This window comes from Aedes aegypti, chromosome 3 (assembly GCF_002204515.2).
Source record: "Aedes aegypti strain LVP_AGWG chromosome 3, AaegL5.0 Primary Assembly, whole genome shotgun sequence".
Lineage (NCBI taxonomy): Eukaryota > Metazoa > Arthropoda > Insecta > Diptera > Culicidae > Aedes > Aedes aegypti.
In genome coordinates, this window is record NC_035109.1 from 320441844 (window position 1) to 321361823 (window position 919980).

At 37.7% G+C, this 919980-nt stretch overlaps 5 protein-coding genes and 4 long non-coding RNA genes across 10 annotated transcripts; 4 read left to right on the top strand and 5 right to left on the bottom strand.

The window, feature by feature from the left end:
- Nucleotides 1-749: 749 nt before the first annotated feature.
- On the bottom strand, nucleotides 750-1248 carry LOC110679037. Its single transcript, XR_002502155.1, has 2 exons — nucleotides 964-1248; nucleotides 750-884 (listed from the first exon to the last, which is right to left on the bottom strand). It is a non-coding gene; the product is annotated as an uncharacterized LOC110679037 (long non-coding RNA).
- Nucleotides 1249-1571: 323 nt separating this feature from the next.
- Nucleotides 1572-252673, top strand: LOC5575457 (cAMP-dependent protein kinase catalytic subunit PRKX). Of its 2 annotated transcripts, none has more exons than XM_001661926.2 (9): nucleotides 1572-2062; nucleotides 27464-27565; nucleotides 35921-36580; nucleotides 44857-45242; nucleotides 241532-241700; nucleotides 249206-249561; nucleotides 250475-250656; nucleotides 250728-250805; nucleotides 251205-252673. In XM_001661926.2, exons 3-9 carry the CDS (start codon nucleotides 36324-36326, stop codon nucleotides 251328-251330), a joined length of 1554 nt encoding a protein of 517 aa, XP_001661976.2. In that variant the 5' UTR covers nucleotides 1572-2062; nucleotides 27464-27565; nucleotides 35921-36323; the 3' UTR covers nucleotides 251331-252673. The 2 variants fall into 2 exon arrangements, with proteins under 2 accessions (XP_001661976.2, XP_021704532.1); XM_021848840.1 differs by having other exon boundaries at nucleotides 27464-27553.
- LOC5575459 lies at nucleotides 252155-264551 on the bottom strand. The gene is made up of 3 exons (XM_001661927.2): nucleotides 264325-264551; nucleotides 252988-253135; nucleotides 252155-252927 (listed from the first exon to the last, which is right to left on the bottom strand). The coding sequence occupies exons 1-3, from the start codon at nucleotides 264492-264494 to the stop codon at nucleotides 252688-252690; spliced, it is 558 nt and encodes a 185-aa protein (XP_001661977.2). The 5' UTR covers nucleotides 264495-264551; the 3' UTR covers nucleotides 252155-252687.
- Nucleotides 264552-273479: 8928 nt separating this feature from the next.
- On the top strand, nucleotides 273480-274259 carry LOC110679548. The gene is made up of 3 exons (XR_002502580.1): nucleotides 273480-273702; nucleotides 273762-273858; nucleotides 273926-274259. It is a non-coding gene; the product is annotated as an uncharacterized LOC110679548 (long non-coding RNA).
- Nucleotides 274260-276701: 2442 nt separating this feature from the next.
- LOC110679429 lies at nucleotides 276702-294180 on the bottom strand. The gene is made up of 3 exons (XR_002502482.1): nucleotides 294059-294180; nucleotides 293366-293951; nucleotides 276702-277175 (listed from the first exon to the last, which is right to left on the bottom strand). It is a non-coding gene; the product is annotated as an uncharacterized LOC110679429 (long non-coding RNA).
- A 626-nt stretch (nucleotides 294181-294806) lies between these two features.
- On the top strand, nucleotides 294807-306108 carry LOC5575460 (mitochondrial uncoupling protein Bmcp). The gene is made up of 5 exons (XM_001661928.2): nucleotides 294807-295101; nucleotides 295233-295380; nucleotides 295947-296244; nucleotides 296305-296423; nucleotides 304964-306108. Exons 1-5 carry the CDS (start codon nucleotides 295035-295037, stop codon nucleotides 305316-305318), a joined length of 987 nt encoding a protein of 328 aa, XP_001661978.1. The 5' UTR covers nucleotides 294807-295034; the 3' UTR covers nucleotides 305319-306108.
- Nucleotides 306109-348535: 42427 nt separating this feature from the next.
- LOC5571969 (potassium voltage-gated channel subfamily KQT member 2) lies at nucleotides 348536-843226 on the bottom strand. The gene is made up of 10 exons (XM_021849685.1): nucleotides 842073-843226; nucleotides 571779-572118; nucleotides 558273-559297; nucleotides 498080-498297; nucleotides 438259-438434; nucleotides 437932-438183; nucleotides 437644-437871; nucleotides 402851-403220; nucleotides 358232-358373; nucleotides 348536-349418 (listed from the first exon to the last, which is right to left on the bottom strand). The coding sequence occupies exons 3-10, from the start codon at nucleotides 559256-559258 to the stop codon at nucleotides 348908-348910; spliced, it is 2883 nt and encodes a 960-aa protein (XP_021705377.1). The 5' UTR covers nucleotides 559259-559297; nucleotides 571779-572118; nucleotides 842073-843226; the 3' UTR covers nucleotides 348536-348907.
- Nucleotides 367051-374146, bottom strand: LOC110677888. The gene is made up of 3 exons (XR_002501259.1): nucleotides 374002-374146; nucleotides 373299-373580; nucleotides 367051-367222 (listed from the first exon to the last, which is right to left on the bottom strand). It is a non-coding gene; the product is annotated as an uncharacterized LOC110677888 (long non-coding RNA).
- Nucleotides 829242-832621, top strand: LOC5571971 (actin, muscle-type A2). Its single transcript, XM_001660023.2, has 3 exons — nucleotides 829242-829362; nucleotides 830717-831720; nucleotides 831784-832621. The coding sequence occupies exons 2-3, from the start codon at nucleotides 830796-830798 to the stop codon at nucleotides 831987-831989; spliced, it is 1131 nt and encodes a 376-aa protein (XP_001660073.1). The 5' UTR covers nucleotides 829242-829362; nucleotides 830717-830795; the 3' UTR covers nucleotides 831990-832621.
- Nucleotides 843227-919980: the final 76754 nt, after the last annotated feature.

Consider the following 919980-nt stretch of genomic DNA (forward strand, 5'->3'; position numbering starts at 1 on the left):
TATTTGACGTTTTAGCGGTGCCATGTTTTTTATGTGCCCATGGCAACAGGGGACTGACACGACTGTCATTCTGCATACATTTCGGCTCTTCCTCACATCGTTTTGGTACTTCGCGTTTTGGTACCCACTTTCTGGTCGGTTTGCCCTAACCTTGCTCCTGATTTTCGAGTATACTGCTCATACGCTGCTAGTGCTAGATTCTGGCAATTAAACATATCGCATTAAATCGTCGTATTTTAATACGCTTTTCATTTGTTCATCATTTTGTTTATTGTTTTATGCATCAGCGAGGTATCATTGATGTCTCCTACCCATAAAAACTTTGTTTTGTCCATCCCAAAATAATCAAAACAAGAACACTGGACGCCAAGTTGAATGGACGTTGGGTTGGTAATTATTGGCTCTTGACACCCCCTTGCATGGCAACGAGTGAATTCGGCACCGCTCAAACGTCAGATTAGTGAACCCGTGCATAGGTCCATACACTGAACGAAAACTCCGGTCGCACATTGAATGATTATTGACTCATCCGAGCCCCATACCTATTTTCAGACACAATCAAGATGATTTTCATCTGCGCGAAAATCATCTGTTTACAAATTACTCCGAATGAAAATCATCCAGTCTTGGAATGATTTTTATCTTTCAAATAGATGCCTGAATGATTATCATACACACATGTAAACAATCCTTATTCCATTCTAGTTAATAATTTAAAAGAATTCAAATAAAAAAATCAACTTCAGAACTTTGTTGATGAATGTACATTATTATTTATTTCCACTACGAGGTTATAAAATGTATTATTCGTCAGTCTTCGGGAACAGATGCCAACCTGCCGAACACATTGTATGAGCTCCATGGAATACCAGCATATTAGCGACCTGTGGTTGGTAGATACCATTTAGAAGTGTAAAATAAATTATACCGAAGGGGCTAATGTAAAATTTCAAGTGCAATTACCTGTTAAATTCACCCAGAAACGCTTGGAAAACCACGCTGCCGTTGTTATGTTTACGTATAGATTTGGTAGATTGATTTGACATTTGACCATCCCCTTTTCGTCTGGTACTTCAGACAGTAATTGAATGATTTTTGGTTTGGGACATGGAAGAAATTAAAATCCGTCATAAATTGCATGCTCTTCATTTGTGTTATCATTGTTCGATTAGCTGCCTAATACCATTCTATTGTGATCTAAAATTCATCTCTGAATTGGATGGTTTTTGCTCAACAGACTGTGGATACATCATATTCTCTCATAGTCATTCAAAATGTGGAATGTTAAGTTTTATAATCATGTGAATTACAAATCATTCAATGTGCGACCGGAGTTTTCGTTCAGTGTAGCAGGCGACTGGTGAACACAGATTTGATGGCGATTTTTTTTTCCTGATAATACCGGTCTGGGGAGCACCGTGTGAGATGATTTTTGATCCGCCAGCAGCGAGCGCACTCTGCTATACGAAACGAAGGTGGGTGGGATTGATGGAAAATGATCAGCTGCTTGGCTTTGCCGATGGTTTGGCTCATGGCTGAGCTGAGTTGAGTTGAGTGGCTGGTGATGACTTTCCTCAGTTTCAGTTCGCAGTGAACGTTCGTGCTGTTCGGTTCGGTTATCAAGTCGGTTCGATAAGTCTCGAGGAAGGTATTTTGCGCCAAGATTAAGTGCTAGGAAGTCTTGGAATAATTTTCGAATAATTAATTCTGCCAACATATTAATACGTGTCTGAATTTTTAATTGATAAGAAGGGAAATTTGTGCATTCGATCTGCAGTGTGTTCTGAAGTTGGCTCAAAAAACGTGGAAAAAAGGGAAGAACAGCTCTTAGTGAGTGCTTGCCGCCTTTCATATATTCTGGTTCGAGTTCAAGACGAGCTGAAGCCCAAACAGATTTCGGTGTCGAAAAGTGGCAAACGAAACAGAAAAACGAAAATAGGAAAATCTTTTGGAGCCGGTGTGTGTTTGGCTGTGAAAAGCGAATCAGTGCAATAATAATTAGCCGCAAAAGTGCGCATAGCGATTCAACGGTTTTAAAGTGATTCGAATGCAATTATCAAAGGTGATTATTTTGGGGGGTTTTAGTTGTGTGTGAGTGTATATGTTTTTCGTTTGCGGTGGTGTAACTCGCATTCAATTAAGGGATTTTAAACGACGGTTTGTTTTACAGATAAAGAACGCTTCCTGTTTTATTTTTAAATCGTAGACAAACTACTATGGGCTCCATTAAACAGATTTTTTTTGTTCACATGTATTACTTAGAATTTCTTTTAGCATTAATTTGCGATAGCTCACAAGTGTTCACTAGTAAAATTTTGTTATATTTTTGATTATTCGTTCAAGATGAAAAATTCACAAGGGTTCGTTTTGCCATGCGATTAAAATAAAAACGCTTAATATTTCGAAAATCAAGAGAATAGACCGGTAAAATACAAGCCATTGCATATTATTAGTATTGAGCTGTTACAATAAATAGATGGAATCCACTACAAATAATTATTAAGTTCAGTTATCATTTTATCAAAATTTGTCAGAAATTGGTCGAGTAGCCACAGCTGAACAGAATTTCATTAAATCTTTGTTGTTAAAACGGATGGTATGTTGACTGGAAATTGCAATTTTGTAGCAATTAATCCGAGGTAAGTGGGACCTTCAGGCATGGCTCAGTTATGGTAAAATTTCCATGGGGGTATTCTTCTTAGAAGTTGAAATAAAAATGACAAGGATTGTGTCAGGCACAAAGTAAATACACCAACAGGTTTTTGCTATGAAGCAGACATGTCTCCTAAGAATCCTCACGGTGTCTTTGTGGAGTAACTTTATTACAAAAAAATAGGTAAGTCTGAACTAAACTAACTGAACTAACTAAAAACAATTAGACTTTGCTTTTTCATTTGCGACCAAAATCAAAAAAATGGGTCCCCCGAGCCAGAACATTGTTTTTTAATTTTGTGTAAAGTATTTATTTATTTGTTTTTGTACCGATGCACATTGCGTTGAACGTATGGAGATACGGGACAAACTGCAAGATCAAACCATTTGAACACCTTGGCATACAAGGTAAAGTTGTTCTTGGTCAAAAGAGCTGTAATAAGCATAAATGACATATGATATACGCATAATCGCAAAACTGTCTCAAGCGTCCTTTTTATTATTTTCCATGAAATACCTTGAAAATCGTACTTAAATTGGTCATAATGATGTAAGAAGTTATTAGGAAATATTTCTCGCAAAACTTATGATCTCGTTCTAAGGTGAAGATGCATCGAAGTCAAACCTCGAATTTTCAAGAGCACAAATCTAGAGAACTTGACAACGTTTTGCGTTGAACATTTTATTGAATGCGGTCAACACCAGCGAGTGACCAGTGAGTTACCGGTTGTCTGCTTCTCCAGACTCGTGCTTTTGAAAATTCGAGGTTTGGCTTCTATGTACCTTCACTCTAAAAACAATTGGAAACCGAGTGTGTGGCTCGTTGTTATTAAGCAGATGAACGGAAACGGACCAACATAAAAACTATAAATCCATTCGTTTGCTCAGTAATAACAAGCTACACACTTGGTCACCTATGGCTTTTAGGAAGAGATCACAAATTATGCGAGATTTCTCTTTTTACTCGTAGATACAAAAGTGACTTATCCGCCTTTCAAACAACACAATTTTAGTTATTCGAACTAATTTCTGGACAAAACTTCGGCTTAGGTGCAGGTTCTTAGCCACATCCCGAACGGAGGCGTTAGGGTTTCGGTTCAAGGCCCCAACTACGCGGTTGTGATTTTTGGTGTTGTACGGAATACTTTTTCCTTCACTTCTGGGCTTCCGATTGGTGGTCAGTCGTTCCTCGAACCGCTTAATCACTCGCGACACCGTGGGATTCGTGATTCTCAACGTTTTAGCGATTGGACGATGCGAGAGATCCTTGTTCTCGTGATGAAAGCGCAAGTTTTTTCACGCACGAGCTGTTCTTTCGACTCCATTTCCGAGAGTTTTGATCACAGGACTTTAAAACTTGCAGGATGTAAATAATGCACTATGAACTAAATCCACCCAATTTTCAATCAATTCTACGCAACGGTTAAAAAGTTAGAGCAATTTCATAGTGTGGCAATTTCATCGTGGACACCCTTTATAGCCCACATTTTATTTTTTCGATAAATAGACGTAAAACAAAAAGGCCGCCTATGACATTTTATATGGAAAATGTCGGTCCCCCAAGAAACATTGAAATATCTTTAAAACCAGATCATTAATCATTAATATTGACATGGATTAAACAAGAAGAGTTTTTTGAGAGCTTGTGAAAAAATGGTGCAAAAATACCGAGAAACAAAAAAAGTTATCGCGATTTGAATTTTTGTTCTTGCGGTAAAAAATGAAGCTGCCGGTAGAGGGGTTAATAACTATTGATTTAGACACATTTAACACTTCAGTCGTCGCGCTGTTGTATTTTGTACAACACTGTTTAAAAAACATCGCTTTTTGTTCACAACAGCAGCGTGGTGGTTCTGACGGTGGAAAACCACGCGACGACTGGAAGGTTAAAGAGACCTGTGAGTGTGCCGGACCGCGCTGCCACCATAGTCCTTTCCACGAGATGTTTCACAACATGGGATTCATTCATGGGATGTTGCAATAATTGTTCCAGGAATATCAAAGTATTCTCAAAATAGTTCAGATAGAGATCTCCCAGAAAATAACCCGATTTTCATCTATAAAACTTTTGAGAATTTCTTCAGAAATGGTTCCTGGGATCATCTTCCTATAAAAAATTAATCTGTAGAGAATAAACGGATTCCCGTCTTAAGGATTCCTCCATCAGAAAATTCTCCTGGAGTTCAACCAAGAAATGGTTCAAACATACTTAAGGGGTTCCATCGAGGATTATTAAAAAAAATACCCAGAATATATCTAGGAAATGTTTCAAAGAAATTCTGGATTCAAGGAATCGCTGGCAGTTGTTTCAATTATCAAAGAATTCACACTACGGACTGCCTGTTCCGGTGATAAAAGTCCACCTCACCCCTAATTCATGCGGCTTTAAGCTTACCGTGACTAAGAACGGATGGTTAGGGGGGACTAAATAAAACATAACCGCAAACGGATCCTGTGGAGTACCAGGGCGCCCTCTACAGTGTTGTGCCCTTCCTTTGCTACCCGGAACAATGGTGCAGTTAACCTTGTGTTTCTCCGAGATAATCGGCTGCTTTTCTTCAGTCCCTAGCCATAGGCTGAATAAGGGGGATTATTAATTTAGTTTGAATTTTCGCATTATGCGTCGTTTTACACAGCGTATTTGTATCACCAAGAATTTCTAAAGAGAGGTCTTAAAGGGTTCTTCCAGTGATTTCTCCAAGAAATAGTGGAGTTGGTCCAGAGATTTTCCACTGATTTTTCTCTTACCAAAAAATATTCAGGGATTCCTCCAAAAACTGAGCAATTTCCCCAAATTCCCCAAAGAATTCCCCCAGAACACCGCCAATTTTTTTTCCTGGTGTTCGTTCAGCTTTCTATGGAAAATCCTTCAAAGATATCAAGCATGTGATAGAACTAGGGCGAATGTAACATGATCGATTTCTTTTAATCGAACATCTCATCTGCGAATAAAGGTGTTGAGTTGTTTTTACATTAAATTCCTTATAATGCTATTTTTGGATTTTCAAATTTGCTTTTGCAATTATTGTTCACAGGACTCCTGCAGCAATTTATGCAGACAACCCATCAAAACATTTGTCAAAATTAAGGGAAGACGGGGTAAGAGCGCCCCCTGGGGTAAGACGGACCACCTCCAGTTTGGCATGTAAATGACGGTTTTCTCGAAAGTTCATCAAGCAATTTACTTGAACACCAGGTATTTTGGGTGATATTCACATCAATTTTTTTCATACCAAATATCAAAAACAATGTTTTTGCCCATCGATATTGAAGTTGATCGAATTTTATAAGATGCTCACATAAGGATTTCGCAAGGAAAATTAAAAAAAAAAACGCAACAAATTCTCCATTAATGCATTAACAGAAATCGTGCATTAGTTTTGGTTCACCCCCTAAAAACATGCAAGAGTGTTCAGTCCATATCTCTGTGATTACACGTCCAATCCAAACTCCTCTAAGCCGCATTCGAAAGGCAAAGAGTTATTCCTACCTCGTTTGTATTTTTCCAAAAACATTCTTTGAACTTTGTATACTAAATTTGTACTTAAAGTTGTGACATTTTTCAAAAAACACACTGAAAAAACCCTCAGCATTGGATCGACCAAAATTTTAAAACAGGGTGTCATTAGAATCGTAATCTTATATTCTTTGAAGAGCACTCATGAATTTTTTGCGGAAAAATCTGAAAAGTATTCAAAATCAATTAAACAGTCAGTCAAGTCATCGTGCAAAAGTTTGGGTTCACCCCTCAGTATGGTGTATCGTGCAAAAGTTTGGGTACACCTGAACTTACTTAAATCTGTTAAATCTCAAACCAATCTTGCACGCGCTATTATTTGCGCTCAAAAAAGCTTTAAACTATTAAAATCGGTTGAAAAATGGCAGAGATATGGACAAAAATGATGTGCGTGCGGCTCAGGTGAACCCAAACATTTGTACGATTTGCATCATACTGAGGGGTGAACCCAAACTTTTGCACGATGACTTGACTGACTGTTTCATTGATTTTGAATACTTTCCAGATTCTTCCGCCAAAATTTCGTGGGGTCTCTTCAAAGAATAAAAGATTACGATTCTAATGAAACTTTGATTTAAAATTTTGGTCGATCTAATGCTGAGGAAATTAGATATGATTTTTCAGTGTGTTTTTTGAAAATTATAACAACTTTAAGTAAAAATTTAGTATACAAAATTGAAAAAATGTTTTTGAAAAAAAAACGAAGTAAAAATAACTCTTTGCCTTTCGAATGCGGCTTAACAGAACACTTTTGCATGTTTTTAGGGGGTGAACCCAAACTTATGCACGGGAGTGTACGTTGTACATCGTTATTCAAATGAAATTAAGTCAATTATGGTAAAAAATCAAGCCAAATCCAGACATTTTCCGTGATTCGGGTGTCGCAATGTGATAATAGGTATATGTAGGGGAATCCGGGGCATAATGGACACATCGAGCAAATGCTTTTTTAAGACCATACAATGACATTTTTTTCCAATCACTCCCGGCTAGTTTTTAAGTTATTAGATATTAGTACGACGTGCTACATTCGTTCACGGTAATAATAATCATATCATATGTCTGAAAAGTGAGATTGAAAATTAGGTCCTAACAAGGCTGGTAAAAGGTATAGGGGCAAAATGAACACTGAAATTTAATGATTCCCAAATATTTAATGTCTGTCAGTCGTTCCCATGTGTAAAAGGGCTCTCCCTCTATCATAAGAGTTGAGAAAGAAGAACCTTTCTGGGTTCGTTATTTTGCTCAAAAATTAGATTCTCCCACCGCCTGGCTTATATGCCAATTTGAAGCAGAAAAAACTTAAAGTCAAAATTCTTAGGACAATTGAAGCAAAACATAAACCTTTTTTCCGTTTAACATTTCATGAACATGAACATTTGATGAAGTATACATATTCTCAGAGATTGAGGGAGTGTCCATTTCGCCCCGGGTGTTCATTATGCCCCTAATCCCCCTACATCTAAGATTAAAGGATTAATTTAGCGAAAACATGATTCAACATCTAGGTTAAACAATGTAGAATTCATAGAACATCATACTTCTTAGAATCGCAATGAATTTATGTATTTTTTTCGTAAAATTATGCACAAAAATCATGGTGGTCGCTTCTACCTCGTCGCTGAAAGCAATCGTTATAAGTAATCACTTTTTCAAGTGCCATAAAATAAATAAATTTGCACAAATACAATACCTTTGATCATTTGTGACCATGCCCATGGCTTCAAAAAACAACATGCTACGCCGAAAACATATTTATTTATTCTTGATTTTGTCATATAAATTAAATTGCTTAGGCTGGCGGTCTTATTCCAGCTTCCCCAACCACAATGCATTAAAAATGTTCTCGGATTGGTCAACATTATCTTCTTTTGAAGATTCTTAGAAATCTCAGGTATTTCTTTAAAGTTTCAAAAATTCCTATAAGATTTTTTCCGGAATATTTCAAACCATTTCTCCGGGAGTCACTAGCTTGCTGTGAAATACGTTCTAAATAAATTAAATAAAAAAAGGAAAAAAAGGAAAAAAAATAGTTTATATAATACATAAGAAACATTAATTTTAGATTTATTTCCTTATAAAAAAAACTGTTGTACAAAATGAAAAACAAAAAAAAAATGCTTCGATATAACGTAACGAAAACAGGATTCGAGTTACGTTCTATCGAGGTATTTCTGTATGGAGAACCTGTATGAATATGAACCTCTCGAAGTATTTTGGAGGTGCAGAAACAATGTGTAGCAAATTGTTGTGAGAATGTATTACTAAAAAAATCCTGGAATAAGTCCTTAAAGCCTTCGAGGAATTCTTGGTGGAATTGCAAAAGACATTTTTGGAAGAATCCCTCGAGAAAGGCTTAGTTCGAACTCTGTAGAAATTCTTGCTGAAATCCCTTAATAAATGTATCGGAGTAGCTTTGGAAAAGTTTTTTTTTATACGAACAGTTATCATTTGTATCGAACGTATACATTGTGTGCCCCGCTTTTGTTCTGAATTCGATACCCCTCGCAAGCTTCATCAGCTTTCACTAGGTTAATTGAAAAGTTTTTTAATTAATTCTACTTTGCTCTTTCATTTGTATATTTTTCTTCTGGATGCGTTCGCATATGTGTACGATGTTTTTCCTCTATTGCCTTGAACCGGTAATCTACCTTTGGTTTCGGCCGTTGATTCGTTTATTCATCCGGGGTCGGGATTGTTCCAATTGGGTGATGCAGCAGTGGCTTCAATTAAAAATTTTCGCAAACAGACAGCCGTTCTTTATTATTTATTTGCACAATATCACCTTGTCGATTAACAATGGGGTGATTATTACTAAATGAAATATAGACTCTTCGCTGCTCTACAATGGCACTGGGCTTGTTCTCATAAATATAAAGCTATAAATTTTTAGCAACAAACAGATTTCGCTCAAATTGATTGTTCAAACATGTGCAGCTCATTCATAGCATTTTTCAAATAGCCTTCCATGTGAGTGGGCCCATTTCTTGGGCTATCATTTGCGTCAACGTGTGACGTATTTTGAAATTTTTAGTATCATGATGTGCCAATTGACTCACGTTACATGTGATTCATATTGGACTTTGGTTAAGTCTTATCAACCCTTCGCAAATGTGTTTCATAGGAAATGTGAGTCAAACTATTGTAATTGATGACACATATAGGTATACGATGAAACCACGAAGCCACTTCAACCATTTTCTTTGTAAAGAAATCATGAAACATGCACTGACATAATACGTTTTTCATTTCATGTATGCTGAAATTATCCGAATGTAGCTTAGGAGATTACCTAGTTAGAAAAAATGAAATATGCTTCTTGAATTTCTTGAAATTAAGGTTCTTGAATTTTATGCTATGTTATGCTGAAAAGTGATCTTAGCTATTCTAATCGTAGCCATTACCCAAACCATTAGAGATTGATTTGCAATTTGAGCACAAAAAAGAATAACAGCAACAATCATATCGGTATCAATTAGAAGTCTCCAAAAGGGAAAAGGCACAGAATACACTGTGTAAGACGCATAATTTGTAAACAACTTGTTTGATAATTGATGTAGGTAGATAAAATATTTATAAACCTACTTTCATTTATAATCGAGCTTGAGACTGAAGAATGGCAGTCGATTGTCTTTGTAAACAAATTGAATCTAAGAAACGGTGTAGTCCACTGAAATTGGATTTTGGATCTTCCCATCCAAACTGAATTTACATGTAGTACATCAAGGCCGTACAAGTGAACCTATCTCCCGCTTGGTTTGCTTTCGATACCACCCGCACCATTTGTTTTATGTTGTTTTCAATATCAAGGACAAACCAGGCCCAAATCCAAACAACACCCTGCTCTCACTCAACCCAGAACCCGAAGACAGAGATTCTGCCGTGATAAATACACATTTCCACTCCAATCCCCAATTCAATTCAATCCAGCGGCGCGGCTTGGCCGTACCAATTTCCAATTTGAGTCGAGCTAAAAATAATTCCGAATATCTTTTCGGCTACTCCGAGGGACGTGAATCCACTTGACGGCGGCGATGGGCCAAAGCGTGCACCAAAGGAGACGGGTTGTCTTCGTTCGTCTATCTATATTCCGTGACGTTCACCGTGCAACGGACGCCCAGTGGGAAAAAGTGGACCTAAAACGGCACCAAATTCACGCGGTTGATTGCGGTTCTCCAAATCCTCCACATTTCATGGAACAATCGTCAAGGAGTCGAATAGGACAGTTTCTTCCACCAGAATCGTGCAGAAGTGCCCTTTTGTCCCAATTTACGCTAGAACATACTTTTGTTTTGGAATAAAGATAGTTGTCTTCAATTACGGCTAACTAAATATTGTTTTCTAGTGTAGAATTATCTGGGTAGTAAGATGAAGCAAAAAGTCCGTTTTGTCCCATTTTGCCCTTAACACTATGTTTTTTCATGTTTCAAAGAATTACAACTGATTGCGAGACCTCAAATAATTCTTACCTGACGTAGAATTATCTGAGGAATACAAAGAACAACATTTCAATCGGTCATAGTACCGTAATTTCGGATGAAATTGATCATTTTTCACGGTTTTTTTAGTCTGTTTTCTATAATGTTGACAATGCCAAACAACAAAATGCAGGAAAACAAGTACGAAGGTGAGCCTCATCGACTCATGTACCGAAATTTTTTAACAAATGTCATTTTAGTGTTAACAAATGTCTCTAGAATAAAAAATCAGGGGATCTCATTTCGGGGTGAAATTGATCACTTGTCAATGCCATTATCGTTAGTTTTCAAAACATTTCTACATGATAAATTTGAGCTCCCTGAATCCGAATATGCTTGTCAAATTCTTAACAATGCAATATTTATATAAAAAATGAATAGGGTAGAAGTACCAATTATGGCTATAGTACCAAATATGGCAATAGTGGGAACAAAGAGAGATTTTTCTTATTGTTTTAATAGAATATAACGGCTAATATTCACAGGAAGGATAAACCTATTTATTTTTGATGATAACTAAACCGTGATAAGAATATTCGTGCAATAAGCTTTGAAAAATGAACATTTGAAATATTTGCCACACACATATGTCACCTTCTTAGGGTTCATTCAAATATTACGTAACGCAAAATTTGCCAATTTCAGACCCCCTCCCTCCCCCCTCGTAACAACTTTTGTATGGAAAAATTTAAATTTTTGTATGGACCGTAACACTATTTGAGACCCCTCCCTCCCCCTCTTGCGTTACGTAATATTTGAACGATCCCTTAGCAGTTTGCTAAGGAACACCCGTCACGAAATTTATGTTTTCATCCGGTAAAACTGCTTCAACCGATAAATGTATGTTGCCTAGTGACAACAAATGAACAAATTTAGCTGGTGAGCAACTAAATCTACTATTTTAAGTTGGAAATCGTGATATTTCCACTATGTCGATAACTGGTACAAAGAGTGTATGAGAGCCCAATTATGGCGATACTCTGGAGGCGGTTTGTTTACATTTTTTGATCAGTAATATAAAAGAAATAAAGCTATTTTACTGGTGGCTTCCACGACGGGTCGGTTCGGTAAGGCATTATCTTCATGTTTTGTAATCAATTACCTAGATTTTTCAATCACACTTTCGAAAACGTTCACAAGCGGAAGATGCTAATTTCATGGTAGTGAGGGGTTTTCAGCGATATTCGATTTTTGAATTTTCGCTCTTTTTCCGTTAAAACTAAGCGCTGGAAAGGTAATGTGAGTTCATTAATGCTGTTTTGTTTTATATTTTGCATTTTCTCTACATTTTGACTCCTATTCGGAAATTCGTTTTCTCCCATGAACCCATTGCAATAAATTGATTTAACATCTATTTAACACAAATTTGTTGGAAACATTTATGAGCAATCACTTCATTACTTATAAGCGTTGCATTATCATTCTTTCTGGATGGCGTTTGACTTCATTTCGTGCAAATATTCGATAGTCCATAATTGGTACACTTTTATGTCGAATGATAGGCACGCTATTGCCATAATTGGTACAAAGACAACGCTTTTTAAAACCAATTTTTAGAAGCTTTAAGTTAATTTAGTACTAAAACTGTTTAATTCAACTGTTTCGCAAGGCTTCAAAGTAGTAATTAACATCAACAAGTCATGCTTACGTTTTAGAAACGCGGTTAAAATTTGATTTTTATCCATACTGTTTACATATTGCATCCATAATTGGTACACCTACCCTAGTTAAATTTCAAGAATTACGCGGAAAACGCCTAAATGTATGCAATTTATCAAGGAATTCAATGATATCTAACAGAAATTCAATTATATCAACCATATGAGCTAATTGGTACGAGTTTTGGTGATGAAATCTGGTTTGGGGATATATCTTAAGCATCCTCACAAACCTTCAGGTTTATACCATGTTCAAATCCTTGCTTAGAACTATAAGTTCAAGGATGTTTGTAAACACTGCACCGTACATGATTTTGAAATTTTACATTATTTTCAAAGTAATAAACATTCTTTGAGGCAAAAAACTTCACAACACATAATTCGACAATAGTTACGACAAACAACGTTCATTTTCTGCAGGTTACATTGATATTTGTGCTCCATTAGGAATAAATAAAATCGTGCGATACAATCTCGCATACTCTGAGATAACGCCCTAAAAGCCATTGGTAACAAAGTGCGTAGCTCGTTGTTTCTGAGCAAATGAAAGAAATAGCATTCAAACCAACATCACGGGCAGGTAGATATTGATCCTTTCTTCCCCATAGCGTTGTTAAATAACATGAAAATCCATTCAAATGCTCAGAAACAACGAGCTACACACATGGTTACCAATGGCTTATAGGGCGAGATCAGAAGTTATGCGAGCAATGATCAATTTCATCCTTCTGATCAATTACACCCGATTTTACGGTAACTAGAAAAGCCCATTTAGCTCCATTTCACAAAAAAAAAAATCTGGAACGAAAGTTGTAAAAAGAAAGTTGTAGTCAACTTCAACTAATCAAATAAATTTTATCTTGTGTAGAAAAATCTGGCACACTTCATTTAGTGTCGATGACCATTGCTGCATTTTGCCCTAAAACTTAATATTTTAATATTGAAGGGATTATACAACTGATCGCGGCAGTTCAAGGAATGAAAACTGGACTAATACTGAGTCTTTCAGTCAAATAAATTTAAAGAAGGAACTCTATCGTATATACCAGTTGATTATGCGCCAAAAAATATTTCAATTGCTGTAGTCTGACGCAATTAACAAATGTGGGGAAAAATAGTATGTTGATAAAAATTGAGCAAAACGGGCCCTTTTGTGAGTGAAAGTAATGTACTCCATAGTATTCCCCGGTTGACTTCCCTTAAAAAAATGTTTAGTCAGTGGAAAATACAATTAAATGAGTTTTTTCAGTTACTTAGACTGATTAAAATGTGATTTTTTACATTCTTCAGGTGGTTCATCATTGCTCAAATGGGGCCAACTTCCAGTCATTGCAACTAAATATAAAGTGTGTTCTAACTCACTACCCGGTCTGTTATACATCAAGAAAAATATATTTAGTTAGTCGCAATCACTTCCCAGTTCTTTATTCTAGAAAAATAAAATATTTAGAGCGGATGGGGGGCAAAAGAGCTTTTTCAGTCACCGAGACCAGTTGAAGTGATGTCCATTATATTATCTAGATCAGGCCTGCTCAATCGCGTGTTTTCAATTGCATCCGCATGAAATCTGCCAAAAGCCAGTAAAGGAGCTGGTTCCTTTAGAAGAAATCTGCTGGATGATGGGAAAGTTCTTTTTGAAATCATGCAATTATCATGCCAATGATATTTTGAACAATATACCCATAATTTAGATCCTGTGAGAATAATGTCCATAATGTGTTTTGAGAATCATGACCCGAAATGAAATTTCTAATCAAACATATACGAACATCTTTATTAGAATTAAGTGGTTTTACAACAATTGTGCCTAAGATTCCTTCAAAATCCTTCCTTGGAATGTTTGAGAATGCTGTCGTGGATTTCAAAAGAAACCTGCTCATAATTCTATGATGAATTCACCTTCAATCTTGTTACTTTGCCCTGGATTTTTTTAAAATTACGCATCGAATTCCATGAAAATTCTGGCTAGATATTTATGCAATCCTACTGAGGAGAAAGAATCCTGATCACGTTTAAAGTCGTGTGCATAATTCTTTGAGAATCCTGTGCAAGATTTTGTTATTATTGATCAATTTTTAGAACCTTTTAAAAAATCTAAATTAATCACTCCTTGATGTATGGTGTTTCCGAGAGGTCCGAAAAAATTCCGGTGAACTTCGAGACTGTGAACGGAGGGGAAATAAGTACACGAGACAGTATATGGGTTACACTTTCAACTGACTTCAAGTTATATTCTTAATTCCTTTCATACAATTCATGTGATACGGTAACAATTGATGGGGTCTACAAAGCAACAGCGACCAACTTTTCGCATTTATGATTTGGAAGAGAGAGAAAATTTTAGGCAATTATATAGATTGTGTAAAACAATGGTTAACGAGGTCGGCGACTGGAGCGTCGCTGAATTCCGCTACAACAGTTGGTATGCTCAATTTCTAGGAATCTGAGAATATTAGCATACGTTTTAGTGAAATTATGTTGAAAAATTTACCCTTTTTGAAAATTACTTTTGTTCGAACATTATTTTTTTTACTAGTACTATTATCTTGGTTATCTATTGCAGTAAAAAAATAGAATCATGATTTATCTATCTATTTATATAAATAAAAATGGAATGGTGTTTGTATGTCACGAAATCGGATCAATAGCTATACGTAAGTTTTTCACTGTTGTATTCGACAATGGATGCCTCGTGATCGTGAGAAGGAAAAGTTCGGGAAAGTCTCCGGAATAATCAGGAAAACGGGATAAGACTAAAGCATGGGACGCTTGCAATGCGACGCTGCACAAACGTCAAAGTCAGTTTGACATTTACTCTTGCCATTCGAGTGCATATAAGTTGGAATTGCTTCAACCTGAGACCCAGAGTCTAACCAGCGAACATCCAACCATCGAGCCATTTACATGTAGCGGTGGTCCAACGAGCTGTATTCTTTAGTATAATTGCAGTTGGAACTGGATTGGAGATCGTTAATTAGAATACATTCATTAGCATACCCATTAGAATACATAGTCCATAGAAAAATCACATACAAAAGTGTATTTAGTTAGAACAAACGTGAGAAACATCATTATGAGTCGTTAAGTATTTGTATAATATTCTGTTTCTGGATGGGAATAATTTTGAAGTTATGACATTGATTACAAAACGACTCAATCGTTTTTTCGAAAATAAATAGATATGTTTCTAACAATATTGGTTGAATTGATTTATATATTCAGAGACTTAAAGGTATTTAAACTTTATATGAAAATATTCGGATTTGATCACATAAATTGCTTCTATTTGTTAAAATGATTTTCACTAAGAGATTTAAACCAAAGTATACCATAACCGAGGTCTACTATAACTAGGCGACCATGAATAAGTAAGGAATTCGAATGTAGAGCCTCAATTTTCTGTCAATGTTTTCAATTCTAATGCGTTACAATTAGGTTAAAAGTCTTCGCCTCCAAAGAATCTGGGCGACAGCTAGAGCAGAGCGAAGATTAGTGCATCCACTTTATACTATTTACTCTTGTATTCGTTTTACTTAACAAATAAACAAAAATTGTGTTATTTTATTTGTCAACTTGGGCGGATCGCACATTAAACATTTTAAGCTATACGCATTAAAATCACTAGCCTTATCAGGGATACCTCACTTTACAGTTCTTAAGTATAAATATTTCACAATACAAATATTTGTCATACATTTACATCGAGTTTTTGAAAAACAATCAAATTTGAGTGGATTCTTATAAGATTTCGTTGTTTTTAAATAGCATGGTAAAAGGTAAATTATTATCAGATTTTTCTAACGTACTGCACATCCTGAAACTATTCAAATGTGTAAGTTATTGCGGCATTTGAACGAAAAAAGTATTTAATGTTACATACGAAATCCAGTTTGCTTGAAATCTATACTTATTGGGGCAAATGTGCCTCCTATTTGGTGAACGAAAATTTTTGGAGGCATAAGAACGTTTGGCATAGGTATGTCTGGCATAAAGACATTAGGCATAATGGATGTTAGGCATAAAATACGTTAGGTATAATGGACGTTTGGCATAAAATAAATTGCGTGTGTTCAATTCAAAACTCTTTTCATATTGAAAATTTACAAATTTCATAACTGGGGTGTGTGGGTGTCCTTAAGATGTAACAGCTCATAAAAAATAGTGAAAAAATCACACAAAAAGCGTCACGAGGGGGAGGATTAATTGGTTGGTTATAAATTACTATTTTCAGTGTTATGAAATTTGACAATGAATCCATTATCGCAACATATGGAAGATATATAGATAGATAGTTATCATTCTAAAGTCAAGCTCAATCCATTATTGTAAGAATCCTTTCATGTTAGTGATGTGCAAGTGTTATTTATTTCTAGAGATGTTTATGCTGGTGAGTATATTACTTTTTTGTTATATTTCTCTTACATAATTGCGTTAATTCTAGATAAGGGAATTTTCTATATAATTATTAGTACTTTTGATGCAAATGATTAACTTGAAGACAACAATGACTCTAGCAAGTCAAAAATTCATGTTATGATAGGTGAGATTATCTTAACAATAACATTCTGTAATGTGCCGCCAACAAGATCGTTACATTCCCACTCCGAGTCTGCTCATCAATTTAATGTAGTAAAAACAGTTCCTTTGTCTCTTCTGACAACAATTTTCGATGATTTTCAAACAATTTTGATCAGCCACATATGTAAACATTGTCGAAAGCACTTTGAAAATATTTTAGATTCGATGAGTTTGAAAAGTAATATTTGATTTTTAAGTCAATTTAACAGCATTTAACACGGCGTGCATTTTTTTGCATCTTCAATTCCAATAACTATTAGAACAGCAAGAATCCACAAAGCAGCATATTATTGGAAGAAGCTGATTTTTAAACAGCTAGTTTCTTCCAGTCATAAAATTGACCGTATATAGAATAGCCTATGATTCAAAGAAGGAAGTATTAAGAGCAATAATGACATTGATTACTGAATAAGTATGTCTCGAAAGAACAGTTTAATTATAAAAGATGAAAAGTTCGCTGATTAAAACAATAGCAGCACTAAATCCAATAATTTTGTCGACAGTTTAACTATAAAGAACAGCCTTCAATTTAAAGAAGGGGTAATATCTGATGGAAAATTTACCAATAATATGTGTACATCAAACTCAAAAGATGAGCAGCATAGGAGCACTTCCACAGTTATTAACCAAAAGTATGCCAAAGTAGTCATTTTGCATTCTTATTTGTGCACGATACATACTTTATGGCCAAGGATCCTGGATCGACTTGGAACCGAACTAAAATACCTTCAGCATGGCTTTACTCTATGGTCACAGAAGTTACCAGAAAGTTAATTTACAGCATTTTCATGCTAATCATTTAATCAAGTTTTGTCCGAGAAATTGTCCTCGTTTATTCACAACAATTTTCATTTTGGTAATTATGCCTATCGTCCATTATGCCTAATGTCCATTATCCCAAACATCCATTATGCCTATCGTATTTATGTCAAATGTACTTATGCTTAACGTCCTTATGCCTAACGTATTTATGCCTAACGTAGTGCACCCATTTTTGCCCCCAAAGTGTTTGTTCCTACCGGTACCGTTGGAGACGACCCTAGTTCGGACACTTCGCGGAATTCGTTTATGTTCACAGAACTACATACGCGTGGAACTTTGCTATTCGAAACACTTTATTATCGAATCTAAAAAACTGGACTGTATTTGCTCGAAAGGGTTTTGGTACAATATAAACTTTATTTGATGCTCATGCGCGCACGATCGAGAGCTAACTAACTGCCCTGAGTATATACAACGATACTCTAGGGTCAGTGTGGTGAGTTTACGCGCGAATATAACCGATCGCGGTCGATTCGTTCTCACATATGATAAGATCGGACACCTGGCTTCTTTTAGTTGTTCCTCTTTTCATCCATGAGCCCAGTTGTGAATTTTCCACCCTTGCGTGTTACGTAAAAACAGTGTTGCCATTTGTATGGAAGACGGTACACTATTTCACAAAAAAATATTCCTAATTATTATTTATTTTTTAATTGTATTGATTAGGTGAATTATAGTGTATTCTTCTTCTTGGCATTACGTCTTCACTGGGACAGAGCCTGCTTCTCAGCTTAGTGTTCAATGAGCACTTCCACAGTTATTAACTGAGAGCTTTTATTGCCAAAGTGGCCATTTTCGCATACGTATATCGTGTGGCAGGTGCGATAATACTTTACGCCCAGGGACTTGACTTCCCTGAGCATAGAGTATCATCTTATCTGCCACACGATATACGAATGCGAAAATGGCAACTTTGGCATTGATAGCTCATAACTAATAATCGTGGAAGTGTTCACTGAACACTAAGCTGAGAAGTAGGCTCTGTCCTAGTGAGGACGTAATGCCAAAAAGAAGAAGAAAAAAAGGCATTTCTATCAAAGGCAAAAGTTCTGTCACTTCGCCTTGTGCCGTCTTCTCCTGGAAATGTTACTATTAATTGTAGTTTTGCAACATACAGTTTCAAATTTTTTATTCATTCCGATCTGATTTCGTTTCACTTTTTTGTTAGGTTTACATCAGTCGGCTACGAACTTTTATGCATAACCGCAAAAAAAAACGACCAAATATAGTAGTCTGGCAACACGGGCAAAACCAAAACAAACGCATCCGATGGTAACTTTCCACACGCAGCTACACACTCGCAAACATCAAATTCAACCAATCAGCGACTGGATCACAAACTGGATTCAATTTTATTCCCAGTTGTCCTATCTTTATCTTAGGGTCTCACCGGTATATAAGCTATCTATGCTGATAGGAAATGCGAGATGGTAATGATAATAATGATAAGGATGAGCGAGAGTGATATAGCTCCGATCGTGTGAAATATGTTTGGGTTGCCAGTTTTGCTGTTTGATCTAATTCTGAACATGCCGGCTGCCTTGAAATCATAGGAATTTCAATCAAATCCTGGGCATACTATTTCGACCGACTCTGTACCTCTACCTAACCGACTTCGAATGCTACTGCTACCTACTATTTTGCATGATTTGTTTTGATTTAGATGTTCTTATATACTAGCAGTACACCCGATTCTGTTTTTGCACGGATTTTTTTTTACACGGCCGTGCAAAAAAAGTTTCCATACAAAATTTTTTGCCAAAACCTTATTTTTACATGAAACGTCGAGAAATGGTGTTACTTTTTTTACACGGTTTTTGAAAATTTGAACTGAAAACTTTTTTTGCACGGTACGCATCCCCCGTGCAAAAACAGAATCGGGTGTATTCTGTCCGACGAGTTCAGCCGGAGTGCGATGACCTGCTTGTTGATCGCTGGATAGCTGATATTGCTCGACGCTCGAAGAACTGTTGATGTAGACGATGATTGCTGATAGGGGCTTGAGATGGACTACAATGATGATGACGACGATATTGGATTCTGCTTGGACTGGGATGATGACTTGATGTTGATGGATTGTTTCGACGTTGCCCGTGCCCTTGTTGGGGTCAAATGGAACTTCTCTACTAGTGGGTGGCTTCGCTGATGCTGTCCTACGTCCTCCGGTGTGGTATGCTGACATCAATCGACGCTAGAAATGAACGGGTTCTTTTTACCTTGAATTTATGAACTAAAACAGCCTCCTGGCCTCCGCAGGTGCCCCAGGCACCGATGACGACGGATGGTACGTCGCTCCAAACGAATTGAAAAGGTCTACTACGGTTCTATGGTGCGATGAACGATGCTGCGCCGACGAAGACATTAGCCCTCCGATCGGGTTGATCAGGCCCTGTGGACGACTTGTCGATGGCGTTTGCAGCGATGCTGAGATTTGGTACCAATTTCTCAGCTGGATGGTTGATGACGATAGATGCGGTAATGACCTTTCAGCGAGAGTGGTTAATGCATTGGTGATATAGATTGACGTCACAACGAGATTTCAATAACAGGACGGACGATATGGACATCATGGATAGGGCATGCTCAACGACTACATGGTGAACTAAAGCGTGATTGACGGATGGACCAGATAGCAGCGCGATGTCTTCTGATGACGGGCGTCCCCGAAGGGACCGACGGGTGGCTATGGGGGATGAACATTTCTTGAGCTTTTTGAATTATTCAATGAAATACATACTTAACTGGAAAGCGGAGGCCCTCAATGTGAAGACTCCAGCGGTGCCGAAGCACCATCGATGGAAGAGTCTAGTACTCTTCGTCTGTGGGTGCGTTATCCTTGATTGGAAGAACGCAGATTTTGGAGATGGCTCGTTTGAAAAGCCCGTCCTTGGTGCGGACTTCTACTACTCGGACGTTTCCGTCCGATCCGGTATGAATATCTGCTACTCGCCCCAATTGCCACCTTTGCGGAGGCAGGTTGTCCTCCTTCACTAACATCATTGTGCCAACCTTGATGTTATCACGCTTCCTAGTCCATTTGGTTCTATTGTGCAAATCCGACAGATAGTGGGTTTTCCATTTCCGCCAGAGTTTTTGCACAAAATATTGCGATCGCTGCCAGACTGACAACCGATTTTCGGGTATCTCTTGAAGATCAGGTTCAGGAACCGCAGTCAACGGTCTTCCAACGAGGAAGTGTCCTGGGGTTAAAGCAGCATAATCGTTTGGGTCGTTGCTAAGCGGGATTAGTGGGCGCGAATTCAATATTGCGGCCACCTGCTGAACAATTGTATGTAGCTCATCGTAGCTAAGCTGCTGGTTTCCAACGATCTTGCGAAAATGACCTTTAAACGACTTTACCGCCGCCTCCCAGAGTCCACCGAAGTTTGGAGAACGAGCCGGTATGAACTCGAACTGGTGCGACTCTGGATTTGGCGGTAACGAGCCTGGCAGTTATGTTACCGTCAACCGTAATACAGCGAAGATAAAGGCAGGCACCGTAGGCAACGTTAGAAGCGTCCGAAAATCCGTGTAACTCTACTGTGACTAGATCCTTGGTGAAAGAGACCCAGCGAGGGACAGTGAGAGTGTCTAAGGCCAGGAGATTTCTCCGAAATTCGATCCAAGTGCTCTGTAACTCGTCCGGTAATAAATCGTCCCAGTCGCATTTCTGCTTCCAGAGCGTTTGAAGAAAAATTTTAGCCTGTACAACTAACGGACCAATTAGTCCTAACGGATCGAAAATTTTTGCCGATTCGGATTAAACGGTTCTTTTGGTGATAGGTGCATCCAATTGCAGCTTGGGAACAGTGAAACGAAAGATATCAGCAGATGGTTCCCAAATCAAACCGAGGGTTTTCAGGGCAGATGTTGACGAGTCCAACTCAAAGGAACTACGCTCGTCTCGAAGATCTATCGGAACATTACCAAGTAGTTCGGCGATGTTGGAACTCCATTTCCTCAAGATGAAACCAGCTGAGCTCATCAGGTCGATCAGCTCCGATACTAAAGCCTTTCCTTCTTCCAAATCGTCAGTCCCTGTCAACGCATCATCTACGTAAAAGTCTTTCTTTCTTAGCTGCATCACTTTCGCTGCAGCAGGATGCGTTGCTTCACCGTCACTTCCCAAGCGTTGAAGGCACTTCGTTGCGAGATAGGGCGCAGAACTAGTTCCGTAGGTAACCGTGGTTAACTTGAACGCCTTAATGGAGTCGTCAGGAGATGGTCTCCAAAGGATGCACTGTAGTGGATGGTCAGTTGGGCAAACGTTCACCATTCTATACATTTTTGCTACGTCTGCCACGATAGCGTACTTCCAAAATCGGCATCGTAACGAAATGGAGTGGAGATCGTCTTGGACGACTGGCCCTACCATCAATCTATCGTTCAAGGACACGCCTGTCGACGTGCGGCACGAGGCGTCAAAAACGACCCGAAGTTTCGTCGTGGTGCTATCAGGCTTTAGCACTGCGTGATGTGGCAAAAAGTAGGCAGGCTCCTCTTCTTCTGGCACTTCTTTCATATGGCCCATCGATCTATATTCGTTGATGAATTCGAAATATGCCTCTTTCAAGGCGGTGTTTGCTGCAAACCGACGCTCCAGTCCGTTGAATCGTTTGAAAGCATTGGCCTTGGAATCCCCCAGTTTCTGGATGACAGATTCCTTTTTTGGTAGTGTAACTACGAATCTACCAGTTTCGTCACGCGTGGTAGTTCGCTCGAAGATTTCTTCGCACATTGATTCTTCTACTGACAACGTTCCTCCAGAGTGGCAGGATTCGAGTTCCCAAAACTTGGTAAGGGGCTTTCCATTAATTATGTAAGGGTTTATGGGGGGAGGGGGGGTTTGAAATTTCTTACGCGCCATACAATTTATTTTTAATTTTCATACTAAAAATCTTATCATGGGGGGAGGGGGGGGGGGGGTTGGTTGAAAAACCCCGAAAATTGTCTTACGTAATAAATGAATCGCCCCTAAGCAGGTCGTTCAGATCGGGTGCAACACAAGGATACGAAATGGATCGTTGTACAACCGAAGAAGATCCGGGGACGCGTCCAGAGACAACCCAGCCGAAGACGGTTTCTTGCAGAGTGGGTCCATCGTCTACCAGCTTAACTTCCCCCTCTGCCAGCAAATCGTAATAATATTCGGCGCCGATGATCAGATCTGTCGATCCCGGCTCAAAAAATGTGGGATCCGCTAGTGTAAGATGCTCTGGAATCGCTAGTTGTTGCACATTCACAAATTCGGTCGGCAAATCTGATATCAGCTTTGGCAAAACGTGCAATTGGATATTCTCCGAATAAGGCGATATTTTGAGTGACCGTGGCATAACGGTTGCGTTCACCATTCTTGTCGATTTTGTAGACGATCCTCCAATACCAACGATGGACAAATGGTTGGGAGAACTTCCCAGCTTGAGCTTTTGGCACAAACTTCGAGTAATGAAGCAGTATTCGGAGCACGAGCATTGCAGGAAGTTGGGATACTAGAGATGACGTTAGCAAATTATTCGATTGCCTGGGATCTACTACAGAAGCGCTACGAGAACAAAAAGCTTATTGTCAAGGCACATCTGGATGCTCTCTTCGCTGTAGAACCCATTAAGCGTGAAAGCTATGAAGCACTGAATCATCTCATCAACGAATACGACCGTAACCTAGCAGTGCTCTGGCAAGCTGCACGTTTCCATACTGATCCGTTATACGCACCAAGGCGGTGGACAACAGTACTTGACGAGATGGCGTATGAATGCTGACAGGCAGTGAGTTTGTGTGTTGAGAGGGAGTACGATCTGTGGTGGGTAGTGGGTGTGTCCTTGTGCTTGCGATTGGGAATGATCTTGTGATTGGTCGTGTTTTGACTTGGTGCTGTTTGGTTCTGGGCGTGTGGCTGTGTTTGATGGTTATTCGCTCTTTGTGTTCGAGTCTGTTCTTGTGGGACGGAGGAACCGATCTGCGTTTATGTAGCAGCTGCTCCGCCTTCTGAAGATCCTAGATGCAGCAGAGTGTGATGTTTCCGCTGACAGTGCCGGCAGACACCCTTTGTGCAGAGCCGAACAAGATGCGATGGAGAAAAGCAGTTCAAACACAATCCACATTTTTTAACCTTCTCGTATCGTTCGGGCACCTTCATTTTAAGAAATCGCTGGCACCTGAACGCTGAATGCTGAGCTTCACCACAGAAGTGACATCGATTGTTGGAAAACTGTGTCGACGGATGACTCACAGAAGTCCTCACCTTCCTCACGTCAGTGTCGGTGGATTTTTCTGGAGCGATAGACTGGAGCACTGAGCATTGATTCTGCAGAAATTCCATCAAATCGTCGTACTTGGGTACATCTTTGGAACAATGGTGCGTTTCCCAGTGGCGAAGTGTGGCAGGATCAAGTCTGCAACACACCATATGTACCAATATCGTGCTCCAATTGGCAGTCTCCTCTCCAATCTTTCCCATCATCTGAAGGCTACGGTCGTATTCGTTGATGAGATGATTCAGTGCTTCATAGCTTTCACGCTTAATGGGTTCTACAGCGAAGAGAGCATCCAGATGTGCCTTGACAATAAGCTTTTTGTTCTCGTAGCGCTTCTGTAGTAGATCCCAGGCAATCGAATGATTTGCTAACGTCATCTCTAGTATCCCAACTTCCTGCAATGCTTCACCCACTAAAGATGACCGAAGATAACTGAATTTATCCATATCCGACAACTGATGGTTGCGATGGATCAAGCTCTGAAACTGATCACGAAACGTAACCCATACTCGTAGGCGTCCTCCAAAATTAGGCAATCGAAGTTCTGGCAGCTTCACAGTTGACGTTGGCTTAACAACATGTTGAGCAGCAGCTTCAGGGTTCGCAGATGATGTTGTAAATGTTGGTTCGCCCTTGAGAGATGACAACAAGGATCGCAACTCGCAATAGACGTCCTCAGTTTCCTGAATCACATCTGAAGATTCTTGACAACGCCGCTCCGACAGTATCTCTAACCGAGCGGTTCTTTTCTCGGGGCTTTCCTTGGATTCCGCAACGCTTGATTCATCGATTTCTTCCATCACCTCTTCGATTTTTCTACGGATCGCATAGAATTTCGTCATGGCCGCCTCCAACATCTCCAACCTGGTATCGATATGCGCATAATGTTTCTCCTTCTTGAACCTACCGACGAAACGCCTAACACCGTCAAAGGTAGAGCCGGCTATTCAGCGTAGTGTTTTAGGAGCACTTCCACAGTTACTAACTGAGAGCTTTCTTTGCCAAAGTTTGCCATTTTCGTATTCGTATATCGTGTGGCAGGTACGATGATATTCTATGCCCAGGGAAGTCAAGGAAATTTTCTTTACGGAAAGATCCTGGACCAACCCAGACACCTTCAGCATGGCTTTGCTTTGTAGCAGCGGACTCTAACCACTCTGCAAAGGGAGGCCCTCTTCTTTATCCCCTTACAATCATCTGGACTGGTTGAATTGTTGGGAAAAAATATTCAAACTGCCGTAATCAGTGGCGAACAATGTTTGTTTTTCCTCATGGAATATGAAGGATTTCCGAGTATCGCAATCAGTCGCATGAATTAGATGCCAATTTAAGGCCATTTTTCCCTACTGTGCGACGTCTACACATATGCAATGCATCCTACCTCTCATATCTGCCGGATTCCAATCCGTTCCTACCCAATTGGGCGGTGTATGTCATCGTTGAAAAGGCATCGAACCGAAATGATTAAATTGGACGAAAAGGTCGTTTCACTTGGATACGACTAATGGTCACTAGTCCCCATAATAGCTGTGTACGTGTATGGATTCGCATTAGAGGGGGTAAATAGGATCTTCCCTGTGTAACGGATTTGATTGGGACCAGGCCACTTCACTGATGTCCGAAAATGAGAAGCCTGGCTTCTGAAGCTGACAGCTTCTTGATTTCGACTTGAAGCATTTCATGATGTGCGATTCCGAATCTTGAAGCGGGAAGGTCACTCGCATTGAAAATGACGACCCACCCAATGGTTACGCAGGCGAAAGATTTCCATGCGGTCGTTTGTATGCTTTATGGACACTTGAAACTCTGAAGTATGTGGGCATGTTGTATACACTTTTTTTCTTCCTCCCAGAGAGCGAGGGCGAGGATTTGCTCGAATGGTAACAAACAGACCATCACCCACTTGTTGCGCGCGGCGTTCGGTAGCTTCTGGCGCTTGGGAGACGAATCAAGCGTGATAGGAAGCCGTAGCACGCGTTTGATGTTTACTTTCGAGTTGGGAAAATCGCACTATTATATTGCTTCGCCCCCATCGAGAGAAGAACGTTCTCCCCGCGGTCGGTGATGGTTTTAAACGAGGCGTAAAACGTATGACTGACAAGTGCACGGGTTGGAACGAGCATCAATTAGAGTGGGTATCGGAGTTCGGCGAACCTGGATCGTTCCGGTTATACCATGGAGGTCGAAATTCAATCAGAACGAAAGATTGTCCATTTCTCGCATAGCTTATGATCTCGCTCTAAAAACCAATGGTAACCGAGTGTGTAGCTCTATGTTTTTAAGTGAAAAAAATGGACCATGATAAGAACTATCACCACTGGGAGATAGAGAAGGATATTCTCTTTATTATAGCATTGTTATATAACGTGTAAATCTATTCGTTTATTCAGTTACAACAAGCTACACTGGATTACCAATGGCTTTTAGGGCGAGATCATAAGTTATGCGAGATTTTACTAAGGCTAGAATATTAATTAATTATTAAAACCGAAAACCAAGGAAGGAAATCAGCGCGCCAAACTGTTTTATTGAGTTGGTCTTATTGTTTTGTCCGCAGCTATATATGACGATGATTATTATACAATATACAACAATATCAAATTGCAATACATATTCTTAAATTAGTACTTGTAAATGAACTTTCAGCTTCGAATAGCTCATTCCGAACCATTTCCCATTGAACTGTGAATATCTCGAATGATAAGAGCAATGCCCTGTTGTAAAATTTCAACGAAATAAAAAAAAACTAATTCTCGAAAACTTATTCATACAGACTCAAGTCAAAAAAGTATACAAACTTACTTTATCGATCCTACGTGTTAAGCAGGCGGACTTCTACACGTACCGCTCTGTACCAACTCAACTTTTCACTTTTTGAACGTTTAATTTCCGGATTTACAGAACGACGAAAGTAAGATTTTCAACTTTCGCAACCTAACCACTACTTTCGCCGCCCCGCTGTATGGAGAGACAAAGTGACTTAACCACGAATCAAAACAAAACACTACTTGAGTCGATTTTACACTGGTAGAAAAACGTCGCAAGTAACTGAATAAAACGGCTTATCATTTTGTCATAAAATTCTTGTGTGAAATAATAGGAACTCCATAGTTTTTGAACGCGAGCTCATTGTACGCAAAATTTAAGAAATGTACACGTCGAAAAAATGTTAAAAAGGTAATTCATTTCAAAACAGTATTAGAAGACAGGTTGTGATTATTCTGAATTAATTTTCTCAAAACCGTATGAAAGTTACTTACGTCGATTTGAAAAAGTAATCGAGAATTCCTCTCTAATGCGCGAGTAAAAACGAGCCAAAGAAAGTCTTGCCCCAACAAAAATTATCGCTAGTAATTAGCGTCTCAATTCAAGTGATTTATTGAAATTTTGCGTCTCGCACCTTCACCTACAAAATACGAGAGAAGCGCAGAAAAAAAACCCTCGATTACATGCATACCAAATGGCAATGAATAATAAAAAAAACTGTTTTTATCTCTTTGGCAGCTTCCTCGCACTCGGTGAAGCGCGCGAGTTCACGTCATATCAACGGAGCAACATCGCGCGGATCAGCAATAGCAGTAGGAAGGGCAAAAGGTTTTTGTGACTGTAAGAGAAAAGGAAATGCTCCATAGAAAAACGACAACTGATCCATGATAAATGAAGCTATTCACCATTGCAAATTTATATCATGTTTCGTAAATAAATGAAATTGCTCTATAAATAACATCAGTGACACTGGTAAAAACATAAAATTCTAATTTAAAGTTTAATTTAAAAACATACCATTAACACTGCAATCGCTGCACTGTTATATTTTGTACAACACTGTTCGAAAAAACTCGCTTTTCGTTTACAACAGCTGATTCTGGTGTTGGCAAACTGCGCGACGACTGGAAGGTTAATATAAAAGTATGCTCCATATTTATTTATTGGTTTGTTCTAACTAAAATGCTCTTCATCTTTTCAATACGGCATAATAAATGTTATAAGATGCTTCAGTATGCGCCATAGATAATACTGCTTGTATCCATAGCTACAAAATATTGTTTATAATAAATTAGGTAGTTTTATCCATAAAAATAAATTGCGCCATTAAAATATATCATCATTGTTTATCTTAATCTATTCCATTTGTAATTGTTTATATGACTACAAAACTGATGTACCGTAAATTCGGGTGAAATGGGCGAAGTTGATCACAATGCCTCACGATTTTATTTCTTACTTATAGAGTACAATATAAATGCAACCCATAGTAATTAAACGTTGTTTCTCTTAAATGTTGTCAAATTGAGTGTGGTGAAGTTTTTTGAGCTAAAGAATATTTATTTATATAAAGATAAGGCAAAATTCCATAATCATGCTCGGTAAGGTATTGACAGAAATCTATGAACTTCTATTTAAACAAGGATTTGAACATTAGCCTGGGATACGGTTGTATGAAAAATTTAAATTCTCGCTCCAGTCCACTTTTTGGATTGCATTTGAGTCCCAAAACAACTTTGCAAAATTTCAACTCGATCAGTGAAACTATATTTTAGCGCCAGTCGTTCAAAGTTTGTATGGAACTTACTATGGGAAAACTTACTTTTGCAAAGAAAAATCGCCCATTGTCCTCCATAAAAATTCTGAATACAGATCTCGATAGGTACCGTTTTGATTCATATTACGGACACTTAAGGACTCAGGGAAATATAACCCAACATAGAGCATACAAAATAAATCATTCTATATGATTCCTTAGCGCTATCGAGCGTCCTAAGCCCTTTACTTTCGAACGGTGGGTGAAGAATACGCTTCCGCAACTTCAATAATTTTAAATAAATCAAAATGTGTGGCCTTTTCATGATTCTGATTCCGGACGCTTCCTCACTTTTGCCTCATATTCCGGACATTTTGAATCGAATTCCGGACAGCTCAAGATAATCATTAATGGAACAGTCAAATCATCAATCGAAATCGTTAAACCACCAAAGAGACATCTAAGGTAGTTGGGCATTATAAATTATCAAAGATATTTATGGAAAAAGTTTACTAAAACGAGCCTTGGAATTGAGAACTTTTGAACAGCAAAAATTGAAACATTTCGCGTGAAATGTTTCCCATACAAAGTAGAGTGTCCGGAATTTGAAGCTGTCCGTAATATGAATCAAAACGGTATTTCTAGGATGAACAACATTGCCGAAGACCGCAAAGCAATCCTACGCTTGTGAAAAAATGTATTATACATAGACTATTCGGAAATGTTTCCCGATTTTGTTATTATTGTTATTCCTTTACGTGTTAATCAACGTCGCCGTGCCAAAAGGTTTTTATTTATTTTTTTTTCACGAGTGTCGAATTGTTTTGCGGTCTTGGGCAATATTCTGTTAATAAAAATATATAAATATTCATCGTAAAAATACCTATTGAAGTCTGTATTCAGAATTTTTATAGAGGTCAGTGGACAGGAGCGAGAATCTTAATTTTGTCCCACACTATTGAGCACCATGCTCTGTAGGAATTCGTCAAAATAAAACACCATTAATTTCAAACTCCATTTTTTTCTTATTTTCAAACAAATTACGTACATCCGCACTTCACAGCATTCATCTCAAAACTGTCTTCATTCGGGCTCATGCACCTGTTTCATAACGCCAAAAATGGTCGTTTTTGACACCCACCCACCCCCTCATAACGCACTTTGTATGAATATTTTTCGAATTTTGTATGAACTGTAACAACTTGAGGACACTCACCCACCCCCTTCAGCGTTGTGAAATTTGTGAATGGACCCATTCAGCCGTTCACAGTTACATTAATCTACATTCGTAGATAATACTTTTTCTCTTGTTCGTTTCCCCCTCCTCGTCGTCGTGTTCGTGATTCATCGCTTCGCTTTCACATCACGCCGATGACATAGTAACGCGTGTGCGAGCGCGAACGCGTTGCGATCAAAGGTTTTCCTATTGTTGATATTCTGCTTTGCGGGTTCAGCATCAGATGAGCGCACGTATGAAAGCTCTTCAAGATCTGTTTCGCTCTCTATCGATGCACTGTTGTCGAACGTATTATTCGAGAATTTGAAGAATTTTCGCTAATTGTAAATGACATGTATGTATATAAAATGGTTTAATATTTTTTGTTTAGATAAATAATGTTTTATTATAAATGAACTGAAGAATTAATCTATTCGTCAATGTACTCAATATTATTGCCCAATTTTATATAATATATTTTCTTCACTTATAAATAAGCACGTATATCTCCTATATCCTAAGTAGTTTTAATGGTTATGCATTTTCCGTTTGAGCATATCAGGCTCCAGAAGTATCTATCAGGAATCAAAATCAGAAAATACTCAACAACTCAATAGCAGATTTCATCCATATGTTCTATCAATCAATAAATATCAATCACTGATTTTCTTATGCATTCTTGGATAAAACTTACCAGACTCTATAAGGATCAATCGAGCATTAAAATCAGAAAATTCTCAAAAACTCATTAGAAGATTTGTAATTATATGTTCTACCAATCAATAAACATCAAAAGCTGATATTTTTATGCATTTTTCGTTCGTGCTTAGGCGGCATCCACAAATTACGTAACGCTGTAGGGGGAGGGGGGGAGTAGGCTACAGCGTTTCGGCTCATACAAAAATTTGAAATTTTTCATACAAAAAGCGTTACAGAGGGGGGGGGGAGGTCAAGAATTTCCTATTTTAGCGTTACGTAATAAATGGATGCCGCCTTATCAGGCTCCGTAAGTATCTATCAGGAATCAAAATCAGAAAATACTCGACAAATCAATAGCAGATTTCATTCATATGTTCTATCAATCAATAAACAGGGCTTCGTGGCCGTGCGGTTAGTGTTGTCAGGCAATGAGCGTATCGTGTTATGGGGTGTGGGTTCGATTCCCGCTGCAGCCATTGAAACTTTTCGTGAGGAATTTTTCTCGGCTGTACATGCTGGAGCATGCTTGTAGGTTGTCTAGTGTTAAGTTGCAGTCTGTGCAGCTAAATGGCTGAAGACGGCGTCCGTGTCAATCAATAAACATCAAACCCTGATGACGCAACAATCGTGGCCGTATATTTTTAAAAACTCTGATAAATAATTTACAATTAGTTCAAGCAACAATTTTCATTCTCGTTCGCTATTAAAATATTATTTATTTATTTGGCACAGCATACTGCGGATTGTACCGTATGGAATGTAAATATTAACAATTTTCTGAAAACGAACAAGTTTGTGAGGATGCTTAAAATATATCCCAAACATAAATGTTATCATCGAAATTAGTACCAATTCTCTCATTTTGTTCAAATTATTGATTTTTTGTTAGATATCAGGAGATTTCTTTGTAAATTGGCTACATTTAGGCGTTTTCAGGGAATATTCTTGATTTTTTTTTATGTAGTATTTCCATAAATATTGGATTGTTAAAAATTTGGCAAGCATATTTGGATTTACGGAGCTCAAATCAACTGTTTTTTCTTCAGTTGAAATATGCTTGAAAGTGTTTTGTTCAACTCTTGTTCCGACAAAATTTTTGTTGGGTTGGGCATTCTAAATTTTCATAGAAAGCTGTAGAAAATTCATATTAAAACGGACCTTCAAAGTGTGAACTTTTGACCGGCAAATTTTGAAGCACTTCGTACGAAATGTTTCTCAAATAAAGTAGAGTGTCCGGAATTTGAAACAAAACAGTACATTTTTATAGCATACACGTGTATACACGCTATTTTTTCCGAATCTCGCCGTACAAACTGCCGAGAGCAAAGTTGTCATTTTTTGTCAAAAATCCCAGCAAAAATATTGCTGATTCTCGGCAATTGCATATAGTACAAATACCGAGTATTGCCATATTGAAGATTATTAGGAAAAATAATATATGTTTTTTACTTACCTCGTTAATTTGGCAGGCTCGGGTGCCGTTGGGCATAACAGAGCCGAAATCTTTTCTTTTTTACTTTATTTACATTTTATAATTTAATTAATAAATAATTAATATTTTAAAAACTTTTTTTTGGGAAGCTTTTTTTTGGGAACGATTGGACATAAGGCGACATATGACACGAATGAAATCACGGCTCAGGCCCAACCCCTTAATCCATGGTTTTTTCAACACATGTGGAAATATGGAATGCAGTCATTTACCCATTTCTCCGTCTATCCATTTCTGTTGCCAACTGATCAAGGTCTCCCGAAAAGCCAATGCAAAAACATCATCGAAGACGATTTGACGCTCGTAAACATCGCCTTCCTTAGCGCGTACCTTAGTCAGAGAGTCCGCTTTCTCATTGACCGGAATGGATCAATGGGATGGGACTCAACCTAGGGTAATACTGTAAGAGCGATTTGACAAAGCACTCAATGCTTGGCGTGTTCCATTCAGGATGTACGCTGAGTGATTCACCGGATTCATTGACCGAACAGCCTCCAGAGAACTTTAAGGGGGCAGGATCCGTCATTGATTTCGGAATTTTCAAAAGCAGTTTTTTCGTTCAAAATCAAAAAAATTGACAGGAAAATGTGTTCACTGTATTCTATTCTCCAACCGAAACACAGTGAACACATTTTGATGGAATAATTTGTAGTTTTGAACAGAAAAACTGCTATTGAAGTTTCGATGATGACGATGATTACGATGACGGAGCGTTGATCGTTAATAGACTGTCGGAAAAATGATGATAACCAATGATATCATCCATTTTTGACCCATCAGTGAAGAACTGTCGGTCCTCGCTGACATGCCCGAATTTACTTGCAAACATGGGAGGGAAAATAATATAAAATATATGAAGCGATCTTCAGAAAAGCAGCACATCATTATGTTTGTCATAATTTATATATTCGCATTTAACTTAACATTCAATTTTTGTAACGTATTCCAATTGAAGAATTTGCTGCCGGTGATGTTCACACATAGGAGCTGAAAAAGTACGAATAAAAAATGAAGAAACAAACAAGTTACGATAAACTTCAATAACATTAATATGAATCCGTATTAATTTCCTCTCTTCAATGGCTATATAACTTACCAATTTAGGGAAATTCCGTATCGCGGGATAATAAATTTCCAACTTCTGTAACCAAACATTTGTATTGTTGTTGTCCTGATGGATGGTGGTGAATAAAGTTACAGTTGCATTACCGAGACACAGCAATAGATAAAATAAATGCCGAAATATCGACAATCATGTTTCTCGATTTGAGTGTAAGCTGATTATTCAGCAGAATATTTTTCTGAATTTCGGTAAAATGTTTTGGTCAATGTCAGTAATTATGAGTTTATTGACGAACTATCAGCAAAATTGTGAACTACCGATTAGGATCAGTATTGTTTTCTGTCGAGTTCAAGAATCGGTTTTAAGTGTGTACCGTAAAACGGAGTATCTTTGATAACGCGGGTAACTTGGACAGAACGCGACCTACAACATACTAAACGAAATAAATTAAATTCTGTTGAGTAATCAATTGAGCAAATGGAATAAAAATCTAAAGAGTAGTAGTGTAACACTTCATATCAGAGCTATTTTCTTTCGAATCGAGAGCCACAAATCTTTATATTCGAATGATTTATTAGTTATTGTGGCGAGATTTTAGCTTTTTCTGAAACGCTTACAAGCAACCCTACAGCTGATTTCTCGGCGAAAATTTCGCTAAAAGTTCAATGCGCCGACTACATTGTAAAATGAGAATACCAGTGCAGCTGTCAAAATATTACGAAAAGATCGGCAATCCGTTGCCGAAATGATTACCGAAATTCAGCAGATATCCTTGATAGACTCACCCAATAATTTTCTCTGTAATTCACCACAAAAAAAAAAAAAATTCTATTTAGCTTTCTAAAACCAGACAGTAGCTGTTAATATATAATAAAATCACCCTTCAAAAATCTCAAATATCCGTTAAAAAATTTCGTAGTTTTTGAAAGATCTTTGCTACGAATATGTTCTGAAAAATCTCATTAACATTCCTGCTGATAGATTCCAGAAAATTTCGCCAATGGTTTGAGTGGAAACAGTGAATACTTTCAAATTTCCCCAATCCCATGAATAGTTTGCCAGGAAACTTCTCAGAAACTTTTCGAGAATCTCACCAGGTAGCTGGCATAATATGTCAAGGATCAGCCCTGAAAAATACCTACATACATCGTTAGGAAATATGGACAGAATTGCAAAATCAATATTTTATAAGTAATTGTGTAAATAAAATAGGGTAAGTGTACCAGTTTTGGCCACCCTAAGGAAAAATATTGTTTATTTATAAATCAAAAGACCTTTGGTTACTGTCTGGACATTAAACGAAAGCTTTCAATCCATGCTCAGCAGGGAAAATATAAAAACTAATCAGAAACTTTGTTTTTGTATTAAAAATGGTGGTGGCGAATACTGGACCACTTGCACCAGTATTCGCCACGATTTTAATTTCGGTTCCTGAATTCGCCACTTACGTTGATTTCTTATAGAGGGTGGCGAATTCAGGAACAGGTGGCGAAAAATAGGTGCAAAGGAGCAAAAAGTTTAAGGAAAATGATTTTTTTCTATTATTTTCTGAGAAAATTTTGCGGTTTCCAAGAATGTTTCCGTATCATCTCAAAGCAATTTAGCAAACACTAAACAATTGGCAACCATATATGAAGTAAAACGGTATAAAATCTGGGGTGGCGAATAACTGGTACATGGCGAATACCGGTACACCTTCCCTAGTTGTTTTATTTTTCTAAAACCAATCTATCTATCTATTTGTTTATTTATATAAATAAAAATGGAATAGTGTTTGTATGTCATGAAATGGCTTGAGAACGGGACAACCGATTTGCACAATTCTTTCACTGTTGTCTTCTTAAAGGGCTTCGACGTGTTCGTGTAACGAAATAGTTTAGGAAAGTTTTCGGAAATTCTATAAAACGGGAGAATACTTGTAAGTCATTTTGTATGGGTAGTATCAAAACATTTTTCAACAGCCTACTTGATGGCAAGACGAAGTTTGCCGAGACCACTAGTTGAACATAAAACTCCACTAATAATGAACTGTTGCATAACAAGCGAGGTGAAAAATTACTCTCATTTATTTATCAATACAAAAATAACACTTGTTAACAAACGGCTTCGCGGACCCCCTGAGAAGTCTTCACGGCCCCCTAGGGGTCCGCGGACCACCGGTTGAGAAACCCTGTCATATAAACTCAGAAGCTTTTCATTTTCACATTAAACTTTGAGAAGGACGTGTTTCAGCGTTGTTTTCCATTTTGACAGATGTGCTTTGCCGAAATTCGGAGAAATCAATCTTGTGCTGATTATTATGGCATCTTGATTTTCGTCTTTCCAAATTGTCGTTAGAATTTTTTGAATGTTAAAAATAGCCAAAAAACAAAAAAATGACGAGGCACCTCCTAATCTTCTCCAAATTGAATGAAAATGTGTCTGGTAGTTTGTATGGGTATTGCAATTAAGAATAGGGGGTGACTGGTTGAATCCCATATATTTAGATTTTTGTGAAATGGCCTAATGCATATTCACAGTAACTTTAACAGGAATAGAAAAGATTTGGAAAAAATCGATTATGAAATGGTAACAGCAAAAAGTTCTTCCCAAAAAGGGGCAGAATAAATCGGGTCAGTACTGTACATATAAATGTTTTATATCAATGATGAAATTTCTTGATAATTATGGTGTAATTTGATTTGTTATGGATAAAATTAATACTTTTATAGAACAAATTCACACATATTGGATACATTTTGTATTCCTTAAGTGTATGTTGTATTTTGATTTTTTAAGAAGTATTTACAATTTTTAATTGTAAATCAGAAAGTTCGTTCTACCGGTATGTACTACAGAAAATCTTTTTTAGAGCAATTTAATTTATTCACGGAACATGTCACACATTGTAACAACGAATAACTACTTTTATCATGGACCTTTTTTATTTTCTAATGAGCATTTTCTTTTTATATTGATGCATTAAACAGGTTACCAGCAGAAAGGAAGTGCGCGAAAGACGACGACGACGCGGCGGTTGGTGAGGTGTTGATGTGCCAAAATCAGTTCGACGACGCGCGAGAAGATCATCCACATTAACAGAGAGAAGCAAGAGCGTGTCCGTCGAGGGTGAAGAAAAAAATTTCCCAAAAACGTCGATCGGCAATCCCCGTTGATCAGTGTTTCAACTTCAAGTGTATCTGGCCGCAAGGCGAAGAAGAATAGAAGAAATTAGCGGTTACCGGTTAAAGTGGAAGGAAATTGGTGAACGAAAGTGAATATTGAAACGCGTGGGGCGGAAGTAGGTAGATAGTGGGTGGAAGACTTCGCGATCGTTTAAAGGGCTAAAAGGCGGGCCAGAGTAGCCAGCTGAAGGACACAGAGGGTGGAAAAATGTCCTCGTCGCCGCTGTTGACCAGCTATACCTTGCGTATTCGTAGTGACACCAGTCCGGTGACGGCTACGGCCACCTTTACGCCCGTCAGTGGCACCTGTAGCAGCTCGCTGAAGAAGCTTAGTCTGAACGACGCTTCTTCGGCGAGTACTAATTCGGGCGAATCGACGGATCCACTGGAGTCGGATTTCAGCGCCGAAGAGGAGGAAGAAGAAGAAGAGGAGGAGGAGGAAGAGGAGGACAGTAGACGGTTCAGGTGAGTGAATTATCTGATGGTATCTAATTAGGGCTAATTGTATTAAAAGAGACAAATATTCGCTAGCTTTGTCAGCACCTGTTCACACTTGTCCGTCTATGATTTTTTTTTTTATAGTAGTTCTCACTTCTTCCAAATCAGTCTCCCACGAATAGTGAATCCTAAACTAAAATTTTGCGCGCTTCCAAACCGCATAGCAAGTTTTTGGGCGTTTTCGCAATTGGTTAGTAATAATTTGATTTCATCCTTCAATGCTGAGATTAGCTCCTGAGAGTTTTTTTTTTCAAAATTTTAGACGATTTCCAAAAGGGGTTTCCGTTTCTTTATTGAGTAAAACATTTGGTGGTAAAATGAATCAGAGTGTTCGGGTTGATACGGAGGTCAATTGGAGTGAAAATATCAACTCAAACTAAGATTTTAGACAACCACGTTTGAAAATAAGAGCTGACGTAACTTTTAGCTCGAAGGTTTTGAGGTTTTTCAGTGATGTAAATATCGTTGTAATACAGAGGCGCGTCCACGTTCGAAACCATGAGTAGGACATGCGTTAGCAAATATTTTGTGCACAGTAATCTAAGCAAAATTTTAACTTGGATTGGAAATTAAAAGTTATTAAAGGTTCAAACGCAAGTGAAATTTTGGTCGGTTTTGAGTTGTGTAAATTATACTGTTTCCAAGCGTTCTAACGATATATTCAGGTATTTTTTTCGTTAACAGAAAAAATCACATAATTCTTGGAAGACTCACTTGTTTTTTTGACTCCCATACAATTTGAGAAGAATGAAAAATATGTGAAAAGTCTTCAGAAAAGTTTTTCTTAAAACTAGGTTTTTGTCACTGACACCCCTATGGTTCTAACCCTCTCATGTTAATGCAAGTCGTTTTCCAAGATTAAAAAAGCTTTTTGTCTTTACCTGGCTGGTGACGACTGAATGCTTTTAAAATAGGAAATTGAATACCTCTTGCTAAGAAAAAAAAACTCTATCGAATCAAAAAAGGCCGAAAAGAGACCAAACTGCAACGAAGAAACAAAACAAAACGAAACCTAATAGGAGCCGAGAGATAAGAGTATGATTCTTCATAGCATCAGAGCAGACATTTCTTCAAGATCTACAACTTTTTTTTAGAATTCTTCGTGACTTTACAACAAGTATAACTTCATGTGTCTGTTCATGATTTTCTCTAGGAATTTCATCAGCAATTGTTCAGGTATTTGTCCGCATGTTCAGATAATTACTCCGAAAATTTACAAAGGAGTCCATTAAGTGATTATTTTCCAAGAATTTTGTTTAGGGTACCTTAAGAATTTAATCTGGATTTTCCCAAGGAAATGGAATTACTTCAACGATTGAGAAATCATCTGAATTCCTCCAAAAAATTTTTGAGACGTTTTTCAAGAAATTCCTACAAGATCCAATACATGCATCGATTTCGCTAGTACATCCTCCAAGATTCCCAATCAAATGGTTTTCGAAAACTAGATTAATAACTATATTTTTTTAAGGATTTTCTTGAAAATTATCTTTGTATAAGATTTTAACCAGAGATTTCTATAAAGATACCTTCAGGTTTGAGCATTCCTTAAAGTAAGTCTTGATTTTTTTTCCAAAGGAAAGTCTCCATGGCAAGGCCAAATATTTTTTTCTGAACAATAAATCAGGTATTTCTAAAGAAAATCCTAGAGTAACCTCTGTTAAAACTTGGATAAGTTCTAAAATCATCCTTAATGAACAAGGATTTCTGAAACAACTCCTGGGCTTTTGAGAAATTTAAAAAAAAATCCATGATAGTTTGCTAAGATTATCGAAAAAAAATCAATCGAATCTTGGGATAGCAGAATTTTCTAAAGAGATTTCTCAAAAAATGTTGCTGTAGCATAAACTAGTGTAAAAATTCGAAATTCGTATGTCAAATCCCGGTCAATACGACCCGAACACATTGAACGTTACTTTTTTCGAACACCTTAAGAAGGTTAAATAAACTTTTGGCTTTCTGGGAGGAAACGTGGATGAATTCATGAAGAAATCCACATAAACAGACGGCGGAATTTTAGCAGGGTTTCTCAAAGATTATTTGAAGCTATTTTTTTTTCAAACACTCTGGAATGAACGTTTGTTGATTTCCTCGAAAGAAATTCTGTAGAAATCCTTGGAAGATTTCCTAAAGTAACAACAGTAGAATTATAAAAACCGCCAAAATTGTCTTACGTAATTAATGGATTGCCCCTTAGGAGTGCTCAAAGATTTCGGGGAGCAAATTCTGGTGAAATTCTTGTAAGTGTCCTTTGAACCCCTGTAGACGACCCTGTAAGTATACTGAACAAAATCTCTATAATAATTTCTGAAGCTTTTCCTCGGGGAATCTGGGATGATTTTTTTATGAAGCCTGTAAAATTTTGCACCACAATTCAATGTAAGCAGAATAAGTAAAAAAGACACTTTGAAGACGATTTAAGAGACCTTAAGAGACCTTCCATTGAAAATAATTACTTACATTAAAATAGAGACCAAGTCTCTAATAATACGAAAGGAGAAACTGAAGATGCTTGAAAAATATTTCATCGCACAGAAACTCCATCATTGGAGTTTCTTCATCAATACTCCAAAAAAATATCTATCAAAAAATGATGCCAGTAGGAATTTGACCAGGGTGGTAAATGACTGGACAATGCGTACCATTGGTACTTCGCGTATCTGCAGGTATAAAATAGACCCCATTTGTGGTCCTTAGCCACTTGTCCAGTAACTCCTATCCCTACCTCCCCGTGGTGCCGCCTGGGATACGAGTAACCGTAGGGAAGATCGGGTAACCAACCCTGGTGGAACCTTGGTCGTATGCTGACAGGGAAGGGGGGCTCCTCTCCTCTCTTCTGAGGGTGTAGCTTATCAGAGCGTCTGTTCTCCATGTTAGGGGCGGCTCAAAACAGCGTCTGTTCTCCATGTTAGGAGCGGCTGATCATCGTCCTAGTGCCAGCGTGGGACTCTAAACAGTGCTGTGCACGATGATCCTCCGGCGAGACAGGGGGTTGGTGCAGGCCTTACAAGCCAGCCGTAAAAATCATCAGTACAGGAAGCATACAATGTAAATTCGGACCGGAACAATCGGCATAGACCCAGGCATCGAAAACGGACTAACGATTGGAAACTCGGATCATGGAACTGTAAGTCTCTCAATTTCTTGGGAAGTACCCGCATTCTTTCCGAATTATTGAGGGTCCGCAAGTTCGACATCGTAGCGCTGCAGGAGGTTTGCTGGAAAGGGTCGACGGTACATACGTATAGGGATGGTTATACCATCTACCAGAGCTGCGGCAATAGACATGAGCTGGGCACAGCTTTTATCGTGATGGGCGAAATGCAGAGGCACGTGATTGGGTGGTGGCCAATCGACAACAGAATGTGCAAGTTGAGGATCAAAGGCCGTTTCTTCAATATCAGCATAATCAACGTGCACAGCCCTCACCTAGCAAGTGACGATGACGATAAGGACGCTTTCTACGCGCAGCTGGAACGTGAATACGACGGCTGCCCAAGCCATGATGTCAAAATCGTTATCGGAGATCTCAACGCTCAGGTTGGCCAGGAGGAGGAATTTATTATAGGGAAGTTCAGCGCACACCAGCTTACGAACGAAAACGGCCTTAGACTGATTGATTTCGCCGCCTCCAAAAACATGGCCATACATAGTACCTACTTCCAGCACAGCCTTCCGTATCGGTACACCTGGAGATCACCCCAACAAACTGAATCGCAAATCGACCACGTTTTGATGGATGGAAGACACTTCTCGGACATTATCGACGTCAGAACTTATCGCGGCGCAAACATCGATTCGGACCACTACCTAGTGACGGTTAAAGTGCGCCAACGACTCTCCGTTGTGAACAACATTCGGTACCGACGCCCGCCACGGTACAATCTGGAACGACTCAAGCTACCCGAAGTCGCAACTGATTACGCGCAAAGCCTTGAAGCAGCGTTGCCGAAAGAGGGAGAGCTCACCGAAGCCCCTCTTGAGGACTGCTGGAGTAGTCTCAAAGCAGCCATAAACAACGCAGCGGAAGGTGCCATTGGGTTCGTGGAAGCAAATCGACGGAACGGTTGGTTCGACGAGGAGTGTCAGACGGTTTTGGACGAGAAGAATGCAGCGCGGGCGATGATGCTGCAGCAAGGCACCCGTCAAAACGTGGAACGATACAAACAGAAGCGAAGACAGCAGACCCATCTATTCCGGGATAAAAAGCGCCGCCTGGAAGAGTTGGAGTGCGATGAGATGGAGCAGCTGTATCGTTCTCAAGAAATACGTAAGTTCTACAAGAAACTGAATGCATCCCGCACAGGCTTTGTGCCGCGAGCCGAAATGTGCCGGGATAAGGATGGAGGTATCTTGACGGACGAACGTGAGGTGATTGAAAGGTGGAAGCAGCACTACGATGAACACCTAAACGGCGCAGAGCAGGAAGATCAAGACAGCAGGAGGAATGGCTTCATCAGTACGGCGGATGAGGGAGACGTGCCAACTCCCACAATAGGCGAAGTTAAGGATGCTATCAAACAGCTCAAGAACAACAAAGCAGCTGGAAAGGATGGTATTGGAGCGGAACTTATTAAAATGGGTCCGGACAGGTTGGCCACTTGTCTGCACCGATTGATAGCCAGGATCTGGGATACAGAACAGCTACCGGAGGAGTGGAAGGAGGGAATAATATACCCAATATACAAAAAGGGTGACAAGTTAGAATGTGAGAACTATCGAGCGATCACCATTCTTAATGCAGCCTATAAAGTGCTTTCCCAGATCATCTTCCGCCGTCTATCGCCACTGGCAAGCAGATTTGTGGGAAGTTATCAAGCCGGATTTGTGGACGGGCGATCAACGACAGACCAAATCTTTATGTTGCGGCAGATCCTCCAAAAGTGTCGCGAATATCAAGTACCTACGCACCACCTATTCATCGATTTCAAAGCGGCCTATGATACCATCGACCGCGAAGAGCTATGGAAGATTATGGACGAGAATGGTTTTCCCGGGAAACTGACTAGACTGATCAAAGCAACGATGGATAGTGTACAGTGCTGTGTGAAGATATCGGGTGCATTATCGGACCCGTTTGAAACACGCAAAGTACTTCGACAAGGCGATGGTCTTTCCTGCCTCCTGTTCAATATTGCGCTAGAAGGTGTTATGAAACGGGCGGGCTTCAACATGCGGGGCACGATCTTCAATAAATCCAGCCAGTTCATCTGTTTCGCTGACGACGTGGACATTGTCGGAAGAACGTTCCAGGTGGTTGCTGAACAGTATACCAGGCTGAAACGTGAAGCAGATCGGGTTGGATTGAAGGTAAATACGTCGAAGACGAAATATCTGCTGGCTGGAGGAACCGAGCGCGATAGAGCTCGCATAGGCAGACGCGTGACGATCGACGGGGATGAGTTCGAGGTGGTAGACGAATTCGTCTACCTCGGATCATTGATAACGTCGGATAACAACTGCAGCAGAGAAATTCGAAGACGTATCATCGCCGGAAGTCGTGCTTACTATGGACTCCACAAGACCTTGCGGTCTGGTAAACTTCACTTCCGTACTAAGTGTACCATGTACAAGACGCTTATAAGACCGGTAGTCCTCTACGGGCATGAGACGTGGACAATGCTCGAAGAGGACCTGCAAGCGCTAGGAGTTTTTGAACGACGTGTGCTTAGGACGATCTTCGGCGGAGTATGTGAGAACGGCGTATGGAAGAGAAGAATGAACCACGAGCTTGCGCAACTCTACGGTGAACCCAGTATCACGAAAGTCGCCAAAGCTGGAAGGGTACGATGGGCGGGACACGTTGTGAGAATGCCGGACAACAATCCCGCAAAAATGGTGTTCAACTCAAATCCGGCTGGTACAAGACGAAGGGGAGCGCAACGAGCTAGGTGGTTTGACCAAGTGGAGCAGGATCTTGGAAGTGTGGGGCGATCGAGGAATTGGAGGTTAGCAGCGATGGACCGAGTTAGTTGGCGTAACATTGTGACGCAGGTCATGTCTTGAAGGACGTAGAGCCAGCAAAAGTAAAGTAAAGTAAGGAATTTGACCAAATCATAATGATATTTATGATAAAAAGTTAAATTTATTTTTCAATCTTTCGATCAGTAGAAAGCTTTAAAATATTTTTTTTATGAATCGTGGGTAGGCCAATCCTTTGAATGTTCTACCCAGGTATTTTTGTGCGTAGTACATGTCCTACCTGTCCTACCCACTTGCCGCGCCACTGTTGTAATATGATGTCAAATCTGAAACTTTGAGATTGCTTGTTGAATGGGTTACAAGCATTTATAGATATATTTTCGGGAATGCAATAACATTTTTTTTAAATATTAGTTTTGCTTAGGTTTTTTTGCATGATGTTCATTTTGCCACCAACAGCTGTTCATTTTACCCACATAGTGCAGGTAAAATGAACATTTCCATCGTTTTTTGCTAGCGATGAAAATACGTGAAAATTTAGCTATTTAAGCCTGAATTCGTGTTGCTGCTTTAGATAACATCCCTATATTTGATCTTGTGCGATAGAATAATTACTATTCTTCGTTTTTCTATCAAAAACAAGATGATATCCTTAAGGTGTTCATTTCACCACCCTTCCCCTATAATATTCATAGCAGGATCGCGAGTGCGTTGAATTTGTTTCTCTTTACGTTTATCAGTCTATAATCACGGATTCGATTTTACTTCACATTATGTTATTTCAATGCTACTTGCTTCAACAATGGAATTAGTTAAAGTTTCGAGAGCATTGTCAATATCAAGTTTTGATTGCAAAGAAATGCTAACATCAAGACTACTATCGATGTAGGTTTCATATGAATTCCAGTTGGCTCGTATATAATTGAAAGTGGAGCTGATTGGATTGAGAACCGCTTCATGGGATATTTGAAATGTAACAGGGACATTAGAGTGACGCAAATATTGAAATTTTGGCTCCTCTATGCTTAAACGGCTTATATTATGGTAAATAGCATCCTCCCAAAGTTTGAAATAAATCGGAAGAAATTTGACTGTGCACAGGCCATTTTAAGTTTATATGGAGATTACTATGGGAAACGCCATCCTTTTGTGTTCAGCCCTCTATCTCTTCGTCATAATGTTTTATGTAAAAGTGAACACAATCTTCTCATGTAAAATCCTTTCAGCTAAAACTTTGCTGAAGATCATATTTTGATTGGACGTCAGGATAAACTGCTATTCATAATCATAAACTGGGTATGCTTTGTGCATGCTGAACCAACTGCCCGGCAGGCAACAGTGGTGCCAAAGACAAATTAAAGACCTCCATGTCCCTTAAAGTTGCCCAAAATTTTATGGCTCATATGGTAATCTAGAATGCCGTGAAAAGTGTACTGCGATCTGTCAAACTTGGGTACCTTTTGTACTACCGAGGGACCAAATGCAGTACTAGAAGTGGTACCCAATCTGAGCCCGAGTGTGACGGACCTGGTGGTGCTCCTGGTGGGTAGAATGGACCAATGCACGAGTTCACTGATTTGACGTTTGAGCGGTGTCGAATTCACTAGTTTCCATGGTCACGTAAATAATACGGCACCGCTCAAACGTCAATGAGTGAACGCGTGCATAGGTCCATAGATCAAAGTAATCCAGGCTACTATGTTCAACAGCAAAAAAGCAGTGTTGCTCTGAAAGTAAGTGAATGATCATCTCAGCATGGTTTAGACTTTGTCATCAATAATAACAAATTATCCTCACTTCCCATCAACATGTGGTCCTCGGCAAAGTTGTAGCTGAGAAGATTTCACATGAGAAGAGTTTGTTCACTTTTCCATACAATATTATTTCGAGCAGTTAGAGGACTGAACACAAAAGCTTTGTCTTTTTCATAGTAATTTCCATATAAACTTCAAATGGCGTTTGCACAACAAAATTTCTTCCAAATCACTTCAAATTTTGGGAGAATAATTTTTATCATAATTGACACCGTTTAAACATAGGGAAGCAAAAATTTCAAAATTTGGACATGCTCAGAATCAAAATCAAAGTGAGTAACCAGTTGGATACAAATCGGACTAGAGTCGGTTAGAACCAAATCAATCGTAGAAGAGCTGCACAATCCTTGATGATAGCGTGATCTCAGTGTGTTCTATGATAAAAAGCATCAGGCTGATTTTAAGGCTAATCATTTTTTTTCTAAGTAGATTACCGGAAGAACGTACGTAAGAGTACCGTTTCGCAAACGATCATATAATTAATTTAAACTATTTTCTCAATTACAGGGTCATAAAACAAGACGACGACGAGAAGGTCGACGAGGGGGAAGAAGAGGAAGAAGAAGAACAAGAAGACGAAGAGGAAAATCAATCTAAATCAAGAAAGTTAGACGACGCAGACGACGACGAGGACGACGGTAACGGTGACGAAGACGAAGACGATAACACAGACACCTCCTCCAGCAGCAGCAGTATTGCCCAGACAGCCAAAAGTGACCCCAAACAGAATGCTCGATCCCGAAACTCTTCCACTGATGATGATACTCGCGACAGCAGCGATAGCGACGATGACTCTGACGATATTTCTGATACGAATAATAATATCAGCGGAGTTCGTTGCAAACAACCGCGGCAGTATGATCTGGACGATTTTCAAATACTGAAAACCATAGGTAAGTGAGAACTTAATTGCAGTGAGAAAAAGACATGCAAGGAGCCCCTCTTTATGTGACTGATTGTGATTCTTAAATACCTCCACATTCCTTAAAAATAAAAACATCACGGAATCGAATTGTGCCAGCTTCACCCATTGCAAACGTTTGAAGCCCAACATTTTATCCAAAAAGGCAACTTTTTAGGAATTAAGAAAAGTTGTAACTGTTTGCGACTATCTTAATGTAGTTTTTTTTATTTTATTTTATTTTATTTTATTGATGTACAAGGGGGTCAGGGGCCAAGTCTCCAGCATAAGTTTAAAAACTCACACCTTCCATAATACACCGGGGGTTTTGGAGTTTGGGAAGTAGGCAACGCAACATCTTTGACCAGAAGGTTCTTTAAGTTTTGCTTTTACTCTAGACTTCCCCTACACGTATGAATGATGCAAGGTCGAAAGAACATGAATCAGTCATACATATAACGGTAGTGAAGTGTTTTGCCTAAGGATATGTGAAAGGAGGGATTTTGTGTGGTGTTTTGTAAATCGCTCTGTGGAACAAATTTGTTATTAGTTAAATAATAAGTTCATTTGATTTACCTTTCAATTAGTATTCAATGATTACAGAAACTTTATACTTAACAAAGGCGTGGAGTGCAGCAAGCTAGGTGGGCGGATCAAGTGCGTATCGATTTGGCGAGCGTGGGGCAGAACCGAGGATGAAGAGATGCGACCGCAAACCGACGTTTTCTCGGCCATTACGCTGCCATGATAAGAGATGCCTTTCCTCTTCGATGAATTATTCCTCGAAGCGGGTTAGATATGAAAACAAGGATAAAGAGAGAAGGAATATTAGTGATTATTACATGCTTTATGGCAGTATTGGCGTACATTGAAGTCATACAAAATTCGCTCTTTGGATTCCCACGATAACAATCCCTGAAACTAATGATAAACAACAAAAAATGAATCCAAAAGAGCGAGAACCTTGATGTTTCAATGTATGACAATCCAGCTTTATTGCATGTGAGAAGTTCTTGGTGATATTCTCACAACGGCCATTCAGAATGGTTCGACGGATGTAGATAAAAGATCATTATGATAAAATTAACGCGACGACATGTTAGTAAACTCAAAACGATTATTATATTTGCAACTGTTAATTTAAATAGTTAAGCTAAGGGTCGGTTATTGCATATAACTTTATAGATAAGCAGCAGTAAAGCACGAAAGCGAATTCATCCCATCTTCAAATGCACAACACTTCATTCTGGAATTTTAGAACGTCCATGTTGTAACTTGTTCACACAAGAAATCTGCCTCGACCGAGTTGGCAAAACGCGCCCATACCCCTTTCTGAACCAAAGGACAGGGAACTAATACCATGATACCTTAATTACAAATACAAAAGCTACTTCTATGTTATTTCCACTACTACGCTCACGATAATTATGTTATGATCGATAGAATAAAAACGATAGAAGTTACTAGGGAGGGTGTACCGGTATTCGCCATGTTCCAGTTATTGGCCACCCCGGGTTATATAATGTTTTACGACATATATGGTTGCCAACTGTTTAGTGTGCGCTAAATTGCTTTAAGATGATACGGAAACATTCTTGGAAACCGCAAAATTTTCTCAGAAAATACTAGAAAAAAATCATTTTCCATTAAATTTTGCTCCTTTGCACCTATTTTTCGCCATGGTGTTCCTGATTCGCCACCCTCCATAAGAAATCAACGTAGGTGGCGAATTCAGGAACCGAAATTAAAATCGTGGCAAATACTGGTGCAAGAGGTCCAGTATTCGCCACCCCCATTTTTAATACAAAAACAAAGTTTCTGTTTAGTTTTCATATTTTCCCTGCTGAGCATGAATTGAAAGCTTTCGTTTAATGTATTGACAGTAACCAAAAGTCGTTTGATTTATGTATAAACAATATTTTTCCTTAGGGTGGCCAAAACTGGTACACCTCCCCTACTACATAACAGAAATAATATCCAAAGAACGGTATTGTCGCCAGTGTTGGTGTGATAAATGCAAAGTAGTGCAAAAATGCGTAGAGGATTAAATAAGTTATTAATTACAGCATTTTATTCAACAATATTATATTATATTATGAAAGATATTTCAAAATGAAACATTTCAATAACAGCAGTGCCATCAGTTTTCTAATTATTATACATAAATCAGTAACATTACTAAACTATCTCTATCACAGCTACAACCTACCTTACTAAATAACGCAATACCGTAAAATGCCGTAATTCAGAACATTTTGGAATATTTCTCAAAAATCGTAAATTATTGTTCATGACAATTTTAATTGGAATTATTATGCATTACCAGCATATACAAATAGCGGTATGGACAAATTTCAAAATTTTTCTTAAATTTCGATTAATTTTGGACCAAACATGCGGATTTAGGCGATGCGCTGAATTACGGCACCTTACGGTATTACTAAGGTAATAATTACTACATTGTTAGTAAACCTAACATAAATGTCTATTTTCAATGACCTGTGAGACGCAGAGACCACCCGCACCCACTCTTGCGCCTCGTGGTCTACTGAAAAAGATTTATGTATATTGAACTAATACTACTATTAGAAATAGTGCTACTGATGAAGGTGATCGTTGGTTTCCCAGTCTTGTTAGTGATTTGAGTGTTAGTAGAGACTGGTAGTGAGCCCTGCCGGTCCCTCCAGCATTACGCGTAGTTATCTGGTGTTAGGTCATGCGACAGTAACTAAACTCATGCTGAAGGTGTGATAAATCAAGTGTAAAATATATTTAAGCATTGAAACACATGTCATTATTTAATTTAAAACTATTAGACTAGCTTACATTTTATAAGTTATAATTACGATTATTTTCGCGATAAATATATTAGTATTAGTATATTTCACAATATCAACAATATGCAATCACTTGATAAATCACCGTCAATCCCATCACCTAAGGGCAGGGACTATCTTAATGTAGTTTTCCTGCGTAAAATAATCTGGGTATGTACTAAGATTAATTGCACTTAATTCAGTGGCAATGATTCAAAGATACCGTTTGGCGCAATGTTGCCCCAATATTGTTTAATATATAGAGGCATTTACCTTTGTGGAAATACAAATCATATTTTTGTCGTAGTATCATCTGGAGAATACCGTGAACCATTTTTTAACCTTTCACATTTACTTAAAAAGGTCCATTCCCCCCCATGTAGCCCTGATTGCGGGTTGAAAAATATATTTTTCTTGGTGCAGAATAAACTGGGTACACCCTATATTACTATAGTAAGATGGAGCATACTTTATTCCGTATCGATGACTAGAAGTGACCGGTTGGTCCCATTTTTCTCCAAAAATACTTTTCTATGTGGATCAGTCCATACCAAATGTCCACACAAAAGTACAAACGTATAACCGACGATTAACGATTTGAACTACATTTTGTTCAAATATTCATTCACTTGGTATGTTTAAAAAGCCAAATTTTTATATTGAACTGTTAGGTAATCCAATCCGCATGGTTTTTAAATTAATTAACTCATTACGTCTGGTAAAAATCAAAAAATTATCAATTAAATTTTAGAAAAATCAACGGGCTCAGGTGGGAATCGAACCCACGACTCTTGTATGTTAGGCGAGTGCTTCACCAACTAACCCAAGTAACACAATATGTCTCATATAAATCACAATGACTTCAATATGACTAATGAGAATGTTCTGTTTCATAGCGAAAAAACTGGAATTTATACTTATATATGACTGGAAAAGCGCAGAAGGTGGAGCTTGTGCAACATATTTTTGTTGTCAAAATTATGTATCATATGGGTTCAGGTATACATAATTATGTATTATACTTTGTCCAACACACCATTAACGCAACAAAATACTGAGAACATTCGGTAGTGGAAATGCATTGGATGATCGACAATGAAAAATGTAAAAGTGCAAACATTGACAAGCCTTCATTTTTGATTGCATAACTGTTATTTAACACTAAATTAATATGCGAATCAAAAATTATGGTGAAATATGCACTTTTACTTTGAAAAAATCAATTCGCCCTTATAAATCGTTCAATATACATTTTTCGACATCAAGCCAAGTAAATATTTCCAAAAAGGAATCATCACATTTTGCAAATTAGTTCATTATTTTGTTTTCTAATACTACACTGAACTTTTACTGAACTATTAATAATTTTTTCAAAGCTTCAGAACAAAAATTTCATCGTTATGGCAAATATTCAAAATTAAATTCAAAAACTTAAGATGGTCCCCTTAGACACACTGCTTGACGAGTGTTTTGGGAAAAGACAAAAATTTCATTGCCAATCATTTGCCATTGTTTCATTCAAGGCAGTGAAGTGTTTTCAGGGACAACTAGTGTGATCATAAATTGACAGTGTGATATGAGTTTGATAAATCACTGGACTAAAAACACGTAAACCCTGCATGAACACAACTGTAAGCGAGTTAGGTAATTCCATTGAACCTTTTTCGTACTAAACAGTGGCAAACAACCACCACACTCTATTCATTCATATAAATTGATAAATCGGCATTTAGAGCATACCTTAAAAATAATAATTTACTCAAAACATTTGCTTAAAAGTATTCAGTGGACACCATATGGCGAATTTCTTAGCTGGCAGTGTATCATCCATGCTATCAAAAGTATTAAATGTCACTTTTGTTGCATTTGTTTTATAGACAACTAGAAAAACTTATATTTGACTGAAAATAAACATAATTTGTTTATTCAGAACATGTTTGAAAAGAGTATATATTATGACATACATGTAACATGAATATGACATATTGAGACTGTTTATTTGTCGTACATGTCTAAACCAACCGAAATAAGACATATAACCAAAGACATGTTTTGATAAACATAAGAAGACAAATATAAAACATAATATGATCGAAACATAGTAAACACAATAAGAACATTTTCAGCAATATGGTAGATTTGTATTGCAAAACAAATTATATGCCTTAGTAGAACATCTCCATTCAAGTTCAATATTGAAAGGTTTAACAAAACAAAATAGCGACTTACGTGAGACATGATATGTTTCAAAAACTTTCTAGCAATCATTGTAGGACACACTGTGTATTTTTAAATTTGGATTTATGTTTTCGGTGTTACTTGGGAAGCCACCGAACTACTTTGGTGATCCAATAACTTAGAAGGTTACAAGTTTCGAATTCAAATCCCAACAGTTCACGTTCACGCAAACCCTTCTCATCCATCCATCTCATGTATACACAGAAATTAGAAATTACTCATAAATTATCCATCTTTGTCACGCGTAATGAGTTAATTAACTCAATTTTTTATGCCATTCGGACACCACCACCCATGACACCCCCGTCGTGATTGCAAATTTGACAAAGCCCATGATTTTCTTACATTCTTCAATTAATATCTTTGAAATTGCTTGGCATTTTATATGAAAAAATCGGACTTTTTAACCTAAAAACAAAATTTCTCAATATTGGATCAAAACACCGTGGGGAGTTAAGTATTTTCGACTGTGAAATGTCTAATAAAAACGACGCAATCAAAATTTTTAAAATAAAAAGAAATCATTCGACGAAAAATCGATTTTAACTTTAAAAATTGAAAATAATTATATTTGGCAACACTGTATAATAAAAAAAGACTCCTTAAACGATTTCCTTCAAAAGTGCTGAAAGTAATTTTTCTCTATGTGTAATAGTTTTGAAGATATATAGTGAAGAATGTAAGCAAAGTACATGGGCGGTGTCATGGACCGAGGGGTGGTCCGATCGGCTAAAAAATTGGGTTTTTAAAAGTTTCAAGTTGATGAACATTTGACCAACATTTGGTTGAAATCGGTGATGATCGATAAAACGTGCTGTGGACAGCCATAATCGAGAATACAATTGAAAATGTTGAGGAATACCGCAATATATTACAATGATACAAATATATAAAAAAAGTGTTTTTAGAGCAAAACGTGGCATATTGGTTCCTTTCATGGAGGGAGGCACAGATACTACACACGAAATTTGATACAAAGTTGTTTCCAAACTGCAAGATAACTTCAGTTTGCCAACGACAATCAAGGCAGGCTTGGTGAAAATCGATACTTTTTATTTGTTGTGTACCTCCGATCTTTCTGGACAAACATTGAAAAAGGGCCACAGTTTTCTATGCGTTTAATGTTCATTTTTATTGAAAACAGTAAAAAGATGCGTATTCCAATACATTATATTCAATTAGAGCAAAAAGTGCCCAGCTCACAGTGACAGTTCGTGACAGCAAAATCTCGGTTCACTTTGACGTAGAGAAATTTTGTATCGGTTTCTCCCTCCCAGGTTCCTTCCAGCCAAAGATACTGCATTGAATATAGGGACCATATCATTTGTTTCGGTTTCATTATCAAATCGAATGACTTATTGACCCAAACAATCGCTCACGTAATTTTTTTTGCACTTACTACTTGCTTTTGTTGCACCACATCATTGAAACTATGATGAAACTCTGGTAAACCCGAAAAGGCCCGCACTCTTAAGATTATTCCTCAAAATCGTTTCTAATCTTCTCAGATTGTAGCGTATGAATACATATATCCTTATAGTGCACTTTAGAACATAGATAAGAGCTTATCGTATAGCCTTATTGAGCTCAGCTGGTGGTATAAAATCTTGAGCAACGTCCTGAAATACGGAATGATCAATCGAACACTAACCGATAAATTGGTTATAGACCACATTTTTTTGATAATATTAAAACCACCGTGATGTCTGCCGACTCATAATGTTAACAGAAATAATATTTTTTGCATGACACATGGCACATTTTTTTTTGTCTCATGCACCAAAATCACTTTATTTACTTGATTGAGGATAGCTGAATACATTGCCATTTAAAAATATGTCATAGCACGTCTAGTTTTGGGGATATTTGCTGTTAAAAATGCATTACACAGCGCAACAAAAATGATTTTTGTCCGTGTCTCAAGATTCAAATTACGTGTCTTTAGTAGATTTGTGGTTGCTGAATCTGAAACCATTCTTAAAAATGTTCAAGTACGTCACAATTCTTAGCTACAGGTCGCCAATCACTGGTTTCAATGATGTTTACATAAAATTTAAAGTATTATTCATCAAAATTTCGTGATTTAATCCACCATGCATGGAAAATAGGCCTTTAACTTCCATTTCAGATATAATCGGGTTGAAATTGCACGATTAAATTTCGATTAAATCGACCTTTTCGACATGTTTGCATGTTGTTATACACATGAAGCTTGTATTCTGTGGCAAATTAAGTAAATAAAATTACATACAACCTTGCATGCAAATTGGCTGACATCGTAAAATTTGGTAATTTCAACAGCCAATATCTCAAAAACCATACGTGCTATGATATTTTTGAAAACAGCAATAGATTCAGCAACCCTTAATTAAGTAAATAGCGATATGTTGAAGCTTGAGACAAAAACATGTTATTCAGTGTTATTTAACGATTTCAGTCAACTTGCATGCACGTTTGTCAGCTTGTTAGGCTATTTTTTGCTAAATTTTGAACAGACTTCAAACTTAATGTTTTATCAACTACGTTCATGCTCAATATTATTTGCTTTAGAAATATATATTGTATATTTCCATAAGGTACCGCCTTATGGAAATATACAATACAAAAGCTGTCAAATTTGGATTTCACACGGTAACTAAAACATTAGGCTGAGACAGCTCGCTTTTTACCAAACCGTAAAATTGTCTTACGTAATTGATGGACTAAGAACATTTTTACATGATGTTTTAGAATGAATTCACTATACATTTTTTTTATTTAATTTAAAAATTATTAAAGAGGGCAATTAAAGAAGTATTGAAGGAACATGTTTTCTGCAACATTTTTACATCAAAAATATCAAAATATGATTGCACTTCATCAACTTGTTACGAAGACATGATTGGCAGGTAAACAATATTTTGATATATTTAGCAATAATATGTGAAAAATCTCATAATGTTCTGAATGACCTCGAAGGTTTACGCATGAGCTTGGCACGTAAATTCATATTCATTAAATATACACTTACTAATTGCTCTGCAGTACCTTATAAAAAGAACGAGGAATTTTGTATGGAAACTACATGCATGTTAAACATCTACACGCAGAGAAAGGGATTGTATGTTCCACAAACAGTCGGGTCAAACTCGATCAACATGTTTGTCATCTTCTTCTTTCTGGCATTACGTCCCAACTGGGACAGATTCTGCTTCTCGCATTTCAACAGTTATTAATTGAGAGCTTTTTCTGCCAATTGACCCATTAATTAATGAGTTTGTTGAACTAGACATCATCGGTGTCAGTTTGACAAAATATAATTGTTGATACAACAAACATGATTGTAATTTCAACCAACTGGAATGAATTGAATTTGACAAACCAATTTGTTGATTCAACTACGCTGGATTTCTGTACGTGTGTATTATAAATGTGATGAAAGTTTAGGTCCTAGACTGGGCATTGTATTGCCCAGTTGATTCTGAATGAATGGCATTGGAGGAAGTGCAGAAGTTGCTTGTATGAAAAATCAAACACGAAAAATAAATCTCTGATGGTTGTGAGATACGATACTTTGAAATTACCATTTAGATCTAGCGTGGTCCATGGATCGTGAGTGTTATGTATGTTTATCTGTGGCTGTATTTTCGTTAAATGAATTGAATCGTCCTAGGATTTTCCCGCGAAGCATCTGTTCTCGTAGCCCCGCAGCCATTCGTTTGACGCGCCCGATTGATCCACTCATTTTACGACTCAATTAACTATGGCTGCTCGGGTCGGAAAAATATCTCCTGAGTCATTAGTGCCACACCGGCCAGCGCCAATATCCTATCGAAAGATCGTAAACATAGGCCAGCCCCGCTTCAAAGGTATCTGCCATAAAATGTACATTCCCTGGCTATTAAATTATCATTTTTGCTGTTCGAACAGAAACTCAAAGTGCAATTGCTTCTGTGAAGAGCACATCTGGTGGCGAAGGGAGCCACATATTGACGAGTTGACCGGTTCTCGGTTTGCGTATGTGATGTCTTGGCGACGTCAAACCGAAATTTACGATGGGAACTTTTCTCTTCCCTCCAATCAGAATATTTTTCTCTAATTACATACTTCGGTTCGGTCGTCAGTTCATGAATGGAGAAAGTGGAACGTGAACAGAATGTGCTGGACAGCTGTTGCGAGATGTTTGTGCGGTGAGGAATTATTTCCTGTGGCTGTATCGTCAATTTTGCAACAGGCTGACCGGTTTCATAATTAACGCGAATTTATTAGATTGCAGAGATGTTTGGATGACGAGAATTTTGTTTCCAGTTTGCGGAACCCGATGGAAAATTAACACTTACGATCTTTTCCAATTTTAACGGCAAACTTTCCTAAGGAACCTGTTACAGTATTTCGACGAAATTTATTTATAACTGTTGGTGATTAAGTTTGACGTCTACGTTTTGCAGTTGGAATCATACACTGTGGATCGGAACTCAAGCCGATTTTGTAGTATGTACATTGAGGCGATTCAAAATTTGAAAAATGTTTGATAATCCAATCTCTCATGCATCCTTACCATAAAAGTAGTGTTCTGTGAAATTTTCAGCTTTTTCGGAGGTGATTTAAAGATGGCAATGTAACTTTATATGGAAATTACCATGGAGAAATTTTGAAAAATGTTCCAAACACGTTAGTACTGTAATGTAAGTACACAATTTTCATTCCATAGTCTAAACTCATTCTTCAAACCTTAATGAAGGATGTCGCTGAAGAAATAAATCCCTTTGGAGCTAATATTGTTTGGGATTTTTGTAGATGTTTGCAGGGCTATAATCCCATATAAAGCTAAATAATAGCAAACAAACTCAAGAATATCTCTTCTCCTATCCGTCGGATTAAATTTCTCTCTTCAGCAACTTTATTAATTATAGTTTAAAGAATGAGGTTTCACTACGGGATGATAAGGGTGAACTTACATTCTAGTACTAACGTGTTTGGAACATTTTTCACAATTTTTCCATAGTAAACCTACATCGCCTTTGGACCACCTTCAAATCTCCACCTAGAAAGCCGAGAATTTCACAGAACACTATTTATTAGAGTGGTTCAAAACATCGTTTTTGCTCCACACCGCTCATTCGATTCTAGATCGAATTCTGAGTGTCCTCCCAAAGTTTGAGCTCATTTGGATGAAAACTGAGACTGCACAAGCCCTTTAAAGTTTATATGGGAATTACTATGGGAAACGCAAGCAATTCATTCAATCGGTCATAGTGTTTGCCCATGTGCTCTTGGGGATAAGAACCACGTTGATACTGTGAGATACATTTATCAGCTACCACTTTGCCGAAGACCGTTTTCAAATCGGACGCCTCAGTAATTAGTTATTGATTTATTTCCAGTCACAAATTCTTCAGCAGTGCTCATTTAACTTCTGAACAGGCAACATTGCTGCATCTGGCGTGAAAGATAGCACGCACAAATCATGGCTACTATGTTTTACTGTATATATCCAGTGATGCCTGCAGAACAACCCAATAATTATAGCCAAAGTTTTACAACTCATTCAAAAATCAATAACCTATTACTGGGGCGTCCGATTCAAAAACGGTCTTCGGCAAAGTTGTAGCTGCTTTTTATATCTCACAGTATCAACGTAGTTCTAATCCCCAAGAGCACATGGGCAAACACTATGACCGATTGAATGAATTGCTTGCGTTTCCCATAGTAATTTCCATATAAACTTTAAAGAACTTGTGCAGTCTCAGTTTTCATCCAAATGAGCTCAAACTTTGAGAGGACACCCAGAATTTGATCTAGAATCGAATGAGCGGTGTGGAGCAAAAACGATTTTTTGAACCACTCTACTATTTATATGGTAAACATCATTTAGAATCTAAACACACTTTTTAAGTTTCAATTATTTCTAGATTTGCTGGTTTGCACAAAAGTGTAGCTGAAAATAATCGTTTTGAATACAAAGTAGGGGGAGATCCCCCAGTACCGGACAGCACCCAATACCGGACAAAGTCGAAACATTGAGAAATCATGGTCCAATCAAGATGGTGTATTAGTAGTAAAGGAAGCTATTCTGGAGACTAATGTTTGCGTAGAATAACACACCCTTGAAATATGCATGCCTTTTTAAAAAAGTACAAAAGATTGAAAATTTCAAAAAAATTGACGTAATGCCTTAATTTTGAGCCTATTTAGTAATTATTTTGAATATAAAAAATTCTTTGGATCACGCAAGCATATTCGAACATAATTCTAATTTGATAGTATGAATGTATTTTGTACCATAATTGGACTAAATATGGACATATTACAATTTTGTTTAAGCACCTCCTGTCCCCCAGTTTCGGACAGCCTGATTTGTTATATGATATCTTTGTAATTATTGCACGAGTGTCTCAAAATACATTCATTTTTCATGGATTCCGTCGATCATGGTATCAAACATGCTATAAAATTAGGAAAAATGAACATTAAGAACAACATCGTAAAATGTGCTATTTTTCATCATATAAGAAAGAGGTTTTTGATGGACATCTTGCAAACTATGATATACTCAAATTATTCTTGTAAACGTTGCAAATGCATTGAAATGGCAATTATATTCTATTCCTAAAGTAAACACATTCAATGATGTTCAAATTTCCAAAATTCGAGGCATTTCCAGATTGTGTCCGGTATTGGGTGCCACCTTTCAAGATCGATCAATTTGGTACTAAAATACATCATCCAAATGCAATGTCAAAATTCATACTTATATTTTCAAATTTATTTTTGTACACTATAAAAATGATAATATTTATCATAAATGGGTAACGCGAGCACATTAAACCAATATTTTTCGAGTTATGAATTTAGTGGCTTAAGTGTCCGGTACTGGGGGATCTCCCCCTATTCTTTATTTTGATTTTTTTTTTAAATAATAAAAGACAAGTTTTATTTACGAAAAAACTTAATTTCTATTAAGTGTGAACGGAAGTTGTTGTAAAATTATCAAACTAGTCAAACACAAATATATGCTATAGCAAATACGATTATCCCAGAATATTGGGCATGAATTTTATATAGTTCTGAAAGAAATTTACAAAAAATGCTGGGTACGGTATCTCACGACATTAGAAATTCCTTACAAAATCTTTGACAGAATCTTGGGTAAAACCAAATATCATTAATCTCAATATACCCCACTTCTGTAGTTTCCACAAAACACAAAAAGGACACAAATGTAACGCTATCTCTTGACAGAAAAGTTCGTGAGCGATTACTCTTAGCTGTTTTCAAATTAGCGTGCATTGGAGAACGAAATCTTTGACAGAATCTTGGGTAAAACTCTCACTAAATGTTGAGTAGTATTCGCACAGAATACTATCCAGGATTCCAATTGAGTCTAGAGCGTAATAGTCTAAAACCCCTTGGCAAACTTGATGGGATTCTGATAGAATTCGGAACAAGATTCTTATTAAATCCCGGACTGCAGTCTCACAAATTTAGACGGCGTCAATGGCACAATTCCCACAGATCCTAGCTAAGACTCTCATATAATGCGAGGCAAGATTCTCACAGATACGAGAGAAAAGACTGATCGAAATTTTGTGGATTTCTGACAGAGTTTCGAGTTGGTGAGACTTATTTATTTATTTATTTATTTATTACTGGAGAATGTTTACGAGAAAATAATATGAGTTTTGTTTTTTGAACTGAAAAAGTAAAACCATTATTATGTGCCCATGAGTGAAGATCATCTAAACAATTTTGCATAAAATGACGAATAACTTCTTTGCTATGACCATTAACAAAAATGACATTATCATCCGCAAATTGTATAAAATAACATCCATTTGGAATAATGGAAATGATGTCTCTGGTGAATAAATTGTATAAAAAGGGACTTGAACAAGAACCCTGTGATAAGTCAAAATAACTATAACGGACCATTCTAGAAGAACCATTATGAAAAAAATGCATTACTTTGAAGGAAAACATATTGGAGCTGTTTTTTTTATTTTTAACGGCGGCCTCAATTCAACACGATGAGCGCTGAGATGGTAAAACATCATTCAACTGCTGAAAATCAAGATGATATATCTGCGTTTCGGCATTACGTCCACATTAAAACAAAGCCTGCTTTCCATCTTTCAATTTCGCTATTTTTCACCATTATGTTGGGCGGTAGTAAAAACGATATTTTATGGCTCATAAAATTAATGTTTTGCCAAAAAACTTACGATTTCCATTCTAAGTTTATGTACTTTTGGCAATGTTTTATGTTAAAACTACAGATATTACCACAAGACTTACTAATGTCCCAACGCGCAATCTATAAACTTCATTCAATGAACAACAATGCGTATGGTAGAAAAAATGTTTGTTTATTTCAATCAATGTTTTTGGACGGTTTTTTATTTATTGAATTTATTTATTCATTATTCCTGAATTCAAAGATATTCTGTTATACAAAATCGCATTATAAAAGAAAATTCCTGTATTTATAACTAATTAAGCTGAGTAGTTGGCTCGGTTCCGATAAGGACGCAACGTCAGGAAAATGAAGAATAATAATAAGAAGAATATACGTAACCTTGTTGTTCATGGTAGCCTCTAAATTCAACATGTTGAGTGCTATCAAGGTGAAAATATGGCGGCCTGGTTTCAGCGAGAATTGCTCTTATATGCATTTCTATTGCTCATTTTCAACTACTTTATTTTTAAATTTCTTCATTAGTATCATTCCAAACATTACATTCATTATTTCGTATATCTAGGTGTTCTGTGTTATTAGACAACACTATCATCCTAATTTGGTAACACAAATCTAAGATTTTATTAACATTTTGTTAACAACATATTACATTTCATTTGCCGTAGCAGTTCAGATTTTTTACAGGTGAGTGGATTTCACCTGCTTATAAGAAAAAAAAAAACGTTTTCAATATACTTAACCTAAACATATAACGCATTAATCGTGGCAATAGAAGATTGTAACGATTTTTGCCTGAAATTATTAATTATTTTATTTGACATTTGTTCCAATGTTTCAACATTGGATATTCTATGTAACTCATTGGTACTATACCAGGGAGGAAGCCTCAGAATCATTTTCAAAATTTTATTTTGAATTCTCTGCAGAGCTTTCTTCCTGGTATTACAACAGCTAGTCCATATTGGTACAGCATACAACATGGTTGGCCTGAAAATTTGTTTGAATATCAAAAGCTTGTTATTAAGACAAAGTTTCGATTTTCTATTAATAAGGGGATAGAGACATTTTACATGTTTGTTACATTTGGCTTGAATGCCCTCAAAGTGATTATTGAAAGTTAAATTCTTATCTAGCATGAGCCCTAGATACTTCATCTTCATCTGACCAATTTATTGGAACCCCTCTCATCGTGACAACATGTCTACTTGAAGGTTTCAAATAAAGAGCTTTTGGTTTATGTGGGAATATTATTAGTTGAGTTTTGGAAGCATTAGGATAAATCTTCCATTTTTGCAAGTATGAAGAAAAAATATCCAAACTTTTTTGCAATCGACTACAGATGACACGTAGACTTCGTCCTTTGGCGGAGAGGCCTGTGTCATCAGCAAACAAGGATTTTTGACATCCCTGAGGTAACTCAGATGTGAAAATATTGTATAATATTGGTCCCAAAATGCTGCCTTGAGGAACACCAGCTCTTACAGGAAGTCTTTCAGATCTGGAGTTCTGATAATTAACCTGAAGTGTACGATTTGACAGATAATTTTGAATTATTCTAACAATGTATGTTGGAAAATTAAAGTTTTTTAATTTTACGATCAAACCTTCATGCCAAACACTGTCGAATGCTTTTTCTATGTCTAGAAGAGCAAGACCAGTAGAGTAGCGTTCAGACTTGTTGGAACGGATCAAATTTGTTACACGTAAAAGTTGATGAGTGGTCGAATGTCCATTTAGTGTGGGACAAAATTTAGATTCTCGCTCCAGTCCACTTTTTGGATTGCTTTTAGGTCCCATAACAACTGTGCAAAATTTTAGCTCGATCGAAGAAACTATATTTTAGCGCCAGCCGTTCAAAGTTTGTATGGGATTTACTATGGGAAAACTTACTTTTGCAAAGAAAAATCGCCAGAGGTCGCCCATTGATCTCTATAAAAATTCTGAACACATACCTCGATAGGTATTTTTACGATGAAGAATATTGCCGAAGACCGCGAAACAATCCGACACTTGTGAAAAAAGTTATTCAATGAAAACCTATTGGCAACGCGACGTTGATTAACACGTAAAGGAATAACAATAATAACAAAATCGAGCAAAATTTCTGAATAGTCTATGCTTAATAACTTTTTTCACAAGCATCGGATTGCTTTGCGGTCTTCGGCAATGTTGTTCATCGTAGAGATGCCTTTCGAAATTTGTGTTCAGGATTTTTATAGAGGTCAATGGGCATATAACCGTGTCCCAGGCTAATGTCCATGGCGGAATCCGAACTGTTCATTGGCAAAAATTGAATTTTCGTTGATGTGGGCCATCATTCTGTTCAAAATAACCTTTTCGAAAAGTTTACTGATGGACTAGTAAGTCCTAAATTAAAATTGTGCACACTTTCAAACTGCATAGCAAGTTTTTGAGCTTTTTCACAATTAGTTAGTAATAATTTGTTTTCCTCTTTCAATGCCGGTGTTGGCTTCTGAGGTTTTTTCAAGATTTTAGATAATTTCCTAAAGGGCTTAGAGCTAGGGTTCAATTGAGAAATTTTATTTTCAAAATTTTTATTTCTTAATTGAGAAGAACGTTTTTTGATTTCGTTCTGCAAATCCTGCCATATAATTTTCATAGCAGGATCGCTAGTGCGTTGAAATTGCCTTCTCCTCACGTTTTTAAGACGGATCAAGAGTTTAAGATCATCGTCTATAATCACGGATTCAAATTTTACTTCACATTTTGGAATTGCAATGCTCCTGGCTTCAACAATGGAATTTGTTAAAGTTTCAAGTGCATTGTCAATCAAGTTTAGTTTCTAAAGAAATGTTAACATCAAGATTAGAGTCAACATACGTTTCATATATATTCCAGTCGGCGCGTAAATAATTGAAAGTGGAGCTGATAGGATTGAGAATTGCTTCATGGGATATTTGAAATGTAACAGGGACATGATCAGAATCAAAATCAGCATGAGTAACTAATTGGCTACAAAGATGACTAGAGTCGGTTAAGACCAAATCAATCGTAGATGGATTTCTAGAAGAGGAAAAACATGTAGGGCTATCAGGGTATTGAATTGAGAAATATCCTGAAGAGCACTCATCAAATAAAATGCTGCCGTTGGAATTACTTTGAGAATTATTCCATGACCGATGTTTGGCATTAAAGTCACCAATGACAAAAAATTTTGACCTATTGCGAGTCAATTTTCGCAAGTCAGTTTGGAGCAAATTGACTTGCTGTCCAGAGCATTGAAAATGCAAATAGGCAGCTATGAAAGTATATTTACCAGACTGTGTTTCAACAGAAACACCTAAAGTTTCCAAAACTTTAGTTTCAAATGACGAAAACAGTTGATGTTTTATACGCCTATGAATGATGATTGCAACTCCCCCACATGCCCCATCAAGTCGATCATTACGATAAACAAAAAAGTTAGGATCTCTTTTTAGTTTAGATCCAGGTTTTAAATAAGTTTCGGTAATAACTGCTATATGCACGTTATTAACTGTAAGAACATTAAACAGCTCGTCCTCTTTACCATTCAGAGAACGAGCATTCCAATTTAAAATATTTAAATTATTATTTGGATCCATTAGAAAAACGTAATCCAATAACAATTTGATTTGTAAATTTTACACCAACTTGGACTGCCTCAGTCATAGTGGTGGCTTTGAACATTGCATCACTTGAAGTGGGTACATTTGATGATTTCCCATTAGAATTTTCGGTAGACGAAGAAGCTAAGTAGGAGTTACCTGTGGCGGTAGGGTTTTTTCCATTTGATTTAAAACAAGTAGAATGGGTACTCATGGAACGAATAGGGGAGAAGTTCAAATTACCTGTTACGATATCGGCAAAGGATTTACCGTGGGTAGGTACATTCGAAATTGAAAGATTAGAACGGCTACCCGACGGATTAAAATTAGTTTGTGAATGAGCATGATTATGATCTTCCTGGTGGGTATGATTCCTAATCAAGTGATCGTTAACTGAAAAGTGAGCATTGTTCAATACTCTACCAGGCAAATTGCGGAAACGACCGTTATCGTAACGGATCTTTCATCTGCCTGGCACGAGCCTCGATGACTCTTTTGCGTGAAGGGCAATTCCAAAAATTTGGCTTATGATTAGCCCCAAAATTAGAGCATATGAACTTGGTGGTATCTTTCTTCACTGGACAGACTTCTTTGGCGTGAGAAGAACCTCCACAAATCATGCATTTAGCATCCATGCGACAATTTTTTTGTACCATGACCCCACTTTTGGCACCGACGGCACTGAGTGGGGTTCTGGTAATTTCCTCCAGGTTTCTGGAAATGTTCCCATGTCACACGGACATCGAACATAATTCTTGCTTTTTCTAAAGCTTTAATATTATTTAGTTCTTTTTTGTTAAAGTCAACTAAATAATATTCTTGAGAAAGCCCTTTCCGAACAATGCCAGATTGGGTTCTCTTTTTCATAATGATTACATGGACTGGGGAAAATCCAAGTAAATCATCTATTCCATTTTTGATCTCTTCAGGTGACTTAAAGTCACTTGAGAGACCTTTCAAGACAACTTTGAACAAACGTTCAGTTTTGTCGTCATAAGTAAAAAACTTGTGCTTCTTCTCTTCAAGATGTTTGAGAAGTTCGCGATCTTTAAGAGTTTCCGGCAAAACACGACAGTCTCCTTTCTTTGCAATTTGGAAGGAGACCTTGATTCCCCTAATGGAGTTCAAGATCTCCTGCCTAATCCCCCAAATTCGGAACTGACCACAATAGGCGGCACTCTTTGCTTCCTCACTTGAAGCAAAGAGCCTGGGCTAGAGGCTGCTTCGATTTGGTGTTCGGAAAATTTGTCTAGAGCATCGAACTGATTGCTCATTTCGATATAATTATTCATTTCACCCTTGGAAGAAATTTCGCATTCCGGGGAAGCGTCCTTTCTTCCATTCTTGCCACGTGTAGTGACAGTTTTAAAACCCACTTTTTTGGAAGGAAGTAGTGAATTCAGAGATTCACCCTTCCTTTTGTTAGTTGTTGATACCATGTTTAGTTAATAAACGGAAGAAGACGTGACCTTCGAGAGGTTTTTTCCCAAGACGGTGTCCAAGAAGGATTACCACCGCTAGCTTTCGCCAACGGGTCCAACGAAAAATCGAAGGCACGGGTTCAAACAAGGATCGTATGGCCCCTTTAGTAGAAAAAATAGTACAGAAAAGTACTGTTTTAGTAGCACTGAAAAGTATCGTTTTTAATTTAGCACTGAAAAGTACTGTGACAGCTAACTACTTGTGCTTGATAACTGGGGGAGTATTCTATTCCTATACTTTAATATAAACTATATTACTATAAACTTTGACCTAGCATCTTCCGATATTCCATGGCGAAAGCAAAGTCCTGCGCTAAAAAAATAAACACCTTGTCAACCAACCCAGACAGCCGGGAACCTCATACGTAATACCAGCTACTTAAGAGTAGTTCGACAAGCAGACCGCTCCCACAGACCCGTAATATCATTTTGTGTAATTTAATTTCCTCACTTCCTTGAACCGGACACCTCTCGGAGGTATGTCCCACCTCGTACATGGTACGCGTGTGCAACAAAAGTACCGACGACGACGACCACCGGTGATAACAAGATGCAAAATACTATTAATCGAAAAAAAAATCACTTGAAGCAGCTAGGTACCGACTAGAAGTGTTGGGAGGTATGGTAATTAAGCGACGGCGAAAGGTATGAGATGAGATCGAATAAGACAGAGGGGAAAAACATCGAGCAAATCGATTGGCGATGAAGAGGCCGTATAAAAAGACGATCGCAAAGTAAGTAGGTTTGCAGGTGTGGGCTAATTAACTTGCATCACTCGGCTTCCGATCCATTATGACGAGTTGATGCATTGCATATCAAGCATTTTGACTCATACTGCGGATTGCGTAGTTTGTGTTTTAAGGTAGTCGGAGAAATGTGATACAGGAATGTTGCGGTAGCATCATTGACTTTGCTCATTTCAAATTGCGACCCCAACTGACGTAGATGTTTTGAAATTTCTATTATTTTAATAATATTTTAATATTAAACTTAAAAATAATCTACTATCTGGAAAACCTGGAAAGCCTGGAATCATCAGGGAATTTTAATCAACCTGGTAAAACCTGGAATTTTCAGGGAATTTTGATCACAATCAGGGAAATTATTTTGAGGCAGTAATTCATGATAGAATTTGTTCACGACAAAGGATTTTTGCGTCATAACCCAGAGCTACCATTATTTGCCACAGAAAACTCTCTTCATTCCAAAAAAAAAAAAAAAAAATCGGCTGCGCCGCTCTCAAACACTATATGAGCTGTTCAGTGAGGATCCTTTCGAGTATGAAATTTCATCAGCTTACCAAAACATGATTAATGTTTTAATGTCTCTATATTTATTCAGTAAAGGATAGGTTGGTAGGGTTGGTAGTAGGTTTCTTTTTAGATACCATTTATATGCAAATCTCTAAAAAGTCTCATTTTTTGATAAAGTCTGAAGCCTTTATTTTAATCAAAATAGTCTCTAAAGTCTCTTTTTTGCCTACTTGCTTGCAGATAATTGAGGTGCAAAATATGCTCCTCATATTTCTCGAGAACAGTTTCAAGAATTATCCTTATGGTTTCTCCAGAGATTTTATCAGAAAATCTTCAAGAAATTCCTCTACCAATTCCTTCAGAAATTTTTCATAGGATGCTTACAGGAATTCCTCCAGAATTTTCTTCAGGTAATCCTTGAGCATTTAAACGTTACTACCTCTAGTAGTTTTCTCAGAGAGTACTTTGAACAAAGACTATCCAAGGACATCCCCCAGATATTGTTTCACTAACTTTTCAACCGAATTCCTCTGTCGTTAATCTAAGGAATATCCAAAGTTTCCCACAGACTTTCTTCCAAGAAAACCTGACAAAAATTTCAACGCCAGTTCATCTACGGTTATTTGAAAGAATAGTTACTCGAGGGGTTATTCGTATAAATCTATTGAGAACTTTCCAAATGATTCCTTAAATTCGACCTGTGTTATTATTAAGTTTCTTTAGATTGTTTCTAGGAATTTCTCCAGCATTGCATCCAAGGATTACTGGAGTTCATCCAAACATTTTTCAATGAATATCTAAAAAAATCCCCATGGAATATTGAAATGTTCATTTAAGGTTCCATGCCAGTTAACACTACAACATTTCTTTATGAAATCCTCCGATTGTAGGAATAATTATTCCTACACATTTTTTTAGAATTTCGTCCTGTTTTTCCAGGAGTTCCTTCACAATATCCTGCGAGATATTAGGTTTTTTTTTTCTTTTTTTTCAATTATCTTAGCAATAATCTTGGAAATCTTTTAAAAGTTCTTCAAGAGTGAGTCTTTCTGAAAATCCTCTTTCATTAAGGGTGACCTAAGAAATTATATAAGTAACTGTAACAGAAGACGAATTCCATGTCAAATCGGTCAGTTACAGAACTTGAAAATCGAAGATGGTCCTATTTGCAGTAAATTTTGCACATGTTTTTGGCATGGTACAATACGTGTTTTTCAGAGAAAAAACATCATTCAACATCATTTTGACTCGAGAATAACTTTTGAAAATTGCCTATACATTTTTGCATGCAACTTATTTGAAAAATTTCAGCTCCGAAATTGTTGATTTTAGAGAAAAATATTCTATGAAGAAGTTAAAGTGAACCGTTTTGGCTACAAGGAAAAAATATACACTGAAAATATATTTTATGTTTTTTCATGAAAAATTTAAAAATAAAACTAATAATTTTAAATTATACAAAACCCAATTTTTAATATTTTTTAAATTAGAATCTTGATAGTAAGCAGATGTTTGGGACAAAGTTTTATGATGGAGAAAATTTTAATGAAAAAGTTTTTCTAAGAACATTTTTTGGTGGATTCTCAATTTTTTTTTGTCAAAATAAATACGTTCTGATGAACGTGAAGAATCTTGAAATGATTCTAAACAATGATGATTATCTGGATAACTACTCTTGAAGTAGTCATTTTATAATTATATCAAGTTTGATGCAAAAAATATATTTAAATATTGAAATAGACTTTCCACTTACGTATTTCTCTTGATGGAGAATCGCGAATAACTAATGAAGATGGCCTATTTTATTATTTATTTATCATTTTTTTGCATTAGACTTTAGATAATTCGGAAATGGCTATTTCCAGGGAAGTGATCAAGATAATCATTATGGTTCCGAATAATTTCAAGATTCTTTATGTATCATAATAACATATTTATTTTGACAAAACATCAATATTTTGAAAAGCGGCCAAAATTTGTTCCTAGAAAAACTTTTTAATTAAACATTTCTCCATCAAGAAACATTGTCCCAAACATCTGCTTACTATCAAGATTCTGTAGTGAAAATTTGAAAAATTATAAAAATGGGGCTTTTGTGTAATTTAAAATTTGAGTATTATTTTTGGATTTTTGATAAAAATAAACAAAATATTTTTTTCAATGTATATTGTTTTCTTCTGGTCCAAATGTTTCACTACAACTTCCTCATAGAACATTTTTCTCTAAAATCAACAATTTCGTAGTTAGAATTTTCAAAAAAGTTGCATGCAAAAATTTATAGGATATTTTCAAAAGTTAAACTTGGTCCAAATGATCAATTTTTCTACGGAAAACACTTACTCTACCCTACCAAAAACATGTGCAAAATTTAATCCAAATCGAAGATTATCGAGCACGCTTTTTATTTTATTCGACTCATTCTGGATGGAATTCGTCAGAAGGTACCCTAAAATTTGCTTTAAGAATACGTCACAAAGATTTTTCTCAACAAATTCTATACTTTCTGAAAAATTTCATTCAAATTTCCTTGGAGAAAACTCCTGGAAGAAGGCTTGAGAAAAAAGTTTTGAAAACTTTCTTGAAAATTCTGTTAGAATTGATGAAGGAATTTCCGAAGAAATCTTGGGAGCAATCTCTGGAGTAATTCCTGAAGGTACCCTCAGAGAAATTTGTAGTTATAATTAAAAAAAATCTAAAGAACAATTTTGTAGAAAATCCTGAGAAATCATTGAAGACACAGGGTGGCCACCAAACCGGGAAAAACGGGAAAAGCGGGAAAAAGACGGGAATTTAAAACCACCGGGGAAAAGACGGGAAAAACCGGGAATTTGGGAAGATCACCGGGAAATTTGTTTTGAACGAACATCTTCGAGCTTTAATCTACAAACCAACCTCCATAATAAGTTATAGAAAGTAGTTATGTTTGATGATATAGTTTTATAATGATATTAAATATCTCTCAAACATTAATGATTTAATTTCTATGCTACACCATATTTCTTAAAAACTCTTTTCTTAGCAATGTTTCGAAATATTTTTTTGAATTTTTGTCCTCGCACTGCCAGGGCTAATATGTTTTTTTAACTTTTCTCTAACTTCTTTTACTCGACGTTTTGAATCAAAGTTTAATTACTTATTGCAGATTGGTTCAACACTCTTCTGTAATTGCTGAATACCACAACTAATCCTGAAAAGAAGCCTTCATTTATGTAGTATGTAGTATGTAGTATGCTTTTAGTATGTCACTTGTTATCTAATCAACAAAGTTTTGAATAAGAGTTCATATACTGTTTAAAAAACGATCAAGCTGTTACTGCTCATATAAAATGTGTAGAATATCCATGTAAAAAGCAGTACGAGAGGGTCAAAAATGATAATTTCGGTTAAATTAAAATTGTTAGTGAGCCCTAAGTAAGTTCTTCTACATGTGTGGCCTTGTTTCATCCATACCTTAAACCTATTTGCTTTAAAGAACTCTTTATTTGTATGAAAAAAATTCAAAGGATTAAGATTTGAAATAATTTTAATTACGGTAAAGAACTACTTGGGCATCTTGATGATTTACTTAGGCACTGTGGGCTTTTCTCGACCAAATTATCTGAAATTTAGCATTAAGATGCACTCAAGATGATTATAAATCCAAGTAAAACCTCGAAATTTCAAGAGCACGAGTCTAGAGAACCAAACAGAGCTCTGAGCTAAAATTTTGATCGTTTTGTCATCACTAGAATGCAACCAATCCATCAAATTTTCAACGCAAACGGTTGTCAGGCTCTCGAGATAGTAAAACTTGAAGTTGAAAATTCGAAGTTTGGCTGCATTGTTGGTAAATTTAGTTTCAATAGCATTGAATGCTGTCGTGTAAAGAGTAGGATTTGTTTTATAAGCACAGATTAGATTAGGTTTATATGAATACTATACTATTCCATAGTTTTCAGAATAAGATTAAATATAGATGAAAACAATCCAATAGTCAACTTATTTTTTATAGTGAAACAATTAATAAACAATCAATAATCAAAAAGTCAATTAAAGTCGTTGACAAGAATAGATTAAAAACCGGGAATATTATATAAAATATACCGGGAAAACCGGGAAAAAAGCGGGAATTTCAAAATCGAAATTTGGTGGCCACCCTGAAGACATTTTAGAAGTTTCTTGTTGAATACTACAACAAGTTTTAAACGGGAGTCTTGCAGGATGTTCTAGAAAAACTGATTGCAGAATCACGGATCAAATCCTAGAGGACAAAGGGCTGTTTCGAAAAATATCTGAAATAATGTAATGAAGGAATTTCTGATGGAAGCCTTGAGGTATTTTTTGTGAATTTTTTTTTAAATCCTGATTCTAATTTGAGATATCCAAAACAAAATTTCTGGAGGAATTCGTTAGTGAAAATCTAAAATAAAGATATCCATTCAATCAATGTCGTCGTAATACATCATTGAATGTTTGTCGTTTACTTTCGTATACCAGATTTGCTGGTAAGTCGTCGTAATTTCACGAGAAATTAAGAAAAATATTCTCTGAGGAATGTCTGGTCTGATCAAACTTTTTATCCAGGTTCCTGTTAGTTCTCGTTTTGTTGTTTGAGTACTGTTTTGTCTCTTTTCGGTCTTTTTTTGATTACTTCTCTTTTTTTTTCTGGAAAGAGAATTCTAAATTTCCTATTTTCAAGAAACTCAGTCATCATGAAGAAACTCAGTCATGCTCCATGCAAAATTTTTAATTGTAGGAAAATATTTGATTTCAGAAAAAAAAACGATTTTCGAAAAGTAATCTGGAATTTAAACAACTTTAAATTCAAAATTTCGTAACAATCATGATTATTTTGAATCATGGAAAATGGATCATTGAAGGTAGCTTTTGTCAGTGCTCACCGCATCAAAACAAAGGCGGCATTGTATATGGGATTTAACATTGTGACAGCAATGCTGTACTGTCAAACACATAAGGCTACGGTGCGCTATCTATGCTTTCCATAGCGGCCGTTTTGGTTATTTTAATGATCCATTATTTGAATGAAATGCAAAAATTCATCATTTATTTAAATTACCACCATAACGGTCGAACGCGATTACTCAGGGGCTTCATAATCCGTGTTTCTATTATCCGAAAAAATAGGATCCGGGATCCAAAAGTTTCGAAGATTATTTGTTTTTTTTTTAGATGGTTATATATCTACTTAAATATGTAGCAGATGACCATTAACACAATTGATTAAATTTGAGATAGTTGGCTTCTTTGCAGGTCAGAACTGTATGATTACTCACTACTTACTTACATCGGTAAACATAGAATTTATTGTAAAAAATTGCCATCAAATCAAATGAGGCTTTGCGAAAACCCAAGCTGTCCGATTCATTTTCGCGCGCTCGGAGTGTATTTCAGTGGCTTCGTTTGTTTGCCCAGTGCTTTGCGAAGACCCAAGCTGTCCGATTCATTTTCGCGCATTTTCATCTCGGGGGTGGGATTCGATCCCAGGTCCTCGGCGTGAGAGGCGTGTGTTCTAACCACTACACCAGGTCCGTCCCCTTAAAAAAAACAACAATAGTGCGTGGTCTTTTGATTCGGTTGCATGTTCCGGTGGGACGCGCAACAGAGTCAAGACCAATCGTGTTCGGTTCGTGTTGATCAAGTGCGAAAAGCTTCGTGTTCAGCCGAGGACGAAGCACTGGTGAGATCGTTTCATGCTTATGATAATTCATTTTTATCGTTGCTATAAGTAGCTTTTATTTTATTTTCAAACAAGCTATGAATGGTTCGTCACTACAAGTGTCGACTTTTTCGCGTTTCATTCAAACTTAATATACCATTATGTTTTCGTCATTGATCAAAATAACCTTCGAATAGTTCGACGTTATGAATGTTTCGTTGAATGGTTCGTCATTACATGTGTCGACAATACCCTTATTTCTGTTACATACACTTTTAAAATACGCAATCCTTTCTGTCTTCGACATTACTAAAAATAACCTCTGAATAGTACGATATTAAAATGTCGACTTTTTTATAATTTCTCTCAATATATTTTTACTGCGATACAAAAATGCAACACTAGTTTTAATTTTCGTATTTTCCCTCCTAATCCATGGATCGCATCACCGACCAAAGGTGACTCCCAGATCTTTTTCCTCCCTCACTAATCAACCTGTCCCGTGATGATTGTGGAGATGCAGAGGTATTCTCGGTCTCTAGAAGCAACGATCATTACACAATAACGTTCCTTCCCCTTCCTAACTGACTGTAAGGACTTGGCCGGCGCCGTTATTGATCAATAATATGAGAGCTGCTAAAATTGCACTTCGAGAATATGCGGAAAATCCCATCCCTTATTCATTTGGATCGAAGTGCAATTCTTACCGGTTCGGATCAATCACGGAGTAGCAACCATTGACATGTACAATCAGTCTATGCTATGCTATGCTATGCTAAAAATTGCCATCAAATTAAATGAAGTTTTTTTGCACCCATAAAGCTGCCATAGTTATCCAAACGACCGATGGAAATGAATGGTATATAATCTGTGCTATAAATACTTTCAAGAAGAAGCATACTGATGTGCTTGAAAGTTCCGTTCAGTTCACAGAGTACTTACAAACGAAATAAAAGACATCATCATTGGTTTATACAATTTATTTGAATAAAACTTAAGCTTTGGTATTGTTAGCATCTTCATATTGTAATATTGGATATGTTTAGAAGTGTATAGATAGCTATTACCGTGATGTTACCATATTTTGCGCACGCCCCTGATTCCGCTCACTGCTATTTTATCCATATTTGTTGATACAAATTGGATTATATAATGGCATGTTATGCTAACATAACTTAAGTAAAATTAATCAATATACTAGCCAACAAAAATTTATTTCGTGAAGCATGTTTAAAATGTCAGTGAACGAAATTAGGAGCGCGCGTGAAATATGGGTACTTTACGGTAAATCTGAAACACTTTAAAATCTGTCTTTTGCTGATTTTAGACATATAAAAATAGACTGTTTCTTGAACCTGGAGCTTTTTTGTAAAACCTGGAAAAACCGGGAAATATCAGGGAATTTCTTTTCGGTAAACGAAAAGACACCCTGTATTGCATATTTTATACCATGATCGTCAAAATAATTAAAAACTAATGTACTTTAAAATATTGGCTCAGAAATATCATTGTCCTGCAGAAACTCAAGTTTTCCTGCATGCAAAACTAAAATCATGTTTTGCACACAATTATTTTAAACATATATAGCAGCTCAAGAAGGTCTTCAAGTTTCCCTATAACTTTGCTGAACATCATGACTGCCTGGTGTGATAGCTTGTGATATAGATTATTCATTAGTACGGATGTTGATATAAATTTTAATCTCATAAAAGTGGTTTTGAAACGAACCATCCTAAAAACTGTGGTGAAAAGGGTTTGAAGCGTATTAAGATTGGTTATTGACAAGACTGCTTTAAAACCAGATGACGGGTTCTTCCTATTTAGGCTGTTTAGGTAGTAAAATCTCTAACATGCTCTGTATCGATTGATAAACTATCTTTAAATATTACTTTCGCACCTTTCGCAAACAATTTCTTCACTAACTACCTACACGGAAATAGTTTTGGAGCTCACTTAAGTGCAATCCAGTGAATTACACAGAGTAGAGGCCACGATTTGAGACTGTCAATTCGCCAATCCTTAGCACAAGAGATGAGTGTCAACGGCTTGTTGCTATTGCGAACCTGTATCAACGCGACTTTGTCGTACTCTTACGTGAGTTTATTGCTTTGAACAACCGACGGCGACTGGTTCAGCAGCCAGCACGCAAAAAAAAAAGTTTGGAATTAGCCAGTGTAGACGTCTGGCGGTACACCCCTGCAGTGGATCGGAAACCCTTCTCCTAACTTCCTCCGCCCATATCGCCCTAGAGGTGATCTGTGAAGTAAAACGTGTTTACCCGGCGGCGATCTCAACTTCGTCATCATTACCACGGTAGTGACGATCGTCGTCATGCCGTGTTTGTCCTACACGGTGTGTCTTTTTCATGTAACCACTGGCATTAAGGTGCCAGTTGCTTTGCGGATTATGCCATGATGTTTCGCATTGAAGTCATCAATGACAAAAAATGTGACCTATTGTGAGTCAATTTCCGCAAGTCAGTTTGAAGCAAATTAACTTGCAGCCCAGTGCATTGAAAATGCAAATAGGCAGCTAAGAAAGTAAATTTACCAAGCTGTGTTTAAATAAAACAAAACCTTTAGTTTCAAATGACGAACAAAGTTGTTCTTTTATACGATGATTGCAATTCCACCACATGCTCCATCCAGTCGATCATTACGATAAACAAAAAAGTTTAAACTCTTTTGAGTTTGGATCCAGGTTGCAAATGAGTTTCAGTAAAAACTGCTTGTCCACTTTACCATTCAAAGAACGTGCTCTCAAATTTTATTTTGGAATAAATTGTTCTACTGGACACACCGTGCCAATGCTGGTTCGCAGTCCGCAGCATCCCTCTCCGCAGTGCCCCTCTGGACAGCACCAAAAAAGGCAAGGAAATAAATGAAGAGAAATTACTTAACGCAATAACGCAGCCGCCGCGAACCGACTGTACGACAACAACTTCGTCTCGAACGGTGTGCGAAATTCAATTTCACTTTCGATCGATGGATGGATGGATGCCATTTGGTCATCTTAGCCTTTGGTCGGCCTTATAGCAGCAAGCAGCAGCAGCGAGTGCGGTAGGTTGTGTTGTCGTTGCGTGAAGCAGCATAACGAGTTGCAGCCGTTGAGTGACTGTGTCTGATGCTCGTTTATGGCAGTGATCAGTTTTTTTTCGGTTTGTTTTGTTTTGCGCAATGTCATGATCAAATTGATCGATGGTTTGCAATTGCATCTACGGAACCTGATGACTTCGGGTATGATACGCGCGTACTGAAGCAAGTGGTGGATCGTGATGAATGACCTCTTCGACGAAATTGGTAGTTGTTATTGCACGCGTTTGTTTAGGAGTGGAATTCGAAATTTTGATCTCGGATATGCACTCATCTGTTTTAGTTTACAATCGGAAATGGAATATTTCTACGTCACGTTATAGTAATGGTGTAGGTAGAAGCACCAGCCTAAAATAAAATGATCTGGAATGCGTACTTTCACCCTTGGAAGATAAGGTTGAAAATTTCAACGAATTTGGCAATCAATTCTATGTTTCAAACCAATTTTCCGAGTAGAAAATCGAAGCAGTTTCTGGTCCAGGCTCTTTGATCGAGTAAAGAAGCAAAGGGTTACACCAATCATGACCAGAAGTTTTAAATTTGGTGGTTTTATACAGGCGGTCCTAATCTCCTTTAAGGGAATCAATGTTCTCCAGGGGAAATCAAGTTTCGTGAACTGCTTATCAAACGCCTTGAAGAGAAGATGCACACATTTTTCACTTACGAAGACAAATCTGAATGTTTGTTCAAGGTCGTCTTGAATGTTCTCTCAACTAATGACGATTTTGTTGAAGAAATCCAAATTGAAATAAATAATTTTCTTAAGTTTTCCGCAGTCCAAGCAACCAAAATGAAAAAGGTGCACAATCTGGCAAACGCCATCTTTCTCAAGAATTTTGTATAATTAGCTTTATTAAAAAGTGATCCATCCCCTACTCTGTATTACACCAATTGTTCTCTGTAGAAATGTAAACAAAGTAGGGTAAAAGCACCGGTTTTGGCCAGCCTAAGAGAAAATGTAAATAAAAAATAAATGGGAAGCCGTATTTATGCTACAAATATGTCAAATTTAAGCTTTCAATCCATATTATGTGTGCAAAATATCAAAACTGAGCTAAAACCATTTTTTCGCTTTCAAAATCCCGTTGGTCAATATAGGCCAACGGAACCAGTTTCGGCCAGAGATTTAGCTTCGCTTCCTAATTTGGCCAATTGCATTGATTTCTCATGTGAGTGGCCAAATTAGGAGTGCCCTGGCCAAATTAGGTGTATGGGAGTTAAAATTATAAGGAAAATGAATTGTTTTTCTTATGTTTTGAATCAATTTGGACGAGTAAATGAATGTAGCTCTATCATATGAATATAATCTACTGAACACAAAAGGTTTCATGCTGATTGGCTATGTAAAACGGTGTATAATCCACTATGGCTACAACTGGCGTATGGCCAAAACCGGTGCTTCTACCCTACTGAAAAAAATCGAACACTAAAAGCGTGCTAGCTGCGGTCGTGGAGCGTACCTAAATATTATTTTCAGTCTTTAGGACTCACAAGTCCAGAGGCCATGGGTAGGACAAACGTTGGCAATAATTTTATGCACAGTGAAGCTAAGGAATTCTTCTGTTTCCACGATATTTTCAGATGGTACTTCTGCTCTATTTAAAAAATAACATAATTCTTAGAAGACTGGCTTGCTCTTTGACTCCCATACATTTGTATAGAATGAAAAATACTGAAAAAAATTCAAAGTAGATTCCACGTTTTTGTCACACCTCTTTGCTTTGTTTCTAACTCCCTCATTTTCATGCCAGTCGTTACCACAAGACTAAGAAAGCTTTTCGTCTTAACAGGGATGGTAGCGATTGAGTACCTTAAAAATAGGAAATTAGAGACGTCTTGTCTGAAAAAAAGAGACCAAATAGAGACTGAAAGGAACAAAAAGAGGTCGAAAAGAGATCAAACAGGAACCAAGAAAACAAATCGAAACCTAATAGGAGCCAGGAGATAAGAGTTTGTTCAGATAACACATTTCTCTAAGGTTTAAAACTTTTTTTGAGAATTCCTCGTGGCATCACGACAAGTTTTATCATTGCATCAGAAGTGTATCCATGTGTTTGCCCGAACGTTCATATATTACTTTGGAAATTTCTGAAGGAGTTCATTTAGTGATTATTTCCCAAGGAATTACTCCAAGAATTTTTATTTAGGAAAACAACCTGAATTTTCCTAAACAGAACCACAGAAATGGAATTACCGTAATCCGGGGTGAATTTGATCAGTTTTTCAAATATTTATTGAAATTTTCAGTTTAAAATGCAAATATTACAAGTTTTATATTTTTGAAACAAGTACTGTAGGCAATTTCCCAGGGAATTTGTTAGTTCTTAATGGTAATTTGTCATTTTTGCTGAATTGAAAATACTTATGAAAAATTTGACAACGGAATCGTTTTCGGCGATTCCGTGTTCAGTAAACAACGCATTTTACTTGCTTATATAATTCGTCGAACTAATATGAGACATACACAACCCGTCAAAATACGGACTCACTAAAATAAGTAATGCAACACTCAGCTGAATATTGAATCAGCTGAAAAGTTTAGCATCACCTCAAAACAGGTAAATTCACATTGCTATATCTCGAGATCCTTACGTCTTGCAAAGAAGCGATCTTCAGCAAAGTTGTTCAGGGGACCAAGGACATCCGGAAGGCAAACAGTTTGGTTCGCGATTTTGCCGCTAGGTGGCGGTAGTGAGCATGTAAAATTGAGCGTTTTAAACTAGTTCTAGCTAGTGATCCACAAGAGAAAGAAAGTTCAAGTCTTCCAGTTCAATCCAGATTAGATCGAAATTTTGAGTCTTCAGCAAAGTTGTTCAGAAAGTCAAGGGCATGAAGTGAATCTCACCTGAAACACTTGAATATGAATTGAATTGGGCATGAGTCACTTGGATATGGAGCTAATCAAATCTAAAACACTTGAATATAAAGTGAATGAGATCTGAATGACTTAAATTTACTTCAAAAATCAAACATCAATCACTTGGATATTGAACTAATCAAACTTGATACACGTACATAAAGTGATTCAAGCATGAAAAAGTGGAAAATTCACCTACATTCTAGATGAATCAAACCTGAACAACTTGAATATTAAGTAATTCGTACTTGAAATAGGTGAATATGAAGTGATTCAGACCTGCAGCACTTGAATATGAAGCGAATCCGACATGAATCACTTGGATATGAAGCGAATCAAACATAAATCACTGGAAAAAATCCTAAATCTCTGGAGTATGAAATAAATCAGACCTGAAACTCTTGTACATAATGTGAATCAAACTTGAACCATTTGAAAATAAAGTGAATCATGCATGAATCACTTGAAATCATTTGAACATTAGGTCAATCAAACCTGGAACAGTCGTATATGAGTGAATCAGGTAAGACTCACTTGGATATGGAGCGAACTGAATCACTTGAATATGAAGTGAATCAATTCTGAATCACTTAATTATAAAGGGAATCTGATGTAAAACACTTGCGGGTATGGAGCGAACATAACTTGAATCTTTTGAATATAAAATGAATCTATCCTGAGTCACTTGAACATATGATATGATTTTTGTTGGCTCCATTCAAACCTGAATTATTTGAATATAGAGTGAATCAGCATGATCAGACACCATCAGAATCGACAGACATGGATATAAAGAGAATCAGATCAATGCATCAATCACTTGGTTATGAAGTCATTCATATTGAACCACTTGTATATGAAGAGATTCTGACTTAAATAATTTGCATATGATGAATATGAGTCCTGACTAAATCACTCGCACATGGAATAAGTCATACCAGAATCACTATAATATGAATCAGATCTGATACACTTGAATATAGAATTGATCAGACCTAAATCACTTTAATTTAATATGATTCCGTCCGTAATCACTTCAACTTCCAAATACCAAAGGCTTTCTGAACAGCATTCTGGAGATTCTATCTTATCAAATTCATAAGGTTTAGGTACAGTCATCCCTCCAGAACCAGAGTAAAAGTTGGTTTTCATGACTAATTTGAACCGTAGTATTCATTTAAACATGATCAACAGCGCCACATGATGGAAAAATTATAATTCAAATTATTTCCTGGATGCCCTTGACTTTTTGAACAACTTTGCTGAAGACACAAACTTTCTACAGTTAAACCTCCATGAGTCGATGTTCCATGACTTGATATCGACTCATGGAACCATAGTGGGAACAAAATTTCATGGTTACTATGATGGTCCCTTCAAATAGCTTTCCAAAGGATTGCTGTTCCATGACTCGATACTTCCATGAGTCGATGGTCCCTTCAATATCGACTCATGGAGGTTTCACTGTATCTCATCTGGCTCAAAAGATAGAATTTGTTTCATATTTTGATTAAATATGCGTACTAGTCCAATCTAGTGGCAAAATTATGAACCATACGGTTTGCTATTCGGATGTCCTTTACTCTCTGAACAACTTTGCCGAAGACTCGAACTTTCTATCTCTTGTGGATCACAAGCTAAAACTAGTTTGAAATTCTTAATTTTACATGCTCACTAGCGCCACCTAATGGCAAAATCTCGAACCAAACTGTCTGTTTTCCGGATGTCCTTGACCTTCTGAACAACTTCGCCGAAGACCCGAACTTTCTATCTCAACAACTGACAACTGTCGATAAACTCGAGTGACAGAGCCAAGTCGAGCGAAACTTTTGGTCTACAGTGACTCCAGTCGAGTCGTTTTTGATCGACTCGACTTATAAAACAGGGCCCCTAGTTTAAAATGCTCAATTTTACATGCTCACTTGCGCCACCTAGCGGCAACATCGCGAACCAAACTGTTTGCCTTCCAGATGTCCTTGACCTTCTGAACAACTTTGCTGAAGACCCGAACTTTCTATCTCTTGTGGATCACAAGCTAGAACTAGTTTAAAATGCTCAATTTTATATGCGCGCTAGCGCCACCTTACGGTAAAATCGCGAACCAAACTATTTGCTTTCCGGATGTCCTTGATCCTCTGAACAACTTTGCTGAAGATCACTTCTTTGCAAGTCGTAAGGATCTCGAGATATAGCAATGTGAATTTACATGTTTTGAGGTGATGCTAAACTTTTTGGGGGTGATTCAATATTTAGCTGAGTGTTGCAATACTTATTTTAGTAAGTCCGTATTTATGACGGGTAGTGTAAATGTTTTGTTGTGTCATTCATACTCATGAAAATCATTGATTCTTTGGCGCCTGTACAATTTTGCATCAAGATTCAATGTAAGCAGAATAATGAAAACAGATACTTTAGAGACCATCTTAGTTAAAATAGATATTTTAGAGACCTTCCACTATAAATAGAGACTTTTAGAGACTTGCATTCAAAAATTCCATAAAAATGAACCTGCTTCCAGCCGTGCCGTTAGAATCATTCATTGGATCAACCTTTGTTATCATTCATATTTTAAAATACAGTTATCTCTCCCTTACTCAATATTCCGTATCTCGATATCGAGTTAGAGAACCATAGTAAAAGTTAGTAAACTCGATGGCCTTTTGAATCGCAGTTGCACTGGTTTTGTGTTCTGCAACTCGATACCTCTCTAACTCGATGGTCCCTTCAATATCGAGTTAGGGAGAGTTGACTGTATTATTATTTTTATTTATTTGGCTTTCAATCAATTACACTGCGGAACACGATTTTGTCTCTAGCACCAAAATACCGCTATTCACTTAATTAAGGCTAGCTGAATCCATTGCCGTTTTCAGAAATATCATAGCACGTCTAGTTTTTGAGATATTTACTGTTAAAATGCGAAAATTCACTATTTCAGCCAACTTGCATCCACGCCTCCGGTAGCTGTGTTCTCTGCGCCATTCAGGTGTTCATCGTAGTCTGCTTCCACCTTTTGATCACCTCGCGTCCGTCCGTCAAGATGCTCCCATCCTTATCCCGGCACATTTCAGCTCGCGGCACGAAGCCTTTGCGGGATGTGTTGAGCTTCTGATAGAACTTCCGCGTTTCTTGAGAACGGTACAGTAACTCCATCTCTTTGCATAACACCTCTTCCAGGCGACGCTTTTTGTTCCGGAATAGGCGGGTTTGCTGTTTCCGCTTCAGTCTGTATCGTTCCACGTTTCGTCGCGTACCATGCTGCAGCATTGCAGCCCGCTCTGCAGTCTTCTCTAAAACCTCCTGGCACTCCTCGTCGAACCAATCATTTCTGGAGCACCGTTCCACACATCCGACAATGCTATGACTGCCCTCCAGCAGTCCTCGCCTTCATCCGGCAACGCTGCCTCAAGATGCTTCACGTACGCGTTGGCGACATGCGGTTGTTTCAGTCACACTAGAGGCGGGCGTCGGTATCGTACATCGTTGATGACGGATAGTTTTGGGCGCAGTTTCACCATCACCAGGTAGTGGTCGGAGTCAATGTTAGCTCCACGATAGGTTCTGACGTCGGTTATGTCGAAGAAGTGCCGTCCATCGATTGAAACGTGGTCGATTTGCGATTCTGTCTGCTGAGGTGATCTCCAGGTGTACCGATACGGGAGGCTGTGCTGGAAATAGGTGCTACGAATGGCCATATTCTTGGAGGTGGCAAAATCTATCAGTAGTAGGCCGTTCTCGTTCGTCAACCGGTGGGCGCTGAACTTTCCAATCGTCGGTCAGAACTCCTCCTACTGGCCAACCTGAGCGTTCACATCTCCTATGATGATCTTGATGTCGTGGCTTGGGCAGCGGTCGTAATCGCGTTCGAGCTGCTCGTAAAATGCGTCCTTGTCATCATCAGTGCTTCTGGAGTGTGGGCTATGCACGTTGATTATGCTGAAGTTAAAGAGTCGGCCTTTGATTCTTAACTTGTACATTCGTTCATTGATCGGCCAGCATCACGCGCCTCTGCATATCACCCATCACTATAAAAGCTCATTGGTCCTGTCCAGCACACCTCCTGCAGCGCTACGATGTTGAAACCGCGGATCTTCAGTACATCGGAGAATATGCGAGTGCTTTTGATGAAGTTGAGAGATTTGCAGTTCCACGTACCGAGTTTCCAATCGCTAGTTCATTTCCGGCGCTGTGGTCTTTGCCGATTGTTCCGGTCCGCATCTCGTTGACGTTCCTGTGCTGATGTGTTTTTACGGTTGGCTTACAGGGCCTGACACCAACCTCCTAGATTTCCGGAGGACCGTTCCCCCTAAATGTTCGGAGGACCATAGTGCGCAGTTTAGCTTAGAGTCCTTCTCTGGTACTCGGACGATGATCAGCCGCCCCTGATTTAGGGAACAGACGCTGTTCCTGCAGGTACGCGAGGTACCAATGGTACGCCATGCCCAGCCATATATTTTAAAATATGAATGTCCTATATTCTTTATAAATAAATTTTAATAAACAAATTTTATATAAATAGACCAAACTGCTTGCCATTACAACCAGTAAGGTTGTTCTAATTTTCAATCCATAAAATATTCCACTAGAATTTCTAAAATAAATATCATGCCCCAAATAGTTATATGAATGACAAAACATCAATGGGAATTTGGTCAAATCATCGCGTCACTGCACAAGTCCAATTGAAAATTAAATGGCTCAGGATTTCGAAGGCGTTCTCAATCAATTGCACGTTTTCGACAATTCTTGGGGGAGCGATTCGAAAGTAGTGAGAACTATTTTTGAACAAATCAAAAATATGAAAGGAGTTTTTAACATTCGCATCAATAACTTTCCAGAAAGCTGCTAGTCTTTCTTTGTTGATAGAATTAGCAAATGTTTTGTTGAGTTGGCATATTTGCTAACAAATCAAGGTTTTACGAATTTTAGAACCGGGTAGAAATCTTGCCGAAGTCCAATTAGCTTGCTCTCCTCTATCAGTAAATTTCTTAAAAAAAAATTTTTGTACAGAATGATGGTTCACATCAACGGAAATTCAAACTAATAAAGGATCAAAAGACTAAACAATTGTTCAAGTCGATTTGCATACTGTTTTTGAAGCCCACAGAGAACGCATCGGCAATAGTCCTCTCTGTGGCCCAATGTAAGCATACCACCTGCAGAGCTCTTCCCATTACCAGCGTGATAACAACGATTGTACATTAGTGCAACCGATAGTCGTTACATTCACCGCCGTTTGAATGGACGGTGCCGTGGAAACACTTGTGGCCTTGTGCTGCTAGAGATGCAACTGCCTTGCCGTTCGCGCGTTTTCCCCGATCCATGGATGAGGATGGATAGATGCCAACGTCAACTGGTTGCTGTTGATGATGTTTAATGCCTTTCTTTATTGCGGGTATCAATACTAAAAGGAGGCGATTAGCACTGTTAGCAGTCCTTATGATAGGGAGACGATAGCATTGAGAGACAATTGATTGAAAACCCTTAAATGTGATGTTATAATATCTGTTCTAAAAAATATGCCCCGTTTCGGTAATCAATCAATTGATTTTGTTCAAATGTATTTCCTTTTTTACATAATAAATCACTTCGTTACTTATTAGCGTTGTATTATCAGATGCTCCCGATGATATACTTTCGTGGCGAATGGCACTGTTATTAATTGATTGATTGGCATTCTGGACAAGTTTTACACATTCAGGATAAGATTTTCTTCGGTTGTGATGTAACGTCTTGTGTTGTATTGCATCTCATACAATTAATTGTGAGTGGCTTTAAAAGACATTCATAATTTATGCGAAAGACGTCCTGTCGTTTCTCGTCGTCAAAGCCGCATCACCCCGGGAGAGACGCGAGACGCCGGTGCTGAACCATGACAATGGACGGAATAAAGCGAAATTACATGATCGTTGATCATAAACTTGAAAAATCGTTATTTAAACGCAACCGTCCGTGTAATAAAACACGATCTGCGCTCCCCGCGGGGCCGCCACTTGGGGGTGGACCGCTGGACCGCGTCGAGCCGCATCACAACACCGATAGGTGCAAGCGCAGTCCCATTTGTCGTTTAGTAGCCATTCTCCAGTCCAATTTGTCACTGGCATTGGAAGAAAGGCTTTCTTTCTCTCTCCCTCTCAAGCCCCTCGCGCGCGCATTGCACCTTTGCACAATGGTCCGAAACAACAATTTAGCAATAAAATAAAAAACACTTTTACTTGTTCTCGTTGATTTTAGATGTACACACTTAAAAATTGTTCGCGAGCTCGGCATTTGTAATTGCTGAGTTAACTCGGCTTCCGTACATTTAGCTGAAAACTCAGCTAAAAAATAATTGTAACCGAGAATCGGCATCTTCCGAAACTGAAATATCGGTTAATTCTAATTTATATCCGTATCTCGGCAACACTGTGAGCCGAGCACCAACGTTAACAATGTTTTCACCGAATTCAGTTCTCTTGAATGCTGATATTTCGGTTTGCCTACTAAAGTTACCGAGATTCTCAGCATTTTGTTTGACCATCTGCCATATTGTTTTCATTCACATTCGAAAGTGCATCGGTTTTGTGTTTACGTGAAAAATTAGCGGAACTATCGAGAAAAAGTATTAAAAATAAACATAGTGCTGAAAATGATGAAGCGGGAGGAGTTTAGATTGTTCAAAATCTCCAGTAAGTACCTACACTCAATGTGTTTTCAGTATTTTTTAGTGCTTATTGGTGGGCATTACGTGCTTTTGTGCCGGGAAGTAATTAAGGAATAAATAGGCGAATTTTATAAACCTATCCATGTATGACGTTTATAAACTTATCCATGTATGATTTATTCGCAGCCCATAGTTACCATTACTTAAAAATATTAATGAAAACTAAACAAACCAAAAATATCTTCGGCGCCTTATAGTGGCTCCATAAAGATTGTTTTTCATTTTTGCTGAGATTTCGGATTGTGTGTTGCCGAGATTTTCGGTTAAACGTGGTAGCTAAAACCTTTCCCAGAAACTGAGTTAATCAGTTAAAACTATTAAACCGAGCTGACTGCCGAGCGCTCGGCTGTGCGGATCTCGGTTTCCGAAAGCCGAGACTCGGCAGATTATTCTAAGTGTGTAGGTATGATGTTTTCAAAGAAGTTTTTTTACTTATTGGTTTATTTGGTAGGCTTAAGCGACGTCAGGCATAACGGAGCCGAACTTCAGAGTTCGTTATTGAATTTTGTATCTTATAAGAAAAAGTTGGATATGTTGTTTTTTTTATTGCAGCTTAAATTTGAAGCGAACTTTTTTGTTTGAGGTATTTTGTGGCAATGGTCTTCACTAAACTGACCTTCTTCGCCCGTTTGTCCCATTTTATATGTAAACTTTATGGACCGCGGGTCAAATATGCGTAGAACGGTAGTAAACTTAAAAATATGATAATTTTTATAAACCTTCCATGTTTTTTTTTGTTTTTATTTTATGAAATGAAGGGGGCAGGATCCGTCATTGATTTAGGAATTTTCAAAAGCAGTTTTTCGTTCAAATTCAAGAAAACTTACAGGAAAATGTGTTCACTGCATTGTATTTTCCAACCGAAAAACAGTGAACACATTTTCATCGAATAATTTTTAGTTCTGAACAGAAAAACTGCTTTTAAAGTTTCGATGATGACGATGATTACGATGACAGAGCGTTGAACGTCAAACCAAGATATTTTTGGCCTAAATCTTAATTTGTTCTCAGTATAATGATTCCAAAAGTACAAGGTGAAATATCTCGGAATTGAAAGATGGCCGTCACAATGGGTGACTTGTGTCCCTTCTCACGTTTTGAAAGGCATTTACATTCCTAATGTATTGAGAAAAAATTTCACATTATGCATTAAGGGTCAAAAATGATCCATGACCAGTGAATCAAATTGTCAACAAAACAGGCGAAAAACAAACAACAAAGCAAGCGTGCTCACAACCGTTTATCTCAACTTCAGCGGATTGGGATACAATCAGAAGAAAAATTGTCATGGCAATCACAGGAGGCAACTTTATTGCAACCGGTTCAACTCGTGATGAATTCTGTTATGAATCAATGCACGAGTTTACTAATTTGACGTTTGAGCGGTGCCGAATTCACCCGTTCCAATGGTTACGTAAATCACATGGCACCGCTCAAACATCAACGAGTGAACACATAATCGAATTTGTTTTAGGACGCTGTTCTACAATGTGGCAATGTTTATCAACCCGGAAAAAGTCCTCGAAAATTGCAATGCAAAGCTTAGAAAATTGCTGCGCACGTGGTGAGCGATCATTGTCATATATTGTACAAGTGTTGATCAAGTCTCGAATAACTTGTGATCTCACCCTGAAAGCCATTGGTAACCGAGTGTGTAGCTTGTAGTTACCGAATGGATTTACACGCTATAAGCAGGGTTGCTACATTAATATCTGTACTTTTTCTTTGAATTATATTTGAAATAGAAATAGAAATAAGAATTTCACAACGAACTCCAAGAAATGCAAATCAGTTGTAACTAGAACGCAAAATTATCATATCTCAGTTTAAAGTTTTCGAAAATGTTTATTTTCATTTTTGTTCAAAAATCTGTATAAATCAGTGTAGTTTTGGCGAAATTCTGTATACATAATCTGTATATCTGTATTTTTTCTAAAAATCTGTAATCTGTATATACAGATTCTTGGTCACAAAATATTCAAGAAAATCTGTAAAATTCAGATAAATCTGTATATGTGGCAACCCTGGTTATAATGTAATCTATGAGACAGCTGCGATCAGCTGGTTTTTTGTTTACCAAGCGTTTTTGTCGTTTTGTGATCGGAGTGACCGTTTGATTTCAAAGGAAAATGTTAAGCCCTGAAATCACTCGCATGTTTTGTTTACCCTCTTCTTTCGGGTGCATGCACTCTTCCAGCTGTCAGTCATATCGCGGAAAGTCCTCATGGATAGCCTTATTCAACAATGCTACGGAGAAGAGAAGATCCTTTTCTATCTCCTAGTGGTGATAGTTTTCATCCTGCTCCATTTAGCAACAAGGAGCTACTCATTCGGTTACCAATGGATTTTAGGGCGAAACCACAAGTTATGCGAGAACTGTTGATGCAACAAGAATAGGAGAGGACATTGTCTTTGTTGTTGCGTGTTGTTTGACAATTGATTCGCTACCCATGGTTTAGAAATGCGTTCAAAAACCTATTTCGACCGATTTTCGTTCTTTTCGCTATATAAGAAAGATATGGAATCCTAGAACAAGAACTCATTTTTTTGTGGGCAGAATGGCACAAAAACACCTGGAACCTGTTTTAGAAGGAACTGGTAGATATCACATTCAGTTGTTTATACCTATGCAAGGTACGACGGTTTCATTGTTTTTTCATTCCGATTTACAAGAGCCAACAACTAGATTTGGCCGTATTTGGTCGGAGTATTCTTGAACCGGTTCCGGTAGGGTGTGATGTGGACATTTTCAGACCATTATATACAATTAACTCTCCCTTACTCGATATCCCGTATCTCGATATCGAGTTAGAGAACCACAGTAAAAGTTGGTATTCAAGGCTACCTCGATGGTCCCTTGGATCGCAGTTGCACTGGTGTTGTGTTCTGTTACTCGATACCTCCCTAACTCGATGATCCCTCGATGGTCGAGTAAGGGAGAGTTGACTGTAATTTCATTATGCGACAGTTCAATATTAATGATTTTCATCCAGGCTAGAAATTATGCCGAAAATCAAACATAAAAATCTTCTTGTTTTTGACGTTAAGTCCCAGCCGAGATAGAGCCAGCTTATTAGGTTAGTGTTCCAGGTGTTCCTTTAGCAAAACCTCCAGAGATTCCTTCGAAAAATTTCTCTCGAAATATCTCCAGAGACTTCCAGAAATTCATTCGGAGATTCCTCCAGGGATTTTACCAGAAAATCCTCCCAGATAATCTCTACCGCAATCCCTACAGCGATTTCTCCAGGGATTTCACCAGGGCTTTCTCTGGGAAGAACTTTGATTCGCACTGAGATATTTTAGACAGGTTCTTATAGCACTCCAGGAGTTCATCAAGGAATTCCTCCAAGGTTTATTGCAGGAATTTTCGCAGGGAGACTTCTTTTATTTAGAGATTTCGCAAGGGGGTTCCTGAAGGAATGTTTCCATTGAGTCTTTCATAGATTCATTCAGTAAAATCTTTACTAGGATTCTCACAGGAGTTTCTCCAAGGAATTGTTTCAGGAATTCTGCCAGGAACACTCTGGCATTTTACAGAGATTTCACCAGGGATTTTTCAAGCGATTTCTCCTGGTACTCCTGCAGATATTCCTCAAGAAAATCTTTCAGAGACTTCTCTAAGGATTCCTCCAGGACAATTTTTACAAAGAATCTTGCCGAAATATCTTTAAGGCATTCTCCAGGAATTGTTCCAGGAGTTACACTAGAACAATCTTTTCAAGGATTTATTAATTATCTATTTATTTGTGAATTCAGGTAATATGAGGCTGAAAATCTTATAAATCAATAATCTGATAAAAGAATAATAGGCCGAAAATATTTAATTATTTAATTTTCAATGTTAATTCCAACTGTACTTCATTAAATCAGGAAGCCGTACTAACTCTAAAGTTATTATGAATAGCCCACTGATCCATTAGGATAACTATCTTCGATCAGAAAAATGTGCCTGAGCATCACTACTCTAGATTTCCTCTTGGGATTGCTCCAGAAATCCCTCCAGGAACTTATCCGGGGATTTCTAAAAAAACTTCTTCAGAAAAGTAGTTATTGGAAAAATCTCTAAAAACAACAAGAAAAATCTGGAAGGCTTCTTATTCTATTTGTTGAAATCCCTGGAGGAATTCATGGGTGAATCTCTGTAGGGATTTATAGAGCAATTCTTAGATTAATCGTGCAGGATTTCTGGAGGCCCAGAATGAATCTCTGAAGAATTTCTGAAGGAAACTTTTGAGACATCTCTATAGGAATTTATGAAGTCATTCCTTGAATTTTCCGGGAAAGAATATCAGAAGGAATCGCTTGAAGAATCTTTGGAAAAATCTCTGAAGGAGTAAAAATTCCTGAAAAAGTTTCCTGAGGAATCTTTGGGGAAATTCCTGGAGAAATCTTAGTAAACATTTCACTGGATCTATGGTGGAATTACTGGAGGCACTTCGGCAGAAACTCCTGCAGAAACTCCTGGTGAAATCGCTATAGGAACCCCTGTAGAAATAGCCCTGCAAATCCTGGAATAATCCTAAGAAGAGTCCCAGGAGGAACTCCTGACGAAATTCCCGAATTAATTGCTGTAGGTATTTGAGGAGCCCTATTGGAACTGGTCTAGAAAATCTTCCTCGAGGAATCTCTGACAAAACTGCCAGGGGAAGCCCCAGAGAAATTGCTTTAGGGATTACGATAGAGATTATTTCCGAGGAATAACTGGTAAAATCCCTGGAAGAATTCTTGAAACAGTTCTTGGAAAGTCTGTCGAGAGAAATTTGTTATGGAATCTGCAAATTTTACAAAATTCCAATTCATGTCAAACGTTATAATTCGTTAGCGATAAAATGTCGTTTAACTTTACATGGCTGGTAGCGACTGAGTGCCTTAAAAATAGGAAACTGAAAACCTCTCGCTAGAAAAAAAAAACGAAAAGAGACCTAAAAGGAACCATAAAGAGGCCGAAAAGGAATAAAGAAAACAAAACGAAACCTATTAGGAACGAGAAGATCAGAGTTCGATTTTTCATACTTCGTATTAGAGTAGACATTTCTCTAAGATCTAAGACTTTTTCTGGGAACATCTCGTGACATTACAAGTATTACTTGGTGTTTTTCTATAAGATTTTATACAGGAATTTCACCAAAAATTTATTCAGGTTTTCGTTTATTCAGTGATTATTTCTCAAAGAATTTTTCCACGAATTTTCCTGGGGAATTTCTCCAAGAATTTTGTTTAGAAAACCTCAACAATTTAACCTAGATTTTCCTACAGAACCAGAATTAGAAATCATCTGAATTACTGTAAACATTCTTTGAAATTTTTTTCAAGAAAGTTCTAACTTCCTTCAAGTTTTATAGTGATTCATTCATCGTTTTCCCTGGGACATTCTCCAAGACTCCCGGTCTTAACGTCTTCTGAAATTAAATCAATAACTTCTCCAGATATTTCTAGGAATTTTCTTTCAAATTGTCTATTGTGATTTATACAAGATTTCATCATGGGATTTCTTCAAAGATACCTTCAGCAATTGCTCCAGAGTTTCCTTCTAAGATTTCTACAGAAATTCATCCAGTAATTATTTGAGATTTTTTCAAAGAAGTCTTGACATTTTTTGTGTATTCTTCAGGAAATGGCAAAAAAAAAATTTTTTTCGTTTGATATTTCTAAAGAAAATACTCTGATAAAACTTGGGTAAGTTTTAAAGTCACCCATAATGCACAAGGATTTCTGAAATAACTTCTGGACTCTTGAGTAAGTTTTAGAAGATTTCCTATATACTTTGCTGAGATAATAGAAAAAAAATGAATCGTATCTCGGGATTTTCTGAAGAAATTTCAGAAAAAAATGGATATAATATAGAAATTTGTGTAGGAAAGATACGAGAAATCATTGAAAAATTGCTGTAAACTAAACTGGTGTGAAACCTTAAATAAACTTTGAAGGATTGCATGGAATTTTTTGACAATTTTTTTAAAGATATGTTTGGTAAAACTGCAGGAGTAATTTTGGATGAAATACTGGAAAAAATCCTAGAGAAAAATTGAATTGTTCGAAGAACCCTTCATGACATTTTGGATTTCTGAGAGAAAACGTGGATGAATTCTTAGAGGAATCTACATTAGTTTGTTAAATAAAAACTTTTGGCTATCTATTTCAAACACTCAAACAAATAAATCTTTTTGGAAGAAATTCTGTAAAAAATTTTGGAAATTCTGGAGAATTTTGTTGAAGTATGTATAAGCAAGAATCTGGAGGAAATTGTAGGATAGTTTTGGAAACAAAAAACAAACTAATACCTGAGGAAATTACATAAGGTATTAACTTTGCAATTCTTAAGGATTTCCTGGAGCAAGTTCTGGAGAAATTGTTGAAAGAATCCTTTGAAAAATCGCTAGAATAAATTCTGTAAGAGTTGGTAGGAAATCTCTAGAATAATTTCTAGGGGAATCCCTGTATAAGACCCTGAAAGTAATTCTAAATCACTAATGAATTCCGGAAGGTTTGCCTCTGGGAATATGAGCCGAAATTCTTAAAGAGCTTATTCAACCAGTTCTGGTATCTGAGAGTTTCTTTAGAGCCTGTACAATTTTGCATCAAGATTCAATGCAAGTAGAATAAGGATAGAATAGACTTCACAGACTTTTGTTGAAAAAGTTACTTTAGAGACCTTTCATTACAAATAGAAACTTTTAAGAAACTTTTTTTAAAATAGAGACCATGTCACCAAAAAGAAAGTCGTGTCTTTATGATCTTTCATTGGATCAACTTTTGTTATCATTCATATTTGAAAATATGAATATTATTTATATTTATACTTTTCTCCAAAATTGAAAATTGTTGACCCCTCCCCCCCTCCATAACGCTTTTTGTATGAAAAATTTTAAATTTTTGTGTGAGCCATAACGCTTGAGCCTACTTTCCCCCTAGAGCGTTACGTAATTTGTGGATGCCGTCTTATTACCTGGCATTATATAGCCCACGTTTAATTCTAGTTTTTGATAAATTTACCAAAAACAAAATGGCCGCCAAATACATTTTATATTGAAAATGTCGTTCCCCCAAGGAACATTGGAATAACTTTAAAGCCAGATCACCAATAATTAATATTGACACGGAATCCTAAACTAGAAGAGTTGTTTGAGAACATGAGAAAAAATGGTGCAAACATATTGAAAAACAAAACAGGTTATAACGATTTGAATATTTATTTTGCGGTAAACAAAATGAAACTGCCGGTAGAGGGGTTAATGCATTATTTCATCCAAAGATTCTTCAATTTTTTTTTTGATAATTCTCTATGGACGGTTCAGAAACTTCTCAAGAATTACCGCCAGAAATGCTCACGTAAATTCGTCCCAGAACATGTAGTGAATTGCTTGATTTGTTTTTCTAACGGTTAAAGAAATTTCTTGGGGCAATTTTTACAGTCAGTTTCCCGCCCAGTCAACATTTTGGTATAGCTTTTGTTATACATCATTCTATATGAATCAATTCAATCGTATATAATGCACGAAAAGGCAATATACCTACCAAAGTGGAGGCTATATGCGTACTTAGCACGACATTTTCAGACTTTCTGCGATCAGATATACGATGCCACAAAATCTGGATGAAAATAAAAAAATAGTTCCCACCAAGCCTCGAACGCGGGACCTTTGGATCAGTTTTTGGATACCTTACCACTGTACCACTAAGTGTTACATGATAGATACCCGATTATTTGCCAACTTAATGCATGCTTCATGTTCAGCGACACTTACTTTGTTGTTCTTTGAGGCCCATCGTCAGCAGATACCAAGTTTGGGTGGCAATTTTTGCTAAGTTATTGCGATTTCATACGATGCTTTCTGGATTGATATATGAACTGTCAGATTAAACAACTTAACGTGATTCTATATTGCACTATTCACGACATGCTATGTTGTCAACTCAGATTGTCGTTTATGAATCGTATTGGTGATTTATATACAACTTGTGTTGACATTGATAACGCTTTATTTGGCATTTTGTGCGATTTTGATTTTGGGCGCATGAATATGTGAATTTGGATGCACATTCTTATACGATAATTGGTTCACTGGGAGGTTTTTCACTACAGATATTCACAATCGTTTTTCCCACGTGCTAGAAATTTTGGGGGTCATGCAAAAACCATGTCACGCCTTACTTCTCGAGCATAAGAAAAGTACTGCTGAATTCCAAACTAAGGTATTCCATACCAGATAATTTCCAATACTTACAACCTGGATGAGGTATGAAAGAACCCTGCATAAGAGGTAATATACCTCAATTAAGATCTCACGCATATTCTACTAACACCAAACTGATAATTAGATCAGGTATTGTAACACCTTAATAAAACATTATGGATTCTCATATAAAAATGAAATTTTCCAATAGTAGTTCAATACCTCCAGCAGTGCTCAATAGCTATCGGATACCAAAATGAAGTATTTTTAATTGTTCTCAACATTTTTTTCCTATTCCATTATAATACCAAAATGTGGCATCGAGAACTATATAATACCTAATTTTGGTATGATACCAAAATATGGTATGGATAGTTAATTGCGAGTTATTTCTTCCTAGGTATTAGGTTGTAGGTATTGGAAATTATCTGGTATGGAATACATTAGTTTGGTATTTAGTATCACTTTCCTTCTGCCCGGGTAGGACAATCTTATGACTGTCCTACCCAAGTGTTTTTGTGGGTAGTAGATGTCCTACCTGTCCTACCCACTTCCCGCGCCACTGATCGGCAAGAGAAGCTCCCTTTAAACGAGAACAAACCAAACTTTTTTTTTCCAGCCAAATTGTCAATTCGAACCATTGTGCATTGACGATTGAGGCGAGATGAAGGTGTTTTGTGACTGGCATTCATAATGCCATTCATTTCTCATTGTTCGTAAGGCCGTCGCATGCAGACCGCGAGTTTCTGTGAAGCGATAGATGCCATACAGCACCTGTCTCCAAAGCGCGGTCGGTCGCGGGGATGAGTTTTGCATGCACGAACAGCTTACTCTACGGGTAATTGCTTAAGTCGCTTGAACTGCAGATGAACGAACGGCGCTGCACGAAGCTCATTACTTTCTTCCACGGTAATTTGTTAGAGGTGAAGGGGCGGTAAGGGGAGGCTGACCTCTCCCTCCAAAGACGGTCCCATTAAGGCGAAGATGGATCAATTTTTCAACAGCACAAATCTGGAGAACCAGACATCCATTTCAACTGAAAAATTGATCGATTGGTTCGATCGATCAAATCGATCAAAATCTCAGCTTGGAACATTGTTCGGTTCTCGAGATTTGTACTCTTAAAATTTTGAGATTTGGCTTCAATTTATCTTCACCTTAAGCGGAGCTGACATTTCACTTCGCGGCAATGTCGCCTTTGTGAGTATGAATATGAAGATGGTGCAGTCAGCAAGTACCGACCGAGTTTAGCTGACTGATTGGCGATTGTCACGTAGATACGACTTGGCAGGTGTGCCTCATAAGAGCGAAAGGGTTAATGGCGCTTGGCGCGTCGGATGCTGTCTGACTATTATTGAAGTCAAGTGGCAACTGTCGTCTGAGTGATTGATTGGTTTTGTTTTTGGTTCAAAAAAGGAAACATATATGTTTGAGGGTGGAAGTTTTCCAAGTTTGGTGAGACTGAGTATCTATGGATTTGTGTAATGGATTTAAGGAGAATCTAGTACAAAATGATTTACACTAGGGCGGTCCGAAATTTAAAAAAGTTTGTAAATCCAATCTGTCATATCTTCCTTTCTATCCATAAAAAAGTGTTCCGTAAAATTTTCAAATTTCTAAGTGGCGATTTAAAGATGGCCCAAAGACGATGTAGGTTTATATGCAAATTACTATGAATAAATTTATAGTACAAACTTATCATTTCATAGTGAAAACTCATTCTTCAAACCATAATAGCATTATGAATGTACCATTTTTCGTATATGAAAATAGGCTTCTATGAAAATCTCAGCATAATGTATCACACTCGAACAGCTGCTGAATCGCTGATCCAGTTGTTCGGGAACGTACCATGAAGGAGAGAACTTTTTAATTACCAGCAACCTTTATATCAATACACCGAGCGCATAATACTCGACTGCTTCTTTCAATCTCGAGTGGCATCAAACCTGCTCTCTCTATCTCCGGCCGTAGATGGTATGCTGCATTAGAGGTAAAAATAATTTAATTAATACCCAATTAAAATGGCAAAATATGATGGCACGGCCATCCTGAACCTGATGAATAAGCACCCAGCAGAAGTACGTTGGGTTTGCGAAGGCCACGGTTAAAAAAAGCTGTTCGGTTGTTTGAGAAATACTGAGGCGTCTTTGTTTGGAGGAGATCTCCTTTTTGATATGGTGCAAAGTGGTTAAATTTTGTGCAATAATGATATTAAATTATCAAAAGTTTCAAATTCAATGGAACTACTAACAACATCGGAAGAATTTTGAAAACTTCTCAGCAGTGGTTAGCAGAATTCAAAATATCATTAGTTAAACAAATTAATTTCATACCAAATCATGTTTATGTTTTGATTACCCATCGAGCACTGTGTCACATCCAAGTCGCACTAAACCGGACTGCTGTCGTCATGGTGTGAAGAAGAAGACAGATGTGAACCATTTTTCATGGCAATTTCTCCAATGACGACTACGGTGCGACGGCGTCAAAGTGCAGCACCTCGGGCAGCCAGGAGAAAAAAAAAACGTTGAAAAGCCGATGTCCAAATCGTGAGGGGCACATCTGTGAGTGTATTTCCTTTGGCACAACTCCGAACTGTACAAAAATCATGTTGTGGCCTCACGTCATTTTCATGAAGCCAATATCCGGATCGATTGCGACGGCATGTCGAGATTACCAAATCTGCAACAAAACATACCTTATCCTCTGTATGCGGAATTTCGGGCCGAATGCCAAACAACATACTTTTCATTGGAATTGCCCACAGTTGTGCTATTACCTTTGAGACGTAAAAAGCTACCTTAAATGCAAACGACCAATTTCTTACCGATAACAACCGATCATAATCGAGCAGTTTGACTTCAAGACATGCCCCTTGTGCGTAAGTTCGTACCGTTTTGACTCAAATCACGAACACATACACTTTATTGTAAAATGCTATAAGAGTTCGACATTGGGTTGTTTAGGGGTGTCCAGTTACGTTTAAAATTGAACCAGAACGAAAATTTTTAAAATTTTTGTATTCTCACCAACGAAACGCACTTCAAACCAATATGGACACTATTTACTTTTGAATTACCCATCGATAAATTTTATTATTGAACAAACTGTCATTATGTGAAGTGGAATGTCATATATTGAAAACTTCCTTAATCGTGAAATGTAGGTACGTAGTAATATTGTGTTATATCTGCTAAAAACAATTAGCAGACTCGAATTAGCTTCAAAAACTAGCATCTTTTTAACTGAAAACCCCAACTATAAGTATCAGTAAAGGTCAAAATTCGAAACCGAACGGTACGTAATGCTCTCTTTCGCGCGAGATAGTTTATCCATTCATCCATTCATCGGACGACTGTTTTAAATAAACGACTATGACGCCTCGCGTGCCGTAAGCACAACGCACACGTCACATGCTCCCGATCGCCAATAACCCATTAATCCATCAATCAATCCCGTCAATCACCGGACGGACCGGAGAGCGTTTGAATGCCCCGAAATTTTCGGTTTAGCTTTAGCTACGGTTGCTGCAGTCGCGGTGCGTGAATGGAAGACCGACTAAACAACGACGATGACGACGACCAATAACGCCGACTAGTAATTATTGGATCGATGTAGATTTGGATGGGAAAAAAGGTATACTGGATCTGGATTTGAATATTTGAATGAGCTTCTATGGAGTGCGTCAAAATTATTAGTCCAAATCTTTTTTTTACAATCGATTCTTGCGATTCTTGTATGTTGGTTCCTAAACCAATGTTTGGGAGCTGGAATTGGACTGTATGTTGTAACAGCTGGGATTGCTGGATTTGTATTAGATTCAATTTATTGTTGGGTTAATATTGGAAGATTTGGCACATTAGTTGTAACTTTCTCGGGTTTAGTCTATTGAAATTTCTTAGTTTTACTTTTCAAAGTTTACTTAGTACATTACATTTATACATTTTTATAAACACTAACACAAGCACTTCAGGAACATAACCATGAGAGAATTTTCAAAATCCGATGGCCCTTTCTCAAGCCAAGTGGTGACATACAATCACCATTCCATTTTTGTCCACATAGAAGAATATTTATTGGGTTCCGTAATTCCGTACCCTTTGGCTACGTTAGAGCTATTGGGCAGCGTAATTTAAACTATCTTAGAAATAAATAATTCTTAGTTGAGGTACACGAAGAGACATGTAGCCGTTATTGATGCAGAATGCATTATTTCGGAGAGCAATTTATCGTTCTTTTGAGTAATTTGTTTTGAAACTTACATAGATTTACGATTAATGATTTATATGTCTGGAAGTGGATAGCAACACTGTTCCATTCGATTGAATAAATCTCAATAAGTTTCCACCATATGAATCAAATTTGTTGAAACAATGTTGGCTAAACAGTCTTTGGGGAATAGGAAACGTTAGCTTTTGATTATCCCCGACTTTTCTGTCCGTTTGGGACCCTTTTCAAGGGTTCAATCACTACGGTTTCCTAGTCAATATAGCTTTGCTTAACTCTAAATGTCATGCGGCATAAACGGTATCAATTGGGTCCGATCGATTATAACTCGGCGTGATGCGGACAATATTCAACCTACATTGATAAATTATGGATCGATTCATGAACGTCAATATCGGTTTGTTGTGATTTTCTTGCAAACCTAAATTCTTTTGGTTTGTTTTATGTTCATATACCGACAACATAAATTCCATATTTTTCCGCATGAGTTTCTGAAGCTTTCTTTTTCAGACTCATATGGGTCAACCTATGGCTGCATGATCATCACCCAACACGGTTTCAGTGTGTTTTACTTATGGTTATCTTGTGTTATGTCTCGAAGACGTCTTGAAAATCAGAGCAATTTTTAAACCTTAATATCTCCAAAAGCGCAAAAAATTGCAAGCTCAAATTTTAAGGCAACATACACTCTTAAAAATAATGGAAATCACTGTGGACGCAATTCATAGTATGACTGAATGACATATGATGCAAATGGTAAAACAACACAAAAATGTGTCCTTGAAGATGTATTGAACAAAATATGTAATATTACACGTTAATGGACACGACAACGATGGAACTATGATCGACATTTCCCGATACAGACGCTATGGTATTTAAAATATGACATAAATTCACATCATTCGGCTCGCTTCTTTTATGTGCATCCAAAAGACGTAAAATCACATGATTTTTTCGGAGTGCGTAGAACAATACTTGATGAAACGAATGTCAAAATTTCAAAAAGATATATTTTGGTGTTTTTGAGATTTAGTCATTTTTTATGGTTTTCTTTTCTTTACGCGGTTAACATTTTCTTGGGAAACATTTAAGTGTAATTTAAAATTTAAAGGAAAATTATATTTTATTATTTCATGAAATTATTATTTGCTTACAGTACAAGCTGGCTTTAGATTTCATCTCAAATTCGTCTGTTACAGTTTTCGAAATCTCAAAATTTAAGCAAATAACCGAAATTTAAACATATATTCAAGGTTAAACAACCTAACAGTTCTCAAAGTCAAATAAATCTCCAAATTCTTTCATTTGATCTGTATCCTCTGTTTCGAAACATCACCGCTATTCCCGCTTAAAAGCAAATCCACAAGCTCACCTTGAGCCATGATGACAATTGTTGTCACATGATCAAGTTTTTCATGGCATACTATATCATTTGAATTATTGAAGAAAACCAAACATGTACCCAGTTTGAATCCGCACTGTTTCTACATTATTCGATATCAACTCAAGAAACTACTCTTATACTGAATTTCATGGCTACTAAATAAGCCATTATTTAAACAGTTTTCTGGAAGTTTTTGTTCCATGACTCGTTATTTCTAAAAGTCGATCGTCCCTTTAGATTGACTCATGGAAATTTAACTGTATTGGAGTAATATAATGATTGTAATGAAATGAAATAACTCAAAAACACCAAAATATACCTCTATGAAATTTTGACATCCGTTTCATCAAGTATTGTTCTATGTTGCCTGAAAATTTGAGCTAGCGATTTTTTGCGCTTTTGGAGATAATAAAGTTCAAAAATTGTTCTAATTTCAAGTTTTTTTTATAATTTCTTAATTTTTATGCGTGGTATTATTAAAATTTTACCACCACAGCTTGTGTTTGTTATATATTTATCAGCAAAAAATATTATATGACATGGTTCTTAGGAAAAACTTCAAATTCGGTGAAAAAAAAACGATTTTTCGCTAATTTTCTCTAATTTTGCCAATAACTCGAAAACAGTAGACTGTGGAGTTTTGACGTCTTCGAGAGCGTTGTTTATTTTATCAAAATGAAAAACTTTGCCGAACATGCCAAGTCTCCAGAACGTCACAGTAAAAAGTTAGATTGTGGCGCCACCTATGTGGTCGATTTACGAACTATCCGTTTATGTCAGTAGATGGTCCTCGTTGTTACAAACAACTTTGCAGAAGACACCAAATACCGGAAACGCTTCGTTACCGAGTTATTGATTTTGTCCCGCCAGATTGCGTCCCTGGCCCATAGTGGACTGGTGCTGCAACTATGTAGATTTATTAGATAAATAAAAAAATTAGGTTAAGTAAATTGAAAGCGTTTTTTTTCCTCTCTTATAAGCAGGTGAAATCAACTTACCTGAAAAAAATCTGAACTGCTACGGCAAATGAAATGTAACATGTTGTTAACAAAATGTTAATAAATGCTTAATTTAGTTTTACTAAATTAGGATGATAGTGTTGCCTAGCATAGAACACCTAAATATGACAAATTCCATCTAGAATGAGTCGAAAAAAATAAAAATCATGTTTGATAATCTTCGATTTGGATTAAATTTTGCGTATGTTTTTGATATAGTAAAATAAGTGTTTTCCATAGAAAAATCGATCATTTTGACTCAAAAATAACTTTTGAAAATATTTAACAGATATTTGAGACAAAGTTTCATGATAGAGAAATTTTAATAAAAAAGTTTTTCTAAGAACATTTTTTGGTCGATTTTCAAAATTTGTTTTTTTTTGTCAAAATAAATACGTTCTGATGATACAATGAGACTCTTGGAATTATTTTAAACCGTAATGATTATATTGATCACTTCTCTAGCAATAGTCATTTTCAAATTATAAGGTACAGTGGGGGAAGTGTATCAGTGGGGTAAGTGGATCATTTGTCAATATAAAGCCTAAATACTTGGATATGTTGAATGTTTTCGCATCATTGCTTCGTTTTAGGTTATATTCTTACGCCCACACTGATACTATTGCAAAACTGGTACTACACGTACACTAACACAAACATACTTGTTAGCTGCAAAAAGTAGTTAATTTGAAAATTGTTTTCCATCAATCATAAATCCATTGTATCTCTGTCTAAAATCAAATTCTATTATTTTTTTCGACACATGGTGAGCATTTCAGTTCTAATTGAATGAATCACAATGAAAAATATGTCATTTTTATGAATAAATACAAATATATTGGACATGGTACACTTACCCCTACTTTTTAGTGGGGTGGGGTAAGTGGATCAAGAATAATTATCATTTATTGGCATACTGCTTAGGAGAATTTTAAAAAGCTTTAATACCCGCAAATGTTGTTTTCCTTTATTTTGTTCCATTCCCAGCTTGAATTTGTTAAATTGACCATAGAAAATTTGAATTAATCCACCTAAATGTTTTTTTAACCTTTCTGGTATAAAAAAAATATAAAAAGAATAATAATTTCAAAATTCACACGAAACTTTTTGTGGTTTATCTAAGCTGATTTGTAAAAGAGCAAAATATACTAATTTTCCAATTGAAAGCATAGTCTCGTACATGATTTGACCATATAAATTGTTCTAGACAGATGATACACATATATTCATAAATAAAACAGAAGGGTTTCAGTTTGTTATTCAAAAGTAAATGTAACTAATATTTTTAAACGAAGAGTGCTTTTCGAAAATATCGTTAGGAATAATCCTACAATACTTCTGTATAACTTATGCGTATAAATGGATGAATTTTCTTAAATTTTTCTAGTTACAATGTTTTTTTTTGTTCTAATTAGTATGAACTAATATATACATACTTTTTATTATATTTTGATGAAATAAAGATACTTTTTAATTCTAAAGTAATAAAATGTAACATTACTAGCACTAATAACAAGTGCGAGGGTAATATCATTCTTATTAAACATAATCATACTACATTTATTTCGAGAACAGATTTTTTTTAATGGTGATCCACTTACCCCACCATGGTGCAGCAACTGGATCATTTGGCGCAAATTTTCAAGTCTCTCATTCTCAATACATAACAATCAGAAAAATCGAAATAAATGACGATTTGAAGTATAATAGTCCCTTATTTGTTATCCACAGAAAAAAGTTTGAGTTAAACTGTTCACGTTAGCTATACATAACAATGAAGTTAACTATTGATTTTTCTGTATCCACTTACCCCACGGTACCTTATCAAGTTTAATGCTAAAAATTATGAATTTAATAATAAGATAGGCCATTTTCATTAATTATTCGCGAGTCCCCATCAAGAAAATAAAGTAAATGGAAAGATATATGGCTTATACTCATGCAAACGTATTGTTCTTGACGGAGAATCGTATACAACTAATGGAAATGGCCTATTTTATTATTCAAAATAATATTTTTTGCCTCAAACAAGATATAATTTGAAAATGGCTACTTCTGGAGAAGTTATCAAGATATTCATTATGGTTCAGAATAGTTTCAAGATTCTTAGTGTATCTTTATTTATTTTGACAAAAAAAATGTTTGAAAATCGATCAAAAGTTGTTACAACTTCTTCATAGGATATTTTTCTATAAAATCAACAAGTGTTAGAATTTTTCAAATAAATTCCATGCAAAAATTAAAGGCCATTTTCAAAAGTTATTCTTGAGTCAAAATGATCGATTTTTATATGGAAAACACTTATTCTACTATACCAAAAACATATGCAAAATTTACTGCAAATCGAAGATGGTCGAGTTCTGTTACTGACCGATTTGACTTGGAATTCGTCATAAAAGAAATGAATGTAATGTTTCGAATGATACTAATAAAGAATAAAAAAAGATATATAAAAACTATGTTTCAGTATAAATATGTCAAACAGAGCAGAGGCTCTGTTTGAATACCCTCTCATTAGAAAGTTTCGCGTTTTGGGTTAAATGTATCAAAAAATAATTGAAAATGATTATAAAAAAATGATTGAAAATGGCTGAACAGCTTTTCAGAAGTGATTATGGAACCTTCAACTAAAAAAATTTCGTCTGTTTTTTATTTGTACTCGGTAAATAATTATCTAACGATGTGACGAGTTTTATTCTAGCATATTGCTGAACCAGAGGCAATAGGAGAGAGCTATTCATTTTTCCTCAACTTTCATCTCACTTTTGAATGCTTATCAACAAATGTAACTGGAACTTGTACGAAAAACTGGTGTAAGTACCTTTGATAAAGTGCACAAAATTAGTTATTTCAATTCGATTTCAATGAAATACATACAAAACATTTGAATATACTAGATAAATAGAAGTGTCCGGAATTCGAATCAGCTGTAGAATGCTGTCCGGATTTCGAAGTTGAGTCACCATTGATTATTTTAAAAATTTTAGTGATATTTGCTTTATATATTGTAATTTTTCGTACATTGTAGCAAATAAGAACGTACAAACAATGTGATAATATAGGGGACGGACCTGGTGTAGTGGTTAGAACACACGCCTCTCACGCCGAGGACCTGGGATCGAATCCCATCCCCGAGATAGTCACTAAAAATTTCAGTGACGACTTTCTTCGGAAGGGAAGTAAAGCCGTTGGTCCCGAGATTAACTAGCCCAGGGCTAAAAATCTCGTTAATAAAGATAGAAAAAAACATGTGGTAATACAATTTTACTTGCGTATGTATGAATTCGCCTGTAATATTCAAGTTTGAAAATACACTTCTTTTTAAGTGTCTGAATTTCGAAGCAAAACGCTATCATCGTCGATGACACTCAATGATCTTTTTTTTACTCAATTTACTTATCAGCTTCAATCCCAATCAAGTTCCTTGTTATAATCCGTGCTGCCCTCACCTAGTACCTCTCGTCATCATGACCCTCCTCACTCGAACCAGCTAATTAGTTATTCCAACGATGTAAACTTATTTTGTAAACATTGACCGTTCCTTGATCCCATCAACAATCTTGTTTTCATCAGTCGTCAGGATTGGACCCAAACCGAAGGACGATTGCAAGATTGCCGATGGAAAGGGACCTCAATTAAAAGTTTCCCGGAATTGAATTCCGATCCCGGGTATTAGTTGCCAGGTACACCGCATGCTGCCATCAACCGTCCCGTCGACCACACCACGTTTTTCGAAGCCTGATAAAAAATGTTATGAAAATATAGTAGGTTGTATTGTAACAATACCATATTTCAACAGGTTAATCATAAAACAAGATTTATTTTTTCGCAATCATTTAACATCACGGTCGCAGTTTGTTACAGCGACAAATTTCATACTTTCAAAGCTGGTAAACAAACGGAAACCATATGATTCGAAACGTCTCATAAAATAGCTTATACAGGGGGTTGTACCCATCTGACATTTTGGAATTGTTATTTTTTCTGCAAAACCTAGAATAAACCTTGCTGAACCACTCAACAATAAATAAATTATAGACTCTACTGTACACACTCTTAAATTGATCGTAAATTTTTATTTGGAAGCCCACCCAGATCCCTATCATTCCACACGGTGAGCACAGAGTGCGCTAGCTATCAGAGCTTCTGCCTGTTTGCTCAACTGGCGACTCGCACAGATGATGAACATCATCAGATAACAAGCTGATATATGGCCACATGGACGAATGGCAACCGGGCGCGAGCGCATCTCTCTAAACATAGCGTTTATCAATTATCGATAATTACCCATAAGCGGAGATGTCAGCGTAAACTGTTATCCGTCGCATTAATGGCGCAGAGTGCCGCTCGACTGCAGAATCGTCATGCGTTGTAATGTTGACAGTACAGCCAGCGTTGGTACGTGGTTTCCCTTTCTAATGAGGGGATCGCGAACGATGTCTCCACAAACTATGAACAGTCGCCATGTGGAACAGTGTCGGGATAATTATCAGTTTTGTCACTAGTGGCTCAAGATTGAGATGGAAAACCACATTTGTGGTTGTGGTATATGGCGGTAGCACAGACAAACAGATTTTAACTTAGAACAAATTTCCTCAAAATCCATCGCCCAGATCGTCAGCGTGGTTCAAGACTTGCTGATGGCGGTAGTGTGAAACGTCAAACACGAAGAAAAACGATGCGCGCGCCTCTGGTTGTGAGGTCTCTAACATATCGAATTTGAAATGATCGTTTAATGAATAGTCGATGGAAATTTCTTCAGTGTTACGTCTGTTTGTCAGTGGTGTTGGTAGCATTCCAGCTAAAAAATAGATCATGTCGGGTGATTGTTGCGGTAAGATAAGAAAGTGCTGCTATGCAGCAATTGGATGTGGAATGAATCAATTAGGCTTCGACAACTGTTCAAGATGATGGACTTACCTAATGGTTAACCTAAAAATAACAGACTTGTCGTTGTTATTCGTTAAAATGCTATATTTTGCTGAGTGTACATTGCACAGTGATTCCTCCCCATACAAATGATGGAAAAATCTTAAAATGGGTTCCACTTGTTCAAATCAAAATCCCTTACTCAGATTGACCAGATTGTGGACCGTCTGGAACAATTCATCTTCATCAGATGTTTAATCCTTCTTTGAACAACTTATTTCTTCTTCTTCTTTCTAGCGTTACGTCCCCACTGGGACAGAGCCTGCTTCTCAGCTTAGTGTTCTTATGAGCACTTCCACAGTTATTAACTGAGAGCTTACTATGCCAATGACCATTTTTGCATGTGTATATCGTGTGGCAGGTACGAAGATACTCTATGCCCTGGGAAGTCGAGAAAATTTCCAACCCGAAAAGATCCTCGACCAGTGGGATTCGAACCCACGACCCTCACCAAGCTGAATAGCTGCGCGTTTACCGCTACGGCTATCTGGGCCCCTTATTTATATATCGGAATTGTATGAGAAAACATGTGAAATTTGTAAGCGTTTTTGAAGTACTGTAAAAAAAATTATAACCTGCCTTCATACAATTGGGTCCTGAAGTTTTTAATGAAATCATGTTTTTATTTAATAACACGAAAGAGCATGTTACTGCAACTACTTTAGCAATTTTTCCCGCTCAAGTAATGGTTATATCATGTTTCAACTTTAATTTTAAAATTTGATCCATAAAGGAACCTTGACATTTTTGATCATGTTTGACGTTCGCTTAGTAGACAAAAACATCACAGGGGTTTTAGTTTTAACACTGGGGTTGTTCCTATTTGACATTTCGGAAGGGACACGGAAAACAAAATACACACAAACTTTGAGTTTAAGCCAAAGGGTGTGACAAAATCTAAAAACATGTTTTTTTGTGCTTAAACCAACGGTAAATATTAGAAAATTGTGTAAACATGTGTTTTTGGCCTAAACTTAAGCGTCTGGCACTAAAATTGGGACAGGGCTTTAGGACCTTATTCTAGATTAGTTTATAACAACAATTTAAGTACAAGTCGGATAAGTATAAGAGCATGAGATGATCGATGGAACAGTTATCCTAAATTTTTGCCCAGACCTTTTTTCGATCAATTTTACACTGGTGCAGGTCACCATCCCTGACCTATGAGGTCATGGGAAGGAAAACTGGATAACGCACCCCCAGTAGGTAATGCTCTCAGTGTCGTCTCCATGTATCTTCCGACCATCATCGTTCAATGCAACGCAAAACACCACCGATCGAACGGCTTTGATGGATGATGAAAACGGCAGTTATTGGTTGGTGCACTATTAAATTTTATGGATTTATTGTTTATGCGACCGTGGCTGGTGGTTGTTGCACTCGTCATCTGGAGAAAGCGCCATTTGATGGCACCAAGCGAATGAGAGGAAAACCTTGGTTCTTGGAGGTTGCTTACCCTACTAGCTACTTACATGTGGCTGAGACATTCGTAGATAAAATGCATTCTCCCGGTCCAGTGGTGGTTGCTTGATTTACGATGACAAAGAAGGCCACCGGCGTCACAGGAAACCGTCAATCATCGATTGAGGGAAAGTGTGTACATTAGGGTGGCTCAAACAACAATAAAATTTAAAAAACTTTGTTTATGTGTCGCCCGTCAACCTTTTTTTTCGTCACAAGACCCCTACTACTCCTAAATATAATTTCTAACTACGCCACTGCATCATATAAAAAAAAAACAACGGAAAGAGATAAATGGAAAATGTTACAAACAAAAGAATTTGTTTCTTCAGCAACTTTTTTCGGCCGGGTCAATTGGCTGGTCATCAATTCCGGTTGTCCAAACGCCGTTTGGCTGAAGTATGACAAAGTCGAGAGTTGTAAATTTCACTTTTAAATAAACACAAATAAGTGAAAAGCTTAGTGTAGAGCGAAAACAGTTCATGTCTCAATTTCTACTGTGCAGTATAAAACAAATAATAATATAAACATAATAAAAATAAAACAAAAAAAAACAGGAAATATAAAATTAGAACAGTAATTCATGTAGAGATCAAATATGCTTGAAAACAAGGACAATTATCATGGTTCAATGCTATACTATCAACCAAAATGGCTGAAAATTTGACAGAAATCTATTTTCATCACAAAAAATGCAAGAAAGATAGGGGAAGTGTATTAATCTTTTGTTTTTGTAATTTGAACCACCCTAGTAGCACGCTGAGCTACCGATATTTGTTGCGGTGTCGACGTCGCGGACTGACAGGATTGTTACAGACCTAGAAAAGGCGCCTTCCCCTTGGGTGCGCTGTTTTTCCCGTTTTTCCTCGAAATCCTGCTCACACTGGCAGATAGATTCAATCGACAATATTTACACAATAGCGGAGTGCGAGCGATTTGCATGGTTCCTCTTTTGAGTGAATGACGAGCTTTCTGATCCGCAGCCGTATGGTTGCTTGCAATCGATCTCTCCAACTTTTGCCAAAGCGTAACCTTGCACTCGGATGCCGGTTGTTTTTCAGTTTTTCTGCGACGCTACGGATGCATATGTAAATTGATTATATTTCGTTGGAGCAACTGGCTGCAATTGGCATTATTCATGTTCAGCTCAACCCACGAATGCATCTCAAGGGAAATTAAAGTGAATATATATTGATTGCATTTAGCTTTGTTCATCGATAGATAGCTCACTAGTTCAGTTGGAAAAGCACGAGAGATTCTGTGGGGGCTTTATTAGTTGATTTCATATTGCCGTAATCATAATACTTGTTTTTAATTATGAATCGTGGTTTACGGCTAACCAGCCGAGTGGAAGTTTAACAACTACCAAAAAGCTAAACAACATTACATATAATTTGCAATTGGATTAGATGGACAAATTGATGTGAAGATTTGCGAAAAAGTTACACGTGAGAATCGAACTCACGACTCCCCGATCTTTAGTTGAAGCGCGTTACCACTACCCCATGAGAGGACTCATGAACGCAGAAGTTAACCTGAATTCGATTTCAGCTCAATAATCACGTGGTCTTTTTTCGCAAAGTGCACCTCTTTCGGAAGAATTAGATGCCCATCCAAACACAACGCTTTCTATATATATCCAATGCCTAGCCCGAGAGCGCATTGTTTTTTAGGTATAGGAATAGCACACTACACTAGCCAGGAACTGCGCTGGCTAATGTATCTATTGTGTGGGCTTCCAATGGGTCGCGACGTTCTCAAACGACTCAAAGAACGTCGCGACCCATTGGAAGCCACGCAAATTACTGTTGTTTTCTGTTGTTTATACAAGCTTTGGACTCTACTAGCATACTTTGATTAGATGGTTTCGTTCAATGATTCAATGATTTTTAAGCCTGCGGTAGAACTTTGACAGCTGCGGTAGAACTTGGCGGCTGACATAACACTCAATGCTTGGCGTATTCCATTCAGGAAGTACGCTGAGTGCTTCACCGGTTTCATTGATCCAAGTACTCTAAGGTGTAATGTACAGCTGCTAGCTCAGCAATGTATACAGAATATGGTTTTTGAAGCATGTAGAAGGCACTATGAAAAACGTTGTAAGCACCGAAACCAGTGATTTTTGACCCATCAGTGAAGAACTGTCGGTTCTCGTTGACATGCCCGAATTTACTTGCAAACATGGGAGGGATAAACTTTGAACGTAAGTGATCTGGTATACCATGGATATCTTGCTTCATGGACAAATCTAATGCTACAGAGGAACAGTCGAAGTCTAGAAAGACTAAGCGTCGAATGTCAAAACGTCGAATCCCAAAACGTCGAAAGGAACTAAACGTCGAAAGTGACAAAACGTCGAAAGGACAAAATGTCAAAAGCGGTGAATTATCAACATTTTTGGCTAGACTACTTTTCACATCGGAATTGATCAAATATGCAATGAATAACGTTTGGCCCATAATGAATTATTTATTCTTTCGGAAGAGAATCATTCTTCCATGAAATTTCGTTTCCTTCCATTTCGTTCTTTTCGACGTTTTGTCCCTTCGACGTTTCGTCCTCTCGACTTTTTTTCATTCGACGTTTCGTCACTCAACCATGTTAGAGCTAGTTTCGTTGAAATCGAGTATATTGAGGCTTTTTATTCAAACATCAAAATTGATGGACATTTAGTATTTTTAAAACGCCTATTTATTTTCACTATTTCTCGATTACTTTTTCAAATCGACGTAAGTAACGTCCAGATGGTTTTGAGAAAATTGATTCAGAAGAATCACAACCTGTCTTCTAAAACTGTTTTAAAATGAATCACCTTCTTGACATTTTTTCACCGTGTACCGTGGTGCATCCAATACCCGGACGCTTAAGGTGCCACAAATGTTCTTACTTCAATATGAGCGTGTTGTTTTAGAAAATCCTCGATGTCATATTACTTGATAGATTGTTTTAAGCCAGATCTTCATGAAAGTGATGAAATTTTTGATAAAAATCATGATTTTAACACAAAAATCAATCAAATATTGAAGCATGTTTTGTCTTTAAATCCAGACACCTTAGACAAATGTCTTTAATTCCGGACACTTTTGGATCGAAATCCGGACAAAGGTGTTATAGCATGCAACATTCGTTAAATTTCAATGAAAATAATGTCAACACGCAATTAAATAACAATCTTTAATAAACTTGATGTCCACGATTGTCCCACAATGGCAAAACAAATAACACGTTTGTAATTAAACTGGTTTGATTACCTGAGCTGAAGCACGCGTAGCTTGAACTGCATTCGACGCGGCTTGAACAGCTATTATTGAAGATAAATACAATATATCCAATAATCAATTGCACTCCGAATACTCACTACACTATCCACAGTTGTTTTTCAAATTTTCACTTATTTCTTCTTTCGGGAATCTCACTTACACTAGTAAAACGGTGGTCCATTACACGATGTCCGGATCTGAAAGCACTGGCTCATAATCCCGGACAGTCTTTTTGCACACCGATAAATGTATATTTTCAATTTATTTAATGGTAGTGGAGTCACCGAACTTCCAAAATATCTTCTTTTGAAGAGTTTTGGATAAAAATTCTATAAAGATATATATTACTAACTTTTACTTCAAACAAACGTTGTTCGCGCGTGCATCGATCGTTCAACTCGAGTTGAAATTAAATCGCGACGAAATGACGTCCAACATGAAAAAATAATTTGTTTTTATTTTTATTAATTATTTAGCAATGGTTACTAGATCAGAAATAATTGTAAAATTATCAGCATTGTTTATTTAAAAGGGGATGAATGAAAACCAGACATATAATCACTTAATTTTAACTGTAATTAATTAATATAATTAAAGTGTCCGGATGTTGGTACCGTCCGGATTTTGATTCACCACGGTACATTGCTTAAATTTTGCATACAAACAGCTCGCGTTCAAAAACTATGAAGATCCTATGATTTCCCACAAAAAATTTATGACAAAATGATAAGCCGGTTTGCGACGTTTTTCTACTAGTGTAAAATCGACTCAAGTAGTGTTTTGTTTTGATTCGTGGTTAATTCACTTTGTCTCTCCATACAGCGGGGCGGCGAAAGTAGAGGTTGGGTTGCGAAAGTTGAAAATCTTACTTTCGTCGTTTTGTAAATCCGGAAATTAAACGTTCTACAAGTGAAAAATCGAGCTGGTTCAGAGCAAAACGTGTAGAATTTCGTCTGTGAAACACATAGAATCGATAAAGTAAGTTTGTATACTCTTTTAACTTGAGTCTATATGAATAAGTTTTCGAGATTTGATGAAGTTCTGAAGAGTTTGTCACTTATTCTCGACAGCCTGTTTATAGTACAACTCGAATTTTGTCTTAAATCTCTTAGCGAGAAGCAGTTTTACACGTTGGAACCAATATTGTGATTAAAGTCAGCAATTTCTATATAACGTTAAACGCCTAAAGGCATGCAACACCCTGTAAACACGTAATTCATTAGAAATTGTTCGATGTTCATATTAAAAAAAGATTGATTTATGCTTAAATCCAATGTCAAAACATGAGATTCAATCGATATCGTTCCAGCAATATAATTTTATTCGAATTCTTATGAACGTATAACGATAATTGTCGTGTTTGTTACAATTGAGAACACTTTTGTAGATGATTTTTCCTAGAAATTCTATACTTCAATACATACAATCTAATCCACGTTCTCTATTGACATTGGTTGTAGATTTTCGTGTGCTTTCATACCCATTATCAATGTTGCCCCATCCGACCCAATAACGACTTTTGATCATATGAATGATGGAATGCAAGCATAATTTTTCGAAACGACGTATCTGACACTCGGAAGGGTTCAAGAAAAATGCGATGCTTTATACTTAAAAAAAAAAAAATAAATCGTGTTCAAAATATTTTGTATTTTTCTTATTGCTGTATCTACTATAAGTTGAAAAAAAAACGCAATTTCCAATCACTATTCAGCAATGCCGATTTGTTTTGAATTAGATGGAAAAATTGATAAAATTATCAAATAAACCCTTTTGCTTTGTGCTTGATACTTACACCATGATGATTCGCCGATATCATACCTTTAGTGTTATATTAGAGCGATTCAAAATCAAAAAAAAAGTTTGAAAATTCATCCTCCCATATCTTTTTTACCATTCTTACCATAAAAATAGTGTTCTGTAAAATTTCCAGCTTTTTATGGAGAACTTTTGAAAAAATGTTCCAAACACGTTAGTACTCAAATGTAAGTTCTAACTAATCATCCCATAGTAAAAACTCATTCTTCATCCTAATGAAGGATGTTGCTGGAAAAATCCTTTTTGAGCTTATTTTGTTTATAGCAAAACACTCATAAAACTCAGTTGCTCTTTTCAGAAAATTGCTTTATGAAGAATGAGCTTTCACTTTGGGATGATAAGTTTGTGTTTACATAGTTATTTCCATATAAATCTTCATTGTGTTGGGCCACTTTTAAATCACCACCAGAAAGCTGAAAATTTCACAGAACACTATTTTTATGGTAAGGTTGGTAAAAGAGATATGGGAGGATGGATATTGGAACTTTTTTTTTAATTTTGAATCGCTCTACTGTTATATACATCTTGCTTGATGCGTAGATTTGACAGTTTGTTTTGCACTAGCGTCACATCAGATACACCGATACTTGTCTTGAAGTTGAACATACGTCGGTTTCAATTCGTCAATTGCTATGTTCAAGTACAAAGATTATTAGTTTTCGAATGTTTCCAATTTCAACTCAACTAACTGGAGCGCCGGACGGGAGGGTGAGTATTAAAAGTAGATGGAGTACTAACATTTGCGAGAAATATTGCCTAAAACCGAACACTGTGGGAATCCGTATCACTATTTCCTACATACAGTCGCCTCTCCACATCACGATATCGAAGGGACCATCGAGATAGGGAGAGATCGAGACCTGAGACGAGACTCGCGAAGACGGTCTTCTTTTTCTGTGATTGCTGAGTTTTTTTCTTATTCCACTTTGTGTTTATACTTATTATGCGCATGCTGTTCAAAACCTCACATGAACCTCTCAGCAAAAAATGATTGAGTTTGCAACACATCGAATCATAAATAGCCGTTTGAGTTAAATTTCACGCCAGCAAACGTAGCAGACATTAGAAATAATTAATCTTCTGCTTAGATTTATCTGCAACTTTGGAAAAAACTGCTCCGCCGACTGAAGTTTTTAATAACAGTTTACTTTGAACACAATACTTTTCACTTTTTCAGCCATAAAAACGGTGGGCTGCATTTGACGTTTCGTGAGAGGGGAATCTGGGCTGCATATGACGTTGATATTTTTCCTCTTCGCGAGTCTCTCTCAGATCGAGACATAGAACAAATTTTTGATGAATACTAGATTGAAAAACACTCCGTTGCCAACAAAGTAATACACAAACAAACGTCATTTTGCGCTCCTAATTTGTTTTGAATCTCAAAATGTTGGTCTAGTAACCTTCGATATTGGTCATATCGACATACGGAGAGAAAATAGGGTCCTAAAGCCCTGTCCTAATTTTAATACCAATCGCCTAAGTTTAGGCCAGAAATGCATGTTTACTCAATTTTAAAATGGTTTTCATTGGTTCAATCCAAAAAAACATTTTTAACGGTTTTTGAAATTTTGTCACACCCCTTGGCTTAAACTCAAATTTTTGGGTAGGGTAACCAATATATTTTGGACCCCTATATATTTTGGACCCCCTGGGGCATTTTCCTGCAAATTTACCAGTTTAAATCGAAAGACCAACTCAATTCGCATGCCATTTGGAAAGATACAACTATTCCGCACTAGCATCAACCATTTGTACATAGAAAATGTGTTTATTTTATCTGAAATTAATTTAATTTAATCGGTCCATTCATGCAACCGTTACAACACGTTACACACAGAAATCGAAGCCGTCAGAAATTTTACAAATGTAAACAAAAACTTTTTTCAAATTTCTGAACTAAAGGCGTAGAATTTCTTCGGTTTTCCATTGTCAATCGATTATTTAGACTATGGGCAAGCATATTGTACAACCAGTGTCGTGGACTTTATCGTCCAAAATATATACTCTGAGGGTCCAAAATGTATTGGTGTGTCCAAAATAATGAAAAACAGTGCTTCACAATTTGATTATTTTCGACGTTTTTTGAATCCTACATGACCGTATGGGCATTTTTATCTCGTAGAGGAAGTTTTTCTCTACATTTTGGCATGTTCTTTGACTTGGTTACGCTGTGCAATTAATCAATTGGGACAAAAAACTAAAATCACTTCCTTAGGGGGTCCAAAATACGACCGTTACCCTATATTTTGTTTTTCGTGTCCCTTTAGAAATGTCAGATAGGAACAACCCCAGTGTTAAAACTTAAAGCCCTGTGGCATTTTTGTAGAGAAAGTGAACATCAAACATGATCAAAACTGTCAAGGTTCATATTTGAAACCATTTTTAAAATTAAAGTTTAAATATGTTATAGTCGTTATTTGAGCTGGAAAAATTGCTAAAGTAGTTGCAAGAACATGCTTTTTCGTATTGTAAAGTAAAAACAAGAATTCATTAAACATTTTAGGACCCAATTGAGAACGAAAAATGAACAGAGACACATCGAGATATGGAGATATTGAGATAGGGAGGATATCGAGATATGGAGAGTGAAAAGGCTATATAGGGCGATATAGGGAGAGATATCGAAATGTAGAACATCGAGATGTGGAGAGCCGACTGTATTTAGTGATTCAGAAACAGTATAACGTATCTGCTGATTGAAATTTTATGTTTTGATTCTGCACATAGGTCGTTTGGCTATAGGCGTATGTACGGTATATGTGTGCATAAAAAATGTTGACAGTTGAGCCGCTTTGAAAACGTAGAGAATTCGACTACTCAATAAAAATAAGTTCTTTTCATTTAAATTTGAGTAAACTGCATTTAGTTCTTACCCGCAGTTGGGTTGTTTTGCCTCTTTTGCAACATAAATGTTGCCAAAGAGAGAGAGAGACAGAGAGGTGCACCGACCCAGTGTCGAATGTTCGTGGAGTAATTCAAATTTGGGTTCTTTCGAGTTTATCTAAATATAAGTTGTTTTAACCCTTTACGGAGACTTCGCAAGCTAACGCTGGGTAGAATTTATTTTCACTGAGTAGTTTTTTTTTGCGCGTTGTCATACGACAACTTGAGCCAGTTAAGCCAAATTTGGGTTATCCCACGGATTGATCCAAGTGAAGTTTAAATTGGGTTGATTTGTGGCTCCGTGTAGTTACATTGAAAACACTGAATAAATTGCTCATATGTAGAACATAATTAATCAAAATTATAAAAAATACGTTTTAGGAATACTTTTGAAGATTATTCGTTTGTCGCAAAGCAAATTTCGATTTGTTTAGTGCATATACGTCGGATTGAACAAATATGCTTGAATTAAAAGCAATGACTAATTTTCCAAGCTTTTTTTAAGTTCACAAAGTTATGCCGTAGATGCAGATTAATGAATGAACCATCGATGCAAATCCGTAAAAATAATGCAACATCATCATCGCTTGGATAAATTCGCAATGTCCCACTCATGCAACCGATACCGGGTGGCAAGTGACATGACCGGACAGGACAGTGTTAGACACAAGAGTCAACCAACAAACCCGTCACCCAAATAATAAAAATAGCGAACACGTCGCATTTCGTGTGTCTAATTCCGCAAGATTACTCCGCTCCAACATCAAGAGTTGTTGCGATGACCGCGAGAGATCATCGTCATCTGCTGCATGGCTGTCCGGTGGGGCTAAGATGGTGCGCAAGTAGCGATATTTTTGGAAGGATGAGACACTCCCTTTTCCACCCCACAACGATACCCCACACTCTCCTCTTGGAGGGGTGGGTTTCGCATGGCTTCGTTAGGTAAATGGAAAACTTTTCACAAGGTTGATGATGAAAATGGAAAACATGATAAGTCGGGTGTCGTCCGTTAGCAACTTCTGGGAGGGTGATGACTTTTCTGGAAGATTTTAGCTTGACGACTGAGCGATGATTCATGAGCGAAATTGCAATCTAAACACACCCACTTGTGGGGCTTTAAGTATATAAAATACTGTCGGAATAGCGGTTCAACGGAGTTTTCAGCTGTTGATGATGATGTACCCCACGCGTGCAGCACATTCCTGAAACACATCTGATAAACATAATTTTCCGGTTGGTTCGGCGGTTCTGTGGCGTTTTTCTACACGTTAAAGCCACTACCCTTTCGGTAGTTGCTGTATGAAAGGAGTTGGTCGTGATTTAACATTCATAGCTGAATAATATAATAGTTATTTATCCAACAACAGTATGCGTCGAACGAGGATACGACGGATGTTTTGAAAAATAATTTGTTTTTTTTAGTTACTTTATTAGTATTATTTTAAATAATGTTGAAACATTGGAGCAAATGTAGTATAAAATTATCAATAATTTTAAACAAAAATCGATGCAATCTTCTATTCTCTTGCTAAGTGCTTATTTTATAAATCTAAAAAAAACTCCTTAAATTGCGCGCAGCGGTAAATTTCGAAATTCAGTCATAATTTTAACCTACCATGTCAAACAACCATTATCGGCACTCGCCGAGAGCTTTCTTCGTTTACGTAACGCAGCGCATGATTGTGCCGTGATTAGCTGGACATGTTACGGTGACCCCTGAGGGCCATCCGAAAACCGAAAAACCGGTCCCTTTACAGTTCAAAATATGAAACACACCTTCCGATGGCAGTCTGAAAAGTCTGCCGCCCAGAGCGACAAAAAAAAAATCGCCACGGCACTTTCACAATAAAACTCAGTTTGCCGCGATTGCAAGCAAAAGTACTCACTACGGTAAGTACCTATACAGTGAACGGTCAGCTGCCCTGAGCACCACTCGTGCTGAGATAATGAAGATGCGAACTCGAACGAACAAAGCAAAACCAAAAAAATGAAGATAAAAACAATCATGCACAACACGATAAACATGACCAAGAAATGTTCCGACTCCGAGCCACCCTGCCCATCCCACTTGCTCCGCTATCTGAGCTTCGATTCGCGATGACTGATGGACTAGTGCAGTGATTACCAAACTTCGGCCCTCGAGAAGGTTTAAAGACCGTGAACGAATTTTGAATATTAATGTGATATGAGCCCGTACGTATGTTGCCTTATTTCGATGACAGGGTTTACATTATTTTGTTCTTGAAGCCATGTTTATAAGAAGTCAATGAACCTGGAATCAATGAATGATTAACCAAAAGTTTTAAGGAAATCCACTGTAATCTCTAGAATAGCTTATTCTATACGAAACCTTACAAATTCTCAAATTACGAGGCTCAAAATTGTCTCAGTTTTCGAATTTCCAAAACTTGAGGACTTCCATCTTCACTTTGCTTTGAAATTTTGTTGAAGCATTTTCTATGTCATCTTTTGAAAAGATAATTACTCATGATGAGTTTGATTGAGGACCACTGCTAGTACGCTCTTGAGAGAGACAACGACGGGAATGAAACCGAAAGTTGAAGATAATTGCCCTCGAGCTGCTCGTCGCAGTCACTGAGTGTCTAGCAGTGGTCAAGTGAAATGCAAACCGTGCTCAGTTTATGAAACTGAGTTTGTAAAGGTTTCATCGAAAATTGATCCAATGTTCAAGATGGATTATGGAGGATTCCCACAGTGTGGATTTTCGCCTGTGACCTGTGATCTCAGGCGAGGCAGTGACGTTGAGTTGGGTTATGATGCCCTCATAGGGTTAAAGTTCGGTCTGCGATGACTCTCGGTTGCATTGAAACATAAAAAATAGATCAAATTGGGCAAGAGTTTTTGTTTGTGGATTGCGTGTTGAATGGTAGAATCGTCAAACTATTGAACTGGATAGCAACATTCAAGAAGTTCTCTTCAGAATTCTCCCAACATCCAACAACCAACCAACAATAGTTTGTCCAGGAACTCTTTAGAATATCCTGCAGCATTCATCTAAAGATCCTGCAATTCCACCAACGATTTTTCCAAGGACTCCCTTTCACACGCTTAATAATATTCTCATCTTTATACACTCGGTACGACTCGTGATTCATGCGTGTGCGCCATACATCATTTTCTAGTTTCCCAACAAAAACTGTCCGCAGCACTTTATGCTCAAAAACACCAAAGGCATTCCGGTGTTTCATCGTCCACCCTTCGTGACCGGCGTATTTTGTTTTTGCTGGTATCACGTATTGATGATATAATTAGAATCTTGAAATTATACTAGCGTTTTGAAAGTTCATGTATTGATCATGAAGCACGCCTAGGTCACACATCGTCCATCCATTAATTGTTGCATAAATGTACTGCAATTTCACCATTCGTTGTGCATATATTTACAACCATCTCGACCTATTTTCCACCGCAAACGATCGCACTCAAGTACCTATCAATTCCGTCGACGCGACGTTTGATTCACCTCTCGAGACGCGTCTCCTGCACACCAGTGTAAAATATGTCAATGTTTTTGACACATTTCGAGTAATCCAAGTCGATCTTGACACGTCGTCTTCGAAGTCGCGGTCATCATCGCCGCCGCCGCCGTTGTCTCGCCGATGCCGGTCGTTCAGTTGTATAGCACGGTGTGTCTGAAATCGTTATCAACGAGAGAAATTACCATTAACTCTGCATCTCCATTCGAAGGCTATGGTATCCTCTCCGAAAATTGTTTATGAACATTCAAGGTTTTGCATCGATGCATCTTCACCTTAACTTGGAATAATTTTGTCACTTCTTAACCGATTTTTATGATTCTACTACGGTTTAGACCATACATCTTCTATATTTTGAAAAAAGGTCGATACTTACTTGGTTTCAAAACAGAACGTAAGTTCTGTGGAGTACCTAAGGTTGCCACTCTAAACTTTCGAGTAAATCATAACATGATGGACATTTAGGTATACTATCCTGAGAAGTTTAAAGAATATATGGGACTTGATATAATCCTTCGTTAATTATCTGTTGAAATTTCATTACATTGCTAGATGTGAAATGTTTCAAATTATAACTAATTGCGTTTACAACAATCCAAAGACCTAACTTCTAATTGTTTCTACTTATTGTTTTATCTAGCAATTCTGTGGGGTCTGCAACAGGGATGCGTAATTTCTTTTTAATTACTTCCTGAACGAAATTCCATACATTTATTGAAGTTTTACATGTTTTCAGACGGTGTTCTGCATCATCAACTTTACCACAAACTTTACAAGTGTTATCCTCTGTTCCACGAATATTATTTTTAAATAGCTTGCTGCGAGTTGGAACAATTCCATTTACATAATAATAAAGCACTGTTTTAAGATTAGAATCAATGAACTTCATATTCAGATTAGTCCAAATGTTTTGCCATACTATGTTAGTATTCTTAAGCTCTATGACTGGATGAATTTGCATTGAATCAATTAAATATAAGTAAATTTGTTTTGTACAGTTTAAAAAGGGGAACCTCACAAGATTTTCTGCATCTTTTATGTATGTGTTATAGGTTCTTCCTAGTTTAAGTTCATTTCTATTTTTAAATAGAAAATCTTGTGAGGGAACTGAACCATTTTTAGCTGAACTGTACAATACATTACGAATGAAAAGAGCTTTGATTTTATTTCCAACATCAATCAAGCCTAATCCTCCTTTTTCATGTGCTAGATATAGTTGAGATCTATTGATTTTGAACAAATGGCCCATCCATAAAAAATTCCCTGTTATTTTTGTTACTTCTGCTATAAACTTGTTGGGTGCTGGAATGATCTGTCCGACATACCACAACTTAGATAAAATGAAATTATTCAGAATCCAGACTTTCTGAATCAAATTCAAATTCCTAAATTTCGCTACACACAGGGATTTTTTGATACTTTTCAACTGGTTATCATAAACACTTGAAACCGTTTTTTCCCAAGTATTCTTGAAAAGAATGCCCAAAATTTTTAATTCACTAACCTGTTTGATTCTATCGCTCGCGATTTCTAATCCATTCAAACACATATAAGAAGACTTTTCGTAGTTTAAACTTATTCTTGCGTCTTTTGAAAATATTTTGACGACCTCGAATATTTTCAAAAATTCTTGTTGATTTTTAATTATAATACAAATGTCAGGGGCCCAGATAGCCGTAGCGGTAAACGTGCAGCTATTCAGTAAGACCAAGCTGAGGGTCGTGGGTTCGAATCCCACCAGTCGAGGATCTTTTCGGGTTGGAAATTTTCTCGACTTCCCAGGGCATAGAGTATCTTCGTACCTGCCACACGATATACGCATGCAAAAATGGTCATTGGCATAGTAAGCTCTCAGTTAATAACTGTTGAAGTGCTCATAAGAACACTAAGCTGAGAAGCAGGCTTTGTCCCAGTGGGGACGTAACGCCAGAAAGAAGAACAAATGTCATCTGCATAGACTACTATTTTGATAAAACTGTTATCAACCAAAATACCTGGAATAGCCTCAGCCAGCATTGCAACTAAGGGTTCCAAATATAAAACGAAAAGCGCCATACTTAGTGGGCATCCTTGCCGCACTGATCGATTTATTTTTATACATTCGCTAAGTTTACCTGATACTAGAAGTTTAGAAAAGGCTCTTTCATACAAATTTTTTATCGCGTCAATAAACACAGCTGGAAAACCAAATTTGGCAAGTAATGCCCATAGAAAGGTTCTGTCGACTTGATCGAAAGCCTTTTGAAGATCGAGACTAAGGAAAGCAATTTTAAAAGATTTTTTCTTGTTGGACGAAGCTAATAAATTTCTCAGAATTTTCAAATTATCAACACATGACTTTTCTTTATGACATCCAATTATGGAAGGTAGGACTGATTGAATGCGGTTGGCTAAAATTTTCGAGTACAACTTGTAATCTGTATTCAAAAGAGATATGGGTCTAAATTCTTGAACAGTTGGATTGCTAGTTTTGGGTATGAAAGTAATGACACCTTCCTTAAAGCTTGTGGGTGGTTTGATGCCATGTAGAAGATAATCATTGAATAGCTTCAAAAGATCATCTTTGATTAAATCGTAATTTTTCAAATAAAATTCATACGATAGACCGTCGAGTCCGGGTGACTTTTTTCTTGATGCGTTAGTTAAGACTTCTAACAACTCTTGGTTTTCTATCGCTTTAGTTAAACATTCTTTTTGCTCATTATTCAATTGATTTGATATCTTGTCTAGTGATTGAAAGTTGGAAACATCTGATGGAATATTATCCTGGAACATAGAGGTGTAGTATTTGATGAATTCAGCTTTGATTCTACTGCTATCTGTTGTTATTTCACCGTTGATTTTTAACTTTGACGTTGTAAGTTTTTTTTCGTTATGTTATGCTATTTGAAAAACTCCCATTTTCTCTTCCTCAATCAACGAATTCGGCTGAAAAATATGGGAAAATTCCAACAGTTTTTGCTTCTCTATTTCTACTAATCTTTTTTTGATAAAGTTAATTTCAAAAAATACACCTTCCCGTCCATTGAGCCTAGTTGAAAATTCTTGTAACGCTCGATAAAGCATGCTCTTTTCATTCATAATGGCAATGTTACGGTTAATCGTGAAGCTCTTGAAAAACTGTTTGGTAGTACATTTGAAATCCACATTCCACCACGCGTTAAAATCGGTTTGATATTTAGCTCTTCGCTTGCAATGGTTCAATTCAGATCTGTAATCGATGATCAACTGTTCGTTTTTTAGTATAGCCGAATTAAGCTTCCAATAAGCAGGTTTTGTCTGTCCTGATTTGGGAAGTTCATTGATTTCGATTTTCATTATTACGGAGTGATGATCTGAAAACGCAAGGGGTACTGTTTCAACACTCAACGTGCTATTTAAAATTTCCTTGGAACAATAGAATCTATCTAATCGAGATGCACTTTTTCCTCTGAAAAAAGTAAAACTAGTCTTTTTTAAGAATGATTTAGCCACGTCTTTAAGTTTCAACTGGTAAACTAAATTTTGCAAACCCTGACAGAAGTTGTTAGATCCTCTACTATATTCCTCGTACAGAACACAGTTAAAATCTCCTCCAATCACTAAACCATCGAAATTTGAATTTAAATGCAATGCTAAACTCTCAGTAAAAAACTTATTCCATTCTTTCTTGTACTGTGATCCTGATTGTGCGTATATGTTGATGAACTTGATTCCTTTCAGCATAAACGATATAATCCTTCCAGTTGGGTCTACTAGCAAGTCTGTAAACGCAAAGTTCTTACGTATAGCTACTGCTGTTGATCGATTTATATGGTTGTAACTCAAAACGACTTCATGATTCGGTAAAAACGATGACGATGTTATGTTCATCTCTTGAAAAAATACAATGTCAAGGTCATTGAAATTTACAAAAACCCCGGATCAATGATTGCTTAGCTGAACAAACAACCCCGTTCAAATTAACGGTGGCAATTTTCATCGAATATTTACTCATTCAAGTTTTGACTCAATTTCGAACTTAACTTTCGCTTTTTCGGATCTAGATCAGAGATCTCGCTTCCATCCGCATCGTCCAGCAAACCAGTGAACGCGTTACTCACCGATACATCTGCCGACTTACTTGTTGTTGCTTGAATCTGCTGACCACTGTGAGTGGCCAAATTGGATGAACCAATGTTCACTGCCACTCCATGCTTAGATGCTTTCGATACATTCACCCAGCCGCTATCACCATTGGATGCATCGGTCGTGTGACCATCCTCACTACCTACGCCTGGAACCGCTTTGTCTGTTGAGTCACCATTACGAAAACCCTCCTGCATTTCCTGATCTCTGCCACACGGGTCGATATTGTGGCCGTCTGGTTTGTCGTCCTTACTCCCCTTCATCAGAGTGTTGAGATTCGTAAAATTGAGCTTCAACGACTCTTCCTTCTCACGAACACGCTCCCTGGGGCACAGATTCTTACTGGTTTCAGAACCCATACGGCGAGGACAATCCGGCTTCAGATGATCCGTTGCCCTACAGATAAAACACTTCTCCTGCATTCCGGAGTAATACACGCGGCTCCTGTAGTTACAGATGTACACCTGAGGCGGTATCTCCTTCGTAACATCCATGATTCGCAGTGAAATTCTTCAAACTTTCTGAGTGTGTACCAACTTCAAAATTCGTCACTATGTAACAAATTATTCTTGTTGATTTGAAGTACTATACTGCAGGAAGTTCTTGGATAATCGTGATTGTCCAAAAGGTTTAAAGGGGCTCTATTTAAGTTTGTTGAACCTTACTTCATAGGAATTCAATAATAAGTGTGTACTGCTTCAATTATCGTACACTATACACCTTATTAATTATGTAGATTCTAAGACCTATATATCAAGAAGTTCTTGGATGACTCAGAACATCACTTTAATGCAACACAATAATACAACAACAACTTGTTCTGAACTTATTTGCATATGCAAAGATTTCAAAAGTTCATAGAACACGCTTGTAGATCTGGAGACTATATTCCAAAATGTTCAAAAGTTTATGGCAGGTTCAGCAATAATATGCTATAAAAAATCATAGATTAAACACTCCTAAACGATGCTATAAAGCATAAGTTGAAAACAAATCAAATTATTCCTGCGTCCTTTTCCCCATTTAATTGCCCAAGCAACAATTTTAGTTTTATGAATTACTTCTATAATAGCATTAATGGTAGCTATTTTGAGGCCCCTGCTCTAGATGAATGTCGCTGCATCTTGGAAATGATTTTATCATAACGTCGATCTTACCGGATTTATTCCAACGTAAACAAAACAAAATGAGATTGATAACACGTCTGTGATAATTTGTTTCGTAGTGTTTGTTAAATATTTGAAGTGATTTATTTTGATATTGGTAGTGCTCAAATCTTAAGTGCCGAGTGAGATTTACTGTGAAATGTGATGAAAAAGAAGTAAATTGCGTATGCCCCTTCTGAGAGTGTTATATTTCTAGTTATTTAGCATTTGCTAAAATAAACCGGTAGGTGATGAATAAAATATATTCAATAGTTCTTAGTTTGTTCGGAAAATAACTGTGCTTCAAATTATATTTAGTCAATTTAACCATCATACCGTAGTATTTTATGAGCAAATTAATGAAGATAATTTTATTTGAAAATAGTACAGTGTGAATTGGAGTAAAATTACGGGGGAGGGACGTTTCGCATAAGGGCGAATCGCATAAATTTATAGGTGGATGTTTCGCATAATTGACGTTTGGCATAAATAGAATTATATGCCTTCTTTAAAATGCTACCTGTTCTTATATGAAACTGCTTTATGCGATACGTCCATTATCCCAAACGTCCGTATGCGAAACGTCCTTATGCGAAACGTCTTTATGTGAAACGGGTCACCCCCCATAATTACTATGGCGGATTACGGATTACCATACTTGATTAATTGTCACCGACAAACGCTGTTTTGTCATCAAGTACACAAATAAGAGCACAATGTTATGATTCGGCATTTGCGGATCTAAAATTGCCTTAATAAATGCTGATTGAAAATGGATCAGCTTTTTTGCTATTTATGGTAACCAAGCCGCATTCAACAAAGTTTAACAGTTTGAGTGTGCTGTTATGAAGAATATAAGCAAAACAATAAAAACGGCCAGACTCGTAATGTCGTTTTCCCATCAGGAATAAGTGTTTTTGAGTAAATCTGTAATGTTAATGACGCACAGTGCTTCGAACATATGCCACTTGCGGACAAAAGTCATAACGGGATGTTTTATGCGGTTTTGCCTTACGATGTTGAGGAGGATCTCGTTATACACAAAAAACTCATCATTGGCATAAATGACACATATTACATCAGTAATGGCATGCGTGGCTTATACGTCAAATTATTCATTTGACACCATAGTACAATGCTCGCTTGGAAGAAATGTTCAAAATAAAAATGCATGAAAAAGTACTTGAGTCGTTTGCATGAACGATGTATGTGACATGCGTAACCATATAAGTGTCTCAATAACCAAGTTTTTATAAAAATATAAAAGTACGGGTTATTCCAATGAAGAAAATGAAATCCAATAAAAAAGGTTGAATAAAGTTTCTTTTTATTAGCAACACAATTTATTTACGAGCTATTAATCATCCGAAAACTGAATTTTTGCTACAAAAGAACATTGAAATGTCGTTTGACCAGAGGGTTTTATTTTCTTTTATTTCGATCATTTTCAACGGAACGTCGCAATGGTTCCAGTCAGCAAACTTTCATCCGATTTTCCTGCTTCCGAAAATGTTTGTTTGTACATGCTGTGTCCTGAACTTCCATTGAAGCCCCATTTGCAAACCAGTTTTACAGCAGTAGAAGCTTCCAACGAGATATCCCTCATGATACTGGATGCAGTACAATTCATGAGCTGTTGTAGATCGACTGTAGCAGCTGTTTCTGATGCAGAAATCGGTTTCGGAATTATTTTTTGTTTCTCTTGCTTTATGCGCGCTAGGAAACAAGTTCGGATGTAATTCGTTCAAAGTGGTTCGAAGCAAATTGTTCTTTCGTTCCGACAGATCTAAATCAATGTTCAAAGCTAATGCCTGTGCTGCAGTCATGACCTGTACTTGATCCCCACTCGAAGAATTTGATAAATTGTCAGCGAATGCGAGCTCTTCGTTGATAAGATCTGCAACACGTCCCAACCAGTCGAAAATTTTGTATAATCTTCCACATTTAGCCCACTTTTGGTTGATTTTGCAACAATAAAATTTGCAAAACGTCTTTAGCTCGTTCTCAAATATCTTGGAGAAAGAATCAGTGTCATAAGAACTGTACATGAAATTCAGAACATGATTTTTCCGGTTGGGTGGAGCGGCAGAAAACTAATGTTCGAAAAAATCTTTATTGATGGTTGTGGCAGCATATCCTAAAAATCATTAGATGACATACAATAGGGTCCTAAAGCCGTATCAGAATTTTAGTACAGAACGCTTAAGTTTAGGTCAAAAACACATGTTTACTCAATTTTCTAATGTTTTCCATTGGTTTAAGTTTAAAAAACATTTTTAATGGACCCAATTTTCAAATTAAAGTTTAAACATAATATAGCTGTTATTTGAGCGGGAAAAATTGCTCAATTAGTTGCAGTAACATGCTGTTTCGTGTCATTGAATAAAAACAAGATTTCATTACAAATTTTAGGACCCAATTTGCAAACATATGCAGCTGGAACCACTTCCAGAATTTAAAAAAAATACTTCAAATTTTATTTTTAAGTGGATTTCAGAAAGGTACTCTGATGTACTTTTTTGTATGGGCAAAAAAAAGATAAGTGTTTTAGTTTTCTTCTGTATTAAAAAGCATGTAGCTCAGAAGCATCTTTTTCAACAATTGTTAAAATATATCACAGAAAATTGAATGGAATGACTCCTACTTACTTGTTTCAATACGATCCATAACGATTTTCATTTTGAAACTATAATAAGGATGGGAATGAAGCGAATTGTAGAGGGACTGGATTGACACGAAAACAATGAATAATATAGAACGATGAAACAACTTGTCAACACGTGGAGTTTGGTTTGTTTCGAAAACTGCACGAACTTTCTAATATCTGTACTCGAATATGAAAGTTGATTTTTTTACTTTTGTCCAAGGGACGAAGCACTGTGTGACGTTATGTTGGTGTTGTGTGTAATAAATTCGCAATGCTAATTGTGTTATCGCTTCTTAAGAGTCCAAATACTGTTTTAAGAGGTATACATAAGGTAATTTATCAAGATTCAAGTGAAAGTCAATCAGTTTAAAAGCAGCTTTTATGACAATAGCAACAAAACCAGCTTTATGGCAGCATTTTTAAACAAATATGCTTGCAATAGCTGAACGACACTTATTTGTTACGGCTATGATAAAAGTTGGATATAATATACATATCCAACTTTTATCATAGCCGTAACAGATAAGAGTCATTCAGCTATTGCAAGCAGTTTAAAAATGCTGCCATAAAGCTGGTTTTGTTGCTACAAAATTTTGACTTTATATTTTGTCTCTAAAAGGTTTTGAAAATAACTAAGAGCTGACATATCAATTATCATCATCTGGCAACGTTAAATGTCAGCTATTATAGCATTCACGTAACTGTCATCGCACATCAATAAATCCACACGAATGCCAAATTGCTGTGGAATTGTTACTTAGGTGCTTAAGCTCAAAAGTTTACATAAACAAAGCAACAAAAGTTTACATAGAAAATGATTTCGTAAATTGAGGTTTTAGTGTATTATTACACTATTATTATTTTGTTTTGCGAAAACCGTCCACAGAAAGTAGCATTATTTTTCGACGAATCAGGCAAAAATATGGTTTTGGAGGAAAAAAACAAGGACAATTTTCCGTGCAAAAAGAGATTAGGATATACACTAATATATATAAAAAAAAAAATTTGTTCCAGTTCCACTTTAGGTTCCCTTTCGGTCCCATAATAACTGGGCAGAATTTAAGCTCGATCGGTGAAGCTATAACTTAGCGCTTCCCGTTCAAAGTTTACATTCACACTTGGGAAAAAAGTTATGCAATGAAATGTGATTAGCTTGGTGACGACAACAAACCCATAAAGAAATAATTCTTGTTTTATAAAATTATCATTCAGTCTGCGACTAGATTTGCAAAGAAGTCAATGGGAAAACCCTGGCGAGGCGATTTCCTTTGGAAAGGTGAGTTTTATCATTGTAAATCCCATATAAACTGGAACGGGTGGCGCTAATTTATAGTTTCGCCAAGCCGGAATTTTGCACAGTTGTTATGGGACTCAAATGGTACCTGAAAAGTGGACTGGAGTGTTTGGGTGGGTGAGCGACTTTTCACATGAGACATGTATTGAAATGGGTGAGCTTCGTGGCCGTGCGGTTAGTGTAACCAAGCATTAAGTCAGCGCATCGGGTGTAGGTTCGGAAAACTTTTCGTCAGAAGTGTATTTTGCCTGTGACACTGGACGCAACGTCCAGTCCGTTGGCAAGTCCGTTGTCTAGTGTGGTGTTTCCTTCAAAGGGCAAATCGTCCACTGGAGGCATTCGGTCGGTGTCCTTTTAAAATAATTGGGAATTTATGGGCCTGCTATTGGGGGCCCCTCAAATAAAACCAATAAAATGAGCGATATCAACATTTTTGAATCGCTTCGAAATATTTGCAAGGGATTCAAAACACTCGGCGAAATATACACAAAACAAACTGTAAGAAAGCTGAGACGAATATTCATAAAATTTAATATTCAATTTTCCATGGATGGGAATTGATGGATTTGACGACATTCAAATGCTTCTCTTCGAAGACACCAACACCGACATCGAAGTTTCAAAATTTAATTTGGGGTGAAAGTTCTCTGCAAGTTACCGGAGTACATCACCTAAAAATTTCTGTCCACTGTGGCCCTCCAGGAACCAGTTCCTGGAGTCCCGGAAGGTGGTCAATCTGGCAAATCCAATGAAATTTCACGAATTTATGCTCCAAATTCAAATGAGTGACGTTCAAACCTCTATGTTTTTTTCATGTTTGGATATCGTGTGCCAAAAAGATAAATAGCTGGTTATTGGCCACCGGGAAACCCGTATTAAGGGACCATTAAGTTTCAGCACCAAAACTAGGCATGCGACGGCTCAATCTTCATGATTTCCCGGCATTACGTCCTCACTGGGACAAAGCTTGCTTCTTAGCTTAGTGTTCAATGACCACTTCTACAGTTATTAACTGATAGCTTTCTTTGCCAATGTTAAGGCACCGTGGGGTAAGTGGATACCGAAAAATCAATAGTTACCTTCATTGTTATATACAGCTTACGTGAATAATGTAATTCAAACTTTTTTCTGTGGATAACACATGAGGGACTAATATACTTCAAATCGACATTTGTTTCGATTTTTCTGAATGTTATGTATTGAGTATGAGGGACTTTAAAAATTGCGCCAAATGATCCACTTGCCCCACCAGGGCGTAAGCAGTAAGCAGTCTGCCAATAAATGATAATACTACTTGGTCCCTTTACCCCACCCCATTAAAAAGTAGGGGTAAGTGTACCATGTACAATATATCTGTGTTTATTTATAAAAATCACATATTTTTCATTGTGATTCATTCAATTAGAACTGAAATGCTCACCATGTATCGAAAAAAAATAATAGTATTCGATTTTAAACAGAGATACAATGGATTTTTGGTGGATGGAAAACAATTTTCAAATTAATCAATATTTGCAGCTAACAGGTTTGCTTGTGTAGGTGTACGTGTAGTACCAGTTTTGGAATAGTATCGAAACCTTCAGTTTCGAAATAGTACCAGACACCTTCAGCATGGCTTTGCTTGGTAGCCACGGACTCTAACCACTCGACTAAGGAAGGCCCTGTTTCTGTAACTCAATGAGAATATATACTAAGGTGTGGAAGAAGAATCAATGGTGTGTGGCACGCCCTATAGTAGTTATCACGCTCAATGGTATGGGTGCTTTAGTGCCTATGGGAAAAGTGGCTTAAAGTAGCTATACTCCCACGGGCTTTTCCCTTCTCCTAGAGACAAAAAAGCAGTAAAAACAATAGTTTTTGTACTTAAACTAGGCATTTGACGGCTCAGTTTTACTGTGTTTTGAGCATGTGACCCGTATCATATAATAATATAAACATGTGCAGAAAACCAGGAAGATTGGACGTAAATGTACAACTATACGAATTTTTCCGGTAATCGTTCCTGGGTTATTTCAGTGGCCACAATGAACCTGAGTAATCATATACTTTTTATTTCAATAGATGGGTTACATACTCAGAACTTGGAATTTGAGCACTGAACTTAACGAGTTGTTTAAATTTTTGGGTCAAAATCGACTTTATGTCACGATTTGTAACTGTTTTTTATTGTTTCCCTAAAAATGAAGTTTCGCTCAAAAAATAATTGCCAGAAAATTCTAAATTATAGGGTTACTCCGATCGAAAGTTACATTGCTTTGAATTTTGAAATGGATCGGAAAAGACCCAAAATCCTTACTAAGGTTTACTTAATCACGACTAGACGACAACCTTTGGAAGGCAAGTTAAACAGTTGAATTACTGCCCTTCCGAAGGCTGTCGTTATTATAACCAAAAGAAAATAAGTGACTATATCGGGAATATGGGATTCAACCTCAAGTCCTTGACATGATAGGTTCTAAGAGACGTGTGTTCTAACCACTACATTAGGCCTATCCTCGTTGTCCTAAGTCTTCAAATTCTCGGAGGAAATGCCAGGATGCCATATGTTACGAATGGTGGGTGCGGAATTGATGGCTATTTCTCCGTTAATAACGGTTCCAGACACACCGTCACGTGCATGGACGACGAGCGCTTTGCTCTCGATATCTGCTGCGCGATGATCTGGATACAGGGACGGAACGGAAAAGACGGCGAAGAAACAACTTTATGATCACGCGGTAGTATTTTGAAAGATTTCCTGCGGCTGGGGTCGTTATACACGCGATGATGACCAACCGCCAGTGTGCATGTGAGAACTTTTCGATCAACCACGCGATTCACCGGTTCACAGCTCTCCGTAGCAGCATGTATGCGCGATGCTGCTCATATTAATAATCACAAACTTTCCTCTGATGCCGACAACGTTGACACAATTCAGCCAAATTACCTAACAGGAGCGAAAGACACACGAGCACATAGAGAGCGGGGGCACGTCATTTGCCTGAAATCCACTGTATAGTTACTACACTCGATAATCTCATCTTCATCATCTCTCGTGGATGTGTCCATCAGCAGGTCGTCAGATCTGACGATCGCGAGTTGCTCATTTTCTTAGCATCTAGCTCATCAGCTAGCCATACAGTGTGGGATAACACATTCGCAATTTTTTGGCTTTCCATAAAAAAATAATCAAATTTGTGGGGTTAGATCAGAGTTATTTATTGACCGATTAGAATAAAATGTTCATAGTTCTTTGGATATAACTTGATTTTAAACAAATGTTTTTGAGTATTTTTTTAATCACAATTTTTGATGGGAAATCCAAAAAATGCAAACATATTGTCCAACACTGTAGCTTGCGCTAAGCGTCTCGGGCGGACAGACGCACGCTGATCGTCGAATTGTTTCCCATCAGACGCACGTTCTTCGGTTATTTGTTTTGTTTATCCCGCGAAAGCACAAACATCTGTTACAACAATCTGACCGGCGAGGGTCGAAGACGCGGAGATTCAGGTGTAGAAGCGCCAGAAGAACGGCAGAATACGAACGGACGGACGTCCACGATCGTCTGCGGTCAGCTTGTGGTCATATGAAGAATGTTTTTGTGCAAAATTTGCTTGCCGGTTGGCTTGTGTGGCTTGAACATGAGCTATAATTCATGTTTTGACGATTGGAGAAATTGGGGGGCTTGATCGCGATCTATCAGCGTGCAAACAAACAAACTTTGTACTCGACGGTGTGTGTAAACGAGAGTACCTCTTCAGCTTTTTGTTTTAATTTAGATTGCGTGGCGATATCGTGTCGACGATCCTAAACAGTGTTTGTAGATCGTCATGGTTAGGGGAAGATGGCCCAATACGCACAGATGGGGTAAAATGGCCCGACTCATTGAATCATTCCTAGAACGTTCAATCTGTATAATTTGCCAAACGGCGTTCAAATACGTTTACCCAAGAAGTGCTGCTACAATCCATGGACATAAACTCATATATTTTTACTTAATTTCCCGGAGATATTCAACACTTTTCACTTTTTTGCCTAAATATTAAGGATTTCCGTTGATTTTATTAACAAATAAGCGTTTCCATGCCACAGAGCAAACTCATGGGGAAGCATGGTTGCTAACTCTTTGAACTCCATACTAAATGGCATTTTACCCCACCCATTCGGTCATTTTGAACCACCCCCATTTTTTAGTCAACTTTTCGACACGATTTAAAACCGTAAAAACTCACATTTGGGAAATGTTTTCATTGTGGTAGCTAGCAAATATTGTAAAGTTACTGTTAAGACTTCGAATGGCCTTCAAATGTGGATTTTATTACAAGAAAACGACTCAAATCCTTAAAGTGGCATTTTGGATCATTTTGCCCTACTTCAAATCGTTTTGATGTCGTCTGCGTGATACTTCATGTCAAAGCTATTTTCGTTCGTATCAAGTGCATTTGAGAATTTAAATGCAAATAAAAAAAAATTACAAGATTATAGCATTTTTGGAACGCTTACAAACAATCTGTTCTACGATCACTATTTGATAAAGTGATAATGAGTTTGTCACTTATCCATGACAGCCTAGCTATAGTAGAACATAAATTCGGTCTCAAATCTCTTAGCGAAATCCATTTTTACAAACTGGGACCATTTTTGTAATCTAAGTCAGAAATTTCCATATAGCGTTAAACGCCTAGAGGTATGCAACGCCCTATAAATGTTCCGTAATTCATTCAATATTGTTCGATTTATACTCCATTATCAAAGTTATCCCAAAACAGAAAACCGACTTTCGATTATATGGAAATTTATAGATCCATTCAGAATAAATCTTTTAGCAATCTGTCAAGTGCAATCGATAGCTAGGATGTCAGTACTTGTTTTAAAAATATAAATTGTAATTCTTCGAAACAGCCCGCATTAATAATGAAGTTTTCTTCGAAAAAACTATCAAAGTTACCCCGTTTTACGGTACAAGAAAGTTAGACAACCTGATCAAAAACCATCAATATTTTTTTAATGAAGTTACATGAATCGCATCACTTACCAAGGTGAATCCAGATTGTGCAACTTTTGAATCCTTCCCACTAACTCTTTCCCGTGATAACCATGAAGATGCAGAGGTATACTTGGTCTTTAGTAACAATGGATGTCACACTAACATGCCTTCTTTGATGACCGAAAAGACGTAACTGGCACCGTTATTGACTTTAAAATGTTTGGGATTCAAGAAGATGTACACTGAAGATGATAAACTACTCCCAAGTTCCGTCTCTTGGTTTCTTGTGCAATATTGATTCTTCTGGTCAATCACTGAGTAGTAACTACGAATTGTACGGTCGTCAAGGCTCATGCTTGATTTTTCATTCCATACAATAATAGTATTCCAACAAGTTAATCTTATTGTTAGGGAGATATAGGAGATTGTTTTTTTTGTACATAGCTTCTTTACGTGAAATATTGTAAATTGAGTTGTTTCGCTTGTCAAATTTAAGATGAGACTTTGCGTTCAACATTAAGGATATTACTAGCAATGTTTGGTATAATAACTATTTTGGTAGAATATTACTATATCCTTGAAAAATATAGTATAAGTACATTGTTGAAATATAATTTACGTGTCCTGTGAATTTAAGTTGTTCTTGCTTTTGGCGCTCTGTGAAGTTAACCTTCCTTAGTCCCTAACCAAAGTTACAAATTGTGACTTAAGCCCGATTCGCTGCTGACAAGTAATTTCATGGCCTATCTTGATGCATGGAAGATTCCTGCAAGGAATCGATCAAGGAAGCGCTTTTTTCTGATCGCAGTACGCAGTTGAAAAGAGATGTCAGTTGAAACGGGAGTCGCTGTAGAAAATTTCTGCAAGGAATCGGCGAGAAATTTCTTTAGCGATTCCTGTTCAGCAGCAAATCAGGCTTTAGGGTCGTTTTCGACCCGAAAATTCAAACAGCTCGCAAAACTCAGTGTGTTAACCGAATTTAGTTCTGGGCTCAGATGAAAGGCACACATGTCTAGTTTCAGAATCCCTCCCGGATCTCCGGAATTCGGTCACTGTGGTCACCGGGAACCTGCTACATATGCAAAAAAGTCCCTTTAGAGACCGTCCTCATATATTCATGTGGACTATGAATAGAGATTCTCAAATCACGTAGTTATTCATACCCGGCTCCGGAAACCCGGAACATCCGAAAAGTAAGTTTCCATCGCAGTTTTGTATATGTAATTCACATCGGTACTATTCGGTTGATGGATATTTTGGCATAATTTTTTTCTGTGATAAGGAACCAATTACCGGCCCACATCCCTTGGAAAATTCGGTCCAGTATGGTCCATGCGGAACCGGAAGTTGGCCAACCTGGACAATTCGATGAAATTACACAGATTTATGCCTCAAAACCAAATGATTTGTGCCCAATTCTTTACGATTTCTTATGTTTGCATGAATTTTGCTATAAGGATGAATGGATGGCTATTCTAGCAATTTTGGAGCACCGGAACGGCCACCGGGAAACCCGTAATATGGGACCACAAAGTTTTAGCACCAAAAGTAGGCATGCGACGACTCATTATTCATGATTTTGAATACCTTTGACTATTATAATTCAATTTTAGCTGAATGGGCACTGGCTCTTCGGGATTTTTTTTAATAATTCAGGAATGGTCATTATTATGTAAGATGGGTCACCTGCTCAGAAAACTAGGGAAATTGAGCCATCACATGTCTAGTTTTGGTACAAAACCTGAAATGTCCCACAGTAGAGATATCACCGGTGGTCATTCCGGGTTATTTCTGTGGTAACAATTAGTCAGAGTGGTCATTCACTTATAATTGAACTAGAAGAGTCACATGTATTCAAAATCATGAAGAATGAGCCGTCGCATGCCTAGTTTTGGTACAAAAACTTAAATATCGCACAGTACGGGTATCTCTGGTGATCATTTTTGGGTTATTTTGGTAGAAAAGAAGAACCAAAATGGTTATTTATCTATAATTGAACTAAAAGTGATCCTTGAAAATCATGAAGATTGAGTCATCGCATACCTAGTTTTGGTACAAAAACTGAAATGTCCTACAATACGGGTATCTCCGGGTCGTGGGTTTGAATCCCGCTGGTCGAGGATGTTTTCGTAAAGGAAATTTTCTCGATTCCCAGGGCATAGAGTATCTTTGTACCTGTCACACGATATACGCATGCAAAAAAGGTCAATCGGCAAAGAAAGCTCTCAGTTAATGACTGTGGAAGTGCTCATAAGGCTTTGGCCCAGTTGGGACGTAACGCCAGAAAGAAGAAGAAGAACAGTCACAGGTATTCAAAATCATGATGATTGAGCCGTCGCATGCCTAGTTTTGGTGCAAAGACTGAAATGTCCCACTATACGGGCTTCTCCGGTGGTCATTCCTGGGTTATTTCGGTAGCCCAGAAGAACCAAAGTGGCCATTTATCTATAATTGAACTAGCAGAGTCACAGGGATCCAAAATCATGAATATTGAACCGTCTCACGCCTACTTTTGGTGCTAAAACTTTGTGGTCCCATTTTACGGGTTTCCCGGTGGCCATTCCGGTGCTCCTAAAGGACCAGAATAACCATCCATCCATACTTTTGGCAAAATTCATCCAAACATAAGAAATGACGGTTCAGATTACTTGTTTAGTTACGAAACTACAGGTCGTCAAAGTAAGGGTCTCTAAAGGGACCTTTTTCTGATGTAGCAGGTTCCCGGTGGCCACAGTGACCAAATCCGGATCTCCGGGAGGGCTTCTGAAACTAGACATGTGTAAGCCCAACAGAACTAAATTCGGTCAACACATGATTTTTGCGAGCTGTTTGAATTTTCGGGTCAAAAACGACCCTAAGTCACAATTTGTTACTTTTCTTATGGAAGAAACTTTTGTTTCCGTAAAAACAAAATTTCCCACAAAAAAATAATTGTCAGAAACTTTAAAATTGCTAGGTTATGTCAATAAAAAAAAACATTGATTTGAATTTTGAAATGAGTCGAAAAAAACCTAAGGCCTAGGTTAAATGCTCGCTTTTAGCTTTTTAAGTTATTCTATTGATTTATATTACCAAACCATTTATCTTTGACATTTAGCACAATATTTACATATTTTTCTACTCCAATAACTAGGTCTTGCCAAACTAAATAGTTATCTGCCTTGTTGACCGTAAGTGTGACGTATTTAACGCAAACAAGGTATTTAAGTAGGATAAAATCAGACACAGCATCAAAAAACAAAACCACGCAATTACAGCTCTCATCAGCAAACAAAACACCATATAATCCGCCATGCATATCAAATGCCATCGAAAAAAGCAATCTGATTCCAAACAGCACAGGTCTTGCATAACCTGTAACAAATGGGTTTAGCGCACAGCTCATTGACGAACGAGCACTGTAACCTGATTGAGAGACCACGGCACGTCATCATCCGCAATGTATCGCTTCTTGTAGCATGAACATTTCACCTCTTCGCTGATCGCTTCAACATAATCAGCATCATCCACATCATCGCATGGGGTCGTCACCGATGTAATCTAAAGCGGATCAAAACCCAACTCCAATTGATGTTTAAATTTGGCCACTGGCGTTGATTGTACCTACAAATCGAGTCTCTCTCTCTTTCTCAATCACTCAGTTACAACCATCACAAAACGTATCACATTTTTTGATTGACTTCTTCGACTGTGTTTTGACACCTGCACGCTTCAACTCTGAACGACCCGTAAACACATTTTTCCAATCAAAAAACTCGTCATGTTCGTTTTATCTGCCTCTTCGCAGCGCGTTTCTGAATTATGCTATTGCTCAAAGGCTCTTTTGTCGGTTCATGCAGGGCGGGAACTGTTGTTCAAAAATCAAAATAGGCCTCCGCTACGATGAACTGGATGGTGCGCTTCAAAGCGGAATCTAAATCGAAATCGAAATTAGACAAATGTTTCCGGGACGGGAGGGAAGGCGTAAAAGCAAGAATATTTTCCGGTACGGTCTCCTCCCAATTATGAATCAACTAAGAGTCACTCTTCTAAAGCAAATATGATTTGAATTTTGGATACGTTGTGCAAGACAAAATTATCGCATCGACACTGAAAATATATTTGTTTTTTCGAATAAGGACTGTTAGTGTTCATTTCATAAAGTGGACATCTTATGCATGCTGTATCTTTTAAATTTATTAATGAAATTGCAATCGGCTTTCTGTACATCGTTCGACTAATATTGTACAATGTTGTGATAATGAAAAATCCTCAAAAATAAATAAATTTCACAAGAATGTGGAACGAAGTTTAGAACGGTCGATTTTGGAGGTTATCAAGCCTGTTGATAAATATCAAGTTATTTTTGGAGCATCAATTCTACAGATATATCATAAAATCATTTTTCACTGTTTTTTTTTAGTGAAAATTATTTTAAATTTAAAGGGAACTGATATGAGTAGATGTTTTTGATTTAAAGTACGTCCTGACGGAAGTGCTAATATAGTATTATTAAGAAAAATAACTCACGCCTTCATAGAGTTCCTTATTTAGTCTCTAAGTTACATTTAAAGCACAATAGAAAAACAAATAATTTATTTTTAGAAGACCTCTCAAAGCACAATGACAATCATCAAAATTGGCAATACTGCTGTAATAAAATCGATTTAATTTTCCACATATTATTTTCATAATATGTTATTCTAAGATTACCGATTGAAATATTTGGAGAAAAACGTTTACAATTTGCTGTAGATCGGAAATATGCGTACATGATTTTAAAAGTATGAGACTTTTTAATAAAACGACCATAAAGAGTAATATTTTTTCTTAAGACTGTTGTCAAAACTCACGATTTAGCTCTCTTTTATACAAACACAGTTTATTTAGTAATCTAAACTAGTTTCGACTACGCTTTCTACTTTTCTTTTTTGCTGGGAGTGAAAAGATGGTGTATAAGAAAATTTGACCATAAATGGATAAATCACTAAAGCAGCTAATGTCAGAGAACGGTGGAATATTATTGATTTTTTCAAAGCTATACCTTTAGTAGAATTGTGAAGGATACCAACATAAAGTTTGTTCATAAAAATGAAGATTTTTGTTTTGCAAAAAGTGATGTTTAACTTTGACGAATAGCTTTTCTAAGGAATTTTTGGAAAAGCTATTCAATTCTTTAACTAAAAGCATTCTGTAAGATCTTATATTTTCATCACATTTTAGTATAATAGTTGAACGATGCTCAGGAAACCGCTTACGATTTTATCAAAAAATGAAAAAGATATAGCATAAACAAAATGTCCACTTTATAAAATGAACAGTCCTTAAACCTCAAATTTATTGATAATTCAAGAAAAATAAATTGACTTCTATAAAAGTTTTGAAAGCTATCTATCTCACATCTGATGTGAGCCGGAAAAATGTGTAAACTTCTATTATAGGTAATAGATTGCGAGGCTGAAAAATCAATAACTTTACGTAGGTTTTTTGTATTCGAACCAACAGTAATCCATATTGGTAGGTTATCCATAACTGTGGGGTAACTGTTTATACAAAAATTGATTCTTCAGCTCACGGTTGATTGAGTTTACATTGTCGTTCTGTCTGAAGAATAGTGACGTGTCGATTTTGATATGTTTGGACTGTTTAGAATCTGTTTTTCGTATTGGATATAATTTTTCAGGTTCTATCCCGTTAGGCCGGATACCGTTAACGTTTAACACTCCGTCATCGTAATCATCGTCATTATCGAAACTTCAAAAGCAGTTTTTCTGTTCAAAACTAAAAATTATTCGATGAAATTGTGTTCACTATGTTTCGGTTGGAGAAAAGAATACAGTGAACACATTTTCCCGTATTTTTTCTTGATTTTGAACGAAAAAACTGCTTTTGAAAATTTCGAAATCAATGACGGATCCTGCCCCCTTAAGCCAAAAAGGTTGTTTGACCGAAAGGGTCATTATGCCGAAAATGGTACTTCTAATGTGCCTTAGGCTGAATTGGTTATTACATAATAAATCTTCGAGCTGTTTAGTAGAATATCTATAAGTAGATGAAAAAACCGAATTTAGTACTATACCATTTAATTCCGCTAGAGTTTGTATCCTTTGACAGATACGCGTATTTCGACCTCAACTGTAAGGCCGTCTTCAGTGTCGTGTACTAAGTCGACTCTAGTACACGACACTGAAGACGGCCTTACAGTTGAGGTCGAAATACGCGTATCTGTCAAAGGATACAAACTCTAGTGGAATTAAATGGTATAGTACTAAATTTGGTTATTACATGTTTGGTCAAGCTTATCTGCATTACCGCGAAGCCCACAATATCCGCTATGAACTACAGCTTGGAAGAACAGTCTTTGTTTAAAGAAGGAAAACACTGATGAAAGTGTTAATCATTTAAAATAGTAGTTTGTATTTTTCATATTAGATAGTCAAATGTTATTTCGGCCTAACGACCCTTTCGTTCTGACAACCTTTTCGACCTAACGACCGGCTCTCTGGTTTTTATCTGCCCATTTCTCCTTATAAGAGAGACTTTGGAAGCGTACCTTCAAAATTTATTCAGTAACTTTGCGTTGAATGCTTCCAAACCGTCAACAGCCTGATGAAATTCTTTACAGGCATTTTCTCGTACATTCGCGCTTGTCAAATGACAGAGAATTTTTACATCTGAATCGCTAGAGACATAGACATATATTTGCTCAAACTGTGTATTCTCATGCACCGTGATTTAAAAATTTATAATTTATTATGATTTTTTATATATAGGTTGTATTCATTGGCATAGGAACAGGGGGCCAGGTGGGATATAGACAATAATTATCGGATTTTTTTTGGTAAAAAATGAGGTTTAATTCATAACAGATCTTGTCAGGGAATTTCAGTCTGGCTAAGTTTTCTTCAGATAACTGTGGCGTGGGGAAGTCCAAAAAATCGAACATGGTTTCAATTTCAGTAATAAATTCATTTCTCCCGCTTCGAATTGTTATAATAATTTTGCAAATTGTTTTAAATTCAAGCCTTGTTTTAAAATATTAGGAATATCCATAAGATATTATACTAAAATTTAGAATTTCGTCCAGGGAATCTGTAAAATTATACTTTCAACGTAAATTCCTTCAGAGGGTCAACCATTTTTTATATAACTTTTTTTTTTTTAAATTGATTCCGTGAAATGTTCCCAGATTCTACAGAAACAAAAAATAAATTAAACGATTTAACTCGTAATTTCTCCATAAATTAACTTACGTCGACTATGCAAATATGGGCAGTGTAATAATGACACTGTTAAAATGATTGCCCGTTATAAAAGACGAACTTTGATGCTGATTAAAAAAGACTTGTAAAATTCACTTCATGTTTTCTGTGTTTTTTTTTTCAAGAAGAACAAAAAAATCTACAGTAAGTTTTCTAACAGGTAGTTAAGGTTTTTTTTAACAGAAGTTCAGCTGGAATTCCTCACTGAATTATCCAACAAATTTCCCTAGAAGTTATTTAAAAAAAAAAGAATTGCATATGGTACCGTAAGGACGCCGTTCACCGCTCATGCTCTATTCACCGCTCATTGAATTATTTTGAAAAATCTGAACAAATTTTCACAATAAAAGTCATCAACATGTATTAGTATACCAGAATGGATAGTATCAGAATGAAATTCATATGATTTCATTTTATATACTACTAGTGGTCCCGGCAAACTTCGTCTTGCCATCAAGTAGGCTGTTGAAAAACGCTTTTGATCGTCCCATATAAAATGACAGTTTCATTCGCGCTACTTTTTTCAACTTTCCCGGTGAATATCCGGGGCTTTCTATACACACAAACACGTCGGAACCCTTGACGAACAAAACGGAGAATGAATCATTCAAATCCGTTGACCCGTTCTTAAGTCATTTTGTGACATACAAACACCATTCCATTTTTATTTATATAGATATACTATTTATTAGAAACAATTTTAGGCTGTTTAAGGCGGTAAACATGAGTTGACTGAGTCTATATACATAGAGTTGTGCGAAGAGGCTTCTTTGAATGATTGTTCTCCTTCGTCTTCGAAAAGAGCTCCTATTTGTTTTGCTGGGCTGCTCGATAGGTACACTGTTTGACAGTTCGATAGGTAGATTTGGTTTAACTCTTCACGCAACTCTTCATTTATAGACTCTGAGAAATGACAAAATATAGTTATTGATTACCACTTCACAGGATTACCACTAAAAGGGTCAATGGCTTCAGAACCATTTCCAAATAAAAGAACTATTCAAACTTCCCAAACATTTTACCAGTGTGAGCGAACAAGTTTTGGAAATAGTATCAGGAAAAATCCCATTTTTACTTTAATACGTTGTTATCAAGACATTCCTACCAGTTTTGCCGATTTTCGAGATTAGACATTTTGGTGATATTCAGTTACAAACAAAATAGACCCATTAACTTTTAAAATTCAGTTTTCATGGAACAAGCCAAAAGTATATTGGAATATATTACGGCATAAATCGAATGTTTAGTAACTTGGAAAAAGTAGAAGAGATAATCCCGTAACACCCCACTTATTTTCAAAAAGAGACTTTTTCCATAAGAAATATTAGAAGTCGAAATCTAGATAAAATTTACAAAAGTTTTTGTCTGCATTGTGATCTCAATTATATATACTTATATTCACATGTTTTTCCTAATATTGTTTCAAAGTTTTGTAGTTAAACGTATTTAGCCTATAAAATTGGAACAAAAATGTTTGGAATCGTTTTCAATATCTGGACTCTACAATACTTTATTTCAATAGACATCCGCTATCACATAATGCTGCCCACAATCTTCCGAACAAATCAAGCATTTCATATGACTGATATATCGACTTTTGACGTTTTTGTGACTTGTCAAACTTGATGGAGAAGTTCAATCCCTTAAAACCCCACGAGTCCTTAACCCCCCTATTTTACGGTATGTATAAAACTACCCTAAAATTTTGGTTTGATTCTAAACATTATAAGAAAATTGCCAGGATATTTTCGGTGTCGCAATAATTCCGTGTTCGCCTTAAATTGGCACCACTATAGTTCCCTGAATGTGTTTTTCATTTCACGATGTTCTGTGAATGATTGCGGGACAATTCTCCTACAAACATTAACGTGTCCATACTGCCCCATAGGGGTGTCAACTTTGCCCCGTTTACTTTATGGTGACTACAAAATATAAGCTATTTATTAATCTTGTTTTGGAATCAAAAAAAGTTTTTCATAATTATGCCACAGTAAACATTGTTGCAAATGGCAAATGCTCATATCCCCTTAAAAGCATACTGCACATAGCAACAGTATAATATTTATGTCTTGCTAGTCAAAATGGACATATTCCTTAGGGTGCCCCCCCCCCCGTGGGTCTCCTCGTGTTGTTACGGCTCATACAAAATTTGTAAAATATTCATACAAAAAGCGTTACAAGGGGGTGAGTGGGTTTCAAAAACGGTATTTTTTGGTGTTATGATATTTATGAATAAACCCTTGGCGCTCTCAGACACATTATCATATAAGTGCCTAAGTTTCTAGTCGTCCTAAGCGCTGTTCTCCAGATAGGTTCCCCATAGCGCCACGCCTACCAGGAGCTTACGTTAGCTGGCAATAGGGTAACGACTGTTTATTTCATTCATAACCACTAACAGTTGGCGCCAGCGGCAAAAATTGCAGACAACAACCCTTCGAACATTCAGTTTCTCTTACCGGCCGCCGAGCGGCGACACTGATGTTTGTATTCCTCTCACTGATCGCGCTACGCTGGATTCTCAAATTTCTCAAACTTTCAACACAAGCGCATGGAAGAATGGTAGTCGGAGAGCTGTCAAAACGTATGGAAAATAATGAAAATCGTAAATTGCTCGCAATTAGGAAACTGAATCAAAAAAGTAGTGATTAGAAATCAAGTGTAAAGTGAAAACATAACTTTTTGTGTTTAGTTCATCTTCCGAGGTGCTTTCTTTGCTTCAGGATTTTGTTTTTACTACCATTGAAAAAGAGCCATCTATTGCCTTTTCAGTTTTGAATATCGCCCTATTACAGCAGAACTGTAAAACATCATCTTCGAAAGCGCTGTAGCCGTAGATGCCCTTTTACAGGCAATACGACAAGGACTTTCGTGCCTGTAGCTTAATATCGCGCTAGAATTTGTTCGTTTAGCCTCTGGAGTTTCGTCCCTGATGCTCCACTGACCCGCTCTTTGAGTGTTTGTCATGCTTTTATCCAGCAATTATTCAAGCTGAGCGGTTCCACGCCGTTTCGCAAACCCGATTATATTTGTATTTTTTGAATCGCCTGAAAATTTGCATACAGATTCTTTATGCACTTTCAGACCGCCATTTTGAACCTCGCCTTATTTTTGAGAAAGGCGTATCGGAAAATGCATGTCAAATCTCGAAAACATGCACGAAATATGCACGGTAAAAAAAGTTACAGATTATTTTTTATTTCAAAAACAAAATTTTAAAAGCGATTTTCTTCAGAAACGCAGCTTCGATTTTTTTTTTATTTTTGGATATGTTTTAGGGGAAACAATATTTTTTATGTGATTATTTGAAAGTACAGAAAAATTGCAATCGAAAAGTCCTAGAGAAAATTTTTTCTAGGTTGCATCAATTTCGAGATATACTCATATTTAATTTTCAAATAAAAAAAGAAAAATAGGCCCTTTTCAAGCATATTTCGTGTATCTCCATTCCAGAAAAAAAATATTTTGATTGAGCGAATCGTAGCTAAATCGTTTATCGTTTGATCAAAACATTTATACTTAAGTATTGAAAAAAGAGTGCACGGTAAAAAATATAAACGATATTTTCAAATGAAAATTTGAAGCTAATAGTTCTTAAAAACCGCAACATTGATGTTTTTAACTTTTGGATATATTTTGCGGTTGTTGTAGGTATTGTTTTTTTTTCTTTTTTTATTTGAAAATTTTATATAAATATGAGTATATCTCGAAATTGATGCAACCTAGAAAAATTTTACTTAAGTACTCTTCCAATGCATTTTCTGTACTATCAAATAAACACATAAAAAAATATTGTTTTCCTGTATTTCGATTTTTTTCAAAATTTGTAATATTTTATAAAATTATAACTTTTTTGTCCATAATTCGTCCATTATGAAACATTGTGCAATAAATCACATAAGTTGTCCCCTAAAACATGTCCAAAAATAATAAAAATCACAGATGCATTTTCATAGAAAATCGATTTTATTTTTTTTTATTAAAAAAATCTATCATTATTTTTTACCGTGCATATTTTTTTCCAAATAGTCCTAAACAGTACCTACAACAACTGCAAAATATATCCAAAACTTAAAAACATCAATTTTGCGGTTTTAAGAACAATGAACTTCAAAATTTCATTTGAAAATTTCGTTTATATTATTTTTACCGTGCATACTTTTTTAAATACTTTAGTATATAGGTTTTGATCAAACAATAAACAATTCAGCTACGATTCGCTCAATCAAAATAAAATATTTCTGGAATGGAGAAACACGAGATATGTTTGAAAAGGGCCTATTTTACTTTTTTTATTTGAAAATTTTATATAAATATGAGTATTTCTCGAAATTGATGCAACCTAGAAAAAAATTTACTCTAAGACTTTTCGATTGCAATTTTTCTGTACTTTCAAATAATCACATAAAAAATTATTTTTTTCCTCTATTTCGATTTTTTTTCAAAATCTGTAATTTTTTAAAAAATCATAACTTTTTTGTCCATAATTCTTCCATTTTGAAACATTGTGCAATAAATCACATAAGTTGTCCCCTAAACATATCCAAAAATAAAAAAAATCAAGACTGCGTTTCTGGAGAAAATCGATTTTAAAATTTTGTTTTTCAAATAAAAAATTATCTGTAACTTTTTTTACCGTGCATATTTTTCTCCATATAGTCCTAAGCAATACCTACAACTTTGTAGAAGATCTCAAATCGATCGGACAAACCGTTTTCGAGTTACAGTTTTTTAAAGATTTGCTATGCATTTTCCGATACGCCCTTCTCAAAAATAAGGCGAGGTTCAAAATGGCGGTCTGAAGGTGCAAAATGGCATTTTTGGTCAAAGAATCTGTATGCAAATTTTCAGGCGATTCAAAATATACTAAAAAATTTTATAATAAAATTCGTCATGTTCGGTGGAATTGCTCAGCTGTCTTCGTCGTTATGCTCTTTGTCGTTTGAATAGTTTGATTACCTGTAAACTACCACCAAAACAGGAATACCCATCAATCAACAGACATGTCACTATAAACTAACAATAACAACGACATCCCCTCCTTTGTTCAAAGCTTTTAACTAAACTACTAAGCATCCACAAATATACCGTAAAACCATTTCACTTTCCGTTACAAAAGACGATCCACGTTATCTCTTACTGTTCAACTGTAGTGTATCCACAACGAATTCACCCTTAACGACGCTGATAGTACATCAACTTAATTGAACCAATTAAACTGCCTTAATACGAGGTTGGCTATGGATAAAGAAATGTATGTAACGAATTATATACCGCTCTCGTTTTCGGTTTGGAGTTCGGTTCATCCCAAAAATCTCACCCGAGATTGTACTTTCGCCGGTAAGATCGAGCTGGCTAAAGAGGTGGCGCTAACTTATTGGATTTAACCTACTACACGATCCGGGTACAAGAAAGCCGAAAACGGGGAATTAAGATTATTCTCTTTTCCCACATAAATTTCCATCATTAATTCAACGCAACCGGCCGGCTTCCGACTATGATGCAGTCAGTAGTCGGCACAGAAGAAACCGTGTTACAGTTGGGTGGGATGGATCTCTGCATCCACATTTCGACCGAAGCACAGCCGTTAAGTTTTCAAAAAAACTTACAAAAACTCAATTTCCAGACACAGTCTAAAAAATCAAATAATTATCTTCAACCACAGATAGCTAGGAACAACAAGAATTTTAAAATAAAAATAGTTTGATCATTTTTTGACGCTATATAAATGCGACTGTTTCCTCTTCATCAAACCACGTGAAAATTTGGGCTTCAGCATATGTTTTTCAAATCGATATCTTTCTCTCAGTTACATTAAACGCTAAGTGCAAATGTTGATATGCTAAATAATTGAAAGACGTCCTCTGTAATAATATCAATTTTGTTAGAATTCTGTTTTATGAAAATTAAAAAAGTTACTATGCCCAAAATAGGATCTTCAACACTAAATCATGTTCCAAAAAAACTTGTTATGCAAAAAAAATAGTTAAATATTTAGAGGGTACAATTTTTGTCACGATTTTTCATATCTGGACCACTGTGCGACAATAGATGCGGTATGAGGTGCGGATGGACTATAGTTGTTAACTACTGTTGCACTGAACCTCCTTATTATTTAGATTAGAGACATAAATTTTAATTAGCTTTTAATTCCAGTCTTCTTTTATTCTCTGTGTGTTTGTTTCAGGTAAGCCACTGGTGGTGCCACTTATTTCTCCTGCGTTTGGTGGATAGTTATGCCCGTAGCTCAGAAAACATTGCTCTGTCTGGTAGCAGGTATGTCATAAATGTCAGCGTAAATTTGTTTCTGTATTTCTGTATAACTGGGTAAGTCAAGTCTTGGACAAACAAGTTCCGAGTTCGTTCTACAAGAAATGTTTTGTAAATTATTACACAGTTGAACTCTCTCCAAAAAACCTGCTTTTCTTTTTTAGGTATTATTTCAAACATCACAATTATGATGAAGGAAAGCAAGCTGACTGAACGATAGCTAGAAGCTTCTGCATGATTTTTGTCCGGTTTTACAATTGGTACAACCTTGGCATTTTTACATTTTGCAGGAAAATATTCCAACTGAAAACATTCGTTATATATCAATCAAAAATTATAAGCAAATCTTTGAATATTTCTAGATTAGGATGTAGAAAATTCCATCATCGTCAAGGGCTCTTATATTTTTGATTTTTTAAATAATAGTTTTCACTCCTTCCAAATCAGTCTTCCAGTAATTGTCGAGGACATTCTATTGACTAAGATTGCTTTCGAAATACACAGTAACTTGATTTTCAATTGGACTAGTAAGCCCTAAATCAAAATTGTGCGCGATTTCAAATTGCATAGCAAGTTTTCGAGCTTTTTCGTTATTTGTTGGTGATAATTTGTTTTCCTCTTTCAATGCCGGAATATGCTTTTGAGTTTTTTTTCTTGTAGATTATAGATAATTCCTAAAAGGGCTTCAAGCAATGGTACAATTGAGAAATTTTATTTTCAAAATTATTGTTTCTTAGTTGATAAAAACGATTTTTAATATGTTTTTTCAGGTCCTGCCATTTAATTTTCATAACAGAATCGCGACTGCGTTGAAATTGCCTTCTCTTCACGTTTTAAAGTAGGATTAAGAATTCAAGATCATCGTCTATAATGACAGTTTCGAATTTTTAATTTTGGTCTTCACCAATGGAATTTGTTAATGTATTGAAAGCATTATCAACATCAAGTTCTGTTTTGGAAAGAAATGTTAACTTGGAAAGAAAAGTTAACTTGATCAATTCTTGTTTTATAATTTAGCTTTTAATAAATTGAATCTATAACTGACAGGCTTGAGAATTGTTTCATGAAGGTTTGAAATGTAACAGGAACATTATCTCAATTAAAGTTGGCATGAGTACCTAATCATTTGGTACTTCATGTCATATAAAGTTTGTGAAACGTCTTCGTAAAACATGATCGCAAATCAGCATACTATTTCTGTAGAAAATTTCATTTGACATGAAATTTAAACCATTCAAAAGAAACCGTTCATATGCCAAAATCCATTAATCGATCAAATATTATTAATCCCTCCCGATTGAGGCGCGCGAGTGTGCTAACTTAATCGATCATTTTTATTTATTCAACATTTGCCCGACCGTGGTGGCCGCGCGCGGGTCCCTCTCGTCTCGTGTTCTGTTAACGTTGCCTGGTGCTGCCGTCTCCTGCAGTTGGCGCAATTTTACGTAATTGAAACGGAAAATTAAACAGTCGACTTGCCGTGTAATTTGTAAACAATTTCTCCCGAGAGCATATATTTAATACGCATTTCAATTCAGATAGTAAACTCAACCCTTTCGTTGATTTACGATTTATGACAAATAATTTCATCTGGGAATTGTGCAGCTTTTGGATACTGATGCAATAGTTAATAGTTTATTCAATTTGATATTTCAGAGAATGAATATTAAACAAATTCACGGTTTTGCTGGATGACATTCAAACACAAATTTGGAATTATTCACAACACTCGATAATTATACTGCAGCTACTTCGCGAGTAAAATGGGCTTCATTTTGCATTTTCAAAGAATTAAGAACATGTTATTCTTATATTTGCAGTATTGTAATAATTTCAAATAATCACCTTACTAGGTCGAATAATAGCCACAATTTTAACGTTATCTAACCTTTGACTCTTATATCACTGTTTTGTAATATCGTTAACAATGATTCGCGCTTTATATGGTATGTCAAATATAAACTCCACTCTTATTTATATTGCATAGACTTTGGCTTTACGAACATAGACTAATCCAATTTTTCAATTATGTTTCTTCATAGCTCTTGTGTACATAAAATTGAAAGTAAAGAATCTCAAAAGAACAATTCTCTGGGAATCTGGTTCCAAAATCATTCATGTCCAGTGTTGACCAGACTCATTTCCCCGAAATTCGAATTGTGAAGCCATGAACTGTTATAACTGTGCGTTGTATTCCTGAGATGAAGGGGGAGGTGGTTGAGCTTGAGTGTTGCACATGGGATCCGACAGTTTCGATCTCGGTGGGCCGCAATTCAAGTTTCGGTGAAATGATTCGCACTCACTCACTCACTCATTTCATTTCACCGAAACTTGAATTGTGGCTCACTGGGATCAAAATTGATCGATTTTGTGTGCAGTACTCAAGCTTAACCATCTGCTTTTCTATCTTAGGAGGATAGAGCACGGTTGTAGTAGTTCGTGGCTTCGTAGTTCGGAAAATGTTATTTTCGGGGAAATGAGTCTGAACAACACTGTTCATGTCAACTTTTTTTTTTTCAAAATATTGTAAATGTTGCACCTTATTAAATGCGATGACTTGTAACCATCGCTGGTGGAACCGTGTCCAAAATCGTCACTAGCCAGCCAGCCGCCAGGAATTTGTCTCACTAACACAAATCACCCTTGGCTTGTTTGCTGTCGACGATTTTCTTGTACTGTTTGACTGTAAACGACACATTTCGTTATCATAGGAACAGGCAATACAATGGGCTAATCAATGCGTTAAAAGTAGCCAATTGAGTAGAAATTAATGATAATAAATCTTCGAGCTGTTGAGTAGAATACCTATAAGTAGATGAAAAAACCGAATTTAGTACTATACAATTTAATTCCACTAGAGTTTGACAGATACGCGTATTTTGACCTCAACTGTAAGGCCGTCTTCAGTGTAGAGTACTAGACTCGACTTAGTAATTCGAGTCTAGTACACGACACTGAAGACGGCCTTACAGTTGAGGTCGAAATACGCGTATCTGTCAAAGGATACAAACTTTAGTGGAATTAAATGGTATAGTACTAAATTCGGTTTTTTCATCTACTTAGAAATTAATATTATTAATGAAATAACAATCTTCAGCGAGTCAGTGTATGACAGACCTATTATCAAAAATGCAAAATGAAAAAATTCAGTCATTATAAAAATTAGGACAAATGAAAAATAACAAAAAGAGATAGAATTATATACATTCTCTGCAATGAAATAAAATAAAGGAAGAATACAAAGTTATTTTCTAAGAAAAAAAGCGTTGTCTATAATTCATGAGAAAATTTCCCGGGATCCGTGGAATTCTTGAGGAATGAAAATTTTATTTTCCGTTTGCCGGGAAGTAAATTCCCAGGTAAAAGACAATTGGCGGTATGAATAAAATTTAGTAGTGTTGAGTTTACTACATTCTCGGTAGTAAATGTTACATGTGGAACATGAAAGAGGGCGGGAAAGGTCTCTAATATTAACATGTCAGCATTATCATCAGTTCGAAAAACGATTTATTGCTGTGAACACAACCATTCTCACAAAATCAAGTACACGCCTGTGAGTAAGATTTGGATACTCATTTGGCCCATGAAGAATAGCTGTTCATCAAAAGAATAATAAATCTTTGATAATATGAAGAATATCAATTCAAATGAAAATCAAAATTCTATGAAACAGGTATATGGGATTCATTTGTCAGATCTTCATTTTGAATTTTTCGTGCCAAGAAAATTCGGGGAAATGGTATTCGGGGTAATGGTTTTCGGGGTACTTGACCATTCGGGGTATTGACTTTCGGGGTGACGGTTTTCGGGATAATGGTATTCGGGGAAATATTATAGGATCGTAGTATCAACTGATAGCTCACCGCTACCTGCATTTAGTAAACGCTCATGTTCGAAAATACAACGTACTATATTTTCGAAAGGTTTTTTTATTCATTCCAAAGGTATAGTAAACTCTGTAGATTTTGCTTTTGAGTAGATGCTGTAGTAAAGTTAAGCGACTCATATTCATACCATCAAATGTCTTTAGATACACAAAAATATCTTCGGCTATGGCTTTATTTCCAAAACATTTTTCACTTATTTTTGTCTAAATTATTACTTACAGTGATACAAAAATCATAATTAACATTTCATGAGAATCATAAATTGGCCATGATATCATGAAAGAAGCGTCCAGAATCATGAAAAGTCCACACATTTCTATTTATTTAAAATTATCCATGTTGCGGAATCAAAATCTTTATCCACCATTCGAAATTTAAATGTTTCGAAGGCTCGATAACGATAAGGAATCATACAGAATGATTCATTTTATATACTTTATGATGATTTATACTTCCCTGAGGCTTTAAGTGTCCGTAATATGAATCATAACGGTACCTTAAAAAATCCCTAAAATGTCGATTACAGCTGGTCAAAAAGTACCCCAGGCCTTCGAAATATTAAAATCTTTGCATTGTTTCCTGTATTAATGGAACTTATCTATTTGAGGATACATCTGTATCAAATGAGCATCGAAAACATCAGAATAGATGAAGCCCTTAGCGAATCTTCAGCACGCCAAAATATCATATAGTCCGGTCTGTCGGAACACCGATTAGATAATGCTGACAATTTTCATTGCAATTTCTCTCAAGAGCTCTACTTCTTCTTGTTTCTGGCGTTACGTCCAAACTGGGACAAAGCCTGCTTCTCAGATTAGTGTTCTTATGAGCACTTCCACGGTTATTAACTGAGAGCTCTCTTTGACGATTGACCATTTTTGCATATTTATATCGTGTGGCAGGTACGAAGATACTCTATGTCCAGGGAATCGAGAAAATTTCCTTTATGAAAAGATCTTCGACCAGCGGGATTCGAACCCACGACCCTCAGCATGGTCATACTGAATAGCTGCGCGTTTACCGCTACGGCTATCTGGGCCCCAAGAGCTCTACTACACTCTGCAAATATGAGCATGAGCATGAGCATGATTGACCGCCCGCAGTTGCTACTCCGTTATTGCAAGAACAGCTGTACTTACACAGGGAACCAACAGACACTACTCGGGATCAGTAGCATCCTCAATGTGTAAGTACTGGTGCTCTCATTATTATAATAAACAATACCGGCGCCGGCTGCGTCCGAATGCAGGTCAATTTGGGAATGGGAGGGAAATGTTGACGTGTTACTTGCTTTACAGAAGCCGAGGAGTCCTCTGCACTTCCACAAAAAAACACTGGGAGCTTGGATATGGGAAAGGATTCGTTTTGGTAAACGATAAATATATAATTCGAAATGAATACGTGAGCATATACACGAATGACCAACACTGATAGTGCGGTTACTACGCAAACCGGACACGATACTGAATTCGTTGCTAGCTCGACAGTAGCATACAACAGGGTCAACGTATCAAACTCTACTGACGCGTTTTTTTTTTGTTTTTCACCGGCACACTTTGTTTTTTCTTCCGCGCAACGCGAACCGGACACAATGGATCCGGATTCCGTCGCTCGTCCACAACAGATTCAACGGATCCAACACTACTCTCTACTACACTCTGCAAATATGAGGATAAAACTACTTGTAATCAAGACTAGTTTTATTTTTTTTACGTAGCTGTTTTCGTCGTTAGTCATCACTCCAGCTGGATTCTACATATTTGGTCACTGAATAGACAGTATCTGTATACATCACATATACAACCTTAATCTATTTATGGATCTGATTGCGACGATGACTCTATTCAACTTCTACACACCAGTAAAAGCATAGAGCACGTGGATGTTGTTCGCTGCTGTTGTTATAAGTCCTTCGGGGGAGTGGGAAGAGAATGTCCATATCCATTACAAGTCGTCCGTTGCCAGTTGTCCAGTTTGGTAAGAGCAGAAGCTCTAGAAGGGGGGTCAGTGTCATTCTGCTTCAAAGCGTCTTGATAAAAAGTTGAGTAGGGGGGTTTGGGAATCAAACCCATGACCAACCGCTTATAAAGCAAACGTGCAGCCAACTACGCCACGTTGACCCCTTAGACTAGTTTTGATTTAAGACAAATTTAATATTCTACAAACTTTTAATAAATTGCATTTTGCAGTGAATGATGCTTACAGCTTCAAAATTGGTTGATAAATAACAAAATTATGAAGACTTCACTGAAGGTCATATTTCAAAGCTAGAAAATTCACCTTGCGCCACCTCTATGATTTAATATTGTGGGCCCAAACTTTGAGGTTTTTTTTTTAAGTGATTCAATGCGGGAGAACACACAAACTTTTAGTTTTGAGAATTTTCGAAAAATAAGTCGCTCATGCCCATGCTCAATATAAAAAAACAGGGTGTTGCTATTTTGATTTGACTCAGCATATGTGATGAAATCAATAACGGCATAGGAATCATCCTTCCTTAAGTTCATCATGGAACAGAAGGAATATTAATGTGACATCCATCGGCAGTTTTAAGCGATTACCTCTGCATCTCCCTGGTTGGCGTGGAAAGAGATAGCTTTTAATGAGAGCTTTACTTGTCAAAGGAATTTTGTCTGCTATGAGTACCGTTTCGACTCATATTCCGAACTGTTGTAAACACCCCTCTTGTAGTACCGCACTTTGCCCATTTTTGGTAGTACGCTGTTCATAAGTACTGTGCAAAAGGATAGAACAAGAAACGGTCAAAGAATGCCGGACACTGTGTTCATTCTGTCTTATATTCTGTATTTCAATTCTTTATCCAATTTAAAATAGTATACGAATAAATCATATTCAAATGTATAATTTCGCAAATAAAATAATCTGAGCTAGTTTTACTGACCTCGAACTAGATAATCATCACTACTCTCGAAGTATAAAATAGACTAGCATTTTAAGGTAAATTGATGAAATATTTCAGCGAAACATTCCACCCAAATCGGCGTACAAAAACGGAGTGTTTAGAATTTGAGTCTGTTCGGAATTTGTGACAAAACGGTACATTTTTAAACCCAAAGAAGCAAAGCGCGAGAAAATCCTGATTCGTACCAGGATTAAACTTACACGGTAACGCGGACCTACTCAAAGCAGAGTTGTTTCAAAGTAAACCCGTAGTTGAACCTATATAATACGCTATATTCCCAAAATTGGCATTAGATAGTTTGTCTTTGATTTCATTTAAAAAATATATCAATTTGGTTGTTATGATTCTACGCAAAATTGAGTTCTTCTAACTTTAATATGACAAAAATTCATCTAACCGGATTAATCAACTGTTTGTCTAACGTCGGCTGGGTCTAGGATCGAAGCCCTAAATCCCGACGCCCAGAGAGACAGCCACAGACATCTAGGACCCTACATATCGAAACCATCAACACAAGGGCCGAAACCAACGGCTTTACTCGCCTTCCGAAGGAAGACGTGATCAGGAATTTTATGTCTCAGTAAATCCAGACGACGTCGACGAGAATTGATACCCCACCACTGAAAAACTGAAAAAAACATCTAAATAAATCTCAAGTTCAATGTAAGTTTTGTGGTATAGATTTGAAAGAAAAAAAGAAAATTGAATCGAAAATTCCAGCAAATCACAATTGTTAACTGTTATAAAAACTTGCTAATATTATTGCAATCTGCGAGGAAAATCAGAAAATTTTGCTTGAAAATCGGCGAAATTCGGCATCAATTAGCGGAGAAAATTTTATGGGTAACTTAGGAATCTCGTAAATTCAGTTCCGAAAAAAAACTCAATTCCACCTTACATATCTTCTGACCCAACGCCAAACCGTAGCCAAAATCGCAAATTTCACGCACTATTAAGATTATCTTTATTAGCATCGTAAATGGATCAGATGATGATGATCATCACTATCATCACGATTGCCATCGACCAACTAGCTGACCAATCCACCAGCCAACGTTGCTGCCGTGGTGGATGCCAAAAAGCCAAGAACCGAATCTCCATGCCGAGAGAAAGTTTGGCTGTGGGCGCGGTAATTCATCAGACGTCGTCATGCCAATTAACCCTCCGATAGCGGGACACTTTTTGGAATCTTACTTAGTCGCTTAATCGACGTTGGAGTTGGAAGACAGTAGGTCAACATCAGACCCTTAGTAACCTTCCAAAACAGCAAAACCTATATAAATTCGACACTTTAGTTACAACGATTATATTCTGTCCTCGGTGCAAACCATGCGAAGTCTACCGTTCACGTATGGTGAAAATTTTGCCACACGGATTACCGCCCTTTGCTAATTTTTTGTCACATTTATTAAATCCGCAAGTCCGAACCGCTGCCACCGGGAGACTAATTAAATCACACAAATCTTTTCCGTTGCGGCTACTGACAAAACTATAAACACGTAAATTAACATTAACAGTTCGCTTCATACGTAGATTTTGCGATGCAGTATAGGGTAGCGGACAGTGTTCGCCGTGTAGTGTTGCTTCGTTAACTCTTGATGTCGCACTAAGGGGTATTTAGGAAATTTAGCTGATAAAAAGTCACTTTAAAGTGTTGCTCAGATTTGGAAATATTTGTTGTGGAATAATTCCCTATACTCAGTTTTCACTTATTCAAGTCTATGATTCTACTGGTCTTGCTCTTCTAGACATAGAAAAAGCATTCGCCAGTGTTTGGCACGAAGGCTTGATTTTAAATTAAAAAAAAAAAACTTTAATTTTCCAACATATATTGTTACAATAATCCGAAGTTATATGTCGAATCGTACACTTCAGGTTAGTTATCAAAACTACAAGCCTGAAAAACTTCCTGTAAGAACTGGTGTTCCTCAAGGTAGGATTTTGGGGCCAATATTTTCACATCTGACTTACCTGAGTTACCTCAGGGATGTAAAACATCTTCGTTTGTGTCATCTGTAGTAGGGGAATGTGGGGCAAGATGAGCACCCGGGGCAAGATGGGCACCCCTAGTTTGTGTCGTTCCTACCGATTTTTTTTCAATACATTATTTGGGGTTCTGATGAATATCATTAAATTGATATGATGGCCATAAATTTCAGCTAAAAAATCAACAGCACAACGTAAATATTGTCCAAAATACATAGAAGTCCAAAAATTAACCTTTTCATATAAGATTTGGTCATTTAAAAGTGATATTTTCGTTGCCTAAGCAAATTAATTCATACGTTTTTGGCCGTATAGTTATAAAATAATCTTCTGTAGATAATCAGGAGCAAAACTTTTTATCAAATTTAAAAAATATTTCAATTGTTTTGATTATATTAATAAATTTACACCCTTGGGGCAAGATGAGCACCATGTTCAAAATTAAGTAAAAGTGTGAAATTATAGAGCCACATTTAGCTGTGAGCTTGACTTACGGTATCTTCTTTGCACAAAACAATTTTTCTAAAAAATATACAAACAAACATCAAATTTAATCGTTTTTTAAGTAAAATCTTAGCAATTTATGAAAAGTTATTTATTTTCTGATAAAAGTTTTAAAAACTAAGCTAGTTGAAGATAAATATTATCAGACATTAAAGATAATATCTTGGGATATTGCAAGCATTGAATAATAATAGTTTTCTTTAGTAAATTGCATCTTTTTATGGGGGTGCCCATCTTGCCCCGCAGTTTTTTTGACCGATGATAAACAAGCTATTTTTTAAAGTGTTATTTGGAAAACTATTTATCACTTTTTAAAACTTTTAATGGTTGGAGGTCAAAGTAATAATGTAAAAGATAAGGATGGTTACCAATTTTACCAAAATAATTACGTTTAAGTAGGCTTAAATCGCGCTTATCCTTAGGGTGCTCATCTTGCCCCGCCTGGCCCTAGATTGAAAAAATGTTTGAAGTTCCTTGTACCTTTTAATTCCGCCCGTAGTGGTATGAGTAACTGACACTGAAGAAGGCTACAAGTGGTAGTCGCGTCAAAGATAAGCAATTAGGTCAGAATTAAACGGTACAAGATACTCCAATCTATTTTTTGTTTCTTTATTGAGATTCTGTTCAGAGGATTCGAATACATTAAAAAAAAAGAAAAAAGTTTGGATATTTTGTCATCAAAAATGGAAGATTTCTCCATATGCTTCCATACAAATGCGATGTTTTTCTTCGTTTGCATTAATCGTGCTTCGAAATCGATTGAGAATTAATTCTGCATTGCCTGGTTAAGATCAAAGTATCAAGATCTTAAGGTTTGGAATAGCCAAGGGTTTAATATGTAATATTTATTAGTATGACTTTTCCGTTGTTTTGTTGTAAGCGTATAAATCACCCATAGTACATAAAATTACCGTTCAATATTTGTTTCGCTACTAACTGAGCATAAAGAATGCGAAAAATGTCTCGAAATACTTTTAGCCATTAAGATTGTGCAAATAGCCCTTAGTGGACGGTTTTTCCACTCTTTCGCGGAAAGGGAGGCCAAAATGCGGCGACTATGTCAGCAACGACGTGTGGCATTCGAGGAAGTAGTGCCAGTAGCAGCCAGGGGGAGGGCAAGGGCTCATTTTGGCCCCCGGCCAGACTCGGCTGCAGTGATGCGTGTGCACTTGGATGCACTTGTCAATTGAAGGTAACGCGAACGAATCGCGTCATCCCCATCATCGTGGCTTCGGGGAGGCGGATGGCGGTTTTGCTGGTCGCGGTGGATGAAATCTAAATAAACCGACTTTTGTGTATCAACGGGTTGTACAAATTTGTTCGAGTCGGATTGCGCGATACTATCGCGCGAATCGTCAGAAGAAATATGACCGTCGTCGTCACGGCTGTAGAAAGCTGCCGCAGTTGCAAGATCGTAAACTTCGAGATATTGTTTGGCAAAGAAGACTACAAAGCACTCGCGTCTAGACTACAAGCAATAACCTATGCCTTAATGTGCTTGTAAATGTCAGTTAGATGATTCTGGGTAAGATCATAAAACTGTGACTAAAACTTGGACTTTTGCGAGACCGGAATGGGGAAATGGCTATTCGTTCAATGTTGCTTATGAAACGCCCAGTCTAGTCGATTGTAAATTAGATCTTTTAACAATGCCAACTGTTACATCTGCTGATCTGTCTGATCAAAATGAGCTGAAGTTGGTCGTCTCCAATATCTTGAGTGGCAGTTCAGAATTTCGACGCTCATAATAGTATTTTACGGAACAAGTTGCAGAATGATGATTTTTACAGTACGAGTCGTAAATTTATTCTGCGGGGCGTGCCGAGTAGCATAACTACGACGAGTGCTGTAAAAATCGAGTTCTGCAACAAGTTACGTACAGTCGAAGCGCGTTATAACGACATCGCAAGGGACCGTCGCAATAGAGAAAAGTCGTCATACAGAATAGATATAACATTGAAATATTCTTCATGGGACCGAAAAATGTCGCTATAGAGAGCTTTTGTCGTTATAAAAGTTGTCGTTATAACGAGCTTCGACTGTACAACATTTTTTTTTGCAAGTTCTCTTCGTAATAGGTTGTTTTTCATCACACCAATCTGTCATGAAACGGCCTACTGTACTGATGCTGTGCTTGCAGTGAACTCTGATGAAAAATTTTGCATGCTACGGAGAAACCTTCAGAGACTGTTACGACATTATTCAACTATTTCTTCAAGAATTCCAACTCAGATTTCTCGAGGAAATGCTCTAGGAATTATCCTAGTGGTTTCTCCAAAGATTTTATCTGGAATACCTTCAGGGGCTCCTACATTGATCTCTCCAGAAATTATTCTAGAGACTACTTTACAAATTCTCTCAGATATTCTTACAGTGATTATTCAAAAAATATCTTGATAAATTTCTCCAGACTTCAGTTGCTCCAGGAAATTCTCGAGTATTACAACGTAACTTTCTCCAGTAAATTTCTCAGGGATTAATATGGTTTTTTTCCAAACACCAACCTAGGACTTCCTCCAAATATTTTTCCACTAATCCTTTAACCGGTGATTTTTACAGATTTTTTCTAACATAATCTGCAAATGTTATTTCCAGAGTTGTGTGTCCAGGGATTTTGTTCAAGAAACCCGACAAGATTTTCTACGTCATTTCATCCACGATAACTCCAAAGAATTCCTCAAATCCGACCCTGTGTTTTATAATTAAGTTCATCTAGATTTTCATCCAAGGATTACAACTACAGTTCTTCCAAACATTTTCCAATGAATTTCTCAAGAAAATCCCAAGGAATCTACAAAAATTTGTTTAAAATTCCATACGAGTTAACACCGTAGCATTTTCCCAGAAAATCCTACACATTTTTTCAAGGGATTCCGTCCGATGTTTTTTCTAGGAGTTCATGCAGAAATGCTACAGAATATTATTCACAGCTTCGATCAAGTTGTTTTTTTTTTCAATTGCCATTAACCATCAAGGGTTACTCAAAAACTTACATCAGAGGTTACTTTTTTGAACATTTTCACAAATTTCTGAATAAAAATTCCACACGTGTCCATGGAAAAATACCTGGAAGTAATCCTGGGAGAATACTTGGACAAATCTTTGAATACTTGCTTGATAAATCTAAAAGAATTACTGTAGAAATTCCTAAAGAAATACCTGAGTAATTCCTGGAGATATTCTTAGAACAAAGCTCAGTTGAGATCTTAAAGAAATTCTTAAGGATGATTTAATAAGAAATCCCTTAAAGCCTTAAATCTTTGGAGAGATTTCTGGTTAAATTTTTGAAAAAGATCTAAACGGAAGTCTTGAAGAATGTCATTAGGAATTGAAGGAAGAATCACCGGATAAAATCGTAAAGAACTTAGGGCTTTCTTGAAAATATCTAAAATAAGTTTTAAGGAATTCCTGAAGATCTCTTAGTAAAATTTTTTGGTTATATTAAAAAAAAAAAACAGGTTGTATTCCTGAGATATCCAAAATAAAATAATTCGATGAATTCCTTAAGAAAATTTTCGAAGGAATTCCCTGGAAAATAATAACTAAATGAACTCCAGAAGACATTTTGAAGATGAGTTAGCCTTGGGCTGCAAAACTCTCCAGTAAAGAAATATTTCCATCAATCCTAACCTGAGAAAATCTTCTGATTCTTTGGGTAAATACTTGAAATGATTTCTGATGAAATTCCTTGAGAAAATCATTGATACAGTAATACGAGCAGTATTACTACGACAAATAGTATTTTTATGTCACGAGAAATTAAAAAAAACATATATACTCAGAAAAATCTCTAAATTGATTCATGAGGAATCAATCTTTTATCTTCTGGCTCCTGTAAGGTTCCGTTTTGTTTTTTTATTCCTGTTCGATCTCTTTCTGGTTCGGGTTTGTTCTGTACTAAAATTGAACGTTCCCGAATCAAATGCAAACAATTCATCATATATCAAATTACAAAATTTAAATGTTTTACAGGTCGGACTCGATTATACAAGTGTTCGATTAACCGGGACTCGATTATCCGTGGTTCTATTACCCGGACAAAAATGAATTAATTATTCGGGGATTCAAAAGTTTTATGGATTATTTGTGTTTACATATGGGAAGCATGCACTTTGACAGAAAAGTAAACGCCTATCTCGATGCGTAGAAAATTTCTTGCAAGAAATGCTCAAGGAAAGACTTTTTTCTTTAATCGCAGTACGCAGTTGAAAAGAAATGTCAATTCAAATGGAGCTCACTGTAGAAAATTTCTTGACCATTTCTTCCGCAGAAATTTTTACTTTTTCTGAACAGCATACCTAGCTTAAGATGGGAATACACATTTTCAAATGTGTAGCAAATTACATTTGTAACAATAACACGATTCAATGAAGTGGTTAGACATATTTTAAATAACTCATATTTTTTGCAGGTCTATTATAATTTTATGAAACGTTTAGGTACAGCGCAAACGTAATTTTAATTGTAAAATATATTTTTATTCTTCAGCCTATGGATACGATTTGAAAGCGGTCCAAAAATGAAAAATTATTTCGTTATTATGTTTTATACAACTGAGATTAGAGTATTTTTTAAATCTGGAATTATTTTGTGAAATCTGGAAATATCAAGGAATTTCATTCTTGTAAACGAGTAGACAAACACCCTAAATACTAAAACAATATAAATATATATTTTCCTTTCATTTCATTCTAGATATGGACAAAATTTTTACCATCTCTCTACTTTTATTTTTTTATTGACCAAGATTTCCATTCTTTTCGCTTAAAATGGATAAGTTCCCTATGTTCTTTCTAACATTTTTTTTATCAAGAAATAGGATAGGAATAACATGTATCATACGGTCCATGATACATGTTATTTCTATCAACAGGACCGAATTTTCACGATCTCCCTTCGTTCTTTTCCCAGAAATGAACCAAGATTTTTTCCATCCTCTTCATTTCTTATGGAGAAGTAGACCAAAATCATTCATGATAATCTCTTTACTCTCTACTCACTGAATAAGAGCGGACCGGACGATTTGTGTTATTCCTTCATTTTTCTGAAAACGGGCTGAATTTCCACAATCTCCCTACGTTATTTTAATAGAAACGGACTAAGATTTCTATCCTCTTCGTTTCTTATGGAGAAGTAGACCGGAATCTCTGAAGTGTTCCCTTTACTCTCTACTGTTTGACCAAGAGTGATTAGACCAAATAGACAAATAGTCCGTTGAATTATAAAAATAAAGAGTGGACTGGATGATTTGTGTTCAGCCCTGTCGTCCTGCTTAGTCGCGCTTAGTCGACGACTAAGAAGCTTTTCTCAGATATTTTTCTTAACGCCCTTTGGGAAATCAGTTGAAAATTCAAGCTGTATCATCGACCTGAATTAATTTAACTTTGTTGCATGTAAATCAGGTGCAACTTAACGCCCTGTGTAACATCAATCAAAATTGTCAAGCTGTATCAACGCCCTGGAGTAATTTGACCTTGTCTTAATTGGATCAGTTGCATTTAAAGATATCATTTAATAATTACAAGCTATATTAACGCCCTGGAGTAGTTTTACTTTATTCTATGAAGATCGAGTGCATCTTAATGGTCTGAAGACATCAATTTCTAGTTGTATTAACGCCCTGGAGTATTTTGACATTGCTCTATGTAGATCAGGTGCAACTCAACGCCCTGTATGACATCAATCGATCAAGTTGTATCAACGCCCCGGAATAGTTTGACGTTATTTTACACAGATATTAGCGAGATCGGGTGCATCTTTATGCCCTGTAGAAAATCAATCAAAATTTTTTATCTGTATCAACGCCCTGTAGTTATTTGACCTTATTATGTGTATCAGGCGCATCTTGACGCTCTGTAGGACATCAATCGAAATTTTTCAAATTGTTTAAACGCCCTAGACAAATTTGACTACATTCCACACATATCTTTGCGAGATCTGGAGCATTTTTACGCCTTGTAGAAAATCCATTAAAATTTCCGAGCTTTATAAACGCCCTGGAGTGCTTAGACTTTGCCCAATGTAGATCAGGTCCATCTCAAGGCTCTGTAGGACATCAATTGAAAATTTCAAGTTTTATCAACGCTGTGCAGTAATTTAATATTGCTTCACGTAGATCAGATGCATCTATACTCCCTGTATGACATAAATCGATCCATCTGTGTCCACGTCCTGGAGTAGCTTGACTTTATTCCACATAGATCTTTGCGAGATCTGGAACATCCCAACGCCCTGAAGAAAATCAATCGAAATTTTCATGCTCTATTAACGTTCTGAAGTAATATGACCTTATTTCATGTAGATCAGGTGCATCTTGACGCTCTGTAGGACATCAATTAAAAATTCCTAGCTTTATCAACGCCCTGGAAAAATTTGGCTTTATTCCACACAGATCTTTACGAGATCTAGAGCATCTGAACGCTTTGTAGAAAATCAATCGAAACCTACATGTTCCAGGGCGTTGATACACCTTGGAGTAATTTGAGCTTATTCCATGTATATCAGACACAACTTAACGTCCTGTAGGACATTTATTGTAAACTCTAAGCTGGATCAACGCCTTGGAATAATTTGAACTTTTTCCATGTAGATCAGGTGCATGCGAACGCCCTTAATTTGATAATTCCAAGCTGTATCAACGCTCTGGAGTAAAAGTCCACAAAGATCTTGGCGAGATCTGAAGCATCTTTACGACCTATAGCAAATCAATAAAATTTTTCTTGCTGTATCAAACCCCTACGGTCATTTGACTTTATCCTGTGTAGATCATGCGCACCTCATAGCCCTGTATAACATCAATCGAGATTGTCAAGCTGTAACAACGCTCTGGAGTAATTTGATTTTGCCTCAAATAATAGATGAGCTGTATCTTAACGCCCTGTAGGACATCATTTAAAAAAATCATTGCTGTATCAACGCACTGGAGTAATTTGTTCTTATCCTTTGTCGATAAGGTGCATCTTAACGCCCTGTAGAACGTCAATTGTAAATTACAGGATGTATCAACACCCAGGAGTATTCCAAATAGATCAAGTGTATTTGAACGTTCTGTCCTACATCAATTAAAATTGGTAAGCTATATCAACGCCCTGGAGTAATTTGACTTTATTTCACCTATATCTTTGCAAGATCTGGAGGATCTTAAAACCCCTTTGGGAAATCAATCGAAATTTCCATGCTGCTTCAACACACTGAAATTATTTGACCTTGTGTTATGTGGATCAGCTGCATCTTAATGCCTTGATTAAGATCAATTGCAAATTCTAAGTGGTACCTACGAAAAAAATGAGCTTATCCTATGTAGATAAAGTGCGCCTTAACGCCCTAAATGAATTAAAAATTCCAAGCTGTATCGATGCCCTAGAGTAATTTGTCCTTATTTCAAGAAGATAAGGTGCATCTTAACGCCCTGAAGCATATTAATTGTAAAATACAAGCTTCTAAAACGCTCATGCATTTTTGAGTGATCTGACATTGTCTTATGTAGATCATTTGCACCTTAACACTCTATATCATTTGCAAATTTCAAGCTGTATCAAGGCCCTGGAGTAATGTGACCTTATCGTACATAGATCAGCTGCATATTAACGCCCTTTATGGCATCAATCAAAAAGGTTAAGCTTCATTAACGTCATGAAGTTTGACCATGTCTCATTTAGGTCAGAAGCTGAAAATTCCAAGCAATATCAACATTCTGGATTATTTTGACTTTATTATATGTAGATCGGCTGTATCTCATCGTCCTGTAGGGCATCAATTAAAAATTTCAAACTTTATCAACGCTCTAAAGTATATTGACCTAATTCCACGTAGATCATATGCATATCAACGCCCTGTATAGTATTAATGACAATTGTTAAGCTGTAATTTGATTAATTTGATATTGTCTCAGATAGCTCATCTTAATTCTCTGTAGAAAAATAATTTAAAATTCAAAGCTTTATCAACGCCCTGTAGAAATTTGACCTTAATCCACATAGATCAGTTACATCTCTACGCTCTGTAGGACACCAATTGAAATTGTCAAGCTGTTTAAACACCCTGGAGTAATCAGGAGCAAATTAACGCCCTGTAGAAAATCAATTGAAATTTCCGAGCTGTGCGACCCCTTGTCACCACTGAATTCTGAAATCCTGATATTCCTGTGGTATATAAATCACTTTTTCGTATGAAAAGAAAAACTATGTTGAAATTTCGACATAACTTCAGCATGAAACAATATCGATCGAATCATCTCAAGTTTCTCTTGAAGTTTGATAAGATACATGAAATTTTGAAGCAGAAAAAAATCATTTCATATGTTCTAAAGGCAATCAATTCGTATTCTTGTTCATTTTGGGCCAATAGTTTTCATGTGATAGTGACGAAAATTTATTACCAAGTACGCATCAAAAACGGTATTTGCTGAAATGATTTTGAAAACCTGCTGTAATGAATAATCAACAATTCCAAAATCCACTGATAGATTCAACGCCAAACTATTATAATAAACAATAGCGTAATATTTTGAAATCCAGGGCAATTGTCAATTTTTTTTGCACTTTGATATCACTTGAAAGCGACATGTTGTTTTAAAACTAAGCAATATATTTGGCTGAAGTTCGAACCTCTTGTTTAATCCAAAAATATGGTTCAAACTCTCTAGATGTCCTGCTTTAAGAAACCTTGAGCATTTGTTTGTGAATCTGTTCGGCAATTCCACATAAGCCGCATTTTGAGGCATATTTATTTCAATCAATTACATCTCTGGCGAAATTGTTTGTTCAGAAATCTCGTCTGCTAACTAGCAGTTTGAAGAGAAGCTCATTTTTTGATACAGGTATCCTCAGGTATTTCTTCACGTATCTTCCTTTCCATATATCTTAAAACACAAATCATACTGAGAAAGTATGCAGCATTTATATGCAATAAATTTGGTCATTCGAAATTTGGTCATCTTGAATTTTATCAGAAAACCCTTGAATTTCACCATTAGTGCACCATTCGATTTTAATTTTGTGGTCACCTTCAAAAAGCTAACTAAGGGTCACCCAAAAATGACACCCATCATTTGAGGGAGGGGAGTGGTCTACGAAAGTGTGACAGTGCATGTACTAGGTATTGCAAAGCATGACAGAAGGGGGTGGGAGGTCTAGAAATCCCCAAATATGATGGACGTCATATTTGAAACTTTCCTAAGAAAAAACTGAGTTAGAACAGCTGCAAAAACTAGGCGAGCAATGGTATAAGCCGTTTGAAATGAACAATTTTCTAAATTTATGAAAACAACATATTTTGTACAACAAAGTAATAAGTATTCAATGGCAGGTTCTTTGCTCGAGTAAACTGTACAAGGGGATTTTAAGCAAAAGTATGAGTTATTTAGTATAATGATACTTATCATGTTGAAATAAATAACATAAACATTGAGTTTAAGCAAATACTTTCCATTTTGAGAATCTGTGTGAATTTTGATCGTTTGTCCCTGGTTTTGAAGATATTCCGATGTATATAGAGGGCTCGACATTATCCATATATATTTTTAAATATATAGGTGTTTCTCCTTTTCACATTTTAATTTGCATGAGCATTGAACACAAACTTAATACGTGCAAATGCATATTAGTTCTCATGAGTATGGAATATATATTAATTTGATACAATTTTCTCGTGAGACTCCCTCATTAATGCCTGGGAGTACAGCCGTCTTCTGAGCTATAGCAACGCCCTCCTCAAAAGGGGATGACTAAGAAGCTCAAATTTTACGACGACAGGGCTGTTTGTGTTATTCCTTAATTTCCATTTATAAATAGGCTGAATTTCCACAATCTCCCTACACCAGGTCTATGGCACGGGACCATTTGGTCGGTGTTCAGACAGACTTCCACCCTTTTCGATCACCACGGCCAGCCTCCTGACACCGCCCATACAACCCCATTGAAAAATAACGAGCAAACATCTCTGGTTCCCACTGACAGCTCAATGTTTGTAAACAAATAACCGATGATGGCGAAATCTTTTTCTTCGAAAAATTTATTTTCCCGCATAACAACAGTTATTCTAACAAACAAACGGTTGTAAACTATTGGATCGCAGTACAGCAAGTCAATTTGGGTTGATGTGATTAGCTAAAAACACATTTTAGTATTGAAGGAAAAATTCCCTAATATGATTAGGCCAATGTACGTTGTTGCTCTTGAGTTTGATGCTGACCACGAAAACATGGCTGCCTAGCCCCGGGTTGACCACGGCCCATGCAATCAATTGTCCTGATGTTCATGACAGTTTCCTCCGGCCGGCTCAGTGTTTGCCATTTTCTCTTTGTTCTCGGCTCATCAACTGGTCTTATTTACACACCAAAACCAGCTGGTCTTCCGATGTTTACAGTCATGGTCGTAAGGCAATCCATGGGACAGCTGCGATCAGCTGGTTTTTGTTTACCATGATCTTTTGACATTTCGCGATAGGAGTGACGGTTCGATTACAAAGGAAAATATGAAGCTCAGATAACACTCTTATCCTCATGCTTTGTTTATCCAGTCGTTTCGGTTCCATGTACAATTTTAACCGTCAGTCCTATCGCGGAAAGTCCTCGTTTATAGCCTTATTGTTCTCATGCTCCAGCTGGTCGTGTTATCGTGTCAAAACCAGCTGATAGTATGACTGAAATCGAGGATGTGTTGGAAAATGTACCGTCTGTACATTATTGGCAGCTTCTCAATTTCGTCGTGAAAATCTAATCATTCGTGAAATTTACAATATTTCCATACATATATTTGAGTTGTTTAAAGTTATTATTTTTTCATATTTTGATTCTACGTTGGACCAGAGACGAATAAAGACCTAGTAGTTGGGTTTAAAATGGGTACCACTTCTAGAACTGCATTTAGTCCCTTGGTACTGTAAAAGGTACATACTCAAGTGTGACAGATCGCAGTACACTTTTCACAGCATTCTAGATGTTGCTCTATCAGCATTGTACCATTAAATTTTGGGCATCTGCAAAGAACATGAAGGTCTCGATTTTAAGCTTAAACGTTCAATCGGAATTTTTCATATACCTTACCGGAATTAAATTATGATATTACCTCACATTCCGTATTGGAAAGCTGGCTCTATCTATTTGATTTCGATCAAATTACGAGTAAAGTTCAATTGGGACGTTTTCATTTTTTGTCTCCTCCTTTGCTGTTTTTTCACTCGTGGCCATTGTAGAGTACACTAAAACACGTATCACTTCAGTGGTAACCAGAAAAACAATGACGTTTATTATTTTAGCATCTAGCAACCCTAATTTACCAGCCTACTACATTCCCGACGTTTTGGCCGGTGGATTTTGGCTTTTTCAAGGGGCGTTTCCGATCAGACGACAATCTGTTTATAACGGGAGACGATAGACTTTGCGACCCTTGAAAAAGGCCAAAACCCACCGGCTGAAACGTCGAGAACATCGTTTTTCGGCTGCCAGACTGAGAAAGCCATCCGAAGTAGCATTCAAGATCCAGTCGAAATTGCCATTATCTATTTTCAGTATTTCTCCAGAGTCCTTCCAAGTTTTTCCATTGGAGAGATCGCAGTAGGCAGCGCGCGCGGACGGAAGTGTTGAAAATTTATCTGTCACGTTTTTATCGTCTCCGCAAATTACTAGCTTCGACTGATGAAACCAGTGAAACGGCTGGTGCAGTTTGTGAAAATAGTGTCTATAGTTAAAATGAAACGGGTGTTCTGCACGCATTCTGCTGGGCAGTGTTTCGTTAAAGCCCAAGCAGAAGGTGAAGATGCATCGTGGCCGGACCTCAAATTTTCGGGTGCACGGGTCTGGAGAGCCGGACAGCGGATAGGGCTGAGCGCTTGATCGAATGCTCGCTCGCTGGTAGTGACCAATCGATAAGGGTTTATGCGGCTGCCTCTAGATGCGTGTCTTAGGGGTTTAGTTTTGGCTTCGTTTCCTCTTCACTATAAAAATAGTTTTTTTTTTGCGGTGTCGCGTCGCCGGAGTTTTATTCTCTCGTTTTAGTTTGCACGAGTTCTGAGTGCAATCGTGTTTAGGTTCTCGCATCGCCGGAGTAATATTTTTGTTTTGTGAAACGAGCATGCTAAATAAAGTAGCTACAGCTCCTCAATCAAGGATGGATGATGATCAATTTGGTGAGCTCGTTTCATGCTTTTATTTTGAATATAAAATCAATTATGAAACATCTATCTATTATGACAACGGTGGGAATGTTACTTGAATGAATTGACTTAACAAAATATGAACAGTTCGTCACTGTAAGTGTCGACATAGACTTTTGTACATTAACATCAAAAAGCCCATACCTTTCCGTAGACCTAATTTTCATAATTTTAAAAAAATAATCTTTGAATGGTTCGACGCTATAAGAGTCGACTTATCGTATATTCACGTTGTTTTTTGAGGTGATTTTCTGAACTGAGGTTGCATGCATTCCTTATCTTCCCCCGATGACCGTAGGGGCTTGGCCGGCGCCGTTATTGACTTTTTAATGTCTGAAGTTCTCGAAAGTGTACTTTGAAGATGGAAAGCTACTCCCAAGCTACATCTCTCGGTTCCTTGTGCAACTTCGATTATTCTGGCTAAGCTAACCTTGAGAAAGCTAAGCTTGAGAAAACGAATTTCGAGAAAGCTAAGTTTGAGTTGAGAAATCTAAGCTTAAGGAAATTAATTTTTAGTTGAGAAAGCTAAGCTTGAAAAAGCAAAGCTAGAGTATATAAAGCTATGTTTGGGCTGGCAAAGCTAAAGCTGGAGCTGAGAAAGCTAAGCTTGAGAAAGTTAAGCTGGGGAAAACTAAGCTCGAGAAAGCTAAGCTTAAGAAAACTAGGCTTAAGAAAGCTAAGCTTGAGGAAATTGTCCTTTGAAGCCGGCCTTCTGATAAGCTTGAGGAAGTTGTGCTTAAGAAATCTTAATTTAAGAAAACTACGTTTAAGAAAGCTATGTTTTAGAGATCTAAGCTTGAGAAAGCTTATGAAAGCTAAGTTCAAGAAAGCTAAGCTAAAGGTCGCCAGACTTTCGTTTTCTCTAAAATAACAAGAACAAATAATTTCAATACTTTATTTACTATCTTTGAACATCGCTATCTGTAGCAAATTAATTTTACATAGTTCGAAGTGAATAATTCTTATTACCTTACCCCATTAGACCGCCGTTTATTTTCGCACCGATTCCATTTGCTAGTAGATAAATATTTACTCAATTGTAAATATGACTCACTGCACTCCTCCGATCCGCCTCTATCGAGCGTCCAACTTACGATTCCGTTTGTTTTCTTTTGGCAAATCACACCTTACCTAAGCCGCGGCGGTGTTGTGGCTCTACATGAAAATGAAAATAAATATCATTTTATGAGCGTTTCCCAGTCAAACACTCCACTTAGCAGGTGAAAAATAAGCTTTGCCGAGCGCCGGACACACTCCACCCTTGAACATGGCTAGACTTGCCGCAGAATTGCGATATAACACCACCAATCCACACCGTCGTTGAGTCGAAACCGTGGCAAAAAGATAACAAAAAAACGGTCATTATCTCATTTTACCATAATGGCTTGCGAATATTTCCCATCCCATCTGTTCCAAAAAAGACGGCAACGGATTTACCTACAGTGAAGAACACTGCTCTGCTCTATAGCTTCTGACGCTCTGCAGATAAATACCCAATTTGAGTGATGAAAAATGGGTGTCAAAACTGTTTTCTTAAGAACGGTGCTGCATTTCACAGTGCGAATCACTGTCATAAGTGGTAACAAATTGTGACACCTGGTGCCCTTTATATCTTCTCTCTCTGCCAGTTGAATGCCTATTGTTTTGTTGTGGCGCGAAAAAGAAATTCTCACGGTCAATTGAAGCAGCACGGATCGGATTGGATTGCCCCTATTGGAGCGAAGATTGCTTGAAGGTTGCGATATAATGTCGAGTAAGTTTATTTACTGCAAATTAGTAGCCACGATGATAAACGTTTCGTGATAATTCGAAAGCAAATAATACCAAGAAGCACTTTTGAATTTATCGTCGAGAAGTTCGCGTGTTCAACAAGACATTAAACTTGACGGTGACATCGCTGCTCCTTGAGAATGGCAGCACATGAAAATTATCAAATGGCGCTTTTGTTCTACACAGCAGAACAAAGAACTTCCGGTTGATGTCACCTTGTAATCATTAGCGGGCGCAACCCAAAGTTCCACCACATAGTATTAGCATTAATTTTAGCACTAAGCAAACCCCACAGATCCGTAGATAGCACTAGGCAATAGCAAAGTCACTGTATTCATATTCCTATTCATATTCCTATTCATATTCCTATGCCTATTCCTATTTCTTTTTTCTATTCCTATTCCTATTCCTATTCCTATTCCTATTCCTATTCCTATTCCTATTCCTATTCCTATTCCTATTCCTATTCTTATTCCTATTCCTATTCCTATTCTTATTCCTATTCCTATTCCTATTCTTATTCCTATTCCTATTCCTATTCCTATTCCTATTCCTATTCCTATTCCTATTCCTATTCCTATTCATATTCCTATTCCTATTCCTATTCCTATTCCTATTCCTATTCCTATTCCTATTCCTATTCCTATTCCTATTCCTATTCCTATTCCTATTCCTATTCCTATTCCTATTCCTATTCCTATTCCTATTCCTATTCCTATTCCTATTCCTATTCCTATTCCTATTCCTATTCCTATTCTATTCCTATTCCTATTCCTATTCCTATTCCTATTCCTATTCCTATTCCTATTCCTGTTCCTATTCCTATTTCTATTCCTATTCTTATTCCTATTCCTATTCCTATTCTTATTCCTATTCCTATTCCTATTCCTATTCCTATTCCTATTCCTATTCCTATTCATATTCCTATTCCTATTCCTATTCCTATTCCTATTCCTATTCCTATTCCTATTCATATTCCTATTCCTATTCCTATTCCTATTCCTATTCCTATTCCTATTCCTATTCCTATTCCTATTCCTATTCCTATTCCTATTCCTATTCCTATTCCTATTCCTATTCCTATTCCTATTTCTATTCCTATTCCTATTCCTATTCCTATTCTTATTCCTATTCCTATTCCTATTCTTATTCCTATTCCTATTCCTATTCCTATTCCTATTCCTATTCCTATTCCTATTCATATTCCTATTCCTATTCCTATTCCTATTCCTATTCCTATTCCTATTCCTATTCCTATTCCTATTCCTATTCCTATTCCTATTCCTATTCCTATTCCTGTTCCTATTCCTATTTCTATTCCTATTTTTATTCTTATTCCTATTCCTAATCCCATATCTATTCCTATTCATGTTGCTATTTCTATTCCTATATTCAAAAGTAAAATATTTCCTGAATTTGCTCTAAAATCATCAGTTGGCCCAACTTATATTCAATTGAACCACCCCACAAACATTACCCTGAACAAGTTCCACCATCTCCAGGACGGCCTATTGATTTTCCTCGAACAAAAATACCTTTGACTACCACCACCCACTCTCATCGATCACTCAAGTCGAGTCGTTTAGAAATAGGTGGGCTGGTACCATGTAGCTGCAGTGTTTCGCCATGGTGACAACCACCAAACGGCCCTAACAAATGGCAATACGACGACGAGGACGACGATCGATGCAGTCGACCGCGGTATGCCATCTGCATCCGCAACTGCAAGTGCACAGCACAGGTGACCTGATTAGAGAGAGAGAGCCCGTCATCGTCATTCGGCATGGTCCAGGTCGTTCACCATAGAGTAAGGTGGGGCAAAAGTTTTTCAAGATTTCTAGCTTTTCAAGATTTCTATATGAATTAAAAATAAATGTTATGGCTGTTCAAACGCTATTCAACTAACTCCAAATATTACAAAGATCGATTGAGATTTGGCAAATTTGTTTGCATTTGCTGATTTTAGACAAGAAAATTGTAATTTGCGGTCAAACTTTCTTTGCATGGAAGGGTGTAGTTATGCCTACTGTAAAGACGCTTTGAGCTGTATTAATTTTTGTATAAGTGTTTGAAAATATTTTTGGACCGAAGTGGGACAAAAGTTCGAATCCTATATTATCCCACAGGGAAAAATGTAGACTGCTAAAATCTAACAAAAAAATTTGTAAGAGACAAACAATTTTAAAATTGTTGTAACTAAAAATGAATTAATATTTCTATAAAGGTTGTCCAGCAAAATTGTAGCCAGTGTGATAAAGGCCATTGTGGTATTTATTCCTTTTAAACTGTGGTAGTTAATCCAGAAATATTATAAAGATTTTTCGAGCTGTTTAATGGAATACCTATAAGTAAATGAAAAACCTAATTTATGACTATACCATTAAATCCCACTAGAGTTTGTATCCTTTGACAGTTACGCATATTTCAACCACAACTGTAAGGCCGTCTTCAGTGTCGTGTACTGGACTAGACTCTAGTACATGACACTGAAGACGGCCTTACAGTTGAGGTCGAAATACGCGTATCTGTCAAAGATTTTTTTTTAATTATTCAACTAAGGTCGAACATTTGCCCCACCTAACTCTATACTCGCATGCAAAATGCATATTCGTCGGCCAACCGTTCACTCATGTCAAATGGCTTTATGATTGTGTGGGGCAGCTTCTGTTTTGTGGAACCATTTTTGTCGCTTTCCGAGTGACATGTTTATGGCAGAAGTTCCAATGACCCTTTGCTCGTTTGCATGGGTGCATTTTTAATAAACGTCGGTTTAGAGTATCGTGTAGAATTGGAAAAATGCTTGTTATGAAACGGGAATACAACACAAGAGCGAAAAACGGGTTCACAGCAATGGTTTTGAGCGTTAGAATCGTTTTTTTTTTCAATTACGAGCGCACGCGAGCATCGAAATTTCTTGCTTTTTTACGATTATTAGCCTGTTTTTTTTATCGTAAGTGGTGCTAACAACGTGGTATTTTGAAGGAATGCCAATCATTCTGCAGTGAATTTCGAAGACACAATAGACGACATATAGAGGATAACGATAGATTTCCAAATTTAATTTGGTATTGGTATTTTTCCCTGGTAGATGGTATAAATGTTAATTATGGAATAAAAAGTCGTGGGCTTTGTAGCAATGCGGTTAGTGTCGCCAGGCATTTAGCCTTATCATGCTAAGGAGTGTGGGTTCGATTCCCGCTTCAGGTCAGAAAACTTTTCGTGAGGAATGTTTTCCGACTGTGCCACTGGGTGTTGCATGCTAGTCCGTTGTCTAGTGTGGTGCTTCCTTCAAAGGGCAAAATGCCCACTGGAAGCATTAACGTGTCGGAGTCTTTTTAAAAAAAAAGTACGATAGGCTATGCGTCTTAAAGTAAAAATGTATCGTCTCTTTTGGGTTCCCCTAAGAGTCGCTATCTATCCCTGCTTATAAGGCGTGATAGTGATCTATGCAGGCTTGAAAGCGAGTGATGATTCATAAAACTAAATACCCAGTGGAGTGGAGGATTCTGGACCTACCAGTAACTGATTAATGTTCCCGCCCGCCAAAAACGAGCCAACTTAAGTTGAAAGAAATTCAAAACCCGGCGACCTAATTTCACAAAAGATTGACACATTGATTGTATCAACTTGTATTTGAGGAATCACATTGTGGAATTTGAAGAATTTTTTTCAAATTTCATCCAATTTTATTCTTGAGACATCCGCAAGATATTTCTTTCGACATAAATCCTTGTAAATTTTTGGATATTCGGCCATCAATTTCCGTCAAATGTTGAGCTTGAGCATTGATGACCGTACAATTCGTAGTTGCTACTCCATGATTGACCAAAATAATCGAAACTGCACAAGGCACCAACAGACAAAACTTGGGAGTAGCTTACCATCCTCAGTGTATAGTTTCGAGAATTTCAAATAATGTCAACTCTTTACAACTCGATATTGAAGGGACCATCGAATTGGGGAGGTATCGAGCTATATAATACAAAACCAGAGCAAATGTGATCCAAGGGGACTATCGAGATAGCCATGAAATCCAACTTTTATTATGGTTCTATTCGAGATAGCGAATATCGTGTAAGGGAGAACTGACAGTTGTTATTATATTACGTTATGACTGTTATTATTAATTAACGATTATACTGTTAAAAACGGCGCTGGCCACGTTCTTACGATCATCGGGGATGGGAAAAAATGTTAGTGTGACCTCCAGTGTTACTAAAGACCGAGTATGTCTTCATGGTTGTCACGGGAAGGATTATTTGTTAGTGGGAAGGTTTCAGAAGCTACACAATCTGAATTCACCTTAGTAAGTGATGCGAATCGCGTAACCTCAATTAATAAAGTTCTACTTAGGGTGCAGAACCACTTGGGCACCTCCATGATTCGCTTTGGCATGGGGGGTTTTTCTCGGCCGAATTGTCTGAAACTTTGCAATAAGGAGCACTTCACTACGACGCATATTGTGGCCAAATATGAGCTTTGTAATTTTCAAAAAAAAAACCCACTGCAGAAGTAAATCAAAAGTGCCAAGAATTGGGTCCGGCTCCCTTCATAGATTTTTTCTATTCTATTCTTCTGAACAAAAATATGTCGACAACTCTGGTGACGAACCATTCAAAAACTTTATTGCGATTGGTAAGTGATTTGATTCATTTATTCGAAGTCACTTTTTGTGTCGAACCATTCAAAGTTTTTTTTTTTGCAATTACAATATAAAAGTGAAGATATGTGTCCTTCAATATGTATAATGTAATGTATAAATTATAATAAGTCGACACTTAAAGTGTCGAACCAATCATTTCTTAAAGCAAAAAATATTTCAAACCGTTTGCACGAATAATTAGAAATAAAAGCATGAACCGAGCTCACCAATTGATAATCTATCGTTGACAGGGCAGTTCCAAATTACTTCAATTTCGTCACCAGCACGCCTACCGCATGCAGACTAAATATACAACGAGTCAGCTTGCTAGGGCTTCACAAATCACTGCCCTGCAAGACTCGCCAAAACGCGAAAAAAATATTTCGCGAGAACGAAAAAAAAACCGGAGACACAAAAATGCGTGAAAACAAAACTAAGCTCCCATCAATTCAGTTAACTCTAAATATCCTTTCAGTATTCCATGAGGGAATTCTTCTTTAAATCTAGTTAAGTATATTTGTTTCTATTAATTCCGTCAAAAATTTTGTTAAAACTCAAAATCCTTTTGGTATTCCCTGCAAAAATTCTTCTTTGAATCTAGTTATAATTCTGAAAAATTACTCCAGAATTTCACGATTTCCGTCCCAGATACAGTATCGGACATACATATAAAATGCACCAAAGTCGTTTTCCTATACAAAATGGTCAACTCCATAGAGGTATATCTTCGTTGTTTCTAAACCGATTCTTTTCATTTTTTTCCGCGACGAACTACAAATTACCTCAATTTTCGGAAACTATTGAAAAAGTTGTGCGAACACTATTTATTCAAGTGTTACAGATAGGTTGAATTTTGACATAAAAAATGCACCAAGGCACAAAGTGATGTACCAGGAAAACTATGCGTCGTTTCATTTCGGTGTCTATATCACATTTCTTCATAGATTGATAAGGACCAAATACATACGATGAAGACACCGAAATGATACGACGTGTAGTTTGTCTGGTACATCACTTTGTGTCTTGGTGCATTTATATGTCAAAATTCAATCTTTCTGTAACTTTTGAATCAATAGTTCTCATACAACTTTTTAAATAGTTTTCGAAAATTGAGGTAATTTGTAGTTCGTCACAGAAAAAAAAATAAAAAGAATCGGTTGATAAACGGCGGAGATATAGCTCTCTGAATTTGACCATTTTGTATGGGGAAACGGCTTTGGTGTATTTTATATGTCTGATACTGTATGTCCACATATATTTCCTAAGAAATATTCGAAAATTCATTCAGTTGTTTCTCAAGGAATTCTTCCTAGAAATACTGCAGGAATGTTTTTAGGATTTTTTTTCTAATATCTCTTGCAGACTTAAGGGATCCAAAATACAATATATTATAAAATTTCCATTGAATTATGATTACCTCTAAGAATATAAAACAATCATTTATATTCTTAGAGATATTCATAGATAAATGATAGCTAATTCTGAATTAAGTTTATTAAAAAAGACCTGTAAAAATCTTTAAAATTATTCCTAATGCAGCTGTGGAAGAATTCCTGTTTGAATATCTGGGCGAACCCTGATAAAAATCATTAGGATTAATTCCTAGGAAAATCAGTGCAATACGTTTTAGATGTCATTTCTGTAGATAATCAAATAATACCACTTGTGATACTTGAGGTTAAATCCTTGAATTATGTTTAATGAATTATCTATAAGAATATTTGGGGAACTTTTGGAGATGTCCTCAAGAGAACTCCAGGAACAATTTCTGGGTTGAATGATTGAAAAAATAAAAAACAATACTGAAATCCTTAATGTTTGCTTTTAGAAATCTTGGCAAAAAATCGCCATAGGATCTTTGTTTGTAATACCTACAGTAACTCCTAGAAAAATCCGGGAAGGGATTCAAAAGCTTAAATTTCTGAAAAAATAAGATTATATCCAACTGTTAAAGGCAAAGTAGTTTGAGGAATCCGTGGAGTGATTTCTTGATGAATCCCTGCCTAAGACAATGCTTTGAGATCTTCTTCTGCATGACATTACGTCCCCACTGGGACAAAGCCTGCTTCTCAGCTTAGTGTTGTCTTATGAGCACTTCAACAGTTATTAACATTTACGTACCGACTTCCAACAAGGCATTTTCCAATAGCCGCCATTTCATCAATTTCCATTCGATTTTTTTTTTTTTTGAAACGTTAGATACTGATCGATTGTCATCATTGTCGTTATATAATGATCGATCGAATTTGAATAAGTGGACCGTTCCGGAACACCGCAGCCGGTGGGGCCCTCTGGGGACATTTCCGTTTATTATCCAAAACATACCATGTGACGTCTCGATCTTCGTGAATTCGGAAGAACATGTCAGTAAAAAAAGACAAAACTCGGTACGAACAAATGTGGTCACTCCAGAGCTCCGGCAAGGATTCCACGAAGGCCTTTTTGGGGACATTTCCGTTTGTCGTGCAACGTTTTAAAATTCATTTATTCGAGGAAACTTGTTAATAAATGAAGAACCAATTCATTATCAACTGATTTGGCCACCCAAACAACCAGAAATCGCATGAAAGTGCACGTTACAACTCGTTTATTCATACTAATTACATCAAACCCGCACAGCACCGTGGATAAACTCGTCAGATTGATGAGTTTCCTCGCATAACACATCTCTTTTTTGAGTTCATTTGTACATTTTATTTCGTCTCGTACACTCGTACAAAGTAAGTCGAATCAATCCATAGCAGCTGTCAAATCAACATTTGTTATCATAAGTTAAGTCGCATAAGATCACAGGTTAGTTCGGTAGAATATTTATACACTCGCATTGTATGTTATTATTCATCACATAATAGATGCACGCATATCGCCTCCACTTTTGTACGTAGAAGGCCTTTTCGCGATATCTTATAAGTGAAATTTTGCACATATAAAGCCTCCAGGTGATATTGTTATACGTACATTTTGGTTGTCTGGGCACTCCAAGGCACCTAGCACACGTTCCACGAGGACCTCCTAGGGTTCATTCCGGTTTATGCCCAAAACACGCCGTCCGACGTCTCAATCGTCGGGAAATCGAAAGAACAAGCGGTATTAATGAAAAGTTAAGTCGGTATCAACTGTCATGCTTCTGAACTTATTACTCTGTAATTGGACAACTTCCACCAAGGCTTCTCTGGTGAAATTTCTAATTTATGTCAAGATGCCGTCCAATTTTTGTTAAGATGCCGTGTTAACTAATTTGATCACTCCAGAGTATCTAGCACAGGCTTCGTTAGGCCCTGCATGGAGACTTTTCCATTTAACGATCAAAACATACCAAGCGACGTCTAAGTCTATGAGCATTCGAAAGAACGTGTCAATCAACGAATAATAAACTTGGTATTATTTGCGCTGCAGTCTTGGGTAATCAAAACGACTGTTTTAGATTTTTCCCGACGTTTCGACTCTAATCCGAGTCTTTTTCAGGGGGAGACAGTAATTGGGATTGATTAGTAGTAGGATTACATAGATTTTAAGTGACTTACATTCTGGGCATGTTCTGTAGAATTCACGAAGATTGAGACGTCACACGGCTTGTTTTTGACATAAAACGGAAGTATCCCCAATGAGGCCCTGGCGGAATCTGAGCTTGGAGCTCTGGAGTGGCCACATCAGTTGATATTAAGCTGATTCTTCGTTAATTGACATGTTCTTTCGAATTCATGAAAATTGGCACGTCACACGGTATGTTTTGGACAAAAAAAAAACGGAATGTCTCCAAAGAGGTCCTGGTGGAACCGGCTTCGGTGTTCCGGAACGGCCCACTTATTCAAATTTTGTTTAATGGATAACGATCGATCATTATCTAACGTTCAATATGAAAACTTCGTCGTTTCAACTGCAATAAAAAAATCGCATTTTCAAAATTTGACACCCTTGTGACGCCAGTACAACCCGAAATATCTCCGGCATGGTTCTGAATTAAGCTTTGTCCATTTATGATAAATAACTGGTACCTTTTTAAAGTCAACTGAGAGTGGTTTCAAAAAAATGTTATGAAAATTGACGAAATGGCAGCTATTTGAAAATGTCTTGACGGAGGTCGGTAACGTAAAGGTTAACCTTCGTTGATCGCAACGCATTAAACAACGCGATTTTTTTTCAGCGACAGCGACGCGATTTTCTATTTTTTTTTTTGCTGCATGTACCGTTTTGATTCATATTACGGACACTTAAGGGCTCAGTGCAGTATAACTCATCATAAAGCATATAAAATGAATAATTCTGTATGATTCCTCTGTGTTATCGAAACTTCAAAACACTTAACTTTCGAACAATGATTGAAGATTTTGATTGCGTAACTTGAATAATTTTAAATAAATGAATGTGTGGCTTTTTCATGATTCTTATTCCGGACGCTCCCTTACTTTTGCCTCATATTCCGGACATTTTGATTCCAATTCCGGACAGCCAATGAAAATCATAATCAGAAAAGTCAAATCATCAATTGAAATCGTCGAACCACTGAAGAAACGTCTAAGGCAGTTGGGCATTATAAATTTTCATACGTATCTATGGAAAATGCTTATTAAAACGAGCCTCGAAAATGAGAACTTTTGAGCAGCAAAAATTGAAACATTTCGTGTGAAATGTTTCCCATACAAAGCAGAGTGTCTGAAATTTGAAGCTGTCCGTAATATGAATCAAAACGGTAGAATTTTATGAGTGTGTTTAAACCACAACAACGCGATTTCGCAGCAATTTTCGTCGCGTCATTCTAGATGGTTCCATATAAGAGTGCTTGCAGCGACACAACAACAAAATCGCAGCGATTGTTCGTCGCTATCGCAGAAAAAAATCGCTTAGATTTGGGGGAGCCTTTATTTATCCATAGTTTTGAATTTGATGAAGTCAAAAAAATTGGGACTAGCCCACCATAAGGCTGTGGTAATGGTGGTCAACAACCGCAAGTCTGAGCAAAGGGAGCTTATCTTGCCCTCTGTATCTCGGGGTAATGATCGAGCGCAAGCTAAGCTTCAATAGCAACGTTAGATATATCCACATAGCCTAATATATAGCCGGCGATTTCAACGCGTGGGCCATAGAATGGGGCAGTCGCTTCACCAACTCAAGAGGGAGCAGTCTACTGGAGGCCTTTTTTTTTTTTTTTGTTTTTTACAAGGGGGAAATCTGCAAACAGATCCCCTGAGAAGATAACTCAGGGAATGCGGGGATGACGCACCAACGACGACCCGCTAAAACCAGCCTATGCACTGTGCTTGAGCAATTCATTTAGAATTGCTCAAGTGGTGAACAGTGCATCGACATGACCCTTGGACTCAGACCCTCATCTCCCCGGAACCACCTTACGGTATTTCTTCGGGAAGGGACCAGTGCATATAGCACAACACGTGTAGCAGAAGTAGCCTAGGCAAACTGCTTCTCCTAGCCGACTTAAACAATGTTACAAGGGACCAGCCTCGGCAGGGCTAATCCTCTGCAGCCAACTCTTGGTCGGCGCGCCATAGACGCTGCAATTCTAACATAATGTGAGTGACAGCCGTAGTTACTGCATTCCAGCACTCGGCATCCGCACACATTCTCTCTATAATATTGTCGGGGGACGTGTCCCCTCCGCATGTAGTGAGCATGCGACCTCTCACAACAATGAAACGGGGGCAATCGAACACGACATGCTCCGCTGTTTCCTCTACACCAGCACAATTGGGGCACGCAGGAGATTCTGAGTGCCCGAACCTATGCAAATACTGTCTATAGCAACCATGTCCTGACAGAAACTGCGTCAGGTGGAAGTTCACTTCCCCATGGCTTCTACCATACCAATCTGACACATTTGGTATTAGCCGATGGGTCCATCTACCCTTAGTGGAGTTATCCCATTCCTGCTGCCAGCTTCTGAGCGTTTCCTCTTTACACGTGTCGCGGACTCCTCTGGTACCCCTTTGGTTGAAGCATTGAGCATCTTCCTTGATGATGAGCCCGATGGGCGTCATCCCGGCTATGATGCACACGGCCTCTTTAGATACCGTCCGGTATGCACTTGCTACTCTTAAGCACATTATCCTGTACGTGCTTTCCAACCGCTTTAGGTTTCTTCTCGTTATAAGCGCTTTTGACCAGATTGGTCCTCCATACCTTAGTATGGATAGCGCCACGCTTGCCAGCAGCTTGCGTTTGCTGGCAATTACAGCAGAGCTGTTAGACATCATCCTCGAAAGCGCCGCTATAGCCGTAGATGCCCTTTTACAGGCATATTCAACGTGGCTAGCGAAGCTCAGCTTGTCATCAATCATTACCCCAAGATGCCTAAGGGATCGTTTGGACTCTATGGTGCAATCACCTACCGAGATAAGCGCCCGTTGCTCGGACTTGCGGTTGTTGACCACCACCACCTCAGTCTTGTGACGGGCCAGTCCTAGTTTCCTAGACTTCATCCATTCCTCAACCAGGGAAATAGAGTGCGCTGCTGTCAACTCTACTTCCTCCATCGATTCACCATAGACCACTAGGGTGATATCGTCGGCGAAGCCAACAATCTTAACACCCATCGGAAGGGGCAGCCTCAGTACGTCATCGTACATCGCATTCCATAACAGCGGGCCCAGGATTGAACCTTGAGGTACTCCCGCGGTAATTCGAACGCTTTTCTGCCCCTCCTCTGTATCATACAGTAGAATCCTACCATCAAAATAGCTTTCTAGAAGCTTACACAACTGCACCGGTACCTTGAGGCGGTGAAGCGCGTGTGCTATTGCTTCCCAGCTTGCGCTGTTGAACGCATTCTTCACATCCAGAGTGACAACCGCGCAGTAACGGATGCCGCTCCTTTTATGCTCGATTGCCACCTCAGCTGTTTGAACGACCGACTGGATGGCGTCCAGAGTAGATTTACCTTTTCTGAATCCAAACTGGTTGTTGGACAGGCCGTCCGCACTCTCCGTATACGGTACTAGTCTGTTGAGAATCAACCTCTCCAATAACTTGCCCGTCGTATCTAGTAGACAGATAGGTCTATACGCCGACGGGTCACCTGGTGGTTTCCCCGCCTTTGGTAGTAGCACCAATTTCTGTCGCTTCCATACATCCGGGAAGATTCCTTGATCAATGCAGCGTTGCATCGTGGTTCTGAACATGTCCGGATCCGTGTTCACTGCCGCTTTTAAGGCAACATTCGGGATACCATCGGGTCCCGGTGCCTTGTTTGACGCGAATGATTTCACGACTTCTGCCAGCTCTTCGTTCGTCACTCTCGCCACTTCTTCTTCTTCATCTGCCGCATACGGCGCTGGGGGCCATGGGCTTATGGGATGGTGCGGGAAAAGTACATCGATTATCGATCGCAGCAACTCGGGCGATTTCTCTTGGGGCGCTATGGCTCCTTTGGTCTTAGCCATTACCACTCTGTAGGCGTCACCCCATGGACTAGAATTGGCACTCTCGCATAGGCTTTCAAAGCATGCCCGTTTCCGACTCTTGATTTCCTTTTTGAGAGCTGGCAAGGCTAAGCGTCGATGTTGCCAACGATGGTACCACCAGCACATACCGTCGGGATGGTCGAGAGTCAGTTATTGACGTAACTTTCTGTAGCCCTGGGCTGTCAGGAAGTTTGAACTGGCGAGTGAGTGAGGAGTATACGCACAGTGACCACCAAGCGCTTCGATACAATATTGGTAGCGGACGGCAGTTGGAAGCGCGTGCGATTCCATCAAAGGAGCGAAGGTGGAAAACGTCGCAGTTTAACAAGGAGGTGTTTGTTGAAGCGTTGAGATTAGAGCGCAATGCCCAGCACTTTACTGCGAATGAGTTGACAGCGGCATTAGCACGAGCGTGCGATGCAACCATGCAGAGGGAAGGTAAACCGCCCAGCTTATTGGTGGAACTCGACGATTGCCGATCTGCGTACAAGCTGCTTTCGGGCTAGGAGAATGATGCAGAGAGCCCGCAACGACGCTGAAAGAGCAGATCGAAGACCAGCGTACAAGGCGGCAAAAACCGCTCTCAACAGGGAAATCCGGCTCAGCAAGAAAGCCTGTCTGGAGGAGCTCTGTCGCAACGCCAATTCAAGCCCGTGGGGTGACGCCTACAGAGTTGCAATGGCGAAGTTGAGGGGCCCAGCTGTACCACCCGATAGGTGTCCGGAGAAGATGAAGACCATCATTGAAGTGCTGTTCCCCCGGCACGAACCGACGAGCCGGCCGTCCACACCTTACGCAGTACAAGAGAACGACGAAGAAGAAGCCCAGGTAACGAACGATGAGTTGATCGCGGTGGCAAAAGCCTTAAAAACCAGGAAGGCTCCGGGACCAGACGGTATCCCCAACGTAGCTCTGAAAGCAGCAATCCAAGAAAACCTGGATATGTTCAGGACCGTGCTGCAAAAATGTATCGAGGAGGGTAACTTCCCCGACATTTGGAAGCGACAAAAGCTGGTGTTGCTGCCTAAACCAGGCAAGCCTCCTGGAGATCCTTCAGCATATAGACCGATATGTCTGCTGGACACAGTTGGCAAAGTGCTGGAGCGAGTAATCCTAAACAGGCTTACGAAATACACGGAGGGAGAAAACGGCCTGTGCGACATGCAGTTCGGCTTTCGGAAGGGTAGATCCACCGTTGATGCCATCCGAAGGGTCGTGGAAGCTATGGAGACGGCGCGGAAGCAAAAGAGGAGAGGAAATCGGTACTGCGGTGTGGTCACTCTGGACGTAAAAAATGCCTTCAACAGTGCCAGTTGGGCTGCGATCGCCGAATCGCTGCACAGATTGGAGGTTCCCGAGTACCTTTGTAAGATTTTGAGGAGCTACTTTCAAAATCGTACACTGATCTACGAAACAGATGCTGGGAAAAGGTGCACGACAGTCACGGCGGGCGTCCCACAGGGTTCTATTCTTGGCCCGACCCTCTGGAACGCTATGTATGATGAAGTGTTGAAGCTGAGCTTCCCCCGGGGTGTGAGGATCGTCGGCTTCGCGGATGACGTGGTGCTCGTTGTCATCGGCGAATCACTAGAGGAAGTAGAGATACTTGCTACTGAAGCAGTAGATGCCGTGGAAGAATGGATGCGAGGGAAGAAGCTTGTTTTAGCCCATCACAAAACCGAAATTGTGATGATAAGCAACCGAAAGGCAGTGCAGAAGGCGAGAATCTCGGTTGGACAGTGTACCATCGAATCAAAGCGGGAAGTTAGACACCTGGGAGTGATGATCGATGATCGGCTGAGCTTCAACAGCCATGTCGATTATGCATGTGAGAGGGCCGTGAAGGTGATATCAGCCCTATCCCGGATCATGCCCAACAACTCAGCGATCAGCAGCAGCAAGAAGCGACTACTGGCGAGCGTGTCGACGTCGGTATTCAGATACGCTGGCCCCGTATGGGTGACACCTTGGCGCTTGACAAGTCAGCCTGTTGAAGCGAGCATATCAAGGAGACCAACGGGCGCGACCGGAGTAGGCTAGATCCTCCGCCGGGGACTAGACCGAGTAGAGCGGGCGTAGCGTAATATCGATAATAAGTCGTCGAGGCGCCTGCAAACCGGAAGTCATCCTCCAACCGGAATTGCAGGACCGACCTCGGCACTTACCGACCAACATCGCGTCGGAGTAGGCTATGTCCTTCCGCCGGGGACTAGCCGAGTAGATCGCGAAACAGCTCCGGCAAATGGTCGTCGGGGCACCTGTGAACCGGAAGTAATGAGCAGTGCAGTGGTTAGCACAATAGCCTCCCCCATGAAGTAATGCCAAGAGGCAGTTCCGGGGGGAATGGCTCGTGGGCGAAGGTGGATTTTAGTCGGTATAAAAGAGTCCGACACTCTGGCGCACGATGGACGAATTCGATATGACTAGCCCCCATATCGAACGTGAAACGCTGGGTTAGTTCGTAAATGTAATTTACCACCTTCTAAAACTAAAAAAAAAAATAAAAAAAAACATAGCCTAATATCAAATGTGTATGATAGGTATAGAATAAATCATGGAAAGTATACAGGTTAGGAGGAAGATAGGGTCTGAGACCAAGGGTAATACACATTCTCTGTTTATCTATGTAAGTTTTCGTGTTTAAAGGTCTGTCTGCAGGTCTTCTTTTGTAAAAAAAAAACTTCTGGAGTATTTCGAAGCGACCTCTAAGAAAACTAGCCTGTAAGGGAATCCTTGAGCGGTCTCTATCTGATGATGCACGCTGAATTCAACAGGGTAATCCCGCTGTATTTGACGCATTTCAGTCTGTACCCTTCCTTGTAGATTGAGCTTAAGAGGCCATCCAACAAATCGGTAGGCACACCTTATGATCCCATACTTTCAGACGTATCCGATGGATCCATTGAAAAAGCTGTCAACTTTCGTGTTTCAGAACCTCGTACGAGATCTCGTCCTTCCTAGTAGCTTACAGTTATTCAGCTCACATTAACGAGGCTTGATGCTCTAGTGGCCACTGCTTCTGCTTATAGGTCATGGGTTCAATCCCAGGCTCCGCCTCTTCCCTCGTACTTTGTAGTTGTATCATTTGCCCCTGACAGCCACTATTAATCTATCACACTTAATCTATTTGGTCGTAGCAATCGCTCGAACCAAAGACGGACAAGAAACCGTTTCCTTACGCTACCATTCTCTCCAATTCTCCTACTCCAACTCATACACTCCCGCATTAACTGGTGTAGATGCAGTTGGACTCCACGGTCTACAGTGTGCCGGTTATAAATGCAGCATAATGCAGCCCACAGACGCTCAGACGGTTTGAGCAAAATTGACTCCACCCCTAAGTTAGTCAAACCGACTTATGTTGATACAACCGTTTGACCGACTGTCAAGGTTGGTTGCAACAACACGATATTCCTTCGCATGTTTTTAGACTTGCCGAGAGTCTAGTGAATATACGATTGTTATTTTTTCGAATGCTGTGGCTGTGAAGGAGAATCTATTCGCGATTTTCTGGCAATAATCGCAGTAAGGAAGAGAAGAACTTTCAACATTTAAGTACCGGAAGAAATAATTTTTTAAGAAGAATTTCAGTTATAATTCGTACGAAATATTCCGGCAAAACTCAGAAATTATGACGGCTTTCTTTCGGGAAATATTCTGAGCAGTCATTGATATGTGAATGGCCAAGGGATTTTTTTCAAACATTCTATGCAGAATCTTTAATCGTTTCCTCTGGTTATTCTGCTTTGAAGTTTTTCCAGGAATCCATAAGCTATACTAAGGATTCCACCAAAAGCTCTTCCTGGGATTCTACCACGAATTTTATCAATAATTCCACCGATTCAACCAGAAATTTCTCCGGGGAACATTCTTCAGGCATACCTTCTGGTGGAATTTTTCCAAGGATTCCTCTAGAGGTTCCTCTGCAAATTATTGTGGATTTCAACCACTGATTCCTTCAAAGATCTGTCCAAAAAACTCCCAAGAAATTTCTTCAGGGCTAAGTCCAAGGCTGCCTCCTAGCATTCCTCCAGATCGTTATCACAATTTTTTAAAAGAATTATTCAGAAATTTCTCTAGAAGTTAGTTCCAAGGATTCCATCACGCGTTACCCAGGAATCGCATCATGAATTCTTTCAGATACTTCTCAAGAGATTTCTCAAAAAAAATCATCACCATAAATTCCCCGAAGGATTTCACCAGGACTTTTTTAAGGGCTTGCTCCTAGGACTCCTCCTCAAATTCCTCAAGTAGTTCTATCAGAAAATCCACCAGGAATTTCTTCAGCGATTCTTTCTAGCAATTTTCAACAGATTTCTCCAGGGATCTACACAAATACTTCCCAAGGGATTTCTCCAGTGGTTCATCCAATGCTTCCTTCAAGAATTCCACCAAAAAATTCTCCAAATATTCATTTAAGAAGTCCTCCAGCGAAACTTCAGGCATTTCTATACAGATACTACCCACAATTTATCCAAGGATTCATCAAGTTCCTCCAGGGATTCTACCAACAATTCCTCCAAGAATTCCATCAGAAATCCTTCAAAGATTTCAAGAGAAATACTGCAAAAAAAATCATCAAAACTTGATCAGAAGCATTCGTTTAGAGATTCCCCTTGTAATTTTTTGAGAGGATCCCACAGGTTATCCTTCGGTATTCCTTTAGAGAGAATCGTCAATAAATTCTTTTATAAACTCCACCAGTGTTTCTTCCAAAGATTCTTCCTTGTATCTCTGAAGGGACCCTACGAGGCATTCGTCCTGGGATTTCTGCAGGAATTACTTCAATAATTTAATATAAATCTCTCCGAGGAAAGGAATTTATCCATCAATTCCATCCAGTATTTCTTGAAGGATTTTTTCCAAGGAATCTACCAGGAATTACCTTAGAGAATCTTTCAGAAACTCATTTAGGGATTGCTTCAAAAGTTTTTCCAGAATTATAGTAAGGAATCTCTCCAGGAAACTCTCTAGGAATTAATCTATTGATTTCTTTGGTGATACTTCCAAGAATTTCTAAAGATATATCTCCATGGATTTTTTTTTCAAAAATGAAAAAAAAAACTTTTTGGCCTACTTTATGGATTCATCCAGAGGCATTTAGAGAAATGTGTTGTTTGAAACTCTGAGTAAATATCAGTTAACTCCCTAGAGGAATTTATGATAATCCTGAAGTACAATCCTAGTAACACCTTTGAAGTATTTTATGGTTGAACTTCTGGCAAAACTCTGGTAGATTTTTCTGGTGGTAATTCTAGCGAAACTCTGGTGATATTCCCAGTGTTAACGCTAGAAGAACTCCTTGTGAAATAGGAAATTCGTTATTGGTTAATTCGAGTTCATCTAAGTGGCATCCACGAAGGAACCTTCCAGAGGAATCCCTGAAGGAATTCCTGTTTTGAATCCCAGGAGGAATTCCTGATGGAGTCACTGGATGATATACTGGTAGATTCCCAAATTACAGGTAAAACTATTATAATAAATTTCTGGTAACATTGCTGGAGGGTTCCTGAAAACCCCCAAGAATCCCTGGAGTTATTCCACGAGAAATTCCTTGAAAAATCCAGAGAAATCCCTTGAGGATTTCCGGGATTGATTGCTTAAGGAAATCCGGGAGGAGAAATTTGAGAAATTCCGGAAGGAATCCCTTGAGTAATGCCGGTAATGGAATACTTATAAGAAATTTCTGATAAATCCCTGGAGGAAATCCTGATAATCTTCGATAATCGTTGGAGATTTTGCTGAAGGAATTCCTTGAGGATTGACTCCTTGAGGAATTTCGGGAAGTATCCCTTGACTAATTCCTGGAGAAATCCCTTAGGGAATTCCAGGAGGACTACCTTGAAGAGTTCTTGGATGAATGTCTTGAAGTATTCTCTGGAAGTTCAGGTAGTATCTCCTAAAAAAATTCGAAAAGAATTCATAATAAATTAACCCAGAATAACCCTATAGGTATTCCTGAAGGAACCTTTAGAAGAATTCCTGATAGAATCCCTGACAGAACTTCTGATGGAATCCCAGGAGGATTTATAAAAAAAAGTCTTAGAAGTTTCTCTAATAGAATCTATGAAAGAACTTCCGATGGAATCCCTGCAGAAATTCCCAATAAAATCTATTGAAGAACTCCTTCGGATGGAATCCTTGGAAAAAAATGTGATGTAATTCTTGGAGTAATTCCTGATAGAATCATTAGAGAAACTCTTGATAGAATTCCTGTAGAAATTCCAGATGGAATTTCTGAAGGAACTCCTAATGGAAACCCTAGAGGAACTCCTGACAAAATCCTTAGAAGAACTCCTGATGGAAATCCTTGGGAACTCCTATTGAAAGACTCAGGGAACTCCTGATGGAATCCCTATAGAAACTCTTGATAGAATCCCAGAAGGAATTTCAGGTGGAATGTTTAAAGAAAATGCTTATGGAACCCCTGAAGGAACTCTTCTTGGAATTCCCAGTAGAACTCCTGATGTAATTCCCAGAAGAGATCCTGATGTTATCCCTAGAAGAAACGTCTGATGTAATCCCTCGAGGATCCAGGTGAAATCTCTGAAGAAACTTCTGATACAATCTCTAGAGGAACTCCTGATGGAATCTCTAAGGGAACTCTTGTTAAAATTTCTGAAGAATGTAATGATAATTCCTGAAAGAATTCCTGACGGAATCCGGAGGAATTCCTGATGGAATCCTTGTAAGAATTCCTAAAGATATTCTTACAGGAACTCCAGATGAAATCATTGGACGAACTCCTGATAAAATCCCTTGAAGAATTCCCTATGGAATCACAATAGGAACTCCTGATGAAATCCCAGGAGGAATTCCTGATAAAATTCCTGATGGAACTCCTGATAGAATGCCTAGAGAAATTCCTTATGATATCCATAGAAGATCCTGATGGAATTCTTAGGTGACCTCCTGATATAAACTCTGGAGGAAGTCCTAAAAGAATCTCGGAAGAAATGCTAGCTGGAATCTCTGAAGGAACTCTTGGTGGAATTTCTGGAGAAACTCCTGATGAAATCCTCAGAAGAACTCTAATGGTAGCCCTAAACGTGCTTTTAATAAAATCCCTATTGGAATTCCTGATAGAATCCCTGGAGGAACTCCTGATGGAATTCTTGGAGGAATATAAAGATATTGTTGGAGGATATATAGAGGAACTCCTGATAGAATCTCTTGAGGAATTTCGGGTGCATTCTAGAAGAAACTCTTTATGGCACCCTGGAGAAACTTCGGATGAAATGCTTGGAGGAAATCCTAAATATATTGTTGAAGGAGGTCCTGATGGAATCAATGGAGGAATATCTGATGAAATTCATTAAATAACTAGTGATGGAATCTCTAGAGAAACCCCTGATAGAACCTCTGGAAAGTGGAATCATGAAGCAGATTTGGAAGAATTCCTAAAGATATTACAAGAGGATTACCTGGAGAAATTCCTGGTAAAATTCCTAATGGAATACCTGTAGTACAAATCCAGGTACAATACATGGATGGATTTTTTGAATCACAGGTGAAACTGCTGATAGATTCTCTGAAGATATTTCTGGAGAAATTAGTTGAGGAATAATTAAAGAATCCTTGGTGAATCTACTAAAAAAACGGTTAGAGATAGTTGGAAACGATAGTGAAATATATAGAAACAACTCAAGAGCGTGCATTTGATAGATCACTATGGCACTGACGCTGCGTAAATTTACGCATTTTGACTTTCTACCCATCTGCATCGGCAGTTCATGGGATGTCGTAGCTTCAATTTTACATGATGACGTCGGTGTTCGCACAACATCCCTACAGACGGTATGATCAGTTCGTCAAACATTTGGCTCCGCCCACCGGTGGTTTGAGCAAAATCAAACTCGTTTGATTTTGGCCGACCGTTTCGTCAACCGTCAAATCGGTTTCACAAACTGTCAAATTGGTTTGTCAAGCAGCATCACACACGGTCAAACATAGCACCAACATCAGCACCAACCTGCGGAGTCAATGTTGGTCAAACCGTCTGAGCGTCTGTGGGGTGCATAAAGGAAGAGGAAGGACTTCTCTTTATTGGTTTTCATTTTGACGCCATTGTTGCCTCAAAATAGAAGATCACCAGCACTTTATACACTGACGGTGTCTGTTAGTACCAAGCAGTAATCAGGTCGGTTCCTTGTGTAAGTGCAGCTGATATGGCTATACAAGAGTAGCAATTACGGGGGGGCCAATGAAGCTCAAGCAATGGGACGACAGTTTGCCGCACGTCCTTGACCGTTATATAAAATCTCCACATATCTTTTTGATTCACTTTTTGATTTGTCTTGTGCTTCAGGTATCAAAGTTTATCCATGCTCTATTTTCTTTTTGCGATAGATACGACTTTCTTCAGCTCTCACTTCCTTGTACCTCTGTATGTCGAGTAAAGTCCACTAGCACACGATTTCTGTCGGCATTTTTTACGTCCGGCACTTTTTAGCACCCTTCATCATACCAGTGTTGTTTCATTTTTGTCACGTCAGCTTTGTAGATAAAGCTCCACAAGCGGCTAAACCTAAAAAACAATAAGATTGCCTATTGTTCATCTTGCTGGTGATGTTACTGTGTAGCTGCTGCTACCCCATTCGTCACTATTCCTCAAACACAGTGGTTCCCAACCTTTTTGAAACTGTGGCTTCTTCTAAGTTCTACAATCTCCGAGATGCTGTCCAAGAATCCCGTAAGATTTTGCAAAAATTATGCCATCTGACTCCAAGCGACTTTCATTACTCGTATCATCAAGCAACATGAAAAACTGCTCAAGAAGGTGTGTTTCTGGAGCAGAGCTGTGAAGATTTATTCACAGTGTGCTCCTTATCGGATTAAGTCCATGTAATTACACTAAAAGACCGAATTATTATTTTTACTGTTTGTTGACTTAGAAAGGAGCAAGAATGATGATGATTCTATTCAATCCGTTACATTATCTTACATTTTTCACAAGCTCTTTGTCAGCATCGGAAAGCATACCAGACCATTCAACTTTCTCAAAGTGATTTATACTTTCGCCCATCGACGGACGACGACAATGGCGCCCGTATCCTGTTGGAATTGATTACATTATGGGCTATAACCTCGCCTCGTGCCGGTTCCAGAAGCAAAAGAACCATCTTCGGGTACCGCATACAATATGAGCCAGAGAAAGGATCTCATTAGCTTTGTTAGACCATCAATTTCCGTTCTGTTGGCTTCATGGAAGCGACGTTACCATATTTTTCGGGATGACGTCGTTTGTTAGGATCAACGGAACTGGAGTCACCCGTAAATGGAGACATTTCGGGACGATGATAATGAGAAGCGTCTGAGCGGATGTTTTCAGATGGCTCTATTTGTTTGTCAGAGTGGCTTACGATTGACTGCCTTCGAGACTTCTTCGCTTCTTGTCATCTTAACCTTTGGGAAACTTGGACTCATTCCGACCCACTTCAAAACTCAACTCATCTCCCTCCACATTTTTTTACAGAAATTTTCGACACAACGGCTAACTCTAACTCTCATTCTAACAGTTCTACGGTAAACATGATAACCGCAAAAGACTATAGAAAACATCTGCACCACCGTTCTATAATTTGAACCTGCTGTCACTTCCGAATTGCGATGTTTTTGCACGCTCCGTGTCGCAATGCGACGTTGAAAGATGACGAGGAAAAGTGTAGCGCGGCGGGTGATTCGCGCACTTCCGGCGTCAACTTGCCACAATTTCGTGATGGCTTCGAAACATTTTCGCCAACATCATCATTAATAATCCCGTATCCGTTGTGCGCTTTGGCGGTTCGGGTTGCCGTCATAATTAACGGCTCCGAATATCATCGATACGCAAGAGCAACTGATGGCTATTTTCGGCCGCGCTGATAATGGGTGTGGCAGGTCGTAAGTTTTTATTTAAATTTAAGAGTGTCATAATTTAGCACGTCAAATGGGCTCATATTCAGGAGATCAAGGTCTGGGACACACGTCTGTCTGCTGACGAATGTACTTGACGTTGTACGCCACTAATTTATCGCCCATTTTCCGACTCGTAAGAACCAACCCTGAGAATATTAACACGATTTAGTAATCGCCGCATTTCACCGTCATTTATTCACGAAGCAGTTGTTCCGCTTGATTGTTTGCATTTGCGTCGAATAAACTATCCCGCGGCCGACGGCGCTCAAATTCAGAAAGTATCCAAACGCGTCAACGAACGAGTTGCAGTTTTGGCGCCCAACACGACTCCATAACAATCCACCCGCCATTCAACAAATCCTATGAAGCGGATGAACCCGCTTTACTACTGTTGGGATTATGTGGTTCTATTTAGAGAATTTTGCATCCCTCGCACTTCTAATTGAGCTACAACGAGAACAATCATCTTTAATACGACAACTGGCTTGAAGAGACTGCTACTGGGATTATCATTTGGGATTCGCCGAGCAAGGTGCCGTGAGAGTATACAACGAACAGCTGCTGGAATGTTCGAGTCTCGCGACCCAGATTTTAAAACTGAAAAGACGTAAGCCCACTTAATAGTGTGATTGTTTTGGTTTTCAGTCATAAGCCGAACGTGCTTGGCTTTACACAGTTCTATTACTAATTACGCGTTGGTCGACTGATGAGAATGACCTCTGAGGAAAATCACTAAATTTACCCGTTCAACGTCAGCATCATTTTTGTATTGTAACGTTCTTCTCTGCTCCTCAAGCAACGGCTTTAGCGCCACCTTCGATTTCCGAAGGACCGTTACTCTGTCTAAGCCCGGTATGAGACCACCCTTCTCAGGGCAGGTCGCAAATAGTTCAATGCAGAAGCAAAAACTCCAAAATGGCACACACGAAAGGACAAATGAACGGAAATTTAACTACAAACCAACTGAAAACCGGAAACTAAATCAAAAAAGAAAAGAAAAAGTCAACCAGAACTGAGCGGTAGAAAAAGTCTTAACTTAAGGAACCAACAAATCTAAATAATTACTAAAAATAAACGCAAAAGAAAAGTAGAGTCGTTTTCAATCCGAACTCGAAATAATCATTAGAAACAAAAATAAATATAAACGAATTTATTGGAAATAAAATTGAATTTAGAGAGTTATTTGCATAGGACCTATTCAAAACGTATGCAAGCTCTCAATTTATTGTGAACATTCAAATAAAACCTAGTATCTAGTCTGGTGACGTCACGCATTTAACTTTCTTATTCTATATATACAATTTTTCGGATACTATTAATCAGTGCAAAAGCTAGTGTGGATCTGAAAGCTTCGTCGGATTCTAATAGGAACGTGTGCTATTCGGTAGACTCGCGCGTGGGCACGATCTTCAGGGTAGAGGCGTCCCTGGCGGTTGGTGGAGTGAGAGCAGGTTGCTGTTGCTCTACGCCCCACGCTTTGGCGAAACGAGTCCAATCGTCGATAATTCTACTCGATTACAGATCGGCGACTCGAGCACACACTTGGGCACAAGCTCACGTCTGAGCTTATCGATTCGGGGGAAAGCTTGATTGTTGGACGAGATTTTCCACCCACAATGGCCCACTAGTCGGAACAGTCTTCGGCTAGACACAGGAAGGAACTCCGTCGTCGGAACACCTATTGGAACACGTGGGCGATTCCCGATCACGTGGACTCGAAGTGACTCAGGACAATCCAGGGACAATTTGCACCAGCCTGGACAAGCTGCCCACGTTGGATGGGCTTGACGATGCCTATTCAACGTGACAAATTCTCACTAACATGAATTTCATCATAATTCTTCACTTAAAGCTTACCTGACTAATCACAATAAATTATTCACTTTATTCAATTTACCGGTCAAACTATTTAAACTCTGAAAATTCAAAATACTGAACCACTCGATTAATCAATTTATTCGAATAATTATGGAAAACTCGCGAACTTACTTCGAGTTCGAATTCAAAGCTCACAAATTAACGATAAGTTCACTTTCGAACAAAGACTTTCACTTTTGCAGAAAAGCTTACTACTTCGGAAAAATGATCCGTTCACTTTAACTGACTCCACCAAAATAAAATGGATCGCGCGCAATAGATTTGTTCGAACCTTTTTGCTGCGACGCAATTTCCACCTAATCGTGTACAGTCTTTTTTGTACCGTCTTTTTTATTGGTCAGCTCTGGAGGACTCAAAAAAGTCTAAAAACTTTCCACTGATCCGTTTTTCCCGATTGGTGGGTTTTCTAAATTCAAAGGACCAGGTACAAGTTAATTTGCGGAAAATTCCATAACTTATCGATTGTTTCTTAAGCGTCTAGCTCATTTGCCTTTGGTTATGCACCGTGCGCAACACTTACTTCAGCTTTACTCTTTTGGGCACAAAAGCTACTCTTAAAGCTTGCTAATCTTTTGGTTATGAACAAAAAGGGAATATGCTTAGACTGGCACAAAATATTTGAGTGTTACAGTATCCCGATAAGATATTTAAATAGCGATAATTTTTTTTTTCAAGATTTGTTGCATTATTTTTTTCAAAAATGCATGAACAACCCATCTACTTTTTGGGATCTTCTTCTTTTTCTGGGCATTACGTCCTCACTTGGACATAGCCTGCTTCTCAGCTTAGTGTTCTTATGATCACTTCCACAGTTATTAACTAAGAGCTTTCTTTGCCAATACTGAGGGTCGTGGGTTCGAATCCCACTTGTCGAGGATCTTTTCGTAAAGGAAATTTTCTCGATTCCCAGGGCAGTATCTTCGTACCTGCCACACGATATACACATGCAAAAATGGTCAATCGGCAAAGAAAGCTCTCAGTTAATAACTGTGAAAGTGCTCAGAAGAACACTCATATGAGAAGCAGGCTTTGTTCCAGTTGGGACGTAACACCAGAAAGAAGAAGAAGACATTGTACATGTTGACGTATTTCTTAAAGCTTCTACCAAAAACTTTTCGAGACAAAAATACAAATCTAGCTTTAAATATAAGTCGTATATTTCCCCCTTGTCCATGGATCGCATCACCGACCAGAGGTGACTCCCAGATCTTTTCCTCCCTCATTAATAAACACCCTTCCCGTGGTGATTGTGGAGATGCAGAGGTATTCTCGGTCTCTAGAAGCAACAATCATTACACCCTAACATTCCTTCCCCATCCCAACTGACTGTAAGGACTTGGCGCCGGCGCCGTTATTGATCAATAATATTAGATCTGCTAAAATTGCACTTCGAGAGTAAGCGGAAATTCCCATCCCTTATTCATTTGAATCGTAGTGCAATTCTTACCAGTTCCAATCAATCACGGAGTAGCAACCATTGACATTTACAGTCAGTCTATGCTATGCTATGCGTAAAATGGAATGAAGTTGATCACTTTTGATCGATTCTGTTCTATAATCTTCAGTAGGATGCATGTATTATCATCAAGATATTTTTAAAACCTGTACTGGTCGGGTGTTTATCGAATTATACAAACGATTTTTTTTACGAAATGTTATTATAGTAACAAAAAACATTTTTTAGAAATCAAAAAGTGGAATTTTTGACTCCGGGATGAAATTGATCAATAACTGCGATAGGTTTCTTTAAACAAATAGATGTGCTATTTACTAAATTTGGGGTCACTGATTCTGAATCATGTTCCAAAATTCTTACAATTTGTTGATAAATCGGTCAATTCCAAAATAGAATGTTGTGAACTACAGAACGAACCAAAATAGAATGTTGTGAACAAGCAACGAATAATCAACGAGAGAATACGAACCGGGACAATCGGCGAAGACCACAGCGACGTAAAGGGACTAGCGATTGGAAGCTCGGTACGTGGAACTGTAAATCTCTCAACTTCATCGGGAGCACACGCATACTCGCCGACGTGCTGAAGGACCGTGGATTCGGCATCCTAGCGTTGCAGGAAGTGTGTTGGAAGGGATCAATGGTGCGAACGTTTAGAGGTAACCATACCATCTACCAGAGCTGCGGCAATACACATGAGCTGGGAACAGCTTTTATAGTGATGGGTGATATGCAGAGGCGCGTGATCGGGTGGTGGCCGATCAATGAGAGAATGTGCAAGTTGAGGATCAAAGGCCGGTTCTTCAACTTCAGCATAATAAACGTGCACAGCCCTCACTCCGGAAGCACTAATGATGATAAAGAAGCTTTTTACGCGCAGCTTGAACGCGAGTACGATAGTTGCCCAAGCCACGACGTCAAAATCATCATAGGAGATCTAAACGCTCAGGTTAGCCAGGAGGAGGAATTCAGACCGACGATTGGAAAATTCAGCGCCCACCGGCTGACGAACGAAAACGGCCTACGACTAATTGATTTTGCCGCATCCAAGAATATGGCCATTCGTAGCACTTACTTCCAGCACAGCCTTCCGTATCGATACACCTGGAGATCACCACAGCAGACAGAATCGCAAATCAACCACGTTCTGATTGATGGTCGGCACTTCTCCGACATTATCGACGTCAGGACCTATCGTGGCGCTAACATCGACTCTGACCACTATCTGGTGATGGTCAAACTGCGCCCAAAACTCTCCGTCGTTAACAACGTACGGTACCGACGGCCGCCCCGGTATGACCTAGAGCGGCTCAAGCAACCGGATGTCGCAGCGGCATACGCGCAGCAACTCGAGGCTGCATTACCGGAAGAGGGTGAGCTGGACGAAGCCCCTCTTGAGGACTGCTGGAGAACAGTAAAAGCAGCCATCAACGATGCAGCTGAGAGCAACGTCGGGTACGTGGAACGTAGTCGACGGAACGAATGGTTCGACGAGGAGTGCCAGGAGGTTTTGAAGGAGAAGAATGCAGCGCGGGCGGTCATGCTGCAGCAAGGGACCCGGCAGAACGTGGAACGCTATAAACGGAAACGGCAACAGCAGACCCGCCTCTTTCGGGAGAAAAAACGCCGCCTGGAGGAGACGGAGTGCGAGGAAATGGAACAGCTGTGCCGGTCTCAGGAAACGCGTAGGTTCTATCAGAAGCTCAACGCATCCCGCAACGGCTTCGTGCCGCGAGCCGAGATGTGCAGGGATAAGGATGGGAGCATTCTGACGGACGAGCGTGAGGTGATCGAAAGGTGGAAGCAGCACTTCGACGAGCACCTGAATGGTGCTGAGAGTACAGGCAATGAAGGACGCGACAACGGAGGAAATGCCTTCGTCAGTACTGCGGAAGATGGAAACCAACCAGCCCCCACTTTGAGGGAGGTTAAGGATGCCATTCACCAGCTCAAGAACAACAAAGCTGCTGGTAAGGATGGTATCGGAGCTGAACTCATAAAGATGGGTCCGGAAAGGCTGGCCATTTGTCTGCACCGGCTGATAGGCACAATCTGGGAAACAGAACAGCTACCGGAGGAGTGGAAGGAAGGGGTAATCTGCCCCATCTACAAGAAAGGCGACAAGTTAGATTGTGAGAACTTTCGAGCGATCACCATTCTAAATGCGGCCTACAAAGTATTATCCCAGATCATTTTCCGTCGTCTGTCACCCGTAGTAAACGAGTTCGTGGGAAGTTATCAAGCCGGCTTCGTTGACGGCCGATCGACAACGTACCAGATCTTTACTGTACGGCAAATCCTCCAGAAATGTCGTGAATACCAGGTCCCAACGCATCACCTTTTCATCGATTTCAAGGCGGCATACGACAGTATCGACCGCGTAGAGCTATGGAAAATCATGGACGAGAACAGCTTTCCCGGGAAGCTCACGAGACTGATAAGAGCGACGATGGAAGGTGTGCAAAATTGTGTGAAGGATTCAGGCGAACACTCCAGTTCGTTTGGATCCCACCGGGGACTACGACAAGGTGATGGACTTTCGTGCCTGTTGTTCAATATTGCGCTAGAAGGTGTTATGCGACACCGTCGGCCGAACATTTGAAAAGGTGGCAGACCTGTATACCCGCCTGAAACGCGAGGCAGCAAAAGTTGGACTGGTGGTGAATGCGGCCAAGACTAAGTACATGCTAGCTGGTGGGGCCGAGCGCGACAGGGCTCGCCTAGGTAGCAATGTTACGATAGACGGGGATACGTTCGAGGTGGTCGACGAGTTCGTCTACCTTGGATCCTTGCTGACGGCTGACAATAACGTTAGCCGTGAAATACGGAGGCGCATCATCAGTGGAAGTCGGGCCTACTTTGGCCTCCAGAAGAAGCTGCGGTCAAAAAAGATTCACGCCCGCACCAAATGTACCATGTACAAAACGCTCATAAGGCCGGTAGTCTTCTACGGGCATGAAACGTGGACGATGCTCGAGGAGGACCTGCAAGCACTTGGAGTCTTCGAATGTCGGGTGCTTAGGACGATCTTCGGCGGTGTGCAGGAGAACGGTGTGTGGCGGCGAAGGATGAACCACGAGCTCACCCAACTCTACGGCGAACCCAGTATCCAGAAGGTGGCCAAAGCTGGAAGGATACGATGGGCAGGGCATGTTGCAAGAATGCCGGACAGCAACCCTGCAAAGATGGTATTCGCTTCGGATCCGGTTGGTACAAGAAGGCGTGGAGCGCAGCGAGCTAGGTGGGCGGATCAAGTGCGTATCGATTTGGCGAGCGTGGGGCAGAACCGAGGATGGAGAGATGCGGCCACAAACCGAGTATTGTGGCGTGAAATTGTTGATTCAGTGTTATCTGTGTAGATGTTAACTAAATAAATGAATGAATGAACTACAGAATACACCAGATAAAACGCCTAAAAGTAAGCAATTTTCTTAGAAATTAGCAATGCAATATTTTTTCTCTGAAAATGAATTTTTATGCTCAATGCAATTTCAGAACTGGGTTCATATCTCTAATGTATGGATCAGTTTGATCAAATGGTGTCTTTATAAAACCTTGGCAATAGTCAAATGTTTGGAGAAGAACAATTATTTTTCCATGGGTTAGTTATCTTGAATGGCGAAATGTATTTAGAAATATCAAGGACAGCTATCATGTAATGCGATATAACAGAAATTGCGGCAATTGAGAACAGATCATAGCTCCCTTAGCAGTTTATACATATGGGTACGGGAATGATCAACTTCTCCCCACTGATCAACAACACCCCGAATCACGGTACCGCAAAACTGCCGAAGCTATCGAGCCGAGATGAAGAACAATCATGTTTGTTGTATTTTTATGCACCAATCTATTTGTTTTGTGTCCACCCTACATAGTGTTGAGCGAGGTTTTATCCTAATTATTGAAGATTGTTGTAAAATTTAACTTTTTTCAAACACTATTTTAGCGTGAACAATTATTCATGTGGGGCACGATGCACTGCTTTTTGGGGCAACATTAATGCAAGATGCACCAAAACAGAAGGGCATGATGCACCATTGTGTTTTAAACGTAATTTTATTTATCAAAAAACGCGAGTTTTCGATGATTTTCTTTTACAAGACGATACAATTGTGCATTAAAACGTTGGTAAGGACTTAAAATGACCATAGTAAGCTCTCAGTTAATAACTGTGGAAGTGCTCATGAGGGCACTAAGCTGAGAAGCAGGCTCTGTTCCAGTGGGAACGTAACGCCAGAAAGAAGAAGAAGTTGCCCCAACTGAGAACTCAACAGAAAACGTTATGGACAACAGGAATCATTTGTGTTAATTCGCCAATTCAACTAATCAACAACTAACCCAATGTCTAACCATAAAGTTGTAAGAAACTTCAATTCATCACTTTCAAAATAACAAGCGAAATGATCGGAAATACTATATCAAAACAGTGCTTTTCGAATTTATTGCTCCTTCTCTCTGTTTAGTTTTTCAAAATGTATCAAACTTTCAGGGTGTTGACAGTTTTCTACGGTCCGTCAATATGCATAGTGTTTTTCACTCAAAACTTGTTTATTTAAGAGAAATCGACAAGGTGCGTTTTGCCCCGACAGTGCATATTACCCAGGAACCTCTAGTTTACTTTTGACTTAGGTACCACTTTTCATGTCACCTGTTAAAGACGGGGGTCGTTTATATTTTTACTTCTAACCATCTTCGGTTTCTGGTACAACTTTGGCCGTGAAAAGATCTTGAAAATGCAGATTACCTCAATAGAAGAGTTTTTCGAAAACTCGTGAGAAAACTTATCTCAACCCAAAAAATTTTCGAACTTAAAAAATATGCTTCCAGTAGAGGGGTTAATTTGCCTGTATGGAATGTGAACTGCTCCAGCGAGTGAAATGTAATACAGTGAAGCCTCCATGAGTCGAGGTTCCATTACTCGATATCGACTTATGGAACCATACTAAACTCAAAATTTCATGGTTACTATGCTGCCCATAACTGCATATTTGTAACATTCGACAAAAGTAGGCATTGAGTAAATGGATACCAAGTGTGCATTTTATGGAAGTATGGGAGTAAACTAAAATTTCTAAACATTACTAGGAACTCAAAAGTGCTTATTTGAGGCTGATATTTTGTACAACTCATATCGCATACTAGATGAGTAGTGAGAAAATAATTCTGGTAGAAATTTTAATCTTATTACATTACATTACATTACGAGGCTCATTTATAATCTCAATGTGACTTTTTTGCGATTATTATTACCAATGTGACAAAACAACTTGGTATTTTTTTCGAATTTTCTAGAACAATCTCACAGATTTCAGTAAGTTGATCGAAAGTATTTAGCATTTGATGACTCTCCATGGTATTAACTCCAATTTGTCAAAAATGTCAAATGTGACTGTTATGCAGTTATGGGCAGTATGATGGTTCCCTCAAACAGCTTTCCAAGGCATTCGTTTTCACGACTCGATATTTCCATGAGTCGTTGGTCCCTTCATATATCGACTCATGGAGATTTGACTGTATGTTGGTAACAAAATTTCAATATGCAATATATGTTATATAAATGATTCTTAGTTTTACCAAATTAGGACTGAAGCGAAAATAAATCTAACATATCAAAATATTTTTTCTCAAGTGCCGCGATTCGTTAGTAGTGTTTGATCTATTGATCACGTCGCTTGCTCTTGCGTGGGCGAGTGACGAACACTTGTTCGACGTACAATGCGATTATCGAATTATTTCGCGAATCCGTTTGTGCGTGATTATATCATGGATCGCATCATTAGTGACTCCCAGATCTATACCTTATCCCACTAATCCAATATCCTTCCCACGACAACTGTGGAGATGCAGAGGTATACTCGATCTTCAGTAACAATGGTTGTCTAACTAAAATTCCTTCTCTTCCCCGACCGTAAGGACGTGGCCGGCGCCGTTATTGACTTTAAACATTTGAGCTCTCGATTTGTGCACATTGAAGAATGGTAAGCTAACCCCAAGCCCCATTAATTAATTCCTATGCAGCTTCGATTGTTCTGGTCAATCACGGAGTAGCAACTACGAATTGTACGGTCATCCATGCTCATTAGGCCGTCCCTTATTTTTCGAAAATGCGAAATGTTATAAGTTCGTCATTGTAAAGAGCTCGTTTTGGTAACAAAAAAAAAATCATGTAAAAATTTGAAGTTCGTACGTGAACGCTAAGGGACCACTTAGCGACCCTAAAGGTATTGGATGTAGATGACCCCGTGCGCCAAATCGAGCTCGCTGCTCTAGTGTACGCAACATGAGTACGAAAAGCCACTAGTAACAAATTGATAATCAGCATATAATTTGAGGTTAAATAATATTTTATACTGTGGATATCTTCATAACACTGCACGCTGACATAAAATTCATAACTTCAAAGGAATCGTTCAAATATTACGTAACGCGACAGGGGGAGGGAGGGGGGTCTTCCGTAGTGTTACGGTCCACAGAAAAATTTTAATTTTTCCTTACAAAAGCGTGGGAGAGGGAGAGGGTCTAAAATTGGCAAATTTTGCGTTACGTAATATTTGAATCATCCCGAAGAAAACAAACTTCTATGCTGATTATCAACGCGCGCAGAACAATTTGTTATTGGTGGCATTTCATTCTCATACTGCGTGCACTAGAACAGCGAGCTCGATTTAGCACACGGGGTCATCTACTCCTAATACCGTCAGGTCCGTTGGGGACCACTTAGCGTCCATGTACTGACTTCAAATTTTTACCTGATTTTTTTTTCTTACCAAAACGAGCATTTTACAATGACAAACTTATACTGCCGTTATACGCATAATTGTCCCATGTTACTTTTTGTGCATTTTGACTTTTTGTCATCAAACAGTTTATTTTTACCTATGGTTTTAGAAAAAACTTACCAAAAATTAACTTTGTTCGGAAACATAATGAAAAGCAAGCCAAGTCAATTTGTCCCATTGATGAATTTCCACGCATAAGTGTCCCACTACTGTATTTATACGCATAACTGTCACACTATACAATTCGCTCCGCTAATCTTGAACAAAATATTCAGTTGTCAGTTTTGAATTTTGGGAAAATCGTTTTGAACATCTTTTACGTTGGCTTTACATTCCATGTGGAACACAACCTGTTTTATGTGTTTGTATTATCGGGATGCATTTATCGTTCATGCGAGTCTGACGTCAAATTTAATTTAAATTTTCAATATTAAAATATTACTTTCCATCCGATTTTCAATTAATTTCAGTTGAATTTTCAGGGTCAATCACAAAATTGTTCATTTTTTTTTGTACCACCGTCATCGATTATAAATTCACCGTAATTTTGGATTCATCACGAGGAGTACTGAAATAATCAGCAACCACTTTAATTTCGAGTCCATGGCTTGCGACAAATAAACTTCATTATTTAGCAAACCAAGTCCAAATAAAAATAGTTCGACCGTTTTTGGATGACTTGGCCACATGCTGAGTTGGTCCGAATACTGGTTCACTGGTGGAAGTGGCCATTATACTGGCAAATCTGAAACCTGGCTTGCGACATATCAATTTTCATGAATTTGCAAATCAAGTCTACAGGTGGTTCAAATGTATTTGAATGACTTGACCACATGTCGGATTGTTCTGAATTCCCGGTTCCCTGGGGGAAATGAACTGTCGGTTCCGAAATCTAGCTGGCAACATCAAACTTCAAAAATTCACAAATCAAGGCTAAAGAAGGGTAAATCAAAGGTTCCTGGATGACTTGATAACATGCCAGGTTGTTTTGGATACCCTGCTTCCCGGGAAGTGGCCATTATATTTGTGGTCTTGAGAACTATCTTGCGAAATATCAAACTTGATGAAGTCAAGAAGAAATCAAAGTCAAGTCAAAAGAAGATTAGGATGACCTGGCCACATACTGGGTTATTCTGCATAGTTGGCTCTTCGGTGCAAGTGGCAAATATGTTGGTGGTTCTAAAACTTAATTTGCGATGTATCAAATATCATGATATTGCAAACAAAGTCCAAAGAAATGTCAAATGGTGTGAAAATTTGTGTCGTGAATTTTGATTTGAATATTTACTCCACATAATAACCTTGCATTTGCAGATGAGTTTCTGTCAAACCTGCAGCTGGATGAGTCGATTTAGGAATTTATAACATCTTATAAACTCTCTAACTTACTCATCCACTGTTTCTTTCACTAACTCATACATTTTTTCACTATCACACATACAGAAAACTTTGCTTTCCATCCCAAACTTTAAAATCATATTTCTTCCCTTCCCCACACGTGGCTCCGTTTGGCACATGTCACTTGAGCCTTCATTAGGTGCCTTACCATAGTCTTGAGGATATACGTCCTCTACATTGGATACAATCCATACGTAAGAACGGTCATCTACAGCAATATGCTTAGCACAAAATTGGTCATCACTCTTAGTGGGACTGTTATGCGTAGAAATTCACCAAAAACCCCGTATTTCTAGGCATAACAGTCCCACTTTGAATTTCGTAGCTAAATTTACTTTATTCCCATAGTACAAACTCTTGACTCTAATAAACACGCTATTCTTTATACTATTGTGAAGATTTTAAGTTAATTTACCACACACCTGGTCAATACGAGGCCTAAATGTGTTGAAATCTTTAAACGCGTTTTTCTCGATTGCATATTTTGGAACATGGGACAATTATGCGTATAACGACAGTATAACATTTCGCATTTTCGTAAAATAAGGGAGTGGCGGTCGGGGTAATGACCCATTCGGGGTAATGGCTTTCGGGGTAGTGACGTTCGGGTTAGTGGCGTTCGGGGTAATGGGATGGAGCCCTTATAACTCCAACCTTGACCAGAATAGAAGAATTCTCATTAATTTGTGTATATTTGTACCACGAATGTTCCAAATCAGCGTCAAGTGATTTTTGCATAAAATACTTGTTTTTGGCTTTACATTTCACATGGGACTCTTAGTTCTTACGAGTACTCTTACAGTTACAAAGTGAGATATCATTCTTTGTCACTCGAGCATTTTGGGCATTTATATACAGTCGACTCTCCACATGTCGATGTTCTACATCTCGATATCTCTCCATATGTCGATGATTTTTTCGGTCCCTTCAATCTGCATACATCTACACTCTCGATATCTTGCTATCTCGATGTGATTTTCATTTCCGTTTCTCTCTCCGTATGTTGATATGCCCATCATCACTACTAGACTAGATTTTAGGTATCAAATCACTACAAGATTAGATTTTAGCTATTAAAAGCAATTTGCGAACACGAGATGACGTTTATTTGTTTTTTATTTTCCTGGTAACAGAGTTAGGGGCCCAGATAGCCGTAGCGGTAAACGCGCAGCTATTCAGCAAGACCAAGCTGAGGGTCGTGGGTTCGAATCCCACCAGTCGAGGATCTTTTCGGGTTGACAATTTTCTCGACTTCCCAGGGCATAGAGTATCTTCGTACCTGCCACACGATATACGCATGCAAAAATGGCCATTGGCATAGTAAGCTCTCAGTTAATAACTGTGGAAGTGCTCATAAGAACACTAAGCTGAGAAGCAGGCTCTGTCCCAGTGGGGACGTAACGCCAGAAAGAAGAAGAAGAACAGAGTGATTTTTCCTATCTACTAAATGTAAGTCTCCTGAATCTGAAAATGATGCCAAAATTTTTACAACTCGAGTATTTGATTAGTTTATTGCAAAATTAAGCTTTGATAATCTGCCTAGTACGCCTAAATGTAGGCAATTCCCCTAGAAATTTGCACATTATTCGAGATTAAACGGTTTTATGAGCAAAAAACTATATTTGCTATGCTGTATGGTATCAAAAATAGGTTCAGTAGTTCATACTTAAGCACAATATTTTGTAACTCAAAGTTTACATGTAGGCATAGCACCAGTGGATTGTTTAGCACAGAAATTTCCAACTGTATGGCTTACCCCTTCAAAAACTGTGCATATTTTTATGCAAAACTGATCATAATGAAAATGAAATAGTTCAAAATCATCATTAGCATCTATAAACTAGAAAACATGAAATGTTTGAGGTGCCAATAAAATCTTCAACATCCTTGGAAGAAAATGTTTTTTGGTACCGACCTGATCAAATTCGGTCCCGTGATCAATTTGCCCCCCGATTACGGTACCTATCTTGTTAAACGCACAAATATAAAATTTTCTACTGCTGTTAGGGTCCCTGCATCATCATTGAATCACTTGTTTGAACCAGTAAACTTCATGGAAGATACTGATTGTCTGTCGTACTGCTAATAAAAAACCTTGTATCAATGTTTGTCCATTACAGTTAGATAACCGCATGCTTCTTGGGAACAACATCCGGAACAAAATGTGTGGACGGTGCGTTATCTAGAGCAGCGGAATGTTGAAGCTTGTTTTCTTAATTTTATCTTCATCAGTGATAAAAGGTCGGTTTGCTATTTAGAAAAAAAAATACACACGCACACTTCCGGCCACAAGTTTATAGATATCTTTGGAAGACCTTGTTTTTGCGACTTTTAATGTTTAAGCAAAACCCACGAATACAAAAATGACAAAACGAAGCTGACAGTCAACAACTGTGTAAGATCTTGTCATCTTGGCTTTGTCCTTTTGAGAATATTACGCTAAAAATAGAAAAAAATAGAAGAAATAAAGCCGGAGCTTACCGTCTAAGTTCCATATGTAGAACATTTGACAAGGGAGAAATTGGTTCACAGATGGCTAAATTCAATAAACCAGCTAACTAAGAATGTTCAGTTTCGTTCTATCGATTCTAGTACCGCTTTGTTTCAAATTCCGAACACTCGGTTTTTGTATGACGATGAAGTTGAAATGTTTAGCTGAAATGTGTCATCAAATTACCAGGAAATGGCAACCAATTACAATTAAATTAAATCATCTTCCAATCTATTTTATACCTCGGATATCACGATGAATCTCTAGTTCGAGGTCAGTAATACTAGCTCCGATGAATTAGGGCCGCACGGGACGGTGTTTTAACCACCCTCTCCATTTGAAGAAGCAAATCTCTAGTACCACTCAATATTTCGATGCGAAAAATGTATCACTATGATTATATATGTGTAGTGCACAACCCATTAAATTTTCAGTTTAATCGGTTCATTAAAACTAGAAATTTGCTTCTGCAAAGTTTTGATGATAATTGTTAGAGTGAGACAAAAGATAGGGAAAACAACACGGTCTCCCGTGTCACCTTAATTTGGTAAATTATTTATTTGGATGCGATTTATTAGTGCTGTTTGGAATTTGAGTCATGGTGTTCGGAAGATGAGACAGAATCAACGCAAGGTTCGGCATTTGAATCAAAATGTTACTCCATACTTTTACGTAGAAACAATACTAAACAAATTCAAATAAACATTTTTATCGGCACACTCAACATTTAACAATTAGACTTTACGAAGAAATTGAAATTTTCTCAAATATGAGCTAATTTATGCCCCCTAGCTGTGCTGAAAATGCTACTCACTGGTCACTCGCTTGTGGTGACCAATCGATTAGATTTTCAGCACGAACAGTTGTCAGGTTCTCTAGATTTGTGCTCTTGAAAATTCAAGGTTTGGCTTTGATGCATCTTCACCTTAAGTGTTCATAATTAAGTCAAAACGGTATTTAGTTTCATCATGGATTGCAGAAATCCTATATCAGTCGGTTCAACATGGAAAGCGCCATTTGGTTACATTTGTCAAACCAATATGCCTCCCATCACATCACACACTTCAAAGCACTCAACCCAACAAGACTGGTGGTGGTTGTCTCAATTCCAACGGATTCACCAAACTAATGCCCGGGTGCAATTATCAGATCTTTAAAGTGAAATAGCGACCGCCCAGTAATGTGCCCCCCACATTAGACGAAAGTTACAATTTAAATTTGGCATCGTCCTCCCCCTGCTGAACCGAGTCGGATCATTGTTGGGGTGCCATGTGGTAGGTTAGTCAACCAACGTTGAGAGCAAGACGAATGCTGCACTTGACTGTTACGCCTCACCGGCAAGGGCAATGTCTTTTGCACGTTGCGCGACTCAAATCGCGAGTCAAAACAATGTGTTTATATCTTTGTATCAGCGTGACGTCGAAAATGAAACCGAAACGGAAGGGGGTTTGCCAAACGGATAGTTTATCTAGCTTGAGCGGATTTTTGAGCCGAACGACACTTCAGTATTTCTTATCGGGTTTGATATAACCTACATTTTTAATCTTATCAATTTGATTCCATCAAGATAGGTAACTTCCGGTGAAGGTAAAGTGAAGTTCAATCAGTGTTTTTTTTAATTTCTTTCAAGGTGTCAATTTCAATGTATGCTAGGGATCGTTCATAAGGTACGTCACGCCCATAAGGCGAATTCAGAACAACACTGTAATCTAGGGACGTTCCGATATTGCAAAGTAGGGGGAGATCCCCCAGTGCCGGACAGCACCCAATACCGGACAAAGTCGAAACATTGAGAAATCATGGTCCAATCAAGATGGTGTATTAGTAGAAAAGAAAGCTATTATGTAGACTAATGTTTGCGTAGAATAGCACATCCTTGAAATATGCATGCTTTTTTTAAAAAAGTAGAAAAGTTTGAAAATCTTTGAAAAATGACGTATCCCCTTAATTTTGAGCCTATTTAGTAATTATTTAAGATATGAAAAAATAATTTGAATCACGCAAGCATGTTCGAACCTTATCCTTATTTGATAGTATGAATGTATTTTGTACCAAAATTGAACTAAATATGGACAAATTACAATTTTGGTCGAACGCTTCCTGTCCCCCAGTTTCGGACAGCTTGATTTGTTATATGATATCTTTGTAATTATTGCACCAGTGCCTCAAAATACATTCATTTTTCATGGATTTCGTCGATTCTGGTATCGAACATGCAATAAAATTAAGAATAATGAACATTCAGAACAACATCGTAAAATGTGCTATTTTTCATCATATATGAAAGAGGTTTTTGATAGGCATCTTGCAAACTAAGAAAAACTCAAATTATTCTTGTAAATGTTGCAAATGCATTTAATTGATAATTATAAACTATTCCTATAGTGTACACATTCAATGATGTTCAAATTTACAGAATTCGTAGCATTTCCAGATGATGTCCGGTATTGGGTGCCACCTTTCAAGATCGGCCAATTTGGTAGTAAAATACATCATCAAAATGCAATGTCAAAATTCATATTTATATTTTCAAATTCATTATTGTACACTATAAAAATGATAATATTTATCATAAATGGGTAACACGAGCCAATAAAATCAATATTTTTCGAATTATGAATTTAGTGGCTTATGTGTCCGGTACTGGGGGATCTCCCCCTATCGATATTTGATTCGATACAACTATCGAATCAAAGTATCGATACCACCGATATATTGATTCAAAATATCGATATATCGGAATATCATATGATATATTTGAATGGAGCAAAAATCCTACATCGCTTAGTGACCTGCCGAAAATTTTACGAATAATCTTGGGTATTGATATTTTAACCGATGTGGACGTGAATGTCTTTGTTAGGATACATTAAAGTACGGTTTGAACGGAAACTGCTTTTTAAATAAAGTCAACTATCCCTAACTCGATATTGAAGGGTCCATCGTGTTAGGGAGTTATCGAGATACAGAGCACATATTTTTGAAATTTTAAACTTCTTATTATTTTGACAACATACAATCAAAATAGTAATTTTAACGTAAAAAATAATACAATTTCTCTACATTTCCTATGTGACACTTTTCTTACGGTCTGCCAAAATTGAAAATTGTATCGCCCAGAGATGGGCAATAAACCTTGATTTTACTATGAATTTAATCATAATATTGAAATTCATGAAATTTATTAACATTTGGAACTTTTCATGAAAATATCTAGTTAGGGAGGTAAACTCACATGGGAAACTGAAACAGATAGCGTCGAGTTAGTTAACATCGAGTTAGAGAGGTATCGACTTACAGAGGTATCAACGCATGCTAAATTGAAGGGACCGCGCATTTCATCGAGTTAGGGGAAATATCGAGATATAGAATATCGAGTAAGGGAGAGTTAACTGTACCAAAAATAAATTATATAGGGAAAAAATCCTACAATTATTTCCATTATATTAGTGTACGATATATCGAAAGAAAATATCGATATCACCGATATATTGAATAGAAAATATCGATACCAAAATATCGAAAGCAAAATATCGATATTCCGATATATTGGAAGTACCGGAACGTCACTACTGTAATCACCAGAGGCCAACAATTCAATATAGAAAAAAACCGTATGAAAATAATACAGGAAGTATGTAGCTCCCAAATTTTACGTTATGTTCTTAGTGAATGTTTCTTTATAAAAAAAAAGTTTTATCACAAACTTGCTCAACATGACTTCTGTTATCGTTCATATCTATTATCGCCTGCAAACGAACGATTATTGCTAGGCAATTAAAAAAGCTGGTTGCTCGAGTTTTATTAGCGGTATGGTATCTTGATCTTTTTTTTTCTTCCATGACTTTGCATCTTATCTGGAACAGATCTTACTTATCAGCTTAGTGCTTGATGGGCAATAGAACGAATTTTATTATGGTAAAAAGCATCCTCCCAAAGTTTAAAGTGATTCGGAAGTAATTTGACTGTGCATACGCCATTTGAAGTTTTTATGGAGTTTACGGCTTTAAGATATTTGGTAGAATGGATATTTAGTCGAATGGGTTTAGAATGGTTGATTGAAAAATCATTTGGTTCAACATATATAAAACCGAACTAGATTTTTTGCATCAACAAATATCATCATTCTTTGTAAAAATGCCTGCTAAACACTTAAGCTTGTTTAAACTATTATTCCTTCAACATGTCATGGTTCTCTATATATAACTGCTAATCTTCGTTTAATGACAACGTTTAGTGTGAGTACTCGGAACCTTCATTAAGTACCAAGTTTTTAAGCATACGACCGTATATAAGAATATCAATGTGGGAACCAGGTTTTATACAGTTGGGCATAGAACATTTTCATAGAACAAACAATCAAACAAGAGAAGTGAATTTATCCTGTGTATCGTTTGACGTGAGACGAGTCGACTGAGGTGACCAAAGTTGACTTGCTTCTGTTTGAAATCAGCTCATCACGATTGATCTTACAGTCGCCTCTCCAAATCTTGATATCGAAGGGACCATCGAGATACGGAGAGATCGAGACAAATAACAAATTGTTAATGAACACTAGATTGAAAATCACTCCGTTACCAGGTAAATAATAAACAAGCAGACGTCATCTCGCGTTCTGAAATCGTTTTGAATCACTAAAATCTAGTCTAGCCACCTTTGATTATGATCATATCTACATGCGGAGAGAAAAGTTGGAACAAAAAATCAACAGGAGCACATCGAGATAAGGAGGATATCGAGATATGGAGAGAGAGAAAATGTATGCAGACTGAAGGGAGCGAAGAAATCATCGACATAGGTAGAGCTATCGAGATGTGGAGAGTCGACTGTATTTGCAGAATAAGCCTAAATGAGAAAAATTACATCAAATTTTGCCAATACCGAAAGGAGCCAATTACTGCTTGTATTGTACTATTCATATATCCGTTAAGCCTAGCCGTCTCAAAGATATAATCCAGTTCTTTCGACTTTTCCTTTTTGCTTAAAGGACGGGTTTCCATCATATCTATCATATGATAAAAGGCCGCCGTTGGAAGTATCTGGAATTACTCGCATTTTTTTGGTTCTTCAAAGTTTGTTCAATAATTATTATCAGTACACCAAAGCAGATTTCTTGCACTCTATCTGTTGTCTTATCATATGCAACTTCCAGTAGTAAGTAGCACGTACGTCCAGTAATATGCACTCCCATTTTTTCAATCACCCTATCACTGTATTAATATAAAAATGTCACTCTGTACGATAATCTGAAAATCCCTATTCGACTAAATGCCCTTTCGACCAAACGCCATATGCTTCTTAGAGCAATTAAATACTTTTTGACCAAATGTTCATTTGACGAAATATCCATTCGCCAAACGTACTTTCGACTAAATGTCATTCGACCAAATGTCATAAATGTTGTAATTGGAAGGATTTCGCATGAGAAGAGTTTATTCACTTTTCCATGAAATATTATGACAAAGAGATAGAGGGCTGAACACAAAAGGTTAGCCTTTTCCATAGTAACCTTCGCAACAGAGGAGCTCATGGCGGGAAGAATAGATCAAAGAAATCCACGATACTATGTTCCACATCAAAAAGACAGTGTTGATTTGAATGTATTGGAATGATCATTTCAGCATGATTTAAATTTTGTTATCGATAATAGCAAATTATCATTGGCGTAGCTAGGATTTTTTCTGGGGGGGGGGGGGCCTAATTAATTCATGGTTAACTGAAGAAATGTCGGTCACAATAATCATGATTTTCACACATTTCGTAGTTTCATTAATTTTGTTTTTGTGATTTTGTCTCATATCGCTGCACATCAGTGATATGTTCTTGTAAACGTCAATTTTCACTACGGAAAATATGCATTATTTCTTCCAAAGAACTCACGAAAAACATCCTTTCATAATTCTTCCACGAATGTTTCAGGTATCAGGTATTTCTTCATGAATTATTTTTGTACTTTTCCAGTGCATTCTCCAAGAACTCCTTTACCAGTTTTCACTGAGTTCCTCCTGGGATTCACACGGAAAATCATTCCCAGGATTAGTAGTTATTAAAGTATGTCCCATTTAGAATTAGGACATACACAAATTGGAATAATTTGGATATAATTCAACAAAAATAAATTCTGTTTTAACTCAAATGTTGCATTTATTGTACCCAGACAACCAAAATGTACGTCTAACGAAATCACCTGGAGGCTTTGCACGTGCAACATTTCACTTATAAGATGTCGCGAAAAGGCCTTCTACGTACAAAAGTGGAGGCGATATACGTTCATATATTATGTGATGAATAATAGCATACAATGCGAGTGGATAAATTTTCTACCGAACTAACCTGTGATCTTATGCGACTTAACGTATGATAACAAATGTTGATTTGAGAGCTGCTACGGATTGATTCGACTTACTTTGTACGAGTGTACGAGACGAAACAAAATGTTCAGATGAACTCAGAAAAAAGGCATTTTATGCGAGAAAACTCATCAATCTGACGATTTCATCCATCATATTTTGCGGGTTGGATTCTTATTATTATAGCTTTATTAAGGAGATTTTCAGCCCTGCGGGTTGGATGTAATTTGTGTGAATAAACGAGTTATTACGTGAACTTTGATGTGACTTCTGGTTGTCTGGGTAAGCTTCAAAGGGAAAATATGAAAAGAAAATCATCTCCATTTACAAGAAATTGTCGAGCTTTTCCCGCAATACGGTTAATTAATTTGCGCACACTATTTTCATTCATATTTTTGACAAGTTCATCCCATTTAGTTTATAGTTCGTCGATGTTTTGACTATACTTTCATTCGCTCGTAGCGTCCACTTCATAATAGCCCAAAATCTCTTAATTGGGCGGAGTTGGGGTAAATTAGGTGGGTATCACCTAATCATGAAAAATCCTTAAATGCCGTCAACACTTGATCAAACAACTTCATGGTACGGAAATTCGCCACATTTCTCTAATTTTGTTCCCTATTTGGTTGTCTGCAGACATGGTATGATCGGATGATTCAATATCCGAGGTCAAATCTATTGCACGGCAGCACCGAACTTTTTGGACAAATCGCGATCTAAAATGTTTGGATTTGAATCAATGGTCCTGATTTTAATCCACAACTGACGGAGCACATAACTGCCCGACGCTTCCTTTGTGGCTTGCGATCTGACAAAATAGTTACTTCGTACTTATTCAGTACGAGCCACACAGTTGTTGAAAAACCTAACACTTTTGCAATTTCTATTCCTGATCAAGTCGTTTTTTTAACTTTTATGCGCAATTATTTTCCTTTTCTCTTCTTTCATATTGAATGTTTCAGAAGGGCTTCTGAATTAAGCTGTGAAAAAAATCATGTAATGTTATTATTGTTATAGAGCACACATGGACGGTTCAGCTTCTAAATTGCACCACTAGAGTCGTTGTGTTCCAATTCTAAGTGGGCCACACCTTATTCAACTGTTTTTTTTCTAAGAAACTGATTGTTTATTTAGACTTTTTGATCATACCAGAAAATCTCTTAAAATCTGTATCAAATTGCTTAAAACAATCGCGTGAAGAGTTTTGAATTTTAATTATTTCTCCATGACTTATTACACATAAAATATAATTGTTAGTTCAAAAAATCATCCAGTAGCTCATTAATAATTTGATAATCACCGAAATTGTCTTCAAGATCTCCAAGCAAGGATTCTTTCCACAAATTCTTCAGGGAGTGTACCAACAGTTTTTCCTATGCCTATGAAGTTCTTCCTTAAGTTTATCTTCAGATTCATTCAACAAATCTTTCAGAAAATTTCTCACAAGTTCCTCAAGGATTGCTTGAGAAATTTACAGCAAAAATCATCCATCTCATGCAAAAAATATATATATAAAGTGTTATTTAGTGTTCCATTGAATATATTTCATTGCTTAGATGTGAATTGATGTGCCGCATGATATAGTTTCTAAGTAACATCTAACATGACACCATGGAACCATAATCCGGAACATCCGGAACCGGTTTCATTGTGACCGTTGATAATATAAACTGTTATTTGGCGTTCCAATGAACATATGTTATTGTGTAGATGTGAATTGATGTGTCCAATAGTGTCAAACACGATTAACCGCTTCAACTTTTGAATTTATTTCAAACTAGTGGTCCCGGCAAACTTCGTCTTGCCATCAAGTAGGCTGTTGGAAAATGCTATGGCACATCCTATAGAAAATGGCAGCTCCATTAACTCTCGTTTTTCCGACTTTCCCAGTAAATGTCCTGGGATTTTTATATACACGAACACGTCGGAACCCTTGACGAACAAAACGCAGAAAAAATCATTCAAATTCGTTGACCCGTTCTCGCGCCATTTCGTGATATACAAACACCACTCTATTTTTATTTATGTAGATTGATTGATCTAGCGGTCTTTAAATTGTGGTCATTTGAAAATTCAAGGTACGTCCCGGACTTTTGAGGGTTAATTATGGTAAATATCATCTTCCCAAGGTCTGAAGTGATTTGAAATGAGTTTGGCCTACACTGTTAAAAATAATGAAGATTACACGTCTTGTAAACTTCATTTATGTCATGTAAACATGACGTCATGTAAATTTAAGTCTGATATCATGTAAAAATGTGTTATATGTCATGTAACCACTCAGGATCCTGCTGGATTACATGACATGTAATTGAAGTTTACATGACATATCATGTAAATATCCATGATACTCCACGCTCCAATTATGTGCATTATATGTCTCAGAAATTTACACGTTTCGTTCGAACTGTGTACGACATTCAAAGTTTATATGAAAATTACTATGAAAAAGGCAAGCCATTCGTCTTCAGCCATCTAAATTTGCGTCATAATATCGTTTGGAAGAGTAAACTAACCCTTCTTAAGCGAAATCTTTTCAGCTACAGCTTTGTCGAAATTCACATTTTGGTAGGACGTCTGGATAAATTGCTATTCATAATTATAAGGTGCGTTTGTATGCAACATGCTCCACTAACTGACGGCAACAACGCATCTCCTGGCGGGAGGAATAGATCAAAGTAATCCAGGCTACTAAGTTCTTCTGCAAAAAAGCAGCGTTATTCTGAAAGTATTGCGTTTCTTTTGAAAATTTTCCGTTCTGCGGTAGCCGCCAAGTTCTACCGCAGCTGTCAAAGTTCTACCGCAGACTTGAGAATCATTTTATCATTGAACGAAACCATCTAATCAAAGTATGATAGTAGAGTCCACAGCTTTGGAAAAACAGCGGAAAACAACAATCATCAGCATGGTTTCCAAGGTATCATCTGAGACGAGACTCGCGAAGACGGTCTTCTTTTTCTGTGATTGCTGAGTTTTTTTCTTATTCCACTTTGTGCATACCAATTATGCGCATGCGCATACCAATTATGCGCATGCTGTTCAAATCCTCACATGAACCTCTCAGCAAAAAATGATTAAGTTTGCATCACATCGAATCATAAATAGCCATTTGAGTGAAATTTCATGCCAGCAAACGTAGCAAACATTAGAAATAATTAATCTTCTGCTTAGATTTATCAGCAACTTTGGAAAAAACTGCTCCACCGACTGAGGTTTTTAATAACAGTTTACTTTGAACACAATACTTTTCACTTTTTCAGCCATAAAAACGGTGGGCTGCATTTGACGTTTCGTGAGAGGGGAATCTGGGCTGCATATGACGTTGATATTTTTCCTCTTCGCGAGTCTCTCTCAGGGTATCATAGCAGCCGATCGACGATGCTTTGTGAAAATCAGTAATGTGACAGCTTACTCTTCAACCGCAGAACGGGAAGTTATCTCTGAAATTGCAATAATTGAATGATCACATACCTGGAACAGCGATATTATCAAACTAGAATGAACCTAAAATTTTCTCTCGCAGGATTTTAATTTATGGCCTAACCTTTCAGAAAATCCTTGCCTCAGAATAGTTGAAATAAAAAAATTGAAATATTCGAGTTTTGATATTTTATATGAAAAAGCCCTAGGTGGACGTCTCATCAGACAGAGTATGGGAATACCTTACATAACTCTTAGCCTTTAAATTTCTTTAAAAACCTAAAACAATGCAACCAAGATTTGGAAAAATATAAAATCGAACATTTTATTACTTTAAACTTAGGGCTCATGTAGCATGTGGCATTACGGAGCCGAAAAAATTTCATTTTTTTTTTTTGTTTGGTTGGTAGCATGGTTTAAACTTTGAAATAGATATTTACTAGTTATCCAGAGATTCAATTAAAATGTGATATTCGATAAACTTGAATTTGGTAACATTTCACTTGAGAACAATTGATGAAATTCTCTATAAATGTTATGATGAAGAGTTACTTAACAGAAGACAAATGGTTGGAATTTCCTATACACATTCAGAGTTGCTCGCTGTCACTATCAACGCCTAAAATTTGCTAATTCGTACATGCCGAATGCGATAGAATTCGGATCATTCTATATCACATCAGCATCATGCTGTCTACTCCATCGCACTGGTAATTGATGGCGATATATATTAAGCAAATAAAATGACAATCCATCGATATTTTTTACAGTGCTGCAGATGAATTGAAACTATATGGTGGTCACTGAAAAACATTAATAACTTTGATCATTACCACGTGATCACTCATTCTGCAGTGATTATGACTTTGTCTCAAGAACATCAAAGATCATCAAACTTTTTATTAGGCCAGCCATGTTTTATGCTGTACCAAAATGGACTAGTGTTGTAATACCAGAAAGAAAGCTCTGCATAGGATTCAAAATAAAATTTTGAAAATGATTCTGAAGCTTCATCCCATGTATAGTACTAATGAGTTATACACAATATCCAATGTTGAAACATTGGAACCTATGTCAAATAAAATAATTCATAATTTTAGACAAAAACAGTTGCAATCTTCTATTGCCACGATTAATGTATTATACAGTTAACTCTCCCTTACTCGATATTCTGTATCTCGATATCGAGTCAGGGAACCGTAGTAAAAGTTGGTTTTCATGGCTAACTCGACGGTCTCTTGGATCGCAGTTTACTGGTTTTGTGTTCTGTAAGTCGATACCTCCCTTACTCTATAGTCTCTTCAATATCGAGTCATGGAAAGTTGACTGTTTATTTGAGTTAAGTTAGATTAAGTAAATTGAAAACGTTTTTTTTTTTCTCTCTTACCAGCAGGTGAGATCAACTCACCTGTAAAAATTCTGAACTGCTACGGCAAATGAAATGTAATGTGTTGTTAACAATATTTTATTAAAAGCTTAATTTTGTTTTACCAAATTAGGCTAATAGTGTTGTCTAATACAGAACACCTAGACGTAAGAAATGAATGTTTTGTTAAAAATGATACTAATAATAAAAAAGGAACCATATTTTTTCATTTATGAAAGCACAACACACAATCACGACCACCTGTTCTGAAATTTACCTCTCCCGAGCGAACCAGATTGAACCTGAAATCGATTACACTATTTCCACGATACAACCAACCTTACGCAAATTTACAATTAGCATCTTGGAAATCAAATCCCTCTTCTTCTGTCGAATCAAACCAAAAATATGAGCATCAATTCAAAACGATCCTCGCGGATCACGGAAAGAGAAAGGAAGCAACCGATTAAGAGGGATTTCATTGCTCTAAATCTGAAAATGATCGTTTCCTTTCCATAGGTGTGCATCTATAATGTTGATCACACAGATCAGTGCGGAAATATAAAAAAAAATCGTCCCCAACACTCAGCAGCCAGCTAGATGAACAAGATCAAAATCTCTTCTTAACACAGCTTAAATTCTACAACGAATAAACTATCATGATATACACGATGCCGACGACCACCCCCGCGGGTGGTCCCTGTCGTGCAGCTGTCTTAGGGTAAACGCTCCCTTAGTAGAGTTTGCTCCAATAGTGAAAGAAGTATGTTTTGAAATGTTTCGCACTAATAAATGATTACAAGATATGTTTCTTTTATGTACGTGCAACAATCGAATAATAATCATGAAATTGTTTGTAAAATACTGCATAAAACAATCATTTTGCTTAAAAAAGTTGCTTCTTTTCACCTGTAATGGTGCATCTCTACCCATCAGAACAGTGTTCCTTTCATTGGTGCAAAGATTTTTGCAGGAAAATTTTATATGGACCGTGATTTTTATACATTTGAATGATATTGTGGGATTTGGAATCTATCGACTGGTACGTAAATTCACATATACCATGATCAGAGCTGGTAAAAAATCTGAAATTCATTCTACAGTAGCTAAACAAAGCCAATCGCAGTCAGCGAAGCCAGTGAAACTCACGCCTATCGCTGCTGTAGACAAAGAGCCTTGAAAATTGCAAAACACCCGTTGCTAAGGGCAACCCAAAATTACTGTAGAAAAATGTTCTATTTCCCATTGCATTTCCCGCATTTGGAGCCTCCAATGACACTAACGATTTAGAAAATTCATGCACCCAACATAGACTATTTGATGAGATTCACGATTTTCATCTACTGTCATCATTGTTTAGTTGTTTTTCCGTAGGTGCACCACCAATGGTGCATTTGCCCTATCTGCCTCTACTGCCACGAGATTCGGCGGGTGGCTGCTCTGCGCTACGGAGGTTGATGGCAATCAACTGGCCGCATCAAAATAGCGTTGATTTGTGCGATATTCATCAACCGCGTCCGAAAGGTGGCTTCTTGGCAATCCGTTTCGCTTCGGACAGCTGTGAGGGTCCTGCACCTTTGTTTATATGAGATGTGACTGTTGTGTTGTAGGAAATTGGCATTTGAAGGTATTGTTCGGTGCATTTAGAATGAATCAAAAAATAGAATACGATTTATTTTGTTCGCAAAAAATGTTTCTCATTCTAACCTAACCTAATTAATTGCAGAGAAGCCGAATCTGGAAGGGGTATTTTGATTCAGTTGGATTTCGAGATATCAAATTTAACACTTCTACGAATCATAGCTTTCTTTGCTCAGGTGGGCGAAACTACACGCTTCATGTGTTTTGATAACTACAAGTTAATATAACATATTTCTTCGTGTTTGTTGTCATTTTATGTGGAATTTAATGCAAGAATGGTGAAGCATATATTTAGTACCCAATTTCATAAAAAAATCAACCATTCAATATACTCATCTAAAATTGACACACGTGCCTGTTGCTTGTCAGCTATGCCAAAACTCCATCGCTCATATTTTTTATTCGACGATGTTTTAAATTATCGCAACAGGTGCCGGTTTCATTACCGGTCAGTTGCGTGAACTGTGAAGCTGACGGCGATCAACCACATACACACATACAAGCACGCACTTCCAAAGCTGGTGCTCTCATTTCAAAATCATCGGAATAAAATTAATTCGGCTTAACAACTTGTTTTCGGCGAGTTTGAATGGGGGGTGGAGTTCGGTGTCTTGTTGCTCATTATTTTGCACGTCAGTATCTCTAGATGATCTCTAGATTAATTTCACTTTTTCAGTGTAATTTATAATTATAATTTTCATTCTGTAGAATTGACAATTAAATTAATTTATATATTCTTCTCTGTCTCGTTGCAGGTATGATAAATTATCGGATTATATGCGTAAGTTACGAGTGCCTGCCGTATTTTTCTTTTATCATAGGTAGAGGTTGTTCTGTTCTTTTCCGTCGCACTGGATTGTTTTTGTCGGATTTTCTAGAATTTGGTAGTAGGAAGTGCTTTCATACAAATAATAGTTACGCAAATTTTGAGCCCAATCGATGCAGTCAATTCACGAGCACAAAAATGTTCCACTCAATAGAGTCATAGAGCATTATTCAAATTTTTGTGCTAAACACTTAACTCTATGCGAGGAACACATGTTTAATCGATATTCACATGTTTTGTATGGGTCTTAGCTTCGTTTTACTTTCAAATTGTTGGCGCACCACTAGATTCAAATTTCAATTTCGGGTGCATTGTGTTACCTTTTGTAATGTTCGATTGGAATGTTTTGTGTCTAAAATCAAACCCCAGCAAGTTTTTCGTCGATGAAATGATCGTCAAAGATTATCAAAAGTGTCAAGGCTGAAATTTAGACCTTCTTCTTCTTGGCCCTACGTCCTCACTGGGACAAAGCCTGCTTCTCAGCTTAGTGTTCAATGAGCACTTCCACAGTCATTAACCGAGAAAAAGTGAAATTACCAAAGTTATCGTTTTCGCATTCGTATGTCGTGTGGCAGGTACGATGATACGTTGTGCCCAAATTTCCATTACGAAAAGATCCTGGACCGACCGGGAATCGAACCAAGACACCTTCAGCATGGCATTGCTTTGTAACCGCGGACTCTAACCACTCGGCTAAGTAAGGCGTCACAACAGTTAATCCAATCGGATTCGGGGACCCTAAAATTACGATAAATACTAAATTCCTAATAGAATGAGTTAATTTAGTTAAACTGTTCGAAGTCCACTTTTGAAATCTGCCGCGAGTACTTTTCAGTACATTGCAAGATACCGGTAGTCAAAAATCCACAACGCACCGGACACCAAATTTACGTCGTAAACATCAAAATAAACGCCCGTTGTCCGTGTTTGTGTTTCGCTCTTATTTTGTTTGCTGTAAAGCATCTTTTGTTGCAATGGGACACACGAATGGGGTTGAGATGGGGCAGCGATGAGTACGCAACCCGAACATCAACGAAATTTTATTTATACTTAATTTGCGGTGGCACTCGGCAGAGATGCGCCGCTTTGATTCATGAACGACAGATTTGTTTTTATGGACAGTCGACGGCGACGATGATACCGCCTGATGGTCGTTTCGGTTTTGTCGGCGTTACGCGACCGACTATCCATGCATTCATCATCTTTGAGTCAATTGAATATATTTCAGAGGAATTTGCGCTATCAGACGTAGATTGGCGTAGTAAATCAGGTCTGTATGTAAACAATGTTGAAATTATTGGCTTGTAATCAGCAATAACCCAATTTTGCAATTTCAGTGAGCTATTGTCACCAGCTTAGGAAATCTCTTCCCTTTCTTTTCATAGATCTTCTACATCCTAGCTAACATCGCGTTTATTTTAATGCATTTAAATTTATTTGTGGATCGATTATTATTCTTTTAGCTTAAATCGAAAGATAAGAAACACTAAAATGTAACCCTGAATCTATTGTCAGTTTGGTCATTCTGGACACAGCTGGGCCTAGAAACAATTTCAGAAGGAACTGGTTTACAGCAAATACAGAATTTTATAAGCTTGCATAGTATCACGGCTCAAATTTCATTTTTTTCGTATCCGATTTACAAGAGCGTCAAGGATTTCTCTACATACATACACAGTTCGAACGAAACATGTGAATTTCTGAGACATATAATGCACATAATTGGAGCGTGGAATATCATGGATATTTACATGATATGTCATGTAAACTTCAATTATATGTCATGTAACCCAGCAGGATTCTGTGTGATTACAAGACATATAACACATTTTTACATGATTTCAGACTTAAATTTACATGACGTCATGTTTACATCGCATAAATGAAGTTTACATGACGTGTAATCTTCATTATTTTTAACTGTGTATAACTTCCTTATAGGTTTTATCCAAAGACGTTAACGTGGCATATCAGCATTTCACCTTGAATGGATAAATCACTAGAGTATGATAAAATGGTGAAATGTTATTGATAGTTAAAAAACTCGACTTTCATTGTGATAGTAAAGGATACCAACATATAATTTGTTCATAAAAATAGGGGACTTAACGTAATTTATTCAATTTTGTTCGATTTGTATTTGTATTCCAGAAAAGATTTATTCACGTTGAGTTCAAGCTCAAAACATGAGAATCGATCGATGTATAGTAGGTGACCAATAATAGTGTGACACTGTATAATAAAAGAATGGAAAAAATCTAATTCCTGGTTAAAAATTTCGACCTAACGACGCATTCAACCTAACAAACTTCGGCCTAATAACCCAGCCTAACGAACAACGACTTCGGCCAAACGTTCTTCGGCCTAATAACCTAACGCCATCTACACATGATGAATCATAATGAGGATGATGATAATGAACATGAAAAATTAGATAAAACTGAATATGTTTATGTTCATTTGATTTCGTTTTCACTGTGAGTTTGAGTTATGAACTCTGATCTATTCATAACATGCAATGAATAATTGTGCAACAATAGACTATGTCATGTAACACCTATTTTACTTCGGCGAATATTCGATAATGATACCCAGGTAACCAATAAGCATTAAAATAAGCCGCGCAGTAGACTACTTTTAGCATTTTTACTGCTCCTTGCCCTGATCAAGAAGTTGGATTGCTTAGCTGCCTTTAATGGGCAGAAGCAGTGCTTTTTAAAACCTCTCGGCTATTAACAAGCACTCAAAATGCACGGGATGTTTTCGAAACAGAGCAATCGAAATGCTTCTCTACTGCTGTGTTAATGTCATGAAAGAGGAGTACAGATGATATGTTATTGAAAAGACATCCTTTGTCTCTCCCCCTCTCTTACGGCATTACTTAGCCTTCTTCGTTTGAGTGGGCTGCTTTGACAATTTATTGAACCGATGCTATCGAGTAAAGGAGAAAGATGATCGTCATGACGAAATACGCCAGCACAATTAACCATTCTTTAATTGCAATAGGAAGAGGTATAGGATAACAGATATCACAAAGATAAAAATATGCAATAAGCCGATGTTACAGCTACGGGGAAACAAAATTATTCAACACCCGATAGGATAAATTACTATTTAGTTTCAATTTCGACTCAAGGGTGTATAAGGAAATTGAGACATAGATAGTTTGCGAATAGGTACACAACCAAAATTATTTCATGTAAATAAAACGTACCTTAAGTAGGCCATAATATCATTGCGCAGCATAAAATCTTATACAGCAGCTCCTGCAGCGTCTTATACAGCAGCTCCTCCGGCGTCAGCAACGGTAAGAAGTGTGAGGAGATGAAAAATATTTTTGTTTTGGTTCTTCCTTCTCGGAGGCGTTCCACTTTTTTGACAATCGAGTGCAACGTTCCTGAAGGTGTAGCATTAAAACAGCACGTTATTTCGCCAAACCCTGCATTGACAAAGCACTAATAAGCATTTAATGCGTTGCTGTGAGGACACCTATAGTGCTGAATGGATGCTAGTTTAAGTGCTTGTTGGTTACTTGGGTATCTTCAATATTTTATGGTGGCCTAGGATTCTCTCAGAATCATCTGCAGGATTCGCTTATAATCTGTTGTAGAATTCGCTCAGAATCCTTGGTAGGATTTGCCTGGAAATCGTGAGCAGTATTTGCTCAGAATCTTGGTTACTATTGAACAGGATTTACTAAGAACCTGACAAGATTTTGCTAGAAATCGTGAGCAGTCAGAATCTTGAGTAAGAATTGCTTTGAATCCTTGTTCAGAAGGATTTGTTCAGATTTCTGAGCAAGATTTGTTGAGAATCCTGAGCATGATCTCTTAGAATCATGTGCAGTATTCGATCAGAATATTGAGCAGGATTCGCTGCGAGTTCTGAGCAGTAACCATTCAAAACCTTAAACAAGGTTCTCTCAAAATCCTGAGTAGGATTCTTACAGAACCATAAACAGGAGTTGTAGATAATTCTGAGCAGAATATGTTTAGAATCCTGATCATGATTTACTCAGAAACATTATCACAATTCGCTCTGAATCATGAACAAGATTCGCTCAAAATCCTGATCAGAATACACTTAATATCCTGAGCATAGTTCACTCAGAACCCTTCACAGATTTCCCTAATTTAACATCGAATCGTTTCAATTCTCTAAAACATAATTCAACCAAAATTTAATATTACCATCACCCTATTTTGCTATGTACACTGACCGTAATTGAAACCAAAAATATTTTACAAATAGGTATTCACTCAGAATCTTGAGCAAAATTATTTTAGATTCCCGATCTGAATTTTGTCTTAATATTAAGCAGAATTCGTTGTAATATTAGGCAGAAATCGTATTATTGAGCAGAAATCGTTCTGATTCTTCAGAATGCTGAGCAGGATTTATCCACAACTCTCCAGAATCCTGACCAGGAAGTGAAATTATCGGTCACGGCGATACATAAGCCTATCGCTCAAACCGATTTTTCAGGAAAAAGAGACATGCGATAATATCAAACCCATCCAGCACTGCGAGAATGTGTTCTCACGAGACCTGGTCGTGTGGTTATGGTGCGCGTGCTCGGAGAACGTTTTTGTTAGTGGACATGGGTTCGAATCCCGTCGATGGCACAATTTTTTGTTATTTACGTTGTGATAATTATCGCGACGTGTTTAGATTATCGGCTCTAAACTTATCGCAAAGGCGGCAACAAATTGTAGAGTTGCTTGAAAAATGCCCAATTTTGCCGCATTTTTGCGATAATATCATTCACTGATCTTGAATTGGATTTGCTTAGAATCCTTAACAAGATTTCATTAGAATTATTCGTTCATAATCATGCACAATTCTGTCATAATCATTGGCAGAATTCACTAAGTATCTTCAGCAAGTTTTTTTCATGATACTGACCGCTCAGAATACAAAATTCATCTTGAGTATTGCGATCAAATCCAGCTCAGTATTGTGAACAAACTGTGAGTCAAATAGTTTAACCAGGAATGCCTTCAGGGATTTTTCCAATGTTTCCTTTGCTTATATTTTCCGAAAATCGCCAACGGTTCGCCTAGAGGTTCAATCATTAATTCTTCCAGGAATTTCATTGAAATTCTGATGGGATTTCTCGAAATTTCCCTGTAATATCTACACTGCCATGAGTCTGTAAATCGTATGTATGCTGAAAATAGGCCTAGAAGTTCACAAACTAATTTTCATACTTATAATCAAAAAAATCCAGGAAAATGAGATATTTTTTAATATTAATGAAAATTTCACGATTGATTTTTACTTTTATTTTTCGAAAAAAATGTTAAGATGATAAAAATATGAATAATTTTTGAATTGGACCGTACAAGAATCTGTAGTGGGAATGATTTACGGTAACTTATTATTGTGGAACATTTCGACTAGTGTTTTTCTTTAATTCTACCCAATAATTTCTGCTGTCTTTGTTGAAGGAGTCCCTAGATTGATTCTTAAAAGGTTTCCTGAAGAACATACATGAATATAATCTCGAAGTGCTTGCTTGAAAAAAAACTATTGAATGCCTAAAAAAAATCACAACAATTCTTGGAGAAATTTCCAAGAAATCTCCAGGAATGAATATTTTCTGAGATTGATTATCTCTTGTAAATATCTTGAAAGAATAAACCATTTCAAAATAAGCTCTCGACCAAATTTCCTTCCGACCAAACGTCATTTAAGCAAATGTCATCCGACGAAATATTCTGAAGATTTTCGAGCAAATGTCCATTCCACCAAATGTCCCTTGGACAAAATATCATTCGACCAAACGCCATTCGATCAAGTGTACTAAAGCCCCCTGGACGAACTTTGGTATAGGAAGCTATAAGTTAACAACTGTGAATGTACTCTTAGAACACTAAGCTACACACTTAGATTTTTTTCACGAGCTCGGCTGTGCGAATCTCGGTTTCCCGATTTTAACCGAGACTCAGCTAACAAAATGTCCGGTTGCTTAGCAACGAAGCACGATTTACTGATACTCGGCTTTTATTTGCTGAGATCCCAGTTAATTTATTTGCCGACTAGTCGGCTGTGCGGATCTCGGTTAAAATTAGCCGAGATTCGGCATTCTGAATTAAGTGTGTAAGAAGAAACAAGCTCTGTCCTAAAAAAAGAAGAATTCGTGAGGGAATATGTTAGTGGAGGAAAACCTGTAGGAATTTCTGGATGAATCTCTGGTGGAATTTCCGATGAGTTTTCGGAAGAATCCCTATAGGAATATCGAGAAAAATCCTTAGAGAAAATTTTGAAGGAACTTGGGAGAAATAACTGGAAGCATCTCTGCAAATATATCCTTGGATGAATTTTTGGAAGAAACCTTAAGCGAATGCCTGGATGCGTCTATTGAAAAAAATCTTAAAGCAATGCCTGAAAAAAAAAAATTCTACATTCACCTAGAAAAATTTCAAGAACAATTCTTGACACAATATTTGAACAGAGGATTCCTTCTAGAAGAATAATTAGAGGAATATATGTATGTAAAGAATTTCGGGATCGAGATGACGATAAATCGAAGCCAAACCTCAAATCTTCAAGAGCACGAATTTTGTATGGATCATCACGTTTTTCTTCTCCCCAAGAGCGTGACGTAATTCTTAAATGGACCCTTACCAGAAAAATATAAAAGAGTTTCTTGAAGAATCTCTGAGGAATCCTGATAGCCGAAGCGGTAAACGCGCAGCTATTCACCAAGACCAAGACGAAGCTGAGGGTCGGAGGGTTCGAATTACACCAGTCGAGGATCTTTTTTAGTAGGAAGTTTCTCGACTTCCCAGGGCATAGAATATCTTCGTGCTTGCCACACAATATACACATGCAAAAATGGTCAATCGGCAAATAAAAAGCTCTCAGTTGATAACTGTGGAAGTGCTCATAAGCTGAGAAACAGGCTCTGTCCCAGTTGGGATGTAACGTCAGAAAATAGAAGAAAAATCTCTGGGAGGAATATTACATAAATGTTTGGAAGAATCTCTGGAAGGATCGCCTAGTTCATAAGGGGATCTCGAAAGAAATTACTGAAGGAATACCAGCAGGAATAACAGGAAACAGGACCTTGGAGGAATTGCTGGAGAAATTTATAAAAAAAAACTTCATGAAGATGTATCAGAAGGAATAACTGGAGGATTGTTTTTCGAAATATTTTGGAATGGCCAAATCCATTCGTTTATGACTTGATGATCTTGTAAATCTTGATAAATAATACAAAGTTTGAGCCGTCATACTATAAAAGCTTATGGAATTCTAAAATGGATTCCGCCCAGCTGTGTCCAGAATGACTAATCCTACCTAGCGGAATTTGGGGCAAGTGTGCCACCTTAAGCAAATTGTGCTCTAACTTTGTCTAAAGCTTATAAAATCCACCAATTTAGCCTCATGATAGTAGTTTCACATCTTTTCATAACCACTGTGCTATTTAAAAAGAAAATTATTTAAAAAAGTATTAGTTTTGGAGCTTCTCAAATATCATCCAAGATAACCTATTTTTCGACACTATGGGGCAAGTGTGCCACCCATATGGGGTAAGACGGCCACCGAATAAACATCGCATGTAATTCTACTTGTAATGAAATTTTCTTTATTTTCTATTGTAATATTAATCGATAGTTTAAAAAATAATTTTAAGTTTACCGTAATAAAGGAATGCTTTATAACAAGGTTCAAAAGATGCGTAACTCCCTATTACTCAATTCGAATAACTAAAATGGTTATTTTTGTCTCCATTCAATACAATATATGTATAACCCTTATATTACGGCGAATATGTATAATATTGAACTAGATCAGCACTAAATAACGATAAAATATTGATGAAGATATGTAAAATGGTACAGGTATGTTCCGTTTTTATCAACACGATCGGCGATTTTCAGTTGACAAAAGCGGAACCGTGACAAAAACGGAATAATTTTCTTAGACAAAATATATTACAAATATGAAATGGAAATTGCAGTTTCGTCAGGATAATACACATATTAATCATATAAATGCACAGTATTGATGTTTAGGAGCTTTTGCATTTAGATTATTCATCCTTATACTGACCATAACTGCAAATCAGTCACATTCGACATTTCTAACAAAATGGAGTTAATACCATGGAGAGTTATCAAATGATAAATACTTTCGATCAGCTAACTGAAATCTGTGGGATTGTTCTAGAAAATTCGAAAAAAATACCAAGTTGTTTTGTCACATTGGTATTTAACCGCATAACAGTCACATTGAGGTTATAAATGAGCCTCGTAATGTGATAGCTATGGAATTTCTATCAGAATTATTTTCTGACAATTCACCTAGTATGCGATATGAGTTGTACAAAATATCAACCTCAAATAAGCATTTTTGAGTTCCCGATAATTTTTATAAATTTTAGTTTCCTCCCATACTGCCATAAAATGCACACTTAGTATTCCATTTACTTTTGTCGAATGTTACAAATATGCAGTTATGGGCAGTATAGGTTTATAATGAAAGTTGATTGCAGAGTCCTATCAATCAATATGATTTTGTAATAAATCATTAATAGTTTTAGTTTTCTTGGTTAGAATCAATAAATGTAATATAGAATATTAAAACGATAATCACATAAATTTTCCTTACATCACAAGGTTCGTCATGTTTGTAAAAATAACTACAAGGAAGTGGGGCAAGCTGATCATTTTTTTAAGAAAGATTAAACAAAAACCATATTTTTTTCTACTGTTCATCTTCATCCTTTTGCTTCTTCTTCTGTATGGCATTACATCCCAACTAAGAAAGAGCCTTCTTCTCAGCTTAATGTTCTTATAAACATTTCCGCTGTTATCAACTGAGAGTTTTTTGCCAAGGTACATTTTTTTAATTTTTGGGCAACATCCGACTGATGATTATATGTAAAGTTATGATGCGAAAGTTTTGAAAAGTGAAATGAATATTTACGGTTTCCTGTACTTTGATTTGACAAATTTAACAGTAAAATAAATGTGTTGATCCTTCTTCTAGAGTAATTACTACCAATTTCGACAAGGATGCACTAATCGCCCATCTAGAACAGCCCCACCATCGCCTTTTAGCTTTACGTTAGATCACAAATAGACTGGCAATAAACAAACCTTAAGTTCTAGTTTTTTGTTGAGTAAAATAGTATTAAATACTTGTGGTTCCGTCAAGCTTTGTTTTGCCATCAAGTAGGCTGATGAAAAATGGCATGCAATCTCCCATACAAAACGACAGATTACTCTCCAAGTGTTTGTCCAGTTATTCCAGATGATTTTCCAAATCGTTTCCTTCACTCAAACACGTGCGAACACTTGACCAATGCAACAGTTATATAATCACGTAAGTCTATCAGGCCGTTGTTAAGGCATTTCGTGACGTACAAACACCATTCAATTTTTTTTTATAAAGAAGTTCATCAAAAACACACAAGTGTACAAACTTTAGAACCAGCCTCACCAAATAAGACCTCTTTGTTAAGAAATTCTTTTGTAAAGTTTTCTGAATAAGCGTATGGCTGTTGGTATAAGAATCCTAATTTAACTTTTAGTATCCATGTGGGGAGGGGTTCATGTCTGCTCAAAGCTGAACATTCCAGCAGATTTGGAATGACAACAAAATCTTCTACAGATTGCTTAGTTTTGCTGGACCTCTTCCCCTACCCCTTGGAACAGGATCTAATCAATGGCTGTTTGCTATATTTGTGCAATGCTATCGAGTTTGAGAGATAAAAGATAACGTCCAAAATATGACAAGGTCGGCAATCTTATCAAAAATAAAATAAACTCGATCATGTCTTTTGTTGTTGCCCAAATATTCTTGAGGTTATTCCCAAGTGCATCCCTTATCAAAAATAACTGAATATATATGGGATCGTCCATTAATCATGTAAGCGGTTATGGGGGGAGCCAGGAGGATTTGAGATATCTTATGTGCCATACAAATTATATTTATTTTCATACAAAAAATCATACCATAGGGGAAGGGAGTATATATGTCTTTCAAATTTACATAGAAAATTGTTTTATGCCATGTTATATAACAAAAAAGAAAGGTCTCTGCAACTCTCTTAAATACGTATTCAACTAATCACAAATTCCAGTTGTTGCTAGGACGTGGCCAGAGCAACTTTCGATTATTGATGGATGGGTCAATCAGCCAACAAACCAAGCTAAGTTTGAAAACTCCAATTGATTAGTACATAAAAAGGAGTCAAACCTTATTGAATCGTATATGACTTGACACCTACCATGTATAGTACATGCTCAATATTGACATAATGTCGAAAATTCAACTCTGAGGCTATCAAAAAGCATTTCAATTGCTTCAAAATAAGTATTTAGTTTATATTCTAAACATTTTGAAAATTTAAAAAAATGTTTTTTTTTTGTGTGTTGATAAAAACGGAACACTTTGTTGACGAAATCGGAACGTGACAAAATCGGAGCGTGACAAAATCGGAACGTGATAAAAACGGAACATACCTGTACTTAATAAGCCAAAAAACATGTTATTATTGAATATTTTGAGAAAAAATAACTTTGGGGGTCAAAAATGTCAGTTATTCCCCTACTATACTTCAGAAACTACTACTGGTGCCTCATTTTGGTTTATTATTATGATTTTGTTGATGACGTTTATATTTTTATAAAATTCACTCCAACAATTATTGTTTACCAAATAGGTGGCACACTTGCCCCAATAAGTATACATTTCAACCAAACTGGATTTCGTATGTAAAACTAAATATTTTTTTCGTTCAAATGCCACAATAACTTACACATTTGAATAGTTTCACGATGTACAGTACGCTAGAAAAATCTGGTTATAATTTACCTTCCACCATGTTATTTAGAAACAACGAAATCTTATAAAAATTCACTCATATTTGGTTGTCTTTGCACAAGTCGATGTAAATACGTGAAAAATAGAGCAATTTTCATCATATTTTGATTATTGTATTGTGAACTATAAGGGAACATATTGTTAAGCTCGAAGAGAAAATAAATATTATAGTTTTTATAAAAAGCAGGGGTGACACACTTGCCCCTATGGCACACTTGCCCCAAAGTCCGCTACATGTAATTCCTGTTAAATTTTCAAACATTCTTTTTAGACAACTGGCTGATAGGAAAATTTGACCTGATTAATCTTATTCTTGAACATCGGAGCTTCAAGTGGATCAACACATTTTTTTCCTAAGAACAAAATCAGGTCAGTTCTTCTGAACGTTCATAAACCGTCTCAACATGATTGCCCACCCGCAACAGAAAAAAAAATCATTCCCCATGGATTGCATAACTCAACGAATAATAGGCAAGCGAGCAAGCATGTTCTATTCTCCTCGCACATTTACTTCGGCCCGGTATTTATAAACGATCCAATTAATCTTCCTTAGCTACCGAGTTTCAATCTAATGAAGCACTTCCAAGCGCAAACAATGTCGACTGAAAATAGTATTTCATAGCTCGGCGTGGTCTTTGGATAAGGTGACCAGGTGTTCCGTATTTTGAATATTTGTTCCACGCTTAAAAATGTCCCGCATTTCACTCAAACCATGAAAATGTCCCTCATTACTACGATAATTTTTACTAATGCTAACTTTGCAGCTATCATTTTAAAATGTATTTTTTAAATAGATCTTTATTACAAAACGTTCGTGGTAACTTATGACATTTGTGTACTTGACAACTGTAAAATAGATGTTTTAGTAACAGAACAGAGTTTTCAAGTTTCAATTATGGAAACTATGTATTCGCAACAGAAATAATCTTAACATATCAATGTTTTCGTAAAATTAGCTGATTTCTGGTGTTTTTATAACAATAATTCTAACGAATATTACGTTTACTCATGTTCTCACTTCGCTGTTATTAAATTCTCTGAAAATCCTGCTCAGAATGATGTAGAGAGTCCCTACCAAGATTCTGTTATTATCTTGTTCAGGATTATTTTAGATATGGACGATGATTTTTTCAAGAATATTGTAATTAAAAAATCCTGAAGGACTATGTTTGAATGATATTTACGAAAATTCATGTCACAATCATGTCCAAAACCTGTATGAGCTCATATCTTCTGTAATAATTGTCCCTCTGAATCGTTCCTTATAGGTTCTGTTTTGTATATCCTTTACATAAACTAGTATTTTTAATGTTTTTTTTTCGAAATCCTGAAAAAAATATGTGAGAATAATATCTAATATTAATGGAACTTCCAACTGTGGTCTCGTCCCGCTTCGGAGCAAAACAGATCTGGTCTCTTTGAAGCTTTGGATCAATTTCATGTGTACATCCCGATCCCAATAAACGGACGAGAGGACCAGTACACAAATCGTAAATCAACTGACGTACGTCGCATCTTCGCAATTTTCGTCGTTCACACCATCGGGATGATGATGATTTGCTTGACTGGCTAAACAACAACAGAAGATAAAGCGTGATTTTGGCAGCATTGGCAACAATTAGTCGCGTTCCCTCCCGCGTGTGATGGGAGATAAATTGGGACCGTGATCTTCGTACGCTGGGGAGCAATTTTCGGTTTATTCTGTACGTAATATCTCCACTTGCAATGTAGTGAGCAGATTTGTTGGGTATTTTTTGAGCTCTTACTTTTTGAGCTGACGATTTATGAGAATGTCATACAATGGCAGTTAAATGTGTTAAGTGTAAATTAAATCTCTCTAAAATTTGAAATTTTTAAACTAAGGATAGCAGAGAGTGGTTGAGCAGGAACTCAGGACTATTACAAATGTTAAATCGTCTGATATAGATATAACAGCTTATGACTACCATCATGAACCTTTCAATTATGATTATCCCCTGTTATGTACAAACTCTTACTGACTAAAATAGCTGGTCTCGATTGAAATGTAGACGGTGCAAATCATACAATAGCTCCATCCGCCATCATCCTTTTGATTCTCAGCGAATGCTTTACATTCCGACCTACACCTAACACCGCAATCCCATATGATTGAATACTGATCCGATTGGTTTCTCTGGCTCAAACCAGAATACACTCGCGGTGTATTTTTAGAATCCCAATTACGATCTATTTTTGGCCTATCTCTTTCATATTCCGAAGAGCAACAAGCAGCTGATCAAGCACGACTCGTGCGTGGCGTTTGAGGTTGTAACGGAACACGCTGGAGGTAAACCGCAAAGCGCAGGTTGCTTACGCATTTGCTACCAACGGACGCGCGGTACTTTCTCACACGTCCAGCTAATTCCTTGTGCGGTTTTGACCCGTTCTGGTTCTGGGGCTTTGCTTGGAAGCAGTTCAATATACAACCAGTGCACCATCTGCCCCCCATTATCCGACATCGACAGGTCGTTAATTCCCCCCAATCCGCAGCATGAGTGGAAACGTGATTTTCTCGGAAGCCCCAATCATTCACCGCGGTTCCTATGAATCACGTGTGCGTCGATTGGCCGCTGACTGACTGATGATGGGGTGGGAAATTCACCTCCCGTTTCGCAAATGCGTGTCAAGTAGGTAGCAGGTGTGGGGGCACGTTAGGTTGACTTCCAACATGGACGTAACCAGCGAGAGGGGAGGGGTTGTTGCATCCCCCTTACCCTTGGTCTATATATGGGAGAATATTTGCAACCCATGAACTGCTCATGCTTCTGTAATAGTAGTTTACGGGACAAGTTGCAGAAAAGATCTTACCTGAAATTATTTGATGATTCAATCAACAATCCGCAACTGTTATTCAAGAATCTTGCAAGCAAATTCAATATTTATACATATTAAATTTATCCTGGAATTCTTGGCACATTTCGTCAAGGAATCTCTTTATAAAACGTATTTCCTTAACATTCCTTGTACGTTGGGGTGATTTTTGGTCAATCGACACTCTAAAGAAGCTTAACTTTATAGAGAAAATAGATAGAAATCCGAAAAATTCTGACTTTTCCTAACTTTTGAAAAAGAACATTACCATAAAAGTAGTTTATGGAACAAGTTGCAGAATGATTAGTTTTACAGCACGAGTCGTACATTTGCATTACGTTTCATTACGACGAGTGCTGTAGAAATCGAGTTCTGCAATGAGTTGCTTACAACATTTTTTGCAATTTCGTAAAAGACCACTTGAGCGTATCAGAAATCGTATCGGGATGCATTCACCACTGTTTTGCATTTGCTAAAATTTGTTAGGTAATGATTCATTATGCAACTCAAAACAGATGCGTAATGAAAAAGCTTTGCGTAATAGTGATCTCACAAATGATTTCAGTTGCGTAATGACTATTACGATACTGCATAATTCGGTGCAGAAAAGTAGGCCGACAGCACAAAATCATGATTTTACATCCAAATCTAAAAAGACACCATGCCAAATACCAAACATAAAATTCTTCTTCTCATTTTTGGCGTTACGTTCCAACCGGGACAAAGCCTGTTTCTTAACTTCTGCAAATTATTTACTAACAGCTATCTTTGCCGATTGAACATTTTTACATGTGTGCAATGTTCTGGGAGGTCGATAAAATTCCTAACCCGAAAAGATGTTTGACCGAATTTGAACCCATGTCCCTCAGTTTGCTCTTGCTGAATAGCGTGTTTACCGCTACGGTTATGACATCACAAACATATCATTTTAAAATACCCGAATACCCATAACCGTTTCCGTTAGGCCACATTAGAAAAAAATGATAATATAACAAAACGTCATCATTCGACAAGTCATTATTCATGTTTTGAACTTCTAAGTAGAGTGACGTTCTATCGCTGACGAATAAGAACTTTTGACCGCAAACGCAATTTTGAGACCAGTTTAAATATAGCTCTAGGTATTCCTTCATAAATTCCATCAATAGTTCCTCCCGGAATATCTTCAATGTTCCACAAGAGATTTCTCCAGAAATTCTTTCGAAGATTCCTCCAGGGATTGTATCGGAAATTCCTCCAAGATAATCTATACCGTGAATAGGGAATAGGGATTTAGCCAGAGATTCATTCGAAAATTCCTCTAGGCGTTCCTACAGAGAGAACTTTTGATCGTTACTAGATTTTTGGATCAATTCCGAAAGGGCTCCAAGAATACCTTCAGCAATTCCTCCAGGAAGTATGTCAGGTGTTCCAATAGGGATTCCTCCAAAAATTATTTAACGGATTTCTGTTACTGATTGTGTTACTCCAGTGGTTTCTCCGTAGGTTCCTCCAGTATAATCTTTAAAGGGATTCCTCCAGGGATTTTTCTAAGGATTTCTCCTAAAACTTTCCAAGCAATTATTCTAGGAATAATTCCAGGGATCCCTTCGAAGATTTCTTCAAGGATTCTTCAAACGTTTTCTCCTGATATTTCTACAGAGCTTCCTCCAGAAATCTTTTCTTAGACTCCTCCAGGGAAATCTCTTCAAAAATTATTGACTTTACCCATGAATTCCTCCAGGGATTTTAAAAATAACTCCCAATATTTCTGCAGAAATTCCTCCAAGCATACTTGCAGAAATTTCCCCAGGTAGACCTCTAGAGATTCTGGAGAAATATTAGGAGGAATCCATTAAAGGATTTTCCTACCTAGATGAATCTAGGTATAGATTTTTCTAATGTAATCCCTGAAGATAAATTCTTAGAACATTTTCTGATAAACTTCCTGGAGTATGATTCCATAATTAATCTTTGGAGAAATTTCTAGAGGAATTCTTGATTGAATCCCCGGAGAAATTTTTAGAAAACCAGAATGAATCTCTGAACAATGTTTTGAGGGAATCCATGAAAGATTACCTGTAAAATTCCTTGGAGTAATTCACGTGGCGATTTTCCAGGAGGTATTCCTTACGGAATTACTAGAAGAATCCCTCAAAAAATTCGTAAAATAATTTCTTATAGAATCCCAGAATAGAATTCTCTTATAGAGCTCAGAATAGGACTACCTGAGAATATCCATGCATGTATCCTATAAGGAATCCATGGAGGAATGTTTGATGAAATATCTGGAGTAATCCTTGAAGAGATTGTTCTAGTGTAACCCCTAGAGAAAGACTTGAAGACATCTCTGCAAGCGCAGTGATGCATTTTGAACTGAACGCGAGCCAGAACTGAACGGAGCAAGTTTAAATTTTGCTCGAGAACGCAGTAGACAACGAACTCCCGAGCCAGAGCACACTGCTGAACTCGAACGCCCCGTTCAGATCTCAATGCAGTACAATGATAATAAAAGATTTTCTGAATCAATAGTAAATTCAATTTAGTTATAAATAAAATATATAACGTCTTGCTTTGAGCACATTTTAAACAACTTTAGCACGGTAAGATGCCGTGAATCCTGTTAGAACAATCTGCGTTCAATTTTCTCCTCACTTGGGTTCAAATTTTTGAACTGAACAATGAGCAAGCCTACTGAACGCGTTCATATGCATCACTGCTGCAAGGATCCCAATAAAGTTATTTCAGGGTGAATCTTTGAGAAGTCTCTGGAGGAATATCTTAAATAATATCAGGATAAATCGTCGAAGAATTCTTGGAGGAATATCTGGAAGGAGCAGGAGAAATTCATGGAGGAATCCCAGTAAAAATTTTACTATGAAGCATTCACGGGAGACATTCCAGCGGAAACTCAATAAAATTCAAGTAAAACTCCTGTAGAGATTTTCCTGCAGGAATCTCTAAATAACCTTTGGAGAATAGCCTGCAGGAACTTCTGGTAGAATTCATGGAGGAATTGCTGAAGGTATCCCTGGAGCACATTCGGGACTGATCTCAAAAATCATAGTGATAAAAAGTTCTTCCCGTAGGAATCCCTGGAGGAATCTCTGTAGAGATTAGTGTAGATCAGTGATTCCCAAAGTGGGTGAATTCGCCCCCAGGCGTTTTTCGAGACCTACCGGGCGAAAATTTGTAAAACTGAATTTGGGGGGCGAAACAGCTAGCATGAGAATAATTGAAAAATATCTCAGTTTGAAAGACACACAAATCAACAGAAGCTAATGCTTCTGGAGGATAAACATTTCCAATCCTAACTATTTCCAAAAGATCGTTTATACCTCTGAGCATGGTCCTTTAAAATGTGTTTGATGATTGTCAAAACAAATATTTGTGTCAACTTTGCTTTCTTTTTGAGTTCTGAGAATGGTCATATGATTTTATTCTCATATCATTCTATATGAATTTCGACAATGGTTAATCAATTTGAAATTATGTAGATCAGTATTATTTTGAAGTACGGATAACATTAATAATACAAATTATTTTGGAAGTACAAAACATGCATCTGATGATTTTAAGATTTTTTTCAAAATACTCAATATACTTAAACAAATGAAAATTAATAAAGGTTTGTAGGTCACATGTTGGCAAGAGAACGGGTCAAAGAATTCGAAAAACTTTCACATTTGTTTTCATCCAGGAGTCTGGCGTGCTCGTGCGAAGAAAAAGTGTAAGAAATTCTCCATAATTGCCCATTGCACGGTGACGTCATGAGAAAATCGCTCTCTTTCCCTCCTCCGGAAAATCTGAAAACAATGGTGCCAGTAACTGTCAAAGTTGACCGGCACTGTTTTCAAGTTTTGTTGAAGAGCGAAAGAGAGAGAATTTCGCCATGAAATGCCTAATAGTCGGTATAGGAGATTTCATGGCATTTTCCAACAATCAGACAAACAAATGGCCCGACGAAGTTTTCCAGGAGCACTGGTATGTAATATTATAACATTTTTTTATGGGAGAACTTTAAGATTAGGCAGCTAATATTTCTTTTATTATTGCATTTGGCGCGGCGGAAGAAATAATCAAAGGCGGTTTTGCTCCTTTTTTACTTCATTCTTATGAGAGATAACATTGCGGTGATTCATTAAATGCGGTTGTTTGCCTCTTAAGCCATTCACCGCGTGCAATTTCGGGCAAATGCGCGTTTTTGGAAATTTTACAACAGCCGCGCGGTGTATCATATCCAGCGGACCAGTCAATATTAGCTTCCAGTTATTCACACAAAAAAAATCTTCAGTACCGTAAATTCGGGTGAAATTGATCACTTTTCACTGTTTTCCATGTCTGTTTTCTATGATGTTGCCAATTCCAAACAACTTAATGCAGGAAAACAAGTACGACGGTGAGCTTCATTGGTTTATATTCAAATTTTCATACAGTTGTGATTTTATTGCTGAAAATCGTCTCCAAAATAAAAATCAAGGAATTCCATTTCGGGGTGAAATTGATCACCTGTTAAAACAATTATTGTTAGTTTTGAAAACAACTTTACTTATTTAATTTGAGCCTCCTGAATCCAAATATGCTTGCCAAATTCTTAACAATGCAAAATTTATGTAAATAATTAACAATTAATTTTATGCAATACCGCAGAAAACGCCTAAATGTAGACAATTTCCGAAGGAATTCGATGATATTTATACAAAAATTCAATTGTTACAACAAAATGAACAAATTGGTACGAATTTTGATGATAAAATTCGTTTTGGGGATATATTTCAAGCATCCTTACAAATTTTCAGGTTGACATCATGCCCCAATCCTTGTTTAAAACTATAAGTTTATTGATGTCTGCCAATACTACACAGAACACGATGATGGAATTTCCTATTATTTTAATAGAAATAAACATTCCTTAACACAAAAAGCTTAACAAAATGCAATTTGACAATAGTTAAGACAAACAACGTTCATTTACATAGGTTGCAATGGTTTCTGTACTCTATTAGAGGGAAATAAAATCGTGTGACACAGTGATCAATTTCACCCTACTGATCAATTTCACCCGAATTTACGGTACCCATTTCGATATTTTGGTTGCATGCATTCTTACCATTCTTACTTCTTATGGTACAAATTTGGGTCTGCCGGGTTCCACCGATAAATTATAATTTTAATCTATGGATATGTGAGTTGAGGACATATGTTGGAGTGTATAATTTAGGGGAACTTACGTATTGTCGGCAGCCTAAGCAGCTGAACTTTAGCAGGAGACCTAAACTACACTTGAGCACTCTTCGTTTATTAATTATTACACATAAAACACTATTTTGTTCTCTTAATCTTCTATTTTTCCTCACCAAAGTCACGAGGCACTTGTTTTTTTTATCGGCAATGCAATTACTATTGTCGGCAACAAAACTGTGCAAAAACTAGTTAATGTGTTGGTAACATTTCGTATTTGTTGACAATTTCTGAAATTAAACGTCACTCATTATGTTCAACTCGTTGAAAGGGCCAATGCAGAAAAATGCAGACTACACTGAGAAAAGAATTACAGTTATAAATAGAATAGCGGATAGTCAAATTGAATACACAATGCCACTAAATTTATGCAGACTTAGGCGCCGTCCACATATTACGTAACGCTCTAGGGGGAGGGGGAGTAGGCTCAAACGTTGCGGCTCAAACACAACATTTTTTTTTCATGCAAAGACCGTTGCGGAGGGGGAATGGTCGAAAATTGTACATTTTAACATTATGTCATAAATGGACGCTGCCTAAATTCGTTTTCATTTATTTCATTTATTCATTTATTTCATATCTGAGATATCCGCAAAATAAAAATTTGACGCTCACTAGCGCCGCCTGGTGGCAAAATCTCAAATCTCTTAGCAAGAATAATGATAGTCCTTGAGCTACTGAACAACTTTGCCGAAGACGCCATCTTTCTAAGTGGTCAGGATCCTGAGATATCCGCAAAACAAAAGTTGCATGCACACTTGTACTGCCGGTGACGCAATTCCACTTAAGCAGTGTTGCCAGCTACGACAAAATTTTGAATCCTTCATGAAAAACTGGATTACATTTGAAGAGTAAGCATTCTATTTTTCTGTTCCGCTCAAGTTTTATGGTTTTGATCTTTTCTTTATTCTTCTTGAACAGTGTTGCCAGCCACAGGAACATTTGTGATTCGGCCGACTGTATAGCACGCAACACTTTCTTCAACTTTGGTGAACATTCGATACCGTCATCTTTAAATTTTTTTGGTATTTGCATATCACACCCCCATAAAATTGGCTCTTTTGATAACAATCGAGCAGTGTTGCCATCTATTACCAAAATATGAAAACTTGAACGGCCGTTTTGGAAAGTTCTCAACCCATGCTTCAACTTTGCCGAATATCTCGAATAAGTATTTCCGCATATAGACGTTGCATTTTTCAACAACATAATTATTACCCTGATTTTTTGAACGACCGATTTTTTACGACCCCCCGATAACGGTCGTAAAAAGAGATTGGGGTGTATTAAAAAAAAAATCCGATTGTGATGTCCCAAGATTTTATTTTTTTGGTTTTTGAATAGCACTCTCCGAATATGGTTCGATCAGCTAATTCGAATCAAAATCCAAACCTTCCCAGTAATTTTTAAGGTTTATATTATTCTCAGTGTATTAGAAAATCAGAATAGACCCTTTTCAAATCTACTCACTTTTGATTTGACACAATAGGCCTTTTCATGTGACAGATCCGTCTATGCATTTGTTTACATTGGTGGAGGACCGGTGCTAACACGGGCCTGTCATTTTCATAGAAGAACTGTCAAAGTGCTTCCCGATCAGCTGATTTGAGACGTCATGTGAATAGGCCTATTACATCATCCATTGATTGCCTGTAGAACAACAGGAGTGTTGCCAAAACAGTTTACCTATTAAAAGACGTATATTTTATATGTTTCTCAGTATATTGAAGTTTATGCGCTACAATCTTCAAATAAGGAAGGCATTGAAAGGCTCAATTATTACCCATGCATGCTTTGTTGCCTAATTCCAATTAATTAATTAGTTGTGTTCGATCTTTTCTGTGAATTTAAATCATGAATAATAATTACACCGCAATTGAATATGGTTTTCTGGCAACCTGGTGCAGTAATAAAAAGTGATTGCCGAGGAAAACAAAGTTCGTTAATTTTAACTTGTGATTTTTAGCATAAAAATAAAGTATTTTCGAGTGCTTTATAGACCAATCAAAAGTATAATTGTGCATAAGTGATCGGTGCGTAGATTTTGTGAAAAAAGTTGGCATTGAAGCGGAGAATTGGACCTTTCGAAGTGGTGAGTTTTTCTTAAGCTGTTCTTGTGTTGTTCTATTCGGCAGCTCACGAATGACGATGATTTCGTAAGCATTTATTTCATTTAATAATAAAACCCATGTTATATAATATTTTTGTGAAGGATGAGATTTATATGGAAGATTATAGTTCAACGAACATGTTGAGTACATTGAAAGTAACCCTTGTTCCGTAGATAAATTCTAACAAGGATGATAAGTTAGTGTTGCCGAAAATACCCTCAGGGTGCCGAAGCCACCATTTACCCTACATGTTAAGTGTTCCAAAGCACACATGTTCGATATTTTTTTACCCTTTGAAGTAATAATGAAGTAAACTTGATCAAAGTAATACTTTGAAGTAAACTTGATCATTTGATCGATTTTCGATAGGCTTTGATAAAACATTGATTAAATGTTCAGCACAGTATAGCGCTTACATATATGAACCAGGGGGCGGATATTAGCCTGGGACACGATTATATGAAAAATTTAAATTCTCGCTCCAGCCCACTTTTTGGATTGCATTTAGGTCCCATAACAACTGTGCAAAATCGCGGTCTTCGGCAATATTCTTTATCGTAAAAATACCTATCGAGGTCTGTGGTCAGAATTTTTATAGAGGTCAATGGGTGACCTCTGGCAATTTTTCTTTGCAAAAGTAAGTTTTTCCATAGTAAATCCCATACAAACTTTGAACGGCTGGCGCTAAAATATAGTTTCTCCGATCGAGCTGAAATTTTCCACAGTTGATATGGGACCTAAATGCAATCCAAAAAGTGGACTGGAGAGAGAATCTAAATTTTGTCCCACACTAGCGGATATGTGGCAGAAGATCAAATATGTGTCTCCAGTAAATTTGAGGTTGCTGAATCCGATCTGAAATGAAATCTGAATCTCAGAAATGTTACAGCACACCACAACTTTTTGCTACAGGTCGTCAAAGTTGTATAAAATACTGGTTTTGCTGATGTTCAAATGAAATTTGAACTAAAAATCATTAAACTTTTTGGAAGTCAATCCAATGAGCATATTGAATGAAACTTAAATATTTGTATGAATTACAGTTTGATTGAAATTACACGATTTAACATTGATATCATTGAATTGGAAACATGCTTTCAGTCTCCATACAAAATTCCTTGTTTTTATATGGCCAAATGCAACACTTTTCATCAATAAGCACTACGTTGATTCGAATCCTTTAGCGCCTAAAAACTGATTTCTGTAGTAAATAAAGCCTTCTATCCTCATAAAAACCCTTGCTTCGTCCATGGCATCCAGTATCTAATCAACATCGTGTGATGGATCCAGTATTAGACATCGATACTCAATTAGACCAGTACAGACGAAGTCAAGTAAGGTAAAAAGGTGTAATACGCCCCTCTTAAGGAAATACTGCTCTATCGCAGTAGCAAATGCATCACTTCTGAAGTTTTTTATGTCAAGGTGTTCCTTATTTTGTTGGTCATGCTCTGCACTCAATGTTCTCTTTCCAGGTTGCTTCAAAAAAGTGTACAAGATGTTTTTATGGAAAAGGTCTCAATATTTACGTTTCATAACAACCCGGACAATATGCCCCTTACATGGAAGAAAGGTCCACAGCGTTGTAGAAATGTTTCCAAGGAGAGTTCCACCACCTGCTAAGCTTAAAAGGGTCCATTAGCGTCTTCCGGTAAAAGTTTTTCTAATAAGTACAATAGTATAGAATGGATTTCATTCACCTTGAGGCAAAATTTTAAACCAAAAACCTGATTTTCGATATTTTCAGAATTTCTTTTGATTGTTTATACTTCTCAAAGAACATACATGCGCAACATCATTTTTTCGCGAATACTTAAGAAATGTGATCATACTTACGTGTAAAAGAAGCCTCAATCCCGTGAAAACTAAGAGAGGCATATTTCCCCGTTGGAGCGTATTACACCGAGTTACCCTATCTATCTATCGAGATGAGAGTGATTCAATTGGTGTGGAATGGGAAGAAGTACCTATCTTTCGTACATTGCCTACTTCATTCGAGTATCATCAGCATCGCCACTGATAGGCATCTTGAATCTTGAACCGCATCTTAACTTAGAGACGTTTTAGGCACGACTCAAGACTCAAGTGGGGTGGCCCTTACTCGGCTCCATTGATGGTTCGGCTGCCTGAAGATGTCGGTGATTGAATTATTTAGCCACTTGTGAGTAAGCAATTCAATATGCGATTGATTGGAATCATTTTTGATGAGGGCATGCTTCAGGTTTGATTGTGTCTTTCAATTGAGATGTGTAATTTAATCTGATTTACGTGGAACAGGAAGCCACGGTATATCAATGAGTCTCAACCTTCCAAATAACGATGTGAAATCTGAGATTTCAAAGAGAATTCATGAATTTCTGTGAAAATATAGGGAATACCGTAAGACCCTGCAATTTCCAAATTTCATCACGACAGGTGGATGCTTCACAAATTGATGCCGCTACTTTCAAGACGGATGCCAAAAATTTTCTCGCAGCTCAGAGGCATCATCTACTCACCTAAAGAATTCAATTTGCCACAATGAAAATTGATGAACCGATTACTCGAACTGCACCAACAATTAATTCAACTGGCGAGGAAGTGTGTTGTCAAGTTCAGTGAACAGTAACTCATTTTTCGGTCGGAATCATTTTTCGTGAAACAAAAGCTAGACGCGAAAATTTTTTCGTCTAGTCCATGGTAGCGAATAGAACACAGAATGCAGGAACAAGCTCCGCCCACCACTCCCAGCTCCCAACATAACCGTGAAAAGTGGTTTCTTTTGTTTTTTTCTTCATTGGGTACCAAATTGGACACGCAATGTTCTACTTCATACGACTACTTTCTTATCGGTATCAATTAATCAGAAAAACATCGTTGAATTGTCTTTAGATTGAGATTGATTACTGTCGTGGTTTGACCGGAACGGCAACACAAAGTTTTTCGCTATAGCACTTTTGACAATCATGTTTAGTAACGTAAAAATGATTGTTATCATCACATCGGAAAAAAATTTAGGCTTGAGTTTGATGTTGTGAAAAACTTCATTCATAAGAAATATTTTGGCCTATACTAATGACTACGGAATTCAGACAAGGAATCAATCAACTTGGACAGTCACCTTTTGTCTGATTCCTTGGAAAGAAACTTTATTTTAAATTCTTCTCACCATGAGAAGAAAGACAAGGGAATAAATTGCAAATGGAGAACATTGTTAGACTGACAAATCTTGACCTAGATGTGAGGCTTCGGGAAAACGTTATTCGCGGAAATTACATTCGGGGCAATAAAAGTCAATCCACAAAAAAGGACTGAGAACTGAGAAGCAGATTCTGTTCCAGTTGGGAAGAAACGCCTTAAAGAAATAAGAATAAGTACTTAAGCGATTCGTCCTGAAATAATTCAAATTCCTCTATGAAATCCTCCAGAAATTTGTATGAAATTCTTTTAAAATTCCGTAATGATACTCCTTCAAACATTCATCAAGGTATACGATCGTAAAGCAATATTTCATTTAAAAAGGAATTTTTCTAGATATTTTTCAAGAAATTTGTTCATGCATTTTCTCTAGGTCTCATCCAGGAATAACACAGAGGGAATCATTGTATTTTTCACCTATTCACTTAGATGAACAGCTAGCAGGAAAGGTCTATTCCTTGTTGAGTCGTTTGAAATACAGGAGAAGGCGGACGCAAAACCAATGTAGTGACAATCTCAAGAACACGCGGATGCTTTACCGTTAAGGGTATTTGTTATAGAATGGATCTATATCATACTAAATAGGTAAATGGATGACTTTGAAAAAGGTAGATTGAAAGAACAATAACGATGACGGTGCAATCTTCCGATTGAACTTCCTAGAGAGAAGGTGACGTAGTCTGTTTTGCACTCAATTTGTTCAATCTAGCAGAATTGGATGGTAATCCACCAAGGATGATAAGCATTACCTATTTCCATATTTACAGAAGAATGAATTCAATTTATAGTTATTTTTGCTTCTTCGATGTCATCGCTGTAACACGTGCTTACAGCCAATCGATGGGAATATCCTTCTGAGAAAAGTCTATTAGGATGATGATAGTCTAGCACTGTTGACTTTTCCATAATGGCTAACAAGTATCCGGATTTGTAACGTGAGCCCTAATCAATTTCGACCTTTTTGTCAACATTGTAAATTTATTGCCCTGGAGGAAGCCAGGAAACGGTTCGCCGGAACCCACAGTTATCGGGAAAATCAAACCAATTAGTGCCGACCTCGGTGCATTGAATTATGAGACATGGCTTATCGATCATGCTAGAAACATTTACTGACAGGAGTTTCGTTTTTCTCGCTTTTTTAATTACAGGTACCGGCACGTTTGGCAGGGTATGTCTCTGTCGAGACAAGGAGACAGACAAGTACTGGGCGATGAAGATCCTGGCGATGGCCGACGTGATACGGTTGAAGCAGATCGAGCATGTCAAAAACGAGAAGAACATCCTGCGCGAAATTGACCACCCGTTCGTCGTGAACATGTGAGTACACAGTTAAAAAATGTTACATCGAGTTACATGTAACAAAATGACCTTCATCACATTCACCTCATATTTCCATTAGATTTGAAAATAACAGCTTGGCCTCAGTATGAATCTTGTATACAATATGTTATGCGAGAAATTCTTTCGTGTAAATTAAAATGAATTGTAATAAAAACTTACATGTTCTTACATTTACATTAGATTTAAATTTAAGGATTTTTATCTGAATAGTTGACTACACAATTTCGAAAACAAAATTGGGTATTAATTCAGTACTAGTGATCCCGGCAAACGTCGTCTTGCCATAAAGTAAAAAATGACACGCTATCTCCTATCATAATTACAGATTGATTTTCTCCCGTTTTCCCGACTGTTTCGGCGACTTTCCTAAACTTTTGCTACGCACGACCTCGTCGCACCCCTTGACGAAGGTAATAGTGAAAAAATTGTGTGAATCTCTTGACCAGTTTTTACGCCATTTCGTGACATGCAAACACTATTCCATTTTTATTTATATAGACGATATAGATAGATAAATAGATTACAATGAGCAGCTTGTGTAGCTTTACAAAAGTTGTTTCTTGACAAACAGTTACAAAAAAATGTATTTGAATAAAAATACAAAGAAAGCTTAACCCGCAAAGTGCCGGGACGAACTTAAATTTTTCAAAATGCTCATTTTCAGCAAAGCTCCAACCGATTTTTGAGATTTTGGCTTTCAGTGAAGGGGAATAGTTGTACTAACTTTCAGCGTTGGTACCGCCCCGCCAAAACCCTCCCCGTTTTTTGGAGTTGTAAATATGTCTGTGTTTTTTCCTGTTTCTCACGCTGAGCTGACCAAATAGCTCTGGTTCTTAAATGGATTCAGTTTCCTAAATCTTATCAGAGAGGTGTTACCTAAATCTTATCAGAGAGGTGCCGTTCAGTGAGGGTGTGGTTACACACATCTCGGTAATAACTTGGCTCCGATGGTAAGTAACCTGGTTCTCCGGAAAATCCGTAATATTCGTGAAAATGGTCAATTCGTGAAAGTCGTCCAAGACAGCTGCGGTTTTTTGCCAATTCATCAGAATTCATTATCAAAGAACGTAATACATGATTGGAATTGCTTATCGACATGAGAGGCCACTATAATGGCGTCCGGAAGATCCGGAACATCCGTAAAAATGGTCATCTCGTGAAAATCATTCTAGACCGACGCGTATTTTTCCAATAATATCAGAATTCATTGTTATAGAACTCAAACGAATATTTGAATTGTTCAAGGGGATAAGTGGCCACTATGATAGTTTCCAAAAGATCCGGAACATCCGTGAACATGGTTGTTTTGAGAAACCGCAAACCGCGTTTTATTTTTCCAAAGGTCATAATTGTAAATCACAAGAGATGACTTGAATAGTTCATGGACACAGGTGGCCACTAAAATGCCCTCCGGGAAATCCGTTATGTTCATAATTTAAATCGTGAATATAGATATGTTGTTGCTTTGGTGGCCTCCGGAACATCCGTAAATATGGCCATTTTGTAAAAAATGATTCGATTTTTTAAAGATATTCGAATTATTATCTATAGCACATAATGAATTATTTGATTTGAATACTCTAGAGGTTTCTTCATGGACTACATTAGATATACCTCTATAATTTTTTCTAAAAGTCTCGTCAAGAACTAGTTTGATGAAGGTCTCCAGGAATTCATCTTGAGGTTTCACCATGAATTTTAAAGTTTTGAATTTCCGTACAATTTTTAGTTTTTTTTTTTGAGTTTCTTAGCAAACATTTATTATTTGAGAGATTCATAAAAGACTTCATTCAGAGATTCATCCAGAAATCTTCCAAGGATTTTTAAAAGAAATTTATTCAGGAATCTATCAAAGTAATCCCTGTCAGAATCTAGTAGTGGAATTTCTGAAAGAATCTAGAAGTAATGTCCAGAAATTTTTTTTAAAAAAATATCAGATAAGAGAGAACTGTCTGATGTACTCCTGCAGACAAGAGATGAACTATTGACTTTTGTGTAAGTTATGGAGAATTCCTGAGAGGCTACCTGTTGAGATCACTTAAAAAATTATTGGAAAAGTTTACATAGAGTTTTTTGGAAAAATTCTAGTTAAATTTACAGAAACAAACCTTAATACATTTTTTCTGAAGACCCTGAGATAAATCAAGTAGGTTTTCCTGGAAACTGAGCGCATCTCCGCAAGAGCGGAGTAACAACTGGTGCACTGCCCATAAAAGCATAACTGTCCCATATTGATTTTCGAACCAACACCTTTTTTCATCGCAACATTCATGTTTTAATATGCACTTAACGAGGCATATTATACATTTTGTTTGAAAATGTTGTGGAAAAATATGAACTTGGTGCAGTCCCATATTGAAAAATAAAAGCAAAACAGTCTCTATATGAACTTTGAACCCCAATAGCAACTGTAAAACTGGAATCATGTTCAACTTTATATTTTTTACTGTTCAATATTAACAAATTGCGTATTCTGTGGGGAAGAGCTAAATGAATATTGCATTCGAAAATTTAGTAGAAATTTATAAACATTTGTATGAAAATGCAAACTTCAAACTTTGAGCGCTGTTTTCTCAATGCCTACTAATTCCATATGGGACAGTTATGCCTTTATGGGCAGTGCAATCGTTGGAATATTTACCAGAAAGGTCTAATGAACAAAATCTTTCCTTGTGAAATCATGAAGAATTTTCCAAAACGATGATTTTAATTTAAAAAAAAGTTTACGCAACAAGTTGCTGAAGGATGATTTTAATAGAACGAGTTAAGCATTTATAATTACGACGAGTGCTGTGAAAATCGAGTTCTGCAACGAGTTGTGTACATTTTTTTTTTGCAATTTCGTAGAAGACTAGCATTTATAGATGCATTCACCTTTATTTTGTAATTTCTGAAAATTGTTGTATTATGATTAATTTACGTCATTACGCAACTATGTTCAGTAACGCAATGACTATTACGACACTGCATAATTCAGTGTAGGCCGTTTCATGACAGATTAGCGAAATGGCAAAAATGTCTTAAAAGCACTGAGTAGTTGTGGGAGGAATATCTGGACGAATTCCAAAGAGAATTAATATAGGACTCTTCAGAGTAATTCCAGGAGCGATCCTTAAAGAGGTCCTCAGATTATACCCCAAGGAATCTTTAATTAAAGCTCTGGAAAAATTCCTAAAACGTTTTCTAGAGGAATACGGTCTTATAGCCCTGTCCCAATTTTGGTACCAAACGCGTAAGTTTAAGCTAGAAACATATGTTAACTCCATTTTTAATTTTTTTTTTCGTTGGTTTAAGTTCAAAGAACATTTTTTCCGGTTTTTGAAATTTTGTCACACTCCTTGGTTTAAACTCAAGTTTTGTGTTTATTTTGTTTTCTGCGTCCCTTCCGAAATGTCAGATAGGAACAACCCCAGTGTTAAAAAGTTGTACCCCTGTGGCGTTTTTGTCGACTAACTGAACGTCAAACATGATCAAAAGTGTCAAGGTTCAAATTTGGACCTATTTTTAAAATTAAACTTTAAATATGATCTAGCCGTTATTTAAGCGAGAAAATTTGCCAAAGTAGTAGCAAACACACGCTCTATCGTGTTCTTCAACAAAAACAAGATTCTACCAAACATTTTAGCACCCTATTCTATCTGTTGGGCAGAAAATCACTTTTTTTTTTAACGCAGTACGCAGTTGAGAAGAAATTTCTCTTAAAGAGGGCTCTCTGTAGGAAATTTCCTGACCCATTCAGTCAAGGAATTTCTTCACTTTTCTTGAGTGAAACAGCATACTTAGCTTAAACTCCGATTTTTTTTCCAAAACAATCGATCAGGAGTTATTACAAGAAAACCTATTTTGCACCTCGATAGCTACATCGTAACGTCACGCCATTACCGGGCGTACTTGTTGAAGAGCTCGATTTTCGTCGGTATTGAGCGACATTTCTCCAATTGCCTCGAACGATTAGTGATCCCGGATCCTCTTCTACTCTGTACTTAGGTTTTATTCGCACTTTTTCTCGACATTCGCAATAACTGACCAGCCCACTGAAGTCTGTCGTATTTTATGCGCTTGATAATATTCGCGTCTTCATTCAGTTGATACAACTCGTGATCCACGAGTCTGCGTCAAACACCATTTTCTAGTTTGCTGCCGAGTATTGCTTGGAGCACTCTACTTTCCGTTTGCAAGTTGTGGGACCTAAGCTAGTTACGTAATTTGTAAAAGGCTCTCACAGCCGCAACACATTCACGGGAAACGTCATAGTCACATGTTACAAGTGTTCCGAAATAAACAAATGCTTCAACATCTGTAAACTCATCTCCATGAAATACTACCTCAGCACCAACACGACTTGACCTACCTCTATCTATACCTGCAACTATGTACTTCTTTTTGGTTGAACTAATGGTCAGGCCTATCCCCGCTGTCTCCTTCTTCAGAGGCACAAAGTTCAGGTCGACATCGTCCGCACAGCCAAAGAGCATATGCAACCGTGTGATGATAGTGCAGTTTCTTTGCACGCCAGATTTTCTTATAGCACTCTCGAGTGCAATGCTGAACAGAAAACTTAAAACTATGTCTCCTCGCTTCAATCCGTCTAACACCAAAAACGTCTGCAATCCGTACGCTTGATTTCGAACAATCGAGCGTTGCAAGCAGCAGCCTAATTAGTTTCGCCGGAAATCCATGTTCAGACATTATCTGCCGCAGCCTATTTCTTTTCACTGAATCTTACGCTGCATTGAAATCAATGAACAGGAGAAGAGTCTGCAAGTTTTAAATCCCGAATTTATCTAAGGTCATTTGCAAAGTAAATACCTGGTCCGTTCTCGAGGGGCCCTCGCAAATATCATCCTGGTATTTTCCGACTCCTCGAGCGGTCTCAGTCTGTTAAACAGGATGCGTGACAATATTTTGTACGCCAAATTCAGCATGGTAATTCCGCTGTAATTGACACACTCCAATATATGCCTTTTCTTGTAGATTAGGCGTAGAGGCCATCCAACTATTTCTTCCATTACCTTCAGAAGTACTCGGTGGTTGATTGGAAAAGCTGCTTTCTTCAGTGCTTGAGAAGCTCGGCCAGTATCTAGTGGTTCCCAGTAGTCTTACAGTTCTTCAACTTGCTTATAGGTTTTTTATACTCTCAAACGGTCGGTTAGTCCACGGCTCGACCGTCATCATCTAGGTTAACAGTATTTCTCGCTACATTTCCACTTTTATCGTTCAACAACTGCTCAAAGGGCTCATTCCAATTAACAGCCAGCATCTTATCAGTCAGCAAATTCCCCTGTAGGAATTGTTCCGCGCTCCGTTGACCATTGCATAAAATCTTCGCATATCGTTCAGGTTCATGCTATCTTGTGCTTCAGCTATCATAATTTCTTCGCGCTGCTTTTTCTATCTTATTACAAATTACTTTACAGCTATCGTGCCTATCAACCCAACTAACAATTCAGAGCCACAAACAAGCATGCATGTTTAATTATTGTTCAATAATGGTAAAGACAGCTGAATAAAAATTTTGCTGAGAAGGTGCTTTTTTAACACAAGATTAGGTCAATGTTCAACGTAATGCACTAGAATGAACAAAAGTTGAATCGCCACTTATTAAACGTTTCCAAAGATTCTCATTCGGCTAGTCAATATTGTTTTACTAATGAGCTGAACAAGACATGTTTCCCCCAATTAAAAAGCTAATATTCCAATAAACAAAGGTATATGTATAAAAGGATATTCAGAAGACGAACTAACGTTTTACTTGCATCGCACTTCAGCTATTTCCACATGTTTAACATAAGCATGAATAAGAGCTGAATAAGTATCTTATAAAATCCTAATTCAGCTTTGGTATATTATAAGAACAGTTGATCCAATAGAGGCCAAAATGACGATTAACAAACACATTGTTCAGTAATAAATAAGCCTTGTAAAAGCGATCACACTAAAGCTAAATTTCATAAAATGGACAAAATATCCGAAATGCGTGTTGAGTTCCGAATGCATTTCAAAGCTTATAACTTATGCTTTCTCAAAACTTTTTGAATAGTCGTTCAGAAAATAAACATGGTCAGCCTCCAGAAATGTAGGATTATTTTGAAAAACAAACATTTGAGCTATATATTCCTAGTAGGAGCGAAGTACTGACAAACAAAGCGTGATATTGACTTGATTGACATAAAAGATCCGAAGACAACATCAAAATTTGGTTTGATTTTTGTATGTAGTTAGTTTTAGATATCGTTTCCAGATCTTTTACATATTATATCTCTCAGGTTATTATCACTTTCTGCTATCCATATCATAATTAGCTATTGCTAAGCTTTTTTCGCCTGCTCGGGATGTTGTTCTGTACAAGAAAAGTGGACAGTTCTTTGACAGAATTGATTAAATAAATATCTATAGCGAGCTATATTTAAAATGACATTTCTTCCCAACTGAATAGTGCGATCTAAGAAAAATGATTTACTTGGCCATTTCTGAAAAAAATCCCACGCGTCAAGATATTCAAACATTTTTCTATTCAGGCGCATAGTCTTCAGAACACTTCAAATGATTTAAATATATTCATAATAGGTTTATGAAAAATACAAATTAATAATATAATTAATAAATACAAATATAATTTATAAAATAAACGAAAATTTCAATTTAAGTTAATGAATTATTAAAGTTTTGAACAAACTAAAAATTATTATGAAATTAGATTAACGTGAAGATTTGGCTTCGATGCATACTCACCTTAATCATTTCAGACTGATTTCACTTTGTGTAAATAAACATTATTTTTGACCATCATTGACATAAATTTTATCACTGTGCGCTAAAAATAGCCGACTGAACTCAGCTTGGATCAGCACTAAACAGCAGCTGAATAATATGCTTGTTCAGTTGTTGATTAGCCTACCATGTTTTGATTAGACGATGTCGAATAGAAGCTCAAACAAGATCAATATTCAGCTATGAGAGGTTTATATTTTGCACTGGACGATTCATTCATCAATTTTAGTATGGCGCAGATGGCAAGGCATACCCCTGACGATTGGAAGGTCTCGAGTTCGAATCCAGTATCCTGGCGATTTTTAATATGGCTGTCATATCATGATAATTGTGTACACTACATTTTAATTGTGAAGGCCTGAAAAATATTTTTTTGTTTTTTATTTGTTTTTAATTATTTTTGGACCAGTCGTATAAAAGCTGAACTAAATGCTTGTAAAACGTTTTGAAAGCTGAAAAATAAAGTTGGAATTCGACGACATGCTTTAAAGTTTCTCCAAATTTGTGTGAACAACGCCTGAACAAAGGTTGGCCATAAAAATTATTAAAATGTTATTAAACATGATGCTGAATAAAACTGCCATAATGGTGTTTCTTAAATGAGTGAATGTTAGTTGGGAAATATCTGAGATCATTTTCATCAATAAATTAGAGACAAACTATCCATCCAACTGATTACCTTCGTCCATTTCTTCAACCTCCCTTTCCAGGCGATGGCACGCCAAAGACGACTGCTGCCTCTACATGCTGTTCGAGTACGTCAGCGGCGGTGAACTGTTCTCCTATCTGCGGAACGCCGGCCGGTTCGACAACGCCACCGCCAATTTCTACGCCTGCGAAATTGTGCTCGCCCTGGAGTACCTGCACGCCCTGTCCATCGTGTATCGGGACCTGAAACCGGAGAATCTGCTGCTGGATCGGGACGGACATCTAAAAATCACCGACTTTGGTTTCGCCAAAAAGCTGAAAGACCGAACCTGGACGCTGTGCGGGACGCCCGAGTACCTGGCGCCGGAAATCATCCAATCCAAAGGGCACAATAAAGCCGTCGACTGGTGGGCGTTAGGTTAGTATCTATGTTTGTGGCCACACGAAACGGTCGTTCGGGAAGAAGTAGTTTATTGGCGGCGCACTTGGAAGGCCACCCAGCAATAAATCATCCGGGAACATTGTTCGCTGAGGGGTGGTCGTATTTCTTCGTACCGTGAATCGAGGTGGTTTTGATGATGCGGGTATCTTTGATAGCGCGGGGACATTGAAGCCTATCAATTCGTTGAGATTTTAGCATTTCTGAGACACTCACTAACCTTCTGTTTTGGGATCACAATTTGAAGATTTTTAAATAATTCTCTACTTGTCGTTGACAGTCTAGCAATAGTAGTCTAGCAATTCAGTCTCAAATCTCTTAATCGAAAGCATGTTTTTACATAATATTATTTGTAATTAAAGTCAGAAATATCCATATAAGCCTAGATGTATGCAATCGGAAACGAAAAATTATTGGTACGTTCAAAAATAATCGCTGAACAATTTTGTAACTGTAATGGATCACTAAGATGCCAATACTTATTTAAAAAATATGAAATTAAAGGTTGACAAAATGCAGAAATAATCAGACTTCCTTCCAAAAATAAACATCAAATTCACCTTATTTTACGGTACCATACTCTGTTGGCCGTTCGGATCGTTCGCAATCTAATCCATGTAATTTCCTGGCGGCTTCGGCAACAGGTAGCTCGTGTCACGCCTGGGCCAAGGATGATTTATTTGCGTGAATTTGTCGTGACCACAAATAGGTACAACGGTCCAACTGGCAATGATTCGGAAGCAACAGCGTCGAAATACCAATCTGTATACGAGAGAACAATGTTTGATGGTGGAAATTAACCGCGGTGGCAGTCCTGTTCTGATTAATTAGTGTCGGCGGCTACAAATGATTGAATTTAATTTTCAAATTTCCTTTTCTTTCTTCCACACAGGAGTTCTTATCTATGAAATGGTCGTTGGATATCCACCCTTCTACGACGATAATCCGTTCGGTATTTACGAGAAGATCCTCAGCGGGAAGATAGAGTGGTCACGGCACATCGAACCCATTGCGAAGGATCTGGTCAAGAAGCTGCTGGTACAGGACCGAACCAAGCGATTGGGGAACATGAAGGTAAGAAGAAGATGATGGCGGAAACGTGTTCGTAATGGTCGCACTGATAATTTGATTCTTTACGTTCACAGAATGGAGCCGAGGATATCAAGAGGCATCGATGGTTCAAGCACCTGGATTGGGATGTCGTGATACGGAAACAGTTGAAGGTAATTATTAGGAGAAGGGAAACCAACTTTTGGTATGAAGTGGAAGAAAGTGGAAAATTCTGTGATTGTAGTGTCTTCTGAATAAATAGGCGTCGAACCGAGCAAAAGGTCTGGCTTCTTCAAACTTTTGTATTTTCGACGTGTTTTACATCTTTAGTCATTAATTCAATCAATATGTGATTTGGAAGTAAACAGTGAAAACCGGAAGTAAATCCGTTCAGAAATTATTTAGCCTAAGCCTTAAACTCGCCACCCTCGATTCGGACGAACATCGTGTTAAACCACGAGATTAAGCTGAGAGTCGTGAGTTCGAATCTCGCCGATCGATAATCTTTTTGGAAATTTTAAAAACCATGACCAACACAATCCAACTTGGCTATGCTTTCTCATTCTTTTCAGCCTCCTATCGTGCCAAAGTTTGTATTCGAGGGAGATACCAGCAATTTCGACGACTACCCGGAAACGGACTGGAAATCGGCCCGGTCACTGGACAAGGTTGAAATGCAACTATTCGAGGATTTCTAAGTTTGCTCACCATCTTCCTACTCAAGGATGTTGAACATTACCGACGGACGGAATTCGCAGCACAGCAGAACCAATGGTGTCAAGTATTTGGAACTTTGAAGCGAGCTCTTCAAAACATTAATATTTAAACTGTATTAATTAAGTGAAAGAAAGGGGGACACGTAGAATCCTCTTTCCAGGTAGACTATATAAGCACTTGTGGAACCATGGAAATGTACTAAAATAGCTTTACCAATCAAAATCATTTACATGAAGATCAAGCAGGAAGATTTGTTTCAAATGAACACCTCTTCGTTGTAAATATTCTCTCATTGTTCAAAAAATGAAGATTTTTAACTTGTTAAGACATACATAAATCACTGAAAATGTTCCCCAAAATATTTCTTTGTACTTAGAAGCACAAAGTGTGTGTGATCAGAGAAAGCAGAGAGCGTAAATAGGTATTAAGCATTTTGTTTGATCATTTTAGACATTGTTTGCCCTAGTTGATAGCAAATTTGAAGGTATATGTTCAACTTAAATCGATAAGTTAAATCGAAAAATTAACCACATTCACTGTGATAGAGAGAGAGAAAGGTGAAACCTAGGTTTGTTTAAGACCCCGTACATTAACAACTTTGCTTTCAATACTTGAATTGATCAATCCATCCCAAATGAATGCCCCAAAAATATGCGATAGAGAGAGAATGGAATCGAACAAGCACAAACAACAACAACTGTAGAACAAGTATTTATGACCGTAGTTTAACTGTGCTCCTAATTTTGATATATTATTGAACTATTTTTAGAGAATTTTGCTATCTTTTAATAATTTATAGATGACCATCGCTGTTGTCCGGCGTTGCAATCAAGAAATCTAGCCATATCTTTGTTTTACCACAGACAAACGAAGATTATACTCGGATTATGTTCATTATATACTCATTCAACGGTTGGTTCAAACAGTCAACCAACGCACAGGATTTCTCTAAAGACATCAAAAGTTCAAAATCAACGATAACAGAGAAAAAAAATCTGCTAAATTGGTCGAAACTATTATATATTGGGTACCTAATAATGTTTCTGTGATTTAGAGTCAAATCTGTTTGTCTGGGGTTCTACTACTCATTTCTATGAATTTTCTCTATAATTTTTACTTCTCTTGCGATAAACTAAATTTACGTTTTTTTTTAATAAAAGCTACAAAATTAGTTACATAGACTACAAACTTTAAATAATCAATATTTGCGTTATTCTCTTATGTAGAATCGAAACACTGAAGCATACGGAAGATTAGGAGTCAAATAACTCAGAACTGTATTTATGCGTGTTTTACAAGATTGATCTTATTGAAACTGTAAAAAATCATTTGCCCCATTCAATAATACCGAAAGTTGAAGAATCCGTACCCATCGACGCCTTCGAAAAGTCTGTCCTCGACCCGTTCACAAGATTTTCGGGCCAGTTTGTGCATATTTCGGTCGTCACCTTGAAACACCCATCCAGCATCCCATGAGGCAAAACTCACTGACGGAGCCACTTTTTGCCAAACCTTCTCGCAACTACAGATGCAAATCCGGGGCAAATTCGGGGAATACATCCTTCCGCGAGGCCGTTTCTTCAAAATTAGGTTATAATTAATCTGTAGTTGCACCCACAATGTGATTCAGGTACTTACCAGCAAGTCTTCCTCCCAAAATTGATACAGCTCTCCTTCCAGGTCATCGGAGTTTCGAACAGAAGACATATCGTCGGCACTCCGATTTGCGTTCAGCCGTGAGTCGCGTAAAGCATAGAAGTACTGCCGGAGGTATAGATTGTACGCTCTGCAATAAACCAGGAAATTTTGGAATCAGAGGTCTGGTAGTGTGATCTCATATATGACGAAAGAGACTAAAAAGATGATCAATTATTTAAATAATTAATCTGATGATTTGTTCAGGAGTTCATTTAGTGATTCCTTTACGAACATTTTAATGAAATTCCTCCAAGAAATTCTTTCAAAATTTTATTAATTACCAATTATGTTTTCACCTGACATTTTTCTAAAAGCCACCCCAGAAATTACTCCAGAGCTTCTACCATGAACTCCTACACCAGGGCTGTATTAGTTAAGAGGTGAACTCGCCAAGGACGAAACGCCACTGAAATGAAGATAAATAATAATACTCAGGGCTTTCAGGAGGTCTCTTTGAAGAGATTTGGTCACTGTTTCAATGGAAGTCTATAAAAAGTCTCTATTTTTAAGGTAAAACATGTAAGACTCCAAACATGGCTGTCACAATGACCGGCTTAGGCGGTTTCAAAGGCACTATTCTGCAAAAATAACGAACGTACCTAGTCGATCAACTTATCTCAAACTTTCTGGTAGTGAACAAAAACAGTGAATAAAAAAATACAAAACACTCACTGGTCAGCGAATTATTACCGGATTTTAATATTTGTTTGTCAGCATACTCGTACGCAAAAGAACTGTGCTCAGATTTCTAAAAGGAAAGCTTCATGATTTTTTTTTTTGTGATTTCTTCAAAGATTCCTAGTCTTGGAAATATTCCATTCCATGGACTCCAAAATTCCTTCAAAAAAATCTGCTAGACATTCCTTCACCAATTCTTCCAATAATTAATTCAGAAATTTCCTTAGCAATTTTGTATGGTATTGGTTCAACAAATTTTTAGAACATTCCAATTATATACCTTCAGTAATTTACTGATGGATTATTCTGAAAACAGCCCCAGAGATCGTTCAGGAATTAGATTTTTCCAGGAAACCTTCCAACAACTCCAGAACTTTCTACTCTTTTTTCAATACTTCTTCTAATCATTTTCAAAGGAAATTTGTTCAGAAAACATCCACGGTTTCTAAAAGCGATTGCTTTTAAAATTTCCCAAAGATGATTCCAGAAAAACTATCAAGAACTTTTTCAGGAATTCGGTAATAAATTCTACCAGGGAAACCAGCATTTCATCCCGAGATAACTTCACCAGTGTTTCTCAATACTTTATAAGTGGAATAATGTTGGAAATTTGATTTAAGGCTTATTCCAGTAACTCCTCCGATCGTTTCGATACATATTTGAAACGAATTCTGTCAGATGTTGTCAAGAAATTCCTTCAGAGATTCAAATTCAACAATTTTTGATCTATTAAATTCTCCAAAATTGCTTCAAGAGACCTGGATTTTTATCAGAAATTATTCCAATTATTTTTGAGAAATTTCTTTCATAATTCCTTGAAGACATCACTTGAAGAATTCCTGGAGGTCTATCTTGAGAAATTTCTCATAAAATTTATGGAAGAATCTTAGGAGGACTCTTTGTAGTAATTCCTGAAGCCTAATCGTTGTTGAAATCGTATAGCAATCATGTGCAACAGTTTTGGAGGATGCTTGCACTGATTCCTTATTATTTAATAAGGAATCAGTGCAAGTATCTCTGGAGCAGATTTCTTCTGAAATTCATTAGGTGATTTTTTTTAAATATCCTAAGGAATTCCACCGAAAAATTCGTTCGGGGTACCTTCAATTATCCAACCTATAATTTTTCAAGAAGTAACCCCAGAAATCACGTCAGAGATTCTAACAGGGACTCTTATATCTGGCCTGGTAGAGGCCTGTCTGAGAGTCTTGGACTTCTTCTTAGATTACTCAAGGAAAAGCTTCAGGGATTTTTCTAGTGATTTCTCCAGAGATTTTCTACTGGAATACTTTCAGGGACTCCAGGAGTCCATCAAAAAATCCTCTAGACATTCTCCCCAATAATTCATTCAGGAATTTCACTAGGTATTTTTCATGGAATTGCTCCAACAAATTTTTGAAACATCCCAATGCTACTAGCTTCAGTAATTTCCCGATGGATTATTCTGGAAACTGTCCCATAATTTCTTCCGGAGATAATTCTACTGATTCCGTCTCCAATTTATCCAGTTGTTAATCTAGGAGATGTTCTTAAAAATGCAACAGGAGTTATTTCAACAAGATCTACAAAAGTTAATTCCAGAGTTTTCGAAAAAAAATCTTTATGGATTTTTCCAGGAAACCTTACAACCAATCTTCCAGATGTTTCAACGCTGTTTTTTCAGTAATTCTTCTAATGATTTTCATAGAGACTTTCTTCAAAAAATCATCCAGCGAGTACTTCTCCAACTTTTCTAAATATTTTTTCAAGGGGAATCTTGGTGGATTGGATTCGAATCAATCTTATCCAAACACACAAATGAAACATTCAGATGATTCTTCGTTCTGTCAGCTACCCGCTGACGAGATTTCCGAGACGGATCAAACAGTTTCGCCAGAGATGTCATCAATTCAAATGAACTTGAGGCGTGTTAACCGACTGATTTGGAGCTGCCAAACAGATTAGCCTGCAGCTCTTATGAAAAAGTTGCCGAAGTCAATAGATGTTCGCAGCGTTGTGAAAACGTTTCGAAAATGATTTTAACAAGTCTGTCGGTGTGAATCGATAGAGGATTGAGCAGCGCATAAATATAAACAGACAAACAAGTAATTTGTCTGCTGATGTCTAAGAAAATTACAAAAGAAGCGCGGCATCGGCTTAGACTGCCGAGAATACGTAAGTTCCCCTACATTGAATGAATATTTATCAATAATTATTTTAGCAATTGTTCAATAAAATTCTCCAAGACTTCAAGAGTCCAAGAGGTATTCTCTTTATCTTTATTCTATTCTCTTTATTATAAAGGTATTTATTGTTTAGTTGTTGTTATCAGAAATTATTCCAATAATTATTCAAAAATGTATCTTATATTTCCTTGAAGATATTCCTGGAAAAACTGCTCGATTAATTTTGAGGCCTTTCTTGTGAAATTTCTCGTAGAATTACTATAGAAATTCCTGAAAGCGTCTTAGAAGAAATCTCTGGAGCCATTCCTGAAGAAAATAATCTGTTGAAATCTTTATGAAATCCTGAATAATAATTCTGAAGGGAATCCTAAGAAATCAGCGGATGAATCTCTAGCAATTGCTTGTTGATTTCTCGTAGATGTTCTAAATGGATATCTTGGATGAAATACCATGAAAATTGATGGAAGAGTCATTGGATGAATTCCAGGAGGACTAAGAACTTTCTTGCAAAATACTTAAAAGATTTTTTGAAAAGCTCCTGAACTTTTGATCACTACCAGAACTACTGTACAGACTCATTCACAAAAGAAAGTTTTCAGTCCTCCAGAAACCAGTAATTTCTCCTAAAATGTCGTTTTGGATTTATTTAACATTTTAACTAGGAATTTGTCTAAGGAGACTTTCACAAATTTCTTCAAATTCTCCAAAACTTCCTTCAGGAATACTTAGAGAAATTTTCCACGTAAGTTCTCAAGGAATTAATGCTTTTAAAGATATGTCGAGGATATTCTTTTAGATTTTTTGGACCAATTCTTGGAATAAACCAGGAAGTATTTCTAAGTGAAATCCTAATTGAATTCTCAATTAAGCGTCTGAGAAAATCCTTGTGGATTTTCTAGATAGGTAGATTGTTAAGATTTTTTAGAAACATCTATTCAAATCGCCAGATGACATCCAGCAGGATTAAAAAAAACACATTTGGAAACATCATATAATACTCATTTCTGAATAAATGTGCAGGAATAATCAGAGGAATTTCTAGAATGATTTCTATAGTATTTGCCGGCGTGAAACCTTTTTGAAAAAACCATGAAGATTTTGAGATTTTTACTCGAAAAATGTTTGAAACAATAAAAAAGTCCCTAGATAAAATGCTGTTGAAATTTATAAAGTAATTTCTGAAAGAGTTGGATTAAGAATTCCTGGAAAAGTTCGTAACGATTTTCCTGGAATAATCCCTAGGGCTTTTTTTAGTAATTTCTGGAAGAAACCGTGGATGAATTCCCAATGCGGGTGCCTCTGAAATAGAAATTTTAGAGGCCTTATGCTTGAAAACAAATTAAAAAATTAACCGAACAGGAACCAAAGAGAGATGGAAAGGAAATAGATCATATAGAAACCACGAAAACAAACACACAATCTTAACAAGAATCAGGAGTATAAAGATGTCTCTTTTGTCAGTAGCGATAGGGATAGTACTGGCACTTTTAATCTGCCCTAAGCTCCTTCCCAGCGTCTACTTTTATCTGTTTTTATCAAAGTCTTTCGATGTAGTGAGTTCAAATACATTATATCCAAGATATTCCATAAAAATTTTCGTTTAAAATTTGATTTAACTTTGCTATTTATTAAAATGTTAAAATTCTGAATAATCATAAGATAATTTCACGAAATCATAGCTTTTCTGGCATTTTCAATATTTATAAAAAAAATATTTCATTTTAAATTTAATTATGTCAATTATCTATACTTTTTGATAGGCAACAAAAATTTTAGGTTTCAACATGTTTTGAAGGAATTTCAAGGACTTTGTTTTGACCCTTTTAAAAATCGACCACGGCTGAAATCGGATTTTTTTGTTTCTATCCAAATTTTATATACTTAAGTTTATAATTTCCAATAAAATATGTGATGGTCTGATCATTTATCGTATCGGCAATGATAAATATATTTTTTCAGTTTTTCATTATACGTACTTTTTGGCCTAACATAAATTGCGTACGATAAAGTCACTGAAATATGACACGATTTGTGTAAAACTGTAAAGAGGAGCTTTCAGAAATGTAGGGGGATAAGGGGCATAATGAACAACCGGGGCGAAATGGACACCCTCTCAATCTCTGGGAATATGCACACTTCATCAGAATTGCATACACGGCATAAAATTTGTATTACATTTAAAATGTTTGACGGTAATAAAGTTTATGTTTTGCTTCAATTGTCCTTTGAAACTTGACTTTTGACTTTTTCTCTGCTTCAAATTGGCATATAAGCAAGGCGGTGGGAGAATCTAATTTTTTACCAAAATGACGAACCCAGAAAGGTTATTTTTAGCTTTTTTGATAGAGGGAGAGCTCTTTCACATATCAGAACGACTGACAGACATTAAATATTTTGGAATCATTAAGTTTCATTCAATTGATCTTTTTGCCCCGATAGCTTTTTACCAGCCTTGTTTTGGACCTAATTTTCTATCTCGCTCTTCTGACATATCTCGAAAACTTATTCATACAGACTCAAGTAAAAAAAGTATACAAACTTACTTTATCGATCCTACGTGTTAAGCAGGCGGAATTCTACACGTACCGTTCTGTACCAACTCAACTTTTCACTTTTAGAACGTTTAATTTCCGGATTTACAAAACGACGAAAGTAAGATTTTCAACTTTTGCAACCTAACCACTACTTTCGCCGCCCCGCTGTATGGAGAGACAAAGTGACTTAACCACGAATCAAAACAAAACACTACTTGAGCCGATTTTACACTGGTAGAAAAACGTCGAAAGTAACTGAATGAAACGGCTTATCATTTTCTTATAATTATTTTTGTGGGAAATAATAGAAACTACCTAGTTTTTGAACGTAAGCTGAGTGTATGCAAAATTTGAGCGATGTACACGGCGAAAAAATGTTAAAAAGGTGATTCATTTTAAAACAGTTTTAGAAGACAGGTTGTGATTCTTCGCAATTAGTTTTCTCAAAACCGTATAAAAGTTACTTACGTCGATTTGAAAAAGTAATCGAGATATGATGATTTTTATTACCATGAATGAATGTAGAACGTCGTACTAATATCAAACTTGAAAACTAGCTGGGAGTAAATTGAAAAAAAATATCATTGTATGGTCCTAAACAAAGCATTTGCTTGATGTGTCCGTTATGTCCCTAATTCCCCTAACACCATCGACAAACAGGTAGCGGAAATTCCTTCAAAATTCAAATTCTGTTTTTACTAAGCGTAATAATGAAATGTGTGAAAATCAGATTTCTATCAGCACTAGACTCGAAATGGCAGTGGTAAAGTCGTGCCCATACTTTCTGGGACACCCTACACACTGTGATCGTGGCCTAAGGTGTAATACGATTAGTATTAGTAATACTTGTCTGAATATTACGATAAATTCCCAGAAAAAAACATAGGGATATTCTGTTCGGTATATTTTTGTTTTCTTAGTTCCTGTTCAGTATCTTTTCCAGGCATGAGGTCTGTAAAGATCCTATGTTAGAAGTGTTAGGACGTTTAGTCGCAACCAGCCCTGCTATACAGATTCTTTCAAAAACTTCTCAACAAAGTTCTCAGTCCTGCAACAACATATCGCAACCGATTCTTCCATCGAGTTCGCAAGGAATGCCGTTTTGGACATCTTCCAGAATTCAAACAGTCATTTATATAGAGATGTTCCCAATAATTTTATATGATTTCTTCCACAAATGTCGTTTTTGATTTAATTAGGATTTCGGCTACGATTTTTTTGAAGGAAACCATCAGAAATTCGTAAAGATTCCTTCAGAAAATCCTATAGAAATTCCTAGAGAAATTTTCTACGGAAAATTTTATAGAATGTATCTATATTGTTTCCATTGATTCTTTTAAGGATATATCAGGAATATTTTATAGAAATCATAATAAAAATTGATGAAATAATTCTAGAGGTATTTCTGAATGCAATCCTTACGTTATTTTTGATTGAGTTTCTGTTGAAATTCATATGAACTCCTGAAAGAATCTGTACGATCTCCTAATAAAATCTTGTTAGATTGTCTAGATAGAGTACTAAGTAATTATAGAAAAATAATGATTCGAAACCTCGAATAATATCTAACAAAATTTTCTAAAAGAACATCTTAAAACACATGAGATGATATCCATTGCAGATATTTTTCTATGAATATTTGATTTTTTTTAACTATCTACAAGTACATATTGTTTTTCTTGGTACTGTATGCATTTTTTTTAAATCCAGTAATTTCATCAGAAACTTTTTCAGGTATTCGATAAAAAAATCTATTTATTGATTGTATAACTGTCCTTTACGGAATTCCTCGCTGCAATTTGTTCAAGATATCTTTGAGAATCCAGTCTGGATATTCTAAAAGGATAACCAAAAAAATTGCCCCTGAGGCTCTACCATGAATTTCATAAAGATGTTACTACAAAGATTCTTTACTAATCTGCAAAAAAAAAAATCCTTAAGTTCATCCAGTATTTTTTGTTGTTGTTGTGGTTTCCGTTTAGAACAGTTTCAAGAACTCAAGTAATAATCGTAATAATTGCTCCAGAGGAACCTTCACTGATTTGTTAGAATTTCCTCCAGAATTATCGTTCAGTTTCCCCAAGATTCCAAGAATTTCTCTAAAGATAGCTGTAGAAATTGCTCCAGGGATTCCTTCTATGATTTCTTTAGAAAGTCCAGCAGAAATTTCCTAAGGAAGTTCTCAAAGAATTTATCTAGGAATTTTCCCAGGGATGTCTTAAGGGATTCGAGGATATTGTTTTGAATTATTGGATATATTCCCTGAAAAAAATCGAAAATTATTGCTGAAATTAAATACTGAGAGGATTCTTCTGAGAAAGTCTTGGAGGTTTTTCAAGATGAGTTGCTAATTACTGAACAAAATAATCATTTGCATCCAAATTTGAAGAATCCATGGAGATATTACTTGAAAAATTGTTCGAGAATTGAGTTGTTTAGCGATGGAAAAGCTACAGTTTTTCGTAGTTTGAACAAAAGAGCACATGACAATTTTTAGTGTTTTACAATTTTACAAGCGAGGTTACGATTCGCCCCTGATTCATTATTTCACGGACTTCCAACAGAATCCCTCCAAAAATTTAGTTTAGGTTACTTTTAAGAAATCCTTCTCAATTTTTTCAGAGATTCGTACAGTAATTCCTCTAGATTCTTCTCGAAATTTCTCAAGAGAGCCCGCAGTCCCTGGAATTTATCGTGGGATTTCTTCCAAGAGTTTGGTTTAGCATGGCTGCGAGAACTCAACCATTAATTTCTAGAAAGATCTCTAAATAATCACTATGAGCTTTCTGCCCTTAATATTCCCTGAAGCCTGTTTTGCTGCTAGTAAGAAATCTCTAAAGAAACTTCTCACCGATTCTTTGCAGAATTTCTACAGCTACTTTCGTTTTAACTGACATTTCTTTTTTTCAAAAAAAAGCGCTTCCTTGATCGATTCCTTGCATAAATTTCCCATTTTTCTCAGAATTATCTATAAAATTTCCGTTCCGAACTCATTTAAAAACTACCTTCATAGAATACTACAGAGATTCCTTCAGGAATTCCGCAACATGTTCTTTCATAAATTTCTCACAGACATCCTCAGTGAACTTATCTTGAATTTTTTCAGAAATTTCTCCATCAGGGAATTGTTGATAAAATTCTTCAAAAATTATTGGAAACCGGTTTGGAGGGTTTTTCTGAAGGAAATGCTTAAGTAATTTCAATCAATGGAACTCCTGATTAAATACATAATTAACTCATGGAGTTTTGAAGTTATGATCTTTGAAAAATCTTCGACGCCTTTGAAATTTCTAAATTGTTGGGAAAATTACTAAACAAAACCTTTGATAATATCCTACAGGAATTGTATCGCAGTCGGCCTGTCAAAATCGGCAAATTTTAGACGTTGATAGTGACAGCTGTACAGAATTCTCTGGAAGAATTCTTGAAAATCTTAGGTGGAGGAATTTATTTGTAAAAAATCGGTGGATTTTTATGAAGCCCTCAATAAACTTTTGAAGAATCCAAGGACAATTTACATGAGATATTTCATTTTCATTTTCATTTTCATTTTGCAGCGTTTGGTGGGGCAATGAGAGCGCAAGTCAGTCCAAAGCCGGGGTAAGGGATAGGTAATGGCCGTAATAGTCTATGCGGACCACTTGAACACCATCGGAAAGGATAAGAAGGGTTGGGGTAGGGTATAGGGAATGGAGAAGACTTGACACAGTAATGCGATTAATGCTGCAAAATGTAAATGTGCTGAAAGCAATTTAATTTGAGTTTTGAAGTTTGATTTGACTTATTAAAATTCCAAATAGATCGGCCATTGTACAAGTAAGAAAGAATATGCTGATCGCTTTCTAGAAATTTTATAAACAACAAAATAATAACAATATGAGAGTGATGCTAAGGGCTGCTGATGGCACAATGCGACGCTTTAGGAGATTTTGATACTGAATGAACATTACTATACAGAGCGCAATTTAATCGATGGTGATAACTTTACAAACTTTATCTGTTTTTACACTGATTGACGATGCTGATTTATGTAAAAATATTTAAAAAATATTTGATATTAGTTCATTTGTTTGTGTGATCTAGGTGTTAATAATGGAAAAAAATTTACATACCCTTGATTAAATACTTCCCTGACCAGAAATATTATATTTTGAGCGCCCTTTTCGAAGCTATTCTATCCAGGTATCCATGTACTGCTTTCAATCCTGAAATTATTCTTATTGTGCATGCTCATGCATTATATTAGTGATGCTCATAATCATGCAACAGATAAGAAGGAGAGAAAAAGAGAATATAGGAACAGTGATTAGTAATGAGTTAATTATGTAGTTTTGTTAGAATTATAAACAATTAAACAGCAGTAATGAATAACTTATAAAATTACTTTGCAGCATAGCTGAGCCTTTCGGAACGTAAGACCGATGTATAAAAATAATTTGTTTCGAAATTGTCCGCGTGGTCTTCTAGTGCCCCTATTAGATCAGAATCAGTCATAGACATACATATCGAATGCTCGCCATGACCCTATGACCAACATTTGTATATGTATAGACTTAGCTGATGTGGCTTTTCTAATAGGTAGTTCTTTCACTCATTGATTGTCTTCAAAACCTTGTCAAGTATAGAAAATTGATTTTATTTCATTTATTACTACATTAAAGCTACATTGTACTTATTAAGTATTAGGTATTATTTTATGTTTTTATCACTATTGATATTATCAAGGCCAGAATTCCCAGTGAGTGAAGAATTTTATAGTACTAGAACACCATAGAAGATCGCTTAACATTACCTAATCATGGAACGGCTTTTTGCTCTATTATTTTAGGTAGATGCTATTGATCTCCCTTTGCTCCTATCCGCAACCCGGTGCACGCGCCCTGTTGGTTTTCGAAAACCTCGTAGAAGATTACAAACCGTCAATGGCATTCCCAATCACTACCCCACATTGCACATTCAAGGGTCTGATTGTGCTCCTAACCCACCCTCAGTCTGTAATCTTCTCGCCAGTTTGAAATTATATTTTCCCGAAGTGAAAGTAATTTTGATGAGTGATAGCGTAGTGCAGCCCAACTGCATAGTACAGTAGTTTAACCAGAATCTTTAGGTCAGAAGATAATATCTAAATTTTGTAATAAAAAGGTTGCCATTGCTTTGAAATTTACCCAACATCTAATCAAAACTACTAACAACAGCGATCAATTATCAAAATTCATCGCTCCCTGGAAAATATAATCCCAAGCCCAGGGAAGGACAATTTACATGAGATATTTAGGAAATATCCTAAAGAATTTCTAAAGTAGAATTCCTGTAAGCACTTTTATAGGAATCTAGAGACTTATGGAAGAATGCATTTAAACATCGCTTGTGAAATTACGGGAGGAATTTCAGGATGACTTTCTGGGAGAATGGCTGGAGACATCTTTAGGGGAATTCGGAATGAATCACTAGAGCAGTCTCTGGGTGTACTCTTTGGAGGATCTTTTCCTCGAAAATATGTAAAGGAATTCCTGAAGAAACTCGCTTTTTTATTTTCAAAGGAATCTCTGGAGCATTGATAGATTACACCATTGTTCTCAACAAAGTGACTTTAGAAACCTTTCTGCTTTGAACAAGACTAGAACTTGTCGTTAAAATAGTGACCAAGTCTTTACTGGAGCAAATTTGGCAGAAAAAAACCGTATGAATTCCTGGAAGAATTGGAGAGAAATATGTAAAAATACTTCTGTAGTGAGTCACTGGCAATATACCCAGATCAAATCGCTGTAAAAATGACGAAGCCTCAAGAATACGATTTTTCCTCGTGAGGCACTGAAGGTTTTCTGGCATCAGAACCCAGTACAAGAATATAGAGCCCTGTAATCATTAGTGTTTCGTTTTATCAAATCTAACAAACTTACATGTGATCCCTCAAATCCCTGCCGTTATGTTTCCCGATCTCTTCGTACAAATTTTCCACGCTACTGAATTCAAAATCACTGCTGACGGTGTTTAAGCTGTTACACAAGTTTCGATAACGCGTGGGCGATCTGTTGATCAACCAACTAAACCAACGGCGAACTTTAAACATGGTGGGAAACGAAAAAAAGGACACTCAAATGCGGCGGAAATCGGAACTGATCGTAACAGTTGCTGAAGAATGAAGATCGATTCAAATTTTTTTGCGCGCAAAATTTCAAGGTAACTTTTCTGTCCCCCTCAATTGGGCTGACTTCGCGCATTCCTGGAGCAACATTGCAGAAGGGCACAAGATCAGAACCACAGAACAGATAGCAAAGATGACAACAAAAACAGCTGCCAAAATTAACGCGAACACTAGCGCACCTGGTGGCGGCGGGCAAGCTTTTTACACAGTAAATTTTTCGAAAAATGTACTGCATTAGACAAGAAAACTCGTATAATTTTTTTTTTTAGATTTTTACTCCAAGGTTGTTGGAAAAAAGGTAATCTCCAGAAAGAGTAAACCCATGATGACCATGAAATTTCAATCGCAATTGGGTTGTTTACCCGGATAAAAAATACAATACAAAAACAATATAACGTATTGAAGCAGTAACATTCAATATATTGGAAATACAATACAGTATTTTGTAAAATGACAATACAATTACAGTACAATATATTGTTTTCAACAGTTCACTGTATGGTATATGAGATTTTTGCAATATAATGTATGGGTGGTTAAGTATCGTAACAATACAAATATAGATATTTTCTCATACAAATATTTTGAAAACACGATATGATATATTGTTCATGTATTGTCTTGATAAGCAATTCGTGTATTGTTGTACAATACAAAAACAATTCAACAAACTGTATCATGGTTGCATGTCAGCTAATGTCAAGTGACTTCTAAAAAACTACTAATTTTGACTTTTTAAATATTTTCCACCCAACATTTCTTGCTTTATGAACTTGTTTTGTTTATTTCTTTCAGCAAAGCTACATAGAAAAAAGCAACAGTTGTTTTACGCGAAAATAGGAATTTGACCAAAATTGTAAGGTATAAAACCAATTAAAAACAATACAATGTTCTGTTACAACATATTATATTGTTTTTGAATTGTTTATCCAAACATGAATAATATTGCTTCGACATTCAATTACAATACGCTGTATTGTATCCAATACGTTATATTGTACATTAATGGTTTATTCCATTCACTGAATGATACGTTTTTATCCGGGTAGTGATGAAAAATTCACAGTTCTTTGTGTTGGGCAGAGGTGGACACACCACAACGCAGAACAGGGTCACCGAAGCGGAACGCGGAACCAGGATTTCGGTAGGAAAGAAACAACTACAACTTGACTACTGTACGCAACGAGAAAGCTTTAATAAACACGTCTGAACGGATTGAACATCACTTTACGGATGAATGGCAAACTTTCCATTCTCCCTTTCTTCATCCTATTTGGCGCGCTCGCTGCCGCCGCTGCGACTGCCTTCTTCACTAATACAACAACACACATCCAGTGCTGCTGCTTTGCATACGAGGCACAATCATTGCATACTCCAACACTCCTCCTCAATGTTGTCCTCGTACTCGTCCGTATCCTCTCTGCCTTTCTTGCCGGGTTGATCTCCTCCTGCTTCAAGCATCGAAAACGTAATCTACCAACCAGCCAGGTCGAACTCCACGATTACTCCTCCTGGATCGCCGAACTTCCCTCCAGTTATCAGCATCCGAATCTGGGCTTCCAATGTTGGACTTCGCCACATGCAGCGGCTCCACTTCCTCGCTTGAAGTGTCCGCATCGAAGTATTCTTCTTCATCATCGTCGGCTCTATTCGGCTTCACTTCCGAATACCAGCTCACCACACCGACTGGTGAACTTCTTCCCTTCGTTGTCTTCTTCTCGCCAATTATCGGCCGCTGGCCCTCCACTTTCTTCTCAACTTTCGCCAACTTCAGCCGATACAACGACCCCGACTTTTCTCCTATAACCACTTTCTTACCGGATGCGTCACAAATATCGCAACCATCTTTCTTGAAATTCACCGAAAACTCTTTCGCCGTCAATTTGTCCACTGACACAAGTCCACTCTTTAACGACGGAACATACAAGACGTTGGTAAGCTTCACCTCAACTCTGTTTCCATTTCCGTCCAAACCGTACACAACACCTTCGCCACAACCAGCGGCGATAACCACTTTTCCGTTCGCTAACACTACACTCGGGCCATTCTCTTCTTTCAGTGACTTGAAAAAGTTTCTATCGCTCGTCATGTGCCGACTTGCTCCACTGTCAATGTACCAGCACTTTTGCTGATCCACTCCCGCCATGAAGCACACACTGGCACCACCATTTTCGTCTTTCGCTTGCTTCGCATTTTGCTTCGCACGCACTCTGTCGTTCGGCGTCTTCTGCTCTTCGCACTCTCTTTCTAGCTCCTGCTTCGCTAGCATAAACGAACGACAGTTGCGACGCAAATGACCGGGCTTGTCGCAAAAGAAGCATCTTCTCATCGGTGCTCTATTGCCGAGTCCACCCACGCTTTGCACTTCGTTTTGCATTATCACACTTTTCATCGCTTTCGATTCACTCATTTCGCCGGAACGCTCCCTCCGACGCTCGAACTCATCGATCAGCTTCGACTTCACAAGCTGCATCGTAATGTCCGCATCGGCACGACTCTCTAGCGCCGTCACCAAACCACCATACGAATCAGGCAAGCTACGCAAGATCATCGCAATTCGCAGCGACTCCTCTAGCTGTTGGCCTGCATTCGTCAAACGGTCGAACAAATCGTCCAACACCACCAGATGACTCTCAAGGTCACCTCCCTCCGCGAGATTCAACGAGCACAGTTTCTTTAACAAAGACACACGCGACGTGACCGTGTTTTTCTCGTGATAAGCTTTCAATCCATCCCAGAAAGCTTTCGCACTGTTCGCATTTTTCACCAAACCGAACTGATTGTCTTCGATACACAATCCGATAGTGGCACGAGCTTTCCGATCGTCCTTCGTCCACTTATCGGTCACCACAGCCGGCCTTGCATCACCGACCACATACCATAGCTCCTCCCTGGTCAGGAGCATCTCCATCCGGAACTTCCATATTTGCCAGTTCTGATTGTTCAGTCTAGCAAACGCAAACTTGTTCGCATCCGCCATTTTGTCCACACAAAATCACCACCGCGGAGAAAACAACTCACACACACTCACACACGGCGTGATCACTTTCGCTCTCTCGGAACCTTTTTCCTACGCAATCCGGAACTTTCCCTTCGGCACTGCTGGGCCAATAACCTGTTGGGCAGAGGTGGACACACCACAACGCAGAACAGGGTCACCGAAGCGGAACGCGGAACCAGGATTTCGGTAGGAAAGAAACAACTACAACTTGACTACTGTACGCAACGAGAAAGCTTTAATAAACACGTCTGAACGGATTGAACATCACTTTACGGATGAATGGCAAACTTTCCATTCTCCCTTTCTTCATCCTATTTGGCGCGCTCGCTGCCGCCGCTGCGACTGCCTTCTTCACTAATACAACAACACACATCCAGTGCTGCTGCTTTGCATACGAGGCACAATCATTGCATACTCCAACACTTTGTAGCTTGATCGAAAGAGAACATTTTTCTAAGTGTAACACGATTTTATTGCGCTTCATTATCTTAATTTTGATATAGTAAATGATTGAAAAAGATTTCATTACGTCGACTCAATGACATTTCAATTTACATGATGACAGCTCGTCCCGAAGTAAAATTTGCCGAGGGGTGATTCAAACGCGATTTCCATACTAAATTCAAACGTGTTTTAAAAATAGTTCCAGGGCACGGAAAGTTATGAAACTTTGTATTCTGGCTCAGTTTGTAACGTAGAATCAGAATATGTAAAAAACAGGATACCCCTAAACAAGCCAATTCAGACATAACTTAAATTTTACTTATCTAAAAATTCACAATTTTTACACACATTTTTTTAGTTATCGCAAATATCAAATTTTGCAAAAAAAATCAATTTTTCACTTGAAAAATATTTTGAAAAGAAGCAGTTTTACTGAAAAAAGTTATACTACAACCCAAATTTATGATATTTGTTATATTGCTCTTAATCAGTTCATTTAAGAATGATTGCTTATTCAAAATATTGTAATTTTTGTCTGAAGCCTGATTTGCTTCTGAAAAGGAATCGCTAAAGAAATTTCTCGCCGATTCCTTAAAGAAATTTTCTACAGCAACTCCCATTTGAACTGACAGTTCTTTTCAACTGCGTACTGCGTTCAGAAAAAAAGCGCCTTCTTGATCGATTCCTTGCAGAAATTTCCCATGCATCAAGATAGGCCGATAAATTACTTGTCAGCAGCGAATCAGGCTTAAATCTGAGTTTTGTTATAACTCAAAATTTTGATTATGCAATGTTGGTAATATTCAACTGAGCGAGTTCAAAGTTGCGGTTAAAATTTCAGGTCAAACGAAGCACCAAAATCCTGGATCCAATTGATTATTTTGTAAGTAAAATTGGCCAATGCGTAAATGTTGGTGCAGTACAACAGTACAACAGTACAATGTGTAAGAAAATAATATCATGCAATTTTCTTACAATATTCCAGACTTTTATTTATTTATTTTTAAGCAACGATAACATTCCCTCATGTTTTTTGCTTCTTTTATTTCTACGATAAGCATATAAAGAAGTGGGTAAACCATCTAGGGTAAAGACTGATTTCTTAACACCTTACGTTTTTAGAATTAAAAATAAATTGTAGGTGGCTTAAACGCTTAATATTTTTGTAATTCAAGAGTTTTCTAGATGCTTTGTACTGAGATTCATAGGATTTAGAAAAAAAATACTATATCAGATATATTTATTTCTTATTCACTGTTTTGAACTATTATGCGGCTGTTACAGTGAAAATATTCTTTAAGTGTTCAAATTTCCAGGAAATACTTTTACAATTTGAGATGATTATTTTAATATCGTATTGTCGATTCAAAATGTAGAGCAAGACAAACAAGCCAGAATGCAATGCAACTTTGACTAAAAATAAATAAACAATTTTAGAAACCAAAAGTCAGAAATTTACTGAGTTTGCCATATAAGATTTACTAATTTGAAAAATTCCGTGTAATTTCTTGGAATTTTCTAAATTTCATGTTGAAGGAAAAATTTCGCGTATTTGATGGGTTCCGTGAATTAAAATTGTCCTTATTTTTCTCATGTTGTCTCTTGATCTGGTTTATATTCATCCATGTAATTTCAGTTAATTCACGTGAAGTTTTTTTTCTGAAATATTTATAACATACAAACATTATTTTTCCGTTTATAATGATAAAAAATCAAGAGGAGATGGTTTTATAGTTTGCGACCATTATGATTTTGTCTCATTTATGTCATCTTCAAAACCGAAAATTTCGAAGTTTGCAAACAACCAGAAATAATATAAGAGTTCATGTAAAAACTCGTACCGGATTCCCAAGTAACCAGTAAGCACGATAATAATCAACCTTGCACTCGTCTAAAAATTTGAACATCGGACGGAGGTTTCTGCTTCATTTACATCATAGCAATCCTTTGGTGGAGAGCAATAAACAAAGCTCGATACATTGGGATTGAATATTGAGTCAATTCACTAATTTCACAACGCCGAAAATTGCCATTTCCGAACCCACCCACCCTCTTTTAACGCCTTTTGTATGAGTAATCTAAAAATGTATGAGCAGTAACATCTTAACGACACCCACCCACCCCTCCAGCTTTATGAAGTTTGTGAAAAGGCCCATTGAATAATTTCAACCGTATCCTTCACGAGAGTGTTAGTGCGATCGTGTTGGAAGAGTCGTTGCGTGAAGGCAACAACTGTATGCCGCAACATGTAGAAGAACTTTGTGTTTGACATCTATTTATTGCTCTAAACGGTGGACAAAAAAGGTGCACATGATTGGAATTAGCGTTATTTTTTTCGATATGAGTTTCACAGTGCACCAAGGTGGCGGGAGAGGATAGTAGTTGTTACCACATCATTTAGCTAACACATCCCAAAGAAATCCAAAAGAACGTCAAAAGCCAATAAACAGCGGAAAAATGTTCAAGTTTGCTGTTTAAAGCGTGTCGGTCTTTTGTTGACAAATGTTTTGATTCAGGTGCACTGCAAGGCTTACTGTGCTGGCGAATCAACGGTGTTGACATAACGTCAAACAAATTATACGAGCGAGGCAGATCATTTTAGACGAAATTAACGTCAATATCCTGCACTGTAAATTCCAGTGGGGCAAACAGTGTTTTATTCGCCTACTCTTCTCCACATTTTCTTGTACTCTAGATGAAAAATACGTTTTGTTCTAAGATGGCTATCTGTTCTGTGTCAGAACATTACTAAAAAAAAAAAAAAAATAGTCACAGAATTACTGATGTTAATTAATGACTATTTTCTATATGCCTCTCTTTCATTCTGCTGTGAATGTTTACACTAACTGTCATTTCGACTGGGTTGAAGCTTAGCAATGGACCTATGCACGAGTTCACTATTTGACGTTTGAGCGGTGCCGTGTTATTTACGTGACCATGGCAACGAGTGAATTCGGCACCGCTCAAACGTCAAATTAGTGAACTCGTGCATCGGTCCATGGACCAATGCACGAGTTCATGAATTTGACGTTTAAGCGGTGCCGAATTCATTCGTTGTCATGGCCACATAAATGACACGGCACCGCTTAAACGTCAAATGATGAACTCGTGCATCGATCCATAGGCTAGGGGAAGTGGTTCACCTAGCATGAATGAGGGATGAACTTATCGCTGAGAAAAAGTAGATTTTGTATGAAATTTGACAAGTATTTGAATGACAGATTCATCCTTGTTCATCCACTTCTCCTAGCCTATGCTTCAACCCAGGTGAATTGACAGACAGGATTAAAATTTCTTGCAGAATGAAGGAGAGGCAGATAGAAAATAGCCATAAAGTAGCAAACGTAGCAGACATTAGCTATAATTAATCTTCTTCTTAGATTTAGCAGCAACTTTGAAAAAAACTGCTCGCTGACATGAGGTTTTTAATAACAATTTACTTTGAACACAATACTTTTCACTTTTTCAGCCATAAAAACGGTGGGCTGCATTTGACGTTTCGTGAGAGGGGAATCTGGGCTGCATATGACGTTGATATTTTTCCTCTTCGCGAGTCGCTCTCAGCTGTAGCCCGCTCACTAATCGGGCTGAGTTTCGAACTGTCAGATCAAAAGCAAAACAGAGCTACCAACATTGATAAATTGCGTCTTATGTCAGAAAATGACGTTTGCCTTCGTTTTAGGTGGGCTATAGCCCAACTAACGAGAGCCCAATTTAAACGTAGCCCACTTAAAGATAGTGCAACGAACGAAATTCGACTGTAATTCTGTGACCACCCGCGTTTCTGAGTGATGCAAATTTAGGAAACCGCCATTCAAGCTTGTGCTAGGGATTCATTCACATATTTCATAACGCTGAAAATGGCCATTTTTTACACCCACCCACCCCCTCGTAACGCTTTTTGTATGAATGTTCTACAAATTTTGTATGAGCCGTAACATCATGAGTAAACCCATCCACCCCCTTTAGATGTCGCCTAGAGTGAAGTAAATTTTGAAATTTTAGCTCCCCTATGCTTAAATGATTTGAATTATGGTAAATAGCATCCTCCCAATGTTTGAAGTGATTCGGAAGAAATTTGACTGTGCACACGCCATTTGAAGTTTATATCGAGATTACTATGGAAAACGCCAATCTTTTGTGTTCAGCCCTTTATCTCGTCGTCATAATATTTTATGGAAAAGTGAACACACTCATCTCATGTGAAAACTTCCTAGCTACAACTTTGCCGAAGACCACTTTTTGATTGGACGTCAGGATAAATTGTTATTCATCATCTTAAAGAGAGTTTGCATTTTGCATGCTTAACCAACTACTCGGCAGGCAACAGTGGTGCTCCTGGCGGGAAGAATAGATCAAAGTAATCCAGGCTACTATGTTCTACAGCAAAAAAGCAGTGTTGCTCTTGAAGTAAGTGAATGATCAACTCAGCATGATATAGACTTTGTTATCAATAATAACAAATTATCCTTTCGTCCCATCAAAATGTAGTCTTCAGCAAAGTTGTAGCTAGGAAGTTTTCACATGAAATGAGTGTGTTCACTTTTCCATAAAATATTATGACGAAGAGATAAAGGGCTGAACACAAAAGATTGGCGTTTTCCATAGTAATCTCCATATAAACTTCAAATGGCGTGTGCACAGTCAATTGTTTTCCGAATCACTTCAAATTTTGGGAGGATCATTTTCATCATAATTGACATCGTTTAAGCATAGGGGAGCAAAAACTTCAAAATTTGCATCAGTCTAATGTCGCCTCTCCACATCTCGATATCGAAGGGACCATCGAGATAGGGAGAGATCGAGAAGTAGAACAAATTTTTAACGAATACTAGATTGAAAATCACTCCGTTACCAGGAAAAATAAAAACAAACAGATGTCATTTCGTCTTCGCAAATTGTTTTGAATCTCTAAAATCTAGTCTAGTAACCTTTGATAATGGGCATATCGACATACAGAGAGAAAATTGGGAGCGAAAATCCCATCGAGATAGGGAGATATCGATATAAGGAGGATATCGAGATACGGAGAGTGAAAATGTATGCAGAATGAACCCGCATAGAAAAATACAATTTGCTGCACATTTCAAACAGTAAGTTTCTTTTAACTGTTATGGTAAGTGTATCACAAGCAGTTGCTATTTCATTGAACAATATGAAGCCTTAAGATAGGAACTGTTAAAAATTGTTAAAGTAAACTATCCTAAACAGTGACGTAACACTTTAATGTGTAGATATTGTTGAACTATATGGGCATGTTTTGTTCTTTTATATGAATAACAACTCATGTATGTGCATTTTACTATATAAGACTTCATTGCAACAGTTTGGCGAACGGTCGCCGATACACGCTTTAAAAAATATAGGCGGCAGTAAGTGAAATAACAACAATCTTTCATTTTTCGAAAAGATGCACTTTATACACGTCGACATTTGCATAACTGTATTAATCATAATTTATTAATATAATACGAGAAAACAAAAATATTTTTTTTTTCGATGATTGTGAGTAAGTTTTTGATCACTGAGTATATTATTTTTTAGCGTGCATTTTTCTGTGCCTCTTTCGAGACCGTGAAAAAAACAACAACCAGAACCTCGGTCGCGAAAAGTTTGTTTCGTTTTTTCCTTCAAGGATGCAGAAAAACAGCGATGGGACATTGTGCGGCCTACGGCTTGAGGAAACAGGTACGTTGGTGAACGTAAGTCATGAATACAGCGTTATTGATTACGTTTTTATTTTTCAGTACAACGAACCGTTTAACAAAAGGAGAATTGAAGACCCGGCTACCACAAGAAAAATACGCATCAAAAACGATTTTAAACCACGTCCGTAGAAACATCGTAAGTAAAATTCAGAATTGATATTGTTAATTTGAATGGTAAAACTGGCTATCCTTTTATGTTGCAGTTCCTGTTACACCGACGGACAGCAGCATCACCAGAACACCATCTAAGATATAATCCCGATCCTTGCCTAATCATTCCGGGAGGGCCAGTAGACGATCGACGATTTTTTGTAATTTTCGAGCTTCTGAATGCTCAACGGGAACGAGCAGGACGGATAATGAAAATTCTAATTTAAGCTCAAGTTTTGTGTTTGTAAATAATATAACATAATGAAATACAGAAAAAAAGGTTAAACTTGTTGTTGAAATTATTTCTTATCCAATTTGTTCGAAAATCATTCTTATAATATAAACATTTAAGTACAGTACCGCATACGGTTCAAATACCGTAACAAACCATATTTCAATAATTACACATACATTACCCGTTTTCATTCCAATCATATAGGTCAACTATTCTATAGCTATTTCCAATACAGTGATTTGTGTGGAAGAGTGGACAATATATCCATCATTTGGCAAACTGTAAACGAAAAATTTTGTTCGGAAAAATCGACGTTTTTAAATGGTTACATAACTTAACCGCCTATTCCCCATATTGTGATTTTCCTGGTTACTGTTCACCAAATTGTAAAAACCGTTTTCGGTAGTGTCGGTTTATTGTTATTTTTGATGTTTAACGAAATTATTGATATATTGTTGCAAATTGTTGTGCACAGTACGGGATACAGTATGAATATAGTTCTTGATTATGCGGGAAGGGACCGAAAAAATCAGCGACATAGGGAGAGATATCGAGATGTAGAACATCGAGATGTGGAGAGTCGACTGTAATATATTTTGTATATTTATTTATTAATTAATTAATTAATTAATTAATTTATTTATTTATTTATTTATTTATTTATTTATTTATTTATTTATTTATTTATTATTAATTAATTTATTTATTTATTTATTTATTTATTTATTATTTATTTATTTATTTATTTATTTATTTATTTATTTATTTATTTATTTATTTATTTATTTATTTATTTATTTATTTATTTATTTATTTATTTATTTATTTATTTATTTATTTATTTATTTATTTATTTATTTATTTATTTATTTATTTATTTATTTATTTATTTATTTATTTATTTATTTATTTATTTATTTATTTATTTATTTATTTATTTATTTATTTATTTATTTATTTATTTATTTATTTATTTATTTATTTATTTATTTATTTATTTATTTATTTATTTATTTATTTATTTATTATTTATTTATTTATTTATTTATTTATTTATTTATTTATTTATTTATTTATTTATTTATTTATTTATTTATTTATTTATTTATTTATTTATTTATTTATTTATTTATTTATTTATTTATTTATTTATTTATTTATTTATTGTCGTCAATCATGTTTGAAGACCATTACAGAGAGTTTCTTATGCGCTAGTTACACTACTACATTCAATTACCTAATTTTCCTTCTTAAGATAATGTGCGGAAGTATTGTTTTAGCTTCGCTTTGTACCAAATTAAGTCGATTGAATTGTAATGTTTATTATAAGTAGTCATCATTTGGTTAATTGGCCCAAATTTTGCATAATTAGTACGGTGATAGTTGATTGCAAATAGTTCTTGATGGCGTAAATGCCTGGATGGTACATAAAAGTTTAATTTAGATAATAATTATGGTGAATCAACTTTATGGGATACAATATCGTTTTAAATGGAATCATTGCATATTCACGACGCTCTCTTAGTGTTTGAATATCAATCAACATACATCTAGCTTTGTTAGATGGTAATGGAAATTCTGTCCAACCTAATTTGCGAAGAGCATATAATAAAAAATGTTTTTGCACCGACTCTATCCTTTCATCATGTACTGTTGAAAAAGGTGACCAAATTATGCTGCAATATTCAAGTATTGATCTAACATAGGCAATAAACAATGTTATTATTGTGTATGGATCATTGAAGTTATAAGCGAAGCGTTTAATGAAGCCTAACATATCCCAGCCGAACTTCTAGTTGATTCTTTGTGCATTTTAACTGACTTCGGTCAATCACGGAATAGCAACCATTGATATGTGTAGTCAGTCTAAGCTAAGCTAAGCTAAGCTAAGCTTAACTTTGAAACACAGACAAACAGACGTCACACTCTCACCATTGTCCATCGACCACCTTTTTAACGATCGATTTAAAAATATGGTAGGTGGCCAATCCACCGCCCGCAGCGCTCGCATCGTTTTTGTTCGCGTTTGACGTTTACACACTACCGCCATCTGTTGGCCCGTCGGCCAAATACACTAATTTTAGCATTGGGCGTACATGTCCTCGTGACTATGATTTTGATTGAAATTTGTTCTAAGTGTTACGTCTGTTTGTCTGTGTTTGAAATGCAAGCTGAAAAGACATCATTATTGCCAAAACGAATGACGGGCTATTTAGCCTTAAAATAATGCTACAAAGCATTTATAGTGTCAATCAAATGGATCATTGCTTGACAATTATTGAATAAATGCATGATAACATTATTAATGCAAAAAATGTTGACTTTCGATCAAATTATTGCAATGGTATAATCACAGACAAACAGACGTAACACTTAGAACAAATTCTTTTAAAATCCATCGCCCAGTTTACACCTTCATCATCTGGTGAGCGTGTTGCACGAAAAGGTGTTTCGACCGGCAGATGGCGGTACACAGCAAAAAAAGTTGTTGAATATTACATCGAAACCGCTGCAACCAAGTCAATCCCTCGGTTGTGTAATATTACACAACCCGACGTACTCGAGGGCTTTTGGTGTAATAAATGCGACCGATGTAATTTGTCCGATGTAATATATTCAACGTACAGAATACGATGTAATCGACACGATGTAATATGAGAACTATGTAAACCAAGCGATTTAACGGAAAACTCGATCACAAATTCTTTTCAATGGTTGATTAAATTGCTTTTTTTCCTTTTTCTCGAAGTTTTACTCAAATGTAAGAATTATTGATAAAATATTTTTAATTTTGAAATGAATTAAAGCAATTCAACCAACCATTGAATAGAATTTGATGGTAACAAAATAAAATATGTTTCAAACTAAAAATAATAAATTTTGATTATTCATTACATTTTTATTTCACTAGGCAATCAAATGAATGATCAAACATAATGGCTGGGACGCCTAACGTAGGAGATAACCCCGAGGAATTGCATTGGACTTCTTCAGATAGCCAAAAGACGTTCATGGTACAAGGTGTTCTCAGCAAACGATCGCAGCCCGTTGAAATGCTTCGTGCCAATCTAAAAATAAAGAAAAGAAAAACAGAAATATTATTCAATTTATACACATCTATGACGTTAGTCTTCTCCAATAATCTCTAGATCTATAGTAAATATTCAAAGTGATATTATTATGTTAAATGGAGGTTATATTCAAACACTTAAAAGTAATATCAGTTCTCAAGGACTTACATTCTTTTCTTTGTTTTTGGGGAACTCTTAGGTGCAAAGATTGTATCAAAATTCTTGCATGCATTTCGCAAGAAATTCATCTTCTGTTGATCATCTGTTGATCCCAAAGATTCCAAGTTTATTTTTTCTTAGGAAGCGTTCCTAAAATGTCATTAGGAATACTACTAGAGATTATACTCCAAATTAAGCAAAAATAAACAAATTAAGCAAAAAAAAAAATCAAGCAAAAAAATGCTTTTTGTAGAAATTCATACAATTTAAGGAATCTGTTAACATTGCTTGTAATATAGCACAGAGTATTGTCATAGACAAGCAGACGTAATACTGAAGAAATTCTAATTAACCACTCATTTACCGATCATTTCAAATTTGCTATGTTTCTAATCTCACAGCCACAGGCGCGCGCATTTTTTGTCTTCTTGGCATTTCAAACTAAAGCCATCTGAAAAAAGAGTAAGAATTTATGTGTGATCACTTTTTTAGAAACATGGTTTCAGCTTAAAAATAACCAATAACTGAACAAAGAAATGATACATTATTTATGCGTTTTGAGTACTTCGATGATAATGTAGAGTATCTGAAAAGCATATTTTTCTTGGAGTAACTTTGTAAGCAACTAACCAGATATTTTTCGAGGTTGCTCATCACTGTCAAACATTTTTAGAAATCAGCTTCCCCTAGAAATTTCTAACAGTTTTCAATATTTCAAGTTATTTTTAAATATTAATTAATACTTCATAAAAACAAACAAATTCAAATTCGATTTTTAATAACGATTCAAACATTTTTGGAAATTTTGGCTTTCACTGACACTTTTTCAAATATTCTAGGATCATCTAAAAGTTTTCCAGAAACTTTTAGTCTTGTTTGTTTTTTAATCATACCTAACGAGATTTTTGGTCCTTGACTAGTTCATCTCTGGACCAATCTTCCCTTCCGAAGCAAGTCCTCACTATAAATCTTACGTCATACGGGACTATCTTGGGGATGAGATTTAATCTCAGGTCCTCCGCGTAAGAGGCGTGTGGTAGAACCCCTTGTCCGTCCGTCTTGCTCGTTTGTAATACTCAGGAAATTTACCAACAGTTGTTTTTGAACTTCAACAATAATCCGTTATTGTTTTTATCTACCGCAGAAATTAAAAATATAGATACTGAAATTGTTGTGACCCAAAAATGTATACCCCTACAAATAAACGAAATAATAACCCTCCTCCTTCAATTTATCTTGGGATTACTCAAAGAGTTACTTTTAAAATTAATCATCACATGTTTGTTATGGAGGGGTCAAGAGTTTTCCCAAAAAAAATTAATTATTTATAAAATGCTTTTTTCTCTGGATTGTGGGCAGACTTCCGATTTTTCCAGCAGCACTCTATAAATACTTAACAAATTCTTCGTGACAAAAATTTCAGGATACTTTTTTTGTAATTCCTTCAATATTTTGTAGAATGTCTTAAGTTTTGAAGTTCTTGAGCTTTTGAATTATTTCTACAATTCCATCAGAAAAACCTTTAAAATGTTTAATCAGGAGTTTTCTCAAAAATTCCTCCATGAGGTTATTTATCAATAATTTAAGAGTTATGTATGAAAAAGCTACAGGATGTTCTGGCAAAATTGTTCTATGTGTTCTGTTGTGGATTTCTTTAAGAATTCCATATTGGATTTCTTCCAAAATTTCTATACATTTTTTTCTAGTAGTTTCTATTAAAATTATATCTTAAATTTCTCCATGAATTTTTACTATTAAATTCTCGCAGGAGTTTATTTGTTCCAGGGGTTACAACCAGCTTAAAATTACTGTAGATGTTACTTTTGTGAACCCTTCAGGAATGTTTTCTGCAAATATTCCAAGATTTTCTCTTAGAATCTGTAAATTAGTGCCTCATGATTTTTTGGAAGTTCCTTACGAAGTGCTAAGAAATCTCATGAGTTTCATCAGAAGCTCTTTAGAAAATTGTTCTAATCCTCGATAGAGTTTTAGCTTACATCTTCTCAAAAGTCTTTTTAATCCTTTATTTGGATTTTTTATGGAGCTCGATGTTCAACTGCTTTTGGACTTCATCCAGTTAGAAATTCCTTAGAGTTTCTTGTGCAATTTCTACATGATCTTCACATGATTTTTCCAAAGGTTAATGAGGTACTGCACTGTTTTGATTTTGCATGGGATTTCGACTTTTACTGGCCTTTTTGTTGTTGCATGAGTTAAAGAGAGGAAGATTTTTGAGCAGAACTCTATTCAAAATTCCACTCGGATGATTTTATAAAATTGTTCATAGGCTACTTTGGGTCTTTCTTGAGGAATTCTTTCAGAATTTCTTCAAGGTTTTTATATGAACTCCTCGTTTAGTAACTTATAACATTGCCGTAGAAGTTCCATGAGGATACAAGAATTGAAAGTATCGTTTGAAAGAGAATCTCTGGAGAGAAGATTTCTCTAAAAAGTTCATTTGGAATACTTTCACATAAAAGAAGAATAAAATATAATATTCTCAATATTTTATCCGGTAGAATTAGCTATATTTTTAGGTTGTTTGGAGATAACTATAAATATTGTTGGTTTGACATTACATTATTAAAAAATAACTTGGCATCATAGTTCAATTCAAATTTGAAAATAAAATTCCCTGACCTTCCAGTCGCATTCCGCGTTCCAGAAAAAAATACAGATTATTAAATTGGTTAATTTGAACCGACAAGTACTTATGTCGTTTCATGTTTTACAAGAAAATTAATATCTGACTAGGTATTTGTATAACATATGTATATTTCATGTCATCATTGGAAAACAATATGTGAAATGAAAAACCAAACAACAGCTTTAAATTCAGTAAAAACCATCTGACAGATAATTTCCTTGAACAATTCAAGTTAGATAAAACTTTGTATTTTACTTAATTCACATTTACTTTTCGACCTCTAAATTCGTAAGAGCAATGTGAGCAGATAAGTAATCAGAAATTCATGAAATCAGTAGGTGTAATGACCATGCCAAACTGAAAGCTTCAAGCGCGATAGTTACATGTAAAATTGTTACAAAGAAGGGTGACCTCCCTCAGAAATAATTTCACAAATTTCAGATATAAGCTAAGTATGCTGTTTCGCCCAAGAAAAGTAAAGAAGTTCCTTGACTAAATGGGTCAAGAAATTTTCTACAGAGAGCCCCCTTTGAAGTGACATTTCTTTTCAACTGCGTACTGCGATCAGAAAAACGAGTTTTTCTTGACCATTTCTTGGAAGAAATTTTCTACGCATCGAGATAGGCGATTCCTTTTCTTGTCAGTAGCAAACCAGCCTATAAACGACAATTTTTGACCCCTTACGCTCCCTGATTACCCTCTTTTTTTATATAAGACGCTACATTATATGGTTCATCCATCACTTTGGATTAGTCCCAAGGTTCTGGATTTACTCAGATGGCGCAGATCATTGATGCGTGCCACTACCCAAGTAAACACGAAGCTGTATATGAATACTTTATGTTTGCTCTATAGTGTGCTATCAGATTTTGTTTTAAAGTGACATAACCTTTAAAAGCTTTATAAAGCATAATTGAAGTGGGAAAGTGCCCCACAACAACCAAATTAATGCAATACTTGGTAAAGCAGTTTTAATGCACAAGCCCTACTTAAGCATTTATGTTTGTATATTTAGGGTTCATGATGTATATTAGCTTAAAATAATGTATGTTTAGGGCTTGCGTTAAAAATAAACAAAACAATGAATCCATTGACTACCTTTGGATTTTTTTTACCATATCAATGATTTTTTTTGTTGGAATCAGGATTCGAATCCACAACTAGGATGATGGTGTACTGGATGCCTGGCGCGTTGGTGTCCTGTGCTAAAGCTGCTGATGTGATAAGGTAAGATAAAAGTTTCTTATTAACGAAGCCACTGTGTGTGTTAACATTACTATTCGCCCAGTTATTACGAATAGAAAGAATTCTCTTCGGCGATTGATTTCCTTTCCTCACCAAATGAAACATCAATAGAAAGAATTTGATAACCATTTTTCCTCGTAGAGGAAATAACAGAACATAACCCACAAAACAAAACCCTAGCGCATTAAACAGATTTCAGGGGAGAGAAATTGATCGACATTTCCTCTAGCTCCTTATGAATAAAAGAGTCTCATAGATAAAATACAACAATTTTGAATGAATACAAATATCCTTAGATCATGAAATGGGGGTTCGAGATGAAAGAAAGTCATTTCATTATTCTTCCATATCCCACAAAACGTAATGAGCGAGTGCGAACGTGCTCGTTCGTCTTACTTATTTATTACAGATTCGAGTGCGTTTAATGAGGTTATGTAGTCTTGTATGACAGCATAACTGTATATTCACTCTAAACGCTTAGCATAATGCTATATTAAAATAATGCTACAAAGCATTTACAATGTTAATCAAATGCATCATTGCTTGACAGTTATTGAATAAATGCATTTATTCAATAACATTATTAATGCAAAAAATGTTGACTTTCGACCAAATTAATACAAGAGTATAATGCTTGTGGTTACTTGGGTAGTTCTCTCTTTTACTCTCCCGCTGTTTTTATGCAGCGCAAATAAGTACGTCACTATTGTTAATTCAATATTTGTTCAGTGCTTTTAGAATTCGGACAGTTACATGACACAAGTCGGCCATTGAGATGACCACCTCTAGATTCCGATATTTTTCACTTTGAGCACAATGGAAAATGTAAGTAATCAATTCACCTACGACTACAAATCATCATATGAACACTTGTGTAATAATAATAATAGTAATAATAATGAAAAAGGTAGTCTTTGGAGAAAGAAATTGTAGAGAGAGAGAGGACCAAAGAAATAATATAAAGGCAAAAATATTGAGATGTGGATAGGCGACTGTATTATCGCACAGAAATATATAAAAAGGGTCTCATTTAAAATTTTCTTCTTCACGTTCACTAAAAGTATTATCTCAAATCGTGAAAATACACACAACAGCGAAATATATAGCTTGTTCAAGGTAACAGATGATAGACCGATTGAAAGCCGTTTCGTGACATACGAACACCACTTTAATTTTATTTATATAGCAAGATGGATAGATTTATAAAGATTATGTTCTCTTGTAAATCCAAAAAAGCAAAATACCAAAGCTAAAGAAAACATTCCTTCCTTTATGATTATTATTATTATTATTATTATTTTAAGCTTAAAAAGGATGACTTCCGTTTTAATGCAAAAATATTACTAACATTATTCAATGTGCTTCAGATTACGTTCAGAATAGAGTTGATGTTACGTAATATAGGATCTCTCTTAGGATTCATACATCTAGTTTCCACTGTAAAGCCTGGTTTGCTACTGACAAGAAAAGGAATCGCCTATCTCGATGCGTGGAAAATTTCTTCCAAGAAATGGTTAAGAAAATCAAATTTTTCTGATCTCAGTACGCAGTTGAGAAGAAATGTCACTTCAAATGGGGCTCTCTGTAGGAAATGTCTTGACCCATTCATCTAAGAAATTTCTTTACTTTTCTTGAGCGTAACAGCATACTTAGCTTAAATGAGAAGTATGACGTTTGATATCAAGATATCCTATCTTAAGCAATATCAGCATTAGCCAAACCGAATATATCATTGCCTAGAAGACTTGACAATTGTCACTCAGCTCTGAAAAATGGCGTATTTAAAAAATACACGGTATTAAAAGATGCATAATTTTAATTTTTAAACATTGAACATATTTCAAGTCAAGGAAAGCAGCAGTGCCACGTGTTAGTTACCATGGATTTGATAGCTGTTGAGTTACTCTTTTATATGCAAGCTAAAAATGTTGCCCCAATTTGCCCCTGTAAATGTTAGAGGATGGTGAAATAGTCGATTTATCATATAACTCCGAAAATATGAGAGATACCCCAAGTAACATTAGTAGCTGAACAACAGTTTATTCAGCTGAAATAATGTTTAGAGTGATTTATCTCTTAAAACTTATAGATAGAGCTAAAGTGTATTCAGCAAATTTTCATGTAGTGAAATGATCTACAAATTTGCCGAACAATTCCAATGGAAATGTATGGAGAAATTCCTAATAAACTAAAAAGGATTTCCAATAAGATGAAGTTAGATAACTAGAACTCATGCTATATAAAGAGCATCCAAGCCAAATGTAACACATATATAAAATGGTTTTATCCACTTATCAATAGAAAATCGAAACATTGTCTTAATAACAAGCTCATGATATTCAAACAAATTTTCAGGCCAGCCACTTGTATGCTGTACAAATATGGACTAGCTGATGTAATATTAGAAAAAAAAGCTTTGCAGCGGATTCAAAATAAAATTTTGAAAATGATTCTGAAGCTCTCTCCCTGGTATAGTACTAATGAGTTACATAGAATATCCAATGCTGAAACATTGGAACAAATGTCGAATAAATTTAATAATAATTATAGACAACAATCTTCTATAGCCACGATAAATTCGTTATTTATCTAGGTTAAGTTAAGTTAATGGAAACGGTTTTTTTCTCTGGAATCAACTCACCTGCAAAAATTCTGAACTGCTACGGCAAACAAAATGTTAATAAAAGCTTAATTTTGCTTTACCAAATTAGGATGTTTTCCAACACAGAACACTTAGATATTAGAAATGAATATAATGATGGGAAAGATACTAATAAAGGAATCAAAAAAAAAAAAAAACAAATGAATCCCTAGATAATATTTTCAGGGCTGGCAGGATAACCTAGGAAATAAGTTCACATACATCGCCACGAATTTCTTCAGGAATACTTGCAAAAATTCTTTTACGAACTTCTCAAGAAAATTATGGATTTCATCCAGTTATTCTTCAATCTATTTGTCGAGGGTATTTGCTTAGAACAATTTCAAGAACTCGATGAATAATTTCTCCAGTGATGCCTCCACTGATTTCTTAGAATTTCTTCAAGAATTGTCGTTCAGTTTTTGCAAGATTTCAACAAAAAAAAATTCCAATGAAAAAAAATTCTCTAAATAACAATCATTTAAATAATTTTCAGAATATTTTTCACAAATTTACACGATTCTGTGAAACAACTTTCTTAATAATTCCTGAAATCTATCCTTAAATAATTTTAGAAAAAAAGCGATCAAAAGTTCCATCTAAGAATTACAAAACTTTCGACAATCATATCTGGAACATACAAAAGTGATTAGTTGTTAGAGCTTTTCCCCCTTTGATCAATGAAAACATATGGTTTAATAAGAAAGTTTAGTTTATAGATAAATAAATACATGTTCGAAGGTTGTCTCCACAATTCAAATTAATAAACATATTGCATCATGACCCCTCCCCTTGCCGCGATGGGAGGGCATAATCCATTATGATCCCATATGATGGAAACCAAAGGCGTAACCTGTAGTGGTGGTATCACATTTTGGAATTTTTTGCTTAAAGCCGCGTCATAATTCATATGGCATAGACGCACTAATATCTCGCATGTGATCCAACGGACATTCTGCGTCATTGATAGAATTGATGCCCATTTCAAATAATTAATCTATTTGAAGTGGACATTAATACTATTGGTGACGATCAGTTTGCCTTTTGCTAATCAGAATGATCCGTTACCACTCTTACTATTAGTTAGCTAGACATATTTTTTTTATAATCGACGTAGGGAATATTACTCTGAGAAAAATTACTAGTAAGTAGATTCACTGAGTAGAAATAAGTGGCGACAATCTTATTTTGATATGGTTTTCACATTGCCATAATAAGAAATACCTCTTTTGTAACAACGGTATAAATAATCTGATTCCAGCTTCATTTTCACAAAATTTACAAGTAGAAAGTAGGTGTTGTGAAGCATTGCATTTGCCACCGAAAAGTGAATCTTGTAGGAGACTGTGATAGAAGCCTAAGGCAACTTTACTCTTAAATATTCACTATAAAATGACCATGGACGTAAGACGCTGAGATCGACCATTACGGTACACTTGCTACTTTAGAGAAATTGTTGAACAGACAAGGAAAGTGACTTTTTTCTTTAAGGATATATGAACGTAAAGTCCTGAAATTGACTAGAACTACTACTAAACAGCCTAATTTTGTTTATACTCGACGACTATTGAAGACTACACTTGAAGACTACATTGAAGACTAGACAACTAGACACTAGACAACTACATTGAAGACTCTAATCTTACGTAAAAGGCAGGAGTAATCAGAAAAGCACTTAAATGACAAATTATTCAAAACCATTTCGAACCAGTATCAGTAATGACACTACTACACTACTATTTCAAAAAATTCTGATGGAGCTGCTGATTTTCACAATGCTTCCTTTTCTCAGAAGCAAGGGAATATGGATATTTTTAAAAAAAACTACCATGTCACAATACTAATAAAAAACAGTGTTCATGTGGGCACCATAGCTTAGTCCGTCTGATTATTGGTCCTGGTAGAGGAGAAACTTGGCAAAAGCCAGACCGAGGGTTCAGCCTTGACAAGTTAAGCCGTCAGGCAGTTCCAACTGAATACCATACAAAAAAAATTAAATAGATGAAAAAACCGAATTTAGTACTATACCATTTAATTCCACTAGAATTTGTATCCTTTGACAGATACGCGTATTTCGACCTCAACTGTAAGGCCGTCTTCAGTGTCGTGTACTAGACTCGACTTTAAAAAAAATTGCATCATGATAAAATTCTATTCTAGGATTCTTGAAGTCCAATTTTCGATCAGGCTTATTTCAAAGGTCTTGATAGAAATTTTCAGATTTCGTCAAGAACCCATAATTGGCCTTCAAATAAATCTCTCAAATAATATTATGCAATTGCCCACAATAATACCACTAGATCTCAAAATCAGTTTTTGGGAATTTATACACACTTAGATTAAATTACTGGGGTCAGTAAAATTTTACTGGGTTTTGGAACTACCGAAAAAGTCAGTAAAATGAACTGTCGCCAAGCGTAATTGAAAAGCGAATTTCACCGTGTTTTATTTTTTATCGATATATGATATAAAAAGAAAGCTCTCTGCAAAATTTCAGTAAAAAATCTCTGTTTTTCGATTTCTGACATTTTTTTTAGTTTACTGACTTTTTCGGTAGTTCAAAAACCCAGTTATTTTTACCGAACAGATTGAGTGTGTAAATAGATTATCTTGCAAATTTCTCCTAAATATTATTTTAAGGACACTGAGGAAGTCTGTATGAAAACACATTAGGGCGGTTCAAAATTTAAAAAAGTTTGAAAATTCTCCCTTACCATCCTTACCATAAAAGTAGAGTTTTTTTTTTTATTTTTAGCTTTTTTGGTTATGATTTAAAGGAGGAATTCAATTCGACGAATAGGAGAAGAGATACTCATGAGTTCGTTTGCCATCATTTAACTTCAATCAGCCTTGCAAACATCTACAAAAATCTCAAAACAAAATTAGCTCAAAAGGGATTTGTTTCTTCAGCTGCATCCTTCAATAAGGTATGAAGATTGAGTTTTCACTATTGGATAATAAGATTATACTTACATTACAGTACTAACGTAAGTAGATGAAAAAACCGAATTTAGTACTATACCATTTAATTCCACTAGAGTTTGTATCCTTTGACAGATACGCGTATTTCGACCTCAACTGTAAGGCCGTCTTCAGTGTCGTGTACTAGACTCGACTTGAAGAAAACCATCGTATGCACACATTATATATTAACACTAGGTATAAACCTATTTCCCTACCCATTATTTTTTTTTTAACTTAAAATTTATGAGCTTTAGGTACATTCCATCCCTCTTTTGTTGAAACTTTAAATGCTGAAAGGTACATCACGGGAACGATTAGTAGGTATCAAGTTGAATAGCCATGTATTGCCGTTGCCGTTGTCTCTGTTGAGTAGCGTCGTAGGTACCTGTTTGCAAATTTCCAGACTCTCCGCCACATCCAGTTTCCAAGGAGAAGAAACATTTCTCAAAATTTTGATATCGGCCGTCGTAATTGTATGTCCTTCTGAAAAGATATGTTCTGCCACCTTCAGAAGGACATACAATTACGACGGCCGATATCAAAATTTTGAGAAATGTTTCTTCTCCTTGGAAACTGGATGTGGCGGAGAGTCTGGAAATTTGCAAACAGGTACCTACGACGCTACTCAACAGAGACAACGGCAACGGCAATACATGGCTATTCAACTTGATACCTACTAATCGTTCCCGTGATGTACCTTTCAGCATTTAAAGTTTCAACAAAAGAGGGATGGAATGTACCTAAAGCTCATAAATTTTAAGTTAAAAAAAAAATAATGGGTAGGGAAATAGGTTTATACCTAGTGTTAATATATAATGTGTGCATACGATGGTTTTCTTCAAGTCGAGTCTAGTACACGACACTGAAGACGGCCTTACAGTTGAGGTCGAAATACGCGTATCTGTCAAAGGATACAAACTCTAGTGGAATTAAATGGTATAGTACTAAATTCGGTTTTTTCATCTACTTATAGGTATTCTACTAAACAGCTCGAAGATTTATTATCAGTACTAACGTGTTTGTAACATTTTTAAAAATTTCTTCATGGTAATCTCCATATAAACCTACATTGGCTTTGAACCACCTTTAAATCATCACCGAAAAATTAACTCTTAAATCATCACCGAAAAAGCTGAAATTTTTACAGAACACTATTTATATGGTAAGAATGGTAAAAAAGATTTTCAAACATTTTTGTATTTTGAATCGCCCTACTATACACCTGAAAAGAAAAATAATCGCCTAGGTCGATGCGTGGAAAATTTCTCAAAAGAAATGGTCAATAACACAGCGCAACAAAAATGACATTATTGCGTGTCTCAAGGATCAAATTATGTGTCTCTAATAAATTTGAGATGGCTGAGTCTGATGCCGTTCTCAGGAATTTCCCAGCACGTCACAATTTTTAGCTACAGGTCGCCAAAGTTGTATAAAACATTGGTTTTATTGATGTTTACCTAAAATTTGAAGTATATTTTATCAAACTTTTTTTGTGATCTTATTTACCAAGAATGCAAAAGAGGACTTAAACTTTTGTTTTAAATATATTTTGGTTGAAATTTCACGATTAAATTTAGATTAAACCGATTTTTTCAACATGCTTGCAGTCTCCATACAAAATTCTTCGTTTCTCTTATATGGCAAAATACAATACTTTTCCAAACCACAAAAAAATAACTTTTTTGCATCAAAAGTATTATAAACTTTGATGATAAGTATTGTTATACACATAAAGTTTGAACTCTGTGGCAAATTAAGCAAATAAATTGCCTTACTAGCTGGCAAACTTGCATGCAAGTTGGCTGAAATAGTCAATTTTTGCATTTTCAACAACCAATATCTCAAAAACTAGACGTGCTATGATATTTCTGTAAACGGCAATGGATTTAGCATCCCTTAATTAAGTAAAAAGAGATATTTTGATGCTGGAGACAAAAACGTGTTCCGCAGTGTAATCGCAGTACGCAGTTGGAAAGAAATGTCATTTCAAATGGAGCTTGTTGTAGAAAATTTCTTGCCCATTTCTTCCGCAGAAATACTTAAATATTCTCCCGGAAAAGCTACGCACTCACCAATCATTTAGAAATATTCTGATAATGTCATAGCTTCACAAATCTTGATTTGAGTTGAGTTATAGATAATTCGATTTAGATTTGTCAAATATTCACCCAACTCCTGAGCACTCACTGAGTGTAGAATATTCGTAAAATTCAAATATTTTATTCAGATTGCCGTTGTCTTCATATTTTATTTTTCAAAAGCTTCAAGATTTCATCAGTTACTCAGAAATATTTTCAATTTTATTAAAATAATTGACAAACAATCTAGGTTGACCTAAATATTTTTAATTTGACGGAAATCGCGATTAATTATTCACGGTACCTATGTTTATAAAAATCTAAACAGTTGAAACACGTCGCGAGTGAGTCACGTTGTCTGGTTTAGTGGCAGTGCAACAATACTCATTTGGAATCCTTGGGTCATCTACAGCAACATTACAAATCGTATAGAAAGTTTCATAATTTTTGAAGCTCTCCATTTAATTTGTAACTGTGGTGAAGATGACTTTAAAAAGACACCGACACGTTAATGCTTCCAGTGGACGATTTGCCCTTTGTGGGAAGCACCACACTAGACAACGGACTAGCATGCAACGCCCAGTGGCATAGTCGAAATACATTCTTGACGAAAAGTTTTCCGGACTGAAGTGGGAATCGAACCCACACTCCTTGACTCAATGCGGCTAAATGCTTAGTTACACTAACTGCTCAGCTACGAAGCCCACTTTAGATTTAATAGTTCTCTGGGATGTACTGAAAACAAGCGGAGAGTTTCTAAGTAGCATTCATCTATTATTCATCAATATTTTTTTTGATGATTCTCCATATCTAAAATAACTGACAAACAATTTCAGTTTTTAGCGCTGTTCCACGATGTAAAAGTTTTTTAAACAAAAAAAAAATCATAATAATCACAATAATTTTAAAATGTCCTTTTAAGTCTTCAGATGTCTTAGAAATATATATTCGAAATATTCAAACAAACATTCTCGTTGTTTTCAAATAATCGCCCAGAGGATCCTAAAGTTTTGCATAGTTTTCATGCATTTTCCTAGAAGTTGTAAACACTCAACTATAATATGCAAACATTTTCCGAATTAAAGCCAAAAATTATTTATAATTGAAAAAGAGACTTCCTTACAGATCAATAATTACTCAGCATTTGTCGAAAATATAATATGTTCTTCTTATTGGCATTACGTCCTCACTGGAAAAAAAAACCTGCTTCTCAGCTTAGTGTTCTTATGAGCACTTCCACAGTTATTAACTGAGAGCTTTCTATTCTTAAGTTGCCATTTTCGCGTTCGTATATCGTGTGGCAGATACGACAATACTCTATGCCCAGGGAAGTAAAGAAAATTTTCATTACGAAAAGATTCTCAGGGCTGGTAGCAAGAATTGGTACCGAAAAAAGTTATTTTAGTGATCAAATTTGAGAAATAAGTGACTAAAAAGTGACTTTCTATTCTCGAAAAAGTGACTAAAAGTGACTTGAAAAGCAAGCCGTAATCAATTTTATTTCAATTCTAGTATACTGTTTTACGATCAATATCAATCATGATAGGGAATATTCCATATGATCTTCTGCAGGTAGTACGTCTAGTTGAGTACCATATTTGGACATTTTTATTGTGCTTCCAAATTTACAAGATATCGCCTAGAATTTTTTCAAACAGGGTAGTTTATATTTTGTAAGTAATCCTGTTTTAGTAGATTTTCAATATTTTCAAAATTTTGTGTCTTTTATACTACCAAAGTATTTTATATTGTACATTTTAATAAGAATTTGGAACATTTGTAAAATTAAAATTTTTGTCATTTCACATTTCAATTTAAACTCCAGCTCTTCTACCTAATCAGGTCAATATTTTTACGCATTAATCGATATTTCAAATAAAAATGATGACAGAAGATCGAATTTGATTGGAATACTGCTTAAACCGCGTCCTTTAAACGCCGACTAAGGAAGAAATTTTCCATCAGTAAGTTTAATGGAAGATATTCACATTCTAAGACTTCCTCGTAAAATTACGACAAGTAACTTTTCGTTTTGCCGTAAATTATAAACCTTCATGTATTAAATCTGTTTTTTTAAAGAAAAATCAACGAGGAATTTCTAAAAAAAAATCCTAGTGTAATTTCTGATGAAACTTGTGTGAGTTATAATGATGAATACCTATAAGGATAACTGAAAGATCTCTCGAATTCTTGATGAATATATGTCTTGATAAATTGCTATGATAATAAAAGCATATTAATCCATCAATGGTCGGAGCAATGACTGTAATAATTGCTGTAGTACTAACTAGTGTGGAACCTTGAATGAAATTTTAAAGAATCTATGCAGGTCTTTAAACTGTATTTGAAAAATTATCAGTGAAGTGTTTGAGCCGCAGTAATAATATTTTGAAGAAATGCTGGAGAAATTTCTAGAGGAATCTAATGAGGAATTCCAGATGCAATTCATCGAGCAATTCTTGGAAAAGATTTTATCCAATAATAGCTTAAGTAAATTTTGAGAAATTCCGGAGAGTAATTATGGATGCATTTTTGAGAGAATCCTTATAAAAATGCCTGGATTAAATGAAAAATGCGTAGGAATTATTGTAGGGTTTCGTGTAAAAATGTCGATTTTTTTGAAAACTCTATAATAAACCTTTGGGGAAAAACTTCTGTAGGGCATGCGGGAAGAATCCTAGAAGTTGAAGTTGAAGAAATCTGTGAAAGAATCAGTGATCTGAAAGAAATACTGAGATTTTTTCTTCAGAGTAATCTCTGTGAAAATTGCGTAGGAATGCTCTTAATTTTTTAGTATAAAATTGAGAAGAAATTCCTCTGAGCTTCTATTGAAAAATTGCTGGTGGCATTCCTGGTGGAGTTCTTGAAAGTATTCCAGAAGGAAGCTCTGGATAAATAGTTACGTAATAGTCTCTGAAGGTTTCTCTGGAGCCTCTAGAATGTTGCACCAGAAATCATTGCAAGCAGATTAACCATCTATGTCCGACGACTTTAATCGACAATTTTTTATTATGAAAAAGCGTTTTTTTAAAAAGTAATTCAAAAAACAATATTTCAAAGGGTCTATTTTTTTCAAAATCAGTTCAAAATTTATTGGTTGTTCTACAATAGTAAACTGATTCCTCACCAATAGTTTTACTATTAAAAAAGTTAGTTGACTTTTGGATTAATCTGATAAGTATAGAATCATAATCTACTGTTAACTCTCCCTTACTCGATATTTCGTATCTCGATATCGAGTTAGAGAACCACAGCAAAAGTTGGGTTTCATGGCTACTGCGATGGTCCCTCGGATCGCATTTGCACTGGTTTTGTGTTCCATAATTCGATACCTCCCTTACTCGATGGCCCCTTCAATATCGAGTTACGGAGAATTGACTGTAGAAACTAATGCATAGTATTCCTCTGGTTCGGTTTGCCTCAAGTTCGTCAAAAATAATTGAGCTCTGGAGCTACCATGGGAAAGAGTGGGTTATGGCAAATAAGTGACTTTAGATACCATATTGATTATAATATCTTTAGAGACCTTAACTAAAAATAAACACTTTTTAGAGATATGCATTGAAATAGTATCCAAGCCTATAAAAAAGATCTGCTTACGTGAAAATATACTATTTTTACTTGCTTTAATCTTTTCCTACAAATATTATTTACTTCATATACTCATGAAAGATACCCAACTAAAACGGGTAACAGCGGCGCAGGCGAATTTTTTTTTATTGAATAAATGTTGTGTTACAAAAAGGACATATTAGGGGGGTGCCGTAGCCTTGAGGTTAAAAATTTTCAATTTTACCTAATAAATGGACACTGCCTTAGTGGTTCGAAGTTTTTTTCTTGCGTATAGCCGAAATCCTCTGTTAATTCCAGGTTTTTCCAGGTTGAATAAAATTCCCTGATAATTCCAGGTTTTCCAGGATTTTTCAGGTAGTAGACACCCTGCTAACTTAAAACTTAGCCTAAATTAAGAAGGCCGATTCAAAATTTTCTCCCGAAAAATTAGCTCAAAATAGTTGAAAAAAGTTACTTTTTGACGAAAAAAGTGACTTTAGTTGAAATGGCTTCAAAAAAGAGACTTTAAAGTGACTGGCCTCAAAAAAGTGACCAAGTCACTAAAAAGTGACTCGCTACCAGCCTTGGATTCTGGACTGACCGGCAATCGAACCCGGACACCTTCAGCATGGTTTTGCTTTGTAGTCGCGGACTCGGCACTCGGCTAATGGGGAGCGTTAAACATTCACTATCAAAACAATTAAAAGGGCTGATTTTTTTTTTTTCAAAAATTCAAGGAATTTTCGTGCTGACTACATTACACGATAAAAGAATGCAAAAATATATAAAAAGCAAATAAAACAGAGCTCACAGAATACTAAGCTGAGAAATAGAGAGATCTAAATGGAACGTAACGCTAGTGAGAAGTAGAAGTTTGAGAGAGAATCATATGAATAATTACCCTTTCATATTATTCAGCTAGCAAAGTTTCGGCAGTGTTGTCTCTAAATGCTGGCACATGGATCCTGTCCGTCAAAACCGTTTCCTGCTCCGGGTGTTTATCTAGCGTTTCCAACTAGAATTTAACCGCTTGCCTTGCCTTGCCCGGTTCACTTCCTCGATGGCGGCCATAGCACCATCAGCAGCACGACATCGACCAGTATCCGTGACACCGATTTCAGTCTCCGGCTGTCGGCGTTGGCCGCATATACAATAGTGTCCCACGAGCTGGCAATCGCAAATCCCGCCGTTTCTCCAGCTTCTTGAAATAGACATCCTTCTCGCCAAAAGATTGCGTCGACTGGATGGCCAGCATCTGCAGAAAGCGGGACACTCACAAGCGCGGATCGGAACCGATTCCCCGACGAAGTTTCTTGTTCTCCTTGCCAGGCGTATTGAACAAGCGGAAGATGGGCTGTGAAAGCGGATGCATCGGAATAGCTTTGTCCTTCGATGGTTTGTCCGTCAGGATTGCTGGCACGGATTCCTTCATTGAGTTGCTACCGCTGATGGTCATTGCACCGGATGAATTTAGCTGCTTTCTGGTCCTATTGAATGGAAGAAAACTTTAATATACAAGACAATTTAGGAGGATTCCAATGACCGCTGGGATTGAAATGAATCACCGCTTTTTTGACCTGAAACTGATACTTACCAAACTTCATATATCTTAAGCACTAGACTTTCGAATTTTATTTTAAAAGGTTCGCGATAAACCACTAAAATTTAATAAAGATTCAAATTGAAACGCGAAGATCTTCGAGCAAAAAAAATATGGCGTCGTCGTCCGTCGACCATCAAACAACAACATGCGGACAGTGTTGCGCGATTTATTATCACATCTGGATTGAATGTGAAAAAGCATCGATTTTGTGTAATATCACGAAAACAGTTTGGAACGATGTGGTTGCAGCTGTTTATGTGTAATATTGTTTGTGTTTCATATGTAAATATTACACAAGATCAATGTACTGCAAAATTATCATGTCGTTTCAATGTAATTCAAGAGCGATGTGATATCACATCGCAGTTGATGTTATTATGCATCTGAAATTTGCGATTACATTGATATTTTGTTACATCGGCACTATTACATCGAGTCATATTACATTATTTTTTGCTGTGTATTGTAATATGTCAAACGTGAAAAAAAAACGATGCGCGTGCCACTGGTTGTGAGATTTGTAACAAAGCGTATTTTAAATGATCGTTAAATGACTGGTTGATGGAAATTTCGTCAGTGTAACGTCTGTTTGTCTGTGGTATAATGCTTGTGGAAGATATCCAGTTTTTCAAATATGAACAGGTCTAGTGCAAGAAGAAGTGAACATCGCCGACCGAGAAACGTCAAAATGCGCTGCGTGCGAAGGGCGAGCCCTTTCCGCCGAACCAAAACAAAACCGACGTGCCCTTCGCTGTCAGTGCGGTGGAGTGAAAAAGTCATAAAACCACCGTCTCCGTCGTCGTCGTCCGGATTGCATCCGACCATCGGTCAGCAAAAAAGTGATCTAAAAGAGATTTATCTCGAATATTAACGCCGGGTTTCGAGTTCTTGCCGCTGCTGGAAGTTTCTGGATTCGGTTAACGTTGTTTGGTTGTACAGGAAAGTTTGGAATCGAAGCCGAAACACGATGGGAGAGATTCGCGACTGGCGCCCCTTTATTTATGGTGGAGTGGCTTCAATTACCGCTGAATTTGGTAAGCAATCCGGGTTTGGTCCGGTTTGAACCGATTATTGGTCAAAGAAACACCTCACGGTGCTTACGTAACAAACAAGGTACTCTCCCTTTGCTACTCAGTGTTGTTGACTGTTTGTTTCTTTTCGCCAGGCACTTTTCCCATCGATACAACAAAGACGAGACTGCAAATTCAAGGTCAGAAAATCGACCAATCTCACGCGGAACTCAAATATAGAGGCATGACGGACGCTTTCGTGAAGATTTCCAAACAGGAAGGCATGAAGGCACTTTACTCTGGGTAAGTAGACCTACTGGGGAGTTGACAGCTTATGCTTAAGGCCCCAGGGCTGGTAACAGGTCTCATTTTACATGAAACTCGATCACTTTTTTGCATTTGTAATACCTAATATCAATATATCAATCCAAGTCTCTTTCTAGAGACATTTAGAAAAGGCTTTAAAGTCTAAATTTTTATTAAAATTGGTCTCAACAGTAATTAGTTTCGTTCTTCTTGCTAAAGTTCTGATTTGAAAACGATTACTCTGAATAATTTTCAATGTACTATTCCAGGATTTTCTCCAGGAATGCCTCCACCGATTATTCCAATAGTTACTTTAGCTGATCTCCCAAAAATTCTTCCAAGAAAAAAAATCGAAAGATAATTCCACAGTTTTATAAAAGGAATTACTACAAAAATCTGGACTGGTAGCATGTTTTTTTCTCCCAAATAACATTTTTAGTCTTTTCACACCACTTCCACCATATCGTTAAAACTAATTTTGGAACTAGTCAATCTCAGGTCTTAACAACCTTAAAAAACCTTTGATAAAACTCCGAATTCTAACGCTATTTCTGTCCTTTTAGCATTTGGCCCGCTGTGCTGCGGCAGGCGACGTACGGGACGATCAAATTTGGAACTTACTATACGCTTAAGAAGGTGGCCATCGAGAAGGGATGGCTGGTGGACAAGTCGGGGAATGAGAACGTTTGGTGTAATGCCGGGTGTGCGACGATTGCTGGAGCCGTTTCCAGCGCGATTGCCAACCCGACGGATGTGCTGAAGGTGCGCATGCAGGTGCACGGGAAGGGCACCAACAACGCCGGCCTCGCAAGGTGCTTCAAGGAGATTTACGTGCACGAAGGTGTACGAGGGTTGTGGAGGGTGAGTTACGTTGAAAAACAGTGAGGAACTCTGATTGAAAATTATATCTTTTACTTTCAGGGAGTTGGCCCTACGGCTCAACGAGCGGCTGTGATAGCGGCAGTAGAACTGCCTGTATATGATTTTTGTAAGTTGCATTTGATGGAGACATTCGGCGATCAAGTGGCCAATCACTTTATGTAAGTATCCTGAGTTCACCTTTAAATGGAAAAAAATCAACCTGTAAAAGTCTTAAAGTCATACCCCATCAAATGTGTTCATTTGGACCCTAAGTAGCTACTGTAAAAATTTGAGCGAAATTCATCAAGTCTAAGCCGGGGCTAACCTTTAAGGCAGTGGCAACTCTATTGCCATCAATAATTCATGAATTTTCTTTCTTCTTTCTGGTGTTACGTTTCAACTGGGACCACAGTTATTAAGTGAGAGCTTTCTTTGTCAATTTACCACTTTTGTGCATATGTATATCGTGTGGCAGGCATGAAAATACTCTATGCCCTGGAAATCGAGGCAATTTTCTTTATGAATAGACTCTAGACTGGTGGGATTTGAACCCACGACTTTCAGCATGATCTTGCTGAATAGCTTGAAACGAGTTGACCGCGGGAGAAATACTCAGTTCCAGAAGAGGACTGGCCTAAGCCCCAAGCAGCTAGTCTAGAGCCAACGGCCGCTTCCGGGGTGGGCACCAAAGGCCTTCTTCTGTCTCCCGGGTCCCAGGGCGTGTTCAGTAGGGGAGAGCTTCGGATGTGGGAGTCCTACAGAAATGGAATCGAATTCAACCTACATCAATTTATTGGTCACTTTCGGTGCTGGACGGCGTCTACGGCGGTGAGGATTCACCCCGTTTGCTCGACGCAGAGTATGGCGGGCTCTAGGTGGCGGACTGCACGAAGGGATGCTGACGCGATGGGGGTATCGTCGACACGTTTGGCTAACGCAAAAGGGTGGCTGCATGCGGTAACTCCCGGGATCGTCTCCGCTGGCGGACAGGTTAGCGTGTTCGTTGAAAGCGGGCGAAGCAGTCTCCAGCGACCGATCTACAGGCGAGTGTCGACAGTAGCCGGAGTCGAGGGGCCGGCCGGCGGGCCTGACGACGGCTGAGGATTGTTTGAGGATCGCAGTGGGTTTACCGTTCAACGTGGTGACTCAGAGGCAGTGCTGGATTGATGGGCCTCAAGAACAGGACTTGGCACTCCGCTGTTGGGGTTACAGCACCGTGCTCCCAGGATGTCACTAGGCGATATGCTCGTTTATGGGGGTTATACCAACCCCGATTTTGGTTCGGCTTACTGGTTGGCGACTCAGATATAATGCAGTCGACCAAAGTTTCACCCACTAACTTGACGACCACGAGCTGCTATCACTTGCCACGAGTTAAATCGGTAAAACTTCTTCAAATCGGACGTCTTTACCGTGTGGGAGTCTTCTCTCAACTGCCGCCTCTCAGCTTCATCGCATCTTAGCAGCCCCAACACATACATTTTCCCCGTATTGTTGCTGCGTTTACGCAACCACCCATTTGTTGAACTGCGTTGGGAGCGTTAGCTAGCCAGCCACCCGCACCGTTCAATTTGCACGTTAACTTGCTTTACATCGTCTATGACCCTACAGACCCACATCTATTTTAACAAAAAGATTACCGTACGGTAACAAGCTGGATACACCTTTACGACATTTCTCTAACAGTTGGGTGCATATTAAGTTTGTTCCCACTCCATAATTAAATACATAAAACAATATTGATTTGAATTAATGATTTTATTCCATTTTTTGGGTTATCAAAATCGATTGTTGGCAAATGCAAGTTCCTCATTGATTTTTTTTTATCATAAAGGTACTGAAATTCAAAGGTATATTTTCTAAACTTAAAAAATAATCTATAATCCACCTCATTAATGGCTAAACGAGCTTGAATACGATGTCAAAGATAGCATTTTGGTGTCCTTTGACTGTTTGTCTTATCGCATTTGTATCCCTTTAAATTAAGATATGTAGGTACTTGAACACAAACATCAATTGAATATTTTAACACGTACAAAATCATGTGGTTAAAACGGTACGAATTTATAAAAAAAATGGAAAGACTCATTTAATGGACCACCTTAGTCGAAAAAAGGACACCATAATGTCGAAATAAAAATAATAGATTAATTTTTTTTAATTTTTTGAGTGAAATTTTTCTAATGTCCTTGGGCAAGTCACCCCGCAACACTCAACGTTATTTTAGTTTTTTTTTGCTAGTCGCTCTTGTCATGTATTGTTGTTCATGTATTCAAAGCGTTCGAAACAATACAAAAGTATTTTGATTATTTATTTATGAGATGAATCAGCCTAGGGCTAAAAGTCTCAATAATAAAGAAAAAAAAGCTAATTTATTTATTTTATTAGAGAGGCTTTAAACCCTAGGGTTCATTCACCTTTGTTGTTTTACAATTACAATTAATGGTTATTATACAGTTGAATATACAGTGAACTCTCCCTTACTCGATATTGAAGGGACCATCGAGTTAGGGAGGTATATAATTTTAAACTTTTTATTATTTTGACAAAATACATTCAGAATAGTTATTTTAACGTGAAAAACAATACAATTTTTCCATATTTACCTATGTGATACTTTTTTATCGATCTGCTAAAATTAAAAATTTTAGCACCCAGAAATTGGCAGTAAACCTTAATTTTACTAGCAATTTAATCATAATAATCAAATTCATGAAATTCATTAACGTTTGGAGGACATTTGAAACTTTAATGAAAATATCGAATTAGAGAGGTGAACTTACTTGGGAAACTGAAACAGATAGCATCGAGTTAGGGAACATCGAGTTAGAGAGGTATCGATTTACAGAGGTATCAAAGCATGCTAGATTGAAGGGACCGCGCATTCCATCGAGCTAGGGGAAAAATCGAGATACAGAATATCGAGTAAGGGAGAGATGACTGTAATTAAGAAACGATATTAACTTAATTTCTTCTCTTCTATCATTACTCAATGCTACATCAAATATTTTACTACTTTAAAGTCGATTATAATTAGAGATGTACCGAATAGCACTATTCGGCCTTTGGCCGAATACCGAATAGTTGAAATATTGTTATTCGGCCAAACGAATATTCGGCCGAACATTCGGCCGAATAATGACTTAATATTCGGTCAAATAAAACCTAAATATTCGGCCGAATAACACCCGTATGTGCAGTTTTTTAAGTAGGGAAAGCTGAACAATTAAACGAAGTATAAATGGAAATGAATGATCGTCTTCTTGAGCTTTTGAAACCGTTTGCAGAAATCATAAGTTCTGAGGATTTCTGTATTTCTGAAGCTAGGAAGCTGTATCCTATTGTTGATTTTTGTTTAAGAAATTTGGTTTACTATTCATCCGACTTTTCTGTATTTCTGAAGCTAGGAAGCTGTATCCTATTGTTGATTTGTGTTTAAGAAATTTGGTTTACTATTCATCCGACTTTTGGAAGTGTTTCATAAAAATTGAGGCAAATAGACGGATGCAGACCCCTGACTCTCATAATAATAGAAGAACGTGATCAGTAGGTTTTGCAAAGAATATAGAACGTATAGAAAGCCCTGATAATTGACGGACTTTAAGGTGAAGATGCATCGAAGCCAAACCTGCATCGAAGAGCATAAATCTAGAGAATCTGACAGCCGTTCGCACTGAATATTGGAATGGTTGGTCAACACCAGCGATTGACCACAAAGTTAAATTTTCAGCACAAACGGTTGTCTGGTTCTCTAGATTTGTGCTCTTGAAAATGCCGGGTTTAGCTTCGATGCATCTATACCAAGGATGGAAATCTAGTGATCATGATAAAACAAATGATGCATCGTGGTTGTTCTTAGTCATGCGATCATAGCAACAACGATAAACCCTTAGTCGTCAAGCCATCACAACAAACTTCGCTCCGCGAAAAATGAATCGCTCGGCATGTGTGCTAACGATCAATTGGAAGATTTTCACGCTTTCACTCTGCAATATGACTTCTAGCATACCATTTTTGATCCTAAAGTCAATCGTGCATGGAATGTGAGAAAGTTTATCCGTGAATTTTAAATTGATTCGCATTAATCGCAACTTGTTACAAAATCCGACAAACCCTTTGTCCTACGACAAACAGTTTATCGGATGCTCGATATATCTATGATTAGCGCGCGTGGTGAGGTGTTGAAATCATGTTGCTGCAAGAGCATGGCCCTCTTGGACCGTTCACATACCGTGTTGTTTGTCGTTAGAGCTGATTTTTTTCCATCCTTGATCTATACCTTGAAAACAAATTTTCAAACGCTTCTAACTAGCCAAGCGGTGCGTTACAGCTCCTGCAAGATGAGATACAATTTGATTTGCAGAAAATGGTAACGCCATAGAACAGAGAAATTCTCACTTTTTCAATATTACGCGTTGCACAAAAAATTTGGATTCAAGGAAAATCCGGAGCTATTGATTGCCAAATTTTCCAATAAAATTATCATAGTCACCGGTGACTTTAAAGATTGCTGTTTATTTGTCATCAACTGTCACAATGAATTGCATAATTTCGACAAATTTTGGTGAATCTCACGCCCTCTCGGTTGTCACACGACAACTTGTAGAGTGCCACGATGATCCCGTTAGTTCCGAACTCTAGAACAAATTGCGCCATTCCACCATAAAGCGCTCACTGATATTTAGCTAAATCGAATGTTTAGCTAAATCGTATGTTTAGCTTTCTCTTACGAAAATGATTCAATTGTAAATACAGCTGCATGTGAGACGCCAACAAATATACCGCAGTACATGCTTGGAGGGGGACATCATTGGGAATCATTCTCAAAAATAAATAGTGACACAATTCACGATGTAGGAAACACTTTCTGTGGTTTCCAACTACGTTGGTCTTGAATGTGGTTATACATGGAAGACCGTAGTCTACAAGATTCGAGCAACTACGAACCATCATGGGTTTTAATTTTGCAGAATCTCTCCAACAACATGCCGAACTGCACCAATCGATTTGCTGTAAATTGTCAACCATTTGAATTATGTTTAAAACCGCAATGCTTGCTGTGGTTTATTTCCTCTGTGCGGGGATTGCTAGCTGCGCGTTATTTCCGCGAAGCAATCCAAATTTTTGAATTTCCCCGCAATATTTGACATCGAAGTCTATTCAAGGTGTCCATAACAAGAAAAATTCGGTCATCATTTGAATAAATTATTGATTATTTAAATTTTCCTTACATAAACATAATATCTTTTTTACAGTTTAGTTAGTTTTGTTATTATTCGGTCACTATTCGGCCTATTCGGCCGAATAACGGATTTTATTATTCGGCAGAGCGAATATTCGGCAAAATTAAAAAAATCGAGAATTACAGAAATTTCAGGAGATTGGAACATGTTTCGATCTCAATGAAACTTTCATAAATTTCTTTTCACTCCGTCACCTTTCCAAGAAAAATATAAAGATGACTAAATAACGATTAATTTTTATAGTACACGATGCGAAAATCTGCAGTGGGACTGACATGCGTTTACTATTCATTGTGGGACAATTCTCGTTAATGCAGCTGAAAGATCATTAGAAGGTATAATAAAAACTAATATCAACTCAATTTTGACCAAAATGCATATGGGACTGACTTGCGATTCACGTCAGTTAACTTCAGTCAATAATTTTCAGTAATTAACTCTTCTGCATGATCTACAATACCTTCAATGATCTTTATCTTTGTTCTGAAGTTTGTATGGCTTTTCAAATGTTTGAAGTAAATTGCCTTACATTATGACTTAAGTTTTTATCATACTTCCATTCGTAAGTGTTATAGAGAATTTGAAAAAATCCTTAGCAAACCCGTAATTAGTCATGCTAAGTTTAGATTTTTGATAGGTTACTTCATCAGAATAAAAAAGTCTTATCTGAAATGTGATTTGCTATAAATAATATATTATTTTGAAAAGTTACATTATCTGTTTATTTCATTGAAAACAACTGTATTGTTAAATTTGTACTTCCATTTCAACCAAAATGCTAGTTTTATTGAAAATTTGATAAATCCCGGGATCCCGAAATTTCCCGGGACAAGCAAAATGGCCGGGAAATGGACACTCTACTCATTATCTTCCACGAACGGTAAATGTCATGGGTGTTGTATGAATGTAGGCGAATAAATGGGATGAAATTATGGATCGTTAAATTTTCCAAAGCCTGATTGCAAACAGTTTTGATTTAACAAAAGAAAGAAATATGTAGAACAAAATTTGGTGCACTGATGGTATTTCAACATTAAATTGCTTAGTTCGTAGGTTCTGTAATAATCAATAGAATTGTTTGACCAACCATTTCATTTTATTTTGCAGCATTCCCTGGCCACGATCACAGGGTTTGACGGTGCCAAAGTAGAAGGTGCACCATAAAAATACCCGTCTGTGAAACATATCACCTTCCCAATACTTTGGCACACCTCCAACGGTTCATGATTTATCATGAAACGGCTGCATTCAGGCGGAGGATCTGTTAATATGTTTCGGCATATTATCAGGTCCTCTTCGAACGGAGGGACCGTCAGGGCTCATTAGTTACTTATAAACCAGTGCTGGTTGTTGATGTTTCAGTTCGTTTACACGAGCTGTAGCATCCTTTGTACTAATCAGCAATGGTGGTTAAGTTCCGAAGCTAACGTGTGATCAATCGTTTTATAGTGCAACATAAGAATGGGTGTTTGGTGGAACTGTGCGTCACACTCGTCGTTATTAAATTTAGTTATTGTGAAGGTGCTAATAGTGATTTTATAATAAAATCTATGGTGATGAAAATTTTAAAATGAAAGTGGAAGTGATTCTGATAGTTTTGTTAAAAATATAATAATAATGATGTGAACTCTACTAATTTAATAATGGCCATAATACATTGTGCAATCATTTCTCTGAATATAAACTTCATTGCCTAGTTCTTCAAACGTGCATGATAAAAGTTATAATAATGACAGCGAGTGCAGAAGAATGGATCGAAGTGATTTTTTTACTGTAACTTTCTTTATCATAGTGCTAAATCGTAGTTTGAAAAGTAATGACTCTACAGCAACAAAATTAATGATACATTTAAATTGAATATCTTTTAATTACTTAGTAATGCTAACACATGATAAATGGTGATAACAATGAATTTATATGAAAATGGTGTGATGTGAAAAGTGATAAAATGGAAAGTATATCTGAAGTGTATTACGAAAGTTGAGTGATAATCGGTGATATACGTGATAGTGTCGAAAATAAAAGTGACGATAGTGAGTGATGAAATGAAATGGGGAATGAGGATCTTTTAATAAAACTATTTCGTTCTTCACTCTAACCACTCTAGTAGCATTTCAGGCCTTATCATAGTTTGATAGTAGTCTAAACTACTAGACTGCAAAACTACGGCAAGGGCTGATTGCTGCTAGCGTACACAGTGACCATTTGAGCAACATTGCTTAGGAACGTCTGTGTGATGAACGCAATAGAGGCTTATAAAAGCAAATGCTGGGAAGGAGCTTAGGGCAGATTAAGAGTGCCAGTACTACCCCTATCGCTACCGACAAAAAAAAAAAAAAAAACCAACCATTTCATTTTATTTTGCAGCATTATTAGCATTAAAGTGTGTAGTCCATACTATTTACCTAACACCCTACCATCCTGTTTTCCCTCTCCCATGGCGTTTGATTAGTCAGCATAGACTATTCAGCCATTACCCCTCCTATCATCGGCTTTGGATTGACTTGCGCTCTTATTGCCCTACCAAACGCTACAGAACGAAAATGAACATACCTGTTGTCATGCGAAATCTTCAAGGAAATTTTCAAAATTGTTTTTTGAGAAATGAGGATCGATTTTTCGAAAACAAAAACCTTTAATAATAATTTATATAATAAAACACATTTTTTCATAGAGTATTCCTTGAGACCTGTTGGATTCCTTTTTTTGGCTCCTGCTTGGTCTCCTCTTGGTTCTTGTTAGGACTCTTTTTGGTCTCATTCTGAAAATTTAAACGACATCCTAGCACTTCGATAACCTTATTCTCTGGTGTTTCCTGTTTCACCGCAGGGGAACACGAATTGCGGTTTCTCTATACTGCCGTGAATCGCAAGTCAGTCCCATCTGCATTTTCGTCAAAATTCAGTTGAGTTCAGTTTTCAACATACCTTCCAATGCTCTTTCAGCTGTCCTAATGAGATAATAAGATTTGTTCGGAAAAAGTAATAAAAAATAGCAAGTCAAATTGTCCCATAATGAAAAGTAACCGCATATCAGTCCCACTACGGATATCAGCACCGTGTAACACAAAACTGAAACGTATTTTGATCATCTTTATATTTTTCTCAGAAAGTTATCGTGATGGAAAGCAGATTGTGAAAGTTTCAGTAAGATTTGAACATGTTCTAATCCTCTGGAATTTTTTTGAATATTCGTATGGAAAACGAGTTTGGAAACTTCAAACCCCATTTTCTCAATGCCTACTTTTCACAGATGGGACTGACTTGCAATTCACGGCAGTATACAAGCTTCGAGTATGCTCAACTCCTTCCTCCTCTTTGACTTGATGGATATTGCGCACAGTAGCTTCTTAGGGTCCAAATGAACAAATTCGAGGGATATTACTGAACACTTTGGCGGATCGATAATTATGGGCCACCCGTGTCTTATCATAGGAACAAAACGATAGTATGTTTCACAACTCTTGTTACTTGCAGATCGAGTTTCATCGCGAGTTTGGGAAGCGCTGTTGCATCGACTCCGATCGATGTGATTAGAACGCGGCTGATGAACCAAAGGAGGGTGCAGTTGCAGGTTCACAATCTTGGTCCAGGAGGAGGCGGTGGTGGCGGCGGCCGAGGCGTTGCTGGAGGCGGTGGCTTAGCTGCTGTGGCCAATCCTTCTTCACCATCGGCCAAGATCTACACCGGAAGCTTAGATTGTGCCATCCAAACGGTTCGGAACGAAGGTTTCCGAGCGCTGTACAAGGGCTTCATACCGACGTGGGTAAGAATGGGCCCGTGGAACATTATCTTCTTCATCACCTACGAACAACTGAAGCAGATGTACTAAATGAGGCGCAGGCGGAACGATGCTATTTAGACTAGACAAACAATTCTGCAAGAATCACATAGTTTTTATGTGTGTGGATTGCTTATAGAACTTAAGACTATTAGGACAATGAATCTTTAAGCACGGTAAGGTGAAAGTTCAAGCACATTCACGCCCCTTACCAAAGTTATTTAAAGTTTTTTTAAAGCTTTTTAGGCAAAGCTGCTGATGATTTTTTCCTAACAATTTATATACCAAAGGTCTCATTTCACTGATTTCAAATTTGAACATTTGCATTTGGCGTTTGCATTTCATAACCATGCATTTTCACTAACACAACAATTCCACCTCAAAACCGGGTTGGAATATCTTTCGAATCATTTTTTATCTCGTAAGTATCGCCATACGTATTCTGCTAGGCATTTTCTATACACATACAACACGTATCTTCCAACCGATATGCATCAAAAAAGTGTTATCTACCAAAAAATTGTTACAAGTACAAGTATTGTGTTATCGGAACTAATTCACCCTTATTCGGTTTATCGATTGTTAATTCAGTTGAGTGGAACGAATCGTAATGAAACTTATGATAACTATTGTCGCATATTCCATGCATCTTTGGAACTAAATTAAAGATGTAAGTCAACCTAAAACGACAAACCAGCAGTTAAACAACACACACAGAAACCTATTATCACCAAACTACAAATGGTTATCCTCCGTACGTGGTATTTGTATAAGTAGATGTTATTTCAAATTTATATTTTGAACATGCGAGAGCAGAATAAAAGAGTTTTAGAACAATCTACTTGGAAAAGTTAACTATATTCATGATGACATTCATAACACTTCTCAGAATAACTGGACTTCGTTAACAAACTGAATGTTGCTTGGGATTGGATCACGAACGATTTGGAAGTTTTTAAAGATAAATTATCAGGTAAAATTCAGAAAGTGTTATAAGAGGAACTGAGATTTTGAGTCGTGTTTCGTGTTGATGCAGTTTTTTTGTTTGGCTGAAGTTCGTTAGGTCAAATGGGTAATCAGGCTGAAACTTTCCAAACTTAACAGGAATCAGAAATTCATCTTAATAATAGGCTATTATTTCTTCGATAATAAATCTTCGAGCTGTTTAGAGGAATACTTAACCAAATTTAGTACTATACCATTTAGCTCCGCTAGAATTTGTATTCTTTGACAGATACAGTGGCCGAAATTCCTATAAGCGCACACGCATTTTTCAACATTTGCGACTAGTTATTACATAAAACATTGACGATCTGTTACTAAAATGATATTTACTATATTTCCACTTGGTTGTATGAAAGACAGTCAAAATTAATAATTTTTCGATTTTGTGAAATAAAAATATCATTTTTTGGCCAGGAAATTCCTATAAGCGCACAGTGTCCAAGCTAACGCCATTTGTGTTTGCTTCACTCACACTACAAAAACTTGTCATTTTCTTTTGCTGCCGATGTAAACGGATGCGTGCGGAAAGTTTTGCGATTCGTGAGAGTGTTGTTTGTTGACAGTTTTCAAGATGCCGAAAGGAAAGTTCTTGGACGAAACGGAGCGAAGATTAATCCTTGAATTGAAGGATGTTGGCTAGAGTGGTTCAAAAAATCGTTTTTGCTCCATACCGCTCATTCGATTCTAGATCAAATTCTGGTTGTCCTCCCAAAATTTGAGCTCATTTGGATGAAAATTGAGACTGCACAAGCCCTTCAAAGTTTATATGGGAATTACTATGAGAAAAGCAAGCAATTCATTCAATCGGTCATAGTGTTTTCCCATGTGCTATTGAGGATTAGAGCTACGTTGATACTGTGAGATACATTCATCAGCTACAACTTTGCCGAAGACCGTTTTTAAATCGGACGCCTCAGTAATTAGTTATTGATGTATATCCAGTCACAAATTCTTCGGCAGTGCTCATTTAACTTCTGAACAGGCAACATTGCTGCACTTGGCGCGAAAGATAGCACGCACAAATCATGGCTACTATGTTTTACTGCATATATCCAGTGATGCCTGCAGAACAGCCCAATAATTATAGCCAAAGTTTTACAACTCATTCAAAAATCAATAACTAATTACCGGGACGTCCGATTTCGAAACGGTCTTCGGCAAAGTTGTAGCTGATGAATGTATCTCACAGTATCAACGTAGCTCTAATCCCCAAGAGCACATAGGAAAACACTATGACCGATTGAATGAATTGCTTGTTTTTCCCATAGTAATTCCCATATAAACTTTAAAGGACTTGTGCAGTCTCAGTTTTCATCCAAATGAGCTCAAGTTTTGGGAAGACACTCAGAATTTGATCTAGAATCGAATGAGCGGTGTGGAGCAAAAACGATTTTTTGAACCACTCTAATGTTGGCCAAAGTAACCGTGCAATCGCCAAGAGGATCGGTAGAGGAGAGACGGTCGTGCGAAATTTCCTGAAGAAAGGTGAGAATTACGGCATCCGGAAGAAAAACAAGGGCAACTCCAAGATCACCAACCGTGAGAGGAACCGAATTATCCAGCTTGGTGAAGCCGGGGAGCTGGATTCATCCGGTATTAAGAAGGAATTGGGTCTTTCCATCACAACAAGGCGAGTATCTCAAATACTACGTGGATCTGGACACATGGTGTACACGAAAAAGGCCAAAAAACCCAACCTTACTCCGAGGCATGTTCAGGCAAGACTGGATTTTGCCAGAAACCATATGTCTTGGAAGCGGGAATGGAACAACGTGATTTTTTCCGACGAGAAGAAGTTTAATCTTGATGGTCCTGACTGCTGCGCGTATTATTGGCACGATCTTCGGAAGGATCCGCAAGTGAAGCTGAGCAGAAATTTCGGTGGAGGAAGTTTGATGGTCTGGGCTGCATTTTCACGTAGAGGTAAAACCCCGATTGCAACAATTACTACCAGAATGAAGTCCGAAAACTATGTTGAGCTTCTGGACAGTGTTTTGATCCCATTTACGGAGGATGTGATGGAAAACGAATTTGTTTTTCAACAAGATAACGCTGCGATCCATGTCAGCAAGGCCTCCAAACAATGGTTTTTGGAGCGGGACATCCCAGTTATGGATTGGCCAGCGCGGAGTCCGGACCTAAACCCAATCGAAAATATTTGGGGAATCCTCGCAAGACGGGTTTACAGTGGAGGACGGCAGTTCGGATCAGTTCGAGAGCTGGAAGCAGCTGTTAGAGAGGAGTGGCGTAAAATTCCTTTGACAATGCTGCAGAACCTCGTCGATTCAATGCCGAAACGAATTTATGAAACAATTCTGAAAAATGGTAAACAAACCAAGTACTAAAGTTGTTGTGTTCTTGTGATATGATTTTTTATGATCTGAAAATGAAGTTGCGCTTATAAGAATTTCCATACTCAAATCCCGTTTTTTCCTCTTCATTCCAAACTGTTTGAAAGAAAAGTCTTAGTAGTTGGTAGAAATATCATATTATCCGAATACCTAAAAGCAGAGATGATTTATTGAAGTATTGGACTTTCATACTACATGTGCCGGTGAAAAATGGTCATGCGCTTATAGGAATTTCGGGCACTGTACACGTTTTTCGACCTCAACTGTAAGGCCGTCTTCAGTGTCGTGTACTAGTGTACATGATGAATAAGGCCATAAGTCTCATAAGGTCAGTAGTCCTCTACGGGCATGAAACGTGGACGATGGATGACCTACAAGCTCTTGGGGTTTTCGAACGTCGGGTAATTAGGACGATCTTTGGCGATATTCAGGAAAACGGTGCACGCTATGTCTGAATTAGATGATTATAAAAATCAAATATACATCGTTTTTTTTTTCGCGCTAGTGTTCAGGTTCTGGTTTATATTTTCATAATCAGAAGGTTTTAAAATATTCTATCGGTGAAATTTTGATTTTTTCCTAGCTATTTTTCATACTAAAACCGAAGAATATCCCGTTTTCGACGCATTTCTGCCTGCACAAAATGTTTGGAAAAAACTTCCCCGATAGAATATTTAAAACCTTCCGATTATGAAAATATTGACCAAATACTGATCTCTAGTGGTGGCCGATCAATGAGAGAATGTGCAAGTTGAGGCTCAAAGGCCGGTTCTTCAACTTCAGCATAATAAACGTGCACAGCCCTCACTCCGGAAGCACTGATGATGATAAAGACGCTTTTTACGCGCAGCTCGAACGCGAGTACGACAGCTGCCCAAGCCACAACGTAAAAATCATCATAGGATATCTAAACTCTCAGGTTGGCCAGGAGGAGGAGTTCAGACCGACGATTGGAAAGTTCTGCGCCCACCGACTGACTAACGAAAACGGCCTACGACTAATTGATTTCACCGCCTCCAAGAATATGGCCATTCGTAGCACCTACTTCCAGCACAGCAGACCTGGAGATCACCACAGCAGACAGAATCGCAAATCGACCACGTTCTGATTGATGGACGGCACTTCTCCGACATTATCGACGTGGTGATTTTCGAGGCAATAATAAATAAAATTTTATTCGATATGGTTAAAAACAGAATAACTCATACTCAGCATGGTTTTTTTAAGGGACGCTCAACATGCACAAACTTGCTGGAGTTCATTCATTATTCTTTGACAGCCATGGATAATGGTAATCACGTGGAAGCTCTCTATACAGATTTCAGTAAAGCTTTCGATCGCATTGACATACCAATGTTGCTTTTTAAGTTAGAAAAAATAGGATTTCAACCGGACCTTCTTAAATGGGTAGAGTCTTATCTTACTAATCGCCAACAAATAGTTAGATACAAAGGAGTAAAATCTATTCCAATTAAAGTTACATCGGGAGTTCCTCAAGGGTCTCATTTAGGGCCATTATTCTTTATTTTATACGTTAACGACATTTCCTTCATTCTGAAAAAAGTGAAAGCTCTCATATATGCTGATGACATGAAACTGTTTCTTGAAATAGTAAACGATGAAGATATACATACTTTTCAAAATGAAATTGATATGTTTTACAAATGGTGCAATAAAAGCCTTCTTCAATTGAACGTGAAAAAATGTAATTCAATATCCTTTAGCAGAAAGCGTAGTATACCTAACACAACAGTCTACCTAGGGAATCAACTAGTAGAAAAATGCGTAAGAATAAGAGATTTAGGAGTGATTTTAGATTCCAAAGTTACTTTTATAGATCACTATAATACAATTATCAACAAGGCAAACAAGATGTTAGCATTTATAAAACGATTTAGCTATAATTTTCACGATCCATACACTATAAAAACATTATACATAACCTATGTGCGTTCAATTTTAGAATACTGTAGCATAGTTTGGTCACCATTTTCATCAACCCATGAAAATCGTATAGAATCAGTTCAAAAACAATTTCTGTTGTTCGCACTTCGAAAATTAGGTTGGACAAGGTTACCTCTACCATCTTATGAAGCACGATGCATGCTCATTAATATTCAAACATTGAAGAAACTTTAAAGTAGATGGAGTACCGTGTACCTTTTAATTCCGCTCCTAAATGCTTATCTTTGACAGATACGCGTATTTCGACTACCACTTGCAGTCTTCTTAAGTGTCAGTTACTCGTTACAGTGGATACGAGTAACTGACACTTAAGAAGACTGCAAGTGGTAGTCGAAATACGCGTATCTGTCAAAGATAAGCATTTAGGAGCGGAATTAAAAGGTACACGGTACTCCATCTACGTTAAAGTTTCTCTATTTGAGATTCTGCTCAGAGGATTCGAACATTCATTAAAGAATTGAAGAAACGTCGCGAATTTTCAATGGTCTCGTTCGTAAACGATATAGTTTCGCATCGTATTGACTCGATGACACTTTTATCAAAATTAAATTTTTATGCTCCTTCAAGACAACTGCGAAGTCGTAGTATTTTTTATACAAACCATCACCGCACAAATTATGCCAAATTTGAGCCTTTAAATCAAATAATGTCTGTTTACAATAAACATTGCGAAACCATTGACTTTACCATGACGAAATCGGAACTAAAACAAAAATTTATGTCATATCAAAATTCGAACTAGATTAAGATTAAGAAAATAACGTTTTCAAACTATATAATATTAAGTGTAAAATTGTAACAAAATGGTCTACTTCTGATTGACGACATGAAATAAATAAAGAGCGACGATGGAAGATGTGCATAATTGTGTGAAGGTTTCAGGCGAACATTCCAGTTCGTTTGGATCCCGCCGGGGACTACGACAAGGTGATGAACTTTTGTGCCTGTTGTTCAATATTGCGCTAGAAGGTGTTATGCGGAGAGCCGAGCTCAACAGCCGGGGTACGATTTTTACCAGATCCGGACAATTTGTTTGCTTCGCGGATGATATGGACATTGTCGGCCGAACATTTGAAAAGGTGGCAGATCTGTACACCCGCCTGAAACGCGAGGCAGCGAAAGTTGGACTAGAGGTGAATGCGACCAAGACAAAGTACATGCTAGCTGGTGGGACCGAGCGCGACAGGGCTCGCCTGGGTAGCAGTGTTACGATACGATTACGGGGATACGTTCGAGGTGGTCGACGAGTTCGTCTACCTTGGATCCTTGCTGACGACTGACAATAACGTTAGTCGTGAAATACGGAGGTGCTTCATCAGTGGAAGCCGGGCCTACTATGGCCTCCACAAGAAGCTGCGATCAAAAAAGATTCACACTCGCACCAAATGTACCATGTACAAAACGCTCATAAGGCCGGTAGTCCTCTATGGGCATGAAACGTGGACGATGCTTGAGGAGGACTTGCAAGCACTTGGAGTCTTTGAACGTCGGGTGCTTAGGACGATCTTTGACGGTGTGCAGAAAAGTGGTATGTGGCGGCGAGGGATGAACCACGACCTCGCCCAACTCTACGGCGAACCCAGTTTCTAAAAGGTGGCCAAAGTTGGGAGAATCCGTAGGGAATGTTGCAAGAATGTCTGACAGCAACCCTGCTAAGATGATGTTTGCTTCGGATCCAGTAGGTACAAGAAGGCGTGCAGTGAGCTAGATGGGCGGATCAAGCACACAGCGATTTGGCAAGCGTGGAGCAAAACCGAGGATGGAGAGAAGTGGCCACGGACCGAGTATTGTGGCGTGAAATTGTTGATTCAGTGTTATAAACAGATAAATAAAAAAATGAATGAATGTGTATTATATTATCACTATTTGAAGAAAACACCTGAACTCTTAAGATTCAGAAATGAAATAGTTTATTTTTTTCTGCATCTCCTCCATAAGCGAGATTTCACTTTTTTTGTTTTCCTTTCTTTGGAACGTTTAAAAATTTTCATCAAGGTGAAATTAGATTAAATTTAATCATAGTAAGCTTACTTATTGTTGGATATCCTCTTCTTTCGCCCTTCATCTACGCTAGACTGCTAGGATTTGTAATTAAAGTAATTAGTTATAATTTGTTTGCTTTTCGCAATCTGTTTTACCGCTTTTACGAAGTTATAAATCCTGTTCGATAAATTTTCATCTGGCAATTATATTCTTCTTTGTTTCAGTAGCATCACTAATTTTTTCAGAGCTCGGTGTCTGCCCGAGGTTTGCAGAGTACCAGAGTAGATTTGTGGTGAAATCTATTAAACTTATTCAAACGTAACGCCCAATAGGTAATAAAGCTCTCTTGTTTTACTCTTTTGTATGTTGAAAAGATGTCTGTTTGTTCGATTATAGCTTTAAATTGGTAAAGCGCGCGGTTTGCTGTTATGTAGTGCACTCGTTTATTACTTGTTCAGTTTTGTATTATTAGTTTATATTTCTGCTCTGATTGGAATTTAGTTCCAGAGGACTCCAAAAATCTTTACCTTCTTCTCGCATCGAGTACTACGCTCTACTTTTATCTCTGTTATCTCATCATCGCTAATTATAGTATAGAAACCCGTGTAACTGCGATTTTCTTCTGTACGATTATTTTTATGTTGTGAAGTTCTATTTACAAGTGGCAACTTTGATCGAATCGAGTATGCGGTGATCCTTACGCAGTAACACAGAAATTTCCAGAACGAAAAATCGAACAAAAATTTGAACAATTAAAATTACACATGGAAAACACAGGTGCGAAAGTACGGCGATTCGGCTATGAATGTTTTCGGTTTTTGCGTGAGTGGACAGCAATACTTAGGTTGAACTTTCAACTTTTAACGTACTTAATAATTAGTACAATCAATGTTCGCTCGTTGTACCAAGCGCCTATCTCGATATTGACGTTGAAATCCATCTATTAAAAATTTTAAGCTAGTGAGAGCTGCGAACGAAATTTGACTGTATAGGAACATAGCATTTAAATTGATAAAGATAATTCTTGCAGATTTACAACGTATTGGGGATAGCCTTTTGGTTTTAGATGATGAAAAGCAAAACATTTTTTCCGCAAAAGTTATCTATGACACGAAAAGGATGATTCTCATAACATATTCTTGTGCACACACGAGTAGTTTTTCGAGCGTTTCAGTACCGTCCGATACGACTCTAATTGAGAGAATTCCTTACAGTGGAACAGCGTTATTAAACATTTTGGCTTTTCTTAAAAAAAAAAATTGTTTGAAATTTAAATAAAAATAAATTACAAAGCGTTAATCCAAGCCATAATCCCATTTTCGATTTGCTAGTTTTGTCACTGCTTTAGTAACCAAGCTGCATTAGATGCATATAAACAATGTATATAAAACTAGCAGCTCTACCTGTATAACAACAATTAGGGTATATTTGAAAAAGACCCTTTTCATGGACGTAGCCAGGATTTTCACCAGTGGAGAGTCTAAGCGGTCTGAAAAGTTTATTTGCGAATTTACAGAATCTATGCAGCCTTTTTGTACGTAATGCTAAACTATGAAAAACATCTTACCTCCTTTTGCTTTCACAGTGAGCCAAATGGAGTCCAAAACACGTCTTGGTTCAACTTATTGACCATTGGAAAATTCCAGATTAAAAGAGTTTGATACAGTATGGTCCATAAAAAAATGCTAAAATTGATATATCATGTTCTAAGGTAGTTTTAATAGAGAAAATTGAAACTAAACCAAAATGTTAATATTTTTATCTGTTATTTTCCCCTTACTAGAGAGGAATCGGAAGAACCTTCAAATTTTGCCATGCAGTCATCGATTGAACTCGATCGTTGTGATAAAAACTTTTGAAACGTTTGCAATGTGATGAGATTCTTCACCCTATCTCGAACATTCGCCCATGTTAAACGACAGAATGGATTTATACATGGAGTCCTGGAGACTTGAACATATTTTAGAATAAACGGCTCAACAATTCTTCCATCGATATCTTTCCTGAGGAATCCCTGTCAATGAAATTCATTCCTGAATTTTATCACTAGGTTCTTACTCTGAGATTCACCTCAGAAAAAAAAACTGAAGCATTCTCTGAGATTTTTTTTTCAATGTTTGCTACAGAAATTATTTATCGTGTATCTTCTATGGTTCTTTCAAAATTAACACCAACAGCTACACCAAGAATCTAAGAATTTCTTTCAGATCACCAAAATTCCTACAAAGATTAAAATAAGATTTTTCCACAGTTTTCTCTAGGAACTTGTTCAAAATAGTAACATTAAATTCCACAATTCCTCTAGAATTTCAGCCAGAGATCTCTACATATATTTTCCCATTAATGCATCGAAAATACATCCCAGTGTTTCTTAAGAAATCATTCCTAATGCATGTTTGGAAGAATTCCTGTTTGAATAATTTGAGGAGTCATGAGAAAAAATATTACTTATTTTTTTCCTAGGAAAATCACAAATCAGTACGATACATTTTAGAGGTATAATTCTTGTTTGGAATCAAATTACAGTCGACTTTCAACATCTCGATGTTCTACATCTCGATATCTCTCCCTATGTCGATGATTTCATAAGTCCCTCCAGTCTGCATACATTTTCACTCTCCATATCTCGATATCCTCCTTATCTCGATATCTCCATATCTCGATGTGTTTCTGTTGATTTTTCGTTCTCAATTTTCCCTCCGTATGTCGTTATGACCAATATCGAAGGTTACTAGACCAAAGATTTGGGATTCAAAACAAAATAGGAGCGCAAAATGACGTTTGTTTGTGTATTACTTTCTTGGCAACGGAGTATTTTTCAATCTAGTATACATCAAAAATGTGTTATTTTTCTCGATCTCTCCCTATCTCGATAGTCCCTTCGATATCGAGATGTGGAGAGGCGACTGTATATCATTTAAGATACTTCTGATTGAATTCTAGAAAAATGTTTCCGGAGGAATTTGTGGGAGCTTCCAAATTTTCTATAACAGTTTTCGGGGAACTTTTTGGGAATCGCTCAAAAGAGGGGGAGGAGAGAGTTAGTAGATTAAATTCTTGAACATGAGCATAGATGACCGTACAAATCGTTATTGCTACTCCGTGATTGACCAGAGCAATCGAAGTTGCACAGAGATGTAATGAATGGGGCTTGGGATTATCTTACATTTCCTCAATGTGCACAAATCGAGAGCTCAAATTTCAAAAGTCAATTATGGCGCCGGCCACGTCCTTACGGTCATCGGGGAAGGGAAGGAATGTTAGTTAGACAACCATTGTTACTACAGACCGCTTGCTATGGCAATTTTTGGAGATGTTTATAGTGAAATTCCCAATCGAATGCTTGAACAATTCTAGTAATAATGCATGCAGGGATTTTCAGATAATCTAAGTAGTTTCTGGTGGAAATGGAATCCTTATATGTCCTCAGTAAGTTCTTTGATAGAACTCTTGAAGCAAAGATGCATCCAAAAATAAAAAAAACTTGAGGTGTTCGTTGAAAAAAATCCGAGGAACGATTTCTGGATATAAATTCTGGAGTGAAATTCCTAGAAGAATGGGGAAAAAATAATATAGAGAAATCTCAGGGGATCTTATCAAGATCTTTGATGTATTCGGAGAAGAATTTCTATATGAATTCGTTTTATGTTAACTTTAGAGATCTATGGAAAGATTTATTTTGAGTTCCGTAATAGATTTTTGGCAGACTCTTCTCAATATATATTGCGTACTGTAAAATCATTGAATAATTTCTAATAAGATCTTTAGTGAATTTCAAAAACCAATCAGGACATAATTATTTTATAAAAATAAATGCTAAAGGCCTTGGCAAAAGTTCTCTTATTTATTTTTTTTCCGTCGGATAGGAGTGGCAACATCTGTCACCTCTGGCTACGCCCATGGCACCACTAGAGTAGTTGAAGTTATAAGGTATCCCGGAGCAAGTGGGGCCTCAAAAATCAAAATGTTTGTTTAGCGTAAGCAGCTTTCAATAATATTCAAAACTAGTGCTCCCTGGTGAGAATCAGATTTTCGAAAAATTATTCCATTGCGTGTCAACACACGATACTATCGTCTAATAATATTGACATATGTAATAGAGGAGATTCTCCTACGTTCATGAATGCTATCGGATAGAAAGTGCCTAATCTCACGATCTGCAATGACTGGCATGTTTGTGATGAAGAATCATTGTCAGATCATAAACATATCCTGTTCGACTTTATAGCTGGATCAGAGATAACAGAAAGTTATGGAAATTCAAAGGAAACCAGCTGGGATCTATAACATTTTCATTGAAAGAACAGAAACTCATATATATATGGACGAGAACAGCTTTCCCGGGAAGCTCACAAGATAGATCAGAGCAACGATGGACAGTGTGCAAAACTGCGTGAAGATCTCGGGCGAACACTCCAGTTCGTTCGAGTTTCGGCGGGGACTACGATAGGGCGACGGACTTTCGTGCCTGTTGTTCAATATGGCGCTTGAAGGTGTCATGCGGAGAGCCGGCACGAGTTTCACGAGATCCGGACAATTTGTTTGCTTCGCGGACGACATGGATATTATTGGGAGAAAATTTGAAACGGTGGCAGATTTTTTGTCGAGTGCTCGACACTGAAGAAGTCTGTAATTCGCAGACGAAATAGGCCTATCTGTCAAGATAAGCAACACATATTAGGGTTTAAAGGTGTTTGCTCGCCTTACTAGTGATTTTAGGCGCCCACTTGTTGTTGACTCACTTGTTTGAAAAAAAAATTAAAATGAGCTTGCGACAAGCAGAGGAGCCTTGAATCCATATTTTGGGGAGCAAGTTCTTCTAACAAATTTCTTCTTTCAGTCCCATGACATTAATGTTCTATCACACATGACTATCTAAAGCCACTACATTTTGAATTTAATAAGCAAATCAGTTGGTTTTCATGATTTAATATTTAGACATTCATGTTTGTTTCACATGAAAACCTTATTTTGATACACACCGTGAAGTTAATGACGCAATCCATATGACTACCACACTTAAGACATGTGGTTTCCCTCATTGCGCAAATCTATAAGTAAAACACACGACCTTGACGTGTAGATTTTTCACAGTGCAGGATGAGAGTACGTATCTCGCGATACGTGAGCGGTTGGTGGTAAAAATACCGTCCTTGAGACTAAATTTCATTAAAATAAAAGTTTTCATTTTCTAATTCAACTCCAAATTTTGATTTTTTTTTCAGTGAAGGCTACACATATTTTGACGTTAACTACGTCTTACGGCAATATACTGGGTGTCAATTGAAAATCTAAAATAATGCGACCGTCACGAAATTATGTAAGATTTTGAATACTGGGGATTTTTTTTTATTATCGGACAATTTGGGCCGGAGGTTCTCCGATTTGCATGAAATTTTCACCAGAGGTAGAGCTCGTGGATACATGACCAAAAGTGAAATTCAAAAAAATTATAGTGGCCTATTTTCCCGGAAAACTCTAGATGAATTTTCACGATTTCTCTATATACCTCAAACTTTGAAAATTCATATCTCCTGAACTATGCATCGTAGAACAAAAGTTTTTTAGTGAAATCGAAAGGAAATTTTCTCAGCAATCTATTAAAAATATAAAAAGAAAAACATTTCTCGGAAAATTTTTCACCATGGAGAAAATTGTCGGAAAAAATGCGAAAAAACTATCGTCTGTATCATGAAAAATTTTCAAAAAAATATGTTTTGTTTCATCAATCCATACTCTAACTTTCGTCCATAGACGCCAAAGTGGTATCTTTTACCGTTTAGGCGACAGAACTGAAAAACCGATGACCACCCGCACGCTTCCCATAGAAAAATGTGTTCTATTGTGGGCCTCATAACCGTGCGCTAACGGCGGCAGTAATTTACACGCATTGTAAGTGTAACGCAGTAAACCATCCTTTCCTTTCCAGTCGGAAGAAGCTTTTCGTCAATTGGAGCACTCTCCTTTGGTCTGTTGGGTGTTTTGTATGTCCTATATTCGTAACCATTACTATTGAGACCAACAGTCTTTAATTGAAAACGATCCTAATATTTAATAATATAGGTTATAGGAACTGACCCTCAGCAAGCATGGGAAAATTCACTCACTCACCCGAACGCCACCGATGAAAAATAGCAAAAAATCTGCTTCTATTGAACATTCAGTGATAGCTGAACCGTCCTAGGCGAAGTGTAGCATGAAAGCGTCGAAACCGATTGTGTAAAAGCGACAATCGGAAGGAACGCGAAGAGAAGTGAATACCAATACACTTGTATCTGCGAGGCACGAGTTAATGCACTTAGCATCCATTCGCCGAATGCATTGAACTGACTGAGAGGATTCCTACTCACTGAATCATTCCGTGGTGTGGACTGCCAGTCAGTGAACGCACATTAGCACTCAAACCCGAATGCCATTCGAACGAAATCAGAATGTAAGCAATCATTCCTGGATAAACATTTCAAAAGGGCACATAGACATTGGTAAACATTGGCTTTGCAAGCCGCTGTTGAACCCAATTCAACTCGATCACGCTCACGAATACCACTATCAGGAAAAGCTAACACCAATCTTTCTGATAGTGAGGTTAGTTTGCGTGGGCGGGCTAAAAAAGGCTCAACAGCAACGTTTCTGAAAAAGGCTCAAGACCTCTTGGGCCCTTTTCAAATGTTTGTCCTTTGTCCGAATTTTGGTATTACATTCGTCGACTGATCAGATGCCATTTTTTGTATCGCTTAGTGCTCGCCGAAGAAGCAGAATGGGAACGGGAAATTGAAACGTTCGGCTTGGTTAAAAAAACGGCTTTCTCGCTCCCGATTGTGCGTGGAAGCGAGTGAGGGAAACACAATAACTGAGTGAGTGTTTCCCATGCTTGACCCTCAGTATCATATAGTTGCCAAGCAAAAAGGATATTTATGCATACATAAAGTGCTATTTGTAATGTTCTTGCTTTTTCCAAATTTTGTTCAATTTATCAAATAATTAGATGATTAACTAAAAGCGCACGAATAAATTTTTGTTTTCTATACAAAGTGATATATTTGATATAAATTCTGATTGTTCCTTGGAAGAATATAGTATAGTATTTGCATGTATATAATATCAATCAACTGTATAACAGTCAGGGACGCTATCTATGGTTCCATTGATGGCTGCTGTGGAATATTCCACTGCCAGTCAGCTTGCAGCCTCTACAGTTGGCGCCAACCCAACAGCGCGCCAAACTGTATTGAGAAGCGTACGCGCGTAATGAATAATTATTGTATGTGTTGTCTAGCCGTATCGTGCGCCTATATAAGGCGCACCCATTGAATTTGTAAGAATGTAGTTTCTTTCGTTTCTCCACCGAGTAGGCATGCTGCCTCTCAGTGGTAATAAATCTGTTAAAGTGAAGTCGTTCGCTTGATTTGCCGTCCGTTGTATTGTAAAAGACACAACGTAGGAAAGACGTCCTGGCCGAAACAACATATTAACAATATATTCATAAGATTTCAAAGAAAGTGGATCTTGAGATTTGATCCTTCAAACGTTACCATAATGATTGATTGTAACAAGAACTTCCCGTGTGGCTTTCATAGAGGCTGTTAGCTTTAATACTAAATAACGTTGCTGATGAAGGGTACACAAAACACCCAACTGACCAAAGGAGAGTGGTCCGATTGACGAAAAGCTTCTTCTGACTGGAAAGGAAAGGATGGTTTACTGTGTTACACTTACAATGCGTGTAAATTACTGCCGCCGTTAGCGCAAGGTTATGAGGCCCACAATAGAACACATTTTCCTATGGGAAGCGTGCGGGTGGTCATCGGTTTTTCAGTTCTGTCGCCTAAACGGTAAAAGATACCACTTTGGCGTCTATGGACGAAAGTTAGAGTATGGATTGATGAAACAAAACATATTTTTTTGAAAATTTTTCATGATACAGACGATAGTTTTTTCGCATTTTTTCTAACAATTTTCTCCATGGTGAAAAATTTTCCGAGAAATGTTTTTCTTTTTATATTTTTAATAGATTGCTGAGAAAATTTCCTTTCGATTTCACTAAAAAACTTTTGTTCTACGATGCATAGTTCAGGAGATATAAATTTTCAAAGTTTGAGGTATATAGAGAAATCGTGAAAATTCATCTAGAGTTTTCCGGGAAAATAGGCCACTATAATTTTTTTGAATTTCACTTTTGGTCATGTATCCACGAGCTCTACCTCTGGTGAAAATTTCATGCAAATCGGAGAACCTCCGGCCCAAACCTGTCCGATAATAAAAAAAAATGCCCTACTATTAAGGCTGATACAAATATCAAATTTTGCCGGCTGCTTGCCCAGACAACCAAAATGTACGTATAACGAAAACACCTGGAGGCTTTATATGTGCAAAATTTCACTTATAAGATGTCGCGAAAAGGCCTTCTACGTACAAAAGTGGAGGCGATATGCGTGCATATATTATGTGATGAATAATAACATACAATGCGAGTGTATAAATATTCTACCGAGCTAACCTGTGATCTCATGCGACTTAACTTATGATAACAAATGTTGATTTGACAGCTGCTACGAATTGATTCGACTTACTTTGTACGAGTGTACGAGACGAAACAAAATGTACAAATTAACTCAGAAAAGAAGAGTTTTATGCGAGGAAACTCATCAATCTGACGAGTTTATCCACGGTGTTTTGCGGGTTTGATGTAATTAGTATGAATAAACGAGTTGTAACGTGAACTTTCATGTGGTTTCTGGTTGTCTGGGTGTGTACGTCAGGAGTTAATCATCAATATTAACTTCCTTTTCCCGAGCAGCCTAGATAGCCGCGTAGTATCGGTAGCGGTTGTTTCAACTGGCTAAGAATCAACACTACGGATTGCCTGTTCCGGTGGTAAAAGTCCACCTCACAGGTGACCCCTAATTTATGGTGTGATGCGTACCGTGCCTAGGAATGAATGGTTAGGGGCAGTGAATCAAATTGTCATCAAACAGACGAAAAACAAACAACAAAGCAAGCTCACTTGAAAGGCACAGGATGTGCCCTTCAAAGTGGTTAAACCAAACCGCAATTGCCCACTGCACTGTGACGTCACGCATCAATTTTGACAGGTACTGGTCCTGTTGTTTACAGTTTGGACTTAGTACTTTTTTCGAATCATTCTTCATTTCGTGAAAGTTTGCAGCGAGGAGAGGTCAAATCCACTGCGGATACCCACGGATCGTATTATTCTATCTTCCTACCGTGGAAAATCATCACCATCAGCACGCTAGTGATAGAAATGCGAAGATGAAAAAATCTCGAAAACTTATTCATACAGACTCAAGTAAAAAAAGTATACAAACTTACTTTATCGATCCTACGTGTTAAGCAGGCGGAATTCTACACGTACCGTTCTGTACCAACTCAACTTTTCACTTTTAGAACGTTTAATTTCCGGATTTACAAAACGACGAAAGTAAGATTTTCAACTTTTGCAACCTAACCACTACTTTCGCCGCCCCGCTGTATGGAGAGACAAAGTGACTTAACCACGAATCAAAACAAAACACTACTTGAGCCGATTTTACACTGGTAGAAAAACGTCGAAAGTAACTGGCTCGTCATATGCAGCGCTCTATACGTGGGAATCTGGTGGGCCAAGTTTACGTCCAGGGTCTGTTGTATTTTACACCGATGGGTTCAAGATGGGCGAAAATACCGGGGCTGGAGTTTTTGGTCCCGGTATTAGTAAGTCTATAGCTATGGGATGCAGCCCCACTGTATTTCAGGCTGAAATTCAAGCAATTTTAGAATGCACAAATGTTTGTCTCAAAAGGAATTACAGGTTTGCTAAGATCTGTATTTTCTCGGACAGTCAAGCAGCATTAAATGCGCTAAAGGCATTTACATGTCAATCGATGTTAGTGTGGGAATGTATTCTCTCTTTGAAGCAATTGGCCAGTAGGAACGAAGTAACGTTGTACTGGGTTCCCGGCCATTGTGGTATTGAAGGGAATGAAATCGCCGACAATCTAGCAAGACAGGGTGCAGCTTCGAGCTTCGTCGGCCCTGAACCATTTTGTGGAGTTCCTGAGAGTACTCTTAGGATGAAACTAAGAACTTAGGAAATGTCCATGGTAGAAACTAATTTGAATGCCACGGATACAGCAAAGCAAGCGAAAAGATTTATTAGACCCAGTCTGTCAAAAACCCGGGCCATATTAAATCTTAATAAAAAGAATACCAGGGTAATAACCGGTCTGATGACTGGTCACTGCCCGAGCAGGTATTACCTTTACAAGATTGGAAAAATCCAATTCTCAGAATGTCGATTTTGTTTGAACGAAAACGAAACCGCTGAACACTTGCTTTGCAGTTGTGGAGCATTGTTCAATCAAAGGTTGTCAATATTTGGAAAAGGGTTATTAGAGCCCTCCGAAGTTTGGCAATGCAATCCAAACAGGGTAATAAACTTTATAAAACGAGTTGAGCCTAGTTGGGATAACGTGCTCCATCAACCATTGTCCACCACATCTCAATTTGATGAGCACAAAATTAAATATGGGTCATACCACAATATTCCTAATTATTGGACGCAGTGGGTAAAAGGCTCTACAGACAAGGAAAAAAAAAGCTCACTCACAACCGTTTGTCCCAACTGTTGCGGATAAGGATACAATCAAAAGTAAAATTGTCATGACAATCACAGAGCGCAATATTATTGCAACCTTTTCAACTCGAAATTAATCAGTTATTTTAAATACAAAACCAAATCGTGGGCTTCGTAGCCGTGCGGTTAGTGTCACCGAGGCATTTAGCCGCATCGTGCTAAGGAGTGTGGGTTCGATTCCCGCCTCAGGCCGAAAAACTTTTCGAGAGGAATGTTTTCCGACTGTGCCACTGGGCGTTGCATGCTAGTCCGTTGTCTAGTGTGGTGCTTCCTTCAAAGGGCAAATAGCCCACTGGAAGCATTAACGTGTAGTGTCTTTTTAAAATTTGTTTTATGGATGCTGTTCGATAATGTGGCAAAGCTCACCAACACGGAGAAAGTTCTCGAAAATTGCAATGCGAAGGCCAGAAAATCGCAGCGCACGTGGTGATCTATTATTGTCATATTCTGTTCAAGTGGTGATAAAGTGATGTTGCGGAATGGAATTGTTGCAACAAGAATATGAGATGACAATGTCTTTGTTGCTGCGTCTTGGATGACAATTGATTCACTGGTTAGGGGGGTCTAAATAAAACCTAACCGCAAACGGAGCCTGTGGGGTACCAGGGCGCCCTTCACAGTATTGAGTCCTTCCTGTGCTACCCGGAGCAATGGTGCAGGTGACCTTGTATTTCTCCGAGATAATCGGCTGCCCTTCTTCAGTCTCTATCCTGAGGCTTAATAAGAGTGGGATTATGAATATGTTGACATTTAATTTAAATTATCACCTATATGGATTCGCATTATGCGTTTTACATAGTGCATTCTGTGCTTTCTCGCCTTTGGCGACTTTAAATAGATACCGATCTGGTTTTTTCGTTGCTGGTCTTTTTCATGCTGAGATTTCAAAAAGCTTCATCCTGCCTAGTTTGGGTAGTGGCTACGGTTAGGTTAGCTCAGATCAATCTTCAGCTTAAAAGAACAGCAACGATCAATCTTTGCAGACTCATGCAAAATGGGGTGCAGCCCAAGTGGCGCTAGTTCAAGAACCCTACTTTCGTTAAGGGAAACTCTTATCTAGGTAACCTTGTGGACCCAGTGTTTGCTACTTTCAGCAAACTTGAAATGGCAAACTCGCGCGACATGCCCCGCGCATGCGTGCTCGTTAATAAAGCAATCGTTGCTACACTCATTTCTGAGTTAACTACCAGAGATGTATGTGCTGTCACAATCGATGTTTCTGTTGGTGACCTCAACAGGAAATACGTCTATTGTTCGGTATATTTACCACATGATGAACCATCCCCAACGGATGACTTCAAACGAGTTGTCGTACACTGCGTAACAAAAGGCCTTCCGCTGATTGTGGGCAGTGATGCCATTGCTCATCACATCATCTGGGGCAGCTCAGATATCAATTTGAGAGGCTCCAGTCTGATGGAATACTTAAGTAGTACAGACCTTGGATTACTTAACATATGCAATCGCCCAACCTTCATAGTTTCTAATAGAGAAGAAGTGTTAGACATAACGCTCTGCTCGAATAGAATCAGTCACGAGTTGACGAATTGGCATGTATCAGATGAGGAATCATTATCTGATCATCGCTACATCTTCTTTGAACATTCAAATGTAACTGCGCAGACTTTGCGTTTTAGGAATCCCCGCTCAACAAACTGGGAACTCTATATTGAATTGGTTGAGACCAAATTTCATGGATATTCTCCGTCCATTGAAAATCCAAGTGATCTGGATGATGCCGTTGATACTACAACTTCCTACATTATGGAAGCTTTTGAAGAAGCATGTCCTCTGCGGTCTGTAAAGACTACAAGAAGGACCCCATGGTGGAATTCCGATCTGATTAGACTCAGGAAACAATGTAGAAGGAAATGGAACAGACGCCGTTCAGTTGGATCAGAGTCGTTCAAGTCGGCTCGCAAGGCTTACAAAAAGGCTCTTCGTTCTGCTGAACGATTCGGCTGGAAAAACCTTTGTACAAATGTTTCCAGTTTGAGTAAAGTCAATCGGCTGAACAAAATCCTTGCAAAATCTAAGGATTTCCAAGTGAACGAAATTCGCTTACCTAATGGTGACTTTACTTCTTCCGATGAAGAAGTTTTAGAATGTTTATTCAATACACGCTTCCCCGGATGTGTGGACATAGCATCTACGGATGAACCAAATGTCTTTTCATGTAGTTACGAGTCTCTGGCCTCGGCTGGCAGTATCGTAACTACTGAATCGATTCAATGGGCACTTAATAGTTTTGCTCCTTTCAAATCTCCAGGAGCGGATGGGATTTATCCTGTTCTGCTCCAAAAGGGATTTGAGTTTATCAAACATGTTTTGAAAAAGCTACTTGTAAGCAGTTTTGCTACCGGGTACATTCCCAAATCCTGGCGTGATATTACTGTAAAGTTTATCCCGAAAGGAGGACGTGCGTCGTTTGAGGAAGCGAAGAGTTTTAGACCAATCAGTTTGACCTCTTTTCTTCTGAAATGTCTGGAACGCATTATCGATCATCACATCCGTGATGTTTATTTGGCAAACATGCCTCTTCATGTCAATCAACATGCTTACCAATCTGGAAAGTCCACTGTGACTCTTTTACACAAAGTTGTATACGATATCGAGAAAGCATTCGCTCAGAAGCAATCCTGCTTGGGTGTTTTCTTGGATATTGAGGGTGCCTTTGATAACGTGTCTTTCGATGCCATATTGGAAGCCGCACGAAACCATGGGCTACCTACAATGATTACCAATTGGATTCATCAAATGCTCAGAAACCGACATCTCTTCTCGACATTGCGTCAAGCAGCGATTCGAAAATTGAGTGTTTGCGGATGCCCCCAAGGGGGAGCCTTTTGTGGAATCTCGTAGCAGACACGCTATTGAGGCAACTCAATAGTTGCGGTTTTCCAACTTATAGATTTGCCGACGACTATCTAGCTCTGGTAGTTGGTATGTGCATAAGCACCCTATTCGACCTGATGCAAAGTGCTCTTCAGGTAGTCGAGAGTTGGTGTCGCCAATATGGCCTTTCGGTTAACCCGAAAAAAACATCTATTGTTCTTTTTACGGAAAGACGAAACCGCGATGGAATTCGACCTTTACGTCTTTTTGGCACTGAGATTAATGTGACTGATCAAGTAAAGTATGTCGGAGTCATTCTAGATTCCAAACTTTCATGGACACCTCACATTGATTTCAGAGTCAAAAAAGCTTGCATGGCCTTCGGTCAATGCCAGCAAACCTTTGGTAAAACTTGGGGCCTCAAACCCAAATATATCAAATGGATTTACACAACAGTTGTTCGACCAATATTGGCATATGGATGTCTTGTGTGGTGGCAAAAGAGCGAAGTGAGAATAATCCAATCAAAATTGGGCCATCTCCAAAGGATGTGCTTGATGGCGATGTCTGGTGCGTTCTCTACAACTCCCACAGCAGCGCTTGAGGCCATTTTCGACGTTGCGCCACTACACATATATCTTAAACAAGAAGCACTTTCTTGCTCTTACCGTTTATGGGTACTGGTTCTACTGGAGAAAAATCCAGTGAATCGTAGATCTACACACACTTCGTTGTTTCCACTTTTGGTGAATTGGGACAAAATTGCCCTTGCTCCAAGTGATCTCACAATTGCTTGTCACTTTCCTTACAGGACATTTACCACACAATTCCCTTCACGGGAAGAGTGGACGTCTGGCTATTTGGAAAGAAGTATATCAAACAATATAGTATGTTACACTGATGGCTCCCTTCTTGAAGGTAGAGCTGGTGCAGGAGTATATTCTCGTGAGCTCGTTTTCCAGGCGGAAATATTTGCTCTTATGTGTGGAGTGCAATCAGCACTTCAACAACGCGTAATGGGTAAAGTCATATACTTCTGTTCAGATAGTCAGGCTGCTATAAAAGCTCTCGCTTCGGCCAACTCAAGGTCGAAGCTTGTTATCGCATGTCGAACTCAAATTGAGGAACTGAATTCAGCCAACTCTGTAAACCTTGTATGGGTACCTGGCCATTCTTCCATCGCTGGAAATGAATTGGCTGATGAGCTAGCTCGCGATGGAGCATCGCATGACTTCATTGGCCCTGAGCCGGCTATTCCAATTTCGAAGTTCTGGGTGAAGCTTCAGATAAACTCTTGGGCGGCAACTCAGCACAAGCAATATTGGAATAGTTTGAAGTCATGTTGGCAATCAAAATTGTACATTACTGAGCCATCTCCAAGGGTGGTGAAGTATTTAACAAATCTGTCAAAGCAGAATCGCAGTCTCTTGGTCAGAGTCACTGCCGACTCAACTATCACATGGCAAATATTCAGCGTGCTGACTCATTTGTGTGTGATAGTTCTAACTCCGATTATGGAACTTCGTATCACCTGATATGTAACTGTCCAGTTTTTTCGCAAATGCGATTCCAATTACTTGGTAAACACTTATTAAGTGAAACTGAATTCAGAAGCCTGAATCTTCAGGACATTCTGTTATACTTAACCCGCTGTGGTAATGAGCTATAGGCTCTCTTTGCGCTCATGCGTTTTGCAGTGCCCTTTTTAGGGCGCTGCTCGAACCCATTGTGGTATGGAGCTACATGCTCTCATTTCGCTTATGCGATCTTCCCTCTTCAAGGGACCCCACTCCTATTTCCTCCCATCTTTCCCTTCCCTTTTCTCTCCCATCGGGTAGATGATGAAATAGGCTCAAATATGGCGATGGCACGAATCTCCCAACTGGTGGGGAACGTGCCTTTGGAGCCGGCCTTCTGATACTATTAAGGGTGATACAAATATTAAATTTCTTTTATGTCCGAGACCACTTCGAAGGTACGAGGGGGGGATAAAAATAAATAAGGACAAAAAAATAAAAATAAAAAAAAAGTATTTTTTTCGAATATTTAATTTCAACGATAATTGTTAAACTTTTTTCAAACGTCCTCTGGATCATTATTTCACTTGTTTTTTTACCGTTCTGATTCAAATTCCGGACACTCTTCTTTGTATGGGAAAGGTTTCACATGAAATGTTTCAAAATTTCCCTTTCAAAAGTTCACAACTTTCCGACACGTTTTGATATGAATTTACCATAGCAATCTATGAAATTTTATGATTCGTTTGACGTTGCTCTAATTTAACCATTTTGGTTTTGCTTTTCGTGGTCTGTCCGGAATTCGAAACAAAGTGTCCGCAATACGAAACAAAAGTGAGGTTGCGTCCGGAATAAGAATCATGGAAAGATCACTAATTTCAATTTATTTCATTTATTTTTTTTTTTTTGGTGACATAAAAGAAAATTAATATTTGTATCAGCCTAACTCAGCCATTTATCGGTAGATTTTCAATATTTTCCCACAAATTGGTCGGAAATTTATCCAACATTTTACTCAAATGGAGAAAATTTTCGATTTTTGACGATAGACTGTCGAAAATTGGGAAAATGTCGACCCCTTTCTTACGCAACCAAACCCACGATTCTTTTGGGTTGGCAAATGCACTATAACAGCAGACCGATTCCTGCTTCTTTGCGCATTCTTCTTTTGACGTTAACTACGTCTTACGGCAATATACTGGGTATCAATTCGTGATCAAACGTCAACTTCCCACCGCAAAATCGCTAGTGTTTGGAGGTGATGTTAACCTCCAAATTGCGAAATCATCACCTCCAAGATAGTTCTAATACCCTCCGTTGTATGAATTATGGTGGCGCGTCGATCGTCGCAAGTTTCTCGTTAAACAGTCAATTGAAAATCTAAAATGTTGCGACCGTCATGATATGATGTTAGATTTCGAACTATAGGAAGGCTGCAACTATGACAATCGACTAAAATTCAAATGCAGAAAATCAATTGGCGTAGTTAACGTCATGCGGTCGTGTCTTGTACACAACCCCCTCTGATTTTTTTTTTGTGTACGTTTATTCAATTATTAGATAATTATCTACAAGCCATGCATACAACACTTTTTTTGTAAAAGTTGCCGTTTTTTTATTACATTATTTTGAAAAAATCGGGCAAAAATTTTGACCAATTTCAAATGATATTTTCGAGGATTCCTCCACTCATTTCTTCATAAATTGCTTCTCAGGTATATTATAACTTCTTCAACATATATAAAGATACAACATGAATTTTTTGACAAATATGTCTTAATATGCCTCTAACATTTTTCAGGGATCCGTACAGGCGTTTCTACAGTTTAATGAAGCGATCCAGTAATTACTTCTGGAATTTCTCCAAAAAATCAAAAAATAAAATCCACCAGTGATTATTTTAGAAATTTATCGGAAAAGCCAGCAATTCCTTCGACAATTGATTCATTCAGAAACTTATCGAAGTGTTCCCACAAGAGTTCACCCTTGGGAATGTTCCAACAAATCATCTAGGATAATTTCTCTACATGTTTGTACTCAATCAGTTCGCAACCATTTTTCATAGTTTTGCGCCGAAACCACCTGCTCTAGTACTGCAATTGAGTGCTAAGCGATCAGGGGGGTGGCATGAGCTTATATTTACCAACCCAACATCAATTCAACATGGCGTCCAGTGTTCTTGTTTTGATTGGTTTGAGAAGGACAAAACATATGTTTTTATGAGTAGGAGACATCAATAATACCTCGCTGATGCGTAAAACATTAAACAAAATTATGAACAAATGAAAAGCGTCCCTAAATACGACGATTCAATGCGATATGTTTAATTGCCAGAATCTAGCACTAGCAGCGTATGAGCCGTATACTCGAAAATCAGGAGCAAGGTTAGGGCAAACCGACCAGAAAGTGGGTACCAAAACGCGAAGTACCAAAACGATGTAAGGAAGAGCCGAAATGTATGCAGGATGACAGCCGTGTCAGTCCCCTGTAAGCGATAGTAGTAGTGCTAGAAATGAGTAACATAGAATTTGCTAGGTTTCGTATACCGGGTACCCCCGTTGGTTTGACCACTTTTAATATGAACACTTTTTAATTTGTACCCCGCTAATTTGCACGTCGTTCAGATTAAAAATGGTTCAAACGTCATTTAGCTCATGGAACGGAGTAAAGTGTAATAGAACGCTGTGGAACCGAATGCAGAATCAAAACAAAACAGCCAAAAGGGTAACCAGTAGCACGGCTATAGGGTGACTAGATGTTCAAACTAAAAATGAACCCCGATGGTTTGCATGAAGCACAGTTCAAATTAGCGGGGGTGCACGGTAATTAAGATTTATAAAATAAATTTATTCTAAATCGCGCTCTAAAAGAAGTAAGAAGTCAAGCAGTTGTAATCCCCAAAGTTATTTGCCCATTAAATTAAAGTTCAAAGTGTTGAAAACTTAATAAGTGATGGGAAAGAAGACGCCTAGTGGCTGTTAGCAGCACCTCCGTGCTAGTGCTGTGTGCTAGCAAAGATGGTTAAAAGGAAAAAGATGATCGACTCTTTATTTTGCCATATATTTTGTCGACGACACATTATTCATGTAACACTACTGCCATCTATTGAGTCAAAAGCGCGTAAACATTATAATCAGCTAGATTAAAATCATCGTGCAATCAAAAAACGAAAAGTGGAAGAAATCAAAACAACTACGCTTAAAAATTATTACACAGAAGTGAGTTCGACTCACGTAACATCAGGCTTTTCAGGAACAACACAAAATTTGAGTAAATTTTATATATACTAAAAACTGTTCATGTGCTGTTATTTTCTTCTTTTTCTCACATTTTATGCCATTTAGAGATGTTGTACATCCTCGTGTACCTGTGTATCTTTTTTTAAGCGCGAATGTCATAAACGAACACCTGAACATCTGGTGGTCACTAGGAGAACATTGCATATTAGTTGGCTTTTGACTCACCAGAGCGGCACTATTCATGTCGCCTAGAAAACACGAGAGTCGGTTATCTTTTTCCTTCTAACCATCTTTGGTGCTAGTGCAGTAGCCGGTAGCGCCACTCCCACTCTCAGTAACTAAAGCTACAACAAGTGGCCGTTTTATTCACCGTTCCAATTTCAACGAATATCGCGAACCTGCCCCAACACTAGAGTGTATTTAGTGAAGAACCTGTTGGAAATGATTTCCTCTATTATTTAGTGACTCCCGACTTCTTTATTAGCTTTGGTTTATTTGGAATATGATGACATTAATCAGTCGAACTGTCAAGGTATGATAGCTATAACTTCTATCAGTCTGCTTATTCATAGAGAAAAATTATAAAGTGAATTATGTAATCGACTTCTTTAGGTTAGGAGAAACGTATCTCGGAGTTAAAGCCGTGAAACTTAAATGTAAGTAAAATTAATATATTATATGAAAATTAAGAAAATTGTTAAATAAAATTACAGTCTTGAAGCTGCTGGAAATCTAAGCTGCTATCGAGAGGTTTCCATTGCTCCCGAGAAAAACGTCCCTAACAGAACCACTCTAAGAATCCCTTTAAGGAATACTTCCTTCGTTTCTCAAGGAATATCAAAAAATATATAAAGGGATCATCTTCGGTGCTCTTTGGGCTTGATTGATCGAGAATGGAGATGGGCTACTACCATCTTGAAAATTGTCACCATTGCTGAAGTTCAATCGAAAATAAAATTCAATACCTTCAAATCAATCATTTAAAACTCATTCATGAACATCAGTTGAATAGATAATAGTTTTGTCTCAAATTCCGAACAGACTCATATTCCGAACACTCTGTTTTTGTATGGCGATTTGGTTGAAAAGTCTCACCACTGAAATATGTCACCAAATTGCCAGAAAATTGCAGTTGTTTGGAATTGAATTTTAACGTTTTCTAAAGTATTTTATACCTTGGATTTTGCAACGGGAATTCGGAATTTGAATCAAGGTGTTCGGAATATGAGACAGATTCAACACAGTGTTCGGCATTTGAATCAAATTAATGTTGTTGCATACTTTAACGTAAAAACGATACTAAAACTAATCAAATCAATATTTTTATCGTTACACCAAACAGATAACAATTAGATTTTTCGAGGGCACAAATATCTGCTAATTCATGCCCATCAGATGCATTTGAAGTCACCGTTGGTCTTGAGTGTTCGGAATATGAGTTAAAACGGTAGTTGTTTTCCTCTATTTGATTCGCTGTCCTTCTCTGTTCTACACCACTCAGGTGTTTGTGATAACATTGCATTTACCTTTTAACCACCTCTCCGTTCGCTCTTGTGTCATATTTGCCCCACATACCCATGAGAATCATCCCTTCCATGTCACACTCTGCTCAACATAATCGCATTTCGCAAATTAGTTTGGTTTGAATCAACTGTTTCATCTTCATCTTTCCTCGTTTCCGCTGCACTGTGTTCTGTTACCACCAGTTCTAAAAATAGAGGCCCCTACGGTATAGTTTTAAAAGTTGTTGTCGTTCTACATACAATTTTCGTTTGTTTTGTGTGTTCACTATTGCGTGAAGAAGAGAGAAGTTTAAATTGTGTTGTAACTTGTTCCACATATTGATTGTTTCAGAACAGGTGGAATACCTATTGGAGTATCTTTCGATAGTTAAAATACGCGATTCATTTTTTTTCTCAAGAATATTGCACTATTGTTGTAACGAAACGAGAGGAAACCTGTGGAAGGAAGATAATATTATTTTCTGTCACTAATCTTCGCTCGTAAAAATTCCCGATAACAAGTGGATATGTAAAATTCTGTGGATCTGTCCATTTGTGTTCCTTCGGTTGAAAATAGAGAAGTGTTTATAAATTTCGCAAACATTCTGCTCGATATGGTCCTACGGTTAAAGCCTTGAACTGGTTCCGACTGGTTATTGATGAAGGTATTCTTTGGGCTGATATTGAGTCTTGTGTTGCGAAAATAGCAGCTATTTACAAAACAGATCCGAAGGAGATAATATGTGTATTATTTTTCTGAACGCGATTTGAACAAGGGTCTCATAAAATGTGAACGGTAAATGATTTTTCGTTTCACTGATTTGAATGAATGTTATCCATTTCTTCCACTTCGAACGGTAGAGGCAAACATGATTGGACCCTTTAGCAATATTTTTTTTCTCAATTTTTATTTATTTATTCTTTTATGTTCTTAATGCGACATCTACACAATGTTTCAGTAGGAAATTTCTCTTTATATGCGAGAGGCTATCTGCTTTTCGCTGAATCGATATGGAGGCTCGAATTAAAATTTGTGTATTCAAATGCTTGTTTATAAAAGTTCTATATTTTTCATATTTAACAACGAAATTCTTGGAGTCGAACAGAGAACTAGGAGGATTAGGTTGAATTCGCTAATTAGCCTATATTTACATTCGCTATTGAATATACTTTTCTTGTTTTTAAAGAGAAATTTAAATAAACGTCCACTAGGTGTGTATTATTTAATTTTCTTTTGTTAAGTGATCACAGTGAGTGTTTTTATCTTTTTCGTTTAAATAAATCGATTTTAGAATGTGGAAATTAGCTTAAGTCATATAGTCACACAACGAACGAATCATTTCGGCCAACGCATGTAAAACTTTAAGTTTTTCTCGGAAAATGATTGTGCGTACCGCGCTAATTATTGAAAGTTGTTCCTTTCGCACCGAATTCCACCTCCTTCCAGCATGCTTTGTAGTGTTGCCAGACCACCCGGTTGACCGCAAGAATATGAAAACTTTTTTGCTTCGTTTCGTAACACTTGATGTACAAAAACAGATTCCACATTCTAATGGTCACCCGGGCGAATGTATCCCCATTCGTGGTGTTCCGTTCTTCGCCGCCAGGTGGATTAGTGTTCTCGATGCGACAGTGGCGAAAGAAAAGTAGGAAAACTTGAAGTAGCGATATTGTTTTAGAATTGTCTTTAGCACTAATACATACTAGATTACATACACGCTTCAATGTTTTCTTCGTAAGAGGCATCCCGCTTGCAGTTTTATTGCTTGTTAGAACAGATTTATTTAAGTGATGAGTGGGGAAGGATTGGATTGAAATTAAAGGTTCAAAGTATTTGAATGGAACTCTTGATGAAGACAGAAGCGAAGGATTGTATGGTAAAACTTAAAGACCTTGAAATGCTTTTCAATTTGATGTATTCTAACGCAAATCAATTGATTTTTACAGCACGAGTCGTAAATTTATGCGACGAGGCTTGCCGAGTTTTTTTTTTACTGCTTAATTCAACTTTTGTCAGTATACTAGGTGAAATCAATATATTGAGATTTGAACTTTTAGTAGGAGTATTATCCCCACCGCAGGTTGAAGATCTATTTGAATATTATTGTAAACTTTGAAAATTTCCACAATTGCTTAGGGCCCTATTTTATAAGTCGAGTCGATCAAAAACGACTCGACTGGAGTCACTATCGACCAAAAATTTCGCTCGGCTCGGCTCTGTCACTCGAGTTCATCGACAGATGTCACTCAATGTGACTGGATTACTATGGACCGATGCACGAGTTCACTATCTGACGTTTGAGCGGTGCCGTGTTATTTATGTGACCATGGCAACAAGTGAATTCGGCACCGCTCAAACGTCAAATTAGTGAACTCGTGCATCGGTCCATGGGAGTCGACGAATGACATCTGAAATAAGCATGCTTACTTTGATCGACAATGACTATAGACGACTCACATGAATCCGCTCGATTTATAAAATAGACCCCTTAATTTTGCTAGTATTGATTGTATTGTTTTTGAGTGTCTTATTGGATTCCTGAAGGTGAATAACTCCTTTTTTCACACAGTTTAATTACTATCCAAAGCTCTTTCAGCAGCACTAATGAGATACCTAATATGATTTGTTCGGAAAAAGTAGGAAAAAACCAACCCGGGAGCATCATGACAACTGCAGTACAACGTCAATGTACCGAAAAATTTTGGTCCGTGGTACTGTCAAACTCGATGAAATCATGGAGTGCGCTCAAAATAGGGCGTAGATTAGAATTACACTTGATGAAAACAAAAAAATGTTTTCAATTTTTGTAATACCATTATAAACCAGTGTTCACCAAATTGCGACCATCGGGAAGATTTTGTACGGTATGCGAGCGAGTTTTGAATAGTGATGTGTAGTGGTCCGCATGCTGTTCCTTATAGTAACCGATCCTGTTTTTGAAATTATTTTTGAATACCTAGTCATTCAAACCAAAGCAAATTTGTCCGCGTTTTTCTATGTTAGATATTTATTATTATCAGACATTTATGGGAAATTGACTGTAGTTATCAGCTTGAAATCAGTCTGAGATCATTTCCAGTCTTTTGATATTAAACGGACCCAAGCCAAACGTCAAACCCTACCAGAAAGTGAGCTAACTTTTCGTGGCCATCACCGCTCGTAAAAAGCTGGATAGTTCATTCCGGCTTATTTGATTGAATAAAAGTGCCGCAAGCACAAAATTGCATGCAAAATTTTGAATAGAAAATATCAATGAACGAAAAAAGTGTAAATTTTGAGAAGAAAAATGAAAATGTGCATAATACAAACTATATTAATGATGTTTCTGCTTATCCTACCTAGCGCCGCAATACGGACGATCGTTTATATTGATGTTTATTAAACCAGGAATCGAAATTTCAGCATGCCAAAAGATTTTAACATCAATTAAAATATCCAGATTGCTAGGCAACGCATTTTTTGGCTTTCCTATGTTTAATGGACCTTAAAATTAAAGGAGGTATCCTACTCAGACAACCAGAAGTCGCATAAAAGTTCACGTAATAACTCGTTTATTCATATAAATTACATCAAACCCGCAAAACACGTTGGATAAAATCGTCAGATTGATGAGTTTCCTCGCATAAAACGTTTTTTCTGAGTTCATTTGTACATTTTGTTACATCCCGTACACTCGTACAAGGTAAGTCGAACTAATCCAGCTAGCAGCTGTCAATTCAACATTTGTTACCATAAGTTAAGTCGCATAAGATCACAGGTTAGTTCGGTAGAAAATTTGTTCACTCGCACTGTATGCTATTATTCATCACATAATATATGCACGTATATCGCCTCCACTTTTGTACGTAGAATGCCTTTTCGCGACATCTTATAAGTGAAATTTTGCACATAAAAAGCCTCCAGGTGATTTCGTTATACGTACATTTTGGTTGTCTGGGTAGTCTTGTAAGAGTTCCCGGAACCCTCCGAAATTTAAATTTAAATTAATGGTATTTCAATTTAAATTAATGTTAATCTAAATGATGTTTTAATAGTTGCTCCTAAGAAGAGTTTTAAAGAACTCATCCATCTGTTCATAGAAACAATCGATGTGAGTAGTTTTTATACGGTTTTGAGTAAATTAGTCACAAACTGTTTTAAAATAAATCCCCTTTTTAAAAATTTTTCGCTGTGTACAATGTACATCCCTTCAATTTTGCATGCAATCAAATTGCGTTCAAAAACTAGGTAGTCTTTATTAATTTCCACAAGAAAAAAATGGGAAAAATGATACACCGTTTCATTCAATTAAGTACTCAAGACGTTTTTGTACCAGTGTAGAATCGACTCGTGGTTAAATCACTAATTTGTCTTTCTATATAACGGAACGGTGTCGTTGTGTTATGTTGTGAATCCTGGAATTCAACGATCTAAAAGTGAAAAATCGAATTGACCTAAAGCGAATTTCGACTGAGAAGCACGTAAAATCGTTAGAATAAGTTTGTTCACTTTTCTAACTTGTCTGTTTGAATAAGTTCTCGAGATTTTTATACAATACAAGTCATGCACAAATTACGACACACTCCAAAGGGGGGAGGGGTCAGACATAGCGTGACAAGCCTCACAAGGCGAGGTCTCATGCATAAATTGTGACAAGTGGTCGTTAAAGTCCCAATTTAGGGTGACACAATTTGTGTACCACGTCTTTTTAGCACATCAAGAGTATCCACAAAATTAGTTAGGCTGTATTGTAAGTATAACGCAGAACCGAGAAATAAAAAACGAATCATCTAATTGCGCCCGATAATTTTACTCCGTCAAGCCATGAAACATGTTCATCAAAAACAATTTACTACTTATTATCACTTCATAGAACAATACTCCTCATGAAATTATTTCCCGAAAAACATAATACCAATAAGGCATTCAATCCTTACCGAACGAATTGATGCACTCTTTAGTTCTTTGGTGCTAAAACTTGATGATTTTATTATTTTTTTTTTTTCATTGGAAGAAGAAAATATCGGACTCGCCCTTATTCAATATCATTCCATTCGTTGTTTTGCTTCCGTCAACAACGGAACAAAATCCCGATCTGCCATAGTGAAAAATCGTGCCGGCAGCGGTGGATGGCCCCATTGTTTACGTTGAAAGTAGGTACGTGAAAATTGCGTTATCTGTCACTTCGCGGGGGGGTTGGAAAAAACAGCAAGTAAAAATTGTCCCACAATGAAAAGTAACCGCACATCAGTCCCACTGCAGATTTCGGCGCCGTGTAGCACACAAATGAATTATGTTTTGATCATCTTTATATTTTTCTCAGAAAGATATCATAGTGAAAAGCAAATTGTGAAAGTTTCATTAAGATGTTCCAATCATCTGGAAATTTTTGAATATTCGTATGGCAAACAAGTTTGGAAACTTCATACCCCATTTTTTCAATGCCTACTTTTTACAGATGGGATTGACTTGCGACTCACGGCAGTATAATCCTTGTGATTAAATCAATCTTTTTTGGAAACATTATTTCAAATCGACGCACTGTTTTCGAGTTATAAATTTACAAAATATATAAATCTTTGTTGATAGACATTTGTCTAAGTATAGGAAAATTCGTAGTGAATTGTGTCAAATACACATATGCACAGGTCGTTTTTTTCTCATTAACGAGAGTTTTAGCCTTTGGCTAGTTCATTGTAAGACCAAAGGCTTTACTTCCCTACCGAAGGAAGTCGTCACTGTGACCTTACTATTAGAATTAAATCCCGGGGATAGGATTCGATTCCAAGTCTTCGGCCTGATAGGTATGTGTTCTAATCACTACACTGGTTCATCCCCATGGATGGATCTACATGTAAATAATGCCTAATTAATAGGTTGCGGCTTATTTTTCGAAAGTTTTCAAAACAAGTAATTCGTGTGCTCATTTGAATCAAAATCACATAAAAAGAACAATCCTGAAATTTGAGATAAAAATATTAAGATTTATAGGTGGTGCAAACTACTTGAAGCTGTATTTCCAATTTAAAAAAAATATGACCTTCAGGAAAGACTTAATAATTTATTTATTTTTCTAACCAAATTTTAAACCTCAGCATCATTTCCTTCAAAATTAAATTTATAAACAATTTGAAGAACATCAAATTTGTCTAAATCAAAGCTAATCTTAGTAAAAAGTTGTTTTCTCAAAATTTGTCACCTACTAAAAAAATCATTTTGTTTTACCATTACTTAATGAATATTCAACATATTCCAAATCTTTTTAATAGCTTTAGAACCCGGCTATTAAGTTGTTTTTAACCGTGTATACAACACATTTAATTTAAAAATTGTTTTGACTTGACTTATTCAACAAAGACTACCCAATAACATGATTTTTAAAATGAAAAAAAAAAAAAACAAAATGTTTGGATTGTTTTTTTGCCCAAAATTACATTTTTGCTATTTAACTGATGTTTTAAAGCATTTCGTTAAAACTAGAGTTGAATAGTGCACATATTTTTTTATGAATTGCAAAAATATTTTTGTTATAAGACCCATCAAGAATTGATACTATAAAGAATCAGTTTAAGCTTAAGTATTAACGTTTAATTAGACAAAATTTGGAAAATTAGGTATTTTTCATTATATATTAATGCTTTTGGGAAGTTTTTGTCAAATAACTGAGTAGAAACGATTTTTAATTAAATGTGTTATATACACAGTTTAGAAGAACATATGAATTGGTTTAATAAGGATGTGAATAAATTTGGAAATAATTAAATATTCGTGAAGTATGGTCGAACAAAGATGATTTTTTTAGTAAAAAGAGGAAAAAAAATGAGAAAACTGTTAATTGAAGCTACTTTTGTTTCAAGACAAATTCGATGTTCTACAAACTTATAATATGTTTAATTGTGACTAGTATGAAAAAATATGGTTGGTATATTGCAATTTTAGGGAACACTTTCCGTTTTACGGTGCAACGAAAAGCTACCGCAGCTGTCACATCACTGATTTGCACTGGTGAATCATCAGTAGGTTTCAATGATACCTTGGATACCGTCTTGATGATCCGTTGTTTGTTGCTATTTTTCATAGCGTTTTCTCTTTCAAGCATACTATGATTGAACTGTTTGGTTCAATGATGGAATGATTTAGAAGCCTGCGGTAGAACTTTGACAGCTGCGGCAGAACTCTGCGGCTACCGCAAACCGGAAAATTTTCTTAACAATCGTAATACATGTTTCAGAAAAGTTGTAGCTCTTCAAATTGCAAGCAGCTGTTCCAAAACAAATTTTGGTAGCTTTTAAATTGACCGATTTACAGCTTTTTTTTCCTATGTTGACATAGGGTGGTCCATTTTTTTTAAAATTTTTTCATTAGTAAGGCTTTCAGCCACAGGATAGTTCGTTTCCAATAATAAAATAACTATTTTCCAGCATTTTCAGTTCAAATAGCTCATCAAAGTAACCTAGGAACAACTTTTGGAGTTTTGAAAAATGCGTTGTTCGGTGAGTGAAGGAACTCGTCATATCTTTACTATTGGAAGATACTTTTGTTTTCTTTCAAAAACACGCTTACTTCGATTGTGAATATTTTTGATTGGGGCCAATATAAAAAATATCTTATGATAGCATTCGAAAGACAAAATGAATTTCAATATTCTGTAAAAAAATTGTATTCTACAAAAAAATATGTATATTTTGTATCTCTGATCATTGATCATGCATTGAAAAGCAGTGCAATTTTATCAGAATACTTCAACTAACATAGACATCAAAAATCTTTACAATTCAGAACTTGCATAAGAAAAGGCTACGAAATGATTTGAACTATTATTATAAACTTTCATGCTTAGAAAATATCTCTCAAACTTACATTATGTATGCCAGAAATATCAAAGCGATAAAGGCGCATTATAATTTTAACCTAGTTTCAGCTTACAAATTTTAAAGTAGCTTAGTAACTAAGCATGGTTTACTGATATTTGGTTTTCACTTTCTAATATCTCATAAAATTTGCTAACCGAATACACGGCTGTGGCAATATCGGTTCAAATTAGCCGAGATTTGGAATTCTCAATTGAGTGTGCTATCTTCAATTATTTAACTATGCATGTAGCAATTCTACGAAAAATTTTCAAAGAATTTTCAAAATTCCTCAATCGTGAAATGGTGAAATGAATAGTTTTTCATTTAGAAATATTAGAGCATTGTAATACAATGTCATACCTGTATTTTGGGATTGAGGAAAGGATAGTTTGTTGTAAATTATGTTAGTCTAGTTACTTACATATCAAGTTACTAACTAAGTAACGAAATGTTACGATTCTTTTGTAGTTCACTGCACTGCACTATGGTCCAGGAATCAGTTTTACGCGGAAAGATGCTTTTTGAGCTTTAGAATGAAACATTAGACAAAAACGGTTTTCTACAAAGTTGTTTGTATTAGTTGAGCCCTTTGTTTGGTTTTATTGAAAATTAGGGTGGACCACATTTTCATAGAAATTGTGTAACTAACTTTCTTATTTGTAGAAATTATATTATACATGCTTCAGCAAAGTTGTAGACCATTTAATTTCAAGCAACTTTGCCAAAAAAAGTTTCTTTTCATCTCTTAAATTGACCGATTTAGAGCTTTTTTCCTACGGTTACATAGGGTGGTCCGAACAAAACTGGTTTTCTGGCTCTAGAGTTTTCAATTCCAATTTCTCATCAAAGTAGTCTATGAAACACTTTTAGAGCTTTGAAAAATGCGTAATTTGGTGAGTGAAGAAACTCGCTATCTCCTTCCGTTTAGGAGTTATTGTTGTTTTTCTCTCAAAAACATGCCTACTTTGATTGTGAATTTCTCTGATTGGGGCAAACATAAAAAATATCTTTTGACGGCATTCAAAAGACAAAATAAAATTGTATATTATATCAAAAAATTACAGATGTGTTATTTTTGTAACTCTAATAAAACGTCTTGAAAGTCAAATATTTTTTATCACAAAAGCTTTAATAACTTTTGAACTAAAATAGATATCAACAATATTTTTGCATGAAAATTTGCGTTTTGTTAAGTTCTAAAAGTCGTTCATAGACGACTTTGACGAGAAACTAATATTAAGAAAACTAGAGTTGAAAAAACTTATTTTTGTTGGACCACCCTGCGATGATTAGGAAAAAATGCTCTAGATTGGTCAAATTTTGAGCTACAGAAAAACTTTTTTATGGCAAAGTTGATCAAAATTTCAAGTTCTACCGCTTTGCCAAAGAGCATATACCAGTATTTTTGCAAATAAAAAAGTTGATGACATGATATGTGTGATATTGTGGCCCACCCTAGTTTCAAATGACACAGTATGTAAGCTTACATTTTTAGAAACAATTTTGTAGAAGATCATTTTTGTCTAAAATTTCATTTCTCGTCAAAGCGGTCTATGAACGACTTTAAGAACTTAACAAAACGCAAATTTTCATGCAAAAATATTGATGATATCTATTTTAGTTCAAAAGTTATTAAAGTTTTTCTGCTTAAAATCCTTTGTTTTTCAAGGCATTTTATTAGAGTTACAAAAATAACACATCTGTAATTTTTTGATATAATAAACAGTTTTATTGTGTCTTTTGAATGCCGTCAAAAGATATTTTTTATGTTGCCCCAATCAGAGATATTCACAATCAAAGTAGCCATGTTTTTGAGAGAAAAACAAGAATAACTTCTAAACGGAAGGAGATAGCGAGTTTCTTCACTCACCAAATTACGCATTTTTCAAAGCTCTAAAAGTGTTTCATAGACTACTTTGATGAGAAGTTTGAATTGAAAACTCTAGAGCCAGGAAACCAGTTTTGTTCGGACCACCCTATGTAACCGTAGGAAAAAAGCTCTAAATCGGTCAATTTAAGAGATGAAAAGAAACTTTTTTTGGCAAAGTTGCTTGAAATTGAATGGTCTACAATTTTGCTGAAGCATATATAATATAATTTTTACAAATAAGAAAGTTAGTTACACAATTTTTAAGAAAATGTGGTCCACCCTAATTTTTAATAACACCAAACAAAGGGCTTAACTAATACAAACAACTTTGTAGAAGACCGTTTTTGTCTAATGTAGGTGGTTAATTAGGATGTTTTAAAATAAACATATAAAATACGTTTTAATTCGTTTTTTTCTGCAAGTGTTGAGTTTTGGATTTTATATGTTTATACACACTTAGATTTATTCTCGTTGTTCGGTAAATTTTCTTACCAGAATCGTACTGTAAATAAATATTTAACTGAGGTTTCGGTATTTCAAACAAAATTTAGCGAACCACCCTCAATAGATACAAAAAATCAAAATAATATGCCTCAATTTTTACCAAAATCCAATCCAGCTTTTTACGAGCGCTAATGGCTGCCGCATCTAGGCTCGCTTTCTGGTAGGGATCAAGCGATTTGATGTTTGGCTTGGGTCAGCTCAATATGAAATGACCCAAGCCAAACGTCAAATCGACTCATCCCTACCACAAAGTGAGCCCGTTTACAGCAACCATTAGCGCTCGTAAAAAGCTGGATATAAAAAGATCCAAGCCAAACGTCAAAACGACTTATCCCTACCAGAAAGCGAGCCTATTTGCGGCAGCCATTAGCGCTTTTAAAAACCTGAATACCAACTGCAGCGATTAACAGTAGACTAGATGTCTCGGGGCCGATCTATCTGACAAGCCAATCGAGCTCTCCTTCACCACAGAAGAGGGTGTCTCCATCCATGTCGATAATCTGCCTATAGGCGTTTTCACAAGACGTTTCAAATCAGCAGATTCGGAAGCTGTTTGACAGCTCTTCTTCGGAAATAACAGTCCCTTGTATGCACCGCTCTTCGGCAGATTTAAACAAATGCATACACGGAGCTGTTACATGAAAAAGCCTATATAGGCCTTTTCATTTGACGTTTAAAATCAGCTGATCTCGAAGCACTTTGACAGTACTTCTATGGAAATGACATGCCCGTGTATGCACCGGTCCTCCGCCGATGTAAACAAATGCATACACAGGCCTGTCACATGAAAAGGCCTATTGGACCATTTGAGAAAAGTCAGTTGCTTTCACCCAATTTTTGTTGTTGATGAGATTATTTGGCGAAATAACAAAATTTCAATTTTCCATAACATTTATTGTCGAGCTCGCGGTTGAGGCAACATACATTCCATTAGTCGGGGCAGAACGATATATTCTAAAATAAACTACAATCATGAAAGTTTGGTCATTTGGTCTTTACTAACGTAGGTATTTATGCACAATTGCATAATCTCGTAAGCGATAATCATTAAAAATTCGTGTTTTTTATGAATAAAATTACATTCAAAACACGACGGTGCATCTTGCCCCTCTGTTTAGGTGCGTCTTGCCTCAATGTTGTGGTGCGTTTTGTCCCAAAAACGGTGCATCGTGCCCCGCATCAATGATACCGTTTTGTCTCAAATTCCGAACAGACTCATATTCCGAACATTCGGATTTTGTATGGCGATTTGGTTGAAATGTTTCGCTGAAATATGTCATCAAATAACCAGGATATGGCAGTCGATTGCAATTCCGGCAAACGTCCATCAATCTATTTTGTACCTCGAGAGTAGAGATGATTCTCTAGATCGAGACCAGTGGAACTAGCTCAGATGAATTTATTTGTGAAATTATTCATTTGAATTTGATTTCTTCGTGCCTTTCGGAATTTGAATCAAGGTGTTCGGAATATGAGACATAATCAAAGTAGTGTTCGGCATATGAATCAAAATATTGTTCCATACTTTTTATAAAAACAATACTAAACAAGCTTAAAGAAATATTTTTATCGGCATACCTAACAGCTAACAGTCAGACTTTGTTAAGAAATTGAAATTTTTACAAATACCATCGGAATATGAGTCAAAACGGTAATTCACTCAAAAGTAGTGCCTGAAAAAAGTAAAATTTTCCAACAATCTCGTATAATGGATCATTGAAGGTCACTTATTTGATACATACACTGGATAGCATTAAAACATACCATACATGTAAATATGGAGCCAATATAGTGCTTATTTGATGCCAGTATGCATCAGGCGTACAAGCTTTAATGATGCAACAATAGGGTTTCCATGCGAACGTGTTGTCATTCGACACTTCACCATTTGTAATGCTATTATAATGCCTGTATGCAACTTTGATGTTAATTTAGGGATTTTTAATAGTGATTATGGCCACACCCAAGTATGTGGTGGTACATAAGATTATGATGATAATGGTATAATTCAGGAAAAAAGAGAACATTTCCAAATCAACTTCTTAGTTTACCCCTGATGTTTAATTAACTGCAACTCAAAAGAAACATTCCATGGAACAGCAAACTCAAAGTTTTAATTCGCGTGATTCGAAACAGTTTGGGTACAAAACAAGTGACAGACTTCGCTATTGTTCGAAAACTTTGTCCCAGTCGAATTCCAGGAACCAACCATACAATTTCCTTTTATTATACAATGGCTTCGCCTCTGTCTTTGTGTAGGTAGGAGTTGAAGGAGTAGGTAATCAAACTTTTTCTTGCTATTGTGATCTAGGGCTATCGAAAGCCGGAATCCGTGTTGATGTGTGGCGACGGTGAGGTTAAAAGTCATAAGGCTCCGGTTTTACTGGCTTGGTAGGAAGTTGCAGAGGTTGCAGTAAATTGGTCCAGTGTGAGTTGTTAAGAGCAAACTTTGTTGCTTCGTCGGGGAGTGTTAATAGTTTTTTTTACATTATTTGTGAGTTTGGTGTGGTAAGGAAGGCCAATAGTATTGTTTGGTTGGATAAAGACATAACAAAATAGCATACGTTCCGTTTAAAATTGTAGTTGTTTGAGCTGATATAATTTATGGGAGAATTACAGGAGAATTTTTTTCGAAAAATCCTCAAATATATCTGAAAGAACTTTTGGAGGAATTCTTTCAACTGTATCAACTCCAAAAAATCGGTAGTGAAAAAAAGAAAATGTTGGTCGACGGGTTAGCATCTGTTCATTTGTAGGCAAAAGAACCATGAATATTGAGTCGTCAATGACACTTTTATGTTTTTTCATAAAATTACCCTGATTTGGCTAGATAGGAAATGGTTCTGAATATCCGGACATAACCTTTTTTGTATTCGGTCTATGGCATGACTTCTATTAACCTTTGCGTCCTTGACCTATTTTTACAATAAAGTTTTCGTGATCTTTTGGCTCTAATTTCAATAATTTTCAGCCGATTTCAATAAAATTTTGACACAACACAACAACACTATTTAAATTCCGCGACCTGTACTGGGAACCCCTGTCGGACGGTCTGTTCCTGATTCATTTGGATGTTCCGTGAGGTATGTCCGAAGGTCAGTTTCCATACACGCTAACTTGAAAGTACCCATTAAATGGGTTTCTTGTACCCATTTTTATGATTAGTATGAAGTTGTCAGAAACAGGGTATTTCTCAATGACATAAAGAAGGGTACTTTAACCCCATTATGAAGTGTCATTACCTGTTAAAATAATGGGTAAATATTACACATGATACTTCCGAAGCGCGGATAAACAACAATACCGTCATTTTCAAATATTGTTTGTTCCAGCCGGTTAGTGAGTGAATATCACGGACAAAATAAAATTCACAAGCGAAAATAGATGGTTTTACCGCGAAAATAAGATCAAATCCAAACTATGACCGAAAAATATCGAATACGCTTTTTTAACAGGTAAGTTATTCCAGTAGACACGGAAGTTTCCCGGTAAATAAATCTTCAAAATCTTCTTTCTTGTTTCAGATATTTGAATGACTAGCTCATGGCTTCCGTATACAGACCACTGAAGTGATCTCCAGGATGTCTGGGGTAGTCCTCAAGATGGTACCTTTCGTGGAGGATTCCAGAGCGTTGAGAGCAGCTCGAGAAAAATTGCATTTGGATAAGGAATGAAATCCGGGAGCTCTTGCAATGTAAACCAAAGCATACCTAGATACACGAGTAATTTTAAATTATTTATAGTACGGTGTGAAATACGAGGAATAAATGTATTTGCGTTGATTTAAATCGTTGAAAAATTCTTTTCTGTATATTTTGAGAATTCCTAACCTCAAACCCCAGTAGCATTCACAAAATAATGGGGTTTTATTACCCATGTTTGAACCAAAGATCAAGGGTGAAAAATACCCATTAATTGAAGTTCGAAGAGAATACTCTTTAATGGGTAAGTCAACTTTACTCTTTTAATGAGTTAAGCCACTTTACTTGAAAATGGGTACTTTTTTACCCATTAATGGGTACTTCCCAGTAAGCGTGTAGTCATTTCCATAATTACTTTGAACGGATCAAACAAAACTACAGTATTTGTAACAGAATCATAAACCATTAGTATATTTCAAATCTTTCAACTCATTTGGAACCATTTTGGCCCGTTCTGGGTTCCCTGATACCGATTCCTGGATCACCAAAATTTGATCAGCACAAAGCATACCATGCGACACATCAATCTTCAAGATTTCACGAAGGAAATATAATAAAATGTAGTAATTGTAAGTAACATCTACAAGTACTTTCCTGAAAAAAGTGAGCAATCCTGAAAAAAAAACATCAATCCAATGATTGCAACACATATCATGCGACACACATTCTTTAAGATTTGTCGTCAGGTATATTATGAAGTAAATTGAGTAATTTCTTGCAACACAGGGTCATTTACAATTACCGTAAAACGGGGTAACTTTGATAGTTTTTTCGAAGAAAACTTGAATATTTTTGCATGCTGTTTCAAAGATTTACAATTTATATTTTTAAAACAAGTACTGGCATCCTAGCTATCAATTACAGTCGATAAATTGGCAAAAGATTTATTTTGATTGGATATATAATTTTTCATATAATCGAAAGTTGGTTTTCTGTTTTGGGGTAACTTTGATAATGGAGTATGATTCGAACAAAATTGAATGAATAGCGAACATTTGTAGGGCATTGCATACCTCTAGGCGTTTAACGCTATATGGAAATTTCTGACTTAGATTACAAAAATGGTCCCAGTTTGTGAAAATGCTTTTCGCTACGAGATTTGAGACCGTATTCAAGTTCTATGATAACTAGGCTATCAAAGATAAGTGGCCATCTATTCAAAACTACATCAAATAGTGATCGTAGAACAGATTGTTTGTAAGCGTTTCGAAAATGTTAAAATTGTGTAAATTTTTTAAATTCGTATAAAAAGCCTAAAATGTTCTTGATTCAAATGAAAACCGCTCTAACATGAACTGTCATACTAATATTCTTTAGTTTTGCATTCGTTTTGCTTAACTGATTAACAGAAATTATGATATTTCATTTAGTATGCGGTGGGTTACGCACTATCAAAGTTACCCGCATTATCAAAGTTACCCCGTTTTAAGGTACTTCCGAGATGTTCTGATGCCGATTCAGGGACCCTGAAAAAGGAGATCAATCCTATGATTGCAAACGCTATCATACAATAAATCAATCTTCAAGATTTTTTTTTCTTATATCTTTCGTTTAATTCTAAAAGAATAAAAAAAAAAGAAAAAGAATTTAAAGTTAGGAAAATTAACGAAGTGTCTGATTTCTATGCAAAGTTGTAATTTCTTTACCGTGTTAATTGTTAAAAAATGACTTCAATTGCATAAGGAAGGTTAATGTATTAGGAAGGTTAATAAAGTACTATACCAGAAGAGTAATTTTTCTTCTCCGCTTAGTGCCACTCAAATAACTACAAACGTAATACGTATGCTTTCGTAAAAAGTAATTAAACAATATGAAACCAAATAGCTCTAGAACACGCTACACTCGTTTAGAATAGTTTAAAGTGCGACTTGGTCGCTTTACTCACAATGTGGCTCTTCCTCTAGGTATATAGCTCATTTTTCCCTTATCGCGATCCATTTCGTCGCCGTTTTTTCCTTGTCATCTTACCATAACGCGTCTTTTCCTCAATTTCTATTTTTTTTGGTTTCAATAAAGTCCACTAACGCCTGCTGTTACACTGATAGATTCGTGTTTTGTGTTATTGAGAAGCACGGGATTTTTGTTTCCTTCCGCAATCAAGTGGTGGTGGCTTTGGTTTGTCGTGCTTTTCGCTGGATTCGATAGGCCATCGTGAAATTTTCTGTTTCGTTTTCCGACAATGTACAGTTTTGAGTTTTGGTTGCGTTCGTTTTCTAATTTTTTGCTATTTGTATTTTTTTTGTTTGGTTTTGTGAGAAGTTTGAAGGATCGACAAATACGGTTTAACGATTTATATTTTTGTTTTAAATTTAATTGTTGTGCTTCATTCATTAGTTTACTTAACTTGTAATTTATTAAAGTATTTTTTTGGTATTAAATGCATCTTGCTCTTCTCTGTTCATCTCCCACTCTTAAATTGCTACTATTCTTTTATGTTAATATTAAGAGTTGAATTTGTTAAAAACCACTTTCTTTAATTAACTATTACTACTAGAGACTGAATTTGCTTACTTAACTGCTATCTCTCACACGTTCTCACTGTGTCTTATGTTTCTAGGTCTCTGCTGCTTATCGGTCGCATCTTGTCTCCCTACTTTAGAGATGCTGATATCTGAAACCCCTACGTGAGTTTCTGTTGCTTTGCTACATAGTTTGAAGGAGGATTAGACAGGATGATAGGAGAGGGGAACTTAGAACCAATATTATACATCATCTTCGAGGCATTTGGTCGGCGTTGGCGAGTTCGCTTGCGAGGGTGCCGCAGGGAGCTGCAAAGGTGGCAATTGGCTAAGGGCAACGGCCATTTGTTGCTGATGCTGCTGTTGCTGTTGGAACATTTGCGACTGCATTGGGGGTAATATCATCTTCTGCTGCATCGTCATTGAGTTAATGGCATGGGTTAATTGATCTAATTTCTTATCCATCACAGATAGTTGCTGTTCGACGCGATACAGCCGAGCGCCGACCGTCATTGGTTTGATGTTGCCAACTCGATCGATTCCGGCCAGATAGCTGCCCGGTTTTCCGAGGGTTTGGTCCAGTCGCCGTTGCAGTTCCTTGATGCGGACCATCATGTTCAGGTGACCCTGGGAGTACTGCTCGATCACATCGCGGACATCGTATGGCTTGCGGGCCTGCTGGAATTTGCGCCGAGCGACGAAGTACTTGATTTTTCGGATCGCCCGGATGGCGTTCCGGTGCGCTTCCGTCAGTCTGGGGGTAGATAAAAACACAGAGAAACATGTGGCTAAGTATGGTGCAGGGGGTGATTTGTTATCAGTGGTAAATTTGAAATATATCTCTGGAGAAATGTTATATCAAGACGAAATCACGCAAACGACACAATTACAGACAGAATATAAAAACTTGAAAAAACAATCGATGTAAGTTTCACACTAGGTTTTACCAAACGAAATCGGTGTTGTCCTGTATCAACAAACTGCTGGTTTTGGTATTGAATAAACTGTTGTATTTAGCTGTTAGTATTAGTTGTTATATGCGTGGCGATAGCTAATAAGTTCCTCTTATTAGGTGATATGATGACCAATTTAAATTCTCAATCTTTTTTAAATTGGTCTTTCACCTTTTGCGACCCAGCCCAGTCGAAAAATTGTTTGGCGTTATTAATTTCTGCTGATTTTCGAATACTAGCATCTCGATTGAAATATGGGTTTTCAAAGAAAAGGCTTATATGGTCATTTTCCACAAAATAGGCCCTAACTCAAAAACGAAAAAAAAAGTACATTTCAAAAATTTCAGCGATTAAAGCTTATGAAATTACCTTCTCAAAAACATATTTTTGAAAGTTTTCCACTAATTGGAACATAGTTTTTCCAGCTTTTCTTTACGAATTTTCTCAACGGTGGAAAGTTTTGTGGAAAACTTTTTCCAGTTAATATATTTTTTTTATTCCTGAGAAAATTTGCTTTCATTTTCATAAAAAAAAAACTTTGTTTCTACGATGCTTCGTTCTTGAGTTATGATTTTTCAAAGTAAGTAGTGTCAGAGGAAAACAAAAAAATTCCAACTGAGTTTTCCGGGAAAATAGGCGACCCTGAATTTTTCTCTTTTTTTATTCATATGTATATTGATGAGCCCTGCCTGTGGCAAAAGTTTCATGAAAATCTGAGACCCTTCGGCCCACTTTGTACGGAAATAAAAAAAATCCCCAGTACTGTCTTCGGCGAAGTTTCAGTGCTAAGTACGATCTACCTCTAGGAGTTGAGGATCATACTTTTAGTTGAGAACTTGGCCGGTAGGGCGCTTTTTCTGATTTGCACTATATGGGATAAGAATGCAAAATTTTGTAACATATGATGTCTCTAGATCCTGATGTTTTGAAAGGTTGGTGTCTTCGGAAGTAGCTCAAGGGCTGTTGGAATGTCAGTCATTAGCTGAGAGAGAGGAGACAGCTCACTGACAACTGGCTTGTTTTCTTGGCTTCTTTGATTTCTTCTTCTCATGTTTGGGTTGTGCACAATAGTTCGGAGAGCACAAACTGGGTCAAAACCATTTTCAAATCTTAATTGTTATCAAAAAGATCATAAAATAAAAAAAAAATCAATAGCAATTCGAGTCCAATCGACAATATTTAAATATACAACTTTTTTTTTGGAAAACAACCTGAATTTTGAATCACATTCAGTTTTAATTTGGCCAAATTTGGACTGTTTTTCACGCTTTGCCCTTCGAATGTGCGGTTTTCCAGTGACAGTTGATGACAGGTTCCCTTGACTTTTGGGAGCTCGCAATCTAAGCCAGCTGTCTCCTCTCTCTCAGGTCATTAGTAATAAATTGGGAAATCCATTCGCTAACAATCTTAATGAGATAACTAGGACTGGCCATATCTCTTCAGTCACTCGACACTCTTGTTTGAATATTTTTAAAATATAAACCTTCTTTTTCATAACGATAATTCAATCCTATAAAAAAACTTTTTTTTCCCTATTTCTACGTATATATGAAATCTCGAAACTCTCGGCTCAAATAATGTTAACCCTTGTGATCAGGGTTGGGAAAAATCTTGAAATTCCCTCTACAGTAGCCAAGCAAAGCCAATCACAGTCAGCGAAGCCAGTGAAACTCACGCCCATCGCTGCTGTAGGCAAAAAGCCTTGAAAATAGCAAAACACCCGTTGCTAAGGGCAACCCACAATTACTGTAGAAAAATGTTCTATTTCCCGTTGCATTTCCCGCATTTAGAGCCTTCAATGACACTCATGATTTAGAAAATTCGTGCACCCAACATAGGCTACTTGATGAGATTCACGTTTTTGAACTACTGTACTGGAGAGCCACGTGATTTTCGCAAAAATTCAAGCCTACTACTATTTCCATTCCCAGCACTGCTTGTGATACTGAACAATTTTTCCGAAGACGTCTTTTTTCTAAATGATCACGCTACTCAGCTTTCCACAAAACAAAAATTCAATGCTCACTAGCGCCGTATGGCGGCAAAATCTCGAAACTTTAGGCTCAAATAATGTTAGCCCTTGTGCAACTTTACCGAAGACGCCATGTTTCTAAGTGGTCAGACAACTGAGCTATGCGCAAAACAAAAATTCCATGCCCACTAGCGCTGCCTGGTGGCGTAATTCCGTATGAGAATGATCCCATAAGCCCTGGGTCTCCTATAACGTTCTGGTGTGTCTTATAGGAGTGAGCGTAATAGGAGTGCACGTTATAGGAATTCGTTTAATAGGAGACCCGACTGTATGTTTAAGAAAAAAAAAATCAATAGTAAGGCGAGCAAATAGGGGGGCATGGGACAAGAGCGACACCCGGGGCAATAGTGCCACCTCTAAATTCACGTAGTTCAAATCAAGTTTTTGATGTTAAACTCAGGATAAGAATAAATTGAGTACTAATTGAGGGTTGTGTAAATATTACAGTTAAAAATGTTAAGTACAAAAAATTAGAAAAAAGGCTTTAACTCACCAACGCGAAAAATGCGAAATATTATAAGAATGTAAGACTGGAAACAAGGTTTGACTCTCAATAAACACAAAACATATTGAATTTTTCGCATAGTATTGATGATTTTCAATTGTTTAATATAGCTGTGAGGATTTTTTTTTCGAAAAAGTCTTTTTGACATTAAGTTTTAAAAACAGAATGTCTTATGGGGCAAGAGGGACACCGCAATTTTCTCATATAAAATCAAATGAACTTTTATTTTTCTTGTTTAATATTGCATTAAATCAATGATTCCTACTAAATAAAATCAAAATAAACCATTTTGAACATTCAAAATGGTTTCTGAAAATTTTTACTATTATTGTTACAGTCAAATAAGATGAGAACTAAATTAATTTTGTTAAATTACTTTTTAACTATAAGTCAACTTTTATCCCTCAGTTTACTTACTCTAGAATTTATCGTTAAGGCGGGGATATAATAATATACAAAATTTGTGGCATTTTGCTCTGGTGGTCTTCTTGCCCCATACGAGTGGCACTCTTGCCCCGTGCCTCGTTTAAAAACCTCATAAGAAAGGCCATTTTCAAAAATCTCAAATAATAATGTGTTTCTTATATTTTTGAAATCTATCGATAACATCATTTAGAACAAGAGGTAAGCTTGCCCCTACACTGGAATAATCTTCAAAAATTGTGCTAATAAACCATGATTTGAACCAATATATCTTAAGGTGTCCTTCTTGCCCCCAGCCCCCCTACCTTCAAACTCTAATATGTTGCTTATCTTGACAGATAGGCCTATTTCGTCTGCGACTTACATACTTCTTCAGTGTCGAGTGCTCGACTAATAGCATTTATGAACTCACATTACCTTTCCGGTTCACAATTTTTGGGGAAAGAAACGAATATTCAAAAATTGAACATCATTGAAAACAGCAGCTGTTATTTGCGAACTTTATCAAACGAGTGATTGGAAAATCATGATAATAGGGTCCTAAAGCCCAGTCTCAATTTTAGTACCACACGCTTCATTTTAGTCCACGAACACATGTTTACTCAATGCTTTTCGTTGGTTTACGGTCAAAAAACATATTTTTCTGATTTTTGAGATTTTGTCACTCCCTTTGGTTTAAACTCAAATAATGGGTGTATTTTGTTTTCCGTGTCCCTTCCGAAATGTCAGATAGGAACAACCCCAGTGTTAAAACGTTGAGTCCCTGTGGCATTTTTGTCGACTAAGTGAACGTCAAACATGATCAAAAGTGTCAAGGTTTAAATTTGGACCCATTTTTTGAAATAAAATTTAAATATGATATAGTCATTATTTGAGCGGAGAAATTTACCAATGTAGTAGCAAGAACACGCTCTATCGCGTTTTTTAATAAAAACAAGTTTTTATCAAACATTTTAGGACCCTATTGAGCATAAAACTTGAAGCTAATACCTTACCGAACCGTATCGTCATAGAAGTCACCCATTAAATACCTTTACATTTTTAATTTCACTGACCAAAAAATGTAAACAAATAGCTTCCAGAGTATAATAATATACGCCATAATTGGGTTCTCATACATTCTTTGTACCAATTATCAACATAGTGTAAATAAAACGATTTTCAACTTAAAACGGTAAATTTGATTGCTCACTAGCTAAATTTGTTCATTTGTTCTCACTAGACAACATACATTCATCGGTTGAAGTGGTTTTACTGGATGAAAACGTAAATTTCGTAACGGGTGTCCTTTAGCACCCGTTTAGTTCTCTAGATTTGTGCTCTTGAAAATTCAAGGTATGGCTTCGATGCAAATTCACGTTAAAGACTGCAAGCCGTTACATCCGAACGAGAAAAAAGAAAGTTCCTTCAAGTTTGATAATAATGCGATTTCAAGTATGTGAGTATTGTACAACCCATAATTGCATGCCAATCTCTTGTTTGTTGGATTTCTTTTTCACATGGGACAATTATACGATTATGAGTAGTGTATACCAAAAAATCGTTTTTTGCTACACACTACTCATTCGATTTTGGATCAAATTCTGAGTATTCTTTCGAAATTTGAGCTCATTTGGATTTAAACTGAAACTGCACATGACCTTTGAAGTTTGTACGGGAATTATAATAGGAAAAGCATTCAATTCATTCAGTCGGACATAGTGTTCATCCATGTACATATTACAAAAATCTTTCGACATAAGTTTCGTAGATTCTTCAAGAATCCATACCTTTAAATTGAAGGCTTCAATTCCGAAATCAGTGGCTTTACGATAGCTTGAAATCTAAAGTTTTGTTGGGTCAGACCAGATAATTTCAAATACGCGTGCAACCATAGTGAACCGAGTGAAAAACTTCAGTACCGGCCAAAATATACTACACCAAAAAGGGGGTCTAGGATGGTCCATACAGACACCATATAACTACCTAAAACATCTATCGGACTCTGGAATCGACATAAAAAAATGCAATAATCAATCAGTTCATTGCTTTTTGACACTTGTGCCACTCTGTCTGCACAGAAATTGTTGCAATTTCTGACCAATTATTCAATTTAAGTAAATGGTAAATGGATTTCAAAATCACATGCACCGAATTATGCATTAATTAAACGTTAATTATTAACGAATTTCTATTGATTGATGAAAAGAAGACTTATTTTATGCCTAAAAAACTGAGAAATTAATTGAAATGACATGCATTTTCTCGAATTCCTCAGCGCGTTGATCGTTTTCGTTGTTTTGGTAAAAAGCACTTGGTCCACTCTGACTGCATAGGGTAAGTGATCCATTAAAAATGATGAAATACTACCAAAATTGCTTAAATTTTTCTCCTTTGTATCTATAGTTGCGGTAAAGTGTTCCTATAATGGAGGATCCCATAAGAAAACAACGGATACCGCAACTATAGGAACACAAATTAAAAATTTACCTCAACTAAAGGAGTAGTGTACCAATAGTGGAGGTATTAGTGTTGTCTAATCGAAAACCAATCCGACTATTACCTACTGTATTGTGTATTGGTGAAGAAGATCAGAAAAAAAATCGGTGGCGGTGGTCCAACAATCGTCATTCAGCACAACCACCACCAAATCAAATGTGATTGAAGTGATATGGAGGTAAGGTAAATTTCCATCTAATGATATAATAATCAAATTTTCCCAAGTTTTGTACTTGGTCCACTCTGACTTAACGCCGATCAACTAGGATTAAAATGCCTATTACTGCTTAAACCAGCCGATAGTGTTTTGAAAAACTTGAAGTTCATAGACACAAGTGTTATTTTGGACAAATTGAGATGCAAAAATAAGAAAAATAATGAAATGGTTCTGGTAGGCTTCGATCCCACGACTCCCAGTACACTAGACAGGGCGCGTAACCAAATATGCCACAAAACTGGTAACGCGCCCTGTCTAGCGTACTGGGAGTCGCGGGATCGAAGCCTACTAGAACCATTCCATTATTTTTCATAATTTTGCATTTCAATTTGTCCAAATTGAGTCTTGTGTCTACAAACTTCAGTTTTTTCAATATTGTTATTTTTTTTTGTAAACATTTTTATACAACCTTTCAACCAACAATGTCTTAGTAGATGTATTATCAAAATATATCAATTCCTTCTTTTGGTTATTGACTTCTGTTTCGCTTCTGTTCCAATGCTTTCGATGTAATGCAATTCAATTTAATAAAAGATACAATCATTTCCAAAATCTACCACGCAAAATTCAGGAAGATAAATTAGCCTAAAATAAATATCTATAGAAGCTGAAAAGAACGAGAGTAGAATTATGCAAGACAAATACGTGTTTCTTATTTTATTAGAAATTGGTATCCTTCAGAATTGTATCGTTTCAGGTAAAACCATTTGATGTGGAGTGCTTCCAATCCAATTCCGGGTGTGGCAATTTAGAAATGTAGTGATCAGTGTTGTCTAATCGAAAACCAATCCGACTATTACCTACTGTATTGTGTATTGGTGAAGAAGATCAGAAAAAAATCGGTGGCGGTGGTCCAACAATCGTCATTCAGCACAACCACCACCAAATCAAATGTGATTGAAGTGATATGGAGGTAAGGTAAATTTCCATCTAATGATATAATAATCAAATTTTCCCAAGTTTTGTACTTGGTCCACTCTGACTTAACGCCGATCAACTAGGATTAAAATGCCTATTACTGCTTAAACCAGCCGATAGTGTTTTGAAAAACTTGAAGTTCATAGACACAAGTGTTATTTTGGACAAATTGAGATGCAAAAATAAGAAAAATAATGAAATGGTTCTGGTAGGCTTCGATCCCACGACTCCCAGTACACTAGACAGGGCGCGTAACCAAATATGCCACAAAACTGGTAACGCGCCCTGTCTAGCGTACTGGGAGTCGCGGGATCGAAGCCTACTAGAACCATTCCATTATTTTTCATAATTTTGCATTTCAATTTGTCCAAATTGAGTCTTGTGTCTACAAACTTCAGTTTTTTCAATATTGTTATTTTTTTTTGTAAACATTTTTATACAACCTTTCAACCAACAATGTCTTAGTAGATGTATTATCAAAAAATATCAATTCCTTCTTTTGGTTATTGACTTCTGTTTCGCTTCTGTTCCAATGCTTTCGATGTAATGCAATTCAATTCTGTGCTGTTACTTCAATAGGGCCTAACTGACATGATCGATTTCTTGTCATCGATCCTCTCTTTCGCTAATAACTTCGCTAATTTAGATAAATCTGTAATATTTCTTTTTAATGAAGCAAGACAAAGTAATTCTTCATCCTACAGCATAAAAATATGTTACAAAAAGAGAATCAGTTTTCTGCAATAATGCAAAGAGAGCAATGATGAAGAGAAATCGATGAATGCAGATAAGCCCTTATGAAAAAACAATACAGAATTTAATAAAAGATACAATCATTTCCAAAATCTACCACGCAAAATTCAGGAAGATAAATTAGCCTAAAATAAATATCTATAGAAGCTGAAAAGAACGAGAGTAGAATTATGCAAGACAAATACGTGTTTCTTATTTTATTAGAAATTGGTATCCTTCAGAATTGTATCGTTTCAGGTAAAACCATTTGGTGTGGAGTGCTTCCAATCCAATTCCGGGTGTGGCAATTTAGAAATGTAGTGATCAGTGTTGTCTAATCGAAAACCAATCCGACTATTACCTACTGTATTGTGTATTGGTGAAGAAGATCAGAAAAAAATCGGTGGCGGTGGTCCAACAATCGTCATTCAGCACAACCACCACCGTAAGGCATGCTGCATTCAAGCATATAGCTGGAAGAAGTTCTGCGCGTGAACTTCGAGGGGTCCACGCATGAGCTTGAGCCTGGCAGCATGGCAGAGGCGCAGCCAGGGCAGGGCGGAAGTGAGCGCAATGAGCGTGAGCAATCTGATCGAAAAGGTGCGTGATCGGTAGATGCAGATAAAGGTAAAAAGAGAAGTGGGGGAAATCTTCTTCGGCCAAACCTCGCCACTTCCGGTTCTGTTTCCGCTTCCAGCACGGAGCTTCCGAAACTCCTTACCTGTTCGATCTCAAAGCTCTCGTTAGGGTGCGCGCGGATGAGGAATCACATTCGTGGGTTTTCTGAACCACGTCTGGAGTCGTGCTACAGGGAAGAATTTCGTCATCTATTGTGTCTGGATTGTTATCAGTATTGTAGGTCTTCTCCGCCAGATTGTAATCGGAGAAGCAGCTATACGGCCAGGATCTGAAATACGGTTCAGGGGAATACAAGGGAGGGATTTATCGTAACGGATAGAGAGAAGATTTCAGTTTGAGTGGGTGTGGAAGGTGGATTGTGTCCCTTTTTGAGGGGGCTTGCAATCGAGTCCAAGTGTGGTGAAGAGCGTTTCCAATGTGAAAAGGTGACACGAAAACACGGGCTAGCATTCCAAGTTGCAAGGGGATGTTGATGTTCCAACATCTCGTTTCGAACGACTATAATCAATTCAAAAATCAAATTTTCATTCTTCGTCCAGGGCAAACCATACTTAGAATAATTGATGTAAATTTTGATATACCATGCTTGATCGATTAACTCTAAACCTAGAATGCAAATGCGTAAAAAATACCGTAGCAAAGCCACTCGCCATCCGGGATGGATACTTACTGCGTTACACGGGCCGGTTCCGGTTCATCGTCCGCCTCCGGTTCCGCTTCCACTTCGTCGCTGGGCGCTTCCGTTACTGAGCTGTTTTGGCTAACGAATGCACCCCGGTTCGGATCGTTTCTCCGCGTTCGCGATGGCGTTCCTGGTGATAGGGTGAAGATAAAGGGGAGATTGAGATGAGTATAAGTTTTAACCCGAGAACGGAAGATGAGTAATGGATGCGTTTGAATAATTGATTGCTTCGAAAACTTTGACGGGGTTTGTATTTCTTAGAATGCACAAGATAGACGGAAGATGATTAAACCAGATTTTTTTTTTATTTCGTTGTTTTTACTGGCTGTAGTTCGCCTATCTCGATGCGTGGGAAATTTCTTGCAAGAAATGGTCAAGAAAAGCATTTTTCTTTGATCGCAGTACGCAGTTGAAAAGAAATTTCATTTCAAATAAAGCTCACTGTAGAAATTTTCTTGACTATTTCTTGGGCAGAAATTTTTACTTTTCTTGAGCGGAACAGCATACTTAGCTTTACTAAGAAAACTAGCATAACCCTTTGTTTTTCATGCAATTCAACACCAGAAATAAGGTTAAAAGGTATAACACGCACCCTAAGAAAAAATAAAACTGTTATATAGAAACGAAAAATGCACTATTTTTTTACGTCCATGTGTTTGGACGCATCTTTTGGTACAGGATGTTTTCTGATAACGGTCCAAATCTGAACGTCTCAAGCCAATCCGGGTAATATGCCCCTACCGTGGAAAAAAACTTCCACACCGATGTAAAAATGCTCCCAAAGAAAATTCCACAACCTTTCGATCTTCTGAGCAAGATACGGATCAAATATTAGGATATTATTTTGAAACTCTTTGATCGAATTTTGAACTTCATCTTTGACTCTCTTGTTTCAAGATAAAATCTTATCATCTGAGCAATCCGTACGTCAGAAAGCCATAACAGAAAAATTCGAAACAGACCGGCTGTCACGCCCTGGTATTTTCTGACCTAATAGAAGTAAATATTATCTGAAGATATCAACCAACGGAAGTAGGTAGATAATTTGTTCCTTGAGGAAAACAAATTTCATTTTTTATATTTTTATAGGTTTGGATGGATTTTATTGCGGCCACGCACATAATGTGTTCGTACCGTTTTGATTCATATTACGGACACTTAAGGCCATATAACCCAGCTTGGACCATACAAAATAAATCATTCTGTATGATTTTTTAGCGTTATCGAGCGTCGGAAGCCCTTAACTTTCGGATGGTGGGTAAAGAATACGCGTCCGCAACTTGAATAATTTTAAATAAATCAAAACGTGTGACCTTTTCATGATTCTTATTCCGGACGCTCCCTCACTTTTGCCTCATATTTCGGACGCTTTGATTCGAATTACGGACAGCTCATGATAATCATTAATGGAACGGTCAAATCATCAATTGAAATCGTTCAACCACTTAAGAGACGTGTAAGGTAGTTGGGCATTATAAATTTGCAATGATATTTATGGAAAAAAAACCTAATCAAACGAGCCTCAAAAATGAGAACTTTTGGACGGCGAAAATTGAAACATTTCGTGTGAAATGTTTCCCATACAAACGAGAGTGTCCGGAATTTGAAGCTGTCCGTAATATGAATCAAAACGGTATTTTTTTCAAAGACCACAAACGCAGCTTTCAAGTATTAGGGTCAGGGAATGGAGCGCTTGAGCAGAAATCTTTCTTGAGTAATGAAGGAAATTCGCGACTAGCGGACTTTGGGGCAAGTGTGCCATAGGGGCAAGGATTCTACCCCATTACCCCGAATGCCATTTTCCCGATTGCCATCACCCCGAATTCCATTACCCCGAATTCCATCACCCCGAATGCAATTTCCCCGAATTAACAATTATCATGACATGATGATATTGATGACATTTCCCCGCGATATTGGAATTCGGGGTAATGTCATTCGGGGTGATGGGACGTTCGGGGTTTTGGAATTCGGGGTAATGGCGTTCAGGTTAATGGCATTCGGGGTAATGGGATTCGAGGTAATGGGGTAGAATCAGGGGCAAGTGTGCCATCCCCAGTGTTGGGAAACTCGTGCTCGCGAGTAAAAAAATACTCACTCTCGTACTCGTTTGCGAGTTATACTCACGCTGTGAGTCACTCATTCCTTACTCTAACTCACGCGAGAGTATGACGTCATAACTCACTGCGAGTATTACTCACGTAAAGAGTAATACTCGCAGTGAGTATGACGTCATTACTCTCGGATGAGTGAGGAAGTTGCTCTTTGTGAGTATGGTGAGTAATACTAGGTGGAAGACTGTAAATGTAAATAATTCCTAGTGTTTACAGCTGCTGTTGACTTCAGTGTGTATTGTGATATGCAGTTTCTTTTGTATGGTTGATTCAATTTTACTGAATTAAGAGTTAGTTGTTAAACATGGATAAACAAGTTATAATGGCGAAAGTCCGGTTGTGTTCAAATACATTCCAGACCATTAATTCGTTTAGTCGCATGAAATAATACTGAAACTTATTCTGAATGCGTTTATGTTATTGATATTCAAAGTTGAATTGAAATATTAGTAAAAATGGTATAAGGTATCGCAGGCAGTGATGCATTTAAACTGAACGCGAGCCAAAAATGAACGGAGCAAGTTCAATTTATGCACGAGAACGCAGTAAACTTTGAACTCTCGAGCCAGAGCATGCCGCTGCTCACGAACGGCCCGTTCAGATCGCAAATCATTGTAATTGAAGCATGAATTTAATGTTTTACCTGGGAAATATTTGTTGAATTGATGATACATTAAATTTTATCATAAATCAATGTGTTTTTTCTTACTTTGAGCATCTTAAAATCAACGTTAGCATGATGAGATGGCGTGAAATGTGTCAAAACAATCTGCGTTCACTTTTCTGCTCTAGAGGGTTCAAATTCTTGAACTGAACAATGAGCAAGCCTACTTGATCACCCCGTTCAACAAATTGAACTGGAACGCGAACTGAACGCGTTCAAATGCATCACTGACCGTGGGGCAAGTGGGCAATGGAAATCGTATGGTTGAGATTCTTCAAATTCTAAAGACTTTAAATTGAAATAAAATTTTTTAACTTGACTCCCACCGAATATACAGTATGCTGAAATTGATTTTTATGTAAAACTGAAGAAAAAATACAAAAAAAGTTTTTGCAAAATGTCTCCTTACTTTTCACTTGCCCCACAAGTTTGTCGTTTTGAACAATAAATTGAAAAACTAACAGTTATATTCACGATTTCTATTAACATCAACATTAGTTTAAGCGTCCTGATGAACAAGGTTTTTTGTTTTTAAGAAAGTCGAATATGACATCAGATGAATCTCAGGGAGAAATCATTTTTTGGAACGGAATCTTTCAATAAAATATTCGGATTCTTTGTTTGTGTTAATAGACTTATAGCCGATTGTTTATGTTTTGCACTAGCTTTACATTTACATTGCATTTACATTTACATTTACATTGCAACTTTTCAATCAACGTTTTCCTTTCAATCGTCCGAAGTAGACACATTAATATCCTAATGTTTGGCAACCTCTTCTAGAGAAGTTCCATGATTTGTAATAGCTTTCATCGCTTTGAGTATAGTGTTTCTTGAAGTATCAGCACATTTCATTTTTCTTACATAATTACGAACCTTGTGTACTAATAGCTATCTAAAAAGAAAACATAAATTCAATCTCTAATGAGAAACTTTTCACTTGCCCCACGTGATTAGAAAATTTACGGTGTTTGAATTCAGTAATTTTTACGTCTACGTCGAATTAATTGTAATTTTATGACTTTCTCAGTCTAATAAATTAAAACGGCTTGTTTGGCTAAGCCCGACGTTTCGATCCCGTGTATTGGACCTTTTTCAAGGGATAAGCAGTCAACCGTCTCTCGTCACCTAATGTACAAATTTTTAGGAGAGATGGAGCTTCTTGTAGTGCCATTTAACATTGGGTGTTAAAAATCTATGGGGTGGGACTGACTACACTACGCACTACTCAACGACAACACAATTCGCAAACTGACTATTGTCAAATGTGGGCTCAGCCAAACAAGCCGTTTTAATTTATTAGACTTAGAAAGCCATAAAATTACAATTGTCCTCCCAGTCGCAACACCATCACTAATTATAAACGTCGAATTAATTTCAAAACTTTTTTTTATATCAGTTTAAAACTGAGAGAGCACAACTTAGAAATTATTTTCCGCAACTTTTTTTCTACTGAAAATATTAATATAAGATTGCACGCCGCCAACTTGTTGCGGAGTAATAGTTGACAGGTTATCAATCGTTCGCTATTATGCAATAATGGTTGAAAATCGCAGGAATCTCTTACCAGGTTCGGGTTAGAAATGTGTGGAACCCGACCATCTCTAATGTTTATTCATATGATTGTTACTATTATAAGAGAATCGTGACAACCCTTCGTGGTGTTGATGATGCAATTTTACTTACTTCAGTGATTATTTTACTATTTACATACAAGCGGAAAATTGAAAGTCTTTAAAAGCCAGAAATTGTGGAACGAAATCAAGTACAAGTCTTAGGGAAAGGGGTGGTAAAATGAAAACCTTAAGGATATCATCTTGTTTCTGATAGAAAAACGAGGAATTTGTAAAATTCTATTGCACATCATCAAAATTAGGGATGTTATCTATAGTAGCAACAAGAATTCAGACTAAAATAGCTAAATTTTCACATATTTTTATCGTTTGCAAAAAACGGGGCAAATGTTCATTCTACCTGCAGTGGGTAAAATGAAGGTGTTGGTGGTAAAATGATCATCGTGCAAAAAACCTGAGCAGAACAAATATTTCTGAAAATTTTCATTGCATTACCGAAAATATATCCATTAATGATTGTAACCCTTACAAAAATAATTCTAAAGGTATTAGATTCAAAGGTAACGATATTCACTTCACTGAAAAATCTCAAGACTTTCGAGCTAAAAGTTACGTCAGTTCTAATTTTCAAATGTCGTTTTCTAAAATCTTAGTTTTCGTTGATATTTTCATTTTAATTAACCTCCATATCAACCCGAACACTCCGGTTTATGCTCTTAATCGTCCGTGCGTGGTAAAAAATCATCGAAATTAGTTTTTTCTTGATAAAAGGCACGGTGTTAATATTACCACTCCTTCCCCTAACGAAGTTACACAAAATTGAGTAAAATGTGAACAATACCAAGCTCTTCTGAACCAACACATTATGTGTATAATTTTAATACATTCTGCTCCTGGGGTGATTCGTCTTTTTAAGTAAAGTACATGACAAACAAAGAAGCTTAGTAATCCTAAGCATTTCAGTGGTAGTAAAATATTGCAAAAATGATGTAGAAATAAAAAAATACGATTCTTTAGAATGTGTTTGAATTACATATATGATCCACATAAGTTAAAAAAGTAAACTACTCCTGACTAGTATGTCTTTTAGAACACCAGTTTATGGACATAGACAGACAGTGTGTAATGTACTGGCTATCCAAATGTTTCACCTTTTTTGTTTGTTCAATGCTTAAAATTGAAATTTATCAAATATAGTACTTGGTAATGACCAATCTAGGAATTTATTTCAAATGTGACTAGGCTAAGTTGAATATTGTTCGAAAAATTGTTTCAAACATAAACAACTGTATATTTTTTCTGAAAAAAGTAGGTTCATACTGTGCCAGTTATATTTATGCATATGCTAATAAATTTGATTTCGCCCGTTCAAAATTTTTGGGCAAAATTCAAAATCAAGTTTTTTAGAAACATAATAAAGTTGGAAATTTTCTATACTTCCCAGGGCAAAGAGTACTATTGGTACTCTACCTTACGATATGCAAAAATAGTCAATTGTAAATTAATCTCATAGTTGATAAATGTGAAAATGCTCATAAGTACATTAAGCTAAAAAGCAGAATCTAACCCAGTAGAGGTGCAACGTCAGAAGAAAGACGAAAATGGCATTTACGATGCAACATGCGCAGCAAACATGAATTACAGCTTGTGTTAAGAATTCATATTATAATAACGTTTTGCGTGCAGCAAATATTTTTCAGAATAAATTTTTTTTATCATTTGAATAAGGTCACCCCAAGAATAGCCTTACTTAATATTTCAGCTCAATAATCACGTGGTCCTTTTTCGCAAAGTGCACCTCTTTCGGAAGAATTAGATGCCCATCCAAACACAACGCTATTTATATATATCCAATGCCTAGCCCGAGAGCGCATTGTTTTTAAGGTATAGGAATAGCACACTACACTAGCCAGCAACTGCGCTGGCTGAGGTTTCTATTGTGTGGGCTTCCAATGGGTCGCGACGTTCTCAAACGACCGGTTACGGAACATGAGTCCGTTGCTCGACAAATACTTGTTTTTAATTATGAATCGTGGTTTACGGCTAACCAGCCGAGTGGAAGTTTAACAACTACCGCAAAGCTAAACATTACATATAATTTGTAATTTGCGCAGTTGGTGGCTAGTGTAGTGTGCTATTCCTATACCTAAAAAACAATGCTCTCTTGGGCTAGGCATTGGATATATATAGATAGCGTTGTGTTTGGATGGGCATCTAATTCTTCCGAAAGAGGTGCACTTTGCGAAAGAGGACCACGTGATTATTGAGCTGAAATCGAATTCAGGTTAACTTCTGCGTTCATGAGTCCTCTCATGGCGTAGTGGTAACGCGCCCCAACTAGAGATCGGGGAGTCGTGAGTTCGATTCTCACTGAGAAGACGTGTAACTTTTTCGCAAATCTTCACATCAATTTGTCCATCTAATCCAATTACAAATTATATGTAATGTTTAGCTTTTCGGTAGTTGTTAAACTTCCACTCGGCTGGTTGGCCGTAAACCACGATTCATAATTAAAAACAAGTATAGGTTTATGTTTATTTTTACCCTGTAGTTCCTCTTATTTACAAATATTTTGCAAATAAACACAATGTTTTACCAAAAAATCACGTAAACTGACTGAAAATCGGAACACATGCCAAAAATACGTTGAAAAACTAAGACATAAGATGATCGCAAAGAAGCAATCCTTTAAAAATGTGTTGCTAGTGGAAAATATTTTTAAAAGCATCAAAATTGTAGGTTATACTTAAGTCAACAAATTCATTTCTTATACAGCGACTAGTGGTCTCAGATGGAAGAACCTTGTCTATTCACTTTAACAATGTCCACCTACGACGAAAGAGGAGTCGAAACCGGCAGAAAATCATTCGATCCTGTTGATTTGTTTTCGAATCGTGACATAAAGTAATGAATTAGTTTTTCTCATAGATATGTCCAAAGTCACACAAAATGACAGTACCGTGCAGTGTCATTAGCATAGAGGGAGCATAATTTCAATGCTCGCACATTGTGTGGTATTGAATGTATATTGAATGTAATAAAATCTATGATTTTTGGTATACCGCAATAATAGGACGGCACTACCGCAATAATAGGACACAATACCGCAATAATAGGAAAGAGAAAGAGCTATGACAAAAAATGTAGGTATGATTCCAAAAAATACTTTTTAACTTAACTATACTCCAGATAAATGATAGTGTTAACACTCAACAAAGCAAAATACTATAATATTTAGATTTTGGACACTGCAATACGATTTTAATTTCATCACCGTACTTAAGTCCTCCATAATAAGACGGATACCCTACTTAATTGTACTGAATGGAGACAAAAATAATCATTTTAGTTATTCGAATTGAGTAATAGGGAGTTACGCATGCTTTGAACCTTGTTATAAAGCATCCCCTTATTACGGTAAACTTAAAATTATTTTTTTAAATTATCGATTAGCGTCTGCTTTGTAAGTAATATTAATAGGAAATAAAGAAAAATTAATTACAAGTAGAATTACATGCAATGTTCATTCGGTGGCCGTCTTGCCCCATATGGGTGGCACACTTGCCCCATAGTTTCGAAAAATAGGTTATTTTGGATGATATTTAAGAAGCTCCAAAACTAACACTTTTTAAAATTATTTTCTTTTTAAATGGCACAGTGGTTCTGAAAAGATGTAAAACTAACATAATGAGGCTAAATTGGTGGATTTTATAAGCATTTTATAAGCTAGGCAAAGTTAGAGAACAATTTGCTTAAGGTGGCACACTTGCCCCAAATTCCGCTACGAAGCTGCTGATGTTTTCTTCGGTTTTCTGTGAGAAAAACAAGGAGAGATATTTTTTACTTTTTTTTTCACGCACACGATGACAGTTCCTTACGAGGTTTTCCGTTGGTGTGAGTGTTTTGTGGAATCTCTTTTTGTTTCGTAGTCGCGTGAACTGTGGCAGTACTCATAAGAACACTGAGCTGAGAAGCAGGCTCTGTCCCAGTGGGAACGTAAATGCCAAGAAGAAGAAGAGTCTGGATTATGTAAATTAAAATCTTTCATATAAAATGAAATAAAAGTTTCCTTCGTGATACATTCGTAATAAAATGATTCTCTCATTGCTTTGCCCTTCTTACTTGCATCTTAGCAGATAAAATTTGTCTGTAAATCACGTCACAAGTTATTAAAAACTAAACTAGATAAAAAAGTGATATTTTCCCAAGAAACTGCACGCATTTCTTGTTGGAGAGGATCCTGATGAATCTTCTGGCCCAACCAATATTCATCTAGCAGGTACGGTGGCATAAGTTTCAGAGTTACTAATTGTTCTGTAATACAATTTTCCACCGAGGATTTGTTTCTGTAATACATACTATTTTGTTCCAACCACACCTTGTAGGTGGATAAATCCCGACTTTGCAAAATGTTTCATTTTGCAAATGGCTCATTAGAATTATTTAAACAGTTGGCAGTTTATACTCGTCCAGTGCAGACGTGTTCTCCCATTCGCTCCAGTGCTTTTTCAATCTTGATCTCTGCCTATTGTTTCGGCTGATCCGCATTGTTCTCTTTTTTCCGCGTGTTTAACAGTCGTGCTGCTATAGTGGGGCCCAATCACGTGGCGACAGAAGTGACACAGACCTAAATCCATTTAAGTTGAAAAAGTTATCGTGATCTTTGAGCAGGTGCCAGTATCAAAAGAGTAATCTGAAGTTTTAAAGAAAAACCCAACCCGTCTCGTCAGCATGGCGCTGGCGGACGGATTCTCGCCCCATTTTGGGGATCCAGGTGGACCCGGAGGTGGACAAGGGAACCCGACGAATTTGTTCAACGGTGAGTACACCGGACGGCGCCTACCCGACTACATGGATCGTGATGGATCTTCTGGACCACTACAAATTCTGAGGATGCAGGCTATCAATGGTTCACTTCCGAATGATCCATTTCTCTTACGACTATCCGTCGAGAAGTGTATTGGAGGACCCATTGTTGGAGCCTACAAAGAGAACAAAGGGCTCTCCTATGTTCTCAAGGTAAGAAGCCAAAGTCAGTTCAAGCGTCTCATCAAAATGGATCAGTTAAACGACGGTACGGCCATCCAAATCTTGGAACACCCGCAACTTAACCAATCCAAATGCGTAGTATCAAACTACGATTCGGTTGGACTCTCTGACGACTACCTTCGTGCTCAACTGAAAAACCAAGGTGTAAAGGACATTCGACGCATCATGCGAAAAACCTCTGCTGGCACGTGGGAAAACACTCCCACTATGATCCTTACCATTGCTGGTACAGTGATCCCACCGCATATAGATTTCGGCTGGTCTCGTTGCAGGACAAGAAATTATTATCCATCACCCATGTTATGTTTCCGGTGTTGGGATTACGGGCATACGGGGAAGCGCTGCCCACAGCCGTTCCGAGTTTGCGGTAAATGTAGTAAGGTACATCCCGACGATGAAGTTGCTGCAGCCGTTGACACACGAGAAGGAACAACGAATACAAACAAGGAACGTCCACCTTGCACAAATGCTCAGTTCTGCAAGATTTGCCAAGTAGACGACCATGCGGTTTCTAGCCGTAAATGCCCCGCATACGTGAAAGAAGTGGAAATACAGCATATTCGTGTGGACCTGGGAGTTTCCTACCCCCAAGCCCGGAAAAAATTCGAGACTCGCCATGGTATCAACACTAGTAATCTTTCGTATGCCGGGGTTGTTAACAATAGCAGAGACAAGGAAGTAGATGATTTGGTTGCCACGGTTAAGCGACTACAAGCTGACGCTAAACACAAAGACCAACGTATTGCTGAAATGGAAAAAAGTCTTCAAAACCGTAGTGTCGCAGACAGATTTGATACCGTTCAGAAACACGGAACTATAGAGGAACTCGTCCGTAGAGTATCTGAACTCTCACAAACTGTCTTGAGGCTTGAGGAAACATTAGCAGTAAAGGACGAAGAGATTGCGAAACTTCGATCAGCAAAAACAGGTTCTGAAATTCATTACAGTAATTCCGCAGTATCCATACCAGAGACACCGGTTGCCTTAGACGCTTCATTCTACAATTGCTCCACCGTCACGCCAAACACCGAACAAGAAATAACCTATCCGGAAACGACAAGTCAGTGTGCAGCATGGCTCACTGGAAAAGCTCAAAGCAAAGGGAGCTTCTCTAAAAAGGAAAAGCGACAGAAAGAGGAACATGATGACGGAGCGTCAGACGCAAGCATGAGTACAGCTCATTCAGGAGGGTCCGGAATCACGGAGGCCTCAGTAAATACCCGTTCATCAAACACAGCAAAACGAAATCATCCCAAATCTTATCATAGCAGCGACTCCCAAACCCTTTCTCCCAAGGCCAAGCGTAACACCAACAACCGCAAGACAGGAAAAAAGAGTAAAAAATAGAATTCAATCAATCAGATCACTTTGTTCAGTCCTCCCTACAAAACCTGACAATTAGATCCGTTATCAGACACCATACTATTTTCGATTCCAACATAACAGATGCGTACGATCAGATCAGGGAGATGACTGAACAACCAAGCAAGTTCGTCGAGACTGGTCCCCTTTCGACCAGTGAAAGACTTAAAATTTTACCAAAAATAAATTCAAGCAGAACTCATCACAGAGTAACACGATCAACCATATTACATCCAGCCGCCTACTTTCCTCCTCTCGGATTAGAAGCAACAAATAGTGAATTATACGATTTGCTACACAAAGCTCGTTACGGAAACACTACAATCATAGATCCAGGACCATCCCGTCTGTCAAATAGTACGAAATACCCTTCTTATACTAGCTCGGTACATGCTGCATTGGAATCTACCAATTTGGTCTCGCATACCATGGAGTCTCATTCAGGTTTGACACTACACGATCAAGTAAGTTATATTTCACCTAACTTTGTAACGAATGGCGAACAGCCCCAATCCCTTAACAAGTCTTTTCCGTGTTCTACTAACGAATGTAATCATTCTTCAACTCAATCACCCCTTGCAAACACTAGTCTGAATAGACAAAAAACGTTTGCTCTGCAATGGAATTTGAATGGTTTCTTTAATAATCTCCCAGATCTAGAACTTCTCGTACGGAATAAACAACCTGCCATATTAGCTCTACAAGAAATCCATAAGGTCACCGCCTTAACAATGGACAACACACTAGGTAAAAAATACAAATGGATCGCTAAAGTCAAATCAAACCTGTACCACTCTGTAGCAGTTGGTGTTCTTGCCGAGCTTCCATATTCGGTAATTCCGCTAGATACTGATCTCCCTATCGTTGCCATCCGCTTGTCTTGGCCATTCCCTGTTTCAATCGCTTCCTTCTATATACCAAACGGAAAGATACCAAACTTACACAGTCAGTTGACAGAAATCATAAAAAAACTACCAGACCCTGTTATACTCCTTGGTGACTGTAATGGTCACCATCATTCTTGGGGAAGCCCCAAAAACAATCTCCGTGGTTCGATTCTGGCTGACTTTGCCAATGAGAACGGACTCACCATTCTAAACGATGGATCGGTAACTTTTATCAAAGGACAGGTTGAGTCCTCAATAGATGTATCACTAGTCTCTGCACATATTGTTCCTCGTTTCCTTTGGACAGCTAGCACAGACCCTCTCGGAAGCGACCATGTCCCCATAACCCTAGAGCTAAATGACAGTACTCCAGCAACATCCCGGCGTCCTCGATGGATATTCGATCGAGCAAATTGGTTGGGTTTCCAAACCAGCATCGACGCAGCGCTTGACCAATCACCACCTGATTCGATATCAGACTTCTCCAAAATGATCACGGATTCAGCCCCACCTTTCATACCAAAAACAAGCTCAACACCAGGACGCCGTGCCCTGCATTGGTGGTCGGAGGACACGAAGCAATCTGTCAAATCCCGACGGAAGGCACTGCGAGCCGCCAAACGTTTTCCTCCAGGGCACCCTAAGCGAGAAGAGGCTTACCAGATCTACCGCGAAAAACGTAATGCTTGTCGGCAAATAATCAGGGATGCCAAAGAACAGTCATGGACTAGGTTCCTCGATAGTATAAATGATCAACAATCCTCCTCTGAGCTTTGGGCCAGATTCAACGCCTTACAAGGAAAACGAAGGGTCAATGGAATAGCCCTAAAAATTGGGAATGTTACCACTCGAAACCCATCCACAATAGCCAATGCACTAGCAGACCATTTTGCGGAGTTGTCCTCATTGCGTAGCTATCCAGATTCCTTTTTGAAAAAACACCCCTCACCAGAGAAGGCAATCCAAGGCTTTTCGGTTCCACCTGACAAAGGACAAGAATTTAATCAACCTTTCACTCTAATGGAGCTGAAATTTGCGTTGAACAAATGTAAAGGAAAATCGGCAGGGCCAGATGAGATAGGGTATCCCATGCTGAAAAACCTATCGATTCGTGGAAAACATACTTTACTAGAACTTATTAACAAAGAATGGAATGCTAATACATTACCAAAAGAATGGAATCACAGCTTAGTGATACCTATACCTAAACCGGGGGGAAATTCTACCGATCCAAAAAATTTTCGTCCCATCGCTTTAACAAGCTGCGCTGCTAAAGTGATGGAGAAAATGGCCAACAGAAGATTGGTCCAATACCTGGAAGGAAACAATAAATTAGACCAACGACAGCACGCATTTCGCCCGGGCCAGGGCACTGGGACCTATTTTGCTACCCTAGGACAAGTTCTTGATGACGCCGTTAGCCAAGGAGAACATGTCGAAATTGCTGCTTTAGATTTATCCAAAGCATACAACAGGACATGGACACCTAGAGTCCTAAATCAGTTAGCTAACTGGGGAGTTACCGGACATATGCTGTTTTTTATAAAAAATTACTTGTCCAATAGATCCTTTCAGGTTCAGATCGGAAACCATCGGTCACAAGTTGTCCGAGAAGAAACAGGAGTACCCCAGGGGTCAGTAATTGCTGTCACCTTGTTTTTAGTTGCCATAAACGGAGTATTCGAATGCCTCCCCAAAGGCATATACATTTTCGTATATGCTGATGATATTGTCATCGTGGTGACTGGAAAAAAACCCAAATTCATCCATCGAAAACTCCAGGCCGCAGTTAACGCTGTAACAAGATGGGCAGTGTCTGTAGGTTTTGATATCTCTGCGGAGAAAAGTTTCAGAATGCATTTATGTCGCCACAAACACCGCCCTTCTCCGAAACCCATCACCATTAACAAAATAGACATTCCTAGTAAAAAATCCCTTAGAATACTCGGCATCACTCTAGACCAAAAACTGAACTTTAAGGAACATTTCAGTCATTTGCACACTAGTTGCAAAGCACGGTTGAATCTACTGAAGACTATTTCGCGAAACCGCACCAAAAGTGACCGGTCTTCTCGCCTCCGAGTAGCGAAAGCCATCTTAAATAGCAGAATTTTTTATGGTCTAGAACTGACTTGCATAGCTTCGGAAGAATTGATCCAAAAAATGGGACCAATATACCATGGAGCAATAAGGGCAATCTCGGGTCTCCTTCCGTCAACACCGGCCCTCTCCGCTTGCATCGAAGCTGGTGTACTTCCCCTGGAGTACTGTATAGCCGTGGAAATTGGTTGTAAAGCGGTCAGTTTCGCCGAAAAAACAAGAGACGATGGATCGGTAGCTTTCACAATTCGTGAGGCCAACCGCATCCTTCAAATTGTGGCCAGCGTTACGCTCCCACCGGTGAGCGGGCTTCACTGGTGTGGATCTAGGAGCTGGCAGTCTCCCAATCTTAAAGTCGACCATTACTTCAAGCGTAGATTCACTGCGGGATGCAATCAGGACAAGATTAAATCAGCTTTCGTACAAAGGATTAGCACCAAGTTCAACAACTTCGTAATTAGATATACTGATGGCTCTAAATGTGATAATGGAGTGGGAATTGGTATCTTCAGTGACGAGTTTACAGAATCGTACAAGCTAAGAAACATTTGTTCGGTTTTTTCAGCTGAAGCAGCTGCTATTTTCCAGGCAACAAAACGACCAACCAACAAACCTCTCCTAATAGTATCAGATTCGGCCAGCGTCCTAGAAGCCTTGACGTCACAAAGTCCTAAGCACCCTTGGATCCAGGCCATTCACGTAGCTGCACAATATAGGCATGATGAAACTGTTTTCACATGGGTTCCAGGACATCGCGGGGTCCGTGGAAATGAGAGAGCAGATTGTTTAGCAAACCGGGGTCGAACTAGTGTTTTACTCACCAAGGAATCCCCTGGACAGGATATTAAGGCTTGGGTGAAAAATACAGTTCATCTAGCATGGAGCAATCGATGGAATCGGGAAACATCTCTTTTTAGCCGCAAAATTAAAGGTGAAACTAATAAGTGGATTGATCGAAAGAGCCGAAAAGAACAAGTAATACTTTCGAGGCTTCGGACGGGCCATACGCGATTATCGCATAACATGGGTAGTGCTCCCCGGTTCAAAATTCTCTGTGACACTTGCAACATTCCAAACTCAGTTGAACACTATATATCAGAATGCCCAAAGTATGAAGCCTTCAGACATACACACAATATAGGATGCATTCGCGATGCACTGAGAAATGACAGTGCAGCTGAAAAGTCACTGTTTGGATTTCTCAAAGAGGCTGACCTCTTCAAAAACATCTAAAACACCAGCTCAATGATGAAGTCGGACCTGAAACGAAAGCTGAAATCCAATTATTGATAAATAACAACTCACCTGTTAATCGTTTGCTTTTGAAAGCAAATAATGTTTCAACTAAAACCATTTAGTTTTGAAATAAAAAATTTCCCTGTCTTTTCTATCTGCATCGATGTAAATAATAATATTTTCCTAGTTTTATTTTGACAGTTCTCCCTAGCAACGGACAACCAACATTGCGAGCCACCTGCCATCTCGCGGCCGATGTGAGAACACTATTCGCTATCGCTTTGTCGTGATTACCGCCACCTAGATGTAAACCAATGAACCGATACAATGACACACTGAACGAGACGGAACCTGAGAGAGACTCGCGAAGAGGAAAAATATCAACGTCATATGCAGCCCAGATTCCCCTCTCACGAAACGTCAAATGCAGCCCACCGTTTTTATGGCTGAAAAAGTGAAAAGTATTGTGTTCAAAGTAAACTATTATTAAAAACCTTAGTCGGCGGAGCAGGTTTTTCCAAAGTTGCTGATAAATCTAAGCAGAAGATTAATTATTTCTAATGTCTGCTACGTTTGCTGGCATGAAATTTCACTTAAACTGTTATTTATGATTCGATGTTATGCAAACTCAATCATTTTTTGCTGAGAGGTTCATTTGAGGATTTGAACAGCATGCGCATAATTGGTATAAACACAAAGTGGAATAAGAAAAAAAACTCAGCAATCATAGAAAAAGAAGACCGTCTTCGCGAGTCTCGTCTCAGGACGGAACAACGATGAAACCTTACACGGAATTAAATTACAACACGAATAATCGATTATTGTATACTTACATTAGACTGTGATATATAACTCTGTAAACATTTTTTAAGATGAATCTTATAGATTCATCTTTTTATTCAGAGACGAACCAGCCAAGGGCTGAAAGTCTCTCTAATAAAGACAATAATAATAATAATTATTTAAAATCAGAATTCAATCAAAGTTCAGTCAGTTTCAGCACTATTTTTCATAATTTTTCAAACTCAGCGGTTCATCAACGGATCTAACTTATTCAGCATTTAGCATTGAAAGCAAAAGAAAATGACCTCCATGTAGCATTTAATAATACCAGACATCTCAACTGACTACACTTTTTTTTATTGCTGTGTGCGTTTGAAATGCAAATATCAAATGCGGAAACTCCAAATGCGGTAAAATTTTTAACAAAGAAGGCGAAGTCAAAGATTGATTTTCTTTGCTTGGTTGGCGGTGATATGAATCATGGTTGCTAAGTATCCTTTGGTAACTTTGTGTTACCGCGGTTGAAGCTCAATAAGACTGGATTTACACGTCAAATGCAAACAGCAATTTTAAGTTTAGGGGATCTCAACTGAGTAAAATGTCCGGACAATAGCCATAACAGCATAGTAGTGTAATCAAATTTAAAACAGAAATATACCCATATGTTACAAAACAAGCTTCAAGATCATCATCTGATAGAGAGATGGAATCATATTAAAGCGCTCTTGGATTGCTGATAGGTAATATCTTTCACCATCCGAAGATGATCAAAGTGATCAGATGCGATTGTAATGCCTGCTTTTAAGCCTTAAATGGTCCATTAATCATTAGCGGCCGTCTTCCGGTATTTTTTTTTGTAAGAAATACTTGGCTTGCTTTTTAGATGCAAAATGTTAAGAAAGAAAAAACTGATTTTTGACATTTTTGAAGTGTTGATTGGTTATTTATATTGGGAGTGACCCATTTCGCATAAAGACGTTTCGCATACGGACGTTTGGCATAATGGACATTTCGCATAAAGCAGTTTCATACAAGAACAGGTAGCATTTTAAAGAAGGCGTATAATTCTGATTATGCCAAATGTTCATTATGCCAAACGTCCGTATGTAAAACGTCCTTATGCGAAACGTCTGTATGAAAAATGTACCACCGCCATTTATATTTCTCAAAGAACATATGTGCACAAAATCTTTTTTTTCGCGGATATTAAAGAATTGTAATCATTTGTTTAATTAATTATGATCGTGGTTTACGGCTAACCAGCCGAGTAGAAGTTTAACAACTACCGAAAAACTAAACATTACATATAATTTGCAATTGGATTAAATGGACAAATTGATGTGAAATTTGTGAAAAAGTTACACGTCCATGAGTCTTCCGTGGCGTAGGGGTATCGCGCCCTATTTAGGGAACAGGGAGTCGTGAGTTCGATTCTCACCGAGAAGACGTGTAACTTTTTCGCAAATTTCACGTCAATTTGTCCATTCAATTCAATTGCAAATTATATGTTATGTTTAGTTTTTCGGTAGTTGTTAATTGTAATCATGTTTACGTGTAAAAGAAACCTCAATCCCTTGAAAACAAAGTGGGGCGTATTATCCCGAGTTGACCTACATTGGTCTAAGACAAGAAACCACTGTCGTAGGAAGGATCTAACGAGTATAGAAATGTTACTTGCGCATGCAATCTTTCTTTTCTGAGATATTTAGTTTTTTGTAAAAACAAACTTATAATACTAAATTCATGAAAACAAAACTTATGTATTTTCTGGCGTTTTGCCCAATATAAATTCTCGCAGAATTCCTGGGGCAGTTCACAATAAAATTGGTGAGAGAGTTTGATGTGATCACACTCTTATTGGCAGATTTGTTCTACGTATTCAATTCCGTCAATTCCGAGGCTGTTAAAAAGGACCATTGCAGATTGCAGTGCGGCAATTACTGAGGAACAACGTTACTCTAATCGGTATACAAAATTAATGGTCAACAGATTGAGATCGCTTGTAGAGTTTTTCGCCTGTGAACATCAAGCTGGTTTTCTTGAGGGCCGATCGACGTCAGATCCTGCGACAAGCTCTCGATAATTTCTGGGAGCAGAACTTGCAGACCAATCATCACTTCATTGATTTCAAGGCGGTCTACGATTCGGTGGAAATAAATGAATTATGGCAAACAATGATAGAACATGGTTTTCCGATGAAGCGAATTGGACTTATTCGTGCAACGTTAGGGGGATCGAAATCAAGTACCTACACGGGTTGCGTAAAGTTGGACGGTTTGAAGCAGGGCGATGCATTTTCGAATCTACTATTCATTATAGAGGGCGCAATAAGGAGAGCTTACGTAGATATGATTATTATTTATTTATTTGGTCTTACATCAATTAGCTCGATCAAATATCGCCAATTCACTCGGTTCATGGCCGCTTCTCTACATCCTCGACAACGATCCACGCTCTCCAGGTACTGGTGCACCTGGTCAATCCACCTAGCTCGCTGTGCCCTATGCCTTCTTGTTCCGACCGGATTCATGACGAACGCCATCTTCACAGGGCTGTTTTCCGGCATTCTTGCAACATGCCCTGCCCAGCGTATCCTTCCTGCTTTAGCCACCTTCAGGATACTGGGTTCGCCGTAGAGTTGTGGGCGAGCTGGTGGTTCATTCTTCGCCACCACACACCATTCTCCTGCATGCCGCCGAAGATCGTCCATAGTACTCGGCATTCGAAAACGCCAAGAGCTTGCAAATTCTCCTCGAGTATAGTCCACGTCCATGTGGATAGGAATGGCTTGATGTTTTACGCATAGTTGCCCCGCGTTTTACATAGAACATGGGACACGTAGGCGTAGAAGTTCTTATTTGCTTCTAGGTTTTGCGGACACTATCGACATAATTGGGATTGATCGCCTAGCCGTGAAAAAGACATACGTGCCTTTTAAATGGGAGACCATTATAAATACCACAAAGATGAAGTATATGTTCGCTGGTAGACAACGTGGGCCCATAGGTGATGTTGCTAGTAAGGTGAGGTGATACGTTTTAGCTAGTTGGAGAAGTTGTGTACCTTCGAACACTAGTGACTTGCGATAATAATGTGACCCACGAGGTGAAAAACGAGAGTACACTGCCCATAACTGCATGTTTGTCACATTCGACATTTTTCAAAATTTCGAGTTAATACCGGGGAGAGTCATCAAATGACAAATACTTCCGATCAACTTACTGAAATCTGTGAGATCATTCTAGAAAGTTCGAAAAAAAAATAAATACCAAGTTGTTTTGTCACATTGGCAATTGTAACCGCATAACAGTCACATTGAGATTATACATGAGCCTCATAATGCAGTAGCAACGAAATTTGTATCAGAATTATTTTCTGACTATTTACCAAATATGCGATATGAGCTGTACAAAATTTCAGCCTCAAATAAGCACTTTTGGATTCTTAGTGATTTTTTGAAATTTTAGTTTTCTCCCATACTGCGATAAAATGCAAACTTGGTATCACATTTACTCAGTGCCTACTTTTGTCGAATGTTACAAATATGCAGTTATGGACAGTACAAATGTACATACGTACATTTAATATGCAGCCAAATGGCGCACCAGTTTGCTTTTTGCAGTTGAAGAGGATTTAAGGTTAGTGTTAGTGTTAGTATCAGTGTTCAGTGCGCCTGGAAGCGATTGGCCCAGGACCGGGTCTAAGGGAAAAGGCATTTTTATTCGGCATAGGTTCAACGCAATAGCAAGGAATTGTTGGTCATCAAGTATCTAGTAAGATCATTGTCAATGCTAAGGCATCTAAAATACATTCTGAAGATATTTTTGATAAAAATCTTGCAGGATTGACCAGCGGAGAAATTTCTGACTGAATTACGTGAACAAGTTCTACTTATTCATAATGGAAGAAACTATTTTGGTAAAATTCTTAAGACATTTCTAGAGAAAATCTGGAAGTATTCTTTGTAAAGACATTTGATCTGCAGAAGGAACTGTTTTACATATTTTCGAAACTTCTGAACAGAACCTTCAATTGAGAGAATGAGGAAGTACAAAATACTCAAATTATAGTTTCTTTTACTACTGATTAAAATCTTCGATAAAATAATGGCAAAATTCATGAAGCAGTTTTCAGTATATTTCACTAAAACGACGACTTTAACATTAATTTTCTACAAAAAAAAAAATAACTAACGTTACTTTTACCAATTTAAATCTAGGAAGAACATAGTTCAAATCAATTAATTTCATAGAGTGTTGTAAGAAACTTATAGAAAACCCTTGGATGACAAATAACTCCCGCCATTCGGTTAAACTTCACGAATATATTCATCTGAAAAGATTTCACATGAGAAGAGTTGTTTCACTTTTCCTTAAAATATTATGATGAAGAGATGAAAGGCTGAACGCAAAAGGTTGGCGTTTTCCTTAGTAATCTCCATGTGAACTTCAAATGGCGTGTGCACAGTTATATTTCTTCAGAATCATTTCAAACTTCGGGAGCATGCTATTTACCATATTAAAAATTGTTTAAGCATAGGGGAGTGGAGATTTCAAAACTTGCTTCACTAATGTTCATGTAGTTGAAATGAATGAAAAAGCTTCCTGAAATATGTATTATTAACTTCTCTACCGTTAGCTTCATTTTTTACATTCAAAAATATTCAAATCGCGATAACTTCTTTGTTCCTCGATATTTTGCACCATTTTTTCACAAGCTTTCAAAAAAATCTTCTAGTTTTAGAATCTGTGTCGATATGTATATGTAGAAAGCTTTGAAGAAGTAGTCTTTGTGAAATTATATATTTATTGAAAGTTGTTCAGTAGACTCATGAAGTTTAGCTGGATAACGGCTATTCTTCATCATAAAACAACTTTCTGTTATATTGGTTGGAGTTCTCCTGTAACCTCTGTGGCAATCTCTGAGGAAACTTCTGTGAAGACCACTTTGTGTGGTTACCTCTATGGATACAATTTGGAGACAACTGTAAAATTTTTATGAAAATATTTGGGGAGACATCTTTGTAGGCATCAGTGAGACCTTTGTGGAGAGTTATTTGAATCAAATTTTTGTGAAGACCAAATAGTTAAAAATGTTTCGCCATTTGTGGATGCTCATATAACAGAGGTAGGTAAACGATATGTATCGTATTCAACAGATTTAGTTTGTGATTAGGGGCGGTCCATTTATTATGTAAGGCAATTTTTTGGATTTTTCAACCCCCCTCCCCCATGATAAGATTTTTTTTATGGAAACAATAAACAAATTGTATGGGGCGTATTAAATCTCAAACCTCCCCTCCCTCTATAAACCCTAACTTAACATACTCAGGAGACCAATAAGAACTAAAAAAAGCATTTATCTAGCAGTATATGCGTCATTATTGCAGGTCATTTAATGCTAACAAATCGTATATGTGCCTTGAATGCTACCAAAATGCAGGGTTTGGCCCGATATACGGCTGCTTTAATGCTGACCCTTCAGAAAATATTGTATTTGGCTGCTCAGCAAAAATATAATTAATAACGGTCGACGTATTTTTTTGTTTATCGAGAATTGGACGTAGGGTGCCAGTGCCATTAGTGGACTACCTAAGCTATAAAACATCATAACATAATAACGAAAAGTCTTAACAGAGATCTTTTGGCGGCAACAGAAAGATTTAAACCTCTGCCATATTGGAAAAATATAAATAGAGTGATAACGTTATTTTCTGACCATAAAATCGCTTGAACCTGGGAGAGAGGCACCGATACTACACACGAAATATAAGACAACGTTATTTTGAACTGCAAGATAACTCCAGCTTGCCAACAACAATCAAGGCAGGCTTCGAGAAAATCGATAGTTTCCTTTTGTTGTGCACCTTCGATCTTTCCTGACAAACATGAAAAAAGGGCCACAGTTTTCTATGCACTAAATATTCATTTTCATTGGAAAAAGTAGAACGATGCGTTTTTCAAAGCTTTGTGTTCAATCGGATTAAATGGTGCTCACGTGACATTACTTGCGGTATGTGCATGAATTGATTTTCATTCGATTTTTATCACTTTTGAAGAAATACGAAAATGTGTTTTAATCAGTTACGCGCTTTTGTCATGTTAGTCCAATGTTTGAGATCTGGGCTCACAGTGACAGTTCGTGACAGCGGAATCTCGGCTCACTATGACGTACAGATATTTTGTATTGGTTTCTCCCTCCCAGGCTTGAACCACTATTGGTACATGTTCCAATAGTTGCGCTAGTGCTCCAGTAGTGGACGTTCGGGAATGATACAAGAAATTTTGAACAAAATAGTTGATTTTTACATAGATTTAATGTCCCTCGGAGTAGCAACTTAAATCTTTCGAATGAAGCATAAAGATCGTCTTCGGGACATTTTTTTATATATTTATTTAAAAAAACCGCTTCCATCAAAAACTCAAAAAACGAACTCGAGCGCTTGGTGCTTCGTACCGCAATCCCGGCAAATCGCGCGCAAAATGAGGGGAAAGGTCCAAACCGACTCGTTTGCTCGGGCACTTTCGAGGCACTGCCCGGCAATTCGCGTACAAATCGAAAAAAAAAACACGAAACACCAAACCGACTCGTTTGCTTGGGCCCTTTCGAGGCAATCCCTTATTTTGGATCTCCTTAAGAGCTCCTATACAATTTGTATATAATACAAAATCAATGTAAAATTTCATCCATTTTTACAAAATTAGCTCAAACAATGTTTTCCGATTTGTAAGCTGCTACTTTATATCATAAAAACATCAGAGAGAAATTGATAAACTCATTTGATGGAAACAAACTAGAAACTCAATTGACTGATGATCATACTTAAACTGAAAGATACTATCATATGAAGACTCTTTTTCCCTAACTTCTCAAAATTGCAGTCCAGTTGTTTCAATCTGATTTTTGTTTAATTTATTGCTTAGCAAAACAAAAATTATGCTATTCTTGAAGTTTTATTTTCATTTTCAAAGCATCCAATTGATGATCAATCAAGCTTAGCTCTAATGTATACCCATATATGAGATAGTTTTACCAAATTGATATGTTTGATATTTTCAATTGGATGATTAAGAACGGATCATGCGTTCTCATTCTACTTGCAAAAGGACTCTTAAATGCTGTTACTTTCCTGAGCCCAGAATATTGATGTTCGTTTGTTGATGGACTATATAATCACTTAATTGACATGATAATGAACTACAACTTAATTATTTTAAACTGGTTTTTGAAGATAAACATCTATTTGTCTTGTGAAAACGCTTGTTACATCGCTTTTTATGGAAACAATGTTTGGGTAATAATTAATTTGAGCTTTGTCATGGTAAGATAAAAAAAATAATGGAACATATCTAATTTTGTCGTAGATCACCAAAGAAAGAACAAATTTATGTGTTCTCATTGCCGTAGGGCAAATTAAGTCAGCACGATCAATTCCACGGTTACCGGAAATCACTTTTATCCATACTAAGGCCAGTAAGTAGCGTCGTTCACCGTGCCACTAGGAGAAAATTGACCATACCGGGAAAATAAATGGCGACAAAATTCCTTGCGTGCCTTCCGGAGATTCATTACCGCGCGTGCGGTTCTCTAGTTCCAATGAACCGGGGCTTTATATTGGAACCGGACCTGTATTGTGCGGTGTAAACATGTAGTCAGGATTTTATTTACAACAATCGTGTTCGTATGTCCCCCTCAGTAGCAACGTGGAATGACAAATATTTTCTCTAATTCCTGATCGCAGATGGTTGATAGCAAACATGCACGGGTCTGGTTGGTCTATATTTAACCACTAGTCGGTCATGGAGTTCACTTCACTAACATATTGTGGCACGCGGAGGAAAGCATGTTGGAAACAATCGTAAAGTTATCATTATTGTAATGGAGCGCGGTCGTCCCATGTAGAACAACTCTCTGCAATTTGGCACAAGCGTTATAAACGAGCCAATCCCCTTCAACCACTTAGGCCAGGTGTAGTAAACATTCGTCATTATCTGTTAGTATTCCATGCTGGTAGGGAATCACACAGGCTAACACTGTGTCACAAAGAAAAATTGAAGGTTTCAAATAAAGATCTTTAGATTTATGTGGGAAAACGGTAAGATGCGTTTTGGAAGCGTTAGTAGAATTATTCTACTTTTGCAAGTATGAAGAATAAATATCCAAACTTTTTTGCAATCGACTACAGATGACACACATGCTTCGTTCTTTGGCGGAGAGGCCTGCCTCATCCGCAAACAAAGATTTTTGACATCCCTGAGATAACTCAGGTAAGTTAGATATGAAAATATTGTATAATATTGATCCCCAAATGCTGCCTTGAGGAACACCAGCTCTTACAGGAAGTCTATCAGATCTGGAGTTCTGATAATTTACCTGAAGTGTACGATTTGACAGATAAATTTGAATTATTCTAACAATGTATGTTGCAAAATTAAAGTTTTTGAATTTCACGATCAAACCTTCGTGCCAAACACTGTCGAATGCTTTTTCTATGTCTAGAAGAGCAAGACCAGTAGAATAGCCTTCAGATTTGTTGGAACGGAACAAATTTGTTACACGTAAAAGTTGATGAGTGGTCGAATGTCCATGGCGGAATCCGAACTGTTCATTGGCAAAAATTGAATTTTCGTTGATGTGGGCCATCATTCTGTTCAAAATGACCTTTTCAAAAAGTTTACTGGTGGAGAAAGCAAACTGATTGGACGATAACTAGAAGCTTCTGCAGGATTTTTGTCTGGTTTTAAAATTGGTACAACATTAGCATTTTTCCATTCATCAGGAAAATATGCTAATTGAAAACATTTGTTCAATATATCAACTAAGAATGATAAGCTACTTCCTGGAAGTTTCTTGATGAGGATGTAAAAAATTCCATCATCGCCAGGAGCTTTCATGTTTTTGATTTTTTTAATAATAGTTCTCAAAGTCTCTTCCAAATCAGTCTGCCAGGAATTTTCGAAAACGTTCTCTTGATTGAGAATATTTTCGAAGTCTTGACTAACTTGATTTTCAATTGGACTAGAAAGTCCAAAATTAAAATTGTGTGCGCTTTCAAACTGCGTAGCAAGTTTTTGAGCTTTTTCGCAATTAGTTAGTAATAATTTGTTTTCCTCTTTCAATGCCAGTATTGGCTTCTGAGGTTTTTTTTTTCAAAATTTTAGATAATTTCCTATAGGGCTCAGAGCCAGGGTCCAATTGAGAAATTTTATTTTCAAAAGTTTTGTTTCTTAATTGTGAAAAACATTTCTTGATTTCTTTCTGCAAATCCTGCCATATAATTTTCATAGCAGGATCGCGAGTGTGTTGAAATTGCCGTTTCCTCACGTTTTTAGGACGGATCAAGAGTTTAAGATCATCGTCTATAATCACGGATTCAAATTTTACTTCACATTTTGGAATTGCAATACTCCTGGCATCAACAATGGAATTTGTTAAAATTCCAAGAGCATTGTCAATATCAAGTTTAGTTTCTAAAGAAATGTTAATATCAAGATTAGAGTTAACATACGTTTCATATGGAATATATATAGTTGGCTCGAAAATAATTGAAAGTAATAGGATTGAGAATCGCTTCATGGGATATTTGGAATGTAAAAGGGACATGATCCGAATCAAAATCAGCATGAGTAACTAATTGGCTACAAAGATGACTAGAGTCAATTAAGAGCAAGTCAATTGTAGATAAATTTCTAAAAGAGGAAAAACATGTAGGGCTATCAGGGTATTGAATTGATAAATATCCTGAAGAGCACTCATCAAATAAAATTCTGCCGTTGGAATTACTTTGAGAATTATTCCATGACCGATGTTTGGCATTAAAGTCACCAATATCAAAAAAATTTGACTTATTGCGAGTCAATTTTCGCAAGTCAGTTTGGAGCAAATTAACTTGCTGTCCAGAGCATTGAAAAGGCAAATAGGCAGCTATGAAAGTATATTTACCAAACTGTGTTTCAACAGAAACACCTAAATTTTCAAAAATATAGTTGAGAATGACGAAAACAATTGATGTTTTATACACCTATGAATGATGATTGCAACTCCCCCACATGCCCTATCAAGTCGATCATTACGATAAACAGAAAAGTTAGGATCTCTTTTGAGTTTAGATCTAGGTTTCAAATACGTTTCAGTAATAACTGCTATATGCACGCTATTAGCTGTAAGAAAATTAAACAGCTCGTCCTCTTTACCATTCAGAGAACGAGCATTCCAATTTAAAATATTTAAATTATTTTTAGGATCCATTAGAAAAAACGTAATCCAATAACAATTTGATTTGTAAATTTTACACCAACTTGGACTGCTTCAGTAATAGTGGTGGCTTTGAACATTGCATCAATCATTAGATTCAATTGTTCAGTTAGAAAATTAAAATGAGAGGCAGACATATCACTTGAAGTGGATACATTATCTGATGATTTCCCATTAGAACTTTCGGTAGACGAAGAAGCGGAGTAGGAATTACCTGTGGCGGTAGGGTTTTTTTCATTTGATTTCGAACAAGTAGAATGGGTACTCATAGTACGAATAGGAAAGGAGTTCAAATTACCTGCTACGATATCGGCAAAGGATTTACCGTATGTAGATACATTCGAAATTGAAAGATTCGAACGTCTACCCGACGGATTAAAATTAGTTTGTGAATGAGCATGATAATGATCTTCTTCATGGGTATGATTCATGATCAAGCGATCGTTAACTGAAAAATGAGCATTGTTCGATACTCTACCAGGCAAATTGCGGAAACGACCGTTATTGCCACGGATATTACTGTTCATCTGCCTGGCACGAGCCTCGAAGACTCTCCTTCGCGAAGGTCAAGTCCAAAAAATTGACTTATGATTGCTCCCGCAATTTGCGCATATGAATTTATCGATATCTTCCTTCACAGGACAGACGTCCTTAGCGTGAGAAGAACCTCCGCAAATTATGCATTTAGCATCCATGCGACAATGTTTTGTTCCTGGACCCCTATTTTGGCATCGACGGCATTGAGTGGGGTTCTGGAAATTTCCACCAGGTTTCTGGAAATGTTCCCATGTCACACGTACATCGAACATAAGTCTTGCTTTTTCTTAAGCTTAATTATTATTTAGATTTTTTTGTTAAAGTGAACTAAATAATATTCTTGAGAAAGCCCTTTCCGAACAATGCCAGATTGGGTTCTCTTTTTCGTAATGATTACTTGGACTGGGGAAAATCCAAGTAAATCATTTATTCAATTTTTGATATCTTCAGGTGACTTATAGTCACTTGAGAGACATTTCAAGACGACCTTGAACAAGCGTTCAGTTTTGTCGTCATAAGTAAAAAATGTGCTTCTTCTCATCAAGATGTTTGAGAAGAAGTTCGCGATCTTTAAGAGTTTCCGGCAAAACGCGACAGTCTCCTTTCTTTGCGATTTGGAAGGAAACCTTGATTCCCCTAATGGAGTTCAAGATCTCCTGCCTAAATCCCCCAAATTCGAAACAGCTGACCACGATAGGCGGCACTCTTTGCTCTCTCACATGAATCAAAGAGCCTGGGCTACACGGCTACGTGGATCTACTCTAATCTGAGTTGTTTCAACGCAAATCCGTAGTTGAGCCCAATAATCCAAATTTGGCAAAACTTCCAAGGCCTCCATTAGGTTCTTTGCCTTTGAAGCCGTAAGAATAATGCACTTAAATTTGGTTTGATTCAACACAAAATTGAGTTCGTTCAACCCAAGCTTGAGAATAATACATTTACCCAAATTTGGCTTATTGGGCCAAACTACCCCCATTGGGTAGGTGCAGCTCTCTTTATTCTTGACAATATTGGTGGGAAAGAGAGAGAATCCCGAGAAATTTTGTGTTGAGAGAATAATCGATTTAAGTTAAGTGACTAAACGAAAGAAGACGTAATTGGGAAGCACTCTGTCCAAGCCACACCGTTAAAAGCCTACACGACCAAAACTGGAATCGATTACCATTCCGTGTCGGCGGGCATCATTGTATCACATTTGCGTGTCTTCCTTATACCGCACGATATTACTTTCCCGCTGAGCGTTTGTCTACTGATTGTGGGGCGGAAGTTTTCCCAGTCCCCCTTCACCACCCCCATATGCGGCAGTCAATCCGCGGCTTGTTTTGTCTGTTTTATTATTTTTACTTTTCAATCTGGGGAGCGCTAGCGCTCCACTGACTGCGGATGGGACTGGAGAAGGTGCAACTGGCTTCGTGTGCCAGATGGATTTGTGTTCCACCCGAAAGCCGTTTTCCGTTTCACGGCGCGGCGGCACATTCGGTGGTGGTGGTGTAGGTCCTTGCGATTGTCATTATTGTTACGTTCGGTTGTCTGTTGGTTGGTAGCCTTCATTGATAAATTAACGTCGTTCGCGCCGGCTTTGACTTTCGTGTGAAAGTGCAATAAAAGTGGGAAATTTGGATGAAAAATGTATGCCTCCCTGCTTCGCTTCGATGTGACTGGCTGCCACGGTGCTTCCAAGACAGTTTTTATCAGAAGAAAAGAGGACACGCTGTTCAATTTTCGGAACACTATTACATGTAGTAGTTATTACTAAAACTTTTTTTTTTAACACTGGATCCAAACTCAAAAGAGATCCAGACTGTTTTGTTTATCGTAATGATCGACTGGATGAAGCATGTGATGGAATTGCTGTCATCATCCATAGGCGTATAAAACATCGACTTTTTTCGTAATTTGAAACCAAAGTTTTTGAAATCTTGGTTGTTTCTGTTGAAACACAGCTTGGTATACTTTCATAGCTGCCTATTTTCTTCTTCAATACACTGGTCAGCAAATTAATTTGTTTCAAATTGACCTGTGGAAATTGACTCGAAATTAGTCAAACAAATTTGTCATTGGAGGTTTTAATGCAAAATATTGCTCATAGAATAATGCACAAAGCAATCACAACGGCAGAATTGTATTTGATGAGTGCACTTTAGAATATTTCTCAATTCAATACCCTGATTTACCCTACTTTTTACAAAAAAAAACCGACACGTTTAGCTTACAGTGGACGCTTTGTCCTTTGAAGGAAGCACCGCACTAGACAGCGGACTAGCATGCAATGCCCAATGGCACAGTTGAAAAACCATCCTGACGAAAAGTTTTCCGGACTGAAGCGGTAATTGAACCCACACCCCTTGACTCGTTGCGGCTAAATGCTTGATAACACTAACCGCATGGCGACGAAGCCCATACTTGGTTTTCTTCTACTGGAAACCCTTCTACGATTGATTTAGTCCTAACTGACTCTAGTCACCTTTGTAGCCAACTGACGCTGACTTCGATTTTGATCACGTTCCTGTTGCGTTTCAAATATCCCATGAAGCGATTCTCAGCCTTATTAGCTCCACTTTCAATTATCTGAAAGCCGAGTAGAACGCATATAAAACTTAAATCGATACTAATCTTGATGGTAACATTTCTTTGTAAACAGAACTTGGACAAACTCATGAAACTTTAACAAATTACATTGATGAAGCAAAAGGCATTGGAAAACCGAAGATGATCTTAAGGTGAAACAGCTTGGAATCAAAATTCAATAATGTACCAAAACTTTGAAGGCACAAATCTCGCGAAAGAGGCATCAAACTACAGTGCAATTTCTATTTTAGCTTTGTACACTAGCAGAAAGCTTAAAATAAGAAGATTGACTTTGTACGTGCATTATTTTAGCAGATTCGTGAGTATGGGCACAAGCCGGCCATGGTACCTGCCATGTTTGGATTCCGAGATGTATCACCTTAAACTTTTGATTCATGTTAGAAAAGTGAGGAGAAGGCAATTTCAACGTATTCGAGATCCTGCTATGAAAATTGTATGGATCTGCAAAAAACTACATAAATAAAAAACGTTTTTTGTTTTTCAATTAAGAAACAAAATTATCAAATAAAATTCTTCCGTTGGAATTGTTTTGTGAATTGTTACATGAGCGATGTTTAGCTTTAAATTCACCAATGATAAAAATTTCTTAACGCGAAACAAAGTCCGCAAGTCAGTCTGAAGCAAATTAACTTGCTGCCCAATGCATTGAGAAGGCAAATAGACAGCTATGAAAGTACACCCAAAGTTTCAAATGATTTGGTTTCAAATGAGGAAAAAAGTTGAAGTTTTATACGCCTATGAATGACGATAACAACACTACCACATGCTTCATCCAGGCGATAGACGCAAAACAAATCCAAAATAGTTTCAGTAATGACTGCTATATGTATGTTATTAGTTGTTAGAAAATAAACAACTCGTCGTTTTTACCATTTGAGAAACGAACATTCCAATACAAAATATTCAAAAAAATATTTGGATCATTAGAGAAACGTAATCCAATAACAATTTCATTGATAATTTTTACACCATCTTGCACTGCCTTAGTCATAGTAGTGGTTTAAACATTGCATCAATCATTTTATTCAATTGTTCATTTAAAAAATCAGAAACATGTTATTAGAAGTAAGTACATTTTCTGTTGATTTTCTTATGGGATTTTCCGTTGATGAAGGAACGGAATTGAATTACCTACAGCGACATAAAGCATGGATATTTCCATTTGAATTGAAATAATTCGTACGGTTACTCTTAGAAGAAAATTTGAAGAGGAGGAATTTAAATTACCTGCGATAATATTTGCATAGGTTCGTATGGAAATACGAATTGAAAAAAATCTAACGGTGTTCGCACTTCCCTTTTGGCTCCTTAATTTTTTTTTCCATTATCCGAGTGTATATGGGCTGGGATTCCACGTCTCGAAATAAATCTACTCAGAGCAGCTACGAACCCTTGAGTGGACAAAAAAAATCTTAAAAATCTCTTTAATCTCAAAAATCTGTGATCTGTGATCACAGGTATCTGTAGGCAAGAACAAGAAAAAATCTGTGTAATTACAGATAAATCTGTGTATGTGGTATCACTGCTGGTCGGTACCGTGTGCATCGGAAACAATTTCTGACTACACTTTTAACCAAATTTCTGCCGTTGAGGCAGGGATGCCAAGCATTTTTTTCAAAAATCTGGAAGATTTTTAAAGTTTGTCTGGAAAAGTCTGGATCTCCTGGAGAACCTTACAAATTATTTACAAAACCTTACAAATTCATTACAAAATTTTATCTGTTTTTTTTCAGATTTATGTAAGATGGAGCCCCCAAAATTTGGAATATTTCAGACAAATCTGGAAGGTTGGCAACGGCTGCGTTGAGGGGCCAGTATTCCTCGCGTATCGTAGAGAGCAGCAAATGCCCGCCACCGTGGAGTAATTTGCGATATTAATGTCCACCTGTTAATTTAGAGAATTGGTGATTTTTTGGTAGCAGGGCGGGGTACTTTGATTGGTAGGGAAGTTGGTGAAGGTTGAGCCGACCTCCCACTCGCATAACTTCCTGTGGGTCCAAAAATGGATGCAATCGCCGCGTATTTGAGTGCTTGTAGACTGGGTTTCCTCGCATTAGCTCTTTTATCTCTTCATTGAATGCATCTTGCTTCACTTTGACAAGTTCCTGACGGGGAAGTATTTCTGGATTGATTTGGGTTTCCTGTGGGATAGCAAATGGCTGGGTTCTGGCTTTGGTACGAATTTTTGCAGCGAAACAGAGACTGTCTGAACCGCTACTACGACTTATTTGGTTTCCAAATCTTTCTCATGGATGGCAGGTAGGTAGGTGGATGAGTCTACCAAGATGGACCATGCCTCCACATATAACTTTTCACAAATTCCTCAACTGACATCTCACGAGAAACGAGATCAGCGGGGTTCTCTGTGCCAGCTATGTGATTCCATTTCCCACCTTGCGTGTAGTGTTGTACTTCTGATACTCTATTTGCAACATAAGTCTTCCAAGAACTGGGAGGTGCTCGAAGCCAATACGAACAAACTGCAGAATCTGACCAGAAGTATGGAGCAGATACGTGAATGCTAATAGCTTCTTTGATGCGATGATACAAATGAGCTGCCAGGACACATGCACAAAGTTCTAAGCGGGCTATCGTAAGCCTTTTTAGGGGCGCAATTTTGCTTTTTGATGCTAGAAGTCGGATTCTTACGGTTCCCAGGACGTCTTCACAACGAACGTATGCACACGCTACATATGCGGATATCGAAGCGTCAGCGGAAGTATGAAGCTCTACTCTAGCCTTTAGAAGGAATGAATATCCTATCGATACGATAGGTTGTGATTACTGGTGGCTTGTTGCGGAACTGCTCCCACTTCAGTTTGATTGTGTCTGGAACAACCTCGTCCCAGTCACGGGAAAGAGACCATAACTCAAAAAATTGGCAACACTGTCGTTCTGGTTAACACGATTTTTTTAGCTTGTCCGTGTATAATGCAATTATTAGTATGTTAAAACTACGTTAAATATTCAAATACTTGTTTTTTAAAAGTTATAGCGTTAATTCTTTTAGTTGATCGTGGTATATGGTGGTAGAATATTGGAATAACCCAAGAAACATAAATTTTATTTCTTGCTATTGCATTGGTCTCCAGAAAAGATTCCATTGTGTTGTGCTGAAGCCTGTACGTTGCTTGCTGTTGTTGTGCTGTTGGAGTTGTATTAGAGTGAAGGAGCTTGGTTTTGGTGAAAGTATCTTGAATTGAGTAGAAGTGAACTGTGAGTACGCCTATAGACACATTCTGTGTTTTCACCATTTCTTTCGAGAGCTTTTTCGTGCTATCCCTTGCCGCCCAAACGGTCACTTGACAAACGTGAAGCAATCGCTTGAAAATTGGCTGATACACATTTTGGTCCGCTCCCGTGATAAGCATTTGTGATACCTACTGCCGCCCAAACGGTAACTTGACGAGCAATTTGCTTCGGTTATGGTAGAGTAGTTTAGTCTGGTAGGCTAAAAACAGACTTCAACGTTCGCTATATTGAGTAGCCTCGAGAGCTAGATCTCACATATAAATCCACTTGTTATCGCAGCTGAGCACGTCATAGCCACACAATCACAAAAGGACTGTTTTTGTTGGTGTCCAAGCATCTATTAATATTACACATGCTGTTATTCTAGTACTTCATTTCCATTGATTATTGAAGATTTTGTTGTGGCTTTTTTAAACTAGTAGTAGTGTGTGTTGCTTCAGAGAATACTTGTTTATTTACTTTCCTTTCTCATTCAACAACTTTTACTCCAGTTAGCTTCTCGTGAGCTGCAAAAATGAACAAAGATGAATTTGTCTGTAATGTTTGTCGAAACAGAGAGTCCGATAGCTCAACATTGTTAACGTGCATGTATTGCTTCACGAGTGTCCATTTCAAATGCAAAAATATCGCTCCTAGTGCCGTGCGTCGAATGAGAAATACTGATTACTTCTGCTCCTCTCAATGTTCTGCAATCTACCAACGGATTGTTATGATGCAAAACAATAATAATTCCATGGTGTCTTCTTTAGCTTCAGAAATGAGAGCAAAGATCTCAGCCTCCGTTGCTAAGGAAATGAGAACAGTTACAACTGAGGTCAAACAGATTATTTATGCTATCGAAAAATCCCAGGAATTTTTGTCCACAAAGTTTGATGACATTGTCATTGAATTTAATCGTCTCAAATGTGAGAACGATAGATAAGTGGCCGAAATAGAAAAATTGAAGAAATCGCAATCTGATTTACGAGAAATGGTTTACACACTTGAATGTAATGCTGACAAGGCTGATAAGGTAGCTCTGGATAATAATGCGATATTGTGGGGTGTTCCAACAGCGACAGAAAAAAATGTACCCAGATTAGTTGAAAAGCTACTTGTCTCCGTTGGGCTGCAAGGGAACAGTGATCATATCAAATCTGCTGAGCGACTGTTTAGTAATGGACGTAGTGGTACCATGGTCCCTATCAGGATTGTGTTCAACAACAAGAAATCAAAAGAGATGGTCTTCAATAAAAAGAAGCAATATGGGAAATTGTATTCTACCGTGATTGATGATAAATTGAAGGTTAATGGAAAAGCTACAAGCGTGAATACCTTCAATGTAGTCCAGTGGAATGTTAGAGGGATAAACGATTTTGAAAAGTTTGATGAATTGGTTTATTTTGTAACTGAATGTAGAATGAACATTGATGTTGTTGTTGTTGGCGAGACTTGGATTAAGAAAGAAAACAGTAATATTTATAATCTTCCTGGATATCATGCTGTATTTTCTTGCCGCGAAAGCTCCTCTGGTGGGCTAGCGGTTTTCATAAAGAACTCTCTAGATTATAAATTGATAAATATTAAATCTATTGAAGGATTGCATTACGTTCATCTAGAAGTGAAACCTAATGGCCAATTTTATAATGTTATCGGTATCTACCGTCCACCTTCGTTTGACTACGCTGAGTTCCAGAATCTTATGGAAGGCTGGCTAACACACGCTTCTCCGTCAAAACCGATTCTTATAGTTGGTGACGTGAATGTACCCATTAATTTACAGCACAATAATGTGGTAACTAGGTACAAAAACCTATTAGAATCCTACGGATACGTGTGCACCAATACTTTTGCAACTCGTCCTGCCAGCAATAATATATTAGATCATTTTATTTGTCCCATTGATCTTGCTGCAAAGCTCCAAAATCATACTATATTTAACGATTTAAGTGACCATCTTCCTATTTTTTCGTCCATACCTCTAAGTAATGAAAAGAAACAACAAGAATTGAGTATGAGTATAGTAGATCGTGCTACATTGCAACACCGATTTTCCCTTTTTTTGACTGACTTCCAAGTCACCAAAGATGTTGAAGCTTCGTTGGAATCTCTTATCGAAACCCACAATAGACTTTTAACCGAGTGCACGAGATCTGTCTCAAAAACGGTCCGAGTTAAAAACGATCATTGTCCATGGATGACTTACAGTCTCTGGCGATTGATGCAAATCAAAAACAATTACTTTCTTCTTCTTCTGTCTGGCGTTACGTCCCAACAGGGACAAAGCCTGCTTCTCAGATTAGTGTTCTTATGAGCACTTCCACAGTTATTAACTGAGAGCTTTCATTGCCGATTGACCATTTTTGCATGTGTATATCGTGCGGCAGGTACGAAGATACTCTATGCCCTGGGAATCGAGAAAATTTCCTTTACGAAAAGATCCTCGACCAGCGGGATTCGAACCCACGACCCTCAGCATGGTCATGCTGAATAGCTGCGCGTTTACCTTGCGAAATCCAAAAAGGATCCCAATAACGCTCAGGTCAAGGAAATGTCGGCACACGTTTCAAAAAAAGTTAAAGCTGCAAAAACTCGCTGTAAACGGGAATATTATGAAAACATTCTTAAGAGTTCTAATCACTCCAATGTGTGGAAAAAAATGAATCAAATATTTGGTCGTTCAAAAGTCAGAGAACAAATCAAATTAAAAATTGACGGTGAACCTGTACACTCTGATAGAGATGTTGTTGAAATTTTTAACACCTACTTTGCTAAAATCGGACACAATCTGGCTAATAAACTTCCTAAAAATAATTTCGATGTTTTGAAACATGTTAAAACTGTCAATAACTCTATATTTCTGCGTCCCACTAACGTAAGTGAAGTAAGTATACTAATAAGTCACCTAGATGTTAAAAAAAGTAGAGGACACGATAATATTTCCGCTGATCTGATCAAAGCTAATATGGGCCCTTTCTCAGAGATTATTGCAAAACTTTTTAATAAAATAATAGCAACCGGTGTGTACCCAAATGTTTTAAAAATTGCTAAAGTAACGCCAGTTTTCAAGACTGGTGACGCTTACGACCCTTCAAACTATCGGCCAATCTCAACCCTCACAGTTTTGAACAAAATCTTCGAAAAACTTTTAACTAGTCGGCTTGTAAACTTTTTGACCGCTAACAACGTTTTTTATAAATTCCAGTATGGATTCCGGGAAGGTTGTGGTACATCAACTGCAATCATCGAGCTTTTAGATGATCTGTATTGCGAAATAGACCGCAAAAAGATTGTGGGGGGCTTATTCATTGATTTGAAGAAGGCTTTCGACACTATCGATCACGGCATTTTACTTAAAAAACTTGATCGATATGGAATAAGAGGAGTGGCCAATGACCTAATAAAAAGTTATCTGTCAGATCGTAAGCAGTACGTAGCACTTAATGGTACCCGTAGTAGTTTATGCTCTATTGATATAGGAGTGCCACAGGGGAGCAACATTGGCCCTCTATTATTTTTGATGTTCGTAAATGACTTGGGTAATCTGAAACTACGTGGAACACCAAGGCTCTTTGCAGACGATACGGCATTATTCTATTCTCACTCTAATATATCATCAATAGTTGAAGATATTGAATCAGACCTTGTAAGCCTCTTGCATTATTTTAACGGCAATCATCTCTCTTTGAACCTCACAAAGACTAAATATATGATCTTCCACTCGTCTCGGAAAAAAATACTGCAACACTCTGATCCGTACGTTGAAAATTTACAAATTGAAAAAGTGTTTTCTTTCAAATATTTAGGGTTGTACTTAGATTCGACCCTTTCCTGGGACGCACATATAAAGCATGTTTCAAATAAAGTCTCCTCGTTATGCGGTATTATGAAAAGAGTTCGCTCATTTGTACCCAATGAAGCACTTCTGCGATTTTATTATGCGTGTATCCACTCTATAATTCAATATTTAATTATCGTTTGGGGTCATGCCGCAAAATCGAAACTTAAAAAAGTTCAAACACTGCAGAACAGATGTGTAAAAGTAATCTTTAATTTACCACCATTATATTCGACAGTTTCACTTTATACTAGACTACAGCATACAATTATACCCATTCTTGGTTTGCGGGATACACAAACTATCATGTTTGTACATAATATCTTGTGCAATCGTAGTTATCACCACAAAATTGTTTTTCCGACCAGAGTTACCATACAACATACTAGACAAGCAAATGAACTATTGAGAAGCAATGCATGCACGAACATGGGTCTTGTGCGTATCAAAAATTACGGGCCATTGAAGTATAACAGACTTCCTTCCGACTTAAAGTCAATTTCAAATATAATACTATTTAAAAGCAAGTTAAAACAGTACATATTGAGGAACGTAAATGAATATATTCTTTGATCGTGTTAACCTTTTGTTTATGTAGGTTTTTTTCTGGCTTCTGCTGGTTTTTCCCTGCATGTTTAGTTTTTAGTTTAGTTTATTCGTTAAAGCAACAAAACCTATCACTAGTTAACTTATTTCGGATTTAAATTTAGTTGTTCATTCAGTAAATCCCTTCAAAGGAACAAAGTTCCACTGGGATTTCATTTTGCTATTGTTGTTTTTCCTTATCTCCGCGTTTTGTAATTAATTACTAGTTTTTCTATTTTTGTAAGTGTCCATTACCAGGGAGCTCAGTGTGAGCTTTTTGGTATGGGGGTCAGTGGAGGGTATTAAAAAAAAAAACTCCTGCATTAAGATCTTCGCTTAATCACGCTCATCCGCGTGATCAGGATGAGTGGATCAAACAGTCTAGAGAATTGACTGCTTCGTCGGAGGCTCGTCTCGTGGTTGAATTAGAGAGTCGAATCTGAGTTGATCGAATTCCGGTTCCCAACAAAATCCTAATGCCTTTATTGACTCGTTTGGTTTAGACTATATGCTTGACGACTGATAAGGTCTGCTTCAACCACCGGGCCTATACATAGAGCTTCATTGAGTGAGAAACCAGTGGAAGTACGAGCCGAGCCATCAAATACCACTCTTTCTTTGGTGGTCGTACTCTCCTCTTCAATCAAAGGGTTGTGGGGCATATAGGGCTTATGGTCAGTTCTTAAGCCTTCCAGAACCGCTCCATACTCTCTTCGAGGGTGATCATGGAAACAGCGACGATGTTTTAAGTAGCAGACTGTCATTCATGCTAGCCGATCCCGTGACGACCCATCCAAATACACTATCTACCAAGATCGGAAGACCTTTAGCCAACTGAAGGCGAGCGGTGATTGGGAAGAACGAGTTAAAATGTTTAGCACCAAGAACCATGCCAATTGCTTGATTTTTGTTAAACATGGGATCGGCCAATGTTAAGTTCTGAGAAATCTGCCAGTCTTTGATGGAGACTCTTGTGTCGGAAGATCTGCAGTATTTGTTGTTTGTGGGCTTCGTGGCCGTGCGGTTAGTGTCGTCAGGCAATGAGCGTATCGTGTCATGGGGTGTGGGTTCGATTCCCGCTGCAGCCATTGAAACTTTTCGTCGGGAATGTTTCTCGGCTGTACCATTGGAGCATGCTTGTCCGTTGTCTAGTGTTAAGTTACAGTCTGTGCAGCTAAATGGCTGAAGACGGTGTCCGTGTCTTTTTTTTTATAAGGAGAAATTTTACACCACATTCAAAATTATCGTCTCTGGACTTTATTCGAGTGCAGAAACAGTCACGCACTTTCTTTGACAGATTCCCGGCGCCTTGGATGGTTATGTTGACAGGACTCCTTTTCAAATGGAGCGCCGACCGTTCTGATATTAGGTTCGACTGAGAGGCGCTGTCGAGAAATGCACGAGCTAAATGATCATGGTCATATTCAGTTAACTCTCCCTTACTCGATATTGCGTATCTCGATATCATCGCTAACATGCATAAAGTATGCTGATACTTTCTTAGCCGTGTCAGTGCAAAACCAACTGATTCTCTTTGATTCGAAATTGTGAGAAGAATTAGCAAGAATTATCAACGACTCGTACAAATTTCAATGATGGCCTACTTCACCTTAAAGTAAAAAGACACAACGTAGGAGAGACATCCTGGCCGAAACATTGGTGCCGTGCCAAAGCGTTTCCGGACCCGCCGTCCAACCGTCAGACCCAGCCGTCCATCCGAACCTTGTCGTCTATCTGTAGGACCCAGCGTCCACCCGCCGGATCATTGCCGTCCTTGCCTCGGACCCCTGTCGTCTAACCAGATCCCTGCGTCCACTGTCGGACCCTAGCTTTCATCTGCTGGACCCCGCCGTCCACCCGAGGGGCACATCGTCCACCCGTAGGACCCCAGCATCCATCATGAGGGCCGTAGCGCCCACTCGTAGAAGGAAGGCATCCTCGAATCACCATATTACATCGCATCCAAGTCGAATTGGGGAATTCGTGAACCCAATCAAGTTAGCCACGATCATTCATTCAACCGGACGACAATAAACAGCTACAGCAAGCCAACAATCCACGCACCCCGTGGACTACCTGAATGAGAAAGTACCGATTGGCGATCACCATCAAAGTAGGGAGTCGATGCCGGTTATGAACCCTTCGCGTATTATGGACCCCCACAGAAAAACATAAAAGACAGTTACAGTCAGACAAAACTTAAGACCAAAAACGACAGAATTAGTATCCCCCTGAAGAAGACACCAACCCCGTGTCGAAACGTTGGGCAAGAATAAACTTCGTTTTATTCCTGTAAAGACTGCGTAGCCGTTAAATCCGAACGACACAAAATTAACACTCAAAATTCACAAAACGTATATCCGGCTGAAATACCATTGCGAAAAAGCATCGATATTGAATTTCAGCTACTAAGGGGTCCATTACTAGCATTGAAATCCTAGCATTGTTTCCATCCTGCTGTGCCTACGAAACACAAGCAAGCAAACCGGACTGCCACATCTCGAGCATCCTACCTACAGTGAGTCAGCGTCGTTCGTCGTCATCACCATCATCGTTCTCTCCTGCTCCTCCTGCTCAACCAATAACCAACAGCTCACGAACAAATTTGAAAACATTCGTTTTCGGGCGGGATAATGTTCGCGGTCGCGCTCAATTCAAGCGTGTTAAGAGTGGGACGGCGCTTTAGCGCGCTACCTATTGTGCCATTCATCGAACCAGTGGACAGTCAGCGTTCAGCTTCCTCAGTTGGCGCCCATCCCACAGCGCGCCAAACTGTGAAGAGAAACATGTGCGGGAAGACGCAAGACGCACACATTAGAATGCGAGATTTGTAGCTTCTCTCGTTTCTCCACCGAGTAGGCACGCTGCCTCTCGGTGGCAATAAATCAGTTAAAGTGAAAGTTGTGGGTTTGATTAGTCTTCCGTTAAACCATAAAACACAACTTAGGGAAAGACGTCCTGGCCGAAAAAAAACGGGCCGTCGGAAGAAAATGTGAATGAGCGTAATAAAATAATACCTGATGGGTATGATTATTAAGCAAGCGTTCGTTGACTGAAAACAAAAATGAGAATTAGTGGAGATTCTTTTCTGGGGATTTCCGGGTACGATCATCTGCCTGGTATAAGCCGCTACATTTTTTTTTGTTGATATTAACGATATAATGAGCACCGTGGCTGCGCTATTATTATCGGAGGAAACGAGTCGGGCGTCGGTCGGTTGCCGTTTCCTCAGCTGGAAACAGCTAGTGATTTCCGACGGTTTTGTGATGGCTTTAAGTCACGAAATGGTTTGCTGCAACGGAAACTCCTTTTGTTATTCTTTTCGGTTGAATATTGTGCCATTTTTGTGTATCGTTGGATGCATTGGAGTCGTATTGTATTTAATTTATTTGAAAAATAAATGGAGCAAGTAAAACAATACTAAATAACTGAAGTTAACGAAAGAGATACAGAAATAAATTAATAATCTAGAGAGATTTCATAGTTTGATTTTTGGTTGGAAATAGTACGAACTATCTCGTGTAGCTCGAAGAAATCGCTCTTCATTTGGTTGGTTGGTTTGACTTTATTAACGAGATTTTTAGCCCTGGGCTAGTTCATCTCGGGACCAACGGCTTTACTTCCCTTTTTACGTCATAAGTGACTATGTCGGGGATGGGATTCGATCCCAGGTCCTCGGCGTGAGAGGCGAGTGTTCTATTCTAACCACTACACCAGGTCCGTCCCCACTCTTCATTTAAATTTTCGATGCAACAAGAAGTTTCAATCCGTTTCGTTTGCTGCCTTTAACAAGGTGGAAAAATTACCATATCAGCTAGAGCGCTAGTTTTTTTTGTACATTATGTCCCAATTTGGATGTCGTTTGGTTTGTATTTTCACTCGTTTTGTTCAGCTTCTCCCCGTCGGTCAAGAAATTATTGCAGAAATATGCAAAGTGGCAGCATGTCACCATGCTTCTGCTGCTACTATCGGGTTCAATCTGTCCGAAATGTCTTATTTGAAAGTCAGCATTTTTCCCATTGCTACAAACGGAAATTGCTTTAAGGAGCACTTAGAAGGTGTGTGTAGTAGTGTACTGAAGAATCAGGTGAATAGGAAGCCCGACTATTTATGGAGGGTATATTACTATAGTATTGGCGTTGTATGAGAAATAAAAGATTTTTAAGTCTAATATAAATATTATGATCTTCTGCATTTAGAGACAGAAAAGGAAGGCTTGACCTTCAAATCTATCACGATAAAATACATGGTTGTAGGTGAAGACAGAACAAATTTGAATGATGCATAAATCTGTTTGAAGTTGTAGACTATAACGTATAAGAAGAACTGCTTGAGCTATCATGGTAATGTGTTTCAAGATATGACGATCGTTTCTTAATTGTACACCATTTATTTTCAATAACTCTGCCAGTACGTAGAAGACATTGAACCTAAAAGTAATATACTCCGCAGGAGTACAAAAATGATTCAACCATCTCTCTTTGCTCTACCTTCTAAATGATAAATTGCATTTTTGCCAACTCCCCCCAAGGAAATCGACATCGTTTCTCCATTGGAATAAATTTGCCAAAAGCACATCATCGTGTGCAATGTTCCGTCGACATTCCAGCCCTCGTTCAAATATTTGATAAACAATTTTGCCATGTACACTACACTACCGAGGCAGACTTTGTTTGCCCTTTACCCACTCACTCACTCACTCAATTTTTGCTTTCAATTTCACGTATCTACTTGCAGCAACATGAACCAACGCTCAAGGAGAGGAAACAAGAAGCTGCTCGAAGACATACCAAATGTGACGGAATTTTCTATCTGCCAAGCGATGACATATGAGCTGGCGGTGGTAGAGATGATTCTGACAAGCCGGATCAAATGGCTGGGAAAAAGGGCAATGCTTTGCCTTTAGGCAAATATGCGTGTATGTGTCTATGTCTGGCGGCCGACTTTTGATATGAAATGATATTCGAAGTAGGTAGATCATTGTGTATGAAATGTTTATATTGGTAAGATAGATGCATTCAGTTTTGTGATACGGGTCAGTGAAAATTCAATTGATATATGATCAGCACCATCGCAAACAGAGGATTAAGATATAATTTGAAAAATATTTGGGGAAGCTGGTCCAATTCGGACCCTGTTCTAATACGGACCATCAAGCATTTTATCACAAAACTCTCTGAGAGAAAAATGCACGCGCTGAATCAGGCTTCCAAGAAAACATAAAACTTTCCATGTCGTCCATCGTGCTGAAAAGATATGGCCAAAAAACTGTTACTAGGTCCGAATTGGACCATGTTCCCCTACTTAATATCAGGCAAAAATAAATTACGTTTTCACTGTAGAAGTTTATCGGCAAGATAAATCTTAAAAAATATTACTATTCAATTTCATTTGTTTGTATAAACATTTGAAAACTTTTACTTTCGGATGGAATCTTCGGGCATGTTGTCTGATGTGAATGTGAAGAACAAATTCCGATGACTGCAGTGCCGTATATCACACCAAAGAGTGCATTCAAACACACAAACTTTACGCCAGAAAACTCTAACCATCCAATGAAATGAGCTCCATGATTTTATGCACCAATTGAATTTGTTTCAAACATCATCTTCAGATCAAACGTTCAGATACAATATTCATCACTCACAACGAAGCAAACAAATTGACTGGATCTGTTGAAAACTATTCTTTTTTTTTCATATGTATACTGCCATTTTTATTTATCACGGAGGGTAGTGTGATGTAACTCGACTTAACCCGAGGTTGGAAAACAGCGCGCTTCAACAGCGAAGTATTTACTGAAGCTCTGAGGCGCGAACGGAACACTTTGGACCTAAACGGCGAAAAGCTAGCTGCTGTGATATCACGAGCGTGTGATGCTTCCATGCCGAGAAAAGCCCCTCCTAGAGAGAAAAGGTGTACTGGTGGTCCGAATTAATTGCAAATCATCGAGCGATCTACCTTCGGGCTAGACGAAGAATGCCATCAAAAACCAAAAGCGGTTGGAAAACACGTATAGGATCTTACGATGCGCATACCGGACGGTTTCTAAAGAGGCCATGTGCATCATAACCGGGATGACGCCCATCGGGATCATCATCAAGGAAGATGTTCAATATTGCTTCAACCAAAAAGGCAAATCGAGGAGCCCACGACGCGTGTAAATAGGCAACGCTCAGAAGTTGGCAGCAGGAATGGGATAACTCCACTACAGGTAAATAGACCCTCCGGCTAATACCAAATGTGTTAGATTGGTATAGAAGAAACCATGGAGAAGTGAACTTCCACCTGACGCAGTTTTTGCAGTATCGTAATTTCGGGTGAAATTGATCAGTTTTCACTGCTTTCTTGGTATGCTCTCAAAAATTTTATCAATACCATACAACTTAATGCAGTAAAACAAGTACGACGGTGAACCTCATTGGCTCATGCACCGAAATTTTCTAACATATGTGATGTTAGTGCTAAAAATCAGCTCTAAAATTAAAAATCGGGGAGTGAAATTGATCATTTGTCAATGTGATTATTGTTAGTTTTGAAATTAACTTTACATACTTAATTTGGGCCTCCTGAATCCAAATATGCTTCCCAAATTCTTAACGAGACAATATTTATGGAAAAAATCAATAATTGAATTTCAAGAATATAGCGAAAAACGCATAAATGTAGGCGATGTCCAAACAATTTCCCTACTTTGCAGCAGAAAATCAAATTTTTCAACAAAACGAGCAAATTGGTAAGAATTTTGATAGTAAAATCTGTTTTGGAGAAATATTTTTAGCATCCCCACAAACTTTCAGGCTTAAACCATGTTCAAATCCTTGTTTAGAACTAGAAGTTTATGGATGTCTATCAGTTTCACACCAAACTTGATTCTGGAATTTTAAATTATTTTCATGGAAATAAACGTTCTGTGACATAAGAAAAACTTCACTATTCACAATTAGACATTATTTAAGACAAACATCGTTTATTTACTATAGGTTGCAATGAATTTGGTGCACTATTATTGAGGAATAAAATTGCGTGACATGGTGATCAATTTCACCGTACTGATCAATTACACCCGAATTTACGGTACATTGTTGCTATGGGCAGGTTCGGTCACCCAGAATCTCCTACGGGCCACAATAGTACTGGTTTGGAGCAAACAACGGAGTATGTCGTGTTCAATTGTCCACGTTTCATTGTTGTGAGAGATCGCAAGTTGGCTACATGCGGAGGTGGTCCCAGGACAATATAACCCAGAGAATATGTGCGGATGTTGATTGCTGGAATTCAGTAGCTACGGCTGTCACTCACATTATGCTTGAACTGAAGAACCGATGGCGTACCGACTAAAAGTCGGGTGCTCTGCGGAGGCTGGTCCCCTTCAACATTCTTTAAGTCGGCTATGAGAAGCAGTTTGTAGCCTCATGCTATGTTACATGCGTTAAGTGCTATTTGCACCAGCCCCTCCCCGAAGTAATACAGTAAGGTGGTCTGAGGACTAGGATAATGTCTGTGCATTCTGGGTGGAAACTACTAGACCACCAACCTTGTGGTTTGAAACTAAAATGATATTGCAGTTGTGACATCTGAAATACCCTGAAAACTTTCAAGATTTTACTCCAGATCAACTAGAGGAATCAATGTGCTGCATCTTTCAATTTATCGTAATAAGTTTCGCTGAGCTCCCTGGTGAACTTCTACAGGTTATGCTTCTTGAAAAATATTTCTCAATTGTACCATTCTGTACCTTGTTTTCAAAGCAATCATTTTTAAATAAGTATGTTCATAGTTATAAGCAAAAGTGTTAACTCACCCGCGGCCCGCGGCTCCTCCATGTAGAACACAACGTCTCCGTCCGATTCGCTTTTGGACAGTGCCGAATCGGCCGCCGGCGTTACCGGAGTGTTGAGAGTATTCTCGCTTCCTATCAGTGCTGCGGCTGCCGAACCGACACCGGATCCCGGCCCGGGGGTCCCCACCGTTCCGGACCCACTGGATGCGGCCGCCGTCGTTGCCGATGGTGGACCAACCGTGCCGGATCCAGTGTTACCGGACGATACTGCTGCCACCGCCGAAGATCCCGCTCCTGCCGAGTTCTTCATGCCGGGAGCCTCCATCCGGTTTCGGGACTTGCGCCGCTTCAGGACCGATGCGCCGCGTCTCGCCACCTGTACCATTAGGGTCTGAACCCGAATGTTTCAAGAAAACAACAACAAACAACAAACATTGATACACATCTAGGGCGGGAACAACACGCTGGCAATCGGGATTGCGGGGGAAATGGATGCCGGGTGGGGGACCGTCGGTCGGGGGTGAAACATTTCGCATAAGGACGATTGGCATAATGGAATTATGTGTCTTTAAAATACTACCTGCAATTCTATGCAACTGGTTTATGCGAAACGTCCATTATGCCAAACGTCCGTATGCACAACGTTCTTACGCAAAACATCTTCATGCGAAAGGGGCCATACCCCCCGTCGGTCCCTCCGGCGTTATGTGTAAGGTTAGTGTGAGTGAGTGACTAAAATAAATGAAGTTCGGTGAGAAGAACTGAAACCAGTTATTGAGGATGAGCGGAAGTTCTGTTGAGTGTGAAATTTTAATTCGATTTATGAATAACAGGTGAAATAGAAGTGAAACGTTGCTCATCAATTTCCGGAAAATTAGAATGAGAATCTAAGAAACACTTCACTGCTGTCAACTTTACTAACGATCGAAAATTTGGTTAAACGAATCAACGCATCACTTCATCTGGAAATGAAATAGTGCGGCGCACTGAAGCACATATTAAGTCAGACAAATCCAATCAAGCATAATTTGCACGACATTCATCAAAAGAAGGAAAAAAGGAGCCATCTCTCATTCACGTCACGTGTCAAACATGCATTCACGTCTCCTGTTCTCCGTACCCGAGCAGATGGAAATAACAAACGAAAAGCAGTTTTTGGTATTCAACTCAAATATGTACCAGTGTTTGTACGAAATTTTGTAGATTGACAGAAAAATGAAGCTTGTGAAAAACTATGTTAGCTATATATTCATTTGCCTTGATGTTCTAAGTCACGAGCTCCGTGGGAAATAAGCCTTCAGATCTCAGAAGCGTAACAAGTGATATTTCGGTACAATTCAAACAATGATAATTCCACACATACTTATATAGTTAAGTTTTATCATGTTTTAAGTTCATCGACTTTTTGAGGTCATTCAAAAACCCCTTGGAATATAGGCCTTCAGATCTACAAGCGCAACGCTTTTTGTATGACAATTTTTTAAATTTTCTATGCCCTGTAACGTTTGAGCTACCGCCCTTCCCCCCCTTCCAGCGTTTCGTAGTTTGTATTGAGTCTATTAAGTATTATTCTCATTTATAACCTCCAAGAGATCACTTGTTTTGATGTAGTTTATAAGATTTGTGCCTGAAGAAGTTTTTGATAACCCGTGAGCAATCGTTTAACAGTGGTGAAAATGTTCGCATCACGAGTGTTAACCAATGCAAAACAAACATGACAGACTCGCGAACAGGCTTGATGTGAGCAAGTTCAAACCCTCCGGCTCGGGAGTAAAACAAATAGTAATAAGTTCGCGAACATTTACTCGCGAGTAACCCAACAAGGTGAGATTTATTATTTTATATTATTTTTTATTATCTTTATTATCGAGATTTTCAGCCGTCGGCTGGTTCTTCGCCGAGGAGATTTATTATGGTTTTGAACGATAAAACAACTGTATATTCATCAAATCGACCGAAAACAGAAATTTCGGAGGGGAATGGACTCTGAACAGCTCCAAACACGTTCACGAATCACTTCGTTTATTCGCAAGCACAACAGATGCGAGTAAACCAGTACTCTGATGCTTGCGAGTTTTGTTGAATTGTTTTTGTTCCGGTTCAGTAGACATGCTCGCCATTTTACACCACTGTGGTTTAACTCAAATTTGATAGATTTTTTTTTGTTTTGCTTTAGCATGCTTGAGTATAAACTTTATTCAATAGCCTTAGAGAGATCGTTGGTAACTCCTTCAAGATATGTTTAGAGATCTGACGACCTTTATCAAAGGAGTCCAACGATAACCTAATAGCTTAATTGGTGTCAAAACTTAGTCCAACATTTAATTGTAAGTGTAAACCTTATTTATTTATCTTCAATAGATCACTGGCTACGTTTGTCTCCTCCCAAAGTCCTGTCTTCAATGGAGTTTTTGAATATCCTTAGTCAATCGTAGTACGCAGTACGCAGTTGAAAAGAAATGTCATTTCAAATGGAGTGGAGTGGAAAATTTCTTGACCATTTCTTTCCTCAGAAATTTTTACTTTTCTTGAGTGGAACAGCATACTTAGCTTTAATGAAAAAAAATATATAATTTTCTTGGACAAGAACTCATCTTGGAATTATCCTAATGTGAATCTTATCAAAGATTCCCTCAAATATGCCTTGAAAAATACCTAAAATATTATTTGGGTTTAGTTTCGAAAATACCTTCTTATTAGCTTTGTGCAAGTTTGCACAGTTTCTGAAAAACTGTCTAGAAATTGCTTAAATACATTTTATTGATTTTTTTGGAACTCCTGCAGAAAAAGAGCAATTGTAGAAGAATCCTTGGAAGGAATTTCTGGAAAATCCACTTCCAAGAAAAACTTATATCCCTGAAGACAATTTTTAAAATTCGTCTAGAAGCAAGACATTTTTGGAGCAAATCAAGCAGGAAACACTGAAAGAATCACTGGTAGGTTTTCTATGAGAAACCCCTTTCTAAAACGAATCCCTGGAGCGAAATCTCGAAATAAATTCAAAGTCTCTTGCATTGACGAGAAAAATAATCTCATGTTTAAATTCTCCAAAGAAGGGTCACTTCTTAAACTAAAGGCTGCTAATCATTTTGGTGAACTCTTGGACTCCGCAAAGTACTCAAGTTTTTTTTTTCAAAAATCCTGGCGGAAATTGACAATACGCTATGGATCTTGTAAAGATTCTGCCAATTTTTATTTCATCAAACTCAAACGGTCCCTTCCACGAATCTTGCCTGCAGAACTTCCAGTTGTCTAAAACCAATAAATTCAGGATTTCATCTAGCAGCACAACTGAGAACTTCATCACAGTGATCCATTCGTCTTCGATCAGTGGGGTGACCTGGAACTCGGTGGAAAGAACATCGACGTGCAGAATGACGAAGTGCAGAGCGAAGGCACATGGATCCAATGAGCCACAAGTTCGACCATGGTGGCATAGTGACCAGAGAATGACAGACAAGCTGTTCATGGCGTTCAACATCTCAATGGTAACCAGAACAGACAGAGCCAAGGGCATTGGATGTGGGTCAGTGAATTAGCCTTTCGACATTATCGACATAACCAAAAATAGCCATGTAACGGACGAACAGCCAGCCGGAGATCAGATCTTCATCAGCCTTGCTTGGTGTTTTCTTCATGATATCGAGATCTAGTGCGTTAAAGCCAAGAGCATTAGCTGGCAGACCGTCAGAAACCAAGCTGACCTACAGCAGCTGGACTGGGATCAGAGCTTCTGGCAGACCAAGGGCAGCGGTCAAGAGGATTGACACGACCTCACCGATGTTGGAAGAAATCAGATAACGGATGAACTGCTTCATGTTGTTGTAGATGGCACGACCTTCCTCGACGGCGGCGACAATGGAAGAGAAGTTCTCGAGGAACCGTAACAAAACTGTTCTGTAAGGGTGCCTTGGTTCCAAGCTTGGAGGCCTTAAGTGGAGTACAGTAGCTGGACATGGATTAACGATCGCGAGAGAATTCCAGGGAAGAAATTCTTCCACATGGTTTCGATTTCCTGACGGACGCGGATAGCAGCTGAGTGACGATTCAAACCTTGCTTGGTCACGTTGAATGGATTCATCTTCTCAGCTTCACCGACCTTCTCGAAGACCAACTCAGAGTTTCAACGGATTGCCGCGAGCGGACAATGGCGTTCTTCTTGGTCATACGGCGGGTACCCAGAGTCAAACAGGTGGCGATGACAGCTGGCAGACCTTCAGAGATAACAGCAGCCACCGTGAGCTGGATCGTTGAAGTGACCAATATTGATAGGCAATACAGATCAGAGAGATAACCTTGACAGGTGCTCACTGAGCTCATCGAGCTTCTGCTGCAGAGGGCCTTGGCTTCCTCGGTTTCCGACATCTCGATACGGATCGTACCGATGGCGGTGTTCAGACCGGTTACGATGACACACCACGGGCCTTACCGGTGGTAACAGTGGTACCGGAGAACAGGATGTTCTTCTTCTTGTGGTTGACGGCTCGGGGATCCGGTATAGCATCAGTGTGCTTGATGACGGAGACGGACTCACCGGTCAGAATCAGACGGATATCGGATATCGGCGGGGATCTTGTCACCGACGGACACCTCAACGATGTCACCGAGAACGATCTCCTAGGCGCGCACCTTCTGGACGCCGGACTTGTCGCCACGGACGACCTTGTCCATCTTGGGCTCTTACTCCTTCAGGGCTTCGATGACGGATTCGGCATTACATTCTTGCCGACGCAAGCGTTGGCGATCAGAATGAATAAAATGGCCAGGGGTTCCACGAAGGATTCAACACCTTCATATTCTTAAAAATAGGGGACCTTCCTTAGCCGAGCGGTTAGAGTCCGTGGCTACAAAGCAAAGCCATGCTGAAGGTGTTTGGGTTCGATTCCCGGTCGGTCCAGGATCTTTTCGTAGTGTAAATTTCCTTGACTTCCCTGGGCATAGAGTATCATCGTACCTGCCACACGATATACACATGCAAAAATGGTCATTGGCATAGTAAGCTCTTAGTGAATAACTGTGGAAGTGCTCATAAGAATACTAAGCTGAGAAGCAGGCTTTGTCCCAGTGAGGACGTCATACCAAAAAGAAGAAGATATTCTTGAAAAGGCGATGACAAAGCAGAACCTTGACTAACAGATTATAAAACGGTTTCAGAACTATGTAATTGCCTGATTGTGTTTCCCTTGTGGTGATTTGTATTTTGCGTTCAGCGAGCCAAATTAAAACGGGAACCAGTTCCACTCTAAAGCTAAGTATACTGTTTCGCTCAAGAAAAGTAATGAAATTCCTTGACTAAATGGGTCAGGATATTTACTACAGAGAACCCCATTTGAAATGACATTCCTTAACGACTGCTTACTGCGATCAAAGAAATGTGATTTTCTTGACCATTTCTTGGAAGAAATGTTCCACGCATCGACATAGGCGTTTACTTTTCTTGCCAAAGACAAGACGTGACAGGCCAAAGTTTAAAACAAAACAAATTGCCTGTCAAAAAAGACCACTTCTTATTGGTCGGTTTGGTAAAGGCCTACTTTCACATCGTTTAATTGGATTGCATTAGGGCACTTTGTTGTTTCATAAGTTTGGAAATTTTTCATGAAAACTTTCTGTAGCTAATTTATTTTTATTCGATGTTATGTTTAAAGCATGTTAGAAGCACATGCAGAATGCTAAAATAAATATATAAAACTTAAAGGAGAAAAAAATATAAAAATTGTGTCAATTCTTTCTAAAAATAACACCGGTTTTGAAGTTTTTTTTTCAAATATGGCATCCACTATTGCACTAAATGAAGGGAATGTGAAAGAAACAAACAAATTATGAACCTTGACATTTGAATTTGTTCACAAGATTTGCTGAAAAAGGATACTGGTAACATTGGCTTTCTTGTCGTCAAGGATATCCACTGAAAATCAACGGGGCAGTTTTAGCTGAGCTGTCACGTCCTGTCCTAGGTTACACTATCTCTTGCTCACACTCCGTACTTACTTTCTTATTTGGCTTTACATCAATTATCTTGATAAAGCCTCGCCAACAATATTTCGCCAATTCACTAGGTTCATGGCCGCTTCTCTCCATCCTCGACTGTGACCCACGCTCTCCTGGTCCTGGTGCACCTGGTGAATCCACCTAGCTCGCTGCGCCCCACGCCTTCTTGTTCCGACCGGATTCGTGGCGAACACCATCTTTACAGGGTTGTTGTCCGGCATTCTTGCAACATGCCCTGCCCAGCGTATCCTTCCAGCTTTAGCTACCTTCACGATACTGGGTTCGCCGTAGAGTTGAGCGAGCTCGTGGTTCATCCTTCGCCGCCACACGCCGTTCTCCTGCATGCCGCCGAAGATCGTCCTTAGCACTTGGCGTTCGAAAACCCCAAGAGCTTGCAAGTTCTCCTCGAGCATAGTCCACGCCTCCTGCCCATAGAGGACTACTGGTCTTATGAGCGTTTTGTACATCGTGCATTTGGTGCGGGGGTGAATCTTTCTTGACCGCAGTTTCTTCTGGAGCCCATAGTAGGCACGACTTCCGCTGATGCGCCTTCGTATTTCCCGACTAACATTATAGGCAGCCGTCAACAAGGATCCGAGGTAGACGAACTCGTCCACCACCTCGAAGGTCCCCGTCTATCGTAACACTGCTTCTTAGGCGGGCCCTGTCGCGCTCAGTTCCACCAACCAGCATGTACTTTGTTTTTGACGCATTCACCATTAGCCCGACTCTTGTTGCTTCTCGTTTTAGGCGGGTGTGCCACCGTTTCAAATTTTCTCCCAATAATATCCATGTCGTCCGCGAAGCAAACAAATTGTCCGGATCTCGTGAAAATCGTGCCTCGACTGTTAAGTCCGGCTCTCCGCATGACACCTTCAAGCGCAATATTGAACAACAGGCACGAAAGTCCGTCCCCCTGTCGTAGTCCCCGCCGAGACTCGAACTAACTGGAGTGTTCGCCCGAGATCTTCACACAGTTTTGCACACCGTCCATCGTTGCTCTGATAAATCTCTAGAGCTTCCCGGAAAAGCTGTTCTCGTCCATGATTTTCCATAGCTCTACGTCGATACTATCGTATGCCGCCTTGAAATCGATGAACAAATGGTGCGTAGGGATCTTGTGCTCACGGCATTTCTGGAGGATTTGACACACGGAAAAGATCTGGTCCGTTGTCGAGCGGCCGTCGATGAAACCTGCTTGATAACTTCCCACGAACTCGTTTGCTATAGATGATAGACGCCGTTTAGGATGGTAATTGCACGATAATTCTCACACTCCAGTTTGTCGCCTTTTTTGTAGATAGGGCATATAACGCTTTGCTTCCATTCCTCCGGTAGCTGTTCCGTTTCCCAGATTCTGACTATCAGCCGATGCAGACAAGCGGCCAACCTATCCGGCCCCATCTTGATGAGTTCGGCTCCGATACCATCCTTTTCAGCGGCCTTGTTGTTTTTGAGCTGTTGAATGGGATCCTTAACTTCCCCCATCGTGGGAGCTGGTTGGTTTCTGCTGTCCGCTGTGCTGACGTAGCCATCGCCTTCGCTGTCCTGACCTTCTGTGCCTGTGTTCTCTGCGCCATTCAGGTGTTCATCGTAGTGCTGCTTCCACCTTTCGATCACCTCGCGTCCGTCCGTCAAGATGCTCCCATCCTTATCCCGGCACATCTCAGCTCGCGGCACGAAGCCTTTGCGGGATGTGTTGAGCTTCTGATAGAACTTCCGCCTTTCTTGAGAACGGTACAGCAACTCCATTTCTTGGCATTCCACCTCTTCCAGGTGTCGCTTTTTGTCCCGGAATAGGCGGGTTTGCTGTTTCCGCTTCAGTCTGTATCGTTCCACGCTTTGCCGCGTACCATGCTGCAGCATTGCAGCCCGCGCTGCATTCTTCTCCTATAAAACCTCCTGGCACACCTCGTCAAACCAATCGCTCCTTGAGCTCCGTTCCACATATCCGACAACGCTTTCGGCAGCGTCGTTAATGGCTGCTTTGACTGTCCTCCAGCAGTCCTCAAGAGGGGCCCTATCCGGCAACGCTGCCTCAAGATGCTGCGCGTACGCATTGGCGACATCCGGTTGTTTCAGCCGCTCGAGATTGTACCGGGGCGGGCGTCGCTACCGTACATCATTGATGACGGATAGTTTTGGGCGCAGTTTCACCATCACCAGGTAGTGGTCGGAGTCAATGTTAGCGCCACGATAGGTTCTGACGTCGGTTATGTCGGAGAAGTGCTGTCCATCGATCAAAATGTGGTCGATTTGCGATTCTGTCTGCTGAGGTGATCTCCAGGTGTACCGATACAGGAGGATGTGCTGGAAATAGGTGCTACGAATGGCCATATTCTTTGAGGCGGCAAATCTATCAGTCGTAGGCCGTTCTGTTCGTCAGCCGGTGGGCGCTGAACTCCTCCTCCAGGCCAACCTGAGCGTTCAAGTCTTCTATGATGATCTTGACGTCGTGGCTTGGGCAGCGGTCGTACTCGCGTTCGAGCTGCGCGTAAAATGCGTTCTTGTCATCATCAGTACTTCCGTAGTGTGGGCTATGCACGTTGATTATGCTGAAGTTAAAGAATCGGCCTTTGATTCTTAACTTGCACATTCGTTCATTGATCGGCAACCACCCGATAACGCGCCTTTGCATATCACCCATCACTATGAAAGCTGTTCCCAGCTCGCGTGTGTTGCCGCAGCTCTGGTAGATGGTATGATTACTTCTAAACGTTCGCACCAATGCTCCTGTCCAGCACACCTCCTGCAGCGCAACGATGTCGAAACCGCGGGTCTTCAGTACATCGGAGAGTATGCTCACACTCCTATATTCTGTTTATAGAATTAGTACTAGAATCCTTCCGCGTAATTCTTTAATAACGATCTTATTTTCTTCTGTTTGGAAGATTCTCGGGATCTCGGGAGAAAAAAAAAGACTATTCTTCAATATCTGTTGCAATATAGTTGCACTAGCTTCAAGGCGTAGACAAAAAAAAACAAAAAAAATCGTATGTTTACACATCAAAAGCTTTCAATTTATGTAAAAGAGTACTCAATACTTCAATTATTGTGTTCAATTAAAAATACAGTCGACTGTGGAGAGTCCTACATCTGTTCTACATCTATATCTCGATATCTCTCCCTATGTCAAAGTAGTCTATGAACGGATTTCTAATTTTTTGATAAACTGTACAATGTTTTTTTTTGTCTTTTGAATGCTGTCAAAATATGATAGATCATAGACTACTTTGATGAGATATTTGAATTGAAAACGCTAGAGCCAGAAAACCTGAGAGAGACTCGCGAAGAGGAAAAATATCAACGTCATATGCAGCCCCCCTCTCACGAAACGTCAAATGCAGCCCACCGTTTTTATGGCTGAAAAAGTGAAAAGTATTGTGTTCAAAGTAAATTGTTATTGAAAATCTCAGTCAGCGGAGCAGTTTTTTCCAAAGTTGCTGATAAATCTAAGCAGAAGATTAATTATTTCTAATGTCTGCTACGTTTGCTGGCATGAAATTTTACTCAAACGGCTATTTATGATTCGATGTGATGCAAACTCAAGCTTCTTTTGCTGAGAGGTTCATGTGAGGATTTGAACGGCTTGCGCATAATTGGTATAAACACTAAGTGGAATAAGAAAAAACTCAGCAATCACAGAAAAAGAAGACCGTCTTCGCGAGTCTCGTCTCAGCAGAAAACCAGTTTTGTTTGGACCACCTTATGTCACCGAAGAAAAAAGCTCCAAATCGGTCAATTTAAGAGATACAAGAAATCTTTTTTTGACAAAGTTGCTTGAAATTAAATGGTTTACAACCTTGCTGAAGCATGTATACACACTTAAATTATTTTTCGGATTCCTGTGAAATCTCAACATCTGAACGGTTCGGTATAATAAATTAACTGAGTACGGTAAATTTTCACAGTATTCGGTAAAAACTTACGGTGTTTTATTTCATCGAACTGTTCAGCTGTTGAGATTACGGGATTTCCAAAACCCATCTATGAAATCTTGTAGAAATTTGTTTTGAAAATATTGGGATTCATTTCATTGTAATTTCACTAATGGCACCTCCAGTAGCTTTGAAATTGCCTCTTGCAATTATCCAGGAAAACAGTAGGATTTTTTCTATAGATCTTATTATAATATTTCAGGACTGCTTTTTTATTAAATTCAACATATTTTCTTTTTCTTTCTAAAGATATTTTCAGTAATTCTTGATTACACAAAGCTTCGTTCCCGATGCTCTTCTTAAGAATTCTCAATGAACAATTCTTTAAATTTTTCTTTTCATTATTGGGATTATTTTGGATTTTTTTGAGTACTATGAAACTTGGCACTTATCAACAAACTCGCCTTTACATGTCCTTGAGAATTTTTTTTAGAATTTCGCAGATATTTCTCTGATTTTCTTTCTTGAGTTTTTCCAGAACTTACACAAGCTGGATTGGGAACTTCCTTAGCCCAGTAGTTAGAGTACGCGGCTATAAAGCAAAGCCAAGTTGAACGTGTCTGGGTTCGATTTCCGGTCGGTCCAGGAGCTTTTCGTAAAGGAAATTTCCTTGACTTCCCTGAGCATTCATCGTGCCTGCCAAACGCTATACAAATGCGAAAATGGCATAGAAAGCTTTCAGTTAATAACTGTGGAAGTGCTCATTGAACACTAAGCTGTGAAGCAGGATCTGTTCCACTGAGGACGTAATACCAAGAAGAAGAAGAAGACAAGCTGGATTTTTCCAGAGTTTTTCACGCAACACTTCCAAGAATTTACTAAAAGTCATCCGTGGTCGAAATTTCACGAAAACTAGCATAGTCCATAAATAGGTCGAATTACTCAGTTTGAATTGCGATTGATGATATCAGCTTGTTATTTCCTTCTGTTCGAGTACTCAGCCAATGAAGCAAGAGATGGAAAATCCCTCAACTTCCAAAACTGTGCAAACTCCTACCAAACTACTAATATCTACATACACAGGTATACTCCTAAACTACGAGTGAAACTAACGTCTAACAAGCAAGCAAGCAAGCAGGCAAACATCACACAAAAAATCGTTCTACTATGCCAAAAGCTGGTTGTGATGCACCGGTGGATGATGACGAGTATGATGATGATGTGTTGGGGTGGGAAGTGGCGGACTGAGGAGGTTGTTGATGTAGAGGTTGATAAAACTTTATCGACAGGAGAGGATCATCTCCCTCTTATGACACCGGCTTTTCCCTTGGTGGATGATTTGTTCGGCTTATGAGACACGACGGTGACCACTTTCGATTGATTGGTTTACTGGAGGTGGGTTCGTTGTTGAATGATCATTGAGGCATTATTTTGGGTGGCTTCGAGAGGTATGCTAATATTTGTGATTAAAAGTTGAGCTTTTTCCCGTAACCACTTAAGGTAGAGTCACTCCAGATCCGTGCAGTTTGATTTTGACAAACGGTGTGAAATGCTATGTGAGTTTCATTGGTTCATATTCTTTTGCGTACATGAGATGTTTTCATTTAATTAAATATAAGGATTTCATCTTAGAATTTCAAAAAGAAATGGTGCAATAAAAAAGTGTTTCACAAATTCGCACATAAATTCTGTTTGAAGTTTTTTTTCGACAAAATCCAATTTGATAGCCAAATTTATCCCATTCGAATGCAGTTTCGTCATTTACTCGATAGGAGCTTTAAAACGAGCATAAATTTGATCATTCTAATAAGTACTTCTAGAGGTATTGAAGAAGAGCTTTCTTTTCAAATAGGGTCATACAATTTTCAATAAAATTTTGGGTTTTATTCAACAACACGGAATAGCATATTCTTGCAATTACTTGGGCCATTTTCCCATAACAAATAATCTCTCCAAATTTCAAATAACAGTGAATTCGTAATTGTACTGTAACTAAAAAAAGCGTTTGAATTTGAACCTTATGTTTGACGTTTAAGTCTTCGTCTAAAAACCACTAGGCATTATTTAACTCTGTGATTATTCGTTTCGGATTGTACACGATAAACATAATTCATCCAAATTCCTTAAACTACGCGTCTCGGCTTCTAGGGGGTTTGGGAGCATCTGGTTAGGAAGTTTTCCCAGGCACCCTTTTTGACGTGAGTTCTATCTTGATATGAAGAGTAACTCGAAGCCCCATGCAGGCAGCATCTCAGTCACCTAGCAAAGGTGGCAAAACGTAGCACATCAGCAGCATCCACCTATCCGTAGCTTATGGATTATCGCTCCTCGAGTGTCAACTAATAATAATAAATAACAAGCAGTGTACTGTTGTCTATGGCAGCGTATAAGGCAAGTCAGTGACTTTGGCACATTCGGCGTTGAAACTCTCAACATTCGCTATTGCTGACAAGGGAGACTGACGTGGTCCATGTATGTTGTGTCAACTAATATCCAATAACGAGATGTGTATGACGGTGATTAAACACACTTGATTGGTGCAACCGGGATCATGAGGACCAAGTTAGTGAGAAGGTGTTCGAGCGATAAATTGAATGATGAAGTAGATTGTGTGTCGTCGACAGCATCGATGGAAGATTACAAGCTGGTGATCAGTAACATGTTTTGATAGCCATCGTCTAGTCGACAATATAAAGATTTTTTTTTTCAAAGACCATCTTAAGGTGAAGAATAATCGAAGCCAAACTTAAAATTTTCAAGAGCACAAATCTGGAGAACCGAACACCCGTTTGAGCTTAAAACATAATCGATTGGTCACCACCAGCTAGTGACCAATCGATAAAGTTTTCAGCTTAAACGGATGTTTGGTTCTCCATATTTGTGCTCTTGATAATTTGAGGTATGGCTTCGATTCATCTTCACCTTAAATGTGGCTTCTTTTTTTTTGGGGATTATTGAATTTGAAGTGTCTAAATATCTCACGCTACACGTACAAAATTAAAGAGGAATATAATTTTTAAAAATATACACTATTAAAAATAAATATTTAACGTGACGCAAATTACATTTTCATCCTGAAAACATTTCTGATTTCAATAAAATGAAGTTGAATGTGAAGAAAAATGGTAACACCTCAAATTTTCAATAGCACAAATGTGGAGAGCCAGACATCCGTTCAAGCTGAAAACTTTATTAATTGATCAATCGATCGAATTTTCAGCGTGAAGCTGGTTTGCAGGTTTGAGCTCTTGAAAATTGGAGGTTTGGCATCAATGCATATTCACATTAAGAAATTTCTACATGAACTTTGAAACGCCCTGACGAATTTTTGAAGAGTTCTTTCAAGGAGCTATGGTCAACAAAGGCCCATAACTAATTAAAATAATCTGGGGACACTTTCTGTTTGATGTCGGTTACGGACATCATGAGCTGTGCCACTTCTGACATAAGTTTCTTCTCCTTAATATTCAATTCATATTATCACCTGACATCACGCGCTAGTAGACATCCTAATTCAATTTTGGCAAAAAAAGTTCCGAACCTATTTCATTTTCATCAAATTTAATATCATAACTTTGTGAATCGCGCCGCAAAAAAAAGATTCAGAAAGAAATCTTTTTTCCACGGCATCCAGACAGCCCCAAACCCCGAGACAGCTTTCCCCGAACCTATCGAATCAATCACCTGTTAGAGTATTACTCGTAAGCTCCAAAGAAAAACGCACCGCCCCCACATAGAAGTGCCTTCGGCATCAGAATCATCACAATCATCATCATCATCATCATCGCCGTCAATTACGAGGCCGGGCAGGGGTGAGACTGGTGGCAGGAAAAACTTTTTTATTTAGCAATTTATCATTTCTCAGAACGAACTCAGAGAGCCCTTTTGTAATATTTTGCCCGCCAGAGGCGGCGAACCCTCGCACAGTGGCAGAAAGCTGGGCAAAACCTCGAAATTTGATTTCAAACTTCCATATTTAAAATGATTTGCTTGTGTTTTTAATACTTCAACCGTACACAAATTTCTTCTGCTCCCGGAAGCTTTTAAAACTACCGAAAGTAATAAAACAGTACACCTCAGAGCTAAAAACACTGTACTTTTCAGTGCTACTTTTTCATATATATTGATCCCTATTCGATCCTTGTTTGGACCCATGCTTTAGATTTTTTATTGGACCCGTTAGCGAAAGCTAGCGGTGGTAATCTTTCTTGGACACCGTCTTGGGAAAAAACTTTTCGAAGGTCACGTCTTCTTTCGTTTATTCACTAAACATGGTTGCAACTACGAACAAAAGAATTCACAACTTCCTTCTGAAAAAGCGGGATTTAAAACTGTCACTAAACATGGCAAGAAAAGCAAGAAAGGACGTTTCTTCCAAGAGTGAAATGGATAATGTTGATAATTGCATCGAAATGAGCAATCAGTTCGACGCTCTAGACAAACTTTCCGAACACCAAATCGAAGCAGCCTCTAGCCTAGGCACTTTGACTCCAGGACAGGACGTGACAGCTCAACTAAGACTGCCCTGTTGGTTTTCAGTCGATAACCTTGACGATACAAAAGCCAGTGTTACCAGTATCCTTTTTAAGTAAATCTTGTGAACAAGTTCAAATAAAAAGGCTCATAATATGATTGCTTCTTGTTCGCTTCATTCATTTTGTACAAAAGAGGATGCTATATCTAAAAAAAAATCAGCTTTTAATTCAATACCGACGATACCTTAGAGAGAATTGAAACAATTTCCATTATATTGGTCTAAATTGGGTATTTTCTATTTATTTCAACATTGTAGGAGCACATGCTTTGAACATAACATCGAATATGAATAGATTTGAAACAAAAATATTTTATTTGTTTTTAATTATGAAACGTGGTTTACGGCTAACCAGCCGAGTGGAAGTTTAACAACTACCGAAAAGCTGAACATTACACATAATTTGCAATTGGATTAGATGGACAAATTGATGTGAAGATTTGCGAAAAAGTTACACGTCTTCTCAGTGAGAATCGAACTCACGACTACCCGATCTCTAGTTGGGGCGCGTTAACCACTACGCCATGAGAGGACTCATGAACGCAGAAGTTAACCTGAATTCGATTTCAGCTCAATAACCACGTGGTCCTTTTTCGCAAAGTGCACCTCTTTCGGAAGAATTAGATGCCCATCCAAACACAACGCTTTCTAATATTTTATTGAAAATTTTTTGATGAAACCTCTAACCAATGAACTAGCAACACGGCCGGGCTAGCAACAAAGTGCCCTGTTGCAATCCAACTCAACGATGTGAAAGTAGGCCTTTGCCAAAACGACCAATGAGAAGTGGTCTTTTTTGACAGGCAATTGGTTTCATTTTTGTACTTTGATCTGACCTAGGATAGGACGTGACAGCTCAACTAAGGCTGCCCCGTTGTTTTTCAGTCGATAACCTTGACGATACAAAAGCCAGTGTTACCAGTTTCCTTTTTAAGCAAATCTTGGTAACAAATTCTAAAATGAGGGCTCATAATTTGATTGTTTCGCGTACGATTTATTCATCTAATGCAATAGAGGATGCTATATTTTTCCAAACTCATGTTAAAATTCAAAACCGGCGATATTTTTAGAGATAATTGACACCAATTGTATTATACTGATCTCAATTAGGTGTTTTTATTTATTTTAGCATTGTAGGGGCACATGCTTTGAACATTACATCGAATATAAATTGATTTGAAACAAAAAGATTCAATGAAAAATTTCCAAACTTTTGATAAAAACTGTAATTTACGAACTAGTAACACGGCCGGACTAGCAACAAAGTGCCCTGTTGCAATCCAACGCAACGATGTGAAAGTAGGCCTTTGCCAAAACGACCAATGAGAAGTGGTCTTTTTTAACAGGCAATTGGTTTCATTTTTGTACTTCGACCTGTCACGTCTTGTCTTAGGATCTGACCGGTCTTGTCTTAGCTTTGACTCAAGTGAGGAAACAAAGGGTGCTGACAATCGTGGTCATTTGTTCCAAATTCGGAGGAAGAATTGAACTCCATAAGCAGTGGAGTAGCTAGAGTTTTCGGGGCCCGGTGTGGAGACAATTTTGGGGGCCCCAAGTTAATGAAATTAAATAAACCTATTAGTTGTACTCTTGGAAAAGTCGTAGAATAGTTTTGAAACAATTAAAAGGAAAATTTCTACTCAATTAGCCCGAAACTTCCTGAAATTCTAATTCTAATTGTTGTGTTTTTATGCAATTTTACCTGGAAATAAAGATAAAATGTTTGAAAGAATAGTTGATTTTATTTTATGATGTATCCCCAGCGATACTCATTGAGGTATTATAAATGAAATTGTCCGTCAAATTTTGGAAGAAACTTTGAAATAAAACTCGCTGGGAAGTAAAAATAAAATTTTTGGAACTCTGGTGTAATTTCCTAATTTCTTGGAAGATTTTTTTTGCGAAACTCCTTGTAAAGCTTCTAAAAGAACTCCTGCATGAATATAAGGAGGAATTCTGGGAACAAATCTGATGATATCACTTAGAAGAATCTGAAAAAATACTGTATAAACCGCTTGAAAAACTGCTCCCAGCAAAGCCCGAATTAATTTCAGGACGAATCCAAGAAGGACTGCCTGGAAAAAAATAAAGAAGGAACCCAAAAGGATAGCCAATGGTCTGACGAATCATCGCAAACTACTAAAATTAATAGAAGTGCGAGATTGTAAGTAAACTCTCGAGTTATATTTAAATCAACAAAAAAAATATAGTGGAACCCCTTGAGTTGTTTGTAAAGGAATTGTTGGGAAAACTCCTGAAAGGATTTCATGGCGTACCATTTGGGGAAATATATTTGGAAGCCTCCTTAGAGGGATTCTTGGTTCAACCTTTGAAAAGTTTCTGGAATATTTGCTTTAGAAATTCTTGAAAAATCCTTGAAACAAAATCTAGATTGCGGTATAAAAAAATCAGAATTTCTGAAATTTCTTGAAAATTGTTTACCAGAATAAATTACCAGAATAAATATCTTGATAAGATTCTGAAAGTCACTCGAGAATAAATTTGGATAATGTTGGTAAGAATAATTGAATGATTCAAATACCTACTCGATATATGAGAAATTTCATGGAGGAATCACTGGAGATATTTTAGTGAATTTCGTCAAGGAATCATCAAAATACTTCTTAACACAATTTATCAGGAGAAGGGCCAGAAGTAATCATTATTATCCATTGCAGACACGCAGGATAAATACTTGGAGTTATCTCTAAAGGAATAATTTTTAGATGAATAGTAGATGAAAAAAGCAAAATTCGTGCTCTTGAAACTATATTAATGGTTAAAATTGATGCTTGGTTTAGATTGTATAATATGGTGAGGCCTACAAACCTGGGTAAATTATTCAAAATCAAAATTAATGAAGAAAACATTTATTAATCCAAGACCGTAGTTCATCTTTAACATTTGAACATGAGTCTAAAAAAATAACTAAAATAACTTACAAAACTAATTTTTGTTAAGGCCCCTAAAATGAGGAGGCTCAAAGCCATGGTCTTGATGGGGTCTTAGGCCAACTTTGAATCTAGCCCATTTGAATAACCAATAATAAGGGGCCCCTGTGTATCACCGATTTAGGACTGTTGCAAAATGTATTCTTGCCATGTCCAATTTGATTTTAGGGTTGTAGAATGTTTTCTACAAGCCATTTCAAATTTCCAATTCTATGATAAATTTTTACCGCGATTTTGGGGCCCCTAGCAGCTCGGGGCCCGGTGCGGACCGCACCCACCGCACCCCCCTAGCAGCGCTACTGTCCATTAGGGAAATCAAGGTTTCCTTACGAATCACAAAGAAAGGAGACTAGCATAAACTTTTCCCCAGAGTTTGGTGGCGCTACGTGGATGACATTTTTGCTGTTGTAAAAGAACGTTACCTGCAGCAAACACTCGATATGCTCAATGCCCGATATAGAACAATAAAATTTACGGTAGAGAAAGAAAACGAGGGCCAGCTCCCGTTTTTAGATTTGTTAGTCTCCAAAACAACAGACAATCAACTAAAGTTTGCGATTTACCGAAAACCCACGTCAACAGATTGGTACATCACATCGGATTCAAATCATTACGGGGCTCAAAAACAAGCAGCATTCCATTCCATGGCCCATCGGCTATTCAATATACCGATGGAAAAAGTGGATTTTGTGGCAGAACGAAAAAGAATTCACTCTGCAGCCGAAATGAATGGATACGGTAAAGACTTCGTTGACAAAATCCTCCGTAAACATGAACGAAAAAAGCACAGACAGACTGCCACAACCCTTCACCTTGACAAAGAAGAAATAAAAAGGATAAGTCTTCCGTTTTACCCCCAAATGACAAACCCTATTCAGGCGGCTTTGAAACACCATGGTATTCATGTGGTGTATAAAAGCGGCAACACACTGAAGGATCATTTATGTAATCTGAAGGACAAGGTTCCTGCTGAGGAAAAATCAGGAATATATGAAATTCCGTGTCAAAATTGTCCTGCAGTGTATATCGGCCAAACCCGCCGTAAGTTCAAAGTTCGCCTGCGTGAACATAAAAATGCAGTGGACCATGAACGACCGAACGAATCCAGTGTAGCAGCCCACACTATAGCTCAAAACCATAGCATCGATTGGCAACAGGCTAAGTTGCTAAAAAATGTCCGAAAAGCTTCACACCTCAACGCATGGGAGTCTATGTATATAGCTACCGCTGATCGCCCTCTCATGAATGAGGACGACCCCCCAATAACATCACCCCTCTTCAACTTGACGAAATGGATGACCTAGCAATAAACTCCCCCCCCCCCCCCCACTCGACGTATGCTGCAATCTGCATGAATATGTGTTTGTGAATCTGAATAATCAGTCGGACATCGTCCCGTAGATGGGCAACATCGAGCCCGAAACCGGTCGACATAAAAAAGGTAATTTTTAATATCCTTTTTATTTGTAAGAACAATAATTGTTGTGTTCCGTCTCGCGTCGCGTTTTTATGTGATCGTAAAGGAGACTACCTCGTTTTGCTGGAAATTCTTAAAGATCGCGAACTGCTTCTCAAGCATCTTTCACACAGATGCACATTGTTTACTAATGAATTCAAAACTAAACGCTTATTCAAGGCCGTCTTGAAAAATTTTTCGGGAGCAACTTTTAGGAATGCCCTTAACGTAAACGAATCGTTGAGGCTCATACCAAGCAGATGAACGGAAATGTTTTCGTAACTGGAATTCCCCAGGCATAATCTCCAAAAATTCGCATATTTCAGCTAAAGAACGTTTGCTTAACCCCTCTACTGGCAGCTTCATTTTACCACAAAAAATATTCAAACATCTGGATTCGGAGAAATTCCGAAATTTCTTGGGGACCGACGTTTTGCCAGAACCCACGTAAATATCCCAGGCCACAGAACTTTTATAATGTTCGATCACTCGCTTTTCGAAACAATACTTCAATGAGAGTCTGTTGGGAAAAAGTGAAGCAAATTGGTGCAACCATTTTGGAGCAATAGACATTTTTAATTCTGGTACCAATCGGGGCCTTGAAACATCATTTTGTAATTTTCAGATTTCTTGCAGGTAACTCAACCGATTTCCATGATTTTTTCAGAGAAGCTCCTCAGAACCTGACATTGCACAATGGTCCTAATCGATATTTTAGCGGGAAAAAAAGTTTTTTCTCTGTTCTCGTCGACTTTAGACTTTCGATGTCTTCAGAGAAATTATTCGTAGTTGAGTTTTGCTTCTTCTAGGTGGTAGGTCATTTGGCATAAACTCGTTTGGCATAATAGTCATTTGGCATAAAGTCGTTTAGCATAATGGTCGTTTGGCATAATGAGTCTGCAACCAAGAATTTCTCAATTTTTCGTTTTTAAGTTTCTATCGAATCTTTCTTATGACATCAGGCTTGTTTTGGAGTCAATTGATACAAAATGACACTTTATTCAACAATCATTCGCTCTTGATTAAATTTAAGCATATTAGGAAAATTATTGCCAATAGTATTTTATTATTATTCCAGAAATTACCCTTCTTTCAAATATTAATTCCTCTCTTGAGTTTCGCTATTGGAACAAATTTTTGCACTGAAGATTTTTATATACTTAGCAGAAATTTTCCCTTCTTTCAATTGTTATATTTTTTTTCTAAATATGATGTAACCATAGTTATAGGAATAAAAACTGTTGATTAAAAATGTCAATAAATTTCATCTTCTTTTATGCATAGGCTGTTCTTTGGAGGTATATTTTTTAAGGATTTTTTTGTTTCCAACTGACAAAAGGGCGGCAATCGATAACATTGATCTGCTCAAATTATCAGTGAAAAGAGAAATCGATTACTGTAGTTACTTCGATGGGTTGTGCTAAAAAGTTTTTAGCACTCATAATTGTCGTAACTTTATACATTTCCGGGTGGTGAACGAACTGACCATATAATATGCACCCTTCTTTATTTAATTGGCAGTTCTTTCGAGTTTTACCGTCCTCAGCATTTTTGCCAACATGTGTATAGCCGAGAATGACAGAATACTTTCTTATTTTGACTGTTTATCGTTCTTTCTCGTCACCACTTTTCGAGGAAACCAGTCATTCGGGAAAATGGCATTTGGGGAAAAGCAGTGATGCATTTTGAACTGAACGCGAGCCAAAAGTGAACTGAACGCGTTCTAATTTTGCACGAGAACCTAGTAGACATTGAACTCTTGTGCAAGATTCTGAACCTGCTCATGAACGGCCCGTTCACTTCAAAATGCACATTGAAGCTAATAACCGAAAAAAACTACATCAGTACATATTAAATTCCCATTATTACAAATATATGGAACCTCAAATATTTATTAACATCTTTGCAAAACTTCCGCATTGAATATTTCATGTGCCTGCCGTGCCATGACAATTTTCATTCCGCGTTCAATTTTCAGCTCGCACGGGTTCAATTTTTTGAACTGCTCAATGTTCAAGCCTACTTGATCGCTCGTTCAAAGGTTTGAACTGGAACGCAAACTGAACGCGTTCAAATGCAACACTGGGGAAAAGTACCACAATCACTTCGATGATTCTGAACGCACTTTTTTATGTCTTTTCGTTTTATTATACCGCAATAATTTTTGGTGACCATTTTTCTATTGTTTCAATTATAAATTTTGTCTTCGTTTAAAAATAGGCTGTTCTTTATAATTTTACTGTTTCAAATTTATTGTTTAGTAAAGCTAAATGTTAACCATTTTTATATTTTGCTGTTTTATCAATTCTTGCCAGATGTGTTGTTAGAATGATAATTACTTAGAACCTGCCAGTATTCAACATATACTTTTGTTGGGGCAAACGCGTGATCTCCTTCCGAGATATGCTGGAATAAATATCATTTCAACACCAATTTTCCCTTCTCTCGATAATAGAAGATGTTTTCGATGTACACTTCCAAAATTAGAATTTATGTTGAACCGTTGAAAAGTTTTGCCACTAATATTTTTTTTTAAAGATGTGTTGTTCATTTGAGCTATGCATTGATTTTTTTTTTGCGTTAGAGCCTTAAACATTTTAATGAAAAAATAATCTGCTCTCGTATATAGGCTATTTTTGCATTTAGTCGCATTGATAGATCTTTGGATTAGAGCTTTTGATATTTTGCAAAAAAAATCATTCTTTTATCAAGTTATTTTCATCGAGTGTTACGTCCAAACTGGGACAGAGCTTGATCTGCAGCGAAATATCCTATGAGCGTTCCTTTGATGAATAACTGCGAACTTTCTTTACCAATTTACTTTTTTACATATTTATATGTATCGCAACAAGCTCAAAGATAATCTATGTTTTGAGATGTAGAGACACGTCACGAGTTTTATTTAGTAATGCTCTCTAATGTCACAACAATTTTTGAAATTCTTAGCTTGGAAAATCTCTGACTGAACACTGCGCTTGTTTAGAACCTACCAATTTTTTTTGCTATGGGCTTAATGGCGTTTATCTCGCAGCCTTTGGCTGAAGACGGTGTGAATTGTCTTTTTGAAAAAAAGCTTAAAAATACCGATATTCATTTTAAGTTAATCATTATGCCAAACGACCATTGTGCCAAATGACCATTATGCCAAACGACTTGCCAAACGGCTTTATGCCAAACGACCTTATGCCAAACGATTTTATGCCAAACGGGGTACAATCATAAATTTATTTGTGCTACATGTATCAACAATATGAGAATATAAAAATAAAGCAATCATCTTTGCGCAGACTCGTTTCTTTATCAAACGAAAATATATAAATTTCAGTGAGTTCTCAATTTGCTGTCCATGATAGAAGAAACTATTTTCTATATGATTTTTTTTGATAGCAAAAATAGTTTTCAATTTGATTTCATGGTAACATTTTTCTGCTCTCAGTTTTGATATTTTATCAGTTGAAACGATCGAAATGATTACAAACTGAGTTATCAAAACCTAGAACATCACAACATCAAAATTAATTTTCAGTTTTCTCAAGCTTTGCTCCGGATGATAGGGGGAGATCCCCCAGTACCGGACATTTAAGCCTTTAAATTCATAACTAAAAAAATATTTATTTTATGTGATTCTGTTTCCCATTTATGATGAATATTATCATTTTTGTATCGTTCAAAAATACATTTAAAAATATAAATATGAATTTTGACATTCCATTTTGAGGATGAATTCTAGTACCAAATTGGCCAATAATAAAATGTGGCTCTAAATACCGGACACAATCTGGAAATGGCTCATTTTCTGTGAATTTGTACATCCTCGAATATTTTAACTCCAGGAATAGTATTTCATAGCCAATTCAAGGCATTTGCAATATTTACAAGAACAATTTGAGTTTTTGTTAGTTTGCCAGATGTCCTTTAGAAACCTTTTTCATGAATGATGAAAAATAACACGTTTTACGATGTTGTTCTGAATGTTTATTCTTCTTATTTTTATTGCATATTTGATACCATGTTCGACGGAATCCATGAAAAATGAATGTATTTTGAGACACTGGTGCAATAATTACATAGATATCATATAACAAATCAAGCTGTCCGAAACTGGGGGACAGGAGATGTTTCACCAAATTTGTAATTTGACCACATTTTGTTTAAATATAGTACAAAATACATTCATACTTTCAAATCATGATTATATTCTATCATGCTTGCGTGACCCAAATTATTTTTCAAGGATGTGTTATTCTACGCAAACATTACTCTCCATAATAGCTTTCTTTGCTTCTAATCAGGCATTACATTTCATCTCATCTTTAGATCCTCTGAGCGTGATATGGATCGAATCGTAAGATATCATCTTAGAGCTCTGTGATTTTTCGTCAATATCTTATGCTCAGATGAGTCATCTTGAGCTCAGCAATCCACGCGTTTAATCTACTTGACGGAAACACAACACACTTGACGGAGTTCCGCTTATTTGCATTTGTGAGTGAAAAACTAACCGGAAAAATGCCCTACTAAAACGGAAATCATCGATCACAACTAATTCAGGTGAATAATATTTATTAAAATAAAGCCTGATTTTAATTTTCATTAACTTTTTTAGGGTTTGCAACATTGTTCTTTTACCGCTACTTGGAAGCCGGAAAAATAAATAAAATGAAAATTATATGAAGTGATACAGTTGTGGGGATCAATAAAAATTATTTCAGTTGATAATCCGAAAGATTACATGTTTCTTAGTTTCAATTCATCTACATAATTGTACTTTCATGATATATCATCTTATCATGTATCTACAGCTAGCTTCAAATCGGAATCTGATTGACGCACGTACATTGAATACTTGTAGCATAAATATGAAAATACACACAATTGATTTGAACATGGTTCTTAGCGGCAACAATTACAATACGTTCACTTTAACTCTCATTGAAACGAAAATCATGTTTAATTGTCAGTAAGTTCATCTAATTCCATAATCTACGAATCTAATCTACGATGGTTCACCGCCTTTCAAGACCGTCCCAGAAGGACATTGTGTATACGATTACTTATAGGAGGGGAGATAAGTAAACTGTTAATAAAACAGATGGTCTGGATTTCCCTGATAACTGGACAGCTAAAAATTCAGCTCACTAAGTAGACAAGAGGACAATATATTCACTAAACGAATTCAAAAGGAGCTTCTCGGTCACTTTGAGGCATAACATTATGAGTTTTGCTCTTGGAGATACTGTTATTTTGTAATAATAATAATACAAGCCCGTCATTGTGGTACAAGGAAAGTGCTCGTGTTATTCATAAATTTTAATTTTCATTGCTTAGAACCAATATACCAGAACTGTTTATCGCCATTCTTGATTGCCAAACAGGACGGTATATTCGTAGATTACAGTTGTTCTGAAAACAAAAAGATTCCGAAAAATTGCTCGCAAATCCCCAGTTGTTATCTCTGTAAAGGGAGGTAATATAAAAAAGCATAGATAATAAATTAATAAGGCTAATTGATCCAAACCACCAAACAGCTGTCAAGATTATCTTCTGATGCTCAAGATTGAGATATGATATCATTTCAGAGCGCTCTTGGATTAGAGATAATATCTTTCCATTATCCTAAGATGATCTCGTTCATCAGATGAGATTGCAATGCCTGCTTCTAATAAACCGTCTTCTTTGGACCATTTTTTCTCATTTTTTAAACTTTGTCTGGCACTGAGGGATCTCCCCCTACCATTTTTGCTGAACATCGCAAGTTTGTATATGTGATTTTGAAGTTATAAGCAAATTTAAGTGGATAACTATGAAACGGCATTAAAAAAGGCATACAATAAGCAACTTTTGCTGCAAAAACTGTGGGAACGTAATTTTTGTAAATTGAGAAAAGTCACTTCCAAAATATACTTAAAACTCTTAATTCGCCTGTAACTCACAAGATTTTATAGTTAACGGCGTGAGCTGCAAAGTTGTGGAATTTAACTTAATCTACAACTTTTCCATACACCACTTTTTAAAGTAATGTGAAACATAATATGTAGAAATGATTAAAGAAAAAAAAAATCGAATAAACTCCATAAGTTAAAGGTATTTAAAAAATTCATAGCTTTTCACTTAAATTTTCTTACGGTTCCAAAATTACAAGAATTACAAACTTGCGATGTTCAGCAAAAATGTGTATCATTACTTTCCCTGCAACTCTTCTGAAGAACACATTAACGTAAAACTGAACATAGAAAAGTTAGACCAACATATTTTTTTGGGTCCACTCTAAGTTTAAATCGACTAGAACTGACATTTTTTTTTCCTGTTAAATTGTCGATTCGGACCATTGCGCATTGTATAGCCCACATTTTAGTGTTTTGATAAATTGACTAAAAACAAAATAACTGCCAAATATTTTTATATGGGAAATGTCGGTCCCCCAAGGAACATCTAAATGTCTTCAAAACCATATGACTAATGATCAACATTGATGTAGATTCTTATAATAGAAGAGTGAGGGCTTGTGAAAATCTAAAAAAAAAAAAAAGTTGCCGCTGTTTGAATATTTTTTGTGGTAACAGTGAAGCTGCCGATAGAGGGGCTAATAATCATAGCCATCAGATAAATTATAATCATGCTCATTCACAAGCTATTTTTTCCCGTCGAGTAGCCGTTGTAATCATTTAATTTAGAATGGATTTACCCCAGGAAAATGGCAGGCAATTTATGCTCCACCCCTTTTCTACTTACGAGTAACCGTACTAATTGTTGCAAATCAAATGGAAATACCCCTGCCGCCGTAGACACTTCTATTCCGCCTCTTCGACAGAGTTTCATCAGAAAATGTATCTACCTCTTAAAACATGTCTCCCTCTTATTTTGATTGTTTAGCTGAATAATTGAATCAAATAATTGATGCAATGTCCAAAACCACCATGAGTCCAAATAGGTGTAAAATTTACTAAAAAAAATTATTATTGGTTTACGTTTCTCCAATGGATCCAAAAAGTTTTTATTTATTTTTAATGGGAACACTCGTTCTGCGTTACCATTCGCAGAGGACGAACTGTTTGATTTTCTAACAGATAATAACATACATATGTCAGTTATTACTGAAATTTATTTGCAACCTGCTTCCAAACTCAAAAGAGATCCAAAGTTTTTGTTTATCGTAATGATCGACTTGATGGAGCATGTGGTGGAGTTGCTATCATCATTAATAGGCGTAACAAACACCAACTTTTTTTTCGTTATTTAAGCCAACGTTTTTGAAACTCTGGGTGTTTCTGTTGAAAAACAGATTTACAAATTTACTTTCATATCTGTCAATTTGTCTTTTTAATGCACTGGGCAGTAATTTTGCCTAAAACTGACTTACAAAAATTGACTTGCAGTAAGTCAAAAATTTTTGTTACTGTTGTTTTTAATGCCAAACATTACTCATGAAATAATTCACAAAGCAATCTCAAAAGCAAACTTTTATTTCATGAGTGCTCTTCAGAGTATTTTTCAATTCAATACCCTGATAGCCCTACTTAGTTTTGCTCTTCCAGAAATCCTCTGCATATCCAGTGAAGAGATTCCTAATCCTACCAGCTCCATTTTCAATTATTTACGAGCCGGCTGGGATACATATGAAACACACATCGATCGTAATCTTGAAGTTAACATCTCTTTGTAATCAAAACTTGATATTGACGATGCTTCCGAACCTTTAACAAATTCTATTGTTGAAGCAAGGGGCATATTGCAATGCCGAAATGTGAAGTGAAATTCGAATTCGTGATTATAGACGATGATCTTAAACTCTTAATCCATCTTAAATACGTGAGGAGAAGGCAATTTCAACACACTCGTGATTCTGCTATGAAAATTATATGATAGGACCTCTAAAAACAAATTTTAAAAACGTTATACCTAATCAAGAAACAAATATTTTGAAAACAAAATTTTTCATATGGCTCTAAGCACTTTTGGAAGGTATCTAAAAATTTGAAAAAACCTGAAAAGCCAAATCCGACATTGAAGGAGGAAAATAAATATCTACTAACTAATTGCGAAAAACCTCAAAACATTCCTTTTCATTTTGAAAATGCACACAATTAAGGACTCACTAGCTCAATTAAAAATCAAGTTACTCAGGATTCCGAAAGCTTTCTTAACCAAGAGAATGGTTTCAAACATTCCTGGGAGACTAATTTGGAAGAAGTGCAGTTCTTACTTAAAAAAAATAAAAAAAAGGAATAATGGATTCTTTTTGCACCCTCATCAAGAAACTTCCAGAAAGTAACTATCATTCTTAGTTCATAAATTCAACAAATGTTTTCAGTTGACATATTTTACAGACAAATGGAAACATGGCAAGGTTGTATCAATTTCCAATCAGTTTGCTTTCCTTCATCGGGAAACTTGTTTTAAAAGTAATTGTTAACAGAATGATGGTACAGATCAAAGAAAATCCAGTTTTTGACAATGAACATTTCGTATTCAAACATGAACATTCGACCACTCATCAACTTTTACGAGTAACGAATTTGTTTTGTACCAAAACTGAAGGCTACTCAACTGGTCTTGCTCTTCTAGACGTATAGAATGCATTCGAGAGTGTTTGGCATGACGGCTTGATTGTATAATTTAAAAAACTTTATTTTTCCAACATACATTGTTAGAATAATTCAAAGTTATCTGTCAAATCGTACACTTCAGGTTAATTATCAGAACTCCAGATCTGAAAGTGTAGCAGTTAGGTTGATCAAGTAGGCGTAGGGTTATATTAGATCAAGTTAGCATACAGTGACTCAATCTCATTTTCGTACGGGGCACTGCTTTCATATCAAGTTGGTATAAATCTATTGAATGGTGCATGGACTTCGACATACTTTATCAATAATGAAGGTTATAGGTGTCATCTATTGTTTGGCAATGACAAACTGTATTCATTTGCTAACATCTGTGGAATAATAGAAAAATATTGAGATTGTGTCTATAATTGACCCAATTCCATATTCGTACACCTAACAAAAAAGAAATATACAGCATTCAAAACTAATTTTTAATGGACTAGATGATTACTTAAGCTCTTCGTTGTATTGTTCAGATGCAGTAGAATACATTTGGAAAATTTAAATGCAGACATATTTGAAACTTAAGTAAATTTAAGAAAAATACCAGTTTTCCCATGCTTTTTGCTAAAATATTCGGTAAGTCGAACAATAAATTGCATATTTTTCAACATCACTTCCTTAAGAATGATAACTGCGAATATTGCACAAGTTTCAAAAAATTATAATCAGTTTTAGAGTAGCTAGGAGTGGATATCGACAACTTATACTTTTGAATCTTAGGTAGTATAACATTTATAACAAACCCAAAACCAAAAATTTTAGTCAATTTCTTTATATTTGGCTCCTAAATGTGAATACATAATCCATAGTTAATGATCCTATTAAAACATTGCGTAATTATCATTTTTAATTCACATTTTACTACCAAACATGATTATAGAGATTTAAAGAATAAATATTATTGCCATAACCGCAACACAAACGTTTTTTATAATGATTAAAACAACATATATATTCTATTAAATAGTATATCAATGTTCTCTGCTCATTCAAGTTATTTTGTATTTTTCTTATAAAATCAATACATTGCAAAATAGGATGCTATTTTGAATATAATTTGAATATTATTTTAAAGATAATTGAATATTACGATAACATCAATTATGTGGAGGTATGAACAGCGTAGATTCGGGTACTTTATTGTAAAACGAAGTTCGTAGTTCAAATTATTTTTACAGACAAATTCAAAATTAACATTTACCTGTTGTTTAGAATGAAAATTTGGTTTACATTGATTAAAAATAGCATTTTAGAAGAGTTTTGAACTTATGGCACAACAATTTTCTGAACTCAAAAGGGATAATAACTGTTTATGATTTCTGTAAACTATGTATATTTCAACTAAATTTCTATCAGAGCTTACAAGTATAATCTATAGATTGGATCCAATGACAAAAATAAACGTTATTGTTCGAATTATAGGATTTAATAGCAAAAATCATTGGAAAACTGGCATTTCTCATAACTTTACTTAAATTTCATATATGTCCACTAATAAATTGTCCAAATGTATTTCACTACATCTGAACATCATAATAAAGCATTTCAGTAATCAAATAGAGCTTCTAAATTTAGGTTTGAACGTTGTGCGGATGAATTTTGGCAGGTGTACGAATATGGAATTGGGTGAATTTTAGACATCAATTCAATACTTTTCTATTAATCCAAAGATGAATGTAAATGGAAACATTTTGTGATTGGCAAACAATAGATGACACCTGTTACCTTCAATGTGGATAAAGTATTTGTAGCTCAATACTTCATTTAATAGTTTTTTACTAACTTGATGTGGAAACAGTATCCTGTACGAATATGAAATTGGGCCACTGTAGGTTCAGATTGACACATAATTGTACATTACTGATCGAGCCGTTCAATAAACAAGACGTAATAATGAAGCTTCTTTCAACAACCCTACAAAAGACTTCCTGTAAGAGCTGGTGTTCATCAAGGCAGCATTTTGGGACCAATATTATACAATATTTTCACATCTGACTTACCTGAGTTGGTTCTCCCACATTACCCGGAAAACCATTACCCGGAATGCAATTTACCAGAAAACCATTACCCGGAAAACCATTTACCAGAATGAACCATTTACCGGAAAATTATTTCTCCATTTCTCGACTTTTTTCATTAACGTCCTTTTACGGTCATTCAAGTCAGTATGTTGACTTAAAAATATTTAAAATGACGGGGGGTGTTCTTGCTTAAAAATACATAAGCATCGAAGAGGAGTCTAAGATTTCTTTATACTTGGTCATGTCAATATGCACCATCTTCATATATTTGCATTTCATAGATAATTCACCCTTCTTTTAAAAATAAGCTGTTCTTTCAACTTATCTTTGCAGCTTGTCCTGGCTGAACTGGCTAAATTTGGCTACAAGTATGTAACTTTACTTTTAACACTCGACCGTCGGTTCTCCAAGTGCCCAAATGTTAATAAATGTTAAATTGGATGTGCTACTTTTCGCCGAGTGTCAAATCATCGAATGTCATTTCCGCAAACGTCAATCAACCGAATTCTTATGATTGCTTATTTTTCTTTCTAGTTTATCACCCTGGCATTGAATTCGAGATACAGCCATTCAGAGACGGGGTTGGTGGTCTAACGGCTATCGCTTCTGCTTTGCAAGCAGGAGGTCGTGGGTTCAATCCCAGGCCCGTCCCTTTCACATATTTGTAACACTCTTCCTAACAGCTGTCTCTCCTCTATCTCTGCGTCATTATGGCGCAAACATCATCAGTTCTATCTATTGCTAGAATTGAATTTGTGAACTTAACCGCTTACCACAGTGATATCCATACGGTCGAATACCTCATCCATCACTAACAAAACACTCCTACTTCCAAGGTAGCTGTGGGAAATGCAGGAGATTCTCCGGTTTTCTAGTCACAAACGGCTAACTAATTAACATTCCTTCCTCTCCCCCGATGGACATAAGGACGTGGTCGGCGCCGTTATCAATCTATAAATATCAAGGGTAGTGTGGTTGTACATTGAAGATGGAAAAAAGCTTAAACCCAAGTTTCATCTTGAGTGGTTCTCTGTGCAATATCACTATCCTGATTGATCACGGAGTAGTAACTGCGAAGTGTATGTTCCATCAGTTGATCGTTGATTGTTGATTGATCGATTTGGCATTGAATTCGAGATACAGCCCTTCAGAGTTATGACATTCGGAGAAATTCAAACGAAAAGTAGATCTATCAGACAATGGCAAATAGTGCCCTACTCTCTATCACTAAAGCAAATTTAGGGGCCTATTTTATATATCGAGTCGATCACAATGACTCGACTGGAGTCACTGTCGACCAAAACATTCACTCGACACAACTCTGTCACTCGAGCTTTTCAACGGTAGTCACTCTATGTGACTGAATTACTATGGAAGTCGACGGGTCACATCTGAAATGGGCATGCTTGCTTTGATGAATAGTGATTGCAGTAGAGTCACATGAAATTGCTCGATTCATAAAATAGACCCGTTAGTTTCAACTTGATTTTTTTTAGCTTTTCTCAAAGCACAAAGCTAAAATGAGAATAGGGTCCTAAAGCCCTGTCCCAATTTCAGTACCAAACGCATAAGTTTGGGGCAGAAACACATGTTTACTCAATTTTTAAATGATTTTCATTGGTTTAAGTACAAAAACAAGTTTTTTTTTATGATTTTTAAGATTTTGTCACACCCCTTGGTTTGAACTCAAATTTTGGGTATATTTTGTTTTCCGTGTCCCTTCGGAAATGTCAGATAGGAACAACCCCAGTGTTAAAACTATAAACCCTGTGGCATTTCTGTCGAAAAAGTGAATGTCAAACATGATCACAAGTGTCAAGGTTCATAATTGGAACGATTTTTAAAATTGAAGTTTAAAAATGTTATAGCCGTCATTTGAGCTGGTAAACTTGCTAAAGTAGTTGCAAGAACATGTTCTTTCGTATTATTAAATAAAAATAAGAATTCATTAAACATTTTAGGACCCAATTGCACTGTTGTATGTCGCTTCCCTCGCAAGATTAGTGCTTTTCATTTTTGATTCAGTATTTAAATTGGATTTTAAACTGTTTTAACTTAATGGAATAAGAAAACCATCATTACATCAAACATTTTTTAATGCTGAGATGTTTCATTTATTCAAATGTAAGGCGATTTTTTCGACCTCATTAATATTTGGCATCAAATATGTATAACAAAAATAATTCTTTTCCTTCTTTCAATCCTTGCCTGTAACGTTTAGTTTTATAGCCTAAATTTGAAGACAAAGATATTTTCCGATCTATGTCAGGCGATTCTTTTCTAATCAAATCGCAAATAAATTACATGGTCAATCAAATTTTGGTATCATAATTTTCGTACATAGCTTAAGGCCTACATTGCGGCAAAGTGAAGCTATTCAGAAAGTTCAATCAGAGGTTGGTAGAATGGAATACCGCCGGTTCAAAATTATATCTGGCTAGCAAATATGTTGACGTTTCAGAGCTAGAGTACTTACATACTTGTCAAACTATAAAGGGATGCAGAAATGGTCAGTTTACATAGGCTCTCACCAATTAACTGTGGAAATATTCCTAGAACAGGTGAGAAGCAGGCTTTGTCCCAGTTGAGTCGTAATGCCAGCGAGACGAACAACATATTTGTGCATAGCTGTTTGGAGATGTCTTTTGAAAAAAGTGTTTAATTTTTGCTGAGCATTAATGAAAGAGAATAAAAATTATATACAAATGTACTGATAAAGGTCGTCGAATATGGAAGATTTGGCCTTCCGGGTAATGGTGCATTCCGGTAAATGGTGCATTCCGGAAAATGGTTTTTCCAGGTAATGGTACATTCCGGTAAATTGCATTCCGGGTAATGGTATAGAATCACCTGAGTTACCTCAGGGATGTCAAAAATCTTTGTTTGCGGATGACACAGGCCTCTCCGCCAAAGGACGAAGCCTGCGTGTCAACTGTAGTAGATTGCAAAACAAGTTAGGATATTTTTTCTTTAGCATTAGCATTAAGCAATTCGTATTCTGGACATTTTTTCCGAGTAATTTTGTACGAGTTTTGCATGGAAGCCCGCCACTGTGCCTCGTGGCTGTTGGGTGCCAGCCATCGATTGGTTGAGAAGATAATCAAAATTGTAATTGATTCGTTCAATCAGACGAGCTGCCAGCAGGTTTTTGACGACGGTGAGGAGGTGCGACGAGTGGCTGAAGGTGAGATATGAGGGGGGAAAAGTAAACATTGAGGAAAGGATTTCCGACATCCGTTCCAATGTTGTCGGCTTCTCAGGATATGGAGCTTGTGCGATTTATTTGATATGAGCTGTGAACGGTTCGATCCGATGGTATGGTATAAAATGAAATTGATTGTTTGGAGCTTAAAATTTCGAAATGATGGCATCCTATAAAAATTGAAACCTTTTTTACGGTCTGAAAACGCTCCACTGATTTCATTACATTTTCTGCTTTCTTTTTTATTATCAATGAAAACGAGTTTCTATAAACCGTTCGATACGTCACACTGTAGCAAAAAAAATAAAATAAAACGATTCTAACCTAATCAATGTCTAGAAGAATATTCCAGCAATCTTTAGAGGAATTCTTGGTGAGATTCTGAAGTAATTATCTAAGGTGTTTTTCGAATAATCTCAGTAGTAGTAGGGGAATCTTTAAAGGTGGAAGTAGTACTTCAATGAATATTTGAATAACGTGTCTTAAGAGATCATTTCTTAGTTTGTACAATTACTTAAATTGGGCTGAAAAGCTACAAGAATTTGATTCGTTCGTTATTTAACTGTTCAGATGTAATGCGGTAACTATCATGTCGAAGCATATTATATACTTTCTGATAGTGGAAGTAGAAATCGATCACGTAAGTATACCATAATTATCCTCAGTCGATGATATGATTCAAATGTCTCATCTAGAACTGGAGCAAGCAAGCATCGAAGCTATTAAACCTTCTACCCTCATAAAATAATATGTGTTTCATGAAATAAACTCCATCACAAGCCGTTGGTAATTCAAATATTCCGACAAAGCTTAACTGCACCCATCAAGAGCAACGAGTTGGACAAAAAGTAGAAACGAACTCCACAGGTTTCAAATTGCTTCTCCACTCTTGACGTGCAACAGCATCAACGGCAGCAGCATCATCATGTGCGCACCTATAAATGGGTCGTTTTCATCTGCTCTAATGAAGTGGAATTTCGATACGTAATGCATCGATGCAGGAACGCATGATTGTTGTTCCGGCAAATGGCAAATAGCAAATGGCGATGCAGGTATGTAGCAGATGTGGAGGAGAGATGCAATGCGAGGAACGTGAATCCCGACCGACACACATCAAACAAGCACACACAAGCTCCGAGCACAACACATCCACAACCAGAACAAAACATCCACAGTTGACGAATCCCTGCACAGTGTCCTTCCGGTAATCCGGATTGGTTTGGGGTTGGATTGTGGAAAAATCGTTTGGGATCACTTAGCTATCGATATCCCGTAAATACCCAGGGCGATCTTTCTTTGGTACAAGTACTATAAATAAATACAAATAACAGTAGAACATGTAGATCTTGACGGCAATAAATTCTGAGTAGTTTGAATAGCGTTGATTATCTAAAACCAAATAAATGCATTTTCCAAACTTGTTGCAATATTTTTTTTAATGGACTGTATGAAACGGATGCCTTAGGATAACTCTAAAGTCAAAACTTGAATTATTATAATGGAAATATATATTGCTTATGTTATCAGTAGAAATCATTTACGATGAGTATGTTTGTTAAAAATAGGAATAAGATTGAATAGTTTTGAAAAATATCAAAAATCTGGAAGGGTTCCGAAGGGCGAGACTTCATGCACTTGTTGATGCAACTAATCCCGTTATTTTAACGTATATTTTGAATTAAAATTATTAAAAAATACGAAGCTATAGCATTTGTAGTAAAGTAACATTGTTCTAGGTATTTACGGTTTAATCGTACGCTATTTGCCTAACAGTTTTGAGTATGTGTAGGTTCACTGAGTGTCGGATTACCGGGAGGACACTGTACACACTAGGCTGGTTCAATCGTAGGAGATGCATTTCTAGAACCAGCCTAATTCGTGAGGGCACTTGTCCCTGAAGTAGCAAACCTAGGGGTCGTAGGATAATCGCCTGGCATTTGGAAAGCAAAAGTACAGCTAGAAGTGCCATTATAGGTATAGGTATAAGGTTTATGAGGAGAGAGAATCAGACAAACAGATGGCAGCACAGCTTTGTAAGAGGTTGTTGGTGTTGTCGACCAATCTGTGGGGTTTCGATTTTGACGGGACGTTTTTTGGGACATCGGGATGGGATCTAGGCGCTTCTTTGATACTGCTAAACATACAAACACGTACACAGCTAAACAACGCACTCACTTTGCCCAGCTGCGCGGGGAGAGCTGTGCTGGTGTTGGAGTTGTTGGCGTTCTGGTCGTCCGACTTGACGTAGATCTGCCAGGTGGCGTCCGAATGGAAGCTCTTATCGGCGGCGTAACACCGCCAAAGACACTGGATCAGCATTGCCGCTGCCGGTATCTGGCGGTTAAAGTGCTTCTGGCGCTGCTTCTGTTGGACTTTGAGCGCGAAGCCTGATCCGAGGATGCCCTGTCAAAGCAAAAATTGATGATCTGTTGCGATTGGTCCATTTCCCACATCCAAACTTACCGCCGGAAGTGCGAAGAACGAGATTGCAAACACGCTAAAGCAGGACGCCACAATTTTGCCCATCCACGTCTGCGGCACCGTGTCCCCGTAGCCAATGGTCGTGACGGTGATAACTCCCCACCAAAGGGCGTCAGCATAACTGGCAAAGTCCTGCCGCCCATCCGGCCCGGTAACGTCCTTTTCCGCTAGGTACACAAAATACGAGCTAAATATTAGCCCCAGGAAACCGATGTACAGCGTCGTTATCAATTCCTAGTTTAGAGGGAAGAAAACGAAAATCGTTGTAATTAGCTGGACACATTCTAGAAGGGTTTCGAAGTAACCAACCTGTCGATGAATGAAAACGACGGACCCGAGAAGGCGCCAGGTGCCACCCTGCCGGTCCACGTGCAACATCCGGAGGATCTGCAGAAACCGAATGCCTCGGATGGCACTGGTGGCGAACACTTGTCCATTTGAGCCAACTGACAGCACAACCATCGATGCTACTACTACTATTAAATCTGAAAAAGAAAGCGAAGAGAACGAGAAACTTGCATTGAGTATCATTAAAGTATTGTTTGTGCATAATACGCTAGAACTAAAACGAAGAATTTTCAAGGAAATATATATTTTTCTGACGGTAGCGACCAAAATGCTAAGCGAAGCCGCAAACTTGGTAAACATCTGGCGTAAAAGAATATTGAAAGAAAAGTATTTCTGAATAGCACGTTCATTTTTGTTTTTCAATTATAAGATATAATCCCGATGATTACAATTTTCAATTGCTTGGTACAGTAATGTAAGTACAAACTTATCATCCCAAAGCAAAAACTCATTTGTCAATTCTTAATGGAGGATGTTGCCGAAGAAACAAATCCATTTTGAACTAATTTTGTTAGGAATTTTTTGTAAATGTTTGCTGGACTATAATCGCGTATAATCGCATTCTTCGAAATGTCTTCATAGCAATTTCCAAATAAACCTTCATCGTCTTTGGGCCACCCTTAAAACAATATCTAAAACAATGCAAATTTCACAGAACGCTTTTTTATCATAAGAAAGGTATCTTATGTATCTTATGTGACATTGGATTATCAACCATCCTGTCATTCAGTCACAGTCCACAGTAATTTTCATTATTTTTAAGAGAGTATTTGTATAATGTAGTTTTCAAAAGTTGGTTGTTTTAGCCTTTCCGTAGCTCAATTCATTGCAAATATCAAGTATAAACATGATTAAGAACTGAATAAGTTTTTTAGAAAATCCTCATTCAATAGCGGTATATTACATGGACTGTTGTTCAAATAGAGTTCAAATTTACGATATTTATTCACATCGTTGGGCAATAAATAAGCATCACAAAAAACAAAAATTCACACCATACACCATAGCTAAAATTTCTTAAAATGGTCAGAATATCTGTTTGTGTTTATAAATTATAATGTGTTCCTAATTCATTTTAAACTTCTACTAACAAATATTGAAGAAGTTATCAAGCATAATAGAAAAAAATATTTCCCATGTACAGTCAACTCTCCATGACTCGATATTAAAGGTGCGATCTAGATAGGTAAATATCAAAACGTTTGTGAAGCTGAAAAGTAAAGTTTGGTATTTAACGACAAACTTTAAAGTTTCTCCAAATTTGTGTGAACAACGCCTAAACGAAAGTAGTCCATGAAATTTTTTAAGATGGTTTAAACATGATGGTGAACAAAACTGCCATAATGGTGTTTGTTAAATGAGCCCCTTATGGTAACTCCTGCTAACAATTTAGACACTTTTCATATCCTCTGAGAACTCCTAGGGATGTGCTGGAAACCCTCTTAGAAACTCTTGTGGAAACTTAGTTCACTTGAGAACCTCTGGAAAGCATATCCCGGTGTTCAAGCGATCCCAAAGAGGCTTACAACGAGCATCCGAAGGGATTTCATGGGTTTCCTAGGATAATTTTCATCTGTTTTGTGTGGTATGAGGGGTTTTTTTTTAATTTCCGTACAAAGTGGGCCGAAGGGTCTCAGATTTTCATGAAACTTTTTCCACAGGCAGGGCTTATCAATATATGATTAAAAAAAATTGACAAAAATTCAGGGTCGCTTATTTTCCCGGAAAACTCAGTTGCAATTTTTTTGTTTTCCTCTGACATTACTTACTTTGAAAAATCATAACTCAAGAACGAAGCATCGTAGAAACAAATTTTTTTATGAAAATGAAAGCAAATTTTCTCAGGAATAAAAAAAAATATTTACTGGAAAAAGTTTTCTACAAAATTTTCCACCGTTGAGAAAATTCGTAAAGAAAAGCCGGAAAAACTATGCTCCAACTCGTGGAAAATTTTCAAAAAAATATCTTAGAGAAGCTTTAATCGCTGAATTTTTTGAAATGGTATTATTTTTCGTTTTTGAGTTATGACCAATATCCAACTCGTGGAAAATTTTCAAAAAAATATCTTAGATAAGCTTTAATCGCTGAAGTTTTTGAAATGGTTTTATTTTTCGTTTTGAGTTATGACCAATTTTGTAAAAAATGTGCAAATGTGCCATTTCGAGCCTTTTCGTTGAAAAATCATAACTCAAGAAAGAACCATCGTAGAAACAAGGTTTTTTTTAAATGAAAATTAAAGCAAATTTTCTCAAGAATAAAAAAAATAACTGGAAACAGTTTTCCACAAAATTTTTCACCGTTGAGAAAATTCGTAAAGAAAAGTTGGAAAAACTATGTTCCAATTAGTGTAAAACTTTCAAAAATATATTTTTGAGAAGGTAATTTCATAAGCTTTAATCGCTGAAATTTTTGAAATGTACTTTTTTTTCGTTTTTGGGTTATGGCCAATTTTGTGGAAAATGACCATATAAGCCTTTTCTTTGAAAACCCGTATTTCAATCGAAGCATCGGAAAAACAAAGATTTTTTATCAAAGCAATTGTAAATTTTCTAAAACATCTGAAAAAAAGATATTATACTTGAAAAGAAATTTCCAAGAATTTAACAAGCTCTTGTTTATTTTATATATTATATGTAGAACCTACTGACTCACCCGAGGAAGGAGTTTCCTTTGACGACGCCAACGAAGATAGTGGTGAAACTTGTTCCTCAAACATAATTCCTTCTGCAAGATCCGTTACGGGAGCCTTCTGGTTAATCATAATCATGCACTCCATGCAGATTTTCATCTTTTCCGTAATCCACCGAACTCCATTCGAATGAAACTTGGTCATGAGACCATGGCTAATCGAGCGAAAATTTGTCCTTACTGAATTAATTAACTCATTACGAGTGGTAAAGATTTTTCATAATTTTTCCATCTTTACCACGCGTAATGAGTTAATTAATTTAATAAACATGCGGATTGGATTACCGAACAGCTCAATATAAGCGTCAATTTATGTCCTTACTGATTTAAACCAGAATTAGTAAATACCTAATTGCCATATTGCCTACCCATTGATTCAACTGTCAATTTTGTAGTTACCTAACAGGTAGCTGGAAAAAATGCCTACATTATGATTGAAGAAATCTTTGTTTCTATTCTGTTTTGTTCTTAAATAGTTTTGTTTATGAACTTATAAATTTGAAAATAAGCTTTATAAACTTATAAATGTATACATTTGTAAACAGCTCATCTTGGCAATATTTGATCATGTTTTAGGAACGAAAATGAGCGTATTTAAAAAATGTTTACGATTGGATCTTATTGATCGCTCTTTTCAAATATACTTTGTTTGTAAGCTGGAATAGCTAATCGGGTTATCATTATTTATTTTCCTTAACGGTAAAAAATGTCCTGGGAAACTTTTTCCACTTCAAAAAATCTCAAAGTTTTGAGAAAATTTGATTCCGATTTGACAAAAAAAAATGTTTCTGTGACGCTTTTATCTTCAGTTATGATTTTCTAACGAAAAGACTTGTACGATAAATCTGGGCATTTTTCACAAAACTATGACCAAACGCAGGAATTAAAAAGTAGTACATCTTAAAAATGTCAGTGATTGAAATTTATAAAATTCTGTTCTAAAAAATATTTCTTTGAAAATCTTACACGAGTTGGAACATAGTTTTCCCGGCTTTTCTTTACGAATTTTCTCAACAGTGGAGAATTTTGTGGAAAACTTTTTCCAGTTAACGTTTTTTTTCTATTTCTGCTTTCATTTTCATAAAAACAAATTTGTTTCTACGATGCTTCTTTCTTGAGCTATGATTTTTCAAAGAAAAGGCTCAAAATGGCACATTTGCACATTTTTTACAAAATTGGCCATAACTCAAAAACGAAAAAAAATACCATTTCAAAAATTTCAGCGATTAAGCTTATGAAATAACCTTCTCAAAAATATGTTTTTTAAAATTTCCACGAGTTGGAGCATAGTTTTTCCGGCTTTTCTTCAAGTACCGTAAAACGGGGTAACTTTGATAGTTATTTCGAAGAAAACTTGAATATTTATGCAAGCTGTTTCAAGAATTACAATTTATATTTTTAAAACAAGTACTGGCATCCTAGCTATCAATTGCACTTGATAGATTGTCAAAAGATTCATTTTGAATGGATATATTATTTTTCACATTATCGAAAGTCGGTTTTGTTTTGGGGTAACTTTGATAATGGAGTATAAATCGAACATAATTGAAAGAATTACGGAACATTTATAGGGCGTTGCATACCTCTAGGCGTTTAACGCTATATGGAAATTTCTTACTTAGATTACGAAAATGGTCCCAGTTTGTAAGAATGGTTTCCGTTAAGAGATTTGAGACCGAATTCATGTTCTACTATAACTCGGCTGTCATGGATAAGTGACGAATTCATTATGACTTTATCAAATAGTGATCGTAGAACAGATTGTTTGTAAGCGTTACAAAAATGTAAAAATCTTGTGATTTTGTAACATATGCATATAAATCTTCAAATGCACTGTATTCCAACGAAAATAGCTTTGACATGAAGTGTCATACTACTACTCATTACTTTTGCATTCGTTTTTCTTAACTGATTGACAGAAACTTCGTTATTTCGTTATATATTTTGTGGGTCTCGCACTATCAAAGTTACCCGCATTATCAAAGTTACCCCGTTTTACGATACGAAATTTTTCAACGGTGGAAAACTTTTTCCAATTAGTTTTTTTTATTCCAGAGAAAATTTGCTTTCATTTTCATAAAAAAAACTTTGTTTCAATGATGCTTCGTTCTTGAGTTATGCTTTTTTCAAAGTCAGTAGTGTCAGGGGAAAACAAAAAAATTCCAACTGAGTTTTCTGGGAAAATAGGCGACCCTGAATTTTTCTCAATTTTTTTTTATTCATATATTGATGAGCCCTGTCTGTGGAAAAAGTTTCATGAAAATCTGAGACCTTTCGGCCCAAACCCGTAAAAAGTAAAAAGTTATAAACAAAAATGATTTTAAATGATTTTTTTCATACAAATTTGTGTACTTTATGTTAAAAAATTCGTAATTCTTTTACAAGATTTTTAACATTTTTAATGGCTTCTACAAAGTTGTTAAACATCTTAAAACGCGTGTTTTGCTGAACATTGTTCCTCTCTATCTCTTAAAGTAAGATAATTATCAGTCGAGTTCGTTTTAATAAGGCTAATTTATTGGATAGTAAAAACCCATGCAAAGACGCTTATAGACAAACGTTTTTATTAACTGCCGAAAGGGAAGATATGGTACTTTCATGATTTGTAAGAGTTGTCTGCGCCATTTTGCGCCGAAGTCAGTAATAAAGGCCTAAACTACCCCTTGAAAAAGAGTAATTCATGAATAACTTTGTTACTTCAAAAGATAGTGTGATGATATGTTCAGCAACTTTGTAGAAAACACAAAAAATGTTAAAAATCTTGGAAAAAAGTTATGAAAAAAAATATGATTTTTAGGGGTCATTCACATACAACGGCATATATCTTAAAAAGTATACGAGATAGAAAAATCGTGTCTTCGACAAAGTAGTTTCAAATTGCCAATTCTACAACTTTGCCCAAGACGCCATATGTCTATCTAAATGTTTTGAAAAAATAGTTTTTCTATCTCACTGCTAGGTGGATTGATCACAAAACTTTTTTCGTCAAAAGTTGCGCATCTATATACCAAGAAACTTCTCCGAACAAACTATATCGCTAAAATCAACGGTGTGGGCGCTATTCAAAAAGCGCATGAAATCGAGAAAATAAAAGACAGTGGCACTGGTGGGGTTTGTCAAATCTTGAACTGTAATAAGCCAGGTACAAATTTTCTTTTGAATTTTTATCTCATCGACCTTTTGTCAGTCGAGGGGAGGGGATTATAAAAAAGGGCAATTAAATTGAAACCGTTTAAAACTGATCAGTTTTTTGTTAAAAAATGTTCTTAAACCCTTAAAATATTGATAAATACATCACCCACTTTAGTCCAACAATTGTGGGGCGTGGTAAAAAAGTCTAAGTCGAATTTGTAACGGATAAAGTAAAAATCGTTAAACATTTTGACACATAATTGTAGCCAATATGTAAAAGTTTCACTGTGAAGTATTTATTTCTTTTCATCGGCTATAGTTTTTTTTCTGGAAATTTTGTGAATGTTTAGTTTTCCTCTTGTTTCTTAGAAAAACGTACAAAAATTGAATCTAGTGTTAAACATAGTCGTTCGTTTTCAGTCGTAGAAAAAATGACTACACAATATGTTACACGAATTTTTTATTTGGTGTGTTTACCAGTTACCTAAATTTATATATTTATATTCTGGATTATCCCACAATGTATCTTATGAACGTTGTTCCGCACATCCTGTTTTTGAGAGCTTCCTTTTTATATATTTTTTTTAAATTTTGGGTTTCTTGAATAGTTTTTGTTAAAAATTTTGAACGTTGCTTTTCTAATACTTTCGAACATACAATATTAAGAAGGCTATCAATTTTTCTATCTAATTTGCTATCATGGGGGGTGATTCCATCGAATGTATGGTGATCCAATAGACATACAAATTATGTTTTTACATGTTTCAAGAGAGTGAACATTTGACCAAAATTTGGTTGAAATTGGTGTAGGTCGATTACACGTTGGTACAGTTGTGTGGACACTTAGTATCGAATTACCCATATACCGTTTTGATTCATATTATGGACACTTGAGGCTAAGTAGTCTGTCATTCGTTTTAGCGGCGATGATGACTTTGCTGCTTGCAATTTCAAAGTGTTAAAACTCAGTCTTGATCGTTTATGTCGGCTTGAAAAAGTATCACTGTATGGCTAACATGCATAAAATATGATGATACTTTTTCAGATGAGACAGTGCAAAACCAACGGATTTTCTTTGATTCAAAATCATGAGATGAATTAGCAACAATCATCAACGACAAGTACAAATTTCAATGACGGCCTACTTCGCCTTAAGGCCTCAGTAAAGTAGAACTGATCGAAAAGCATATAAATCAAAGTAGATATTCTGAATGATAACTCTACGTTATCAAGCTTTAGAAACACCTAACTTCCGCATGGTGGATGAAGGTTTGGATTCCTAAAATTGAGTCACCTGAAATACATAAAATAACTATTCTCTCCATGTTCTCATCCCTGACACAACCTCACTTGTGCTTCATATTACGGACAATTGGATTCGAATCACGGAAAGCTCACGAAATACTAAACTAAAATACTAAAATCATTAATTTAACTTATAAAGCCGTAAAAGGAGCGTCAAAACCAGATGGATTACAAATGTTCATAGGTTGCTATGAACAATGCTTATTAAAACGAGCCTAAAAGTTGGAAACTTTTGAACAGGAATTTTTGAAGCATTTCAAGTGAAACCTTACCCTTACAAAGTAGAATGTTCGGAATTTGAGGCTGTCCGGGATTTAAATCCAAAACGGAATAATTGTTGTTGTAAAAAAGCAATAACACTCCTCTTTTGGATTTTTTTTTCTCAAACTCAAATCAACCCAACTGCCTATGGTAGGAAATTCCGAAAATTCACACGCCGCCGGATCATTAGCAAAATCTAAATACCTAATTATCGTGGTAAGGCTCCGGATCACCCGTAACCGCAACCATCAGAAACCCTGAATCAGTGCCACCCTCTTCCAGAGGATGATGCTGGCAAATCGGTTGATGATGGCTGGTAATCCTGTTCGACGATTCGAGAAGACTAAAGCAATGGTGCACAGCCTGTAGCATCCATTCACTAACGAAATGACGCTGTTAATGGGTTCCGTTCAAAGAGAAAGTATGGCCGCACAGTGGTCCGGATTTGAAAAAAAAAACAATAATTTGGAAATAATTCCGCATTCTCAATATTTTACTAATTTTAGCCATAAAAAGGTTTGTGAAACATTCCTCAGGATTTTGGCAAAGTCATCATATTTTGGTTTCTATAGATTAAATTTGCGGGTTTGAATACATCTTATATTTAGTTTTTATATTTTCGCATGTTTTCTCAACTATCTGAGATTTTAGATTATTATTTTCGTTTTGTTTTTCAAAGCATGTTAAGAAAACTGGACCTCTGTGGACCGCTTAGGGATCTCATCTGAATGGGACGATGGGATAAGCAACCGTTTGATGGTCGACTATCGCGGCTCCTGTGCTGCAGAATAATTAGCAGCCCTTGCAGAGAAGGCGTGTTTAATTGACCACTGAACAGGGCTGTACCGTGCGGAGATTATGGTTTTGTTTCTGGCTGGACAGACCAATAGAGGTGGCACCCACACAAGTGGTACTTAACTCCGGCATTCATAGCGTCAATTAAGTTATGGAAATTCGACGAAATTGCCGCGCTTTCGGTCGAACGAGTTAATTGTTTACTTTTCCACGTAATGCTGATGAGTGTTTACCGCACATTGCTTTAGAAGCTGAGCTTTTGTGAAAATCGATGAAAACATCGAAAAAAAAACGAGCTACCAGAAAGTCAATACATGCTTTCTGGTAGCTTGTTTTTTAGCTACCTAATTTCGCGTATAATCCATACATATTACCTACGCTGAACCAAACATTAGAGATCAGATCTTCAGATCTAAAACTTTGTGGGTTACTTATATTTTCATGATTTCATAGATTTTCGAAATTTTGTCACGGTCGCCATGTAGCAATTGTATTGTAGTTCAGTAGAAGAGAAGCATTTAAGATAGAAAATTAAAAATCTTTGTTTTGGTTTAAAATTACCAAAACCAATGATATGTTTTGTTTTTGTTTTGTAAAATTATAAACAAATAGTTTACTTTTACTCAAAACTTCCCAATCATGCTTGTTTTAGATTCAATTGTTATCCAGAGTGTAGTGTTTTTTCTATACCTTGCGTAATGCATATAATTGTAAATTATTCCTCAGCAGTGCCTTCTGTCTTCCAAAAGTTCATAACCACCCACCGAAACTAGAGGCACATAAGTTTGAATTAAGCCAACATCTGCCTTCTGGATTCAGCTTCTCTATCATTAAATTTTTCCTACCGTACATTTTTCCCAGCAAACAGCGATCCATCCCATTTTCCTCCAACGGTATATTTTATTATGCAAACTTCCAGTTTCTTTTCACGTTCTTATCCACCACTCCAGGGGCGGTAGTTCTTATAAACCACTTTCGAGCGGTGTCCCAAATTGCATCCTATTTATAAGCCACGAAAACTTGTCCTTGCTGTAGGAATACTTCTATAGCGGAAAGAGGGGCAAACATTGGAGTGGGGCCAAGGTTTCTTCGTGAGATTTGTCAATTTCTAAGAATTTCACGGTCGATTCTCAATCTTATCAGCTCCACTTTCAATTATTTATTAGATGACTGGAATACTATCAAAAGTAATATTAGGGTTAGTTTTGTTTTAGGACTATAGTTTTTCTAGAGCTGTTGATGTTTTCACTAAGGTCAAACCTTATCCCACCTTACCCTACTAGTTTAGAACCGAGCCGAACGAATTAAAATGGGGGTTGGTCATCACGAAATATGCTGATCACAGTGGGGGCGCAATAAAATACACCAGAAGAAGGCGATCGCATTATCAAGAACGAAAATTCATATATTTTCCGGATGCACCGTCGCTGCTGTGGAAAACCCCGGATAAGACAGCAGTCCGGTTCGGTTGGCGTTTCATCCATCATCATGCTGTGTGTGTGTTTGCAAATTACGTTGCAGCAATGAAATAGAAGCTGCATCATCCATTTCAGCGAGCTATCGGTTATTTCCTTGGCTATGGCGTTAGTTTCTTTTAGCACAAATCGATTTTGTTTCCGGTCGTAGTGCTGCATTTGCATGCACTTAAGCTTGTACAGTCATTTTCTCGTTTGAAAATTCCCCTGTAAACGATGACAGGGAGCGGAAATCATGGGAAATCGATTCACATTATCCGAATTAACGAATTTGGATCTTTCGAGTACATATTTTGTATGAGAATCTTTGTCGGGAGTCTGTGGAGAATCCGTCAAAGATTCTGTGGAGTATCCGTCAAGGATTCTAAGGAGAATCCGTCAAAAATTCTGTGGAGGATCTGTCCAGGATTATGTGGATATTCGGTTAAAGGTTCTGAAGAGGATCCGTCAAGAGTTCTGTGGAACATTCGTGAAGAATTCTATGGAGAATCCATAAATGATTCTGTAGAGAATCCATCAAGAATTCTGTGGAGAATCCGTCAATGATTCTGTGGAGAATCCGTCAAAGATTTTGTGATGAATCCGACAGGGATTCTGTTCAGAATCAGAGAAGGATTCTGTTCAAAATCCGACAAGAATTCCTAAAGGGATTTCTGCAGTGCACAGAGTCCCTGTCGGAAATTGAACAATATCCATGTCGGATTCTGAACAGAAACTTTGTCGGATTACCAACAAAATCCCAGTCAGATTTTGAACAGAATCCCTATCGGATTCTGAACAGAACCCCCGTCGGATTTTGACGGATTCTCCACAGAACTCTATATGGAATAATTGTATACTCCTCATAATCCCTGACAGGTTAGCCAAAGAATTCTTGATGGAGTAGTTATAGACTCCTTGATGGCTTGTCCACATATTCCTTGACAGATTTTCCACAGAACCCTTGACTCTTAGTGTACTGAGCTAAGAACAGGTTATGTCTCAGTTGGAACGTAGCCAGGAAAAAAGAACAAGGTGAAAGAATTGTGAACCACAAAACTATTATAATCGCGTTACCGCCAAATTAGGCACTTCAAGAATCAATTTGAATGTTTAATTGAAAATTCGCGTCGTACAGAACTTACTCTTGGATTATATCGTCCCGAAACATAAAGCTCCCTCTCGACCTAAACTATCCTAAGGATAACGTGTTCGCAAAACCAACCCCTCCATCGACCGGCAGGCACCTGGTTGCATTTCTCACGGCGACGACGTCGTCGAGTGAAGAGGTCACATGAATAATTCATGAAATTCACCGCTTTTGGCTACTTTTGATCCTCGCTGCTGTCTCTACTACTCGAGACCGGATGTTCACCAGCAGGTCCACCTGCGAGGATGACGCGCTGCCATTTGCCATTCCGCACATAGTTTTGACCACTGCGCTACTATTTGAACCGCAAACCGAAAGGAGCTCCGACTTCTGGCTAATGCAACCAGCAGCCAGCAGCCAGAAGCAGAACGGAACCAAACCAAACGTTTCGCCTTGGGTTGATGTGGTTGTTTTTATTTTCGGGACCTTAAAGCGGACCACCATCCACCATCTTCATGTGGAATTAAAAAAATGCTGCTTTAAAACAGCCGCACAACGACTGTGCAGTCGTTTCCTGTGTGGTGTAAGGGTATGCAATATTTCGATTGATTCCGTCAAATATCGTTCCTTTTCGTTAAAATTTGAAAGTTGCGCCAAAAATTTTCGATTAGAATTACGAGAAATAAGACGAAATTTACGTATAAAATATTCAAATTTTCTGAAATTCTCGGAATGAACTTAAAACATTATGCTTATTTTCGACAACAAAAATTACTCCCTTCACGGAAAAACACTTTTAGAATGATAAAAAAAACTCAAGATTTTAAAAATACATCATGACCATGGATTCAATTAACCCAATATCCTTTTCATGAGAATTGTGGAGATGCAGAGGTATACTCGGTCTCTTGTAACAATGGTTGTTTAACTAACATTCCTTTTCTTTCCCCGATGACCATATTGGGCGAGGCCGGCACCGGCATTGAGTTTTTAAACTTTGAATTGAGAATGGTTAGCTAATCCCAAGCACCATCTATTTAATCTCTGTGCAACTTCGATTGTTCTGCACACTAAAAAATTATCATTTTTAAAGCCGACACAATCGTTGAAGTTGACGTAATTAATCGTGCCATAAATCAAAATATGATTCATTTTTGAATCATCGATGATGTAAACATGCACATCAACGAATCATTTCAATATTCCACCATCTGACTTGATTTTAAATTACAAGTAACGGAAAATTACACGAACGATAACCGAAACATACAATCTCGTCTGGGGAATGTGAAACGTCATCGGAATAAAGCTGAAAGTGCTTGTTTTGAACTAATTGTTTCGAGTTGCAATGTTGTTTCACAAGAATATGCTGAAGAATTAATTTGGATAAATGGAGTTACTGTTCATTGATTTCCACATTCTCGTCATCAGAGCCGTGTGTGTGGGCTGTGGGACAACCCGTTCGCCTCAACGCACAGAATCCATAGCGTTGTGAAAACAAAATCCACTGTAGCTAAAGTGACTTGCTATTTGTTCAGTGGAATATGAACTGTGTTGTACATGTGAAGAATAAATTATAATGCCAAATATATTTATGGTGTTCTTATTGCTTATATGTAATTGAAAAAGAATATTGGAAAGAAATGGTAATGGCATGCCTGCTGAGAGTTGAGGTTATGTTTATACTAAATTACGTCACAATTTCAAATTACAAGATGCGAGTTGTTTACAAGTAAAATTACAATTCTGGCATCTAAGATCTGACACAATTCTAAAAGATCACGTAATTTTATGTCATTTCGCTTGCTTTAATATGTCGGTCTTTTATGACACAAAATTACATGATTATTTCCAAGTGTGTGGTCAATCACGGAATAGCAACTACAAAGTGGTCATCCATGCTCATGCTCATTAGCCTGGGACACGGCTATATGAAAAAATTAGATTCGCACTCCAGTCCATTTTTTGGATTGGATTTAGGTCCCATAACAACTGTGCAAAATTTCAGCTCGATCAGGGAAACTATATTTTAGCGCCAGCCGTTTAAAGTTTGTATTGGGATTTACTATGGGAAAACTTACTTTTGCAAAGAAAAATCGCCAGAGGTCGCCCTTTGTCCTCCATAAAAATTCTGAACACAGGTCTCGATAGGTATTTCTAGGATGAACAACATTGCCGAAGACCGCAAAGCAATCCGATGCTTGTGGAAAAAGTTATTAAGCATAGACTATTCGGAAATTTTGCCCGATTTTGTTATTATTGTTATTCCTTTACGTGTTAATCAACGTCGCCTTGCCATTGGGTTTTCATTGAATAACTTTTTTCACAAGTGTCGGATTGTTTTGCGGTCTTGGGCAATATTTTTCATCGTAAAAATACCTATCGAGGTCTGTGTTCAGAATTTTTATAGAGGTCAATGGGCGACCTCTGGAGATTTTTCTTTGCAAAATAAGTTTTCCCATAGTAAATCCCATACAAACTTTGAACGGCTGGCGCTAAAATATAGTTTCTCCGATCGAGCTGAAATTTTGCACAATTGTTATGGGACCTAAATGCAATCCAAAAAGTGGACTGGAGCGAGAATCTAAATTTTGTCCCACACTAATGCTCATTCTCATGTTTCGTTTTGTGAAAAATGCGTATCGCAAACCCTTAGTATGGCTGCCGCCCTCCGTGTCGTCGGCGTCGTTTCAGGGACTCCCCATTCTCATTAGCATTTCAATTAGGGGGGTTAGTGTGTGAAGTTGTTTCGGGATTTTGCCAAGTGGCGCGGCCTTGGACAGTGTGGTAGGCAAATACTGAATGGCCATTTGATCACTGAACAGGGAAAGGTGGTAAACCTCAGAACGAAGCCAGATACAGCTGGGTATCATGTGGTTGAGTGTTTTGTAGGACTGAGTGGTTTGTTTTGAGCTGGATTGGTCTTTTTTTGTGTAAATTGTTTTTTACCCATAAATAATATGTGATTTTCATTGCAGTTATAAGGTTTGTTGTTTCTTGTACATGAAAAAGGTTTGATGATGCGATTTGTTGGAAGCTTTTATGAAAACAAGGCTTTAAATAGCTACAGGGATTCTATAATCAACATGGACATTCCATCAAAAGGTCCTACATTCGAGTGAGTGAATGGGTCATAATGGTTCCAAATGCATGAGACGTCGATGCCCGTTATGAACCCTTTGCCCATAATACTTCCTGAAGGAAAACAAAAAAATAACACTCGAAACAATCTTATTCCCATAAAAATCCACCGTGCATTGTTAGCATGGGCGTAGCAGAGATTTCCTACAGAGGTGGGCACGCTACCTCAAAAGTTCATTCACGAATTTCACTCAAAGACAACACTATACACACCTTCTGCCCTCTTTTTGCATGAAACGTTAAAATATGATGTACATCAACAGTGGGCAAGGTGAAATCCGGATTCTATGAATCAGATTTGAGATAGTCAAAAGATTTAATTGGTAGAGTTCCTATTGATCGGCATTTGCAGCCTAGCCAGTTATTGAAACAGGATATAAGAATTTCATGCAATTCTGCACAGAACTATAAAAAATATTTCCAACAGCATTTCTTCCAGGAACAACTCCCAAATTTCTACAGGTATCTCTAGCAAGCTCTTTCAAAATCTCCACAATGTATTCCTTCGTAAACTGGCGACCATCTTGAAATTCGACGCCATTTTGGTTTAAAGCGGTTGAATGTTTTTTTAACCATCTTAGCGCTCATCATGTGAATTATGAGGCCTTCGTTGAAAAGACAATCAGACTCTTTCATTCTTACACAGTTCGACAAAAAAAGTCGATCTGAATGAACAGAGACGGGACACCCTGGGCTTGAATAATGGCAAAAATAATGGGTCAACTTGTGGTCAACTCATCAAATTTTTATTTTTATTTATATGAACCGTAACTTTTGAACAAACTCCCCCCCCCCTCGATTGAAGACGCTTGGACGGCTTCACAGTATGATCAAGGGGTTGTTCATAAGCCACGATATTTCTGGAGAGATAGCTGGTGGATTGTAGTATCACTAAAATCGCTTATTTCTACCATTTACATCAAGTATTCCATCATTTGCAATACTTCTAAAATGGGGAGGGTACAAAAAAAGGGGGGGGGGTCCATGCAAATCAGTTGTGCTTCATATTGAATTTGAAATTTAAAACATAACATGCCACATGAATTCTGCTGTCCTAAAAATAAAACACTGTGTCGGGTTATTGATGACTTTTTTTGTCGAACTGTGTTATCTTATCTCAGCTGTTCAATTGATTTTTCATTTCAATCGACCGTTTTTGGACCAAATAAGAGAAAGAATTAATGCTTTTCCTGAACTTGAAGAAATGCCAAAAAATCATTCTGGTACCAAATAGCATAGTAAAAGAAAATCCCCATGTAATTACTTATTTTTATGACGAATTAAGCTGAGAAGCAGGATCTGTTCCAGTAAGCACGTAACGCCAGGAATAAGAAAAACAAGAAAAAGAAGAGTAAGCGTTACGGAAGCCTCGAAATTCAATATAATGAGTGTGCTAACAAGGTGAAAAACTCATTCTACTACTTAAAATCATGATGGCAACAAAATCCGAGATGGCCGCCAGATTTTTTTAGTTGATTAAATACACTTATTGTTCTCACGACTCGAAAAAAAAAACCACAACGATTGAAAACTTGTTTCTTTGTTGTACAAAAAATGATGTTTTCATTGATTGCACTAAAAGCCATGTACGTCAAAATCGTAGAACATAATTTAGAAAACCGGTAATTTTAAAGGGTACATAATATTGCTCTCCTAGTTTTTGTAGCACGTCTTACTCAGTTTTTTCTCCTCAGCTTTCTGATGGTGATCTCAGAATGAAAACCTAGCGATACGATGGTGAAAAAACGGCTTTTCTGAAGAAATTCAAGATGATGGTTTAACTAGAAAAGGCTGCCAAAATTTGTTGTTGTGATGCCACTTAGTTTGCTATGTGTTTCAAGGGGAATATGACAAATATCACGCAAAAAAACTCAATTTATATAAAAAAAAAAAAAACAAATGGGCTTTTTTGCAAACTTTTTGGCTTCATGTAAAGAGTTATGGGTGAAAATTATTTGAAACGATTTTTTCCTGTGTACATTATGTTAAAAAATTCTTAACATTTTTACAAGACTTTTTACACTTTTCGTGTCTTCTACAAAGTTGTTAGATATCTTAAAACGCGTGTTTCTCTATCTCTTAAAGTAAAGGAATTATCGATCGAATTCGTTTAAATAAGGCTTATTTGTTTGATAGTCAAACCCACGAAAAGACGCTTATAGACAAAAGTTTATATCAACTGCCGAAGGGAAAATATGGTGCTTTCATGATTTGTTACAGTTGTCTGCGCCATTTTGCTCCGAAGGCATTTATAGGAGCCTTATAAGGTAGTTATAACTACCCCTTGAGAAAAAAGTAATTCATAAATAACTTTGTTACTTCAAAAGATAGCGTAATGACATGTTCAGCAAAAACACGTTTTTTTTCATAACAAACAACTTTGGAGAAAACGCAAAAAAACGTTAAAAGTCATGGAAAAAAGTTATGATAAAAATATATTTTTAGCGGCCATTCACTAAAACCTCAATTTACGAAGCCTTTTTTACGCTACCTCAATTTAAGTCACTTTTTTACGAAGTAAACTCAATTTACGTCACTTTTTTTACGCAGTGCGTAAATTGAGTTTTGACAATTCTGTGGGAAATTATTGATCTCCGGTTGGGGAAAACCGTTGGAAACCCATACAATATGGGTATTTTTGGAACGGGCACGACGAGGAGATAACGAAAAACGATGTCCGACGCCATTTCGGAATCCAAGATGGCGACCTCTGGTTTGGGAAAACCGTTCGAAAATCGTTGGAAACTTATACAATATGGGTATTTTCGGAACGGACACGACGAGGGGATAACGAAAAACGATGTGCGACGCCATTTTGGAATCCAAGATGGCGACCTCTGGTTTGGGAAAACCGTTGGGTAGTAGTTCGTGGCTTCGTAGTTAGGAAAATGTTATTTTCGGGGAAAAGAGTCTGAGCAACACTGCCTCTGGTTTGGGAAAACCCATACAATATGGGTATTTTCGGAATGGGCACGATGAGAGGATGACGAAAATCGATGTCCAACGCCATTTTGGAATCCAAGATGGCGACATATGGGTTGAGAAAATCGTTGGAAAATCGTTGGAAACCCATACAATATGGGAATTTTCGGAACGGGCACGACGAGGGAATAACGAAATTCGATGTCCGATGCCATTTTGGAATCCAAGATGGCGACCTCTGGTTTGGGAAAACCGTTCGAAAATCGTCGAAAACTTATACAATATGGGTATTTTCGGAACAGGCTGTGTAGGGCCGACGAGGGTGTGACAAAAAGCGATGTCCGACGCCATTTTGGAATCCAAGATGGCGACCTACGTTTGGAGAATATTGTTGACGAAAATCGATGTCTGACGCCATTCAAATTCATTCACCAGAACCTCAATCAACGAAGTCTGTTTTTACGCAAATTCAATTGACGTCACTTGTTTAACGAAGTAAATTCATAAACATCAGTACAGATCAGTACATTGATCCATTTGCTTATATTAAGGCAAAGTAGGCCGTCATTGAAAATTGTAGTGGGCATCGATGATTGCGGCCAATCCGTCTCACGATTGCGAATTAAAGAAAATCACTAGGTTTTGCACTGACATTGCTGAAAATGTATCAGCATATTTTCTGTATGTAAGCGCAAGTAGTGATACTTTTATGAATCAATATTACTTAAGATTACTGAGTTTTATCACTTTGAAATTGCGATCTGCAAAATCAACATGGCTACCAAAACGAATGATGGGCTACTCAGCCTTAAGAGTTTAGATTTTATGCTATAAATAAGTATCATCAATGTACAACTACTTAAGTTTGTAGATACTCAGGCTTATATATCGTGGAGTCCTTGGAAGTACAAAAACATCGACACAACTCAATACAACACTTCGTTTGCAAATAGGGATAGTAAAAGGCCTTTGCAATATTGAAGAACTATCTATTGAAGATTGGTTACGCTTGTTACGCTTGGAGCACCAAAAACATCCGTATAAACCAATAAAATATTCCGTTGACTTGAATGAACGGTAAAAAGACTGTGCCATATTAAAAACAACTACCTATAGACCATTGATCACATTTGAAGGCGATTTAAAGGCCTATATTCAATGAAGTCTTTGGAAGACCTAGGATATCGGTACAAATTATAACAATACTCATTTTACTGCTACATATAGATAAGGGCCTGTGCCATATCAAAAAAGCATCTATTAATAATTGGTAACGCTTGTAGATCCTAAGACCTATATTCGATATAAATCTTGGAGGACCTAGGACATTCACACAAATTAATACAATACACTGTTTACTCACAGGAATGGTTGGGGGTCTGTGGAGTATTTGAAAACTAACCTCTAATCTCTTATTACGGTCGTAGATCCCAAGGCCTATATTCAATGGAGTACTTGGAGGACCTAGGACATCCGCACCAATTATTACAATACACCGTTTACTCACATGAATGGTTGGGGGCCTGTAGAGTATTTGAAAACTAACCTCTAATCTCTTATTACGGTCGTACTTCCCAAGGCCTGTATTCAATGGAGTCCTTGAAGGACCTAGGACATCGGCACAAATTATAAAAATACTCATTTTACTACTATGAATAGATAAGGGCCAGTGCCATATCAAAAAAACATCAAAGGATCGCTAAATATGCCAGTACATTGCAGGTATATATTCCAGCAAGTTTTTGGATGAACTAGAACACCTGTTGTACTCACTTAATTACCAAAACTTGGATCTGAAAATACAAACGCTTCTTAAAAATATAACAATCTGCTAGGGTCCAGTATTGTGAGACATTCTTCTACATAGAAATGATAAATTTATCTCCGTTAACTCATGTAGAATCACATGCCCAAACTCAAAGAGATCTTGGAAGACCTTAACTTGCAGACATTCTAGCCTGACTTCGAACCTTATGTATTAATAATATGTCAATAGTGCTAAAAGAACATATTTTTTCTAAATAATATAAATTAATTTCATCCAAGTAGACTCCAAACGGCAAAACCTCGTTTTACGTACTGATTCAATTTACGCACCAACTCAATTTACGCAGTCCCGATCTAGTTCGTAAATTGAGGTTATAGTGTACAACGACATATATCTCAAAAAGTATAAGAGATTCAAAAACCATTTCTTCGACAAATTTGTTTGCCAATTCTACTACTTTGCCGAAGACACCATATATCTAGCTAGATGTTATGAAAAAATAGTTTTTCTATCTCACTGCTAGGTGGATTGATCACACTTTTTTTTTCATCAAAAGATGCACTTTAATATACCAAGAAACTTCTACGAGCAAACTATATCGCTAAAATCAACGGTTTGAGCGCTATTCAAAAAGCGCATGAAATCGACAAAATACAATACAGTGGTAACATTATGGAAAACAGTCAATACTGAAATACTGTAAAAAGTGATCAATGTCATCCGAAATTACAGAATCTTCTGAGCAGTTTTTAGAAGATTGCCAAAACAGGTAAATTTCTTTCTTTCTTTGGTGTAGAAATTTTAAATTGACAACATTGACTTATTTTATAACATTATCCAGAAACTTCCGCTCTGTGTTTGTTTGGCAAATCACATCGACCCGGTGGCACACTCAACCATCAACGAAGAGTTTCCATCAGCAAAGTAGCAAAAGTTCAACATGATCGATCCACTGAAACAACACAAAACCGAACCTTTCACCGCCCTCCTCCAAACAGTGAGGACAGGTCGTTACGCGAAAAGCACACCCACCCGTGAGCTTCCGTGCAAAGCGGTCGTTAAAATTCCGAACAACGCCGAAAACTTTTTCTACCAGGTTAAGCTCGGACGGATTGAATCGTAAATCGGCCAAACCGCGGAACTTGTCCGCCATCAGAGTGAGGGTTCTGCGAAATTGTTCGAATGGGAAAACACATACCCTCTGGGTGATATTACATTGAGTCCCAGTAGTGCCTACGAGCGAGAAAAAGCAAAACAACTTTCGACATTTTTATGGCCACTAATGAAGCGCTCTGGCGATGATGATTCAGTGGGATATTTCATTGGGTGGTGGCATTGGGTTTCTTGCTTTGTTTAGGACAACATGGAATGGTGACCATAGTTTGAAATTTATGCACGATGGAATAGAATTTTCGCAGACGGTGTAGTGTCGCAAGGGTAAATGGGTTAAAATACACCATTTGGGTAAGATGAAAGCTTTTTTGCAAGTACTTAGTTCACCCTGCCATACACATTCAGCAAAATGAAGCTTGTACAAAAATCTAAACGCTTCTTCAAGGGGTTTCAACAATCATTTGAGTAGCAAGTAATCAGTGATTCCAATCAATTTCTTCAAATAGTCATGTAATCAGTAGTTAAATTTTAGGTAAAAAATTAAAAATAATAAAATGAAAAGTAATGTGAAAAGATTCTGAAGCTTCTTCCCTGGTGTACTACTAATGAGGTACCAATAATCGAATATTCGACAAAAATCGTTGCAATCTCTTATTGCCACGATTAATGCGTTATACATTTAAGTTAATAAGAAGCGTTATTTGTTTTCTTTTATAAGCAGTTGGCTTATAAGTAGGGTCAGAATACGTATATTACGAATGTCTTTTATAACTCTTTAATTATTTTGAAAACAACATATTGATGAAATTTATCTTGATGTTGACAGCCACAGAAATAGAAGGCACACACAGTTTTGCATGAAAATCAACCAAAATTTTTAAAATTTTTATCACGGTCACTAACTATATCTCGTTTGACTAGTTCAAATCCACCTTATATATTAGCATCTTTGTTGATTTATGTCTTTGTCTTCTTCTTTTCTTGGCATTACGTCATCACTGGGACAAAGCCTGCTTTTCAGCTTAGAGTTCTGATGAGCACTTCCACAGTTATTAACTGAGAGCTTTCTTTGCCAAAGTTACCATTTTCGCATTCGTATATTATGGGCAGGTACGATGATACTTTATGCCCAGGGAAGTCAAGGAAATTTCTACTAAGAAAAGATCCTGGACCGACCAGGAATCGAACACAGACATCTTAAGAATGACTTTGCTTTGTAGCCGCGGACTCTAACCACTCGACCATACCTCCCTGTCTTTGTATCTTTTTAAACGCGGTTCTTCCAATTGCTGGATCTATTATCCACCGCCAAAGGTTGAACTTTTACATTTGAAAGACTTAACTGTACACCATTTTTGCAACGGAACTAATGATTATTACAGTTTATTTTATTATTTTTGTCATGTTTAGCATTGCGCGACACAAAAGCATACGACTTCCGGCAGCCGACATTCAGGAGCAAGCAATCGTGTAAGTTGGGCACTTTCCAAGTACTTTCCAAGTACTTTCCAAGTACGATTCAGTGATTATTGAATAAGCTCGTCTCTCTCGCTCATTCCATAAGTTGTGCAGTTTACCATTTGGACCGGATGGAATATGTTTATCGCTATGAATGCACAACAAGCGAGCCAACTCTTGGCATTCAACATGCAGACGGCTTCTGAAAGAGTGTGTGTTGTTGGCAAATGTTTACATGGGTAGGAAAACTTTCAGGCCAGGGGTGAAATGCCTTCGAGATGTTATTGATGTTGAGGTGGAGTCGTCCTGTTATTGAAGCGAAACCGAGAAGTGAATTTCTACATTTATGAGTGTTTGTTTGTGTTGGATTTTGTCAATGGTTTCAATAGAACATGCATGTAAATCTAATCATGCTGATGATTACATCATGTACGCAACTAGTGATCAGTAAGAGCTTACTTGAAAAGTATTGCGACACTCAGTTGAAATCGAATCATCGTGAACAGTATTTTTTTTGCATTTTCTCATCGTAATGGGCTGTTTGTCGTCACCCCAATCTGTCATGGAAGGGCCTACTTTCCTGCACTGAAGCATGCAGTGCGGGAATAGTTATTACGCAACTGAATCAAGTGGTGTAATGATTCATTACGCAACGATTTCTCATTAAGAAACTGTTTTGAATTGCGTAATGAATCATTACACAACAGTTTTCCAGAAATTGTAAAATAATGGTGAATGCATTCCAATATGATTTCTGATATCTTCAAGTGGTCTTCCACGAAATTGCAAAAAATGTTGTACACAACTTGTTGCAGAACTTGAAGTATCTTCAATCCAGGAGCATTCAGGATGATATTCAGTAGGCCAAGGACATCCGGAAGAAAAACAGTTTGATTTGGAATTCTGGCTCGTGAGCATGTAAAATTGAGTAATTTTGATGGATTTCATCTTGTGATCCAGATGAGATAAAAAGATCGAGTCTCCGACTAAGTTGTGAAGCACGCCAAGAGAAAAGACGGATAATTATACTCGCAATTGTACCAGTAGGTGGTTATGTTTAATCAAGAATGTATATCGATATCGAGATTTGATACAGTCAGGTCTCCTATTAGACACATGGTTGGGGGGCGTAATAGGAATCTACGTTATAGGAGACCCAGGGCTTATGGGATTTCATCACTTTGGGGGTGTCGTTGAATATCTCGTATGCCAAAAGAGATAGTACAGTACTGTCTTCGGCGAAGTTTCAGTACTAAGTACGATCTACCTTTAGGAGTTGAGGATCATCCTTTTAGTTGAGAACTTGGCCGGTAGGGGCGCTTTTTCTGATATGCACTATATGAACCATGAGGGATAAGAATGCAAAATTTTGTAACATGTTATATCTCTGAATCCTGATGTTTTGGAAGGTTGGTGTCTTCGGAAGAGTTGTTCAGTAGCTTAAGGGCTGACATGTGGTGGTCATTCTGATACGGAATTACGCCACCAGTCGGCGCTAGTGGGCATAGAATTTTTGTTTTGCGCATAGCTCAGTTGCCTGACCACTTAGAAAGATGGCGTCTTCGGCAAAGTTGCTCAGTATCACAAGGGCTAACATTATTTGAGCCGAAAGTTTCGAAATTTTGCCACTTGGCGGCGCTAGTGGGCAAGAAATTTTTATTTCGTGGATAGCTCAGTAGTCTGACCACTTAGAAAGTTGGCGTCTTCGGCAAAGTTTCTCAGTATCACAAGGGCTAACATTATTGGAGCCGAAAGTTTCGAAATTTTGCCACTAGGCGGCGCTAGTGGGCAAGGAATTTTTTTTCGTGGATAGCTCAGTAGTCTGACCACTTAGAAACTTGGCGTCTTCGGCAAAGTTTCTCTGTATCACAAGGGCTAACATTATTTGAGCCGAATGTTTCGAAATTTTGCCACTAGGCGGCGCTAGTGAGCAAAGAATTTTTGTTTTGCGCATAGCTCAGTAGCCCGACCACTTAGAAAGATGGCGTCTTCGGCAAAGTTGTTCAGTATCACAAGGGCTCACATTATTTGAGCCAAAAGTTTCGAAATTTTGCCACTAGGCGGCGCTAGTGGGCAAGGAATTTTTATTTCGTGGATAGCTCAGTAGTCTGACCACTTAGAAAGTTGGCGTCTTCGGCAAAGTTGTTCAGTATCACAAGGGCTAACATTATTTGAGCCGAAAGTTTCGAAATTTTGCCACTAGGCGGCGCTAGTGAACAAGGAACTTTTGTTTTGCACATAGCTCAGTAGTCTGACCACTTAGAAAGATGGCGTCTTCGGCAAAGTTGCTCAGTATCACAAGGGCTAACATTATTTGAGCCGAAAGTTTTGAAATTTTGCCACTAGGCGGCGCTAGTGAACAAGGAATTTTTGTTTTGCACATAGCTCATTAGTCTGACCACTTAGAAAGATGGCGTCTTCGGCTAAGTTGCTCAGTATCACAAGGGCTAACATTATTTGAGCCGAAAGTTTCGAAATTTTGCCACTAGGCGGCGCTAGTGGGCAAGGAATTTTTTTTTCGTGGATAGCTCAGTAGTCTGACCACTTAGAAACTTGGCATCTTCGGCAAAGTTTCTCTGTATCACAAGGGCTAACAATATTTGAGCCGAAAGTTTCGAAATTTTGCCACTTGGCGGCGCTAGTGGGCAATGAATTTTTATTTCGTGGATAGCTCAGTAGTCTGACCACTTAGAAAGTTGGCGTCTTCGGCAAAGTTTCTCAGTATCACAAGGGCTAACATTATTGAAGCCGAAAGTTTCGAAATTTTGCCACTAGGCGGCGCTAGTGGGCAAGGAATTTTTTTTCGTGGATAGCTCAGTAGTCTGACCACTTAGAAACTTGGCGTCTTCGGCAAAGTTTCTCTGTATCACAAGGGCTAACATTATTTGAGCCGAATGTTTCGAAATTTTGCCACTAGGCGGCGCTAGTGAGCAAAGAATTTTTGTTTTGCGCATAGCTCAGTAGCCCGACCACTTAGAAAGATGGCCTCTTCGGCAAAGTTGTTCAGTATCACAAGGGCTCACATTATTTGAGCCAAAAGTTTCGAAATTTTGCCACTAGGCGGCGCTAGTGGGCAAGGAATTTTTATTTCGTGGATAGCTCAGTAGTCTGACCACTTAGAAAGATGGCGTCTTCGGCAAAGTTGTTCAGTATCACAAGGGCTAACATTATTTGAGCCGAAAGTTTCGAAATTTTGCCACTAGGCGGCGCTAGTGAACAAGGAATTTTTGTTTTGCACATAGCTCAGTAGTCTGACCACTTAGAAAGATGGCGTCTTCGGCAAAGTTGCTCAGTATCACAAGGGCTAACATTATTTGAGCCGAAAGTTTCGAAATTTTGCCAATAGGCGGAGCTAGTGGGCAAGGAATTTTTATTTCGTGGATAGCTCAGTAGTCTGACCACTTAGAAAGATGGCGTCTTCGGCAAAGTTTCTCAGTATCACAAGGGCTAACATTATTTGAGCCGAAAGTTTCGAAATTTTGCCACTAGGCGGCGCTAGTGAGCCAAGAATTTTTGTTTTGCGCATAGCTCAGTTGCCCGACCACTTAGAAAGATGGCGTCTTCGGCAAAGTTTCTCAGTATCACAAGGGCTAACATTATTTGAGCCGAAAGTTTCGAAATTTTGCCACTAGGCGGCGCTAGTGAACAAGGAATTTTTGTTTTGCACATAGCTCAGTAGTCTGACCACTTAGAAAGATGGCGTCTTCGGCAAAGTTGCTCAGTATCACAAGGGCTCACATTATTTGAGTCAAAAGTTTCGAAATTTTGCCACTAGATGGCGCTAGTGAGCAAGGAATTTTTATTTCGTGGATAGCTCAGTAGTCTGACCACTTAGAAAGTTGGCGTCTTCGGCAAAGTTGTTCAGTATCACAAGGGCTAACATTATTTGAGCCAAAAGTTTCGAAATTTTGCCACAAGGCGGCGCTAGTGAGTATTAGTAATGACTGACATTCCAACTTAACTTCATTTCTATCCAATCCATACCTTGGAAAATGTTCAAGAAATAAAGTTCATGCAATGACGAAACAAAAATAAACATACATATTCTCTGGTTCATATGAAAAGCTAACGACCACATATTTGAGAAGTAAACGGATCCTCACTCATTCTCATATCAAATTATTGATCAAAAATTCTCCCAATCCGTCGAAAATACTAGGATACTAGCCATACTTTTATCCGAATAAATAATGTATATATTTTTCTCCAGGCACTTTTACTTAAACGTGACAATGCGAGGAAAATCGATAGCCTAGTGTCATACTGAACAACTTTGGTCAGGCTACTAAGCTATGCGCAAAACAAAAATTACTTGCTCACTAGCGCCGCCTAGTGGCAAAATTTTGAAACTTTCGGCTCAAATAATGTTAGCCCTTGTGATACTGATCAACTTTGTCGAAGACGCCATCTTTCTAAGTGGTCAGACTACTGAGCTATCCACGAAACAAAAATTATTTGCTCACTAGCCCTTGTGATACTGAACAACTTTGCCGAAGACGCCATCTTTCTAAGTAGTCAGGCTACTAAGCTATGCGCAAAACAAAAATTCTTGGCTCACTAGCGCCGCCTAGTTGCAAAATTTCGAAACTTTTGGCTCAAATAATGTTAGCCCTTGTGATACTAAGCAACTTTGCCGAAGACGCCAACTTTCTAAGAGGTCAGACTACTGAGCTATCCACGAAATAAATATTCCTTGCTCACTAGCGCCACCTGTTGGCAAAATTTCGAAACTTTCGACTCAAATAATGTTAGCCCTTGTGATACTGAGCAACTTTGCCGAAGACGCCATCTTTCTAAGTGGTCAGACTAATGAGCTATGTGCAAAACAAAAAATCCTTGTTCACTAGCGCCGCCAAGTGGCAAAATTTCGAAACTTTCGGCTCAAATAATGTTAGCCCTTGTGATACTGAGAAACTTTGCCGAAGACGCCATCTTTCTAAGTGGTCGGGCTACTGAGCTATGCGCAAAACAAAAATTATTTGCTCACTAGCGCCACCTAGTGGCAAAATTTCGAAACTTTCGGCTCAAATAATGTTAGCCCTTGTGATACTGAGAAACTTTGCCGAAGACGCCATCTTTCTAAGTGGTCAGGCTACTGAGCTATGCGCAAAACAAAAATTACTTGCACACTAGCGCCGCCTAGTGGCAAAATTTCGAAACTTTTGGCTCAAATAATGTGAGCCCTTGTGAAACTGATCAACTTTGCCGAAGACGCCATCTTTCTAAGTGGTCAGGCTGCTGAGCTATCCACGAAACAAAAATTCTTTGCTCACTAGCGCCGCCTAGTGCCAAAATTTCGAAACTTTTGGCTCAAATAATGTTAGCCCTTGTGATACTGAGCAACTTTGTCGAAGACGCCATCTTTCTAAGTGGTCAGACTACTGAGCTATCCACGAAACAAAAATTATTTGCTCACTAGCCCTTGTGATACTGAACAACTTTGCCGAAGACGCCATCTTTCTAAGTAGTCAGGCTACTAAGCTATGCGCAAAACAAAAATTCTTGGCTCACTAGCGCCGCCTAGTTGCAAAATTTCGAAACTTTTGGCTCAAATAATGTTAGCCCTTGTGATACTAAGCAACTTTGCCGAAGACGCCAACTTTCTAAGAGGTCAGACTACTGAGCTATCCACGAAATAAATATTCCTTGCTCACTAGCGCCACCTGTTGGCAAAATTTCGAAACTTTCGACTCAAATAATGTTAGCCCTTGTGATACTGAGCAACTTTGCCGAAGACGCCATCTTTCTAAGTGGTCAGACTAATGAGCTATGTGCAAAACAAAAAATCCTTGTTCACTAGCGCCGCCAAGTGGCAAAATTTCGAAACTTTCGGCTCAAATAATGTTAGCCCTTGTGATACTGAGAAACTTTGCCGAAGACGCCATCTTTCTAAGTGGTCGGGCTACTGAGCTATGCGCAAAACAAAAATTATTTGCTCACTAGCGCCGCCTAGTGGCAAAATTTCGAAACTTTCGGCTCAAATAATGTTAGCCCTTGTGATACTGAGAAACTTTGCCGAAGACGCCATCTTTCTAAGTGGTCAGGCTACTGAGCTATGCGCAAAACAAAAATTACTTGCACACTAGCGCCGCCTAGTGGCAAAATTTCGAAACTTTTGGCTCAAATAATGTGAGCCCTTGTGAAACTGATCAACTTTGCCGAAGACGCCATCTTTCTAAGTGGTCAGGCTGCTGAGCTATCCACGAAACAAAAATTCTTTGCTCACTAGCGCCGCCTGGTGCCAAAATTTCGAAACTTTTGGCTCAAATAATGTTAGCCCTTGTGATACTGAACAACTTTGCCGAAGACGCCATCTTTCTAAGTGGTCGGGCTACTGAGCTATGCGCAAAACAAAAATTCTTGGCTCACTAGCGCCGCCTAGTGGCAAAATTTTGAAACTTGCGGCTCAAATAATGTTAGCCCTTGTGATACTGAGCAACTTTGCCGAAGACGCCATCTTTCTAAGTGGTCAGGCAACTGAGCTATGCGCAAAACAAAAATTCCATGCCCACTAGCGCCGCCTGGTGGCGTAATTCCGTATCAGAATGACCACCACATGTCAGCCCTTGAGCTACTGAACAACTCTTCCGAAGACACTAACCTTCAAAAACATCAGGATTCAGAGATATCATATGTTACAAAATTTTGCATTCTTATCCCTCATGGTTCATATAGTGCAAATCAGAAAAAGCGCCCCTACCGGTCAAGCTCTCAACTAAAAGGATGATTCTCAACTCCTAAAGGTAGATCGTACTTAGTACTGAAACTTCGCCGAAGACAGTACTGTACTATCTCTTTTGGCATACGAGATATTCAACGACACCCCCAAAGTGATGAAATCCCATAAGCCCTGGGTCTCCTATAACGTCCTGGTGTGTCTTATAGGAGTGAGCGTAATAGGAGTGCACGTTATAGGAATGCGTTTAATAGGAGACCCGACTGTATGTTGAGTCATGAAGAGAGGACGGTAGTTGTATATCGTGAGACGGTAAGAGTACAACCCTAATGATTCATTAAATTAATCTCGTTTTTAAATATACAACCACCGCAAACGGCTTAAGCTACTCGAACCTTTCAACAATGTTCCCATCCCAACTGCTCGAATTGTATACCGAATGTGTAGGCGAGAGAAAGAGGAAAAATAAAAACTGTAATTTTCCACGACGTAACAAGCCGTGATTGGATCACTCAAGAACAATGCAGACAAATCTTTACATTTGAAATATTACGACGCAATTTCATTTGATTGGCTGGTCCAAGGTCACGGGACTTGAAAGGAAAAGCCATTTGTAAAGTCAAATCACTTTTATAGACGTGCATGAAGTGAACAGTTCGGTGTCGGAAAATTCTTAAGTTGAAAAGTTATCTTTGCAGTTAGTCTATGGTGAAAAACCTAGAAAGAAAAATAAGTGCCGTGATATAATTATAAAATTATAAACCTTATTGTTATTTCCATTATTAGAAGATTATTCTTGTGTGCTAAGTTAGTTGAAGGCACTAGTGAATAATTAGGATGAACAAACGTAGACCCAGGTAAGACAAATTGTGCCTCAAATGTCTTCCACTTGTGTAATAAGACCCTAAATCTCGTTGATAGGTTTTCCCATTAACGTGAGAGCCCGGTCGGGGCACCGATTGCCTCTAATTCGAGAGCGGAAAAGGTTAGAAACCGCGAGTAAGTCAAAAGTGGTGCAAATTCGTATCGGCGAGTATACACGTGGCTTCCGTACCGAAGTAGTTCAACCGCTGTACTCCCTGGTGTCGGGCGGACATTTAAGGGGGCAGGATCCGTCATTGATTTTGGAATTTTTAAGAGCAGTTTTCTTGTTCAAAATCAAGAAAATTTATAGGAAAATTCGTTCACTGTATTCTATTCTCCAACCGAAACACAGTGAACACATTTTCATCGAATAATTTTTAGTTTTGAAAAGAAAAACTGCGTTTGAAGTTTCAATGATGACGATGATTACGATGACGGAGCGTTGATCGTTAAGCCGAGACTGCCCGTTGGAAAATTCGCTCGAATCAAGCTGGTCTTGGCCGCCGGCTGAATCTAACCTCTCGTTACTAGCGTGAGAGACGACGGCTGATTCTATCCTCTCGTGCCTCGAGAGATATCGAGTTGTGCACGCGTTACATCAAAGCAAGCTTTCGGATAGTCAGGACAGCAACCTGCGGCAGGTGCCGACTTCGTCACCCGTCTCGTCGTAGAGGAAAGTTGCAAACGGCCGTACCGCAGATGAAAAGTAAAGGGTCTTTAAATTAAGGTCAGTGGTCACTGCTTAGAATAACCAATTGCAATGAGCTTAAGTAGGTCTAGCTAGACAGGAAGTAGGTTTTGGAATAGTCCATAAATTAAATGCAAGGAATCACGTGGCGAATAAATAGGTTTTTCAAATTTTAAAACGAAATAAATATGCGCTTCCATGAGAGTAGGTTGTGTTTGTACAGGTTTTATTCTCTTAATTTTCTTGCAAATCAGGTCATGTTTTATTAGCTTCATATTTAGGAATTCAAAACTTTTTCATATCATAATCAAGTGGTCCAGATCTACTTCATATTCCAGTGATTCCTGCTAGAATCACTTCATATTCGACTAAATTGGCTCCATATTCTATTGATTGAGCTCTGAATTACTTCATACCCAAGTGATTGAGATCCGATTTACTTTAAATTCAATAGAGATTCAGGTCTGGTTTACTTCATATCACAGGGATAAAGGTCTAATTTACTTCATGTTCAAGTATTCAGAACTGATTCACTTCATATTTTAGTATCTCATATCTGAAGTACATCTTATCCAAGTTTTCAGATATGATTCATTTAACACATATTTTTTCAGATTTGATTCACTTGATAGGTATTTAAGTGTTTCAGGCTTGAATATATTTACCGTGGCGAATCAAAATCTGGACGGTACCAATATCCGGACAATTTGATAATATTGATTAATTTATGCATAATTTAAATATTCTTATGTTTGGAATTTTTACAGCCTACACTTTAAACATACTATCTTTTTCAATCTAGTTAACATTGGCAAATTATAAATATTATTGTGGTGATTTAGCATAATCGCAGTAACCCTTGCCATGTAGAAGATTATTATCTGCCAAGTTGTCAAGCAATGAGCAATACAGTTAACAAACTCCACATTGGCGACGAGAGAACCCAAATTCGTCTACGACGGCCATCAAAAATCAAAATATTTTGCGAGGAATATGAATATGTGAAGCGTTCTGGCAGTAGTCTGAAAGGTTTTCCAGGGAATTGAAGCCCATGAACTAGGAAAACTCGAAAAAAGAAGAAAATCACAAGAACCGAGAACTTCGAGGACAAAAAAAGGAACATTATTTATTGGATGTCGATTATGTGCTGAAGACTACCTTTGCGTTAAGTTTAACGGAAGAACAATATGTAGGTACGCATTTAACAAAAACTTTGCCTTAGAAGGGAAGTTGCCTTAGCGGCGGATTCAAATAAAAAATACGCCTATAATGGGAACATGAGGAAATTCAAATGCTCGCCTTAGAAGGGAGCAACCGCAGCGACAGCTTCGAACTGTCGGGTCCGGTGGAAAAATAAATGCTCGCCTTAGAAGGGAGCTGCCGTAGCAACGGATACGATCCGTTGGGTCCGGCGGAAGTATAAAAACTTGTTTCAAAACGAGTTGCCGAAGCGGCAGATTCGATCTGTTGGGTCCGGCGGAAGTTGAAAATATGCTCGCCTTAGAAGAGAGCTGCTAAAGCGAAGGTTTGGTCAAGATGGTCCAACGGAAGTAAAATATGCTGTCCTTAGAAAGGAACAGCTGAAGATTTGATCTGTCAGGTTTGCTAGAGATGCTCATCTTTGTAGGAAGCAGCCGAGTTAGCAGACTATCGAGTGCGGTGGTAGTGAAAATGTAAGGTCTACTGCAGTGGTCCTCAGTATAACTTGTTATATGGACCACTTCAATGGTCTCAGAACATTCTGCGGACGACAGTTCGGTGATCACTGATCTACTGACTTAGTGGCAGTACTAAAGTTTCGCAGTTATATAGAGAACATCAATATAAAGATGTCAATATTGATATTTTTCTTGAAAAAATACAAACAAGAGATATTCAAACTATTGGTTTGGCCAAACATGGAGGGAACTTTGCGAATTAGGTTTGTTTCAGTTCTGCTCAACAGAAGTTTCTTAAGCGTCAATACAATCTAATGCTATTCTGAATCTATCAAAAACGTGGATACCGTGATGAATCAAAATCCGGACGGTATCAATATCCGGACACTCTGACAATGTTTATTAATTAAAGGAAAAATTAAATGTTGTTCTGCCAGTTTTTAATCACATCAACTATTTATGCTACTTCTGATCATTTTACTGTTTATTCTAATCTAGTAACCATTGCCAAATAATTAATAAAATGAAAACAAGTTACGCTGCTCTGGCTGGACGTCATTTCTTCGCAGCGCAATCTCATTCGGTAGTAGTGTTGACAAACGCACGTCGAGTGTTTATCCGTGAAAAATATGTTTTATTTTCGTTAATAGTGAAGTGATTTCAACTCAAATAGCAATAAAACGATAGTTTTTTCTATATAATAACATTACAGACATGGAATATGGTGTAAATGTGTACTGCGGGGTGTGAAAAGAGGGTGTCCGGGATTATAACCAAATGTTTCAAATCCGGACATTACATTATGAAGTGGACAAATATTTCAAATGTGATAGTGAAAGAAAACTAGGTAAACAACTACAGAACGCAACATGAATTAAAATGAAACGAATTATTGGAAAAAAACTGTGTGATTTTTTATTACCACCGTTGAACTGTAAGGAAGTGCAGTGCAGGGAATTCAAATACTAATTTCACTCCTGCATTTGAAGTACTGTCAGTCGCATAAATACTTCAAATTGTAAGATATATGGTATGTAATTGAAATCTAACATAATTTTAGTGATTTTTGCACAAATAATTCTAAATCGAAACAATTGTCCGGGTTTCGATTCAAAAGGGTCCGGATTTAAAGACAACACTTGCTGCAGGTGTCCGGATTTAAGGACAAGACATGCTTCATTATTCTACCGATTTTCATTATAAAATCGTTATTTTTAAAGGAAAATGTATCTTTCCCATAAATATCTGGTATAAAGCTATTCATTAAGTAATAGAACTATAATTGTTTACCCATAATACTTACTGAAAATGGTATTTAAACATTTGTCGCTGCTTAAGTGTCCGGGTATTGATGCATCACGGTATACATCAATACCCGTTGAAAGAAAAAGAGATGTGGTGATTTAGCATAATCGCAGTAACCCTTGCCATGTAGAAGATTATTATCTGCCAAATTGTCAAGCAATACAGTTAAGAAACTCCATAATTATAACAACACGTTAATCGTTTCTGTTGGACGTCATTCCTTTGTGGTACATGTTAATTGAAGATTAACGATCTTTGAACGCACAACCCAAACCAAAAGTTGAAGAAAGAATATGTGAAGTATATTTTTATGGAGTGTTTTGAACACAACTAAATACAGAGACATATTTTCAATGTTTCGTAACATATCTGTTGTTAATTATGAAGCAAATGTGTTTTTAAAGGAGTGTGAAGAGACTGTCCGGGATTACGGGCCATTGTTTTGAAATCCTATGGCCTTACTCTTCCCATTAACACTCCACAATATCTCGTAACACCAATGGGGATTTTTTTTTATTTCCGCACAAAGTGGACCGAAGGGTCTCAGAATTTCATGAAACTTTTTCTACAGGCAGGGCTCATAAATATATGAATAAAAAAAATTGAGAAAAATTCAGGGTCGCTTATTTTCCCGGAAAACTCAGTTGGATTTTTTTTGTTTTCCTCTGACACTACTTACTTTGAAAAATCATAACTCAAGAACGAAGCATCGTAGACACAAAGTTTTTTTTTATGAAAATGAAAACAAATTTTCTCAGGAATAAAAAAAATACTAACTGGAAAAAGTTTTCCACAAAACTTTCCACCATTGAGAAAATTCGTATAGAAAAGCCGGAAAAACTATGTTCCAATTTGTGGAAAACTTTCAAAAATATATTTTTGGAAGGTAATTTCATAAGCTTTAATCGCTGAAATTTTTGAAATGTTCTTTTTTTTCGTTTTTGAGTTATGGACAATTTTGTGGAAGATGGCCGTATAAGCCTTTTCTTTGAAAACCCATATTTCAATCGAAGCATCGGAAAAACAAAGCAATTGAAGAAAAACTGAAAAAAAAAAACTGTTTCTGTCTCAATTTTTCATTACCGTTAAGTCACCAGTCACCGTGCGGCCTCCATTCACCGTGCACATATACAAATTCCTACAGATTTTCACAAATTATTCTTTTGTCAGCAAAATAAGATAAAACTGATGAAACGAGGTAGTTCTTGTCACAAAGCATTTTGAAAAACCCAGTTTATGCAGTCAAAATCACGTTGATTCCGTTTGATGATGAGATTTTTCAACACTCTTAGTAGAAATGCCAAAAATACACATTTTTCATTTTAACGGAAGAGTATGAAATTTTTCAAAATTTCAACAAGTTTTCATTGTGGATACTACTAGTAAGATGTATTTCATCGTATGAGCAATGAGATTTTATGCAAATTAGAATTTTTTATTTTGTTTCAGTCGAAACCCAAATGCACGGTGAATGGATACTTTTCAATATATATGGTTCCTATTACCGTGCATTAGTGTAAAAAGCATGACATTATTCGGTAATATTAGATTTATTGTTATGTGGTCATTAAACTACTTCATATTTAGTTTTTCAGTGCACATGGAATAGTTTGGACAATACAGTCAAACCTCCTATAACGATTTTAATGAAAAAATAATTGTTTAGCCAATTTTTAAGCTTTTTATGGTTTTTATTGTAAACTAAGACTTGAATACTCTTAAAAATGAGTGCGCACACTACTAGCAACATATTTGCTCCATCAACAACGTTTCTTCAAGATACAAAATTTAATCATGACAAAAACTATATGCACGGTGAATGGTGCACTAATGTGCACGGTAAATGGCGACATAGAACGGTACGAGGCGACCTTAACACGACATTTTCAAACATAATTTTTGAGTATTTTTTTGTTATGCATCACTAGTTTTAGATTTTTCCCTGATTTATTATATAATTGCACGTTACGTAGTGGTATTCTAGTACGCTTCAAATTATTTGGAAAAGTTATATAATTTTTTGAAGTGCAAATTCTTTTTAAATGCACGGTGAATGGTAGCTTGACGGTACACTGAAAAGGGATTCTTTTTTTTCTATGGAACAAATAAGATTATTATTATTTTTTTTAATTTTATTTATTCAATTATTCAGTATATATCTTACATTTTCATCTTAATACAGGTCGGACTCGATTATCCGGGGACTCGATTATCCGGGATTCGATTATCCGGAATTTAAGACTCGATTATCCGGAATTTATTTTTTGATGTTCTTGTTTTTCAATTTGTATCATACATCTGAGATAATTTGGTATTACAATATTCAATATGAATGATTTTGCAGTTTTGGACGTATTGAATTTTGAAAAAGTTTTTTTTTGTGTATGCTGGTCCATTTTTTTTTTCTTATAAATACCCCTACTGTTCCTAGAAATAATTCTGGTTATGCCACCACATCATATAAATAAAACAACGAAAATTTAAGTTCTTTTATCGAAGATTTCAGTTTTTTTTCTTAGTGATTCGATTATCCGGAGTATTTGATTATCCGGAGTGAAAAAAAAAAATCAATACTCCGGATTATCGAGTCCGACCTGTACTATCTATTTTTTCAACCGGGAAGATTGTCTTTGCTTGCTAACACCAGAAGATGTTCGTTTCTTTGTATTATTAAGAACAAAGCATGCTGTATTTTCTTGGTTTTCATGTGCATCTGAGAATTCACTAGCAAAAATGCTTCGTTCGTCTTTTGGTATAAATGAATGATATTTTTTGTTCCAGGAATTGGAACAAGGTTAGAAAATTTTTCCTGAAGAAATTTTTCAGCCTCTGAATAGTCATTTTCAGTTGCATAGATCAATTCACAATCTTTTTAAATTGGTCTTTCACCTTTTGCGACACAGCCCAGTCGAAAAATTGTTTGGCGTTATTAATTTCTGCTGACTTTCTAATACTAGCATCGTAGCGTAAAAGGATTTCGATTCCCTCTAAATCAGATCATGGTAAACTATACTTGTGTACTGTTGTACTGTGAAACAAATAAATAATTGTTTACACAACTAGGGTTGTTGTCACTGTTACGGCCTACCAGTCGATTGGTAGTTAGAAAAAAACCTAAAGTGCATATACACAAATTTGGACAAATTGAGATGCAAAATTATGAAAAATGATAGAATCGTTCTGTTGGGCTTTGATCTAACGACTCCCCAGTTCGCAGGATAGGGTGTTAACCATACTGGGGAGTTTTGAGATCAAAGCCCTCCAGTACAATTTCATAATTTTTCATAAATTTGTAGCTCATTTGTGTCATTTGTATCTTTGAATTTCAGTTTTTTTTTACCCACCAATCAAATGTTAAACCATAATATCACGTTGTTGTATTTGTACATCATTCTCCTCGTGATCTTTGCGTGTAATTGCATTCAAATTCTCATAATAATAAGAATGAAACAACGTGATTGGTCGATTTACATCATTTCACGTATTTTTACCTATTTCATCACGAGTTTTTCTTGGCATTAACGTCCCCACTGAGACAGAGCCGGCTACTCAGCTCAGTGTTCTTATGAGCACTTTCACAGTTACTTACTGAGAGCTTTCTTTGCCAAAGTTACCATTTTCGCATTCGTATTTCGTGTGGCAGGTACGATGATATTCTATGCCCAGGGAAGTCAAGGAAATTTCCATTACGAAAAGATCATGGACCGACCGGGAATCGAACCCAGACACCTTTAGCATGGCTTTGCTTTCTAGTTGCGGACTCTAACCACTCGGCTAAGGAAGGCCCCCAGACAGTAATCTCACGTTGAAATAATGACGCGAATACATTTCAGCTATCGGGCTAAATTATGTTTTTAAATATCACTACAAATATATAAAACCATTGAGAACATGTCCATGTCAGAGTCTTGAGATTTATATCTCCAGGTTAGAAGCTTTATGACTCGGTTTGCCGAGAAAGTTATGCAGCCTTGCTCAAACTAACAATCAGGGATCAAAACCATGACTGACACTACAAAGCGAAAATAAAATCCATATGGCCAACAAAAAGCACTCCTTCCAGTCATCCCTCGTTCCAGTGTTCGGTCGTAGATGTTGGACGGAGAGTTTCCCAACCTGCACCATTCCCCCCCTCACCGAGGTCTAATAAAATTATTATTTACACGAGATGACTTTTCCCAGATAAGCCCGTTGTCACATTCCCACACCGATCGTGGGGGCAAGAAAAACTTTGTTTTATTTTCTCGCCGGCAGGTGCGGCACAATGTTGAGAAGCAGAACAATGCGCGCGGTAAACTCTGTCGGGAAACAAAGAAACAAGCATGACCATTAGGGTGACCATTTTGATTTTATATCTTGAAAATTGCCCTTCAAATCACTTTTGCCACTTCTGAATCTAAACGTTTTTGTTTTTCAAGAAATTTTGTTTTTTGAATCTTTTGAAAAAAATTAGCCGCACCCTAAGAACCTAAGCTTTGTGCTTTGTAAGTGAAAGTTCAAGCCTTCGGTGTCCGCGATGATGACAGCGCCTCCTCACCCTCCGAGTGCAGCGACTCATAAAAGCGAGCTTTCCCCTGAATGGGATGAAAGGTTGAGCACATCAAAAATTATCCTTCGAAGCCCCCACGGGCTAATTGATGATGAGTTTTTCCTAAAAATAATATCACACAGTACAATGAGTGCTTTCGGGAAAGAGAGATCCGGCCGCTCATAATGAGAAAGCATTTTCGCACACAAAGTTGATACATTGTAATACCTACGCCAGAAGCGTCACGCAAAGCCAGGCTTCAGGAGCCAATTAATTCGGGGAATTGTTTGCTCCAATTTCAATTTGCGAACTCTTTCTTCCCGCGCAGTTTGGTGAGTTTCGATTCAAGGCCATAAGTGTAGTCAGAAAATGTTTTGCTTAATTAATTTTAGCATATTTTTCAGGTAATATTTCGAATCTTTTCATAAACTCTTGCATGAATTTTTCAAAGTATTTTTGAAAAAAAAAACGCCAACATTTTAGATACAAATTGTTTGATGACTTCTCCAGTTATTTATCTAGTAATTCCTGGACTTTTTTCATGAATGGCATGAAAATTACTCCATGTATTTCTTCAGTTTTTTATGGTAAGATTCCCTTGAAACACATCAAATATTCGTTCAGAATTTTCAATAATGACAGTTCTTTAAGTGTTCACTATAAAATTTCATCATTTTCACTCTCGATCTCATCCAGTAAATTAAACCGCAATTTAACAAAAGATTACAAAAGATTTTTAGTAGTCATTCCGACATCTCTCCTAAAAAACATACAAAGAAGAGGAATCAAATGAAAAACCTTTGAAGTTTTTTTATCGTAGAATATCAAAGAAGTACTTATCAGAAGAGATGTCTGAAGAAATGACCTGAGAGTAATTTTGGAGTAATTCCTGGAGTAAATTATGAGAAAATAGCTTTTGAGACATTTTTGAAGGAGTCTTAAGTGGAAGTCTTGGACAAATAAAATCCTTGGAAAACTCCTGGAGAAATTTTCGATATATTTCATGGTGGCATATTTGCTAGAATTCTTGAAATGCTAAGCATTTCCACATGCTTTTCAAGTTAATTAATGTAACATTCCAAACAAATATGCAGAAACATGAAAATCCTGTCTACGCCCATGATTCAAGCCCCAACCAATGTAATGCATTTTAAATTAGCTCCTTTCTAGACTTAATCCTTCCATTGTATACGCTGCTGGGCTCCTGTGTGAACTTTGGCTGGCACGCCACATTAACAATTGTAGTAGTAGGAAAGCGCACTCGACGGGATTACTTTGCAACAATGCGAACCATTCGCCTGGCAAAAGAATAACAAATTATAACTTTTATCCGATCCCCACTTGAAGCTCCGCGTGTCGGCATTCTGGCCGTTGTCGTTGCCAGCCGCTATTGTTGGCGGAAAATGAGTTCTCATTTCTTTGGAATCCCTTCGTTGCGTCGGCCCTCTTAAGGAAAGTTATGAACTTTAACACACAAGTACACCAGAAAACAAAATACAGTGCTGTTCTGAATAATAGCAGCGCATGTCGATTTTCATACAAAATGCTCAACTTTGACATGCTGTAGTTTTGTTCCCTTTCAAGCAATCGAGTTGAAATTTTCTCCACAGAACTACAAATATGATCAATTTTGAAACTACAAAATTTCAGTTTTTTCTGAGTTCCTGCCGAAAAGTGAGACACTAGGTGAAATTTTTCGAAAAAATAGCAGTTTTTCATTTTAAAATTTTTCTTCTACAAATATTTTAAACATTTTCGGTTTAGGTGTAGGTTTGATAAGTAGGAGGAGATTGTTCCAATGATAAGTGATATACAATTTAAAACTATAATGTCAAGCCAAAATTCAAATTTTTAAAACTGCTATTTTTTCGAACAATTTCACCTAGTATCTCACTTTCCGGCAGGGGCTTAGAAAATTTTGAAATTTTGTGTTTACAAAATTGGGCATATTTGTAGTTCTGTGGAGAAAATTTCAACTCGATTGCTTGAAAGGGAACAAAACTACAGCATGTCAAAGTTGAGCATTTTGTATGAAAATCGACAAGCGCTGCTATTATTCAGAACAGCACTGTATCATCAGAGGATGTTAACTCAAAATTGTTTAAGTGAGCAGTTTACGTTAGAGTTGGATACGGTGCCGAATTTGATTGATAGAAATTGTGTACGAACCATTAATTTTATCTGGCTTGATTTTGCATCTTATAAAATCTCAATTTGATCTGATCAAATATTTAACTTCAAGCTGTGTACCTATTATGATTTGGACTTTACTTGATTTGACTCTATTATAATTTCCAATGTGAGGTTACATTATGAACTCATCTGTACCCGGCAGCAAAACTGCTTACAATTTGCTCTTTCACAACATGTTCGATAAACGCAAATCCCTTCTGGAGCAGAACAGAATAAATCCCATCTGTTCCTGTAGACTTGAAAGGAGCAAAGCTATCGGCCATTCAATAGATACAGTAGTTACAATACTCTGAATCGAAGCCTGATATTTTTAACTACAAGAAAAATCATTTGGCTCATCCGTAAATGCTATGCCACACATCCGGAGAAATGTGTATTGAATAAACATTCTGAAACTGCTTCTTCAGAAGAAGTAAAGTCACCATTTTAGGCGAATTTAGTTCACTTGTCAATCCTTAGATTTTGCATGGATTTTGTACAGTCAACTAACCTCACTCAAACTGGAAACATTTGTACAAAGTTTATTTTCCAGTAGAGTCGTTCAGCAGAACAAATAGATTTCTTGTAAGCTTCACAAGCCGACTTCAACGACTCTGATCCAGTTGAGCGGCGTCTGTTCCAACTCCTTCTACATTGTCTACTGGGCCTAGTCAGATCGGAATTCCGCCATGGTGTTCCTCTTATAGTCTTCACAGACCGCAGAGGACATGCTTCTTCAAAAGCTTCCATAATGTAGGATGTTGTAGTATCAACGGCATCATCCAAACCACTTGGATTTTCAATGGACGGAGAATATCCATGAAATTTGGTTGCAACCAATTTAATATAGAGTTCCATCCAAGTTAGTTGACCCGGGATTCCTAAAACGCAATGTCTGTGAAATTACATGCGAATGTTCAAGAAAGATGTATCGATGATCAGATAATGATTCCTTATAAGGATACATCTGATACATGCAAATTCGTCAACTCATGACTGATTCTGTTCTAGCAGAGCGTTATGTCTAACACTTCTTCTCTAGTGGATACCATGAAGATTGGGTGATAACCTAATGCTTATATTAAGTAATCCAAGATTAGATCGAAGTATTCCATTAGACCGGAGCCTCTCAAATTGATGTCTGAGCTGCTCCAGATGATGTGATGAGAATTGACATCACTGCTCACAATACACATTGGTCCCAAAGCCATATCTAGGAAGACAAAATTGATTGCGCCTAAACCGTCAACTTTAAATATATGGTGTCTTCGGCAAAATGTCTCCATATTTTTCAGATATTATTTTCAGTCATGGGAGATTAGGGTGACCCACATGATTCTTGTACAAGAGCCTGATATAAGTCTGATAAATGTCTGTCTATGGTAACGAATCAGAAGGTGGGCCACTTTAAAACTGCTGCAGCAAAACAAAAAATCCTTCTTTCAACTCCTTAGATTCCGCTTACTATGATCGATCTAATATCAATACACACGACTCTGTTTTTGCTCGGATTGCTTTTACACGTGCAAAAAAGTTTTCATGCATTTTTTTCCGCCGAAACCTTATTACCGATGATTGGTTGATTGTTTTTTTTTTTACCACCTTGAGGTTATGTGTTTGGATTTCGATCAGAATTAGCCGATCGAACCAAATTTAGAGACTGTAACATTTCATGAACCAAAACAGTCCGTGGCACATTGCAGTCAGAGAGCCCTATGAATGTTGATATTCACTCTCTTGGTTGGTACGTGGCGAGGGAGCGTTCAAGAGCAGTAACTCTCACAGACTACAACGCAACGGTATCGAAACATTCGGGTGATTCATGTTTTCCATAAAATTAGTGATAACTTTCATATTTTTCTGGTAATGCAACCTTAAATAACTTAATTATAATCTATGGTTATGACAGCTATAAGTGTCAAAAACTTTTCGGGGAAATGGGCCACATTAGCGAAGCAAGGATTTATTTTCTGGAGGGGGCCCCGGTAGGGGTTAGCAGGGGTAGTAAATTCTTTTTGTCGCATATCGTTGCACAGCAGTGATACTTGTAAATTTCAATTTTCACTACGGATAATATTCGTTTTTTGTCTAAACCAGTTAACATTTTTCTTCATTTTTAATATTTTTAAATTGTCTCAAAGTGTTCCTTGAAGAATTTAAAATTTTAAAAATTTGTCCATGAAGGTCTTCTACGTACCTATTACAAATAAATTCTAATTGTTAATTTAAAATATGATCCAGTTGTTCATTAATAATTTTATAATCACCAAGATCACCGATCAAGAATTTTCACCACAAACTTTTCGATGATTACCCCAACAAATTTTTCATTTTTGACATTCATATTCTTCCTTTAATTTCTCTTTAGATTTCTAGAACAAATCTTTCAGAATAACTCTCAAAAGTTCTTCAAGGATGGCATGAAAAAATCACAGCATTAATCATACGGGACTTCTTGCAAAAAAGTAAATGATTTTTCCAGGTTACTCTAAAGATTTCTCCTAATATTTCACAATTTTTTAATAAACAATCAAATAAAAAAAATCAATTGAGAAAATGTTCTTAGCGATTTCACCGACAAGTTCTCTGTATTTTTTTAAAGAAAACTACCTAAGTTTTTTTTATTTATCTAAAAGAACAATATCTACCTCGCATTTTTTCAAAATTCTTTCTAGAAAATTATATTTTAAATACTAAATATCGAGCTGTTTAGTGAAAAACCTATGAATAAATGAAAAACCGAATTTAGTACTATATCATTTAATTCTACTAGATAGATCTTGTATCTTTTGACAGATACGCGAAATCCATTAACAGATATCTTTTAACCTCCTTTGACAGATACCTCATTTTCTCTAAGATGTCGTCCTAGGATTCTCCAAAAAAAAAGATACCAAAGACCAATCCAAGTTTTTTCCCATTTTGAATTTAAACAGCATTGGCGATCCTTCTGCGGATTTTTAAAAGCAATTTTTCAATAGATTTACTAAAGGATTTTACTATTCATTCTCGATCTTATCGAAAAAAAATCTCCTGAAATTCTATCAAGTATTTTTGCATATTCTAATAAATCTTCCATGTTTTTTACGAATGTTTATACCGTCAAGCTACTGTTCACCGTGCATTTCAGAAAAATCTGGACTTCAAAAATTGTATAACTTTTCCAAATAATTTACAGCGTACTAGAATACAACGAAGCGTACATTTATACTATAATTCAGGAAAAAATCTAAAACTAGTGATGCATTACAAAAAAATACTCAAAAAATATTTTTTCAAATACCATGTTAAAGTCGCCTCGTACTGTTCTATGTCACCATTCACCATGCGTATAGTCTTCGTCAAGATTTAATTTTGTATCTTGAAGAAAAACGTTGTTGATGGAATAACTATGTCGCTAGTAGTGTGCGCATTCATTTTTAAGAGTATTTAAATCGTTATTTACAATAAAAGCCATGGTAAGTTTAATATGGCTAAATCATTACTTTTGCATTTAAATCGTTATAATGGGTTTGACTGTATTGTCCAAACCATTCCATATTCGCTCAAAAACTGAATATGAAGTAGTTAAATCACGACATACCAATAAATCTAATATTACTCAATAATTTCATGCCTTTTTATACTAATGCACGGTAATAGGAACCATACATCTTGAGAAGGGTCCATTCACCGTGCATTTGGGTTTCGACTGAAACACAATAAAAAAAATTGCATAAAATCTTATTGCTCATACGATGAAATACATCTTGCTTGTAGTATCCACAGCGAAAACTTGTTGAAATTAAAAAAATTGATATTTTAACGTTAAAATGAAAAAAGTGAATTATTGGCGTTTCTACTCATTATAATCTCATTATTAAACAGATTTCACATGATTTTGACTACATAAACTATTTTTTTCAAAAAGCATTGTGACAAGAACAACTTCTTTTCATCAGTTTTGTATTATTTTGATAACAAAACAATAATTTGTATAATTTTCATGAATATTCTGTAGGAATCTGTATATGTGCACGGTGAATGAAGACCGCACGGTGACTGCTGACTTAACGGTACAGGAATTCTTCCATAAATAATATCTTGAAATCTATCCACTAAACATACTTGAATCAAAAACTAATCCAGGAATATCTCATTTTTTTGAAAAGTTTTGGAAGAACTTCTAATAATTTGTTTGAATAATTGCAGCTTCAATTTAATTTGGATATTTATTTTTTTTAACTATAGCCGGAAAATTCAAGAATTCACCGTAGAAATTCTGAAACGTTTTGACGAAATTCCTGACGATGAACCTCACAGAAAAGCTAAGGTGGTTTTTGTAAGATTAACTGCGAAAATTCTTGTTATTTTTTTATTTGTCCATTATAAAATATAATCAACTAGAGCAATTATCGTTGAGACTGGGCCACTATTTAAACTTGTTTTTTTTAAGCTTGTCACGCTCTGCTTGTCCTCCATCACCCATTATTTGCGTGTGACCCATATGAAGTATCTAGACTAAGAATAACAAGGTATATGTGTCCGATACCGAATTGAATGGTCATTATAAGGGGAGGTCTCCTATATTGAAACCCTCTCTCTCATTGTATCCCTCCTTTCGGCTTTAGGACATTTCGTCGAATGACATTTGGTCGAATGACGTTTGGTCGAATGACATTTGGTCGAAAGTACATTTGGTTGAAAGGACATTTGGTCGATGGACATTTGGTCGAATTGCTTTGGAACATTTATTTTATTAGAATTTCGTCTAGTTGAATGGAGATTTGGTTGAAAGCTTATTTTCAAATGGTTTATTGAAAGATCATTTGGTAAAATTGCATATTATTTTCTAAGTTTTTTGAAGTTTGTAATTTGAAGTAATGTCAAAATCTAGGATTTTTAAGATTGTTCAAATGAACTTTTAAGAAGTAGTTTTTCATACATTGACTGAAATATTTAGCTCTAGTGAATTTATTATTCAATGAAAATATCATCATTCTTTAAAAACTGCTCAACAAGTTATTTTATTACTCAACGATGTAAACATAATGTTTTTATTATTTATTATTCTTTTGAAATGTCATCGTTCTTCGTAATGAACTGCTGATCTTCATCTGTTGGAAGCATTCGGAGAATGTGGTCGGGATATTTCCATGAATTTCTGGTCTTGCAGCTTACGGACATGGATAAGATTTTTGAATGTGGAAATCAGAATTAAAAAAGTAGGAATAATTTGCTTTAAAGAAAACCTTTATGGCGAAGTGAATGTTAGGTGTCGGTAACTCTACTTTTGGCCAATTGGTTTATTGTGCCTTCAGCTCAATAACATTCCTCAAGCAAATATATGGCTTTGCCGACAGTGTTAATGACCTCTGGTGAATCGCAGTTTGCTGTAGAAGCTTTGACTTATTAAAAATGAAAATAGTGCTGATTCTATGTATCGGGAAAGGGAAAACGAGTTGACTGAGGCTAGAGTTTTCAATTTTCCCGGGATTTGACTTCCCGGGAAACGGGAATGAAAAATTTTCATTTCCCGGGAATTCCCGGGATCCCGGGAAATTCATGAAAACCGTGAACATCATGCTAATTTGATGGAGTGTTTTTGAATTATCCATGCATATGTATATTATAATTTAGACCAGTAAATGTGTACGGTTATTTAATTTTTATAAGTAATTTAAACAAAAAACTTTATAAATTTAAGCAAAAATCCATGTGCAGGTCATTCTAGACAAATCGTATAAAGTTCAAATAATATTGCCCAACATTAATTCAATCTTTTCGAACAATAAATAAAAAATCAACTAGTCTTTCGTTGCAAATTGAGACTGTTACACAGCGTAACAAAGATGACATTTTTGCGTGTCTCAAACATTAAATTACGTGTCTCTAGTAGATTTGGGGCAGCTGAATCTAATGCCGTTCTCATATATGTCCCTGCCCGTCACAAATTTTAGCTACCCTTCGCTACACAGATGTTAAAAACACTGGTTTAATTGATGTTTCCATGAAATTAAAGATATAATTCATCAAACTTTTTTGTGATCTAGTCCAGCAGGCATGCAAAATAGGACTTCAAGTTTCATTTCAGATATAATCATATTGAAGTTGCTCGATACAATTTAGATTAAATCAATTTTTTCAACATGCTTGTAGTCTCTATACAAAACTCTTCGTTTCTCTTATATGGTAAAATACAATACTTTTCTATAACTTTTGAGATAGTATTATGAACTTCGCTAATAAGTATTGTTATACACATAAAGTTTGAATTCTGTGGTAAATTAAGCAAATAAATTGCCTTACAAGCTCACAAACTTGCATGTACGTTGGCTGATAGTGTCAAATTTTCCATTTTCAACAGCCAATATTTCAAAATGCATTTTTGAATATATGCATTTTTCGATAACTATTACGAGAAGATTACGATTACGAAAATCAGCTCAATAAATGAAGAGTAAATTGAACGATGGTTTTTATTTGAATATAGATGATCTTTAGAATTCTTCATGAAAATACACTGAAATGAATTTTATTGTAGAAACTACTGAATCCATGGTAAAATTTAAAACTGCACCAACGATTTTCAACCGACTACATTAATCTGTCAACTCTACGAAAACACAGTCAACATCACTATACAAGAAAATATTTTCGGTTTATTAAACTAGAGCTGCAGTATTAATAACTAGAAAAAATCTTGATTTGACAAGTTTGGCAGTATACTTTTGACCACACTGTGTTGCACGGTGGGTGTCTCGGATTGAAAAACAATGCTTTGTAGAGAATGCTACTATGGACATGGTCACATTTACTTTACTGATCAGTGATTTTTACCAGATTATAGTAAAGTTAACAGATTTTTGTAGTCGGTTGAAAACCGTTGGTGCGGTTCTTAATTCTACCATGGATTCGGTAGATTATACAACAAAATTTGTTTGCGTGTAGATCTTCCCGGGAAATACGGGAATCCCGGGAACCAGAAAATTATTTCCCGGGAAATGGGAATCCCGGGAAATCTCATTTCCCGGGAAATGTTCCCGGGATTGAAAACTCTAACTGAGGCGACAAAAGTTTCTTTCATTAAAGATCAGCTTATCTCGATTCGCAGAACGTCAGAACATGCCTGAACGGAAAAGCAGCATGAAACGTAAAAAACACGAGGTTGATCAATATGTTGAGAGCGTCCATCAAATTGTATAACAAAACATTAGTAGTCACGCATAGATTGTTGGCTGAGTATCGTTCAATTGTTCAATCAATCTTGTATTAGCGACAAAATGCTCCTCTCGACGATAGTCAGACTAAACGTAAAACTTTTGTTTTCATACTACTTAGATTCGACTACTATCTTTTCCACGAAATGTCGGTTCGACCAAATATCATATGATTTCTGTTCCTAATAAACATTTTTGACCAAATGTCCATTCGACGAAATGTCCGTTCGACCAAATGTACTTTCGACCAAACGTCATTCGACTAAATGCCATTCGACCAAATGTCTCTCGACCAAATGTCATAGATTTCTCCTTTCAAGCACCAATGCATATAATATCACATGCTAAGCATTAAAGAGGTAATTTTTCACATTTTAAATACATGAATCTATAACATTTGATCGAATGAAATTTAGTGCTCGAAAGTACATTTGGTCGAACGGACATTTCGTCGAATGGAAATTTGGTCGAAAATGTCTATTTGCAAAAGAAAGCATATGATATTTGGTCGAACCGACATTTCGTGGAAAGGATAGCGGTCGAATCTGAATACAGTGATACCTCCATGAGTCGATGTTCCATGACTCGATATCGACTCATGGAACCATACTAAAAACAGAATTTCATGGTTACTATGATGGTCCCTAGAAGCCACTTTCCAAAGGATTGCTGTTCCATGACTCGATATTTCCATGAGTCGATGGTCCTTGCAATATCGACTCATGGAGGTTTCACTGTAGTATGAAAAAAAAATAACGTTTAGTCTGACTATCGTCGAGAGTAGCATTTTGTCGCTAATACAAGAGTGATTAAACAATTGAAAGATACTCAGCTATTTTACCAGCAATGTATGCACGACTACTAAAGTTTTTTTATTCAATTTGATGCACGCTCTTCCAACATATTGATAAACCGTCTTCCCTTTCACGATGCATAGAATTAGCATAACATTCATTTTTAACAATTCAAAGCTTCTACTGCAAACTCTGTTATTCATCCAAGGTCATCAACGCTATCAGCAAAGCCGTATATTTGCTTAAGAAATGTTATTAAGCTGGAAGTCACAATAAGCCAATTGGCCACTACCAAACTACTTCTTAAAGGTTCATTTGAACAATCATCAAAATCCTAGATTTTGGCATAACTTAAAATTATAAATAAAAAGAAATATGAAATTTAAAAATAAGACTACATAAAATGTCACATTTTTATTCAACTATGTTAATGATTAAGATTATTAAAAAGATTGCGTTATCTTACAAACTTTGAAAAACTTAGAAAATAATGATCAATTTTACCAAATGATCTTTCAATGTTCCAAATGTCTATTCGACCAAATGTCCTTTCGACCAAATGTACTTTCGACCAAATGTTATTCAACCAAACGTTATTCGACCGAACGTCATTCGACCAAATGTCATTCGACGAAATGTTCTAAAGCCCAAATACATCCCAGCAAGCGTAAATCGCTACCGCACCGTTATATGACCGTAAATTGCACCAAAGTGATAAGAAATGGTCTACAAAAACGCACATAACTTTTGATTAAAAACACCTCTGATTTTTTCATATTATGTTCGAAATTACCTCAGCTCTCCAGTGATGAATAAAATTTTAAAATCGGTGGTTGCGAACACCATGAAAATTCAGTTTTTCCGATAAAATCCAATGTGGCAACGAAACTCAATATTGCCGCCAAATATTGTTATTTTGCAAATGAAGCTCTTATGTTTTTTCTTTCTAAAACCATGTTATTGTGAAGGAGCTGTTGAAGAAATTTTCGAGTTATTGCAGTTTGAGTGAGGCATGAATTGTCAAAAATCGAGAGGTCTTCAATAAATGTTTTTAACATAGCTACCGAGGGGTCTATCAATTTGACCAACCGATGCAATTTCTTCAGTTACTCGAGAGGAACTTTCAAATGAGCATAATTTCAAATATTTTGAATGCCCAAGCGTAAATACCCCAGCAACACACATGTTATTATTGTGTATTATCAGCTGATATATGACCAAAACAAGTCATATATAAGTTGATAATATACAATTATAACACGTGTGTTACTCGGGTAGTGGACCGGTATCAGCGAGAATTACTCATGTTTGTTAATAGGGATGAGATTTTTACTGAAGGTATTTATATCTAACACGAGTTCGAAAAGATAATAAATACATCGTTTCTGATGCATAGGGAAGCTTCCAGGTTGTAACTCTGTTCACAAATTTCACAAAACCGGACCAAAACCCAACAAAATCCGACAAAACCCGCCTTTTTTCATGCCCGAACCCAACCCGTACCCGATAATTTTGTAGCCTTCAAACCCCTTCGAACACGAAAAAATATAAATTTTTAGACACGATCCCGACCCGCATCCGTCAGGTTCAGTTACGGGTCGGGTTCCAGGCTTGAAAACCTGAGACTCGACCATCTCTAAAATATATGACGCAATTTGTTGAGTATTTCGAAAACAAAAAATCAATAGAGCTTTTGATCACCTTCATGAAAGAATTTGAAATATTTTTAGAAAACTATATAAAGAATTTAACAGAATCAATGAATTTTGGAGAAAGTTTGAACTTTTGAAAGCGATCACAGAAAAAAATGAATGATGGAATAAAAAACTATGACCGAATTTGTTGGATTTTTCTGAGAAGCCTTGTCCAACCTGAAATTACTATTTGTTTTTTCAACTAATTTCGACGGACAACTTGAGCGACACCCTCCAAAAACATGGGAAATCATAATGCAGTGAATCAGTGCGCATCGTACCTTCGTGCTGTGCGTACACGAATTCTCTCTGCTCTTGGAAGTTTTCTTAAAAACTACCTAAAGCAATAAAACAGTACTTTTCAGTGCTACAAAAACAGTACTTTTCAGTGCTAAAATTAAAAACGGTACTTTTCAGTGCTACTAAAACAGTACTTTTCAGTACTATTTTTTCTATTATTGATCCCTTTACGATCCTTGTTTGGACCCGTGCCTTCGATTTTTCGTTGGACCCGTTGGCGAAAGCTAGCGGTGGTAATCCTTTTTGGACACCGTCTTGGGAAAAAACCTTTCGAAGGTCACGTCTTCTTTCGTTTATTAATTAAACATGGTATCAACAACAAACAAAAGGAAGGGTGAATCTCTGAATTCACTACTTCCTTCCAAAAAAGTGGGTTTTAAAACTGTCACTACACGTGGCAAGAATGGAAGAAAGAACGTTTCCCCGGAATGCGAAGTTTCTTCCAAGGGTGAAATGAATAATTGTATCGAAATGAGCAATCAGTTCGATGCTCTAGACAAATTTTCCGAACACCAAATCGAAGCAGCCTCTAGCCCAGGCTCTTTGATTCAAGTGAGGAAGCAAAGAGTGCCGCCTATCGTGGTCAGTTGTTCCGAATTTGGGGGATTTAGGCAGGAGATCTTAAACTCCATTAGGGGAATCAAGGTTTCCTTCCAAATCGCAAAGAAAGGAGACTGTCGCGTTTTGCCGGAAACTCTTAAAGATCGTGAGCTTCTTCTCAAACATCTTGAAGAGAAGAAGCACAATTTTTTTACTTATGACGACAAAACTGAACGTTTGTTTAAAGTTGTCTTGAAAGGTCTCTCAAGTGACTATAAATCACCTGAAGAGATCAAAAATGGAATAAATGATTTACTTGGATTTTCCCCAGTCCAAGTAATCATTATGAAAAAGAGAACCCATTCTGGCATTGTTCGGAAAGGGCTTTCTCAAGAATATTATTTAGTTCACTTTAACAAAAAAGAACTAAATAATATTCAAGCTTTAGAAAAAGCAAAACTTTTATTTGATGTCCGCGTGACATGGGAACATTTCCAGAAACCTGGAGGAAATTACCAGAACCCCACTCAGTGCCGTCGGTGCCAAAAGTGGGGTCATGGTACAAAAAATTGTCGCATGGATGCTAAATGCATGATTTGCGGAGGTTCTTCTCACGCTAAGGACGTCTGTCCAGTGAAGGAAGATACCACCAAATTCATATGTTGTAATTGCGGGGCTAACCATAAGTCCAATTTTTGGAATTGTCCTTCACGCAAAAAGGTCATTGAGGCTCGTGCCAGGCAGATGAAAGATAATATCCGTTACGATAACGGTCGTTTCCGGAATTTGCCTGGTAGAGTATCGAACAATGCTCATTTTTCAGTTAACGATCGCTTGATCATGAATCATACCCATCAGGAAGATCATAATCATGCACAGTCACAAACTAATTTTAATCCGTCGGGTAGCCGTTCGAATCTTTCTATTTCGAATGTATCTACCCACGGTAAATCCTTTGCCGATATCGTAGCAGGAAATTCGAACTCCTCCCCTGTTCGATCCATGGGTACCCATTCTACTAGTTTCAAATCAAATGGAAAAAACCCTACCGCCACAGGTAACTCCGCTCCTTCGTCTACCGAAAATTCCAATGGGAAATCACATGACATGTCTGCCTCTGATTTTAATTTTCTAACTGAACAATTGAATCTAATGATTGATGCAATGTTCAAAGCCACCACTATGACTGAAGCAGTCCAAGTAGGTGTAAAATTTACAAATCAAATTGTTATTGGATTACGTTTTTCTAATGGATCCAAATAATAATTTAAATATTTTAAATTGGAATGCTCGTTCTCTGAATGGTAAAGAGGACGAGCTGTTTAATTTTCTTACAGTTAATAACGTGCATATAGCAGTTATTACCGAAACGTATTTAAAACCTGGATCTAGACTCAAAAGAGATCCTAACTTTTTTGTTTATCGTAATGATCGACTTGATGGGGCATGTGAGGGAGTTGCAATCATCATTCATAGGCGTATAAAACATCAACTGTTTTCATCATTTGAAACTAAAGTTTTTGAAACTTTAGGTGTTTCTGTTGCAACACAGAGTTCTGTTTGATCTTTCGACCTTGACGCTTGCTCCTACGGTGGCGAGCGACGAAGGCAGGAACAAACATGTCGCGCGTCGGTCTAGTAAGTGAAAAAGTGGCGTGATCGGTTAGCTGTTTTTGATCCTTTGACCTTGACGCTTGCTGCTGGGCAGTGCGTCAAGAAAGCCAAGTTTTTTTTCCTTTTCGGGTCGCGCGCCTTTTTTTTTCTGAGTGCTTTTATATAGCCGAGCAAACGAGTGAGGCTGAGAGTGGATTGTGGCTGCACAGTGAAAGATAAAGGATCAATTGGTGAGCTCGTTTTATGCTACTATTTCTAATCTATAAAGTATGTTTGACTGCACATTTAATCGTTACAATTGTGGGACGTAAATATGAATTTTCAACAAACTATGAATTGTTCGTCACTGTGAGTGTCGACACAAACTCTGATTCATGAATTATTTATGTTTCACATTTTTTTTTTAATTTTCAGAACACCCCTTTTTACCTTTATTTTTGTAATTAAAAAAAAACTTTGAATGGTTCGACATTACAAGTGTAGACTTGCGAAAAGTTCACTTTATTCAACAAACTTTGGATGGTTCGCCACTGTAAGTGTCGGCATAAGAATAAGAGTGTTCTATGATGTTCCAACCAATCAAGTTTTTTGTTTCTTTTCAAATAAGTAAAATATAATAACACATGCTTTCGTCCTGACAGCTGTAGGAATGTTACATTTAGGTATTTGTTCAACAAACTTTGAATGGTTCGTCACCTCAAGTGTCGGCATAATTTTCCACTACATAGAAATTGTTCATATCAAATGAAAATATTATATTTACAAATAAGCATGTATATATCTCACAAATCATTATTTATCATGGTCTAATCGCTTATCAAAGTGAATCCTGTGACCCAACGATCCTTCCCATTAACACACATCCCTCCCAGTAACCTTTGTGGAGATGCAGAGGCAAACAAGGTCTCCAAATAGCAAAGGTTACACACTAACATTCCTTCCCCCAATCCCACCTGACTGCAAGGACGTGGCCGGCGCCGTTATTGACCTTGTATAAATAGAGGCACTGAATTATGCACATTGAAGAAGATTATGGCCAATCCCAGCCAAACTTCTAGTTGATTCTTTGTGCATTTTCACTGACTTCGGTTAATCACGGAATAGCAACCATTGATATGTGTAGTCAGTCTAAGCTAAGCTAAGCTAAGCTAAGCTAAGCTTTAGGTGTTTCTGTTGCAACACAGTTTGGTAAATATACTTTCATAGCTGCCTATTTGCCTTTTCAATGCTCTGGGCAGCAAGTTAATTTGCTCCAAACTGACTTGCGAAAATTGACTCGCAATAAGTCAAAATTTTTTGTCATTGGTGACTTTAATGCCAAACATCGGTCATGGAATAATTCTCAAAGTAATTCCAACGGCAGAATTTTATTTGATGAGTGCTCTTCAGGATATTTCTCAATTCAATACCCTGATAGCCCCACATGTTTTTCCTCTTCTAGAAATCCATCTACGATTGATTTGGTCTTAACCGACTCTAGTCATCTTTGTAGCCAACTGATTACTCATGCTGATTTTGATTCTGATCATGTCCCTGTTACATTTCAAATATCCCATGAAGCGATTCTCAATCCAATCAGCTCCACTTTCAATTATTTACGAGCTGACTGGAATATATATAAAACGTATGTTGACTCCAATCTTGATGTTAACATTTCTTTAGAAACTAAACTTGATATTGACAATGCTCTTGAAACTTTAACAAATTCCATTGTTGAAGCCCGGAGCATTGCAATTCCAAAATGTGAAGTAAAATTTGAATCCGTGATTATAGACGATGATCTTAAACTCTTGATCCGTCTTAAAAACGTGAGGAGAAGGCAATTTCAACGCACTCGCGATCCTGCTATGAAAATTATATGGCAGGATTTGCAGAAAGAAATCAAGAAACGTTTTGCTCAATTAAGAGAACGTTTTCGAAAATGCCTGGGAGACTGATTTGGAAGAAGTGAGAACTACTATTAAAAAATTCAAAAACATGAAAGCTCCTGGCGATGATGGAATTTTCTACATCCTCATCAAGAAACTTCCAGAAAGTAGCTTATTATTTTTAGTTGATATATTTAACAAATGTTTTCAATTAGCATATTTTCCTGACAAATGGAAAAATGCTAAGGTTGTTCCAATTTTAAAACCAGACAAAAATCCTGCAGAAGCTTCTAGCTATCGTCCAATCAGTTTGCTTTCCTCCATCAGTAAACTTTTTGAAAAGGTTATTTTGAACAGAATGATGGCCCACATCAACGAAAATTCAATTTTTGCCAATGAACAGTTCGGATTCCGCCATGGACATTCGACCACTCATCAACTTTTACGTGTAACAAATTTGATCCGTTCCAACAAATCTGAAGGCTATTCTACTGGTCTTGCTCTTCTAGATATAGAAAAAGCATTCGACAGTGTTTGGCATGAAGGTTTGATTGTAAAATTAAAAAACTTTAATTTTCCAACATACATTGTTAGAATAATTCAAAGTTATCTGTCAAATCGTACACTTCAGGTTAATTATCAGAACTCCAGATCTGAAAGACTTCCTGTAAGAGCTGGAGTTCCTCAAGGCAGCATTTTGGGACCAATATTATACAATATTTTCACATCTGACTTACCTGAGCTACCTCAGGGATGTCAAAAATCTTTGTTTGCGGATGACACAGGCCTCTCCGCCAAAGGACGAAGCCTGCGTGTCATCTGTAGTCGATTGCAAAAAAGTTTGGATATTTTTTCTTCATACTTGCAAAAATGGAAGATTTCTCCTAATGCTTCCAAAACTCAACTAATAATATTCCCACATAAACCAAAAGCTCTTTATTTGAAACCTTCAAGTAGACATGTTGTCACGATGAGAGGGGTTCCAATAAATTGGTCAGATGAAGTTAAGTATCTAGGGCTCATGCTAGATAAGAATTTAACTTTCAAAAATCACATTGAGGGCATTCAAGCCAAATGTAATAAATATGTAAAATGTCTCTATCCCCTTATTAATAGAAAATCAAAACTTTGTCTTAAGAACAAGCTGTTGATATTCAAACAAATTTTCAGGCCAGCCATGTTGTATGCTGTACCAATATGGACTAGCTGTTGTAATACCAGGAGGAAAGCTCTGCAGAGAATTCAAAATAAAACTTTGAAAATGATTCAGGGAGGAACCCTGGTATAGTACCAATGAGTTACATAGAATATCCAATGTTGAAACATTGGAACAAATGTCAAATACAATCATTAATAATTTCAGGCAAAAATCATTACAATCTTCTATTGCCACGATTAATGCGTTATTTGTTTAGGTTAAGTTAGGTTAAGTATAATAAAAACATTTTTTTTTCTCTTATAAGCAGGTGAAATCACCTCACCTGTAAAAAAAAACTGAACTGCTACGGCAAATGAAATGTAATATGTTGTTAACAAAATGTTAATTAAATCTTAAATTTGTTTTACCAAATTAGGATGATAGTGTTGTCAAATAACACAGAACACCTAGATATAAGAAATGAATGTAATGTTTGGAATGATACTAATAAAGAAATTAAAAAAAAAAAAAATAATAATAATGCAGTGAATATGCTGCTTCATGCTAAAATATTTGAAAGTATTGTTTGCAGTATTCATAAAATACGAATTTACAGAACCGAATTTCCAGAATACTGATGCGTTTTACTTTCACGGTATCTTCTGCGAAAATTGCGCTTATCCCACACAATAACAAGCTGGTTCTAACGGTAACCAATTGAGCGATAGCCGAACAGTTGATCTCTCGGTTGTCCACGATTCACTGTAGTCAGAACCGCCACACTGATGCTGTATACTACACGCCAGGTTTTCTCACGACCAGAGCCGGATCAACAAATGTGGGGCCCGGGGGCCATTTGCTTGTGGGACACTTTTACCAATGAAACATTTTGATAGGGGAAAAGCACCAATTTTCGACCCATTCATACGATTTTGGCCTACTTTGTATGGAAATCCGAAAATTGGCACAGAATTCTTCAGAAGAGACAAAATGATGAAAAGTTAAATTATTTGATTACATTAAAAAAAAGCTTGAAATCTCTTTTAAACGTAAGTCGATTTTAAATTTAAACTAATAAAATTAATATGAAATTATTATTTACTGGAGTTCTCCAGTAGAGAAGCTACAGGGGATAGGCAAAATGATTGAGATAGGCAAAATTTTGCCCAAATTCAAATGCTTATAACTTTATGAAAAATGGATGAAATTGGATGCATCTGGAAGCAGTCGACGGCAAATTTGGTCCAGTTTTAGGAACTTTCTGGGCCATGCATATTGGCCACTGGACACCGGAGATGTTCCGGATTTTCTGAGGTCATGTCCAAATGTCGTTTTTTCTGTCGCTTGTATTTTTGTGCGATGTAAAGTTAGATAGATGTTTGCAATTTTCCTAGAAACTAGAACTAATAGGAAGTTGAATGCCACTGGACGCATTAAGATTGGTTGGAAATCTTCAGAAATATGACCATTTCCGTAAAACTGGTTCCGGAAAGCATGGTCAGTCATGTTTGTATTTCAAATCATGTAAATATTATCCGGAGCTATATCCAAGCGGACAGCAACCTTAAAAATGATGTTTCCTGCAGCGTATTCAGAACCATTAGATGCACAGACCACTCTATAGAAGGTTCCAGGTACCCCGGGGGAAGTGGTCAATTAGGAACATATCCGGAACCATATCAATATGGACAACAAACTTTAGGATTTTCAAAGGGTATGCTTTCCGAAGCATTTCCAGCATCACCGGCTGCCATGACCACTTTATAGTATGTTCCAGGTGCCCCGGGGGATGTGGCCAATTCAAAACATGCCCGAAAACACATCAATATGGGTATAAACATCAAAATTTTTGAAGGTGATGCTAATAGAAGTATTTACAGCGCAACTTATTTATACGACCACTGTATAGTAGGTTCCATGGGCCCTGGGGGATGAGGTCATGTTTAGAATTGGCCTCATCTCTAGGAGCCCCTGGAATCTACTATAGAGTGGTTATTTCGTGTGATCGTAATATTTTGCTTAGAGATCTCAATAAGTGCTGTAATGTTCAGTTTTAGCATAGTTTTATTAGAGTTGTACGGAATTCTATAGTTATTCATAAAACAAATGCATTAAATCAGCTTTGAAAATGTTACTCAGTAACTTTACGATTTTACTAGCTCAACAACAAAATCATTCGCAGCTTTAACAAAAATATCAAGTGAATCATAAATCTCCGATTACACCAAAAAAGGTGAACTTTAGTGCATACAGACTTGTTTGCTATTTATATTCAGCAGATCTCAAGTACTATGTTTTGTAAAGCTTTGTTGTGTTCAAAACTTCTGAAAGCGCCAGCTCGAACGACTTTTGATGCTAATCTTCCATCAAAAGACGTTCAAGTTGACGCTATAATTGAATTAGAAGAGTCACAGGGATACAAAACCATGAAATTTTAGCCGTCGCATGCCTAGTTTTTATGGTAAAATTTAGTGGTCCCATATTACGGGTTTTCCGGTGGTAATTTCGGTACCCAAAAGGACCAGAATAATAATCAATTCATTCTTTTGGCAAAATACATTCAAACATAATAAATCGTTATCAGTTGGACACAAGTCATTTGTTTTTTTGGCATCATTCCGAGTAATTTCATCGAATTGTCCAGATTGGGTACCTTCCGGGTCTCCAGGAACCGGTTCTGCATGAACCATACTGGACCGAGTTTTTCAAGGGATGTGCACCGGTAATTGGTTCCTTATTACAGAGAAATTTTATGACAAAATATCCATCAACCGAATAGTACCGATGTGACAAAACTGCGATGGCAACTTACTTTTCGGATGTTCCGGGTTTCCGGAACCGGGTATGAATAACTAAATGATTTGAGAATCTCTATTTACAGTCCACGTAAACACCTATTCAACAATATGAGGACGGTTCAGATTACTTGTTTAGTTACGAAACTACAGGTTGTCAAAGTAAAGGTATTTAAAAAGACTATTCTTCAGATGTGGCAGGTTCCCGGTGACGCAATTCCGGATCTCCGGATGGGTTGTCGACAATCGACATGTGTACCTTTCATTTCAGCCTAACAGAACTAAATTCGGTCAACACACTGATTTTTAGAGCTCTTTGAATTGGTGGATGGAAAACGACCCTAAGTCACAATTTGTAACTTTTGTTTATGGAAGCTCCCTAAGGGGCCATTCAAAACTTTTGTCTCCGAAAAAACAAATGTTCCCACAAAAAATACCTAATTGTCTGAAAAAGTCAAATTGCAAGGTTATTTTAATCAAAAGTTACAATGATTTGAATTTTGAAATGGGTCGAAAACGACCCAAGGACCTTACTAAGGTTAAGTTATATCCCAAACTCGGTAAAAAAAAAAAAAAAAAAAAAATATATATATATTGTTCTAGACCCCCCGACCGATTATTTTCGTTTTGGTCGCAAATGAAAGGGGATAATCATGGCTTTCTTGTGTCAAAATTTCAGACATGCCGAATTTTTCGTTTTGAAATTGCTCTACGAAACACACCGTGAGATGAACGGACATGTTCCGAATCGGCCACATTCCCGGGGGCACCTGGAACCTACTATAAAGTGGTCATGGCAGCCGGTGATGCTGGAAATGCTTCGGAAAGCATAAACTTTAAAAATCATGAAGTTTGATGCCCATATTGATATGGTTCCGGATATGTTCCTAATTGACCACTTCCCCCAGGGTACTTGGAACCTTCTATAGTGTAGTCTGTGCATCTAATGGTTCTGAATATGCTGCAGGAATCATCATTTTTAAGGTTAGTGTCCGCTTGGATATAGCTCCGTATAATATTAACATGATTGGAAATACAAACATGACTGACCATGCTTTCAAGAACTAGTTTTACGGAAATGGTCATATTTCTGAAGATTTCCAACCAATCTTAATGCGTCCGGTGGCATTCAACTTCCTATTAGTTCTAGTTTCTAGGAAAATTGCAAACATCTATCGAACTTTACACCGCACAAAATTAGAAGCGACAGAAAAAATGACATTTGGACATGACCTCAGAAAATCCGGAACATCTCCGGTGTCCAGTGGCCAATATGCATGGCCAAGGAAGTTCCTAAAACTGGACCAAATTTGCCGTCGACTGCTTCCAGATGCATCCAATTTCATCCATTTTTCATAAAGTTATAAGAATTTGAATTTGGGCAAAATTTTGCCTATCTCAATCATTTTGCCTATCCCCTGTAGGTAGAATACAGGACGCTTCGATTATTTCTGGTTCCCCTATGGTTTGCTCAATTTTCACCACCTAAAATTTCAATCTTGTCGCTCCCTTGCGACGCTTATCCACTTATTCATTTCATCATTTGTAAAAAATCGACTACAGACTCCCTTAATCGTTTTTGAATCTTTCTTAATATTTTTGTTTTTGGTGAAGTCAACAATTTCTCATTCTGTTTGCTCTAATATTTGGTTTAAGTAATTTTATTTGAGGTTATGTGCATCATGTGCCCGTATTATTCCGAGTTTATTAAAAGAAATTGAATCTTTCAAATCATAAGACAGGGGGTCTGTAGCCTTGAGGTTACGCTTTCGCTTCATAAGCGGAAGGTCATGGGTTCGATTCCCAGCCCCTCCACAAAAAACCCGTTTAGCCACCAGAAGACGCCTCACGGAGGACCGTGCTTTGGGGAGCTTATCCATCCTCCGTCAGTATCAGATGGTGACTGAGACAAACTGACCCTCTTCGCAGGCAGCTAGCCTCACTAATAGCAGAGCTCTCTCCTACCTGCTCGATGTGAGAGTAAAAGAGTAGGAGAGAGTGAAACTAGATATAAATATAGATAAGTTGAAAATAGATCTGTATCGGTAAAGAAGCTACAAGATCAACTGAGTCCGGCACAGTAGTGGCCACGAGCACGAAGTGCCTTGAAAAAAAAAAAAATCATAAGATACCAAAAAGTATGTACTACTGCATTGAATCTAGTTATTCGTAAAAGTTTAACTATAAATATCTCGCATATCTTGTGATCTTGACCCAAAAGCCATTGGCAACCAATTGTGTAGCCCCCTACGCCAATGATGGGCTATTCGGGGAAACGGGGTTTTCGTGGAACTGGCATTCGGAGAAACTACATTCTGGGAAAAGTAGCACAACCTGTAAAACCACAAAGGTGATAATTTTAATTAAATAATTACACATTCATTATCCCATTTAATAATCCTTAGGCTAGAGACTCGCAAAAACACAAAGTCGCCTGTGGAGAGCGCCATCATACTCCACAGTCTCCGTTTGCGGTTAGGTTTTATTTAGACCCTCCTAACTATTCGTTCCTAGGCATGGTCAGTACGGAAGCAGCATCACACCATGAATTAGAGATCACCTGTGAGGTGAACTCCTACCACCCGAACATGCAGTACGTTAATTCTGAGCTAGTTGACATTTCGCGGCTAACTAGGCTGACCAGGAAAATAAAGTCGATGATTGACTCCTGACTTTCCCAAGGAGCCAAATAAAAAATCCGAATTATCCGATCCCACTTGAAGCTCCTCGTATCAGCGTTTTGGTCGTTGTCGTTGCCAGCTACTATATTCATCGCATTAGGGAATATTATGAACTTCAACATACAAGCCTACTCAACTCACCTATAATACAAATCGGCTTGCGGATGAACCGCAGCCGGCCGCAGAAGCCCATGTACTTGGACCGGCAGCCGGCCGACCAGAGCCGCACCAGGTATTCCACGCCGAAGAACACCACCAGGCAGATCTCCATCCAGAATAAGGTCTCGTTCGCAAACTTACTGTACTCCTCGATCGTCGACAGCACGCTAAATATCAGACACACCAGCACGAGCATAAACCTGAAATGGAGCAAACGGTGGGAAATTCTATGATTAGTTTTATCGGTTTGTTAGAAAGATTGTGAATCTTTTTTGGTCGTGTCATGAAATTGGGGAAAGTCGATACTTAAACCATTATAATAAACCGAATAATTATTTTGTTTTTCTTAGTATCACTTCAAAAATATCATTCATATATGGTATATAGTTGTTCTGTGTTATACAACATTCTAACTCAAAAAAATAAAATAATTCATGTTAGTATTAACAACCTCAGCTTAGTATTCTTGTAACGTCATTTAGAACCCTATTCGTAGTTTTCGTTCTCATTGATAAAAATTGTTTGTATTTGTTATGTATACTAGAGTTCGTCGTGAATGTCGCAAACTGACAGCATAACTTCAAGTTTAGTCTGAACACCAACCAAACAAGACGCCACCTATGCACATTAAAAAGAACTAAAGAAATATTTCGTAAATTCAAATCTATTGCGTCTTAGAGAATTGACCAGAATTTCTCTCGTCGCTCCTACTAAATTGCGCCGATGAGCTAATATGAAAATTCCCAAATTAGCCAATTTAAAAGAAAACAATAGTACAACCTTTGTACGCATTCGGGTGGAAATTGCGTTCATCTAAATTAGCTCAACCCTTTTTTAAGTCTGGATCGCGATTGTTCTCTCATTATAGTGGAGTGCGTCAAAGCGAATAGATCGCAAGTTGTCGGAGTGATTTCTAAAGTTTTTTAAAGATAATTCAAGTCAGTTTTTGAGTAGTGAGTTCGGTTTTAAACTAAACTCGAAGTAAGTTTTCGGGAATTTTAGATTTATTTCAGTGTTTTAATTTAATAATTTGTGTTTTTTCTGTTGATCGTTTAGATATTTGAATTTTTCGAGTTAAATTGGATTATTGTGATAAGTGCCTGATATTTTGTGAGTTTCGATTAATATAATTCAGGTAAGCCTAATTTGAATAATAAGTGAGCAAATTAAGTGAAAATCCGCGTTGAATAGGCTCTCCTTGCCCAATCAACGTGGGCGGCTAATCTGGGCTAGTATAAATCGGAAGCCCTCCCTCGGATACGGCTGGGACTACAATCGGCCGCCACCAAGAGGCTGTGAGTTCCCGAGAACGCCACCGATCCGACTTGCTGTGTAACATCGGCTACCAACGTTTCGAAGCTCGTGTGACATTTCGCTCGCCAATAAGACGTCCGGCGTGAGCACCGTTCCAAAGCTCTCCACTCCACTACAAGGGGACGCCTTTACCCCTTATGCGACGCCGACGCGCGAATCACATGGTGGTTTTACCGGTCGATGGAGTAATTTGACCCACAGCTATTGGAAGTTTTGCAATCGGTAAACCGCATGGGACAACCGACGAGGGATTGTCGCCGAGAAGAAAAGGTCAGATCTGACTATAGTAAATAAGAATTTGCTCATACATAAATTCAAAATTAAATCGTGACGTCACAGTAGGGATTAGGCTTGTTTGAATTTCAATAAATAATTTCCCGTTAAATTTAAGGCAATCGATTTGAACTCGATAAATTTGAAGTTTTATAAAATAAATAACTTCGGTTTGAATTGTTGATTTAAATAAACTTACTTCTAGATTAGTTAGATTACTCCACTAGTTTTATTACGTAACGAATTGGTTTTTGGCTAGATTTAAGATTGGTGTTTGGGTTCTTTTAGTGAATAAGCATTTCCCCCATTGGTTAATTTCTGAATTTATTTTTCGGTTTCGGTATAATTTTTATGATTTGGAATTTGGTTCTGGTTAGTTTTTGGAGACGTTTGGGTTGTTTTAGTGCGACATCGGTTCTTATCAACTAGGTTGACCTGCCCTGAGAGGGTAGTTTCATGCCGGGTATTAGAAAGAGCTAACGGTCCTTCTTATTGGAAGGTGGCGCGTAAGCCGTTTGCTTAGCGTAACAGAACGGAACGTTACATTCTTATGAGCACTTTTACAGTTATGAACTGCCATTTTAAATAAACATTTAGAGCATGAGCATGAGCATACACAGAAAAAAATATTTAATTTTCAATGTGATGTAAACTGAAGTCTACTGTAAAAATAAATCAAATTCGTGTGTTGTTACAGCATCATGTAAATTTGAATGAATATACATTTAATTTTCAACTAAAAATGGTTGAATATTACATGATCGTGTAAAATTAAAGTGAATTCGATTGAAAAATAATGGAATGGTCGTTGAAATTTAGGTTTATTTTGATGCTCCAAATATGTGCATGAAAATAAACTTAAATTTACAACATATTTTTAGCTGTGTAGATGATCGTATAATTCGTAGTTGCTACTCCGTGATTGACCAGAACAATCGAAGTTGCACAGGAAATTAATGAATGGGGCTTGGGATTAGCTGTCCATTCTTCAATGTGCACAAATCGAGAGCTCAATTTTTTTTTCCTTACAGTCATCGGGGAAGGGAAGGAATATTAGTTAGACAACCGTTGTTACAACAGACCGAGTATACCTCTGCATCTCTACAGTTGTCATGGAAAGGATATTGGGTTAATGGGATAAGGTAAAGGTCTGGGAGTCACCAATCGGTATCGCGAAATAATTCGATTATCGCATTGTACGCCGAACAAGTGTTCATCACTTGCCCACGCAGCAGCAAGTGAAGCGATAAATAAATCAAACACTACTAACGATCCGCGGCGCATTTTCATTTCACTATTCGACCGACGCGCTACATGTTTGATCCTGTCCTTGTGGCCCGCCCCCGCAGGAGCAAGCGTCTAAGTCGAAGGATCAAACACAACTACCATTTTAAATAAATATTTAGAAGTGACTTTCTAAGAAGTTTTTTATTTCCAAGGGAGTGTCCAAGAAGGATTACCAACGCAAACGAGGTTGAAGGCACGGGTCTCAACAACCAACAAGAAGGTGCCAAAGGATATTTGTTTTATTGTTTTATGTTGTAACAAAACTTCAATCGGCAGATAGAACTTATGTACGCATACCAAATAGGGTGCGATTCAGTAACTACGTAATATACAACACAACATGCATAACAGATGAACATCAAGACTGCAGGTTTTTGATGTGTGAGACAGGTAGTGCAGTGCCCTAGAAATACACATCGATTACCACATTGGCTGACAATATCAGAATAGCGGCATAATTTCCCTGACGCATCAATCCAGTTAATGGTCTTCCGGAATCGATTTGGCCTTCCCGAACGCAAACAACGCCATTCAAACCAAATCAGAGCAAACCATAATCTGTTTGCGAATCAAACCATTATCATCGTGTTCTCAAACAAACCCATCCTTGGCATCCAATTGATTTCCCCGATTGACTCATCCATCCATTTCTTCAATAATCCAAACTCAACTCTCCGTCCCCCTCGGCTGTCAATTATGAACGAACATGAATCTGGTTTTCCTTCCGACGACGACGCGCCATCCATTCGCTAATCTACAACTTAGAACGGTTCGGTCTATAACTTCAACCAGACAGTTTGAGCCCTCGAGCTATATTGGTATAGTGATTTCATCGGAAATCGGAATTAATCCTTCGGTTAACAGTTCTTTTTCTTTTAAAATCTTCTATCAATAACTTTGATGGTGAAGTTAGCTTGGCTGCGCTTCGCTAGGGATCACTTGAAGATCTGTTAACGTTCAACGCTCCGTCATCGTAATCATCGTCATCATTGAAACTTCAAACGCAGTTTTTCTGTTGAAAACTTAAAATTATTCGATGAAAATATTTTCACTGTGTTTTGGTTGGAGAATAGAATACAGTTAACACATTTCCATGTAAATTTTCTTAATTTTGAACGAAAAAAACTGCTTTTGAAAATTACGAAATCAATGACGGATCCTGCCCCTTAAGGAAAATGTGGGAAAATCATTATGCGAAGATTATTCTGTCGTTAGAAGTAAGAAGTTGTTATTTTAAAGACACATTTTTTCACAATTTCCCAAGATAGGAAAAAAATGCCACCTTCCGTTTATTTTGTGTTATTGTCGTTATTGTTTTTAACTTTTGCATGTAAGACTTAAACCCGGTAAAGTTAGGTAAGTATGGGATGTAATTCAATTCTTTGACAAGGTTATTCGACATCCAGCGTGAATTTTTTGTAACGCGAGTATTCGCGCGTTGTACTTTGTATAACACCCTTGGTTTTTCATGTTCAACATAAAATATCTCGCGATCTAGATTAAATAGAGAAAAAATAATCGACAAAGTTGTTTAGGAGATCCAGGGCTGACATGCAGTGATAATTCAGTTCAGGAATTCTGCCACCAGGCGGCGCTAGTGTACATGGAAGTTTTGTTTTGCAAATATCTCTGGAGCCTGACCACTTAGAAAGATACCGTCTTCGGCAAAGTTGTTCAGTAGCTCCAGGGCTATCGTTAGTTGAGCAAAGAAATTCAAGATTTTGCCAAGATTTTTTTGTGGATATCTTGAGATCCTGGCAACGTAGAAGGATGCCGCCCTCGGCAAAGTTGTTCAGTAATTTTGCCACCAGGCGGCGCTAGTACGCATTGTTTTGTGGGTATCTCTGAAACCGAAAATATTAGAAAGATGGAGTCTTCGGCAAAGTTGTCACGTATCTCAAGGACTATCATTATTAGAGTCAGTTGATTCAAAACTTTGCCACCAGGCAGCGCAAGTGAACATAAAATTTTTGTTTTTCAGATATGTCAGGAGTCTGAACACTTAAAAAGATGACGTCTTTGGAAAAGTTGTTTAAGGTGAAGGTCCATTGAGCACGTAAACATAATGTTGCCACCCACTCGAGCCACCTGCTAAACCACCCTCTCGAGCCACCCAACACGGCGGGGTTGACGCCAAGGTGCCAATGTGCGTAGGCAGTATTACTTGCACACGTTTCATACAAATGTATTATTGTCGATATGAATTCTTCAACAACTTCCTTAACGCTTTGGGGCCTGATTTTTTCCAAGAACTATTATACAATTTTTTGAACGCCTTTCAATAGTTTTGGTGCTCAAAATGCTAAACATAACAAGAAATGATGACAAATATTTTTTTGGGAGGTGCTAGGTCTTCCAATCTGCTCTTGAGTTCATAACTTGAAGTCTATGCTTGTAATAACAACCTTGTTCATCATACAAGGTGATGAACTGTAATCTACCGTATATTCTGAACCTTCTGAGTGTTCCGCAAATATTATCAGATCATTTCGAATGTTCTAGATTATCTAACTTGTCGGGATGTTCAGTACATAAGATCTACAACGCGATAAAAGTCAGGATTTAGTGGTAATAAATTAATAACCACGAAACGAAGCACTTCCGAAACATGGTGTATTCGACAAAGTTTCCAGTCATAATTAGCGACATCTATTGGGAAGCATCCATAAATTATGTCACGTAAAAATATACTATTTTCAACCCCCCTGCTTTTCACCTTTTGTTTGAGAACAATTTGTGAAAACGTCAGTAGAGTCTAAATGCGTAAACGAGTAGAAACACGTTTTGAATATATGTGTTTGTCGACGAATCTTCTTCTTTTTTCTTGGCATATCGTTTCCACTGGGAGGAAGCTGGCTTCTCAGCTTAGTGTTAGTTTAGCACTTCCACATTTATTACCTGAGATCTTTCTCAGCTAAGATCTTTTTGCATGGATATATCGTGTGGCAGGCATGCGCCCATACTCTGTGCCCAAGGAAGTCAAGACTCTTTCCTTTACGAAAAGATCCGGTAATCGTCATACAAATCTCGAGCTCTACTTCTTTTTTGCAATCGTGCAACACGACTATCCGTGTAGAGGCGTCACTACTGTACTGTCACAGACAAACAGACGTAACACTCTTGAGAAGCTCACGGTACATGCGTTTAACGATGAATTTGAATTTCATTTGACCGACGCGATCGTTCCACCAGAGGCGCTAGTGTTCGACCGCTTTGACTTTTGATAGTGTACACGTTGCTGAATGATGCGAACAAAACTTACAGGGAATTCGTGTAGTAGTGTGCGTGTTAGGCAAACGTCAACTAAAAATCCATCATGGCAGACAGTGCTTCGCGTGGTTCTTGCAACAGATGGCAGTGTGGACTATAAGACTATCCATGAGGACACTTCGCGATTGGTGAACACTAAACTTACCGAAATTTCGTTAAGCGTCATCAGTGCTTACCAATCTCCTTTGTTCCCCAAACGAATCATTCTATTGATATTTACTCCTCTTTATTGATGTTAATCAAACCGTAGCAGCAAACCATGCGTCCAGAGCCGACCCCCAGGTTCACAGATTTCGATTGGTTATGTAAGCGAAAACAACTGCTGTTACGGACTAGGCTACGACTGTAGATTTCAGGGACTGCTGCAGGGGATTGCGGATGATCCTGAGTATCTCATACCTGGTAGATTCTTCTTCTTCTTCTTCTTCTTGACGTAACGTCCCCACTGGGACAAAGCCTGCTCCTCAGCTTAGTGTTCTTTGAGTACTTCCACAGTGTGGCAGGCACGAGGATAAAGGGTGTCCACGATGAAATTGCCATACACAAAATTGATTCGCAAAATTCGAGTTTTCATCCGATTGCCATCAAATTTTCAGGGATTGAGAAATAATTTTTAAACTTCATTTTACCATTTTACTCGTATTTTATTAACAGTCCATATGGAAATGCCCGCACCTTGGCCTTAACCCCGGCCATGAGATTCTGCACAACCTGTGAATCAACCGTTTTTTGCATGTGAACCCATACTTTCTTCAGTTCCTCGACTGTCTTCACTACCTTAGGTCGTTTATAAGAAGGTGCTGCTTCATAATCTCCCAGTACTTCTCGATGGAGCGAGTATGGGTTTACATGCAAAAAACGGTTGATTCACAGGTTGTGCAGAATCTCATGGCCGGGGTTGACGCCAAGGTGCGGGCATTTACGTATGGACTGTAAATAAAATACGAGTAAAATGGTAAAATGAAGTTTAATAGTTATTTCTCAATCCCTGAAGTTTTGATGGCAATCGGATGAAAACTCGAATTTTGCGAATCAATTTTGTGTGTGGCAATTTCATCGTGGACATCCTTTACTCTATGCCCAAGGCAGTCAAGAATGTTTTCATTACGAAAAGATCCTGGACCGACCGGGAAACGAACCCGGAACCCTCAGCATGGTCATGATGAATACCCGCGTCTTTACAGCTTCGGCTATGGGGTAGATTATATAACTAAACTCTATTTAGCGAAAAAAAACACTGCCACAAGGGCAGATTTGAAGTTCTGAGCTCCAGGATAGTTTGGAAAAGCTTTTGAGATTCTCAGAGGTCAATAGATTCCGTTTGAGTTGAAAATATTATTATTTGCAGCGTTGCCAGATCTACGGAAATTTCCGTAGATCTACGGAATTGAGCACTTTCTACGGATCCGTAAGATAATTCTACGGAAAATGTATATTTTCTACAGAAAGCTACGGAAATTCTCATTATTCTACGGTAATTTACGGATTTTTCCAACGGAAATCTACGAAATTGCAATGCCGAGGATCTCTCCCCCCGCTTATCACTTTTCGACTACGGGATGATTTCCAAAGAAATCTGGCATCGCTGATTATTTCTAGCGCTATAACTGCGCTACTACTGCTGTAAATTTCGAGAATTGAGCTTCGGGATAGTCTGAACGTCGTAGAATATCCCAGGACATGAAAAGGCATGTGAAGCAGCGTTTTTCTTGACATAATAGGTACCGTAATCCGGGGTATCATTGATCAGCGGGGTAACATTGATCGGAATGACTCATCTCATAAAAAGTTAGTATCATCATTTATTGATGGAACATTTCCAAATCATGAATGGTGCTTCTCTTTCTCATATTCATATGCTAATGAAAGTGAAGATTTTTGCGAAAATTGCGTTTACCTAATGCGTAAATTTGTCCACTGTTCGAAACAATGATTTCAATGGGTAAGAATGACACTACCGAAGATTCATGCCTCACATAAGTTCTGTAAACGATATGAGCAAGGAAAATGCAATTCTTACTAAAAATGGCATCGCTGAAAACGATACCGTTGTCAAAACTTTCATAATCATGCTCAATTAGGTAACATAAACGAATTATTGTGAAGAATATAGACTCTATGTATTACCAAGGGTATGTATTACCAAGTACGAACATCAATTGTATTTACAAAAGGCATTTTAAGCTACTTTTATACTAATTATTCTATTTGTCAGACTTCTGCATGTTCAGGATGTTCTAGGTTGCCAAGTAGGACATTAAGGCATACACCTAAAATTTTTCCCTGACAGGGAAGTATATTTGCAAGGACTTTTCCGAAGATAGTAAATTTTATTCATTGGTTCTTTTTATACAGCCATTTTCCGACTGCGGTCATAAAAGACCGTGCCGGCCCCAAAGGGAAAACTTTGATCATTTTAGCGAGAAAAGTTACTGGAACAAGGGTAGACCTGAAGTTCTGAACTCCAGGGTAAATTGGAGGGCCTGGAATATCACCAACGTTCCTTGAAATAGCCAATTGGTCTGTGAGAAGGTTCAGTGAACATGGTAGATTATATAACTTCACTCAGTTTAGAAGGAAATATTACTGGAAAAATAGTAGACCTGAAGTTCTGAAGTCCTGGGGAAATTTTGAAGGATCTGCAATACCTCAATCGTTCCTTGAAACAGCATATTGATCCATGAGAAGGTTCAGTCAACATATTAGATTATATAACTTCACTCAGTTTAGAAAGAAAAATTACTGGAACAAGGGAAGACCTGCAGTTCTGAACTCCAGGGTAATTTGGAGGGCATGGAATATCCCAAACGTTCCTCGAAAGAGCTTATTGATCCATGAGATGGTTTAGTGAGCATGTTAGATTATATAACTTCACTCAGTTTAGTGAGATAAATTACTGAAACAAATGTAAACCTGAAGTTACGAATACTAGGGTTATTTGGAGGGCCTAGAATACCCCAAACGTTCCTTGAATTAGCCTATTGATCCGTGACAAGGTTCAGTAAACTTGGTAAGTTATATATCTTTACTCAGTTTAGCAAGAAAAAATACTGGAATAAGTGTAGACCTGAAGTTCTGAACTCCAGGGTAATTTGGAGCACCTATAATATCCCAAACGTTCCTTGAAACAGCCTATTGATGCATGAGAAGGTTTAGTGAACAGGAAAGATTTTATAAATTCACTCAGTTTAGCGAGATAAATTTCTGGAATAAGTGTAGCCCTGAAGTTCTGAACTCCAGGGTAATTTGGAGGGCCCGGAATACTCCAAACGTTCTTTAAAACATCCTATTGATACGTGCGAAAGTTCAGTGAACATGGTAGATTATATAACTTCATCCAGTTTAGCAAGAAATACTACTGGAATAAATGTAGACATGAAATTCAGGTTTCCAGGGTAATTTGGAGGGCCTGGAATACCTCAAACGTTTCTTAAAGTAGCCTTCTGATCCGTGATAAGGTTCAGTAAACATTGTAGATTATAGAACTTCACTCAGTTTAGCGAGAATAACTACTGGAACAAGTGTAGACCTGAAGTTCTGAACTCCAGGGTAATTTGGAGGGCCTGGAATATCCCAAACGTTCCTTGAAATAGCTCTTGAGATTCTCAGAGGTTAGTAGATTCTATTTGAATTTGTAATGTTATTGTTTTTAACCCAAGCAAATACTGTTACGGTTGTAGATTTCAAAGAGTGTGCTTCAGGACAGTTTGGACGTCCTAGAACATCCCAGGACATAGCAAAGCAAGTGAAATAGTGTTTTCGTTAAAAGAGTAATTCTGTATTATCTAGCCTGAACATCATTTATGTTCACAAACAGCATTTCACGCTTCGTCTGTACTTATAGTTCAATTTCCCATACTTCAGGATGTTCAGGATGTTCTAGGTTGTCAATTAGGTCATGAAGGCATATACTTCATATTTTTCTCTTATAAAAGAGTATATTTGGGACAACTTTGCCGAAGACAGTATATACATTTGTTCATTGGTTCTTTTTTTACAGCCTTTTATGTACATGTAAAATTATAAGCATTTTTCACACCATGCATGTGTTGTTTCCTTTTTTTTTGGCAGTTTTCTCCTCTCTTCTCTCGCTTCTCACGGACGGAAAAAGTTGCCATCAGTATGCATTTGAATTCTACAGTCAATTGTACTGTATAATATCTAATATTCATTTTTGCTGTTAAATTGCGTCGTACATTGTTTTTCTCATGCTTAAAAATGGTTTGCAACACTTGTGACATTGTACACCTTCTGAGTATTATAAAATTGTAAAATACGTGGTTGTAGCAAGTGTATGAATATCCAAACAATTTTACAGTGATACCTCCATGAGTCGATGTTCCATGACTCGATATCGACTCATGGAACCATACTAGGAACAAAATTTCATGGTTACTAAGATGGTCCCTAGAAACAGCTTTCCAAAGGATTGCTGTTCCATGACTCGATATTTCCATGAGTCGATGGTCCTTTCAATATCGACTCATGGAGGTTTCACTGTAATTCCAAACATAAAAACTGACATCACTTCCAATCAGTGAGAGCTGCGCATCCGATTCATAAACAATGTTGGCCCTGCGAATTCGTATTCCGGTGTTATTTTTCGAGCACAAATCGGTGAATTTAAGTGTTTTATTGCTCCCAGCAGTACGGCGCGAGAAAACATAAAGGGTTACAAGTATCGCATCAGATTTTTGAATTGTCACGGTGAGTAGAAATACCATGAAAAGTGAATTTTAGAACGGGCACCGAAATACCTTCAAACAACAACACGGTGCGTGAAGAAGAAGTGATTCGGTAGTGCGTGATATTGAACAACACAAATCACAGCAATAACTACTTGTTTGCATTCAAAAACAGGTAATTTGTGAAAAACACATTATGGAATGCTTTCAGTTAAGAAATCACCGCTCTACTATAAGGTTACTAAGTTCAAATAATCATTTTTTGTGATCGCTCTTTAAAACACTGTGAGAAGCGTGGGAGGAGGAAGTGGAAAGTGAAGGGGGAAGTAAGGTGCCATATTAGAGGCCATTTTGGTACTCTTGGAGATATGTCCTTAATAAGCCTAAGGCTTCATTATTCAAGTCAACAGATTCAAGATTTTCTACCAGGCGGTAGTAGTGGGCATGAGAAATTTGTTTTGCAGATATCTCAGAATCCTGACCACTTATAAAAATGGCATCTTCGGTAAAGTTGTTCAATAAGCCGAGCGCAATCATTGATCGAGCTAGATGATTCTAAATTTTGCCACCAGGTGACGCCAATGATCATGAACCAATTGTTTTGCAAATTTCTCAGCAGCCCGAGCTACTGAACAACTTTCCCGAAGACTCCATTTTTCTAAATGGTCAGGATACTGAAAAACAGTAATTTCTCGATTATTTCACGGATCCAATTTTTTTTGGCGTGATATAATGAAAATGTTTTTTCTGCAATAAAATTTACATCGAAATTTGAGCTTTATTTTGCAGAAAATTATTTTTCAATGTAAAAAGTATGAAATTCATACAATTATTTATAGCGTGATAAAATCGAACAGAAAATCGTGCTTAAATTGAGAGTGATATAATGAAGCGATATTAAAACGAACAGTGATAAAATCGAGAAACTACTGTATCCACAAAATAAAAGTTTCTTGCCAACTAGCACCGCCTGATGGCAAAATCTCGAATCTCTTGCCTAGAATAATGATAGTCCTTGAGATACTGAACAACTTTGCCGAAGACGCCATCCTTCTAAGTGATCAGGCACCTGAGATATCTGTAAAACAAATGTTTCATGCTCACTAGCGCCACCTAGTGGTAAAATTTTGAATCAACTTGCTCGAACATAAATAGCCCTTGAAATACTGAATTGTGAGATAAGTGCAAAACAAAAGTTAAAGTTTCATGCACAGTTTTGCCACTTAGCGGTCGAATTCCGAATTGAATGAGATACCATTAGATAGCGCTCCACCTCCAGATCAACTTTACTGAAGACCCCATGTTTCGAAATTATTTGGATTTTGAGATGTATTGGTTTCAAAATGTAGACTACTCGAACCGTATATAGTGCGTTCATTATTATGCGACTCCCATGTACAATTGCTGTGTTTACCGCATTATAAAGGGTCATACTTTGAAGAAAAACTGTGGAGTATTGTTCTGTGGAGAAGATTCTCGAGGTCGAATATGTTTTTTTTTTCAGTGTAATCCTCACATCTACCTGAACTAAAGTACGATATTTTTTTTTTTTGCAAAAATGTACTAGAGTTGGTGTGTTTTGAAGCATTATCCTATTTTAATATTTTCTTTATAAATTGAAATCAAAACAACTACTACCTTTTCAAAGCAAGAACTTTTTTTCAATCAGTTACAAATTGTCGGTTATTTACTGAAAAGGTTTAGTGTATAATCAAATGGATGAACAATCCTGCATCAATTAACAATAAGCAAAACTTTTCTTTTGCCAAAATGCAACCCCAAGACAACTTTAAGCGAACAAGTTAAGTTCCTTCTCAAGTAGCAACTCAATGATGCAAAGTAGCACACATTCAGAAAATCTGAAGAGCATCCCTTCAACAATTTATGGCCCCAAAACAGATTCATCATCATGGTGCTTGTTGCCAAAGTTTCCTTGCCTGTGATAGGATCCAAAACGTCACAACTAAACGCCTGTGCCCTTTTGCTTTACTTTAAGTGAGGTTGATGGTATCAATTTTTTCTAGGGTTGAAGAAGGTCGTAAAATATAATTCAACGCAAAGCGACGTCAGTTGTTCTTGAAGTGGCTCTTTCGTTCACTTCTTTACTCGTCACAACACGCGGGGTGAGTGAGCAGTTTTCCCTCTCGATGAAGCGACAAGTGTGTACGTTTATGATTTTTCCTTTTGGAGATTGGCGACAGAGTAAAGGGTTGAAGTAGAAATAAGAAAGCGCAAAGGGTCTTGGATGGTACGTGGGAGGAAAGATAACAGCTTCAAAACATGTTGCAATGGAGGCAAAAGGGGAGCACTATTACGACGCTGTTAAAGTAGAATTGGGCTCAAATGAACCGGAATGGGGTCTTTCCCTAGGTGATTGGGTGTTTTCTTCCCATTTATTTTGCTATGGAAATCAGAAATTAGTGTAACGAGGTGGTTATTGAATGCGCGATGTGTACACATCGTTACTGCTAAATGTTGAGCGGTTAAACGTGCTGGAAGCTGCTAAGAGATTCATCTATGAGATAGTGTGTGGTCTTGGGGCCCAGATTGCCGTATCGGTAAACGCGCAGCTATTCAGCAAGACCAAGCTGAGGGTCGTGGGTTCGAATCCCACCGGTCGAGGATCTTTTCGGATTGGAAATTTTCTCGACTTCCCAGGGCATAGAGTATCTTCGTACCTGCCACACGATATACACATGCAAAAATGGTCATTGGCATGTAAGCTCTCAGTTAATAAATGTGGAAGTGCTCATAAGAACACTAAGCTGAGAAGCAGGTTCTGTCCCAGTGGGGACGTAACGCCAGAAAGAAGAAAAAGATAGTGTGTGGTCTTGAATTATACTTCAAGTACACATACCAAGTTTCAAAATTGCGCTTCTTGTGAATAAGCTATCACTCAATGAAGCAGAACCACCTTCTTCTTACTCTTAGCGTAACGCCCCAAATGACAAAGTGTCTGTTTCTCAGCTTAGCGTTCTAAAATAATTTTCAGAAGTTTATTTGATTTTCTAGGACTATCGTTGTCAGTGGACCATTTATGCTTAAGTAGCTTGTGTGGCAAGCACGAGGAAGTTCTATGTTTTGATTTATGTAGGATATTATAAGTTGAGTTTTGGAAGCATTAGAAGAAATCTTCCATTTTTGCAAGAATGAAGAAGATATATCCAAACTTTTATGTAATCTACTACAGATGACACGCAGGCTTCCGTCCTTTGGCGGAGACGCCTGTGTCATCCGCAAACAAAGATTTTTGACATCGCTGAGGTAACTGTGGTAAGTTATATGTAAATATAGTGTATAATATTAGTCCCAAAATGCTACCTTGAGGAATACCAGCCCTTACAAGAAGTCTTCTAGTCTTGGAGTTCTGATTATGAATCGGAATTGTATGATTTGATAAATAACTATGAATTATTCCAATAAGGTATGTTGAAAATATAGTTTTTAATTTTACAATCACTGATAGCAACTCCACCACATGCTCCACAAAGGCGATCTATTCAAAAAAAAAAAAAAAAAAAAACAAAAAACAAAAAAGTTTAGATTTTCTTTGATTTTGAATCCAGGATTAAATTTAATTTCAACATTGTCTATAACATATATGCATGTTTTTAGTTGTTAATCAAATAGCTATTACTATCACTATATTTAACATGTGGCTATCCGAATCAACACGTAGTTTGTACCACCCATCGATTATTATGACAATGACTACTTCACTAGCTCCCAAGTGGCCTTTATTATTCAAATTAAAGCACGTGTACTCTCAAACGCAATTCATGTGTCATCCCAATATCTGGAAGCATCATCTCATAAGCCCAACCCCTTCTCCTTGCACTGCCCCAAGCATAAAAAGTGTGTATCATCCATATCATCCATACAGCGGCGCGTGGTGGTTTCGTAAGCCTCTTCGGTTGAAAGCGTACCGCCCACGGCGTATTTCGCATCAGAATTTAATCAGCTGACATGGATATCTCATATCCTGTTGAACACACCGCAACTCAGCAGCCGCATTTACCCATACACACACAGCATCCAGACTGACTTCGGTGAAGTAGAGCATAGGTTCCATCGTCGTGTCGTTTGTCAGCCGTAGACAAGTACGGAGGTGAGTACACACTCTTCGTCACATTATGCACAAGAGATGAAAGCAGAATAGAAACGGGACAATTTACCTAGGGTTTTGTAGGTGTCTTTCTTGTACACTAAAACCTCGTTTAAGAGGTATTTTTATGTTCATTCAATCAATGTATATTTCTTTAATATTTCACATTCCTCCGAAAAACATTGTGTATGAAGATAGCCGTAACGGTAAATCCATAACTATTCTGCAAGACCATTCTGAGGGTCGTGGGCCTTCCTTAGCCGAGTGGTTAGAGTCCGTGGCTACAAAGCAAAGCCATGCTGAAGGTGTCTGGGTTCGATTCCCGGTCGGTCCAGGATCTTTTCGTAATAGATATTTCCTTGACTTCCCTGGGTATAGAGTATAATCGTACCTGCCACACGATATACGAATGCAAAAATGGTAACTTTGGCAAAGAAAGCTCTCAGTTAATAACTGTGGAATTGCTCATAAGAACACTAAGCTGAGAAGCAGGCTCTGTCCCAGTGAGGACATTAATGCCATGAAGAAGAAGAAGAATGCTGAGGGTCGTGGGTACGAATAGCACCGGTCGATAATACTTTTTTACAAGAAATATTCTCGAATTATATAATACAAAAATGGTCAATTGGAAAAAAGTGCTCAATTAATAACTGTTGAAGTGATTATAAGAACACTAAGCTGAGAGACAGGATTTGTCCAGGTGGGACGTAATACTAATGTTTCTTCCTTTAAGAATAGTTTCTATATCTGGAGGAACGTTTCTTCGCCGCACCGTTCTTCATAATTGCTGTCTCAGTTCAGAATTTTCGTATTGTGTACACTCAAAAATAATATGATTTGAAGAGACATTTGCTGCTCCACAGTTGCACTCAGGTGAGGCTATTATTCCGTTTCTGTAGAGATGGGAAGGCAATGGGGAATGATTCGCAATTAGTTTACATAAAATCACCACTTCACGACGTGAGAAATTCAGCTCCGAGAACCATGGTACTGTGAAGACAACTGACAGTATGTTGTGGCAGAATCTTCCGTTGTCACTGCAGTTCCATCTCTCCTGCCATTTACTCATACCACTTGAGCTCGAGCTCAACCGAATATACATGCTGTAGATATTTGCTGGGTCAGTGTGACCACGTATAGCCGAGGTCTAGTCTAGTTAAACTTTAGAATTTTGTGAGATAGTGGTACATTCCGAGGGATATTTTTGAAGTGAATAATCTTAATTTAAAGAATGACGTTTACGTTTTTGCAGGAAAAGTTGCCTTATGTTTGATCCTTCGAATACAACTGAAAGAAAAAAAGTTATTGAACCTAATCAATAAGTTGCTTTCGATCACATTTGCATGTGTCGTTTAGATAACAACAATTATAATTCAAGTAACACCTCATATTTCTTTTTGTGTAAAATAGAGTAGATTTTCTTAGCCTTAGGCCTTTCCACCCGAGACGTGGCGAAAAAGGTCAATGCGTCGAAGTGGTTCTTCCAGAAAACCATAAAGCGTGCTGGGCTACGTGCTTTTAAGGTCAGAAGGCACCAAACTGGACGGACAATCAAAACATGGTGGCCAAATTGCGTGCGCGAAACCTGTACCGTGAGTGGCTGGTATGTTACAAAACATGGCATTTATATAGTTAATTAATCCCTGAAAATTTGAGATATATCCGATTTAAAATTATTTTTTGGTGATCATTTTTGGCTGTGCCTCATTTTTTCCCAGTCCAGTCTTTATCACTAAACTACACGCTGCTAAGTATTCCAGATAAATTTCAATAGTCTATAGTATACACGAGTTCATGGGAAGTTACACACTTCGAAAACTTCTTGTAATTTTACGTCATACAAGACCGACTTATTTAAGCGAGCAAAAAGACACATTATTGCGTTCGTTTTTAATTTTACAAGAGGTCAAATCGTACAGAGTCGTAAATTTACGTACGTAAATGTCAAATGGTAGTGGTTGTAATTTTACTCGTCCAGTTCTAGCTTGTAAAATTCATGTCTGATCCATTTTCAATCGCTTTATCTTGAATTGAAGTTGATTGAGAAGAAAAAAAGGCAAATGAATCGAAGCCAAACCTCAAATTTGCTAGAGCACATATCTGTAGAAGCAAATGTCCGTTCAGGTTGAAAAATTGTTCGATTGGTCACTGACTGGAGGTCGATTGAGTTTTCAGCTTGACTCGTCTGGTTGTCTAGATTTGTGCTCTTGCAAATTTGTGTTTTTGCTCGATTCATCATCATCTCAAAGTTACTTGCAATGTAAATGATTGATTTATTATTTAGTTAAGTTTTCCTAAAACACGCTTACAAATGTAGAACAAATCAACCATTTAAAAGCAAATTGGCAAAATAAACAGTGTATAGGGTAGGACAGGACAAGATGAGCACCCCTAAGTTCTGCGACTATTTGAATGAACTTTATTAAATCAACGTCATTCATGAATGATAGAAAACATGTTCTATAGACAGTTCCTTATCATTTGAGATAGAAAAAAAAATCAATTTGAAATAAAAAAATTCAAGATTGTGTCGGCCAGTTGCATTCCCCATTGCATTGACCACTACTTCAGCTGCATCTTGGTAGAAAAATAGATTCAACGTCTTTCTACCGAAGAAACCGCTGTTCTTATACTTAAGACAATCTGTATAATCGGTCATGTGATGGGGTACAGACAATTTTTGGCGAAATATTGCGTCATATATCTTTTCGTCATTCAACATAGAAGAAAGAGTTTGCAAAATGGGAACATAATAAGAAAAACAGCTGTTGTGGTCACCATCTCTTTGCAGCAATACTTGCACAGGTGGAACATAAGCAACATTTTCACGAAAAAACTTTTTCCTAGTGTAACTTGATCGAAATTTTCCCTTAGGTCCAAAGAGATTGCTCTGCAAGTTATCTGAGCACATCGAGTTTATCAACTTTCCGGTGACTTCTGCTGACAAACTGTTTTCACTTGCAAAACTTTTGCATTTGAAATTTAGAAATTGTTTTTCTATCGTTAGCACCTCATCCAAAGCATCTACTATTTCTTGAATCACCACGTCGGTGACATGGTTCTTCGATAAAAGTTTGAAGAACAAGGATCCGATCACCATCTCAAAGTTGCTGTTCAGCTCAACCCGTTGTTCTATCTCGGTCTTCTCTTCTTGGTCAGCTTTTCCTACATCTTCAACATATGTGTTGCACACTGTCACTTCCGGATGTGGAGCACACACCTGATCGGTCGACCCATATTTCGGCTGGGACACATTCGGTCTAGAAAGGTTGCGAGGAACTCCAATGCGGTGAAAATACATGTTGTGGATTCTCAACGAGTTGGGTGTCGCGAACGGTTTTCCGGTTCGGCATTTCAGAGGACAGAACACCGGATGTCCTTCCGAAATATGTTGCACATCATGTTTGGTGATCCGTTTGAAGTCCGAAGACATGAATTCACAATCCATGATTGGAAATTCCACTTCAACACTGTTTTTTAGTCCAATATGGCGCTGCCGGATGTGTTGGACAAACACGGTGAAGGATTTGAAAAAAAACAACACAATTTTCGAATGGGCACTCAAACTTCGATTCCTTCTTATGCAACCGCATATGTTTTATCAAAAACTCGACGTTTTCTGCGGATATTCCGCAGAATTTGCACACTATTTTCATTATTACACTCAAGCACTCAAACTCACCCTGCGCAAACGACTGACATTTTACTTACATATGCCCTTTCGCTTTGCGGCTGGCGTTTAGGTGTTGGGACGTGTAATTTTATGTCATTGTACACTGAAAAGTAAGTGGCTAGTTTAAAAAACAAACGATTGCACTGAAAATTACTGCGCTCAAAATTAAAAGTAATTGACAGTGGCTGAATTTTAAAAGAAGACTGTTGGCGAATATTCCAGTTCATTCGAATTGAACATTTTTCCGATGAGCTCATCCCCATTCTCAAAACTCAGTAGTGCAAAACGTTGGATTCTACTTGGGAAAGGATAATGATGACGGCAACGACGACGAGCGGCACGAAGCATGTTGTTGAAGACTCCTTCTATTTGTGTTTAGCCCTTCGGGTGTTGCTCTTGGCTGAATGGCTGGCTGGTATGAGCATCCTCTTAAATGCACTCCTGTTTGTGGGAAAAATCGTACACACACGGATGCTTAGGCCTTTTCATTTCGATAATCTCCCGCAGGCTGTCTGTGAGCTGCAGTCTGGTCGTATCCTATTTGATGCGGGATCATGTGTTTCAGTACACGAGAAGAATAGAATGCAGCTTGCTTGTGGAGTTGATGATTTAAAGGTGGCTTTAAAGAGTCCCTGGAGTGTTTAGCAGAAAATTCTACGAATTTCGAAAAGATCAAAGGTAATAGATTCACGCTGTGCACACCTAGAGAATGCAGAGACGCTTTCCAACCCAATGAACGTGAAATTTCTCGCACTGTGTCAGTTCTGCCACGCTTAAGTCTATTAGCGTTACAGTTTAGATGGCATTCGCAACCATAACTGCTTTATCCGATTCAATTCCGTTAGTAAGTTAGAGAGTCGCCGGTGTAACTACCAACTTCACTCTCCGCAAGCAGTAAATTGGGTATTGATTTTCTTGCGGTATTTCAACCCACTATATCTGCGCGTTGAAGCTTCCAGCGATTTTCACGTTATCGTATTCTCGAGAACACCATCTATCGACCACGTTTGCACAAAGTAAAGCCACCGAACATCGTAGTCGGTTGAACGATGGGATAAACCACGTTCTCAACTTTCAACCATGAGGGCTTACATTAGGGTGCGGCTTATTTTTCAAAAGCACTCAAAAGAAAGAATTCGTGCGATCTTCTGAATTCAAATCATATCAAAAGAGTAAGCGCAGGGAGACGAACCAGCCAACGGCTGAAAGTCTCGATAATAAAGATAAAAAAACCTCAAAATTTGAGCAAAAAAGCGAGTTTTTTGAAGGTGAATATTTCGAATTTTTGACAAAAGGTTGAAGGGACAGAAGCTAAAAAGACATAGGGTCGGAAGTACAGAAAGTTGAAGAGGAAAACATAATTAACAAAAGGTCGAAACAAATTTCAAAAGAAGGAAAAATTTGAGCAAATGAAAATTGAATGTAGTACAATACCGTTCAATTCCAGTAGAGTTTGTATCGTTTGACAGATACGCTTATTTTGATCTCAACTCTAAAATGGTTTTTAGTCGAGTCTAGTACACGACCTGAAGAAATCGACCATGGATACGAAATACAATGCATTTCTTTGAGTCGAGTTTAGTATACGACATAAACTTTGAGGTTTCTCTTTTGATGGGATTCAAATTTAGAATAGCAAACAAACTTCTAATTCTGAGAACTTTCGAAAAACAAGTCGCACCCTAGTATACAAGTTTACTGCAAACAGGAGGTTAATCCCTCATCGCGCGTTGTTGTCGGAAGGTATGCGAGTGTAATTGCTCCTCTACGCGCGCGGTGAAACAGACAAGCGGCATGCAGTCTGGAATTTCAATTCCAACGAGTCCACCGACTTTAGAGCGAGGAAAAAGACCGACGACGACGACTCTTCGCGGAAAAATGGAAACAAGATAACGTGGCGCAACGGAATTGCTGCGAAACCGGATGGAAGTTGATGTTGCAGCAGTTGAGGGTTGCCTGTCGGGGTGCAAGTTCAAGGGTGAGCTCGTAAATCAGAGAAATGTTGCAGATGCCGCACCGGTTGTTAGCTGCGTTTGGTGGTAGACGTTGAGAAATTGAAGGTTTGGAAGCAGTTTGCTGGATGAAATCGGCGTTTTTTTTTCGATTAACCAAGCTTTTCTGCCAAATATCTTCAGCTCTTCTACAATATTTAAGCTTTCCATTGAAACTGATGAATTCATTGGATATTATTAATTTTATTATTCATTTACCTGGAATAGTGACTACAAGAATGTGCGGTTTCAGCGATGAGGAGAACCTTCTTCGCCTTCTGCGAAGCCTGATGGGGTAAATGACTGGACGATGCGTACCATTGGTACATCGCGTACCTGCAGGTATAAAATAGTCCCCATTTGTGGTCCTTAGGCTCTTGTCCAGTAACTCCTATCCCTACCTCCCCGTGGTGCCGCCTGGGATACGAGTAACCGTAGGGAAGATCGGGTAACCAACCCTGGTGGAACCTTGGTCGTATGCTGACAGGGAAGGGGGGGCTCCTCTCTTCTGAGGGTGTAGCTTATCAGAGCGTCTGTTCTCCATGTTAGGGGCGGCTCAAAACAGCGTCTGTTCTCCATGTTAGGAGCGGCTGATCATCGTCCTAGTGCCAGCGGTGGACTCTAAACAGTGCTGTGCACGATGATCCTCCGGCGCGACAGGGGGTTGGTGCAGGCCTTACAAGCCAGCCGTAAAAAATCATCAGTACAGGAAGCATACAATGTAAATTCGGACCGGAACAATCGGCATAGACCCAGGCATCGAAAACGGACTAACGATTGGAAACTCGGATCATGGAACTGTAAGTCTCTCAATTTCTTGGGAAGTACCCGCATTCTTTCCGAATTATTGAGGGTCCGCAAGTTCGACATCGTAGCGCTGCAGGAGGTTTCCTGGAAAGGGTCAACGGTACATACGTATAGGGATGGTTATACCATCTACCAGAGCTGCGGCAATAGACATGAGCTGGGCACAGCTTTTATCGTGATGGGCGAAATGCAGAGGCGCGTGATTGGGTGGTGGCCAATCGACAACAGAATGTGCAAGTTGAGGATCAAAGGCCGTTTCTTCAATATCAGCATAATCAACGTGCACAGCCCTCACCTAGCAAGTGACGATGACGATAAGGACGCTTTCTGCGCGCAGCTGGAACGTGAATACGACTGCTGCCCAAGCCATGATGTCAAAATCGTTATCGGAGATCTCAACGCTCAGGTTGGCCAGGAGGAGGAATTTAGACCGATTATAGGGAAGTTCAGCGCTCACCAGCTTACGAACGAAAACGGCCTTAGACTGATTGATTTCGCCGCCTCCAAAAACATGGCCATACGCAGTACCTACTTCAAGCACAGCTTCCCGTATCGGTACACCTGGAGATCACCCCAATAGACTGAATTGCAAATCGACCACGTTTTGATTGAAGGAAGACACTTCTCGGACATTATCGACGTCATAACCTATGGCGGCGCAAACATCGATTCGGACCACTACCTTGTGACGGTTAAAGTGCGCCAACGACTCTCCGTTGTGAACAAAATTCGGTACCGACGCCCGCCACGGTACAATCTGGAACGACTCAAGCTACCCGAAGTCGCAACTGATTACGCGCAAAGCCTTGAAGCAGCGTTGCCGGAAGAGGGAGAGCTCACCGAAGCCCCTCTTGAGTACTGCTGGAGTAGTCTCAAAGCAGCCATAAACAACGCAGCGGAAGGTGTCATTGGGTTCGTGGAAGGAAATCGACGGAACGGTTGGTTCGACGAGGAGTGTCAGACGGTTTTGGACGAGAAAAATGCAGCGCGGGCAATGATGCTGCAGCAAGGCACCCGTCAAAACGTGGAACGATACAAACAGAAGCGAAGACAGCAAACCCATCTATTCCGGGATAAAAAGCGCCGCCTGGAAGAGTTGGAGTGCGAAGAGATGGAGCAGCTGTATCGTTCTCAAGAAAAACGTAAGTTCTACAAGAAACTCAATGCATCCCGCAAAAGCCTTGTGCCGCGAGCCGAAATGTGCCGGGATAAGGATGGAGGTATCTTGACGGACGAACGTGAGGCGATTGAAAGGTGGAAGCAGCACTACGATGAACACCTATTTAAACGAAATGGCTTCATCAGTACGGCGGATGAGGGAGACGTGCCAAATTCCACAATAGGTGAAGTTAAGGATGCTATCAAACTGCTCAAGAACAACAAATCAGCTGAAAAGGATGGTATTGGAGCGGAACTTATTGAAATGGGCCCGGACAGGTTGGCCACTTGTCTGCACCAATTGATAGCCACGATCTGGGATACAGAACAGCTAGTGGAGGAGTGGAAGGAGGGAATAATATACCCAATATACAAAAAGGGTGACAAGTTAGAATGTGAGAACTATCGAGCGATCACCATTCTTTTTTTTTTTTTTTTTTTGGAATGAGGGAAAGCCTGTAGGAGTGAAAAAAAAAAATCTCTTCTCCTATAGGCATAAAACCCTCAAACCTATCTTTATTTAGGCCCTTACCATTAAGTATTAGGGGCCGATTCAATAATGTTATATACAATGTTTGTATTAATTTTGTTTAGCTTCTACATCTTGTCATACTTTCACGACAAGTTAGAAGTTCTAAACTCGGGGCTTGGGATGCATCGTAGGACGGTACTCTTGTCACTCCATCTTCTCAATGGATTTGTGAAGTTGCTCAGATGAGATGGTGATGATCAGCTCAATGGTATTATTGGAGGCGTCGTGCAGTTCAAAATGGTGGCTTGAGGAAAATTTGAGGAAACGGAATCGGTATGATATGTGGCTTAAGACATCCGTCAATCACTCAAGTCGCAGGTAATAGTAGTTCACTGTTAAAGACAAAAATTAGATAGGAAAGTCAATAGCTTTTAGAAATTTATATATAGGATTTAGGAAATTGGGATTGCGAGAAAACAGAGCATCGCGGACTGTTGCGTTGGGTGGTTTCCATAAAACAGGAAGGGAATCAATCAATTCTTGTCTTTTTGCTTCATATTTAGAACAAACCCAAACGACGTGTTCTATATCTTCAAATCCTTCACCACAGTCACAATGATTAGTATCACTTAAACCAATACGCTTAAGGTGAGCCTTAGATCTATAATGATTCGACATTCTTAACTCAGCCTATAAAGTGCTTTCCCAGATCATCTTCCGCCGTCCATCGCCACTGGCAAGCAGATTTGTGGGAAATTATCAAGCCGGTTTTGTGGACGGGCGATCGACGACAGACCAAATCTTCATGTTGCAAGTCCCTGTGCACCACCACCACGATTTCAAAGCGGCCTATGATACCATCGACCGCGAAAAGCTATGGAAGATTATGGACGAGAATGGTTTTCCCGGGAAACTGACTAGACTGATCAAAGCAACGATGGATAGTGCTATGTGAAGATATCGGGTGCATTATCAGACCCGTTTGAAACACGCAAAGGACTTCGACAAGGCGATGGTCTTTCCTGCCTCCTGTTCAGTGTTGCGCTAGAAGTTGTTATGAAACGAGCGGGCTTCAACATGCGGGACACGATCTTCAATAAATCGAGCCAGTTTATCTGCTTTGCTGACGACGTGGACATTGTCGGAAGCACGTTCCAGGTGGATTCTGAACAGTATACCAGGCTGAAGCGTGGATAAGATCGGGTTGGATTGAAGGTAATTACGTCGAAGACGAAATATCTGCTGGCTGGAGGAACCGAGCGCGATAGAGCTCGCATTGGCAGACGCGTGATGATCGACGGGGATGAGTTTGAGTTGTTGGCGAATTTGTCTACCTCGGATCATTGTTAACGTCGGATAACAACTGCAGCAGAGAAATTCGAAGACGAAGCAATGGCTGGCAGTCGTGCTTACTACGGACTCCACAAGACCTTGCGGTCTGGTAAACTTCACTTCCGTACTAAGTGTACCATGTACAAGACGCTGATAAGACCGGTAGTCCTCTACGGGCATGAGACGTGGACAATGCTCGAAGAGGACCTGCAAGCGCTAGGATTTTTTTTTAACGATGTGTGTTTAGTACGATCTTCAGCGGAGTATGTGAGAACGGCGTATGAAGAGGTATGAACCACGAGCTTGCGCAACTCTACGGTGAACCCAGTATCCAGAAAGTCGCCAAAGCTGGAAGGGTACGATGGGCGGGACACGTTGTGAGAATGCCGGGCAACAATTCCGCGAAAATGGTGTTCACCTCAAATCCGGTACAAGACCAAGGGAAGCGCAACAAGCTAGGTGGTTTGACCAAGTGGAGCAGGATCTTGGAAGTGTGGGGCGATCGAGGAATTGGAGGTTAGCAGCCATGGACTGAGTTAGTTGGCGTAACATTGTGACGCAGGTCATGTCTTAAAGGACGTAGAACCATCAAAAGTAAGTAAGTGCAATGTATACAATAATCTCTTCAAGTGTATGCTGATTACTGAAACATAAATTTAGATTTAGGCTTCATCTCCAATAGTTTCCGCGAATTTATTTCCATTCAAATACAAAGTAATTGAATTATCAATTATTAAAATCAAAATTCAAGAAACTCTGACAGTTCTAGCTTAGCTCAGCTTAGACTGACTACACATATCAATGGTTGCTATTTCGTGATTGACCGAAGTCAGTGAAGATGCACAAAGAATCAACTAGAAGTTCGGCTAGGATTGGCCAAAATCTTTAGTGTGCATAATTCAGTGTCTCTATTTATACAGGTTATACATAGAGGATCGTTTCCAAGTATTGAGCTTTCCGAAGCACTGCTTTCAAGAAGCTCTGACAGTTCTCTTTAAAAAAAATACTTATTGTGCAGGAGTTTTTGAAAATATCTTATCTATAATTCAATGAATACTAATTTCCAAATATTACTTGAGTTTTACTATGACACTGTTTTATAAGTTTGAATTTCAATTCTATCTGAACACGACTTTCAAAGAGAATCTTAGATTATTATTTTTTATTTTGCATCATAACTACAGTTGCCTCTCCACATCTCGATATCGAAGGGACCATCGAGATAGGGAGAGATCGAGACAAAGAACAAATATTTGATGAATACTAGATTGAAAAACACTCCGTTGCCAAGAAAGTAATAAACAAACGGACGTCATTTTTCGCTCTTAATTTGTTTTGAATCCCAAAACTTTGGTCTAGTAACCTTCAATATTTGTCATATCGACAAACGGAGAGAAAATTGAGAACGAAAAATCAACACAAACACATCGAGATATGGAGATATCGAGATAAGGAGAATATCGAGATGTGGAGAGTGAAAATGTATGCAGACTGAAGGGACTTATGAAATCATCGACATAGGGAGAGATATCGAGATGTAGAACATCGAGATGTGGAGAGTCGACTGTATTACAATACAAAAATATTGCGCTTTGATTGGGGGGGGTGCTCAAATGGACATTTGCCAAGGGCGACATGAAACCACGCCACGGCTCTGCATGTACCTTGTGTTTGTACTGAATTCTTTGATTTTCTTTAAAACTTGTTGCATTGTAGATTTTCATAGATATTTATGAAAAATGCTTATAAAAACAAGCTTCGAAAGTGCGAACTTTTGAACGGCAAAAATTGAAACATTTCGTGTGAAATGTTTCCCATACAAAGAAGAGTTTCCTCAATTAAAAGCTGTCCGTAATATGAATCAAAACGGTATATGTGTTAACTATGGAATGATGTACAAGAAGAACCTATCAGAACAAGTCGGTTTTTCAATTATTGACAACCTGATCGCCCATAGTGCAGGAGTCACTTCCAAAATAAAGACACTCAATTCCAGGATTCTCACCGAATTAAGAGAATGCTCACAAACATTCACCTCACAAAGTGCGAAATTGAAATTTAAATATCAGGATATTCATTAAAATTATAGGAATTACAAAAATTTCACTAAAAAGCAGTTATTGGAATCGTTAGATTCTTTCATCCAGATCTCGAAACTTATTATCGAATTCCTAAAGATTTCGTCTTAAACCTAAGGATTACTACCAGAATCCTGAAGAATCGTACCAAAATATAAGCATTATAATTACTGAACTCCTAGAATACCATATTTTTCATCGGAAACCAACAAATTCGGGAGAAACCTATCTGAAAAACTGTACCGTATCTGTTCCAAAATCTTAGTAATTTAATGGGAATTTCAAGAGTCTTAGGCTACAAGTTATATGATGCCCAACTTAGTTGCTATAATCTCAAGATCATAAAATAAAATCTAAATTCAAGCTAAAATCCCAAAATTCATTAAATACGGGCGGTAGCTTAGATGGAAAACAAACATCATGTTTCATCTAGGGGAACGAGCAAAGTGGACTGTAACACTTTTCCGGGAGGACGGCCGAAGCTAGAGGGTAAGGATCTCTCGCTGGACGCTTCGTCTTGTAGCCGATACACTTTACGGCTCTTTCGGGAGGACACTTCTTCGGAACTAGGACTGGGTTACTGGGAACTGATCTAGAACACTGGGTTTTGTACCTAAATACTCTTTAATTAACTAAATTAACACGTGAGTTGGAACTTTCTTCTTAATACGTTGGTTGCTGTCGACACTTTCTCGAAGACTGTACTTTTTCGCACTTTTTCCCTCTGCACACACGCTAAGATCAGATTACCTAAAAATGGGTGGTTGAACGACCCATTTATGGGTTTTAGATCTAGTAATCATAATATGGGTAAAGTATACCAATAAAAATTGGTAAAATTCACCCATATTGTTAGTGAACTGTCATTACCCAAATATGGGTAATTGCCTTTACCCATATTTGGATGAAAAAAAGAAAATATCAGCATTCTGTGTGAGTCGTTTATAAAGTATACTTATAAGCCATGTTGAAGCAGCGTTCTTCAAAAAGTATCTAAGTTCGTGGGACGGAAAATTGTGTTTTTTACTGAAAGTAAGTAAAACAGGATCATATATTTAGTAGAGTAGACAGTTACCATTGATTCAACTTTTTTTTCATTTATTGTTCAAGGCAGCACAAGAAGAACTTTTCATAGCTACCAACTGTAACCTATAGTCGGAAAACTGTCTACCGCAAGGAACTGGAACCAGTGACCAGTGGAGCAACTTACGGATATTGGAATGTGCGTAAAAATATTGAGCAGGTTATGATGTGTGACTCGGAAGTGGATTAGCATTTAAACATATTTTGAGTTCATGTGTCTGTGTAGATTGTTATTTATATTGTTTATATTTTATTCTTATAATAAAGCTAGATCACAATGCTTTCAAATTATTATAACTTATTTATTATTTCAATCAAAAACGGTGCAGTATATATTCAGAGAAGAAGGGAAAACAAGTACTTATATTTGGGTATTTTTTGTTGCGAACAATTACCCATTTATGGGTATCAGTCGTAAACCCATTTATGAGTAAAGTCACTTTACCCATAAAATGAGTGTGTGCACTTTTCGACGATTATGGGTAAACTTTACTCATATTTGGGTAAACTGATCTTAGCGTGCAGAGCCTTGCGTGGCGTGATCGTGCATGAAGGCATGAAGAAAAGTCTCCACACACGCGGGATAGAAACTGTTGAAAAAGCAAAATATGTTCACGCATCACATGACTTCTTCCGTACACAGAACACATCAGTTCTCTGCTACACGTATGTTTAAAAAGATCATGATCGACAGAAGTACGTACTACATGCTCGAATGTTTTGTTTTATTCATACCAAGAATGTAGTAAACTCAGTGCAACTTGTTTATGAGCAACAGCGTATTTTTTTTTTTTTTTTTTCAAAAAACTTAATATTTGAACATTATTTTGCGTTTTCAAATTGACTGTTCACGGAAGACATAGACCACATTGGAATCGATCGCAGATCAATAGATGATTGTTCAGATGATTGATTATTAGGCTTGATTATTAATTCTATCAAAACCATGTAACGATTGTTCATCAAAAAATGAGAATTTTTCCGGTTATATAAAACAAAAGTTATTTTTAACGAATTCAGTATTTTTTTATCAAAAACATAATGTTATTTCTTCAAAAAAAAAAAAAAAAAACAAAACAAAAAAACGTCAATGAATATTGGAGTATGGGCCCTAATCAGCCGTTCGACAGAACTTAGTCGCGATGCTCTGACAAGAGAGCTGGATGGCACTGACGTCTAACTTCCGGATATAATTTCGGATCTTCGTGGTCTACTGCTTCGTATCCTTTGTACACTGGGGCAAGTTGGTCGGGTTTCTTTCTTTCAACACGTACTGCGTTTCGTAAAACCGTACAACACGCTCGCGAAGTGCTTCAAGTTTCGACGCCATCTTCGATTGAACTGACAGCACCAGAGCTAAAAGAAATATGCCACGCATTTTTGGGGAATCCAGATAGCAATTTCCTTGAAGAGAAGAAAAATTACTTCAATTACAAAAAAGGTAGAGAAATCATTCCATTTTTTACTTAACACCTGTTACATGGTTGTGGGTAGATGTGTGATGAAGTGATGCCTGGTCAGGTTGGTGCTGAGTATTTGTTTGATGGCGGTGTGTTTATAGCTGCAGAACATTTTGTTTATCTTGGATTGCTTTGGCATAAGACAACTTTTGCCTAAAATGTGGTGCGTACCATGGTTCTAAGCTATCGAGGTAGGTAAGTTTTAGTATGGCGTGAAAAAGAGAGTGTACATAAGTAAGAATTTCGAAGGTAAAATAGGGAGGACTATTGGAAATTTCATATGGGTTTTCATTAAGCCCCCATGGATCATGGATCTCCCCAGGGATTTACATGAAGGTCGTCACAAGAACCTCCAGGAGCAGAGGTGTTTCCACTGTAGTTTCAGTTATATGTTTCACAGTTCTACATTTTGACCGATATTTCTAGAGTTTTCTCCACAAAGCTTTCCACAGAAGTATTTACTAAGGTCCCAACGGAGGCGTCTCTACATAATATTTTCATTTATTTTTCGCTGATTCGGTGGGATTCGAACCCACGACCCTCAGCATGGTCTTGCTGAATAACTGCGCATTTACCGCTACGGTTATCTGGGCCCCATAAGCATAACAAAGAAAGCGCTCGAGAAAACGTCATTGTTTATGGATTTAAAAGAACAAAGATCCAGTTTCAACAAGATAAATATACCAATTTTAATCTCCTGCTTGAATAATTTATCACCGTAGCCATAATCACCCGAGCGAGTTGGTCGTTCATAATGGATTTGTGCACTCTGGAAAAAAATAACTCTTCAAACCGCAAAACCAACAGCACCAACAGATCACTCTCGTGTCTCTCGTAATAAAATTAATTTTAATTACGTAAACTGAAGCAACGGCAGCAGAAGCAGCAGCATCATCCGACATTCCGAGATGTTCTTGTAACTTTGTTACGCTTGCATAGAGCGACGCGCGGAAGATTAACGCCGCAAAGTTTTCCCTTTCGGGAGGTGTCATCGTCGTTGATGGAAAACTTGAATTTTGCTTGCTCGGTGTCTCTCATTATCGCGCGCAATGCAGCCAAGATTTTTCCGGAATCCTGCCAAGTTCAAATCTTACAAATTACATCCTTGTGTTTTTGCTCACTTTTTCCCGGTTTAAGCGAGGGAAAAACGATTATCAGTGTTGTCAGCTTTTTCAATTCTCTTAGCAACGATTCTCTGCGATGTTGTTTCAAAGAGCTCCAACTGTAATGATCTTTTACCGTATCTGGCAACACTGATGATTATTTAAAAAAACCCTGCCTTAAACGCTTGCCATGCAACACAGCCCTACTTCCACGTGTCACAAAGTTGCCTTGTTTGCCCAAAAAATACTGCTCCAGAGAAATTATAGTATACGGCGGAGAGGGAAGCATAATTATCGCTGCCAGCATTTTACAGATATAATCGTTTTTCCCGGTTCGCGTCTTGATAGTTACGCGAGGATTGAGTTTTGTGGACGATCAAAACTGCTTAATTGCGTGGGAAAACAGACGGGTAAAATTGATAATTGTTCGTTGGGATTGCTTATTTTGTAATTACCTTAATTTTACGAAGGGGGAAGTTATGACGTCTCTTCAGTGTCTTCAGTCTCTTCAGTTTTAACTGTCTATTCAGTCTCCTCAGTATCTTTAGTCCCTTCATTCTCTTCGGTCTCTTCAGTCTCTTCAGTCTCTCCAGTCTCTTTATTTTCTCCAAACCATTCAATCTATTCAGTCTCTTCGGACTCTTAAATCTCTTCAGTCATTTCAGTCTCTTCAGTCTCTTCAGTGTTTTCAGTCGATTCAGTCTCTTTAGTAGATTCAGCAGTCTCTATTCAATCTCTTCAGTCTCTTTGGTTTCTGCAGTCTCATTAGTTTCTTCAGTTTCTTCAGTCTTTTCAGTCTTTTCAGCCTCTTCAGTCTCCTCAGTCTTTTCAGTCTTTTCAGTCTTTCCAGTCTCTAGAGTCTCTTTAGTCTCTTCAGTCTCTTCAGTCTCTTCAGTCCCTTCAATCTCTTCAGTCTCTTCAGTCATTTCAGTTTCATCAGTCTCTTAGTCTCTTCAGTCTCTTCAGTCTCTTCAGTATCTTCAGTCTCTTCAGTTTTCTCTGTTTCTTCAATCTCTTCAGTCTCTTTAGTCTTTTTTGTCTCTTCAGTCTCTTCAGTCTTTTCAGCCTCTTCAATCTCTTTAGCTCCTTCAATCTCTTTAGTCTATTCAATCTCTTTAGTCTTTTCGATCTCTTCAGTCTCTCCAATCTCTTCAGTCTTTTCAGTCTCTGCAGTCTCTTCAATATCTTCAGTCTCTTCAGTCTTTTCAGTCTCTTTAGTTTCTGTAGCCTTTTCAGTCTTTTCAACCAGAGCAGAGCCAGAGCAGAGCACTTCACGATTAATCGTAACTGAATCAGAACTAAGCAGATCATTGAGACTCGAAGTTTTCGGAGGAAGTAGTATGATGTCGTCCATATTTAGATTGAGTATATCGAAAATATACTTCAACTCTACATTATTATTCTTCTCAATGATTCCACTCAGTGTGATTCATGTTTAGAATTCCAGTTTATCCTTCCTAGTAAACAATTTTCCTATACAAAACATTTCCCAACTAGCACAAACTCCTCCTTCGTTGAAGCTCTCCCGTCAACCTGGAAAAGGTCACGCAAGCAGTTCAGCGTCGACGACGACATGTATCTGCAAAGGGGCGGAAAACTGCAGCCAACTAGCGAGATAGAGAGAGAGAGACCAAACAGTACCGCATTCCGGAAAACAAGTGTTTTGGAGCGTGTTCTCCATACTGAGCTGGTGGATTGCTCTGGTGCGGTTGCCGACACATAGCTTATTTCTAAAATCTCATGAATTTCAAACAACACCAACCGGCCCAACTATCATTTGGGTGCAAACTAAGGTGAACTCTGCTGGCCGGGTGAAGGCGTCAGCTGGTGGGAACATATTCATCTGGTAGGGCAGCGCCAGGGTGGTCCGAAATCATCAAAGTGCAAGAATCCTAAATTAAATCTCCTCGAAACATCTGTAGAACACAATTGAAGTTTGTATGGATGAAATCGATCAAATGTGAAAGACTGTTCCAACTACATTTTCGGTCATAGCGCCATAGTCGATGGAAAAGTTTGAAGATAACTTTTTCTTCTAAGGAATTGCCAGATTTACTACGAGTGAACAAGCGATTCAACCTCTCTAGGCATGACTTCGTTCTTAGTATCTACTCAATAGAATGGAGAATGTTCAATTTGTGAAAAAAAAAAATCATCAGCTACAACCCCACCTATGTCTGAAAGTGTCATTTCAACAGCCTTCAGGATGCTTTTTCTCCATACAAAATTCAAGCTTATTGATCCCCCTTTTACATTTGATGGTTTTAGGTTAAATTTCCACTGTAGCTTTTGGGATCTAAATGAGCAAATTTATGAGATGGAATTTGAGATTTTTTTTCGAATATTTTTTTCCATGGGAAAATGGGCCACCTTAGGTATCACTTTCGTAGTACATACTTAGTCGTAGACTTCACAGTTATTTCTCGACTCTCATAAACACAGTTGTCCGGTTTTCGTGAAATAATTTTTCAAATTCATCTGATTAAGGTCGCATAAAGTTTCATAAAATGGCACAGTATGCATGTGGAAATCAATGTTCGACTGTGAAATCATTCGAAGATCAGGGTATTGCATTGAGAAATATTATTAGGGTATTGCATTCAGTCATACAATGAACTCAGTTTAAAATTCAGGCATACTTACTACCGGTGTACTCCGCGTAATATTTTAATTAACACTGCGGATGAAGAAGTCTTTTTCTCGTTGTTTCAGGTAACGGAGGCTGTTGTTAATGAAATGCGCAAAGTACCAACATCAAGTGATCATGGGGCTTGCATTGAAGGACAGATCGCTGGGTTGCCCGTTTCCTTTATGATTTATTCGGGCGCCGAAGTGAACACGCTCAATGGAGACATATTTCGAAAGGTTCCGACAGGGTGTTGAAAGGGTACGCAACTAATGCAAGTATCGATGTGTTAGCCACTTTCGTAACTGAAATCATGATTTCTGACGATAGATCCCTTCTCAGCACTGCTCTCAGATACAGCATCCTACAATTAGGATTAGGTGTACCGATTGAGAATTCTGTAGATTCTAGTCCCACAAATCCCTTTCCCAGAGAAATATTTTCAGTTTCTGGTGCTAAGGAGTTTCCAAAACTCAATGTTACTCCAATTACACTAGAATATGATAAGAACAAACCTCCATCTCGAAACATCTATACCAACATCCCACCAGCATTCAGGCAAGACTAAACATAGATTGGGCAAACTTCTATCGGTAGGGATTATTGAACCGGTTACATCGAATATGGGGAAATCCTTCTGCTCTTCATTACTCGTTGTACCAAAAGGGAAAGACGACATAAGGTTCGTTACTTAGACATATAGTTCTGATTAATTTCTAATTTTACTTATACATAACTTATAGATAACTGGTAGTGGATTTAGGAGGCACCAATAAGAGCATTATAAGAACCCCTTTCAAGATGCCAACTATGAAGGAAATATTGGTCGAATTGCACGGAGCAACCTACTCTTCCACACTTGACTTATTAAGCGCGTTTTTCATGTGATGTTGGACATCTCACCAATTTCTTTGCCGGTGACGCCACATATAGGTTCGGCCTGAGCAATGCGTCGGATATCTTCCAGAAGATATGTCAGATAGTTATTCTCTTTGGGTGTCGAAAAGTTGTCAATTATCTGGACGATTTCTTGATTTTCGGGAACTAAAGAAGACACAGCGAAAATTCAGAGAACGTATTTTTTACGTTATTTTAAACCTAGTTTAAAAGCCATTAAGAACTTCTGAAGACCACAAACGCAGTCCAAAGTTAATCAGCCCCAAGATCAATTTGGTAGAGCGGTTTATCGTGAACCGAACAGACATAACGGCAAAGCTAAGGGAACTGGCCAAAGCGGACAAGTTTTATTGGACTGAGGAAGAGGAGAGCGAATTTCAGTTTCTCAGGGATGACGCGCTTACCTCGTTATTGAAATTGGGATATTTCTCTAGCGATCACGAGATTGAAATTTTCGTTGATGTTTCTCCCATTGGGATCGGTGCAGTCCTTGTCCGGTACGACAAGGAAGGTAACCCAAGGATAATTTCATGCGCCTCGAAGGCACTAACGGAATCCGAAAGGAAATATCCTCACACACACAGAAGGAGGCCTTGGCGATAGTATGGGGAGTTGAAAGGTTTTCCTTCTGCTTGACTGGAAAATCATTCACATTTGATTTTTCCGCGAAACGAAGCTCTGGTAGCTTTAATGTGGCCAAATCTCTTTCGAGGCTTATTAGCAAATCGCAGTGTGTTGCTTCATTTGACGAAACTGATGAGAAGCATATCATCTATGCACTGGATGCTGGAACGATGGATATTTTGTGGAGTGATATTGAAAGCGCTTCGGAGATCGACAGTGAACTGTCATCGGTTCGGGAGGCAATTGGTTCTAACGACTGTCCAAATTCTTTGCGCCGATATGAACTTCATCGGTCTGATCTGCGTTCCGCAGGGTTAATAATATTCAAAGGAGACAAGATAATTCTTCCGGAGAAATTTCGTAGTCGAGTTTTGGAAGCAGCCCACCAGGGTCATCTTGGTATCGAAGCAATGGAAAGTATGATTCGAGAATACTTCTGGTGGCCTGATATTACTACGACGGTGGAGAAGTTCGTCAAGAGCTGTCAGACTTGACTAATAACACAGCCTAACAAAAATTACATTTTTGCGTGTCTCAAGGATCAAATTAGGTGTCTCTAGTAGACATGGGGCTGCTGAATCTGATGTCGTTCTCAGAAATGTTCCAGCACGTCACATGTTCACAGCACGTTGCATAAAACACTAGTTTTATTGATGTTTACATAAAAATTAAACAATGATTTATCAAAAATTTTTGGGATTCAATACACCAAGCATGCAAAATAGGACTTTACCTTTCATTTCAGATATTATTTGGTTAAAATTGCACGGTTAAATTTAGATTAAATCGATTTTATCAACATGCTTACAGTCTCCATACAAAATTCTTCGTTTCTCTTATATGGCAAAATGCAATACTTTTCTAAACCAACAAAAAATTTTCTTGGTGCATCGGAAGTATTATGAACTTTGTTTATAAGTATTGTTATACATATGAAGTTGGCAAACTTGCATGCAAGTTTGCTGAAATAGTCAAATTTAGCATTTTCAACAGCTAATATCTCAAAAACTAGACGTGCTATGATATTTCTGTAAATGGCAATGGATGCAGCAATCCTTAATTAAGTTAATAGCGGTATTTTGGTGCTTGAGACAAAACCGTGTTCCGCAGTGAAATTTCTAGAAAAAAAAAACACCCGATACCTTTGTCAAGTCGTTTCCTACCGGATGGACCACGGGAGATTCTCATAATAGACTTCCTAACAGTGCGGGGATGTGGTACGGGAGAATTTTTGGTTTTGGTAAATATCTACTCAAGATTTATGTTCGTGGTGGAAATAAAATCTATCAACGCCAGAACTACAAATGCCGCCTTGTCAAAAGTTTTTGAAACGTGGGGCCTACCAATGATTTTACAGAGGGATAATGACCCGCCGTTTTTCAGCTTGGAGTTTACTGATCATTGGGAACAAAGAGGTGTATGTAAAAGTTCGGAAATCCATTCCTCTTAATGCCCAATCCAATGGCGCTGTAGAGCGCCAGATTCAAGGAATTGTGAAGGCCTCGGCAGGTACCAAGAAGGATGGAACCAATTGGAGACGCGCACTTGAAAAATATGTCCACGTTCACAATACAATCCAACCACACTCTAGACTGCGAGTTACTCCCTTTCAACTTTTAGTTGATTGGAAGTACAGAGGATCATTCCCTGCCCTTTGGGATTCTAAATCTGATAAGGAACTGGATTGCCACGATGTTCAGAAGCTTGATACCTTGATACCTTGATGGCTACAGCGTAGCATCACGCCATTGTCGGGCGTATTGTAGAGCTCCATCTTCGTCGGTCTTGGGCGAAACTTCTCCAGTTGCCCCGAACGTTTAGGGTCGCCAGGTTTTCTTCCACTGCGTACAGCCAGCGTATTCGTGGTCTTCCCCGAAGCCGCCGACCTCTACCTGGTTCCCTGCTGAATTTTATTTTCGCAATTCTTTCTTCCGACATTCGCACTAAGTGACCAGCCCACTGAAGTCTGCCGTATTTTACACGATTGATAATATTCGCATCTTTGTACACTTGATACAACTCGTGATTCATGCGTCTGCGCCACACACCATTTTCGAGTTTCCCACCGAGTATTGTCCGCAGCACTTTACGCTCGAAAACACCGAGAGCTTTCCGGTCTGACTCTTTCAACGTCCACGCTTCGTGCCCGTAGAGAGCCACCGGAAGAATCAATGTTTTATACAGGGCGAATTTTGTTTCGGTTTGCAAGCTGCGGGACCTAAGCTGGTTACGTAGTCCGTAAAAGGCCCTATTCGCAGCCGCAACACGTCTTTTCACTTCGCGGGAAACGTCGTTGTCACATGTCACAAGTGTTCCAAGGTAAACAAATTCTTCAACAACTTCAAACAAATCCTCATCAAACACTACCTCAGCACTTACACCACCATGCCTGACTCTATCTCTATCTGCAACCATGCACTTCGTCTTGGTAGAATTGATGGTCAGGCCTATCCTCGCTATCTCCCTCTTCAGAGGCACGAAGGCCTCTTCCACTGACCTGCGATCGATTCCAATCAGGTCTATATCGTCCGCAAAGCCAAGGAGCATGTGCGACCTTGTGATAATAGTGCCATTTCTTTGCACGCCAGATCTCCTAATAGCACCCTCAAGTGCAATGTTGAACAGTAAATTCGAAAGTGCGTCTCCCTGCATCAACCCGTCTAACGTCACGAACGAGGTTGACACCTCGTCTGCGATCCGAACACTTGATTTCGAACCATCCAGCGTAGCACGTATCAGCCTAATTAGTTTCGCCGGAAAACCATTTTCAGACATTATCTGCCAAAGCTCATTTCTTTTCACTGAGTCGTACGCCGCCTTGAAATCAATAAACAGATGGTGAGTCTGCAAGTTATACTCCCGGAATTTGTCTAGTATCATTCACAAGCTAAACATCTGGTTCGTTGTCGAACGGCCCTCGCAAAAACCAGCTTGGTATTCGCCGACGAAGGACTCCTCGAGCGGTCTCAGTCTGTTAAACAGGATGCGCGACAGAATTTTGTACGCAGAATTCAGAAGGGTAATTCTTTTGTAGTTGGCACACTCCAGTCTGTGCCCTTTGGGGTGGTCCATTAATTACGTAAGGGTTTATGGGGGGAGGGGGGGTTGAAGATATCTTACGCGCCATACAAATTATTTTTGGTTTTCATACAAAAATTCTTACTATGGGGGGAGGGGGGGTTGAAAATCCGCTAAAATTGTCTTACGTAAATAATGGACAGCCCCTTTCTTGTAGATAGGGCGGATGAGGCCATCCAACTAGCCGGTGGGCAATTCTTCGTCCTCCCATACCTTCAGAAGTATCGGTGGATCGGCTGGTAAAGCTGCTCGCTTCCGTGCTTGAGAAGCTCGACCGGGATCTCGTCCTTCCCAGCAGCCTTACAGTTCTTCAGCTCGCTGATAGCCTTTTTAACCTCTCCTATGGTCGGTGGGTCCACAGCTTGATCGTCATCATCTATGTTCATCCTGTTCCTCGCTACATTTCCATTCTCACCGTTCAACAATTGCTGAAAGATCTCCTTCCACCTGGCAGCCACCGCCGTTTTATCGGTCAGCAAATTCCCTTCTCGGTCATTGCACATGGCGGGCACTGGTACGGTATTGTGCCGTGCACCATTGACCGTTGCATAAAATCTTCGCATATCATTCCGGTTCAGGCTTTCTTGTGCGTCAGCTACCACACTTTCTTCGTGCTGCCTTTTCTTTCTGCGGTGGATTCGCTTTTCTTCTGCTCTCGCTGCCCTGTACCGCTTCTGTTCTGTCGGGTACCGGCCACAACCATACGGCTTCTGGCGACATTCTTCATGTCTGTCACCCTCTGGCACTCTTCATCGAACCAGTCGTTCCATCTTCGTCGTTGACCAGTGCCGATCACTTCCCGCGCCGTTGTTGTCACAGCTTCGTGGATAGGGTCCCACAGGCTGTCGACGTCTCCAGCAACGTTGACTCTTCCCAACTTCTCTTCTAGTTGCTGACGGTACTGCGCAGCTACCTCATCAGTCGACAAGCGTTGTATATTGAAGCGTAGCGTTCTGTGTGTTGCGGAACTCGTGACGCTGGATAACCGCGCCCGAATTTTAGCTACAACGAGATCCGAGTCGATATTAGGGCCTCGGAAGGTCCAATCAATGACATCTGAGAAATGTCGCCCATCAACCAGCACGTGGTCTATTTGGGAGCAGGCATCGCCAGATGTGTTTGCGGATATTCTTTCGCGCGAAGTATGTACTGCTGATTGCCATCCCTCTAGCAGCAGCGAAGGTTACTAGCCGCAGGCCATTATCATTGGTAACGGAATGAAGGCTTTCCGTTCCAATGACGGGTCGAAAGAAATATTGTGGGCTTCGTGGCCGTGCGGTTAGTGTTACCAAGCATTTAGCCGCATCGAGTCAAGGGGTGTGGGTTCAATTCCCGCTTCAGTCCGGAAAACTTTTCGTCAGGAGGGTTTTTCGACTGTGCCACTGGGCGTTGCATGCTAGTCCATTGTCTAGTGTGGTGCTTCCTTCAAAGGGCAAACCGTCCACTGGAAGCATTAACGTGTCGATGTCTATAAATATTCTTTCCCGATCTGCGCATTTGCGTCGCTGATGACTATCTTGACGTCTTGTTTTGGGCACTTTCCGTAGGCCTTATCCAGGCTCTCATAGAACTCATCCTACATGTCATCGGGCTTATCGTTCGTTGGCGCATATATGCTGATCAGGCTGTAGTTGAAGAACTTGCCCTTTATTCTCAACACACAAATTCGCCGAATAATTCGCTTCATCTGCTTCCCAATCACTATGAAGCCAACCCCACGTTCTGCTCTGTCGCCACCGCTGTAGTAGATGTGGTACTGTTGAAGTGTTGGCGATGGGGTCCACCGCTCGGAATTCGCGTTCTCCGGTTCTCGGCCAGCGTATTTCCTGGATAGCTGCCACGTTCACGCCGACATTCCGCAGTTCACGAGCCAGGAGCCCAACACGCGCGGGTCCATTCAAAGTTCTCACGTTCCAAGATCCAACTTTCCAATCGTTGTCCTTTATTCGTTGCCGGGTCTGTTGCCGTAAAATCAATCCGTTTGCTCTACTTTTGCCTTTCTTGGTTGGTGAAGAGTCTTCGATAGGCCACCTAACCAGGGTTCCGCTACCTACATCGTGCTAGAGGGGCTGCCTCCTCGATGCTGACACGATACAGCATTGTCCGCTTGTTCTTTACATGATGACCACGGTCATAGCCATCACAACCATCCTCCTTTGTCAGGGCTTTGGACCTGTAGCTCTGGTTCTCAATAGTTTCAAGTTCATTTGGACATGCTACTATGGTGAACCGTCATGCGCTAGCGGTGAGCTTTGGCTAAACTGGTCAGTAAATCTTACGCAGACAAACATAGAGGTGCAAAACCTTCTGACATGACAGGTGACAAAGTAGTAGTAGCAGTTCCCAAACAAAACAAGATTGATCCAACATTTTCAAGAAGGAGAAACGTCCAGGACGTTAAATGAGTTCCTGAATTCGCAGACGAATGTGCAAAAGACGAGTCTCGTAATGAGCATGGAACCAACACGGACGATCATCCTACAAGCGATCGAGTCACTGATGAGGGCGAACATGTTCGAGGATCAGGTGCAGCTAATGAATAACTGTGGAAGTGCTCATTGAAAAGAAGTATCAAAAACATTAATGGTCTTTATTTCGGAGAGATTTTGAGTATTAGGTACGTAATAATGAAAACTAAGTCTTTATGCTTGAAAGTACTTGGGGACGGACCTGGTGTAGTTGTTAGAACACTCGCCTCTCACGCCGAGGGCATGGGATCGAATCCCATCCCCGCCATAGTCACTAAAAATTTCAGTGACGACTTCCTTCGGGAAGGAAGGGAAGGAGGGGAGTAAAGCCGTTGGTCCCGAGATGAAACTAGCCCAGGGCCAAAAATCTCGTTAATAAAGATAGAAAAAAATCAAAGTATTTGTTCTAAGCTGTACATTTATAGAATTCTGGTACAATTTTCGAAGATGATCAAAAACAACTATTCAAAGACGTCTCTTCCTTCTGCGTTTATCTACTTTGAGGGTTACTAGTATAATAGTGGTGCAGCACAGGATTTGTCGTATAATTTTTTTTTCTCACCCTGCAAGGATGTTCTTTCTTAAGTGCTTATAATAATTGCTGTCCGAGTTGCGTCTACGAGTAGGGGAGAAGATAAATGGAGTAGAGGAATTAGGATCAGCCATCCGGTGGTCATGCAGGACCAGGATCCGGATCACGAGGCCCACAGCACGACACTGCTATATGTGATATATGTATGTTTTTGGCTGTTAGAAAATTAAACTGTGTTATTATGTAAAAATCCAGCAATGCTGCTGAAAACTTGCAATTACATATGCAATCCAGTCATAGTTTCTGCAAATCCTGTTTTCTTAATAACTTCCAGTGCATCCACCGTAATAATTCTTCAATTGAAATCGGTGCTGCTGTGATTAAAGCTGCTGCATTGAATGAAATCACTCCCACACCATGAAACGAAGGATCCCCGCTCGCTCAGGTACTGAATTACAATGATCTCTCTGGAAAGTCTTGCTTGCCACCCACCTGATGGGTGGGGAACCTGAAGATATCCGGTGCGAAGCGTGTGCCTTTCTCGTTCACTGCCTTCATCGAGCCAAGCAAAAGCCCGAATGCATTATTAATGCTGTTTTCATCAGTAGCAGGCATCCGAAGACGAAGAAGGCAGTATACAGTGGGGGACGATACATTTGCAACTTTTTCGATTTCCCATGCAAAATTATCAACTTTGGTACGACAGAGAGTGCGCTTCGTCAAGCCTAAGCAGGCGGGTTTGTTTCTTTGCATCACCGGAGTGAAATTTGTGTTTCGTTTTCGCATTTTTCTGGGATTCAAAAGCCACTGGTGAGCTCGTTCCATGCCTCTGTTACAAATAAGTTAAATATGCTGGTTCACATTATTATCCAGACAGCATAGGGTATACTTATTCTATGTATTTGCTAAAGTTACAAATGTTTTATCCAATACTGTAGCTGCTGTTGGATTGTTGATGGAATTGAGGATTATATGTAGTACTTCGTTTGCCCTAAACCCCCTTCCAAGCACTCTTGGGCCTCAACCACCGATCGTCCCCCACAAACAAGCAAGATTCAAAGCTCCCAGAAGAATCGGAATTATTCCGAGGAACTCGATATACCTTCGGGGAGCACACTGCTTGCATGGAAGTATGTAAGTAAGCAAGTAAGTAAGTAAGTAAGTACGTTGCTGCATCTGGTGCTGCCAACGACGCAATGGTCGTTTGCTTTTCGATTGGATGCTGTGTCAATATCCTGGTCTGAAATGTTACGTCCCGTACAGAAATGTAATTAAAAATACATGTTCAGGTAAGGCTACCTCTCTGCTCTTCGTTGTTTGTGGATGTGCACTGGTTTATGGGTGGCTTTTTCTGGAAGGCGACCAACCGAGGATGATTATGATGATGGCGGTATTTTTTCGTAAGGAAACATTGAAATAATGATTAATAGAATGATCTTTTATAGGGATTAAAAGACGCTTGGATTCGGATGAAACATGTCCGCAAACTTATCAATTATTGAAGGCAGCTAAATCTGAAAATCAAGTTGCTCAGAAGCATTCCAAATCAAGAGAAGACAATTATAATAACACTGAATTCAGATCAATTTCAGTTCAGTTTCAGTTCAGTTTCGGTTCGCCAGTCAATGGGATTAAATTACTGAATAATTTTTATAAACTAAATTGCACTGTGGTTGTTGCTTACCAATTTATCCGAGTCAAACCTTCCACTAGATAACCATCTCTCACAACTCCGAGACCCAACCGGAAACGCTTTGAAACGTAGTTAAATAATTTACAAATTACACTTCCGCTATCCGTTCCCGCAGCTCTATCACCATCGAGGATAAATTCGCTTGTTGGGCCTTTTGTCCCAACCGGAAGCACCAATTTCAATTACGATCCTCCGAAGACTTTGCATGTTTAACTTGAAAGTTGACCCGCGAGATGCTGCCTTTGCACCAAGGCACGGGTTCACAAGCATTTTTTTTTTCATAGAAAAGTATCAAAAGTTTTTCACTTTTCCACCTCGCCAAAAAGCTGGACCGCATCGGACATCACCCACAAGGTTAAATGGTTAAGTAATGCAATGTTTTCTTTGAGCAGCTCAACCAAATCACTCCGGTGCCTGAAATCCACTTGGGTCCAATTAGGGAGGGCAAGCGGCAAAGTAGATTCGTTTCGGTTCGATTCGGAAGGAAGTTCGAGTTGACGAAAGAAAACTTACCCGGCTAGCGGCAGTCGACAATATTTCGGGAAACCTTTCGACGGGGGAGATATCCTTCAGGCGTAACTAATGAGATTTGGAACATTTTCGGTTAATAGCAGAGCGTATGCTTGGCAACTGCAGTTTAATTATAATAAGTACGTCGTCCGTGACACTCTATACACATTCAGAGGAGGCGTCGAACATCAAACAACCAGACTTCATGAACAACATTATGCAATCAGCCTAATTTTGAATCAATTTCTCGTTCTAATGGGCCATTTATAGAGTACAAACCCAATATAGATATCCAAATAGCAAGAACAGCTCTGACAGATTAAGCCATTATGGCCGTCAAAACGAGCTATCCCCCGCAGTCACTTTCGCTTGTTAATTTTAACACGATATGATAGAGTTTCTGACACAGAAGTGAAGCGACCAGGCAGGTGCAAGACCAGCCAGCCACTATAGTGCCATTGACGGTGTACGTACACCACCGTTCTATCCATTACGAAACCAGCTGCCCAACTTTCCTACCTGTGTGGATCGATCAATAGTGACTGCCTAATAGATTTAGACTAGACTGGCTCGAAAAATTAGCCAATTTTGAATACACAATTAAGTTTTATCGCAACACAAGGTAACGAATAAACCCTTAAAAGGCGTGGACGACTTTGTCCTACTCTTTTACTCATATATTTTGACTCAATTGATCGATTCTCAAAATTTTAATCAAAAGAAATACTTTCAGCATTCTCAATTTTGGTCTATGGTGAATGTATCTTAAAGCGTAGATTTTCTATGAATACATTGTATGAAACACTTTCAGAATTTTTAATTTGACACATTTTTGTTGAAGGCACCAAAGAGCTATCTCGATTATTTTTCAAGTTATGGACTATTTTCGTTTAAAAACATATTATTTTAAAAATTTTGTCAATCTATTCAAATAAAAAGCATCCTCACAGTATTCTCACCATAAACAGATCAAAAGATAATATTTTCAATGGCGACAAAATATTGAGAATCCGTTTGCGCCTTTCAGAGATATCGGCATTTGAAAACCATCATTTTTTAGAAGAAAATCTCTGATTACTCTGTAACCATAAAAGATAGAACAGTAGTTTCTTCGGCAATCAAAAGTTCAAAAAGTGCTCGGAACAAAGTTTTTGCGAGATATTATCGTATAAAAAGTTATTAAGATAAAACTGATTTTTCAGTACCACCCTAACTTTTTTTGTTTAAAAAAATCATAACTGGCGAACCATAAGAGCCTCCAATAAATAAAGCTTAGACACCTAGGTTTTCCAAATTGGATAGCTCTATGGTTGCAGTCCTATCTAACGCAGCGTAAGGCGTTCATCAGTATTAACGGCACGCGTTCCCGCGTAATCTCAATCACGTCGGGCGTACCGCAGGGTAGCGTGTTAGGACCGCTGAATTTCGTTCTCTTCATCAACGACCTCTGCTTCCGACTAAAATCTGGAAAATTGTTATACGCGGACGATTTGAAAATTTACAGGGTAATCATGTCTCATTTGGATTGCTGTGCGCTACAGAGCGATATAGATGAGCACAAACTTTTGTCCCGCTATGGACCATGTATAAACTAACGGAAAAATTTGAAAATTGCCTAAAATCCACACATTATCTTCAAATTGAGCTGAATTTGTCTGATCGTGCGAAAAATGTCACCAAAATTTTACATTTCCACTTAGTTTTGCGAAAAACTGCTATTTTTGAGTATATCACAATTAACCCTGTTTTGGGTAATTTTTTTTTTGATGAAATTTAGTGTGTATTTTTCGGCAAACTTAAGTTTACGGCTGGTATAAAGTATGCCTGTAATAAAAGTATCGATATTTTGTGATTTAGCCAGCGAACTTTTGCCCCACACTAGATTCGAACTCTTGCCCCACCAGTGGAGCAAAAAATCGTTTAATACAATCAATTTTGAAACTGTTATATCTAAAAATGGGTAAATATTTTGACACAAGTTTGTTCAGCAAAATTATAGCCAATATGTTGAAGGTTCACTGTATGGTATTTGTTTTGTTTTAACTGCTATTGTTTTCCTGGAAACTTTGTTTATACCACTAAGGTCGAACTTTTGCCCCACCTTACTCTAGTTTTTAGCAGTTGAATGATTTTAACCATCTCAATTAATTGAATTATAAGGCCTCCGTTAAAAAAAACAATCAGATTCTTTATTTCTTATCTTATCTCAGCTGTTCAACTGATTGTCCATTTCAATAATAGGTTTTAGACCAAATAAATGAAAGAATTAATGCTATTTTTCAAATCGAAGATATGCAGAATAATCATTCAGATAGCAAATGAGCGTTAAAAAATCCTTCTTGATAATTTGTTTTTGAAACTAGTTATGCTGAGGGGTTGGCTGTGTTCCAGTAGGGACGTAATGTCAGGAAAAAGAAGAACAAGAAGAAGAGTAAGTGTAACGGTAGCATTAAAATTCAACATGTTGAGTGCTAACTAGGTGAATGCGCATTTATTTATTTATTCATTTACTGGTTCAACGGACTTCTATGGTCTAATTGAACGATTAAACTTAATCTTAATATTACCTACATTGAACAGAACACAATCGGCAAAACAGTGGACGACAAACATTCTAAAAACGTTACTAATTACATCTTCACTAGAGAACACATACATTGCATTTTAGCTTATACAGTCAATCACAGCGGTTCCCAAACATAATCACGAAATTCTCTAAAGCTCAATCCAGTAGGCCAAGTAGACGACAGTAGTGCAAGCGATTTAAGACGAACGTTGACTCCGACTTTGAATGAGATGTACGGCAATGACGTAGTATCCTTCCAAGCAGGAACTAGTTTCTTGATTACGACATCTTTCGTACCTAGCGAATCGGTGACTAGCTTCAGTATTTGTTGCTCGGTGACGCAGTTTTTTACTCTAGTAATGAATAACCAGAATCGATCACTTGGCGATCTCTCTTTCTCTATGCTGCCCAGACAGTCTACGGGTTTTGTGCTTGGCGAAGTTTCAGGTAGAGACAATAGGGATGACTCTGCAAGCGGACGGTTTGCTCTTGATTCCTCGTCACTGGTTGCGACACGGGTTGCAGTCGCAGTACCATTCAAAAGCGATTGATGTAAGGCCACCATTTGTTCCTTCAGCTCAGCAATTTCACCATCGATGCGTTCAATTTCGGTAGGTTTCGGTGTAGTGGCTTGAACGGTTATATTGTTGAGATCAATGCGGTGTTTTCTCATTTTGCGGATCGTTTCGATACACTGATCACACATCCACCAGAAATTTGAGATTTGACGGTACTGTATAAGATCTTCGCGACTCAATTTCACACACGCAGCGTGGAAGACATTGTTGCAGAAACCTTCACAACCAATACAATCAGCACCATGGGCAATAGCTTCTGAGCACTGTTTGCATGTCGATGTAGCTGCTGCATTTGAATACATCTCGAAGAAAGCAATCGCAGTTTTCGAAACCAAACAGTAGTAACTTTAATCCACAAATTAAGTAGATAGCAAGCGTTAACGCAGAATAAGCGTATATCCGTCGCAACGAGGAACGATTGAACTAACGTGTTATGCACTTGATGCGATTATAGGAACAAAAATCACACGATAATGATAAATTAAAAGCAGCGAAAAAAGATCCACTTCGCGATCGCAAGGCACATTCTACTACTTAAATCCAAGATGGTCGCCATATTTTATCACTCAAAATAATACTCTTATTCTTCACTCGACTCGAATGAAACACCAACGATTGAAAACTTGTTTCTTTGTTGTACAAAAAATCATGTTTTCTTTGATTGCACTCGCCATATACGTCACATAGAACATGATTTAGAAAAATGTTCATTTCATAGGGTAAATACCATTGCTCACCTAGTTTCTGTAGCCTATCTTACGCAATTTTTCCTCAGTTTTCTGAAGGTAATCTCAGAATTTAAAACAAGCGGTGCGCTAATGGTGAAAAAACGATTTTTCTAACAAAATTAAAGATGGCGCCCACCTTCAAAATGATGGCCGCCAAATTTTTTTAACGTTAAATGAAAGCTAAATCCTTTCTTCATATGATGCCACTAAGTTTGTTACTTGTTCACCTCGTTAAAATCTACAACTTTGCTGACGATACCATGAAGCTATTCCTTCAATATGTTTAGTTATGTCATTTATAAAAAATCGTCAAAAAATTGACTTTAGTCAAACCGTTACTGCTTTTGAACTTGTGATTGGAAAAATTACTCAAAAATATATGTTAAAATTCAAGTTATGTCTGATGTTCTGTCAAAATTTCATTCAAATCGGTCTATAAATAACTGAGATATAGCTTACCAAAGTTGGTCATTTTGCATGGAAAATCGAAAAAGTTGCAAATGTTTTGTCCAATACTGTACATGTATCAGTTTGTTTCACTGCCCAGTCGAATAGTTCTCGCGGAGTTGCGATTGTGTTTCCATAGTATTTTGCAAGACATGCTCTTTTTGCCATTCGCTTGAGAGTGCCACTAATAGCGTCACTGGGACCTTTGCCGTGGGATGTGGCAAAAAAGTGCCACTCTGCTTCCAATCCATGTATTTTCTTGAAATTACATTAGCTGACAATTTTGTTTTTTTTTTTTTTATAATGAGCTGCAGCTCTATCTGACTTAAAAATAACTTTTAATTTGTTTAACAAAATTCATCAATTTTGAAATAAATAGCTGAACTGCTACTGTGTCATGGGTCTGATATTATAATAAAACTAACATTTTCCAATTTATTATCTTTTTTATGGTAAATCTCGAATGGGTGTATCGTTGCTTGGAAATTACTCCAATGATATCCTTGAGCAGCGTTTTGTATGATAAAACTATAATTTTCAGAAAAGTCGCTAATTACCAGTATTTAACCTTTTTTTAAGGAGTCTTTATTGTTTAGTAGAAAAGCAGACTGTTATTTGCAAATAAAATCATGAGTTATGAGCTTATCAACTTTTTTTTAGGTAGATAACAATACAAACATATTCATTATTTCTTATTGATCTGGCGTTTAACGCAGGTACGTTTAGTAAGTTTTTTTTTTCACAAAACTCTTTTTAGAAAAGAATTTAATGGGGTATGGATAAGGTTGTTACTTTCCAATGTTTGCAATACTGTTGTGATACCCTTCATACCATAAAAATCCATCGGATTGTTAGACGGAGTTGATTTTCTCATAGGCAGAGGCGAAATCCATTGATTGCTTTCATTTAAAAAAACATAATCACTGTATAATTCCGTTTTTTAACTATTCTCAATAAAAAATACAATCTGTTTTCTGATTCAAACTCAAATTTATCTCTTGAAAACACGATCATAATTGATGTTTTAAAACAAAATCTTTGAAAAAAATTTCTGTTTTGGACTTCGAAGTTAGAAAAACTTTTTTTCCTAAAATATGCCCAATTTGCAATGTATGGACGACTTTTAGTAATATTAATTACGAAACTTTTTGCTTAAGGATGATCAAAATCTGTAATGGCCGTTTTTTTAAATCGACTTTAATGTTTTGAATCATTTTATTTTCAGTGTGGAAAATCTGTTTTTATTTTTTCAATATTTTTTTTCTAAAACGTCAGGAAATTTCACGACAATCCCCCATACAACACTTTTTTGTAGGACTTACCGTTTTCGAGTTATACGGGTTTATAAAAAAAGTAAGAATAAAAACTTTGACCCTTTCCATATGTTAGTCTAGATCGATTTTGAAAAAAAAAACAAAGTATGTGAAGTATCTTAGTTTCACATAGTCTTCACACCCAGAAAGTTTCATTGAATTCTGAAGGGGTGCTGCAAATCCCTTTGTCGAGTTGGCGTGAAATCCGTCAAAGGGGTGTTTATTGTGCCCTTAATTTCACTACTTATCTATTCTGCCGGCAAGATCTTTGATATAACTCCGGTGAATTTCTGTGTTTTGAAAGTTTTCTTGCTAAGACCGTTGCGCATTTAATCTTACGTAGAATCACCGGTTTTGGCCAGACACAGTGAAAATATTAATAAAAAAATAAACGACTTGCCCTGTGTGTACTGCAAATACGTCAAATGAAAGCTCTCAATCCATATTATGTAAAACAAATATTGGAACTAAGCTGAAACCTTGTGTTCACATTGAAAAACACGTTGGTCAAAATTGGCCACCAGATCCAGTTTCAGTCACATGTTTATATTTATATATGGTTCTTAAATTGGCCAATAACATTAATTTTTCCAAATCTATATAAATAAAAATGGAATGGTGTTTGTATGTCACGAAATAACTTGAGAACGAGTCAAAGGGTTTACCTGATTCTTCCACAGTTAGGTTCTTGAAGTGTTCCGACGTGTTTGTGTGTTTAAAAAAACTCAAAATATACACCGGGAATGTCGAAAAACGAGAGTGAATATAACTGTCTTTTTGTATGAGACGTCACATGGCGCTTTTCAACAGCCTACTTGATGGCAAAACGAAGTTTGCCGGGACCACTAGTAAATTAATAAATCAGGTGAATGGATATTAAAACGTTTAAATAATGAGGATTTTTTTTCTTTCATTTTTTGTATCGATTTGGTTATTCGTGTATGTATCCCTAACATGTGAATATGCTCTACTTAACACGAAATGATTCATACCAATTTGTTGTGTAAAAAATGGTGTTTAACCCTCCTGCGCCCAAAAGTGAACTGTTATAGATACAAATTTAGTTCCAACCAGGTGAATCGTTATGCTTAATCTTGGTTTTTGATGAACCGGTTCAATTTACCGGTTCACTTTCGAACCGGTAAATCCATTTTTTTTATTTCAGGAGATAACCGCTGAAGTTTGCTGCTATAATTTGGTAGCAGTTTAATCGTAAACTCAAATGTGTAACTTTTTGAACCGTTTCATTCTACCGATTCACTTTTGAACCGGTTGAAAGAATTATCTTTATTTCAGAAAACATTCCGTGAAGTTAACTTTTAACATTTGATAGAAGATTAATCCTACAAATGTAATGTATAATTTATTGCACCGGTTCATTTTACCTATTCATTTTTGAACCGGTAAAATATTTTAAACAAGATAATTAGAGAAAATTCTGTTTTATTTTGATGGAAATAAAGGCGTTCGACTGAAATGTGTCATATTTTGAACCGGTTCATTTTACCGTTTCACTTTTGAGCCAGCATATAAGGAAACTTATGCAGTTAGTGATTCTTCTTCAATTGGACGTATTTTTAAAATAATGAGAATCAACGTGTAATGTTATATTTTTTTTATTTGATGAGCCGGTTCATTATAAATATTAATTTAATCAAAATTTATGTTCGATGTTTTGCGAAATAATAAATCTTGTTTTTTAGATAAACCGCTTCGGTAAAATCAATAATTTTTATTTCAGAAGATTACCGCTAAAGTTTGCTGCTATAATTTGTAACTTTTTGAACCGATTGATTTCGCAGATGCACTTGTGAACCGGTAAAATCATTTATTTTCATATCAGAAAATAACCCGTGAAGTTTACTGCTATCAATTGATAGCAGATTATTCGAACAACTGAAATGTGTTGTTTTTAAACCGGTTCATTGTACCGATTCACTTTTAAGCTGGCATTTAAGAAAACTTGTGCTTACTTTTTGAACCGGTATTTTTTCCCAGAAGATAACACGTAAAATTTACTGTTTTCATTCGATATAAAATTAATCATACAACTGTAATGTTGTACTCTTAGTATTAGTTCATCACTTCTGATCCTGTACATTTTTCATTTTTAGTTTTTAAGATACTCAGTAAAGTTTGCTGTTTCAAGGTGGTAGTTTGTAACTTATATGTAACTGTTTGAACTGGTTCATATTACCGTTTCGCTGTTGAACCGGTGAAACCATTCATTTCTTATTTTAGAAGATTTCTTTCAGAATATAAGCGGTAAAGTTTACTGGCACTATTTGATGGATATTTAGTCGTACAACTGAAACGTGCTACCTTTTTGATCGGTTCATTTTACCGATTCCTTTTCGTTCCAGTAAGATCATTTTTATTTCAGAAGACGAAAGCTAAAGTATGCTGTTATAATTTGAAAGCAGTTTGGTGGCACAACTGTAATGTGTAACTTTTTGAACCGATTCATTTTACCAATTCATTTTTGAACCAGTAAAATAACAATATCGGCATTTAAGGGAAGTTGCGCAGTTTGTGATTCTATTTCGGTTGAACGTATTTTCATAATAGTAAACATCGTAGTGTAATAACATCTTGTTATTTGATGAACTAGTTTATTAGTCATACCAATTTACTCTTGAATTGTTTTTTTTTCTGTTTGCTAATAGAAATTTGTTTGTACGACTGGAATGCATACTGAAATGCGTTTCTGATTTGTTTATGAAACGGTTTGAATAAATATGCAATTATAAAATCAAACATATCATGTTTATGATTCTACAGTCAACTCACAATATTGAACGGACCATCGAGCTAGGGAGATATAGCTACAGTTCAGAGCAACTGCTATTGAAGTGACCAGCGAAGTAGCCATGTAAACTTACTTCTACTTTTGTTCTTTGCTTCGATATCAAGCTACGGAACATAGAGTTAGGCAAAGTAGATTGTATTTCGATTGGAGGTATAATTATAAGATTCAAAAGATTTTATTGAGTAGAAGCGTAACGTTGATATTGTTACATATATGTTTAACAGATTGACGGGCCTAGTACACTTTTGAACCTTCAAACAATATTGAACCATAACGAAACCATTCATAATTTACAACAAATATATGTGAGTGAGTTATTGAACCTGTCCATTTCATCGCTTTCAAAAGCGTTAGATATGAAATATATGTCCCTATATAAGGCATATATGCCATGTAATAAAAAAGAGATTGTATTATTAACTTTTTGTTTTTTTTTTGTATATTGATAATAATAAGAATTTAATAACGTACATTGTTCTATGAGAAAGTTTTAGTGAACTGTTTGGCCTACTAGAAAAAAATACAAACTGAAAAAATATTTGATGTTTTTTATGAAAAATTTGGCCGATTTTTCAAAATGTTGTGTTTTTGCCAAAATAAATACGTTCTGATGGTACAATAATAATCTTGAAATGACTCTAAACCATAATGATTATAACGATAATCTCTGAAAGCAGCCATTTCGAGTTTAATGCTAAAAATAATTATTAATATATTAAAATATGTAATTTTCATTAGTTATTCGCGATTCTCCATCATTAACAATACGTTTTCAAGAGTAAAGACCATATATCTTTCCATTTACATATTTTCCTTGATGGAGAATCGCGAATAACTAATGAAAATGGCCTATTTCAATTTTGCATTTAACTCGATATAATTCGAGAATTGTTAATTCTAGAGAAATTGTCCATAAAATCATTATGATTCAGAATAATTTCAAGATTATTTTTGTATCATCAGAAAGTATTTATTTTGACAAAAAATCAAAAAGAAAAATTCGACCAAAAGTTGTTCTTAGAAAAACTTTTTTATCATAATTTTCTCCATCATGAAACTTTGTCCCAAACATCTGTAGACTATCAAGGTTCTGTGGTGAAAAATAAAAAAAAAATATTAAAAATGGGGTTTTGTGTAATTTAAACTTTAAGTTTTATTTTTGATTTTTTAATGAAAATAAATAATCTATTTTTCCAGTATATATTTTTTTCTTATAATCCAAACGGTTCACTACAATTTCTTAATAGAACATTTTGCCTTAATATCAACTGTTTCGGAGTTTGAATTTGCTTGCAAAAATATATAGGCCATTTTCAAAAGTTATTCTTGAGTCAAAATGATCAATTTTTCTATGGAAAACACTTATTCTACCATAGCAAAAACATGTGCAAATCGAAGGCTATCGAGTACGATTTTTATTTTCATTCTGGATGGAAGTCGTCTTTTGGGACTCTGAGGTGCTTCCAAAAACAGGTTCTCGGTACCATAATAAATACCGCGGTGGCCATTTTTTATTTTTCTCGACATCTTACGACTATTATTTATTGCTTCTTACAGGTACTTTCTGAATATTATTGTAATCCATTGTCATGTTAAATGCATAGACGAAAATTTGTCAGAGATGAAAAAATCGGAATAAAAAGAACATACTGTGTCCAAAAATTTAATACCTCAAATTTATTTGAAGCACAGTTGAAAACAATGCAAACCACGTTTGTTTTGATATTGAATGTCGTTTTGATTTTCTGTTATAATAGAAAACAGAAAATAGACTTTTTCTGCTTGGAGTCGATTCCCGGTGGCCACTCCGGATTGATGCGGACCACTTTAAGCAAAATCAAACTAGATAAGTATAGCTTTCATTTACAACTAATTTCACGGAAATCAAAGAAAAATTAGATTTTTGACAAGCAAAACAAAACAGGTGTCACCTAGAGGTGACACTGGGCGTTGGGGGGTTAATCCACCATGATTTCAATTGGCGCTATGGCAAAAACCAATGCTTCCACCCAACTACCCGAATGGTTTGTGTATGTCACGAGTTGACTTGAGAATCCGTCAACGAATTCATATGATTCTTTCACTGTTGTTCTGGACAAAGTCTCCAACGTAGGAGACGGACCTGGTTAGAGCACACTGTCCTCTCACGCCAAGGACCTGGGATCGAAGTTCATCCCAGACATAGTCACTTATTTAATTTGTTTACTGGCATATCGGTCTATTTTGCTCGAAGTTAGACGGAGCATGGAGAAGAAAGCAATCAATGGGTGGCTAGGTACCGTAAGAGAGCGGCGAGAGATATTAATTAAATGGAAATGGATTAGATGTTACATAAGGCATATCATATGAAACAGTATTACTTGAAACGTCCTTCCTTGTGGCTAACATCCCCTATGGGAACGGCTTGGCGTGTTGTTTGAATAACACTACCAAAATAGCGAGCTAGTATTCATTGCTTTCTTCTGCATGCTCCCTCTTACTTCGATCAAAATAGACCGATATGCCGGTAAACAAATCAATATAATTATCACGGTCGATACCTTTGTATGTAGATAGGATATAAGAGTTATAGTGACGGCTTCCTTCGGAAGGGAAGTACAGCCGTTGGTCTCGAGATGAACTAGCCTAGGACTAAAAATCTCGGTAATAAAGATAGAAAAGAAAAAAAAAGACTACAGTGTGTGCGTGTGAGGGAAAAGGTTCAATAAAAAATCCTCGTAAAACAACAGTTTACCTGCAATTTATTTCCCATTTGCCAGGGGGAAGGGGGAGAGCATGAGCATGAGTATGGATGACCGTTTCGTAGTTTCACTACGTAATTAACCAGAATAAGTTGCACAGAGATTTAATGAATGGGTCTTGGGATTAGCTACCCATTCTCAAAGTACACAAAGTGAGAACTCAAAGTTCAAAAGCCAAAAACAGCGCCGACCACGTCCTTACGATCATTGGGGAAGAGAACCCAAGTAACACCAAAAACATCTTTCTAAGTGGCAGGTAGAGGATGATGTTATATAAGAGGTTTATAAGTGAAATCCAAGACAACTTTTGCAATATTGAAGCTATAAAATAGTTTTCCAAAAACATATTATAATCACACATTAAATCAAATAGTGACCAATTGCCTAGGTAAAATACAGTTCCATGAGCGTTATTATAACTTCATAAGGACTTGTTACCATTGACAAGAAATAAGCTTCAGTGATTTTTGTTTCTGATTGGTTGGTTACCGAATGCAAAAACATAAAAGTGAATTGTCGTCAGATAATTGTTCAATTTGACCTGCATCATATTTTACCCACTCCAATCTGCCAGTGTTTTCTTCCAAAATTTTGATAGTCCTTTCTCAACATGGTAATGGAAGATCAGCTGGTAAAAGCTTCCAAGATGACACGAGAGAAACAACTCACTTTCCGCAATATTTTCACGTGTGTTAGGTAAACAGCCTCGTTAGGTTGGAATTATTTAATGACATACTGCAGCAATTGGAAACAATGATGTACTACACAAGTCAAAATGTTTTGCTCCATCAATGGCTTTTTAATCTGGTGCCGAACAGTTTCGTCTCACTAGAACTTACACTATTCCTTATGCCGTATCATTGTTTCTTTATAGAGCGGTTCCACAGAAAATGAAGATTTTTTTTCCCAAATTTCATTTTTATATTTTTTGATTTGGATGAAATTTTGCACATGCTTTCTTTATGCCCAAAAATGCCTTTTTGCATCATCGGCTCGCCATTTTGGCTCTAGCCTTACTTTTGAGAAGGGCCTAAGAAAAAATCCTTAATAATTTTCAAAAAATTATAACTTAGAAACGGTTTGTCCGATCAGTTTGGTGTCTTCCGCAATGTTTTAGGTTATTGTTGGGACTATCTGGAAAAAAAATATACACTGTAAAAAAAATGTTGTATTTTTTTATATATCAAAAATAAAGCTTAAAAATCAATTTTCTCAAAAATCGTATTTTTGATTTTTTTTTATATGTTAAAGTAGACAAAAATAAAGTCTTTTGCACAGTGGGTCAAAATGGAGAAATCATGGACAAAAAAGTTATGATTTTTTTAAAAAAATGTTGATTTTTCAATATGGTCTAAATAAACTTTTTGAATGCTTTTCGACCAGATTTTATGAAAGTACGCAAAATTTACAACAAAAAAGGTATATAAGAAAATTTTGCTAATTGCTACCGAAACATTTGAAAAGTTTATTATGACCATTTTCAACAAATTCACCTTTAAAAAAAAAAAATCATAACTTTTTTGTCCATGATTTCTCCATCTTGACCCACTGTGCAAAAGACTTCATTTTTTGTCTACTTTAACATATAAAAAAATAAAAAAAAATGAAAAATACGATTTTTGAGAAAATTGATTTTTAAGCTTTATTTTCGATATATAAAAAATTACAACATTTTGTTATACAGTGTATATTTTTTTTTCAGATAGTCCCAACAATAACCTAAAACACTGCGGAAGACTCCAAACCGATCGGACAAACCGTTTCTAAGTTATATAATAATGACCGAAAATTGAAAATTATATCATAATTTTGTATTAAAATCGCTGTATCTTTAAAACGGTAAAAGTTAGCCTGATTTTTCCGTAAACCTTTTTTGTTGTAAATTTTGCGTACTTTCATAAAATCGAGTTTAAAAATATTTAAAAAGTTTATTATGACCATTTTCAAAAATTCACCTTTTTTCAAAAAATCATAGCTTTTTTGTCCATGATTTCTCCATCTTGACCCACTGTGCAAAAGACTTCATTTTTTGTCTACTTTAACATATAAAAAAATAAAAAAAAAATCAAAAACACGATTTTTGAGAAAATTGATTTTTAAGCTTTATTTTCGATATATGAAAAATTACAACATTTTTTTACAGTGTATATTTTTTTCCAGATAGTCCCAACAATAACCTAAAACATTGCGGAAGACACCAAACTGATCGGACAAATAGTTTCTGAGTTTTAATTTTTTCAAAACTGTTAGGGCTTTTTTTTCTTAGGCCCTTCTTAAAAGTAACGCTAGGGTAAAAATGGCGAACCGATGATGCAAATAGGCATTTTTGGGTATAAAGAAAGCATACGCCAAATTTCATCCAAATCAAAAAATACAAAAGTAAACCGACATTCGAATTCAAATGGAACCGCTCTATAGTAGTATCACTGTTTTCCACTTTGTTTCCACTAGCCCGCTACACTCCCGTTCGAATACATTTCTGCCGTTCTTTGAAAGTTCCGAAATTGGTTTAAAATCATAAAATATTTGTTTGATGAAATGGAAGCTGTTGTGTGCTTGCCTCCATCATTATTACTGCATTGTTTACAAGCAAATAATATTTTGACGTTTTATTTGTTTTTGAAAAAGAAGCTATAATTAAGTTATTAGGATGTTATAATGACTATCGCAAAAACAAAATAATTACCTATTCGAGAAGATTTTTTAAGCTTGCTCTCAAGATGTTTTATAAACGTATATTATAAGTGTTTTCACATACCTGATATTAAGCTTTCATCAAGACATATATTGAACGTAATGTCAACATCTTAAATGAAGCAAGATTTATTCAAACAGAAAAATGCTCATCAAATTACCGATTAAAAGTATGCAACTATGGTAGCTAGGAAAATATACCTCAAACTTTAGATAAGTGATCTAAATTCAATTTGGTTATGCGGAACAGATGTGTTTTTTTGTAAATAGGAAACATCATCATATGGAATAAATTTGACCGATTCAACATCCAGTCATTGTAAAGAATTATTGGTTAATATTTATATTCCATACGTATTCCAAACATATTCGAACAGCACTATAAGCTTTGTGCCATATAGTTTTTTTGTGTGAATCAAAACTAATCTGACAAAAAACTGAAATTTTGATGATTTTGTATTCCATTATTCCATTACATCAAAGGCGCATGATTTCTTTGAGAGTCAAATTAAAAACTGCACCGTATATCTCGAACCGCATTGGAAACATGACTCATATTAATGAAAATAATGCATTCTAAAATAATAAAATCAAATAATAAAAAATCATCGACATCATTATTTAGAAATAACTTTTTGGGATAAGATGGCCAAGTATAACCCGAAATATTTTTTTTTTTCATTTATGTGTACAATCTATTTTGATGTCCACGTTATTGAACTTGATGATAAGCAGCTTGTTATATAAACGCTTTCTCCAAGTTCAATCACTAGCAAACGGCTACATTGCAACTGACACACCTTGCTGTAATATAAATGTGATTTGCAAGTTATATTGCTTGAAATCAGCTTGATTACAACAAATGTAATCAGCTTGATTACAACAAATTGACATCTTTTGTTAGCATGTATTGTTCACAGAATACCTTTGTATAACTAACTGCTGTTTGAGATTCAGTCGGTAATTCTATTATGTTGAAAATACGTCTATAAATCGTCAATTGAATGGAATTATAAGTGCTTTGGTTTGATTACGAGACATCTGTAAGATGTAATATAAGCCGCCATTTTTTGCGCTGTTTGAGCTATACAAGTGTACGACATTAAGTCAGTAATACTAAAAAACAACAACCGAACATGTATAAAACGTGCATTTGATACAGTTATATGACAAGTTGTGTTACTTGGGAAGGAATGTTAGTTAATCAACCATTGTTACTAAAGAATCTTCTGCATCCCCACAGTTGTCATGAGAAGGATATTGGGTTAGTGGGATAAATTAAGGAACTGAGAGTCACCATTAATTGTCGATATGATCCATGATACATTTACGCATAACCGGATTCAGGATATTACTAGATAATCGCATTGCATGCCGAACAAACGAAATCTTGATTATATCGTGATCCTTGGAGGATCAAGCAATATAATAAAAGCACCAAACATTACTAACAATATTGATTCTGATACATTATACCCAAACCAAGATATCAAACGGGCCTTCCTTAGCCGAGTGGTTAGAGTCCGCGGCTACAAAGCAAAGCCATGCTGAAGGTGTCTGAGTTCAATTCCCGGTCGGTCCAGGATCTTTTCGTAATGGAAATTTCCTTGACTTCCCTGGGCATAGAGTATAATCGTACCTGCCACACGATATACGAATGCGAAAATGGCAACTTTGGCATAGAAAGCTCTCTGTTAATAACTGTGGAAGTGCTCATAAGAACACTAAGCTGAGAAGCAGGCTCTGTCCCAGTGGGGACGTTAATGCCAAGAAGAAGAAGAAGAAGATATCAAACGATCCTAGAAAATTGAAGAATTCTGCGTCCATTTAGATTAAGTGTTAATCTATGTATGACTTAATCTATCCCTAAACATCAAAATTATTACCATAAATTGTTCATAGAAACTGCATTTCAGCATGCCGCACCAGTCTAACCTTACATCAACCGTGACGTTGATAACGTTCGATGATGATGATGATGACGATGGTGACGGTGATGGGTATTGCTTCGGATTGATTTTGACAAGCGCTCAAATGCAGCAGCGAAGGCAATGGCTGGGGCTCTCTACTCAGATGACGCCGCTGCACGGTTAAGCTGCCATACCAATTTCATTATTCATTGTTTTCGGGAGGTGTACATTTTTGGTCGTGTTGGTGGATTTTTATTTGTCACTGTCGGTGCTCGATGGGAGTAGAACCACTGACAAATGAATGTAATTGTCTGTAGAAATTGTAGAAATATTATGTTTGACTAATTTTCAAGAAAGAATCTAAAAACGTTGAAAGGACAAAATATTTAAAGGAAAAAATATGCAAAAAAGATACTTTTTTCAAAGAAGGGTGAATATACCCGAAGCAAATAATTGTCGACTTTTTTATCATTCGGTCTCTTGTTTTTTACTTTATACCTTTTACGAAGATCAAATGAATTTCTTTGTGTAATCAAAAGTGCCATATAAAGCTAAAGAGTTAACTCCAAACGCCCGTTTGTCTGTGCCGATGCACGTATTTGGTAAAGCACTAGGGATATCGACAGGTTCGGTTCCAAATGGGGGGTGTCAGTTTGATGAGTTTGAAAAAGTGGAACGGGTACCTACAGCATAAAGGGAAATTGATTTTGTTCGTGCCGAATGTTATTAGAGAATGAACGGCTGCGGGTTATTTGTGGCGCCGATCCACAGCAGGGGTAGAACAAACAATGATTATGACTTTCCATGATTTTTTAGTTATTGATTGATGAGAGGCAGCTTCTGTGGTGTGTTCTCCTAGTTGAAATAAGCATAAGCACCCTTTTCGACCTGATGCAAAGTGCTTCTCAGGTAGTCGAGAGTTGGTGTCGCCAATATGGCCTTTCGGTTAACCCGAATAAATCATCTATCGTTCTCTTTATGGAAAGACGAAACCGCGATGGAATTTGACCTTTACGTCTTTGGCACTGAGATTAATGTGACTAATAAGGTTAAGTATGTCGGAGTCGTTCTAAATTCCAAACTTGCCTGGGCATCTCACATTGATTTCAGAGTCAAAAAAGCTTGCATGGCTTATGGTCAATGCCGACGAATTTTTGGTGAAACATGGGGCCTCAAACACAAATATATCAAAAGAATTTAAACAAAAGTTGTGCAACCAACATTGGCATATGGTATGTGGATCAGTTTAGTTACACACACACTTAATAACACACGGGTAGAAATCAGAATCCAAAAACATGATTATGGCTCATGATATCATGATTCCAGCGTGTTTTCGTCTTATGAAAATACACCATGATTTGGACTCATTATATCATGAGTCAGATTGCCGTAACGCGACACACACGTTAGGTTTTTGTAGCTGATTGCTCGGAATCATGATTCAAATGCCAAAAATGCTGAGTCGCGCATCCGTTTATGATTGACAAAATAAAAAAAAAGTTAAAAATAGCATACATTGAGATTCGAGCCAAGAACCTTCCGATTGTAAGCCACATAATCTACCACTCAACCGCTTCGTCATCTTGAATTAAGAGTGATCGATACGAATGAGATGAAGCAAAGTGCGCCGCTTAGTGTTTTCACACTGGATGTTACGCTTATGAGGAATCATGATTTTGACTCCAGGATTTGTGATGATTTATGACCTAACCAATTTATGAATTTCATGATTTGTAAATCATGGTGCGGGGATCAGATTTTTATCCGTGCAATGTCCTAGATGCTACGGCTTAGCATTTCAAAAGTGATATTATCTTTATTATTGTTGGAAAATATATGGTTGTTCTTATATGCAAAGAGTACTTACACAGAAAAATGATATATAAAACACAGCCACCCGACCGGATGCTCGAGGAACACGTAGAACCGCTCCTGCACGGTTTTACCCCTGCGATGATGGAAAACATATTTGGCTTTGAACGCTTGGTCGATCGGCAGTGCTATGGGATAGTACGGATCGGGAACGCCAATCTTCTGCGCGATGGCCCCCGCTTCGTCCCCGACCACGTCGCACGGATCGTCGTCCCCCGGGAGCACATCGCACGGATCATCCCCTGTCGTCACCCCATCGAGGATGTCCGCATTCGAGCGGGATCGTGACCGACTTCGGTTCTTCCGACGCATCGGAGTCGGCACGCGCCGGTGGTGCGGCTCGAAGCGCCCCGTTTTACCGGTCCGGAAGCGCCTCAGAAATTTCAACGCACGCGGCGAGGAAGACGGTTGTTCCGCCGCCGCGTTGGCAGCGTTCAGCTCGGTAGTTTCGATCGCCGATTCGATGTCGTCGACCAGGTCGTCCTCCGAGCCACGTAGCGCCTGATAACCTGCGCAAGGACTCGGCGATTGGGTTGTGGCCGTTCCGGTCCCACCGGTGTTGATTCCCGTGGCCAGTCCATTGCTCCCGGCGCTTGGACTGGCGGAGATCGTTTGGCCACCAATGCTACTGCTACCGAGCAGGTTCGTCGTCTCCTTAACGGGAGATTTGAGCACACTGAGCACCAGGTCGTCACACGCAACGCCTCCAAACTGGTGACCGCCGCTTCCGCGATCATCGCCGAACGATCGCGAGTTTGATGCTTGCATATGAAGATTGCTGATCTGGTGGATGTTACCATAGGAATAGTGACGCGGTTTACTGCTGTATTGCTGATGTTGTTGTTGGTGTTGGTGCAGCACTAGTTGCTGTTGCTGTTTTGCTTCTTGCTGCAGCCGAAGGTTCCGTGACTGCCGAAAGAGATTCTCCTGCTCGTCTCTGTTCATTGTTATCGTGGTTGCACTGAGCACAACCGACAACATTTGACCCCGGATGCCGGCTAATTGGACGAAAACCGCTGCCTAAGGGTATGCGATATATGTATTCGATCATGTCGTCTAAAAAACGAAACGATACACGGAATTCATAGCTTTCTTTATCCAGCCAACATACTTTTCACTTACTGAAAAACATACTAAAATGTGCATTACTTTTTTGATTTTCAATAAACTTTGAAATTTCAGATCATCCCGAAAAATTCTTCTAGTTCATGGTTTGAAGAATTTCGGAATATGGTCCAAGTGGTGTTGGATTTATTCCGGATTGTCTTGAGTTACAAACATTTAGTATATCATTAATTTAACGGATATCAAAAGATCATGATCAGCTAGAATTATGGTGTCTTCGGCAGATCAAGAGCTTTCTGGCAGTGAGGAATCACATTGGGAATTCATTCGTTAAGTGGCGTTAATGACAAATTTTCTTCAATCTTCTATATCTTGAGATCGCTTATCGAGAAGCTACAAGCATTTCTCTCAAACGAACATCGGACACGTTGGGTAGTATGTTCTCATGCTCAAACCAAAACACTCGAACTCGAACCCGAACCTGAACTCAAACTTGTGTACCGTGCACATCGGTGGGAACACCGCTATATGTGGTACAAAATCCAAGTATAATGACCGTTCTCATTTTAAGTTTTAGTAAGTTTTTTTAAGGATGTTAAGATACAGCCATCTAATGGATGAATCTTTTATCACTTCTTCATTGCAGATAACCCTTGAACTGCTGAACAATCTTGCTAAAGGCAACTCTATGACACTACTTCGAACGCAATTACCTCGAACACCATTACCCCGAAAGCTTAGTAATCTGATAATGGTACGGTTTGGAAGATACTATACTAATTGTTTGGTTTCCTGTACGAAATGATTATTGATTTTTTTTTCATGATGCATCTCTTCAATATTTTATTAAAAATTTCAAATGTCGATGATGGGAGAAACATTAAGCATTAGATTCAAGTTTTGCCCAATCAATTACGGCATTCTAGTTTGAACGTGCATATCTGCAATCAGTGAACTCTGAGAACATTGAAAAAATCTCCCACTTATCGATCTCTATGACAAGCATGATCTACTCGTTAACGTTAAGGTGAAGATGAATCGAAGCCAAACTTCAAATTGTCAAGAGCACATATCTGGAGAACCGAACACCTGTTCGAGCTGAAAACTTAATCGATTGGTCACCTTTAGCTAGTGACCTATCGATAAGGTTTTCAGCTCAAACGGGCGTTCGGTTCTCCAGATTTGTGCTCTTGAAAATTTAAATTTTGGCTTCGATTCATCTTCACCTTAATGTTATTTAACCCTTAAAAGCCCGAGATGAACCATGAATTTTTAAATGGCCACAATTTGGAGACTAGTAGATCAATTAATTGGAAATAAATTTTCAAGTAAATGCGGTTAGTTGGTCTTGCAGTCTTTGGATGAGACAGCCCCTTGACCCTCTTCTTTTTCTAGGTAACGGAAAAAGCGTGAACACGAGGGTTTTAAAATGAGCCTCAAACGGATATCTCAACATCCAAATGAGCTAGAAGCTTGGTGTCTTCGGCAAAGTTATTCGGCAGATCAAGATCTGGCGATAAAAACGCTTTCTATTTATATGCAATGCTTAGTCCAAAAGCGTGCTGGTTACGGAACATGAGTCCGTGCTTGATACACCACGAATCATAATTAATGAAAATATTTTTGTTATGGCTCAAAGGTAAAGGGATCGAAATGAAAAGGTGGATAGGCGTCGCAAGAGAGCGACCAGATTGAAATTTTATTAGGTGGTGAAAATTGAGCAAGCCATTTTTAAAGTCAGTACGCATCGAAGCGTACTGCATTCTACCTAGCTTCTCTACTGGAGAAGGGTTGGCTCAAAGCTCTGAGCTTTGCTACCAACACAGGCAATCACCGTCGATACCTTCTCCTATACATAATTAATTAAACAAGATGGATGGAGCCGCCAAAGACACCAACCTTCTAGGTCATAATGATCTTGAGATGAAAAAGTTTAAAAAATAATCCCTCTCACCACCTAGTGGATGAATTCATGTTCATGTTTTTACCACTCTTGATATGCTTGAATTAGTCTGCAGAACACATAAGCTGAAATTTAGCTTCTCATGATCTTGAGATTTAGTAGAATTACGGAAATTCGGTACTAACGCCACCTAGCGGTTGAATTCTCACTCAGATTTGTCACCGCCAGATAGCTTTTAAGGCTAAGTAGCCCGTCATTCGTTTTGGCAACAATGATGACTTTTCAGCTTGCATTTCAAAGTGATAAAACTCAGTCTTGATAGTTTATATTGACTTGAATAAGTATCACCGTACGCGCTAACATACATAAAGTATGCTGATACTTTTTCAGCTGTGTCAGTACAAAACCAACTGATTTTCTTTGATTCGAAATCGTGAGATGAATTAGCAACAATCATCAACGACGCGTACAAATTTCAATTACGGCCTACTTCGCCTTAATCTGTTGAACAAATTTGCCGAAGACGCAAAACTTCTAGCTCACATGGGTCATTAAATTGATAATATGGCCAACTTTTTAGGTGTTTTTTAGAATGTTAAAAGTTTGTTGACTGGATGAAGGTTGATTAATGACGGAACGAAAAAAAAAATTAAAATGTTTCGTTAAACATGATACGATACTAAGAAATGCGCGGAATTTTTTGACACAGAACGAAATTTTGCTTTAGTTTTGGGGATTGTATTTTTCTTCATTGTAGCATTCACTTTTTAGCGTATGGCTAAAGAAAACATGTTGTTTAGATTTGCGATGCCACTAACGCAAATTGCTAGGCAGGTAGTGAGTCGTTTTTTAGTGTCTCAGTCACTATTTTATACCTGGTTACTAATAAATGTGACTTGGTAACTTTTTCCGTGAAATTTGTTAGTAAAATCGTCATTTATGCAATCAAACTTTAAGACAAACTTTAACCCCTCAAGTAGCAGTCACATTTTTCAGAACAAAAAATTATCACATCGCAATAATTTTGTTGTTTTTCAATATTTTTGTTTTTGTTTGTTCTCAAAAAACTCTTTTTATTTCAGAGTCTGTGCCGACTCCAATCAATGGTTGTCGGGATCCAGCGATATTACGAAATTTCTTGAGGGACCTACGCGTAGTCACAACTCGCTCTAATATCTTAGGCTACAGATTTTTTCTCCTGTTTGGTTGTTCACTTTTTGGAAACGATACTTTGATGAACTGTTGTGAAAAAATGAAGCTATTTTTTGCAACTGTTTTTGAGATATACGCATCTATATTTGTGGTACCATTCTGGCCATCTTGAAAACTTCAAATCATATTGTAATTTTGAGATTTCATGGCGAGAACTCAACTGGTTTGCATGATTTTTCAGAGTAGCTCCTTATAACCTTACATTGTAGATCCTATATTTTATTTTATTTTTGATAAATTGACTAAAATTCAAATGGTGGCCAGAGAATTTTATATGGAAAATGTTGGTCCCACCAAAAATTCTTTAAAATCAGATGACCAAAAATCAATATCGACGCAGATTCTGAAAATGAAATAGTTTTTTTTTTAAACCTGAACCTTGTGAAAAAATGGTGCAAAAATATTGAGAAACAATAAAGTTATAGAGATTTGAAGCTGCTGGTAGAAGGGTTAAACTGGATTAGCTCCTTAAACTAGAATAGCAAAAGTGTTGTTTCGATTACTTGTAGATAACTTTACACTATTTTGTTATGAAAATACTCATTTGTGGCCCACACTAAAAAATTAATGAAGTCGAATTAAAAAAGTTTCAATGTTTTATTTTATTTTAATTATGTCTCAAGATAGGTAACCAACCGTCCATACATCGCGAGATGGGCACTTTGAAGAAAAAAACGTTTTCTAACAAAATCTTCTTCTTGTCTCAAAAAAAAAAAAAAATAAAAATAAAAAAAAAAATTTAAGTGGCATTTTCAAACAAAGCTAAACAAGTGAAAGTCACAAATATATCAAAATTCAAATAAGCTCAATAACGAGTAAATGTCGACTCTTCAGTTTGCATTAAATTATCTGGGAATTTATATTAAATTGTCGCATTCGTGACCTACACTGAAAAAATAAGATTTTCAAAATTGAAAGTCGATTTAAAGACAATGTTTATTTTTTATTTGGATGATTTTTTTCCTCAAGATAGATACGTTTGAGGAATAAAAGTTTTTCTAATGAAAACCTTATATTGACTTAAATAAAACTTTTTCGCATATCATTTTCAAACAAAACTAAACAAGTGAAAGTAACAAGCATTTCAGAATTTTGTGAAGCTCTATAAGCGAGTCAATTTTGTCTAATCAGCTAATTTAAGTATATCGAGAATTACATATGAAAAGGGCTCATGACACGTTTCTTGCCACATTATATTCGGAGTTGGCAATACTCTCTAAGAAAACAAAACATGAATATGCAACCTTTTCGAAAATATGATTCCATTGTGGTTCCCACCTGTTAAGTTTTGTTTGAAAATGACACACTATTGAATTTATTGAGGACAAGAAAAAGTTTTTGTTAGACAAATATGTTTTGCTTAAAAGTCTAATCTCGCGATGTATAAGCGGTTTGTAGAGGCTCTACCCCATTTGGCATAAAGGCATTTGGCATAATGCCGTTTGGCATAATGCCGTTTGGCATAAAGGTCATTTGGCATAATAGCCATTTGGCATAATGGCCATTCAACATAATTGAAAACATTTTTCTTTCATACGCCATTTTAATGCTTGAAATTTTTGTCTAAGACGAGTAAAGCTATAGGGAAAATATTGACCATGCTAGTCCAAAGGAGTTAATGTGAAGCACAAGGTATCACTTTAAAATAGACTCGTTGCTCTTTTGAAAAGTGGATTACAGGGATATTCCAAATCAAGCTATTCTCGCATTGAAAAAAGTTTCAAAGTATATATTTGAGGCGTGTCACATGTGAGGTTGATCATATCGCTGAAGAGGTATCGTGTAGATGAAGATCTAACCATATAGGATAACTTGTTTAAATACAGCATCATTAGCAAGCTTTGAAGCATATTAATTACTTTAGATTAGTACATTTCACCTTCTTTCAAACATGAGAAGTTCTTTTGAGTTTGCCGTTTAGCGAATCTTAACTTTTATACCAAAATGCTTGACAATTCGAAAGCCGGGCAGTGGCCTATTTCACGGTGGTTTTTTGAACCTACATCCAACTTTTTTCGTAGCGGTGTCGGTGGTATATTTGTAAGTAATTGCCTTTCACCCCAGTCGGTTGGGTATCTCTGGAAGGGAAATAAAACCGTTGGTCCTGGTCCATGAGTTGATGGGTTCGATATGTAGGGTCCCAGGTGTGTGTGGCTGCATCTCTGGGTGTCGAGATTTTAAGGCTTCTATCCTAGTCCCAGCGGACGTTAAACAATCAACTGACGCCGTACAATTGGGTTTATTCTACGAGTGGAATGAAGTGATCGTTCTCGTATAGCGAGGTGTCAAAACTCGACTCAAGTGAAGTGACTCGCCGTGTAAATCAAATGAAGAGTCACTTCGGTCAAGTCGATAGTTGTCATCTCGCTTTACGAAACCGACGATTCTCACGTCACGCCACTCGTAGAATAAACCCAAATGCTGGAAGGCGAAGAAAAAAAGATGAAGAAGACTTTTTTGTCTAAAGTCCATAATTGCGACGTCTTATACATTCTTCATGCGGCTTTAGGACATTTCGTCGAATGACATTTGGTCGAATGACGTTTGGTCGAATGACATTTGGTCGAAAGTACATTTGGTCGAAAGGATATTTGGTCGAATGGACATTTGGTCGAATTGCTTTGGAACATTTATTTTGGTCGAATAACGGTTAGTTGAACGGAAAAATGGTTGAAAGCTTATTTTGAACTGCTTCGTTGGAAGATAATTTGGTAAAATTGATTATTGTTTTCTAAGTTTTGAGAAGTTGGCAAGATAACGTGTTGTTTGGAATAATCTGAATCATTGATTGTTTACGAATAACATTTTATGTAGTCTTCATTTTAAACTTCATAAATCGTTTTATTTGCAATTTGAAGTTTTGCCAAAATCTAGGCTTTCGATGATTACGATATTATTAAATGAAGTTTTTAGACGTAGTTTTTTTTTACATTGACTGAAATATTTAGCTCTAGTGATTTTATTATTCTTTGAAAATATCATCATTCTTCGGCTGCTCATCTAGTTTTTATTTCATTACTCAATGATGTGAACATAATGTTTTCATTATTTATTATTCTTTTGAAATGTCGTCGTTTTTCGAAATTAACTACTGATCTTCATCTGATTGACGAATTCAGAGAAATGAATTGCAGCTTACGGACGTGGGTAAGATTGTTGAATGCGGTAATCAGAATTAAAACGGCAGGAAAAAATTGCTTTAGAAAATCCTTCAGGACGAAGTGAATGTTAGGTGTCGGTTACTCTACTTATGGTCAATTGGCTTATTAATACTTCCAGCTTAATAACATTCCAAAAACAAACATATGGCTTTGCTGGCAGTGTTTATGACATCGGGTGAAAAACAGAGTTTGTTGTAGAAAATTAAAAATTATGCTAATTCTATGTATCGGGTAAGTAAAGATGAGTTGACTGAGACTTCCATCTATGATCAGCTTATCTCGAATCGCAGAACATATGATCAATATGTTGGGAGAGCATCCATCAAATTGAATAACAAAATGTTGCTAATCGCATAGAGATTATTGGTAAAATGGATAATGCTTTTTCGATTATTCAACCACTCTTGTATTAGCGACAAAATGCTACTCTCGAAATATGCTATGCTTTCTGTTGCAACTAAACCTTTTCGACCAAATGTCCATTCTACGAAATGTCCGTTCGACCAAATGTACTTTCGACCAAACGTCATTCGACCAAATGTCATTTAACCAAATGTCTTTCGACCAAATGTCATAGATTCTCTTCAAACATAAATGTTATTGAAAAAATGTATTTTTGGGTGAATTATGCCCTGTGTCTGGGATTGCAGAGGCTTTAGGACATTTCGTCGAATGACATTTGGTCGAATGACGTTTGGTCAAATGACATTTGGTCGAAAGTACATTTGGTCGAAAGGACATTTGGTCGAATGGACATTTGGTCGAATGGCTTTGGAAAATGTTTTTGGTCGAATGACGTTTAGTTGAACGGAACCATTTGGTAATATTGATTATTGTTTCCTAAGTTTTGCAAAGTTGATAAGATAACGTAATCTTTTGAATAATCTGAATTATTAACTGTTCTTTAATAAATAATGAGACATTTAACGTAGTTTTATTTTTAAATTCAATACACCTTATTATTTGTAATTTGCAGTTATGCGAAAATCTCGGATTTCAATGATTATTCAAATGTAGTTTTTATTTTTAATTTTAAATTATTAATATTTTTTAATAATTTATTATTCTTTTAAAATATCATCATTCTTCGAAAAACTGCGCAACAAGTTATGGTATTACTCAACGATGTGAACATAGTGTTTTCTTCATTTATTATTCTTTTGAAATATCATCGTTCTTCATAATGAAGATCAGCTCATCTGATGGAAGCATTCGGAGAGTGCTTGGGATCTTTCTTTGAATTCCGGGCTTGCAGCTCATGGACGTGGATAAAAAATTTTTGAATGCGGAGATAAGAGCTCTACTTATGGCTTACTGTGACTTCCAGTTTAATAACATTCCTCAAGCAAATACATGGCTTTGCTAACAGTGTTGATGACCTCGGGTGAATAACAGAGTTTGCAGTAGAAGCTTTGGATTATTAAAAATGAAAAATTCTGTGTATCGGGTAAAGGAATACGAGTTGACTGAGGTGAAAAAATTTGGCTTGTTTCCATTTTGGATCAGCTTATCTCGAATCTCAGAACATGCCTGAACGAAAAAGCAGCATGAAACATATAAAACGCAAGAGGTAGATTAATACCTTGGAATAGCGTCCATCAAATTGAATATCAACGTTTTACTAATCGCATATAGATTGTTGGTAAAATGGCTGACACTTTTTCAACTATTCAATCACTCTTGCATTGGCGACACTATGCTACATACTATTTAGACTCGAGTACAATTCATTCCACGAAAAGTCAGTTCGATCAAATATCATTTGCTTTCTGTTTCACCTAAACCTTTTCGACCAAATGTCCATTCGACGAAATGTCCGTTGGACCAAATGTACTTTCGACCAAACGTCATTCGACTAAATGTCATTCGACCAAATGTCTTTCGACCAAATGTCATAGATTCGATTGCAGAAGCCCGGCCAACTCTAATCAACACGATATCAAGGCAACCCGTTGTGAATAAACATCGATCTTGGTATGCATATGATTTGTTACGCTGCAAATCAAAAAGAACAGCTATTTTTTGAAAGAAAGTGGAATTTATAATAGAGTAATTCGTCAATTTGTGAATGCCTTAAATGCTCGCTGATTCTAGAACATGTCATTAGGAATACACGTCCTGTTCAATAGGCGAATTACCCTACTGAATTAATAACAGTGTTTCAACTGGTTTTTATAGCATTTGAGGCAAAGCATACCTCTTGAGACTTTCTTTCATCAGAACTTAGAATGCTCTTCATATTTAATTTCTGAGCCCTCACAAATAAAAATAACTAAATTTCAATATAATTTTATGGCTAGCCTAACCAGTTTCATGTGACTGTGTTTTCAGCCATGAAAAAATCGTGACATCCAAGCCACGGTCAAAAAGAGCATAATTAAATTGATTAAAGCGAGCTCACACTATGGTGCCAAATTTTATACTTCTCATATTACTTTTTCATGAAACAATACGAATAAGTGCTCACAGCTATAAGTGTGAAGGCACCGGTCTGAACTCGTAAGAGATTCAATTATATTAAAAAGAGTCGAAGATGACATACATTGGATTTATCGAGTTCAAAGTTGAGAAAAACAATTTGTGGAAATCTATTCTTCAAATTATGCCAAATGGCCGTTATGCCAAATGGACATTATGCCAAATGACCATTATGCCAAATGGCGTTATGCCAAACGGCATTATGCCAAATGGGGTAGAGCCGTTTGTAGAAAACAATTACGGTGTCCCAGAAAGTATTGGCACGACTTTGATAATGAAATTCATAAATATTTTATCATTTATTTTTTCCTTGGAGCATTTTAAATGTAGCCTTATTCGATAAAATAAGCTTTTACAGTGAAAATTTTGATCTTAGACAATCAAATCTTATCTAGGCAGCACAGACACTCTTTTTGTGTTTTGTTGGAATTTAACTTGTAATGAATATTTTTACCAAAACCCTTCGAAGTGGTGAGCTCATGTACATTGTATAAAAGATATTTCACAAGAATTGAAATTTTGTTTGGCTTTGCTAGAAAACATATAATAAAATAGTCAAATTCTACAAAATTACTAGTTTTTCATTCCACTTAAGATAATTTCACGAAATCATAGCTTTTCATGTATTTTCAGCTCAAATAAAATTGATTCATTCAGACTTATTTATGTCAAAGTTCTATAGTTTTGGATAGACAAAAAAATGAAGATTTTTACACGTCTCAAATTTCATATGCTTAGGCTTATAACTTTTTATTAAAATAATTAGATTTCTATTGTACGTACTTTTTTGTACAAGAAAGTCGGCCAGAAATAACGCGATTTGTGCAATACTGATAAAAGGAGCTTCTAGAAATGTAACACCATCAACCAGGTAGTGAAAAACATCTCTCAAAATTCAAAATCTGCTCTTGGTAGGTGCTAGAATAAAATGTATGGAAATCAGATTTTTATCTGCACTAGTTTCGAATTGACAGTATGGTAAAGTCGTGCCCATACTTTCTAGGACACCCCTTAAATACCAATCTTGTGTCAAAATTTCATTTAATTCAAAAATGCCCATTTTTTGTTAATTGACATTATTTTTCGAAAATCATTTTTTCAGTGTAGGCTTTTGAGACTGTTTTTCAATATTTTTATTGAAAAATTCAACCCATTATCTACAAGTCATCTATACAACACTTTTTGGAAGGAGTTGTCATTTTTAAATAACATTATATTGAAAAAAAAAAATATATATATATATATATATATATGGGTGTGAAAGTTTGTCCCATACCAAGAGATAGTCGAGATAATTTTTGGATAAACTAAGTATGCATAGTAACTGATTTAGTAAAGGACTAAACATCAACAAAATTGAATTCTCGAAATACGATATGGCGCGAAATGGGTCTACATTATAACAAAACTGTCTTTTCGTGTGTTATTTTTGTAACTCAAATAAGCTATATTGAACTATAACAGATATCTATAATCTTGCTAAAACAATTGCGTTTTCTCTATTTCAGAATGTCGTTCATAGAGAATAACGCCAAAAAAAGGGCTTGACTAATACTAACAACTTTGTAAAATACAGTTCTCGTCTAATGTTTTATTCTAAAGCAAATGCATTTTCTGCGTTAATCTTTTGCTGGAGTACATTGAAGATCTCAAAACTAGGAGTGAAAACAATATTACTACCATGAAGATGGTGTTCTAGAACAAAAGTGACTTTGAGAAAAAAGAGCAAACGAACTATATTTTGACATTATATGGCATTAGGCAATGTGCTATGTATTATATCACATTGGGCATTAGGGTGGTCTCATGTCATAGGAATAAATATTTCCAACTTTTTTGCTATTCAAGCTAGCTATTTAAAGTGTTCAAGAAAGGTTTTTGTTTTGGTCAATTTTGGACAACTTTGTCTTTTCCTTGCTTTGAAGTTTTCATTGACCATGTGGTCCATGAAACATTATTTTACGGCAAGCCTCGTAGGATAAATTTACGACTCGTGCTGTAAAAATCACCATTCTGCAACGAGTTACGTACATTTTTTGCAATTTCGTAGAAGACCTCTTGATGGTATCAGAAATTATATCGGAATGCATTCAGCATTATTTTACAATGTTGTGTTATGATTAATTACACAACTCAAAACAGTTGCCTAATGATTCATTACAGCACTGGTTTCAGTTGCGTAATGACTATTCCCGCACTACATACTTCAGTGCAGGGAAGTAGGCCGTTTCATGACAGATTGACGTGATGAAAAACACCCTTTTTGATGAGAAATTGCAAAAAAGTTATTATTTTTATTGCCTCTTAGTTTCGAATTCTACCATCGTTGAGTCTTGTACAAACTTTTAAAACAAATTGATACGTTCCAAGAACACCCGGGGGATGCGTACCGCGCAAAAAAAAAGTTTTCAGTTCAAAATTTTAAAAACCGTGCAAAAAAAGTTACATCATTTCTCGACGTTTCATTTAAAAATAAGGTTTTGGCGGACAAAAAAATGTATGGAAACTTATTTTGCACGGCCGTGTAAAATAAATCCGTGCAAAAACAGAATCGGGTATAGTTGCATCAATCTGTTAACAAGATATAGTATCATGCACTTAAACATAATTTATGAACCTGTGCAGATTATTGCAAAATAATCTGAATGTTGCTAAGGTCTGACTATAAATTTAGGTTGAATATTTATTTCCAAATCATTGGTTCATCGCAACTTATTACAAATCACGGGTCTCGCATTTTGAAACGAAAAAAATCGTTTTCACACGATAAAACAGTTTCAAAAGGAAGTTCATGGGAGTTTTTAATATACTTGACCCAGAGATGTTCTCGAATTACTTTTACCAAAGTACTCTGAATCTTCACTTTCTCATAACTAATGCAAGTACAACTAAAGGTGAACTAGCCTAGTATCCTACGGGTTTTACTGCCGTGAGTTGCAAGTCAGTCTCATCTATAAAAAAAGGCATTGAGGAAAATGATTGAGAAGTTTTCAAACTAATTTTCGATACAAATACTCAAAAAAATCCAGGAGTTTGAAACATATTTCGATTTCAATAAAGCTTTCAAAAATTGTTTTTCACTCCTATATTTTTCCTAGAAAAATATGAAGATAATCTATGCACGAATCATTTTTTGTGTAACACCGTGTGAAAATCTGTAATGGGACTGCAGTTACTTTTCGTTATGGGACGATTAGACAATTTGATGTTTTTTTCCTAATTTGATGTGTTGAAAGTTGAATTCAAGTTTGACCAAAATGCAGCTGGGACTGACTTGCGATTCACGGCAGTATAAGCTTGACAATAATTAACGATATCGAGTCAATTATGTAAGTAAACTTTAGTTTAGAATTAAGTCCATATTCTATCTGGATCACGTGTTTCATGTAGGGCCCTTGATTATCAAGCTTTAAATGCTGCAGAACAGATTCTTCGGGAGAAGAACATTATTGGGAAGAGTGCTATATGTCGAATACCCTTAATTCAGCAAGGGATTTTTTCATTTCATTCTAGAAGGAAAACGATCTTATCATCAATAGATTGTTACCGAAAAAAAATTGGCATTATTTTTTCAATTTTACGAAACAAAACGAATTCATAAATTACGCCTCATTGAGTGCCGTGAAATTCCGCTGTATCGTTTCGATCAATATTTAACTGAATCACTCGCAACATCGCATACCCTTATTGCTTCCTTCCGTTGATTGTTGCGGTCGCAGTTTGTCTCTCCATCGTCTTCTTCTACTTCCGTGACCCAGTTGTGGCATTACACAACTCCGACACTCCCGATCGATCCTTTTTCTTCACCCGATACAAGGTTACGGGTCCACTTCCCCCAGACCACTCCGCCGCGCACAACTCGATTATCCAGTAGTTCCGCGAAAGCACCAATGTCACCATTTTCCACCTTATCAGCAGCGAACGCAATGCGCGAAACGGTTTTTTCCCCTCTATTTTTCTTTCATTAACTTCGAGCAGCACACTTTTATTTCATTCCGATGGCGCCTCGTGGGTGGAGTAACCTGTTTTTACGAGATAATTAAAAAAGTGTTAACCAAATTAAATCTTGTCAGTGCTGAGGGAGAAAGTGTAACTTTCTGCTCAATCCGGTTGGTTGGTTGGATGGTTAGAACTAAACGTGGCCAGACGATGTCGGTTCATATTTTCTGTCGTCGTCTTGTCTCGGTTGGTCACCGGCTTTCTGCCGGAATGGGAAAACTTACCTAGACTACAGGAATCAGAGACTGTGCTCCTCTTCGGATAGTAAAATCAATTTTAATTTTCAGATAGTAGTGGAAGTTATGGTAAATGGAATTCATGGTGATGGGTTTAAGAGGATAAATGTTGCTTGATTAGATTGTATGTAGGTGGGTGACACGTGTAGCAAGGGAATGGGATCCAAAACTATGACACGTGTTAAATACAGCAATGTGTAAAGATGATTGGTACAATAGACTCCAACTTTGTGGGGGGAGCTCCTTTGCTCCTTCAATATTTTTTCGAAAGGTTGAAGTATTATCATCATTTTTTAATTTTTTCATAAGAATAAATGTTTCGTATTACAAATTTGTGCAAATCTCATTTATAAATAAAACCAAAATCTTTCCCCAACAGATAATATATGGTTGTTCTTAATGTGGAGATGCATCGAAGCGAAACTTCAAATTTGAAGAGCTCAAATCTAGAGAACTAAACAGCCGTTCAAACTGAATACTTGATCGATTTGTCACAACCAGAGTGTGACAAATACATTAATTCTCTAAATTTGTGCTCTTGGAAATATGAGTTTTGACTCCGATGCAATTTCGATACTAGTAAACTTTGGAACATGTAATAAAATCTTTTCACATTCTACAGCTCTAGTCAAAACATCAATCGACGAATCTCGCTAAGGCCCGACTTTGTTCATTTATAGAGAAGATTTTTAGAAAAGAGTAATATAAATCGCATCAGTTTTAGCATTTTTATATGTTATGGATGGTTTCTATCGGCAAAATTGATTGAAATTAAGCAGTATGTTATGCAAAGATTAAATATTTGAACGCAAGTTTTGAGCGAAGTTTCAAAAGCGGTGCTAACAATAAGGTTATTTTTTTTTTTCACAAAAAGATTGTTGTGGTGGGAAAATGCACCTTACATACTTCTACGTACCGTGCTGCATCAATATCCCGATGCTTAAGACACACCAAATCTTCCAGAGCTATTTTCACTACCTCATTATATTATTTTATCATATAGTGGTCTGCATATAATTAGTTCAAGGTCACACGATCATGAAAATGAAGAATATTTTACCAAAAATAAATAAATTTTATACGAAAATCGTGAAAATAATTCAGCATGTCATGTTCTTAAATCTGGACACATGAATCAGTCAGCCTGACAGCTTAGGCTAAACCATAAACCTCTCCGGGAAAACCAATTAAACTGGAAATGATCTGAATTACCGTAACCGAATTACATGCACTTTCCACATTATACTATGAAACACATATTTTTTTTATTGCAGATTTTCTTCGTAGAACTATTGTTGTATCACTTATAATGTTTATTTCTTCAGTAACTACCAATTTTCTACAAATATTCTTCACAAATTTTCATTTATTTTATTACCTTATGTTCGGATTTAGAATCACTGGCTCGCAAACCCGGACAGCATTTATCTATGCATAAATTAATCAATTAATAAGATAATTTACACATACACGCACCACTTGCCTCCATTGTAGCTTGTAATTTATCACCACAATCACTATTTCGAACCAAACAATTATTAAATCAAACGTTTAGCAACATTACTTCGAATGAACCAAGCTTGGTGCGCCAGGTCAAATCATCACAACGCGAACTTGTACGGCGCAGGAAAAATGCCAAACTGCGTTTGCAAATTTGTTTTTATTTTTTTTTTGGCAAAGGTTACCGTGCTGCATCAATACCCGGACGCTTAAGTTGAGACATATGTTCAAAATGCGTTTTAAACCATTTTTCATCGCATAAGAATTGAGTTCATTATTGCTACACGTAGTTTTATAACAGAACTTGATGAGAAAATTAAATTTTATAATAAAAGTTATGAAAATACCATGAAAATCATCGATATAATCAAGCTTGTCTTGTCCTTAAATCCGGACACCAGAAGCATTACTTGTTCATAAATCCGGACACTTGTGAATCGAAATCCGGACAGCGCTTTTGAAATATGGATTACTGCATCCAGAGTGTATATTAATTAATTCTATGTCACATTTGATCTATAATGCTTATGTAAATGAAATGGTTGTAAATTTTAGGCTCAATCAACTCAACCGCATCCGAACAAATGGGGTTGGACGCTTGTCGTTAGCACCTCTGAAATATTTGAGTCACACTGCTTTTCTGAGCATAAAGCTTCATTTCAATCACTGATAACACCTGAATGATAATATTTGCAACATTTGTTTAAGATTTATTCTTTAAATATTCACTCACAGAAGTAAAACTCAATGCTTTTATAATGGTGTCAGGATTTTAAACCACCTGTCGGCAATTCCGGACAGTCTCTTTCACACCGCTATTTGCATATTTACACGAACTTCACGATTGTAGTGCTTCCGAATACATGTATTTATGTTTATTTTAAATTTATATCCAAAATACGTTGTAAAGAATGTAACTAAAACACATGACCGCCAGCTGAATGTAAACGCACGTTCTTCACCACTTCTACCGAAAATATTCACAATGCAAAAAAAAAAACACTTCCGACCCGAAAGACGTTTTGTTTTGATTATTATAAATTATTAGGCAATGGTTACTAGATTACGAAGGATTTTAGAGTGATCAGCAAGAATGAAAGTAAATATTATGAATACAATTTACTACTATAATACTTAATTTCATCATAAATGATTGTATTTTACCAGAGTGTCCGGATATTGGAACCGTCTGGATTTTGATTCACCACGGTACTAGATGGTATATAAAAGTGAAATGATTAAAAAGTTTAAATTTTAAATTACGAACAAAATATGATCAGATTATTTGAGATTTCATTGTTAAATTAATATAAAATCGATTGAGTGTCCGGATATTGGTGCTGTCCGGATTTTGATTCATCACGGTATTGTTAATAACAATTCTCGATTACTTTTTCAAATCGACTTAAGTAACTTTCATATGGTTTTGAGAAAATTAATTCAGAAGAATCACAACCTGTCTTTTAAAACTGTTTTAAAATTAATCAACTTTTTAAATTTTTTCGCCGTGTACATCGCTTAAATTTTGCATACATTAAGCTCGCGTTCAAAAACTAGGGAGTTCCTGTTATTTCCCACTAAAAAAAAATATTACAAAATGATAAGCCGATTTATTCAGTTACTTTCGACGTTTTTCTACCAGTGTAAAATCGGCTCAAGTAGTGTTTTGTTTTGATTCGTGGTTAAGTCACTTTGTCTCTCCATACAGCGGGGCGGCGAAAGTAGTGGTTAGGTTGCGAAAGTTGAGAATCTTACTTTCGTCGTTTTGTAAATCCGGAAATTAAACGTTTTAAAAGTGAAAAATCGAGTTGGTTCAGAGCGCAACGTGTAGAATTTCGTCTGCGAAACACGTTGAATCGATAAAGTAAGTTTGTATACTTTTTTGACTTGAGTCTGTTAGAATAAGTTTTCGAGAATTAGTCTCAGTACCGTGGTGAATCAAAATCCAGACGGTATATCGGTGTTCGGATTTATAGACAAGACATTCTCTAATATTTTAAAGATTTTTATGTTGATATCATTGTTTTTACTAAAAAGTTCATCACTTTCGTGAAGATCTTATTTGAAATAATGCTTCAAACAATATTAAATTTGGGCTTTTCAAAAACAACAGACTCATATTCGAATTTGAGGATTTGTGTCCACTTAAGTATCCAGGTATTTATGCATCACGATACCCATTCGTCAGTATAAAAACAAACAATTTATTTTTTTGTTTTGTGTAATAAGCAGGCTTTTCTTCTTCTCCTTTATGGCATTAACGTCCTCACTGGGACAGAGCCTGCTTTTCAGATTAGTGTTCTTCTGAGCACTTCCACAGTTATTAACTGAGAGCTTTCTTTGCCAAACTTGCCATTTTCGCATTCGTATATCGTGTGGCAGGTATGGTTATACCCTTTGCCCAGGGAAGTCCTTTACGAAAAGATCCTGGACCGACCGGGAATCGAACCCTGACATCTTCAGCAGGCTTTGCTTTGTAGCCGCAAACTCTAACCACTCGGCTAAGGAAGGCCTCTTCTTTGTGACTTCTAAACTATATTTTTTATACTTTAAACTGTCAATAAAACTCTACTCCTAAGTTAAAAAATTGGATAAGATACTTGTTATGGGAAAGTTGTCCAAAGTTCTGAATAACAAACCAGTTTTTGTGAATGGTTAGCTTAAAGCTAACACGAATGTCTATTTGCATTTTACAACAAATTACAACAAATTTTTTACACGTTTTGAACTTCTATGTTGGAGAGATATCTAATCTCAACTTTTAAGGCCTTGACGCTATCCGTACTATACTTATAAGACGCTATCCGTACTATACTTATAAGTTTTCTCAAATTGCATGTTTAAAAATAAGGTATTTTTCTTTTACAGTTTACGCTGATTTTGCTTCGTAATTCTGGATATTTCAATTCACTTTTACTTTTAATATATAGGATAAACAATTAATTGTAGTTCAAATAGTATCAAGCCTAATTAAGTTGAATTCACTAGTATTTTAATGATTTTACGGCTCCAATGCTTCTTTACGTTTACCGCTGTGGTGTTCACAGTATTCATCGCCCACAGTTGAACTGTTGCAGGGGGGTGACGTGACAGTACTAATATGATAACTTACAGACATTTCACGATTGTGTCCGTAATTGGTGGACATATTTCAAATTGATAAGTTTGATACTGAATAACATCAAAATGTAATGCCCATATTCATATTATTGGGAACCTAATCTATTATTACTAGAAATGGGTAACAAGATTGCATAAACGTAGTTATTTTGGAGTTTTGAATTTACCGGTTCAAACGTCCAGTATTGGAGGATCCTATGCAAAATTAATCACATTATACCTTATAATTATGCGAAAAGAATTAAATCGACAGAATTTCATTTGCTAAGGGGTCTACATTTCATTTGTTCAGTTTTCAGATCAATGAAGAAGGTTAGTGTTCATGCTGACATGAAAGAGGGGGGTTTTGCTTTTGCTGATCATCGTCCAAGTGCCAGAGAAGGACTCTAAGCTAAACTAAGCTGTATGGCCTTCCGAACATTCAGAGGGAATGGTCCTCCGGAAATCAGCACAGGCAGGACAACGGATGAAATGCCTTCGTCGGTACTGCGAAGGATGGAAACCAACCAGCCCCCACTTTGAGGGAGGTTAAGGATGCCATTCACCAGCTCAAGAACAATAAAACTGCTGGTAAGGATTGTGTCGGAGCTGAACTCATAAAGATGGGCCCAGAGAGGCTGGCCATTTGTCTGCACCGGCTGATAGGCACAATATGGGAAACAGAACAGCTACCGAAGGAGTGGAGGGAAGGGATCATATGCCCCATCTACAATAAAGGCGACAAGTTAGATTGTGAGAATGTTCGAGCGATCACCATTCTAAATGCGGCCTACAAAGTATTATCCCAGATCATCTTCCGTCGCCTGTCACCTATAGCAAGCGAGTTCGTGGGAAGTTATCAAGCCGGTTTCGTTGACGGCCGATCGACAATGGACCAGATCTTTACTGTACGGCAAATCCTCCAAAAATGTCGTGAATACCATGTTTCAACGCATCACATCGATTTCAAGGCGGCATACAATAGTATCGACCGCGTAGAGCTATGGTCGATGTTCGAGGAGGACTTAGAGTCTTCGAACGTCGTGTGCTTAGGACAATCTTTGGCGGTATGCAGAAAAACGTTGAGTGGCGGCGTAGGATGAACCACGAGCTCGCCCAACTCTACGATGAACCCAGTATCCAGAAGGTGGCCAAAGCTGAAAGGATACGATGAGCAGGGCATTATTTGAGCTGAAAGTTTCAAAATTTTTCCACTAGGCGGCGCTAGTGAGCAAAGAATTTTTGTTTTGCGCATAGCTGAGTAGCCTGACCACTTAGAAAGATGGCGTCTTCGCAAAGTTGCCAAATTTCGAAACTTTCGGCTCAAATAATGTTATTCCTTGTTATACTGAGCAACTTTGGCGAAGACGTCATCTTTCTAAGTGGTCAGGCTACTGAGCTATGCGCAAAACAAAAATTCCATGTCCACTAGCGCCGCCTGGTGGCTTAATTCCGTATCAGAACCACCGCATGTCAGCCCTTGAACTACTGAACAACTCTTCCGAAGACACCAACCTTCCAAAACATCAGGATCTAGAGATATCATATGTTACCAAATTTTGCATTCTTATCCCTTATGGCTCATATAGTGCAAATCAGAAAAAGCGCCCCTACCGGCCAAGTTCTCAACTAAAAGGATGATCCTCAACTCCTAAAGGTAGATCGTACTTAGCACTGAAATTTCGCCGAAGACAGTACTGTGATTTCTCTTTTGGCATACGAGATATTCAACAACACCCCCAAAGTGATGAAATCCCATAAGCCCTGGGTCTCCGAAAACTTAGATTCCTATTACGCCCCCCAACCATGTGTCTAATAGGAGACCTGACTGTAGGTATAGTGGATCAACTTTTTATTTGCATTATCAACAATACTCGATGCATAATGAAGAAGCAGTCAAAACACCCTAGTATCTACTGAAAAGTTATAAATAGCTTAAGCCTTATGGTTTTGTCGATTTTCTTTTCAAAGTAATTTTGGAGTTTAAAAAGACATTTTTGTGAAAAAGTTAGACAGAATACTTGTTTTGACAACAGATGATCTGTGCCTATTTTTTTTCAACGTGAACACGACTCTTTTTCTGAGTGATGTGTGATCCTTTGATTTGTTGCGAATGTTGTGGAATAGTGATAGTGTGTATTGTTCACATAGTGCAGTGAAATTATATGTTCTTTAATGTCTAAATAATTAAAATTTTCCTTTCAGTAATGGTTTGGATATATCAGATAAATTCAAAATTGATATTTATGTACTTATTACCATATGTTGTTTATAATGCTCTAAATTGTCGAATTGAGCTCATCCTCCTATACACCCAACCCTACTAACACAATCTCCCTATCCCGTAACGTCTATGAAGATAGTTTAGGTTCCCTGTATCTTCTTAAGTAGATGTTGAACCAAAATTCCTTCCTTTCTCCCAGCGATTGTAAGGAAGTGGTCAGGTGTACAATGACATGCTTGTTTTGTTTATTTATATTATGTAGATAAAGACGTTCGTACCATACGTTTTTTTTTCTTTGCGACACTACACATAAATTTCTCAAAATCAATAGAGCTGTGCATTGCACAGCCATCCACGATTTGTAGAGTCGTTAATGCTCGCTAATGCTAATCGTGGGAACACGAATATTGTTCTCGTTTCTTCTCTCGGTAAATTTGATAGTTTATTGCAATTTCAGGGAAAACTTTCCTTTAAACGTTTCAAAGAAAAGTTACATCACTGATTTGCACTGGCTTCAGTCATACCTTGGATATCGTCTCGATGATTATTGTTTGTTGCTATTTTTCATAGCGTTTTCTCTTACAAGCTTGTTATGATTCAATTCAAGGTATCTAGAAGGGAGGTAATACATTCTGCCAGATTTTTCATCCCGTCATTTTGAAACAGCAAGTAACAGCTGGTGACTTTATTTAGGTTGAAGAGATTACACGTTACATAAAACACCGCCCCATAAGCATTCGCTATCTACGACGTGGTTCATTTTTCAGGCAAAGAGATGACTATTTTCTATTTCATATCACTAATTCGTTTCATATTTCACATATTCTCAGATGCAGGGCATCGTGAAGTTTATATGTTATACCTAGGGACAATGGAAATTCGAGGCAAAAATTTTGAAACTTCGCATGTGACCAAAGCGAATAAATCAAAATTTCGCGACTTTGTCGCGGTCCTTTAATTTTGGCCGTATTTTACCGAAAAATACATTCTTGGTGAAAACATCCTTTATATTCATGGCGTTTCATTAAATATAGTTTTTATTTTATGAATTCATATGATAAGTTTAACATCAGTTTGGTAATTCAACATTTGAAACGTTAGTAGAGCGCCAGTAATGTCCAAGTTAAAACCAAACGGTTATAACATTTTTGATGGAACTTCGAATTTAAGATCAATAAACCATTTTCATAAGCAAAAAACTGGAATTCAGCGTGATTTTCATATAAATTCTCAAAATTCGACTATATTGCGGCATTTAAAAGTACTCCTCGAATTTCACGGCGAAGGCTAAATTTCGCGGAATTCGCGGCTTCCGCGAAATCGCGAATTTCCGTTGTCCCTAGTCATACCCATATTTTCAAATTGAAGTTAAAGCCGCGACAAGAAGGCTCATGGATGCGCGAGAAAATTTTCACTCAACTGCTGTTACAAGCAGTAAACAACCACTAACAATTCAATAGAAACGGTAGATTGAAGAACAGAGTACACAAACCCGCCAGCTAGCCAGCTAGCCAGCTCGCCAGCTGTCACTTCCACTTCCTTTGCAACTGACCTCACTTCGCATCTCTGATCACTGATTGCTTAGATTGCTGAACCTCACTAAGTCTTGATTCAATTTTTTGCTTCATTCGTGCATTCGTGTATAATCTTATTGCCGTAAATTTTTGAGTTACCTGGTTTTTTGAGAACTAGTAGGCCAGGCAGTTTTTAAATTTGTATTACAGGTATGTTCCGATTTTATCACGTTCCGATTTTGTCACGTTCCGATTGCGTCAACAAATTATTCCGTTTTTATCAACACACAAAAAATGATTTTTTTAATATTAAAAATGTTTAGAATATAAACTTAATACTTATTTTCAAGCAGTTTAAATGCTTTTCAATAGCCTCGGAGTTGAATTTTCAACATAATGTTAATGTTGAGTACCTACGATACATGATAGGTGCCAAGTCAAATACAATTCAATAAGGTGTGGCTCCTTCGTATCCATTAATCAATTGGAGTATTCAAACTTAGTCTGTTGGATAAAATTGACCCATCCTTCAACAATCGAGAATTACTCTGGCCATGTCCTAGCTACAACTGGAATTTGTGATTAGTTGAATACGTACATAAGAGAGTTGTAGATACCTCTCCTTGTTTCTCATATAACATGGCATCAAAGCATTTTCTATGTGAATTTGATAGACATAGGGGCTGTCGTAAGACAATTTGGCAGTTTTTCGACCTCCCTCTACCTATGGTATGATTTTTTGTAAGAACATGAAAAATAATTTGTATGGCACGTAAGATATATCAAACCCCCTTACTCCCCCATTACCCCTTATGTGATTAATGGACGATCCCATATATGTTCAGTTCTTTTTTATAAGGGATGCACTTGGGAATGAACTCAAGAATGTTTGGGCAACGGCAATATATATGATCGAGTTTATTTTAACCCTCTAATACCCAACCCCGCCTTCAGACGGGGTACACTTTGGAATTTTGTGTATTTTTTCGTAGCTCGGAAATTAAAATGATTTTATTTTTGGCTTAAACCTTGACTCATAACATGCACATAAGAAAAGTTTTTTATGATTTTTGAAACTTTTGTGTATTATTGAAAATTGTTTGAAAAATTGTATTCTAATATAACCTTCAAATGCCTGGGATTCATTTAACGTGTATTATAAAAAATCGTACCTTTTATATTTTTCTACGATCAACCTATCACAGAAGAAGAGCCTGATGGTATTGAAATGATTTCAAATCTGTTTTTCCGTTAGTTACACGGAAAATAAAAAAATGTTCCAGAAAAAAATTGAAAAAAATCATATTTTCAAAAGTATAGTAAAAACTCTAATTTTTATTATTGTCAAAAATCAGTAACCAGAAGAGGCTTCAAGAAAAAATTGAAAAGGATAGGGATGTTCAAAAATAAAAATAATAAAAATCAAAAACCAAAATTCATAAATTTGCGAAGAAAAATAAATCATTGCCCAAACCGTGTTTAGAATGATTTTAGATAACGAAAAATTATATTTAGATCGAAAACAAAAATTTGGGTATTAGAGGGTTAATTTTGATAGGACTGTCGACCCCGTCATATTTTCGATGGCATTGCACAAATTATAGCAAACAGCCATTGATTACATTCTGTTCCAAAGGGTAGGGGAAGAGGTCCAGCAAAACTAAGCAATCTATAGAAAACTTTAGAATCTCCATGTAATATATTTGCATTGAAGAAGAGGGTTAAGAGCTGAAATAGGGTCCTAAAGCCCTGTCCCAATTTTATTGCCAAACGCTTAAGTTTAGGCCAAAAACACATGTTTACTCAATTTTTTTCAATGTTTTTCGTTGGTTTAAGTCTTAAAAACATTTTTTCATGGTTCTTTAGATTTTGTCACACCCCTTGGTTTAAACTCAAAATTTGGGTATATTTTGTTTTCCGTGTCCCTTCCGAAATGTCAGTTAGGAACAACCCCAGTGTTAAAACTAAAACCTCTGTGGTGTTTTTTTTTGTCGACTAAGCGAACGTAAAACATGATCAAAAGTGTCAAGGTTCATTTATGAACCCAATTTTTAAATTTAAGTTTAAACATGATATAGCCGTTATTTGAACGGTAAAAATTGCTAAGGTAGTTACAGTACCATGCTCTTACGTGTTGTTAAATAAAAACAAGATTTCATTAAACAAATTTAGGACCCAATTGCTGACTATTTGAGAAACTGTTGATGCTAGACGTTCCCACGTCACGCACGTTGTCTTCCCAAATTTGCTGGGATCTTGATCTTTGAGCTGGCATCAATCCCTTCCCCACATGGAGACTAAAAGATTGATTAGGAGTCCTATACCAACGGCCATACGCTTATTCATAAAACTTCACAAGAGAGTTTCTTACCAACAAGTTCTAATATGGTGATGCTTGTTCTAGAGTTTGTACACTTTTGTGGTTATGATGAACTTCTATATGAATAAAAATGGAGTAGTCTTTGTTTGTTACGAAATGCCTTAAGGACTGTCTAATAGATTTACATGATTATTTCACTGTTGCATTGGCCCGAGTATTCCGACGTGTTTGAGTAAAGGAAACGATTTAGAAAATTCTCTGGAATAACTGGAAAAACAACTGAAAACTAATCTGTTGTTTTGTATAGGAGATTGCATGTAATTTTTCAGCAGCCTACTTGATGGCAAAATGAAGTTTTATGGATCCACTAATATTTAATATTATGTTTACTCTAAGACAAGACGTGTCAGGTCAATGTACAAAAACGAAACCAATTTTCTGTAAAAAAAAACACCACTTTTTCCTTAGTCGTTTTGGCAAAAGCCTACTTTACCCCATAGATGAGTTTGATTACAACAGGGTGCTTTGTTGGTAGCCCGGCCGTGTTGCCTGTTCATAAGTTAGGTTTACCGCATGTGCTCTAATAATGTCAAAATAAATAAAAAATACCTAATTGAGAGCAATATAATGGAAATCGTGTCAACTTTTTCTAAATATCGGTGGTTTTGAATTCAAACTTGTTTTTTTTTTTTAAGTTAGGTTCCTTTACTGCACTGAATGATTGAAGCGTGCAAAAAACAACCAATTTATGAGCCTTCATATATGAATCTGTTCACAAGATTCGCTATAAAAGTATACTAGTAGCACTGGTTTTAGTTTCGTCAAGGTTATTGACTGAAAAAAACGGGGCAGTCTTTGTTGAGCTGCCACGTCCTGTCTTAATTTTTACTTAACAAAAAAGTAGAACTTTAGGTTAGTTTATTGCCAGTTTATTCGTGATCCAACGTAAAGCTAAAAGGCGATGGTGGCGCTGTTCTAGATTGGCGATTAGTGCATCCCTGTCGAAGTTGATAGTAATAACTTTAGCAGAAAGATCACCAAAATAATTTTACTGATAAAATTTTGACAATTCAAAGCACAGGGAAACCGTAAACATTCATTTCAGTTTGCAAAACTTTTGCAACATAACTCCACATTTAATCCACAATCGGGTGTGGCCAAAAATGAATAATATGTACCTTGGTTGATAACTGTGGAAGTGTTTATAAGAACACTAAGCTGAAAGGAAGGCTCTTTCTCAGTTGGGATGTAATGCCATAAATAAGGAGAAGAAGAAGCAGAAGGATGCGAATAAACAATAGAAAAAGAAGTTGTTTCGTGTTTAATATTTCTTGAAAAAAAAAACAATGATCAGCTTGATTCACTTCCTTGCAGTTATTTTTTACAAATATGACGCACCTTATGATGCAAAGGACGTTTATGTAATTATCGTTTAATATTTTATATTTCGTTTATAAAAATTCCAACCAAAAAAACTAGAACTATTAATATTAGTGTGTAATGCACAACTTAAAATGAATTTAGCAAGCCAAAAAACTTTTAAGTAAAAACTAAACGATTATAAACTTTTTTTGGAACTTCGACTTCAAGATGAATGAGCCATTTTCATATGTTAAAATTGAAATTTTCTGTTATTTCCATATAAATTTTCCAATCTTAATTTATTTCGCGGAATTTCGTAGGATTTCCTAAATTTCACGGCGGAGGGAAAAATTTCGAGGATTTCGCGACTTCCGCGAAATCGCGTATTTCCATTGTCCCTAAGAATGAACAATCTAAATGCTCCTCACAGCTCCTAAACATCAATACTGTGCCTTTATTTGACGAAAATGTGTATTATCCTGACAAAACTGCAATTTTCTTTTCAAATTTGTAAAATATTTTGTCTAAGAAAATTATTCCGTTGTTGTCACGGTTCCGTTTTTGTCAACTGAAAATTGCCGATCGTGTTGATAAAAACGAAACATACCTGCATATCATAAGTGAGCTGCAAATAGGGGCCCAGATAGCCGCAGTGGTAAACGTGTAGCTATTCTGCAAGATCAAGCTGAGAGTCGTGAATTCAATTCCCATTGAGGATCTCTTTATAACGGTCTCGACCTCCCAAGGCATAAAGTAAAATCGTAGGGGGTGGGTGGGTAAAATGAACAGGTTTGTGTTATACGGTAATTATGCTTTAAATTTATGCATGAAAATGGAACCACTGTGCACAGTTGTAATCTTATTTTTGCATTGGTAAATCGTTGGGAAAATTTTCGTCATGGAGAAAAAACTGATCCATCAGGGAACTGAACTTTATCTGTCACCTGGCCTTAAAATACAAACTATACAAATAGTCAATCAAAAAAGAAAATTTTAAGTTATTAACTGTGAAATTACTGATAGAATATCAAACTGAATAGCAGATTTTCCGACAGATGGAACAAAACGCCAGAAAAAAAGAAGAAAAGATTATTGTTCACTTTCACTCAATTCAAGAGTTCCATGAAAATTTCCTTTGAAACAAATTTTTTTGACCCTAAGCATTGTTTGGAAATTTTGCGAAAGTAGCCCGATGATGCAAAACCAAAAGGTAATCTAATTAGACCAAAACACCATTACAGCTCATAACTAAACCGAAAGCAAGTCAATTTCACTTCCTGGAAGCAGATTGAACCAGCCGGAATGCATAAACTTTGGCGAACAAAAAAAGAGAAAAGAAAATCTCCAACTCATTCGCCTACCGGGCTACCCGACCCGTGGATTTCAACAAAATTGTAATCGAAATTGTAACACACTCAGCACTTTTGTTATTAACAAAATACGTTATTATTTTAGCTGATTAGTAGTCAGATGGGACCTTCCTTAGCCGAGTGGTTAGAGTCCGCGGCCACAAAGCAAAGCCATGCTAAAGGTGTCTGGATTCGATTCCCGGTTTGTCCAGGATCTTTACGTAATGGAAATTTCCTTGACTTCCCTGGGCATAGAGTATCATCGTGCCTGCCTTACGATATATGAATGCGAAAATGGCAACTTTGGCAAAGAAAGCTCTCAGTCAATAACTGTGTAAATGCTCATAAGAACACTAAGCTGAGAAGCACGCTCTGTCCCAGTGGGGACGTAGTGCCAAGAATAATAAGAAAAGGAGCCAAATAATTAAAATGGTTATTATTTTTTCTCTACACTGAACATAGTAAAAATAATCAAACAAACATATAACTTATTTTGTTTCAGTTTAAACATATATGAAACTCATTATGTTATTGATCATAACTTATTACAAATGTGTTTCTCCCAAAATGAAATAATGTATTTAGAGACAATCAGTCTCAGCTTTTGTCTAGTTATTATATTTCATTTTGTTTAAATTATATTATAAATTACTCCACAAGCAAGAAATATTTGTAATCAAAATGAAGCAAAATTTGTTCTTGGAAACAAATTTTGGTACAGTTTTGATACAATAATGTTGTAACCTACTGTTCGGGTAGCGTCTGGCTTTAGGTCTGGGTCTTCGTCGCGATGTCCCATTTAGAAGCGATAGACGCTGCTGCTGCTACTGCTGCTGTTCGACTAGCCGTAGATTCCCACGCGGATCATTATCGACACGGACTCGACGCTGCCAAATGGATTTCGCGGAAATGACTTTCAGAGCAAGAGTGATGTTCCTGTCGCTGTGCGCGGTGTATTAAATGGAGAAATCATCCTACCGAAGATGGATGGCGATGGCATTTGACAAAGACGACGTCGTGACAGAAAAGTTTCCTCGTAAAATCTGTTGCGAGGGGCAGCTCTGTTCAAAGCGCTGAAGCTTTTGTCCGGCTATCGATGTTTTATCAGCTCTGGGGTGGGGGTAGATAAAGAGCTCTTATTTTCAGAAGAAGAGTCTTCAAGAAGGGCTTCATATAGCTGTGCGCTTTACAAGAGGTATTCTTTATGTAGGAGTGTCATGAAATGTTGTCAATCATCGAACTGAACTGAAAATGGATAGCTTGTAGGAATTGGTAATATCGAATCAAGAATGGGTTCTTCAATGCCCTTCGTACTCTCGTACACAAATTCTCTCTGCTCTCAGAAGCTTTTAACTTTGCAAATGATTCTGAAGCTCCCTCCCTGGTGTAGTTTTTATGAGATTCGATGTATCCAATATTGAAACATTGAGGCAAATGTCTAAATCAATTATCAATAATTTTGGACAAAAATCGTGGAATGATTGGGTTCATGAACATGAACATGTCGAAAATCTGCAATTGATTGGTTCAATGATAATATGTTATAAATTTGAAGAGAAACTGCTTGAAACTCTTAAAAATTATTTTGCGCAATTGCATTCAAAACGGATTAAACAAAATTCCAAAGTCGACCAATATTAGTACCCACTACTGCTGGAAGCCCAATCGATTATTCATACCTAAAAATTCACACTTCTCTCATCGGTGAGTAATTCCCCGCTGGCAAAAATAGGCCGCGCGGTAATGAAAATTTTATCCAAATCAGCACTGACCGGAACTGGCTGCACAAAAAAAAACCCTCCAAAGCCCGATCCGAACACCGATGAATAATTCATATCCTCAAAATGGCAAATCCAAATTCACCCCGGAACAAAGCACCTGGCCGTCCTTGTCTGTCAGTGCATATTAGTTCGGCTCTTCGTCCTCGAAGGGGGTCCTTCTGGGCTGCAAAACGTTCCGCTTCACGGTCCCCGGTTACTATCTCGTCCGGAATCATTTCCCAAAGGTAATTTTTTCAACCATATGTGAAACTACACACATGTGCACCACTATGCAAACGAGGAACACGTCGACAAGCGGCCCGTGCTATGGGGATGGATATTAGGGTGGTTCAAATCTGAAAAAAAAACTTTTAAAAACTTCATCTTCCCCATCTTTTTTACAATCCTTATAATATGAAAAGAAATTCATATTATTTTTAGCTATTTTTCTGAAAGTTTGAAGATTTATAATGAAATGTATAAGAAAATGTAAAATAAAACTTCTACAACTGCACATTGGAGAAATCCGAACCCAAAGGTGGAAAAAATATTACTTTCTTAATAGGAAGATAGAAAGAGTCTTAGAGTTTTGCAACGAGTTGCATACAACATTTTTTGCTATTTCGAAAAATGCCATCTCAGCTGGATTAACTCTAAAAGCACAGACAAACACTTCAAGAGAACCCACATGGGCATACATCCATACGTAGTATCAATTCAGTATTTTTCAATCACGTAGGCTGTGATACAGTAGTACCTACACAGCTAAAAAAAATGTTGTAAAATTAAGTTTATTTTGATGCACATATTTGGAGCATCAAAATAAACCTAAATTTCAACGACCAATCCATTATTTTTAAATTTATTTCACTTTAAATTTACGCGATCGTGTAATATTCAACCAGTTTTAATTGAAAATTGAAAGTATATTCATTTAAGTTTACATGATGCTGTAAAAATACACGAATTTAATTTATTTTTACACTAGACTTCAGTTTACATCACATTTAAAATTAAATATTTTTTTTCTGTGTATGAATGTCACAAGTTTTCTCGCTCCCATCGGTATCATGCTGGAAAATCCGATCCCAAATCAGAATCTCCAGCATTTGTCGGAACCAGATAGTTACCGGAATTCGTGCATTCTATTCGCATCCGGATGCGCTCGAATGCGCCCTACTTCCGAAGGAGGGTATCTTGCATGGATTCCGCGAAAAATCCAACTTCGGTGAAATGCATCTTCTAACAATTAGCCGATTTTACAATAAACAGATGCAAATGTGCTTATTTTGCATGGCGTGTGAGGAGGCGAGACGAGTCAAATGAAGTGAAAAGTCGCCTCCCGTCACCCGAGGTGAGAACGACTCTTTTCGACTCACACGCCGCCCAGAATAAGCACGAATGTTATGAAGAGACTGAGTTATTCAATTGACTCCTACCAAAACAGTACTGAAAAGTAGGCCGTTATGTTGGCCAACTTCTCAATGAAAAGTTGATTGATTTGCAACGGAATTGCAGAAGTAAGTTTTATTGCTAAAGTAAATTTTTAGTTAGTTTGGTAAAAATTTCATGTACGTGCGACAGCTCTAGGTTAAGCTATGGTGCCCGTTTTGCCCCGATTCCCTGGAAAAACTATATTTCTATGTTGTTTTATGTAAAAATGTTTTATTGTGGAGAAAATTCTCCATGAATCTCATCATTCCTAATCCATTGAACAATGTTTTATTGAGAACGTTATTAAAAAAATGTCAAATATACAAACTTTTGAAGAAGATTTTTTGTTTTTTTTTTTGTTAACCAGGTTTTAGAGTATAATAGTTGTGAGCATGACATGGAAGAAAAGATTTTCAAATGTTTCTGTAATTTGAACCACCCTAATGGATATCTACACGGACTTGAACCTGATTTCACATATTCTCGTTGTTGTCGTCGTCGTCGTCGTCGATGGCAAAAGCGGTGATGCGCTCGTGATGATAGGGAGTTTTCTATGATTTATTACCGCGCCAACCGTTTGCAGTCTTTCCATTGCCCCGAATGCCAGGAGCATCATATTTTACTTTGTGATGTATGCTCTCAACGTTTACTCCGAGTAACACTTCATTATGCGGTAATTTATCATTTTTAATTCAGTACTTCCTGGCCAGGTGCTTCCCTTGTGTTCTGTTTCCGTTTTTATCCTTGTCAAGTGATTCAATCACCCGCAAGATTACATGTTAAAGAGAACCTGTCTGCTGTAATCCCCCCAAGAAAGCTCGTCTCGGCAAACAAAATGTGCCAATAAAGCTAATGCTTCCACAAAATAACGCCAGGTCTTCCATCAGGTACGTAAAAAAACCCGAGGACAAGCCACCGACACCGCAGAGAATCTATTAAATAAATTTCTTCGCCCGATAAAATCTCCATTGGCAAGCTCCGAACCGGACCGGCGGAATTATCAAACTCTCTCCAGTGGACCGGCCCGACGCCTTGTCCATACCCTCCATCGTGTTTGAATTTAATCTTTTCTCACCCCACCTGGCACCAGGCAGTGCAAGGACTATTGAAAGAGGAGCTTACTTGCCTTCGACGAAGCGTACGAGATCGAAACATGATATCTATAGCTTTCGGTCCTTTCGTCCACAACAATACACATAGTCTGGCATCGACCGGACTTGGGTCACTACTGGAGAGAAGAGTCTTTAAAGTGTCTCGTCGTCGTTGAGTGTTATCGAGACTTGATTGATTCTGAGTTGAATTTTGAATATTTTTTTCTTGGGGATTGAGGTGAACTACAAAACGGTGTAAACACGGATTTGATTACAGATTTAATTGATGTTTTAAGAATTGCTTCTTGTTATACGTGCTGAAACGCTGAAGATATCATTAGCGCCATATTGGAAGACATATGTTCTGAATTCCTACTTTTACTTCCTACGTAATCTCAAATCATCCAGGCTGCCATCGATGGAAGGCACTTTTCTGACATTATCGACGTGGCGCTAATATCGACTATTACCGTGCTGCGTAGAATAGGGTCCTAAAGCCCTATCCCAATTTTAGTGTCAAACGCTTAAGTTTAGACCAAAAACACATGTTTACTTAATTTTATAATGTTTGCCGTTGGTTTAAGTCTGAAAAATATTGTTTTCAGATTTTGTCACACCTTTTGGCTTAAACACAAATTTTGGGTGTATTTTGTTTTCCGTGTCCCTTCCGAAATGTCAGATAGGAACAACCCCAGTGTTAAAACTAAAAGCCCTGTGGTGTTTTTGTCGACTAAGCGAACGTCAAACATGATCAAAAGTGTCAAGGTTCATTTACGGTCCCAATTTTTAAATTAAAGTTTAAACATGATATAGCCATTATTGTTAAATAAAAACAAGACTTCATTAAAAATTTTAGGACCCAATTGCCGGACGTTTTGAACTGGCCTTTTTCACGGCGTTTTTGGACCAAATTCCGTTTTTTTGCCTAGAGTCCTTAATTAGGAAGCCTTCTACATTCTCCATGCATAAAAGTTGCCGAAAACATAATTTGTGGGTGACTTAAGGTCGGTGTCCGAGATTCAAAGCATCCGGACACTTCGAATCAAGACGGTACCACTGTACCCAACGCTTTTCGTTGTTTGTTAACAACGTATGGTACCGACGCCTGCCTCAAATTGAGCGACTGAAGCAGCCGGAAGTTGCAAGAGTCTGCGGAATAAATGATTCAACGAAGAATTTAAAATGATTCTAAAAGTGGCGCGCTCAATAATACTGCAGCATGGTACTTGGTACGACATGGTTTGTTATAGAACGGAAGCAGAATACCCACCTACCAGAAATCCGGCCGACTAGAGAAAACGGACTATGAAGAATTGAAAAAAAAAACAAAATTCTATCGAAAACTCATTCCGCAGAAGCTTCGTGCCATGAGCCTAGATGTACTTTACAGGGATAAGTATAGTGTATTTTGTCGGACGGATGTGAGGAGTTCGAAAAGTGAAAGCAGCATCACGACGAACATTTGAATGGCACGTGTCTAGACGAAATCAGTTGATAAGCCTTCAGATTTGTTAGGACCAATTATGTTATCTATGATATGTATGAGTTTGTTATGTATGTCAAAAACTTTGGTTGCTAAACCTTTTTTGTAAATAACATAAATTGCAAAATTGTCTATTTTGTCTTAATTAAGAAGAAACATACTAAAGCTGACCAATTTAACTCTGAATGACGGTAAACTTTAATGAGTGGCTGAAGATACATTTGATAATCCAAATAGTTCTTTAGTAAAAAATGGTAACTATATTCAAAAAGACTTTTTCAAAAACTGTATTGTTAGAAATGCACGGTAACTAACGCTTTCGCTAAAAATCGTACGTTTTTCCGTTTTCAGGAAATAAACCAATAAAAAAAATTAATAAACATATTCACTTCAAACGATAAGCTAATTTTTTACGCTTTTCGACTATCATATTTTGTTTTCCATTTTCAATAGCGCAAATGGCTCTAATTGCTATCAAATTGTGACATCATAAAGATCGAAGAGAAAATCAAGAGAATTTCAACTCAATGCATTTCTATTGCATTGATTTGGTGAAATTTAACATTGCGTCACTTTCTATTACAAGAAATAGCAAATAATTTTCTTTGTTCTCATGCAAATTTGATCTCCTAAATAGTTGCTGCTCTGATTTAATATGTTCCAATGATATTCACTGCACTGTTGTTATTTATACATTAACTGTTTTCGATCTACACCAACATTTTTGACCGTTTAAGTTTGTTTGAAAGTGAAATTTACTAATCTTGATGTTGTTTTTGTTTTATCCTTATTACATGTATACTATGGCCTGAAACGTCAAATCCAATGCTTAAAATGCCAGAAATCTATTTTCCGTGGAAGTGATCAATCAGTTCCGGGTCGATGTTTTGGATCACTAGTAGAAACTTAGAATCAAAATTCACGAAAAATTTGATGAATTTGAACTTAATCCAAGCGAACGAGCATGAACACGTCGGAATCCTGGACGAATGCAAGTGTGAAAGAATTATGCAAATTCGATGACCTTGTGCTAAGCCATTTTGTGACATAAAAACACAATTCTATTTTATGCATAAGCCAGGTTTGGCTCCACTTTCTCACAAACATAACAAACAGCCTCATTCTCCAACTCTGACATCGTATTACTGTAGATATAAACAACGTAGAGGTAATATTCTCAATCAAGACCACAAGTCAGCTCAGGCAGGACCAATCTAACGACCGTTAGCACCAATCATTTAGAGACTTATAACATCACTACACGAATGATTTGGATGTGGGTTAAAAGATATCGATAGCCATCTTCGATTGTGAACTCATAAAATGCGTACCGTAGTCCGGGGTAACATTGATCAGCGGTGTAAGATTGATCGGTGTGATCCTTCTCGTAAAAAGTTCGAATCATCATTTATTGATGAAATACTTTCAAAGCATGAATGGTGCCTCTTTTTCTTACTTCTCTTTCTTAAGCTAATGAAAGTTGAGGTTTTTGCAAAAATTGCTTTTCGTTCATGCGTGAATTTGTCAACTTTTTGAATTAATGATTTTTATCATTGTGGATGACTCTACCGAAGATTCATGTCTCACACGAGTTCTACAAATGGTATGAGCAACGAAAATGCTATTGTTACTAGAAATGGCATCGCCAAAAACAATTCTGTTGTCAAATTTTTCATAAGTTAAGTCAATTAAACAACATTAACGATCTACTAATAAGAATGCAGAATTTCCTTAGGAAATTGCTTATCTTTAGGCGTATTTCGTGGTCCAACGTGATTTTATTTTTGAAATAACTCAAAAAGTAAATGACTTGTAAAAGTTTGGTCTTTATATTCGGCTTCAGGGGCCATGATTTAAGTAAGCAACGACATTTTCAATATTACCGATCGTTGTTTACACGGGTGATCAATATTACCCCATATCAGCTTAATCAAAAAAACATTTAAACATTTATTTAAACATACTTAAATCTGTTTAAAACCAAAGTATAGTTTATAGTCACGAGCAGTAGGTGCCAGTACTTGTTTTAAAAATATAAAATCTGCGACATTTGCATTTTCAAATGAAAAATTTAAGATATATCCCAAAAACTGATCAATGTTACCCCGGATTACGGTATAAATAATGTTATACTTATGCTTCCGGTGTGATCAAGTCACGGACTCCAGCGAAATTTATTGCCATCCAAAGTATCACTGGTATTAACTTTTTAGATGTAATTTGATAACCAATAAACTGATACAGGCTGATACAGTGTTGCCAGAACATTAGTTTGTATTAACTAAATTGCAGAAAAACAGCCAGACAAATTTTTTGATCGCCACCATCGTAAAAGCACACTTTTCGCTTTCAGCATGCCATCATCATCGGATTTCAGTTTCTCGGAAGGAATCACCCAAAAACCACCTTTGCAGTCAATGAAAGACTGTAGGCTTCGCTCAAATCGATTCTCCCTGCTGTAACCCCGCCAGGCCAATGAAGAAAGCTAATAGCAAATTAATTAAAAATATCGATTAAACATTTCCTCCACCGGCGTAGGGTTGCCATTGCCTGGTTGCTCCCTAACCAAGTCAATTACTGATGGAATAAATATTGCATTAAATATTCCGCCCAAGAGGTGCCTATTCAATTAGGCGGCTATCGTGAAACGACATCGTCCAACGACATCGCCCCCTTAAATCCATCCATCAGCGCCTTTGCTCGGATCCTTCGATAGAGTAAATTGTTTTATGAATTCAATTAAAAACTTGTCTCGAACTGCGCTATTGTACAGTGGTCGGAACAAATAATGGTTGGCCAAATTTAATCTTATTCGAAATTTGTTCTATATAACTTATTAGTACAAAAGAGGAAAGTTGAAAACCATTTTTAAAATTGCATTTTGAGTCCTCTGCAGAGCTTTCTTCCTGGTTGTACAACAGCTAGTCCATATTGGTACAGCATACAATATGGCCATGAAACTTTGTTTAAAAATTAAAATATTGATCTTCTGTAAGTGAATAAAGACATTTCCTATATGTTTAACATTTGGCTTAAATGACCTCAATAAGATTTATGAAAGTTAAATTTTTATCTTGTGCGAGCCATATATACTTAACTTCATTTGACTAATATATTGAAACCCCTCTCATCGTAACAACATGTCTACTGGAAGGTTTCAAATAAAGGGCTTTTGGTTTATGTGGGAATATTATAACTTGAGTTTTGGAAGCATATCCTTCCATTTTTACAAGTTTGAAGAAAAAATATTCAAACATTTTTGCATACTACTACAGATGACACGCAGGTTTCGTCCTTCGGCAGAGAGGCCTGTATCATCCACAAACAAATATTTTTGCATCCCTGAGACAGTTCAGGTAAGTCAGATGTCATAAGGGGGGAGGGACGTTTCGCATAAAGACGTTTCGCATAAGGACGTTTCGCATAATTTTATGAGTGGACGTTTCGCATAATGGACGTTTGGCATAAAGAGAATTATATGCCTTCTTTAAAATGCTACCTGTTCATATATGAAACTGCTTTATGCGAAACGTCCATTATGCCAAACGTCCGTATGCGAAACGGCCTTATGCGAAACGTCTTTATGCGAAATGGGTCACCCCCGTCATAAGGAGCACTATCTTTTACAGGAAGACATTCAGACTTCGAGTTCTAATAACTGACCAGAAGTGTACGATCTGACAGATAACTTTGGATTTTTTATAACAATATATGTTGGAACGTTTTTTTCATTTTACAATCAAGCCTTCATGACAAATAATGTTGAATGCTTTTTCTATATCTAGCAGAGCAAGACAAGTAGAATAGCGTTCAGATTTGTTGAAACTAATCAAATTTGTTACACGCAAAAGTTGGTGACTGGTCGAATGTCAATGTTGGAATCCGAACTGTTAATTGACAAAAAATGAATTTTAGTTGACTTTAATTATGTTCAAAATGACCTTTTCAAAAAGTTTACTGATGAAGGATAACAAGCTGATTGGACGATAGCTAGATGCTTCTGAAGGGTTTTTGTCAGGATTTAAACCTTTGCATTTATCCATATGTTTGGAAAATATGCCAAATTCTTTGAGTTACAAATGCTCAAAGTTGAAGAATGTTACAATATTGTAAAAAAAAGTCCTGTCCGATAATAATAAAAAATATAAATCTTTTTTTTAGTTATGGCCACATCTTTCAATGAATCTCGACCAAAGTGTGTCAGTTTTCGCCGTCCTTACCGAAGTCAAGGGCAAAGATTTATGAACTTGGTGGACAACACCGCTCGTCTGTCACCTAAACCGAGTCGATTTTTCGGTGAAATTTTCTATCACTGGAAACCTCCAAATGGATGAGCTTTCGCGTGACCAGTTGAAATTACAGCCGGCGAGGATTAATTGATTGCGGGTTCCCATCCGTTACGACTGACTACGGAACGGAAGACGCAGCCAACAATCGCATGAGGCCAATTTGTCAAGTCAAGACGCGCTGGTTGCTAACTACTTGGGGTGGGATCCAGAATCGCACCCGAGGGAACAATTAACAAATTGCTTCCTCTTAATTGTTGAAAATTTATTGCGCTACGGTTTGGTGTTTAATGTAAAGTTCGTGACGCTGTGGGACGATTGTCAGGGTGGATTTGGTTATGGCTAGGGAAGTGAGGAAAAGTCTGAAGTCAGAGGATCTACATATTGAAAAATCGTCGGATTGTGTGCTTGAGCTTCATGTTGTGTCAGAAAAGACCTCCTTTTCCGAATAATCTACAAAAAGTCGAACGTTAACTCCAGTATTTACGTTCAATCACGTAGAGTACATAAAACTGGGTCTTTCGTTTTGCGATAGCAAATTGCAGGATGATGACAATGTTCCTAGGACAAATCCTTTCTGAGCAATCCTGGATTATGTCCACCCTTTCTATTCCGATGAAAAGTCAAACACAGGTTGTAATCCTATCCGATTAGCTAGAATTCCAATTTCATATGTATATGTTGCATACATCCTCTTTTTCAAATCTCCTGTATAGTCGCCATAATAAGAATATGAGATAGGTTTTATAGAAGAAGATAGTTTTGCCAGTTCGTAAAACCCCTCTTATTTTTGTAAAGTTTGTTTAGCTTGAATATTTCAACAGTCATCAGTCCATTTGATTGACCGCCCGCAGTTGCTACTCCGTTATTGCAAGAACAGGGAACCAACAGACGCTACTCACGACCAGTAGCATCTTCAATATATAAATACTGGTGCTCTCATTATTATAACAAACAATAACGGCGTTGGCTACTTTCGAATGTAGATCTATTTGGAAATAGGAGGGAAATGTTGGCGTGCCACTTGCTTTATGGAAGGCGAGGAGTCCTCTGCACTTCCACAAGAGAACACTGGGAGTTTGGATATGGGAAAGGGTTGTCTAAGGAATTCATTTTGGTAAACGATAAAAATCTAACTTATAATGAATGTTTGAGACTGTACGCCGAACAAGTGCTTATCGGTTGTCACCGCAGGAGCAAACTACACGATCAATAGATCAAACTCCGCTAACGTGGTTTACGGCACTTATTTTCTTTATAACGTGAACGATGTGCGAAATAGGATTGATCCTGATCGCATCGCCCGCCTTCGCACTTGCTCCTGCGCTACCAAAGATTCAACCATACTTAGTCAACAGTCCATTTAATCTATAGGGAAAAAGTAGGCATTGGGAATATAACGCTAGGAGTTTTAATTTTTCCTTCTCATAGAAATATGCATAGCACCACCGCACAGATATCTCGTTTTGTCACTGTTAATCAACAAAAAATATAAACTCTAACAAAATTATAGTTTTGCAGTTGCTATTCGTGATCAAACGCAACATCCCACCGCAAAATCGCTAGTGTTTGGTGGTGATGTTTTCTCCCAAAATGCGAAATCATAACCTCTACCTTAGTTCTAATACATTCTGTTATATGCAGGACCGGATCTGCAAATGTGGGGGCCCGGGGGCCATTGTCTTGTGGAGGCCCTTTTCCCAGAAAAAAAGATCATTTTATTTTATATTTCCAACACAAAATTCCTTTAATGATTCTATTTCTACTGGTACCATGATACAAATTAATCTTATTCTATTTCTGTTTCAATATTCATGTTGGTGAAAATACAGATTTATTAAACAGATTTCAGTTGAAGAAATTGGTGTAGGGCTGATAGCAAGTCTTTTTCTAGAAACTTGGTCTCTTTTTTCCAAGGAAGGTCTCTAAGATCTCTAGTTCAATCAAAATGTGTCTCTAACGTCTGTTTTTTTTTCTTATTTGGATTGCAGGGAATCCTGATGCAAAATTTTACACATTCCAGAGAAAAACTTAAAGACGCGGCTATTCAACAGGTTCTTCAAGGCTTTCGTCTTACATGTCTTGAGGAAAAAGTTCAAGAAAACTTCTAGTGAATTGTCCAGAGATTCAAGGACTCATATCAGGTATCAGAAGGCCGGCTCCAAAGGCACGTTCCCCACCAGTTGGGAGATTTGTGCCATCGCCATATTTGAGCCTATTTCATCATCTACCCGATGGGAGAGGAAAGGGAAGGGAAAGATGGGAGGAAATAGGAGTGGGTCCCTTGAAGAGGGAAGATCGCATAAGCGAAATGAGAGCATGTAGCTCCATACCACAATGGGTTCGAACAGCGCCCTAAAAAGGGCACTGCAAAACGCGTGAGCGTAAAGAGAGCCTATAGCTCATTACCACAGCGGGTTAAGAATAACAGGATGTCCTGAAGATTCAGGCTTCTGTATTCAGTTTCACTTAATAAGTGTTTACCAAGTAATTGGAATCGCATTTGCGCAAAAACTGGACAGTTACATATCAGGTGATACGAAGTTCCATAATCGGAGTCACAACTATCACACACAAATGAGTCAGCACGCTGAATATTTGCCATGTGATAGTTGAGTCGGCAGTGGCCTGTCAACGCTCTGACCAAGAGACTGCAATTCTGCTTTGACAGATTTGTTAAATACTTCGCCACCTTTGGAGATGGCTCAGTAATATACAATTTTGTTTGACGACACGACTCCAAACTATTCCAATATTGCTTGTGCTGAGTTGCCGCCCAAGAGTTTATCTGAAGCTTCACCCAGCACTTCGAAATTGGAATAGCCGGCTCAGGGCCAATGAAGTCATGCGATGCTCCATCGCGAGCTAGCTCATCAGCCAATTCATTTCCAGCGATGGAAGAATGGCCAGGTACCCATACAAGGTTTACAGAGTTGACTGAATTCAGTTCCTCAATTTGAGTTCGACATGCGATAACAAGCTTCGACCTTGAGTTGGCCGAAGCGAGAGCTTTTATAGCAGCCTGACTATCTGAACAGAAGTATATGACTTTACCCATTACGCGCTGTTGAAGTGCTGATTGCACTCCACACATAAGAGCAAATATTTCCGCCTGAAAAACGGTGCAGTTTCTACCAAGTGAGTAAAACTGATTCAGCCTTAGCTCACGAGAATATACTCCTGCACCAGCTCTACCTTCAAGAAGGGAGCCATCAGTGTAACATACTATATTGTTTGATATACTTCTTTCCAAATAGCCAGACGTCCACTCTTCCCGTGAAGGGAATTGTGTGGTAAATGTCCTGTAAGGAAAGTTACAAGCAATTGTGAGATCACTTGGAGCAAGGACAATTTTGTCCCAATTCACCAAAAGTGGAAACAACGAAGTGTGTGTAGATCTACGATTCACTGGATTTTTCTCCAGTAGATCCAGTACCCATAAACGGTAAGAGCAAGAAAGTGCTTCTTGTTTAAGATATATGTGTAGTGGCGCAACGTCGAAAAGGGCCTCGAGCGCTGCTGTGGGAGTTGTAGAGAACGCACCAGACATCGCCATCAAGCACATCCTTTGGAGATGGCCCAATTTTGATTGGATTGTTCTCACTTCGCCCTTTTGCCACCACACAAGACATCCATATGCCAATATTGGTCGAACAACTGTTGTGTAAATCCATTTGATATATTTGGGTTTGAGGCCCCAAGTTTTACCAAAGGTTCGCCGGCATTGACCGAAGGCCATGCAAGCTTTTTTGACTCTGAAATCAATGTGAGGTGTCCATGAAAGTTTGGAATCTAGAATGACTCCGACATACTTTACTTGATCAGTCACATTAATCTCAGTGCCAAAAAGACGTAAAGGTCGAATTCCATCGCGGTTTCGTCTTTCCGTAAAAAGAACAATAGATGTTTTATTCGGGTTAACCGAAAGGCCATATTGGCGACACCAACTCTCGACTACCTGAAGAGCACTTTGCATCAGGTCGAATAGGGTGCTTATGCACATACCAACTATCAGAGCTAGATAGTCGTCGGCAAATCCATAAGTTGGAAAACCGCAATTATTGAGTTGCCTCAATAGCGTATCTGCTACGAGATTCCACAAAAGTGGTGACAAGACTCCCCCTTGGGGGCATCCGCAAACACTCAATTTTCGAATCGCTGATTGACGCAATGTCGAGAAGAGATGTCGGTTTTTGAGCATTTGATGAATCCAATTGGTAATCATTGTAGGTAGCCCATGGTTTCGTGCGGCTTCCAATATGGCATCGAAAGACACGTTATCAAAGGCACCCTCAATATCCAAGAAAACACCCAAGCACGATTGCTTCTGAGCGAATGCTTTCTCGATATCGTATACAACTTTGTGTAAAAGAGTCACAGTGGACTTTCCAGATTGGTAAGCATGTTGATTCACATGAAGAGGCATGTTTGCCAAATAAACATCACGGATGTGATGATCGATAATCCGTTCCAGACATTTCAGAAGAAAAGAGGTCAGACTGATTGGTCTAAAACTCTTCGCTTCCTCATACGACGCACGTCCTCCTTTTGGGATAAACTTTACAGTAATATCACGCCAGGATTTGGGAATGTACCCGGTAGCAAAACTGCTTACAAGTAGCTTTTTCAAAACATGTTTGATAAACTCAAATCCCTTTTGGAGCAGAACAGGATAAATCCCATCCGCTCCTGGAGATTTGAAAGGAGCAAAACTATTAAGTGCCCATTGAATCGATTCAGTAGTTACGATACTGCGAGCCGAGGCCAGAGACTCGTAACTACATGAAAAGACATTTGATTCATCCGTAGATGCTATGTCCACACATCCGGGGAAGTGTGTATTGAATAAACATTCTAAAACTTCTTCATCGGAAGAAGTAAAGTCACCATTAGGTAAGCGAATTTCGTTCACTTGGAAATCCTTAGATTTTGCAAGAATTTTGTTCAACCGACTGACTTCACTCAAACTGGAAACATTTGTACAAAGGTTTTTCCAGCCGGATCGTTCAGCAGAACGAAGAGCCTTCTTGTAAGCCTTGCGAGCTGACTTGAACGACTCTGATCCAGCTGAACGGCGTCTGTTCCAACTCCTTCTACATTGTTTCCTGAGTCTAGTCAGATCGGAATTCCACCATGGGGTCCCTCTTGTAGTCTTTACAGACCGCAGAGGACATGCTTCTTCAAAAGCTTCCATAATGTAGGATGTTGTAGTATCAACGGCATCATCCAGATCACTTGGATTTTCAATGGACGGAGAATATCCATGAAATTTGGTCGCAACCAATTCAATGTAGAGTTCCCAGTTTGTTGACCGGGGATTCCTAAAACGCAAAGTCTGCGCAGTTACATTTGAATGTTCAAAGAAGATGTAGCGATGATCAGATAATGATTCCTCATCTGATACATGCCAATTCGTCAACTCGTGACTGATTCTATTCGAGCAGAGCGTTATGTCTAACACTTCTTCTCTATTAGAAACCATGAAGGTTGGGCGATTGCCTATGTTAAGTAATCCAAGGTCTGTACTACTTAAGTATTCCATCAGACTGGAGCCTCTCAAATTGATATCCGAGCTGCCCCAGATGATGTGATGAGCATTGGCATCACTGCCCACAATCAGCGGAAGGCCTTTTGTTACGCAGTGTACGACAACTCGTTTGAAGTCATCCGTTGGGGATGGTTCATCATGTGGTAAATATACCGAACAATAGACGTATTTCCTGTTGAGGTCACCAACAGAAACATCGATTGTGATAGCACATACATCTCTGGTAGTTAACTCAGAAATGAGTGTAGCAACGATTGCTTTATTAACGAGCACGCATGCGCGGGGCATGGAGCGCGAGTTTGCCATTTCAAGCTTGCTAAAAGTAGCAAAAACTGGGTCCACAAGGTTACCTAGATAGAAGTTCCCTCTACGAAAGTAGGGTTCTTGAACTAGCGCCACTTGGGCTGCACCATTTTGCATGAGTCTGCAAATATTGATCGTTGCTGTTCTTTTATGCTGAAGATTGATCTGAGCTAACCTAACCGTAGCCACTACCCAAACTAGGCAGGATTAAGCTTTTTGCAATCTCAGCACGAAAAAGACCAGCAACGAAAAAACCAGATCGGTATCTATTTAAAGTCGCCAAAGGCGAAAGAGCACAGAATACACTGTGTAAAACGCATAATGCGAATCCATATAGGTGATAATTTAAATTAAATGTCAACATATTCATAATCCCACCCTTATTAAGCCTCAAGATAGAGACTGAAGAAGGGCAGCCGATTATCTCGGAGAAACACAAGGTCACCTGCACCATTGCTCCGGGTAGCACAGGAAGGACTCAATACTGTGGAGGGCGCCCTGGTACCCCACAGGCTCCGTTTGCGGTTAGGTTTTATTTAGACCCCCCTAACCATTCATTCTTAGGCACGGTACGCATCACACCATAAATTAGGGGTCACCTGTGAGGTGGACTTTTACCACCGGAACAGGCAATCCGTAGTGTTAATTCTTAGCCAGTTGAAACAACCGCTACCGACACTACGCGGCTATCTAGGCTGCTCGGGAAAAGGAGGTTAATATTGATGATTAACTCCTGACGTGCCCAAGCAGCCAAGTTCAACCATACTTAGTCAACAGTCCATTTAATCTATAGGGAAAAAGTAGGCATTGGGAATATAACGCTAGGAGTTTTAATTTTTCCTTCTCATAGAAATATGCATAGCACCACCGCACAGATATCTCGTTTTGTCACTGTTAATCAACAAAAAATATAAACTCTAACAAAATTATAGTTTTGCAGTTGCTATTCGTGATCAAACGCAACATCCCACCGCAAAATCGCTAGTGTTTGGTGGTGATGTTTTCTCCCAAAATGCGAAATCATAACCTCTACCTTAGTTCTAATACATTCTGTTATATGCAGGACCGGATCTGCAAATGTGGGGGCCCGGGGGCCATTGTCTTGTGGAGGCCCTTTTCCCAGAAAAAAAGATCATTTTATTTTATATTTCCAACACAAAATTCCTTTAATGATTCTATTTCTACTGGTACCATGATACAAATTAATCTTATTCTATTTCTGTTTCAATATTCATGTTGGTGAAAATACAGATTTATTAAACAGATTTCAGTTGAAGAAATTGGTGTAGGGCTGATAGCAAGTCTTTTTCTAGAAACTTGGTCTCTTTTTTCCAAGGAAGGTCTCTAAGATCTCTAGTTCAATCAAAATGTGTCTCTAACGTCTGTTTTTTTTTCTTATTTGGATTGCAGGGAATCCTGATGCAAAATTTTACACATTCCAGAGAAAAACTTAAAGACGCGGCTATTCAACAGGTTCTTCAAGGCTTTCGTCTTACATGTCTTGAGGAAAAAGTTCAAGAAAACTTCTAGTGAATTGTCCAGAGATTCAAGGACTCATAAAGTGATCCTTCTAGAGATTTCTCATCCAATTCTCCCAAAAAATCCTCCAGCGGTTTTTTTTTAAATATGATTAAAAAATTTACTCCAGGAAATCCTTTAGCACTCCAACGATTCGACCTTCAGTAATTTTCTCAGGGATTACCCCGATTTTTTTCGAAAAACTATACTAGGAGTTCCTCCATATATGTTTTCACTAATTCTTCAACCGAATTCTCCAGTTGTTATTCAAGGAGATCATACAAATATGTTTTGAAGATGTTCTAAACGTAAATTCTGGAGGATATACTAAGGAAACAAGTGGAAGAATTACCGGAAACTTCTTGGGGAATAAGGTCTTCCTCAAAAATTATCAAAACGAATCTTTGTAGAAATTTTTGATGCAATCTCTACGGTAATTTGTATGGTTATCCTTGGAAAGATACAGGTTATATTCTTGATATACCGAAACAAATACTTTGATGATTTCCTAAGGAAATTTCTCCACGAGAAATAATCATTTAATGAACTTCTGGAGAAATCTTCGGTACTAGCTCTGAATCTTTCGCAATACCTGAATTCTCACGAAATTTCTAGAGAAAATCATGAAAAAATACAAACAGTAATACTGGCGGAAAGACACGAGAAATTACAAAAACGAGTGATAATTGGCTGGCCTGATTCTATGATGAAGAATCAAACTCTTATCTTCTGGTTCCTATTAGGTTACGTTTTGTTTTTCTGTTGCCTGTTTGATTCATTTTTGGTCACTTTTTGTTTGCTGTCTGGTCTCTTCTTGGTCTCTTTCTCCAAGCTAAATATCTCAAAAGATCCTATATTCAAGACACTTAAATACTATCAACCTTGCAGTATAGTCTATAGTCATTGTGAAAATTATTATTAAATAACTTAGTTCTATTACTTATTATACCGATCTATAAATTGAATTCGATCCAAATATTAAACTTTGTTGGTGCAGTTGGAAAAAGTCACATTAAAAATCGTTAGAAATTCTGGTTTGTTTATCCAAATCGTTTCGAATCTTTCTTAATCTTCTTGTTTCTCATGAAGTCAACAAAATCCCATTCTTTGTTCTAATATTTTGTTTTGGAAATTCATTTGAGTTTATTTGCACAAATTTCGCCCATTATTGGGGATATCTTGAAATAAATTGAAGATTTCAAAAAATATGATTAAAATGTCACATTAAGAATTTGTGCCATTTTCTCGTAATAAGATTCTTATTTTAGGACCATTCAAAGTATTAACAGTAGCTTTTCAATTTTTGCTAGCCACAACCATGAAAACATTTCCCAAATTTGAGCTGTTTTACGGTTCTAAATTTTATCGATAAGTTGGATGTAAAAAGAGGGTGGTTCAGCGACCGAATGGATGGGGTAGAATGCCATTTATATGGAGAACGAAGCGTCAGCAACCAAGCTTCTCCATGAGTGTGCTCTGTGGAATGGAAACGCTCATTCTTTAATAAAGTCATCGGAAAAGCTTACGTCTTAGGCAAAAAGGGAAAAATTGTGTAATTTCATCGGGAAATTCAAGGAAAGTCTATGAGTCTATGTCGCGGAGTTGCAGCAGCAACTCTTGAGTAAACATATTTCAATATCGTTTGGCTAATAATACAAATTGAAACGTTCTGGGAATGTCATAATGAGTCGGGCAATTTTACCCCATCCATGGGCCATGTTCCCCTACGTATCTGATATTATTTTGTTCTATTAACTTTTACTGTGTGCCGTGTGTTGATGCTGTCTCACTTTCTCTCACGGGCAACTTGGAAATTTGCTGAAATTTGAATTTAAACGGCTATTTTGGTGTTAAAAACTGGGGTGGGCGTTTTGCCCCACGAGTTGATTATGTCTTTCAATATTGCTATTTGAGGATAAGCTCAACACTTTTTTCACTATGGGAGTGCACTAGACGATTCTTACTGATAGTTTCAAAAGGTTATGTTATTTGTTGACCTGAACAATGATCTAGAAAATCACACAAAATTGCAACAACAACAACAGCAAAAACATCGCGTTTTACCCCGACAGCGCAATTCAATCCAATTGCCTGCGTAGTCGTGCAATGTTGACAAAATTTTCTTTGCTTAGAGCTTAAATGACGTCAAACATACATCGATACTTTTTCATTCTGAGGACATCGACTTTTGTAAGATTGATCGTGCGCTGGTGTTCATGGCAGTTTACTTGTAGACCTGTATAATAGCAGCTTCGAAGACGAGCCCCAAAAAGAGAGCGATAATAAAAACCCATTTATCTCGTTTATTTACTTTTCTTTACTTTTTACTTTACTAGCACGAAAGGCATTACTCGAACATCCTATAGCAATAGCTGCAGCAGTAGACGATAAAGAGACTCTCATGATGGGTTGCGGTTCATGATTGTTAGAAAGAGCGATAAGAGAGAGATACTATCTATTTTCTCAGAATTCAACCCCTGATAGAGACTTAAGCCTTCATTTTTCAATGCGGGACTTCCCTAACTTCATTTTTTTCTACAATAGTTTCAAACTAAATGAGTTTATTTTTAGATGCGTATATATTAAGTACATGAATATTGCGATAAAAAAGTGTTGATTCGAAAATCAATACAGGACAGTGTTGATTTTATGGGCAAATAAGTACTTATCTAAGGATTCCGGATCAAATGGCCGAACGCTATTTGGCCGAATGCCGTAAAGCCGAACACCATTTGGACGAAAATGTCATTTGGCCGAACACCGTTTGGTAGACAAATGACATAAATGGCAAACTAAGAATAGATCAAAAACAAGATGTGAAGTTTTTATCTCGTCTAGATCTACGTCTTTAACTTTTAATTATCTGTTTACGGGTAAAATATCGCTAATCACCTTTCATACTTTATAATATTCTCTGAACACTTAGCTTAAGCACTAAGGTGTTCAGTGGAAATGAAAAAAACGGTTTCTCAGCTAAAGAAAATATTTCAAAATTTTGTATTTTTTCAGATTGTAAAGTCATGCAGATTCTTCATAATAAAAAGAAATCTGTTCTCTAAGTTGCAGCTTTCAAAACGCTTTTCATTTACCTAAAATAACGATAAATAATGAAATTATTGAACAAGAAACACTTTCTGACGTTTAGATGACAATTTTTAGCAGCACAAAGCGTGCTTTGATTTAGCCATCAAGAAAAATATAGTGTAGACAAGAAATGTCAGAAGCAGATTTGGGGAAAGTGAAGCTAGTGAAACTGACGCCTATCGCTGCTGTAGGCAAAAATGCCTTGAAAATAGCAGAACACTCGTTGCTAAGGGCAACCCAAAACTACTGTAGAAAAATTTTCTATTTCCCGTTGCATTTCCTGCATTTACAGTCTTAAATAACACTTCTGTTTTATAAAACTCATGTTCCCAACAAAGGCTACTTGATGAGATTCACGGTTTTAAACAACTGTAGTGAGCGAAGCCACGTGATTTTCGCGTAATTCAAGCCTACTACTATTACCATTCCCAGCCCTGGTCAGAAGGAGGTGATTCAAAATTTATGGCATGCTAGCGTAAAAACTGGATATAAGCCATATGTTAAAAATGTAACTGTGCAGACTGTGTAAGTTAACATTTCTACCGGTCACTTTGACTATTTTTTTTTTCTTCGCCTACGTTTCGGTCTGGTATTGAACCTTCTTCAGGGCCTAAAATTGTTAATTGTTCATTGTTTATCTCTCTCGTTACTTATATTTTGGATAAGATTATTGATGAGCTTATAATAAACTTCAATGTCAAACCTCATTTTTATATGAATAGCCTATGATCAAGAAGAAAATATTTCTTATGAAGATTTAAACAAGTGTAGCACAAGTAATGGTTACAAAGAGCTGCCAATAACTTAAGGAAGGCAAAAAACGTAATTTAAATGTAAGCTATTTTTGTCAATAGTAATGAACTCATTAAAACTCGAAAGCATATGTTTAAGAGAAGAACACATTTATGATGAAACTATTAAACATCAACTTGTTGATAATCAAAAACGAACCAGCTAAGAGTCTCGAAACCATGTACGGAATTCAAAGACTGGTCATTTATTTACGAGTCGTTTTTATCCTTTTCTAAGTGCTCTATACAGTGACATACATGACGTTCGGTAACATCATTAAAATCTTCATACTAAGAAGCTGATCAGTCATTGAGTCGTAGTTATAAATCATGTACATCAGCATTGTAACAATTTGATGAATTTTTAGTTCGTAATTCGGCCAAATGGCGTTCGGCCAAACGGAATTCGGTCAAATGGCCGGGCACCTTTTCTGAGAATGGTTTGAGCACCGAGAGAATGGATGCAATTATAAATATTGCCAATGGAATTGCTCGTTTATCTAATTTTTGATAAAATTGTGAACATTTTAATGAACATATAATAAAATTGCCTTTCAAAATTATTCGCCGAGCTTTTTAAACTTTCAGCTATTTGTTGCTCTAGTGGTGGTAAGCTCCATCGAAGTTAATACGCCAATCGCGTATTATCCTCGATTTTACTTTAGTTACATCGAGGATAATACGCGATTCGCGTATTAACTTCGATGGAGCTTACCACCATAGAAGAATTCCATTCAGAATGTGCCGAAAGGATAAGAAATCGTGCCCGTTAATTTTCGATTTGGATTAAATTTTGCACTTGTTTTCAGTATGGCAAAATAAGTGTTTTCCATACATAAATCGATAATTTTCACTCAAAAATAACTCAAAAAAATGTCCTATGAGCTATTGCAAGATATTTGTTTGAAAAATTCTAGCTCCAAAACTGATGATTTAAAAGGATAACGTTCTATGGAAAAGTTGTAGTGAACCATTTGGGCTACACGAAAAAAAAGCATGAAAAGTTGAAAAATTACACACCATTCTATTTTTTTTTCTATTTTCTTCAAGATTCATCAAGATTCTTTGATGGAAAATAGATGTTCGAGACACCATTTCATGATAGTGGCAATAAAAAACATTTTCCAGGAACAACTTTTGGTCGATTTTAAAAGTTCTGATTATATTGCTGTGTGCGTTTGAAATGCAAGTACCAAATGCGGGAACACCAAACGCGGTAAGATTTTTCACAAGCAATGCGATGTCAAAGATTGATTTTTCTTGCTAGGGCGGCGATGATTTATGTAATCGTTGCTAGGTATCCTTTGATTATTTTGTGTTACCGCATTTGGAGGACGTTTACTCAACATTTGCATCTCAAATGCAAACAGCAATAATAAAAATGTTAAAATAAATCCGTATTGAAAAACAAGAAACAGGAATCTTTAAATTATTCTGAACCATAATAACTATCGTGATCTCTTCCCAAGAAGTAGCCACATTCGAATTATTTCAAGTTTGATGCAAAAATTAATAATTAAATAATGGTTTTCAGTTAATTGGTGCTTTTCGGTGATGGTTTCTAACTTCCGTTGATGAATTTTTAATTCTCTTAAGAGAATTAAGTGTGCCGCCTCAACGAACGAACAGTTGGAGGAATTTTTCTGAAGATGACCGAAAAAATAAAAGTAGGTTGAAACGTAAAAATTCATCAACGGAAGTTATAAACCATCACCGAAAAGCACCAATAAACTGAAAACCATTAAGTAAACGGTGATCAAAGCTAAAGCAAGATTATTAAATAATAAAAAAGCCCATTTTCATAAGATGTTCGTGATTCTCCATAGAGCGTCCATAGAGCGTTTTTCTCTACAATCAACAGTTTCAGCATGCAAATATTTATAGGCCATTTAAAAAAGTTTTCCTTGAGTCAAAATGATGGAGCAATCTATAGAAAACACTTATTCTACCATACTCAAAACAAGTGCAAAATTTCCTGTAAATTCTCTGACTAACCGCTTTGACATGGAATTAGTCCCTAGTTCAGTGTGACGTCGTCAGCACATTTTTGACATTCTAGCTTTCAATTAGGGGTTTTCTCCAAACCACCGAAAACCATTTAAGTATCGTCAAATAAATAAAAGATTACTTCTTATTCGTTGCCATTCATCGCATTCAATATTATTACAATAAAGTTTATTGTGATTGTTCGAAAATCACAGAATTCCAAATATATCGTTCTTGGATTTTTTTAATCCAATAAGTTTTCAGAGTTTTGTCGAAAGATCCTTTTAGTAGCCCAGCAAGATAACTCAAATGGTCATGCTTCATTTTTCAGGATTTTTTTTTGTACAAGCACACTGGAATTATTATGGAAGTTTCATTTCTCCAGCAGCTCCTTTTGGAGTTCTTACATGAGTTTTTCTTCTGATGGTCGTCGACGGGCTTTCATTGTATAAAATACGGTGTGTAATATTTATGCTTAATTTGGAACGTCTTTTGATCCATTCATGTTCAAGATACGTTGAATACATGAGGAGAAGGCCAAACCGCCAAAATCGTCTTTTTTCATATTTTTGCCGATGAAAGATTTTTAATACATATACCGCAAGCTTTGCTCATCTATCAAGGCGAACTTTTAGTGAAAAAAATATCGGAGGTTCATGCAAGTTCGAAAATATGTGTGTTCCAGCACACCGTGTAACATTCGACAGCTTTTGACTTCACCATTCACAACAGGAGCGATCAAACGAACGTCTGAAAGAAAAATGTCTAAGTAGATGAAAAAACCGAATTTAGTACTATACCATTTAATTCCACTAGAGTTTGTATCCTTTGACAGATACGCGTATTTCGACCTCAACTGTAAGGCCGTCTTCAGTGTCGTGTACTAGACTCGACTTGAAGAAAACCATCGTATGCACATTATATATTAACACTAGGTATAAACGTATTTCCCTACCCATTATTATTATTATTATTTTTTAACCTAAAATTTATGAGCTTTTAGGTACATTCCATTCCTCTTTTGTTGAAACTTTAAATGCTGAAAGGTACATCACGGGAACGATTAGGAGTTGCCAGGAGTTCTCCCAGAAACTATTAGAGTCAGGACACATCGAGGAGGACGAGATGATGGTTTCTTTCGACGTAGCGGCTCTTTTCCCAAGCGTAAAGTAAAGGATTCCCTAAATCTTCTCGAAGACTGGTTATTACCCCAAAGGACGGATGCAGCATGGAAAGGAAAGGTCAGGACATACATGAGGTTGGCAAGATTGTGCATGGACGAAAACTACTTTCAATTTCGAGGAAATTTCTACAAACAGAGGAAAGGAGCCCCCATGGGAAACCCTCTCTCTAAAATCTCTGGCTAAAATTTTGGATACAATCAACAGCGTACACAAGGATATCAAGTTCACCCACGAGGAGGAGAAGGATGGAAAACTACCATTTTTGGATCTACTTGTCACCAGGGAAGAAAGTTCAACCTACAACTTCGAAATCTACAGGAAGCCTACAAACACCCAGCGAGTTATCCCTTACACATCGAATCATTCGTTCCAGCATAAAATGGCAGCGTTTCACCACATGATCCACAGGATGCAGACTCTACCCCTCAGCGAAGACGGAAAGACCAAGGAACTGGAATATATCTACGACACTGCAAGGATCAACGGATACAAGGAAAGGACGATAAAAGCCATCATCGACAAAAAGGAAAGACAGCGAATTCGGAATGCTTTGACGACACTCACCCCTATCACCGATCCCATGAAGAGAGTCTCCATCCCATACAACGTACACATCAGCAAACAGCTCCGCCCAAAGCTAAGGAATTTTGGAATCGATTTGGTATTCTCCAGCAGAGACAACCAACTTAGAACTTCGTTAGGCTCTACCAAGGATCCGGTAAACACACTAAACAAGGCTGGTGTTTACAAAATCAGCTGTTCCCACTGCAGTAAGGTCTACGTTGGTCAAACAAAGCGGTCTCTCGAGGTTAGATTCAAGGAACACTTAGCGGAAATAGGAAAAGCTCAGAAGACGATAGACAAGGGGATGACATACGATTTCAAATCTAAGGTGGCAGAACATATCTTTTCAGAAGGACATACAATTACGACGGCCGATATCAAAATTTTGAGAAATGTTTCTTCTCCTTGGAAACTGGATGTGGCGGAGAGTCTGGAAATTTGCAAACAGGTACCTACGACGCTACTCAACAGAGACAACGGCAACGGCAATACATGGCTATTCAACTTGGTACCTACTAATCGTTCCCGTGATGTACCTTTCAGCATTTAAAGTTTCAACAAAAGAGGAATGGAATGTACCTAAAAGCTCATAAATTTTAGGTTAAAAAATAATAATAATAATAATAATGGGTAGGGAAATACGTTTATACCTAGTGTTAATATATAATGTGTGCATACGATGGTTTTCTTCAAGTCGAGTCTAGTACACGACACTGAAGACGGCCTTACAGTTGAGGTCGAAACTCTAGTCAAAGGATACAAACTCTAGTCAAAGGATACAAACTCTAGTGGAATTAAATGGTATAGTACTAAATTCGGTTTTTTTCATCTACTTACTACTAAACAGCTCGAAGATTTATTATCAATAGAAAAATGTCTATTGAATGCAACTGACCACGATGGTGTCACCAGAAAACGGTACGCTTATGTAATAAAAATGGTTGAATTGTATGTGTGTCATTTCTGAAATCTATGCAAAATTCTTGATTTATGTCAGACGACATTGACCATGGAAGCGAAACGAACGTCACTAAAATTGTCGAACAGCACTGGTACCACGAAACGTCCGAAATTTTAAGTTTTTCAGAGGTCTTCTACAGGACCTTCCTTAGCCGAGTGGTTAGAGTAAGCGGCTACCAAACAATGCCATGCTGAAGGAGTCTTGGTTCTATTCCCGGTCGGTCCAACATCTTTTCGTGATGAAATTTTTCTTAACTTCTCTGGGCATAGAGTATCATCGTACCTGCCACACGATATACGAATGCGAAAATGGCAACCTAAACGAAAAATGCTCTCAGTTAATAACTGTGGAAGTGCTCATTAGAACACAAAGCCTGGGGCAAAAGTGATGATGTAATGCCAAGAAAAAGAAGATAGATATTAACCTCAAGTGTTAACTTTAATCAATAACAGATATCAAATCAATGCAATATATTTGGTTTCTATCATGAAAGTCTAGAGATCCTGAAAAAGTTATGAATTACCGAAGTGTGAACTGAAATATTTCTGAAACGCCAATCCATTGTACTAGCTATCGACCGGCATTCCAATTCAAATCGAAGAAACAAAAAAAACCTTTAACGGTACTTCCACGTCACAGTCCCTAGTAGCCACTTACGACAGCGATCGTCTGTCCCCTCAAACCCAAACCTCGTTCGTGGCACGGTTGTACCTAGGTGTTATTTATTATTTCGCAATCACCATTATCGTCGTCGTCCCACACTTGCTGCCACCTTTGCCGCCATCCATTTCGCCAGGAAATCGAACTTTACTGCCGACAGGCGACTCTCCGTTGTTGACTCTGTCCACGTCACCTCACTCTCACACCCGAAGCCAGGTCATGCAAAGAAGCTCTAACTTCTGGGCGAAGTGTGTGACACTTTCCGTTTCAATGGATACCATTGGCACCGGTCTTTGTTAGCACTCCTACTATACCTGTACAACCTTGACAAGTGTATACGTTCGTTCAGGTGTAACGATTTAGTAGGTGGGACCGAGTGGATTCATCGCCTGCCACCGAGCTTACTGCATTCAAATGTGCTGATTATTGCGGTAATGTGTAATATTTTTGCACCGGAAAATGGGACAGCTGAATACTTGATGTGCGATATGGGGTAGTAAATTGTTCTGTTTTACTGGATATATGTGGCAATGGTCGTTTTGAGCAGTAGTTTTAGTATTCTCATAAATACGGTTAAACATTGTTACTGACAGTGTCTTCACTAGACCTGAACACACCGTCTATAGTGGATGCATTTTGTTTTGGTCGCAAAAAAAAATTAAGAAAACTTTGATATTTAACAAAATGCATATCTTTTCGACAACGTTCATACCTATGAATGAATATTTGCAGGACAACTCAAAGGGTTTATCGAGGGATCTATTTCTGTTGGTCAGCGTTAATCAACCAATAGCTCTTGTTTCAGTGCTTGTGATATTATGGAATTTTGTTACTTATTACGATTTTATTCACCACTCAAGCTATCATCAAAAGTGTATACTTTGCCAAATTGAGCATCTATATTTCTATTTTTTGACACGGCGCTGAGGATGGCCTTATAGTTGAAGTTGAAATATGCGTATCTGTCACAGCTCGGAGATTTATTAATCCTAATAATCGATTTAAGGAATCATAGATTTAAAGTATTGATGGTAATGTTAGTTTCGGCAACTTCTTATCCTGAGCTGGAATTTAAACCTTGACCAAAATACTTTTGAAGCCTTGAGCCAACTTCACTCTAGATCCTCAGCAGGATTCTTAGTTGAAGATTTTCAATGCAACAACGTGCACAAAAAACTCATCATGATTTTTTTGCTTGCAAATGTTGTTGCGAAGCAAGGTGAAGCTCAAGCACAAATGGTGCAGAGCGATACAGTCCTTCATCCTTTCCCGGATTCAGTCAAACATACAAACAATGGCAGCTACACAAAAAAGAACAGGAAAACGAATATAAAACGACTGCCAGCAGCTTGGAGCAATACCGACTAAATTTAGAATGGAAACGATTTAAATTAAAATAAACTTACAAAGCGCAAACTGGCAAAAGCACATTGAGCGAAGCGGGAGTTGCTTTTGTGCACCGGTTTTCGAGAAAGCGAAGCTTCTCTCCGCCGGTCCACATTGGAAGTGCATTAAAGCTAAGAAATGGCACACTGTTCCGCACGAGTGGGTGAGCCGAAGGAGAAGAAAAAGTGCATTTCCTGAACCACCGGTAACTACGAACTGGATGACATAAGCGGGTTTTCCCGTATACTGGTTCGCGCGTCATCTTTCCTTTTCCGTCAACCGATGATGGTTGCAGTTTATTAGTTATGACGACCTGCCTGTCGGCAGCACCAATGGTACTCACTGCCCATGAGCATAAACAGGGGGAGGGGTAGGATGTTCCTGTTCCCTTTCTGGTGGATGAAAAAAATAAATCAACATTAACTGGTTTGCTACAAATCTTGCAGGGCCTGACACCGACCCCCTAGATTTCCGTTGGACCATTCCCCCTAAATGTTCGGAGGACCATAGTGAGCAGTTTAGCTTAGAGTCCTTCTCTGGCACTCGGACGATGATCAGCCACCCCTAACATGGGGAACAGACGCTGTTGTGAGCCGCTCCTAACATGGAGTACAGACGCTCCATTAAGTCGACGACACTGGTTGTATAATATGCTTGCCCATAGTCTAATCAATCGATTGACAATGGAAAACCGAAGAAATTCTACGCGTTCAGAAATTTGAAAAAAGTTTTTGTTTACATTTGAAAAATTTCTGACGGCTTCAATTTAAGCTAGGAAGTGCCTTTTGCTTAATAACTTTGGGTAGAAGCATCTATTTCAAAAACCCAAAAATGAACATCAATTATGAATAGTGTTGCTGAAAAAAAAATTGGAAATCGCTTCGACAACTAGAAAGATATGCATGCTCAAAGTTGCACTTCTGTCTTTCTGAGGGGTGTACAGGTGTTAATAACGTCTTAGGAAATTTCTAAGCAAATCCTTGAACATTGTCTTTTAGTATTTATATAAGATTTTAACTAGGGATTTCTCTAAACATACCATCAACAATTGCTCCAGAGATTCATTCTACGAATTATACAGAAATTCCTCCAGTACTTCATTGAGAATTTCTCAAGTTAATCTTGAAAGTTAGTTTTTAGGAATTCTTTCAGGAATGCTTCCAGGGAAATGCCAAGGAATTTTTTTTTTCTAAAAACAAATCCCTGAGATATTTTTAAAGAAAATCATAGAGCAATCTTTGATAAAACTTGGGTAAGTTCCAAAGTCACCCTTAATGAACAAGGATTTCTGAAATAACTCCTGGTCTCTTGAGGAAGTTTTAGAAGATTTTCTAGATAATTTGCTGAGATAATTAAAAGCAAAAATCAATCGAATCTCGGGATAGTATTCCGCAGAATTTTCTCAAGGAAATTCTCGAAAACAGACGAAATCTCTCTCTATTATGTAAGGATCGGAGGAATTATTTAGAAAAATTGCTGAAGTATAAACAAACTTTTGAAGATTGCATGAAAATTGTTGAGACACATTTTAAGCAACGCTTGGTGAAACTGTAGGAGTGGTATTTGGATAAAATGCTGGGAAAATACCCAGAAATTTTTTTTTCGAGGGACCCCTCACCGAGTTTTGAATTTTTGAGAGGAAACGTGGATGCATTCCCGAGCAAAAGAAAATAACTACTGAATACCAAATTGAGGTATTCCATACCAGATAATTTCCAATACTTACAACCTGAATGAGGTACGAATGAGCCCTGCATAAGAGGTAAAAGACCTCAAATAATACCTTCTGCATATTCTACAAATACCAAGCTTGGCAAGGGCTGAAAGTCTCGTTAATAAAGACAATTCATTTAAATACCAAGCTAATAAATAGATCAGGTATTGTAATACTTAAGGAATACTTGGATGGATTTTCATATAAATGTGAAATTTTTCAATACTAGTTCAATACCTCCAGCAGTCCTCAATAGCTGTCGAATACCAAAATGAAGTATTTTTAATAGTTTTAAACATTTTTTTATAATACCAGAATGAGGTATTGATAACTGAACAATACCTAATTGTGGTATGATACCAAAATATGGTATGCATAAGTTATTGCGAATTATTCTTTCCTCCTCGGGTTCTTGAAGGACCCCACATGAGCAGGTGGAAGAATTATTGCAGGGCTTCTTTGGAAAAGAACCCACACGCTATTTTTTAACACTTTGGAATAAAGCTTTGTGGATTTCTAAGGAATGATTTCTGAAAAATCTTTAGGAGATCTAGAGTAACAACTGAAGAATTCGGTTGAAATATTTGTAAAAACATATCTGGAGGAAATTCTATGAATGTTTTGGAAAAAAAACAAAGCAATACTTGAAGAAATAACTGGAGGTGGTAGCGTTGGAGGATTTTCTGGAGCAATTCTAGAGAAAATCTTCTAAGCATCCTTTGAAAAATTGTTCGAGGAATTTCTGGGAGAATTGGTAGAAAAATCTCCAAAAGAATTTTTTGAAAGATCCCTGTAGCAGACCTGGATCTTTTCTCTAGGAATCTGTAACGAAATGTTTTAAGTGGCTGGTGAACCCGAGTTCGGAGACTGTAAAATTTTCAGGATTGCGAGCAGAATAAGTAAGGAAAAAGACTTTAGAGATCATTTTGGTAAACAAAAATTACTTTAGAAGCCTTGCATTCAAAATAGAGAGTTGCATTAAAATAGAGACAAAGTCTCTGAAAAAACCTACTATCAATCCTGTCTTTAAGATCATTCTTTGGATCAACTTTTGTTATCATTCATAGTAAAACAATATGAAACATGACCAAACTAGTGATCCTTTATTAAGAGAGATTCGCGGAAGCTGACATTTCTGTCAAAGTGTAAGCCAATCGAGCAGCGAGAGCTGTCAAAGCGTGAGTCAAACAAACATGCGTTATGTTTGTTTTGAACTTTTCTCGAGGAGTACTGTAATCCGCTTGAAACTATTTCGGTAAAAGTTGATTTGCAAAGAGCAAAAAATATGAAATATTTTCCTTTTTAGAATTTTTGTCAATGCAATAATTAGTTGTTGATTTTCTTTTCTATTTATTAGTTTGGAAATATAGCTCAAAGACCTATAATGAAACAAAATACACTTTTTAGCAAAGAGGAAGTCATGTCGATGTTACAATATTATTCTCGGCGCCGATCAAACTCAGCACTGCTGGTCTGTTGCCAAATCATTCCATTTTACTTCCGCTTATCTCTCATATAAAGGATCACTAGACCAAACTGATTGCTTTTACAACCAGCGAAGTTATTCTCATTTCCTCATTTGTTTTTTTTAGATGACAAATGGATAACATCTGTAAATTTGTATGTTTTTTTTTGTCCTTGCACCTAAGTGACCCAGCTAAACGCATTTTTTCGGCTTTAGGACATTTCGTCGAATGACATTTGGTCGAATGACGTTTGGTCGAATGACATTTGGTCGAAAGTACATTTAGTCGAAAGGGCATTTGGTCGAATGGACATTTGGTCGAATTGCTTTGGAACACTTATTTTGGTCGAATGACGGTTAGTTGAACGGAAATTTGGTTGAAATCTTTTCAAATGGTTTATTGAAAGATCATGTGGAAAAATTGTAATTGTTCTGAGTTTTACAAAGTTGGTAAGACATCGTATTGTTTTGAATAATCTGAATCATAAAAAGTAGTTGAATAAAAAAAATGGGACATTTTATGTACTCTGGGTTTCATATCATACATCTATTTATTTGTAATTTGAAGTTATGCCATAATCTAGGATTTCGGGTTTTTTTTAATTGACTGTAATATTTAGTTCAAGTGAATTTATTATTCTTTGAAAATATTATCATTCTTTGAAAAACGAGTTATTTTATTATTCAACGTTGTGAACATAATGTTTTTATTTTCTATTCTTTTGAAATGTCATCGTTCTTCGTAATGAGCTGCTCTTCATCTAACGGAAGCATTCGGAGAAAGTGCTCGGGATTTTTCTTTGAATTGCAGGTCTTGCAGATTTTTGAATGCGGATATCAGAATTAAGACGGCAGCAAAAATTTTCTTTAAGGAAAACCTTTATGGCGAAGTGAATGTTAGGCGTCGGTAACTCTACTTATTACTAATTGGCTTATTGAGACTTCCAGCATTCCTTAAGCAAATACATGGCTTTGATGACAGTGTTGATGACCTCGGGTGAATAACAGAGTTTGTAGTAGAAGCTCTGAATTATTAAAAATGAAAATTGTGCTAAGCCTATGTATCGGGTAAGGGAAGACAAGTTGACAGAGGCGACAAAAGTTAGCTTGCTTCTATTTGAAATCAGCTTATTTCGAATTGCAGAACATACCTGAACAAAAATGTAGCATGAAACGTCTAAAACGTCTAAAAGAGGTTGATAAATATGTTGGGAATGCGTCCATCAAATTGAATAACAAAATTTTGTTTATCGCATACAGGTTGTTGGTAAAATAGTGAATACTTTTTCAATTATTCAATCTCTCTTGTAATAGCGACAAAATGCAACTCTCGAGGAAAGTCAGACTAAACGTAAAACTTTGTTTCCATAGTATTTTGATTCGACCACTATCCTTTCCATGAAATGTCGGTTCGACCAAATATTATATGTCTGTTGCAACTAAACCTTTTCGACCAAATGTCCATTCGACGAAATGTCCGTTCGACCAAATGTACTTTCGACCAAACGTCATTCGACTAAATGTCATTCGACCAAATGTCTTTCGACCAAATGTCATAGATTCCATTTTTTCTAGGAGACACTGAATATCGTCAAAAGATTCAGCAATGCTTTGATAAATTATACCAAGAGTGTACCATTATAAATCACTAGCACCATCACACTCGTGCTGTGTATAACATGATGCGACTTACATTGAAATTCATTTTTTTTTTCATCTAAAAACTCTTCAATAAAATCAGAAGTTTAAAATCCATAGTTTATCCAGAAATAATTTCCGGAAATGCTAATGGCAATTTGTCGCATAACATATACAGGGTTGACCGTAGATATTTTTAGGAAACCATCCATTGATTTATTCAGAAATGCCATAAAGGATTGCTCCATTTATTTCTCTAAAGATTATACAAGTTTCTTATATTTATTATAACAGGTAATTTCCAGGATTTTCACAATAGACCTTCTCAACCGTTCTTCTCCAAATCCAGAACTTTTAGGGATCATGCATAAACCATGCCACGCATTACTAGGCATTAGAATACCATGAAACACCTTATCGTGTTTTTAATCCTTCGTAAGAATAAGTACGACGTTGATCTAGTTTGTATGTATATTGAACAGAAGATAAATAGTTTAATTGTTTTCCAAGCTTCCTGCTGAACTTGTTGTTTTTTTTTTGTTGAATCGTGGTTAGGACAATCCTTTAACAGTGTGTAGGACATGCCCTACTTGTCCTACCCATTTCCCGTGTCACTGGCTCCATATATAGCCAGAAATTTCTTCTTGGTTTCCTCCCAATTTTTCTCTAGATTCTTTCGATAGTTCAAGGCATTTCTATAATAAACGCTACAGGTTTATAAAAAAAATCTTTTCTGGTAATAGATCGAATTTCTTCAACGAGTCTTAAGCAACATCTCAGGATATATTTATGCCTTTCAATCGATGAATTCCTCCGATAATTTATCTGACATCTCTACAAAGATTCCACATAGAATTTCTTTTGAGATACTTGACCAAACTTCTTAAATTGACGGAAATGTTGCTTGACGACTGGATGTTGCAGCTATGAATCGTGGTGTTTTCGGCCGTTGCCGTCTTTGAGAGCAGCAAGAACAGTATTACTTCAATACCCAACGGTTTTGGTAATTTATTTTACCTTTTTCAAGGATTAAAATAAATTACCAAAACCTCCGGATATTGAGCATGAGCATAGATGACCGTACAATTCGTAGTTGCTACTCCGTGATTGACCAGAACAATCGGAGTTGCACAGGGAATTAATGAATGGGGCTTGGGATTAGCTTACCATTCTTCAATGTGCACAAATCGAGAGCTCAAATTTTAAAAGTCAATTACGGCGCCGGCAACGTCCTTACGGTCATCGGGGAAGTAAAGGAATATTAGTGAGACAACCGTTGTTACAAGAGACCGAGTATACCTCTGCATCTCCACAGTTGTCATGGAAAGGATGTTGGGTTAGTGGGAAAAGGTAAAGATCTGGGAGTCATCAATGGTTAGTGATGCGATTCATGATATAATCACGCTTAATCGGTATCGCGGAATAATTCGATAATTTCAATGTACGCCGAACAAATGTTCATCACTCGCCCAGGAGCAAGCAACGCGATCAACAGATCAAACACTACTAACGATTTGCGGCGCATTTTCATTTCACTACGCGAACAACGCGCGACATGTTTGATCCCGCCTTCATCGCCCGCCCCAAGCAAGCGTCAAGGTCGAAGGATCAAACACAACTCTTAATTACCAAAACCGTCGGATATTGAAGCGAAACTGTTCTTGCTGCTCTCAAATACTGCAACGGCCGGAAACACCACGTTTCATTACAAACTTCTTACAGTAAGTTTGGAAAAGGACATGTTGTGAAGTTTATAGGCATTTCTCCAAGTATTCGTCTAAGATGACAATTTCAGGAATTATTTACAATATATATTTTAAGAACATTCTTCATCATTCCGAATTTGGACGGAAGTTACTTTACAAAGTAATCCTGACCACTCTCCCAAGATTCTGCCATGCAAAATAGCATGCTCATATCTGGACAAACATTTGAAAAGGGCCCAAGAGGTCTTGAGCGTTTTTTCAGAATCGTTGCTTTTGAACCCTTTTTAGGCTGCCCACACAAACTAACACCACTATCAGAAAGATAAGAGTTAGCTCTTTCTGATAGTGGTATTGGTGAGCGTGATCAAGTTGACTCAACGGTGGCTTGCAAAGCCAACGTTTACCAATGCCGACGTGCCCTTTTGAAATGTTTGTCCAGATATTTGCAAGTATGTGTGTATTCACGGCAGCCGATCAATTTACAGAATGATGACAATAAGTAGATGAAAAACCAAATTCAATACTATACCATTTAATTCCACTAGAATATGTATCATTTGACTGCGTATTTACGCATCTGCAAGGCCGTCTTCAGTGTCGTGTACTAGACTCGATTTCTTTGTATCTGTGAAAAGATACAAATTCTTGTTGAATTAACGTTCAACGCTTCGTCATCGTAATCATCGTCATCATCGAAACTTCGAAAGCACTTTTTCTTTTCATATCTAAAAAAATATTCGATGAAAATGTGTTCACTGTGTTTCGGTAGTAGAATAGAATACAGTGAACATGTTTTCCGATAAATTTTGTTGATTTTGAAAGAAAAATTTGCTTTTGAAAATTCCGAAATCAATGACGGATCCTGCTCCCTTAAATGGTATAGTACTAAATTCGGTTTTTCATCTACTTATACACGGAGCCGCAAATCAACCCAACTTTGACTTCTTTTTACGCAATTCGGCTCTTCCGTGGGATAACTCAAATTTGGGTTAACTCACATATAGCTATCATTAGGTTGATTTCGTTTGACGACAGCAAATAAAACAAATCAGTGAAAAAAAAATCTACCCATCGTGAGCTTTCGAAGTCTCCGTGATGGGTTAAAACAACTTTTTTGTCCATGATTTCTCCATCTTGACCCACTGCTAGATTGAACATTGTTTACATTCTCAAGCATACGCGGCAGTTGAGGAAATTTCGTAAAATTTGGTGATTTATTGAAGTTTTACGGCGTGTGATTGCAATGAGATCCTTCAGTGAAGAAGTACGAAGGTTTTCCATAGTGAAAATAAGTGCCCGGCGAAGTAAGTCACCCACGGGGGCAGGAAGAAACTTGTGGAGTGCTTCGTGAAGCCTAAGCGGGACAGTTCGGTTCTGCGTCGTCCGATAGATTTTGCTTCCGGGTTCGCGCGTGTTTTCGTCGCCGGAGATTTTTTTTTTCCTGTTTTGGAGCGTCTAGGTAGGTATTTGGGAAGGCCCATGCAAGACGGTTTGTTTTCGGGGCGCCAAGAAGTTTTGCTGTCAGTGTCAGTTTTCTGTTCAGTCGAGGATGGATTACCAACTGGTGAGTTCGTTTCATGCTTATGATAACACATTTTTCTTGAAAGCGTAACATTTATGTAATATTAAAACAAACTTTGTATGGTTTGTCACTGTACGTGTCGGCATTATGCTTTTTTTCTTATACAATTTCAATATACATATATTTTTCTCATCTTGACATTATTAAAAATTATCTTTTGAATTGTTCGACATTGTGAATGTTGACGTATTTTTTAAAACTTCTACCATATCGAGACAAAATGCACAGTAATACTCATATGTAATTTTCAAACAAACTATGTATGGTTCGTCACTACAAGTGTCGGCATTATTCTTGTTTCATATAATTAAAAATATATACATGTAATTTTCAGTTTTCGTCATTAATAAAAAAGTCTGTTGAATTGTTCGACATTATGGATGTTGACGTATTTTTTAAAGCTTCTACTAAAAACTTCTCGAGACAAAAATACAAAACTAGCTTTAAATATAAGTCGTATATTTCCCCCTTGTCCATGGATCGCATCACCGACCAGAGGTGACTCCCAGATCTTTTCCTCCCTCACTAATAAACACCTTTCCCGTGGTGATTGTGGAGATGCAGAGGTATTCTCGGTCTCTAGAAGCAACAATCATTACACCCTAACATTCCTTCCCCATCCCAACTGACTGTAAGGACTTGGCCGGCGCCGTTATTGATCAATAATATTAGATCTGCTAAAATTGCACTTCGAGAGTAAGCGGAAACTCCCATCACTTATTTATTTGGATCGTAGTGCAATTCTTACCAGTTCCGATCAATCACGGAGTAGCAACCATTGACATGTACAGTCAGTCTATGCTATGCTATGCTATGATTTCTCCATCTTGACCCACTGTGCAAAAGACTTCATTTTTTGTCTACTTTAACATATAAAAAAATAAAAAAAAAATCAAAAATACGATTTTTAAGAAAATTGATTTTTAAGCTTTATTTTCGATATATAAAAAATTTCAACATTTTTTTTACAGTGTATTTTTTTTTCCAGATAGTCCCAACAATAACCTAAAACTTTGCGGAAGACTTCAAACTGATCGGACAAACCGTTTCTAAGTTATATTATAATGACCGAAAATTGAAAATTATATCATAATTTTGAATTAAAATCGCTGTATCTTTAAAACGGTAAAAGTTAGCCTGATTTTTCTCTACCTTATTTGTTGTAAATTTTGCGTACTTTCATAAATTCGAGTTTAAAAATATTTAAAAAGTTTATTATGACCATTTTCAAAAATTCACCTTTTTTCAAAAAATCATAACTTTTTTGTCCATGATTTCTCCATCTTGACCCACTGTGCAAAAGACTTCATTTTTGTCTACTTTAAAATATAAAAAAAAAAATTAAAAAAATCAAGAGAACGATTTTTGTGAAAATGGATTTTTAAACTTCATATTCCAAATAAAACAAAATACAATTTTTTTTTACTGTGTATATTTTTTTCCAGATAGTTCCAACAATAACCTAAAACTTTGCGGAAGACAACAAACCGATCGGACAAATAGTATCTGAGTTTTAATTTTTTGAAAATTGTTAAGGCTTTTTTTCTTAGACCCTTCTCAAAAGTAACGCTAGGGTAAAAATGGCGAACCGATGATGCAAATAGGCATTTTTGGGCATAAAGAAAGCATATGCCAAATTTCAGCCAAATCAAAAAAATACAAATATAAACCGACATTCGAATTCAAATGGAACCGCTCATATGCGTTATTGTTAGCATTGGTATCGATGTTCATTAGTACTATTATCTCAAGTTTTAATCGGCGAAAATGTACCGTGTTAGTTGAAAAAACAAATGGTTTGCTAATATCAGTTCCACCCACTAAAGGTAGTCCTCTTAGTGCTCTTTCAGAATTGTTTCCATCACTCCTGCAGCAAATTTATAGATCTTTACATATTCACATGTATAAGAAAAATATCGCCTATGAAACCGCATGTGAATTTGTTAAAAAATAATCATGGAGCACAAGTTCTAGATATACTTCACGTTAACTCGTCCAAAAAAGTAGAACGTCTTCTACGTCTTTTTCTAAAACTTTATTTTTTATTCATTCAAATTTGTATTAAGTAATTTATTTAAAAATCTTGTGTGTTGTTTTTAAAACAAAACCAGAGATTCGCTAAATTGTTACTCTACGAACCCCTCATACATGTTTTAGGGATTTTCTTGTATTTCTGAAAGGGTTCCTCCAAAGTTTTCCCAAGAAGATCTTCCAAGCCAGTCTTTATCAGCATATATTGCAAATAGACTTTTAAAATATTTCTACGAGACTTTTGAAATGGTTCCGTTCCAGATTTTTTGTTGGAAATTACTTCAACAATACTTTGAAGAGTTCTCCCAAAAGTCTGGCCAAAAATTTCCAAAGATTGACAATTTTTTCGATTAAATTTTTCTGGGATAATTTCTCTAAATATTCCTGCGAGTTCTTTTCTGATTCCTCGAGTGTTTTTCCTGATTCTTCATTATTTATCCCAAGGGGTCGTCCAGGAACTATTTTAAGGTTTTGTCCAGAAATTCAAATTAATGAACATTTGTTTTCAAATATGTTCTTTTAGCATTCCCTTCGTCAGGAATTTGCTACCAAGAATATTTTTGTAAGTTATGTTGCAAGAATTTCACCATAATTTTTCGAGATTTTTGTAGGTTTTCAGGATCTTTTAAAAAAAAAATCCAGATAAGCGAATAGGAGACGACATTTTTTATCGTTGTATTATTTGAACTCTTATGATGTTGCATTAACTGTTTCATCGATTTTATTATAGTTTATATTTATGTGCCCAAATTTCATGAGCGTTAATCGTGAAAATATTCAGAATGATCTTGGGAGTTGGGTGTGAGTTCTAATATGAGAGAGAGGAGACAGCTGGCATGTTTTCTTGCCTTCTTCGACTTCTTTTTTTTTTTTCAATTTTTGGGTAGTGCCCAACGGTCAGATGAGTTTATTTTGGACAAAATCATATTTACTTCATGTTGTTTACTATGAAATAGGATATGGATACAAAAAACAATAACAGTTCGCCAACACACAACTATGTTTTGGTATTCTACTTTTTTTCGTAGTTTTCTTGACATTTCAGAACACAGAGCATCAAGGGGCCTTTCTTAGCCTAATGATAATTTCCGCGGCTACAAAGAAAAGCTATGTTGAAGGTGCCTGGATCCAATTCCCGGTATGTTCAGGATCTTTTCGCAAAAAGGAAATTTCAATGCTTTCCTTGAGCATAAAGTACCATCGTACTATCCACACTAGTCACGAATGCGAAAATGGCAACTTTGGCAAAGAAAACTCTCAGTTAACAGTTAACATTGTAGAAAACTTGTAGCAAACTAAGCTGAAAAGCAGGCTCAACCCTAGTTAGAACGTAACTAGTTCGTTTATATGAGGCTGCTTGACACTTTACGGAGCCGAAATTAGTTTTTCTGTATTATTTGCAATTTATTCACTTTTTCGGTAGGTACCAAAGTTAGTACGGAATGGAGCAAAGATACTCGTGATAACTTGAAGCTAATGGTTATCATTGTTGGAAGGAAGTACATGGTAAGACATTCACGAAACGCGACGCGAGACAAGACATAACACTTATAGTTCTTACTATTGTCAAGAAAACTTAAAAATTACCTTTCTGTCGACCGGTTTCGGGCGCGATGTGGCCCATCTACGGGACAATGTCCGACTGATTGCGTTTTGTACGTTGTTCGTACACGTCCGAAGAGAAAAACCGCTACTGAAGTTTCGTATTCACCAGCTCGAACAGACACGAAACGATCGGAGGATCGTCTTCATTCATCAGCGGCCCTAGGTTATTGCTGATGAACATTGATTCCCATGCGTTTAAGTGTGAGGCTTTTCGTACACTTTTGATGAGCTTCGCACTTTCCCAATCTATTTCGTGGTTGAAATCTAACGCATGAGCTGCCACACTGGATTCGTTATGTTTTTTGGATGCTACAGCATTTCTGTGTTCTTTGAGGCGAACTCTTACTTTTCGGCGGGTTTGGCCGATGTAAACTGCTGGACAGTCTTTACATGGGATCCGGTAAACTCCCGATTGCTCATCGGGTGGAACTTTGTCTTTAAGGTTACATAATAAGTCACGCAAAGTTTTGTCGCTTTTATGAACGACGTGCAGGCCTTGTCGACGAAGTGTACTCTTAATCGAATTAGTAACTTTCGGGAAGGACGGTAAACTAATCCTCCTGATTTTTTCTGTATCTGGTTGAAGTGTTGTGATATTTTGTCGTCGTCTTTTACGTTTGTGTTTACGAAGTATTTTTTCTATAAACGATCTGTCGTATCCGTTCAACTCTGCAGCTACGTGGATTTGGCGTGTTTCTTTGTCAAACTCCTCTTGATCCATTGGTATATTGTAAAGACGGTGTGCCATGGAATGAAATGCAGCTTGTTTTTGAGCGCCAAAGTGGTTGGAATCCGAAGTGATGTAGCGATCGGTTGAGGTAGGTTTGCGGTAAATTCCAAATTTCAATGTGTTGTCTTCTTTTCTACTGATCAACAGATCGAGAAAAGGTAGTCGGCCATCAACTTCTTTCTCTACAGTGAAATTTATTGTGGCATGTTGAGAGTTCAACAAATTCAGCGTTTGGTCTACGTAGCGCTCTTTCACTGGGGCAAATATATCATTCACATAACGCCACCAAATTCTTGGAAATAATTTTTCTTTCTGAGCGTTAACCTCAAAGTCGCTCATAAAGATATCCGCCAACAGAGGGGAAAGTTTGCTACCCATGCTGAGACCAAAAGTTTGCTGATAAACCTTTCCCCTGAAGGTGAAAACATTCTGGTTCATACACACCTGAGCAACAGAAATATACGCCTCGATGTGGTTTGGTGGGACTCTACTCCGTTCCAAATGCCGTCGGAGGCTTTGCAGAGCTTCGGGGACTGGTACGCTTGGAAATAATGCTGAAACATCAAACGAAACCAGAACCTCACCTCTCCTTAGTTGGAACCCTTCTAGTTTGTTCACTAGATCGACGGAATTTTTCACGCTTTTTCCGTGCATCACAGGATACTTCTGCATTTCGTTCACAAGCCAAGCTGCCAATTTTTCCGTGGGCGTTCGGACGTTGGAGGAAATGGGGCGCATACCAATGAGATTTTTATGAATCTTCGGTAGGCAGTATAAAGATGCAACCGTTGGATTTGGCACATGAAGCTTTCGTTCAAGCTTTTATTCGCCCATCAAATGGGCCACTCTCTGCCGCGCATGGTTCACTTCTTCAATCATTTTATTGAGAGGGTCTTTCGGCTTTCCATTTTTGAATTTAACTTCTTCGTACGGGCCGGCACTGATCATTGCGTGCACGCGTGAATCATAATCTTCTCGATCCATTATAACCACTGCGTTACCCTTATCCGCGCGAGAATACACAACATCACGGGTTTTCAACTGCCGAATTGTCAATTAACCACCAAAGAGGAAAAAATTTCATTCGAAGTGTAAATGTCAAATAGAATAAACGTATTTGTACTTAGCTCTAACAAGCTCTAGTTATTTTCCGGAAGCATCTGGAAAAGTACTTCCGTTGATTTAGAAGTACCTGGAAGAACACTTCAGCTGGCGACGAGGATTATTCTGGATTGTCAAGAGCTCCAGAATTGAACCAGAGGAAGGATGGCGACGAACGAAGAGCTCCAAGCGGCGATTGTGCAGATGACCCAGTTACTCCAGCGGTTGGCCGTTCCTAAAGCAACCAACCCAGAGCAAGTATTGGAGTCCCTGTCGACCAACATCAGTGAGTTCTGTTTCGATCCGGAGAACGGCACCACTTTCGACAAATGGTTTGCCCATTACTCGGATCTGTTCGAAAGCAATGCACGAAGCCTGGACGACGCTGCCAAAGTTCGGCTCCTACTCCGGAAGTTGGACACGTCCTCGCATTGTCGCTACGTCAACTATATCCTTCCGACGCTACCGAAGGACGTCACGTTTGCCGATACCATCAAGACGCTCAAGAAAATCTTCGGCAGGCAGACCTCCGTTTTCCACAAGCACTACCAGTGGTGAAATGCGAGTCGGAAGACATCATCAGCTACGGTGGCAAAATCAACAGGGCGTGTGAAGAGTTCGAGTTTCAAGACTTGAAGATCGACCAGTTCAAGTGCTTGATGTTCGTCTGCGGTCTCAAGGCTCCACGCTACGCAGACATTCGAGCAAGGCTTCTTTCCCGCATCGAAGGTGAGACGGCACAAGCGCCGTTAACACTCCAAACGCTGATCGACGAATTCCAGCGAATCGTCAACCTCAAGTCGGACACCACGATGATCGAACATCAATCAAGTTCGAAAAACTCGGTCCGCAGCGTCTCCGAGAAAAAAACCGGCCATCATCAGCAACCATCGAAACTGGAAAGCAAGTCCGTCCCACGAACTCCCTGCTGGCAGTGCGGACAAATGCACTATGTCCGCGACTGTCCATTCGTCGACCATCTCTGCATGGTATGTTACCGCACCGGCCACAAGGAAGGCTACTGTACCTGCATCAAAAAGTCTTCAAGCGACTTTTCAACTCAACCCGGAAAGAAGAAGACCAAGACCGGTTCCAGATCTCTAGCCAATTGAATCTTCGTGAAGCACATCGCAAACAGCACTCCAAAGCGTAAGTACCTACGTGACCATCACCATCAACGACGTCGTTATTTCGCTGCAAGTGGATTCCGCAAGCGATATTACCGTGGTTTCCAAGACAACATGGCAACAACTGGGACGACCGAAGCTGGCTTCATCATCGATCGAAGCATCCAACGCATCCGGTGGACCGCTCGCCCTCATCGGCGAATTCCATTGTGAATAACCCTCAACGGTATGGTCAAGCGTGGCAAATGTTTCGTCACCTCATCACCGGACCTCAACGTGTTGGGGATTTATTGGATCGACGCGTTCAACCTGTGGTCGATTTCATTCGACACGCTCTGCAGTCAAGTTGCAGCCGGAACCCGATGATGACCATGCTTCGACGAAGTAACAGCACAGCTTCAAGCCAACCATCCAGCGGTTTTTGACAACTCGCTGGGACACTGCACCAAAACTAAGGTAAAGCTTTTTCTCAAACCTAACGCCAAACCCGTTTTCTGTCCGAAGCGCCCGGTTCCGTTCAACACCATTTCGCTGGTGGACGCCGAGCTGACACGTCTCCAATCGCTGGGAATCATCACACCGATCGATTTCTCGGAGTGGGCCGCTCCGATCGTTGCAGTTCCAAAGCCGAATGGTAAGGTTCGCATCTGTGCGGATTATTCCACTGGACTCAACGAAGCGCTGGAGGCCAACCACTATCCTCTGCCTACACCGGAGGAGATCTTCGCACAGCTCAACGGGAGTGCCGTGTTCAGCATCATCGATCTCTCCGATGCGTACCTGCAGGTGGAAGTAGATGAAGAATCGAAGAAACTTCTCACCATCGCCACGCACCGGGGTCTTTTCCAATTCAATTGCCTCACCCCAGGGGTGAAGTCGGCGCCAGGAGCATTCCAACGGCTCGTCGACACGATGATTGCTGACATTCCTGGTGTTCAATCGTTCCTCGACGACGCAATCGTTTTTGGAGCAACCTGGGAAGCACACAAGGCGTCTCTGGACAATCTACTTCAGCGTCTAGAGGAATATGGGTTTCACGTCAAGCTGGAAAAGTGCCACTTTTTCCAAATCGAAATCGGCTACTTAGGACACATGGTCGATCAAAATGGTATCCGTCCCGATCCGGCGAAGCTCCAAGCCATCGCCTCCAATCCGGCACCATCCAACGTGTCTGAATTGCGATCATTCCTGGGAGCCGTTAACTTTTACGGCCGATTCGTTCGCAACATCCACGAGTTTTGACATCCCCTCGACAAGCTTCTCAAGAAGGATTCGAAGTGGCAGTGGAACTCCGATTGCCAGCGGTCGTTTGAGCAGTTCAAGCAAGTCCTGCAGTCCGATTTGCGGACGCATCCAGTACGCGTATCGGTGCAGTCATCTTCCACAAATTCCCCAACGGGCCTCTCAAAGCTATCCAGCACGCGTCAAGATTCCTCACTCCGGCGGAGCAGGCCTACGGGCAGCCGGAAAAGGAAGCACTTGCGCTCATCTACGGGGTAACGAAGTTTCACAAGTACCTCCTGGGACGCCGGTTTACTCTCCAGACGGACCACAAGCCGCTCCTATCAATCTTTGGTTCGAAGAAGGGAATTCCATTGCATACCGCAAATCGTCTTCAACGGTGGGCGTTGATGCTGCTCAACTATGATTTTGAAATCCAGCAGGTGTCCACAAACGGCTTTGGTTGCGCCGACATGCTGTCCAGGCTGATCGACCGTTCCAAGCAGCCAGAGGAAGATTACGTCGTCGCAGCGATTTCCTTAGAAGAAGACATGGTGAGCATTATTCGTGACACTATCAAGCAAGTACCAATTTCTTTCGCAGCGATCCAATCTGCCACGAAGGCAGATAAAGCACTACAAGCGGTGCTCAAATTCATCCGTGAGGGTTGGCCAAACGAAGCACGATCAATCACAAACCCAGACGTTCGTCCTTACTTCACCAGGCAGGACTCCCTCACCCATGTCGACGGCTGTATTTTGTTCTACGACAGAGTTGTCGGTCCGAGCAAATTCCGACGGCAAATCCTGAAGCAATTCCATCGCGGACATCCAGGCATAGTTCGCATGAAATCTATTGTACGAAGTTTCGTCTACTGGCCGGGAATCGATAACGACATCGAGGATTTCGTCCGGCACTGCGTCCCCTGCTGTACTGCTGGGAAAACACCGGTCAAGACAACGCTCGAATCATGGCCCATGACGGACAAGCCGTGGTCACGCATCCATATCGACTACACTGGACCTGTGGATGGTGTGTTTTACCTTGTGGTAGTCGACCCGTACACCAAATGGCCTGAAGTGTACGCACCGAAAACCACAACGACCAAAACAACGATGAAGCTGCTCACAAACAGCTTTGCAACTTTCGGTATACCAGAAACTATCGTCTCGGATAATGGAACACAGTTTACCAGTCACGAGTTCCAGTCGTTCTGCGAGCAGCAAGGTATTCACCACATCCGCACTGCACCATACCACCCACAGTCAAACGGGTTAGCAGAACGGTTCGTGGACACCCTGAAGCGCACCCTACGCAAAATTTGGTCGGGAGGAGAAACACTGGAGGAAGCATTGCAAACGTTTCTGCAAGTGTATCGCACTACACCAACGGCTGACCTCGGTGGAAAGTCTCCAGCGGAGGTGATGTTTGGACGGCCGACCCGCACAATTTCGTCCATGATACTTCCACTAAGTTATTCCACTGCAGCAGCTCAGTCGAAGGCAGAGAGTCAACAAAAAGCACGGAGCAGTTTCAAGGCAGTTCGCTCCCGGTGATTTCGTATATGCTCAAGTCCATCAAGGTAACTCTTGGCAGTGGCATGCCACCACGGTTATCGAGCGTATCGGAAGAGTGAACTACAACGTGTTCCTGGAGGATTGTCAGCGGCTAATACTTTTGCACACCAACCAGTTGAAGCAACGTGCGGCCGAGTCTGTTCCAGATCGTGACGCAAACCAAGGTCCAAGCCCACTGTCGGTATTCTTCGACGGTCTTGGCCTAGACGTACCATCTGCAGCCGTTCAAGCAACAGCAACGAATCCTGATCCTTCCATCCCTCAAAACGAGAATGACCTGAGCCTTCAAGCGGAGGAAACTGACGAGTCGCAGTACTACACCGAAGGCAGCGATGAAGAAGATGAAGGCAATCCGCCGCAGTTGGATCCAGAATCAGTAACAAGTACGCCTCTGGCAAGGGAAAGACGACAGATCCGTTTGCCTGCTAGGTTCGAACCCTACTGGATGACTTAAGGGGAGATGTCCCCAATCTACATTGATCGCAGTAACCACTGTCTGCGACCAAAGAGAAACATTTTCATTCGAAGTGTAAATGTCAAATAGAATAAACGTATGGACCTGGGAGGGAGAAACCAATACAAAATTTCAGTACGTCATAGTGAGCCGAGATTCCGCTGTCACGAACTGTCACTGTGAGCCCAGATCTCAAACATTGGACTAACATGAAAAAAGCGCGTAACTGATTAGAACACATTTTCGTATTTCTTCAAAAGTGATAAAAATCGAATGAAAATCAATTCATGCACATAAAGCAAGTAATGTCACGTGAGCACCATTTAATCTGATTGAACATATAGCATTGAAAAACGCATCGTACTACTATTTCCAATGAAAATGAATATTTAGTGCATAGAAAACTGTGGCCCTTTTTTCATGTTTGTCAGGAAAGATCGAAGGTGCACAACATATCGAAACTACCGATTTTCTCGAAGCCTGCCTTGATTGTTGTTGGCAAGCTGGAGTTATCTTGCAGTTCAAAATAACGTTGTCTTATATTTCGTGTGTAGTATCGGTGCCTCCCTCCCAGGTATGGACCTATGCACGAGTTCACTAATTTGACGTTTAAGCGGTGCCGAATTCACGCGTTGTCATGGTCACGTAAATAACACGGCACCGCGAAAACGTCAAAAAGTGAACCCGTACATAGGTCCATTTGTACTTAGCTCTAACAAGCTCTAGTTATTTTCCGGAAGCATCTGGAAAAGTACTTCCGTTGATTTGGAAGTACCTGAAAGAACACTTCAACTGTGGTAGGTTTCAAGCTCCTCAATTGGGGCCCAGATAGCCGTAGCGGTAAACGCGCAGCTATTCAGCAAGACCAAGCTGAGGGTCGTGGGTTCGAATCCCACCGGTCGAGGATCTTTTCGGGTTGGAAATTTTCTCGATTTCCCAGGGCATAGAGTATCTTCGTACCTGCCACACGATATATACACATGTAAAAATGGTCAATCGGCAAAGAAAGCTCTCAGTTAATAACTGTGGAAGTGCTCATTGAACACTAAGCTGAGAAGCAGGCTTTGTCCCAGTTGGGACGTAACGCCAGAAAGAAGAAGAAGAAGGTTTCAAGCTCATTTCACCTAAATTCCCTAATTTATAAGTTTTTAATCAAGTTGTCGCAACTTGTTTGGAACTTCATTGCGCACGAACCTTTATTTTCAGTGTGTTCGAACGGACGCTTTTGTTTACATGTCAAAATTCATTATTTCGATCTCTTATTTGTTTCGTTAAGTTAATACAGAGGATGTTGCGAATCTAACTTGGTGCTAAAAAAAATGCATGTCTTGTGCACCGAGAAGGTTTTCACAGAAAGGGGTGCTGTTAGTAAAAGTATTCAAAAGCTACATAATCAGGATTCACCTTGGTAAGTCATGCGATTCATGCAGCCTTAGATTGAAAAAAAAAAGCTATGGACCGATGCACGTGTTCACTAATTTGACGTTTGAGCGGTGCCGAATTCACTCGTTGCCATGGTCACGTAAATAACACGGCACCGCTCAAACGTCAGATAGTAAACACGTGCACCGGTCCATTAGTACGTCGACGTTTTTGATGTCAAAGTATTCAAGTGTTAATTTAAGTAACTGTGACAAATAAATGAAATAATAGGTACGTTAATCCATTTTTTTGATCAAACGGGTATAATGGGGACTATGCTCATAAAAAAGTAATAGTCTATCCCGATGTGTGGGAGTTTCTGCAAGAAATGGTCACGAAAAGCATTTTTCTTTCGTCGCAGTACGTAGTTGGAAAGAAATTTCAAATGGAGCTCCCTGTAGAACAGGGTTTCTCAACCGGTGGTCCGCGGACCCCTAGGGGGCCGTGACGAGCTCTCAGGGGGTCCGCGAAGCCTTTGAGAATAAGTGTCCTTTCTTTTGAATAATGAATAAATGTGAGGAATCTGTTCCTTATATATTATTAATCAGTTGTAAATTTTGCGTTTTTAAAATATTTATGAGCTGCAACCTTTTTTGATTATTTTAACTGTGATAATACTGGGAATTTTCCTTCAATGTCATTCTATTGGTTTCAAATAGCAAGCTAGAGATAATTACTTAACTTTCTCATTCAAATCAATAAGATCTTGAAAAAAGTTTAATTCTTGGCAGATTTTGCCAGCTTTCTGGCAAAATACTCCAAAAATTTCTCAGAACTTTGGAAGTTATTGGAAAGATTGAATCAAGCAAGATTTTTCACCGCATTTACAAAAACCATTCGCGGAAGCCTTTTGAATCTACTATTAAGTTTTGAAGTAAAATTTTCGATCGATATTTGTTCCAGTAATCTTCGGTAGATTTCTGCAAAGATTCCTAACGGATATCTGATAAAGCTTTCAAAGATTTCCTGACGAAATTTCTGACAATTTTCCCCCACAGCAGAGAATTGGCTTCATAGAAGCCCATAAGCAAGTCTCTTAAAATTTTCAATGCAGGGCATCCAGAGCTGATGATTTCTGATTATATCTTTAATTGACTCCTGGGTATATTTTTGTCGATAAGCAAGTGGGATTTGGAATGTTGAGGAATGTATCATATTCTTTGCCCTTTAGTTTCACGTCGGCAGGATATTTTGAGAGCTATTGAGCTCATATTTGGGCGAAAATGCGATGTTATTGTTATATTTTTCAAATAAGAAATAAAATAATATGTTAGGTAGTCCACAGTCCGGGAAGTCTCTCTTCTGTGCCGTCTACATCCTGTATTTATGGTACAGAAAATACCTTAGGAAGAAGTAGAAGGTATCAAAATCATAGGATAGAATACAGAATACCGCTTGAGATAAGTAGATAGATGTAACAGTTTTGAAAAAAAAAACACTTCAATTGTAAAGTTTTGGTCGAGAAAAAATCACCATTTCAAAGTGAATTATTGTTGTCTCAAGTTGTTCTTTACTATGAAACCGGACATAACTGCGATTTACAGCAGAGTTATCCTACTTGCCCTGCATTATTTTTTTTATGGATTTTGTTAACATTGTTAATGGAGGTTCCTTGTCACACTCTTGAAAAAAATGCTAGTAGCCGGAAATCTACATTCCTGGCTAAATTATTAGTGAGCTCCTCCAAAGGATCAAAGCAGAATTATTGCATTTGGTTGATTTCCAGAACATTCATCTTTAGGGGCCCGCGAGACGTTTGCAAAGCTTCAAAGGGGGTCGCAACACCGAAAAGGTTGAGAACCACTGCTGTAGAACATTACTTGACCATTTCTTCCGCACTTTTCTTGAGCGGAACAGCATATTTAACCTGAGGACATAGATTTTTATCCAATCAAGAATGTTCCAAACTGTGAATAGAACAGAACACATTGAACAAAGACGCGTTTTTAACACAATGGAAGAAAAACATTTCAAGCAAAAAGGTTGCAGAAGTTGTGTATAATGGTCGTTTATTTTTGCGTGAAATTCGTGAACTTCGTGAACTTGCGTACTCTACCCCTGATAAAAATCCTGACTTCACCATTGTGATTTTCTCACTCAGATGAAACGGTTTGATTTTGAGGGGTTCTGACGTGGAATCATCGCCGGCAGGGTAACGAAAGGCTTCTGACTATCTATCAGAGTTGTTCACCTACTGGCTTGCAGTCCTGGTTGCCACGCTTCAACCGAGAGCGCTGCATTTACTCAGACTTTTCAACTGTTTTATACAGTAAGGACTCCCTATATGACACTGTCACCCACGTTTATCCCACGGAAATTTCTCAGCAGATTCTGATAGGATAGAGCTAATTCTCGCATAATCTGGAATAACGCCCGAAAAGCCATTGGTAATCCGGTGCGTAGCTCGTTGTTGAATGATAAAGCATCCAGACCAACACCAGTGGCAGGTACAGAATGACTCTTCCTTCACAATATCGTTGTTAAATAACGTGTAACTCAATTCAAATGTTCAGAAACACGATTACCAATGGCTTTTAGGGCGAGATCATAAGTGATGCGAGAATTATTATGTTTGTGTCTGACACAAACTGTAAGCTTACATGCCGAATTTCATGAACTGGTTAAACGACATCTGAGGAATTGCTTTTTTATTTATTTTTTTCCAAAATTTGTCAAACTTTGTTTTCACGTGGTATCTTGAAATTCCATGAGCACAATAGAATTTTTTTATACTTGTCGCACATCAAAATTTCGCAAAATCAGTAAATATCACAAAGTGAAAGTCAGATAACTTAATTAAAACTCGTTTCTTACCGCAAATACGAGTAGTTTAGGTTTATCGTTCACAGTTTGCTTACAATTGCAAAGGAGGCCATAGTGCGAGAATGAACACTAGGTTGTCTTGACGAACATAGATGAGTTTTTCAATGCTATGTTGTCCTGTTCCAAAACAAAAAATCAAAATTTTCAGATATATTTTTCAAATTCTTCCATGGTTCAAATTTTATTGGTTTTGGAGTCACTTTTGAATGAACCTGAAAATTAAATAATCTCAATAACCCTCAAATACCCTATTGCGGTGGGTGTAAAATGGGCGCCTAATAAGAGACCTGACTGTAGCTTCCACCCGCATTGACGACTATGACGGCGACGATGCAGAGAAGAAAGGACGAACCCCCGCAGGGAGTGGTTCTTTCATGCTTTCATTTCGCATCTTTTGTGTGCAGCTGGATAAAAGAGCATAACTCGTTCAATGTGCTATTGCTTCCGTTTAACACCGGGCTAAAAAGCGCCTATTGAGTGTAAATCTGATGAATTGAGATAGATATATGACGCTTTTTGCGAAATGAAGCAATCAAGTGTGACTTGGAGTTCTTTTTTTTTCAGAGCAATTTAATGTTTTCAACTATGTGCGGGTCCCGAGCGTAGCCCATTTAGTGCGAGAGTGAATCTTCTCAGCTGCTTGTGGAGAATTTCCTCAACTCCAAATTAGTTGAACTCATTCATAACCTCAAAACAATTCCCATCTATTGTAACACTGCTTTCTAGACCAACACTGTCGTACTCAGTTCTGCCTACCAGCAAATACTTTGTATTTACTACCAGTCCGGTTTTAGCTGCCGTACGATTCAAGTGATCCTACAGATCATCCGAAAAGCAGACAAATTGACTGGATCTGTTAAAAATCTTCAAACGAACTTCATAGTTCGTCTGGAATCTTTTCAATCTTCCCTTATCCTGTAATCTGTCACTATAAATGAAAGTTAAGGCTCTTGGCTATATGTTCAAGTATTGCTTGCAAATCAATCATGGTTGTTAAAAAAATTCAGCTGAAAAATTTATTGTAATTTCCATAATCCGGAAATTGGATTCAAATGAACCATGAAGTGCATGTTATTTCACCTTATCAGCATCGTAGCTCGTTAAAGCTCTCTCCGAAGCCCAGTGATCGAGTTTGAATCTGTTTGAATCAAATCATCAAAACCAGCCCCAAGCTTCTTATCGGAAGTTTCACTTACCCATGTTCTAGTTCTCTTCTCGTTACAACGAAGCTCCTAACAAATCAAACGAGAATACATTTTTTGCATGGGGACATGGAAATCCTCCATCCAAAGAACAAAAGAACCGTCCCCAACTCAAATCGATCATTATAATAATGTCAAAAAGCGGCCCTTGTATGTATGATATTTTTTTTGTTCTCTCAACAACCAACAATCGACAAGAGGCAAAAAAATCGATTCTTCACATTTGCTCAAGATTGTCTACTCACTCGAGAAGCCTCAACACAATGCATAGGCACTGGGATATGGCAAAGTACTTGCAGAGCCCACTGTTGAAATACTTGGACCGGAATTTGCAACGGTCCATGAATTTTTAAACTCCAATCAATGCGTTACACCACATGGCCATATTTCACCTCCAAGCCACCTTGGCCTAAGTGCTCTGCTGGTACCGTAGAACGGGGTATATTTGATACCAGATTAATACACATGTTACAATTGAGTAATATCAACTGCTATATTCATGATTGTTGTTCCCGAAGGGAAACCAAATTTTTCCAAAGCAGCTGACTGGTTTTCAGCAACGCTCAAACTAAAATTTTATTATCAATTAATTATTTCACTAATCAACTACTCATTCACTCTAATTATACTTACAATGAAGTGGCTTCCTCTTGCCGTTTACAAATACTTTCCAATTCAATTCACCTTGGAATCAATTTTCGCTCATGTACCCTAGTACTTCTAGTGCGTTTCGTTGTTATTTTGGAATCTAGATGCAATCACAACTAATGAAAACTCTCTTCATTTAACTTATCCTAGTGTCTACTTACAGTCTTAATCACCGGAAAGACACGTCTATAGTCTAGATCACCGGAACGACCTCAGTTTTCCTTGGCGGAAGGAGTTGGGTTTCCACAGAGCCTAGAGGTAAGTATATAATGTTTACACTTGATTTCGCACATATTGCTTATCTATCCTTTCCAGGTCGTACTCACGGGTCCCTTTACAACTGTAAACGACGATTTATCCTGCTCGAACACTTTATCACCCAGAAATTATTTAATATAAGCAAATATAGCTCACTTACTAATCTATCGACTTTTCCTCTAGTTTCCAAATGGCGAAATTCTACTATTTACCAATGGTTTTTATTTACTTCACCCTTCACCATCTACACATCGACAGGTTTATTTTGCATCTCTCTTTTTCACCTACCACTACTACTATGCGAACTGTCATGTTGCGGTTATGCTCGCGGCTAGACCGGTTCACTTATTAAGCCGGTCCAAAGCGCGTCGCAACAATTGTATTAACTTTATACATATCAAGAAGATTACTGAATTGGTTATCTGATATGTACCTTTCATTTTCGATTGATGGTTCTTTTGAGTTTCACTGTCCTAGGCATCTCTGGAAATATGCCCAGATAACCAGACGTCGCATAACAGTTTACGAACAAAGTCGTTTATTTATACAAATAGCATCACACCCGCACTGCATGGTGGATGAACTCGTGTGATTGATGAGTTACCTCGCATAAAACGCTATTTTATGAGTTCATATGTACATTTCGTTTCGTCCCGTTCAATTCGTAGCAGCTGTCAGATCTGTATTGTTATCATAAGATAAGTCGCATAAGAGTACAGATGAGTCCGCAATAAAATCTGCACACTCGCATAGCATGTTATTTTATATCATATAAAAAAATAACGTGTATCGCCTCCACTTCTGTACGCATAAGGCCTTTTCGCCACATCTTATCCGTGAAACATTTCACACATAACCATCGCATAACGCAAAAAGTGATTTCATTATACGTACATTCTGGTTATCGTTCTTTCTAGTTCATCACCCTGTCACTGAACCATTTCTTGTACCTTTTTGAACTGCATAAATTTTTAGGGAAACGTTCAACTCTGGGAAATGGTACTCGGCCAAAAGGGTCATTCGGGAACGGGCACAATCAGGATGCAAGTAAGAAAGTAAAGAATTCAGAAGTAATCGCATTGTCTTTCATAAAACTATCAAAGTAACCCCACATCACGGTTTATGGAAAATAAGCAACAAGCATACGAATCCCCCTGAAAAGAATTGGCTTGATTTGGTTTAGCGGTGTGTTGTTCCGAATCAGAAGGTTATTGTAGTCAGGTTTACAAGAGCCTTTTCACCGCACCAAAGTAGGGAAAATTATAATAAAACAATCCAAACGACCGTGTGGAGCCTTCCGAGAGGGAGAACGAAAAAGCTGGTTTATTATTCTTGGTAATTGAGGTGTGCGAGGTTTTTTTGGGCTATTATTTCGGTATGATTCAGCAAGCTGTGTGCTCCGTTACACTTTCAGCTGGGAAAGCGATTTTAAGTTATTCTGTCGGTGGTTGGAATCGGTGAATTAAAAAGTAGGGGAATAAGTGTTGGGAGGATTGCTAATGAAGAGTAGCGAAACCAGCACGGAATCTAATCGGATCTTAATTAATCTACTAATTAGAAAATTCTGACTACTCGGCACTTTTGCTTTCGGTCGATTGTCTTTTAATGACGAGAATGGCCATGGCAATAAAACGAGGTAGTAAAAGTTCTTTTCGCTCACTTGCTTAATGACTCCCGGTGGCATTTTATAATTGAAACTGCACTCTTAGCAGGAGAAATTGTGAGCCTCAGTGACATAACAGTAACACGGAAAAACAATGCTACTCTGCCTATTTTTTGTCTCATTTCAATAATTATAATCAAACCTTTGTAACAATTTGGGGCTTATAATAGTTTTCCATAATATTATCATACTATTCCTAGGGGTGTTCAAATTTTTCCTAGAGCAATTGGACCAACCCATTTTTTTTCTCTTTAATGAATGTTCGAATCCTCTGAGCAGAATCTCAAATAGAGAAACTTTAAAGTAGATGGAGTACCGTGTACCTTTTAATTCCGCTCCTAAATGCTTATCTTTGACAGATACGCGTATTTCGACTACCACTTGCAGTCTTCTTCAGTGTCAGTTACTCGTATCCACTGGATACGGTACACGGTACTCCATCCATTTTTTTGTTAACTGAAACTGCATGAGAATCTTGTCAAATATTACTTAAAATGTTTATCGGATTCGAATAATCCTGAATAATAAGAAGAATAACACATGCATTTGAAAACAAATATTTCGAGCATCCCTAACGAGGCCAATTTGGGTAGGTCGCGGATTTCGACCACTAAATCTCTAGTTCTTTGAATATGTATACAAGAGGTTTGGTACCCAGCCCTGTCGTCCTGCTTAGTCGCGCTTAGTCGACGACTAAGAAGCTTTTCATAGATTTTTTTCTAAACGCCTTTCAATTGAAAATTCAAGCTGTATCATCGACCAGAAGTATTTTGACTTTGCTTAACGTAGATCAGGTGCAACCTAACGCCCTATAGGACATCAATCGAAATTGTCAACCTGTATCAACGCCCTGACATTTTTGACCTTTTCTCACATAGATAAGCTTCATCTGAACGCCCTATGAGGCATCATTTAATAATTCCATGCTGTATAAACGCCCTGAAGTAGTTTGACCTTGTACCATGTAGATCAGATGCGTCTAAACGCCCTGTAGGAAATAAATTGTAAATTTTAAGCTTAATCAACGCCCTGGAATATCTCGACCTTATTTCATGTAGATTAGGTGCATATTAATGCCCTGTAAAACTTCAATTGCAAATTACAAGCTTTATCAAAACCCTGGAGTATTTTGACCTTATTTTACGTAGATCAGATGCATCTTAACGCCCTGTAAGGCATCAATCTATTAAGATTTTTCAACGCCCTGGAGTAACTTGAGTTTATTCCTCATAGATCTTTACGAAACCTGGAGCATCTTTACGCTCTGAAGAGGATCTATCGAAATTTCCGAGCTGTATCAACGCCTAACGCCATGGCGTTCAAGTGCATCTCAACGCCTTGTGGGACATCAATTGAAAAATCCGAGCGTTATAAACGCCCTGGAGTATTTTGACATTATTCCACGTAGATCAGATGCATCTTAACGCCCTGTATGACTTGAATCGATCCAGCTGTATAAACGCCCTATGTAGGTCAAGTGTATCTTAACGCCCTATAGGGCATCAATTGAAAATAACAAGGTTTTTGAACGCCCTGAAGTAATTTTACATTATTCCACGTAGATCAGTTACATCTTAACGCCTTGTATAACTTACATCGATCAAGCTTTATCAACGCCCTAGATTAAATTGAGTTTATTCCACATAAATCTTTGCGAGATCTGGAGCATCTTCACGCCCTATAGAAAATCAATCAATATTTCCAAGCTGTACCAACGCCATGGAGTATTATGATCTTATCTAGATGAAGTCCATCTCAACGCCTTGGAGGACATCATTGAAAACTCCAAGCTTATCAACGCACTGTAGTATTTTGATTTTATTTCACGTAGATCAGATGCATCTTGAGGCCTTATATGACATGAATCGATCCAGCTGTATCAACACCCTGGAGTAATTTGAGTTTATCTCACATAGATCTTTGCGAGTTCTGAAGTATCCTTACGCCCTGTAGAAAAACTATCGTAATTTCCGAGCTGTACGTGTTTTGACTTTATCGTATGTAGATCAGGTGCATCATAACACCCTGTTGGCATTCAGTTGAAAATATCAGGCTTTATGAACGCCAGGAAGTAATTTGACATTCCACGATTCCACGATTCATCCTGATGCCCTGTAAAACATCAATTGATCCAGCTGTATCAACGCCCTGCAGTAATTTGCTCTTATTCCACATAGATCTTTGGGATCTGGATCATCTCCGAAATGTATAATCGCACTGAAGTAATTTGACTTATCTTAACGCCCTGTAAGACATCAATTGAAGATTCCAAACTTTAACAACGCCCTAGAGTAATTCGACCTTATTTAATGTAGATCAAATGCTTCTTGACGCTCTAGTTGACATCAATCGATCAAGCTGTTTCAACGCCCTGGAGCAATTTCACCTTGCCTCACGTGGATAAGGCGCATTCCACAATTGAAAATTGCGAGCTGTTTCTACGTCCTGGAGAAATTTAACCTTATTCCATGTAGATCATATGAATCTTAATGCCTTATATGTCATCATTCAATCAAGCTATATCAATGCTCTGGAGTAATTTGACTTTATTCTACACAGATATTTTCGAGATGTAAGTGTGTTTAATTTGACTTTATCCTATGTACATCAGGTGCATCTCAACGCTCTGTTCGTCATCAGTTGCTAATTCTAAGCGGTATCTACGCCCTGGAGTTATATCACCGTATCATACGTAGATCGGCTGCATATTATCGCCCTGTTTGATATAAATCGAAATAGTTGAGCTTAATGCCTTGTAGATCGCCCTTATAGATCAGGTGCCCTTATAGATCATCGTCCATATAGATCAGGTGTATCTCAACGTTCTGTTGGACATCAATCTACATCTACATTTGAGTTGTATAAACACCCTGGAGCATCTTAACGCCCTGTAGAAATCAATCGACATTTCCGACCCGTACACCCTTTTGTCACCAACAAATTCTGATATTCTGGTATTAATTACCTTTTCAACGTGGAAAGCGAAATTATGATACGTTAGCTCTTGCATGAGTGGAACATCGATCGAATTATGTATCTCAAGCGACTCTTGAAGTTTGATGAGATATATGAAAGTTTGAAGCTGAAAAAAAAACTTCAAAACATAATATACATAGTAAACAGTTTAGGATTTTATGATTTTAAGTTAAATATTATTTTTGCGCTTGGTGCGGTTTACCCCCACCGTATTTTCTAAAGACAGTTAGTTAAATCCTTATTCATTTTAGGCCAAAAATTTGTAAATAATAGTGACGAAAGTTCATGCGTCCAAACCAGCATTTTTGTTTTTTTATTTGATGAAATGAGTTTGAGAGCCGCCTGTAAAAAGTTGTCAATTCAAATATATATAAATCCAAAGCAATTGTCAATTATTTTGCACTTTGATATCTTTCAAGAGCGACAATTGATTTTATAATTAAACCATAAATTTGGCTGAAATTTGAAAACCTCTCTCAAAAACCGTTCAAACTTTCTAGATGTCTTGTTTTAAGAAACCTCAAACTTTTTTTGTGAACAAATGTTCCCGATTATTTTTTGTTTAATCATATATTTCTCCAAGTCTGCTTTATACATTACTTCACGTTCAAACACAATCAAACATTCTAAAAATCAAATCTCAAAAAACTCTTAAAATATATATTAATATGTTCTACTTTATAACTTATCTTTGTACCCTATCTTGTAGAAAAAAAAGTTGCGTCTGTTATGGTTGAGAACCCCGGGGTCCATCATCACACATCGTTAGAATTTCAATTTTTGTTTTAGTTTACTAGAATAGGACAAAACTAGAGGAGATGCGCTCTGGTTAATTCATATTAGTAGAACCCTCGTAAAACCCTAGTTAAACGTTTTTCAGGGAAGCTAATTTTTCGATAAATTTAAGGTATTTCTTCAAGTATCCTCCGAAACACAAAGCAAACTTAGTAGCATCGTATGTAGGAAGGATGTAGCTTTTATATGAAAATTTAAAATGGCCGCCATCTTGAAATTTATCAGGAAAAATATGTTTTCACCATTAGCGCACCGCTCGTTTTGCATTCTGAGCTCACCATCAAGAAGCTAGCTAAGAAAAACCTGCTATTTTTTTCGCGGATAGATCAGCTCTAGTTTAATTGATATGTTAAATATTTGCTTTCATGGTAAACACGGAACTGGGAAAACGGGAAAAGCGGGAAAAAGGCAGAAATTCGATTCCACCGGAATAAAGACGGAAAAACCGAAAATTGTAGATGGTAACCGGGAAAATCGGTTTGAACGAACATTTTCGAGCTATGAATCTACAAATCTGAAATTATGGAAAGTCGTTATGTTTGAATATATTGTGATTCAAGTAACATGAAATGCTTTGATTTTTTCTTCTTGTGTGTTAAACTATGCATTTTAAAAATGTTTCACTTTTCTCACAACATAGCTGTGTTTCGAAATAATTTTTAAATATTTCCACCACTGTCATGAATAAGTTTTATTTAACTTTTCTTTAACTTTTTTGACTCAATGTTTTGAGTCAAAATTAAATAAATTCATTTAGAAGATTTTGGAACTCAAACGTATTCATAAAGGTATTACAGTAATTCTCTAACAAATCGACGAAGTGTTGAATAAATAAGGTGCTTCTACACGTGTGGCTTTGTTTCATTTTTACCTCAAAGTTATTTGCCTTAGAGGTCCCTTCATTTTCATGAAAAAAAAAGAGATTTAAATTGAGTTGAAAGTATGATTAGCAAAATAAAAAACCGGGACAAAAGTGGGAATTTCAAAATGCATATCTGTTGGCCAACCTGTGCTTTTTATCTGATCAAAAAATTATATAAATAATTAGGTTTTCGCAAAAAATTAGTTCCCTTTCATCAGTATTTGCCGTCGTGTTCCAGTCGATCAACCAATAGAAGTAGTCTTAAAAATAGATATAGGTACAAAAATGAATAAAAGTCCTCGTCCTAGTCCTGGAGATGATCTTTATGCTTCATTTGAGAGATTTTAGTAACTTCTACGAAGGAAAATTACTGAAACACACGTACTAACTGTAGCTCAAGCCATTTCATGTGCAGAATAGTAGTTAACCTAACAAGTTGGAGAATGATGATTTTTAAAGAACGAATCGCATATTTACCCAAAGAGGCTTGCCGAGTTGGTTAATTTCGACGATTGTTGTAATAAAGCGTTGTAATATAACGAGTTGCGTACAACATTTTTTTTGCAATTTGGTAGAAAACCACTTGAGGACATCAGATATTATATTGGGACGTATTTACCATTATTTTGAATTTTTTTAGAATTGTCTTCCGAACTTTGGAGGTGATGCTTGTCCTGCTCTTAGTTCAATTCACAACGCGTTGTAGTTCAATGTTATTCATTGTACTTCTTACCTGGGATATAATCAGCTAATGTATACTGAATTCTAATAATCATGAAACTAACATTTTTTTTCTGAAATTGAGCACCTTCTATACAGTATTGACATGTAAGGAAAGCGAACATCTGTACAAATTCACAGACCCATTTTTTTAAACAGAACAAAGTTTAAGCCCATGTACTTGGTCTCTTCGTTCAACATTTTAGTTGAAATGGAACACACACTACACACGTGCAAACTCATATTGGTTCTTGTGTGTTTGGAATACATATTTAAGTATTTGAGATAATTTTTATTATGAGACACCCTTATTAACGCCTGAGAGTTGAAGCGCCCTCTGGACTATAGCAGCGCAGCGCCCCCTCAAATGAAGACGACTAAGAAGCTCAAATTTTACGACGACAGGGCTGTTGGTACCTTCGACAAAGTATTTTTAAACAAGTTGCACTATATTTTGGTCCATTTGGTTTGGTCTAGATTACTCCCAACTCAAAACTTATATTACTGTAAAAATCTAAGAAACGCCTAGTTTTTTTAACTGTTTGCCTATGAACCGAAATATAAAGCAATAACATGAAGTATTTTCGACATTGATTGATTGCAGTAGCCCAGAGTACATATTTGATTAGTAGTTTGTTTTTATTTTTATTAAAGACCTCGTAAACCGTGTGGATTACTCAGGTCTGGATAATTTATTATTTATTTATTACATCTCAATTGTTTTATTTTCCTATCTACTTTTTGCGTGCGTTTGCTTGAATCCAAATTCATTTCTCGAAATCGTCTGGGGTGGCTCGGGTTCCGAATCCGTAAGATGCACACTGCTAGCCGTATCCATATCGTCACCACCACTGGTGCGGCGGTTGTCGGCTTTCGATCTATTCTCGTGGTAATTTGCTCTTTTTGACTGAGTTTTGTATGAAATCAGTGTCTGTTCACTTTATATTGTGATGACCGATTTGATGTGACGTCATTTTTGCTACGCGAACGCCAGAGGGTATACCTTTACAGGCGAAGGTAGGATCCCACACTTTTTCCATTACCAGGCTCCTTCCTTGCTCTTGATTTAACCTCTTTCTCACCCTTTCAACGATCAACTACAAAAGAGAATCGGTTTTACTCACACACAAACTGAGCATCCGTACTCTGCGGGATGAAGAGTTTACACGTTTGTGTTTGCTTATTTTCATTCCCTCAGTTGTGAAGAGTTTGTTTTGACAACCTCAGTGCACCAAAGAGAAAGAGATTGTTTTCCCCCTTTTCCGGTTCGGGGCAGAGCATTTTTTCCCATTGCTTGGTTCGGGGAAGAGCATTTCCAGACAGCTCTTCGTTGTCTCTTTGCAGCTTTTTGCCCAAAAAGGCAAAGAAGAAAGCGAAATCATGCTCCAGCGTTGACGGAGCAACCAACCTCAGTTCATCCCAAAATGAAGATGTCTCGCATTGAGTATCATACAGGCGTATCTGTATTGATCGATTTCTTTTTATGAAGGATGATGAGTACTTTCAACTGAGTCGATAATAGCAGTCGAAAACAGTCGCCCGGGCAATTAATAAGCGAAAGAGAAAATGGATTAAAAAAGAAATCGATCATTGCAGTTACGCCCTTATGATACTGAACGCGAGATGTTTTTTCAGAGGTTCACAATAAACAAGAGCGGTCAAATGAAAGATGTGCATTTGGCTAGAGCCAACGTTTCTCTCCACTCTTTCAGCCACGGATAATACAATGCACATAGAGAGCTGACGCATAATTACTGTGATCCGATCAAGTTGAGCAAAATAAGGCCTGTCCTTAACGTAGTGTACATCGCCGTACTACTTCAAACAGGCCGCAATGTCGTCATTGGTGACGTTTTCCGAAAGGTCATGGACTTTGACCAATGTACTTTCATCGTCTAAACGGAAGGCGCACTTTGTATTTAACACCATCCACACTGTGATGTGATGTTTCTCATTGTGCTGGTTGACTAAGATTTCGGCAGTTTGGAGATCGATGCACTTCTCATAAGCACAATTATGTACATGGTGCATCTGGAGTATTTTAAGTTGATCAAGGCATAAACCAAGCATCTCTCGCGTAACAATTCGTTGACTCTGAGAAAATTCGATTTGAATATTATTCACCACATTTTCAATTCCTATTTTTCAGTATTCAAATCAATCAATGTGATTCTTTGCTAGTTGAGTGACGATTTACTATTACTACACGCTAAAAATCGATTTTATTCTGAAAACTGGCAAAAATGTGGAAAAAATGATGAGTTTAAATGCTTGGCACATTTTCGATTTTCATCAAGACATGGGCCTTTTTTATTGGCCAAAATAGAATTTTATTAGCGTGCTTGGCCCAAGGCTAGGCCTTTTCGGTTTTCAAAGAATGAGCAAGAGAGAGTCATTGGCCTCTTACATGCTAAGGCCAATGACAGCTTGCGGTTTTTCGATTGTAGGCCCTCTTGATGGAGCGAGAACCAATCATTGGCCTTTTCGAGCGGGGGCCAATGAATGATTTGAAAAAAAAAAGCGGTTGTTGGCCGTTTTGAAAACCGAGTTTATAACGGTAAGTTTTATAATTATGTAGACAATGTTTGCATAGTTTGTGGGTGTTGGGAGATGCTATCGAATGGTATCAAAATCCGATTTGTTTACAATTTGATCATTGGCCCTTGAGAATTGTTACGCGACATCTCATTGATGAAAGAATGGATGTCTGCAAACGAATGTCCAGTTTTGAAGTCGGAGAAATCCACTTTGATAGTGTTACTGCGAACTCCTATCACTGCCATTGAAGGCGAACAAAATCGAATTCAGAACACAGTAAAATGTGAAACACGTCTGATTGTCAGCGAGATTCGAGTAGAATTGTGATTAGTAATATAAATTATAAATGACACTTAAGAATTATTTTACTTACAAAAAACTTCAATAATTCTTAGTTTCTTAACCTAATAAGTTCAGTGAACATGTTTGAGCAGAAATATTGTTTAAGGATTACACTCAAAACTGCTTTTATTGAAAAACATACGAGAAACCCTAAATTTTAATCCAATTTGAATGTAGTTTTTGGGGCATAAATCCTTCTGTAAAAATCTACACTGAGGCAAAAATCTCGTATGATTTTCATAAGATCACACTAATGAACGCGTTTTTTATTATTTTTTTGTTGGTTCATAAGACACTTGCGTATTTCATTCGACGAGATTGAGATTCATAAGACAAGTGTAATTTTTTCATAACAATCAATTGTCAATGTCATAAGAACGCTTATGAACCCCATTGCTCATCATTGTGAAGAACCACGTGAGGCAAATTTTCTCGGTACAGCCATTTCACTATCAGAAATTCAATATGGCTTCCGAAATGGACGTGTTTGCTGATTTGTCGCTAGCTGACTCCGTTTCTAATGCATTAAAGGGTAAATATTTTCTATTTATCATCAATTCCACTGTAACTAACATTTTCTTTCAATCAGATTAAGGAATTGGATGCAAAGAATAAGATTTTTGAATGAAAATTCAAAACAATTTGTATGACGCGTAAGAAATCACAAACCCCCCTCATCCATTAATCCGCCCCTAACGTAAACCTGCACCAATTCAGGCGTTCTTCACAACTTTTCTCAATAATGTTTCGCTGCTATAATATACTTCTTCGCGTTCAAAATAGGTTAGCCAACTAGAGAAAATCGAATTTTCATCCATTTTGTCGTATCGCAAATCGATTCTAATGCTTACAGTAAAGTGCTTTAATCGAATTGCGACATGACAAAATGGATGAAAATTTGATTTTCCCAAGTTGGTTAACCTATTTTTCAACGCGGATTAGTATTATTCATTCATTGAAATTTATAATCTAAAGCTCAAATTACACAAGACAGTCTTATGGAACCAAGAATGGATCAGAACGTAATTCATAAGACTATCTATGGATTTTGTTATCAAGTCAATGCTGGTTCATAAGATCATCTTACGAAATTTCTTCGAGATGTATTATGGAAACAACATCTGCCGAAAACCATACGATGGTCTTATGAATTTCAAAGATTTTTCTTGTGTCGTAATTCCATAAGCAAATCTTATGACAGTCTTACGTTTGCTTTCCTCAGTGTAGTGAATATATTTGGGCAGAAATAGTAAATTTTGGATACACTCAACATTTATTTTGCTAAAAAAACGACGAAAAAAACTTATTTGTTTCAATTGTGTGCCTTTAAAACAAATATCAAAAAGGGTACATGTAATTTTTGAAGCAAACTTTATGGTACAAAAACAGAACATATGTTTGAGCAGAAAGAGGGACTGTAAAAGCCTAAAAACTTGTTTTGCTTTAAAAATCATCGAAATCTTTAGCTTGAAACATATTTGTCTTTAAATCAGAATTAAAATCTACGAAATATAGTTTTTCATCTTTAAATTTTTAGTTAAATTCATGTGAACATGTTTACGATCAAATAGACATTTTTTATTGCACTCAAAATTTCAACAACTAAAGGTAACTAAAAAAAACTAAATCTAAATTAGAAGCGCTTATTCGGTAAAAAAAATCCAGGGAAATCCAAATTCAAACCTTTAAAAGGCATGCCCTTTTAGTGGAGCGATTTTCAAAATTCTTACAGCAATGGAATTTCAAAATGGATGCTCATTTAAACGTTCTTGAAATAGGCAGTCTATCTTATGCTATTGAGCTAAACTGCCGTTCTACACAAATTTGTCCCGCGGTCCATAAGGTTTACAGAGAACATGGGACAAGTAGGCGTGGAAGGGCAGTAAAAACATTGCTTAATTTTATCTGCTATGCTTTTTGGCACAAATTCAACACCATTACAAGCAATGAAATGTAATATTTGTTGATAGTTGAACATGTTTGGAAGAACAAACAAATTATCAGATTAAACTCAACTTTCACTTTACTCCAATCCAATACTTCAAACCGGTATGCCTATGAAACAAACTTTAAACCGATAACATGTTTGAAGTTGTGAAAGCCAAGTGAACATATTTAGGACGAAAAAGAGATGTTTGATAACAATCTGATTTTTTTTTAATTAAACTACTACGAAAACCCATAATTTCAAACCTGTTTGCCCATATTAAGATGATTCGATCGATAAAATGTAGTTTTTTTTACATAACTGTGAACATAAAAGACTTGTGAATATGTTTTAACAGAAACCAAAATTTTTGGTTACATCTAAAACTTATTTTACTTCAAAAGCTACGGAAACCCGAAAAATATGTTCGTACAAACCAAAAATTTTAATTACACTCATTTTTTTTTACTACAAATTACTAAAATTTTACTTGTAACGACTGTCTATTTTCTGTAAATTTAAATTTAATGTGATGGACTAGTGAATGAAAAGAATGTTTCTTACATTTGAAGTTGAAGAAATTTTGAGTGCAATCTAAAATCATTATTATTGCTCTTGAACATTTTAGAGACTGTTTGGAATGTTGATTTTCAAGCATTTTAAATAAAATTTAAAGTGTATTCAAAATCTATTATTGCTTTGGCATGTTGAAATGACCTCTGCAATCAACTAAATTTCGAAAAAAATACTTGTCATGGCAATTAATGTCGATCGACAGGCAAACAAACAGCTTAAAAACAAGGTTAAACAAATTCAGGGTGTTAACAATAATTACTATTTCCATTCAAACATGTCCAATGGTTTTCTACAATGAAATTTATGTTAAAAAATAACTACATATTGTCTCTTCTAGTTTCGCTTGACAGGCAAATATTTGTAGAAAATGAGGATTTGCTTTAGTGTTTCTTCTGTGAAGAAACTTTGAGTGTAATCTAAAATTTCTATTTAATCCCAAACATTTAACTATTTCAACTAAGTTCCTTGCATGTAGTTGCTTTCAAGTTCCGTGGATTTTTAGCAAAAGAAATTTTCCGCATCCGAAAACTACTAGTGATGACCACACATATCCACTGAGTTTCTAATAGCGAATTTATACCACAAGTGGAATGAAAATTCAGAGCTCTTCATAGTTTTTAATTGAAAGAAATTTGGAGTGCAATCCAAAATTTATATTTCTGTTCAAACATGTTGACTTTTGTCCGGAAAACTTTTCGTTGAGAAGGTTTTTCGACTGTGCAACTGGACGTTGCATGCTAGTCCGTTGTCTAGTGTTGTGCAAATCGTCCACTGGAAGCATTAACGTGACGTTGCCTTAAAAATAAATAAAATAAGAAGAACTAAACATTTCATGTAGAGAAAATCAGGTTCAAAAACTAAGTTTTCTTTAAGCTTTAAATGGAAATATATTTTGAGTGTAATCTCGAATTATATTTTCTCTTATAAAAAGGTTTTATAGACTACAGCAATCAAAATAATGTCGAAAAAACTACATGTCAGTGCTTTAAATTGTAGTTTATAAACAGTAAAAAAAGACATATCCTATGTCCTTCTAGTAATTTAAATTTTGAGTGTAATCAAAAATGTATGCTTCAGTTCAAGCATCTGCCATTCAGCAAGCAAATTTGTGTCGAAATATGTCAAAAATGTCTTATTGAACAAAATTTCAGAAAGAAATTTGAAATAAAACGTTACTTCCATGATATAAAACTGATTTAGATGAGATATAAGTTATATAGATCGAATCCAAAGGAATCAACATGTAGTGAAACTCATTCCAAAATACTTTGCCGAAGATTCCAAACCTCTAGCATGCATATCAAGAGCACTAAAGGTTTTGGTATGCGAAATCCGTGATCTACACAAATCGGCCTGGTTAAGGATGGTCAAAATGTGTTTTTGCTTCACATGCATTATTTGTTTAGTTATCTAGGGTCATTCGGATTTCAAACCTCAAATTATAACGTTTGCCAAAACGAACTAAACATGTCGCTTCGGTGTGCGAAAAAAACTTGAACACCCCAAGGAACATTTCTTTTTTCTACCATACTATGCTATGGAATATGGATATGAGATACGTGAAAGAGTCATCTCCTCCCCGTCACATTGGACATTGGATTCACTTCGAATCCTCATAAGGATTCGCTCCAAATCTTGACAACACTCCAAATTCTGAGTAAGGAGTGTTTCGATGCTGAGAAGGATTCACTTTAAATCCTGATAAGAATTCGCTCCAAATCCTGATAAGGGTTCACTTTAAACCCTGAAAATGATTCGCTCCGAATCATGATGAGGATTCACTCCGAGTCCTGGTGGGGATTCGTTCCGAATACTGAGAAGGATACGCTCCGAATCTTGAGAAGTAAACGCACATAACCCAAGTAACCATAAGCACTAATAATAAGCCCTTAATCAGCACCATAGATGCGTACATGCATTATAATAGCACCACGAATGATTACACATCTTATAACAGCACTTCTGCTGCATAGAAACCCTATTACAGCATCATTATTGCTCCTAAGCCTGATGCATACAGGCATTAAATAAGCACTACATTGGCTTTATATTCGAATACAGAGCATGTTTAAATTCCATCCAGTGTTTTGACAGATAAACCACGTGCTTTGTGTATGCATATAGTGGTAAGAGGGAGTCAAACATAAATCTTCTCACTACTACAATTGCAGATTTTATGACGGGGAAAAGTGATGGTTTAAATCAAGGTTCCAAATAATCGTATCGGTGAACACTCATCTCGATTTTTTGGCCGATAAGGATCACAAATCTCAACGCGCCTTGTTTGATCGCTTCGGTCACGAACACAGCTGTCATATTTTTGCAGCTGTGAGCTTTCGTCGTTTTCAGTAGAGTGCCTGTAAACAAGAGTGACGTCATGTTCCAGTTTTGACAGGTCTCCTGCTCGATTGGAACGCGGATTTGTATGGAAATGACAGTTCGCCGCTGTTCCAATTTTGACATTGATGCCACTCTTACCTAGATCCACTCTGGTTTTCAGCATCGTCCGTAGCAAAAAAGCTTTTGGTCATTCATTCTAGTTCATTCAATTGTCAAAACTATCGGTCTCTCAATCGGCAGTAACAAACGTTCATTCTCAGTGAAAATCGGGAACTGATTATCACGGTTTCTTTTTTCACATAATCAGGTGATAATTAGTTAACATGAGTGAAAACGGACAGTTTTTAGAGATAGGTATTGGCAGCGTTTCTGAAATATTTACTAGTCCGCAGGATAGATTGATGCAGGAATGCCTCAGGAATGACTCAACTTGGAGCTGTTATCAACCATACTATTTGTTAGTATATAATTCGTTCAAACGAAACGGAATCAAATAGCCGAGAATCTAAATTTTGAGTTTTGAAGGTTTTTTATGAAGCAGAAGTACTAGTTTTTGAAGATCGTGTCTGATTCACAATACTATATATACTTTTGGTAAATGTCGCTTTCGGGTAGACGGTTTTCAGGTATTTATTAAAGAATCGCTGGATAGCATTGATAGAATCACTGAAAGCCATCGAGCGGCTACGAGCAGAAAACATTTTCCTAGCTAATTTTTCTAATAACAAATCAATTTCAAATTCCGAATCTACTTTTGATGTTTAATTAGTAATTGGCAAAAAATAAGCCTGCAATATGCTCGAAACAACTTCGCCTTGTCGTACTGGTGATATTTTCATTATGAGTGATAATCTGAATGAATGCTGAAAATCATCACGATAGAATCGATTCATCATATTCCTGTCGATGAATATTCTATACCCAATGAATATTATTGCGAGTGAGGAAACTTAAGATTCATCCCAAACAGTAAACTAGTATCTCACTGATTCAGAAGGAGTTCATTCATCTGTATCATACATAAACAAAGAAGCTTTCATTCTTAGCATGAGCATTCACATCATTTGACAATGAACCTAATCTTGCAGCTGTAGTGAAAATTATTACGTATCATCAACCTTGGTTTAAATTGGTCACTTTTCTTTCCAATACTATTCATCTTATGTGGCCGTAGGAGCAAAGGAGCAGGACAACAACTCAACATTACGGGTGTCGCAGGTTCGAGACGCAAAATGAGGAATTTCATCATCATAAAACGAGGATCAAAATGTGGCAATTTCATGTCCTCAAAAGGATGAAAACTACCAAAACGAATATGTCTGATACGGAGAAGTACTATCTGTATAATTTTATTACATTTTCTGCATACTATTAGAGGTTTCCGTTTTCATTCATTCATTTACAGTGACTCAATCTCATTTTCGTACGGGGCACTGTTTTCATATCAAGTTGGTATAAATCTATTAAATGGTGCATGGACTTCGATATACTTTATCAATAATGAAGGTTATAGGTCTAATCTATTGTTTGGCAATGACAAACTGTATTTATTTGCTTAAATCTTTGGAATAATGGAAAAGTATTGAGATTGTGTCTATAATTGAGCCAATTCCATATTCGTACACCTAACAAAAAAGAAATATACAGCAGTCAAAACTAATTTCTAATGGACTAGATGATTACTTAAGCTCTTTGTTGTGTTGTTCAGATGCAGTAGAATACATTTGGAAAATATAAAAGCGGACATATTTGAAACTTAAGTAAATTTTAGAAAAATACCAGTTTTCCCATGTTTTTTGCTAAAATATTCGGTAAGTCGAACAATAAATTGCATTTTTTTCAACATCACTTCCTTAAGAATGATAACTGTGAATATTGCACAAGTTTCAAAAAATTATAATCAGTTTTAGAGTAGCTAGGAGTGGATATCGACAACTTATACTTTTGAATCTTAGGTAGTATAACATTTATAACAAATCTAAAACCAAAAATTTTAGTCAATTTCTTTATGTTTGGCTCCTATATGTATAAACATAATCCATAGTTAATGTTCCTATCAAAACATTGCGTAATTATCATTTTTAATTTACATTTTACTACCAAACATGATTATAGAGATTTAAAGAATAAATATTATTGCCATAACCGCAACACAAACGTTTTTTAAAATGATGAAAACAACAGGATATATTCTATTAAATAGTATATCAATGCTCTCTGCTCATTCAAGTTATTTTGTATTTTTCTTATAAAATCAATAAATTGCAAAAGAGGGTGCTATTTTGAGTATAATTTGAATATTATTTCAAAAATAATTGAATATTACGATGATATCAATTATGTGGAGGTATGTACGGCGTAGTTTAGGTTACTTTATTGTAAAACGAAGTTCGTAGTTCAAATTATTTTTACAGACAAATTCAAAATTAACATTTACTTGTTGTTTAGAATGAAAATTTGGTTTACATTGATTAAAAATATCATTTTAGAAGAGTTTTGAACTTATGGCACAACAATTTTCTGAACTCAAAAGGGATAAAAACTGTTTATGATTTCTGTAAACTATATATATTTCAACTAAATTTCTATCAGAGCTTACGAGTATAATCCATAGATTGGATCCAATGACAAAAAAAAACGTTATTGTACGAATTATAGGATTTAATAGCAAAAATCATTGGAAAACTGGCATTTCTCATAACTTTACCTAAATTTCATATATGTCCACTAATAAATTGTCCAAATGTATTTCACTACATCTGAACATCATAATAAAGCATTTCAGTAATCAAATAGAGCTTCTAAATTTAGTTTTGAACGTTGTGCGTATGAATTTTGGTAGGTGTACGAGTATGGAATTGGGTGAATTTTAGACATCAATTCAATACTTTTCTATTAATCCAAAGATGAATGTAAATGGAAACATTTTGTGATTGGCAAACAATAGATGACACCTGTTACCTTCAATGTGGATAAAGTATTTGTAGCTCAATACTTCATTTAATAGTTTTTTCCTAACTTGATGTGGAAACAGTATCCTGTACGAATATGAAATTGGGCCACTGTATTTACCTCGTGTACCAGTTGCTTGGCCGCATACGCGAAAGCTCTCTGGCTGCGTACGCGAAAGCACAAAATATTTGCCCTAAAACCTGGCGAAACAACTGACGTTTCTCACGTGGTCTTATATCAGCATTAGTGGTGCAGAGAAGCACGGTTATATCTTGGCACTATAATGGCACGCTATTTCGCCTTTTCTGCCATTATAATAGCATTATATGCGTATATAAAACTGACATGCATCAAATGCTTTCCCTATATGCGCATATAATGCTATTACCGTGTCGCATTATCGTGCTTACTGGTTACTTGGGAATCCTGAGAAGGATTCGCTCCAAATCCTGCAGAAGGTTCCCTCCGATTCCTGATGTGAATTTGCTCCAAATCCTGATGAGCAATCGCTCCGAATCCTTAGGATTCACTTAGCATCCTGGTGAGGACTTGCTTCATGAGAAGGATTTTCTCTGATGCACCAAAAGGATTTCGCTCCAAATGCTGAGAAGGAATTGCTCTTAATCTTGAGAAAGATTTGCTCCTTATCCCGAGAAAGATTCACTCCGATTCCTGATAAGGATTCGCTCCGAACTCTGAGAAGGATTCGCTCCAAATCCTGAGAAAGATTCACTCCGAATTTTGATGAGGATTCACTCCGGATCATGATAAGGATTCGCTCCAAATTGTGATAAGGATTCGCTCCAAATTCTGATAAAGATTCTCTCCAAATCCGGATAAGGAATTGCTCCGAATCCTGAGAAGGATTCACTCCGAATCCTGAGAAAAATCTGCTCCGAAACCTGAGAAGGATTCGCTCCGAATCCTGAGAAAAATCCGCTCCGAATCCTGAGAAGGATTCGCTCCGAATCCTGAGAAAGATTCACTCCGAATTTTGATGAAGATTCACTCCGGATCATGATAAGGATTCGCTCCGAATTGTGATAAGGATTCGCTCCAAATTCTGATAAAGATTCTCTCCAAATCCTGATAAGGCATTGCTCCGAATCCTGAGAAGAACTCGCTCCGAATCCTGAGAAAAATCCGCTCCGAATCCTGAGAAAGATTCGCTCAGAATCTTGAGAAGGACTCGCTAAGAATCCTGAGAGTACGCTTCGGATCCTGAGAGGGATTCCCTCCAAATCCTGAGGAAGATATGCTCCGAATCCTGATTCGTTCTGAGAAGGATTTGCTCCGAATCAAGTGAAGGATTCGTTCCGAATGCTGTGAAGCTTTTTTTTTAGAATCCTGTGAAAGATTCGCTCCTTATCCTGATAAGGGTTCGCTCCTAATCCTGAGAAGGATTCGCTCCGAATCAAAAGAAGGATTCGCTCCGAATCCTGATAAAGATTTGTTCTGGACCCTGAGAAGCATTTTCTTCGAACCCTGAGAAAGACTCGCTCTGAATGCTGAGAAGGATTCGCTCCGAATCATAAAAAGGATTCGTTCCAAATCTTAATAAATATTCGCTCCGAAAATACAAATGTTAAAATTATATAAGTTTTTGAATTCACTTATCAATTGGAAATCCAAACACCATCTCGAAAACAAGCTTCCGATCTTCAAAAAAATAAGTTCGGCCACGTTGCATGCTGTATCATTATAGACCAACAGTTGTAATACCAGGAAGAAAACTCTACAGAGCAAACACATTACAAAAAATATGACGGATGATTTCCTCTTGTAATATGATCGCTTATAGAAGAAACCATCGAAACAGTGTCCATTACGATGTCATGCTGACAGCTACGCCTGGAAAGGCGTCAAATATGCCTCTTATTTGCCTTCTGGCACGTTTCAGTTCCGACAAGGATTCCAACCCTCCCGGAATGTTGTCAGCCTGGCTAAACAGATCCACCGACCGATTCAGCTCGTTTTGTCAAGCGTTGACGCGAAACCATTTACAACGGTCGATCTGCTGTCTGTTGAAATGGTATGGAGTCCCGGATAAAAACGTATCATTTATTGAAAAATCAATATTGTAAATAAAAAATACCACTCAAAACAACATGAAAACTGTTTATTTAACTGTTCGTTACCATTGAATAACCATTGTTTTACAATTGTATGCTCCATTTTTTTGACCATAATTGAACAATATATCTTATTGCTTTTTTAAGATTTGTATGAGTAAAACATCAATATGTGTTTGTATTGTTACGATGCCTAATAAGCCATTTGATACATTGTTCAAACCTCAAACCATACAGTTAATTATTCAAAACAATATACTATAATGTTATTCTATTGATATTTGAACAATATACTATATTGTATTAGTTGAATTTTTGTTTTCTTAAATAGTACTGTCACAATATGTTATACCGTTTTTGCGAAACATTTTTAACCGGGGTGTGTGTGATTGGAAAAGGGTGACAGCCGTAGTCAAGCACGACGCAATCAAGCCTTCCTCTGACTGTCAAGAATCGAACAATCTCACACAGACACCCACATTCACACAAACCGTTCGCATTGTGTAAGTATATTGTTTTGCTTGTCAATTATACTTTCATCGACCGAAGACGACGACGACTACGTTGTTGAAGCGCAACGAAGCCAAGAAGCCATGGAACTCATCTTTTCCCAATGGTGAGAAGGGGTGGTCGAGAGACAGGGGGAACTTTCATCTAATCCCCACCCCGGTCCCCGGACCCCAGGCTCAGGCAGTTCCCACGTGATTTGATGGGGTTTTACTTTCTCGCAATGGCTCCGGCACTTTACAATGCGTGTCAACGTCAAAAAGCGAGCGCAGACACGAGAACAAGAACTTATTCAAATTTGACAGGATTTCGGTAACAAATTAGGTGGAAGCATTAGAGGCGAATAATGATGAATGTATGCTTGGTTGGAAAAGGTGGGTGGCGGGGGGTGAAGCCTTTTCCGATGTAATCCTACGGTATTAATGACAAAAGATTGAAGCTTACGGTAGATTTGAATACACGTTCCAGGAAGATGTAGGTGGCTTTGGAAATGATAAATTGAATCCATCATCGTTCTGACGGGGGATATACGAGAATAATTCAGCTTCAAACTTAAAAGGGAAGTTTGAAATGAAAGACAGCTGAAGCTTTACACACCTGAGCAATGTATATTGTTCCAGTATTTGATGTTTTTCTTAACTCTTCGTGATTTGCTCTGCTTCGCACAAGTTATTAAATTTTGAGAAATTTAGTTTCTATTAAAATTCTACTCTATATACCTATATCATAACTTATTAAGAAAACTCACTGACCTGGTATGGCTACTATAATATGGAGTGAATTCTGATATACAAAGGTAAACCATACGGTCAGTTTCCCACCATCGGAGTCATAAAAAGTAACAAATATTTATTTCACAATCCTCTAGCAACCACCTTTTCAGAACGATTGTATTTCTCACCCGACGCAGTCCATCTGCAAAGAATCTAAATCATCTCCGAATCGTACAAAAGCGTGTTTATTTTAAGCTGTCGAGCACAATTTCACTTGCCCGAAAATTTGTTGCTTTGTTCGCTGAACCCCCCAAGTGATTCATTTTCCGAGCAAATTTGTTTCCGAAAGAGTTCACTTGGGGAATCTGCCTTGGGAATCAATTCGCCGTATTGTTACAACTGGAGCAAGCAACTAAGTCTGGTTGGTCGGGGAAAATAAATCGCACCGGTCCATATATATTGTTCGAGTCCCAAATCGACCCCGAAGTGAGACAGAAAAAGTCACATTTCTTTTCGGGGAAAACGTAGCAAATGGCAACAAAGTCTGTTTAACTCCAGAGGCCTTGTGCGAGGAACATTTTCAACGTACGCGCACATCTTGGCCCCAAAGAATACGTCGTCAGAGCGGTGTTGTTTATAAACATTTATTCGCGGTTGAACGGAAAAACTTCCGCACAACGTGCCTTCCCCCGCTTGCCGTATTACACGCTTTTCGGAGCTCGCAAAATTACTGAATGAATTATTTATGACACCTACACGGTGATTCCCAGAACGTAAAAAATCATGAAATCTGTGCGCACAAATCGATTTCTATAGCTTAACTGCATGTCGCAGCTATGTACTTGTAAGTTTTTTTTTCTTTTCAATGGAAGAGCAATAATGTTTTGTTTCACATAATTATTATGGCATTTAGAGCCATTTTAAGCAATTTTTAGGTATTTTAAGGCGTTTAACCCCTCTACTAGCAGCTTAATTTTTTACCGTTAAAAAATTATTCTAATTTCGATAACATTTTCGTTTCTCGATACTTTCGCACCATTTTGCACATGTTTTCAAAAACCTCTTCTAGTTTCAGATTCTGTGTAAATATTGATCTTTGATCTTCTAGATCCGAAAAAAACATCATATCGTAGTTTTCAGATGTCTCCAAAAATACTTAACCGATGTATATGAGTGAAATTATGAAAAATATCCACGTGCTCGGCTGGGATTTGAACCCAGGACTCTTGTATGCTAGACGAGCGCTTTACCAACTAAGCTACCGAGCCACTTGGTGACCCAATAACTGAATTGGTTACAATTTTTAGAATTCAAATCCCTACAGACCACGCGGACCCCTTTCATAACCAACTCAGTTATTGGGTTACCAAGTGGCTCGGTAGCTTAGTTGGTAAAGTGCTCATCTAGCATACAAGAGTCCTGGGTTCAAATCCCAGCCGAGCACGTGGATTTTTTTCATAATTTCATCCATAATTTGTCCATCTTTACCGCGCGAAATGAGTTAATTAATTTAATAACCATGCGGATTGGATTACCAAACAGCTCAATATAAGCGTGAATTTCGATATATATGATTTTATCAGAGTTGCTCTTTATTACCTGGCATTGTATAGTGCACATTTATTTATTTTTTGATGAATTAACCAAAACAAAGTGGCTGCCAAAGATATTTTATATGGAGAATGTCGGTCCCCCAAGACATATCGAAATTTTCTTTGAAACCAGATCACCAATGATTAATATAGACACTGATACTTAAACTAGAAGAGATTTTTGAGGACTTGTGAAAAAATGGTGCAACAATATTGAGTAACAAAAAAGTTATCACGATTGGAATATTTTTTGTCGTAAAAAAATAAAGCTTCTGGCAGAAGGGCTGATGCTATTTTTACCCATTTGAGACTATTTTAATTTTATCAATTCAAAGCCAAATAGCCGTTGTTAGTCATTTAAAGCTATCACGAGCCGTTTTATACCATTTCAAGATGTTTTAGCCGTTTTAAGCCATTTATGACTATTTTAAGCTGTTTTTAGTCGTTTGAATCTGTTTTACCCGTTATAAACCCTTTTCAGCTATTTTAAACCGTTTGCCCCATTTGAAGCCGTTTTAAGAAGCTCTAAGTAGTTTTAAGCGGTTTCAAGCCTTTGAAAGCCGTTTTAGGTCATTTCATGCCATTTTTAGTCCTTTTATGCCGTTTTGAATCATTTTAAGCCATGTAAGCCGTTATAAGCCATTTTAAGCCATTTAAAGTCGTTTTAGGCCGTTTCAAGAGGTTTTACGCCATTCTAAGCCGTTTTAGCCATTTTCATCCACATAAAGCTGTTGAAGCCATTTGAAGCCGTTTTTAGTCATTGTAAAACGTTTTAAGCTGTTTTCAATAATTTTAAACCATTTTAAGCCCTTTAACCTATTACAGGCTTGTAACAAAAATATAATAAAATTTTATCAGAATAAAATGTGCATATCGTATAATCGTATATATTTTTGTAAGGCTCCGTGTTCCACAGAACATATTAGAATAAAAATATAACATAATGTGTTTTCTTTCTTGAGTTATTTAAATAGCGAAATATATTGCATTGTGTGTCCTTGATTAAATTGCTTGATATACATCAAATCAAACATTTTTCTGTCAGTTGCTCCAAATATAATGCTTTGTTTGAATTGTCAATTTTTCAAAAAGCTTGTAACTGAATGTACCAGTATCAATATGATAGATACTTTGTATCAGACAACTTATATTGTTTTAGATACAATTTAAACACATTTTGTTATGTTACTATTCATATACTTTTTGTTATAGTTATTTTAACAACATCCTGCATCTAGTTTGTAACAACCTATGTTCGAAAAAAGCCTTTTTTTTTTTTTTTTTTTTTATTATTAGTATCATTCCAAACATTACATTCATTATTTCTTATATCTAGGTGTTCTGTGTTATTAGACAACACTATCATCCTAATTTGGTAAAACAAATCTAAGATTTTATTAACATTTTGTTAACAACATATTACATTTCATTTGCCGTAGCAGTTCAGATTTTTTACAGGTGAGTTGATTTCACCTGCTTATAAGAGAAAAAAAAAAAGGTTTTAAATATACTTAACCTAACTTAACCTAAACATACAACGCATTAATCGTGGCAATAGAAGATTGTAACGCTTTTTGCCTGAAATTATTGATTATTTTATTTGACATTTGTTCCAATGTTTCAACATTGGATATCCTATGTAACTCATTGGTACTATACCAGGGAGGAAGCCTCAGAATCATTTTCAAAATTTTATTTTGAATTCTCTGCAGAGCTTTCTTCCTGGTATTACAACAGCTAGTCCATATTGGTACAGCATACAACATGGCTGGCCTGAAAATTTGTTTGAATATCAAAAGCTTGTTCTTAAGACAAAGTTTTGATTTTCTATTAATAAGGGGATAGAGACATTTTACATATTTGTTACATTTGGCTTGAATGCCCTCAATGTGATTTTTGAAAGTTAAATTCTTATCTAGCATGAGTCCTAGATACTTAACTTCATCTGACCAATTTATTGGAACCCCTCTCATCGTGACAACATGTCTACTTGAAGGTTTCAAATAAAGAGCTTTTGGTTTATGTGGGAATATTATTAGTTGAGTTTTGGAAGCATTAGGAGAAATCTTCCATTTTTGCAAGTATGAAAAGAAGAAAAAATATCCAAACTTTTTTTGCAATCGACTACAGATGACACGCAGGCTTCGTCCTTTGGCGGAGAGGCCTGTGTCATCCGCAAACAAAGATTTTTGACATCCCTGAGGTAACTCAGGCAAGTCAGATGTGAAAATATTGTATAATATTGGTCCCAAAATGCTGCCTTGGGGAACACCAGCTCTTACAGGAAGTCTTTCAGATCTGGAGTTCTGATAATTAACCTGAAGTGTACGATTTGACAGATAACTTTGAATTATTCTAACAATGTATGTTGGAAAATTAAAATTTTTCAATTTTACAATCAAACCTTCATGCCAAACACTGTCGAATGCTTTTTCTATGTCTAGAAGAGCAAGACCAGTAGAGTAGCCTTCAGATTTGTTGGAACGGATCAAATTTGTTACACGTAAAAGTTGATGAGTGGTCGAATGTCCATGGCGGAATCCGAACTGTTCATTGGCAAAAATTGAATTCTCGTTGATGTGGGCCATCATTCTGTTCAAAATAACCTTTTCAAAAAGTTTACTGATGGAGGAAAGCAAACTGATTGGACGATAGCTAGAAGCTTCTGCAGGATTTTTGTCTGGTTTTAAAATTGGAACAACCTTAGCATTTTTCCATTTGTCAGGAAAATATGTTAATTGAAAACATTTGTTAAATATATCAACTAAAAATGATAAGCTACTTTCTGGAAGTTTCTTGATGAGGATGTAGAAAATTCCATCATCGCCAGGAGCTTTCATATTTTTGAATTTTTTAATAATAGTTCTCACTTCTTCCAAATCAGTCTCCCAGGCATTTTCGAAAACGTTCTCTCGATTGAGAATATTTTCGAACTACTGAGTAACTTGATTTTCAATTGGACTAGTAAGTCATAAATAGAAATTGTGCGCACTTTCAAACTGTATAGCAAGTTTTTGAGCTTTTTCGCAATTAGTTAGTAATAATTTGTTTTCCTCTTTCAATGCCGGTATAGGCTTCTGAGGTTTTTTCAAGATTTTAGATAATTTCCAAAAGGGCTTAGAGCCGGGGTCCAATTGAGAAATTTTATTTTCAAAATTTTTGTTTCTTAAATCTGCAAAACGTTTCTTGATTTCTTTCTGCAAATCCTGCCATATAATTTTCATAGCAGGATCACGAGTGCGTTGAAATTGCCTTCTCTTCACGTTTTTAAGACGGATCAAGAGTTTAAGATCATCGTCTATAATCACGGATTCAAATTTTACTTCACATTTTGGAATTGCAATGTTTCTGGCTTCAACAATGGAATTTGTTAAAGTTTCAAGAGCATTGTCAATATCAATTTTAGTTTCTAAAGAAATGTTAACATCAAGATTAGAGTCAACATACGTTTCATATATATTCCAGTCGGCTCGTAAATAATTGAAAGTGGAGCTGATAGGATTGAGAATCGCTTCATGCGATATTTGAAATGTAACAGGGACATGATCAGAATCAAAATCAGCATGAGTAACTAATTGGCTACAAAGATGACTAGAGTCGGTTAAGACCAAGTCAATCGTAGATGGATTTCTAGAAGAGGAAAAACATGTAGGGCTATTAGGGTATTGAATTGAGAAATATCCTGAAGAGCACTCATCAAATAAAATTCTGCCGTTGGAATTACTTTGAGAATTATTCCATGACCGATGTTTGGCATTAAAGTCACCAATGATTCGAAAAAAGCCTTATTACACAATAACATGTGCTGATATAATTTTGTTATGTACCCTTTGTCGAGTAAGCCGTTGCAAGCCAGTTTGAAACGATTTATCCGTTTCTAGCCGTTTTTAGCCATTTTATGCCAATATTTTATACAATCTTAAGCCTCTTTATGCCGTTTTTAGATATGATAAACCATTTTAAGCCGTTATTAACCTTCCACACAGCCGTTATAAGCTTTTCAAGCTATTTTGAAATGTTTTAAGTCATTTCTAGACATTTTAGGCAATTTTAGCCTTTTTTGCATGTTAACTTCATTTCAATCCAATATAAGCCATATGAAGCTATTTAAAGCCGTTTTCACATTATAAGCAATGTTTTCAGACGTTTATTAGGCCATTTATAGCCATTTTATACTATTTTAAGTCGTTCCAAGCCGGGTTTAGCTATTTTATACCGTTTTCAGCTTTTTCAATCAAATATAAGCCAATTTAAACCATTGATAGCCATTTAAAGTCATTTTAAGCCGTTTAAGGCCGTTCCAAGCCGTATTTTTAGTTGTTACAATCCGTTTAAGGTTATTAATAGCCGATTTAAGCCTTTTGTAAACACACCGACACGTTAATGCTTCCAGTGGACGATTTGTCCTCTGAAGGAAGCACCACACTAGACAACGGACTAGCATGCAACGCCCATTGCCACAGTCGAAATACGTTCCTGACGAAAAGTTTTTCCGCCTGAAGCGGGAATCGAACCCACGCTCCTTGACGCTAAATGCTTGGTAACACTAACCGCATGGCCACGAAGCCAACAAAAGTCAATTAGGCTATTCTAAGCCATTCATATCGTTCCGATAAAGTTTTTAACCGTTTTAGGCCTTTCAAAGCCGTTTATAGTAGTTTTAAGATGTTTGAAGCCGTCTTAAGTCGTTTCAAGCCATTTCTTGCCTGTAAGTCAGTTTAAGCCATTTGAAAACGTCTAAAGCCGTTTCTAGCCATTTGAGGCAATTTTAGGCCATTTTAGGCCCCTTAAAGCAATGTTAAACCGTTCTAGTTATTATTACAGTGATACCTCCATGAGTCGATGTTCCATGACTCGATATCGACTCATGGAACCATACTAAAAACAAAATTTCATGGTTACTATGATGGTCCCTAGAAGCAGCTTTCCAAAGGATTGCTGTTCCATAGCTCGATATTTCCATGAGTCGATGGTCCCTTCAATATCGACTAATGGAGGTTTTACTGTATAAGCTTTTAGCTACACAGTACCAAAAAAATCATGTGATTTTACGTCTTTTGGATGCACATAAAAGAAGCGAGCCGAATGACGTAAATTTGTGCCAAACTTTAAATACATTTATGTCTTATTCGACAAATGTCGATCACAGTGTCATCGTTTTCGTGTCCTATAACATGTAAAATTACATTTTTTGTTCAATATATCTTCAAGAACACGTGTTTGTGTCGTTTCATCATTTACATCATGTGTCATTCAGTCATAACGTGAATTAAGTCCACATTAATTTTCATTATTTTTAAGAGTGTAATATAAGTAATTTCGAGTAATTTGAGCCGTTTTTAGCCTATTTAAGTAATTTAAAGCCGTATTTAACCTTTCAAAACTATTTGAATCCAATATAAGTAATTTCAAGCCACTGAAACCCATCTTAAGCCGTTTTAAGCCATATAATACCATTTTTGTCCCTTTCAATCCGTTTTTAATCGTTTGAAGCTGTTTCAGGCTTTATATAATCGCTTGAAGCCAATATAAGCAATTTTGAGCCATTTTCAGGGCTGTTACAAGAATCTTAAAATCGTATCCGCGAAAATCGCGACTTCAGATATTTGATCCGCGCCTAAGAACTCCAATCCGCGCCTAAAAAAATATGTTTCATTTGCATATTTACAACTCATTATTAAAAATGCGTAAACGTGCTTGATCAAAAACTAGTTTTTAATGGTACTAAGTGATTATTTTCGCCTTATCTTAAAGTATCTACAATTGAGCAAGACAAAAATACGGTAGGTATACGGATTTCTGTCAACACTAAGGGTGGAGTTAACTTATGAAATATATTTAATTTACCCCAGTTGCGCCACTAGGTAAAAAAAGGCAAAAGCGGAAAAATCCAATAATTCGAGTTTTTCTTGGAGAAAATCGTTTTCAACAATATCACTCGAAGTTTATTTGTCATCAATACTTCAAAATATTTTTTATAAAAATCGTGCAATTCAATAAATGGTAGTGCCTAGTTTGCAATTATACTTACATGGATAGGCGAACACCATCATATTGTTTTAAAAAATAATGTTGCTAAAAATATTGTTTTTTTTTTTTATAAGATGAGGATAGTTAAACAATAAGTTTTAAATACATGCCAGTCATTGTATGAAAACTGTTTTTATTTTTATAAAACTTCAAGTCTTAATACTCAATTAATTTGAAGTAAAAATACAAGATTGTTGTGATAATTTAATATTTTCAACAAATATCTGTGTTTGCGAAAATTGTTACATTTTTTTCAGTAATATTCATTAGTGTTTGGCAGTACATTGGACTATACATTTAAAACTCTCTCGACAATTGACACAAAATGCCCAACTCTACAGGGCAGATCTGAGTCACCTATAAAACAATTTCGATGAAATTTTAACAAGACCTTATGAATATTAAAACAAATGAAATTCCAAATTTTAACAAAAAATATATAAGAATTGGTTTGTAAACTTCTCAGTTTAATTACGCGGACCTTACAATTTTACACAAAAGTATTGAAAATGTAATGTAGATACAGTTGTGTTCAGAATAATAGTAGTGAAAGCCGATTTTCATACAAAATTCTCAACTTTGTTTTGCTATGAGCAAAACGCATGAAATTTTGACAGACAACTCTAAATATCTCTTCAAATTGATTATCATAAAATTCGCCATAGTACTGCACACTTATAAAAACTAATATTACGTACGTTGATAAATTTGATGGCATTAAAACTTAAATATACGTCATTCTTGTAAAAATACGTCCAATGTGATTGAAAATGTTTGTGATTCGAATAATATTCAGTCCATTGTGACGGAAAATTACGTAATTTGTGACTTAGATTCACGTCATTTTACTTGCTTCAATATGTCGGGAACATATGACGTAAATTTCAAAGATTTTTGAAGTGTTCGATTGAACAGTTAGGCACCAGGTGAAATCGCTCAAAATAATAGTAGTTTTGATATCAGCTGCATTATGCTTTTTAAATTTTTCTTCAAAATTACAAATTTATAAATGATTCATTTTTATTACAACATTGTTGCTGAACAAAAATTTACCAGGCAAAACTACTTTTATTTTGAGCGATTTCACCAGGTGCTAACTTTTTAACCGGTGTGATGGTGGTGATTCAACCGTTGCACTGAATTTCAAAGCAGATCGTGAAATGGTTTTATGGTGATCAGCTTACACTGCAAGAGGTTTTATTTAATTATATTTACGTCAAATATAGCATTAATTAAACATACAATTTTTAGTGCTGCTTTCCATTAACTTCAAGTAATTTGAATCTTCTAGATTTACAATACTTACTCTTCACTGACAAAACTCCTAATTTGACTGCAGAGCTATCTATTATTTTAAACTTTTCTATCGATCCTAAGATTTCATAGGGTAACCAACTATGGCTGCAGCACCAACACTCAGCCAGAGTGTCTGCATATTATCCGTACAAATTTTTACACGGTTCAATATTTTGACATTTGATATTTCAAATATTTTAAAGCCAAACCAAATGAGTGATCTTACTGGTCTTATTGAGCGTCATTTTCTATGATTTTTAACGGAAGAGAAATGTCCCAGGATTTGAACGGTATAATTTTTTATTTCCAGTTTATCTTAAAGTCATGAACCTATAGATCGCCGCCAATAGAATAGAATTTTAGATTATTGTCATTAGGAATTGAGGGAGGAACTATCTCTTGATTGACTAGCGACCCTCGAGAGAAATGACTCCAAATAAAATGAAAATGATTTACAAATAAAATGTTACTGCTTTTAGTATTTCCTTAAACAGTATTTTTGATATCAGTGACTATACTAACTGAACTTTACTGTTCTCAAGGAGAAGACGACCTGAAATTTCCGTTTTGAATAGAAATTTCCTAATCAGGACTGTATGTATATAACTGCAATTTTTGCCGCATTATTTGGGAAATCCGCGATTTCCACGACAGAATTTTATCCAAACGCGATTTTCGCGCTTGGCTGGCCAAATCCGCTACAAATCCGCGAAAATCGCGAAATCCGCGAGAATCGCGAAATTCGCGCCTGTTGTAACAGCCCTGCATTTTAAGCCGTTCTAAGCCATCAAAAACCGTTTTAAGCCTTATAAAGCCGTTTCAAGCCATTTTAAGTCGTGTTGATTACTTTCAAGTCGTTTCAAGCCATTTTAGCTATGTTTTAGCCATTTTAATCCGTTTTAAACCATTTTAATTCGTTTCAAGCCGTTTTCAGCTGTTTTAGACCGTTTAATGCTGTTTTTAGCCATTTTTAAAACGTTTCAAGCAGGTCCGTTTTAGGCCATTTCAATCCATGTTAAGCCTTGTAGAGCCATTTAAAGCCATTTTAATCAGTTTTAGCTATTTTTAGCAATTTTAATCCGTTAAAAGTAATTTTAAGCCGTTATTTGCCGTTTGAGATCATTTCAAGTCGTTTCGAGCTATTTTAATTCGTTTTTGGGCTTTAAAGCCATTTTAATACAATAGAAGCCATTGAAAGCCATTTTTGGCCGTTTCAAGCCGTTTTAAGACATTTGCAGCCGTTTCATGTTATTTATTATTCGTTTTAGCCTATTTACAGATGTTCAAAGCCAATATAAATAATTTTGAGCCGTTTCAAGCCGTTTTTGGCGGTTTCAAGCTATGTTTGGCCTTTAACAGCCGTGTCAAGCAATTTTAAACCGTTTGAAACCATGTTTAGCTATTTCAAAACGTTTTAAGTCCATATAAGTCATACTGAACCGTTTTAAGCAAATACGTTTAGCCATTTTAATTAAGAAGCTCATTCAAAGGCATTTTAAGCTGTTTATTTTAGCAATTATTAGCCATTTTATGCGATTGTGCTACTTTTCCCCGAATGTCGTTTCCCCGAATGTCGGTTCCCCGAACGCCAGTTCCCCGAATGACCCGTTTCTCCGAATGCCATTTCCCCGAATGACCCATTTCCCCGAAAAGTGTAGCAGTTCAAATAGGTGCTATAATAGTTTTCAGTGGCAGGGGGGTGAATTAGAAAGAACGATAATCAATTAAAAGAAGGAGGTATTTAGTCATTCTCGACTATACACATGTTGCCAAAAAATGCTGAGGACGGTAAAACTTGTAAGAACCGCCAATCAAATAAAGAAGGGTGCATATCAGATGACCAGTACGTTCACCCCCTTAAAATGTATTAAGTTATGACAAATATGAGCGCCAAAAACTTTTCGGGGAAGTGGGCTATTCGGGGAAACGGGATATTCGGGGAACTGGCATTCGGGGAACTGGCGTTCGGGGAAACGACATTCGGGGAACTGACATTCGGGGAAAAGTAGCACAACCATTTTATGCCGCTTAAAATCATTTCAAGCCTTTATTAGCTATTCTGAGCCGTTTGTAACTTGACTTGATTTCAGATTATAATTAATATAAAAATATCAATGTATATGACTCTAACGTGAGAAAATATTTACTCAATTATTGACCAAAAAATCAGTTGTCAATAATGGGAAAACCTCGCTTGTCGTACACAGTACTAGCGTGATGATTTTGATTTCGATGTATCGCGTAACAACCAAAAGAAGGTTCGCAAAAAAAAAGCGTGAATATACCAAAAGGATCACATAAATGCGGGAATAAAAATTGAACCCTGTTAAACATGTCCGTTGATGACGATTTTCCTAATTAGAGTTAACTCACGAAGTTCATACATGGATTAATTACCTATATTGCGGACGACAAAATTAATTAAAAAAATAAGTCAAAATTAATGAAGTGTTTTGATTTTAGCGAAATTTCATACTTGATTCAATACAGATCTTATCAAGGAATTTCAACCTGGCTAAGTTTTCTTCAAATGGATGGCAGAAATTTACCATGGTGTCAAAAAGTTCAACAAAATCGACTAAACATTTTTTTTTTTCAATGCCAGCAATCAATTCTTTCTTTGTCTTGCTTCAATTTTTCAAGTACTTTCGAATAAATAAACTAATTTCTCAAATTTTAAACCAAATTTTTCCAAAAATCTTATGTGGTTTTAAATTCCTGAGAAATTTAAAAAAACATTATACCAAATGCCTCAAGGAATTTCAAAACGTGGCTGCAGAGCTCTATTGGATATTGACTACAAATCTGTCGGAAATGTATCAGATAATTTTGTGAGATTATTTCATAGTTGGAATGTCAACTCCTGCAGGTCTTCAACCATTCCATGTCTTCTTTTTATCTACAAATTGATTTCGGATGTTCCCGAGGAAGAAATTCGTCTATGATTTGCTCAGTAAATTCTGCTTCAAATCCCGGATTACTCGACATTTTTTTTTTTTTTTCAAAAAGTGTGTTTTAAAGGTCTCTTGAATGATTGTATTCTAATCTTCAGTGGAAAGTATGTGTGCAAATTTGTGGAACAACCCAAAGAATACTTATGCTTCCAAAACTATCATAATATTAAAACAATCTGTGAAGAAATATTTAGCAAAACTACTGGGAAAAAAATTCATTCAAAATTGGATATTAAGATATCCATTATTAGGATATTCCTAGAAAAAGCTGTAAACTTCTTCCACAAGACATTTCTGAAGAAATTGTTTTTGAAATTTTCAGTTGAGTACATATTTGCGGATTGCAAGTTGAATTTTAAGAAGCTTCCTGACTGAATTTAGGAGAATCCAGAAGTCAATGGGAGGAATCTGGATAGATTTTTTGACGTAGAAGTACGTCTCTCTTCTCTATACAGGAGTGAAATTGGAATTTCAAAACCAAGAGCGTTACGTTGGCATGAAATATTTTAAACGTTAATAACTTTTCGCTGGCTTAACGAAATTTCTTGATTAGCATCTCAATCGAAAGCCAAGACATCAAAGCTTCATGTCGTTTACTTACTGAATCCCACATACCTGTCCAAATAGTTTAATAACTGTTTTAAAAGAGAACGTTGATTTCAAGCAAATCTATAAATAGGGGTGGCTAGAGAAAATTTGACGTCATTTGCTTTTCACTCTCCGATTGGCTCGCATCTCAGCAGGCGACAGATCGGCTTGTTCTGACCGGGCGTGCTTCTCAGGCACAGACATCGATAGCGAAGGACGCCCCCGTTTGTCTTGCTTCGCTCAAATCAAACTGTCGAGCGAGCGAGAGAAGATGCCGTCCGAAGCTAAAGCCATCACCGCTGCCGCCGCCTAGAAGAAGAAGAGGAAGCAGTCCACAGGAGAAATTGCGGTCGAACTGTGAACACGGTCGGGCGAGTCATTCTCGCTTTGTGGTTCACCGCTTGTTTGCGTTCACCCAGCCATCGTCATCGCCGCCGCAAATTTCATCAGCCGAGGAGCTGTTGACCCGCGCTTCAAAATTTCGACTCGTGATGAAATCATCATTGGTGGTCAAGAAGCAATCCCGTTAGGAGCAAATACCAGAAGCCCCCTGAGTTTTGCTGGTCCGAGCAGTTATTCGTAACAACATCGAAGCTAACAAAACCATCGGTTCTTTTCAGAGCCATCAAATTTGTGGAAAAGAGTTAAAAGAGAAATATTTCCGACTTTATTTATAACTTCTAGTATTCCTAAATCAATTTCACGGCCTCATACAAAATTTCATTTGTCGTGAATAATTTATGACTCAACCATTTGAGATTGTACTGCTGCAGTGCCGTCGGGGTGAGTGCTCAACATTTCACAACGATTGCAAAATAGAGTGGCTTTTCCAACAGCGCCTTTTATGTTCCATATTTTATGGGAACACTTTGATTAGGAAAATTATCCCATGTGACAAAATTGCGACATATTTAGAATGCTTTTGAAAAGACATTCTCATTGAACAATTGTAATAATTTTAGCACCCATGGATCAGAAATTTACCGTCATAATAAAGAACACTATTAATTATCAATAGCTCGTTTTGAATATTTAGGGAATGCCAATCATTCCAACAATTCATGCTCGACCAATTTCTCACGCATTAGTATTCTCCGCAATTTTCAAGTAATTCCAAGCAAAACACATTATTGGCACATACTCATTTCCCAGATTGGTCGATCAGAAAGCGAAGAGCACAAAAGGGAGGAGCATCATCTGCTATTCCAAGGTTATAAAACATGCTGCCTTCGTTGGATTCAGTTTCATTCCATTTCCGCTTTCGAGCTGGTAAGAGCTCCTCCGAACTTGCTTAGCGAGAAGTACCTCGCTGCTAGAAGCCTGCTGAGCTGTTAATCCAGAATCTGGTTTGTGAAATCGCTCAAGATTTCAAGATTGAGCTACGTTTCCAGATTTCAACTAAATCCCTGTGTACGCTACTCTGTTGCTGTTGTGTACCCATGTAATATTAAGCTTGTTTGTCGAATAAACAGAGAACTTATTCACATCTTCTTCTTCTTCTTCTTGGCATCAACGTCCTCACTGGGACAGAGCCTGCTTCTCAGCTTAGTGTTCTTATGACACTTCCACAGTTATTAACTGAGAGCTTTCTTTGCCAAGGTTTCCATTTTTGCATTCGTATATCGTGTGGCAGGTACGATTATACTCTATGCCCAGGGAAGTCAAGAAAATTTCTATTACGAAAAGATCCTGGACCGACCGGGAATCGAACTCAGACACCTTCAGCATGGCTTTGCTTTGTAGCCGCGGACTCTAACCACTCGGCTAAGGAAGGCCCCAACTTATTCGCATGCATTTGCAACTTTTTCGATTTTCCATACAAAATGACCAACTTTGGTAAGTTAGATCTCAGTTATTTATGGAAATATTTTCGAATGAAACATTCACAGAACATCAGATGAAACTTGAATTTTAACATATATTTTTGAAAATTTTTCCAATCACAAGTTTATATGTAATAACGGTTTGACTAAACTGTAATTTTCGACGAAAAATTCAAAACTTTTTATCTTAAAATCTGATAGCCTTACACAAAAACTGTCTTCAGCAAACTTATTCATCTCGTCAAAATCTACAACTTTTCTGAAGATACCATGAAGCTATTCCTTCAATATGTTTAGTTATGTCAATCATAAAAAATCGTCAAAAAATTCTCTTTAGTCAAACCGTTACTGCTTTCCAACGTGTGATTGGAAAAATCACTCAAAAACATATGTTAAAATTTAAGTTATGTCTGATATTCTGTTAAAATTTCATTCAAATCAGTCCATAAATAACTGAGATATAGTTTATCAAAGTTGGTCACTTTGCATGAAAAATCAAAAGAGTTGCAGTTTTTATTTCTCAGTGAAGAATCACACCATCAACAAAAATAGCGCGAAAGCAATAACCAATCGCGTGCGAGTAGCGAACGGAGTGACGAAACAACCAAGCGAGAGCCCCACCACTCGCCATCGGTGAACGAAGCTCGAGCAAATAAAACCTCTGGTTGTTCTGCTCCCAGCTCATTCACAAATCGAACGGCATAACGAACGGATCAAGCAGCGGAGCAGCAAAGAAGAGCGCGTGAAAGCCACAGCAGTGTGCGAGTAGCGAACGGAACCAGAGAGCGAAAGCAACAACTGAAAATCATTCAGTGGACGGATTAGTAGTCAGCGCCAACCGGCGACCTGTTGGAAAGTAACGCCAGCGAAATATACACCATCTGCCTCTCCTTACCATTCATATTCTTGTACTTGATGAATTCAATGAAATGGTTTGGTTTGGCGATGGAGCAAAGAGTTATTAAGGATGATTTTACTTAACAAAGAGTTGTTGATGAATATTCCAATCAATAAGAGTTGTTTTGAAAAAGTTCACTTTTATCAGAAATTTCTGCTTTACCAAAGAGTTGTTAATGAAATTCCTGCAGCAAAGGGTCGAGTTTTTCCCCACGAATATTTCCAGCCAGGACCAGTCATGGAGGACAATCCATCCCGAGCATCACGGCCCCCGCTTCTAAAATTCTCGAGTACGGAAATTGGAAAATTAATACATAATGCTCATCTTGTACATCCCTTGCCAAGACATCAATTTCATATAGCCTATTTCTCAGATTAACGCAATAGACTAACATGTAGAAAAATTTCAGATCAATAGTTGCTTATTACAATTGGTCAGGAAACAGTTTATTGAACAGTATTTAAAATCTGTCGCAATTTTAATACATTTTCCAATTTAATACTCGAGAATTTAGGAAGTGTTCCCCCATTATATGATAAATCAACGATGCTGTTAGAAATACCATACAATGCTGAGTAGCATGATGTTATTACGGTCCGACGGCGCTGCAGTGGTAAATTCTCAAATTCATGTAATTATGTGGGGTAAATTATGTGAACCAAATTGTAGTATACCGCGATATTTAGACCATTATAGATAAATCAGTAAATATCATCCAATAAACCGTTTTATGAACGTATGTTGGCCCTGAAAAGGGACGATTGAGCTTGGATGCTGTGACCACGAGTTTACCACGAGGCGAAATCTAGAAGCGCGGATCGGTCAACCTAGAAATCTTGAGCGATTTCACAGACCAGATGCTGGATTGGCAGCTTGAAGAATGACAGCTCAGCAGATTTCTAGCAGCGAGGTACTTCTCGCTGAGCAAGTTCGGAGGAGCTCTTACCAGCTCGAAAGCGGAATTTGAATAAAACTGAATCCGACGAAGGAAGCATGTTTTATAACCTCAGCACAGCAGACGATGCTCCTCCCTTTTGTGCTCTTCGCTTTCTGATCGACCAATCTGGGAAATGGGTATGTGCCAATAATGTGTTGGGCTTAGAATTACTTGAAAATTGCGGAGAATGCTAATGCGTGAGAAATTGGTCGAACATGAATTGCTGGAAGGGTTGACATTAACTAAATATTCAATAAGAGATATTGATAATCAATAGTTTTCTTTATTATGACGGTAAATTTCTGATCCATGGGTGCCAAAATTATTACAATTGTTCAATGAAAATGTCTTTTCAAAAGCATTCTAAATATGTCACAATTTTGTTGCATGTGATAATTTTGCTAATCAAAGTGTTCCCACAAAATATGGAACATCAAAGACGCTGTTGGAAATGCCACTCTATTTTACAATTGTTGTGGAATGCTGAGCACTCACCCCGATGGCACTGCAGCAGCGTCCGCGATTACAGTCTCAAAATGTTGAGTCATAAATTATTCATGACAAATGAAATTTTGTATGAAGCTGTGAAATTGATTTAGGAATATAAGAAGTCATATATAAAGTCGGAAATATTTCTCTTTTAACTCTTTTCTACTAATTTGATGACCCTGAAAAGGGCCGATGGCTTTGTTAGCTTTGATGCTCTTACAGATAAATAACACTGCGGGATGTTATCAGTTGATTGCCATGGTCAAACGGGGAATCCTCAACTCAAATGTATAAATTTGAGCAAGTTATTTGCTTATACGACGAACCGAAAGTTTCGTGGCATGGATGGCGCACAACAGTAACAGGTAGTGAATCACCGGGCTTAAGTCGAAATCTGATGATGGCGGCGATGACGATGGCTGGGTGAACGCAAACAAGCGGTGAAGCACAAAGGGAGAATGACTTGCCCGACCGTGTTCACAGTTCGACCGCAAATTTTCCTGTGGACTGCTTCATATTCTTCTTCTTCTTGGCGGCGGAAGCGGTGATGACTTTGGCTTCGGACGGCATCTTCTCTCGCTCGCTTGACAGTTTGATTTGAGCGAAGCAAGACAAACGGGGAGGTCCCTCGCTGTCGATGTCTGTGCCTGAGAAGCACGCCCGGTCAGAGCAAGACGATCTGTTGCCTGCTGAGATGCGATCGAAGCGGAGAATTGAAAGCAAATGACGTCAATTTTTCTCTAGCACCCCTATTTATAGATTTGCTTGAAATCAACGTTCTCTTTTAAAACAGTTATTAAACTATTTGGACAGGTATGTGGGATTCAGTAAGTAAACGACATGACCCTTTGATGTCTTGTCTTTCAATTGAGGTGCCATTCAAGGAATTTCGTTAAACCAGCAAACAGTTATAAGAGTTCAAAATATTTCATGCCAATGTAAGGCTCTTGGTTTTGAAATTCCAATTTCACTCCTGTATAGAGAATTTTTATTTTACTTTCAAACTGTGCGGCATAATCAAATGCAAACGCATTCAGTTCCCGATGGTTAGTGCCTGTGCTTTAACTGTTCATAAGTCGCAAGGTGGAACTTTCCCCGAGGTCGTGTACGACTATGACAAAAGCCAGGATCAGCAATTGGTATATGTTGGTTTGTCGCGGGTTACTTCACTGCAAGGACTATTTTTGACAAACTCTACCAATTCTTCCCAGTTCCATCACGCCAAAGGCAGCAATTCCAAGGGTTGACTTGAGGAATGAGCTGCAGCGCTTAGGCAATCATCGATTAGTGACGCTTTGAGACGAACTGCGTGAAATACTGGATCATAACGGCCAAGCCTGCATATTGATGAGTATCAATGTACAGAGCCTAAATGCTCATGCAATGGATATTGCTACAGACCAAAGCACTGGACCGATTCAATCGATTATCACGATCGAAGCACCCGAGCTATCAAACATCTAATCTACTGGAGGAGTTTGGTGAACTACAGCTGGAGCCAGAAACCGATCACCCAACCAAGCAACACAAGGAAGCAACGACCAAACAAACAAATTCAATCATCTGGCATTATTCCTGGAACACCATACACTGGTTCTCGAAACCACAGAACGACAAATGGTTCTTTTCAGGACTACCAAAATGAGTTTAAAAAGAGTTAACTTCTGAAAACTTCATCCGATCAATAACAACACAAAACTAGTACACTTACAAATTCATGCACATGACAAATCAAATTATTAATCATCGTAGTTCTACGTCAACCCCGCGGTAATGTAATAGACATTACCCACCCCAATTTTTTTTTGGAGAATTTCGATTCGCCTGGTACCCCTAGGGCTTCAAGTTAAAAAATCCTTCAAAATTTTAAAACGATAATTGAAACTAGTTCTACCAAATAAAAGTTTGTATGGAATATCCACTGTTTCTGCTTAGGAAGCTGTTGCAGTATCTGTGGAAAATTTTCTAAGATGCTAGAGCTAAATACCATCAGTGGTAACTCCGTCCGTATGAACACCACTGTTTAAATCATCCATTATGAAAAATGAGGGAAAAGGTATCAGTTTTTCTGTGAGATATTTCAAAAAGAATTTAGAGAAGAAGTTTCAGAAATCCTATGGTGAATTATTTGATTTTCCGACATGAATTAAGTATTTTACCTGAATTCAATTCCAGCTGAAATTTCTCGCCGAATCATTCAACAAATTTTCCTAAACGTATTTCTAAAACATTTTTATGTGTGTCTTTGGAAATGCATCATTAGTTGGTTATACCTACTTGGACATATATATGGACGGATAAAAATTTGATTCCCAATCATGATTTGAAGTCTCTTAGGATGAGTATTAGGACAAAAACCTAGGAGAACAATTTTACTTTCTTAAGAAATCTTTGGACAAATTTTTCGGAAAGTTTTTGAGTATTTTCATGAAGTTTTTGAAATAATAGCTGAACGAATTTCACCAGAAATTTTGTAGATATGTTTTAATTTTATAGAATTGTTGGAAAGAAATATTTTTAAATAGTATTAGAGAAATGTGAGCAAAGATTGATGTTTTTAATTTTTTAAAGAATTATAAAAATTTGAGGAAACATTTGAAGAATTCTCTGTGAAAAAATGCGTATAACTCTGAGGTGAACTGCTTAGAGAAACCGATTGTCCTAATTAAGTCATGTGTAATTGATTATGAAAACTCCTGAATAATATTGTCAGTATTTCGATTCCTCCTCGAGAGAATCAATTGGTAACACAGCGTAACAAAAATTACATTTTTGCGTGTCTCAAGGATCAAATTATGTGTTTTTAAGTAAGTTTTTGGCTGCTTCATTTGATTCATTTTCAAAATGATCCAGCACGTCAAAACTTCGAGTCACATGTCGCCGAAGTTGCATAAAACACTGATTATATTGACGTATAACTTGCAAGTGCAAGTTGGCTGGAATCGTTAAGTTCTGCATTTTTAGCAGCCAATATCTCAAAAACTACACGTGCTTTGATATTTCGCTAAACGACAATGAACAAACAAGTGTTAATCAATGTTTTCAATAATATTGTTCAAGAGAATAGTTTCAAATTTAATTTTTAGTTAAATCAATCAATGTTAACACGTTTTTGTGAAAACTTTCTTGTAATGATCGCAACTATTGAAAATAATAATCAAATAAATCATCATTTCTAATATCAAGGGTTTTCAAGGTGGTCATTGAAGCTATTCAGTTGATTCAATATGGAGACAAATAATTTTGTGGAAAGCAAAGTAGAAAAAAATTGTAGGAAAAAATAAATGTTCATGCCCTCATGCGAAATCTGGAATCACCTCTCTGACAAAAAAAAATCTACCCACATTTTTTCCTGACTATTCACCCAATATGCGGTATGAGCTGTACTAAATTTTAAATAAGCATTTTTGAGTTCTTGGTAATTTTTAGAAATTTTAGTTTTTTCCATACTGCCATTAAATGCACATTTGATATTCCATTTACTCGATGCTTACTTTTGTGGAATGTTACAAATATGCAGTTATGGGCAGTGTATCAAAAATCCATGCTAGAGGTCCACAAACAAACTTTAAATCAAGCTTTGTGGATGTTTCTTCTGATAACCCTCTTCTGATATGCCATTATTCTGACCAGTGGATACTAGTTACTGGCACTGGAGAATGCTACAAGTGGTAGTCGAAATACGCGTATCTGTGATAAGCAATAAGGGCAGAATTAAAGGTACAAGGTACTCACATTTACTTTTCTTCTTCTCTTTGTTGAGATTCTGCTCAGTGGATTCGAATACGTTGAAAAGAGGGATCATATGGGCTTTTTATCTGTTAATAACGGTCTAGGAAGCACCGTGGGCCAACTACATAGGTACGTATTTATAGAAGACACCTCTGTCCGAACGATTTATCGACACCACCGTGTGTTCGCCCTCCCTTAGAAACTGAACGGCGATAATTCAAGTCCCATTCCACACCACGCCACGCCACGTCGAAAGAAATGTTCCTCACTATTATAACTCCCACTCCAACCGGTGTTAAGCGGAAAAAATCGATAACTATCTCGAAAACGTTATCCGACACTCCGCCAACCGCTTCCCCATCATCCTCATCGTTATCTTCATCATCATCGTTGTCGAGTGCCAAATATGATTTATTCAGCCGGGATCGAATTACCATCTTTATTTGCCTTTTGAAAGCACCGCACAGAGGGCGGAATGCCTAACAGAATCTCAAAAATTGATATCCAAATTTCGTATTCAGTATACTCTTTTTATATTTGTACTTCAATTAAAAACAAATCAAACTGCATTCTATGAAAATTGTATGTTCAGGATTTTTTCAATGTAGGAAGATGTAGAAGCAGTTCAATGCATCATTACAAAGTTCAGTAGGGATTTGAAGCTCATTATTCAAACCTTCAAGTAGACATGTTGCCACGATATGAGGGGTTCTAATAAATTGGTCAGATGAAGTGAAATTTCACTTCCACATTGATTTGAATGTCATCCAATGTAACAAATATATCAAATGTCTTTACCCACTTATTAACAGAAAATCAAAACTTTGTCTTAAGAACAAGTTTTACAACAGCAAAGAAAGCTCTGCAGAGAATTCAAAATAAAATTTTGAAAATTATTCTGAAGCTTCCTCCCTGGTATAGTACCAATGAGTTACATAGAATATCCAATGTTGAAACATTGGAATAAATGTCAAATGAAATTATCAATAATTTCAGGCAACAATCGTTACAATCTTCTATTGCCACGATTAATGCGTTATATGTTTAGGTTAAGTTAGATTAAGTAAATTGAAAACGTGTTTTTTTTCTCTTATAAGCAGGTGAAGTCAACTCACCTGTAAAAAATCTCAACTGATACGACAAATTTAATATTATTTATTGTTAACAAAATGTTAAGAGAATCTCAATTTAGTTTTACCATATTTGTTTGATAGTTTTTACTCACATAGAAACTAAGAGATAAGACATAAATGTAATGTTTGAAATGATACTAATTAAGGATTGGAAGAAAAATGAAATCAGCACATCAAAATCAAAATCAGCTCATCAAATTGCAAAATTTATTCAATGTTTTGTCCTTCTTTTGTTTGGAGGCCCACCATTGTGCTTAGCGGCCCTCGTAATCTGTGCGGCATACGCCTCATCGCCAAGATTGAATTTGATAGCCATTTATTTTCCTATTTTTCCCCTTTTTTCCCGGTTCTCCTTTCGGCTAGCATCCGGTCTGTGGGATTTGTGGGGTAGTGGTTTCCGATACTTGATCTGCCTTCGTCAACCCCTTCTCGGCGTTCTCTTCTTAGAGCGAATCGAATCGGCTACGTGAAGATGATGACGTTTCCTGATTGTTTCGATTCTCTTCCGGTCTTGGAGGTTAAAGCGGTTTTTCCGAATCCGGAATGATCAACGTGATTGTGGTTGGTTGTGGTTTACGTTTCGTCGGAATGGGGATTCCGGATATCAAATCGAAATTTGGTTATTCCTTCCACTAATAGAGGGGATTAGAAGCAAAGGGGTGTAAGTGAAAAAAATCGGCTTTCGAGAAAAAAGAGTTTGAAATTTTTTCAGAAATTTTTCATTCCATACAAACTGTATGGGAACCAAAAAGATAAACCAGAGCTACGAACTATGTTAATTTTTCTCTTGGACGGATAACACCTTAAAATGCCGTTGGAAAGCTTAGACATATTCAGGCATTGCAGAATTTGCTCTCATTTGAGTATGAAGAACGATCAAAGCAAGCAAAGAAAAACATCCCATCTGTTGCGGTCCACGATCGTCATTGTATCGCATGGTGTAACCTGAGAGAGACTCGCGAAGAGGAAAAATATTAACGTCATATGCAGCCCAGATTCCCCTCTCACGAAACGTCAAATGCAGCCCACCGTTTTTATGGCTGAAAAAGTGAAAAGTATTGTGTTCAAAGTAAACTGTTATTAAAAACCTCAGTCGGCGGAGCAGTTTTTTCCAAAGTTGCTGATAAATCTAAGCAGAAGATTAATTATTTCTAATGTCTGCTACGTTTGCTGGCATGAAATTTCACTCAAACGGCTATTTATGATTCGATGTGATACAAACTCAAACATATTTTGCTGAGAGGTTCATGTGAGGATTTGAACAGCATGCGCATAATTGGTATAAACACAAAGGGGAATAAGAAAAAAACTCAGCAATCACAGAAAAAGAAGACCGACTTCGCGAGTCTCGTCTCAGGGTGTAACAAGCCTGATAAATGGAAGCAGCGAGCGAGAGCCCCAAAGAGAGAGCGATGATAAAATCCATTTTTCTCGCTTGTTTACTGTTGGGGATAGGTGTTTTTCTTTACTGACACGATAAACAATCGCCGAGCTTCCGATAGCAATAGTGTCCCCCAGGCTTGGAGCATGTTTAGAGAGGTTTTATCATGCACTACTATCCCCCCAATCTGATCAAAGTTGTAGCGGTATACGATAAACAGTCTCTCATAATGTGCAGCATGTTATGATAGTTACAGAGAGCGATACGTGAGAGATTCTCTCAATTTTCTCAGGATTCAATCCCTGGACATATTAAAAGAAATAAGTACACTTAACTTAAAACCGACTAAAATGTCACGTACATCCCTTTGTGTTTTGGCCCCGCAGATGATATTCGAGTGTCATATAAAATCGACAAAGCTTTCGGCTCAACTGTACAAAACTGTTTCGGACGACACATTTCAACGATGACGAGAATGGAGACGAGCTACATAGTAACGTTCTTGTAAAAGCTCCATCATATACGTGATTGGGGGGTGGCCAATCGACAAGAAAATGTGCAAGTTGAGGATCAAAGGCCGTTTCTTCAATATCAGCATAATCAACGTGCACAGCCCTCACCTAGCAAATCCTCCAGAAATGCCGTGAGTACCAGGTCCTTACGCACCATTTGTTCATCGATTTCAAGGCGGCATACGATAGTATCGACCGCGTAGAGCTATGGAAAATCATGGACGAGAACAGCTTTCCCGAGAAGCTCACAAGATTGATCAGAGCAACGATGGACGGTGTGCAAAACTGCGTGAAGATCTCGGGCGAACACTCCAGTTCGTTCGAGTCTCGGCGGGGACTACGACAAGGCGATGGACTTTCGTGCCTGTTGTTCAATATTGCGCTTGAAGGTGTTATGCGGAGAGCCGGACTTAACAGTCGAGGCACGATTTTCACGAGATTCGGACAATTTGTTTGCTTCGCGGACGACATGGATATTATTGGGAGAAAATTTGGAACGGTGGCAGATCTGTTCACCCGCCTAAAACGTGAAGCAACACGAGTCGGGCTAATGGTGAATGCGTCTAAAACAAAGTACATGCTGGTTGGCGGAACTGAGCGCGACAGGACACGCCTAGGAAGCAGTGTTACGATAGACGGAGATACCTTCGAGGTGGTGGACGAGTTCGTCTACCTCGGGTCCTTGTTGACGGCTGACAACAATGTTAGTCGGAATATACGAAGGCGCATCATCAGCGGAAGTCGTGCCTACTATGGGCTCCAGAAGAAACTGCGGTCAAGAAAGATTCAGCCCCGCACCAAATTTACGATGTACAAAACGCTCATAAGACCGGTAGTCCTCTACGGGCATGAGGCGTGGACTATGCTCGAGGAGGACTTGCAAGCTCTTGGGGTTTTCGAACGCCGAGTGCTAAGGACGATCTTCGGCGGCGTACAGGAGAACGGCGTGTGGCGACGAAGGATGAACCACGAGCTCGCTCAACTCTACGGCGAACCCAGTATCCTGAAGGTAGCTAAAGCTGGAAGGATACGCTGGGCAGGGCATGTTGCAAGAATGCCGGACAACAACCCTGTAAAGATGGTATTCGCTACGAATCCGGTCGGAACAAGAAGGCGTGGGATGCAGCGAGCTAGGTGGATTGACCAGGTACACCAGGACCTGGAGAGTGTGGGTCACAGTCGAGGATGGAGAGAAGCGGCCATGAACCGAGTGAATTGGCGAATTATTGTTGGCGAGGCTTTTTCAAGATAATTGATGTAAAGCCAAATAAGTAAGTAAGTAAGTAAGCCCTCACCTAGCAAGTGACGATGACGATAAGGACGCTTTCTACGCGCAGCTGGAACGTGAATATGACAGCTGCCCAAGCCATGATGTCAAAATCGTTATCGGAGATCTCAACGTACAGGTTGGCCAGGAGGGGGAATTTAGACCGATTATAGGGAACTTCAGTGCTCACCAGCTTACGAACGAAAACAGCCTTAGGCTGATTGATTTCGCCACCTCCAAGAACATGGCCATACGTAGTACCTACTTCCAACACAGCCTCCCGTATTGGTACACCTGGAGATCACCCCAACAGACTCCATCGCAAATCGACCACGTTTTGATTGATGGAAGACACTTCTCGGACATTATCGACGTCAGAACCAATCGCGGAACAAACATCGACTCGGACCACTATCTTGTGACGGTTAAAGTGCGCCAACGACTCTCCGTTGTGAATAACATTCGGTACCGACGTCCGCCACGGTACAATCTGGAACGCCTCAAGCTACCCGAAGTCGCAACTGATTATGCGCAAAGCCTTGAAGCAGCGTTGCCGGAAGAGGGAGAGCTCACCGAAGCCCTCTTGAGGACTGCTGGAGTAGTCTCAAAGCAGCCATTAACAACGCAGCGGAAGGTGCCATTGGGTTTGTGGAAGGAAATCTATGGAACGGTTGGTTCTACGAAAGACCAAATCTTTATGTTGCGGCAGATCCTACAAAAGTGTCGCGAATATCCAGTCCCTACGCACCACCGATTCATCGATTTCAAAGCGGCCTATGATACCATCGACTGCGAAGAGCAATGGAAGATTATGGACGAGAATGGTTTTCCCGGGAAACTGACTAGACTGATGAAGGCGACGATGGATAGTGTACAGTGCTGTGTGAAGATACCGGGTGCATTATCAGACGTTTTAAACACGCAAAGGACTTCGACAAGACTATGGTCTTTCCTGTCTCCTGTTCAATATTGCGCTGGAAGGTGTTGTGAAACGGGCGGGCTTCAACATGCGGGGCACGATCTTCAATAAATCCAGCCAGTTCATTTGTTTCGCTGATGACGTGGACATTGTCGGCAGAACGTTCCAGGTGGTTGCTGAACAGTATACCAGGCTGAAACGTGAAGCAGATCGGGTTGGATTGAAGGTAAATACGTCGAAGACGAAATATCTGCTGGCTGGAGGAAACGATCGCGATAGAACTCGCATTGGCAGACGCGTGCTGATCGACGGGTATGAGTTCGAGGTGGTGGACGAATTTGTCTACCTCGGATCATTGATAACGTCGGATAACAACTGCAGCATATAAATTGGAAGACGTATCATTGCTGGAAGTCGTGCTTACTACGGACTCCACAAGACCTTGCGGTCTGGTAAACTTCACTTTCGTACTAAGTTTAACATGTACAAGACGCTGATAAGACCGGTAGTCCTCTACGGGCATGAGACGTAGATAATGCTCGAAGAGGTCCTGCAAACGCTAGGAGCTTTTGAACGACGTGTGCTTAGGATGATCTTCGACGGAGTATGTGAGAACAGCGTATGGAGGAGAAGAATGAACTACGAGCTTGCGCAACTCTACGGTGAACCCAGTACCTAGAAAGTCACCAAAGCTGTAAGGGCACGATGGGCGGGACACGTTGTGAGAATGTCGGACAACAATCCCGCAAAAATGGTGTTCACCTTACGTAACAAGACGAAGAGGAGCGCAACGAGCTAGGTGGTTTGACCAAGTGGAGCAGGATCTTGGAAGTGTGGGGCGATTGAGAAATTGGAGGTTAGCAGCCATGGACCGAGTTAGTTGGCGTAACATTGTAGCGCAGGTCATGTCTTGAAGGATATAGAGCCAGCAAAAGGAAGTAAGTAAGTACGTAGAGGACCATCCTAGAGAAATATTCATAATTATTTCTGAAGCTTTCTGTTGTGGAATTCTTCAAGAGACTGTTTAAACAGTTTGATAGAGATTATTCGAAAAATGTTCTGGTACGATCGGAAAACCTAAGGAAAATTAAAAAAAACTGTTGAACAATTCCCGAGAATGTTTTTTTATGGTTTTCATAAGAGGAACCCAGTAAGAGCTAGTTAATTATTTTAAGATTTCTTCATTAAGACCCCGATGTCAGATGGAAATAACAACAATAAAGAAACAGTAAAGAAACAATAAAGAAACAAATGAAATCCTTGCAAATTACGAAATTTGTGAAAATCGTGATTTTCATGCCTGATTTTGTTTCTGTAAAACAATAACTAGCCAGATCGAGTTGTGTTTGATCCTTCGACCTTGACGCTTGCTCCTGCGGGGGCCGGCGATTAGGACAAGATCAAACATGTCGCGCAATGGTCGAGTAAAGTGAAAAAGTGCCGCGTTCGATTAGTTCTTTTTGATCTTACGACGGCGACGCTTGCTCCCTGTGCAGTGCGTCAAGAAAGCCCGAGCAGTCGTCAGTTGTTTTCCCTCTCGTGTTGCGTGCCTATTTTCTCTGAGTGCTTTTATATAGCCGACCAAACGAGTGAAGCTGAAAGTGGATTGTTGCTGCTCAAGGATGACGGATCAATTGGTGAGCTCGTTTCATGCTACTATTTCTAATATATAAAATATGCACCTTTAATCGTTACAACTTTTAATCGCTATAACGGTGAGACGTAAATATGATTTTTCATCAAACTTTGAAAGGTTCGTCAGTTTGAGTGTCGACATAAACTCTGATTAATAAATTATTTATGTCTAAATTTTATTTTCAAAACTCCCTTATTTTTTACTTTTATTTTTGTAATTAAAACAAACTTTGAATGGTTCGCCACTTCAAGTGTAGATTTGCGAAAGGTTCACTCTATTCAACAAACTTTGAAAGGTTCGTTACCTCAAGTGTTGGCATAATTTTTCTCTACATAGATATTGTTCATATCACATGAAAATATTATATTTACATATAAACATGTTTATATCTCACATATAATTATATATCATGGTCAAATCGCTTATCAAAGTGAATCCTGTGACCCAACGATCCTCTCCATTAACAAACATCCTTCCCAGTAACCTTTGTGGAGATGCAGAGGCAAACACGATCTCCAAATAGCAAAGGTTATGCACTAACATTCCTGCCCCCAATCCCACCTGACTGCAAGGACGTGGCCGCCGCCGTTATTGACCATGTATAAATAGAGGCACTGAATTATGCACACTGTAGAAGATTATGGCCAATCCCAGCCGATCTTCTAGTTGATTATTTGTGCATTTTCACTGACTTCGGTCAATCACGCAACCATTGATATGTGTAGTCAGTCTAAGCTAAGCTAAGCTAAAACAATAACTAGCCAGATCCCCCATAGGTTCCCACCATAATAAAATCCTAGCTACGTCCATGTTGCCCAACTAGGTTCTAGATATTACACGATTTGTACGCCGAACATCATCGCTCCCCCATTTGACGAAAAGTATGATTGGGGTAGCGATCGAGCCCACACCTGATTTTTTCTCGTTAACGACCAGTCTTGTTATAAATTTGTATTTTAATGAGGGATTTTTACCTCAAATAATATAATAGTTTTACAAAAAAAGTAAATAAACAAATATTCCATGAAAAACAAGGTTTGACTAATATGAGCTACAATTGCACAACAATCAAACCCAACGTCGAGCTTCCAGAGACATTTCGTAACAACGAACAGTAAACCGAATAAACAGCCACCAAAGCTGTCATGTTAGCTGTCGGCACTTCCAGTTTGACTGCTGCTGCTGCTGCAAACGTCCAATTCCGGATATTGTGCATGTCTTCCTGCAGTAGGTTTAATTTTTCATGTGACGTTCTGATGCTGCTGTTGCTTTTCCGTTTCCAGTCCCACTCCCATTTTTCCACCGTTTTATAACTTCGGGTTCTGTGAGTTGAATTTTTGATGAACGTAATTTATATATTTTTTTTTATGTGAGTCCATGCTCATTTTTAATCATGTCATCCCATTAGCAGCGCTTCGGATCTGCCAAGCCCTGGGCAGCGGCCGATGGTCTTTTGAAGCGTTGAAAATTTATTGTAGATGGGAAAAGAACGGCGAGCTAACAGCAATTAACGAGTCCGTTTTTTAATGCGATGTTGATGCATTTTTGATCAAAAAGAATGGCGTTATGAAAAAGTGTGGATCAAATTGATATGATAAAACGATTTATTAAGCGATTTCTGGGTCGATGCTTCCTGTGGAATACGCATGAGTCATTCCACTCAAATGTAATTGCATTGCCCATGATGACTGTAGTGTAGCAACTAAAGTATTCTTGAAAAGTAGTTTTTTTTATTTAATTCGAATAAATTCATAACATAATGGGTCAGTAAGCATCGATCACTCGAGTCTCTTTCATAAGTAGCATAAGTCCCATATCCAAACAAAACTGACCACTTCGGATTGTAAAAAAAAGTTTCAATCAAAAGACTCCCATCATTATAGAAAACAAACAAACTCGATAACGATGTTAACAGATGTCATCTCGGCTTGTTCCGTGTTCTGCCCACGGAACCGTATCCGTAATAAGGACTTTGGGTTGGGCGGCTGGGTGGCCTCCACGGGGCGGAAAACAAATCCCAACACGACTCCTCCCTCGAATCTCGTTTCGTGCTGATGCTGCTGGAGGTCCGTTTTCTCCCCCGGAGTTGGATTTTTTCTGCCTTTTTGATACCAAACGGACCGCGTCACGTTCTTCCATAGATGAAACGAGCCATAAAACTACGCTGTCGACCGGCCTCGTCTTCGGTCGTCCAGAGATCCACAGTTGGGGGCTGATTTCTTTCCACGCTTCCCGATCGACCGAAAAAATGTGAAGCTAGTGAAGAAAAATCACGCCAAGATTGGTTTCTTATATCATTATAGGGGGAAACGGTGCGTTTTGATTCAGTGAGGAAAAATACACCGGCACGCTGATGCTCCTTGTGGACGATTTGCCATTTGAAGGAAGCACCACACTTAACAATGGAACAGCATGCAACGCCCAGTGGCGCAGTCGGAATACGTTCCTGAAGAAAAGTTTTCCAAAAGTGGAAATCGAACCCCCACACTTTGGATCGGTGCGGCTCATGCTTGGTGACACTAACCATACGACTACGAAACTCAACAAGAAAATTTAGTCGTGTCACATGTGATTTATTTTCAAAGTTTTTAAAGCATTTCTTGCAGTAGTTCATATTTTCCTGTTATAAGAAACTTTCAACGACCTCTAGGAGTGGCACTACATAAAATGGTTCCTGAAACCTATTGCAGAAGGAGCCGGTGCACACCATATTCTGAATTTCATATGCATGTAATCCCATATTATGGATCAAATTTCATGCTTATTTACTTCTAATCTCTAGAGCAGTGGTTTTCAGATCGTTCTCCTTGGAGCACTTGGTGCTCCGTGACAGATTAGAAAATTTTACGGATACTCTCAAATACATCAACTTTTTTGCTCTAAAATTGCATTTGCTAAAAATGTGTACCAAATAAATTTAGGTGAAATGCATGAATGATTCAATTTTATATGGTTCATTTTGGCTTTGTTTAACTTTACAGTGCCGACATCGAAGTTTTAAAACTCTGTAACTTCGCATTTGGTCTATCTTTTTGATGAAATTTTCAGGAAAAATCACAAATGAGTTATATTTTTGATTAATCCATTGAAAATTTCGAGTTCGGTAATTACTTTTGACTTAAATCCAAATTTGTTGAGGTGTCTAGAGTATTTCGATATGAAAATGAAAAAAATAATGTTTCAACCGATTGGAGTTTGTAGAAAATCGCATTTAATTACGACAAATTGTGAATTTGTGAAGATAGCTCAAAAGTCATTGATGTGAAAGAACTCGTAAAACATCAAGTTGAGAAGATGGCTCTAAGTCGTAAGGCCAGACAGAAAAGGATGCATAAAAGAAGATTTATATTCAATTCTGTGCTTAAAATCAGGTTATTCAAGCCGTCACACGACAACTGCCCAAGAGGTCCCAAAAGTGGTCATTTGAAGCCCTGGAACCTGTTACCGAATGGCCGGAAATAATCGGAACCCATGACATGGCATTCATTCACTTCTGGGTACAGAAAATCGTGAATTTTGAGCCGTCAAAAGGTATTAGTACATGATATTTTGGAAATGCCCCAAATCGATATCCGGTGACCATGTTCCCGGAACGACCGCAATAGTCCAAAACCATCACTTTAGGTGAAGATGAATCGAAGCCAAACCTCAAATTTTCAAGAGCACAAATCTCGAGAACCAAACATCCACTAGCTGGTGGTGACCAATCGATTAAGTTTTTAGCTCAAACGGGTGTTTGGTTATCCAGATTTGTTCTCTTTAAAATTTGAATTTTTTCTTAGATTCATCTTTACCTTAATTCGATATTTTCAAAATCTCAATCAAAAATATAACTCATTTATAATCTTCCATAAAAATTTCTTAAAAATTTATTGTTCGATTACGAAATTATAGAATTATGAAACTTCCATGTCGGCAGTCAGTACTGTGAGGGTTAAAGTCGTGCAATAGTGTCAAAAGTTCAAAAAACTATTGGTGTTGAATTCTCTAGATTTGTATTCTTAATAATATAACAAGTGGCTTCGACTAAATTTCACCTTAAAATTTTATTGGCTTTAGGGTTGATTAGTTAAGTTGGTTTTCTTTTCGCTCTTGACGAGTTCAGCACTTAAACGTTATTTCAAGGAAATAAATTGAAAGATTAAAAATAACCAAGCCTAAACTAAAGTAAATGAATCGGCATCTGTTTTGGGATAGTTTTTGAATCAATAAACCAACCGATGTATCTGTATCGGCCTTTCGAAAATAAAATCGTGGAGAAGGCAACAGTACGCGCAGTAATTTCTTAAATAATTTTCTTACTTTTTGTAGAAGATTTAAAATTTTTACGTGTATTAGTTCTAGCACAATTTTTCGCAAGAGCATAAGACAACATTAGGAGCATCGTGCTACACTCGCTCAGTTGTTCCAATTAAAACAGAAGTAAAAAATGTCTGAACGACAGCAACTCTACTGTTTTCAACAAGTGTATTTCGAAATAGTTGGTGGAAAATCGAAAACAATTCTGTTTGCATGTTGAGTCATCACAACTTAATAAGAAATTAAGAAACTTGCTAAATCTACGCATCATATCTTTTCATATTACAATCAATTGTTTTCAAATAAAATCAAAATTATTTAATAGTAACCATAAAAAAATGCTTTGAAATTTTTTTCTGGGATCATATGAACGATTCTTGCGTAAGAAAAAATTCTAATTCCCAACAAAATCATGACGATGGGCAGGTGCTCCGTGGAAAAATATAATTTTAAAAAGTGTTGCGCGAGCCAAAAGGACTGACAAGCTTTGCACGAGAGCATCATGCCAAGGACACAATCACTGGATTTTTCTATTCCGGAATATTTAACAGCGTAACAAGTTTTAGTTCCAATTACCAATATGCCGCAATTAACTTCATTTGAGGTAGTTGAATCTATTGTCATTTCTAAAAATATCGTAGCACATTTGGTTCTTGAGATATTGACTCTAGAAAATGCATTATATTTTGATTTCAATAAACTTGCATAACGGGCTGTGAAATGGTGAGCCGACAACTAGGAAGGAGCGTCCAACATAGCTCTGGTCCTCACAAGTCCCTACCTCACGCTTCCACGGGTTAAATGATGACAAAGACCGCCAGCTAAGGGTTGCGTACTTAGTTGGTAGTGCAGCCTGGGCACTGTTGTCCTTCTGACATCAGCTAGAGTGAGGAGGTGCGTCTCGAGCGTCTGTCCACCAAGGAGGTGCGGCTCAAACAGCGTCTGTTCTGGCATCCAGCGGCTGAGTATGAAATGCTGTATCACGTCAGCTACACCTAAGGTGGCAGCCCCACCATCGTGATGTAGGTATCGCGACCCTGGTAAGGTAGCATATCGAATTTCTTACCTACCACGAAAAATGGAGAAAGGAGAAATAACGAACGATATTTTCGGCAATCGACCTGGCAACGAAATAAGGACTATGATTGGAAACTCGGTACCTGGAATGTCAGGACGTTAAATGAACCCGGACGAGTGAGCCTTTTGGCTCGTGAATTGCAGAAGGTTGGAGTGAGCGTGGCTGCTATTCAGGAAGTAAGATGGCCTAGAACTGGAGAACGTGAATTCAGGGCGGTGGATCCCGTCGCCAACACAGCTTTCAAATGCAACATCTACCATAGTGGTAGCGATAAGGCAGAGCATGGCGTCGGATTCATAGTGATCGGGAAGCAGATGAAGCGTGTTATGCGGTGGAAACCGATTAATGAACGAATCTGCGTATTGAGGATACGGGGCAAATTCTTCAACTACAGTCTGATCAACATCTATGCGCCGACAAACAATAAACCCGACGACACGAAGGATGCGTTTTATGATTGTCTCGACAAGACCTACGGAGAGTGTCCAAAACATGACGTAAAAGTTGTTATCGGGGATGCCAACGCTCAGGTCGGAAGAGAGGATTTTTTCCGCCCTATAATTGGTACGGAGAGCCTTCACTCCGCCACCAATGACAACGGCCTAAGGCTAATAAATTTTGCTGCAGCTAGAGGAATGGCCATCAGCAGCACCTACTTTGCACGCAAAGACATCCGAAAGCACACCTGGATGCACCCAAATGGCGAGCTCTGCAAACAAATAGACCACGTTTTGGTGGACGGTCAGCATTTCTCGGATGTCATCGATGTGAGGACCTTTAGAGGCCCAAACATCGACTCTGATCACTATCTCGTTGTTAGTAAAATTCGTGCACGGTTGTCTGCCGTGGCGAACACAAGAACACAGCGACCGTTGCGTTTCAATATCCAGCGCTTATCAACAGAAGGTGTAGCAGACGAGTACCGCCGGAAGCTTGGTGAGCGGATAAGGGGATACAACGTAGGCGAAAACCTCAACAATCTGTGGGAGTCTATCCACGGTGCGATGAGCACAGCAGCGCGAGAGGTGATAGGTACTGCTCAGAGACGACCCAGAAACGGTTGGTTTGATGAGGAGTGCCAGAATGTGACGGATGAGAAGAATGTTGCCAGAAGTCGGATGTTAGTGTCTGGTAACCGGCAGAAGTGAGAGCGGTACAAGGAAGCTAGAGCAGCCGAGAAACGAATTCACCGCAGAAAGAAAAGGCAGTATGAAGAAGACATCATTACTGAGGCGCAAAACAGCATCGAACAAAACGATATGCCGAGATTTTACGAAACTGTCAATGGCGTACGGAGAAAAACTGCTCCGTCTCCCGTCATGTGCAATGACCGCGAAGGTAACTTGCTGACAGACAAAATCTTGGTGGCTGCCAGGTGGAAAGAACACTTCGAGCAATTGTTGAATGGAGAGAACACGAGCGCGTCTGAGAATAGATTAATCATCAGCAACGATGGACAAGCTGTGGAGCCCCGACGCTAGATGAGGTTAGAAGAGCGATTAAGGAGTTGAAGAACTATAAGGCTGCTGGAAAAGACGAGCTCCCGGCCGAACTTTTCAAGCACGGTAGTGAGCAGCTGTACGAAACACTGCACCGTACTCTGTTAAGGATATGGGAGGAAGAAGAATTGCCTGCTAGCTGGCTGGAGGGCCTCATCTGCCCTCTGTATAAGAAGGGCCACAGATTGGAGCGCGCCAATTACCGAGGAATAACGCTCCTCAATTCGGCGTACAAAATAATGTCGCGTGTTCTGTTCAACAGATTGAGACCGCTGGAGGAGTCTTTCGTCGGCGAATACCAAGCTGGTTTTCGTGAGGGCCGATCAACGACGGATCAAATGTTTACCTTGCGACAAATCCTTGATAAGTTCCGGGAATACAACTTGCAGACTCATCATCTGTTCATTGATTTCAAGGCGGCGTACGATTCAGTAAAGAGAAATGAGTTATGGCAGATAATGGTAGAAACGGTTTTCCGGCGAAACTGATTAGACTGATTCGTGCAACGTTGGATGGATCGAAATCAAGTGTGCGGATTGCGGATGAGACTTCAACCTCCTTCGTAACCTTAGTTGGATTGAAGCAAGGAGATGCGCTTTCGAACCTTTTGTTCAACATTGCTCTCGACGGAGCTATAAGGAGAGCGGGCGTGCAAAGAAGCGGTACCATCGTCACCCGGTCGCATATGCTCCTAGGTTTTGCGGACGATATCGATATAATCGGAATTGATCGTCGAGCCGTAGAAGAGGCATTTCTGCCTTTTCAAAGGGAGACAGCGAGGATTGGACTTACCGTCAACACCAGCAAAACTAAGTACATGATCGCTGATAGACAGCGTGGTTCCAATCGTCACGTTGGTAGTGAAGTGGTGCTAGGTGGTGAAAAATTTGAAGTAGTGGAAGAATTTGTGTATCTTGGTACTTTAGTGACTTGCGATAATGATGTTATCCGCGAGGTGAAAAGGCGTCTTGCAGCCGCGAATAGGGCTTTCTACGGGCTCCGTAACCAGCTTAAGTCCCGTAGCCTGCAGACGAAAACAAAATTCGCGCTATATAAGACTCTCATCCTTCAGGTTGCTCTATACGGCCATGAATCCTGGACGTTAAAAGAGGTCGACCGGAAAACGTTTGGAGTTTTTAAGCGTAAAGTGCTGCGAACAATACTCGGCGGTAAACAAGAAAATGGCATCTGGCGGCGTCGCATGAATCATGAGTTGTACCAAGTATATAAAGAAGTGGATATTATCAAGCGCATAAAACACGGCAGGCTGCGTTGGGCTGGTCACGTGGTACGAATGCCGGAAGAACGACAAGCAAAAATAACATTCAGTAGAGAACCCGGACGAGGCCGTCGGCTTCGTGGTAGGCCGCGCACACGTTGGCTTTTTGCAGTTGAAGAGGACTTAAGGGCACTCAACGTTCAAGGCGACTGGAAGCGATTGGCTCAGGACCGAGCCCAGTGGAGAAGAATTATCCATTCTGCGTAGATTCAACGTAGCGGATTGTAGCCCATCAAGTATCAAGTATCAAGTAAACTTGCATAACTTCATGGATATGGAAGATAAAAAATCTGAAAATGATATTTAAAATTTACTCCTGGAATTCCATTAGCATACCATATTTAGTTTTTATAAGATCTAACCAATATCAGCAAACTATTTACTAGATCTGGATACATCAAATTTTGCTATGGTTCAGAAGTTCCAGGAATAAAAGCTTGAAATTATCTTCAGATCTTTTATTCATTATGTCAATCAAATGAGTATCTCGATTTGATGGTCAGAACTTTGCTTCTGCTCGGGTTTACTAGTGAAACCAATTTTCATATGCAAACGAAGTAAGTAACAATTTCGTTGGTAAAATGAATGGTACCCTCCCTCTCCCATTGTCAAGTTTTTGTATGAAAAGAAAAAAAACTTTTAGAATTGTCACTTATGCATGACCTTGCAGCATCAAAAATAAATTATAAATCATAGTTCATTTTTTCTCAAACATCAATAAAACCAGTATATTGAACAACTTTGACAACAAGTAGCAAAAAATGTGACGTATTGGAACATTTCTGAGAACGGTGACGATTTCAGCATCCTAAAATTTACACATAATTTATTCTTTGAGACACGCGAAAAGATTATTTTTGTTCCCCTGTCTATGATAAAGTAGGGTAAATTATGGCTTCGTCACCACTCAACTGTTCTCGGCAACTTAAATTAAAACGAAATATTCACATTATTATTCTAAGGCTTGGGAGACTAGACAAATGAAATCACCTTCTGTACTGGAAGAATTGCTGGCAGAAGTCTCGAACGATTACCTAAACTTTATATTAAATGAAATTTCTTCAAGAATTTCTCAGATATTAAATTCAGGATTTCTGCCAACAATTCTTTCACGATTAACGGTTATGACTGATGATTTTTTGTAGGAATACTGGTATCACACAAGGAATTTTTGAAGTATCTCTGGAGGAATTAGCAAAGAAACTCCTGAAGTAATTCTTTGTGGAATACTTGGAGTAATTGTGAATTATGCTTGAGATTAATTTCTGAGTAATATCAGTAGCACCTACTTTACATGCATGGATATCCGTAAGCATACCTGGCAACACCCAGATGGCGAACCTTGCAACCAAGTTGACCATGTTCTGGTAGACGGCCGACGTTTTTCCGATGTCATCGATGTTAGAACTTTCAGGGGTCCTAATCAGACCACTACCAATCGTTTGGAGCTCTAGAAATCGATAATCGTTGCGTTTCAATATCCTACGCCTGTTAGCAGATAGCATAGCAGCACACTACCATCAAAAGCTCGACGAGCGGATTAGCGAAATCAACCTCACCGATCTGTGGGAGTCAGTCCACGGAGCGGTGAGCACAGTAGCGCGAGAAGTGGTAGGCACTGCTCAACGAAGATCAAGGAACGGTTGGTTCAAGGAGATGTGCCAGATAATGACGGACTAGAAGAACGTGGGTAGAAGCCGGATGCTGGTGTCTGATACCCGTTAGAGTAGAAAGCGGTACAAAGAAGCAACGATAGCCGAAAAACGGATCCACCGCAGAAAGAAAAAGGAGCATAAAGAGGCAGTAATCGCACAGGCGCAAGATGCTATGGAACAGAACGATTGGTGACAGTCCTACGAATTTGTCAATGGTGTGCTGAGAAAAAACAGCGCCACCTCCCCATGTGCAACGAACGCGAAGGAAACTTGCTGACGGATAAAAAAATGGTGACCGCCAGGTGGAAAGAGTACTTCGAGTCATAGTTGAATGGAGATAACGGAAGTGGATCTGGTAGCAGAATCCAAATCGATGACGATGGACAGGCTGTGAAATCTCCAACGTTAGATGAGGTAAAGAAAGCTGTTTATGGGATGAAGAACAACAAGACTGCTGTGAAGGACGAGTTCTCGGCCGAACTTCTCAAACACGGAAATGATCGTTTCGAAGATATGGGAGGAAGAACAAATTACTACTAGTAAGTTCGATGATCTCATTTGCCCTTTGTACAAGACAGGGTATCGACTGGAATGAAACTCCCTAATTCGGCGCAATTGTGTGGAATTCTGTTCAATTGATTGAGACCGCATGAGGAGGTCTTTGTCGGCGAATACCAAGCTAGTTTTTGAGAGGGCGACGACGAATCAAATGTTTACCCTACGTCAAATCCTAGATAAATTCCGGAAGTACAACTTGCAGACTCATCATTTGTTTGTAGAATTCAAAGCAGCGTACGATCAGTGCGCATCGTACCTTCGTGCTGTGCGTACACGAATTCTCTCTGCTCTTGGAAGTTTTCTTAAAAACTACCTAAAGCAATAAAACAGTACTTTTCAGTGCTACAAAAACAGTACTTTTCAGTGCTAAAATTAAAAACGGTACTTTTCAGTGCTACTAAAACAGTACTTTTCAGTACTATTTTTCTACTATTGATCCCTTTACGATCCTTGTTTGGACCCGTGCCTTCAATTTTTCGTTGGACCCGTTGGCGAAAGCTAGCGGTGGTAATCCTTCTTGGACACCGTCTTGGGAAAAAACCTTTCGAAGGTCACGTCTTCTTTCGTTTATTAATTAAACATGGTATCAACAACAAACAAAAGGAAGGGTGAATCTCTGAATTCACTACTTCCTTCCAAAAAAGTGGGTTTTAAAACTGTCACTACACGTGGAAAGAATGGAAGAAAGGACGCTTCCCCGGAATGCGAAGTTTCTTCCAAGGGTGAAATGAATAATTGTATTGAAATGAGCAATCAGTTCGATGCTCTAGACAAATTTTGCGAACACCAAATCGAAGCAGCCTCTAGCCCAGGCTCTTTGATTCAAGTGAGGAAGCAAAGAGTGCCGCCTATCGTGGTCAGTTGTTCCGAATTTGGGGGATTTAGGCAGGAGATCTTGAACTCCATTAGGGGAATCAAGGTTTCCTTCCAAATCGCAAAGAAAGGAGACTGTCGCGTTTTGCCGGAAACTCTTAAAGATCGTGAGCTTCTTCTCAAACATCTTGAAGAGAAGAAGCACAATTTTTTTACTTATGACGACAAAACTGAACGTTTGTTCAAAGTTGTCTTGAAAGGTCTCTCAAGTGACTATAAATCACCTGAAGAGATCAAAAATGGAATAAATGATTTACTTGGATTTTCCCCAGTCCAAGTAATCATTATGAAAAAGAGAACCCAATCTGGCATTGTTCGGAAAGGGCTTTCTCAAGAATTTTATTTAGTTCACTTTAACAAAAAAGAACTAAATAATATGAAAGCTTTAGAAAAAGCAAAACTTTTGTTTGATGTCCGTGTGACATGGGAACATTTCCAGAAACCTGGAGGAAATTACCAGAACCCCACTCAGTGCCGTCGGTGCCAAAAGTGGGGTCACGGTACAAAAAATTGTCGCATGGATGCTAAATGCATGATTTGCGGAGGTTCTTCTCACGCCAAAGACGTCTGTCCAGTGAAGGAAGATACCACCAAATTCATATGTTGTAATTGCGGGGCTAACCATAAGTCCAATTTTTGGAATTGTCCTTCACGCAAAAAGGTCATTGAGGCTCGTGCCAGGCAGATGAAAGATAATATCCGTTACGATAACGGTCGTTTCCGGAATTTGCCTGGTAGAGTATCGTACAATGCTCATTTTTCAGTTAACGATCGCTTGATCATGAATCATACCCATCAGGAAGATCATAATCATGCTCATTCACAAACTAATTTTAATCCGTCGGGTAGCCGTTCGAATCTTTCAATTTCGAATGTATCTACCCACGGTAAATCCTTTGCCGATATCGTAGCAGGAAATTCGAACTCCTCCCCTGTTCGATCCATGGGTACCCATTCCACTTGTTTCAAATCAAATGGAAAAAACCCTACCGCCACAGGTAATTCCGCTTCTTCGTCTACCGGAAATTCCAATGGGAAATCACATGACATGTCTGCCTCTGATTTTAATTTTCTAACTGAACAATTGAATCTAATGATTGATGCAATGTTCAAAGCCACCACTATGACTGAAGCAGTCCAAGTAGGTGTAAAATTTACAAATCAAATTGTTATTGGATTACGTTTTTCTAATGGATCCAAATAATAATTTAAATATTTTAAATTGGAATGCTCGTTCTCTGAATGGTAAAGAGGACGAGCTGTTTAATTTTCTTACGGTTAATAACGTGCATATAGCAGTTATTACCGAGACGTATTTAAAACCTGGATCTAAACTCAAAAGAGATCCTAACTTTTTTGTTTATCGTAATGATCGACTTGATGGGGCATGTGGGGGAGTTGCAATCATCATTCATAGGCGTATAAAATATCAACTGTTTTCATCATTTGAAACTAAAGTTTTTGAAACTTTAGGTGTTTCTGTTGAAACACAGTTTGGTAAATATACTTTCATAGCTGCCTATTTGCCTTTTCAATGCTCTGGGCAGCAAGTTAATTTGCTCCAAACTGATTTGCGTAAATTGACTCGCAATAAGTCAAAATTTTTTGTCATTGGTGACTTTAATGCCAAACATCGGTCATGGAATAATTCTCAAAGTAATTCCAACGGCAGAATTTTATTTGATGAGTGCTCTTCAGGATATTTCTCAATTCAATACCCTGATAGCCCCACATGTTTTTCCTCTTTTAGACATCCATCTACGATTGAGTTGGTCTTAACCGACTCTAGCCATCTTTGTAGCCAACTGATTACTCATGCTGATTTTGATTCTGATCATGTCCCTGTTACATTTCAAATATCCCAAGAAGCGATTCTCAATCCTATCAGCTCTACTTTCAATTATTTACGAGCCAACTGGAATATATATAAAACGTATGTTGACTCCAATCTTGATGTTAACATTTCTTTAGAAACTAAACTTGATATTGACAATGCTCTTGAAACTTAAACAAATTCCATTGTTGAAGCCCGGAGCATTGCAATTCCAAAATGTGAAGTAAAATTTGAATCCGTGATTATAGACGATGAACTTAAACTCTTGATCCGTCTTAAAAACGTGAGGAGAAGGCAATTTCAACGCACTCGCGATCCTGCTATGAAAATTATATGGCAGGATTTGCAGAAAGAAATCAAGAAACGTTTTGCTCAATTAAGAAACAAAAATTTTGAAAATAAAATTTCTCAATTGGACCCTGGCTCTAAGCCCTTTTGGAAATTATCTAAAATCTTGAAAAAACCTCAGAAGCCAATACCGGCATTGAAAGAGGAAAACAAATTATTACTAACTAATTGCGAAAAAGCTCAAAAACTTGCTATGCAGTTTGAAAGTGCGCACAATTTTAATTTAGGACTTACTAGTCCAATTGAAAATGAAGTTACTCAGGAGTTCGAAAATATTCTCAATCAAGAGAACGTTTTCGAAAATGCCTGGGAGACTGATTTGGAAGAAGTGAGAACTATTATTAAAAAATTCAAAAACATGAAAGCTCCTGGCGATGATGGAATTTTCTACATCCTCATCAAGAAATTTCCAGAAAGTAGCTTATCATTTTTAGTTGATATATTTAACAAATGTTTTCAATTAGCATATTTTCCTGACAAATGGAAAAATGCTAAGGTTGTTCCAATTTTAAAACCAGACAAAAATCCTGTAGAAGCTTCTAGCTATCGTCCAATCAGTTTGCTTTCCTCCATCAGTAAACTTTTTGAAAAGGTTATTTTGAACAGAATGATGGCCCACATCAACGAAAATTCAATTTTTGCCAATGAACAGTTCGGATTCCGCCATGGGCATTCGACCACTCATCAACTTTTACGTGTAACAAATTTGATCCGTTCCAACAAATCTGAAGGCTATTCTTCTGGTCTTGCTCTTCTAGACATAGAAAAAGCATTCGACAGTGTTTGGCATGAAGGTTTGATTGTAAAATTAAAAAAACTTTAATTTTCCAACATACATTGATAGAATAATTCAAAGTTATCTGTCAAATCGTACACTTCAGGTTAATTATCAGAACTCCAGATCTGAAAGACTTCCTGTAAGAGCTGGTGTTCCTCAAGGCAGCATTTTGGGACCAATATTATATAATATTTTCACATCTGACTCACCTGAGTTACCTCAGGGATGTCAAAAATCTTTGTTTGCGGATGACACAGGCCTCTCCGCCAAAGGACGAAGCCTGCGTGTCATCTGTAGTCGATTGCAAAAAAGTTTGGATATTTTTTCTTCATACTTGCAAAAATGGAAGATTTCTCCTAATGCTTCCAAAACTCAACTAATAATATTCCCACATAAACCAAAAGCTCTTTATTTGAAACCTTCAAGTAGACATGTTGTCACGATGAGAGGGGTTCCAATAAATTGGTCAGATGAAGTTAAGTATCTAGGGCTCATGCTAGATAAGAATTTAACTTTCAAAAATCACATTGAGGGCATTCAAGCCAAATGTAACAAATATGTAAAATGTCTCTATCCCCTTATTAATAGAAAATCAAAACTTTGTCTTAAGAACAAGCTGTTGATATTCAAACAAATTTTCAGGCCAGCCATGTTGTATGCTGTAAAAATATGGACTAGCTGTTGTAATACCAGGAAGAAAGCTCTGCAGAGAATTCAAAATAAAATTTTGAAAATGATTCTGAGGCTTCCTCCCTGGTATAGTACCAATGAGTTACATAGAATATCCAATGTTGAAACATTGGAACAAATGTGAAATACAATCATTAATAATTTCAGGCAAAAATCGTTACAATCTTCTATTGCCACGATTAATGCGTTATATGTTTAGGTTAAGTTGGGTTAAGTATATTAAAAACATTTTTTTCTCTTATAAGCAGGTGAAATCAACTCACCTGTAAAAAAAACTGAACTGCTACGGCAAATGAAATGTAATATGTTGTTAACAAAATGTTAATTAAATCTTAAATTTGTTTTACCAAATTAGGATGATAGTGTTGTCAAATAACACAGAACACCTAGATATAAGAAATGAATGTAATGTTTGGAATGATACTAATAAAGAAATTAAAAAAAAAAAAAAAGTTACAGCATGCCAAAGTTTGTATGAAAATCGGCTTTCACTACTATTATTCTGAAAAAAAAAGCAGCGTACGATTCAGTGAAGAAAAACGAGTTGTGGTAAGTTACGTCCGAATATGGTTGTCCGGCGAAGCTGATTAGACTGATTCGCACAATGCTTGAAAGACCAAAATCCTATGTGCGGGTAGTGGACGGGATTTCGTAACCTCTGATGGATTAAAACATGGTGACGCTCTTTCTAACTTGCTGTTTAACATACCGCTCCAAGGTGCTATCGGGAGAGCCGGTGTGCAGAGAAGCGGTACCGTTATCACACGTTCTCATATGCTCCTTGGCTTTGCGGAAGATATCGACATCATCGGGATTGACCGTCGGGCAGTGGAAGTGGCAGTGCCTCGTGCCTTTCAAGAGGGAGACAGCGAGAATCGGGCTCACGATCAACACCACAAAAACGAAGTACATGATAGCTGGTGGTCAACGTGGGTCCGGACGTGTTAGTGGTAGCGAAATGGTGTTAGGTGGTTAAAAGTTTGAAGTGGTGGAAGAATTTGTGTATCTTGGAACACTAGTGACATGCGACAATGATTTTATCCGCGAGATGAAAATACGTATTGCAGCTGCGAGTCGGGCTTTCTACGGGCTTCGTAACCAGCTGAAGTCCCGTAGCCTGCAAACGAAAACGAAACTCGCGTTATACAAGACACTGATCCTTCCGGTTGTCCTATATGGCCATGAATTATGGACATTGAAGGAAGTCAACCGGAGAGCTTGAACGTGAAGTGCTGCGAACAACACTCGGCGGTAAACTAGAAAACGGCATCTGGCTGCGTCGCATGAATCACGAGTTGTACCAAGTGTATAAAGAGGTGGATTGTCAAGCGCATAAAACACGGCAGGCTGCGTTGGGCTGGTCACGTTGTCCGTATGCCGGAAGAACGACAAGCAATCATTATATTCAACAGAGAACCCGGACGAGGCCGCCGACTTCGTGGTACGCCGCGCACACGATGGCTTTTTGCAGTTGAGGAGGACTTAAGGGCACTTAACGTTCAGGGCGACTGGAAGCGATTGGCCCAGGACCGAGCCCAGTGGAGATTCATCATAGTCCATTGTATCATAGCCCATCAAGTATCAAGTAAAGTAAGTTTCAACAGAAACACCTAAAGTTTCGAAAGCTTTGGGTTCAAATGACGAAAAAAAGTTGATACAGTCCACGCTTAATGCGTAGGGTAATTCGCCAATTGTTGAACGGTCAAAATGCTCGCTAATTGTTGAACACGCCATAAGGAATACACGAGCTGTTCAACAATAGGCGACGTTCTTAGCCGTTCAACATTAGGCGAATTGCCCTATGGCAAACAAACTGGAGCTCATCGTTGGCTATGCGTTATCAGCATCTACCTACCATGGTTCGGGTTTATATCCTGGATCGGGTAAGTATCTTTAGATCGGTTGGGGGTCATATACGAACACTAATAATTGCACAATCATCGGCTACCCTGCTAGCTATCGGCTCAGAAGAGATACTCTAGTGCCTATTGAATCGTCGGTGGTCCCGAGCTATCGGACCCGACAGTGCCATAAAAGTAGTCCCTGCATGAAACCTTGGAGGTATTTTTGGATGATACCCTAAAAAAAATCCCAAATAAATACCAGTTGAAAGCCGTAAAAGATAAGGAAAAAATTCTAAAGACATTTTTCAAAAAATTTCGGTAGAAATATCTAGATTAACCCCATGAAGAGTTTTTGGAGGAATTTTTGGATGTATTTTTACATAAAAAACTTGAACAGTTACTGATGATACTTCTGGAAGAGTCATGGAAAGAATTTCTTGACAAAACTTCTGGAGAAATACTTTGATGAATCTTAGGAGGATTTTATAGAAGAATTCATGGAAACCCTACAAAAAACTCGTCGTTTCTTCTTCTTCAATCTAGTTTTACACCTTAACTGGATTGGGACAGATTTCCCCCTTGTAAAAAATCAGCTATTAACTGAAAATTTTGTTTGCCAATAGGGATCTATTTTTTATGATACCTTGTTTTTATTGAATAATACGATGGACCGTGTTCTTGTAACTACTTTGGCCGTTTTCCTACTAAAATAATGGCTAGATTATATTTAAATTAAATTATAGATCCAAACATGAATCCTGACCCTTTTGATCATGTTTGAAGTTCACTTAGTCGACAAAAACGCCACATGGGTTTTCCTTTTTAACACTGGGGTTGTTCCTATCTGAAAATTTTTGGAGGAGACACGGAAAACAAAATACACTCTAAATTTCAGTTAAACCAAAGGGTGTGACAAAATCTCAAAAGAAACGGAATATGGACTTTAACCAATGAAAAACATTTAAAAATTGAGTAAACTGGGCCATCTTTAAGCGTTTGGTACTTAAATTGGGACAGGGATTTGGGACTCTATTGACAATTTTTGCATGTATTGATCGTGTGGCAAACAAGAAGATGTGCTTTGCCCTGGAAAGCCGAAAAAATGTACAACCCGAAAAGAATCTTGACCATCGGGATTCAAACCCACGACCTTTGACATGATCTTGTGGAATAGTCGCTACAGCTATCTGTGCCTTCTGTCTTTAGCTTATCTGACATTTTGACATTTTGACTGGACCGTCGGAAAAGGGTTGGGAACACTTCTGGATCCCTTATGAACTTCTGAAAACCCTTCATTAACTCGTTGGGAACTCTTTGGGAAACACTGAATAATCCGAAGGTCAGGCATTGCAGAATTTACTCTCATTTGATTTCGCAGAACAGTTGTAACAATCTTGATAAATAACAGCAGCGTACAAGAGCCCCAAAGAGAGAGCGATGATCAAACTTATTTTTATCGCTTATTTACCAGCTGGCTTTTAATTTTATTGGAAAATAAACAATTCTTAAACATTTAATTGCGATAGTGTCCCTCAGGTTTGGAGCTTGTTTGAATGAGTTTGATAATGTACTGTTATCTTCACGATATAATCAGATCTGTAGCTAAAGATGATAATCAGGTCCTTATGATGTGCATCAGATCATGATTGATACAAAAGGCAATAAGTGACAGATACTCTCAATTTTCTCAGAATTCAATTTCTGCTCAAGGTAAATCTGACAACTTCTGGTAATGACTGGAAACGCTTTGAAAACTCGTGGTTGCCGTTTTAAATCCTCTTAAACCACTTGAGCACACTTTAGGTATCAATGAAGCTGGGAATCCTTGGATACCCCTTAATGAGCACTCAGTACCCCGAATACCGTTAACAAAATACTGTTCATCATTAACAACCATTGGGGAACTTTTGTGAACTTATGAGCACTTATTCCTTGTGACACCACGTTTCTAAGATTCTAAGGTTATTGCTTTTACTTAGAATACCAAATCGTCAAATGCCAAACGTCGAATTACAAATTGTCGAAAGGGACAAAACATCGAAAGAACAAAACGTCGAATTATTTATTCTTTCGGAAGAGAATCTTCTTCAAAATTTCTCCTCCCGACCTTTTGTCTCTCCGACGTTTTGTCCATTTTGACATTCGGCGTTATGTCTAACGGCATTTTTTCACCCAAACAACTATGGGCCGTTTCGGCCAATCGACCACTTCAGTTTTACGATTATTTCGATCTTACGACCCTTCGGTCCAAAGCCTTTTCAGGCCGATGACCCTTTTAGTATTCCAACCTATTGGGTCCAAAGTCTCTATGGTGCATTTACATCAACATTCCCCTATCTGGGTATGCTTGTCCAACCGGTCAACGGAGAAAGGCGCACCGCATCGGGCGTCGGCGTCGCCGTCGTTTTAACCTCAGACTGGAATGAAGTGATTTTGGCAACAAAGCGAAGAAATTACTTTTCCATTGTTTCCAACTGAAGCGGACGATGGCTGCATTGTATTTTTTTTGCTACTATTAAAGCAATGTTCTCGATTTCGTTGCCGATTCCGTTAACGGAGAGAACATGCTGCTTATTTCCTCGAAGACGTGACTAGATTTCCGTTCCATTAAAAACCAGAGACAGTGTTTGTTAGGGTGCGAAATATTTTTCAGAAGTTCAAGTGCTTTTCTGAATTTAGATCACATAAAAAAATAACCTTAAAAATTGAGCCAATCTATAGAGATTCAGAGGTGGAGCGATTTGACGAGCACGTTAAGTTTACATAAACTTGTTGTTTTCCAAAATCCCAATGTTTTCTTCTGGAAGTGCAGAGGACTCCTCGGCTTCCATAAAGCAAGTAAAACGTCAACATTTCTCTCCCATCTCCAAATTGACCAGCATTCGGACGCAGCCGGCGCCTTTATTGCTTGTTATAATTATAAGAGCACCAATACTTACACATTGAGGATGCTATTGATCGTGATTAGCGTCTGTTGGTTCCCTGTGTGAGAACAACTGTTCCTGCAATAAAAAGAAGCAACTGAGGGCAATCCATCATATACTCATGTAGTTCCAGTTAAAAACAAATGCTTTAGAGAAGTTTTGATAAATAAGTCGCACCCTAGTGTATGTGGAAGAACACGACGATTGCTGATTCGGGAAGATCTCCTCCGCTTTCCCTCCAATATATACTCGATGTGAAAGAAGCTGCCGCTTTGGAAGACAAAAGAGGTTTACTCAACAAATTGACGGAATGATAATTCCATTTCGTTTTGGCACAATGTTTTCTCGACGATAATAATCTAAATATTTCCATTCCGACCACAACCCACTGGGAGCAATCGGTCTTCTTTGACGGAGAAGTTTGTATAACCGAGGTAGTGGTTAAAGAAATGGGTACTCCATCAACCGGTCCGATCCGAAGGACTTTACGAAATTGATGTCTTCTGATGCTCTCGATTCGATTCGCATCGATTTTCTGTAAAAGCTTTGACATCATTCCAAGAAGACAAATGGTTCCAGTTTCTCACTCGGTTCACAGATAGAACACCGACCGAGTGATCATTTTCCCTCGCAATTTCACACATGTGTTGCATAAGATATTTGCGAAGTCGGTCATAAATTCCAACATATTCGCTGAAGATGTGTCTTGCGAGGCTGACATGTTCAGTGAATAAAGTCACAAACTTGTTGGACTGACAGACCCCGACCATCTATCCGGATCCATCTAGCGGTGGAAGAAACAGGGTTTACGACTATTGAAACAAATCGACAAAAGTGTTCCAGATGATTACACTTCTGGAGCTATTCCGGTCAAGTCGAACATGTTGACCAACTGTCGGATGTCGTTTGACGGGTTTGTCAAACTGTAGGAAGGGAAGATAAACTGTTGCTAACCGTGTTATTATTTCTCTACAGACATTTTCGAGCATTTGAAACTACTTTAGGATAAAAACTGAAACATAAATCGAAACAGAAATAAAAACGAAATCAAAACAGAAATCGATAATTAAATAAAAAGAAAAATAGAAATAATAATAATAATAATAGAAATAGAAACAGCAATTGAAACAAAATTCGGAACAGAAATCAAAACAAAAATCTAAACACAAGTCGAATCGAATCAAAATCGAATCGAAATCGAATCGAAATCGAATCGAAATCGAATCGAAATCGAATCGAAATCGAATCGAAATCGAATCGAATCGAAAAATCGAATCGAAATCGAATCGAAATCGAATCGAAATCGAATCGAAATCGAATCGAAATCGAATCGAAATCGAATCGAAATCGAATCGAAATCGAATCGAAATCGAATCGAAATCGAATCGAAATCGAATCGAAATCGAATCGAAATCGAATCGAAATCGAATCGAAATCGAATCGAAATCGAATCGAAATCGAATCGAAATCGAATCGAAATCGAATCGAAATCGAATCGAAATCGAATCGAAATCGAATCGAAATCGAATCGAAATCGAATCGAAATCGAATCGAAATCGAATCGAAATCGAATCGAAATCGAATCGAAATCGAATCGAAATCGAATCGAAATCGAATCGAAATCGAATCGAAATCGAATCGAAATCGAATCGAAATCGAATCGAAATCGAATCGAAATCGAATCGAAATCGAATCGAAATCGAATCGAAATCGAATCGAAATCGAATCGAAATCGAATCGAAATCGAATCGAAATCGAATCGAAATCGAATCGAAATCGAATCGAAATCGAATCGAAATCGAATCGAAATCGAATCGAAATCGAATCGAAATCGAATCGAAATCGAATCGAAATCGAATCGAAATCGAATCGAAATCGAATCGAAATCGAATCGAAATCGAATCGAAATCGAATCGAAATCGAATCGAAATCGAATCGAAATCGAATCGAAATCGAATCGAAATCGAATCGAAATCGAATCGAAATCGAATCGAATCGAAATCGAATCGAAATCGAATCGAAATCGAATCGAAATCGAATCGAAATCGAATCGAAATCGAATCGAAATCGAATCGAAATCGAATCGAAATCGAATCGAAATCGAATCGAAATCGAATCGAAATCGAATCGAAATCGAATCGAAATCGAATCGAAATCGAATCGAAATCGAATCGAAATCGAAATCGAATCGAAATCGAATCGAAATCGAATCGAAATCGAATCGAAATCGAATCGAAATCGAATCGAAATCGAATCGAAATCGAATCGAAATCGAAATCGAATCGAAATCGAATCGAAATCGAATCGAATCGAATCGAAATCGAATCGAAATCGAATCGAAATCGAATCGAAATCGAATCGAAATCGAATCGAAATCGAATCGAAATCGAATCGAAATCGAATCGAAATCGAATCGAAATCGAATCGAAATCGAATCGAAATCGAATCGAAATCGAATCGAATCGAAATCGAATCGAAATCGAATCGAAATCGAATCGAAATCGAATCGAAATCGAATCGAAATCGAATCGAAATCGAATCGAAATCGAATCGAAATCGAATCGAAATCGAATCGAAATCGAATCGAAATCGAATCGAAATCGAATCGAAATCGAATCGAAATCGAATCGAAATCGAATCGAAATCGAATCGAAATCGAATCGAAATCGAATCGAAATCGAATCGAAATCGAATCGAAATCGAATCGAAATCGAATCGAAATCGAATCGAAATCGAATCGAAATCGAATCGAAATCGAATCGAAATCGAATCGAAATCGAATCGAAATCGAATCGAAATCGAATCGAAATCGAATCGAAATCGAATCGAAATCGAATCGAAATCGAATCGAAATCGAATCGAAATCGAATCGAAATCGAATCGAAATCGAATCGAAATCGAATCGAAATCGAATCGAAATCGAATCGAAATCGAATCGAAATCGAATCGAAATCGAATCGAAATCGAATCGAAATCGAATCGAAATCGAATCGAAATCGAATCGAAATCGAATCGAAATCGAATCGAAATCGAATCGAAATCGAATCGAAATCGAATCGAAATCGAATCGAAATCGAATCGAAATCGAATCGAAATCGAATCGAAATCGAATCGAAATCGAATCGAAATCGAATCGAAATCGAATCGAAATCGAATCGAAATCGAATCGAAATCGAATCGAAATCGAATCGAAATCGAATCGAAATCGAATCGAAATCGAATCGAAATCGAATCGAAATCGAATCGAAATCGAATCGAAATCGAATCGAAATCGAATCGAAATCGAATCGAAATCGAATCGAATCGAATCGAAATCGAATCGAAATCGAATCGAAATCGAATCGAAATCGAATCGAAATCGAATCGAAATCGAATCGAAATCGAATCGAAATCGAATCGAAATCGAATCGAAATCGAATCGAAATCGAATCGAAATCGAATCGAAATCGAATCGAAATCGAATCGAAATCGAATCGAAATCGAATCGAAATCGAATCGAAATCGAATCGAAATCGAATCGAAATCGAATCGAAATCGAATCGAAATCGAATCGAAATCGAATCGAAATCGAATCGAAATCGAATCGAAATCGAATCGAAATCGAATCGAAATCGAATCGAAATCGAATCGAAATCGAATCGAAATCGAATCGAAATCGAATCGAAATCGAATCGAAATCGAATCGAAATCGAATCGAAATCGAATCGAAATCGAATCGAAATCGAATCGAAATCGAATCGAAATCGAATCGAAATCGAATCGAAATCGAATCGAAATCGAATCGAAATCGAATCGAAATCGAATCGAAAATCGAATCGAAATCGAATCGAAATCGAATCGAAATCGAATCGAAATCGAATCGAAATCGAATCGAAATCGAATCGAAATCGAATCGAAATCGAATCGAAATCGAATCGAAATCGAATCGAAATCGAATCGAAATCGAATCGAAATCGAATCGAAATCGAATCCAAATCGAATCGAAATCGAATCGAAATCGAATCGAAATCGAATCGAAATTGAATCGAAATCGAATCAAAATTGAATCGAAATCGAATCGAAATTGAGTCGAAATCTAAATCGCCTTCATAATAGCATAACAGTAAGGACAGCTTCTATGAAATTTACAGTCAATCATTTTCGAATTTGAGTTCAGTTCAACAATCCAATTTGGATAACCTCACAATGCGTTTTCGCTCAAAGATCAAACACAAACAAGTGGTACTGCTTCAGAGGCTGCTGCGGACGGAAGGCAAACTGCCCGCCGGGTTATCTCATATCCTTTGTATCGACATCGACATGGAAAGGACCAAACAAATCCAAAGGACCACATATGCTGAAAATGTAGCATTTTCCACCCAACCGACCAACCATTTATGTTTGCTCTTCTTCGTCCGGTGAAGGTACGCATTGCACAATGGTCCTTATCGACATTATTACAGGAAATAGCTTTATTCTATTTTCTATTTGATTTAATATGAATGATGCTTTTGAAAAAAAAGTTGTTTTGAATGGAGTTTTAATTTTGAATTTTTTTTTTTTTTGTTTGCAAGTAATTCGTAGTTCAGGTCTTGAACAAGTCTTAAGAAATTGTTATTATATACCATTTTAAACGAAATGCTTTCGATCTAATTCTTTATTTGAGCATGGTAAAAGGATTCTGAATTTTCAAACTTAGAGTAGCTCCACAAAATCAAGATTGTTTTCTCAATTTTCTTTGTTTTCGATTTTACGAGAATCAGATTTTCAAGGGATTTGTATTGGATGCAAAATAAAATGTTTATTACAAATTTATTTTTCTGCCGAACTCTTAATTTGGACCATTGTGTATTATCCGGCTTCAGAAGTACAGTGAAATTGATCAACCTCGTATAAATATATGTGGTACGGTGAAATGCCAAACATCCGATCTGGAACCAAATAATGCTTATTGTGCTTTTGCCGAGATTTCTTCGGACCCCGGGATCGGCGTCGCTTTGATTTGATTGCGGTAGATCACTCCTCCTAGTGGCCTTACATTGCGGTATAAGCTTCGGAAATTGCGAGTGTCTATTGCACTCGTCAAGTGGTTTTATGGGCGACTTGTGGCTGGGAGATTCCATGTACAGTAATAACAGAGCGGGAAGAATGGCATTCTCCCTCTAATATGAAAAATTCAACAGCCATGATGACATTTCCGTGAAGGCGGGCGGGTTGCACCCCTCCATGCCATCCATGGTTGAGGTTATGGATCCCTTCTTTCCAACGGCCAACGGGATTTCGCTTTCATGTGTAATAAAAATTAACTACCTGTTACTTGGCAGCACACCACCGTTGCGTTTGAATAATTAATTTGATTACACTCACCTAATAAGAAGTAATGTCACGGGATTGTCCTTCGGGTAAGTGAACAGGTAGGACGAAACCTTGCACGCACTAGAGAAAAGCAAACGATCCCAGAATCAAATGAGGTGTAAGCAGGTTAGCGTTTCGAAATTGTTCTGATAAAACCTGTAGGAAAATCTACAGTGTGACACTTACGCATTCAAGGCTCAAAACTGACATCACAATCTAGAACAAACAGCGAGTCGGAAATTAAATGTTTGCGGATGTCCCCAAAGGGGAGTCTTATTATCACTGTAGTGGAATCTCGTAACAGAACTGTTAAGGCAACTCAAAAATAGCGGATTTTCAACTTGTATTTCTAACTTATATAGTTGCTATGTGCATAAAGCACCTCCCTTAGTCCAGTGGTAGCTGAGTTTATACCAACAGAATTCACGAAATATGAGATTTTAAAAACATTTTCAAAGAAAAAAATATTTATTTTGGTTAGGAATTAAGACAAGTAAAGCACGTTTTCCTGTATGGATATTTCATTTTTTTTTTCAGGAATTTCATCAGTAACTAATTCAGATGTATACACAATGTTTCTTTAAGGTATTATTCCGAAGATTTATCCAGGAGTTTGTTTTGTAATTCCTTAACGGACCTCCTAATGATATTCTCAAAGATATTTTTAAGATACCTTCAAGAACTCAACAAGGAATTTTTCTACGGATTTTCCTTCCTGTTGCCATCATAGATTTGTCCCCACTGAGATAAAGCCTGCATCTCAGCTAAGTGTTCAATGAGTACTTCCTACTATGTTGTAGTTTTTGCATAACCGCAGAAATTTCTTTGGAGGCTTCACCGGGAATTTCTCGTCGGATTTAAACTTGGCTATAAAATATGTCATGTGACATTTAGGTTCACGTTTTACGGTAGGATCTTCTCTACCTTCGATGATTGAATGTACCCAATGTAAGTAAATATAAGTAGAATCAGAACTATCCCCACCAAAGAGCAACCTACCTCGAAAGAGTAATCACTCCCGAGGCTTCAATCCCGATAATCGCTTACTCAATCGATTGTCTTCCACTAAGGCTTCGTTGTTCCAACTGCAATTGAACCCTTCCTCCCTGCAGCTGCTTCACCTTTTCCACCAACTCGATTTGTTAACTACCACACACGGCGAAAGAGCAGCGACAATCGATTTCATCTCTTGCAATTGTGTTCCAATCAGACTAGACTGCTTCCATTTGCCAACCATCGTCGATGCATCGATAGCATCAGTCTTCCCTAGTTGGATATCTACCTACTGGCTGGTTGGCTGGCTACATGCAGAGTGCACAGATTGAACTCGATAGGTTTCCAATTTGCTACCGGCGATGGTGGTGTGCGCTTCCACCGCCGCTGATCCGAACCGCTCGTTCATCAGCATCTCCGATGTACATCGGATGCACCTCTAGACCTGTGAACCGCCGTAAGAAGTCACAAGTTTCAAAATTGCTTAAATAGAAATCTTTAAATTTTCTTCCTATTGGGTTTAGAACTATTTGGTTTCCTATTGGGTTTAGAACAAATTTGGGATGGAGGGGTTATCCTCAGCTGAATTGTCTGAAGCTTTTCAATAAGAAACAACGCAATGTGGCAATAAGTCCGATAGTTTTCAAAATGCATCACTGACAAAAAATAAACTATAACCAGGTGAAAAACGCTTCACCGATCGATTGAAATTTAAAAATCGAACAGTATTTTCAATGTTTTCATATGTATTTTGTCTTGAAGAATATGTATGTTAATTCCTGTGAATTCGAGACACACTTCAAATATTTTCTTTATGAAAAGAATGCTTGTAATAATTCATCCAGAGATTTTCATAGATACTCTTGCAAAGGTTTTCTCCAAGAACTTTTACAAGGAAAATTTTATTTTTGTTTTGAAAATTCTCAGATATTACCTTCAAATTTTACTTAGAGTATTTCTTCAAAGATTCGAACACTATTTTTCCAAGGATTCCTACAGGACAGTAGGGGATTTTTTTTTATTTCCGTGCGGGTTTGGGCCGAAAGGTCTCAGATTTTCATGAAACTTTTTCCACAGGCAGGGCTCATCAATATATGAATAAAAAAAATTGAGAAAAATTCAGGGTCGTCTATTTTCCCGGAAAATAAGTTGGAAATTTTTTGTTTTCCTCTGACACTACTTACTTTGAAAAATCATAACTCAAGAATGAAGCATCGTAGAAATAAAGTTTTTTTTTATGAAAATCAAAGCAAATTTTCTATGGATTAGAAAAAAATGTTTACTGGAAAAAGTTTTCCACAAAATTTTCCACCATTGAGAAAATTCGTAAAGAAAAGCCGGAAAAACTATGCTCCCACTCGTGGAAAATTTTCAAAAAAATATTTTTGAGAGGATAATTTCATAAGCTTTAATCGCTGAAATTTTTCAAATGGTATTTTTTTCGTTTTTGAGTTATGGCCAATTTTGTAAAAAATGTGCAAATTGCCATTTTGAGCCATTCCTTTGAAAAATCATTGCTCAAGAAAAAAGCATTGTACAAACAAAGTTTTTTTTTTATGAAAATGAAAGCAAATTTTCTAAGGAATAGAAAAAAATGTTAACTGGAAAAAGTTTTCCACAAAATTTTCCACCGTTGAGAAAATTCGTAAAGAAAAGCCGGGAAAACTATGTTCCAACTCGTGTAAGATTTTCAAAGAAATATTTTTGAGAACAGAATTTTATAAATTTCAATCACTGAAATTTTTAAGATGTACTTCTTCATAATTCCTGCGTTTGGTCATAGTTTTGTGAAAAATGCCCAGATTTCTCGTACAAGTCTTTTCGTTTGAAAATCATAACTGAAGATAAAAGCGTCACAGAACCATTTTTTTTTGTCAAATCGGAATCAAATTTTCTTAAAACTTTGAGATTTTTTGAAATGGAATAAGTTTCCCAGGACATTTTTCACCGTTAAGGAATAAATAATGATAATCCTATTATCTATTCCAGCTTACAAATAAAATATATTTGAAAAGAGCGATCAATAAGATCCAATCCTAAACATTTTTTTTAATACGCTCATTTTTCGTTCCTAAAACATGATCAAATATTACCAAGATGATGTTTACAAATTTATACATTTATAAGTTTATAAAGCATATTTTCAAATTTATAAGTTTATAAACAAAACTACTTAAGAACGAAACAGCATAGAAACAAAGATTTCTTCAATCATAATGTAGGCATTTTTTCCAGCTACCTGTTAAGTAACTACAAAATTGACAGTTAAATCAATGGGTAGACAATATGGCAATAAGGTATTTACCCATTCTGGTTTAAAGCGTTGAAATGGCTTAAGAATTGGTGGGCTTCGTAGCCGTGCGGTTAGTGTCACCAGGGCATTTAGCCGCATCGTGTTAAGGAGTGTGGGTTCGATTCCCGCCTCAGGCCGGTAAACTTTTCGTGAGGAATGTTTTCCGACTGTGCCACTGGGCGTTGCATGCTAGTCCGTTGTCTAGTGTGGTGCTTCCTTCAAAGGGCATAAATGCCCACTGGAAGCATTAACGTGTCAGTGTCTTTTTAAAGAATCATAAGTTTACCAAAAAAAACTAACAAAGAGCAGTGAGAAAGTGCAAGTGTTGTCAGCTGTATATTACTCGTTATGACCGAAGCTGTTGAAATGGACAAAGTTCAATACTACGAATACTATTCGCTATGCTGTAACCCTTTCGGACTGGACGCCCACAAATCAGTAAGGACAAATTTACGCTCGATTAGCCATGGTCTCATGACTAAGTTTCATTCGAATGGAGTTCGGAGGATTACGGAAAAGATGCAAATCTGCATGAAGTGCATGATTATGATTAAGCAGAAACGAAAATCTTCTGGTGTTAGCAACCAAAGACAATCTTCCCGGTTGAATAAATAGATAGTATTAAGTTGAAAATGTTAGTTATATACTGAATAATTGAATAAATAAAATTAAAAAAAATAATAATAATCTTATTTGTTCCATAGAAAAATAAAGAATCCCTTTTCAGTGTAATGAAAAATTGAGGCAGAAATAGTTTTTTCAGTTTTTCTTAGCGGTGTAATTTTTCATGAAAAATATCATCCATTCCGACTTATACTTCTTTATAACCAATCCCATATCTTTTTTCAGATGTTTTAGAAAATTTGTAATTGCTTTGATAAAAAATCTTTGTTTTTCCGATGCTTCGATTGAAATATGGGTTTTCAAAGAAAAGGCTTACACCGTGTCCAATTTATTCTCATACACTTTTTCCTTTCTGTGCCGTCGTATAACGAAGGATCATTTATCATCAATGTATTGGTGTTAAGTTGCTCTACCTTTGCATCAATGAATGAGCACTGTGTATAATTTTTTTCATTCGTGTTCACTTGTAAACGACAATGGAAGATTTTTGGGCAGTTGTGATTAAAAAGTTTGTGAAAGGAGAACGCTCAGGCGCTATTTTCAAAAATTTGAAAAGCCAAGGTGTGAAGCGAGATTTTGTCTACCGGACCTTCAGACGGTACCGTGATACTTCCTCGTTGGATGACCGGGAGAGATCCGGCCGGGCACGTTCAGTTAGGACTGAACGAGTGATAAAGGTTGTAAGAGTACGGATCCGAAGAAAGTCTCAGCGTTCTACGTCAAATAAAAAAAGGTTCGAAAGAGCCAAACTCATCCTTTTCCGGCACGCTGGAGAAGAGTTTGTGTTTTCTGATGAGAAGTTATTTGTTGTACAACAATCCCACAACGTCCAAAACAACAGAATCTGGGCCTCATCGAAAAATGTGTCAGAAAGATATAGGAACATTCCACGTTTTTAAAGCGCTGCTTCAGTGATGGTTTGGTGAGGTATTTGTAAGCGCGATAAATTACCAATCGTTGTTATCGAGAAAGGTGTTAAAATCAATGCTGTGTATTATAAAACAGAAAGATGAATGGTGTCTTAGTTCACCAGATCTGAATCTTTTGGATTACTTCGTGTGGTCATATATGATGTCGAAGGTTAGCGAGCACAAAGCGTCTAATTTGGCCCAACTCAAAAACGTAATCCAGCGTATTTGGAATGAAATGCCCATGGAAGCCGTGCGTGCCGCATGCGACAGTTTCGAAAAACGCCTTAAACTGATTAAAAGGGTTAAAGGTGGAGTTATTCCGAAACATTTGCTCTTGCTGATCTATGATATTATGTCTTTCGATAAATACAGTTGATAATAAAATTCGATTGACTGAAGCGCAATAATTGTGTTTTTTATTTGTATGAGAATATATTGGGCACGGTGTATATGGTCATTTTTCACAAAATTAGCCATAACTCAAAAACGAAAAAAAAAAGTACTTTTCAAAAATTTCAGCGATTAAAGCTTATGAAATTACCTTCTCAAAAATATATTTTTGAAAGTTTTCCACTAATTGGAACATAGTTTTTCCGGCTTTTCTTTACGAATTTTCTCAACGGTGGAACATTTTGTGAAAAACTGTTTCCAATTATTTTTTTTTTATTCCTGAGATAATTTGCTTCCATTTTCATAAAAAAAAACTTTGTTTCTACGATGCTTCTTTCTTGAGTTATGCTTTTTCAAAGAAAATATTGACCATAACTCAAAAACGAAAAAAATACCATTTCAAAAAATTCAGCGACCCTTCGGCCCACTTTGTACGGAAATAAAAAAATATCCCCAGTATCTAGGGTTTATATAAGCTTCTATAAGTAATTTTATTGAATAATTCTCTAGAGGTTTTTCCGGAAATATTGACAGGGATTAGGATATTTCTATAGAAATTCTTCTTACATTGATAACTACTTTTCGTATTTAATCTATTACACATTTACATGTTTTTAATTATGAATCGTGGTTTAGGGCCAACCAGCCGAGTGGAAGTTTAACAACTACCGAAAAGCTAAACATTACATATAATTTGCAATTGGATTAGATGGACAAATTGATATGAAGATTTGCGAAAAAGTTACACGTCTTCACAGTGATAATCGAACTGAGAAGACGTGTTACGATTCTCACTGAGAAGACGTGTAACTTTTTCGCAAATCTTCATATCAATTTGTCCATCCAATCCAATTGCAAATTATATGTAATGTTTAGCTTTTCAGTAGTTGTTAAACTTCCACTCGGCTGGTTGGCCGTAAACCACGATTCATAATTAAAAATATGTATTTATCGAGCAACGGACTCATGTTCCGTAACCGGTCGTTTGAGAACGTCGCGACCCATCAGAAGCCCACACAATAGAAACCTCAGCCAGTACAGTTGCTGGCTATTGTTGTGTGCTATTTCATTACCTAAAAAATAATGCGCTCTCGGGCTAGGCATTGGATATAAATAGAAAGCGTTGTGTTTGGATGGGCATCTAATTCTTCCGAAAGAGGTGCACTTTGCGAAAAAGGACCACGTGATTATTGAGCTGAAATCGAATTCAGGTTAACTTCTGCATTCATGAGTCCTCTCATGGCGTAGTGGTAACGCGCCCCAACTAGAGATCGGGGAGTCGTGGGTTCGATTCTCACTGAGAAGACGTGTAACTTTTTCGCAAATCTTCATATTAATTTGTCCATCTAATCCAATTGCAAATTATATGTAATGTTTAGCTTTCCGGTAGTTGTTATTACACATTTCATATACAAAGATTTCGTTCATACATATAACATAATTTTCATTCACTACCATACGTAATATGTGTAATTTTCGTTAAACAATAGAAGACCCTCCAATACCGGACACCTAAGCTGTTAAAATTGACACTTCAAAATTATTGGGTTATGTCGTTTTATTACAAAATGAATCAATTTTGGAAGGTGGCCTCAAATACCGGACGCAATCTTGAAATGTAACAAAGATATTGAATTCGTGTCTCATGGAAGAGTTCCATTCGTGGACTTGTGGGTAGTGGACGTATCTTTAAGATGCTCCATTTAAAAAGAGTTACTTTCAGCAAGGCTGTAGGCGTTAAAAATAGCATTTACATAGAATCCAATGTAGTGCCATCAAAATCGGTTGGAGTTTTGTTCAAAGCATTAAAACTAGTGTGGAATAAGTGGAAAAATAGTTTTCTCAATTGCCAATTTGGCTAATGGCCGATATCGTCAGCCTATAAGTTTGAGCTTGTGTTTTAATTTGTAACAATATGTGTAATAATATGATGCTTTCACTGTACGTGTAGATATGCATATTGACATATTTCTACTTCAATGTAAGCGATCATAGTAGCGATATGTCGCGCAAATGTGTAAATACATCGACGTTCTTTGTGTTGAGCTCTTTTTTGCTAATATCTAGTGAGATATGTGGTATTCATTCGAGGTTACAAAGCGCTCGTCTTGTGGTTACCTGATGACCATTTATCTATAGTACCGCTGTATTTAGATTGGTGCTGATAGTGAATATTTCCTGCTTAGAAATATTTCATCACTAAAACAAATTGGAGGTAAGTCATCGAACTCCTATGCTCATGTTAACATTGGCCTGGGTTTTTCAGATCTCGAAATTCTCGAAAGTTGCTAATTTATAATTATTCTTACGAAAGTTCGAAATTAACGATAAGAATTCATTGAATTTCTCATTTTGGTCATTCATTTACCTGTGTTCATTTGTTGTTTATGTGTGTAAATACGCTACAAATTTTGTCTCAAACAAGACACCAAGATGTGTACACTAGTGTACTTCTGTATGTAATATCTTAGTGCATACAATCTCCCTGTTTTACATACACAGACATTTCCTGAAGTAGTATGATCTTCTAAACCTTCAATCATGTGAATATTTTACATGACCATTGCACAGAGTAATGCACTAATACGTTTGATATGTATTGTTTTTTTAGTTTTTATTTCCAATGTGTTCCTAATGAAACGTATTGTTGTCGATGTGAACTCTCAGTTGTTGCGTTGTAGTATAATACAATTACAGAACGATGAGCCTCCACACCGATACCTTATAAGTGGCATGTTCGAGCTCTTGTGAAGAAGACTCTTTCTTTCCATCGTTGGATTTCGTTGAGGCAACATCTATCTCCTCCAAGTGTTTGATATTTGAAGCTATCAATTCCAAATGGCTGCCAACAACATCCCGGAGCTAATACGCAGGACACTGAGATGAATGCTGGTAAGGTTGTTAGTGCCGAATCACAGTTTTCGAAAACTGGCGATTCATGTGATACTGAAACAAATTTCCCGGCTTTGCCTTGTGCTGCTGCGACTAGTTCGAAGGATGGTGCTGACAAATCGCCACGTGGTAGTGCCAATGCAGACATGATTGTTGTGCAAGAGGAATCCAATTCTAAATCAACATCATCAAGTGCTATAAACGGTACCTCTAGTGGTGACAAGTGGCGTTTACAAGTACGGCTTTTGAACGGACAGTTTACCCCTGCGTTAAGGACATATAGGAAGGAATCCCTGTCATGGCAGTGAAAATGGCTTCCTCACATATACAAACACATTTCCGGAAGTCCACATTATTTCTAAAAATATTTCACTTACCTACGCTAAGTTCACTCCCAAATTGCTAACGAGACATCAGAATACTATTACCTTACAATTTCCGTAGTTTTGACACTAGTAGCTGGTGGAAATTTGATGAACCGTGCTTATTTTCAACACGGACGTTTAACTTTGCTACAACTGTTTACACTTATCCGCCTGCGAACGAAAACACTTTTAACCGAATTTTACCACTTTCGCTAAACGTAGAACCTCCAGCACAGTTTACTTTCACTACTTGTTAATTAAAAAACAATTACTGGTTGATTTCTGATGAAAACAACTTAAAACTTCTCCAAACCGTGCTAAAAACAATCACTTGATCTCAGCATTTCACTTTTTTTATTTTTCTAATTTTTCGCCGGCTGCTCGCTTGCAGGGTTGTCAGATACGTTGATGGTAACGTACGACATCAAGCAATCCTATTTAGTCGAATGGGAAAATACTCAAATTGAAGTAGCAATTACTGGCAACAACTTATCAATTATAATTTCACTATTACCTACAAATAGGAGAATATTTTTTGTGTACCACTACTTTTATACAGTTATTAGTGGATTCAAAGGAGTTTCACCTTAAAAGACGCTCTTCTGAGCGATTTGAATACACTCTTGTATTCTTCACCCTTTCCTTCTATTACCCCTAGTTTTAGGGGATCTGGATTAAGATTTGGGGTTGTCTGGTTTACCCCGGACAACGAAATCAGCTACAATTGGCTGATCGAAAAGCTCACAGCTATTAATGAAAAAGCTGGAGAATTTCGGTTCATAATTGAACCTTTCGCTGCATTTATAAACAAAATTTGCATAAACATCCCTTGGGATCCCAAGGAAGGTCTACGCGACTAAAATGTCTTGAGAAGACTAAAATTCCAGAATCCTTCCACTTCAGCAGATCGCTGGAAGATCTGGAAAAGTAAAACAACAGAAAATAATAAATTGTTGTTTTGTAGCATCGACGATGCTTCGATGAAAGTTTTGCAAGAGCAAAATTTTCTCCTGAACTACGGGTTCAACAAGGTACAAGTAGATGTACTTCAGCAGAAAAAAATCTGCGAAATCTCAAAAATTGTAATGTTTCATTACTATTGTGCTTGTTTGAAGCTAAATATGTTTGTGCACTTGCAAATAAACTATTGAACTACGGGTTCTCTAATTGTAAATGCTTTTTACTTTTTCTGTTATCCGTGCGGCGGTTCTTGCAGTAATGCCTCCCTTTGGTGTTCTGCTATTCACTCATTTTTTCTCTCTTTTACCTTTCTATTCCTCCTTTTTATTGTCCTCTACCCCACTTCTTCCTTTCCCCGTTCAGGTTAATGATGATAGAGGCTGTTGTTTGGCGAGGCACAAATCTCCCATTGGTAGGGGAACGTGCCGCCTGAGCCGATGTTCTGATACCTGATACCTGATTTTGGAAGGTGGCCTCAAATACCGGACGCAATCTTGAAATGTAACAAAGATATTGAATTCGTGTCTCATTGAATCTTTCCAATTTAGGAGAAATGATAAATTTTCAAAACAAACCATCTCTGATATGGGTTTTATTGAGTCAAACTTTACCTCAAAGATGTATTTAAAAAATGGCTTTATATATGGTTGAAAAAACTATGTCGTTCTGATTATTGGTTGTTCTTACGTGTATTGCAATTTTTTTTCCAGGATCACCAGAACCAATTCAAATTAAATGTATTGTGAGATTCTAAAACGAACATAACGATGCAAAAATCTCTTTGCCCAAAACTGTAGAACTAGTGATGGAAGACCAACATTTCATTTATTTTCCACAGTTTCATCCAATATGGCTCAAAATTATTCCATACCTTCAAAATATGAATGCTTTCGATCATTGTTGCACGTTTTTTAAACCTCATATTCGGAATTTTCGAAATGCATTATTTTTTCTCATTCAAATCTCTAAAAGTATCAGATAATGCACGGCAACTACTACGAATAATGTGGAAAATGTTTGGGAGCCTTTTTCAGTTCAGCTAGCAAGGTGGTTTTAGTTTTAAGATAACTCAAAAGTTAATAATTTGTAAAAGTTTGGACTTCATATTTGGCTACAGGGGCCAAGATTTTAGTAAGTTTTGATATTTTCGACATGACCATTTTTCACATGAATGATCAATGATACCCCATATCAGCTAAATAAAAAAATCACATAAAACATTTTTTTTATATATGCTTAGAACTTTCAGCAAGCAAAATACAGTTTATAGGCACGAGCGGTGGGTGCCAGTACTTGTTTTAAAAATAAAAAAAATGCATCTCTGAAATTTATTTAAATCTATTTATCAATAGTGTGTTTTGTCTTTGACATCTTTGGAACCCGATTTTTGTGTGCTAAATTTTTCCAAAACTTGTTTCTAAAATGATTTGTCCCATAATAACTGATGAGAAAGAGTGCAACCAAACAATGGAAAATGGTACTATAGATTTTAACTTTGCAAATGGCTTGAAATTTAGGATTTTAAGGTTATTATAAAACGAAGCCAAACTTTGAATTTTCAAGTGCACAAGACTGAGAATCTGACAACCGTTCGCGTTGAAAATCAATCAAATTGCTTGCTTGCTGGTGATGACCAATGGGATAAATTATCCACGCAGAGCGCTGTTTGGTTGGCAAGACTTGTGCTCTTGAAAAATCGAGTTGTGGTTTCGTCCTAAAATCACCTTTAACCTCAAACACACAAAAAATAATCCTTATATAAAATATTGGGCATTTGCAAAATTTTGGGAAAATCTCAAATACTTACCATTTGTAAACCACACATGATATTAAAAAAAACCTGAACGCATAACACAAATATTTTATGTTTGACAATCATCAAATGTTGTCTATCATAATTTTAAAATGACCATGATAAGACATGTTACGATCTAAGGTCAAATAGTCCTGGGATGTGGGATTGATTAACCTTCAGATGTGTGTCCTCCAAAGTTTATGAGTAATTATTCCTGGATTTTTCGCCACCCAAATTCTGTTTTACAAATTTTCGCCCCTCGAGCCTGAAAATCGCCCCAGGAGGGCGAATTCGCCCACTTTGAAAATCACTGGATTAGATTATTGAAAGGAATTTCTTGAAAAAAGATATGTGGTGGATTTATTGAAGTGACATGAGGAGTACTTTTCGAAATAAAAAGGAAAAAAAGGTTGAAAGTTTTGTTGCTGAAGTTTCGAATTTCATTCTTTTCATTGTGTTGCCGCTGGCTGCACTGTTTCAAACTAGCCAACAACGTACTTCTTTTGGCTGTACTGCAAAGTAGATTTGTCAAACGAATGGGGTGGCAGTTCTATGACACGTAACAATAACTCATGATATCTGATATCGTGAATGGTTTGAGATTGTTCGTTTCCACATTAAGGGCATCTTAAGTTCTAAATCTTAATATATAGATTATTTTTCCCTTTTGAGAACTGTGAAGTCCTCATTGAAGTTTACAAGCAGGGATTCAATTTTTGATTTTATTTCTTTTCCAAATATATGTTTTGGATAAATGCGACGTAAAGGAGGAAACCACACAAATTTTAACTATGTCAACAAAAGTTAATATTTGGAACATGAACTCTTCTTTTATTCGCTTTTAGAAATCCTCTTTAAATATGTTTCATCGACCACGTTAAAATCCACTCCCAACATTTTGCTCAAAACTTCATCTGGAGTTACGAACAAAATTTCTCAATGGTTTTCCTACAGAAATATCTAAAATAAATCACTCACCAATTATTCAGTTTAAACTTTTACGGGTTAACTTATTAATGATCGCGAGATAGTTTGAAAACATTTTCAGGCTCTTCAGACCGCCACACAAAAAAAATTCAAGCAGAATATCAACAAAATATTTGTGATAAACCCAGTAAAGCTGGTGATCTTAACATTTGATGCTCTTATTACGCTTGCTGATAACCATCCTATTCCACCAATTTATGATGCCTTTTAAACTTTGTAGGCAATAATTTATACAGCTTGCCTGCTTTATAAGAGCGGTTTCACGACGAATCGATAAACGATGAAACTCGACTACCTTGGATTCAAATGGAATTTTACACATAGTTTCGATATAATAGAATAAGTTTTTTCCACTGGTGGAGAGACCATTTTAAATCAAGAGTAACATCTGATAAGGGCGTAAGTATTTTTTAGCATCACCATTTTAAAAAAAATGTACCTCGGAAACCGTTTGTTATAGAGAAAAAGTGTCTGAGGAGGGATAGTAGACAATCAAATAGGCTTTGTTAAAAAAAATATACACTGAAAAATAAAATACTTTTATTTTCATGAAAAAATCGAAATTAAACCTTAAAACACAAATTGCAAAAAATAGGTATCTTCGATTTTTTTCAAATTATTTCTGTAAAATTTCAATGTAAAACCAGATGTTTTAAGCACAGTTTCAACATGGTGCAATCTAAAATAAAAAAGTTTTTCTAAGAGCAACTTTTGGTGCATTTCTGAAAATTCAATTTCTGGTAGTAGAAAAGACGTTTTGATGCTGTAATATGATTCTTCATCCAAAAACAGTTCAAAATGCTAATAACAATGACCTTTCTAAAACTAGCCGTTTTCTAGATATTTAGGATTCAATTGTATTAATATCATAAAACTTAAGAAAATACGCCCGTTTCATAAGTTACTCCAGATGCTCCACCAGCAATGTTACGTTTATCTCTTTCCACATTAATATCCCATGTTTTAAGGGCAGTTTCAACATGGTGCAATTTAAAATAAAAAAAAAATTCTAAGGGCAACTTTTGGTGTATTTCTGAAAATTCAATTTCTGGTTATAGAAAAGGCGTTTTGATGCTGCAATATGATATTTTATCCTAAAATATTTCAAAATTCTTATATCAATGATAAATAAATATGAATAGATATAAAGTTGACATTTAATATCTGTTCTATACCAATATATATTAAAACAAATAAAAATATTAAAATTATGTACAGTAATCGTGAGTTTAAATAAATAAGGTTAAGAAGTTTAAAGGCGTTTTTCCTTCTTTCCTTAACATCATTCATATTATCATCTTCCATCGTAATACCACAGGCAAACAGAAGTAACACCTAGAACATTTTTCACAAAATCCTCTCGACCACAAATACTACCACCATCTAGTGAGCTTATTGAACGAAATAACTTTTTGTGCCACATGTCCAACAGGTGGCGGTAGTGTGAAATGTCAAACACGAAGGAAAGCGACGCGCGCACCTCTGGTTGTGAACTTGACAACTGTTGTATTTTAACTGATCGTTAAATTCGTGGGCGATGGAAATTTATCCAGTGTTACGTCTGTGTGTCTGTGGTAATACTTATATTAATTCTCAACAATATTCCAACAATCATCCTGTATCTTTCGAACAGTTCATCCAACCATCTAAATGTCAAAGAAAAAGTAGATGGGATATTAATGTGGGAAGAGATTAACGTAACATTGTTGATGGAGCATCTGGAATAATGTAAGAAACGGGCGTATTTTCTTATATTTTATGATATTAATATAATTCAATCCCAAATATCTTGAAGCGGTACTTATAGGAAGATCACTGATATTAGAATTTTGAATTGTTTTTGGATAAAAAATCATATTGCAGCATCAAAATGCCTTTTCTATAACCAGAAATTGAATTTTCAGAAATACACCAAAAGTTGCCCTTAGAAAAAAAATATATTTTAAATTGCACCATGTTGAAACTGCCTTTAAAACATGGGATATTAATGTGGAAAGAGATAAACGTAACATTGTGGAGCATCTGGAGTAACTTATGAAACGGGCGTATTTTCTTAAGTTTTATGATATTAATATAATTGAATCCTAAATATCTAGAAAACGGCTAGTTTTAGGAAGATCATTGTTATTCGCATTTTGAATTGTTTTTGGATGAAGAATCATATTACAGCATCAAAACGTCTTTTCTACGGCCAGAAATTGAATTTTCAGATACCTATTTTTTGCAATTTGTGTTTTAAGATTTAATTTCGATTTTTTCATGAAAATAGAAGTATTTTTTTTCAGTGTATATTTTTTTACAAAGCCTATTTGATTGTCTACCATCCCTCCTCAGACACTTTTTCTCTATAACAAACGGTTTCCGAGGTACAATTTTTTTTAAATGGTGGTGCCAAAAATACATACGCCCTTATCAGAAGTTACTCTCGATTCTAAACGATCCCCAATTATTTGAGATAATTTTCGTCTCATATACTTAATACATCTGCGCAGTTTCATCAAAAACGGAATGGTAGATGTCAGATTTCAGCATTTCATGGACGATTTCGTGTGGAACCGCTCATAAGACCTCCCTATAGTTAACAATAACTTTGAAATATGCAAGTTCTGCTCATAACTACGTTCCTCATTACCCGAGGAGGAAAGAATAACTCGCAATAACTTATGTATATCATATTTTGGTATCATACTATAGTTAGGTATTGTTCAGTTGTCAATACCTCATTTTGTTATTATAATGGTATTTGAAAAAAATGTTTAAAACAATTGAAAATACTTCATTTTGGTATTACATAGGTATTGAGGACTGCTGGAGGTATTGAACAATTATTGAAAAAAATCACTTTTATATGAAAATCCATCAAGTTTTATTCAGGTATTACAATACCTGATCTAATTTTCAGCTTGGTATTTGTAGAATATGCACAAGGTTTTATTTGAGGTATTTTACCTGTTATGCAGGGCTCATCCATACCTCATTCAGGTTCATGGTATTGGAAATTATCTGATATGGAATATCTCAATTTGGTATTCAGTAGTTATTTTCTTCTGCTTGGGTGCCTTGCTTGATCGCAATGTTCACCGCCATTTTCATTTTACCTTACTATCACTTTGTTTCAACTCAAAATGTTAGGTTACAGTACTTAATAATCAATTGGTTTTTTTTTTTCAATGTGTTGCCAAAAACGTGTGTTGCTAAAATCGAAGGTAGACAAACGCAGGTGTTGCCAAAATCGGAGAGGCACTGCATCCAGAAGCACTGACAATGAAGTTTATACCCGAGGAGGAAAAAATAACTCGCAATACTCTATACATACCATTTTTTGGTATCATACCATAATAAGGTATTGTTCAGTTGTCAATAGCAAATTTTGGTATTATAATGGTATTGGAAAAAAGTGTTTAAAACAATTAAAAATACTTCATTTTGGTATTCGATAGCATACAGGCCTGCTTGAGGTGTTGAACTATAATTGAAAAATTTCACTTTTATATGAAAAACCATTATGTATTATTTTGGCATCACAATACCTGATCTAATTATTGATTTGGTGTTTGTAGAATATGCATGAGATATTATTTGAGGTATTTTATCTCTTATGCTGGGCTCATTGATACCTCAGGTTGTAAGTATTGGAAATTATCTAGTATGGAATACCTCAGTTTGGTATTCAGTAGTACTTTTCTTCTGCTCGGGTATATAAGGGGACATGTACATCGATTTTAATCGGTTTCTCAACATTTACGACTCTTGAAAAGGCATGCATTTTTATAGGATATGACTTTTAGACTCGGAGCAGAACTCGATTTTTACAGCACTCGTCGTAATTATCCAACTCGGCAAGCCTCTTTGGATAAACGTACGACTCGTGCTGTAAAATCTTCATTCTGCACCTTGTTGCGTAAACTACTATTATTCACTCACTGGTGAGTAATATGTTAGGTCCTATTACAGAGAAAAGTGTACCTTAAAGGTGCCGATAGGAATAATGTTGTAAAGTCACAGCTTAAAAAGAGCACAAAGCGCAGATTCCTACGGTTATAGGTTACGGTTACGCTCAAATTGATTCATTGCCTTGAGCCCTGAGCCTTTTTTTTCATTTCTAATGAAATTGCACCAAGAACTCCTTCAGAGGAATCTTCCAAAAATTTTTACAAGCATTCGTTCGAGAATTATCCAGGTATTGTGTAAGATTTCAGACGTTTGTTCATTATTTTTCAATGACTCCTTCATGACTTACTCCATATATTTCTGAAATGCTAAGTATTTCTTAAGTATTTGTGTCAATTAATTTATCCACAATTTTTCGAAAATCCCCCTGTGCTCTTTCTGAATTTATTCAGAGAGTTTTGAAGGAACGTCTCCAGAAATCTTTTCAGCATACGCTCCAGGGATTTTTTCAAGTATTTCTTCGATAATTCTTTTCGGAAGCGTTCTTAAGGTATCTCTTGAAGTGTATCTAATAGTTTCTCTAATTATGCCATCAGGAATTCCTCTAGTATTTTCATCAAAGACTCATGCATGAGTATTCACAAGGAATAATGTCAGGAATTTTTATAATTTATCCGTGGATTGCTCTAATGATTCCTTCAACTATTCCAATACGATATTTCTATAAATTTCTTATGTCTCCCTTCGGAAATATTGCAAAGAAATATTTGATGTAATTCAGAAATTTTGAAAAATTTGTTGATGTTCTTGTATCAGTTCTGCCAAGAGATGCACTTAACCACAGATTTTGCCAGAGAATGCTCCAAATACCTCACCATATTTTTCAATGCGTTCCTCAATTCCTCGAATTTCAAAAAAATGTATTAATAGAACAATAATTTGAACCATACTACCACGATTGATCTGAAGAAAGCTTGGTTTGTACTATTTGTATCTGATATTATAATAACATTGTTCCGCAGAGAAAAAAAGAAGATACGAATCCACGATTGTATTATTTATACTCCACTCTTTCTCATCGAATCGCATAGAACATTGTAGTAACTTATTGTTGGATGCAATAATGTATTGCGCCTTAACTGTTTTACGATCTACAAGTGCTACTGCAGAATCTTCTGGAAACTGTCAAACAATGCAAAAGGGTAAACTACAATAATGTTGTCTTATTCTAGAATGATCGCAATGAGTATGAGGTTTGACCTTTCCCAATAATTGTGATCTTTTTCTTTTGAACATGCTCGATAATATTTGGTTTTATTTTCAGGTAGGTACCGTTTTGATTCGAATCCCGGACAGCCTCAAATTCCAGACACTCTACTTTGTATGGGAAATATTTCACTCGAAATGTTTCAAAATGGGCCGTCAAAAAGTTCTTAATTTGCAAGTTGATTTTTATAAACATTTTACATAGCATTCCATGAAAATTTACAATGTTCAACTAGTTTTGACGTTTTTCTAACGGATTAGTGCATTTAGTCAATGATTCGACTCTAAGACAAGACGTGTCAGGTCAAAGTACAAAAATGAAACCTATTGCCTGTCAAAAAAGACCACTACTAATTGGTCGTTTTAGCAAAGGCCTACTTTCACATCGTTGAGTTGGATTGCAACAGGGCACTTTGTTTCTAGCCTGGCCGTGTTGCTAGTTCATAAACTAGAGTTTTCATCAAAAGTTTGGAAATTTTTCACAAGATCTTTTCGTTTCAAATCTGATTATTTTCGATGTTAAGTGTACCACATGTGATCTTACAATACTAAAATAAATAAATAATACTAAATTGAGAGCAAAACAATGGAAATTATGTCATTTTTCTCTAAATAAATGGCCTTTTTTGAATATAGACCTTAAATTTGAAAGAGATAACACCCTCCATTGCACTAAACGAATAAAGCGAGTAAAAAACAACCAAATTATGAGTCTTGACATCTGAAATTGTTCACAAGATTTGCATAAAAAGAATACTGGCAGCACTGGCTTTTGTATCGTCAAGGTTATCGACTGAATAACAACGGGGCAGTCTTAGTTGAGCTGTCACGTCCTGTCCTAGATTCGACTATTCTAATTGTGTTTTTAATGAGCTGTTCAGAATTCGAATCAATGTGTCCGGAATATGAAGCAAAAGTGTGGTTGTGTCCGGAATAAAAATCATGAAGAGGCCGAACATTTTTGTTGATTAAAGTGAATTAAAGCTGTGGAATCCAAATCTTCACCCAGCATTCGAAATTTAAGTGTTTGCAAGGCCTGATTACGCTAAAGTTGTGTAGGGAACGATTCAATTTATATATGTTTCGATAAGCTGAAGTTCACTGAAGCCTTAAGTGTCCGTAATATGAATCAAAACGGTATGTGTTTGCGGTGAATATATTTGGTGAATTTGGAGTGTTTATGGCCGGCAGCATGAGGTTTCATACATATGAATATGAATGAATGAACAAACAACTTTGCTTTGATGCTTTTAGCATATAGGCTGTTTCTATAATTTTAAATAACTTTTATGCACATCCCCATCAAATACTATCTCAGAACATACACCACAAAGCCTATCTCTATCTCTACTTGCAACCATGTACTTCGGTTTGTTAGAAGTAATGGCCAGGCCTATCCTCGCTGTCTCCCTCTTCAGAGGCACTAAGATCTCCTCCACTGACCTGCGATCGATAGCAATACCCAGTAAACACATGATCGTATATCATAGGATATAAGAGTACAAATGTGGAGGCGATATACGGACATTTTGCATGAAGCCTTATGGCGCATGTACGTATATCGCCTCCACTTTTGCACTCTTATGCGCTATCGTATACGAGTTTGTGTTCACTGGGTAAGGTCGATATCGTCCGCAAAACCAAAGAGCATGTGCGACTGTATGATGACAGTGCCGTTTCTACGCAAGCCAGATTTTCTGATAGCACTCTTAAGTGCAATGTGGAATAGTTAATTCGAAAATGTATCTCTCTACTTCAATCCGTCTAACGTCACAAACGAGGTTGACACCTCGTCTCCAATTCGAACACTTGATTTCGAACCATCCGGCGTAGCACGTATCAGCCTAATTAGTTTCGCCGGAAAACCATGTTCAGGCACAATCTGCCACAGCTCATTTCTTTTCACTGAATCGTACGCCACAAGTTATACTCCAGGAATTTATCTAGGATCAATGCAAGCTGGTCCGTTGTCGAACAGCCCTTACGAAAACCAGCTTGGTATTCGTCGACGAAGGACTCTTCGAGTGGTCTCAGTCTGTTAAACAGGATGCGCGACAGAATTTTGTGCACCGAATTCAGCAAGATAATTCTTTTGTAGTTGGCACACTCCAGTTTGTGCCCTTGGTTGTAGACGGGGCTTTGTGTATGAAGACATACAACCACCCGGTATTTCTTCGTTCTCCCATACCTTCAGAAGTACTCGGAGAATCGACTGATTTAGCTGCTCACTTCGGTGCTTGAGAAGCTCGAGCGGAATCTCGTCCTTTCCAGTATCCTTACATTTACTCAGCTCGCTGATAGTCTTTTAACCTCTTCTATGGTCGATGGTTCGTGTTTCTCGCTAGATTTTCATTTTCACCAATCATCAATTGCTGACAGTGCTCCTTCCACCTGGCAGCCACCGCCGTTTTGTTGATCTCTTCTCGATCATTGCTCATGGCGGGCATTGGTACGCGCATCATTGACCGTTGCATAGAATCTCCGCATATCGTTCCGGTTCATGCTATCTCGAGCTTCAGCTACCACACTTTCTCCATGCTGTCTTTAGTTTATGCGGTGGATTCACTTTTCTTCAGATTTCGCTGATCTGTATCTTCTCTCTGTTCTGTCGGGTACTGGCCACAAGCATACGGCTTCTGGCGACTTTCTTCACGTCTGTCACTTGCTGGTACTCTTCATCGTTCCAGTCATTTCGCCTTCGTTGTTGACCAGTGCCAATCACTTCCCGCGCCGTTGTTGTCACAGCTTCGTGGATAGGGTCCCACAGGCTGTCGAAATCACCAGAAACGCTGATTGTTTCAAACTGCTCGTCTACCTGCTGGCGGTACTGTGCAGCTACCCGTCAGTTGACAAGCGTTGGACATTGAAGCGCAGCGTTCGGTTAGTAATGGAACTCGTGACGTTGGATAATAGCTCCCGAGTTTTAGCTTCAGCGAGATAATAATCCGAGTCGATATTTGGGCCTGACATCCATGACATCTGAGAAATGGCGCTCATCAACAAACACGTGCAGGTATCGCCAGGTGTGTTTGCGGATATTCTTGCGTGTGAAAAAGGTACTGCTGACTACCATGCCTCTAGCAGCAGCGTAGGTAACAAGCCGTAGGTCATTATCATTGGTAACATAGTGAAGGTTTCCGTTCTAACGACAGGTCGGAAGAAGTCTGCTAACCCGATCTGCGCATTTGCGTCGCCCATGGCCTTTTTGACATCTTGTTTCGTCCTTTTTACGGGCTACCTAACTAGCTTAGGTCCCGCAACTTGGAAACAAAATTCGCCCTGTATAAAGCATTGATTCTTCCAGTGACTCTCTACGGGGGCGAAGTGTGGATGTTGAAAGAGGCAGAACGGAAAGCGCATATTTTTAAGCGTGTAAAATACGGCAAACTTCAGTGGGATGGTTACATAGTGCGAATGTGGGAAAAAGGAATTGCCAAAATAATATTCTTCAGAGAACTAGGTAGAAATAGGCTACTTCGTGGGAGACCACTAATACGCTGGTTGTTTGCAGTGGACGAGGACCTGACGACTCTAAACGTTCGGGGCAACTGGAAAACTATCTCCCAAGACCGACGAAGATGGAGCTCTACAATACGACCGGCAATAGCTTGACGCTACCCTGTAGCCATCTATGTACAAGGTAAGTATGCGAGTGCTTTGTACGAATATTAACCCCTCTACCGGCAGCTTCATTTTTTACCGCAGGAAAAAAAATTCAAATCGCGATAACTTTTTTGTTTCTCGGTATTTTTGCACCATTTTTTCACAAGTTCTCAAAAAACTCTTCTAGTTTGAGGATCCGTGTCGATATTGATCATTGGTCATCTGGATCCAGAGATATTCCGAAATTCCTTGGGGGACCGACGCTTAATCATAACCCCCGTATATATCTTAGGTTACAGATTTTTTAACGTATTCAGATGTTCACTCTTTGGAACAATACATTAATGAGAGTATGTTGTGAAAATAAGAAGCCGTCTTTGAATAATGAGCATGTTATGTTGCTTGTACCAAGCTGACCTTCTAATGATCTTAAAAACTTCTAAAAACCTCATATCGTAATTTATAGATATCTCTAAGAATTCTTAACCAATTTGTATGATTTTTTCAGAGTAGCTCCTTATTACATAGCATTGTATAGCCCACATTTTACTTTTTCGATAAGTTGACGTAAAACAAAATGGCCGCCTAAGACATTTTGTATGGAAAATGTCGGTCCCCCAAGGAATATTGGAATATCTTTAAAACCAGATCACCAATCATCAATATCGACACGGATCCTCAAACTAGAAGAGTTTTTTGAGAACTTGTGAAAAAATGGTACAAAAATACCGAGAAACAAAAAAGTTATCGCGATTTGAATATTTTTCTTGCTGTAAAAAAAGAAGCTGCCGGTAGAGGGGTTAATATTCTATTTATAGTATTAGTACGAATAATTTGAGTCACTAAACGCATCCGTCGTCCAAACTTTCGACGATGTGACGCCGTTAACGCCGCCACCGACTAAGAATATTTCGGCGCACCGGTCTAGATGCACCACATCGATACCACCGCCAGGAATGCTCTCTACCCGGGATGCTGGGAACTCAACCATGCTGCCGGAGAAGACATAAGCCTATAAATAGTCCCACTGACTGACTGTGGTGTGCCATCTCTTGGTTCCCGGCTTGGCCGGCTTGGAAGAGCCGTGAGGCACAGTAGTCGCCGAGTCAGTGGGAGACTTCTATTTATAGTGGTGGAGACAGCGAGTGCAATACAGTGGGTATTGTGTGTGCACCGTGGCTTTTTCACTGCGCTGTCGGTTGAGGAAGATGCACCGGGCCAAGAGGTACTCGTTTCACTAAAAGGGCACGTTCCATGGGGGAATGGAGCCCGTAGGATGTACAATAAGGTGGGCCAAAATCGACTCGTAAAATACTTAAGGTCTTCTACTTTTTGGCATTAGATCCCCACTGGGGCAGAGCCGGCTACAGAGCGTAGTGTTCTAAGAGCACTTCCACAGTTATTAAGTGAGAGCTTTCTCTGCCATAGTTGCCATTTTCGCATTCGTATATCGTGTGGCGATGATACTCTATGCCCAGGTAAGTAAAGGAAAGGACTCTAACCACTCGGCTTAGGATGTGGGATCTTTATGGGCCACCCTAATGTACAACGTACATGTGAGCTAGCAGCTTGCAGCATCGTTCCTGGGTAAGACACGACTCACCGCGTTGATAGAAAAAGGCATATGTATGCTCTGCGGCGGACTACCTATATCATGGCAGAAAGAACAGCCACCCGCTCGCTCTTCCTACGGTCTTTTTCCTCCCCGGGGTATTGTCATACGGCATTATGTTCTGCTGTTTGTGAAAATTCATGAAGTTTGATAACTCGCTTGACAGGTTAAGTTGCATGGAAATATCCGTCCAATCTTGAAGCGCTTGCTCTTCTGGGGTGAGTGGGGGGAAAGTCAGATTATGCAATGAAAGAAATTCGGGAAATAGAATGATGTACACCGGGAAGAATTGTTCTGTTTTGAAGAGTCATGATTTGAGTTTGTTTTGGATTATTAAAAAGCATAAAGTTACAAAACGACGATAAACAGATTCTCATGATGTTTTTTGGATCATAATTGTTATAGAGAGCGATAAGCGAGAGCTTCACTCAATTTTCCCAGAATTCAACCCACGGTTCTACTTTATTAGTCTTATCATACAGCTATCATTCAAATATAATCGATAGAATATTTCTAAAGTAACACCCTTGTAGTTTTATAATATGTTTATTAATATATTAAATTTAATTAGTGATTTAAAAATCATATTTTCTGAACCTTCTGTACTACAAATGTAATAAATAGGGGTGAATACATAATTATGTGTTATAATTGAAGTATTGGCATTAAGAAGAAAACAATTCATATTCGCTTTTTAATTTAATGAAACTGCAGATTTTATTAAACTGCAAGTTTCCCTGATTCTGCAAGTTACCCCGTTTGATGGTACTAATATTTGGGCATGCATCAGAAACCTAGCCTCATGCATTGGCGTAGGAACAGGGGGGGGGCAAAACATACCTTGGTACAAAAAAATCGTCAATATCCAGGAAGTTTGCTTTCAAAAAGTTCGTTTTTTATTCTGAATAATTAAAAAAATGCTGTTTCATCATGAAGCATTCTGATTTTTCATGTTTTTGGAGGTGTCCGATGATGATGATTTCCCTTATGAGAATTCAAAGAAATCCATGCGTTAACTTCAACTCGTATAATGCCCGAAAAAAAATAATCCAAAAAATAGACAAAATTACTGCAATAATTTCTTAGGCTATACATAACGCGATGTTTTGTCGAAAAATAAAACATAACTTTCAAGAAATTTTGGCATGGCCAAGTTGTTTATCCGATAAATGGCAGAAATTTAACCTGATGTGGAAAAATGTAACAAAATCGATCATAATATTTTTTTCCAGCAATAAATTCTCTCTTTGATTTTGATTAATTTTTTTAAGGATTTTTGCATGAATTAATGTATTACTTAAACTGTATTTTCCCAAAAAAAAACTTATTATTTCATAAATCATTTGATTAATTTCCAACAGATTTGTAGCGAAATTTAAAAAAAAAAAAAAAATCGGTATTCCCCATACAATTTTAGTAAAGTCAAATTCTTCAAGAAAAATTAAATAATGGCTTCAGAACTTTTGCAAATCTCTTGGAAATTAGTGAAATAATATTGTGGAACTTGTTCATACCTTCAAAGCCAATTCCTCTCGGTGTCCATCCATTCCTTCTATGCCTACTTTTTATTAGCAAATTGATTCCGGAAAATGTTCCCGGATTTAACCGGATTATTCAAGAATTGGAAATAAATTGTTTTTGAAATGTCTCTTGCCTTCGAATCTTCAGAGAAAATTTGTTGAAAACCCTCAGTAAAACTTTTGCTTCTGAAAGTAGCATGGTGTAGTGTAGAGGAACATGTAGCAAAATAACTGGGAAGAGGGAAAAGATTTATTAAGATATTCATAAATAAAATTGTATTGATTTTTCTTAAAACACTATTTTAGAAATAATTTAACCAATTATTGGTATCTTGGTTTGAATTTTTGTGCGGTACGAGGGCGGAGTTTCTAAAGGATTTCTGGCAGAACTCTAGATGACCAGAAATATAGGAAGGATAGATTTCATTATTAATTACTTCTCGATTACTTTTTCAAATCGACGTAAGTAACTTTTATACGGTTTTGAGAAAATTAATTAGAAAAAATCACAATCTATCTTCTAAAACTGTTTTAAAATGAATCACCTTTTTAACATTTTTTTGCCGTGTACTTCGCTCAAATTTTGCATACACTCAGCTCACGTTCAAAAACTAGGTAGTTTCTATTATTTCCCACAAAAATAATTATAAGAAAATGATAAGCCGTTTCATTCATTTACTTTCGACGTTTTTCTACCAGTGTAAAATCGGCTCAAGTAGTGTTTTGTTTTGATTCGTGGTTAAGTCACTTTGTCTCTCCATACAGCGGGGCGGCGAAAGTAGTGGTTAGGTTGCAAAAGTTGAAAATGTTACTTTCGTCGTTTTGTAAATCCGGAAATTAAACGTTCTAAAAGTGAAAAGTTGAGTTGGTACAGAGCGGTACGTGTAGAATTCCGCCTGCTTAACACGTAGGATCGATAAAGTAAGTTTGTATACTCTTTTGACTTGAGTCTGTATGAATAAGTTTTCGAGACTTGATAACTTCTTGAAAAATATATCCTGTAATTAACCTGTACAGAAAAGATTATAAATTTTCTTCCATTGTACCGTTAAGAGATGGGCAAAAAGGTCAAGCTCTGGGAGCGAATCGTAGTAAGTCTACAAAAGTGAATCGACTCTTTTGATCGATTCGGTGACTCATTTTATAATATCTATCATATATTTTTGAATGAGCATATCATTCGTACAACAACTTAAACTATTCATACATGTCCGAATCATTTAGCTATGATAAGCATAACTGGAAAAAAATGTCCCTAATAACTTTAAAGCCGTCTTCCATAATTGCCGATGCAAATGAATCGTGACTGTTCTGAAAAAAAAAATCGTGATTCAATCACTCATTTTCGAGAGTCGGTTCTTTTGAATGATTCGTGAGTGAGTCGCCCATTTCAGTAGCGTTGCCCATCGATTGTTCTAAATGTTCCTTCGCATGACGCTTTGAGGAACTTCGTACAAAAATATTTCCATCCTGCAAAAAGCAACATTTTAAATAATCTAAAAAAATATACCCTTAGATATAAACTCATTTTACCACCGCAATACGCCTTCGGTAATATTCTTAAAAAAATACCGGCAATATTTTTGCGTTAAACTTCTACATTACTACAAAACAATCGATAAGAGATTCTTAAAAAAAGTTTGTTTGGAATTTTTCAAGGTAGGAAAAAATTAGTTCTACATCAATATGTTCACCATAGTGTCATGAAACTTCGGAGTTCGTACAAAATATTATCTAAGATTTAAGTTACAAATACCTTCCGTAAAAATTTCATCCGTTTTTATATTACAAAAGACGAAGAAAATAGCACAAGATTTTTTGTAGTAAATCCTACAAGAACCACTTAAGCAGTTATGTGAGCTACATTGTCAACAAGTTTCGGAAATTCTACGGTTTAATTCTTGAATTTCACGTCAGACATGTAGTATTTTTTCCGCATTGTGCAATTTTTCAAAAAATATATCAATCAAGTTCTTTTAAACCTTCTTTTGTATGTGTTTCTTTAGTAATCTCATACGAAGTGATTCGTAGCGCAATTTAAAAGCAATCCCTAAAAAAATATTGAAATATTCCTGGAGCAGTTTTTGAATCAAAAAATGGAGAATGAATAAAGTTTTAAACGTTTTTCATGGAAGAATTCTGAGATAACCATTTGCAAAAAAAAAAAAATATTAATATTTATTTCTAGAACCTCAAATGAATACTTGATACAACTCATGGAGAATTTTTTTTTTTAAAGTGATGATTCTTAGTGAATCTGGTGAAAAATATCTTCAAAAAATTCCATTAGCGTGGGTCAAAGAAAAAACATCTCTGAAAAATACTTCGATGAATCTCTGGTAAACTGTTCGGAAGAATCTTAGGGAAACAATAATTTAATTCTCTAAGAAATCCCTAAACAAATTGGCGTTTTTGTCATGCATTCGTCACGTTTTCATAAGGTCATAAATCTCTTCCAGTACCTCAACTAAAGGCCAGCGTCTTTTATCAAGCATCCATACTGTGTAACCAGCCCATTTGAGTCTGCCAACAGGTACACTTAAAAACATTTTTCCTCAGATTAGGAACGGCTCGTTTGAACAAAGCACATGCACTGACACAAGAGCAACAAAACAATGTGACTCGCATCGAGTTTCAATCATAAATATTCACGTTTTCAGCTTACTGTTCTTATTACTGTCAAAATCAATACATTCGTATTCAAAACACCACCGCAGTAAAAGAAACAAATAAAGTAAAAATTCGTGTAACTCAAATTTGAAGGAATTTCATATTTCACTACATTTTAAATTCTTTTAAGAATTCCATTGCCTGGTGCACAAATGCGACCACAGTTCAACCTAAACTTTATTCTCAAAGAAGCGTACGATATATATGATTGAGAGTGTTTAATATTCTGTTTGTGGTATTAGTGTGATAGTGATCTTACTGCGTTTATTATTTAGGGCAAGGTGTGTGCATTGTACTCTGTAGCCAGAGTATTGTCGAAATTGTCAAAAAAGAAAGAAAGGAGTTGTGCTCTCAAGGAGTAGGGGCGAACAAATTAGAATAATTCTTGACAACACTGTTTCTCTAACCAATCAGGAGTCAATTTCTCGACTACATGCCTCAGATGTTTGTTAACAAAACAGCCAGCCCTTCCTTACCTACCCTGTCTGGTTTTCTCCAAAAAATGGAACATAATAGGACACCCTAGAGAATTGAACCCGCCTCGATTTAAAGCTATGTTTCCTCTTTGTTCTCCGAAATTTCAACGGTTTCTTGAGGATGTCTGGAGATTCATAACTACACGGGGGTTTCTTGCGGGATTCTGTATAATTTATTATTGGGGACGTTATGCGAAATCTGGTGATTCTTAATTTACTCTTAAGATTTCTAGCGCATTTTGCTAGGAGAAATAATGCGAATTTATAGCGGTATTTTGAGTATATCTGGCGAATTCAAGGTGATTTTGAAAAGGTTTCCTGAGGAATTTGGGGAGTCTGAGAATAATAGACTTTTGAAAACTTTCATCGTAATACCGCAGCCGAATCTTAAGATGTGAATTTCTATCGAAATCCTAAACGATGTCCTGAGAATTCTAGTCAAGATCATGTAGACTCCTAGCATGATGCATCAGAGTCCTAGCGTGTTCCTGTACATCATTTACGAGTATCTCAAAATTCCTACTGGGATCTTGAGGCTCCATAGCAGAATCCTGTTGATTCCTGTTGATTTCATGAGCTAGTTTTAAACACATATCAAGCTCAATCAGAACTCAATTCAAATAAAAATGAAAAAAAGTTTATTTGTGTATTCTATGTAATTATGATATGTAGTTGATCTTTTAACTGCATCATTATTTAAAGGAACCATTCTTAACTTACGGGACTTTGCAAAATTTCCCGCTTCGACCTAAAAATTAAACTGATGTTTGATGTTCAATAAATAAAAAAAAATCATGCAGTTTTTTAATACCGTCGTTGGGGGTGACAATGGGTCAAAAAGGGATATGTGCGATTTATTTTTTGAATAACTATCGCAATTTAACTCCAATAAACTTCAAATTTGGTGTGTATGTACTTTGATGGTACATTAACAACTGTTCAAAAAATTAAAGACAAATATTTATTCACAGCGGCTCCACAAGTGAATGAAAAATGAACCAATCTCACCCCATAGAGGGGGTGACATTGGGTCACTGAAATTGAAATAACTTGTTTTTGAGAAAATGATTGCAAAACCATTCACAGCTGAAAAATATTGATGGAATACAATGCAAACAAGTTAAAAAGATATCCAAGATGTTTCACAAGTATAATAAACCCACTTTAAAGAACGATTATACCAAAAAATTGAAGATCTATGAGAAAAAATATGTAAATCCAACATTTATCGTCAAGTTTAAATAAATTTTCTTGTTTTTCCCTCAAATTGTCTTCAAAGTCTCATCACCATTGCCATGAAGCCTATTCAGTTCCCCAAAGGTGTACTGAAACAGTGATTATTTTAAATCTTCGCAAATAGTTAAATTTCGGTGCGACATTCCACGATCACTACAATTCAGGCAGAAGTTGACGTCATAATCCCAATATTTCAGCGATCCAACTCATTTGTACTAGCGTGAGATGTTTCTATAGTATGAAAATACTGATAAATAATCAAATTTAGAAAAAAACACCCTTTTGATAAAAATTTACGATATTGCTGCGCACGAAACACAGTTGCTGGTTTGAGAAGTTGTCAATATGCGTTGTATTGTTATTCAATGCACGGAATACTCAAGTAGACTTGTTTGATGTTTCAGAGATGCTGTATTTAGAAAGAATAAACACATCTTGATGAAAAAAGAGAACACCCGGCATCGTAAAATGTCAAAAAAATGGACTTGGAATTTCATTTACTATCGTTCTTGCTTGACCCAATGCCACCCCCATTTTCAATGTTCTAGACATCGTACCGTGATGTGCAATGAAAAGACTTTCAACATTCTGCTAATACAACAATAGAGGCTAGAGTACATGCGTGATACTTTGTACAGGAGAAATTTAATGTTGTAAATTTTATCTAGTTTCAACATGCAAGTTTATTGATGTAGTAAACAAAAACTACTATTTCTTAAAATGTATATTGTTATGAATTATGTGTAATAATATGTTCCCTAACATATGAATTATTAATTTTAGTAATATCAGCGTCATTAGCTGAAATATTTCACAAAACATATTTTTCCGTTTTGACCCAATCTCACCCCCTAGACCCATTGTCACCCCCATCGACGGTACCCAGTAATTTTTATTCGTGAATACGTCAGTGTAAGAATAGAGTAATATACATTCTTTTGTATTTTTACACAGCTTATGCGATTATTGATTTTACATCGCTCAAACATACACATAGTATACATAAAGCTTTTAAAAAATATTGAAGACATTCGAGCGGTAAAAGTATGTCGATCGTCTATCATATTTTACATTACAGGGCTATAGATTCATAGCATAGTCCAACCCTAGGAAATCTGCTTCTACTTTGGACAGTTCAGAAGTCTCGATGTCATATGGTTCCCTAAGGATGATGTGATAACATTCTAATGATGTTTTCAAAACCAATAATTGAAAACTAAAATTAAAAAACAGGATTCCGATTTTGGCACGGTTTTGTTTTTGTCAACTGAAAATTCCGACACTGTTGCCAAAAACGGAATCCCACTGTACTCGAGAATTTTTTGAGTAGAAGAGCGGAAAAGTTTTTGAAAGAACAGTTGAACGTATTTTGATAGGAACTTTATAGTAATGTAAAAATGTTTAAACATTTCTTATTTGGGCGTATTTGAAAAAAAAAAAACTAAAAAAAATGCTTTCGATAGGTTTTAGGGAAATCTAAAATATAAAAAAATAGATAGATCTGCGAAGAACTTCTCTAAGGAATCATAAATAACATTTTCCCAAATAGATTCTTTTAATTTGCGTATCATTTTCTTGGAATATCACAAGGATTTCTTATAGATACACCTGGAAGAGTTAATATTTTTTTTTGTAGGTAGTCTGGATAATTGTTGCTATCTGGATAATTTCTAAACAATCCTCTTGAGAAGTTTTGGGAAGAACTTCAAAAGCAAAGTTGGAAAAACTGTTGGAGAAATCATTGAAGAATTCGTGGAATGAATCCTTGCTCGACTATCTTGAAGACATGTTTGGTGAGACCCTTAGAATTTTTTGTACTATTTTTTGGAGAAATCTTCAATTATTTCTGAAAATTTTAAACAAATTTTTAATGAGCACCTAATTATTACTGTCATCAAGTAGGCTGTTGAAAACGCCATGAACCGTCCCATACAAAATGACAGTTCTATTCACACTATTTTTTTCGACTTTCCTGGTGATTATCGTAAGCTTTTTATATACGCTTATTCGTCGGAGCTCTTCAGAAATATAACTTTGAGAAAATATTCAAAATACGATAACCCATTATCTAGACATTTCTTGACAAACAAACACCATTCTATTTATATAGATAGATAGATAATTATTTAGAGAACCTTTCAGAAGAAATTATTGAAAGAATTTCTAATGCATTCTCTGGCGGAATTCTTCAAGAGATTTTTTAAGCAAGTCGATAGAGATTCTTCGAGAAATTTTCTGGTTAGATCAGAATGTCTGGGAATGATTTTCCTTGGGAATCTTAGGACGAACTCAGTGAAAACTAGTAAAGGGGTTCTTGGAGAGAATAGTTCATGAAGAAGGAATCCCTTCAAAGCACATGGTTGTAAACCTAAAAAGTTCTTAAAAGAATCACTAAGGACATTCTTTGTGATTTTTTTTGCTAGAATTCTTGAGGGATTTTTGACTGGATTACAAAAAGAATGAATCTTTTTCGTAGCGAACATTTAATTTTACAAATTTCACTGATGTGCCGCGAAATGAGGCAAAATAACAAACTAATAAAATCAATACAAATCTGTCAAATATAAAAAAAAATGTGAAAATCGTCAATATTGATAAATACCTCCCCCCTCCACTAGGCCCCTCAGACTAAAATCCTAGCTACGCCAATGGCCTCATGCACGCCAAGCTGTTTAATTATGCGCTGTAAACTGCAGAAAATCCAGGGCTTTGCATTAGGAACAAGAGCATTTCCGTTCAGTAATAAGGATTCTCGCATGTTTCTTCAATACAGAATTCACCATTCTTTGATTAAATTAATATATTCAGAGATTATTTTTAATAATGACTTATCGTATATAAGGACAATGCATGTTTCAATCAGCCCAGAAGTTTAACCCGAGTAGCACACATGTTATAATTGAGGCAGAATAACTCTTATATGAGCAGATCTGGTTATATAGGAGTTATTCTGCGTCAATTTCAACATGTGTGCTAATAGGGAAACAACTATAGAAAATCTAAACATAACATATACTTTGCAACTGGATTAAATGCACAAATTGAAGTGAAATGATCCTTATGAAGGAGGCCGATGTGCGGAAGCTGCTTCATCAACAAGAAAAACTTCTTGAAGCGGTGCGCTCACAAAACGACACCAATCAGCGTATTGCTGCTGACCTAAATAAATTCAGCTTAGTGTCAGTATTATTTGAAAGCATTGAGCACCTGCTCAGTGAAGTAAACGAATTGTTGGCTTTGTCCAACAAAAACAACGCAAGCATACGCAATGCACTCGACCAGCACATGGTGTCGTGTGACTCACGCGTGACTTCAGCAATCACCGACATCAACATATCAAATACAAAAATGTCACAAAAAATTAAAAACTTTTTTGACGATTCTGCATTGGCTATTGAAAAGGCAGTCAATTCAGCAGCAGAAGTAGCAGCAAATGCAATCACGCCAATGGAGCCTCCAACCACTACTGACCCACTTCCAATAATAATTGACGAGGTCAGAAATGAATTAGCCTCATTAGCCAAATCAGCTGCATTTGCAGCAATAGCAGAAGCATCAACGACGACGGAACATAAACATGCAGAAATCTTATTCTTATCGAAGGAAATATTGGAGGAAGTTAAGTCTGTCTCATCTGCTGTCGAAACTATCGAGAGCAGCACTGGAAAAAACTCATCGCAAGCCGACAAAACATTAGCCGAAGAGTTAGCCGAAGACATTCTTTCATCGGTCATCCATAAATCCAACACCAAAACCCATAAACCAAGTCGGGCTCATCAACAAATTCAACATCAGCAGAAACCACAGCCGTCACCCAATAAACATGCAAATAATGTCATCAAAGAACTTTTCGCTGAACGTCGAGCAAAAATGTCCAGAATACGATCCGTCCAAACGACTGAATCTCAACCACCAAATAGTGGTTGGCGATTTATAAACAACGGGAAAAAACGACTTTGGCTCCAAGACTGGTCTAAGTATGATTCCATATACTCAAATAAAATTCCTGAAAGAGGATCAACACAGAATAAACATGAACGGGATTCCAACCTCAACAATAAAAGCAACAACAACCAAATCAAACCATCAGACAAGCAGCTTCTAGCAACTGCTAAAGTGCAATTCGCGGGTCCGCCACCTAACACCGACCACCCAATCGCTGCTCTCACGGTTCCGAAATTAATCAATTTCAGAAAGGATGAAACCATAAACCCCTACCGCGTTGAAAAGCAAACACAACCACAGACCAACACACAATTGCCAACAGTGCCAACAACAAATACTGCACCATCATCAACGTTAACTGAATCACCTAGCAGGTCACTCGATCCCTTGCGACCACCCATCGTCACCTTAACACAACAATCAGCTGAGGGTGATGGCCGCTTCCTAAAAGCAAGACTTCGTGATCCCAACATCATGAAGATCGTCCGACTGTTTCTGGCATACATGAAGGACCAGCCAGCGAATATCTGCATTGATGGCAACACACCAACCAGCATTAGGATGGTCCTCGCGTCGGAAGGATTGCCAACGGATCCCGATCATCTTCTTCGAATTTTTTCTGACGTTCATCAGGAATATGGAGTTGGCCCAGCTGAAGCAGCAGCGGATCTGGAGGCGTATCGTCGGTACCTATCGAGCGAACGTACTAAACGACTTCAACAATTGCGGGAGAATTCGCACAAATTCTTCTCTCCCTATCCAGGACCGTCAAATTTTCGCAAGTAAGGACGCCCACTTCTACGGAAGAACACAGTATAATTTTATCAAACGACGTGCCTCCAAACACTTCTTTGCAATGTAGACAGAGTGTGACTGAAATCTTGATATACTGTCAAAATTTCAATCGCAAGAAAAGCCCAGCAAAAATGAAGGAAATTTATAAAAACATTTTAAGCTCATCCTTTTCGGTTATTCTGGCAACTGAAACAAGCTGGAATGAAAGCGTAAAAAGCGAAGAAGTCTTTGGAAGCGGCTTCAACGTATTCAGAGGTGACCGGAATTTTTCAGAGTCCGGAAGAAAATCAGGCGGGGGAGTACTCGTTGCTCTTTCAACTGATTTTAATTCTGAAGTAATCAACACACAACATTTTAAAGAATTCGAACATGTCTGGGTAAAGTCACACATAGCAGGTGAAACACACTTGTTTGCCTCAGTGTATTTTCCACCTGACCATGCGCATAAAGGCACGTATGAAAATTTCTTACAATGTGCCGAACAAATTTTATAACAACTCCCCCCAGAGGTTAAAGTTCACATCTATGGTGATTTTAACCAACGCAATGCTGATTTCATTCGGGACTCTGAAAATGAAAATATTTTACTCCCAGTCGTTGGGAACAATGAAACATTGCAGTTTATTTTCGATAAAACCGCAAATTTAGGACTAAATCAAATTAATCATGTTAAAAACAGACAAAACTGTTATTTGGATTTCTTATTGACAAACATTAACGAAAATTTCTGTGTAACTGAGTCATTGAATCCATTATGGAAAAATGAAGCGTTTCACACAGCAATCGAATATTCCCTATTCATCCATAAGAATGCAAGACCCAACGACTATGAATACGAGGAAGCCTTTGAATACAAATCAGCAGACTATGAAAAAATTAAATGTAGATTAAATAGTGTTAATTGGCAAGAAATAATCAGAAATGAAGGAAGTGTCGAAACTGCTGCATACATATTCAATGAAATTGTACTTGAAATCATAAAACAAGAAATTCCTTCCAAAAAAATACGGCGAAACCTCAGTACAAAACATCCAATATGGTATAACAACCACATAAAAAATCTGAAAAATCGGAAGCAGAAGGCACACAAAATTTATAAGAAACACCAGAAAGATGAAAACCTAGCAAAATATTTGGACATTTGCAATCAATTGAATCTTGCCATCAGTGATGCTTTTGAAGAATATAATTCAAAAACTGAACTTGAAATAAAGTCCTGTCCAAAGAACTTCTTCAATTACGTAAAAACAAAACTAAAATCTGACAATTTTCCATCCGTTATGCACCTTGATGAAAATGTGGGTGACAACTCAGAAAAAAATTGCAATCTATATGCAAATTTTTTCCAAGAAATCTATACCGTTTTGATTCATATTACGGACACTTAAGGCTACAGTGAACTTCAACTAATCGAAACATATATAAATTGAATCGTTCCCTATACAACTTTAGCGTAATCAAGCCTTGCAAACACTTAAATTTCGAATGCTGGGTAAAGATTTGGATTCCACAGCTTTAATTCACTTTAATCAACAAAAATGTTCGGCCTCTTCATGATTTTTATTCCGGACACAACCACACTTTTGCTTCATATTCCGGACACATTGATTCGAATTCCGGACAGCTCATAAAAAACACAATTAGAATAGTCGAATCATTAACTAAATGCACTAATCCGTTAGAAAGACGTCAAAACTAGTTGAACATTGTAAATTTTCATGGATTGCTATGTAACATGTTTATAAAAATCATCTTTCAAATTGGGAACTTTTAGACGGCCCATTTTGAAACATTTCGAGTGAAATCTTTCCCATACAAAGTAGAGTGTCCGGAATTTGAAGCTGTCCGGGATTCGAATCAAAACGGTACTACATTTTCGGAAGAAGACCGCGATCGCAATTATTTTGCGTTTTACCCGGAATTTTCTAGAGATATTGGTGTGAATCAAATCAATGTGCGGGAAATTTCAGACGCTCTAATGAATTTGGACGCTTCAAAAGGTCCCGGCCCTGACACGATTCCACCAATATTTATGAAAAATTTAGCAAAAGAACTTACAGCGCCATTGTTTTGGCTTTTTAATAAATCCCTTGAATCCGGAATCTTCCCAAAAATATGGAAATGCTCCTTTTTAGTGCCTATCTTTAAATCTGGCCGAAAATCTGACATACGTAATTATCGTGGTATTGCCATTATCTCTTGTATTCCAAAACTTTTCGAGTCAATTGTCAACGAAAAACTATTTCTTCAAATCAAAAATAGAATTACTGACACACAACATGGCTTCTTTAAAGGTCGCTCGACCTCAACAAATTTACTTCAATTTGTTGACTATTCATTGAATGCAATGGATAATGGAAACCACGTAGAAGCTCTTTATACGGACTTTAGCAAGGCATTTGATCGCCTAGACATACCAATGCTACTTTTCAAACTAAAAAAAAATTGGAATCGAGCCAAGACTGCTGAAATGGCTTGAATCGTATTTAACTGACCGCCAACAAATAATAAAATTCAAAGGAAACAAATCAAAACCAATTCAAGTCACTTCGGGTGTCCCTCAAGACTCTCATTTGGGACCTCTTCTTTTTATTATGTATGTAAACGACATTTCCTTCATTTTCAATATACTCAAAGTGTTAATTTATGCCGATGACATGAAGCTCTACCTGGAAATAAGAAATGAAGAAGACATTAATGTATTCCGCAATGAAATAGAAAAATTCTACATATGGTGCAAAAAAAGCCTATTAGAACTGAATGTAAAAAAATGCAACCTAATATCATTTAGCAGAAAAAGAACAACACCACGAATTTCAATTTCATTAGGAAATCAAAATGTAGAAAAATGTGAAAGAGTAAGGGACTTAGGAGTAATCTTAGACTCTAAGCTTTCTTTCGTAGACCACTACAATACAATAATTCACAGGGCTAATAACATGCTAGGGTTCATAAAACGCTTCTGCTACAACTTTCATGACCCATACACAATTAAAACTCTATATATTGCATATGTAAGATCAATCATGGAATACTGCAGCATTGTATGGTCTCCTTTCTCAATCACACACGAGGAAAGATTAGAATCTGTACAAAAACAATTTCTACTATATGCTCTTCGTAAATTAGGTTGGACATCATTTCCACTTCCACCCTACAAAGCACGCTGCATGCTTATTGACATACAAACTTTGAAAGAGCGACGTGAAATCACAAGAGTTTCATTTGTAAATGATATCGTTTCGCAACGTATTGATTCTACAGAAATCTTATCAAAATTAAATTTCTACGCTCCTTCTAGGCAACTACGAAATCGTAACTTATTCTTGACAAATCATCATCGAACAAATTATGCCAAAAACGGGCCTCTAAATCAAATGATGGCCATTTACAATCAACATTGCGAAACTATTGACTTTACCATGTCTCGGCAAAATCTAAAAACATACTTCAAATCCATAAGAAATCGCAACGCACTAAAAATAAAACAAAATGAAATTAACATTACTTACACTACACTTTCTTTTTCAATATTTTTTATAAATTCCATAATTTTAGTATTAAGAAATGAAACAAAAATATGTATATGTAAAATGTACTAGTCTACGTCGGTTGACGAAATAAATAAATAAAATTTGTGAACACTTACACGTCTTCTCGGTGAAAATTGAACTCACGACACCCGATTTGCTAGACAGGGCGCATTATCGTTACGCCACGAGAAGACCAATGAACAAAGAACTGAACCTGAATTCGATTCCTCTCATTTAAACTCAACAATGCATGGACAAATCACGGAATTGATCAAAGCACAACCATACATAACCTCTACTTAAGCAGAAAAGCGCCATCCTGATTAATAATTTAGAATTCCCGCTTAGACTACATTTCCCACCCATAATCCAGTCGAAGCCAACATTAACAAACATTTCCAACTTTTCACGTTTCCTCGTAGAAAATCCATTCACCAACGATGACAGCCGCCACCACTAACTTCACTTCAATGGCGACGTGAGCAAATATTTGCTAGAAAACCCGAAGCCAGTTACAGTCACTTATCCGTTTTAGTCGGGGGCCCATTTGCACACCCGAAGAACCCGATCACCCCGCACAGTTTGCTGCCTTAGTGCTTAACGCAATGGGGTTTTAAATTTTTTAATGAAATCTAATCTTGGCCTTGTTCTTTGAAATTCTTGTGATGCTCCTATCCGACATTTCTGAAGGTACACGGAAAACATAATTCACCCAAATTCTGAGTTAAAACCTCAACTTAAAAATATGCAAAAGAATTTTTTATTATTGAATCAACGCAGAGCATTGGAAAATAGAGTATATTTATATTCTGATATGAGTTCAAATTTTTTCTACAAAAATTGAACCCTATTCTCATCCCCATTCCAATCGGTGGTACCGTCTTAGGCCACACACATTCACTCACTCGCATTTCCAGTTTATCATCATCCCCGTAGGTACGTGGCGTCGGAGCTGGGTGACCCAACCGGATAGATGGACGGACGGAAGAGCGAACAGACGGATCCGGAAGGATGGACGTCAACTTCAACACCCTTCATCGCGTCACCACCACTGTCGTCGTCGTCAGTTGATGAAGTAGCTACAGTCGGGTTATCTTTGAGATAGTACCACCCACTTTGCGAATCACCGTAGTATCCTAGCTGTTGTACAATAGAATACGGTGGAATTCGATAGGTTATAAGTTTTGAGAACGGGACCTTCTTTAGCTGAGTGGTAAAAGTCCGCGGCTATAAAGGAAAGCCATGCTGAAGGTGTCTGGGTTCGATTCCCGGTCGGTCCAGTATCTTTTCGTAATGGAAATTTCCTTGACCTTCCTGGGCATAGAGTATCATCGTACCTGCCACACGATTTACGAATGCAAAAATGGCAACATTGGCAAAAAAAGCTACCAGTTTGTAACTGTGGAAGTGCTCATTGACAGAAGCAGGCTCTGTCTCAGAAATGAGGTAATGCCAAGAAGGAAAAATTTTGAGAAATTGCGGTGGGCGCAAAATGGGTGGCATCTTCTAATAAGAGACTCGATTGTATATCGACTCGCCCAGGATGGCTAAGGTGGTGGCATTCGGGAAGAGGGAAAATCCGTTTTCAAAGAATTCCCTGCTGCCTTTGCAAAAGCTTGATGTTTCCTGGTCGTTCCCGGTGAGCATAAACCCTATATGTACGATGGTAAGTAAACCGAAGCGTTTTTCATCCCGGCAAAGGGCACTCTCCACCAAAGTGTCTATTAGACACGTAGGGCGCGTTAAGATGGATGAATGAATCGAGATAGATGAAGGGAAAGATTGGCATATTGAAAAGGACAGCGCTACCCTACTAGGCTTAAGACCTCAGCAGTGTACCATGCATCTCGTTAGGAGGTTGAGTTATTAAATGCCTTTTGACATTGTGTCGTCGGAAGGAGGCGGAGTCAAGAAAAATATGATAAATGCCTTTCAGGTTCATCCTTAGCTGTGCGAAAATCTCTCCGGATGGACAATTTACAGTGACTGAGAAGTTGTTAGAGGTCCAGATAGCCTTAGCGGTAAATGCGCAGCTATTCAGCAAAACAAAGCTGTGGGTCATGGGCTCGAATCTCACGGGTCGAGGATCTTTCCGTAAAGGAAATTTTGTCGACATCCTAGAGCATAGAGTATTTTCGTGCTTATCACACGATATACGATTGCACACATGATCAATTGTCAATTGAAGCTCTCAGTTAATAACTGAGAAAGTGCTAATGAGATCACTTAGCTGAGAATCAGCCTCTGTCTCAGTTGGGAGTCCCAACTTGGGACTAGAGAGATCTTTTGGAAATTTGAAAAAAGAGAATAATATGAGACCAAGATATGTTTGGTTCGAGATATAATTTTGATATTCCTGTCTGCCTGGATAGTTAGTCACGACTATGGGCTACTCTGTTCTGCATGCGGTTTAAATGGAAATGGCCTACAATAGTGGGTGACCCTTGAAAGTTTGACCAATCTATGAAGATATACATATAGTAAATCTCTGAAGAATTCCAAAAGCCTTCAAACCTTGCTTAATGGATTCCTTTCGTAGTATGTGGAATAATTCTTTTATGTCTCATTTTACATAAATCTCTAGTACTGTAATCCAGGCGCAAATTGATCACTGAGGCGAATTTGATCAGGTCGATACCAAAACACACTTCCTCCCAAGGATGCTGAAGGTATAGTTGGCACCACAGACATTCCATGTATTCTCGTTTATAGATGTCTAATGATGATTTTGGGGTCAGTTTTGCATAGCAATATTCATACTTTTTGAAGGTGTAAGTAATACAGTTGGAAATGTCGGTGCTAAACATTCCACTGGTGCTATGTCTACATGTTAACTTCAAGTGTTTAAAATGTTGTGTAAGCACCAGTATGAACGACTGAACTTATTTCTGATATCATACAGCATATCAAGTATAGTTGTTTGCTAATAAAACCGTTTATTCTCAAATAATGTGCTTATTTCAAGGGAAATCGCCTACATTTAGGCGTATTAGGCAGATTTTCAAAGTTTAATTTTGCAATAAAATGATCAAATACTCGAGTTGGAAGAATTTTGATATCATATTTGGATTCAGGCGACCCAAATTTAGTAGATAGGGTATTTTTGCTGCAGCAAGGGACCCGGCAGAACGTGGAACGCTATAAACGGAAACGGCAACAGCAGACCCGCCTCTTTCGGGAGAAAAAACGCCGCCTGGAGGAGACGGAATGTGAGGAGAAGGAACAGCTGTGCCGGTCTCAAGAAACACGCAAGTTCTATCAGAAGCTCAACGCATCCCGAAACGGCTTCGTGCCGCGAGCCGAGATGTGCAGGGATAAGGATGGGAGCATTCTGACGGACGAGCGTGAGGTGATCGAAAGGTGGAGGCAGCACTTCGACGAGCACCTGAATGGCGCTGAGAGCACAGGCAATGAAGGATGGGACAACGGAGGAAATGCCTTCGTCAGTACTGCGGAAGATGGAAACCAACCAGCCCCCACTTTGAGGGAGGTTAAGGATGCCATTCACCAGCTCAAGAACAATAAAGCTGCTGGTAAGGATGGTATCGGAGCTGAACTCATAAAGATGGGTCCGGAGAGGCTGGCCATTTGTCTGCACCGGCTGATAGGCATCATCTGGGAAACTGAACAGCTACCGGAGGAGTGGAAGGAAGGGGTAATATGCCCCTTCTACAAGAAAGGCGACAAGTTAGATTTTGAGAACTTTCGAGCGATCACCATTCTAAATGCGGCCTACAAAGTATTGTCCCAGATCATCTTCCGTCGTCTATCACCTATAGTAAGCGAGTTCGTGGGAAGTTATCAAGCCGGCTTCGTTGACGGCCGATCGACAACGGACCAGATCTTTACTGTACGGCAAATCCTCCAAAAATGTCGTGAATACCAGGTCCCAACGCATCACCTTTTCATAGATTTCAAGGCGGCATACGACAGTATCGACCGCGCAGAGCTATGGAAAATCATGGACGAGAACAGCTTTCCCGGGAAGCTCACGAGACTGATTAGAGCGACGATGGAAGGTGTGCAAAATTGTGTGAAGGTTTCTGGCGAACACTCCAGTTCGTTTGGATCCCACCGGGGACTACGACAAGGTGATGGACTTTCGTGCCTGTTGTTCAACATTGCGCTAGAAGGTGTTATGCGGAGAGCCGGGCTTAACAGCCGGGGTACGATTTTTACGAGATCCCGTCAATTTGTTTGCTTCGCGGATGATATGGACATCGTCGGCCGAACATTTGAAAAGGTGGCAGACCTGTACACCCGCCTGAAACGCGAGGCAGCAAAAGTTGGACTGGTGGTGAATGCGGCCAAGACAAAGTACATGCTAGCTGGTGGGGCCGAGCGCGACAGGGCTCGCCTAGGTAGCAGTGTTACGATAGACGGGTATACTTTCGAGGTGGTCGACGAGTTCGTCTACCTTGGATCCTTGCTGACGGCTGACAATAACGTTAGCCGTGAAATACGGAGACGCATCATCAGTGGATGTCGGGCCTACTATGGCCTCCAGAAGAAGCTGCGGTCAAAAAAGATTCACGCCCGCACCAAATGTACCATGTACAAAACGCTCATAAGGCCGGTAGTCCTCTACGGGCATGAAACTTGGACGATGCTCGAGGAGGATCTGCAAGCACTTGGAGTCTTCGAACGTCGGGTGCTTAGGACGATCTTCGGCGGTGTGCAGGAGAACGGTGTGTGGCGGCGAAGGATGAACCACGAGCTCGCCCAACTCTACGGCGAACCCAATATCCAGAAGGTGGCCAAAGCTGGAAGGATACGATGGGCAGGGCATGTTGCAAGAATGCCGGACAGCAACCCTGCAAATATGGTGTTCGCTTCGGATCCGGTTGGTACAAGAAGGCGTGGAGCGCAGCGAGCTAGGTGGGCGGATCAAGTGCGAATCGATTTGGCGAGCGTGGGGCAGAACCGAGGATGGAGAGATGCGGCCACGAACCGAGTATTGTGGCGTGAAATTGTTGATTCAGTGTTATCTGTGTAGTTGTTAACTAAATAAATGAAATGAATGGTATTTTTTTATTCTTTAACGTGCTTTGGGTTCTATCCCGTTAGGCCGAAAGCCGTAAGGCCGAAAATGGATGATAGTTCTAATGTGTCGTAAGGCCAAATGTATTTTTAGTCCGAATTTGTTGTTAGGTGTTTGGTCAAGTTTATCTACTTTATCTTTAAGTCCACAATATCCGCTGTGATATTTAACTACAGAGAAAAGCATTTGTTGAAAAAATTAAAAACACTGATGACGGTATTAGGCATTTAAAACAGTGGTTTGTATTTTTCAGCTTATACAGTCAAATGTTATTTCGGGATATCAAACTTTTCAGCTTAGCAGCATTCGGCCTAATAGCTTTCAATCCAACGACATTCGGCCCAACGGCCTGCTCCTCGAATTCAATAGATATGAGGGACCAAAATGCAAAGGGATGACATGTTTGTTGGTTTTCAGTTGAGTATCTTAAAAAGTTCTACTGTTTCTAAGCTTTTCGACGGTAGTTTTAGGTGATTATTTATTTTTTTCCGTCGAACAGAAAATAAAAATTATAGAATATTGGCTTGGTTTTTGGAATGTATGGAGTGAAAAATTGCTGTAAAAACTTCAATGTCGATTTTCTCAAAACTATGTTTATATCACTTACACCCCCTCGAATTCAATATTCGATGACTTTGGAAAAGGAGGACTTTTTCAGCCCTAAGGAGGGCGGGAGGACAGTTAATCAAAAAGGAGGACATGTCTTCCTAAAGGATACTATCCAGCCTACTTGCAGCAGTTCACACAAAGATTTGATTCCTGCAAGAGTTCCCTTAGATAATTTTCCTGAGTTTTTTAGCAGTTCCTCCTGAGATTTTTTTTAGGATAATCAATTTTTTTTTCTGGGACCCCTATGCATTATGAAGATACCGCCGTGCGGGGTGACATTGGGCCTAGGGGGTGACTTTGACCGCCTGTTTCGATGCATCTAATGATTAGTAGGAACGCCAAAAATCTAATCTTTGATCATCTATTGGCTATTTATAACGAGTTCTTGAAGCTTGACGTATTGTTTTATTTATTCATACATTAGCTTGCTGTAAAAATATTGGCCCAAAGTCACCCTTATGGACCAATGTCACTCCGCACGACGGTATTGTTACATGAAACCTCAAAGAATTCGCTATTTTTTTCATAATTTTCTAGTAATTTGTGGAGGGATTCTCTCAAACTTCCCAGACAGAGGGTCCACACAGTGATTGCTTGAGATTGTTTATCAGAAACTGTTTTGAAAAAAATCTCCATCAGACGCGACCATTAAGTACTCCTGAAATTCATCTTTAGACGTAACCTTTGGAAATTTGTCCAAGGATTTTCCCAGGAAATCCTATAAGAACGATGCTTCATTTACCATTATTTTCAAACGAAAATAGCCATCAAACACCAGATAATTTGTATATCTATTCTACACCTCTATTCTACACCTCACCTTTCAAACGCGTATTCGGCAAAATAGTTAACATTTAATGCATTTAATAATGCTTTTCAATATCGGAAGCCATTTTGGAATGTGTCCAATTCTATAAAGAAATATTATAGTTAACTGTTTATATGAAGGCTCAAGTGATATAAGGCATTACAGAGCAGAATTAAAGTTGTAATTATGTGTAAACTCCATATCAATCTATATGGTGTGAAAAGCATAAGCTCTGGAGTTGAAAACATATTTTTTATATCTACTAAATAAGTGACAGTTATATTACGAAACGTATGTTTGCTTCAAAGAATTCCTACAAGCCTACAGTTAACGTAGCATAAACGAGTTCTTGGAGACCACAATGGCCTATATCCAATGGTTTACTATTTTTGGTTTGGTTGGCAATATGTATAAAATGAAAATTTCCTTAGAAATTTTCAGTGTTTGTTAGGTCAACCAATCAGGCCATATGAAATGTTACAATTCTATGTAATGAGAACACACACTGAATCCAAAGAAATCAAGATATATTTATTTTTAGCTTTATCTCCCATTTTATCATACATACTAACCTTTGGACATTCGAGCTAGTAATGTCGCAACTCTAGACAGTTGCGCACCTCATCATCAATCTGTGCAATTTTCGTGTGCGATAAAAATATATGAAATAGAATGAGCGACAAACATATTGCAAATTTTCTAGATTCTAGATGCTTGTTTTGTAAAATTGAACAACCTTAGTAAAATTTCAAATACATTTTGAGAAAATTCACGGTTTCCTTGGCCAGATATGTGAAATCAAGCTTTGCAAGTGCTAACAGTCTTGCTTTCGAGAAACATATCATTAAAATATGTTCTCAACTTTTCATGAGTTAAGCTTTTTATCATTTTAATAGGACCTCTCTAACATTGAAAGGCTCTTTTTGTTTACTCTCTCTTTAATCAATAACTGAGCCATTCTTACCTTTTCTGTTGTGTTATGAAACGCTAGTCAAGGAAACTTTATTTCAATCTATAGTTAAAAACATCTCAAAAGTAGTATTGCAGAGCGAGAGCGGAGAGAACCTCTCATTGTTAAATAGGTCCTTTTGAAATGTTACTCGAAATTCAACGGTGATTTGTTTTTCTTTTTCGCTCTCCTAGAGTGTGTTCTTATGACGAAATCGTGCGATAAACTATTTTTGTTTCCTATCAGGGATTTCATGAATAGTTCAGTCAGTAACACCTCCAGTAATTTCTTCATGGATTCCCATAAGACATCGTTCAGGATTTGAACTAAGAAATGCTGAAACACCTCCATAAGGAAATGTTCTGGAAACTCTACTAGAGGCGATCACAAGGATTCCTCTTGAAACCGCTGAAGATATACGTGCAGTAGAGTGTCTATCCCGGGACATCCCGGGACAAAAAATCCCGGGATTTTAAAATTTTCGGGATATCCCGTTTCCCGGGATTTTATATCTGATATCCTGGGAATCCCAGGATTTCCGAAATGTACGTAGAATTTGATGAAAACCACTGAATTCAAATTCCTCACTACCAAACTTATTTGATAAAGTAGAAAAGCATAATGAAAAAGAGAACAAACGAGTAATTATTTTCATGAAAAGATCAATTTACCAAGCAAGAAACACATATTTTTCTTTGTATAGTTGCAAAGTATTAATGATTTTCTTTTCTACATAAGCCATTTTTATAAGCCTATGCTGAGTTAATAAATTTGAAAGTACCGTTTTGATTCATATTACGGACAGCTTCATATTCCGGACACTCTCGTTTGCATGGGAAACATTTCACACGAAATGTTTCAATTTTCGCCGTCCAAAAGTTCCCATTTTCGAGGCTCGTTTAATTAGGTTTTTTCCATGAATATCATTGCAAATTTATAATGCCCCCTTAGACGTCTCTTAAGTGGTTGAACGATTCCAATTGATGATTTGACTGTTCCATTAATGATTATCATGAGTTGTCCGTAATTCGAATCAAAGCGTCCGGAATATGAGGCAACAGTGAGGGAGCGTCCGGAATAAGAATCATGAAAAGGCCACACGTTTCGATTTATTTAAAATTATTCAAGTTGCGGACGCGTATTCTTTACCCACCATTCGAAAGTTAAGGGCTTCCGACGCTCGATAACGCTAAAAAATCATACAGAATGATTTATTTTGTATGGTCCAAGCTGGGTTATACTTCACTGAGGCCTTAAGTGTCCGTAATATGAATCAAAACGGTACACCTAAACTGCGCAAGTCGGTACCATCTGTATAAAGTAGGCACTGAGAAAATTGACTGAGAAGTTTTCAATCTCGTTTTCCATACAAATATTCAACAAATTCCAGGAAATTGGAACACGTTTCGATGCCAATGAAACTTTCATAATTTAAATTAATTAACTCATTACGCGTGCTAAAGATGGACAAATAATGGGTGAAATTATGAAAAAAATCCACGTGCTCGGCTGGGATTTGAACCCAGGACTCTTGTATGCTAGACGAGCGCTTTACCAACTAAGCTACCGAGCCACTTGGTGACCCAATAACTGAGTTGGTTACAAGTTTAAAATTCAAATCCCTACAGACCACGCGGACCCCTTTCATAACCCATATTCCGCGTTGGATTTCTAGAGTATCACAGGAACGTATAAAAGAAACCAGTGCCTACACAGATTTCCAGATTTGACTTAGCCTAAATTGCTACAACCAAAAATCTGTACTGCAAAGGATAACTCATTTTATGACGATAAAAGGAAGCATCGAACACTTTCCAAATCGAAAACATCATTGAATATTAAACGATCAGCATTACCCACAGCTATCATTAAGCCCCGTAAGCGAGGTATCTTATAAACACCCAACAATCATCTTCAATCTTCTTCCGACTATACCGAGACGTTACCGTAATTGAGAAAAATAGTTTTTCCTTCGGTAACCCAATTCTCGGGTTCATCTTCTCTCTACTATACCCAAGCTCAACAGGCAGTTGATGACCAATACCGTCGTCGTCCACATTTATCCACGCTCCAGCCGTATTTTCTCGAGAAAATTTGACTTTATGGATGCTTTGAAGGCTACGCTGGCAAGGGTCACCCGTTTCTCCGTCCGTTCGGTCGTTATAATTTCGTTTATTGACAAAATAAAGACACCGTTCGTTCGTTCGTCCTTCCGTTCGTCTGCTGCTTGGTTTCATGTGTTGAAGACAAAACCATTTCATCGACCGGTAGCTTTTCCCTGTGCCCTGTCTGTTTCTCAGCTGAAACTTCTGCTTCGACGAATTGGGCGCCAAAAGAAAGGTGTCGTCGTCATCGACAGACGTCTTCGGATCTTGTACCGGAAGAAGGCACCACCCAAAAGGGGGGATGTACCCACTGCTACCAAGGACGACCAAATGCCATAAATACAAAGAGCAAATTGCGAAGGTTAACAGCGATGTCTTCGAAGACTTCGAGTTGAGGGACGATGATAGCAGATGGAAAAAGGTTAATGGGAGAATGCAGCTTGGGCGCCAACAGCAACCCTCCCCTGGTGCAAATGATACGATGAATGAGCATGGCTATTACCGGTGTCCGCCTCGGTTAGGTATGGTGCCATATTGGCATTTAGAACACTGATCATGGGTGTATCAAGGTTTTCCATGAGGGAGGGAGAGTCATAAGTTATCACCAATTTATCCAGGAATTTCTCTTTAATATCCTTAAGGACTTCCCAAGGAACTTCTCTAGAGAAATTTCGCAGCCAGCCATATTTCAGAGATTCTTTCGAATACTCCTCCATGGATTTCAGTAATTATTTCAAAAAATTCACCTTAACATTATTCAGACACTTTTCAGAAATTTCTGAAGAGATTTCTCCAGAGACTCCTTCTCGAATTCTTCCAGAGATTTCTCCAGAGATACTTCCAAGAAACCCCAAAAGGGACTCCCTCAGAGTTCCATCAGGGAGTCCTGCAATTTTTTGAGAAATTCTTTTACAGAATTGCGGTAAGAATTCGTCTAGTAAGTCGAGCAATTTTTCAAGGAATTGTTTTAGGCAAATTTCACCGCTTAATAATTCAGAGATTTTTTTGAAAACTCTTCCAAGAATTTCAGTTAATCCTTCATAGATTTCACCTCGACATAATTGGAATATTTTCCCGATATTCTCCAAGGATTCTTTCGAGATTCCCCCCCTTGAAATCCTCTAAAATTTTACCAGGGATACCTCCAAAGGTTCTTCTAAGATATACTCCTTAAATTTGTCCAGGGATTCCTAAAGAGGATCTTACAGGCATTTATCCTGGAGTTTTTCCAGCGATTTCCTCAGAAATTTCGCAAAAATCTACTTCTAAAATATCTCGAGGATTCTTTTAAGATCATTTTGCCAGGGAAAAAAGATATTTTCGTGAACTTCTCCAGGTATTCCAGTAATTCCTTCAAGGTTTTTTTTTTAATGAATTAAACAAGAAATAATTTAAATATAACTCACCTGGAATTGCTCTATCGAATATAATCCAGAAATTATACCAAAGATTCATCCAGGGAAGCTTTAGAAAATACTTCTTCAGGAATTCCTCAGTATTCCTCAAACAAATCCTTCTGGGATTTCGCAAGAAATTACTCTAGAGAAATTTCACCACGAAATAATTCAGAGATTGTTTTGAAAACTACTGCAACGATTTCAGTAATTCTTTCAAAGATTTCACCTAGACCGAGACCAAATACAGATATTTTCCAGGAATTTCTCAACCGGTTCTTCCAGAGACTTCTCCAAAAAATTCTCCAATAATTCCATCTGCAATTTCTAGGAATTCCTCCAGGAATTCTTTGTGAAATTTTTCTTGGGGTTCCTCCACGAACTTATTTAGGAATTTGTCCAAGGATTTTATCAGGAATCATTCCAGAAGTTTCTTCAGGGAGTTCTCAAAAATTCCTTCAGAAACATTTCAACAGGAAATTATTCAATGATTTTTTTTTTTGATAACTCGATAAGAGAATGCAGTAAATCCTCCAAAGAATTTCTTCAAAAATTCACCATGAAATATTTCAGATATTTTTTAAAAGGGAACACCTGAGGCTTTTTTAGGAATTCTTCAGAGAAATCCCAAAGGGACTCTCCAGGGCTCCAGCGTTTTCCTCTGAAATTCCTCCTCAGAATTCCTTGAACTTCTTCAATGATTTTTCAATGAATGGTTCTAGGTAAATTTCACCACTAAATAATAAAGTTTTTTTTTTTCGAAAACTGCAAGAATTCCAGTAATTCCTCCATCGAATTCATCTTGTGGTTTTCCAGAATATTTTTTCAAGACTCTTCGAAGGGGTTCCTCCGGGAATTCGCTGGAATTTTTCCAAAGATTCCGAAAGGAATATCTCTATAAGCTACTTAATGTTCTTCTCATGGAATTTCACTAAAATCATTTTAAAAGGACTAAAAAATGCTTTCGAGAACTTCTACATGGATTCCAGTATTTATTTCAAGAATTTCTTCAAAAAATTCACCAAGAAAGGAATTTAGACATTTTTCAGAAATTCCTCCAGGAATAGCTCCGGAGACTCCTCCAAGAGATACCCCTGGGAATTCCACCAGAGATTCCTTCAGTAAACACTCCAGAAAATCACTTCAATGATTCCTCAAGATGACATTCTTTCTCAGAGTTTCTCAATGTGAATTGTTCTAGGGCTTCCTTCAAAAATTTTTTCATGAATTCTACCGGATATTGTTTCCGGAATTTTTAATTTTTTTTAAATCTATGAACCTTGGTAGGGCCTAGATAGCCGTAGCGGTAAACGCGCAGCTATTCAGCAAGACCAAGCTGAGGGTCGTGGGTTCGATCCCACCGGTCGAGGATCTTTTCGGACTGGAAATTTTCTCGACTTCCCAGGGCATAGAGCATCTTCGTACCTGCCACACGATATACACATGCAAAAATGGTCATTGGCATAGAAATGCACCATAGAAATGCACCAAGTGATTCCTTCAGAAATTTGACCAAAAATGGATTAAAGGGTTTCTTCAAAATGTTCGTTTAATTTTTTCCAGTAATTTACCCCCAGCCGATATCGCTCCTCTTTATCTTCTATGGTCTTTTTCAGAAATTAATCTTTGCATTTTTCAGGATTTTTCACAGGAACTTCTCGGCGAATTCTTCCAATAATACTTCCAAGGGTACCTTCAGAACGTCTTTTTGAATTCTCTTCAGGGATTCCTAGATTAGTTCTTCAAGAGATATCTCCAGGCAATACTCAATAGATTCTATCAGGATTTACTCCAAACATTGTTCCATACACACTTAAATTATTTAACGGATTCCTTTAAAATTTCAACAGCTGAACAGTTCGGTGAAACAAATTATCGGAGTACGGTAAATTTTTACAGTATTCGGTGGAAAAATCACCGGAATCCGTAAAATTTCGACGGAATTTTATTTCACCGAACTGATCAGCTGTTGAGATTATTTCATGTGTTCTTCCAAGGACTTCTCAAGCTCCTTTTTTTTAATATTCATCTTAGGAATTTTCCAGAAATCCGTTCATTTTTTTTTCATACTATTGTCCCTCTATTTTGTTCTTCGAGCTTATGTCCTTTCGACCTTTTGTCTTTCGACCTTTTGTCATAGATATCTTGAAGTATTCTGTCAGGAAATCTTCAAGCTGGTACTTCTATGATCCTTCAAAAGTTTTCAAGTTCCTGAGATTTCTTCAAAAGTGTCTTCAAAGTTTTCTCCAAGAACGTAAATCCTCACATTAATTCCTCTAGTCGGGAAACTTCCCAAGTCATTGTATTTTTTCAGCAAGGCTTCAAGAAATGTCTCTAGGAATTTTCCTGGGTTCCATACAGCTCCTCCTTTTGGGATTTCTTTTGAAAATCTGTAAGAAATTCTTTGAAAAAATCCTTATGGAATTCTTTTATGTATTCCTCTTGTGATTTCTCTGTGTATAACTTTATGATTTCTTCCAGATATTCTTTTTCATGGAAGAATTTCTTCCATAAGGGATATAGAATTATTCAGAATTTCCTTCCGGCATTTCTACAATAATTACTCCTTGCATTCTTCCAGGATTTCATCCAAGAATTTTCCAAGGTATTTCTATAATGGTTTTAAATATTTTTGAAGGATGATTTCCAAGAATGTTTCTAGTTACAATGACAACGTATTCTGAGCGGCTTCTCTGGAAACACATGCAGAAATTTGATTCTATACTTTTATAGAAATTTGTCTTGAAAATCTGTCAGAAATTGCTTCAACAATACCTTTGAGATTGCTTCTCCTTGGAGAAATCATAGAGGAATTATAATAAAAATTCTTGTATGATTCCCTGCAGTGATTCTAGAGGTAAATACTGCATAAGGAGCAACCAGTGCAAGAATGCATGGATGTTTGCATGTATAACTCATACAGGAATCGTAAGATGAATCGATTTTTGTTTTCAAAAAGCTTTGGATGGATCTTGAAAAAATAAACTCACTAAGAAATCATTGGCAAAATTGATGAATAACACTGAACAAAATTCCCTCGAGAAATACGTGAAGACATTTCACTTAAGAGTAATTATTTAAGCTGTTTCTTCTATTATGATCCTTTAGAAGTTTCTGCTTCGATTTTTCTAGGGATCCCTCGAAAAAATAATATCCAAAAATTCATTCTGCGATAATAGAGGTAAATATGCATATCCATGCGAGAAATTATGGAATTTTTTGTTGCAGAATATTCTACAGGAAGCCAAAGATGAATCGACGACGGGAAATCCAGAACATACTTAGAAAAATAAAAGTTGGTAAATGCCTGGATATTACTAAGAAATTGTTGAAAAAAATATGAACAATAATGAACAAACATTTCTAAAAGGAATGTAGGATCTTCCCAAAGAACATTTAATAGTGATTTCTTGGAAAAAAATGTAGAAATCTCGGAGATAAAAAAAAACACGAGAAGACTTTGAAATCCGAGATAAAAAAAAACACGAGAAACCTTTTCTAGAATGGCAATTTCAACATTGTTATTAAGTTTAGCCGTACTGGACACAAAGGCACCTGGAATTTATTTCAAAAAGATATGGTACACATCACATAAAGATATGATAAAAATTCATGAAATTCTGCAAAAAATCTCAGAGGGTTCTCAAAAATATATCTCGAGATGTTACTGAGGACTTGCTAGAGAAAATGGAGGTAATATCAGACAAGTTTCTGAAATAACCCTTGAATTGATTTTTGTCAACAGTCTTTGAACAATTTAAATTCGATACATAATTCCAGTCAAATTGGGTGGTAAATAACTGGACAATGCGTACCATTGGTACTTCGCGTACCTGCAGGTATAAAATAGACCCCATTTGTGGTCCCTCGCCTCTTGTCCAGTAACTCCTATCCCTACCTCCCCGTGGTGCCGCCTCGGGTACGAGTAACCGTAGGGAAGATCGGGTAACCAACCCTGGTGGAACCTTGGTCGTATGCTGACAGGGAAGGGGGGCTCCTCTCTTCTGAGGGTGTAGCTTATCAGAGCGTATGTTCTCCATGTTAGGAACACAGCTCAAAACAGCATCTGTTCTCCATGTTAGGAGCGGCTGATCAGCGTCCTAGTGCCAGCGTGGGACTGTAAACAGTGCTGTGCACGATGATCCTCCGGCGGTTGATGCAGGCCTTATAAGCCAGCCGTAAAAATCATCAATACAGGAAGCATACAATGTAAATTCGCACTGGAACAATCGGCATTGACCCAGGTATCAAAAACGAACTAACGATTGGAAACTCGGATCATGGAACTGGAACATAATTCTCTGGAGAAAAATATTCATCGCCTTGGTCGGAAAATCGCTGAATGATTTCTGAGAAGGTATTTGGCAGAAGTCTGGTATCTGGTTTGATTATAAGAACCATCCGAAAAAAATATCAGAGATCTGTTTTTGATGTTGCAGTGTGAATAAATAAAAAGCTGGTTTATTTGAATGTCCAACGTTTCGTTGAATTTGGTTTCTTTTATAGGAATAAGAAAGAATATTTTTTAAGATATTTGTTTCTAATCCTTGAAAATGGTCCAATAAGTCGGACATTCAAACGAATCAGCTTTAATTTCAGATTGCAATGCCAATAACAGATCCCTGCCACTTACCTTAATCGATAATATTTCCTAAAAAATATCTTGACGCAATTTTGTATACACCGTGCAAAAGTTCGAGTTCACCCATTCAATTTTTTTTAACATGGCTGATTTTCTCAACATTGGTGCTTTTCAAAAAACATTCGATTACGGTTCTTATGATGCATTAAATTAAAATTTTGATCGATCTAATGCTGAGAAGATTAGCCATGTTTTAACAGATTGTTTTTTTAAAAATGTCACAAATTTGAGTAAAAATTATGTTATTCATAAAATGTTCTCTCAAAATATTTACGAAGTAAAATTAACTAATTGTCTTCAGAAAGTGCCATGGAGAGTTTCAATTGGACGTGCATGTACAGAAATATAGTCAAAACACTTTTGTATGTTTTTCTTCTTCTTCTTCTTCTTCTTCTTCTTCTTCTTCTTCTTCTTCTTCTTCTTCTTCTTCTTTTTCTTCTTCTTCTTCTTGGCATTAACGTCCTCACTGGGACAGAACCTGCTTCTCAGCTTAGTGTTCTCAAGTGCTCAAACCACAGTTATTAACTGAGAACTTTCTTTGCCAAAGTTGCCATTTTCGCATTCGTATATTGTGTGGCAGGTACGATGATACTCTATGCCCAGGGAAGTCAAGGAAATATCCTTTACGAAAAGATCCTGGACCGACCGAGAATCGAACCCAGACACCTTCAGCATGGCTTTGTAGCCGCGGACTCTAACCACTCCGATAAGGAATGCCAATTGTATGTTTTTAAGAGGGTGAACACATTTTCGCACGGCAATTTAAGTATGAATACAGTAGACCATTTTTTGAAAAATCATACAAAATATAAACCTTCGTAACAAACCTGATGACGCCCATGGCTACTCCCATGATACTGCTGTTGCTACGTGGCTGACCGTGTTCCGGTTGGGAATCAGTAAGACATTATCCTTCCGACATGTCGTCCTTTGGAATGTTCAACGCGCGCGCGTGTTCGATTATTTGATTTCGGTCGATTTATTTATTTGCACTTCCAATTAAGCGAAAATTCAATTTGACGTCGGACCACGAAATGCCATTTTGAGGGGGAATCAATGTGTCCCGCAATTGTCAACTGCATCGCCGACATAATTACGCTCCATTACGGTGTAATTTCCTCCGACTGTTGGCTGTCAAACAACAACGTGCGCCATAACGTAGCATATTAATCATGGAGGAGCTGCGCATAAATGTATGACTATACCCAACTAGCTGTGAGGTTCAAACTTTGCATCTCTACAAAACACGTTTGCTTTACGCTCGGCACAACACTCCCCTGCATATGCATGTTGGCAGAGCCCTAATTAAAATTGACACTATTGATTCCTGGTTGGGCGAGGCGAGGGAAGCACAAACAACGTCAAAGCTGTACCAAGTTGTGCTGAATTCTACTCGTTCGATGCGGAAGATATGGAAGTTTATGCAAGCAAACGTGATATGCAAAATGCTCGTGAAATGGTTGAAAGCTGAACAATTGGGGACACGTTATAAAATACTTTATGACTGCATTAAATTTATGTGGCATTATATATTTGTTACATTTGACTTGAACGACCTCACTGTGATTTTTGAAAATTAAGTTTTCATGTAGCGAATCCTAGATATGTAACTTCATCTGACCAATTTATTGGAACCCCTCTCATCGTGACAACTTGTCTACTTGAAGATTTCAAATAAAGAGCTTTTGGTTTATGTGGGAATATTATAAGTTGAGTTGCTAATGCTTCTAAAATAGGAGAAATCTTTCATTTTTGCAAGTATAAAATATCCAAACAAATTTGCAATCTACTACAAATGATATGCAAGCCTCGTTTTTTGGCGGAGAGGCCTGTGTCATCCGCAAACAAGGATTTTTGACATCCCTGAGGTAACTCAGGTAAGTCAGATGTGAAAATATTGTATAATATTGGTCCCAAAATGCTGCCTTGGGGAACACCAGCTCTTACAGGAAGTCTTTCAGATCTGGAGATCTGATAATCAACCTGAAGTGTACGATTTCACAGATAACTTTGAATTATTCTAACAATGTATGTTGAAAAACTAACGATCAAACCTTCATGCCAAACACTGTCGAATGCTTTTTCTATGTCTAGAAGAGCAAGACCAGTAGAATAGCCTTCAGATTTGTTGGAACGAATAAAATTTGTCACACGTTAAAGTTGATGAGTGGTCGAATGTCCATGGCGGAATTTGAACTGTTCATTGGCAATAATTGAATTTTCATTGATGTGGACCATCATTCTGTTCAAAATGACTTTTTCAAAAAGTTTACTGATGGACGAAAGCAAACTGATTGGACGATAGCTAGAAGTTTCTTCAGGAATTTTGTCTGGTTTTAAAATTGGAACAACCTTAGCATAATTCCATTTGTCAGGAAAATATGCTAATTGAAAACATTTGTTAAATATATCAACTAAACATGATAAGCTACTTTCTGGAAGTTTCCTGATTTTTGAATTTTTTAATAATAGTTCTCACTTTTTCCAAATCAGTCTCCCAGGAATTTTCGAAAACGTTCTCTTGATTGAGAATATTTTCGAAGTCCTGAGTAACTTGAATTTCAATTGGACTAGTAAGTCCTAAATTAAAATTGTGCGCTTTTTCAAACTGCTTAGCATGTTTTTGAGCTTTTTCGCAATTGGTTAGTCATAATTTGTTTTCCTCTTTCAATGCCGGTATTGGCTTCTGAGGTTTTTTTTCAAAATTTTAGATAATTTACAAAAGGGCTAGGAGCCAGGGTCCAATTGAGAAATTTTATTTTCAAAATTTTTGTTTCTTAATTGTGAAAAACGTTTTTTGATTTCTTTATGCAGATCTTGCCATATAATTTTCATAGCAGGATCGCGAGTGCGTTGAAATTGCCTTCATTGTCAATATCTAGTTTTGTTTGTAAAGAAATGTTTACATCAAGATTAGAGCCAAAAAATGTTTCATATGTATTCCAGTCGGCTCGAAAAATATTTGAAAGTGGAGCTGATAGGGTTGAGAATCGCTTCATGGGATATTTGAAATGTAACAGGGACATGATCAGACTCAAAATCAGCATGAATAACTAATTGGCTACAAAGATGACTAGAGTCGGTTAAGCGTAAATACCGGGGGACTAGGGGGGGTCTAAGCCCTCCCTAGAAAAGTTCAAGCCCCCCCTAGAAAAAGATATCTCTCATGCTAAGGTCGCATCTTGCTTAAGGATTTTATTTTATCGAATGGGTCAAGCCCCCTCTAGGTTTGAGTTCAAGTGACGCTAATGGTTAAGACCAAATCAATTGTAGAAGAATTTCTAGAAAAGGAAAAACACGTAGGGCTATCAGGGTATTGAATTGATAAATATCCTAAAGAACACTCATCAAATAAAATTCTGCCGTTGGAATTCTTTTGAGAATTATTCCATGACCGATGTTTGGCATTAAAGTCACCAATGACAAAAAATTTGACTCAGTCAGTTTGGAGCAAATTAACTTGCTGTCCAGAGCATTGAAAAGGCAAATAGGCAGCTATGAAAGTATATTAACCAAGCTGTGCTTCAACAGAAACACCTAAAGTTTCAAAAACTTTAGTTTCAAATGACGAAAACATTTGATGTTTATACGCCTATGAATGGTGATTGCAACTTCTCCAATTACTGTAGGGGAACTGGGGGTAAAATGAACACCCTAAGCATTTTTCATGTTTTCTTGCTTATAATGCTGTCAGATTCTTTTTCAATTGCACAGAATTGAAGAAGGATGTTTATGCAATGTAACAAGTTGAAATATTGTGATGGAAACAGAATTTTATCAACATTGTTATAATTTTGAAAATTACTTTCCACAGAATCAATGCTCCAAACATGTGGGTAAAATGAACAAGTAACGGGGGTAAAACGAACATACAGTGGGGGTAAAATGAACACATGCTGGGGATAAAATGCATATGTAGTGGGGGTAAAATGAACACCATTCTAATTGAACGGGTTGTGGCATGATTCTCGGCATCTGGTATATGATCAATGCATATTTCACAGATATTCCGGAATCGATGGAACGTTTAGCCGCGACCATTTGGATGGCTGTCCATTACTGTCTTTGTATTTCCTCCGGATAACATTCGGCATCTGAAATAAAATCCGGTAGTATTCGTCCTGCCATGGTGTTCATATTACCCCCATCTTGAGTGGTTCATTTTGCCCCCAAAGAATCAACATATTCAAATCATTTGTTTTAAGAACTAAGAAGATTAAAATGCTTCCTATTTTCGTCTGCTTATCATAAATATTTTAAAGATGTGATGTGCCACGCAGTTTGAAAGATTTTTTAAGGAGAAGCGAGAGGCGTTGTTTTTGTTTACTTTACAACTTTTTACTGTTTTTACTGTTCAAGATCGCGCTAGAGTTGTTGAAATAGCTTCTTTGTCTGAGGATTAAAGATGGTGTTATGTTTTGCATAAAATTATAGCATAATTACCGTAAAACACTAACCTGTTCATTTTACAACCCCCCCCCCCTGTTCATTTTACCCACAGTTCCCCTACCCATACTGTATATTGTCTCAAAGCCATACGTCATAAGAAGACAAAAATGTTTGCGCCTAAAACCGTCAATTTTCGATATATGGAGTCTTCGGGAAAGTTTCTCCATATTTTTCAGTGATGTGAAATTAGGGTGACCCATTGCTGTAGAACTCGAATTTCTATCTCTTAATTATGGTTCGCAAGTTATGATTTTTTTTAAACATATATGGGCGGTCAGGACAAATCAGTTATTTTCGACAACTTTTTATGCGATGATTAATTTGCAAAAGTTATGTTCCGAGCACTTTAAGATATTTTGATTGCGCAATTTTTTGCCGAAGATGCTACTGTTCTATCTCTTATGGTTACCGAGTTATCAGAAATTTTCTTTGAAAAAATTGTTGTTTTCATATGTCGATATCTCTGACAGGCGTGAACGGATTCTTAATCTTTTGACGCTATTGGAAAGATTATCTTTTTTCTGTTCATAGAGAGGAAGTGAAGAAGTTTTTTGTTTGAAGAGATTAATTGAATTTTGAAAATAGAGTGCCTTACCGGTTTTGGCAACAAGGTGTGATTTTTATGTTGCCAAAATGGGGTTGTTGCCAAATTCGCGATTTTAAAAAAGCTTATGTTTTTTATCATCAAAATTCCTTAAAGGTATCAGAAAATGCATGGCAACTACAGTGAAACCTCCATGAGTCGATATTGAAGGGACCATCGACTCATGGAAATATCGAGTCATGGAACAGCAATCCTTTGGAAAGCTGCTTCTAGGGTGATGGTAACCATGAAATTTTGTTTTTAGTATGGTTCCATGAGTCGATATCGAGTAATGGAACATCGACTCATGGAGGTATCACTGTACTACGAATGACGTGGAACATGTCGGGGAGATGTCTGGGAATAATTCAAATATAAACTAAAATTTTAAATTGCACAAAAACCCCATTTTCAAAATTTTTTAATTTTTACCACAGAATCTTCATAATATACAGATATTTGGGACAAAATTTCATGATGAAGAAATTTAAAATAAAAGAGTTTTTCTAAGAACTAATTTTGGTCGATAAATTGTGGTGAAAATTTAATAATTATTAAAAAGAGGAATTTTGTCCAATTTAAAATTTGAGTTTTATTTTTGAATTTTTCATCAAAATACATAAATAAATTTTTCATTGTATAATTTTTTATTGATGTCAAAACGATTCACTACAACTTCTTCATTGAACATTTTTCTCTAAAATAGGTTTCCGAGTAAGAATTTTACAAAGAAAGTGCCTGCAAAAATTTATGGGCCATTTTCAAAAGTTATTGTTGAGTCAAAATTTTCGTTTTTCATGGAAAATACTTATTCTATCATACCAAAACATGTGCAAAATTTGATCCAAATCGAGGATGGTCGAGTTCTGTGACTGACCGATTTGACTTGCACGCTGTGAGCTAGACATCGAGATTCATACATTTTGCCTTATGGAAGGTGGAACGATTATTGCAATACGAACGTTTTATGTATCGTTTTAGCATCACCTCACATCAAGGCGCGTGATGTACGCACGGACCTATCGATCGCAAGGTCCCTGGTTCGATTCCAGATTACCGAGAAAACATTTTTCGTTTGAAAATTTTGGTTTCAAGAGGCAAAGATATAAATTTCATCCCAATTTTGTGATGCGAATTTCCATAAGTAGTTCCTATGTATTTCGATAGTCCATTTGCCTAAGTGTTGAATTCGTCATTAACTTTCATAGCTTGCAATGTTCACCGCCATTTTCATTTTGACTTATTTTAACTTTGTCAATCGAAAACATTATTTCGCGTATATACTTATTTCGCGTCCTGAAGCTTTCCCGTCTTCGGCAAAGTTTTAGAACATGTAAAAATACGACATGTTGTCCAAGACGCCAAAGTTCTAGGACTTCAAATAACAAAATGTATGATAGAAATGTGAAAATCACTTAAGTTTCACATTTTTTATACTTTTTGGGTTAAAATCGAAAAATGATTAATTTTAAACACCATGCGACAATTAAATTCGATTACATGCATGTACTGAACGAAAAAAGTCTTTGTTTAAATATTTTAATTTTTGAACAAATTATTGTAAAAAGTATAAACATTTTTAACCATAACTTAGTTATTTGAAACTCTAGATCTTTAGTGTCTTCGACAACTTGTCGTATTTTTACATGTTTTAGAACTTTAACAAAGACGCAAAGCTCGAGGACGCAAAACAAAAAAATTTTGCATCGTAGCGCCACCTATGCGGTGAAATTTCCATTTAACTTTCATCATCAAATAAGAGAACAAATAAATTCAAGATAAGTCTCCTTTGACAAAAAAAAAACCCAAAAAATGCACTCCTAAAGTGCTAGAGGTTTTGTCTGGCTAAATTTTGTTCCCGACCCAGTGTGCAGTGGTCCATGAGTTGTTAATCCGAAACGGAATTTTGTTATTTTACTTGGAATACTATGAGAGAAAATAAAGGTATCTGCAATTATCCTTTCTAGGCTCTCTAGCAGATACCGTTAACGCCCAAGGTATCTCACAATTGGAATTCAGCTCCGTTTTTGTTATTCATAGTCGTATTCCCATAAATTAAACCTCATTTCACCAAAAAATGTCAACTCTATGGTGGGGATCCAAAAAAAATCTTGAAAGTTTATCGTCCATATCTATCTTATATATCATATAAGATTATTTTCGAGATTATTCAAATATATTTACATGCTCTTCGACCCATTACAATGTAAACAAGTTGAAAAAAAAAACTACAGGTGAGGGGTAATTCATAAATTACGTCACGTACAGAAGAGAAAGGAGGGGGTTACAAGAAAACGTGACTACCCATATAAAAATTGGAATCCATACAAAAAGTGTGATACAGAGGAAAATTGAGAAGGATGAATATGGCGAATGCGTGACGTAATTTATGGGCGTACCCTGATAAAAAAATTGCAACAATTTAATTCACAGGCGAAAGATACATGTCACAACTAAATCATTTAGTGACTTCAATTCAATTTTCTGCTCTACCACGTAAGTAAGATACAGACATACATACATTTCCATACATGTACATGCACAATTATGCACACTTACACCATTTCTACCAAAAACAAAATAAAATCTAACGCCAAAAATTTTCTACTAATGTTTCAGAATAGTCTTCAAAAGATTCTATAAAACTTGCCAGCTGATAATGAAAACATGACTATCAAAATATTTTTTCTGGGTCAAGTTATAAGTATACAATGTGGCTCGGATCTGACAGCTATCGAAATTTATATTTGTCAATATCAGAATTTCGTTAGTGCTAATCAAAAGTTAGTCCTTCAGTCCATTGACAGTTAAATATTGCACTCCAACTATTAAATGCTTTACAGACGTGAATATTTGAAGCCAACATTATTCGAACGTTGAAGATACTGCATCACTGATATAACCGAATCCACGCGGTCCAAGATTTTTGACATTAGAGCGGGCCAGAATACCTGGGGAGCATGCGGAAGCGTGCCCGCTTAAATGTCACAATTCTTGTACCGAGTGAGTTCAGCAAGGGAGTCTCTTTACTGCTACATCAACGTGTCGCTGGTTCTAACAAGTAAACAACCATACGAAATTACGAACAACAATGGTGAAGGCGTAATCAATTTTCTAAAAAAAATGCATTTTGGGAATTTAGTACTAATTAAATTGGCAACAACGCACTTCAGTAGTGCGTAGTAAATAACTACTTGCAAACAATATCTTTCAAGCGCATTTATAACCTGTAATTTTGCGAATAATAATTTTTACTTTTCCACGTTAAGCCATAAAACTGGTTCTAGACTTCCCAGACAACCAGAAGTCGCATAACAAAGTCGTGTACTCATACAAATTGCATCACATCCGCACTAAATGATGGTTGAAATCGTTTTATCGATGAGCTTCCTCGCAAAAAAAACGCTATTTTATGAGTTCATATGTATATTTCGTTTTGTTCCGTATACTCGTACAAAGTAATTCGGATCAATCCGTAGCAGCTGTCAATTAAATTTTGTTATCATAAATTCAGTCGCATAAGATAATAGATTAGTTCGCAATAAAATCTACACACTCGCTTTGAATGCTATGTATTATCATATAAAATATGCACGTATATCGCCTCCACTTTTGTACGTATAAAGCCTTTTTACGACATCTTATACGTGAAACATTACACATATAAGCATCGCATAACGTAAAAGATGATTTCATTATACGTGCATTCTGGTTGTCTGGGTTAGGTTGTCGGCTATTCAATTTTACTCTCATTTGATAGTCGCCCTTCACCCTTGGAATTCAGCTTATGGATGGATAAGTCAATTTGTCGGTTTTAACGTTCTTCACTCCCTTCAAAAGATCTCATCTCATCGAGGTTCATCTAGAACTGTAAGGAACATTACATCCGAAATAAGCGATTGTTACTCGAATTGATAGTAAGTGTCCATTGTTTTGATCTAGGCAGACCAATTTCTTATTGGTTATTTCCTTGATGGTCCTTCGCACATAAAAGAAATTCCCAGCTAATATGTTTTGTTTTTGCAAAAATATCCAAAATAGTTGATCATCGTTTTCGGAAATACCAAATTTTTCATCACTGGACTTCAATATAGGCGAATAAAATATTAGCCGACTAGCGCCATCATGAGAATGACTTCCGAACTAAGAAGGTTTTAGGCGAATATCTTTCTTTGGATTTAATCAGTGGACTGATATATAAGCGAATAAAATGTGTGCCCGGTAGTGCCATTTAGGTGATTTCCGAAGTAATAAGTGTCCAGGCGAATAGGTCTCATTAAGTTCTTCAACTTTGTCAAAAACACTTACTTTGTATCCATTCACTGGATTATAAGAGATATAAGCAAATAATATGTTTGTCTACTAGCGCCACCTTGGGAGAGTTTTCCCAACTACTATGTTTCTGGGCGAATAGAACCCATTTAGTTGAACACTTTTGTCGAAGACACCAATTTCGCATCTCATCGCTGGACTGATGTAAAAAAAATAAATATTTGATCTCTGGCGCCACCTTTTGAGTGTTTCCGAACTAATATGGTTTTAGGCGAATAGGATTCATTTAGTTGTTCAACATTATCCAAGACACTTTGTATCTAATCACTTGATTGAGATATTAGCAAATTAAATCTTTGCCACTAGCGCCATCTTGTGAGTGTTATAAGGTTTGATGTGACTAAGAATCATTCAGTTGTTCAACATTGTCGAAGACACCAATTTTGTATCTCATAACTGGACTAAGATATAAGCAAATAAAGTTTTGCCTCACTAGCGCCATCTTGAGAGTGTTTTCCGAATTTATAAGGTTCTATGCGAATAGGTATTATTAAGTTGTTCAACTTTGTCGTAGACACCATTTTTGTAAGGATTAAGATATAAGCAAATAAAGTTTTAGCTCACTAGCGCCATCTTGGGAGTGTTTTCCGAATTTATAAGGTTCTTTGCGAATATGTATTATTAAGTTGTTCAACTTTGTCGAAGACACCATTTTTGTATCTCATAACTGGACTATGATATAAGCAAATAAAATTTTAGCTCACTAGCGCCAACTTGGAAGTGTTTTCCGTATTCATAAGGTTCTATGCGAATAGGTATTATTAAGTTGTTCAACTATGTTGGAGACACCATTTTTGCATCTCATCGCTGGACTGAGATATAAACGAAGCAAATATTTGTACGCTGGAAAGTTGTTTCATATGTTACTTATATATGCGACATTTGTTGGCGTCTGTGCGCCTCCTGATGAGTTTATTCTGAATTACAATAGTTACCAAGTGGAAGTCAGCAGTCCTGTGATCAACTTTGCAGAAGACAGTTTTCTCCTAAACCTCTTTATTTTCAAGATATTTACACTACAAGTACTGTCCTAATTATAGGACGTTGGGCGTTCGGGGCTTCTGTCCTATTTTTAGGACGCTGGCGGATATGGGTTAAGTAATCAAAGCTTCTCGAATTAACATCTCAGCTGTTCTACGTAATGTGCTTAGCATAAGCATGGCTGTCTACAATCAGCAGAAGGCCTTTTGTTACACGGTGTACGACCACTCATTTGAAATCATTCGATGAGGATGGTTCTACATGTGTAAAGTCATGGCATATCATGGTTGCTGAAAGTGGCAAAAGCTGGTTATACTTACAAGGTGACCAAGATAGAAGATCCCCTTATGAAAGTAAGGTTCTGGAACTAGCGAGCTATACCATTTTGCATGAGTCTACAAAAATTGATCGTTGTTGTTACTTACTTACTTACTTACTTACTTACTTATTTGGCTTTACATCAATTATCTTGATAAAGCCTCGCCAACAATATTTCGCCAATTCCCTCGGTTCATGGCCGCTTCTCTCCATCCTCGACTGTGACCCACGCTCTCCAGGTCCTGGTGTACCTGGTCAATCCACCTAGCTCGCTGCGCCCCACGCCTTCTTGTTCCGACCGGATTCGTGGCGAACACCATCTTTACAGGGTTTTTGTCCGGCATTCTTGCAACATGCCCTGCCCAGCGTATCCTTCCAGCTTTAGCTACCTTCACGATACTGGGTTCGCCGTAGAGTTGAGCGAGCTCGTGGTTCATCCTTCGCCGCCACACGCCGTTCTCCTGCACGCCGCCGAAGATCGTCCTTAGCACTCGGCATTCGAAAATCCCAAGAGCTTGCAAGTCCTCCTCGAGCATAGTCCACGCCTCATGCCCATAGAGGACTACCGGTCTTATGAGCGTTTTGTACATCGTGCATTTGGTGCGGGGGTGAATCTTTCTTGACCGCAGTTTCTTCTGGAGCCCATAGTAGGCACGACTTCCGCTGATGATGCGCCTTCGTATTTCCCGACTAACATTGTTGTCAGCCGACAACAAGGATCCAAGGTAGACGAACTCGTCCACCATATCGAAGGTATGCCCGTCTATCATAACACTGCTTCCTAGGCGGGCCCTGTCGCGCTCAGTTCCGCCAACCAACATGTACGTATGATGTATGATCGTTGTTGTTCTTTTATGCTAAAGAATGATCTGAGCTATCCTAACCGTAGCCGCAACTCAAACTAGGCAGGATCAAGCTTTTCAGATTGGTATCTATTGAAAATTGTCAAAGGCGAAAAGCACAGAATACACTGTGTAAAACGCATAATGTGAAACCATAAAAAAGAATATTTAAACTAAATTACAACATCTTCATAATCCTACCCTTATTGAGCTTCAGGCTTGAGACTTAAGAAGGGCAACCGATTATCCGAGAACATAAGGTCACCTGCGCCATTGCTCCGGATAGCACAGGAAGGCTGTACTGTGAAGGGGGCGCTGTTATTCTACAGCTCCGTTTGCGGTTAAGTTTTATTAAGACCCCCTAAACCATTCATTGTTGGGCACATTTTTATAGATGTGTAGTGTTAATTCTTAGCTTATAAAGAATTCGTTTCTGGCTTGCAGTCTTATAATGGGCTCACGAATTTATTTTCTTGGCTCCAACGTTTCGATCCCAATTTGGATCTTCTTCAGGGATCTATTTTATTTGGACGAAAGACAAAACATTGAACATTTACATCATTTGAAAATAAAAAAAAAATAACATCTAACGAAAACTTACAAAGAATTATTCGCGACTGTCCAAAAACATTAGCCAGTGCTGTTTTCGTAATATAAAAGATGGGATGTCCTATGAAAATTACTGTCTTTAAAATATCATTTGGTCTGGTTTGTGTCTGAATATGAACTTACAGTTTGGTATTTTAGTACTATCATCTATACGCTTCCACTTGTCTAAGCTTTCGCCCACAATTCACTGTATAATAGTCACTATCTAGCTTTCACTCTTCAGTCGTCTTTAAACTTTGTTCATTCGTCTAGGTCATTTTGTAATTCATCTGTTTGGTTTGTGTTAGTGTCAATTCTATCTCTACAGTGTCTGTTTTTGTGTGATAATCTTTTCAATGTCTGCATTATTCCTATGTAGCATGTATGCAACCCATCTACATCTGTCCGTTTGTTTACAGTTTGTGTTGTCATTATGTGGCATATCTCTAAAATCGGAAGTCTACTAGCTCTTAAACTACTATCTAAAATTTTTGCATTTTGTAGGTCAAATCTATGGTCATTATTAATACAGTGGTTCCTCATTGCTGTCCTTTCCTTCAGATTGCTCAGTTTGTGTAACCTGTCTGAAGTGTTTTTTAATTGCATTACTTTGTCCAGGAGCTTTACATCAGATTTATGACAATATTCTTAGCCAATTGAAACAATCGCTACCAACACTGCGCTGCTATAACTTTTACGCCAATGCCAAGGTACCAACAAAATGATTTCAATAAAAATCATTTAAAGATTTAAATCAAACCCTATGAAAACTTCAAAGAACTATGAAATAACACCTTCAAAGCTACTAGAGATTAAGGGATTTTTGAGTTTTTGTCTCGAATTACTCTACAGAGAATTTTTTATTATTATGAACATTTGTATGTCCCACTTCAGTTCATCTAGGGTAACATCAATTAAAACCTACACGAGACATAGATCATAAATTATGCCGAACGGTTCAATGAAGGCAACCTCATTTTGTTCGGTTCCCATTATCGATGTCTGTGTCCTACTTCCATTTTCACCCATTTGATTACCGTTGCCACTCATTAACATGGGAACATGACCCTAAAACAAATGTATTCCATCCTCCCTCCAAAAAACTACCCAAACGATGTATACGGGGTCCGGGGATCGGATGACTCACCCAACCGTAAAACCGTCATCAGATCCCGTGTGCCAAGTGTATAACACATTCTCGGAGCTGCAAATGATTCCCCACATTTCCATCTCACCCCATTCCATGACCTTCCGGCAGCAGCAGCAGCAGAAGCGTGTCATCAACTCTTGTGTGGCAAGCAGCCAGATCCAGACTCATAGTCCAATTCAACAAGTTCCTCGCCTGACCCTTCTTCACCCGACCACCCACTTCGTCATTCCTTGTGGCGGCGGTGGGAGAAATCGCTCGCATCTGTATCCCGAAAATTACCATGACCGTATCCCCGTATAGCACCCTGCTTGGAAAGCTGGGAAGCGAGGCCATAGATCACTCGGTGCGGTGGCAGCCCCAACCAACAACCCATCTGTCGTGGTTCACATGATGCATGGCGGGCCGACTGGCTCTCTTTCACATGGCCACGGTGCTTCCCGAACCGAAAGTATTAGGAAAAAATCTACTTCAAATGTATTCTAAGCAGATGTTTTCTGAGGCTTATCTCTATCTCTACCTGCAACCATGTACTTCGTATATGTAGAATTAATCGTCGGGACCGCTGTCTCCCTCGCAATAAGTCAACAAAAAAAATTGGTTACTTTAATGCCAAACATCGCTCATGGAATAATTCTCAAAGTAATTTCAATGGCAGAGTTTTATTTCGGGAGCACCGTGGCGCTTTCGATGGATACCTGTTGTTGTGAGCGATGCGTGTTCTGACGCGACTTGCGGTGGAGTAGCGTTAATGGACTTGTAGTAAATGTTGCACACAGCTTAGGGGATGATGACCGAGGACAACGCCGCCGTCAATAGAAGAGTGGTGTGGAAATTTCCATGTTCAGCCGCTGACTGAGAGGACAAACGATATAGGGGGGATGCGGAAACTTTGTGATTTATAGGAAAACTTTTATTCTCGCTCTCTTCGGGGAAGGAATTCATTGATATGCGGGTAGCAGGCAGTTTTGAAGGTTCATTTTTTAGGACCTAGAGATTAGGATAAAAGTGATTCAGACAAACTTTGAAAACCAATTAGAATTGATTTATTTAATGAAAAGGCGTTGTTTGCTGAAGAGTAAATTAGAGTAGGACGATCGGTGGAGTAAATGTACAGTTTTGAATTTACGAAGCCTAACGAACGTAATAACTGATGGAACAGTAGAATAAATCTTTCAGACATTATTTTAGAGGTTCATCAATGATGTTTATAGAATTTTTTGCAACTGATTCCATTTAGGTATTATTGCAAAATTTTACCCGAATTAGTTGCATTTTTGTCTCTAAGGTCACTATATTTAGTCTGTCGAAAAAACCTGTCAGTGCATCTGGCAAACTTTAACTAAGCTTGTTTTCCTCTATCAGTTGTTAGAGAATCCAAAGTTATCTGTCAAATCGTACAGTTCAGGTTGATCATAAGATCTCGAAGTTCTGAAAGACTTCCTGTAATAGCTGGTGTTCCTCAAGATAGTATTTTGCAATATTTTATAATATTTTTAGATCTATTCTACATGAGTTACCTCAGGGATTTTAGAAATCTTTATTTGCGGATAACACAGGTCTCTTCAACGAAGGATGAAGCCTGTATGCCATCTACTTGTACCTACCTTGATACCTTGATGGCGTAGCGTCACGCCATAACCAGGCGTATTGTAGAGCTCCATCTTCGTCGGTCTTGGGCGAAACTTCTCCAGTTTCCTCGAACGTTTAAGGTCGCCAGATCCTCTTCCACTGCGTACAGCCAGCGTATTCGTGTTCTTCCCCGAAGCCGCCGACCTCTACCTGGTTCACTGCTGAATATTATTTTCGCAATTCTTTCTTCCGACATTCGCACAAAGTAACCACGCTTGATAATATTCACATCTTTGTACACTTGATACAACTCGTGAGTCGTGATTCATGCGTCTGCGCCACACACCATTTTCGAGTTTTCTCCGAGTATTGTCCGCAGCACTTAACGCTCAAAAACACCGAGAGCTTTCCGGTCTGACTCTTTCAACAGCCACGCTTCGTGCCCGTAGAGAGCCACCGGAAGAATCAATATTTTAAACAGGGCGAATTTTGTTTCCGTTTGCAAGCTGCGGTACCTAAGCTCGTTACGTAGTCCGTAAAAGGCCCTATTCGCAGCCGCCCTATTCTCAGGAGCACATAAATGTACTGACGAGCCTCCAACCAAACTGTCTCTCAGCTCATCGGAATCTTAGTGTGCTGCGCTAGCCGGAGGCTCACGAAAATTTAAAAAGCGCGCGCTAGGTGATTTGCTCTCGGAGAGACTCGTCTCATGCGCTGTTCGGCGCTACGGTTCGCCATCGGTATCCAAGTTGTGAAACAACTGCTTGGTAACGAAGAGCCTCTATAACTATTTTCGCCTCATTATGCAGGTGTCTAGATGGTCTACATGATATGGTTGATGACTCGCGATCCAGAAGTTACAATTATGATCCTCGTTGATTACTTTTGTAATCACTAAAATTATTGCGTTGAATTTTAAACAGCACATGTGACAGAGCACATGAGACCGCAGTGAGACACCTCTCAAGACAAATGAGGCGCACCAAAAAAGGTCTCACAATGTACAACGCACCCGTGCGCTTGCATGCAATGAGGCTCATGCACCTAAGGCTAGAGCACGTGCACAGTAACTCTAGCCGCAACACGTCTTTTTACTTCGCAGGAAACGTCGTTGTCACATGTCACAAGGTAAACAAATTCTTCAACAACTTCAAACACATCGCCATCAAACACTACCTCAGCACCTACACCACCATGTCTGACTCTATCTCTACCTGCAATCATGTACAGGGGGTTGTCAAAATAACTGGGACAGGTAAAAATTGGGCCAAGGAATGCTGTAAATTTGACAAAAATTGACCGATTTCAATTCTTTAAAAAGTAATGGACGGATAAACTTATCTTGTTTTGAGGTGCATCCACGGAGATGAACTATGACCACCGAGTATCGGTGATAATCTGGATTTCCGGAAGCATGTCTTATGCAGTAAAATTATGACGTGATTTTAGCAAAAAATTCCATTAAAAAATCAAAATTTTTTATTTATTTATTTTTCGTCAACCGACGTAAACTAGTACATTTTACATATACATATTTTGTTTCATTTCTTAATACTAAAATTATTAAATGAAATTTATAAAAAATATTTAAAAAGAAAGTGTAGTGTAAGTAATGTTAATTTCATTTCGTTTTATTTTATGTGTTGCGATTTCTAATGGATTTGAAGTATGTTTTTTTATTTTGCCGAGACATGGTAAAGTCAATAGTTTCGCAATGTTGATTATAAATGGCCATCATTTGATTTAGAGGCACGTTTTTGGCATAATTTGTTCGATGATTATTTGTCAAGAATAAGTTACGATTTCGTAGTTGCCTAGAAGGAGCGTAGAGATTTAATTTTGATAAGATTTCTGTAGAATCAATACGTTGCGAAACGATATCATTTACAAATGAAACTCTTGCGATTTCACGCCGCTCTTTCAAAGTTTGTATGTCAATAAGCATGCAGCGTGCTTTGTAGGGTGGAAGTGGAAATGATGTCCAACCTAATTTACGAAGAGCATATAGTAGAAATTGTTTTTGTACAGATTCTAATCTTTCTTCGTGTGTCATTGAGAAAGGAGACCATACAATGCTGCAGTTACGCTTTGGCAGCCGGCGAGATCGCACGCTTTTGCAATTGTTCGGAGTTTAAAAGTGAAGCTATTATTTTGCCAGTCAATACAGACTGTGCTCATCAACACAACACAATACAACACGTGAGAACAATGGCTGTATCGCCATATCACCTCACCTCCAATGGACCACGAATCAATACTATTGTCATCGATTTGGCTACTGTGCCCACGAGGAAGGTCACGATGGACTTGATTGTACGTTTCATCAATCACAATTTGAAAATACAATTTTCGTCAGTTCAATCACTTCAACACAATACGGGGAAATCCTTGGTATTTCTGGAATGCCAATCTGAGGAGCAAGCGTTGGCAGTTGCGGACAAAAACGATGGAAAACACGAGATCACGATCGAGAACATCAAGTATGCAGTAAATGTATACATGGAGGATGGAGCAACAACCGTAAGGATTCATGATATCTCACCGCAATCGGAAAATTCGGTTATTGAACAAGCTTTGGAGCAGTACGGAGACGTAATTTGGCTGAAGGAGGAAACATGGACTGAACCAGCTATTTTGAAGGGAATCAAGAGTGGAGTCCGATCGGTTCGTATCCGGTTGCATTCTGCCATACCGTCGTACATCAACATCCGGGGTGAAGTCACGTTAGTTACGTACAAGAACCAACAACAGACATGCAGGCATTGCAACAAACCGGTGCACTGGGGACGAAAGTGCATTGAGGCCAACTACATGGAGTTACAACTGCAGACCGGGTTGACTGGAAATATCAGCGATAGATTGAGAGCTTCTGGCGTAGATTACGCAGGGGCGTTAAAGCAAGTGGCTCAAGAACCCGTAACAAGCGTAGGAACAGGTAGCGCTAACAAACAGGTAAGTGCCAATTTCACAAGTCTCAATCAACTGCTCCGAGAAGAGCAGAATGCTAATAGGAGCAAGTCGGTTGATCCAGTTATTCACGCTTCAAACTCAGAAATTCCTCACACGAAAAAAGGCAATTCCGTAACTATTCATCGCATCACGGATCCATCTGTGGGTAATGAGATGAACACGGAGAGCGTTAGCTCAGCCACCAAATCACCATCTTTCTTAGCAGAAGGCTCTCAGTTGGGAATTCCGACCAACAACACGTTTATGGCACTCATTTCAGACGACGAGTCATTGCATAATGACGGTACTCGGAGCAGAAGCACCTCTCCCTCTCACCAAAAAGTTCAGAAACGTAGTAGACCCAGAAAAACCTCGAAGTAATTTCGAAAATGAACGCTCTCTCGTATAACATTGGTTCCATTAACATGAACGGGATCTCCAACAAGAACAAGATCGATGCTCTCAGAGCATTCGTTCACTTAATGGAACTAGATATAGTTATGCTTCAGGAGGTTCCTGAGCAAATTGATTTTAATGGCTTTGATTCCTTTTCAAATATCGATCATAAGAAGCGGGGTACAGAGATAATGGTTAAGTCGCACATAAAAACATCAGGGATTCAACGCAGTATTGATTCTCGTATCATCAGTCTTCAGATAGATCAACATGTAACCATTTGCAACATATATGCACCATCAGGGTATGCTTTGAGGGCAGAAAGGGAGAAGTTTTTCACGGATACGATTCCACACTATATCAATCATGGTACTGGCGAACTGATTTTGGGGGGCGATTTTAATGCTGTTATCAACAAGAAAGATGCTAATCACACTTCTAATCACAGTAGTTCTTTGAAATTTCTCGTAGAATCTTTGAAACTGTCGGATGCATGGGAGCACGTACATAAAACGGTAGTAGATTACACTTTTGTTAGAAACGGATCCGGAGCAAGGTTGGACAGATTTTATGTGACAGAGGGAATTAAACAGAACGTAGTAGACATTAAATCTAATGTGTGCTGCTTCTCTGATCATAAATCAGTGATTTTGAAGGTGAAATTACCAAATTTAGGAAAACCTTACAGAAAACAGTTCTGGCGTTTCAACGACACAATTTTAACGGAGGAAGTTCTGTCAGAATTTAGAACTAAATGGTTGTGGTGGGTTAGACAGAGGAGATATTATGATTCTTGGTTCTCATGGTGGAACGAGTTAGCGAAAAAGAAAATTGTTTCGTTTTTCAAATGGAAAAATAGCATTGCTAGGAAACGAAATCATGACACCATGGAATTTTATTATGCAGCTTTGAACCTGTTGCACAGGGAATATGTTGATAAACCAGCTTTGATTAGTGAGATAAATCTTGTCAAAGGTAAAATGCTAGCACTTCAGAAGCAAATATCAAACAATTTTTACTCCCACTCAAAAACAATGATCGCGGGGGAAGATGCTTCAATATTCCATGTCGGTGAGCAAATCAAGAACAGGGGGAAGGCGTTTATCAAATCACTGGATATTGCAGAGAACACGGAAAGAGATGCAGATAAAATAGAAGAAGAAGTAGTGAATTATTTTCAAAAACTTTACTCAGCGTCAGATGTTACATCTGATAATAGTTTTAATCCTCAAAAAACAGTTGATGTCAATCTACCTGCCAATAATGTTTTGATGAGCCCCGTGACCGAACAAGAGTTGTTGTTGACAATCAAAACCAGTCAATCCAGAAAATCCCCCGGAATTGATGGTCTGTCCAAGCAGTTTTACTTGAAATGTTGGAATATTATTAAAACAGAGTTAGTTGCAGTTGTTAATGATGTACTCAATGGGAAAATGTCAAAAAAATTTGTTGAAGGTATAATAATCTTAATACATAAAAAAGGATCCAGGAGTAGTATTGAAAATTACCGACCAATCACATTGTTAAATTTTGATTACAAACTTGTTGCAAGAATTCTCAAAACTCGTCTAAGCAAATTTAGTCCGTTGCTCTTGTCTAAAGCACAAAAATGTGCTAATGCGCCAAACACCATATTTGATACAATTTGTGGCATCAGGGATAAGATACTCGAAGTAAATTGCAGAAGAAGAACTTGCATTCTCGTATCATTTGATTTCGAGAAAGCATTTGATAGGGTCAGTCACACCTTTTTAGAAAAAACTTTGGACAGAATGGGAATTAATAACAGATTCATCGATTTTTTAAAACAGATTCATGCTAATTCATATTCCAGAATTATGGTCAATGGTCGTTTTTCTAACCAGATAAAAATTGGAAGATCAGTCAGGCAGGGCGACCCTCTTTCAATGTTACTTTTTTGTTTATATCTGGAACCTCTAATACAAAAGTTACAGAGATGTTGCAATGCTGAGTTTGATATGTTGTATAGTTATGCGGATGATATTAGTTTGATTTTGAATGATTTCACTAAACTTGAGGAGGTCAAACGTATTTTTGAAAATTTTGGAAAAGTCTCGGGGGCAAAAATTAACTTCTTGAAAACTAAAGCTATGTGTATAGGAACAAATAATACGTCAAACGTGCCGGATTGGATTCAGCTTGCCGAGAGTGTTAAGATCTTAGGCATTTATTATCACAACAACAGCAGAACAATGATGAATTTGAATTGGGATAACGTAATACAAAAGTTAAAATTTTCAACATGGAATAACCAGTTTCGGAACTTAAATTTGATACAGAAAGTTATCTTTTTAAATACATTTGCTTCATCAAGAATTTGGTATGTTTCATCGGTGGTGCCGATGGACAAAAAACGGAATGCTAAGATCAGGAACATTTATGGTAACTTTCTTTGGTACCGTGCTACACTAAGAGTCGCTTTTGATCAATTATGCTTGCCTAGAAAACGTGGAGGTTTGGGTTTGATAGCACCCAACCTCAAAAGCAATGCACTTTTATTAAATAGATTTTTGCGCTTAGAGTCTGAATCACCATTTCTCCACAACTTAACTAATCAAATAGATAATCCTCCGAACATAAAAGATGTTCCCCTAAATTCACCTTTTTTCAAAACTGTATATCTGGAGCTTCCATACATTCCTGAAAATACCAGACAAAACTCAACAGCGAACGCTTTGTATAATCATTATATAGCTAGACTACCAACACCACATATCGAACAAAAATATCCACAGTGCACGTGGCAACGGATATGGAAGAATGTTTTCAACAAAAAAATCATTTCGGAAAACCAAGTATCATGGTATCTTTTTGTAAATGAAAAAATCCCGTGTGGTAAACAACAATTTCGTTTCGGTAGAACTGCAAGTGAAAGGTGTGTGTTTTGTCCTCAAGAGATTGAAGACTGGAAGCACAGATATGCAAACTGCGAAAAAGTGCGGAAATGTTGGTGGTATTCCTTAACCCAGATAAAATTGATAAATAGGAATCGAACTCGAAATTTGAGTTTCGACGATTTTAAATTTCCTGTATTGAGCCGCCTTAATATGCTTGAAAGAACGGAAGCTTCAAAAATATTTATTGAATATTTAAATTACATAAAAAGCAGAAGCAGAGAAGAACTGGATTTGTCCGAACTTGTATTTAATTTGAACTGTAAGACATGAAATTGGCACTTTAAATAAAACGAGAAGGGATAAACCAACTAACACATAATTAACATCAAGTAGCAACCAATGTCAAACAAAATAGAAAAAAAACACAAAAAAACAAACATACTTATTGTATAACAATATTAAACGGAAATAAAACAAGTTTTTAGAAAAAAAAAAAAAAAAAAATGCTGCAGTATTCCATTATTGATCTTACATATGCAATATATAGAGTTTTAATTGTGTATGGGTCATGAAAGTTGTAGCAGAAGCGTTTTATGAACCCTAGCATGTTATTAGCCCTGTGAATTATTGTATTGTAGTGGTCTACGAAAGAAAGATTAGAGTCTATGATTACTCCTAAGTCCCTTACTCTTTCACATTTTTCCACATTTTGATTTCCTAATGAAATTGAAATTCGTGGTGTTGTTCTTTTTCTGCTAAATGATATTAGGTTGATTTTTTTTACATTCAGTTCTAATAGGCTTTTTTTTGCACCATAGGTAGAATTTTTCTATTTCATTGCGGAATACATTGAAGTCTTCTTCATTTCTTATTTCTAGGTAGAGCTTCATGTCGTCGGCATAAATTAACACTTTGAGTTTATTGAAAATGAAGGAAATGTCGTTTACATACATAATAAAAAGAAGAGGTCCCAAATGAGAGCCTTGAGGGACACCCGAAGTGACTTGAATTGGTTTTGGTTTGTTTCCTTTGAATTTTATTATTTGTTGGCGGTCAGTTAAATACGATTCAAGCCATTTCAGCAGTCTTGGCTCGATTCCATTTTTTTTTAGTTTGAAAAGTAGCATTGGTATGTCTATGCGATCAAATGCCTTGCTAAAGTCCGTATAAAGAGCTTCTACGTGGTTTCCATTGTCCATTGCATTCAATGAATAGTCAACAAATTGAAGTAAATTTTTTGAGGTCGAGCGATCTTTAAAGAAGCCATGTTGTGTGTCAGTAATTCTATTTTTGACTTGAAGAAATAGTTTTTCGTTGACAATTGACTCGAAAAGTTTTGAAATACAAGAGATAATGGCAATACCACGATAATTACGTATGTCAGATTTTCGTCCAAATTTAAAGATAGGCACTAAAAAGGAGTTTTTCCATATTTTTGGGAAGATTCCGGATTCAAGGGATTTATTAAAAAGCCAAAACAATTTCGCTGTAAGTTCTTTTGCTAAATTTTTCATAAATATTGGTGGAATCGTGTCAGGGCCGGGACCTTTTGAAGCGTCCAAATTCAATAGAGCGTCTGAAATTTCCCGCACATGGATTTGATTTACACCAATCTCTAGAAAATTCCGGTTAAACGCAAAATAATTGCGATCGCGGTCTTCTTCCGAAAATATTGTATGAATTTCTTGGAAAAAAAATTGCATATAGACTGCAAATTTTATCCCACATTTTCACCAAGCTGCATAACGGATGGAAAATTGTCAGATTTTAGTTTTGTTTTTTACGTAATTGAAGAAGTTCTTTGGACAGGACTTTATTTCAAGTTCAGTTTTTGAATTGTTTTCTTCAATTGCATCACTGATGGCAAGATTCAATTGATTGCAAATGTCCAAATATTTTGCTAAGTTTTCATCTTTCTGGTGTTTCTTATAAATGTTGTGTGCCTTTTGCTTCCGATTTTTCAGATTTTGTATGTGGTTGTTATGCCATATTGGATTTTTTGTACTGAGGTTTCGCCGTATTTTTTTGGAAGGAATTTCTTGTTTTATGGTTTTTAGTACAATTTCATTAAATATGTATGCAGCAATTTCAATATTTCCTTCATTTCTGATTATTTCTTGCCAATTAACACTATTTAATCTACATTTAATTTTTTCATAGTCTGCTGATTTGTATTCAAAGGCTTCCTCGTATTCATAGTCGTTGGGTCTTGCATTCTTATGGATGAATAGGGAATATTCGATTGCTGTGTGAAACGCTTCATTTTTCCATAATGGATTCAATGACTCAGTTACACAGAAATCTTCGTTAATGTTTGTCAATAAGAAATCCAAATAACAGTTTTGTCTGTTTTTAATATGATTAATTTGATTTAGTCCTAAATTTGCGGTTTTATCGAAAATAAACTGCAATGTTTCATTTTCCCCGATGACTGGGAGTAAAATACATTCATTTTCAGAGTCCCGAATGAAATCAGCTTTGCGTTGGTTAAAATCACCATAGATGTGAACTTTAACCTCTGGGGGGAGTTGTGATAAAATTTGTTCGGCACATTGTAGGAAATTTTCATACGTGCCTTTATGTGCAGGTGGAAAATACACTGAGGCAAACAAGTGTGTGTTCACCTACTATGTGTGACTTTACCCAGACCTGTTCGAATTCTTTAAAATTTTGCTTATCAATAATTTCAGAATTAAAATCAGTTGAAAGAGTTTCCTAGCTTATCATAAAATACCCTATTATGAGTTAAAAATGAGTCTTGTACAGATTTGGCCACTCATGGCGCCGTCAAGTGCCCCGGGGGAACCTTGCATAGGGGACATTTCGATTTTGACACCTAAACATATCATGCGACGGTTCATTTTCTATGTCTCGTGCTAAAAAGGGCTATTGTAGACCTAAAATGGATATTTGACTGCAGTGGCCACTTTTGGGACCACCGGAATTTCCCGGAGGAACCTGTCATTGGGGAAATTTCTGTTTTTACACCAAAACATATCATGTGACGGCTCTTTCTTCATGCCATGTCGTAAATATAGTAACTGTAGACTCAAAGTGGGAATTTGATTGTAGTGGCCACTTTTTTTCCCTCGGGGACATCCGATGATCTTAAAAGTGGCCACTCTACTCAAATATCAATTTTCAGTCTATAGTTAACCTATTCATGAAGAATGAGCCATTTTAAAATATTCATTGGAGTTCAATTCCAATTTTCTCCAATTACAGGTTCGCTCGGGAACATCCGATGGTCTCAAAAGTGGCTACAATAGTTGAATTTTTAATTTTAAGTTAAATTGAGTCTACCGTTACTCTGTGCACTACAAGACATGAAGAATGAGCCGTCGCATGATATATTTTGGTGTAAAAACAGAAATGTCCCCAATGATAGGTTCCTTAGGGAACTACAGGTGGTCCCCAAAGCGGCCATTCTAGTTAAATATCCATTTTCGCTCTAAAGTTGACCTATTTATGACTAGACATGGAGAATGAGCCATGAGTATTGGCGCTTAATTCCAATTGTTCCCAATCAAAGGTTCCCTACGACACCAGGTGGCCCCAAAAGTGGTCACTTCAATTAAATTCCCACTTTGAGTCTACAGCTACTTTATTTACGACAAGGCATGAAGAAAGAGCCGTCACATGATATGTTTTGGTGTAAAAACAGAAATGTCCCTGATGACAGGTTCCTTCGGGAAATTCCGGTGGTCCCAAAAGTGGCCACTGTAGTCAAATATCCATTTTAGGTCTAAAATAGCCCTATTTAGCACGAGACATGAAAAATTAACCGTCGCATAATATGTTTTGGTGTCAAAATCGAAATGTCCCCTATGCAAGGTTCCCCCGGGGCACTTGACGGCGCCATGTGTGGCCAAATCTGTACAAGACTCATTTTCAACTTATACTAGGGTATTTTATGATAAGCTAGGGAGAAAACAATATTGCGCGACATTTTTTCAGTGAATAAATTGTTTGAGCCCAATTCGGATCCACTACCGGCACCGATTCCGGGGAAATGGCCATATCTTGGTTGCTTCTGGATCAATCTTAATATTTGGCGCACCAATCGCTTCAGAATTTGATCTTCTATCTACATGTGCAGTAAAATTTTGTTTTTTTAATCGAGATCTTTGCTAAAATCACGTCATAATTTTACTGCATAAGACATGCTTCCGGAAATCCGGATTATCACCGGTATCCGGTGGTCATAGTTCATCTCCATGGATGCACCTCAAAACAAGATAAGTTTATCCGTCCATTACTTTTTAAAGAATTGAAATCGGTAAATTTTTGTCAAAGTTACAGCCTTCCAAAGTTGGCCCAATGTTTGCCTGTCCCAGTTATTTTGACAACCCCCTGTACTTCATTTTGGTAGAATCAATGGTCAGGCCTATCCTCGCTGTCTCGCACTTCAGAGGCACGAAGGCCTCTTCCACTGACCTGTGTTCGATTCCATTTAGGTCTATATCGTCCGCAAAGCCAAGGAGCATGTGCGACCTTGTGATAATAGTGCCATTTCTCTGCACGCCAGATCTCCTAATAGCACCCTCGAGGGCAATGTTGAACAGTAAATTCGAAAGTGCTGCTTCAACCCGTCTAACGTCACTAACGAGGTTGACACCTCGTCTGCGATCCGAACACTTGATTTCGAACCATCCAGCGTAGCACGTATCAGCCTTATTAGTTTCGCCGGAAAACCTTGTACAGACATTATCTGCCAAAGCTCATTTCCTAATTGCATTGTGCATTAATGGTGATGAACTATGGATATCACTGATGGGTTAAGTTTAGCCTTGAATTAAGCAAATAAAATGGCAATTTATCAGAACGATATTTTGGACAGTGTTGCAGATAGATTTAAACTAATGTTGGTCACAGAAAAACATCAATAGCATGGATAATTACCACGTGATCACTCATTCTGCACTGATTATGATCTAGAGTGCGATGTCACATCACTACTGTTGGTTGTCAAATTAAAGTGATATTGATAGCTCGCAAGTGATATTGATAGTTTTAAAGCAACAGCCATCAGCTGATCTGAGCAACTCTGCCCTGTACCGTTCTCTGTTCTGTTCCAACTGCTCGTCTAGTTGCTGACGGTACTGTGCAGCTACCCCATCAGTCGACAAGCGTAGTACATTGAAGCGCAGCGTTCTGTTTGTTGCGGAACTCGTGACGCTGGATAACCGCGTCCGAATTCTAGCTACAACGAGATAATGATCCGAGTCGATATTAGGGCCTCGGAAGGCCCTGACATCATTGACATCTGAGAAATGTCGCCCATCAACCAGCACGTGGTCTATTTGGGAGCAGACAACGCCACTCGGGTGTCGCCAGGTGTGTTTGTAGATATTCTTTCGTGCGAAGTAGGTACTGCTGATTGCCATCCCTCTAGCAGCAGAGAAGGTTACTAGCCGCAGGCCATTATTATTGGTATCGGAATGAAGGCTTTCCGTTCCAATGACGAGTTGGAAGAAATCTTCTTTCCCAATCTGCGCATTTGCGTCACCGATGACTATCTTGACGTCTTGTTTTGGGCACTTTCCGTGGGCCTTATCCAGGCTCTCATAGAATTCACCCTCAATGTCGTCGGGCTAATATTTCGTTGGCGCATTTGAAGAACTAGACCTTCATTCTTAACACACAGGTTCGGTCGCTTATCGGTTTCCACCGAATAATTCGCTTCATCTGCTTCCCAATCACTATGAAGCCAACTCCACATTCTGCTCTGTCGCCACCGCTGTAGTAGATGTGGTACTTGAATGAAGTGTTGGTGATGGGGTCCACCGCTCGGAATTCACGTTCTCCGGTTCTCGGCCAGCGTATTTCCTGGAGAGCTGCCACGTTCACGCCGACATTCCACAGTTCACGAGCCAGGAGCCCAACAAGCGCGGGTTCATTCAAAGTTCTCACGTTCCAAGATCCAACTTTCCAATCGTTGTCCTCCATTCGTTGCCGGGTCTGTTGCCGTAAAATCAATCCGTTTGCTCTACTTTTGCCTATCTTGGTTGGTGAAGAGTCTTCAATAGGCCACCTAGCCAGGGTTGCACTACCTACATCGTACTACAGGGGCTGCCTCCTCGGTGCTGACACGATACAGCATTGTTCGTTTGTTCATTACATGATGACCACGGTCATAGCCTTCACAACCATACACCTTTATCAGGGCTTTGAATCTGTAGCTCTGGTTCTCAATAGTTTCAAGTTCTTTCGGACATGCTACTATGGTGATGACGGCTCAGCGGTGTCATCTACGTGTAGTAGATTGCAAAAAAGTTTCGATACTACTTGCTAGCTCAACCTGAAATATTTTCACATAAACCAAAAACTTTATATCTTAAACCTTTAAGTATACCTGTTGTCATGATGAGAAGGATTCCAATATATTGGTCAGATGAAATTAAGTACCAAGGGCTCATGCTAAAAATTTTAACTTTCAAAATTCAAATTGAGGGTATTCATTTTGATCTTCAAACAACTTTTCTGGCCCACCATGTTGTGTATTGTACCAACATGGACTAGCTGTTCTAGTCCATTTGAAAGAAAGCTTTGCAAAGGATTCAAAATAAAATTTCAAAAATGATTCTGTAGCTTCCTTTTGATGTAATACTTGTTGTAGCGGAATTCAGCGACGCTTCATTCGCCGACCACGTTAACCATTTTTTTAAATTCCTTCATTAGTATCATTCCAAACATTACATTCATTTCTTATATCTAGGTGTTCTGTGTTATTAGACAACACTATCATCCTAATTTGGTAAAACAAATTTAAGATTTTATTAATATTTTGTTAACAACATATTACATTTCATTTGCCCTAGCAGTTCAGATTTTTTTCAGGTAAGTTGATTTCACCTGCTTATAAATACCACGTTAACCATAGTTTTATACAATCTATAGAACAGCCTAAACTTTTCTCTGTATGTGATATGTTGTGAACAACATGTTAACAAAAGCTTTATTAAGTTTAACCTATTAAGCATAATAGTGTAGCTTAATACAAAATACCTACACATGAAAACAGAATGTAATATTTGAGAAGATACTAATAGAGGAATCAAAAAAAAACATAACTTGAACAAGTCGGCTGTCAAAACGCACAAAAAACTTCCTCTTCAATGATAATCCTTTCTTTCTCTACGGCGTTTTCATCGTGACCCACCAGAAGCATGAAATAACACCTGTTGGAATGGAACATCAACAGGCGACGACAGCCAAATCTTCCGCCCATTGATGCCACCGTCGTCGACTTCTCGTGGTGGGCGGAAACACCAAAGGGACACCGGAACGAGGGTGCGAAAAGAAAGCCTCTTTGGCTCGGTTTCCCCATTATTTATGTTTCCCACGTTTGCACTCTCGAACAGAGCGAACCATCCGGACAAAAAACGCTTGAATCGGCACAGCTTCACCCGAAACGTGATGCATATGTGCGCAACAGGGTGAACCAGCTGGGTGTGTAGGGCAGAACTTGAGCGTAACAAAGTTTCCAAACGGGTTGTAGGTACCGTAAGCCGGGGTAACATTGATCTTTTTTTCCAAGTTTTCTTCAAAGTTTTGTTAAATGATGCATAGATACGAATACGATCTGTCCATAAAACAAGCTGTTAATGAGATTTCGGATCAACTTCTATAAATAACTATACTTCGTAACGAAAAAAAAAAATAGAACATTGATTCGCTGGTGATCTTCTATTTTTAGGCAACAATAGCGCCTGTCACGTCAGAATGCCGATCAATGAGGGGAAGAGGGAGGAATTGATTATGCATTAAACTGGCTCCCACAATAGTCTGGATATACCCCTGCGTCTACGCCAGTTCATGTAGTATGGTGAATTTATGGCAGAGTGGCATGCTGTTTGGTTAGCAGACTATCTATGTATCAGGCGTAAGGAAGGCATGCAACTACAAAGTACGAGGAAAAGGACGGGCCTGGGATCTTCTGGTTATCGAGCAGAAGCGGTAACATTGGACTACCAACCCCGCCGAAAGATGAATTTCGGCTTCGTAGAGCGTTAAACGTGATTGAGCTTCAAATTAATGAACTGGTAAATATCCAACGACAAAAAAAGAATTCAATATTTTCAATGGAAATATGTAAATTTGAACTTTTTAGGAAGGATCCTGTAGGATCACCCCGTTTTACGGTACGTCAGTCAGTCGACAGGCGGTCCAAAATGCCAACCACTTCACCCGTCTCTCTGTCCGGGTGAACACAGAGTTGCGTCGTCGTCATTCGGAGAATTCTTCGAATTTGGTCCTGTGTTCGCTGGTTGGACTGGGCTTACGCTTTGGAAGGTTTGCACGTGATGATTACGTTGGGGGAGAACCCGTACGTGTGTGAATGGGAGCGTGTGTTACACAGTTTGACAAAGTGCTACAATGCAATGGTGGCAGAGGTTTATTTCTGCTCTCGTGTGATAGAATGGGGCACTCTTGTATGGTGAAATATTCGTTTCAAAGTTTCGCTGCATATTGAGTGGAAGCGTTCTGCTGTTCCTCCGGGATTCGGGTTTACATTGTAATCTGATTCCATTTAGCCATTGAAATGGTGGGAGTAGGAAAATCTCGACGATGTAGACTTTCAGTAATTGAAAATCGATTTTTTCGGGAAAAACGTTATTTAAATCGAATAGATGGAAAAAAAATCCTGCAGTTTTGTTATACATAGGAAAAGTAAGTAGGTATAATATGTTAACCCTTTTAAACCATACCAACTGGGACAGAACCTCCTTCTCTAGCTTGGTGTTATAGAGAGATTTCCTTGCAAATTGAACATTTCTGCAATTGTATTTCGCGTTGCAAGCACGAAGATATTGTATGCCCTCGAAAGTCGAGAAAATTCCAATAAAAACATTGTTTTGTGGAATTCGAACCCAAAATCTTGCTGAACAGTTGCGCGATTACCGCTACGGTTATCTCTAAATTTAGATGTTCCGAAATAAATGCGTGATAAGTCACATTCATTATTGGTGGTGCAATCAATGTTCATAGTGGTTCAAGGAAGTATAGAACAAAGAATAAAGATAAAATTGAAGTAACGATTTTTAGTAAAACAAAAAGAATGATTTCAATACCTTTCTGTAACTCTGCGACTCTGCGAAACACGTTCTTGTCTCAAGCACCAAAATGCACGATGAGTATTGGAGCTCAATTCCAATTGTCCCCAATCATAGGTTCCCTAGGGGACCCCATTTTGAGTCTACAGTTACTGTATCTACGACAAGGCATGAAGAAAGAGCCGTCGCATGATATGTTTTGGTTTTAAAAACAGAAATGTCCCCAATGACAGGTTCCTCCGGGAAATTCCAGTGGTCCCAAAAGTGGCCACTGTAGTCAATTATCCATTTTAGGTCTACAATTGCCCTATTTAGCACAAGACATGAAAAATGAACCGTCGCACGATATGTATTGGAGTTAAATTTCATTTGTTCCTAATTACAGGTTCCCTCGGGGACATCCGGTGGTCCCGGAAGTAGTCACTGTAGTCAACTATCCAATTTGAGTGTACAGTTGCCCTATTTACGACAAGATATGAAGAATGAGTCGTCGCATGATATGCTTTGGTGTCAAAATCGAAATGTCCCCTATGCAAGGTTCCTCCGGGGCACTTGGCGGCGCCATGAATGGCCAAATCTGTACAAGAGTCATTTTCAATTTATGATAGGGTATTTTATGATAAGCTAGGGAGAAAACAATATTGCGCGACATATTTTGAGTGAATAAATTGTTTGATCCCAATTCGGATCCACTACCGGCACCGATTCCGGGTAAATGACCATATCTTGGTTGTTTCTGGACCGATCTTAATACTTGGCGCACCAATCGCTTCAGAATTTGATCTTCTATCTTCATGTGTAGTAAAATTTTGATTTTTTAGCCGAGACCTTTGCTAAAAACACGTCATAATTTTACTGCATAAGACATGCTTCCGGAAATCCGGATTATCACCGGTGGTCATAGTTAATCTCCATGGATGCTCCTCAAAATTAGATTAGTTGACCCGTCTATTACTTTTTAAAGAATTGAAATCGGTCAATCTTTGTCAAAGTTACAGCATTCCAAAGTTGGCCCAATTTTTGCCTGTCCCTGTGTGTTTGTGATTTTGACTACCCTCTGTATGTCATATATTCTATCATTTGCGATACTTTAAAATGGGGAGGGTACAAAAAAAAAATGGCGGAGAGCTCCCTGCAAATCTTATTACAACTCTTCATATTGTTGAAATATGTACACTCAGAATCCGATTAAATCGTAGATAGTTTAAATGTTAATCATTTTTGTCATTCTTCTAGTTCACACGTAGTCTAGTTTTGATGATATACATTCTGCACATAGTAATTTAAACTACGCAAGTTTTGCACGCGCCAAATTTGACCAATGTATAACTCCCGCCGCTACCCACCATCATTGTTTTTTTCACGTTGTAGATGTCGATTTTGTCGTGGTAAAATTTTAGTTATTTGCGACTAAAATACGTGTGTGCCTCGCGCAAAAAGTTGGACTTGAAGCATCATTTATTTCTGGAAGACATGGGAAAATAGGAGGTAAGTTTTTTTTTTTCATAATTATTGCCCTAAAGCCATCGACTTGTAAGAGGAGTTTTGGCTGAACAAATTCCAGCATATTTGTTTGATTTCAATGGATTATTTTCTGTTCTAGACACATCCGGAATGATGAACAACAAGGAATCAATGTTGCAGCTGTTCCGGGTAAGATTCCAAGGCAATTGTGCAACATGCAGAGCGGCAGAAGAGCGATGAGGAAGCTGGAAAAAGATCCCGAAGAACCTTGACCGGAACATTTTTAGTGATTATAATTAAAATATGCGAATTTACTGTTTCAACATGGTGATACGGAGATTCTTCGAAATAAATAAATATGTCCGTCCGTTTAGTGGTCGTTCACAGGAAACTTTTTATCAATTTCAACTTTAGATATGTTGTAAACATTCTAGAAGGCGGAAATCTGTTAAATTTAACTCTCAATATATCTAAGTTATACATTGCCCCCTATATATTCAACTTATACTAGACACGATTAACCGACGCTTAAACGAGACCTGGGGTCAACCAGGCGAAACGTCATTTAGTGTGACTTTTAAACTAGTTAGTGTAGATTATTTTCAGAGTGTAATTTATCATTAGGTAACGTTAGCCGTAAACAGTAAAAGTACAGGAGGGCGTATACATTTGATAGCCGGCCCTCCACAAGAGATGACAGATGGATGTAAATAAAATCATATGAAATAGCAAGAACAAAAACAGCAACAGTGTCAGCAGTTAGGTTAGACATCGCTAGAGTAGAATGTAGCAGAGTAGGGTAGTTCGGTCACTTGACCAGTTCAGGTCAACTAGTTTTCGGTCGGCAACCCGGCTTGTGAACTTGAATAAAGAAGGCGGAAGGCCATTTATTCGAAGTTTACTTTTTGGCTTATTTTCTATAGCAACGTCCGAACCGTGAAGTCCGAGCAGAGTCACCCGGAAGATCCTAGAGGACACGGAAAAGGTATTGGTAAGTAACAGTAGGAAAGTGGTGGGACCCTCTTGGTTTCTCACTTCCTGCTGCTGGTTTGGCTCTGCCAACACATATTGTATTTAAAGTTAAAAACATTATATGGCACATGAATTCCGCTGTCCTGAATATAAAACACTGTGTCGGTTTATTGATTAGATTAGATTTTTAAATAAAAAATGCAAAAAGTTCAAGTATATATTAAAAATGACCTGGGGCAGACACGAATATTCTGAAAACGCCATTATTTTTGTTTATTTTTTATACTTTCAAGCCCGGGGTGTCCGGTCTCTGTGCATTCAGATCGACTTTTTTTGTCAAACAGTGTAATTGAACTGAAATTTTGCGGGATGTCTTTGAATATCGAATGGAAACTGGTAAGTCAGGGGGAGGCAAAATCTGAGATGATCGGAGAAAAATGGGACACCCTAGGTTGAATACCTTTCCCCTTGCATGCGTTACTGGCTGACAGCTGAGACGGTACTGTATGCGTATGCTATGATCGTAATATTAGAGTGTTCGTGATGTGGCCGCCAGTCTTCCAAGTAAGTAAGTCGCATTCCGAGTGATTCTTCCACAAGCGTTATAAGATGGCTGAAAGTCAACCCATTTGTGATAGTTTAGTATTTACAAGAGGCAGATTCAGATTTAGAATTGTTAGTTTTATTTTTCAAATTCAAAGATGATATTTTGAGTTTTTGATTAAAGAACAGCGATAATTATTTGTTTTAACAACGAATGAGTGATCGTGAAATATTGAAATAGACACAGAAGAAAAAAAATATTTATCCAATTCATCGATTAACTATCAATTTGGGAAAGACACCATTTTTTGCTAGTTTGATAGTTCTTTGTTTGTAGAATTTTTGTTCAAGGTAAGACGAGCAAATGCCTTTAGATTCTAATATTTTGTTTAGCTTGACCGACAGACTAATTTCGTCGGCCTATTATCGACATGACAGACGAAATAGGCCTTTCTCATGGATGTTCTATGTAACTCATTACTAATGTCATTAGGACTATTCCAGGGAGGACTCTTCAGAATCATTTTCATAATTTTATGCAATCTACTACAGATAACACGCAGGCTTCGTCCTTTGGCGAAGAGGCCTGTGTCATCCGCAAACAAAGATTGTTGACATCCCTGAGGTAATTCAGGTAAGTCAGATGTGAAAATATTGTATAATATTGGTCCCAAAATGCTGCCTTGAGGAACACCAGCTCTCACTGGAAGTCTTCCAGACTTGGATTTCTGATAATTAACCTAAAGCGTACGATTTGACAGATAACTTTGGATTATTCTAACATTGTATGTTGGAAAATTAAAGTTTTTAGTTTTAAAATCAAGCCTTCATACCAAACACTGTGGAATGCTTATTTTATGTCTTGAAGAACAAGACCAGTAGAATAGCCTTCAGATTTGTTGAAAAGAATCAAATTTGTTACACGTAAAATTCGATGAGTGGTCGAATGTCCATGTCAGAATCTGTTCATTGGCAAAAAATTGAATTTTCATTTATGTGACCATCGTTCTGTTCAAAATGACCTTTTAAAAAAGTTTACTGATGGAGGCCTGACATTCCTTTGTCACTCACAATGTTGGAATAGCAGCTACGGGCTGTCAATTAAGTCCAAAATGAAGTAAAAGGGTCAATAAAAGCAAACGCAATTCTGTTTTTCGATCAACAAGCGTTGTGGATTGATTTCACCGATATCCTTTTTTTCCTGGAACAAGATTCTCTGCCTAAGTGCAATCCGGCCAAGTCGCACCTCCCGGTTCGATTTTATTGACATTTAATTAATGGAAATTCGATCCAAACCCCAACCTGTCAAGTCAATCGGCCATATCCTCGAAACAAACATATCGCAATCCCACAAGCCTGTTAGCCAGCATTTGTTGTTCATCACAACCCCAAATCCGTCGACTCGTGGCAAAGCCCCATAATAGACCCCTTCTGATGGCCGCCCGATGAAATTAAAAGAAAACATCCATCAAAGCAGAAGCCAAAAGGAAACCGGTCCCTACGGTAAAAATGGAACCGAATCAAAGGCATGAAAAAAAGTGCTCATTACATCATCGATCATCGTCAGTCGGGAACCATGTCACCCCCACCCATAACACACATTGGTTCAATTTGTCTATCGAAGTGGCCATTTTCTCTTCTCTATGGCATTACGTCCTCACTGGGACAAAACCTACTTCTCAGCAGTATTCAATGAGCACTTCCACAGTTATTAACTGAGAGCTTTCTTTGCCAAAGCTACCATTTTTGCATTCGTATATCGTGTGGCAAGTATGATAATACTCTTTGCCCAGGGAAGTAAAGCAAATTTCCATTACGAAAAGATCCTGAACCGACCGGAAATCAAACCCAGACAACTTCAGCATGGCTTCACTTTGTTGTCGTGGACTCCAACCACTCGGCTAAGGAAGGCCCCCAACGAAGTGATCATAACACAGTGCAATACACAAAATGGGAACAAAATTCTGACTGCAATTCTTTTAAGTACACACCCATACTTGCAAAATTTCTTCTTGGGTTTTGAAAGAATAGTTCGAAATTTATAGTTGCATCTTTTTCAATTTCATAGTTGATTGTCCTTTAGTACGGCTATATCTCATAAGCTATCAAGATTTCCTCGATGCAAACTTCGGAATAAATTTTCTTTGCACTAAAAGGCATCTCGTAGTGACTGTCTGTCACAAAAATATGTTCCTAACCAACACTTTGCTGAAGATGCCTTGATTATTCGATTTTATTATTTGTCCTATGGGCGGTCCCACTGTGCTCCCCCACAATCACACTCAGCTCACGGTATTGGACGCCAGAGGGTGCGGGAGCTGGTTTTTCACATCCGGCCCATCACGCCGTAGAACTCAAACCGTTCGTTCCGGTTGAACACCATCAGTAGGTAGGAGCGCACCTAACCGATAATTACACCGCCCATTTCAACCTCAAACTGTTTCCGTTTTCTTTCCCTCGGGCGTTAAGGTGCCTCTCTTCTAGAGTAAGTAAGCGGCAAATGCTAATTAAATTTAAACGCAAATGATTTGAGAAGAAGAACAAACCGGTGCTTATCATCATTTACCATTTATACTAAAGTAGCAATAGGGGTGGGTTGTCGCTTGCGTCGTTGTGTAGACTCTACACTGTAGAGGACCTTTGAACTTGACGGTGAGCAGGACGAATCGATTTTGTCTAGTTAGAGTCGTAAAAGCAGATAGAGAACACTATCAGGGCTTATGTAACGGTATAACGGCAGCGAAGAGAATTCAGTAGCAAGAGCTTTTCAGGTTAAGGAATTCAGCTTTTCAATTTTTCTTAATTAAACATCAACCATTTTTTGCGGCATAAACATAAGAATTTGTTATCTATAATCGATCTAAGCACGTTTTGGATAAATATTCAGTTCTGTCATCAGTTTCCTAAAGTTTCTATAAACCCCTTATCCATCCAAATATTTTTTTTTTTTTTTTGTCCCATCGATATTCGAAATGTCGAGAAAAAATATTTAAACTCAATGGATTTGTTGAGAATTTTTTTTGGATACCATTAGATTTTATTAACACTTCAGCCGTCGCGCTGTTGTCTGTTGTGGGAGTTTGTCGGTGACGATTGGGATTTTTTTTGGCAGTCAAGTTTGCGTGTATTTTCAGTGAATTTACGATGAAGGTGCTATATATCTATCGGAATTGTGTTGTACGGTATAAAAGGGGATTTCAAAGAATGTAGTGGATAAAATCTATAGTGAAATCTTTATGAAATTTGAGTGTTATTTATGCGATAGTGCTACGAAAGATATATGGAATAAGTGAGAACCAAAGTGCTCCTGAAAAAAACTCTACCGCACATTAGAAGCTTGAAAAGTTGTGCATGTGAGAGTGTTATTGCAGGGGAAGGAATCGATTTCGTTGCTAAGGTAATCCCGGACGTTACTTTAAATTTTCATTGGCAGTGCTTTTGCTTGCATAGTGATATCACTTTTCCATGACCATCTCTGTATCAGTACAATACAATAAAAATTCCCTCGATTTAATCAACCATCACTATCCCTCTTTCCAAACTTGAAATAAAAATAAGTGAATAACAATCATCGATACGGTTCCATGCAATGAGAATATATACCGAGGTGAGGAAGAAGACATTTAGTGAGCGTGACATGCGTGTACGGTGCAAAATGTTTCACAACTACAAGCAAGCGAGCTCCCATAAGAAGACGTGTAAATTAGTGACATAGTTATTTTTGTTTACGTTTTTTCTCTTTAATAATACATAGCCATTGCTTCCTCTTCCATACCTTAGTATATATTCTCATTGGGTTTCATGTATGCCATGATCACTATGGAATTTTCAGAAGCGAAAACACCCTGGTTTTCTTGATGGTGAGCTAGGACAGGACGTGACAGCTCAAGAAAGACTGCCTCGTTGTTTTTCAGTGGATAACCTTGACGATACTGGAGCCAGTGTTACCAGTATCCTTTTTAAAGAAATATTGTGAAGAAATTCAAATATTAAGGCTCATAATTTTAGTATTTCTTGAACGCTCCATTCATTCAGTGCAATAGAGAATGCTTTATTTAAAAAAAAATCAGTTTGAAATTAAAAACCGACGGTATATAAGAGAGAGTTGACACAAGTTCCATTATATATGTCTCTATTAGGTATTTTTACTAACTTGGTATTGTAGGAGCACATGCTTTGAACTTAACATCGAATATAAATAGATTTGAAACTAAAAGATTTCATGAAAAATTTTCAAACTCTTGATAAAATCTTTAATTTATGAACTAGCAACACGGCCGAGCTAGCAACAAAGTGCCCTGTTGCAATCTAACTCAACGATGTGAGAGTAGGCCTTTGCCAAAACGACCAATGAGAAGTGGTCTTTTTTGACAGGCAATTGGTTTCGTTTTTGTACTTTGACCTGTCACGTCAGATGGTGAGGTGCGAGACGCTATCGGTTATACTTCCATAACCTGTCACCAGATGACGACATGTTCCCTTTCATCACTCTCAAAAGATTCTACACTGTATTCCTGAAGCTTATTGGTTGATAACTGGGAGGGAGGCACAGATACTACACACGAAATTTGATACAAAATATTTCCAAACTGCAAGATAACTACAGTTTGCCAACGACAATCAAGGCAGGCTTGGTAAAAATCGCTGGTTTTCATTTGTTGTGTACCTTTGATCTTTCTTGACAAATATTGAAAAAGGGCCACAGTTTTCTATACGTTTAATTTTCAGTTTTATTGAAAACAGTAAAAAAAACCTCATTCCAAAACGTTATATTCAATTAGAATAAACGGTGCTCTCGTGACGTTACTTTTGAATTTGCATGAATTGATTCTAATTCGATTTTTGCTACTCTTGATGAAATGCAAAAATATGCTTTGGCTAATTAGGCACTTTTATCATGTTTGTCCATTGTTTAAGGCTAAGTAGCCCGTCATTCGTTTTGGCAACAATGATGACTTTTCAGCATGCATTTCAAAGTGACAAAACTCAGTCTTGATAGTTTATATTGACTTGAAAAAGTATCACTGTATGCGCTAACATGCATAAAGTATACTGATACTTTTTCAGCTATGTCAGTGCAAAACCAACTGATTTTCATTGATTCGAAATCGTGAGATAAATTAGCAACAATCATTAACGACGCGTACAAATTTCAATGACGGCCTACTTTACCTTAAGATCCGGGCTCACAGTGACAGTTTGTGACAGCAAAATCTCGGCTCACTGTGACGTACAGAAATTTTCTATTGGTTCTCCCTCCCAGGTTGATAATATACTTAATATAGTTATATACTTAATACTGTTATATACTTAATATACTATTTAATATAGGCACTTGCCGCCGCTAGGGCATTGAAATCTCATTTGGATACAGTTTTTGATGATTAATTTGAATACAAGCTCCGCAGATTTACGGTTACTTTACTATATATGTTCCTGATGATTCATATATGAATTGAATTGAATTGAATATTTTGGTTATTCTTCACGCCACTTCAATAGCGAAGTAGACATTACATTTGATTAAAGTATCAGCGCGTGTTACTCTTCCGGCCGCAATACGAGTTTGTAGTCATCCTCTTATAAGTATTTTAAGTTCGATTTGTATTTACTTCGTGTTGTGTTGTATATGATTTGTATTTTCGTTGTATTCAATTGAATATTATATCATAGTCCATTATGCTGAACCAACCGTGAAGAAATGTAGGAAGAGCGAATAGCATAAATAATCGTGAGAATTTATGTCTCTTATTAAATAAGTTTGCTCTTAATAGAAGTCTATATTTCAACATGTTTTTCTAGAAATACCGTCAAAAGCAAGCTGCAATAATCCTTCATAAACATCGTTTTTTTCAGGATATGTCAGCTAGATATAATTTCATACTACTGCAGGAAACCGTCGTAAACATACACATAATAATGAACATCCTTTTAATTGCAGCACTATTAGGGCAATCTTCAAGTTGTTGCATGTTTTTTGTTGTACGATGTTATTTATTTAATAATCTTATACTCAAAGAGTCTCATTTTATTAATTTATTATATTCAGGAGACGCAAATTGATCATATATGTTTGATTTACTATCCTATTACAGTGCTTCAGCTTCCAGGAGTATCATGGAATCAATATATCGGAGATACTAATTGAATCACTGCGCTTCATTTCCGGATTGTACTTTGCGAGATTGAAATCATCATATCCATCAAAATGAATAATTTCAACATCTTTGCATATATATTTATAACATGTTGGGAAGTGAGATGGTGCATCAGGGCGTCATTGAAGTTGTAGTTGGACGATGGCGTGGAGTGGGTTACGCGTAAGTGTCTTTGCTTACGGGTCCGCCACGCCCCTTTCGGCCCTCCATACAACGGTATTTTGAATACAAATTAATAATGAAAATTGGCTTTGCTATCCAGTGAAACCGCATGCAGAGCAAGACTCAAGCAAGGATGGTGGTCATCTACGTACATACATACATACATTTCATCTGCTCATCGAAAAGGACCTGCAAACGATATTTCAATTTCATGTATTTTTTCAGGATATATCAGCAATATATAATTACAGGAAGCTGTCGTAAATATTTAGCAGTTTAAACATTGACATTGTATTTTTTTTCAGGCTTGTTAAAGCAATCAATATTATGTATTTAAAATTGTTTATCTTTCATTCAACGATTCTAGGTCAAATCATTGAGTTGTTGTATGATTTCTTTCATTTTTTATATTTTATATTGTATTTAAGTTTATTAAAAAACAACCATTTAATTGAATATAACATGAGTGATATTGGGAGGGTGCATCAGTGAAGTTACAGCTGGACAATGGAGTGGAGTGCCAGCCGGAGTCAAGGGTTGAAGTAACCGTAACATCCTTGTAGATGGGTTCTTCTATTCCAACAGTTGCAATGGATTTGACGCGCCCTTCTTATAACAAACCATCCTGTGGATAACTTGACAGCTATTGCAAATTTCATTATACTTTCCGTTGGATCATATTATTGAAAGGAGATTCTCTATTACCCGCGGGTTTCGCGTAAATGTCTCTGCTTATGGGTCCGCCACACCCCATTTTGGCTCTTCATACAATGGTATGTTGAATTCAGATTGATAATGAAAATTGACTGTACTGTTAAGTGGAACCGCATGCAGAGCAAGACTTAAGCTAGGATGGTGGCTACCTACATACATACTTCAGCCGTCGCTCTGTTGTATTTTGTACAACACTGGTGGAAAAACCTCGCTCTTCGTTCACAACAGCAGCGTAGTTGTTCTGACGGTGGTAAACCGCGCGAAGACTGAAAAGTTAAATATGTTATTCAATTGCTTTCACAAAATACCAAATTAGGCCCGAAAATTGTTAAGAGGGAGGGACCAAAAATGCAACGTCAAATTTGTTTCGGCCTAATCAGGCTGCTATCAAAGGTTTTCACTCAGCCAACTCAAAGTCGTGGAATTAGAACTAAGTTATTTATGTCGAACTCACAATGAGGAATTAAATTCAGTCAACTATGTAAATCTTGTATGATCATTCTTCGATTATTGGTAATGAATTGGTTAATGAGTTCTAATTCTAATTCTATTCTATTTTCGAAGTGCTGGGGCAACTCAACACAAACAATACTGGAATAGTTTGCAGAGTCATAACGTAAAACAAAATTGCACATTACTGAGTCACATCCAAGATTAACATAATACTTGACTAACCTGTCAAGGCTTAAGTGGAGAAAAAAATGTTAAGACATGAACTAGAACAAATTTTACGGAAGTATAAGTTTTGCGTCACAAACGAAGTTGGAATTTTTAAAGTAAATTGAAGGTTTTGAAACAAATGAGTTTTTAAAACAGTCACTATTCAACATACCAAACAGCAGATTCAACCTACAAGAGAAAAGTGCACATGTTTTTATCAATAGATAGGAAATTGTACGTTATTAGCATTTTTTTTCTACTGGTCCTCTGACCCTTGAGACACATCCAAGTCTTGCTGCACCAACGGAAAGTCTCTTTCAAACGAACACATATTTCGCTTTTCACTCTATCAGGTACAGGTAACTAACCCGGTTCGTATATGTATGTAGTGTTCAAGTCTTGCGCCACTCAGAAAGGCGAACTGGTTAATGGAAAATCGATTTTCGCTCCCAATGGAGAAACCGGTTTTCTTCGAGGGTGCACTCCCTTGAAGCCGCACGTGTATAGTTGCAGATAGTAAACATTGGGAAACCTTTTCTTCTTTTTGGCGTTATGGCCCAACTGTGGCAGAACATTTATCGCAGATTTGTGTTGTATTAGAACTTTCACAGTTAAGTAAGTAGTACACGGTGTCAAATATTTGACTTGGATCTGACAGCTGGCCGAACAATAGTGAAAATCTGATAGAATCAAACAAATGTAGGGGCTACTTTCATTGCCCATAAGTGGCCTTACTTAGTCGAGTAGTTAGAGTCCGCGGCTACAAATCAAAGCCATGCTGAAGGTGTCTGGTTTCGATTCCCGGTTGGTCCAGGATTTTTTCATAATGGAAATTTCCTTGACTTCCTTGGGCATAGAGTATCATCGTATCTGCCATACGATACACGAATGCGAAAATGGCAACTGTGACAATGAAAGCTCTCAGTTAATAATATTGGAAGTGCTCATTGAACACTAAGCTGAAAAGCGGGTTCTGTCCCAGTGAGGACGTATTGCCAAGAAGAAGAAGAAGAAGAAGAATTGACAATACGGCAAATTGAAATTTACGGTGGCTGGGGCATTTCTGCAAACGGAGTACTTCTCACTGTTCTTCAATTCACAAACCATTACATTCTGAATTATATCTGAAGGAAGGTCACAATTATGACAATTCAAATGCAGCAAATCACATGGCGTAGTTAATGTCATGCGGTCGTGTCTTGTACATAACCCCCACTGATTTTTTAAAGTATTTTACTTTGAAATCCGAAACTCTGAAAAAGCTTCCAAACCAAATGACAGATCTTCCTTAAAACCATAACGTAATTGAATACTCACAACCACAGGCAGTTGACAAAATATTCATCAAAATCTGAAGGTTTCCAGAACATTCCTAAACAAGTTCGATGAGCTTTATTATTCAATTTTCTTACTACGACCGTCCAAAGATCAAAAATATTGGCATTATCTGAAAAGAAGTAATGATTAATTGAGTGATGAATTATTCAACTCAATTTTATCATGGTTACCTACCACTAGGAACCTCGGAATCAAACAAGTTACGCGGAGCCCCATCTAATGGATTACAATCTCAGTAATGACTTCACCGATTTTTGATTTTTTTTACTTGTCTCATGTCCATATCCTCCAGTTTTGTATGGCTTAAAAAAACTGTTATTGGGTGTTCCAATTCCCTCAAGAGAAATTAAAACTTCACATTTCTTTTGGAATGAAGAGGCAAAAGAGGAAAAAAAATATTTCGGACATCCCTAACGAGGCAAATTTGGGCAGATTGCTGATTTTCACAACTAAACCTCTTGTATTCTGGATATACGTGCTAGCGGAATGGAATCTTCTACAACGTACCGTCAAACGGGGCTTCTTTTGACATTATTTCCACATTCATTAACTTTGAGGATTTGTAACTATTAGAATTATTGATAGATATTGATAATTCTTGCCTATATTTAAGTTGTATATGTACGTAACCAATGTGCAAAATATGAGGCAAATCCATCACGGAATAACAAAAATGCTAGAATAGCGAAAAAAGTGTGTCCTTCAAGACAAAAAAGGGACTACTTTGGACATTTTCACAATTTCATAATGAAATGATTTTTCCTTATAACTTTCAAACTGATTCTATAGATTATCTCCACTGTGATGTTTTTGAACGTTTCCCATTGATAAACATAATTCAGAAAATTGCAAAGCTAGAAACAATTGCACATATATATTACTAATTTCAACGAAACATGCCATTCACTATTCTCAGTTTGCAGTATGAAACTTAAACTTGCAACTTCCTCTTAGAAGGAACTATTAATTACGAATGCTTGATTTTTAAGTTGACATAAACGAACGATGTACTACTATGTACTGCGATGATTAATGCGTTTTTTACAAAAACTGTTTTTTTTTTCTATTCTTACTGTTATATGAACGATATGGATCACATTAATACCAGTAACTAATTTAATACCAGTAAATAATTTTCATTAAAAACGCAATCTATGAAGTAAAGTTTTGCAAGATCGTAAAGAAGTAAGTTTGCTTTTGTAATATGCTTTTAGTTTCTTAGCAGTTTAGAGCTGGCTTAAGAGCAGTTTATTTTAAGCATTTGAAGGATGCAATCGTTTAGTACTGCAAATTCATGTAAAATATGACGGAAAATATTATTTTTGAGATTAGGTTGTGAACTTGTCATTGGTACGTATTGAAATATGTGTGTTTTATGTCTATTCACTTTTACAAACATTTATTTTTTTTATGTTGTGAAATATACAAACCATAACATTATAATTAAATAAAAGTCGTAAAAATAAGACCTTTGATCAGTTATTTTAATAAAACAACAATTTTAGGCAAAACAAATCACAAGATTTTCATGAAACATGATGATTCGATAGTTTTGTGATGCTCCCTATAAGTTTCCATGACATGGGTAAAATTCAAACAATGTTAGCATGGCCAATGTTTTATACTTTGTGAATATTTATTCGTTTTTTTTTAATGTTTTCTTGTTTATCCTGTTATTGTTGATGTTGTTCCAAAAAATAATCATGCCTAGTGGTAGAGCATACATTGGTTGATAAAAGTGCTGAACCCACAAAATGGCTCAGATTAATATTTACGCTGCTAATAAATAGAAAAGGTGAGTGTCCAAAGTAGCCCCTGGAATCAAAAGTAGCCCCGTCCGACGGTATTTTGGAATAAGTTGCACTATATTTTGGTTTTGATCTAGTAACTTGTAACTGATCTAGATCAGTTTTATCTTACAATATGAACGCCCTATTTGAAAAACTCCTTCTGAAATGTTGTTCAATGAGACATTTTTTAGAGTACAAAGAACATGTGTGAGCAGGAATATTAATGTTTGATAACACTCAAAATTTATATTACTGGAAATTATTAACTTTTAATGATTGCAAATCCTTTTTTCTTAACTGATTGTTTATGAGCCAAAATTTAAAGCAATGAAACGTAGTTTTTTATATTAATTATAGGAGTGAAGATTAGACACACAATTAATTTTCAATAAATAAGTTCAAGTTTAAGTTTTTCATATATATGAAACGTAAAGCTAAAAAAAGTTTTTTTATAATTTGTATGAGCTTATAGAGGGGTCCAAATAGCCGTAGCGGTTAATGCGCAGCTATTCAGCAAGACCAAGCTGAGGGTCGTGGGTTCGAATCCCACCGGTCGAGGATCTTTTCGGGTTGGAAATTTTCTCGAATTCCCTGGGCATAGAGTATCTTCGTACCTGCCACACGATATACACATGCAAAAATGGTCAATCGGCAAAGAAAGCTCTCAGTTAATAACTGTGGAAGTGCTCATAAGAACACTAAGCTGAGAAGCTGGCTCTGTCCCAGTGGGGACGCAACGCCAGAAAAGAAGAAGAAGATGAGCTTATAGATTGTACGAGCTGATCAGAAATATTAATTTTGGGTTACACTCAAAACTTTTTTTTATTACCGAAATCCTACGAATTTAGGGATATTCCCATTTGGTATGCCTGCAAAACAATGTTCGAAGTACGGACATGTATTTTTGTAGCATGATTTTTTGTGGAAATTTAGTGGATATGTTTGGGCAGAAATAGTAATTTTAGAATACGCTTAAATTTTCTTTCACTTTAAACTACGAAAACACTTATTTGTTTGAATTACGTGTCTTTGAAACGAGTTTCAAAATTATGAGATCTGATCATGATTAATCCTTACGTGCCTGATGGCAATTCGATCAAAATTTTAATTCCAAAATAATGTTTCTCAGTCGTCTTTTGACGAAATTACGTTACTTTTTCAGAGTCAATCACAAATTGTTTCTTGTTTTTGAAACTAAAAAATATGGTAAAAATTTACTTGTGAGATTTCTGTGAAAAATTTGGTGAAATATAATTTTTAGAGAATTTTTCTACCCTTTCTTGGTTGTTATACCAGAATGTAGTAACAGTAACCGTAGCCGTAACCAAAATGTAACCGAAAAAAATCTGCAACCACAGCTTGATACTCGCAAGCTAGCTTTTAAAGTCATCGACAAAGAGGCCTCTTCTCTCTGGATACCTGATATTCGTAGCATGCTGGCCTAAGACCAAATCATCCGAAATCTCTTCAAACGATCTTCTTCCGAATTTTCTAGCTAAATCATGATAGTTTGATAGATTGCAAAAGAATCGTTATTGAAAAAATCACTACCCCGAGGAATCAGATATCCGGAACAAACCGGTGTGTGATAAAATAGCGTTAGCGTTAGCGTTAGCGTTAGCGTTAGCGTAGTTACGGTATACTTCGTAGATTGGATACTAGCAACATTCATGTTTCTTTTTAAATATCTCATCCTGACTACTTTCAGGAACAAGGCAGGGGAGTATACCCTGTTCAAATCATAAACAAGAATATTAAAAGCATGAATATCACTATTCCCGGCCACGCCCATCTTTACCGTAACTTGGGATAGGGGAAGGAAATGTTGATGTAGCACTTACTTAATGAGAGGCCACCGACTCAGCGACACCCTCATAAGTGCTACGGAGTTGGAAGTTGGGGAAGGTATATTGTCAGGATTCGCCTAGAAAGCTGGCGATAGACCATAACAATTTGTTGTTTAAGTGTTTTCAATTTAATCTTTTGAATGCCGGCAATCAAAAGAGTAAACAATAGTTTATTTATAGTATAAATTGTATTTCGCGAAATGCTTGTCGATTGTGCAGTAATATTTTTGCTCAATAGCCAGTAAAAAGCAAAACCGATCCCTCCAGGGTCATCGGATTGTATAAAATAACGCTACGCGTAAAAAAAAAAAAAACCCGGTGGTAGATAATCGAAAAACGAAAGGAAGCGCGTTCGAGCTAAACACCCTAGGATAACACAGTCGGTTTTTCTGCTCAAAATTCTACGAAAAGCAGAATTAATCCATTAATATTTTCATTACGCGAATAATATTTTCGTTTGGTAGACGTTCTGGCACATATATCGGTAACATTTAGGTATTGTGTACAGATTGGAACAAACTCACCAAATTCCGCTTTCCAAACCAATTTACCTTTGGTGTTCAACTGAAATGCGTAAAACGAACGAAACCAGACGCATACCGACGATGCGAATGGTTTTCGGTTTTTTAATCGCCACACATCACTGACTAAGCCACCATCTCCCTCTGGTGTGCAACCGAGACGCGAAAAAACAACGAGTTTGGTTTCACACCGACGACGCGAAAGGGTTTCATTTCTTCCAATCACCATAACTCACTGACCGAACAAGCCACCATCTTGCAATGGTGGGCAATCGAGACGCGACAAGCGAACGAAACCAAACGCACACCGACGACACAAAAGGTTCTTGTTTTTCCCAATCGTCACAAATCTCTTCAATTGATAGTGCTCAAGGTTGTACTCTAATTATGCACGAAGCGAACGTAAATAATACGGAGCGCGTTCACAACTCTGAGTAGTAAGAGAAATCATCGCATGCCTCAGAATGAATTCAGCGGTTGTCACTAACACATCGATACCACTATATTTCACCGATAAGCACTCCACCACCAAACATATCATCAAATTTTCAATCGGCTAGAATCACTTTTAACTAATTGTTTAAGCCACAATTTCACTGTATTCCTCTAGTTTACACAATTTAATATCGAACACAAATAAGTTCTTTAATTTTCAATTTCATTTTTCGAATTAATTGCATATATTTCGCGACACTCAAAACAACTACTTTTCACTCTTGGCACTGTTGCCAAAACTCCCTCAACAAACCGGTGTGTGATAAAATCATACCAAAACTCTCTTATCGATTCCATTTTAAGTGATATTCAGTGAATGTTTTGCTCTTCATAACATGCAGTATTCAGACTATTACGTAGCCAAAATGTAATTATAGCAGACTTCCCTGTAATTAAGAAACAGCTTTTATAATACGTCGCATTGTATAATTAGCGACATGAAGTACGTCAATGAAATACATGAAAAAGTAATAAGAAAAACGTAAACTACACAGTTGCTACAGCTAAAATTATGTTCAATTTTCATCTATGCATCTGACAGAAGGGGATTTTTTTTTATTTCCGTACAAAGTGGGCCGAAGGGTCTCAGATTTTCATAAAACTTTTTCCACAGGCAGGGCTCATCAATATATCAATAAAAAAAATTGAGAAAAATTCAGTGTCGCCTGTTTTCCCGGAAAACTCAGTTGGTTTTCTTTTTGTTTTCCTCTGACACTACTTACTTTGAAAAATCATAACTCAAGAAAGAAGCATCATAGAAACGAAGTTTTTATGATAATGAAAGTAAATTTTCTCAGGAATAAAAAAAAAAAAATTAACTGGAAAAAGTTTTCCACAAAATTTTCCACCGTTGAGAAAATTCGTAAAGAAAAGCCGGAAAAACTATGCTTAAAGTCGTGGAAAACTTTTCCAAAAAATATTTTTGAGAAGATAATTTCATAAGCTAATAATCGCTGAAATTTTTGAAATGTACTTTACTCCGTTTTTGAGTTATGGCCAATTTTGTAAAATATGTGCAAATGTGCCATTTTGAGCCTTTTCTTTGAAAAATCATAACTCAAGAAAAGAGCATAGTAGAAACATTTTTTTTTTTCATGAAAATGAAAGCAAATTTTCTCAGGAATAAAAAAATATATTAACAGGAAATAGTTTTCCACAAAATTTTCCACCGTTGAGAAAATTCGTAAGGAAAAACCATAAAAACTATGTTCCAATTAGTGGAAAATTTTCAAAAATATATTTTTGAGAAGGTAATTTCATAAGGTGAAATATTTGATATGTACTTTTTTTCGTTTTTGAGTTATGGCCAATTTTGTGGAAAATAACCATATAAGCCTTTTCTTTGAAAACCCATATTTCAATCGAAGCATCAGAAAAACAAAGATTTTTTATCAAAGCAATTGCAAATTTTCTAAAACATCTGAAAAAAAAGATATGGGATTGGTTTTAATGAAGTATAATTCAAAATTGATGATATTTTTCATGAAAAATTACACCGCTAAGAAAATCTGAAAAAAACTGTTTCTGCCTCAATTTTCATTACACTGAAAAGGGATTCTTTCTTTTCTATAAAACAAATAAGATTATTATTTTTATTTTTTAATTTTATTTATTCAATTATACAGTACAGTAAATTGAGGCAAAAGTTCGAGTGGGGCAAGAGTTTTCTAGCTCAATTCGAAACAAAACTTATAAATGTCATGGTGGTTCGAATGCTATTCAAGTAAGAGACTTTCACTCCAAATATCATAAAAATCGATTGAGATTTGGAAAAGTTATGGCTATTCGTTGTTTATCGACGTGAATATTGTAATTTTTGGTCAAACTTTCGTTGCATGGAACCAATTGAAGATAAAATCTTTTTTAATATTTTATGTAAGGGCGTTTCTAGGCCTACCATAAGCATGCTTTGAGGTGTATTAGTTTTTGCATAAATGCTTCGAAACAGTTTTTAGCTCATAGTGAGGCAAAAGTTCGAATCAGTGGGGCAAAAGTTCGACCCATGTATAAACACACGGATAAAATTGCAAATTGCCCTAAATCCACATATTATTTTTAAATTTAGCAAAATTTGTCTGATCGTTCGAAAAATGTCACCAAAATTTTACATTTCCACTTAGTTTTGCGAAAAAGTACTATTTTTGAGTATAAAACAGTTAATCCTGTTCTGGACAATGTTTTGATAAATATTTAGTGTGTATTTTTCGGCAAACTTAAGTTTACGGCTGGTGTAAAGTGTGCCTGTTATAAAACTATGAAAAATTGAGACAGAAAGAGTTTTTTTCAAATTTTCTTAGCGGTGTACCGTTAAGTCACCAGTCACAGTGCGGCCTCCATTCACCGTGCACATATATAAATTCCTACAGAATATTCATACAATTTTCACTAATTATTCTTTCGTCTGCAAAATAAGATAAAACTGATGAAATGGAGTAGTTTTTGTCACAAAGCATTTTGAAAAACCTAGTTTATGTAGTCAGAATCATGTGAATTCTGTTTGATAACGAGATTTTTCAACATTCTTAGTAAAAACGCCAAAAATTCAGATTTTCCATTTTAACGTAAGAGTGTTAAATTTTTCAAAATTTCAATAGGTTTTCACTGTGGATACTATTAGTTAGATGTATTTCATCGTATGAGCAATGAGATTTCATGCAAATTAGGATATTTTTTATTATGACTCAGTCGAAACCCAAATGCACGGTGAATGGACCCTTTTTCACATATATGGTTCCTATTACCGTGCATTAGTGTAAAATGCATGAAATTATTCGGTAATATTAGATTTATTGTTATGTCATAATTAAACTACTTCATATATAGTTTTTGAGTGAATATGGAATGGTTTGGACAAGAAAGTCAAACCTCCTATAACGATTTTAATGAAAATATAATTATTTAGCCAATTTTTAAACTTATTATTTTTTTATTGTAAATGAAGATTTCAATATTTTTAAAAATGAGTGCGCACACTACTAGCAACATAGTTGCTCCATCAACAACGTTTCTTCAAGATACGAAATTAAATCATGACGAAAACTATACGCACGGTGAATGGTGCACTAGTGTGCACGGTAAATGGCGACATAGAACGGTACGTGGCGACCTTAGCATTACATTTTCAAACACAATTTTTGTGTAATTTTTTGTTATGCTTCGCTAGTTTTAGATTTTTTCCTGAATTATGATATAATTGCACGCTACGTAGTGGTATTCTAGTACGCTTCAAATTATTTGAAAAAGTTATATAAATTTTTGAAATGAAATTTTTTCTTAAATGCACGGTGAATGGTAGCTTGACGGTAATTTTTTATGAAAAATATCATCCATTCCGACTTATACTTCATTAAAACCAATCCCATTTTTTTTTCAGATGTTTTAGAAAATTTGCAATTGCTTTGATATTTTTTTTTTTTTTTCCGATGCTTCGTTTGAAATATGGGTTTTCAAAGAAAAGGCTTATATGGTCATTTTCCACAAAATTGGCCATAACTCAAAAACGAAATAAAGTACAATTCAAAAATTTCAGCGATTAAAGCTTATGAAATAACCTTCTCAAAAACATTGTTTTGAAAGTGTTCCACTAATTGGAACATAGTTTTTCCGGCTTTTTTTACGAATTTTCTCAATGGTGGAAAATTTTGTGGAAAACTTTTTCCAGTTAGTATTTTTTTTTATTCCTGAGAAAATTTGCTTTCATTTTCATAAAAAAACTTTGTTTCTACGATGCTTCTTTCTTAAGTTATGATTTTTCAAAGAAAAGGCTCAAAATGGCACATTTGAACATTTTCAACAAAATTGGCCATAACTCAAAAATGAAAAAAAAAATACCATTTCAAAAATTTCAGCGAAATTATCTTTTCAAAACTATTTTTTGAAAATTTTCCACGAGTTGGAGCATAGTTTTCCGGCTTTTTTACGAATTTTCTCAACGGTGGAAAATGTTGTGGAAAACTTTTTCCAGTTAATATATTTTTTTTATTTCTGAGAAAATTTGCTTTCATTTTCATTAAAAACTTTGTTTCTATGATACTTTGTTCTTGTGTTATGATTTTTCAAAGTAAGTAGTGTCAGGGGAAAACAAAAAATTTCCAACTGAGTTTTCCGGGAAAATAGGCGACCCTGATTTTTTCTCAATTTTTTTTATTCATACAGTATTGAACAAAACATTCGCAACTTTTTCGATTTTCCATACAAAATCTGAGACCCTTCAGCCCACTTTGTACTGAAATAAAAAAAAATCCCCAAAAGTGTCATGCAAATGATTGGCCTAAATAAGTATTGAAAAAATATATGTTTTCTGTAAAATTTCTCGATTAATATTCACATTTTAAATTTTTAACTAAGGGCTTAGGAGGGAATGGTGAATATATCCAGGCGATGTTGAATATAAAACATCAAACAGAAAAAAAACTCACGGGGCCCAGATAGCCGTAGCGGTAAACGCGCAGCTAATCAGCAAGACCAAGCTAAGCGTCGTGGGTTCGAATCCCACCGGTCGAGGATCTTTTTCGGGTTGGAAATTTTCTCGACTTCCCAGGGCACAGAGTATCTTCGTACCTGCCACACGATATACGCATGCAAAAATGGTCATTGGCATAGTAAGCTCTCAGTTAATAACTGTGGAAGTGCTCATAAGAACACTAAGCTGAGAAGCAGGCGCTGTCCCAGTGGGGACGCAACGCCAGAAAAGAAGAAGAAGAAAAAAAACTGTGAGAACAGTTGGTAGAATTACCACCTTTTATATACAATTTTTAGTTAATAACTGTGAATCATGGGGATGATGGAAAAGGGAACAAGCGATGCAGGAGAAACATGTTCGTGTAAAATTCAATGACGTTGAAATTTACACTATGGGTCTATTTTTTCAAGTCATGTAAATTTGAATGCCAACGTAATTTTGAGTTTATTTTCATGCTCCAAATATGTGCATGGAAATAAACTTAAATTTACATTATTGTTTTAACTGTGTAGGACGCACCAATGTCGACACTATACTCGCCCCGTATACTCGTACGAAAAAGGTCGGATCATTCCGTAGTAGCTGTCAAATCCAATTTGTTTTCATAAATTAAGTAGCATAAAATTACAGATTGGTTCGCAATAAAATCTTTACACTCGCATTGTCTTATATTTTCCACTCTCCACTCTTGTACGATAGGGCTTTTTGCGACATCTAATATTTCAAACTTTGCACATAAAACCATAGCATAATGCAAAACGTGATTTCGTTAAACGTACATTCTGATTGTTTGGGAATAAGATTGCTCTCGCGGGAGAACTCAATGATTGAGATTCGTATGTGAATCTATGACTACTGCTTGGGAGTCAACTGTAAATTAGGTTCTCGTGCAAATATAGAAAGAGCTCCGTTCACTTTTGGCTCACGTTCAAGGTTTATGGTAGTCCAGAAGTCTCCAAAAGTTTATCAGAGGCTCCTTTTGATTACCAAGTAGTTTCCAATAAATTGTCAGGGTTTAGAGGTTTCCACGTTGTTCCAGACGATATAAGGGCTTTTCAAGGAGTTGCCAGATATTTCAAGAAACTCCCACTCGGCCGGTTTTTAGAGATATTTAAATGGCTCTTAAATAGATCTCACGTGGTTGCAGGGGCTTCCATGGGGTTTCAAGGAGTGCTCGATCTGTTACCAGGGATTTTCAGGAGGGATTTCCATTGGGGTTCATGAAGAGTTCCCTATGTGATTTGATTAATGTTTGTAATCCTCCAATCTATGCAGCAATTGGCTGTAGGCAGTGTGAACTGCCTTTGTAAAAAGAAAAAAAAAATACCATAAAATCCCATGGAAATCTCATCTGAGACACTTTGACATTATATAGAACTTCGGTTTTAAGAACTCTGAATCTCTTTAGTAACGCGAAGAAACGCATAGTAAGTCATTTTGCCGACCCAACTGAAAAAAACTATGAAACAGTGAGGACTGTTTTAACTCTTTCTCTCACCATTATTTTCTTTGTTTTGCCAGATTGAAATTCCATGATAGAAATCTCTTGTAGGTAGCCTTCACGTACTGCAGAAGAAAGGCTTTTTTAAGATGTTAAAGAATGAGTGACTATGCCCGTTTGAAATTGCAATGGAGGTTAGTGCTTAACAAAAATTCCAAAACCGGAACAATTTTCATCGTGGACCACCATCTCAAATCTCCGAGCACACCACTTACAACTGTCACTACTCATTGCCTGCTACCCAAAGACGGTATTACCACCGTCGTCAGCGAACCATACAGCTAATCCCCGCTTAAACGTTTTCCTACTCAACCACCAAAGCGCACCGTCGTCAATCGTCAAAGGGATCACCGCGGCTTTATCACGCGGAGACAATCCTAACCAACCGAAACGAAACGGATAATGTTTTCCCTGTAGTAGGTAATCGTTTCCTCAGTAGCAGTAGTCGTACGCAGGAGAATTGCGAGTCGCACGCGGCCATTCCTTAAATAGCAACACGACGCGTGCCGCACATATGAATGTACTTGCGGGAGTAGCGAGTCACCTAATGGTAACTGAATGAAGTGGGAAAAAATAAAAAGTTTGTGTAATTCATTTAGTGGGAGAAAAGACTTTTCTTGCTGGGGTTACGAGCGAATTAGGTTATTTAGAGCAACTTTAGACGATTATCAAATTAACTACCCAAATGACCACCAGCTCGCTAATTCGACTTTTTTGACTTCTTCTTCTTCTTGGCATTAAATTCCTCACTGGGACAGAGCCTGCTTATCAGCTTAGTGTTCTTATGAGCACTTCCAACTGAGACCTTTCTTTGCCAAGCTGCCATTTTCCAATACGTATATCGTGTAGCAGGTACGATTATACTCTATACCAAGGGAAGTCAAGGAAATTTCCATTACGAAAAGATCCTGGACCGACCGGAAATCGAACCCAGCAACCTTCAGCATGGCTTTCTTTCGTAGCCGTGGACTCTAACCACTCGGCTGAGGAAAGCCCTCGACTTATAAACCGTAAATTTAGGGCATTTCAGCTCTACAATAGTATTATATAAGCATACAAGGAGAACAGAAGTATTATTTCAGTACTTGAGTAGGTTCCAAATTGAAACATCCATTATCAAATGTTTAACTGAAATAGCCTTAGCGGAAAAATCGCAGCTTTTCAACAATACCATACTGGATTCGAACCCTATCGCTTGCTACACGATTCACGAATTCAAAAATGATCAATTGGCAAAGAATTCTATGAGTTAATAGCTGCGGAAGGCTTCCTAAAAAAACTGTAGTTAACTGCATTCGAAACGTTAAATAACCACATTACAAATTTTATTCAAAATTAGTTTAAAACTAAAATTACGACCCTTCCTGATAATTCGACCAAACACCATAGACAGTCAAAACAAGACCAAACAGCGAAAAAGATTTACTGTGCGAAAACAGCCGCCGCACTGCAGAGGATGCCATACCACGTTTGGCGTGGCGTTTTAAGGCGACGACGAAACAATTTGCATGTCACACTATGTTAGGGAATCCGTTCAACCGTTGCATTGTTCACGGGCGCGTGTGTGCGAAGCGACGAGAAAAAGAAAACCGATGCCAAACTGGCATGTGGTTTGTGGCACGCGTCCCATAGCTTCGATTAGACACGAAGGATTTATTTTAGAACCAGCAATAAGCTGGTTCATTATGTATTTTAGTACATCGCACGGATTTACTGAGAACATCGTTAATGCTCAAATGTGCGGATGGACAATGTTTGTAATGTTTTATTATCGTAATATCGTGACACCTCTGAAATTTTCTGTTCTGACTTCTGCTTTGTCTTCATTTTTGCCTTCGGTTCTGTCTTTTGTTCTATATTCTTCTCTGTCTTCGGTTGTTTCTGTTTTTTTGCACTGTCTTCTGTTCTGTCTTCTGATCTGTCTTCTATTCTTTTTTATGTTCTATTTTCTGATCTTTCTCTTCCTGTCCTGTGTCCCTTCTTCTGATCTCTTTTTCCTATAGAGAAACTTAAAAGTAGATGGAGTACCGTGTACCTTTTAATTCCGCTCCTAAATGCTTATCTTTGACAGATACGCGTATTTCGACTACCACTTGCAGTCTTCTTCAGTGTCAGTTACTCGTATCCAGTGGATACTAGTAACTGACACTGAAGAAGACTGCAAGTAGTAGTCGAAATACGCGTATCTGTCAAAGATAAGCATTTAGGAGCGGAATTAAAAGGTACACGGTACTCCATCTACTTTTAAGTTTCTCTATTTGAGATTCTGCTCAGAGGATTCGAACATTCATTAAAGAGCTCTTTTTCCTGTTCTGTCTTCTGTTCGGTTTGTTGTTTTGATTTCTGTTTTGTCTCCTATTCGATCTTCTTTTTTGTCATCTGTGCTGCCTTTTCTTCTATCTTCTTGTCTGCCTTCTGCTCTGTCTTCTGTTCTGTCTTCTGTTCTATCTTCTTTTCTGCCCTCGGTTCTATCTTTTGTTCTGTCTTCCATTCTGTTTCCTGTTCTGTCTTATGTTCTGCCTTCTTTTATGTGTCCAGTTCTGTCTTCTGTTCTATCTTCTGTACTGTGCCCTGTTCTGTCTCCTGTTCTTGCTGCTCTCTTCTGTATTTGGTTCTGTCTTCTATTCTGCCTTCCGTTCTGTCTTCTGTTCTGTCTTCTGTTCATTATTCCGTTCTGTCTTTTGTTCTGACTTTTGTTCAGTCTTCCATTCTGTTTTCTATTATGTCTTGTTTTCTGTCATCTACTCTGTATTCTGTTCTGTCTGTTTATCTGTTCTGTCTTAGCTGTATTTTCATCCTGTTGAATCTTTCTTAGTAATGATGTTGTTGTTGTTGTTTGAGAGGGACTTTAACCCGAAGGTCATTCGTCCCTTCCCAAGTAGCACTGGTAACAAATGCAATATTTTAGAAAAATAAAACAAATTACATTGCCGTTGCATTTCAGATAATTTGTAGCATATCTTATTGATGATTTTCAATTTTGGTTACTAAACTATTACATTGTAACTTACGCTTTGTTTACATTACATAGGTGTTGCATTTTTACTTGCATGTAACTTAAAATAGAGCTGTCAAAATGAATAAGTTACATTGAAATTGAATCTGTGGTTGCAAAGAAACAAATAACACGCTAGGTTACATACAGATTGCTAAGTCACATGTGTGTAACAGCATGAAGTTTGTTTACCATTTGTAATTGGGGAAGGGGTGAAAAAATTAACAGGATGGTAAACTGAACACCGAACTTGTTACGCATGAACAACAAATTTCAATAATTTTTATTGCGCACGGATAATTTAGAGCATAAATAAGAGTATTTTTGTTGATACGGAGATAAATTTAAGTCAGAACCACAGTCAGAAATTAAAACTGATGTAATTTTAGGCACGGAAATGTTGAGGTTTTTCAATGAGGTGAATATCGTAATGATATGATGTCGAAGCAGAAACCCTTAGAAATGTTTTCGAAGGGATTATAATCATTCATAGATGTTTTTAGGACTGCGATAAAAAATTTCAAAAATGTTTGTTTTGCTCGTGTATTTTACCACCAACATAAAATGGACATTTCCATAACATTTTAATGACGATGAAAGTATGTGAAAATGTAGCTGTCTTGTCGCTGCGTTAATTTACATCTCTATCCGTCAAACGCAGTTTTTTCGTTCAAAATCATGCATATATTCATGTGTTCACTGTATTTTATTATACAGTAAACACATTTTCGGCGAGTAAATTTCAGTTTTGAACAGAAAAATGGCTGTTGAAGTTACGATGATTACGATGACGGATCCTTAAACGTTAAAGTGTTTGGGTCCTCTAGACAATTCGTAATCAAACGTCAACACTCCACCGCAAAATCGCTAGTGTTTGGAGGTGATGTTTACTTCAAAATTTCGGAATCAACATCTCCAACTTAGTTCTAATACCCTCCGTCCACGAGTTATTGTGGCGCATCGATCGTCGCAAGTTTCTCGTTAAATAGCCAATCCCGTAAATGATTGTGTTTTGTTAAGCTTAAGTACTTTTAGACGACAGCAGTCAGTGGCTGGCTTCTTTGTTCAAATTTGTTCTGGGATTCCAAATCCCACAGGGTCCACTTATGCACTGTCATAGTTTGTATTACGTGCAATAAATACGTTAAATTTGTCCTTGAAAAACTTATCGAAGGACCTAAACTTTAATCAACACGTGGGGGCAAAACCCCCACCCCCCTATTTCATAACATCAAAACAGCTGTTGAATTCAAAGATTCAAATTCTAGCAAACGTAATGCCATGCTGAAGTAACGCGCAAATTAGAACCTTACAAATGTAAATTTTTCGCATCAGCATGTATCTTTTATTGATGTTATTCAGAACAAACGCCTGGAGGTATGCATTATATATGCAGAATCGATGAAGATAAATCACTCATGTTAGTTAGGCCCTATTAAAGTGACAGCACAGAAATGCACAAGGGGCTACCATTACCAACGCGGCAATTTTTTCCCAATTTTAGACCCACCTTCCCCCTAGTAGTCATCTGTCCATACACAAAATTTACAATTTGTATGGACCGTGGTCATTGGGCAGAATCTCTTCCCTCCCCCAATAAATGACTACGTGGTTTATGGATGACCCATCCATAAGCACGCATTTTTAAATTGATTTGTTAACCCTAGAAATACTCAAATGGATGGATGATGTTTCTACTATTTGATAGAGAACATATTTGTATATCCGATTATAATAAAAAAAGTATATTTTTCACATCTAAATCACTATTTTCCTTATCATGGGTACATTACCCTCAGTCCCTAATATTGGCACATATTGATCAATTTCTAAATTCAATTCGTTGTTTCACCTCAGGACGCAAGATTGCATTACTTCCTAGCGTATTGTAGTGAAAAATTGTTAACAAACCCGCATCTTGTCACCTTTATTCACAGAAGAGAGGATCGATGAAGAGAAATCGATCATGCGACTTGCGCCCTTATTATAGCACACGCTTGAATTTGCCTTCTTTTGAGCTATTCGAGCCATTTGAGCATGTCACAAACCATGTGCTTTCTTGGACGCAATTAATTTTCATACATTTGTAAGGTTCCAGTCAATTGGCTTGGGGGACATTTGCATATTATTTGATGATTTATCGCAAATTCACCGTTTTTCCCATTAAAAGCAAGACTATATCGTTAAGGTGTTCATTTCAATACCCCTTCCCCTATTGACAGCAGTGTAATTTATTGGCAGTTTCAGTATAGTTACACATCAGTTTCAAAATAACATAAGATTTCTGGGTAACTAATGTGTAACTAACGAGTAACTTGCTGACAGTGGTCAACACTACATGTCAAAAATGTTTATACATAATGTGAATTTTGATAGAAGAACTTTACTATTTTATGACTAGTTATTGTTTTCATAGATATTTTTCCAGTGATTAATTAAAATTGTTGAATTTACAATTTGCAGCCTCTCTAACAGCATTTTAATAGTTTTCATCATTTTAGATTGGCTGTCCTCAAACAGTCATTCGGAAGTGTATCTGCAGCAAGATGAAATTAAATGGCGATTTATGATAGGCAACCCAGAAAATTCAACAGCGGGACACGAAAAAACGTGTTTTTGGAATCACAATCTTCACAAACAATTAAATTAAAATCAAAAACACTGCTGATTTGAGTAACAGTGTCAATTTCCATTTTTTTGTCAGTTCTAATGTAATAATATCTCAACAATCCAGGTATCATGTGTTATTCAATATAAAATTATTATCTATTTTATGAACGCGTCAATTTTGAGCAAGTAAAATGATTGATTTCACCACAAATTCAAATCGGCATGTTAAATCCATTATGTACTTGTGAACAATTACGCGTTCGAAAATCATACGTATTACTTTTACTGACATTCAATTCTAAAATGGTTGTTCGGTTCCAAAACTGTCAGAAAGTAACAACAACTTCAACGCCGTTTCATTTATTTTGTCGCAGGAAAACCCATGCGTAATCAACAAATTACATAGCAGTCGCTTGTGAACTTCTTATGTAACGAACACACAAGTTACATATGGCTCGACTTTTTGCGCTTTTTTGGTTACATAGCAGTATTTTTCCAAGTTGCAAATGTATCATATTGTAACTATTGGAGATGTTAAGTAGTCGTTGCTGTAAGCTACTTGTAACAATATGTGCTGCTTGGGTTCTTAGTAATGAGCCTTTTTCTATTCTCCTCCGAATCTAAGCCATTTTCATATCTGAAGTCTTTTCAAATATTTCCTCTTCAGCCTTCGTGCATAAGTGTCTTCATTTCTTTAAAAAATGCAGTCCCTCAAGGCTACAAATACTCTTTTGCCATTTCAGTCTTCCTATTGTCTTTATTTATATTTTTTTTTGCTTTTCAGTCTTACGGAGAAATCAAAACGCTACGTTTCTTGACAATCCAACGTTTCGTAGGTAAGTGGTAAAACAGAAGGTAAATTTGAACAATGAACGGCAACCAGGAAAAAAAAAATCCATAAAAGCGAACCTTTAAAAAGTCTAAGTTCAAAGACCGAAACGATGAATTTCAAAAAAAAAAAAAACGTTTCGAGATTTGTCCGTAAGACAGAAAAGCCGTTAATTCAAAAATTAAAACAATAGTAGTATTCTAATCCACATTCTCTTTTATCTGTCAAATATCTGTTGCTTCTTCGGTGGGATTTAATTTTTCTTGCCTATTCAGTATCTTATTTTTTTTCAATTTCGTAAATAATTTCAGTCATTCAGTATCTTTATTCACACCGATCTCTATAGTTTCTTCTTTATTCTTAGTCGCTTTAATCAATTCAATCTAATAAGAATCTCTCAATTTTATTCAGCATGACCCTTCAAACTCTAAGGTCTATACAGCTCTTAAAATCTTCTCACTCTCTTTAGCGTCTTCAGTATATCCTTTATTTTATGAATTTTCCATCTATCCATTCAAACATTTTCAGTCTCTTAAGTCTTTCCAGTCTCTTGAGACTCTTTCGTTTCTTCAGGCTCTTTAATATCTTCAAGCCCTTCAGTATCTGCTGTATTTTCAGTCTCTTGAATTTCTGTTTTCTTCTTCCTTCTGTTTGTTTTTCAGCTTCATATAACTCTTCTGTATCTGCAGTTTCTTAGTTTCTTCAGCATCTGCATTATCATAGGTGTCGTTCATCTCTTCAGTCCTTTCAATCTGTATCATCAGTCTTTTCAAACTTTTCATAATCTTCAATCTTTTCAATCTCTTCTGCTTCTGAAAGCATAATAAATCTTTCCAGTCTCTTAGGCCTTCGCAATAGCTCCATTTTGTTTTTGCTTCTCATGATCGGCCTTTACAGTCTTTTTTGTCTTTTCAGTGTTCAGTGCTTCAGTAAACTAATTATGTTTTGTCTCCCTGAAGGTTTTTTTCTCTTCATTATTTTTTATATACCTAGTTTCTTCAGTCTCTTCCTCATTTTATGAATCTTCTATCTATTTCATTTCAGTATATTCCTCCACCTTCGCCTCTTTTTAGTCTCGTTAGTCTTTTCAACCTTTTCAAAATATTAGGTCTGTTCAATCTTCCCTGTTTCGACAGAATTGGAGAACAAGAACTCCAATTCAGTAAATTTTCAGTCTCTTCCAATCTCTCCAGTCTCTTTCAGTTTCTTCAGTCTCTTCCAGTCTATTCACTATTTTTCAGTCTTCTCAGTCTCTTCATTCTCTTCCAGTCTCTTCAGTATATTCAGACTATCCAGTCTCTTCACTTTTTCCAGTCTTCTCAGTCTCTAGTCGAGACTCTAGTAGAGAGTCTAGTCTCTTCTGGTCTCTTCAGCCTTATCCAGTCTCTTCAGTCTGTTTAGTCTCTGTAGTCTTTTCAGTCTCTTCCAATATCTTCAGTCTCTTCAATCTCTTCAATCTCTTCAAACTCTTCAGTCTCTTCCAGTCTTTACAATCTCTTCAGTCTTTTTTACTCTCTTCAGTCTCTTGGATTGGACTCAGATTGGAAGAAACTGCAATATCTTCAGACTCTTCCAGTCTCAATCTCTTCAGCGTCTACAGTATCTTCAGTCTCTTCAGTCTTTTGCCGTATCCGTATCTAGTTACAGCCGCAGAACGCGAACAGAAGGAATTGCGGAGTAGAGCGGAAAAAGCCGAAAAAGCATTGATTTCATTGAATGCAACAGCCGTTGCAAAGGAGACGCCTAGGAGCAATCCGACCACCCGCTCGGAAAAAAGAACGAGGGATACAGCAGGAGAACCGGAAGATCCCAAAAAGCAGAGAAGCGGCAATGAGTGTCGAGGGTGGCTTCAAATTCCCCAAATATCAGAAAGCGAAGGCAGAGCAGTAATGATGATGAAGATAACACTGGTGAACCTCATTCATTGCGACGCCGCACAACAACTGTTGTGGCAGTCGACAACAGAAACAAAGTGTGACATTGCGATCATTGCAGATCCGTATCGGGTTCCTCCCGATAACGGCAATTGGGTAGCAGACAGAGCAGAGACGACGGCGATCCAAGTAATGGGCCGATTCCCTACCCAAGAAGTAGTCGAACGCTCATACGAGGGTTTCGTGATCGTTAAAATTAACGGAATCTTCGTGTGTAGCTGTTACGTCCCCCCGAGATGGACACGGGAGCAGTACACCCAAATGTTGGATGTGCTAACCGACAAGCTGATCAGTCGAACGCCGGTCATAATCGGACGAGACTTCAATGCGAAGGCCATGGAGTGGGGTAGTAGACTGACCAACGTGAGAGGCTACAGTTTGCTGGAAGCTCTAGCGAAGCTTGAGTTAAGGCTGTGCAACGACGGTCTCGCTAGCACATTTCGCGAAGACGGTAGGGAATCCATCATCGACGTGACCTTTTGCAACCAGTCGCTGATTCCCAATATGAACTGGAGAGTAAGCGAAGACTACACCCACAGTGACCATCAAGCGATCCACTACTGCGTTGGCCAGAGAAGTTGTGCAGTATGGCAGAGGAGGAATGGAGAACGAAGGTGGAAGACGAAGCATTTCGATAAGGATTTTTTTGTCGAAGCACTCCGAGCAGTAAGCGACGCTCCAAACATGGATGCAGGAAAGCTGAGACAGAAGCGTTGGCGAGAGCGTGTGACGCAACTATGCCGAGAAAATTGGAGTCAAGGAATCAACGGCTTCCTGCATACTGGTGGAACGACAGACTCAGCCCCCTTCGCGCAGCCTGCTTCAGCGCCAGAAGACGCGTGCAGAGAGCTAGATCCGAAGCCAGCATGGTAGAGCGTAAAGTGACTTACCGACTGGCCAGAGCCGCGTTGAAACGGGAAATAGCGACGAGTAAAACGAACTGCTACAAGAAATTGTGCCGGGTAGCTGACGCAAATCCCTGGGGCAACGCCTATCGAGTAGTGATGGCGATGATCAAGGGCCCAGTTACCCCAGTTGAAATGTGTCCCAACAAACTGAAGGCGATAGTGAACGGTCTCTTTCCTACGCATGCTCCAACTGCGTGGCCACCCGCACCGTACGCTGACGTAGATGAAGAAAATGCCGGTATACAAGTGTCTAACGCCGAGCTGATAACGGTTGCGAAAGGATTGAAGCTGAACAAAGCTCCCGGACTAGATGGTATTCCTAATGTAGCGCTAAGGGCAGCAATCTAGGCGTTCCCAGACATACTCAAGACAGTGTTGCAGAAGTGTCTACCGGAAGGCTGCTTCCCAGACAGATGGAAGGTGATGAAGCTGGTGTTACTGCCAAAACCGGGTAAACCACCAGGAGATCCTGCTTCATATAGACCAATATGCTTGCTGGATACTCTAGGAAAACTTCTGGAGAAGGTCATCTTTGGCAGGCTGACGATGTACACGGAAGGCGAGAACAGATTATCGAAAATGCAGTTCGGATTCCGTAAAAGACTTCGACGGTGGATGCTATTCGGGCAGTCATCGCGTGCGTGGAGAAAGCGTCCAAGCAGAAGAGGAGAGGCAATCGATACTGCGAAGTGGTAACAACAGACGTCAAAAACGCGTTCAACAGTGCCAGTTGGGAGGCTATCGCCGCAGCCCTACACAGAATGCGGGTTCCCGGATATCTGTGTAAAGTTCTGCAAAGTTACTTTCAGAACTGCGTACTGGTCTACGACACAAACCAGGGACTGATGTCAATTGAAGTCACGGCAGGAGTTCCGCAGGATCCATACTTGGTCCAACATTGTGGAACATGATGTACGATGGAGTGCTAACCTTGTCACTGCCGAATGGAGTCGAGATCGTCAGGTTCACAGATGACGTCGTTCTTGCGATAACTGGTGAGACTGCGGAGGAGGTGGAGATGCTGACGGTGAAATCGCTAGACACCATTGAATCGTGGATGACTGGAGTCAAGCTGTAGTTGGCTCATCATAAAACGGAGGTGGTGCTGGTCAGCAACTGCAAGGCGGTTCAGCTGTTGGAGATCAACGTCGGAGGGCACGCAATCCCATCGAAGCGCTCTCTAAAGCATCTTGGAGTAATGGTCGACGACAGGCTAAACTTCAACAGCTACGTAGACTATGCCTGCGAAAAGGCAGCTAACACCGTAGGTAGGATCATGCCCAACATTTGAGGACCAAGAAGTAGTACGAGACGTCTTCTAGCGACCGTATCATCGTCCATATTGAGATACGAAGTCCCGGCTTGGGTTGCAGCGTTGGGAACCAAATGCAAAGTAAATGGCGTGAAGACCAGAGAGCTCCGGGTCGCGATCGGAGTAGGCTAGATCCTCCATCGGGGACTAGACCGAGTAGAGCGGGCGTAGCGTAGTATAGGTTAATAGTCGTCGGGGCGCCTGCAAACCGGAAGCCATCCTCCAACCGGAATTGCAGAACCGACCCTGGCATCTGCCTGGATAGCATCGGTTCGGGAGATCTTCCGCCGCCGGGGAAACCTTCGTCGGAGTAAGATAGATCCACCGCCGGAGACTACTCTGAGTAGTACGTAGCGTATCACCAGCTTGAGTCGTCGGAGCGCCAGTGAACCGGAAGCCATCCTCCAACCGGAATCGCTGGACCGACTTCAGCACTCCACCGGCCAGTATCGAAGCATGAAGAAGCGCGTAGCCGGAGTAGGCTAGCTCCACCGTCGGGGAATAGGCCGAGTAGCATTGATCGTCACAAACCAGTTTTGGGTCGTCTGGGCGCTAGTGAACCGGAAGCCATCATCCAACTGAAATCGCTGAACCGACCTTGGCATCCAACTGGTCAAACAGGAGAGCTCGAACAGCAGCAGTGGAGAATGAGTCATCGTAGAGCAACGAAGTGCACATGAGCGTGCAGAAGAAGTTCAACAGGGCTCTGACGCGAGGCCAGCCCAAGAGAAGTATGTGTCGTCGCACAGAAAGCTGTCCATAGCCCCGGCGAGATCTTCAACCATAAATTAGGCAAAACGAGTAGTCGCATAGACACCGTAGAAATGTCGTATTGCTCAGCGTTTTTGACGACATTAAGCTCCAACAGCGAACTAGCAAAACAGCTAGAGGCTGAGACTGACGAAGTGCATCAGCACAGTCCTTACCCGATGAAGTTGCGTGATGTAGTTCCGGGGGAGATCGAGCACAGGAGCAGAATGGAAAGTTTTTTTGTTGTTAAGCACGCCTAACGTGAGTCCCACACCATGCTAACGCATAACAGGCCAGGCTTTAGAAGCTTTTTTGTACTCTATTATAAATAAAAAAGACTCTTCAGTATCTTCAGTCTCTTCCGTCTCATCAGTCTACTTAACCTCTTCAGTCTTTTCAGTCTCTTTAGTCTTCTTAGTCTCTACGTCTCTTCCTGCCTCTTCAGTATCTTCAGTCTTCTCAGTATTTTCAGTCTCTTAAGTCTTTCCAGTCTTTTCAGTCTCTTCGGACTATTGAATTGAAAAAGTTTGAAATCTAACTTCTAAGATTGCACTATAACTTCAAATGCACTAATCTCGCGAAGGCAACATTCAATAACAGTGCACTTTTTATTTTGGCTTTGTGCACTAACAGTAAGCTTAAAATAAGAAGATCAGGAACTTTAGCCTACTATTTATCCAGTTTAGTGCCTTTGAAAACGCGAGTAACGTCACAAGTCGGCCATTGTGATGGCAATTTTTAGATAACGAGATGTTTAACGTTAAGTCTCTTCAGTCTCTTCCAGTCTCTTCCAGTCTCTTCAGTCTCTTCAGACTATTAAGTATATTCAGTCTCTTCAGCCTCTTCTGTCTCTTCAGTCTCTTCAGTCTCTTCAGTCTCTTCCAGTCTCTTTCAGTCTCTTAAGTCTCTGCAGTCTCTTCCTGCATTTTCTGTCTCTTTCAGTTTTTTCAGTCTCTTCCAGCCTCTTCCGTCTCTTCAGTCTCTGAAGTCTATTCCTGTCTTTTCATTGTTTTTCTGTTTATTCAGTCTCTTCCAGTCTCTTCGGTCTCTTAAGTCTCTTCCAGTCTCTTCAGTCTCTTCCTGTCTCTTCAGTCTTCTCAGTCTCTTCAGTCGCTTCAGTCTCTTCAGTCTTTTCAGAACATTATCATGAATTATGCTAAATTATTTCATTAGTCTGCCTATCATCAAATATCTGAACATCGTTTTCTTAAAATTCCGAGCCAGTCTAACCCGGCACGCAACTCGTCTGTTTTCATCGCAAGTAGATCAATTACCCATCAACGTGTTCGAGTCCAAATTTGTATGTTAGGTTCACCTCACCGACGCGCGTTCTTTTTCTCAGCTGTATGCGTTAGCGCATTGCGATTGCGGATCGATCCGAATTAGCAAACGAATCAACACTATTCGATTCGGGTAAGGATCGATAGCCACATTCGGGTATTTTTGACTGCACTAGTGCAAGCGCAGATTCGCACCATTTATGGATTTGGTTGGATCAGATGCAGTTTAGCGTTGCCATTCCGTTTACCCTTTTATGGGATGGACGCAACCGATCCAATCAATCAACCCGAGTTTTCCGACGCTCTTGGAAAATCGTCGCACGAAAAACTAAGAATGAAGCTACAAAAATGGGATTCTGATAGGGAAAAGTGACGGCGGTCGAGGATGACCCTCGACGGTGATAGCGATCGGATCAAGGAAGCCGATATAAAAGCTAATGGCAGTCGATCGAAGACCTCAGTCTTTGATAGTGTTCTTAGCAGGTGACAAGTAGAGTACACTATCTACAGAGCTGTGGTGCAACCGTTGTTGGAAGGTTAGTGGAAGTGGAAGTGTGTGGTAAAATGTAGGGGAGTTGAAGTAAAGTTATGTAACGGGACATAAAATTTGTGACGAAAAATTGTTGGAGTGTAGTGCGAGTACAAAAAATCGTACGAATTGTGCATTGCATAACCCAATATTGAGACCGAACCTCTTAGTGTTAGTTACATATTGAACCAATCATTCAACTATAACATAGAATAAATATTGGAAGGAAGATCTAAACTAAACCAAATTGTTCATACAATGAATCTCAATTGACAGGACGGGAAAATTTTTGTACCGTTCATTATCGACATCCGTAAACCTAAGGAATTTTGTTTTACTATATGGTTCTAGCTGAGCTTCTTCTTGAAAAAACATGCTTCTAAGTTAAGTGTAATAAGAGCACTTTCTCTTTTTTGAGAGGTTAATATATCGAAGTAAATAATTGCGCTTTTTTATATTAACTATGATACAGTAATTTGCTTAGAATTCCATTCCTTTCAGGAGTGACAAATAAGTCTTAGAAGGGTTTCTAGAAGAGGAAAGACAAGTAGAGCTATCACGGTATTGAACTGAGCAATATCCTGACGAGCCCTCATCACACAAAATTCTGCCCTTGGAATCGCTTTCCGAATTGTTTCATGAGCGATGTTTTACATTAAAGTCACCAATGACAAACAATTTTGACTCATTGCAAGTCAATTTACGCAAGTCAGTTTGAAGCAGATTAACTTGCTGCCCCGTGCATTGAAAGGCAAATAAACAGCTATGAAAGTTTAGTTGCCAAGCTGTGTTTCAACAGAAACAACTTATTAACGATGATAGCAACTCCACCGAAAGCTCCATCTCTTTTTGAGTTTGAGAAACTATAAAATTGAACAGCTTGTTCTCTTAACCATTCAAAAAACGAGAATTTCAATTCAACAAATTTGAGAAAATAATTCTATGTGTTATTTAAAATTTAATAATAATAATAATATAACATTCAATATTTAATATATGAAAGAGCCGCCTGTTACCTGTAAGTAAGCAATAAGCATAAGTATTTCCATTTGATTTGAAACATTCAGTAACCCGTAGGAAAAAAAAAATGAAGAAAAGAGCTGAAATAGGAATGTCCTTAGGTATTTCCAATCGAATTAAAAAAAAAATGAACGGTTACCTGTCGGAAGATATAAGACTTGAGAATGAGTATGGTAAAAATTTACCTGATGGTTATTATTATTATTATTCAAGCGTTAGTTAATCGCAAAATGAGAACTGCTGGAGATTCTGCTTAGAGAATTTCGGTTGATTGATGTTTACACAACATTGTCTGTTTATTACTCTTACTTATCACTTTCCTTATCTCTCTCTCTTCACAGCTCTCTCCCTCCCGCGCCTCTTCGCCCGATCACATTTTCCGCCTCGCCTCGTAACCCGTCCCCCATTTAGCCAGCCACCATGTGTGACGACGATCAGGGAGCGTTGGTCGTGGACAATGGCTCCGGAATGTGCAAGGCTGGCTTCGCCGGTGATGATGCTCCGCGTGCCGTATTCCCGTCGATTGTCGGACGCCCTCGGCACCAGGGTGTGATGGTCGGTATGGGTCAGAAGGACGCCTACGTAGGTGATGAGGCCCAATCCAAGCGGGGTATTTTGACGTTGAAGTATCCGATCGAGCACGGTATCATCACCAATTGGGACGACATGGAGAAGATCTGGCATCACACGTTCTACAACGAGTTACGTGTCGCACCGGAGGAGCATCCGATTCTGCTGACGGAGGCTCCGCTGAACCCGAAGTCTAACCGCGAGAAGATGACTCAGATCATGTTTGAGACTTTTGCCGCTCCGGCCGCTTACGTGGCCATTCAGGCCGTCCTGTCTCTGTACGCCTCCGGTCGTACCACTGGTGTCGTACTTGACTCCGGAGATGGTGTATCGCACACTGTCCCCATCTACGAAGGTTATGCTCTGCCACATGCCATTCTGCGTATGGACTTGGCCGGTCGCGATTTGACCGACTACCTGATGAAGATCTTGACTGAGCGCGGCTACTCGTTCACCACCACTGCTGAGCGCGAAATTGTCCGCGATATCAAGGAGAAGCTGTGCTACGTCGCTCTGGACTTCGAACAGGAAATGCAGGCCGCTGCAGCTTCTTCCTCTTCGGAGAAGTCCTATGAATTGCCCGACGGACAGGTCATCACCATTGGCAACGAGCGCTTCCGCGCCCCGGAGGCCTTGTTCCAGCCGTCCTTCCTGGGAATGGAAGCCACCGGTGTTCACGAGACTGTCTACAACTCGATCATGCGTTGCGACGTCGACATCCGCAAGGATCTGTATGCTAACAGCGTCCTCTCCGGAGGTACCACCATGTATCCAGGTAATTGACCTATCAGGAAATTCAGGAGTACAGTTACTAATTCCCCTTCAATCCCCAAAACAGGTATTGCCGATCGCATGCAGAAGGAGATCACATCGCTGGCTCCGTCGACCATCAAGATCAAGATCATTGCCCCGCCGGAGCGTAAGTACTCCGTCTGGATCGGTGGTTCCATCTTGGCTTCGCTGTCCACGTTCCAGACGATGTGGATCTCGAAGCACGAGTACGACGAGGGCGGCCCAGGAATTGTGCACCGCAAGTGCTTCTAAGGGCCCTTGATCGATCGCTGCCACCACACCCAATTATCAATGACGACTGCTATAACTGCCATACTCATATGACCACTGCCTTGACGGCTTGCCCTGCTGCCATACCGGGGCCTGATCGGGGGCAGTGTGCGCGCTCGCGTCCATTTTTGCTACTACTACTTCTACTACATCTGCTGACATCTCTGTAGAATATCTATTACATTTATGACATCTTTCACATCTACTGACATCTACTACAATTACTAGAGCTAAGTACTTCTGCTTTTTTTTTCTTTGCTATGATAAACAGGTTTTTAATTTTGACAAAAAAAAAACTGTTTGCACGCCACCAATCAAAAAACTCGGAGTTTGACTAATTCATTGCGTGAAAGAAAAGCCTGTTCGCAGATGTTCAGTACCGGATCGAAAAGCGATAGTTTTCTGATTTTGATGCTAGTAGTAATGGTAGTAAGTTCAAACAAAGTTGTAGCCATAAAACTTCTAGCAATGTGCACAAGAACACATTCAAGGTCACTTTAAAATATGCTCCCATTTTGCTTAGATACAATCATTTACACATCATTTCAGCTCAACCACTGCGCTACATAGTTACCTGATTTGTAGTACCAACAATATAGTTACTGAATATTGAAGACTGCTTTTAAATAAACTTTTTATTTTAACTCTCTTATACCCACATCTTTATTTTCAATCTAAATATCATTTATCGCTGTCTGAAATAGTTCTAAGTATGTGGTGGGAAATAATTAGATTTATTTTTTGATTTTTTATTTCAGTTTTAAATATTTCTATGCCTTCCGCTGATTTTGGGCAGTGATGCAAATTCTTGCCACATCATCTAGGGCAGCTCAGATATTGATTTGACAGACTGCATGCTGATGTAATACATAAGTAATTCAGATCATGGATTCCTTAATATAGGTAATCGTCCTTATTTCATGGTATCTACTAGAGAAAAAGTATTAGACATACTGCTCTACTCGAACAGAAAAAGTCACGAATTGACGAATTAGCATGTATCAGTTGAGGAATCATTATCTTATCGTCACTACATCTTCTTCGATCATTTGAATATGTAAGTTCGCAAATTTTACGTTATAGGAATCCCCGGTGGGAACTCTTAATTGGTGCTTCGGATAACTTAAGTGTAGGAACTACATTCAGCCAACTCTGTAAATCTTATATGATACATGGTCATTTTTTTTCTATCGCTGAGAATAAATGAATGAGCTAACTCATCAGCTCGCTATGGACCATCGCATAATTTTATTGGCCTTGGGTGATGCTTCGGATTAACTCTTGGACAGCAACTCAGCAAAATGATTTCAGTAGACCTGTTCACTGTTTGAAAAAAAAAAAGTTCTCTGACTCTCCGTGGCACATCAAATTCTGAACTTATATATCAAAACAAGTTATCTGTCCAAAAATTGAGCCAATAAAAGTTGCCAAACCGACCGTTACAAATGTAACTAAAGTGTTTGGGGAACGTTTGTCGACAGCCAGGAAAACTGGATCGGGGGAAAATCGAAAACCGGAAGCCGCTGCTTCGACGAAGAGAGTAGCCGGTAGTTTCAAGTGGAGCACCAACATCTTCCCTGACTCTCACACAAGATTTTGATGTGTCACAACTGGCTACGTCCTTGAAAAAGCTGAGGAATAGGAAGGTGTGATTAAGTGATCACCTACCTAAGGGAGAGTCAAATTCTTATACGTGTGCACAAACAGGTAATGCAATAGTACTGCTAAAATCATCTGGAGTCCACTCAATTTACTAAAAATCTCGCCAAGAGTTTACTAAACATCTTTCTAAGAACCCAATAATAAACCTATGAGATGGATTTTGCCAAAATCCACAAAAAAAACAGTTAGTTGAGATGCTTCCAATAAAAGCTCTTGCTGGCGTATTTAAAATATTCGGTTATGTTTGAAAAGTAAAAGAATTTCACAAGATTTTAAAATTTATGGTATTTCCCAAAGCAAAGCAAGGTGTCTTCCATCCATTCTGCTTGGTATCAAAAACGTGCAATTACCTTTTAAGAAGCCAACTGAAGACCGTTGCAGGAGTTCGTTAAAATTTCGCCAGGAATTCTTCAAAAGTCTTGTCGGATCAAGAATCTTTGCGAAATATTTATAAAATCACTACAGCAGTTATGCGTAAAAAATCTTACTAAAATGTGTAGGATTGTGCTGATGAATGAGTTTAGATTAGACCAATGGTTAAGCCTCTCAGTGCGAGATTTATAATAAAACATTGTGATTCTATACTCCAAAGATTCAAGGTGTATTTTAACTCTGTTACAAAATCATTCTACTACATTCGAGAATATTGGTTTGATTGTTTGGAAACAGAGAAGAATTTCAAATCTCTTCAATTCCCTTAATACATAGTTCGCTAAGAAACTTTCAAGAGATTTTTCCGGGGTCGCACCAGGAAGCTGGAAAAACCTGCCAATGATTAGGCCAAAATTATGTCACGAATTTTCTCTGGATATTTTTAGAAACGTTTTTCGTTGTCACACTTGAAAAAAAATCATGGAAAGTCAGTGGGGTAAAATTTGAACAATTCAAATAATATTTGAAATATAGAAAAATAGAACATCGCTACTAATGCTCTATGCAAAACAAACAATGTAGAGATTCATTGCATTTAACTATTTATCAATTATGACAAAAAAAACATATAAACAATAGCTTCGTGGACTCCCTGAAAAGCCACCACGGCCCTCTAGGGGTCCGCGGACCACCAGTTGAGAAAACCCTGCTCTACTGACTTCAAATCGTAAGCCATCTGTATCTGTGATTTGAAAAGCAGCATTTTCATAGCAATCGGGACTGTCAACCAAGAAAATTACGTGAAAGAGTGTTTGAATAAACGTCTGCTTCCTTTCCTGAAGAAACACGATTGTTCCGTATTGTTTTGGCCAGATTTGCCATCTTGGCATTACCGTAAAAAGGCCATGGGCTAATTGGGCTAGAAAAGACAAAAAAAAAAAACAGATAGTGACGAGAAGCAGTTTAAAGCAAACTGAAGGGCAGGGGTCAAGCGAAAGGCCCGGCATTTTGGATTTGGAAAATCGGAAGCCTAACTGAATAGATTTACTGAATTTTATACTATTTGAACTTAAAAAAGAAATATAATTTGATTTTTAAATAAACTATTTTATCGAATTTACGCATATTTTCCCTTGACCAAATTTTGCCCGTATCACCCTTTGGTGATCACTCCGGTCCATGAAAAAATCAAACAATACGTTATGTTCTGTAGCATAAGTTTCTAATGAAATTGCAAAAAAACGCAGTTGTCTTTTTCATGAATTGACCCTTTTTTACGGATTTTTCGCCGGAGAACCAAGAACCATCGGAACCAAGTATTCCCCAATATGTGTGTGACTATCCTTTCACTAAAATAACCGGCGCTCCAGAAGAGCCAAAATGTACAGCAATTTCCCAATTAACAAAATTCATCATTAAAATTAAATTCAACCTAGATTGAAAGGCCCCTGGCCGACCGTCAGTCGTTTAGGCGTATTGTGCCATGAAGCGTGGGTTCGATTCCCGCTCCAGTCGGTGGAAATTTTTCGTCAAACGGGGCTACTGGGTGTTCCGTGTTGTCCGTTGCCTAACGTTCGTGATTGTTCAGTCTGTGCAGCCTTTGTCTGAAGACGGTGGAAATGTCTTTTAAAAATAAACATGAATTAAATGCAAAAAATCCTTTCACTAAACGGCATCTGCCTAGTAAGATTTGGGTCACTAGCCAACGAGTCCATTAAAAAACCAAAGCTATTTGATCAGCTTTCAGTGAAAAACGATAAAAATAAAAATTTTCATGTCACAAAACCCGGGAAGGGGTTTTTGCGGAGCGACATCAACGCTTAAAGCTAGAATAACTAGGGTAAAAGCACCGGTTTTGGCCAGCCTAAAAGAAAATGTCAATAAAAATTATATGCAAGCTTTCAATCCATATTATGTGTGTAAATATCAAAACTGAGCTATAACCATTTTTTCGCTTTCAAAATCCCGTTGGTCAATATAGGCCTATGGAACCAGTTTCGGCCAAAGATTTAACTTCGGTTCCTAAATTGGCCAATCGCATTGATTTCTCATGAGAGTGGCCAAATTAGGAGTGTCATGGCCAAATTAGGTGTAAGTGAGTTAAAATTATAAGGAAAATGAATTGTTTTTCTTATGTTTTGAATCAATTTGGACGAGTAAATGAATGTAGCTCTATCATGAGAATGTGATCTACTGAACACAAAAGGTTTCATGCTGATTGGATATGTAAAACGGTGTATAATCCTCGTATGGCCAAAACCGGTGCTTCTACCCTATTTCTTTCCACAAAAAGCTGAAAATTTCGAAAATCGGTTGGAGAATTGCTGAGAACGAGCATACTGAAAATTATACGTTCGTTCTGGATACCGTTTATTTTAACGTAACGCGACACCATCAATTTGCGCCTAGTGTAACTCTTTGAAGAAAGGTCCGATTTTAGATGTTTTTTTATGGAAGCTCGTATGCTGACGAGTACTAAGAGATATAAGAGTTTTTAAAGACGTATTTATATAACAATGTCAAAAAATTTTCGATTTTCGTAACGCGACACCATAATAATGCGAATGAATTTGATCATCTTTATGTAACTTTTTTATGGTATTTTTAAACAAATTTATGTTTGTCATACAATTACACATATTGTTTTTCATGTACTGCCTAGCTTCAGAAATATTCCAAAGTTTGAAATTGTAATACCTTGGCGTAGATGTGCGAGGAATGTGTCATGCAGATTGCTATATAATATTCCTACATTAAATTATCATTTTGTTGGTATAATAAAGTGAGATATATGAAAAGAATTCGTTTTTGTAAGAATCTTACCATTGTTACATACAAACATTGTTTATACAGTTAAATTTTCTCTAAATTTGGTTACATAATGAGGCATTTTAACGATAAAATGATAAATTTCACATAATTTCAACCTTTTTTTTCGTCGTAGTATTTATCACTCGATGTATATCGTCGTTTGAGCTGTTTATTGTTTTGATCAAAACAAATGTGCACGGTGAATGGATCGTTTCTTTTATATTACCGTGGATTATTTTAAAAATCATGAAATTTCTTAGCAGTGTGAGATTTACTGTTAAGTCATGATTTATCTGCTTCATATCAAGAAGATTATGAAAAGTTTTGAATAATAAGTTAAACACGTTAGAGACATTATAGTAAAAATAAATATTTTATATCCATTCCCCTTCGTATTCTCTTTAAGCCAAATGCGCATACCACATGCATTATAATTACGTCACCAACAATGTTTCTTCAAGATACGGAATTAAATAACGATAAAATGTTACCGCACGGTAAATTGTCGACTAACGTGTACGGCAAGAGGTTACATAGAACGTTGCGGTGCAACCTTAACATAATATTTTGAACACATCTTTTGAGCAGCTTCGATCATGTAAGCAGTGACATGATGCACACTGGTTCAGAACTCCTAAAAACGTACGTTTTTTTTATTTATTTTTTTTTTTCGATGTCTAAACGTGGTTTTAGAAGGGAGGTATGTTATGAAGAATTGGAGGATATTGCTTAAGCTTTATTTTTTTTTTTTGAAAATATTTTGTTTTTATATTTGCTCAAATCGAGTAGCAGTCTTCAGCAAAGTTGTAGATAATGATAATTAAAAAATTTCTCTTCTAAGACACCAACTTTGTACAATCGTTTGTTCAACAGTTACAGAGCATTACAGAGCATGCTTCTAAAACCAGATTTTTTCAAATAACTTTTTCCATAACAGTTTTAGCAAAAAAAAAAAAATCTAGAAAGTTGTCAACAATTGAAAAATCATTGTTTTTCTCGAAGACACAAACTTTCTATCTCATCTTCTTTCATAGTTATTAACAATTGTAGTAAAAAAATAGTCACCTTTGGCTCAAACTATCATGGCAAGCGGCAAGTTGTTAACAAAATGTTAATTAAATCTTAAATTTGTTTTACCAAATTAGGATGATAGTGTTGTCTAATAACACACAACACCTAGATATAAGAAATGAATGTAATGTTTGGAATGATACTAATAAAGAAATTAAAAAAAAAAAAAGCGGCAAAAAGCGGCAAACCAAACAATTTCCATCTGAAAGATATTTTTTCAGGCTATTTGTTTCATTTTGTTCTGTCGTGTTCCAATGCTCATTAGGTACTACAGTTTATGAATTTATGAATAAGGCTGATACAAATATTAATTTTCTTTTATGTCACCCCCCCCCCCCCCTTCAAAAATTCAAAAATTTTTAAAGGAAAGAAAAAAAAACTCATCATTTTTTTGACGTCAGTTGGGTTTTTTGTAATGTTTATAGTAAAAACCAGGTAAAATAATGATCCAGATCACGATAGGAAAAAGTTTTACAACAATCGTTAAAAATAAAAATTCGAAAAATAAACTTTTTTTTCATTTTTATTTTTTTTGTTCCTTATTTATTTTTATCCCCCCCCCCCTCGTACCTTCCAAGTGGTCTCGGACATAAAAGAAAATAAATATTTGTATCAGCCTAACTTCACAGAAAAAATATTTTAACACAAGTGTTTGTACTTGAAAGATATTTGTAGTTAAAGAACATTTCAATATTGCTCTTGAAACAACTGCCCTCACAAATGCAAAATTGTAATTGTAATATGTAATGAAATTATGATAATATTATGAAAATGGTGTAAGTGATAATTTTCATTGATATCACATTATTTCAATGGACGATCGTTTCTGTTCATTTAACCAACACAAGTGTATCGCTCGTCATAGAATAATATTTGTATTATATACAGTAAGGACCCGATTTTGTCAGCCCCTCGATGAATTTTAGGCTGACAAAATGGGGAACCTGAAAAAATCGGGTCATTTCATTTTGTTCCTGTTTTTCAAATTTTGACGTGTTACATGGACTTTTAAGAGGGCAATGGACATAGGCGTAGCCAGTTTTTTCTTGTCAGGGACTCCCTTCTCCCTTATATTGGTCATATCGATTTTTTTTTTCACTTTTAATAAAAGACATTGCCATTGCCTGCTTTGGCTACGCCCATGCGTGCAAGACATCAAACATCATCATAAACTTTAATGTGAACGTGGTAAAACATGACGATTACAACTTTTTAGCAAATTTAAAATAGGCTGACAAAATCGGGTCAAAAAGCTGACAAAATCGGGGGTAGACAAAATCGGGGGCAGACAAAATCGGGGGCTGACAAAATCGGGTCAGTACTGTATTACTGTGTATAAGTGTGGGCGAAAATGAGAATGACAGTTGATCAAATGGGGCATGTTTTTTATTATTATTATTTTTTGATTGCTCTAAATGGGTCCATAAACAATAGGTCCTAATTAGCATTGAAACACGACAGAACAAAATGAAACAATGCAACAAACAACGAACGACTCGGCGAACACTTTCGTCAAAGAAGCTCACTGTTTCCCCGTTGTGAAAAGATAAACCAAGACCTGTGATTGCTAGAGCTATGAAATATTTTACTTAGTACGATTCGAGTAATCGAAGCAACCCGATCCAGCAGAAGAATAAATATAGATAGGTCGTTAACGGTTTTAGTTACTGTCAAAAGCTGACAACAGATGCGACGCAAAAACCTCTGCAATCAGCATTTACCGCTAGCAGAGAAGTGAATGATTGTTTACATTTAGGATGTTCTTATTTAAGCACTGACAGTTTCTTGAACTAAAACTAAAGAACTATTTTTTTGTATATCAATTATAATTTATCCTTCTTTAAGAATAATCTGAATAAATTCTTTAAAATTCGTTACAAATGCATGCTATAGATCAGAATTATGGCATTTCGCCAAACGACCCTTTCGGCCAAATTGCGTTCGGCTTAACGACGTTCGCTCAAATGACCCGGAACCGTTTACAACATATCTAATTAAAAATTAATTGTTTTAGCTTTGTTATTCAACAAAAGCTACTCAAAACAAAATCTTTCAATTAAAAAAATAAACAAATTTTTTTGAAGAGTTCAAGTTTTTTCGCGGTAAATTACTTTTTTTTATTGAACTGAAATTCAGAAATCATTTTGTTAAAAATACGAGTTTAATAGTGCATAAGTTTGTTAACACATGAAAAAATATGGTTTGATACAGAATTATTTACAAATTGTTGCAAAGATCTTTTCAAAGACTTAACAAATAAGAAAACTCAGTTGCAGCTTAAGTGAGAACATTTAAAGACATGGACACCGTCTTCAGCCATTTAGCTGCACTTAACACTAGACAACGAACAAGCATGCTCCAGTAGCACAGCCGAGCAATGTTACTGATGAAAAGTTTCAATGACTGAAGCGAGAATGGAACCCACACCCCATGAGCGACACTAACCTCACGGCCACGAGGCCCACAATTGGTAAGAAATTTAAAAACATATGGAAAATTTGCGAATTTTCGGTTTCGCGATCTTTCGATATATAAGCCGCACCCTAGTGACCATTTGAAGCCTTATCGGAACCTATCATCGAATGTTCGAAAATTATCAGAACCACTTTATAATTTATGCCATAGCATTTATTCACTTCTAGGTAGAAAACCATGAATTTTGGACCTTAGTCACCGAATTATAAATTGTTAATACCTGAATCAAAAATGTACCTTATATCTGATTTTCCCTGGAAATTTCATCATATCATCCTCGATATATGTGACTGTGTTTTATCAAAAAGTGTTTTACTCTTGACTTTGTGGAGGGCCGTACTGATCCGTTTAAAAGTAACAAGTAAAAGTAAAAGCGTTTGTAAAAAAATAGTGTGGTAGAGTTTTTTTTTCTTTTGTATCAATGTTATAAAAATTCCTAGAGTAGGAATAGAGAACCTTCTTCTTCTTCTTGGTATCAACGTCCCCACTGGGACAGAGTCGCTTAGTGTTCTAAGAGCACTTCCACAGTTGTTAACTGAGAGCTTTCTTTGCCAAAGTTGCCATTTTTCGCATTCGTATATCGTGTGGCAGGTACGATGATACTCTATGCCCAGGGAAGTCAATGAAATTTCCATTACGAAAAGATCATGGACCGACCGGGAGTTGAACCCAGACACCTTCAGCATGGCATTGCTTTGTAGCCGCGGACTCTAACCACACGGCTAAGGAAGGAATAGAGAACCTATACAAGTCAAAGTTTCAGGCTTGTGAAGGACAAATTCAGTTACTCTAATATCTGTCTATTATTTTGAGTGTAGTTTTTATTGCCTGTATAAGTTTTCTCTTAATATACAGTGTACAAATATAATACATTGGGTAAAAAACGAACTCACAAATTCTTAAATACACATGATAAATACTTGATCATGACACCTGAGTCGCTATTGACAAACAGTCTAGCACCGTTTTTGGTTCATTTGGTTTGACCACCTGAAACATTGGATGCAATGAACAAAAAGGAAACCAATTCACTCAAATAAAGATTCAAATCTTTTTTTTTCAAAACTGCAAAGCAGATTTTTCCGAATTGTAGACAGAAGGAAAAGTTTTTTTTGTTCATTTTGACAATTTACGATAAAAAAAAAATATTTGGCTTGGATATTTTGTCCAAGATTTGCTAATTCATCATTAAAAAACTGTTTGTTCGTGCTTCCCGCTCATACTCATTATCATAACGAAAAAAAAAAATCTGCAAAGGCATTATAACACTTGTATAACGATACAGATACAACAATTTTAACATAATTCGAAACACCTTGGAAGCGTTTAAAATCTGATATTCCCATACATAATTTAAGGCAGCTTAAATTAAAGAAAAAAAATTAGAAATTTGACACCGTTGGGTTTAGGAATTTTAAATGGATAGTCAACGATTTGAAAGGTAGAATAACAATTTTACGGTCATCAAAATTCATAACAATGTCCAAGTTTACGAACAATAGTCTGTCGTTTGTTGAAGAAAAAATACTATTCAATTTAGACATTGTACATTCACCTTAATAGAAAGATAACCATGAATAATTTCATCGCTTACTCTATTGAAAGCCACGTCCATTGTTCCACCATCCAACCAGTAGATAAAAGCATATGAAAAAGATTTTAAATCTACCATACCGTATCACAGCTCCCGTCGAATTACTCCGCCGAAGTTCTTCTTCGCTGTAACATTGGACAGAGTTTCCCATCGATGGAACTGAATCCACTTCCCGAAACGCTTGCACCAGCACCGTTCCCACTATTTTACATTTTAGAGCCCGGCTGCCGTAATTGCTCATACTATCATCAAACTCCGGTACAGCTGCCACACATCACTTCCGGTCGTCCTCCCCGAGTTTCTCGGTCGATTCCGCTTCGAAACTTTATCCAGCCTCTGAGCTCACTCACTCACCCACTCACTCAATCGTGAATAATTACTTTCGATTCGAATCACTACTACTCAGCAACCGGTCTACTTCGATTGAAGGAAAAAAATGAACTTCACAACGGCTCGCTTGGATTCCTTTGTTCCCGAACGGTGAAATCAATTTTTCTTCCGTTTCTTTTCCTTTTTTCACTTTTTGTTGTAAATCATCACAATTGGCTTACAATTTTACGCTTCAGGTTTTCCACTCCGTAGATACTGTGCGAATAGTTGATGAACTTTCACGTTTGCTTTGACGTGATTCTACTTCGATACACTACTATAACGAGTAATGGGATTTCCTTGGAACTCCTTTTTTTCCTTATCTATCTAGACACCAAGTGAAACGAGAATTGTAGAAATATTGCTTTTATTCGAACCACACGAGGATCTTTTCACTTTTCCGGGTTTTCCCGTGGTACACCAAACACGAGACCGCAAATATAGACGAGAACGCGAAAATCTGAACTTCACTACTGGAACGGATTATGTGACGTCACAAACGCTGAAAATTCAAATCACTTTTCACTGTGCCCTTTCGCTTGTTTGGTTTGCAACGAAATTCCATCAAATTAGGGCAATTCTGCAAACTCTTTGATCCTAAGACGCAAATCCTTTCGAACATCCAGATGAAACAATTTCTTCGTCAAAGGTTTCATATCGCCACTATCTATAATCGCGCGCCATCCAACGAAAGTAGGGCAAGTTCGAACTCCGCGACCCGTGGACAGCTTCGATCACCCCTTAATCCTCACCACACTACCTCTACCCTCGCACACTACAGCAGTTCAACCGCAGGGCTTCCCAGTGCAGTCGATGGTAGCGATCGTCCGACATGGTCTCTTCATCTTCGACAGTTCGTGGTGAAAGTCTGCGACCAACTGTTGACACGATTCCGCGGCAGGTTCAGCGGTCTGGACTGGACTGTAGACTGGAAAACCCTTCCGTCGTCGTCGGATCCGGAGATGCCACTCTGCTGGGGGTGGTAAACAATCGGGAACTCAGTGGAAAGCCGCGAAAAGTGGTGCGCAGACGCTTTGGAGGTTTGGCGCTCGCTCTCACGTGTGCACCGCTCTGAAGTTGAGAACTCGCCGGAAGACAACGGACGAAACGTGGGAAAATCGCAAACCCTGTTGCTTCTCGTCGTCGTCGTCGGCGGGTGTTTTTGTTTTGGTCCGGCGGATTGGAAGGAGTCCGGACCAGCTGAGCCGAGGGAAGTTGTTGATAGTGAAGCGTCCAGGTTGATTTGTGATTTCGGTCCGGCTGATGAATTGGGTGGCGGTGGTGAATATGTTGTGAATGATAAGCGAAACTTAACAAAGAAATCGATTACCTAACAACATGTTGTCGAATTGGGTTAAATGCATTTTTAGGTACAGTGGCATTGGTGGAATCATCATGATTCTATATCCATTATCATTGGCTGCCCGAGTGGGAGTAGAATGTCTTCATTGTCTGATTTTTATCTTATTTTCAAGCATTGAGTAGAATTTTCTGTGAAAGGAATTGAACACATTCCTTTCTTAGCACCTGTACACAAGGGTGTCCCAGAAAAAGTATTTTTTGAAATCTTCCTAGCTGAACCTTAAAAGAGCATACGTTTCGCTCTTCAATAGTATTTCATAACAACTACCGGAAAGCTAAACATTACATATAATTTTCAATTGGATTAGATGGACAAATTGATGTGAAGATTTGCGAAAAAAGTTACACGTCTTCTCAGTGAGAATCGAACTCACGACTCCCCGATCTCTAGTTGGGGCGCGTTACCACTACCCCATGAGAGGACTCATGAACGCAGAAGTTAACCTGAATTCGATTTCAGCTCAATAATCACGTGGTCCTTTTTCGCAAAGTGCACCTCTTTCGGAAGAATTAGATGCCCATCCAAACACAACGCTTTCTGTATATATCCAATGCCTAGCCCGAGAGCGCATTGTTTTTTAGGTATAGGAATAGCACACTACACTAGCCAGCAACTGCGCTGGCTGAGGTATCTATTGTGTGGGCTTCCAATGGGTCGCGACGTTCTCAAACGACCGGTTACGGAACATGAGTCCGTTGCTCGATAAATACTTGTTTTTAATTATGAATCGTGGTTTACGGCTAACCAGCCACATAATTAAAAACAAGTATTCATCGAGCAACGGACTTATGTTCCGTAACCGGTCGTTTGAGAACATCGCGACCCATTGGAAGCCCACACAATAGATACCTCAGCCCGCGCAGTTGCTGGCTAGTGTAGTGTGCTATTCCTATACCTAAAAAACCTAAAATACCATTTTTGTAGAACAACTTTCAAAATACTTGATTGGAGGTTATAAGGATGGATATTATCGACCAATGGCGTACCCAAAAAATCGCTCAAGGGGGGATTTGATTTTTTTTTTTTGCGAGTTGACTCATAGTACCGTAAAACGAGGTATCTTTGATAATACGGGTGATACTGATAAAGCTGGACCCACAATATACTAAATGAAATATTATAATTTCAGCCAATCAGTTAAGCAATACGAATGCAAAACTAGAAAATATCAGGCGAAAAATAAACAACTAGTTGAACTAGTATTTTATTTTTTTTATTTTTTTGCAAAAGTTAAATGTTAAAGTTCAATTAGTAGTTTTTTTTTCTCTTAAACATATTTTAATAATTCCTCCCCTAAATTTAATAAAAAAAGTGTAGAGAAAGTATTAGTTTGACACTTTATGTCAGAGCTACTTTCATTTGAATCTAGTGTATTAAAAATCGAGGCAATTTTATCATGTTTAATATGCTTATAAACGATCTGTGTTTACTATTTGATGAAGTTTCAATAGTTCGTCATTTATCATTGACAGCCTAATTATAGTGCAAATTGAATTTGGCATCTTACCAGAATAAACGTAATCAACTTGTTAATGAACCCAATGAGATGAAAAAAAATTACGTTTTGTGATGGTCTTATGCAAATAGTTATCAGTTCAAAAATAGCTATCGCAAATATATTGAGTCTAAAATACAAATTCAAATTATTCTTTCTCTTGAAATACAAAGCTTAATTAATCTAAAATAATTAAACATATAGGATCAGATTATAGAAGAATGTTAATTTTGAACGACAATTGTTAGGACCTCCCTCAATTAGATTAGAACCTCTCTTAAATTACAAACCGTGAGAGATATCCAGCTCATTATTTTGTCAGCGGGAAAGAATTCCATCAAATGTGATTGTCCGACAATTCCCCGAATGCAATTTCCTCGAATGACGTTTTCCCGAATGAACTATTTCCCCGAAAACAATTTTCCCGAATGTACCGTTTCCCCGAAAAAATCGTAATTGACATACTGAAAGCTATTCATGATCCTGCTGCCGAAATATATTTAACGTGCTAGCTGATGCAAGTTTAGATGCAAATTGATTAATTTGTTATAAAATCCTTGTGTTTCAAGTTACCGATGTTCAGAATAATGTGCCACGACTCAAAACAACATAGATTTTTTTTTTCTGATAGCCTGATGAAAGAAGCGAGCACATGATAGGCAATTTCATTGGAAGCGGTATTTTTGGCATATAAATATTTGGCCATATTAACATTCGCCTTCGTTTTGCCTTCTTGAAATAACAGACTATTCTTTATATTTATACTGTTCCAATATTGAGTGGCACTTAGCTGATAATATTTCAATTAAGGTTTTCCCTTCTTTTAATAAATGACTGTTCTTACACATTTTTTCGCAATATTACTCAAAGATGCCTTATTCGACCAAACGTCCTCATGCCACATGTCCACTAGGTTAAACCTAATTTATAATATTCATTATACTTAGTGACATTAGCTACAGTGAGTCCATTGAACATTAGAATCTATTATATAATTAAACAACATAATTAAACCTCGAGTCTTCCTTCTAGACACTTTTAAAAGCTTTCCAGATCAAATTGTTTTTTATGCCTTGTATGGTTGGTAAATGGCTGGGCATGGCGTACACTTTGGTACCTCGCGTACCTGAAGGAATAAAATAGACCCCTTTGTGCGGTCCTTAGCCTCTTGCCCAGCAGCTCCTATCCCTACCTCCTCGCGGTACTGGCCGGGTACGAGTAACTTTAGGGAAGATCGGGTAACCAACCCCCGGGGGAACTTTGGTCGTATGCTGACAGGGAAGGGGGGTTTGCTTTTGCTTCTGCAAACCTTGAGCGTCTGTACTCCATGTTAGGGGCGGCTCACAACAGCGTCTGTTCCCCATGTCAGGGGCGGCTGATCATCGTCCGAGTGCCAGAGCAGGACTCTGAGCTAAGCTGCGCACTATGGTCCTCCGAACATTTAGGGGGAATGGTCCTCCGGAAATCTAGAGGGTTGGTGTCAGGCCCTGCAAGCCAGCCGTAAAAAAAATCAAGCAACGAATAATCAACGAGAGAATACGAACCGGGACAATCGGCGAAGACCACAGCGACGAGCGATTGGAAGCTCGGTACGTGGAACTGTAAATCTATCAACTTCATCGGGAGCACACACATACTCGCCGACGTGCTGAAGGACCGTGGATTCGGCATCGTAGCGTTGCAGGAAGTGTGTTGGAAGGGATCAATGGTGCGAACGTTTAGAGGTAACCATACCATCTACCAAAGCTGCGGCAATACACATGAGCTGGGAACAGCTTTTATAGTGATGGGCGATATGCAGAGGCGCGTGATGGTGGCCGATCAATGAGAGAATGTGCAAGTTGAGGCTCAAAGGCCGGTTCTTCAACTTCAGCATAATAAACGTGCACAGCCCTCACTCCGGAAGCACTGATGATGATAAAGACGCTTTTTACGCGCAGCTCGAACGCGAGTACGACAGCTGCCCAAGCCACGACGTTAAAATCATCATCTAAACGTTCAGGTTGGCCAAGAGGAGGAGTTCAGACCGACGATTGGAAAGTTCAGCACCCACCGACTGACGAACGAAAACGGCCTACGACTAATTGATTTTGCCGCCTCCAAGAATATGGCCACTCGTAGCATCTACTTCCAGCACAGCCTTCCATACCGATTCACCTGAATATCACCACAGCAGACAGAATCGTAAATCGACCACGTTCTGATTGATGGTCGGCACTTCTCCGACATTATCGACGTCAGGACCTATCGTGGCGCTAACATCGACTCTGACCACTATCTGGTGATGGTCAAACTGCGCCCAAAACTGCTGGAGAACAGTAAAAGCAGCCATCAACGATGCAGCTGAGAACAACGTCGGGTACGTAGGACGGAGTCGACGGAACGATTGGTTCGACGAGGAGTGCCACGAGGTTTTGAAGGAGAAGAATGCAGCGCGGGCGGTCATGCTGCAGCAAGGGCAGCAAGAACGTGGAACGATATAAACGGAAACGGCAACAGCAGACCCGCCTCTTTCGGGAGAAAAACGCCGCCTGGTGGAGACGGAATGCGAGGAGATGAAACAGCTGTGCCAGTCTTAGGAAACGCGTAGGTTCTATCAGAAGCTCAACGCATCCCGAAACGGCTTCGTGCCGCGAGCCGAGATATGCAGGGATAAGGATGGGAGCATTCTGACGGACGAGCGTGAGGTGATCGAAAGGTGGAAGCAGCACTTCGACGAGCACCTGAATGGTGCTGAGAGCACAGGCAATGAAGGACGGGACAACGGAGGAAATGCCTTCGTCAGTACTGCGGAAGATAGAAACCAACCAGCCCCCACTTTGAGGGAGGTTAAGGATGCCATTCACCAGCTCAAGAACAATAAAGCTGCTGGTAAGGATGGTATTGGAGCTGAACTCACAAAGATGGGTCCGGAAACGAGAAACGAGTTCGTGGGAAGTTATCAAGCCGGCTTCGTTGACGGCCGATCGACAACGGAGCAGATCTTTACTGTACGGCAAATCCTCCAAAAATGTCGTGAATATCAGGTCCCAACGCATCACCTTTTCATCGATTTCAAGGCGGCATACGACAGTATCGACCGCGTAGAGCTATGGAAAATCATGGACGAGAACAGCTTTCCCGGGAAGCTCACGAGACTGATAAGAGCGACGATGGAAGGTGTGCAAAATTGAAAGAAGGTTTGAGGCGAACACTCCAGTTCGTTTGGATCCCACCGGGGACTACGACAAGGTGATGGACTTTCGTGCCTGTTGTTCAGTATTGCGCTAGAAGGTGTTATGCGGAGAGCCGGGCTTAATAGCCGGGGTACGATTTTTACGAGATCAAGTCAATTTGTTTACTTCGCGGATGATATGGACATCGTCGGTCGAACATTTGAAAAGGTGGCAGACCTGTACACCCACCTGAAACGCGAGGCAGCAAAAGTTGGACTGGTGGTCAATGCGGCAAAGACAAAGTACATGCTAGCTGGTGGGGTCGAGCGCGACAGGGCTTGCCTAGGTAGCAGTGTTACGATAGACGGGGATACGTTCGAGGTGGTCGACGAGTTCGTCTACCTTGGATCCTTGCTGACGGCTGACAATAACGTTAGCCGTGAAATACGGTGGCGCATCATCAGTGGAAATCGGGCCTACTATGGCCTCCAGAAGAAGCTGCGGTCAAAAAAGATTCGCGCCCGCACCAAATGTACCATGTACAAAACGCTCATAAGGCCGGTAGTCCTCTACGGGCATGAAACGTGGACGATGCTCGAGGAGGACCTGCAAGCACTTGGAGTCTTCGAACGTCGGGTGCTAAGGACGATCTTCGGCGGTGTGCAGGAGAACGGTGTGTGGCGGCGAAGGATGAACCACGAGCTCGTTCAACTCTACGGCGAACCCAGTATCCAGAAGGTGGCCAAAGCTGGAAGGATACGATGGGCAGGGCATGTTGCAAGAATGCCGGACAGCAACCCTGCAAAGATGGTATTCGCTTCGGATCCGGTTGGTACAAGAAGGCGTGGAGCGCAGCGAGCTAGGTGGGCGGATCAAGTGCGTATCGATTTGACGAGCGTGGGGCAGAACCGAGGATGGAGATATGCGGCCACGAACAGAGTATTGTGGCGTGAAATTGTTGATTCAGTGTTATCTGTGTAGATGTTAACTAAATAAATGAAAATAGAAACAATTTCACCGAACGTCAATGTACTCGAAATTTTCCTAAATGAGCCATCTAATCGAAAACGTCATGTACAGTGAGCATGTTAGTTATGAGTACTGAAAATGCTTATAATCACTAATAAAATAGAAAAAAATCCTATTGAAAAAAAATAAGAGAAGATCGAAACTATCAATAATGTTGAATCAAAGATTTGTTAGTTTTCGTTCTTACAATGACATTCTAAGTAATAGCATATAATTACTAGAAAACAATCTGATTAAAGTTCCAATAGCTTTGTTAATTTTTATTAATATATTTATCTCTAAAGAACAGACTTCTAGTAAAAGAAGGGCAAATTTCTGATGAAATCAGTAGCAGCTGCAAGCAGACCAATATTAACACAGCAAAGCTTCAAAGAACTGCCTACGATTATAAGAAGGCAAGACTAGCTTCAAAATTATCAACTATTTTGATGTCAATGATTGTTAGACCAGTAATTTAAGGAATAATTACCTTTGATCTAAAGAAGGGATATTTATTAAATTGAAATCAAGCCTTTTTTACATTATCAATTGTAATTAAAATGTAAGAGGTTGTTTCCGAGATACGACCGCCAAGTTGACGTTGGATAACGTTAGCTTCTGTTATTTTTTTGTTTGAGACCGTCACGAACCTATGGAAGATTTGTACTGCTAAAAAACTGATCAATTTTCACATGTTGCATGCAATTTTGACGTATTGAGGAAAGGCTTGATAATACTCCTCAACATCATCAGAGTTCGGTGACATACTCTAGTGCCGCGTGCTGCCTTTGCCTCTTTGCGAAAGAGCGAAAAATTCTTAGCAGAGAGGCAACGAAAATTGAGCGAGAAAGATGTAGCACAAAACACACCAGAGTAAAATTCCATCCAAAAAGAATGCTCTCACAACTCCCCGAGGACTGCCTTGTTCGGGCTGGGTGCTCAAGAGTTCTTTTGAAGCATGAGTAAAGGTGAGCATCGCAATAAGAGAAAGAGAGTACCAGAAAAAAATCCTCGCATATTTTTGCACTCTCATTCGAATCCTTTGAGGATCTGTGTTGAAAAGTTTGAGCCCATTTTTTTCCTCAAAAACGGCAAAATCGCCTCCTCTTTGCATCGGAGAGAAGTTTCTATCAAGCCTGATTATGGACAATGTGTGTTATTATTTGGTTGGTTCAGTAAACACTTCAACACCGATAGAATAAGTCGATGGAAGAAGAAGCATGAGCGGATACTCTTGCTCTCAAAACAAATATTTCAGTTGAACGTTAGGTCCACGAACGATTCACTAAGAATGGTTGCTTTAGTGGATTCCGAAGCCAGTTTGAGGTTAAGGTACTTCTCCATGAAGTCCGTAAACTCCGTGTTCTTTTGTTTGCCCGTATCGATGTTTAACTTGCCTATCACGATGATTTACATGGTTTGTTTTTGATCTACGCCATAAGGAACTTCTTCTGCTTTGTCGTGGTATCCAGGGAAATGTGCCTCTACATGTACCAGTAGTGCCCGACAATTCAATTTAGGGATCTCGGCAGCGCAGATATCACCATACTAGCATTATTAGGAAAAAATAATATATAAATATTGCATTATTAAGAATTTAGCAACCATTTTCGGATTCAGGGAGCTCATATTCATTATATAGAGTCGTTTCAAAAAATAACAACAATCGTCAAAACCTTATAACAGCAAGAAAATGTGCTTTTATATGGAAAATAAGACATGCCTCGATATTTACCAATTTTTCAATAGTTTAGTCATGAAAATCAATAGTTTTCATTTTTGGAGTCGATTCGTAGAAAGATTTCCAATCGATCGGTGCAAGAATCTCGAAAATCTATCCGGGCGTTAGTATGTTATTAATAGTCAAAATCTAACCACTTTTTGTGACGCGAGCGATTTTCGTTTTTCTAAATTGTACTCCAGTATGTTGCCGTAAGACGTTATCCAACGTCAAAACTAAATATTGTGAAAGGGTTTTCAAGTTTCCCACCGTGTCAAAGTGCATTGACGTCATCCAGCTTGCCGTAGCCTAGACTTGCATATGATAGTTGGTAGCTCACTTTCCAGTACTGACACCTGTAGTTTCAAAGAGCAGAGCAATCCGGTAGCCGAAGACGGGAACTCACTCTACTCTGAGAGAGAGAGATTTTCCCACAATTTCCAACGGAACCCCGCTCCGAAATCACCTTATGGGTATACAAAAGAAAATCTGGAAAAGCGACGAACGAAGATAACAACAAAAGCAGCCAAAGTGGCACAAATCGACCGGCAGTAACAACAACGACGACCTACAGAGACTGATTGGAGACAGCGAGGACAACTTCTCGGGTGTCCGTCAAATATTGCACTCACACCGCGGAGACATCGAAACCTACATTCTACTGGCTCCGATGCAACTGCCACAAAAGAGAACGGCGGTGGTCATGTGTGCGGCAATAGAACTGACACAAATATGCTTTTAGACAGTGAGCCAGTTTCCCGCTTTTCCTCAATCCCGGAAAGGGTAATAGGGATGGGAAATTACACACCACGCTGCCCTGATGCGGATGTGTCAAGTTCGGCGGTTGTGAGGGTGGGGGAAGGCGAGCGACGACGATTTCACTAAGTGACTTATTTCCGTGCAAGGTTGGCCCCTCCGTTGTGGACTGGTTTCCGCTGGAAATGGTTACCCGATCTGGAGAAAATGGCGAATGTATAACACAGCGGAACAAATTGTTGGCTCAAGTACCAAAGCTTAGGTATTTCTTCACGTGATATGTCTCATATTTTCCTTGAAACACAAAGCAAACTTAGTCACATCGTATGGAGGAAAGATGTAACTTTCATTTGGTCGTCGTAACGGCTGTATAATCAGTTTTGTTATCATAAATTAAGTCGCATATGATTACAGACTAGTTTTCAATCAAATCTATACACTCTTATTGCATGCCAACTTTCATCACATAAAATATGCATGTTTATAGACTCAACTTGTGTATGTATAATGCCTTTTTACAACATCTTATAAGGAAACTTTGCACATATAAGAATCGCATAACACAAAATGTAATTCCATTATAAGTAAATTCTGGTTGTCTGGGTAATAATTTGTTACTAAATACCTTATAAATAATCAAATGATATACACTCAGTATTGATATATTTCAGCCTATTTTTTCAAAAATGTTATTCATTGAAAATTTGGTTATGGAGTTTTGATATTATGCCTCTTATTACCACCATATTAAGATCATACTATAGAATGATGGTATTTATTTTTAATCCCATGATATGGTATTCGTTTGCTATATTTCTCTACTCGGGAAGTGGCGGTGGTTCGTATTTTTTCTCTCAGCTTCGCTGCCGATTCGAAACAAAGACTGACAGAAACTGTGGCAAGGTTGCATTCGGTGCTTTGCCATGTGGGCCAGACAGTATGATGGCTGATTGTTGAATATTTAATCAGCCGATGTGGCGATCATTTGTATTAAGCAAACCTTTTATCGGAGAATGAACTGGTTACGGTACCGCAGCTCTTCGAGTTTGCAGCCTTTATGGTTTCACTTACCTGATACAGTATTTGGAGTTGAGAAATAATTTTACTTACCTGAAAAAGAGAATAAGGAAAAAAGTTTATAATATGTTTTGCGGAAGCAGAGCTTGAATATTTGATGTTTGATGATTTCCGTAATGACAAAAAAATATTGTGTGCAACTCCTTGCAAAATGTAGATTTTTCAGCACGCATCACACATTTATCCAAAGAGATTCTTGAAAAAGCCAAAAATGTTTTTAAGATAACTTTCTTGAGCGGTTCCATTTGAATTCGAATGTTGGTTTACTTTTGTATTTTTTGATTTGGCTAAAATTTGGCATATGCTTTCTTTACACCCAAAAATACCCATTTGCATCATCGGTTCGCCATTTTTACCCTAGCGTTACTTTTGAAAAGGGCCTAAGAAAAAAAAGCCTTAACAATTTAAAAAAAAAAATAATACTCAGAAACTATTTGTCTGATCGGTTTAGTGTCTTCCGCAAAGGTTTAGGTTATTGTAGGAACTATCTGGAAAAAAATTTACACTGTAAAAAAATATGTCGATTTTTTTTATTTCGAAAATAAAGCTTAAAAATCCATTTTCTCAGAAATCGTTTTTTTGATTTTTATTATTTTTTTATATTTTAAAGTAGACAAAAAATGAAGTCTTTTGCACAGTGGGTCAAGATGGAGAAATCATGGACAAAAAAGTTATGATTTAAAACAAGGTTGATTTTTCAATATGGTCTAAATAAACTTTTTGAATATTTTTCGACCCGATTTTATGAAAGTACGCAAAATTTGCAACAAAAAAGATTTCCAAGAAAATTTTGCTAATTGCTACCGTTTCCGAGATACAGCAATTTTAAAATTGAATTTACTGAAAATTCACAACTTTTGGTTGTTCTTGGATGTTTTTCGAGTTGATAAAATAAAGAATATGTTTTTCTGAAAGCATTTTATTTCATGTTCTTATACAATGATGGAGCGTCCTATTTTGATACAGATTTCTTACTTTTTCATAATGTTTACATTTTTTTTACTATCATTACAGTTTGAAAATTGCCTAACTTCTATTTTATCTACGGAAACTGGAATAAATGAATGGTATTTTTGTGTTCCCTGAATAGTTATTGCTTTCGAATATTGTTCATTAAGCTGCTCCTTGATATGTTCATGTGTTGTAGTTGCATGAGAAAAGAAAATTTGTGTTAGTTGCTCCTCCTTTCGCTTTTGAGCCCAATCAAATAATTCCTTGGCATTTTTTATGGGATGTTCACGTTCTTTAATCACGCTGACCAGGCATTGCTCGACTGGTTTCATCATCGGCGCTACGAGTATACTTGATATTGACTCATTGAAAATATCGATATTCACTTCTTGGATGTAATCAGGGACGTTGGAATCCGTTGTCTCAATCGATGTTGCTGAAGTTGCTTCTAATATCTCCTTACTAGAAAGATTCAAGTTGGAGTTCGTTGATTCTATTGAAGTTGCTGACGTTGCTTCCAATGACTCCTCACTAGGAATATTCATATTGGAATCCGTTGACTGTATTGAAGTTGCTGATGCTGATGCTTCTATTGTTTCCTCTTCCATGCAAACATCTTCCTCTTCACTACTCGATAAGTCATCACTGCTTGATAATGCTGTTCTTTTGGCCAATTGTAAACGACACGAATCGCAAATTTTAAATTGTTTATTGAGCTGATTTTCATCTGCAAATCCTAGTTCAACTAATTTGGCATTATTACTTTCCGTGAGATTTCGGTAACTTTTTGAACACTTTTTTGAAAACACATTTACACAACCTTTGTTGATGGTGTTCATTTTATATTTCATTGTTCTAAGCTATCTTTTACTTTTCACTTGATTATCACTTGCTTGTTTATCACTTACTTGTGTCTTTGCTGCATCAGCTCTTTTTTAAACCAACAACTTTTTTATACTTGAATCAACTATTAGGTACGTTTCTGTCCGACCACAAAACACATACCAACGTGCTGTACTTTAAGAAAACATCTGGTATATTTGTGTGAGACAACTGGGCACGTTACTCCTCTACTCATAAAGCTTTTGTTTTCGAATGGAAATATTTCATTATCTTAAATCGATATAAATGCATTTCACTTATTGATTGCTTTATATTCGTTATTTTGTTATTTTTTAACTTTTAACATTTTGTTCCATATTTTTATGTGTCTGGACTCATACGAGAAATGTATATACATTAAACCAAATTAACCCACATGGATCTTACGAATGATTTCTACGCAAAATTCTAAAAGACTTATTCCTTTCCCTCTACAAAGTTTTCTCTGCCATCCGGTTTTGTACGACAAATATCGATTACCACCACAATTACTAATTTTCACAAATTGCCACCATCATCGTTTGCACCAATCAGCATTAATTGAACCCGAAGCCAGCAACGGTGTCCATAGGTCCATAATCCGTCCATATGCTCCGAATCGCATAACCTCCACTCTGAATCAGAGGGGAGAGTTTGTCAAAAGTAAAAAAAAAATATCCATCCAATTACAGTTTTGCTTCGCTTTCATTGTTCCCATCGGTCGCAAAACGAGAGTAGCAGGGGAAAAGTTGACCAAAAACCGCACCATCAACTGTTGCTTGTCTCCGGCCACACAGGGATTGCAGATCATGCAAATTCGTGTCAAAATTTAAAATATCAACTGAAACTTTCAAAAATCCTTTTTTCATTGGCAAAGTCTAATTCTTTAAAAAAATCTACATGAATGTAAAAAAAATCAATACATCGGGTAAATTTGGAAAAAAAAATCGTTTAAAATAACCTATTTTTTTCAATTCACTATGCATTAAATTCGTGGTCTGTCTATCTGTCTGTCCCTCTATCTATAATGCTTCGCAAACAAAGCGACAGAATTTGCTCACAAGTCAAAGAAAGGGTGGTATACACCTGTAGGCGATAGTTGAAAGTTGATAGTTGAAAGAAGAAAAATAAAAATAATAAGAAAAATCTAAAGTAAAGCACACATTACATAAATGTTGTCTTTGAGCACCACAGCATTTAAATACCAACTCGTTTTTGATAAACCATATCAACATCATAATTTATTTAAACGGTATTATTAATGTACTAATTTGAAATAGAATATCGTGTGCGAACATCTTATGGCTTCTTAATCTATTCGGGACTGATGGTGGCAAAAAAATACAACAATGTTCTAATATTCTAATATGATCTGATTCACAGTATGGGGGGATTCGGTATTTCAAGACCCCCCTCCCCCCTCTGTCACGTTTTTCACAATACATTACCAACCCCCCGCCCCGGACGATGGACGTCATTTTTGGACGACCCCTATATAAAATTTAAAATATCATATCTTGGCGCAAAACATCGGTGTAATAGGGATTTTTTTTGGAGGGGTACTAGGAAGTGCCCAAGGTTTTTTAGTGTCAAATATAGTGAGCTTCGTAGCCGTGTGGTTAGTGTCACCAGGCATTTAGCCGCATCGTGCTAAAGAGTGTGGGTTCGATTCCCACCTCAGACCGAAAAACTTTTCGACAGGAATGTTTTCCGACTGTGCCACTAGGCGTTGCATGCTAGTCCGTTGTCTGGTGTGGTGCTTCCTTCAAAGGGCAAATAGCCCACTGGAAGCGCGTGATCGGGTGGTGGCCGATCAATGAACGAATGTGCAAGTTGATAATCAAAGGCCGATTCTTTAACTTCAGCATACTCACACTCCGGAAGCACTGATGATGACAAGGACGCATTTTACGCGCAGCTCGAACGCGAGTACGACCGCTGCCCAAGCCACGACGTCAAGATCATCATAGGAGATTTGAACGCTCAGGTTGGCCAGGAGGAGGAGTTCAGACCGACGATTGGAAAGTTCAGCGCCCACCGGCTGACGAACGAGAACGGCCTACGACTGATAGATTTTGCCGCCTCCAAGAACATGACCATTCGTAGCACATACTTCCAGCACAGCATCCCGTATCGGCACACCTGGAGATCACCTCAGCAGACAGAATCGCAAATCGACCACGTTTTGATCGATAGACGGCACTTCTCCGACATAACCGACGTCAGAACCTATGGTGGCGCTAACATTGACTCCGACCACTACCTGCTGATGGTGAAACTGCGCCCAAAGCTATCCGTCATCAATGATGTACGGTACCGACGCCCGCCCCGGTATAATCTCGTGTGGCTGAAACAACCGGATGTCGCCAATGCGTACGCGCAGCATCTTGAGGCAGCGTTGCCGGATGAAGGCGAGCTCGATAAGGCCCCTCTTGAGGACTGCTGGAGGACAGTCAAAGCAGCTATTAACGATGTTGCCGAAAGCGTTGTCGGATATGTGAAACGGAGCTCAAGAAACGATTGGTTCGACGGGGAGTGCCAGGAGGTTTTAAGGGAGAAGAATGCAGCGCGGGCAGCAATGCTGCAGCATGGTAAGCGGCAAAACGTGGAACGATACAGACTGAAGCGGGAACAAAAGGCTTCGTGCCGCGAGCTGAGATGTGTCGGGATAAGAATGGGAGCATCATCACGGACGGACGCGAGGTGACTGAAAAGTGGAAGCAGCACTACGATGAACACCTGAATGGCGCAGAGAACACAGGCACAAAAGGTCAGGACAGCGAAGGCGATGGCTACGTCAGCACAGCGGACAGCGGAAACCAACCAGCTCCCACGATGGGAGAAGTCAAGGATGCCATCCAACAGCTCATGAACAACAAGGCCGCTGGCAAGGATGGAAATGCCGTGAGTACCAGGTTCCTACGCACCATTTGTTCATCGATTTCAAGGCGGCATACGATAGTATCGACCGCGTAGAGCTATGGAAAATCATGGACGAGAACAGCTTTCCCGGGAAGCTCACAAGATTGATAAGAGCAACGATGTACGGTGTGCAAAACTGCGTGAAGATCTCGGGCGAACACTCCAGTTCGTTCGAGTCTCGGTGGGGACTACGACAGGGCGACGGACTTTCGTGCCTGTTATTCAATATTGCGCTTGAAGGTGTCATGCGGAGAGCCGGACTTAACAGTCGAGGCACGATTTTCACGAGATCCGGACAATTTGTTTGCTTCGCGGACGACATGGATATTATTGGGAGAAAATTTGAAACGGTGGCAGATTTGTTCACCCGCCTAAAACGCGAAGCAACAAGAGTGAATGCGTCGAAAACAAAGTACATGTTGGTGGGTGGAACTGAGCGCGACAAGACCCGCCTAGGAAGCAGTGTTACGATAGACGGGGATACCTTCAAGGTGGTGGACGAATTCGTCTACCTCAGATCCTTGTTGACGGCTGACAACAATGTTAGTCGGGAAATACGAAGGCGCATCATCAGCGGAGTCGTGCCTACTATGGGCTCCAGATGAAAAAGCGGTCAAGAAAGATTCACCCCCGCACCAAATGTATGATGTACAAAACGCTCATAAGACCGGTAGTCCTCTATGGGCATGAGGCGTGGACTATGCTCGAGAAGGACTTGCAAGCTCTTGGGGTTTTCGAACGCCGAGTGCTAAGGACGATTTTCTGCGGCGTACAGGAGAACGGCGTGTGGCGGCGAAGGATGAACCACGAGCTTGCTCAACTCTACGGCGAACCCAGTATCGTGAAGGTAGCTAAAGCTGGAAGGATACGCTGGGCAGGGCATGTTGCAAGAATGCCGTACAACAACCCTGTAAAGATGGTGTTCGCTACGAATCCGGTCGGAACAAGAAGGCGTGGGGCGCAGCGAGCTAGGTGGATTGACCAGGTGCACCAGGACCTGGAGAGCGTGGGTCACAGTCGAGGATGGATAAAAGCGGCCATGAATCGAGTGAATTGGCGAAATATTGTTGGCGAGGCTTTATCAAGATAATTGATGTACAGCCAAATAAGTAAGTAAGTGCTATAAATGAACGGTTTCTTATTAAAAGTTCAAAGCATGAATAAAATAATCCAAGAATCACTAAGACTCGATTTCTATACTGAACCAGAAACAGTGAGAGTTATAGCGAAACTTTTTGGTGAAATTTTTAAAGAAGATTCCAGTAGAGCCCTGAAGCTACTTCTCACATATTTTCAACCAAACTAACAAAACAAAAACTTCTCAGAACAGCTCGGATGCGTCAATCTTGTCTAAGAGTCTGAATTTAGAACCAAAGATCTGACTTTTGTAAAACACCGAAAAGAGGCAACCCTCATACGACGGACTTAGCAGACACCACTTACGAAGTTGTGCGAATATGAAATGCTAATATGTACTTAGGGGCGGTCCATTAATTACGTAAGACAATTTTGGCAGTTTTTAGACCCCCCCTCCCTCCATGGTAAGATTTTTTGTATGAAAATTAAAAATAATTTGTTTGGCGCGTAAGAAATCTCGAACTCCCCCTCCCCCCATAAACCCTTACGTAATTAATGGACGGCCCCTTATTAGTGAATTTATTAAATCATCAGTCATTACGCGTGGTGAAGATGGATTAATTATGGATGAAGTTATGACAAAAAATCCATGTGCTCTGGTGGGATTCGAACAAACGACTCTAGTATGGTAGACGAGTGCTTTACAAACTACGCTAGCGAGCCACTTGGTGACCCAATCTAGTTTTTTAGCGCTTAGCATGCCATACATTGCGAATCACCCCCTTTTGACATTTCTTGACTACATTATAATGTTGATAGTTTAATCAAAGCAAGCTTTGTGGTGATCAAAATTTTGGTTGACTTTTTTTTTTTTTTTTTTTATTTCTTTATTAACGAGAATTTTAACTTAAAGCTAGTTCTTCCCTTAGGTTGTTGACTATTCAATGTCACAATTTTCGAATTTTTTTTTTCTCATGGAATCGAAATAGGAAAAATAAAAAAGTTTTGTCTATATATTTTAGCTTGGGAGCAGGGGCTACTAACCAGGACTGCAAATTGAGGTGACTACCTAGATGCTCAAATATTTTTACAATCACCAAACGGCTGATTACTTCTAAAGCTGCCACTGACTGGAAGGTAAACCGTAAATCTCCGTTTAACATTCCGACATATTTTGACCATTCTGGATAGGCTCTGAAGCATCTAGAGAGCAATACAAGGTCAAAATTGAAAGATTTCAAATTATATTGTCTTGTCACTCATTGTATCTGGCATAATAGTTTTTACATCTTTATCGCATGTTTAAAATTTGCGATGGCCAATGGTGCTACTATGAATAAAAAGTTTAACAATTTTTATTGGTTTTCCACAGCAAATAACACAGATTTGTAATATTGTTTAGTTTAAGGAATAGCGAAGCTGAACGCCTCTTTGTGAATTTCACGATGCTCGGTGTTGTGTATGAACATAGTTTAGTTTGTAGTCTGGCTTTTAAGCTATGGCTGCTGTTTGATCTGCATCATCAGCATCTCTCTGCCTGTGTAGATCAAATAGCAGCCATAGCTTAAAAGCCAGACTACAAACTAAACTATGTTCATACCGCTGCAACTATCTACTAAATAATGCTTGATCTTTTTTTCATAGCCTCTGCATTATGGACGCAATATATGATAAACACTAGACATTTGGTAGACTGCTGTATGTATTTTCGGAAAGAATAATAAACATCAAAAGGAGTTCTCCTAAAAAAATAAGCATTTAAGGATCTTCTTCAACAGACTCTCTACTTCAAATAAATATTTCAATTTTAATGCGGAAACTATCCGCTTTTCGTACATGTATCATCATTAGCTTCTTCAGACTACCAAAAATATAAGAAACAGACATAAGGTGTTTGAAATAGCAAAAATTGAAACTTATTGTAAAGCTCTAACACGGAAAAAAATCAAAACAAATATTGTGATATTTTTTGACAATCCAGTCAGTAAACATAAATCATGGCCTGTTTAGACTTTGCTTTAAAACGTAGTCAACGTTAAAAGCTGGTTAACTCAGAAGGCGTTAAGTTTTGAATTTAAATCCACATATACCACGCAGAGCCCTGCTATAACCCATATCCATCCATCTTATGTATACTACACACCCGTGCAGAGCGATTGTGATTTATTTAGTTTGGAAACTATTTGCCTATCCACATCGCTTATACAATAACTTTATTGTAGAAGTGTGTAGATGGGGGACTCCCAAATCTTTTTTAAGCCTCTCGAAGGTTAATGGTTTGGGTGGTTTTTCTTGGTCGAATTATCTGATCTTTGCAATGAGAGGTACTTCACTATAACGCATATTATAGCTAGATTAAGCTCTTAACTGCCTTGCCTGTTCTTTTGAATGAGACCGGTTAATACAAATTTTGTTGGGACTTAGCACAGAAACTGAAAAATCCAGTTAATTTAGAAATGCATTTAATTCAAATTTATATTTGCTATCGGTTTAGAACTCTGAACCGAACTCAAAAGAGATAGAAAGTAGGAAGAGACAAAAACACGCGCTCACGCATCGCTAGCGGTTACGCATCACAAATGGAACATGACCAGAATGTAGGTAGTCAGGGCAGTGAAATCAACTCGGTACTTAATTCAAGCTATCGATTAAACCTCGTCTTAAACAGTAATTATAACGAGTATTTCAATTGGTTTAATTCCTAAAAGGACTTGTGAGTTTTAGTTCGTGGTGGAAGATTTTCCTCTGAACTTTCCCTTGGTTCTGCGATTAACTTTCAGGTGAAGTATTTCACGGGAAGCTATTGCATCCGCCGCTGCTACGGTTTGAAGTGTAAGTTGGTTTGGTTGGACAACGGATTGTCAGGTGAAGGTTTTCACGGACAACTTAAGTCTTCGCTCCGCTCTCAATTAAATTAACAGGTTATGGGCCCAGTTACCGCTCTTAATCGAACCAACTTATTGTTAGGATAATATAGCTCAGTCGAAGAATTTCGTATAGTAGGAAAAGTAGATTTCTAATAAGATAGTGGTAATAGTTCAGACGAAGTCTTTCGTGGAACTTATACAGGGTGATTACTAATTCCTGTCAGTAAAGCAACTGATCGTAGATAAAAGATGTATGTATGAATTTTAATTTCCAGTGTACATCCTGTTTTGTACATCTATAAAGTTTGTTTTGACAAAGTAAAGATTAAATATTTGTTCATTTACCTTAGTTTTTAGTCATATGTGTTGTTTTGAAGGCATAACACCTGGCACGCACGTTTCCCACAGATATGTATTTTTGACTTGGTAACTTCGCTGAAAAATTTGCCTGATTAAAACTGTATGTTACCACAATCTTTCAAACTTACTAGGAAATAACATAAGACTAATTATGGAAAGTTTAAGCGAAAAAAATATGTCTGTTTTGGTTAAAATATATGCTTCTGAATAACGTTCGTGTTAACTGTAATGCTTCTAATACAACGCATGTGGCTGGAAATTAAGGTAAAAAAAAAATAAATATGTTATTTATGTACAGAGAAGACAAATGTTGTAGATGTCCAAAACTGGAATTCATACAACCATATTTTTTCTATGATAACTTATTTTACTGACAGGAAATAGTAATCACCCTGTATATTAGCTAATGAACTTGTGTTCAGACGAAGCTTTTTGTTGGATAATTTAATACTCGCAAACAAACTTTCTGGCGAAGATTTTCGTAGACATTTGTAAAGTTCTAGCTAGCATTCCAATATGGAAAATAGGGTTGTCAAACGATTTGTGGCACCTGCCTTCAAAGGTGACATGAAGTCATATCCATTCTGGAAGAAACGAATGGAAATTTTCCTTAGACAGGAAGGGTTGTCTTATACTTTTGTTAACAGTCCTGCAGGAGAAGCATACTTCAATCCTGTTACCAATGCTACAGTCGATGAAGAAACTGATAGGAAGGCAAAACTAGACAAACGGTTAAAAGATGAAGGTGCTGCAATTAATGAATTTTTCACAGCATTAGATGATGATGCTTTGATACATGTGATGGAATGCACAACCGCGAAGGACATTACACAGAAACTCGATGAAGTTTATCTCCCAAAAGGACCAGTAGCCATGTTGGGATTGCGGTCTCACCTTTATTTGCTGAAGAATGAACATTTCAGTTCTATTCAGCAAATGTTCTCCTCACATGAGGAGATTACCATTCAGTTAAGCAACATGGGTGAACAAATCTCACCAGAAGAGCAGCTAAACACATTGCTAGTAGCAGTTCCAGAGAAATATAATTATCTCTTGGGAGCTCTCTCTGTTTTGCGCAAAGAAGACCTAATGAATATGTCTCTTCAACAGGTCAAACGATTTTTTCTCGACGAGGATCAGATAAGTGGAGATAGTCGCAGCATAAAAATGAAGGAAGAAGCAGCTTTCTTCGGTAATAAGCACGGAAAGGAAAAAGTGAAGAATAACAATAGAAATAAAAAGAATTATGAGAAAAACATAACATGCTTATGATGCGGCCAAGTAGGACACAGTCTAAACAAAACTGTCTTGTGGGAATATTTCGTGGTCAGGCAGCCGTGGTAGAAGAAGTTACTGAAGACGTAGCACTTCTAGCGCCCCCGGCAAACCTCCTGGCCACAGAAGTTCAAGATTCTCCAGGGATGGATACAATGCCTATCGTATCCCGTACTCGTTCATCTCCGAATGAACCTAAAGCAGCACCGATAATCTCAAAGATGTGTCCAGATATACCCCAAAGAGTGGATACCAATCCTCCTCCAACGAGCGGTATCAAGCCATGGGATATGATACCCCTGTCGATTACGATTGATTGTCCTCGAATGCTTTCACCGATACCCTCGACGACTAATGCCTCATCGAGAATAGTAAAGGTAACTTCATCCTCATCGAATCCCTCGGACGGCACCCAGGAGCTACAAAAGAATGGGATGAGCACAATCCATACTACCGACTTCGTAACTTCACAATCCAGCAAGCAGCACACTCGAACTGTTCCTCGTCAGAATTCCATTAGAGCCCTTAGAACTGTGCGCAATCGGTAAGATACGTCACGACAGGCAAGACCCATGGTGTCCAAAGCTTAAGGTGAAACTCCTTTGAATCCACTAATAACTATATAAAAGAAGTGGTACACAAAAAATATTCTCCTATTTGTTGATAATATTGAAATTATAATTGATAAGACGTTGTTGCCAGTAATCGCTACTTCAATTTGAGTCTTTTCCCCTTCGACTAAATCAGATTGCTTGATGTCGTACGTAACCATCAACGTATCTGACAGCCCTGCAAGCGAGCAGCCGGCGTAAAATTAGAAAAATAAAAAAAGCGAAATGCTGTGATCAAGTGATTGTTTTTAGCACGGTTTGGTGAAATTTTAAGTTGTTTTCATCAGAAATCAACCAGTATTCGTTCTTTTATTAACAAGTAGTGAAAGTAAACTGTGTTGGAGGTTCTACGTTTAGCGAAAGTGGTAAAGTTTGGCGAAAAGTGTTCTTTGTTCGCAGGCGGATAAGTGTAAACAATGCAGCAAAGTTAAACGTCCGTGTTGAAAATTAGCACGGTTTTTGAAATTTCCACCAGCTACTAGTGTTAAAACTTCGTAAATCGTAAGGTAATAGTCTTCTGATGTCTCGTTAGCAATTTTGGAGTGAACTTAGTGTAGGTAAGTGAAATATTTTGAGAAATAATGTGGACTTCCAGAAATTTGTTTGTATATGTGAGGAAGCCATTTTCACTGCCATGACAGGGATTCCTTCCTATATGTCCTTAAGGACGCAGTCACCAATCAGTATATCAGAAACATTAACATGGACAACATGCCTGTGAAAATACCTGGAACACTCCCTATGTATCTGGATTCAGGCGCAAGTCGTCACATGGTAAGGGAAAAGGATTATTTTGACGAGATGTGGAACAGGAAACCAATTTTCGTACGGACTGCTGAAGAGCGGACCCAGTTAAGGGAATCAAGGGAAGGGAACATAAGAGTGGTATCAAAGGTTGGAAATAAAGTTTTCATTTCGACAATGTATAATGTGCTATATGTTCACAATTTATCATGTAGCCTCCTTTCCGTATCCCAGTTGGAGTCGAACGGTAAGTCTATATTGTTCCAAAATGGTGAAGTAAAAATCCTTGAAAAAGACGAAACTATAGTTGCCAAAGGGAGAAAGAAAAATGGACTTTACTGTTTAAATTTCATTCTCTTCAAGCCAGATGAAAAAGCACATGTAAGTAAGGAAGAACCATATGACCTTTGGCATAAACGATTCGGACACTTGGGGAAAGATAACTTGATGAAACTGATCAAAAATGAGATGGTTGAAGGTCTAGGAATCAAAAATTCCTCAATTCCAGAAGGATTGTGTCCACCATGTTTGGCAGGTAAACAAATAAGGAACTCATTTGGTAAAAGCCAAGGACCGCGTTCCTTACGACCACTAGATGTCATACACTCCGATGTCTGGGGTCCGAGTCCAGAAGATAACTATGATGGATCCAGATACTTTGTCAGTTTTATCGATGATTATACGCACTTCACCAGGACTTACCTAATTCACAACAAAAGCGAAGTTTTCCAAAAATTCCAAGAATTTGAAGCGTCAGTAACAGCCCATTTTTCCTTGCGCATCTCCAAACTCCGAACCGATAATGGAGGAGAATATTATTCAAATGAATTCACCAAATTATACAAAGAAAAGGGAATAGAATTGATTCACACAGTTGCTTACACTCCACAACAAAATGGAGTAAGTGAACGGATGAATAGAACGCTGATGGACAAAGCAAGATCAATGATGCATGATGCAAGTGTACCAAATTCATTATGGGACGAAGCTCTATATGTCGCAACATATCTGACAAATAGAAGCCCCACAGATGCTCTACAAGTCTGTCAGACTCCATATGAATTATGGTTTGGTACTAAACCCAACGTAGGCAAATTAAAAATTTTCGGATGTGTTACTTACTCGCTTATAAACAAAGTACACAGAACCAAGCTTGATAAACGGAACCGTGTACTTGGTATGGTTGGTTATGCGCACAATGGGTACAGGCTTTGGGACAAAGATGAGGAAAAGATCATCATATCAAGAGATGTGGTATTTGATGAGAACATGTCATATTTCCAGATGGAATCCAAAACATCTAAAAATACAGAAGAATCTCCATCTTTGGTTGAATTATCGGAAGAACCAGCTGAACCTGAACAAAATACTCATGATCAGGCTCAAGAAGAAGAATCAGTTGAGTCTGATGGATCTAGTGATTCAGATGAAGATTTTCAGGAAGCACTAAATCCTTCATTCCTTGATAATGATATCCGTAGAAGTGGCCGACCCAGAAAACCACCAAATTGGCTAAGCGACTATGAAACTGTTCTGATGGCAGGAAACGGATCAGAAGACATTCCCCAGAACATAAAAGAGCTAATGAAATGAGATGATTGGGCTGAATGGAAGAAAGCTATTAATGGAGAATTGAAAGCATTACATGACAACGACACATGGACAATTATTCAGACGATTCCTATTGGAAGAAAGCCCATAAATTCCATGTGGATCTTCACCATAAAGAACGAATCAAGCTCAACGCGTTACAAAGCTAGACTAGTCGCAAAAGGGCAGGAATTGATTATACAGAGACCTTTGCACCGGTGGCCAAAATGACTACAATACGCACTGTTCTATCCATCGCAGTACAATATGACCTACAAATCCATCAAATGGACGTGAAAACTGCATTTCTGAACGGGTCCTTGAAAGAAGATATTTACATGAAACTACCCCCGGGAGAAGACGGAAAAATTCACACATGTCAACTCAAGACATGCTTGTATGGGCTTAAGCAAGCTAGTAGAAGTTGGAATGCAAGATTTGATCAAATCTAAACGGGTATGGGTTTTACAAGACTGCAATCAGATTCGTGTGTATATATCCTAAAAGATAAAAACATCTACCTCGTACTGTATGTAGACGACATGTTAATCTTCGGAAAAGATCCAACGTGCATCAAATGGATAAAAGATTCTTTATCAAAACATTTCCAAATGAAAGATTTAGGCAGCGTAAAGAACTTTCTTGGCCTAGAAATCTACAGGGAAGCCGGAATATTGGAAATTTCTCAACAGTTCTATGTTGAAAGCATAGGGATGAGCAACTGTAAGTCTGTAAGTACACCTATCCCTACCTCCGGGAAATGGGTAAAGAATGAAGGTAATCTATCTACTAAACCTTACAAAGCGCTACTTGGTTGCCTACAGTATTTGGCATTGATGAGTAGACCAGATCTCTGTTTTTCCGTGAATTTGTTTAGTCAATTTGGACAACGGATTGTCAGGTGAAGGTTTTCACGGACAACTTAAGTCTTCGCTCTGCTCTTAATTTAATTAACAGAAACTGCAATTTCGATGAACTAACATTTACGAAATATGTCATCCCTAAAGTTTTCTTTACGTTGAAATCGAAATGAGCACCTATCGATCTAAAACTTAGAGGAATCGTTATTCAATACTAATAAAATATCCGTGAAGGAATCCGCATATTTAATTTTTCTGACTTTTACACAGCTTCGAACCTCTGTTCGACATAGAGCTGCACTGTGCCAGCATCCTCCAGAATGTACCGAAAAAACTTTCAATGTTCTCAATTTCGTGGCAAGGGGACGGAGATCAGTAGCACACGGGCAGGAGGACGGTTATAACTTGTTGCGCTGGTGGTCGTCGAATGGAAAAAACTTTTTCCCCACCCTCCCCCAACGGAGTCATCTGGTAAGGGAAGATAGATGGGATTGTATGCGCCCCTAAAGAAAAACACAATTTTACCCGATTTTAGAAAAAAAGGGGGTGTAACGCGCCACTTAGTTCCAAACGATTTTTTTTGTGGTAATATCCAGACATTTTATAAATCTTGATGCGTGCAGCGAATACTATGCAGTTCTTTATGTCGTTTGAGATTGGATGTTTGGTTTCTTAGCAAACTATGGTGCATTTTGTACCACGTCATTTAGTCGAGTGGTTGCCAAATTGTTTTTCTATTTTTAATGTGAAAATCGGTAAATATTTTTCCGAGAGAGGCGTTAAAATTGATAGTGAAACGTTTCAAATTATCGAATTTGATTTGAAAAATCCCTGTTTTAAGATATTGCGGTGGTGGTTTTTTATCTAGTTCCCCTACGAAACAGATTTTGAAGTCTGGTGGTTGCTACGGAGCCGGTGATTAGAAAAATGAAAGTTTTTTTGGGCTGATTCTCTCGCACCGGCATGTGCATTTAAAGTTGCCCACTCGAAACGGTTCGGGTAGAACGAAAAAGTGTAGAAAGTTTTGTCTGGTCACTTTGCTGGCATTTTGGGACATTAAAACGCAGCAACGGATGATAGTGGGTCGATGCACAAGAAGTTTCTGAAGGATATTTTAGTAGTTTGTCGAAATCTGGACGAAATCCGATGATGGGATGTGGCTTTATGAAGCAAGTTTTGCGGACTCTGATTGCGGTTTTCTACCGGGGTTACGAGGTTGGGGATTTATCGATAGAGCAAAAGTGAAATATGGCATTTTGAGACGGGAGATTCGATTCTTAGAAGCGAGCTTTGAATTGCGGTCAAATAGTGAAGCAGACATAAAGTTTTATGCAGCAATCTAGAATGGTTTGGAGATTCGATGAAATCTTCCAAATATTTCTATGAGGATCTTTCTCATAGTCCAAAATTTCTTTAGATACCCATATGTTTCTAGCAATATCCAGTAAATTTGTTCTGTTTGAATGTAATGATCAAAAGTACCCAAAAAATCATGTAGATAGAAGATAGAAGATATGTATTCCACCAAACAGCTCGAATGACAATCAAACCATTGATCATCCTTCAGCACTGATCCTATGTGTGCTAGTAATTCACTGCATACCACGAGTGTTCGTTCAGCTCATTACACTCTTAAGTGGCGAAAGCAAGAGTTGAAAGCTCTTATAAAAGGAAAGTGTAACGAACTTAAGCTAACAAAGCACTTCTCTTCAACTGCCGCCACCATACGCTTTTTCTATTTTCATTACCACTGTTGCGAAGTACCAACTGTGCACGGGAACAAAACCACTTCCCAAGAACTCTCAACGCTCCTTTAGAATAGGGCGCTTGCAGCCTTTGTTTAGTGTGCCCAACGGACCCATTTGATTTTGCTGGGAAACGTTCTGTAGCGTGTTTTCCGTTTCAAACCGTTACCCAGCAAAATCAAAGGAAGCCGTTGGGCACACTTTTGTTTGCTGCAAGCGCCCTATCCCTATTTGCCTTGTGGTGTGGAGTGTTGCTTTTGTTCTCTGAGTTGTCAAAACACTGACCCAGTGCAACACAGTTGAACCCCATAAGGGGAATTTTACAACCGGACAAACGAAATTTCGCAACGAACCGGTCAACCAAACGGCAATTTACATTTATTTTATTTGCACAAAAACCCGCCCCACAAACAAATGATTGTTTACCGAATTCGGATTGTTCTGGTGAGGAGTCATCATACATGGCAACCTTCTTTCTCCGGCAACAACGACGGTATGAAAGATTCATTAGGAAATAATTCATTCCTGGTAGAGGTACCGTAATCCGGGGAAAAATTGATCACTTGATGTTTGAAAGGTAAATTTTCATCTGGCATCAGCCCTAGATACTTAAATTTATCTGACTAATCTAGTGGAACCCCTCTCTTTGTGACAACATGTCTACTTGAAGGTTTCAAAGATAGAGATTTTGGTTTATGTGAGAATATAATAAATTGAGTTTTAGAAGAATTAGGAGAAACCTTCCATTTTTTTCAAGTATGCAGAAAAACTTTTACTTTTTTAAGTTACTTACCGAAGTGTCATATTAAATATTTGTTTATTAAGGATTTTTATGTAAGGATCTGGTAATGATGGAGTTAATTTGTAAATATCGGGTTTATATTTTCTTGTATTATATTACAGTTATGCTCTAAAATACTAATCAATGTGTCCACGGTTCACGGTACTAGCTTTATGCGGCCGTTGTTTGCCTTCCCAACCGTTGGTTGGTTGGTTGTTGATGATGTTGATGGTGGAGAGCAAATTGAACATTAGTGTGCACCAGAAAAAGCCATCAAAATTGCATTTTGCACGGGGCAGCAGCAGCAGAAAAAGCGGTGGCACAGCGGCCAACATCGTAAAAGCTCTGGATTGCAATAAAATGCCATAATTTATGGTCCTCACATTCCCTCCATTTGACGGGTTAGTTCGGTGGATTGATAATTGTGAGAGGGGGCGACTGGCGGGGATTGGCAAACCATCTGATGTGTTACGAAATAGTGCCGAGTCGTTGCAAGTATATCATTTCAGTCAGTGCTTTTTTATTGTACGAATACTGGAGATGGGGTTTATCACTGGCAAGCTTCAAGCTAAGTCTTTTTGCTTCATAGAGAAAGAGAATGCGATGTGCGATTACGGATATTTGAAAAATCGTAATAGTACATTAAAAAAAGACACCTACACGTTTATGCTTCCAGTGGACGAATATGTCCTTTGAAGGAAGCACCACACTAGACAACAAACTAGCATGGAACGCCCAGTGGCACAGTTGAAATACGTTCCTGACGAAAAGTTTTCCGGACTGAAGCAGGAATCGAACCCACACTCCTTGACTCGATGCTGCTAAATGCTTGGTAACACTTACCGCACGGCCACGAAGCTTACAACATTTATAAAATTTTTAATTAAAAATAATAATCGAAGCAAGTAAGCAGAAACCAGAATCCTGAAATGATTTTGTTCCGAATGCTAAGCAGGATTCCCGCCAAACCCTGAAGCGCATTCAGTCTGAACTCTGTACAATATTCGCTCCGGATTCGGCACAAGATTCACTTCGAATCCTGAAACGCTTTTGCTTCCAATCTAGAACAGGATTCTCTGTGTTATTGAAATACAGTCACAGTTAATCCTGAACAAAATTCTTCTAAGTCAGCTTGGTACTGCCACCAACTCATATCCTATTGATTCATTTCATTAATTTAGTTATCATCTAAACAAAAAAAACACTGAATCAACAATTTCACGCCACAATACTCGGTTCGTGACCGCATCACTCCAGCTCGGTTCTGTCCCATGCTCGCCAAATCGATGCACACTTGATCCGCCCACCTAACTCGCTGCGCTCCACGCCTTCTTGTACCAACCGGATCCGAAGCGAACACCATCTTTGCAGGGTTGCTGTCCGACATTCTTGCAACATGCCCTGCCCATCGTATCCTTCCAGCTTTGGCCACCTTCTGGATACTGGGTTCGCAGAAGAGTTGGGCGAGCTCATGGTTCATCCTTCGCCACCACAAACCCTTTTCCTGCACACCGCCAAAGATCGTCCTAAGCACCCGACGTTCGAAGACTCCAAGTGCTTGCAGGTCCTCCTCGAGCATCGTCCACGTTTCATGCCCGTAGAGGACTACCGGCCTTATGAGCGTTTTGTATATGGTACATTTGGTGCGAGTGTGAATCTTTTTTGACCGCTCCTCTTTGCGGAGGCTATATTAGGCCCGACTTCCACTGATGATGCGCCTCCGTATTTCACGGCTAACGTTGCTGTCAGTCGTCAGCAAAGATCGACGAACTCGTCGACCACCTCGAACGTATCCCCGTCTATCGTAACACTGCTACCTAGGCGAGCCCTGTCGCGTTCGGCCCCATCAGCTAGCAAGTACTTTGTCTTGGCCGCATTCACCACCAGTCCAACTTTTGCTGCCTCGCGTTTCAGAGGGGTGTACAGGTCTGCCACCTTTTCAAATGTTCGGCCGACAATATCTATATCATCTACGAAGCAAACTAATCAACTGGATCTCGTAAAAATCGTACACCGGCTGATAAGCCCGGTTCTCCACATAACACCTTCTAGAGCAATATTGAACCACAGGCTCCAAAGTCCATCACCTTGTCGTAGTCTCCAGCGGGATCCAAACGAACTAGAATGTTCGCCTGAAACCTTAACACAATTTTGCACACCTTTCATCGTTGCTCTTATCAGTCTCGTGAGCTTCCCGGGTAATTTGTTCTTGTCTATGTTTTTCCGTAGCTCTACGCGGTCGAAACTATCCTAGACCACCTTGAAATCGATGAAAAGGTGATGCGTTGGGACCTGGTATTCACGACATTTTTGGAGGATTTGCCGTACAGTAAGGATCTGGTCCGTTGTGGATCGGCCGGCTTGATAACATCCCACGAACTCGTTTACTATAGGTGACAGACGACGGAAGATGATCTAGGATAATACTTTGTAGGCCGCATTTAGAATGGTGATCACTCGAAAGTTCGCACAATCTAACTTGTCGCATTTCTTGTAGATGGGTCATATAACCCCTTCCTTCCACTCCTCCGGAAGCTGTTCTGTATCCCAGATCAGCCGGTGCAAACAAATAACCAGCCTCTCCGGGCCCATCTTGATGAGTTCAGCTCCGATACCATCCTTACCAGCAGCTTTATTGTTCTTGAGCTGGTGAATGGCATACTTAACCTCCCTCAAAGTGGGAGCTGGTTGGTTTCCATCGCCCGCAGTACTGATGAAGGCATTTCCTCCGTTGTTCCATCCTGCATTGCCTGTGCTCTCTGCATCATTCAGGTGTTCATCGAAGTGCTGCTTTCACCTTCAGATCACATCACGCTCGTCCGTCAAAATGCTTCCATCCTAATCCCGGCACATCTCGGCTCGCGGCACGAAGCCGTTGCGAGATGCGTTGAGCTTCTGATAGAGCTTACCTACGTGTTTCTTGAGACCGGCACAGCTCTCCGTCTCTTCCAGGCGGCGTTTTTTCACCCGAAAGATGCGGGCGTGCTGTTGCCGTTTCCGTCTATAACGTTCCACGTTCTGTCGGGTCTCCTGCTGCAGCATGACCGCCAGCGTTGCGTTCTTCTTCTCCAGAATCTGCCTACATTCCTCGTCGAACCAATCGTTCAGTCGACTCCGCCTCACGTACCCGACGTTGCTCTCAGCTGCATTGTTGATGGTTGCCTTCACTGTTCTCCAGCAGCCTTCAAGAGGGGCTTCATTCAGCTCACCGTCTTCCGGTAATGCAGCCTCGAGGTGCTGCGCGTATGCCGCTGCGACATCCGGTTGCTTGAGCCGCTCTAGGTCGTACCGGGGTGGCCGTCGGTACCGTACGTTGTTAACGACGCACAGTGCGTTGAATGTATGGAGATGTGGGACAAAAATCAAAACTGGAAGATCAACACATTTGAGCACCTTGGTATGGAAGGAAAAGTTGTTTCTGGTCAAATGAGCTACAATTTGCATAAATGACATATACTATACACATAATCGCAAAACTGTCCCAAGCGCCAATTTCATTGTTTTCCAAGAAAAACTTTGCAATTTGTACTTTTATTGCCCATAATGATGTAAGAAGTTATTTTCAAATATGTCTCTTCTCACTCGTAGCTGCAAAAGTGACTTATACGCCTTGAAGCAAAAACAAACGCATTTTCTTTAATTTTTCAGTTTTTAATACAAAATTTGACTAATATCTTGGGAATTATTAATTAATTATTAATTATTAATAAATCATTTCCAATAAATTATTTTAAGCTTAAACTTGCTCTGGTGTAATGTCTGGTTGAGCCGAGACCACATAGCGTTACAAGTTTTTCGGATTTTTATCATAAACAACTCATTTTTATACTTGTGCTGGTTAAGGAGGTTACCTAAAAATAGTCAAAAATCTCGAAGAGTTGCAGGGAGTTGCAGCTGTATTTTTCAGACCTCTCAGAGGACACTCTGAGAAACATGTCTGTGTGTGATTTAGCGAGAAACTCGGCGGAACTTTTTTTGAATCGATAATCAAAGTTACATGTTAGTATTTCATAAGTTTGATTTCATAGCTAACTTAACGTGCCGATTTCTTATATTCAAAGTTAAAATTGGTGTTCTTATCACATCAAATATACCGTACCAACGTTTAGCCATGTTTTCTTTTAGATTTTGATTGAATAGATTGTTTTCAAAACTTTCCTGGCTAAAACATGCGACAAAATTGTTTTTTTCTGCTATGCCGAGAACTGCCACTTTTTTTTTATCTTTATTAACGAGATTTTTAGCCCTGGGCTAGTTCATCTCGGGACCAACGGCTTTACTTCCCTTCCGAAGGAAGTCGTCACTGAAATTTTTAGTGACTATCTCGGGGATGGGATCCGATCCCAGGTCCTCGGCGTGAGAGGCGTGTGTTCTAACCACTACACCAGGTCCGTCCCCACAACTGTCACTTTCGATGCTTGTTGTAGTGGATTTAATGCTTTGTTTAGCTTATAAATGCTTGTTTCAATAGTAGATGGTGTGGTGCACAGATCATTCTCGCATTCATCAACACAATCAAAGCTGTGTGTGTTCGAATCATTTTCGACTCGTTTCAAACGAAAGCTAAAGCTCACGCTATCGCACACGTCAAATGAAAAGCTCATCGTACGTAGGATTGAGCGCTCACATCATACAACACTGAAATTTTTTTTTCATGCACGGAGAGAAGTATGTCATTTTTAATCTTATCGCGCAGGCTCTGTACACCACAGATGGTATCTATGAACACTTGTGGATACAGTCAAAGCTCGTTATAACGACAACTTTTATAACGACAAAAGTTTATAGCGACATTTGTTGGTCCCACAAAAATAATTCAATGTTATATCAATTCGCTAAAACGACTTTTCTCTATTGCGACGGTCCCTTGCGATGTCGTTATAACGCGCTTCGACTGTACTCATTATCGCCGGACAAAAAAACTTGAAATTTGATTTTTGTCTATGGAGCAACGCACTGTGCGACGCAGCGTTTTGGGCGCAGTTTAACCATCACCAAACAGTGGTCAGAGTCGATGTTAGCGCCACGATAGGTCCTGACGTCGATAATGTCGGAGAAGGTCCATCCATCAATCAGAACGTGGTCAATTTGTGATTCTGTCTGCTGTGGTGATCTCCAAGTGTATCGGTATGGAAGGCTGTGCTGGATGTAGGTGCTACGAATGGCCATATTCTTGACAGCACGAAATTGATTAGTCGTAGGCCGTTTTCGTTCGTCAGTCGGTGGGCGCTGAACTTTCCAATAGTCGGTCTGAACTCCTCTTCCTGGGCAAACTGAGCGTTTAGATCTCCTATGACGATTTTCACGTCGTGGCTTGGGCAGCTGTCGTACTCGCGTTCTAGCTGCGCGTAAAAAGCGTCTTTTTCATCAGCAGTACTTCCGGAATGAGGGCTGTGCACGTTTATTATGCTGAAGTTGAAAAACCTTTGAGCCTCAACTTGCACATTCTCTCATTGATCGGCCACCACCCGATCACGCGCCTCTGCATATCACCCATCACTATAAAAGCTTGTTTGAGTTGCCGCAGCACTGGTAGATGGTATGATTACCTCTAAACGTTCGCACCATTGATCCCTTCCAACACACTTCCTGCAACGCTGCGATGTCGAACTCACGGTCCTTCAGAACGTCGCCGAGTATGCGTGTGAAGTTGAGAGATTTACAGTTCAAAGTATCGAGCTTCCAATTGCTAGTCCCTTTACGTCACTGTGGTCTTCGCCGATTGTCCTGATTCGTATTCTCTGGTTGATTATTCATTGCTTGATATTTTACGACTGGCTTGCAGGGCCTGACACCAACCCCCTAGATTTCCGGATGTTCATCGTTCACTTCACTCCGAACATCCAGCGACTTCCAAGTCTACTAGTGCGGTGGTTTCAGTCCATCGCCAGCTGTCGTCATCCACGCTCTTTCGCATCCTGCCAGTGACCTTATTCGGGACAAAGGGACAGTTCGATACCTTCGCATTCTTAGACAACGGATCGTCAGTAACATTAACAGTAGCGATTGATCGCTGAAGCTCTTGGTGCCAGTGGAGAAGTTGAGACATCGAGTGGACCGAAGGCTTCAGCAAGACGATCGCCGGAACAGAAGTCGTCACGATGGAGATTTCCGAGGCTGCGGTCAACAAGCGGCACAAGTTGCCCGAGGGGTCGACAATCTCGGCTCACCACATCAAACCACATACTACACTGAGCTTGCTAATCGATACACGCATCTCAAAAAGCTTCCGATGAAAAGGTTCAGGTGTGCTGTACCAGGTTTCCCATTCGGACGAAGCAACGTTCATCTTCTCGCTACACTGATGTTGCGTGAACGAACCTATTGCAACGAAGACCAGGAATAGATGGGCAGTATGTGGCAGTCTTCGAAAGCCACAAGCTCATACAATACACAGACAACTACATGTGTACACCGTACCGACCGTAGAGGACCTCCAGTCGCTTTTCGACATCGAAAGTTTGGGTACAGCTCTTGTGTCTGCCGTGAAAGGTGAGGAATAACAACGTGCCTGCAGTATCCTGAAAGTGACCACATGCCGATGCCGGTCGAACAGCGAGGAGTTTGATGCAGGCCTGCTCTGGAAGCACGATTAAGATTGGAGTCGTCGTGAAGGAAAAGAAGCCTGGGAAAGTTCGAGTGATCTGCGACGCAGTGGCAAAAGTTGACGGTGTATCATTGAACTCTATGTTGCACAAGGGCCCGGATTTTCTGACTCCGTTACTATCCGTGATGTTTCCGTACCGGGAGCGTCAAATCGCAAAGATGTTTTGCAAACCTTGATTCAGCCGGAAGATCGCAAAGCCTTACAGTTTCCCTACAGGGATTCTTTTGAACTGCCAATGAGAACTATAGTGACCGACGCACACTGGGGCAGATCGCTGTTTTCGACGGCCAAAACCTCTAGTGCTCTAGATATGCACCGTAGAGGTTTGGTGTCTTCGACAAAGTATTTTGGAATAACTTGTACTATGTTTTGACATATTCAGATTTGATCTATATGAGTGAAAACTGATCTAGATCAGTTTTATCTTTTGATAGGAGCGTCCTAGCAAAAAACTTTCTTCTGCAAAGTTGTTCATTGAGGCATTTTTGACATTTCTTCGGAAGATACTTACACTCTATCACTGACGTGCATTACGATATATGACAATTTAGTAAAAACAGATAAAAATTCGATTTTGACCATTTTTTCATACAAAAAATTGTTAAAAAATATTTTGTCATCAAGAATTAGGAGCTTAAATATTACAAAGTATATTTACATCATTTACTAGCAAAATTTTCAGATTTAATTATATATTTGGTAAAAACAGTCTAAAAATAGTGTTTTACAAAATCCAGGATAACTCATGAAGCGGTAAATGGCGGCAGCTAATTTTTTGTATACGACGAGTCAATAACATAAGTTTCATTGTCGCGAAGAAAGAAAAGTGGGGCTGCGTGGGGCTTTTTTGCTGTGGTGGTTTTTTAAATTTGATGAAAGTATGTTTAAAATGCTTATATTTGAGGAACTTTTCATAAATTTATATTTTTTTAAATGTATTTCTAAAACATATTGCATGCTGACGAAGTGTTTTGAAAAAGTCATCACAAAACTGGTATCGTATAATATGGCTTTCATTAAACACAATACTATAATTAATAATCAAAGGATAGATAGAGACGCAGATATACATATGGGCCAAATTATCTTGAATTCCGTTTAAATGTTTATTGGAACACCAGTTTGGAGATGACTTCTTAAAAACATTACGTCTACATGCAATATGTTTCAGAAATACATTTGGAAAATATAAATTCATGAAAATTTTTTCAAATATAAGCATTTTTTAACATATTTTCATCAAATTTTCAATCCACCACAACAAAAAAGCCCCACGCAGCCCCACTTTTCTTTCTTCGCGACAATGAAACTTATGTTATTGACTCGTCGTATACAAAAAATTAGCTGCCGCCATCTGCCGCTTCATGAGTTATCCTGGATTTTGTAAAACACTATTTTTAGACTGTTTTTACCAAATATATAATTATATCTGAAAATTTTGCTAGTAAATGATGTAAATATACTTTGTAATATTTAAGCTCCTAATTCTTGATGACAAAATATTTTTTAACAATTTTTTGTATGAAAAAATGGTCAAAATCGAATTTTTATCTGTTTTTACTAAATTGTCATATATCGTAATGCACGTCAGTGATAGAGTGTAAGTGTCTTGCGAAGAAATGTCAAAAATGCCTCAATGAACAACTTTGCAGAAGAAAGTTTTTTGCTAGGACGCTCCTATCAAAAGATAAAACTGATCTAGATCAGTTTTCACTCATATAGATCAAATCTGAATATGTCAAAACATAGTACAAGTTATTCCAAAACACTTTGTCGAAGACACCAAACCTATAGGATGCATAACCAGAGTACTAGAGGTTTTGGCCGTCGAAAACAGCGATCTGCCCCAGTGTGCGACGTGGCAATATTTGGAGCAGCCTGTTCCCCGGCACACTCGCATTTCATCAAAAACCTAAATGCCTCAGAACAAGATTCAGAGTTTCCCAGAGGAGCAGCGGCGGTAAAGAAAAGGCACCACGTGAACGACTACATGGTGACGAAAGTAGTGAAGCGTGGTTGAACAGCTGAGAGAACTAAACCAAAAGATCGCAAAAGCTATGCTATCAGATAAGGACATCGGGCTTGAACGGGTGACATGGAGTGGAGACAAGATGAGGATGTCTTCGTTGCTGTTTGGTGAGAAAGTGCGTATGCTGATGAAAAACACCATGTTTTCGACTAAAAGGGAATTGCTTCGGCTAGTCATGAGCATCTACGACCCGTGCACAGTGGGACGGATTGGGGTTTTAGGAGGAAAGATGGAACTCACGCCTTCAATTGCGATTTTACGTAAAATGATGTTCTACAAAGTTATTCCTATTATAAAAACAATTTTTTTGGTCGGAACAAAAATTAAGGTGGCCCTTTGTAAAAAAAGATAACCATCAAAACTTTTTTATTTCAAGGAATATTGATATAGCTTGTTCTACAAAGTTGAAGATTGGAAAATTTCAAGCTGATTTGACAAAACAAGTTTTTTCCTAGCTCAAAAATTGACCGTTTTAGAGCATTTTTCCCTGTTGATGTAGGGTGGCCCATCAAAAATTGGTTTTGGTGCTTTATTTTTATTATTAAATTGAAATTTTAATGTTTCTCAGCAAAACTGTCTTCCCAAAACTTCTAGAGCTAATTGAAACAAAAACATAAAATATAAAGCTAATGGAAACATAGAGATGCAAGAGTCTTTTCGTGATAAAAATTTAATTTACTTCCTTGGACATAAGGTATCATTTATACTAATACATACGATATACGAATGCAAAATGAAAACTATGGCAAAAAAGCTCTCAGCTTAAAATTGTTAAAGTGCTATTAAAAACAACAACCTGAGAAGTATGATCTGTTCCAGTGGGGACGCAAACCAAAAAAAAAATTGATACAATTTTTAACTGATGAAAAGTTGACGACTTTTTAACAACAAAAAAATACATTTTTATATGTTTGCATAGTTGGGGAAACAAAACGAATTGTGTTGGCATGACGATAGTGTTTGTCAGCCTAAAATAAGAATAAAAATCGTATAATTCTTCTGCGGATCTGTTTGTTCATGTTATGACTGGTTCATATGTTATTAACCGTTAATAACAGATTTATAAAAGCATCTCCCAAATAAACTACAAGGTTCAATTTTGTGGCATGGCTATCTCTAAACTATAGCCTTAATTAATCAAATCATCTATACATGATCAAATAATGCACATAGTTATTCTCCTTGATCTAGGCTGGAAAGTCAGCGTCATAATCAGAAATCGTACTCTAACAATATATCGTTTCAGATACGATATATCTCCTACGGTGGACAAATCACTTGTAAACAGATTTGCGGTATTTGAGCATTCGTTACTTCCAATCAGAATGTTTCTCAAAGAGCCTGGCAAATCCCCAAAAAGAAATGTTCGGAAGTTTAGGAGGAGCCATGGAAATTCAACCGGGCGGTAAATTTAGAAAATATTCTCAAAAGACTTAGGGAAAGTGTACCAGTTATGGCCATAGTGGTTCCCTATTTGGACTTATAGGAATTTTTGGCAACTTTCACATTTTAAATCTTTTTGAATGTTTAAACATCAAGATATATCTTAAATCTTACTACTGCAACCCACAAAATCTTTCGAACAGTGAAATCATTCAAGTAATCTAGTATGGCGAAATAGGGAACCACTATGTCCATAACTGGTACACCTACCCTATCTTCTCATTTTTATTGCTGAACTCCTTTGACTCTATTTAGAATTACGTATATAAGAATATGAAACAAAATAGTTTGAATTCATATATAAAGCCGAAAGATAATTATTGTCATGCAAAAAAAAAATCTTTTGATTTGCCCCTGCTACTTCTACATGTAAAAAACGTTGTTTTTCATAAAAAAAAAAATGTTTATAACTTTTCACCGTAAAAAATGTACAGGCCTCAAAATATGCGTTTCAATCGGCTCTTAAGATAAAGGGGAGACAACTTGACTGAGAAATCTGAAATAAAAAATAAAACACAAAAATCTATTTTTGATGGGCCACCCTACATCAATAGTAAAAAATGCTTTAAAACGGTCAATTTTTAAGCTAGGAAGAAACTTTTTTCGTTAAATCAGCTTAAAATTTTCCGATCTTCAACTTTGTAGAACAAACTATATCAATATTCCCTAAAATAAAAAAAGTTTTGATGGTTATCTTTTTTTACAAAGGGCCACCCTAATTTTCGTTCCGACCAAAAAAATTGTTTTTATAATAGGAACAACTTTGTAGAACATCATTTTTACGTTAAATCGCAATTGAAGGCGTGAGTTCCATCTTTCCTCCTAAAACCCCAATCCGTCCCACTGTGCCGTGACGACTAGTGGCGTTATCCGTGATCCACGGAAAAATTCTCATGTGACGGTACAAAACAAATTTGAACAGCTGTATTCCCGAAGAGTACCACGGTGCTACTTCTCAGGATACGACACATCGAGCTTCAAAACTTCAAAGTTGCGCAGCAGTTGCATACTTCTGGTTCGTAGACCAGAGGCAGATAAAACTCGCACTTGTCTCATCGAAAACGAAAGTAGAGGACTTTCAATACCACGGTTGAAGTTGTTGGCAGCGTTGCTTGGAGCTCGTCTACGCAGGACTGTTGAGGAAAACCCCACGCAGAAGGTCCAGAAAACCTGCTTCTGGAGCGATTCATCAACGGTCTGTGCGTGGATCAGGTCTGAAACGCGTCGATATCGTCAGTTTATCGCTTTCAGAGTCGATGAAAAATTGATGCGCGACACTGGATTTCGACTAAGATAAATGTTGCAGATGTGTAACGTGGACAGTCACTGATTCCTGGGTCCTGAGTTCCTTTACAGCTGCAGTTCAGATTGGTCGATGATTCCAGACAAAGATACGGATGAAAGTGACATGAAACTACGGGAAGCGTACGTCTTCAGTCATCATATCAGGAAGTCAATGATAGACACTAAAAGATTTTCGCGGTTTGAGCGAATGTAGCGTTCTAGAGCATATGTCAACCATTTCGGACAGGCTACGCTTCTTAAAGGCTGATTGATCGGCGAATTCTGCCGGCTTGACAAGTGCAGAGCTTCAAAAAGCAGAAAGGACGTTGTGGTCGATTGCTCAGTCCGAGGCGTTTTCTGAGGAAGTTGCGACCCTGAAGGCGAACCTGAATCAAAGCACTGGACAACGAAAGCAGATAGAAGCAACTTGCAACTCGATAATTCGATGAGAAGTGATAAGAGGAATGTTTATCAACTGTGCGGTAGTCATTGTTAATTTGGTTTATTGGTTAAGAATATGAAAGTATTTTGGATTATTATTATTTGGAGAGGAGAACTATACAATTTGTACACTTAAGTCTAGATTAAAACTAACATGCCAATTAAAACTTACAGTCTAATATTCGAAAAGTTAAAACTTAGTTGTGTGTGAAATAAAAACCAAGTACGGAGAGTGAATTTTAAGCAAAGCACGAGTTTGCCATTAAAAATATCCCAAATGAAAAACCGAAGTAGCTGAAAGAATTCTCGTCGAATCTCCTACAACATAATGAAAGAGAATGCTGAAGAAGGTAACATTTTTCCATCAGCAAAGATGAGGGCAACTCCAAAATCTCTGAATAATTTCTAGGACAATCTGGACTTCAATAATTTTCCCAAAAGTTTATCATAGCGCAATTAAATATAATATAAATGCCATTCAAAATTCAAATGAAATAGTAACCTTCTCGGCAAACCAGATGATTTTGATTCCTTTTTGCGACAGCCAAGGGGCGGGAGGCAAATGATTTTCCCTAACTATGCCCTGGTCACACTGAGGCAGGCGTCAGTATGAGGCGTCGTGATGAGGATTGACTCTGTGCAGTAAAATTAGAAATGAATGTCAAAGTTATAACAATCAGAGATTTTACTCTCAACAGATTATATAACAGAATTTGATATAAGTTAAAGCCGTGTAGGTGTTAAAATAACAAAAAAAAAATACAAAGTATCTATGGACCATTTTTTAACATAAGGTACCGTGGGGTAAGTGGATACAGAAAAATCAATAGCTAACTTCATTGTTATGTACAGCTAACGTGAATAATGTTACTCAAACGTTTTTCTGGGGATAACAAATAAGGGACTATTATACTTCAAATCGTCATTTATTTCGATGTTTCTGATTGTTATGTATTGAGTATGAGAGACTTAAAAATTTGCGCCAAATGATCCACTTGCTCCACCATGGTGGGGTAAGTGGATCACCATTAAAAAAATCTGTTCTCGAAACAAATGTAGTGTGATTATGTTTAATAAGAATGATATTACCCTCGTTCTTGTTATTAATGCTAATAATGTTATATTTTGATACTTTAAAATTAAAAAGTATATTTATTTAATCAAAATATAATAAAAAGTATGTATATATTAGTTCATACCAATTTGAACAAAAAAAAACATTGTAACTAGAAAAATTTTGAGAAAATACATCCATTTATACGCATAAGTTAAACAGAAGTATTGTAGGATTATTTGAAACGACATTTTTGAAAAACACTCTTGGTTTAAAAATATTAGTTACATTTACTTTTGAATAACAAACTGAAATCCTTCTATTATATTTATGAATATATGTGTATCATCTGTCTAAAACAATGTATATGGTCAAATAAGGTACGATACTATGCTTTCGATTGGAAAATTAGTATATTTTGCACTTTTACAACTCAGCTCAGATAAAACACGAAAAGTTTTGTGTGAATTTTGAAATTATTATTCTTTTTATATTTTTTTTTTTTATACCAGAAAGGTTAAAAAAAACTTTTAGGTGGATTCATTCAAATTTTCTATGGTCAATTTGACAAATTCAAGCTGGAAATGGAACAAAATAAAGGAAAACAACATTTGCGGATATTGAAGTCTATTAAAATTCTCGTAAGGATTCTGCCAATAAATGATAATGATTCTTGATCCACTTACCCCACCCCATTAAAAACTAGGGGTAAGTGAACCATGTCCAATGTATTTGTATTAATTTATAAAAATGACATTTTTTCCATTGTGATTCATTCAATTAGAACTGAAATGCTCACCACGTGTCGAAAAAAATAATAGAATTCGATTTTAGACAGAGATACAATGGATTTTTAATTGATTGAAAACAATTTTCAAATTAATTACTTTTTGCAGCTAACAAGTTTACTTGTGTTAGTGTACGTGTAGTACCAGTTTTGCAGTAGTATCAGTGTGGGCGTAAGAATATAACCTAAAACAAAGCAATGGTGCGAAAACATTCAACATATTCAAGTATTTATGCTTTATATTGACAAATGATCCACTTACCCCACTGATACACTTCCCCCACTGTACCTTAATTGAGTTCTTTTTATTGTATTCGAATCCTCTGAGCAGAATCTTAATAGAGAAACTTAAAAGTAGACTGTACCTTGTACCTTTTAATTCCGCCCTAAATGCTTATCATCTGTCGTATTTCGACTAGCACTTGTAGTCTTCTTCAGTGTCAGTTACTCGTATCGGTATAGTTGAATTCTTATAATAAAAACAATGCTATCTTAAATATCATTCATCAATATTTCACCTATCTGCAGACGAAGTCAATAGTCATTTTTTAAAGTTAATTTGAACCGAAAATTCATCGTGTTGCATAAGGTATAGGTATAGGTAATACCAATCGCTCTCAAATTTTACAAAAAAAATCTTTTAAACCTACTTTCATGATTACGGAACTTATTTGCAAAGTTGTATCATATGGAATCTACCAGAGAAACACAAGTTTAACCATAAGTGGCCTTAAATCTCAATAAAAACTCTTATTAAGTTAAATGCGATAACTCGAATACATTCTTGCATCATCAGTCACTAATTCCGCTTGTTTTCTAGTTCAACATGCAAATTCTGGAAATTCCGGGATTTTCGAAAATACCTCGGGATTCTGGATTTTTTAATTCCGGATTTCCCAGGATTTTTGTCCTGGGATTCCCGGGACAAGACCCTCTACTCGTATTCACTGATTTATAGATAAGCATTTAGGACGGAATTAAAAGTTACAAGGCACTCCAATCTGCTTTTAAGTTTCTATAATTGAGTTGTTTTTCTGTAATGCTTTTCCGATTAATTTTTAATAAAACTCGTTTTAAATTCTATTACGAGCTTTCTACGAAACTCATAGTGTATCGCCTGCCGCTATGCAACTCGAATTCTCATCCCTCTATTCTAAAATTTCTCTGGTTTGGCTCATCCATATTTTGCTTTCGCTGAGTTTTATGATGATTGCAGAGATAGCGATACGTCCGACATATTTTACGATCACTGTCACACATTTTATGCTTCCCGGATTACGTGATTTCCTATCGCACAATATTGCAAGACCCTCCCCCTTTCTTAGAGGTAAAGCACAAACCATCTTCCTCGTCTAACAGTTTCCAGGGAAATCAATTGCAGCTCCTGCTTCCCGGAATCCATATCTTACGATACAATTCGATTGAACTGACAACGGCAATCGACCATCAGTAAGTAATTCAATTTTGGATTCCGATATAGATTCAATTATGGAAACGATGGCCTGGGGGCGCTCCGCAACGACCCGGGATTCAACAGTAATTAAACAATAATCATCCTGTTTGGAGAATAATTACACAAATGAATTGCTCCATGTGGCGTGGCTCGCGATTGCGGTTGTGACATGGGGGAAGCGTGCATAACGAGCTGAAAATTACACATTTGGGCTTTGTGTGATCCCTGCCTGCTTTGAATTTCGCATTGGGCGGTGAGGGTTAACGACAAAGTAAGAGAGGGGGTCCATGTTGATGACATTTAATTAGCCTGACAATCCACTTGATTTCGATCTCGACGGGGGATTTTAGGCTTCGGCATGTAAACAGCGCCCTGATGGTCAACATGCCCGAACAACATTGTAGTGTAACTCGCGGTAGAACTTGGCATATTGGTTGATTGACCGGGGCAGGCGGTCCATGCTTAATCGAATTATGCGCTTGTCAAAGAGATACAAAACATTGACGCCACCTATCGTCGGCTGTCATCAGGTGAATATTTCTGAAGTGGAAGTGGAACATTGTTTTTGTGGGGTGCTTGTCCATCAACGCTTGAAAGGGTAATCGATAAATTCTTATGGTATTATTTCAAGTTTTAAAAATTTGGAATGACAGCAGAGCACATTGAGATGAATTTGAAGCTATCCCCACATGAAGGGCGTACTTTATCTACATGGTTTAGGATGGATCCTGTAAACAGTACGACCTACATAGCATACTCTCTTAAAAATAATGAGATTAACAAATGACGTAATAGTAGTTTACGGAACAAGTTGCAGAATGATGATTATCAAAACAAAAGTCGTAAATTTATCCTACGAGGCTTGCCGAGTAGGATAATTACGACATGTGCTGTAAAAATTGAGTTCTGCAACGAGTTATGTACAACATGTTTTGCAATTGAGACCACTTGAGGGTATAGAAATTATAACACCATTATTTTACAATTTCTGAACAATTGTTGAGTAATTATTCATTACGCAACTCAAAACAGTTGCATAATGAGAAAGCGTTGCGTAATGAATCATTACAGCACTGGTTTCAATTGCATAATGACTATTGCCGCACTGCATACTTCAGTGCAGGAAAGTAGGCCGCTTCATGACAGACTGGCGTGATGAAAAACAGCCTATTACGATTAGAAATTGCAAAAAAAAACATATTTTGATTTATTATTTTGCGACCTAAACTCAAAAATTACTAAATTGTACTTTTCAATTGATGCATTTAGGAAGTTTCAATGTCCTATAACCAACATTTTGCAATTTATCATCGTAATAGGCTGTTTTTCATCACGACAATCTGTCATGAAACAGCCTGCTTTCCTGCACTGAAGTATGCAGTGCGGGAATAGTCATTACGCAACTGAAACTAGTGTTGTAATAGTTCATTATGTAACGCTTTCTCATGACGCAACTGTTTTGAGTTACGTGACGAATCATTACACAACACTTTTTCAGAAATTGTAAAATGATGGTGAATGCATTCTGATATAATTTCTGATACCCTCAAGTGGTCTCCTATGAAATTGCAAAAAAAAATTGTCCGTAACTCGTTGCAGAACTCGATATTTACAGTACTCGTCGTAATTATTCTACTCGGCAAGCCTCGTAGGAAAAATTTACGACTCGTGCTGTAAAAATTATCATTCTGCTACTTGTTCAGTAAACTACAATTACAGCACCATAAGAAATTAATGGCTGAGATATACATTCAGGTATTTCACATCCTAAAAGTATATCGTAACACTTAAACTTAAATGTATCGAAACTACGTGATTATCGACTTTGTTGACGGCGTCATTTGTACCGTCAAGTTTGTTTTGAATCATGGCCGCGAGAAGGTGTACTCGTGCGTTTTATGTTCCAAACAGATCTTATTAATCGAAAAATTAGGAATATTCGACTGCTTCTTATTAACCCGTATAGGCCTGAGGGAATGCAAAAATTCTAAAACCCTCACTGCTCAGCGAATTCTTAATGGTTTCAAATGATTTTTTGTCAGTATACTGGCACACATATCTAGTTTCTAGAAGTGGACAGAGGAACGCGGAAATATTCTTGTGACCGGAGTTATTCACTGGGTCAGGTCGGGTGACAAGGGTACTGTGCGTTTGTGCCCCTGAAGGTAGGCAAAGTTTATGTCACTGATAATTTTCGGGATCGGCAATAATGTGCACGCAAACAAATGTTGTTGTATTATCTACCGAATCCATCGTAGAATTAAGAGCTGCGCCAACGATTTTCAACCGACTATAAAAATCTGTTAAGTTTACTATAATCTGGTTGAAACGAGTTGACCCCGGGAGAAGATGCTCAGTCCCAGAAGAGGACTGACCTAAGCCCCAAGCAGCTGGTCTACAGCCAACGGCCGCTTCCGGGGTGGGCACCAAAGGCCGTCTTCTGTCTCCCGGGTCCCAGGGCGTATATAGTAGGGGAGAGCTTCGGATGTGGGAGTCCTAAATGATGAGGATTTAACTTACGGTTTTTATTCGAATGATCGTGGGCGGCGAGGGGTGACGAAACTCGGTAGTGGAAGGCAATTACCACTGGCGATGGACGGCGGAGTGGGCGGTGCTGAAGACTCGGGGACGGATGGTGCAATGTTGCGGGGCTGAAGGTCCCAATTACTTCGTGCTGGGATTCGGAGCGACGGAGCAGTCGACTGGAGCGCTGGGGAACCATATGCTACCGAAGGCGGTCGTCATGGGCTGGCTGAACTTCTCCTTCACTACAGGGTAAACGGCGTCGGGGTGGCGGACCTGAGACGACTCGACTGTACCACCAGTTTGACGAGGTGGCTTCAATATCCGCCCGAAGAAACTATACGGCGATCCTGAGAAGTGGATGGTCCTCCACGTGGTCGACTTAGAGAGCCTGATGATGGCCAACGAACCCAAAACGTTCGACCCACTTTAGTCAAACTTTTTATTTCAAAAGATAGCGCAACAAAATGTTCTACAATATTGAAGATTATAGAATATATGAAAATTAAAATGTCAATTTTTCAGGCCTACTATGTTCGGAAAAGTTTTAGATATGAGCAAAATACGCATTTTCTCTGAAGACGTCATACCTCTAAAATTTTCATATGAAAATATATAAGCGTTTTTGTAGTTTTTTCACCCACTTTTCCAAGCGTAACATTTCAAAATGGCGCAAGTGAAATCAAAAACTTTTCCCGTTACTTGAATAAGCATATCTTAATGTACATTTTAAGAAAATTTGGTGATAGTAATATTAGATGGTAAATTTTTCTTTTCTTCCTGCATTTTATATTTTACGTGAACGTGGGAGGTCCAGAGATCGTCATGATGTAAAACCCAGTAAACACAAACTCGTATACGATAGCGCATAAGAGTACATAAGTGGAGGCGATATACGTACATGCGCCATAAGGCTACACGCAAAATGTGCGTATATCGCCTCCACCTTTGTACTCTTATATCTCATCATATACGATCATGTGTTAACTGGGAAGTAAGTCCTTGATCTTACTTTTATGTCATGAAGTGAATCTTTTTTTTTTTGGTTTTTCCGTGTCATGTAATTTTAAGAACGGACGTAAAAAAGCGTCATTTGGTTGGCTTCTTTTATGTGCATCTTAGTGAACTTAATTTACATGATATTTTCTAAAAGTGTAGCATCCCGACTGATTTATTTTGTCGATTTCGAGCGATTTTTGGATAAATGAAACGATTAAAGACGGTTTAAACATTTTTTAACGGCTTTAAATGGCTCAAGCCTAAAACGTCAAAAAACGGCTTAAAATGGCAGAAAAAAAATTGCTCAAAACGACCAAAATCAGCTCAAAACTGTCCCAAAAAATCTTAAAACGGCTTTAACCTTCGGGCTGTCGCGCTGTTGTACTTTGTACAACAGTTGTGATTTATATGCTATCATTTTGCAACAAAGATATCTATCGACACCATACCAAAATGTATTCCTCAAGAATCTTCTTAAGAACAATACTCTAGAGTTTTTATTTACAGTATGGCCCTTTATAATACGGTAAAATCAACAAATGTACATGGAAGTCGTATAATAATGAACGCACTATGTACGGTTCGAGGAAACCACAGTTTGAAATCGTCATATCATAAAATCCAGATAATATAGAAACTTGGGATCTTTATCAAAGTTATTCTGGAGGTGAAGCGCTATCTGATGGTGCCTCATTTAATTCTGAATTTGACCGCTAGGTGTCACTAGTGGGCATGGAAGTTTTACTTTTGTTTTGCAGATATTTCAGGATCCTGACTATTTAGATGGATGTCGTCTTCGGCAAAGTTGTTTAGTAAGTTAAGGACTATCATTTTTTGAGCTAGTTGATTCAAAATTTTGCCACTAGGCGGCGCTAGTGAGCATGAAACTTTTGTTTGCGGATATCTCAGGAGCATGACCACTTAGAAAGATAGTGTCTTCGGCAAAGTAGTTCAGTAGCTCAAGGGCTATCATTATTGGAGCCAAGAAATTGGGTATTTTTCAACCAGGTGACGCTAGTGAGCATGAAATTTTTGTTTTGCGGATACTGCAGGATCTCGACTTCTTAGACAGGCACATTCGGAAAAGTTGTTCAGAAGCTCATGGACTATCGTTATTTTGCAAAATCTCGAACTTTAAGGATTAAACAAAGAAATAATTTGAGCTACTGAACAACTCTGCCGAATACACCATCTTTCTAAGTGATCAGGCTCCTGAGATATTTGCGAAACAAATGTTTCATGCTCACTAGCGCCGCCTAGGGGCAAATTTTTGAATCAACTAGCTCAAACAATGATAGTCCTTGAGTTACCGAACAACTTTGCCGAAGACGTCATCTTTCTAAGTGGTCAGGATCATGAGATCTGAGAAACAAAAGTTTCATGCTCACTAGCGCCGCCTAGTGGCAAAATCCCGAATTTCTTGGCTATAATAATAATAGCCATTAAGCTACTGAACAATTTTGCCGAGGACGTCATCTTTCTAAGTGGTCAGACTCCTGGGATATTCGCAAAACCAAGGGTGTTGTACAAAGTACAACGCGCGACTACTCGCGTTACAAAAATTCGCGCGACGACCGAAAGGTTAAGAAGCATAGAACGACTTTAAATGGCTTAAAACGGATAAGAACGGCTCAAAATGGCCTGATATCTTAAAACGGCTTAAAAACGGCTTGAAAATGCTTTAGTGTGCTTAAAACGGCTTAAAAAGGCCTAAAACCGACTAAAAACGGTTTAAAACTGCTTAAAATGACTTAAGGCGGATTTAAATTGCTTGAAACTGCTTAAAAAGGCCTAAAACGGATTGAAACTGCCTAAATCAGCTTAAAACGGCTCATAACGGTTTAAAATAGTTAAATATTAATTAAAAATGCCTCGAACGGCTTAAAATGGCATAAACACACTGCTCAAAACGGCCAAAATCGGCTCGAAACTGCCCTGAACAGCCTAAAACGGCTTTAAACAGCATATATAGAACGGCTTGAAATAGCTTAAAAACGGCTTGAAATTGCTTTAAACGGAATAAAAACGCTTAAATTGGCTCAGAAAGGCTTGGAAATGGCTTACAATGGCTTAAAACGGCTTAAAAACGACTTATACGGTTTGAAACTGTTTAAAACTGCTTGAAATGGCTTAAAGCTGATTTTCATTGCTTGAAACTACCTTAAACCGACTTAAAACGGTTTAAAACTGCTTAAAATGGCTTTTGCTTGGAACTGTTTATAAGGCTTAAGGTGAAGATGAATCGAAGCCAAAGTTCAAACTTTCAAGAGCACGGATCTGGAGAACCAAGCATCCGATTTAGCTGAAAACTTAATCGCTTGGTCACTAGTTGGTAGTGACAGATCGATTATGTTTTCAGCTCAAACGGATGTTTGGTTCTCCAGATCCGTGCTCTTGAAAATTTGAATTTTGGCTTCGATTCATCTACACCTTAAAACGGCTTAAAACAGCATAAAACGGCTAAAATGGCTTAAAACGGATAAAAACGGCTTAAAACAATTTAAAACGGCTTGAAAATGCTTTAAACGGATTTAAATGTCTTAAAACGGCTTGAAAACGCTTAAAATGGCTCAAAAGGCTGAAACGACTTAAAAAGGCCTAAAAACAGTTTAAAACTGCTCAAATGGCTTTAAGCGGATTCAAATTGCATGGAACTGCTTAAGAAGGTTTAAAATGGCTTCAAACCACTTAAAGTTGCTTTAAACCGCTCAAAACAGCTTTAAATGGCTGAAAGCTGCTTGAAACCGCTTGAAAAGTTTATAACGGCGTAAAACGGCTCAAGCCAAAAATGTTTTGAATAGGCTTGAAATAGTTTAAAATGGCTTAACACCGCTTAAAACAGGGGGGTCCCGTAGCCTCGAGGTTACGCTTTCGCTTCGAAAGCGGATGGTCATGGGTTCGATTCCCAATCCTCCCTCACAAAAAACTCCGTCCAGTCACAGAAGACGCCGCACGAAGGACCGTGTATTGGGGAAACACATCCATTCTCCGTCAGTATCAGATGGTGACTGAGACAAATTGACCCTCTTTGTAGGCTGTTGCCTCACACGACACGGAAACATGGCAAAATGAACCACCGCACACCAATGGACTACGGCTATATGGATTTGGATTGGACCAACGGCAGCTCTCTCCTCTACCTGCTCGGTATGAGAGAAATAGCAATAAGGATATAAATAGATATGATAATCGGCATAGTAGTGGCCAAGTGCACGGAGTGCCTAACAAATAAAAAAAACACCGCTTAAAACGGCTTAAATGGCATAGACAATATAAAAGGCTTTGAAAGGCTTAAAAACGACCTAAGAGGGCTTTGAAAGGCTTGAAATGGCTTAAAAGGCTTGAAAACGGCTTCAAATGGCTTAAAACAGTTTAAAACGGCTGGAAGCTGATTAAAACCACTTGAAAAGTTTAAAACTGCTTTAAATGGCAAAGAATCGCTTAAAAATGCTTAAAACAACTCAAACGGCTTGAAACCGCTTAAAACTTGCTTATACGACTGGCAGTCGCTTAAAACCACCTAAAATGGTTTAAAAACGGCTTAAAAATGCTTAACATGGCTTAAGACAGCTTAAAATGGCTTTGAACGGCTTAAACTGCTTAAAATGGATTTAAATTGAGGCCTAAAAACGACTTAAAACGCTTAAAAAATGCATTGAATGGCTTAAAGCGGATTTAAGTCGTTTTTTGGCAGTTCTGCCAAACTGCCAAAAAACGACTTAAAACGGTTCAAAACTGCTTAACACTTCAGTCGTCGCGCTGTTGTATTTTGTACAACACTGTTGAAAAAAACTCGTTTTTCTTTCATAATAGCAGCGTGGTGGTTCTGACGGTGGCAAACCGCGCGATGACTGAAAGGTTTTTTTTTTTTTTTTTTAAGGGCCCACCAACTACCCCCGCACCAAAAAGCTCTACAGAGCCCCCTGGTAGCGGACACCATTTATTAGATATTAATAACGATAAAAACAAGACAGAGTAACATTGAAATAGGAGTAGTAAAGTGAGTTGAAGTTCCAGTGGATAAAAATCCTTTGAAGGAACTCCGGAGATATATAGGAATACAGTTATGATTATGGTAATTAGATCACACTAAACAAATTCATGAATCTTTTCTTTTAAATGCATTTTCAATCTGCTTTTGAAGATGTTTCTGTTATTTACTGATTTTAAATAATTAGGCAGTACATTGTATTTTTGTGGACCAATGAAAGTAATCCTTTTTTGTCCAAGAGTGGTTTTTGCCTGAGTTCGCAATAAGTGATGTGCTTGCCGAGTGTTTTGCAGCTGATTATTTAACATGATTGGTAGATTATTATGCGTATTATCATTATATACTGCATCATAGACAAATAGGCAAGTTTGAAGCTCACATAAACCACGAATAGGAAGAATGCAATGATTTCTATTTGTATAAAGATTGACTGTGGAATACAAAGGAGGGAAATTGAATATATGTTTCAGGCAACGATTTTGCAAAGTTTGCAGTCTTTTGAGTTTAGATTTGCAAGCGTATCCCCACACTATATTCAAATACTGTAATAAGGAATGAATGCAAGCATAATAATATTTTAACAAGGCAGCCTGAGATACAAATGATTTAACTCTTCTGATAGAACCACAGAGAATTGCAACTTTCTTCTCAATGCTCTTGATGTGTTTATCCCATGAGAAAATTGGATCCAAAACAATTCCCAAATATTTAAATTCCGAGACCAGCTCAATAACTATGTCTTTTAATTTTGGATGATTTCTTGGTACGGGTTTCTTCCTTGGTGAGTGGAATAACATATATTTGGTTTTTGTTAAATTGAGCGAGAGAAGGTTCAAACAAAAATAATCATTGAGTATGCAAAGATCATGTTCAACGTGCGAAACAATTTCATCTGTGGATGCTCCGGGGTAAAACAAAGCAGAGTCGTCGGCAAAAAGTCTTGGTATTCCTTTTAGATCGAGCTTCCCAATGTCGTTGATGTATACAAGAAACAGAAGTGGACCGATGTTGCTCCCTTGTGGCACTCCTATATTTATTCCTAAAGTTTTGCTAGTTTTGCCCTCAACTGCTACAAATTGCTTCCTATTGGTTAAATAACTACCAATGAGACGATTGGGAAGACCTCGAACACCACAGAATTCCAATTTTTTCAATAAAATGTTATGGTTCAGAGTATCGAAGGCCTTTTTCAAGTCAATGAAAAGTCCTCCAACTATTTTCTTCGCCTCTATTTGTTTTATTACATAGTCGACTAACTCTACCACTGCAGAAGTGGTACTGCAACCTTGCCGAAATCCGTACTGGAGTGGATATAGAACATTATGCAGCTTGAAGAATTGTATTATCCTGTTCACGATAAGCTTTTCGAAAATTTTGTTAAATACTGAAAGTGTGGAAATTGGACGATAGTTGCAGGCTAAGTTAGGATCCCCGGACTTAAATATCGGAGTTACCTTGGCTATTTTTAGACAATCTGGATATTCTCCTGATGCAATAATTTCGTTGAACATGTTGGATAAAATTGTTGAAAATTTGGCATAGTTCAACTTAAGTATTGATGGCGGAATATTGTCTGCACCGGGACATTTGTTAGAATCTAGATCATTAATAAGGGAAATCACTTCGTTGGGATTAGTGGGACGCAGGAAAATGGAGCTATTCATAGGTGTAAGATGATTAAATGGACTTGTTCCTGGGAGTCTAGGGATTTTCCTAGCCAACTCCTCTCCTACTGTCGTGAAGTAATTATTGAGAATTTCACAAGATTCCTCTACAGAGCTTGATGGAACATTTTGTGCATTATTGATACAAATTTTCTGTTTTTCTTTTGTTCTTCCAAAAATTTGATTGATATTGCTCCACAATTTCGAATGGCATGTTGTGTTCAATAACTTTTCAAAGTATTGCTTTTTACAGGCAATTTTGGTATACTGCACCTTTTTACTTATATGATTCAACATTGCTTTAAGATTAGCGTCGTTCGGGTTGCGTTTCGCCTTTTTTAGGTAACTATTTTTAATCTTTATCAACACCGAGAGATCAAAGGACATCCAGGGACAATGGTTTTTTATTTTAATTTTCCGCGACACAGTTTTTGTGCAACGATGTAAGATGTCGTTGTAGACATTTTGTATTCTACTCAGTGTAGCTGATACATTATCAATAGCATCAATTGTATTTAGGAATGTTTCAAATTCAAACTCTACTTGCCGATGGTTTACTATGGTTTTTGTAACTGTTGTTGATTTTCGATCCACAGATGTTTTTATAGATGAAATAATTTGCGTATGATCACTTTTATCTGAAAATATCGTATCATTTCGAATGCGTTCTACGTCTTCCAACCGACAAAGTACGTGATCCAGCAGATTGTTACTAGACGGTCTTGTTGTGAAGGTGTTTGAACAAACCAAGCCGTACGATTCTATTAAACTTCTATATTTCACGACAATATTATTATGCGTTAGGTTAATCGGAATGTTGAAATCACCTAGCATGAAACATACATGATTGTGATTAGTATTATTGATCCACTCTTCGATTTTGTCCAAAAAACAGTTTACATCATATGACGGAGGTCGATAGACTCCATGTATTTCATATTGATGTTCATGAACTTTCAGCTCAATATGTATATGGTGTAAGCCATCCAAAGTTTCTGATGCTATCAATCTGTAGTTTATTTGATTTGAAATATACATTGCCAAACCACCACTCGAAGAGTTTCTACAAGAGAAAATAGACTGATATCCTGGTATACGATATAAACACGTATTTTCCGCTTTAAGCCAAGTTTCGCTAATGACAAGTACATCCAAAGGGACATCACATTGGTCCAACAATTCAAGAATAGAATCAAATTTGTCTAAATTATTCATCCCTCTTATATTCCACTGAAAAAACCTTAAGGTTTTTTCTGTTTTATTAGAATAAAGTTTATTAAAATCATCTATTGAGTAATGGAAATAGTTTTGTAATGAATTAGCCATTGTAATTGACATGGATATGACAACTGATAACAACATAGGCACATCGAAATTTGATGAAACTATTTGAGCAACTTGTTCAAGTCAAATCTATTGCGAATTTCATGGGGTTTAGAGTTTTCATCTGTTTTTGCCAAAATGACGCCACCTCTACCTTGCCAGACATACTTTAGATTAAGTTTTCCTTGAGCCTGTCGCAATTCATTTAGTAAGTAAGTTGATAATGGAGTGAGCTCATCGCGAATTGTAACTATAGTAGTTTTGTTTTCACACATTAGCTTGGGATCAACCATAGTTGAAACCAGTTGACCAAACTGTTTTTTCTTTTCGAGAACTACATCTTTCGATTTTTTATCTTTAAAAACTATCCTGATTGGTGACATTGAATTTTTATCAATTGCCTGAATTCTGGCTACAGAAACTATCGAGTGGTTGTATGATTCAACTCCTATTGTTTCAAATACTTTCTTGCAGATGCCGGGTAGGTCTTCAGTTTTCTTAAAAGGGACACCCAAAATAACTGCATTATTCATTACGGATATTTTGTTTTGCTTATCCATTTCCACCTCCGTTTTGTAAACCAGAGCCGTCAAGGAGTTTTGTGACGATCTCATCTCTTCAATTTCCTGTCTTAATCGAATGTTTTCTTTCTTAAGAACATCGAAATCAGTCAAGATAGCTTCGAATTTTGAAGAAAGGAATTCCTGAGACGATTCGATTGCACAAGTAACAGCTTTTACTTGTTCTACAACAGTCTGCATATTGGCACGCACAGCACTTTTAAGTTCTTCTAATAGCTTAGACATATCCTTACTATTTTGCATCCGCGAATTGATAATGCGTTCGTACATGCTTGAGCATTTGCTAGAACAAAAATGCAATTTGCTCTCATTTTGCTTGATAGATCTGCCTAAATTTTTGGGACATTTAATGTGTATTTTTGTGAAGCAATATTTGCACGCAATCAATTTATTGTCATCTGGCTCGATTTTGTGACAATTGTTGCAAAGATTTTCTGAGTTCATCTTCAAAAACAGATACTCAAAAAGACAAAAATAAACAAAAACAAAGTGGAATGTGTATACACAACACATGCAATATTAAATACAAAAACCAAAAGGAATGTAATATATATGACCAAAACACAAACGCAGGCATCAGCTGCAAATATCAGCGATCTAAATTGCAAAAACAGTATCTCTGACTGAGTGTGACTTCAATGTGTTTTCTGAGTGGTTATAGGGTCTCTACTATAAATTATCAATCTAAGGTATGTTCGGTGTACTCACTAAGATCCCACGAAGCTACTCACTACTAAAGTTTCAATGTATAGCTAGGCACACCCTTTCCATGACAGTGTCAAATCTACTCTACAAATACAACGGCCGATCGCTAGTAATGGAGCCAGAACCATACATGCGTATCGTGTTTTTCAACGACACCTCACGATGTACATGCGACGTACTAAGGTATAGCTTTTCCGTTACAATGTTAAATCTACCCCGATGGCGACATTGGCTACTTGTCCGTAGAGCCAGACAGTGTCAGGTCTACCCTACTAATACAACGGCCGATCGCCAGTAGTGGAGCCAGAACCACACATGCGTATCGTGTTTTTCAACGACACCTCACGATGTACACGCGACGTACTAAGGTATAGCTTTTCCGTTACAATGTTAAATCTACCCCGATGGCGAATTTGGCTACTTGTCCGTAGAGCCAGAACCTCCTAGAATATTGTTTTGGTGGACAACACTACGAGAAGTACCTGCGACGTACTTGGGCAGGGCTAGCATCAATCGAACCTCTTTCGTTTTCACAACACGGAACTAATACAAAGTGTGTCCATCGAAGCTCCACCAACAACAGCAACAGTAACAGCAACCACTATCAGCCAGAATGCACTACTACTAATTGTACATTGTTATCAACGTTTTCAAGAAGATTTAATTTTATTTTGCATTTTACATCACTTTAAGTAACAGCATGCATAAATCATTAACATCAAAGATGCGCTTGACAATTTAACTTCACTATTCAACACCAATATTAAATTTAGGACGAATTTGTAACTTATAATATAAGCAAAAGGACTGGACACTAAGGAGACTGATCTATCACCATAACCATACACACCAAAAAAAAAAAAAAAAAAAAAAAAAGGTTAAAATGGCATAAAGTGGATTTAAATTGTTTAGAACTGCCTAAAAACGACATATACGGCTCAAAGCGACTTAAAATGGTTAAAAACGGCTTAAAAATGCTTCAAACGGCTTGAAACGGCATAAAATCGCAAAAAAAAAAAAACAGCCCCAAACAGCCTTAAACGGCTTTAAACAGCCTAGAACGACTTTAAATGGCTTAAAACAGATAAAAAACGGCTCAAAATGGTTTGAAACAGCTTAAAACGTCTTAAAACGGCTTGAAAATGCTTTGAACGGCTTGAGATGTCTTAAAACGGCTTAAAATGGTTAAAAATGGCTTGAAAATGCTTCGAACGGCTTAAAATGGCTTAAAATGGCAAAAAAAAAGACTGCTCAGAAGGGCCTAAATCGGCTCCAAATTGCCCCAAACAGCATAAAACGGCTTTAAATGGCTTAAAACGGATCAAAATTGCTTGAATTTTAAACAGCTTAAATAGGGTCCTAAAGACCTCTCCCAATTTTAATGCCAAACGCTTAAGTTTAGGCCAAAAACACATGTTTACTCAATTTTTAAATGTTTTTCTTTGGTTTGTGTCCAAAAAACATTTTTTTAGACTTTGCCACAATCCTTGGCTTAAACTCAAATTTTGGGTGTATTTTGCTTTCCGTGTCCCTTCCGAAATGTCAGATAGGAACAACCCCAGTGTTAAAACTAAAAGCTCTGTGGTGTTTTTGTCGATTAAGCGAACGTCAAACATGATCAAAAGTGTCAAGGTTCGTTTATGGACCCAATTTTAAAATTAAAGTTTAAATATGATGTAGCCGTTATTTGAGCGGGAAAAAATGGTAAAATAGTTGCAGTAACATGCTCTTTCGTGTCATCAAATAAAAACAAGATTTCATTAAACATTTTAGGACCCAATTGCCTGCCGTTTTAAACAGCTTAAAACGGCTTTAAATGGCTGAAATCTGCTTAAAAACTTTAAAAAGGCTAACAACAATCTAAAATGGCTTGAATCGGCTTAAAAGGCTAAAAACTGTTAAAAACGACTCCGGACGGCTTGAAACTGTTCAAAACGGCTTAAAATGGCTTGAAATGACAAAAAATGGCTTGAAAATGCTTTAATAGGATTGATATGGCTTAAAAAGGCTTTAAAATCGCTTCAAACAGCTTAAAACGGCTTAAAACAGGCTAAAATGGCTTGAATCGGCTTAAACGGCATAAATTGGCATAGAACTGCATAAAAAGCCTTAAAAATTACCTATGACGACTTGAAATGGCTTCAAATGGCTTGAAGCAGCTTAAAAAGGCTTGAAACGGTTTAATACAGCTCAAAATGGCTTAAACCGCTTAATGCAGCTGAAATGCTAAAAAAAACTGCGAAAAACGGCCTAAATCGTCTTAAAACTGTCCCAAACAGACTGAAACGGCTTGAAACAGAATAAAACAGCTTAGAATAGCTTAAAACGGTTTAACAACAGCTTTAGATAGCCTAGAATGGCGTGAATTGGCTGTGGCTGCAGACAATGCAAATTGTCTTTTGTTTTTTTATTTTTTACATGGCTTAAACGGCTTAAAACCCACTTAAAATGGCTATAAATTTCTTGAAATCGCTTTAAGCTGAAAGCTGCTTAAAACCGCTTGAAAAAATAAACTGCTAAGGGATTTTCCATTAATTACGTAAGGGTTCATGGGGGGAGGGGGAATCTGAGCTTTCTTACGCGCCATACAATTTATTTTAATTTTTCATACAAAAAATCTTACCATGGGGAGAGGGGAGGAGGGAGTTAAAAAACCTCGAAAATTGTCTTACGTACTTAATGAACAGCCCCTTATAATAGCCTAAAACGACTTGAATCGGAAGCGCTTTAAAAAAAGGTTTGAAAACAACCTAAGACGGCTTTAAAAGGCTGAAAACGACTTTAAAATGACAAAAATTTGCTTAAAATGGCTTGAATTGGCTTGAAATGGCTTAAAACCACTTGAAAAGGCTTAAAAATTCTTGAAAACGGCTTAAAAAGGACTTTAAACAACTTAAAACAGCTTGAAGCTGCTTAAAACCGCTTATAAAGATTAAAAAATGGCCTAAAACAGCTTCAAACGGCTTAACACTGCTTAAAACTGCCTTAAACTGCTTAAAATTACCCCGAACAACTATAAATTGCTAAAAACGGCTAAAAATAGCCTTAAAAGGTTTAGAATAGCATAGAATCGCTTTGAAATGGCTAAAAACGGAGCAAAACGGTTTGAAACCGCTTATACGACTGGAAGCCGCTTAAAACACCGTGGAATGGTTTAATATGGCTTTAAAAGGCCTAAAAACTGCTTGAAATGACTTGAAACCGCTAAAAAATGCCTAAAAATGCTTTACACGGCTTAAAACAGATAAAAACGATTTAAAACAACTTAAAACAGCTTAAAAGGGCTTAAGGTGAAGATGAATCGAAGCCAAAACTCAATTTTTGAAAAGCACAAATCTGGAGAATCGAACATTCGTTTGAGCTGAAAACTTAATCGATTGGTCACCACCAGCTAGTGACTAATTGATTAAGTTTTTATCTCAAACGGATGTCTGATTCTCCAGATCGGTGCTCTTGAAAATTTTAGTTTCGGCTACGGTTCATCGTCACCTTAAAACTGCTATAAATGGCTTAAAAACGGATTAAAACAACGATGTAGTTTGCTCGGAGAAGTTCCTTTGCATAATTTAAGGCATCTTAAGATGCTAAAAGTGTTAAGATGGTGTCTTCGGCAAAGTTGTTGAAGTGGAAATGCGAAACAATTTTGTCGAAGACATGATTTTTCTTTCTCTTATAATTTTTGAGATATACACCATTGATTCTACCCCATTTCCCCGAATGTCATCACCTCGAAATCCGTTACTCCGAAAGTACCATTACCCCGAATGCTATTCTCCCGAATTTACAATTAGCATGACATGATGACATTGTGACATTTCCCCATGACATTGGAATTCGGGGGGGGAGCATTTTGAAGAGAATTCTGAAAAGAATCTCCTGAATATCCTTGAAGGGGGAAAAGACTGTCATGATAACCTTGGAAAGGATCTCCTCTCAATAATCTCATCTTCTCATGATTCTCATAAGAAAGTTTCTGCTGAAAATCTAGGGAAAATTGTCATAATAATCCCAAGAAGACTATAATAAAAATTTTAAGAAGATTCTGACAAAAGAATTTTGATAATCCTGAAGAGATTCTATCGAGATTTCTGACAGAATTCTTATGACAATCTTGAGAATTTTCAAAACTCTCGTCGAAATTCTTTCAGTAAGCTAGACAGGTTACAGAGAGGATTGTGGTACTAATTGTGATAAAATCTATGGGACAAAATTATAATAAGTATCCTGAGAAGCTTCTGGTAAGAATCTTGATAGGATTGTTATGAAAATCCTGAGGGTTCTGAGGGTTCTCATCAGAACGCTTCAATTTTTCTCATCTAGGATTGTCATCAGAATCCTTTAAAAACATTCCATGGCTCTCATGAGAACCCTGTCAGGATTTAATTCAGAAACCTTCAAGAAATATTACGAGAACCCTTTCTAGAATATCATCACCATTCTTCCAAGATTCTCATAAGCATGCTTCCAGTATTCTCATGAGAATCTTTCCAGGACTCTCGTCAGAACCCTTCCAGTAATCTCGTCAGAAACCTGACAAAAATATCTTTAAGAGCTTTAAAAATTCTCATCAGAATCCTTTATGAATTCTCATCTAAATCCTTTCAGGATCAACAGCCAAAAGCTTCGAAGTTTTATCAGAATCCTTCCATTTTTCGTATCACAAACAATATTTTTAACAGTTCCTTTTATCTATTACAATAGCCAAATTGAATGTAATTGCTAGAAACCCTTTTCATTTTATTATGATAATCCTATTCCTTCTGATAATCGAATCCTTCTGAGGTTTTGGAGCGAGCCCTGCTCATAACTCGGAGCAAATACTGATAAGCTGATTCTGCTTAAGTTCGGGAGCGAACTATGTTCCGGATCCAGAGCGAATTCTTCTTAGTATTTGGGGAAAATTCTGCTCAGAACTGAAAACCAATTCCACCCATATGGATGTAACCATGCTAAGTTTTAGGAGAAAATTCCGCTCAGTATTTGGAGCGAATCCTACTCAAGATTCAGAACAATTTCTCCTCAGAATTCGGACCAAATCCTGCTCTGGATTTGAAGTTCCGCTATTGGAACGAACTCTACTCAGGATTGCTGCGCAGGATTTGGAGCTAATTCTGCTCAGGATTCGAAGCAAGCCCTGCTCAGGATTAAGAACAAACCCTGCTCAAAATTTGGAGCAAGATCTGCTCTGGATTCGAAGCAAATTCTGATCATGATTCGGGTGAATCCTGCTCTGGATTCAGAGCGAACCTCTAAGCTGATTCTGCTTAAGATCAGGAGTGATCTATGCTCAGGATCCAGAGCGAATTCTACTCAAGATTCGGAGCAAATTCTGCTCAGAATTCGAACTGATTGCCGCCCATTTATATCGAATCATGCTTAGTTTTAGGAGGAAATTCTGCTGAGTATTTGGAGCGAATCCTACTCAGGATTCGGAACAAATTCTCCTCAGAATTTTTAGCTAATCCTGCTCTGGATTTGAAGTTAATTGCGCTTATGATTTGGAACGAATTCTACTAAGGATTCGGAGCTAATTGCTACTCACAATTGGAGCTAATCCTGCTCAAGATTCGGAGCAAGATCTGCTCTGGATTCGAAGCAAATTCTGCTCATGATTCGGATGAATCCTGTTCAGGGTTCAGAGCGAATCTCGCTCAAGGTTTGAAGCAGATCCTTCTAAGGTTTTGGAGCGAACCCTAATACTACTGAGAATTCTGCTCATGATCCGGAGAGAATTCCACTCAGGATTTGGAGCAAATTCTGCACAAAATCCAAAACTAATCCAGCTCATTTGGATCGAATCATGCTTAGTTTTAGGAGCGACTTCTGCTCAGGATTCGGAGTGAATCTCTTTCAAGGTTTAAAGCGAAACCTGCTCAGGCTTTGGAGTGAATCTTGCCCATGACTTGGAGCGTAATATGCTCGGCTACTCTGAGCTAATCCTGCTCTTGATTTTAAGCAAATTCCACTTATGATTTTAAAAGAATTCTGTTCCAGATTTGGAGCAAATCCTGCTCTGTATTCGGTACGATTTCTGCTCAGACTTCCGAACAATTCCTGCTCATGATTTGGAGCTAATCTAGCTCAGGATTCGAAGAAGGCCCTGCTCAGGATTCAAAACAAACCTTTCTTAGGATTCGGAGCAAGCTCTGCTCTGGATTCGGAGAAAATTTTGCTCATGACTCGGGTGAATGCTGTTCAGGATTCAGAGTGAATGTCGCTCAAGGTTCCAATCCTTCTGAGGTTTTGGAGCAAATTCTGCTCAAGACCCGGAACGAATCCTACTCAGGATTCAGAGCAAATTTTGCTCAGGATCCAAAACGAATCCAGCTCATTTGGATCACACCATGCTTAGTTTTAGGAGCGACTTCTACTCAGGATTCGGAACGAATCTCGCTCAGCGTTTGAAGTGAAACCTGCTCAGGATCTGGAGCAAACTCTGTTCAGGTTTTGGATTGAATCTTGCTCATAACTCACAGCGTAATATGCTCGGGCTTCTGAGCTAATCCTGCAAAGCAAATTCCGCTTCTAATTTTGAAAGAATTCTGTTCCAGATATGAAGCAATTCCAGCTCTGTGTTCGGTACGATTCTTGCTCAGGCTTCCGAACTATTTCTGCTTATGATTTGGAGCTAATCCTGCTCAGGATTCATAAAAAAAAACTTTCCTAAGCTCTGCCCTGGATTCGGAGCAAATTTTGCTCATAAATCGGAGCGAATCCTGCTCAGGATTCAGAGCAAATTTCCCTCAGGGTTTAAGGCGAATACTGCTCAGATTATATAGTGAGAACTCGGATCGAATATTGCTCAGGATCCTCAGCCAATCACTTTTTTTGCAAAAGTTACCATTTCAACACCCAAGAAAAATTAAACACCTCTTAAGCGCTATTGCTAATATTGATGTTCACTGAAAAAAAAAACCTATTTTGAGTAATCACTTTTCGAAATCTACTGAATAATCCTTTCAAAGGCAACATAGAGAACTACGTTCCATTAGTCCATCGTTTATTGGTCCTAGGCTTGTAAACTCGTTCAAAGGAAATCTTCATAAAAACTTCAATCCTGCCCCCAAACAAACAACGGCACAGCAAATCACCATCCTCAAAGGCCCAGCATGTGGGTTACAATAATGCCTTTTCGTATGCTACCCGTCGTCATTCTCTACGATACGATGACCGCTGTCAAACCGCACGTCGACATTATGGGAAAATCATCGATTGTCATCGCCCTCATATTCATGAAAAACGGTTTATGGACAAAAGGTCGAAAGACAAAAGGTCGAAAGGACAAAAGGTCGAAAGACAATAGGTCGAATAGACAAAAGGTCGAAAACCATTTGCATGGTGGGAAATTTTTCCTTCTTTGAAAAAAGATTTTCGACCTTTTGTCCCTTCTTTTTTGTTCTTCGACCTTTTGTCCTTTCGACCTTTTGTCTTTCGACCTTCTGTCCTTTCGACCTTTTGTCTTTCGACCTTTTGTCATAGATTCAAAAGAGATTATTTTACTTAGTATGTATTAAGACAAAAAATAATTTTATGAATTCAGTTTTCAGGTTTTACTGAAATTTGTGGAATTTTCCAAGAATTCAAAAATTGTTTTCAGATTTTTCCTTCAAGATTTTGCAAGTTATCTTCACTTAAAATTCAAACCTCATATATTTTGTTTCTAGTTCAGTATTAATTTAAAATTTTGGGTGCTTCAATGCCGAGTAAATTACCCTTGTTTTTCAGTGACATGTTTGAAAATGTCACAATTTGAAATACAAATTTAGCAAAGACAATTAAAATAAATTGTTTTTTAAAATACAAACAAAATATGATTAACTTATTGCTTTTCATAATATTAATAAAAAGTTTCAATTGAACGTGTGTTCAAAGAGATACGAACAAAACAAGTTTGTTTGTTTCAAGGAGGTGACATCAGAATTTTGGACGGTTGTGTATATTGGGAAAACAATGGAATTACACAAATCGCTCGCTATGCTCCCCGTGACGGGGCTTCCATGCTTCGGTCCTAGAACTATGTTGTTGGATGCAATAAAAAAGGGGGTTTGCAATCCTGGCGGTGAGCACCCAGCAGCGGTCGGGAAATTGTGCAACGATGCATCATAAAACGGCAGACCGCGGGTGCGGGTTTAATTAAGCTTGCAATGTTGTACCAATTGTTGGACGTAATATGTGTGGGAAACATTTGGGTTGATGTGGCTTTCCGCGGAGACAGAAATATTGATTGTTGGAATTGTGTGGCATTTCGGTAGTTAAATGCAACTATTGTCTAATGAAGGAGGGACATTGATAATGCGTAGATTGGAAATGCATATACGTAAACTGTAAAAAGTCATGTCTTTTGCAAAGTTGGTCAACGCCAACTTGTTCCGTTCCTTGAGCACGCCAGTGCTAGTATCATCTTGTATTTTAAATCCTGTTCAATCACTGTTTGTCTTGTCTATTGAACCCTCCCCAGCCACCACCCTCACAGTCAGTACCCGAGCAGAAGAAAATAACTACTGAATACCAAATTGAGGTATTCCATACCAGACAATTTCCAATACTGCATACCTGAATGAGGTATGAATTAGCCCTGCATAAGAGGTAAAATACCTCAAATAATATCTCAAGCATATTCTACGAACACCAAACTGATAACTAGATCAGGTATTGTAATACCTCAATAATACTTGATGGATTTTCATATAAAAGTGAAATTTTTCAATAGTAGTTCAATACCTCCAGCAGACCTCAATAGCTGTTTAATACCTCAATGAAGTATTCTTAATTGTTTTAAAGATTTTTTTCAATACCATTATAATACCAAATTGAGGTATTAACAACTGAACAATACCTAATTTTGGTATGATACCAAAAAATGGTATGCATAAGTTATTGGGGAGTTATTTGTTCCTCCTCGGGTATACTTACAAGACCAAAGCCAATCAATCGTATGGCTTAGTGCAGCTGTTGCTCGATCGTAAAACACGTCCGGATTCGTTTATACTTACAACCAATTTGCAGCCACACCGATTGCCGGCACACAAGCCGCTAAGCCGCCTCATCCTTCGTTTCTCATCGAACGTCCTCTCCATACAACAACAACAACAACGAACGGAGGATTATTGTACAGTCAGGTCTCCTATAAGACGCTGCCACCCACTTTCCTCCCAAGGAAATTTCTCAGCAGATTTGAATAGGATGATGCTGATTTTTTGTTTGTGGCTAGCACATACTATGAGCTTTATACCTGCAAAATTTCACCTGAATCGATTGGAAGACAGCTGAAGAATTGCGATGGGCGTAAAGTGGGTGGTAGTGTCTAATAGGAGACCTGACTGTATTATCCGTGGGTATGATCCTGGTACGGTCATAAAATATATAACGCTCCCGATCTGACTCCGAACCAAACACCCCCCGGCCAGCCGTCCACCATCGCACTAAGGGATATTTGGACAAATTAGCAGGCCAAAAGTATTCCGACATTTTTCGCATTCCATAACCTTCATAGTGCTAAAGTCCGCGGCTACCAAGCAAAGGCATGCTGAAGGTGCCTGGGTGCAACTCCCGTTCGGTTTTTTATTTGACGTTCCTGAACATAGAGTATCATCGTAGGGGAACTGGGTGTAAAATGCGCCGTTGGGGTAAAACGCGCCACCCTTGTTTTGAACGAACGACGTGCTTTGGGACACTGTTTTTCACCCGAGATAATGGAAAATGTATTAAAATGCTTCTCTAGATATATTTTTAAGTGTTTTTTGGCATAAATCGTGAAAAACTCGAAAAAACGTTTGTCGCTGTTTTCGTTGTAATTTTGTGTTATTTTCTAGGCCATTTTTCAGGCCGATAAACAAAAAAACTTTTGAAACTATCACCGAGTATCGACTTGTGCACTCCCATAGTTTGTATTGCATGCGAAAAAAGTGTTGAATTCAACCTTTAAAAGCGTATTGAAGGACTTAAGCTTTAATCAATTCGTGGGGCACAACGGCCACACCTATTTTATAACACCAAAACAGCCGTTTGAATTCAAATTCCAGCAAACGTAATGGCACGCTGTAATTACGTGCAAATTCGAACCTTACAAATGCACATTTTTCGAATCAGCATGTATACTATAATCGAACAATAACATCTGATCAAACGCCCTAATATATGCAACGTATTTGCAAGCATGATTGCGCATGCGTGCGCGCGAACGACTAACGCCGAGATCTGGTGGCGCGTTTAGCCCGCAAAAAAAAACAAAAATGCAGATAAGCAAGCATTTTGTAAAAATTGATTTATTAACTCCAGAAAAAAAATGGATGACTGTTTCTACTATTTGATAGGAAACGTGTTTGTCTATGAGATAATGAATAAAAAATGGCTTATAATAATGTTCTTCATAGCTAAAAACGTTTCCTTCCTTAGAGGGCGCGTTTTACCCCCAGTTACCCTACTTGCCACACAATATATATACGAATGCGAAAATGGCAACTTTGGCAAAGAAAGCTCTCAGTTAACAACCCTTAGTGGAAAGTCTTCTAGAGATTCCTTACGGTCGTTTTGCTATAAATTGCTTACTCTTAAGAATAATGAAAATCACTCCGAACGTTATTCATTTTATGACTGAATGGCACATGGTATAGGTGATGAAATGACGTAAAAATGGGTTCTGAAAGATGTATTAAAAGAAAAATGTAATTTTACATTTTCTTCTTCTTCTTTCTGGCGTTACATCCCAACTAGGACAGAGCCTGCTTCTCAGCTTCTCAGCAGTGTTCTTATGGGCCCTTCCACAGTTATTAACTGAGAGCATTCTATGCCGATTGACCATTTTTGCATGCGTATATCGTGTGGCAGGTACGATGATACTTTATGCCCAGGGAAGTCGAGAAAATTTACAACCCGAAAAAATCTGGGCCCCAATTTTACATTTTACATTTCCCGAATCAGACACCATCGTATTTAAAATGAGACACACATTCACGTCATTTGGCTCGTTTCTTTTATGTGCATCCAAAAGACGTAAAATCGCATGCGCACAATAGTTTTTTTTTTTTGACATGAAGGATAATAGCTATTTATCTAGGTTAAAATTCATGATCGAAAATGTTTTGCACCCGAAAAGTTGGTTTTAGAGGTATGGTGTCTTCAGTGAAGTTGTTCGGAATGTAGAAGCCCTTCTTGAGAAAGTATTATTTGCGGGATGAATCCACCTAGCAGTGGGATAGATTTTTACTTTTTTTTTTGCAAAAGTGAAGACACACCAATGGTGTCTTCGGAAAAGTTGTAGATAATTTCAATACATTTACTGAATTCACTTTAGCTCTATATATTATAAATAGGTCATTTTATGTGAAAAAAAAAACTTAAAAACTTATAACTTATAATTCAGTGCCACTATTTATACATGGTCAATGACGGCGCGGGCCACGTCCTTGCAGTCAGGTGGGATTGGGGGAAGGAATGTTAGTGTGTAACCTTTGCTTTTTGGAGACCGTATTTGCCTCTGCATCTCCACAAAGATTACTGGGAGGGATGTTTGTTAATGGGGAGGATCGTTGGGTCATAGGATTCACTTTGATAAGCGATAAGACCATGACAAATAATTATTTGTGAGATGTAAACATGCTTATATGTAAATATAATATTTTCATTTGATATGAACCACATTTATGTAGAGAAAAATTATGCCGACACTTGAGGTGACGAACCTTTCAAAGTTTGTTGAATAAAGTAAACCTTTCGCAAGTCTACACTTGTAGTGTCGAACCATTCAATTTTTTTTATTTACAAAAATAAAAGTAAAAAGAAAAAGGAGTTTTGAAAAAAAAAATTAGACGTAAATGATTTATGAATCAGAGTTGATGTCGACACTCACAGTGACGAACCTTTCAAAGTTTGATGAAAAATCATATTTACGTCTCTCCGTTGTAACGATTAAAGGTGCAGTCATACATATTTTATAGTAGCATGAAACGAGCTCACCGATTGATCCGTCATCCTTGAGCAGCAACAATCCACTTTCAGCTTCACTCGTTTGCTCGACTATATAAAAGCACTCAGAGGGTCAAGGTTGAACTGTTGAATGAACGCAAAATAAATGGACTGACATGTAGCGATGAAGAGCACGATCTGCAGGAAGCCAACTGCGGGTTTAGGTTGAACCACGTGGCATATCCTCCACTGTTCAGGAAAACATGACTAAACGAGTTAGTATGTGGAAGCCGTGATGCCAAAGGACAACATTTTTGAAATGTTTGCTCTACTTTTGATTTTTCTTATTACTCTACTTCTTCTGCATTTGCTTTCTATACATATGTATTGATCATCGTCTACAGGTATACTACCCGTCTTCAGCTTGTATACAAGTTTTGATACTTTTCTTGCGAAGCATAGATAAACAGACATGACGACAGAGCCCGCCATTTATATCTAGTAATGGTAGAAGCCGTATCCTGTGGGGTTTTTGAAAGATACTGAGCTCATATTTGGTCACGATATGCGTCGTATTGAAGAGCTTCAGCTTGTAAAGTTCCAGAAAAATCAGCCTATGCTAAAGTGAAGCATGCATGAGCCCAAGTAGCTCTGCACCCTGTAGCATCGTAGAAAAGATTGAAGTTGAAATTTGAAGAGCAAATGGCAGAACCTTTGGTATGTCGTTGGTTATTGTTGATTACACGCTCAAAAAAGCGTTCTGGAAAACGTGAACAGTCAAAAATACACCGTGAACTACCATGAACGTTCTCGTATACATGATCTACTTCACGGTGTATTTTTGCTTGTTGACGAGTTCACGCCTGCTGTTTACAGATACGAGAACGGATTTTTTTCTGTGTATGACACATTTTGTCCGCTGATGGGTCGAGAATGCTTAAGTGTACCAAAAGCATGAGCCTGAGCATGATTGACCGCCCGCAGTTGCTACTCCGTTATTGCAAGAACAACTGTAGTTACACAGGGAACCAACAGACATTACTCGGGATCAGTAGCATCTTCAATGTGTAAGTACTGGTGCTCTCATTATTATAACAAACAATACCGGCGCCGGTTGCGTCCGAATGCAGGTCAATTTGAGGATGGGAGGGAAATGTTGACGTGTAACTTGCTTTATAGAAGCCGAGGAGTCCTCAGCACTTCCACAAGAAAACACTGGGATTTTGGATATGGGAAAGGATTCGTTTTGGTAAACGATAAAGATATAATTTGAAATGGATACGATAGTGCGGTTACTACGCAAACCAACCACAATTGATCCGGATTCCGTCTCTCGCCCACAAAGAAGCATGCAACAGAATCAACGGACCAAACACTACTGACGCGTTTTGTTTTTCACCCGCACACTTCGTTTTTTTCACCAGTGCAACACGATCCGGACACAATTGATCCGGATTCCGTCGCTCTGTAGATTTTCTTGCGAATTAGTCTCTACTCTTATGCGACTTAATTTAAGAAAACAAAATTTATTTGACAGCTGCTACGGATTGATCCCACTTACTTTGTACAAGTATACGGGACGAAATGGAATGTACATATGAACTCATAAAATAGCGTTTTATGCGAGGAAACTCATCGATGAAACGATTTCATCTACCATGAAATGCGGGAGTGATGCAGTTTGTACAAATAAGCGACTTTGTTCGTACACTGCTATGCGACTTCTGGTTTTCTGGGTAGCTGTATTAAATAATAGATACAGTGAGCTTTTTTTCGGATAATTTGCAGCTTTCGGTAGAGGGATTTGAAGCCAGTATTCATGTAAGCGACCATTCATCTCCAGTGTTTTAAAAGCCGTATGAGGATCTCTTTTACGCATTCCAACCCTTTGAGTAGAATCTCCATGCAGAGAATAAAAAAATTGATTTGAGTAGTGTACGCTTGTATTCCACCCTGATAGCTTATCTATTGATAGATAAGTAGATAAATCATTACCCAGCTATTTTCAAAAATTGCAAAATGATGGTACATGCATCCAGATGTGATTTTTGATACCCTCAAGTGATGTTCTACGAAATTGCAAAAAATGTTGTACGCAACTCGTTGCAGAAGAATATATTTGTTGCTTTATGTATAATATACTGGCCCAACTCAGTATGGGAGAAAAATAAAGTTGTATAATCCCACGGGGCACCCCTCCTTAGGGTTAGATGTAGACTTCCTGAAAATTTCGGCTCATTTGGTCGTTCCATGAGCTGGCGCATTTGAATTGAAGTTAATATGGGATTTCCAGCTCAAACATATGGGAAACAGTACCTCATCTACTGTTTGGTTCAAGAAAATTGTTGACCGCGTTTAATTTAACCCAGAATGTCAAAAAAAAAAACTTAATACCATAGCGAACAATATTGTAGAAGGTTGTATCGTGATAAAAATGGATAAATTAGTGTTTTAACTATCTGAAGCAGATCTGCATTACTGCTCTGTATTTCTTCAACGTAGCATGATGGTTATCACTAGGCGCATCATAGCCATAGCCACCTTTGACGCTGGGCGAGCTGCTGCTCAAGACGCATGTGTATATGTGGCTGTACGAGAGTTCTCAATGAGTAACGGGAGATGTCAATGTCGTTGGCATACTTGATTCATCAAATGCCATGCTAAAATCAGTATACAGAGCCTCTACATAGTTACCATTGTCCATTGCACTCAAAGAATAATTCATGAATTCAAGTAAATTTGTAGAAGTGGAACGTGCCTCTAAAAAAATCCATGGTGTGCATTTGTAATTCTGTTCTTTAATTGCCCAAACATTTTTTTATTAACAATGGATTCAAAGAGCTTTGGAATACAGGAAATTATAGCAATTCCACGATAATAACGAATTTTCTTCCCTAATTTGTAAACAGGCACTAAGAATGATTTCTTCCAGATTTTAGGAAATTTGCCGAATTTTAGTGACATATTGAACAGCCAAAGCAAAGGAGATGTTAATTCAACGGCAAGCGTCTTCATAAATACTGGAGGGATTGCACTTTTTGTGGCATCCAATCCTTTCAATCCTTGTCTTGTACACTTATCTGGTGTACACTGATTTCATTTGAGGGAGCAGGGATATAGATTTCTTGGAAAAAGGTTGATAAAAGGTGGCAAATTTCTTCCGAGTTGTTAGCGTCTGTATCGTCAAGTTACATTTTTGAATGGCTGGTGAGTGATCGAAACGTGCTGTGCTCAACAAAGGACGTGAAAAATTTTCGTCCGTCAAATTGAAGAATTTCCAGTTTTCTTTGAGTATAGTAATTTCAGTATTTGCTGCTTCGGTCAATTTGTGAGCCCGAGTTAAGTCTGAAGAAGCAAAGCAACTTCTTCAGACTTAACTCGGGCTCACAGGATAGGCCAACAAGGAGTTCAACTAAGTATCTGTTTTGGCATCCGGAGACATTCATAGCAGATGGAACAATGCACCAAAAGACCAAGGCTCCAAGAAAAGGAAAACGCTGTCTTTACTGACCACCGAAAAGCTCTCGTCGATTGCTTCGAGCACAACATGCAATCATTGGCGGTAACAGTGAGATCCACAATCCAAGAGTTCAAAAACTTCAAACATTGGTTAGCTCCTGAAGTCCGATGAGATCGTTTTTAGTACTCAATATTATAATTTTTAATCATATTGAGCATTTTGCATCATATTAGACTAATGTGCAGAAAATTTTTGCACAGTGAACATTTGCACACCTCACACATACACTTACATTACAGTTTTACAGCATGCTTCGATATTCACTTTTTCGTCTATGTTTTGATTTTCTGTAAACGATTAGCATAACATGCCGTGCACCCCCGCTAATTTGAACGGTACCTCATGCAAACCATCGGGGTTCCTTTTTAATTTGAACATCTAGTCACCCTAGAAACGTGTTTCTGGTTACCTCTTTCACTGTTTTGTTTTGATTCTGCGTTCCGTTCCACAGCGTTCCATATTACTTTACTCCGTTCCATGAGCTAAATGACGTTTGATCCATTTTTAATCTGAACGATGTGCAAATTAGCGGGGTACAGATTAAAAAGTGTTCAGATTAAATGTGGTCAAACCAACGGGGGTACCCGGTAATTGACTTATCAACCGGCTCTCGGTCCAGGAATGCAATCCAAACATTGCCAGAAAGACCACTGCAAGAATGCTGTAATGCTCAATGCAGAACGTTTATCTCTAGGGGTTCATCCATATGATCCATACATTTCGTAACGCCAAAAATGGCTATTGTAACTGTTTTCAGAAGGATATTTAAATAAATTTATATGAGCTGTAGCATGATAAAGACCCACACCCACCACCTGTAGCGTTATGGAATTTGTGAATGGGCCCTAGATGACGAGTTAGGTTCGTTCCTCAACGTGGAGCACTTGGGTGAACCGTTAGACTATGGCGAAGATCAAGTTGCCCAAAATTCTTCTGCTTGGAGGAATGCCGAATGGTTAATCGATTACGTCCTGAATCTGCGAAAACAGCTCTGATTCTGAAGACGATTTAGATGATGCTCTTTTTGGATACAGCCAACAATATTTTCTCAAAGAAAAAAAAATCCTAATGAGCCTTACGGCTGTTGGCTATTGGTTGCCGAGAAAATAAGTCTCTTAATGCGGTGTAGGGTAAGCGTTCCCTTTGTTGTGGGTGTTCCTATAGATGCGGTAGTGCCGTTTCACATTATTTTATTGCATTAGCCCCATAACCGACCCCAATCGACGTATTTGCTTGTTGATGCACGGAACAGTTGGAAAGAGCGTTCAAATTGCTTCAAAACTGATGAAATACCACTAAAGTTGCTAAAGCTCTTCTTGCTTGTACTAATAGTTGCGGTAAAGTGTTCCTATAGTGGCGGATCCCATAAGAAAACAACGGATACCGCAACTATAGGAACACAAATTAAAAATATACCGCAACTAAAGGAACAGTGTACCAATAGTGGAGGTATTATTTTTCACTGACATGCCGTGGATTACTATGATGAAATCATTTTTCTCATTAAGCCAATGGTCGTTACTTCCCGTTACAACATCAACATGTGCATAAATTGCGCTTCTTGAATTTGGGCGGTTAAATGAAGTTCAATCGTGCATAGTACCTCCACTTTTGGTACATCTACCCTAGCTGGCAATGGACCTATGCACGTGTTCATTAAATTGACGTTTCAGCGGTGCCGAATTCACTGGTTTCCATGGTGCCATAAATAATACGGCACCGCTAAAACGTCAATTAGTGAACCCGTGCATAGGTCCATACGATGGACACTTTTTTGTACCAAATAAATATAACTGTAAAGAAGCATACGCCTGCTGATGTAAGTGAGTGTGCAAATTGTATCTGGTACATGAACAAATTCATTAGAATCTAAAAATTTGTGCGATAGCAATGGTCAATATTGTTTTTAACATTAGTTTTCTTTTTTATTAACCTTATATACTACGGAAAATAGCATGCGGTCCTTGTATAGCGCGAGAGGGGCAAAATAAGTTTTCATCTCGTTTCATAGAGCGAGCAATGGCGCTTAAACCAAGGCTCTAGAGCCAGGACATTGGAAAGAAATGTCCCTGTCCCACCCCAGGAACAAGAATGGAGTGTGCAATAACTTTCTTAGCATCGCCACTCCCAACGATTGTACCTTTAACCCTGAATTGAAATGATTGTCGCCGTTTCTTCTTTCAATGCATTGAAGATTTTGTGTCTATCAGTTTATTCATACGTAAATAACCTAATCGTCACGATTTCTTTAATTGTCTTCAACCCCATTTAATATTTGTATCATATCGCTGATATTCTGCAAATATTAATGCTGACAAGAAAATACCTTGGGGCCTTCCTTAGCCGAGTGGTTAGAGTCCGCGGCTACAAAGCAAAGCCATGCTGAAGGTGTTTGAGTTCGATTCCCGGTCGGTCCAGGATCTTTTCGTAATGGAAATTTCCTTGACTTCCCAGGGCATAAAGTATCATCGTGCCTGCCACACGATATACGAATGCAAAAATGGCAATTTGGCAATAAAAAAAGCTCTCAGCTAATAACTGTGAACTCATAAGAACACTAAGCTGAGAAGTCGGCTCTGTCCCAGTGGGGACGTTAATGCCAAGAAGAAGAAAATACCTGCATATACTTCCTGGGAATGACTTTTTATCGCTCTCAATATTTCTGTTATTGTTAATATTTGTTCACATAAATCCAGGTATTTCTGCATATTATCATCCCTTCCATGTTGTTTATAAATTTTGTGAGCCTTTTGCTTTCGATTCTTTAAATTCCTGATATTTCTATTAAACCAGAAGGGATTTTTGAATTACCAAAAAAAAATTTCGTTTTGAGAGGTACCGAATGATTCACGAATAATATCCATTAGTAAACTTTAAAAGATATCACGTTGAATTGTTCTCATAGAAAGATAGATAACATTCTGGTAGCTTAACTTGTGATTTAGTGGTTCGTCAATGCTATGTTTTCTACATCTACAATGCTGTTACATCTGAAAATAAATTGTTTCAACACCCCAGTTAAAAAAAAAACTTTTGACCAGCTAGATCCGCCAAATACCTCTTAGTGCATCGCGGGAAATTGTCCACCCCGAAGCCGGCGGGCACTTTAATCTGATTACGATGCATTTATTCATCATGTACGGCACGGTTCGTTTAACGATGGCGACGACGACGGCTTCAGTACAAGAGGTACATCAAAGGATCGACTCAATATTTTCCCACCAGCAGCAAGCAAGCAACTTGGGCTGACTTCGTGCGTAGGCATCATGCTGCTCAAGAAAGACGACTGCCGCCGCCGCCTCCGGTTGACGAACGATAAATTGTCATGAATATTCATGACCAAATCAAATTAGCCAACTCGTTGCTGCGGCTGCTGGTGCATGCTGAGGCTGTGAGAGGCAAGGTGGATTTAGCTAAGTGCATCATAGATTTGACACGCCCAAGCTGGGAGACTTTAGGATGAGGAATCATTTTAAGGTGACGATTACGATGGTGCCGACAATGAATTATGCAGGGGAAGATTAGAACGAATTAGCGGGAATCACGGTGATTGATTTCTTCGAGAAGAACAAATTTCAACTACTGGAATATAGCCTGCTTTCAAGCCTGTTCTCATGAGCTCTAAAACCAAATTGCATTCTCATAATCGGTCATCTGTTGCATCAGCAATTCAACAGCGTTTTATCTATGCAGTTATAAGCCCTATGACAAAGTGAAAACGTTCAATAGGGTTCTCATGTTGAGATTGATGTTATGTGCGATGGTAAAAATCATTAATAAAACATCTGGAACAATAAGAAACTGAAATCATTTTCATCCAGCACTTCCATAACAACCCTATAGGACAATAAGGTTCAACATTATGCGTTGACCAAAAGCCCCACCGGAACACCCGCAAGCATTTGACGGTAGGAATTGTTGTTAGATTTGCATTCAGATTGATTCTCCATCATCAGAGGGAGGTCCTTTCAATTATGGAGAATGATATTGAACAACGCAGACGCATGCACGAATCAAATGAAGGTAGTAAATATAATGACGCAAATGGACCTCGTTGCATTAAATGGAAACATTGTCTCAAGGGATTATTGATTCTGGCTCTACTGGTGATGATGGCGCTCACCAAGACAAATCGATTATTGAAATCATCGTTTCAGAACAAACCTCCTGTTGCTGCATTAATCATGCAGGGGACTCGAAAGTTCCATCGTCCCATTTTCAATAGTCATCGAATTAATTATTAACCGTGATGTATGCATATTTCGTTCCCCGTAAAGAGAAATCCAGGTCACGTCCAGCTGAAAGTGGGGAGTCTAGACCCCAAAAATATCCTTTTCCACTGTTCATGGCCAAAGTGAGTGATTCCCATTTGATGATAAGCTTCCTGGTACGGGTCGGCCAAGGAAAGAGCTCTCTAAATAAACCAGCCGAATTGATGATGATTTGTTGATGTTCCATTCCTGGTGAAAATATGGCGAATGGATATGAACGGGTAGCTCTGAATAATTGACCGATATGTGTTTACTACTATGGTATCGATCGGTGACAAAATTGTAGGTTTCGACCTTCTTCTGGCAGTGCGGTAGTAATTACGGTCAACCATAATGATCAACACCCCAGACATAGCGACAAACACAACACCACATTTGATGGATTTTAGTCTGCATGAGTCAATAAAATGCGTAGAATATTTTGTTGAATATATGGAGTAGAATATAGACGCACAATTGGTTCTATTATAAAATTTCGGAAATGTATAACATCCCAAAATTCTTGGGTCGCAGATGTGATTCTTTCACTCCAATAATTGTAAATGTTAATTGAGTTGAGTTTTCAATTGATATTGAAAAAAAATTGTAACATCCACGCATCATTAACATTTTGTATATGGTGGATTCGAATTTAAAATATCGTCATTGAGAGTAAAAATTGGCAAGAATGCATACCGTTTTGATTCATATTACGGACACTTGAGACCTTAGTGAAGCATAACATAGCATAGAGCATACAAACTAAATCATTATGTATAATTTCTCAGCGTTAACGAGCGTCGGAAACCCTTAACTTTCGCATGGTGGGTAAAGAATATGCTTCCGCAACTTGAATAATTTTAAATAAATCGAAATGTGTGGCCTTTTCATGATTCTTATTCCGGACGTTTCCACACTTTTGTCTCATATTTCGGACACTTTGATTCGAATTCCGGACAGCACATGGAAACCATTAATAGAAAAGTCAAACCATCAGTTGAACTCGACAAGCCATTAAAGAGACGTCTAAGGCAGATGGACATCATTTGCACAGATTTCTATGGAAACGAGCCTCGAAAGTGAGAACTTTTGAACAGCAAAAATTAGAACATTTCGTGTGAAATGTTTCCCATACAAAGGAGAGTGCCCGGAATAAGAAGCTGTCTGTAATTTGATTCAAAACGGTAACTCCAAATTAATATGTATGACAGTTTCATTTCCACTATTCGCCAAGAGAATGAAATCATGAATGGAATTCTGCAGTGATAATTCCATGTGTTCTTCCAAGAATATTAAATAAAACGTCCATATGTTCACCCATGAATTTGAAGAGAAAGATTCTTCCTAAAACTTATTCAAAGATTTCTCCTTATCTTTCTGTTCTATGTTCTCACGAGATTAACCAAATGATTTCTCCAGTACTATCTCTTTACATATTTTTAAAAACTTTTCAAGTTATTCCTTTAGAAATTTCTTCAAATACTCCGAGTAGTGTATGATCCTTTGACCTTGTCGCTTGCTTCTGCGGGGGCGAGCGATAATAGTTTGTTCGGCGAACAAAACGGTAATTGGATAATATCGCGAATTCGGTTAGGCGCTAACAAATCATTTAGGGGGAGATCCCCTAGTACCAGACACTTAAGCCACTAAATACATAGTTCGAAATATATTGGTTTTTTGTACTCTTGTTACCCATTTATGATAAGTATTATCATTTTAATAGTGTACAAAAATAAAATCGAAAATGTAAATATGAATTTTGACATTGCATTTTGATGATGTATTTTAGTACCAAATTGATTTTTTTTCCTCTTCTAGAAATCCATCTACGATTGACTTGGTCTTAACCGACTCTAGTCATCTTTGTAGTCAATTAGTTACTCATGCTGATTTTGATTCTGATCATGTCCCTGTTACATTTCAAATATCGCATGAAGCGATTCTCAATCCTATCAGCTCCACTTTCAATTATTTACGAGCCGACTGGAATATATATAAAACGTATGTTGACTCTAATCTTGATGTTAACATTTCTTTAGAAACTAAAATTGATATTGACAATGCTCTTGAAACTTTAACAAATTCCATTGTTGGAGCCAGGAACATTGCAATTCCAAAATGTGAAGTAAAATTTGAATCCGTGATTATAGACGATGATCTTAAACTCTTGATCCGTCTTAAAAACGTGAGGAGAAGGCAATTTCAACGCACTCGCGATCCTGCTATGAAAATTATATGGCAGGATTTGCAGAAAGAAATCAAGAAACGTTTTGCAGATTTAAGAAACAAAAATTTTGAAAATAAAATTTCTCAATTGGACCCCGGCTCTAAGCCCTTTTGGAAATTATCTAAAATCTTGAAAAAACCTCAGAATCCAATACCGGCATTGAAAGAGGAAAACAAATTATTACTAACTAATTGTGAAAAAGCTCAAAAACTTGCTATGCAGTTTGAAAGTGCGCACAATTTTAATTTAGGACTTACTAGTCCAATTGAAAATCAAGTTACTCAGGAGTTCGAAAATATTCTCAATCAAGAGAACGTTTTCGAAAATGCCTGGGAGACTGATTTGGAAGAAGTGAGAACTATTATTAAAAAATTCAATAATATGAAAGCTCCTGGCGATGATGGAATTTTCTACATCCTCATCAAGAAACTTCCAGAAAGTAGCTTATCATTTTTAGTTGATATATTTAACAAATGTTTTCAATTTGCATATTTTCCTGACAAATGGAAAAATGCTAAGGTTATTCCAATTTTAAAACCAGACAAAAATCCTGCAGAAGCTTCTAGCTATCGTCCAATCAGTTTGCTTTCCTCCATCAGTAAACTTTTTGAAAAGGTCCTTTTGAACAGAATGTTGGCCCACATCAACGAAAATTCAATTTTTGCCAATGAACAGTTCGGATTCCGCCATGGACATTCGACCACTCATCAACTTTTACGTGTAACAAATTTGATCCGTTCCAACAAATCTGAAGGCTACTCTACTGGTCTTGCTCTTCTAGACATAGAAAAAGCATTCGACAGTGTTTGGCATGAAGGTTTGATTGTAAAATTGAAAAACTTTGATTTTCCAACATACATTGTTAGAATAATTCAAAGTTATCTGTCAAATCGTACACTTCAGGTTAATTATCAGAACTCCAGATCTGAAAGACTTCCTGTAAGAGCTGGTGTTCCCCAAGGCAGCATTTTGGGACCAATATTATACAATATTTTCACATCTGACTTACCTGAGTTACCTCAGGGATGTCAAAAATCTTTGTTTACGGATGACACAGGCTTCTCCGCCAAAGGACGAAGCTTGCGTGTCATCTGTAGTCGATTGCAAAAAAGTTTGGATATTTTTTCTTCATACTTGCATAAATGGAAGATTTCTCCTAATGCTTCCAAAACTCAACTAATAATATTCCCACATAAACCAAAAGCTCTTTATTTGAAACCTTCAAGTAGACATGTTGTCACGATGAGAGGGGTTCCAATAAATTGGTCAAATGAAGTTATGTATCTAGGGCTCATTCTTGATAAGAATTTAGCTTTCAAAAATCACATTGAGGGCATTCAAGCCAAATGTAATAAATATGTAAAATGTCTCTATCCCCTTATTAATAGAAAATCAAAACTTTGTCTTAAGAACAAGCTTTTGATATTCAAACAAATTTTCAGGCCAGCCATGTTGTATGCTGTACCAATATGGACTAGCTGTTGTAATACCAGGAAGAAAGCTCTGCAGAGAATTCAAAATAAAATTTTGAAAATGATTCTGAGGCTTCCTCCCTAGTATAGTACCAATGAGTTACATAGAATATCCAATGTTGAAACATTGGAACAAATGTCAAA

Excerpts from the sequence above, each read along its gene's own strand:
- LOC5575457 (XM_001661926.2), top strand. The coding sequence starts at position 36,324 with ATGTCCTCGTCGCCGCTGTTGACCAGCTATACCTTGCGTATTCGTAGT. Across the intron at positions 36,581-44,856 it reads GAGGACAGTAGACGGTTCAG|GGTCATAAAACAAGACGACG; the intron begins GTGAGTGAATTA and ends TCTCAATTACAG. Across the intron at positions 250,806-251,204 it reads TGATACGGAAACAGTTGAAG|CCTCCTATCGTGCCAAAGTT; the intron begins GTAATTATTAGG and ends CATTCTTTTCAG.
- LOC5575459 (XM_001661927.2), bottom strand. The coding sequence starts at position 264,494 with ATGTTTAAAGTTCGCCGTTGGTTTAGTTGGTTGATCAACAGATCGCCC. Across the intron at positions 253,136-264,324 it reads AGGGATTTGAGGGATCACAT|AGCGTACAATCTATACCTCC; the intron begins GTAAGTTTGTTA and ends GGTTTATTGCAG. Across the intron at positions 252,928-252,987 it reads TTTGGGAGGAAGACTTGCTG|AAACGGCCTCGCGGAAGGAT; the intron begins GTAAGTACCTGA and ends CTAATTTTGAAG.
- LOC5575460 (XM_001661928.2), top strand. The coding sequence starts at position 295,035 with ATGGGAGAGATTCGCGACTGGCGCCCCTTTATTTATGGTGGAGTGGCT. Across the intron at positions 295,381-295,946 it reads ATGAAGGCACTTTACTCTGG|CATTTGGCCCGCTGTGCTGC; the intron begins GTAAGTAGACCT and ends CTGTCCTTTTAG. Across the intron at positions 296,424-304,963 it reads CAAGTGGCCAATCACTTTAT|ATCGAGTTTCATCGCGAGTT; the intron begins GTAAGTATCCTG and ends TGTTACTTGCAG.
- LOC5571969 (XM_021849685.1), bottom strand. The coding sequence starts at position 559,258 with ATGTTGTCGGTTGTGCTCAGTGCAACCACGATAACAATGAACAGAGAC. Across the intron at positions 498,298-558,272 it reads TTTATATATCATTTTTCTGT|GTTTATGCTCGTGCTGGTGT; the intron begins GTAAGTACTCTT and ends GCTCCATTTCAG. Across the intron at positions 438,435-498,079 it reads CAAGCCGATTTGTATTATAG|ATTTAATAGTAGTAGTAGCA; the intron begins GTGAGTTGAGTA and ends TTTCTTTTTCAG.
- LOC5571971 (XM_001660023.2), top strand. The coding sequence starts at position 830,796 with ATGTGTGACGACGATCAGGGAGCGTTGGTCGTGGACAATGGCTCCGGA. Across the intron at positions 831,721-831,783 it reads AGGTACCACCATGTATCCAG|GTATTGCCGATCGCATGCAG; the intron begins GTAATTGACCTA and ends TCCCCAAAACAG.